Genomic DNA, 1153433 nt, shown 5'->3' with positions numbered 1-1153433 from the left:
AGACCTACCCTTTAGAAATGTGAAGGGTTAATATCACTTCTGGAATATGCTCAGAAATTGGATGTCTATATACTGAAATAAGTCCAGATTCCAATGTGTCTAACACATACACCAAAATTTTCAATTATGCAACTACATAAAAATCAAGAGAAGATTATACTTTGTTTTTGGCTGAACTTTATCAAAAGTGATTTATTATTTTGGAAAATCACATTACTGACAGTCTCTCTGCTCAGGGTTTTGAGTTGCCAATACAGCACACCTGATCAATCTGCATGTGTCGTGATCTTATTCATGGTGATCACTACATAGTTACAAATATCTAACAGTTTCATTACACCTTTTAGTGTGACTGTGACCAAGCATTTGTATATTGAAGTTATAAAATTCTTTCCTTCTATTTATATTAAAGTCAAAAAGTTTTAAATTTTAAAAACCTATGTGTAGGCAGGTTAATTTATTATAAATTGCATTTGGAGTAGAACAGAGGTTATTACAAAATATTTATTATAAAATCAAGGTTTGGTGATTTCTAGAGTTTTCATTTTGCTTTAGTTTCTATAACCTCCAAAACTTCAAAATGAAACCAAGCCCTGGTTTTCTCGATTTGAAAACCAGGGCTTCCCTGAATCTTGAATCAGGTTTACTAAAAGAATATATGACACTTCACAAAAGTTAGTAGGAGGTAAGGTTTCTGTAGGAAGCAATGTGAAGTAAATATCAGATTTAGGAGAAACGATTATGAAAATAAAATTTTACTTTTTCAGAATATTTTCAGAAACTTTCTATTTATATAACATGTTCTAAAGAGCAAATTATAAAAGCAACGAGTACTATGACAAGACTGTTATGTTGATTCATACTTCTAGTAGAGTTTTATATTTTTTTTCCTTCTTTAATTTTCTTACCTAGATGATTTGATATCATTTAGCTTCAAGATAGCTGAGATAAGGAAATAAAATGACCTTCCTATATAAACTCACATAGTTTTTATGCCTCAACGGCATCTATTCGGTGGAAGTTCTTTTTGCCTTCCTGTTTCCTTCTTTGAAGTATCTTTTTTTTTTTTCAAGTCTTATGTTAGACTTCTAAAATAAGAAATGGACTAAAGTATTTCATGAAAAAAGGGAACTAAAGTATAATGAGTGAGGAGTCATCTTACTAAATAATAAAACCTACATATTTTGAACCTACATATCTTGTTAATGATACAAAACTATGTACAAATAAAAGAGATATTTACAGGAGCAGACTCTAGTATAGGAAAAATTATTATGATAACAATTACATCAATAGAGAAAGATTACTAAGTAGAGGATGATTACACAATAGATAAAACTTTGGGAGAAAAATTAGATTCTTGCTATATATTATGTACTAAAACACATTCAGGAATTGAAAAGTTTTTAAATACAGAAAATATAGATGATTAGTGCCATGATTTCAGAGAGGAAAATAACTGTAAAGCAAAAAATAGAAAGCAAAATCAATGGAGGAAATCATAAAGGAACAGACTGATCAAATTAATTACTGTAGATGTTGTTTTTATTTACAGTACCAATAATGTCTATCTTTATTAGCACTTACTTAAACTATAGTAATGAGAGGGTCCCCTCAGACCTGAATGTGCATCTCACCATAGGAGCATGTCCTATACAACCAAGAATGCCACTCACACGGTAGGCATGTTTATTATTTAAAATATTTTTACTACCCTTTTTTAGGTTTCAAGGATCAATATTTATATGTTTATTGTAACTATTCCCTGACCAACCCAGTAGAATGTCTTCTCATAATAGAGTAGACATATAATTTTGCTTTGACTCATGAAGAAGAAATAAGTTAAAAAAACAAAAGACTTTGTTGTTGTAATAAAAAACAATGCTTCTAACCCTGGAAGCTACTTGGACATTTATGTGCTCATCAGAAAATATCTTAAGAGTGAAATAGAAAAATTCTGTATCGGTAGAAGTAAGTTAAATTTTGGGCTTCATTTTACAATTCACAGTATGTAGTGTCATAGGTTCATTATTAAACTGATATTGCAGTCTCCAACTTAAGTTCAGTTTTTCTTTCATTCTACACAAATCACTATGTAATAATATTTATTTACCACTACCATATTAATGATCTTATTATATCATAGCCATTTTTTTTGGTTGATGTGAAAATTTTATCATACAATTTTAATTGCCATTAAAGTTTAATGGCTCATTAAATAAATACAATTTTAAAATATTACACATTTTATTTTTTTGAAGAGATTTTATTTATTCATTTTAGAGAAGGAAGAGATATAGAAAGAGATAGATACAGAAGGGGGGAGGAGCAGGAAGCATCAACTTCCACATGTGCCTTAATCAGGTAAACCCAGGGCTTCAAACCAGCGACCTCAGCATTCCAGGCTGATGCTCCATCCACTGCGCCACCACAAGCCAGGCAAAAATATTACACATTATAAAGTAAATGTATTAAATGATCACATTACTTCTGCCCAGATATTCAAAAAATAAGAAAACAATGTATCACAATCAGAAAAACAGAACTGAGACTATATTGAACAATAAAGTGTTAGAAAATTATTTGGATCCTTGAATGCCAGGGAGAAAGAAGGAAATGAAATGACTATAGTCCAGAAGAATCTAGTATAGACCTTTCACAGCAGGGGCAAGCGGTTAACTCACTCTCTGTTTCCATGTCAATAAGAATGAGTGGATTTCTTTAAAAAAAAGAGTAAAAAAATGTTGAGCCCATTAGATAAAATATACTTTCTGTTAATCCAGTTACATATTTATATACCTGAATATTAAACAGAAGAACCTCCATCTGCTGTTTGTGGAGATTATCCATCTTAAATAAGACAATTCTATCTTCCACTTTTTGGAAACTTTTTACACAAGAATTCTGACAAATGATGAAATAAAATTCTAAACCCGGTAACTTCTTTATAGCTTTTTTTTTTTAAGCTGAAAGTATTCTTTCTAAAAATAAATTCATTTTATAAACCCTTTAAGGATGGAGAAAAGCAAACAGCTGCACAAAGAAAATGGGAACACAGACTGGCAGATTGTCTTAAAACAGGAATAGGGTGAAATGCACCATAATTTATATGCATTGAAAATTAAACAGTCAGGGCACATACAGGAACAGCTCAATGTTCCTGTCATTCTGTCTCGCTCTCCCCATCTCTCCTAAAACACAACACACACACACACACACACACACACACACACACACGTATATGTATAATTATTGATGTTACAAAAAATAAACTATTTAAAGATGAGAAAACATTAACATGCTACTAATAATGTATACTATAAATAATTAAATGTTTAGTAAAATAATTTAGCATTTGGAGAATAATATACAAAAGCTAATGACAATGGGATTTTCTTTATTTGGTAGAAGCCATAGCAAAACTTGATAACTTTATGATTAACAGTTATGTATAATACAAACATTAACAATAAATAGCAATATTGCTCATTATTTAGGAGATGAAATACAAAGCAAAAATTAAGACAGTAACAGATGACATGCATGATATCATTTAATAATGTAATTTTAATAATTATCCTAATATTTTATATATTGTTGAGTGCTGTACTGACAAACTGAATCTCTTTAAAAAGAAAAACAAAACCCTGGTTGTGGCATTTGCCAATTTCAGTGGTGTAAGCACTCCTAATAAGGCTGATTTCAAGCTCCCAATAGTTTAAAAATTGGCTCAGAAATTCCTGAATATTTAATGGTATGCTTTCAATACCAGTGCAAGCTGGCTCCTGCACACCACATAAATCTAAGCCATGTATAACAGATGACAATCATTGCTAGATAAGTGAATTTCAAGATATAAGTTTTATATTTCTACATGTGACCATTTGGGACATTTTTGTCCAGTAGCTGCTTTAACTAAAAAGCGATTATATATATATATCAATAATAGTAGACTACTTACAAAAATAAAATGTTACCACTGTAATAGCATACTGTGCATGGGAAAACAACAAATTGCAACAGTTTTTTTTTAATGATAGAATACCTATATTCTACTTTCTGTGAATTTTTTTAAACTGGGAGAAAATGAGACAGCAAAAAATTTCTTTAACAACACTGAATAGTTTTTTAAATATATATTACACTGACTATACAACTAGTTTTTAGCCTCAATCAAAATTAAAGTATTGGAAACACATTTACCAAATATAAGTATTTTGTAATAGAAAATAGAGTTGGTAACATCAGGTTACTAAAAATGCAAGTAGAGGCAGGTAAACAACCCTTTTAGAATTTTTTGATGGTATTAATAAAGGTATAAATTCTAGAATAGAAAGTATACTTGGAAAAATGTCACATTTATATGTATTGTGTAGGGCTGATGTAACATATTTTTAAAAGAATTAATGTTATGAACAAAATGTTGCAGATACCAAAATTCAAACACATAATATCCTTTGAAACTTCGAAGAGATTAAAAAATTCCTTTAAAAAACAAAATGACCAATATGAAAAATCTATTCTTGTTACTAAAGAAATTGCAATCTCTTGACATAGAGAAATTGCAATCTCTCTGTTGCAGACACAAACTAAAAGTGAGAAGAAACCAATTCTAGCTAGGAACCCCACAGCCAACGCATCACTGATACAAAAGCAAAATTTCCTAAATGAGAATTCTATTTTTCTATCCAACAATATCATCATTAAGAAAAGATCTTTGATACTAAAAGAATACCATGTCTGTTTTGGTGTTCATTTGAAGAAATATATAAAATATGAAATACTACCATTACACAGAAAGTTACAATTGGTATACACTGATGGCTAAAATAGAGAATGTGATGCTGATAGGCCATAAATATATGAGTAACATCTTTAAGCTGTTTTCTAGCATCTAGATCAATTTCCTCTGAAATATTGTAAATTTCAATACTAAAATGTTTGCAGTAATAATTTATTGGACACATATCTAAATACTCTTCTAGCTCTAAGGTTATAAGTAACTTAGCCAAATTCAGTTGTTAGTTTCAGTATATTGTGTTTCAAAATTAAAATGTACTTAAAACTACTTAAGGTTTGCATCTTGAGAAAACCAGAAAGTAATGATTTCTATGGAAAAGGAGATACTGAAGTAAGTAAACATAGAAATAATCATTTAAAAAAATTCTGTATTATTTGAAATTATTTTGATTAAATTCTTTATTATTTTAAGCTTAATAATCATATTTTTGTTATTTATACAGATTACTTTTATATCTTTTTATTTTGTAGAAATAAAGAATATACTAATAGAAAAAAACCTTTTACTTAAAGAGCACTATTTCTAATTTGCCTATTGTGTGGACCAGCAATATTCTTGATAGTACACATGTATTCATTCATGGTTACATATGACTATATATAAAAATTATATTCAAATATGCATTATAAAATTATGTGATAAAGATGAAAATTCAAGTTTTACTTTATTTTATTATATTTAATTTTGTATTATTAGTAGTAGTAATGAATTTTACTTATACTCTAAAGTGGCTATCAATAACATTTTATTAAAGGCGCCATAATTGAATATGCTTCACTAAAATACTGCTTTAGATATTTTTAAAAGAATTTCAAAGCACTGTTTCTTAAGTTTATTTCAATACCAATTTTTAATGTCTGTCAACAGCTGGAAATTTTCTCTCAGAAATGTTGTAACTAAGAAACTTCAGTGGAAACATTCATCATTAAGCTCAGTGGGAAAAGTACTGGATGAGTATAATATTAATTTTAATATCTGAGAAAAATTACAGAGGTTTACCATTATATATTAGATTCTTATATATATAAACCATTTTGCCAATCATAGTAACTTTATGCTACTCTTAGCTATGCAGCTAAAATGTACATTGGATGTAAGTCTATCTCTATATGTCAAATAGTTGTCTTGTTCATTTTAATCATTATGGTCAATCTCTTGACAGATCTGAAGAACTTTTAAGGTAGGTAACAAGAACTAGAATGTCAACTCTATTTTCTTGTTTTTCACTTATATTTGTACTGATAATAGTGTATTCAGTCTATATTTATTTGCAGGAAGCTTTCTTGTACATATTTGAAGGATACTTTAAATAAAACTGGGCACTATAATATGTAAATCTATGTTTTAGCTATGTGTAAAAGATAAGATGCTGGCCCTGGCCAGTTGGCTCAGCAGTGGAGCGTCGGCCTGGCGTGCGGGGGACCCGGGTTTGATTCCCTGCCAGGGCACACAGGAGAAGCGCCCTTTTGCTTCTCCACCACCCCCCTCCTTCCTCTCTGTCTCTCTCTTCCCCTCCCGCAGCCAAGGCTCCATTGGAGCAAAGATGGCCCGGGCGCTGGGGATGGCTCCTTGGCCTCTGCCCCAGGCGCTAGAGTGGCTCTGGTCGCAGCAGAGCGACGCCCCAGAGGGGCAGAGCATCGCTCCCTGGTGGGCAGAGCGCCGCCCCTGGTGGGTGTGCAGGGTGGATCCCGGTCGGGTGCATGCGGGAGTCTGTCTGACTGTCTCTCCTCATTTCCAGCTTCGGAAAAATACAAAAAAAAAAAGATAAGATGCTGAAATGCTCTGAAAAGACATAATGGATGGTAGCACCACCAACCTTAGAGCCTCGTCTTCTTTCAGGGAAGCTCCAACATCTGATATGCGATCTAAGCCAGTGGTTCTCAAAGTGTGCACCAGGGCACACTGGTGCGCCCTAGAAGATTTCCAAGTGTGCCCTATGGTATTCCAGAGAAATATGTGCCTGTTGGGGACCAAAAAACCAACAAGGTTTTTGGAGTTTAGATTTTTGGAGGACACCGGTATAGGGAATTGGCTGTAAGATGACAGTCTCCCCAACCCCCCACCTCATTTGCCTGATTAGGTTGCAAAAGGCTGTTAAGCTCTGGTACTGAATTGTTTACACTACCCCCCATGTTCCCTGGAAAGACTGGAGGCAAGTTTCTTCTATCCTTTGTTTGGTGTAAAGTTAAGATGATATGTATGGTGGGGATTTTCTGCGCTCAACACAATTAAGAGTAAAAAGAGAGGAATTCTTCAATGTATTGACAAGGAAATGAGAGTCTGCCTTTCAAATATATGCCCAAACATTGAAGAAATCACTAGGACACATCAGGCTCATGTTTCTCATAAACACAAGAATGAAAAAACTTAACACATTCATGCCAGGACCTACTGAATTTACTAAATCTTTCTAAGAATGTATCTATATATATAAAAAGATAACTTTTTTGTCATTTTTTATTTTTTAACCCCTTTTTTATGAATTCTAAAAAGCATAACTCAAAAAATGTAACATAAAAATGTTTTTTAATGTCAGAATAAATTTAATTTTGTCATATTTATTTCATTTAATTACCATAGAAGCATGCTTGGACTTTTTTTTTCTTTAATATTTGACTTAATTATTATAACATATTTCTCAGAAATTTGTATATAGTACGCCTACAATTATTTGTAGGATTTTAAATGCACTCCAACTTCAAAAAGTTTGAGAACCACTGATCTAAGCAAAGGCCCAGGGTTCATGTCCATGTTAAGTGTTTCTTTTTCTTTTTTTGTGTGACAGAAACAGAGAGAGGGACAGACAGACAGGAAGGGAGAGAGATGAGGAGCATCAATTCTTCATTGCGGCACTTTAGTTGTTCATTGATTGCTTTCTCCTATGTGCCTTGACCAGGGGCCTACAGCAGACAGAGTGACCCTTTACTCAAGCCAGCGACCTTGGGCTCAAGCCGGCAACCATGGGGTCATGTCTATGATCTCATGCTCAAGCCAGCAACCCCATGCTCAAGCTGCCAAGGACCTCAGGGTTTCCAACTGTGTCCTCTGTGTCCCAGTCCAACGCTTTATCCACTATGCCACCGCCTGGTCAAGCTATGGTAAGTATTGGTAAAACTTAATTTTTATATTTTTAAAGATAAAATAAATAAGTAGCTATTATTTCAATATATTTTTTTCTCTGCTCCCCCTGTGAATACATGTATACTCCCAAGAGTATTTGTCTGGCTTATACCAAACCCAGATTATCAGAAATTCCATCAAATTAAAGAAGGCATTAATTGAGTTGCCATAAAGCCTGACCAGGTGGTGGCGCAGTGGATAGAGCGTCAGACTGGGATGCAGAGGACCCAGGTTCAAGACCCCGAGGTCGCCGGCTTGGGCGCGGGCTCACCTGGCTTGAGCAGAAAGCTCACCAGCTTGGACCCAAGGTTGCTGGCTCGAGCAAGGGGTTACTCGGTCTGCTGAGGGCCCCGGTCAAGGCACATGTGGGAAAGCAATCAATGAACAACTAAGGTGTCACAACAAAGGACTGATGATTGGTGCTTCTCGTCTCTCTCCGTTCCTGTCTGTCTGTCCCTCTCTCTGACTCTCTCCCTATCCCTGTAAAAAAATAAATAAATAAATAATTGAGTTGCCATAAAGAAGATGAATATTCACTATAATTATGTATTTTGTCACAAAATGTTACAAAACAAAAAGACCTCAACAGATTTTGCTACTTGAAAACAAAATTTTAGAATTTTTTTGCATGTAAAAATTTAATACTATAGAATAAACTGAGAGTTCTACAAAAAATATGATAGGAAATGGGCCACCATCCTATTTTTTTTTTACAATCAACAAAACATATAAAGACATTTTATGAATAAATTTTTTTAAACTGCTGGAAATTTTTTTTTTAAATCACAAGGCATAAAGAAATTTACAGAATTACAAATTACAGATGAAAAACTCACAATTAAAGCAATGCTAAATAAAACAAAAGTAGGATTATCATCATCCCTCTATCAAATTATCTGTGGAAAATGGTGTCTAAAAATAACCACCCATTAATCCTTCATTGCTGTACAAGCATGTCATACCTTTCATCAAGAGGTGGCCTTATTGCTTCTCTAGAATCTGGGCTGATCTTGAGATTGCTTTGAATAATAGAATTATGTAAAAGTAATGTGCATCTAATAAACAGGCAGATATGCACATTGCTCATGTGCATAGAAGTTGATAAATCTTTATCATATGGTAGTTCTGTGTTTAATTTTTTTGAGGTACCTCTATACTGTTTTCCATGCAGTTGTATCATTTTTTTTTTTTTTTTTGTCTTTTTCTGAAGCTGGAAATGGGAAGAGACAGACAGACTCCCGCATGCACCCGACCGGGATCCACCTGGCACGCCCACCAGGGGGCGACGCTCTGCCCACCAGGGGGCGATGCTCTGCCCCTCCGGGGCGTCACTCTGTCGTGACCAGAGCCACTTCAGCGCCTGGGGCAGAGGCCAAGGAGCCATTCCCAGCGCCCGGGCCATCTCTGCTCCAATGGAGCCTAGCTGCAGGAGGGGAAGAGAGAGACAGAGAGGAAGGAGAGGGGGAGGGGTGGAGAAGCAGATGGGCGCCTCTCCTGTGTGCCCTGGCCAGGAATCGAACCCGGGACTTATGCACGCCAGGTCGACGCTCTACCACTGAGCCAACCAGCCAGGGCAGTTGTATAATTTTTTAATTCTACCAACAGTACACAAGGTTTCCAGTTTTACTACATCCTTTCTAATACTTCCTCCTTCCTTCCTCTTCCCCTCCCTCCCTTCTTTCTTCTCTTCTTTCCTTTCTCTTTCTCTCTTTTGTTCTTTCTTTCTTTCTGTAGTAGCCACCCTAATGGGTGTATTTGAGGTGGTATCTCATTGTGGTTTTGATTTGTATTTCTCCTATGATTAGTGACATTGGATATTTTTTCACACACTTTTAGCCATTTTTATATTATTTTTGGAGAAATGTCTATTCAAGTTCTTCATCCAGAAATGACAGTAGTTACATGTACCTGAAGTACTTTTGTAGCTTATCCTCAGGTGACTTTTTCGCAGCTCTTTTATTTCCCCATCAAATCCTTAAGAAAGCCAGGTTTCAATTGCCATCTAGAAGTCCCAGAACTTGAATATGCCAACCCCTATATTTCCATAACTCACTCTGAATCTCATTCAATATAAAATGCAAGGGACTAATGGATAATGACAGTTTTTTTTCCACCTGGTAAACACTAGCTTTCACTTGTTTGAAAAGTTCAAGATAAAACAGGAACAAAGCCTTCCTCCTGATAGCAGAAACTCATGGAAATGTGACACCCCCCCCCCCTCAGTGTAGCCAGCAGTAAAAAGCATCAGCCTCGCTCTAGCCTTAGGTCCAAATTAAAACCATCAGCTCAGCCTGACTGTGATGTGGCCATAACATTTCACCACATTAAATGTGTGATAACTGTGTACAGACAGGTAATATGATCTGACAGTGTTTGTTGTCACCATGGAGCTGTCATGTCTGAATTGTTTTCTCAATCCCAGAGAGCCAATGTCCATCATGAGTCTTTTTATTCTAGCCTAAATTTACTATGATGGTAGTAATAGGTGCAGTAATGGAAGAATCAAAAGCTGGGGAAGCAAATTGCTATCTAGTGAGTACTCACTGGGTATCTGTGGCAGATAGATCCTAAAATGACCCCCAGTGATTTCCTGCTTCCTGAGTTCACACCTTTCTTTAATCTCCTTCCCTTGAGTAGACCTGGAATGTGCTTCTAACTAATATAATATGTCAAAAGTGATGGGACGTCACTCCCTTGATTAGGTTACATTGTGTGGTACAGGTTGGGCTGTTATTCCTGTGATTATCTTCTATGAGATTCCTTTTCAGCAGAGATTCTTCTTGATGACTTGATAAAGCCAGCAGCCATATTGAGGATGCCATGGCAAAAAACTGTGATGGCCTCTAGGACCCGGGAGCAATCTCGAGTTGATAGCCAGGACCCTTCATCACATAGCCGCAAGGCAACGGATTCTGCCAATAACCTGAATGAGCTGAGAACAAGGTTCTTTCCGCTGATTAAAATGAAGCCCTATTGACACCCTGAGCTCAGATTCTGAGCAGAGGACCATTATAAACTGTGCCAGGGCTTCTGACCACAGAAACTGGGGGATAACACGTACGTGCATTGTTTCCAGCTGCTGTGTTTGTGACCATTTGTTACAGTAACAGTGGAAAACTAATACATCGCAATGGACCACTTTTTTCTGTTCTCTGTTTTCTCTCTATCATGTTTCATCATCTCAATAACCTTAGGAACCAGGATAAGTAGGCAATACCTAAAGCTTAAAAGGTCTTATTCTTGTCCTAAGAAAATAGCCACACAAATTTTCAGAGTCCTTGCCCATGCATTGAAGAAAACCTACCTTGACATCTTGCACCTAGTACTTAAACAGTCATTTATCATTTCAGAGAGACACCATCTTTGAAATGGCATGACAGAAATCCCGTCCAAGAGGATATTAGTAGATGCCGTCAGTATCCTACTCATATCCCTCCTCACTCACCATGTTTATTTACCTGATGACTTCCTGCTGTGAGCACCTGTCACTTCCTATTAGCAAACTCTCTATGATATGCTCAGCTTGTGAAGGTGGGAAAGCCAAAAGTTCTGGGGAATAGATGTCTCTGGGAGCCTCCCTTAGCCAATGGTGACGGAGGTGGGAGATAAAGGCCTCACCTTCCTTAGCCTTCACAGTGCAGCCATTCTGAGGAGAGTTTTACATCATTTCCCAGATGTCCTCTGTGGGATTGAGACCTAAGTTCTCACAATAATAACCTCCTCCTTAACATACCCTGTCATGGTTCCATTGCCCTTTCTGTCTCACTTCCCAGCTCTTACTAGTGGTTCCCGAAACCCCCTTTCCATATAAATAGTTGGAACTAGTTCCTCTTTCAGGGTTTGCTTCTGGGTAAACTTAGCCAAAGAGGTAGGGACACTTCAAATTGGATGAAAATTGGGTAGAATCCAAAGGAGAAAAACAAACACAGAGATTGTCCTGAAGAATGCTCTTAAAAGTGTTCAAAGCAAAATGCATGAAAAAGGAGAAAAAAAATGACCAGAAACTATGGAGTATATTGGCCAAAGTCAATATTTCCTAGCCAATCTTTGAGGAATAACTTGGCCCCAAATACTTCAACACTAGGAAGACAGCGTGCTAGATGGTGGGCACCAAAGTGCTCCCCCACTGGATAGATATCTCCCCCGATGTGAAACCACATGCCACCATTCTCATTTATGTATCAGTCCCTTGAGTTTGGTTACTGTGAATCAGTTTCAAAAATTTGGCCCTGGCCGGTTGGCTCAGTGGTAGAGCGTCGGCCTGGCGTGAGGGGGACCCTGGTTCGATTCCCGGCCAGGGCACACAGGAGAAGTGCCCATTTGCTTCTCCACCCCTCCCCCTCCTTCTCTGTCTCTCTCTTCCCCTCCCACAGCGAGGCTCCATTGGAGCAAAGATGGCCCGGGCACTGGGGATGGCTCCTTGGCCTCTGCCCCAGGCGCTAGAGTGGCTCTGGTCGCAGCAGAGCGACGCCCCGGAGGGGCAGAGCTTCGCCCCTGGTGGGCGTGCCGGGTGGATCCTGGTCGGGCGCATGCGGGAGTCTGTCTGACTGTCTCTCCCTGTTTCCAGCTTCAGAAAAAAAGAAAAAAAAATCATGTCCACTCTGGCAGCAATTGTTGACTAAAGGATCAGGCTTTGGAATCGCCACTACAGAAGTCTCTGTCTGGGCCGGCAAGCAGATTCCTTTGATATATTTACCACTTGCCTCAGCAATTCTCATTATGTAATAAAAACCCATACCCTAGTTCTTAAAAAAAAAAAAATGGCACTAAATCCTAAAAGAAATTCATTATTTGTAAATGGCACTAGATAACATAAACGTCAGTCTCAAACTTACATAAAATCTGAGGATATTCATCTATAGCAGAGTGAAGTATTTCTGTTGGGGCAAAGTTGAGAAGGTTATGGGACTTCACCTTCATAAACTGGAAGTAATGATTCTCAGCCATGTTCCAAGGCCTGCCCCCATGGGACCTCAGTAACTTTTGTAAGAATTTCTTCGCCACACATTGCTTGCAGACTGAATAAATACATAGATCTCACAAATACATATGGTTGTTTTTACAGCTACAGAGAGTTTTTTTTTTATTATAGTACTTTTGAATTTATGATGGAGGTTAGTGTTTTTGATGATCACTATGTATTAAATGAATGGTTATTAAATAAAACTACTATCACTTAAGGAAGGCCTTATTTTATTTTTTATTTTTTTGGCTAATACAAATCCTCTTACAATAAAAGATTAAGAGCCATGAGTTTGACAGCCAAGTGGTCAGCCTGTCCCTTTGAATATTATATGAACTACTTACTACTTACATTCCTATTATTTGGTATAATTTTGAATGTTTCTCTGCACAAGACACTTTTTGTAGATTAACCCAGTTCATCATCACCACTGTCCTCAGAGGCATCTCATCTCCTATTTAAGATTGGAAAACAGGTTCAGAGAGTTTAAGTGACTTATCCATGGTCACAAAGCTAGAACACTGTAAAAGGAATTTGTGGGCAAGGCCCACCGGAGGTGAGGACAATGGAGACGCAGACACCCGACTCCGGGGACCAGGTTCAGTGATGCAGATCTGCTTTATTCAGGAAGTAAGCTAGCTTATATACACAGGTTCAGCCTACAGGGTGTTACAGCGTGTTCTTCAAAGCCAATGGCTAAGAAGGTCAGGGAGCTGCCTGGTTGGTGCTGAGTTATTTCCTTACATCAGGCGAGCTCCCTCCTGAGTGTGCCAAGGAGGGTTTCAGGTGCTGGAGTGTTCTCACAGCATTGCATCAGCCACAGCTGTTAGGAATGAGCTCTGTGCTCTACCTACAGGAGCTGACATTTGCTTGGCCGCCCTATTCTTATTCTACACTTTCTCCCTGATATTTAAATATTGCCCTCAAGAGACTCTAGAGTTTTCTTGTATCACTATTTGTTCTTTGCCTCCTATCCTCTAGAACCGTGATGGCGAACCTTTTTATAAAAACCACCCACTTTCACAGAGCTGGTCAACCTGGTCCCTCCCGCCCACTAGTGGGCGTTTCAGCTTTCATGGTGGGCAGTAGTGGAGCAACCAAATGGCACCACAATTGGCCCACCATGAAAGCTGGACTGCCCACTAGTGGGCAGGAAGGACCAGATTAACCAGCACTGCAAAAGTGGGCAGTTTTTATATAAAGGTTTGCCATCATGGTTCTAGAACATATATGTTTAGGATCTTAGACTCTCTGCTACTAGTTCATTTCACTCTTCATCCTGAAACGATGTGAATTGTCTCAACGGATGGCAGACAAGGGAGTCGAGGCAGGACTTACTTATCAGGACTTTCTCTCTCACCCACTAAATATCTCATTAACATCGACCAGCCGGATGTCAGCATGTCACACGTTATTCTGAGAGCAAAGCAAGAGCCCCTCAGGTCGGCAGATAATGAAGAAACAGTGTTATGAGAGTTGACATCTTATGAATAATTATTTAAAAAATCTGTTCATTTTTGTTCCTTCAGCACTAGATAGGCGAGTGGGTCCTACCAAATTGCTCAAACTGTGATGAGAATATCACTTAAACAAGGTGCCAGTTGCTCTTATTTATTCATTAAGCAAATTTATTCGAAGGCTATATTGTCAGAGTGTATGGTCAAAAGAGTATAAGGCAATCTTTAAATGCCTCTGGAAGGTCTTCTCAGAGTTGTTGGGCTCCAATTCTTTTTCTGTTTCATGTAAGTGTCTGTTGGTATCAAGTTTTTGTTGGTGGGATGTCAAATGGTAGAAAGTTGATAGTCCCTACAAATGTGAACATACCATTTTAAGCTCATTATAACTTTGAGGGACACCTACCTAAATTTTATGATGGAAGAGTTTAAGAGTGGGGCTATTTAATGACTTCCAAAAATACAAGGTGAGGCAAATGTAGTCTTAACAGTTGTCACAAAACATGAGTTTATTTTCCTAAAACAAACAAAGAACATGAGTTTTTCTTGTATTATTTATTAATTATTGTATTTTTTCCCCATACAAAAAATGGTGAACCTACTTTTGCCACACCCTGTATTGTTTGAGGTGCAATTCTGTATTTCCTGTGAGTGTGGAATCTGTGAACACTATGTTGTCCAAGTGTGGAAAGGGTATGCACATACTCTATTGCCTTCAGTAACCTGCGTGGGCTCCTGTCCCGGGGACGCCACATGATGACTTCAGGCAGGTTCTCCATCCCCTAAAAGCTACTTCACAAGGCTGTTGATTCAATTAAAAGAAATATTTTGATCTGCTGAAAACTAATAACTTCATTCAATGTATGATACACCATTAAATGAGGGCAGTCTGGGGAGAAAATAAAAACATTACTGCAGAAAATGTATACACATTGAAATAGAGATAAGTATTATTTGTACTTGACTTATCTTTATTTCAGAAAGATAAAACATGAGAAATATCAACAATAAAGCTCTAACACAACGTGTCTCCGTGGGTAGCCTGAAGACCCCTTACGCATGCATATGCATGGACCCAACACAGAATTCTGGCGGTGGCGGTGGCGGTGGCGGTGGGGGTGGAATTGGAATCTTCCCTTCAAAGTCTGCTCAGACACAATCTAAACTCTCCCCTAGGACCTACAACTTGGGACAAATTAAACTATCTCCTCAAAACACATTTTATAAAAAATGAACTTAGTACTAAATAAGCATCAAAGAGAAAAATCCAGAAAACTCACACACTACGTGGGCGTGTGTGGAAGGTGGGGGCTCTCTGCTCCGCTCGCAGCCCAAGGTAGTGATTCACGAGTCCTAGCTGGGTGAATACACCCTTGCACTCCTCCAGGATGGCTAGAGTGGAGGACCATCAGGCCTGAGAATCTGGGCACATCTCTTACCAGCTCAGTAACCCCAACATTGTCATTTATCCTCCCTGAATCTCACTTTTGCCTTCTATCATATGTGTGTTGTTTGACCCCGTGACATGGCACTGAGGAAGCAGGAAACTCTGTCTCTAAAGATTTAAGGCCCTCCCCCCAGGGCCACAAAGGGAATGGCAGAAGGGCTGCAACCTGGGCTTTTAGCCTGGGAGCCCAAGGCTGTGTCCTCTTCATAACCCTGGGCATATACACAACTAGGCTTTCTTTGGAGGTTAAGAGGAGAGATTTCTAGGTCTGGGGTGACTAACTGTCCTCATTTACCTGAGACTGAGGGACTCCAGGGACACAAGACTTACAGTTCTAAAACCAGGAAATTCCTGGGTAAATAAGGACCACGTGGTCACTGTAACTGGGCCATCAGTTTTTACAGTCATTTTCAACCTTGCTTGTAGACTAAAATCACCTGGATATCTTAAAAATGCTGATACTCAGACCATTGAATTTGAATCTTTGGGTGTATCTATATTACATATTATTATTATTATTATTTATTTTGTATTTTTCTGAAGTTGGAAATGGGGAGGCAGTCAGACAGATTCCCACATGCGCCGGACCAGGATCCACCTGGCATGCCCACCAGGGGCGATGCTCTGCCCATCTGGGGCATTGCTCTGTTGCAACCAGAGCCATTCTAGCGCCTGAGGCAGAGGCCATAGAGCCATCCTCAGCGCCCGGGCCAACTTTGCTCCAATGGAGCCTTAGCTGCGGGAAGGGAAGAGAGAGACAGAGAGGAAGGAGGGGTGGAGGGGTGGAGAAGCAGATGGGCGCTTCTCCTGTGTGCCCTGGCCAGGAATCAAACCCGGGACTCCTGCACGCCAGGCCGACGCTCTACCACTGAGCCAACCGGCCAGGGCTTATTATTTTTTTAATCTCTAAAGGTTATTTTGATGTATTGTGAAGATTGGAAACACTGATTTTGAACACAAGATCAATCACTTTCTTTTTCAGCAGGCTACCCAAAAGGGATGAGCTCACATGATTGTCCATAGTAAAGATGGAGAGAATGGCTTAACAAAGTGTTACTGAAAGGCACATCAGAGAAGGTTAATTTCCTCAAGGATGCTACAGCTGAAATGAGGCTTCAGTTGATTAAACCAACCGCTGGTAGTGCTAGGGGAACCCCAAGGACCACACCACCAGCTACAGCCAAGGACTTGAGTGTGGAGACGGACTCCGCTCTGGAAATCCATTTTCTGTGGGCTGGCATCTGGTCCGCCCGGCTCACCTCAAAAAGGAGGCAGAGCATGGCCAATACAGTGTGACAGAAACAACTCTCTGAGCTTCTGTCTAAATACTGAGTAAAATAAACATATTCTAACAGGTTTAGTGGAGTCTGACTTTTTTTTTTTTAAGAATGAAAGATTTTGGAAAACCTCAATAAAGTATCAAATGAAATAGAGACTATCACTTAATTGTGATACCTGCCTTTTTTCTCCCTGATCCTGTGGAATTCTGCATCATTGGTTGTTTCTGAAAACAGACCCAAGTTGAGACTACCATCTCATCTATGTATTTAAAGAGTGCCCAGCAGAGGCACTGGAGCCTCGTATATGACACGATCTGCCTATAGCTGGTTTAAATGGCCAAAAATGCTCAAATTGCTCAAAGTAGGATTTTGAATTAATGTGTCCATTGTAACTTTTTGATAACTTTTTTAATTGTAAAAATAATAGCACCGAATACCATTTTGACCCCCCCAAAAATTGTATTATTTCCTAACAGTTATTTTGATTTTTGTGTTTACACAGCTATCTTATTTTCAAATGACAGTACCAGAGGATAAAAAGAACCTAGAATTTAATACTTAATAAGTACCTCTGGATTGGGATGATTTTGTAAGTTTTAGGTACAATTTACATCTCTTTGAATGTACTCTGCGTGTGTGTGTGCGTGTGTGCACGTGCATGTGTAGTTTATAAGTGTGTATTAGACATGATCAAGTGGTGCTTAGAGTTTTGTCCCACTTCCTCTTCATGTGCTTTCCTGTAACTCAGAGTTTGAAAGGTAAAATCTGACCTTTGTCAGGCTCCTTTGCAGCTAGACTGATAGATTCAAACCAGAGTCACTGATTAATCCATTCCTTCGGGGATTTAGAGGCAGAAGGAAGCAGACCCTCACTTGGCTCTTCAGTTTTGTTTTTTGGTCCCGCTGCAGAGATGAGAGGTGTTCTGGAGCTGCATTCCAGTTTCTAATCCCCATCTGCGTGGTTGGCAGGAGACACCTGTGTTGCAAAGATGGAGGCTTCCTACTCTTTGGGTCTCAGCTGCAGTGAAATGTTCTTGATGGTGGCAGATGTGGTAAAAACCCTTAAGGACCAGTTCTGTAATGTTTCAGGAGTCATTCGCAGTGGACTCGCCTAGAAGCTGTCCCTACAGAACTGCCAGGAATTTGATAAGCGTCTAATTTTCTGTGTTCAGTCCTTTTATGTTAAAAAATATCTAGAATGATTTCTGTTTTCTACCCTGAATTTTATTTCAGGAAATAAAACAAAACGGTTAATATGTTTATTATAAGAAGTTCTGGTAAGAATAAGAAAAGACCTCAAAATAAGAAAAGAAAAAAATTAACAAAATGAACTGCTAGTTCACACAGTGGAAGTGGCAATAACCAGATCACACCCGCAGTAGATCTCTGTTTAGGAACTGCCCTGTGGCAGACTCCCCCAAAACACCATGGCAAAAGCTGCCACACACACAGTGGAGTCCCACCCTGTTGAACACAAGTGATTAATTGCCCTGAAATTCCCTTCTTTAGAAATTTGATACTGGAAATGAAAATGCTGATATTTTTCCAGGTAGCTAAAATGAAGACATGTAAAAATTTTGCCTATGGACTGAGACATAGAGAAAGCTAATACATAGTGGGAAAGAAAATTAAGCAAAGGAACAGAAAGGAATGGAAAGAAAGCAGATTAAAAAAAAAAAAAAAGGTAGGAGAGAAATATCCCCTGGTTTTTGTGTGTTCCTGAGGCTGGGTAAAAAATTTGTTTTGCTTAAGCCTAATGTGTTTTGCCTACTTTCAAATAATAATTGTAACCAATATCTTTACAATAACAGAAAACAGACTTCGAGATCATCCATTCAACTACAATTGATTGGGCATCTTGTGCACAGGGCTTTGAATGAAGAAAAGGGCTTTAAATGAGACCAAGCCTCCATCTTCATGGAGTTTATAGGTGAGTAAGGAAAGATCTACTGAGGAAGTAACCATAAGAAAGTACAGGTCTCCGTAAGAGTGTACACCAGGATTTATGTCTCCTCACTAAATCACTTAGAATAGAGGATTACCCCAAATAATCATTTATTCATTTGTAGTTAAGGAAGTCTCTTCCACACATCTGTGATGCTTCTGTCCTCCCTCGGAAGGACACTCTTTTACTAAGATCAAGTATCTAAAGTAGAAACTTCCCACAATGGAAGGAGGGAGAAACTAAGAGTAGAATCTGAGACTCAAGGTGTGATTTCGGGCAGGTGGCAGGTTTCCTGTTTACTCCACCAAGAGTAGCTTTGTCCCTGGTCATAGATGAGTGTCTTTGCTGATACAGTTCTTACACATTACATACATGATTCTTTTGATATGGTCCTGCTTTGATTTCAAAATCTACATGTGGAGATATGTAGCATCATTTTCTTCTATGAGAGCTTGCACTAAGGAGACTTTAGAGTGGGATAAGAACATAGTTGCACGGTAACATCTTTTGGGGGTGTTATAAAAAGTCTATGGTTTAAAAAAAATGCTGGGGGATCCCCTGTGATTCCTAGGTTAATGCTGTTATAGCTAAGGACTCTAATGCTGAGAAAAATATTTCCATTTCCAAGAGAAATACATTGGAATCAGAAAGACTCTGTTCAGATGGCATCTTGACCCTGAGATTTCCTAGTTGCATGGTTCTCTGGTGCTTCTTTTCCTTATCTGCAAAATGATGTGTTCCAGCTCTCTCCTGTGACTCTCCGTTGATGAAGAGCCCATAAAAAAAAAAGGAATAGAAATGCAAAAGCACAAACAAGATGGAAGGAGAGCACTGTGTACAGTAACTGTGTTGCCCGCAGACTACAAACTGGTGTGAAACCCTAAACTAGAGGTAGTGGAAGATGAGCCAGGCTCAGCTCACACCGACACACGCTATATATAGCCAGAGGGCGCTTCACCCTCTTTAAATACCAGATGAGTTAAAGGCCTTTGCCAGCAGCTGTGAAGAATGTCACCGGGATGCCGTGTGATGGCTCAACGAATGCTATGAGTGAAGGGTGTTGGCACCTCAGGGAAGGTCAGCTGCATTTCCAATGGTTCAACGGCTGGGTTTGGCTGGAGGCACCCACAGACACACAGGTGCTGGGAAATGTCTCTTCCTTGTGGCGTGCACAGGGACAGGCCCGCTCCACGCTGTCAGATGAAGTGTAGCATGGACAGCTGGGTCGTGAAGGGAAAAGGCAGAGAACACGGGGCAGACATGCCCTTCTAACAAGCTCTCAGGTGATGATGCTCAGGCTGCTGGTCCATGGACCACACTTTGAAAAACAAGGTACCAGATAAACTTTCTGGATGAACATTTCATGGCACCCATATTTCTCTTAGGATTTTTCTTTATTTCTCACTTTTGTTTTTGAGTTTTGAGTATGTATTACATTGGCTTATTTTTAAATAGCTTTATTGAAATTCAGTTTATATATCATTTAATTTTCACCCTTCTAAAGTGTACAATTCAGTTGCTTTTGGTATATCCACAGTTTTGCAACCTTCACCACTGTCTAATTTTAGAACATTTTTATTACCCCAAAAAGAAAGTTGTGATAATTAATTTTGGGTGTCAACTTGTCTGGGCCACAGCATGCCCAGATATTTCGTCAAACATTATTCTGGGTGTATCTGTGAGGATGTTTTGGATGAGATTAACATTTAAGTCACCAGACTGAGTAAAGAAGATTGCTCTTCCTAATGTGAGTGAGTCTTGTCAATCACTTGAAAGACTCAAACTGAAATATCAGCTCTTTTTATATCTCAAGCCTGTCAACCTTCAGACTGGAACAATACCAGGGGCTCTCCTGGGTCACGAGCTTGTTCACTCAACCCTGCAGATTTTGGAACTTGTCAGCCTCCGTAGTCATATGAGTTAGTTCCTTATAACGCATACATACATCAACTACTAACCTACTGTCTGCCTCTAGAGATTTGCCAATTTTAGAGATTCTGTGAAAATGGAATAAAAATATGTGGCTGTTTGTGATTTCCTTCTTTCAGTCAGCACAATGTCTTTCAAGTTCATCCATGTTATAGCATACCTCATATACTGCCAACTCATTTCACCTATTTCAAACCCAGCTTTGGACCTCACCAGTGGCCCAGGCAGACAAACAGGCATTGGTAATTGCTGTATCTCCAGCAATAAGAATAGTGCCTGGGACTGATTTAGTGTTTAATGAATGCACAAAAGACAATGCCTGTTATGCTAGAGGTACTAGAGAGCTATTTCAAGGGATACAGACAGGGAGAAGTGACCAAGAGGTTTCTGTATATGTGTAAGGAGTGGTGGGGTGAGGTGACTGTGGTTGTTTTAACAACTGCAGACTTACTATCAAGTGGGGGTACAAAGCATGACTACGTGGCTTTTCAGTTAACATAGAAACCCAGTTGTCATTTAACCCTTTACCTGGGCTAGCTTTTTAGAGCAACTGGCTCAACTTCAAAGCTGTTCCAAGAAGTTCAAATTAGTTCGTGTATCTCAAGTTAATTTATCTAATTCAGGTTAATTTGTGCATTGATTATGAAAGTTTATTTCAGCTTTAAGGACCTGCTATGACAGTTCTATGGAATGAATGACTAAAAAAAGTTTCAGAAAAACAAAGTCATCTATTTTAAATTTAATTATATCAAGTAAGCATTAATTGCACACCACTATGCATAAAGTACCATGGATGTAAGGCTAAGCAAGACATCCTTCCTTTAGAAGTGTGTGTTCTAATCTGTGGTCATTACTTTTTGAAAGCTTTAAAATATCTTCAAAAAAGAAATGATTTATTCGCATCTGGTAGACAAAATCTTTTGAACTGTGGTTTAAAACTTCATTTTCTTTATATTGCAGAAGTTGTAGCTATCTTAATATTTCACTTTTAGATGAGCACTAAAATAGGAAGATTCGAAGACTAAAATCTTAAGCAATAATTTTGAGTTTATTCCACTTTCTTCTTCACCTGTGGGAAAGGTACATTTCCATATGCAAATCCAATCCTGATATTCATTTACTTAAAATGCTTCATAACTACTGATTTTATCACAGTCACCTCTCTATTTATGCAGTATTCACAGAATCAACTAGCTATCTGATACTCACAGAGAGGCACCAGAAACAAAGTGACTTAGACAAGGTCAAAGTAAAGGGAACAGAAATATATTCTAAAATATTAACAATGGACACAGGTTTGCAATATTAAAACCAAACTCAACATAAATCAAGTAGAAATTAATTTTCAAAGGGGATTTTTATATCGATAAAGAGGTAAATACATTGAAACATCAGTCACAAACTTTTATGTTCCTTCTAATACATCAAGCAAAAATATATAATTTTAGGGAAAATTTAATAAAACAAGTATAATGGGGACCAATAAATTACCTCTCTCCTAATTTGACAAATGAAGGTGAGATATAGGGGAATAATGAATATGAATGCCACAGTAAAGGAAACCATCAACAAATAGAAAAGACAACTTACTGAGTAGGAAAAAATTTTTGCAAATATATCCAATAAGGGGTTAATATCCAACATGTATTTTTTTTTTTTTTTTGTATTTTTCCGAAGCTGGAAACGTGGAGGCAGTCAGACAGACTCCTGCATGCGCCTGACCGGGATCCACCCGGCATGCCCACCAGGGGGCGATACTCTGCCCATCTGGGGCGTTGCTTTGCTGCAACCAGAGCCATTCCAGCACCTGAGGCAGAGGTCACAGAGCCATCCTCAGCGCCCGGGCCAACTTTGCTCCAATGGAGCCTTAGCTGCGGGAGGGGAAGAGAGAGACAGAGAGGAAGGAGAGGGGGAGGGGTGGAGAAGCAGATGGGCGCTTCTCCTGTGTGCCCTGGCCAGGAATCGAACCCAGGACTCCTGCACGCCAGGCCGACGCTCTACCACTGAGCCAACCAGCCAGGGTCCTAACATGTATTTTTAAAGAAGTCATACAACTCAGTAGCAAAAAACAATCAAACAACCCTCCCCCCCCGAAGCAATACAATTAAAAACTGAGCAGAAGATCCAAATAGAAATTTTCCAAAGAAGACATACAAATGGCCAACAGGTACGTAAAAGATGTTCAAAGTCGCTAATCATTAGGAAAATGCAAATCAAGCCACAATGAGATATCACCTCACACCTGTTAGAACAGCTATTATCAAGACAACAAGAAATAACAAGAATTGGTGAGGATGTGGGGAAAAGGAGACCCCTCTTGGACACTTTGAGAGGGATGTAAATTGGTTTAACCACTATAAAAAAAAGTATAAAATTCCTCAAAAGTATTAAAAATAGAACTACTGTAAGATCCATCAATCCTATTTCAGGGTATTTATCTAAAGAAAATGAAAACACTAACTCAAAAAAATATAAATGTACCTCCATGTTCACTGTAGTGTTATTTATAGTAGCCAAGATATGGAAACAGTTTAATGGTCCATTATATATATACTCTCCCAGTTTCATACCTATTCAGTGCAGTTCGATGTGGGCTCATGCACAGATTTTTTAGGGCTCCTTAGGTAGCTATCCCGTATAGCCTCTACAGACTCGTCACTGACTGATGGCCTACCAGAACGGGGTTTCTCCACCAAACTGCCGGTTTCCTTCAACTGCTTATCCCACCGAGTAATGTTATTCCTATGTGGTGGAGCTTCGTTATAAATGCGCCGATATTCACGTTGCACTTTGGTCACGGATTCAAATTTAGAGAGCCACAGAACACACTGAACTTTCCTCTGTACCGTCCACATCTTGACTGGCATGGCCGTGGGCTGCTCCACTGTATACACGGTGTTACGTCATCATCTGCGCATGCGCACATGCTGCCACATCATCCTACAGAAACTGGGAGGGTTTTCCTTTTATTTGGTAATTTCACATTTCTATAGTCTATTGTTGTTCTCCTGTGACCGGTCAAAAGTGCACCATGACTTTACGGACACACTGTATATAAAATGAAATATTGTTTAGCATAAAACAGAATGGAATCTTGGCACTTGCAACAACATGGGTGGATCCTGAGGGCATTATAAGTTCAATAATCCAATCAGAAAAAGACAAATATAGTATAAGCTCACTTATATTCATAATCCAAAAAACAAAAAACCAGCTCGTAGATACAAAGAACAAATGATAGTTGCCAGAAACAGGGTGGAGGTTGGAGAAATGAGTGAGGGAGGTCAACAGAAACAAACCTCTAGTTATAAAATTAAAAAAAAAAGGGGGGGGGGAGAGAACAAACAAATAAGCAATATCTACTATAAGAAAGAGGTCATAACCACAAAACAGAAAATGAAAACAGGAAGGAAATTGTAAGAGAACACTTTATACATCTTGACACCAAAATATGTCAAAATTTGGAAGATGCTCCTTTAGCAAAACAAGGGTTTGACACATGAATAGTTCTATAACCACTGAAGAAACAGAACAGGTAACAATAATATACGTACAAAGTCCAGACAATATTTAGGGTCAGTTCATTTAAGATCCAAGAGAAATTATTATTACTATTCACAAAAGAAAACTGTAGATTAATCTCACTTAGAAATATAATGTGAACATGCAAATAAATCATTAACCAATTAAATTTAGTATTAAATTAAAAATAAGTTATCCTCATGATCAAGAAAAATATTTTTAAACTAGGAATTCAACAATAGTTCAAAATTAGAAAATTCATTAATGTAATTCATTATATTTCATTTAAAGTAGTAAAAGAGGCCTGACTTGTGGTGGTGCAGTGGATAAAGGGTCAACCTGGAAATGCTGAGGTTGCCGGTTCGAAACCCTGGGCTTGCCTGGTCAAGGCACATATGGGAGTTGATGCTTCCAGCTCCTCCCCCCTTCTCTCTCTCTGTCCCTCCTCTCTCTCTCTCTCTCTGTCTCTCCCTCTCCTCTCTAAAATGAATAAAAAAAATTTTTTAAGTAGAAAAAGAACATTGTTACAATAAATTATGTTTAAGGCCCATCATTTTAACATCTAGTTCTGACTCAAATTTTATTAAATCAATAAAAGTAATCTACTAAAATCCTTGAACATCCTTATTTATGTCAGGAACAAGGCACATATACCTGTTAATGCAGGTAGTACTTAATGTTGTTTTTTGAAGTTCTAGTCAGTACTTGAGATAAGTACTTAAAAGGGATAAATACAAGAAAATAATAGAGGCATTTTTATTTTTAGTTAATATGGTATCCACAAGAAAAACCATACAATTTGTTTATAAATTGAAAACCACAACTAACAAAAGAGTTGAATTGGGCAGATTAATATAAGATGTATAACAAAAATCAGTACTTTTTCTATGTAACAAAAAGAAACAATTATAAAATAAATAGAAAAGTTCCCTTTTCACAAATAGCAAGAGTAAAATATCATAAATTAACTGGGAGTATACTTAACTGAAAATGTGGATGATGTATAAACACCCAAGATCTATAAAAATATAAATATTTTCTGAAAAAGAAGACCTAAATAAATGAAAAGTCATTCTTGGTTCCTGGGTAAGGAGAATCAATAATGTACCAACTCTCATCAAATTATTTTATAAATTAACCAGCAATCCCAATCAATAATTCTCATTATCCACATGGCTAAATCCTTCACCTTCTTCAAGTTTTGCTCAGATGTTGCTTTCTCAATGAGACCTTCCCTGATCATCCCATTCAAAACTCAAATCTCTTCCCCCACATTTACTTCCCTTCCAACTCCTCTTTTTCCTTTAGCTTATGTGCCTTCCAATTGTCAGATGGTTATTTATTACGTGTATTGCTTATTGTTGGCCTTACCCTGATAGAAAGTGAATACCACGAGAGCAGGAATTGCTGTCTGTTTTATTCAGATTTGCCCAGTGCATTATACCTGACATGGAGTTGTTCAACAAATATTGTGAATATATATATATGTATATATTTTTATTGTCAATTATCTTTTAATTCTATTTATAATTTATTTACTATAAGGAAATTAGTTTTTTGTTTTTTGCTTTTTATTGTTAGTAAAATCTACTTTTCCAGTCAATCCAGAATTATATATTATAATAACCATTTATATTTTAGTCTAATGGTTAAGCTCTTTTAAAAATAACAACTAAATTGAATTCAAACAAAAAAATCCAATGATATTTTCATTACTAAAAAGCTTTAAAAAAAGTTTGGAAGAACAAATATGCCAGCAGATCCAAGATAATTTAAGAAAGATACAGAACTTGCCTAACAGCTATAAACATAATAGCAACGTGTAGAAATTAAATAGTGTGATAATGGTATTTAAAAATAGACAAAAAAAATTTAATGAAAAAATTAGAGAAACCAGAACCTGATTCTCTTTTTTTTTTTTTTTTTTTCTTTCTGAAGCTGTAAACGGGGAGAGACAGTCAGACAGACTCCCGCATGCGCCCGACCGGGATCCACCCGGCACGCCCACCAGGGGTGACGCTCTGCCCACCAGGGGGCGATGCTCTGCCCCTACGGGGGTCGCTCTGCCCTGACCAGAGCCACTCTAGCGCCTGGGGCAGAGGCCAAGGAGCCATCCCCAGCGCCTGGGCCATCCTTGCTCCAATGGAACCTCGGCTGCAGGAGGGGAAGAGAGAGACAGAGAGGAAGGAGGGGGGCGGGAGGTGGAGAAGCAAATGGGCGCTTCTCCTATGTGCCCTGGCCGGGAATCGAACCCGGGTCCCCCGCATGCCAGTCCGACGCTCTACCGCTGAGCCAACCAGCCAGGGCAGAACCTGATTCTCTTAAAACAGGAATTGAGTATATGATTAATGTGCAGAAAAGATGGATAACTTAATAAAATTATTGCTGGGATAATTGATTATAGTCAGAAAAGAAATTGTTATATCCCTTCCTCTCATGACAAACACAGAAAATTCCAGGTGAATTGGAAAGTGAATTGTGTTTTTAAAAACCATTAAAATATAAGGCTAAAATATAAATAATTATTACATAATTTTAACAAGAAAGTCATGGAATTCAGAAACAATAAAAGCAAAATCTGATTATTTTATTACAAAAAAATTACATTATGGCAAATATTTATACATCATAAAAAATAGTTGACAGTCTGTCAAAAAATATTTGCAATCCATATAAGACAAGGGGAAACAGCCATGCTACATACATAGTAAGTGTGGGAAAATTAATAAGTGCAGGTCCAACAACCCAATACAAGTGAAATGCCAAAGGATACTGCAAGAAGATAGATGTGTGAGCATGGTCTTTGGACCGAACTCAGCACTGAAACCAGCCCAGGGAGAGCTATAATGATAATCAGCTCACGATTATCAGTTGAGGAAGCATATCTAAACCACAGAACATGACTCATTTTGGGGAGGCATTTTGTAAACATAGTGCCTGGAAAGGTATTAACGCTGACAGTATCAAATTTTCAACTCACTGAAGAGATGCTAAGATGTACCAGATGAGTTCATTCTATGGGAAGGGAAACCAGCTCTAGAGAAAAAGACTAAAATTCTTAGTCTTGGTAGCTAAATCTTTAGCTTCAGATAAAAGTATCCTTTTATCCTTCTATTTTCAATCAAAAACTGCTCACCAAAATTATGATATATTAAGGGTTTGGTTGAAATGTCACTGGAGAATGCTACTGGCCAGAAGAATTTGATCCCATTCTTTTTCTTTAAGTGAGAGGAGAGGGAAGCAGAAACAAACTCCCATATGCGCCCCAACGGGGATCTACTTGGCAAGCCCACTAGGGGGCAATGTTTTGCCCATTTGGGGTGTTGCTCCATTGCTCAGAAACCAAGCTCTTCTTAGCACCAGCGGCAGAGGCCATGGAGCCATCCTCAGTGCCTGGGGCCAACTTGTTCCAATCGAGCCATGGCTACAGGAGGGGATAAGAGAGAGAAGGAAGTGGGGTGTGGGGTGGATAAGCAGATGGGTGCTTCTCCTGGGTATCCTGATTGGGAATTCAACCCAGGACTTCCACACACTAGGCCAACACCCTCGCACTCAGCCAACTGGCCAGGGCTGGTCCCATTTTTAAAGCCACAACTTATTACATATGACTTTGGAAATTAAAAAGCTTCCTCAAACTTCTTGTTTATGTATTGACTTCCTTGTCTGCAAAATGGCAACAGAGTACCTATTCTGCCACCTGCATCTTGGGCTGTTGTGAATGCTGACTCATGACACAGCAATTAGGAAATAACTTTAATTTGAAATAAAAATTTTATTTTTAAAGACTGAAACTTGTAGTCTATAGGAAAAGTTTGGAGAAGACAGGGAATACATTTTTTTTCTGGTTTATGCACAGAGAAAATACAATATGAAAAATTGAGGTAACTTACCTAAATTTATAAAATGAGTTCCATTTCCTTTGCATATTTCCTCTATGATACTCTAATTGATATTCATTAAAACCATGAAAGGACACCAATCATCACATTCTTACTCTTCATATATATAAATATATATATAAATATATATTTATATAAAAAGTATATAAATTTTACAAAATGTAAAGTAGTATATAAAGAAGTATTATGGAATATTATGCAGCTTAAAAAAAGAAGTAAATATAGCCATATAAAACACTATAGATGAATATGGAGGACATCATGCTAAGGGAAATAATCTAGTCATAGAAGGACAATTACTATATGATATATTTAATAATAAAATAGTCAGACTTGCCCTGGCTGGTAGTACAGTAGACAGAGTGTTGTCTCAGAGCACTGAGATCACCAGCTCTGTCCCAGGGTTGCTGACTAGATATGGAGGACACTGGTTCGATCCCAAGGGCGCCAGCTTAACCCTCAGATCACCAGTTCAAGCCTGGTCAGGGCATGTATAAGAAGCAACAATGGGTACATAACTAAATGGAGCAACAAGTTGATGCTTCTCTCTCTCTCCCTTGTCACCCCCTCTTCCTCTCTCTCAAGCAATGGGGAAATAAAATACTTGAACTTATAGAACAGGGAGTAGAATGGCAGTCACCAAGAACTGGAGGAAAAGAGAAATGGCAAGTGGCTATTCAATGGGTATATCATTTCAGTCATTCACGAACAAGTTCTAGAGTTCTGCTCTATCACATTTTGCCTACAGTTAATCATCCTGTACTGTGCACTTAAAAGTTTGTCAAGAAGATAGACCTAACTAAATTTAAAAATTTTAATGTAAAAAGGAAAACAGAAGATGGCCAACTGTAAGCCAAGAAGAGAGGGCGCAGAAGAAATAAACTCTACTGACACCTTGACCTCGGACTTCTAGGAGCTTGAGAAAATGAAGTTCTGTTGATCAACACACCTTGTCTGGGGCACTTGGTTAAAGCAGCCTGTAAAGCCAGTTGCCACGGCCACCCTCACAGCCGCCTGGCCCGTGCAGGTTCACATTGGATTCGGACAGACACTAATGAAACAACGAAGCCAAGAACTGGTGGGCCATCATCTTTAATCCTAGCTTGCAGCTGGTGGGCAAGTAAAACACACACTGGGCTCCAAAACCCACTCATTCAGCACTCGCAAAGCTACTAACTTATCCGAGTTTCCTACAATCAAAGGTTTCTAGCTCACCAGTCTCATTCACCTCTGTTCCCCATCTCCTTCCTTCTCCCTGCCCAAACTCTGCACATACTGGCTTCTCACTCATACTGGCTTTGCCACCATCTTGGCTGCTTCTCCTGGCCTCCTCCACATGGCCTTTCTCTGCTCTCCTCCCTACTGCTAATCTCAGGAACCGGGAGAGTAAGCTCCCAGTCTGCCCCACTTTATAGTGTAGAAACCAAAACCTTTAATCTAATATACAAACAAGGAAGTCTCTGATACAAAGTCACTTATCTGAGGCATAATGGGATTCCTCGTGAGAGTGCACCACCCCACATCATGCAATCAGTCAAGGATGTGGGGAAAAGCTTAGTCTTAAAACTAAGCCTTAGGCTATAATGACCCAACCTGCTTACAGTCTGTCCCCCACACTCAATACAAACTATAAGCAAGCAAACATATATATCATATTTACAAACTTATTTGACCAACACAGCCTGTAAGGCCAGGAGCCGCCATCATGGCCATTTACATGCAGGTTCCCATTAGATTCGGGCAGACGGTAAAGAAATGGCGGAGTTGGAGGATGGTGGGTCATTCTGTTTATTGGTGTCTCACCAAGACAGGCAAACCACAAAAGAAGACAGGGAAAAAGCAGAAAACCAGCTTCTCCCACGAAAGGCAAGGGATCAGGGAAACCCCTGCAATGGTGATAGCAGGAACCAAGAGCAAGCTCCCGGTCTGCCCCACTTTATAGTGTAGAAACCAAAAACCCTTAATCCAATATACAAACAAGGAAGTCCCCGATACAAAGTCACTTATCCAAGGCATAATTGGATTCCTCATGAGAGTGCACCACCCAGATCATGCAATCAGTCAAGGGTGTGGGGAAAAGCTTAGTCCTAAAACCAAGCCCCAGGCTACAACAACCTGGCCTGCCCACAGCCTGTCCCCCACACCCAATACAAACCACAAGCAAGCAAACATATATATCATATTTAAAAACTTATTTGACCAACACAGCCCTAGCAAAATAATGCAGAAGAATCCTTGTGGTCAGTCTGTTTTCTTTACCAAGCTGAAACTGCATGAACAGGGCAATGACGTCAGCCTGTTTACAGAATTAGGAAAATTGTTCTTTCTTTATTGAGAACTAGATTCACACTTTGAAATGGACTTTCTGAGCCCATGATGTATAATTTCTGATTAATGGGAGGTGAAGAATAGAGAATACATTACTCAGTCTGTGGTAATGTTTTCTATACTTACATGTCCTGATTAAGCACATTCATGAGCCTGGCATATTTTCCACAATAACCTGCTGCATATGCCCCATTAGTAAATAAGTGATATGTAGAGAGTAGGACGAGTCAGAAATAGGCTGCCCAGGCCTGATGGGAGGGGAGGGCTTGAAAGTGTGAGGCTTCGTTAAGCCAAACTGAAATGATGGCAATAGCCATGCTGTGGCCAAGCCCCACAGAATCCCTTTCCAAGTTGAACTCCTTGAAGGTTTGAGAACTTGGAATGAGTTCTAGATCACAGGCCAAGGAAGAATGTATGTAACAGTACTTAGGAATTACCGGAAGATCTTGTGAAAACTCAGATCGTCAAAGAAGGCTGGGGTAGAGCCTGAAATTCTGCATTTCTAACAAGCTCCTAGGTAGTTCCCATGCTGCTGGTCTGGGGACAACACTCTAAGTAGAACTTGCAGTGCTTGAAGAACAAAAGGGGAAAGACGGGAGACCACAGGGGCCTTAAGAGGAAATCTAGCGCCCCTCACCCTCATTTTGAAGTTAAAGACCAATTAAAATAACTAGACAGATGTTCTGCCTATCCATTTGGCAAAGCTCCGAAGGTTTGATGATAAATGGCAGGAGTATGGAGTACTCTCAGTGTCACTGGTTGGAACCCTAAGATTTACAACTTTGAGGCGGGACTTTGGCCCTAGTTGTTAAAATTAAAAGGCTCATAATTTCAAGTGCAGTGTTTTCACTTCTGTAAATATATCCTACAGATTTACTCACATTTGTGCCTAAACACAGTCTATACTTTCTGTAAAATAAATCTATGTATCAGTATATTTATATGTTAGAACATGCAGAAAACATCTCTGGACGTCTACAAAAGAAAGAAATCCCAGCATAACCTCTGACAGAGTGTGAGGAACCAGGAATCTGGGTTGGAAGATTTACTTCTCACTCTTCTACTTACTTGTTGATTTTTATTTTCCATATTCATGAATTAATTTTTTTAGTTTTATAAAAGGGAATGGGGTGGTTGGTGTGCAGCAGACAAGTTAGAAGGGTTCACGAGGTACCTAAGGAAAGAAATTCGCGCAGGTCAGTTTAGTAAAGGGACGGTGTATTATAAATACATACGTGGACTGAACTACACCTGGAACATCTTCAGGGACCAAGGCTAGCAGAGAAAGCAGACCCATTGTTTTTCTGAATCTCTTCGTCTCCGTCTCGGTCTCTTCTTCTCTCTATAATGCAGCATCCTCACCCTGGACTTTGTACATTTTTTCTAGCTCTGCTACTTACAGCTGTGTCTGCTCAAAACTTGCTACCTCCTCATAACCCTAAATCTGCCTCATACAGTCTTTCAATTTCTGATTGGGATTTTTGGTTCTTCCAGGATCGCCTTATTTCATCTTCTGTTGGTGGACTCGTTGAACCAGCTTGACCAGATTAGACACCCTGGCTGTGGGACACGGTGTTGCTCCCCTGCCCCACGGCCTGGAGGACAGCGTGTTTCCTACGTCCTCTTCAGGGTTGCTGGTCTGCTGTTTCATATGAAAGGGGTTTTGAATGGAGTAGACGTCATGACTAACGTTCCTAGTGTAGATCCTTTCTCCAAACTCACCTCTTTTTCAGAGACTCCATCGTACAGTATAAGGATACACAGAATTTGTATGCTAGCCATTCTCCAGTCTTCTATGGCATGTCTCTTTTTATCTTGTTGTTCATAAAACTGACCATCCCCCCAAGCCGCCCTTCCCCCAGCCCTCCTGGACCGCCCCGCCCCCCGTGTGGATGCAGTCCAGTGACAGGCGGCATTCATCCTTTCAGTAGTTATTCTGAGACTCTGTCCTCCCAAAGCCTAGGCAGGTCATGGCCATCTTCCATGGGCTGGCCCACGAGCAGCTTTACTCGGACCCCTCTGCAGAGCCCACTCCACTCCCAGGCCACAGACAGATTGAGGACGGCATCATTTTTCCATTTACTGAAAGATTTACAAATGCAGACCGATCACACCCGACAGCCTGAGAAAAAGCACTCCTGTGAATTGCTGAGAGAAAATTAATTTTTTTTCTTTGTTCTGTCTTGTTTTTCAGCTCTGGTTCTCTATAACTCACTAGCTTAGCAAAATACAGAGACTAAGGAAACAGAGTTTTTTACAGCTAGATGTTTTTCAATGCTGCATCGGAACAAAACAATTTTTAACATTCTTCCCCCGCCTCCTCCTCTGATGCTCCATTTGGCGTATGTGTTCCTTAGTCCCAAGTAACTGTACACTTTTGGGATAATTGTTTCAGATTTACAACCTCCCCTCACACCTGATTCTCTACAGAGAAATAACAGTCAGGGGGAGGAGGACAAAAATTCTTCAGAGTTCAGTGCTCAGAGTAGCCTGTCTAGCTTCCCCTTTCTCTGAAAAAAAAAAAAAAAAAGTTAAAAAATAAAAATGAATAAAACTTGGAAAAGTGATGCCTGGTCTCTGTCTTAATGCAGTCGGCATCTCTGCCATCATACCGCACAGCACCTGCTCAATGTTCTCAAACAATGAAGGATTTTCAACAGATGAAGACTTTGGCTACTTCTATGAGTACATGAGGGAGGCTCTTGAGTGAGCTGTCTGTAGTCCTGCTAATCACATTTCTTCTGGCCCTAACGCTACCCAGTTTTCCACGGTAACCTTTCTCTCTTTCCTTGGTGGTTTTAAAGTTATATGCAAAATAAAATATTAGTGTTTAGATCGTTGGTAGCACAAGACAAAGCATAGGATCTAATTAACTTTTTTTTCCCTTTTTTTCCAAGTGAGAGGAGAGGAGACAGAGACAGACTCCCACATGTGCCCCTACTGGGATCCACCCGGTGATCCCCAAGATGAGCAGATAGATGCTCTGCCTATCCGGGGCCATGCTCGCAATCGATTTATTTTTTAGCAACTGAGGCAGAGGCTCCACGGAGCCATCCTCAGCACCTGGGGCTGATGTGCTCGAACCAATCGAGCCATGGCTGTGAAAGAGAGAGAGAGAAAGAGAGAGACAGAGAGAGAGAGAGAGAGAGAGAGAGAGAGAGAATAGGGAGGGAAGGGAGGAGAAGCAGATGTGTGTCCTGACAAGGAATTGATCCTAGGACATCCACACACTGGGCCGATGCTCTACCACTGAGCCAACTGGCTAGGGCCTAGTTAACTTTTAACCAAAGCTAGGAGAAGGTTCTACAGAGCTTTGAAATACCAAAAATGTCAGTTATAAACCTGATCCTCCAGAGAGAAAAAAAGGGGAATTTTAGCTTAGGCTACTAACAGCTAACTAGTCTGAATGGTAGAGACCCAAAGAGCAGAGGAGATGGACAACATGACAGCGTGTGGGGAAAACAAGGCTATCCAGGAAGAAGAGGGCCAGCCTGCCAGTCTTTTCACTTTTGCATATCTCTGAGTAACTACTTAGCCAGGCACGCTGGCTGCAAAGAGAAATATTGTGACTACAGTATCATCACCGGTCCTTTCTGTCTGACATTCTAAACATGGAGAGATCTAATACAGATGCTCTTTCCTTCTCAACACAAGAAAATGGTAATGTCAGATGTCACTGTCTAAAATAAAACTCAAAGTTCTAAAGTTAATACAACTAGTATAGTGACTAAGTATTTCAATGATGTTGAGCAAGAAAGAGCTTAATATATAAATATATCCCCGTGGACTGGTGGCTTGGGAGCTTTTATCCAAACTTCTAAGAAGTAGCTGGATTTAAAAAAAAATAATAACAGTTTTTAAAATCACCAGTCCTTTACCTTTTTTCCTCCCCAGTCTTCTATCTTTATTTTTTGTTGGCATTGTTGTTCTGTTTTTAACTTTTTCTTATCTTGGTGGGTTTTTTTTATTCTCTTTAAATTTTCCTGAAGAGACATAGATCAGTGGCAAAACACAAAGACATCAAAACGGAAGCCAGAAAACCACTTGGACTTGGAAGAAGAGTATCGACAGAAACCAAAGAGGGTGCTGGGGACACAGTGGGGTGTCTGAGAGGAGAGCCAATAATGGTGACAGAGTCTGATCTGGCTGAGGTTTTGTTAATGAAATACTCCCGTCCCCACAGCTGCAAGAAGACATTGAATTGGAAACAGCAGCTCACCACAGGCTATTCTATTCTGCTTCTCCTCATTCAACATTTGAAAGGGGAAAATGCCCCTTGACTTGGATAGGACTCTTCTGGGTTTCTGTCCCATTGGAGATTTGGAGTACTAGAACTGAATAAGCTCGCCAAGGTCCAAATTTCATTGAATTTGACTAAATAACAATTGTCTGAGCAACTCATTTGTGTGTAAGTTTCAGACTCAGGGACACATGGAAAAAGAGTTCCAAGCTGCCATTTGGATGAGGCAGATGACTACGTCTTACGTTAGAAATATCATTAGTTTAATCCCCACGTGTGGACAGTGATAATAGAGAAATAAGCATTAGTGGTTGGGGAAAAGAGATCAATAAAAGGCCCCATTTTTGGTGTTAGGAGGACTGAATTTTATGGCCATCTTGCAGGTAAGTGCTTTCATTTAATACAGTATCATTTAACAACGGGACTATATCCCCAAATATTTTTGAATTTCTTTATAGCTTTTTATGCTATGTCACTCTAGTCTCTGAGAATAGACACACTCAAAGAATGAAGTTACAGCCACTTTTTTTTTCTATTAAGTAAGAAAAATGGCTTGAAACAATTGTTTATCTCCAAGTCACATGTTGGAGATGATGGCATTGAACAATTTCATGATGGCGATGTTCTCCTTCATATTTTTAAAATCTATTTGTTAGTTATGAAACCTCTTTTTAAAATCTCTCTTTTCTTCCTTTTTCCATCTCCTACACACAGCTACCACCTCAATTGTTTTTTCTCACCTAATATGCCCTCATGTGACCCCCACACACAAGTGTGAAAATGAATTCGTCTGAGCAGTCACTTACGCAGCAGGTAAATTCCATCATGATGGGATGGGAGATTTTGTACCTAATTTCTTCTTGAATATTTCATTAATAATGACACAAACTAATTTCCTTTTCAGTATTTTCTCTTCCTTAAGCTTCCAGAAGTACTTGTCACTAACAAGAAGCAAAAGAAAAACACAGTCTCAGTTAATGCTTTTGAGATTTAGGTTTTCCCCTAAATTTGTTTCGCCATTAACAGTGGGTGTCTTGTAGAGTGGGAGAGAAATTCTGAGAGAGGCTCTCCGCAAAGTTAAAATTTGTTTGCTGAATATTTGTTGAACACTTATTGTGTGCATAGAACTGTGACAGTCACCTATGGAGGAATATGAAAAATATATACATGGCAGCGGCAGAACCTTCTAGTTTTCTATTCACTATGCCTTTAATCATTGCTGTTACACCCAACCATTAGCAAATTATGTCAGCCCCATCGTCTTCAAAACAGATACACAATCTGATTCCTCAGCCACCATCATCTTTTACCTGGCTTATGGCAACAGCTTCCCAACTGGCCTCCCAGCTTCTCCTGAGTTTTCCTACAGGTTATTCTCTATGAAGAGCCAGAGTGATACTTTTAAATCAAGCTGGCTTATGATACTATTTTTAAATCTCACCAGTGACTTCCCATCTGACTCATGGAAAGGGATTGTCCTAGTGTCCCTATTAACTAGTCTCTAAATGCCATCCTGACTTCATCTTTTACTACTACTCTTCTCCACCTTTTCTACTCTAACTGCACTAGTCCTCTTGTTAATTCAACTTGTCAAAAAGCCTGCCTCAGGGCCTTTGTACTACCTGTTCTCTTTGTCTAGAGATAGCTGTACTGCTTACTCTAACATTTTCTTCATATCTCTACTAAAATACTACCTTATAAATGAAGACTCTCCTAACTACCAGTTTCCTGGTATAGTTACTCTCCATACACTATTAAAATGAGGTCTATAGGCCCTAGCCGGTTGGCTCAGTGGTAGAGCGTCGGTCTGGCATGCGGGAGACCCAGGTTCGATTCCCGGCCAGGGTACACAGGAGAAGCACCCATCTGCTTTTCGACCCCTCCCCCTCTCTTTCCTCTCTGTCTCTCTCTTCCCCTCACACAGCCAAGGTTCCATTGGAGCAAAGTTGGCCCAGGCGCTGAGGATGGCTCTGTGGCCTCTGCCTCAGGCGCTAAAATGGCTCTGGTTGCAGCAGAGCGACTCCCCAGATGAGCAGAGCATCGCCCCCTGGTGGGCATGCTGGGTGGATCCCGGTCGGGCGCATGCGGGAGTCTGTCTGACTGCCTCCCCGTTTCCAACTTCAGAAAAATACAAAAAATACAAAAAAGAAAAGAAAAGTAAAATGAGGTCTATAAAGATAGAACCTTTGTCTATTGTGTTTAGTGCTTTGTTCTTAGGACCTGAAACAGAGCTTGGCACATAGAATGTGCTCAACAAATATTGTGGAACCTATTTTCTTATTCTTCCTCACTAACAGAACACTAAGTTTATTCAAAATGGTAGTGTAGTCATCTAAAAGATTGCATTTTCACAGCCTTTCTTGTGTCTAGGAGCAGCTGATGAAACTTAAGCCTAAGTCATTGGGTGGGTTGGGGCTCTGGGGAAAGTGCAAGGAAAGGAAATGACTTATCTGAATAACAGGTAGTTTATTCCTCCCTATTTCCTTTTTGTTCATGTAGAATGGGGACTTGATGGCTGAAACTCCAGCGGCCATATTGTGTCAATGAAGACACTGTAATGATTATAGCCATAGGGCAAAGCTAGTGAAACAAAATGATAGAGTCTGGGTTCCTCTTATACATACCTGTCTTGAACTGCTAATAATATTATTTCCTTATAGTAAAAGAAAATAAAAGTCTACTTTGTTTAAGTGACTGTTACTTCAGGCCTCTGTTACAGGCAAAAATATAGAATTCCTAACAACTACAATGGCCATTTTTATTCAGAAGCTTATATTCATTTGAGAAAGTATAAATACCAAAAAATGTAAATAGAATAATAATAAAAGTAGACATAATAAACTGCTATAGAAATGGAATGGCATGCAATGTCATAAATTCAGAATAGGCAAATACTGAGAGGCTTCATGGTGGAGGAGGAAAGGTGTTGACCTAATATTTGGATTAAGAAGATACTTGGCATGTTACAGGGATAGCTTATCTAGGTTGACCGAACAGAACATTTGTATGTAGGAAATTGTTAGAAGATTATGATTTGTAAAGAATATTGGTATTGAGTTACAAAAAGCTAGATTAGTGATAATGGAAAAAAAATGCAAACAATAGGAATGAGAAAAACTACAAAAAAAACTGGTTATGGAAATGTATGGCCAGTAGTCGCAGCCGTTGTGGCCATTCACCTGCAGGTTCCCATTAGATTTGGGCAGATGGTAAAGAAACAGTGGAGCTAAAAATTGATGGGCCATTCCTTTATTCTACTCTCATACTGGCCAATGAGCAAACACACAGGGCTCCAAAACCCTGACACATTCTCCGGTTCCACAACCAGGAGAATCTTCTCCGGTTTTTCCTAGAATCAAAGGCCCCCACCAGTCTCAGTCACCTCTGGTTCCCTATCCTCACACCTTCTCCCTTCTCCTCTCTGCACAAACTGGCTTCTCCTTCAGCACCCTGCCATCTTGGCTTCCTTCTTCTTTCCTCACTCTGCAAAAAATGGCTTCCTTCCTTCCTCCTTCTTCTTTCTTTTTAAAACTTCTTTGGCACCAAAAACCTCTCCTCCAGCAACATTAGCATAACAATGGCCCTTCCCAAGCAGGAAGATAATTAGTGATTCCACAGACTAGCACCATTTTTTAAGAATAAAGTGAGCAAACTCAAAAATCATATTTTACAAGTTCATTTGCCCAATGGGAAACAATAGAATAAGGGTGATCAGACAAGCAGAGATTGTTGAGAGAGCCTGCAGCCAATCATGGAAATAGGGAGGTTCAGAAAAGGTTTTAAGGGAAGATGAAGAGCCAGGCTTTAGACATATTTAATGTGTCAGTCTGATGCCTACATGGAGCTGTCTGGTAAATGATTAAAGAGGAAGAGGTTAGACTTAGAAAACAAGTCAGAGTTGGAAAATCAGGTGGAGGAGACATTTCCATAGAGAAGATATAGGAAGCTATGTTCATAATAGGTTATGCTGCTATAGACAGATACAATTACAGGTAGAAGAAGAAGATTTAATAAAAGCAACAGACAGGGACCAATGAGCCAGCCAATAGGGAACCAGAAGATAAGGAGAGCCAACAGAGAGCACTTTCAAGAATTATGGGTGGACAATTATATATTCAAAACAACATTTAAAAAACACCAAAAGCCAAAGCAAATGGAAACTTAGAAGAGAGGATTAGATTAGGCAATGAGTTTACTAGGGGATTTTGTGACTATAACTTTGGGAGTATAACTTCAGTGTGAGCAAAGACTGCTAAGGGTCAAGGACATTGACAGGAGCAGAGGCAGCCTCGGGGGTTGACCATAACTTGAAGAGTATGGCAATTAGGAAGACATGCTAGTGAGGGAAGAGGGTCAAGTGAAGTTTATGTTATTTTGTGTCTTTAATAGAGAGGAGCTTGTTTATGGTTGTAGGCAAAGTCAGAGAAATCAGTACAAATAGGACTGATGCTGTGGGAAAGAAAGCTGATGTAGAAAGAACTTATAAAGAAGATCTGTTTCTTTGAGTCTAAAGAGAATATTAAGGAATCGGAAGTAGAGGTGTTTTCAAGGTAGAAGATGAGGGATCTCCTTTGGAAGGAGATTGATTTATGTATTAAATAAGAGAAAGACATCTGCTGGGAACCTAAGTAAAGACAAATGAAGTTAGATCAAGAAGAGTGGGGAAGTTTTCTGTGGCCATAAGGGAATGTGCTTTGGCAAATATGTTAGCGTTGTGGCTGCTACGTAGTTTGTGGTGATGATGGTGTATGTAAAAAGGTTTTAAAAAAAGTAACTTTGATTTGGACCAGGAAGTCCAGTTGCAGCTCAAATCAGCATTAAAATGAATCGGAAGTTCTAAAATTTATCAATTCAGAATTATCTTTCATAGATCAGGACAATGTTACTTTAGAGCAAGCCCTAGAACAATTCCAGGCTCTCTGTTTTCACTTTCTCAGACCTCTTCTAGATTTGAAGCACTTTCCAAATAGTCACACGAGGCTGAAAGTAGCACAGCCAGAAATCAGTGAGCATAGGCAGCCTGCACAAAGCATAGATTAGACCCTAATCATTAGGGGAAGTAACTTCCAGAGGACAGCACTAAGCTGGCTTCCAAGTATGGATGACACTAAATTATAGGGTCCCTGAAAGTCAGCACTTTGCTCTACTACTGCTGTGTCTCCAGCACTTCATATAATGTAAGGCACACAGAAATCATTCATGAGAATTTGTTGATTGATTGTTGAGTGAATACATGAACAAGGGCTGTATTATATATTTTCAATGTAATAACAACCAGTTTTAGAATTGCTGTTGAACTTATGAGCATGTGTCTTTTTCTCATTACAGTACTAATTAAACCACACACACATACACACACTCACTCCTACACACACACACACACACACACTTTTGTATCTTTTATATATTTTCTTAAAGCACCTAGATGTTCCCTTCCTGAGATGAGTCTCCGAAGTACTCCTCGGTGGTTTTGACTTAGTGGTTTGTGTGACTTGTGAATTTCAGTTCACTGAGCACCAGAGCTTAAAGAACATTTGCAGAAAAAAACTTTAGAATGGAGAAGCTTAAGCAGCAGCTTGATGCCCAGATGAAGACTCAATGATAAAATGAACACAGGATCACCTACAACTCCATCTACTGTAACTTATATACAACAATGGAATCATATCAAACTTATTATCCTACAACTTCTTTTGTTAACTTAACATCCTGGCCATGTTTCCAGGTCTGTATATGTAGATCTACTTCATTATTTTGTGTTGGTGTTGTTTCATCATATGAAGGTACGGTAATTTATTTAGACATTCTATTATTATTTTTTTTTTTTTGATTTAAATTTACTTGTTCTTTATTTATTTATTTTTTAATAAATTTTTATTAATGGTAATGGGATGACATTAATAAATCAGGGTACATATATTCAAAGAAAACATGTCTAGGTTATTTTGTCATCAAATTATGTTGCAAACCCCTCGCCCAAAGTCAGATTGTCCTCTGTCACCCTCTATCTAGTTCTCTGTGCCGCTCCCCCTCCCCCTAACTCTCTCCCTCCCTCCCTCCCATGTCGTCCCTCCCCCCCCCACCCTTGGTAACCACCACACTCTTGTCCATGTCTCTTAGTCTCATTTTTATGTTCCACCAATGTATGGAATCATGTAGTTCTTGTTTTTTTCTGATTTACTTATTTCACTCCTTATAATGTTATCAAGATCCCACCATTTTGCTGTAAATGATCTGATGTCATCATTTCTTATGGCTGAGTAGTATTCCATAGTGTATATGTGCCACATCTTCTTTATCCATAGACATTCTATTATTAATGGGAATTTATTTTATTTTTTAAATTAAATTAGAGGTGGGGAGGCAATGAGACAGATTTCCACATGTGCCCCAACTAGGAACCACCTGGCAAGCCCCCTATCTGGTGATACTCTGCCTATCTGGGGCTGCTGATCCATTGCTCGGCAACTGAGCTATTTTAGTGACTGAGCTATCCTCAGTGCCCGAGGCCCTATCTGGTGATACTCTGCCTATCTGGGGCTGCTGATCCATTGCTCGGCAACTGAGCTATTTTAGTGACTGAGCCATCCTCAGTGCCCGAGGCCAACTTACTCGAGCCATTTGAGCCACAGCTGCGGGAAAAGAGAGAGAAAGGGAAAGGGTGGGGTGGAGAAGCAAATGGTCACTTCTCCTGTGTGCCCTGATCAAGAATCGAAACCAGGAACTTCCACATTCCAGGCTGACACTCTACCACTGAGCTAACCAGCCAGGGGCATTAATGGGAATTAAAAATTTTTTATTTAATTGATTTTTTTTATAGAGAAGGAGAGAAAAACATTGATTCATTGTTCCACTTATTTATACATTTATTGGTTGATTCTTATACCTCTGATGCAGTGAACATTCTTGTTCCAACATATATCTTTATGTACTTGTGATGATATTATTTTAGGATGAATTTCTAAAGTTAGATTTGTTGCTGCTAATTTTTCTTCCAGGTATTACACCTGTAATTGCTTAACAACTCAGAATGTCTCTTTTTAAAGAATTTACCCTCATTGGACTTCAGCAACCTTTAAAATATTTGTCACTGACAAACAAATTCCTTCTTATTCTTTTTAAATTTGCATTTCATTAATTATTGCCAAGGTTTACCATCCTTTTCTATGTTATTGGCCATTTATATTTATTTTTGTGTGAAATGCCTCTTTAGATCCATTGCTCAATCAACAGATTAACTTTTAAAAATTAATTTATATGAATTTATTTTGTATCTTGATTATTAATACTTTATTTGTAATATATTGCAAAGATTATTTCTAGGCTGCCACCTTTATTTTGTTTAAGCTTTGCTTTAATAACTATTTCATTAAATTTTTGCTTTGGGAATTTAAATTTTAAGCTTTTTAAACCCTAAGCTTAGAAAAATATTTTCATATATTTTCTTCTAATACTTTTATTATTTTGCTTTTCTATTTAGATCTCTAATTCAGATGAAATTTATTTTTGTACGTAAGCTAGGATCTAAGTATATCTTACATATGATAGCCAATTGCTTTAACATAATTTGCCTTAATCTATTTTTCCCTGGAACTGAAAATATTAACTCTGGTACTTTTTAAATTTCCACTTGTTTTGGGGTTTCTCTAGATTCTGCTCCTGTAATTGGCATATGTGGTGTGCAAATCTCATAATACTTCATTTTCAAAACTACCTTGGCTATTGTCATTCATTGATTCTCCCAGGAGAACTATGAAATCAATTTACAAGTTAAAAAATCAAGCACACATATGAAACATTTGGGACTTGTACTGAATCATCTTTAATCTATTTAAGTAGTATTTCCATTTGGGTATACAGTCGTCCCTCATCATACCATGGTTCACTTTTCGCGGTCTCACTGTATCGTGGATTTTTAAATGGCATATATCTAATTTTGTATCGTAGATTTTTCTCTGTATCACAGGATTTTCGGTATATAGGTATTTTTATATGTTTATTATTTTAATTATTTTGCGGTAAAATAAACAAAATAAGTGTGGGAAAGGTTTATAACGGTGTGGGGAGGGTTTAAAAGCCTTAAAATATATACAAATAATAAAAAAATATATAAAGTTGCTACTTCATGGATTTTCAACTGTCACGGGGGGGTTCTGGAACCTAACCCCCCCCCACAATAGATGAGGGACCACTGCATGGCATCTCCATTTTATTCAGACATTATTTCATGTTTCAATACAATTTAGAATGTCTTAGGTATTATAATATTTTTGCTGCCCTTTTTGGCATCGTTCAATACAACCTCATCTCATTTATCATTCTAGGGACCTAAAAATGTGCCAATAGTTTTTTGAAAATGTTGAATTTAAATATTTGAAAATAATATGTCATTGTTTATTTCTTCATTTGATTTACTGATGTTTTATTTAAAAATTTTTGTATCTACTTGAGTGAGTGATAACTTACTAGTGTTTTTCTTTCAGTGCTATTATTTTTAGCTTTGATGTAAGCAAATTTATCTATTTATTTATCCTTCCACTATCTCTTGCTATTGTTTAACAAAAAATGTTAAATGCTTACTATGAGACCTTATCAGCATCAGGCTCTGTGCAGTAGGCACGCTAATTAGAGACCCAAGAAATGAGGTAGGTGTACAGGATATATTTGAGAATGAGAGTAAACGTCTCCTGTAAGTATTCAGAAAGAGAGAGCAATCCTCAGGGATACTTATCTCTGCCATTATTTCAGTATTTTGAACAACTTCTCCCCATCTAACGCTCTTCAGCACTGCCTTCTCACCCAAATCCCATGATTCTATACTCCTCGTGCTTAAGAAACTTTTTACCTGAATGCCAGTTTAGATTAGTAGCACCAATAATATCCTACTGCTCCTTGACAAGTCAACACAGAAAGTAAACAATCTTCGACCCTATATACCTGCTGTCATGCTAGGCAAACCAGAATTCTCTGATGTGAAATTTTCAAGAAGCAGTTGAAGCTAAGTCTACATAATTTCCTAGCAGTCAAAATAATAATAATTAATAATAATAATAAACAAAATAAAAACTAACCCCTCTTGGCCTTCTCTAATGTTTTTTGGTTTCTCACCAACAGTCCTGAAGTATGACAGCTTCATAAATGTCCTGGCCTTTATTTTCTTGCTATGTAGAGTAGAAATAGAATAAAACCATCTGTGGAGCTGCAAGAAGATTCTCAATTACATATTTTTCTTTTACTTGTAATCACGTATTCCTTTACTTTGGATATTTTTCGGCTGTGTTAAAGAGGCCAGAATTGAAAATGTGCTTACACTTAAAAGATAGTTGTTGCTGGGAGGGTTTTTCCCTGTTTGAAAAATAATGCAGTGTCCCCAAAGCAACAAATGCTTCAAAAGGATTGGGAACCAAGAGGCTAAAAACAAACAACACCCCCCCCAAACTCAACCCTAACATCTGCCAAGGTATATGTCAATACTTGGTGGGAAAAATACCAACGCATATGACATATGCTTTGGCAGGTCCCAATGGAAAGCACAACCAGTCAGAGAGAGCATTAAACTTGTACCTCGTGAGTGAGTCTTTGGATTATAGAAGTTTGGCTTTAAGTTTCAAAATCTCTCAAATCTTCTGATTAAACTACTATGGCTCTGACTGGTTGGCTCAGCGGTAGAGCATCAGCCTGGCATGTGAATGTCCCAAGTTCAATTCCTGGTCAAGGCACAAGAGAAGTGACCATCTGCTTCTCCACACCTCCCCCTCTCCCTTCTCTCTATCTCTCTCTCCTCTTCCCACAGTCATGGCTCAGTTGAAGCAAGTTGGCCCTGGGGACTGAGGATGGCTCTGTGGCCTTGACACAGGTGCTAAAATATCTCTGTTGCCGAGCAATGGAGCAATGGCCCCAGATGGGCAGAACATCGCCCCATAGGGGACTTACCAGGTGGGTCTGGTCAGGGCATATGTAGGAGTCTGTCTCTCTGCCTCCCTGCTTCTCACTTAAGAAAAAAAAATTACTATAAACAACCAGATGCTGATGTACAGAATTTTACAATATCTTCAGTCCATGTAATCATGTTATAAAAGAGAAAACTGAGGCACAAAAAAGTTAATTAATTTAGCCAATATCCAACTTCTAGATAGTCATAGAAATCAGAGTAGAACAAAGGCTCCATGACTGAGACAATATATTATTTCTTCCTCACCACACAGCTTTTATACAGGTAACAAGTATAAAGGGAGGGTGAAAAATGAAGGTTGAAAAATGAGCTGAGTGTCTCTTCAGAACTGTATTTACCTGAAAACTCTCAAACCTGCCATGCTCGAACACACATATGCATCTTATACTGAGTAATGAAAGTATGGTATGTGCCAAACTTGAAAAGGTATGCAAAATTTGGATAAGATAACTGAGACTTTTGAAGATTCAATGAGATAATACATATAAAGCACTTAACCTACACTTTGGTACCGATGTAAAGCTTAATAAATGCAAACAATAAATTGGAACATACAGGCACACAATAAATATTTATTTTATCAATGAAAATTTATCATCCTACTTATTAAAGATTCATTCCTGAATAATCTCTTGTATATACGTATGTTGAAAATAAAAAAAAAAAGCTGTCTCCAGTGTGACTTCATATCCATAGGGAAGAATGTGTCTGCTGTATAAACTAAATTTCAGTTCATTAGCCCAGACCCTCAATCTTTAGCTACTCAGTGTGGTAGACAGGCCGGGAATCCCTCCACTGATGGAAAAATCAACTGGACTCCTGTTTGGTGTTGTGGTGGAGAAAGCTAGTGGCCTACTCTATCAGTTTAACTATAGCCATGAGCTGCTTATCAACAGGGCTATGTTCTGAGAGCAAGGCTTTATTAGGTGAGTTTGTCCTTGTGCAAACATCATAGAGTGCACTTACACAAACCTAGATGGTACAGCCTACTGCTCCTAGGCTACAAGCCTGTGCAGCATGTTACTGTGCTGAATATGTGGGAAATTGTTTAATACATGGAGAGTATTTGTGTATGTATCTAAACATATCTAAACATAGGAAAGGTACATGACATAAAATATAAAAAACGCTTCACCTGTGTAGGGCACTTATGAATGAATGAAGCTCACAAGACTAGAAGTCGCTCTGGGTGAGTCAACAAGTAAGTGATGAATGAACGTGAAGGCCCGGGACATCTACTGGAGACAATTATAAACACTGTACCCTTAAGCTACATACGTTTATAAACCAATGTAAGATAAAATCAAGCACAAGAGAAAATGATGCAATCAAGAGACACAATAAACTCTAGAGGTATGAGGCTGCTACCAGCATAACCTGGCACACTGTTTTACAGCGAACATTTTTTATGTAAGGAGAAAGAGTACACTCTAAAAAAGAACAATAAAAATTATAATATAGTAAATACATAAACCAGTAGCATAGTAGTTTATCACTATCAAGTATTGTGCACTGTACAATCGCTTCATATGAAGCAATAAAATATTCCCAAATTTTTGTGAGCAGTATATCTGTGCGTGCCGTACTCTTACCTGACTCGCAGTGCAGTAGGTCTGTTTACAACAGCTTTCCCACAAACACATGACTAATGTGTTGTGCAACAATGTCAATACGCAATAGGAATGCTTCAGCTTGATTATATTTAATGGCACCACCATTGTATATGTAGTCCATTGTTGACCAAAATGTTACGCAGTGTGTGACTGTATTGTCCATGTAGTACTGCACAATAAACCACCACAAAGCTATTGTGAAACTAACTCATTGATGGCGTAGAGAAGAGGAAGAAGAGAAGAAAAAAGGGAGGATGAGGTCTTTAAGAGAAATTTCCAGTGGAGGAATAATAAAGGAGTCCAATTTTCCTTTCTCTTTTAAGAACTAAAGGCACTGAATTATAGTTGAAACAAGTATAGATATTACTGACCACAATCTCCATCTCTTCATGAGACAGGGACAAAGAGGACTACAGAGAAAATACTATAGTTCCTTTCCAGTGGTCCCCCATTGTAGCATATGGGGAAACCAACACAGGTTTCAGAATCATGCAGATGTCTGATTACTGGTTCCTGACTTTTCCAGACCATACCCAATATATTAACAAATAAGCCTCCATTTCTCTATCTGTAAAATGGAAATAATATTAGCAGCTACCTAGCGAGTTGGAGAGCATATGTATTTAAAACACCTTGCTGAGGGCCTACCTTCTAATGTTAGTTTAATCCAACTGCTCAAGCATCATCAAGTTATCCCAGGTCCTGTCCCCCAAAATATTCTATTCATGGTTGGAGATAGGATCTCATCAGGATACCTCTACTTAACCCTTTCTCTTTTCTTGATTTTCTTGGCCACCAATATGACCACCACCATTGCCTTGTGGGTAGGACTTAGATACATAATAGGAATTCAGTAAATTCTAGTTACCCCTCAGCAATTGCACTAAAAGCAAATACTTAAGAGTTAAAGAGCAACATAGGGGAGTTGGTAGGTTGGTAAGCAGATAGCTATGGTCTGCTGCTTACTTGAGTAAAACAAGAGTGGAGAGTGGTTGATAGTGAGAAATGATAAGACGGTGTTGATAGCTGTTCTAAAGTCTAGTAGACCAATTACATTGTAGCAAACAGAGCTGCGAAGCAAGAAATTAGTGAGCATTTGTTGATAATGTTGAATACCAATATAGTATAAACCAAGAATAATCAAGAATTATGGTCACTATACAAATATTGATTAGCGGAGTTTACCTGACTTGATCAAAATCTTATCAAGTAGAAAGGAGGCTACAATAATAAGTTAAAATGATTAAGTTTAAAGGATTTTTATTTTGAAGCAATTGTAAATTCAAATGCAGATGTAAGGAACAGCACAGAGAGATAGATCCCAGGTAGCCTTTGTCCAGTGGCACCTATTTGCAAAGCAACTGTACAATATCCCAACCAAGATGCTAACACTGATACTGTCAAAGCACAGAAGAATTCCATTAGTATTCCTCTTATCCGTTTACAGTCAAACTCACCTCCTCTCTGCCCTCATTTCTTCCTTAATCCCCGGCATCCACTAATCTGGTCTTCATTTCTGTTAATTTGTCATTTCAAAATGTTTTATAGGCCCTGGCCAGTTGGCTCAGTGGTAGAGCGTTGGCCTGGCGTGTAGGAGTCCCGGGTTCGATTCCCGGCCAGGGCACACAGGAGAAGCGCCCATCTGCTTCTCCACCCCTCCCCCTCTCCTTCCTCTCTGTCTCTCTCTTCCCCTCCCACAGCCAGGGCTCCACTGGAGCAAAGTTGGCCCGGGCGCTGAGGATGGCTCTATGGCCTCTGCCTCAGGTGCTAGAATGGCTCTGGTCGCGACAGAGCAATGCCTCAGATGGGCAGAGCATCGCCCCCTGGTGGGCATGCCGGGTGGATCCCAGTCAGGTGCATGTGGGAGTCTGACTGCCTCCCTGTTTCCAACTTCAGAGAAATGCAAAAAAAAAAAAAAAAAAAAGTTTTATAAATGGAAACACAGTACATAAACTTTGGGGATTGGCTTGCTTTGTTTTTTGTTTATTTGTTTGCTTTTGCTCAGCACAACTCTCCGGATTTTCATCCAGGTTGTTGGCTGAATTGATACTTCATTCCTGGTTGTTTGCTGAAGAGTACTCCATGGGAGATGTGCCACAGTTTAACCATCCACCCATTGAAGGGCATCTGAGGTGTTTCTAGTTTGGGGCTATTATGAATAAAGCAGCTATAAATATCCATGTGTAAATTTTGATGTGACAGCAAGCCTTCATTACTCTGGATAAATGCCCAGGTGTGCAATTGGTGGAGTGTATGGTCGTTAGAAGTTTAGTTTTTTTAAAGAAATGACTGAACTGTTTTCCAGCGTGACTGAACAATTTTCCATCCCCATCAGGAATGGATGAGTCATTCAGTTTCTCCACATTCTGTCAGCATTTGGCATTGTCGCTATTTTTTTTACTTTAACTATTCTGATATGTGTGTAGTGATATCTCATTGTGGTTTTAATTTGCATTTCCCTAATGGCTAATAACGCTGAGCATCTTTTCATGTGCTTATTTGCCATCTGTAGATCTTTGATGAAATTTCCCTCCATGTCTTTCCCCCGTGTTCTCATTGGATTGTTTGCTTTTTTACTAGTGAGTTTCAAAAGCAATTTGTATATTCGAGATGCTAATCTTTGTCAGTTATGTGGTTTCCAAATATACTCTATCAAACTGTAGCTTGTCTTTTTATTGTCTTAACATAGTCTGTTATTGAGCAAAAGCTCTTAATTTTGATGAAGTCAAATTTACAGCCTTTTTCTCTTTTTGAATCACACTTTTGATGTCAAGTTAACTCTGTCTGCCTGCTCCTAGTTCCCAAAGATTTCCTCACGTTTTATTCCTAAAAGTTGTGTAGTTTTACTTTTACATTCATTATGCATTTTGATTTAATTTTCCTAAGTGTAAGGTTTAGAAAGATAAAGGTTCCTTTTCTGGTTAACCTGTGTATGCCCAACTGCTCCCGCACCAATGCTGGTAGGCTAACTTTCCTCCATTAAACTGCTCTTGCACTGTTGAAAGAATTCAGCTTGGCATCTTTGTGTGGGTTCTATCCTATTTCTGGGTTCTCTATTCTGTTCTGTTGATCTAGCTCTGTCTCTATCCTTCTGACAATATTGCACAGTCAATTACTGTTGCTATATAACAAGTCTTAATACGAGTTCCTTCCACTTTCTTTTTCTATGTCAAGATGTTCTGTTCTACGGCATGTGATTTTCCATATAAATTTTAGAATAAGCTTGTGTAAATCTACAAAACTTCTTGCTGCAATTTTAATAAAAATTATGTTAAATCTGTATATTAGTTTAAAGAGAACTGATATTTTTAGTATATTAAGTCTTCTAATCTATAAATAAGGTATGTTCTTTGTTATTTATGTTTTAAAATGTTTTTCTTTCATCAGAATTTTTTAATTTCCAGCCTATATATCCTACATGTTTTGTTCCATTTATAGCTAAGTGTTTTATTTCCTCTGAAATATTTTAATGGTTACAAATGGTATTGTGGTTTTAATTTTGCTTTACACGTTTGTTTTAAATACATAAAAGTGCAATTGATTTTTTTGTCTGTGGATCTTGTAAATTGACTTTTTAAGAAGCAATATTATTTAACAAATATTTATTAGTATTTTACTCTTTGTAAATCACATCATATCATATGAGGACTATTAAAGTGTGGTTAGGTCCTGGCTGGGTGGCTCAGTGGATAAGGTGTTGACCTGGTACACCAGAGGTCTTGGGTTCAACCCCTGGTCAGGGCATATAGAAGAAGCAATCAATGAGTGCAGAACAAAATGGAATTAAGTGAAAGAATGAATTGATGCTTCTCTCTCTCTCTTTCTCTCTCTCACTCAATTAATGGAAAAATTATAAAAAATAAAGTGCAGTTAATCACTACATATATTTTGACTGTGTTCACAGCACTCAATTTACCCCTAGTAGAGGTTGAAGAAGTGAAATATATGGTAAGATGTAACTTGAGTCCATAGATTATACGGTATACTTGAAGCTCTGGCGAGATGTTTGCAAAGGGACAGAAAGAAACTATTGGGTAAAATGAGTCTGAAGAGCACATCAGGGTAAAACGTTCCCAGGCTGATGATTCAGAATACCTGGGTTCTAACTGCTCTCGAGAGATTTTTCTGTGACTCACGCCAGCCTCTGAAACACTTTCTCATCAATAAATGGCTCGTAATTGAGAAGTACTAGCAGACAAGCTTCTGAGACACAGAAACACTATGCCCGCTAAGGTTAGAGAATGTTTTCTTCTCCAGTGATTTAAAGAATTAAGAGCCATTTTCCACTTGAGAAATGCTTTTAAATTTTAGCATAAAGGTGAGATGTGTCTGACCAAGGTAGACTGTCTACAAACAGCCATGTTTCTGGGGAACAGAAGTTAATTGCATCACACCATGTAGAAGCGAGTGCCCCTTCCATCCAGGCCAACTGGGCATTATTACAAGTGAGTAATTGCACTGCCTTTCATCACTCGCCTAAATCATTAGAACACAAGATTATTAAACTAAGACCCTACCAATTTAGCTGCTCAAGGATGGAGTCTATTAGACCATCTGCTACCTTATCAACACCAGACACAGCAAGTCCAGGCAACTTTCTACCCAACATGTAGCATCTTACTGCTTCCAATTGATCAACATAATATTTTTTAAAGTGATGGGTTATATAATTGCGAGAGCTAACAAGCAATCCAACAACTGTCCTCAGCTGTATGATCTGCCAAGAGTGAACTGCTTGGTTCAGAAAGAGCCACTGCACAACGTTAGGCTATTTCAGATCAAGTTGTTCAAGCTAGCGCCTATTTCAGGAAGGCACGAGTGTAAAAGACGTAGAACTGTGAGCTCATCCTCCTCTCTGCTAACGTTCTCTCACTATCTTGAGGCTCAGTTATTTTAAAAAGGTGAATAGAAAAAGAGAAATGTGAAATATAGAAAATATGTTAAATTATTTTTCCTTTTCATCCCTGAGTCCTTTCTCTCTACCTTACATCTATTTCTCTCTGAAGGCAGAAGTCATTTCTACTGTATATTGTTCACTATCATATCCAGTACCTGTAGGTGCTCGAAAAGTGTTTCATGGATAAATGAATGTTGCATAAATGAGTATGTAGGTATGCACACTCACACAGGGAAAGAGGTAATGGAGGGTGTGCACGGAATTTGATGGGAGGTGGAGGAAAAGTTGGCAGGAAGCAAGCCAGCCAGTTTAGTGACTTCCGTCTCCTTCATCAACTTCTGAGAACTGGAAGGTCTGGAAGAAATGACCTGGATGTGCTGGAGAACTGACAAGCTGCCAGAGTACTGAAGAAAGACTGTAATGCTTTGGGTAAAAATGGAATGGAGGCTTTGCCTTCCTCTCCCAAATATTGAATAAATCTGGCTCTACTGCTCTTCAATGATGCTACTCCTTTATGAACCCCAAACCTCTGGAGTAATGAGTTCCACCCAACTTACCAGCACTTAACCACTGATTGCCTGACAGTGGGATTTCATTTTTCACCTAAGTGTGTGATAACATTCTACGTTCTTCAAAAGCAAGGGTGTGATTGCATTTGTATTTGTCAAACGCTCTTGGCTACGTATATAGCACACACTGACCACTGCAGAGTGACTTATGGAAGGACCCTTGTTTTATCATCTCAGCAATTGAGCAGGAAGGAACCTGTGTCTCTATATCACTTTCCACGAGGTTCTTCAAAGTTCAAGAAGCTAAACCACTTGACTTTTCGAAGATTCTCTTCTGATCTTTTTCCAAGAACTAATAGATAACAGGGTCCCCCCCTTAAAAGGATTTTCTGCACTAACATTACATTAGTCAGATTGCTCAGGATGCAAAATGTATTTGAAACATTTGAAAAGTGTTATTGTGTAGCGGAGAATAGCTTCTTTGAGTCAGAAAAACTGGGTTTAAATCCAGGCTCCTTCTTTTTAATCCTGTAATCATAGCCAAATTATTTAAACTCTAAAATTCTTGATTTCCCTCTCTATAAAATGGTAGTAATGAGGTGGTGGTGAGAATTAGATGTATACAAAACTATTTAAGACAATGCCTGGCACTTTGGTGAGCATTAATAACTGGAGGTAATTATCAACTTTGATTAACCTCTATGATCCTTGATTTTCTCCTTGGGAGAATGACATAGTAATATTCATCACTACGGGATATTGTGAGGATTGAATATGTATGTATACTGGAGAGAGGAGGGAGGTGATGGTGTACATAGGTTATTGTCTTGATACGTTTTACTCCATGATAATGAATTTAATGCACCATTTTCAACATTAATGCGAACACAGAGTTGTATCAGAATAGAAAGTAAAAGATGCACAAATTCTTATAAAACATTAGGAGACTTCAGAATAAATCTCTAGTTTGCTTTGGAGCGCTTAGTGCGATCCCTTAGAGCCCAGGGGTTATGTTCACTCCACTCTGCCATTCCAGGTCGTTTGGAGGCACAACTTGAAAAGCACCATGAGAAAATGACTTGTCAAACATGAAACACCGAAAACTATTAGTTGCAATAATATATCTGGTGTCTGCTAAACTTCTTTAGAATGACCAAGAGCCAGGCATCAGGCACAAAGAAAAAGGCAAGTATAAATCAGTTCTGCTAGAATATTAGCAGAAACTGCTCTGTCCACCATTGCTAGCCTCCCTCCTCCCAACCTCTCTTTCCACAGGCTGTTCTATTTCCCTTGGGGACTTGCTGACATTGTGGATTTAATTCCCCTAATGGGATATTAAGGAGAATTTCAGCAAATCCCTGGAGGTTTTCAACTGAGTCCCATCCACTGTGTTCTCCCCTCAGAGAAAATAATCTCAGCCCAAACATTAAGTTACCATGTTCTAGGACTCACAGGAGTATCTGACTTTATATTGCTTATAAGCTTTCTCTAACAGTCAACCTGATGCTTGACTTCCTTTACAATTCTCCCTATGTGTATACAAAAATTACATATCAGTAGAAAATATATGTTAAAAAAAGTTATTTGTTATAAAAATTATACTCATATCTCCTCTGTCACCATTATAATAATCAATAAAAACTCCTCCTTAAAACCAGTGAGTGAACCTGTAGAAAATCAATGACTCCAAATGGTCTCTGGGTATAATTGGCCTATTGGGACTATAGGTTATAAGTGCCACAAAGCAGACGATCAAGATTTAGTGAATTTATTTACTCATTCAACAAACATTTGCAGAGTCTATGGTAGGCCAGGTACTGGGCAAGGCATAGATATATAGATAATTGAATGGGTTGAGGCAGGGATGAATTTATAATAGTTATAGCAATGGATATGACTATCCAAAGTGTAAAGCCATTGACAACTGATTTTAACCAAATACAGTAATTACCCTAGAAAGTCAAGAGTAAAGAGCATATTATTTTTTAAGGTACAAGGTCAAGTCTATAAGCATTGGGACACACTATTTCAGATCTAACTTGGATTCTGAGTGAAGTTTGTTGAGTGTTTGTGACAGTTAATCATAGGAAGAATTCTGAGTGATTTGAAATGTACTAGGTGAATGCTTTTCTTTTATTTTTACCACAAATGGACAAATTCCTTTAATCCTATTGTGGGGTAAATGTTTTCATCTTCCCATGTCAGAGACTTTCCCTTGTCTAGTATGGTGGAGTACAAACAGCCTTCAAAGCTTAAGAAAAAAACTGAAAGTCTCTGTTATGTTTTAGTTTGTGTTCTCAGTTTTTATAAGTTGTACCTAAAAGTTGCTTTGAGAAAAATCATTATTTATCTTTGTGATTTGTCTGTCCATGTTATTCAGTATATATCCATTAAAAATGTCAGCCTCTGAAAGACATGGACTTCCTGGCTATTCATAACAACATCATTACAACATGACACAGTACTGGGAACTTTTGTTAACTTAACGAATCAGTTAATAAATTCAAGGCCCAGAGTAAATTTCATAACCGCTACCATGACATAGTCTATATTGCTACATATTAGACAGTACCTCTCCAATGCACTGTAACTCTCTTTGTCTTTGGAGCTCCACTCTAGTCTTGGTAACAATGCATATTATATATATATAAAAAAAAGAAAAAGTAGTGAACACAGAGACACAAATTGAAGTCAACTACATTTCAACAAAAATCAGAAAATACCACCTGTGTCACACTGGTCATTTCTCTTTCCTGACCATACAATTGCAGTGCCTCTAATATGTTTTAAAATCAAGTTATTTGCTCTTGGCTGGGTAGCACAGTTGATTAGAGCATTGTCTCAATGTGCTGAGGTTGCAGGTTTGATCCCCTTGTCCAGCACATATAAGAATCAACTAATGAATGCATAAATAAGTGTAACAACAAATTGCTGTTTATTTTCTCTTTCCCTCTTTTTTTCTCTCTCTAAAAAATCAGTAAGTAGAAATTTAAAAAATAATTTGTTACTACTTCTACAGATTATATTGGATTACTTCTCTTCAAGAGTGTTTTCTTTCTATTTTTCTAATCTAGAAAATTTGGGGCTAAAATATCTCTTTTAGTGTAACTTCAAATGTTAGTTATGTTCTCTGTTAGCAATGTTCAAGCCTTGGTTGAAGCAAACTCTCCATTTTCCCACTTATAACCAGAACATTCTAGAACAATAAAGAAATTGTTTTAGTGGATTCCCATATCTTATTAGTGTCTGGCCTTGGGATTATATAACCTTCATATTCCAAAGCAATAGCTAAAATAGTGGGCCTGGAACCATTTAAACAGAGAGTGTCAATTAAATCCTATCTTCCCAGAATTCTTGACCAGTTTGCTGGATATTTACTACACTTCATTAGGACTACTTAAATATTATTTAAAAATAACAATTATAATCCTAATAATGCATCCCCCATCCTCTGACCAGCATACTAGGCTTCCCCAATTGATTTGATTCTTTTTAGTTTAGTCAAGTATCTTTCAAAACCCTGGATTAGAGGGCTCACAGTCAAGTACAAGATCATGAGGAAATCTCCATCTCTATCATTGAAAGATGACTTACTAAAACATATGTTGATCTCACCTGTCTTGAGATAATAGTTTGCTTTGATCAAGTATATCTTCCAAGGAAAGAAAAAAGATGGCTAATCCATCATTTAGGACCAAAATGTCATTCTCAGATTCAAGTAGCACTTGGAAGATTCTGTCTGTTACATCTCCCCAAGATGGTGTCCCTCCCAAAATCATATGTTGAAGGCTTAAGCTCAGAATGTGACTATATTTGGAGATGGGGTCTTTTTTTTTTTAATTTGTTGATTTTTGGAGAGAAGGGAAAGACAGAAAGGCAGGGGAGAATCAGGAAGCATCTACTCATAGTAGTTGTTTCCTATTATGTGCCTTGACCGGGCAAGCCCAGGGATTCAAACAGGTGGCCTTAGCGTTCCAGGTCAACACTTTATCCACTGCACCACCACAGGTCAGGTGAAGATGGGGTCTTAATGATCAAATGGGGGCATATGGTTTATAAGAAGAGGAGATTAGGACACAGACAGACAGAGAGGAAGACCACATGAAGAAACAGAGAAGATGTTCATCGACGAGCCAAGGAAAAGGACCCTTAGGAAAAAAACAACCCTACCAACACCTTGTTCTTGAACTTCTAGTCTCCAGAATTCTGAGAAAATAAATTTTTGTTACTAAGTCACCCAGTCTGTGGTATTTTGTTATAGCAACCCTAGCAAACTAATACACTGTCTTAGAAAATCTGTACAAAGAGATTCCTGGTTAAGGCAGAAGGGAAGATAAAGAAAAACTGAAGTTCTTTCAGTCTCTGATAGGTGTCTGTGAAATATGACTGAAGACAGTTGCCTTAAACCACAAAATGAGTAGACCTTATAATGGAGGAAGGACCTTTCCTTTTGGCCCTACTTCCATTCGAGTAGAAACTAGATTGATTTGTGCTTTGTGCACCAAACAGCTTGTGTTATGAAGTGGCCAGTGCCAAAGGGCTAGGAGGGAAGAAGGCTTTATCAGTATGCAGATGAGGTGTGTAGAACAGGCTGCAAAACCAAACAACCTTGTGTCTTTAACCTGATGTAGGAATTCAGCCTCATTTCTGGCCAGCAAACCAATTCATCCCAGAGAGAGAAACCTTGGGGATAAAAACTCACACACCATCAGGAATTCAAAGCCTTACCTCCTGCAAGACTGGCTTCCAATAATTTGGAATAATAATACACCCCAACACAAAGACCCAAAGTAACAAAGCCCATCTCAGACCGCGTAAACACGTTTAAAAAGCTTTAAGCAGATGGTCAGCTTGGGCCCAAACTGAACAGGCTGCACTGGCCCTGTCCAAATGCCGTGTTAGCACCAAGCTTTCATCTTGATTCCAAAATCGAATGCTCACTAAGCATTTCCAGTTTCAGGCAAACCTTATTTTCATTTTCTTTGGGGGAAAGATATGAACCAGTCCATCCCAAAATGTAGGTAAATAACTCACTTTTTAAAATCCACCAGCAATTTCATCTTGTATACCTGAAATACCTTGTGTTTTTCTTTTCTCAGAAGTGTGCCTGGTTTATCTAATGCCTTAAAGAAAGGATCATTTAAAACACATCCAGCAATGAACATAAAATTAAATGGAAAAAGGCAAGAAAATAAGGGAAAACTTTTCTTTTTATTGAACTTTGCATATATAATCCCTTTAGTGAAAATAATAGAATATAAAATATCAAAGTTAAAAAACAAAAAAGGAGAAAGGAATGAATTAAAACCTTCCAGGTAAAATGCAAAAAGTCCAAATTAGGCAATCCCGAAATCACACCACTAATTTAACATTGCAATTTCCTGATCATTCACTACTTAGTTAATTAATAAATACAAACGAATATCAATGTTAATGATATGGAAATTATTTAAAATACTGAATAACTGAACTAAAGTTTTCATTTACCAAACAAAAGATTGTATACCTTTGGTCCATTTCCTGGTTCACTGTTTTAAATTTTAAATACTTGCAAACAAAATCTCCAAGTGACCACAAAGATAAAAATGAAGTATAGTCGTCCCTTGCTATATCACGGTTTACTTTCCGAGGTCTCACTGTATCGTGGATTTTTAAGTTGTATATAACTAATTTTGTATCGCGGATTTTTCGCTATATCGCAGGATTTCACGGTGTATAGGTATTTTATATATTTATTACTTTAATTAGTTTTGTGGTAAAATAAGCATTTTATAGCCTAAAATATTGAAAACAATATAAAAATAAAAATTATTAATTAAAACATTAAAATAATATTAAATTGAAATAAAACCTTAAAATATATATAAACAATAAAATAAATATAAAGTCGCTGCTTCACGGATTTTCGCCTATCACGAGGGGTTCTAGAACCTAACCCTCACAATAGACTAGGGACCGCTTCATCTTGATTGTTGTTTTTATCAGATCTACCACAGGAGGTAAAAATTCAAACTGTTGCTAAAACTTTGTGATTCAGAACTTTGTGAAGGGAACTCATTCTTCAAACAAATATATGTAACAGAGTCCGCAGGAGTCAGAGACCAACTGTGCAACTGGGCAATTTCTTTTTCTTTTCTTTTCTTTTTTAAATCCTAGGATTTTATTATGTCTTTTTAATTTTTAAAAGATTTTATTTATTCAGTTTAGAGAGAGAGAGAGAGAGAGAGAGAAAGGGGGATGGGGAGCAGAAAGCATCAACTCCCATATGTGCCTTGACCAGGCAAGCTCAGGGTTTTTGAACGGGCAACCTCAGCATTCCAGGTCAATCCTTTATCCACTGTGCCACCACAGGTCAGGCAACTGGGCACTTTCTAAATTAACTTTCATGTACGCTATCGGTTTAGTAAAGGGTAAGTGATTTTAAAAAAAGTTCTAATTTAAAGATGACATAAATACTAATTATCTAGAGCCTGGACCCACAAAAATTTGCATGGAGGGGAGATATTATATCATGAAAAGTATAGAATTGTTAGTAGATGGTGATAATAAGAAGCACTTTCAGTTATGATTTAGAAACTGTCTGCAGACAATGCATTCCTTTACTCCCTGTATTGGGATGAACAATGGCCATTGCCCCACCGTTGGTACTCCACTGGCATCTTTCCCCACTAAGACTGACAGAGAAGTTTCTGTTCTGTTCCCACACACTCCATCCTTATTGTTGTGTCTCTACCAGGACACAGAACACTTTGACCTTCACTGGAGATGAAAAGATTTTGAGAGCAGGGATCATATATTTCTCTTCTTTACATCTCTCATGACATAAACGCCAACTGAATACATGAATGAACAGAGTTATAAAAAGATTTACTAATTTTTCTTATATGTACACACATGCCCTATGATTCCATGCATAATTTGCTTTAAAAGTTATATAGTATTTTCAATATTATAAATCTTAGGTAGATGAATTTTACAAAGAAAAGACTGAACCAAAAGAAAAAAAAAGAAGAAGAAAATCAGACACTAAAAGAGTACATACTGTATGATTCCATGTGAATAAACTAAAAAGCAGGGAAACTATTCTAAACTGGACCAGTTTAATATTAGGACAGTTCCCCATTGCTCTGAAGGAGGCAGGGAGGTTATGCTAATAACTAAATGGGAGTACAAGGCAGGTATTTTGGGAAGTTCTAGTAATATTGTTTGTTGATGTGAATGCTGGTTGCATGGGTGTATTTATTAACTTTGTGAAAGTTCCCCGAGCTGAACATTTATGGTATGTGCACTTTTTTTTTTTTTTCATTTTTCTGAAGCTGGAAACAGGGAGAGACAGTCAGACAGACTCCCCCATGCGCCCGACCGGGATCCACCCAGCACGCCCACCAGGGGCGACGCTCTGCCCACCAGGGGGCGATGCTCTGCCCATCCTGGGCATCGCCATGTTGCGACCAGAGCCACTCTAGCGCCTGAGGCAGAGGCCACAGAGCCATCCCCAGCGCCCAGGCCATCTTTGCTCCAATGGAGCCTTGGCTGCGGGAGGGGAAGAGAGAGACAGAGAGGAAGGAGAGGGGGAGGGGTGGAGAAGCAAATGGGCGCTTCTCCTGTGTGCCCTGGCTGGGAATCGAACCCGGGTCCTCCGCACACTAGGCTGACGCTCTACCGCTGAGCCAACCGGCCAGGGCCAGTATGTATACTTTTTAATAGGTATATCAGACTTTAATAAAAATATTTTTTTAAAAAAAGAATCATAAAAAATGCATTATGTATGAAAGAATAAAGACATATTTTGACCACATATAAGAAATAGTTGATAAAAAACTTGAGAGTTGGGTATATATCTTTAATTTCACAATCCTTAAAGCCACAGGGTTTTGTCAGTTTATTTACACAGGTTATTAATATCTGCAGAACTAAGACCAGCTCTAACAAGCTGATCAATAATAGTTTTGGTTTCAAATTCATCATCTTTTATCTTTACTCACAAGGCTGACTCTGGAATGGCCTCTGGTTGTCCAAGTTTTAACCGTTCTTTTGTCTTGGTCCTTCAGTCTCCTGTCGCTTCTTTCCCTACAGCGGGCTTTCTGCTTCTAGACTACTGGTATCAACACCTTCTTTCAAGCATTCTGATAAGCACAGGAAAATTTTTTCAACTGGCCCTGAAAACAACTTAGTTGATTCCCCGTAAATTTCTAGACTCCCATAAAATTTAGCAGTGATGGTCTTGAGCATCTGAATCCATTGAAAGCCCTCCTCTACTTCACTCTTATCTCCTTTCCCCTGAAAACTCCCAAACCTCTTGCCTTCCCATAAATCATCCTCTTTTTCCACAAAGGAGAATGCTTTGTAAAGGAAGACAGCCTGTAAGGGGGAAATTCCCAGGAACCAGGGGTGAAATGCAAAGGCTTCATGGGGCATGAGAAAAGAAGACAAAGAAAGAAATTAACAACAGCAAGTAGGTGAACCACAGTGAGTCACAAGTTTGCCACAACCTAACACAATAGTAGGAGAAAAATATCCTACGCTGGAGTTTCTCAAAATTTAAAGACAGCAGCAACAATAAGAGCAACATCAACAGTAGCTGTTATTTATTGAGGGCTTACTATATGCCAGGCATGGGGCTAAATGCTCTAAAAGCAACAATAAGAGCAACATCAACAGTAGCTGTTATATATTGAGGGCTTGCTGTATGCCAGGCATGGGGCTAAGCACTCTACTTTAGTCTTGTTTGCTCCTCACAAGAAGCCATAAGGCAGGCATTTTTATCTCCATTTTACAGATGAGATAACTGAGACTCAACCAAGTTAACAGGGGATCAAACCATAATTTGCATCCAGTTTTCACTTGATGGCCCTTATCACCATAAAATACAAATATGACAGAAAAAATAAAGGACACAGAGTGAGCCTCAAATTCCAAAAACATTTTTAGTTTAAATCAGGAGTGGCCCATGTTCACACAACAGAGATGACAGTTGGTCTTATTTCTTTATCTTAGCATTTACCATATTTTTAGTAAAATTTTTCATTAGCTGTTTTCTACACCTTCCAACTTTTGTGATGGTAACTGTTGAGTTTTAGTCATCTTTGGATCTGCAGCATCTTGTAGGTGTCTGACACATCGGTAACAATAGGTGCTATTACAGGAAATAATTCTCAAGGTTTTCAACTCTCAGCCCACCAAAATCACATAGAGCACACCTCTGCCCTTTCAATCAATCCACACTGAGCAACAAATCTCCACATTCTTGTAACCTTCAGTCAGGCTGAAGCTGGGACCCACAAAACCAATAACCAAACCCTATAATAATGATTTTTAAACTCTTTGCCAAAAATCTAGGTGGCTTTTTGGAGGAGATTTTTGTTGTTGTTTGCAGGTTGTTTCTGGAAGATATTTTTAATATATTCACTCTGGCACCCTTTAGACTGCAGATCGCTCCTTTTCTTCTTAAGAACGAGTTCTCCTACCATTACACAGTTTTGGAGCAGTAGACAAAAATGAAACAACTTGGTTTGAATAAAAGAAAAATAAAGGTAAGGGTCACTTGAGGGTGTTTCTGTTTGCTTTTGCTTTTTAAAATAAAAAATGAGCAAGTTTACATGAGATCCATTTTCACAAAATAAATTACTAGCATGGAGGTTGTGCTTATATACAAGAAAATACTTTTATTGACAAAAAAAGCAATCAGTCATACCTTAGAGAGGCCGCTGATGAAGAAGGGTTAGAATGAAAAGGCTACTTTAGATACCTTATGGAGATTTTATTCAAAAGTCAAATGCCACAAGAACTCATATGGCATATTTACCGGAGAGAATAATGAACTGTGAGTTATCTTTTGAGTCGTATCTTGCTACTAATTAAAAAAAAACAACAACTTAGTTCTGGACAGCAGTACTATTAGAACATTCACTGGTTGGTGTTAGGTTCCTTTTTATCAACCAAAATCTCAAACATAAATGTCAAACAAGCTTCTCCATCCACCAAAAAGATAGAGAGAAGCCTTTTGAGCATGGCGCATGTCTTCAGGTGTCTCAGCGCCCAGAAGTTTGAGAGGGCATGGAGCACAACTAATAAAAAGTTTTAATGATTCTCTTCTTGCCAACCAGAGAAGGAATAAACTAAAATACAGTTAAGAACATTGAGTATCCCTCATCTCATTACCTGAGGATGTGCTCCTCCTAGTCTAACAAGAAGGAAAATGCTGTCTTAGGATACATCCTTTTCCAAATTTACGAGCCTGCTTCATCTCAGGCAACAGAACCTCTCAACTCAATTGAACAAGGCTTTTTTTTGAAACAGAAGATGGCTTTTGACTCTATAGGACACACCCACAAAACGCTCTTCCTCACCACCCACCAAGCTTACATTAAGAGGCCCAAAATATATCCAACTCAGAGTTAGAGCTGCCTCCAGCAATAGCCTCCCCATGGAAGCACTACAGGTACCAACCTGCTTAGATTGATACCCAAAAGAAAAAGACTTGTACAATTTGTCCCAGCTCTGTGACTACTCAGCTATACAAATGAAAAGTTATTGCTGTCAGTGCTGTTAATGCAAAGAGGCCAGGATCAAGAGTGTATGAGTCTAAATGTTTCATGGTAGCCTTAGGTCTTGAAATATAAGTGAATAAATTTACATAATAAATGGTTTATAAGTATTACACTATAGTAAGTTGTACTCATAGCAATATGATATCTTCAATATGTTGTGTCATTTTAGCATTCCATAGTTGTATGCTCTGGGCAAAAGTAGAATAAATATGGTGCATTAATGCAGCATTTACACCAGTCCCAACATGTGCATCTGGGATGCAATGCCTCATTAATTTGTGTCTCTTATTCTCTCTGATTAAACTTGTGCCTTTTGCATACCCCAAAATAATTAAAAGGGTTCAGATCTAGTGAGCATACAGCCAACTTCACGGGATCATATAGTCTAATCCTGTTTGAGAACTACTCTGGTGAATTCACTAGGCCTGTCAACCTACAATTTAGACATTTTTCTTTATTTTATCAATATGGAAGTGATATTTTGTTATATCAAAATCTTGTCTAATGAATCATCTGGTTATGGTTTCATATCTAGAACATAACCTATGTTTCTTCTTTTTGTTATTTATTTATTTATTTATTTTTCTTAAGTGAGAAGCAGGGAGGCAGACAGACAGACTCCCACATATGCCCTGACCAGGATCCATCTGGCAAGCCCTCTACCAGGCAATGCTCTACTCATCTGGGGCCGTTGCTCCACTGCTTAGCAACCAAGCCATTTTAGCACCTGAGGCAGGCTATGGAGCCATCCTCAGTGCCTGGGCCAACTTGCTCCAACTGAGCCATGGCTGTGAGGGTAAGAGAGAGGTAGAGAGAAGTGAGAATGGGAGAGGTGGAGCAGCAGATGGGTGCTTCTCCTGTGTGCCCTGACCAGGAATCGAATCCAGAACTTCCAGACATCGGGCTGATGCTATACCGCTGAGCCAACCAGCTAGGGCCCCTTGTGTTTCTTCTTTAGATTTACTTATTCCACAAATATTCACTGAATAGCTACAATATGTTAAAGGCCTGGGCTGCACAAAACAAAATACTGGCCATGGTTAGGCTTGCATTCTAGCAAGTGGATAAAGTCAATAAACAATAAAAATGATCAATAAGTACGTAATATAATATATTAGAAGGTCACAGGCAACGGGGGACAAAGTCAAGCAGGGTAAGAAGGATGCATTAATATTTAGATATGATACATATTTTCCACTCTTATCCTTGGGATTACCATGAGGAAAAATATTAAAACATGTAGACAAAGTTTACACAATTCATCTATAATAATGTTTGTATATGGTTGAGTTTCAAGAGAAGTTATAGTCTAAAAAAGAAACTTCTATTGGTCAATCGGAGAGAAAATATAAACAAAATATCTTTTTTCCACATTTTTTCCCCAAGCAATTCTCTGCTTTCAATGCAGGGAGAATTTAACTGTGAAAAATTAAAGGAGATTTAGATTTATGTTTATCACTATAGTTGGATTCAAGTCATCATGAGTAAACAAACAGCAATCTGCTTAGTAAACTTTCACTTTTGAGTTGAAATGTTAGCACAATGATGACACCTTGGGTTTCCTGATGAATAACTGACTCAATAAGCCACATAAGGCAGCAATTCTAACAAGATTCAAGTGAAGGTTTAGAAGAATCCAATTCAATGATACGCCATTACTTGTGTATTGATTCCCAGAAGGGAAATGGCTGGCTCTTGGCTGGCTGTTTGGGGAACATGCCTATGAAAGATGAGGACCCCATTCTAGCTTATAATTATGTGAGGAATTGCTGTTTGAGCATAACACATGTCCTGAGACATCTCTGTGTACAACATCATCCTTCACCTTCAACTACAAACTGTCACACCCTGACACCCTTCATCTCAAATCCATAATCCATGATTCCTACTGACCCAGGAACAATGGGGGCGTTTCCTTGGAAGAACGCATTGGGGGTGGGGGTGGAGTGACCATTGAGTATATTCTGATTTTTAAAAAAAATGTCATATGGCGAGATAGTAGTTGGTTTCAACGCTGTCACCTATTCAGTCAGTCCAGATGAACTAGAATCACCATTTCAGTTATATCATAGCTCCAGGCAAGAACATGTCACCCTCTTTATTTCCCGCTTCCAACAAGCTGCTTAGGCAGATGCTAAATGTGGTCCTCCCTGCCATGTTCAGTAGAGTGGCCTTTGTGTGGGTTAATTGAGCCCCCACTCCATTTAATAGGCTGTTGAAGTCTTATTGAAACAGAGCTAGTGCCGCAGGTTAAATACATTGCAGTGCTCTCGCTAATCCTCTCATTAACAGGGCTGGAAAGCTTGTTGGGAGCTGTGAGTTTGCATATATTAACAGGGAGCTCTTCACTCAAGTGCTATCAATAAAATGACAAAGCCAGTTTGCAAATAGTGAAATCAACAGTGACACAAAGCTAGATACCTTTAAAAAAATAAACAGCTTAATAACTGATAAATTTTATATTCACACTTGAGAGAAGAAAAGGATAAGCTGGGAAAAAAATGTCTTCTATTGGGTCAGACTTAAGACAGAAATGAGTGATGTCAAACCACTGCAGAGTAGTGGATGAAGCTGAACCGAAAAATGATGTACATGAGCCTTAGAGGCTAGGCCCACGTCTACAAGTACTCAAGATGACACAGTACATTGTTGTTGTTGTTTCATATGGGGATAAAAGTGAAATGAAATCCTGGCAATGGCTGAAACGGGTATGATGGGAGAGTGTAGAGTTGCCGGCTGCCCTGGGAAAACAGCACTGACATAACCATTTTAGAAAGCATGTGACATTAGGAGTGGACTCCTGAAGTTGAGACTGCTTTGTACCAGCTGGAGAAGTGGAGGCAAGGGGAATTGTAAGAAATGTATTCAGCGGAAGACTGCCCAGCCCAAGTTTGTATGTCATACAAGAAAATGAAAAGAGGTTGGCGAGTAGGGACTCCATGGATGGAGTTAGTGTCAAAAAGGGTTAAAAACATATGGCACAAAGATGCGAAACCGTCAAATGATCTGATTGATGAGTTAGCTGCCCTGGACCCTACTGAAAAGGCAATACAAGGCTCCATGATGGCGAAGAGCAAAACAGAGCTCTTGTGGCTGAATGGATTCTGAGTATACTGGGTAAATGGTATCTACATCTTGGCAAAAAAAAATTTTCCCTTTGCCAACTGGTCAAATGGCAAGAATCTGCATCTTCTTCAAAAATAAATAAATAAAAGACGAGAGAGAAATGACTGGTGATGCTTCTCCTTGGACAGCTGACTTACAGTGTTGTTCTACTGCTCCCTCCTCCTCCCCTCCACCTGCTTTGTTTGTGTAGACAGGAGAAACAACGAGGCTTCAAATAACTCAGGTGGCACTGACGTGAGAGTTCCTGATCTTTAGGGAGTGTGTCACTTCAGTTATTTTCATTTTAAGAAAAATACTTTGGCCAAACTATTCAAAAATATCAAAAATTCTGCTATAACAAGCTAAACTTATAGTTCTGTGTTGGATAAATTTTCTGTCACATTTTACCAGTATCATTCTATCGCTAATTAGCCATGTGACCCTAAGCAAATCATTCGCTGTGTCAGGATCTAAATGTCTTGGTGTGTAATAGGTATGAAACACGCTGGAGAAAGTCTAAGATTCTTCCTAGTTCCCGAGTTTCATGACTGAAATAATAGGACAGCCATAAGGAAAATAATAGGTAATTTTTTTTTCTAAACATCAAATGGTCAACATAACTGACCTATGTTAATGGAGAGAAAGTGAACAGTCTTTGGTAAATAACTCATGTTTGATCTATCTATTCAGGAATTGATTCTTAGAGGAATGAACTGGGCTATTGGTTTCCAAAAACCCATAAACGGCTTCAGACAAATTGGACTTTAAATGTTTCTCATTTCAGAGACTATTTCTACTGATCTTCCATTAACCGTGGGCACCACACATTTACAGTAACACTGGAGTTTCTATCCTCTCCAATCTCTAGTTTATCAGTTGATTTGTGATTATCTTATATCTTTCTACATGAAATCACTTGCCAAATCTTTTCAATCTACTGTACACCTAAAAGGAATCTCAAAATCATTCCTTGCTTTCTTTTCCTACTGCCACTTCCCTCTGTACTGTTCTTCTTATTGACCTCCATCCCCACACATCTCCTACACAACAGCCAGGTTAATTCTCCCAATGCCACATTCACATATATCATTTACCTACTTGCAAACTTTAATGAACTGCCACCATGTGACAGATTAATTACAGCTCCTTCACTTGCCATTGAAAGCTTTGCACAATCTGACTCTTGCTTACTATTGCAGTCATAATCTCTCTTACTAAACTCTAAAACACATACTCTATACTGGCCCAACTAGGGGTGTTTTGAGCTTCCCTTTGCTTTTTCATTCTGAAGCTTTCCCATCCCTAATATGTCTTCTAACTTGTACTTCTGTTGATACCTTTCTTCTTTTGGATCCATTTAAAATACCACCTTCTCCACAGGGTCTTAAGATGGTTTTGCACCAAAATATTATCTTTGATTCCACTATAATAATCAGTTGTTCTTTTGTGCCATTTCTCTTTCTTTACCTTTATTTACCAGGTCAGAATTGCTGGCATCAGAGCCGACAGAAATGTAGTCATAATCCCCACCCCTACACACTCTTTCTCAGTAGGAATGATGAAAGGACATCCCTCGGGCTGTTTTGTAATAGTTAGCTTCTAGAGCTCTACAGAAGACTGCTGGGTTTCCTCTTTATAATTGTTGACGTGAGTAGACAATGCTGTATGAAAAACAAAATTATAAGCATAGTTGCGAAATTTCCAGCACAGCTCACACAGGTTTGTACCTTAAACTTCTTTTCGGTCAATGAGCTGGCAAAAAAAAAAAAAAAAAAAGAAAGAAAGAAAAAGAAAAAAGAAAGCTCCTAAATTCTACATTAAATACTCCACTAGATGCTCACCCTCTTCATGGTAATTTTTCATTCTTACATGAGTTTTTCCTGAGGTATTAAGATAATAAATTTTACTCAGTACTCATAATAACCTTCCAGTTTACAAATTTCAATAAAGCAGGAACAGCGTAATTATTATTTTTAGTTTACTTGAAGGAATCTTGCAAAAAGCCTTCATCTGAAAGGGAAGCAGTAGCCCTGGCCAGATTAGCACAGTTGGATAGAGCATCATCCCAAGGTGCAGAGGTTGCCAGTTCGATTCCTGATCAGATCAGGGCACATGCAGGAACAAGACGTTCCTGTTTCTCTCTTGCTCTTTCCTTTTCTCTCTCTAAAATCAATAAAATAAACATTAAAAATATGTAAATAAATATATAAAAGAGAATCAATTTTGTTGAGTTGACTGAAATGATTTGCACAAACACTCTTAAATGTTCCCTTATGAGTTCTAAGCTGCTATTTAAATAAATCTTTTAAAAATGAGGTCAACTACCTTGGCTTCATCTTTTGATACCTTGGAATCCCCATGTTACAGTTTTATTTTTAAGAGGGTCCATATAGATGAGTGAGCAAATAACATTACATTGAAAAAGAGTAGATCCAGTTTTTCACTGTGATTGAAAATATATTGCTTACAAAAATTAGGGGATATTTCAAAACAAATATGAAGCTATAAAATATCCCCTAATTTTTGTGAGCAGTATATATCCAAGATCACACACAGCTCCTTACTGACAGAGCCAAGACGAGATGGGCTGGGTTATCCTGAACTAGTGAAAGTGCAGTTCATAGACCCGGATCACCTGAGGTTTTACTAATAATGCAGAATCTCAGGCCCCATCACAGACCAACGGAGTCCGAATCTGCACTGGACAAGATCTTCAGGGGAACTGCATGCACATTAAAGTTTGAGAAGCACCGCTTACAGACTATCCTGCTAGAAAAGAGGTAACTGCATTAGAAGTTTTCAAGAATCAAACGTTTGTTTTAGTCAAATCTTACAGGTAAATATATTTTTATCAACTCATATCTGTTTAGAGGTAGTCTACAGCAAAACTAGCAAACAAAACAGAATGCCATTGTTAGCATCAATCTTGTTTGGGACTAATCATTAGTATTTGAGGTCACAGACAAAACCTCCTTCAACCAGCTCAAGTGAAAAGTCAGTGGCAACATGCTGATTCACTTTGGTCAAACAAATGAATGCAATTATACCTTTTCTTCCCACCTTGTCGAAGCAGTTATTTTTCTAGTTTGGCACAGCATTTTTAAGACTCCACCAAAAACCTATGGGACACTCTCAAAATTAAGGTACAAGAATCAAGTACCCTACATTGCAAATCCAGTTCTCTGTTAAGATAAAAAATATATAAATTCTATACTAAATAATTTATAATAATTTATGCTTTAGTTAGGAAAATTAGGGCAGGTGGGGTGGGGAGGTTGGTCTACAGCAGGGGTCCCCAAACTTTTTACACAGGGGGCCAGTTCACCATCCCTCAGACCGTTGGAGGGCCAGACTATAAAAAAAAACTATGAACAAATCCCTATGCACACTGCACATATTTTAAAGTAAAAAAACAAAACAGGAAGAAATACAATATTTAAAATAACAAACAAGTAAATTTAAATCAACAAACTGACCAGTATTTCAATGGAAACTATGCTCCTCTCACTGACCACCTACGAAAGAGGTGCCCCTTCCAGAAGTGCCACGGGGGCCAGATAAATGGCCTCAGGGGGCCGCATGTGGCCCACAGGCCGTAGTTTGGGGACCCCTGGTCTACAGCCATATTGCCAGATTTCTGAGACATTGTTTATGCCAGTTGTAGTAAAAAACGAAACATATGGGGAATTCATAGCCAAGCAACAAACATGACCAAGGGAATGAGAGCAGAAGATAATGGATTTGTTTGTTTCCTCCACTCCTCCCTTCTCACGTCTCCTCTCCTTTTCTGTAGAAAACAGGATTTGTCGGGGAGTTTCCTTGGAGAAGCACCTTGTCATTTCACCACTCTTTAAGACAACTGTGGAATCCAAGAGGGAAATTCTGCCTTCAGAATTCCCCAGTATCATGCTGCCCCAAGTTGAAACTGATCACATTTATTAAACTCTATAGAAGTGCTAATGTTATGCACTGTTATACACAGCTAATGCAATCAAGGGAACACCTCCTGTATTCTGGTGTGTCTGTGAGTGTGTTTGTGGGTGTGTGTGCCAGAGCTGGTCTTTGGGTGAAGATAGCAGGAGAGACTACAGAACAGGCCAGTTAGTGTGAGCTTTTTTTTTTTTTTTTTTTTTTTTTTTTTGTATTTTTCTGAAGCTGGAAACGGGGAGAGACAGTCAGACAGACTCCCGCATGCGCCCGACCGGGATCCACCCGGCACGCCCACCAGGGGCGAAGCTCTGCCCACCAGGGGCCCCTCCAGGGCGTCGCTCTGCCTTGACCAGAGCCACTCTAGCGCCTGGGGCAGAGGCCAAGGAGCCATCCCCAGCGCCTGGGCCATCTTTGTTCCAATGGAGCCTTGGCTGTGGGAGGGGAAGAGAGAGTCAGAGAGGAAAAAGGGGGAGGGGGTGGAGAAGCAAATGGGCGCTTCTCCTATGTGCCCTGGCCGGGAATTGAACCCGAGTCCCCCGCACACCACACCGATGCTCTACCGCTGAGCCAAACCGCCAGGGCCGTGTGAGCTTTTTTTTTTTTTTTTTTTTTTTTTCTGATTTAAAGGAAGATACTGGAATTTCAGTTTGGTGGGATGTCAACAGTGCCTGATGAATCTTCTCAATATTCAATGAAAGCATATAGCAAGCAGAAACAGTTTGGCAAGCAGAAAAAAGACAAGGTTGAATGCTACAGTGAGGAAAAAATTTCTGTTAGCTGTAGTTTTGATGGAGTCAGTCAGAGAAACATAATCCCGAAATACCCATATTTTACCTTCTGAAGCAAAAGCAAAATATCATGCATGGGCGGCAGCAGTAATAACGGAAGGGATGTAGGGAGTTAAATAAATCTGCTGCCTTAATTTCGCTTAAAAGTGCGAATACAGCACTAGACTGAACCTTACACACAGCCCTCTGTCCTTCACCAATAACATGGCAATTATTTCCTTCCTTTGTATATATGTTAAAAAGTATTATTTTTTTAAAGATTCTAGGCCCAGTTGGTTTTATAGGAAAACTTTTGCCCTAAAATTTAAAATACGGAAAATTTCTCTTTAAAATAATCCAGCCAGGCCCTGACCGGTTGGCTCAGCGGTAGGGCGTCGGCCTGGCGTGCGGGGGACCCGGGTTCAATTCCCAGCCAGGGCACATAGGAGAAGCGCCCATTTGCTTCTCCTCCGCTCCCCCTCCTTCCTCTCTGTCTCTCTCTTCCCCTCCCGCAGCCAAGGCTCCATTGGAGCAAAGATGGCCCGGGCGCTGGGGATGGCTCCTTGGCCTCTGCCCCAGGCGCTAGAGTGGCTCTGGTCGCGGCAGAGCGATGCCCTGGAGGGGCAGAGCATCACCCCCTGGTGGGCAGAGCTTCGCCCCTGGTGGGCGTGCTGGGTGGATCCCGGTCGGGCGCATGCGGGAGTCTGTCTGACTATCTCTCCCCGTTTCCAGCTTCAGAAAAATACAAAATAAATAAATAAATAAATAAATAAATAAATAAATAAATAATAATAATAATCCAGCCATAGCATAGTTAAAAAGGAAAAAAAACTCATTTTATTTTATCTCATGACTGATGCCAAACTGGATAATCACCATCCCCAATTCCAACTCCCACCAAGAATACCATAGATAAATTTCATGTATGATTATATAGAAAAAGATTAAAAATATAATAGTATCAAATGGAATTAAAATGACGGAAGTGGTTCTAGTTTTTAATCTCCACAGGAAACTTCCATCTGAAGCATCCTGGGTTTGCCCAGGTTCTGCTCTCAGGGAATCAGACAGGCTGTCAGTAGAAGTGTCCTCGGGCTCAACACCTATGGACGGGAGAGAGAAGGAACATGAGTAAGCAGAGGGACAGCTTGACCTTTGATACAGGCTCCACTCCATCCTCAGCAGGGCCCACCGGAAGCTCTGAAGCTAGAATCGCCCTACATTTGCATGAATTGAGCTAGCCTTTTTACTTCTACATCAATCTGCCTTTCGATGTGGGCTACCTGGGAAGGAGCATGACCTTGGATGGGACCTCCATCACCTCCAATGCTGGGGGGAAAGGCTCTTTTACTTGAGACTTGTTGGGCTTGGTTTCCTGGTAGCCATGTTTTCCGGCACATGGTGAGGGATTGTCTATCCTAATACAAAACTCAGGTGACACCCGAGGTAAAGAGAGAGAAACTGAAAGAAAGCTCTGGAGTTAACAATCCTGAGGCCTGATTCCTTCAGTTTTTTCTTCAATTTTCTGAGAAATTGCAATGTCTTTTCCAGTAAAGAAAACTCTCTTTCATTTAAGTAGTGTAATTTGAGTTTTTAATAACTGACTCAAACACAATGTCAGGTTAATTCAGTTATAGAACCTAAGTAAATACACACACACATACACACACATGCACACACACATACACACACAAAACTGTAGGCTATGAAAAAATTAAAGCTATTTATGAAAAGACTAACTTATCTACCATAATCAAATACACCAGGAATGCCAAGATGGTTTAATATTAGAAAAAAAAAATTGTCAACATAATTTACAGGATCACTTTATATTCAAATAAGAAAGAATATATGATCCTCTTAATAGAATGGTATAGTAGGCTAAATAATGACCCCTTCCCCAAATGTTTGTGTCCTAATCCCTGGAAATTATGAATATGTACTTTATGCAGTAAAAGGGACTTTGTAGATATACTTAAATTAAAGATCTTGAGATGAGGAGATTATCCTGAATTATTATGGTGAACACAATGTAAACTCCCTTATAAGGGAGCTAGCAGAGTTAGAGATCGAGAAAACCATGTGACAATACAGCAGATTGTAGTGATGAACAGTCCACAAACTAAAGATTGCAGGCAGCCTCTAGTTAGGGGTTGACTCCGCTCACTGATTTTAGACTATGACCTCTAGGCAGAAAATAAATTTAAATTTGTATTGCCTTAAGCCACAAAATTTGTGGCAATTTGTTACAGCAGCAACCATAAACTAATCCAAAAAAAAAAACAATAAAATTTTATATACAATATTTTGTTTTGTTTTTCTATTTAGCAAAGGTCACTGCTTAGCATGATAAAAGTCAACAGCCCACTTTAAGCAGCAGCATATAACAGTGTCATGATTATTTTTTTAAACATTGTTTTGGAAGTTTTAGCATTTGGCATCCTCATTTCATAAACATGAGTTCACTTGGATTGGGAACATTACAATGGAAAGAGCTTGATGATCAGACACCAGTGGGACTAAGAGTAATCATTTTAGCCCCCAAATCTTCATTATCTTTCCATTAATGCCAAGAAAGAATTTAACATTAACCCATAAAAAAGTGTCTTTATAAATATTTTATTACTTTAGTGGCAATCTTATATAATAGAAAGCCTAGTAATCAGGAAATTGAGATTTAGTTATTTTTTAAAGACTAACCAGCAGGGTGATAATAGTTAAGTCTTAAAAACTCTAGATAACTTAAAAGCTCTAGATATCAGCCAGCCTTATCTGCTATTTGGTTATAATAATTTCTGGAGGGTTGGTGTTGATATACTTTGGTGTTGATATACTTTTCCATTTCTAAAATCTATGATATGATCTTAAGGACCATCTCATCCAGAGACAATGGAACGGGGGATGTTACAAAAAGGTCCTTCAGTAGAGTTTTCTGGAACTAAAATTACCAAGAAGGAAGGAAGGAAGGAAGAAGATAAATGAGTTTCTAGATTAAAAGGGCTCACTGAGTGCCCAGTAGGGAAAAGAAAAATAGATCTACACCCAGGCATATCATATTATTAGGACCTTTTGCAATGCTAGGAATTAGGCAAAGACCTCACAGGAGACACTACTGGCTTCCAGAATGAAAATATTAGTAATACAAAAATAGAAGTCAGAGTAGGTTTAGAATATTTAACAGCAACACTAGAAGCTAGAAGGCTTTTTTTAAAAAAGATTTTATTTATTCATTATAGAGAGGGGAGGGGGGAGGAACAGGAAGCATCAACTCCCATATGTGCCTTGACCAGGCAAGCCCAGGGTTTTGAACTGGCAACCTCAGCGTTTCCAGGTTGACGCTTTATCCACTGCACCACCACAGGTCAGCTAGAAGGCTTCTGAGCAATGCCTTCATAATTCTTAAGAAAAATAATATTGGACTGAGAAATTAATAATTAGCAAAATTAGCAATGAAGTATGAAATTAGATATAGACATTTTCAGATGTAATTTCTGAAAACTTTACCTCTCCTTTGTCTTTTCTCAGGAAGCAACAGGAAAATATGCTCTACCAAAAAAACAGTGTAAACCAAGAAAGCACTGAATATAGACAATTGAGGGTTCAACTCAGAAGAGAGTGAAAGGGAAACCCCTCAAATTGTTAGCCACGCAGGAGTAGAGGACAGCAGGTCAGAGGTTCTTCTATTTCTGTGTTTCTACAGGGATGAGAAACTGCCTGATACATCTCAATATCTGAAAGATTTACATGATTAATGGAGTGAATAAAAATGGGATTCATTTTATTTCCTTCAAATAACAACAGTAGCAAATAATCCAATTACTAACTAAAGGAAAAATATAATACTGTACAGGGAAATAAAAGTTAGCATAGGCTACCTCATGGTTCAGCTGTGGAAAGAATTTACAGTCATGTGAACATCGCCTCTATAAGCGATCATATAACAGTATAAGAAGATAAGATAAATGTATGAGTGGGTAGTGGTGGTGGGGTGGGGGGTGATGAAAGAGAGCTAAGTCTTTTTCTTCTAACAGAGAATGCCTAAAACTGAAACGTCAAGATGTAGCAATATCAGCATATTACCTGGAGATGTGGAGTTAAAGTATCAAATGAAAACAAACTCAGCCCAGTCCAACTTCAAACTGTGTTCTTTTTACTACCACACACACAGTCCCTAATCACAGAGCGAAAGGGCCACTGTGCTCTTCTGGGCAATGGCATAAGTAACACAACACTCGAAGAGTCTGCGATGAGCCATTAGGAGACTGACAGGTGTAATGAGGGGCACAGACGTAAGGAAGAAGTGAAAAATATTTTTTGAGAGCTGGCGATATATTTGGTTTTCTCATTTAATCCTGTTTGTCGCCCCATTAAAAAAATAAAATTATTTTAAAAATAAATAAATAAAATAAAAATTCAGGTGTCTTTCTGAATATTTCAGCCTGAAGAGTAGAAAGATATCAACTGATCCCTGGTTTGTTTATTTCAAAGTGGTATTTGTTCCAGATGCATACATTTCATATTGTAAATGTAAGCTAATGCAAAACTTTTGTATTGTAAATACCTAGATGGTATGGATGGTTTTATTAGGACGTTGTAGATTCCAGAAGTGTTAGAGGCCGGTGTTCATCTAGATTCTTTCTAAACACTACATTATTTATAAAATAGATGTTTTAATTTTATGTTTTAGTTTTAGTTTATGCTAGTGGCTAAATCATAGAATGAGGATTGGTCAATATGAAACATAACTTAAAAAATATATAAATGTAACAGTGTACAAGGCACAAAAGAGAGGGAACATTGCGTTAGCTCAAAATGCTCGTTTTTGGATCCTACCTAAGGTTATAATTCATACAGCTATATAGGCTTAAAGGGAAACAGAATCCTTAATTATGTTTTATCTAGCCATCTAATATTAGCATGCTTTTTGATCACCGGGTTTTATATGCCAATCTCATTTTCATATTCTTTAAAGCAACACCTCTGAGTTAATCATAAGAAAAAAAGGATACCAGTCAAACTGAAAATCATAAAACACTTAAGGGGTGTGGATTTTCCCAACTTTAATGGGGGCTGTTTAAAAATCTAGTTTCAATCATTTCACTGCACTTTAGTCTTGCTTTGAAGCCCACGTTACTCCAACTAGTTCCTGTCATTACATGACAATCATAAAACGGAGATGGTAAAAATTACGAAGTTGAGCTTTCATCTTCCGGGTGTCCAGTGGCAAAAGATGAAATATACTTCAACAGTGGACTGATGGATAGATACATACTTACCAACTGTTTCAAGAGAATTTCAAAATAAAAACAGAAAATTTATCTTTGTGGGTCTTCATGCACCAGGACCTTTAAAAAGTATTAAAATTTTTTTAATTTAATAATTTTAGAGAAAGAGGAAAGAGGGGCGGGGGAGAGAGAGAGACAGGAACATAGATCTGTACTTGTATGTGCCTTGACCAGGGGTCTAACTGGCAACCTCTGTGCTTCTAGATGACGCTCTAACCAACTGAGCTATCCGGCCAGAAAAGAACAGTATTTTTTCATTAATATTAAGCATATATAAATCTAGAAAACTGAGTTTTACCCTTTTGGGAAAATAATAATTTTTCTTCAAAGACTTTAAAATCTTCATTAAACATTTTATTTTTGAGATGAAGATAGTGAGGTCCAAAGAGGTTGAGCAACCCTCCCAAAGGCACCTACTAAAGAAATTGACTTTCATGTTGACAAATATATAGTCTAGTATTCTGTTGGTATAATTGTTTGTTTATTCATTCAGAAATATTCTTGAGCATCGACCCTAGGCCTGACATTGGGGTTTAGCAATGAAAATACAAATCTCTGAATCAAGAAGCTAAGCTAACAGTTTGATGGGGAAGACAGAAGCAACCAGAGATCGTATCATTTATCAAAGAAAAGAAAACAAAGAAGGAGAAAAAGCTAGAAAGTAAAGGTAGATTGGGTTGGGGAATTGTGGTAGGAAATACAGTTTGGACACGAAGTCAGGGAACAGGTCTTGACTGGATATAATAGGCCTTTATATTGTACTTTACATATAGTGGGAAGTGAAGAGGATTTTGAGCATGAGTGTGACATAATCTATTCCATTACTGACATCCCCTTTCCAGAGAGAGTAGAAAGAAAACACTCTTTTCCCCAAACCTCCTAGAAATTATTTTAGATTTATTTGAAGGCTCAGTACATCATAATTAACTTATTCGTGATTGCTAACCACTCCAAACTACTATTTTGTTCTGCTTTTGATTTAAATCTAGCTAGAACTCCTGTCTTTAAACATATTTTGAATGTTAAGAAGTGCTCATCTTTTTACAGTTCCAACCTGTACCAATTAAATGTGTGCTCTTACATAGATGTTTACTCAGCAGAATATGCAATAAGTTAACAAGACTTTTTTAAAAGGAACAACAAAAAAATGCTTATTGAGAATAATCTTGACTGAGATCATAGATATCTCTTACTTAAATCCAGTTATAGTTTCAGAGTCAATCACAGTAATGATAAGACTTGTCAAATATTCTTTTTTCACAAGATAGAGTCTTGTTCACGTGTAAATGTATCTGGTAAACAGCAGAATCACAAAGGGACCAAGCTAGGGTACACTAGAGCTAGTCTTTACTAGACTGGTGAGCTTGAGCAAACAAGTCTCTTGAAGCCCCTGTTTTCTGCCTGTAAGTGGAAAGGAAATATCACACATAAAGTGTTTAGCACAGTATCTGACACATGAGCTGTTTGTTATAATTAAGTTTGCCCCTCAGTGCTCCCCACAGCCCTACTATCCAGAGGCAGCTGTCCCGATACAGAAGCTATGCACCAACTGTCAGGGGACCACAGCAGTTGTGAGCTGGAAAGTACCTCAGAGGTCTTGAAGTTCAACCTCCCACATTCTGCAGATGAGGAGACCGAGACCCAGGTTACAGAAATATGGCTCAGGGGTACAAAGTTATTGACAGAGATTAGAGTGTAGGTTTTCTGACTTCCAGACACATGATTATTCCCTGTAGTTCAAGAATCTCCTCTCGTAAGTGGTATTGGTGGTAGTGATGCTTCACACCATGTAACTACAGGGATTGTCTGGGAGTTCACTGGTCCTAGGGCTGGGCTCTAAGCAGCCTCAGAATACAGAATACAACTTCAGGCTGCTGCTCTGAAGGCTGGAACGGAGCCTGGAGACGCTCTCTGATGCCTGGAGAAGACAGCTAGAACTATCCTTTTAAAGCACCTATCTGTTCTTGTCACCTCATCAGAACTTTCCAGTAGCTTCCCATCTTATTGGCCTTGGAACATACTAGGTACATTTCAACCAATGAACCTTGACCTAGCATTCTCTCTGCCCCGATCACCATATCCCAGACGTCCACTTCATCCAAGTCTCAGCTCACCTGGCATCTCACTCTAGAGGTCTTCCATGCCCTCCCTTATACAGAATGCCCCCCTACAGCTGCTAGTCCCCTCTTCTCTCAGCCTGCTTTACTGGGGCTTTTTCACAGCACTCATCTTTAGCTGACGTTTTGATGGATATTAATTTATTTGTTTATTGTTTTTCCCATTGGAAAGGTAGCTCCACAAGATCAGAGAGTTTGATGAGTTTGCCGTTGTATCTTGAGAGTCTACATGAGTGCCTATCGTAGGCTCACTAAGTCTATAGGAAATGAATGGAGGCAGGGAGGCAGGGATGAGGAAGGTGTATCTGTAAGTTCAGCAGGTCCTACTGAAGAATTCTGAGCTGAGATGGCAGCATCCAGACGAACAACTTTAAAGGGGAGAGCAGGCACCCTCTGTCTTGATAAGTCCTTATGCCACCCTCTTGTTTAAATATAATATATGTGCTTATTTTATCTGCCTCCTCTCACTCTTTTGTTAACTTCATGAAAGCAAGAACTTTGGTTCTCTGCTATGTCCCTACCACTAGACCGGTGCCTGGTATGTGGTTGGTGCTCAATAAGTTAAATGAATAAATCAATAAATAAAGGTATATAAAGAGAAAGGGAGAAGAAACATAACGAAGATATATAGTGTCTTGTACAGGCCTTAAATATGAGCTGGAGCCTCACATGGGCAATTTACACACTTTGGCTCTGTTAAATCTCAAAAATCAAACAAACAAAAGAACTATTAATTTTCAGAAACTGAGTATATATCATTTTTTCACTTATTTATCTATTTATTGCTATCTCTGTATCCTGTTGTTATCAATGGATCCTGTTTGGATAAAAATTCTCTAACGTTCCCTCATATATTCAACAAATATTATTGAAGGACCATGTGGTGAACACTGTCTTTGATGCTACAAACACAATGGTGAAGAAAAGAAACACAATCCTGCTTTTATTGGACTCACAATCTTGTAAAGGGAAGAGATATTAAACAAATAAACCCACAAAAGACCTAACTTAATTGCTGACTGTGTAAACATCCTAAGGAAAATAAACAAGATGCAACAAGGGAAAGAAAGCAGATTTAGGTGAATACATTCCGGAGTACATTGCCAACACATTCCGGCAAATACAATTCGGAGTTGTCTCTCTCTCATCCTTGAAACCATAACTTGATACATGTCCTGTGGGTCTAAGAGGTAGTTCTAGTAACATTCACCTGATCAGAGTTCTTTACTGGATCATCAGGCTCATAAGAATCATAATGGGGTTCTGTTAATTTGATAAGAGATAGTTATCTGAAACCTCTGAGATTTCATAAATATAGAACTCACACTCTCAATATCAGCCAAAGCCCCTCCACTAACAAACAAAAAACACAATCATGACAGAGCCCTCTCTCTCCCTCACTCTGAGCCAGTGTTCTCAGCTTTATACATACATTTACTCAAGTATAGTTATAAAGTAGCCACTCTTATTATCCTCATTTCACAGGTGAGGGATCAAGGCACCAAGTGACTGACTTGCTCAAGCTCATACAGTTATTAAGTGGCAGAATGGGGTCTATTGATTGTTCTCAGTTATTCATATTTTACAGATTAATGATGCTGGTGGCCCTGGGATATAAAGGGGCAGAAGCTCCCTTTTGTGTTTTATTATAAACTCAAATTCCAAACAAGTTGGCATTGCCCAGTGGAGAGCTAAAGGTCTTACCAATTCTGTATTTAACACAAGCATAAGAGCTTTTACTACAAATATTAGTTTTCTACCTGTCATTTCTAGATCTGACACTGAAATGGAATTCTGAAATATAATTCTCTTCCTCTTACTTTCCTGTGTGAAGCACTTAGAGAGCACACAAGGCTAACACATTTCCCACCCACTGCCCTGCCATTCTGAAGACATTATTGACCCCATCAAGCCCTCAGAGGTCCCACAAGCAAGGAAAGTGCGAAGTGAAGCAATGTTCCAATCACTGTGACAACTTTCAAAGAGAAAGTCCTTCTTACATGTTATTTTTTTCCCCAAAGGCCATACTATTAGGAGAGAGAAAAGCAACAGTACAGAAGGCAGTATATCTGGCAAATTAAGGTTTAAAGTAGTACTTTAAGAAAAATTTACCATCTGTAAGAAAAACTGGATGTGTGTGTCTATATGGCTGTTTATCAGCCTGGGGTGATTTTGCCCTAGAGGAGACACACGACAATGTCTGGACACATTGTTGACTATCACAATTTGGGAATGATGTACATATCTAGTAGGTAGAGGCCTTGGACACTGCAAGACAGCTTATAAAGCAGACAACAGTTTCTCTGTATCCTTACAACCAAGAATTATCTGGCCCAAAATGTCAGTAATGATGAGGTTGAGAAAACGTGATCTATAATAACATAGTTGTTTCCAGTCGTCTCCAGATGCCATTCATACACTCCTGGGTGACATCACTCAAGCCCAAATGAGGTTCCTGACATAGTCATAGATATTGCAGTCCTTCAAGAATTGCAGCAGTGTCTTCCTCGACTGGCAATAGCCTGGAAAATGGTCTTCCTGAGGTAGGCATTAAAACTTGCTATACTCCTTAATCCCCTGGTTAAATCAAAGAGCTGATTTTTGGAGCAACATCACTTGATATTGGGATAAAGGTCATCAATAAAAGGAGGATGTCTAGAAGTATTATCAACAATAAGCAAAATCTTGAAAGATAGGTTATTCTATAAACAGTACTTCTCCATTTCGCTGGCACAACCATTCAGCAGGGCATGTTGGAAGAGGAGCTGGGTCACCCATGACTTCTTAGTACTCTTGCAGTATACTGGCCAGTGTGCTTACTGATGTATTTGAAGGCCCTGCAGTTCTCACTGTGCCAGATCTCAAAGGGTTTCCATTTCTAGCTTGCAACATTGCCCCCAAGCAAGACTGTTATCCTGTCTTTAAAAGCCTTGAAACCTGACATTGACTTGGCCTCCTTATGGACAGAAGTCCTTTTAGGCATCCATTTCCAGAACAGGGGAATTTTATCCATATTGAATATACATTCTGGTGAGTAACTTCCCCCCATAATTAGCTCATCTAGAGTTTCCAAAAATTCTTCAGCTGCTTTCACATGATCACTCTCAGACTTATCACTAATTTTCATATTATATAATGAATAATGCTCTAAGAATTGTTTAAAGCACCCAGAACTAGCAGTAAACTCAGTTGGGTCCAGCCTTTTTTAAAAAAATTGTAAACAATCTCTTTGCTTTAGCCGTGATTCTTGTGGTACTAGGAGGGATACACCTTGTATCTGGTCTTCAATCCAGAACAGTAGAAGTCTCTCCATGTCTGAAATAAGCCCTTCTCAAATTATTGTTAGTCTCACTGCCTTCAGTGAAGACCTTTGAACAGCTTTTGTCACTTTGTCCTTGTTCTTCAAGATCGTAGCTATGGTGACATAAGACATTCCTGACTGGTGATCAATACCCATCATCAATTTCTAAACTTTGTAGTTCTTAATAATTGTTCATTTTGTTTCTAGGTCAGTTAGGATGTGGCCTCTTACTGACAACATTAGCAGTGGACCTTATACTTAGGGGCCAGGATGAACAAAACAATTAAATCAACACAAGAGAAAATGATATAATCAAGAGACATGGTGAATATGAAATGTATAGGGCTACTGCCAGAGTAAGTACAACAGCATACTATGTTATGGCACTTTGTTATAAGTAGAAAGAATATACTCTAAAGTAACAAAAAAAAGTAGAATGTAGTAAATACATAAACCAGTAAGAGTCACTTATCATTATTATCAGGTGTCATGTACTGTACATATTTATGTGTACTGTACTTTTACACGCCTGGGAGTGCAGTGTGTTTGTTTACACCAGCATCACCACAAACACATGAGTAATGCATTGTACTACGATGTTGCCACACCCACAACATCAGTAGGTGATAGGAATTTTTCACCTCCGTTATAATTTTATGGGACCACCATCATATATATACGTGGTTCACCATTAACCAAAACGGTCTTGTGTGGCACATGACTATATTTGGAAATCAATCAATGTAACCCACCACATTAACAGGCTAAAAAAAGACAAATGATACAACCTTATCAATCAATGCAGGAAAAAGCATTTGAAAAAACCCAACAGTTGTTAATAATAGAAATAAATAAATGAACTCAAGAAAATATGAATAGAGAAGTACTTCCTCAACAAAGAGCATCTACAAAAATCCTACAGCTAGCATTAAACTTAGTGATGAAGTATTTTCTCCTAAATTCAGAATAAGGCAAGAATGTCTATTCTAACCACTCTTCAATATAGGTCTGAAAGTTCTAACCAGTGCAATAAGGCAATAAAGAAAAATAAAAGGCATATAGATCTGAAATAAGTAAAACTGTCCCTATTTGTGAATGACATGGCTGTCAATGTAAAAAGTCCTAATGACTCTACAAAAACAAACAAACAAAAACCAAAACTATTAAGTGAGTTCATGAAGATCACAGTATAAAAACTAAACATACAAAAATTAGTTATACTATATTTTTATATACTAGCAATAAAAATGTGGGCATTAAAATTAAAAATATAATACTATTTACATAATGGCTCAAAAAAGGAAATACTTAGGTGTAAATCTAACAAAACATGTCTAGGATTTATATGTTGAAAACTACACAACGCTAATGAAAGAAATAAAAATATGTGAATACATTAAGAGACATACTGGTTTCATGAACTAGAAAATTCAACATAGTAAAGGTATCAAGTCTTCTCAAACTAAAATATAGGTTTAATGCAATTCCCATAAATATCCAAGCAAGATGTTTTTTTGTAGCTATATACAAGATTACTCTAAAATGTATGTAAGTATACTTAGAATTAAAATAAAGCAAATGAATTAGAATAGTTGAAGACATTTTTGAAAAAGAATAAAGTAGGAATAACCAATTTCAAGACTTATTCTATTCAAGTCTATAGTAATCAAGACTGCATGGAACTGGTGGAGAGATAGACACATAGATCACTGAAACAAAGTCAAGGATCCAGAAGTAAACACACTCTATTATGCCCAAAATATCATATGTTTGAACAAGATGTAAATGCAACTAATTGGAGGAAAAGAACCTTTGCGACAAATGGTGCTAAAGCAATTGGACATTAAGAAGAAGAAAAGGGGGGAGAAAAGGGGGAGAGGGAGGGAAAGAGAGAGGGAGATAAGAAAAGAGGGGAAGAGATGCCTCAGAACAGTGGTTCCCAACTTTTCGTTAATACACCTATTATTCTTTCAAAAATCTGGAGCCTACATGACAGAAAAAAGATAAAATTTTTTCAAAATAGAATTTATATACTTGCTGACATTTGAATAATATATTTAATATTTAGGATAGGATTTTATGCTATAAAAGTCACAATGCTGATAATGAAAAAGAGAGAAGAAAGAGAAGACAAGAAAAAGAACCACATCTTAAACATAACATCTTATTTAAAAATTACCTCAAAGTTAATAATTGATGTAAATATAAAACTATAAAAAAAGAAATAGGACAAAATATTTCAGATTTAGGCAAAGAGTCTTTAGATTTGACACCAAAAGCATGAGCCATAAGTAAATAATAATAATACATTATACTTTATCAAAATGTAAAATTTTTTTAAACATTTTTTTAATTCATTTTAGAGAGGAGAGGGAGAGACAGAAAGAGAGAGAGAGGAGAGACAGAGAGATAGAAGGGGGGAGGAGCTGGAAGCATCAACTCCCATATGTGCCTTGACCAGGCAAGCCCAGGGTTTCGAACCGGCGACCTCAGCATTTCCAGGTTGATGCTTTATCCACTGCGCCACCACAGGTCAGGCCCAAAATTTAAAATTTTTAATGCATATATTTGGGGGAAATCTATACTTTGGAGATTATATCTAATCATTCAGTTTTATAATCCCAAAATCTAACTAGTATTATACAAATAAGTAGATGCTAAATAAATACTTGTCAAATAAATATGTGAATATATACAAAGTATTTTTTAAAACTTAAGTTGCCATGGCCCTGGCTGGTTGGCTCAGTGGTAGAGCATCGGTCTGGCGTGCAGGAGTCCCGGGTTCGATTCCCGGCCAGGGCACACAGGAGAAGCGCCCATCTGCTTCTCCACCCCTCCCTCTCTCTTTCCTCTCTGTCTCTCTCTTCCCCTCCCGCAGCCAAGGCTCCATTGGAGCAAAGGGGGCCCGGACACTGAGTATGGCTCTGTGGCCTCTGCCTCAGGCGCTAAAATGGCTCTGGTTGCAACAGAGCAACACTCCAGATGGGCAGAGCATCGCCCTCTGGTGGGCATGCCAGGTGGATCCCGGTTGGGCGCATGCGGGAGTTGTCTGACTGCCTCCCCGTTTCCAACTTCAGAAAAAAATACCACCGCCCCCCCCCCAAAAAAAAACCCTTAAGCTGCCATATGTAATGTAATTCAATTCAGTGCTCATTGAACATCTATTATGGAAAAACAGTTGTATCCTGAAGCACTAGATTTAGAGAAAAAAATGGAGTGAGAAAGATGCAGGGTAAAGGAAACCAAGCTCGAGGCTTGCCTTTTAGGTAATAAATATCGCCCTCTGGAAAATGACCCACAGCAACTTCTCTAGAACCAAGCATTCTAAAACTTTGGCAGGTGGCATAGGTAAGCTTATCTCCGTCATTTCCCTAAGACCTTGGTTCTAAACTAACGATATCCGTTTAAATCGGGACTGCAGATGCTTGGCACAGTTTTAACGTCTTTCCCCTGCTATACTGGTGACAGCTAACACTAATAAAACTCATACTATGTAGCTCTGTGCCTAGATGTGGCCTCGGAATCCATTTCAATATAGCATTCACTATAGGCAGCACTTACCAATTGATCAGAGTTCATTCTAGAGAAAAATCTATCATAGCCTTTGGGTCTGAACAGTGGCCTTGCATAAGCCACTCCCCTGCTAAATGTAGGAGGTGAGTATCTCACCACCCTACTTCCATGGAGAGTGGCGTTTCAGGGTTCTGGAGTTTGGTAGGAAGGGCAGACTGCAGGTGTAAGGCTTCAACTGGGTCATCCTCCTTCAGAGGACTGGCTCTCAAACGGAGTATTTTTCCTAGTCCTCAATAGACACGTCAGCACTCTCCCTACCTGCTGTCTCTGGCAGCGAGGAAGGGAGAGACAGGGACAGAGGGCTGCCATGGATTCCAGGTGTCCCTTAATGCAGTCCAATGCGGCCACTGCGGGACCTCTCTGCTTGCCTGCAGATTTCCTTTTGAGCGTTCAATTAAAAGGGACATTTGCTGACGTCCGTAGGAGGTGTGCATGGTGCTGGCAGTTTCAACATGTTGGCTTCCAGCATGGATGTTTATATGATCTGGGAGATTTTCTTGTGTTTGTTTAAATGCAAACGTTAATGTTTAAAGGACCTGGGCTATTTGTGTTTCTTTAAAGCCTCAAATAACAGTACTCTTTTCTTTAACAAGCTAGGTGATATTTTGCCAAAGTTTTCCTGCAATGGCCACAGGTGTTTTAGCAAACTTTTCTCATAAACGATAAAAAAACTTTCATACTTTTGATAAATTTGACATTCAGAACCAAAAACAACCAACAAAAAATAACCAAAAAACTCCCAATAGAAATTTGCAAAGTGAGACCAAGAACAGGGATTCATTTTCTTATACTTTCTATTGTGTTCTGGGAAGCTTAGGAGTGAAGGAAGCCTAGCTCTGAATCCTGGATTTCAGTTTCCTCAACCATAAAATACCAGAGGAATGTTGAGACAGTGACGATAACAAGTGAATTCCTTTATAACTTCGGAGTAGGAGAAGACCTTTTAACAAGTACCCTCAATCCAGGGGCCATAAAAAAAAAACAATACAAATACATTTTTAAAATAAGCAAATCAAATCATGAAAGAAAACCAGACTATCTGGACAGGTCTTAACTCACAAAGGACTTATCCCTCTAATATATATAAAGAGCTCTTAGAAATTAGGAAGATTATGGCCCAAAAGTTCAGAAATGAACTGTTTATAGAAAAAAAAATTCAAGTAGTACTTACATATATGAAAAGAGGTTTAATTTCACTCAGAATAAGAAACAAAACCAAGTGAATTTACACTGAAATAGCATTTCTCACCTCTCAGATTGGCAAAAGCCCAAATGTCTAACAATACACTCTGTTGGCAAGGTGGCAGAGAAATGGGCACTCTCATACACTGCTGGTGGGAGTGCAAAATGGCACAACCCCTGTAGAGGACAATTTGGCAAACATTATCAAAATTTAAATGCATTTACCCTTTGACCCAGCAACCCCACTTCTGGGAACTTATCCTACACATATACCTCATATGTATATATATATATTTGTATTTTTCTGAAGCTGGAAACGGGGAGAGACAGACAGACTCCCGCATGCGCCTGACCGAGATCCACCCGGCACGCCCACCAGGGAGCGACGCTCTGCCCACCAGGGGGCGATGCTCTGCCCATCCGGGGCGTCGCTCTGTTGCGACCAGAGCCACTCTAGCGCCTGGGGCAGAGGCCAAGGAGCCATCCCCAGCGCCCGGGCCATCTTTGCTCCAATGGAGCCTTGGCTGCGGGAGGGGAAGAGGGAGACAGAGAGGAAGGAGAGGGGGAGGGGTGGAGAAGCAGATGGGCGCTTCTCCTGTGTGCCCTGGCTGGGAATCGAACCCGGGACTTCTGCACGCCAGGCTGACGCTCTACCACTGAGCCAACCGGCCAGGGCCTATACCTCATATATTTTAAAACAATGAATATGCATTAATATGTAGCATTAATTAATGGAAAAGAAACAACCCAACTGTCCATCAACAGGGACTTGATGAAATAAACCATGGTGTATGCCCACTGTGGACTACTATACAGCCCTAAACAAAGAATGAGCGTGCTCACTATGTACTAATATGGAAAGATCTTTGGCATATCTTAGTGAAAAAAAGACAGGAGCAGATACTGTACATAGTGAGCAACCTTTTGTGTAAGAAAGATGAGAAGTTGGGGGAGAAAATATATCTGTTTTCATTTTCAAAAAGAAGTATTTGTCGAATCCAAAAGAAACTAATAGAAATAGGGGTCATGGGTCACAGAACTGGAAATGAATGGGAACAATAGCAGGAGCAATACTTTTTGCAATGTCTTTTTAAAATAATATTTTGACTTTCAACCATGTGAAATTGTTACCTTCTAAAAAACAAGTATTTAGAAAAAAATCAAGTGATATAACAAACATAAAATACCAAGTGTTCTAGGCCTATCTCGGTATAAATGTTAGCAGTTGATAGTCTGTAAGAGGTGCTTTCATGGTGTTTGAATTGGGAGAGCTCTGCAGAGTTCTAGGGTTGTTTCTCATACTGTGGCCTTTAAATCACTAGCATCGGAATTTTCCGTGGTATGCATTAAAATGAAGACCCTGGGTCCAACCCAATACTTGAAGTCAGAACTTCTGGGGCCAAAGCCACGGGATAGAGATTTAAACAATCTCTCCAGAAGATTCTTCTGAACCTTGAAGTTTGAGCGCCACTAGAATCTACCTCAGGTCCAGACTGTGACGGGTGTAGCAAGCATGGAGGAGCCCATTCTGGCTGTGACTTCAATACGATAGACAGGCTGACAATTTCAAAATATATACCTCTAGGCTTGGGCTCCCAATTTGCATATCCAATTGCCTATTGGCATCCTCACTTTTTGTGTCATAGGGATCTCAAATACAACATATCAAAAAGTGAACTTGGACTGGATTGGAAATGGTCTCCTGCACCTATTGGTTCTCTCACATATTCTTCCTGTGGTCCTCTCTATCTCAGTAAACAATATCACAACCCACCCTGTTACACATAGTAAGAATGCAGACATCTCGGATTCTTACCTTTGGGCCCTTCCTGTATCTAATCCAGCAGCACGTCTATTCTCAGCAGGGTTGTAACTTTTTGCACCCCAACCAGCAGTGTACAAGAGTGCCTCTCTGTCTACTGTTTTGCCAAAAGAAATTGCAACTGAGCATCCTTTCATATCTATAAGAGCTATTTGTTGCCCCCTCCATTTTTTTCAATAGATAACCTACTAATGAACTTGGCCTTGTTGAGGTTTTTTTTGCACACTTTCCAGGTGCTCTTTATATATCTGCTATGGTTTCAGGATGAACCCTGTTTTCCTTACTATAACCTACCAAGGCCTAGATCAGGGGTCAGGAACCCTTTTGGCTGAGAGAGCCACAAACGCCACATATTTTAAAATGTAATTCCATGAGAGCCATACAATGACCCATGTACATTACGCATTATCCAATAAAAATTTGGTGTTGTCCTGGAGGACAGCTGGGATTGGCTCCAGCCACCTGCAACCATGAACATGAGCTGTAAGAAATGAATGGATTGTAATACATGAGAATGTTTTATATTTTTTTTTAATTTTTTTTTAATTTTTTTTTTTTTTTTTCATTTTTCTGAAGCTGGAAACAGGGAGAGACAGTCAGACAGACTCCCGCATGCACCCGACCGGGATCCACCCGGCACGCCCACCAGGGGCGACGCTCTGCCCACCAGGGGGCGATGCTCTGCCCATCCTGGGCATCGCCATGTTGCGACCAGAGCCACTCTAGCGCCTGAGGCAGAGGCCACAGAGCCATCCCCAGCGCCCGGGCCATTTTTGCTCCAATGGAGCCTTGGCTGCGGGAGGGGAAGAGAGAGACAGAGAGGAAAGCGCGGTGGAGGGGTGGAGAAGCAAATGGGCACTTCTCCCGTGTGCCCTGGCCAGGAATCGAACCCAGGTCCTCCGCACGCTAGGCCGACGCTCTACCGCTGAGCCAACCGGCCAGGGCCAATGTTTTATATTTTTAACGTTATTTTTTTTATTAAAGATTTGTCTGTGAGCCAGAGGCAGCCATCAAAAGAGCCACATCTGGCTTGCAAGCCATAGGTTCCCAACCCCTGGCCTAGATGAACTGCGTCTTCCTACTGTTCTGAATTCATCCTGAGCCTTGGTGTCTGTGTTCTAGCCACACGGCCATTCTTATTTTCCCAGGAAATGCCATGTTCATCTCTGCCTCAGGAGGGTCTTCGTGTTTGCTGGGCCTTCTGTCTGGAATGTACTTTCTGAGTCTCCCCAGGCTGGTCCCTTTGGGCCACTAAGGACTCAGCTCCAAACTCATCTTCTTAGAGAACTTCTCTGACCACACCACTCCAAACTAGCCACCACCCTTACCTTCACCCCCAATTGGTCGCCTTTCTCCATTTTGTTTTCCTCATAGCACTCATCATTATCTAACAGGTGTCCCCAAACTACGACCCGAGGGCCGCAATGCGGCCCCCTGAGGCCATTTATCCGGCCCCCACCGCACTTCAGGAAGGGGCACCTCTTTCATTGGTGGTCAGTGAGAGGAGCACTGTATGTGGCAGCCTCCAACGGTCTGAGGGACAGTGAACTGGCCCCCTGTGTAAAAAGTGTGGGGACCCCTGATTGGTATTTGATTACCTCTCGGCTGGCTGACTGTCTCCCCTAGAACGTAAGGGCCACGAAGCTGGGCGTTTACCACTTTGTTCACACCATGTCCCCAGGACCCAGAACTGTGTGTGGCACACCGTAAGTGCTCAGCGAATATCTGCCAAAGGAAGCAATGACCTCTGCTTCCCATGACACTTCATTGCATTTCTTCCACTACCTCCTTTTCAGCCTCCTCGGCCTCCTGGTCTTGGCTTTAGCGACCACTGTTAACACCTGTTCCTTTTCACCAGTTTTTAATGTAATTCCTAGGGTAACATCTGAGAGATCCAGCCCATCTTTTCTTTGTTATCAGAGTTGGACGTCTTGATTCAAGGTCCCACCGCTGACCAATCATATGTGGCTGGGGTGGGTGGGAGGTTATAGACCAGTCATGTGAAGGACTGTGAAGGGGACTGCTTCGCTTCCAGTAATAGATCTGCAAAAGCATTATAATACTGAGGACCTGTAACAGGTGTCAGAGGAGAGGGCCCTATCAAGGTAGAACAGGGATGGAAAGGGGAAACTGGGAATAAACTTCGCCTCCTTGATAAGCCTTCCTTTGCAGATTTGCCTCCACTCTGTTCCAGGTGGTTTACTAGAAAAGCAAAATAGGGAAACTGGGACCAGGAGTGGATTGGAACCCACATGGCACATCAGCGTGAACACAGACGTGAATGAGCCAATCACGGCACACACGATGTGATTGGGCGTCATCCACACCATCTTTCACTGTAATTAGCAGGGAAGTGGGGAGTTGAACAGAAGAATCAATCTCGGCTTCAGTGGGTCATGGGAACAGGGTAAACTCTGCTTTGTGTTGGCCTCCGAGACTTTGGGCCGAGGAGGCACTGCAGCCCACTTTAAATCAGTTAGTTCAACGATTCCTTTCCTCTCTGTAAGCCCGTCTTTTGTAAGCTCCTGTAAATAAAACCACTAGATTCCCAGAAGATGAAAAATCCATTCTCTCCCTCCCATTCACATAAGTGCATCCTCACATCCTCACAGACTTCTGCAGATTTTAATAAGGTCCCCTGTGTGGGTCTCTTCAAATATGGGCAAAATACTCAGAGTGAGAAAATGTCACATCTAATCAAGGGTGCTATGAATGCAGCACTGTGGCACGCAGACGGCTCACAAGTGGCTTGAACCAATCTTTGCCTGTTGGTAACCAACACTGAGGAGTCTCATTTTGGCAACTGTAATTAAATACTTAGAATTTTAAAAAATACTATATCTGAATTGGGCAAACAGCATAGCATGCTAATGGTAAGAGACTTTCAGAACTTCTATTTCCTGGGAGAAAAATGCTTTAGAGACCAATGTTTCTTTTAAACATAAACACCTAGCTACATACACACAACTACACCTAAATCACACTGCATTCCGAACCCTTTCTGCCTCTACATTTTGGCTTACATTACTACAACCTCGATCTTCAGCTCGGATATCTGCAGTCCTGTGGCTTAAGTCAACATCCCATGCTTTGAGGGTGTCTACGCCGTTCCTGGTATTTCTGGAGGGTTTGGTGGAAAATAGTGGTTCTTACCCGGGGAGATTTTAACCATAGAGGGCATTTGGAAATATCTAGAGACACTTGGTGTTATGACTAGGGAGAAAAGGGTGCACTGGCATTTAGCAAATAGAGGCTATAGCTGCTGCTACACAGCTACAATGCACAGGACAGCCCCCACAGCCAAGGATGATCAGGCCCCGGGGTCAGCAGAGCCAAGGCTGAGGAATCAGCAGTAGGGACTTAATTTTCTGCAGAGGAACTCATACTGCAGGCTGCTCCTCAGTCACCCTAAGGTCTAATCTGCAGCCCTTGGACCTACAAGAGGATTGGACCTTCACCCCTGCTGCTTTCATTGTCTGAAGTTCTGGGATTTGCCCTTTGTCTGTGTGATGCTGCTCTCACCATGCCAGGATCAGCCGAGTCTTTAGGGGGAAAACAATACACTCCTCTCCACTGGATTTTCCCTTCATTCTCCTCTCACACAAAGGCGACTTCTCATCTGGAGGCTCTGGGGAAGGATCCATTTTCAAGATCACTCAGGTTATTGGTAGAGTTAATTCCTTGTAGCTGCAGGACTACGGTCCTATCTTGTCAGCTGTCAGTGGGGGACTGCTCTCGGCTCTTACAGGTCACTCTTGAGCCCTTGCCATGTGACTCCCCCATGTGAGCAACGGAGAGCCTCCCTGGAATCAAATTTGTTTCAAATAAAATCTCTTTGATTTTTATTCTTTTGCTACTTGTCAGAAAAACTTTGTTTTTGAAGGGCTCATGTGATTAGATAATTTCATTATCTGAAGGTCAAATCAGTCATGTAAATATCCTAATCAGCCCTGGCCGGTTGGCTCAGCGGTAGAGCGTCGGCCTGGCGTGGGGCCTGGCGTGCGGGGGACCTGGGTTCGATTCCCGGCCAGGGCACATAGGAGAAGCGCCCATTTGCTTCTCCACCCCCCACCCCCTCCTTCCTCTCTGTCTCTCTCTTCCCCTTCCGCAGCCAAGGCTCCATTGGAGCAAAGATGGCCCGGGTGCTGGGGACGGCTCCTTGGCCTCTGCCCCAGGCGCTAGAGTGGCTCTGGTCGCAACACAGCGACGCCCCGGAGGGGCAGAGCATCGCCCCCTGGTGGGCAGAGCGTCGCCCCTGGTGGGCGTGCCAGGTGGATCCCGGTCGGGCGCATGCGGGAGTCTGTCTGACTGTCTCTCCCCGTTTCCAGCTTCAGAAAAATACAAATATATATATATATATATATATATATATATATATATATATATATATATCCTAATCATAAGAGTACAATCCACCATCTTCATAGTCCTGAGGCATGTGCAACTCGAGACATCTTAGAATTCTGCCTACCATATCAGGTATTATGGACTCTATATGTCCCCTATAATTCACATGTCGAAGCCCTAAGCCCCAATGTGATTATATTTGAAAGGGGGGCATTTGAGGAGGTAATTAAAATCATGAGGTTCTAGCCTGATGTGTGGTGGTACGGTGGATAATGCAGTGACCTAGAACACTGAGGTTGCCAGTTGAAACCCTGGGCTTGCTTGAACAAGGCATATTATATATATATATGGGAGTTAATGCTTCCTGCTCCTACCCACTTTCTCTCTCTCTCTAAAATGAATAAAATCTTTAAAAAAAATTGTTATGAGGTTATAATGGTGGAGCCTCAATCCAATTAGACTGGCATCCTTATAAGAAGAAAAACATATAGCAGGAGGGTGTACTCAAAGAGGAGAGGCAGTGTGAGGACACACACAAAAAGGTGGCCGTTGGTTAGCCAAGAAGGGAGTTCTCTGGAGACACCAAACCTACTGACACCTTGGTCTTGAACTTCCAGTCTCCAGAAATGTGAGAAATAAATTTCTGTTGTTTAAACTACCCAGTTTGTGCTATTTTCTTATGGCAACCACAGCAAACTAATACACCAGATAACAATACCAATGAGAATTTTAATTTTTAATAATTTGAAAATAGGATTGCAAGATCTTTTGAGAAAGTCTGAAATGCACTCAAATATACATGCGAAATGAAACTCTCATGTGCCAGACAGGTGGACCAGAATGGGAGGTAAGATGATATAAAATGTATATTTGATCTGATAAGAACAGACACATCCAATAAATTCTATAAAAAGGAAAAAATCTATATATGAAGGCCCATGCACTACACAATCACATATGAATACAATTTAGTAAAAATCAATGTTTTAAGACTGCAATTTTCAATCTTTTTTTTTATCTAATAGCAAACATAAACCAATTATTAAAATTCCATGGCACACCAAAAAATATATTTTTTTGCTGACCTGATAAAAAAAAAAAAAAAAGGTATAATTTTGATTCATTCACACCAGAGGGCTATTGCTGTTTTGGCTGTTGTCATTTTGTTTTGTTTATTTGTTTGTTTTTGACAATTGAGGGAAAAGAGGCCCCTGATTAAATAGGCAGGTGTTTTATGTTTTAAAATTTCTTGCAGCACACCAGTTAACAATCACTGTTCTAAAATATGTACTAAGTGCAATGGAAACACAAAGAAAGAAATGTTACCTACAATGGTACTTAGATACCTTCATAGATGATGCATATCCCATATGGTGGATTAGGAAGCTCTAATATGGTTTAGAAGGATGAGCTATACTTTGTATCAGATATGGTTTCTGATAAATATTTGTGGTTCCTTGTTTATTCACTAAAAAACACTGTCCAAAAGGAATCTTCCTACATAAAAAGAAAATATCTGAAGAACACTACTAAGAGGTAGATGGAGAGAGAACAATATACTTTTTTTAATTGTATATTTCTGGTCAACATAAAATTTTACAATAATTATGAATAGTTGAATAATACAGTTTTACAAAAGACACCAAGTGTGTATTTTAAAGGACATGCACCAAAGTGTTAGTTTTCATTTATTTCTGCTCCTCTCCTATGAACTAGTGATGATGATGGCCCACCCATGTAGCCAACAACTGGCAGTCTTCATGTGGGAACAGCTGGGAACAGTCTAATACATAGACTGGTTTCAATACTTGTTGTTTGTTATCCAGTTGGACTTCATGGAATTTGGTCATACAATTTAGAAAGTAGGCTTGAGATTCTTTAGGATTATTACAAAATTTCTCCAGTTCAAATATTAATACATTTAGAGTAGATGTGCAAATCCATAATCATTACATTTTTGAAGGCAAAAATTTACTCAGTTCATTATTGAAGATCCCAAATGTTCTTCGTTGCATTTAGAGGTGTCATTATGGGTAGGCAAGGATCATAAGGTATACCAGTGGATCACTTCATAAAACTAATTTCCAGCTATGAGCTCAACACACAGTTCAGAACTCTTGTGAAGGCTGATATAACCAACATATGTAAATTGGGCAGAGGTTTTTTTTTGTGTTTTTTTTTTTTAATGTCTTGAAAAGAAAGAGATTTATTTTGAAATTACCTGAGAGGAAGGTGGGCAGGGAATGGCAAAGGTTATCTTGCATGGGGTGTGACTAATTTTCAAACTACCTTCTCTCACAAGGTAACGACCTTACCCGGGGCCATGGGGGTTGCCACTTCTTTTATGTGTCTTTGAATCACATGTTGTGGGTGAACCCATACTTCAAAGGTAGAGATCAATGAGAGAGACTGTTTCTGGGTAGAAGATTTCCTGCAAGAGGAACTTACATACTTTCATAATGCAGGGCTCATGGAAGAAAAGCTGCCCCCTTGGGGAGGTTGTGGAGTGGGCCCCTAGAAAGTGACCCTGTGCCTGACCTGTGGTGGTGCAGTGAATAAAGCTTCGACCTGGAATGCTGAGGTCGCTGGTTCGAAACCCCAGGCTTGCCCGGTCAAGGCACATACAGGAAGCAACTACTACTACAAGTTGATGCTTCCTGCTTTTACCCTCTCTTTTTCTCTCTCCCTCTTTTTCTCTCTCTCCCTCTTTCTCTCTCTCTCCTCTCTCTAAAAATCAATAAATAAAAGAAAATTTAAGAAAGTGATCCTTGGATTTTCCAGTAGAATTAAAAGACATAAGCAGTTGATTTCTCATGTAGCATCCAGAGACCCATGTCGCTTCCACAGTCTCACGCATTTCCTCTCTCCAGCAGCAACCAAAGTCTTACCCAAATCTCATGGCCTGCGGAAATTCATGTCTCACAAGCAAAGCTTCATGTACATAAATTGATGACCTTGAAATGCATAGCTTTTTTCTTAAATTCTGTTTTTCCCAGAGCATGTAGAGATCACTAGATCACTAGGAGAAAGTCAGAGATCTCTGACTTTCTCCTCCCAGATGAGGAGTCACAGTTGGTCTCTTAGCCATTATCACAGCTCCCTACTTTTTTTTTCTAGCCAACAGCTATAGCTATAAATTTTAACTGATACTTTAGGTACATGGATGAGTGACTGAACGAGTGAATGCTGGCTGGCAGAAGCCCACATACAGGCACAAAACACCATTCTCACACCTCCATTCAACAGCTTCCTCTCAGATCATACTGGTGAGTTTGCTGCCACAGTGGTCCACTTCCAGGCATCAGGCCTCACAAAAATGAAGATCTTCTATTCATGATAGGTTGGGATTCACCACCTTAAATAGTACAGAGGGCACTGATACATTTATATAAATATTATAATAGCTTCCAACTGCCAGTTTTGATAGCTTCTTTGACATTTACGTAAAGCTTTGTATGCCTAGTTGAGGTAGAGCATTTCCCCCCATATTTTGTTCTTTTGATTTCTTATAAAAATGTGTCCATTTTAGGAGGTATATGTTTATGCTACAGGAAGTTTGCGTGGTAAGTTCTATGCATGCTAGCTGGAAGCAAGTGTTACAATGGAAAGGGAGGAAAGATATTTTTGTTCCTACTATCCCCTAAACTGTACAAGACACAGAGGTCTTCTGCATGAGTATTTCTCTCCCATTCTCGGCAGCATAGAAAATTTGTGACACGCTGCCCACAGAGACAAGATGGGTAACAGCTAAGACTCTCTCATTTGTTGTCTTTGTGGACAACTTTTAAATTAGAAGAGAGAGTTTAAAAGGAGTAGAATTTCATTGTACCAAGTTTGGGAAATGGAGGGCAAGTCCTGTCTAATCAGGCTGGTGTCTCCTGGCCCTTTGCATGTGATCGCAACTCCCGTACAAAGCAATCATGTTGACCTTGCAACCAGCATCAACTTAAGGTTGCAACTCAAAACTAAACTTAAATGCAACCAGAGCCCATCGCAACTGAGAGAAAAAGAAAGAAGGGAACAAGGGAGCTCATGTGGACAGAAACTGTTAAGTTTCCCATTACTTGTATTTGTCAGCATCACATCAGAAGTCCCCACCCACCAGCTCTGCCTCCCTCCTTCCCGAAGCGATGCTGAGAGAAGCGCATGCAGAAGCAATGAGCGCATGTCCAGAGAGACCACTGTGGGGCTTAGCCAGGATGGCTTTGACCACAGCAGATCCTTTACCCAGTATATATTTACCTCAACCAGTTTCCTGAACTTGTCCTCCTTTGAGTTAACTCTCAGCACCTGGCAAGTGACATTTAACTCTGCCTTCTTTGAAAGGGCACTTAGAAGCCATTGCCACCCAGTCCCTAAGCTGCTTTCAGGACTTGAACTTGGGTGAGAACAAAGGGCCAAGTACATAGTACTTTACCTACCCTACTCCCACACACAGAAAGCTAGCTCAATCTGGCTGGTCTCGAAGAGACTTTAATGAAAAGTCTCGCTGCCAAAGGTACAGATTCCCTAGGACCCCAAGAGAATGAAAGCACAGTGGAACTCCAGCACGAGCATAATACCAACATAGAGCACTTACAGCCTGCCAGCCCCTATGCTAAATACTGGGTGAGGATGAGGCCATTTAATCCTCCTACCAACCCTCTGATACAGAGGAAACTGAGGCACAGAGAGGGTGAGTTGCCCGAGGTTACTCTTCTGCTAAATGGAGACACCTGACAATGTGACTCTTCCTATGTGTGCATGTCCAACCTGTATACTAGTGGGTTTTGAAGGGGAATTGCAAAAGGTGACACAAGAGCATAAAGAAGTAGAAATAAAAGAGAGATATCTTTAAAGCCTGGGAACACCCTTAATGGACACCCCTTCCATGTATACTCTAAGGGACCCTTTCAAACACAGCGTCAACAGCAGATGCTGCCAGCATGTATAACAGCTTCTCACTCCATCCCAGTGACAATTTGAGAAGGCCAACTCAATAAACAGCATTCACCAATTACTGGGGTTTCTAAGGAATTTCCCCGGGAAAGGTGTGAATTGCAGTAAAAAGTAAGTCCCAGCCTTTTCAGATCCCAAAGCTGGCTTCCTCCAGCGTGGTTCTGAGAGGGGGCAGGAGTGGCAGGTGGGAGTGATGAGAAAGAAGGGAGAACCGCCAGGGGAAGGAGCCTAACCCCCAGAAATCAGCTCTCCCTCTCACGCTACCTTACAAGAAGTAACTTAACTATCCCGCGTTGATTCTTCTCTCCACGGTAAGCCCTGCTGTCGTTGAGACTTCCCAGGTGACAAAAGAAGGCATCTATCTCATTAATAAAACACACATCTTTCTTCAGACTGTAGCTCCTTTTGACACCGTATTTGGGAATGTATGACAGACCATCCAGCAGGAATCTTGCGGATTTATAAGACTATCACTCTGCAAGTCCAGCTGCCATCTCCTGCCTTTGTTCTTCCGCCAGAGAACTTCCACTACCCTCAAGGAAAGTCCTGTGTGGGTGGAAATGAAAGAGAGGAGGCCAGAGTTCGCCATATTTTATATTTTTATTAACACAGGCCTAGTAAAATCACGGTTAGAAGACCTTCGACATCATTTAGTACCACCTTTTTTATTTTTTGGACAAAGAATGAGGCCCAGATATGAGCCCTCAATATGCCCAAAGACACCCATTATATCCAAGTTTGATCCCACTCTGAATCTTACTTCGTTTATCATTTGTTCTGTATTTTATACTCCCCACTAGATGAAGATGGCAATACACCGTTCAACGTGAGAAGGTGGTTCAGAAGTCTTCTCTGAATCAGTAGGGTAATTTTAGACTAGCATTCTCCACTCTTGTGTCTTTCTAAAGAGACCTAAAACAAAAATCATCTTCAAAATGCATGACTCTCTTGGCCAAACCTAACGGTTGGCAAAATCCTACTTCACTTTCGTAATACAGCACCAGAGATAGTTTCAAAACTGTATTAAAGTTGTTGCTTAACCACACGGATTAGTTCAGGTTTCTTACTGACGAGAATTAAGATAAAAGAAGCAAAAGCAGAAGTCAGGTAGTGATGGCTAGTGTGAAGCTACAGTAGTGACTACAGGCTTCATGAGGACAGAAAGCTTTTTTTTTTTTAATTCAGTGAGAGGAGGGGAGGCAAAAAGACAGACTCCCACATGTGTCCCAACCAGGATCCACCTGGCAAGCCCACTAGGGGGCAATGCTCTGCACATCTGGGGCATTGCTCCATAGCTCAGCAACTGAGTTCTTCTTAGCTAGTGTCTGAGGTGGGGCCATGGACCCTTCCTCAGTGCCTGGGGCCAGCTCGCTCCAATCAAGCCATGGCTACAAGAGGGAAAGAGAGAAAGAGAAGAAAGAGGGGGCGGGGGGAGGAGTGAAGAAGCAGATGGGCACTCCTCCTGTGTGCCCTGACTGGGAATCAAACCTAGGACATTCACACACCAGGCCAATGCTCTACCACTGAGCCAACCAGCCAAGACCTTGCTTATTTTATGTACCCGATGAACCCAGTATTAACAGAGTATATGCTAAGTACTCAGTACATTTTGGTTAAATAAACTAATACAGAGATATGGGAGGAGGGGTTCCTTATACATTTATATAGGGTCCAACTACAAATTTCCCCAGTTGCCTAAAAATAACATGCCCTTGACAGCTCATGGCACATCTCACATAGCTGGACCAGACCAGGTGAACAGCATCTTCTTGAAGACTGGGGCTGAATATAGAGTACCCTTTGGTGCTTGTCACGATGCTCATTTGCACAGTGACAGGAGAAGCAGAGCTGGCTTTCTTCTCCACTTTATGGATACTGGAAGCCACATGTTATCCCTGGATGATGTCTCCTACTTCCCACTCAATGGTGCCTTCTCTAAGCCTCAGGTTCTTTGTTTGTGAAATGTCAGGAATTCTAGTTAAAAGTGGGAAATGAGGAAAGGTGCAATTCTGGATCAGAAATTATACGATATTTGGAAGACAGAAGAGGAAATTATGCATTAATAGGAAAATCAAAGCATGAATGGGCAATCCCAAATTAGTCATGAGTAAGGGATGCCGTCTACGGCAGCACCGTCCTCTTCAGTGGAAACTCAGCAAGGGCTGAGTCAGGCGAGGATCTCCGAGTCACTCTATCAAGGGTCAGCTGAAGAGCTCTGGCAGTGCATCTCCACCCAGCTCCTCCCCCCTATCCCCATGTTCAGCAGCTGGCCCTCATTTGGTTCCTAGGTTCAACCTACAAAAATGGTCTCTGTTTTAAAGCTCTGTTTTAAGAATGAAAAAATGAGCAGTGTGATGGGAGAGAAAAGTGGGCTGCCACTCGGAATTCAGATCTAAAATAGAAAGGCAGCCCCCTTTTTGAAGTGCAAAGTATTAAAGCACATTGCCTCCTGAATTCGGCAGCCATGAATGGAAGTAGCATGATCTTGGTCCACATCCTTAAAGAAGCCTCAATTCTGCTATTCTCTGTTCACTGAAGAGAATTTCCCCATGAGATCAGAATCCCATTGCAGACATCATACTCTGTATGCTGCTTATATGAATCACCCCAGCCTTCAACTTATAGAATTAAATGCACAAGCAAGAATCACTAAACATTTGGGAGACATAAATTATAAATAAAGTTAAAATCTGGAACTAAAATAATTCTAGGGGGAAAGAAAGGAACAAAGGTATGCCAAACACCCATTTGAAAGGAGTGGGTTTTATACATATTGATTTACTATGAGCAATATAAAAATATGAATAATACATTAAAGATATGGCTAAACATGAGATAACTAGAAATAATATGTGGAGTTTCCAAAATACTGGTGTAAGACAAAGAAAAACACAACATAAAATATGAAAAGGAACAGAGAAAATTCAGATAAGCCAGTGACAGGAATGAAAAGGTCACAGCAGAGAGAAAAGAAAATAAGCAAGAATAAGGTCAAATACACATGTAATTACAACAAAAAAATGAGTGGTTTGAATTTACCCATGAAATGACAAAAACCTGCAGTTTAGGTTTTAAAGAAGAAAAAAAATTTACACATATATGGTTTCTAAGGGACATAGTTTTAAAATAATTTGAAAATTTTAAAATATGAAGATTTAAAAACATATACATATTAAGTAAGCAGATGATAAAGAGGTAATTTATAAGGAAGAAATATAAATGGTTTATAAATTTATGAGAAAATACTTAATCTCTAATAAAGATGAATTAAAATGACCTTGTGATACCATTTTTTACCTGCAATAAGATAGGCAAAATTTTTAATAGTTGATGATAGCTAGAGGTTTGTGAGGATGTGGGATAATGGGCACTCCTAAAGGAACTATATATAAATCAGTCCGGATTCTCCAAATTATAGGAGGTTTCTGGGGGAGTGGAATGGTATATTCCTATTGAGTCGTCTCCAGGATGAAGACTAGGGAACTGGGTCATAGGGACCCAGGTGAAAGGTTGCATCCATGAGTCATGTGCTCCTAAAGGGTGGAGATCCGGACCCAGCTCGGACCCTTCCTTAGTGTGTTCTCTAGTGTCAGTCACACACGAGAGTGTGCTTCAATTTCTCCATCTGCCTTACTGCTCTTCATTTTTCATTAGAAAAATGAAGTAGTATGTCAAATGCTCTGCACAATATAAAAAGCTACACAACGTTTGATAGCATCATTTTTAAAATAAGAATGAAATGTACTGACATGAGTCCATAAGAAGCACAGGAAAAAAAAGTGTATGGGACTGGACAAACTCTGGCTACCACCACCTGAATGTTTTATTCTGCCTCAGAATTTACAAAAAAAAACCACCAAAAAACAAAAAACTGTAAAAGAAATACATGCAACATCCTTGGACAGATTCAAGTATATGGTCAGCTTGTTTTCTTTATAGAAATGCAACAAGATGTTCTCCTGCTCCCCCACAGCTGTGCCTGTCTGAAGCATTCACAATCACTGGCTTCTTAGAGAGCTCACTTAGGAGAAAACAAAAGCTAATGCTTTTAGCAGTTGGGTCCCAGACCCAGGCTACAGGTCTCTGTGCTGCTTGTCAACCCTGAAGTGGGAGGCAGGGGCTCGGGACTTTGGTTCCACCTTCCATTACCTGCCTTTTACCGTCACAGCTACTGTTGCTGTTAAGGGTGTCATTTGAACAGGCTTCTGACACTGGGGAGCGAGAGAAGACTCCCCAGAGTCTTCAGAATGACAGGGTTTCTCAGGTGGAATACAATTTTCTCCAAGAGCTTTTCCACAGAAAATCTCCATTAATCCAAGACATCCTATTGGAGAAGCATCACATTATAAATCCGTTTTTACAAATGCAGTATAGACAGGTATCAGTAACCTTTAGGGGGAGTTAAGATAATAAATTGGGATTCTGGACCTACCTCTTATTAGGTCTGCAATCCCGTACATGTAAATTACTTCAGCTCTTTTTGTCTCCATTCTTTTTTAACCTCTTAGCAACTTTCAAATGCACAATGCAGTGTTAATATCTATAGTTAGCATGCTGTACGTTACATCCCGATGACTTATTTTAGAACTGAAAGTTTGTACCTTTTGACCCCCTTAACCCATTTCTCCAACCACCCACTCTGTTCTCCTATTTATGAGCTTGGTGGGCTTTCTTTTACGGGCATGGTAGGTTCCACATATAAGTGAGACAATAAGGTATTTGTCTTTCTCTACCTTATTTTGCTTAGCATAATGCCCCCAAGTTCCATCCATGTTGTTGCAAGTGGCAGGATTTCATTCTTTTTTTATGACTGAATAATATTTCATTATGCATCACATCTATTTTATCCATTTACCCATTGATGGACATTTGGGTCGTTTCCCTGACTTGGCTATTATAACTAATGCTGCAAAGAACATAGGGATGCCCATATCTTTTCAAATTAGTGTTTTCATTTTCTTTGGATAAATATCCCAAGGTGGAATCAGTAGATCATATGGTAATTTTATTTTTAATTTTTTAAGGAACCGCCATACTGTTGTCTATAGTAACTGCATCAATTTACATTCTACCTACCGTGCACAAGGACTTCCTTTTCTCCACATTCTTGCCAATACTTATTTCTTATCTTTTTGATAATAACTATTCTAATACTCTAAGAACAGGGGATGTCTCACTGTGGTTCTGATTTACGTTTCCAGATGATTGGTGATGTTGAACATCTTCCATGTACCTGTTGATCATCCATATGTCTTCTTTGGAAAAATGTCTATTCAGATGGCTTGTCCAACTTTTAACTGGATTGTTTGGTGGTTTTTTGCTATTGTTATATGAGTCCTTTATATATTTCGGGATATTAACTCCTTGCATATATAGTTATTTGAGATATAATTTGCAAATATTTTCTCTCATTCAGTTGGTTGCCTTTTTATTTTGTTCCCTCTTCACAAGGTTTTTAATTTGATGTAGTCCAACTTGCTTATTTTTACTTTCGTTCCTTTGCTTTTTAGGTCAGATACAAAAGGTCAGGCTGATGTCAAGGAACTGAACTGCCTATGTTTTCTTCTAGGAGTTTTATGACTGTGGGGTTACACTCAAGTATTCAACCCATTTTGAGTTATTTTTTGTGTTCAGTATGAGATAGTCTAGTTCAGGTGTCCCCGAACTACGGCCCATGGGCCGCATGCGGCCCCCTGAGGCCATTTATCTGGCCCCCACTGCACTTCCGGAAGGGGTACCTCTTTCATTGGTGGTCAGTGAGAGGAGCACTGTATGTGGTGGCCCTCCAACGATCTGAGGGACAGTGAACTGGCCAATGGAGTTTTCCCAACTCCATTTATGGAATTCATTTATTGATTTTCTATTTTGACAATGGGATAATAACAGTACCTACCCACAGGCTTGTTATGAGAATCAAATGAGCTAGTTCTGGTATGTGGCAAGTGCTTGATAAACAGCGGCATTGGTTTTGTTTTTTCATTCATACTCTATTTTCCTTTTACTTTCATTCAGGCACAGCCATCATTTCATGAGCACACAATGTGAGCAAATGCAGTCAGTCGGCAAGGTAACATTTGGTCACGCAGGAGGAAAAGACCATATGGCCTAGGTTACAGTTACAGACACACAGCAGAAAATGCTGGGCTACTGTGAGTAACAGAGTTCAAAGATTCACTATAGTAATCAGGAATGCAAGAATAGGGTTAGCACCTACCATTAGTTGTTGGGTCAGCTGAGGGGACATAGCTAGGTATCAGATCTAAACTGAATTAATCTAGCTTCGTAAAGCTTTTAAAAACTAATCTAGAAGACAACAACCCCCTTCCTTTTTGACATGCCAATTCAAGTTCAGATCCACAGCCCAAAACTGTACAATCTGCAAGTTCTGCTAGAAACGTGGCATTGAATGGAATCTTCCCATTTCCTTCCTGATCTATTTCCTCTCCACCCCCACACCCTTCCCCCCTGCCCGGTTCCTTAATGGTTCAGAGTTCCACTGTGGCCAAATGCAGAAAACTAGAGAGAATATTCCTGCTAACCTAACAAGAAAAGCCTGAATAAATTACAAAATCATAACTTTTTTGAGCTCTTCAGATTGCTGAGGTTGCTGGCACAACATGTAACATGAGATTCAAGTGACAAAAAGGCTCCTCCAAGGAAAGATGAAGTAAGAGCTTTGGCTCACTTATAGTGGATAAAACGAAGATGAGCACAGCAATGATAAAACCTAGACTCAGCTCTGAGCTCAATTCTAGTCTGATTGACTCAACCCCACATTAACGGCCTGGCGCGCGCGCGCGCACACACACACACACACACACACACACACACACAAACAAAATTCTTGAAGTCTAATCCTGGATGATGAGCCCCTGGGAAAAAAAACAGTTGGACAAAACCAATTGCATCAAAATTTTGCCTATTTTGGCCCTCCTGAGCATACTTTATAGAACCATAAAATGTTGCGTAAAAGGAAATGGCTGATATCATAGGATATCCCCCAGCAATTTCTATTGATGGAACATTTTTCTCATAGTTGGCTTCTTTACACCAATCTAGGCAGGAAATCCCTTGTGGCAAGAGTTCATACCAGGTTAGAACGTTTGGTGACATATTCTATGGAGAATTTCAGAATCGAGGCTTCCTTATTATGTAATAAACAACAGCCTCTCAAATTTCTGTTGTAAACTTCTTTCAAAGTTCTAAGGATCTTATATTTCTTTTTCTTATTAATCTCCAAAATGTTTGCTTCAAATTAGGAAAACAATGGATTTGGCACATAGTAAAAGCTACACCAGTGATGGGACAGATTCTTAATTGTTTCTCAAACCTAATTAAAGAAAATGACCACATTTAGAAGACAAGGTGATGGGCCTGGGTTTTGTTGAAATCCCTTTAGGAAGAATCAGTGTCGTGCACGCGATAGGCGGCAATACAATACAACCCTTTTTTCACTAGAAGCAATTTGTTTTGGAACAGATTCATTAATTTTACCATCTGAAAAGAACTAGACCATTAAATTTATATCAAATACCAGAAAGCTGTCTTTTGGTTTTGAAAGGTGTCTGAGTCACTTAAGAATCACAGAGTTCTGTGCTTGGGGAAGACCTTCTTGTGTGTTGAAAGGTGTCTGAGTCACTTAGGATATGTAGCAGGATGGCTCCCTGCCAGCTCACGGGTTATCTAACATCCGAGCAGCCCAAAGTTCATGTTGGCTGTTTGCATTAATCACCGTAATCTGACTAACAAGCCCAAAGCGACAGCTCAGCATCCGCGTGGTACCAGGCCCACAAACTGAACAGGAACAAGAACAAGAAGAAGGGAGAGTGGTTGAGGCAGAAGCCCCGTTTCCCTCCATGTGGCTGAGAGTTTCCAGAGGGTCAGTAAAGGCATCGACAATTCGACCGAAAAGAGGTCATGAAGGGAAGCCCAGGTGGGAAGGGACGGTTCCAACTTCGCGCTCTGCTGGCTCTGTGTTGACTTTTTCCTGCAAGTTTCAGCCAGTGTCCCTCTGACTTCCGGCTGCGGCTCTGTGTGCGGCACCATCATGCCCGGGTCCAGGGCACCTCGGCTTCCTTTGCAATGCTGAAGAGTTCAAGCTGAACACTTTTGATTATAGATAGTTGCATTTTTAAATTTTCTGTTAAAAAAGAAGTCATCCTTCTACTTCTAAGATAGAGGGAGAAAGAGAATTTTGACAACAGAGAAATGAACGCTTTAGTTATAAGGAAACTGAGGCTAGAGCTGTACCTCTCACCACCACTGGCAACGCCCCCCCCCAAAAAAAAACCCAGATTGCTCATCTCCTAAGGACCTAAAGGTGAACAACTGATAGCATTTTCTTTGTTTCTTTTTAGTGCTGGTCAAATGAGCGACCATACTCCTCTCTCTCCCCAATCAGGTACTTTTCAAAAACTTCTCTCCCATTTCCTGAACTGAGTTCACAGTGTTCTAGCTGAGGAGAATCCTTTCTAGCAAATTCTAACAAGATACAGGGCTCCTCAGAACCTCTTCTATGTTTGTGTGCCTTGTGGATCCCCACAAACAAATGGCATGCACGGTTTTCCAAACTTATCCGAAACGGGAGTCCTTTGTTTCTCTCAACCACAATACCTGTTGTTTCATATATCACGGTTCGGGAACTTCTGTCAGTTTCATAAGTTACTTTGCCTCTCAATGACAGGAGAGACCGTGTCTCGTTCTAAAACCCAACACTGTATTATCCTCTTAGGTTAGAATCCCACCTCCAGCTCTGAGCTCATTTGCTGAACAGGTGTAACTGACACAGCCTGAGTCCATTTCCTTCCTGTCCGAGTTGACCATTATCTGCATGGCCCCAGGTGCTGAACAGATACCTCTCTACAGGAAAGGGAACTTTCAGAACTGGATTCATTACAGTTATCCTTTATGGTTATTTCACACATAGGGTAACACCAAAAGGAGTGTGTTCTCACATCCCCCCAAGGTAATTCATAGCCCAGACACGTATTATGTTATCTCCTCAAGATACTCAACTCACTCCTCTCTGTGTTGACTTAACCAACTTTTAAATCTGTGCCTTAGAGTGTAGCCATAACACATACTTCATGAAAGATCCTGGATATTTAGTAAGATAAGATAGAAATAGATGTGCCCACAGTTTTCTTTCAACCCATAGTCAGTATTGTTGTTCATAAAATGAAGTCTGATTTAAAAGAAAAATAGATGCCCTTCACAACTGTAAATCTGCCTGATCGTACTTGAATTTCTGATTTCCGAAAACAAGGAAATACAGTGACATATCCCTCTTTCCACTACTAAATGAAACATTTCAGTTTGTGTGTGTGTGTGTATGTGTGTGTTTATAAATTAGAAATGGATCAGGCTTAGAGAAATATTTACTTTTATCAAACCAGAAGATTCTGTACATATATTGCGATAATGTATTTTGTTTAAGTGTGGGTTCCTAGCATTCAAAAGAGAACAAAAATAGTTGTGGGCGGGAAGAGGTGTCTCCTATTTTCACAGAGATTTCAAAGCTTGAGTCATCCTTGTCATTTTCAGACTCAACGCCCAGAGCTGAGTCACAAGGGTGGAATGAAGGGCGGGCGGGGGGGGGGGGGGGGTTTAAACTGAGTTTTGAAATCAAGCCAGCAATTTTAATAGGTGGTCACCTATGACATCACCCAGGGAGGCTCTCCACTCACATACCTTTTCTGGTTCCTTTCCATGGCTCCCCAGAAAAAGACTATGTTAGGTTCTGTTCATTTCCCAGAAATGTCCTCTGCTCTTAGAGATAATGTGTTTACTAGCAAAAAACAACCCCAAATATTTGGACTTGTACAGGTTAATACCCATATATCCTGAAGTGCTCAGTATAGAACAATAGTCATCTTATAAAAAGATCAACCATATTTTCATCTCTCTTATGAGAAATAAATGAGTTGGTATACGTATCATAATTTGAATAGAGTCTAGCACAGGCTAAGTGCTACTTACTTAGCAAATGTAAGTAATAAAATGTCAGCTAGTACAAATATACTCTTACTACTACTTCTACTACCGCTGCTGCTATCAGGGTCTCATTCAGCCTTAGAGTGTTTCCCTGAAATTAGACCTCAGAATGAATGAAATGTGCTTTAGACCCTTGCTTCTCCAAGGTGGTCCATGCGGGCTGCTGACCAGTGGGAGCAGCATCACTAAGAAGTGTGCTAGAAATGCAGATTCTCAGGCCCACCCCAGACCTGTAGAATCAGAACCTGGATGTGCGTGAGATCCATGGGTGATTCTTGTGCACACTGTCTGAGAAGCACTCAGATAACAGAATGTTCTTATTAATGGGACTTGCCAAATACACCGCATATAGGTAATCAATTTTCAAAGATGTCAAACTAGAATCCAACAAGAGAAAGTTGCTCTTTTCAATCGCTGTGGACAAACCTGAGACAACACCAGTCTGATTAGTGTTCCATGTTCTCAGCACACTACGATGGGAGAAATGGAAGAAAGGCGTGATCGCCCTCAGTGACTGCTACCTAGTGGACATTTTATTCTGTGGATTTCTTTGGCACTTCCAATAAGACAATGTTCAAAGCCAAACTTATGGACTCTTCCTTAAGTTGGACTTCCCCAGATGCAGACGCTGAGATGAGGATTCCTGTGAAAACGATTTATTAGGGTTCTGCCAAAAATCTAGTAGGAGAGAAGAGAAGTGGGACCAGGAGGAGTGGGAAGCTAAAGGAAGCAAGGTCAGGAAAGTTCCATGGGTAACTTTGGTTCAGCGCCTCAGGGGACACTAGAGACAGTGGTGATTCCTTACAACTCAAAGTGTGGTCCACGGACTGGAAGCATCAACGTCACCAGAAAGCCTGTTAGACATGCAGAATCTCAGAACACACACTAGCCATGGACTGGAATCTGCATTCTTAACAAGATCCTTCAAGTGATTCACAAGCAAACTGAAATTTGAGAAATGCCAGTGTAGGTCATACATCAAAGTTGTCACAATAAGGAGAAAGGATGTAGAAGTTTCAATGTGCCACTGCCGTATCAGTTTTTGGGTCCGGGCTGGTCGTAGACTCCTTAATTCCCTGACTAAACTCCTAGCCACGTCCCTCTCTCTGTGCATGCACACAGAGGAGTTACAGCAGACTGAGGCTGGCTTCTGACAGAGACGCACATTGTGGCTGCTCCCAAGTGTTGGCTGAGAGTGAAAATACATCAGAAGCTGGGATGCATGGAAGTGGTCAAGAACTCCCACTGAATTATGGACAGAGAACTAGCCAAGCTTACTGCAGTCTCCAGGTACCTTCCTCCTCATTCTGCCCTTCTCTTGTCTGCCTAGCATATACATCGTCCACCATCCACAGCACTCTCAGATCGCTTTCCCTCATTTTCCAAGACCAACTGGTCAACAGCCCTCTCAAGTCTACCTCTGCAAGGGCATATCAAGAATGTGTCTTCCATTCTTCATTATCTTGCCACTGTCCAAGTTCAAGTTATACTGTGCCGCACTATGCCCTCCCTTCAATAATGTCCCTCCAAACCCTGTCTGCCACCTGTATGAACCTGACACAAGAAAGTCCTTTGCTCTCCCATGCCTTTCCCAGTTTTTCCAGGCAGAAAGAATCCTCTGTCTTCTGTTCCTATAACAATGCTTCTGTACATTTGCCTTATTATGCTAGTGTCGGTCATTTATAGCAGTGGTTCCCAACCCCTGGGCCGTGAACTGGTACCGGTCCGTGGGCCATTTGGTACTGGTCCGCAGAGAAAGAATAAATAACTTACATTATTTCCGTTTTATTTATATTTAAGTCTGAACGATGTTTTATTTTTTTAAAATGACCAAATTCCCTCTGTTACATCTGTCTAAGACTCACTCTTGATGCTTGTCTCGGTCATGTGATACATTTATCTGTCCCACCCTAAAGGCCGGTCTGTGAAAATATTTTCTGACATTAAACCAGTCCATGGCCCAAAAAAGGTTGAGGACCACTGATTTATAGGATCCATCTATCCAGAGAGATTCTGAGCCAGTGAAGGATAAAAACTGTGGTTGTGTTTCCTGTGCTTACCAGAAATTAGCTACTCAACAAACATTTATTAAATAATGAAATTATTGACTCTAAGGTACATTCAGGTACTTTAGCCTATGGACAGGTGTTATGCACCTATACTTATATTTAATAAACTCAAGGATGCAAATACTATACCTAGTGTAAAAAGGAGAAAGGTGAGACAATTTAAGTGTCCTCTGATTGTTTTCCATAGATGAAACCTCATTCATTCGCCACCAGGCAGATTGTCTCAGCTGTGTTGGAAGACGTTATTCGGAATCTTTAATGCAAACAATTCCTTCAAGAATTAGACACATTTGACAGAGCACATAACAGCTAAGGCCAATCACAGTTTATTATTTTAGCTATTAATCACCAATTTTTATATTCACTACAGACTTGAAACTGTGCTTCCCAAATGCAAGCCTGGGGAATAGATGCTGCTCGCCTTTACTAATATCATCCTTGAACAAGTGCAACACCTGAAACGCGGAATTAGCATCCGGTCTGTTCTTTCTACCTTGTGGTTCTCTCCCTCTCTCTTGCTAGCGTGCGCTCTCTCTCTGTATCGCTGCTTTAATTAATGCTAATGCATACTGCCCTACAAGAATTTGCAAGCTGTACTGAGAAATAATGCAGTGTTAGTTTTGTAATTTAGTGCACAGAGCACATTTGTGCAAAAGCTTTGTAAACTGGGCCTGTGGTCAAAAGGAGCAATTAGCACTTTGTTAGTATGCAATGATGTACTAATCTGTGCAGTCCCCATAAAGCAGTTGTCTGCTCCATTTTGCCCTCCTGTGCAAATTTCTTCCAGTGCATACAGCACTGCTCCAAAAATAACACATTGCACTCCCGGTGCTGTAAATTGGGTTCATGATGATGAAGACATAGCAATTAGAAAATATTTGTAAGGGGGACGAGCACGTGAGCTGGGCCCTACAGTTTCTAGCGAAACGAGGATGTTGGTGCATAGCTTCAAGGGGAGCCATAGTTCTCTATTCCTCCTTGAGATTTCACAGGTGGAGTTGTCTTGTCTTCAGAGAAAGACTATGTAAAGGGCATCTGGTGGGAAACGAAGACCTCAAACCAGAATAGTTAACCTAAAATCACACTGACGTAGACTTCATTAACACCGCAGACTGATTTGCATTTAAACAGACACCATCCGTTCCTTTATTTAAATAGCACACAGGAACCATATAACAATTCATGTATTCTTTGGACTTCTCAAATTCTTAGTGAAGCATATGACCAAGTCAGATTAATAAGAAACAAAACAATAATGTCTTACATTTTTACAATAATTTGCAGTTCTCCAAGATACTGCAGGTACATCAGCTCATTTGTGTCTCACCACACGCCTGTGGGTAGGCATCACCATCACTGCTTTGCTGATGTGAAAATGTGGGCTCAGAGAGGTTGAGTAAATAGCACAAAGTCACACAGGAGGCGGTACTTTGTAGTGGTTCAAAACATGGGCTCGGAGGCCAGGCTGTCTGCAGGCAAATTTCCACTCTGTTTCTGTCTGACCATGTGAATTTGACTTCATTCACCCTTCTGCGCTCCAGTTTTCTCATCTGTAAAATAGGAATGATAATTCTAGAACCTTCCTCATGGTGCTTATTATGAGGGTTGAATGTAAAGCAATTAGAACAGTGGCTGATACAAATATGTGCTATATCAGTCAGCATTAGCTGTTGTTACTATTATTTTTAGCATGAGTAAGTGACTAAGTTGGGATTTATTCTCAGATACGGTAAACTTTCAAAGGATATATAGTAAATACAACTAGCTTTCATTCTCAGGTATTTATTTTTGATGCTCTAAATGTAGCAAACATACTTCTGAAGATAAAAGAGAGCCAAACAGAAAATGAATGCTATTAATTTGAGGAAAAGCTATCGTAGGGAGTATAGGGAATACTGTTCTTTATTACCATTGAAGGATATAACAGCTGGAGCACGATTTTGATTAGATATAGAGAAGAATTCTGATAGTGAGAGAAGGGGCAGATTTCAAAATGGCCACAACCCAGCACCTTTCCTTGCATCACAGTCCCTTGTGAGCTAACTCTGCATCTCCTGCCATCAAGAGGTGGAGGCAAGTTCTTAATAAATGTCAGCTATTATAAAAGGAATGGTTCAAATTAGGCTACTACTGATGTTGGAGTTTTGCAGCTAGATATGCTCACATGTCACCCACCCAGTGGAAAATTTCATAGTGGCTCTTGGGATACACAGTCTTATGTCTCTGATCAAGCTGAGCCAGAACGGGCCCAGCAAGGCAGTGCTCTGCTTCACACAAGGGTGGTGACCTTTTAAGCACCCATATTTGAAAACTTTTTAAAAACCATACAGCCCTCAAATTGTTCATCTTTTATTTATCTTTAAGTACTTAGTAACAAATGATTCCACAATCAATATTATGCAATGAATGCACAATTAAAGATGATTGAAAATTAAAAAAAAAAAAAAAAGAGATGGAGGCGATTTTCTCGCCTGGGGTTCTAAGGTGACACTGGGGCTCTTTGGGCAAATGGAATGTGGTGGAAATGATGGTGTGACTGCCTCAGGGCACTTTACGATGTCTTTCTTGTTGGAAAGCCAACCAGTTAGCTCAAGCTAGATTGTTACAGGATGAGCCAACCCAGCGACCCCCGCTACTCCAGGGCATGGCTAGCAAACTCAGAAGGCAGCCCCCTGGCTCACTGGCATCTGAGCACTGGTTCTTTGGTGCGCCAGCCTGAGCCTAGGCCAGATAGCTAACCCACAGAAATAGGAACTAAATCAGTATGGTTGTCTCAGATGCCAGGCTTAGGGTTGTTTGCTACCCTGAGAGACCATGGCACATTCGCCCTTAAAAATCCTTCAAGACAGAACAGATACCTACATCATTTAGAAAAAAAACACACATATGAGATAAAAGGATGGAATAGATTGGTGGTTTTGTTCCAACACACAAGCTTCTCTGAGTTTGTGAAATGGAGATTTATGCTCCAACTGGAGGATTATTTTCTGTTTATAAGCAAAAAGTATAATATTGTCATTTGCATTTAATGAGCATTTACTATGTGTTAAATACAAAAGAAATAATTTTGTTTCCTAGAAAAAAGAAAAATTGTGACAAATGCAATTTAACTATATTTTGTTCACTAAATGATATTCAAAAGGTTTTTTAAAAAAATAAATTATAGGCCCTGGCCGGTTGGCTCAGTGGTAGAGCATCGGCCTGGCGTGCAGAGGTCCCGGGTTCAATTCCCGGCCAGGGCACACAGGAGAAGCACCCATCTGCTTCTCCACCTCTCTCCCTCTCCTTCCTCTCTGTCTCTCTCTTCCCCTCCCGCAGCCGAGGCTCCACTGGAGCAAAGATGGCCCGGGCACTGGGGATGGCTCCTTGGCCTCTGCCCCAGGTGCTAGAGTGGCTCTGGTCGCAACAGAGCGACGCCCCGGAGGGGCAGAGCATTGCCCCTTGGTGGGCAGAGCATCGCCCCTGGTGGGCGTGCCGGGTGGATCCTGGTTGGGCACATGCGGGAGTCTGTCTGACTGTCTCTCCCCGTTTCCAGCTTCAGAAAAATACAATAAATAAATAAATAAATAAATAATATTTCCATAGTAGTCATGTAAGCTTATTGACAATATTACATAAAAAGAAGTTTAAAAATGTGTTAGAGCACACACAAATGGAATTGTCCCTCCTTTTAAGACGTTGCAATTCTAAAATCAGGCATTTAAGCAGACATCAGGCCATGTCATCATTTGATTTTCCCAATTAGAATTTGGTAGAGCACATCTGAACCCTAAAACTCAACTTTTGCCAAAAAATGTATGTATCAATCAACATTTCTTGTCATAGAAATTTGACACATGAAGTCTCGGCTCTCTCATTCTCTTTCTACCCTTTGGCAGTTGGCAACCACTATTTTATTATAATCCTCATTCTGAAGAAATTCCTCCTCCTTTACACTTATTCTCTTCTGTATTGGTCAGCTGTGGTTGGGGCCACCTGGGCAGTGGAGCTGTTTTTAACTGTGGCATCATCCTGGTTTGGGGACCAACCTCCGTACACTCAGGGTGTAGCAGGATGGCATGAAGCTCTCTTCAGTTTCTCACTGTTGGCTCCACATGGGAGGCTTGGTGTCTCTTACAGCTGCAGAACACTTATTCAATTTTTCCAATTGCCTGCAACATAGTGCATAATGCACAATGTCCTCTTATTCATTCTCTTGCTCATTCATTCATTCAATGAATAACTATTGATCCAGGCAATATGCTGGGCATTGGAAGACACAAATATTAACTTGAACCCTGACTTACAGAGATCATAGTCTAGTGTAAGAGTCAGGCCTTTGTCAAATAATCACAAAAGCAAATGTAAAATTACTCCTGAGATAAGTGCCACCTGGTACGAATACTTTATAAAAGCTTTCATGAGGAAATGTCGCTTGAAGAGAAATGGGAAGCCTGTGTAGACATAAACCAGGAGAAGAAGGAGGCAAAGTGGTGTACAAACGAAAGGCATACAAGTGCAAAGGTCCTGTGGCAGGATGAGGCACAAAGAAGATGTGGGGAGAAAAGATAGTCAGGGTGACTGAAATGGAAGTCATGTTGAAAATATGGGTGGGATAAGGAACCAAACTGGGCAGGCCACGTTAAGTTTTTTACCTTGATCTCAACTGCAAAGAAAACCAATGAAGGACTTAGCAGGGTATCAACATGGCAGGGTGGCATTTTGAAAAGATGACGGACTGCGTTGGGGGTAAGGATACATAGGGCTTCTGTTTCAGAAGCTGTCTCCCCAAAAGAAACCAAACCCCATCCACAAGTGAGTCCTCAGACCAAGGAATGAGAAGGAATGGCAGGTGGAAGACAGTCTAAGAAAAGACAAAGCCGGCTCTGGACGAGAAAAGGGAGCAATCAGTGCTTTGCCCACCAGTTGTAGGACCTCACCGGAATATTCTAGGCGGTCTGTTAAACATGCAGGCTTCAGGGCCCCATCCCACAACTGCGATGGAGATGAGACCCGGGAATCTGTCTTAGTGGTCTGAGCCACCCACAGCTAAAAATTACATTGTCTAAGGCAAACAGGTGCATTAGAGAATGATGAGGCTGAAACTGTTCAAAATCCCATCAGCTCCTCAGCATGAGCCCTGAGCAAATAAAAGACACAGACACAGTTAAAGAGCATCAGACATGAGGTCTCTTACAGCCTGAGTCAACACACCTCCCAGTGCCTGCAGTTTGTCACAGGACCTCTCTTTGCCCGTTTTCTCACATCTGTACCATACTGCCAAAGCTTCCAGCAATTAATGCTACATTCTAAACTAATGCTCTACATTGATTCCTATTTTTCTTCTGCGTGGTGATATCAAGCATGTTACATTAATTTCATTCTGATTGCCAATGGAGACTGGCTCACAATACTTTAAGTCGGGAGTCAGCACATAGTAATTCACATACCAGATCCAGCTGTGCCCTGATTTGTGTGGCCCAGAAGCTAAAAAAAAAAAAAAAAAAAAAAAAAGACTATTTCATGATCTAATAAAATTATATGAAATTTAAATTTAGTGTTCACAAGTGCAGTTTTATCAGAACACACAACTATGCTTATTCGTTTATTTACTTATCTCTGGCTGGCTTTGCTCCATACATACCTTCAAAGGCAAAGTGGAGTAATTGTGATAGAGACCAGATGGCCCACAAAGCCTACAATATTTACTATAATTTTTTTTTTAAGACAAAGTTTCTGACTCATGCTTTAAATGAACCACTCAGCCTCTTTGGTCGAATCACTAATAAATTACCAAGCTCCTGTGAAGCAAATAATTAACTTGTAATGCAAATAATTGCCCCATAATTTAAATCCTTCATAACTTTGACATTTTGTGTTGAACTTTCTTGAAGCTAGACATGCCCTCATTTCTTATATACTATGACTAACTTACTGTTACTCCGATAAATCAGAAAATGTGCAACTTCATAAAGGATCTAACATAATTATCAGTCCACTGGATATTGCCTATACTTCGTTAGAAGTCATAAGACAAAAACCAGTATAGAGTCTCTACTTCGAGTCTAATTTGATTTATCTGAAACACAATTAATTACTTTTGGCTTGAAACCCACTCTGGGTTAATATTGTACATTTGAGTGATAACATTGTATGAACATGCAAAATGCTTTTGGAAACAGTAAAACTCAGATAATTCACACCAATGACAAGGAGGCCCAGTACAGATTAGCACATTTCTTGGGAGGGAGGGTTAATTGAAAAAGAAAATGATGGTAAGTTTACAGAATCACCCCGTAAACTGTGCCCAGAGAGACACACACTGTTGACAAGAATCTTTCAGTAAAGATACCATAACATATTTGGTAAACATAATGGGAGTCGCACTTGCGGGAGACCTCATTACAGCTCTTGGCTATGAAATCTTGGTGGGGAGGCAGGGTGAGACTGCTGGGTCCTCTGTGAGAAGTATTGAGTTTGTGGATTATTAAGGAGGTGAGAACCGGTAAACAAGTGGGGTGAGGCTGCACAGCACTTTTCAGAATTCATTCTGTCTTTGATGTTTAGACCGCTAAAGACAGTCATCCCAGATTCAGCTAGAGCCCCTGAAATATCTTTGTAAATATAATTATTATTTTGGGTGATTTTGATTTTTTTTTTTTGTACCAACTACTACTCCATATAGCCCTAAAATCATTTAAAGGAGAGAAATTAGACTCGAGGAGAAACAAAACAGACTGCTAATAAATGACCTTTGGATGTCACCTTCCCGGGCTTTCCCAGCTCTTAATAGTCCCATGAGAGAGCAGAAAAATTTAAAACCCTGTGGGAAACGAAAGTAAAATTATTCCCTCTACCATGGGCCAGGACTGAGCAGTCTAATATGGAAATCAAAAAAATGTATTATTTCTACTCTTCAACCTATATCTTTTATTTCCAAATTAGTTACTTGTTTATTCCTTTATCATCATTTCAACAAGTATGTCCTAAGCACTTGAAAATCACCAGTTAAAATCTCCAGCATTTCCATATAAAGCTGTAAGAAGTAGTGCCTGCTCCAGCAGTCAGGGTATGAGAGGTGCTACAACAAACAATCCCACTATCTCACTGAATTAATGTAACATGAGTTTATTTCTTGCTCATGTAATTTTTCAGTGTGGAAATTGGGTCTCAGGCTCCTACCATTTTGAAGCAGCTGTCTGGGTGAAGTAGGAGTAAAGAAACTGGAATTGGTGTGAAGTTGAAGGAATTTGGTTGCTATGTGTCAAGAATCTCCCTCTTTCAGATTTCTGATTAGGCCTAATAAACTCACTGTTACTTTTTTTTCTTTTTACATTTTTTATTGATTTTAATTTATTGTGCTTACATATATTCAAGTGTCCCATGAATATATCTACCTCCTCCTCACTCCCATGTTCCCCTTGACATCCCCTTTGACCTTTGCCCCCAACGCCCTCTCCCCCTCCCTGCAGGATTTGCTGTTCTGCTCTCTATAATGCTATTATGTACATATAATTTCACTAATCTCTTCCCCTTCTCTGATCCCATCATCTCATCCCCTTTCCCTCTGGTCCCTTTGATCCTGCCTCTACCTCTGTTCCGTTCCTCAGCTCACATTGTTCATTAGATTCCTCATATGAGTGAAGTCATATGATATTTTTCTTTCTCTGCCTGGTTTATTTCACTTAGCATAATAGTCTCCACGTCCTCCATATTGTCGCAAAAGATAAGATTTCCTTATTCCTCATGGCTGTATAGTATTCCATTGTGTATACGTACCACAGCTTTTCAATCCACTTGTCCACTGATGGACACTTGGGCTGTTTCCAGATCTTGGTTATTGTAAACAATGCTGCAATAAACTTGGGGGTGCATTTCTTCTTTTGAATCAGTAACTTGGTATTCTTAGGATTTATTTCTAAAAGTGGGATAGCTGGGTCACAAGGCAGTTTGATTTTTAATTTTCTGAGAAATCTCCACACTGTTTTCCTCAGTGGCTGCACCAGTCTGCATCCCACCAGCAGAGCAGGAGGGTTCCCTTTTCTCCACACTTATTCTGTGTTGTTTTGTTAATGAGTGCCATTCTGACAGATGTGAGGTGGTATCTCATTGTGGTTTTAATTTGTATTTCTCTAATGATTACTGATGTTGAACATTTTTTCATATGCCTATTGGCCATCTGTGTGTCCTCTTTGGAGAAGTGTCTATTCAGTTCTTTTGCCCATTTTTTGATTGGGTTGTTTACTTTCCTGGTGTTGAGTTTTACAAATTCTTTATAAATTTTGGTTATTAACCCCTTATTGGACGTGTTGACGAATATGCTCTCCCATTGTGTGGGTTGTTTTTTTTATTTTGTTCATATTGTCTTTAGCTGTGCAAAAGTTTTTTAGCTTGATATAGTCCCATTTGTTCATCCTGTCCTTTATTTCACTTACCCATGGAGACAAATAAGTAAATGTATATATTGCTGTGAGAGATGTCAGAGATGTTACTGCCTGTTTTCTTCTAAGATGATTATGGTTTCATGACTTACATTTAAATCTTTTATCCATTTTGAGTTTATTTTTGTGTATGGTGCAAGCTGGTGGTCTAGTTTCATTTTCTTGCAAGTACCTGTCCAATTTTCCCAACACCATTTGTTAAAGAGACTGTCTTACTCCATTGCATGCTCTTACCTCCTTTGTCAAATATGAATTGTTCATATAGGTGTGGGTTTTTTTCTGGGTTCTCTGTTCTGTTCCATTCATCAGTATGCCTGTTCTTATGCCAGTACCTAGCAGTTTTCAGTACAATGGCCTTGTAATATAACTTGATATTAGGAAGTGTGATGCCACCCACTTTATTCTTCCTTAGTCTTGCTGAGACTATTTGTGTTCTTTTTTGGTTCCATATAAAGTTTTGGAATATTTGTTCTATATCTTTGAAGTGTGCCATTGGTGTTTTAATAGGAATTGCATTGAATTTATAGATTGCTTTGGGTAATATAGACATTTTAATGATGTTTAGTCTTCCTATCCACGAACATGGTATATGCTTCCACTTACTTGTACCTTCTTTGATTTCTTTTATCAATGTTTTATAATTTTCCAAGTACAAGTCTTAATCTCCTTGGTTAAATTTCCTCCTAGGCACTTTATTATTTTTTTTGTTGTTTTAATAGTGAAGGGGGTTGTTTTCTTAATTTCTTGTACAGACAGTTCATTGTTGGTATATAAAAATGCCACTGATTTCTGAGTATTAATTTTATACCCTGCCACCTTACTGAATTCATTTATCAAGTTCGGTAGTTTTTTGACTAAGACTTTAGGTTTTCTATGTATAGTATCATGTCAGCAAATATGATAGTTTTACTTCTTCTTTTCCAATTTGGATGCCTTTTATTTCTTCTTCTTGTCTGATTGCTGTGTCTAGGACTTCCAGAACTATGCTGAATAAGAATGGTGAAAGGGGGCACCCCTGCCTTTTTCCTGATCTTAGGGGGATTGCTTTTAATTTTTGCCCATTGTGTATGATGTTGGCTGTGGGTCTGTCATAGATGGCCTTTATCATGTTGAGGCATACCTATATTCACACACTGCTGAGAGTTTTGATCATAAATGGTGCTGGATTTTATCAAATGCTTTTTCTGAGTCTATTGATATTATCATGTGATTTTTCTCCTTCCTTTTGTTTATGTGGTGAATCACATTGATTGATTTGTACCAGCACTGCCTCCCCAGAATAATTCCCACTTGATCATGATGTATGATTTTTTTCATGTATTGCTGGATCTAGTTTGCTAATATTTTTTTGAGAATTTTAGCATCTAAGTTCATTAGAGATATTGGCCTATAGTTTTCTTTCTATGTAGTGTCTTTGCCAGGTTTTAGAATGAGGATTATGCTTGCCTCATAAAAGGAGCTTGGATGTCTTCCCTCCTCTTGAATTTTTTGAAATAACTTGAGAGCGATAGGAGTTAGTTCTTTGAATATTTGGTAAAATTCAACTGTGAAGCCATCAGGCCCTGGACTTTTGTTTGTTGGGAGTTTTTTGATAACTGTTTCAATCTCATTTGATGAAATTGGTCTATTTAGGTTTTCTGATTCCTCCAGATTGATTTTTGAAAGATTATATGTTTCAAGGAATTTGTCCATTTCGCCTAGGATGTCTAATTTCTTGGCATACAGTTCTTCATAGTATTTTCTTACAATCCTTTGTATTTCTCCTGTATCAGTTGTTACTTCTCCACTCTCATTTCTAATTTTATTTATTTGAATCATCTTTCTTTTTTTCTTGGTGAGTCTGGTTAAAGGTTCATCAATCTGGTTTATCTTTTCAAAGAACCAGCTCTTGGTTTCATTGATCTTCTGTATTGTTTTTGTTTGTTTGTTTGTTTTTTTAGCTTCTACGTCATTTATTTCCACTCTGATCTTTATTATTTCCTTCCTTCTACTTCCTCTGGGCTTTGTTTGTTGTTCTTTTTCGAGTTCTTTTAGATGTAGGTTTGGGTTGTTTATTTGAGTTTTTTCTTGCTTCTTAAGGTATGCCTGTAATGCTAAGAGTTTCCCTCTCAGGACTGCTTTTGCTGTGTCCCATAAATTTTGAGTTGTTGTATGTTCATTTTCATTTGTTTCAAGGAAAATTTTTATTTCTTCTTTGATCTTATTGTTAACCCATTTGTTATTTAATAACATGCTGTTTAGTCTCCAAGTGTTTGAATGTTTTTCAGTTTTTCTATTGTAGTTGATTTCTATATAGTTTCATGCCATTGTAATCAGAGAAGATACTTGATATAATTTTAATTTTCTTAAATTTATTGAGACTCGTTTTGTGTCCTAGCATGTGGTCTATCCTAGAGAATGTACCATGAGCACTTGAAAAGAATGTATATTCTGCTGCTTTGGGATGAAAGGTTCTGAAGATATCTATTAAATCCAGTTGATCTAGTGTGTCCTTTAAGGTTGTTTCTTTGTTAATTTCTTTCTTGAGGATCTATCTAGTGATGTTAGTGGGGTATTGAAATCCCCTACTACTATAGTATTGCTGTTGATCTCGCCCTTTATATCCATCAAAGTCTGCTTTATATATTTAGGTGCTCCTATATTAGGTGTGTAGATATTTATAACGGTTATATCTTCCTGTTAGATTGCTCCCTTTATCATTATGTAGTGACCTTCTTTATCCCTTACTATAGCCTTTGTTTTAAAGTCTATTATGTCAGATGTAAGTAGTGATACCCCAGTTTTTTTTCATTTCCATTTGCATGAAATATTTTTTTCCATCTCTTCACTTTCAGTTTGTGTGTCTCTTTTGTTTTGAGGTGGGTCTCTTGTAGACAGCATATGTATGGGTCCTGTTTTCTTATCCATGAAGCTACCCTATGTCTTTTGATTGGCGCATTTAGTCCATTTACATTTAAGGTTATTATTGATATGTAGTTGTTTATTGCCATTTTATTCTTTAATTCTATATTCTTATTTTTCTAGATTTTTCCCCCTTTGTTGTTTACAACAGGTCCCTTAACATTTTTTGCAGCATTGGTTTGGTTGTAATGAATTCCTTGAGTTTTGTTTTGTTTTGCTTTTGTCTGGGAAGCTCCTTCAATTTTTTTGTTTGTTTGTTTGTTTTGGTTTTTTTGTTTGTTTGTTTGTTTTTTTGTATTTTTCTGAAGCTGGAAACGGGGAGAGACAGTCAGACAGAGTCCCGCATGCGCCCAACTGGGATCCACCCGGCATGCCCACCAGGGGCGATGCTCTGCCCACCAGGGGGTGATGCTCTGCCCCTCCGGGGGATCGCTCTGCCATGACCAGAGCCACTCTAGCGCCTGGGGAAGAGGCCAAGGAGCCATCCCCAGCGCCCAGGCCATCTTTGCTCCAATGGAGCCTTGGCTGCAGGAGGGGAAGAGAGAGACAGAGAGGAAGGAGGGGGTGGGGTGGAGAAGCAAATGGGCACTTCTCCTATGTGCCCTGGCCGGGAATCGAACGCGGGTCCCCCACACGCCAGGCTGACGCTCTACCGCTGAGCCAACCGGCCAGGGCCAGCTCCTTCAATTTTTAATGATATCCTTGCTGGATAAAGAAGTCTTGGTTGTAGGCTCTTGTTTTGCATTACTTTGAATATTTTTTGCCATTCCCATCTGGCCTCTAGTGTTTCTGTTGAGAAGTCTGATGTCATCCTTATTGGGGCTCCTCTGTAGGTAACTGACTGCTTTTCTCTTGCAGCTTTTAGTATTCTTTTTTTATTCCTTAATTTTGGCATTTTAAATAAAATGTGTCTTGGTGTAGGCCTCTTTGGGTTCCTCTTTAATAGTACTCTTTGTGCTTCCTGAACTTGTGTGACTTTTTCCTTCATCAATTTAGGGACTATTTCAGCTATGATTTCTTTAATCAGGTTCTCTATCCCTTGTGCTTTCTCTTCTCCTTCAGGAACCCCTATGATGAGGATGTTGTTTCTCTTCATGTTGTCACAGAGCTCTCTTAGAGCTTCCTCAGACTTTTTAAGCCTCTTTTCTTTTTGCTGCTTCGCTTCTGTGCTTTTGTTTATCTTGTCCTCTAGATCACTGATTCGATTTTCTGCTTCATTCAGCCTATTCTTAATTCCTTCTAGTGTAGTCTTCATTTCTGATATTGTATTTTTCATTCCTGATGGGTTACTTTTTATCATTTCAATGCCCTTTTGGATACTTGCTATTTAGGTGCTTATTATGTCCACCCATTGTTGCTCTAAGATCTTTGAGCATCCTAACAATCATTATTTTAAACTCTGCATTTGGTAATTTGGTTATTTCCATTTCATTCAGTTCTTTTTCTGTGGATTTCTCTTGTTGATTCATTTGCATTGCACTTCTCTGTCTTCCCATTTTGTCTGTGTACAGACTCCTCCTTTGGGTGTGTTGTTTGTGTAGCTAGGTAAATCTAGGGTTGGTATTGTTCGCCTCCAATTTTCAGTTGTGTTGTTTCTAGGTCTTCTTGGGTTGGCATCAGCTATTTGTAATCTGCTGTAGGCTACTTGTCTGCTGTCACTGTTCTTTTTGCTATTTGTGTTGCCATTTTCTATGACTTAGCTGGGTCAGGTGTGAGGAGCCCTTTCTTAAGATAGCACTCTAACGAGTGTTGTTAGGTCCTGAACTGATGCTCTACATATCTGGCCGATGCATGTGCCTGCCCTGGACCTCCCTGGCTAGAGTGTGGCGTAGATCAGTGGGGGTCACTGCCTATGATTGTCCCTTATCAACCTTTTTGGAGCTACAGGTGACCCAGATCTTGTGGTTGCCTCTGCTGGGCCCAGGTGCCACTGTAAATATCAGCAGCACTCCTAGGCTAGCTTTTATCTATTCTTGGCCTGGAGGAAGTTTGTTTAAAAGTTCAAGTTCTCCTGAGATCCGCTTTCTGCTGCCTCTTATTGCTGGCTACTTGTTGGGCTCAGTACTGTAATTCACTCACTGTTACTTGTTAAGAAAGATGTTAAAAGAGATATATCTTTGGCTTCATCCTGGCTCAAGCCTCAAGCACTTAGTGACTTGGCTTCCACTTTCCTCTACTCTCATGCTGCATCCCGTCACACACCTTGACTAACTGGAGTCTCAACTTTCTCCAAGGAACTTTATACTGTAATGGGAATTCCATTTGATAGAGAGCTAAGCCAAGAAACTTGAAACTTATATTCAATGAAGACTACAGAATTGACTAAATTATCCATGCAAAAAGGCATATCAAGCAGATTTATGACATTGTTAGATTATTGTTGGAGGCTGAAGACCAAAGTATATAACATCATAGAATATCTGGTGTCCAAAGATGGTCCCCAGTGAACAGCAACCCCTAGTCTTCTGTCCCTTATGTAGCCTTCTCAAAGACTGAATCTGGGCTGGGTCTGTGACTTCCTTCAGGTAGAATGCAGGGGAAATGACAGTAGGACAGTTCCACACCTTAAGCCTATAAAGGTCTAGCACCCTTAGTGACAATGCAAGTAAAATTTTCAGCTATTTTACTGAGAGACCACATGGAGGAGAGATAAACTGAAGGAGAGAAAGAGAGAACTAGCAGCCCTACCCTCTGCCCCACCAACTGCAGCCCCAGGCTTAGATATTCTTGCCAGGTGCCATTCAGACTTGTGAGTGAAGAATCATAGATGCTTAAAACCTACCCACAACCTGACTACAGCTACAGAGACCCTAAGTAAGACCAGCAGAAGAACCATCTAACAAAATCTATTTAAACTAATGAGAGAGCATATGATGGCTCTTCCTCATGACGGTCTGTGGATGCCACTGTGGGCAGTGCTGATCCTGCCAATAGCTTAGCTGAAGTCAGGAGGAGCCTAGAGCCCTTACAATGGGTAGGTGTATCTTCTGATTTAAGCTTGGTGAGGAAGACTGGATTATTATATTATTAGGATCCTCTAAAACAGGGTTATCAAACCCTCTCTTGGCCACTGTCTCCCCAATCTAGGCTCCCATTTCTTTACAACTTCATTCCCCACCCCCATTAGCCTACCTGGGGCACCTGGCTCATGTCATTGGCTAGAAGGACCAGATAGTCACAGCCACTCCAGAGGAAAAGAGGAAGGAGAAGGTCAAGATCCATTACTGGAAGAAAAAGCAGCTCCATGAGGCTAGAGAAACAGGCTGAAGAAACATGGAGAAGAAAACTGACAGATACTCAGAGGTCCTCAAGCGTATGGACTCCTGGTCTGAGCCCAATAAAATTGAGTGTTAATCCCTCAAAAAAAAAAAAACCAAAAAAAAAAAAAAAAAAACTGATGGGAGAAACAGCATGCAAGTGGTCTCTGAGTTCATTCTTTGTTGAGCTTTATGCTGACTTAGATTATTTGCATATCTACTCTTCAGAATGACAATCCACAGAATATATAGAAGAGTAAAGTGGCTGTCTTTTTAAGCCACTAAATAATTGGAGTGGTTTGTTCTGTGGCAATATGTAACCAAAAGATATATATGTTAAGGCAGAAATTTAGAGTGAAGATGGGGACTCTCAAACCCACACAATGATTTATTTTAAGAGCTAGATTTTCCATTTTGTTCAATGGTTTCACATCTCTAACCAGAGTCTCGCCACCTTGGTACACTAAGATGCAAGTCTTAAATTATTTTACATGGAAGATTAGGACACTTCTGACACCCAAAGACTTCAGAATGCTTACTTATTTTTTTAAATTTAGACATGAACTTCTTTGAGATGCACCAGAACCTATAGAAGAGACTGCAGACAAAGGCACTCTTCTAACATGGTCTCCCCAACATACACAGATGCACCCATCACTGCCGAAAGCACAGAAACTTGTTTCATTTCTCAAAAGCACGAGGCTTTCTGAATCAGGCCTTCAATCTAGCGAAGCATCTAAAAGAGTCAAATAACACACTCACATGGGCTCATGAAATCATCATAATAATAAAAACCCTTTGACTTTTTTTTTTTGTAAGCTGTGAAGCAGCACCTGCCATTAGCTGTGGTGGTTCCTATTTTCATATTGTCTGACAGTAGCAGTTGGATCAGGTTTGAGCCAGTGTGACTGAGAGGCAGGCTCCCTGCTTCCACAAAGCTGAATTTAATAAGATGAGAACAGCATGCCAAGATGGGGAGCTCCCTCCCTAACACTTATCCTGACACCAGCCCCTCAGCGGGGCCGTATTGCTGCGGTAATCTGGGTGAGCTGGACAGAGCGTCCTGCTTACAAGTTCAATATAATGGAACAGCAGGGGGTGAAGGGCTGGCAGAAAAGCTTAGCAAAGTTAAAGCCTATTACTCTATGCTTGAGGAAAAATGAGTCACAAAATATTACACCCAGAGCAAGGCTTGAACCTGCCAAATGCAGCAGCAACACACGCTAAGCCTTGTCCATAATGATGAGCGTTCATTATTCTCCAGTCTGGGGTAATGTGGATTTAAATGTCTTTAACCCTAATGGAAATGTATATGCAAATTTCCCGTAAGCCCATCCCTCCTCGCTTTTCTTTTGCCCCGTTTGAATCTGATAGGCAAGGTGACTGTACTCTACATATGTTAAAAAAAAGTGATGCCTTTTTAATCTGCCTTTAGCGGCAAAAAAGAAGGCAAGAAACTGGCCAGAAAGAAATCTTTCAGCTGCATATTGTGGCCTTTGTTGTTGTTGTTTTATGCCTCTGGTGGTGCTGAATTTAAAAGGAATGGAAGGAATAGCAAGCAAGTGATCTCCTTGGGGTTCAGTGCTGTTTGAGGCTTGGGCTGGCATAGGCAATTTGAATATTAACTCTTCCATATAAGTGAGTTCTAACAGACTCTTCAATACTAGTGAATCAAATCCAACTCAGATTTGGAACAGACTTGCCTCATCCTTTCAATCAAACCAATGCCCCAGAACCAATGTAGGGCTCAGTCCTTTTAAAGAATCATTATTTAGAATCCTAAACAATAAGCTCTTCTAGGACTGGGTTGTTGGGTTTTGTTTTTTTTTAAGTAACAATAGAACTAAGAGAGGATTCCTTCTGCTCCCCCTAGACTAGTACAAGTTCTTATTACAACAAAGGCCATTCAGATCATCAGGTATGGTATCAATGACAGTAGCCACCAATTATTGAGCTCTTGCCACAGGCCAGGTGCTTGGTTGGATGTTTTATATTCATTCTAATCATTATGTAATGGGTTATATATTTTCTCAGATGTACAAAAAAATTTCAGCCACTTTATTTGTAACTGATCAAATCTTCATAGATGGTCCTCCCACGGGGAAACGACCTGAAACAGACTTGCCAAATTGTCTTTTATTCCCTTCTCGTTTCCAGTCTCTGTGGATGTGCGGGCTCTCTCTGATATATATGGTCAGTCTTTTAGATTTCCTTTCCTTTCTTTGCTCCTTTTGAAGATGGTGTCCAGATCTCATATGCCAAGTGCCAGTGGAAACGGGGGACTCCAGACCCACATGGCCTCTTCTGGGTCCCTGCAGGCCTCTGCCTTGGGATGACTGGTCTGGTCGGATGTGTGGACTGGGGAGCAACCAGGTCCTAAGTGGCCATTAGGAGCTTCTTGCTGTGGTCCTTGACTTTTACCTCTGTTCATGAACTCCTCACACACGTGGGCTCTGACCATCCCAAGGTGTGTTCCAGCCTACTTCTTGTCCCTGAACCTGTGTGTCCCCACGTCAGGACATGTGGGCACATTTGCATACCCTGAATGCCAGGTGCAGGCCAGGCAAAACAAGCCCACTTTTGCACGCTTTTCTCTGCATTGCCTCTGTCAGCAATGGCATATTTTCACTCCCATTTCTTGAGGACATGGTGCAGAAAGGACTGTGTGATTCTTCCTAAGATCTTAGCTATGTCTGGGGAAGTAGACCACTGACTTTGGTGTTGTGGGGGCCTCCGAGACCCATCTGATCATTTCTATTACCCCCTTACTTAAGTGCTGGAACAGGAGTGAGGGAAATGGGTATCTTGACATCTGACTTCCTCTCTTTATCTTTTCTGGCTTTCTTCTATTCAATATGCCCTGGGCCCTGAAACTGGGCTTGCCATATCCTCTTTCTGCTTAGCCAATCTCCCTTACTTTATTCCCTGAGTTCTTGTTGCACTATGACTGTCCTGGTTAAGTCCCCAGAGGCAGACAACAATTCAAATGAAACCAGTCTATTTGGAAGGGGCAGGGAACACCAAAGAGGAGTAGAGAATTGAGAGAGGAAAGGGAGGCAGTGAGTAAATGATGCAGTATAGACCGGTTGCCACTGTGGGCAACTAGACCTTCATCCCATGGGGAAAATCTGGGTAAAGAATAGAGTACATGTCACTTATCCAAGGCTTGAAGAAACTGAAACATTTACATACCAATTCCGGTCTCCCATTGTTGAGGACCACTTTGCCTGGGATGATGAAATTGTTCTTACATATATGTAGAGTGAAGATATACAGGTGACAAACAAGCATATGAAAAAATGCTCAACACCATGTGTTACCAGGGCAAATAAAATAAATACTAATTAGAATGGCAAAACCTTAAGAAACCAATAACATGAAATGCTGGGGAGAATGTGGAACAACACATTCCCATAGCTGGTCAGAGATATAGCAAGATCATACAGACATATTGGAAAACAGTCTGGCTGTTTCTTACAGAACATACTCTTACCACACATGATTCAGCAATATAGTACTCCTTGGGATTTACCTAAACAATCTGAAAACTTATGTCCAGAAAAACCTGCACACAGATGTTTACAGCAGTTTTATTAATGACTGCCAAGGCTTCGAAGCAACTAAGAAGTCTTTCAGTAGGTGAATGGATAAATAAACCACGATCCACCCAGACAATGGATTATTATTCCACAGTAAGAAGAAATGTGTTGTCAAGCCATAAAAAGACAGGAATGAAACTTAAACACACATTGCCAAGTGAAAGAAGCCAAACTGAAAAGGTTACATACTGGATACATCCAACTGCCTGGCATTCTGCAAAAAGCAAAACACTGGAATCACTCAAGAAGCTTCCAGAATTACTGATGCCTGGGTCCCCTGCCCTGGATTTCTGATTTAATAATAGGTCTAGGGTAAGGCCTGAGCATTGGGGTTTTTAAAGCTTCACAGATAAGTCTAATGAGAAGCAAAGGTTGAGAATTATGGCCCTAGATACAGGCTGGTGGAGACCTGCAGCTCCGAGTGTGGTCTTAGGTCCACAGCACCAGCCTCGTCAGGGAGCACGTTAGAAATGTGCAAACTCAGACCCCCACCCTGACCTGAGTGATGAGAATCTGCATTTTTAATAAAATTCCCAGAGGATTCCTGCACACATGAAAGTTTGAGATACCCTGAAATGGAGTCCTCCTACCCAACTGACTTCAGAGGACTCATCATCAGATCTCACCTTTGCCCCACCTGAGCTCCTCCTTCCTAAGATACCAGGATTCACAACAGAACGAGGAACTCACTACCACTGCCCTTCTCCCGAAGGGAGTGGTTCTTATCTTCTGCTTTGCAGGCACGAACCCGAGGAGCCTTCTCCCTCTACCCCCTCCCCCTCCATCTTCCCAAACTCAGTGCCATCATCACACCTATTCATTAACATCAAGGCTTAATACTTGGAATCAAGTAAAGAGAGGAAGCAGAATCAATGTCTTAGTGGGATTTAAAAAAAAATGAAAGTTTTCTTTAAAAAAAAAATAAGATAGCACTTGGTTTCTCCTTAAATTACCCTAACACAGAGATGTGTTGAGATGGTTTAAAATAGAATCTTATCCACTACAAGGTGGAAAGTGAAAAGTAACATGGTAGGGATGTCTAATGATTTGGAAAAAAAAAAGATCCACTGCATTAGTGAAGAAATTATGAGGTGTCTATGACCAGCAAAACCTGAAATGTGCTAATTGAATGCCCTCGGATGCCATTATCAGCGCAGCCCCTCCGCAGCCAGCAGCACAAGCACATCTGAGCAGAAACCTGAGCTAACAGCAAACAGGACTGTCTTGATGGCTTAAGAAGGATTCTGAGTGCATGAGTCAGCAGGTGGGGGTCCTTGTGTTCATCAGGAATCCTCCGCAAACAAGATGGAACATTTCCTCTGGTGGAGTATGCCATCAAAACCCAGAGAGAAGGCAAGTTTGGTTTTTAGACAGAACAGGAACAGCCTTCGTAGGGACATGTGCATGCGCACATGCTCTCCAAGTCACAGCTCTCGCTATTCCAAATGTGCTCCATGAACAAGCAGCATCAGCAGCATCTGGCCCCAGTCCCACACCCACTATTATTATTATTTTTTAGATTTTATTTATTTTTAGAGAGAGAGGAGAGAGAGAAAGACAGAGCAGGAAACATCAACTTCCATATGTGCCTTGACCGGGCAAGCCCAGGGTTTCGAAGCAACGACCTCGGTGTTCCAGGTTGATGCTTTATCCACTGCGCCACCACAGGGTAGGCCCACACCCACTATTTAAGAATACATATGAACAAGGACCCCAGGTTATTTGTATGAACATTCAAATCTGAAAAGAATTGTTCTAAACCAGTGGCCCATGTGACTTTGACTACACACTGGAATCACACAGGAATTTCAATATGTTGCCAATCTAAAACAAAAGATAGTACTATGCCTTCTCTTTACCCTTAGGGTGAGCCTTTAGACCAGTTTAGAAACATGACAGGGATGCATGAGAGAAACACTTCAGGACTGCTATTGGGAGACCTGCCTTATAGCCTTTTTAGAGACTAGTCTTATTCTGTTCTGGTAATTAATTATCTCTCTAGCTATATGCTTCCTGACACCAAGGACCATGACTCTTTTATTGCTATCCCAACAAAATTATCAGTAGGAGTCCCTTTTCAATCTCAAAAGTATCCTGACTAGATAATTAATAATATGGTCACTCTAAGGCAAGATGACATTTATTGACCTTTACCTTAGCTGAGCACTCTGCTAAGCACCTCTCTGCAAATTATTTCATTAAACTCTCACAGCATACCTCCGAGACTACATGCCACTATTGTTTTCAATCCATAGGCGAGGAAACGGAGAATAAGAGAGCTGAGGTTACATGGCTAATAAAGAACGAAACCTAGATTTTAACCCATGAGAACGATTCTACAGGTCAGAGTGCTTATCCATAATGTTCCAGCTATTCATTAAAACTTGCAGTTAGAGCAAGATGCTGGGGGGTTGTCCTTTCTGTTTGGGAAACATGTGTTTGGAAGAAGGTAAGAAACAAAGATAGAGGGAAAACTTTGAAGCTGCCTAAAGGTAACAGTTTTATAAGCAATTTTAGCTTCCCATCTTCCTCCTTCCTAGTTGGCTTAATCTAACATATGACATGAAGTAAAAATGCACATGTGCAGACGGTGTGCACATGCACGTACACGTCCAGAAATACGGGTGAAGAAGAGACAGATCATGAAGGAACTCTAACAGGTGTTGAGACGGTATTTGCCTCTAAGTCTGTAATGGGGGTTATAACGTTCCAGTTTGCATTTGTTTTAGGTCAAATACTGCCTTTTAATTATTTTATCACCTCTTCCCCTTTCTCTCTCAAACATTACCCAGTTTGGGCAATAAATTGTATTGATGCCTGATCTATAATAAAATGTACATAAATTTTCATAAATACATTCATAAATTCATTTCTGCTTAGGTATTTTCAATGCTTAATGGATATTTTAATGCATGTCTTTTAGAATTTCTTGGAATATTTCATTTAGAGGACAACAAATACGACCATTTATTTAAACATTTATCGAAAGCACTATACCAAGTCTTGGATAGCGGGAATGAATCTACAGGCAATGGTAGCCTAGAAACCAGAGATAATTATGAGACTATTGTAACAACATCTGATTATAACAGAGGTATAAGGAAAGCAATTTCTGGAAAGGGAAGGCTTTATCAAAGATGTCACTTCATCCTGGACATGAAACATATAAATAAAAGTTTATTTGGTGGTCACTGGAGCAGAGGAATATTTGGGGGGAGGGGAGTGAGAGCAAAAGTTTATAATCCCTCTGCAATTTGAGGGCCAAAGGAAGAATGGGGCTAGCTCCCTCTACCTCCAAGGTCAGGTAGCAAGAGGGCAGAGAGGAAAGAAGCAATGTGAATACTCCCCATAGTTTCCCTGGTGAGATAGGGCTTTCCTTTGGAGTGCTGGGTACCTGACTAGCCGCCACTGCTGACCCCACCGCCACTGCCACAGGACTGCCTGAGAGTTGAGGTCATTAAAGAAACAATAAGAACAGGGTCTTTCTCTCTGACCCCATGAGCCCACTTTCTCCCTCTTCAGAACAAAACTAAAGGGCTTTCCTTGGAGTCCTTTGGTTTGTGTCTGGTGCATAGCTCCAGGCTCCCAGCTGTCTCTGGGTCTAGAGCAGGAGATATACGTGGAAAAAAAGATGGTAAACTCACCACTCACTCAGTGGTACTCTGAATTCTGGTTTCTTTTCCGACTCTGCCTACTATCATTAACATTTTTTTTTTAATTTTTAAAAATTTATTTATCGAAATCAGACAGAGAGAGAGAGAGAGAGAGACATCAATTTGTTGTTCCACTTATACATGCATTCCTGAGTTGATTTCTGTACATGCCCTCACCAGGGATCAAACCCACAACTTTGGCATATTGGGATGGCACTCTAACCAACTGAACTACCCAGCCAGGGCTCACTAACTTCTCTAGCTTCAGCATTCCATCCAGGATTTTTAACTGCAACCACTGAAAGAGGTAGGGTGGAATTGACTGGAATTGGACCCAAAGAAAACATCTAATTATTGCCATGAGACTGGTTTTTGTGACAGAAAGTGTCCAGAAAACTTCTTACCTGAAGTTTGAGAAAGTCAAGGGATCTGTCTGAGATGTCACCCAAAAACTAGAGGAGAAAAGAATAAAGTTGTTTGATGACTGATCTCTTAATGTCATGGTTACTTCTGATAAAGTCTTCATAAAGAATATTTACAGGTATTTCACCTTTAATAATCAATTCTACAGAGCTAGCAGAGAAGGGAAAAAGTCTATCTGAAAGCACTTGAAATAATTGTTCTTTAAAGAAGAGAGTACAGAAGAAAATTCTAATTTGGGTTCTCAAGCTTCACTGAATCAGTAAAATAAAGGGAAGTCTTCAGCCACGGCTTCAGGTTGAGGCAAGATGGTAGCTTCATCGCGCCTGTGTTATTGTTGGAGGGCTGATTCAAAATAAAAGACCTAAATTTCAGCTGGTCCCAAACTATGGAGAATTTTACCCACACAAAGCCCCCATTTGCCAATGCAAATCTGGTAATTGGACCCTTAATTACCCTATTTGCACACACAAATGAGGAGTGTGCCTGCGAGAAATCAGAGCCCACTCTTAAAACTTTGGCCCCAAGCAACAAAATCACATGCTTTTGTCAACAGCAAAGTTGGTTAGAATTGTGTTTATTTCTGCTCATGTTAGGCCACATGTATTTTCACAGAAGCCTGATGTCCACTGAGTTATAAGCTTAGTTAAAAAACCTATGTTATGCAAAAAAACTAAATAGTAATTGCCAACTATGTGCCAAGAATCTTTTCATTTTATGGAGAATGCAAGGTCTGGAAAAAAAATTCTTTGCAACCTCATATGCTTGGGCAGACTCAGCAGGCTTACAGTCATAATACAGACAGAAGGGCCTTTTGAAAGAACACTTTAAACAAAGTTTCCAGCATGGATTACTCTCTTGGATAAATGGCTCAGGCATTGAATTTTCCCATTTCCCTAGGGCAGGTAAAGGGGTAATTTCCCCCTGAATATCTCCTAGATAGACAGTGTCCTAACAATGTCCTTAGGGGAAAAATGTTCTTTGGGAAGTATGTCTTGTGAGTGGGTCCATCTGGGTTTCCTCCCCATGAATAGAAACAGCAAGGTTAGGCTCTTTCTATCTTTGATTATACATGGCCTGGGTTCTAGTCCTGGCTCTAACTCAAACTAGCCATGTACTCCTCGGGACAGATTCAGTTCTTTACAAGTGCTGAATAATGGTCACAGGCAAAGGGAAAGGTTGTCAGGGAGGGTCAAGCAGTGTGTCTGGAAAGTGGAGGCAGGCCATGGGAGGCCACTAAAGTGTCAAAGGTAAGGGAGGAAGAGTAATAAAGAATGTCTGATGGATTTGGTGATTTGAAGCTCAATAGTAACTTTCTCTTTGTTTTGGTCACCAGATACTCCAGAAATACTTATTTAGTGAATGATTTAATTATCAGCACGATTTTTTGAGCCACTTTGCAGGGAGCACTATGTGAGGAGTCAGAAGTAACCAGAAAAAAATAAATGAGACACTGCCTACAAGATTACTGAAGAGTAAAAACCCACCAAGGTGCAACTAGATCAAATAAGACAGAATTGACAGAGTCAGTGTGAGAATCAGGGGACAAGAAGACCTTTGAATTTTTATGCTGCATTAGGACACCTACTGTGTATTCGATAGAAGGGTTCCTCTCCCAGCCTGGGGTCAGGGGCTCAGACTGTGGAAAGACTAGAGCTGGCTTGCTTCTTCCATTGCTGTGATCTGAGTTTCCGCAGGTGCCAACCAGCATAGAAGAACTATGCACCAGGGGCTGGCCCACCTTCACACAAGGAAAACCAGGGAACTGGAATCAGGCCTGGGTTTTGGCAGCCCAGAGGCGGAACGTTTAACTTCACCACTTCTTTGGTCTGTATGGACTGTCAGACATAAGGGCACGCTTGTTTGGGCTCCATCTTCTGTTACTGCTCATGTGAGTGATATGTATTGGGGAATCAATCTCTCTCTCTCTCTCTCTCTCTCTCTCTCTCTGAAATATATACCTCAGATATGGGAAGGCATTCTCTCTTTATATTCTTTTTTTTACATCTAAAACAGAAAACAAATACATCACTCCTTGAAAACTTATGCTTTTGTTTATTATTTTTATTTCCAAGACTGATTTTCAAAACAATTCTGCTAATGAAAGAGTTAGTATGTGTAGAAGATGGTTAGCTCAAGAGCAGACACTGAAGTACAGGCTCTGGCTGTCATATTTATTATTCTAATCAATCGCCTCATCACCCCCTGCCCCTCAATAAAAAGTGAGGTTTTTTTATCTTTATCATAATTTTTTTTTTGAAAAGCTGCAGGCATTATTCCAATCCGTTTGACCAGAGTTGTTAAAAACAAATGACTCCATCAATTGAAGACACAGTGTTTAAAGATGCATTATCAATGTTAAACAAAACTCTTACCCACCTTTAGGGGGAAAGGGATTAGGAAAAATATTTTTTTTTTCAAAATATTATTATTATTATTATTATTTTTTTTTTTTTTTTTACAGAGGCAGAGATAGACAGGGACAGACAGACAGGAACGGAGAGAGATGAGAAGCATCAATCATCAGTTTCTCGTTGCGCGTTGCGACTTCTTAGTTGTTCATTGATTGCTTTCTCACTTGTGCCTTGACCGCGGGCCTTCAGCAGACCGAGTAACCCTCTGCTGGAGCCAGCGACCTTGGGTCCAAGCTGGTGAGCTCTTTGCTCAAGCCAGATGAGCCCGTGCTCAAGCTGGCGACCTCAGGGTCTTGAACCTGGGTCCTTCCGCATCCCAGTCCAGTGCTCTATCCACTGTGCCACCACCTGGTCAGGCAGGAGAAATATTTTTTCACTGCTAAAAATCTGTGAACTTTAGCTGGCCCAGTCGGTTTAGAAACTTAAGAGAGGACAAGAAACTAACATTTGTTGTCTAATAGATTCCAAGCTCTTCTCAGGTCCCCTTCCTGGCTTAGAGCCTCTACCCTACTAGAATGTGGGGGTGAGGGTAATCAGGGCTCAGGATTGCTGGCTGGCCACAACTGAGGTAGAATCACCATCCTATAAGTGGGGGCTGGGAGCAGGAAGAGAGACTCTGACCTCTCAGCTACACTTACCAAGAATATAAGCTCTAAAATTTAGAGTTGGAAGAGACGAAAAGTGGAGCTTTCTTAAAACTGATCTTGGCCAAGGGAAGCAGGAAAGGAGTGAGTCATGGGCTCAAGTGCCACAGACCCTTATTTTTCCTACTTAGTTGCAGTAGATTTTCTTGAATAAATGTCTCTTCATTTAGTTTATGAACTCAATAAGATTTCTGCACACTTTATGATTTAGTTTCTTTTTAAAACATAGTTTCCAGCAGTTAGGCTTATTTTTCTGACGAGCGGGCCCCCAGAAGTCCTCCCACCGCAATCTCAGAAGTGGGATTCACAATGGGACTTCTTACCTTTCCTTTTGTGCAGAAAAGAAGAAGGAGCTATACTCATATAACACAACAACATTTTCAAAGAAAAAAAAAAAAGCCTCTTGAGATATCATTCTCGTTTTCAAATTTTCCTCATTCCTAGAGTCCTCTGAAATCATTCCCTTTTCTAGTCGTTCTGTGCCCTGTCTTTTGCTGTGGCTTCCGTTGCCATCCTCCTTCCACCCTGTGGCCTCTCCCCGTCATCGCTGCCCATCTCCCCAGCACCAATCGTCCTCTTTGGACTCTGTCATTGTCTCTTTCTTACGTACCTGCGTGCAACGTTCCCCACGCCACTCCTTTTATGACAGACCCAACCTCCCACTCAGTAAAACAAAGACTTTGTTTGCAGTATAATCTCCTCAGTAGCCTTTCGATTAGGAAGGGGAGAAAGACAATGTAACACTCCTTCCTTTCATGACACTTTATATTCTAACTTGAGATCTTTAAGTTTTATAAATGCCATTTTTACTAGCTATAGTTAGTAGGATGTCATAACTATGAGATTATTGATGCCTTCAAAGAATTGCTAAATGTTTTAGTCTTACATTTTCCCAATCCATAGAATAGACTCAAATTAATAAGTTGAATAAATATTTATTGAGGTCTTTAAATCAAAGGGCGGTCCCTAGACCAGCAGCAGAAGCATTACCTGAAAATTTGTTAGAAATTCAAAATAACAGGCCTCATTCCAGACCTAATGAAGCAAATCTTCATTATTAAAATCCAAACTTTGGCCCTAGCCGGTTGGCTCAGCGGTAGAGCATCAGCCTGGCGTGCAGGGGACCCGGGTTCAATTCCCGGCCAGGGCACATAGGAGAAGCGCCCATTTGCTTCTCCACCCCTCCCCCTTCCTCTCTCTCTCTTCCCCTCCTGCAGCCAAGGCTCCATTGGAGCAAAGATGGCCCGGGCGCTGGGGATGACTCCTTGGCCTCTGCCCCAGGTGCTAGAGTGGCTCTGGTCGCGACAGAGCAACGCCCCGGAGGGGCAGAGCATCGCCCCCTGGTGGGCAGAGCGTCGCCCCTGGTGGGCGTGCCGGGTGGATCCCGGTCGGGCGCATGCGGGAGTCTGTCTGACTGTCTCTCCCCGTTTCCAGCTTCAGAAAAATACAAAAAAAAAAAAAAAAATCCAAACTTTAACATGCCCTTCTAGTGATTCTAATGTCTGCTAACTTTTGAGAGCCACTGCTTTAATCTATGAAATAAGAACCATGCTAGGAGCTAAGGAACACAATGTTGAATGTGCGTCAGTTCCTTCTCTAGTAACGGTTGTGGCTATCAGGGAAAAATAAGCATGTACACAAACAACTAAACAATAGTACATGTACAATATTAGAATTACATACAAAGTACAGAATTATAGAGAGAACAGAAAGTTAACAGCAAGGAAATTGCCAAGCAAATTAGATTATAATTAGGATTTAGGCTAGCTAGTTGCCTCTCTTAGCATTAATTTCTCCATCTCTAAGATGAAACTAAAAATACTTAATTTGGTGACCTATACTGATTAAATTAACTTCTGGGAGAAAAGGGGCATAGCACCAGTTCTTAACCAGTGTGCCGCAGAATACTGCCATGCTGCAAGAATTTTTAAAATATGCAATACCTGACTATTTATCCGGGGACACTGTTCTTTCTCTTAGATTACCAAACAAAAGGATGACAACAGCCAACACAATAGCCGTCTGGTGTGAATGAATCAAAATTATATCTATTTTTCTGGTCATATCATTAAAAAATATATTTTTGTGTGTACTTCAGAATTTAATAATTAGTTTATATGAGCCATGAGATGAAAAAGTTGAGAACTGCTAGTGTGTAGCCTAGAATCCTCGACTCAGCACAGCAGCAGTTCCTTTAGCTCTTCTTATCCAAACCTCGCAGTACATAGCAGGTTAATGGATAGGGAATAAGATTTCAGAATGCTGAACTCCAAACTTTACAGAAATCATCATTTCTCCTCAACGCTGGTTTTTGCCCATCTGTTTTATTGGCTGATGATGAATATCAATTAGAATTAAACTCCTCATTTCTGCATTCTAAGTCCATTGAGTATCATGGACGTTCCAAATGGATATTTTTTCAACATTCACACATATCAGATTGACGTCATATTTGTTCAGGAAAACAAACCTTCACTATGAGAAATTACTGTCACGTTCTACCTCAAGCACTTGCCCAAATTAGATCTCATTATAAAAGGGGGAAAAAAATACAACACTAATTATTCACTTAAGAAGTCACTGAGTACCTACTATGTATGTTCCAGGACAGAAAATATGCTGAAATAAGGGAAGAAAAAAGACAAATATTCCTGTATCTTTATCCAACAGAGACTGAGGGTCGGGTTAGTCAGTACAAAATTATACACAGTTGAACTGCTTATGACTAAAGTTTTAGTCGGGAATAGAGATCAAACTAGTGTTAACGTGGTGGTATCTTCATGGTTCTGAACAAGCACGGAAGATGTGTGGGAAATAGCCCACAGAATTTGAAAGGTGAAGTGCAACTTTTACTTCAATTGAGTTTATTTACTTAGATTTGCCTACGATTCAAAGATGAATAATACCCTACTCCCACCCAGGAGATTTAAGTTAGTGGGCACAGGCAGATTACATACAAACACCAGCAGCGCCTGGCACAAGGTAAGATGTTCAGTAATGGAAACAAATGGTATTACTATTAAGTGTAGAGAGCTGTTCAGCATTGCCATGGGACCTGGAACAGAGATAAAAACCGCCTGCTTTAAGGTGACTGTGCTGATTAAAATGACTCACAACAGAAAACTCAGAGCCAGGCCTGTTAAGCAGAGACCACTTCACTCAGCTGTGAACCTACTACTTAAAGGCCAATGAAGACCTTAACCTACCTGAGTCTTCATTTCTTTGTCTATTAGAATAAAATAGGAATAAAAATGCTCCCCCTCTGAGCTGTTGTGAGGCTTATCTGTAATAAGTGATTTTAATGTAGAGAGAAAAATATGCTTGTAAATATGGGTGTTCTTGTTATAACACAACAGGACAATTACTGAGTCCCTTTTAAGCCTGATAGGGCATCTCCCAATACCGGGGCTCTCAGTGATCACAGGGAGGAACTGCATTTCCACATCAAAGGTGCCTACCATGCTTCCTCTAGCTTGCTGTTGTCCCCCACCAGTGCAAATCTAGCACCCATCACTCAGGTGAAATGGAATCTAACGTTGTATATTTCCTCCACCTGAAGCTTGAGCTCCCCAGTTCCCACCAATTTGGTTTAGTTCTATTTGTGTTAAAGTGGTTGGATCCCTAAAGGGTCTTTTTTGTTGCATTCGTTTCATTTTAATCCCTCAGGATTCATAACAGAGTGACTGCCATAGAACTGGTGCTCAATATTACCGTTAACAAAATAAAAAGAAACCATCATTTTAGGTGATGATGTTTGCTAAAGTTATTTTCAACATTGTTTGGTGTAAGTTTCTAAAGCTTTCTGATATTTTATAACTAGTATCCAACATTAGCCAGAGGGGAAGTTCATTAATTCTAATAACATTTGTTGAGTTCAGACTGCATGAGAAATGCTGGGGACACAAGAGTGAGCAAAAAATATACTTGTCTGCTTTTATGGAGTTTAAGATCTCTTTGTTGTGCATTGTAAATGAGGACATTATAAATGTAAATGAAGACAAAAAAAATCAGCAGCCAGTTTGGAATTCAGCGATAACATACAGGTACCGCTGTGTATATAGTCAGAATCCATTCCAGTCCGTGTGCAGGCCATAACTTTTAGAAAGTATTTATTATCACTTCTAAACAAGTATAAAATCTTTTTCTTTCTTTCTTTCTTTCTTTCTTTCTTTCTTTCTTTCTTTCTTTCTTTCTTTCTTTCTTTCTTTCTTTTTTACAGTGACAGAGAGTCAGAGAGAGGGATAGAGAGGGACAGACAGGAAAAAAGAGATGAGAAGCATCAATCATCAGTTTTTCATTGCAACACCTTAGTTGTTCATTGATTGCTTTCTCATATGTACCTTGACCGTGAGGCTTCAGCAGACAGAGTAATCCCTTGCTCAAGCCAGCAACCTTGGGTCCAAGCTGGTGAGCTTGGCTCAAACCAGATGAGCCTGCACTCAAGTTGGCAACCTCGGGGTCTCGAACCTGGGTTCTTCGCATCCCAGTCAGACGCTCTATCCACTGCACCACCGCCCGGTCCCAAGTATAAAATCTTTAATTCAAAATATCTACTGCAAAATAGATTTTAAAAAATATACCACCACTGAGGTATAAAAGCAGAATGCTTTTAGTGTTTTGTTTTATAGTAACAGATAAAAGGTGCCTCCTCAGCTGAAGGGCCAGCACCAGCCCCTTGCTGAACACGAGTTGCAGTGCATGAGCAGATTCACGTCCATTGCAAACGTACCCACACCGATAATATTCCTGACATGGAAAAAGCCCTGTGGACCTCCGGTGAGGGTCCAGAGAGCCTAACTCTGTTTCCCAAAGTGTGTATTTTGTTAACTGGCCCCAAGAAATGCTTTCCAGAAAGGGCTCCCTGACCAAAATGAAAGAAAAGCTTCATATGTAAGAGAGCACATGAGGGCCGTGAGAAGTCCCGTGATTAAAAATTCTATCTGATGTGTAACCCCTTCCTTCTCACATGCATTTACCATAGAGCCATTTTTTCTAAAACCCACAGTATCCTAAAAAAATTTTTTTTATGGAAGATGTGTTTGGACTACTGTGGTTTACCTCATTCAGATCCTAGTCTGGTAGGTGTTTTTTGTTTGTTTTTAATTGGCATCATAGGAACTTAACAAATGTACCGAGTTGTTTTAAGTCCATTTTGATCAATTAGTCACTGGCTGAAATGACAATCATAATTCTGTCTTGCCTTTCAATAGAGAAAGCCGTAAGATGAGAGCACTGATAGTGGCTCTTCAGCCTCAGACAGAGCCAGAAGGGAAGGGCGCTACCGGGTACCCACGGGGTCGGCAGAGGGCCCACCCCGCGAGCTAACCCACAATTCCGTTTTATACTTCGCTTCATATTTCTTTTCCTTGTGTTCCTCTTTGCTTTGGCAGTCTTAGATACGTTTCTAATTTTCCCAGATTGCCTGCAGGGAAGTCCTGTCCCCAGAGATTGTTTTTTTTATTAGTCTCTTAAGCAAGTTATACAATTCAAATCACCTCTCCCTGTCCACCCATCTGCTTGTTTTTGCTTTTCTTCCTCTCTGCTGGATTCGGTGTAGAAATCCTCTCCGCCTCCTCTCCCCTCCCTGTCCGCTGCCCTAAACTCTCCCCCACCGTTCTGTCTATCCTCTCTGTCAGGGTCCAGGGGCCCCTTCTGTTCACATGGCTCTGGGCCCACCTGTACCGGCCCCATCTGTCAGCAAAGCAGCCACAGCATCCCACAGACCTGGTGGAGGAAACTCTCCTCGGAAGAATTGACGTCACTAGGTGTTCTCCTGAGAGTTGTACCCTGAAAAACGAGCTAGCTACGTTGAGGAAGAATAAAGGGCGGGTCAGCATGGAGTAGAGGCGCTCGTTCCAGCCGCGTTACTGAGACACTCCTCACACGCAGGGCCCCATCTCGCTTGTGAACATTATTTAACACCAAGCAGAAAAATTAAAGGCAAATGGGAGTTGGAAGAGAGACTCTCTTCAGGCTAACGAGAAATTGTAAAATATTTATATTTTAATGCATAAGAAGTTCAAGTGGATAGAATGTATTTTCTAAAGCTAGCATGGCCAAAAATTGGGAAGATTATTCTCTCTCATTCTTTCAAGTGAAGTAACGAAGCAGTATTTTTTTTTTTGGAAGGGATCGTTTCATTTTAGTTTGTTGGCACTATTTGTAAAGAAGTCAAGGAATCGTGTGTCAGAGGAAGCATTTTGTTGAAAGAAAGGTTTGTTCCTAATATTTAAAATCCCCCCGTCTTCTAGAAAACATACCTAGTGACAAAAGGAGTTGGACAGGTCAATAATAAATACAGTGGGGTTGGCTCTTTTTTCCTGTCTGCTTTTTGATTCATATTTAACCCAGATCTGTGTGTTGATTTAGAGGCTGAAGTGCCAACAGGAGAACAGAATGGTCACAGCCAGCCACTGTAGATGGTACTCTGTGCCAGGACTGAAAAAGGTCTAAAAAATGTGGGTGGCACCTGCAACTCATACACTCGAGCCCCTGGAAGTCCAAGCCAGGCTCCCGGTTCCGACGTCCCCTCGCCTGCTTCCTGTGCGAGCGTGAGGCACCGCAGCGACCCTGTTTATCTGGCCCCCGCGCAACATTGTCAAGACACATTTCCATTTTCCAAGTGACTGCTGCCACTGGGCCGCAGTCTGTGCTCATTTCTCGAGTAGCTAAACCCTTTGACACTGTGGTTTTTAATTAAAATTACATTAAAGTTAATCAACCAGAAAGAGGCTGCTGTAGAAGGGCAGGTTTGATTGCAACCTGCAAAGGGCACAGAGGCTGCCAACTTGCTAAAGATGTGCCTGCAGATGCCAATCTGCCTGCGCGAGCCCCACGGTCACAGAGCTGCTGATGAGAGGTCAGCTCTGCTCGCGTTTTCTCTGGGACTCTCAAGAACATCGTGATGGCGGCAGCGTGGCATCAAGTTGAAAACCAGACAAGCCTCTCCAACGTGCACTGTCCCCGCATTTCTGCCACTGCCCCAAACCACTGATGCGAAACTGTCACATCCCAACTGTTTCATCTTCAGACGCAGTTAGACTCAACCAGGAGTCACTACGTTTGCTGTTTGGGGAGGCTCTTAGATTATTTTATTCTGTCCTACTGGCTCATTTCTGGCATAAGATGCTGTTCTGTTTTTCCTTTGTTTTGAAGGGGACAGAAAAAATATTTGAATGGTGCAAAATTCCTTGTTCCTCTCCAGGTTATTCCAAAAGGGCGTCATTGGAAAATGACTACACAGCTTAGCAATTCAGAATGAAAAGACTATCAAATAAAAATTCACATCTAAGCTTATTAGTTATTTCACGCTTACTAAATGTTGAGTGTATTGAGTCTAAAATTTAAATTCGATTTCTGTTCTGTTTTTACATGATTAACTGTCTTAAAATATGCAGGCTTTAACAAAGTACCTGACACTTGGTAAGAGATTCATTAGTTTTGGATAAATGAATTGGATGAATGAATGAATGAATGAATGAAGAAAAGAGTGCATTGTCTATCACAACTAACTTCATCTATGCTTTTTTCTAAAGCTGCAAGCCATCATTAGTACAAAAAGCCAGGTGTCATTTATCCTGACTGCCAACTCTGATCTACTGATGATTGCTGCCCAGATCACTGCGTTGAAAGGAGTCTGAAGCTGTACCCAAGTAACTGAGCCGGGACTGTGACCTCTGTCAAGGGCTTTGAATGCTATCCTTGTTCTAAAGGGTGAGGAGAAATATCAAGATTAAGTCAGAATTCTATGATTGCTTGGAATGAGGTGGCCAAAGAGTCCTTCCTTCATTTACAAAGAAAGAATAAACTTTGAAGAGGAAAAGTAACTAACTTGATTGAGTTTCAAACCCTCTTGTGGAAAGCTAGCCAATATTTAATTTTATAAATTCCTGGGTGGCTTGCTGAGTTCATTAGCTGATTCTAATCAAGCCATTGGTCCTATCACTGTTATACTTGTCTGTGCATCTCCATGTCATATGCCAGGCACACCTGAATGCTCTCCTCAGTACCAAGATTCTTGAGGCAGGTGAGCCCCAGGTGCAATGTACATCCCAGCAGTGAACATTAATGACCAGCAAAGTGTCTTCCTATAAAAACAGAATTTTGTTCCTTTAAAAAAATTAATTCTGGGCCCTGGCCAGTTTGCTTAGTGGTAGAACGTCGGCCTGGCGTGCAGGAGTCCCGGGTTCGATTCCTGGCCAGGGCACACAGGAGAGGCGCCCATCTGCTTTTCCACCCCTCCCCATCTCTTTCCTTTCTGTCTCTCTCTTCCCCTCCCACAGCCAAGGCTCCATTGGAGCAAAGTTAGCTCGGGCGCTGAGGATGGCTCAAGCGCTAGAATGACTCTGGTTGCAATAGAGCAACACCCTAGATGGGCGGAGCATCGCCCCCTGGTGGGCATGCCAGGTGGATCCTGGTTGGGCGCATGTGGGAGTCTGTCTGACTGCCTCCCCGTTTCCAACTTCAGAAAAATACACACACACAAAAAAAATTAATTCTGTTTTCTACAATGCGATCTAAGAGGAAATCTTCTAGGGAGGGAATAGGTTCTTCAAATATTTTTTATTCTCTAATTAAAGGAGAAACACCCCCACAAGGAATTTGTTTTGCCTCTCTGACCAGCTTACTATTTTCTTCCTGTGAATGCAGTAAGCATGATGGCTGGAGCTTAGCAGCCATCTTGTGACCATAAGGCACAAGCAATGAAACAAACAACCCCCCCCCCAAGAAAAACATACAACTTTAAAGATATTTTTGAACTGCTTCTCTTAAAATGTAATGTCAAGATCCCTTGTTATGTAAAATAATTGTTATAAGTATTTAAACCACTATTAGTTGGGAAATCTTTTACTTGTAGCTAAAAACTTTCTAATTGCTATAGTTGTCTTATTTCCCAACATAGAGAATAAAGCCTCCCAATCTCATGGTCTACTTCATTTCTCTCACTTGAACAGTTTAATCATTCTACAGCTTTGTGGTCACAGGACATAAAAAAATCTGTCTATTCCTTACTACTCAGCCATATGAAATGATGACATTGGATCATTTACAATAACATGGATGGACCTTGATAACATTATACGGAGTGAAATAAGTAAATCAGAAAAAACTAAGAACTATATGAATCCATACATAGATGAGACATAAAAATGAGACTCAGAGACAGGGACAAAAATGTGATGGTATCGGGGGACTAGGGGGGTGGAGAGGGCGAGGAAGGAGAGAGAGGGGGTTGGGGGAGGGGAGGGACACAAAGAAAACCAGATAGAAGATGACGGAAGACAATTTGACTTTGGGTGAGGGGTATGCAGCATAATCAAATGTCAAAATAATCTGGAGATGTTTTCTCTCAACATATGTCCCCTGATTTATCAATGTCACTGCATTAAATTTAATAATAATAATAATAATTTTTTTATTTTTATTTTTAATTTTATTTATTTTAGAGAGGAGAGAGAAAGGGAGAGAGAGAGACAGAGAGAGAAGGTGGGGAGGAGCTGGAAGCATCAACTCCCATAATGTGCCTTGACCAGGCAAGCCCAGGGTTTCAAACTGGCGACCTCAGCATTTCCAGGTCGACGCTTTATCCACTGCACCACCACAGGTCAGGCCAATAATAATAAAATTTTTTAAAAATCTGTCTACCCTTTGTAGAAGTCCCTAGTGGTGGAATATATCAAGGGTTAGCTTTTCTTGCTTGGGCAGATTTTGGAGTAATATCCCTCGCTAGGCTTCTGGAAGACCTCCACTAAACTTGCCCTGGGTAATCCTTTGCATTTTCTCTTCTAGCTTGACATCAAGCAGAAGTTCTCTTGTCCACTTTAGAATGTGATTTTCTCAAGAGAAAATTACGTGATGCCTCTATAGGAATGAACCAATCAGATTATTGCCTGAGTTTTGAGACTAGGCAATCAAGAGGCTAAGGACCAGGGCTGATTAGGTAGGTAGGTTGATTCACAGAAGAGAAAAGAAAGACAAGATTGAGGCTGTTGTTAGCCACCTCTGCTATCTGCATGCCTGCTCTGGAAATGGTCTTCGATCTTGCTACTATTCACATGTACCGGCCATAGGAATCAACCGAAATGCTGGCAAATTTTGCAACCTACACTGACAGACTGAATTTTTAAATATCCAGCTATACCCTTTTCACAAGAGACATCCCTAGGGGATGAAGACACAAAAAAGTTGAAACGAAAAGAATGTAAAAAGATAAACCAAACAAAAATTAAGCATAAAAAGCTAAAGCAGCTACATGAAACAGGATGTTAGTTAAGAATTTAATTGGTGTATTCAGATATGAGAAATATTCTATCATTAGTGAACATCTAAGAGATCACTGCACACCCTCCCGTGGTTGGAGCAAAGGGCAATGTTTGCTTTGGGAATGGTCCTTTCCATGCTTTGACCCCAGAGCTGGTGTGAAGCTCCAGTTAGCCAATTGAGATGGGGAGAAAGGACACAGAGATGCAACTATTCTTTCTTCTCCGAAGGGAATGGGCCTACCTGTAACTGGTTCTAGCTGTTGGCGGAGATGTTGAGAGAACAGGAAATACTCTTGTTTGTTTGTCTGTTTGGGGTTTTTTTCTGTTGTTGTTTTGGGTTTTTTGTTTGTTTTTTTATTAATTTATTGTGTTTGCATAGATTCTATTGTCCCCCCGAATTCATCCTCCCCTCCCCCATGTTCCCCAGTACATCACTCACTGTCCACTTCCCCATGACGCCCTCCCCCTTTCCCTCCAGTATTTGCTTTTCTGCTTCATCCCATCCTATCAGCCTATCATCTCCTTTTCCTCTGTCCGCTTTCCTTCTGGATCCTTTGATCCGCCTCTGTCTGCTCCTCAGTTCATATTGTTCGTTGGATTCCTCATATGAGTGAGGTCATGTGATATTTTTCTTTCTCTGCTTGGCTTATTTCACTTAACATAATACAGTGTGTCCGTAAAGTCATGGTGCACTTTTGACTGGTCAGAGGAAAGCAACAAAAGACGATAGAAATGTGAAATCTGCACCAAATAAAAAGAAAACCCTCCCAGCTTCTGTAGGGTGATGTGGCAGCATGTGTGCATGCGCAGATGATGACGTAACACCGTGTATACAGCGGAGCAGCCCACGGCCATGCCAGTTGAGATGTGGACGATACAGAGGAAAGTTCATTGTGTTCTGTGGCTCACTAAATTCGAATCTGTGACCAAAGTGCAACGTGAATATCGGCGCATTTATAACAAAGCGCCACCACATAGGAATAACATGACTCGGTGGGATAAGCAGTTGAAGGAAACCGGCAGTTGGTGGAGAAACCCCGTTCTGGTAGGCCATCAGTCAGTGACGAGTCTGTAGAGGCTATACGGGATAGCTACCTAAGGAGCCCTAAAAAATCTGTGTGTGAGCCCACACCGAACTGCACTGAATAGGTATGAAACTGGGAGAGTTTTCCTTTTATTTGATGCAGATTTCACATTTCTATCGTCTTTTGTTGCTTTCCTCTGACCAGTCAAAAGTGCACCATGACTTTATGAACACCCTGTAGTTTCCAGGTCCATCCATGTTGTCGCAAAAGATAATATTTCCTTCTTTTTCATGGCCTCATAGTATTCCACTGTGTATATGTACCAAAGCTTTTTAATCCACTCGTCCACTGACGAACACCTGGGCTGTTTCCAGATCTTCGCTATTGTGAACAATGCTGCAATATACATGGGGTGCATTTCTCCTTTTGACTTATTGATGTGGTGTTCTTGGGATATATTCCCAAAAGTGAGATGGCGGGGTCAAAAGGCAGTTCGATTTTTAATTTTTTGAGGAATCTCCATACTGTTTTCCACAGTGGCTGCACCAGTCTGCATTCCCACCAGCAGTGCAGGAGGGTTCCCTTTTCTCCACATCCTCGCCAGCACTTATTCTGTGTTTTTTTGTTGATGAGCGCCATTCTGACTGGTGTGAGGTGGAATCTCATTGCGGTTTTAATTTACATTTCTCTAATGATTAGTGATGTTGAGCATCTTTTCATATGCCTATTGGCCATCTTCCCTCTTTGGAGAAGTGTCTATTCATTTCTTTTGCCCATTTTTCATTGGACTGTTTATCTTCCTGGTGTTGAGTTTTACAAGTTCTTTATAAATTTTCATCATTAATCCCTTATCAGACGTATTGTCGAATATATTCTCCCATTGTGTTGTTTGCCTTTTTATTTTCTTCATATTGTCTTTAGCTGTGCAAAAGCTTTTTAGTTTGATATAGTCCCATTTGTTTAGCCTGTCCTTTATTTCTCTTGCACGTGGAGAAACAAAAAACTCCCAACAAACAAAAGCCCTGTGCCAGATGGCTTCACAGGCGAATTCCACCAAACATTCAAAGAAGAACTCCTATCCTTCTCAAACTATTTCAAAAAATTCAAGAGGAGGGAAACTTCTAAGCTCCTCTTATAAGGTAAGCATAATTCTGATTCCAAAACCAGATAAAGACAACACAAAGAAAGAAAACTATAGGTCAATATCCCTGATGAATTTAGTTGCTAAAATTCTCAACAAAATATTAGCAAACCGGATCCAGCAATACATGAAAAAATCATACATCATGATCAAGTGGGATTTATTTTGGAGAGGCAAGGCTGATACAATATTTACAAATCAATCAATGTGATTCATCACATAAACAAAAGGAAGGACAAAAAGCACATAAAAATATCAACAGATGCAGAAAAAGCATTCAATAAAATCCAGCACCCATTTATGATCAAAACTCTCAGCAAAGTGGGAATACAGGGAACATACTTCAACCTGATAAAGGCCATCTATGACAGGCCCACAGCCAACATCATATTCAATGGGCAAAAATTAAAAGCAATACCCTTAAGATTAGGAACAAGGCAGGGGTGCCCCCTTTCACCACTCTTATTCAATATAGTTCTGGAAGTCCTAGCTACAGCAATCAGGCAAGAAGAAATATAAGGTATCCAAATTGGAAAAGAAGAAGTAAAACTATCATTATTTGCTGATGATATGATACTGTATATAGAAAACCCTAAAGTTGCAGTCAAAAAACTACTGGACTTGATAAAGGAATTCAGCAAGGTGTCAGGATATAAAATTAATACTCAGAAATCAGATGTATTTTTATACACCAACAATGATCTGTCTGTACGAGAAATTAAGAAAAACAATCCCCTTCACAATTGCAACAACAACAAAATACCTAGAAATAAATTTAACCAAGGAGGTTAAGAACTTGTACTCAGAAAATTATAAAACATTGATAAAAGAAATCAAGGAAGATACAAACAAGTGGAAGCATATACCGTGCTCATGGCTAGGAAGAATAAACATCATTAAAATGTCTATATTACCCCAAACAATTTATAAATTCAATGCAATTCCTATTAAAACAGCAAGGACATACAGTGCTTCAAAGATATAGAACAAATATTCCAAAAATTCATATGAAACCAAAAAAGAACATGAATAGCCTCAGCAATCTTGAAAAAGAAGAATAAAGTGGGTAGTATCACACCTCTGGATATCAAGTTATATTACAAGGCCATTGTACTCAAAACAGCTTGGTACTGGCATAAGAACAGGCATATAGATCAATGGAACAGAACAGAGACCCCAGAAATAAACCCACACCTTTATGAACAATTGATATTTGACAAGGTTGGTAATAGCATACAATGGAGTAAAGACAGTCTCTTTAACAAATGTTGTTGGGAAAATTGGACAGCTACCTGCAAAAAAATGAAACTAGCCCACCAACTTATACCATTCACAAAAATAAACTCAAAATGGATAAAAGACTTAAATGTAAGTCATGAAACCATAAGCATCCTAGAGGAAAACATAGATAGTAAGCTCTCCAACATCACTCGCAGCAATATATTTGTTTGGTTTTTATAGTACTAATATAGAGCTAATTCTATATACTACGAAGGGTTTTTCTTCTATTACAGTTTCCATTCCATACTATTTTGTATTAGCTTCCGGTGTATAGCATAGTGGTTAGACAATCATACACTTTACAAAGTATTCCCCCCAATATTTCAAGTATCCACTTGACACCGTACATAGTTAATACAATATTACTGACTATATTTCTTATGCTGTACTTTACATCCCCATGACTATTTTGTGATTTACCAATTTATATTTCCTAATCCTTTCCCCTTTCCACCTAGCCCCCCAAAACTCCTCCCCTCTGTCAATCATCAGTCTGTATCTATAAGTCCAGAAAAACTCTTGTTTTGGGCAAAAATTAAAAGAAAGATTAAAGTATTGATTAATACTGTAAAATAAAACGTAACAACAACTCACCATAACACTTATAAATAGAGTCCAAAAACATTCAATGGTGTAAAATACAGAGTAGCATTAATGGAGTGTTAATGAGATGACTCGGGTGAGCCTGAACAGCTAACCTGTAGAAAGTTCTGTGGGTTTGGGAACCACTTTCCAATTGAGTGACATTTGAATTTGTGTTTTTGTATAGCACTTGTGGGGTATAATACAGTTTGGATTTTCTAGAACAGTAGATGCAAAAACAGCCAATATCAATGGCCACATATCATGTTTCTGCGAACTTATTACATCTGCTAGAGCAAAGATCACTCAGCATGATGGCGACAGTCAGGGCTGGCACTTAGTAGTGCTCCTAAGCATACATAGATTCCTAAACCAAGTGATAAAAAAAAAAAAAAAACATACACCACAGAAAATTCATGAAAATTCATTACATTAGTCTATAAAGCAAATCTCATAATGTTTTGATGCCAGTCTCCACAGAGATCATTTTCTCTAACCACAATGCAAAAGCAGTTAAAAGCACAAAATCATTTTTTTTAATTTGAAGAGTCAACGTATAGGCAAGATGAAAAATACATTTCTAAGGAACTCATGAGTCAAAGAGGAATCCATGGTGGAAATTAAACAAGCCATTATGGACCATCTAAACCAATGCCTTCATATTAAAAACAAGAAGACCAAGACCCACCATAGTTAATTAGCTTGCTCATGGTCACACTGCATGTTGGATAAGGGAGCAGCAGAGTGCTGTTGAGAATACAAAGATTTAGGGCACAGGCAATGGGATCAGACTAGTTTCTACACCTCCATTATGTACTAACAGTAGTCAGGGATCCAGACAGAGCCAGGGTTTAAAGCCAGGTCCAAGTGAGAGGTGTGGCGGGGCAGAGAATGCACTGCAGAAGCCACAAGGAGCTCCTGGAATGAAGTGGACCAAGGCGAGGCAGATGGCCATAAGGCTGGAAGGGAGCATGCACCCAGGACACTCATGGGAACCATCAGAATCGAGTAACAGGACAAAACAGAGCAGCCTCAAGCCTGGTAGCCCTGGGAGTGGTAGCAGCAGCTAACATTTTGGCCCTTCAAAAAAGTTTAACAGGAAGCCTTCCTGTGGGATTTGCAGAGACTGATTCCTCCTTTGTAATATTTGTAAAAATGCAAACTTCTTGAGCAAAGAAATATCTTACATAACACCACATATAGTAGGTCCAGTGTATTAATTTACTTATTTGTAAATTCAGTATACAACTATTTCTGGAGCCCCTACAGTGGGCTACATTTAGGGACATAGAACTCAATACCAGTTGCTCAATTAGCATCACCCTTCAAGAACCTTTGTAGCCAGTCAGACAAAAATAACAAGTAACATTAAGGGCTATATTAGCTGCCTATTGCTACAATAATACTGTGCAATAGTAATGAGCCACCACCAAACTTCAGTGGCATACAAGAATTATAAACATTTCTGTTGCTCACCAATCTGTGCGTTGGCCGGGTGGATTCTGGTGCTCTGCTCCAGGTCCAGCTGGTCTTAGATGAGCTTGCTCATGCATCTGCACGTAGCGAGCAGGTGGGCAGGTCTAGGATGTTCTTAAGTGGGAGGACTCAGCTTGTTCCAGTTAGTCAGCAGGCTACTGTTCGCATGGTGAGAGGTCTGAGGGAAGTCCACAAAAACCTGTATATTGTCACCTTTTCTGTGTTCTGTTGGACAAAACAAGTCACAAATTCACCCCAGCTTCAAGGGGTGGGGAAATAAAATCTACCTCTTGATGAAAGCAGCTACGAAGTCACAGAGCAAAAACAGAGGGGTGGAGAATTTGGAAACATTTTTGCAGTCTATCTACAAGGAGGCTAAATTGATTCCTTGGCAGAAGCTATGACAGGGATGGATTAGAAATTAAGATGGATGTGTCTTGTTGGAAGAGACAGTGTTTCCTTTAAAAGACAGCATGTGTGTTTCTCTTTAAAGGAATCCATACCTTCAAACAGGATCAGGTACAAAAGACCAAGTTGATACATGAAACAATTGATGAGAGAAACATAAAAACAACTGCTGAGGTTACATGAGCCAGAACAAATCTAATCTTAGACTAGGAGATTTGAATAAAATCACTCGGCATAGAGACAACACTTCTAAAACCCAAGTTGTTTTGATTTGGTATAAAACAAAATATTGGCAAATTAATCAATGTGAATGGCAACATATATATTTTAGGAAAATATTCTCATTGAAATACGTGGCCCTGGCCGGTTGGCTCAGCGGTAGAGCGTCAACTTGGCGTGCAGGGGACCCAGGTTCGATTCCCGGCCAGGGCACATAGGAGAAGCGCCCATTTGCTTCTCCACCTCCCCCTCCTTCCTCTCTGTCTCTCTCTTCCCCTCCCGCAGCCAAGGCTCCATTGGAGCAAAGATGGCCCAGGCGCTGGGGATGGCTCCTTGGCCTCTGCCCCAGGCGCTAGAGTGGCTCTGGTCGCCGCAGAGCGATGCCCAGGAGGGGCAGAGCATTGCCCCCTGGCGGGCAGAGCGTTGCCCCTGGTGGGCGTGCCGGGTGGATCCCGGTCGGGCACATGCGGGAGTCTGTCTGACTGTCTCTCCCTATTTCCAGCTTCAGAAAAATACAAAAAAAAAAAAAAAGAAAAGAAATATGTGGCCTCAACATTTAAACAGTTGAAATCTTTTACATATTATTCCTTAAAAGTGTAAAAAAAAAAAAAAGGTTCTGCTTTTTGATGGGGTAACTGAATTATATTAAAAAGGTTAGAATATTACAATACATCTCATCTAGTCTTTAAGAATATAAGTTCTTTTCTTTTTTAAAGATTTTACTTACTGATTTCTTAGAGAGAGGAGATAGAGAAGGGGGGGGGGCTGGAAGCATCAACTCATAGTAGTTGCTTCCTGTATGTGCCTTGCCTGTGCAAGCCCAGGAGTTTCACAGCAACCTCAGCACTGGATTGGTCAGTGCCCTATCCACTGTGCTGTCACAGCTCAGGCGGTAAGTTCTTTTCTGTATTATATGTTTGGCACAAAGAGAGCATTTATAACCGCATGAGAAAGTAGATGTAGAAGTCCTTACAAGTGTATAAATGCATGAGAAATGGAATTTTATGTCTAGCACACTAAAAGCTACACTATAAACAAATTTTGAAGGTGCCATCAACCATCTATTCAAGAACCAGGATTCCAGAAGATCAACCTGTACAATTGTAAAGAGCACATATTAACTGATTCAATGCTACATTTAAAGTTTCTGATAACCAAGAACTATGGCTTGAGAAAGAAATTCAAACATGTTTATATTTACAGCAATAAAACAACACATCGTGAAATTTTGCTTGAATTCTTGCACTTCTGTTGAAACTTTGCCCTACTCCACTCCTGCAATAAATAAAAGTTCTGGGTAAAATTTATAAAAATGCTTATACAACTCTTTTTCAGAAACAACAGTAAACTATATTATTGTTAGAATCAGAAACTTAATTTAAAAACTCTGTTAAAGGCCCTGGCCGGTTGGCTCAGCGGTAGAGCGTCGGCCTAGCGTGCGGAGGACCCGGGTTCGATTCCCGGCCAGGGCACACAGGAGAAGCGCCCATTTGCTTCTCCACCCCTCCGCCGCGCTTTCCTCTCTGTCTCTCTCTTCCCCTCCCGCAGCCAAGGCTCCATTGGAGCAAAGATGGCCCGGGCGCTGGGGATGGCTCTGTGGCCTCTGCCCCAGGCGCTACAGTGGCTCTGGTCGCAACATGGCGATGCCCAGGATGGGCAGATTATCGCCCCCTGGTGGGCAGAGCGTTGCCCCTGGTGGGCGTGCCGGGTGGATCCCGGTCGGGCGCATGCGGGAGTCTGTCTGACTGTCTCTCCCCATTTCCAGCTTCAGAAAAAATGAAAAAAAAAAAAAAAAAAAAACTCTGTTAATGGTGGTGTTAATAAATCTGGCATATTTTCAATTTAGATTGACACTATTCAAACTGATACTTCTCAGTAATAAAATATGCAAAAAAACATGGATAAGAACATTGACTATCTAATTCAGACTTTTATTACTTGAAAATAATTGAGTCTATTACAGATGTTCCATGATTAAATTACCTATTTTTTTCATAAAAGGTTCTACTTTGGAAGCCAAGATGAAATAACAGGCTGTGTACTATTTATATTTACCTCTTGGCTAGAAAATAATAGCTAACACATTTATCTATGATATAAAAGTTTTAAATAAATGGGCCCTGGCTGGTTGGCTCAGTGGTAGAGTATTGGCTTGGTATGTGGATGTTCCAGGTCTGATTCCCAGTTGGCAGACACAAGTGCCCACCTTTTTCTTCACCCCTCCCCCTTTCAAATCTGTCTCTCTCTCTCTCTCTCTCTCTATCTTTCTCTCTTTCCCTCTTGCAGCCATGGCTTAATTGGAGAGAGTTGGCCCTGAACACTAAGGATGGCTTCATGGCTTCCACCTCAAATGCTAAAAAGAGCTCAGTTGCTGAACAACAGAGCAATGCCCCAGATGGGCAGAGCATCACCCCGTAGTGGGCTTGCCGGGTGGATCCTGGTTGGGGCACATGTGTGAGTCTGTCTCTGCCTCCCTTCCTCTCACTGAATATAAATAAATAAATAAATAAATAAGAAAATTTACTTCTTTGATGGTCATGTGCACCGTTTGAATTTCAAAAATGAACGATTGATCCATTGTTACTTTCATTCCCTTAGCAAATATTTACTGAGTTAACTATTATGTGTCAGGTACTCTAATAAGGGTTAGAAACATAGACTAAGATGCCCTTCTCATATAATTTACCTTCTAGTGATTTTACTACCAGAACTTAATGAGTCTTAGTGAAGAATGGCTGGAACACCATAGTGACACAATAACTTCTTTAAAAACTATGATGACCTAAAATTAAAATTCTGGTAACCGCCACGATAGACAAGGGACCACTGTACTGCTCATAAAAAATAGGGGATTTTTCAAAATAAATATGAAGCTATAAAATATCCCCTAATTTTTGTGAGCAGTATATTTCATTGTCTAGATGTACCACCGTTTGTTTATTCGTTCACCTACTGAAGGAAACCTCAGTTGCCTTCAGGTTTTGGCAATTATGAGTAAAACTGTAGGTTTGTGGGCGGTCATGGTTTTAACTCACTTGGGTAAGTATGGAGGAGCATGATGGCTGGATTATATGATAAGACTATGTTTAGTTTCGTAAGAAACTGCCACACTATGTGGCCATTTTGCATTCTCACCATATAGATTGGGATTTTTTTTTTTAGGTATTGATTTAGAATAATCTATTGTCTATCTGCGTTTTATTGCTCTTTCTATATATGTTTGTATGTGTTTACAGTTGTTTCAAAAGAATTAGGAGCAGAGACTCCAAAACAGCTAAAAAGTTACTGTGGCAGGATAATGCCCCCCCCCCCCAGGTCTGAACCAGAATCTATGAATATGCTAGGTTACACGATAAAGAGGAATTAAAGTTGTGGTTAGAATTAAAGTTGATAACCAGCTGACCATAAACTAAGGAGATTATCCTAAATTATCCAAATGGGTTCAGTGTAACCAAAGAAGTCCTTAAATGTGGAAGAAAGAGACATAAGAGCCAGAGCTACAGTGGTGCAGTGTGAGACAGACTGCCGGCTTTGAAGATGGGAGAAGGCCAAAAGCCAAGGAATGCTAGCAGCTTACTGACACGAGAAGGCAAAGAAACTGAACACCCTCTAGCATCTGCCAACACCTTGATTTTATTCTAAGGAGATCCATTTTAGACTTCTGACCTCCAGAACTATAAAGTGATTAATTTGTGTTTTTAAGCTCAAATTGTGGTAATTTTTACAGCAATTACAGGAAACTACAGAGAGTTGTAGTCTTATTTATCTCAAACTGAAAGAAAGATTTTTAAAAGGGACTAGGCTACCCTGTTTGTAGTCCACACGTAATTCCAAGATTGAGCGACCTCGAATTAAAAACGTATGTCTGCACAAAAACTTGTATGCAATTGTTCATAGCAGCATAATTCTTAATAGCCAAGGGGTAGAAACAACCCAAATGCCCATTATCCAATAAATAGATACACAAAGTGTGGTATAGCTATAGAATACAATATTATTCACCACAAAAAGGAATGAAGTTTGACACATGCTATAACATGGATGAACCTTCAAGACATATGCTGCCCTGACTGGTTGGTTCAGTGGTAGAGTGTTGGCCCAGCATGTGAATGTACCGGGTTCAATTCCCGGTCCAGGCACACAGGAGAGGTGACCACCTGGTTCTCCCCTTACCCCTTCTTTCTCTCTCTCTTCCTCTGCCGCAGCCATGCTCGATTGATTCAAGCACGTCATGAAGCACGTCACCCCAGATGCTGAGGATGGCTCCATCAAGCCTCTGCCTCAGGCACTGAAAATAGCTAAGATGCAAGCGACCCCAGAGGGGCAGAGCATCAGCCTCAGATGAGTGTTGCTGGGTGGATCCTGGTCGGGGCACATGCAGGAGTCTCTTTATCTCCCCTACTCTCTCTTAGAAAAAAAAAACAAAAAACATTATGCTAAAGAGACCAGTCACAAAAGACCACACTGTGTGTGATCTCATTTTTGTGAAAGGTCCAGAATAGGCAGCTATGTAGAGACAGAAAGTACATGAGTTGTTGCCAGATGCTGAGGGCACAGAGGAGGAAATGCGGAGGAACTGATAATGGGTATAGGATTTCTTCCAGGGGTGATAAAAAGGTTCTGTAATCAGACAGTGGAAACGGTCATCCAACTCTGTGAAAATACTGAAAACTACTACATTATCTATGTTAAAAGAGTGAATTTCGGCTCAGCGGTAGAGTGTCGGCCTGGCGTGCAGGAGTCCTGGGTTCAATTCCCGGCCAGGGCACACAGGAGAAGCGTCCATTTGCTTCACCACCCCTCCCCCTCTCCTTCCTCTCTCTCTCTTCCCCTCCCCCAGCGAGGCTCCATTGGAGCAAAGATGGCCCGGGCGCTGGGGATAGCTCTGTGGCCTTTGCCTCAGGCGCTAGAATGGCTCTGGACGCAACAGAGCGACGCCCCAGAGGAGCAAAAGCATCGCCCCCTGGTGGGCATGCCGGGTGGATCCCAGTCGGGTGCATGCGGGAGTCTGACTGCCTCCCCGTTTCTAGCTTTGGAAAAATGAAAAAAAAAAAAAAAAAAAAAGAGTGAATTTCATGGTATAGGAATTATATCCACTTATATCTCAATAAGGTTATTAATAAAAAGATGGAATGACCTATATTTTGGGAAATGTACCAATGCTCACTTACTGAGTTCTGGGGATATGATTTTTCCTGGAAGCAATGGATAACGGAACTTCCCATTTTTTAATCATCTGGGAGGTAAGTTTTTGACTGTGGTGACAGATAAACTGTTTTCTTTCCCTGACCTTTTGTTGGGAACTTAGATTCTGGGTGTAACCGTCAAGACAGGTTAAGTTATGCGAGAGAAAAACAAAATCGAACCCACAAAACTAAATGTAGTGACTATTAGCAGCACAGGTGTATTCCTTGTTCATCCCTATGTCACTGCAGGTCAGCCGGGGGGAGTGTTTCATGTCACCTTCCTCTGGAACTCACACCAAAACTGCTGGGCTTATAGCAGAGGGAATTGAGATTTCAAGGTCTTACACTAGCAAATCAATGCTCTAGCCTGGAAGTGACACAAGTTACCGTAGCCCCCCCCCCCCCATAACCGCAGAAAGAGGGTCCAAGACGCCCTGTGGGTGCCTGAAACTGCAGAGAGTACTATTTTATTCCTATGCACACATACCTATGATAAACTTTAACTTATAAATTAGGTACAGTACGAGCTTAACAACAATGACTAATAACAAAATGGGACAATTATAACAACATATTGTAATAAAAGTTATGTGAGTGTGGTCTCTCTCTGAAACTATCTTTTTGTACCGTACTCACCTTGCCACTTAAAGGAAGCGCCTTTCGGCTTCCCTGTGGGTGTCGGAATTGCCAGCAGCACTACTCTAGCGCTTTGTGACCACCATTAAGTAAAATAAGGGCTACCTGAACACAAACACTGCGATATGATAACCACTGAGCTGATAACAGAGCCAGGGCCCAAATGACCAACGGCGACCTGGACTATGGCGTGGAGATGCGGAAGAATGAGTCACCTCTCGCGAGAGATGGCACGAGATTTCATCGCGCTGCTCAGAATAGCGCGAGATCTCGTCGGGCTACTCAGAGCCTCGCGCAATTTAAAACGTGAATTATTTATTTCTGGAATTTTGCATTTCATATGGTCAGACCTCAGTTTCCCCATGGAAAGTGAAACTGCGGATAAAGAGTAACAGCTTACTGTACACGTAACATCCCTCACCCCACCAAAGGAAGTCGGGCAATGCAATATGCACCGCCATTGTCTTGAAGATTCCAGATGGGAAACAGCTGGTGAACAGCACCGAAGTCTACTGTGGTGGCTGAATATTTAGCTCCAGAGACAATCAGACCCTAATCTCTGGAACCTGTGACTGTTACCTTATTGCAAAAGCGCCTTTGCATATATGATTAAACTAAGCATCTTAAGACAGGGAGGTTATCTTTTATTATCCAGGGAGCCTGTAAATAACACAAGGTAAATCCATATAAGAGAGGCTGTGATATTGTGATTTATAATAATAAACATTTATTTGTTCTTTGTCCCTGTTCCTGGCAGAGAGCTCCTAATACCCTTGGAATTTCCTGTGAGACGTGCAATAAATGTGTCATTAAAAAAAAAAAAAAAAGTGGTGAAATGACTGTTGGAACATCCGTGTTTTTCTAAGGCTCGCCTCTGGTTGCAGGAACCAACCTTGTGATTACAGGTATGGGACTAAAAGTTTTCACTTCCCATGAGGGAAGAGGGTTTATAGATTAAATTCTATCACCAATCGTCAATTATGCCAATCATGCCAATGTAATAAAGCGTCAATAGAAATCCCCAAGGACAGGGTTTGGAGAGCTTCTGGGTTAGTGAACATATGGAGATGCTGGGAGAGGAGGGATGCTCAGCACCCCTTCCCATATACCTTGACCTGTGTGTCTTTTCCATCCAGCTGTTCTTGAGTCATATCCTTTTACAGTTACTGGGTGATCTAGTAAGTAAACTGCTTCTCTGTGTTCTGTGAGCCACTCTCGCAAATTAACCAAACCTAAGCAGGGGCCAGTCAGAAGCACAGGTGACAACCTGGACTAGCAGTTAGCATCTGAAGTAGGGGGAGGGGCGGGCATCATAGTCTTGCAGGATTAAGCCCTTAACCTATGGAATCTGATGCCATATGAATTAGTGTCAGAATTTAGTTGCGTTGTAGAACAGCCTAGTGTCAGAGAATTTCCTGGTGCTATGCGGAAAGGAAAAAACACATTGAAATTGGTGTCAAAATCATAGAAGCTGATGGAGATTTGGCGCAGACAAAAGAGGAGGAAGCAATGTGACCATGCAGGAAGCAATTGGAGTGATGCAGCCACTAGCCAAGGAATGCAGGTAGCCAGCAGAAGCTGAGAGAGGCAAAAAACCAATTCTCTCCTAGAGACTCAAGAGGGAGTGGTGCCCTGCTGACACCTTGATTTGTGCCCAGGGATACTGATACTGATTTTGGACTTCTGGCTGTCAAAACTGTGAGGGAATGTGTTTTCTGTTGTTTGAAACCACCACAGTGTAGTAATTTGTTACAGCAGCCATGGTAAACTTAACAGAACTACCATACTGGGTATGGTAAATGTGCTTCAGGTACTCCCTAGGGCAGTGGTCCCCAACCCCTGGGCCGTGGACCAGTACCGGTCCATGGGCCATTTGGTACCAGTCCTCAGAGAAAGAATAAATAACTTACATTATTTCCATTTTATTTATATTTAAGTCTGAACGATGTTTTATTTTTAAAAAATGACCAGATTCCCTCTGTTACATCTGTCTAAGACTCACTCTTGATGCTTGTCTCGTAAGTTCGACAATTATATTTAAAAATACCACAGTTTTTACGCCGGTCGCATAATTTTATTTTGTGCATTTATCCATCTCACCCTAAAGACCGGTCCGTGAAAATATTTTCTGACATTAAACCGGTCCATGGCCCAAAAAAGGTTGGGGACCACTGCTCTTAGGGACAACTAAACTGGTCCCCTTTACATAGTCATATGACTCTGACTAAATTAAAGCCAAGCAAACGTGTGAAAGGAAGAGGAACTTAGGAAAGAACCACAGTGGAGAGGCTTGAACCCAGTGATGTAAAAGACAGATGGAGTCAAATAGTCATCCTTCACTGGACTAGTCCTGCATTGTCCCCCAAACCGTAGAATTCTCCTTAAAAGTTACAGTGCTGTCTTTGTTAAAAATAAAATGCAGTGGTCCAGGGGAGTGCCGATGTCTGTGAAAGGCTGGCCTAAAATTGTCAAGAAGAGAACGGCAACAGAATGGGTTCGGCCTGGAGTCCAGAGCAAGCCACTGGCAGAAACGGCAAACAGGGTTGATCTGGGGAACGCACAGGGTTTTCCCAGGTATTCCTGGAAATACTCGAGGGAGGAAATATAGTCAGCATCTGGATTTCCTGAGATCAAGCAGATCAGACCCAACTATTGAGATTTGATATTTAAAGGGAGTGTGACACTATAACAAAATAATACTTTTTGAATTAAAAGAGTATTTTGTACTTATTGATTTTAGAGAGAGAGAGAGAGAGAGAGAGAGAGAGAAACATACATCAATTTGTTGTTCCACTTATTTATGCATTCAGTAGTTGATTCTTGTATGTGCCCTGACCAGGGACTGAGCCTACAACCTTGTCAAATTGGGATAATGCTCTCCTTGGTCAGAGCAACGGACTCAAGCTGGCGAACCTGGGTCTTCAGCATCCCAAGCCAATGTTCCATTTACTGTGGTCTAGTCAGGGCCAAAGTTTATTCTTAATACAACAATTAGAGGTAGCCTTTAAAAACATGTCCAGTTAAGTCATTCCTCTGCTCAAACTTTCCCCTCGCGCAATAGCTTCCCATCTCATGGAGAGTAAAACCAAAGTCCTTGCTGAGAAGGCTCTTCGGATCCAGCTCCTTACTGCCTTTCAGAACTCATTTTCTACTGATCTCAGTACTCACTTACTTTGGTCTAATCACACCATTCTACTCACTATTCCTCAAACACAGCAAGTACATTCTCACCTCAAGGTTTTTGCATTTCCCTTTCCTCTGATCAGAATACCCTTCCACCCCAGATAATGGCATGATGCCCTCCCTTACTTTATTCCTACTTAAATGTCACTTTTCCAAGAAGGTCTTTCCTGACCCCCTTATGTAAAATAGCAATCACAACCCCTCTCCAACTCTATGTTTCTCCATTGTGCTCATCATCAAATGAAATACACTTACTTGTGAATTTGTCCATATCTTCTTCCACTAGAATGAACATCAAGACTTTATTTCTTCACTCTGTATCCCTAGAGCTTAGAATCTAGCACAGATTGTACACTCAAGAAGTAGTTGTTAAATAATGAATGAATAAATGAAAAGTAGTCTAAACATGAAGGATTTTGTTATATGTATAACATTAAAAGGAACTCAGGGGTAATGTGCCACAAATCTGTGTTGGTATCTCAGTGATGACATCAAAGACCTGCCACTGTGCCATCCTCAAGGTGTCGGCTGTTATCACAAAGGTGGATGCTTCAGGCTCTCGGAATGACTGCTGCAGTTCTAAACATGACATTCTCTCACCAGTGTTTGCATTCACTCCCTCCTTCACTTGACAGTAAGTAAACACGATTTTAAACTACCAAGCAACAGGCATTGTTGTAAGCATGGAAACATAACCATAAAGAAAACAAATGAAGTCCTTGTTCTTATTCTCATGCAGCTTTGTTCTAAATGGAAAGACTAAAGGAAAAGAGAAGGGGAGAGAGCTTTCTTCACTTTCATCATGGACAAAAATCTTTCTCGGAAGTCACTAGAATTACTCTTGATGTCTCACGGGTCAGAATGACATCACATAACTAACTCTGCCTGCCAGGGAGGCTAGAAAGCATCTTCCACGTGTGCAGCCTCCATCATGACAAGAGAAATTTGCTCTAGGAAGGGAGAGGTGGCGGGGGGGGGGGGACTGCTGGAGAGCCACCAGGTGTTTGCCACCAATAGTGCTGAGCACATGTCATCATTCAGAATCTGCTCTCTGACAAAGCATCAAGGTTGAGCATGATTACCCTGCCCCCACCCCAGCTAAAATTTAATATTGATCTTTGAGGGTTTTGTTCCTTATGTTTCTGTCACTTTTTCTAACAGCCTTGATCACACAACAGCGCCAACATTGTAACAAACATGCTTTGGAAATTTACCAAGCAACGCTGGGTTGCTTTCAGGGCAAAGTGATGGCATTTAATTTTCTCACCTGGAAAGAACGACAACTCCAGAACAGACCATTTCTCTTTGGATTACCGATTGGTCCACCGGCAACCTTTAGGCCAAAGCTGTGAATATATATTTTCTGTCAGCCTTCTGTGTGTGTGTGTGGGGGGGGGAGACTTAGGATCAGGCCTGAACCTGGAACTTCTTTTGTCCAGGGAAACTGCAAGTCCAGTCCAAGACTCCTCCTGTGGCCTCTCCATGGGCAATAACGCAGCAGTTCATCGCTGTTGTCCACATGGCAAATGAGAAGTGATGGTTTGAGTGTAAGGTCCTGTCTGGAAAAGAAGAGGACGAGGCAGCCTTTCTGACAGAGCTGTTCACACTTTCCCCGCACAGCTGGAAGACATTTGCTGGATTCCCCAGACTGGGCTACTTTCTGGCACTTAGGTAAGTTAAAAACCTCGAGAGCCTCCAAGGTAAGCAGGATTTCTATCATACACATTTAGCAGCTAAATCACCAAAAGTCACTTTCAAATATTCATGCAAAGCTGCATCTTTACCCAAGGTCAAGAGTTCAATAGAAGTTGGCAAAAATGGGAATTGTGGCCAGGAGGCAAGGAAAGAAAGAGAAAATACTAATAGATTGTCTCTGTTTGGAAGCTGCATTCTTTTGGAGGGAGTTTGTGCTCAGAAAAGTCGATAAAAGATAATTCTGGTATAAATAGTGTAGAATAGAGAAGGATAGACATATATAAATAATACCTCTACATATGTTGATTTCTACCCCCGCCACCCTATTAGGTGGATGGAAAGCGGGTTAGAAAGGCCAGAAAAGCTATGAAATTTGTTTTAAGAATTTAAAATGTATTCAGCAAATAACCCACATTTTAGAATGCTTTCTGTACCTATAGTCAGTAGTCTGGTCTGCCTCTCTTCATGGCTATCAGCTGATTTTATACAAAAGCTATATGTAAAACCTGTTTAAACCAAAATCTGTTTAGCAACAAATATCTATTCTCATCATGGCTTTGGTCAAAGCTATCTTGAATTAGATGTCTGCAACATTTTAAATGAATACTTTAAACATCTTTTCCTATTTGCAGGAAAGCCAAAACAGAATCTTAGAATAGAAAAGACTGGATTCTAGCCCCACTTCATGACTCATTAGCAGTGATTTCAATCATATCATTTAACCAGGGGGCTCAAAGTCCTGTCCCCTTAGTTTTATTGAAAAGTTAATTATAAAAATTCTATTTTTGTCAGTATTAAATGATCTATTAACAGTTTTTCATTCTATAAACATGAACTATCTCTGGACCTTTTATTCCAGAAGGAATCCCATGTGGCTCTATGGACCAGATTATAGGATGCTAAGCGCAGATTTTAAATGTATTTTGAAATCAGAATGTATTTTGAAAATATCAATTCTACTTTAGAAATGGCTTAAAACAAGATTGTGTTTAGACATCTTCATTTTTAACAGATACCTAAATAGTTTAATCCTGCTCTGTCAAATGATCTATCTATTCCCTCCTGCCCCAACATATGTAAAAAAAATTTTTAAAAGACAAGCATTCTCGCCTGACCAGGTGGTGGCGCAGTGGATAGAGCGTCAGACTGGGATCCTGAGGACCCAGGTTCAAGACTCTGAGGTTGCCAGTTTGAGTGCAGGCTCATCTGGTTTGAGCAAAAGCTCACCAGCTTGGACCTAAGGTTGCTGGCTCGAGCAAGGGGTCTGCTCAAGGCCCATGGTCAAGGCATATATGAGAAAGCAATCAATGAACAACTAAGGTGTTGCAATGCGCAACGAAAAACTAATGATTGATGCTTCTCATCTCTCCATTCCTGTCTGTCTGTCCCTACCTATACCTCTCTCTGACTCTCTCTCTGTCTCTGTAAAAAATAAAAAAAAAAATAAAAAAAAGACAGCATTCTCCCTTATGTTGATGATACATCTTTCTATTACATTATAAAGATGGACTCAAGAAGTAAAGAAATCTGCTGGCAACTTAGCCAATTTGAATAAAAATGAAAAAGAAGTCTATCTCAAAGAGACCGTAGTTCTAGCAGTTACATTTTTGGTGTCTCTATTTTCTAAAACTGAGTGGGTGAAGACATGGAAATTCTGGGAGGGCAGCATAACCCACAAAAGGCATGGAAGCTCTGCGCTGCTTCCCCTATAACTTACCCTGTGAATCTCTTCCATCTGTCTAAGTCATATCCTTTTAGAGTAAACCAGTGATTTCATAAGTAAACTGTTTTCCAGAGTTCTTTAGGGTAGTCTAGTACATGATTGGGCCTGAGGAGGAGATTGTGGAATCCTCCAGTTTACAGCTGATCAGTCAGTAGCACAACACAATCTGGACTTGTGAAATTCAGGAAGTCTTGTGGGACTGAGCCCTTAATCTGTGGGATCTTGATACTGCCCCCATTAGGTAGATTGAGTCGAATTGTAGGACATGCAGCTGGCATCTGGGAATCACTTAGTGAGTCCACACATTTGTTGACCAGAAATGTTCTGTGAGTATAGTGTTGTTAGTATACAGAGAAGGAAACTACAGAGAATTGTCTCCTTAAAACACCAAGCAACATATATCTCAAAATCACTATAGTCTGACATGTCACCGCAAGATATGCTCCCACTCAAAATTAAGCTTTTTATATTAGCTACATTGAGCCTTATGTGACAGAACTCACAGTACCTTCAACCGAAGGCTTGTTTCAGCATTTGGACAGATCCAGGGAGTCTGGCCTGCTTCCTGTCCTTTGTAGCATTTTGTGAGGAGGAGCTGGTTCTATCTGCGGATAACTTCAGGTACATCCAGGAGGGCATCCGTTTTCTTATCATATATCTAAGGATAATTGATTACAAATCTGCTTCTAAACAATAATCCACAGATCCGTCACCTATCTATACTCTACAGTGGTCTCACTCAGAATCATAGCTGAGATGAGACAAATGGAAAAGTTGTCTTGTCTAAAAAAAAGAGCATTCCAAACTTATTTTTACCATGATCTCCAGGAAGAAATATATTGGACTGCATGTACCTGCAAACTCACACAGACACAAGGACTGTGTTACAGCACTTGCCCTTACTAAATACAAATATCGTTTTCCATTCAAATCCATTGTTTCACTTTTTTTTTTTTTTTGCATTTTTCTGAAGCTAGAAACAGGGAGAGACAGTCAGACAGACTCCCGCATGCGCCCGACCGGGATCCACCCGGCACGCCCACCAGGGGCGACGCTCTGTCCACCAGGGGGCGATGCTCTGCCCATCCTGGGCGTTGCCATGTTGCGACCCTCCTGGGTGTCGCCATGTTGCGACCAGAGCCACTCTAGCGCCTGGGGCAGAGGCCACAGAACCATCCCCAGCGCCCGGGCCATCCTTGCTCCAATGGAGCCCTGGCTGCGGGAGGGGAAGAGAGAGACAGAGAGGAAGGCGCGGCGGAGGGGTGGAGAAGCAAATGGGCGCTTCTCCTATGTGCCCTGGCCGGGAATCGAACCAGGGTCCTCCGCACAGTAGGCCGACGCTCTACCGCTGAGCCAACCGGCCAGGGCTCCATTGTTTCACTTTTTAAAGTGCTGTTCATGACTTACTATACTGACTTTACAATGTTTATTAAGTTATAATATGCAATATGAAAAATATGGATTTAAGGGATATGCTGTTAAACTATACCCTCAGTTTTTAAGTTTCTCTTTCCAGTTAAGTCATAAGAAAATAACATGTCTATATAATATTATTTTAGCTCCTTATAGACATACTTCATTGACTTATAAATTAAAGTTTTACCTTGGCCTTTCATCAAAGGTTGAGATAAAATATGGCCATATCATGCAGACTATCCTGTGTAGTGTAATATTTTTTACAAGGTCTTCTTGGAGTTTAAGGAAAAGTTTGGTTCTGAGTAGTATACAGTATTTTACTAGATAATTATTATGGGATCACAGCTTCTGTTTCCCGTTTCTCTGTGACTGTTAAGAAACAAAGCTTTACTACATGTCTCTTTTAGTTTTTCTTAACCTAGATCTTCTGGTTTGGTTGTTTCTTCCCCTCTTTCTCCAAGTTCACTGTTTTCACTTCAATTACTACAATACTTACTGACTACGCTGCCTACTTTCTGTCAATCTATTTTGGACAAATCATTTCACAGCAGTGTGGAGTAAGGAATAATTTGTTCAAATCACAAACATAATGATATACTATACAAAAAAATGATCACTTTTGCTCTTTAAATATTTCCATGATCTCTTTAAAAGTACTTGGATGGCACACAAAGATTTATTTTCTGGAAACTAGGTTAAATAAATATGCTTCTATAATATTGCAATTTGTAATTCTCTAAAAACCTTGATAGGAAAAGAGAAAAGCATCTAAAAGGCTAACAAAGCAAGTATGGTTTGACTGTTGATTGTATGATTATATATCATTTTTAGTATGCATGTATAGAAGCATAAAAACACAGCACTTATGTGTCTAGGAATTCTGACTTATTTAACAAGAAATATGAGATATTCATTAGATATGAGATATTCATCTAGAGATATTCATTCTAGATATGAATCTTAAACTCGTGGCTCACTGGTCAAATATGACCCTTTGCCAGGCTTAGCCTCTCATGAACAGCATTTTAAAAATCCTGCCTTGAGGCCCTGGCCAGTTGGCTCAGCGGTAGAGCGTCGGCCTGGCGTGCGGGGGGACCCGGGTTTGATTCCCGGCCAGGGCACATAGGAGAAGCGCCCATCTGCTTCTCCACCCCTCCCCCTCCTTCCTCTCTGTCTCTCTCTTCCCCTCCCGCAGCCAAGGCTCCATTGAAGCAAAGATGGCCCGGGCGCTGGGGATGGCTCCTTGGTCTCTGCCCCAGGCGCTAGAGTGGCTCTGGTCGCCGCAGAGCGATGCCCAGGAGGGGCAGAGCATCGCCCCCTGGTGGGCAGAGCGTTGCCCCTGGTGGGCGTGCCGGGTGGATCCCGGTCAGGCACATGCGGGAGTCTGTCTGACTGTCTCTCCCCGTTTCCAGCTTCAGAAAAAAAAAATACAAAAAAAAAAAATCCTTCCTTGAATACCTTTACATGGGCATGTGCTGACTGGTACACCTCTCTCCACTGTCCTACACATGGCTCATCACATCCACTTCAATTACCTGCAAGACCTGTAATGGCTTTAATATTTATAATTCCTGTTAGAAATCGAAAAGGTTCAGGAGAGGTCATCAAATAGGGCTCTTATTATAATCTAATTTGTCTCTAGCTTTTGCCTTTGCTTCTGCTTTTCATACACTTTCCAGGTTTGATTCTAAAAGTGAGACAAGAGCTATCTTCCTATCAGTCTAAATAAATACATAAATAAATATACTGCTCACAAAAATTAGGAAATATTTCAAAGTGAATATGAAGTGATAAAAAAGGAAGCCTGTGATTTTTTTTTATTATTAAACAAGAACATCAGAAAGGCAAACGTCAAAGAAAGTTGTTCGACTATGCAAATGAGATGCAAAACCAACTTTTTTTTCATTGGTTAAAATGCATCATACTAAAGGCTGAAAGTACTGAAGTATCTGCACCTTCTCTGATCCCCTAATTTTTGTGAGCAGTATTGTTCTAAGGTAAAGTATTGAGAATGACATCCCTGTCTATGGCCATACCACCCTGAACGCGCCCGATCTCGTCTGATCTCGGAAGCTAAGCAGGGTCGGGCCTGGTTAGTACTTGGATGGGAGAATGACATCCCAGCTCGTGTGTTAGGTCAGTGTGACTGAGGCTTAATTAGAAGGATCAAGAACTGTTATGCTGTTGAAAACACTGCCACGGCTGGAACATGAAGCACCACACAGACCATGATAAAGAGTCTGGATTTTATTTAACTTGCTGTAAGAACCCTTTAAAAGTTTTGAGTAGGGCAGTGATCCACTCTGATTCTAGTTTGGGCTGCTGTGCAAAGCATGAATGGAAGGGCAGCTCATAAAGGAGGCTGGGAGATCTGCGAGGAGGCTGCTGCAGTGTACAAGATGACAGGCGACGATGGCTTGGACCAGGTGGCAGGGGCAGAGGTGGAAGAAGTGGGTGAACTTGACGTATGTTTGGGAATGTACATTAACAGGAATTGCTGATGGATTGGATGTGAAGGAGTACTGGATAAAAGGCCCAGTTTTCAGATATTATTAACGGAATGTATGAAGGTACCATTTACCATGGGAAGGCCAGGGAGAATGAGGCTCTGTGCTGATCAGGGGAAGAAGAGAGTGCCGTGAATCCTTCTGGGCATGTTCAGTTTGAAATGTATTAGCCATCCACAAAGGTGGATTCCGCAGAGAAGTTTTAGGCTGGAGACAGAGATTAGCATTGGCTAAAGATGGAATTTTGAGCCTTAGTTAGAGAATATGGACAGAAAAGAGAAGAGGGAAACCCAGTCCAAGATCAGTGATACTTCAAAAATAGGAGTTGGAGTAATGCAGAAAACAAACAAACAAAACAAAACAGGAAGGAGCAGCTGGAAAGGAGGAGCGAACACCAGAAGAATGTGATGTCACCAAAGCCATCTAGGTAGAAGAAGCTGTCAACTTTGTTAAATGATGCATAGAAGACAACAAGTACAGTGAGGATAGAAAAACAGTCCTAGGGTTTTGCAAACTGTAGGACACTGGTGACCAGAACAGAATAGTTTTGGTGAATGGTGGAATGGAATACAAATGGAAAGAGATTGAAGAGAAAATGTGAGGGGGGGGGGAGATGGCATGTTCAGGGGTTAACTGAGTTTCTCAATCAGCAGCTTTGCCTCTCTGATTTCAGCTCCTGGGACAGCTTAAAGCATCATAAAACTATGAATTTGGGGGAATATGGTTTCACTGTTTATCTTACTGTTAAGCTCCCTTTCAATATGCAGATGTCCACTTTTCCCTTGGTTCAGCCACTACCAATGTTTTCCATCCAGCAATTCTTTTCAAACAACAGTTTTACTGCCTTGGCTGTGATCATTCTGCCTGTCAGTGTACTTCAGGGCCTGAGGTTATCTCAAGATGGTGTGTTGGAATCTGTACAAGTTTCATTTATTTAAAACTTGGACCTGGTGAAAGAGTCTCCTGAGATATCACACCTCCCTCCCCTGGCAGGCTTGGGGAGGGGAAACAAATCATACACAGCAAATATCATTCACACCATTCTAACACATTCATAGCACTCTTACCAAATCCTAATGAAGGGAGCGGGGACGCGTATACAATACAGAAATTCTTAAAATGAGAAGCATACAACCATTTCAAGAATGTGCAATCCTAAAGAACTTGTGGGAGAGCTACTGACCCAATATTCATTTTTAATTTGAAGATAGCAGTATTAAGAATTTCAAAAGCTAAAAATAAAATAAACTTTGTACTACTAAAGAAGAAAAAAATGCTATTATTTTGTATCTTTCAGTATCTAAGCAACTATTCTCTGAGAACAATGAATGGACTGCATCTCATTGCAACTGTAGAGTTGAAATGGTTAGTCTTTTGATATCCTCATTTTAGAAATTCTGGATCTAGCCAGACATTGCAACATAGCCCATCGCCAAATTACAGTAAGCCCATTTTCCATTAGAAGAATCGTGCATATTGAGCTGCTGATTGCTGTGCTATCGAGTTATAGAAGTTTCAACTACAAAGAACCCCAAACTTATCTAAAGGAAGTCCCTACCTAAAGAACAGGGGTCATTCCAGTTCTGCTTGACTTTTATTGTAGTGCACTCACTACCACACAGAACCACTATCAGTCTGAAGCAGACCTATAGAAAACCATGGTTTAAAGTCTGTTCTCTTCCCATATATCACAACACTCAAATATTTAAAAGAAACTAGAAAGCCTCTCCACTGAAATGTTTTCAAAGAAAATAACAGTAACAAATAATCGTTACCATTGTTTTTGAATATTTACAACATGTGCCTGTGAAAATTATTTGACATGTCTTATCTCATTTAATATGTATAATTATAGCCTGAGGTGCTTGTGGCCAACACTGTCAGCCCCCTCTCTCTGACCTCTCCTGCAGCTAAGAGTAGAAACGGAATTCAGTTTTGGCCAAGGAGACATAGAGAAAAATCTGCTGGAGGGAATTCTGGGAAAGACTTTTCCTCCCTGTTAAAGAGAGAGAGAAGCATGTTTGGTGGACCTCTCCCCACCTTCCCCCAATTTCCCTGCCTATTACTGCTTTCAACTTTTGCCCTTGAAATAGAGAAAATGAGATGTTTACAGCCGCTGCTGCAATTTTTCAACAATGGGGGGTGGAAATCAAAGAAATCACAGAGAACCTAGAACCCTCACACTATGGAGTCACTGAACTAACCCTAAAACGACATAATTCTAGATGTGTTGATAAGTAAACAGGTGATGCGTTTATGGGTTCGGTCAAGGGTAGTTGTCTTTTCAGTTCCCCGAAGCCACCATTATTCTGACTGATACAGTAGGCGATGTCATCCTCCTTTTGCATATGAGAAAACAGACTTAGGAAAATTAAGTAAATATCCCAAGGTTGCACACAAGGCCAAGGGCAGAACCATAACTCACATAGCCTCAGAACAAAAATATAACCTCCAATTTTATTTTTCTTTACAAAGACAAAGAGAGAGTCAGAGAGAGGGATAGACAGGGACAGACAGGCACAGAGAGATGAGAAGCATCAATCACTAGTTTTTCGTTGTGCACTGTGACACCTTAGTTGTTCATTGATTGCTTTCTCATATGTGCCTTGACTGCGGGCGGGCCTTCAGAAGACCAAGTAACCCCTTGCTTGAGCCAGTGACCTTGGGTCCAAGCTGTTGAGCTTTGGCTCAAACCAGATGAGCCTGTGCTCAAGCTGGCAACCTCGAGGTCTCAAACCTGAGTCCTTAGCATCCCAGTCTGATGCTCTATCCACTGCATCACCGCCTGGTCAGGCTTCAATTTCTTGAATCAGTTTTCACATGGTATGTTTTTCAGATCCTCATATTGTCATAACTTTTTTTCTCAAAGTCTCTCCTTTGAGATTCCTAGAGCCAAGTGTTGTCACTCTATAATTTGATTACTGTACAGGGTGAAAGAACATTTAGATGAATGCAGGCTAGAATTCCATGAACTTTCTATTCATTCTCATCAACTTCACATTGTCTCGTGTTATATTTTTTGTATCTCTAATTTTCCTCTGACCTATATGGAAATAACTTTAGAGAACTGAAAGATTGTTAAAGAAACATCTCTTTTAGTCATTTGCCTTCATATATATTTATTGTGTAATGTATAATTCCTTTTTTCAGCTTTATTGAGATATAATTGACATATAACATTGTATAAGTTTAAGGTAATGATTTGATGTATGTATATTACAAAATGATTTCCATATTGACATTAAGTAATACTTCCATTATTTTGCATAATTACCATTTCTTTTTTTTGTGATGAGAACTTTTAAGATCTACACTCTTAGTGGCCCTGGCTCAGTGGTAGAGCATCGGCCTGGCGTGCAGGAGTCCCGGGTTCAATTCCCGGCCAGGGCGCACAGGAAAGGTGCTCATCTGCTTCTCCGCCCCTCCCCTTCTCCTTCCTCTCTGTCTCTCTCTTCCCCTCCCGCAGCCAAGGCTCCATTGGAGCAAAGTTGGCCTGGACGCTGAGGATGGCTCCATGGCCTCTGCCTCAGGAGCTAGAATGGCTCTGGTCATAATAGAGCAACGCCCCAAGTGGGCAGAGCATCGCCTCCTGGTGGGCATGCCAGGTGGATTCTGGTCAGGCGCATGCGGGAGTCTGTCTGACTGCCTCCCCATTTCCAAATTCAGAAAAATACAAAAAAAAAAAAAGATCTACACTCTTAGCAACTTGTATATCCATGATATAGTATTAACTGTAGTGACCATCATGCTGTACATTAAGTCCCTATCGTGATTAGAATATTAATGGCAAGAGTTATCTTTATCACATTTTATGAGTTAAACATCCAAGAAAAGTTAAACATCTAAGAAAACATGCTTTGAATTTGGTGTTCAACTTCTAACATAACGTAGGTAAAGAAGTTAATCACAAGACCCACCACCGCTCTTCCTTCTGACAGGCAATTGCTCTAATGAACTATTTGCCAGACACTTGTTAGAACAATGCCTAGCATCCTGACCTAGGCTGCCAGGCTCTGATGAAAAAGGCATCGCCCTAAAAGTGAATCTACTTACAAACAAGTCAGGAAAACAACCACATTTATTAAACTGTAGCATGAGGTACTAAAGAAAAATAAAAAGTGAGGAAAATATTTGTAACATTATTGTGAGTTCACTCCCAGTCTTTTTCCAAATAACACCAGTTCCAAAAAAATGATGCAGTTACTACGTACAACTCTCACATATTATTGGTAGAAATGGAAATTGGTGCAACTTCTTTGGAGAACAATTTGTCCAAATTCTTCTAAATTAAAAATGCATATTTCTTTTGAACGAGCAATTTCATTTTTAATAGTCTGTAAAACATATATAAGCTACATATTTTCAAAATTACATGTTAATTCTTTATAAGAATGAGAGATTGGAAACAGCATAAACATCTGTCAACAGAAGACTGGTTAAATAATTATGATAAATTTATACAGTGGAATGCTACATGTCCTTAATAAATATTAGCTGAAATAAAATAATCTCCAAAATGTATTAATTGAGCAAGTAAAAAACATAACTTCCTTCCCCTCCCTTGTATATCACTGGATTTCTCTGAAATGGACACACAAACAGATGACTGGAGCTGCTTCCAGACCAGAAAACTGAGGGGTTAGGTATTGGGGGGGGGTGAAAAAAGAATTGTATTTCACTACCCAAGAGTAGGTTTTTACCACATCTATATATTGCTAATTTAAAAATTAATTTTAAAAATATGTGTGTATTGCCATATTTATAGTATCTGTGACTTTTATTATTAATGGAAATCACATTCATATCATATGACAGTAATTTCAGCTGTCTGGAAATTGAGTAACTCAACACCAGTAGAAATTATAGTTGTTATCAAATCAAACACTAATAAAGAGGACACATATATAACTATCATAAATGGAATGTTAGTAACATTTTGTTAACTGTACTTTAATATAAATATTTTCCTTTGTGATGTTATGCCTTCTATTTTATTCATTTAGAAGTATTATTTGGAGAATAATCTATATAGGCTTGACCAAAGGGTCAACGGGACACAAAAAGTTTGAGAAACCCTAGAGGGATGCAGCATTTCCTGAAAAGGTGGGTGACTAACATAAGCTTTCTCCCCTCCCAAGAAGACTATGGAGAAACTAAATACCCAGAGCAAACCTTAGAAATGAAAGGACATAAGGAATGGGAGCAAGGTAGACAGTGATCTACGGTGCAGCCCTGGGAGAAACATTTCCTCTGCTCTGGCTCCTCAACCACATAGCCTTAGAATGGTCAGTGGAGGCCTAGTGGCTATTTTGAGGTTTACAGCCACAAAAGAAGCTCAGGTGGCTGGTTTGGGCATAATATCAAGGCACCAAAGCATTGCCCACGTATGGGAAGATTCAGAGCTGGAGTACCACTCATCCATCTTCTACCCATCCAAACCACCAGAACAGGTAGATTGCAATCCTAGACCCATCAGTAGTCAATTATGATGTGCCCCAGGGCTCAACCCTCTTCTCTGCCTAAGGTCGACCAGAAGGGGAACAGGGCCTCACACTGGAAGAGTGCCTCTCTATAAAAAACACATACACTAAGCATGTAAAGCAGATTTATGAGACCAGTGAATCCATAATTTGACATGAGTATAATCTCCATAGGGATAAAAGAGAGTTTTTAGTAATTTTACATAGGATATTATAGAGTTGAAATTCTAGTAGGTAGCAAAAAGCACGCCCACAGTCAATAGAGATATGTTGATCGGTAATTTGCTCTAAATTGGTCCATCATGAAAACTAAATAATTAACATTTCTAATAACTCTTACAAGGGCCCAGAATAATAAATGATAATAAAAACAGTCAGCCAACCTAACAATAACAACAAAACAGTCAGAGTTGGTGTCAATCATGTAGGACCTGCTGGAGTAGAACTTTGAGCCAAAGCTTTAGAGTAGACGGAAATATGGTTTCATAGAGAGAGAGAGAAATGAAAACATTCAAGGCAGACAGACAATATGGATGAAAGCACAAAGCTGGAACTAAAAAAACAAACACACAAGAAACAGCTTGAAGAAAGCAAGTAGATTGATTGATTCATCAGGCCTGAACTGACAAAGTATTAAGAAAAATGAGGGAAAGAAGAGAGAATTGTTGTAGGTAATTGGATAAAAGTAAGTAGTTCATATTTTACACACGAAGCAAAAGAAGCCACCAGACATTCTTTTTTTTTTTTTTTTTTTTTTTTTACATTTTTCTGAAGCTGGAAACAGGGAGAGACAGTCAGACAGACTCCCGCATGCGCCCGACCGGGATCCACCCGGCACGCCCACCAGGGGGCGATGCTCTGCCCATCCTGGGCGTCGCCATGTTGCGACCAGAGCCACTCTAGCGCCTAGGGCAGAGGCCACAGAGCCATCCCCAGTGCCCGGGCCATCTTTGCTCCAATGGAGCCTTGGCTGCGGAAGGGGAAGAGAGAGACAGAGAGGGAAAGCGCGGCGGAGGGGTGGAGAAGCAAATGGACGCTTCTCCTGTGTGCCCTGGCCGGGAATCGAACCCGGGTCCTCCGCACGCTAGGCCGACGCTCTACCGCTGAGCCAACCGGCCAGGGCCAGACATTCTTTTGCAGGTAATTGACAGATTTCCATTTTACTACTTTAATATGGAGGAGGAAAATACACTTAAAATCACAGATTTTCTTTTTAAATTTACCCTCATTGATAATTTAAGGTCTCTGTACTATTAAACTCTTGAAGTATTACCAATTCTCTGATGGAAAACCTTGTAGGAAACACAAGAGTTTTAAGATTTCCATAATAATATATCTGGATGTTTGTTATCCTAGTTGGTAAATCTCAACTTCCAGAAAAGTCACCCTGAAAAGGAGTGTTTTTAGAATTTTTGTATAATCATTGACATACTAAAATGTCATGGTCAAGATGTTAGGCTTAACTAGTTTTAGCACCATTTTCTGACAAACTGAACGTGAAAAAATTGTTCTTTGTCAGTCAATTAGATATTTTCTCTGCTTGCTGAATGATTTCAGAAGTCCTTATTGTGAATCCTGAGGGAAAGATTAGAAATGTGGTTACAGTTGCTTTTAAAAAGGTACAGTTGTATTATATCAATGATAGCTATGTATTTTGTCTTTAAATCCTCACATAAAAAAGGGTCCATATACTTATTCATTACATGCTCAATTCAACTTTACATCATAACCTTTAGACATACACTTTATAATTTGGTAATTCTCAGATTTCGACCCACAAATTCTAGTTGTTTATTTTCTAATTTGGAGTTTGATAAGAATCGGTTACTAAAATTCAAGATTACTTTCTTGAAACCAGTTTTGTTTTTAATTTATTTTTATCATATGGTAGAGACACTTAATTTTTGATATCAAACAATGCTAAAAGGCTTTTAACAAAATACGACAGCCTCTTGATTCCTCTGTCTCCAGTTCCTCACTCCTGTGCCCAGCGTAAATCATCTTCAGCATTTTTGTTGTCTACTCTGGTATTTACAGCAATATTTTAAAATAATATATATAACCTTTGTCTTCCCATTGTGTCTAGAAACCAGACTGCTCACTATTAACAAGATCAATGTCATTCTAATTCTTGTTCTTTTTCATGTGGCTCATCTTTCTTAGGATCTATTTTGTCCCTAACATTCTTGTTTCACAATCATGTACCATAGAATAGGTTCTTTTTCTTTCTTTTTTTTAAAATATTTTATTTATTCATTATAGAGAGGGGAGAGAGAGAGAGAGAGAGAAGGGGGGAGGAGCAAGAAGTATCAACTCCCATATGTGCCTTGACCAGGCAAGCCCAGGGTTTTGAACCGGCAACCTCAGCGTTTCCAGGTTGACACTTTATCCACCGTGCCACCACAGGTCAGGCAGAATAGGTTCTTTTCCATACATTGTGCTGGCATCCATCTTTTTCTATTTTCCACTCCCTACCCGGCCCCAGAACTGCTATTCATTAGATGTTGAGCCTCAGTTTTATTTTTCTTACTGCCAACTCTTTTTGTTGTTGTTGTTAAATTTGGGTGGAGATTTCCTCACCTTTATCTTTCAAAGCTTCCACTGAATTTATCATATTGGCTCTCATATTTTAAATGTCTTTTTCCATTTCCTTTAATGGTCTTCTGTACTTGTCTTATTTGTGCAATATTTCTCTTATCTCTTTAATGTTTTCTTTGAGGTTTTCTTCTTCTTACATTTTCTTTTCTTCTTTCTGATTTCTACCTTGCCCTCTTTTCTTATTGAAGAGTCTTTCTTTCTGTTGGAGATCATCCTCAATTGCCTAGTCATCACGAGCCCGGCTTTTTTTGTTTAAGAGTGAGGTACTAAGAAATTGCCTGGCGTCTCTTTGTACAAGGGTAGGGGCATGTGCTGGTGGGTGTATTGCAGGGCACTAGAGACCCGTCGGTTTTTTGCCTGTGGTCTGTGGATGATGGTGTCATTATGTCTTTCTTCTAGAGTTGTTTGTCCTCTCCACAGAGGGAGAGTTTAGTCCCCCATTTTGGAGATGAGGCGATGACAGGGAGGAATAACTAACCTGGCTGCTGGTGGTCAGGAAATAGATAAGAAAAGAAGACAACTGAGTTCTCCCCACCCAGGAAGTTGGTATTCACTCATTAACATTGTTTTCAGTATGCCGCCCTATTCCACTGTCCTCTGTGCCTGGTGTTCCCAATCTAGATCAATGTATCCTGTAGTTTGGATACTCTAGAGAATAAATATCCAGATTTTTACTAGAGTAGAACAAAAGAACCGCTTTGACCATACAGGATAGAAGTGAAGAGTACAAACGCCCTGTTTTTTTTTTTTACCCTACCTCCAGTCCCTAAGCCTTTCTCAGGTTCCGTAAAGCACATCTGGCTTCTGGCTATCACCCTTCATGTGCACGCGCACACATACACAATCACTTTCACATGACCTCCCCCCTTCCCACTTGCAACATCACTTTTGATTTCTCCATCTTTTTCTACATTCATATTTTCTTTGAATTAAACATCTCCTAGGTTCATTGGCAACAAAATCTTGGTGTTTGTTTGTTTGTTTCTTGTTCCTGTTATTGTTTGATGATGACCTTTGCAGGTGAGATGGGAAAATATGTCTTTATTAGGCAATCTTGAAATAAAAATCTCCTGGGAAGTGATGAAAGAATCCATCCCTTTTGTGATTGATGAGGACTGCTTAAGTTTTAGATCAGTGCTGTCCAGTAAAAATTTTAGAGATGACAAGAATATTCTAATCTGGGTTGTTTAATATGACAATTGATAGTTCCATGTGAATACGAAACACTGAAAAACTGAACTTTATATTTTAATTAGTTTTAATTAATTTAAACTTTTAGTACCTATATGTGGCTAGTGGCTGCTGTACTGTACAGTACAATTTTAGATAGTCAGTAAGTTGAGAAGCCAAACCAAGACTCAAAGAAATAGATGACCATGTCCAAACTGGATACAGATTTACTTTTTTCTCACTCATAAATAATAAATGCAATTCCCAAAGTACTACACTGTACTTAATCTATACTTCTATAGTATTATAGAGACCATTTTATGCTGGCAGTTCTATATATGATCTAAGTTATATACATATAGAGTGCTCTAATGGAATGTGCAATTATTTTTAAATGATTTCAGGAGGAAAATCTACCGCAGTTGATTGACAACAAATGGTCCTCACCCCACCAAAGTATGAATAAACTCTCCTACTGTATAAATGTATTTTGTTTACTAAATATGTTTTTAGATTGAGAACAATTATGTCCTCTAATGGCAATTACTCAAGAGTTCTTTGTCCTCATTCCTTATCATAAGAACGTATTTGCAAATAATAACAGTAGGTTATTATTTGTTCTATTTGTTATAGCCAAGGGGCATACATCTAGAGCATCTAGTCATTAAAATACCAAACCATTGGGATATAGGATTAAGAAAAGAGAAAACAATCGGAGTGATCACTTCTTAAATTATATAAATGTCTAATCCCTATGTTGTACACCTGAAATTAATATAATAGTGTTCCTCAACTGTAATTGAAAATAAATTCAAGGGAAAAAACCAACAGTTGCATTTTAACCTCAACAGAACAAACTATCTTTGTAGATTCTAATTCTATTCTATTTTTAATAGAAAAAAACTGATCCTCTAATAAGATCATATCCATGGAATACTAGCTGGATACACTGTTTTTCAGTAAAAATTTCTAATCACAGTCCCGCTGTTTACAAAGATCATTTTTGGTACAAAAGTAAACAGAAATACCAAAAATTCTTTTTTGCATCATCATTACCTGGCTGGTACTGTTTGATGAGTCTTTGTAATGTTTGTGTTAAAGCCGGAAGGCTGAATACTTGTGAGTTCCTGCGATTGAGAAATGTTACCGAACTTGATGTTTTAAGCTATCTATTGTGAAGAGTAATAACTGGATGGTCTAAATAAAGACTTATGTCTAAATCCCTGCAAAATATGGCCTAAGCCTGGTCCCTGTGCAATGTATAAATCAAACAAATTTGTGAAACCTGAGTGCTCTTCGTGTACTGAGGGATACTAATGACTTTAATAAGAGTGAAACATTGTGCTCAAAGCAAACTGATTAACCTTGACAACAAAAGTGTAAACAAGAATCTAATGAATATTAATTTTTCTTCTTTTCTGCATTAGCTGTAACTGTTGACTGATTAGCTCTGACACCTACATGGTCAAATTAACAAGCACATTTATAAGACAATTTTTATTGTTATTGATATCAAAAATATTTCCTGAACTCTGGTGGGTTGTTATTAGCAAATTGTCATCATTTCTTAGAAATTTACCAGATTACCTTAAAAACAATCATGCATATGGATTCCCATGCTGTAGAAGATGCGTATTTTGGAATGGATGCAAATAGTTCCAGTAATTTATAATGAGATTTCAGAGGCTAAACCAAAATGTAATAATGGTGCCATTATTAGACTTACACATGAGCTGGATTACTTAACAGCAGCATTGATTCAAGGACAGGCTTGATGTATCCAGAGCTACCATATTGAACTAAGTGCCACTTCCCATTGTGCCCTTGCCATCTGTATAATGACATCAAAGGAGACAAGGCAGGAGCAGATGGTACCAATGGCATACAAGAGCAGAAGTCACACCCACAGCATGCTGCTGAGTAATGAAAGGGAGGTGCTACACAGGCAGAGAGCAGAAGGAAATTAAGAAAGGGTCATGGTGGTGCTTCGGACTGCTTAACTCCCAACATCATTAGAAGAGCAACATATCCCACCCATTCCTACCTCCCTTTATGGGAAATGCTCTCCCACCATTCTCAGCAAGTGCTTCTAGCAAGGGCTGTCATGCTTTTACAGGACCTCAGTCTCCCTGGGCATAGTTGATTGTTTCACGAGGTCAGCACCTGACCAAATCTAGACCTATTTTGCCTAGAACTTGAACTAAGTCAAAAGAGATAGTTCTTCTCCAACGGTGGTAAGAAATAGCAGCTGACAACCCGTGAGCTGTGAATAGTGATGTTTCCAGCGATGAGGAGAAAACTAGACTATAGTTAGAATAACAATTAACATTAACATGAAGTGAAAAGCAGACAGAAGATATTTGAGATTGAGTTTCAAAGGATAAAAATCTCTGAAATGAAAGAAAAATGGAACTCAGGCAGAACTGCTTCTAACATTCCCCACATATGTAGGTAAAGGTGTAAACTTCTGTCCAGCGTTAGCAGCAACAGTCAAGACTGGCCAGAGCAGCACCTCAATCATTTGCTTCCCCTGAGCTAAACCTGTAAAGAAGCAGGGCTGTTTTACAATCAAATACTTTTTCCACAATAAAGGAAATCACTTAGCTTTTTTTTTTTTTTTTTTTTTTTTGTATTTTTCTGAAGTTGGAAATGGGGAGGCAGTCAGACAGACTCCTGCATGCACCTGACCAAGATCCACCCGGCATGCCCACCAGGGGCAATGCTCTGCCCATCTGGGGCATCACTCTGCTGCAACCAGAGCCACTCTAGCGCCCAAGGCAGAGGCCACAGAGCCATCCTCAGCGCCTGGGCCAACTTTGCTCCAATGGAGCCTTGGCTGCAGGAGGGGAAGAGAGAGACAGAGAGGAAGGAGAGAGGGAAGGGTGGAGAAGCAGATGGGCACTTCTCCTGTGTGCCCTGGCCGGGAATCGAACCGACTCCTGGACGCCAGGCCGATGCTCTACCACTGAGCCAACCCGCCAGGGCCGAAATCACTTAGCTTTTGCCCAACAATTCCTGTCCCAGTTATACTCTATTCAACAAGCTTTTTCAAGATACTTGATGTGTTTCCTTCTCTTAATCCTCTTAAATCTCGCAGAAGCCAAAACACTACCATAAATTTATCCTTAGAGATCATACCGCTGGGACAGTTAACTTGTGTTGTATGGCTAATGTGGGCTATCTATGTAGAGGGGATTGTTATTGGGGAGAGAAGTAGTCGGCAAGAGAAGCATTCAAGGAATCTATATTGATTAAATTATTTCATAGTAATGATGATATTGTAATAATGATAATAAGTATCAGGTTCTCTTCTAAATATTTTCCATATATCAATTCATTTAATTCTGGCAACAAGGCTAGGAAGTGAACACTAAAATTATAGCTATTTTATAGATGAGGAAACTGAAACATGAAAAGATTGATTTATTCAGTGTCAGATGACTAATAAGTGGCAGATCCTAGACACTAACTACGTAATCTCAGCTCTATCCTCTTAACAATATTCCCTACTATGATTAATAGGAAGAAAATGACATTCATATATTGATTGTGTTATTAAAACTAAGCTAATAAAGACTTGAAACCTTTAAAAAAATAATTTGGAAAGGCATACACCAATTAACAGTGAAAATGAATTTTAAATATAAGGGATAATTTTAATTAATTAATTTATTTACTTATTTATTGTTGTTATTAATTTTTTCCAAATGGACATGCTTCTCTTTTGCATTAAAAAAAGTCACTAGTTTTTAAGGTTACATACTTTTTAAACCAGGAGACAGGAACCTTTTTGGCTGAAAGAGCCATGAACACCACATATTTTAAAATGTAATTCCATGAGAGCCATACAATGACTCGTGTATGTTATGCATTATCCAATAAAAATTTGATGTTGTCCTAGAGGACAGCTGTGATTGGCTCCAGCCACCCGCAACCATGAACATGAGCGGTAGGAAATGAATGGATTGTAATACATGAGAATGTTTTCTATTTTTAACGTTATAATTTTTTTTATTAAAAATTTGTCTGCAAGCCAGATGCAGCCATCAAAAGAGCCACATCTGGCTCACGAGGTATAGGTTCCTGACCCCTGCTTTAAACGATCTTGTGGGACTCACCACAGTATCACAAGGGACCATTCTGTGAAGCATGCAGCAGCTTCCTTTCCAATAGATAATTGAGTGGCTCTTTTCCATGGTGTTTGACAACAGTTAGATTTTTGCTGAAATGTTGCATGTGTGTTCCCCCTCCTCCCACTCTGTCACAGCATGCTGTTTGAGAAGGTATATGTTATACCAAGGAAATATGAGTATGGGTGTAATAAGGTTGATTTGCAACTGATATTGTAATGATACTGCAAAGTGTGGTCATCCAGTTACAACTAATGAAATTGAAGCATAACTAAAAAGCTCCTGGCAAACAAAAGTCCTGGACCAGATGGTTTCACAGGCAAATTGTACCATACATTCAAAGAAGAACTAGCACCTATTATTCTCAAACTATTCCAAAAAATCCAAGAGGAGGGAAGACTTCCAACCTTATTTTGCAGGTCCAGCATTATCCTAACTCCCAAACCAGATAAAGACTCTACAAAGAAAGAAAATTATAGGCCAATGTGCTTGATGAACATAGATGCTAAAATTCATAGGAAAATATTAGCAAGCCAAATCCAGCAATACATTAAAAAGGTCATATACCATGACCAAGTGGGATTTATTCCAGGGATGCAAAGAAAGTACAGCATTCATAAACCAATAAATGTGATCCATCATATAAACAAAATAAAGGATAAAAATCACATGATCATATCAATAGATACAGAAAAAAACATTCAATAAAATCTAGCATCAATTTATAAAAACTTTCAGCAAAGTAGAAATAGAAGGATCATACTCACCATAATAAAGGTGACAAATCCACAGCCAACATCATACTGAATGGGCAAAAACTAAAAGTATTTCCCTTAAGATCAGTAGTAAGACAGGGATGTCTATGTTCACCATTCTTATTCAATATAGCACTGGAAAAAGAAAGAAAAGTGATCCAAATTGAAGAAGAGGAAGTAAAACTGTCATTACTTGCAGATGACATGATAGTATACATAAAAAACTATAAAGACTCCACCAAAAATGTGCTAAAACTGATAAATGAATTTGGTAAAGTAGCCAGATACAAAATTAATATTCAGACATCAGGGGCATTTTTATACACCAATAATGAACTATCTGAAATAGAAATTAAGAAAACAGTCCCACTTATTATTATAGCAATAAAAAATAGGCATCTAGGAATAAATTTAACCAATAATATAAAAAAAACATACTTGGAAAATTATAAGATATTGAAGAAATAAATTGAGGAAAATACAAATAACTAGAAGCATATACCATGTTCATGGATTGGAAGAATTAACATCATTAAAATATCAGTACTGCCTAAAGCAATCTATGGATTCAGTGCAATTACTAATAAAACACCAATGGCATATTGTACCAATCTGGAACAAATATTTCAGAAATTAGTATGGAACCTCAAAAGACCCCAAATAGTCTCAGCAATCTTGAGAAGGAAGAACAAATTTAGAGGTATTACACTACCCAATATCAAACTATACTACAAGGCCATTGTAAGCAAAATAGCCTGATAGTAGCATAAAAACAGGCATATAGATCATTGGAACAGAACAGAGAGCTCAGAAATAAACCTATGCCTTTATAGTTAATTAATATTTGATAAAAAGGTCAAGAACATATGGTGGAGTAAAGTCTCCTCAATATATGGTGTTGGGAAAATTGGACAGGTACATACCAAAGAAATGAAACTAGACCACCAACACAAGAATACACTCAAAATGGATAAAAGACTTAAGGGTATGTTGTGAAACCACAAAAATCCTTGAAGAGAGCATAGGCAGTAGAATCCCAGACATCTCTTGTAGCAATATTTTTGCTGATATATCTCCTCAGGCAAGGGAAACAAAGGGGAAAATAAACAAATGAGACTACTTTAAACTAAAATGCTTTTGCACAGCAAAGGAAACCATCAACAAAATGAAAAGAGAACGCACCGAATGGGAGAACATATTTGCCAAAGATACATCTGATGACGGATAAATTTCCAAAATATATAAAGAACTTATACTACTCCACACCAAGAAGATGCCTAACCACAACCAATATGAAAAGTCAGTACGATGCTGTGAAAAGAACATAAGATTGGGACAACAGGCTGAGATTTGGGACAAAGAGAGAGTTTACTGCATTAGAAAAGTGTTTTTTTTTTAACCCATCTATCCCTTACATCAGGGGTCCCCAAACTACGGCCTGGGGCCCGGGCCGCATGCGGCCCCTTGAGGCCATTTATCCGGCCCCCGCCGCACTTCCAGAAGGGGCACCTCTTTCATTGGTGGTCAGTGAGAGGAGCATAGTTCCCATTGAAATACTGGTCAGTTTGTTGATTTAAATTTACTTGTTCTTTATTTTAAATATTGTATTTGTTCCCGTTTTGTTTTTTTTACTTTAAAATAAGATATGTGCAGTGTGCATAGAGATTTGTTCCTAGTTTTTTTTTGTATTTTTCTGAAGCTGGAAACGGGGAGAGACAGTCAGACAGACTCCTGCATGTGCCCCACCAGGATCCACCCGGCACGCCCACCAGGGGGCCACGCTCTGCCCACCAGGGGGCAATGCTCTACCCCTCCGGGGTGTCGCTCTGCCGGGACCAGAGCCACTCTAGCACCTGGGGCAGAGGCCAAGGAGCTATCCCCAGCGCCCAGGCCATCTTTGCTCCAATGGAGCCTTGGCTGCGGGAGGGGAAGAGAGAGACAGAGAGGAAGGAGAGGGGGAGGGGTGGAGAAGCAGATGGGCGCTTCTCCTGTGTGCCCTGGCCAGGAATCGAACCCAGGACTTCTGCACGCCAGGCCGACGCTCTACTACTGAGCCAACCGGCCAGGGCTGTTCATAGTTTTTTTTATAGTCTGGCCCTCCAACGGTCTGAGGGACAGTGAACTGGCCCCCTGTGAAAAAAGTTTGGGGACCCCTGCCTTACATGATGCTACCTTATACAAACCATTTACCTTCTTTGGCCTTTCGTTTTCTTGTGAACAGATGCCAATGTTAAAATGATAATATTCCATGACTACACGCTTATAGAGTTGGTCATGTCTACAGAACTCATTTTTTATACTTTTGACTAAAAGTGAAATTTTCCAATCATTCAAAAACCTGAAATTTCCCATCTTTTGGACAGATACATAAGACTCCCTCAGGGTAACAGGGTGCTCTAGCTATTGAGATGTGTCCCTTTATCTAAATGAATGTCAAGTATACATATCCAAAAAGACAGGGCTGTCTGGTGAGAGTACCCCATGAGACATGAGAGTTTCAGGCTTGGTATCAACGGCATCGTGGATGTCAGCTTTCAGCTCGCATAGTGAAAGCAGCATTTAATATTGATAGCTTCAAGTCAATGCTTTCTGACAGGGATTCTAGCAGAAAGAAAACAGACAAGTATAAAAATTAACTTCTGCCTGAAGATAGTTAATTTGGGAATAATGGCCTATATTTTTAAGTTTATTTATCCCCCTAAACAGTATATTGTAAGTAAAAAGAATCAGTTCTCAAAACTTATGGGAAGTACAAATGGGGACAAGGGAACTTTGGGGGGTGTTAGAAATATTCAATTTCTTGACTGCAGTGTTAGTTACATGAGTGTGTACATTTGTCAAAACACCGAACCATATAAGGCCCTGGCTGGTTGGCTCAGCGGTAGAGCATTGGCCTGGTGTGTGGAAGTCCCCGGTTCGATTCCCGGCCAGGGCACACGGGAGAAGCACCCATCTGCTTCTCCACCCTTCCCCCTCTCCTTCCTCTCTCTCTCTCTCTTCCTTTCCTGCAGGCAACGCTCCATTGGAGCAAAGTTGGCCTGGGCACTGATTATGGCCCCAAGCCTTCCGCCTCAGGCGCTGGAATGGTTCTGGCCACAACGGAGCAATGCCCCAGATGGGCAGAGCATTGCCCCTGATAGGCATGCTAGGTGGATCCCCGTTGGGCACATGCAAAAATCTGTCTGACTGCCTCCCCACTTCTAACTTTGGAAAAATACAAAAAACAAACAAACAAACAAAAAAACACCAAACCATATAATTAAATTTGATACATTGTATTGTATGCAAATTATAACTTCAATAAAGTTGAATTAAGAACACATTGTCAGTACAACAGAATTCCTTCTCACTTTTTTTGTGAAAGATAATAACAATATTCCAAAATACTTAATTAAAAATATGCTTATGTTTCATCTCAGACATCCCATGTAGATAAATGAGCATTGTTTTGATAGCATTGATTAAAACTAAAAATTTTTCTTCAAGGATGTTTCCTGCAATGTTGCTATAATAGCAAAGAAAAGAATACAAGTTAAGTGTCTGACCGTGGGGCAGGGCAGCATGGGGAACCAGTTAAGAGCCTGGATTCTGAGCAAGGATATGCAGTTCGAATCCTAGCTCTGAGATCTCTGCAGATCTCTGACAATTTTCTTAACCTCTCTTGCTTTAGTTTCTCCATTTCTAAAATGAGGTTAATAATAGAACTTACCTGGTGTGATTGTTATGAGAATTAAATAAGATAGTGTTTGAAAAGTGCTTTAAAACAGTGCCTGGCACATAGTTAACCAGGCAAAGTGTTTCCTTTCGTATATTATCAGAGTTCTAACTTAACAGAAATTAATGCTAATGATTTATTTTCTATTATGTGAACATAGTGATTTCATACATGATCAAAATAGATCTGAATATAATGATAAAGATATCTAATAACTTTTATAAAAATAGTAATGTTAGATTTGTAGAACTTAGGGTTTTTTTAAAAACTTATTTATTCATTTTAGAAAGGAGAGAGAGAGAGACAGAGAGAGAGACAGAGAGAGAGACAGAGAGAGAGGAGGGGGGAGGAGCAGGAAGCATCAACTCCCATATGTGCCTTGACCAGGCAAGCCCAGGGTTTCGAACCGGCGATCTCAGCATTTCCAGGTCAATGGTTTATCCACTGCACCACCACAGATCAGTGTAGAACTTTGTTTTATAGACTTCTACACACTGTCCTCTTCAGAATAGTATGCAAACTATGCTTTCTTTTTAAAGAAAGGAATATAAAAGTGCATGTGATTTTAAAAAATGAAACAGTAAACCAAAAATAAATAGAAATGGCTCTCAACAAAGGGAAGAAGGGCACAGATGAAGGGGAAAGAGAAGGAAACTACACTTGTCTGAATGTAATTAGTTTTAGAGTTGTGTCTTTGGTCCATGTAAATGCTTTAAGTAATAAAAACCAATTTAACCTAAATATGGTGGTCAGTTTTGTGTGTCTACTTGACTGGGCTAAGGGATGCCCAGATAGCTGGTAAAATATTATTTCTGGGTGTGTCTGTGAATGTGTTTGTGGAAGAGATTAACATTTAAATTTATTTCTGAAAGTCTCCATAATAAAAAGGTACCACCTTCTCTTAATTCCTAATTTAGTTTTTGAATTCTTTGTTACTTTAAAAGTGCTCCTGGTTTAGGGTGGATGGTTATAATTAAATTGTGGGGTAAGGTTTCTTATAACTGAATCCAAGCAAGATATGAGAGTGGGGTGGTAGGTAGGAAGACACGGGTATAGTAAGTCTAAAAATCTCCTATCTTTTAAGTAATGATGTATTATTATATAATTACGTGTCCTCACTTTTGTTCGATTTCAAATGAAGCTACATTTCTTCAATTCAGTGCCACTGGATAATAGTGTGCTATGAATGTCAAATGTAATTAAAACATAGCAGAGCACAAGGAAAGACATTGTAAGCAGCCACTGAATACAGTGCTGTTCTTCCTCCAGTAAAAAACTGTGCCACAGGCAGAAGAACAGATGCTGCCTTTAACTCAAAAGAGTTTACAGAGAAGGGAAGCAATTTCACAATACAATATAACCCCATTCGGTTCATCTCCTAGCCCTCATTACTTGGACTGTTCACAGAGTCTCTCTTACCTGTTTTTCTTAGCTCCAATCTTTCCCTCTATAATTCATATTTTCCTAAAACTTGCCCAGTTCAGACCCTGCTCCTGACCACTCAGGTCCCCTGCAGTCTCTTAAGACAATCTCATTCCTTATCCTGGCATTCAAAGCCTTCCGCCATCTGGCTCTAACTTTTGTTTCTGGCCCTAGTTCCGGTTTACTCTCTTTTCTGCTCTTCATGCTCCGGGCAAATTGGCGACTACTGTTTCCTGGAGCACCGAACCTGCTCATTTAGAATTGCCACCTAGTTTCTCCTAGCTTCCACCCTTCCTGCTTCCACCCCTATCCCTAGTTCATCTGAAAGGTCATTAAAATGTTTTAATTTTTTTCTAAACCTCCCAACCCCTTAAATTGTCACTTTCTATCTCTATGTCTGCCATTAGCTTTTCAAAGTCATATAGATGCATATTCAACATCCTTCTTCAAATTCCAAAGCCATCTGCCAGTTTCCTCCCACTTACCTCAATCACTTTCTTTTTTTTTTCTTTTTGTACTTTTTTTTTCTTAAGTTGGAAATGGGGAGGCGGTCAGACGCCCATCTGGGGCGTCGCTCTGTTGCATCCAGAGCCATCCTAGTCCCTGAGGCAGAGGCCACAGAGCCATCCTCAGCGCCCAGGCCATCTTTGCTCCAATGGAGCCCTGGCTGCGGGAGGGGAAGAGAGACAGAGAGGAAGGAGAGGAGGAGGGGTGGAGAAGCAGATGGGTGCTTCTCCTGTGTGCCCTGGCTGGGAGTCGAACCTGGGACTCCTGCATGCCAGGCTGATGCTCTACCACTGAGCTAACCAGCCAGGGCCTCAATCACTTTCTTTATACAGTTTACTCCTTGCCTGTTCCTTCTAGTCAAGCTCCCTTTTCACCCTGTGCATGCTGGGTCCATACATTCTTTACCCTTTGTAACAATTACTTGTTAAATGTAAACCATAAATTCAGTATGGCAAGGACCACACTTGTCTTTTTTTATATTGTAATCCCAGGACCTAGAGCAAAGAGACAAAACAAACATTTTTCAGGGAATGAATAAGTACAGCAAATCTCTCAGACTTTCATTTATATGGAATATTAATTATCTAATATTAGTTAGCCAATATTAATTTTGTTTTCTCCTTATGTGATATATTCTTCAATCCAGGTCAGAAACGATCTTTTCCTTTTCTTTCCTCATTAAATTTTTTTTCTTAAATGCAAATTTCCCATACACAAATTATTTTCAGAGTATGCATGAATGCTCACCACCTTAAAATATCCCAGTGGAGTATCTGGTTTTCCTTATCTATCTATATCAGAGCTCCAAAATAGAAAAAAAAAAGTACAATAAATAAGTGGGGAAAAGTTAAATCTAACAGTAGAAAATGATAGATTTATGAAATCGGTATTGGCCAACTGCAGCCAATGGACCAGACAATTTTCATAAAGTTTTATTGGAACACAGCCACTCTCATTCATTTGCATACTGTTTCTGGCTACTCTCGGACAAGGACAAAGTTGAGCAGTTGTGACAGAGACCATGGGGTTCACAAAACTTAAAATATTTACAATCTGTTCCTTTACAGAAAAAATTTACTGGTGCCTGGTATAAAAGAATGTGTTCTTTTTAGAGGATACAGGAAGGATTTGTGATTCCCTAACCCCCCACCCTAGGGAAGGAAGACATCTCTAGTGAACACTTGGCAAAGTTGGGTAAACCTCCAGATAAGAAGGAAAAAATAATTAAGGTATAGTGTCACAAGGTAAACATGCGTGTCTAAAGAGAAGCACTTTATTACTAAAAAAAATAGCTGTAACAACAGAAATGTCAGAGTGAACTCCTGAAGCAAGTAGGCAGAGGAAATTATTCCAAACTCAGATCATAGCCAGATATGCTGCACCTGGTGAATTATCGGAGAGTTTGTTTCCGATGTGAAACTAGTGGTTTTTGGTGATATGGTGGTTGATGCTTAGGGCCACAGGTGAAGTATGAGACTTGGAGATATTAGGACGCGATGTGCAGAGAATGAAAAGTGTATAGAGCAGGGGTCCCCAAACTTTTTACACAGGGGGCCAGTTCACTGTCTCTCAGACCGTTGGAGGGCCGGACTATAAAAAAAAACTATGAACAAATTCCTATGCACACTGCACATATCTTATTTTAAAGTAAAAAAAAACAAAACAGGAACAAATACAATATTTAAAATAAAGAACAAGTAAATTTAAATCAACAAACTGACCAATATTTCAGTGGGAACTATGCTCCTCTCACTGACCACCAATGAAAGAGTTACCCTTCCAGAAGTGCAGCGGGGGCCAGATAAATGGCCTCAGGGGGCCGCATGTGGCCTGCGGGCCGTAGTTTGGGGACCCCTGGTATAGAGTACACTTTGGATGCCTTTGGACAAATTAGTTCACAGACAACTTTGGACTCCATCTTGTAAGATGGGGATGATAATATGGAAAAACTTAAGAAAATGTATATGAAAATGCTTGGCATAATTCAATAAACATATCTTTGACTAGGCTGAATGGAACAGTATAGTCTATCATGAATGTTTTTGTCATAATCAAGGATACTGGAAATGTAAGCTCTCCATAAATAAGAGTGATTATTCTTATTTTTTTTCTTAAGTGAGAAGTGGGGAGGCAGAGAGACAAACTCCCATATGCGCCCCAACTGAAATCCACCTGGCAAGCCCCCCACCGCATGATGCTCTGCCCATCTGGGGCTGTTGCTCCATTGCTCGGCAACCAAGCTATTTTAGGTCCTGAAATGAGGCCATGGAGCCATCCTCAAGCACCCAGGGCCAACTTGCTCCAACTGAGCCATGGCTAAGAGAGGAGAAGAGAGAGATAGAGAGAGAGAAAAGTGCCAGGAAGAAGGGTGGAGAAGCAGCTGAGCACTTCTCTTGTGTGCCCTGACTGGGAATTGAACCCAGGACATCCACACCCTGGGCCGACACTCTACCACTGAGACAACCAGCCAGGGCCTGATTATTCTTATACTAAAAGTATATATAAATGGTCATATGGGATTGCTTTTACTCATCTAGTCATAGAAGCAAAAGTATTGCATTTTCCCTTACATTTACCAGGTGGTTACCCAAAGTTATCTCACAGATACAACAACTTGCCTTTTTCTGTTTTAATTTTAGTACTGATTTTCATGATAGCTTTTCTGTGAAACTATACTAATGTTTCTGATTATTTTTATCCTCCTCCATAACCTGGAATTACTATCGGAGTCTCTCCTGATCTCCAAAGTCACATAAGAAAATACTGGGCCTGTGGAATTAGACAAGCTGATAGCACTACCTGCTCCACAGTCTTTCCCACTCTTCTTTTGAGATAGTTTCCTTTTTTTTTTTTTTTTTTTTGGATTTTTTTTTTTTGAAGCTGGAAACAGGGAGAGACAGTCAGACAGACTCCCGCATGCGCCCGACCGGGATCCACCCGGCACGCCCACCAGGGGCGATGCTCTGCTCACCAGGGGGCGATGCTCTGCCCATCCTGGGTGTCGCCATGTTGTGACCAGAGCCACTCTAGCACCTGAGGCAGAGGCCACAGAGCCATCCCCAGCGCCTGGGCCATTAAGATAGTTTCTAATCTGGTTTGGTTGACAGTGATTTCCCTAAAAGACCAAAGAATTTTGCCCTTTTATAGGGAGCATGCATGCATTTGTTCATTAAGGGCTTACTATGTGCCAGACATTTTGCTAGAATTTGAAAGCACAAGAGTGAACGTTAGTACTTCTTAAGGTAATACCAACTACCGTAATTAATAAAATTCCAAATCTCATTTATTTAAACCAATGACTGTCTTAGACTTCGGTAAAGTCCAATACATGGGAAGAGGGAGGTGGTGCTCTGCTCCATGTAGTGATTCAGGGACCAGGACGATGGAGGCTGTTATACATGGCTTTCAAAAGGTCTTGAGTTAACAGATGAGGGTCAAGAGAGCATGGAAAATGGTCCAGGGATTGTATGGGCCAGGGCTGGAAGGGCTTTCCCCCTCTTCCATCCACATTCCTTTGGCCACAACTCAGTCATGTGGTCCACATAAGTGCAGGGATGCTGAGCAACGATGTTTACAGCTAGAAACATGTTTCTTGTAAAAATTCAACAATTAAAGGGGAGCATAAACTTATGCCAAACAGTTGCCCATTTTGCAACAATTCCCTGTAGAGGTGAAATGCCATTAACAATTACATAAGTATTGGAAAGATCCAAATTTTGAAAAAGCAAGCAGGTCAAAGAGGACATAGAAGTTCATGTTTTCTGTCACAAAAGGGTTCACTAGGAAATTTTAGAAAGCTGTATCAAACCCTCTGAATAGAATCCATAGATGCTTTCAAAGAAAAAGTAGAAAAATATACATATGTATAAAATTAAAACTAAGGCCCTGGCCGGTTGGCTCAGCGATAGAGTGTCGGCCTGGCGTGAGGGGGACCCGGGTTCGATTCCCAGCCAGGGCACATAGGAGAAGCGCCCATTTACTTCTCCACCCCCACCCCCTCCTTCCTCTCTGTCTCTCTCTTCCCCTCCCGCAGCCAAGGCTCCATTGGAGCAAAGATGGCCCGGGCGCTGGGGATGGCTCCTTGGCCTCTGCCCCAGGCGCTAGAGTGGCTCTGGTCGCGGCAGAGTGACGCCCCGGAGGGGCAGAGCATCGCCCCCTGGTGGGCAGAGCGTCGCCCCTGGTGGGCGTGCCGGGTGGATCCCAGTCGGGCGTATGCGGGAGTCTGTCTGACTGTCTCTCCCCGTTTCCAGCTTCATAAAAATACAAAAAAAAAAAAAAAAACTAATATAGATTATTTTTTATTTTTTCAGTATAACTTTATTTTACCACTTTTATTAAATCATTCAGTTATTTTCTCAAAACTTCCCCATCTTGAATTTGCTACTATAATCTCAGAGGAGAATGGAAATAAATAAATAAATAAATAAATAATCTGTTGGAAACTTGCTTGATGAACATCTGTCATGGTGTTTAATTATATGTTAACAGCAACCATAAAAAAAATGCACTAATGACTTTTGCAGTCTTGAACTGTTTGTCATGAAATTGTGTGGATCATGTTGTATTATGAAGTTTTTGCCAGGGAAAGAAATCTAGAAGTTTCCAACTATCACAGGAACTCGGGTTCCTAATTAAGCAATCAGATTTGACAAAGTGTGTATTAATGTAAAATCACATACCTTGGGGGCACTGAAAAGCTGAAGTCTGTTCTCTTAAAGTCAATTACAATTTGCAGTATCACAATATCACTCTAAAATGTCCTAAATTGAATTTGAAAATATCCCCAGATTTAAACTGAGAAAGTTTTCATCTCTCCACCTTAGGTCACTCAGTCTAAAAGACATTTACCTGTGGATTCACACATAACTCAATTGTGCATTAAGTCTTTCGTTTTCACTTAAAATTACAAGTGTGTAACTATTTCTTTGATGTCATGTTACACTAGGTTGTGTTACTTGTCAACTACGATGACAAAAAAATGCAATATTTGGAAAAGAACACTCCATTTGTTGAAGGACAGTATACTCAATAGGAGCAATAGTGTTCTTTGAGGCTCCTTTGAAAATCTGTGGAGGCATATTTGATTGGCCCAATTATTGGATGGCATTAATGTCACTTAGTGGACAGTGTCCAGGGATTCTAGACACTCATGATGTGCAGAACAAGGCCACATAATGAATTGTTCAACAGTGAACACAGCTTTAGCATCATACCAACATTCACAAAGATGTAATCTTTGTTATCTTAGTCTAAAACTTAACTGTTTTATGTATTATTAACACAAAGAATATTTTGCTTAATTTCTAGATTCACTGACATTTCCAAAAATGTAACTACCAGGTAAATTCATGGAAGGATATCTTCTGTTTTGTTCAGAATTTTAGAAAGACATGTTCACCATTTTGAAAAATAGTGTTCCTAACTGCAATGATGTGAAATTATACTAATTGTGGTATTTGAACCACCAATACCGGTAGCATTCTAGCTAGCATTCTAAAAATGTGTGTATTCCAATTTTATGTAAACACATACCACTTTTTAGGTATTTTTACATATCCATTCCTGTACTTTCACAATTGTTTTATTATAAACTACTTTACTTTTCTCTTTTATGTCTAGGTAAGGGTGTGTGTGAATGTGTGTGTGTGTATTTAAATCTATGACTATCACAACACTTGCATCAACCACCATATCAATCACAGCATGCTGATCATTTTACAAATATCTTCTCAATTATTTCTCGCAGTACAACTTTCAGATAGGTACTATTTTTATCTCTATTTTAGAAGTGAGCATAGAGAGATTAATGGATTTGGCCAAAACAGTAAATAATAGAGCATCATGTGAACCCGAGTCCACCTGAGCTCAAAGCCAGGCATTGGCTGAGGAGACTACTGAAAGCAGGTAATAGCTATGTCTGAACCATCATTGCTTCTAAAACAGCAAAACCAGTCTCTTATATTCAGGAGGGTAGAGAGGCTAGCTAAGATAGTGCTTCTCAAACTAATGCGCACATTCACCTGGGGATCTTACTAAAATGCAGATTCTGATTCAATGGGTTGCTTGTCTAGAGACTACTTTCTATGAAGCAAAGACCTAAAAGTAAGTTTCAAATACCAATGAATGCTGGGTGTAGAAAATTGTTAATTTTCATACAATTGAAGCATAAGCATTAAGAAAAAATGCAAAAAAGCAACATTTTCAACTCCTCTATAAATGAAAATCTGCATTATTATGATGTAAAAAAACATAAGAAAATACTAGAAAAAATAAGAGAGATTAGTTAATAGTACATAGAACTTGTATGCATAACTAAGAACCTCACCAAAACTCCAAAAAATATAACAAGCTCCAGAAATGGGTAGATATTTTACATGAAAAATATAAATAATAAAATATTAAACCTAGCCAATATACAATTTTATATATAATTAAATTATAAAATATATAATTCATTAAATGTAACTATTAAACATTATTTATTGAAAGTAATATCTTTTTTTAAAATTAATTTTGATAGGGTGACATTAATAAATCGGGGAACATAGGTTCAGAGAAAACATCTCCAGGTTATTTTGACTTTTTTTTTTTTTTTTGTACTTTTCTGAAGCTGGAAACGGGGAGGCAGACAGACTCCCGCATGCGCCCGACCGGGATCCACCCGGCATGCCCACCAGGGGGCGATGTCCTGCCCATCCGGGGCATCGCTCTGTTGTGACCAGAGCCACTCTAGCGCCTGAGGCAGAGGCCATGGAGCCATTCCCAGCGCCCGGGCCATCTTTGCTCCAATGGAGCCTTGGCTACGGGAGGGGAAGAGAGAGACAGAGAGGAAGGAGAGGGGGAGGGGTGGAGAAGCAGATGGGCGCTTCTCCTGTGTGCCCTGGCCGGGAATCGAACCTGGGACTTCTGCACGCCAGGCTGACGCTCTACCACTGAGCCAACCGGCCAGGGCCTATTTTGACATTTGATTATTCTGCATACCCATCACCCAAAGTCAAATTGTCTTCCATCACCTTCTATGTGGTTTTCTTTGTGCCCCTCCCCTCCCCCCACCCCTCCCTCTTCTCCTTCCTCCCCTCCCATAACCACCACACTCTTGTCCATGTCTCTGAGTCTCATTTTTATGAAAGTAATATCTTAAAACAAGTAATTAGCCATAATTTTGCTCCCAGTATACTAGCTAAATAATTTATATTTTATTCAAAATCTAGTTAGATCATGAGAAAACATTTATATTGGTATATTTATGATTATAATATAAAGAAACATGATTACTTTGTAGGATATTATGATAATTTTTATTAAAAATTATGAAAAAGTTCATACTCTTGACCAAAAGTCCCTCTTATGGTGGTAGGCTCTCTATATTACCAAAGGATTTACCCAAAGAATAAAATTCACATGCAGAAAAAAAAATTTTTAGAGCTTTTTTTGTCTAGGGCTAAGTTAAGTTTAATAAATGTTTATGGAATGCCTTCTGTCGTCCACATATGAAGTATCATTGTAGGTGGCCGGCATATATCAAGGGAGTGAAAAGGGTGAAGATCTCTGTTCAGAAAGGGAACCGGTCAATGAAAAGTACATGCAATAAGGATATTTTGTAGTATGTTAGAATGTGATTGGTGCTGTAGAAAAGAAGATAAAGCAGGCCCTGGCCGGTTGGCTCAGTGGTAGAGTGTCAGCCTGGAGCACGGGGGACCCAGGTTCGATTCCCAGCCAGGGCACATAGGAGAAGCGCCCATTTGCTTCTCCACTCCCCCCCCCTCCTTCCTCTCTGTCTCTCTCTTCCCCTCCCGCAGCCAAGGCTCCATTGGAGCAAAGATGGCCCGGGCACTGGGGATGGCTCCTTGGCCTCTGCCCCAGGCGCTAGAGTGGCTCTGGTCGCGGCAGAGTGACGCCCCGGAGGGGCAGAGCATCGCCCCCTGGTGGGCAGAGTGTCCCCCCCGGTGGGTGTGCCGGATGGATCCCGGTCGGGCGCATGCGGGAGTCTGTCTGACTGTCTCTCCCGTTTCCAGCTTCATAAAAATACAAAAAAAAAAAAAAAAAAAAAAAAAGAAAGAAAAGAAAAGATAAAGCAGAGAAGGTCCAGAAGGATCAGCATTTAGGGTGAGGAGGTAGGCAGGGACGGTCTTGGGTTTTTACTCTGAGTTACCATCTGGAGCCATCATAAGATCATGCACAGAGGAACAGCAAGAATAGTTATCATATTGAGAAAATAAAGACAATCTATGATATTCAACAGCAGGACAAGTAAGACTTTGATGTTAATATACTTCATGGAAGAAGATAGATTATTTATAGTAAAATACAAAATAAAAGGTAAAAACATCATTTCTGTATTAGAGTCATGATGGAGCATGAAAATGATAAAATAAAATTGATTATAATCTTTGATTACCACCAAATTAAAGTGAGATATGATTAGTGAGAAAAAGGAAAAAGTAGACTTTCATATACATAATAGTATATATATATATATAGTTACCTGACTGAGTGGCAAGCTAAAGGAGAGAGAAAAAAAGAGAGAAAGAGAGACTCTTTAGATTAACCAATTAAATCCTCAAACTAGTTACAGAATTTATATGTAGCAGTATAATATTAAGGGTACCATGATGTATTTCTATATTCTTCTTTATGTAAACTAAAGGTAGACATAGTCAGATCAGATACACAACAAAATTACATTTTTCTTAAGGGCTTAAGATTTTCTTTCTTCTTGGTCTCCTTTTTTCTTTTTTTACCCTTATATTTTATAGGCATAAGTAATTTAAAGTTTCTTTTAACTCTAAAAAAAAAATCTCTTACTCTTTGTATTTTTATAATTAATTTAGGCTCAACCCTCTGACTTCTATTGCTTTAGCGCCGACGGCAACGCTCAAACATATCAGGAAAGACAGAAAGAAGAGCTATGTAGAATTAACAAACTTCAACTATATCTGCTTCTCTCATTTTAAAAGTAAAAATGCAACAGACATCTACAAGGTCAAGATCTCCTCTGTTCAGCTTTTCTCTCTGAACAACTTCTTCATATACTCATGAAGAACCTTTGGCCCCGCCAGAAGCCAGCAGCACTGATAATTATGTCTCAAAAACAACTCTTTATACGGTATCCACTCTATAATGGATTCAGAGGCATGAATAAAACATCTTAATTTTCAAGTATTTCTTTTTTAAATTAATTTTGAAAGAAAAATATCTTGTAAAGAAAGGAGATTATTTTTTTTCAGGTGTGTAGCTCTTGCATTGAAGGATATAGTTTTCATGGCCTGTCTTGTTAAAAATGCTCTAGTACCCATCTGATGCACACTTATTTACGGATTTTAGATTAAAAGCTCTTTTTTTTGCTGGTTTTCTTTACGAGCACTTATCTCGACATCCTCATTAGGTGATTTTTCTCTTCTCTGTTTTGTTGAGGCCTCGCCGTGCCCTTGGTACTCTCTTTTGTTCCATGATGCAAAAGGAATGGTTTTAAAGGCTCCCTCTCCACCAGTCCTACTTTTTTCCCCCCCTTTGTAATTAGCCTTATTTGAGGACCAGAAAAGCAAAAGACTGGAAAGAAATACAAAAACTATTGAACAAAAGATATGATGTTCTTTACCCCAACCATATGCTGTATAGCTCATGTACAACCTGGGTCAGATGACTCCCATAGATGCCTTCGACTGAAAAGAGAAAGAAAAAGCTCTGACTTACACGACAGCTGCATTGGTATAAACAGACTGGCAGTAAGTGTCACAATGAGAGGAGAATAATACACTTTTACCTCCGCTGCAAATGTAGTTCTCCTTAAAACCAAAGAACATCATGGAAATCAAGCACATGCTAACGTTACTGACTGACAGCCACTTGAAATATCTTAATATTAAGATACTTGCTTGATTTGCTTTAATTGGACTGAAAGAAACACTTTTCTTTTTTTTTTTGCAAACTCTAACCGCGCTTTGTCATTCGAGTCGCCAGCCAAGTGGAATAGCTCAGCTATTTCCTTTAAAATGGGTTCATTAGAAAGGTTTTGATTCAGTCATAATTAAGGAATATTTTTCCTGCCTAATCTTTTTTTAGTTCATTAATTAAAGTCTATGTCTAAGTAAAGGGCCAATGGATTTATGCTATCCTTGTCTCTAGATGCAGAACTCTCGCTTTCAAAATACTAAGATTCATAAATAGGCTATTGTGCCTGAAATAGTGTTACTTCTCAAAAAGACTATTTTTGTATCAATAAAATTCCTTCAGATTGACCATCAAGGGCAGCTTTAATAGGAGCAAATGTTACAAAATGCGAAGGCTGAGGATTCTAAAGACATAATTTTCAAGAAACCAACCTCAGTCTTTCTCCCCGAGACACCCCATAAAGTAAACATTTTAAGTATACCTTCCATTTTGATTGGACAAGTATCAATGACCCAACAGGAAACATAGGGCATACTGTAACTAGATAATTTAAAAAGAGCTCAGTAAGTAAAATGTTTATAAAGGTATAAAAGAGGTTTGGAAAAGCCACCAAGGTGTATATAGTGTTAGAAGCCACTACCATCCCTAGGCCTGAAGTGGCAAAAAAGAAAGAACCACAATCAAAATCTAGAAAGGGCCCTGGCCAGTTGGATCAGTGGTACAGCATCGGCCTGGCGTGCAGAGGTCCCGGGTTCAATTCCCGGCCAGGGCACACAGGAGAAGCGCCCATCTGCTTCTCCACCCCTCCCCCTCTCCTTCCTCTCTGTCTCTCTCTTCCCCTCCCGCAGCGAGGCTTCATTGGAGCAAAGATGGCCCAGGCGCTGGGGATGGCTCCTTGGCCTCTGCCCCAGGTGCTAGAGTGGCTCTGGTCGCAACAGAGCGACGCCCCAGAGGGGCAGAGCATCGCCCCCTGGTGGGGAGAGCATCGCCCCCTGTTGGGCGTGCCAGGTGGATCCCAGTCGGGCACATGCGGGAGTCTGTCTGACTGTCTCTCCCCGTTTCCAGCTTCAGAAAAATAAATTTAAAAAAAAATCTAGAAAGGTAGTTGTGTGACATGAACTGGGGCTTTTTAATGAAATTTGCAGCCAATCCACAATGACCAGGCAAAGCAGAAATTAGAGAAAGAAACACCCTTCTCTCTTTCTGTCCTCTTGTTTTCTGCAGATGCCTCCATTAGCTAACCCCAGCTGAAAACCGAAGGACGAGGGAAGCTGTTGATACCATCCTACAGATCAGCCTCCCCAGGCCCAGAGCAGGTGGCCAGGAAATCAGAAGAGGCAAACAGAAGCTATCCATTTTTTTCAATTCCTACATACATACCTCTTTCTCTCCCCACTTTTTACTGCAGGAACAGGCATCTATTCCCCTTAAACTTACTTTTCCTTTTATGTAAAAATCAATCTGATGGAGTTCTTTTAGGAAACAATTCTAAACAACAAGCTTGGTCCTTTTGATGTTAAAAGATCTCCAACACCCCAAATACCTGAATAAATGTTAATACCTCCCCTTTACCTCCTGCTGGGTGAACAATGATTACTAGATACGGTCATTTTACTTATCAAATATTTATTGAGTACTTACCACATGCAAGACATGAACTAAGAACCACAGAGCGCCCAAAGTTCAACTCAATAGGGATCCCATAGCTGGCAAGCATCACTCGATTTCCTGCATCCCTTCTGCTTTCTTCTATTGCTCATACTCAGTGACAAAACAGGCATGTGACCCAACCCTACCAACCAACATGTTTCTCTCATCGGGCTTGTGTGATAGGTTCGGGGCAGATAAATTATCTAAGGAAGACCAATAAGGCCCTTATTTGGGACTTCTCTCTGCCATAGTTATCAAGAAACAAGTAGCCCTGGCCGGTTGGCTCAGCGGTAGAGCATCGGCCTGGCGTGCAGGAGTCCCGGGTTCGATTCCCGGCCAGGGCACACAGGAGAGGTGCCCATTTGCTTCTCCACCCCTTCCCCTCTCCTTCCTCTCTGTCTCTCTCTTCCCCTCCCGCAGCGAGGCTCCATTGGAGCAAAGATGGCCCCGGGCGCTGGGGATGGCTCTGTGGCCTCTGCTTCAGGTGCTAGAATGGCTCTGGTTACGACAGAGCGATGCCCCAGAGGGCCAAAGCATCGCCCCCTGGTGGGCATGCCTGGTGGATCCCGGTCGGGCGCATACGGGAGTCTGTCAGACTGCCTCCCTGTTTCCAGCTTCGGAAAAATGAAAAAAAAAAAAAAAAAAAGGAAACAAGTATTCTTTCAGAAGGAATTGTTCAATGAAAAAGATGAGGGAGAAAAAAGCCTATGAGAAGGATAAAGCCAAAGTGAGGCAAGCAGAGCTGAACCTCTGGACCCACTCATGCCTGACGCCCATTAGATATTTGTCAGTGTTCTGAGACAAGAAATTACCTTGTTTGATGAAGCTGTGATTTTATCTCTCACAATGAGATAAGTCTTGACTAATATATTCATTATCTTCTAGGAGTTTATATGAAATAGAAAGATAGGTATAAGTAAAACACAAAATATAAAGTTAGAAATGGCATTGTAATAAGATAAGTATAAAGAGTTTAGGCTTATATATAGAAGTCATAATCTGAATACTTAAGCAAATTAAGATATCATTTGAAATGTACCCCAAGTCACAGAAATAGTTTCGGGTTGGACGCATAGATTAGGTGGCAGATGTGATATTTGTATATTTGTATTTTACAAAGAAAGAAAGGTGAATAGTACAGTGAGGAACATGTTATGGTTTCTTATTAGTGAGAATACAAACATTTATATATATATTCAATAAGACACACATATATAACATATATATATGACAACAAAAACATACAGTAAATTATTTAACAGTGCTTAGCTTTTGCTAGTTGGACTATGATTCATTTGTCATCTTTGTTCTTTTCTATTTTTAAACTGCTATTTGTTAATAAGGAGAAAATGTAATATTTAAGTAATAGTGACAAATGCCAAAAAAAATCAAAATAGGGGGTGGAAGGTCACAATTTATGTTGTTTTGAAAATGTTAACATGTAAGTCTCTTTAGTTTTGAATTCTTTGAAAACTGAAGATGCATTTATTGGTCAACAACAGATTTTTAAAACATGCCCACAAATTCAAGGGTAGAATTAGCTCAGGCCATTGCAGCTCTAGGCTTTATGCCACTTACATGTTTTACAGGCAGACTAAGAGCAATGTATGTGTCAGAAAATTTTAACAACACTTTTCTGTAGGCTCTAGGAAACTGGATTTTAGTATACCACTTTATCAAAGAGAGTCCAAAACTCAAGCAGAAACCCAACAAACCATCGAGATCTGAGGATTACAAAAGCAGTGGTGCTACATAAAAACCTAGGAATAGGCCCTGGCCGGTTTGCTCAGTGGTAGAGCATCGGCCTGGTGTGCAGGAGTCCCAGGTTCAATTCCCAGCCAGGGCACACAGGAGAAGCGCCCATCTGCTTCTCCACCCCTCCCCCTCTCCTTTCTCTCTGTCTCTCTCTTCCTCTCTCGCAGCCAAGGCTCCATTGGAGCAAAGTTGGCCCTGGCGCTGTGGATGGCTCTGTGGCCTCTGCCTCAGGTGCTAGAATGGCTCTGGTTGCAACAGAGCGACGCTCAGATGGGCAGAGCATCGCCCCCTGGTGGGCATGCCGGGTGGATCCCGGTAGGGCGCATGCAGAGTCTGTCTGACTGCCTCCCCGTTTCCAGCTTCGGAAAAAATGCAAAAATAAATAAATAAATAAAAATAAAAACCTAGGAAGAGTTCAAGCATTTCCTTTACATGAGGAAGAAACGGATTTTATTTGTGTAAAACGGAACACTGCTACATGTGAAATACCAGCCTTCATACATTTTAACTAACACAGTAAAGTCAAAATATTTTACAAGATTAACTTAAGGCATTATAAAGACTATACTTAGTTTAGGCTCAGGAGAGGTTGACAATTTTGTCTCTTTTGTCATTTCTGGAAAATATAGAAAAGGCCTCCATTATCTTTCAGATGTTTTAAATACTATAATTTTACAGGGATCCTGAACAGGTTATAATCAGACTTTGGATAACAAATTTTTGACATCTTTTCTTCCCAATCACCTGTAATCTCTTCAATGAATTTCATCATACTCTAGTTCTATGTGGTATTTTAAATTTCTCTTTTCTTGACCAGAATGGGATAATAATGATGATGAATGACATCATGCATAGTACATATCAAGACCGGTTATTAAGCATACCCTATAAATTGTTTACTACTATAATCCGCATTTGCAACCAAGGAAACTAACACCCTAGGTCACATAACAAGTATTGCGGAAGCTGAGATTTAACCTCACGCAGTCCAGATCCAGAGGTTATTACACTGGCTCTTCACAGGAGTAATGATGGATGGTCTCTATGTGCGTACAAACATCATGAGAAGCCTTACCTAATTATAATAAGAAAGAGTAACAACTAAACTTTTTCACCATTTAAAATCCAGTTTTCGTGATCATTTGGAATACAACGGGCTGACATTAAGCATAAATTTAGGCCTGCGATCTCTATTTTGGCATCACACAATTTCGGAGGTACTCAGGGCATCTAACTTGCTTCTAGAACCCACATATCAGTCTCCCTGTGCCATAAGAATTCTCTGTGCCAGGCAGAATCTGATCCACCAATATTCTAATGCTGAAATTAGAGAGCTCAAACAACAGCTGACTGCACACCATGAGATCCACTAAAATCTGACAGCAGGTGTACTCACCAATTTTGACCATAATGACGGCAATAAGGAGACTTTCTGTTAAAGGGACAAGAGAGCAGATATCTGGCATCAGGCACTGGGAAAAAAAAAAAGCAAGACAATTTTTAACAAGTACCACATGTGGTGACTCATTAGATGTTGAGAGCTAATAAGAGGTTGAAGATTTTTAGCTTAGCACTGACGCTGTGGACAGCAGGATATCCTAACATCTAGAAATTGAGAATGAATCAGGAGGTGGTGATAAATCCTGTGCTGATGCCTGGGGTGTGGAACTGTTATATTTTTAGGATAAAGGCAAAGATGTAAAAATCCGAGAGTGTCAGAGTGAAGCAAATATGTTGAGGGATCTGCATGTTTGTATATTCACTCATTCAGTTAAGCAAGTACAATGTGATGGGTAGCGTCCTAGGTTTTGGAATACGGAAGTTAACGGGACAGACATGGCATTTTCCTGAGGGAGCTTATAATCTAACAGGAAAGAAACAACTAACCAGATAAAGGCTATAAAGTGTGATGAGTGTTGGGATACTAGAAATACAGGCTAGGGGAAGGCCATGGTGTACAGAAGTAGGAGAATTGCAGTGGAAGTGCAGGCCCAGGACAAGAAGGAGTAATGTGAATAGGGAGAAAAGTCTCATAAACAAGAACATGAGTATGTAAGGTCAGAGATGGCAGGGGCTGAGGGTGACTAGAGACAATGGAGAAGTCCACCAGAGCCAATGTTTGTGCAAAAGCATCTCTATTCTTACAGACACAAAAGCCATTTTAATAGCCACCGTTTTTAAAAAAGCACCCAGCTAACCAACATTCATATTTTGATAACTGTTAGGTGCCCTACAGTGAACAATGTGAAGTCTCTCCCATCATGGAGCTTACCTATTAGCGGAGGGATCCAAACGAGAAATCCATAGAAGAATAAATACAAATCAATACCAATTAGTTGCCAAGGAAAAAGATGAAGTAAGGGGTAGAGGAGAGAGGGAATGAAGGGGCCAGGGACACTTTAACTCTGGCGGTCAAGAATGACCTCTCTTGCACAGGAAATATTTGAATTGGGGTCTAAACAACGAGAAAGGAGGAGGCAAGTGAAAATCTGGGGAAAGCATTCCAAGCAAAAGGATCAGTAAATATCTGGAACCAGAAAAAAGCAGATGTGTATCAAAGCCCAGAAATTAGTCCAATGTAGCCAAAGAGGGGGAATAAAGGCAGATATAAGGAAAATGATGTCAGAGAGGCGGGTAGCTGGCAGGTCGGGTACAGCCTTAGAGGAAAAGCGACCGAATGTGGAGTTTGAACCAAGATAACCACAGTTACAGCTCTTTAGCCCAGTTTAATGATTAATAATGCCCCACTTTACTCTCTAATGACTCATTATAGAGTATAACCAAGAGCTTAGAGCGGGAGTCCCCAAACTACGGCCCCGGGGCCACATATGGCCCCCTGCGGCCATTTATCCAGCCCCTGCCGCACTTCCGGAGGGAGCACCTCTTTCATTGGTGGTCAGTGAGAGGAGCATAGTTCCCATTGAAATACTGGTCAGTTTGTTGACTTAAATTTGCTTGTTCTTTATTTTAAATATTATATTTGTTCCCGTTTTGGTTTTTTACTTTAAAATAAGATATATGCAGTGCGCATAGGGATTTGTTCATAGTTTTTTTTTTTATAGTCTGGCCCTCCAATGGTCTGAGGGACAGTGAACTGGCCCCCTGTGTAAAAAGTTTGGGGACTCCTGGCTTAGATATTGCAGTTCAGATAAGTCATTGGGAACTTTTAAGCAAGGGAAGGACAAGATCTGATTCATGTGTTAGAAAAATTGCTCTGATTGCAATTGAAAGAAGGAAGTGCCGTTGGGAGGAAGAATAAAACTGAGAGTCCATTCAGGAGGCCTCACACTCTCATTTACTCTACCTAAGGCCCTGATACCCAAAGAACTCCTTGGGTCTCTTACGGTACTCCAGACTCTTGGAATTTGCAAAGAACCTTGCAGTTTACTTTTTCTATACTTCTATATCATATAAGAATGCCTTCTATAATAGCTGCTGCTTACAACTGGCCTTAATTAAATTGAAACGAGAGTCAGCTTTTAAAAAGCAGACTATTGTTGAATAAAGAGGCGGAAACTTAGAATAAAAAAAACACAGTTTTGGGAGCAAGACAAAGCCAGCTATGAGTCCTGACAAGGTGGGTGACCTTAGGAAAATGACCTAAACTCTCTGAGCCTTTGACTCGCCATCTGAGCAAGGGAAATAATAATAACAACCACATGCCTGCTATTAAAGTCTTAGAAATAAAATATGCAGAACACTGTTTGGCGAATAGTATTTATTATAGATATGGCTTAAAAAAGAAATTAAACAATAAAGATTTTTCAAAAATATTTCAAAATTCCAATTCTACCTGACAACATAATTTTCAAACTATAGACATCAATTTTCCTAGTTTACTTTGAACCTCTGTGTGAAACAACACATTCCCTCCTCAAAGTAATAAACACATTCATATACACATAACTTTGCAAATATTTATTAGCTGGGCACTCTAAAATGATTTTTTACAGAACTGTTGGTGAGCCTTTTAAAACAGAAACTGAACTGGCAATCACAAAACCGTAATTCTATCAAAGCGCCATTCTCAACTCCCAATTTTCTTGGCAAGGTGACTTAAATCGTTCCTCCCCTGTTGCTCGTTCTCCCTCTTTACCTTAGTCTAACTGAGCTCTCTAAGCAAATGGATAGGTTATAAGTGACTATACGACACACAAAAGGGAAGCAGTATTATAATAAGGAAAGAGGGAAATTTATCAAAAGTCTCTGGCAGTCACTACAGCAGGGTTTTCCTGTATTGATTTTTGTCCTAAAAAAAATCAGGACAAGTCTGACTATTCCCGAAGTATACACTCACATTGTCTCCTTCACTCCTGTAACTAGGATAAGGTGACCCAAATTTTTGTGATTTATCACTGGTGCTAAGAGACCTGGGCCGCAAGCACTTATCAACATCTAAAGGGACAACTGTTCTCAGAAATCTTTAGTATATAATTAGAGTAGCTCTAAAACAAGTCATCATAAAGCTATCACAGACATTTGTATTAGTTTTCAAGAGCTGCTATACACAAGTACCATAAACTAATGGCTTAAGGAACAGAAGTTTGTCCAAGATTAAGGTATTGGCAAAGTTGGTTCCTTCTGAAGACTGTGAAAGGGTATTGTTTAAACACCTCTTCCCCTAGCTCCTACTGGGTGCTGACAACTTGTGGCATTCCTTGACTTATATATAGATGCATTTTCCCAATCTCTGTCTTCATGTTCACATGGCATGTTCACTGAATGCAAGTCTATCTCTAGAGATGGCATTTTTCTTAAAAGGACACCAGTCATATTGGATTAGAAGCCTTCCATACTCCAGTATGACCTCTTCTTACTATAATAAATCAGATCTGCAATGGACCCTATTCCCAAATAAGGTCTCCTACTGAGGTACTAGAGTTAGAAATTCAACATATGAATTTTGGGGAGACATGATTCAATCTATAATAATACTGATTTTTATTTTATATTTATTTATGTCCTGTCCCCAAAAATATTCCATTTGAGCTGTTCTATTTTTAAAAAAATGTAAAAAAGAGACATTTTTTTCTAAATTTTATTTAGAAAATTAACTTTACAGGGTGACATTGATCAATAAGAATACACAGGTTTCAGGTAAACATTTCTATAGCATTTGAACAGTTAATTATGTGTATACCCATCACCCAGACTACTTAAACTTTATAAAGAATATACACCAAAAAAAATCTATAGTTACTTGTTATCATGAAAAACTCAAAGCTTTCCCACTTTCCCACTTGTCTTGTAAGATTATCTACAAGACAAGAATGTCCCCTCTCACTACTTCTTTTATTGGAAGTTTTAGCCAATGTAATATGACAATAAAAGAAAAAGGTTTACATATTGGGGAGTAAGAAATAAAACTGTCTTTATTCGCAGATGACATGATCATCTGTGTAGAAAAACCAAAAAAAACAACAACAACAAAACATCTTGAAACTGATTATAGAAAGGTTGCAGAATACAAAGTTAATAAGCAAAAGTCAATCATTTTCCCACATCCCAGTAATAAACAAGGTGAGTTTGAAATGTAAAACACAATCCCATTTATATTAGCACCCCCATGTAGATATTATACATACTTTAGCAATAAAAAGAAATGAGCTATTAAGCTATGAAAAGACATGGAGGAACCATAAGTACATATTACTAAGTGAAAGAAGCCAATCTGAAAGGATACATATTATGTGATTCCAGCTATATGACATTCTGCGAAAGGCAAAACTATGGAGACAATAAAAATATTAGTGGTTGTAGGGTGAGGGGTGGGGATGAAGAGAAGATTTTTAGAGCAGTAAAAATACTTTGTATGATATCATAATAATAGATTTATATATCCTCATTATACATCTGTCCAAACCCATAGAATGTACAACACTAATGGAAGAAAATAATGGAAACTACATATGTACTTTGTAAGATTATTATATATTGCCTGACCTGTGGTGGCGCAGTGGATAAAGCGTCGACCTGGAAATGCTGAGGTCGCTGGTTCGAAACCCTGGGCTTGCCTGGTCAAGGCACATATGGGAGTTGATGCTTCCAGCTCCTCCCCCTTCTCTCTCTCTGTCTCTCCTCTCTCTCCCTCTCTCTCCTCTCTAAAAAAAAAAAAAAGAATAAATAAATAAATTTAAAAAAGATTATTATATATTAATGAATGTATGTCATCAATTTTAACACTGTACCACTCTGAAACAGAGATGTTGATAGTGGGGGGGGGGGTCGATGAATGTGTAGGGACAGGGAGTACATAGGGAATCTCTATACCTTCCCCTAAATTTTGCCATGAACCTTAAACTGATCTAAAAATATTGTCTTACTTTTTGAAATGTGACTCTCTTTAAAAAGATATTAGAAATATTTAAGTCATTCTTTTTTTAAAAAGATATGTCCTGCCTGACCAGGTGGTGGCGCAGTGGACGGAGAGTCTGACTGGGATGCGGAGGACCCAGGTTCGAGACCCCGAGGTCGCCAGCTTGAGTGCAGGTTCATCTGGTTTGAGCAAAGCTCATCAGCTTGGACCCAGGGTCACTGGCTCGAGCAGGGGGTCACTCAGTCTACTGAAGGCCTGCGGTCAAGGCACATGTGAGAAGGCAATCAATGAACAACTAAGGTGTCGCAACAAAAAACTGATGATTGATGCTTCTCATCTCTCTCCCTTCCTGTCTGTCTGTCCCTATCTGTCCCTCTCTCTCACTCTGTCTCTGTCAATAAATAAATAAATGTTAAAAAAAAAGATATGTCCTTTGGAAATATTATGGCCCATTAAAAACACATACAGTATTGCAAAAAGGAATTGAAAATGGCGAAGAATCTCATGCAGACCTCCCCATTGGACCACCCTGCCACCACTTGTTCTCAAAGATGACATGTTAGTCTCAAGGGTAAGCAAGAACATCGAATTCATTCTGAAAATCTCCACCGCTCAGCTGGATCAACTGTCTGTATTGATAAGGCACATAGAATGATGAATATTATGTTTATTTTAGATTAGTCTGAGGGCTACCATTGTTGTTCTAAAAGGTGAAGGTAAAATGACAGATTGAAACAGTTCATGTTAGTAGCAAAGCCTACGGTTTGCTGTGGCAGATGCTTTTAGTGCCCCACCCATATCCTATAGGGCTTTCCTGCCAAAAACATCTGTGTGAGAGGGCTTTCGTTAGCCTTGCACAGAGAGTAGGCTGGTAGTGCTGGGGTGTTAACACCACTGGAGGAACCCTCAGCCAGTGGCAGAGGGGAGTTGGTAGACGAATGAATGCATTAGCTGCCTCACAGCTTGTCTGGAATAACTCTGAGAAATGTCTACACGGACCCCCCAGCGTTCTCCACCTGGATCAGCCTTCCACTGCCTATTCTTATTACTTGATATCTAACGCACCCTTCATTCCCCACCTTCCCTTTTCTCTCATTTCCCTACTTTACAAATGTTTCCTGGTTTTGCCTCCTAAATAAACTACTTACACATTGATTTGTTTCTGGAGTAACCCAAACTAAGGCCGTTTTCACCCCAATAGTTATATCTTCCTTCCTTCCTTATTAACACAACTTCAATTTTCCTGAAGTTCCTCCCCTCCTCCCCATATCACGGGCTTCAACGGAGTCGGCCCCACCTCTGTCAAAGAAAGGGGTCCTCGCTTTACTGGGCGGTGGCGCAGTAGATAGAGCGACGGACTGGGATGCGGAAGGACCCAGGTTCGAGAACCCGAGGTCGCCAGCTTGAGCGCGGGCTCATCTGGTTTGAGCAAGAGCTCACCAGCTTGAGCCCAAGGTCGCTGGCTTGAGCAAGGGGTTACTCGGTCTGCTGAAGGCCCGCGGTCAAAGCACATATGAGAAAGCAATCAATGAGCAACTAAGGTATCGCAATGCGCAATGAAAAAAACTAATGATTGATGCTTCTTATCTCTCCGTTTCTGTCTGTCTGTCCCTGTCTATCCCTCTCTCTGACTCTCTTTCTGTCTCTGTAAAAAAAAAAGAAAAGAAAAGAAAAGAAAGGGGTCCTTATTGGTTTTGATTGATTGTGGTATTCCTGTTCTAGCATAAACAGTTGGCTCAGTTCTGACCAATTGAAAAAAAAAAAGAAAAGTCAGGGAATTTGGAGAAACAAGAAGAGCCAGTTTACTTTTGGTCCCTAGATTGTGTCATATTTAAATGAGATGCTGAGCCTGATGCAGCTCTCTTGTAACAATGAGGTATTGGGAGGACAGAGCCAACACAGAGGAGGGCAGAGCCATGAGACCCTCCAAGGAGCAGAGTCAGAGCCTTAATTTTACTGTAGCTGAATCTGCCCTGACTTTGGCATTCTTTTTTTTTATTTTTATTTTTTATGTGCCTTGACCGCGGGCCTTCAGCAGACCAAGCAACCCCCCGCTTGAGCCAGCAACGTTGGGCCCAAGCTGGCGAGCTTTTGCTCAAACAAGATGAGCCCTCGCCCAAGCCGGCTACCTCGGGGTCCCGAACCTGGGTCCTCCGCATCCCAGTCTGACGCTCCATCCACTGCGCCACCGCCTGGCCAGGTGGCATTCTTGCTATGTGAAATAATTCTTATTGTTTAAAGCAGTTGAGTCAGTGATTTTTGTTAATCCAGGAAGAAAGCATTTAATTAATAAGTGCTTATGACTAGAGGGAAATAAAAATACCCCACAATCCTTAGAATGTCAAGAGGCTGGACATGGCCACTGAAGCAGAAGTCAAGAGTGAAAGGGATCAAACAGACTTTGTAACAAAGAATTGAGGGGCAAGGGGGAAAGAGACACAGAATAATGTTCACCAAGTAATAATGGTAAGCAAAGCTAGGATGTACAAACCAGAAAAGTAAGACACTGAGAGTGGGTAAGCTGACAGCTTGCTTTTCCTTTTCTTCCTTCCTTCAACCAGCATTTACTGAGCATATAACAGGTGTGATTTGATTTCTTCTGCCCCATCAACCTATAGTGTATCTCCTTTGGTTCATGACATACCAGTTATTCATGCTACTTGAATATCCCTGTCTTCTAAGATGCAAAGTATAAAATATCACATCATCAAAGTCAACAAGTTAGAGAAAGGGAAACTTCAAGGCAGAAAGTTACAAACTAAGATAATCCCAAATAAATGTGAAAGCTTAATGAAATGGGTAGGAAAGTGGCACACTAATGCTTAGATAGAGAGCATTAAATTCTAAAGGATAAACTCTAATCAGTGGTATAGATTCAGAAACTCCGCTTTGTATTTTTCTTCAAACTAATCAGGCCTTGGAAAATGACTTAAATTAAGTATCTCAAAAGAGACAGAAATTTATAAAAGTAGATCAATTAGTTACTTATGGTCAAAAATCCTGTGTTGCCTTTTCCAATCTCAAGAGACCTATAAAGCCCATCAGGATTCTTCTTGCGGACCATGAATTAAGAATAACAAAAGTCAAAGGGTCCTTAATTGTCTTTTATCCAGGAAGCTACTAATTCTGACTCTATTCCACATCACCTAAGTATTCATACCCATTGGTTGGAGCTATGGGTCTCTGAATAAGCTTCATTTCCAGGACTACAGTTCTAAGACTCAGGAATGAGTATTGGAATGGAGCAGATTAGACCCAGAGCCTAGTTGTATGAAGCAAGTAGATAGATAAAGATAGGGGTTATTCAAGATCCAAAGAGTCAAAAGGAAAGTCATGACTAAGGTGAAGAGACAGTTAAGATTCAAGCAGGTAAGGAGGTGACAAGTCTCAAGATGTCATGTTAGAGTCAGAGACCTTGTTCTGGGGCACCTGTAGGCCTCACCAATAATGGAGAGAGATCTGTCAAAGGCACCAAGTGACTCAGATTCATGACAGAGTTGATGAGAGTTCCATTGAAAAAAAAAAACTGTGGGCTCCTAAAATCAATTGACTAGAAACTGACAAATTTACCTCTTGTTTTCTGAACTCTGTAAAATTACCACCTTTCTCAATGCAACCTGTGAGTCTTCTTTTTTTTTTTTCTGAAGCTAGAAACGGGGAGAGACAGTCAGACAGACTCCCGCATGCGCCCGGCCGGGATCCACCGGGCACGCCCACCAGGGGGCGACGCTCTGCCCACCAGGGGGCGATGCTCTGCCCCTCCGGGGCGTCGCTCTGTTGCGACCAGAGCCACTCCAGCGCCTGGGGCAGAGACCAAGGAGCCATCCCCAGCGCCCGAGCCATCTTTGCTCCAATGGAGCCTCGCTGCGGGAGGGAAAGAGAGAGACAGAGAGGAAGGAGAGGGGGAGGGGTGGAGAAGCAGATGGACACTTCTCCTGTGTGCCCTGGCCGGGAATCGAATCTGGGACTTCTGCAAGCCAGGCCGACGCTCTACCACTGAGCCCACCAGCCAGGGCCGCAACCTGTGAGTCTTATTAAACATTAATGGCAAAACTGAACTACCAAAAATGAGGTGTGAAAAGTCATTTGATTACTTTTACAATGCAACCCGACACATGAGAGGAAATAGATGATAAAATTATTTAGTAGTATGTAAATTATAATCTGTCATAGACAACCAAATAAGATGTATTTTGTTTGATCATGAATTCATATATTCAACAAATACTTGTTGAAAACTTACTTCATATCAGCCACTGTTCTATGTGCTATGGATCCAGCAGTGAACAAGTTTTATTAACTCTTCACCTCATGAAATGGACATTCTGTTGTAAAGACAGACATTAAATGAGACAGATAAGCAAAATATATAACATATCAGAAACTGATCAATATACTAGGGAAGAAAAAAAATCCTACAAGGACAAAGGACAGGGTATATTGGAGTGAGCAGGGGAATACATTTTAAATTGGTTGGCCAAGAAGACCTCCCTTAATTGAAACCTGCGAGAAGATAAAGGAGATGCCATGAGAAATCCATGGGAAGAACATTCCAGGCAAACCAAAGAAATGTGGGAGCCCAGAGGTGGGAGCCCATCTAGTATGTTCAAAGAAAAACAAAGAATTGAAGCCAAAGTGGTTGAATGAGGGGAGGCATAACTGGCTTAAGAGCAGTAAAAGGGAAGTACAGATCAAGTAGGACATTTAGACCACCACAAGGACATTGACTATTACCCCAAGTGATGGAAATTATTGGAAAGTGTTGAGCAAAGGTGTGATGTGACTTGACAGGTATTTTATTTATTTATTTATTTGTATTTTTCTGAAGCTAGAAACGGGGAGAGACAGTCAGACAGACTCCCGCATGTGCCCGACCGGGATCCACCCGGCACGCCCACCAGGGGCGACGCTCTGCCCACCAGGGGGCGATGCTCTGCCCCTCCGGAGCATTGCTCTGTTGTGACCAGAGCCACTCTAGCGCCGGGGGCAGAGGCCAAGGAGGCATCCCCAGCGCCTGGGCCATCTTTTCTCCAATGGAGCCTCAGCTGCGGAAGGGGAAGAGAGAGACAGAGAGGAAGGAAGGGGAGGGTGGAGAAGCCAATGGGCGCTTCTCCTGTGTGCCCTGGCCAGGAATCGAACCTGGGACTTCTGCACGCCAGGCCGACGCTCTACCACTGAGCCAACCGGCCAGGGCCTATTATTGACAGGTATTTTAAGTAGATCACTAACTGCTGAGTTCCAGACAAACTACAGGGGACCTGGGGAGAGCACAGGAATCTTAAGAATTGGAGGCAAATAATTTAGGTAACAGAGGATGCTGATTCGAATCTGGATAATAACGTCAAGATAAGGAAATTTAGCCCTGGCCGGTTGGCTCAGCGGTAGAGCGTCGGCCTAGCGTGCGGAGGACCCGGGTTCGGTTCCCTGGTGGGCAGAGCGTCGCCCCTGGTGGGCGTGCCGGGTGGATCCCGGTCGAGCAGATGCGGGAGTCTGTCTGACTGTCTCTCCCTGTTTCCGGCTTCAGAAAAATGAAAAAAAAAAAAAAAGATAAGGAAATTTCAAGATTGAACAGCAGAGTTTGCGGATGGACTTGTTGGGAGTTGGAGGGTGACTATTACCAAGTATGACTCCAACATTTTTGGCTTTAGCAACTGTAAGGCTAGAGGTGTTTTTAAACTGGGAAAAGAGGCAAAGGGGCAGGTTTGAGGGAATGTTGGCCAGAGCCGAGCCTGGGAGAGAATAAGTTTCAGATGTGCATCACACATCCATATGGATATATTGAATGTGCAGTTTTATAAATGAGAATGGAACAGGGTTTCATCACTTCAGCACTGTTGACAAATTAGGGTGTATAATTTTTTGTTGTGTGTAACTATCTTGTGCATTATTAGATGTTTAGTAGCATCCCTGACATCCATCACTAGATGCAGTTGGCACCTTTCCCCCAAGTTGTAACAACCAAAAAAGTCTCCAGTCATTGCTAACTATCCCCCAGGGTAGGGGTGGGGGACATAATTGTCCTGACATAAGAACCACTGGAATAAAATGAAGTTATGAAAAAAAGTCCTGGGCTAAAGATATAAACAGGAGTTGTCAGCAGAAAGAGGATATTAGAAAGAGGATAAAGTCACTAAACCAATAGATAGCACCAAAAAGTAGATGAAAAAAAGCTGAAACTTGGGGTGAGGGTATTTAACATTCAAAAGTCAGAGATAAGGCCTGACCAGGCAGTGGCACAGTGGATAGAGTGTCAGACTGGGATGCGGAGGACCCAAGTTCGAGACCCCAAGGTCGCCAGCTTGAGCGCGGGCTCATCTGGTTTGAGCAAAGCTCACCAGCTTGGACCCAAGGTCGCTGGCTTGAGCAAGGGATGACTCAGTCTGCTGAAGGCCCACGGTCAAGGCACATATGAGAAAACAATCAATGAACAACTAAGGTGTTGCAATAAAAAACTAATGATTGATGCTTCTCATCTCTCTCCGTTCCTGTCTGTTCCTATCTATCCCTCTCTCTGACTCTCTCTCTGTCTCTGTAAAAAACAAACAAACAAACAACAACAAAAGTCAGAGATAAGAAGGAACCAGCAAAGTTTCAACAAAAGAAACATGCAAGGAACAATCAGGTGGGAAGAAAACAAAGAGAATATGGTGTTCATGTGGAATAAGTTTATATAAAAAAATAGGCATGTACAACTGTGTCAAACACTGTCAATAAGTTAAGTAAAATGACTGAGAATGGATTGTTTGGTTTATTATCATAGAAGTTATTGATGACCTTGACATTATCTATTTGCAGAGTGGAGCAAAAATGTGTTTCTAATTGATTGCAAAATAAAAGATGTGAAACAATTATAGGCGTTAAGTAAAAAAAAACAACACACAAAAAAAACTATTATCAATGAGTTTTCTATAAAGGGAAAGAGAAGAAAAATAAGCATCAACCAGATGGAGAAGTAAAAGCATGGATAGAGAAAAATGGCGGAGTATGTGTTTATTATGATGCAAAAAATAAAAAACCTGCGCAGAGGGAAATTTTGATGATACAGAAGAGAAAGGAGAAAATTGTTGAGATGGCACCCTTGCTTGGGTGGGCAAGAGAGAAGTGATCATGACATTTGAGTCATGAGACGTACATTTCAATACATTTCTTAGATGCCAAGGATAAATGTTAAGTTTGAGATAGATCCAGTAGATGCCCATGACCTCTTGTCCCTTCTGTCTTGGACATGCTTACAGCTTCTACGTCAAGCACAGCACAAAGGCTTTCTCTGACTAGAAGAGCAGATTTAGTCCAAAAATATTGGCTTCTCCTCCCCCTAACAGTCTTTAGCCAATGACAGATGGGAGTTCGATCTAAGTCCCACAGCTTCTCCACCCACCCTTGGTGAGAGGGCAGCTCCAAGGAGGTTTCGATGTCATCCCCTAGAGGTCTTCAGTGGAATTGGACCTCAGTTGCCTACAGCAGCAATCTGCTCATTTGCTTACCGTACCCTGGCTGATTTTCCTCCCCTGACTCATTTTTCTCCTTTCCTACAAAGCCAGGGCTTCCTGGGATCACCAGCCAAATGAGCCACTTACATGCAAATCTTTGTCCCAATGTCTGTTCTGAGGAAATACAACCCAACGCAGTTTCAATTAGAATAATTTGGACTAAACCCTACTGACTAGTTAGGGGTACGGTACTTCTTACAAGTTACGTAGAAAAGTTGTCAGCGCAGACTACAAACAATGTCTATATGCCTTAGCAGGTTTCCACCTGGACTATAGCAGAGTAGAGTATTTATCTTGACTAACATGGCCTCGTATCTTTGCTTGAGTGTCATTCTTTGTCATATCAGCATGACAGCACTAAGTGTTTAGCTTCAATAAGTGGTTCCCTGTCCTTTGATAATACACCATGGGTTCAGCATTCTACTCACTACAATTTTCAGCTCCATCAAGGGAAACCTAAGACATCTCAGAATTCCCAGAGATTTTTAAACTGCTTCATTTATTCTACTATGCACTCAATCTGTCTTGTCCATTTGAACTGGATTCACCAGGGGATACAATAAGATGGCCACTTTATGTGGGATTTTTTCCTTTTTACACTCTTTAGCTTGCCATTTCTTTTTTAGTCTGAATTGTTGTGTTGCTTCCTCCTTCCCCCCACCCACCCTGTCTCTATCATCCTTCATTTGAAATCCCACAGAGATGACTAACTATAATATAGACCCTTCTCTTTTCTTAATACTGTGAGATAACATTTTTCAAAGTTAGGGAATAATAGCTAATATGTATATAGTGCTTCACTGTTACAAGTGCTTTACATGAGTTATTTATTCTTCACCTCAACTCTTTGTTGCAGATACTATCATTGTCACTACTTTACAAGATTGAATTATAACAAATTTTAATTGGTACATTTTAAATGTTACAGCACCTCGTGGCTAGAAACAATCTTGAAAGTTCATGTAGGTGATCTTTTCTTGACAAAAAAAGATGTTTTCAAGTGCTCCTAGCATAATTATAGACACAAACTTTTGAAATAATTTGCAGATACTATGGACATAATTATGTTACATCCCTACATGCAAATTTATACGTTGAAGCCCTAAAAGTTAATGTGATAGTACTTTGGATGTGAGACCTCTGGGAGATCATTAAGTTTAGGTAAGATCATGAGGGTGGAACCCTCTTGATTGGATTGGTGTACCTAAAAAAAGAGACCAGAGAACTTGTTCTTTCTCTGTCTACCATATTCGGATGCAGCAAGATGATGGTCATGTGCAGGCCAGGAAGAGAAGTCTCACTAGAAAACAAATTGACTGGCACCTTGATTTCAGACTTCCAGTCTCCTGGACTATGATAAACCAATATCTGTTGTCTATTACCTTGGTTCAGAAGTGACACATATCACTTCTACTCATAAACTATTGGTCTAAACTTGTCACTTGGATGTAACCCAACTACAAGAAAGTCTGGAAAATATAAGAGGTATGGGGATTATTAACGCATTTGAAAAGTTCCAGCTCTTCAAAGAATCAGGACAATCACTTATTTTGTAAAGAGTGTTTCATGAGTAATCACTTCAAATATGTTTCTTTTAAATAAAGACATGCTTATGTTGGCTTTTCTTGTATAATCATTGATGTGCTAAAGCCTGCTGGTAGCTGATTTTATACTTTTCTTCCCAACTCCCACCTTTATGTTAATGTATTAATAAATTGACATGTTTTACATAATTATGATATAAAGGACGATGTTTAAAGTTATAAGGGAAAAACAGCATTATTTGTAAGCATGAAATAAAGGAGCAACCTAAATAATCATTAATAGTGGAGGTACAAAACAAAATATTATACTTATGTGTAGTAACATAGACTGGTCTCCAAGGATAAGTTATTAAGTAAAAAAAAAATGAAAAACATTACAGAAAATGGAAAAGTTAGTTAAACAAATACAACGGTTCTATAAATTGTTGTGATTTTGTGAATAATACCATGTAAATGCAAAGACTAGGGTCTGGAAGGGTATTTCCAAGGCTGTTAACAGAAAGGTCTTGAGGGTGGAACAGAAATCAAAGCAGGTATTAAGAGGAACTTAAGCCCCACTTGTAACATTTTAATTTCTATCACTGTTACTGTCCCACCCCTTTGTGCCCCAAAAAGAGAAAAGAAAACGATTTTACAAAAAGCGTCTGCTTTGATGGTATCAAACATGGTAGGAAGAGCCTCTTCCTTTAGTAGTTTCCTGTTTGTCAGTTTTCTATCTAGGTGTCAGGTTTAAATTTGGAACATGCAATATGCAGTGAATTTATCTCAAGCAAAGAAAGAGAAAAAAAAAAGGAAGAAACAAAAGTTCAGGTTAGCCGTCTGACAACAAAATAACTTAATGTATAAAGTAATGGTATTCTTTCTAATTATGAAAGCTATTGTGCTATAAATAAAGTTAATTTGCATTATGTCAATGAGTGCCATAAATAAATACAGTTCTAATTGTTTATGAGTTGTTTGACTGTGGTATGAAGTTTGACTTGGGAAATGCTGACTTTGAAAGATTATTATCGGCCTAGCGTGCGGAGGACCCGGGTTCGATTCCCGGCCAGGGCACACAGGAGAAGCGCCCATTTGCTTCTCCATCCCTCCGCCGCGCTTTCCTCTCTGTCTCTCTCTTCCCCTCCCGCAGCCAAGGCTCCATTGGAGCAAAGATGGCCCGGGCGCTGGGGATGGCTCTGTGGCCTCTACCTCAGGCGCTAGAGTGGCTCTGGTCGCAACATGGCGACGCCCAGGATGGGCAGAGCATCGCCCCCTGGTGGGCAGAGCGTCGCCCCTGGTGGGCGTGCCGGGTGGATCCCGGTCGGGCGCATGCGGGAGTCTGTCTGACTGTCTCTCCCCGTTTCCAGCTTCAGAAAAATGAAAAAAAATAAAAATAATAATAATAAAAAAGAAAGATTATTAAAGTGATGATGAAAGTGATAGCTTTATAAAAAAGGATGTCAAAAGTGAACTATCAAGAGCAAACTTAATGCAAAACCTCCAAAGAGAATAAGAAATGAAAGGATTTTCTATCAGAAAACAGAAAGTACAATTGCACTGACTGATGTAAGGATTCAGTGGTACTAAGATGAAGTTTCTTCTTAGCTAATATGCAGAAGAGATGGAAGCTCCATCCTGTACTCATCACCCAGATCAAGATTTAAAATATTCCATCACCTTAGAAGATTTTGTTATGACCCTTTCCAGTCAATTCCTCTTCTCCTAGATATAGCAAGCCACTCCTTCAACCCCTACAATAACAGCTTAATTTTCATATTCTTCATCAAAATATAAAGGGAATCATACAGTATGTAGTCTCTTGTGTCTGGCTTCTTTCATTGTCGAATGGCATTTGCACTGTTTCCACCTTAACATCATAATGAATGAAGCTACTCTCTTTCAGGGCATCTATGTTTTCATCTGAGTGTAGGTCATCAAACATACTTCCCGTTGATCATAAGTCCTGTGAATTAAAGAGAGAATTTTCTCAAACTAAAATGGTGAGACAGAGATTGGATTATCATACAGACAGTCCCATCCAAAAGGGGAAGAAACGGAAGGTACAGAGCCATCAAAGGTCCACACAAGTTCCGAAATCCACTCAGGCACATGCCACCAACTCCTTCCTGGGGCCCAATTCTGCCCCCTGTGAATGGATTATCCTTGGCTCTTGGCTTTGACTTACGAGCTGTTGACTCCTCCCTCTAAACCATCATTTTTCTTCCATCAAAAAAAATAATAATGCCTGTTTGTAGCAAGGTATATTTCTTTCTGCTTCCAGCCCACAGAAATAATTATATACTATCTCTGTCTCTTTCATTCCAAGCTATTTCGGTTTCTTTAATGGCTTTGTGGGATTCTTAAATCATTTTATAATAAACTCTAATAAAAAGCCACACCCACATTTCTTTCTGCGACAAGTTCTTCTATATCTAGGCCACGTGTAAGGCTGTTATTGGACCACTTGAAGGAAATTCTTAAAAACCTTATTGTTTGAATGAGAGGATCTATAAAAGTTTCCTCAAATCTTTCTAAGATCCTAACAATGTATCTTAGAGCTACATACTTGAGATATTTATCTTAAAGTTATATTCTACTGATGGCTCTGGATTTGATCTTGCCATTCGTTACTTTGAAAATCTTTTACTGGGAGACAATTGGGATGAAAAACAGGCTATTTTCAAGCCCATCATCAAGTCCTGAATATAATTTCTTTAAATTTTATTCCAAAACTTAACAGTTTCTTCTTTATTTTATCTCTCTTTGTTCTTGTAATTTATCATAATCAGGAGAAAGTAGTTGGTACTTTTTTTGTTCTTTTTGCCTGGAAATCTCCACAGCTAAGCCCATGCATACTGTTCCCTTTCCAGTCTCCAAGTTGCCAAAGGAAACTGTGTGCCACTATGTAACAAGGATCCTTTTTTCCCCCATCTTCAAATAACACTTTCCTCATTATTGTGACAACCTTCAGCAGAAGCCTGTGGAGGCCCTTTGAGTTTACACTTACAGTATTCTTGAAACCTTAATAGTATCTACTCACTGTCCAGTCTCAAAGTCAATGTCACATATTGAAATTTTTTGTTATGAAGCACCACCTTGCCAGATATCATTTGCTGGACAAGAAATCAAATCAAAATGTAGTGGTTTTAAAAAGTAGCCATTTAAGCCCTGGCCGGTTGGCTCAGTGGTAGAGCGTCGGCCTGGTGTGCAGGAGCTCCGGGTTTGATTCCCGGCCAGGGCACACAGGAGAAGCGTCCATCTGCTTCTCCACCCCTCCCCCTCTCCTTCCTCTCTGTCTCTCTCTTCCCCTCCATTGGAGCAAAGTTGGCCCGGGCGCTGAGGATGGCTCTGTGGCCTCTGCCTCAGGTTCTAGAATGGCTCTGGTTGCAGCAGAGCAACACCCCAGATGGGCAGAGCTTCGCCCCCTGGTGGGCATGCTGAGTGGTCCCAGTTGGGCGCATGCAGGAGTCTGTCTGACTGCCTCCCCGTTTCCAACTTCAGAAAAATACAAAAAAAAAAAAAAGTAGCCATTTAATTATATCTTATTTTCTGAGTCAGGAATTTGGGTGGGACTCAGCAGAGTGATTCTCTGCTCCATATAACATTGACTGAGGACACTCCACGGTATTCAGCTGTGACAAATCACTTGGGTTGGAGAATCCAAGGCAAACTTCACCCATGTTGGCTGGAAGCCTAGGCTTTAGTATAGTGCCTACACGTGATCGCTCCAGCACGATGGTCTCAGGGTATTGAACTTCTTACACAGCTTATCAGCATTCCCAGAGGGTATCCAAGGAACCAAAGCAGAAGCTTCTAAGCTTTTCCTGACCCAGTCTTGGAAGACACACAGTGTGTCACTTCTGCCATATTCTGACAGCTATGAGTAAATCACAGGACCTGGGAAAGAACCATGAAGTATACAGTTCATTGAGAGATCATCTTTGAACATCTGACAGCATAGATGGTACAAAGTATTATGTCATTTGAAAACTAATGAGAAGCATTGCAATGTAACTATCTCACCTGTCCAACCAGCAAGTAAGCATGTTCTACTTTTTTTTTTTTTTTTTTTATATAATTTTATTTTTTTAATGGGGTGACATCAATAAATCAGGATACATATATTCAAAGATAACAAGTCCAGGTTATCTTGTCGTTCAATTATGTTGCATACCCACCACCCAAAGTCAGATTATCCTCTGTCACCTTCTATCTTGTTTTCTTTGTGCCCCTCCCACCCCCTATCCCTCTCCCATTCCCCCCTCCCCCCCGTAACCACCACACTCTTATCAATGTCTCTTAGTTTCACTATTATGTCCCACCTACGTATGGAATAATACAGTTCCTGTTTTTTTCTGATTTACTTATTTCGCTTCGTATCATGTTATCAAGATCCCACCATTTTGCTGTAAATGTTCCGAAGTCATCATTTCTTATGGCTGAGTAGTATTCCATAGTGTATATGTGCCACATCTTCTTTATCCAGTCATCTATTGATGGGCTTTTTGGTTGTTTCCATGTCCTGGCCACTGTGAACAATGCTGCAATAAACATGGGGCTGCATGTGTCTTTACGTATCAATGTTTCTGAGTTTTGGGGATATATACCCAGTAGAGGGATTGCTGGGTCATAAGGTAGTTCTATTTTCAGTTTTTTGAGGAACCACCATACTTTCTTCCATAATGGTTGTACTACTTTACATTCCCACCAACAGTGTATGAGGGTTCCTTTTTCTCCACAGCCTCTCCAACATTTGCTATTACCTGACTTGCTAATAACAGCTAATCGAACAGGTGTGAGGTGGTATCTCATTGCCGTTTTGATTTGCATTTCTCTAATAGCTAAAGAAGATGAGCATCTTTTCATATATCTGTTGGCCATTTGTATTTCTTCCTGGGAGAAGTGTCTATTCATATCCTCTTCCCATTTTTTTATTGGATTGTTTGTTTGTTTGTTGTTGAGTTTTATGAGTTCTTTGTGTATTTTGGATATTAGGCCCTTATCTGAGCTGTTGTTTGAAAATATCATTTCCCATTTAGTTGGCTTTCTGTTTATTTTGTTATCAGTTTCCCTTGCTGAGCAAAAACTTCTTAGTCTGATGTAGTCCCATTCATTAATTTTTGCCTTCACTTCTCTTGCCATTGGAGTCAAATTCATAAAATGCTCTTTAAAACCCAGGTCCATGAGTTGAGTACCTATGTCTTCTTCTATGTACTTAATTGTTTCAGGTCTTATGTTTAGATCTTTGATCCATTTTGAGTTAATTTTTGTACAGGGGGAGAGACTGTAGTCCAGTTTCATTCTTTTGCATGTGGCTTTCCAGTTTTCCCAGCACCATTTATTGAAGAGGCTTTCTTTTCTCCATTGTGTGTTGTTGGCCCCTTTATCAAAAATTATTTGACTATATATATGTGGTTTTATTTCTGGACTTTCTATTCTGTTCCATTGGTCTGAGTGTCTATTTTTCTGCCAATACCATGCTGTTTTGATTGTCGTGGCCCTATAATAGAGTTTGAAGTCAGGTATTGTTATGCCCCCAGCTTCATTCTTTTTCTTTAGGATTGCTTTGGCTATTCGGAGTTTTTTATAGTTCCATATAAATCTGATGATTTTTTGCTCTATTTCTTTAAAAAACGTCATTGGAATTTTGATGGGAATTGCATTAAATTTGTATATTGCTTTGGGTAATATAGCCATCTTGATTATATTTATTCTTCCTAGCCAAGAACAAGGTATATTCTTCCATCTCATTATATCTTTTTCGATTTCCCTTAACAATGGTTTATAGTTTTCATTATATAAGTCCTTTACATTCTTTGTTATGTTTATTCCTAAGTATTTTATTTTTTTTTTTGTTGCAATCGTGAAGGGGATTATTCTTTTGAGTTCCTTCTCAGTTGTTTCATTGTTGGCATATAGAAAGGCTATTGACTTCTGTATGTTAATTTTGTATCCTGCGACCTTACTGTATTGGCTTATTGTTTCTAGTAGTCTTTTTGTGGATTCTTTGGGGTTTTCGATGTATAGGATCATATCATCTGCAAAAAGTGATACCTTTACTTCTTCTTTTCCGATATGGATGCCTTTTATTTCTTTGTCTTGTCTGATTGCTCTGGCTAGAACCTCTAGTACCACATTAAATAAGAGTGGAGAGAGTGGACAACCCTGTCTTGTTCCTGATTTAAGGGGGAAAGCCTTCAGTTTAGTGCCATTTAATATGATGTTAGCTGATGGTTTATCATATATGGCCTTTATCATGTTGAGATATTTTCCTTCTATACCCATTTTGTTGAGAGTCTTAAACATAAAATTGTGTTGTATTTTATCGAAAGCCTTTTCTGCATCTATTGATAAGATCATGTGGTTTTTGTTCTTTGTTTTGTTGATATGGTGTATTACATTAACCGTTTTACGTATGTTGAACCATCCTTGAGATTCTGGGATGAATCCCACTTGATCATGATGTATTATTTTTTTAATATGTTGTTGTATTCGATTTGCTAGTATTTTGTTTAGTATTTTAGCATCTGTATTCATTAGAGATATTGGTCTGTAGTTTTCTTTTTTTGTGCCATCCTAACCTGGTTTTGGTATGAGGGTTATGTTGGCCTCATAAAATGTGTTTGGAAGTATTGCTTCTTCTTCAATTTTTTGGAAGACTTTGAGTAGAATAGGAACCAAGTCTTCTTTGAATGTTTGATAAAATTCGCTGGTATAGCCGTCAGGGCCTGGACTTTTATTTTTGGGGAGGTTTTTAATGGTTTTTTCTATTTCTTCTCTACTGATAGGTCTGTTTAGGCTTTCTGCTTCTTCTTGACTCAGTCTAGGAAGGTTGTATTGTTCTAGGAATTTATCCATTTCTTCTAGGTTGTTGAATTTAGTGGCATAAAGTTTTTCATAGTATTCTACAATAATTCTTTGTATAGCTACGGTGTCCGTGGTGATTTCTCCTCTTTCATTTTGGATTTTGTTTATATGAGTTCTTTCTCTTTTTTCCTTGGTAAGTCTTGCCAAGGGTTTGTCAATTTTGTTGATCTTTTCAAAGAACCAGCTCCTTGTTCTATTAATTTTTTCTATAGTTTTTCTGTTCTCTAATTCATTTATTTCTGCTCTGATTTTTATTATCTCCTTTCTTCGGCTGGTTTTGGGTTGTCTTTGTTCTTCTTTTTCTAGTTCCTTAAGGTGGGAAGTTAAGTGGTTCACTTGGGCTCTCTCTTGTTTGTTCATATATGCCTGAAGTGATATGAACTTCCCTCTTATCACTGCTTTTGCTGCATCCCATAGATTCTGATATGTCATATTGTCATTTTCATTAGTCTGTATATATCTTTTGATCTCTGCACTTATTTCTTCTTTGACCCATTCATTTTTTAAAAGTATGTTGTTTAGTTTCCACATTTTTGTGGGATTTTTTTCCTCTTTTTTGCAGTTGAATTCTAGTTTCAAGGCTTTATGATCAGAATATATGCTTGGTACAACTTCAATTTTTCTGAATTTGCTGATATTGTTTTTGTGGCCCAACATATGGTCAATTCTTGAGAATGATCCATGTACACTGGAGAAAAATGTATACTCAGTCACTTTGGGATGAAATGTCCTGTAGATGTCTATCATATCCAGGTGCTCTAGTGTTTTGTTTAAGGCCACTATGTCTTTGTTGATTCTCTGTTTGGATGACCGATCTAGAGCCGTCAGCGGTGTATTGAGGTCTCCAAGTATGATTGTATTTTTGTCAGTTTTTGTTTTAAGATCAATAAGTAGCTGTCTTATATATTTTGGTGCTCCTTGGTTTGGTGCATATATATTAAGAATTGTTATGTCTTCTTGATTCAGTGTCCCCTTAGCCATTATGAAATGGCCATTTTTGTCTCTGAGTACTTTTCCTGTCTTGTAGTCAGCATTATCCGATATGAGTATTGCTACACCTGCTTTTTTTTGGATGTTATTTGCTTGGAGTATTGTTTTCCAGCCTTTCACTTTGAATTTGTTTTTATCCTTGTTACTTAGATGAGTTTCCTGTAGGCAGCATACAGTTGGATTTTCTTTTTTAATCCATTCTGCTACTCTGTGCCTTTTTATTGGTGAGTTTAATCCATTTACATTTAGTGTAATTATTGATACTTGTGAGTTCCCTATTGCCATTTTATATCTTGCTTTCTGTTAGTTTTGTGTCTTGTTTGATCCTTCTCTTTCGTTTTTCTATCTTTTGTTTTTATTTGGTTGTATTCCATACATCTTTCCTCTGTTGCTATCTTTTTTATCTCATGTGCTTCTGTGGTGGTTTTTTCAATGGTGGTTACCTTTGAGTAATGAAAAGGGTCCCTACCCTGTTCATTGTAGCGAACTATTTTGTGAGTACTTTTGCACTCCATCGTCCTTTGCTACTGTTAATCTCCATCTTCTCCCCCTCTTTCTTTTTGTTGTTGTCACAGTTTAAATTTGGTTTTATTGTGTTCTTCTTGGAGCTTTTACTTGTGGCTCTGTTTTTTTTTTTGTTCTTTGTATCTGATTGGAGAACCCCCTTTAGTAATTCCTGGAGTGGGGGTTTTCTCATGATAAATTCCCTCATCTTTTCTGTATCTGTGAATGTTTTTATTTCTCCTTCGTATTTGAAGGATAGTTTTGATGGGTATAGTATTCGTGGCTAAAAGTTCCTCTCTTTTAGGACTTTAAATATTGGGGTCCACTCTCTTCTAGCTTGTAGAGTTTCTGCTGAGAAATCTGATGATAATCTAATGGGCCTTCCTTTATATGTTGTATTCTTCTTTTCCCTGGCTGCCTTGAGAATTTTTTATTTGCTGTTGGTTTGTGTCAATTTCATTATGATATGCCTTGGAGTAGGTTTGTTGGGGTTAAGAAAACTTGGAGTTCTGTTTGTTCTTGAACTTGAGGCTTTAGTTCTTTCCACAGGCTTGGGAAGTTCTCATCAATTATTTGTTTAAGTATGTTCTCCATTCCATTTTCTCTCTCTTCTCCCTCTGATATACCTATTATTCTTATGTTATTCTTTTTGATGGAGTCAGATAATTCTTGTAGGGCTATCTCATTTTTTTTAATTTTTGAGTCTCTTTCTTCTTCTCTCTGTTGTGCCTCAAGTTGCTTGTCTTCTATTTCACTAATCCTCTCTTCTATCTGACCTGTTCTATTAGCTAAGCTTGTTACTTCGTTTTTCAGCTCGTTAATTGAGTTTTTCATCTCTGTTTGATTTGTTTTTATAGTTTCAATTTCCTTGGACATATATTCTTTGTGTTCATGGAGTTGTTTTCTGAGCTCCCTATATTGCCTTTCTGTGTTTTCTTGTATATCTCGGAGGATTTTTAGGATTTCTATCTTGAATTCTCTGTCATTTAGCTCCAAGGTTTCCAATATATTAAATTTTTTCTCCATAGATTTTTCCTCATCTAGCTGTGTTACCTCTCTTTCTTTTGTATCCATGATATTCGATTTTCTCTTCCTTAATGGCATCTGAGGGTGGTTTTGTTGATAGTATTAATGAGATTTAATAAAGAATAAAAAGTAAAAAATAAAAATAAAAAAATAACAAATCGAAAAGAGTTGTTTTTTTTAAAAAAATTAATAATGAAATAAAGAAAAATAAAATAAAATAAAAATTTTAAAAAAAAGGAAATTATTCCCCCCCTCTTTTTTTCCTCTCCTCTCCTCTCCCCTCTTTCTTGAGAAAATCTTGTGGTGGACTGTGAGTTATAACAAACAATGCCTGTGATGGAGGGCCTGAATTGGGGAAAAGTAATAAAGGGGCAAAAAAGAGAGAAAGAAAAAAAAAAAAAAAAAAAGGAAAAGAAAAAAAAAAGAGCGTATGGACCCACAAAAAGCAAATAAGGAAAAAATTTGGGTCAAGAATAAAATGATTTGCTTTTAGGTGTTGATTTTCTAAGAGTTATGATGAGAGGAATAAGAGGAAAATGGAAAAATGGGGGGACAAATTAAAAACTTACTATTGTATTTAGTGGAACAAGAACTAGATAATATGGAGAGCCAGGGATGGGAGCACTGCTAGTGAGTTAAAAAGGTGAAGTAAAAACCCCCCAAAATGCCACAAACATAGGTTTGAGTCCCAGATAAGATAATTTGTTTGTTATTGAGGTTTGAATGAGAGGAGATGTAAAGGAGAAAGGAAGAAACTAATATAGAGGGAGAAAAGAAAGAGAGAGAGAGAAAAAAAGAGGGAACCACTAAAAGAAGAAAAAAGAAAGGAGAGAGAGAGAAAGAGTTAAGGGTTTTGGAGTGCAACCCTCATAGAGAGAAAGGAAGAGAAGAGAAATGATAATGGGAGATGTAACACTTATGGGTAGTGTAGTTCAAGGAGAGGAGAGAGTAAGACCGGTAGAGAGTTAATCGGCCAAATTGGAGGAGGAAAAAAAAGTCTCAAGAATGAAGATAAGAGAAACGAACAAATATAATAAAATGGGATAGGTTATAAAGTCTGCAGATTATTCTTGATTTTGAGAGGTTATCTTCTTGCTTTTTCTTTTCTCTCCCTCTTCCTGGTCGGTGACTCTGTACCCCGGGTTCTGCCCCTTTGGCACGCTCAGGTAGAGGTTTGCAGTTGATAAGTCTCTATGGCAATGTCATGTATTATGCTTTATTCTCGTTGGGAGTTGAGGCTCATTAGCATTTATAGGCTCCGACAGTGAGAGAGTCCGTGTTCCTGGAGCCTTTCTCCTAGTCTTTCCTTCCTCAATTAGTAGCCTGATAGTCCAGGTATGGGGTTGCTGCTGCCTCTGCCTGGATAGTAAGAGGCTCAAATTGCTGGCAACTCCCCACTCTATTTCCACTCAGCACAGGGCTCTGGGTAAGGCTCAGTCAGTCAGAGCTGCTAGCATAATCAGGTGGGCTTTCCGCCCACTCAAAGATCACTGGCTCTGCCACTCTGTCCGGTAACACAAGCGGGCGCCCACTTCCGGGGCGCTTGGAGGAAACTCTCACTCACTGTCTGCAACCAGGATATCCGGCCAGCAGTCTCACGCTCTGAGTGAAACCCCCAACCGCAGGGAAAAGTTGCAGCGTTGGAATTGAGTCTCGCTCCGTCCCCGTGTGCGGCTTTTGCAAGGCGCTGGGGCGGCCCGAGATTCCGCTTTGGCCCACACAAAGGCCCCTGACTCTGCCCCTCTGTGCGATAACACGGGCGCGCACTGCCGAGGCACTCGGAGGAATCGCTCACTCCTTATCTGCGCGCGCACACCAGGATATGAGGCCGGCCGCGGTTCCCTCTGAGTGAAACCCTCACCAGCACGGAAAATCTCCACCGTTGGAAGTAGTTCTCACTCCCTCCCGTGCGTGGCTTTCCCAGGGCGCTGGGGCTGCCCAGAGACTCTGCCCTCAGCCCACAGAAAGGCCTCTGACCCTGCCTCTCCGTGGGGCAACACGGGCACCCACTTCCGCGGCTTAGGAAGAAATCTCTCTTCCACTAACTGCGCACCGACCAGGAGACCGGGTAAAATGGCCGCTCCGCTTGTCTTTCTTTGTTTGGGTTTGGCGCGAGTGTTAGCTTGTATTGCCCGGGTTGCCACAGGATCAGATTTTCCTCGGCTTGGATCTCTGAGCCACAGCCTGGTTCGGCCGTTTGTGCCGCGGCGGCCTGGATCTATTCACCCCCTTTGCCCGCCTCAGTTTCTATATTCACAGTTACCAGAGAAAGCCGCCCTGTTTAGGTTAGTGAGGAAGGCGGAGCATTTCTTACTCCCTATTTCCTTCGGGGTTTGGTTATATATTTAGCCAATTTTTCACTCAATCATACCTTTGGGTGTATTGTGAAGAATCTGGAAGCTCCAAGTATAGGTTTTTCTGTTTCTGGTTGAAGATCTTGTTGAGTTTTGGGGGAGATTTATCGGTATCGCTTCCTACTCCGCCATTACTCTGACGTCATCCTCCGCATGTTCTACTTTTTAGCTATTATGATTCTTTTCTGTGTTATCTACTATCGGATAAATTATTTAATATTTCTGTATGTTAGTTTCCTTATTTGTTACACTTCATACATTTGTTGTGATTATTTAATTGAAATGTTTAAGTGTTTTGTTGAATGTCTAACATATAGTAAATATTAGGCATAACAATATAAATATTTAATACTATTAGTCCCTATTCTGATAAAACTCCTATTGCAATGAAATTATTTGTTACATACAATAAACGAAAAACAAACAAATGCACACAGAGATAGCTTTATGATCTATTAACTGAAATAATTTTATTTGATTTTTGAACCTTAGATATTCATAAATGGTATTTTATAAATATAAATATAAAAGAAAAAAGTCAGATTTTAATGGTATTTATAAATGGTGAGCAGAAAACTAGAAGAGCCTTGACATGTGTCTAAACTGACTTATACTTCTAAAACTCCAGGCCTGGCCTGTGGTGGCGCAGTGGATAAAGTGTTAACCTGGAATGCTGAGGTCGCTGGTTGGAAACCCTGGGCTTGCCCGGTCAAGGCACATATGGGAGTTGATGGTTCCTGCTCCTCCCCCTTCTCTCTCTCTCTCTCTCTCTCTCTCTCTCTCTCCTGCCATCTCTCTAAAATAAATAAATTTTAAAAATTAATTAAAAAAAAAAAAGGAAAACTCCAGATTGCTCTGGTACAACTTAAAATGATCCCCAAAGGCAGGGATGAAGAAGAGACTGATATCCATAGGTTTTGAATACTCCAAAGAATGGGAGTGTTCATCTGCTTCATGCCTTGTTCCAGAACCATCTCTGAATTTAAGAGAAACTTTAGCATTGTTGCATTTTTTTTTCTTTTTCTTTTTTTTTGGCCCCAAATTAGAACACCTAGATACAACAAGGCCAGTCCATATATGGTTCTAGTGAGCACTTTTAAAAATGCTGTTAGGAAAGCATGCTCTACTTTTGGGGCTGGTCAAAGCATTCAACATCCTACACATCTAAGTTTTCCGGGGAAAGACATCTTTGTTTCTCAGATCCCAAACACCCCCTCTCTTTCAATCCATTTGTGTTTTTTCTCTATTAGGTCTGCAAAGGACAAGTAGAAGGGTTGGAATAAGACCATGAGGACATAGTGCTCTTCTCCAAGAGCCATGCTCAGAGAAGATGAAAGTTACTTTTCTGAACTCTCTAAGTCAGATCTCTGGCTTTAGTTATGTTTCACTCACTTCATCCAATTTTCTTCCCCAAATTTGCTGTTGTGAGGTTGCAAATGGTCAGTGATGCAGCTAGGACTAAGCTTTCTCAGGAAGTGTCTGGCTAACTTGGATTTTCCAGGAAGGTCAAGATCAATTTGAGAGCTAATGGTGTTCTAAATCTGGGTGGAGCCGAAGTAATAAGTTGCGGCCATTCTGATTCACTGAATGGAAAGGGCACTAGTATGGAGTTTGCAATTTAGGGTGGAGAAGAGAAATTAAATATAAATTGGCAAGCCCATTAGCAGTGATGCAAAATAGTACACTACTAGTAGGCTGGTTAGGAATATTAGACTGTTATGCTACCTTATACAACAAAACAATGTTTATTTGTTTTCATCTCTCTCTTTTTGTTGTTGTTGTTACCAAAAACCCTAATGGCTTGGCATTTGCTTGTCTGGTGTCATAGCCATACTAAGAAAGGAGAAGCAATTTGGGGCTCTGTATTTATAATGGTAAGCACTTAAAGAACAAGATTGTTGCTCAGAGGTCTAAAAGCTTATCTGAGTGTTTACACGGAACCATATCTGGGAGAATGCTTTCACCCACATGTCTAAAGAAAGAAAGCATATGAGGTTGGAAGGATATTTTTTAAAGAAGAAGAGTAAATTTTTGTTCATTTTTAGTACCTGATTTATATCCTGAAGAAGCTATTAAGACATTAATGATCAGTTGTCCCACTTTAATGTAGCCCCATGACTAATACTGATCTAGGACTGAAGAATTATTACCAATCATGAAGGGTTAACATTTTACTATATTTTTATTTCAACAAAGAATGGGGTTACAGGTGAAATCCTGTTCTTTAGTCCCTCTTTTTTATTATGATACCCCAATACATCAAAGCTAGCAACTTACTGAGATAGAAAAATCTGGTGCCCCAAAAGGTGGTAAGCCTGATTCTAAATTAACAGATATCATCATTAGGGTCAAAGAACAGCAGCAAAATCAAAAGCCAGCTGTAGACTTTAATACTATTATAATTATAATAATAGTTATAATTATTTCAAGTTACTACATTTTTCAGATTACTCAATGTACTGAGTGAACTGTTCAGAGGACAAGGCTAAACTTTCTGGCTTTGTCTTTCTGCAGTTACAGCTACTGTAAAAATCTGAGAGCATTTCTGTACCCTTTTCCAATTCCATGAAAGACTAACTCATTTATAAAATGCCACTACTTTATTCGCTTGTTTATAACTAAGATATGCACCAATTCACTCAGGAAACAAATCTTGTTATTCATGGGAAATCAATTGTTTCATGAAATAAAATTAAAAGTGTAAATGTGGTTAACATTTTTAAAATATGTCAATTGAAAGTACTCTTTGAACTCGTTTGACCCAGTATATATTTTTTTTCCATTTTTTGAAATCACACCTGTGTTAAGACATGTACTCTCATCCTCTATCTGGTAAGCACAAGGTGTGGAAACTTGTGCAATAGATAATTAATCTCTATTGCTATCTATAGTTTCATAGTTAACACTGTCTTAGCAGAAGTGTGAAAACACATTCACACCTTTGAAAATGGATGATTAACTAATCAAATGACAATATGAATGTTAGACAGAATTATAGAAATGACTGCAAGGCAGAGCTATTTATGATTATAAAATTCTATTTAATTTTAAGGGTGGATTGTTCTATGTAATATGTACTCCTCAAACATCTAAACAGATTCTCAACTTTTTAATTGCACTGGCTCTTCAAAAAAGAAGGGAGAATATTTCAGAGTCTCCCCCCCCCCCCCCCAATTAAGCATTTTTAAATAGAAGAGGTTAAGAAAAGGGAGGAAGTATCTTTCAGGACCACTGGCCAAGAAAGAAGAATCACATTTGAGTGAATAGTCAGTTATTTTTTTTTCTCTGGACTTTGTCATTTCCATTTTAAATGCAGACCGATCTGGCTGGAGAATTGAATATTCAGTCTATCACAGCAAGTCCTCCTCTTGTAATCTGATGTTTAAAGTCCATATTGGGAGATGGGTCCCATCTTTATTATTTTGTTAATTTTCTAAGTTTACCTGTGTATTCTCTTTAAGAAACGGTCATTGGGAAAAGGCAGTGATACCATTGGGAGAATGCAAATGTAATAACTGGAGCTTTAAAAGCGGTATTCCATATACATTATATTATAAGCCATTAGATAAAAATATCTGTATTTATATTTTAATGCTGAAGTATATATTTGTGGCACATATTACTTACTGTTTTAAAGACATATAAACTTCCCTATACTACCTTGAAATCTGGCCACATAGCTGACTCTACACTGGGGAACAAAAAATTTTTGTTGCATCCACAAAAACACTTGTTCTTACCTAATTCGAGTGTGCTGATCTCAAATATGACATTAGTTTTCCTCTGTAAGCTACAGGGTTTTTTGCAATTCAAGATTTTAGGTTTTCATCTTATTGTAAAGTTTTCAACATTTAGTTTAACATAATGAAGTAGAATGTCTTCTTGGGCATCATCTTTGTGAAAATATAATAATTTATATAATGCAGTAAATACACTAATACACTGAAAAATATGACTGCATCAGAATTTGTCTACAATTTTGAAATAGAACATATTAAAACACTTATTTTCATCATAAAATTTGCGCAAAACTTATTTAAATTCTATTCAGGCAAAAATTTGCGTTTGTAGCTCTTGCATTTGTGTACTTGTTGAGGACAATCTCGTTTGATGCTCCAGCAGTAGTCTGCTCATCACTAACAACTCCAAGATTTTCAGGAAACTTATCAAGGTGACTGTTCAGGAAGTGAATTTTAACGCTCATGTTACATCCACTGTCACAGAAAGCCAACAGCATCTTTTGAACCAAAAGTTCATAGTTTTCTGCTTTTTTGTTGCCAAGGAAGTTCTTTGTAACTGCCACTAAAGACTGCTATGCTGCTTTCTCCTCCTTATTCATCCTCCTGGCAAATTCTTCGTCACATATGAGGGTTCAAATCTGAGGTCCATTGAATACACCTGCTTTTATCTTCTCAAAAGACAAGGCAGGAAAAGTAGAAATAATATGTTGAAAGCATTCATTTTTTCTATTCAAAGCCTGAACAAACTGCTTCATTAAGCCAAGTTTGATGTGAAGTGGGGGAAAAATGATTCTGTCTCAATTAACTACAGGTTCATTCACAATATTTTGCATCCCTACTTCCAGAGCTTCACGTTTTGGCCACTCCTTCTGTATCCAGTGTTTCTCCCGAGCTCAGCTGTCCCACAAACACAGAAAGCAAGGATACTTCATGAAACCTCTTTGTTGTCCTAGCAGGAAATTTACCATTTTAAGATCCACACAAATGATCCAGTTATGCTCCTCCTACTTCAGAAAGTTGAGGACAATTTTTATGTCATTCTTACTAAGTCATTCAATTCGAGTTGGCTAAACTGCTGAGGGGTTAATGACTGCTTGGCATCAGAAGAAGAACCTTCAGATTCTACAACTGTTTCATCATGCATCTTATCAAAATACACTTGATCACTATGTTCACTTTCTTCATCCTTAGAAGAAATAAAACCATTGAGAACTGGAACCAGGAGTGTCTCAGTGTGGGATATGTGATCATACGCCGTTTTTTCTTGCCGATGCCCTTTGTGTGGATCAGACAGAAATAACAGTCACTGCTGTGGTCCTTAGGTTCACGCCAAACCATGGGAATACCAAAAGGCATTCCTTTGCATTTTTATTTTGTCCAGTCACGAAGCATTTCCTCACAATTATGACACACAATATGAGGAGCCCAATTCTTGTCTTGATCGCCAAGGGGAACTTGAAAATAGGCAAAATATGCACATGTCACAAATGATGAAGTATTGTGCTTTTGACGTTGAAGCGTGTAACAGCCACATATATAACAGAAGGTGTCAGGACTATTCTTACATTTATGCCTACTCCAAGAAGCCATGATTCAATCTTAAAACAAAATAAGAGGGTGTTTTTTTATCAGATAATACTTTTTTACATTTAAAAACAACTATAATTATGCAAAAGTGATGTGTGTAAAATGTTAATTACCTTGTGGTTATGTTCAATCCAAGAGTCGTTACCCTTTAACTGCAATTTAAAAACCAATACATGCCATTAACTGTAACAAAAAGAAATTACAATTGCATAAAAACTAGAGCATGCACCAAAAAGCAGATTTCATATTTGGATTTAGAGATGCAGAAATATATAGAAACAGTTCTAAAACCTCATGCAACAGAAAATGAAAAAAAATTGTTCCCCAGTTTTATTTAACCCCAAATTAGCCCAATGCTTTATATTAGACATCTTTGTTCATTGAATCAATGCTAAATAGTAAATGATGAGAGAAGTTATTATAAATTTGCATTTTCAGGGAGAAACAATTATTTAAACTATAAAAACATGATTTTTCAATTTACAAATTACTCATATATTTTTATTGAAAATAAAGATTTTATTAATTAGCATCTGACCAATAGTGGCACAGTGGATAGTGCATTGACCTGGAATGCTGAGGTCCCAGGTTTGAAACCCCGAGGTCACTAGCTTGAGCTCAGGCTTACTAGCTTGAGTGCAGGGTCGCTGGTTTGAGTGTGGTGTGATCATATATATGACTCCATGGTCACTGACTTGAGCCCAAAGGTCACTGATTTGAAGCCCAAGGTTGCTGACTTGAGCAAAGAGTTCCTGACTTGGCTGGAGCTCCCTGGTCAAGGCACACATATGAGAAGCAATCAATGAACAACAACTAAAGTGCCACAACTGTGAGTTGATGCTTCTCATCTTTCTCCCTTCCTGTCAGTCTGTCTCTCTTTCTGTCTCTCTCTCACACACATGCACAAAAAAAGATTTTATTAATTAGTGAATATGCTGTCAACTATTCTACACTGCAGTTGTTATTGCCCCCACCTTGAACGTTGGTGTGAGTGCTGGTGTACATACACACTGGTTCTTCCCCTCCATGCTGGTTTCTATCTCCATTTGTTTACTAAAACCACTTTATCTCAATAGAATTTGACTCCACGGCCTACCCCTTTCTTTTTGAAACATTACCTTCTTTTGGTTTTCATGCCATCACACCCTTCTAATTTTCCTTCTATATCTTTTTCTGGGAGATCTCAGTTACCCTTTGGATTCGGTTACTATGTATATACTCTTATGCTGGCCATAAGTTTAAACCTCTAGACCAAACCTCTCTTCTTGCTTTTGGTCCCATATACATATATGAATGCACAACATACCCACAATCACACCCACACACTTGTGGTACCATTCTCTGTCCCAAATTACCAGAAGAAGCCTGCTCCTTCACTATGTTTCCTTCTCCCAATGACAGAGGAGCTTTTCATTTAGTTACCTAAGTGGTGGCATTCTTCACTCTTCCCTCTGACATATCCCCACATCTAATCTCTCACCATATCCTATTAATTTTTTTAAAATTTTTATTTATTCATTTTAGAGAGGAGAGGGGGAGACAGAGAGAGAGAAGGGGGGAGGAGCTAGGAGCATCAACTCCCATATGTGCCTTGACCAGGCAAGCCCAGGGTTTCGAAACGGCGACCTCAGCATTTCCAGGTCGACGTTCTATCCACTGCACCACCACAGGTCAGGCCGTATCCTATTAATTTTATCTCCCAAATACTTCTCAGATTCATTTACTTGTATCTATCAGCCCTGCCCTTCCCCAGTCTAGGCAACAACCATTGTTCTGCCTCACATATTGCAACACCCAACTAGCTAGTCTTCTTGCATCTGGTCTTGCCTCCTGCTACTCTCCTACTATACTCAAAGAGAATTTTTCTAACAGTGTAAGTTAACTTTTTTTTTTTGCTTAAAACCCCCCTATAAAAATTTTAACAGATATATAAATATTTACCCTCTTATACACTGTTAAAATGACATAAAATAATTTCACTGTAAGTTTAAATTATTACAAAGGATGAAATATTGGGTATGATATAGCAATGATGAAAAAATAATTGCTGAAAAAAAAGAGCTGTAGCCTCTTTTGAGTGTATCCCAATGAATCTAAATGATAAGATTTAATAACCTGCCATCATCCCCGCACTACAGTCTTTCTACAAAAGACTCTGTGGGAAGACCAGGCAGTTGGTTGCAAGAGGAGGTGGAGCAGCTGAAAAATGGAGGCAAAGCTTAAGAAACTTGGGTCTTTTTATGGAGCTGCTATCAGCTCTAAGCAGGAGGAAGCTGATGTTATACACAGATTGGCCCCTCCCACACTACCTAGGCATAGAAAATGCAGACATAAACAGCAAACAGAGCGGAAGCTCTAGACAGGTAGCTCATGGTGGGTTACAAACAACAGCTGATGCCAACTCATACCTGAATCCTGTCAGAAAGGACCCAGAACCAACACAATTGGTAGTGAGTAACAGGCTAATGCTAGATTCAGCTACTACACAAGCACACCCAAAGGAGGAGTCCAGCAGGCACCAAGCACTGTGGAGAATAAATACAGCCAACAGGACAGACACTGCACAGTGTCTAATACATGTGATCAAACTTGACCCTTAGAGCCAACCAGCCTGAGTAGATAATTCCACCCAAGAAAGGACCAACTGCATTAAAGACTCACATACAATAGGAGGGTAAATACAACCTTAAAGAAACATTCTTAGACCAAGAAATTCAGGTGGCCTAGAGGTTAGTACCACTGAGCCCATCATCCTCATAAAGACATCACAACAAATTTGGGAGTCAGAGCAGAGCTACCTAATAGACAAAATGAGCAGACAAAGAAATATGAATCAACAAGAGAAATCACTAGAAAAAGAATTAAATGAAATGGAAATAACCAAACTACCGGACACAGAGTTTAAAATAATGGTTATTAGGATGCTCAAGGATCCTAATGGACCCTGAGAATGGATGATCAGAGTGAGAACTTAGTGAACATTAAAAAGGACATTGAAACCGTAAAAAAGAACCAGTCAGAAATGGCAAATACAATATCCAAAATGAAGACTGTGCTAGAAGGAATCAACAACAGCAGGCTGAATGAAGCGGAGTATCAAATCAGCGATTTAGAGGGCAAGATAAATATAAGCACAGAAGCAGAGCAGCAGAAAGAAAAGAGGCTCAAAAAGGCTGAGGAAACTCTAAGAGACATTGTGACAACATGAAGAGAAACAACATCTGCATCATAGGGCTTCCTGAAAAAGAAGAGAACAAACAACGGATAAAGAACTTGTTAGAAGAAATCATAACTGAAAACTTTCCTAAATTGATGAAGGAAAAAGTTGCACAAGTTCAAGAAGCCCAGAGAGTCCTACTAAAGATGTACCCAAGGTGGCCCGCACCAAGACATGTCATAATTAAAATGCCAAAGTTAAGAGACAAAGAAAGAATATTAAAAGCTGCAAGAGAAAAGCCGTTAGTTACCTACAGAGGAGCACCTATAAAGATGACCTCTGACTTCTCAACAGAAACACTTCAAGCCAGAAGGGATCGGCAAGAAATATTCAAAGTGATGCAAACAAGAACCTACAGCCAAGACTACTTTATTCAATGAAGCGATCATTTAAAATTAAAGGAGGAATATAAAGCTTTCCAGGCAAAAGGAGACTCAAGAAATTTGTTACAACCAAACCAGGACTTTAAGAAATGTTAAGGGATCTGCTATAAAAAGAGCAAAAGAAAAAAGAAATTGAGAGAAAGAGGATTGTAGGTTTAAAGAATAAAATGGCAATAAATAAGTACATATCAATAATAACCTTAAATATAAATGGATGAAATGCTCCAATCAAAAGACATAGGGTAGCTGCATGGATAAGAGAACAAGTCCCATATACATGCTGTCTATAAGAGACCCACTTCAGAGCAAAAGATACACATAGACTGAAAATAAAGGGGTGGAAAAAAATATTTCATGCAAATAAAAATGAAAAAGAAAGCTGGGGTAGCAATACTTATTTCTGATAAAATAGCCTGTAAAACAAAGGCTATCATAAGGGACAAAGAAGGTCACTACAATAAATTAAAAATAAAAATGAAAAGAGAACCACCTCCTAATATGATAGATGTCTTATTTTCTATGAATTTATGTGTCTGTGGATAAACCTTACTTATATCTAGAATGAATTCTATGTCCATATTTAGCCTTATAGATATGATTTTTGAGATGTTTTGATCCCATAAATAACTACATGAGCCAGGAAGGAATTTTATTTTAGCAATGATAGTTAAGAAAAATAGTCCCAGCCAGATAGCTCGATTGGTTGGAGCTTCATCTCAGAGTGTGGAAGTTGCCAGTTTGATTCCTGGATCAGGGCACATAAAAGAGCAGCTCCATGTTCCTGTCTCTCTCTCCCTGCCTCTCTCAAAAAAAACCCAAAAATCATTTGGAGACCTTTTGTGAAATTGCCTGAGTTTGTAATGCTCCTCTGACCAAAACTTTTAGGTGAAAACCCTGGTTTGTTTCAAACACAAAACTTCTAAAAACTCCTCTCCATTAAACTAAAATTAACACCCTTAATTAGATATCAAATACATTCTCAGCCACAGCCGAGGCAGCCAAAGCGAAAGCCTAACTGCGAACGAGACCTTAAACTTGCACTTGAACCTGACCTTGACCTTTGACCTTTGACCTTGACTTCAAACTTGAACTTGACCATTCAGGTTTTCCTTCACGTTCAAGTTTTCGTTCACATTCACATTCCTGTTCATACTGACCCAAGTCCAGCTCTGGTTCCAGCCAAGGCTGCAGGTGTGGCTGCACTCCAGGTCAGCCTCCCTACAGCTGCAGCCTGGACTCCGGTTCTGGCTCAGGGTCAAAGTCTTGTTTTTTTGTGTGGTTTTTTTTTTGTATTTTTCTGAAGCTGGAAATGGGGAGAGACAGTCAGACAGACTCCCGCATGCGCCCGACCGGGATCCACCCGGCACGCCCACCAGGGGCGAAGCTCTGCCCACCAGAGGGAGATGCTCTGCTCCTCCGGGGCATCGCTCTGCCGCGACCAGAGCCACTCTAGTGCCTGGGGCAGAGACCAAGGAGCCATCCCCAGCGCCCGGGCCATCTTTGCTCCAATGGAGCCTTGGCTGCGGGAGGGGAAGAGAGAGACAGAGAAGAAGGGGGGGGGGGTGCAGAAGCAGATGGGTGCTTCTCCTATGTGCCCTGGCCGGGAATCGAACCCGGGTCCCTGGCACGCCAGGCCGACGCTCTACCGCTGAGCCAACCGGCCAGGGCCTAGGGTCAAAGTCTTATATTTGACATTTGATGTCTGATGTCTGACATCTGACTAAGGTTATGTTGATTTCACTTTACGGGAGAAACCTGGCTTCCACCCTGGTAATACGAATTCTCAGAGCCGCATCGGGGCAGCACCCTAACCGCCTTTATTAACTTAGTCATAAAATCAATGTATATCATTAAATGCCTTTTACATGCCACCAAGGTTATCTTTCTTTCTTTTCCTTCTTTAAAAACAAAACAAAACAAAGAAAACCATTTGGAGACCTTTTGCAAAATCTCCTGTGTTTGTAATGCTCCTCTGACCAAAACCGATAGGTAAAAACATTAGCTTGTTGCAAACACTGAACTTCTAAAAACATCCTCTTTCTTAAACTGAAACCAGCACACCCTTAATTAGACGTCAAGTGTTAAATATAAAAACCTGAGCCAAGCCTGAGCCAAGGCCGCAGCCACAGAACTAAAGCTACAGCGTGAATGTAACCGTGGTCTTAAAGCCAGCTGTGACCATGAACACAATCTGAACTTGACTTTGAACTTGAACTTTGAACTTAAAATTTGAACTTGATTTTGAACTTATGGCCATGGGGCCTGCATTAGTTTCACATGGTACCCTTACGTTCTTCCTTAACTTGAACTTATGCAACAAACATTTACATTTCCAGATGCCAAATCCAATGACAGAGGCTGGGGCTGCAAATGTGCATAAGACAAAGCCTCTCCCCTTAAAGAGCAGGAAACCCTGTGACTTGGCCACATTAATACCTCACAAATCTATCACTGAAGCCATGACATAGAATCTGGTTAATGGACTATATTAGTGTAAACACTCTTTTTTACAGAAGGTCAAAGCCTGGGCTTCTGGCAGCTCTTCATTTGGACTTCTTGCTTCTTATCTGTGATAAAGATGCCAGAATCAATGACATGGGGTCACTTTGTCTGGTCAGAGCAGTAGTGAGAAAGCACTGAAACTTGCTAGCAATTCTCAACAGTTGATTCCCCCCCCCCCCTTGGATCTTGTCTACATGTCTAATAGCGGCTGCTCTAGCTATTTCAACCATATTCATGGTTCCTGATAGTAAAATGCTATCAATTAGGACTCTATTGGTCTTTCTCTTATTACCTAATCATCCCTTAAGATTTTCTTCAAATACAAGCATTTTTATTAATTCTTCTGTAATTTGAATGAATTTTTCCTTCCTCTAGGTTTGCATATTATCGTCTATCATGTTGAACTGTAATTATTTGTTCATATGTTTGTCTCTCTCCCTGTAGATTCTGAGTTCCTTTAGGATAGAAACTTCATGTTATTTATCTTTGTTTCCCAGGACTCAGCACAGTGCCTGACACATAGTATGTTCTTCAGTTTGGGGGAAGCGTGGATTATGAATTCAGGAAGTTTGCCCTCCGTCAGATTAACAGTGCAGAGATATTTGGGCACTAAACGTGTTCACTGACTTTATTTCCTCTAAATAGGCTGGCTATTTATTTATTTGTTTATTTATTTTAAATTTTTATTTATTTTTTATTTATTCAATTTTTTAGAGAGGAGAGGGAGAGAGAGAGAGAGAGAGAGAGGAGAGACAGAGAGAGAGAAGGGGGAGGAGCTGGAAGCATCAACTCCCATATGTGCCTTGACCAGGCAAGCCCAGGTTTTCGAACTGACGACCTCAGCATTTCCAGGTCGACGCTTTATCCACTGGGCCACCACAGGTCAGTCAGGCTGGCTATTTAGATGGTTTTGGTGCAGCTGGCCATCTAACTAAAATGACACTAATATTTCAGACTCAGTGTACAACAAAAAAAAACTGCTGTTTTTGCTTATTGAGTCTTTCAGCACCTGTGAGAAATTCTAGGAAGGACCCTAGCAACTGCAAAAGACCAAGGTAACAGAACTCCAATGAAAGTTATCCTGTGGTATTATCATTATCTTTATTATTATTTCATTTCTTAAGAAATAGGTCTCTGAACCCAGAGAAAATTGTGGTCTGTCTCAAAGGAGGCCACCCAGAAAACAATACACAGTAAAAACAAAACATGATATATAAAAAGCCTTCTGCAGAGGTGAGAGGTGATTTTTTCACACCTTTTTTTCTCACCTGATAAGTGATAGGGCACAGTGTTAAATCTCCTTTGTTCATTTGAAGGGTGTTTCACATAATCCTGATTTAAATGTATTGTTACCTACATTTCAGTCCTGCAGGCAGAGTAGCTGTGAACTATCACAAAAAACAAAAACAAAAACAAAAAACCCCAAAAACTGCAAATGATGCAATAATACTTCAAGAGGACAGTTTTCTAAAAGCAAAAGATATCTATCACAATAGCAATAGCTAGAATTTATGAACAGCTTACTATTTGCCAGAAACCATTCTCAGCGTTTGTCTATCTTAGACAATCATGCAGGGGTGGTGTTATTGAGGAAATTAGGCTGAGGAGGAGAAATTATATACCACTTGTAAGTTCAAAGTAGAAGAGCAGATATGTGGATACATGAATGAGTTTCATCGTTACATAGATACATGAATGAGTGAGTCTCATAGCTGTTGAGTTGAGCCAAAGAAGCCAGATATGTTCGAAAAGCAGGCAAATTAAATCCATTTTCATAGATGTCAGGAGAGTAGTTCCTTTGGTTGGGTGGGATTTGACTAGGAGGAGGTATCAAGAAACATTCTGTATAACTAGAAACGTTTTCTATCTTGACATAAATGGTAGCTCAAAAATGTATACATATAGAGAAACTCATTTAGCTGCACCAAAGTTCGTGCCCTTTTCTGTAAGTAAGTTATATCTCAATAAAAAACTTAAAAGTAAATGAAGGGGAGGGGACTTTTTTTTTTTTTTTTTTAATTTTTTATTTATTTATTTATTTTTACAGAGGCAGAGATAGACAGGGACAGACAGACAGGAACGGAGAGAGATGAGAAGCATCAATCATCAGTTTCTCGTTGCGCGTTGCGACTTCTTAGTTGTTCATTGATTGCTTTCTCACATGTGCCTTGACCGCGGGCCTTCAGCAGACCGAGTAACCCCCTGCTGGAGCCAGCGACCTTGGGTCCAAGCTGGTGAGCTCTTTGCTCAAGCCATATGAGCCCGCGCTCAAGCTGGCCACCTCGGGGTCTCGAACCTGGGTCCTTCCGCATCCCTGTCTGACGCTCTATCCACTGCGCCACCACCTGGTCAGGCAGGGGGAGGGGACTTTGAATGTAGCTGTTTAGTTCCAAAGCTCCTTTCATTCCACTACACTCTGCCTGCAATGTCTCCAGTCTTTAAAAGGCGAAAGATTTATGCGATCTGAAGAGAAACCAGAGTATGTGTGTCTCCAGTTTTTTTTTTGTTTGTTTGTTTGTTTTTCTGAAGCTGGAAACAGGAAGGCAGTCAGACAGACTCCTGCATGTGCCCCACCGGGATCCACCTGGCATGCCCACCAGGGGGAGATGCTCTGCCCCTCTGAGGCGTCGCTCTGTTGCAACCAGAGCCATTCTAGCACCTGAGGCAGAGGCCATGGAGCCATCCTCAGCGCCCGGGTCAACTTTGCTCCAATGAAGCCTTGGCTGAGGGAGGGGAAGAGAGAGACAGAGAAGAAGGAGAGGGGGAGGGGTGGAGAAGCAGATGGGCGCTTCTCCTGTGTGCCCTGGCTGGGAATCAAACCCGGGACTCCTGCACGCCAGGCCGACGCTCTACCACTGAGCCAACCAGCCAGGGCCATGTCTCCAGTTTTTAAACACAGAATGTTATCATTTTTGTGCAGAAAAGTCTCCATAACAAACTATTGTGAGTGAAGTCCTACAGTGGAAATTGCAGAGTACGAGCGGCTGGTTATGGAAGGATGATGTAGTAACCTGGGACTAGTTCATAAAGAGTTTTGTGAACCTTGTTAAGAAGAGGGTATTGATTTTATTTATGTGGGAACCAGTGAGGGATTTGATGTAAGAAAGTTTATGATTGTATATTGCTTTGTCGGTGTTATGCATTAGAAGGAATGATGGAAGGAAAAAGTACAAAGTTAGGAAGCTGTTGCTGATAGAACTTGGACTGGATATTATGACGGTGTGATTGGTAGATGAAATACAGCTATATGAAGGAAGAACTGAGTAAATGTGGTGGTCAGTTGAATGTGGGTGATGAGGATCAGGTAGGAAGTGGCCAGGTGGGCTCATCCATATTGCAGCAGGCCCTCTTCAAACACCGGGAAAACAGGGACAAAGTGTATTGCTCTGGGGAGAGACTAATGTCAGGCAGGTTGTCAGGGTGCTAGCCACGTGATTTGGGATTCTGGGAAGGTTTCTAGGCCCTGCAAAAAAAAAACACACACACACAAAAAAACCACAACAAAGATTTTTGTTATAGGCTGAAGTTCTAAGCCTAGTAACTGAGAATGTGACTATTTGGAGATGAGGTCTTCAAAGAGGCAATTAGGTTAAATGAAGACATTAGGATAGACCCTAATTCAATATGAGTTGTCTCCTTATAAAAAAATAAAAGGAAACTTGGACACAGACACAGAGAGAAGACCGTGTGAAGAGATGGGGAAGAAAACTGTCTACAAGCCAAGGAGAGAGAAGCTCAGAAGAAACCAAACCTACAGACACCTTGGACTTCTAGCTTCCAATTGTGAGAAGATACATTTCTGTTGTTTAAGCCATCTGGTCTGTGGTACTTTCTCATAGCTGACCTAGCAAACTAATATAAGTGTCCACCTGAACTTAAGCCAATTCACATCAGAGAGGGTACAGGCCATAGGAGGTTGGGGGCTAAATTCTGTAGCTTAGAATGCAGAAAGGGCCAGTAGGGCCCCTGGGAGAGTGGCCTTCTATCCCAGGAATTAGTTCCAAACTCCATCTACTGGTAGGGATGGGGGTTTCTAATATTTTTCCAAATTTAATTCTCACTGGTTCAAAGATAAGGCAGAGCAGAACTATAGGTGGAGTGCTGGGCAGAGTTGGAAGCAAGCAGAAGCTGAATAATCGTCTCAATATTTTCTTTTTTCGTTTTTCTTTTTCTGAAGTTAGAAATGGGGAGGCAGTCAGACACCCCCACATGTGTCCAACTGGGATCCACATGGCATGCCCACCAGGGGGCGATGCTCTGCCCATCTAAGGCGTTGCTCCATTGCGGCCGGAGCCATTCTAGTGTTTAAGGCAGAGGCCATGGAGCCGTCCTCAGAGCCTGGGCCAACTTTGCTCCAATGAAGCCTTGGCTGGAGGAGAGGAAGAGAGAGGTAGAGAGGAGGAGAGGGGGAAGGGTGGAGAAGCAGATGGGTGCTTTTCCTGTGTGCCCTGGCTGGGAATTGAACCCGGGACTTCCACAAACCAGTCTGATGCTCTACCACTGAACCAACCAGCCAGAGCAACCGTCCTAATATTTTAAAATAACCAACGGGACATCAACATAGAGCAAAAAGAAATGATAAGTATAGTCAGAATTGACTTGATAATTTTGATATTTGTACATGCACATTTCTTGGATTTAGACTAAGAAATCCATGTAAATATATGTGTATTAATGTCTAGTCTATATGCTACATACTTCACTTTGCTTTCATTTCATATCCTCTACAATGGATCAACCATTGTTCTTGCTAGCTTCTATTATTGCAATTTCCACCTAACTGATCGGTCTCAGTATTGCTCCTCAGTAATGAGGATCAAGGGCAAATCATGAGGTATGAATGGATACACTGACATGATATTTTCATTTGTCTGTATACATTTGTCTAGGAATGGAATTATCAAGAAATTATTCCTGACTTCTTGTTCCAGTCTCCCAAGTTCAATGATAAAGTTTAGGTTCTTCCTTTGCAATTACTTTCACATACATCCTTTCCTTTTACATTTCTAATATTCTAGTTTAGGCTGTTATCCAGTCCTGCCTGAACTGCTGCAATAGCCTCTTTGCTGTTCTGCTTACCTCCTGGGTCTCTCCTCACCACCTAAATCCGTCCTGCAGAAAATCATTAGAAAACATCTCTTTGACCACAATGCCATTTTTTCTATTTGTTAACCTTCAACAGCTCCCGATTGCCTATTTAAACATTCCTCAGCCTGATGTTTAAGGCTTTGGGAATCTGACCCCCTCTTACATGTTTCAGTCTCATTTTCATCTCCGCTAGTTTTCCAAATCCTCAAATGCATTAAAATGTCTTCAGACATTCCCTCCACATGTCTACCATGCTGCCCTATGCTTTCCACCCCCATACCACTGTTCATATGGTTCCATTTCTTGCCTACTTCCTTTTCTCTACCCCACCTATTCTTCAAGAACATCTCAAACCCCAGATGCTTTTGCCTTGTTTTTCTCCTAGTGTGGCATTCCTTCTTCCCTGCCTACCCAGGCTATACATCTTTATAGGCCAACCGTAATTTCCTCAACACATTTGAAGTCTTTCCTAACCATTGTGGCATTCAATCCTTGGTGAAAAGCCACTGGGGGCATTGAGGTGACAGTTGTTGTCTGAGCTGTAGGGATCATGACTGGATAATACATAGCTCCTAATTTCTGGGACAAGGTGTTCTCCTTCCTCTTTATGCACCTATTGCAGTTATTGTCCAAAGAATTGTCTATTAATAATGTCACATATTTGGAAATTTCTTCTGTTTTGAATTGCCAATTAAATTTCTATGATTTAGCTTTCAAAGAAAAGACTTATGTTACCTAGTTAAAACATAAAGACTTTGCCCCCAATGATCTAGTTTTTTTTTTTTGTATTTTTCTGAAGCTGGAAACGGGGAAAGACAGTCAGAGAGACTCTCGCATGCGCCCGACCCGGATCCACCCGGCACGCCCACCAGGAGCGACGCTCTGCCCACCAGAGGGCGATGCTCTGCCCCTCCGGGGCGTCGCTCTGCCGCGACCAGAGCCACTCTAGCGCCTGGGGCAGAGGCCAAGGAGTCATCCCCAGCGCCCGGGCCATCTTTGCTCCAATGGAGCCTTGGCTGCGGGAGGGGAAGAGAGAGACAGGGAGGAAGGAGGGAGGGGCGGGGGTGGAGAAGCAAATGGGCGCTTCTCCTATGTGCCCTGGCCGGGAATCGAACCCGGGGCCCCCGCACGCCAGGCCGATGCTCTACCGCTGAGCCAACCGGCCAGGGCCCCAATGATCTAGTTTAATATAAGAGAGGAGAGGGGAACATTATTACTTACCAGTCACTGAGGTGCTATTTTTGCTAGTACTTCTCAGTGTGACATGTCTAGCAGTTCATTGTCTTGGACACACAAACCCCATGATTTTATAGGTATTATTACTTAGGATTATACTAAAGTGGACAGTGCCCATTTAACCAGTTTTAAAAAATGTGAGTTGATTTAAATCAAAAATATTAAATAATAGTGGTTCAAGAGATACTCAGTTTATGGCAAAAACTATAAAAGTGGTCCTTCAATTCAAAAACAGTGTGAAATGATACCACGTTCATTTCTCACAACAACTTTGCAAATTAGAAACTAAAGTCCAAACATTGGAACTTACTCAAGTCAGAAAGGTACTAGGTCATGATGCAGGTTCAGGTGTTGGTACTTAGGTCTCTGACTAAAGCTCTCCAAGTTTCCCCTTTACCATGATGCTCTTTTGCATATAGGAAGATTTCATGTAATTACTTAACTGTGTCTGACTTGATGTGGCTTATAAAAATATAACTTAAAAAAATTTACTTTCTAAATTAAAGCCTTCACTTCCAGAAAAATAAAAGGGGTTCCAGAATGAAATTGGTGTGTGTCTCAGCACATTTATAAAACATACAAGGAAAAGGGCCCGATTTCCTGCCTGGCTGAGTGAAACGTTAATTCTTCACCTTGGCACCTCAAACTACAGCTGTAATAAGGACCGTTATGCCCAAATAGGCCCTTAAACGGAAGACCTGCTGAGCAGAGACCCACTTTCCCAGCCCTGCTCAACTGCGTCAGCTTTTCTGCCAACTGACCAGGCGGAAGCAGCAGCAGGGGAGGAGGGACTGCAGGTAGGTGGGGAGGGGATCATTTTGAAAGCCCTAAATCCCTCGCAGGGAAGAAGCAGCTGCTCCTTGTGTTTCTAACATCTGTCCCATCTGTCCCTGGCTGCACGTCACCCTTTGGAGGCTCGAGCTAGCCAAACGTGGATATAACAAGGAAGCATTTCTAAAGGCTGGTTGGTGAGTGGAAATGAGCATGACTGTCGCCAGAAAGTTCCTTCCATTGAGAAGAGGGCGCTTGGCGTTCTGAAGGAGGATGGTACCACCTTACCTCATTTTCCTCACAAAACTTACAGCTTTAATGATCAGAGTCGGGATCTGTAACATCACCCAAATCGAACGCCATGAGGATATTATTTCACTAGCGCCCAATTTAAAATCTTAACCTCCAGGAAAACCACAGACTGCTGATTTGGGAAAGAAATAATGATACTGCACACATTCTACCACCTCCATAGTATAATAATAAGCTGTGCATATCTGGCGCGTGTGGCTTTTACCACATTTAACAGCGTGTTGTTTTTATCTGATTCCCCTGCCAACACGGTGCTCCTCGAAAATGGGGACCTTATTTTTATTCATTTATTTCCCCCTGGTATTCAAAACCATGGCTGGAACCTGGCCGGCATGAACTAGACATTTATAAATGAATGAACGTTAGTGACGAAAAAAAAATAAAGTAACAGGATGATTCACTTGGTTCTCCCAAAGCGGGTGTGGAGGGTGGGGCTTGAATTTAGATCGAGTCACTAAGGGAGGTACAGTCCCAAAGGCCCACAGCTTCTGCTCGTGTCACCGAAGATCCAAGTGTGCAAGAGGGTGTTCCTGCTGCGCCCAAAGCGAGGCTGCGCCGGGCAGGGACGGCTCCGCCTCTCAGGCGCGCGCGGCCACGCCCCCTTCCCGTTCGTTTCCCAATGATAAGTCCATTCCACTGTTTACAAATTGGGGGCGGGGCCAGGAGGGCGCAAGCGCAGTGGGAGTCGGAAGTAGTAACTGGGAAGGAGAGACAGGAACCTGCTGCGCTTAACGAAGGGTAGCGCGCTCCTCCTCCTCCTTCTCCTCCTCCTCCCGCGGGAACCTCCGGGCGGCAGCACGTGCCCAGGCTCCTCCCCTCCCCGCCCCCTGCCCGGGAGTGGGCGCGCTGCTGCCTGGCTTTGTCGCCGAGATGGCGCTCGACCCGGCAGGTACGCGGGCGGGAGGCGGGGGTTGCCGCAGGGTGTCGGCCCGGGTCTCTAACCGCGGGCCTGCGGGCTGGGGGCCGGTCTAGGAAAGGTGGCGAGCTCTGAGATTGCACCGCTTCCGCAGACGCCCCTCCCGCCTCCCCGGCTGCTTAGGGTCTTTGGCCAGCGGGCATAGGTCATCTTCCCGCTCCTTGTGGTTAGGGTTCGGTAAAGGCGTTGGGTTACTTGTTTAAGCTTTAGTCCATTTGTGGCTTACAGACATTTGCCTCCTTAACGCGACTGGTGTCTTCATCCTCATTCTCTTTTTTTCTTCGTGTTGGAGTACAGGCTTCTTACAAGTATCTGTAGCCCAACTTAAAAGCAGAACTGCAAAGGATCCATCCCGGTGGCTGGAGGCAGTTTCTTTGGAAAGGATCTACAAAGTTGTCATCGGTGTTATTTTAACTTCAATGCTCCACCCCACTTCCATTTGCAACAGTTGGTTCAGCTCCCCTCTTCCAATGAAGCTGACCTGTGGTATCTGTGCTTTAGGCTATTTATGTAAAAGATTGTAGTTAAGAGAATGGCCATTTTTAGAGGGACTGGGAATTGGCCTGGTCCATTTCCTTTATTATAGGGATAGGAAAACACAAGGCATTGGGAAAAGAAATATAAATAGATTCAAACCTTTGGAGATTCCGAAATAAGTCATTTTGATGGACCTCAAGGAGAAAGAAAAATATCTGTTGCTAACAAACTGCATTTATTGAACACTTTATTATCAAACTGTGTATTCTCAATTATCCTATGTATCTCAGTTGAGTTAGGAAACTGAGGCTCAGAAGATAAAAGAATTTAAAGCATCAAAGTATTTCTAGAACATATAATGATCATACCAATGTTGGGCCAGGTGATTGGATCAGACATTATGAAGCAGTTAACAGTTGCTTTGGGCTTTGAAAGAATTTACAGTGTTTGGAGTTTCTGAAGATGTGGCAGAGTGAGCAAATGCGTAGGCAGAAAAGTGCACTGTATGGTGTTTGGTTGCAGGGTGAAGACTTTGATTTAGTTGGTGGGGGTAGGAGGGGTGTCAGTGAGGGATGGGTGTGGAAAGTTCAGATTGGAAACTAGATTGAGGCCCATATAATTGTTGTATTTCTGAGCTGGAAGTGACATTCATAGTCATCTTGTTACAGGAATAAGCCTGGGTTGGAGTTGCTCATCGCTGCCAGTCAATCAGACGTAGAGACGGATCTGAGTGATATGAGAGTCTTTTATTCAAATTGCCAACAACCCAAGAAGGCAGGGAATGCATGTCCAAAAGAATTTTCTCCACAACTCTCCTGGTGCTGACTGTTTTTATAGGACTCAGGGGCTGTTAATAGTAGTGTGAAGGGCAAAGTCCATGCAGTTAGTCATGCAGCAGTGTGTGGGAGGTGGGTGTCTGGTTTGCTGGAGTGTCTCCCTGGGTTGTCCTTCTGACATGGGCACAGGTCTCTATGGCATCCTTGATGTTGCTTTGGGACGTTCATGTTCTGGTGCCTCTGAGAACTTTCTGCAAGAGAACTCCCTTTATTTCTTAGACAACAAAATAAAGATCAAGGTTTGTGAACTAAGCTTCTAATTATCTACAGTGCCTTAATCCCTTATAGGAGCCCTTTTAAGAAGTAATTGTAATTTAACCCCTTACATAATCTATTGATTATAACTTAAAGCTACTATTACTAAAGCCAAATTTCTAACTTTTGGGTTCTCCTATAAATCTCATGCAGATGAGAGAGACTTAGAGAAGTTAAAGGCTTTCATGTCTTTTTTTTTCTTTTTACAGAGACAGAGAGAGTCAGAGAGAGGGTTATATAGGGACAGACAGGAACGGAGAGAGATAAGAAGCATCAATTATTAGTTTTTTGTTGTGGCACCTTAGTTGTTCATTGATTGCTTTCTCATATGTGCCTTGACTGTGGGGCCACAGCAGACTAAGTAACCCCTTGCTCAAGCCAGTGACCTTGGGTCCAAGCTGGTGAGCTTTTTGCTCAAACAAGGTGAGCCTGCACTCATGCTGGCAACCTCGGGGTCTTGAACCTGGGTCCTCTGCATCCCAGTCCGACGCTCTATCCACTGCACCACCACCTGGTCAGGCTAAGGCTTGTCTTTATGCTTGAATTTAGACAGGGACATTTATACTGCTCATAAAAATTAGGGGATATTTCAGACGAGGGGATATTTCAAAGTAAATATAAAGCGATAAAAAAAAAGCATTTGATTTTTTTTTTATTAAACAAGAACATCAGAAAAGCAAGCGACAAGTCAAAGAAAGTTGTTTGGTTATGCAAATGAGATGCAAAAACAACTTTTATTTCATTGGTGAAAAGGCACTATACAAAAGGCTGTAAGTACTGGAGTATCTGCACGTTCCCTGATCTTGAAAGTGCATTTTGAAATATCCCCTAATTTTTGTGAGCAGGATAGAAAAGAATCTTTATCGTTACTGTCTCCACTTTCTTACTGTCCAGCGTCTGCTAACCCACTCCAATCTTGTGATGTGCTCAAGGCTGCACAGCTAAATGCTGGTGGAGCCAAGTCTGATAGAACTCAGATAATTTTCTTTCCAGTCCAGTGCTGTAGATGTAGACTCTGCCCCCCATTTGAGTATTTATTGATTAAACAAGTACTTGTTGAGGTCCCATTGCATACCTTGTATTGTTCTAGGCCCTAGGAAACTGGTATATAGAACGAACAAGATCCCTGCTTCCAACAGAGTTTGTGTTCTGGTGGTAGGAGAAAGAAGACAACCCCAACTCCTCCAACTTAGACACATACTTTTACAGATTGTGAGAAACATTATGAAGAAGATAAACTGCATGTCCTGTGGTGAATGGTGAAGAGAGGAATGCTTTAGATAGGGGTCAGTAAAGAACTCTCTAAGGAAGTGTCGGTTGCATTGGCATCTGAAGGACAAGAGAAAGCATTCAGGTGAAGAGGTAGCGAGAGAGTATGCCAGGCAGGCAGTGTTGCTTAAAATATTTGACTAGAATGAGGACCAGAGTGTGGAGGAGTCAGAAGGAGAGATGTGGAAAAGTAGGCAGGAGCTGGATGCTGCAGGGCCTTGAGGGCTATGATAAGAAAGCATTCGGACTTTTTTTTCTCATCTGTACAAAAGCTTTTAGAAGATTTTAAGGAGCATAATATAATTTTAAAGTTATATTATGACTTGACCAGATGGTGATGCAATGAACAGAGCGTCGGCCTGGGCCTCTGAGGATCCAGGTTCGAAACCCCAAGGTCACCAGCTTGAGCACAGGCTCACCAGCTTGAACATGGGGTCGCTGGCTTGAGTGTGAGATCATAGACATGACCCCATGGTCGTTGGCTCGAGCCCAAAGGTCACTGGCTTGAAGCGCAAGGTTCCTGGCTTGAGCCCAAGGTCACTGGCTTGAGCAAGGGGTCACTCGCTTTGCTGTAGCCCCCTGGTCAAGGCACATATGAGAAAGCAATCAATGAACAGCTAAGGTGCTGCAAACAATAAGTTGATGCTTCTCATTTCTCCCTTCCTGTCTGTCTTTTTTTCTCTCTCTCTCTAATTAAATACAGTGTGTCTGTAAAGTCATGGTGCACTTTTGACTGGTCACAGGAAAGCAACAAAGGAAAGATGATAGAAACGTGAAATCTGCACCAAATAAAAGGAAAACTCTCCCACTTTCATACCTACTCAGTGCAGTTCGATGTGGGCTCACGCACAGATTTTTTAGGGCTCCTTAGGTAGCTATCCCGTATAGCCTCTACAGACTCGTCACTGACTGAGGGCCTACCAGAACGGGGTTTCTCCACCAAACTGCCCGTTTCCTTCAACTGCTTATCCCACCGAGTAATGTTATTCCTATGTGGTGGCGCTTCGTTATAAACGTGCCGATATTCACCTTGCACTTTGGTCACAGATTCGAATTTAGGGAGCCACAGAACACACTGAACTTTCCTCTGTGCCATCCACATCTTGACTGGCATGGCCGTGGGCTGCTCCGCTGTATACACGGTGTTACATCATCATCTGCGCATGTGCACATGCTGCCACATCATCCTGCAGAAACTGGGAGGGTTTACCTTTTACTTGGTGCAGATTTCACATTTCTCTCGTCTTCTGTTGCTCTCCTGTGACCGGTGAAAAGTGCACCATGACTTTACGGACACACTGTAAGTAAATAAATAAGAAAAGTTATATTATGACATTTTGTGTCTTTGGTACCCTGGATGCTACCTCTTGCATTATATGGGGATTCCGAGTGGAAGCAGCCAGACAGACTAAGGCAGGGGCCGGGAACCTTTTTGGCTGAGAGAGCCATGAACGCCACATATTTTAAAATGTAATTCCGTGAGAGCCATACAACGACCCGTGTATGTTATACGTTATCCAATAAAAATTTGGTGTTGTCCCGGAGGACAGCTGTGATTGGCTCCAGCCACCCGCAACCATGAACATGAGCGGTAGGAAATGAATGGATTGTAATACATGAGAATGTTTTATACTTTTAACATTATTTTTTTTTATTAAAGATTTGTCTGTGAGCCAGATGCAGTCATCGAAAGGGCCACATCTGGCTCGCGAGCCATAGGTTCCCGACCCCTGGACTAAGGGATAGTGGAAAACGACAGGACCTGCTATTGTACTGAATGAGGGTGGTGAGGGAAAGAGGTGCATTAAGGATAATTCTTCAGGCTTTTACTTTAGCAATTGGGTGACTGGTAAAGGTCAAATCTAAAGACGTCATCCTTGGAAACTTAGACAAAAGAGAAGATGAAAGCAAGATTGGAATGGAAAGTAAGAAAATGGAGTCAGCAAGAAGAAAGATTTTAGAAAATACTCCTTTTTTTTTGACAGACTGAGAGAGAGTCAGAAAGAGGTACAGATAAGACAGAAAGGGAGAGAGATGAGAAGCATCAATTCTTCATTGGACTCCTTAGTTGTTCATTGATTGCTTTCTCATATATGCCTTGACTGGGGGGCTACATTAGAGTGAGTGACCCCTTTCTCAAGCCAATGACCTTGGGCTCAAGCCAGCGACCCCACGCTCAAGCCGGCGATCTCTGGAGTTTCAAAACCTGAGTCTTTCGAGTCCCAGTCCGACACTCTATCTGCTGCACCACTGCCAGGTCAGGCTAGAAAATATTCTTTATCTGTTTAAATTCCAGAATACAAATATGTTGAAGCCAGCTCTTAAAAAAAAAAAAAAAAAAGACAACTTTATTTTTGTTTGGTTTATAAGTTGAACAATAGGGTCACATTTTGATATTTTTCATACTTTTTTCCAGTCCACAATGGTATGTACCCATTTTGAGTAAATGTGCTGAATGACATTTATGTAGCAAAATTTGTTTTCCCATTGGTTTATATTACCTTTTTTTTTTTTTTTTTTTTTTTTAAGTGAGCTAGCGAGAGTGAGGGACAGACTGGAAAGCAGTAATATGAGAAGCATTAATTCTTCGTTGCAGCACCTTAATTGTTCATTGATTGCTTTCTTATACATTCCTTGACTGGGGGACTCCAGCCCAGCCAGTGACCCCTTGCGCAAGCCAGCGACCTTTGAGCTCAAGCCAGCGACCATGGGGTCATATCTATGATTCCATGCTCAAGCCAGCAACCCTGTGCGTAAGCTGGTGCGTCCGCACTCAACCTGGTGATTTTGGGGTTTCAAACCTGGGTCCTAAGTGTCCCAGGCCGATGCTCTATACACTATGCCACGACCTGGTCAAGCTATATTACATTTTTTGGAGATCTTCATACGAGTTAAGTCTTCATTTAGCAGTAGCTTTTAAGTAAGTGTAGGGTGTGTTTTTCTTAAGAAACTCCTCTAAACTCAACAATGAAATGTAGGTTACATACTTTTTTTTTTTATTTTTATTTTTTGTATTCCTCTGAAGCTGGAAACGGGGAGAGACAGACTCCCGCATGCGCCTGACCGGGATCCACCCGGCACGCCCACTAGGGGCGACGCTCTGCCCACCAAGGGGCGATGCTCTGCCCCTCCGGGGCATCGCTCCGCTGCGACCAGAGCCACTCTAGCGCCTGGGGCAGAGGCCAAGGAGCCATCCCCAGCGCCCGGGCCATCTTTGCTCAATGGAGCCTTGGCTGCGGGAGGGGAAGAGAGAGACAGAGAGGAAGGACGGGGGGGGGGGGGGGTGGAGAAGCAAATGGGCACTTCTCCCATGTGCCCTGGCCGGGAATCGAACCTGGGTTCCCCACATGCCAGGCTGACGCTCTACCTCTGAGCCAACCGGCCAGGGCCAGTTACATATTTTTATATGTAGTTTTATTTAAATTACTGTTTTTCTGTTAACTTAGAGGTAATAATACCACTCTTTGTAAGTTTATCAGCTGTAATTATGTTTATTATTTTCTCTTATTAGTTGATTGCACGGAGGAAAAGCTGGAGAGAATCCAAAATACCCAGGAAAAGTGGCTGTGGAGAGACATTACATTAAAAAAAAAATACTAGTGCCTAGATTGTATTTCCAGATATTCAGATTTAATTTACCCAAGCCTCTGACATTTGAAAACATTCTGTAGATGATGTAATATGCAGAGTAGAGGAGAACCACTTCTCTGAACTCTTACGCACAGTAGGGCAGGCGAGAGGTTTTCTTAAGTTGAGAGAGTATGTGCTCGTCTGCGTGCCCTTCGCTGCTCTTCCATTGCTGTTTTGTTTTTTCCCCAGAAGTTTACTTAGGGGAGGAAGATGAGACGGTGATAGGGCTCAGGGGGTGGAAAGTGGAGTCCAGGACTTTATGACATTATATTAGTAGACGTTTAAGGTATGTGCGTCTCGGGAAGAGGTCATGATGGTAGGAGCTGTTGGGGCCTTTGGGTTGCAGGGGTTCTGTTAGGGCTTTCTTTGGGGATTTACTAGCACCTACGTTTACTGGAAATTTTTAATTTTTGAGTTCGAGACCTAAACAGATGTGAAAGATCTTTTTCTGAGCATTATGTGATTAATATCATATGTAAAAGGTTGTTAGTTGATTAGAAAACTTTCGATTTTATTGTTGCTTCTGTATCGCCACAGGATGTTTTTAGGCATGCACTGTTTTGGTAGAACAGAAAATCCAGTTAACTTCTACATTTTGTATATTCCTATACTCAAAGTATATTTGCACTAGAAAATACATCGTTTGTCTCACTAGATTAATTTAGCAACCTTCTGATGGGTTCTCTGAAAGCTGAAAAACATTGGCTTAAGCAAAAATCACAAGAAAGGTTGGGATCAAAGATGAGTGTGTGCTGCGGCGTTGGAGGGGTTTGATTTGTCAGTTATGAAATGTCCTGTAAACCGTTTGAAGGAGTTTGAATTTTATTCTAAGAACAATGGGAAGACATTGCAAGTTCATAGGTAAGGGAGTGACATGTAGAACTTTCCTCATTTTGTGTTTATCAGAGTCAGTTAGATCGCGGTTATGCATTCTCAGCCAAATTGTGCATGGTGGTACTGTGTCTTTCTCACGGTGTCATATCTGGGGGCACGTGAGGTGTCTCTGTCTCTCATAGGTGGTAAGAATTTTGATCATGCGGTGAAGGTCTTGTCCCATTTTGTTGCTGTGTTTTTCCTCTAGCAATTAATAACTAATCTGTTGGGGAGATCATTTAAGAACATGCAAATGTTTGTTCCTCATCGGAAATTCCGCTTTGATTCAGCATTCATTGGTGATTTTTTGCCTCATTTAGGTTTTTCTATGATGGTTGCAAAATAGTGATTTTCTTCCTCATGTTTTGTTAGGTGTTTGGTGACATTTTGCTGTTAGCAAGAAATCACTTTATTTCTTGTTTATTTATAATTTATTATTGGCATGGACTTGTGAATTCCTGTTTTCTCAGTAGTTTATAATTTGTATGTAATTATTTTGATTCTAACATTTTTCCCAGATTTGACCAGTGAGAGTTCCTTCAAAATAGCTCTGGGTCCTTGTGATGTGCTCCCATGATGATGATTATTATTAAGCATTTTCTTTTTTTCTTACACAGGATGTTCCTGGTTCATCCTGTCATTTCCCTGGCGCATCCATAGGATCAGTCCTATCTCTGACAAGCCCTGGTTCGTCTTATTTGGGCATGATATTAGAGAACACGATCTGGGCGCCAGGTCTGGGTACCACTTGGGTACCCTATTCAAGTTATTTATTAATGGAGTGCTCTTAGGAAACAAACCTGTGGGGGAGAGAGGGGAGCAGGAGAGGGAAGGGGATGTGATTTTAGAGAAAGCCTTTCCCAGCCTAACCAGCCTTGGTGCACAGCAGAGGACAAGGTTCGTCCCGCTTTGGAGGCAAGGGAGCAGGGGTTTGTGCCATCTGTCAGTCATCGCCCACTCCAGGAGTCAGGAGAAGGGCAGCATCAGGAAAAACTACACAGTGGTATGGTGTCCTGAGAAGATGCAGGCGGGAAAGCTTCTACATTCTCTCCTACGGGAGGCATACCAGCTCTGCCCTGAGACTAGTTTGTCTGAGTGTCAGCAGCCTTGGTTTGGGTAGTGAGAGTTTAGCTAGTGTAGGCCAGGGAGAAGGGGTACTTGCGTAAATATATACATACACACACAGGTGCATGGGCAGTATCCAGATGTAAAGTATTGGGGTTGTGGTAAAGCAATTTGGATGTGAATAATTGGCTTAAGGTGTACTTAACATATGTCACACTGCTTTGTCTTTTTTTTTTTTTTTTTTTGCCTCTAGGCAATTTGACACGCTGTTTCTCCTTTGTGGAATTTTCCTTCTCCTCTCCAAATCTATCTAATTCTTGTTCATTTTTTATATGTCACTTTTTAAATCAGTTTCATAGGCAGCTTTTCCTGATTGTTATCACCCCCAGTCTTTCAAGAAAAAAATTTAAAAAATATTTGGAATCAAAAAAATAAAAGCACCAAGATATCAAATAACTTGGGTATAGAGTTTCTTTCATTCTAGACCTAGAGTTTTTCCCCTGGAGAAATAAAATGAAACCTGTGCATGGGATGTGTCTGTATCAAATAATTGGAGAGTTGAAGAAAATTATGATGTGAAAATGGGAATATTCTACCTGTGTAGTAAACAGTAAATATTTTTCATATGATTTCACTTCTTTAACTAAATCTGTTAGAGACTAGGTGATTAGAAAGGTTAGTCAGTTAATTACACACAGACAGTAAGAAATTGCCACCAACCCCAGGAGACACTGCGGAATTTGGGAGGTAGTGGGACTGACTTCTTGTTTCAGACTTTGCCATTGGCCTCAGGCCGTGAGAGTATTCTAAGTAGTGCAGTGTAAGGCTTGAAGATGAAGGGTAGGGGAGCGGGAGACAGATCAGGTAACTGCTAAGGCTGCTTCATGCTTTAAGCTTTTCTCATTGTAAATCCTTGGAATTGGTCTCAACAGGTTCTTGACTCAGCACAGAAATTTCACTGCAGGAGAAAGTAGCTTGAAATACAGTGTGTCCGTAAAGTCATGGTGCACTTTTCACCGGTCACAGGAGAGCAACAAAAGACGAGAGAAATGTGAAATCTGCACCAAGTAAAAGGAAAACCCTCCCAGTTTCTGCAGGATGATGTGGCAGCAGCATGTGCGCATGCGCAGATGATGACGTAACACCGTGTATACAGCGGAGCAGCCCACGGCCATGCCAGTCAAGGTGTGGACAGTACAGAGGAAAGTTCAGTGTGTTCTGTGGCTCGCTAAATTCGAATCTGTGACCAAAGTGCAAGGTGAATATCGGCACGTTTATAACGAAGCGCCACCACATAGGAATAACATTACTCGGTGGGATAAGCAGTTGAAGGAAACCGGCAGTTTGGTGGAGAAACCCCGTTCTGGTAGGCCCTCAGTCAGTGACGAGTCTGTAGAGGCTATACGGGATAGCTACCTAAGGAGCCCTAAAAAATCTGTGCGTGAGCCCACATCGAACTGCACTGAATAGGTAAGAAACTGGGAGAGTTTCCTTTTATTTGGTGCAGATTTCACGTTTCTATCATCTTTCCTTTATTGCTTTCCTGTGACCAGTCAAAAGTGCACATGACTTTACGGACACACTGTATATGTTTTGCTTACTGGATTACTATTGTTACTTTTGTATAGGGGTGTTAAAAACATATTTGTAGAAATCTCTAGATTTATAGATGTCAGATATGTGAGAAATATAACCTTATATCTGATACAAATGGACCAAACAAAACTGCCCAAATAAGAATGTCGATTGCCAAATTAACCTTTTCCATCATCCCCAATTGTATTTTTATATTTTTAAGTAAGGAGATCAAAGGCAAAAATAAATAAATAAAGATAAGAATGTGGTGTTTACTACCCCTCATTGTATTTTCCTAATGACCTGTCACTGGGAGGTTTTTGCAGACCAAAGGATATGTTAACTTAGCGTGATTTATTGAAAGAAATCATTTTAAGTGTTTATGTTACAGAGTAAGGAACCTTGCTTGTCTTACTCATCAGTGTATATACAATCTATAGTGTGGTGATTGGTACGTAGTAGGTAACTAGTAAATACTCAACAGAATGAATATCTATGATTATTAAATCCTGAAACTATTTACTATGTCATTTATGAAACATTTTTATTGCATAATTATCATATGCTAGAAGTTAAAGGGAGTTACAGAGATGAATTAGACATAATCTCTCACCTTATTAAACTTAAGTGTCATGCAGTGGTTCTAAATTTAGCCTCATATTAGAATCATTTGGGGAGGATTTAAAAATACCACTGTGAATTTTATCCCAGCAGCTCTGGTTTAACTGGTCTGTGGTAGGCCGCAAGTATCAGAATTTTATAACGCTACTTTGGTGCAGCCAGAATTGGAAACTTCTGGTACCAGAGTCTGTCTTACTCTGCCCGGGCTCCCTAATAAGAACATACCATAGACTGGGTGGCTTAAATAACAGAAATTTCTGGTTTACAGTTTGGGAGGCTGAGAAATCCAAGATCAAGGTACTGACCAATTTCATTGCTGGGTCTTCCCTTTCTTGTAGAGCAGGGGTTGGGAACCTTTTTGGCTGAGAGAGCCATGAATGCCACATATTTTAAAATGTAATTCCATGAGAGCCATACAATGACCCGTGTACATTACGCATTATCCAATAAAAATTTGGTGTTGTCCCGGAGGACAGCTATGATTGGCTCCAGCCACCCGCAACCATGAACATGAGCGGTAGGAAATGAATGGATTGTAATACATGAGAATATTTTCTATTTTTAACGTTACTATTATTATTTTTTTATTAAAGATCTGTCTGCGAGCCAGATGCAGCCATCAAAAGAGCCACATCTGGCTCGCGGACCATAGGTTTCCGACCCCTGTTGTAAAGCCACCTATCAAATTAGAGCCCTACCTATATGACCTCCTTTAACCTTAACCTCTTAAAAGCCATATGTCTAAATACAATTATATTGATGTTTAGGATTAAAACATGAATTTGGGGTTGAGTGGAGTACCATAGCAACCACTGATGTATCAGGAGGAGAGCACACAGATAGTGTGATGATACCTTCATTATCCAGATGTGATTAGAGCCAAAGTACTGGTGACCACAAAATCGTGGGATTAGAGGAAGGAGAAGTCACTTTCAGGTGCTGAGGTCAGGGAGAACTTTGGGATGGACGAGGATTGGGTTTGATTTTAAATAAGTAAACTTTGATTAAAAAAAAGTGGAAGAGAGACTATAAAGACAAGATTGTGCTGGAGTTTGACTTGACCACTTATTTGCTGGGTCATGTTGCAAGACTGCTTTGAGCCTCATGAGCCTCAGCTTTCTTTAAATACCTGCTCCTGCACGTGGTGATGTCTGTGAACAGTCCCTTCTCCCACCCTTCCTTCCTTCTGCAGGTATTTATTGTGCTTCTTCTCTGTACTGAATAAATGCAAGCAGGTTATTTTAGGTAAGGAGGATAACATAACCACTAGGATGGCAGAATGAAGACTTAAGTTGTAGAAATGTTAAGTGGGAATCACAATGCTAGCGGAACATGGAAATGACCAATATATGCTCGGAAATGTGCGTAGAGGAGATTTGGGGGTAGAGACAGGCACTGAGAACTCAGCATGATACTGTGAACACAGTCTTTAAAGATAGAACCTTGTGGGATTGTGACCGAAGGAAGAGGAGCAGATCTTTATCTTGGAAGTGTTTATACTTTTTCTGGCATTATTATCACTGTTCAGAATATTTTTGAAACTCCTTTAATATTTGCCTTCAGCATCTACATTACATTCACCTTAATATCCTCCTTTTTGCAAATTTTTGTTTAGAAGGTGAACTTGAATTTCAGCCAAGTTTAGCCAAAGTCAGTCTGATGAAGGCAATAGATGCTCATACTGGAACTTGCTACTCCTCCCAAAATGTTGTGTTGTGAAACTGGTTTTCATGTTAGCCCAAACTGGCTCTGAAGGCCATACAGTGAAAGATATTGTGTTTTGAGCAAAGTTTGAATCTTTGAAATAAGTGAATAACTTCTCAATAGAAAAATAATTACCTACTCCATTATCAAAGTGGTATATGTTTCTTCATATAAATTTAGTGAAATGCCTGACTAGGTGGTGGCGCAGTGGATAGAGCGTCAGACTGGGATGCGGAGGACCCAGGTTCTAGACCCTGAGGTCGCCAGCTTGAGCGTGGGCTCATCTGGTTGAACAAAAAGCTCACCAGCTTGGACTCAAGGTCGCTGACTCAAGCAAGGGGTTACTTGGTCTGCTGAAGGCCCGCAGTCAAGGCACATATGAGAAAGCAATCAATGAACAACTAAGGTGTTGCAACTCGCAATGAAAAACTAATGATTGATGCTTCTCATCTCTCCGTTCCTGTCTGTCCCTGTCTATCCTTCTCTCTGACTCTCTCTCTGTCTGTGTAAAAAAAAAATAAAATAAAATAAATAAATAAAATAAATAAATAAATTTAGTGAAATATTGTAAGAAGAAGAAGAACCAGTAGAGATAGGGCGGCCATTGGCATTGAGGAACATTCATAGGTTTGAGAATAGTGCACGATTTTCCAGGTGTACATTAGAGAAAAAAAACAAACAGGCTGTTATTGCTGAGAAGTCAAAGGTATGCTGTCCTTGATTGCTTTCTCAGATAGTTACTTCCGGCTCTCGTAACACTGCTCATTTTCTATTAGATATCAATGGGAAACTTTGCTTGTAGGAAAAGATAGTCTTGCAGTTTTACCAAATACATAAATGTGAAACCTTTTCATTAAAGAAATTATGCCTCAATAGAGATTGCAGCACAAGTTTCTAAAATTGACACGTGTCATTACGTAAGTTGATTTCCTGCTTTGGTATACTTTTAGATTTGTTGTCCCTTTCTGGCCTCATCTTGGTTAAAGTAATGTGGGTGTAAGAGGAAGTTTTCATACCTAGCAATCTGTAGAATCTGAGGTCCAAGAAATAGATGTGCTTTTGGGAAATCGTCACATGAGTATGAACTGGGCGTTTATTAACAGTGAAAGCTGATGGGTCAGAGAAGTTCAAATGACGTGATTGTGGGACAGATGGTACGTGAGCCCTAAGCTAAGCAGAAATAGGCCCATCTACTTCACTGATGTGCTTTTCATATTTTAAGAGTTTGAGCTTACACAAAAATTAGATTGTTACTGATTGACCAACTGTTTGAAAGTCTTTTCCAGCCAACTGACAAATCACTCCTCTTGCTTCTTTTAAAACGTAATTTTCTCCATGGTATGAACCAGATAATCAGAATTTTATTTAACTTTACCTTCTGATCAAAAAATGAGAACAATGCAATTGTGAATTTTGCTTGTTCAAAACGATGCCTGTGAAATGAACAGTTCTGTTGTTGGAGGGTTTCCATGCTTCGGTGTAACTGTGGCAGCTCTCACAACCTTGTTGCTGAAGTTTCTTCACTAGTCCAGCATGTCAGGTGTGTAAGAGTGCTCTGGAGGAAGATGTGGGGCCCGCGTTCCGTGATCTTGCCATTGCCATTTTATCAGAGGCTTAGGTTGTTTCACCTGCGCCTCTGTGAGCATCAGGCGTCCCCAAACTACGGCCCGCAGGCCGCAATGCGGCCCCCTGAGGCCATTTATCCAGCCCCCACTGCACTTCTGGAAGGGGCACCTCTTTCATTGGTGGTCAGTGAGAGGACCACTGTATTTGGCAGCCCTCCAATGGTCTGAGGGACAGTGAACTGGCCCCCTGTGTAAAAAGTTTGGGGACCCCTGCACGGTCTACTTCATCTCCAAAATGGACTCAAAATACTTATCTCAGAGGGCGGTTATGAAGACTACAGGCCATTTATCGCCCTCATCATGAGGTAAACAGAGGAAGTCTGGGATATTGGATGCAAATAGTGCAATTACTCATTTTCTTGTGTTTGTTGTGTCAGTTTGAGTATGACTTGAAGGGAAGAAGGTGAAAGGAACACTGATCACTATCTTAACTTTCCCTAAGGATCTCTGCCCACCACCCCACTTCTCATTTTACGCTACTGTTCCAGCAAGAAGGTGTGAATGAGCTGGCAGGAAGGTGAAGGGCTGCTCAGACGCATCCCTGTCTTTGTCCTTTTGCGGGGAGCTGGAGTCTGCCTGGCTTCTGGCGTGAAGGGAGTGCCGGAGAGTTCTGACCGTGTCTGGTACGTGATATCTCCGGGATAGCGACGGTCTCCCGGAACCTTCCTTCCCAGACTCTTGGTATGAAGTAAAGAGGAGGGACCTAAAGATCAAAATTGTTGCCAATGAGAAGCCTTGTGAATTTACCACAGATTTTTCTTGTGGGTTTTTTTTTGTTGTTGTTGTTTCCCTCCAGATTAAACAGTAGCATGGAAATTCTTCAGGAGCAAATAAATGGAACTAGGAAATTAAACTTTTAGAAAGTGGCAGTATCTAAATAAGAATCAAATTAGTTAAAACGTTTTTGTTAATGAAGAGGCATATATACTTTGCCTTTTAGTTGTCGCTCCTTTCCAGTGGAAGATTCTGTAATATCCTGATTGCTTCACTGTTATCTTTGTGGATTCATAGCAAGTATTGTTGTTGGCAGCCTTGTGATCCAGTTCTGCCATGTTGGAGGGAACAGGTGAGCCCCAGAGCAAAATCTGAGCTAACAAGTTCAGCCAGTGAAAAAGGTGAAAATTGACTTTCAGGTGATGATATTATAGAATGTTGAGAAGTTAGAGATTGGGAATTTTTTTCTGGTGGTATTATTCTGATTCTTTAACTCAGTATAAATTCGTCTGACTATATAGTAGCAAACTCTAAAATTCTGATTTTTTATTTTTATTTTTGGCTGGCTCTTGTACAAATGGACAACATATGCATCACATTAACATTGAGGAAACCGGTATGATTTTATGAATAAAAGTACTATATCTATAGTATTTTTACCGTTAAAATAGCTCTGAAATATATATAAAGTCATGTATATTTAATAGTTGATATGTAATGGTTAATATGCTACTAAATGGAAAAGCCTGTAGCAGAATTCATTTATATAAAGTCAGCTGTTTCTAATTTAACACCCTAATCAAGGCATCCCTAGGAATGTACCTTTCTCTCAACTCCCAGTGTTCTGATTTCTATCACCACAGATTAATTCTGCATATTCTTGAATCACGTAGTATGTAGTCTTGTATCTGGCTTCTTTTTCTTAACAAAAAAAATTTTTTTTTAGATTTTATTTATTCATTTTAGAGAGAGAGAGAGAGACAGAGAGAGAAGGGAGGGAGGAACAGAAAGCATCAACTCCCATATGTGCCTTGACCAGAAAAGCCCGGGGTTTTGAACTGGCGACCTCAGTGTTCCAGGTCGATGCTTTTACCCACTGCGCCACCGCAGGTCAGGCTCTTAACAAAATTTTTAATGTTCACTCATGTTGAGTAGTATTGCTAAGTAGTATTCAGTTGGCTTTTAGGTTGTTTCCAATTTTTAAATAGACTTGTACAAATTGTTTTGTGGACATATATTTTCATTTGTCTTGGCTGAATGAATACCTAGTACTGGAAAATAGGTTGGGTTTATATTTAACTTCATAACGTAACAGGCAGTTTTCCAAAGAAGTTTATCTTTTCACACTCCCACCAGCAATACGTGAGAGTTCCAGTTTCTCCACATTCTCCCTAACATTTAGTGTTCTTAGTGGTTTTTTTTTTGGTTTTTTTTTTTTAACAGAGATAGAGAGAGAGTCAGAGAGAGGGATAGATAGGGACAGACAGAGAGGAACGGAGAGAGATGAGAAGCATCAATCATCAGTTTTTCGTTGCCACACCTTAGTTGTTCATTGATTGCTTTCTCATATGTGCCTTGACGGCGAGCCTTCAGCAGACCGAGTAACCCCCTGCTCGAGCCAGCGACCTTGGGTCCAAGCTGGTGAGCTTTTACTCAAACCAAATGAGCCCGCGCTCAAGCTGGCGACCTCAGAGTCTCGAACCTGGGTCCTTCCATATCCCAGTCCTATGCTCTATCCACTGCGCCACCGCGTGGTCAGGCTTAGTGTTTTTAATTGTAGTCATTCTGGTGGGTATAAATGATATCATGGTTTAATTTGTGTTTCCTTAATGACTAATGATTTTGAGCATCTTTTCATGTACAGCTTTACAATTTGTCTTCTCTTTGAAGTGTCCATATGGATAGTGAACACTTCTGGTCTGTGGCTTGCCTTTTCTTTTTGTTTGTTTTTGTTTAGCACCCATGGCAAATTAATTTTTGTGGGGTCTATGAAGTTAAGAGTCAGAGGGTTCAGGTTGATTATTATTTATGTTTACCCAGGTCTTTTTTGAGATTATTTTTATTTTTTCAATGACTAGTGTTGGTGCACTTGTCAAATTAAATTGGATGTGTATACGTAGAAGCATTTCTGGACTCTATTTTGTTATCAGTCTGTTTGCTTATCCTAATTATGCCAATATTCTACCACTGTACTTGCTGTAGCTTTGTAGGATGACTTTCTCATCACCTAGTGCAAGTCATCCAAGTATTTTCTTCTATTCTAAAGTTGTTTTGGGTCTTCTAGGGTCTGTGCTTTTCCTTATGCATTTTAAAACGTTTTTATTATAGCTTAATTTTGAAATAGTTTAAATGCATCAAGCTGAGAATTAGTGCAATTTCCATGTACCTGTTTTCTAACTTTCTTATTGATATTATCTTAAATAATAATACTATGTCTTCAGTAAGTGTGATACTGCCTTTCAAGGAGCCAAGACTGATATTGGGGGAGAAAATCTTGCTATTTTTATGTATAAAGCACAGTTACACACACAGTACATAAACAGATAGACAGTACATCTGTGATAGAAACATTTCATGGAGGGACATTAAGAAATGTCTAAAGAAGGCTTCTTTGTTGCAAAAAGGAAAAAAGGTTGGTGCACACTGCTATAATACAGTATAACTAAGGAACCCGGGAATTGATGTTAGTATAACGCTCTTTACTCAGGTACCTAGCTTAGTCGAATTTCACCACTTTTACATGTACTTTTGCATATGTGTTTGTGTGGTTATATGACATTTTATTACATGTGAAGATTCCAGTAGCCATGATCACAGTCAGCATACAGATCTGTTAATATCACCACGAAGAGAATCCTTCCTGTTACCCCTTAACAAGTCACCATGCTTCCTCAACTCTACTGCTAACCAGTAATTTGTTTTCCATCACTGATTTTGTCACTCTAAGAATCTTATGTAAGTGGACTCCTGTAATAAGTAACCCGTTGAGATTATATTCTTGTCATTCAGCATGATGCCCTTGAGGTCTGCCCTTGAGTTCCACCCCAGTTGCTGCTGTTGTATGTCAGTAGTTCATTCCGTTTTATTGTTGAATAACATTCCATTTTCTGGGTGAATCATTGATTATTCATTCAACAGTTCAGGGACTTTTTGATTATTTCCATATTTTGGCTGTTACAAGTAAAGCTGAAATGAACATTTGTATACAGGTTTTAGTATGATTTTGTGTGTGTGTGTGTGTGTGTGTGACAGAGAAAGGGACAGATAGGGGCAGACAAAAGGGAAGGGAGAGAGATGAGAAGCATCAATTCATCATTGTAGCGCCTTAGTTGTTCATTGATTGCTTTCTCATGTGCGTTGACCAGGGGCTACAGCAGAGCGAGTGACTCCTTGCTCAAGCCACAGACCTTGGACTCAAGACTATGAATTTGGGCTCAAGCCAGTGACCATGGGGTTATGTCTGTGATCCCACACTCAAGCCAGCGACCCCGTGCTCAAGCTGGTGAGCCTGCGCCCAAACCGGAAACCTTGGAGTTTTGAACCTGGGTCCTCGGCATCCCAGACTGACATTCTATCCACTGCGTCACCACCTGGTCAGGCAGTTCTTGTATGAATTTAAGTTTTCATTTCTCTGGGATAAATTCTAAGGAGTATGTTTGCTGGGTCATATGGTAAAGTCATATGGTATATTCTTTCACATTTATTGAGATTCTTTTCACAACCCAGCCATTGGTTTTTCTTTGTAAATATTCAGCTGTTACTAATGGAATATTTATAAATGTTATCTCAAGTTAGTTGATGATGTTGTTCAAGTACTATATTTCAATATATCAGTGTAAATCTGTTTTTCTAATTTGCTTTATATATTTTACATTCGTACTTCATGGATTTATTTTCATTTTATCACAGTATATTCTCTACTGCTTCTTTTTTTTTGTATTTTTCTGAAGTTGGAAACGGGGAGGCAGAGAGACAGACTCCTGCATGCGCCTGACCGGGATCCACCTGGCATGCCCACCAGGGGGCGATGCTCTGCCCATCTGGGGTGTCGCTCTGTTGCAACCAGAGCCATCCTCAGTGCCCGGGCCAACTTTGCTCCAGTGGAGCCTTGGCTGCCGGAGGGGAAGAGAGAGACAGAGAGGAAGGAGAGGGGGAGTGGTGGAGAAGGTGGAGAAGGTGGAGAAGCAGATGGGCACTTCTCCTGTGTGCCTTGGCCGGGAATTGAACCTGGGACTCCTGCATGCCAGGCCGACGCTCTACCACTGAGCCAACAAGCCAGGGCCTCTCTACTGCTTCTTGTGGCGTACTTCTTTACAAAGACGGTCACAACATTATCTTCCATTCGTCATGTTCTCTGTAATGTAGTCTTGCCACGGAGAATGGAGTCTTAATTCCTCTGAACTTGACGATAGGTTACCCCTCGGTAACCTACGGGCCGTGCTGTGAGGAGCCAAGCCAAATGGAGAAGCCATGAACAGGTGCTCTGGTTTACTGTCCTCACTAAAGCCCATCCTTCACCATTCCACACCAGTTGTCAGATGCATACGTGGAGAAAGGAGTCATCTTGTAAGTAAATCATCTAGCTCCAGCTTTTGCAGCTGGTGAAATCAACATCTGTCATTTGCGCTCAGATGAGGCCTCAGACACTGTGAAGCAGAGAAGGCTCAGCTCTGCCCTGCCTTTCTGAATTCCTGACCTGTGGGATCTGTGTACAGTGTTTGTTTTATATCACTGAGCTTGATGAGTGGCTTGTCACACACGAGTAGGGATAAATTCTTTTTCAGTAGAGTCTGAAAGAGGTCAACTTTTCAGACCGTACATATCTGAAAATATCTTTAACTTCACTCTTCATTGGCTCTATAATTTGTTGTTATAAAGTAATTGTTTCTCAGAACTTTCAAGTTATTTCTCCATTGTCTTGTAGCATCTATGTCTTGCCAGAGAGACATGATGTAATCTGGTTATCGTTCCTGTGTGTGGGTGATGTGTTTTCCCCTTTGAAGCTTTGAGGATTTCTGAGCTTCAGATGTTTCATCTAAGTATGTGCAGGTAACCTGTGGTCCGCTTCTGTCTGAGGACTCAGGTCTTTTTATTTGCTCCAGTATATTTATTCTATGAATTTTAAACTAGTAGTTTCCTTACTCTTGAAACTCTTGTAGGAGTTGGTTATTTCTTGATTAATTACAATTGGGCTCCTCCCTGTTACTGTGTTGTCTCTCATCAAATCAAGGCGATTCTTGCCTGTTTTGTTGTTGCTTTTGTTTGCTTTTGGAGATGCCCTGCTGCCCCGTGAATACTGTATCAGTTCATAGGTTCCTACATCCAGAGGCTGTCGGCAGTCACATAGTACCAGGAAAAGTTTAGGTGTGCCTGCTCTTCCTGGGTGTAACTAGATACCAGGGAACTTCCTGATCAACTTCTGAGGATTATGACGCATTATTTACTCTTTTACCCATAGTCTAAAGGCAGCGGAAGTAACTGACTTGACTCCTACTCAGGTATTTCAACCAATAATGCTTTAGTTTCTTTTTTTTTTTTTTTTTTTTTTTTCATTTTTCTGAAGCTGGAAACAGGGAGAGACAGTCAGACAGACTCCCGCATGCGCCCGACCGGGACCCACCCGGCACGCCCACCAGGGGCGGTGCTCTGCCCCCCAGGGGGCGATGCTCTGCCCATCCTGGGCGTCGCCATATCGCGACCAGAGCCACTCTAGTGCCTGAGGCAGAGGCCACAGAGCCATGCCCAGCGCCCGGGCCATCTCTGCTCCAATGGAGCCTTGGCTGCGGGAGGGGAAGAGAGAGACAGAGAGGAAAGCGCGGCGGAGGGGTGGAGAAGCAAATGGGCGCTTCTCCTGTGTGCTCTGGCCGGGAATCGAACCCGGGTCCTCCGCACGCTAGGCCGACGCTCTACCGCTGAGCCAACCGGCCAGGGCCGCTTTAGTTTCTTTAAGGAGAGTCTTGCTCCCCATTTTTGTTGCTTCAGAGCATGGAGCAACATCCACTTTTGATAGCAGTCTTTTCCTGGGGAAAACTGTGGAGAAATGAGTCCTTTCTGTAACTTGACCTCATCTGCCTTTTGTCTTTTAGAGATTCTTGATCATTTTGGTTCCCTGAGGACACTTACTCTTTGTTCTTCGGGACTCTCGGAATTTAAGAAGCAGGTGCTCAGTCTACCGCGTTAGTCTCATCGTGGGAGTTGTGTTTAAAATGCACGGAAGTCTCATGTGCTTTGTTTTCATGTGCACATATTGTTCCACTTTTTCTTCTTCTGCCGGTCCTGGCTTTCTTAGGCTGCTCTTACTACTAAATAAATTATTCCCATATCTCTTAATCTTAGATTTCAGTATCAGTAAAAGTCATCTATCCTTGGATCTTAATATTAATGAAAGTCCTCTAGTGGATTATATTAATAAGAAAAATTTTAATTTTTTAGTCTATGACTTAATTTTGACAAGATTACATGGAATTGTATTATCATTTAAAAGTGTTGCGTTCTAGTTTGCAGAAATTTTGAGAAAGGTGTTGCCTATGTCTCTCGCATTGTTTCTGTTGTGTAATAATTTGGAATGATTTTAATCACAATTTTATGAGATTATAAATAGTTGGTTTTTAATGTATTTGCATAAACTTTTACTAAGTAAATCAGACTGCTTATCTTTCCCCTAAACACGTTATTTACTTGAGGCTTTACTATATTAAAGAACTCTTTTTTTTTTTTTAGATCAGCATCTCAGACATGTCGAAAAAGATGTTTTGATCCCTAAAATAATGAGAGAAAAGGCCCGAGAGAGATGTTCTGAGCAAGTTCAAGGTACGATTCAAATATTCATATAAAGATCAAATACATTTTTTATAATATGATCTGAATTTAATCCTTAGCCTGAGAGTCAAGTAGTCAGTGAATTAATATGTATGAATTGCTTCTCACCCTTCTACTGAGATATCAGGGTTTCGGCTTTTCGAACTTCCAGGCGGTATTCAATTCATTTACAATTTAAAAACATGCTCTCAAATTATTAGGAAAAAACACTTTTTTTTCCCCCAGAAGTATAGTTACATATAGAGAGAAACTTAGTATCGGTATTTTGAAGAAACAGCTAATTTTGGTGGTTTTGATAAGAAAGAAGAAACACAAAATATAACATGTAGCTCTTCATCTATCAACATATTCATCTAGATATATATTCTAAGATGATTTTCTTGGGTGTCATTGTCTATTAGTGAATTGTTACAATAAGTTTGATTATTTTTATATTTGATGTTTATAAGTAGAAGCTGTTTATGTAAATACATGCACTAAGCATCCACATGTGCATGGTTTCTTTGGAGAATGTTTTCAAATATTTTTTATAGAATACTACTGTAGTTTATAAATCTATGGATGTATTGTTGGTTAATACGTGAGATGGTGAAAAACAGAAGCAAAGCAGTGCGAGGTGGAAAAGGAGGCTATAAATGAAGAGTAATTAGAAAAGCAGATGACAGCATTACTGTAGACATGTCTTTTAGAAATAATCCACCTCTTGGAGTGGCCATTTAAAAGAAGTAGAGTCAGATATTACTGTCACAGACTATTTTTCGGGCTGCCCTTGTTCACTGTCCCCTGTGGCCTCCGTGGAGGGACCACAGTGCTGCTTAGCGCGGGCGACGGGCTGCAGCTCCACTGCAGGTTTCTCCGCAGGGAGCCAGGCTGTGTCAGCTGTAGTTTGGGACTTTGGATGCTAGGGACATTTTTGTCCCTCTGACGCGATCTCCTTAGAGAATGACCTTTGCGATTAGTGGACGGAGGCAGTCAAAAAGAATAGTTTCCTCAGGACTGACATTAAATGGTCATTTCTGTTTCTTAAATTAAGTGACTTATTAGGACATATTCCAGTTTTAAATTCACTTATGAATCAGATTTAAATTAAATCATCCACAAATAAATTTACTGATAAATTACCAGTAATTTATTTGTATCATTCTGTGGTATTACTCTTGCTTTGACTATGAATTAGTTGTTTAATGAGAGCACTTTCCTTCCACCCCTACCCCTCAGGTGTCAGGAAAAATTAACTCATTGGCACCTGCAGGCAGGGTTAAGTGCACATCTGGCGTTGGTAGGTGTCATGCTGATAGTCTCAAGAGATAATCCTCCACTTGCTGCCTAGAACTTTAAAATACATATATATTCTGATTCAGGTGGGGGAAGATGAAACTTAAAAATGGATAATAAAGTTACAGGGTTAGGGTTAACTTTTCAGTGCCAGGAAAATTTACCTTAATAAGTAAATGTTCTACAGTTATAAATATGAGATGTATTTATGCAGTTTTGCAACACATTATTCTGATATCTAGAATGAAAGCAAGTTAACTAACTCAATTATAGAGACTTTTTACTTACATGAGTCAAATGAAAATGCAGAATGATTTTATGGCTTTGGGTTTCAGAACTGTCTTTTCTTACTCTTAGATGGTAAAACTTTGCTTTTGATTTTTGAAATGAATATTTTGAAAAGAAAGTATAAATTTAAAATATTTATTTGCTTGTGTTCCACAACTACTACTTTGTAATGATACATAAAAAAGGTTTAATTTTTGCTTCTCTGTCAAAAGTTAATTTGTTTAAGCTGTTGACATTGCTAAGTTTCTGGTTTTATTAATATATTTAAATCTTTTGAAGACTAAAAGTATCTTAAAATTTGAGTTATACCAATGCATTTGTAATTATTAAAACATGTTATAACATGTTATTGATTTTTGAATATTTGAACTTTTATAGATAATCATATATTGATTTTTTTAGACCATATGGTCCAAAACAGTGTTTTAGAATCTAAAATTGATTACTTTATGAAGGATTAATCCTTAGTATTCTTCCTGTTTAACCATGTGACATAGGAAAGAACGTACATTGGGATTGCTCAAGTGTCAGAACAACAGCTACATTTAAATTGAGTAATAAGATGTAAATTAGAATCAGAATACATCCATTGTAGTTTTATTTACTATTTATCACCTTTGTTTTATTAAATAATTATGGGATTTTATATAAAAACATTATGCATTGTATAGTTCTTGGATAAAGATAGAGGAATTTTAATAAGTGATCTGACTTTCTCCTAAATGCCTGAAACATGATTATGTAGGAAAGCTTTTCTGTTTGATTTTTTTTTTTTTTCATGTCATTTCAACCCAGTTGATCATAAGAATTGGGTCATACTGCCAGCCTTTGGGTTTGTGACGGGAATGGAACAGCTTTTCCAGGGACAAAGAGAAATGAAATCACTGTCAGTGAAAGCAACATGCCTCATTATAGTCACCAACAGCAGTTATTGACAGCTACACTTCCTATTAACAAGGAGCATTTAACTAAGAGTTTGGCTGTTGGATCTTTGGACTTGATCTAATTTGCTAGCATTAATTAGTTTCTTTTGAGCACAGACACTTGGTGCTCACAGCTATAGATTTGGAGGACTAATTAGGATAGAAAATTGAACAGAATGGGGTAAGGCATTAACCTTCAACCATTACCAGCTGGGACACTGATAAAGACCACAGAGTCCAAATGCTCCCTATTGAATGTGAAGAGTACCCTAATGAATATCAATTTCAACCAGGTTGCTATATTCTTACTAGTTCTGTCTTCATTTTAAGTTTTTATCGGCTTCCATGATACCTTCATTATCTATACGTACACTATTGGTTTTTATTATACACTGAGTTTGTCTGAGTTGCACATTTCACATTATGTTTTAAAACATAATTAAAATTTATCTTAAGTAGCAGATATTTAGAATGAGTCATCGTTGTATACCCCAGTAGTAAAATTTAACTGTTACCTACAATAACATGACTCTAATTCTACAAAGAACTTTATAGTCATAGTAATGTTGCCATTTCAATACAGTGAAAATTATAACCTGAAACAAGAAAAGCCTAGATTTTATGTTACAGTTAAGCAGTTTGTATTAAACTGGTGTCCTGAAAAAAATCTTTGCCTTTATAAAATAGATATATTTTCTTTTTTTTTTTTTGAAGGAAAAAGAAATAGTTGTCATTACCTTTGCCTTTAGAAGTTAACTTTGATTTGATGAGTAAAGATGACTTGACCTAGAGATTACATACAGAATTGAGAAGCCTCATCTTATTTTTGTATAAACTTTGACAAGATTATAAATTCTATTAATAAAGCTACACATCAATAGAAAAGTTACTGAACAATCAATTTAAATAGAAAATTCAACTTCATAATATTCTTCTCTTGCCAAGGATATTATTGGCAGTGAATAAAGACCCTAAAATAAGTGACCAAAGTATACTGGTAGTCATTAACAAAAGGGATACTGAGTACTGTACATTGGGTGTGAAACTGAAGGGAAATTCTAGAATGGCTAATTTTTCTTCCACTCCCTCCCATCCCAAAAGCCAAAATAGAAACCCCTTGTCCCAGACGTTATGGTGGAGTCATGGCTTTTTCTTGGATCTGGGAGTTACCCACTGTAGAGTTTTAGGAAAGTGGTTGGTGACATCTGGAGGTTACTTTCCACTCTGTGACTTTCCCCAGGTGTTTGACTCTTTGCTAACTTACTGATTTATATTTTCTGCTAGTAGTATTTTTAAAATATTTTTTGTCATATACATTGATAAAGTATGCATTCTAGTATTATAAATTTCTCTTCTGGAAATAGAGCCTCCACATGAGAGTCACTGAACTGCTGTGTTTTGTAAAAATTCCTCATTATATTTGCTTTTTTAAAAAAATTATATAGTTGGCATTTGATATTGTCTCTATGCTGAATAATGAAGTTTGCTTTAAAAATAATAAGAACCAGTTTTTTTTTTTTCTTATGTTATGACAGATCAAGACCAAAAAAAAGTACTTAGTTGTCAGGGGTGGCCTGGAATTTTCTTTAGCCCAGCTATATTCTCCTACTTACTGATTCCTTTCATCCTTTGGGCCTTCTTTTACATTGTTTTAATATTTCCTTTATATTCTTTTCTTCTGTTGCAGTGTTTTTGATCTTCTGATCAATAGGTGGGGTTTGGTTTTAAAGGAATTATATAACATATAATTTGTTCTTTTGAAACATCAAAGAGCTATAGATTTATTAAGCAGAAGCTAGATAAAATGCCTACCCTTTTCTGTCAGACATGGCTACAGTCTGTTACATTTTGCTAAATTCCGAAGGTATGTGAAGAGACAAAAACAAAAATCAAATTAAAAGTGCTTAGAATATGCCCTGGTCAGTGGCTCAATTGGATGGAGCATCGTCCCGAAATGCTGAGGTTGCTGGTTCGAACACTGATCAGGGTACAAAATGGGAACAATTAATGTTCCTGTCTTTCTCTCTTTCTCTTTCTCTCTCTCACTTCCTCTCTTGCTAAAATCAATAAATAAACAAATTTTAAAAAATGTTTAAGATAGCCTTTTAGAGGTTTGCAGACAGAGAACTATTGATATCATTAAAACAAATCGGAGAATATAAATGATCAAGCAATCTTTTCTCTGACAGTTTTACTGGAACCTGCCAAAAAATTTCATTTGTTTGAATTGTGCCATTACCACAAACATTTTGCCATTTAACCAGTTTACTAGTGTTAACTAATACTGAAGTGGCTATGTAACATATCTTAAGACTGGTTTGGATCTATTAGGGGGCTAGTATATAAAATCACCAAATATGATAATGTCTGTTATGTCTATTATGTATGTACTCTGAAGATATATAGAGTATGTTACATACTCGAAGAAATATAAAGAGATATAAAACACAGTTGCTTCCCTTTGAAACTACACTGGACTGTATCAGGTGTCCCCAAGACCAGCCCTGGGTTGGGTGATTTGCTAGGAGAACTCAGAGGACTCAGCACACAGTCATACACGTGGCTACAATTTATTCCAGCAAAAAGATACAAGCAAAACTAGCAAAGCAAAGGAAACCAGGTGCAGATTTTCAGTTCTTCTCCAAGTAGAGTCACTCAGGACGTGACAATACGTATGAACTGTTGTCCACCAGGGAAACTCAGACTCAGTCCTCAGAGTTTTACCTGGGACTTGGTCACATGGGCAGGCTCTGCCTACCACGTACCAACGTTTCAGACTCCCAGAAGGAAAGGAGGTGTTCATCATAAACCATATGGTTTGCACAGGAAGCCACTTCTCTCGAGTAGGGAATGGTGGGGACACTCCCCAACTTCAAGTTCTCAGATGGCAACCAAGGGCCAACTTGCAAGCAGGCCTTTCTGAGGATAGCAGTATCAGGCCTGCCATGATAACTATTTTGTGCACGTGGTCATAGTAAAAGTTAATTAAAATTAATTAATTAACTTGTCACAAACACAAATTAAGTGTTTGTGACCTGTGGTGGCTCAATGGATAAAGTGGTGACCTGGAATGCTGAGGTCGCTAGTTTAAAACCCAGGGCTTGCCCGGTCAAGGCACATATGAGAAGCAACTATTATGAGTTGATTTCTCCACTGCTCTCCCCCTTCTCTCTCCCTCTTCGCTCTCACTAAAAAAAACACAATAAATATTTGTGTGTGCCCTTTGGGCCAGTGGGATCAAGAGTAGTAGACCTATGCCAGTAACATATACAGCTGAATTGTTTTTAAAACAACTGAACAAAGTATATACGGGTCATTACTCATTGATTTGGAAGATCTCAGTTACATTTAACTCATACTTCCATTGTAGGATTTAATGGCTTATTTTGATTGTCTTCTTTCTGAATAATAGGATACTTTTGTTATAATTGGACATAAATAATCTTGAGTAAAATGGCTAGTTTTCTACAGAGAAAGGTGTAGTATCTTTTAGTTTTCGGAGATAAATTTCCAAATAACTGAATTATTCATGGAATTTTGTCAGGGGAAATGAATTTAAGTTTGGGTTTGTTTTTTTTTTTTTTTTTGTATTTTTCTGAAGTTGGAAACGGGGAGGCAGTCAGACTCCTGCATGCGCCCGACCGGGATCCACCCGCCATGCCCACCAGGGGGCGATGCTCTGCCCATCTGGGGCATCGCTCTGTTGCAACCAGAGCCATTCTAGTGCCTGAGGCAGAGGCCATAGAGCCATCCTCAGTGCCTGGGCCAACTTTGCTCCAATGGAGCCTTGGCTACAGGAGGGGAAGAAAGAGAGAGAAGAAGGAGAGGGGGAGGGGCGGAGAAGCAGATGGGCACTTCTCCTGTGTGCCCTGGCCGGGAATTGAACCTGGGACTCCGGCACACCAGGCTGACGCTCTACCACTGAGCCAATCGGCCAGGGCTGAATTTAAGTTTTTAAGCAACTAGTTTGTGCAATTCATCTTTGGAGGTATGAGTATGAAAAGTATATTTGAACACAAAAGCAAAGAATTACATGGCTTGAAACTTAGAAATATTGTTAAAGTGAATAAATATTATTAATATAAAATGGGTTATAACTGTTCTGCCAGTATATCATTAAAAAGTTTTTATTATTTTCCTAGTTTTCATAGACATTAACTTTCAATTATTTTGGTATGATAGACTTAAATTTTTTCATCGTATGGGAAATTGATCCAAAATTAACTGACGTCTTTAATAGTACCATGCCCTTGATATAAAACCTATAAATAAAATCATACCTTAGTTAAGCTGTATTGTATAAAATATAAAAGAAGTATTTTATTATATTATGCTTAATTTTATTACATTTATTGAGTAAATTACCTGAATACAATGTTGTGCTGTTTCCATGAAGCAGGTTTTAAACCATGTTAAATATCACAGATGCACCTCATGTGTGTCTCTCCTCTTCCAGTTCACTTTTGTGGTTTATGTTTTTGATGGTTGCCAAATACAGAGTAAATCCTAAATTATATAAAGCAGTAGTTCTAAATAGTATGATTTCATATGATTTACACAGTTTTATACAATATTGTCAATTAAACAGATAAATTTTATTCTGAAACCCATAGCGAGTTTATTTGGATTCATATATATATATATATATATATTTTTTTTTTTTTTTTTTCCTGGCATCATATTTTATTTATTTGTGTGTATGTGTGAACATGTCTTTATTTCTCTGAGATTGCTGTAGAACAGGTCAGTTGTGAAGTTGTACAGTAGTTGCATGCTTAGCTTTTTTAAAAATTGAATTTATTGGGGCTGACTAGGCGGTGGCTCAGTGGATAGTGCGTTGGATTGGGATGCCGAGGACCCAGGTTCGAGACCCCGAGGCCGCCAGTTTGAGCACGGGCTCATCTGGTTTGAGCAAAGCTCACCAGCTTGGACCCAAGGTCGCTGGCATAAGCAAGGGGTCACTCGGTCTGTCGTAGCCCCACCGTCAAGGCACATATGAGAAAGCAATCAATGAACAACTAAGGTGTTGCAAAGAAAAACTAATGATTGATGCTTCTCATCTCTCTCCATTCCTGTCTGTCTGTCCCTATCTATCCCTCTCTCTGACTTTCTGTCTCTGTAAAAAAAAAAAAAAAATTGAATTTATTGGAATGACACTGGTAAACAAAAATGTACAGGTTTCAGGTATACAATTCTACAGCACATCTTCTTTGTTCTGTACTGTGTGTTCATCCCCCCAAGACAAGTCTCTGTCCATCACCATTCACCCCCTCTACCCCCTTCCACACCCCTGTGCCTCTGGCAGTCATCACATTGTTGTTTGTGTCCTTGAGTTTTTGGCATCATATTTTACTATATTGGTGTCTCCAGTGCCAGCATTTGTTAATACTATCTGTATATATTTTAGTGTCAGTTTTACATCACTAAAAATATTTTTTATAAAGCAAAAACAAAATTTTTAGATTCCTTTAAAGCAGTGGTCCCCAATCCTTGGGCCGCGGACCAGTACCGGTCCGTAGAGAAAGAATAAATAACATATTATTTATGTTTTATTTATTTTTAAGTCTGAACGATGTTTTATTTTTAAAAAATGACCAGATTCCTTCTATTACATCCGTCTAAGACTCACTCTTGACGCTTGTCTCAGTCACGTGATACATTTATCCATCCCACCCTAAAGGCTGGTCCGTGAAAATATTTTCTGACATTAAACCGGTCCGCGGCCCAAAAAAGGTTGAGGACCACTGCTTTAAAGCACTTCTATACAACCTTAGGGTTATATGAAACAGCCATTCAGAAATATTTATTGAGTTTTTCCCATGTGCAGTCACTGTTATATAAACAGTGAATGAAACACAAAAATCTTTATCATTATAGTACTTACATTTCAATGAAGGAGGGAGATATATAAGTAATAAGCAAAGAGAAGTGATCTGGGCAAGAGCAGTGGGGAATGCTGGTGTTAGAATGGGGCTGCGGTTTTCAGTAGGTGGTTGGTATAGATCTCCCTGAGAAAAGACATGTGGACAGAATTTTTGAAGGAGGTAAAGGAGTGACCCATGCATGTATCAATGTGAAGAACGGTGTGCACAGAAGTAATAGCACGTGGGAAGACCCTGAGGCACTATGTGAAGTGGCATTTTCGAGGATCACCAGAAAGGTCATGGTGGTTAGGGTGCAGTGAAGGAGAGGGAAAGTGAGGAGTTGTGTGGAGTGATTGGGGGCAGAATCATTAAAGATTTTGTAGGTATTGAGGTCTTGTAGGTACTGAAGAGGGAAATGGAAAGACATCGATGGCATAGAGCAATGGACTGTGGATCTGGGTTAGAATTTAATAGCATTGCTCACTGCTCTGTCAGGAATCAGTGGAACAGGGGCAAGGACAGAATCAGGGTTGCCAGGTTAAGGATCTGAGTGTGATGGTGGAAGTGACAGAGAGTAGTGGATTGGAAGGGTGGTAGCAGTGGAGATGATGAGAATGGGCACATCCAGGATATGTTGTGAAAACAGGCAAGAGAGAAAGAGACGACTCCTTATTATTTTCTCTGAACAAGTGAAAAGATAGAGTTGTAGTTAACAGATAAGAAGAGTGAGTGTAGAGAAATTTTAACTATTTTAGTTTTGGGTTATGGTGTGGTCAGGAGTTTGGTTTTGGACATGTTAACTTTGAGGTGTTTAGTAGACATCTAAGTTTGAAACCATTGTATTAGAAGTAAAAATTAATCATTCTCTTAAAGGGAAACAAAGGAATAGACTATCTAATTGTCGTGGTCCTGGTATTTTTCTGTTTTTGTGTAAATGGCGCAATTTTTCTTAGTGTCCATTTGTCATACATTTTCAGCTTAGATGATGATAGATTATAAACTGACATTTTTATTTATTGGTTTTCCTTTAAGATTCCACGTAGACCAGTTTCCTTCCAGAACAAATCATAACTACACTGATTATTTATTTATTTATTTATTTGGGGGGTGTTTTTCTGAAGTTAGAAGTGGGGAGGCAGTCAGACAGACTCCCACATGTGCCCGACTAAGATCCACCTGGCATGCCCACCAGGGGGCGATACTCTGCCCATCTGGAGAATTGCTATGTTTTGGCCAGAGCCATTCTATTGCCTGAGGAAGAAGCTGTGGAGCTGTTCTCAGCACTTGGGCCAACTTTGCTCCAATGGAGCCTTGGCTGTGGGAAAGGAAGAGAGAGAGAGAAAAGAGAAGGGGAAGGGTAGAGAAGCATATGGGTGCTCCTTCCTGTGTGTCCTGACCGGGAATTGAACCTGAGACTTCTACACGTTGGGCCAACGCTGTACCGCTGAGCCAACAGGCTAGGGCATAACTACACTGATTTTTTTTTTTATTATTAAATTTAATGCAGTGACATTGATAAATCAGGGTACATATGTTGAGAAAAAATATCTCTAGATTATTTTGACATTTGATTGTGCTGTATACCCCTCCCCCAAAGTTAAATTGTCTTCTGTCACCTTCTATCTGGTTTTCTTTGTGCCCCTCCCCTCCCTTAACCCCTCTTACACTGATTTTTTAATTCAACAAACTATATTTTAGTATTAGTATGTACAATTCATGGTACTAGATACAGTAGGGAATGCAAAGACATGGTCTCATACAACAGTAAAGAGATCAAATTACCTGTTACTATTATATGACTTGTTAATGTATCAGAGTTGATATTAGAAATTAGGTCTCTTAATTCCCAGTCTAGTGTTCTTTCCATTACAGCATAGCATTTGACTATGTCAAAGATAGCAAATATAGTTTACCTGTGCTGACTTGAATCAGTTGGAAATGACTGGCTAACACACTATGAATGGAATCAATCAGAAAGGGTATCATTAAATCAACTAGCTGTGTCTGTCATGAAGGGTAGATTTGGTAGATGATGATATGTTTTGCCTACTACTTGTTTTTTCTGGCTGGATTTTTCTAGTTTCTTGTTTTTGTGTGCTGGTCTATTTCTAGTTCCCTCTTTGTAGTTGCTGGATTGTGTTTGTTGTTATTTATCTCAGACTACACCAAGATGGAAAAGTTATTTCTTTCTGTAGCGTAAGCAATTTTTAATATTTATTTTATTTTCTGGAAACACTTCTAATATTGCTTCTTCTAGCACTCTTTGTGGGTCTCTAGATCAGCATAAAACTACAGAGCCTTTACTCATTAAAAATACAGTCAGTCATACTCACATAGCATAATAATTTGAGTTACATGTTGAACTTAAATGTTTACTTTTGTAATTTATAATTAAAGTCTACTTTAATGTTTATTTTTTACTGAAATTTACTTTTCTTGATTTTCATTACTTTATATTTTCTTATGATAAAAATAATTTAATGGCCCTGGCCAGTTTGCTCAGTGGTAAGCCTCGGCCTGGCATGTGGGAGTCCTGGGTTTGATTCCTGGCCAGGGCACACAGGAGAAGCGCCCATCTGCTTCTCCACCTCTCCCCCTCTCCTTCCTCTCTGTCTCTCTCTTCCCCTCCCGGAGCCAAGGCTCCGTTGGAGCAAAGTTTGCCCAGGCGCTGAAGATGGGGCTCTGTGGCCTCTGCCTCAGGCACTAGAATGGCTCTGATTGCGGCAGAGCGACGCCCTAGATGGGCAGAGCATCGCCCCCTGGTGGGCATGCCGGGTGGATCCCGGTCGGGCGCATGCGGGAGTCTGTTTGACTGCCTCCCTGTTTCCAACTTTGGAAAAATACCAAAAAAAATAATAATAATTTAATAAAATATGTAGGAATTAACAAATGTGAACACGTTTATGTTATTTTTAAAAAGCATGATATAAAACTATTTACATGCTATAATCCCAATGATATCAAAATGATAGATCTAGGTAGGAAAAAAATACATTTAGGATTTAATAATTGTCCAGAAATATGGGAAGGAGGAAGATAGATTTTAAGTTATTTTTTTTTCTATACATAGTTTTTTCATGTTCTCAAAAATGAAAACATCCCTTTCTTTAAATTTTTTTTTTATATCTACATGTACAAATTATAAGCGATAGCCTGGTGAATTCTGACATAGCAAACACATCTGTGCAACCACTACTGAGGTCAAGAAATAGAAGTTATCAGAAGAGAGCCTACTTAGTGCTCCCTGCTAATCACTGCCCTTCTCCTTCTCCCAAAAAAGTAACCACCATTCTGACTGCAAACTACATAGATTATGCTTGCCTGTGTTTTAATTTATGCTCTTTTGTGTCTTCTTTTACTCATCATTTTGTTGGATTTATGCATATTTTTGCATGTAATAATAGTTATTTCATTTTATTATCATATAGTTCAGTTAGATGAATGAGCTCTAATTTATTTACCCATTCTACTGGGATGAATATTTAGGCCATTTCTACTTTTTATACAAATAATGCCTCTATAAACATTCTTGTTCATGTTCTTTGGTACCTATATGCCATAAGGGATTTCAGGATCATATGATATGTATAATTTCAACTTTAGTAAATGTTAAAGTCTTCCAAATGACTGGAAGTATACTCAGATTTTAAAAACAACCCCAAAGATGCCTGACCAGGCAGTGGCTCAGTGGAGAGAGCATCAGCCTGGGATGCTGAGGACCCAGGTTTGAAACCTAGAGGTCACCAGCTTGAGCTCGGGCTCACCAGCTTGAGGGTGGGTTTACAAGCTTGAGCATGGGGTTTCTGGCTTGAGCATGGGGTCATAAACATGACCCCATGGTCGTTGGGTTGAGCCCAAAGGTGGAGCTCCCCAGTCAAGGTATATATGAGAAAGCAATCAATGAACAGCTAAGGTGCTGCAACTATGAGTTGATGCTTCTCATCTGTCTCCCTTCTGGTCTATCTGTCCATCTCTGAATGAATGAATGAATGAATGAATGAATGAAAGCGGCTATGAAGAAATATGGGAGGAAAAAAGATTATTGGTGATTTTCATAGATTTAAATAATTCTCTATTATGAACTTATATTTCTTTAAAAATAAAACTAAAGAATTAAATGTTATTTTATTATACAGTACAAAAATAAACATAGAAAAAGTAACATTTTATCTATGTAATACGCTATAAACATAATAGAAAGAAGGATCACAAACTAGGAAGATATATTTCTAACGTATATGACAAAGGCTTGATATCCTTAGTGTATAAAGACTTACTATCAATAAGGAATTGATGAATATCTAGTTTAAAAAGTAAGCAAAGGACAAAAATATTTTTAAAAATAAATTACATATTATTAAAAATGAAAAGTATTTGTTCTAACTTTAGTAGGTTAATTGCAGACCACACTCTATATACTACTATATGTAACCTATAAACTTGATAGCGTTTAGAAATTCATAATGGAGAAGTTCAGCTTCTGGCATGGCCTAATAGCTCTCATCACATCTCTCCTGCAGGAAAGAACGATAAACTATGAATAAAATGTAAAAACAACCACCTGTACGTTTGGAGCAGGGGTCGGGAACCTTTTTGGCTGAGAGAGCCATGAACGCCACATATTTTAAAATGTAATTCCGTGAGAGCCATACAATATGTTTAACACTAAATACAAGTAAATGTGTGCATTTTATGTAAGACCAACACTTTTAAAGTACAATAAGTCTCTGAATTCTTTTTAATAACGTTGTTATGCTGTTGCTAACCAATGATGAATAAAGTATACTTCTTACCATTAATGCGACTTCTGGTGCTGCATGGTTTTGCTAATGGCTTTGTAGTCTGGTTGATACGTGGTGCAGTTAAGCTTCATGCAGGTGTTGAGACTTCTGTTAAATGTGATCGTAGGTTGGTCTTAACATCCTTTAGATGTGAGAAATACTGCTCACATGCATACGTAGAGCCAAACATTGTCAGTACAGCAATACTCACACGCTGCAGTGTGTGGTATGTGACAGGAAGCGCATTCCAAGTTTTGACAATCAGCTGGTCTGCAAGATGAAGTTTTTTCATTTCTCCCCACTCGTGTTTGCTCACCAACTCTGCTTGCTGTCTTGCAAGTCTTTGTAAATCTTTATTCAGTGACTTGAACTTATTCACCCACATGTCTGAGGTCTTCAGGTCAGCAGCTTGTAGCTCAAAATCTCTGACGGAGACACCGGGGATGTAACTCAGGTCGGCGCTGTCCACTGCACACTCATGTGGATAGGTGATGAACTTAAAAAGACAAGTGTGCTCACGAAATTCTCCAAAGCGTGCTTTGAATGACTGCAGGAGATTAGATGTGAAGGCCGCTAACTGCTGGAGATCAAGATGTTGAGCAGGGTCACTTGCTGTGTATACATCTTTAAACTCTCTCAGTTTTTCAAAGTGTAGTAAACGACCTGTTTCAATGTCGGTGATGAGTTCCAGCTTCTTTTCAAATGCAAACACTGTCTGTTGAAGGGATAAGACTGTATTTCCAATGCCTTGCATTTTCACATTGAGCTGGTTCAGATGTTCAGTCTTGTTCACGAGATAGTAGAACTTCAGGAGCCACTCAGTGTTAGCTAACTCAGGATGCTCAATGTTTTTCATTTCAAGAAAAGTCTGGATTTCTCTCAGACAAGCCACGAAATGACGGAGCACCTTCCCTCTTGACAACCAACGCACGTTGCTGTGCAGAAGCAGACCAGGATAATCATTCCCAACTTCATCCAGCAGTGTTTTAAACTGGCGATCATGTAAGGCTCGGGCAACAATAAAGTTGACCACCTGAATGACCAGCAACATCACCTCACCAAGCTTCTCGCCACACATCTGAGCACAAAGCGCCTCCTGATGTAGGATGCAGCGAAAACTTAGGATGAGTCTCATTTATGTTCACGAAGAAGCACTACGAATCCTCTGTGTCTCCCCACCATGCACGGAGCACCATCAGTACACACTGAAATAAGTTTATCCATTGGTAGATTTTTTTTTTTTTTTTTTTTTTTAGCGAACTCATTGAAAGACTTGAATAAATCCTCCCCTCTTGTTATCTCCTTCATAGGCAAAACAGCAAGACTTTCCTCACTTAGTGTGTCACCGACAGCATCCTTGCAATCACGCTGAACTGGGATAAATGGCTTATGTCTGTTGACTCATCCAAAGCGAGAGAAAAGAATGGAGCTGCCTTTATGTCCTTCACTTGTGTTGCCTCAATTTGATTTGCCATCATGATGGTATGATCGTGAACAGTTCTTGCTGACAGAGGCATGTCTTTTATTCGTTTGATTATCTTGTCTTTATTCAAAAAGTCGTCAAAAAGTTTATTGGCAACATCAAGCATGAATGTTTTGGCATACTCCCCATCTGTGAATGGCTTTCCGTTTCTCACAATTGCTAAAGCACCAGCAAAGCTAGCCAAATTCCAGTCACCTTGTTGGGTCCAAATACAGAGTCGCTGCTGACTAGCTTGCACTCTGCACAGTAGCTCTTGACATGCTTTCTTCCTGCTGTCCCCCACTAGATATTTTGATGCAAATGTAGTATGGCGTGTGTAGAAGTGCCGCTTTATATTTGACTGTTTCATTGATGCAATTTTATCATTGCATGTTAGACACACTGCAGAACCTGCTCTCTCCACAAAGGTTAATTCCTCTGTCCATTGCTGCTGAAAAGTACAATACTCCTCATATTTTTTTTCTTTTAGTCATCTTCTTCATCAAAAGGGTTCCTGCAGTTAGCTAGCTGACTACTTGATTAAAAGGAGGGAAGTTTACTTCCTGACCTCAAAACGACCCGTGTACATTACGCATTATCCAATAAAAATTTGGTGTTGTCCCGGAGGACAGCTGTGATTGGCTCCAGCCACCGCAACCATGAACATGAGCGGTAGGAAATGAATGGATTGTAATACATGAGAATTTTATATTTTTAATGTTATTATTTTTTTTATTAAAGATTTGTCTGCGAGCCAGATGCAGCCATCAAAAGAGCCACATCTGGCTCGTGAGCCATAGGTTCCCAACCCCTGGTTTGAAGGTTAGAAAAGCTGATGGAAAACGTAGGGGAGTCAAACACTGAAGGAAGGGACTAGCACTGGGTGAACCTTTACCCTATTGAGTGGCTGAGATTCTGACCAAAACAAAGGCAGAAACTCTAGTCTTGCTAGTTTGCAGAACCAGGCACAGGGTTTGTATTATAGCAGGCCTTGGAAAATTTGTATTGGGCTGGGGTTGGTTGGGGTGAAGGGAAGGGAAGAGCATAAATCGCAACACGGAGAGAGCCAGAAAAGAGAAGCCTCAAATTCTGTGCAGCAACTCTGCCTATGTATCTGGTTCAGTTCTAAACCACATATGGGACAAGTTCCGAACAGCTCATTTAAGGTTAAACTGAACCAGGATTTGAGCTGCTACCCACTGTACATTGTAGTGGAGACAAGGCTCTGCAGTTTGGGTTGAAATGAAAATTGACTGCTTAAGTAAATGAAAAAGAAAATAGTTTTTTAGAGAAACAATTCAAACTTTTTATTAGTCATTCACAGCAATCATGATACAGTGCCACAGCATTCAGTGTGTACAGGAACAGGAAAATACGGCCATTCTCAACAGAAATCAAGGGAGGGTGACTTCAAGATAACTACGATGTTGGAATTAGCAGACGAGTATTTTAAATCAGCTGTTGTAGTTGCTTAAGAATATAAAAGAAAACATGATTGCAATGAATAAAAAGACAAATTTTAACAGAGATTTTAAAACAATAAAAAAAGACCCAAATTGGGATACAGGGTTGGGGGGTAAGGGTGTTATATTGAGTAGGACACTTGAATCCATGTTGACACAATAAATTAAAATGAATAAAAATTAAGAAAAAAAAATAACAAAAGAGAACCACCAAAAAAAAAAAAAAGTGCAACAGGCAATACTTTAGATAATATTTTAGAATAGGTTAAACTAATTCAAACAGTGCTTGCACTGTTGGTGTAAGAATGGGACAGGATTGACTGGAAAAGGACGTGCTTGATGAAGTATTTGAGGATTAGAAAATATATATAATGTACAGTGTTGGCAAGTTTTGGAGGCGGGTATTTTTACTTCTGGCTGGGACTATAGATCAACACAGTTGTGTCATGAAATGGGCTCGTGAGTATTTTAAAAATTAATGAAAATTCATAGTGTGGCACTGACCAGTAAATTCAGTCAGTTAAGAGCACTATCACAAAACAACAAGGTTGCAGCTTCGATCCCTAGTCAGGGCACACATGGGAAGCAGCCCCTCGCCCCCCAAAAAGTGCACAACTGAGTGGAACAACAAATGCTTTCCTTGCCCCTCCCCTCTCTCTCTGTCTCTCTAAAACTTAATTTAAGACAGTTAAGCCCTGGCTAGATAGCTCTGGAGCATTGTCCTGGAACACAGAGGTTGCCTGTTCAGTTCCCCAGTCAGGACACATATAGGAGCAGCTCGAGGTTCCTGTCTCTCTCTCTCTCTCTCTCTCTCTCTCTCTCTACACACACACACACACACACACACACACACACACACACACACACATATTTAATGAACGTGCTACCCTTGACCTAGGAATTCTGTTGGTTGGAAAGGATAAGAGATGTTCAATATAATATGTATTGATATGTTCAACACCAACACAGAATTACATATGATATGGAATATGGCCAATAACTTAGATATCAATGGAGTCTGATGGGTTATCAAAATTATGTTATAGGACAGCAATTTTCAACCAGTGTGCCACAAAAAATTTTAAAACATGCAGTTCTTGACTATTTAGTTAGAAATACTGACCTCTTTTTTATCAAATGAAAAAAGACAGATTATCAAATAAGAAAATGACAATAACCAATGGTGTGAATGAATCAAAATTATACTTATTTTTTTAGGTTGACGGGGATCAGGTCAGCAAAAAAATATAATAAAGTTTTTTGGTGTGCTGCAGAATTTTAGTAATTAGTTTAGCCATGAGATGAAAAAGGTTGAAAATCACTGGTAAGGGCCTTACCAGGCAGTGGTGCAGTGAATAGAGCGTCGGACTGGGATGCGGAAGGACCCAGGTTCGAGACCCCAAGATCGCCAGCTTGAGCACGGGCTCATCTGGTTTGAGCAAAGCTCACCAGCTTGGACCCAAGGTCTCTGGCTTAAGCAAGGGGTTACTTGGTCTGCTGAAGGCCCACGGTCAAGGCACATATGAGAAAGCAATCAATGAACAACTGAGGTGTTGCAACGCGCAACGAAAAACTAATGATTGATGCTTCTCATCTCTCCATTCCTGTCTGTCTGTCTCTGTCTATCCATCTCTCTGACTTTCTCTCTGTCTCTTAAAAAAAAAAAGAAAATCACTGGTAAGGAAATAATGGGGTATACACACATTTGCGATCATAGTAAATGTATTATTGATAAGAGACACGGGTCATGCTTTTCAGTCACGGGTTGGCAGCCTGTCCGCGTGTCTGATTGGAGCACAGCCATGCCCATTACTTATGTACTGCCTATGACTTTCATACTACAGTTGTAGTCGGAACAGAGATAGTATAGCTCACAAAGCCTAAAATATTTACCATGTGGCTCCTTGCTGAAAAAATGTCCTGATCACTGGTTTAATTAAATTAAAATGTAAAAATACAAGCAAGCTTATCCAAATTAACTAATTTTACAAGATTTTTATGAGCACTTAACATGTACCAAGCACTGCACATACACAAATCTGCACATAAATTTGACTGAAATGGGTTCTGTCTTTGTTTATGTAGAATTCAGTATGCAAGGAAAGAGGTATTAAACAATACTTAAGATTAGGATTAGCACTATGGAGAAAAAGCTATGAAGAAATGTTAGCAGAAGTTGTTTCTTAGTATTGGGAATATTGGTTAAAATTATTTTTAAGTTTATAGAATATTTTTTGAATAGATAACAAGACATTTGCTTCTTCAGAAATTTTTTAAACTTTAAAAATAATATTTCTCTTAACTTACAGAATTTTAATAGCATACTTATAAAAAACCTATGGAATGCCTATCACATGATGAACATTGTGAGGAGTATTGAGGCAGAATGAAAGTATGAGATTTCCTTTTTTTAAGAACCTGTTGTCTGCTTGAAGAGAGACAGACCAGGCATATATCAAATAGAATTGCACCATAGAAAACAATTTATAATAATACCTATATGGTGTTTTAGAAAAAGGAAAAGCTGGTTGATCCTGCTGTAGTCAGCTGAGACTTGATGAAGAACAGGAGCTGTGAACTGGACCTTGAGCTATGGCTGTGGGGTAGGGTAAGAACAGGGAAGCCGGAAAAGCATTGCAGATGGTAGATGCAGGATTGCAGGCATGGAGGTGAGAGTAGGCGTGGCTTGTCTGTATAGCGGTAAGGAGATTGACTTTAGGAGACCAGTGGTGCATTTGGGGGATAATGACACAAAGTCTGGGTGAGAGTCCGTCTTGATTTTGGAGTGCCTTAAAAACCTGAAACAGAAGTTTAGATTTGTTTTCCAGTAAGAAATCAAAAGCATCTGAAGTCTGTCCTTTCTTCCTCTTTCTCTCCTGTCTTTCTCTGTCTTCCCAGGAAAAGACTTTATCAAATAGAGTTGAAAGAAGATTAGTTCTGCCTGACTAGGCGGTGGTGCAGTGGATGGAGCATCGATCCTGGGATGCTGGAGTACCCAGGTTCGAAACCCTGAGGTTTCCAGCTTGAGCAGGGGTTGCCAGCTTGAGTGTGGGATCATAGAAATGACCCCATGGTCGCTGGTTTGAGCAAGGGGTCACTGGCTCGGCTGGAGCCCCCCCATCAAGGCACGTATGAGAAGGCAATCAATGAACAACTAAAGGTGCCGCAAGTATGAGTTGATGCTTCTCATCTCTCTCCCTTCCTGTCTGTCCCTGTCTATCCCTCTCCCACTCTCTCCTCACTTTGCCCCCCCCCAAAATAAATAAATAATAAGAAAAGCAAAATTAATTCTGCAACAGAACATGAAACAAATAGACTGATTTCATTTTTAAATGTTGGTTTTTGCGTTCTTTTAAAACTGGAAGCTGTTGTTCATGAAAGTGACAGGCAATGATGTGTGTTTGCCAGAGCTAAAGGGACATCCATCTCAGACTGCAGCAGCATAACCTCTGGCACTTAGGAAAGTGTCATGTTGCTGTGTGAGGATGAACATTAACTGCAGCATAGTATTTCTACACAGTTGACTGTGACATAGTCTTTTTGTCATTCTTACAGGTGTCCTTAGGCATGTATTATTCATTCTCTTTCCTAGACAAATTGGTTAGTCAGATTTGTCAGATTTTGAATCCGACATTTTAGTATTTTAAGTTCCCAAAGCTAATGAAAAACCTCTTTGGTCTAAGAATGGTTGAATAGCTCAGCAGTAGTTTATTTATTCTCTTAATTTAATGGCAGTTGCTTTTTGCTTACATAATCTGAAAGTCCAGTGTCAGGGTGTTTTTCCCCCAAATCAACACCAGTAATATAATAACTTCAAAATGCATGAATGAATAATCCGTTTACATTGATATTTTTATTCTTTTGATTCTTCACCATAACCTTAAAACCAGTTCTAATGATGACCAAACTCAAAAACACAGCATAAATCAAACTATGAATATTAGACTTCTTTTCTTTCTTTAAATATCTCTACCAGCAGAGCTTGAGGAAACCATACTGGATTTGACTTGCCAGGACATACTGTCTTCTGCAAGGTTCCCAGGTCATCACACACGAGTTTAGTGTCCTCTTGACTTTCTGCACTTCACATGTGAGACTGCCAAGTTCTTCTGTAGTTCAGCCTCACACTTGCACCTCCCTAGTCAATGAGGTTGCCAGAGAACCACATCTGGCAGAGAATTTAACTGTGTCTTTAGGAGTATCATCTTTTTTAATGTTCTTTATATAAGAGTTAGCCTCAGGTCAAACCATGGGCTAATATTAAAGGCATAACTAGAATATAATTCTTGAAAAATGTATTGTCTCACTCTTAGTCTCTTTCTAAGCCTAGTGTGTCCTTGAACTTACGATTTCATTTCCATCCTGACTTTCCCAGACAGTTGTCCTTTATTATGGTGGAGAATGCCTTTATTGGATTAGTAGGAGCAATTCTGTTCCAACTCAGTACAGATTAATGTTGTTACAGCCCTTGATTACTTTTCTCATTGCTCAAGTATACAAACTAAACTCTAGACCATCCCAGAAGAGTCAAGATTATATCTGAAGATTTGATATTCAATTTAAAGGGATTTAGACAGTCAGTGAACCTTACTTAGATTGTGTCAGTACAGGGTACAAATGGAAATATAACGTACGTTACATCCTATTCTTTGCCTGGCATTTCTCCCGTAGATTTATTTTATGCCTATCTCATAAACTTTTAAATGTTTGGAAAGTTAAATTTCTGATCATATTTAAGGCTTGACTAACCATAGTTTTTGATACGCTAATGTGAAAAATTGGAACTGTTTGTTTTTCTCTTCTTTCAGCCTCAGGAGACCATACATTGAACTTACGTATTTTTGATTTACTAAGGAACTCTTTAGTTTTGTTAGTACACCGTGGTTTTCAGGGTGGACCTGTTTACTCAGTGCTCAGTGATAAAGGCTTCGTACAGTTTCTTTTGTGCCATCTTTTCCTTCCACATTTGCTGTTTTGTGCTATCTTTTCCTTCCACATTTGCCCTGGTCAAATCTGTTCAGATGATGAGATTCAAATCATCATATTTTATAGAACCTCTACCCTGCCATTATGATTAGAGTGCATTTGGTCTTCATCTCTCACATATAGGCTAGATCAGTGGTCCTCCGTCTATCAGAATCATCTCAACTTGGAAGTTGAACCCCAGTTTATCTATGCCAACCTTCAAGTTCTTTTTCAGTGGGCCCAAGATTCTTAGCAAACACTTAGGAAATAATGAACCCAAGTAAGCCCTTGTAGTCTTAAACTTTCATCACTTTTCTTCTCCTGTAAATTATATAACTACTTCCTTTCCCTTTTTCCTGTTCTGAACATTGGTCCCTGGTGCCACACGAACTTCACCCTCTAGCCTTTTCCTTTCTCTGTGTTCCGTCATTACATGCTTTGGTTTGTCAAATTTAATATGTAGATTCTAATCTAAATGAGCAGAGATTGGTTTGTGATCATTTTAGGTCCCTGAATCTACAGGAAGTAATGTGAATAGTTAGTGTACAAATTTAGTGAAGAAAATTATTATGCCATGGAGAAATAGTCTTTAACCATCACGTGAATTTATTCTCTGCTCTCACCGGGATGGTGGTTCTGACCCTGATCACAGCAGATAAAGAGGCTGGTGACACGGCTCTCTGGGAGGAAGGGCTTGTGTGGCGACACATTAACATTAAAAAAACTGTTTACAGGCTGGCTTTAGCTCAGCAGTTCCTCTGAGACAAGTTCCCTTGTTAAAAATACTGTTTACATTTTTATGTCCCATCTATGCATGGGTTCATATAGTTCTTAATTTTTTCTGATTTACTTATTTCACTCTGTATAATGTTATCAAGGTCCATCCATGTTATTGTAAATGATTCGATGTCATCATTTCTTATGGCTGAGTAGTATTCCATAGTATATATGTACCAAAGCTTTTTAATCTACTTGTCCACTGACGGACATTTGGGCTGTTTCCAGATCTTTGCTATTGTGAACAACGCTGCCATAAACATGGGGGTGCATTTCTCCTTTTGGAACAGTGCTATGGTGTTCTTAGGGTATATTCCTAACAGTGGGATAGCTGGATCAAAAGGCAGTTCGATTTTCAATTTTTTGAGGAATCTCCATACTGTTTTCCACAGTGGCTGCACCAGTCTGCATTCCCACCAGCAGTGCAGGAGGGTTCCCTTTTCTCCACATCCTCGCCAGCACCTATTGTGTGTTGTTTTGTTGATGAGTGCCTTCTGACTGGTGTGAGGTGATATCTCATTGTGGTTTTAATTTGCATTTCTCTAATGATTAGTGATGTTGAGCATTTTTTCATGAGACATGGACAAGAATGTGATAGTAATGGGGGGGATGGAAAGGGGGCGAGGAAGGAGAGAGAGGGGGTGGGGGGGAGGGGAGGGGCACAAAGAAAACCAGATAGAAGGTGATAGAAGACAGTTTGACTTTGGGTGATGGATATGCAACATAATCAAATGTCAAAATAATCTGGAGATGTTTTCTCTCAACATATGTACCGTAATTTATCAATGTCACTGCATTAAAATTAATAAAAATAAGATTAAAAAATACTGTTTACAGATTGAGTTAAAATTTTGTTCTAGTTAGTGAGTATATATTACAGAGCATATATACAAGTGTAAGACCCTATGGTTTATCACAGTACTATTATAATCCTTTATGTCATCCAGATTAATTCTCAGCTTAGTCTGTTACTCTGGTGCTGTAGACATATTTGACTTACATATACTTAGTTTTTTGAGTTTCACTAATAAAAGGCCGAATTAAATATGCCATTGTGAGTTGTATAGGTCTAACATTTTTTGCTCCATCAGCATTTTAAGTGGGCCTAATTAAATATCAGCATTTGTACTTCATGATTTAGAGTTAGCTTATATGGACGGTCAGGAAAGCTCTTCATATTTTTAATCTTGAAGGAACATCGGTTTTCCTATAGTGGGTTATATTGGGTAGTTTCTATAGTGTTAATTGTTATTGAGATCAGAGTCTCCCATCTTTTTTTCCTGTACATTTTAACATGCCATTTAATGAATGGACAGTTATGCAAAGCATGTACATTAGATAGATTTGTAAAGGATGTCTTTCCTATCTGCTCCATGGTTTCCACCGAGTGTTCATATTCCAATATTTATTATTGTGTTACTGAGGCATATGCCTATAAGAATACACCATATTCTTGATCTTTGAATTATCATTGTTAAAGAATATACTCCATAATGATATTTTTTATTAGTGGGTGGACTATCTCAGTTTTCTTCTTTTCATTTATTTCCCTTTTGTTTAGAAGGGAATGTTCCAAGGTCTAAGGAAATGGGTCATGGTAGCTGTAAACTGGTTAGGAACTGAAGTATATTATGAAGTAAAAATTGAAGTTCAGTTGCCCTCTAGGGGTTCAGTTATAACACAGCACATGTAGAAGTAATTTAATGAGGTCTTTTCTGGGAGGGGTAGATCTGCTGAATAGAGGAGCCCTGCTTTTCATTTTCTGTTAGAGCGAGACTCGTCAACAGCAAGCTGGTTTTGACTATTGCAAATGAGAACAGCCCACTTTATAACCTCCCTACAGGTTCATTAAACCTCCTTTTGGCGGTCAGGGAGATTTGTTTTTAAAGTCGGAGCACCTTTGCCAGAATAATCACACCATCAACATATTTTCGAGAATTACTTGGCGATCAGTCTACAGATTGGTTTCTAACACTGTTGTCCGCTCCTCAGTGTCATCTCCTTGGAGAACTTCTATGTCAGCTCCCTTTCTGCTTTTGCCAAAACTCAGAACTGACCTTAGTGATTTAATCATGAATTTTTATGCTTTCTAGATGTGGTTATGAAGTTTTTTTCTTTTGATTTTAGCATCTTTGGCATCTTGTCTGGATTGCTGAGAGTACATTTCCTAATATGATTCACATTGGCTGTTGGCTCCCTAGCCTCAGTGGTACCCAGCTTTGCATTGCTTGAGGTCAAGGTGATTGTGTTGGAATATATGTCTTTTGCAAAGTGCTCTACTTTGTAGCATTAGACTCTTATTGTTTGGTAAGAGGAAATATGTTTTTTCATTGAAAATTAACTAAATTTAGGCTGGAATAAATGGCAAATATGGAGTTCATTTTGTGCACAGATACTTGAATGTTTTGAGTATTTGAGCATATTTCAGTTTCAAATATGAAACTTCATGTTTATTGATATATTTTTAAAAGATTTGTTTGTTTATATTTTAATAATGATCTTTTATTCCCTCTGACTGATGCTATATAAAGCTTGATTTCTTTTAAGATATATATATATATTTATCTCTATAGTTATTTTGAGGTTTTTCATGTATTTTCTCATGGTTATAGAAAAACTATCTTATAATTGTCATAACCTATTTTTATCATTAATTTATAATTACCTTATTTTTAAAGTTCAGGTTATATTTATTTAATATCTAAAAACCCCTATTGGGTAATGATATATAATAAAATATTAAATTAGCTATTATATAAATTTGTGCTATCTTGTATAGTAGTCACTAGTCATATTAGCCACTTAATTTTTTCTAGTAGCACTAGCCACATTTCAGAGTTTGAAAGCCACATGTGGTCTGTGGCCACAGAATTGGACAGTGCAGATGTTGACTGTGGCCATCACTGCAGAAAGTACTGTTGGACAGCACTGGTACAGACGGATGAATCACCATCTTTTTAAGTGTTTCTGAAAAACGATGTTAATTCTGGTCATTCCCTCTGTTAAATTACTTGAAACATGAAAATGTATGTATTTATATTTTCTTCCCTTTTATCAAAAGAATATTTTTGGAAATAACTCTAATTGAAACTGATACATGAACTTAATTTTACCTATTTATCTTAACGATCAGCGTATGTTTCTGATTATGAGCTAAGTGCTCTCAAATGTTTTGATAATATGTTTTTGAAATATGTAAATGCATCTACTTTATCTCCATCTTGTGGTAGAAATATATGGAAATCTTGTTCTTTCTCATTGCTGTGAATGTAACATTAGGTTAAGTCTTTAATAACTGAATTTTCAGTCTTACTCAAGGAGCCAATTAAAAATAATTTTAGACTTTATAGTCACTGTTAAGGGGGAAATCCAGACCGTCATCTGGCACTCTGAATATATTGGAATATTAAAACAAAGCATATAAACATTTTAATCATGGTTGAAAGGAAAAACAAATAAGAAAGCGTTAATTGCTTCCTTGCAATGTAGCTCTGTGTTGTTAAAGAGGATCGTGATGAGTGTGTTTCTATGAGAAATCTGGGAGGTTTCATAAATGCTTTCTTCTTACTGACAATTTAAACAAATTTTCATTTTTTTATAGTTTCTAGTTTTGAATGTGCTCACAGTTCTTTTGTGGAGATTCTAATTATAAAATTATTCTTGGAAATAAAAATAGCATTAAAACAGTAAACTAGCATTTTGTATGTGTATGGTTATCTTAAAAAATATGAACTATTGAAGGCTTAAGAACATATTTCAAATCAGATTTATTTGTATCTTTCATTATTCTTATAGTTAAAACTTTTTAATTAAAAATTTTAATTTTTATAACTAACCTAATATTTTAAAATTTTTAGATTATTTCAGTTTTTTGAGTTAAGACTAATATAATTTACAGATTATTATTTTAGAGTTCAGTTTTTATATAGAATGTTCTGTGATTGCTCTAGGAACCTAAAAGAATATTTTAGTTAAATTCTAAGTTTTGGTTTTTTTTTGTATTTTTCTGAAGCTGGAAATGGGGAGAGACAGTCAGACTCCCGCATGTGCCCGACCGGATCCACCCGGCAGGCCCACTAGGGGCGACGCTCTGCCCCTCCGGGGCGTCGCTCTGCCGAGACCAGAGCCACTCTAGCGCCTGGGGCAGAGGCCAAGGAGCCATCCCCAGCACCCAGGCCATCTTTGCTTCAATGGAGCCTTGGCTGAGGGAGGGGGAGAGAGAGACAGAGAGGAAGGGGGGGTGGAGAAGCAAATGGGCGCTTCTCCTATGTGCCCTGGCCGGGAATCGAACCCGGGTCCCCCGCATGCCAGGCCGACGCTCTACCGCTGAGCCAACCGGCCAGGGCCAAATTCTAGGGTTTTAGGAAGAATTTTATGCAGCAAATAGACGTTTTAGCTAGGTTAGATTTAGTTATTTTTTAAAAATTCAATTTGTTTATTTTATTAATATTGAGGAAGAAATGACTTTAAATTTGTTACATCTAATTTACCTATTTATTTAGAAGAAATCCCAAGTAGGAGTTTAAATATGAAAGCTGGTTTATAGCGTAGGATATTTGTGGGACAGTGAGCAGATTCACTTAATTTTGTAAACCAGGAGCTGTTTACAGTCATGTTTCTGTGTTCCTTAAAGTCAAGTAGAGGGGGATGCATTTGGGGAGACACTAGAATCTATGTAAATGCCATAAATAAATTAAAAAAAAAAAAGTCAAGTAGAGAAGACTTGATACAGTAAAAAGCAAGGATTTCCTTGTAGCAAAGATTTTTATTTAGGGGGAATTATATGATCTGAGAAACTTAGCATTAAAAGGAGCCGTCGCGGTTAACTAGTCCCAGTTCAGTAATCCAATGATGAATGTGTGAGGCCTCTACTACAATTGAGGCTTTCATCACTTACTTCCCCTGAATTTTGTTGTTAGGTTTTTAGAAAACATCACTTTTTTTTTTTTTTTTGTATTTTTCTGAAGCTGGAAATGGGGAGAGACAGACAGACGCCCGCATGCGCCCGACCAGGATCCACCCGGCACGCCCAGCTGGGACAACGCTCTGCCCACCAGGGGGCGATGCTCTGCCCCTCCGGGGCCTCGCTCTGCCGTGACCAGAATCACTCTAGCACCTGGGACAGAGGCCAAGGAGCCATCCCCAGCGCCCGGGCCATCTTTGCTCCAATGGAGCCTTGGCTGCGGGAGGGGAAGAGAGAGACAGAGAGGAAGGAGGGGGTGGAGGGTGGAGAAGCAAATGGGCGCTTCTCCTATGTGCCCTGGCCGGGAATCGAACCCGGGTCCCCCACACGCCAGGCCGACGCTCTACTGCTGAGCCAACCGGCCAGGGCCGAAAACATCACTTTTAATAAAAGTTTTCAATACTTAATTTATATAAGGAATATATTCTTCATATTCTAATTCTGGACAGTATTGATTCCCTGCTTTGAAAGTATTAATATTATTACTCTTTTTCCATATCCTGTCTTTAAGGTCCCAGTTTTTGTAGGTTGCAAAATTTATAACACTTAGGTTCTTTCTATAACCACAAATTCATTGCCTATTACACCTTCTTTCCTTATTTCTTTGTTTTGATTTATTGGTTGGCTAGACTTATTGTTAAATAGATATCCTAGATATCATACATGTTTGGAAATGACTTCTTGTTTCCTTATACAGGTACAACATATAGGGTGGGTATAAAATTCTCAGGTCATTGTTTTCTTTTCTTCAGGTGTTTGTGCATGTTGCGTTAGTATTTTATGGCACTGAACGTTGCTCTGGGAAATCCGGGGCCAGCCTGCTTTTCATCTCTGCCCCGCCTTGCAACCACTCTGCCATCTGTGATTTGACTTTTCTGCTTAGATACTAGAAAAAGTTTTTTTTTTATCCTTCAGTTTGGTAACTTAATGAGGATATATTCTGGGTGTTGCTTGTTCTGTATCAGTTCCTTTTGGAACATACTGTGTTCTTCTGCTTTGCACATTTAGTTTTCTAATGTAAAAATTTTTTTCTTAATATGTGTTATTTAAAATATCCTTTTTCTTGCTCTGGCCGGTTGGCTCAGCGGTAGAGCGTTGGCCTAGCGTGCGGAGGACCCGGGTTCGATTCCCGGCCAGGGCACACAGGAGAAGCGCCCATTTGCTTCTCCACCCCTCCGCCGCGCTTTCCTCTGTCTCTCTCTTCCCCTCCCGCAGCCAAGGCTCCATTGGAGCAAAGATGGCCCGGGCGCTGGGGATGGCTCTGTGGCCTCTGCCCCAGGCGCTAGAGTGGTTCTGGTCGCAACATGGCGACGCCCAGGATGGGCAGAGCATCGCCCCCTGGTGGGCAGAGCATCGCCCCCTGGTGGGCGTGCCGGGTGGATCCCGGTCGGGCGCATGCGGGAGTCTGTCTGACTGTCTCTCCCTGTTTCCAGCTTCAGAAAAATGCAAAAAAAAATAAATAAATCAAAAAATAAAATATCCTTTTTCTTTTGCTTTTTTAAATTTTCTACCTCAGAGATAACAGACATCCTTGGTACTTAGAAATGGGAATAATTTTCTATGTTATTTGCTACACAGCAAATTACCCTAAAAGTTAGTGGCTAAAAACAGCATACATTTATTCTCACCGTTTTTGTGGGTCAGGAATCCAACATGATATAACTGGTTCCTCTGCTTCGGTCTCTCACAAGGCTGCAAGTAAGGTGTTGACTCAGAGTCTGTAGTTTCATCCCAGCACTTGACTAGGGAAGGATCTGCTTCCTAACTAACTCACTCAGTGCTTGTTGGCAGCATTTAGGTCCCCATGGAATATTTTTTGTTGGCTTGTTTGTTTGTCTGTTTTTGTATTTTTCTGAAATGAGAAATGAGGAGGCAGAGAGACAGACTCCTGCATGTGCCTGACCAGGATCCACCCAGCATGTGCTCTGCCCATCTGGGGCATTGCTCCATTGCAACCAGAGCCATTCTAGCGCCTGAGGTGGAGGCCATGGAGCCATCCTCAGAGCCCGGGCCAACTTTGCTCCTATGGGGCCTTAGCTGCGGGAGGGTAAGAGAGACACAGAGAAGAAGGAAAGGGGGAAGAGTGGAGAAGCAGATGGCGCTTCTCCTGTGTGCTCTGGCTGGGAATTGAACCCGGGACTTCCACACGACAGGCTGACGCTCTACCTCTGAGGCAGCTGGCCAGGGCCAGCCCATGGGATATTTTACTGACAGTCTCAGTTCCTTGTTCACTGTTGCCCAGAGGCCCCCTGCTGTTCCCTGCCGCATGAGCCTTTCTCACGTGGCAGTTTTCTTCATAAAAGCATGAAAGCTGGGAAGGCAGTAGGGAGCCTCTGCTAACAAGACAGAAGTCATGATCTTTTGTAACTCAATCATGGCAGTAATATTCCATCCTTCTTGTCATACCCCTGGATTAGAAGGAAATCTCTGGGTTTAGCCTACCCTGCAGGGGAGTGGTTCTCCAAGGGCATGGATTCCAGGAGGCGGCGACTATTCCAGGACATCCTAGAGTCTGCTACCGCAGCAGTTGCTTACCGCACATTGGTTTCTCTGTGTTTGCATTAAGCTTTTAAAAAAACTTCCTCTATATTTACTATGATTATCTTAAGGCATTCTTATAAAGTCTCCTGTGCATTTAAGCTCTATCTACTTTATTTCTTAGATATTTCTAATGTATTTACTTAGCACTATTATGAATTTGTTTTGGTCTTCCATTTATATTTTTATCTTCTCTTTCACTCTATTTTATCAACTATTCCTTGAAGCCTAGCTTTCTTGAGTCTATGTTTTATTAAGTTTTTTTTATAGTGTGACATGCAGGATGAATTTTCTTTTCCTTGGTGTGTGTTTTCCGAGTTGCCCTGCGGTAGCTCTGGAGAAGAGTGGGTGAATTCTCGTTCACACTCCTGCTACCTTTTTCTGATGTGATTGTCTTTCCTGGTGGGCTGTAGTGTGAGGGCTGAGGTGTGTTCTGCGTACTTCCCCGGAGCCCAGAGCAGAGATTCAGGGAGAAAGAGCACACTGGCCAATGTATTCTTGTTGTTAAAAAGCCTTCCTAATGTTTCCTCCTTTCCTGTGGAGTTACCATTGACGTATCCTCTCTGTTAAGCATGGGGGCCTAAGAATGGCATACTCAGTGGCTTTTCGGCCTCTGCTGAGATAATCCTTTGAAGTTGGGTAGAAGTTTTATTCTAAGGGGTTCTGCTTTGCTTTTTGCTTTTCTCTAGGATTTCTATTTATGCCTTCACTATGCTTCTGTCAAGAATGAAGTTGCTGTTAGTGGGAATTCTCAGGATGTTTAAACTCATTTTCTTTCCCCAGTGTGTAAGGAATTTGGGACTAGGAGCCTCACTATGCTGACTGGCCAGAATCTATCTTTCCTGACTGTGAGTGTTTGAAGTTTATATTATGAGACTCTGTGTGGCAGCTGCCCCCACCCCCACTTTTTAAAACTCCTTTTGTTTATCTTATTGAGGAAAGGTTTATGAGTCTGCAAGATTCTGCAATTATTATCCAGAACAGTCCTCAATATCTGCTGCTGGAATTGTTTTATTAGCATATAGACTAGCTTTCCAGTCCAGAAACTTATTTTCCTCTTTCTTCTCTAACTTTACCCTTAGTGTTGTTGCTGGGTGACGCTCTCTGAGGTGTACAGTTTAGTTTATGCCATTCCTCACTGCTTGTAGGATCAAGTCTAAACTGTTACATTGAACATTATCCAGGATCTTATGTAAATCTGCTTTTACTAATCACAGTCTCATTCCCTGTCTTGACCTTCATTTCTGTTTAAATTGAAGGATTTTCTATTTCTCCATATATTCCCTGGTGGATTTTTAAATGGGCATACATCGTGGTTTTGGACACTCAGTCTCCTGATCACCTTTCTGTAGGAACTTGCTCATTTGTCAGATCCATCTATTCCATATCTGTGGCTGGCAGAGTAGCACTCAGATCTACTGTGGACCCCTTGCCATTGTGATTGGAACACTGGTATTAGGATTGGTTTAGGTGTTCTGTCATGTTTCATATTTTGGATCACATTGATTTTTCCTGTCATTCTGTTCTAAAACTTGAAAGCTTTTTTTTTTTTCCTCTAAATGCAGGAATTTGCATTTATTCCTGAGAAATGTGTTCTTTAATTTTTATTTTGGGCCTGGTTTGTTCATATTGTTGAGATTATTTTGAATCTCACGTCAACCTTCTCTTATACCTGTATATGCTAATTATACCTTTAGTGATTTCCTGTGAGTCCCAATAGAAACAGGAATTTTGTGGGAAGGTAAATGCAGTAGTTTCATTATTTTTGCCTCTTAATCTCAGCCAGTTCTGTTTTTTCCCTCATGTCTGCAATGACGGCAGATATAAAAATGGTGATCCATATATGGACTAAGGCTGGATGGAGTAGGTGATACTAGAGAAGGGAGCCACTTTTCATTGAATTAAGGAGAAGGTGAGAATGGGAGGTGTAAGAGGAAATGGGAGCAGACCCAGGGGATTGAAGAGGTGGCCACTAAAGAGAAGCTTGATGATGTCAAAAGTTTGATTTCAAATGCAAGAAGCAGTGAACCTGGACACATTCAGACCGAGGTAAACATGAAATATCCAAGATGTCTAGCTTTTGACAAAAATTTGCTTTGAGATTTCTAACACAAGGTATTACAAGGGTTTGAAATAACCCTTAGGCCTGTAAAGCCTGTGTTAATTTTCTTCCTGAGACCTTTTACATTGTTGATGTATCATTAATTTTGAACTGCATGGATCTCAAGTAAGGGAAGAGAGTAATTGTTATTTTAATGAGGAACCTATTTTAATTGGGTAAAATAAATGTAAAGTAGTGATTTTTTTTTTAAATTTAGAAGTTCACTTTAATGGGGTGACATTGATCAATAAGAGTACATAGGTTTCAGGTAAACATTTCTATAGCATTTGACCTGTTGATTGCGTTGTATGAAGAAGTGATTTTTTTAAAAAGGCCTTTACAATATTAATGCCCAATTATGTAGAAAGTGCTATCACAGCATATGCCCATTAATAATACCTGTCAGTACCAGCTGTGGGGCAATTACATAAATGAATTTTATCAAATTGTATCAAATAAATTTTATCAAATAGAACTGGTATTACTATTATGAAATCCTTATTTTAATTATTATGGCTGCAAAACAGAGACATGCTGTTTTCCCATTAGAGTGCAAAAATTTCTGTAATTGCTTCATTTTCTTACAGAATAAATAGCTTTCTAAAGTTGCAAATTATGTAGTTAAATAGGAAAATTTGGGGATAGTATTTCCTTTTTGTCAGATGAAATAAATTCCACTCTTCTACACTGTGGGAAAAGTCCATTTTTATTATGCATCTCAATTATCAAATGGATTCGGGAAAGTTTTTCATGGGACTTTACAAACTAAATAAGATGAACAACTTACAATATATAGCTACATGGACATTGTTCAGTACCAGAAGTTAACTGCTACACTGTTTGCATTTCATTAAAAAAAAAAAAAGTAAAACTCTAATTGCTAGTTAAAAAGCTAATGGAAACTGAATTGAAGTCAACATAAAGGAATAATACCAGAAATCCTAAATTTGCTGATGCTAATGAATTCAATAATTTTTATAAATTAAAAAATTACTTTAACATGGAAATCTTTCATCCCTCCCCCTCCCATATTCTCTTTGGGAAATATGTTTGTGTTCACTGACATATAAAAGAGAGAACTTAGGCCCTGGCTGGTTGGCTCAGGGGTAGAGCATCGGCCTGGCGTGCGAGGGACCCGGGTTTGATTCCCGGCCAGGGCACATAGGAGAAGCGCCCATTTGCTTCTCCAAACCCCCCCCCCCCCCACCTCCTTCCTCTCTGTCTCTCTCTTCCCCTCCCGCAGCCGAGGCTCCATTGGAGCAAAGATGGCCCGGGCGCTGGGGATGGCTCCTTGGCCTCTGCCCCAGGCGCTAGAGTGGCTCTGGTTGCAGCAGAGCGATGCCCTGGAGGGGCAGAGCATCGCCCCCTGGTGGGCAGAGTGGGTGGATCCCAGTCGGGCGCATGCGGGAGTCTGTCTGACTGTCTCTCCCCATTTCTAGCTTCAGAAAAAAAACAAACAAACAAAAAAAAGAGAACTTAGGTTCTTAGTGCATGGCAACAGGGTAGCTTCTGGCTCTGTTGTTCCAGAACATCAGCCATGTTTCCTGTCACTCAGAGAACTAGTTACATTTGACATGAGGGTTGGGTTAGTTAACTAAACTTATTCATTCCCCGGTTACCCAGGTAGAACTTGCAGAGATGATTAGTTTATGCTCCTAACTTTTTAGAAAAAAACCAGAAGACTCTGTAGACTTTGGAAAGAGTGGAGAAGGCTGTTTCTACACTCTGTTGCCCTAGAAATACTGTTTTTTACAGTGGATTCATTTTATCTGAGTTCATGTTTTGCTTTAAGGTTTTAACTCAGAATTTGAATTTGTCTTTAATCTTTACTCTTTACTTTGATTTAGTGACATCTGAAAATTAAGCCTTGTCTGATTCCCATAAGAGCGACTTAGTTGGCATTAGTAGCTATGCCTTCCTTTTGGTGGTTGGTGGAATGTCCACCTTTATTGTGTTTAGAAATCCAGTCCTGGAAATTTAGTCTTAACTGCAGTTAATCTTCCTACAGGTTCATTTTTCTTATAAATATTTTTGATCAGTCTTACAGAATTAGACACTAGAGTATTTGTATTATGCAATCATGTTATTATTTCACTTTAAGTTTTTCTCCAAAATTCTCCTCAGTGGGGCCTACCTTGACAACCCTATGTAAAATGGAACCCAGTATCTACACTCTCCCATAACCCCACTGATCTCTCTCCCTTTTTCTGTAACCCTTACTGCATTGTAATTTATTACAATATCAGGTTTCTTGTCTGTGTCTTCCTTTTGAATAAGCTTCACAAGGGCAGAGAACTTGGTTTGTTTTACTCATTTGACTGAAATGCCTAGAACAAGAATAGAAATACTCAGTATTTAACAAAAGAGTGAATTACAAATATATTGTTTGGATTGTGTTTCTACTGTTGTTGGGGAGAAGAATTAGCATGCAGTAGGCCAGTGGCTTTCCAAAATTCTTTTCAACTGGCCTATTGTAAGAAATTTTTAAAGTGCAATCCAATGTACACATATACCTATGCCTTTTCATGTGTATGTATGAGTTTTATAGATGACATGTACAGTGTACTCTGATATTTCCTGTTCACTTTCATTTTTAAAAACAAAATTTTGCAGTCTAAATTTTCACGATCCACAAGAGTTGCAGACTGCAGTTCACATTAGGCAATAGGTACAACACAAACATTTTTAATGTAACTAGACCTCGTTTTCCGTTTGTCTTATATGGCTGTATGGAAGTGTTTTATTTTAATTTCAGATTTAATTTGAAAGTACTTGCAGTATTTATTTCTCAAGTTTCTGTGTCCATTAGCTGCTATTATGAGAAACTGATTCTTTGAAAATCTATGGATCAGTTATTTAGTAAAAATGAACTTAATTTGTATGTAATATGTGCAGTTTCTCTCAGTGTGTTTATTTTTTTTAGGTTTGGCCACATTTCTTATTGATGGAAGAAGAGCTCCTTCCCAATATATGGGAACAAGTAATTAGGAGACAGAAATGGAACTGCAGTGGAGTTAAAAGGCAGCAACATTCATTTTGAGATCTGAGTAATATCCAGGACCAAGTGGTTTGGGAACAGATTGTTAGAAATCTTAATTCATCTCTTCCCCCAGCTGTTATAAGACTTAACAGGCCAGGAATTATGCATATATTCAATTAACTAGAAAGTGACAGATACCTCCCATGAAAAATGTAATGATGAGACTTCTTAAAATGATTGGTCATTATTATAACCATATCATATTTTATACTGATAACGGGAGACCTAGGCGACAATAAATTCTATTTGACAAAAAATATAATTCTCTATTTTTAAAGTTTGTACCTTTCAAGAAAGGTCTTTTGAGCTTAAAGTCAGCAATGCAGCTGCTGCTTGAATTTACTTTGTAAAACACTGAATTATTCATTTCCATAAACAAAACTTCCTTAGTAATGATTTAGCATTAATTTATTTCTCTTTATTTCTATCAACCCTATTGAAATCCTATTTTAAAATTAAAAAATATTCTTTGTGGAAACTAACAAATAAGACTGACAGACACTTTCTCTATTTTCTTCAGTTCTTAAGAAAGAAATTTTAAAATCCTTTAAACATTTTTTAAGTTTTAAATATTTTATTTCAATTCATTTTTTGTTATATTAATGAGTAATAAAATATAGAACAAATGTTGAAATTCTTATTTAGCAGTGTCTTGTAAGTGGCTTTTTAAGACCAGACCCTATATTATTGACCTGTTAGATTTTGCCATAATGCTTTATGAATGAATCTGATCAACAGTTATTATCTTAGATTCTGACCATGTAAAATAATTAGAAATAATTAAAGTAATCATTAATTTTATCATTTGCCCTCAGAGGTAGATTCATAGACAGTATAATAAGGGGGAGATGGCAAAGATTTCTGTTTTACATTTTTGGAATTCTTCTATCCACCTTTGCAACTGTGAGATGGGTCTTTTAAGTTTTATGCTGCCTTTCTAGTAGCCTGTGAGCCCTTCCCCCTTCGTTCTCTTATTAGTCATTGCATGTGCCCTCCTCCTTGGGCAATCAGTGTTTTACTGCCATGTGATATTTCTTGTCATTTCCTCATAATGGCTGCCTTATTTTTTATTGTTTAATGTTAAGTGCGCCATTGCTTTGTTGCTTAATTGGAGACTTCTGAGGGCAGCAAACTATTTGTTGGCTTACTAAATGTTTCATAATCTAATAGAGGCAAAGAAACTGCTTTTTTTATTATTTTTTTAACAAGGACAGAGAGAGAGTCAGAGAGAGGGATAGATAGGGACAGACAGACAGGAACGGAAAGAAATGAGAAGCATCAATTATCAGTTTTTCGTTGTGACACCTTAGTTGTTCATTGATTGCTTTCTCATATATGCCTTGACCGCGGGCCTTCAGCAGACCAAGAAACCCCTTGCTCGAGCCAGCGACCTTGGATCCAAGCTGGCAAGCTTTTTGCTCAAGCCAGATGAACCCGCGCTCAAGCTGGCGACCTCGGGGTCTCGAACCTGGGTCCTCGGCATCCCAGTCTGATGCTCTATCCACTGCACCACCGCCTGGTCAGGCGAAACCACTTTATTTTATAAAGTAGCATCCATTCAAACAAAACGTTCTTCTTACCTCATGGGCTTCCTGGAGCACATGTTTAGAGAGGTTTAGCAAACAATTCATAATGCATTCAGGTGGGCTTGGAGGCAGTCTAAACTTTCAATTAAGGATCCATTTTGATTCCCTGTGTTAGGCTCCTCTGGGAAGCAGATGTACAATGCCCATCATAACTGGCACTGCCTCCCAGGACTCTGGAAAGTATGAGGCCTGTGGAATTAGAGGTGGGGGAGTAAGAGATGGGAATTTCTCCATTTAATTCCTCTGCTTCTATGGCTGCGATGCTATTTAGAATTATTACAAGACTTCTGCTCTAATTGGAGTTAAGTGATAGTATATTTCAATGGAAGAACCACATGTGTGTGATTTTCTTAGAGCTGAAGTGTTCAAGAAAGCCTCTCAAGCTGATGACACAGCTCGCCGTCAGCTAGGAGCCATTAGGCAGACATACTTTGTTTTTCTGCTCTGCAGTGTCTGAGAAGCAAAGTTAGTGGTTTAAAATGGGAGATTTTAATTTTATCAACAGAAACACTTGAGGCCAGAAGGGAATGGCAAGAAATATTCAAAGTAATGCAGAACAAGAACCTACAACCAAGGCTACTTTATCCAGCAAGGCTATCATTTAAAATTGAAGGAGAAATAAAAAGCTTTACAGACAAAAAAAACCTCAAGGAATTAATTGCAAGCAAACCAAGGCTACAAGAAATGCTAAGGAACCTGTTGTAAACAGATCAAAGGAAAAAAAGAATATAGCAAAAGAGGAATACAGTTTTAAAGAAAAAAATGGCAATAAACAATTACATATCAGTAATAACCTTAAATGTTAACGGATTAAATGATCTGATCAAGAGACATAGGGTAGCTGCGTGGATAAGAAAACAGGACCCATACATATGCTGTCTACAAAAGACACACCTTAAATCAAAAGATGCACACAGACTGAAGATAAAAGGATGGAAAAAAATATTTCACACAAATGGAAATGAAAAAAAAGCTGGGGTAGCAATACTTATATCAGACAAAATGGACTTTAAAACAAAGACCATAGTTAGAGATAAAGAAGGTCACTACATAATGATAAAGGGAGCAATCCAAAAGGAAGATATAACCATTATAAATATCTACGCACCTAATATAGGAGCACCTAAATATATAAAGCAGACTTTGATGGACTTAAAGGGCGAGATCAACAGCAATACTATAATAGTAGGGGATTTCAATACCCCATTAACATCATTAGATAGATCCTCAAGAAAGAAAATTAACAAAGAAACAGCAGACTTAAAGGACATATTAGATCAACTCGATTTAATAGATATCTTCCGAACCTTTCACCCTAAAACAGCAGAATATACATTCTTTTCAAGCGCTCATGGTACATTCTCTAGAATAGACCACATGTTAGGGCACAAAAGCAGTCTCAACAAATTTAAGAAGATTGAAATCATATCGAGCATTTTCTCTGATCACAATGGCATTAAACTAGAAATCAACCACAATAGAAAAATTGAAAAACATTCAAACACTTGGAAACTAAATAGCATGTTATTAAATAACGAATGGGTTAACATTGAGATCAAAGAAGAAATTAAAAAATTTCTAGAAACAAACGATAATGAGCATACATCAACTCAAAATTTATGGGACACTGCAAAAGCAGTCCTGAGAGGGAAGTTTATAGCATTATAGGCATATCTCAAGAAGCTAGAAAAAGCTCAAATAAACAACTTAACCCTGCATCTAAAAGAACTAGAAAAAGAACAGCAAGTAAAGCCCAGAGCTAGTAGAAGGAGGGAAATAATAAAGATCAGAGCACAAATAAATGACATAGAGGCTAAAGAAACAATACAGAGGATCAATGAAACCAGGAGCTGGTTCTATGAAAAGGTAAAAAAGATCGATGAACCTTTAACAAGACTCACCAAGAAAAAAAGAGAGAGGACTCAAATAAATAAAATTAGAAACGAGAGTGGAGAAATAACAACTGACACAACAGAAATACAAAATATTGTAAGAAAATACTATGAAGAACTGTACGCCAAAAAACTAGACAACCTAGATGAAATGGACAAATTCCTTGAATCATATAATCTTCCAAAAATCAATCTAGAAGAATCAGAAAACCTAAACAGACCAATTACAACAAATGAGATTCAAACAGCTATCAAAAAACTCCCAAAAAAGAAAAGTCCTGGGCCTGATGGCTTCACAAGTGAATTCTACCAAATATTCAAAGAAGAACTAACTCCTATCCTTCTCAAGCTATTTCAAAAAATTCAAGAGGAAGGAAGACTTCCAAACTCCTTTTATGAGGCGAGCATAATTCTGATTCCAAAACCAGGCAAAGACAACACACACACAAAAAATTATAGGCCAATATCCCTGATGAACTTAGATGCAGAAATCCTCAAAAAAATATTAGCAAACCAGATCCAGCAATATATGAAAAAAATCATACACCATGATAAAGTGAGATTTATTCTTGGGAGACAAGGCTGGTACAATATTTGCAAATCAATCAATGTGATCCATCACATAAACAAAAGAAAGGAGAAAAACCACATGATAATTTCAATAGATGCAGAAAAAGCATTTGATAAAATCCAGCACCCATTCATGATCAAAACTCTCAGCAAAGTGGGAATACAGGGAACATACCTCAACATGATAAAGGCCATCTATGACAAACCCACAGCCAACATCATACTCAATGGGCAAAAATTAAAAGCAATCCCCTTAAGATCAGGAACAAGGAAGGCGTGCCCCCTTTCACCACTCTTATTCAACATAGTTCTGGAAGTCCTAGCCACAGCAATCAGACAAGAAAAAGAAATAAAAGGCATCCAAATTGGAAAAGAAGTAAAACTATCATTATTTGCAGATGATATGATATTGTATATAGAAAACCCTAAAGTCTCAGTCAAAAAACTACTAGACCTGATAAATGAACTCGGCAAGGTGGCAGGATATAAAATCAATAGTCAGAAATCAGAGGCATTTTTATACACTAATAATGAACTGTCAGAAAGAGAAATAAAGTAATCAATCCCCTTTACCATTGCAACCAAAAAAATAAAGTACCTAGGAATAAATTAACCAAGGAGATTAAAGACTTGTACTCAGAAAATTATAAAACATTGATAAAAGAAATCAGGGAAGATACAAATAAGTGGAGGCATATACCATGCTCATGGTTAGGAAGAATAAACATCATTAAAATGTCTATATTACCCAAAGCAATCTATAAATTTAATGCAATACCGATTAAAATACCAATGACTTACTTCAAAGATATAGATCACATATTCCAAAAATTTATATGGAACCAAAAGAGAACACGAATAGCCTCAGCAATCTTGAAAAGGAAGAATAAAGCGGGAGGTATCACACTTCCGGATATCAAGTTATATTATAAGGCCATTGTACTCAAAACAGCATGGTACTGGCATAAGAACAGGCACATAGATCAATGGAACAGAACAGAGAACCCAGAAATAAACCCACAGCATTATGGACAACTGATATTTGACAAAGGAGGTAAGGAAATACAATGGAGTAAAGACAGCCTCTTCAACAGATGGTGTTGGGAAAATTGGACAGCTACCTGCAAAAAAAGGAAACTAGACCACCAACTTACACCACTCACAAAAATAAACTCAGAATGGATAAAAGACTTAAATGTAAGCTGTGAAACCATAAGCATCTTAGAGGAAAACATAGGCAGTAAGCTCTCTGACATCTCTCGCAGCAATATATTTGCTGATTTGTCTCCACAGGCAAGTGAAATAAAAGACAGGATAAACAAATGGGACTTTATCAAATTAAAAAGCTTCTGCACAGCTAAAGACAATAAGAACAGAATAGAAAGACAAACTACACAATGGGAGAATATATTTGACATTGCATCTGATAAGGGGTTTATAACCAAAATTTATAAAGAACTTGTAAAACTTAATACCAGGAAGACAATCCAATCCAAAAATGGGCAAAAGAAATGAATAGACACTTCTCCAAAGAGGACACACAGATGGCCAATAGGCATATGAAAAAATGTTCAACATCACTAATGTTTAGAGAAATGCAAATTAAAACCACAATGAGATATCACCTCACACCAGTCAGAATGGCGCTCATCAATAAAACAACACAGAATAAGTGCTGGCGAGGATGTGGAGAAAAGGGAACCCTCCTGCACTGCTGGTGGGAATGCAGACTGGTGCAGCCACTGTGGAAAACAGTATGGAGATTCCTCAAGAAAATAAAAATCGAACTGCCTTTTGACCCAGCTATACCACTGTTAGGAATATACCCCAAGAACACCATAGCACTGTTTCAAAAGAAGAAATGCACCCCCATGTTTATGGCAGCATTGTTCACAATAGCAAAGATCTGGAAACAGCCCAAGTGTCCATCAGAGGACGAGTGGATTAAAAAGCTTTGGTATATATATACTATGGAATACTACTGAGCCATAAGAAATGATGACATAGGATCTTTTACAACAACATGGATGGGCCTTGATAACATTATACTGAGCGAAAGAAGTAAATCAGAAAAAACTAAGAACCATATGATTCCATATATAGGTGGGACATAAAGATGAGACTCAGAGACATGGACAACAGTGCTGGGGTTACAGGGTGGGGGGAGGAGAAGGAAGGGGTTGGGGGAGGAGAGGGGCACAAAGATCATGGTTTTTCAGCATTTGCCATATTCCCCCTTTAAAGAATAGACAGACAGCAAATATTTACTTATGGTGTTTCCACTATAAAGACTGCTGTCTTAGGGACAAATGCTGATGAACTATTTCAGCAGTTCCTCTTTCTTCAAAGACTTATATGTCAATATAGAGCTCCATGTTTCATAGGACATACTCAAGCTCACTCCATGCTCCCTGGAGCTTTAGCACAAGGGAATGCCCCCCTTTTTTTTTCTTTCTTTTCTTTTTCTCTTTTTTTTTTGTTTTGTTGATGTATTTTTTTCTCTTATTTATTTATTTTTTGTATTTTTCTGAAGATGGAAATGGGGAGGCAGTCAGACAGACTCCCGCATGTGCCTGACCGGGATCCACCTGGCATGCCTACCAGGGGGAAATGCTCTGCCCATCTGGGGTGTTGCTCTGTTGCAACTAGAGCCATTCTAGCGACTGAGGCAGAGGCCATGAGGCCATTCTTAGTGCCCGGGGTGGCTTTGCTCTGGTGGAGCCTTGGCTGCGGGAGGGGAAGAGAGAGACAGAGAGGAAAGGGGGGGGGTGGAGAAGTAGACGGGCGCTCCTTCTGTGTGCTCTGACTGGGAATCAAACCCGGGAATCCTGCACACCAGGCAAAGGCTCTACCACTGAGCCAACCGGCCAGGGCCTAGGAATGCCCTTGTTGAGCAAGCTACCCAAAAGAAAATTATATGGAGCAACCATGACAGACTGAGCAAGTCAGTCTCATACTATTCATCACCAGAACACTGCAGCCCGGTGTAAACAGTTCCAACTTTCCCGGGAAGCAGCAGGGCAGTTTGGGAAATCCTGTCCAAGGGGTCCTATACTGCCCCTTCATTTGGAGTTAACCCTCAAGGACCCCTACCAGGACAACTTTGGCAGATGAATGTTACTCATATACCTTCATTTGGCAAACAGTCGTATGTCCACATTACAGGGGATACATATTCCGGATCTATAGTAACCTCTGTCAGAACAGGAGAGGCTGCTAAGCATGTTATAGCTCATTGTCTGTATGCATTGTTCTATTATTGGAGTTCCTAAACTGGCTAAACTGAAAATGCTCCCGCATATGGAGCAAAAGCATTTACTGTATTTTGTCATGCTTACAATCTTTAAAGTTAAGGTATTATTAAAGTGTACTCAGCAAACATTTTAAGGTCAATTAAAAAAAAATTTAAAAGGGGGTAGTCATATCCTGGAATTCCTACGGGTCTACCATATCATGCTTTTTACTTAACAAAAAAAAAATTACATTTCTTTTGAATACTGATGAACAGGAGATACCAAATCTTTTTAGCCTGCAAACTACTACCTTCTTTATTAGATCCAGCTAATAACACTGTGTTGTCTTTTTCCAAATAGCTCCAGATATATGGAAAAGATTTATATAGGCGGATGGGGATCCTCAAACCCCTCAGTGAGATCTTCTGAGCATGGCTTTTAAGATACCTAGAGGCAGAAAAAGCCCAATAGAGATCAGGGGAACTACCAGCTTTTAGGATACACCCTTAAAGGCTCCAACACCTCAAAGGGGTCTCATAGGATGCCATCTGGGGCCTGCTTCAATAGTGGAAAGGAAGGTCATTGAGCTAAAGCCTGCCAGGCTTACATGCCTCTGCTGTGAGGAAACAGGGACACTGGAAGGGAGGCTTCCCCCTCGCTCTTCTAAGGGAGAGTTCAGTCTCTTCCAGCCCTGCTCCAGCCACCTATGACCTAACCTTGCCCAGAAAGCTGGGGTTGGCCACTGAAGGCTGAAGGTGCCCAGGGCCGTCAGCCCCATCTACGACACGGTGGACGAGCCTAGGGTATTTCTTCCAAGAAGCAGGTAAACTGATCTCATTTGCACAAGGGCCACTTTACTATGTTTTGCCTGAATAGTCAGGTTCTTTATTCTTCCCTCAAAGATCTCTGTTGTGGGTGTTGATAGTCCTATTTTCTGCTGCTTTGCTTAATATATAGTGTTTCCTTTATCCCTCCTACCTCAATGCCCCACTCATATTTCAGGCTGGAACCTACTCCTAATGTAGAGCTCTCTTTCCCCCTTTTGCCAACTTCTATTATGAATCTACCTTTGCCACCCAGCTTAGTGTATCCCAAGGTTCTCTTTACCATGCTACAGTCGCAGAGCTCCAGGGAAAAGCAACCTGCTCTCATCTCTCCAAGCAGAGGAGAACAGAAGCTCCATATCCATGCATGCTGCAAATGGCTTTTCCAGTCTACCTGAATCATTACCAGCTAGAAGCAGCGGTCATTGGGACTTGGACATGAGCTGCAAAGTATAGAATGGTGACAACAATTCCAGTGCCATGCGGACTTTTCCTGGATATGGACTTTCCTGGACTCCTGCTTCCTGTGACAGCTCCTAACAGACTGAACTGTGGTTGGGTTGCATTTTTCAGGGATTTGGCATGGTGATGGGGCCAACTTGGACTTGGTGAACATGTTAAGGACACTACTCTTTTATGGATTCTTGCTGTATTGGCCAAGAGTTTGCTTAAAGGCTTTTAATCACTGTATTCTTTTATTTATTTATTTATTTATTTTTCTTTCATTTTTCTGAAGCTGGAAACAGGGAGAGACAGTCAGACAGACTCCCGCATGCGCCCGACCGGGATCTACCCGGCACGCCCACCAGGGGCGACGCTTTGCCCACCAGGGGGCGATGCTCTGCCCATCCTGGGTGTCACCATGTTGTGACCAGAGCCACTCTAGCGCCTGAGGCAGAGGCCACAGAGCCATCCCCAGCGCCCGGGCCATCTTTGCTCCAATGGAGCCTTGGCTGCGGGAGGGGAAGAGAGAGACAGAGAGGAAAGCGCGGCGGAGGGGTGGAGAAGCAAATGGGCGCTTCTCCTGTGTGCCCTGGCCGGGAATCGAACCCGGGTCCTCCGCACGCTAGGCCGACGCTCTACCGCTGAGCCAACCGGCCACGGCTTAATCACTGTAAAAAAAAAAATAGAAGACTGGATAAAGAAGATGGGGCTCATATACACCATGGTATACTATATTCAGCTAGAAGAAATGATGACATCGGATCACTTCCAGCAGAATGGTGGAATCTTGATAACATTATGAGGAGTGAAATAAGTGAATCAGAAAAAAACAAGAACTGCAGAATTCCATACATTGGTGGGAAATAAAAGTGAGACTAAGAGACATGGACAGGAGTGTGGTGGTTCCGGGGGGGTGGGGGGAGGGAATTAGGGAGAGGGGGAGGGGGAGGGGTACAAAGAAAACTGGATAGAGGGTGATGGAGGACGATCTTTCTTTGGGTGATGGGTATGCAACAGAACTAAATGACAAGATAACCTGGAAATGTTTTCTTTGAATATATGTACCCTGATGTATTGATGTCACCCCATTAAAATAAAAATTTATTTATAATAAAAAGGAGATTTTACATAAATAATTGTGGCTTTAGAAAATTGTGGCTTTAGACTGCAAAATAAATCCATTTCTGCAGGGCAAACAATGATCTGGAATTAGGTAAAAGCTGCACCTTTAATCATGGGGCATGTGCACTGGTTGTTAGTCTGTGCTTGCACTGTTAATTTGATATACCATATTTCCCCATATGTAAGATGCATCCTTTTTTGAAAAATTTGGGGTCTAAAAACTGGGTGCGTCTTATATAGTGATTGTAGACTTTTTTACTTGCATTTCCCACTTTTTCGCATGGATGAGGAGTTGTATGAATTTTGAGATGAATAAAAATTGAGTTCAATAACTTTATGTAATACATTTTTTTTTCAAATTTCGGGCCCCCAAATTAAGGTGTGTCTTATACATGGGAGCATCTTGTACGTGGGGAAATACGGCATATTTATATTCATTCATGTATAAGTATGTATAATGATGTATATATTAGAGAAGTAAATTCTATAGGTAATGTATATTGCATACAATATAAACAATATATAAATATGTATAATTAGAGAAGTATGTTTTTTTAAAATACATAAGCATAAAATATGTAAATATATATAATATTTGAAAAATTTCTGTCATTTTCATCTGAATTACTGAATTTGCTAACAAGTAAAACTTGCTATTCAATGAATGCAACAAATAATTTAGCTTTATACATCTCCATCTTAAATTTGAAGAGAATTAAGGAATGAAAGAGGACAATTTATTTCATGTTCTCTTTAGTAGTAAGAGTTACAAATATGTACATGTTTTATTATTTTAGGGTTCACTACGTTTTACCTAGCTCAGCAAAGACGGGTCAGTATGTCCTGCTTCTTCTGAAAAGACATATAGAAATCATTGGTGTCTTAGATATGTGCCTGCTTTTTGGAGTTGGCAGTGAAAAGAGTATGATTTAAAAAAGAACTGTTTCTTTACCCACCTTGTAAACATCTGTGCCTGAAACAAGACTCTTCTCTAAGCGTAATTAATCCTTAATAAAACCATATTCCTAACTAGTTGAGCTGATAAATAGTGAGGTTTGTTTTAAAGAAGTCAAGTTTATTTTATGTCAATTTTCTATTTGCCCTGTATAAGATATATTTAATTACTTTATTCCATCTCTGTGTTCAATTTAATCAGATTCTGCTACATATTGGTGCTCAAATTAGAATAATTCTTTAATCAACTGTGTTATCCATGCCATGGTAGACTGGAATGGAAGAGCTACTCTTGGCATATTGAAGATGTGTGCATTTGATTTTCTATTGTAATTTAAAAGTAAAATCAGAAATATTGATTTCTACTTGACTGGAGAGATGATTTAGTTTGAATATCAGTCTGATCTTAATAAAGTGAGAATTAATTGAGTTGGAGGTATTAGATATTCAGTGATGTTAACTGAACCATGATCAATCTAGAGAGAAGCTTTCTTTTGTACTATGTTGGAATTATCAAATAGCTCATGCACTACAATGTCAAATAATCTTTTCATGTTCATCCTTCTACTTTCTTGTCTCATTATGTGCACCACTAAATTCATTCTATACACATACTAATCTTTAAAGTAGCAAGCTAATAAATCACAATTTAATAGAAAATTAAAAGTATAATTTTGTCATAAAATGCTATTGTTGTCAGAATTTTATAATGATATATTTTCTAGTGCCTAATGTTAAAACCAAGTGATAAAAACCTCTGGTTTTCAAGTACACTTGGGACTTTAAAAAAAAAAAAATCTTAGTTTTACTTTTTTTTTATGTTCAACCTTGTTAAGAATAAAGTGAGTGATACCGAATTATTTTAATGTTTATTTCCAGAAACAAACATAGAGTCTGTAGCATTATATTGGTCTGAAATGTGGCATGGGCTTTTCATTTATTTTAAGAGTGTGATAGCAATATCATAAGTGTTGTGAAAATATAAATGGTGAGATAACACCTCCATGGGACTTGCTCTTAAGTAGTAAAATTGTAAAGTCTTTAAATAAACTGCAGCCAGAATGGAAAGGATCAATTTGCCTTGTTAACTAGGGATGCTACGTTTATTAAATGTCTAATTAAATTTAGTATAACATGTCTTTTACTCTAATTTTTTCTTTAAATCTGAGAATTTGGATTGTCAGATTTCTTCCATTTTGGCAGTTGGTGTGACCATGTTAAATGAAAAGAAAACCAATAGTGTGGCCTTTGATGATGTCATTTCATTGGGAGAGTGCTTTTCACTCGACCTGGGTATGATGGGAATAGTAGGATCTCGGTAGTTTAATTTTACAAAAAGTAGTGTCCACATTTGTGTTTGAGAACAATTAGCATTTAATGAAATTAAGCCATACATGCAGAAATATCCCTAGTGTGATGAATGAGGTTTTCTTAGTGAGATGGAGAGAGAATTCCCCCACCCATCAGTTGTTGCTAAGCAGCAATTCAGGGGGAAGGGCTTGTTTTGGAAAAAAATGGAAGGACATGACTTTTTCACTCTGCTCATCAAAGCCAAAGCTCCTCTTATCTGAACTTGACTCACCTCCCCACCAAAACTACTACTTTTTTAAAAAAATTACATTTTGTAAGGTTGACACACATACAGACTACCAAAGCACAGTGCCAACATGCTTGCTTCTTCACTTTTTATTCCCTAGAGCCCCGGCTTTCCTCCTCTGAGACTGCCCCCAGTTACGAGTTTCTTATACAGTCTTCCACACCGACTTCTGCTTACTCAGACATCTGTCTTTCTAGATACATGCATACGCACACTTGTATGTGTGTATTTTAAACCCAGATGGTAACATACTATTAATAGATCTTCTGCACTTTGCTATTTTCTTGAAGATCATTCCTTATCAGTGGACTTTTTTTTAGTGGCTGCCTAGTATTCTGTGGTATGGTGCTTCTACTTTGGGTGTGGGCGTGACTGTGGGCATGACTGTCAGATTAAAAGAAAGATGGTAAGTGGGTTTTAATGGTGTCAAGACTATTTTTTTTTATGTAAAAATACTTTTTGCTTCAGCTAAGAGAAAATAGGATTAGACACGGCTGGTGATATATCATTCTCTTAATGATTCCCTACATGTGATTTGTATTATATATTTATATATGTTATATATTTCTTTTAAGAAAGACACACCATAGTTATTTTTATATTTGAGTTGCCTACTGTGTAGATTTGGAGAACTTTTCACCATAATTGATGCTGTTTTTTAAGGGAGATGCCAAGCTCTTTCAGATCTTTTAAGGAGCAAAGCAAGGTGTTAAATACATAAATTTGCAAATCAGATTATGAGGTAGGTGACCCAGGAGTCATCAGTAGTCTAGAAACCACTTCCAATAAGAGGGAGGGAGTAGCATTCACACGGGCTCTGAACCAGATGAAGGAAAAGAATGAGAATGTTATTTCCTATAGTATTTGATGAGGAGGCAGCATTGGACTTACTCTAGTTTTTTTGCAGGCTATAAGCCTCCCAACCCCAAGACACACACACACACACACAAACACACACACACGCACACGCACACACACGCACGTGTGCGAGAGCATGCGTACGCACACGAACTGGCTACCTTGTGAGATAAGGAGTTTTCTGTCACTACAATTGTTTAAACAGCAAGGTGGATTGGGAAGGACATTCTGAATTAAGAGTAGATTAGCCTGACCAGGCAGTGACGCAGTGGATAGAGCATCGATCGGCCTGGGACGCAGAGGACCCAGGTTCGAAACCTGTTTGCCTGCTTGAGCTTGGGCTCATCTGATTTGAGCCTGGGCTTATAGACATGACCCCATTGTTGCTGCCTTGAGCTCAAGGTCACTGACTTGAGCAAGGGGTCACTGGCTTGCCTGGAGCCCGCTACCCCTCGGTCAAGGCACATATGAGGAAGCGATCAGTGAACAACTAAGGAGCCGCAGTGAAGAGTTGATGCTTCTCATCTCTCTCCCTTCCTGTCTGTCCTCTTTCTCTTTAAAAAAGAAAGTTTAGATGAAATGATCTCTTAGGTTCTTCAGACTCTAACAATGTCCATCCCAGAAGTCCAGAACAAGGCAGAGGTCCTTTCCTCGATCCTCCATGAGTGCTTAGTAGTGGTCACTGTTGGCCTGTACCCATCCCAGGAATAGGCTGTACAACCACTTGCAAGAATGAAAACGTATGGAAGGTTAGTTTATTGCTTGCATTATTAAAAGCATTGATTGGACTTGTGTGATTCTACTTGTTGTTAGGGGGTGTGAGAGAATGGATCAGCCACTAGGAGATGGCAAGGAAGCCCAAAAGTCTGGATGTTAGAAGTGTGCCCGTTCCTTGTTGGCTCTTTTGATTAATCCCCCTTAATGAATAGGTCTTTTACCTTTGAAGGCTGTGGGAGGAGCTCAGAGGGAACATGTAACAAGAATGTATAAAGCACACTCATTCACACACATTCATATTCTCTCGTCATTTTCTGAATCTTCCTCCTCTGTCACTATTCCTAATACAGATTCTACTTCTTGGGGAGACTTATAACATCGTTTATGGCAGCGGTTCTCGACCTGTGGGTCGTGACCCCGGCGGGGGTCGAAGGACCAAAACACAGGGGTCACCTAAAGCCATTGGAAATACATATTTTATTTTAAAATGTATAATAAATATGTATTTTCCAATGGCTTTAGGCGACCCCTGTGTTTTGGTCGTTCGACCCCCGCCAGGGTCGCGACCCACAGGTCGAGAACCACTGGTTTACATCTTTTGAAAAGGTGGGTGGATTCGTTGCTCTCCTGGGCTGCACTAGCTTTGGTGCTTCCCTTGACTGTACTAGCCTGTACTAATGTGTACCTTTCAAATTCTGGTAGCACTTGAAATCTGATATTCAAAATTTAGCATTTCATTTTAAACTGCTTAGAGAAGCCACTTTTTAATGTGTGAAATCCTTATTTTATATATTTGAAAGCAGTTCTGGAAAATGGGTGTGGAACCAGAGAGGGGGTATCCAGTGCTATTTTATTTTAGGGGATTGCTGAGTAGCGATGAGCTGTAGCGCACTTTCTGCTGTGGTAGTGACAGGATGTGCCCTGTCATCCCTGCTCACTTCCCAGGCCCCTGCTGTGATGGCCTGGGGTAAGTCTAGTCTGTGGGCATGTAAATTTCTGCTAGGTGTGGAGGTTTTCTTGTGTGCTCATTGTGGAAAGGGGTTAAGTGGGATTTGATAGTAGTTACAAGTATTTTTTCCAGAATTCAAAAGGCCTGGTTCCAGGCCAGTGTGTGCCACAGTGTGTGTGATCTTGGAAATGCGACATAACCTCCTTAAAGCTCAGTTTCCTCATATGGCAAGTGCAGGTAATAATGATGCTTATCTGATAGTGTTTTTCTAGAATTCACATGAGCTAATAAACATAAAATACTCAGTATAGTTCTTGGTATAAATAGTGTGTTTTAGTTGCCATTATTGCTTTGTTCATATTGCTATTATAACACCTTTAAATACCTTGCGAAAATTTTATGAAGTTACATGGCAAAATGGTAAAACCAAACCAACAAACAAAAAGGCCGCCTAGAAATAAGACAGTTTCTTCTAGTGGAGAGATGAGTTGAGAACCATTTAGACCAGGGGTCTCAAACTCAACTCAGCATGTGGGCCGCAGAGCAAGATCACAGCTGTTGGGCGGGCCGCACTAGGTCTACAAAAGGCAACTGTTATGCAACACTTTTCTCACTGCAGTTGAAAACAAAAAAAATCAGTACAAAATTGTTCGGCGGGCTGCATGCAGCCCGCGGGCCGCGAGTTTGAGACCCCTGATTTAGACCCTACTAAACAATAAATGTATCGTTGCCATTTGTTTTTCCATAAGGAGAAATCATCTCTGTTCCGAATGCTGCCTGCTAAGTACTCCTAGTCAGAATCACATTTTATTCCCGTTAGATTTAACATCCTAATAGTGGAGATAATGAATCTAGGTATCTCCCTCAACTTCTTAATTTATGTTAAAGCTTTGAATTTTGATTTTGGATAAATTCTGACTACAACCCTGACTAACCTCAATAAATTATGATGATAAAGAACAGTGTCAAAAATTTAGATCTCGTGTGTGTGTGTGTGTGTGTGTGTGTGAGAGAGAGAGAGAGAGAGAGAGAGAGAGAGAGAGATAGGGACAGACAGGGAGAGAGATGAGAAGCATCAATTCCTTGTTGCGACACCTTAGTTATTCATTGATTGCTTTCTCATATGTGCCTTGACCAGGGGGCTACAGCAGACTGAGTGACCCCGTGCTCAAGCCAGAGACTTTGGGCTCAAGCTGGTGAGCCTTGCTCAAACCAGATGAGCCTGCGCTCAAGCCAGTGACCTCGGGGTTTCAAATCTGGGTCCTCTGCGTCCTAGTCCGACACTCTATCCACTGTGCCACTGCCTGGTCAGGCCAAAAATTGAGATCTGTGTCAAAGAAATTAGATACCAGTATATGCCATGGGAGAGACTACTTAGCAGCACCATACTTATACATATAAGGGTACGTTAAATCACCTTAAGCCTAGTAGAAAGTTGGTAGAAAATAAGAATTATGAATTTGACACTCATTCATTGAATTTATTTTTTATTTTTTTTTGGCAAGAGAGAGAAAGAGACAAGAAGGAAGGGAGGGAGAGAAAGAGAGAGAGAGAGAGAGAGGAAGGGAGAGAGATGAGAAACATCAACTCCTATTTGTGGCACTTTAGTTGTTCATTGATTGCTTCTTATGCGTGCCTTGACCAGGGGGCTCCAGCTGAGCCAGTGACCCCTTAAGAGTCTTTGGGCTCAAGCCAGCAGCATTGGGCTTCAAGCTAGTGACCTTTGTGCTCAAACCAGCAACTGTTGGGCTCAAGCCAGCAATCATGAGGTTATATTGATGACCCCACGCTCAAGCTAGAGACCCCATGCTCAAGGTAGTGAGGCTGCACTTAAGCCAGATGAGCCCGTGCTCAAGCTGGCAACCTTGAGGTTTCAAACCTGAGACCGTAGTGTCCCAGGTCTGTGCTTTAGTCACTATGCCACCACAGGTCAGAAATTTATTTAGCTATTTGTTGAATACCACTAAGCCGGTTAAGTTTATTAAATGATTATTTATACTTAGTTTTTACTTTCTTAAATATTTTGTTTCAATTAGGTATTTTTATAAACTTAAAAAGGATCAATGGATAAAAAATATGCTCTAAGGAAAGATGAATAAGATTACAGAGCCTAAAATGATCATAAATTTTCAATCATGAATCGATAGCTGACTCATCACTAGCCTGTTTGCATCTCATCTGAGTATAGAGAACTAAAACTATCTAGAGCTGAGCTATCCAGTGGGGTAGCCACTAGACACAAGTTAACTTAATTAAAATTGATGAATATGAAAAATTCAGTTCCTTGGTTGAATTAGACAATTTCAAGTGCTCAGTAGTCACATGGTGGCTAGTAGCTACCCTATTGGAAAGTAAGAGAATGTTTCCACCATTGCAGAAAGTTTTATAGGACAATAGAAATATAATGAGCTTTAGTTATAACTTTAATTTATAGCAGGAACATTTTAAAAATGTGAAATTAATTTTAAAAGGTAAAATTAATTTCAATTTTATATTTTATATAACCTAGTCTATTCAAAATACTATTTTTTCTACTTGCAATCAGTATAAAAATTAGTAATGAGATATTTTACATAACTTTTGTCATCCTAAGCTTTCAAAATCTAGTATATATTTTACACTTACACCACACCACAGTTCAGACTGGCACATTCTAAGTGCTCAGTGACAACACAGACTAGTGGCTACTATATTGCACAATACAAGTTTTAAAGGATTACAAACTCAAGTTGGTCAAATGAAGACACAACTATTTAGTATTATGGGTTTCCTTCTTGTGTCTGCCACTATATTATAAACACCTGAAATTTGGAACCATATTTTGTATTTAATAAAAGCTTGATTAAAGAAATAATAGTCCTAGAGAGTTGAAAATAAAAGCCAGGTTTAATGGGTCATTGATAAGGGGCAAGGATTTTTGTTCTAACCCTGTCCCTGTCCATCAGAGATATTTTTGGACAGCCATATGACTTAAAATCTTAACATAAACACTATTATAATAAGTGATTTTCACTTCTCATTTTAGTACAAGGCTCAGCAGCATTTGACAGCAGTAATGACAATTTCTTTTTTAACCCAAACTGTTTCAGAAAGGATAGTCATCTGATGGGTGCTTGCTATTTATTTATTTCCTTATTTATTTGTGTATTTTAACATTATAGAGATTGGTATATTTTAACATTATATCAAATTCACAGAAGAGCAAACGAGAGTAACTCTAAAATTTTTAATAAGAATGAAACACACCGATCTCAAATTTATATTCTGTTTTCTTGTTTTGAAAGTTTTGTTCTTGAAAGAGTCAGTGTCTTTTGAATGCAGCTAACTGTTCATCATGAACCCAAATCATATCTGTCCTGTAACTACTTCCTTCAGATTTCAGATACATCTCTTGTAGGGTCTAGTTTGTCATCCTGGTTTTTCTTGTACTTGCATCCTTAAAATGCAATCTTTTTGAAAACATCGATGGCTGCTAATTTTGTGGAAGAGGATGGCCATCTTTTTTTGCTCCATAATCTTAAAACATTTTTATTTTTAGACTTATGCACGCTATAAATACAATTGTCTTTCAAGCGTCTTTGTTTATACACCTGTTTTTGGTGTTTGGACCAAGTACATTTCAGCACACAAATATCATAGAAGATGAAAGAATACTGGTAGATTCTTTGGCACAATGGGCTAGTTCAGGATTTTGTTGCATGATATTGCATGAAAAGACTCTTCTGTTGAATGACTGATGGGAAGAGACTGTCATATTGTATCTTGGTCCTTCAAAAAATATATTACCAGTTTCTGATTTTGAGAAACTTTATCTAGGATGTTGTCATCTGAAGATTTATAGTCTATAATTGTGCTTATGCAGGAGGTCCTTGGGTTACAACAGTCTCAACATATGACATTTTGAGTTTATGACGCTCACTCCCATAAGAAATATAAAATATTGAGACATGAGTGTTTCAGCTTATGCCGTTAGCATCGTATTTACAGACTACAGGGCGAAGTAATTTGGTTGCATGCAGCAGAAGAATACGCAACATTCTTTTTCTGTGGCTCAGTTGTGTTTTTATGTTTAAGATTATGATTTTACAACTGTGTTAGGATAGGTCAGTGACTTAGGCTAGGGTGTGTTTCGACTTACACCAAAATTTGTGTTATGTCACTGCTGTAGGAACGGAACTGTGTTGTAACCCGAGGACCCCCTGTACAATCATTATTACTTTAGAGTACTGCTGTTGATTTCTTTGTGCTCATCTTGTAATTCCTCTACCAATTGTGAAACATGTTTCTGTTGGCGTTCTTTTTCCACTATGCGCAGTGTATGAGTTTACTATTGCAACTGTGACAAATTGTAAAAGTTTAGCAGCTTAAAACAACACAAATTCCTTACATTACAGTTCTGTGGTGCAGAAGTGTGACATAGATCTTACTGGGCTAAAACCTAGATGTCGGCCAAACTATCTTTTCGGCAGGCTCTTCAGGAAAGTCTCTTTCTTTGCCTGTTTTAGCTTTCAGAGGCCTGCCTTAACTACACAGTTAAAACAAAATATCATGAATGGCATGGCTAACACAACAAAACTACAGTTGAGGACTCTGGAAGTTCTAGATTAGGCTGCTAGAATGGTTGGGTTCCGGTGTGAGACCTCTTTCGGGTTGCAGACTGCTGGCTTCTTGTATTGGCAGGTGACGGAGAGCAGGTACAGGAAGCAAGCTGTCTTCCTGACACTTAGGAGGGCCCTAATCTCATTCATGAGTGCCTTACCCTTGTGATTTCATCTAATCCTAATTACCTCCCGAAGGCCCTGCCTCCTAATAGCACCACATGGTGGGAAAGGGGGAGGCAGTAGGGTTTTCCGGGGACACCGACATTCAGTCTGTAATGAGCCCCCACCCCAGTCTGTTGGCTCGTGTTCCCCTCTTCCCATCTTTAAAGCCAGAGAGGTAATACCTCTCTGACCTGCTTCTAACATTACATCTTTCTTTTTTCTTCTACCTTCCTCTTCCACTTTTAAGTGATGACTTTGGGTCTAGCCACATAATCCAGGATAATCTCCCTATGTTAAAGTCAAGCTGATTAGCAACCTTAATTCCCCTTTTGCCATGTAATCTAACATATTCATAGGTTTCAGAGATTAAGATTTGAAGGTCTAAGGACCCCTACCAGGACAACTTTGGCAAATGGATGTTACTCATATACCTTCATTTGGCAAACAGTCCTGTGTCCACGTTACAGTGGATACATCTTCTGGATTTAGAGTAACCTCTTTCAGAACAGGAGAGGCTGCTAAGCATGTTATAGCTCATTGTCTGTATGCATTGTTCTATTATTGGGTTTCCTAAACTGGTTAAAGTGACAGTGCTCCTGCATATGGAGCAAAAGCATTTACTGTATTTTGTCAAACCTTTCAAATTATGTGTATTTCTTACAGCCTTTAAAGTCAAGGTATTATTAAAGTGTACCCAGCAAAAAAAAAAAAAGACTTAAAGGTCTTTGGGGGCTATTACTCTAGTTAGAAAGTGGGAAAAGAAATCTTAAATCTCAACTGTATTCAAGGAAAGCAAAAAACAAACAAAAAGACTACTTTTATATATTAATGAACCGTGATGTAATACATTAGGCAGCACATAAGAAAACCGATATAATACGGATTTATTTCCCTGTTGCATCATTTTTCTTGGTGATTCCCTCATTTTGTTTTCTTATTTTAATCATTTTTACTATAATTGGGAATAATTGATGAGTCATCATGAAGCAGTTCCTAGGATTTTACAGTAAAATGGTACAAGATGTAGGAAAAATAAGATCGTTAAGAGTCTGTATTTTATCTTAGCTTTAGCCAAAGATCCAGTGAACCCATATGATAATTGCCAGATAAAAAGATTTATTTATTTTTACCAGTTGGCTCAGCGGTAGAGCATCAGCCTGGTGTGTGTATGTCCCAGGTTCGATTCCTGGTCAGGGCACACAGGAGAAGTGCCCATCTGCTTCTCCACCCCTCGCCCTACCCCTCTTGCTTCTCTCTTTCTCTCTCTCTCTCCCTCTCTCTCTTCCTTTCCTGCAGCCATGGCTTAAATGGAGCAAGTTGGCCCCGGGAGCTAATGATAGCTCCATGGCCTCCGTCTCAGGCCCTAAGAAGCTCAGGGTTGCTGAGCAATGGAGCAATGGAGCAATGCCCCACATGGCCAGAGCATTGCCCCCTAGAGGGCTTGCCAGGTGGATCTTGGTCTGGGCACATGTGAGAGTCTGTCTCTGCCTTTCCTCCTCTCACTGAATTAATAATGATAATAATAATAATAATAATAATAATAATGAGTTATTACAAAATAGATCAGTTTTCTTTCTTTTCCGGAAGGCCTCTAAGAAAAATAAAAGTCATGAAACATCATCCTTACAATAGATAGAAATATAAAAGAAACGCAAAAAATAAAATTGGATCCAGTGGACCTGATTATACAGTGAGGGTCATTCACTTGGTTTTCTTGACTTCTGCAATGCCACATGGTGCTCCCTCATTCCAGTCTCCTGCATCTCGGCGACGTACTTACACTAGTATTCCTTAGTGGTTGCCCAGGGCCCTTTGCTTATTATTATTATTAACTTACTATTTTTATAAGTTACTGCAGTTAAAACAGGGTCCTCAGACTTGCTTCCGACCAAATGGCTAACTACCCTGTGGACAACTGGACTTGCACGTGTCACAGGCCCCTGCTCATCTTTACCCCATCTCCGTTCACTGGCTGCCACCAAAACAAGACTACACCATATGCCTTCCTTTTCTGGTGTTTTTTAAATGGTCAAACTCTACCATCACGTACCCAGCAAGAAATTTGGGAGTTATTCTTGGTTCTTTTTATCTATTACCTTCGTCACCTACCTCAGTCTAGATCATAGCTAAAAAGTACCTCTGGAAATCCCCTCTTGAATAGATTTGGAGTTGTAATTCCTTGCTTCCCTGTGCCCTCCCTGCCTGTCCCCTATCAGAGCAGATCTCAGACTCAATGGTTTGTACTTTTTAACTGTCTGTCTTCCTCAGGGACTCTTGTTAGCTCCCACAGGACAGGAGCCCCCTTTGTCCTGTTCAGCATGGAAGCCCTACACCCTACTGCAATACTGGTCACATAGAGGAAGTACACTACTTTGAAAATGGTTGTTGAATGAATGAGATATATTATGAACCTATGGATAAGTACTAAAAGAATATATGAAAAAAATTAAAATTTAATTTATTGATTCAGTGAATACCTCTGAAGCTTGAGTTAACTCATTGGACAGCGCCTGGTGCATAGTAGATACAAGTGTCAGCTATAATTATTGTTGTTATTGTAAAGCAAGAATATTTTATTCTTTATCATTCTACTTTGGTAATTTAAGAAAAAAAGTGAAACATTTCCAATTGGATCTCTTAAATGTTAAGGTGACAACATGATTTTTGAAGGTGTGAATTTAATGAAGAAGCCACTGTTTCAACTTAATATGTTTTGTAAAAGATGCTACCATTTCAGCCTGTTACGCATTTGAATGATTAATTTTATAGATCCCTTGAAAATTGTCTACAGAATTTTGTTGTTAGAAGGTTTGCCGGCACATACTCACTAATGCAGCTTTTTCAACTAAACTGAACTTATCCTAATTAGCTTTTCATCCAATCTGGAATTATAATATTTGGCTTTGCCTGGAGTTGAAGCAGATTGAAATCTTCACAAAAGTCCAACTACTGTGATCATTGACTCAAAGCTTCTGAAGAGATCTTCAGTTTCATTACTAAATTGTATAAATGAGTGTACATAGAGTGAAAACTGTTTACAAAATCTTTCGCATGAACTTCGTGAAATGTTGCTCATGCTGTCAGTTATACAGAATAATGTGCTTTGTGGCCTTGTGGCGTGGTTGTCTTTGGCTGAGCCGTCATTAGAAGGAGGCAGAAAAACTGCTGTCCTCATTTCTCATGCCAGTCCAGGCCTTCCTCATGGCATTTGAAACTGGTGAGCTCAGAGTGAGGGTGACCTCCTGCTGTCTTCAGGCCCTTTTTACTTCACAGCTTCCAGAAGGGGTGATGATTACCGAGAGCCCACAGCACTTGGGCACGGTCGACAGGGACCTGACATTAGATTGTTCGCTATAGAAATCTTCACTGAAAAGATAGCTTTTCCTGAGAAAAATTAGTTTCAGACTTCAAGTTGTATTACAAATTTAAAACTGCAGACACCTTTGAAGAAAAATCTTCCTAAAAGTCAGTACTTGGGTAGGCTTTGCCCCAAATTGTATCATTTTTGGTTCTATATTTTTTAAACCTCTTAGCATTCAATAACTGATCAAAAGGTCTTTTATACATTGTCTAAAGTATATCTCTGTTTTTATTCTAATCGAGTTCTATAAAAGCAAACGGTTTTATGCTTATGATACATTCTAGTTGGAGAGCCGGAAATATATTATGAACTTGGGGTGATTTACAGTCTGCCTCACTATGTTGTCATTAATAAGCAAGACCTAAATGTTTTTCATTTAGATTAAATTGAAGTTGTAGATCTAAAGGTTAAACCATTAACATGATATAGTCACAAAAATATACATAGCTTATATGTTAAAATTTTAAATTTTATTGGTACCCAAATATATCTTTTCTTTTTATAATACAGCTGGAAAAATAGGTACTTTATAAATTCTGATTAAGGAATTAAAAGTATTAGAAAGAAACGATTGCTGTGTCTAAGGGGTTTTGTAAACATAAGCTTAGGGTTTTAAAAAAATTATCTGAGAGTGGAGATATAAACGGTGGTTCTAGTCAGATACATGAAACATTGGGGTTATTTCTCTCAATTGAGGATGTCTTTAAAGTGTCATCTGTCATCGAGTGCTCTAGTTGTGACTGGATGACTGACTGCATTTGCACAGTGTTTCTTAAACCCGAATTAATGAAAAGTATAAAAGATAAATGCCCAGTATTTCTGTTTCCATGTATAGTTGCTCCGTAAGTTCTTGTCCTTGGCTTAATTAAGAAACTATTCTTGGGGTTAATTGAAATGTTAAAATATAATGAAAGTTCCTTAAAGTAAATGAGTTAAAAGCAATTTCAAGCCATTTATTTTTCTTTCTTTTTTTGTTTTTATTTTATTTTAGTGAGAGGAAAGGTGGCAGAGAGACAGACTCCCACATGTTCCCTGACTGGGATCGCCTGGCAAGCCCACTAGGGGGTGATGCTCTGCTCATCTAGGACCATTGCTTTGTTGCTCAGACCATTGCTTTTTTAGCGCCTGAGGTGGAGGCCAGGGAGCCATCCTCAGCGCCCGAGGCCTACTTGTTTACACCAGTGGAGCCATGGCTGTGGGAGGAGAAGAGAGAGAAAAAGAGAGAAGGGAAGGGGGAGTGGTGGAGAAGCAGATGGGTGCTACTCCTGTGTGTCCTGGCCGGGAATCAAACCTGGGACATCCACACACCAGGTTGACCCATCTACCACTGAGCCAACCAACCAGGGCCAAGCCATTTATTTTTCTTACTGCTTTTATACAGAGGTGTGCCAAAAGGTATTTTCTTTTTTTAAGACTTTTATTTATTGATCAGCTTTAGAGAGAGTAAAAGAGAGAAACATTGATTTGTTGTTCCACTTATTTATGTATTCATTTGTTGACTCTTGCATGTGCTCTGGCTGGGGATTGAACTCGCAACCTTGGTATGTGGGACCACACTCAGATCAACTGAGCTACCTAGCCGAGGGCAGGGTTGGGGGAATTTCTTATATAAACTGGAAGTTATATAGGCTACTTGTACTAATTACAATGTTATTGTTTTGCCTATTATCTTAGACTAAAGTTAGGAGAAGACTTTATGTCTTTCTGTTTTTCATAGATGTATCTTGACCCAAATTTTATTATAGCTAAAAAAATATTTTTATCAATAGTTTATTACATGGTATTAAGTGGTGTTTTTTTTTTTTCAGAGAAAGAGGGTTTACGAAAGAAAGATACTCTCTCATGTTCTTGATACTTTAAAGAAAAAGTTACTATCATTATTTTTTTTAAGTTTGGAATAACTTTCTCATTATTTATTGACATTTATTTGTATTACCTTAGGATACACTTGAGTGAAATTTTATATTTATAGTGTTTAATAGTAATAAAATTAAATTATATAGGGGTGTTCAGAGTTTAACATTTAACATAATATCAAAAGAAGCAATTTAAATTGGATTTGTTTCAGAATACCATTATGAAAATCAGTTGGCATTATTAGCAACATCAATATTATATGAATATATGCTAATGTGGTATGAAAGAAAGATCCTCATTAAAATCTTGTTGCTAAACAAGTGACAAAAACCCTACAAACAGCTTGAGGCTTTAGGCTAGTCAGAGTTATTCCTGAAGAGATTTGGACAAGTGTGACAGTTTATGGAGTGTGCCTTTATTGTGATCAGAACACACACATGCTGTCTTGCACCAATTCCCTACTAAGGGCGTTTCTATTTATATTAAGGCAGGAGTCGGGAACCCTTTCGGCTGAGAGAGCCATGAACACCACATATTTTAAAATGTAATTCCATGAGAGTCATACAATGACCCGTGTACATTAAGCATTATCCAATAAAAATTTGGTGTTGTCCCAGAGGACAGCTGTGATTGGCTCCGGCCACCTGCAACCATGAACATGAGTAGTAGGAAATGAATGGATTGTAATACATAAGAATGTTTTATATTTTTAACGTTATTTTTTTTTTTATTATTAAAGATTTGTCTGCGAGCCAGAAGCAGCCATCAAAAGAGCCACATCTGGCTCGTGAGCCATTGGTTCCCGACCCCCTGTATTAGGGGGTGGAATCTTAAAGTAATGCAATGCCTAAGCATTCTATTGTGAATTTATCAGTGTAAAAGTATTGGGTTTGTTCCATTTGGAAAGTAGACTTTTGATAATTAGCTATTATGTTTGTGTTTTCCAGAAAGAGACTGGGGTTTGGTCAACTAGAATTTTTCATTAGGCACATTCTTTCTTCTAGACATTAACTGAGCGAGTCAGTCTGGTCTAGGTCTGTGAGGTTACAGGAGGGTAAGGTGGTACAGGGCCCCTCGTTCATCACCACTAGGATCATGGCATTTCCCTTAAAGAAGCCCTTAGCCAATCTTAGTCAATGCTGGACTAACTTGATGTCCATATTCCCTTTGAGTGTTGCTCATGTCTTAATTTTTATTTGGCATCATAATTCTTGCTTTAAAAAGGTTGATTTTAATATACTGTAAATAGAAAATTTACCAGGTAGGAATGCTCATGATATTCCAGAGTGAAAGTTTTTGATAGCCATGATCTGGACTGATAATGAGCTGATTATAAGTCTGCTTTGCCTTTTTGAGTTGTAGGAAGTCCTTAGTCAAAGGGCACAAGTTATTCCTCTGACCGGAAATTGAACCTGGGACATCCACATGCTGGGCCAATGCTCTACCACTGAGCTAACCAGCCAGGGTAGGGTCAGCATAGTTTAAAAAGTAAACTACCATAAAGTGAATTTGACAGAAAGCCACTTGAATTTTCTGGGGCATCTAAGACTTGACTCGTGAATGGAGTGGGAGCCCTGCCAGCAGAAGTTAGGGCACCGTGGCGAGGTTAAAGAAAGGGGCTGCCTGGATTCCATCAGGCGGAGACATGCAGAGACTGGACACCGGGTGCCCATGTCCGGAAACCGCTCCTTCATATTCCCTTTACTCATCTTCTAGAATGTACTTTTTCTCTATTAGAAATCTTACTTATTCTCTGCATGCCAGCTCTCTCCACTCTATCTCAGAGGTCTTCTCTCCCTCTTTTCAAATCTCATTCTTTTTTAATTTTTGCTTTCCAACTTGTTATTAATAGATTTTATTGGAGTACAGGTTCAGGTGTGCAATTCAATAAAACGTCATCTGTGCACTGCATTCTGTGCCCGTCACCGTGGCAGAGTCTCTTGTGTCCCCATTTTCCCTCCTCTGCCCACCTCCAGTTACCCCCACCCCCTTTCCCTCTGGCTCTCACCACACAGTTGTCTGTGTCTATGTTTTATATATACAGGGGTCCTTGGGTTACCACAGTCTCGACATATGATGTTTTGAGTGTACGACGCTCACTCCCATAAAACCTTTAAAAAATTGAGACGTGTTTCGGCTTATGCCGTTAGTATACTTATGGACTACGTGGGCAAAGTAGTTTGGTTGCACGCAGTGGGAGAATACTCAGTATTCTTTTTCTGTCACTTAGTTGTGCTTTTATGTATTAGATTATCATTTCAAAACTGTATTAGGATAGGTAAGTGACTTAGGCTAGGGTGTGTTTCGACTTACACCAAAATTCAGGTTACGTCACTGTCGTAGGAACAGAACTATGTTGTAACCTGAGGACCATCATATATATATATCATGTATATATATGATGAGTGAGTGTCATTTTACTTTGTGGAAAAAAGAATGAGTCTGACCAGGCGGTGGCGCAGTGGATAGAGCGTCGGACTGGGATGCGGAAGACCCAGGCTCGAGACCCCGAGGTCACCAGCTTGAGCACAGGCTCATCTGGTTTGAGCAAAGCTCACCAGCTTGAGCCCAAGGTCACTGGCTCAAGCAAGGGGTTACTTGGTCTGCTGTAGCCCCATGATCAAGGCACATAAGAGAAAGCAATCAATGAACAACTAAGGTGTAGCAATGGGCAACGAAAAACTGATTGATGCTTCTCATCTCTCTGTTCCTGTCTATTTCTGTCTATCCCTCACTCTGACTCTCTCTCTCTCTCTGTAAAAAAACAAAAAGAGAGAATGACATTTGATTAAAAAAAAACCATATATATTAAATCTCATCCTTTATTTCCACAAAGTAAATGACCATCATTTCGTTCTGCATTTTATTTGTGTACATGTCTTTGGTGTAGCATGTGCTTTGTGCCAAGCACGGTTTAGGTGATAAATGTTAAATTATATTTTAGAGCTGTCAAAAATTGTGTTGGTGTAATTACAAATCATTTTTTTCTTTCCACATTTTTTATTTCAGATTTTACCAAATGTTGCAAGGAGTCTGGAATTCTTATGGTAGTCAAATGCCAGAAAGAAAATTCTGCATTAAAAGACTGTCTGACCTCTTAGTAAGTAGTTACTTAACTGCTGTTGCTTCTGTGTGTGTGTGTGTGTGTGAGAGTGTGTGTGTGTGTGAGAGTGTATGTGTGAGTGTGTGTGTGTGAGAGAGTATGTGTGTGTGTGAGTGTGTGTGAGTGTGTGTGAGAGTGTGTGTGTGAGAGTGTGTGTGTGAGAGTGTGTGAGAGTGTGTGTGTGAGTGTGTGTGTGAGTGTGTGTGTGTGTGAGTGTGTGTGTGAGAGTGTGTGTGTGTATGTGTGTGTGTCAGTGTGTGTGTGAGCATGTGTGTGAGTGTGTGAGTGTGTGTGAGAGTGTGTGTGTGAGAGTGTGTGTGTGTGAGTGTGTGTGTGAGTGTGAGTGTGTGTGTGAGTGTGAGTGTGTGTGTGTGTGTAGTATATGTAGTAGGTAGTTTACTCAATGTGTGATATCTGTACCCCCCGCCAAATCCACCATATTTGTGGCTGAGTCTAAAATTTTAATTTATTAAAGACTATTCCAAAAGAAGCAACATATTTATGAAGTGTTTCTTAAGTTATGTGGATTGGCAGTGTATTCGATTAAATATAGAAGGTTAGTAAACACAAACGTGATTTCTCATGTGATTTCACCAATTTTTTTTCACGACCATGTTGATCTACAGACTATATCATAGGTGAGTTTATAGTTATATCTTCTAATGAAAAGATCCTGAATTAGACTATCTCTAAGACCTTTACTAGCCTTGAGATTTCTTTATTTGATTAGTATAATTTAACTCCTAGGAAAGTTGCAATAAATCAAATGAAGGACACAAAGGTAAATTTAGATTTTTGAAGTTAAATTAACTTTTTAAATATTAGGCCCTGGCCTAATGGTAAAGTGGTCAAGTGTCGGCCCAGTGTGTGGAAATCCCAGCTTTGATTCCTGGTCAGGGCACAGAGGAGAAGCACCCATCTGCTTCTCCACCCTTCCCCCTCTCCTTTCTCTCTACCTCTCTCTTCCCCTCCTGCAGCCAAGGCGCCATTGGAGCACAGTTGGCCTGGGCGCTGAGGATGGCTCTAGGGCCTCCGCCTCAGGTGCTAAAATGCCTCCAGTTGCAACAGAGCAACGCCCAGATGGGCAGAGCATTGCCCCCAGGGGGCATGCCAGGTGGATCCTGGTCAGGCGCATGTGGGAGTCTGTCTCTCTGCTTCCCTGCTTCTCACTTCAGAAAAATACAAAAGAAACTTTAAAAAAAATTTTTAAAAATATTAAATATCAAGTTCACTGATAGTTTGTTATAGTTCGTTGTACAGTATCTTAAAGTAAACATATGCAAATTTCTTTGAATGCAGGTGCTTTCTGTAGAATCACCTTAGATGTTTTATTACCTACATTATTGACAAGACGATATTGCAGAATACAGTCTTCTTCCTTGGTAGTTGTAACTGAGATCTTAATTTTGGCAAGTCCTTATTTCCTTCTGTACTCTGTCATTATGGTTTGATACTTAGGGAATTAGAAAAAACTAGTGATTATCTAATTCTTTGGTTTTCATCAGAAGAACTCATTATTCTTAGTTTGCCATATTACCCCTCCCTCCAGACTGGGCAGAACTAGAGCAGAGTAGACGGGAGCCGGAACTGTGGAGAGGGCAGCCAGAGCCCGGCTTACCTTCTGGGTGAGCCAGAGTACAGCCGCCCGTCCGGCCTTGGGCGTGTCCTCACTGGGAGACGGGGTTGTTCCTCCCGGAGTGATGGTAGGGCTGCTGTATGGAGACACCTCACCACAGTGCTGGGTTATAATGGGAACTCAATAAATGTTAGCTTTTTAAATCATATTTGTTATTTGTTGGATTTTGTTGTCTGAACATTCGAATATCTTGCATCTTTCACCCCTAGAAATAATGGGTTCTAGCCAGTGGCGGGGTTCAAATATACTGCTCACAAAAATTAGGGGATATTTCAAAATGAATATGAAGCGATAAAAAAAGCATTTGATTTTTTTTATTAAACAAGAATATCAGAAAAGCAAACGACAAGTCAAAGAAAGTTGTTCGATTATGCAAATGAGATGCAAAACCAACTTTTATTTCATTGGTGAAAAGGCACTATACAAAAGGCTGAAAGTACTGGAGTATCTGCACGTTCCCTTATCTTGAAAGCGCATTTTGAAATATCCCCTAATTTTTGTGAGCTGTGTGATTTAACAACTGGTTCTCTGCCCTAATGCCATTTTTTTTGTTTGTTTGTTTTTGTGGCAGAGACAGAGAGAGTCAGAGAGAGGGACAGATAGGGACAGACAGACAGGAAGGGAGAGAGATGAGAAACATCAATTCTTTGCTGTGGTTCTTTAGTTGTTCATTGATTGCTTTCTCATATGTGCCTTGACTGTGGGGCTACAGCAGACCAGGTGACCCCTTGCTCGAGCCAGTGACTTGGGCTCAAGCTGGTGAGCTTTGCTCAAACCAGATGAGCCCACGCTCAAGCTGGCGAGCTTGGGGTCTCGAACCTGGATCCTTCACATCCCAGTCCGACGCTCTATCCACTGCGCCACCGCCTGGTCAGACATGACCCATTTTGAATACAAAAAAAACAGTATACCAAAAGGTAGTTTATTAATTCATGCATTTAACATTTAAATAAGAACAGTATAAGAGGTACACAAAACTAGATTATGTTAGGAGTTTTAAAATATTAATGAAAAAATATTAAATAATACGCCTGACCTGTGGTGGCGCAGTGGATAAAGCGTCGACCTGGAATGATGAGGTCACCGGTTCAAAACCCTGGGCTTGCCTGGTCAAGGCACATATGGGAGTTGATGCTTCCAGCTCCTCCCCACCTTCTCTCTCTGTCTCTCTCTCCTCTCTCTCTCCCTCTCAGTCTCTCTCCCTTTCTCTCTCCTCTCTAAAATGAATAAATAAAATTTTTAAAAAATTTTTTAAAAAATTAAATAATACATGACAAAAAACAATAAAACTTATTTAAGATATTTCCATATTGCTTCTTTCTTGATTGACGTCCTCACTTGTAATTTTTTTCACCTATGGACAGAATGAAAACACCACGGTAGCTTAGAATACACTATTGTGTTAGAAAAGAGTGAGGAATGAAAATTTGTGATTTCCATATTGGGCGGCTGCCCATGAGCCCACCTTAGAGAGAACCCTAATTACATGTGCCTTTTTAACAACCGGTTCGCTGAAGTCAGTCAACAAAAAATTAGGTATTGGTTCTGCTGAACTGGTGCAAACCGGCTGAGTCCCAGCACTGGTTTCAGTCCATTCTGTGGGAGGGGCCTGGCAGGGTCTGAGGCGGTTACTTGTGTTCCTTTAGACTAGAGGACAGGTGAGCTGTGAAGGAAACCAAGGGGGTTGCAACATTTGCTGAAAGTAGATGGAGACTTAGGGAGGAAGAATTTTATTTGACTGTAAGTCTTAGAGCTAAGACATAGAATTTTTTCATCTTTGAATAAGTGCTCTGCTTTGTTTACTGTTGACATTCCATAAAATGAATGTAACGCTCTATCTTTTCATAGTGATACCTGGAAGCATTGTGCTCTCGAGTTTCTACCTGTCTCGGCTTCATTCATTCAATAAATCACAGCCCGACTTCTGTCCTCACTCCATTGAGACTGCCCTTCCTGAAGGTTCGAGTGGGTTCATGGTAGCCCAGTTGAATCTTTTCAGTCTTTTCTTTTACTTGACTTCTCTGGAAATCTCTTAAAATTCCCTTCTATCTGGCTTTCCGTATTGCTCTTTCCTGTTCCCAAATGTCTCTATCTACTTCACCTTTTCTTTCCTTAACCTAGTCTGTAAATTTGATTTCCTTCTTCCCTCCCATTCTCAGATCAGAGAAAGCTTGCTCCCATGGATTCAGTTACTTCCTGTAGGTCATGCCATTTCTCTGCTTCTTTCTTCAGGTCCCAGACTGAACTCGGGTCCCTTTAGTTCTGCATTCCGGTTCTGTGAATTACACAGCTATCTAGTACCTTCCTTGTCTCCTAACTCTGATTGGTCGTTTCCTGCTGATTTCATTTCTCCCCCAGGTCCCTGCTTCTCCTCCTAATAGCTTCTTGTCTGGGTTATTGTAATAGTTTACTGGCTATCCTGCCTCTAACTTTTTTTTTTTTGTATTTTTCTGAAGCTGGAAACGGGGAGAGACAGTCAGACAGACTCCCGCATGCGCCCGACCGGGATCCACCCGGCACGCCCACCAGGGGGGCGGCGCTCTGCCCACCAGGGGGCGATGCTCTGTCCCTCCGGGGCGTCACTCTGTTGCGACCAGAACCACTCTAGTGCCTGGAGGCAGTGGCCAAGGAGCCATCCCCAGCGCCCGGGCCATCTTTGCTCCAATGGAGCCTTGGCTGCGGGAGGGGAAGAGAGAGACAGAGAGGAAGGAAAGAGGGAGGGGTGGAGAAGCAGATGGGCACTTCTCCTGTGTGCCCTGGCCGGGAATCGAACCTGGGACCTCTGCACGCCAGGCCGACACTCTACCACTGAGCCAACCGGCCAGGGCCTCCTGCCTCTAACTTTGCAGCCCCCTTTTAACCTATCGGCCACATGCTGTCAGATTCCTCTAGACAAAAGCTGATCTTATAGTTGCTCTTCTAATAGAATCCCGTCGTCTTCAGGATAATTTAATTTCTTACTGTGGCATAGATGGACCATCATGAGAGGTTCTTGCCCTTTCTAAGCTACATCTCAGGCCCTTTCTCCGATGTGCGTAATCTGCCCGCAGTTCCACGTAACCTGCAGTTCTTCATGCATCACAGTTTTTCCTCATATCTGTGCCTTCTATTGGGATTTCCGGTGGTCTTTCAAAATGCAACTCATGCATTTCCCCTGGACGTCTCCATTTTCCCCACTTCTTTCCCATGCTTCCATGGTGCACTGGGCCATACCTCTATCATAGCACTTGTATACTTAATAATTCATTCTTTACTTGTCGTCTGTGCAATGCCATGGGTTCCTTGAGGATAGGCACTGTGCTTTTCATTGTTTTATCCTGGTACAGTGCTATGCAAAAAAGACCATTTGCTCTTTTTTTCCCCTTTTTTAAACTCATTTTGGTAGACTAATGTTCACTATGAATTTATGATCATTACTAAAAATCTTTAAAATTATCTTTTAATTTCAATTGCAAATGAAATTGACATTCAATATTGTTTTAGTTTCAGTTGTTAAAATCTACTTCTAAAAATTGTGCCTGATGAACTGTATACCTGAATGGTATTAGTTATATTAAATACGTACAAAGTGCTTCACATTAACAGCTTTTCATTTCTTTCTTGTAGCTATAATGATCCTGCCTTTTATGAAGAATGTAAAATGGAGTATCTGAAGGAAAGGGAAGAATTCAGAAAAACTGGAATTCCTACTAAGAAAAGGCTGCAGAAGCTTCCAACCAGCATGTAGGCAAATATTCAAATGGTACTCAGTAACTGTATTCATGGAAATCACGATGATCTAAAATAATGGACTCGAGCAAATGTGTTTCCTTTAACCTAAATTATGGAAATATTAATTTTATCTGAAATAAAGATTTTTTTTTTTAATTTTAAAGTTAAGTTTATTAAATGGAATAGGAGTAAATAGCAAAATGAGGTATGGTTTGCCTGGCGATTATGAATTTTTCAAAAATTTTTTCACAACTGTAGTTCTGTAATAGTGATACTGATTTTTAGGTTCCACGGTAGATCTTATTTCTATCAATGTAGTCTAATGGCAATTGTGGGGGCCTGAAGTAACTAAAGATAGATAGGAATGGACAAGCTTCAAAGGTGTTAATGACCAGGCTATAGAACAGAGTGGGTGGGAGCCAGAATCCTCCCTGGTTCTCCACTTATTAGCTATACAGCTGTCTCATACTGTTATTGTGAGCACTGAGTATTGTGGGTAAGTAAAGATAGTGCCTTGGACATGGTGAATGCTCTTGAATGGTTAGTTATTACAAAGGCTTATTTGGAAATATAGATTGTAGACAAGTACTTAAAAATGAATTGATTTTAAACATCTTTGATGAAAAATTTACTAAATGTATCACCACATTCCTTGACTTGTTAATTTGGCTACTAAAAATACTTTAATATTTATTTATTTATTTATTTATTTATCTATCTTTGTTTGTTTTTGTATTTTTCCCAAGTGAGAAGCGGGGGTGAGGGAGAGGCAGACAGACAGACTCCCTCATGTGCCTGACCAGGATCCACCCGGCATGCCCACCAGGGGGCGATGCTCTGCCCATCTGGGGCATTGCTCTGCTGTACCCAGAGCCCTTCTAACGCCTGAGGCGGAGGCCATGGAGCCATCCTCAGCGCCTGGGCCAACTTTGCTCCAATGGAGCCTTGGCTGCGGGAGGGGAAGAGAGAGAGAGAAAGGAGAGAGGGAAGGGTAGAGAAGCAGATGGGTGCTTCTCCTGTGTGTCCTGGCTGGGAATCGAACCCAGAACATCCACACGCTGGGCCGATACTCTAGCACTGAGCTAACTGGCCAGGGCCCTTTAATCTTTTTTTAAAAAGTCTTCTTGATAAACATAAATGACCATTTTGTAACATAGTAATGGTTTCAGGAGCTAATGTAAACATTTCCTGTCCAATGCAATAATATGGTTCTAGAGAGAGCTTTTATATAAAAAGTTGCTCCCCCCCCCATGAACTATTAACTCTTTTACTTTAGCCATGGCAACCAGTTTCCAGGTAAGTAAAATTTTAATGTGTTTACAGTTTTTAAAATCACAAATATAAATTACTACCTACAAGGACAAGATTTAATTTTGTCCCCAATCCCATGAAATAGACCTAATAGACTTTTTTTTAAAGGACTTAAAGCAAATAGCAGAGAAGACCTAAAGAACCAACGGTATGTTCAAGTTCTACACTTACCTCTTGAGTGAGACAAAGAACTATTCTCTTATTTTAAACCCAAAGAAACCCCATTTTCCCGGGCCTCAGATTAGAAGGGATATTACTAGAGCAGACAAGAGCAAAGAAAACATAGAAACCTGGAAGTCACGTAGCATTGAGGTAAGAAGCCTATGTTCCTGTTGGCCTTTTGGTTTTGGTACATTTCTTACAGGACAGGCCCTTAATTTTTTTTAATTATTCAAATAAATAAAGGCAAAACATTTAAAAAGCAAGTGAAATATATAATCTATGGCTGTTTTATAATTTTGATTAGAATCAGAGGGGCCAACTTCAATGTTATGTGGAAAATCTATTTATATAGATTCTCCTTTCCCTATATAAGTGCTAGATCAGCGGTTCTCAACCTGTGGGTCGCGACCCCGGCGGGGAAAAATGGCTTTAGGTGACCCATGTTTTGGTCCTTCAACCCCCGCCGGGGTCGCGACCCACAGGTTGAGAACCGCTGTGCTAGATATATAGTATAAATAATCCTTTGTCAAAAGCTATTTATTAACTTTTAGAATAGCCATGTCTATGCACACTCAAGTCTACTTCTCCAGTGGGTCCATCTGCCTCAGTCAGTCTTGCTTGCTTGCTCATTTGTGCCTCTGCTGGTATTTTAAGTGACCGTAGATTTACTACCCTGTAAGAGCTACCTTCTCCAAGTATCCTTTCTGGATTAAGACTGTTACTTTCTGTTCACGTGATTCAGTTCTTTAAGTACATTTCCCCCATTTTGGTTTCCTGATGTTTCCCATAGGCATGTCCCTGCTGTGCTTATGAATTCGGTTCCATTTTGGCAGAACCTCAAGTTTCTTTTTAGAGCAGATGCAAATTGTTTTAGGGGATCAAAAAGAAGGAATAACTGGCTTCTGGTTGTTAGCTATGTTTTCTTCATTGTTATGGATATGCAGAATTGGAACACTGTTATAAAATCTGAACATTAATTTTCTTTTTTTTTTTTTTTTAATAAATTTTTATTAATGGTAATGGGATGACATTAATAAATCAGGGTACATATATTCAAAGAAAACATGTCTAGGTTATTTTGTCATCAAATTATGTTGCAAACCCCTCGCCCAAAGTCAGATTGTCCTCCGTCACCCTCTATCAAGTTTTCTCTGTGCCCCTCCCCCTCCCCCTAACTCTCTCCCTCCCTCCCTCCCTCCCATGTCCTCCCTCCCCCCACCCCTGGTAACCACCACACTCTTGTCCATGTCTCTTAGTCTCATTTTTATGTTCCACCAATGTATGGAATCATGTAGTTCTTGTTTTTTTCTGATTTGCTTATTTCACTCCTTATAATGTTATCAAGATCCCACCATTTTGCTGTAAATGATCTGATGTCATCATTTCTTATGGCTGAGTAGTATTCCATAGTGTATATGTGCCACATCTTCTTTATCCAGTCTTCTATTGAAGGGCTTTTTGGTTGTTTCCATGTCTTGGCCACTGTGAACAGTGCTGCAATGAACATGGGGCTACATGTGTCTTCACGTATCAATGTTTCTGAGGTTTTGGGGTATATACCCAGTAGAGGGATTGCTGGGTCATAAGGTAGTTCTATTTGCAGTTTTTTGAGGAACCACCATACTTTCCTCCATAATGGTTGTACTACTTTACAGTCCCACCAACAGTGAATGAGGGTTCCTTTTTCTCCACAGCCTCTCCAACATTTGCTATTACCCGTCTTGTTGATAATAGCTAATCTAACAGTGGTATCTCATTGTAGTTTTGATTTGCATTTCTCTAATAACTAATGAAGCTGAGCATCTTTTCATATATCTGTTGGCCATTTGTATCTCTTCCTGGGAGAAGTGTCTAAATCTGAACATTAATTTTCAAGGGAAGCCCTTTGGAGCAAGTTTTTACAAGCTACATTGGGCCATTCTCTCATTTCTCTTTGAATTGTACCTAGAACAGAGATGAGCATAAGGTTTACATTTAAAATTTTATGTCTGGGTATAAACAATTTTTTGGGTTGGTTTTTTTTTACAGAGACAGAGAGAGGGATAGGTAGGGACAGACAAGACGGGAACGGAGAGAGATGAGAAGCATCAATTCTTTGTTGCAACACCTTAGTTGTTCATTGATTGCTTTCTCATATGTGCCTTGACCGTGTGGCTACAGTAGACTGAGTAACCCCTTGCTCGAGCCTGCGACCTTGGGTCCAAGCTGGTGAGCTTTTTGCTTAAACCAGATGAGCCCGTGCTCAAGCTGGCGACCTTGAGGTCTCAAACCTGGGTCCTCTGCAGCCCAGTCTGACGCTCTATCCACTGTGCCACCGCCTGGTCAGGCTGGTTATTCTTTTTTAAATAGTCTTATACTTTAGCACTTTAAATTCCAAGAATGTTTACTGACTTTGTAGTGTATCTGATAGCTGCCCTTTTGTTTTATACGGAAAAACATTTTCTCCACTCAGAAGTTTATCAAGACAAATGTCTGTTGTATGAATCAAATTAACAACTAACAATTAGTACCTGACTTTGGAATATATAGTCAAGGACAAAATTTCACCTCCACTTCAATTTCAAACAAAAATAATTTTAATTAAACAATTTCTTTGCATTGTTCAAAACATTAACAAGCCATTATCTCGTAGGACTTTTCTTTACATAGTAAAATTCCCAATCTTGATTTTAAAAAAGGCAAACCAGTAAACTACACCAGAAATTAGATTTAATACACAGACTGTGCAGCCACACGAGAAGCAGTTTTTGCTGCTTTGATATTACACAGGTAGTTGCTTCCTTCAGCTAAAACCTGGATCTTGTATTTGTTTTATGCATATTGTGTTTTATTCTGTTACTTGGCAGGAGATTCTACTCCCTTGAGTCAGCTGTGTTCATTGGTCAGAATAAATTCCAGCATCTGACACCAATTCCATTAATCACAGACAAGCTTGAATGAGATAATAGAAAGACAGAAATCTCTGGTGAACAGTATTGTTTATGTATGTGTGCTATTTGGTTAATGTAGAAGAGATCTGTGATACTGTTTTGAGGTCAAGACAGATATTTGAAACTGCCTATTAAAAAGTATAAAGGTTTCCTACCTGAAACACTTCATCTTAGGCAAAGGATGTATGAATCAAGTAATACATTTAATTCCTAATATTCTTAATATACAGTCCTGAATGAATTTAGGTAAGTTTCCAAGTGAACTAACTCATCCTTGTTATTGCCTTGTCTATAAATAGGTCACTGAAAATCAGAGTTTGGGGACATGTTATGATGGTACAATTATCAATACAGCACAGAATTTGGTTTCTATAATTATAATTTCTAATTCAGTTTATTAAAAATCACTCAATAAAAATGTTACATTTCAAACCAAAGTCTAACACTTTATAAGCTGTTCTACATAACAAGCCAGTGTAGACTCTTTGAAGAAAATGACTATAGTTATACACTTAGGTTTTCATTATAGACCCTGATAGGACAGATTAGACTGAAACCCTTGTGATGCTTTTTGTACTTCTTACTGATGTATAGGATTATAATACTTTATTCAAACACCACAGAGATTTGCAACTGTTTCATCAATTTTCAATTAGGACTTGGGGTATGTTCTGGGACCAAGTTGGCTTCAATGATCAGGTTATTTCAAGTCTTAGAATTCAAACTGCACTTTTTAATTTTGTCAACCACATTGTAATTAAAAATGATTTTAAACTTTGAAACACAATAGCATATAGAGATGGAATAATCAACATACTATTATTCCATTGTATATTTTCCATATCTTTATATACTAGAAAGTTAACAAATATAACCTATTCACATTGCCATTTGCTCCTTTGTGCAATTTTAAAGCAACATAGTTTTTCTCTTAATGTCTTCCTCTATTTTTAATGAACAGCTATTTAGGCATTTCACATGCTTTATAAAACCATGTCTAGAAACTTTCAGTTTCATTCTTCACGTGAGAGGCAGAAACTTACAATCATTATCAAAGGTAGAACTGTCTTTCTGAGACACCTCAAGTTTATTACTTATTAGTAGCATATTTCTGATTTTTAGCCAGACTACGAAGCTGGACGGTTGCTCTTTCAACATGGAAAATCAGCTACGTAAGAGGATACAGTATGTGCAAATGTGTACACTGAAGAACTCTGAAAAAGTTTAATCAAAACCCACTTTCAGTTTATTAAATAATTTCTCAAGAGAACCATTGTGGGAGGTACAGCGGCACAGCAACCTCACGGCCAAACGATGAATCTCTTCAGAATCAATTCTTATAAAGGCAGTTTTGATTATGTTGATCCAAGTAATGCAGTGGTGGCAGGTCGGGCAATGGCAAAGTTTTATTTTTAGTTCCCCCAAATGCTGTCTCACTTGACTTAGGCGGGCTTGGGAACACCCAAGAGTTATCTTCCAGAGAATTTCTGCCGTAGGAGCTGTGTTCCTGGATGTTTGCACAGTCTTGAGGAACAGGCTGCTCGCTGTTGGTCCATGACTGGAGACCTGCTCTCTCTGACACAGCCTTTACGTTTCCTGGTGAAGGGGAAGGTGTGGGATGACACAGCATTCTGCTGTTCGGTGAGAGAGGAGGGAGTCTTTTGTATGTTGCAGTCAAATTCGGCAAGTGCAGCTTTGTGCTGTCTCTCTTAAGATCTTCCACGCATCCTACAGGGGTGCAGGCTAAGAAAAAAGAAAGCAAAGGCCAAATGTCAGTTGTCATGGCATTTGTGATCACAAAATATGTAACACTTTATTAATAGAACTGAAAATAAATCAATTCCCAAGTTGGGTGATCAGTGGGTACTGAGACTTGAAAATAGACGACAGATGATCTGACTTCTAATCCTGGATTGGCCAATTGACATTGTAACTTCAGGGAAGTCAGTCAATGCTCCAGGTGTCCCTTTTCCTGTTTGCAAAGTGTCTTCCTACCTGGGTCACTGAACGATTCAAGATTTGACGAATTTAAAATTTTTTAAAGTTGGACACCAATAAAAGATCCTATGTCGGGCTCTTATATAGCTAGAGAAAGCTTACAAATGTTGTTACTTCAGTGGAGGCTTAAGAAAGTTGGTTGATGTAAACTTTCAGTAATTTTTTTTGTTAAATAACATATTCCTTTACTTATTCAAATCTTTTTTCCATAGGTGGTCCAAAAGTGAATTTCTTTCAGAAAGAGTTATATTGTGAATTGGTGAGACCCATATAATATGTATTCCAGCTTTTATGGATAAAAGTTTAAATAAAAGCTATAAAATAATCCTATTTATCCATGTAATGGAAAATGTAAATTCTGCCATGGTCACAAAATAGGTCAAGTAAAAAAAGTCTTGAGCACACAGGTAATGGCTTAGCAAGCAGACTGCGCTACTGCACAGCCAACGCCATGGGAGTACGAGCTCTCCTTCCTCTCCAGAGCAGCACAGAAGAGAGAAATGGACCCAAGTCCAGAAAGGATGTCAGCTGCAGCTGAGGCTGATTCTGTACTAGAGGAAAGCAGCTGACCCACATTATAGAATAAGCTCGTCTTTTTTCCTGGGAGGAGAGGGGAGTTTGGGAGAATTGGAAGTAACATTGTTCAGCTTTTGGAAAGGGTGATGATACTGTAGGTCAGGAAAAAAGGTGGTTTAGTCAAATTTGAATCTACCCCTCAAAGCACTGAGTTCTATGGTGAGCAGTAGTGGTTTCAAGCCTGCCATTGTCTGAGGAAACGTGCTAGGAAACATATGGTTAAAGCACTAAAAAATTTTCACTCGCCAGCTCAGAAGGGACACAAGCACAAACCAGTTCTAAATATGAAGAGTATTTATCCTTTATTATTATTATGGAAGTTCTATTTATTACATAAAGAGCCACACTGAAAACTCACTACAAAATTACTGTATGAGTCCCTTTAAAAAAAGTCATAATTCTACCATCAACTAGACTGCCTTCTATGTAGCCCTGGCCCCTGGAAGACTCCAGGACTAAAGACCCGTAAATTAAGTGGAGGCCGCCAAAGCACAGTATTATTTTGTCTGATTGATAAGTAACTGTAGAAAATCAAAGGAATTCTGAATTTAGTTTTCCTTCCCAATGTGCAATATTTCCCCCCACTAGTGTATAATTCCTGAGAACTAGTCCTAAAATACAATTCTTTTATGCATTCTTTAGGGAAAATCTAAGGTACAAATAACGATTTTAAACCGGATGGTGATTATTACTTATAAAGTCACATCTCATTACTTTAAAAAGTGAATTTTAGGACGTTTAAGTTGATATTACACAACTTTTCAGAAATACTATTACGTAATAAAAGGTATAATGCACTGATTCTTCTCTGAGGTATAAAAATAGCTTTGGCAAAGTAACCATTACTAGTAAACACAAAACTCCAAGTTTAGCAGGCCAAGCAGTCACATACGAAAGGCAGAGCGATGAAATGTTTGGCTGAAAGGGACAAGCACCTAGTCTCTCTTTTAAATAGTCTATCCTTTATAGAAAGGAAAGTGAACTTTACGAAAAATGAAAACAACCGAATAATGAATCAGTTACTTTTTCAAAACAATTTAAAGAGCTAGGTCTTTGATGTATTCTGTAATGAAAAATAGTTTTGGGTGTCTTGGTGTCTTTTTTTTTTTTAAATATATGAAGTAGTTGTGGTAAAAGGTCAACTAGAGCAAACTTAACACCTCAGCCTTATACACATAAGCAACACTTGGCTGAGAAAAAAAGCCACAAGGGGAAAAGAATACAGTACTGAAGAAAAAACACATCAGCAACACCTTTATGTGTGAAGTTGACCAGTATGAGACAAGCCAAAGCAGAGAATGGGTAGGCTGTGAACATACTATATATACTTTGGCTTATCAAACTCATTTGATGAGATTTTGATAAGATATGATAGCTAGTTGCTCTGCAAGCAGTTTGGCTGGAATCAGTGGTTTCCGGCGAACATTGACTTGCCTTTCTTGATTGTAGTTGGGGTTTTGAGTTTTCTTAGTAGTTCAGCTTGTACTTGAGTCACCAGATGTAAATTAGACATTTCTCTCTTCAGTTCCCAGTATGCATTCTGCATATTATCACTGAAATACAGGGTTTAAAAAAAAAGTAAATGGTCATTATTCCTTAATGAACAGAAGAAGTTAACTTTAAAATAGAAATGATCATATCTAAATTTCTGCTCAGATTAGTTTTGAAATGTTAATTAGAACTTCATTAAATAACTGAAAGATAATTAGGCCATTTTAACAAGTGAAGAGAATTTATTCATAATAATAACCTAATTTCTAGCAATTAACTGAACTGTATTAAACAGAAGGGTATTATAAAAAGAAGTATTCTAACCAAAAAGTTTCCTACAGTTTTCAACTCAGAAATGATCTTTTCTTATAGACTATAGTCTATAAGTGGACTATAGTGCAGTAGTGTTAATATATTTAATATGTAAGGAGTGTGGGCATTTGAACCTTTGATCAAGACTAAAGTGATATTCTCATATAGGTTTTAAGTTTGTATTTATGATTATTCTGTTCTGACATTATGAATTGAAATGCTTGTATCAACTGCTGAATGTATACGCAAGCCCCATTAAAGTAAAATGTAGGTTTGACGTATTGCATTCTTTTCTGTTTGACTGGGCCGTCTCATACTGTCGGCTCTAACCCAATGTGACAATGACAGCACAGGGCATGCAGGCAGGCGCTTTCCCAGGAACAGAAGCTAGAGGGTTACACAACACAGAAATAAACCTTCACAAATGCCTTGTGTTCTAACGATTAAAATATTTTACCTCGGTTATCTGAGAGATTATGTTAGTTATTTTAAGCCTAATTTTTTGTAAGTTTCATCTTCCACTAAACATAACTTATTTGGATATTCATGATTCTCTTCCTTTTTAGGTTCTTAATTGACAGCTAAATAAAACAAAATCTTCAACATATAATCTTACTTTCCTGTATTCGAATACATTCAGTATTAGATGTAGGAACAACCAGTTCCAGTGTACGACCACTGTCTCGTAATGAAATCAAATTTGACAGATGTGTCATTTGATGCTTTAATTTTTGCCCAGCTAACAAAATTCTTTTTAAACAAACTTCAAGGAATGCTCTTGATATTTAAATCTAATACCCTATCTAATTACAGAATCAACAGATTAATTAAAAATTTTGAATTATGTAAGATTACATTTTTCTCAAAACATCCCATTCCACTCAGATAATGCCTTCAATAGAAGCAACGGAATAAACTTTATACTGCCTCTGAGAAAAATCTACAGGTTTTAGTCTGCTGTAAACGTCACTTGTTAACCAGTCGTCTATTATAAATCACAGGGCTTTTGCAGGTTTTTGATAGGTGTGAAATAATTACTTCACAAAAATGAGTTAACCGCCTCTACCTTCACCAACAAACATCAGAGCTGCATGCTACAAGGAATGTTGCATAGGAGCCTCTCTGAAGTGTGAAGGGAGTTGCTGGCTCCTTGGTGCAGTGCTGAGCACTGAGTATGCTTTCTGAGTTACTCATATTACATAGCTGTAGGTATAACACTGCACATGTGCTAATAATGCACGCAGACAATCACGATATGAGTGACACTGCTGAAAAAGTGTTTATTATTCCCACGAGATGGTACATCAGTACCTGATCTGGAGAAAAGGAAAGCAAACATCCAAAATAGTGTTTGGATACTGGGATATCATACATATTTAATCATTCAAAACAGCTAAGCATGTAAAAAAACCCCAAACGATCATAGAGGTGTTAAAAGCCATGTCTAATACAGACTTTCCAATTCAGCTTAATGAAGACTGCTTATAAATTAGGTTAAACTAACAATGAGGTCACAAAGTTTAACCATAGTCTTTCTTTTGCCCTTAATGTCACCTGAATTGAAAACCACAGAAAAAAATATCTAAAATTATTACTAAGTATAAGCTCTCCCTCTTGTGGATAATCAAGTAATGGCAGTCACTTTACAACTAATATTAAAGTACTGTGTAGTCTTCAAGGTATGTTAAAAATTTATTATTTTAGAAAATTAAATTTAACAGGGTGACATTGAACAATAAGAGCACACAGGTTTTTCAGGTGAACATCTCTATAGCATTTGAACTGTTGATTATGTTGTGTACCCATTACCCCGAGTCAAATCATTATCCATCACCTTGTATTTGTGCCTCTTTATACACCCTTCCCCCAACTTCCTCCCTTCCTCCACAGCTCTCTCTCACTGGTAGTGACTTCACTCTTACCTATGTCCTTGAGCCTCAGTTTTGTATCCTAACTATGTGTGAAATCATAGTTTTTAGCTTTTTTCTGATTTACTTATTTTACTCGGTAATGTTCTCAAGGTCCATCCATGTCATAAATGACACTATGTCATCATTTCTTATGGCTGAGTAGTATTCCATTTTCTATCTATTTAAATAAAATGTTTAAATCATTACTTAAGTGAGACTGGAAAAGGCAGGTTGTCACCTACAAATCTTTAGCAGTGTTCCAACTAACCTCTTCTTATCTAGGCATCTTTGAAACTGTATAAACTGCAACACCAACTCCCCTTCTTCCACCCCAAAACTGGGGTGTGAACTTAGGTTTTACTTTAAATACCATACATGCAAAATCCTAGTAATATATATGGTTTTTATAAAGAACTTGAACACTGACATGCAATATTAAAGCACCCAAAATGAGGACCTTGAAAACAACAGATGAAACAAAAAATGTTTGAGCATTTAATCTGTGCTAGGCACATTCTCATACCAACTTGGCAAGCTGGGTAACCTAATTTCACTTAAGGAAACAGGTCTAGGAGAACTGACTTCACTCTAACATGCTGCTGTTCAAGGCTGTCTTTTACTTGTCCAGTCTAATAACTGATTGCTTTTGGGGGTAACATTTTTCATATCATCACCATTTTACATTTACTAAGCACCTATAATATGCATACTATCAACACAACTTTATTAGCCCACTGTAAAATTTCATCTCTCAAATTTTAAATGTAATAAAACCTGTTTGTATACATTTCAAGAAGGGGTACATGTCCTGCTTAGAAAATAAAATTGTGTAAAAGCCCAGTTTTCTTATCTGATCCTATACATTCAGCTCTTCAATACTGAAATGAATATTCCTTGTATAAGAAACATTACTTAACTGAGTTTTTACTTCAGAGATACATATTTCTCTTTAGCTTTTGCAAGTTTACTGAATGAAAGTATGGCATAGTCTTAGCCAAGAGCTAGAGGCTTAGAAATGTGTAATTTGTCAATTGTGATTCCCCCAAACAAGTGTCTTTCACACATTTTTTACTGGAATACCCAACAAGCAAGCAATCCACTGCAACCCAGTGAAAACAAGTTAGGAGACATCACACTTGCCCCTTATGTATGTTACATTCGGTACGTTCTACAGGCATACTTCACTTGATTGTGCTTTGCTTTCTTGCATTTCAAAGATACTGCATTTTTCACAAATTGGAGTAAGACCCTCCATCAGCAAAAATATTACAACTTGCTGAAGGCTCAGATGATAGCATTTTTTAGCAATAAAGTATTTTTAAATTAAGGTATGTATATTATTTTTTTAGACATTCTATTGCATACTTTAGTAGACTACAGCATGATATAAATATAACTTTTATATGCACTGGGAAACCAAAAATTTGTGTGAATCACTTTATTGTAATATTCACTCAATATCTCCAAGGTATGCCTGTTCTGTTTTATTCTTTACTTTTAAAATGCTTGTCTTAACTCACAAAGTGTCATGACCACTAAGGGAACAAAGCACAGTTTAAAAAACACTAGCCCTAATTTATATTTTTTCAACTAATGATTTACATGTTAGGAACTTCCACAATATGTTTAACTCGTACCTAGATCTGGTTTAAGTACAGAAGGCAAAAAATCTAAAGCTAATATCAAAATAGTACATTGGCAGGACGTTGGGCAAATCTCTGATAGGCAGGGCTGCTTCTGTTAAATGATGTATACAATGAGAACTACACAAAAGTTCACCCTGTGTTAGAGAAACAATACGCTTCCTCATTTGCCTGGCAATGATAAAATACAAAAAAGTAATGTTCCTAAAAGGGAGTCTTCCAAATAACTGAAAAAATAATCCTTCAAAAATCTAAACTTTTTTTTTTCCCTGAAGCTGGAAACGGGGAGGCAGTCAGACAGACTCCCGCATGCGCCCAACCGGGATCCACCCCGCACGCCCACCAGGGGGCGATGCTCCGCCCATCTGGGGTATGGCTCTGTTGCGACCAGAGCCACTCTAGCGCCTGAGGCAGAGGCCACGAAGCCATCCCCAACGCCCGGGCCAACTTTGCTCCAATGGAGCCTTGGCTGTGGGAGGGGAAGAGAGAGACAGAGAGGAAGGAGAAGGGGAGGGGTGGAGAAGCAGATGGGCGCTTCTCCTGTATGCCCTGGCCGGGAATCGAACCCGGGACTTCTGCACGCCAGGCCGACGCTCTACCACTGAGCCAACTGGCCAGGGCCAAAAAATCTAAACTTTTAATTAACGACCTTGTGGAAACATTCCTATGTACTTTTCTCCTTATAGAGTAAATTTATCACTTGAATGGTTCCACTTAAAAGTGGATGAGAGGTAACTTACAAAGATTAATAAAAACACAGGACAGGACTATAAACTAGAAACAGCCGTGAATGATACAATGAAGGAAAAGCAGAATAATATGCAGTTAGGAATGAGGCTAACATAAAAATGCATGATAGAAAAGTTTACCAAGGGTAAGCCACAAAATTTGGTTTTTAGTCCTCTATTTGCTAACCAGAAGAGGTAAACTAAATCAGTTTTGCAATCCATATTGTTAAGATAAATGCAAACCAATCTGCAAACAAAACAAACACACAAGGATATTTGAGTACTAATGAGCCAGGTAACTTTGACAAAGACAACAATTTGAGAATTAATGCCAGTAGACACTGTACTAGACACTATTAAAGGAAGGGAAATTGTCTACTTTCTCTGCTGTAGATTCAGAAGCTGGAAGAACCACCAAGGTACTGTTGGACTGGCAGTTAGTTGCAACAGACTATAGGGTCTGCAAAGCCTGAAATATTTACTGCCTGCCTTTTACTGAAAAAGTGCACCTGTCCTTGGTGCTAGAAGAGTCACTGATGATGTTTCCTCAGTTGTTTTCTTTAATGGAGTACTTCTCTCAGTTAGGTTTTGAAAGAAAAAGTATGAATTCACATTACTTTACTTTAGGTCAGTATACTTTGGAAGCCAAATAATAAACAACGAGGCCAAATCAGTATTTTCCATTGGATGGAAATGTCCATGCAGAGAGGGAATCATAGCAGAAAGAAAAATTATCAGGTAACTTAAAACACAGTGCTTGAATTACTTAAATAAAAATGATATATATTAAAGAAAAAAGGTTTGCAGTATCATACATGAATACTGATAGCTACTTAAGTAATTCTCTTAAATGTATGTTATACCAAAGACTAAGGCTGTACATGCTTATCCTTAAGATAAAGTCATACTACTGTATATGGAAATGCGCAATTCTTCATGTACTAAATTAGGATTTATTACAGAATAGTTCTACATAGCGAACTCCCTAATACCCGACCTAAAATATTACTTAATGTTAAAAATTCTGCTTAACACATCACATTATGTACCTTTCTACTCCTTGAGTTCTAGCCTATTGTTAAGCAACAGTTAAATGTGTTTTATATATTGAGACCAAGAGATTACATGCAGTACCCCAAATAATATCCCTTTGCTCTTAAGGTTAAATCATAACAAATCTATGTACCTATACAAAGTAGCCTATGGAATAAAAATGTATTATTTTTGAATGCTGAAGAATATTCATACCTTGAAATGCTTAGACTTTGGAGATCTCTGTTCTGCAGATTGTCTTCCTGAGATGGATCCTGTCATTCGGTTTAGAAAAAGTTTCAAAGTTGTTACATTTTGATTATTCTCAATACTCTGTATTAGCAGAAACATGTTTCAGATGGACAGAACACATCTGTAACTGTACAGCATAAAACTAGATCTGATACTCAATGTCAATGAAATACCTCCAAACCCATGTGAGATATTTAAAAACAATTCTTTTAAAAGTCACTCATGTTTGATTTTTAAAAAATTAAATTGTTCTCATGTAATAAAAGAACTTGGAATCTTACAAAATATATTTCTGAATATATTTATCTGAAGTTTTTAGTCTAAAAAGGGTAACAACAACTGTTTTTTCAAGATTCATCTGAATGAAATCCATGAGAAAATGAAAGTTTTACTGGCATTTCACGTTTTGGTATTATTTTTTAAAAGTACCAAAATTTAACATTACTTTTTTAAAAGATCAGTATAAACTTCCTCATTCCTCATAGACAGGTATATAAAATGCTTATATTTTACGTTTTAGTGGTATATGTTAGATATGCCAGAAGAAAAGCCTATAAAAGATATTAAAAAATAGACTTAACATGTTTAAGACAACTGACCCATTTGTTTGCAATTCATTCTCATTCAAGGATTATAATAAAAATCACTACCACAGGTACTAATTCCACTGGTAGAAGTGGCCAGTATAAACTGAGAGAACAAAATTTAATTTTAGTATCTTATTTACATAATCTTTATGTGTTTTAAAGTGGAATATTAAAAAGCTGTATAAAGAATTTGGGAGTACAATAAGCTTGGGAGAGTAAAATATTAAAAATTTTTGCATTACTGGAGTTAACGCACTTTTGGACCTCTGATTATTTAGAAAATGCCAACTAAAAATACTGTGAAAGTTAGGTTATAAAGCGCTAGAGAGGGGGAAACAACTGGCCCAGGAGTCAAAAAAGATCCAAAGCACATGACCTTGGACATTTTTCTTTCCTGTTCTCCACAGGAGATAAGGGAGTAAAATCAGATCACTTTTGGTTTCTTGGTATCACTGATTAAAAATATACACTTAAATTAGTATAGTATACTTAAACATATATGTAGAATGGAAACATTCATTTTTAAAGCCAATGATTTTTTTAAAAATCGGACAGTTTGGGTTGGAACATATTTTTCCAGCTACTAACAATTCAGAAAATCTAATGTAAACTAGCATTAAGCAGAAAGAAATTGTCCCTAATAGTCAACCCGGTTCCTGGCCAGTCATGTCCTAACTAGTGCCATAAAATGTGAGTTTCTTTATAAACAGGCGCGTGGCTGCAGAATCTAAGGAAACATAGTTAAACAGGTTCCCATGCTAGAGGACTTCTCAGTCTTCAGTGCACTACAGCACATTGTCAATGGGCTATTAGCTATCTCAGACAGCTACACCAACTCTGTTTCACTGATCCAGAGTTCCCGACACTTCTTTGGGGGTGGTTGGTTTTTCTCAAAACATCAACTGTATTAGATAACAATGGCTAGAATATTGGGGGATACAGAAAGTCTACAAGGCCTATTATATAGTGGAATTGACCTTGACACCTTGACCTTACTAATACCAAACACTAATCAAATGAATTCACTAAATACTTAAAAAAAGCAAACAAACCAAAAAACACGATTCGGTCCATGTAGGATGTTGTATCACATTTCAGAAGGTGTTATATGTTTCACAGAAATTACTGTAAAAATATTGTAAAATTATTGTATACAGTAGATAAAAAAGCAAGATTATTAATGTGAACATTTCTCTCCTTGGCTTGCTTTTTGATTCTTCTGCTGCCTCTGAGCAGCAACACCTTTGAAACAGGATTTAAAAGTATATACCCCACACTGTGAAGATAAGAGTTCAACCTGGAACCTCTGATGAATTTAGGCATTTCCACTCTTCCTTTTCCTGGTTCATTTTCATTTAGTACTTGTGAGCATTTCTTTAAGTTTCATCTTCCACTGCCAAAGAAATTCCTATGAAGGGACCTTTCTTTAATATACCCCCCCAACTCACCTTTGAGTCTTAAAGTTTCTTAGTCTCTTGAATTCAATTTCATCAGTAGTAAAAGAGAAGTGATTTCTAAAGTGATTTCTTCTACCTTCAAGTCTATTTCTGTGATTTATGATACATGAATTAAACAAGCAAATTTATCCCTTAGCACCATCTAGTGGAAAACAGTAACTAAGAACTGAACTATAACTCACATATACATACATACATACAGACCCCAAAAGCACCACTTTTCTGAATTACCTGGTTATTTTTTAAAACACTCATTGAAAGTAGACACTGTATTAAATACTAGGCACTATGCTAATTGCTTCATACATTATCTAGTTTAAACTTTATGAATAAGAAATATAAATGTAATGCCTATTTTATAGCAAAGAAGTTCAGATCAGTTAAAGGACTTTTCTAATGTTACATAGTTAATAAGCAGTACCACAATTATGAGCCAAAATTTTATGATTCCATGGTATTGCTTCCTAGTCCATAAGGAAACACCCATTATATATAAAAGCTATCAAATTATTTCAAGTAGAATGTATATATTGACAATTACATTTCAGAGCTTCAAGGTGCAGATCTTTACTTGCAAGCACATTTTTTAAAGAGAAGCTTGGGACTGCTAGCAGCTAGCTTGTGGAAAAGGCTGCTGAAAGCCTTTGAAGAAATTGTACATAGTCACAGGTTCAGAGCTGAGAAAGTCAACCTGCGATGTCAAACAGGAAAAAAACACAATAGGAAAAAACCATTATGGCTCAAACAGGAGTTGATTGTAATTTTTGTAGTGTTTCGTCTTTATTAGGGCTGGGATTTTTCCATTTCAGAAGAAGTCGTTTGGTCAAGGCCAAGGCAGGATACTGCATTACTCTCACTGCCTGGCTCACTAACCAGTGGTGACCGTCCATAGAGACTGCGTCATAGAAATGAGCACTGTCAGCTCCACGTCAGGACAGGTGGGATTCAGAGGCACAGTCCTGGCTGGCTGTCAGCAGTGTTGGAAGTAGTTCCTCTTTCAGTGTCATCCCAGAGGAATCTGGGGTAGGTGACACAACTCGTCAATAGTGCTGGAAAGTGCTGATGGGCAAATGGTTGAGCTGAAAAATAATTACCTAACTGGTTACCTTAGTTTGAAATACCTGATTGTATATAATGTACAGAATGGCTATCTGATTCCAGACTACTAAGCTTTTAAATTTCTTGTAATAATGATTTTAGACTTTGCATTTGTCATTTTTCTCATACTCCTCACCTCTCTATCATTTCTTCTTTTTATCCTTGGTACTATCTGTCATGACATCTGAAAACACGTACCCAAGCTCGCTAGAGCCAAGGTCAAGTATCAGTAAACAGACCCGGCGAGGGCAGCACGCAACCCGTGTTTTAGTAGATGACTTTAGCTGACCACACCTAAACAGCTCAGCAGCGGGTTAGTAGATGACTTTAGCTGACCACACCTAAGCAGCTCAGCAGCGGGTTTCGGTTTGGCCCCCACTTTCCCCAATTCTTGAATTCTCAGCTATTTGCTGAAAATTAAACGTGCCCCAAACCTATTAGACTTCTGAAAATTAGTGGACTCTGTAAAGGCTCTTTTAAGAATTCTACAAATCAAGTTTGTCCATCATGGTGTCTAAATCAATCAAATTATTAAGGAAAATAAAATGGGAAACTTAAAACTGGGTTCTCTTTAAATCTTAGAAAAAAATGACTTGAGGAAATTTAAGAAAAGGGAGTTTGAAAAAAAAGCTTTAATAAATTAATGAACTTTATGAAAGTTTTTATACAACAAAATTATAAAATAATGGGGTTATGATAACAGTATACATACAGTATATCAGATTTTAGCATAAACAGGGAGGATAAAGGTAAGTAGTTACAATTTGTTAACTCTGAATTTATAACTAATCATACAATGCACACAGAATTCTGAATTTCTTAATCTAATAATTCTGCAGTACCGTTTGCTTGGCTTTTTGTAGCTCTGTTTTGAGACTGTTACATTCTTTCCTCATCAGTTCTAGTTCTTGTTCCAAACCATGGATCTTCAGATCACAGCTCAACTTTTCTACCTCCCAGTTTGATGAAGGTGGATTTAAATTCCTTATCACTAGAAAAAAGATAGATATTAAAATTTTTATTTCCGCCTTCTATACATTATTGATATTTTAAAAAGGTTATGCTAGTAAAATGCAGATAATAGAAATACTAGGCCCTGGACAGTTGGCTTAGTGGATAGAGCATCAGCCGCCATATGGACATCCTGGGTTCGAATCCTGGTCAGGGCACTCAGCAGGAATGACCAATGCTTCTCTCTCCTCCCTCTCCCCCTTCTCTCCCTCTTCCCCTCCCAGAGCAAGTGGCTCGACTGGTTCGAGGGTCAGCCGTGGATGCTGAGGACAGCTCGGCTGGTCCACATGTCAGCGTTAGGTGCTAAAATGACTTGGTTGATTTAGCATTGGTCCCAGACCGTGGATCCTGGTCGGGGCGCATGTGGGAATCTGTCTCATTATCTCCCCTTCTCTCACTTGAAAAAAAAAAAGGCTAATATAAATTAAGCAAAATTATTGTTGTTTTTTTTAAAAAAATAGTACTTTCAAAAATCTCTAGTAATTAGAATAAGATATAAGATATCTAGCAATCTTGTTTTAGAATGTATTATTCACCCTATCCCTGATTTTCTGGTTTGGTTAAAGCACAAATTTCTCAGACTACAACTTCAAAATATATAACACTAATCAAACATATGCTAAAATCATAAATATGTATACAATGCAAGGTTAGATATTAATAAAATTGAGTGAGTACACTCAGGCTCACTCAGCTCATGCCCCCATCTAGTCCTTTCAGAGTGTCCAGTTTGACACTTAAGCTTGCAACATCATGTCAAAACGATTTTATTCATAAACTTTCCACTGAAGACCCTCAATATAACTGGAGACTGACTTACCCTGACTTAGTTCCTTAGTCTACCTAGAAAAAGCCCCAATCAGCTACCATAAGAGATCTCATCTTAATCTCCTCCTAAAAGGCCTCTCTCAGAGCCTACCTTCTGGCTTGTTTCAGAGAATGTTGATGCAAATAGGCAAATACTCATATCCCACAGCCTAACTTTTCACCCCAGCAACTCATCACTCATCTGCACATTTTAATAACTTTCAGAAATTAAATTTAATGGCTCAGTGGTAGAGCGTCGGCCTGGCGTGCAGGGGTCCCGGGTTCGATTCCCGGCCAGGGCACACAGCAGAAGCTCCCATCTGCTTCTCCACCCCCACCTCCTTCCTCTCTGTCTCTCTCTTCCCCTCCCAGCCGAGGCACCATTGGAGCAAAGATGGCCCGGGCGCTGGGGATGGCTCCTTGGCCTCTGCCCCAGGCGCTAGAGTGGCTCTGGTCGCAACAGAGCGACGCCCCAGAGGGGCAGAGCGTCGCCCCCTGGTGGGCATGCCGGGTGGATTCCGGTTGGGCGCATGCGGGAGTCTGTCTGACTGTCTCTCCCCGTTTCCAGCTTCAGAAAAATACTAAAAAAAAAAAAAAAAAAAAAAATTAAATTAAAAAAAAAAAAGTAATCACAACTACTCCATGACAATGTGTCTAACAGTGGGGACAAGCCCAGTGGGAAGGAAAAGGCAGGACATATCAGCAGGCAAGAGGTTTTGAGGATGGGGTTCTACTCCTTTCTTCCTCTGCTTCATCATAAACTAGCCCTGAATATAAATGATTTTTTTTTTTCCCTAGGAAAAGTGCAATGTGTATCTAAGGAAAAGTTAAAAGAGGTTGATAACTTGTGAAGGCAGAACAGAGAAATTAAAATAAGTCAAAGTCAGCAGACAGATAGAAACTGGTCCCGGATACAAGACACAGTAACTGTTAACCCCGCCGGAGTATCTGGAACAGGCTGGGGCGGCCTACCCTGCTGAGTCTCCACCTCTGTCCGCAGCTGCAGCAGCTCCACTTCCTTAGACTGCAGCTGTTCGTTCAACACTTTCAAAGATTCAGAGTTGTCTTTGTTCTAGTTAAGGAGGGAAAATGCCAAATTACATTCAATAAAATCTACAGGTTGGTATTATAAATTTTTCAGGTAAATGTTGAAAAACTGATTTTAGCCTTTTAAAAGCAAGGTGTGAAAATAAACTCAGTTTTTCACTAATCTCCTTTTTCCTTTTTCTAAATTAGGACGTGGTATTCATTGGCTTTTATTTCTCCTAAACATTGACAAATTCTACCACGTCATTATTTTTCAAAATAAGTCTGTAATGGTAGATGTATCTAAGTCCTAAACATCGTGATATACTAAGTATTTTGTATAGAAATAAGTTGCAAATATTACTCTTAAAACTTTATTTATCAAGTATGTATACTTTCAAATTTTTATTTAATAAATGTATTTCCCTTATTGATAACTTTTAACAATTCATTTGCAATATATAGATATTCCTTATAAAACAACTTACCATTTTATCCAGTTTGCTCTTTAAGTTATCTCTGTCAATGCAAACCTCGCGATATGCATGATAGGCCTTATTTACTTGTTCTCGTCCCACAGCACTTGTTTCTTCATCTAATCGAGCTCCTAGAAGCTAATGGTGTAAAATTAGAAGAGAAAGCTTCAGAGGGTATTCTACATAAATTAGTCTTCTGATGGCTTTACTTCTTGTTTTTTAATCATTGTAATAAAGGGATAAAGTGTGGATGGACTATAATTAACTGAACATTTTACTTCCACACAATTAGCTTAACTGATTAAAAAAGCAAAAGTACACAATATTTTTTCAAGTATTTCATTTTATTATTTTACTTATTATTTTATACTTTGAAGTATCTGTTTTATAAAATATTAATTTATCATACTAATGCACAGTACATAGTTCTTTTATATTTTTAGGTGTTTTCCAGCCAGTAGTATTTAATTTCCATTTACAAAAAGCATAAAGTTAAGGTTTACTTGACTTTTTAAGGAATAGCTGGGTTAGTTCATTAGATCCTGTATTATTCCAGAACAGGAATTAATAGGTTAGTCAAAACGTACAGAAAGATTTCCAATGTTAACTATGCCAAATCACAATATTATTCTGAACTACAGATAGCTCTGAGCTCCAAAACATTACTTTTTCTCACTATCCCAGTAATCACAAATTCATTTAATTCTATTACAATAAATTCATATGAATTAAAAAAACCTCTGATTATTTTTACAGTTGATTACCCTTTGCTTAATTCCTCAAATGAATTAGACTCTATCAAGTTCTATCCTCAAGTTTTCACCAAAAGATGATTCATTTCCTTGGCTGCTAAGGAATCCATTTCCTTCTGCCTTTGTTGAAGCTGCTGTTTGTAAAATCTGAATATACTGATTTGAAGAAACAAACTAAGTTAAAACCTTAAAACTCTAAAATAAATGAGGATTTCTCAGTACACAAAGCCAAGTAAACCTGATAATTTATAACCGAATCGGCTACCTTGCTTGTGTATTGTACATTTAAGAATGTCAGGTTTCTTCATAAAAAAGGTAAATAGAAGAAATTTATCAGTTAAAAAGCATTACTGTTATGGGTGTTTAAAAAGTAGAAGACATCATTAAACAGATGAGAACAGTGTTCCAGGAGCTTCCTCTTTGGACACTTAATTTCCTTTATCGGCTATAATTGTTGCAGAGCTTTTAAAATACTGACTAAAACACAAACAGTTATGAAGGCAAACTGAAAAAATAGGTAAGAAAAATATTTGGCATATATTCCCTCTAAATTGCTAAACCCTACTTTACACACCTTCCCCAGATATGTAAAACACAGGGTGAGAAGGACAATGCCTTGGGTTTTGAGATCAGCAGAGTTATCCTTGGAAATTTAGTACACCCATGGAAGAGAGCACAGAAAAATATTTTAGGATTTAAATATTCTGAATTATTCTTTAAGCCATAAAACATAATGAAGGTAATAATTACCTTTTCTTCCAAAAATCTTACTCTTTTCTTTAGGAAAGAGTTCTCTTTCTCTGAATCCTTGAGTCGTTTTTTGATGTCTTCATATGCAGTGACAAGGGCAAAATGTGAAGCGACAGACTCATCTCCTGAATATAAAGATACTGGAGTCCCTGCATCTCTCCTATGGGCTTTCTCATGATTCAGAATGCAGATGTCATCTTCTACCAGTGTATCCATGACCGCTAGGTAAAAGAGTAAAAATATAAAATATAAATGTCCCATTGAATAAAGGACTAGAAAAAAAATATTTAGAATAAGAATATTGAGGCAATGTTTAAAATTCCTATTTCTTTTAGAGGCAGTATAATATAGAGTTAAAAGCAAGGACTTAAACCAGACTGCCAGGGTTTGAATCCAAGCTGTATTACTTTGTGTCTGTAGAACTTGGGGCAAGTTGCTTAACCACTCTGCTTCAGTTTCCTTATTTATAAAGTATAAGAAATAATAGCAACTACGTCATAGAGTTTTCAAGATTAAATAAGTTGATATCTATAAAGCATATAAAACCATAATCTATTAGTAAGTTTTATAAAAAGTTGTGAAAAACCATTTTCATAGAATAAAAAATTTTCGACTCTTTATACCCATATATTTCTTCATCAACCTGTCCACTCTTAGATAACAGGAATTTTTATAGCTTCCCAAATTATAAATTTTCAAAAACTGTTTAAGTAATTCATTACAACATATTATTAGAGATGTTTTCATGTATACTCCACTATATTTTTTCCATACCAGTAACTGATTATATTTGTTATATATTCACAATAGAAGACAAAGGAATTAATGTTAGAGTACCCACTATGTCTCAGTACCTTGCATTACATTCTTTTATTATTTAACTTCACCCACACAATTCTATGAAGTAGGCATCATCTACTTCAGTGTTTTTCAACTTTTGTGTTGGTCCTCTAGAGCAAGAGTCAGAAACCTTTTTGGCTGAGAGAGCCAAGAATGCCACATATTTTAAAATGTAATTCCATGAGAGCCATACAACGACCCATGTACGTTAGGCATTATCCAATAAAAGTTTGGTGCTGTCTTGGAGGACAGCTGTGATTGGCTCCAGCCACCCGCAACCATGAACATGAGCGGTAGGAAATGAATGGATTGTAATACATGAGAATGTTTTATATTTTTAATATCATTATTTTTTATTAAAGATTTGTCTGCGAGCCAGATGCAGCCATCAAAAGAGCCACATCTGGCTCGCGAGCCATAGGTTTCCAACCCCTGGGGCTAGAGCACTGACCTGGGAGGGATGGTGAGGACCCAGGTTTGAAACCCTGAGGTCGCTGGCTTGAGCACGGGAAACTCACCAGCTTGAGCCCAATAGTCACTCTTGAGCCCAAGGTCACTGGCTTGAGCAAGAGGTCACTGGCTCAGATGTAGCCCCCTAGTCAAGGCACATATGAGAAAGCAGTCAATATACAAATAAAGTGCCACAACAAGAAGTTGATACTTCTCATCTCTCTCCCTTTCCTGTGTGTCCCCTGCCTTGCTACTGCTACTCTGGCTTAAAAAATAGAATGTTAACTCTGTGAAGGCAGAGGTTGTATCTGTTTTTTGCTCATCATTATGTCACCACCTCATCACTGTGTGGAAGATGCTCAATAAATATTGATTATTGAATGAAAAGTGGATAGAGTAGGATTCAAATCAAATTCTAAGCTTAATACCTTAAAGAAGCCAGTTACTTCCATTAGTTAGAGAACAATATACTTGGTCTATTCATCTACCTTTGTTGTTAGGTTCAGCATTACTTCCCTATCTGAGTTATGTTCCTAAAAAGTGCTATGGAACGGGAAACAGTGGCTGAAACTTTTGAAGACCTCACGGACAAGGCAGGGAGAGAGGGACTACAGGCCGTAAGAGAACCTAAACGATCCCTTACAACAGAACACCAAACACAGCATTCTAAATGAAGACTATCAATGGAAGTTTATGAATTTTGAAAAATGTTTTTATTTGCCATCCCTTGCTTGAAATAACATTTGCTTACTAGTGTCAGTCACTGTTCTAAAAGTATTATAATGAGGAAACTGGCCTGACTAGGCGGTGGCACAGTGGATACAGCACTGGACTGGGATGCAGAGGACCCAGGTTCAAAACTCTGAGGTCGCCGGCTTGAGCGCAGGCTCATCCAGCTTGAGGAAGACCTCACCAGCTTGAGTGCGGAGTCACTGGCTTGAGTGTGGGATCCCAGACATGACCCCCATGGTCACTGGCTTGAAGCCCAAGGTCACTGGCTTGAGCAAGGGGTCACTCGCTCTGTTGTAGCCCCCCAGTCAAGGCACATGAGAAGCAATCAATGAACAACTAAGGTGCCGCAACGAAGAACTGATGCTTCTCATCTCTCGCCCTTCCTGTCTGTCCTTATCTGTCCCTCTCTTTGTCTCTCTCTCTCTCTGTCATACACACAAAATAAATACTAAAATAAATAAATGAGGAAACTGATGTAGAAGTATTTAAGTAATTTTCCATAGTAACATAGTAAATAGAGTTGAGATGTAAACACAGGTGCAGAATCTGTTTCACTATGCCTGCTTTTCTCCTAAACTTCAGATCTCCTTTCCTGTATCAATCAATCAGAGCCTGTAAAGTTTGTTTTGCTTTAAGACAACAGAAATACATACTCAGGAAATTTTATTTATGTGGGTTTTTTTGGGGGGGGAGCGGTATGGTCTTCTATCACTGTATATTTTAGTTTTCTGATTTTATAACTTAAAACTTCTAATTGCTTTCAACTAAAGTCAAGAGTTTGAAGTATCTAGCAAGTTTTTTCTTAAATGGATTATGGGAAAGGCGGGCGAAAGTCAATGTGTCTGCTGCAAGTCTGGTAGGTGAGATGTGCCATTCAGTCAGCCTTCACCAACTCCTCCTCTTCAGCTAGAATCTTTCCCAGTTTATCAACGAAGTCCACAAACTAGAAAGGACTAGCCTACCTATACTACCCCCCCCCCCAAAGCGGCAATCTTCATAACCATAATTAACTGCTGCTGCTTCCGGTGCAAGCTGCACTTTCTCCTAATGATGGAAAAAGAGTCCAAGTTTTCTTCCTATAAAGGGGCTTAAGTTTTCCTCTCTAGGGTCAACTTTATTCTAAAATAACAGCAAACATTATTCCAATCATGTTGCTGCTGGCTGACATTCTCTCATTTCCTTTCCAAAAGGAAAGTATGGGTCATGCCCATTTTGCAAACTGCAAGCATGTATATGTATCTCCATATAAGACTGTTTCATACACACAATATCTTAAAAGCAGAACAAGTAAAATAAGAGTAGACAGCTAGGCCCTGGCCGGTTGGCTCAGCGGTAGAGCATCGGCCTAGCGTGCGGAGGACCCGGGTTCGATTCCCGGCCAGGGCACACAGGAGAAGCGCCCATTTGCTTCTCCACCCCTCCGCCGCGCTTTCCTCTCTGTCTCTCTCTTCCCCTCCCTCAGCCAAGGCTCCATTGGAGCAGAGATGGCCCGGGCGCTGGGCATGGCTCTGTGGCCTCTGCCTCAGGCGCTAGAGTGGCTCTGGTCGCAATATGGCGACGCCCAGGATGGGCAGAGCATCGCCCCCTGGTGGGCAGAGCGTCGCCCCTGGTGGGCGGGCCGGGTGGATCCCGGTCGGGCGCATGCGGGAGTCTGTCTGACTGTCTCTCCCTGTTTCCAGATTAATAAAAATGAAAAAAAAAAAAAAAAAAAGAAAGTAAAAAAAAAAAAAAAAAGAGTAGACAGCTAGTTAAGTGTAGGATGCAGTCTAGTTCAAGGAGAGGTAAAACTGTGCCCATCTTAGACATGTGATTTATAATATCAATATCCAACCAAATGGGCAGGGTTTATTCAACTGGAATAATTTCCTCTTTCCTAAAGACTGCTGAGAAACAAGAAATAAGCATAAACTGCTCTACACAGTCAGTGATGCCCCAGTACGTACACTTGAAAGAAACAATTCAAAATGCTATGAGTGAGAGATGGAGAGGAAGAGTAGTTTTTAAAGAAGGTTCCAGAAAAGAACAAGTACTGGTAATTCCCCCCCTTCTTTTCTAAGTGATAGGAGGGGAAATAGAGAGAAACTCCCACATGCACCCCAACCAGGATTCACTCAGCAACCCCCGTCTGGGGTTGATGCTCTGCCCATCCAGGGCCATGTTCGCAACTGAGCTATTTTTAGCACCTGAGGCAGAAGCTCCACTGAGCCATTGTCAGCGCCTGGGACTTAAGAGCTCGAACCAATGGAGCCATGGCTATAGAAAAGGAAAAGAGGTGGGGGGGGGGAGGGAGAGGGGGGAGGGTGAGAGAGACAGGGAGGGAGAAGCAGATCTCCTGTGTGCCCTCACCAGGAATGGAACCCAGGACACATTTACACGCCAGGCCAGCACTCTACCACTGAGCCAACCATTCAGGGCCGGATCAAAAAACTCTTAAAAAACCCTGTACTCTTAGGTAAAGAGGTTGGTTACTTTCATTATACTTACATACTGTATGTACTTAACCCGGGAACAAGTTCAAAGGCCTGAAATAGTGTGGGGAGAAAGGATGAGGAGAAAAAAATCAGAAAAATGGAATGGAGACAAACTGTGATGGCTCTTTATGACAGGGGATGACGACAGACTGGTTCTTATTCTGTGGAATTCAAGACAGATCTGGACATGATTCAAAAAAAGGTGAAGAATACTTACACAACATTTGTAAAATATATTTAAAACCAAATGAATTACTTAGTGTTGTGCTAAGTGTTTTGCATATATTATCCCATTTAATTTTCATGACAACCCTATGAGGTAGAAAATCTTACTAATCCATTTCACAGAAAAGAAAATGACCTGGAAAGGCTATGATGCTTAGCCCAAACCAGATAACTAGTAAGCAGCCCAAGCACTTGGGCTTCTGAACCTATAAGTATTTTCTCTCCCAATGGATCTTTTATATGCTGAAGTTCATCAGGAACTAAAAACCTAGTAACCTCATGGCAGGCAAGGGCCTTGGACAGAAGAAGGTATACGGATATTAACTGTCATGTGCTTTACATGGTCATTAGGATAATTGGTCATTTTCTGGTTTGTATATTTATATCTGTTGCTATTTTATTTATAAATCACCATAGGGTTGCATATAGTGATCTCTCTAAATAAAAGAAAGCATTATTTGCATAAAAACTTTTTTAAGTTTTATACTATTACTCTATATACTATCATATAAATATGATGTGGAATGCACTGGAAGACAGCAGAAAAATTGCTTATCTGTCCTAAAAATTAAAGGATAGGAATCAATAGCTAAATGAAGAGACACAAGGTGAGATCCAAAAGAAGAAGCTTATGTCCTCCTGGAGTTTGGGGCCAGCACAGTGGCACATGGAAGTGTTCTGGTTAACCGTCCTGGGAACTCTCAAACCCTTATAGACTCTATAAGCGTTTTTATAGAGGCTTCATTACTTAATAGGCATAACTGATTACATCATGGCAACTGATTCAACCTCCAGCCCCTCTCCTCTACTGCAAGGTCTGCGAGGCTGAAGTTCCAACCCTCTAATCAGATGCTGGTTCTCCTGGCAGGCAGCCATCCTTAGATGCTGTCCAAAAGTCATTCATTAACATAAACCTAGTTCTGGTTGAAATGAACGTGTTATAAATAACAAGACACCCATTTCACCTTTATGGCTTTGAAGTGATTTCCAGAATTGCTGATGAGACCAAATGGGGGGATGGGGGGGAGGGACGGCAAAAGTAGGCTCACAGCTGTGAGTCTGTGAAAGTGTATTCTTGTATTATTTGTTTATTAATTATTGTATTATTTGTCTTACAACTTTAGACCTACTTTTGCCCACCCCTGTAGTTTAACAAAAGATGCTTTCATAGCTCTTATCCCTCAGGAAACTCCAAGAGTTCTGGGAGCTATGCAGACCAAATATATGTGAGAAATATGGTTACATGAATGACCAAATATATATTTCTTATAAATCACAATATTGGAATAATAGTAGACAAAGAAGGGCATAATTTGCCAGATCAGGCAGATAAAAAAGAGACCAGTAGTTTCTGAGGCTAAGGGAAAGACATAAAAGGAAAAAATGGGCTCAAACATTAGAAAATCTTAAATTTCAGTCTTTAAGACAGTCAACACTGAGAGGACCCTCAGGAAAGATATGCTATATATGCTAGGGTGTGAGACACTAGAAAACACAGAAGTATCTTCTGACACCAGAGTGGTCTTCTTTCCCTAGGAATACAGTCGTCCCTTGCCATATTGCGGTTCACTTTTCACGGTCTCACTGTATCATGGATTTTTAAATTGTGTATCTAATTTTGTATCGTGGCTTTTTTGTTGTATCGCGGGATTTTGCTTTACATAGGTATTTTTATATATTATTTTAATTATTTTTGCGGTAAAATAAGCAAAATAAGTGTGAGAAAGGGTAATAAGAGTATGGGGAGGGTTTATAAAACCTTAAAATATATATAAGTAATAAAATATAAGGTGGCTACTTCGCAGATATTCGCCTATCGCAGGGGGTTCTGGAACCCAACTCCCGTGATAGATGAGGGTCCACTGTAAATATGATAATCTCCTCCTATTTCATCATTATAACATCTACCATTTAGTGTTCACTTACCATGTGCCAGGCACCAGCGCTTTCACATGCATTTTTCTACTTAGAAGTATTATTCAAACTTATAAAGTCTTAGAAAATTACTTACATAAGTAATTAGTGGCAAAGCTGGGATGTGAACCCAGATAAGCTGTCTTCCAAATGTATGTTCTCAATATTATTAACATTCTAAGAAGCAACATAACATGGATTCTGATTTTTCCCCAAAATAATCTAGACAAGGCAGCTCAGTGGGAGAAAGACCCCTGGTCCGAGATTCAGAAATCCAGACTCTACTATACAGTCTACTACCTGATTGTAAGTTTACCTCCCCAGATTTAAATTTTCTACCAATAAAATGACAGAGCCGATCTACACCACTAAGATGCCATCTTCCTAAATTGTGAGGGGAAAAATTTAATCTGAATGTGGAATGGCAACCTCAAGAGATAGGAGAATTCACATTTTGCCAGGAACTGAGTAGAAGGTACATAGCATACACAGTACCTCCAATCTAAACTGAACGTGGCCAGAAAGTCATATTATCACTACCACAGATAAGAAAACTGAGGCTCAAAGAGGTGAGGTAATTTGCCTATGGTGACACTGGCAGTATGTGACAAGGGTAGGGTTTAAATCAAGGCCTCTTTGTTACTCTCAATCTTCTATTCTACATTACCTCTTGAACTGTTATCTTACTTATACAGTGTGTCCGTAAAGTCATGGTGCACTTTTGACCAGTCACAAGAAAGAGACCAAAGACGATAGAAATGTGAAATCTGCACCAAATAAAAGGAAAACCCTCCCAGTTTCTGTAGGATGATGTGGCAGCATGTGTGCACGTGCAGATGATGACGTAACACCATGTATACAGAGGAGCAGCCCACGGCCACGCCAGTCGAGATGTGGACAGTACAGAGGAAGGCTCAGTGTGTTCTGTGGCTCGCTAATTCGAATCCGTGACCAAAATGCAACGTGAATATCGGCGTGTTTATAATGAAGTGCCACCACATAGGAATAACATGACTCAGTGGGATAAGCAGTTGAAGGAAACCAGCAGTTTGGTGGAGAAACCCCGTTCTGGTAGGCCATCAGTCAGTGACGAGTCCGAGTCTGTAGAAGCTATACGGGATAGCTACCTAAGGAGCCCTAAAAAATCTGTGCATGAGCCCACATCGAACTGCACTGAATAGGTATGAAACTGGGAGAGTTTTCCTTTTATTTGGTGCTGATTTCACATTTCTATCGTCTTTCGTTGCTTTCCTGTGACCGGTCAAAAGTGCACCATGACTTTACAGACACACTGTATATTCCATCATGTTTCTAGCTCTGAAAAACTAGAACATCTCTTCATGGTGTTGGTCAAGATACTACTGACCAAGAATTAAGTCTTACGGAAGCAAACAGACCAACATTCCTCTCTCTATTTTTAATGAAATAATTAGGGGCAGAAATGGCCTAAATAGTTTATAAAGATGGGATCATCACAGCGCCCTTTTTCAAGTTATTGTCAATCTGTGAAGCTCAGCACATTCAAATGCTCTATAACTCAGTGATTGCCCAAAAATGTACTTAGCATCAGATATTCCTGTACAGTATGAAAAACTTCATTTTTAGTACGCTTACTGACATACCTCACTAACTGCATCAGTACAGAAATCAGTTTGTATGGGCAGAGAATCATAAGACTTTTTCAGCGTTAGCATAGATATGAAGTAGAGTCTATTTCTTTTCCTTCCTTTCATCAAGTAATACATCTCAATGCAACTCAATACCTAAGTACACTAAATGTTACTAGTATTTGCAGTTAACTATTCTCTAACAGTGATATGACAACCAGAATCCAGAATGTAAATACCACATTGGCTCCGTTACTTTATGGATTACGAAAAGCTTCATAACATCATTTTATTAATCCTCACAACTTTCCGTTTTAGTAATTAATATTTACCAACTGTTTATAATGTGCCAGGCAATATACATTGCCTTTTAGGAAAACTGTCTCGGTTATTCTTAACAATTCATTAAATCTACATTAAGATCTCGGAGGCGGGCAAGAAATTCCTCCTATCACAGGTGGAGCAACTGAGACAGGAAAATGTTCGAGAGTGTGGGGGCCAGGAATGAAATCAGTTGACTTCAGAGCCAAACAAAACTCTTAGAAATTATGCTTAGGTACCTTGGGCAGTAAGCCTTAATATCCTTTGAGAGAGAATATGAAGAGGAGATTTAATCTCTTATCCAGTGTCAAGTAAGTAAGTAGAAAAATCAGCACTCAGATTGAGTTACTGTTCAGACTTAATCCAGTGCATTTCCCACGACACTGTCTCTTTAATATTAAAACTTTACATTTGTATACCACATGCTATTTTAGAAACAATACCTGATTAAAGTTTTGAAATGACCCTGTGATGGATGCACAATTCCTGATTTACAAATGATGTAATGAGTGATCACAACAGGTTGGGAAATTAGATACATGTTTAGAGAACTGGAATTTAAATCATGCCATGAGATGATTTAAATGCTTGCTCAATCCAATTTAAAATTACAAAAATAAAAAAGAAAGCGTTTTCTATGTTTAAGAGGCAAAGGTCAATTTCAATCCTCGTACATCACTGTTTTTTATCATCTTAGCGTATTTCCAACAACACATCCTCGAGCACTTTACGTTTTCATTTGTATGTCAGTTTTCGTATCGTCCTTCACTTTCGAGTATTTCAGGTCCCTGTTGGCAGGGACGGGGGTCTTAGCCTGCCCTGCATGCAGCAGTCATTCAACAAAAGATCAAAAACCAGACAATACTCAGGTCAGACACTGGAGAAACGACGAATGCTGTTAGCCCCTGATAATGTCCAGGAGGCTCTGTCCCCAGCTCGGATGCCAGGCAGTACCATCCTAGCCACGCGTCCTTCTTTCGCTTTAGATAGAAATGCAGTCTCAATGAATGAAATAATAATACTGAAGGCGCCCGGAAAATCAAGAGTACGAAAAGAAAATCAGGAGACGTAAAACGAAGAACCACGATGGGCCAAAGGGGGGAAGGGATGCCCAGGGTGGGCTGCTCCCTGGGCCAAGGAGGGGGCCCGGGCTGGTCAGAGAAAATGACGTGTCTCCTCGGACAGCAGCCGCAGCGGCGGCTGGTCCCGGCACCGCCCGCGCCCCTAACCCGGCTAAAGCGATCACTCACCCCGAAGACAGGCTACGCCGGGCCGCCGAGTTTCGATTCCCCAGGGTTTGGAAACCGACCGAAAACAAACCGGGTCGCCAGGGGTCACCACGGGCTTCCGGTTTCCTCGAAGACACCGCCGCTTCCCCAGCGAAGGCAGCCGCTGCGGGTGCGCCGCGGAGGGATTCCCATTTCTTCCGCCTCGGCGGCGCAGCACCCGGCGGCCCCGCGCGTCGGCTGGCCCGGGAGGTTATGGAAGGAGTGGCACCCTGAGACTGCAGGGGCCGGCCGCCCCCGGGAGCAGGCCTGCTACCCAGCAACGCGCGCGCGGGGCCCAGGCCCGCCGGCGCAGCGCCCGCACGGGCCGCCGGCCGCGTCGCCCACCGCGGAGGCGGAAACCGTGGCGAGGGGGGCCGGAGACAAGCAGCACACCGCCGGAAAAGGGGCAGCCGCCGTTCGCGGGGTTAGCGCCGGGGCCGCGCCAGCAAACCGGAAGTTAGGCCCGAGGGGGCTGGGACTGAGCCGGTACTTGCGAGGGCGGGGGGAGGCGGAGGTGGGCGTGGCGCACTACGTGTCCCGTGAGCCTCCGCGGCGGGGCGGGGCGAGACGGGGCGGGGCCGCGGCGACGCGAAGTGGTGGAGGCGGAGCTGGAAGAAGGGTAAGAACGTTATTCGTCGCCGTCGCGGTCATACTGATGTGTTCCACGGCGTGCGCCCTTTTCATTTAGCGTGTGGTTGGGGGTCCTCAGGTGTGTGTGCTTCGTGTTTGCTCCGCTTGGTAGCGCCCTCACGAGCTTACAACGCTGTCGCCTCGCTGTGACTGGGGAGAACGTGGTCCTCGTAGCGGTCCTCGCGTGGGGGGCGGGGCGCACGCGGGCAGCTTTCCCCGGCCTTCCGAGTTCTGGGCAGTGATTCGAACCCTCGGGCGGTCATTTAAAACAAACGCGACCCAAAGTATATCGCGTTCTGCTCTTTCTAAAAATGTGAAATTTATTGATAGTAGAACCAAGCTTTGGAGGATTTGGGGATTGTAGCAGCTGCCCTGGAAGTGCTACCACCCTTGGTTTTTCCTGGATGACATTCCTGAGTTGTGGAGTTAGGACGAGTTGAATTTGTTATCACATTTGGAGTCACAGCCGGATGGGGCCCCTCAGGTCTAGGGCTATTTCTGGTTAAAGGAATAAACGAGAAAACGGTAATTGTAGGCACCTGATCATTAACTGGCAACAATGACGCTCCTCGCCACGCCTTTACGTAGTATGTATTTTGTCAGCTGAGGATTTAAATATTGTTAAAGTGTGTTCTGTTGGAAGATGTTTTTGCATCGCGTTTTAATTCATCAGCCCAATCGTCAGCTCATCAGAGGATGGATTCAGGATTTATTTTATATTTTTATTATTGTTAAACCTCTTTATTTGGTTTAGATTTAAATGAAAATTCACAGCTGTTAGGAACAAAATGTTCTTATGTTAAAGTTACAAGGTGTGTTTAAAATATTTAACAATTTATATTAAGATAAACATTTAGAAAGTCCCTTTTGCTTCAATGTATTGGGCTGTGACATGGAAGAAAACAGAGGTTTTGATATTGTGAATAAGAATCAAACCTATTCATTTGCCTTGGGTATGCACTTTACAGATTTAAAGGCAAACCTTGTTAATGCCTGAAGTTCAACAACAGCCAATCAAGGAAGCCGAATAAATAAATAAAAGCAAACCACCAAGCTGTATGTTTTAGCGAGTAGAATATTGAAGAATGTTAACAAAATCGGTTGAGGCATCCAAAATCATTAGAAAATAATTTGGTTCCTAAGTTATTGGTATATAAATGTTTTCTAATTTTGAACTTTCATTCATTATTTAGAATAGAGACTTGATGAAAAACGGAAATTTATTTTTCTTTTCTCTGAGTAAAGGAGGAAATGATTTAGCTCAGTATTTTAAAGTTTTTCTGATGAGTCTTTTTTTTGTGTGTGACAGACAGAGAGGGACAGACAGATAGGGACAGACAGGAAGGGAGAGAGATGAGAAACATCAGTTCTTTTGTTGCATCTCCTTAGCTGTTCATTGATTGCTTTCTCAATGTGCCTTGACTGGGGGTGGGGAGGGCTACAGCAGACCGAGTGACCCCTTGCTCCAGCCAGCATTGTGCTCAAGCTGGTGAGCCTTGCTCAAACCAGATGAGCCTGCACTCAAGCTCGTGACCTCGGGGTCTCAAACCTGGGTCCTCCACATACCAGTCTGATGCTCTACCAACTGCACCACTGCCTGGTCAGGCCTGATGAGTCTATTTTTGTTTAAAATACCTCCCTATTATAATTATGAAAAAGTCAGATTTTATTTAAAAATCGTCCAGAATGCATAATAAGCCTATCAATTTAGTCTTAAAAGCATTTTAATTGGGGGTGGGTAATGAATGGTATCCCTGGTAGGTTATGACAAAGTATAATCCAGAATTCTTCATATTAAGCTTGAAATAGTCACTTTCTATCCATTATGTTTAGCCACTTTAATTTTAGCAAATAAGTTATTAAAGAACACTTGTCACACAGTTTAGTTATAAGCATATGTTAAAGTTTTGTTACAATCTTGCTGCAAAGGAAAAGGTAAATTAAAATATACAGTCTTGGAGGGACAGTTTACCAGAAAATAAAATGGTTAAATAATCATCATCAAGTTTGATAACAAAAGGAAAAGACTTTTGGGCTCACTAGACTCTTAACTAATAATAGTCAGTTGGTTAGGTGATGAATGGTTTCCCGGGAGGGAGAGAGATGAGAAGCAACAAATCTTAGTTCATTATTTTCTGATGAGTGCCTTGAGGTGGGGAGGCGCCTCCTGCCAAGCCAGTAACCTGTTGCTCAAGCCAGTGTCCATGGGGTCAAGTCTATGATCCTGTGCTCAAGCCAGCAACCTCCCCACCCCCTCAAACTGGTGAGCCTTTGCTCAAGCTGGCAACCTCAGGGTTTTGAACCTGGATCCTCAGTGTCCCAAGCCAACGCTCTGTCCTCTGCACCACTGCCTGGTCATGCTTCCCAGAGCAAGTCTTAAAGTTTATTAGAAGATTGTTAAGGCATTTTTACAAGATTATTTATTTCATTCCAAGAGGAAGTTGTGAATTTAAGTCATCCAAAAAACTGTCCCAGGCTAAGTTTAGGACATTTAACTGCTATTACAGTAACTACAATTGCAGCCTGAAATTTTGAGAACAGTTTACTGCTTTAAAAAGACAACCTTACGCCCTGGAGGTTGGCTAAGTGGTAAAGCATTGGCCTGGCGTGCAGGGGTCCCGGGTTCAATTCCTGGCCAGGCCGCACAGGAGAAGCGCCTATCTGCTTCTCCACCCCTCCCCCTCTCCTTCCTCTCTGTCTCTTCCCCTCCTGCAGCCAAGGCTCCATTGGAGCAAAGTTGGCCCGGGCACTGAGGATGGCTCTGTGGTCTCTGCCTCAGGCACTAGAATGGCTCTGGTTGCAACAGAGCGACGCCCCAGATGGGCAGAGCATCGCCCCCTGGTGGGCATGCCAGGTGGATTCCGGTTAGGCGCATGCGCAGGAGTCTGTCTGACTGCCTCCCCATTTTCAACTTCAGAAAAATACAAAAAAAAAAAGATATACTTGTTACAGAATGGACATTTTGAACTGAATTGTACAGTCTTTACACAGCACTCTTTTAAAGTGCCTGTTTACAAGTTATTGTAACTAAAAAATTGAAGTAAATATTACAAGAGCTTCTCCATGACCGTTTCCCACCTGCACCCATCCCCCCACCAAGGTTCTGATGTTTTTCATCAGCAACAGGGCTCTTGAAGGACATTCATTGTATTGGTTTGGGCTGGGTTCTCTTTTTCATGGGTAGGTAGGATTTCAAAGCAATATTGGAACAAAAAGTGGGGGCCTTGGCACAGCCCTGACTGGGGCTCAGTGTGCTTCTGTTATTTTTAGTGCTGCTTCAATTCTTATTTTTGTCTAATTATGCAGCATGTAAAAAAGGTTTTTTTAAGTTTTGTTTTTTTTTAATGGGAGCTATGTATTTCTGAGCTGTGACAAATATTTACAGTTAGAGGAAACAGTAAGAATGCAAATTTTGAGGGAAATTATAAAGCAAATTTTTTATTAGTGATTCAAATTGTATATTGATTAAAGTATACCACCTTAGGGATCGTCCTGTGTTCATTGAGTATTGTGCTGTCTGGGTAGATCCTTGGTAGGTGTAGCTCTTCAATGTCAGCAGAATAGATTTAAGATGTCAAAACTTTTAAGTTCAAGTAGCAGTGTCTTTTTATTTTAATGATCAGCTTCAGTGTTATTTCATCAGTATTTATTTTAAAAGCATTCTTTTTCTCTTTTCCCCCACATATCACTGCCCAGGTTAAGAGCTTTAGGGTGAGGGAATAGTTTTAGTGTCAGAGAAGCAGATTAGAAGAATAACTACTATAAATGAAAAACCTGGTATCTGGGCGCACACAGTCTGTCTTCCCTCTTTTCTCCCATACCTCATCTCTCTCTCTCTCTCTCTCTCTCTCTCTCTCTCTCTCTCACACACACACACACACACACACACACACACTCACACACTCACACAGGGTGGTTAACTACTATGTAATTTCAATCTGTGTTTATCTTGAAGAAGCAGTCTTCAAACTGGGCAACACATGTCCCCAACTCTTCTTCTTGGAATGCACATGAAGACTTTCCAGGGGATTACGCATAGAATAGTTGAATGGTATTAATTCTCAGGCTGTCAACTTGCATGTTTTCTTTGCTAAAATTGGCCTGCCTCAGAGTGTGCCTGAGCCAGATACCGTTACCCTTTGGTTATTCTTGCTCTTTCATTCTATAAAGACAGCAGTACTTTTAATCTGAACTCAATCTTATGTAGAAAGTGAATGATCCCAATGAGTGGAAATTAATTGTTTTGGAATTGGTAATTTCCAATGGCTTTCAAAAATGTTGCAGAAGAACTTGAGTTGTCAGCTCATTGTTAAAAATCATTTTTGATGACATCCCCCTATGTGGTTGTTGGTACATAGTTTAGTATATAGTTCAAAAGAATGATTATTGGTATAACCAGAATACCTTTTACTCCCAAATATTTGGAATAAAGGAATACAAAATATAAGAATTAATTAACTTGAGCCCAATTTCTTTCTACAATAATATTCACCCTGTACACATGACCAAAATGAGAATGGAACGGGGGCGGGGGAGACCCTATCCATTTCTTTATGACATGAGTTTCCGACAAAGGCTGATTTTTGTTACTTTAAAGTAATCATATTTTATAATACGTTTATTTGATGAGCAGTGTTCTAGTAATTCAATGATAACAATATGAAGGAAAATTTTTGAATATATGTTCTCAGGAATTTTAAAATATACTTTTTTATTGCAGGGAAATGTGATAGTATGATCAATTAAAATATTCTTAAGCACTAAAATATGTTGGAAATAAACTTATGTAGGGGAAGTAAGATATAAATATGAATTCAAGGAGAAAAGAAATATGAAGTTCCTAACTAAAAGGAGAGCATGTTTATGTGCTTTTTAAATGAATGGATGATAGTGGATATCAGGTTACTATGGTGTTTATATTCCATTTATAAAAGAGATATATACTACTGCGTCTTATTGCTAACCTTGACCTGTACATACAATCTGTGCTTCATAATAACTTTTGACTTGAAGTGATTTGTAGTCCATAGAAATTAGCTTTTGACAGGTTTCATTAAAAAATAAAATGAGTCTTGTAATTGCACGTAGTAACTACCATATTTCCCCATGTATAAGACGCACCATTTTCCGAAGACTTTGGGGTCTAAACACTGGGTGTGTCTTAAACAGTCGTTGTAGATTTTTTTACTTGAATTTCCCTCTTTCTCGTGCTTGTTTTTGCGCTCATTATAGATTTTTTTACTTGCGTTTCCCGCTTTTTCATGCTTATTGTCTTTTCGCTCATTGTTTCACACTTGTTATTGGTATCTTACTATAGGTTACGTTTTGCCATGTTTTGCCTAGAAATGGCTCAGAAAAGATTTCCATACAGTGCTGAATTCAAGTTAAAAGTGATTCATTTTGCAAAAGTGAATGGAAATCATACTGCCGAACGTAAGTTTGGTCCTCCTCCAACTGAGAACTCAGTCCGAGACTGGCTACGGGAAGAAGAAATCCTACTGAAAATGCCAGGGCAGAAGAAGGCCATGAGAGGCAAGTCAGCAGAATGACCTGATTTAGAGAGGGAATTGAAGATATGGATTGAAGAGCAAAGGGCAATTGGAATTCCTGTGTCCACAAAAATGGTTCAGCGTGAGGCAAGAAGAATTGCTGATGAAAAAGAAGCTACTGATTTCAAGGGAGAACACAATTGGTGCTTCAGGTTCATGAAACGGAATGGACTAAGTATGCATACACGCATTAGACTTGCCCAAAAGATGCCTGACAGCTTTGAGCAGAAGTTCCTGGAATTTCATTTTGTCATTCATTGTCAGAAGACACATCAGTTTGAGTTGAGACATTGCAAGTATGGATGAAGTCCCCCTTAAATTCGATGTCCCACATAACAGAACTGTTGATAAGAAGAGGGTGAAAGCTATAACTGTGAGAACAAGTGGACATGAAAAGAGCCATTACACAGTTGTTCTAACTTGTGCTGATGGAACCAAGCTGCCTCCTATCCTGATGTTCAAACGTAAAACAATGCCAAAAGAAGACATTCTTCGAGGAGTGATTGTCCATGTTCATGATGAGGGTTGGTTGGATCAGGATGGGATGAAAATCTGGTTTGAGAAGATTTGGAGAAAGAGACCAGGTGGGCTCTTACACAAACCTGCCCATTTGGTGCTTGATATGTTCAGGAATCACATAACAAAAAACACAAAGAAGATTTCTGCAGAGCAAAAAACAAAATTTGCCATCTTACCTGGAGGCTTGCCATCCCAACTCCAACCACTTGATGTCAGCATTAACAAACCCTTCAAAGCTGCCATGAGAGACAAACGGAACCAATGGATGAAGTCTTCTGGGGATAATTTGACACCAGCAGGAAAACTGAAGAAACCAACTATAGGAGAAGTCTGTACCTGGGTGAAAAGATCCTGGTATAATATCAAGATTGAGATCATCAAGTCATTTAGAAAGTGTGGCATTTCAAATGCCATATGGAACTGAGGACGAGGCAATATATGAAGACAGTGATTTGACATCAGACACAGATGAGGACAAGCTAATGGATGGGAGTTTTAATGGTGATGAGGAATTGAATGAATTTTATGATTAATAAAACTTGAGTTCAATAATTTTATATAATACATGTTTTTTTCTTCAAATTTCAGATCCCAAAATTAAGGTGTGTCTAATACATGGGAGCATCTTATACATGGGTAAATATGGTAAATGCAATGATTTTGTTTTGGAAAGATCTATAGGTGAAGAAAAAATTAGAAATACTAGAAAGCCTTTGATGGGAGGAGTAAGGAGAAGAAATATAAGAACAGCTAACAGGAGAACAGCAACAGAGAACTCAAGATGGGGTTGGTAGTTTGTACAGAGAAAGACCCGGTAGTGGGACTCTTATATATCTTACTAAATGAAGTCTGAGCAACCCTCCTCTGGAGCTTGACAGTTATGCTCTAGCTATTTGGGATATGAATTCATTAATTCAGTATTTAAGAAATATGTATGTAGCACCTACCATGTTCCAAACATTGTTTTAGACAGTGAGATGAGACAGGCAAAATGGCTTTTTAATTTATAAGGAAGTAAAATCAATTTCAGAGTAATCAGTCACATAGACAAAGACCAATGTGAAATTCAACAACGTGACCAGCAATTCCCTCCCATTAATTTTTTGTGACAGTTTCTATATGTGCCATTTGCCTATAAGAGTGGGGATGCAGGAAAGAAAACTTTTTTTTTTTATTTAAAATCGGAATAGAGGAAGAATTAATTCTATTTTGAAACTTTTATAGTTACACTGTGAGAAACCTCAGCTTTTCAGAGGAAAGACATTGTATAAAGCTACCAAATAAACCATAATGAAGAGATGACCTTAAACTTCAGTAAGAGCTATAGAAAGAAATTAAGCTAGATTTTTCAAACAGATCATGTAGCAAAGGAGAGGGCAAATTTCTAAACCTATTTCACAACCCATGATATAAAAATGAAATTGTTGACTTTGTAATTGTTACAAAATTAATGACATAATTTCTTAGTGTAGATTTTTAAATTATGAGTAGTCAGTTGAGTTTTAAGTGTCCCAAAACAGAGGTGTGTTTATTCTTTAATTCACAGATAGTATTTTATTAATCGTTTTCTCTTGACAATCATTTTATATTGTTCTCTTTTGTCTTTAATAACCATCTCTAACAGAAAGACAGGCAGGCAGTCCAGGGTTTCCTACTAGGCCAGAAGAGGAGAGGACCCTCTCTAATGAAAATTCAAAGAAAATAGGACAGACTGGGAAAAACTTTCAGATTGTTATTTTGCAGGGTGATAATTCTTTTATTATTCTCAGTGTATCATGTTCACTTTGCATATTTAGCATATTTAGATGTAATATGTTGAAGTGTGCTTTTAGTTTTGTTATGCAATTTAAAAATACTTCCATTTCCAAATTCTTATTTTAAAACTGTAGTGAAAATTTCCTTTTCTTCAATACTTGTATAGTAATTCTTGAAACAATAATTATGTAGTTACCAGAACCCAGAGTAAGAAAGTTACCAATTTTTACATACTAGAATTATGACACATTTCTAAAGTGAGGAAAATAAATGACAGTTGATAAGTCATTTTGAATAACAAGTTGGAATTCTCTAATTATATTAGCTTGAGGTTCTATTTTTGTGTCTTTTGATTTAAAGGAAGTAGTCAACAATTAAAGACTCTTCTTTCACATTATTAGTGGAACAAAGTTTTGCATTTAAGCAAATCAACCATGGGACTTCCATGCCAATATAGTTTAGGTAAAGGTCAGTTGAGAATGTAGAGAGATATAACTAAGCCAATCTGAAATTAATACTCTCCTTGTTCAACCTATAAATATAATTCTTACCCTTTTATAACACTATTAGATTTGGTAGACAGTCTGAAGAGCTTAGTTTTAATTATCCTTGTTGAATCTGTTATTTTATTCTTACAAGTCTCCACATACTGAATAAACTGGGTACTTGCAGCCATCTAATACAGACCTAAAGCATACTGACTGATTACTAAATTTTGTAGCTCGTATTTAGCACAATTATCACATTTCTAATTATTAATGTTTACCTTGAGAATTTGTGTGTGTGTGTGTGTGTGTGTGTGTGTCACAGACAAAGAGAGGCAGAGAAGGACAGATAGGGACAGACAGATAGGAAGGGAGAGAGGAGAATCATCATATCTTCGTTGCAGCTCCTTAGTTGTTCATTGATCGCTTTCTCATATGTGCTTTGCGGGGCGGGGGGGGGGGGGGGAGGGGTTACAGCAGAGCGAGTGACTCCTTGCTCAAGCCAGCAACCTTGGGCTCAACCTGGTGAGCCTTGCTCAAACTGGATGAGCCTGTGCTCAAGCTGGTGACCTTGGGGTTTCAAACCTGGGTCCTCCATGTCCCAGTCCGATGCTCTATTCACTGCGCCACCACCTGATCAGGCTACCTTGAGAATTTTTAAAGCAGAATAACATAGTTAAACAAAAGATATCAGCCTTTAAAAATGCCAGTATACTATTTCTTTTCATTCTACTTTGCTGATTTTGGATGAAGACCATCAGTTGCCTATATTACTAAAACATTGAAAGAAAAAATATTTCTTAAGCATCTTGGAGTATTTATTAAGCTATAAGCTATCCAACGGTATCTGCATAAACTAGTTTCTAAATGTTGAAGATAAATTATGATTTTGCACAGATAATAGGCTCTTAATAAATTTCTGTTGAGTCATTAACTATGGTCCATGGTTGACATGTAGGCACTGGTAATTAGGTAAGTGAACGAACAGTGTTAAATTTACATCATAGAGGAGATTAAGGGTAAATGCATTTTATAAAGTTTAGGAGCAAATTAATTATTTAAGTTGTGCATTTGAGAAAACTCATGAAGGAAAGAAAATAATTAGAATGCTTTCATTTAACATTGGTTTCTGCATGTTTTAATTTTCTTATGTAACTACGAATATAACTTACTGTAAAGCAGTCTAACAAGAAGTCAAATATTTATTATAGGTCTTTAGTGTACCAGGCACTGAAATGGGTTTTTTCATATGCTATTTCATTTTATCATTAAAACCGTCCTATGAACTAAGTGTCATTATTATCATTATTATTTTAAGTGAGAGAAGGGGAAATAGTCAGACACACTCCCACATGCACCCCAATTGGGATCCCCCCGGCAACGTCCATCGGGGGCCAATGCTTGAATCAACCGAGTGTGCCTTGACCGGATGTCTGCATGCCCGGCCAACGCTGTAGCCACTGAGCAAACCAGCCAGGGCCGAATTAAGTATTATCTTCAACATGTACACATAATAAAGTGATGTTCAGGTCATTTAACTGACTTGCTGTCACTTAAAAATGGAGCCAGAATCAAAATCCAGAGCTACAGATACTCAACTGGTACAGCCATTCTCACTACTACATATTTTGAATGTCAGTGCTGGCTAGGTCAGTCTAAGTGTAAGTTTCATATTATTTCAATGATTTCACAATATTATACATATTCTGTGCTTCTCTTAGGCAAATACTGGTATTCTTTAGATCAGGGGTCCTCAAACTTTTTACACAGGGGGCCAGTTCACTGTCCCTCAGACTGTTAGAGGGCTGGACTATAAAAAAACTGAACAAATCCCTATGCACACTGCACATATTTTAAAGTAAAAAAACCAAAATGGGAACAAATACAATATTTAAAATAAAGAACAAGTAAATTTAAATCAACAAACTGACCAGTATTTCAATGGGAACTATGGGCCTGCTTTTGGCTAATGAGATGGTCAATGTGCTCCTCTCACTGACCACCAATGAAAGAGGTGCCCCTTCTGGAAGTGTGGCGGGGGCCAGATAAATGGCCTCAGGGGGCCTCATGCGACCTGGGGGCCGTAGTTTGGGGACCCCTGCTTTGGATGCTAGGGTCACAGTGGTTAACAAGATAGACATTAACCTTCCTCCTTGTGGATTTTCTTGTAGAGGACTTCACTAAATAAACTATTGCAAAACTTGTTAAGTGGTATGTAGAGGGTGTAGAGACTGCTGGGGCACATAGTAGGGGCATTGACTCCTACTTATCACTTTTCAGATTGGCTTAGACCAGGGGTCCCCAAACTACGGCCCACCAGGCCGCATGCGGCCCCCTGAGGCCATTTATCCGGCCCCCGCCGCACTTCTGGAAGGGGCACCTCTTTCATTGGTGGTCAGTGAGAGGAGCATAGTTCCCATTGAAATATTGGTCAGTTTGTTGATTTAAATTTACTTGTTCTTTATTTTAAATATTGTATTTGTTCCCATTTTGTTTTTTTACTTTAAAATAAGATATGTGCAGTGTGCATAGGGATTTGTTCATAGTTTTTTTATAGTCCGGTCCTCCAACGGTCTGAGGGACAGCGAACTGGCCCCCTGTGTAAAAAGTTTGGGGACTCCTGACTTAGACATAACGTCTCCTGAGTCACCTGAGTATCTGGAAGTCTAAGGTGCACCTTATGAGCTTCCGCAGCATTTTGCATTTGTCTCATAATATGTAGTACTTAGCACTACTTGAGGACAGGGATCTTGTTTTTGTCTTTAGCATTATGTCTGGCTTATAGCCCACCCTCAAGAAGTATTTCAAAACAAAGAAAAAAGAATCAAGGTCTGAGACTGCAGCAAATAAGTGAGAGAGCAGTTTTAGATAAGCTTTTAGGTATTGAGAAGAGATTGAGATTTTCTTATAACGTGGAAGGAAAATTTATTTTTGAGAATGAGGAAGATGGTCTTAGATTTTAGTTTTTGAATAATCATGGTAAGGATGCAAGAGGAGAGAGAGAAGACGAATGTGAAAAGGCTGCTTTGGGGAGACTGTTTCCAGGAGAGAAGATGTGTAGTTTACCAGCCAGAGGTGTACCGCAGTGGAGAGAGCGGCTGTTATCTGCAGAGCTGGGTTCTTCAATTCTCATTTAGTGACAGTGATAATGGAAGATTCAGAGCTGTTTGCAGTCACAAGAGACTCCTTCCGAAGACTTGCAGGGCCTGAGTGCCACTTGTGAAAAGAAAGAAAAAGCTCTCTGCAGGCAAACCAAACCAAACCTGGAATCATGTGGTAGAGACAAGGGCAGGACCTATTCTGACCTCTACTGACTCCGAAGAAAGTGAAAAGTGTATCTGCTAACAGGTTCAAGAAGCAACCAGAGAGGTAAACTGCGAGAATGCCCACCTCATGGTTCCGAAGCCCCTGGTAGCACCTCAATGCTTCTCCAACCCAATCTCCAGCCAGATGACGGCTCTGATACAGAGATGGCTTCTGACTCTAGTAAGAACACCTGTCTTTTTTTTTTTTTTTTTTTCATTTTTCTGAAGCTGGAAACAGGGAGAGACAGTCAGACAGACTCCCGCATGCGCCGGCCCGGGATCCACCCGGCACGCCCACCATGGGGCGACGCTCTGCCCACCAGGGGGCGATGCTCTCCCCTCCGGGGCGTTGCCATGTTGTGACCAGAGCCACTCTAGCGCCCGGGGCAGAGGCCACAGAGCCATCCCCAGCGCCCGGGCCATCTTTGCTCCAATGGAGCCTTGGCTGCGGGAGGGGAAGAGAGGAGGCAGAGAGGAAAGCGCGGCGGAGGGGTGGAGAAGCAAATGGGCGCTTCTCCTGTGTGCCCTGGCCGGGAATCGAACCCGGGTCCTCCGCACGCTAGGCCGACGCTCTACCGCTGAGCCAACCGGCCAGGGCAAGAACACCTGTCTTTTTCTTTTCAATCTCACATGTTGGAAAAGGCAGAAAATAATTGTGAGTTTGTATAAGACAATTTGGGGAAGACGTTTGAAACCCCGCTGCAGCAATAAGAAAGCAGTGTCTGAGAAGCTGGAGGAGCAAGCAGGGCCCGATCTCCGACCGTTTCCGCTGATTGGTGAGTGCAGTTTATGTAGAAGGGGAGCAATAACTCTCTATTTTGGGAAGACGAAAGGAGCTGTATTAGTTGCCAAGGCTGTCGTAACAAAGGAATACAGTACAGACTAAGTGGTTTAAACAGCAGAAATTTATGCTCTCACAGTTCTGGAGGCGAGCAGTGAAATGAAGGTGTCTCAGGTGTGGCCCCTCCCCAGATCCTTGAGGTAAGGGTCTGTTCCAGGTCTCTCTTCTCGGCTTATATAATAGATGTCATCTTCCACCTGTATCTTCCCATCCTCTTCCCTCTGCAGGCTTCTGTATCTGGATTCGCTTTTCTGGTAAGGACAGCAGTGAGATTGGATTAAAACCCATCCCAATGACTTCATTGCAACTTAATGACCTCTTTAAATATCGTATCTGAAAATGCATTTAAATACTGCCGTACTGGGTCTTAGGGCTTCAACATATAATTTTGGGGGTGGGGGTGATAACAATTCAGCCCTTAACAGTGGCTTTCCCATTTTTAACTTTTGCTGTTTTTTCCAAAGGCACTTTCTAGATGGTTTTGAGTTGGTTCTTTTCTCCATTTCCATAAATTCTGAAGCCAGCACTGTATCTAGATTACTAAAATAGAAAGCAGTATGCATTAGTATTTAAGATACTGAGTATTTCATAAGAAAGCTGAATGCTGATAGAAAGTGTTCTTAAGTCTTTAAATCCCCTTCTAATGAATGAAATTAAGGGAATTTCAAGGAACAGAGATAAGATTAATTGAATGATAAGCCCGATGTAGTTTTATCCTTCTATATTGAGAAGTAGTGATTGAGGCATTTTTCAAAGATGACTGGGTGTACGTGTTCTCCCTGATAATTATAAATTTGTAATAATTCAGCTTCATAGCCTTGTCACTGAAAGTATTTATTAATAATTTTGAATTAAGGTTTTGCCAAGGTTCTAATCACTCAAACCTTTACTACTGAAATATTCATCAGGACAGACTAAGCTTTCTAGAGTAAATACCTTGAAGGAGAAAGTAATTCGTAAATATACAAAGAGGTAACTTGACTGTGGTGCATCCGTGTTGCCTCCCACTGTTAATATTTGATAAGGTGTTTAATTTACATGAGATTTCTAAAGCAGAACCAAAGCTCCTCCTTGGGGTAACTCATGCTTAAGATAAGGGATCCTATATGAATGTGCCAAAGCATTATCACAGTAGCTAATATAATCTTTTAAAATGTTACACTATCTGAAAAATAAAATGAAAGTCATCAGGCTGGCACAAAATGTTAATGCTTTGTGGGATACGTTTCTTAACGATTTTACCACATATGTAAAGAGCTGACTTTTGTTTGTATTATATGACTGATGATTTCACTGGAAACCATGATTCAGTTTTCGCTCTGGATTCAATTGTCCTTTATAAAGTATCTACCTGTGTAGAGTGAGCATTTGGTTTGTTTGAACTTATTAGGATTTATTTTTTCATTTCATGTTAAAGAAAACTTTTTCCGGAAGAAATGAGGTGTGTATGAATGCTGAGTGGGTAGGCTTTTTAAATGTTGAGATGTTAAGCGATTAATGAATCCTGAATGTGCAGCTCTTAGTTCTAAAGTCTTTATTAAAAGCCTCTCTCATTTGAGCCCAAACCAAAGTACTCTCCTTGCTGCTTTTCTAAAAGTTCAGGCAAAAAGCATCACCAGTTCAGACTTTTATAATGAGGGAAGAACATTTTGCTTACCTTATTAAAATGTGACTCAGTGCTTATTTTTAAAACTGGCTTTTAAAAATTGGATAGTATGAATAACAATAAACAATGAATCATTTTTATGGGTAGCCTATAATTTTATAGTTATTAGTCTAAAATTAAAATGCTATACACCTTCATTTTGGAAAAACCTGCTTACCACATATACAGAAACTACACGGTGAGTTGGGTGGGCTCTCCCCATAGACTTTGATATGAATAAGAGTCTTAGCTATTGTCTTCTCTCTCCTGAGCCATGCCTGAATTTTCTTGTGTACGTTTTGGCTGGTATTGGTGATAGAATACACTACAATATGGATCATCTCTCTGTATTTATTTGTATTAGACCCGCTTACAGTCTTCTGTCTTCCCTTCTCTTTGGTCATGGAATGTATTACATAGTCATATACTTTGTATTGATATATTTGAAATCATATTAATCATAATTTTGATAAGTATACTTCAAATCAATGTATTTTAAGTCTGCTTTATACTTTTTATGTTATTAAATCTGATAATCAGACTTTATGCTAGGATATTAAATAAATTTAGTCTCATTACAAAATTTAAAAAACAGTATAAACAGAAAAGCAACACTTGAGGCTTCCCTGCTTGTCTGAAGCTATTCTCTGAGTGCATTTACCTCATACTTTAGATATTCTGAAATTAATCCAAATGTCTGTATTTGAAAATATGTCACTTTGTCTATTTCTTGCCTTGCAACTCTGGGGTTTTTTTTTTTAAGTTTATTTACAGAGAAGGTTTAATTTCAATGTGTTCAAGTTTATCAATCTTCTATGGCTTGTGTTTTACATACAATTACACTTCTATTTCAAAGTTATATATCTTATTTTATACCTTTTTACATCAGTAGTCAGTCTGAAGTTTATTTTTATAAATGGTGACAAGTTGAGACTCACCTTTATTTTTTTGTTGTAAACATCATGAATGAATGTTGAATTTCTCATATTTTTTTGGAGCAGCAAATATCAATATTACGTGGTTTTCCTTGAATCCACAGCATGGCATGCCATGCAAACAGTGCCAGCGGCAACGCAGCACACCCTCCAGCCCTGTGGGGGCAGCCTTTCTTCCAGAAAGCTCACAGATGGGACCGCTGGCTTGAGTGGGCGTGTCTCCATTACCTCACTCCTCTCTGAATCAAAACACAGGGATCTAATAAGGCCTTACAACAGACCTCATTATAGAGGGACCTTGACCATGAGCTGTTGCTTTTCATGAATAATTAGAGAAGCATCAGCTACTTCCCTAGCATGATCAGGGGCTAGAATACAATAGTAATGTGATGTGGCAGAATGTTGATTCTAGCACACTTCTGAGAGCATGGCATTCCAGGCTGATGTGAAGTCCCAGCCCAACTGAAATCTAAGCCTGATGGTTAGAGCTGGCTTTAAGATGCTGCAAATTAGCAATACGTTTGTGACCCAGTAGGCCACATCAGTATACACAATTTGGCTAGCACCAGCCCCTTACTGATGTAATGGGGACTGGAGGTGGTGCTGAGATCTAAATGTTGTTAACCAGAATTGATGGCCATAGTCAGTTTCCATGGAGCTTTTGGAGGATATCACATTTTGGGAGGTCATCCTGCAGGGGACTAGTATTGGACTAATTAATTCTTACCTCTCATTGCTTATTTAGCCATGATTAATGTCTCTCTAATATATCTGACTCATTTCACCAATCTAATGTGCTTTAGCTAGTATTTTTTTAAATCTACAGCTAGTGCTCGACTTACGACCACGATTGGTTCTGACAGACCGGTCGTAAGTTGAGTAGGCTATATGTACAGTACTGTGAAATGATGTTATAAAAATCTTTAAGTCATATTTTATCATAATTTTCTTTCATTATTGTTATATATCGTAATTTTCTTTGTTCATTTTATGCCATTTGTATCATCTCTACACCATTTTGTTTCTTATTTTTATATTCATCAGGTTTAAGTAAAACACTGCATTACCAGTACAACTGGTTTAATATTTGCGAAACACACAAAATTACAAAATACAGGTGCATACAAAAATACAAAATACAGGTGTAAAAAATACCATAGGAAACATTTTCCCAATTGCAAAACATATCAAAATATATAAACATGTACAAAACATTTTATTGGTCACTGGTGCTTGGCTGCGGATCATTGATGTCGTCATCTGAGGCAGCAGTTGGGGTTACCATCTGAGGCAGAGTTGGTTTTTTCATAAACATGTATGATCACATTCACTTTCTTTCCTCCTTCGTACTTGTCCATTGATTGCTTTCTCATATGTGCCTTGACCAGGGGTTACAGCAGAGCGAGTGGCCCCTTGCTCAAGCCAGTGACCTTGGGCTCAAACCAGCGACCATGAGGTCATGTCCATGATCCCATGCTCAAGCCAGCGCCCCTGCACTCAAGCTGGTGAACCCATGCTCAGGTCGGATGAGCCCGCACTCATTTTCGTGTCGAGATTGATGGCCTTTCTTTCCTTCTTGGCAGGCTGAGGCGTAGACAAAGACAATTTCCTCTTGGTAGACATCTTGGGAGGGGTTTGATGAAAAATATCCAGGGCACAAAACACAAATTGCTGTACCAAGTCTGGGATAACAGTTGAAATGGTGCACGCGGAGATGGTAGTGCAGCCGGAAGCCGGTCCGCACTGTCGTACACCCAGCTGGGCAATGCTTGCGCTGCCAGACGCGGAGCAGTCCTGGCTAGCGATTGTGGTCGTCAAGTTGAATGGTCATAAGTTGCATAGGTTGTTAGTCGATCAATATCTGTACTTATCTAAATAAGAGGAGTATAGTCTTTGTTTTTTTATGCGCTTCTCTGGCTTTTTTAATTTACTTTTGAGTTGCTTATATGTAAAGTATCCTCTAGAAACTAAAATTTTTGTAAGTCCTATAGTTATAGTTCTAATATGATTTATTGCTGATTTTTTTTTAAAGAACCAGTTTTTGGTTTTATTAATTGTTATGTACCAAGCATTTGTATATACCCTTAAATCACATGTTGAATATATATAGGTGTGTGTGTGTGTATATATATATATATACATATATATATATATGTATGTCTATACGGATATCTAGCTAGCTATCAAGAGAGAGAGATAGAGGGAGGGAGAGATTTATTTTAAGCAAATGACTCATGGTTGTGGAGAATTGGTAAGCACAAAATCTGATAAGCAGGCTGGATACTCAAGGAAAAGTGTATGCATTTCAAGTCCAAAGGCAGTCTGCTGACAGCATTATTTATAATAGCCAAGATTTGGAAGCAGCCTATTTATCCATCAGTAGATGAGTGGATAAAAAAAAAGCTGTGGTACATTTACACAGTGGAATACTACTTGGCTGTTAAAAAGGAAATCTTACCTATTGCAACAGCATGTGTGGACCTTGAGAGCATTATGTTTAGTGAAATAAACCAGTCAGAGAAAAACAAGTACCATATGAGTTCACTCATGTGGAATCTAATGAACAAAGGTGAACTAACAAGCAAAATAGACTCATAGATAGAGAGCAGGCTGACAGCTATTGGGGTCGGAGGTGGGGGCTATTGGGGGGACTGTGTTGGGAGGTAGAGGGATTGAGCAGAAAAAAACCCCCAGCAGCAACAGAAAAATAAAAACAAAAACATTTGTGGCAAAATTCCTTCTTGCTTGGGGGAGGTCAGCCTTTGTTCTATTAAGGTCAGCCAGCTAATTAATGAGACCCACTCAGGATATGGAAGATAATCTGCTATACTCAAAGCCCGTCAATTTAAATGTTAATTTCATCCAAAACATCCAGAATAATATTTGACCAAATATCTGGGCACCCTGGGCCAGCCAAGTTGACACATGAAATTAACCATCACACCCACCTACTGTCCTCCACTGCCCAGTTCACAGGTGGTCATGGGTAGGACAAATTGCATTCCTGGCTCAGCTTGCTGGTGCCAGAAGGTTTGACCACACAGAGCAAAGATTAAATACAGTTTTTTTCAAGATTAAATTGCAGCCATGATTCCTCTCTACCATTTGGTATCAGTATGTATTTTCAAAAGTAATTGTTTTTATTATTCCATGACCGGAATGTAGTTGTCAAAATCAGCAACTTAGCTGATAATAATAACTTAATATCTTAAGTATAAGGTACATACACAAACATTAAATTACACACAATTGAACTAATAGTAGTTGATGGAATACTATTTACCACATGGACATAAAGCTTCTAATTGACTTTATTCGGGTGACACTGGTTAACAATTATACAGGTGGGTACATTTTAAAGGCCTCTTGTTATATATTGCAAAATTTCTCTTCCAAAGTTTCCACCAATTTGCAATTATGTCAGAAATATATGAGAATGTCAAATAATCCTTTATCATTTTACAATTGTAAATGTATCATTTTAAACTTTGCTAGATTGATATGCAACTTCTTCAGCTACATTCCAGTGGAACCTCTATCTCTTTTTGCTCCTGTAGACCCCAGCCTCTAGCTTTTTTCTTCCTTCATGGAATCTCTCTGAGAATAATTTTTAAATATTTCTACTCTGGGTGTACTGTGAAAACTTTCAGACTTGACTGTCCTTTGTACAAAAACATTTTCCTATCACTGTTATTTATTTACTTATTTTTTAAAAAATCATCTTTATGAAATAATTTTGCAGATAAGGTTTGTAGATAATTACATGAGGTTAAGTGAGTTTCCCATAGTTATACAAACAGTGATTGGAAGATTCTGGACTTCTCTTATGCCTTCTGATTTCAGAGCTGATAACATATTGGGCTGGGTAGGTGCGTAGGTCAAGTGATAACAGTCTGTTAATATTTGCCAAAGGGAATTTGTGTCTGCTATCTTTAATTGTCCTGAAGATTGTGATAAAAATATCTTTCAGGAGAGACGCTGGAAGGTACCAGACTGAAGGTTCCAAATGGGGACTGGAGGTGATGAAAAGTGCCAGAGGTTAACAGCTGGCAAGAAATACACCTTTTAGACTAGTTAAGGGAGGTTACCTATGAACTGAAGATGTAATAAACACGGAAAACCAGCACATACTGCAAAGCAAATAAAGTTTAGCGAGTCTTCAGAGCTGACAACTAAGTAACACAGTGATGAAAGGGCGGAAGTTAAACTCTGATACAGGCTAAGAAGAACACAGCACAGTGATAATCCAGCAGAGGAACTAGAGATTTTTGGGGAATAAATAGCCAGAACGGGCCAATTGTGAAACATTAAAGCAGGACACCTTTTTAGAGATCACCTAGCCCTACTCTCCTTACTTTACAGAGGAGGACGCCGAGGCCTTCTGAAGACTGCGCAGCTAGAAAGTTGCATAACCAAGATTAGAAAGGACATTTTTTACTCCAAGTCCTGATTTTTTCCTGCTCTGTCTTGAGTGTTGTAAAATTTTAATTCATAACATTAAAATTAATTTACTAATTCAAGTTCTCTTTGAAAGTAGGCAGGTTCAGTAATGCAGCCTTATAATCATTGGTTACAAGTGAGATAGCACCTAGAAAATTGAAGAGATAGAAATGGAAATGATAAGGCTGAAGCCCCAACTCTGAAGACAGTGATACAGATATTATTACATTTCTCAAACCGAGAAGAGTTATATCATCTGGGAAGCCTGTGGTTAAAAATAGATTACTTCCTATAACAACAGTGTTGGAAAACAAAAGAATAATAAGTTTTTTTTGTTTGTTTGGAAGAACAATCATTTTTCTCATTCACATACAAACAATAAAAACAATTTCTATTATAAGTAGCCATTTGTCTTCATTCCTCTTCTGAATGTATTTATTCATACTGTCTCATTAAATTCTGGTATTGTTCAGAACTCATTGGGTATGTTGTAATTTTACCATCTGGGGTGCATCAGTCATAAAATGAATACATTGTAATAAAAATTGATGCTTCACAAGAATTCATATTGGCTGTACTCTATCTTAAAGACTTGTTCTGTTGAACAGTGGAACTATGTAACATTATGATTCAAGAAGAATTGATCTTATTTTCAGGTTTTTTTGTTTGTTTTTTTCAGGCTCTGCTATAGCATTGTAAAATAACATGAAATACAAAAGTCTGGAGAATTGATGTAAAATCTATATGAAATTTTCTTATTTTCTTTTCTTTAGTTCATGATTTTTGCTTTAATGCTACAAATGTCTATAATGATTATACTGTATTGAGTTGTTTGCCTAGAATGGTTTAATGGAGTTCTACAGATGGTGGTTTCTGTAATAAATTTAATTTAACTAATAATGTATTGTAACGTGTTATTACAAATAAAAAATTGCTCTCTAATCCCTTTCCCATCTGTTAGAATATTTATCCAGTTCCAGATGCTTCACAGAAATATAGGGGAAATTGAGCAAAATTAGGTAAGTGATTTGAAAAATCCTGGCATGTAAAACATTTTAAGCATTTTCGTAACAACATGCAGAGAGCAATTTTTCCATCATCAACTTGTTCATTGCTGGAGATGCAAACATATTGTCTGTTTCTTCACAGATAGCTTACAGTCTAGTGGTAGGAAGTAGGCAGTACACATCACTATAATATGAAGCAGAATGTTTTAAATATCAGAATTTAACAGCATATGAAGGTCAAGCAGGGAGAAATTGCAGCTGGTTGGGGATATCCAGAAAGACTTCTTATTTGTTTTAGAGACAAGGACAGACTGGAAGGGAGAAAGATGAGAAGCATTAATTCATACTTGTGGCACCTTAGTTGTTCATTGATTGCTTTCTCATATGTGCCTTGACCAGTAGCTACAGCCAAGCCAATGACCCCTTGTTCAAGCCAATGACCTTGGGCTCACACCAGCAACCATGGAGTCATATCTATGAGAGCCCTTGCTCAAGCCAGCAACCTCGGAGTTTTGAACCTGGTTCCTCAGCATCCCAGGCTGATGCTGTATCCACTGTGCTGCCACCAGCTCAGGCCCAGAAAGACTTCTTGAAAGCAATGATATTTGAGGTGGATTTTGAAAGTAGGCAATTTACCGATTGTGATAAAGTAAGGCAGATAACAGGAGCAAAGGAGCAAAGACATAGAGACAGAGAACACATTGAATATATAAATATTTGAGATATATCAAATAATGTAAGTCAATGCAGTTTGAAAGCCTAGTAAAGTAATGCTAGCAACCATTTCATGAGTACCTACTGTGTGCTGTGCTTCTTGCTTTATATTATACATGCATTAAGTTATTGAACAGTTATGCAGTAGATGTTCTTAGATTTTAGTGTAGGTCTGCCCAGTAATAAAACCCATTACCTTAATCACTACACTATGGAGTTATATTGTGGAGATTTCAAATACTGACATGGGAACTTTATTTCCAATTATGTTAGCAATAGAAATTTATTTATTTTTTTGGCAAGAGGGCATATTATCAAGGGTTTATAAGATTAATCAGAATGTGGGGATGGAAGTAGACTTTTTTTTTTTTTTTTACAGGGACAGAGAGAGAGTCAGAGAGGGATAGACAGACAGGAATGGAGAGATGAGAAGCATCAATCATCAATTTTTCATTGAGACACCTTAATTGTTCATTGATTGCTTTCTCATATGTGCCTTGACTGCGGGCCTTCAGCAGACCGAGTAACCCCTTACTCGAACCAGTGACCTTGGGTCCAAGCTGGTGAGCCTTTTTTTTTTTTTTTTTGCTCAAGCCAGATGAGCCCACACTCAAGCTGGCAACCTTGGGTTCTCGAACCTGGGTCCTCCTCATCCCAATCCGATGCTCTATCCACTGTGCTACCACCTGGTCAGGTGGTTAGAAGACTTTTATCAACGTAAGTGAACTAATGAGGAACTGAGCTGGGTTAATAGAAGTAGGATTGAAAAGATGGGAACACAAAAACTTATTTGTTTAAAGATTTAACAAAATAACTATTTAAATGTTGAGATGAGGAAGTAGGGAGTTTCAAAGTTGACCTTGGGTGAAATTTCAGCCGATTTAACAGTAAATGGAGAAGAGAAAATGTTTTTTTATTTTTTATTTTTTTAATGAAGTTGGAAACAGGGAGGCAGTCAGACAGACTCCTGCATGCGCCTGACCGGGATCCATCTGGCATGCCCACCAGGGGGTGATGCTCTGCCCATCTGGGGCGTTGCTCTGATGCAACCAGAGCCATTCTAGTGCGTGAGGCAGAGGCCATGCAGCCATCCGCAGCGCCCGGGCCATCTTTGCTCCAGTGGAGCCTCAGCTACGGGAGGGGAAGAGAGAGACAGAGAGGAAGGAGAGGGAGAGGGGTAGAGAAGCAGATGGGCGCTTCTCCTGTGTGCCCTGGTCGGGAATCGAATCCGGGATTCCTGCACACCAGGCCAACGCTCTACCACTGAGCCAACTGGCCAGGGCCTGAGAAAATGTTTTGAAGGGGAGAAAAAACTCAGTTTGGCCCAAGTTCAGGTGCTTGAGGAGCCTATAGGTGACTGTGTCAAAGTTATTTGAATGTTGATGTGAAGATCAGACTTGAGATGGGGTCAGGAGGCTTGAGCTGGAGATCAGGAGCTATTTGTATCGGAGAGAGTGTTAAAGCTGTTTGAGTGGAATTCCCAAGGAAGGAAGTGTAGAAAGAGAAGTTTGAAGATAGAACCTTTGGAAAGGCCCATATTTAGGGCCTAAAGGAAGAAAAGGAACTGGTAAAGGAATCAGTAGTGGTTAGAGGTTAGTTCAAGTCTTTGGACTAGATCAGCAATTTTCAACCAGTGTGCTGCAAGAATTTTAAAAACATGCAATACCTGACTAGTCGGCGACAATGACCTCTTTTTCCTCAGGTTGTAAGAAATAAAAATAAATAAATAAATGACAGCAGCCAGCACAACAGTAGTCATCTAGTGTGAATGAATCAAAATCACACCTTTTTGAATTTTTTTTGTCAGATTGGCAAAAAATATATTTTTGGGTGTGCTGCAGAATTTTAGTAATTAGTGTATGTGTGCCATGAAATAAAAAAGGTTGGAAATCGCTGGGCTAGGTAATGAGAAAGTCCTTGAACTCCTTTTAAAGGACCTTTGGTAAAAGCCAGATGGTCAGGCATTTAAGAGTGAGTAGATTAGTAGGATTTCTGGCAGTCAATTTATACTCTTTCTATTGTGTGACTCTAGACCTTTTCTTTAAAGGAGTAGATATTAATTATTTTCTGCTTTCTTTAATACAGCTTATACTTTAATCATTTGCATTATTTTCTCTTTAGTATGTTTTTTATGGAAATATTTTAAAAGTTACTCCATTTTGTGAGGGATAGTTTATATAATGTAATCTATAAACCTGTTTAAGTAGTTAAATATGTAACTCCTATCCATTGCAACATTTAAAGGTAAACAAATAACTGTAAAGCACTCCGAGTTGTGGTACCTCCCACCCTTGGGCAGGAGGCCTCACATCCCATTTAAGACTTATGGGGTCTGAGAATTCTAGTATCAATTTAATATTAAATATCCATAAGGACTGTTTTACTTATTTATTAAAAATAAATATAAATATAGCATCCTTAAGTTAACTCATAATGAAACATCTTATTGTTTCTATAACTGAACCCCAACTTCTTACCCTAGGTTTAGTTGTCTACACAGACTCCCAATATCTGCCTTAGACTTAGACTCTGCGGCATCTCTCACTTGATTTCTAGGTTAGCAGACCTTCACTCAGCAGTTGATGTCATGTCCTCCTCCCCCTGTTTTGTTCGCAGTTCACTGTGGAACCTTGTGAAGGATGGATGGTGGTGTCCTGGAACCTACCAGCTAGAGGAAAGCCTTGACAAAGATCATTTTAATATTTTGATTTTTGATGACCAGATTTATGCTTCAGTATTGCCAAAGTCACAAGATAGAGATGTCTGCTATTACTACTACTGTTTAATGTGTTTCTGGAGCTAATGTAAAAGTAAAGGTGAAGAATATCAACAAGATAGTAGAGTGGAAGACTTTGGACTTCCCTTACTCCCACACATGCACTGCATAAATAGCTGCATACAACTCAGTTCCCTTGGAGACAAATACAGAAACTAGTTAAGTGACTCCCACACACTGGGTGACTGAGAAAATACCTACATTGAGATAAGTGGGAGAGGCTGAGACACATTCATACCATAAATTCTCAGTGTAAGACCTTATAATCAGGAAGGAATCCTCAACTGCTGGCTTCTCCCTGAGGAATGAAGTATTTAAGCTATGTATCTAGCTACTCAACTCTTATGGCTGCTACCCAAGGGTCTGGCTCCCAAGTCACCTAGCTCAGGCAGCCAGTGGGGCTCCTTATTGATGAGTTAAACAAAGGATTGGAACCACATTAAGCGAAGAGGTGGTTTTAAACAGATGTGTGAGCAGTTACTATGTCTATAACACTAGGCTCCACACAGAGGGAGCAGGCTCTAACACAAGGATACCAGGTTCTCCTCGGACTGGGTTTGACTGCATACTTTTCTAGATGCTGCCCAAGGGTTGGACTTAAATCAGCTTGCATTTAGAAGTTGACCAGGCTTCTCTCGAAACCTGAAAGGGCTTGTAGGTTCTTCCCTCACCTTCTCTTTCCTCACTCCAGTGATAAAAGCAAGGTTCCAATTTCTCCCTGGAAGGGGCTTCTCTGTATATCTAGCACCCCAAGTTTTATGGCTGCCACTGAGGTATTGGCTCCCAAATCATCTATGTCAGAAAGAAAAATAAAGCTCAGCATCTACAGGACCCCCTTCACCATAGAAAATGAAAAGGTGATTTTTAGCAGACATGAGTACTCTGCTCCTATCCCTTCCTCCCCAGCCTCAGCACAGAGGGAGCAGGCAAAAATTAAGGCTCCCAGTTTCTCCCTGGAAAGGATTTGATCAACTTTTCCAGTTTCTTCCCAAGGGTCAGGCTTCTAATTGGGAACTTGGATTTGATGGATCACATAATTTGTAGTTCTATGGGACCCTGAATGGACATGTGGAAACTTCTTTCTTTTCCCAGCTCATCTCAATGATAAAAACGAGTGGAGATAAGTGAGTTACCTGTCTGATAATTCAAAGTAATGTGCGTGAAGATGCTCACCAAGGTCAAGAGAGTAATGCATGAAGAAACTGAGAATTTTAACAAAAATAAAATATTAAAAGCTCTAAAAAATTATAAAGCTAAGGAATACAAGTTAACTGAAAGGTTTAGTGAAGGGGTGGGACAAGGGGCCATATGAGACAGAAGAAAGGCTCAGTGAACTTTAAGACAAGTCAGTGGAAATCTACCAATTAGGAACAAAAGGAAAAAAGGATGAAAAAAAAATGCAGGTCACTTATAGGACATACGGGACACCATTTCCTGAATGAATAATCTTATTATGAGAAACTTGAGAGAGAGAGAAGAGAAAGGCATAAAAAATTATTCAATGAAATAATGGCTGAAATAGACATCCAGATCCAGAAAGTATAAAAAGCACTAAACAAGATAATCCAAAGAGACTCACATTGAGACATTATAATTAAGTTGCAAACATAGAGACAAAATTGAAAGCTGTAAAAGAAAAGTAACTCGGTATGTACAAAGGAACCCTAATAAGGCTGTAAGCAGATTTTTTTCAGCAAAAACCTTGTAGGTCAGAGGGAATGGGGAGATAGATTCACAATTCTGGAAGAAAAAAAAACCCAACCAAGTATACTTTACCTGACAAAGTTATACTTCAGAATGGAAGGAGAGGTAAAGATATTCTAATATAAATAAAAGCTGAAGGAATTCATCACCACTAAATCTGTCTTACAAGAAATGCTAAAAGAAGTTCTTCAAGCTTAAATCAAAGGATGCCAATTATTCAATAGTAACAAACCATGAAAGTATACAACTCACTAGTAAAGGTAAATACAAAGTCAAATTCTGAGTATTCTAAAATGTAATGGTGCTGTATAAGTCATATTATTCTCATATAAATGTTAAAAGACAAGTATTTAAAATGACTATAGCTACAAAAAGTTTTAATGAATAAAAATATGTACATTATGATAGCAAAAACAAAATGTGAGGGAGAGTAAATATATAGAGCTCTTGCATGCTATTGAAGTTATCGGCTTAAAATGGACTATTACAACTGCAGAATTTTTTCTGGATATCTCATGATAACTACAAAGCAAAAACCTATAATAGATACACAGAAGAATGAGAAGGGAATGAAAGAATACCAGTACAGAAAATCACCAAATCACAAAGGATGAGAGTAAGAGAAGAAAGGAACAAAGGATCTACACACCCAGAAAAGAATGATCGAAAGGATAATAGTAAGCCCTTACCAGTCAAAAAATACCTTAAAATGGATATAAAACTGAGCCTCATGGACATAGACAAAAGTGAAGTGGTTACCAGAGGGTGGGGGTTGTGGCAAAGGGGGTAAAGAGGGACAGATATGTGACGACGGAAAATGACTTGACCGGGTGGTGGGCATGCGACACAATTAACAGTTCAAATGTGATACAGATGTTTACCTGAAATCTTGTGTTCTTATGGACCAATGTCACCCCATTAAACTTAATTTCTAAACGAATAAATAAAATTTAAGTAGACTACTTATCCAGTCATAAACTGGAAAAGATATTCTATGCAAATGAAAACCAAAAGAGAGCAGAGGTTACTGTACTAATATCAGACAAAAAAGAATATAAGTAAAGGATGAAAACAAGGCAAGGTTATAATGATAAAGATGCCACTTTATCAAGAATATTGAAAATGCTTATGCACCCAATATTGGAGCATCAAAAATGTAAAGCGAGTATTAATGGATCCGATGGGAAAAATAGCAATAGAATAATAATAGGTGATTTCAATACCCCACTCTCAATAATAGTTAGTTAGATCACTCAGACAAAACCAATACAGAACCATTAGACTTAAACTACACTTTAGATGAAAAGAATCCAACAGAGAACATTCTTCCATCCAACAGCAGAAGAATACATATTCTCAAGTGTATCTGCAACATTCTCCAGGATAGATCATAACGTTAGGCCACAAAATTAGTCTTAACAAATATAAGAATATTTATTTTTTATTTTATTTTTTTGTATTTTTCTGAAGCTGGAAACAGGGAGAGACAGTCAGACTCCCGCATGCGCCCGACCGGGATCCACCCGGCACGCCCACCAGGGGGCGACGCTCTGTCCACCAGGGGGCGATGCTCTGCTCCTCCAGGGCGTCGCTCTGTCGCGACCAGAGCCACTCTAGTGCCTGGGGCAGAGGCCAAGGAGCCATCCCCAGCGCCCGGACCATCTTTGCTCCAATGGAGCCTCGCTGCCAGGGGAGGGGGGGGGGGACAGAGAGGAAGGAGAGGGGAGGGGTGGAGAAGCAGATGGGCGCTTCTTCTGTGTGCCCTGGCCGGGAATCAAACCCAGGATTTCTGCACGCCAGGCCGATGCTCTACCACTGAGCCAACCGGCCAGGGCCTTATAATAATATTTAAATGATATCAAGCATCTTTTATGATAACAATGGTATGAAACTAGAAATAATGAGAAAGAATGGAAAATTTTCTTTGGATGCATTCACAAGAGTGGAATTAATAGGTCAAAATTGTGAATCATGGCTGTTGTATTATATTACCATTTTTTTTCTAAAGCAATTTTTACTTATCCTGGAAAGGTATATATGATAAGTGAGTTTCTAAATATATAATTAATTCATGATTTAAGAGTTTCTAACTCATTAGTATAACATATCTAAGTATTTTTACTGAAAAACAGGTTTTATATTGCAAAATACTAGTGGTTTAACTTGTATTTGAAATTAATTATATCTAAGTGGTATACACATAACAATTATTGAAGTTAGAAATTGAGGGCTTAATCATACAATGCTAATTTTATATGTTTAAATATTTTATAAGGAAGCTTTGAGAAGAGCTTCTCAGATTTACATGATTTTTAAAAATTTTGTAAATTAATAGATAAAGGAAAAATTATATATATACAAAAATTTAATTTTTTAAAAAAAATTTCAAATATTTATATGGTGAAATATTTTGTTGCATTTAATTTTCCTCAGAATTAGAGAAAGAATGGGGATCACCAAGTCAGACTATCATATACACCCAGAGGCAGTACTTCTTAGTGGGTAAGGGCACTGAATTTGGAACCGAACTGCCTTCATTTAAATCCCACTCGACCATATACAAGCTCTGGAACCTTAAACACATTACTTTCCTTTGTTTCACTTTTCACTTTAAAAATGGTTATACTAAGATTGTTGGGAAGACTATATAAGTTGTGTGCATCAGGCACTTAGACTAATACCTGGATCATAGCATTCAAAACAGCTTAGCTATTATTATGGCAGAATTACTGTATTGGATATCGACCAGATGTGGGTTATCTATAGATTAATAGATACTATAGTTAACCTCTACCCTTCTCCTGCTCCATCATACTTTTCTTTTTTTTAAGTTTGGAACATTTTGTGTCCAAAACTATTGATGCATATGTTTTGTTCTTTGATTCTGGGAAGGTGGAAACATAACTCGTTCAACGTGTATACTTTTTATAGAATAGAGAGTAGGTGGGCAGAGTGTATCAAAGAGCTATTTCTCGGATTCTGGTTTGAACTTTTCTTATAACCTTGAATCCTTAATCTTTTATTTTCCTCTTATATTCCAGATTCGATGCATTGATGGAAAAAGAAAAATCTGATAGTAAGATACTAGTAGACTGTTGTGACACTGCAATGGAGTCCTCAGTGGAAGACAGCATGTATGTAAACAAAGTGTGGGTCCAATGTGAGAAGGAAAGTTGTTTGAAGTGGAGGTTGCTGTCCAGTGAGGACGCGGCCAACGTTGACCACAGTGCACCATGGTATTGCTACATGAACAATGATTCAAGATACAATAAGTGCTCCATTTCTGAAGAAGACTTTCCTGAGGAGTCCCAGTTTCATCAAAGTGGATATAAGATTGTCTATTCACAGCTACCTCTTGGTAGCCTGGTTTTAGTAAAATTTCAGAGTTGGCCAAGGTAAGATTTTTGTTGTTTTATAATGAACTGTTAAAGTATAGTCTTGCTAAGTTTATGACTTTTTTAAACTTTTCAAAGGATCAACTTTTTCTCTATGATTTGTCTAAATTCTTGTTTTTTCTCTGTTGTCCAGTTTGGATAATTTTCATTGTTCTAAGTTTCCTGACCCTTTCCTTGTCATATTTATTCTGTTGAGACTGTCCATTGAGCTTTTTATTTTGGTGATTGTATATTCAGGTCTAAAATTTCCGTTTTATTTTCTTTTTCTTTTTTTGTATTTTCCAAAGCCAGAAACGGGGAGGCAGTCAGACAGACTCCGGCATGCGCCCGACCGGGATCCACCCGGCACGCCCACCAGGGGGCAATGCTCTGCCCATCTGGGGGGTTACTCTGTTGCGACCAGAGCCACTCTAGCGCCTGAGGCAGAGGCCACAGAGCCATCCTCAGCACCCGGGCCAACTTTGCTCCAATGGAGCCTTGGCTGCGGGAGGGGAAGAAAGAGACAGAGAGGAAGGAGAGAGGGAGGGGTGTAGAAGCAGATGGGCGCTTCTCCTGTGTACCCTGGCTGGGAATCGAACCCGGGACTCCTGCACGCCAGGCCAATGCTCTACCACTGAGCCAACCAGCCAGGGCTCATTTTATTTTCTTTTTATCTGCTATATAATTTTTTTTTTCATTTTGGATTTTACTTAAGTCTGTTTTAGCGGCTGCTTCTACTGCATTGATTGGATGTGAGGCCCCTCTCTGTTTCTGCCAGGTTGTTACTGGAAACTATGGCTCTTTTCAATGTCTTCATAGTTTTGCCTTTTCCGGAATGCTGTTTGTTGAAATCATATATTTACCAGCTAGCCTTTTCAGATTGGCTTTTTCACTTAATAATAGGCATTTAAAGTTTCCTTTATGTTTTTTTCTTCACCATAGAGGCTTTATAGATCATTTCTTTTTATCACAAAAATATTTCATTGTCTGTCTGTACCACAGTTTATATAGGTGTGCAGGGGTATCTCATTTTATAATAATTTGTGTTTCCCTCATGACATATGACGTAGAGCAGGGGTCCCCAAACTTTTTACACAGGGAGCCAGTTCACTGTCCCTCAGACCGTTGGAGGGCCGGACTATAAAAACAAACAAACAAACAAAAAAAAGGGCACAAATACAATATTTAAAATAAAGACCAAGTAAATTTAAATCAACAAACTGACCAGTATTTCAATGGGAACTAGGCTCCTCTCACTGACCACCAATGAAAGAGGTGCCCCTTCCGGAAGTGCGGCAGGGGCCAGATAAATGGCCTCAGGGGGCCGCATGTGGCCCACGGGCCGTAGTTTGGGGACCCCTTACGTAGAGCATCATTTCGTATGCTTCTTTGCCATCTACATATCATTTTTGGTGAGGTGTCTTCAGATCATTTGCATAATCGAGTTGTTCATTTTCTTGTAGAGCTTATGAGTTATTTGCATTTTGGGGTATCAGTCCTTTATCAGATCTGTCTTTTGCAAATATTTTCTCCCTGTCTGTGACTGGTCTCATTCTCTGGAGAGTGCCTTTCACAGAGCAGACATTGTCAGTTTTAATGAAGTCCAAGTTGTCATTTTTTACTTTCATGGATGGTGCCTTTAGTGTTGTATTCCCGCATTTATTTGTTTCATCTCTTTTCTTTATTATTGTTTCTGTCCTCTTCAATTTGGATTCTCCTCCCAGCAGTTTCTCCTCAGCATGAGCGTTTGCTCTGAGAAGGAGCTCTGCTGGTTAGTTTTAAGTGTTCACAGGGCCCGGGCTGCTCTAACGCTGTCAATTTTGTTGCAGTCCCCCTCATGGTTTGGGCAGCTGTACTCAGTTTGACTTTCCAAAGAGAACTTGCAGTTTTGAGCTTCTTATTTCACAAACCCATCAGAGCACTGGTTGCCTGCCCCGGCCACTCTGATCTCTCTCATACATACAGAGGCTAACACGTAATCTGTGGGTCTTGTAACTGGCGGCAGTGTGGACTTGCCTGCTCCTTTCTGGTGTTCATGCACATAGCTTACCACTTAGTGTTTCTTTCTTTCCTTTTTATTGATTTTAATTTATTGTGTTTACACAGATTCTAGTGTTGCCCCGAATGCACCCCCTTCCCCGTGTCCTCCTCAACATCCCCCTTGTCCCTCTCCCCATCTCACCCTCCCCCCTTCCCTTCAGGTTTGTCCCATCCTATCATCCCCTTTCTCTCCGTCCTCTTTCCCTCTGTTCCCTTTGATCCCTCCTCTGTCTCAGTTCCGTTCCTCAGTTCACACTGTTCATTGGATTCCTCAAATGAGTGAGGTCATAAGATATTTTTCTTTCCCTGCCTGGCTTATTTCACTTAACATAATACTTTACAGATCCATCCATGTTATCGCAAAAGATAAGATTTCCTTCTTTTTCATGGCCTCATAGTATTCCATTGTGTATATCAGGGGTAGTCAACCTTTTTATACCTACCGCTCACTTTTGTATCTCTGTTAGTAGTAAAATTTCCTGCCCACGCTTTGGCGAGCCCTCAATAGTGTGGGTGGGGGTGCTGCTGCTCAGACCTCAGCACTCAATACTGTAGTCCTGAAGGCTCCCTTTTCTAAGCGACTCTGCTCTGAGTGCCACAAAAGAGCTTCCTTGGCTGATGTCCTGCTTCCCTTTGCTGGTATTGTTGGTTCCAGGGGAAATATTCACTTCCGATTTGGGGAGTAACTCAGCCCAGTGGTTAGGGTAGCTGTCCCTCAAAATGTTTCTGCCTCTGTCTCCTAGATTACACTCTCTTCCTGCTACTCTGGTATTCTCCTCTCTCCCTGTCCCCTGGAGCCCCAGGTGAGTGGTTGTGAGAGAGGTTTTCTGCGCGATCCCTTTAAGAAGAATCCTGGGCCTGAGAAATCAGTCTCTTTCTCACAAACAGTATCCTGACTTGTTTCCAGCTAAATACTGTACATACGCCTCTTCTAGGCTCTGGGGCTGCAGGTTGGGGCTTTGTTCCTGGGGCTCAGGACCCTCCCCTCTCTGCTAAACTCACTTCCCGCCACGCGAGTCTCCCCTGGCTGCCGTTCACTCCGAGGAGCTGGGCAGCCCTCTCCGCGTTTCCGCTTTTCCTACCAGTCTCAGTGTGGCTTCTTCAGTGTTCCTTGGTTGAAGAGTCCTCTTAGTTTAGTCCAAAGTTGACTTTTCCAGAACAGTTCTTAAAATTAAGTTGTAATTCACTTTGGTTCTGAGAGGTGGAAGTTGGTAGTCTGCCTACCCCATCGCCCTCTTGCCGCCCCCCAGCCTCATTTAGTTTTGTTATAGATGTTTTGTGTCAGGTTTTGCCTTTGCTATTATAGTTGCTCTACCTATACTTATGGGAAAATTGGGAGATTCTAAAACTATAACACCCTTGCTGCTATCTTCCCAGAACCCCTTGCTATTTTATTCTCCCACTTGGTGTTCTTCAAGCTGGGGTACTCTGGCTCCTGTTACCTTGCTTACATTCATACTGATCTATTTTCCATGAAGAATATAAAATGTTTGCTTTCATAGAGAGACTGTGACGAACTTATTCTAACACATACAAGAGGCCTTTAAGTCATATACCTTGATTGGGGTGGAATTGTGTCCTCCAAAGGTCACATGTTAATGCTGTAACTTCAGAATGCAACTGTGTTTAGAGTTAATGCTTTAAAGAGGTTTTTTTTTTTAATTTTTTGTATTTTGCTTAAGTTGGAAACAGGGAGGCAGTCAGACAGACTGCCTGACTGGGATCCACCCAGCATGCCCACCAGGGGGCGATGCTCTGCCCATCTGCGGCGTTGCTCTGCTGCAATCAGAACCATTCCAGCGCCTGAGGCAGAGGCCACAGAGCCATCCTCAGCGCCCGGGCCAACTTTGTTCCAATGGAGCCTCGGCTGCAGGAGGGGAAGAGAGAGACAGAGAGGAAGGAGAGAAGGAGGGGTGGAGAAGCAGATGGGTGCTTCTCCTGGGTGCCGTGGCTGGGAATCGAACCCAGGACTCCTGCACGGCAGGCCGACGCTCTACCACTGAGCCAACCGGCCAGGGCCTAGAGGTTTAAGTTAAAATAGGCCATTAGGGTGGGCCCTAATCCAATCTGAGTGGTCTTATAAGAAGAGGAGAGCTGTATACACAAAGAGACACCAGGGATGCACAGAGCAAATACCACGTGAAATACAAGGGCAGCCATCTGCAAGCCAGGGAGAGGCCTCAAGAGAAACCAACTCTGCTGACACATCGATCTTGGACTTCTAGCCTCCAAAGCTGTGAGAAAACAAATTTCTGTTGTTTAAGCCACTCAGGTCGTGGTATTTTCTTGTGGCAGCCCTAGCAAACTATCAATAATACATTTAATATCTTTACAAATGTGGACCTCTCTCTGAGATTTGTACCTTTTCATACTGTGGACTTTCTAGGGATCAAATGTGAAGTGTGTGCGTGGTGTGTGTGTGTGTGTGTGTGTGTGTGTGTGTGTGTGTATGATTGACTGTATAATAATTAGGTAACTAGGATGGGTATCAAGGGAAAGTAAACAGGTAAGAACGAATATTTTAAAGGCATGACTATGAATACTCATTTTATGAGGCTGCTTACCTAGGTATTTGTAGTCCCATGTAATTTTTTTTTTTTTAACATTCTGAAAGTAGAGAGTTTGTATTTTCTAATGGAAATTGTGAAGATTCAGTAACCCAATTCATGTAATGAATTTGTTTCTTGTCACCATATCTGCTATGTTAGAAATTTGATTAGGAATTTTTTTTGCAGTTTTGTGCTTGTAACTGTGGGATAGGACTTGAAATACAAATGAAACATATTTGACTCCAGTCCCTAAATTATCTCTAATTTATGATTAGGATCATCATAATGCCTGCAAAATACAGCTGTAACTGCCTTCTTGCTTATTAGAAAGATGGCAGTAGGATACATTGTAATAATAGAACATAAAGCTAGAATTAACCTACTAAAAACAGTCAAACATCATTTCTTAATTATGCAGTGTTACAGATGTTGAAGTTTTGAGTGGAAAGACCAGCTAGCTGGCCACAGAGGTACCTAACAGTATAATTTATTTGGGTCAATCCTCCATAGCCCATGGCCTTACACCTGGCTTTTAAGGCTCAGAAATTCAACCTAAACATCTCAGAGTTAGTCTTTCTCAGAAGAGTTTACCTTCTCTAATAAAGTTAAAGAGAGACTGATACAGAATCTAGACATGCCTATTTAATTGTTATATAAAACAAATAATAGCACTTTTCCTCTAGATAAGCTCTATGGAAATTCAAATTATAATAGTAATATTTACCTCCACATTGTGAGATAGCACACATTTATATACTTATAAAAATTCATATGCAGCCTCTTACCTTTGGATTATGTCTCTTTCTGCTTGGGAGTAGGGATATTTTCATGTACTAGAAAGAGAAAAACTATCTCCATAATGTTTAAGCAGCCTTGATTTTTCAATATTGCAAATAGCATGGTGTTCAGCTAGAAAGCATAGATGTTAAAAGTAAAAAATGATGGTACATATCTTATTTAGTATAGCAAGACGCATTGTCAAACCGAAGTTGGGCTCTGTTTAGAACTACCTTGGGCATATCCACACAGATACAAAGCTTTCTCAGGAATATGAAAATTATATAGAAAATATATTTGAATTATAATGTAATGTAGTAACACAGTTTAGTAATGAAATATGCCTTTAAGTTAACAAACCAATCCAGTGATACTTTTTTTTTAATTTCTACATAGGAAGAAATCACAAGTTACAAAGCAGTCTTAATCTCAACTGAATTGCTCTCATATACCACAAACTTTGCCTTGTATGTACCATGAAATCCTCGAAAAGCAAACGGTCCCAGTCCCACTTTCCTTTCCTTTACAAGTTTGGAGCTCTTTTTCCAGTGATACTTTTTATAGATATAGTATATAAATTTATAAATTGAGACTTTTTACTAGATCCTTTTAGTACTGTAAAATATTATTTGATTACTTTTTTTTTTTTTTTAATAGTGGCAGAGGCAGAGAGAGTCAGAGAAAGGGACAGACAGGGACAGGCAGACAGCAAGGGAGAGAGACGAGAAACATCAATTCCGCATTGCAGTTCCTTAGCTGTTCACTGACTGCCTTCCCATACACGCCCTGACCGGGGGTCTTCAGCAGACCGAGCGACCCCCTGCTCAAGCCAGCGACCCTGGGCTCAAGCTGGTGAGCCTTGCTCAAACCCAATGAGCCTGTGCTCAAGCCGGCAACCTCAGGGTCTGGAATCTGGGTCCTCCGCGTCCCAGTCCGACGCTCCATCCACCGTGCCACCGCCCAGTCAGGCCTATTTGATTACTTTTTATTTGCATTATTTTGCCTGTGGATTAATATACTTACACTGTGTGTGTGTGTGTGTGTGTGTGTGTGTGTGTGTGTGGTGTGTAGGAAATTTCTTCCGCCCAACAGCTCCGCAGTTAGGCAGAGCCCAGAGAGGGCTTGGGAAATGTAACATTCAGTTAATGATTCCAGCTCATCCATTTTGTTTCTCACAGGTCAGGGATGAGGCCCAAGTGAAATGTGCTCTTCTCCTGAACATCCAAACCACAGTTAACAATAACAGTCGTGTACTTCTGAATGAAATAAATACATGCTTAAATTTCATTTTCGATTGAGGGCAATAGCTATCATATTAAAGATCATTTCCACGGCATAAGAAATGTGTAAGACGTCAGTTTCTTCATGATAGGTTTGTACTTCCCTTGAAGTTACTACTTGTTCTTCCAAAATGACCCCATTTTTCTCAAGGGGATTCTAACACTTGATATCTTTTTGACCTTATTGAATTTGTCCATTTTGCCTCCTACCACCCACTGATTCTAAAATTTATCATACACTTCTTCTGTAATTCTAATACATTTCCATTGGGTTGCCTCCTCTTAACTTTCCCTCTCCACCTTTAAGCCCCCAGACGATGCTTCAGAATTTCTCATCAATATGAAAGTGAAAAATTGGGAAGTAGACATGCACTATTACCATTGACAGTTTTGGAACCGAAATTGAAGTTAGAGTGAGGGCAAAAATGGACATCAGCTTTTTTCAATCACAGCAAGTCAGAGAAGATGATAGATGTAGCAGCTGGAGGGAAGTAATCATGTTTCCTACATCTGTTGCCTCTGCTCAACTTTTCCTACAGTTGATACATCCTGTATTAGCTCAGATATACAGGCGAGGAGTCCGACAATTCCTTTGTATCACCTGAAGAAATATAAAAGTGCCAGAGTTATTTCGACATGTGACAGCACTTTGCATAATTCACCGTTAAATCAACATGCAATATTTTCTATAATATAACATGTTTTAAATAATGAACAGAAGCTTTTTTTTTCTTTTATTGGCATCTAATTATTTTTAGGAGTCATCTCTATTTATATTGTATAGCATAATAATTTAAATTGAATACTCTTGGGAAAAATAGGTTTGATATAAAAATCAGTTATATCACAGTTTGTGTCAGAAAAGTAGCAGCTCATCTTATGCATAATTGCAAAATATTTCTTTCAAGTCTTAAGTGTTAGAAATCCTGCAGCTTTTGACAATGAATGGAGTAGTTGCTGTATGTAATTCGATATTGCTTGGCGATAATGCTTTTAAAAATTGCTGTGATGTATTAATCAATAGTATTACACATGAGCCCCTTATCTTTTACAAAAAGTTTAAGCAGATATAATGCTTAATCAGTTTGGTTCTTTTAAAATACTGTTTATTAGGTTGAAAGACCCGCTTGTTCCTTCATGTTTGATAAGCTGGTAAACTAGTTAAAACTTAATTGCCAAATGAAAAAATAAAACATTACAAGGAATTTCTAGAGGTTTGTCATACAGAAACACACCCCTAAATATTTACTTTTATTTTTTATTTATTATTTTTAAAGATATTATTAATTGATTTTACAGAGAGCATGGGGGGAAGGGGAGCGAGAAGTATAGTTGCTTCACTTTGGCTGTTCATTGCTTGCTTGTTGCCTGTCATATGTGCCTTGACCAGGCAAGCCCAAGTTTTGAACCAGTGACCTCAGTGTTCCAGGTCAATGCTCCATCTACTGCACCACCACAGGCTAGGCCGAGATTTATTTTTAGTAAAGGATAAATTTTATTTCCAGCACTGAGGATTTTTAGCGTTTGGTCACCTGCCAGTAGAGCAGATAGCGGGGAAAAGAGACACTCTTGAATTGCTGAGCTCTATGCCTGCTTTTCCCACAGTAGTTATAACCTCCAGTGTTATCTATCACAGCCTGAGCTGCCGGTCCTCTTTTGGCAGCTGGCTCAGGAAATGCCAGCTCTTTCCTACTCATCAGAAGCCCTGTCAATGGGTTCACATTTTAGGAATTAATCATTCTGATTGATTAGCGTTGATTCAACTCTGCCATGAATCTTAGGATTTTTTCCTCTTATTGTTCCTATTAGTAGTACCTAAATATCTCTTATAGGCCCTGGAGATCATTCTCTTGTCTTGTAATTCTTTCTTCTTATATCTTATGTGTGTCTTAAATATGTGACTATTTCTAAGCTTTCTATATCTACAAAAATACAACTGATTACTTGTATCAAATGAATATTCTGCTTTTAAAATATACAAGTAAGAGTATATTTAAAGTTTTTTTGATTAGTTATTAAAATTCAAAGAAGAAAGTTTGATATATGATTATGACAGATGTTTTGTTGTTTGCCTTTTTTAAAGCATCAAAATAATTAAAAATAATTTTCTTTCAAAGTTGGCCAGGGATACTTTGCCCCGATCCTTTTAAAGGGAAATATGTGACCTATGACGTGGATGGAAATGTTGAACAGTATCACATAGAATTCCTGGGTGATCCTCATTCAAGATCATGGATAAATGCAACATTTGTTGAACATTACAGTATCACATTAAAGGTATGTAGAGTAACATCAAAACTTTCTTCTTCCTGCACTTGTTTTTAATTGTGTCCATTTTATCTTAGATCCTCAAAGATATATAATTATTTACTTTTATATAAATAAATAGTATATACTCTTAGATTAAACTCACATTTTTATTTTTAAAGCAGTTTTTCAAAAGGAAGTATGCATATAAAAATAGTCATAGAGTACTCTCAAATTTTATTTTTCTGAGGCAATATAATATAAATCAATTGAGGACTTCACATAATTGCCTTTTGAAACTATTTTAAGAATTATCAATTTGGTAATTTTTCAGTCTCTTAAAAAGACTCTTAAGTTGTCACCCTAGCTATAGGAAAAATTAATTATAGAATACAACCAGATTTTCACATTTCAAATGGAATATTTCATTACACTAACTTCTTTAGTATCTTTTTGATTCTTTTTAAACTTTAAATCACACACTACAGCTAATGTATTGACTGTACTCCCTGGTTGATGAGAAGAGGTAAACTTTCCATGGGCTTGGTTTAATCATTATAAATTAACTCAGTTATCTCTGTATATAGTCTGCTATTAAAACATTTCCTCTATGAATCATGCTTTCTTTAGAAATCTGAATGAAGAGTAGATGTCAGATGTGGACTCCTTTGACTCAGTTAGGATGGTTTCTATTTTATAGTGAGTTTATATATTCAAATGTACATGTCAGTGTATGTGCATTTAAGGCATGCCATTTAGTCCACAGTATAAGTAAATCTATGGAAATTAGATGTATTTTAAAATGGGTTTGTAGGCCCTGGCTAGATGGCTTTGTGGATAAAGTATCATTCCTGCGCACTGAAGTCACGGGTTCAATCCCTGACAAGGCACATACGAGAAGCAATCCGTGAGTTCACAACTAAATGGAACAACTAAGTGGACCAATGAGCTGATGCTTCTCTCACTCTCTCTTCCCTTCTCTTTTTCTTTAATCAATGGGAAAAATATTTTTAATGGGCTTTTTACTCTATCTTTGGCATAAACAGTATCTTTGTTCCTTTCAGCTTGAAAGCAGCTGGAAGGAAAGGCTGTTTTATTGAAGTGTGGAATAACATCACTTATATTCATTTCATGGTAGTTGTAAGCCAGGCATCTTGATAAGAGGCGCCTTCTCCACTCTGACATTCTGGATGTGTGCCTGGGCACTTCCACTGCCAACCTTGAAAGACAGGACATAAGAGGCACCTTCTCCGCTCTGACATTCTGGCTGTGTGCCTAGGCACTTCCGCTGCCAACCTTGGGAGACAGGACGGAGTGCGCTCCCTTCTGGGCCGCTGCCCCTTTTCTGAAGCATGGGGAACCTCCTAGCTTCTCATGAGCAGACCTTAGAATTTTAGATATTTGACAATGTGGAAAAGAGTGGAGCATTTTTTAAAAATTATATTTAAATATAAGTAAAAAAAAAAATCAAAGTGCATTTTAAAATTGAGATTTGACTCCTGTCATGATTAATTTGAGTAGTCTGGTATAAGCATACCATTAATCCCGGGGACAAGAAAAAAAAAAATCTAATGCAAAACAAAGCCAAACACAAGAATTAGTAGCTATAAGTTGTTTTTTAATTGATTGATTTGATAGAGAGAAGTATTCATTTACTGTTCTATTTAGTTGTCCATTCATCGGTTGCTTCTCATATGTGCTCTGACCAGGGATCAGACTTCAACCTTGGTGTTTTGGGACAATGCTCTAACAAACTGAGCTACCTAGCCAGGGCCCATAAGTTTTTAACCTTATGAAAGCATTAAAGCAGACTTAGAAATTCTTGCAAAGACCAGGAATTCATGGTTGCTTAAATTAACCAAAGGAGGAGACCAGGAAAATAAATAAATAAAGTGTTTGTTTCTGCTCTTCCTTTCCCCAGTTTCCCAAGTAGCCAGGTGCTCTGGGTGGAAAACTCACTGGGTGCCCACCAGCTCTGGGGCAGGCTGTCTCCTCTGTTGTCATTCAGGGTCCCTACCTACACGCTCTGCTCTTGGCTCAGACTCGTTATTTTCTTGTCTGTCTTTTTCTTTGCTTGTTCCCTTGGAGCTGGTAGAAGAGGGGTGCCTTCTGCGGGTCTCTATTTTCAAGGCTGAAGTTTCAGTTCCCTTTTTCCTCGATTCAGCTGGCACATGCCAGACTGCCTGTGTGCAGGTTCCCCCTCCTGGCTACCTGAGATCCCTGTCAGACTGGAGGGCGAACAGGTGATTGACTTCTCCTTGACCCGCTCTACTCAAGAAACAGAAAGCTAGGCAGTCAGGACTTAGAGATAACCAAGGTAGAAAAATGGTTAAAAAACAACAACAAGGCCTGACCTGTGGTGGCGCAGTGGATAAAGCGTGGACCTGGAAATGTTGAGGTCGCCGGTTCGAAATCCTGGGCTTGCTTGGTCAAGGCACATATGGGAGTTGATGCTTCCAGCTTCTCCCCCCCTTCTCTCTCTCTCTCTGTCTCTCCTCTCTCTCTCTCTGACTCTCCCTCTCCTCTCTAAAATGAATAAATAAAAAAAAATTTAAAAAAAAACAAAAACAACAACAAAAAGACATATGAGAAATTTGTTGAAAATGAATAATTCCACACTATGTATTACCTAGGGATAGTGGGATTTCCCTGTCCCTTGGAGACGGAGATAGCCTTGACTTGAGCCTGTAGTTTACTACTATTGCCTAGACAGGGATTTAATCCTCCATGGTCCTCTTTACTCGGGAGCTGCAATATCCACAAATGCTGATGCTATACTGTACCACACTGATCCAGCTATTAAATTCATACCCCCTTCGCCCATAAAGATCACTTACCCCAAAAATAGTATATAGTATGCAATATAGACTTTCTTAAAGATTTTTCTAGAAGAGGCAGAGAAGAGATGTACATTGCACAAGTTATCTCATCTTTTTCTAAAACTAGACAAAAAATGATAGGCATATGTAACTCTTACTGACTTATGCAGTATAAATCTTACTTCATACATTATTTCAACATCATTTTTCCTTATATGTATAAGCTTATTTTAACAAATGATTAAATAATATTTCAGAATTTTTACTAAATATGGACTATATGTATTTTGAAGTATATGTTAAGGTGGGAGAGAAATAAGCTCCTCTAGAAAGACATCATACGCATTTATAAGCAAAGGAAATATTTTTAGGTTCAGACTATAAAAAATATTTAATTCTTTTATTTCATGTATGTCTACTTTTTTTTGAATAGTTAATTCTCTTTGGTTGATAAGTTTACAGGTCCACCTAATTAGTAATTTTATTGTTGAAAGTGCAAAATAACTCTGTCATAGTCTATTTATACAGATGATTGGATTTTCTCCAATAAGTAAAACTACTCATAGATACACTGTGATATACTTTAGAAAAAAGTTGAAGGCACTATTTAGATTGCATACTTGTAATTTATATTGGTTTATTCATACATTATTTTTTCACTTACTATAAAATCAGCTATAATAAAAGCTGAAGTTCCCCCTCCCTTTAAAAAATAAAATCTTGATTCTTTTAAAAGTATGTACTTAAAATACGTATTGCTGTGATACTTACTCAGATAAAATAGACATGAACGTGTACTAGAAGGCTATTTATTTTTTGAGTTGATGCATGAAATAAAATTCTTTCCCTATTGGCACAAAATATTTCTTTTGTATTTAGTTGGTACATGTCTGCAGGACTCATTAGTTGCAAGTTTAGTTTTCAGGTTGAAAGATTTCTATGTGACTTAGTTTAGCATTTCTTAAGCCAGGATATGCACTAGAGAGCTTTATAAAACAGTAGCTACAGAAACAGCAATTCCTGGGCTCCATTCTACTAAGTCGATTAAATCAGAATCTCTTGGGGTAGGGCCAGGCCTCAGCATTTAGGTTCCTCAGATGCATCTCATGTGCAGCCAAGAGAGAGAACACAAGGAAGAGAGAAAGAGAGCTAACTAAGTTTTCTCAACTTGAAGCATCAGAGTTTTAGTGGTTTTATCGCTATAAAACTTTATAGCTTACTGTTACTTCTTTTGTTAATCTTTCACTTTAATTTGCCTGGAAATTATGCTTACTACCATAGATTCACATGTCTAACTCAAATAGTAGTTGGTTTCATTGGACATAACTCTAAGGTCATTCTTATCTTTCAGCATCATACATAATTTATAGATATTGCTGGTAAAGCTGATGTATAATGTGAAGTTAAATATTTATAGTTTGTTTAACTTGATCTTTTATCTGATAGATTATATAGAGTCATTATCATTTTTCTTGTACATAAATAATGTATCCAACCAGTGATTGCCTGGCCTACATTTTTCTAGTTTTTTATATTGCCAAGCAAAAGTAGGTAGTTCACACCTAATGACGGTAAAGTTTAGATTTGTTGGTCCATGATGCAAATGGATTTTTTTAGCTATGCATTTAGTGGTCTGTTTACTACTGTATGCAAGACATACCTGTTGATAGGCAACAATTTCTTTGGCTACCAGGTATCATTTGGTCCTTTACCCATTGTCTTGTGGACTTGCCTGTATTTTCTAGGAAGATGAATAGGAAACAATGCCATTTTGCTAAACTTGAGCTCTAACTCCTAGAATTCTGCTTCCTAATGAGGATAGTCAACTAGCTGCTCATCAAAATGGCCAAGGTCTCTTTCTTTCTGTTACAAAGTAGAATTGCACATTTGATAGTCTTGCAGTGGGGTATGGCCAGTGAGTTGTGAATGAAAGAGATAAATGTCACCTCTTTGAGCACATAGCTACATCTAGTGCCACATCCTCAAGAATTCTATTGTTTCCTGTGGCACTATGGTTGATAATGTGTAAAATATTGGTTTGCTACTCTCTCAGCCTGGATCTCCAAATGACTACTCTTAGCAAAGGCGTTCGCCCATCCACCAATAGATAACAGATATGCAATGTGGGAAAGCTATAGAACTTCCATTAAGCCCCTGGGATTATTCTAACAAGTGCACTAAGTCTAGATGTCACAGTTCTTTGTAACCTGTATCTTTAGAAAAACCATTTTTTGAAATTTCAGTATTCTTCAGAAGATGACTGAATGACTGAAATCACATTTCTTCAGTCTGTAAATAGAAATAACACAATTTATGTTGTAGTTATTTATCAAATAAATTGTTCTCTTTTTTGTATGGTAAACATATGAGTAGCAATTGCCAATTTATTCATACATTGAATATAAATTTGGTATAGTAAATATCCTCCAACAAAGGGCTCTGATGTCAACATGGACTATGGAAACTCCGATAACTAGCTCAGAAATAGCAATTATATTTATATTTTGGGTCCCTGCCATAGGCCAAGGACTGTATAGATCAGTGGTTGGCAAACTCATTAGTCAACACAGCCAAATATATATACAATGATTGAAATTTCTTTTGAGAGCCACATTTTTTAAACTTAAACTATATAGGTAGTACATTCCTTATTGAAGTAGTAGTGCCCGCACTTAGTATTTTGTGGAAGAGCCACCCTCCAGGGGCCAAAGAGCCGCATGTGGCTCACGAGCCGCGGTTTGCCAACCACTGGTAGATGCTTTTCATATAATTTTAAAGTTTCATAGCAGCCACATGAATAAAGGCATCATCACTATTAGATGTACAGAAGAAACTGAGATTCAGGCTACATGTCTAACCCAAGGTCAAGTAGCTACTAAGTGATGGGCAATGATTAGAATCAAGATGTCTAACTCCAATGTCTAAATTCTTTTCTTTCTATACCATGCCAATTTATCTATGCTTAAGCAGTGATCTAAGTTATTGTTGAATGCTTCCCACATTTTCACCTACAAATGAGGACATTTTTCATCTTTTAATTCTGATAGACACATTGAATGATGACAGTCTCTGGTAGACTTGCTCAAGCAGAACTCTTGACTTCTTCAAATTAAATTTGCAGAAGTCATTCGACAAGCGCATCTGTAGTAACATCTATTTGAGTAAATGTTTTGCTTCTAATTCATTAGGATCCAAATTCTAAGAATGTAGTATATATATAACAAAGACTAGCACATTAGTTTATGGACTAGATCATCAGGCACCATTTTGCTTTTAGAGTAATGGAGTGAAACTAGATACAAATCTATTGAGCCAAATCAGTGGAAAACCACATTTGCAAATATATGTACATTTTTGCACCATATTTCTACTGCTAAGTAATCTGTATAGCTACCAAACTCTCAGTAAATTTTTGCCATATCAATCCCATATTTGATATAAATTTGCTGAAATTTTGCTATTATTAGATAGACTTTTTGTTTGCTTGCTTGTTTTTTAAGCATCCTTTAGTTGGCCTGGAGAACGGTTGAGGGAATTAGCATGTTTCTTTAATTGTGACCTATTTGTGAATAATCTTTCAAGAACACTTTTATGGCAATATATATATATATATATACACACACACACACACACACTAGGAAAAGAATTAAGTTATCAAAGTGGTTAAAAAGTCAGTCTCTAGAGCCAGGTTCTTTGGGTTTGAAGATTGGCCATGCTATTTACTAGACCTATGTATGACCTTAGGCAAGTGACTTACCCTTTGTAAATCCCACACTCTTCATCTTAAAATAGAGGTTGTAGTAGTATCTGCTCCATAAAGATGTAGAGGTTAACTGAGATAATATATGTAAAGCAGTTAGCACAGTGCTTATCTTTTAATAAACTCTTAAACAGTTGATATTATTCACTGGAAATACAGGTAAAATATACAGTTAAATGATTTATTTTTTTCCTAGAAATCAAATATACAGGAGAAAGCAACAAAAAATACACCAAGAACAATAAGGTGGAGAATAATAATTTTTTCTTTTGACTAAGATCATGGGTGTAAATGACATGATTTTAGTGTTGTTGTTTTTTTAAATCAACCAACATGATACTCCCAGAAATTGAGCGAAATAGACCTAATTGGTCATCTGTCTTATCCTTTGATTCTTTAGTACCTGACGGAAGGAGTCCATTGCTGCAGTGCTTTTCTAGTTTAAGGCAAACAGAAGTGCTAAGAACTTTTGAAAGCAGGAGGTAACATAGAGCCTTCTTAACCTGACTCCTTGGTGATTGAATAGTTCTCAATATCACCAATGCCTCAAGAATACTTTGGATTTGTTTGATGGAATTTGGAAGGAGAATGGAAGATATTATCTTTCATGTTCTTTGCAACTGAATGAAAGCCGTTTCTTTCCCGATCTCTATTCTGCTTTTTGAGTCACTCACATTTATATGTGCTGACTTTTCTGCTCTAAATAAATTCTTGAATTCACCTTTGTTATCTCCCAACTTCATTTCTTATGAATTTACATAGCTGTGAACTTGTACTGAAATTGAAAGTCCTAATCCAAATAATATGACTAACTTGACTCCATCTATAAAGGATGGAACAGATCGCTACCTTTCCCATCACCAAATGCATGAAAATGCATTAAGTATCAACTAGGTTTCTCAGATTGACTCTTCAGTGGGGTAGCAGTCATTTTTTTAAAGAAATTCCAATATATAGTTTTCTCAATTTTCTCAAAGTGCTTATTTTCTGTTAAAAAAAAACAGTGTCAGATCATTGTTTTTAAGCCAAAATACAAGGCTCATTAAATTGCCTTTAGAGTCACACCACTTATGAGTAAGCCTGCTTTATAATGAGGCTCTTAAATAAATAGTTGTAGTGTAACTTTTTGGTACATTCTTTCATAAGGGAATGGTGAAGTCCAAAATTCATAATCCTATGAGCAAGAGTTGATATATAAACTTTGTTTTCATTTTATTTTCTTTAATTTCGCCATCATTCTTGCTTTGTTTTGTTTTGTGTTTGAGTATCTTCTAGCCAAGGGCCAAGACCAGTTCGTGACTCAGGCAAAACCCATCATCCCCAAACCCTAAACAATTTTTATTAAAATAACTTTGAAAATAAATTTCAGAATTACCACTCCCTTACCATGTTGTTTATCTCATAGAATATGTACTAATTCTGTATCACATATTTAACCATCCTTTTCTCCTAGATATTCCACCTGTTCTTATGATTCTATCATTAAACAGAATCTGAGCATCGGTCTATAATAAATACACCCATTATTTTTTCATGAACACATATTTCATCAAAAATGAGCAGATGTGGAGTAGAAAAGAGCAGCCAAGTATATTAGCTCTTTTTTAGGTTCAGGTCTTGATTTTCATATTTCTTGTTTAAAATCCTTTAGGTTAAGTCTGACTTTTTAAAGACTCGGGAAAAATGAGCACATGCTTATTGTCATGGCTGATATACACCCGTTCTCCCATTTCCATTAATGTCCCAGCTGCAGCAGGCAGCCTGGCTAGAGCAGTGGGAGGAGCAGCACTTTACATAAGCACAGGCTTTAAAATTATCTCTTGACTCAATGCTCATTTGCTTCCTGTGCTTTATGTCATCAATCTTTTGCTAATACTTCACTATCATTGGATGTAGCAATGTATACAACTGCTTTCTTGTTATAGCTTTAATGATATATTTAGTTTTACAAAATAAAAATTCTACAACTTGAGCTCAGAATATGTGAAGTACTTCAACTTGTACACAATAAATATGATGTTTTGATTCTTTTTAAAAATTGTAATAAGTCAAAAAATTACTGGACCTGATAAATAAATTCAGCAAAGTGGCAGGATATAAAATCAATACTCAGAAATCAGAAGCATTTTTATACACCAACAATGAACAGTCAGAAAGAGAAATTAAGGAAACAATCCCCTTCACAATTACAACCAAAAAAATAAAGTACCTAGGAGTAAACTTAACCAAGGAGACTAAAGACTTGTACTCGGAAAATTACAAAACATTGATAAAAGAAATCAAGGAAGATACTAACAAGTGGAAGCATATACCGTGCTCATGGTTAGGAAGAATAAACATCATTAAAATGTCTATATTACCCAAAGCAATTTATAAATTCAATGCAATACCAATTAAAATACCAATGACATACTTCAAAGATATAGAACACATATTCCAAAAATTTATATGGAACCAAAAAAGGACACGAATAGCCTCAGCAATCTTAAAAAAGAAGAATAAAGTGGGAGGTATCACACTTCCTGATATCAAGTTATACTACAAGGCCATTGTACTCAAAACAGCCTGGTACTGGCATAAGAACAGGCATATAGATCAATGGAACAGAACAGAGAACCCAGAAATAAACCCACAGTTCTATGGACAACTGATATTTGACAAAGGAGGTAAGGAAATACAATGGAGTAGACAGCCTCTTTAACAAATGGTGTTGGGAAAATTGGACAGCTACCTGCAAAAAAATGAAACTAGATCACCAGCTTACACTACTCACAAAAATAAACTCAAAATGGATAAAAGATTTGAATGTAGGCCGTGAAACCATAAGCATCTTAGAAGAAAACATAGGCAGTAAGCTCTCGGACATCTCTCGGAGCAATATATTTGCTGATTTATCTCCACAGGGAAGTGAAATAAAAGACAGGATAAACAAATGGGACTTTATCAAACTAAAAAGCTTTTGCACAGCTAAAGACAACAAGAACAGAATAAAAAGACAAACTGAACAATGGGAGAACATATTTGACAATACGTCTGATAAGGGGTTAATAACCAAAATTTATAAAGAACTTGTAAAACTCAACACCAGGAAGACAAACAACCCAATCCAAAAATGGGCAAAAGAGATGAATAGACACTTCTCCAAAGAGGACATACAGATGGCCAATAGGCATATGAAAAAATGTTCAACATCACTAATCATTAGAGAAATGCAAATTAAAACCACAATGAGATATCACCTTACACCAGTCAGAATGGCGCTTATCAACAAAACAACACAGAATAAGTGCTGGCAAGGATGTGGAGAAAAGGGGACCCTCCTGCACTGCTGGTGGGAATGCAGACTGGTGCAGCCACTGTGGAAAACAGTATGGAGATTCCTCAAAAAACTGAAAATCGAACCGCCTTTTGACCCAGCTATCCCACTTTTAGGAATATACCCCAAGGACACCATAGAACGGCTCGAAAAGGAGAAATGCACCCGCATGTTTGTGGCAGCATTGTTCACAATAGCGAAGATCTGGAAACAGCCCAAGTGTCCGTCAGAGGACGAGTGGATTAAAAAACTTTGGTACGGATGACGTCAGAGTAATGGTGGGGTAGGAAGCGATACCGATAAATCTCCCCCAAAACTCAACAAGATCTTCAACCAGAAACAGAAAAACCTATACTTGGAGCTTCCAGATGCTTCGCAATACACCCAAAGGTATGATTGAGTGAAAAATTGGCTAAATATATAACCAAACCCCGAAGGAAAAAGGGAGTAAGAAATGCTCCGCCTTCCTCACTAACCTAAACAGAGCGGCTTTCTCTGGTAACTGTGAATATAGAAACTGAGGTGGGCAAAGGGGGTGAATAGATCCAGGCCGCCGCGGCACAAACGGCCGAACCAGGCTGTGGCATACAGATCCAAGCCGAGGAAAATCTGATCCTGTGGCAACCCGGGCAATACAAGCTAACACTCGCGCCAAACCCAAACAAAGAAAGAAAAGCGGAGCGGCCATTTTACCCGGTCTCCTGGTCGGTGCGCAGTTAGTGGGCGAGAATTTCTTCCTAGGCCCCGAGAGTGGGTGCCCGTGTTGCCCCACGGAGAGGCAGGGTCAGAGGCCTTTCTGTGGGCCGAGGACAGAGTCTCTGGGCAGCCCCAGCGCCCTGGGAAAGCCACGCATGGGAGGGAGTGAGAACTACTTCCAACGGTGGAGATTTTCCGTGCTGGTGAGGGTTTCACTCAGAGGGAACCGCGGCCGGCCTCATATCCTGGTGTGCGCACGCAGATAAGGAGTGAGCGATTCCTCCGAGTGCCTCCGCAGTGCGCGCCCGTGTTATCGCAGAGAGGGACAGAGTCAGGGGCCTTTGTGTGGGCCAAAGCGGAATCTCGAGCCGCCCCAGCGCCTTGCAAAAGCCGCGCACGGGGACGGAGCGAGACTCAATTCCAACGCTGCAACTTTTCCCTGCGGTTGGGGGTTTCACTCAGAGCGTGAGACTGCTGGCTGGATATCCTGGTCGCAGTGAGTGAGAGTTTCCTCCAAGCGCCCCCCAGAAGTGGGCGCCCGCTTGTGTTACCGGACAGAGTAGCAGAGCCAGTGGTCTTTGAGTGGGCGGAAAGCCCGCCTGATTATGCTAGCAGCTCTGACTGACTGAGCCTTACCCAGAGCCCTGTGCTGAGTGGAAATAGAGTGGGGAGTTGCCAGCTCTTTGAGCCTCTTACTATCCAGGCAGAGGCAGCAGCAACCCCATAGCTGGATTATCAGGCTACTAATTGAGGAAGGAAAGACTAGGAGAAAGGCTCCAGGAACACGGACTCTCTCACTGTCGGAGCCTATAAATGCTAATGAGCCTCGACTCCCACGAGACTAAAGCACAATACATGACATTGCCATAGAGACTTATCAACTGCAAGCCTCTACCTGAGCGTGCCAAAGGGGCAGAACCCGGGGTACAGAGTCACCGACCAGGAAGAGGGAGAGAAAAGAAAAAGCAAGAAGATAACCTCTCAAAATCAAGAATAATCTGCAGACTTTATAACCTATCACATTTTATTATATTTGTTCGTTTGTTTCTCTTATCTTCATTCTTGATACTTTTTTTTTCTTCCTCCAATTTGGCCGATTAACTCTCTACTGGTCTTACTCTCTCCTCTCCTTGAACTACACTACCCATAAGTGTTATATCTCCCATTATCTTTTCTCTTCTCTTCCTTTCTCTCTATGAGGGTTGCACTCCAAAACCCTTAACTCTTTCTCTCTCTCTCCTTTCTTTTTTCTTCTTTTAGTGGTTCCCTCTTTTTTTTCTCTCTCTCTCTTTCTTTTCTCCCTCTATATTAGTTTCTTCCTTTCTCCTTTACATCTCCTCTCATTCAAACCTCAATAACAAACAAATTATCTTATCTGGGACTCAAACCTATGTTTGTGGCATTTTGGGGGGTTTTTACTTTACCTTTTTAACTCACTAGCAGTGCTCCCATCCCTGGCTCTCCATATTATCTAGTTCTTGTTCCACTAAATACAATAGTAAGTTTTTAATTTGTCCCCCCATTTTTCCGTTTTCCTCTTATTCCTCTCATCATAACTATTAGACAACCAACACCTAAAAGCAAATCATTTTATTCTTGACCCAAATTTTTTCCTTATTTGCTTTTTGTGGGTCCATACGCTCTTTTTTTTTTTCTTTTTTTCTTTTTTGCCCCTTTATTACTTTTCCCCAATTCAGGCCCTCCATCACAGGCATTGTTTGTTATAACTCACAGTCCACCACAAGATTTTCTCAAGAAAGAGGGGAGAGGAGAGGAGAGGAAAAAAGGAGGGGGGGAATAATTTCCTTTTTTAAAAAATTTTTATTTTATTTTATTTTTCTTTATTTCATTATTAATTTTTTTTAAAAAAAACAACTCTTTTCGATTTTTTATTTATTTTTTATTTTTTTTAACTTTTTATTCTTTATTAAATCTCATTAATACTATCAACAAAACCACCCTCAGATGCCATTAAGGAAGAGAAAATCGAATATCATGGATACAAAAGAAAGAGAGGTAACACAGCTAGATGAGGAAAAATCTATGGAGAAAAAATTTAATATATTGGAAACCTTGGAGCTAAATGACAGAGAATTCAAGATAGAAATCCTAAAAATCCTCCGAGATATACAAGAAAACACAGAAAGGCAATATAGGGAGCTCAGAAAACAACTCAATGAACACAAAGAATATATGTCCAAGGAAATTGAAACTATAAAAACAAATCAAACAGAGATGAAAAACTCAATTCACGAGCTGAAAAACGAAGTAACAAGCTTAGCTAATAGAACAGGTCAGATAGAAGACAGGATTAGTGAAATAGAAGACAAGCAACTTGAGGCACAACAGAGAGAAGAAGAAAGAGACTCAAAAATTTAAAAAAATGAGATAGCCCTACAAGAATTATCTGACTCCATCAAAAAGAATAACATAAGAATAATAGGTATATCAGAGGGAGAAGAGAGAGAAAATGGAATGGAGAACATACTCAAACAAATAATAGATGAGAACTTCCCAAGCCTGTGGAAAGAACTAAAGCCTCAAGTTCAAGAAGCAAACAGAACTCCAAGTTTTCTTAACCCCAACAAACCTACTCCAAGGCATATCATAATGAAATTGACACAAACCAACAGCAAAGAAAAAATTCTCAAGGCAGCCAGGGAAAAGAAGAATACAACATATAAAGGAAGGCCCATTAGATTATCATCAGATTTCTCAGCAGAAACTCTACAAGCTAGAAGAGAGTGGACCCCAATATTTAAAGTCCTGAAAGAGAGGAACTTTCAGCCACGAATACTATACCCATCAAAGCTATCCTTCAAATACGAAGGAGAAATAAAAACATTCACAGATACAGAAAAGATGAGGGAATTTATCATCAGAAAACCCCCACTCCAGGAATTACTAAAGGGGGTTCTCCAATCAGATACAAAGAACAAAAAAAAACAGAGCCACAAGTAAAAGCTCCAAGAAGAACACAATAAAACCAAATTTAAACTGTGACAACAACAAAAAGAAAGAGGGGGAGAAGACGGAGATTAACAGTAGCAAAGGACGATGGAGTGCAAAAGTACTCACAAAATAGTTCGCTACAATGAACAGGGTAGGGACCCTTTTCATTACTCAAAGGTAACCACCATTGAAAAAACCACCACAGAAGCACATGAGATAAAAAAGATAGCAACAGAGGAAAGATGTATGGAATACAACCAAATAAAAACAAAAGATAGAAAAACGAAAGAGAAGGATCAAACAAGACACGAAACTAACAGAAAGCAAGATATAAAATGGCAATAGGGAACTCACAAGTATCAATAATTACACTAAATGTAAACGGATTAAACTCACCAATAAAAAGGCACAGAGTAGCAGAATGGATTAAAAAAGAAAATCCAACTGTATGCTGCCTACAGGAAACTCATCTAAGTAACAAGGATAAAAACAAATTCAAAGTGAAAGGCTGGAAAACAATACTCCAAGCAAATAACATCCAAAAAAAAGCAGGTGTAGCAATACTCATATCGGATAATGCTGACTACAAGACAGGAAAAGTACTCAGAGACAAAAATGGCCATTTCATAATGGCTAAGGGGACACTGAATCAAGAAGACATAACAATTCTTAATATATATGCACCAAACCAAGGAGCACCAAAATATATAAGACAGCTACTTATTGATCTTAAAACAAAAACTGACAAAAATACAATCATACTTGGAGACCTCAATACACCGCTGACGGCTCTAGATTGGTCATCCAAACAGAGAATCAACAAAGACATAGTGGCCTTAAACAAAACACTAGAGCACCTGGATATGATAGACATCTACAGGACATTTCATCCCAAAGTGACTGAGTATACATTTTTCTCCAGTGTACATGGATCATTCTCAAGAATTGACCATATGTTGGGCCACAAAAACAACATCAGCAAATTCAGAAAAATTGAAGTTGTACCAAGCATATTTTCTGATCATAAAGCCTTGAAACTAGAATTCAACTGCAAAAAAGAGGAAAAAAATCCCACAAAAATGTGGAAACTAAACAACATACTTTTAAAAAATGAATGGGTCAAAGAAGAAATAAGTGCAGAGATCAAAAGATATATACAGACTAATGAAAATGACAATACGACATATCAGAATCTATGGGATGCAGCAAAAGCAGTGATAAGAGGGAAGTTCATATCGCTTCAGGCATATATGAACAAACAAGAGAGAGCCCAAGTGAACCACTTAACTTCCCACCTTAAGGAACTAGAAAAAGAAGAACAAAGACAACCCAAAACCAGCCGAAGAAAGGAAATAATAAAAATCAGAGCAGAAATAAATGAATTAGAGAACAGAAAAACTATAGAAAAAATTAATAGAACAAGGAGCTGGTTCTTTGAAAAGATCAACAAAATTGACAAACCCTTGGCAAGACTTACCAAGGAAAAAAGAGAAAGAACTCATATAAACAAAATCCAAAATGAAAGAGGAGAAATCACCACGGACACTGTAGATATACAAAGAATTATTGTAGAATACTATGAAAAACTTTATGCCACTAAATTCAACAACCTAGAAGAAATGGATAAATTCCTAGAAAAATACAACCTTCCTAGACTGAGTCAAGAAGAAGCAGAAAGCCTAAACAGACCTATCAGTAGAGAAGAAATAGAGAAAACCATTAAAAACCTCCCCAAAAATAAAAGTCCAGGCCCTGACGGCTATACCAGCGAATTTTATCAAACATTCAAAGAAGACTTGGTTCCTATTCTACTCAAAGTCTTCCAAAAAATTGAAGAAGAAGCAATACTTCCAAACACATTTTATGAGGCCAACATAACCCTCATCCCAAAACCAGGCAAGGATGGCACAAGAAAAGAAAACTACAGACCAATATCTCTAATGAATACAGATGCTAAAATACTAAACAAAATACTAGCAAATCGAATACAACAACATATTAAAAAAATAATACATCATGATCAAGTGGGATTCATCCCAGAATCTCAAGGATGGTTCAACATACGTAAAACGGTTAACGTAATACACCATATCAACAAAACAAAGAACAAAAACCACATGATCTTATCAATAGATGCAGAAAAGGCTTTCGATAAAATACAACACAATTTTATGTTTAAGACTCTCAACAAAATGGGTATAGAAGGAAAATATCTCAACATGATAAAGGCCATATATGATAAACCATCAGCTAACATCATATTAAATGGCACTAAACTGAAGCTTTCCCCCTTAAATCAGGAACAAGACAGGGTTGTCCACTCTCTCCACTCTTATTTAATGTGGTACTAGAGGTTCTCGCCACAGCAATCAGACAAGACAAAGAAATAAAAGGCATCCATATCGGAAAAGAAGAAGTAAAGGTATCACTTTTTGCAGATGATATGATCCTATACATTGAAAACCCCAAAGAATCCACAAAAAGACTACTAGAAACAATAAGCCAATACAGTAAGGTCGCAGGATACAAAATTAACATACAGAAGTCAATAGCCTTTCTATATGCCAACAATGAAACAACTGAGAAGGAACTCAAAAGAATAATCCCCTTCACGATTGCAACAAAAAAAATAAAATACTTAGGAATAAACATAACAAAGAATGTAAAGGACTTATATAATGAAAACTATAAACCATTGTTAAGGGAAATCGAAAAAGATATAATGAGATGGAAGAATATACCTTGTTCTTGGCTAGGAAGAATAAATATAATCAAGATGGCTATATTACCCAAAGCAATATACAAATTTAATGCAATTCCCATCAAACTTCCAATGACGTTTTTTAAAGAAATAGAGCAAAAAATCATCAGATTTATATGGAACTATAAAAAACCCCAAATAGCCAAAGCAATCCTAAAGAAAAAGAATGAAGCTGGGGGCATAACAATACCTGACTTCAAACTCTATTATAGGGCCACGACAATCAAAACAGCATGGTATTGGCAGAAAAATAGACACTCAGACCAATGGAACAGAATAGAAAGTCCAGAAATAAAACCACATATATATAGTCAAATAATTTTTGATAAAGGGGCCAACAACACACAATGGAGAAAAGAAAGCCTCTTCAATAAATGGTGCTGGGAAAACTGGAAAGCCACATGCAAAAGAATGAAACTGGACTACAGTCTTTCTCCCTGTACAAAAATTAACTCAAAATGGATCAAAGATCTAAACATAAGACCTGAAACAATTAAGTACATAGAAGAAGACATAGGTACTCAACTCATGGACCTGGGTTTTAAAGAGCATTTTATGAATTTGACTCCAGTGGCAAGAGAAGTGAAGGCAAAAATTAATGAATGGGACTACATCAGACTAAGAAGTTTTTGCTCAGCAAGAGAAACTGATAACAAAATAAACAGAAAGCCAACTAAATGGGAAATGATATTTTCAAACAACAGCTCAGATAAGGGCCTAATATCCAAAATATACAAAGAACTCATAAAACTCAACAACAAACAAACAAACAATCCAATAAAAAAATGGGAAGAGGATATGAATAGACACTTCTCCCAGGAAGAAATACAAATGGCCAACAGATATATGAAAAGATGCTCATCTTCTTTAGCTATTAGAGAAATGCAAATCAAAACAGCAATGAGATACCACCTCACACCTGTTCGATTAGCTGTTATTAGCAAGTCAGGTAATAGCAAATGTTGGAGAGGCTGTGGAGAAAAAGGAACCCTCATACACTGTTGGTGGGAATGTAAAGTAGTACAACCATTATGGAAGAAAGTATGGTGGTTCCTCAAAAAACTGAAAATAGAACTACCTTATGACCCAGCAATCCCTCTACTGGGTATATATCCCCAAAACTCAGAAACATTGATACGTAAAGACACATGCAGCCCCATGTTTATTGCAGCATTGTTCACAGTGGCCAGGACATGGAAACAACCAAAAAGCCCATCAATAGATGACTGGATAAAGAAGATGTGGCACATATACACTATGGAATACTACTCAGCCATAAGAAATGATGACATCGGAACATTTACAGCAAAATGGTGGGATCTTGATAACATGATACGAAGCGAAATAAGTAAATCAGAAAAAAACAGGAACTGTATTATTCCATACGTAGGTGGGACATAATACTGAAACTAAGAGACATTGACAAGAGTGTGGTGGTTACGGGGGGGAGGGGGGAATGGGAGAGGGATAGGGGGTGGGGAGGGGCACAAAGAAAACAAGATAGAAGGTGACAGAGGACAATCTGACTTTGGGTGGTGGGTATGCAACATAATTGAACGACAAGATAACCTGGACTTGTTATCTTTGAATATATGTATCCTGATTTATTGATGTCACCTCATTAAAAAAATAAAATTATAATAAAAAACAAAACAAAACAAAAAAACTTTGGTACATATATACTATGGAATACTACTCAGCCATAAGAAATGATGACATCGGATCATTTACAATAACATGGATGGACCTTGATAACATTATACGGAGTGAAATAAGTAAATCAGAAAAAAACAGATGAATCCATACATAGAAGGGACATAAAAATGAGACTCAGAGACATGAACAAGAATGTGATGGCAACAGGGGCGGGGGGGTTGGGGGAGGGGGGAGGGGGTGAAGAAGGAGAGAGGGGTTAGGGGAGGGGAGGGGCATAAAGAAAACCTGATAGAAGGTGACAGAAGACAATTTAACTTTGCGGGAGGGGTATACAGCACAATCAAATGTCAAAATAATCTAGAGATATTTTCTCTCAACATATGTACCCTGATTTATCAATGTCACTGCATTAAATTTAATAAAAAAAATATTAATATTAAAAAAAATTGTAATAAAATATAGATAATGGAAAATTTACCATTTTAACCATGTATTCAGTGTTGATTTAAGTTTTTAACTACTGATTGATAATTCCAGAAAAAAAAAATTCTAAGCAATATAAATACAACCTGTTACCAAAAATGCCAAATGGCAGTTTCTGGTCATTTGTAGTACAATTTATTTCTTACGATATAGGGGTCCTCATAATACCATATATATTAGATTTGTGCAACAGAATTACTTTTTAGTGAAGTGAAGTAACATTTTATAGGCATACCTCATTTTATTGTGCTTTGTTTAATTACACTGAAAATACTAGGATTTTTACAAATTAATGTCTGCCAGAGCCATTTTTCCAAAAACATTTACTTCCTTTGTGTCCCTGTGTCACACTTCAGTAATTATTGCAATTTTTCAAACTTTGTTATTATTATTACATTTGTTTTGGTGATCTGTGATAGCTGATCTTTGATGTTATTGTCCTAATTGTTTTGGAGTGCCGTGAACCACACCCATGCAAGATCACGAACTTAATTGATACATGTTGTATATATTCTGATTTCTACACTGATTGGCCATTTCTCTATCTTCCTCGTTGTGAGCTTCCCAATTCCCTAAGAAATAATATTTTTTAAATTAGGCCATTTAATAATTCTACAATAGCCTTTAAGTGTTCAAGTGAAAGAAAGAGTCACATGACTCACATTAAATCAAAAGCTAGAAATGACTAAATTTAATGAGCAAGTTATATCAAAAGCAAAAAACTAGGTCTCTAGCACCAAACATTTAGCCAAGTTGTGAATGCAAAGGAAAAATTCATGAAGAAGATTAAAAATGCTATTCCAGTGAGCAAGTGATTGATAAGAAAGGTCAATAGTTTTATTTCTGGTATGGAGAAAGTTGAGTGGTCTAGATAGAATATTGAACCAGCCATAACATTACCTTAAGCCAAAGCCTAACTCAGAGCAAGATTGTAATTCTTCAGTTCTATCAAGGCTGAGAGCAGTGACAGAGCTGCAGAGGAAAAGTTTGAAGCAAGCAGTGTTTAATTCATGAGGTTTAATGAAAAAAGCCCTCTCCATGACATAAAAGTTCAAGGTGATGCAGCAGGTGTTGATGTAGAAGCTGCTGCAGTTACCCAGAAGACCTAACTTAAATAATTACTGAAGGTAGCTACACTAAATAACAGATTTTCAAAGTAGACAAAGCAGTCATATATTGAAAGAAGATGCAGTTCGACTTTTTTTTTTATTTTTTTTACAGAGACAGAGTCAGAGAGAGGGATAGATAGGGACAGACAGACAGGAACGGAGAGATGAGAAGCATCAATCATTAGTTTTTCGTTGTGCATTGCTTCACCTTAGTTGTGCATTGATTGCTTTCTCATATGTGCCGTGACCGCAGGCCTTCAGCAGACTGAATAAACCCCTTGCTCGAGCCAGCGACCTTGGGTCCAAGCTGGTGAGCTTTTGCTCAAACCAGATGAGCCTGTGCTCAAGCTGGCGACCTCAGGGTCTCGAACCTGGGTCCTCGGCATCCCAGTTCAATGCTCTATCCACTGCGCCACCACCTGGTCAGGCAGCTACAACTTTGACAGCTAGAGAAGAAAAGTCAATGCCTGGTTTCAAAGCTTCAACAAACAGGCTTGTTAGGGGTAAATTCAGCTGGGGACTTTTAAGTTGAAGCAGTGTTCACTTACCATTCCAAAAATCCTAAGGTCCTTAAGAATCTCTTCTGCCTCCTCTATAAATAGAACAACAAAGTCTGGATGACAGTACATCTGTTTACAACATGTTTTACTAAATATTTTAAGCCCCATTGTTGAGACCTATTTCTCAGAAAAAAAGATTTCTTTCAAAATACTACTGCTCATTGACAGTGCACTTGGGCTGATGGAGATGTACAAGGAGAATCATGTTGTCTTCATGCCTTCTAATACAACATCCATTCTGCCACCCACGGAGCAAAAGTAATTTCAACTTCAAGTCTCATTATTTAAGAAATACATTTCAAAGAGATTCAAAGATGGCAATGGAGTAGGCAGATGTTCCAACTGCCACCTCTCAGGATGAAATTGGATTACAACTTAATTTAAGAACAATCATCTTGAAAAACCAACTTTGGACTAAATGAAGAGTAATCTATAACCAAGAATCACAGAAGAAGCCACACTGAGACTGTCTATAGAAGACTCTGTGGGAAGACCAGGCAGGTGCAAGAGGAGGTGGAGCAGCTGAAAAGTGGAGGCAAATCTTACGGAGCTTGGGGCTTTTATGGAGCTGCTGTCATCTCTAAGCATGAGGAAGCTGATCCTTATACACAGGTAGGCTCCACCCACACTACCCAGGCACATAAAACAAAGACACAAACAGCGAAAAGAGCAGTAGCTGCAGACAGGTAGCCCACAGCGGGTTACAAATAACAGTTGATGCCAACCCAAGAAGATCTAAAACCAACACAAGTGATAGTGGGTGGCAGACAGCAATAACCCTAGATTCAGCTCACTACACAAGCAGCTACCTCCAAAGGAGGAGTCTAGCAGACAACAGATACTATGGAGAATAAATATGCCCAACCAGATGGACATTGCACAGTGTAATACACACAATCAAGGTTGACCCTTAGAGCTACCCAGCCTAAAGGAATAACTGTACCTACAAAAGGTCCAACTGCATTTAATACTCTCAGGCAAAAGGAGGGAAAATAGTGTCCTCAAGAAGCATTCCTAGAACAAGGAAAACAGGTGGCTGGAGATCAGTACCACCAAGCCCATCTTCCTCATAAAGAAAGTACAAAAAGTTCAAAGTCAGACAGTACTACCTAATACACAGACAAAATAGGAAGACAGATAAATGTGACCCAAATGAATCAACAAGAGAAATCCCCAGAAAAAGAACTAAATGAAATGGAAGTAACCAAACTACCAGATACAGAGTTTAAAATAATGATTTTTAGGATGCTCAAGGATCTTAGAGCAAAAATGGATGGTCAATAATGAACACTTAAATAAAGAGATATCAAGCATTAAAAAGAACATTGAAATCATAAAAAAAACCCAGTCAGAAATGACAAGTAAAATATCAGAAATGAAGGTGGCACTAGAAGGAATCAGCAGCAGGCTGGATGAATCAGAGAATCCAATCAATGATTTAGAAGACAAGATAAACATAAGCACAGAAGTAGAGCTGCAGAACAAAAAGGGGCTCAGAAAAAACTGAGGAAACTCTAAGAGACCTGTGGCAACATGAAGAGAAACAACATCCACATCATAGGGGTTCCTGAAGGAGAAGAAAAAGAACAAGGGATACAAAACCTGTTTGAAGAAATCATAGCTGAAAAAATTTTAAATTGATGAAGGGAAAAGTCACACAAGTTCAAGAAGCATAGAGAGTTCCATTAAAGAGAAACCCAAGGAGGCCCACACCAAGACACATAATTAAAATGCTAAAGTTAAGAGACAATACTAAAAGCTGCAAGAGAAAAGCAGTTAATTACCTACATAGGAGTCCCAATAAGGATGACATCAGACTTCTCAACAGAAACACTTGAGGCCAGAAGGGATTGGCAAGAAATATTCAAAGTGATGCAAAACATGAACCTACCACCAAAACTACTTTATCCAGAAAGACTATTGTTTAAAATTGAAGGAGAAACAAAAAGCTTCCAGGACAAAAAAAAAACCCAAAAAACAAAACTGAAGGAATTCATTACAACCAAATCAATACTGCAAGAAATGTTAAGGGGCTTGCTATAAAAAGAGCAAAGGAAAAAAAGAAATCAAGAAAAAGAGGAATGTAGATTTAAAGAATAAAATGGCTATAAATAAGTACCTTAAATGTAAATGGATTAAATGCTCCAATCAAATGACATAGGGAAGCTGCATGGATAAGAAAACAGGATTCATACATATGCTGTCTACAAAAGACCCTCAGAACAAAAGATACACATAGACTAAACGTTAAGGGATGGAAAAAAGTATTTCATGCAAATGGAAAAGAAAAAAAGCTGAGGTAGCAATACTTATATCTGACAAAATAGACTTTAAAACAAAGGCTCTAGTAAGGGATAAAGAAGTCACTTTACATAATGATAAAAGGAGCAGTCCAACAGGAGCATATAACCATTGTAAATATCTATGTGCCTAATATAATTGAATCCAAATATATAAAGCATATTTTGATGGACATAAAGGGCAATATCAACAGTAATACCATAATAGTAGGGGATTTTAATACCCCCCTAACATCAATGGATAGACCCTCCAGACAAATAATTAACAAAGAAACAGTGGCCTTAAATGACACACTAGATCAACTTGATTTAATAGATATCTTCACAACCTTTCACTCCAAAGCAGCAGAATATACATTCTTTGCAAGTGCTCATGGTACATTCTCTAGGATAGACCACATGTTAGGACACAAAATGAGTCTCAATAAATTTAAGAAGATTGAAATCATATTCTCTGATGACAATGGCATGAAACTAGAAATCAACTACAAAAGAAAAACTGAGAAATATTCAAACACTTGGAAAGTAAACAGCATGTTATTAAATAACAAATGGGTTAACAATGGGATCAAGATTTATGGGACACAGCAAAAGCAGTCCTGAGAGGGAAGTTCATAGCATTACAGGCATACCTTAAGAAGCAAGAAAAAGCTCCAATAAACAACTTTACCCTGCATCTAAAAGAACTAGAAAAATGACAACAAATAAAGCACAGAGGAAACAGAAGGAAGGAAATAATAAAGATCAGAGTGGAAATAAATGACATAGAGGCTAAAAAAAACAATACAGAAGATTAGTCAAACCAAGAACTGGTTCTTTGAAAAAGTAAACAAGATTGAGGAACCTTTAACCAGACTCATCAAGAAAAAAAGAGAGAAGACTCAAATAAATAAAATTAGAAATGAAAGTGGAGAAGTAACAACTGACACAACAGAAATACAAAGGATTGTAAGAAAATACTACAAAGATTGGTATGCCAAAAAATTGGACAACATAGGTGAAATGGATAAATTTCTAGAAACATAATTTTCTAAAACTCAATCTGGAAGAATCAGAAAACCTAAACAGACCAATTACAACAAATGAAATTGAAACAGTTATCAAAAAACTCCCAGCAAACAAAAGTCCTGGACCAGATGGCTTCAGAGACGAATATTACCAAATATTCAAAGAAAAACCAACTCCTATCCTTCTCAAGTTACTTCAAAAAATTCTAGAGGAGGGAAGACTCCCAAGCTCTTTTATGAGGCAAGCCTAATCATTCCAAAACCAAGTAAAGACACTACAAAGAAAGAAAACTATAGGCCAATATCGCTGATGTACTTAGATGCTAAAATTCTCAACAAAATAATAGCAAACTGAATTCAGCAATACATGAAAAAAATTATACATGATAATCAAGTGGGATTTATTCTGGGGAGGCAAGGCTGGTAACAATAGTCGCAAATCAATCAATGCGATTCATCACATAAACAAAAGGAAGGAGAAAAATCACATGATAATATCAATAGATGCAAAAAAAAAAGCATTTGATAAAATCCAGCACCCATTTATGATCAAAACTCTCCGCATTGTGTGAATACAGGAAACATACCTCAACATGATAAAGGCCATCTATGACAAACCCACAGCCAACATCATACTCAATGGGCAAAAATTAAAAGCAATCCCCTTAAGATCAGAAACAAGGCAGGGGTGTCCCCTTTCACCACTCCTATTCAACATAGTTCTGGAAGTCCTGGCTATAGCAATCAGACAAGAAAAAGAAATAAAAGACATCCAAATTGAGAAAGAAGAAGTAAAACTATTGTTATTTGCTGATGATATGATACTGTACATAGAAAACCCTAAAATCTCAGTCAAAAAACTACTAGACCTGATAAATGAATTCGGCAAAGTAGCAGGATATAAAATTAATATTCAGAAATCAGTAGCATTTTTATACACCAACAATAAGCTGCCTGAAAGAGAAATTGAGGAGACAATCCCCTTCACTATTGCAACAAAAGAAATAACCTAAGAGTAAATTTAACCAAGGAGGTAAGACTTGTACTTGGAAAATTATAAAACATTGATAAAATAAATCAAGGAAGATACAAACATGTGGAAGCATATACCATGTTCATGGATAGGAAGAATAAACATCATTAAAATGTTTATATTACCCAAAGCAATCTATAAATTCAATGCAATTCTTGCTAAAATACCAATGGCATACTTCAAAGATATAGAACAAATATTTCAAAAATTTATATGGAACCAAAAAAAGAACACAAATAGCCTCAGCAATCTTGAAAAGGAATAAAGTGGAAAGTATCACACTTCCGGAGCAAGGCCATTGAACTCAAAACAACTTGGTACTGGCATAAGAACAGACATACAGATCAATGGAATGGAACAGAGAACCCAGAAATAAACCCCTGCCTTTATGGCCAATTGATATTTGACAAAGGAGGTAAGAGCATACAATAAAAGACAGTCTCTTTAGAGACAAGATGGCGCTGGAGTAGGCGAACGTACCAGCATCTACCTCCCAGAACCAATGTGGATTACAAACTAATTTTATGAACTATCAACTGGAAAAACCAACTTTGGACTAAACTAAAAGGACTCTTCAACCCAGGAACGCTGAAGAAGCCACCCAGAGACTGGTAGGAAAAGCAGAAACGCGGAGAGGGCTGCCCAGCTTCTCGGAGCTAACGGCAGCAGGGAGAGACTCGCGTGGCGGGAAGTGAGTTTAGCAGAGGGGAAAGGGCCCTGAGCCCCAGGAACAAAGCCCCAGCCTGCAGCCCCAGAGCCCAGAAGAAGCATAAGGACAGTATTTAGCTTGAAACAAGTCAGGATACTGTTTGTGAGAGAGTCTGATTTCTCAGACCCAGGATCCTTCTTAAAGGGACCACGCAGAAAATCTCTCTCACAAACACTCACCCGGGGCTCCTGGAGACGGAGGGAGAGGGGAGAGAACCACAGTAACAGGAAGAGAGTGCAATCTAGGAGGCATAGGGAGAAACATTTTTGGGAGATAGCCACTCTAACCCCTGGGACGAGTCACTCCCCAAAGCTGAAGTGAATATTTTCCCTGGAAACAGCAATACCAGCAAAGGGAAGCAGGAGAGCAGCCAAACAAGCTCCCCCGTGGCATTCAGAGCAGAGTCGCATAGAAGGAGGGAGCTTTCGGGTCTACGGTAGTGAGTCTTAGGGTCCGAGCTGCAACGCCCCCACCCACACGGCTGAGGGCGCACCGGAGAGCGGGCGGCAGCGGGAGACAAAAGCACAGTTCTGCTGGCAGGGGCGGAAACCGGCTGGCCACCAGTGGGCTCAGGTGTGAGCTCAATCTTGCCCGGCTAGGGAGAAGGGGGCGTGCAAAAGCGGCTAAGCTCAGCTGCCGGCAGCCTGTAATCCAGCCTCCGGGAGAAGGGCGGGAAACCCAGAAAGGGTAGAAACCAGCCCTGGAGCAAGGGCAGAGGAGCACATCCCTGCCCCGCCTGTGCAACCCAGGCTTGCGGTCTGACTTGGTAGCAGGCTCCTCCCGCGGGGGTGGAGCCAAAAGCCCAGAAGAGGCGGAGTTCCGCTACGAAGCTGAGCTTGGGCACGCAGCCTTTCCTGGTGGTAGAGCCAAGGCTAGCAGCTGTTCCTTGAGTGGGATCATCCTGCAAAGGCAGGGCGAAAGCTCGGAAACAGGCGGAGACCCGCAGCTGAGCAAAGGTGCTCGCCAGTGCCCTCAGGACCGAGCATAACATCACACACGGGGGCGGGGCAAAGGCCAAGGCCACCAACCCTTGTGCACCCGAGCACGTGATCACAGCCACTCTCGTGAAGAGAAAATGCGGAGGCAGAGAAATACAACACAAATAAACCAAGAGAAATCCCCAGAGAAGGACCTAAGTGAATCAGATATAACCAAATTACCAGATGCAGAGTTTAAAATAACGATTGATAGGATGCTCAAAGATATTAGAACCACCATAGATGGCCATTACAAAAACCTAAATAAAGAGATAACAAATATAAAAAAGGACATTGAAATAATAAAAAAGAATCAGACAGAAATGACAAATACAATATCTGAAATAAAGAATACAATGGAAGGAATTAAAAGCAGGATGGATGAAGCAGAGAATCGAATCAGTGAGTTGGAGGACACAATAAATAAAGGCATGGAAGCAGAGCAGAAAAAAGAAAAGAGACTCAAAAAGTCTGAGGAAACTCTAAGAGAGCTCTGTGACAACATGAAGAGAAATAACATCCGCATCATAGGGGTTCCTGAAGAAGAAGAGAAAGAACAAGGGATAGAGACTTTGTTCAAACATATTATAGCGGAAAACTTCCCCCAATTAAGGCAGGAAAATATTTCACATGTTCAGGAAGCACAGAGAACTCCATTAAGGAGAAATCCAAAGAAACCAACACCAAGACACATCATAATTAAATTACCAAAGCTAAATGATAAAGAGAAAATATTAAAAGCTGCTAGAGAAAAAAAGACAATCACCTACAAAGGAGCCCCCATAAGGATGACTTCTGACTTCTCAACAGAAACACTTGAGGCCAGAAGGGAATGGCAAGAAATATTCAAAGTAATGCAGAACAAGAACCTACAACCAAGACTACTTTATCCAGCAAGGCTATCATTTAAAATTGAAGGAGAAATAAAAAGCTTTACAGACAAAAAAAAACTAAAGGATTTCACTACAACCAAACCAAGGCTGCAAGAAATGCTAAGGGACCTGTTGTAAACAGATCAAAGGAAAAAAAGAATATAGCAAAAGAGAAAAACAGTTTTAAAGAAAAAAAAATGGCAATAAACAATTACATATCAGTAATAACCTTAAATGTTAATGGATTAAATGATCCGATCAAGAGACATAGGGTAGCTGCGTGGATAAGAAAACAGGACCCATACATATGCTGTCTACAAGAGACACACCTTAAATCAAAAGATGCACACAGACTGAAGATAAAAGGATGGAAAAAACTATTTCACGCAAATGGAAATGAAAAAAAAGCTGGGGTAGCAATACTTATATCAGACAAAATGGACTTTAGAACAAAGACCATAGTTAGAGATAAAGAAGGTCACTACATAATGATAAAGGGAGCAATATAAAAGGAAGATATAACCATTATAAATATCTACGCACCTAATATAGGAGCACCTAAATATATAAAGCAGACTTTGATAGACTTAAAGGGTGAGATCAACAGCAATACTATAATAGTAGGAGATTTCAATACCCCATTAACATCATTAGATAGGTCCTCAAGAAAGAAAATTAACAAAGAAACAGCAGACTTAAAGGACATATTAGATGAACTCGATTTAATAGATATCTTCAGAACCTTTCACCCTAAAAGAGCAGAATATACATTCTTTTCAAGCGCTCATGGGACATTCTCTAGAATAGACCACATGTTAGGGCACAAAAGCGGTCTCAACAAATTTAAGAAGATTGAAATCATATCGAACACTTTCTCTGATCACAATGGCATTAAACTAGAAATCAACCACAATAGAAAAATTGAAAAACATTCAAACACTTGGAAACTAAATAGCACGTTATTAAACAATGAATGGGTTAACATTGAGATCAAAGAAGAAATTAAAAAATTCCTAGAAACAAACGATAATGAGCATACATCAACTCAAAATTTATGGGACACAGCAAAAGCAGTCCTGAGAGGGAAGTTTATAGCATTACAGGCATACCTCAAGAAGCTAGAAAAAGCTCAAATTAACAACTTAACCCTGCATCTAAAAGAACTAGAAAAAGAACAGCAAGTAAAGCCCAGAGCTAGTAGAAGGAAGGAAATAATAAAGATCAGAGCAGAAATAAGTGACATAGAGGCTAAAGAAACAATACAGAGGATCAATGAAACCAGGAGCTGGTTCTTTGAAAAGGTAAACAAGATCGATGAACCTTTAACAAGACTCACCAAGAAAAAAAGAGAGAGGACTCAAATAAATAAAATTAGAAATGAGAGTGGAGAAATAATAACTGACACAACAGAAATACAAAATATTGTAAGAAAATACTATGAAGAACTGTACGCCAAAAAACTAGACAACCTAGATGAAATGGACAAATTCCTTGAATCATATAATCTTCCAAAAATCAATCTGGAAGAATCAGAAAACCTAAACAGACCAATTACAACAAATGAGATTGAAACAGCTATCAAAAAACTCCCAAAAAAGAAAAGTCCTGGGCCTGATGGCTTCACAAGTGAATTCTACCAAATATTCAAAGAAGAACTAACTCCTATCCTTCTCAAGCTATTTCAAAAAATTCAAGAGGAAGGAAGACTTCCAAACTCCTTTTATGAGGCGAGCATAATTCTGATTCCAAAACCAGGCAAAGACAACACACACACAAAAAATTATAGGCCAATATCCCTGATGAACTTAGATGCAGAAATCCTCAAAAAAATATTAGCAAACCAGATCCAGCAATATATGAAAAAAATCATACACCATGATAAAGTGAGATTTATTCTTGGGAGACAAGGCTGGTACAATATTTGCAAATCAGTCAATGTGATCCATCACATAAACAAAAGAAAGGAGAAAAACCACATGATAATTTCAATAGATGCAGAAAAAGCATTTGATAAAATCCAGCACCCATTCATGATCAAAACTCTCAGCAAAGTGGGAATACAGGGAACATACCTCAACATGATAAAGACCATCTATGACAAACCCACAGCCAACATCATACTCAATGGGCAAAAATTAAAAGCAATCCCCTTAAGATCAGGAACAAGGAAGGCGTGCCCCCTTTCACCACTCTTATTCAACATAGTTCTGGAAGTCCTAGCCACAGCAATCAGACAAGAAAAAGAAATAAAAGGCATCCAAATTGGAAAAGAAGAAGTAAAACTATCATTATTTGCAGATGACATGATATTGTATATAGAAAACCCTAAAGTTTCAGTCAAAAAACTACTAGACCTGATAAAAGAATTTGGCAAGGTGGCAGGATATAAAATCAATACTCAGAAATCAGAGGCATTTTTATACACTAATAATGAACTGTCAGAAAGAGAAATCAGGGAATCAATCCCCTTTACCATTGCAACCAAAAAAATAAAGTACCTAGGAATAAATCTAACCAAGGAGATTAAAGACTTGTACTCAGAAAATTATATAAACATTGATAAAAGAAATCAGGGAAGATACGAATAAGTGGAGGCATATACCGTGCTCATGGTTAGGAAGAATAAACATCATTAAAATGTCTATATTACCCAAAGCAATTTATAAATTCAATGCAATACCAATGAAAATACCAATGACTTACTTCAAAGACATAGAACACATATTCCAAAAATTTATATGGAACCAAAAGAGAACACGAATAGCCTCAGCAATCCTGAAAAGGAAGAAAAAAGCGGGAGGTATCACACTTCCAGATATCAAGTTATATTATAAGGCCATTGTACTCAAAACAGCATGGTACTGGCATAAGAACAGGCACATAGATCAATGGAACAGAACAGAGAACTCAGAAATAAACCCACAGCTCTATGGACAACTGATATTTGACAAAGGAGGTAAGACAATACAATGAAGTAAAGACAGCATCTTCAACAAATGGTGTTGGGAAAACTGGACAGCTACCTGCAAAAAAAATGAAAATAGACCACCAACTTACACCACTCACAAAAATAAACTCAAAATGGATAAAAGACTTGAATGTAAGCCATGAAACCATAAGCATTTTAGAAGAAAACATAGGCAGTAAGCTCTCTGACATCTCTTGCAGCAATATATTTGCTGATTTGTCTCCACAGGCAAGTGAAATAAAAGACAGGATAAACAAATGGGACTTTATCAAACTAAAAAGCTTCTGCACAGCCAAAGACAATAAGAACAGAATAAAAAGACAAACTACACAATGGGAGAATATATTTGACATAGCGTCTGATAAGGGGTTAATAACCAAAATTTATAAAGAACTTGTAAAACTTAATACCAGGAAGACAAACAATCCAATCCAAAAATGGGCAAAAGAAATGAATAGACATTTCTCCAAAGAGGACACACAGATGGCCAATAGGCATATGAAAAAATGTTCAACATCATTAATGATTAGAGAAATGCAAATTAAAACCACAATGAGATATCACCTCACACCAGTCAGAATGGCGCTCATCAATAATACAACACAGAATAAGTGCTGGCGAGGATGTGGAGAAAAGGGAACCCTCCTGCACTGCTGGTGGGAATGCAGACTGGTGCAGCCACTGTGGAAAACAGTATGGAGATACCTCAAGAAATTAAAAATCGAACTGCCTTTTGACCCAGCTATACCACTGTTAGGAATATACCCCAAGAACACCATAGCACTGTTTGAAAAGAAGAAATGCACCCCCATGTTTATGGCAGCATTGTTCACAATAGCAAAGATTTGGAAACAGCCCAAGTGTCCATCAGAGGATGAGTGGATTAAAAAGCTTCGGTATATATATGTACTATGGAATACTACTCAGCCATAAGAAATGATGACATAGGATCTTTTACAACAACATGGATGGGCCTTGATAACATTATACTGAGTGAAAGAAGTAAATCAGATAAAACTAAGAACTATATGTTTCCACACATAGGTGGGACATAAAGATGAGACTCAGAGACATGAACAACAGTGTTGGGGTTACAGGGTGGGGGGAGGAGAGGGAGGGGGTTGGGGGAGGGGAGGGGCACAAAGATCATGGCTTTTCAGCATTGGCCATATTCCCCCCTTAATCTATAGACAGACAGCAAATATTTACGTATGGTGTTCCCACTATAAAGACTGCTGTCTTAGGGACAAATGCTGACAAACTATTTCAGCAGTTCCTCCTTCTTCAAAGACTTATATGTAAACATAGAGCTCCATGTTTCATAGGACATACTCAAGCTCACTCCATGCTTCCTGGTGCTTTAGCACAAGGGAATGCCCCCCCCCCTTTTTTTTTTTGTATTTTTTTTGTATTTTTTCTTTTATTTATTTATTTCTTGTATATTTCTGAGGATGGGGATGGGGAGGGAAGCAGACAGACTCCTGCATGCGCCTGACTGGGATCCACCTGGCATGCCTACCGGGGGGAATGCTCTGCCCATCTGGGATGTTGCTCTGTTACAACCGGAGTCATTCTAGCAACTAGGGCGGAGGCCATGGGGCCATCCTTAGTGCCCAGGGTGGATTTGCTCCGGTGGAGCCTTCGCTGTGGGCGGGAGGAGAGGGACCGGGAGGGGGGAGAGGGGGAGAGGTGGAGAGGTAGATGGGCGCTTCTCCTGTGTGCTCTGGCCGGGAATCGAACCCGGGAATCCTGCACACCAGGCCAATGACTCCGACGGGTCTACCATATCATGCTTTTTACTTAAAAAAAAAAATTTACATTTCTTTTGAAAGCTGATGAACAGGAGACACCAAATCTACCTTCTTTATTAGATCTAGCTAATAACACTGTTCTGTCTTTTTTCCAAATAGCTCCAGATATATGGAAAAGATTTATATAGGCGGATGGGGATCCTCAAACCCCTCAGCGAGATCTTCTGAGAATGGCTTTTAAGATACCTAGAGGCAGAAAAAGCCCAATAGAGATCAGGGGGAACTACCAGCTTTTAGGATACACCCTTAAAGGCTCCAGCACCCCAAAGGGGTCTCATAGGATGCCATCTGGGTCCTGCTTCAATAGTGGAAAGGAAAGTCATTGAGCTAAAGCCTGCCAGGCTTACACACCTCTACTGTGAGGAAACAGGGACACTGGAAGGTGGACTTCCCCCTCGCTCCTCTAAGGGAGGGTTCAGTCTCTTCCAGGCCTGCTCCAGCCACCTATGACCTATCCTTGCCCAGAATGCTGGGGTTTGCCACTGAAGGCTGAAGGTGCCCAGGGCCGTCGACCCCATCTAAGACACTGTGGACGAGCCTAGGGTATTTCTTCCAAGAAGCAGGTAAACTGATCTCATTTGCACAAGGGCCACTTAACTATGTTTTGCCTGAATAGTCAGGTTCTTTATTCTTCCCTCAAAGATCTCTGTTGTGGGTGTTGATAGTCCTATTTTCTGCTGCTTTGCTTAATATATAGTGTTTCCTTTATTCCTCCTACCTCAATGCCCCACTCATATTTCAGGCTGGGACCTACTCTTAATTTAGAGCTCTCTTTCCTCCTTTTGCCAACTTGTATTATGAATTTACCTTTGCCACCCAGCTTAGTGTATCCCAAGGTTCTCTTTACCAGGCCACAGTCACAGAGCTCCAGGGAAAAGCAACCTGGTCTCAACTCTCCAGGCAGAGGAGAACAGAAGCTCCATATCCACGCATACTGCAAATGGCTTTTTCCAGTCTACCTGAATCATTACCAGCTAGAAGCAGTGGTCATTGGGACTTGGACATGAGCTGCAAAGTATAGAATGGTGACAACAATTCCAGTGCCATACGGACTTTTCCTGTGGGGAACTTTCCTGGACTCCTGCTCCCTGTGACAGCTCCTAACAGACTGAACTGTGGTTGGGTTGCATTTTTCAGGGATTTGGCATGGTGAGGGGGCCAACTTGGACTTGGGAAACATGTTAAGGACACTACTCATTTATGGATTCTTGCTGTATTGGCCAAGAGTTTGCTTAAAGGCTTTTAATCACTGTAAAAAAAATAGAGGACTAGATGAAGAAGATGGGGCACATATACACCATGGTATATTATTCAGCTAGGAGAAATGGTGACATTGGATCACTTATAGCGGAATGGTGGAGTCTTGGTAGCATTGTGCGGAGTGAAATAAGCGAATCAGAAAAAAACAGGAACTGCAGGATTCCATACATTAGTGGGACATAAAAGCGAGACGGAGAGGCATGAACAGGAGTGTGGTGGCTATGGGGGGTGGGGGTAGGGAAGGAGGAAGAGAGGGAGGGGAGAGGGAGGGGTACAGAGAGAACTGGATGGAGGGTGGCAGAGGACGATCTCTCTTTGGGTGATGGGTATGCAACATAACTAAATGACAAGATAACCTGGAAATGTTTTCTTTGAATGTATGTACCCTGATTTATTGATGTCACCCCATTAAAATAAAAATTTATTTATATATATAAAAAAAAAAAGACAGTCTCTTTAATAAATAGTGTTGGGAAAATTGGACAGGTACATGCAAGAAAATGAAACTACATCACCAACTTACACCATTCACAAAAATAAACTCAAAATGGATAAATGACTTAAATGTAAGCTGTGAAACCATAAGCATCTTAGAAGAAAACATATGCAGTAAACTCTCTGATATCTCTCATAGCAATATTTTTGCCAATTTATCTCCATGGGCAAGTGAAATAAAAGAGAAAATAAACAAATGGGACTATATCAAACTAAAAAGCTTTTGCACAGCAAAAGACACCATGAACAAAATAAAAAGACAACCCACACAATGGAAGAACATATTCAACAATATGTCTGATAAGGGGTTAATAACCAAAATTTAAAAGACCTTCTAAAATTCAACACCTGGAAGGTAAACAATCCAATTAAAAAATGGGCAAAAGAACTGAGTAGACACTTCTCCAAAGAGGACACACAGATGGCCAATAGACAGATGAAACATGTTCAACGTCATTAATCATCAGAGAAATGCAAATTAAAAGCACAATGAGATACCACCTCACACCTGTCAGAATGGCGCTCATTAACAAAACAACACAGAATAAGTGCTGGTGAGGATGTGGAGAAATGGGAACCCTCCTGCACTGCTGGTGGGAATGCAGACTGGTACAACCACTGTGGAAAACAGTATGGAGATTCCTCAAAAAATTAAAAATGGATAGTGCCAGCTATCCCACTTTTAGGAGTATATCCTAAGAATACCAAATCACTAATTCAAAAGAAGAAATACGCCCCCATGTTTATGGCAGCATTGTTCACAATAGCCAAGATCTGGAAACAGCCCAAGTGTTTGTCATTGGATGAGTGCATTATAAAGATATGGTATATATACACCATGGAATACTATGCAGCTGTGAAAAAGAAGGAAATCTTATCTTTTGCAACAGCATGGATGGATCTGGAGATTATTATGTTAAGTGAAATAAGCCAGGCAGAGAAAGAAAAGTATCATATGACCTCACTTATATGTGGAATGTAATGAACAAAGTGAAATGAGGAACTGAATAGAGGCAGAGGCATGGTCACAGTGACCAGTGGGACAGCAGTCAGAGGGAAGGGGGATGAGAGGATGGGATCAAAGAGGTGAAGGGATTAGTGAAATTATATATACATAACACAGAGATATAGATAACAGGACAGCAAATTCTAGAGGGAAGGCGCGAGGGAGTTGGAGGGGGGAAAGAGGTTATATAAAAAGAGACACGGGCCTGACCAGGCGGTGGCGCAGTGGATAGAGCATCGGACTGGGATGCGGAAGGACCCGGGTTCGAGACCCCGAGGTCGTCAGCTTGAGCACGGGCTCATCTGGTTTGAGCAAAAAGCTCACCAGTTTGGACCCAAGGTCGCTGGCTCGAGCAAGGGGTTACTCAGTCTGCTGAAGGCCTGCGGTCATGGCACATATGAGAAAGCAATCAATGAACAACTAAGGTTTAGCAATGCACAACAAAAAACTAATGATTGATGCTTCTCATCTCTCCGTTCCTGTCTATCTGTCCCTGCCTATCCCTCTCTCTGACTCTCTCTGTCTCTGTACAAAAAAAAGAAAAGATACACGGATGGGGTGAGGGTGTTATATTCAATGGGACACTTGAATCCATGGAAACATAATAAATCAAAATTAATTAAAAAAGATTTAATACAAAAAAAAGAACATTCGTTATTCATGGGAAGAGTCAAAATATCAGTATTAACAGGTGTGTGGAAGAAGTTAATTCCAACCCTTGTGAATGACTTTGAAGGGTTCAAGACTTCAGTGGAGGACGTAATTGCAAATATGGTGGAAATAGCAGAACCATAATTAGAAGTGTAGCCTGAAGACATAACTGAATTGCTGCCCTCATGACAAACTTGAACGAATGAGGAATTGCTTCTTATGAACAAAAAAAGTGTTGAAATTTCTCTTGAGGAAAGTGCTGTGAAGATTGCTGCAATGACAACAAAGGGATTTAGAGTATTACCTAAACTTAGATGATAAAGAAGGGTTGAGAGGACTGACTCCAATTTTGCAAGTTTTATTGTGGGTAAAATGCTGTGGAACAGCGTCACATGGTACAAAGGAAACATTCGTGGGAGGAACAGCTAATTGATGTGACAAACTTCGTTGTTTGTTGTCTATTTTAAGACATTGTCATGGCCACCCCAACCTTCAGCGACTACCACCCTGATCAGTTAGCAACCGTCAACATTGAGCAAGACCTTCCACCCGCAAGAAGATTATGACCCGTAGAAGGCTCAGATAATAGTTGGCATTCTTAAACAAAAGGTTATTTGAAAATTAATTTATGTACAGTTTTCAGGCATAATGCCATGATAAACTTAATAGACTGTGGTATACTGCAAACATAACTTTGATATATACTGGGAAACCAAAAAACCCATGGGACTTGCTTTTCTCAATCTGCACTTTATTGTGGTGATGTGGAGCCTAACTTGGAATATCTCTGAGGTATTTCTGTGTAGTGGTGAAGGCCATGAATGCTGAAGCTAGATTGCCCGTGTATGAATTCCAACTCTACCACTTACTAGCTGTATGAACCTGGGCAAGTTCTAAACTCAGTGTGTCCGTTTCCCCATCTGTAAAATGAGAGTAATAGTAGCACCTACCTCAGGCTTGTTAAGAAGTTAAAATGAGTTGGTTGAGAAGTGCTTAAGACTGTATCTGACACTTAGTACTATATAAGCATTGGGTAAATTAGCAAATTAAAAGATGACAATAGAATCTTTAACAGTAGAACTCCTATGGAAATAAAATGTATACTCAGTCAGCAACTCCCTATTGTGACTAGAGTTCTTACCTCATTTTCTTGGCCTGCAGAGATCAAATGACAAATATTAATATTCTGATAGTTTATGATATTGATAGCTAACAGTTGAAAAATACTTACATTTTATAAAATACCTGTTACATAGACTATCTCATGTGCTCCTCACTCGCTAATTAAGAAAGTTGAGGCTTAGGTTTAGTGACTTGCCTGAGGTCACACAACAGCAGCACTGGGGCTGGAGCCCAGGTCTTTTGATTACAAATTCCAGGTTTTTATATTGCATGTCAGCCTCCTTGAAATTTACATTGGGCCATCTGCTTCTGATCTTCATAAACATTCCAAATTCATAACAGGCTATCATCTATAAACTGGGAAAATCACAGAGTCCTTCTTATAGATCTCCTGTTAATTTAGCTAGCTGATTAATTAACCTTTAACCAGGGCTTTTCAGAGTTGGACAAAGATGTGAAAGCTCTCTTTTTCACATTTAGTGCATTGATTCCAAGCCATAGATTTAGGAGCTCCTCACGGCTGTCATTGAAACCTAGTATTTATTTCATTCCCTGTAACCTTAGCCAAGGTTTGTTGTTTGTTTGTTTGTTTCACTCTACTATTGGTTACCAACTTTGCTCATCATCACATTCTCCCATAGGTGTTTTTAAAAATATATATTCTTTATTATTAAGCCATAACATATGAAGAAATCCTACCATTTGCAAAAACATGGATAGACCTTGAAGGTGTTATGTTAAGTAAAGTCAGCAAACACTGATATTACTTATATGTGGAATCTAAAAAAAACCCCAAAACAAAACCAAAAAAACAAAACTCAAACTTATAGGCAAAGAGACCAGACTTGTGATTACCAGAAACAGAGAGGGAAGGGGGAGCGGAAATTGGAGAAAGGTGGTCAAAATGTACCAGCTTCCAGTTATAAGATAGTAAGTGCTAGAGAGATAATAGACAACATGATCACAGTTAACATAAAAAAAGAAGTTTATTCTAAGAGTTCTCATCACAAGGAAAAAGTATTTTTTTCTTTTTCTTTTTGTTTTATTTATTTATATAAGATGATTGATGTTAGCTGAACCTATTATGGTAATCATTTCACAATATATTTTAACCATCATGCTATATGTTTTAAGCTTATACAGTGATGTATGTCACTTATTTCTCAATAAAACAGGAAACATATAGTATATATTCTTGAACCTACCTACTGGGAGTGTCCTGAGAATATATTTAGTTCATTAGTGAATCTCAAAAACCACTGTATAACAGTAGATAATTTCCCAATAAATACCTTTTATTCTGTTTTCTGGAGTGGCTAAAGAAGATGTTTTTAAATATATGTGCGTGATAATATATATATTGTTTTTATTGTGCTTATTTTGTGAAATATATGAATATGTTTATGAGTTTGTGGTGCTAACGAAGCCAGGCAGATCTTCAACAAAATTGTGAGGTTAGTTAGACTCCCTTGTCCCTTTAAATTGTTTCTTTCTTTGGTGGTGGCTGGTTTTCTCCCTTCTGTGATAGCTGGAGCCCTCTTACTTTTCCCGTTTCTCAATATTTGATTTCAGGTCCATCAGACTAAATGACGGATGTATCAGGTATATAAAATTTGTTTTCCAAAGGATTTCAGTCCGGATAAGAGACCAGCCTAAAGTGTCAGACTCGGCTTCTTTGTTGTCTATCCCATCTTAATAGAAAAGAGCTTAGATATTCAAAATATTTAGTAAATATATGTTGAAGTTTTGGATAATAAAGAACTTAACATGTAGCCTGTGATTTTTTTTTTTTTATTTGTCCATTGAGGTCATTTTATCTTAAACTGCTTGACTTCCTACTTTTCCTCTGATCCTGTGTTGCTGGGAGTACCCAGTTCCTGTACTGATAATTTCTGTGTAGAATTCGAATGCAAAATCCCAGTATTTCAAGCCAAGTAATGGAATTACACTGTAAAGATTTAACTTTCAATTTTCTGTATTCTTTCTTTTCTGCCTCATTTTTCCTGTAGTACTCATTACATTCTTGGTTTTATCTCTCAGACTTATGTAAAACATCAGACTAAACAGAGCTAGTACTTTTTTTTTTTGGGGGGGGTCAAGTTAACTGGTTCACACTTTCTGGTTTTGTGGAATGGGGCATTGAAAGTTACTTTGATCTTAAAATCTTGCTAACTGAAAGTAAGCAAAATTCCTATTTATGTCTAAGGAAACTTAAACAGAGTAAGAAATATGCTTTTGAAAGCAGTGTTTGCTTCAAGTGTTCTATAATTTGAGTAAGATGTCTAAATAACCCAGAGCTGATTGTTGAAGATTATGTGAAGCTAAGTTAAAGGTGACAGATGAGATGCAGGCAGATACCAGGAAGCGAAGGGGTGTGTGGTGCACATAGGTGTGATGTGACTATCTTCTCGTTTACATCAAAGAACCAGGAATACTCTTACTGTCTAGATTACTGGTTGCTGTTGCAGAAATCCAATTTAAGGAAGACAAGATATCCTTGTGATTAACTTTCTACTGAATTGCTTTAAGTGAAAACGATCTGCTCAACAGAGGAGAGGAGCGATAGCTTTGGCACGATAGTAAATAGAACAATGCATTAGGGCGGTACATGGTTAGGCAGTGAGCTGCTCTGCAAGTCTGAATGTGGAAGTAGCAGCAATTGACATAAATCAGTAGGCAGAGCACTTTATAATAGGCAGTACTGTCGATCCTCATTTAGTGGGGATTCATTCCAAAGGAAAATTGTTTTATATTTCTTTAGATTATGAAATCTGTGACTTATATCCCCATATTTTAAGGGGCATATTATGTAAGAAATAACTTAAATTAATGGTCAATATTTGAAGTCATTCCAGCAAATTTATGAAGCCAATGAAGCAGGCTAAAGTACTGATGATTCTGGTTTTCCCTGATTTTTAACATATGCTCAACGTTGACTCTAAAAGAAAAATTTTCTAAATTGTAAGTTACTTATTTTGCAGTTAAGGTTAATATTGAAATGTAATTTTGAATTGCTAATTTTGGATTGTAGGTGCTATTGTTATACCCACAGGACTCTAGTGAGGCTACCTTTCCCCAACTAGGGCATATACAGAAGCATTTGATTGAATGACTTTTGTTTTAAAATAAGGTACGATTTTTTACATACCATTTAAAGTACTTGAAATTAGCCCTGGCTATATAGCTTGGTTGGTTAGAGCTTCGTCCTGAAGTGCAGAAGTTGCCAGTTCGACCCCTGGTCAGGGCACATACAGGAACAGATCTATGTTCCTGTCTCTGTCCCGTTCTCCCTTCCTTTCTCTAGAAAATCAATAAAATAAAAAAAATTTAGCCCTGGCCGGTTGGCTCAGTGGTAGAGTGTCGGCCTAGCGTGCGGAGGACCCGGGTTCGATTCCCGGCCAGGGCACATAGGAGAAGCGCCCATTTGCTTCTCCACCCCTCCGCCGCGCCTTCCTCTCTGTCTCTCTCTTCCCCTCCCACAGCCAAGGCTCCATTGGAGCAAAGATAGCCTGGGCGCTGGGGATGGCTCTGTGGCCTCTGCCCCAGGCACTAGAGTGGCTCTGATCGCAACATGGCGACGCCCAGGATGGGCAGAGCATCGCCCCCTGGTGGGCAGAGCGTTGCCCCATGGTGGGTGTGCCGGGTGGATCCCGGTCGGGCGCATGCGGGAGTCTGTCTGACTGTCTCTCCCTGTTTCCAGCTTCAGAAAAATGCAAAAAAAAAAAAAAAAAAAAAAATTAAAGCAAGTACTTGAAATTAGATACACTATTTTTTTAAATGTTACTAATATAATAGGGTAAATCAGTGGCCCCTTGATTTACAGATCTGAATTCTATACCAAAAAAAATGAAGGTCTATATTATTTTAGGAGTAATATGATATCATAATGCCAGATAGTGATCATGTTTATGAGTTTATCTTTTAGCTTCCTAGAGATAATCCCGTAATCAGGATTAAAATGCAATGCCTTTTATTTCCATCACCAATTTCCTGACTGGGTTTTACCCATGCCACCCTGAAAATAGAAACAGAGGCATGGTCACAGGGAACAGATGGACAGCTGTCAGAGGGAAGAGGGGACTGGATCAAAGAAGGTGAAGGGATTAGCTCAAAAAAGAAAGCATATATCCACAGCACATGGATATACAGCAGGGTGACAGCAGCCAGAGGGAAAGGGGGCGGAGGTAGGGGTGGAGGGCCGCGGGGCTCTGGGGGTGGAGAGACTGCATAGGCACGAGGGGTATGATGCTGTGTGTACAGGGTGTTACAGTGAGTTGTACACTTAAAACCATATCAATACAATAAATTAAAAAATAATTTTTAAAGGCCTATTTATAATATTCAATAAGTATTTACTGAGCTCCTATTATTTATGACTTTTCTAGGCTCAGAAGTGAACAAAACAGACGAAATGTAAATGCATTCATGAGTCTTAAATTAGTGGGATAAGACATACAGTAAACACATAAATCAGGCTAGGTGTGTGTTACTGAGTGCTGTGGGGAGGAATTAAGGAGGAGCAGTAGGTGGAGTGAAGGAGCAGGTGCCACGGGGGAAAGACCACCACCTGCCTTTTATTCTAATCTTCGAAGTCCTTAGCTAGGAAATTCTTCTCTACCAATCAGATAGCAGTGGTTATTTATAATTTGTTTGTATGGTATTTTCCCTCTTACTTATTCCAGAAAGTAGTCGGGCCCCTAGAGTTCCCTTGTCCTAGGGGAGTTTTCTGTTGTGGGGATCAAAAGCGGAGCTTGTCCATCTTCTTGATTTGAGTGAGTCCTTTGAGGATGGGAAGGGTGAACTGGGAATGGAGAGGCCAGTGTGTCTGAAAGGGACAGGCAGAAGCATCAAGACAGGGAAGAGGTTCTGTCAGACTTGGAAGAGTATAGAAATCTGTCAGCGCCCTGGGTACTGGCAGGACCGCAGAGAAGGGTAGCAGTGTGGCACACTCAGGGGGACTGAACCCATACCATCAAGGTCCCCAGCCTCTGAAAAGACTTGTCCAGATTTGGCAAAGGTGTTAGACTGCCTGACTTCAAGGGGCTTGAACAAAGATGTTATTCATGTAACCATTATAGGTTGAAGAGTAATGATCTGTCCTCATTGTTCATTCACCATATTTTTTTTTCCAACTTATGTGAACCTAGGGAAAGTAACATGTGGCCCCAAAATAACTAAATCAATCATCCTTTTGGGATTAGGGCTTTCCCATTCAATTTAGCAAAAATAAGGTATGGTGACATTGCTTACACATTTAAGTCTGAGCAGTAAAATTTATCCTACTACAATTCCAGGCTATTATATCTTGATTAATTCTCATGTAGAGAAGCCATCTTAAAATACAAAGCAACAGAAGACATGAATTTCTGCCAGATTGCAGATTTTTCTCCACTGGCCTTATTGGATGGACAAACACATATGTATTCTTTTCCTTGAATTTGCCACTCCATATTAATGTATAGTGATAACACACACCTTATTCAGTGAGTTGAGAGTTACTGAGAAGTATCACTCAACTTCTTCAAACCCTGGGAAATATAAAACTGATACTGTCAGCCAATAACACTTGATTGAAACAAGATCACATAGGACAGTAGTTTACAAACTTTTCAATTTTGGACACAGCTAGGAATTTTCTCAGACATAGCCTACTATCTTTCCCTGTCTAACCATTTGTTTAGTCTCAAACCTTATGCTTACTCCAAATATTTGCATGCTTATTCATCTATCAAGAAAACAACTGTCAAGAATTATTTACTTCCATAAAATCACACAGATTTTTAGACTATATGTCTTCCTTCTCTTTCCATGATGACTGCTTGTTATTACTCCCACCCCAGTTTAATGAAACTGAGCAAACTAAGTCACCAAAGTAGTGTAGAAATAATGACAGACTTGAAATCCCCTCTTAGGATCATAGAATTTACTGAAATTTGAAGGTGCACAGCCCTTTCTGTAGTCTCATCTGAAGCCAATGATCTTAGTTCTTGACTTTATAAGCTTTTATCTTCTTGAAAGTTTGCTATAGAGTTACATTGAAAATTTCCTTCTTAAATAAATGTATCTAAAAACTTGCCTGTGTCTTGTTTTATTTGGGGGTGGGAAATGAGATAACTTGGAAGTTCTAAAATTATTAGATATACTCAGGTTTTCATGAGAGCATAGGTCTTCAAACAACAAAAACTAAAGACAAAAATAGTTTCCCATTGCAAACTGAGGTACAAGACTATGTATGTCGGACTAACAAAGGAGATATCAGAACTGGCTTGGCCCAGTTTACATAAGGATATGAAAGGTTTGAGGTTAAACATGCAGACATTTGGAAAAAATGATGGTGTACAGTGGCATTTTCCTTATACTTTCTCCTCCCCTATCTTGGGGGAAAAATGAAGGATGTTTCTTTTCTTGCACTTGTGGTGTTTTGAGAGTCTGTGTGTGTCCTCTGGATCTTGAACAACACAGCATACCAGTGTCTGACTTGCCCTGAGAAATCTACCGAGTGCCAGCTTCAGTTACCAGATGTGGCGCAGAGTGAGGACAGCTAGAGGTGCTGGGGATGGCCAGTTTTCAGGAGCAACGATGCAGGCAGCATGAGAGAGTCAAGGGGGATTGAAGGAGGTCTCCACCCAAGACCGGTTGCTCTCCCCTGCACTCTAAGCAGAAAGATGCAGAAGGATGATCATGGGTTGGGGGCTGAAAGCAAGTAGCTAGAACAATGACCTTGTCCCTGTCAAGGGGCTGTTTCTAGTTGGGAGAAAACATTCTCCCAAAACCCACAGGGCACTACAATAAAAAGCAGTTTAAGCCCGGAAGCGCCAAAGCCAGATTGCCCTGATAGCAATCAAATAAAAACATCTGGAATTTCTTCCGTTCTCCACACCTGACCTTGTCAACCCCAGAGGACCTAGGCGATGTGGAGAGAGAAAGAGAAGCACATGGGGGACCAGGAGCCTACAACCTGATGTGCCCCAGCTCATGCAGCACAGAAACTTTAACTTGAAATGAAGTTTGGGATTTTGCCTGTTACGTGCGTGTAGACATTTTACCTTTTTTATTTGGAGGGGACTAAATAAGTGACCCTAGGACATATTATTTTCTGAGAGTTACTGGGAAAGTCATGGACTTGATGTAGGTTTCAGCCAAGGGTTAAGTAACATTTAGATTCAAGTTGAAAAAGTGACTTTAAATGGCAGTTGCTGTTTGCTTCAATTTGCTATTTGGCTTTGAACATTTTTTTGTAAATCTGAAGTTATATATTTGACTTCTGGCTAAAAGGGTAAATGTGAATGTTTTCATGCTTTTAAAAGGCAAGAAATGATGGTGGTGTGGACCAGAGGAGTATTTTCTCCTGAATTTCCAAACAGCTCCTCAGTATCTGCACTTGGATGTCATAATAGACATCTCACACTCAACATACCTGAGTTTATCTTTTTCTCAGCTCTCACTTCCTTGACGGCCTTCCTCATCTCCGTAGACAGAAAATTCCATCCTACTTCTGGCTCAATCCAAAAGCTTTAGAGTCATCTTCTCTTTCTCTCACAACCAGTTTTCAGTTGGTCAGGAAACTGTTTTTGCTCTACCTTCAAATTATTTCTAGAATCCTACATATTCCACATTGGATGCTACTACTCTGGTCTACACCGCCATCATTTCTTGCCTGGATTATTTCAATAGCCAGTTGTCCTGTATCAATACTTGCCTCTGTAGAGTCTAATCTCATGAAAGCAACCAGAATAATTATTTTAGAACATTAAATCAAATTAAATGGTATTCTGCTCACAACTCTGCAGTGGTTCCCATTTCACTCATAGTAAATGCCAGCCCCTACAATGTCCTGAAGGGACCTCCAACATCTGTCCCGTTACTTTTCTGACATCACTCCCTCTTACTCTCCCTCTTCCTCATTCAGCCTCAGCTACCTTGACTTCTTTGATTCTTCTTGAATAGACATGCATTCTCCTATGTTAGTGTATTTTTCTTAGTGTATTTCTTCTTAGAGTCTTAGTTATCTTTTTCATTGGATATCCATGGCTAACTCGCTGATCTGATTCAGGTCTTTGGTCACGTGTCACCTTTTCAATGAGATTTACTCTCACCACTGATTGCCTTACATTTTCTCTTTTACACAGTACTTATAATTCTTATAACATGCTGTAGCCTTTACTTATTTCTTATGCTTATTGTAGAGTGTTTCACTGGCTAGAATGTAAGCTCTGTCTGTTTTCTTCAACGATAGATCCCAAGGGTCTAGAATATGTTGAGTCAATAAATAAATGAAACAATATGCAAGACAAAAATACTCAAAGTAGGCCTGACCTGTGGTGGCGTAGTGGATGGAGCATCGACCTGGAATGCTGAGGTCGCTGGTTCAAAACCCTGGGCTTGCCTGGTCAAGGCACATATGGGAGTTGATGCTTCCTGTTCTTCCCGTTGGCCCCATCTACGACACGGTGGACGAGCCTAGGGTATTTCTTCCAAGAAGCAGGTAAACTGATCTCATTTGCACAAGGGCCACTTAACTATGTTTTGCCTGAATAGTCAGGTTCTTTATTCTTCCCTCAAAGATCTCTGTTGTGGGTGTTGATAGTCCTATTTTCTGCTGCTTTGCTTAATATATAGTGTTTCCTTTATCCCTCCTACCTCAATGCCCCACTCATATTTCAGGCTGGGACCTACTCTTAATTTAGAGCTCTCTTTCCTCCTTTTGCCAACTTGTATTATGAATTTACCTTTGCCACCCAGCTTAGTGTATCCCAAGGTTCTCTTTACCATGCCACAGTCACAGAGCTCCAGGGAAAAGCAACCTGGTCTCAACTCTTCAGGCAGAGGAGAACAGAAGCTCCATATCCACGCATGCTGCAAATGGCTTTTTCCAGTCTACCTGAATCATTACCAGCTAGAAGCAGTGGTCATTGGGACTTGGACATGAGCTGCAAAGTATAGAATGGTGACAACAATTCCAGTGCCATGCAGACTTTTCCTGTGGGGAAATTTCCTGGACTCCTGCTCCCTGTGACAGCTCCTAACAGGCTGAACTGTGGTTGGGTTGCATTTTTCAGGGATTTGGCATGGTGAGGGGGCCAACTTGGACTTGGTGAACATGTTAAGGACACTACTCTTTTATGGATTCTTGCTGTATTGGCCAAGAGTTTGCTTAAAGGCTTTTAATCACTGTAAAAAAAAAATAGAGGACTGGATAAAGAAGATGGGGCACATATACACCATGGTATACTATTCAGCTAGGAGAAATGATGACATCGGATCACTTACAGCAGAATGGGGGAGTCTTGGTAGCATTGTGCGGGGTGAAATAAGTGAATCAGAAAAAAACAGGAACTGCAGGATTCCATACATTGGTGGGACATAAAAGCGAGACTAAGAGGCATGGACAGGAGTGTGGTGGTTACGGGGGGTGGGGGGAAGGAAGGAGGGAGAGGGGGAGGGGGAGGGGTATAGAGAGAACTGGATGGAGAGTGGCGGAGGACGATCTCTCTTCGGGTGATGGGTATGCAACAGAACTAAATGACAAGATAACCTGGAAATGTTTTCTTTGAATGTATGTACCCTGATTTATTGATGTCACCCCCTTAAAATAAAAATTTATTTATAAAAAAAAAAGAAAAAAAAAGAAAAACTTGTAAAAAAATTTAATGTATAGCTAAGGCTAATGCAGGAATTCAAAATTCTTTGAGTCTTAACTTTTTGAGTATCTTAGAAGATGTTTAATTGGATTACCACTAGGTGGCACATACTTACTGATAAATTCTTAAAGACATTCAGACAGGTTTTCCAAAAAGCTCTTCAGTTACCCAAATTCATCAAAGTTTACTTTAGCTATATATTGCATTGATTTTTCTCAAGAAATTTCCTTATTTTCAATTGTGTACTGCTGTATCAATTTTTTGGTGATTTTTCATTATCTGTAATTTCTTATTTAGCATTATTATCATAGTTGAGTTACAGAAATGTCTTAAATCTGCAAATGCTAGCTAAGATATCCTTAATTTAGTATCAATTTTCTAATGTTTGTTGAATTGCATATCTCTGCTTTTCATCTTTTTTATATGATATAACATAATGGATGAAATTTAAAGATTCTCTGTACAAAAGTAAATTTTTGTTTGATTATATTGTTTTCCTATTTTTATACCAAATAAAACAATGTCCAGGACCACAAGCAACTTAACCAATTTTAGAATGCTTATATAATATGCAGAGAGATTAGGCAAATGTGTACTGTGGAGAATACAAAAATGAAATATTACTTATTGCCTTTGTCTTCAAAGATCTTTCTATTTATGGGTGGAGACAGTCGTGAATGCAAATTAATAATAATACAAGTCAGAATGTAGTAAATAATTAAATGAAAATATTAAGTGTAATGAGAACCAGATAGTTAATATTAATTTGGGGACTCCAAGAATAAGCTGGAATTTGTGAAAAGCCCAGATGATTATTATAGTCATTTTTAAACTAGAGATTCTTTGTTTTTCTCTTTTCTTTCTTTCTTTTCTTTCTTTCTTTCTTTCTTTCTTTCTTTCTTTCTTTCTTTCTTTCTTTCTCTCTCTCTCTCTCTCTCTCTTTCTTTCTTTCTTTCTCTCTCTTTCCCTCCCTCCCTCCCTTTCTCCCTCCTTCCCTCTCTCCCTCCTTCCTCCCTTCCTTCCTTCCTTCCTTCCTTCCTTCCTTCCTTCCTTCCTTCCTTCCTTCCTTCCTCCATCCCTCCCTCCCTCCCTCTTTCTCTCTCTCTCTTTCTTTCTTTCTTTCTTTCTTTCTCTCTCTTCCCTCCCTCCCTCCCTCTCTCCCTCCTTCCTTCCTCCCTCCCTCCCTCCCTCCCTCCCTCCCTCCCTCCCTCCCTCTTTCTTTCTCTCTCTTTCTTTCTCTCTCTCTTTCTTTCTTTCTTTCTTTCTTTCTTTCTTTCTTTCTTTCTTTCTCTCTCTCTCTCTCTCTCTTTTCTTTTTTACTTGAGGAGAGAAGAGATAGTGAGGCAGACTCCCGCACATGTCCCAACCAGGATTCACCTGGTAACCCCAGCTGGGGCCAATGCTCACATACTAAGCTATTTTTATTCCCTAAGGCTGTCACACTCCAACACAGCTATCCTAAGCTACTGGGGCCACACTCGAACCAATCAAACCACTGGCTGCAGGAGGGGACGAGAGAGAAGGGGAGAGGGAGCTGGGGAGAAGTGGATGATCACTTCTCCTGTGTGCCCTGACCAGGAATCTAACCCAGGGCATCTTATACACTAGGCTGACACTCTAGCCACTAAGCCACTGTCCAAGGTTTATTTTTCTTTTTGAAAAAAGTTTTAAATTAAACATTTAGAGAAAAGTGCTATATTCATGTAAAATAATATTTATTGAGTGCTTCCTACTCCAACAAACTGTCATGTATTATTTTATTTAATACTCATGAGACCTTTTTGATGTATGTAATTATTCACATTTTACAGAAGAAGAAATTGAAGCAAAGAAAGTTTAAGGAACTTGTATGAGTATGTTGATAGTCTGTCATAACACCAAAATTAGGTGTGAGTTGAATTAATTATTTTACAATAAAACTTTAGTTTTTAAATTTTTTACCACTTCAGTATCATTGCTATGTTAATTAAAAGGGAATTAACATTATACTAATAAAATGTATTAATATTGACTACTTTGTTACATTGGTAGTCTTAATTTTTATACTTTCTAACTATGATGTGAATCATATTAAAATACTATCTTAGTGAATCAAGAGTCTGACCTGTTTGGCTACTAACATGAAAAATTTCCACAACTTTGCTATATTCTAAAATAATAATACAATAACCAGATAAAAAGCCTAAGTAATATATTGTACACTGCTTAAATTAGATTTAGTTCCAGCTCGACAACTAAATCAAGTGGATACAAAAACAAAATTTTAAGACCCAGCAATTTCACTTCCGGGAATACCCCCATAGAAACATGAGACTCTAATTGAAAAGAATATCTGTACCCCTCTGTTCATGGCACATGTATTTACAATAGCCATCATTTGGAGCTGCAGTAGATGAGTGGGTGAAAAAGCTGTAACGCGTTTTCAGAATGGAATACTACTTAGTCATAAGGGAAATAAAAAGAGTGAAATCTTACCTTTTGCAACAGCATAGTGGACCTGGCAAGAATTGTGATAAGTGGAATAAGACAAAGAAAGACAAATACCATATGATTTCACTTATATGTGGTAGCTAATGAACAAAATAAAGTAGAAACAGATTTATAGAGACAAAGAACAGAGTGACAGCTGTCGGGATGGGGGTGGCAGGCTCGGTGAAAAAGGTGAAGGGATTGAGCAGAGAAACAAACCCATCTCATAGACACAGACAGCAGATGGTGATGACCAGAGGGAAAGGGGGTGGAGGGAAGTGAAGGGGTAAAGGTAGGATAAATGGTGATGGAAGGAGACTTGATCTGGGGGGGATGAATACACATACACTATACAGATGATGTATTACAGAATTGCACACCTGAAATATATATAACTTAATCAGTCTCATCCCAGTACATGTAATTTAACAATAAAATGAAAAACAAATTACATATTTACAATGAACGTTATTTTTCTGTGTTTCTTTAGCCAGGAGCATGTAAAAATAAACAGAAGAAATGGTATGAAAGTGCACTACAAGAAGCGTACCACCTTTATGGCTGTTCTCCTCAGCAAAGACTGCAGATGTGCTGTCTGTCAAAACAGGGTATGTGATTTGGAATTTTTTGCCACCCGTCATAAGGATTTACTCAGATGAAAGCTTTTATATATATATATATATATATATATATATATATATATATATATGCACATTTAAAAGTCTCTTTCTCTCTATGTCTTTGTCCACTGAAAACATTTTTGTATGGATTAATAGTATATGTTTTACTCTCTGAAACTATTTTGAATGGCTACACAATCACTCTGTTTAAACACACGAGTTTTTATTAGCATGTCTGTCATCTTCTTTGCTCTTAGATGATCTCCATAGGTCCTCTTGTGCATTTCAAAGCATATATTTCAAAATTAGAAACCCTGGCTTTAAAATATATTCCCAGGGTGAAACTTTCATTGGATATGCTGCATTATTTCAGAACAAAGTATATTTCAAAATGTTTTATTTTTAAATGAATTCCAGGCAGAATTAAAAAATAATCTTCAATTTTCTTTTTAATTAGGTGAAATAACACAGTATGATATTATTTAGGCTCCTTTAAAATAAAGATTTTTCATCATAAATATGGTTTGTAGATAGCTTTTTAAATGAATTTATCATAAGGATTATACTAAGTATAACATTCTTAAACTCTAAAAAATTATGATTTTTCAATAAACTTAAATATGTTTTAAAATGTTTCCGCTTGGGCCTTGCCTGGTTAGCTCAGTGGTAGAGCGTCGGCCTGGCTTGCAGGAGTCCCGGGTTCGATTCCTGGCCAGGGTACACAGGAGAGGCACCCTTCTGCTTCTCTACCCCTTCCCTTTCCTTCCTCTCTGTCTCTCTCTTCCCCTCCCGCAGCCGAGGCTCCATTGGAGCAAAGTTGGCCCAGGTGCTGAGGATGGCTCTATGGCCTCTGCCTCAGGCACTAGAATGGCTCTGGTCGCAACAAAGTGACGCCCCAGATGGGCAGAGCATCGCCCCCTGGTGGGCATGCCGGGTGGATCCCGGTTGGGCACATGCGGGAGTCTGTCTGACTGCCTCCCCGTTTCCAACTTCAGAAAAATACTAAAAAAATAAAAAATAAATAAAATGTTTCTGCTTAATAATCATAATTTTCTATTTTACAAGGCTTCTTTTCACTTTGTCACAGTAATATATTTTCCTCCTTTGGACAAGTTTAAAATATATATAATTTTAAAATTTATATGTAAAAACATTTTATTTGAGAAGTATAAATATTAACCCAGCCACCTAACTTTAGATTTTAAAGCAAATACTGTATATAGGTTAGAAAAGAGTAGAAAAAAGAACAAGCACACTATTCTGGCTTACTCTGAGACCAGGAAGAGACATTTATTATCATAAATGTGATTTTATTTTTTATGCTGAAAATGTAATGTCTCTGTTATTAGCAATAAAGGTTGAATTTACTCTGTTGTTACAGATACAGTTTTATGCTTTGCATGGACATTTCTATTATGTAACCAAAATAATATTTGAAATATTTCGTTTATAAAACATGAATATCTTGAAGTAATGTACTCATTCACTTAAAAAACTGTACCAGCCGTTTCACACTAGCCGTGGACACACTCTCTTACTTAAGTGATGGAACTATGTCTTGGCCATTGTTCTGTATGCTGGGGTATCTGTGTCTGGGTCCTTGGGCATTCTGGCCCATCCAGAGACCCTATAAACAAGTGATTTTTCATTGAGTCTGCAGCAACAGACCATTTTCTCACTGGAAGTCTGATGATTTTTGCATATAGAATTTGATATAATTCAGCCTGATTATTGAGAGCCTTATGCCTAAAGATTTTCATTTTCTCTGAAGTAGCTAAAATGGAGGGGTGTGAACAGACAACTAGGAGTTCAGTCCTTGTCCTAACCGTCTTGCTGACTTTGTATTCATTCTTCACAATCTCCAAAATAGATAATTTAATCCTTGTGTCTGCTTAGCTTCTAGGGTGAATTATAGTATGCATGTAACTTTTTACTGTGTTTAAAAGTAGTTTTGAGAGATAATTAGCTGCTATTTATTTTACAAATGGTGAGTAACATGGAAGCAAACCATTTATTTAATCCCAGCAACATTGAGGATTTCTTTACCCTAAAATGTCTTCTTCTAACCCAGAAATAAGTACTAATTTTTAGGCCTCAGTTCTTCCTGCCCTACAGAAGTTGGCACACTATCATGTCTGATGTAATGCTTTCTTTGTTGAAATCCACGGAGTCAGTAAATGATATGTAAAATATAGACCCTGTCAGACTAGAGCAAATTTCAAAGTCCTGTCTCCATGATCTGGCCGCCCTGTATTTGTTGAATTAACTATTACCCCAAATGAGTGATTCTCCTCCTGGGCCTAGAAAGCTTGATTTTATACAAGAACATTCATTATAATTCTATTTTTTAAATGATAAGGTATTATCTATATGGTCTCTTGATAATTTAGTCTTAGGATTTTGTATTATTTATAGAATTAATATTGTCTTATATGCTCTATATTTTAGAGTAGATGTCCCCATTGTTACCTTTATTCAGAATTGTCTTATAAAAAATAAACTCTATTTCTTAGAGCAGTTTTAGGTTCACAGGAAAATTAAGCAGAAAGTGCAGAGTTTTCATATACTCCCTGCTTTACCACTATCCACATCCCTCACTATAGTAGTAGATTTGTTACAATCTCTGAACCAACATTAATACATCATTATCTTTCAAAGCCCAGGGTTAAATTAGAGTTCACTCTTTGTCTTGTACTTTCTATGGGTTTTGACAAATGTATAAGACATATATTCACCATTGCAATATCATACAGAATCATTTTACTAAAAATACCAAATTCCACCTATTTATTCCTCCCCTTTCCCTGCCCCTCCACCAACAACTGACAATCACTGATCTTTTAACTGTTTCCCTAGTTTTGCCTTTTACAGAACATCATTAAGTTGAAATCACATAGCCTTTTCAGGTTTGCTTCTTTCACTAAGTAATATGCATTTAAGTTTCCCCCATGTCTTTACAGGTCTTTTTTTTTTTTTCTTTAACACTGAAGAATGTTACATTGTAAGTACCAGAATTTATCCATTCACCTGCTGAAGGACATCTTGGTGGCTTCTAAGTTTTGACCTTTATCAATAAAGCTGCTGTATACATCTCTGTACAGATTTGTGTGTAGACATAACGTATTCGGCTCCTTTGGGTAAATACCAAGGAGCGCAGTTGCTGGATCATGTGGTTTAATTCCATAAGAAACCATTAAACTATCTTCCAAAGTGCTGTGCCATTTTGGATTCTCACCAGCAGTGAAGAAGAGTTTCTGTTGCTCCACATCTTCACTTGCATTTGGTGTTGTCATTGTTCTGGATTTTGGCTATTCTAATAGGTGTGTTATGTTATCTCATTAATTTGAAATTCTCTAATGGTACATGATGAACTTTCTTTCATATGCTTGTTGCCACTTGTAAATCTTCTTTGGTGAATTGTCTGTTTATTACCCATTTTTAAAACTTTAATCCAGTTGTTTATTTTCTTACTAAGTTTTAAGAGCTCTTTGTATACTTTAGATACCAGTCTTTTATTAGATATGTATTTTACAAATCTTTTTCTCCCATTGTGGATTATCATCTCACTCTCTTAGACACTGTCCTTTGCAGAGCAGCAGTTTTTAATTTTAATGAATCCAGATTATTAATATTTTTATGAACACTGCCTTGGTTATTATATCTAAAAAGTCATCAGCATACCCATGGACTTCTAGATTTTCTTCTATGTTACCCTCTAGGAGTTTTATTGTTTTGCATTTTAAATTCAGATGTGTAATCCTTGTTAAATTACTTTTTGTGAAAGATGTAAGGTCTGTGTCTGGATTCAATTTCTGGCATGTGGCTATCTAGTTGTTCTAACACTATTTGTTGAAAATATTATCTTTTCCCCATTATAATGTTTTTGCTTGTTTGTCAAAGTTAGATTGACTATATTTATATGAGTTTATTTCTGGGCTCTCTAATTTGTTTTATTGTTCTATTTTTATTAGTTTTCTCAATGCTCACTGTCTTGGTTATTATAGCTTTATAGTTAAGTCTTACAGTCAGACAGGGTCAGTCCTTCAACTTTGTCATTTTCATTATTGTGTTAGCTCCTCTGGGTCTTTGTCTTTCTATATAAACTTTAGAATCAGTTTGTTGATATCTGGAAAATAACTTGCTGGGATTTTGACGGAGATTACATTGAATCTGTAGATGAAATTGTGAAGAATTTACTTTGTGACAATATTGCGGCTTCTTATTCCTGAATATGGATTATATCCACATTTATTTATTTTTCTTTAATTTTACTTATCAAAATGTTTTAGTTTTCCTCACATAGATCTTGGCGACATTTTGTTAGATTTATGCTGATTTCATTTTGGGGAGTGCTAAGGTAAATGGTAATAATGTGTTTTTAATTTCAAATTCCACTTGTTCATTGCTGATAAATAGGAAACTGGTCAACTTTCATGTATTAACCTTGCTATAATCACTTATTTGTTCCAGGAATATTGTTTTTAGTCTTTTGAATTTTCTACCATAGATTATCATGTCATCTGTGAACAAAGCTGCTTTTCTTTCTTTCTCTCCAATCTGTAACTTTTATTTTCTTATCTTGTCTTATTCCATTAGCTGGAAGTACCAGTACAATATTGAAAAGAGTAGAGAGGGGGAACATCTTCAACTTATTTCTGATCTTAGTAGAAAAGCTTTGAGTTACTCAGCATTAAGTATGGTGGTAACTATAAGTTTGTTTTTTATAGATTTACCTTGTTCAGTTGAAGAAGTTTCATTCTATTCTTAGTTTGCTGGGAGGTTTTTGTTTTGTTTTAGTCATGAGTGCACGTTGAATTTTGTCAAGTGCTTTATGTGCATCTACTGATATGATTGGATGACTTTTCTTTTTTAGCCTATTGATGTCATAGATTACATGAATGGATTTTGATTGTTGAACCAGTTTTGTACACTTGGGATAAATCCCACTTGGTTGTGGTGTATAAGTCTTTGTATACATTGTTGGATTTGATTTGCTAACATTTTGTTGAGAATTTTTTATCTATATTCATGAGAGATAGTGGTCTGTGGTTTTCCTGTAGTGTCTTTATTAGGTTTTGGTATTACAACAATACTGGCCTCACTGAATGAGCTAGGAAGTATTCCCTCTGCTTCTATCTTCTGGAAGATTTTGTAGAGAATTGATATAATTTCTTCCTTAAATGTTTGGAAGAATTTACCACTAAACCCATCTGGGCTTGATGCTTTCTGTTTTAGGTTATTATTTGGTTTGGTTTTTAACATAGACATTGGCCTCTTCAGATTGTCTGTTTCTTGTATGATGTTTGGCAGAAAAACAGCTTTGGTCTTGCTTATTTTTTTACTGATTTTGTTTTTAAGTCTATTGATTTTGCTCTAATTTTTATTTCTTTTCTTGTGTTGACTTTAGATTTAACTCACTCTTCCTTTTCTAATTTTCTAAAATAGAAGCTTAGATTATTGATTTCAGATCTTTATTCTTTCTTCCTAATATATGCATTCAGTGCTATAAATGCCCCTCTAAACACTACTTTCACTGCACCTCACACATTTTATACACTGTAGTTTTATTTTCATTTAGTTCAAAATATTTTTAACTTCTATTGAGATTTCTCTTTTTGACTTGTGTGTTATTTAGAATTATACTGTTCAGTGTCTAAGTATTTTGGTATTTTTCAGTTATATGTTTTTGAGTTCTAGTTTAATTCTATTGTGGTCTGAGAGCAGACTCTTGTGTGTTATCTATTTTTTTACACATGTATTTTATTTTTATTCTGTTAGTCCATTTGTTTGTTAGTTTTTAGTATGCTTTCACCAAAAGGGTTACACTGTATTAATTCCAGAAAAACAATGGCCCTTTTAATGAGATATATGTGCTTCTTGGATAACCAGGGAAAAATCAGCCAATAGCTGTAGCTGGGAAGGGTGGCTCCCTTTAACAACTGGTCACGTTTGAGGACCTGGGCTTTGCACGAACTTCTAAAGAAAACTCTGGGGGACCAGAGTTGGGGCCAGGACATAGGTGAAGGAGTAAAGGGTGTGGTAGGAGAATACTTTTTGAAAGGCTGAAGTTTTTATAACATTTAGAGATAGTGAGATTAGTGCTAACTCTGTGTTGCCAGTCTACTCCTGTTTCTGCTTCTTCAATTTCTGTGTTTTGCTTCTAGAAATTTATCTATTTCACCTAACTTACCTAACTTGGTGACATACCGATGTTCATGTTATTCCTTTAGAATCCTTTTTTATTTCTGTGAGATCAGCATTGCTATTTTCTCTTTCATTCCTAATTTCAGTAATTATCCCTTTTTTCCCCCTGGTAAGCCCAGATAGGTTTGTTAAATATTTTTATCTTTTCAAAGAATCACCTTTTGGTTTCATAGATTTCCTCAACTATGTTCCTATTTTATTTCTGCTCTAATAATTATTTCTTACCTGTTAGCTTTGGATTTCATTTGCTCTTTTTTTCCCCTGATTTCTTATGGTCAAAGGCTTGATTATTTATTTAAGATACTTCTTTAAATATGGATATGTTAGCCATATATTCTAAGTACTGCATTAGCTTTAGCACACAAGTTTTGTTCTATTTGTTCTTCCTTTCACTCACATTTCTTATTGCTCTGTGACTTCTTTGATACACTGATTATTTCGTATTGTTTAATTTCCACCCAGCTATGAATTTGCCACGTTGATTTGTAATTTAACTTCAGGGTGGACAGAGAACAAGCTCGGTGTGGTTCATTGAAACTGTGAGAGCCGTTTTTGTCCTGCTCGACAGCAGGAGATGCCCCAGCCCTGCTGCCTATACTGTGGGTCCATCCTGCACCTCCTCGGGTTGGGGACCCAACCGCTGCTGCAATGAGGACAGATGCTTCTGTCCACAGCTCTCAGGCATAGCAGCTGTCTAGTCACCACAGTGAGGAATGCCCTTCAAGGTCACAACAATAACTTCCATTATCTCTCCTACTAGAAACCAGTGACGCCACCATCTGAGCACATGGGCTGTGTATCAGACAATACCCCAAACCCAGGGTGACCTAGGGGCTCCTTGCCCTCTGACCCCTGACTGTGCTACGTGTGTGTTTTAGGTCCAAAAATGTAGTCTGTCTCGGTGAATGTTCCAAGTGAGCTGGAGAAGCCTGTGTATTCTGCTGTTGTTGGATGAAGTAGTCTATAGATGTGATTATATCCAGTTGATTGATGATATTAAGTTCAACTGTGTCCTTTCTGATTTTCTACTTTCTAGATCTGTCCATTTCTGATAGAGGGGTGGTAAAGTCTCTGATTAAATAGTGGATTTATCTATTTCTCCTTGAGTTCTATCAATTCTGCCTCACATATTTTGACAGTCTGCTGTTTGACGCATTTATTTTAATGACCGTTATGTCTTCTTGGAGTATTGACCACTTTATCATTATGCAGTGCTCCTCTGTATTTTTTGATAACTTTCCTTTCTCTGAAGTCTGATCTGCTTGAAATTAATATGTTTATGTAATCACTAAACTATATTTCCTGGTATTACAAAGGTTAAAATATTCCCCCACCCCTCTCTCTCACACACACAAACAGACACACAGCCCCCAAACACCAAAATGTCTTTATTAGCTAAAATGGACGAGAACATTGTTGATTATGTATTATCTGCCAGACATTGTTTTAGAAACTGTTGTTACATAGACTATATTATTTAACTCTCGCAATATACCAGTAAGATAACAATTATTACTCTTTGTTTATTAATAAATAAACAAGTTTTAAGAACATACAATGTTTTTATATCTTACACTGCTTAGTATAGTAACTTATGCCATATAAATTTTTTGTGTATTTTGATTAATTATTTTTTAAGTAAAAATTTATATTTCAGGTTCATATAAAGTTTTTTTTTGCTTTTATTTTATTTTACTTTTATTTTTTTATAAATAAATTTTTATTAATTTTAATGGGGTGACATCAATAAATCAGGGTACATATATTCAAAGAAAACATGTCTAGGTTATCTTGTCATTCAATTCTGTTGCATACCCATCACCCAAAGTCAGATTATCCTCCGTCACTTTCTATCTAGTTTTCTTTTTGCCCCTTCCCCTCCCCCTCTCCTTCTTCCTCCTTCCCTCCCCCTGCCCCCCATAACCACCACATTCTTGTCCATGTCTCTTAGTCTCGTTTTTATGTCCCATCAATGTGTGGAATCCTGCAGTTCTTGTTTTTTTCTGATTTACTTATTTCACTCCGTATAATGTTATCAAGATCCCACCACTTTGTTGTAAGTGATCCGATGACATCATTTCTTATGGCTGAATAGTATACCATGGTGTATATGTGCCACATCTTCTTTATCCAGTCTTCTATTTTTTTTTTACAGTGATTAAAGCCTTTAAGCAAACTCTTGGCCAATACAGCAAGAATCCATAAAAGAGTAGTGTCCTTAACAAGTTCACCAAGTCCAAGTTGGCCCCAACACCATGCCAAGTCCCTAATAAATGCAACCCAATCCCAGTTCAGTCTGTTAGGAGCTGTCCCAAGGAGCAGGAGTTCAGGAAAAGTCCACATCCAGGAAAAGTCCACATGGCACTGGAATTGTTGTCACCATTCTATACTTTGCAGCTCATGTCCAAGTCCCAAAGACCGCTGCTTCTAGCTGGTAATGATTCAGGTAGACTGGAAAAGCCATCTGCAGCCTGTGTGGAGATGGAGCTTCTGTTCTCCTCTGCCTGGAGAGATGAGACCAGGTTGTTTTTCCCTGGAGCTCTGCGACTGTGGCATGGTAAAGAGAACCTTGGGATACACTAAGCTAGGTGGCAAAGGTAGATTCATAATAGAAGCTGGCAAAAGGGGGAAAGAGCTCTAAAATAGGAGTAGGTCCCAGCCTGAAATATGAGTAGGGCATTGAGGTAGGAGGAATAAAGGAGACACTATATATTAAACAAAGCAGCAGAAAATAGGACTATCAACACCCACAACAGAGATCTTCGAGGGAAGAATAAAAAATCTGACTATTCAGGCAAGACATAGTTAAGTGGCCCTTGTGCAAAGAGATCAGTTTACCTGCTTCTTGGAAGAAATACCCTAGTCTTGTCCACAGTGTCGTAGATGGGGCCGATGGCCCTGGGCACCTTCAGCCTTCAGTGGCAAACCCCAGCATTCTGGGCAAGGATAGGTCATAGGTGGCTGGAGCAGGGCTGGAAGAGACTAAACCCTCCCTTAGAGGAGCAAGGGGGAAGCCTACCTTCCAGTGTCCCTGTTTCCTCACAGCAGAGGCATGTAAGCCTGGCAGGCTTTAGCTCAATGACCTTCCTTTCCACTATTGAAGCAGGACCCAGATGGCATCCTATGAGACCCTTTTGGGGTGTTGGAGCCTTTAAGGGTGTATCCTAAAAGCTGGTAATTCCCCTGATCTCTATTGGGCTTTTTCTGCCTCTTGGTATCTTAAAAGCCATGCTCAGAAGATCTCGCTGAAGGGTTTGAGGATCCCCATCCGCCTATATAAATCTTTTCCATATATCTGGGGCTATTTGGAAAAAGACAAAACTGTTATTAGCTGGATCAGATGAAGAAGGTAGTAGTTTTCAGGAGAAAAAGATTTGATGTCTTCTGTTCATCAGCATTCAAAAGAAATTTAAAATTTTTAAAGTAAAAAGCATGGTATGGTAGACCCATAGGAGTTCCAGGATATGACTCCCCCCTTTTAAATTTTTTTAAATTGACCTTAAAATATTTGCTGGGTACACTTTAATAATACCTTGACTTTAAAGATTGTAAGAAATACAAATAATTCGAAAGGTTTGAGAAAATACAGTAAATGCTTTTGCTCCATATGCAGGAGTATTGTCAGTTTAACCAGTTTAGGAAATCCAATAATAGAACAATGAATACAGACAATGAGCTATAACATGTTAGCAGCCTCTCCTGTTCTGACAGAGGTTACTATAAATCCAGAATATGTATCCACTGTAATGTGGACATAGGGCTGTTTGCCAAATGAAGGTATATGAGTAACATCCATTTGCCAAAGTTGTCCTGGTAGGGGTCCTTGAGGGTTAACTCCAAATTAAGGGGCAGATTGTAGTATAGGACCCCTTGGACAGGATTTCCCAATCTGCCGTGCTGCTTCCCGAGAAAGTATGAGACTGAATTGCTTGATCTGTCATGGTTACTCCAAATAATTTTCTTTTGGGTAGCTTGATCAATAAGGGCATTCCCTTGTGCTAAAGCTCAGGGGGCATGGAGTGAGCTTGAGTATGTCCTATAAAACATGGAGCTCTGTGTTGACATACAAGTCTTTGAAGAAGGAGGAAGTGCTGAAATAGTTCATCAGCATTTGTCCCTAAGACTGCAGTGTTTATAGTGGAAACACCATAAGTAAATATTTACTGTCTGTATATAGATTAAAGGGGGAATATGGCAAATGCTGAAAAGCCATGATAATGGCATATAATTCTAGTCTTTGAGCTGATTTTAAGTTGACAGTTTCAGTATAAAGTTGTCCATTGATTTGCAAGAGCGATTTGCCATTTAGTGGAAGTTTCCCAGAGCCATTGTTGTTGATCCTTTGAAAAAAGGTACAACAATAATTTTGAGGCTCAAAACCTATAAGCTGTAAGGGTCGCCTATGCTCCTTGATAATCCAGGAGGCAACAAGATCAAAATATGGAAGTGTATTCCATGGGCTATTAGATGGTTCAATGTGCCCAAGCTGTAGCTGCTCTTGTACCAATTAAGCAGCTACCCTAAGTTTTTCCTGAGAAAGGGGCCATTGGTCTACCCATACAGGATTATCTGATTTCCAAGTAATTGGGTCTGCACAATGCATTATTGGGGTAGCAGGAGCTACCAAGGCTCGTGTGCTAAATTTTGATATCCTAATCCACACCTTCTGGTATTGGGTGCCACTTCTATGGGGGTGAGAATTCCTCGCTGTTCTTTCCCTAGTCCCTTGGTGGGCAAAAATCCCCGATCAAGTATCTGAGTACTGACTAAACCATTAGGACTGACAAGGAACACTGCCATATTTTTCAAAACATCTCTACCCCACAAATTAACTGGCCATCCAGGGAGCACATAAGGTTTAAAAAATCCAGAATGACCTTCTTAATCTTCCCAATTTAGAAAATTAGAACTTTGTTGAGGGGATTTACTCTGCCCTATACCTTGTAATTCTGTGGCTGCTGCATGAGTGGGCCAGGAAGGAGGCCAGTGTAGCTTAGCAATAACAGATACATCAGCTCCAGTATCTAAAAGTCCTTTAAATTTATGCTCATGTATTGTTAGTTCCATTTCAAGGCATTCCTGACCTTTTTTTTTTTTTTAAATCCAATTGGCAAAATCAGAGGAGCCAAATCACCAATTTTCTTGGGGCCCCTTTTGCAGGATGTGGCCTGAGAAGCAGAATTAGCATCCTTATACTATTCTTCTAACTGCCTGAATTAGCCATGAGACAAATTCTTTTTTTTTTTTTTGATTAATTTTAATAGGGTGACATTGATAAAATTGTCTTCTGTCACCTTCTAACTGGTCATATAAAGTTTTGAATACATTTATTAATTATAAAAAATATTGAGCACCTATTGCATATAAAACATGGTCCCTGCCTTTAAGGCACATTCTAGGCTTGTAGAGTGCTTAGACATGGAAAGGAACCGTAATTCAAAGAAAAAATTCTGTGACCTAAGATGACTCTGGATTTACAGAAGAGATGGGTCTTTCTCCTGGTTGGATATATTTTTTTAAATGCTAAATGCAACCCTAAAACTTAATTGTTGATATCCATAGCTCTTTCTGTTTCTCATTACCACAATATCAAGGTTTAAAAAATGTATCTATGAATAAATATTTACATGTAACCTACTCAGCTATGGAATTGCAGATTGAAAAAAATCTCAAACCTACTGGTTATGACAATAATTTTTACTACTTCATATACACACACATGCATGCACACATACATAATTTTGCACACATCAAAATAATATGTTGAACTTTCTGTATCAGTATATTACTAATTATCCTGGATTTAGAAGCAGTAGAACAAGAAAAGGTACTAGTTGTTCTCATTCTTGCTGAATCTTTCTCTGAAGCACTGTTGGCAACTCAGGGGGCCCAAGCGGAGGCAGAAGACATCTTGGAAATATTGAGGCCTTATAGTCAGATGGGTCAGGCAGGGTATTTCATGTCTTCAACTGTGAAGGTGGGGATGGATGACGTACCCTGCAGGATTTTCATGAGGCTTGAATAAAGTAATGTGTGTGTGTGTGTGTGTGTGTGTGTGTGTGTGTGTATATATATATAAAGTCTATCTCATGTTGGGCATATAGTAGATGTGTAAGTAGACGTGGCTGGCAATTAATTCCAGATCCTATATACTGCAGAGCACACAACTGAACAGGATATAGAAATAAGATATACTTGATGTAAATAAAACGGCATCCAACTAGTCAGATTTAAGGGAGGGAGTTTGTTACATCAATATACAAACCCCTGATGTTACTATTCTTCCTTTTGACTAATTGTACTCCAATCTAGTAAGCTGTGTTTATTAGCATTTTGATCCCAAGAACCACTGAAAACATATCACAATGTGAGAAAGTAGAAAATTATGATTGTGTAACTTTGCATTTATTTGAACAGAAGCATAGGCACTTTTTTAAAGCAGCCATACTTTCTTGTCTTATAGATAAATCCAAAGCAGACGGCAAAGGTGCTGTGGTGGCCAAGAAAAGGGTAAGATTGTGGTTTATAATACAGACTTCAAATTCTATTTGATTGATACTATTTTTAAAAAATATTAAATGAATATTTAATATCATTGTTAGTTGGCTGTTTCCTCTTTAGATTGACACTAGAAATTTAATATTTATGGTTACTTATATCAATGTTATAGATATTGGAAATTAGAACAACAGAAAATTTTAAATTAAATAATTGCTTTTATTCACATTTTAGTTCATATTGCATATTCTCATATCCTAAAATATTTTATTTTTATGTGCCATATTATTATAAAGTATGCAATCATATGGAAAATATAATTAATATTTACAGCTTAATATGGACTTTACCTTAAAATTAAGTAAGATCAACATCAGCCATTGAATAAATTTAAACCTAGAATCTTTAAATGAAAATTTATAAAGTTACTAACATTCTTAAAGAATATTTAAAATTTAACATGTCATTCTGTTTATTATATGCAGACAGATGTTTAACTCCCCTTAACTGTCAAAACTATGATTGGGATAGGATTAACATTGACATTGTCTTCAAGTGACAATATTATTTATTTATTTATTTATTTATTTATTTATTTATTTTACAGAGACAGAGAGAGAGTCAGAGAGAGGGATAGATAGGACAGACAGGCAGGAACGGAAAGAGATGAGAAGCATCAATCATTAGTTTTTTGTTGTGACACCTTAGTTGTTCATTGATTGCTTTCTCATATGTGCCTTGACCGCGGGCCTTCAGCAGACTGAGTAACCCCTTGCTTGAGCCAGCGACCTTGGGTCCAAGCGGGTGAGCCTTGCTCAAACCAGATGAGCCCGTACTCAAGTTGGCGACCTCAGGGTCTCGAACCTGGGTCCTCCACATCCCAGTCCGACACTCTATCTATTGTACCACCGCCTGGTCAGGCAAGTGACAATATTATTAAGAGGATATCACTGAAAAAGTGAAAAGTCTGTGCTTCAGTTCTTCTGGGCAAATAGTATATTGGTGTCATAAGAAAAAGAATTGTGATTGAAAGAAAAGTCTGTATTGTGGCATTGCTGTGTTGAAAGATGAGGTTTGTACAGAGTGGGCCCAGCAACGGGGGAGTGTGACCTGGGAACAGGAGAAGATGCTGGGCATGAACCTAGAGAGGAACAGGCAGTGAGGGGAACATTGTTTTTGTATTCTAAATATGTATCTTTTATGAGTCCTTTTAACATCAGATTTTATTTTATTCTTTTGCTTTTTGGCTTATAAAAAGAATCTGGACTTCGCACTTGTTAAATAATGTTGTATCGCCTGACCTGTGGTGGCGCAGCGGGTAAAGCGTCAACCTGGAAACGCTGACGTTGCCGGTTCAAAGCCCTGGGCTTGCCTGGTCAAGGCACATATGGGAGTTGATGCTTCCAGCTCCTCCCCCCTTCTCTCTCTCTGTCTCTCTCTCCTCTCTAAAAATAAATTAAAAAAAAAAAATTAAAAAAAAAATAATGTTGTATCTTTGCAGAGAAAAATGCACTATCAGACGGCAATGTCGCTCTTTGAAAAAGAAAATAAATAGGACTTGTGTGTGTGTGTCTAAAGATTCAGACAGGAAGATGTGAGGTAGCACAGGGTTATTAATGTGGATGAAATTGGCTGTTTCAGTCTCTGCTGAAGGAGATTTAGAATTAAAAATGAGAAATATAATAAATAACATTATTATATATTGCTCAATTTTACCGGCAATTCTCAGTGAAAGTGGTACTGTACCTAGGACAGTGCTATTCAAAGTGCGGCCCATGGACCAGGGCTGTTCTGATCTGCAATGAGATAAAAGCACAAAAGGGAACCATTTAGACATTTGTGCAGTATTTTGTGTAGTAATTGATGCAGTAGTTTTTGTCTGTTGAATGTAATAATAAAACAGGACTTGCATTTTGTGCATCTTTGTTTTTTCTTTTTATTCCTAGTGACTTTTAAAAAAAATTATGAGATATAAATCTCAAATACATTGGGATTAAAAACTGCTCTTTACCACAGATAGTTGGAGAGACATTGCTCTATGGGCTGTTCTAGGAATTTGTGGAAGTATATGTATAGGGATATAGTAATTTGGGACAATACAAAGCGTTTTATAGTGCAAATTAAGGACACTAGATATCTTGTAAAGAATGATACAAACTGTATAACAAGAACTGCCCAACAGTTGGCATGACTTTTGAATACACTGCGGACCCAACAAACTACATATATAACTGTTTAGTAACATAATACAAAATAATATGGAAATGTGTTAGTTAAAAGGCCAAGGAATTTAGAAGGCTTACTATGGATATAGAGAAGCTGAAATGGAATAAATATATACTATTTTCAAAATTATTGAATAATTATTCTCTACTCAACATACTGTGTGTTCGTATATATATACAGTGTGTCCGTAAAGTCATGGTGCACTTTTGACCGGTCACAGGAAAGCAACAAAAGACGATAGAAATGTGAAATCACCAAATAAAAGGAAAACCCTCCCAGTTTCTGTAGGATGATGTGGCAGCATGTGCGCATGTGCAGATGATGACATAACACCGTGTATACAGAGGAGCAGCCCACGGCCATGCCAGTCGAGATGTGGATGGTACAGAGGAAAGTTCAGTGTGTTCTGTGGCTCACTAAATTCGAATCCGAGACCAAAGTGCAACGTGAATATCGGCACGTTTATAACGAAGCGCCACCACATAGGAATAACATGACTCGGTGGAATAAGCAGTTGAAGGAAACCGGCAGTTTGGTGGAGAAACCCCGTTCTGGCAGGCCATCAGTCAGTGACGAGTCTGTAGAGGCTATACGGGATAGCTACCTAAGGAGCCCTAACAAATCTGTGCGTGAGCCCACATCGAACTGCACTGAATAGGTATGAAACTGGGAGAGTTTTCCTTTTATTTGGTGCAGATTTCACATTTCTATCATCTTTTGTTGCTTTCCTGTGACAGGTCAAAAGTGCACCATGACTTTACGGACACACATATTTAGCTGTAAAAGGTAAAAGTGCAGTTACTCAGAGGTCTGTTCGCAAGCCTCTGCTGCTCTCAGAGTCCCCATCCTTCAGCTGGCCATCCACGTGGCTACCTGCTAAGGTAGATGAGAGTGGGTAGGTGCACCCGCCTGACCACATGTCTGCCAGTGGCAGCAGTCTGAATAAAAGAGACCATGTAGGTCACTCCAATCTCTTTAAGTCCCGCTTGATTGCTTTTTATTTTTAAAAAGAAAGTAAAGATCTAGATTGCTCTAAGTCCCTTCCTGTTCTAATCTTCTATGAACTATAAAATATTTATAATAGCTCAATAAGTACTTTCAGAATGTCAAAAGACTTCTGCAGACCAGAGTAAATATCTGAGTCAATTAGCCTAGAAGTAAAAAAAAAAAATTTTAAGGAGTAAAAAACAATGATATGCAAGGAAGGCAAGTAGAGTAGCTGATGATGTTGCCATGGTAGACTCTAAAAAGTGTGTGTGTGTGATAGAAATATATATTCAGGAGACAGAAAATTGTGGTGGAAAGAACACAATCTTATGAATGAGCCAGACCTGCCTGCAAGAGCGAGTTCTGCTACTTAGTTGTGTGATGTTAGGCAAGTTAACATTTCTGCACCTCACTGAATTCATCTCTGCATTGGGAACAATAATTACCTTGTATGATTGCTATAAAGGTTAATATGAAAAGTGATTATAATAGCATATAGTTACTATATTTTAGTAGGTGCTTATATAATAAATGCCATTATGTTTCTCCCTAGTTTCTCCTTAAAAAGTGATAGGGAAGTAAGGACTTAAGGGTATTTAAAAATTCTCAGACTTGTAATAGCATCATAATTGAGATTATGTAAAAGATTTTTTTTAAAGGAAGCCCAGCATTTTAATCATGATTAACTTTTTTCAATGTAATATAATAACATTGTGTTCGGAGGATAGAATTTTAAAAATCATGTAAGAACCAGCACATAAACTAAACCATTTTATTAATTTGATGCATTTGTTTACAATTATTTCTTTATACATGTTTAAATAGAACGTATATAAGTATATATACTTTACTAATATAAACGGAATGAATTTAAATTCTACTATTTCACTTATTATTATTTTGTTGACATCATCTCAAGTCAAAGACCTGTCAAATCCTAAGTGGTTGCATAGCATTTTATTTTATGTAAATATCTTAATTTATTGAACAATCTCCTAGACATTTAGGTTGATTCGATTTGCAAAATTACAACTAGAAAAACAGCGACATCATTGTATACAAATCTCTGTCAATGTTTGTGTAAATATTTCTATAGATAAAATTACTCGAAATAGGCTTTGTGCTTCAAAGAATAAGCATGTTTTAAGTTTGCCAATTTGCTGAACATTCCTTACCAAAGAAGTCTCCCAACATTATTGCACCTATTTCATTTCCATCATTAGTTTAAGGCTGGGATCCCCAAACTTTTTACACAGGGGGCCAGTTCACTGTCCCTCAGACCGTTGGAGGGCCGCCACATACAGTGCTCCTCTCACTGACCACCAACGAAAGAGATGCCCCTTCTGGAAGTGCGGCGGGGGCCGGATAAATGGCTTCAGGGGCCACAGTTTGGAGACACCTGGTTTAAGGGAATGATTAGACTGGCATAGCTTGCCAATTCTAGCCATTTTACATTCAGTCTTTTTTTTTTTCATTAAAAGTTAATACTTTGTCAATGTATTGCAAATATTTTTTCTGTTTTTCTTTTAAACTTTATGTAGTTCTTTTGCTGTTCTTATATAGTAGAACTTTACTTTGAGGGCTTCAGTTCTTTTGTGACATGCTTTAAAAGATCTCTCTTTCATTAAAACAAAATATGTTTTAATACACTTAACTTTTCTCTTGTTGCTATTGGTAATATTTCCAAGATAAAAACTGAAGGAAAATAAATAAAGAGATAAGTAAGGTTATAGAACCAGAATTCTCTCTATTCATTTGCTTCAGTTTTTTTCGATGTAGAATATTACATATATCTAATTAAGGCTATCCCAGGAATGTGTTACTAATTGGAGAAGAGTCTCCTTTTCAATCTGTTCTCTTAATTCTTTTGGTTTATATATAAGTATTACTTGTGTTTGTATGGGCATCTTTTTTCCTAACACTTTACTTTCATTAATGCCAAGCGTTTACCTTATACACTTTGAAAAACAAAATTAATGACCACTCCTTTGATTTATACGCTTACATATGAAGAATTAAGGCTATTTTTTTGTTGTTGTTGAAAAAATACTTTTTTCTGAAATTATTGCCAAGATTCTTCATAATCAGCAGGATGTTTTCATTAGTCCACTAGCAGGATAAGTTGCTAACATTTTATACTAGAGGTCTGGGTAGTTGTGCTAATTAGTAAGCTTGCTTACTAATGTGGAATTCACATACTGCAAGTCACTTGATTCACCTAGCTTTCTGCTCCTCTTTCCCCCAAGATAAATATTATAATGGCTCCCTACTGCTGCCAGCCCCAGGCAGAGAGAAACCTCAGAAAGAAAAGCAAGCCGAGGAAACCCTTGGGAAGAGTCTCAGCCAGCCTTCAACACTCATTTAGCCTCCTTTTGGATTCTACTTGGTGGGCATCACCCACTCTTCCTCAGGCCAGTGTTCCTTAGGCTGAGTGTTTGAAGTGTTCCCCAAACTGGAAACATGCAGCTATTCTATCATGATTTTGCCGTTTTCCATACTGTTAGTTACTATAGTGATCTTTCACCTGACTTACCTTTTTCTTCATTTAGTTTTTTCCATTGAAAAAAAGAGATCGATTTGTTGTCCCACTTCTTTATGTATTCTTTGGTTGAGTCCTGTGTGTGCCCTGACTAGGGATCGGATCAAACCTGCAACCTTGGCATATTGGGACCACTCGAACCAGCTGAGCTACCTGGCCAGGGCTCCAGTCAAAATAGAGACTATTTTCATCACCACATAGTTTCCTGAACCAAATATTAAAATGTAAATGTGCTCTTTTGATGTGCATTTGCATTTTTAAAATACATGTAAATAATAAATATATTAATATAGAACACTGTCCATTTATAACTTAAGTGAATCAGTGGAAACCTTAAAATAAAAAGTTCTTTTCATACTAACTTCAATTACTCTATGCGCAAAATCAGCAGAGGGAAACTTTACCACTACAAGACACTGTTATGAAACATCCTTTCAGGGGAATCATTTTTAACAAAATACTCTCTAGTAACTTAATAACTAAAACTTTTTATTAGGTTACAAAATTTACCTCTTTTAGCTTAAATTGCAATCTATAGAAATTCTGTAGGATAACTATTAGTAGTTAAATATTAAAATTAGACAAATTGGGTTAATCTCTGATATCCTTTTGTAATATTATTTATAAGAGCAAGCAAAGATCCTTTGATTCAGAATAACTGTTTTCTGGTGTGGGTGATTATATTTGCTCTTTAAATAAAAGGAAGGTCCACTGTGGGACTTGTATATTTGCTTAACCCTTGTTTTGATTTGACTTTCAACCCAGGGCTCTGACTTTAGCCAGATGGACTGTGTTCTCCTAAGACGGGCAGTGGCGTGTGGAGGAGCTGGGGAATAGAGGGGCAGTGTGCACCCCGGTGAATACAGCGGAGTTGACATCTCCTGATTTTCTTCCCTGGAGGCAAAGCAACAGTGTCCTAGTGTGAGAACCATGCTCTTCTCCAAGTTCACAGGGCTGTAGTGGGAGAGGTGTTGGCCTGGAGTGGCTCTACGGGGAAATTTTTCCATCCACAGGTCTGCTGGGCTGTCTGTTTTTGCGGGGTTGCAGCTCTGAGGCGTTGCTGTAGAAAGTGGAAGTGAACAGGGATGTTGGTGCTGCCTTCCTAAACCAGTGATTTGTCCCAGTGCAGTTGTTAATCCGAGAAAACCCATTTTAGTTACGCAGATCTGCTGCTTGGTAAATGGAAATTCATGTTTGTCAGCAATTTTTTCTTTTATCTTTTAAGAATTATCTTCATCCTAACTACTAAAAAACAAATGAGTATCATTTGGAATGTCACCATTTATAATAATAGGAGTATTAATTTTTCTCTAGACATAATACCCATTTAATAATTTACTCAAATATGAGTTCGCTCACAGATTCCAGAAATTTAAAACTTTTCAACCATAACTTTCTACATTTTTTATTCTATATTTTAACTTTGAGCCAGAAGATACTAAAGAAACTCTACCAAATGTGATTACTCTTTTGTTAAGAAACAGAAACCTCTTCAACTTAAGACCCAGTTGTCACATAAAGAAATTTCTAGGTGTTGCCCTTTGTTATTTGGGACTAAAGGTTCTTCATTTTATTTTGCTGATTATATTTATGACGAGCATAATCCTTTCTCTCTGACCCAGTGACACATAGTCAGTCATATTTCCAACACCAAGCTACACACAAAATGAGTCTGGGTTTCTTTTAAAGATTAGAATATTGCCTATTCACCATCTTCCTTGTTCCATTACATGAAAGCTAAAACAATATTACTCATCAATAGATAGTGGTTATTGATATGGCATACCATCAGAATTTGAATAATGAGTTTGTATTTTATAGATTAGAGCTATTGCATTAGTAGTAAATGATCTTTCTATGCCTAATAGTAATAACGACTGTTTTCCTGTTTGCAAAGGGAGAGTGCAAAATACAATGTCAGTGAAAAGTAGTCGAATTTCCTTATAACCTAAAAAAATTCATCTGTAATTTCAACTTTATAAACATTTGCTTTCTGCCCACCGGTCTTCCAACTTTTCATTTATATTTGATAAGATAAACCTATTTCCTTTCTTTGAAGACTTATTAAATTATTACTTAAGATTTATAAATTATTACTTTTTAATTCTTTAAAATTATAATGACTTTCAGGTGCTATTTTTCTTTTTGCTTATGTATTCTATATTTTCACTTTTCCCAAAAATTATTTGTTGTACCGTGAAATATGTATATTAGTGCACACTTCCAATATGTACTCCCCTAAATGCTGGGGAACACAGTCTCTTAGATTATACAGAGGGAGGTGTGTCTTCTATGTCCTTCCATGAATCTGGATATAAGACCATCCTCCATTTCAGTCTCTGGAATCATCAGAAACTTAATGTAAAGACTTGGATCCAGATAACATTTTTAAAAGAGTATATATATTTTGCTATTGTTTATAGAATCTGTCTGTTCCTTTGTAGGAGAGATCATCTTTTACACGATGCTGATAATAAATGCTCAGAACATTTGACAGTGATTCTTGGGTTTAAGAATCAGGCCCGTTATCCTTACTATTCAAGTTGATGGAGCAAAAAGTGGTAAAACAGATAATGAAGCTCTCAACATTCATTCCTTCATCTAGGAAAAATGTGTAAGATAGGAACTATAACCATTGAATGTCCTATGTTTACCAGGTTTTTAAAATTTAATTGAAATATGTAGGTAGAAAGTTTTCCTTAAACACGTTATCTTCATCCTGGCCGGTTGGCTCAGTGGTAGAGCATTGGCCTGGCGTGCAGGAGTCCCGGGTTCGATTCCCAGCCAGGGCACACAGGAGAAGTGCCCATCTACTTCTCCACCCCTCCCCCTCTCCTTCCTCTCTGTCTCTCTCTTTCCCTCCCGCAGCCAAGGCTCCATTGGAGCAAAGTTGGCCTGGGCGCTGAGGATGGCTCCATGTCCTCTGCCTCAGGTGTTAGAATGGCCCTGGTTGCAACAGAGCAATGCCCCAGATGGGGCAGAGCATCGCCCCCTGGTGGGCATGCCGGGTGGATCCCGGTTGGGTGCATGCAGGAGTCTGACTGCCTCCCCATTTCCAACTTCAGGGAAAAAAAACAAAACAAATCAAAAAAATATTATCTTCTCCCAGCATTCATCTTGCTAAAATACCCAATGACTTTAGAAGAAAATTATACACAAATAGAAATAGTTATCAGCAGACCTGGATTTTTAGAGATTCTCTAATTAGAGGTCTAATAGTCTAATGTACTGGCTCCATTCAATCAGGTAAACAACTGTGACATAAGTTTTGCTTTTCCTGGGCATCTTTCCGAGGACACCTTGTTTTGATTAGCATTTAGTATTTTTAAGCTCTTTACAGGGATGAGTGGAATCTGAGCTGTTTTTTTAAAAAAATGTCTGTGTTCTTTCCCTGCTACAGATAGATAGTCAAAGACCATTAAAAAATTAATTCCAAGGCTTTAAAAATTATCAAGTGAAGTACATAATTATAGAGCTTCTTAAAGTGTCCTGTTACCTCTATGCTCAGCCAGGATGAGGAGGTATTTAATAGAGGGTCTTTCATGTCTTCTGTTTAAGGTGGACTTGTGGTCAACTTCTATTTTTAGGAAAAATACTCTCCTATGTCTCAGCTCACTGCTTGAATACACACTTCAGTGTTTTCTCTGGTAAGCCCTAAAAGCGGGGAAATCCGCAGTGCTTTACTGGGAACTTACACATGGCTGAAGAAGTAGGGCAGGGGACAGCAGGGTACTTATATGTCGTATTGCCGGGGACTGACCTCTGATATTGTTCTACTCTCATAGGAATACTGAGCTGGACTAAAGATTGACTAGACTGGGGCATATGGTAATTGACAGTTATACAGATTTGTATTTTCGCTATTGAAATGAAGTTGGAAATTGGGCTAAAAATGCTCATTTTAAACTTCCCTCTTTTTCAAAGAGGTATTCAAAACAGTCATTATCTAGGCTTGAAGACTTAACTTCATTATTTGTACTCTCCAGATCCTCAGCTTAAGTAATAATCGTCATTTACAATGCTGCAGGAAACCAGTTCTCATCCTCACGCCAAGCATATTTTCCCAGCAGACTTTCTAAAGGGAAATGAGAATATTGGCTTTTCCTTTTGTATGATAACTTTTGACAAGGAGTTTGTGTACATTATTCAAGGCACAGATACACTTTTGGAAATTCTATCAAAGTAGGCAGCTCTTTAGTGATTATTGACTGACAATCACTCTCAAAAGAAGGTTTCAAAATATATTTCTGTCTTCTATGAGTATGAAATGCTGAATCAAAATGTTACACCCTGAGATTTAACACAAACAACTTCTTGTTTAAAAATAAAAAAGATTTTCATTTAGATGAATAGTGGCTTAAGGAAATGGCAATGGCAATTCAGTTGATGCTGATTATATAAATCTGATATAAACACAATTCTTTTGGATTTTTCTATGCTTAGCGATTAAAGGCAATTGCTTTCAAATCAGCCATCCTAATTATTTCTCTCTATTTTTTCCAGTAAATGGTATATGCCAGGGGTCGTGAGCCAGATGTGGCTCTTTTGATGGCTGCATCTGGCTCACAGACCAATCTTTAATAAAAATAATAATAACGTTAAAAATATAAAACATTCTCATGATTACAATCCATTCATTTCCTACTGCTCATGTTCATGGTTGTGGGTGGCTGGAGCCAATCACAGCTGTCCTCTGGGACAACACCAAATTTTTATTGGATAATGCATAACATACACGGGTCGTTGTATGACTTTCATGGAATTACATTTTAAAATATGTGGCGTTCATGGCTCTCTCAGCCAAAAAGTTTCCCGACCCCTGGTATATGCTCTCTCTATATATACTTTTGTTTTTTACATGCAACAAGGATTAATATTTGCTTTGGTTTCTTTAAAATCAATGAAACTTATATAGCATTATGTGTGTGTGGATGGGTGTGGGCTAGATCAGTGCCTGGAAAACCTTAGTTTGATTAAAAGTCACCTGAAGAGCTTATTGAAACACAGCTTCCTGTGCTCCACCCCAGTGTTTCTAATTTAGTAGGCCTAGGCTGATGAGAATGTGCATTTCAAACACACTTTCAGGGACTGCTGATTCTGTCACAGTGTGGTCCTAACTCTGAATAACACTAGGCTTAGACAACATAGGAGAATCAGTTATTTGTGCTCATGGGTTGAATTGTAGCCCCCAAATGATGTGTCCACTAGGAACCTCCGAATGTGACTTTATTTGGAATAAAGATCTTTGTAGATGTAATTAAGGTAGGGATTTCAAGATGAGATCATCCTGGATTAGGTAGGTCTTAAATCCACTGATGAACGTTTTTGTAAGAGACTTTTGTCCTACAGTTCTGTAAGATAATAAAATTCTTATGTTTTACGAAGTTTGTGTAATTTGTTATGGCAGCCTTGAGAAACTGATCCTCTACCAAAATCCAGCCGTATCAAAATGCCAAGCTCCCTATCATATGCTCTAAGGAAAAAAGGGTAGAATCCTGACATTGACCCAGTGGACTAGTATATATAATAGGTTAAACAATGATTGAACATTATCTAATTGCTGAGCACTGTCGGATTTATATTGGCATGTTATTTAACTTAATTATCCCTCCATTGCCTTGAGGTAGGTTTTTTTGTTTGTTTGTTTTAGCATTATTTAACAAAAGAAGACAGTGAAATGCAGAATGGTCATTTAATCAAAAACTACTTATTAGGTGTCTATACCAGGCTCTTGCTAGATATTAGAGTGACTTACCAAAAGTCATACGGCTCGTGTCAGAGTTAGCATTCAAATCATGATCCTGTCATTCCAAATTTGGCACTCTTGTCCCCACATTATACTTTATCAAAGGCTTGGAGTAGGAAAGCACAGGGCATTTTGTCAAATACTGACTAGTTCATTTTGGCTACTGTGGGATATTTAACAAAATAGAAAAGGCACTCATTATCTCCAACACAAATCTATCTTATTTATGGTAGCTGTTTAACAGTATTTCTTTCTTGTAATACCTTTAAAGTAGTTTGAACTTTGTTACCTTAATCTTATTTTTTTGTAATAGCCCTTTCACTTCATACTCAAATATGCAGATAACTTAAGCTGATCTTTAATAACAAGATGGCAATGTAGGTCAGTGATTCAGACAGCAGTATTTCTGTTCTATATGCTCTTTAAATACTATAAGTATCATTTATTAGCATGATGCTAAGACTTAGTGTTCTTCTTCATATATATTATATATAGAAAAAACATTTGAATATTCCCTTGAGATTGAAGATCACAAGAAGAAAAACATATACTTAATCTTTAGCCTCATCACAATATGAATTTTTGGAGTGTTTCATACAAATTTCCCTTGAATGATCATTAAAGTATTTAAGCTGTTTAATAGTGCTTTGAATATTATTAAATTCAGCCTTCATCTCATTATAATTAATGCTTTTGAATGTACAATGTGAATGTCACTCTGTTAGCTGCTAAACATAAATTTAATAAAAAAATTGTTCCTACCCCACAGTCTAGATGTTTGATTCAAGATCAGTAAAATCAAGATTGGTGAAACTGTAAAAGAATTAGACAAAGGGGCTGAGAAAATTCTCACTTCAGTAAGTTAAAGTGAAAAGACAAGAAATAAAAAAGCTAACAAACATATTGAAGTGAAAGTTGCACTGAGCTGTCTTGGAAGCTGAGGCTTAATTGTATGAATCTGTTAAATGACTGAGTCCCCAACAATGGCAGTACCGAATAGACCTGCGGTTCTCAACCTGTGGGTCGCGACCCCGGCGGGGGTCGAACGACCAAAACACAGGGGTCGCCTGCAGCCATCGGAAATACATCATTTCTCCATATGCTGATATTTGTCTTTATTCTGTGTTTCTCCCAACATTTACTCCTTCATTTAGTCCACAGACACTTCATGTGCTCCTACAGCATGCAAGGTGAGGCGTGGGGACAGGTGTGCTACCCAGTGAGAAGATAGGTCCTGTATACAAAGAGCTAAGATGTGAGAAAAGGACTTTGGTTGATGTAGATTGTAACTCTCACCATAGGAAGGTTCATGAGATAATGTGACTTCTTCTGTATCTATGAACTGATTATAAAATTATTCAGCTACTTTGGGGTGTTTAATTTCTCATTTTAGTCCATGAACATGATCGTAAAATAGAGATTATTTTAATATTTTTGAGACTTCCTTTATGATCCAGTGGGTGGTCAAATTTATAAATGTTTTAGGCTTGAAAACAATATGTGTTCTTTAATTACGCCGTGCTAGGTTTGATATGTTTATTAGATTAAGCTTATTAATTGTTTTATTGAACTCTCCTATTCATTAATTTGTGTTTACATTATAATTTTTTTATGAGAAGTAAATAAAAACATCCCTCTTTAATTGTAGATTCATCAGTTTCAATTTTTATTGTTTTACTTTGTATATTTTAAGGCTAAGAGTTTGGGTATATACAGGTTCAGGACTATTATACTTTCTGGGGTTTTTTTTTTAGCATTAAGTAATAACCTTTCTATCGCTTGCTATTATGTTTTTTGCCTTAATATCTGCTTCTAAGAGCAATAGTGCTACATTGGGTTTCTTTTGTTAATAATTATTAATATAGTGATATAGTTATAATTATTGATATATTCTGTCTCCTGTTCAATTTTTCCATGTCACTAAGTTTTTTAAAATTATACTTTCATTGAGCTATAATTTATTCACTCTTTTTAAAGTGTACAATTTAGTGGATGTTAGTATATTTTATAGTTGTACGAACAATGCCACTAATTTTAGTGCATGCTTTCCTCACCCCAGAAGGAAACCACATACTCATTAGAAGTCACTGTCCATTTCTCAGCTCCCCAAAGTCCCTGGCAACCACTACCCTACTTCTGTCTCTATGGATATGCCTTTTCTGTATGTGGCCTTTTGTTTCTGACATTTCTGACCTTTCACTTAGGGTACTGGTTTCAAGATTCATCCACGTTGTGGTATGTGTCTTCATTATGTTTAAGGGCTGAATCATATTTCGTTGTATGGCTACACCACATATTATCTATCCACTCATGGACATTTGGGTTGTTTCTCAGTTTTGCTTACTATGAATAATGTGGTTATGAATATTCACATACAATTTCTGGGTGGACATATGTTTTTATTTCTCTTGTTTATATACCTAGGAATGGAATTGATGGATTATAGGGTAATTCTACATTTAACATTTTGAGGAGCTGTCAAACTGTATTTCAAAGTGGTTCCACCATTTCATGTTCTCAGCAATGAATGAAGGTTCCCATTTCTCCATATTTTTGGTGTGTCTTTGCTGAGTCATTACAATTCTAGTCCAAGTCCTCTGGCCCTATCCTGGTTCATATTCTGTGGGCCTTCACCCTGTCACTTCCTGCCTATAGAGTTTTTCTTTCCTCATGTGTCTGGCCCACAAATATTTCTTTTCCTTTATTTAGTGGTCATAATAGATATTAAAACTTGAAAGTTTTACTTAGTAGTTTTATGTTTATGTGAAAGTGAGGAACCTGGATGGTAGGGATAGGTATTACTTTGAATCGATCTATCATTCCTAGAAGTTGAGTAGGTCAGTGCAATTGCAGTGACTATGAAGTAGCTGATTGGCAAACTGTGGCCCAATTGTAGTTGACTTAGTGTTACAGGTGTTGTTTAGGGCTGTGGTCCAGAGTTCTTCTTCTGGGTTAAATTACTGGGCCCGTGTAGGATCCACTGTTATACTGAGCTCATCCAGGCCCATATGAGCTATCTCATCCTTTTGTTGACACTATTTTTCAGATGCCAGTTTCCAAAAATACTACCAAAAAGGGAAAGCCCACATCCATAAAAAGGAAGAGGTATGATTTTTTTTAATTAAAAAGCATTATAATAAAATTAGAATATAGATTGGATTTACTTATTGTGTGACATTTCCCCCAGACTCTTGATTCTGTTTCTCTAGGAAAACATTGTGTTGAAAATTTTCTAAAAGAGTAAATAAAATGATAAGTAAGTAGTTTTAGAAGTATGGAAAAAGTCTGATATATATACACATATGTTGAACTAGAACTGGCAAAGATTAATACCATGTAAGTAAGCAGATGAGAAGCGGCTTTTTAGTATAAAATTGGTCATTCAAACCAGAACCAGGCCTTTATAATGAACCGATAAGCCACTGGTGACAAGGTTTAGTGTCTATCACAGAACCAGTCACTCAGTTTATTTATTTTTAATAAATGATAATCAGTACTGTATTAGAGTCCTACTCAAAGACTAACTCTTAATATGATAGTCCTTCCTCCTTGTCTTTTTTGAGAAGATTAATAATTAAATTTTTAAAAAGGACTTCAACTGTTTTCTCTTACTTATACTTCCCAGTAACCCCGTTAAAATAGGTAAGGGTGTTATCATAATTATCTCCATTTAAAAGATAAAGAACTGTGGCTTACAGAAGCTAAGTGGCTTTCTCAAGATTTTATGGTTAGAGAAAATGCATTTGGAGAAATGTTTTCTGACTCTAAATCAGCAACATAGTGTAGTGGAAAAGCATGGGTTTTGCAGTCAGAGGGAATTTAGTTCTGTCATGCTCAGCCATGTACCGCTGCTGTCCAGTTTCTCGATTTCTCAAAGCCTCGGTTTTTTTTAGAAAATGGGAGTGACAATTAACTCGTAGGTTTCTGGGGGGAAGATTACATGAAAAAGCCTATGTAAGCTGCTTGGTAGGTCATCAGCGCTTTTCACTGAGAGCTCCAATCTATACTGTTCCCTTTCGGGTTTTCCTTGTAGCATGCTGCCTTAGTGTTGAACAATCAAGGAAAAATACTTTGATATATATATATATATATATATTCATATATATGTATACATATATATAATATATATCGAGATATATATACACATATATATATTCATAAATTATAATTACCAATGCATATACATGAATGGTTATTTAAATATACAGGATTGATCATTTGAAACTAAACATATCACATTCTTTTTCTAGGAAAGCTATTTCAAAATGCTCTCTTGAGAGTGTTTGTTCAGAAGATGCCCTATCCAAGGAAAACTCGGGTATGTGAAGGCCTGTCCTGCTCTTGGTTCTTTTACCTATACTTAAATCTACCAAATGTAGCGTAGTCCCGACAAACTGTTTATCAGGAAGGAAAAAACAGCATTGACTTATTTTACAGAACTTCAGTTTTAAAAGCCAGATATGGATTTCAGTATGAGATACATTTATTTTCCATTTTCTCTGAGTGCTGGAGCAGCTGTAATGCTGTCGCTATACTCTGAACAACGAATTCAAAGAGGTCGGGGAAACTGCAGGATAATCAGTATTGATGGAGATGATTGGTCATGCAATCAGCAAAGGCATTCATTCTGTCTCTACCTTTGGAAGATGTCATTGACCCGTTTTGATAACATAGTTTGTAGGTTACAGTAACTGCTACATTTCCTGAGAATTATTTTTGAATTCTGTCAGTTCACAATATAGGAATACCTATTTAGAAAAGCAAAGCTCCCGTTGCTCTGGAAAGCAGGATTTGGCATCTGTCAAGTTGGTGTTATGAACCCTGGTTGATTTATGAAGTCATCCATTACTTTATCTACCCTTTGATCAAAAGGCAGTGTACGTACTTTTCACTTGAAAACAGAGAGCCTAAAATGCCATTCAAACGATGGCATTCATTATCATAAATTGTTTATAGTTTAGCATAGCTGTAGAAATATAAAGATGTTTGTGTACCATTTTCCCTTTACAGCACAGCCCAAAATCCATATTCTCAACAGTGCATTAAATGTCAATATCAATATCCATAGACTCAGAATGTAGAGTAGGAAAACACAGCATCTGTGAGTGGGCTGGGGAATCAGTGTGAGGATAACCACAAGAAGTTACTAAGTGAGAAGTCTGTCACACACGGAGGTTAATTTCCTGAACAGAATTGTTTCAACAAAAATGTACATTCCGCTAGAAAATTCTGGACATGGGGTTTCATTCATCTTTTTAGATAAACTCTCCAGATGATTCTTATGCCCGCCCAATCTTGAATACAAATGTTCTAGAATGTAATACTTCATACTCTGTGTTCTTAGACTTTAGCAATTTCCATAGAACACAGATCTATGGGGTACAACTAACATGTCCGTTGCAGTTCGTGCTTGGTTTTTGTTTTTGTTTTGTTTTGTTTTAATTTTTTTAAATTCATTTTTAGAGAGGAGAGAGAGACAGAGAGAGAGAAGGGGGGAGGAGCTGGAAGCATCAACTCCCATATGTGCCTTGACCAGGCAAGCCCAGGATTTCGAACCGGCAACCTCAGCACTTCCAGGTTGACGCTTTATCCACTGCGCCACCACAGGGCAGGCCCATGCTCGGTTTGTTTTTGAACATAGGAACTGGTCCTAGAGTGTGGAATGGTTTTTCAGAAAGCTGCTTTCAAACTGTTCTGAAAGTTTTCCATAGAGAAAACCTAAGATTGTCTAGAAAGGCATGAGGGCCAGGAAGCCTCATTGGTCTAGGCCTGATCTCTTGAGTCCCTGGCCCTTAGTAGACACAGAATAAATATTTGTTGATTGAATATAAAAGTACTTGCAAAAAGCAATAAATATTGACAGAAAAATTATTTTTGTAGACAAATTGTAAAGTGAAAAGTGTAAACTAAAAATTATTTTTCTAGTACTATAGGGACAATGAGGAAAAGAAAAATGTCTATTCAATAACCTCCTATGACTATATTTAACACCATTACCAATGTTTTCGCAGAATTTAAAAATTTCTTTCTTATGAGTAATAGGTAAGAGAAAATTATCAACTAAGATGATAACAGAGTATGGATTATTTTGAACTGGAGGAAAGGCAACAATGTATAAAACTTTTCACATTAATAATTTCTGTTTTTTACCTTACAACATGCTTGTGTGTGTATAGATATGTATCTCATATAGATATATAACTCACTTTTTGTAAACATTATTAATCAGAAAAAATTTAAATATATTTAACAGTTACATTAAAAGTTAATGCTATTGCTGAGAACACCTTGCTTCTGTGTTTGATGATAATATTTTAGCTATAAATTGTGTATCCTGCTTGGTCTATTTTCATGTTTCATGAAGTTTCAACTGTTCTACTTAGTGTGATTTTTGGTGACCTGCCAATGAACGGTGGATAATAGGAGGTGGTATGTCAGATTTCTATAACCAGAGTGAAAGTTGATGTGATGTGTATTCATGGCCTTTCTCTTTGAATCATGTTGCCTTTGGAAGAACTTCTCAGATGCTCCATCTGTCTCTTGCACAGGACAGCAGGCCACACATGGCAGCCTTTCTTTGATCTTTACTTCAACAAGACTCTAGCAAATGAAAATATTTGTTTCATTTAAATTAGAAATTCAGTTGCATATTGTTAACCAGTAGTTGAGTCTATAGAGTTATAATATATGTTTATTTCTTTGGTGGGGGTATTATTTTTTTCTAAGTAAGTTCAGTGAATTACCAGATTTTTTGGACATATATTTCTGTCACAGTAGCATACACACATACAACTTTTAAATGTGTGTGTGTATTTTTAAAATATCAGATTAGGCAATTAAGATGTGTTGATATTTGGATTAGGAATAGACTAGCCTGTGTCTAGCCTAGCCACTTAATCACATAGCTTCCCTTTCTAAACAGTAGTTTTAATAGTTTATTGCAGAGATTGGCAAACTGTGGCCCAAAGTCCCATTATTCACTGCCTGTTTTATAAATAAAGTTTTATTGGAACACAGCCCCTCTCATTTGTTTATGCACTTGTCTGTGGTTTGACTACAAGAGCAGAATTGAGTAGTTGTGACAGAAACCATCTGGCCCACAAAGCCTGAAATACACTCTGGGGCCAGTCATAGGAAAAGTTTGCTGATCCCTGGTCAGTAAATAAGATAATTCAGTTTGGTGCCCTTTGCTCCTGATTTAAAAAACAAATTCTAGTGAGTTTTTGTTGTTTAGGGTTACTTTATGGCCTACACATAGAAAAACATGACCTGCGTTCTTCAAGGAATAATTCTAAAGCATTCATCTGGAAATCCATAATAATTTTGCATCAAGTAGAGGACATATGTAAAATTCATACAAAATATTTATTTTTTATCTTGTAACATTTGGAAGATTTCCTTTTTGGGGGTAGTTGAGATTATGAATTAAGATGTTGCATTTTTTTTTTTTTTACTATATTCATGATGTTTCTTTAGTTGTGTCTGAGACAGAAGTTTTACTAAAAGAACTGGAGCAAATGCTACAGGAAGCTCTAGAACCCACAGCGAAGACCGATGCATCTGACGAGGAGCATGGAGAGGAAATGTACACAGGAGGAAAGGTAATATTGATAATATCAATAGTCACACGGAACCACTTCCAATTCCGTGAATGGCAGCAGTTGTTCTTGGACATACATTTTAAGTATATGGAAAACTTTTTTTCACTTCTCAAATTTGAGTCCTGTATTATCATAAGCTGAGTAATAGACCAGTTGCCTGTTGATAAATCAGAATACATGTATCAGCGTTTGACTAAATATCTGTTTCAGCAGAAAAGCTCTTTTTGTTTTAGATCTCTGAGGTTGCAGTGAAGAGAGGTGGAAGGGGCTCGCTGTTGTGCAGGGAGTCCCATTAAAGAGGCTCTTCCCTCCTGCCAGTCTCTGCAGTCCCCAGGAGGGGCCGGGATCAGCGCAGCTCTCAAATCTGCCCTGGTCTATTTCATGCGCAGGGATAACTTCTGTAGGGACAAAGTCCATTATTAAAAAGCATGGAAGGTAGAATCTCTTGTTGTAATCCACCACTCGTAGCTAGATTTGTACTTGTTTTCCTTTTAGCCATTCATGTTGTGTGGAAAAGGCCATGTGTGCATAACTTTATTCAGTACTTGTATATGACAACATAAATCTAAATTGGTTGACAAAAGCTCAGTATATCAGCTCTATATTTTTGCCAATAAAATGAAGGTACATGCCCAGGTCATTGATACAGAGCAGCAATATGGTAGGTGTGAAAACAGCAAGTCCCAGGGCAGCCCAGCTGTTCCCTGAGGAGTCCTGTATCCTTGTGGTTTCATTCATTCTGTCATTCATTTAGGTATGTAGTGGGTCTAGGATCAGTAGAGCACAGTGGTTTGGAGCACTGACTCTGGGCTACAATGCCTGTGTCTCAGTTCTGGTCCTGCCACTGAGGACTTGTCCAATTTGTCAAAGTGCTTACTTACCATTTGCCTCAGGAGATTGTTTTGAGGCTTAAATCAGGCAAACCAGCAAAAATGCTTTGCATAGTAAGGGACACCTATGGTTATTTATTATTACAGATGAGAACTGTTTGAAGATTTCCTTACTTCATCTCTTTTCCCACATTCTCACTTTGAGCAACTACCCATTGCCCTCCCCCCCACACACACACAAAATGAAAAGTAAAAGGTGTAGCCCTAGCTGGTTGGCTCAGTGGTGGAGCGTCGGCCTGGCGTGTGGAAGTTCTGGTTTCCATTCCCAGTCAGGGCACACAGGAGAAGCGCCCATCTGCTTCTCCACCCCTCCTCCTCTCCTTCCTCTCTGTCTCTCTCTTCCCCTCCTGCAGCCAAGGCTCCATTGGAGCAAAGTTTGCCCGGGTGGATGGCTCCATGGCCTCCCCCTCAGGCACTACAATGATTCAGGTTGCAATGGGAGCAACGGCCTAGATGGGCAGAGCATCGCCCCCTGGTGGGCGTGCCGGGTGGATCCCAGTCGGGCGCATGCGGGAGTCTGTCTGTCTCTCCACTTCTCACTTCAGAAAAAATACTGAAAAAAAAATGTATTTGTAAATGGACAAGGTTGTTTACACACTTGGGCAGGCTGCCCAATTGCATGCTTTTCTTCAGAACTTCAACAAAAATAAAGAAGATTCTTAAATACCTCGTTTTTAAAGTTAGAAATCAAGAAAATGTACAGAATTTACAGTGAAAGAGATCAGTGTGTTAAAAAGAAAGTAAAATTAGTATTGAAAACTCTTACTGAGTTGAAAAACATGATAGTTCTCTTAATCAGCACCAGCAGTGCCAACTTGTCCCTGAACTGGCCTGGGTTGGAAATGCCATTTTTCCATTTAGGGTTCCTTTAAAAAAAACAAAAGCAGAACTTGTATTTTATATCTCACGTTTTGTAGAGTAAGATATGTAACTAATATACAAATCCCATTGTTCTAGTGGCTCGGTGCTTTGTTTGAGCGCCATCTAGTTTTGTGCAGTGGCTTTTCAGTCCTTGCAGTTCGTCTTTTCAACAACACAGCCAGGCTGACTTTTATAGAGATGCCCTGGAGCTCAGACAGTCACCGAATGGGCTTCTATTTTGCCATTATAACTAGTAACTTGATAAAACAGAAAATTACCTCTGATTCTTATTTCTTTAGGTGAAATATGTAGTTTTAACACATCACCAGACAAGGGCTTGTTTTTTTGTTTAGACTCTGGTAATATGTGCTTTCAAAAGGCATTTAGGAATTATAGAAATTAACCATTGCAAATGGTTCATTTAAAAAATTTTTTTTAAATTTTTTAAAAGATTTTATTTATTCATTATAGAGAGGAGAGAGAGAGAAAGAGAAAGAGAGAGAGAGAGAGAGAGAGAGAGAGAAGGGGGAGGAGCAAGAAGCATCAACTCCCATATGTGCCTTGACCAGGCAAGCCCAGGGTTTTGAACCAGCAACCTCAGCGTTTCCAGGTTGACGCTTTATCCACTGCGCCACCACAAGCAAACGGTTCATTTTAACTTGCTGGTAGGCAGGTGAGTGCCTCCTGCTGACCCGTGTATGAGCTGTGCTCCACACTGAGCTTTAAGTCTGGCATTCACACCAGGTTCAGGATATTTGGGGCCTGTTCACTTTTAAATTAGGAAATAGTAATGAAGCAATCATCAAAGCTGGAGTGATTTCCAGCATAAAATAAAGAAGTGATCACCTCAGGGATTTCTCTTTCCCTCCCTCCCTCCCTCCCTCCCTCCCTCCCTCCCTCCCTCCCTCCCTCCCTCCCTCCCTCCCTCCTTCCTTCCTTCCTTCCTTCTTCACTCCCTCCTTTCTTTTTTCCTTCCTTTCTTTTATTTTCTTCTTTCTTTCTTTCTTTCTTTCTTTCTTTCTTTCTTTCTTTCTTTCTTTCTTTCTTTCTTTCTCTCTCTCTCTCTCTCTCCCTTCCTTCCTTCCTTCCTTCCTTCCTTCCTTCCTTCCTTCCTTCCTTCCTTCCTTCCTTCCTTCCTTCCTTCCTTCCTCTCTTTCTGTCTCTCTTTTTTTTTCATTTCTTTTCTTTCTTGTTAGTAGGAATAATGATTATAGCTTCCAAAGATAACTTCACTTAAAATGGGAAGGCCTCTTCTAAACAGACACACCAAAAAGAACCAGTTGATCATTTCAAGTTCTTAGCATGTTCATACTTTGTGCAGATATTGTTTGAGCTATTTTCTTATTTTTTTTTTTTTTTTTTTTATAATTTTATTTTTTTAATGGGGTGACATCAATAAATCAGGATACATATATTCAAATATAACAAGTCCAGGTTATCTTGTCGTTCAATTATGTTGCATACCCACCACCCAAAGTCAGATTGTCCTCTGTCACCTTCTATCTTGTTTTCTTTGTGCCCCTCCCACCCCCTATCCCTCTCCCATTCCCCCCTCCCCCCCGTAACCACCACACTCTTATCAATGTCTCTTAGTTTCACTATTATGTCCCACCTACGTATGGAATAATACAGTTCCTGTTTTTTTCTGATTTACTTATTTCGCTTCGTATCATGTTATCAAGATCCCACCATTTTGCTGTAAATGTTCCGATGTCATCATTTCTTATGGCTGAGTAGTATTCCATAGTGTATATGTGCCACATCTTCTTTATCCAGTCATCTATTGATGGGCTTTTTGGTTGTTTCCATGTCCTGGCCACTGTGAACAATGCTGCAATAAACATGGGGCTGCATGTGTCTTTACGTATCAATGTTTCTGAGTTTTGGGGATATATACCCAGTAGAGGGATTGCTGGGTCATAAGGTAGTTCTATTTTCAGTTTTTTGAGGAACCACCATACTTTCTTCCATAATGGTTGTACTACTTTACATTCCCACCAACAGTGTATGAGGGTTCCTTTTTCTCCACAGCCTCTCCAACATTTGCTATTACCTGACTTGCTAATAACAGCTAATCGAACAGGTGTGAGGTGGTATCTCATTGCCGTTTTGATTTGCATTTCTCTAATAGCTAAAGAAGATGAGCATCTTTTCATATATCTGTTGGCCATTTGTATTTCTTCCTGGGAGAAGTGTCTATTCATATCCTCTTCCCATTTTTTTATTGGATTGTTTGTTTGTTTGTTGTTGAGTTTTATGAGTTCTTTGTATATTTTGGATATTAGGCCCTTATCTGAGCTGTTGTTTGAAAAGATCATTTCCCATTTAGTTGGCTTTCTGTTTATTTTGTTATCAGTTTCCCTTGCTGAGCAAAAACTTCTTAGTCTGATGTAGTCCCATTCATTAATTTTTGCCTTCACTTCTCTTGCCATTGGAGTCAAATTCATAAAATGCTCTTTAAAACCCAGGTCCATGAGTTGAGTACCTATGTCTTCTTCTATGTACTTAATTGTTTCAGGTCTTATGTTTAGATCTTTGATCCATTTTGAGTTAATTTTTGTACAGGGGGAGAGACTGTAGTCCAGTTTCATTCTTTTGCATGTGGCTTTCCAGTTTTCCCAGCACCATTTATTGAAGAGGCTTTCTTTTCTCCATTGTGTGTTGTTGGCCCCTTTATCAAAAATTATTTGACTATATATATGTGGTTTTATTTCTGGACTTTCTATTCTGTTCCATTGGTCTGAGTGTCTATTTTTCTGCCAATACCATGCTGTTTTGATTGTCGTGGCCCTATAATAGAGTTTGAAGTCAGGTATTGTTATGCCCCCAGCTTCATTCTTTTTCTTTAGGATTGCTTTGGCTATTCGGGGTTTTTTATAGTTCCATATAAATCTGATGATTTTTTGCTCTATTTCTTTAAAAAATGTCATTGGAATTTTGATGGGAATTGCATTAAATTTGTATATTGCTTTGGGTAATATAGCCATCTTGATTATATTTATTCTTCCTAGCCAAGAACAAGGTATATTCTTCCATCTCATTATATCTTTTTCGATTTCCCTTAACAATGGTTTATAGTTTTCATTATATAAGTCCTTTACATTCTTTGTTATGTTTATTCCTAAGTATTTTATTTTTTTTGTTGCAATCGTGAAGGGGATTATTCTTTTGAGTTCGTTCTCAGTTGTTTCATTGTTGGCATATAGAAAGGCTATTGACTTCTGTATGTTAATTTTGTATCCTGCGACCTTACTGTATTGGCTTATTGTTTCTAGTAGTCTTTTTGTGGATTCTTTGGGGTTTTCGATGTATAGGATCATATCATCTGCAAAAAGTGATACCTTTACTTCTTCTTTTCCGATATGGATGCCTTTTATTTCTTTGTCTTGTCTGATTGCTCTGGCTAGAACCTCTAGTACCACCTTAAATAAGAGTGGAGAGAGTGGACAACCCTGTCTTGTTCCTGATTTAAGGGGGAAAGCCTTCAGTTTAGTGCCATTTAATATGATGTTAGCTGATGGTTTATCATATATGGCCTTTATCATGTTGAGATATTTTCCTTCTATACCCATTTTGTTGAGAGTCTTAAACATAAAATTGTGTTGTATTTTATCGAAAGCCTTTTCTGCGTCTATTGATAAGATCATGTGGTTTTTGTTCTTTGTTTTGTTGATATGGTGTATTACATTAACCGTTTTACGTATGTTGAACCATCCTTGAGATTCTGGGATGAATCCCACTTGATCATGATGTATTATTTTTTTAATATGTTGTTGTATTCGATTTGCTAGTATTTTGTTTAGTATTTTAGCATCTGTATTCATTAGAGATATTGGTCTGTAGTTTTCTTTTTTTGTGCCATCCTTGCCTGGTTTTGGTATGAGGGTTATGTTGGCCTCATAAAATGTGTTTGGAAGTATTGCTTCTTCTTCAATTTTTTGGAAGACTTTGAGTAGAATAGGAACCAAGTCTTCTTTGAATGTTTGATAAAATTCGCTGGTATAGCCGTCAGGGCCTGGACTTTTATTTTTGGGGAGGTTTTTAATGGTTTTTTCTATTTCTTCTCTACTGATAGGTCTGTTTAGGCTTTCTGCTTCTTCTTGACTCAGTCTAGGAAGGTTGTATTTTTCTAGGAATTTATCCATTTCTTCTAGGTTGTTGAATTTAGTGGCATAAAGTTTTTCATAGTATTCTACAATAATTCTTTGTATATCTATGGTGTCCGTGGTGATTTCTCCTCTTTCATTTTGGATTTTGTTTATATGAGTTCTTTCTCTTTTTTCCTTGGTAAGTCTTGCCAAGGGTTTGTCAATTTTGTTGATCTTTTCAAAGAACCAGCTCCTTGTTCTATTAATTTTTTCTATAGTTTTTCTGTTCTCTAATTCATTTATTTCTGCTCTGATTTTTATTATCTCCTTTCTTTGGCTGGTTTTGGGTTGTCTTTGTTCTTCTTTTTCTAGTTCCTTAAGGTGGGAAGTTAAGTGGTTCACTTGGGCTCTCTCTTGTTTGTTCATATATGCCTGAAGCGATATGAACTTCCCTCTTATCACTGCTTTTGCTGCATCCCATAGATTCTGATATGTCGTATTGTCATTTTCATTAGTCTGTATATATCTTTTGATCTCTGCACTTATTTCTTCTTTGACCCATTCATTTTTTAAAAGTATGTTGTTTAGTTTCCACATTTTTGTGGGATTTTTTTCCTCTTTTTTGCAGTTGAATTCTAGTTTCAAGGCTTTATGATCAGAAAATATGCTTGGTACAACTTCAATTTTTCTGAATTTGCTGATATTGTTTTTGTGGCCCAACATATGGTCAATTCTTGAGAATGATCCATGTACACTGGAGAAAAATGTATACTCAGTCACTTTGGGATGAAATGTCCTGTAGATGTCTATCATATCCAGGTGCTCTAGTGTTTTGTTTAAGGCCACTATGTCTTTGTTGATTCTCTGTTTGGATGACCGATCTAGAGCCGTCAGCGGTGTATTGAGGTCTCCAAGTATGATTGTATTTTTGTCAGTTTTTGTTTTAAGATCAATAAGTAGCTGTCTTATATATTTTGGTGCTCCTTGGTTTGGTGCATATATATTAAGAATTGTTATGTCTTCTTGATTCAGTGTCCCCTTAGCCATTATGAAATGGCCATTTTTGTCTCTGAGTACTTTTCCTGTCTTGTAGTCAGCATTATCCGATATGAGTATTGCTACACCTGCTTTTTTTTGGATGTTATTTGCTTGGAGTATTGTTTTCCAGCCTTTCACTTTGAATTTGTTTTTATCCTTGTTACTTAGATGAGTTTCCTGTAGGCAGCATACAGTTGGATTTTCTTTTTTAATCCATTCTGCTACTCTGTGCCTTTTTATTGGTGAGTTTAATCCATTTACATTTAGTGTAATTATTGATACTTGTGAGTTCCCTATTGCCATTTTATATCTTGCTTTCTGTTAGTTTTGTGTCTTGTTTGATCCTTCTCTTTCGTTTTTCTATCTTTTGTTTTTATTTGGTTGTATTCCATACATCTTTCCTCTGTTGCTATCTTTTTTATCTCATGTGCTTCTGTGGTGGTTTTTTCAATGGTGGTTACCTTTGAGTAATGAAAAGGGTCCCTACCCTGTTCATTGTAGCGAACTATTTTGTGAGTACTTTTACACTCCATCGTCCTTTGCTACTGTTAATCTCCGTCTTCTCCCCCTCTTTCTTTTTGTTGTTGTCACAGTTTAAATTTGGTTTTATTGTGTTCTTCTTGGAGCTTTTACTTGTGGCTCTGTTTTTTTTTGTTCTTTGTATCTGATTGGAGAACCCCCTTTAGTAAATCCTGGAGTGGGGGTTTTCTGATGATAAATTCCCTCATCTTTTCTGTATCTGTGAATGTTTTTATTTCTCCTTCGTATTTGAAGGATAGCTTTGATGGGTATAGTATTCGTGGCTGAAAGTTCCTCTCTTTCAGGACTTTAAATATTGGGGTCCACTCTCTTCTAGCTTGTAGAGTTTCTGCTGAGAAATCTGATGATAATCTAATGGGCCTTCCTTTATATGTTGTGTTCTTCTTTTCCCTGGCTGCCTTGAGAATTTTTTCTTTGCTGTTGGTTTGTGTCAATTTCATTATGATATGCCTTGGAGTAGGTTTGTTGGGGTTAAGAAAACTTGGAGTTCTGTTTGCTTCTTGAACTTGAGGCTTTAGTTCTTTCCACAGGCTTGGGAAGTTCTCATCAATTATTTGTTTAAGTATGTTCTCCATTCCATTTTCTCTCTCTTCTCCCTCTGATATACCTATTATTCTTATGTTATTCTTTTTGATGGAGTCAGATAATTCTTGTAGGGCTATCTCATTTTTTTTAATTTTTGAGTCTCTTTCTTTTTCTCTCTGTTGTGCCTCAAGTTGCTTGTCTTCTATTTCACTAATCCTCTCTTCTATCTGACCTGTTCTATTAGCTAAGCTTGTTACTTCGTTTTTCAGCTCGTGAATTGAGTTTTTCATCTCTGTTTGATTTGTTTTTATAGTTTCAATTTCCTTGGACATATATTCTTTGTGTTCATGGAGTTGTTTTCTGATTTCCCTATATTGCCTTTCTGTGTTTTCTTGTATATCTCGGAGGATTTTTAGGATTTCTATCTTGAATTCTCTGTCATTTAGCTCCAAGGTTTCCAATATATTAAATTTTTTCTCCATAGATTTTTCCTCATCTAGCTGTGTTACCTCTCTTTCTTTTGTATCCATGATATTCGATTTTCTCTTCCTTAATGGCATCTGAGGGTGGTTTTGTTGATAGTATTAATGAGATTTAATAAAGAATAAAAAGTTAAAAAAAATAAAAAAATAACAAATCGAAAAGAGTTGTTTTTTTTTAAAAAAATTAATAATGAAATAAAGAAAAATAAAATAAAATAAAAATTTTTAAAAAAGGAAATTATTCCCCCCCTCTTTTTTTCCTCTCCTCTCCTCTCCCCTCTTTCTTGAGAAAATCTTGTGGTGGACTGTGAGTTATAACAAACAATGCCTGTGATGGAGGGCCTGAATTGGGGAAAAGTAATAAAGGGGCAAAAAAGAGAGAAAGAAAAAAAAAAAAAAAAAAAAAAGGAAAAAAAAATAAAAGAAAAAAGAAAAAAAAAAGAGCGTATGGACCCACAAAAAGCAAATAAGGAAAAAATTTGGGTCAAGAATAAAATGATTTGCTTTTAGGTGTTGGTTTTCTAAGAGTTATGATGAGAGGAATAAGAGGAAAATGGAAAAATGGGGGGACAAATTAAAAACTTACTATTGTATTTAGTGGAACAAGAACTAGATAATATGGAGAGCCAGGGATGGGAGCACTGCTAGTGAGTTAAAAAGGTGAAGTAAAAACCCCCCAATATGCCACAAACATAGGTTTGAGTCCCAGATAAGATAATTTGTTTGTTATTGAGGTTTGAATGAGAGGAGATGTAAAGGACAAAGGAAGAAACTAATATAGAGGGAGAAAAGAAAGAGAGAGAGAGAAAAAAAGAGGGAACCACTAAAAGAAGAAAAAAGAAAGGAGAGAGAGAGAGAGAGAGTTAAGGGTTTTGGAGTGCAACCCTCATAGAGAGAAAGGAAGAGAAGAGAAATGATAATGGGAGATGTAACACTTATGGGTAGTGTAGTTCAAGGAGAGGAGAGAGTAAGACCGGTAGAGAGTTAATCGGCCAAATTGGAGGAGGAAAAAAAAGTCTCAAGAATGAAGATAAGAGAAACAAACGAACAAATATAATAAAATGGGATAGGTTATAAAGTCTGCAGATTATTCTTGATTTTGAGAGGTTATCTTCTTGCTTTTTCTTTTCTCTCCCTCTTCCTGGTCGGTGACTCTGTACCCCGGGTTCTGCCCCTTTGGCACGCTCAGGTAGAGGTTTGCAGTTGAGAAGTCTCTATGGTAATGTCATGTATTGTGCTTTATTCTCGTTGGGAGTCGAGGCTCATTAGCATTTATAGGCTCCGACAGTGAGAGAGTCTGTGTTCCTGGAGCCTTTCTCCTAGTCTTTCCTTCCTCAATTAGTAGCCTGATAGTCCAGGTATGGGGTTGCTGCTGCCTCTGCCTGGATAGTAAGAGGCTCAAATTGCTGGCAACTCCCCACTCTATTTCCACTCAGCACAGGGCTCTGGGTAAGGCTCAGTCAGTCAGAGCTGCTAGCATAATCAGGCGGGCTTTCCGCCCACTCGAAGACCTCTGGCTCTGCCACTCTATCCGGTAACACAAGCGGGCGCCCACTTCCGGGGCGCTTGGAGGAAACTCTCACTCACTGTCTGCAACCAGGATATCCGGCCAGCAGTCTCACGCTCTGAGTGAAACCCCCAACCGCAGGGAAAAGTTGCAGCGTTGGAATTGAGTCTCGCTCCGTCCCCGTGTGCGGCTTTTGCAAGGCGCTGGGGCGGCCCGAGATTCCGCTTTGGCCCACACAAAGGCCCCTGACTCTGCCCCTCTGTGCGATAACACGGGCGCGCACTGCCGAGGCACTCGGAGGAATCGCTCACTCCTTATCTGCGCGCGCAAACCAGGATATGAGGCCGGCCGTGGTTCCCTCTGAGTGAAACAGCCTCCAGCACGGAAAATCTCCACCGTTGGGATTAGTTCTCACTCCCTCCCGTGTGTGGCTTTCCCAGGGCGCTGGGGCTGCCCAGAGACTCTGCCCTCAGCCCACAGAAAGGCCTCTGACCCTGCCTCTCCGTGGGGCAACACGGGCACCCACTTCCGCGGCTTAGGAAGAAATCTCTCTTCCACTAACTGCGCACCGACCAGGAGACCGGGTAAAATGGCCGCTCCGCTTGTCTTTCTTTGTTTGGGTTTGGCGCGAGTGTTAGCTTGTATTGCCCGGGTTGCCACAGGATCAGATTTTCCTCGGCTTGGATCTCTGAGCCACAGCCTAGTTCGGCCGTTTTTGCTGCGGGGGCCTGGATCTATTCACCCCCTTTGCCCGCCTCAGTTTCTATATTCACAGTTACCAGAGAAAGCCGCCCTGTTTAGGTTAGTGAGGAAGGCGGAGCATTTCTTACTCCCTATTTCCTTCGGGGTTTGGTTATATATTTAGCCAATTTTTCACTCAATCATACCTTTGGGTGTATTGCGAAGAATCTGGAAGCTCCAAGTATAGGTTTTTCTGTTTCTGGTTGAAGATCTTGTTGAGTTTTGGGGGAGATTTATCGGTATCGCTTCCTACTCCGCCATTACTCTGACGTCATCCGCTGAGCTATTTTCAAAGCTGTAAATTTGATGATGTTTTCATCCTTTACTTTATATAGAAGTGTTCAAGTTGATTTCTCTCAAGCATTGATACTAATGGATGAGAGTAGCAACATGAAAAACAAATGCATGCACTTGAATAATCAAAATTCATTTCTAGCCTGACCAGGCTGTGGTGCAGTGGATTGAGCATGGGCTCATCCAGTTTGAGCACAGGGGCGCTGGCTGGATTGAGTGGGCTCATCTGGTTTGAGCGCGGGGTGACTGGCTTGATGTGGGGTCATAGACATTACTCTGTGGTTCCTGGCTTGAGCCCAAAGGTCACTGGCTTGAAGCCCAAGGTCGCTGGCTTCAGTCCAAGATTCCTGGCTTGAGCAAGGCGTCACTCACTCTGCTGGACCCCCACCCATCAAGGCATGTATGAGAAAGCGATCAATGAACAATTAAGGCTCCACAAGGAAGAATTGATGCTTCTCATCTCTCTCCCTTCCTGCCTGTCTGTCCCTCCCTCCCTCCCTCTCTCTCTCTCTCTCTAAAAAATAAATAAATAAATAAATAAATCATTCCTATTCATCATTAAAATACTTTGCCTTGGTAGAGTTACCTTTCGAATTATGTTCTTTAACTAATATTAACACTGATTGACATGCCCTGACTTGGTAAGCAATGGGAAGGTATTAATTTCAGATTTAAAAAAAAATCCATCTGAATAATTCGCAAATTAGGTAATCTGTTTACAAATAAAGCAGTCTACTTCATAATTATTTGTATTGCAGTACATTTTTTATATATGAAAATACTTATATAATCTACATTTTTTTTCTTGAATTTCATGGGAAGTTAACGCTAATGAACTTTGAAGTTATAAATGTCCTAGGACTGTATGTATGTTTGCATTGTTGTTACCAGTGTCCTGTCAAAGCTAGAGATACTGTCACTGTAAGTAATGCAGATACTTATGAGGAGATGACCACACAGTTTTAGGTTGTATTACCTGTAGTAGTAATTTTAAAAAATAGAGAAAACTCAATTAAAATGATCACAGTTTTCCAAAGCATAGGACCTAAATATTTTAATACTAACTCATTTACTATACATTATACTATACATGGGGTACTTATTTGAACACCACCATAACAGAAAACTTTGTGTAGCTGCTAACCATAGTTTGAGGAGTTACTGACTGCTTTTATGTTTTGTTCAAATAATTAAGCCTAATCTTCAAGTAAATTTGATGTAGTTCTGATTAATTGTATGGTTATTTTCACAGTTATCTGAATGGAACCCCGAAGCTTCTGCAAGCAGTCCATTTGAAAACCCCTCTGAAGAGGACTATCTTGTAATTGATGGGATAAAATTAAAAGCTGGGGAATGTATTGAAAATATAACTAACAAGTTTAAAGAAATAGATGCTTTAATGTCTGAATTTTAGGGTATTATAGACCTTTGCATAAGTTAATGATAAAAACAAAGCCAAAAACATAAAATTTTTAGTGAAATTAGGTATATGTTATATTGATATTTGTAATAACTTTCAACATTATATTTTGAGAATATATGTTGTTTTGATATCCAATAAAATGTTATCCAACTTGGAGTGTTAAAAATTTAGAATTTAAGAAACTCTGATGCTTGTAATTATTTTGTTTGCCCTAATTTTAAAATGGTTTATGAAGCTTACTACACAAATACACGCTTCACAATGATTATTTAAGCCCTTTATTCAAATGTGGCTGTAAAATGACTTACAAGTCAACTATAATTCTTATAGCTAATTCAAATCTAATATGTTTAGAAAATATGTATGTGTAGTGGAATTAAGCTACTACAAAATGAAAGGAAATCTAACAAAGGGTCCTATAATAGAGCTGGAGCTTTTCTTAAAAAGCAGAAATATCAATTGCCTTATTGTATTGGAAATAATTATTTCAACCACAGTGCCCAGATTTGAGTAATAGTCTATTGGGGTCTTGGGAAGATCAGAATACTGGACCCTTTTTCACTCAATCGCTATCTCTGGAGATAGGAATGGTAAAATGTAATTAAAATACAAACAGATAATTTAAACATATTCAATATAAAACAAATCTAAGCCAATAAAAGAAAGTGAAAAGTACATCCTGCAATACCACTTTCCGTTTAAAAAAATTTTTTTTTATTGATTTGGGGAGGGGGGAAAGAGAAAGAGAATCATTAACTTGCTCCACTTAGTTTCATTTAGCTGTGTTCTCATTGATTGCTTCTCATACATGCCCTGACAGAGGATCTAACCCACGATCTTGGTGCTCCACAGTGCTTTATCCACTGTGCCACACGGCCAGGGCCACAATACCACTCTCTCAACATCTCCTCTGAGACCCCATTCCATAGGGATTGCCTTAGTGGGCATTTGTCTAGACCAGTGGTAGTCAACCTGGTCCCTACCGCCCACTAGGGGGCGTTCCAGCTTTCATGGTGGGCGGTAGCGGAGCAACCCAAGTATAAATAAAAAGATAGATTTAACTATAGTAAGTTGTTTTATAAAGATTTATTCTTTTTTTTTTTTTTTTTTTTGTATTTTTCTGATGCTAGAAACGGGGAGAGACAGTCAGACAGACTCCCGCATGCACCGGACCAGGATCCACCCGGCATGCCCACCAGGGGGCGACGGTCTGCCCACCAGGGGGAGATGCTCTGCTCCTCCCGGGCGTCGCTCTGTTGCAACCAGAGCCACTCTAGCACCTGGGGAAGAGGCCAAGGAGCCATCCTCAGCGCCCGGGCCATCTTTGCTCCAATGGAGCCTCGGCTGCAGGAGGGGAAGAGAGAGACAGAGAGGAAGGAGAGAGGGAGGGGTGGAGAAGCAGATGGGCACTTCCCCTGTGTGCCCTGGCCGGGAATCGAACCCGGGACCTCTGCACACCAGGCCGACGCTCTACCACTGAGCCAACCGGCCAGGACTACTTTGTAAATTTTATAAAGTAAAGTTACTTCCCTATGTTACAAATCACCATTACTGTGGAACCAGTGGGCGGTTAGAAAACTTTACTACTAACAGAGATACAGAAGTGGATGGTGCCTGCCCAGGCAGTGGTGCAGTGGATAGAGCATTGGACTGGGATGCAGAAGACCCAGGTTCGAGACCCTGAGGTCGCCAACTTGAGCATGGGCTCATCTGGTTTGAGCAAAAGCTCACCAGCTTGAGCCCAACATCGCTGGCTCAAGCAAGGGGTTACTCAGTCTGCTGAAGGCCCGCGGTCAAGGCACATAAAAAAATATGCAGAAGTGGGTGGTAGGTATAAAAAGGTTGACTACCCCTGCTCTAGACGGTGTTCTGTACACATCAAAATGCGTGTATATGCACATCCGTCTCTAGTTTCAGCTCCGGCTCCCCTACTCTGTGCAGCCACTCTTCCAGGGGCGGGGGGTAGGGAAAGGGGCACATCTAACAAAACCCAAGGTGTAAGGAGAGAGGAAAAAGCAAAAGAGAATTTGGAACTTTCTGGCAGCTGGATTAGCTGGAATGACGTGATGGTGGGAAGGTAAGCTACACAGATGAGGAGGGATATGTATACAGGCTAATGAGCTTACAACTGGAGGGAGCAAGGGGAAGGTTTTAGCAGTGGAACCCCTTTTATAAGTTCAGAAGGATCTCATGAGCAGCAGGGTGGAGAATAGAGTGAAAGGTGGAGTCAGGGACCAGTTTGGAGACTTCGGGAATTCAACTGTGGGATTATGAGAGCCTGAAGTATGGTGGTGCTCTGATGGGGGATTTGGATAGAATTAACATCAATGAATTACTGGGATTTAGAGATTGGATATAGGGATGAGACAGTGGGGTAAGTCAAAGAAGTTTCTAAGTTTCTGCTATTCACAATACACGCAGATTAGAAATGTGGGACAAATAATCAAGTTTGGGCCAAACTGTGACTTCAGAAGAGATTCTAAGCTAGTCATGCTTTAACAAAGCCCGCATTTTAATACTGCTCTAGGGACAAGAATGACTAGCATAGTCTTTCAACACATCATATTAAAATTCTATGTAGTACACAACTGAAAATTAAGACTTTTTTCCCCCCTTCCAGCTGAATTTACTCTATAGCATTTTAGAAAAGCTATTCCTCTTTTTCTTGGCAGTACAATTTTATATTCACAGCCTTCAAGATGTCTCAAGAAGTAATTGGTCCCATTTTTGTTACTGCTTACAATCAACTATAAAAAGGACTACAATTGTATTTGAAAGACTTTATCAACAATTCAAGTTCTTGATATCAACTCTCGTCTACTGGATCAGTTAGATCAGTTGCAACTAATTCCTCTTGGTAGAGCAACCAGGACTCATCAGAATCAGATTTCATAGATCAGATACTGAAATTTCCAATGAATTCATTTTTGCCATATTCTGAGTTGGAGAAGTATGGAATTTCCACTGAAGACTTTGTATACGTGAGCAGCTCCAAATGGTTCTGAGAACAGATATTTGGATTGGTTCTGTCTTCATAGGAAACTTCACACTTCTAAGAAGAGGCTGGAGGAACCTCTATCCATGTGAGAATACAGGTTTTCAATTTCCAGTAGAATGAGGCCAGGAAAAGGGATAAAGAACCAGTTCATTAACATCTCTGTCCTCAGGAGGAAGAATCCTGCAGGGCTGGCCGGCCCTTCCTGTTGGTAAATATCCAGTGTTCTGAGGCAGGCCATGCAGCAGAGGCAGGACACAGCAGCGGGACTATGGGAACAGAACGCCTTCCTTCAGATCCTGGGGCTGTCATCTACCAGACCCGCGGCAGGTTATTTAACTTTCTGAGCCAGGGTACGCTTTTTTTTTCCATCTAGAAAGTGGAGGACGTGGAAAACTATGCAAGTTATGGCTATGGTTATTATTGGCTCAGTGCATTTCTCTTCTGCCCACCCTGCTATGCCCCTTGTATGCCGCCTTGAACTAACATGTGCCTTTCAGCAGAACCTGAGCTGACACACCTGCTTTTGGGGGATGGAGCCCAAGGATTGTGTGTGATTAGCTGACTCCTAGGACAGGCCTAGAGGTGGGCAGTATTTTACAGTTTAGAGCTAGAACCTCTTGCTAGCATCAAGGAGAACGTCGTAAGAAAATTACAACTGCTCACCAATGGAGGTTAAATTCTGAGTACACTGGTTATACCAAGTTCAGTATGTGAGGTATAAGGCAACATGTCAGGACCTTCTGCCCAGGTACTCAGGTAAGGCCTGGCTGACTGATCCACTTTGGAATGATTAGGGTCAAGCCTGCCCATCTACAGTCTCCATGAACTTGTAAAAGGCTGAGTTCATTAGAAGCTGTGTCCCCAGTTAGACCTGTAGACGACCCTGGAGAGTTGAGCACCAAATTCAGCTGTTACCCTACATTCCTTGCTAGAAGCTGAATTTATGCAGGGGTTTCCAGTGGTAAGAGACTTACTTGGCTCTCTCTATCTTTATTGGACGCAAGCTGTGTACTTTCGATAGGCTAGTCTTTGACAGTTGCCACCAGTGGGATGAAGAGGGAACTGCACTCGTGTACCTGCCAACGTGTGGTGTGTACAGCCTTGAACTTACTGGCTCTGCCGGGGAGGGTGATGGGCCTCCCCACTAATAGACCTAGGAACTATCATAAACTTTGTAAATCAGTCTAGAACTTTTCTAGGAAAAATTGGTGGTTAGTTCTTTCTCCAGTAACCTTTTCTTCATGAACCTGAGGTGACCTGTGAGGTGCTTTTGATGGAACAAAACCATTCTACCATTGAATGCCTCTACCAAATAGCTGGTAATCCATAACTCCACCATTTGTTGAGGCTCCCAAATAATGGAGATCTATTACAGACACTTCCAACCCCATAGAATTTAAAAATCCTAGAATATCCAAATCCTGCTCTATCATTTCAATTTTCTCTATAGGTCCCTAAGAGCAGATCTAGACATAGCAAGATTAAAGAACTGTAAGTATTTCTTTAGGGCTGAGCCCACTCTTGATGCCTATTTAATAGAGTTTTAGGCCTGACCTGTGGAGGCGCAGTGGATAAAGTGTCGACCTGGAACTCTGAGGTCGCTGGTTCAAAACCCTGCACTTGTCTGGTCAAGGCATATATGGGAGTTGATGCTACCTGCTCCTCCCCCTTCTTTCTCTCTCTCTCTCTCTCCTCTCTAATAAATAAATAAGTAAATAAATTTTTTAAAAAATAGAGTTTTAGAAGAGTTGGTTAGTACAGATAAATTTGGCCTTCAAGTCCAAGTGGGAGAGCCTATGTCCACAAATCTAAATATGAGGACTTTTACACCCACCAATTTGTTGCGTGGTATAAGCACTCAAAGCAGTGAGGAGAGAGGGTGGAGGAGAGAGGAGGAAGCGGCTTGCAAAAAAGCCATTGAAAAAATGTGTGATTTGCTTCTAAATGCAAGTAGGGAAGTACTACAAAAAAGAGATATGCTCAAAAAGAAAAAAAAAACAACAACCAAAGACAAGAAAACCACTTAAAACACAGTTTGCAGGCAGCCTGGAAGTTGCTGGGTTAGAAAATAAAACTCTTATCTTTAGACTCTACAGCCAGAAAATGATTCTCAAATGAAGATGTAGCCTGCGGACAAAGACCAAGTCCAGGTGGCTTGCAGGAAAACATGGCCTCATGGTCAAGACCCAGACAGGGGTGTGCCTATAACTCTGCAAGCTGTTGCAAAGTGACTTCTAGTGATCTTTCAGCTGAACCAGACCTCCTATAAAGCTTAAAGACATGGTGACCACTTGGCGTGCCCAAAGTGATAATAATTAAATCTAGAAAGAGAAATATGTCTTGAAAAAAGATGTGATTTTGATACATGGAATGAACTAGGATAGAAAACTAGTATGAACTACACAGAAAAGCCACTAAGTTGTAGAAAAGTAATATTGCCATAGTACTCCCAGCCTGAACTAAAAGAGACTCTTTGAGAGAAAAAAAAAAACAAACAGATCTGAGCTCCCAGTTGTCTAGAGGTAGGAAGCAGGCTGGGAAAACTTCTTAGCTACAAAAAAAAAAGAAAAGAGGATAAATGTCATTGTTCTCTTTAGAAACAAATGAGGAGAAGGATGGGAAAGGATATCCCAGAAGACAGAGCCAGTAACCTTAGAGAAAATGAATGGGTCTTTCCCATCCCCCACCCCCACTCCGCCTGCCTCCCTTCCCCCTGGGAACAGAGCTAAGGTCTAATCAAGAAACATTTCCACTCCCACAGCAAGGGGACTTGGCTGATTTCCCTCGAGGGATTTTGGAGGGAAAAAACTTGCTGAGGACTAAGTTTCATTTCTCTTTGAATGGAGGTGTTTACTGTGATTATCCTGTCTCTGTTTATACCATTGCATATTGTATGGGTGGGGGGAAGGGATGGGCCAATGATTTGTCCTTTTAGTTCATAGGACTAGATGTAGATGGTGAAGTCCTAAATGTGCCTGACACCATGATAGGGTGAGACTTCTGGCTGGCCCTGTTGGGAATGGAGATATTTTCTTATTGAAGGGATGTGAAAATATGGTCAAGGAAGTAGACGGTCATTGATTGAATTATTGACCAAAGTTTTTTATGTCTTCCTGCACTACAACATTATCATGGCCTTCTCAAGGGCAGAGTGTACTTCCCTGCCTTGTGACATTGGGCTAGGCCTCTTGCTTTGATCAATAAAATAAGGCTGAATTGATGGTGTCAATTTTTAGTCAAGACCTTAAGAGATTGCTTTTTTTTTTCTTCTTGTGCTTTTGCCATTGCCTTGAGAAGAACATGCCCCAAGGAGCCCTCTGGTTCATGGAGGATGAAAGACCGTGGAGAAGACCCAGACCCGCAGACCTGCAGAAGGAAGCTGAGATGCCCCAGGTGATCTGTAGATCCATAGAATAAAGGATTGCTGTCTTTAGCCACTGAGTTTTGAGGTGGTTTGTTACACAGCGTTGTTGTGACAATAGTTAACTGATACACTTGGCTTCTGGGTTCCAACAACAATTTCACCGACCAGCAGGGTTGGCAGCTTTCCGGCGGTAGCTGGCCCATGGAATGTTTTCTCCTTGGGGTGGGACACAGAGTGTGAGCCGGAGGCCTTGCATCAAAGGACCTTCCCAGCTTTGTCTGGCTCTGACCCAGACTGGCCCTTCAGCTGGTGGAGCTCAGCCCTTTCCCTGCCCAACTCCCAATGGTGAGTTTTGTTGTGAGCTGCCTCAGATGGCTTTATCACGGAGGCAGCCTCTGAATAGAGATTTTAAATAAATAAGGTACCAACACCACCCAACGTATCACTAAGGGCTCATAAAAGTAGGTCACTTCTTTTAACTATTTTTGGACTATGATAATCACATAGAGTGTAGATATGCCCATGATGGTGGAATGTCTCATTGGGCCAATTAAAATATGCCTGTATTTCCAGCTCCCTTCTGTTTCCCATTCTCTCCTTAGCACTTTGGTATTGTGTGTTACAGGGTTTTAAGTTGCAAAATCAAAGTTTGGGTTCATATTTTACCTACTGAAATGTCTAAGTCATAGAATCAGTAAACGGAAGGGTCAGAATTTGAGTACATTCCTGTCTGGTTCCAGATCACACACCCTTGATTACTGTCTATATTGTTCAATAATCTGGTTACTTGCTGGGCGGCGGGATGACCATTTAGCTTCCTGATTTGTAAAATGGGGATGGAGCTCTCTAAAGAACAGCATTGTTGGCCTGACCTGTGGTGGCGCAGTGGATAAAGCGTCGACCTAGAAATGCTGAGGTCGCCGGTTCAAAACCCTGGGCTTGCCTGGTCAAGGCACATATGGGAGTTGATGCTTCCTGCTCCTCCCCCCTTCTCTCTCTCTCTCTCCTTTCTAAAATGAATAAAAAATAAAAATAAAAAAAACAAAAAAAATTAAAAAAAAACAACAAAAGAACAGCATTGTTGTGAGGAGTAAATGAGATATTTTATGTGAAAGTACTTTGAAAATCAATTACATTCTCTCCTTACCCTTTTAGAAGAAAATCGAGTATGTGTTTAAGTACATTGTAATCAATAATTACTGATAAAATGTGATTATACATTTGAAATGATCACTTGTCTTACCCTTACTCCATCTACTAGTCATCAATATAGAATTCCTTGTTTCTCTTTTTTAAAATTAATCTTTGTTGGCAGTATTGTGATCTCTCTGATGTGTATGTTAACCGTGACATCTGTCTTTTAAGGCAGTGGTCCCCAACCCCCGGGCCACGGACTAGTACCGGTCCTTGGGCCATTTGGTACCGGTCTGCAGAGAAAGAATAAATAACTTACATTATTTCCATTTTATTTATATTTAAGTCTGAACGATGTTTTATTTTTTTAAAATGACCAGATTCCCTCTGTTACATCCATCTAAGACTCACTCTTAATGCTTGTCTTTGTCACGTGATACATTTATCAGTCCCACCCTAAAGGCCAGTCTGTGAAAATATTTTCTGACATTAAACCGGTCCGTGGCCCAAAAAAGGTTGGGGACCATTGCTTAAGGGACAGCTTACTGTTGAATTCTGGTCTGGCTATCCCGCATCTTTCTTTCTTCACAGACACCCGGGTAAAAAGGGAAGAGGGGGAAGTGTTAGTAGTGATGGGTAGTGGCGAGTTCTGTGTCCTTCTGGATGCGTCCCAGTAAGTGGACGCCTGCCTCTCACAGGAGCCTATATTGTGCATAAGTGCGCCTTCCTTCAGCAAGTTGGAATTTGGGTCCTGGATCCAAAGATATATTTATTTAATATATATTTAATCAAAATTAGCCTATTTTAGCAGTGACACTTGCTTATTATGACATGCAATGAAATTCCATCAACTTAAAATGTTATAAAACAACTCTCTTGCAATTTGCAGAGGGAAAGGCACAGGCAGGAGACGAGTGTGGATGTGGCCATGTCCCTCTCTCCTGAAGCTTACCGTCTGGGTGGGAGAATGTAAACTAACATAGGGGGTCCTTAATGCAGAGAGTGCATTGGAAAACTGTCGGAAAGCAGAAGGGAGATTTTTTTCCCACATAGCTAAGTGTCAGTAATTACAAAATTTGTTAATACAATTCCTTCAGTCCCAGGTGTCCCTTGCCAGACCTGAGAAAACCCTCACAGAGTCTGAGATCAGCAGACAGCTTTAGACCTGGGGCGCCAACAGCTACTCATGCAGGGAGTGAAGCCAGAACTTAGACTCCCTCCCAAGCCCCTCCTTTGGTTCCTCTTAACTGCAGAGAAGGCCAGTGACCATGACAGCTGACATTTAGAGCCCACTAGGTGTTGGGCTGAGGGGACCCACTGCTTCTATCGGCACCGTTGGATCAGACCCCAGGTGCACCATATGACCCCTACGTCCCCTCTCTCCTTCTTGCTCAGTTGCCTGGCTGCAGTCTGCTGCCCCCTATTCCTCCATGACCTCCATAACTTCCCCTACAACTGTGGATCAAGCCAAGGTGTGGGAGGCCTGGCGGAGCGGGGAGCTTGGCAAGGGATGCTCGTCGTGCGTGGTAGTGCTAACTCAGTCATCCCGCTCTTGGAGCCCCTTACTACAGAGGGGCAGGGCTGTGCGCCTTGGGGATTCTAGCCCACAGCCCTTCTTCCCACCCGTCCCATGGACTCCTGGCCCATCTCTCAGCAGCCTGCTCTCAGACAGTGCCGGAGCTGAAACTACCTGTGAATCTGTGAAAGCCCCGCTTCTTCCAAGCAAAGAACGGTTAGGGTGGGAATGTAGATACGACAGTGTGTGAAAGTGCAGATTATCTGGACATCAGTGTCCAACCCTATGAGATTTTACACTAACTACCTGTGTGTGAAGTGCTAGGGTGAAATGTGAACGCGAAGGAGGGTGGGATTAGTTCTGACTGCAGGGACGGCTTCACGACACATTTCATTCATTCCTTCATTCCATACTACAGTCTGGGTTTTGTGCTAGGCACCACTAATATCATAGTGAGCAAGATATACAGCACCTTTAACCCATTGGAAGTGGTACAGACTTTGTTCAAGTTGCTTTAACCTCTCTGTGTCTCACTTTATTTATCTGAAAATTGGGGGCGCTGGCCAGTTGACTCAGTGGTAAAATGTCAGCCTGGCATGTGAATGTCCCAAGTTCAATTCCTGGCCAGAGCACACAGAAGAACTGACCATCTGCTTCTCCAACCCCCCTTTCCCTTCTCTCTCTCTTTCTCTCTCTTTCTCTTCTGCAGCCATTGCTTGGTTGGAGTAATTTCTCCCCACGGCACTGAGGATGGCTCCATGGCATCGCCTCAGGCACTAAAATAGCTCAGTTGTCGAGCAACCGAGCAATGCCCCCAGATGGGCAGAGCATCTTCCAGTAGGGGGCTTGCCAGGTGGATCCCGGTCAGAGCACATGGGGGAGTCTGTCTCTGCCTCCCTGCTTCTCACTTAAGAAAAATTAAAAAAAAAATTGGACGGTGGTGATGATTATGTTAATAATAGCCAAAATGACACTAATGCCCGAGAGTTAAGGAACAGAATAAAAGGAGTTAAGACAGGCCCTGGCCGGTTGGCTCAGCGGTAGAGCGTCGGCCTGGCGTGCAGGGGACCAGGGTTCGATTCCCGGCCAGGGCACATAGGAGAAGCGCCCATTTGCTTCTCCACGCCCCCCCCCCCCTTCTTCCTCTCTGTCTCTCTCTTCCCCTCCTACAGCCAAGGCTCCATTGGAGCAAAGATGGCCCGGGCGCTGGGGATGGCTCCTTGGTCTCTGCCCCAGGCGCTGGAGTGGCTCTGGTCAGGGCAGGGCAACCCCCGGAGGGGCAGAGCATCGCCCCCTGGTGGGCAAGAGCGTAGCCCCTGGTGGGCGTGCCGGGTGGATCCCGGTTGAGCGCATGCGGGAGTCTGTCTGACTGTCTCTCCCCGTTTCCAGCTTCAGAAAAATACAAAAAAAAAAAAAAAAAAAAAAAAAAAAGGAGTTAAGACAGGCAGAGCACTGAGCAAGGTGCCTGGCACCTTATGTAACTCTTGTTACTGTTTTCAGGCTAGTTGGAGAGGGACCTGTGAAGAGCGCCGAGTTTGAAGATAGAAGAGTGGGCAGGCTGGAGAGGATGCAAGTCACAGGTGAGAAAGCTCAGAGGGGAGAAAAGCAGGGACAGCACCCCCTAATCCAAGTAACCAGAGGGCAGGGGGTGGACGGTGTGACGGGGAGGACAGTGGGGACTGAGGCAGCACCAGGCAGGTAGGGCTCTGTTCGAAGGGACCTGGCGTGTCACCATAGAGGGACAACACCTCATTCAACAGAGGAGCCAGCTTATGCGGTCAAGAGAGCAGTGATCACCAGAATCTACTGGTTTAAATACCCAAGGGCTCAGGGTGCTGTGATTGGCTTGTAACCAGACTGTTCGACGATTTGCATGCTTGGAGAAGGAGGGTGGGGGCAGCGGGCCGACACTACGATGCCAGCCTGTGCCCCTGTGTCTCAGGAAATCCGTGCCCTGATGTCAGCTCAGATTGTCAGCTTCCACAGCGAGCGCCTTAGGGCTGCCAGCAGGCAGGCAGGGACTGGAAGGTTAGGCGTCTCCGCGGAGTCTTATTAAACTCTCGGCTGCCTGGAAAGAATGCACCTTGGCCGCAGAGTTTTAAATGGCAAAGCATCTCTGGCTTGTCTGCAAGGTTACAGGTAGATACTTTCATTTGTCCTCCATGAAAGCTTAATATCATTTTCTTCTGTTCAAGTCAACTTACTATCAAGTTCATCGGGAAGCGAGAGCTGCCTTTTTTCTTTTGCTGTGTTCTCAGAATCATCTTGGAGAAGAACTAATGCATTTTTAACTGACTTTAGCAGTTTAAAGCTTTTTGGTGCCGTAGCTTATTAGTTTGATTCCTGATAACTCTTAGAGAGGTGCCTGTGCCCAGAGGGACTTCCATTCTTGCCGTGTGAGTTCCGGGAAGTAGGGGCGAGGGACTTCCATTCTTGCCGTGTGAGTTCCGGGAAGTAGGGGCCGTGAATCTCTACGTGACCCGCCCACATCATAGCATAGCGCCTTGCATGTGTTAGAGCATCGCATCTATTTTAGTATTGATTTGAAGTTTTCTGCCAATGTATCCTATTCAAAAATGTCTTCCAAAAAGTTCTATACTCAAACACTATTCATTTGAACCGAAGGTGCCAGTTGTAGTAAATAGTACTTTTTGGAAGCACATAGGAAACGCCAATCACATAATTATTTCCATTGCTTTTTTTCTCTTAACTATATAGTATTGTGAACATATTTTTATGCCATAAAACATTGTTCTACAACCTGGTTTATAATGACTGCTTAGTATTTTGTTGTATTTACATCGATGCAATGAAATCCTCCCTTGTTCTCATGTTGTCACAGTTGCAAACCACTTTGCCTTGAACATCCTTATTATTCCATCTTTGTGGACATTGACTTTTTCCCCAGTCATTCTTAGATGAGAAATTAATAAAAGAGCATTACTCAGTAGTAAGGGTTTCTAAGTCTATTATTTATTATCTTTCACTAGAGATGTGTCAGAGTGTCTGTTGGTCTGCTTTTGTGGTTTGGCTTCTACTTGAATTTCATGTTACTTATAACAGTGCATTGGGTTAATCTCTGTCTAAAAGAACATTGACTACATGACTATGAGATGGTAGTTTTTTCATTCATTCCTTAAAGGGCTTGAAAATTAGCATTAGCATAGGCCATAGACTTGAGTCTGAAAGTGACTGAACTAAGAATAATAAATCAGGCAGTGGCAGGGAGATGAGAAATGTTAAAAGGAACAATGGTCATTTGATTTAGAAGCTAAATGTCCTTTTGGTCAATCATTTTTTTTATAAATAAATTTTTATTTTAATGGGGTGACATCAATAAATCAGGGTACATATATTCAAAGAAAACATGTCCAGGCTATCTTGTCATTCAATCCCGTTGCATACCCATCACCCAAAGTCAGACCATCCTCCATCACTCTCTATCTAGCTTTCTCTGTGCCCCTCCTCCACCCCTCCCCCTCTCCCTTCCTCCCTCCCCCGCCCCCCCCTGTAACCACCACACTCCTGTCCATGTCTCCTAGTCTTGTTCCTATGTCCCACCAATGTACAGAATCCTGCAGTTCTTGTTTCTTTTTTTTTTTTTTTAAATTTAATGCAGTGACATTAATAAATCAGGGTACATATGTTGAGAGAAAACATCTCTAGATTATTTTGACATTTGATTGTGCTGTATACCCCTCCCCCAAAGTTAAATTGTCTTCTGTCACCTTCTATCTGATTTTCTTTGTGCCCCTCCCCTCCCCCAACCACTCTCTCCTTCTTCACCCCATCCCCCCTCCCCCCACCCCCACCCCTGTTGCCATCACATTCTTGTTCATGTTTCTGAGTCTCATTTTTATGTCCCTTCTATGTGTGGATTCATATAGTTCTTAGTTTTTTTTCTGATTTACTTATTTCACTCCGTATAATGTTATCAAGGTCCATCCATGTTATTGTAAATGATCTGATGTCATCATTTCTTATGGCTGAGTAGTACTCCATAGTATATATGTACCAAAGCTTTTTAATCCACTCGTCCTCTGACGGACACGGGCTGTTTCCAGATCTTCGCTATTGTGAACAATGCTGCCACAAACATGGGGGTGCATTTCTCCTTTTCGAGCCATTCTATAGTGTCCTTGGGGTATATTCCTAAAAGTGGGATAGCTGGGTCAAAAGGCAGTTTGATTTTCAATTTTTTTAGGAATCTCCATACTGTTTTCCACAGAGGCTGCACCAGTCTGCATTCCCACCAGCAGTGCAGGAGGGTTCCCTTTTCTCCACATCCTCGCCTGCACTTATTCTGTGTTGTTTCGTTGATGAGTGCCATTCTGACTGGTGTGAGGTGATATCTCATTGTGGTTTTAATTTGCATTTCTCTAATGATTAGTGATGTTGAACATTTTTTCATATGCCTATTGGCCATCTGTATGTCCTCTTTGGAGAAGTGTCTATTCATCTCTTTTGCCCATTTTTTGATTGGATTGTTTGTCTTCCTGGTGTTGAGATTTACGAGTTCTTTATAAATTTTGGTTATTAACCCCTTATCAGACGTATTGTCAAATATGTTCTCCCATTGAGTAGTTTGTCTTTTTATTCTGTTCTTATTGTCTTTAGCTGTGCAGAAGCTTTTTAGTTTGATATAGTCCCATTTGTTTATCCTGTCTTTTATTTCACTTCCCCATGGAGATAAATCAGCAAATATATTGCTCCAAGAGATGTCGGAGAGCTTACTGCCTATGTTTTCTTTTAAGATGCTTATGGTTTCACGGCCTACATTTAAGTCTTTTATCCATTTTGAGTTTATTTTTGTGAGTGGTGTAAGCTGGTGATCTAGTTTCATTTTTTTGCAGGTAGCTGTCCAATTTTCCCAACACCATTTGTTAAAGAGGCTGTCTTTACTCCATTGTATTTCCTTGCCTCCTTTGTCAAATATCAGTTGTCCATAGAACTGTGGGTTTATTTCTGGGTTCTCTGTTCTGTTCCATTGATCTATATGCCTGTTCTTATGCCAGTACCAGGCTGTTTTGAGTACAATGGCCTTGTAGTATAACTTGATATCAGGAAGTGTGATACCTCCCACTTTATTCTTCTTTTTTAAGATTGCTGAGGCTATTCGTGTTCTCTTTTGGTTCCATATAAATTTTTGGAATATGTGTTCTATATCTTTGAAGTATGTCATTGGTATTTTAATTGGTATTGCATTGAATTTATAGATTGCTTTGGGTAATATAGACATTTTAATGATGTTTATTCTTCCTAACCATGAGCACTGTATATGCTTTCACTTGTTTGTATCTTCCTTGATTTCTTTTATCAATGCTTTGTAATTTTCTGAGTACAGGTCTTTAGTCTCCTTGGTTAAGTTTATTCCTAGGTACTTTATTTTTTTGGTTGTAATTGTGAAGGGGATTGTTTCCTTAATTTCTCTTTCTGACTGTTCATTGTTGGTGTATAAAAATGCCTCTGATTTCTGAGTATTGATTTTATATCCTGCCACTTTGCTGAATTCATTTATCAGGTCCAGTAGCTTTTTGACTGAGACTTTAGGGTTTTCTATATACAATATCATATCATCTGCAAATAATGATAGTTTTACTTCTTCTTTTCCCACTTGAATTCCTTTTATTTCTTCTTCTTGTCTGATAGCTGTGGCTAGGACTTCCAGGACCATGTTAAATAAGAGTGGTGAAAGGGGCCTGCCTTGTTCCTGATCTTAAGGTTATTGCTTTTAATTTTTGCTCATTGAGTATGATGTTGGCTGTGGGTTTCTCATAGATGGCTTTTATCATGTTGAGGTATGTTCCCTGTATTCCCACTTTGCTGAGAATTTTGATCATGAATGGGTGCTGGATTTTATCAAATGTTTTTTCTGCATCTATTGAAATTATCATATGGTTTTTCTCCTTCTTTTTGTTTATGTGATGAATCACATTGATTGATTTACGAATATTGTACCATCCTTGCCTCCCCAGAATAAATCCCACTTGATCATGGTGTATGATTTTTTCCATATATTGTTGGATCCGGTTTGCTAATATTTTGTTTAAGATTTTAGCATCTATATTCATCAGAGATATTGGCCTATAATTTTCTTTCTTTGTGTTGTCTTTGCCTGGTTTTGGAATCAGAATTATGCTCGCCTCATAAAAGGAGCTTGGAAGTCTTCCTTCCTCTTGAATTTTTTGAAATAGTTTGAGAAGGATAGGAGTTAGTTCTTCTTTGAATATTTGGTAGAATTCTGTTGTGAAGTCATCGGGCCCTGGACTTTTCTTTGTTGGGAGTTTTTTGATAACTGTTTCGATCTCCTTTGTTGTAATCGGTCTGTTTAGGTTTTCTGATTCTTCCAGATTGATTTTTGGAAGATTGTATGTTTCAAGGAATTTGTCCATTTCATCTAGGTTGTCTAGTTTTTTGGCATACAGTTCTTCATAGTATTTTCTTACAATATTTTGTATTTCTGTTGTGTCAGTTGTTATTTCTCCTCTCTCATTTCTAATTTTATTTATTTGAGTCCTCTCTCTCTTTTTCTTGGTGAGTCTAGTTAAAGGTTCATCAATCTTGTTTACCTTTTCAAAGAACCAGCTCCTAGTTTCATTGATCTTCTGTATTGTTTCTTTAGCCTCTATGTCATTTATTTCTGCTCTGATCTTTATTATTTCCTTCCTTCTACTACATTTGGGCTTTACTTGCTGTTCTTTTTCTAATTCTTTTAGATGCAGGGTTAAGTTGTTTATTTGAGCTTTTTCTATCTTCTGAAAGTGTGCCTGTAGTGCTATGAACTTCCCTCTCAGCACTGCTTTCGCTGTGTCCCATAAATTTTGAGTTGTTGTATGCTCGTTGTCATTCGTTTCTAGGAATTTTTTTATTTCTTCTTTGATTTCATTCTTAATCCATTCATTATTTAACAACCTGCTATTTAGTTTCCATGTGTTTGAGAATTTTTGAGCTTTTCTGTTGTGATTCATTTCTAGTTTCATGCTGTTGTGATCGGAGAAAGTGCTTGATACGATTTCAGTCTTCTTAAATTTGTTGAGAGCACTTTTGTGCCCTAACATGTGGTCTATCCTAGAGAATGTACCATGAGCACTTGAAAAGAATGTATATTCTGCTGCTTTAGGGTGAAAGGTTCTGAAGATATCTATTAAATCGAGTTGATCTAGTGTTTCTAATAAGTCTGCTGTTTCTTTGTTAATTTTCTTTCTTGAGGATCTATCTAGTGATGTTAGTGGGGTATTGAAATCCCCTACTATTATAGTATTGCTGTTGACCTTGCCCTTTAAATCCATCAAAGTCTGCTTTATATATTTAGGTGCTCCTATATTAGGTGCATAGATATTTATAATAGTTATATCTTCCTGTTGGATTACTCCCTTTATCATTATGTAGTGGCCTTCTTTATCTCTTACTATATCCTTTGTTTTAAAGTCCAATTTGTCTGATATAAGTATTGCTACCCCAGCTTTTTTTTCATTTCCGTTTGCATGAAACGTTTTTTCCCATCCTTTTACCTTCAATCTATGTGTGTCTTTTGTTCTAAGGTGTGTCTCTTGTAGACAACATATGTATGGGTCCTGTTTTCTTATCCACACAGCTACCCTATGTCTTTTGATTGGATCATTTAATCCATTTACATTTAAGGTTATTATTGATATGTAGTTGTTTATTGCCATTTTCTTCTTTAAAGGTGTATTCCTTTTTTTGCTGTATTCTTTTCCCACTTTGATCTGTTTACAACAGGCCCCTTAACATTTCCTGCAGCATTGGTTTGGTTGTAATGAATTCCTTGAGTTGTTTTTTGTCTGGGAAGCTTTTTATTTCTCCTTCGATTTTAAACGATAGCCTTGCTGGATAAAGTAGTCTTGGTTGTAGGTTCTTGTTCTGCATTACTTTGAATATTTCTTGCCATTCCCTTCTGGCCTCAAGTGTTTCTGTTGAGAAGTCAGATATCATCCTTATGGGGGCTCCTTTGTAGGTGATAACTTTTTTTTCTCTTGCAGCTTTTAATATTTTCTCTTTATCGCTTAGCTTTGGTATTTTAATTATGATGTGTCTTGGTGTAGGTTTCTTTGGGTTTCTCTTTAATGGAGTCCTCTGTGCTTCTTGGATTTGTGAGAGTTTCTCTTGCATTAATTTAGGGAAGTTTTCAGCTATGATATGATTGAACAAAGTCTCTATCCCTTGTTCTTTTTCTTCTTCTTCAGGAACCCCTATGATGCGGATGTTATTTCTCTTCATGTTGTCACAGAGCTCTCTAAGAGTTTCCTCTGACTTTTTGAGTCTCTTTTCTCTTTTCTTCTCTGCTTTCATGCCTTCATTCCAGTTGTCCTCTAACTCGCTGATTTGATCCTCTGCTCTATCTATCCTGTTTTTAATTCCTTCCATTGTGGTCTTTATTTCTGATATTGTATTTGTCATCTCCAACTGATTCTTTTTTATACTTGCTATTTCTTTATTTAGGTTTTCATACTGACCCTCCATTGTTGTTCTAAGATCCTTAAGCATCCTTACAATCATTATTTTGAACTCCGCATCTGGAAGTTTGATTATTTTTATATCACTCAGTTCATCTCTCGAAGGTGTCTCTTGTGGTTTCATTTGGATTGCACTCCTTTGTCTTCTCATCCTCTTTTTTGGGTGTTTTATTTATAGAGTTGGTTGAGTCTAGGCTTGGTGTTGTCTGCCTCCAGTTTTCAGTTGTGTTATTTCTAGGTCTTCTTGGGTTGGTATCAGCTGTTATCTGTAATGCACTTTCGGATTTGGGCAGCTTTGAAGTCTTGATTTGTTTGTTTTCTTAACAGGTGATAGTCTTGTTTGCTGATCTCAGCAGGGGACTTCCTTGAAACTGTATCCAGGAATGCGATGGGTGTAACCTGAGACTCTTTAGCCAGCTAATCTCACTGGGGGCAGGGTGTTTTCTCAGCTTCAGTAGGGGGAGGTGTATCTCAGATCTCCATGGAGACCTGAGTTACTGCCCCTCCTCCCCACTTCTTGTTTTCAGCTGTGTCTTGTTGTGCTGATTGGAGCTGGAGAGATGTCTGGAGATCTCTGATCCAGAAGCACTTCAGCTTTGTTTTGTGAAAGGTTCAGTCCCTCCCCCAGCTATGGCCGCCTCCAGCATGGATGAGTCAGCCCTTTTAGCTCGTCTCTTGCATTCCTAGCCCCTCATAGTCTGTCCCTCTCCCTGTCCTTTCCACTTGGGAGATAAGCTGGTCCTTTCAATGCACCTCGCTCCCTGGTCGCCAGGCAAGTGGCTGTGAGCAGTAGTTTCTGCTCCCCTCCCTCCGAGATCCTCTCTGGGCTCTCAGCCCCACCCCCCCTCCATTCTGGCAAGCAGAGGAGGTTCAGGGGCTCCCTACCAGGACTCCTGTGGTTTCTTCTTTGCTCCTTGGTTTTTGAGAGCCGTTCTTGCAGTTCAGAGTTGGTTTCTCATGCTGATTTTTCCTAAATTGATTTGTATTCCAGTTTGGTGGTGAGAGCTGGGCATCTGTGCATCCGCCTACTCTGCTGCCATCTTTTTCTCTACCCAGTTCTTGTTTCTTTCTGATCTACTCATTCCACTCCGTATAATGCCATCAAGATCCCACCATCTCGTTGCAAGTGATCTGATGTCATCACTTCCCATGGCTGAATAGTATACCATGGTGTATATGTGCCACATCTTCTTTATCCAGTCTTCTATTTTTTTTTTTTTTTTTACAGTGTGGTCAATCATTGTTTTGACAAATACTAGTGGACTGTCATTGGGCTGGAAAACATTCTGGTGGACAGATAAATTTAAAAATCTAGGAAGCTACATTGCAATTTGGGCAGGGAAGTAGAGGTGCTTTGGAGAGTAAGATCAGGTTGCTCTCAGTAAGGTGGTCATGTGGCTTTCCTTTGTGTATTATAATCATGATCAGGGAGTCTTTTGAAGTTAGAATTTCTAGCTGATTATTTCCAAATCCACTTTTCTTGTATTAAATTGAAGTTGTTTATAATGAGAGCAGAAAAACTATTTTATTTTCTATCCTCATATGTAATTATTTTGTATATTGTCATTTCTGTTGTGAGGGCCCAGAGCAAAACTGACTTCAATGATGGTGCTTGCTCTGACCCCTGAACAAGGTATTTAAATTTATTAAAAACTATTATTGCTCCAAAAAATTTGACCTTACACGCAATGAGTCCCTCCTGCCCAGAGTCTGGGCTTTGTTCATAATCTCTGGACCTAGCACAGCAAGCAAGGATTTAATAAGTATTGTTTATATAAGGATTTATTTAATAGATAAATATTTGCTGAACAAATGAATGAATGAAACTTACATTATAAAAATAACTGGACCAAACACCCTTACCAAAATAAGGATTAAATTTGCCATCTAACTTAGCCTTTCCAATGATAGGAGTCAAGTTTTCAAACTGATTGACCCTTGAATGTTTTCACAACTTCACACTTAATTACACATGGGCATGTATGCTTTGTTACATTTTTGTGTGTGTGGTAGCCAGTCTCCAAGATGATTCTTACTTTTTGATGTTCACACCCTTGTGTGGTCCCTCTCTACATTGAGTAGGGCTCATCTGTGTAACCATTAAGGCACTGCAAACATGACAGAGTGTCACCTCCAAGGCTAGGTCATAACAGACATTGTGGCTTCCACTTTGCACACTCTCTCTCTCTCTCTCTTTTTTTTTTTTTTTTTTTTTTTTATTTTTCTGAAGTTGGAAACGGGGAGGCAGTCAGACTCCTGCATGCGCCCGACTGGGATCCACCTGGCATGCCCACCAGGGGGCGATGCTCTGCCCATCTGGGGCATTGCTCTATTGCAACCAGAGCCATTCTAGCGCCTGAGGCAGAGGCCACAGAGCCATTCTCAGCACCCAGGCCAACTTTGCTCCAATGAAGCCTTGGCTGTGGAGGGGAAGTGAAAGACAGAGAGGAAGGACAGGGGGAGGGGTGAAGAAGCAGATGGGCACTTCTCCTGTGTGCCCTGTCCGGGAATCGAACTCAGGACTCCTGCACGCCAGGCCGATGCTCTACCACTGAGCCAACTGGCCAGGGCCCCACTATGCTCTCTTTTGGTTCATTCAACTGGAAGAATTCAGCCACATGTTATGAGGATGCTCAAACAACCCCATAGAGAGTCCGTGTGGTGAGAAAAGGAAGCCTCCTGCCAACAAACAGCATGAACTTGACCAATATGTCAATGAACTCATCTGGAAGTTATCCCCCACCACCAGTCAAGCCTTCAGATGACCACAGCCCAGGTCGGTATCTTGACTACAACCTCATGGGACACCCTGAGCCAGAATCACTCAGACAAGCTACTCCTAGATTCCTGACCCACAGCAACTGTATGTGATAATAAATGTTCATTGTTTTAAGCACTAGTGTTTCTGGGTAATTTGTTACACAGCATTAGCTCGCTAATATAATGTGTGACAGACTTGTCTCACCAAATAGATGATAAGCATCATGAAGAAAAGAACCCTTTCTTTCACTGCTCACAGTGGCTTGCATGGTATTGGGATAATATTAGTCAAAATAAATATTAATCCTTCATAGTTGCCTTCTACTCAAGTCAACAAATATTTAGGAGTCAAGGAAAGCAGTAAAGAAAAAGAAGAAAGTTAATAGTAGTGGAAAGACAAATAGTAATTTGAAATATATTATGGATATGGACCAAGTCAATGAAGATATGAAGCTAAGGAAAATAAAACAAAGATACGGAATGCTACTTGATATATTGGATACGGGGTGTCAGGAAAGCTTTCTCTGAGAAGACGTGCATGTCTCAGGAAGGAGCACCAGGCAGAGGGAGCTGCAAGTTCAAGGCTCTGAGACGGGAACAGTGTGGCACATTCCATAAAGCCAGTTTGTCACAAATTTCACGAGTTGGTTCACTGAGTTTGTCACAACTTTGCAATGAAATCTCACTTGGTGACTTGGAGCCCTCCCTCCTTGTTTTTTGAATTTGAACAGGGCAGTGGATATTGGTCTGCTTTAAACAGACCTGTTTATGTACATGCATCACTATTTAAACGTATAAACATGGCTAATGAGACCAAATAGGCTGATATCTGTAGCTGGAATATAGAATTAGACAATTCACTGACTGCAGTCTTCCCTTCATTACTTTTGCCACATGAAGCTTTCTGATTTCATTAAAGCCATTAGTGCCCACCAATAAATTATGTAGCTTTTGTACTAACACAAATATGTTTGAATGTTTCTGACATTGCAGGAAATAATCAGGCTCAATCAATATGTTTATCAAGACATAAGGTCCCAAATCGATGAGTAATTAGCTCTCCCAACAGAAGAACAAATAAAACTCTGTCTTCTGACTGTTCTGTCATCCCGTGCTGCGGAGCTCCCCTCTCTTCCCTCTTGCTGAAAGAAACATGTCAGTCACAGTGAATCGAATGATCACGGAATAATGATTCTACCTTGATTATAGCATGTTGGTGATCATAAATAAAATTGTGTTTGCATTTCACAGACATTTGCATTTTTTAACCTTGCGTTTCACCTCAGATAAACTAGTTTATCATTATTTTAATAAGTACAAACCCCTCTGCGAGGCGCAATGCCGAACTTAAGCTCACATTTAACATCTTAAACCACCACGTGTGCAAGGGCGTCTGCACGTTCTCCTGTGGCGGCTGGTGTTTTCTTTATAAGGCTGACTGATTTTTTTCTTGCTTGCTCCCTTCTATAAACATAATCTTGGCAAATGAGTGAATTGTTTTATTTGTGCTTTAATTCTGAAGAATAGATTTCATAAAGAGTGAGACATGGGGGGAGAGGGGAACAGGGTAGCTAGAATGCATCGAAGAGCGAAAACCAGAGATAGACACAGAAACTGAGGTGAAAAGACAGAAAAAGCTATAGTGTGTGTGTGTGTGTGTGTGTGTGTACATATATATGTAGGGAAGAGTAAAGAGATTACCACTGAAATATAAACAGAAAGGAAAAAGAGCCACTGTTTAAAGACTAAGATTTGTTTATAGGAGAGAAAAGGAGTACATTATAAAAAAAAAGTAATGCTAAAAAAATAATTACATGGTATGTATTTTTCTTCTTAAATAAAAATAAGAGACATTTTAAAATTTTATTTAGACTATAAATTTTAACGGGTGACATTGATCAATTAGAGTACATAGATTCAGAGAAAACATCTCCAGATCATTTTGATATTTGATGATGTTATATACCCCTCACCCAAGAGACCTTTTAAATTGAGACAAAATATTAGAAATAACTAAAAAGAAATACACTTAATAAATAGTTTACCTAGAAACCTACTACTGTACATATTTATCAAAGCATGTTCATTTAAAATATTTGAGAATTAGGTATGTAGAGTACCATTTATAATTAATACCCTTCAGCTGCCTTTACTATATAGCATAGGTTAGAAAAACAGTTCTTTAAATATCTACAGAGTTTTTATTATCAGCCAAGTTATGCATTGGCAAATGTATTTTTTTTAAAAATCTTTCTTTGGTGCATATTTAATTAATATGAAGTATTTAAAACATGAAGACACTTGGATATGATAATAATTTACCAAAAAAATTAGCAAATGAATTTGCAAAATGTAAATGAATTTCAATTTTTCCTACAAATTTTTTTTCCACGAACTGTAATCCAGATGATTTTATAAATTTGGCATTAATGCTGAAGTCTATTCCTGTCAAATTGCACAGTTCTTAAAGATCATTGAGTTAAGGCATGAAAACAACTTTTTTCATATTGACAGAACCTCAAAATTTGGGTTCTTTAAGTAGCAAGAACTTAAAATATTCATTCCTCAGAGAAATGATTATCTATTAACAATAATTTTAAGAGAATGCACGGGTAATTTTATTAAAGAGAAAAATCTCAATTCTTCAAATGTTTAAAGTAAACAGAATAAAACAAAAGACAAACAAAACAAGGCAGTACATCCTCACGAAGGTTTCTTCCCAAGCATTTCTTTCTTTCAGAAATTCTGAATTTCAAGGGAACTTTCACCCATGTGTTCCTGACTCACTTAGGTAGCTTGGATCCATTTCGTACACAAACACATTTTATGAACCTTTTTAAAAATCTTTATTGATTTTAGAAAAGGAGAAAGGGGTGAGGGGGCATTGCTTTGTTGTTTCACTTATTTATGCATTCATTGGTTGATTTTTGTATGTCCCCTGACTGGGGATTGAACCCACAACCTTGGCATATTGGGACAAGGGCTAACCAACTGAGCTATCCAGCCAGGGCCTTTTTTTTTTTTTTTTTTTTTTGTATTTTTCTGAAGCTGGAAACGGGGAGAGACAGTCAGACAGACTCCCACATGCGCCCAACCGGGATCCACCTGGCACACCCACCAGGGGGCGATGCTCTGCCCACCAGGAGGCGATGCTCTGCTGCAACCAGAGCCACTCTAGTGCCTGGGGCAGAGGCCAAGGAGCCATCCCCAGCGCCCGGGCCATCTTTGCTCCAATGGAGCCTCACTGTGGAAGGGGAAGAGAGAGACAGAGAGGAAGGAGAGGGGTAGGGGTGGAGAAGCAGTTGGGCGCTTCTCCTGTGTGCCCTGGCCGGGAATCAAACCTGGGACTTCTGCACGCCAGGCCGACGCTCTACCACTGAGCCAACAGGCCAGGGCCCAGCCAGGGCCTTTTAAGTGTTTGTTAAAGCAATTTCTCAAGCTAAAGAAGGTTTGTGATGTTTGCAAATGAGAAATTAAGGCCTCAGTAACTCAGAGTTTAAACCCAAACTCAATGCGTATTTACTCTGGCACGCCACTTCCCTTCACAAGGATGATAATAGCTAACATTCGTTAAACACTATATGCCTGTCACTGTGCTAGGCATGTCAGCTTGTAATGAAACATTTCATCCTCACACTCAATGAGATAGGTGCTACTTTCATCTGTGTTTCACAGATAAGAAAACTGACCCCAAATAGCTTCTGCCCAGATTTTGTAGCAGAGCAGGGTTTCAAATTCGGTCTGGCTCGGGACGTGGTCTTCAACACGACATCTGTTGCCTCGGTGTATGATCCCGTTTACATGACTTATGCATTGGAAGTCACGGTGATGACTGACTGGACCAACAGTGGCGACTGGAGATGGGTGGAGACCCAGCGTGCCCTGCCCGTCTGCTGCCCACGCGCACCCTTGACCTCAGTGCTCAGCAGTCCATCCCAGAGCTCATCCGCGTGGCTGGCTGGTTGCTGCCTGCGGTCTAACTGCCGAGACTGCTCACTCCTCAGCTGCCCATGGGCTTTTCCCGGTGACCTTTGGCACTGTTGTGGTCTGAAATGGGGCGTTCTGCCTTTTCCCACCCATCTGAGTGGAGCAGTGATATGAGGAAATTATTTTTGGAACATGCATCCTTCTTTTAACATCTTGATGTTCACCATGTTTTCAATTTTGTGGGAATTCCTGGTTATCATGAAGTCAAACTAAACTTAAGAATAATGATATAGAACTGAAAAACACACGTGGGGCCAAATAAAAACTGAACACGTGAGTGTTTCAAAACCCACAGGAACTGTGCACACGCAGTGCAGATTAAAAAGTTGTGGGGGAGGCCACCTCCTTATTGTCTGTTGGTGTGTGAGCAAAAGCAAAACACTTTGGGCTTCTCTACAATACACATAGTAGCCTGACCTGTGGTGGTACAGTGGATAAAGTGTTGACCTGGAAATGCTGAGGTCGCTGGTTCAAAACCCTGGGCTTGCCTGGTCAAGGCACATATGGGAGTTGATGCTTCCAGCTCCTCCCTCCTTCTCTCTCTCTGTCTCTCTCTCCTCTCTAAAAATGAATAAATTAAAAAAAAAAAAGTCCACTACAATACACATAGTGCCCAAATTCAGGCTCTTCCATATGACATTTTATAGAAAGAAACCGTTTGTTCAGCAAGGTGGTTCGTGTGTCTTTGTCTGAAATGGTATGGTTGAGATATTACTCCTTAGAGCAGGCGTGGCCAACAGTTTCTGCCCCCGGGCCAGATAAGAAAGAAAACTTTTTTCACGGGCCGGATGAAATATTAAAATTAAAAAATGTTAAATACAGAAATGATTCATTTAAGTAAACAAAATTTTATTATGTAATTTGTTTATGAATAAATGTAAGTGAATGAAAAAAAATTTTAATATACAATATTATTTTAATAAAAATATAATTACATACTGTATAAACATCCAGACTGTATCCCAATCGAAACAATAGTTAATAGAATGAGCTTGAAGGGGTTATATCGCAAATAAAACAATTATTTCATTTTACAAACAGCCTGAACACGTTTTCAGTTATCAACTGCAGCTATTGTCTATGTTACAATGCCACTTGATTCAGCACACTTGACCACAAAAATAACGAATTGTTTGACCTTGGGTGCGCACTGGCAAACTCCACCTAAAAGAATATGGGTTTCCTATCGCCGCTAAACGTCAAACAGTTCATATCGAATACAGACGAGCACAAAAGTTGTAAATCTTTATAATGGAATTTTTTAAAAAAATAAAGTATCGCGAATCCATTTAACTAATTATTGGAAGTTAACCCTAGATTAGTCACATGCGGAATTCTTTTCTGCATATCACTATCTCCTTAAATATCTCGATTTCCAATAATCAAAGACACTTCTGCTTCTGAGTAGCGGAGATTTTAAAGTAGCGGAGAACATTAAAAATTTAAACGCGGGCCGCATAAACTCATTACACGGGCCAGATCCAGCCCACGGGCCGTATGTTGGCCATGCCTGCCTTAGAACATACTTTACTCATGTCCTCTTACGTGCAAACTTGTTATGTGCTTCCAAAATAGCAGGTGGGTTAGGTAGAAGCCGTTGCAGGGGAAATCGTGCAGATTCTAGAGAGCTGTGGCCCAAACAGCTCCAGCAAGCTTCGTCTGTCTTTGCTTTCCAGTTTGTAGTAGGATAAATAAAAATTTTGTATGAACAAACTTTAATTTCTAAATTTGTGCACTTTAGGATTGCTTTGTTCTTTTTGTTTTTTAACTGTGGGCCCCTACATTTTTTAAGTTGACGGTCAACATTTCTTTTGGTATCAAGTGGATTATTATTGGAAACAAACTAAGTCAAAGTGCAAAGGTAAGAAATTCAAAGTTCGAGATTTTTATTTATTCTTATAAAAAAGAGAGTGTCATTACTTACAGTGGCCGAGAGGCCGAAATTAATTCTATATTTTAAAGAGAAGAAGGTGATCCCCCCAAATACAGACTGGTCCGTTTTACCCTGAGCTCCAGGAAAGCTGGTTTTCGGGCGCTGCTTCAAGACCTTATAATGCAATGCAGGGAAAGGATAAAGAGGTGAGTGTAAATAGACCCTCGTCTGCCAGGAAAATCACTCCAGCTATTAAGTTCTTGGAAAGAGTAAACAAAATGTAGCGTCCCTATTTCCCAGGACTTGGTGAAAGTCATTTACTTGGGATTTTAGAGGTTGTGATAAGGCTTTCAAATGTAGCCTGTGACGGAGCCCGCAGGACCCAGGGGACAGGACTGAGATCCGCACGAGCTGAGTGTGGTACACACAAGGCCTGGAGCAGCTGCCTTTCCGGGTGGACGGGACCGAGGCCCAGCTTGTCCGAGGAAGCAACCTTTTATAAGAGGACAGAGGTGTCCAATGATCACGTTTTGCCATGATATATTGATGATAAATTTCCATGCCAAGGGGAATAACTGAGTTATGAGAAATTCCAGGAATGATTGAACAGCAGCAGAGGTGATGACAGCATTTAGTTCTTATTATCATTTACTGGTACCTTCTTGATTGCTGACATTGTGTTTGGAACTAAGACATTTAATAATCGGCAGTGCAAGGAGATACAGGTTAAAGAAGGAATCACAATGGATGGCCTGGAAAGATGGCCCAGCCGCGGCAGCCAGCTTTGGGGAGGTTTTCTAGTCCCTTGAACACAGAGAAATGTATGTGCCCTGTGATTCTACTGCATCCTCTGTGCCTTTGTGTCCCTCTCATGAATTTGAGACTGGGAATAATAGAGAAGAGAAATCAGGAGTTCTGCAGATTATTGGAAGCTGTTGGTAAAAAGGTCCATAAATTGAATGCTGAGACTCCAGTCTCTCTACTTAGGTCTTATGTATCAGTCAGTTAGTGCTATGTAACAAATTACTTCCAAACTTGGTGACTTAGAACAACACCATGTATTCATAAAATGCACACATTCATGGATTGTTTGACCTCTGCTAGGCTCACTCATGCATCTTAGGGTTGGCTGGGGGCTCTGATCTTGGCTGTGACAGCTCTATTGCTTGTCCCTTATCCACTCAGGGGACGCAGCACTAGCTCATGCATGTTCTTGTCATGGCAATGGCACAGTGCAGGAGAGTAAACAGAAGCATGTAAGTGTGTGATCTGAATAGGCACACTGTTATTCCCTTCTCCTTCTGTTTGGCCAAAACAAGTTACATGGCAGAGCAGAGATGCAAAGGTGGAGAAATAGACTCTCCCTCTGTAGTGGGAGAAATGACAAGTTCACGTGACACAGGGAGAGTGAGAAGTGGGGCCTATCAGGCAGTCTGTCCTGCTGCTCGGGCAGAATATTGGTTGTATTGACTGTTTCCTCCCATACCTGTTCCGTATATTGCCTCTCTTCCCCACCTCACAGGTAAGCAGCAGCAAGCACGTTTGAGATTGCTCCATTCCCAGTACAGCCCATAGGGATGGCCAAAGGAGCAATCTCCACAGGGTCCTGGTTTATGACATGGTTCTCACGGCCGTGGCAAGTGGCAGAGGAGGCCAGCAACCATGAACCCAACTGATGTGTTTATACTGGCAGTCCACTGGGATGGGAGAGGAGCAACAGGTCTTCTGTTACCCAGGATGTCCCGAAATACATGCTTGGAGTTCAGTTTTTATTCAAATCCCCAAACTCTTCCATGAACCCCACCCAAGTTTCTGCCTGGTATCTTCCTTGGAAAAGCCCATACCCCAGAACATTCTACCTACTTTTATTTCCAAATCAGGCTTTTCCATTCACTTCCTTGTATTGTTACATCATCAAAATAGAGGGGGTGGTTTGTTGTCCTGAGATATCTTCTTTGGTGGTGGCTTCCCCACAACTGATGACAATGCAAGGTACCTAGTCAGGACCAGCTTTGTCTGCCCAGAAAAATGGGGACCTTTTCCTAACTAACACACAGGTGTCACTTAAGTCAAAAGTAGCCCTGGCTTGCTTAATTCTTCAGTGACAATCTTAATGCTGGGTGATTTTCTTCCAAGTTAGTGTAAACCATAGATGTCTTTATGATTTAAATTATTCAAAGAACCAACTTTTACCTTCTAGTAAAACTTTTAGTCACCAGTTGGTCTTAGTGATCTTTTTATTTTCTAACTCTCCCTGTATTTTGGTGCAAATCTATTTTCCATCCCAATGTTAACTCGACTCATTTCTCAAGTACTACTTTAATTTGAGCATACTAATATATTTTATCTTCAATTTTACTGTCCATCTCTGGCTGACTACTGGTAGGAAAAAGGACCTTAGCTAACCCATTAGCCTAAGAAACAGTGCAAAGAGACACCAGGATTTCTTAATCAACATGGCAGCTCTATCTGCAAAAGTTAAAAAAAAAATATGTCAAAGTAGTCTTGGCTTTATTAGCAGCATCAGGCAATTACTGAATCTGCTGCAATAAATGGCCAAGGTTATGGCACCTATAAAGTTTAATTTGCATTCTGAATATTACATTGTGTTCGCCGAGAATGCAAAGCAGGCTCTGCAGGATGTGAGCAACTAAATTACAGTGCATTTCAGGATTTCTTTGGTTCAGGCGAAGGCAGGGGAGAATGACTTGCTGGTGTGTGGTCAGCCTCACCCTTTGCCTCTTCGGCAGGACACACAGAGAATCGAAGCAGATGGTCCTTCTGGGCTACCCTTGGAGGAGACAGAGTCACCAGATGGTCTGATGTAAATTGTGACTGGGCTGCACTGCAGCCAATCAGATTATCTGGGTCATTTGGGGGATTAGTAGAGATGGCCAGGAGATTGATTAGGTGGCCATGATTGGAACCTGCTGGTAAGAAGAAAATGAATGGCCAATTGCACCAAATGTGCGCTTATTCTAAGACGCCCAAGTGAGAAACAGAGCTGATATTTCACAGAAACTCAAATTGGATGAGGATCTGATTGCCGGAGAACTGAAACCTATCGGTAATTCTGTTTCCAGGTTAGTGAAATGTGTAGGAATCACACTCCTGCAGGGAGAGGGTTCTAAGCCCGTCCCACTTTCACACAGCCTCCTCACCCTTACCTAGCTGTATGCACCAGTGGGCAGAGAAGGGAGCCCAGGGCTCCAACTGATGTTGATAAGCTCCTCTGCCTGATTGCATGAGTGGTCTGTTCTTCTTTTCCACATTCCTGGGCACATGTCAGGATTTCCAATGAACCAGTAGGGAAGCAACCCATTGGCAACTTCCCAGTTTGTATTACTAGGCTGTCTGTCATTCCACCAAGTCTGCCAGCTGTGCTTCTAACTGCTCTATCATGGCCACTAGTGTAAAGGACATCAGACTTAGAAAATCTTTTTTTTTTTTTTTAATTTTTTTTAAATTTTTATTTATTCATTTTTAAAGAGGACAGAGAGAGGGAGAGAGAGAGACAGAGAGAGAGAGAGAAGGGGGGAGGAGCTGGAAGCATCAACTCCCATATGTGCCTTGACCAGGCAAGCCTAGGGTTTCGCACTGGCGACCTCAGCATTTCCAGGTCGACGTTTTATCCACTGCGCCACCACAGGTCAGGCTTAGAAAATCTTAAGGAATTGTTTTTGGTGAAATGTGGTAGAATTTTAGGATACCAGGAGAGAGGGAGAGAGAGAGAGAGAGAGAGAGAGACCAGCCAGAATTCTCCATTTCACCATTCTTTATTCCCTAAAAATGCAATGCCAAGCCAAAGTCAGACATGACCCTAATAGAAGGGGAGGGTCCTCAGTGGTCTAATGCTCCCAAACCTCAGGCTTGGTTCATTCAGTGTTGCGTGTAAGGGTGGGGTGGGAGGCAGGAGCGAGAGCCATAGACGGCAGCAGTGTTCCCTACCTGAGACTTAGACTCTGAGCACCACAGTTGACCACTCCAGGAGTGGAACTCTCCTGGCCCCATTTATTGTCTTAGTAAGTGTAGGAACAGGGGACCAGCTAGGACCTCCAAATAGAGTTCCCTCATCTCTTCGGATATGTTAATGAACATTTAACATTTTCTCTTTAGTTATTTTTTTTTTAATTTTTATTTATTGATTTGAGTGAGAGAGAGAGAGAGAGAGAGAGAGAGGGGAACATCTGTTCCTATATGTGCCCTGACCGGGGATTGAACCAGCAACCTCTGAGCTTTGAGACGATGCTCTAATCAACCAAGGTATCCAGCCAGGGCTCTTTAGTTCTTTAATAACTGAGTAAACATAATATTTTTAAAAAGAAGGATTTGGGCCAGGAGTTTTAATTGTGGATATCTTTATATAATAGGACAGAATATACACACACACTTCAGCAAACACACAAAAATCAACATATGTGAATGTGTGAAGCACACTAAACAATTTCAGATTAGTGCTACATAGTCGCTCAGAGAAAAACAACAGAGGGAAAAGAAAAGGAAAAACCATTCATCACCCCCCACTTGGGTTTTGATATATCTCCTTCTGGTCATTTTTTCTGTGTGTGAACAATTTTATAAAAATTTAATCATTGGTATACTCACATACACTGTGACATATGCTTTTCCAGGTAATACTATATGATAATCTTTCCCTCGTATCATTCAACACTCTTAAAAACAATATAGTTCGATGGCTAAACTATATCACCTTTTCCTATTTTTAAATTGTTGATCATAGGGAGCAAGCTTTTATGCTCATGAGTAATACTGAATGAACATCTAATTATAGAAATGTGTGAAATATCTATCTTTCAGTTAAATGTCTAGTTGTTTGACAGAAGGATTCTAACTAAATTTGAACCTCAGGGTAAAAGCAATTAGGGAGATAGAAGTAGTGAGAAATAGACCCAGAGGTTCCGTGGGCCTGGGGTATCGCAGAGCTTCTGACATGTATCCTCTTCTTTGGGTCCCTAAGCCTCTCTCACCATTCTCTTCTGTTCGCTTCTATTGGCCACCTTGTGCTCGATGATTATTTAGTCAGCCAACCTCAGCAGGTCTTGCCCTCAACACCAGAGCCAGCTGAAATGGATTCTCCAGGAAAGGCATTCTGCCTCAGGTATGACGAGAGGAAATCAAAGCTGTGAAGGGCCTTTGAACGGAATTAGAAAGTCCCAGACAAGGACATTTTCTTCTCTAGGGATCTGCAGCACATAGCCTGGTGCCTGGCACATGGGCAGAATTTACTAATTAATTGTTCAATGAGTAAGTGAGCCGATTATTTTATCTGTGGAAATTCCAACAAATCACATTGCTCCATGTTGACCTGGATCTTGGACACTCCAAGGTGAACCAAAGTTGGGCCATCATGTTGGTCATCAAGCTAGATCAAAGGTGGAGTAACAGAGAGTGGGAGTTTTCATCTGAAGGCTTGAATTCTAGTCCCTTGCCAGCTAGGTGACCTTGATTGCTTAAGCTCTATGAGCCTCAGTTTCCCCCTCTGTAAAACAGGGATTTCATTTTTGATTTATCTGCATCCTTATTTTTTATGAAGTTTGAATGAGGTAGCAACTGTGATCACACTTTATGAAATATAGATGCCAGTAGTTCTTATTGCCATTGTAATACAATGTCAAGGATCTGGTTAGAGTTGGCAGGGACCATCTGTTTCTTCCCACCATGGAACTCGAGCTCTCAGACTCATGGTAACATATGTTTATATTACTATTGGAAAAAGTATTCTGGTTACATTGAGCTTGTCCATTGATCCTCTTTCTGTTTTTTTCATTAAAAAAAAGAAAATCTAGTTCACAAGGCTCTGCTAAGGAATAGCTAATGAATTACAGATGTTATAAATGCCTAGCAATGACAACAGATTTCTCTCAGGGGTCTGGTGTCATTGAATTCCATCACATCAGTCTCTTCCGCTTTCCTTTCAACTTGGCATTTAATACAACACCTGATGACATCCCAATTTCATCTTCGGAGACCAGTGTGACAGAAGTTAGCACTTTTGTCATTCTCCATTGAGCTGATTTGGAGATTCCTAAGAGGATTTAAAAGCAAGATCAGCTGGGTGCAGTCATAGCAGATATTTCAGCTAAAACATGCTCTTATGAAATGGTTAATGTGTCTACATCTACATCTGCATTGAAATTCTTGAAATTCATCATCAGCGGCTGCAATTCCCCTTTATTATTTTTCTTTGCGGGGAGGGAGTGGTCCAAATTTAGGGTTTTCAGCTCTGAGACTTCCAAGCTGTAAGCTGTATTTCTGCAGGAGCTGTCTCCACCCCTTGCTCCAATTGCAGCGCTCTCTGCGTCACTTTATTCATGTCCAGTCCACCTTTCAAGGCTCATTGTTTTCCTCTCTTCTTTCCCGAACCTTTCTGGGAATACTACCATGACTTCTTCTTCTTTCCAATAAGAGAGTGATAGAAACTTGAGATTGGAGGGGACCTGAAGGATTTCCTAGCCTTAGACACTCTATAGTACTTAAATCTGGGCCAACTAGATATTCAGTCCCTGCTTAAACAAGTTATTACATTATCCCCATTATCTTAGAGTGAGTAAAAGTGGTCCTAATTGTCTTCAAACTTAGCTTCACTCCCCAGTGAAACAGTTGTGGGTTGTTTCTTCTTGACTTGTTTTTTTTTTTTTTTTTTTTTTTTTTTTTTTACCTTTAACATAGTATTTGTATTGTTAGATTGCTTTTGGCTGCAGAAAATTGGAAAATGTTGACTTAAACTACTAGGGCTCTATCTTCTCCCATAACAAGAAGTCTTATTAGAGACGGGTCAGTGTTCTTTGTAGTTTGGTGGCTGAGCGATGCTGGGACCAGTAAAATCTTTTCCGGGGATCTCTTTGCTGCCACCAGTGTCAAATGGCACCAGGATTGTATGCGAGGTAGGAAGATGGCAGTAGCATTTTTAAGTTTTTATCAGGAGACCAACAGCTTCTCCAGAAAATTGCCATCAACTTTTTGCTTATATCTCATTGGCTAACGTGATTGAAACACATTTTTTTTTATTTATTCATTTTAGAGAGGAGAGAGAGAGTGAGAAAGAGAGAGAGAGAGAGAGAGAGAGAGAAGAGAGAGACAGGGGGGAGGAGCTGGAAGCATCAACTCCGATATGTGCCTTGACCAGGCAAGCCCAGGGTTTCGAACCGGCGACCTCAGCATTTCCAGGTCGATGCTTTATCCACTGCACCACCATAGGTCAGGCTGGCTAACGTGATCATGCCACCACCATCTTACAGCTGCACTGGAAATGTGTAGCTGCACGACTGACTGGAAATGGGATCGTCATGCTTGACATATCCCAATGGTAATCCACCCCCTGGGACTCGGCGGATTGCCTCTCCCCGAAGTGTTGGGGGTCTGAGAGCCAGGGAGAAAGGGAGAGTGAATATTCGGAGGTCTACTGTCCTAGGCTGTGTTCCTCCAGAAGCTGACTGTGAGACAGGGTGGCAAGCCAAAAGGATTGATTTAGGAGGTGATCCCAGAAAGCATTAGTAGGAGACTGGAAACATGGGAAAAGGAAGGGAAGGAAGCCATGGCCATGTATGTTAACGAGTAGGTTGGTGCTGCAGGCTGCTGGGGCTCAGTCCTACCCAGGCCCTCTGTGAGACAGCGTAGAGCATCCTCAGAGCTGTCCCACGGGAGGGCAAAGAGGTTGGGAGCTCGTCTCAGGGGCTGGTAACGGCCTGGCACCTCCATCTCCAGCCTAGGGCCTTAGTGTGAACTAAGCGTCTCCTTCAAGCAGAGTCTCAGACGCTTGTGATAGGAAGCCACCCGTATACATGGGAATGGTGAGTACCCACGATTATGTACAGCGTCTGCTGAACTCGCATCAGTGCCTGGCACAGTACTTACGAGGTGTTCAATCAATACTCTAATTCAAATGAACATTTATTGCCTACTACTTATCAAGTAATGTGTAAGATAAATTTACTAATTGATTAATTCTTAGAATTTCATGATATAAACAAAGACAAAACAAGGGGTATTTGTGCTCAAATCTTGGTAAATTGTAAAATGCACTTTCTTGGAGGCTGTGACCCCTCCCCCTTCCCTATTCAATACTGACTTGTGAACTTCTTGTTCCTGTCAAAGGAATCAGTCAGCCCTAGAACATCCTGTCACCGTACATAGTGCAGTTCTTAGGAAACAAGCTGTTTTATTTAATGAAATGCTTAGTGTTTCATAGTTCTACTTTGTCCAGCAGAGCAGACATTTACTAAATAGCCCATTAGTTGTTTGAAAGAAAAAATGCCTCCTTTTCTTATTCTAGAGTGGTGATTTACTGCCATGAGCTATGTGGCATTATAACCATCATTGTTCTTTTCTTAATAATTAAAATCAGATAGTGGCTGTCATGAATGCAGGTCCTGGCTTCAGTCCTCCCTGAGTTATTCTTAAGTACCCACTGTAGCAAGAAGAATATAATCAACCTACCATTTGAGGCTAGCTTTGCTCCAGTGTTCTCTTATGCCTGATGGATTGAGTCCGATGCTGGTGCCCTGACTATTTTACTTTCAAGGGCTTTCGCTCCCCTCTCCTCTGCCTTCACCCTCCTGCTCTCATTGACCTCTGAGGCAGACGGCACTATGCCCTCCAGCATCTCTCCTACTCCTCTTCTGTTGCGGCAGGCAGGTGGTTCAGTGGGGTCCACCCCACCCCACCCCCAGATCCCGGGACAGGACAGGATTGGTTTACATCAATCAGATAGATGATCATATGTTGTTGGCCATGGCGATTAATTCATGGGAAGGTATGTGGCATAATTTAGTCTAATGTGTGTGGAGCCAGACTGAGAACAAAGCTGATACAACAGAGAAAGGTAGCTCTGAGAGAATAGTAGCGAGATGAAGTCCAAGCCCAGTTCAAACTGTGCCAGAAACCATATGATTTCTGGACATTTTATTCCCACAGACCGATGAATCCCTTTGTTCAAATAGTTTCAGGGTTTTTTGTTGTTATTATTGTTGTATTGTCATTTAGAGTCCAAAACGTCTTTGCTGGAACAGATAGCTCACACTTTCTTTCTGGCTGCATTCTTGAACTGACCTTTCCTTTGGCTCCTGAGACCCTTTTTGTACTGGGTTCCAGCTCTGGATATTAGTCCTCCAACACCCATGGCCCAGCCTGCCAATATCTTCTCAAAATGTGGCCAAGTTGGCCATGGAAAGAGCCAGTCTTCCAGCTTACTAACACCATCTGAGGCATGGGAAATTACTCCAAGACATCATAATAATGACCTGTAATAGTGTCTTTCTGTAATATGCTCCAAAATGGTCGCCTTATTCTAAATATATATACAAACTTTGAGCCAAGAAAATGTTGAAGGTAAACTTAATTCTGAAATTGTTCAGGGTTGTTATTATGCTCACTGCAGACCAAGTTAATTTATTCATAAATGGTGAGTGATTAGCTAAGGAACCTGGGAAGTGTAATTTTCAGCAAATTGCATTTAGTGTATGTAGCTTACCTTGTGTTGATCTCTGAGGGAGAAGTCAGTCCCATTCATAAGATCTAGTCAAATGCAAATCTATGCTATGCCTCTGGTACAACAGTTATTCTTCAAGGCATTCCAAATGGTATGAGAGGATAGAGCCTTACCTGGCTATATGAGAGTTACGGTAGTAAGTAAGGAGTGTTTTCATCATGGGAAGGGTTTTAAGAACTGGAGTAGGTTAATCAAGGATGTTAAGGAACATGTTTATTGGCTATCCCTAAAAATAGAACCAATAGAGTCTCATTGGTTGGACATAGTTAAGTGAAGAGTTGCTTAAAGACAATACAATATATAGACTTTGGATATGCAATGTTTGACACAGAAAAGTACATACTTACCGTGTTTCCTTGAAAATAAGACATTGTCTTATCTTATATTAATTTTTGCTCCTAAAGACACACTAGGTCTTATTTTGAGGGGATGTCTTACTTCTCCATGAACAAGAATTCACATTTATTGTTGAACAAAAAAAAATCAACATTTATTAATATACTGTGGTCATGTCATCACAAACATCAGCATAACCAGCCAAACTCTGAATTCCATCAAGAATTTCTTGTAACTCTATTTCCATGTACAGCAATCTACCAGTAGTTTCATGACAAGACTCAAAGGTACCTTTAGAGTGTGCTGTGAACATATAAGGAAACATTTGCAGCGTGATGATGGCGTGGGTTTCTTTTTTTCTCCTCAACCATAATTTCATAGAATTTGTTAGCCTACAGTTTTCTAATGTACAGTAGATAGGAAAGAAGGTCAGCTGTGGTTGAAATCTGACAAGCACATTGCACACAGATTTTTCTCTTACTGTGGCCATCTTCTGAAACCTTGCTTGGTGTCCTCACACATGGTCAGAGGGTATTTATAGTTTGCTCAATGTTCTCGGAGCTCTTAATTTAGAAGCAACAGGTATACATCTAATGATTCACCCTGTCCTGTTGATCATGCTTTCTCATTCTAATTTAAAATCCAGTGTTTCCCTTCCTTTCTGTGGCCACTGACTTATTCAAAGTCTTATTTCTTGCTTTGTTTACAGCTGTGGTGAACTAATTGGTTCCCTTTCCCTCTAGTCTGATTCTTCTCCATAGAGTTATCATAGAACTCTCCTACCTCCAATTTCCAACTTAAAATACAATCGTTTTTCCTCTATAGTATACACGGTTTACCCTCTGGACTCCTTCCTGAGCTGGATCCAGCCAGCCTTTGCATTGACCTCTCATTTCTCCTTTACACACTTGTTCTTGTTCTCACAATGTGCCACATTATTCTTATCCCCCATGGCTCTGTACCTGTTGTTCTGTCTGCCTGGAATAGCACACTCCCTCCCTTTGACTCTTCCTTGTTAATGTCTCCTCATCCTTCCAGATTCAGTCCTGCCATTGCCTCCTCCCGTATCCCTTCAAGTGAGAGTCCCCATGGGTTCCCATGGCATCTTGTGTTGATTGCTCCTGATCCCCTTAAAGTGCTAGATCTGTGCCTTGCATTTCTGTATTCTGAGAGCCTGGCGCAGGTCCTCAGGAAAGGTTGGTGAAATGAATGGGTAAATGAATGAGGTCAATATTATGCTCTATATTCTCTTAGGGAAGAAGTGCATGTGTCTGGCTCATTATACACAGGCTCACTATACCCCTGTAAGAAGACCATAGTTGGCCCTGGTTTGGTTTTTTAAATCAAACTCTAGACTTCTGACTTCCTCAACTACACAAAAAGCTTGATGCCATGGAGTTCCGCCATAGTGAAAGCATACTGAAAGAAGTCCAGGCCCCTACGATTTGTCCTCCCCACACAGGCAGGTCGCCTAACTTGATACAAAGTTACAGTGCACCCTGGGTTTTGGGAAAGGCAGGTGAGGGCTGCAAATTGAGGTAGAAGTATTCTTTTTCAAAGTGTCCTAATATACCCATACAAGAGTCCCATCTATGGGATGAAAAGATTTCAAGGGACCGTTTAAGAGTGGATTCATTACCATTTAAAATTAAAATGGAGTCTAATAATCCTTAATGTATATTTATACATGTGATAAGTAAGTGCTTGAGGTAATTTTATCATGTAACCTCTACAACAACCCAAAGGTGAAAGAACTATTATTATACCTGTTTCACAGATGGTAAAATTGAAGATCAGAGAAATTTGAGAATTTAGGTTAACTTTCCAAAGTCACGCACTTACCGGCTGTGGACTTAGGGTTGAAATCATACTGCCAAACATCAGGGCCCTGTACTCTTAATTCATCACGTCTGTGAGGCTCAGCGTCCGGGGAGAGCAGCACCTGCCACTCCCAGTTCTTTGTGCTGATACTGTGTCAACAAAAGCATATGAAGTTTTAACTCTGCAAACAAGCTAGCCAGTTCTGAAGCATCAAATACTTAAAACTAAGAATCTGAAATATAAGTATGTAGAGGAAATATAATTCTCCTTACCTGCACAGGGCAGGGGGTTATTATTCACAATGTAATTATAAAAAAACTGAGATCAGAGCAAGAGTGGGGCTGAGGTGTCCGAGGTCATAGAGGGGCTGACGTGGGGACTGAAGAAGAGCCGTCCTCCTCGGAAATCCTCACTGGGCCTCAACGGTTGGGCACTGAGGCTTGTAAACCTGTCACAGAAACAGAGCAATAAGCTTCACGCCAGAAACCCTGCTCATGACTAGAAGAAAAGGTTGGGTCAGTGATTTTGCCACTCACAGTCAACTGCTCTGGTATTAAAATGAGCTAAAAGCCACAATGAGCAACCTCCTTGTACCCATTAGGATAACCACCATATCAAAGTGACAAAATGACGAGCGGCAGGGATGCAGAGAAATCATGACCCTTGTGTGCTGTTGGGAAGAATGTAAAATGGTGCGACCACAATGGAGAACAATTTGATAGTTCTTCCAAAAACTTAAAATAGAACTACCATGTGATCCAGGCATTCTACTTCTAGAGATATGCCACAAAGAACCGAAATCAGAGACTCAAAGAGAAGATATTTGTATAGCCATGTTCCTAGCGATATTGTTCATAATAGCTAAGGGTCCATTAGCAGATGAATGGATAAACAAAATCAGGTATTTGCATATAATGGAATTTTATTCATTCTTTAAAAGGAAGGGAATTTGACACATACTACAACATAGATGGACCTTGAGGACATTAAATGAAATAAACCAGTTACAAAGAAAAGAAAAAGAAACAACAAATAATGTACGATTCCACTTTCACGAGGAACCTCGCATAGTCAAACTGATAGATGGAAAGTGGAATGGTAGTTTCCAGGGGCTTGAGTTGGGGGAGACGAGTTGTTCGGTGGGTACAGTATTCCAGTTTTGCAAATGACAAGAGTCTGAAGATGGGTGGCGGCGATGGTTGCACAACAATGTGCATGTACTTAGTGCCGCTGAATTATACATTTAAATATCATTAAGATGATAAATTTTATGTTATGTATATTTTGCCTCAATTGAAAATAATTTAAAAAAATGAGTTAGCCAGGCGAATCATTTAAGGTCCAGTCACGAAACCAGTCACCATGCTAATATTTCAAACGGAAGGGGTTGTGATGGAATTGGTCACTCAGACGATGGCGGCCAGAGGAGGATGAGACCCCCAGAGGTTACAAGAGCAGGAGGCTGGTCCCATCCCTTGTGCTGGAAGTCCACAGGGAGGAGGGTGTGGGGCCTAATCCCAGAATCTGGGACTATACTCTGGGAGTGGGAACCGCACTGCACGGTCTGCTGCTGCCAAACAGGACAGCTGGACACATCTGGCGGGAGGGGATACAGCTGCTGGAGGGGATACAGCTGCTGGAGGGGACACATTGGCGGGAGGGGATACAGCTGCTGGAGGGGATACAGCTGCTGGAGGGGACACATCTGGCGGGAGGGGATACAGCTGCTGGAGGGGATACAGCTGCTGGAGGGGACACATCTGGCAGGAGGGGATACAGCTGCTGGAGGGGACACATCTGGCGGGAGGGGATACAGCTGCTGGAGGTTCCAGTGGAGGCAGAGAGGGAAGAAACACCACACCTTCTCCCTTCTTTGCACCTTCCTGTTTTCCACCAGTGCCTTCCAGGGACTTAAACTAAGCAGCAGAGCAGGGGACGTGAGAAGTGAGTCTGCGAGCAAGTTGAGAGAACACCAGCACACAGGGCCATGTAAAATTTCTTTCCCTGCCATTGAAAAAGCGCTCTCAGATTCCTGCAAAGGGTCTTTTAAATCACTCTACATTGACTTTGTTTTCATCATTAAAAACACTTTTTCTTGTGGTAAAATATATATAACATAACATTTACCATTTCACTGGCCTTAAGTACATTCATAATACTACAGAACCATCATCACTTCCATTCCTGGAACTTTTACACCTTCCCTAACAGAAACATTGTGCCCCCTGAACCCCGACTCCCCATTCCCCCTTCTCCTCTGCCTTTGGGGACCACCACTCTACTTCTATCTTTGTGAATTTGCCTATCTCAGGTGCCTCATGGAATTATATTTTTATCCTTTTACTGGTGGCTTATTTTTTAATTTTTATTGAATTTATTGGGGTGACATTGCTTAATAAAATTATACAAGTGACTTTCTAACATTAAATGCTCAGCGATGCTGGTTAATCTCCATTAGATTAATTTACCTTCTATGGGTTGGGCACATTCAAAAGGGTATAGAGAAATGTATTTGAACAGAGGTTAGCTTTGCTTATCATTCCAGGCTTCAGAGGCTGTCTCTTCGTAGACCAACCAAAGGCCGTCCCGAGGTAAATGGGATTCTGTTCAGTTTGGGTTTGATTTCGGTTTGTCACGTGGGAGCTCAGATGGAATAAAACTCTTACTATGCCTTTAAAGTTGGAGCAGACTTCACTGCCTTCCCCCTTCCCTCACCCAGATCTAGGTTAGTGCTCCTTTTTTTCGCAACCTCAGCACTCTGGCTTTCCTTGGAATGTGATACTTAAAACAATGATAACTTTTTTGATGATTTGTCTTTTCTTTCTGCATAAGCCTGTAAACTACTTGGGAGCAAAGGCCGTACATGTGTGTCTTTTTTCATATATATTTGTGTGTGGGTTGTGTCTGTCTGTGTGTATGTGTGAATATACTGTTGTATCTCCATGATTAATAAGTAAGAATAATCAGTATAGGGTCAATTACAGAGCAGGTACTCTATGTGTATGTATGAATGTACTGTTGTATCTCCATGATTAATAAGTAACAATAACCAGTATAGGGTCAATTACAGAGTAGGTACTCTATGCATACATGAATAAACTACATGATGAAGTAGAATTAATAGCTTTGATGAATGTGAAGAGATTGGACCAGGAGGAGTCAATCTGCACATGAGCTACTAAGTGTTGGGATTAGGAAAGATGTTGCTGATGATGTAAATGATGGAGAAGAAGGTGAGGCTTGGTGTTAGCAAAGGGCTTTGTGAATTAGGACTCTAAAAAATTCTAATAGACCATCAGAACTGTGGAAGAGGCTTCAGAAGGTGTCAGGGCTTGGAGACAAAGATTTCTAAGTCATCTTTGTAGATGGGGTTTATGCGGCATTAGGATGTGGCAGCTTCTTTTTTCCACAGATGGCTGCAACAATGCTTCCTTCTGTCCTACATGTTCTCTAGTATTTTGCTACTTTCCCATCAAGAAGTGGGATCTATATCACCTCCCTTTGAACCTGGGTGGGCCTTTGTGTTTGCCTCAACCAACAGAGTATAGCAGAAATGACACCATGTGACTAAGAGTCATAACAATGCCTTGTACCTCTGCCGCCTTCTGTTAAGTACTTTGCTTTTGGAGCCCAGCTGCCATGCTGTGAGGAAGCCCAAGCAGCCTTTGGAGAGGCCCATGTGAAGAGGAACCGAGGCCCCTGAGCATCCCAGCCAACAGCCAATCCCAACTTGCCAGCCCGGTGCGTTAGCCTCTGCATAGAGCAAAGACATGTCATCCCCACTAAGCTCTGTCTGCATCACAGATACATGAGTAGCATAAATGACTCTTGCTGTTTCAGGGCCTTGAGTTCTGGGGTGGTTTGTTACACAGCAATCAATAATTGATATACATAGGCAGATGAAAATATCATGAGATCGAGCGTCGGCCTGGTGTGCAGAAGTCTCGGGTTTGATTCCCGGCCAGGGCACATAGAAGAAGCGCCCATCTGCTTCTCCACCCCTCCCCCTCTCCTTCCTCTCTGTCTCTCTCTTCCCCTCCTGCAGCCAAGGCTCCATTGGAGCAAAGATGGCCCGGGCACTGGGGATGGCTCCTTGGCCTCTGCCCCAGGTGCTAGAGTGGCTCTGGTCGCAACAGAGTGACGCCCCGGAGGGGCAGAGCATCGCCCCCTGGTGGGCAGAGCGTCGCCCCCTGGTGGGCGTGCTGGGTGGATCCCGGTCGGGCGCATGCGGGAGTCTGTCTGACTGTCTCTCCCCGTTTCCAGCTTCAGAAAAATACAAAAAAAAAAAAAAAAAAAGATCATGAGATCTGAGTCAGAAAGGACTGGGTTCAAGTCTCTAATTCTGTTAAAACCAGGGTTGTGTGACCTTAGTTTCTTCATGCATAGAATGATGCTAGTAGTGTCTCCTGCAGAGAATTACTATGATAATCGAAAGAGATGCTCTATGTCAGTGCCTAATACCATGCTTCATCTCTCTGGGGACTGATAGTAAACCGTTATTTCCCCAAGATAGAGAAGTGGAAGTTTTTGAGTTCTCTGAATAAACAGTATATGTAGAATAGAATAGATCAATGGGAGATGGATAGAAGGAGTGAAATAAAAAAAAAAAACCCAATAAAACAAAACAAAACAAAAACAAACACAGGGTGATGAGGAGGAAACCAAGATTGAGTAGCTTCTTGAGAAAATTGGAGTGAAATACAGGACAGAAAGCCGGCTAAGATCAAGAGTGAGAAAAGGCATTGACTTCAGCAGTGGGGACGTGACGAGCAGGCATTGACTTCAGCAGTGGGGACGTGACGAGCGATGTGGGACAGGACAGCGTCAGCAGAGCACAGCGCTGGAAGCCTGCACACTGCGGGAGGCCCGCAGTTGGTCCTTACATATGCCTTACTTTCTGAGCATGATACTCTTCAGGGACCTGAGATTACTCTTGTATTAAAAAGGTATGCCTCACCCATTGAAATGTCAATTTCCCCACTCTAGTGGTCCTTCCCTTTTCTCCAAAAGCATACCCACGTGAGTCTTGCCACACCTCACCCACACAGCTGGTTTTTCCGATGAGCTCATTTATTACGTTTATTGCAGTCTCCGTGGACTGTTGCCTGCATGTTTCATATCGACACTTAAATTTGTACAAACTGCTTATATTCTGGTTCCAAAATGGAAAGCAAGTGTACATATACAGGACACAATGACCAGGAGACCAGTGGCCATATCTAGAAATAGGAGAAGGGATTTGTTGTTTAACAGATGGAAATAAAAGCATCACCCCCTTGCAATCTACAGAGAGTTTCTCACCCTCGCTTGATTATTGAATCCTTTCAGGGTTGCACTTAACTGATCAGAAAATAGCTTCAGCTGTTATCTCAGTGTCTCTGAGCTGAAAGGAATTACAGGTTCTGTAAGTCATAAAAAAAGAAAACGGAGACTCAGAAAAATGTACTTGGGCAACCTTACAGTTATTTACCTTCTTACAATAGTTAAGTGAAATTGATACAAACATGATCACTGTAATCCATGGTGTAAACCTACTTTCCAAATAGCCTATTCTCTTTTTTCTTTTCACCAGAAATGTCACTGGCTTCTTTAATTGGTTAAGAGCACAAAATGTAACAAGCAGAAGGTCTGTTTTAAACAAATAAAAAGCTGTATTGTCTTTCGCAGTTCACCCCAAGTCAGATATATATACACACCACAAAAAAAATGGTGTGTGAAAATGTACACAGGAAATAATATCTTGAAATAAGGGAAACAGCTATTGAAACAGGAATTAATACAATAAAGTCAGCAATAGATCAGCAGTTCTAAAAAAACTGAGTCTTCAAACGCTGAATGGCACAAAGCTATACTCGACCGCTAGACACAAAGGAGAAAGTCTGTACGGTTTTTCGCAAAAATGCTTCCCCGGAAAACCAAATCATCACAATGCAATCGGCAGACCTAGGAGGCTCCAGCTAGATATGAGAGCTACAATTTCTCATACCTCAGATCGAAAATCCTATTTATCCAGAATGGACTAAACTTCAGAACAAAACAGGGACATTGGACATCTTACTTTTCTCTGCCTTTTCCCCGCCTCACCCTGTAATTCCGCATAATTCTGCAGAAAGATGGCTGCTTTAAGAATGGGGCCCAAATAGCCTATTCGTGTTTTACTCTCCAAGATGAGATGCAAAGTCATTTCTAAGCTTTCACATAAAAGGTTTTTTAATATTTATCCTCAAACATTTATTTAGTTTTTACCCTGCGTGAGGCACTGCATTAGGTGGGTCTTCTAAAATATACTGTGTCAGGGGATGAAAGTTAATTTCTGGTTTAAAAAGCCAAATTATGAAAATGCAATATTTATTAGGTACTTGTGAGATAAAAGGCACTTCCCGTAGCACCCCCTCTGCATGCCCTGCACCGAAGGAAAATTTCTGGTTGGTTCAGTTGATACTAGTATGATGCTGCCGAAAGCTGGTTCAGGAGTTGAATTCTTGACAGCTCCGTACAAGGAATGTCAGTTCTGACCAACCATGTCTAAAACCCAGCAAGTTGGTTGGTTCTACAATTGAGGGGGGTGTGGCTGGGAGAGCTGATGGTGGCCTATTGGCCACACAGGACCAGTGAGCAGATAACAAGAGGCAGGAAGTGGAGCTATCTGGCTTGGGCTCTCAGGCAGCGAGGGGCTGGGACAGAGGACATGGGATTCTGATACTGAAACAGAATTCACTGGGCGGGGGATGAACACCTTTCCCCCACTTCCGATGCTTCCTTCTATGTGTAGGGAGTTCAGGTAATGTAACAGTTCTGGCGTCTTTCTACTCTTTTATTCTCTCTGCCCCGGGAGAGGCATCTTACCTGCCCTGGTGAATTTGGGGAAATGAACTGAGCTTATTGGCCTCTCGCTTTTACATTATGGTAGCTAGCTGCCTGTAGGGAGCATGCAGGCAAAACTTGCAACAGCCCCATGTGGCTGTGACTGTTTGGATTTGTCTGTCTGATCCAGGTGTTCAAAAATAGGAAGACCATTTGTCCACAGATACATGCTACCTCCTCCAACACAGACTGTATCAGTAGTAAAGGCGGTATTTTGGCACCAATCAAGTCTACAACCGGCTCAGTCGTTCTGACATTCGGCACAAGGTTGCGAGGTAGCATTGCTCCAGTATTGCCGGGACAATGTGGGACTGCTGTCAAACTGCAGTATCCTGGAATATTGTCAGGGGACTCAGAAGGTCAAGTTCAGAATCCCTGGGAATCCTGTGTCCATAACTACATCTATAACTTCAGCTAAGAATCATGGGTGTACTTGAACAAGTGAAGGGTGAGAGAATCCTCCAAACACTGTCTAGAACAACAGTGAGGGCTTGTGGCTTCATTAATGAGCTGTGGTGTTAGGGATGATATCAGCAAGGTCGTGCAAACACAGAACTGGGTTCCACCCTTTCAGTCCATCCCTGAGGGCAGTAAATACATACAGTATGTCTGTAAAGTCATGGTGCACTTTTGACCGGTCACAGGAACACAACAAAAGATGATAGAAATGTGAAATCTGTACCAAATAAAAGGAAAACCCAGTTTCTGTAGGATGAGGTGGCAACATGTGCGCATGTGCGGATGATGCTGTTAACACTGTATACAGCGGAGCAGCCCACGGCCATGTCAGTCGAGATGTGGATGGTACAGAGGAAAGTTCAGTGTGTTCTGTGGCTCGCTAAATTCTAAACCATGACCAAAGTGCAATGTGAATATCAGCGCGTTTATAACGAAGCGCCACCACATAGGAATAACATGACTCGGTGGGATAAGCAGTTGAAGGAAACCGGCAGTTTGGTGGAGAAACCCCGTTCTGGTAGGCCATCAGTCAGTGACGAGTCTGTAGAGGCTATACGGGATAGCTACCTAAGGAGCCCTAAAAAATCTGTGCGTGATCCCACATCGAACTGCACTGAATAGGTATGAAACTGGGAGAGTTTTCCTTTTATTTGGTGCAGATTTCACATTTCTATCGTTTTTTTGTTGCTTTCCTGTGATGGGTCAAAAGTGCACCATGACTTTACGGACACACTGTAGTTTCTTCTCTCATGGTCACTCTGCCCCCTCCCTTCTGAGAAAGCTCGATGTGGATTATGAAAGAAAGGAGAGCCTGTGTGTGTGTGTGTGTGGGGGGGTGTCTCAACATGCCTTCATGAGACTCAGGACAAATCCTGAATGGCCCCTGAGCTTACAACCAACCTCCTGAAATTGTATGAGCTGAAGTCCCTTGGAGTTTCTTTCCTGAGGACAACAAAGGCAGTCTGTTTATTGGTTTCAGCTGCTATGAAGTGACCATCCTCAGAAGTGAGGCCGTTTCCCTTAGCTACACATTTCTTTGTAGGCACAGTCTTGTATCCCACAGTACCAGACCAGCAGCAGCCGGGCAGGGCCCGACCCTGCGGAAATAGCTCCCTAGCGGTGGTCTCCTTTTGTAAGACAGGCTGTGGTTAGTTCAGCTTAGAAACGATACATGTCCCTCCAGTCAAAGAAAAGGGCTGATTCTATTTTAACACTGCCCTCTTCCCTCTCAAGCAGGGATTTGATGATTTTTTATGCCGAGATGTGTCCGTTAAAATAATCTCTTTCCGGAGCTTTCTCACCTCACCGAGTTGCTGGGAGTGTGGCGGGGGGTAATGTATGGGACGCGCTTGGCAGCTGGTAGGCAGCACTATTGAAATCATGGCTGCTGTTCACATCCTGGAGACGGGAAGACTCAAGGAGGCTGGTGCCTGTCCTTCAATCATGAGTTTTTTTGTTTTTTTTTTTGTATTTTTCTGACGTTGGAAACAGGGAGGCAGTCAGACTCCCGCATGCGCCAGACCAGGATCCACCCGGCATGCCCACCAGGGGGCGATGCTCTGTTGCGACCAGAGCAATTCTAGCGCCTGAGGCAGAGGCCACAGAGCCATCCCAAGCGCCCAGGCCAACTTTGCTCCAATGGAGCCTTGGCTGCAGGAGGGGAAGAGAGAGACAGAGAGGAAGGAGAGGGGGGAGGGGTGGAGAAGTAGATGGGTGCCTCTCCTGTGTGCCCTGGCTGGGAATCGAACTCGGGACTCCTGCACGCCAGGCCGATGCTCTACCACTGAGCCAACCAGCCAGGGCCCAATCATGAGTATTTTTGTTTCATTTCCTTCTCTTCTATCTTGTCCCTGCCCATCTCATCTCACCCATCCCAGCATACCCTCTCCCACCCCAGCCCGTCGCATCAGTTCCACAGATTAGATATTTACAGTTATGTTAGTTGTTGAGTACATTTCCATTTTGAATTTTATTTGCTATCTTCTGGTACTTAACTCCTTGATACCTCCTTTGTTTTATATCTCATCTTCCATTTTGAGAGGACTCTTCAGTTTTGATATTTATTTTCAACATAGATACATGCTTACCTTATTCACCTTTCCATTATGCATCAGAAAGGTGCTGGGGAAGGGGGTGTCTTTATGTGTCTTCTACCCAGAATTCATTTGTAGTCTTTTTCTTTTTCTTAAGGCAGTTCCAAATACACCCCATGTGTGCTGACGTTTGAAAAGGCTGTAAAATTAAAGCTACATAATTATGAATGCTATGAAAAAGGTTTTGACAACTTTTGTTGGCATTTAATTCAAGTTAAACTCCTCTCATTCAAAATAATAAGCATAATGTTACTTATTATGTAAATGAAGTGGCAAGGCAGATGTTTTTCATCCTGGCGCATTCACTGAGGATTAATGCACACAAAAACTGAGCAAGAGGGGCCTGTGTTCAACCTGGAAATTTGAATAAAGGTTGAGCAACAGGAAGGATGATGACTCGGATCTGCTCTGTCCAATGTGGGAACCACATGAAGCTGCTTAAATTTAAATCAGTTAAAATGAAATAAAATTAAAATTAAAAGTCTCTCAGTCACATCAGCCATGAATCGTGTGTTCAATAGTCATTCCGTGGCTGGTGGCTACTTACTGAAGAGCACACATATAGGTCATTTCTATCGTGGCAGAAAGTTCTATCAGACAGTGCTGCTAACCATAGAAGTATTGCAGCAGGCCTAGGGATGTGTGTAGATTCCTCTTATCAACTGGAACTTTATCCATAAGGGTTTGTAGAACCTCCCAGAATGCGTGGAGATGCACAAAGAGCCAAGAGATGTAGGAGTTGGGATCAGGTTGAGTGCCAACCCCCAGACCCCATTTCCACGACGATACCCTCAAACTGTGCTCCTCAATCTTTAAATGTGTATACATGTCACCTGGAGATCTTAGAGTGCATATCTGGAGTCAGCAGGTCTGGGGTGGGCCTCATAGTTGACACTCACACCTGGCTCCCAGGTGAAGCCGCTGAGGCCGGTCTGAGGACCACACCTGGAGAATCACCGATGTACGGTGATTCTCAATCTTGGCTACATACAGTAATCACCTGGGGAGGTTTCAAAACTACTGTTGCTTAGATCTCACCTGCCAAGATTTGGATTTCATTGGTCTTGGGTGTAGTCTGGGCATTAAAGAGTTTTAAAAGCTTCCCAAGTGATTAAAATCTAAGAACCATTGACAGTGATAAAACAAGTCTATGAAACCTGAGGACCAGAAGCACGCCGGCTTCTCCGAAAAGTGTGCTAGATAGAAATCAGAGTCTCAGGCCCAAACCTGGTCCTGCTAAGTCATAATCTGCATTTCTACAGCCTTCCCCAGGTTATTTATTTCACAGGTGTTTAAGGTAAGAGCTGCTACTAGAGAGCTGTTTAAAACAATAATTTATCCATCTGTGTATATATGCTTTCAAGAATTCTTTAAAAGTATGAAGTTCTGTTAGTTCCTAAAATCTTAGGGCATATAATTTAGCCCATACTTATGCCAAATCATTGAAGGTTTATTAGGTTGTCATTGCACAGACACAAACTTGGTGGTGTCTGCTCACATCGTCACAGAAGGTATCAATGATCCCAGCAGAGTGGAAACTGGATTTTCAAGTAAAATCAGAAGGTCAAGAATAATCAAGTTTTTTTAGGAATGATTTTCATATGTTTGCATAAAACTTATTATTCAAGATAAAGTGCTGTTCCCTTTTTAGGTTAATACCTTTTGATTTTAGAAAACTGTATGCTTCTAGTTCATTACCAGAGATTCCAACACAGTTACATTCCTAATTTATGTAACTTTTCATTATGGAACACTAAGATCTTGGGGGGAAGGTGGAGAGAGACTTTGATGTCTCCACGCATGCATATCCACCAAAAGTTTCTAAGATTGTGTTTTTTGAAGAAGTGTTTTTGGAGTAGTATTTTAGGGGACCAGTGCTAAAGATAATTATATTACAGGAAGGTCAACTGTGTGATGGGTTAGTGCAGTGCTTCTCAAACTCAAATGTGAGAAGGAGCACTTGCAGGTCTTGTTAAAACGCAGATTCTGATGAGGCCTGACACTATTTCTTATAAGCGTTATGATGCTATTGGTCCATTGACCGTATTTTGAGTTAGATGATTCTTCCATTACAACTTTTTTGTGAATGCTCATCTCAATAACTCAAAAAATCAAATGTTATAAGCAATAAGAAGGATGATTTTCTTGAAAGTGCTGCTTTGCTCATTTGAATAATCTAAACCAGGGGGAGTCAACCTTTTTATACCTACCGCCCACTTTTGTATCTCTGTTAGTAGTAAAATTTTCTAACCGCCCACCGGTTCCACAGTAATGGTGATTTATAAAGTAGGGAAGTAACTTTACTTTATAAAATTTATGAAGCAGAGTTACAGCAAGTTAAAGCATATAATAATAATTATTTACCAAGTACTTTATGTCAGATTTTCACTAAGTTTGACAGAATAAATCTTTATAAAACAATTTACTATAGTTAAATCTTTCTTTTTATTTATACTTTGGTTGCTCCACTACCGCCCACCATGAAAGCTGTAATGCCCACTAGTGGGCGGTAGGGACCAGGTTAACTACCACTGATCTAAACGATAGACTTCAAAAGGTCAAAATTATTCATAGACCCGTCATTAATTGAAAGCTAATCGGGAAATGAAGTCATTTAAGGCAAAGGCAAAACTGTAACACAAATACCTCAAATGACTACTGGGGCAAAATTTTCAAAATGTTGCAAGCTGTCTGCATGCTTGAAGTAGCAATTTGCATGCATAATTAGGTGCAATCAACAGTTTTGAAAATGTAGTATATTTTCTGAGCCCATATTTACTTGTGACAGATGCAAAAAAAATTTCAGGGTCCCCCAAAAAATAGAAAGGCAGAGAAAGGAAAGATACTTGCATTTAACAATGGGAATCTTTACAAGCACAAGCCTAAATTTAGAACAAATAATAGCTGAAGTATTGTATCTTTATTTTGATTTACTCTTGATTTAAGCCCTAAAGAAGTTGGAACACATTTTGGAAGTAACAAGCATGGAAGAATGATAACTCACCAGTCAGCTCTTCCAGCTCCTGTGGGAACTGACATGTAATTTTTATTCCTACTCTGTAGAAGGAAAATCTGTCACATGCAAAACTTTATTGCACAAAACACCATTGACTCTCTTCCTGCCTTCAGAAGGGGCTTCATTCTTTGAAGATACCAAGTATCTTTTACAATAATTTTTATAAAACAGTTATTTAAACTGGCTATTTCTTCTTCTAAAATTAAGGTCCTTAGATAAGTGCTCATGGGAAATTTGGATTATCTTACTATTTTCAGTGTAGCCAGCAGTGGTGGTCCAGTGCTCACTATGCACAAGGGTACTTTGCTAAGCCCTTTGTACAGATAATCTAATTTACCATTATAAAAATACTATAAGAATTAATTTATCACAATGTACTGGGGAGGAAATAGAGATTAAGTAACTTCTTTAAAGGCATAGCTCTGTATTTATTTTCTTGGCTGGTACATTACTACATACAGGGTCATAATGTTATTTGAAAAGTATAGTGAATCTCAGGCTACAGCTAGCTCATTTTATTTTCAACGAATTCCCCATAAACTTGAAGTCTAGTTTTAAAATAAATTTTGAAGAAAAAGAGACGTGAGTAGTTTTGTTCCCAAACTTTTTTCCTTCTAAAGCATGTTCGCATTGCATTATCCAGATTGGCTGTCTATGCTGATTAAATTATAAGTGGCAATTAATTTCTGTCACATTTAAAGGCAGAGGCAGAGGTTGAGCTTGCCCTGAAGGATAAGACTTAAGGCTGTGTTCTCGTGTGACTGCATTTATTGGAGCAGTGTGTCCTGATATGTAAAAGTTGTCTTTAAGTTAATGCAGAGTGGTCAGGAGATGAACAGTGCAATTTTCTGGTTTCATTAGGCAAGTGTTATCTGTGATACATTATATGTTAGGGGGGAAAAAAAGCCACCCTCTGTTAAGAAATGCATGAATTGTTCATTTATCTCCTGATCCATTTGGGGGCATTATGGAACTCAAAGCCCAGAACAATGGGCTTTAGTTAATATTGAATAGGTTCTTAATAACCCGCTATTCCTTTCCGTGGCTGTTGGAAGGTCCCTCCTGGACGTGCAGAGTTGCAGTAACAGTTCCCGTGAAGTTGTAAGCTACTCCCTAGGACCAAGTGCTGTTAAATTTAGAAGTCATCCTGATCACCTGACTGTCGGTGAGCCCCGATTTCAGAATTTCCAAGTCTACCCTTGTCATCACTATCTATCTATATTTATAGACGCAGTTCACCGCCTGGCCTGGGGTCACCTCCGGAACCTCCTGGAGACCTGCCCTGCCGAGGACGCCCTTCCAGCACAGGAGAGCTCGCCACTTGGGAGCGGCGGTGCCCAGCTGGCGCCCACTCCGGGGTACATTGCAGTAAATGCCTGGCAGTGACTTCTTGCTTCTCCCTCCGCCTTCCCCGTCGACCCTCCACTGCCAACCTTTACGCCAAACTCGGGCGCGCTGCAAGACTCGCGTCCACGCCATCCACGCGGCGCCCTCCCCTTCCCGGTTCTTGCCCGCGTCCGGGCCGGAGGCGAGGGTAGGTCGATTTCCTGCCCGGAATTTGCGGCTGTCTTCTCCTCTTTACTCCAGACTCGTGCGGGGCTGTGTGGCGCGCAGCCGCGGGCGGCGGAGCACAGAGAGGGGCTGGAGCTCGGACAGCCACACGCACCCACCGGAGGGGCTGACCCCGGAGACACGCTCGGCCGCCGGAGGAGGGAGGAAGGCAGACCTGGGCCAGAGTGGAGGTGGGGGTCGCCTGCGGTTGGGGGTGGGCGCACCAGCCACCCGCCCTCCATATGCTCCTCTCCTTCCATCCTCGCCGCCACCACCTTGCACAGGTCGGAACCCCCCCCCCCCATTTCCTTGGCTCCTTAGCGTCGGGGAGAGGGCAAAGGTGAGGGGTGGGCGCTTGGTCAGCGGACTGGGATGGGAGATGGCACTTACACCTGACATTCCCTATTCCTGTCAGTTTCGCCTGGCAAATCCCAGCAATCCGGTTTGTTCTTCCTGTAACTTTGTTCGGAAGGTTGGAGGGGAAGGGAAACGCCGAGGGGCCCCTGGAGAGACTGGAAAGCGGCGAGGATCGGGAGGCCGGGCTGGAGAGCAAGTCCCCGAGCGCCCCCGGGGCTGGGCGCGCGGCTGGGAGGCGTCGCCGAGCCGCCGCCGCCGGGATGCGCGCTGCTTAGCGGGACTGCCGGGGGCGCCTGAAGGCCACCGCTCCAAGGACACGCAGCCGCCCGCTCCTCGCGCTCCCCGGCTCAGACGCCGCCAGTGACCGAGCCGAGGAGGCGAGCGGAGCTGCGGGGAGCGCGGGCGCAGGGTGGCGGGAGGGAGGGCGCGCGCGAGGCGGCCCCTCCTCGGCGAGCCATGCGTGCCACGGGCAGCTGAGGAGCCGCCGGGCACCGCTGCCAAGTCCCCGCTCCGCTTTTGTCTTGCCCTCCAGTGAATGGGAAGATGGAGATGGATGTTGAGGGAGTTTCTCCGCGCCCGGAGCCCATCCCCCGCTCCCAGGGGGCTGGTGGAGCCTGCCAGGCTCCGGCACAGCCGCCCCAGCCCCAGCCGCAACAGCAGCAGCTGGCTCAGGATGAACTGCCGGGCGGGAGTGCTGGAGCTGAGGACAGCGACGACCCCGAGGCGAGACCCAACAGCGAGAAAGGAGAGAGCAAGGTAGGTCCACCGTGTCGGCGCTGTGACACCTTTTAAACAAAACCAAGGAGCTCTAGTAGCGACTGTCACTTTAAACCCTCCGCTTCCCCCACCCCCTCCCCTCGTCTGGTGGTGGTGGGGGCTGCAGATGTGGGGAAGGCGTGAGATTTAAGGGAATCGATGGGCAGTAGTGACTTTCTGAACTGGAAGGCGTGTGCAGAAGTCTGTCCTGGTTTCCGTCTTCAGCGGTCTGTGCAGAGAAAAGTCTTGTGGTAGGTGCGGTGCGATGGCAGGGTAGAGCCCACACCTCAGGAGAGCGGTGCTAAGAGACCTTTGCTTCCCACACGGTACACCCAGGGCTTATTCGGATGATCTAGGTCAGGGGGAAACGTCTGTCTTCAGGAGCTGCCGAGGGGTTTCTGAGACTCCTTGGAGGGAGGTGATATCAACCTAAAGATGACAACAATGGGAGCAAAGTTTGGCTCCTTTGTAGAATGGAGATCACTGCTTCATCCAGCGTTAAACTCCAGGTCCTCTTCCTCACCTGGCAGCCTACCTGGAGGGTGGGGCCAAGTGCCTGGCAGCAGATGAGCCCGGCTGTGTCATTGTAGAGCAGGGGATAGCTGCTACTCACTGTGGTGAGGAGTTCTTAGGTGACTGGATTCCAATGAGAAATGCTTCGGATGCCCTGCTCTGGTGCTGTGGCTTGTTCTGTTGAGAAAATTGTACAGTGGATGAAATGGCACAGAAAACAACTCTTTGGTAATGTTATTAGAGTGTTAGGTATTACAGCTTTGTGTCCCGGTTCAGTTTTCTTTCTCCATACACACTCAGAGTTCAGTTTTGTGGAAGCTAGTGCTGTTTAGTTGCATCCCGTATAAAGTGTACGCATGTGTTTCTTGATTCATTTTGAAATGGGCTGCAAATGTTGGGGAAAAGTTGATTCAACAAATCGGAGTATTGGAACCAAAGAATGGTCAGTCAATAGACTTCCTCCCTTTTGCTCACTTAAGGAAGTGTATGAGAAAATAGTCACTTCTGGCTAAAAAAGAATTGCATGTCACAAAGTACCCTTTCTAGGAGATTGCCTTGGTCTCTGTTGGACCTTTCCAAAGGCACTAGTGGATTAAACAAGTATCTGAAACATTTTGGGATCACATTGAGTGTTGCTGTTTCGTATTTGGAGACAGGCTCACTTAACAAGTTGGTATTTGCAAATGTACAAAATTGTTTTGCATATTGAAACTGAGCTGAGGATTGAGATGGTTGTTTATCTACCAAAATCAATATTGTAATTTAAATGGCAGTCTACCAAGAAGCTGGAATTTCAACACATTCTAGACCGGACTCCGGGTGCCTTACAAATGCAGACAAGATTTACATTGTAAAAACTATGGTGCATTTTAATATTCTAATAGCCTCAGCTTTCTAGTCGCTCTTGATTTCATGAATATTTAATTCTGTCATGACTGCATATTTACTACTTTAAGCGACTGTCTGTGCTCAGTTTTAGGAAATAGCCATAACTGAGCATCATATTACCTAATTGAACTTTAAATCTCTCTTGCAAAGTAGGTGTGGGGAATAATTAAAATATGCAGCCAGTGCTGCCATTTTCATACTGTTGGTTCATATGCCCTGAGCATGAGAAATTCCTGCCATCAGCAAAAATCTGTGCTTATTTGTTTCCCTTGGATGCACCATGCAGACTGTCTAATGTTCTACGGGTTGTGAGGAATAAGGAAGGCAGAACACTACAAATATTACAGCAGGTGAATAGAGGACTGAAAGCCGGTTGATTACAGTTTGTTAATGAGCATGTTCAGATAATTGAGTACTCCGCTGATGTGATTTGCTGTATGTTTGTCTGCAATTTTTGAGGTAGAAACAAAATACCACTTTCTTCCCTCCAGGTGTTTGCCTTTAAAAATGATCTTCTATCCTTCCCTTAACTCAGGAATCAGCTGTGTTTTAACCCTCTGCTTACTGCTGGTATTCTGCTGCTGGTTCTTCTACGAGTCTGAGGACAGTTGGCTGTGTTTTGAACTTGAATAACTCTTTTTATCTTTGGTGGATACTAAGGCGGGTCACAAACTGATTTTCCTTAGCAAATCCTGATTTTGTTCATGGAGAGGCCTTTGGGTGTCTCACCAAATTATTCTGCTAAAAGATAAATGGAAGACAAACTGAGATAAAGTGGGAATGTGGTTTTACCAAGGTGTTTGGGGTGAGGTTGGGAGAGTATCACCCAAAGATTTAAACACAGTAACGTCGAAATGTGATATATGGAACTATGATGTTTTTGTTTCGCTCCTAAGAATAATAAGATATGAATTTTGAATGCTGTATTATTTATTTTAAATCTTCCCCAAGCAAGGGTGCTATAAATAGGATGTCAATAGACATTAACACCCCTTCCTCCTCCTGTAAGTGTCGGAGGAGTAATGGTGTTTATTTATTTTTCAGATTCTGGTTTGAGGGCATGATTTATTTTCTCATGAATTTGCCCCAGTTGTCTTATTGGAAAAGAAATCAGAGCTCAGTGCCCGATCAGCCTGTCTCCTGAATTGCAGGTTCATGGTCATACGTGTTCAGAAAGTCTCTGAAATAGGAAGAAAGATTAGAAAACTGGATCAGTCAAGGGATTTTTTACGCCAGAGTTTCGTGACATGACTGGCGTGTTCTGTTCCTAGAATAACAATGCCCGGTTCCTCTCTGGCAAGTACTCTTCAGAGAAATGTCAGAGCCACTGAGTGCTATATGGACTAGCGTTCCACGAATTGGAGGAGACCATAAATCAACCATTTATTCCCCCTCTGCGCTTTAAGGTAGATGTATGCTAAACCCTTACAAAAAGCAGTGTCCTGTCCTTGCAGTGACATCCAGATGCAATACTGCTAACCCTCTTTGAGAACCTAGTGAGGCATTTCCTCATCCATTTTCTCAAGAACTTCTTCCTCTATCTGAGAAGAGGTTCCCTACACAGACACCACTCTTTTCTTCTAGTTTTTATGCATGAAGAGCAAATGGTCGCTGTCCTGGAGTAAGAGACCTTCAAGTCTTTGCAAGTCTTCTCGACCCTGGGTTTGGTCATCCTCAAAACTTTCTGGGAGCGTTTTCTGTAGGCCTTACATATCCCATCCTTTAAGTGCCTCTCAACACCCTTCTGAGATGCTTTGCTTATGCTAAATAACTCTTAGGTGGCTAGTTTTGAAACTTTGGAAAAGCTGAAATAAAGTTTCTTGTGTTGAGGATCCGTACCTTAGGATCTTATACTTCATTTGTGTTATCAAGTTATTTATACAAATGTGTGAATTCTTCCCCTGATCCCAGATGAGTGATATAAATAATCCTTTCTTGTTTGCTTTAGCTTTGTTCCTTTATATATTTTCCTTTTCTCCCCCCCCCCCCTACACACACTATTTACCATGGTGTTTTTATGTGTATTAAGTGTGTGTTTATAGCCCAGATGGTGGTATCATGACCGAACTCTCTTTTTTGTTTAGCTGTCATTTAAGCCTGGGTTTGAAAGACATGCCGTTCTTGTGGTTTGGGACTAGAGGAGCTCTGTGCTGATTCTACCGATGGCGCTTCATTGGTAAACATGACTCCCGAGTCTCAGTCCAGCTGCATTCCATCACTGATGCTATCCTAAGCTGTCAGTCTCACCGAGGGTGCTGCGGGGAATGTCTTATCCGGTCTGTCCAGTATATTTGTAAAAGCCTTCTATTGTGAAATAATTTTAGATTTATAGAAGAGTTGCAAAAGAAGACAGAGTCCTCTTGCATCCTTTACTCCACTTCCCTTAATGTTAACATCCTACTTAGTCACTGTATGTTTATGACAAAGAAGGCAATCCCATTGGTCCAACACTGTTAGCCAAACCAGTCCTGTCAATTTCTGTTGAGCGCATACGTACACATATTGATGTTTTCCAGTCTAGCCTTTTAGGATTTAAGACTTTCTTTACACCCAAAAAGCTCTTTGAGAGGGTATTTAAGAGCCAAATTTAACTTCCAGCGAACTCCTCCCCGTTTTTCCTGGTGGGTAGACTCAGTTGACAAAGGTTGAAGTGTCTGCAGCACTGCGCCACTTGGCAGTGCGCCGGATGGGAGTTACAACTTTGGGAAAGCTCTCGGGTGCTGTTAACTTATGGGGAGTAAGAGGCGTCTTTTTTAGTGTATCCTGGAAAACATTCCTGCTCCAGGTAAGGTAGGGTTTGTCAGTACGCAGAGGACAGCAAAAAGTCTCAAGAGGCAAGCAGAGAAGAGACAATTGATAAAATCAGGACAGTTCACTTTGATGCCTACCCCCTGGGGTGTTGGCTCCGGGCATGAAAAGCAATGGCAGCCCTTCTGTTTTTGCTTTGTGTTAGCCAGGACTGCTCTAATTTCCAGCACAGCTGCAGCAACTTGCCCAGGGTAGGTCGGATGCCATTGTGGTTAAGAGTGTTGGTTTTCTGATTAAGAGTGAAATCAGAAAGACCAGGGTTTGATCTTGGTTCTTTTCACTGTTATAGGCCTTTTGGAAAGGCCTAACCTTTCCAAACTTCAGGGTTTTGTTGTTGTTTTTTTCCCTGTAAAATAAGAATTATTATAGGACCTAACATTTATGGTTATTGTATGTCTTGAATGAGGTAACACATATAAACTTCTTGATTCAGTGCTTCATAGGTACTGACGGCTCAGAAACTGTTGACAAGTGTGATTATCTTGATTACTTTTGCTGTCCAGAGTTCTGAAAAGGAAAATGAGTTGGGGCTCCACGTTCACCTAGAATTGTCAGTGTCCCAGAAGGTTGTGGGGCTGGAAATGAGACAAATGCTTTGTTCTACAATCAAACCAAGCTGGTGCTCAATCGCTCAACTTTGCCCTGCTGGCCTCCAGATGTCCCCACATCTTCTGCTGGGCAGGAGGTTAGGAAAGACTTGTCAATAGACTGCTCCTCTCTCTTCAGGAAAACCAAGAGGACCAGGATGGACGGCCCCTACATCCCAGCCCAGGCCCCAGGAATATACATAAGACATTAATAATGACCTGCTTTTACACATCATGTTTGTGGCTTCTCAGAGGAGTGGGTGGCAACTCTTAACACTTAAAAATATGGTGGAGCTACAGAAAGATTATATTATTTAGGGCTCTTTGATTTCAAGCAACAGAAGCTGACTTTAATTTGAGCAAAAGGGTATTTCATTGTAAAGTAGTAAGGTAACGACAGGACCAAAGGAAAAATGATACAACTGGTTATTGGGAAGCCAGGGGAATCTCAGAAGATCTAAGAATTAGAAAGTGATAAATGGGTTTTTAGGTGCTCTGCTATAGAAGAGTAAATCACAACCGTTTTTTGGCTTTATATTCCACTGCTCAAGTGCCAGAGTTCATGGAAAGGATAAAGGATGTCAGATTGGCCTTGGTTGGATCAGATATCTACTTCTTGGTCAGGGAGAAAGGGAGGCCATTTAAGCACACAAGATATAATTATATATATATATTAAAATATATATAAAATAAAGTAGGCTTTCTTGAGAAAGAATAGGTAGCAGCCTTCATCCAACACCTGCCCCCCAAACCCTACACCGCATAGCAGCCTTCACCCAACACCTGCCCCCCAAACCCCACACCACGTAGCAGCCTTCACCCAACACCTGCCCCCCAAACCCCACACCGCTGTCAGGTATCTCCCACCCCATCCCATCATACCCCATTATTGCCTTTATTGTCCTCGCTTCTCCGTGGGCCTCTTTTGTACATAAGCATTGGGCCCTGGGAACTGCTTCGGGCACCCATGCATCGAGTTTGAGAGTGTCTTCCTGTTCTCATGGGCATAGCCTTGGCAGAGTCGAAATCAGTTGTAAGAAAGATCCATTTTCTTACTAGGCTGTTGTCTTCACTTGTAATTTTTTTTAGGAAAGCATTGTTGAGCTCAGCCACAAATGTAACTGAGGACAGCAGCAGGAATAGCAGCTCTGCCAGCATATTCTTTAGAGATGGGACCACTGAAGACATGTTTAAAAGCAAAATGTTGACCTAGCAGGCATTAGAAGTAACCAAGTGAAATGATACTATAGAACCCATGGACACACTGGCCAATGAATGACCCCCTTTTTCTTTGTTCTCTCAATAACCAAAGGCACAGCTCATGTGCCATTCCTAACAGCCGGTGGCTGGGTCTTCCCTATCCACCATCCTTCCCAAGCTTCCACCTCCATCTCCTTCCCAGGGTCGCATCCATCTTCCAGGCTAGACTCCCTCTATTTGACAGTCTAGTTTTTTTTGTGGTTTTTTTTTTTTTGTATTTTTCTGAAGCTGGAAACGGGGAGAGACAGTCAGACAGACTCCCGCATGCGCCCGACCGGGATTCACCCGGCACGCCCACCAGGGGCGATGCTCTGCCCACCAGGGGGCGATGCTCTGCCCCTCCGGGGCGTCGCTCTGCCGCGACCAGAGCCACTCTAGCGCCTGGGGCAGAGGCCAAGGAGCCATCCCCAGCGCCCGGGCCATCTTTGCTCCAATGGAGCCTTGGCTGCGGGAGGGGAAGAGAGAGACAGAGAGGAAGGAGGGGGGGAGTGGAGAAGCAAATGGGTGCCTCTCCTATGTGCCCTGGCCGGGAATCGAACCCGGGTCCCCCGCACGCCAGGCCGACGCTCTACCGCTGAGCCAACCGGCCAGGGCTTGACACTCTAGTTTTTAAAAATACTTTAAAAAATGTTTTTCTTTCTTTTTTTTTTAAAGACTTTATTCATTTTAGAGAGAGAGTCAGAGAAAGAGAAAGGAGGGAGGAGCAGGAAGCATCAACTTCTGTATGTGCCTTGACTGGGCAAGCCCAGGGTTTTGAACCAGTGACTTCAGAGTTCCAGGTGGACATTTAATCCACTGCGCCACCACAGGTCAGGCACAATCTATTTTTTTTTGATCAGGTATTTATTTAAATAATAGTTAAGCACCGTTTAAAACATTTATCAAAATATTTAGAAGAACTTTTATTTAACAGCTATAGGTTTGAAAGTCAGTGGTGCATTTCTAGCATTGTACATGTCTTCACTTAAATTCTTTTTTTTTTTTTTTCTTTTTTAAGCTGGAAACGGGGAGAGACAGTCAGACAGAATCCCGCATGCGCCCAACCGGGATCCACCCGGCACGCCCACCAGGGGCTACGCTCTGCCCACCAGGGGGCGATGCTCTGCCCCTCCGGGGCGTCGCTCTGTTGCGACCAGAGCCACTCTAGCGCCTGGGGCAGAGGCCAAGGAGCCATCCCCAGCGCCCGGGCCATCCTTGCTCCAATGGAGCCTTGGCTGCGGGAGGGGAAGAGAGAGACAGAGAGGAAGGAGGGGGGCGGGGTGGAGAAGCAAATGGGTGCTTCTCCTATGTGCCCTGGCCGGGAATTGAACCCGGGTCCCCCACACGCCAGGCCGACGCTCTACTGCTGAGCCAACCGGCCAGGGCCTTCACTTAAATTCTTTTAATTTCATTTTTCAATTACAATTTACCTTCAATATTATTTTGTATTAGTTGCAGGTATACAGCATAGTGGTTAGACAATCATATACTTTACAAAGTCTTCTCCTTTCAAGCCCTTACCTGGCTCCGTACATGTACATCACAACATTATTGACTGTATTTCATGTGCTATACTTAATATGCCCATGACTGTCTGTAACTGCCAGTTTGTACTTCTCAATCCCTGCACCCCTTCCACTCAGCTCCCCAGACCCCCTCCACTCTGGCAAATATCAGTCTGTTTCTGTATCTATGAGTCTGTTTCAATTTTCTTTGTTTATTTTGTTTTTTAGATTCCACATATATGCAAAATCATATGGTATTTCTAACAATCTATTTTATTTTTAAAGTAAGATTCAGGGGCATATAGTAATTTTCAGACAATAAAATTCACCCTTTGTAAGCACACAGTTTAATAAGTTTTGACAAATAGGCATTCCTGTGTAACCACCACCTCAAACAGGATGTGGACTGTTTCCATCACCTCCATAGAGTTCCTTGGTGTCTGCAGAAATCCCCTCACCCTACTTTAGCATGTTCCAAAATTTTGTACAGATGGAATAAAAAAGTGTATATCCTTTTGCATCTGACTTCTTTTGCTTAATGCATGTATTTGATAATTCACTCATTTTGGTGTTTCAGTATTTCTTTTACTGAGTAGTATTTCATTGTATGGATGTATCACATATTGTTTATCATTCACCTGTTAATGGACATTTGGGTCGTTTGCGGACTGTTGGCTTTTATGGATAAAGTTCCTATAAACTTTTCTTGTGTGCATGGGCATACAATTCATTGCTCTCTGGTGAATTCTTAGCAATGGAACTACCGGGTTTTATAGTAAGTTTCAGCTTTATAAGAAGGTGTCAATTTCCTTTCTTTTTTTTAAATTTAGAAATTAAATTTAATGGGGTGACATTGATCAATAAGAGTAGAGTAGCTGTTCAAAATGTACCTATCATACATTCCCACCGTCAAGGATGAGAATTCCAGGTGCTTCCCATTTTTCTCTACACTTAGTATTGTCAGTATTTTTTAATTCTAGTCATTCTAGTAGGAGTGTAATAATTTCTCGTTGTGGCTTTAATGTGTATTAACTCATGATGCTGAACATCTTTTCATGTGCCTCTTTGCCATTTGTATGTTTCTTTGGTGAAATGTCTATCTAAATCCTTGGCCCTTTTTTGTTGTTTAAGAAAATTGGGTTGTTTGTATTCTTATGATGCAATCTATTATTTTCACATAGGTTTAGAAACCCTGATGGAAGTTTGAGAAGATTACGAAGCAAGGGACGTTTTGAGTTTCCTTTCTTTGAGGTTTGCTGGTGAACTAACATTTATTGGGCATTTATCATGTGCCAGTCATAGAGCAAGCTAGATTCACATTGAGTGATCTCATTTTGTGCTCCACAGTAATCCTTTGAAATAACTATTATTAGCCCTGAGGTCACACAGCTAGTATATGGCAGAGGAAGGATTTCCATTTAAGTCTGCCCTGTTCTTATTCTTTCCATTTCATTGGGTGTGACTCAAGACCTGTTCTCCACAACTTACTGGTTAGTTTCCCAGCCCAACCTGCTTGCACTGCTCTGGGTGTTTTAAGAGCAGCCCTCAGGTGAAATGACACTGTTGGCAGTGACATGCAAATCAGGACATTGAGCTTCAGGCAATAGAATGATAAATGGTGGCAGAAAGAGACTTTACTTTGGGTGGTGAGCATACAGTACGGTGCGCAGATGATGTGTTATAGAGTTGTACACTTGAAACCTCTATGGTTTTATTAACCAATGCCATCCCAATAAATTCAATAAAAAAGAAATTTGCCATTTCAAGAGATAATAAAACAAGCATACCTGTAAAGATTGAAAAGTTCTCTCAGTTTCATTTGTCCTGAAAAAATCCTATCCACTTCATAAGGTAGAAAAGGGAGAATTCTCCAGAGAAGTAGAAGGTTTAAGGTGTTAATTTACATCCCAGTACCCAAGGATGTCCATCTTGCTCAGCTAAATTGCAGTGCTATGGTTACACGGAGGGCCAGGTAGGGCCAACCCCTGGGAATAAGATCTCAGTCTATGAAGATCTTGGGCAAACATGTGAATACTCTGGTTTGAATTCTCTTATCAGTGCAGGAACCGACTTATTCAGTCCCAGGAAACCTTGGGTTCCAGGTAAACCAGGACAGTTGTCGCCCTAATTACAACATACGTACATGTAAAGTATCTGGACCATTACAGACTCTCAGGACATGAGAGCTGTCTCTGTTGAAAGTGCTTTGGGGCATTTGGTCTGTGAGTCTGAAAATAACTCATAGCATTTCAGAACTAATGAGGCTGTGTGAATGATTCCAGGTTCTCCAAATTGACTTAAAAAATTGTTCAAAGCAAGACTCTGGATTTGAATTGGACAAATATCATTACCTTTCTGAATAAGGGGCTGTAGAAGTTTCCAAGGCACCATCCCAAGGCCTCCAACTGTGAAGTGTGTTTTAGATCACTAGCTTCAATAAATAATTTTTTTTTTGAAAACAGCATAGTTGGTAGGGTCACTAAGAATGAGACTCGATATTTTCCATGGGGCCCTCAATGAAGAAGAAACTGCTCTTGTAGAGACTGTAATGGGACTTGGGTGGTGTAATTTTGAATCCTGGCTCTGTCCCATCTAACTGAAGTCTTGGATGAATCACATTTTTTTTTTTTTTTTGAATCTCAGTTGTCAACTGTGGAATGGGGATAATATTTTTACCTTTCTCAGAACTGTGTAGACTGGAAATTCAAAATCAGTAGTACATGGGCCAAGATTTTTGTAAGCTCTTATGCAAGTCTGAGTGTGTATGTGTGTATGTCTCTGGTTTTGTTGGATAAGTGTGTTTTCTCCCATGGTATTCTGTATCCTTTTTAGGAAAATGAGCTAAAAAGTATCTCATTAGAGCTAAAAGTGGTCACTACGCTGCCAACAGACCCCACTAGCTTGCTCTCCAGACCCTCTGCTTTGCTTGTGCTTTGGATAATAGAAATACTGGTCGTCTTCGTCATCTTCTTCTTCCTCCTCTCCCCCTCCTCCTCCCCCTCCTCCCCCTCTTCCTCCTCCTCCTTCTTCTTTTTCTTCTTCTTCTTCTTCCTCCTCCTCCTCTTCCTCCTCTCCTTTCTCTCCTTCTCCTCCTCTTCCTCCTCTCCTTTCTCTCCTCCTCCTCCTCCTCTTCCTCCTCCTCCTCCTCCTTCTCTTTCCCCTTCTTCCTTTCTCTTTTTTAAGGTTTTGGAGCTCACCCTACCCAGAGCTTTTGCGGGATTCATTTCCTTTGCCTGTAATGTTCTTCCCCTTCCCCCCTCACTTCAATTTCACCCAGCTAATTCCTACTCAGTCTTCACAATGCAGTTCTGCCCCTCAAGGAAGCTTTTCCTTACTTGAAACATTCCCTGCCTCCCCCATAAGTTAGATCTCTGCTGATATGGCATCATACATTCTTAATTGTCTAATTAGCTGTTTAATATAAGCCATGAAGTTAGGGATTGGGCCTGTCTTTTCACAGCTAATTTCCAAACTTAACATAGTAAATTACATGGAGTAGATCTTCAGGTATGCTTTCGAGGAATGAATTTTGGTATGAATACTCATTTAACAATCTTTTACCCAGTACCTACCTTCTGGCCTAGCCATACACCACGATCTTATGCATCTCACATTCTAGTGGGTGAGACAAATGCTAAACAGGAAAACAGCTTAGTAGGTACAACATACAAATAAACAACTAAATAATCTTTTTTAATCTTATTTTTATTAATTTTAATGCAGTGACATTGATTAATCAGGGTATATATGTTCCGAGAAAACATCTCCAGATTATTTTGACATTTGATTATGTTGCATACTCCTCACCCAAAGTCAAATTGTCTTTCGTCCCCTTCTATCTCAGCGCTACCTGTGGGTAGCGACCCTGGCGGAGGTCGAAGGACCAAAACATAGGGGTCGATGGCTTAAAGCGACCCACAGGTTGAGAACCGCTGTTCTATCTGGTTTTCTTTGTGCCCCTCCCCTCACCCCACCCCCTCTCTCTCCTTCCTCGCCCCCCCCATTACTATCACATTCTTGTCCATGTCTATGAGTCTCATTTTTATGTCCCATCTATGTATGGGTTCATCTAGTTCTTAGTTTTTTCTGATTTACTTATTTACTTTGTATAATGTTATCAAGGTCCATCCATGTTATTGTAAATGATCCGATGTCATCATTTCTTATGGCTGAGTATATTCCATAGTATATATGTACCAAAGCTTTTTAATCCACTCGTCCTCTGATGGACACTTGGGCTGTTTCCAGATCTTCACTATTGTGAACAATGCTGCCATAAACATGGGGGTGCATTTCTCCTTCCGGAACAGTTCTGTAGTGTTCTTGGGGTATATTCCTAAAAGTGGGATAGCTGGGACACAAGGCAGTTTGATTTTCAATTTTTTGAGGAATCTCCATACTGTTTTCCACAGTGGCTGCACCAGTCTGCATTCCCACCAGCAGTGCAGGAGGGTTCCCTTTTCTCCACATCCTCACCAGCACTTATTGTGTGTTGTTTTGTTGATGAGTGCCATTTTGACCGGTGTGAGGTGATATCTCATTGTGGTTTTAATTTGCATTTCTCTAATGATTAGTGATGTTGAGAATTTTTTCATATGCCTATTGGCCATCTGTATGTCCTCTTTGGAGAAGTGTCTATTCATTTCTTTTGCCCATTTTTTGATTAGATTGTTTGTCTTCCTGGTGTTGAGATTTACAAGTTCTTTATAAATTTTGGTTATTAACCCCTTATCAGACGTACTGTCAAATATGTTCTCCCATTGTGTAGTTTGTCTTTTTATTCTGTTCTTATTGTCTTTAGCTGTGCAAAAGCTTTTTAGTTTGATATAGTCCCATTTGTTTATCCTGTCTTTTATTTTATTTGCCTGTGGAGATAAATCAGCAAATATATCGCTGCGAGAGATGTCGGAGAGCTTACCGCCTATGTTTTCTTTTAAGATGCTTATGGTTTCACGGCTTACATTTAAGTCTTTTATCCATTTTGAGTTTATTTTTGTGAATGGTGTAAGTTGGTGGTCTAGTTTCATTTTTTTTGCAGGTAGCTGTCCAATTTTCCCAACACCATTTATTAAAGAGGCTGTCTTTACTCCATTGTATGCCCTTACCTCCTTTGTCAAATATCAGTTGTCCATAGAGCTGTGGGTTTATTTTTGGGTTCTTTGTTCTGTTCCATTGACCTATATGTCTGTTCTTATGCCAGTACCAGGCTGTTTTGAGTACAATGGCCTTGTAGTATAACTTAATATCAGGAAGTGTGATACCTCCCCCTTTATTCTTCTTTTTTAAGATTGCTGAGGCAATTCGTGTTCTTTTTTCGTTCCATATAAATTTTTGGAATATGTGATCTATATCTTTGAAGTATGTCATTGGTGTTTTAATTGGTATTGCATTAAATTTATAAATTACTTTGGGTAATATAGACATTTTAATGATGTTAATTCTTCCTAACCATGAGCACGGTATATGCTTCCACTTGTTTGTATGTTCCTTGATTTCTTTTATCAGTGTTTTATAATTTTTCGAGTACAAGTCTTTAGTCTCCTTGGTTAAATGTACTCCTAGGTACTTTATTTTTTTGGCTGTAATAGTGAAGGGGATTGTTTCCTTAATTTCTGTTTCTGACTGTTCATTGTTGGTGTATAAAAATGCTTCTGATTTCTGAGTATTAATTTTATATCCTGCCACTTTGCTGAATTCATTAATCAGGTCCAGTAGTTTTTTGACTGAGACTTTAGGGTTTTCTATATACAATATCATATCATATGCAAATAATGGTAGTTTTACTTTTACTTCTTTTTTTCCAACTTGAATGCCTTTTATTTCTTCTTCTTGTCTGATTGCTGTGGCTAGGACTTCCAGGACTATGTTGAATAAGAGTGGTGAAAGGGGGCACCCCTGCCTTGTTTCTGATCTTAAGGGGATTGCTTTTAATTTTTGCCCATTGAGTATGATGTTGGCTGTGGGTTTGTCATACATGGTTTTTTATCATGTTGAGGTATGTTCCCTGTATTCCCACTTTGTTGAGAGTTTTGATCATGAATAGGTGCTGGATTTTATCAAATGCTTTTTCTGCATCTATTGAAATTATCATGTGGTTTTTCTCCTTCTTTTTGTTTATGTAATGAATCACATTGATTGATTGTGAATATTGTACCAGCCTTGCTTCCCCAGAATAAATCCCACTTGATCATGGTGTATGATTTTTTTCCATATATTATTGGATCCGGTTTGCTAATATTTTGTTGAGGATTTTAGCATCTATATTCATCAGGGATTTTGGCCTATAATTTTCTTACTTTGTGTTGTCTTTGCCTGGTTTTGGAATCAGAATTATGCTCGCCTCATAAAAGGAGCTTGGAAGTCTTCCTTCCTCTTGAATTTTTTGAAATAGCTTGAGAAGGATAGGAGTTAGTTCTTCTTTGAATATTTAGTAGAATTCACTTGTGAAGCCATCTGACCCAGGACTTTTCTTTGATGGGAGTTTTTTGATAACTGTTTTTATCTCATTCGTTGTAATTGGTCTGTTTAGGTTTTCTGATTCTTCCAGATTGATTTTTGGAAGATTGTATGTTTTAAGGAATTTGTCCATTTCATCTAGGTTGTCTAGTTTTTTGGCATATTGTTCTTCATAGTATTTTCTTACAATATTTTGTATTTCTGTTGTGTCAGTTGTTATTACTCCACTCTCATATCTAATTTTATTTGAGTCTTCTCTCTTTTTTTCTTGGTGAGTCTAGTTAAAGGTTCATCGATCTTGTTTACCTTTTCAAAGAACCAGCTCCTAGTTTCATTGATCCTCTGTATTGTTTCTTTAGCCTCTATGTCATTTGTTTCTGCTTTAATCTTTATTATTTCCTTCCTTCTACTACATTTGGGCTTTACTTGCTATTCTTTTTCTAGTTCTTTTAGATGCAAGGTTAAATTGTTTTTTTGAGCTTTTTCTAGCTTCTTAAAGTGTGCCTGTAGTGCTATGAACTTCCCCCTCAGTATTGCTTTCACTGTATCCCATAAATTTTGAGTTGTTGTATGCTCATTATCATTCATTTCTAGGAATTTTTTAATTTATTCTTTGATCTCATTCTTAATCCATTTGTTATTAATCAAACTGGTATTTAGTTTCCATGTGTTTGAGAATTTTTGAGATTTTTCTGTTGTTCATTTCTAGTTTCATGCTATTGTGATCAGAGAGAGTGCTTGATATGATTTCAATCTTCTTAAATTGGTTGAGACCACTTTTGTTGCCCTAACATGTGGTCTATCCTAGAGAATGTACCATGAGCACTTGAAAAGATTGTATATTCTGCTGCTTTGGTGTGAAAGGTTCTGAAGATATCTATTAAATCGAGTTTATTTAGTGTGTCCTTTAAGTCTGCTGTTTCTTTGTTAATTATCTTTCTTGAGGTTCTATCTAGTGATGTTAGTGGGGTATTGAAATCCCCTACTATTATAGTATTGCTGTTGATCTTGCCTTTATATCCATCAAAGTCTGCTTTATATATTTAGGTGCCCCTATATTAGGTTCGTAGATATTTATAATAGTTACATCTTCCTGTTGGATTTCTCCCTTTATCATTATGTAGTGGCCTTCTGTATCTGTTACTGTATTCTTTGTTTTAAAGTATATTTTGTCTGATATAAGTATTGCTACCCCATTTTTTTTTTCATTTCCATTTGCATAAATTTTTTTTTCCATCCTTTTACCTTCAGTCTTTGTGCATCTTTTGTTTTAAGGTGTGTCTCTTGTAGACAGCATATGTACAGGTCCTGTTTTCTTATCCATGCAGCTACCCTATGTCTTTTGATTGGATCATTTAATCCATTTACATTTAAGGTTATTATTGATATGTAGTTGTTTATTGCCATTTTATTCTTTAAAGCTGTATTCTTCTTTTGCTATATTCTTTTCCTACTTTCACCTGTTTACACCATGCCCCTTATCATTTCCTGCAGCATTGGTTTGGTTGTAATGAATTCCTTGAGTTTTTTTTGTGGTTTTTTTTTTGTCTGGGAAGCTTTTTATTTCTCCTTAAATTTTAAATGATAGCCTTGCTGGATAAAGTAGTCTTGGTTGTAGGTTCTTGTTCTGCATTACTTTGAATATTTCTTGTCATTCCCTTCTGGCCTAAAGTGTTTCTGTTGAGAAGTCAGATATCATCCTTATGGGGGCTCCTTTGTAGGTGATAGTCTTTTTTTCTCTAACAGCTTTTAATATTTTCTCTTTATCACTTAGCTTTGGTATTTTAATTATGATGTGTCTTGGTGTATGTTTCTTTGGCTTTCTCTTTAATGGAGTTCTCTGTGCTTCTTGAACTTGTGAGAGTTTCTCCTGCATTAATTTAGGGAAGTTTTCAGCTATGATATGATTGAACAAAGTCTCTATCCATTGTTTTTTCTCTTCTGCTTCAGGAACCCCTATAATGCAGATGTTATTTCTCTTTATGTTGTCATAGAGCTCTCTAAGAGTTTCCTCAGACTTTTTGAGTCTCTTTTCTTTTTTCTTCTCTGCTTTCATGCCTTCTCTAGTTGTCCTTCACCTCGCTGATTTGATCCTTAGCTCTATCCATCTTGTTTTTAATTCCTTCCATTGTGGTCTTCATTTCATAAATATTGTATTTATCATCTCTGACTGATTTTTTTTAATATTTCAATGTCCTTTTTTATACTTGCTATTTCTTTATTTAGGTGTTCGTAATGACCATCCATTGTTGTTCTGAGATCCCTAAGCATCCTTACAATCATTATTTTGAACTCTGCATCCGGAAGTTTGGTTATTTCCATATCACTCAGTTCATTTCCTGGATGTTTCTCTTATGGTTTCATTTAGGTTGCACTTCTCTGTCCTCTCATTATATCTGTGTGTTTGGGTGTTTTGTTTGTAGAGCTGGTTGAGTCTAGGTTTGGTGCTGTCTGCCTCCAGTTTTCAACTGTGTTATTTCTAGGTCTTCTTAGGTTGGCATTCGCTATTATTTGTAATCCACTTTTGGATTTGGGCCGCTTTGAAGCCTTGATTTGTTTGTTTTCTTAACAGGTGATTGTCTTGTTTGCTAATCTCAGCAGGGGGCTTATTTGAAACTGTATCCAGGAATGCAGTGGGTGTAACCTGAGACTCTGAAGTCCTCTTCTGCCAGTTAATCTCTTTGGGGGCGGGTTGCTTTCTCAGCTTCAGCAGGGGGAGGTATATCTCAGATCTCCATGGAGACCTGAGTTACTGCCCCTCCTCCCCACTTATTGTTTTCAGCTGTGTCTTGTTGCCCTGATTGGAACTGGAGAGATGTCTGGAGATCTGTGACCTGGAAGTACTTTGATTTTTGTTTTTTTTGGGTTGTCTTTTTTTGTATTTTTGCGAAGCTCGAAATGGGGAGGCAGTCAGACAGACTCCAGCATGCACCTGACCGGGATCCACCTGTCACACCCACCAGTAGCCAATGCTCTGCCCATCCGGGGTGTCGCTCTGTTGCAACCAGAGCCACTCTAGTGCCTGAGGCAGAGGCCATGGAGCCATCTCCAGCACCTGAGCCATCTTTGCTCCAGTAGAGCCTCGGCTGCAGGAGGGGAAGAGAGAGACAGAGAGGAAGGAAAGGGGGAGGGGTAGAGAAGCAGATGGGCGCTTCTCCAGTGTGCCCCAGCTGGGAACTGAACCCGGGACTTCCGCACGCCAGGCCGACGCTCTACCACTGAGTCAACCGGCCAGGGCTGACTTTTGTTTTGTGGAAGAATCAGCCTCTCCCCCAGCTATAGCCACCTCCAGCACTGAATGAGTCAGCTTTTCAGGTCGTCCTCTGCATTCCTCTGCCCCTCACCATCTGTCTCTCTCCCCTTTCTTTTTGGAAGACAAGCTGATCCTTTCAACACACCTTGTTCCCTGGTCGCCAGGCAAGTGGCTGTGAGCAGTATTTACTGCTCTTTTCCTTGGAGTGAGATCACTTCTGGGCTCTCAGCCTCACCCCCCCCCCCTTTCCTGTAAGCAGGGGAGATTCAGGCACTCCCTACCAGGTTTGTTGTGGGTTCTTCTTTGCTCCTTGGTTTTTGAGAGCTGTTCTTGTAGTCCAGATTTGGTGTTTCACGCTGATTGTTCATAAATTAGTTTGTAATCCAGTTTGGTGGTGTGAGCTGGGAGTTTGTGCATCTGCCTACTGCGCTGCAATCTTCCTGAATATCAAAACTAAATAATCTGACATCAGTAGCACCTTAGTTGTCTGGCTACAGTTATATATTTAAAACCCTATGCCTAACCATATTTATGAGAGCATTAATTCAGAGCAGTAAATCAATAATCATAGTCTCATCTGTTTTCTAGCATTGCCATCTAGCTCATGGACTTGAACCTGGTCTCCTTCTCTACTTCCCTCCATATCCTCTACAGAGTTGAAGTTCTTATCATATTGGCATCAGGCAGTCACAGCACATGTGCCGACAGGACTCAGACATCACTAATTAGTCACAGCACTCTTCCCAACCAGTGAGCCTTAGCTTTGGAAGCAGGCATTCATTAACAGTCAGATGGCCTGCAAGAGGAAACTGTGGTGCTGTCCCTGCCCCAGAGAAACAGCTTTCCTGGCAATGCCTTCTTACTTCTCTGGACTAGACATCCAGTTCTCAGCAACCTCCTCCTAAGTTTCTAGTCCTGCATTATCCAATATGGTAATCAGTAGACACATGTGGCTATTTAAATTTAAATATCATTAAAATAAAATTGAATTAAAAATTCAGTTCATCATTTGAACTAGCCATACTTCAACTACTCAACAGCTGTAAGAGTAATGGCTACCACATTTACCACATTGAACAGTGCATATATAGAACATTTCTATCATTGAGAAAAGTTCTACTGGACAACAATGTATAGACTATGACAGTGGTCCCCAACCCCGAGCTGCGGACCTGTACTGGTCCATGGGCCATTTGGTACTGGTCCACAGAGAAAGAATAAATAACATACATTATTTCTGTTTTATTTATATTTAAGTCTGAATGATGTTTTATTTTTAAAAAATGACCAGATTCCCTCTGTTACATCCGTCTAAGATTCACTCTTTTTTTTTTTTTTTTGCATTTTTCTGAAGCTGGAAACAGGGAGAGACAGTCAGACAGACTCCAGCATGCGCCCGACCGGGATCCACCCGGCATGCCCACCAGGGGGCGACGCTCTGCCCACCAGGGGGCGATGCTCTGCCCATCCTGGGCGTCACCATGTTGCGACCCTCCTGGGTGTCGCCATGTTGTGACCAGAGCCACTCTAGCGCCTGGAGCAGAAGCCACAGAGCCATCCCCAGCGCCCGGGCCATCTTTGCTCCAATGGAGCCTTGGCTGCGGGAGGGGAAGAGAGAGACAGAGAGGAAGGTGCGGCGGAGGGGTGGAGAAGCAAATGGGCGCTTCTCCTATGTGCCCTGGCCAGGAATCGAACCCGGGTCCTCCGCACGCTAGGCCAACGCTCTACCGCTGAGCCAACCGGCCAGGGCCTAAGATTCACTCTTAATGCTTGTCTCGGTCACGTGATACATGTATCTGTCCCACCCTAAAGGCTGGTCCATGAAAATATTTTCTGACATTAAACCAGTCCGTGGCCAAAAAAAGTTGGGGACCACTGGACTATGATGCTACCTCTTTTGCCTGCCCAGCCATTGTTGATTAAAATCTGATATACTCTGAAAGTAATCGTTTGACAAGGATGGAGATTTTACAATTTCTTGGGCTTTGCCTTAGGTTCTTGGTGAATTACTTACAAATTGTTTTTGAACTACCTATATTGTTGTGTATAGAGCCTGCTTAACACAAGCTCTCATTCGAAAACCTGGGCTAGTGGTGGTAGTGTTTTTACTTAGGTGTTCCACTGAATCTTGGTATTTGTCTTTGGCCGTTCTGGAAAATAATATCTGGTAAAGTAATTCAAGAGATGACTTTTTTATTATTCCAGTTCAAACCTTTATTAGTGGGTAGTTGAACCACTGGCTGAAGTACCATTAACTCCTCCTTTTTTGCCATTTCTAATGATCGTCTCCACACCATGGCGATGACTACAATGGCACTTGTCAGAACACACAGGTAGAGAAATCTTGCTGAAAGTCCAAATCTAATATTAATACAGAGCCCCTATGCTTGCAACAACAACACAGGGAATAATTTTCAAATTATATAATGGGTAAAGAATACTAAATTACAAAGCTCTACCCGTAAGGTTTACTATTCTTATGTCCCATTCAATAAAATTCCAACTATATTTTGTTTACTATTGGTTTCAGCATCTGGGTAAATAAAAAAAAGGATGTGGAAATAAAAAATCTGATAATGAAAACTATCTTTCAAATCATTTATATATTTCTTTTTTTATTCATGAATGAGAAAAGTGATTTTTTTTTAAGATTGGAGGAAGGATGGGGAGTTTGTCCTAAAAGATTCTAATACAGAATTTGCTGTGCCTTTGTCTAGTATATTATAGGAGTGTCCGCCTGGAAAGAGATGGGAAATGGCCCCAGGGTGGATTTGGTGAATTTCCTCCTGTTAGCTGGGATGAAAATTTGAATGACACCTTGAAGTGATTTAAAACTCTTTAATTTACACAGCCAGTTAGCTAGAAGGGCCCTAGGCATCACATTCAGAGTGGAGAAATGCATGGGAAAGATGAGAGAGAAAGATGGGAATGCTTTTTCCTCCATCCTGGCTGCGTCTGGACCTGGGAATGAGAATACAGGTAGTAGAAGAGAAGAGTAAGCAAGAAATAAAAAGGCCTATAATGAGCCAATCATAATGACACTCTTTGATATTTTTTATTGTTGGGTAAATAAGTTTGTAAAATCTGTATTATTTTACTTTGCTCACTTTTATTGTTAAAAATGGTGCTGCCCCTGTGAATGGGCATCACACAGGTGATACAACTAATTACCTTTTTGCTTAGGAAGGGGCTTGGTTATGCTAATATGTGCTGGAAGAGGGCTTTTGTGCTGAAAAGTTTTAAAAGGAGGACCTAGGAGGCCATTTTGGGAGAGAAGAGGCCACGTGGTTGTGGAGGAGGCAGGGAACAAAATGGCGGGAGCTGAAGGGGAACAGAAGTGGGGCCTTTGATTTTAGGAAAACTTAGATGAGTCAGTGGCTTTGGGAGCTCTGAATGGAAAGGGAAGTGTTTTCCCGCTGTGTGTATTTACTTGCTGGCCGAGTGCGAGGCTAGAAATAAAGAAAATAGCCCACCAGTTCTTGGCTCTGTTGTTTCATTACCGTCTGTCTGAATTAAATGGGAACCTGCATGTGAATGGCCATGATGGCTTCCCCTGGACTTACATTTATGTACCATTTAAATAGATATTAAGCACACAGAGGTACATGTGCCAAAAGTTAAAATTGTAGTCAAGGTGAGCACAATTACCTGTTAGTTGTTACTGTTAGGTTTAGGTTTAGGGCTCCTTTAAATCCAGAGCCCTTTTAAAATTCAAATTCCCCTCACCCAACTTCCCACTGGGGCTTGAAACAGAACATTTTCATCTCTCACAGAGAGGTTTGTAGTTAATTTGCTTGCTATTCTCTCTCTTAATGGCTTCCTGGCCTTTACTTGGAAATGTAGCAAAAAGTTTACCTTCTGAGAAGTGTCAGGGAAAGCTTATATTGGGGAGGGACCTGACAGTTAGGGGAGTTTAAATCACAACAGTTGTTTGTAAAAGCCTAGCCACAGACCCAGTGATGCTTTCTTCTGATAGATCAGCCCCCACCCTGAGGGCAGTGCAAACCCGGGGGAGAAGTGGGGACTGGCTTGCTTGAAGCCCCACCCGGGACCTTTGAACCAGCCCAGGCCTTCTTTGGCCAGTCAACCCTGGAGATAAATGATTTGGAGAAGCTGTGGTGCTGCTCCATCCATGTATGAAGAGATATTACCTTGTACCTATAGAGGCAGCAACGTCAGCCGCTTTTCCCAAGACCCCTGCTATATAAGCTATATAAACACTGCTCTATCCCTTCCTGGCTGCCGACGTGGCTTAGTCTGTCTTGGCCAGCCTGCACCCAGGCTTTTTATGTAAATTTTCCTTTTGGAACATACCAGCCTTGTGTTTTCAGTTTAGTTCTCCCCAGTACCCACCCATAGACCCTGGAAGGGGTCCAGTTCCTGTCAGTTATCTCATTCAGGATAAGACAGTCCAGCTGGAGTTCTCTCCAGGTTTGACTTAGTCAGAGGGTTTATACCAACCTGCCAGTTGCCAAGGGAGATTGTAAATCGGCTTTTCCCCGTTCCCCAGTGGACCAGCTCCCCAGTTTCAACCTGTCAGTTACCTTTTTAATTCTTTATGTTTGAGCTAATTTCTGAGTCTTGGGCATGTGGGTGGGTTCCCTTTTCACCGCTGAAAGATTAAGGGTGTCTCTGATGTCAACAGCTTCAAGCAACTTGAAACCTAGAAAGGTATGTGTACAAGGAGCAAGGGTAAGTGAAAAATCAAATGACTAGGGGGCTTTTAATCCCTGGGGACCTCCTTGCTTAACCACTGTGTCTTCCCATCCTCACTCGTCGGATATGGGCGTGCGTCACCTGTATGTTGGTGGTATGAGGCACCTAGCTCACAGTCACAGCCGAAATGCTGGACAGTCGCTTGTTCATGTTTCCCCTCTACTTTCAGCTTTCAGGCAATTTTGGAATTCAAAGAAAGCTCTTCATTTATGGCACAGTCCCTGAATTCTGCAGGGATTTGTTATCTGCGGCAATGTCAACATGTCAGATGTTGCTTTGCTGGTGTATCTCCCTCTAGTGAAGGGAAGACGAGGTAGAGAAAAAAGGAAATCCTTGAGGGCAAAGCAATATTGAAGACCTAACATTTCACTGTGTCTCTGATGTTCAAAATATACGTGAAGTCTTCATTATTTTGATGCATCAATTTAATTATGGCCTAGAGCTGAGATTTGCATCTCAGAGGCTATATCAACTGTAGAGCTACAACAATAAGGGAATACCACACAGTTCATTTTACTATTTAGTTTTGTTTTTCCCACTTTGGTGTTGGTTGTATAACAGCTATCTTCAAGAAATAGAAATTTCGACAAAGGGTTAATTTCATGCTGGGTTAAGTACTAAGGCTTAACCTTCTTCAGGGCTCGATGGAGTGTCTGTCTGGTGCCAAGAGGTACAGCAGAGCCCTACAGAAGTAATGTTCCAGCTGAGGATCATATCACTCTCTAAAAAATTGTCTGGCTTTCTGCTGGTGATTCATCAGAAAAAATGAGCATGGTAATTGAATTGGGGATTTAAAAGGATCACAGGAAAACAGCCGCATTCAACTGTTGGCGGTGTCATAAGAAATTCTGTTAATGTGCAATATGTAAGGCAATCATCTATTGCAGTGGACTCTTCAGCAAATGCCGGCTACTTAGTTTTTTTGTCCTGATCAGTTACAAGAGGCTGTCCATCATTGCTGTTGAACCAAAGCAGGGTTGAAAAACACTGAGTTGAAAAAGTGTGTCTCACTGTGGAGGCCTATGATGCCTTCTACATGTTGATGAGATTCTGGGAAGGAAATCTGGGGACTACAGCAGAAGATGACACACAGAGGAATTTTCTGAGGAAAGTATTGGTCTCCTTTCCAGCATGGCAGTGGTAAGTGTGATAGGACATGTAGCCATGCCATCTTGGAAGGGGTCAGATTTTGCTTCCAATTGTATGGATAATGGTTTGCACATAGGTTGAATGATGTGACCACCTTTTGGCAAGTTAAAACTGTAACTCTTCACTAGAGCAATGTTTCTCAACCAGGGACACCCCCCGCCCCCACACACACACCAATGGGGACATTCAGTAATATCTGCAGACATTTTTGATGTCAACCAGGGGTGAGGTCTCCTGACATTCACCGGGTAGAGACTGTGGATACTGCTACATATCTTATGATGCATGAGACAGCCTCCCTACAACAATGAATCATAAGGCCCAAAATTTAAGTAGTGCCTGCTGAGAAACCCCAAACTAGAGAATGTTCTGGATCTGTGAGGTTTGAACTTTGTATAAACTTCATGAGGACAGTATTTTGAGGGAAGTTTTGAGCAGAAAATGTCTAAAGCTTTTTCTTGTTATGGAGTTATCAGGACCCCCAAATCTGTGAATTTATGCTTTTGCCAGGTCTGATTTGGAAAGATGAGACTGAGAAGAAAGTTCTTTACACCAAAAGTTCCAAGCATTGTCTTTGCTTTTAACAACACAGACACTCATTGAAACTCTTTCTGTTGCCTTGAAGGGGAAAGATGGGAATTCTCCTCCCTAAAAATATTTTTCTTAGACGATAGCAAAGACTTCCTCTCTCAGTGCCAAAATATATCACATATGCTCTGTGTTTCCAAACCAGTGAATTCAAGTCCTATAGCTGTTCTACTCTTATTAAATTTTGCTACAAGCATGTTCTTATCTTGTACAATATGGTTTAATACATGCTCATGACTTTTCAAATCAAGAAAAACATTGTATCCCAGTAGTTTACACGTTGTTTAAAAGGGCAATATAAGGCTAAGAATATTTAGCCCTGTCAGGTATCAGTGACCAGCCAAATAAATCACGTTGGAAAAATGATGGCTCCTTAAACTCACCTAATGGGTTTCAAAACTGTTAAGGGTAGGAGCAGCCCAGAGTTCATTTGTTTTTCTTTTTCTTAATAAGGACATATTTGGTTAAGAAGGACAATCCTGTTAGCTCCCCTCTAAATCTTGAAAGATTACCTCTTCTTTTAACTTTGTTAAAAGAAGAAATTAACTATCAGTCTATGAGATGACCAAGAAAGGGTCCCACATCAGTTCAAGCATTCTGAGCCTGAAACAAAACGTGTGATACTTTATTTCAGAGGTTGGCCAACTTTTAATGCAAAGGGCCAGAGAATAAACACATCAGCTCTGTGGGCCATATGGTTTCTGTCTGCATTCCTCAGCCTCGTTGTTGCAATGTGAAAGCGATTATAGACAATCTACAAATGCGTGGATTTGCTTGCTTCCAATGACATTTTCTTTAGAAAAACAGAGACTGGTCTCACTTTGGCCCTCAGGCACTGGTGTGCCCACCTCTGCTTAATTTAACCCGGGCAGATTTTTCATGGGCAAATGCATAATTCGTTTTATGTTTTTGCAGTGATGAGGATTATTTATGGAACCCAATACGATCTTCAAAGACTATAGGTCGGGAATGATTGCAGGGTGCACTTAAGTGTTGGTCTACACACCATCAATAATGTAACAGATAAAGAAGACCCCCCACACACACACATATTGATTTTGTTAAAAGGTGATATTGTGCTTATGGAAATGATCTCAGAGGGTCTGTTAGCTCATTATAAACATATCATGCCATCTTTAATATTTGCTAGATTTCAGGATTAGTGAAGAAACAGGTTGGGGAAAAAGAATAAATGAGCCAATTCAAACACGGGTTCCCTAAAGGCCAGAGCTGTGCTGGGTGCTGCTGGTCAGGGTCGTGGGTCTTCCTCAGCTGTCCTCAGACAGGGCTCGGCTCTGACCTTGGTAGTATATGATAAGGCATGCTGCTGTCCTAGTCAGCTCTATTCTGGGTCTACCTAAGATTGTTTTCTTGATGTGGAGGTTCTGTTCCTAGGTCCTGTCAATGTGTCAGTTAATGTAATGTGGGAGCCGCTGATGGTTCCTGCAAACTAAAGGGAGATGCGAGGCACCAGGTGGTCCTTGCTTCCTCTTCCTCAGTCATCACACCAATGTGATCAGACACCATGACACTTCCAACCAGCCAGACAGTAGCGAAGTGGAGGCGGTGAGGGATTTTCCCCACCTCCTCGGTGCCCTCAGTCAGGAAAGCTGAAGCCGAGGTGGTTCATGAAGTGTGGGGGTTCTCCATCATCGGCCGGGAGAGACGCAGTGTGCCGTGGAACACGCAAGCGTAAAATTGCCCTGAAGTCTTCATTTTATGTGAAATGTGAGGCTCTTAAGAAATAGTTTCCGATTCTCTGAATGAAATATTCGCTATGTTTCTGTGTTCAATTAGCCATGTTTCTTCCTTCCACCAGTCAAACACACACACACACACACACACACACACACACACACAAATTTGCTTTTCACATAATGCAGGAACAAGCTCATGAGTAAAACTTTTCCTGTCTAGTTAAAAAGAGCCTGTTATACATACGGTACTAATTTCATCATATGACTCCATTGAGGAAAACTCAATATAATACTTGCGTGACGTCTGTTACAGTCCAGTATCCTATTTTTAGGAAGCATTAAAAAATTTTTAAAGTAAACAGAACTTCTTAGCCTCAGGTTCAAACCAAGGTAGTAAATGATCTACTGCTATGTAATAAATTACCCCCCTCCAATTTAACAGCTTAACATCAATAAACATTAGCCCTGGCTGGTTGGCTCAGTGGTAGAGTGTTAGCCCAGCGTGTGGAAGTCCTAAGTTTGATTCCTGGACAGGGCACACAGGAAAAGCAACCATCTGCTTTTCTAACCCTTTCTCTCCCCCTTCTCTCTCTCTTCTCCTCCCATAGCCATGGCTCAATTGGCTTGAGTGAGTTGGCCCTGGGTGCTGAGGATGGCTCCATGGCCTCGACTCAGCTGCTGAAAGAGCTCAGTTGCCCAGCAATGGAGCAGCAGCCCCAGATGGGCAGAACATCGCCCTACAGGGGGCTTGCCAGGTGGATCCTGGTTGGGGTGCATGCAGGAGTTTGTCTCTCTGCCTTCCCACCTCTCACTCAATTAAAAAAAAAGCAATAAATATGAGTTCACATAGTTTCTGTAGGTCAGGAAGTGAAACACCTTATGAGGGTGGTTTCTAGATCAGGGTCACTCTTGTTATTGCAGCACACAGATGTCAGTGTCAGCTAGGGCTGCAGTAATCTGAAGGCTCAACTGGGGCCGGACAATCAGCTTCTAATGTTGCTGAGTCATGTGGCTGGCAAGTTAGTGCTGGCTGTTGGTAAGAGAGCCGAGTTCCCTGCCATTTGATTCTCTACTTACAACGTGGCATCTGGTTTCTTTCTCTTGGTTGATCCCAAAGAAAGGAATGTAGAAGCCACAATATCCTTATGACTTAGCCTGGGAAGTCACACTGTTGTGTTCTTAGTACCCTCTTGGTGTGGCAGAAGGCAGCACAGGGGTGTGAATACCAAGAGGTGAGACTGTTGTAAATGGGCTTCTATTGCCAGCTGCTTGAAAAGACTCTTCAAATTACTACCTGTCTTTAGTTTTCCTTTGCACGGAGATAAAAATTCCAGCAAACATTTTTTCTAAACCTGTGACTTTCTTTCTAAACCCATGGAGACCATAACTAAATTAATTTCTCACATAAACAGAGTTATAAAACTTAGCATATATCTGATGAGTTCAGAATTTTTTTTTTTTTTTGGCTATTCATAACATCTTTTATATACATTCGCTGGATGTTGTTGTGGATGCTGGTTGTTCAGTTTCAAAAATTCTCCTAATTGGTTACACTTACATTATCTTGCTTTTCTTTTCATCTCTTACTTAAAGTCTCCCGACTGGCCTTACTGATTCAAATCTTTCATGCAACGTTCCTTTGTGGAATCTGCATTCATTAGGAGAGGCTGAACTGCTGTTACAAGAAAGAAAGACCCAAAGATGTCTAATGTCTCAAGCACAATTAAACTTTATTTCTCACCCCTGTGTCAGTCCAAGATATATGTTTCCTAATCAGTGGTGGCTTTTCTTCATGCACTGATTAAAAAACCTAGACTCCTTCTATCTTGTGGTCTGCCATCCCTGATGGCCAGATTATCACTTGCATGCATTTTGAGGAAGGGGGAAGAGTATGGAGATGGTGATGCCACTTACCATTCTGTTGAAGAGAACTTGTCACAGGGCATCGACTTGTCCAAGATGACTGAGAATATGACCTATTGTGGGGAGGCTGCTTCTCAGTTACAACTTTCTTCTCTTGAAGGAGTGGGGTGTCGGGGATCAAATGAATTTTGATAGGGAGATAATTATTTGTACTTGAGAGTCCGTACTTCAGAACTTGGTCTGCCGAGGTACACTGACATTATGAAAACTGAAATGATGCATATGTGAAAATTTGTGACAAACGTTAATATTACTTCACTTTATAAGCAAAAATTAAAAATAATGTGAACCAATTCCTATAGTAAAATTTTCAACAAGAATCATAATTTCATGCTGGGTGGCCAAGTGCCTTGTAAACTGTTCATACCATTAATGAATGGGAAGTTGGCACTGCTTTGCACTGCTAAATGTAAAGGCCCACCATTCTTTTTCCAGGTTGTTCTAGAATAATATGAGGTCTTTAAGATATCAACTCTTTCATAGGAAGCAATCAGCCTCCTTTACCCAAAGTGTTCTTGGACTGATACTTATGGCGTTGCTCCTAGTAGTCTTCTGATTTGCTTATCTAAACCACCTCCTATAACTGTGGTAGTCACATGGTCAGCATCTAGTCAAGACACTTCTGAGCCATTGTTGTTGACATTGCTTTTCTAATTGTTATTGTAATCATCAACAACACCACTTATCTAGCACTTACTGGGGCTAGGCAGTGACCTAAGTGTTTTGCTTATCTCTTATCTAATTTAATAATACTCACAAAACCATATAAAGTAAGTATATTACCCTCATTTGACCATTAAGCTAAATGAGTTCAGAGACTGAGACACAGTTAATGCTGGGATGAGTGTTAAATATATTCTGTGTGGTATATAGTTCTTGCCCTCTCTTCTACAATATGATATACATCAGACTAAGAGCCATATAATGAGAATATTTGACTTTTTGGTCTCATTATCTCTAGGCTAAATTAAATCACTTCCTTGATCCTTAAGTTATACTGTGGTGGTATTTTCCTATTTCTTTTAAATTCATTTGTGATCCCATAGTCTCCTCACTTCTAAATATTGGTATTTTCTTTAGTGTAATGTCTTTGCATGCTCACAAATACTTCAAGCAACATTTTTTCTTTTTCTTTTTTTCCACATGAGTCTCCCTTGTGAGTGAATTTGCGAGCCTCTTGAGGAAAATGGAGTACTGGACATGAACCATTTTGGTTTTAGAGAGGAGACTTCAGTCTCTTGTAACAAAAAATGGCAGGATTGATAATTCTTGTCAGGGCAGTTTAAAAAGTCTTCATCTATTACCAACTTTAGTGAGGCTTTCTGTTTTTTTCCCACATGATCAACTCTTCAGTAAACTGGCGGATGGATTCAGTTGAAATGGATTTTCTCATTTGCTGGGCTCACAAACCCATGTTGTCTTCAACATGTTTTTTCTTGGTCTAGTCTTGTAGAATCAGCTTTTGAAAGCAGTGAGAAGAACATACCTTCAACTCAGACAGCTCTGACTTGGAATTCTGGCTCAGAAATTTCATAGCTGTGTGTGTTTGAGAAATTACTTAATTGTCCAACCCATTAATCTTCAGTTCTACAAATAGAAACGATGATGCCTAAAGATTAAATAAGGCAAAAGAAATAAAAATACTCAGTACAGTATCAGGAGACTGGTAGGTTCCCAAATATGATAGTTATTGCTACATTAGCTTTTTCATAAAAATATCAGTTAGAAATGTAGCAAGGAACAGACAGTGTGAAAAATAGCTAGAAACGCCAGGGCTGATTTTTCTCACTTAATAACTCTGCATATTGGCAGCTGCTAGTGATGATGTGAAGGAACTCCATGATCTCGGGGCTACAATCTCTGTAAGTCTCTTGGCTTCGTCCTCATGTTGGCAAGATAGTGTCTGCAGCTCCAGCCGTCATATCCATGTGCGAGGTGAGAGGAAGAGGGAGGTGTCAGCTGTGCTTTTTTTCTACTATCAGGAAAGTGCAAAAGCTGTGCAGAGATTCCCTAGCAATTTTGCACAGGCTTCTTATTGGCCAGGCTGTGTCATGTGGCCATGCCTAGCTATAAGAGAGTCTGGAAGTGACTAGTTAGCATTTGCAGCCTCAACAGAGGACTTGGGCAAGGAGCCTGTTTATAGTTTCCTTTGGGATAGGGCCAACATGGGAATTGGGTATAAGAAGCATAACAGAGGAATGTATGTGATATTGTGAGAGCATGGTGGAAAAAATGACTACATAGGAGTGGGGCTTGAGGCTTTATTATCAGAGAAGAAAGAGTGTTTGAGAAAGATGCTAAAGAATGGATGCATAGCAGAGAAAAGAGGGGCCTTTCCAGGCAGGAGAAATGAAATGGGATACAGTGATAGGTAGACATTGCATGCATTTCATGTTTGGAACTCGGTAGACACTTGGGAGGTCTAGAGTGTGTGTGTATATGTGTGTGTTGGTGGTGGCAGCGAGTGTTAAGACTGCAACATAAGTTGGAACTAGACTTTAAAGGGCCATGTGCCTAGCAGAAAGCAGTTTGGACTTTATCTTGCAAGCGGGATGGGTACTAGATGGCTTTGCATAAGGACGAAATAATGAACTATGTTTTGACCAGAGGAAAGGAGTATAGCATGCAGATTAGTGGTGATGGGCACTGAGCTAAGAATGGTGGGGAGCAGGTAACGAGTTTGGTCTTAGATGTACTATGTAGCATTGAACGGTTCTGTAGGACTTCTGAAGATGAGACACTTAATTCTGAAGGTCAAGAGAGAGGCTGGTAGAAGGTCCAGTGACAGAGCAGTAGCTGAGATTAGCCTATATTGGTGGAAGCCAAAAATGAAGAGACAGGCAGAGGACAGAAGAAACCAAGAGGCAGTGGCGTTCTGGAGGAGCCGGTGTCAGACGCTGTAGAGAATCATACAGAACAGAAGCCAAACTTGCCATTGGTTCTCAGCCCTCCTTTCCCTTCTCATTGTACAAAGTGGCAAGCTATCTTTTCTAAGGGAGGTTTCCAAAGCTGAAGTAACTACTAGATGTTTTTTTCTACTACAAAATCAGCATATGCTCATTGTGAGAAAAATCAGAAAATCCTCACAGGTAAAAATTAAGAAGAGTAAAACTCTCATAATCTTACCACCCAGCGATAACCATTGCCAGGATCTAGGTATGTAGTTTTATAGACCAGTATTTTTAGACACACGTACGAGCACACAATTAAACATAAATTAGAATACTCTGTATATGCAGTGCAATAAATGACTTTTCTTGAATAAATCAATATATTGTATCATCAACATATTTCTTTGTCAATACACTCATAGAGCAGTGTTACTTTCTATGGATGAATAATAGTCTACTCAATGTTCATATAACTTTAAACGATTATTTCCTTAATGTTAGACTTTTCAGTGGTTTCTGTTTTTTTCCCCTATTATAAACAGGGCTGCAGTGAACATCCTTGCAGATAAATGTTAGGACACTTTAGTAGATGAATGTCTGTGTTAGGAAGCATCTTTAGGATGAATGCTTAGAAAGGAATCACTGGGTCTTCTGATGTCCTTTTGAGATCAGTTTCCTTCCACTCTCCATGTGGAAATCTCAGGGGGTCCAGGCAGGACGTCCAGTCTCCTTACAGTTAATATAGAGCAGGGGTCCCCAAACTACGGCCCGCGGGCCACATGCGGCCCCCTGAGGCCATTTATCCGGCCCCCATCACACCTCCAGAAGAGGCACCTCTTTCATTGGTGGCCAGTGAGTGTGGAGTAGACTCAGACCTAGTTACTACTACGCAAAGTGCAGCATCGCTCACGTACAGTACTACTTCCGGTGATGCGGGCCGCATGTGTCATGGATCCGGAAGCACATCATATCACTTGTTACGGCTAGCAGTGACAAATATGGAACTAGACATTGACCATCTCATTAGCCAAAAGCAGGCCCATAGTTCCCATTGAAATACTGGTCAGTTTGTTGATTTAAATTTACTTGTTCTTTATTTTAAATATTGTATTTGTTCCCGTTTTGTTTTTTTACTTTAAAATAAGATATGTGCAGTGTGCATAGTTTTTTTTATAGTCCGGCCCTCCAATGGTCTGAGGGACAGTGAACTGGCCCCCTGTGTAAAAAGTTTGGGGACCCCTGATATAGAGCCACCTCTTTGCACTCCTCTGCATGTGACTTCTTTTCATGCCATAAGTGGGTTTCCCAAGGAGCCACCGAAGTGTTTGGAGTGTTGTGAAAGGAGAACCAGAAGCAAAGATCAAACAGAACAGCAGCTCATCCTGAAGAACAATTTGATAATCCATTTCTAACAAAGGACGGGCTTGTCCCCGAAGCAGGATCAGCAGTTCTCCTCTGAGGGGCGGGGAGAACTGGTGAAATCTCTGAAATTACCTGTGGGGAATCATTTCCCGGTAGTGGAGGCTATTAAGCTCCGACATGTGTTCCTGGTTGTGACTTTGGAATCTTATCTGGAGACCGTGAAGCATTTTCAGAGTCTCTTTTGGCAGAGGTGGCTAAGTAAACTTGCGTTAGAATGAGCTGTTCCTCTCGGTGACCTCTTCGGGCTATTGCAAAGTGTATGAAGTCTGTCTTCAACCTGGGAGATGTGCTTATTACCCAAGGTCTATTGTACTTTATTCAAGTGATTATCATTTAAGCCCGTTTTCTGTGTACGTTTGTGGGACTCATTCCATAGGGTAGATTGAAATCTGAAGTTATTTTTCCACTTCAATTCCTTTGTCCGTGAATAGTGCTTCTGTGAGAAGAGAGATCGGTGTAGTTTATTGTTGCTACTTTTGTTTTCTTATAGCCAGGAGCTTTTTCTATCAATACGAATTCCAGTTCTTTATGAAAGATCGGATTTAGTCACATGTAATCTGTATACCCAGGGTTATTCTAAATGACATCATTTTCAACCTCCTGCAAAAATCACTTCACTTCTAATCTGTTTCTTCATTTTTTATATTTTGAGCTTTCTTTTGAAATATTTCCTTGCTTCCTCTTTCTTTGGGGCTAAATGCCTGAAGGAGAAAGTATAGGCAGACAGCTGAATATTATTTCTTTCCTCTCTAAATAAAAGATCACAGAAGGTGTCTCAGGAGGCTTAGACCTCAGGAAAAGTAAAATGAACATTTTAATTCACTCTTCTGGGACTATTTTATTTTGGAGGGGGGGCCTTTGTTAGCCTCCTCTTTCTATCCTTTTAAGTATTTTGTCAGAGAGAACTAATTTAATTTTCTAGTGCTACCGATGACAAAATGTGATTCACACATTGAAGGTACAGGTTTTGAGTCAGAGAAATATGACCATCTCATATTGGATTTTCAGTACTAAAGCCTTTGTTCAGATGAGGGAAGATATTTAAAAGGTGACTAAGTCCTTACGCCTATTTGGATATCATATGAAAAATATGAAAGTGTGCAACTGCCAACTGCCCCACCACCCAAGGTCCCTAATTTTTTGTATCCTTGACTATATCCTTTAGAACACACACACCTGCCAAGTGAGTTTGTGGTGTTTGCCCCTTGAAAATTAATAGTAGGCATCAGAGGGCTATAGATCCTTACTTAAATTAAAAATATTGGTTTCACCAGAAGGAAACCATTGTGGGAAAAACATGATTAGTTGGAATCAGTGCAGATATGCACAATGATGAAAGAAAAAAAGCTCATTGATCTGGGATTTTGGAGACCTTTGGTCTGTTCCTGCCTGCCTAGGATTAGCTCCGAGGCCTCAGGTAAATCTTCCTTGTCCTGGGTTTTCCCCTGTTGGTGGAAGAGCTGGTCTGGAGGCAGGGATCTTAACTTCTCATTTATGGTCTGCTGCTAATATTATACATGGGATTTGGGGTTTATTTAGGTAAGCAAGACTGTCTCCTGTCATTTCCTCCTCTGCGTAATAATAGAAAAGCATACTTCCAAATTGCAGGTACATTAAGCAAGCATTTAGTATCAAGGATTATAAAAGTTTCTTAAGTGACCCTACATTTTCTGAGTGTATGTAAGTGTCTCTTTTGAAACCATAAAACAAGCCTGAATTCGTGAAATGAGGAAGTGGGAGTTCACGATTACTGAAATCCTGCACTTTTAATTGAATCACTCAGTGAACCAACTGCAGGGTAAGCAAATGATTATTTGGTTGCAAACCCAGAAGTTAGAGCATGGGGCATATAGGAAAAATTAAGACAAAAATTAGGGGTAGGGTCCCTGTTTCCTGGGAGTTGGCAGGTTCAGGGGGAGCTGAAATATAAAGTCTTTGAGAGAGAGAGAGAGAGGGATGTACTTTCACATATAGCCTATCTCTTTTCTTTTGTTCATTTCCCACCTTTAAGCCTTGACACAGCGTAGTCCTTGTCAACTCCTTTTCTGCACAGACATCTACTCTATTATGTTGTCCTTAAAGATACACATCAAACAGATCATCTTTGTTCTTCTTTAAAAGGCCTGCCCTCCAGAGAAACTATTTGACCAGAGCCTTACTTTCCCGGGGGGGGGGAGGGAAGCCCCTCTTGCCTTTCCCTTTCACCTTAGAGGGCTGGGTGAGGACTGTGAGGCACGTGGTGAAGGTCACCGTCAGGAGCACAGGCTCACTGAAAGACCGAGACCCGGTTGCAGAGAACTACAGAATGTATTCCCTTCCTCACACCTCACCACCTCTTCACCACATCGCCACAGGCTTAGTTACTACAGTTTCTTTTACCTAGTACGTCATGTCCACCTTTCAACCAAAAAAATCACAAGGCATGCTATAAGGCAGAAAGCACGGTTTGAGGACACAGAGCAAGCGTCCGCATCAGACTCAGATATGGCAGGGGTGTTGGAATGATCAGACCGGGAATCATAACTATGATTAATATGCTGAGGGCTCTAATGGGAAAACAGAGACAACATACAGAACAGATGGGTAATGCAAGCAGCGAGATGGAAATCCTAAGAAAGCATCCAAGGAGAAATGCTACAAATCAAAAACACGGACAAAAATATGAAGATGCCTTTGATGGATTCATTAGTAAACCCTGCTTAAGTGCCTCTAAATGTTACGGGTGCATTCAAATGTCACTTTTGAAATGATAAACAAGTCTAAACTTTATTGTTTCTGTGAAAAACTTCCCATTATACCTAATACATTTTAGTCCTTTTTATGATGTTCTTTAACTTTACAATGTCCAAGGAGTGGGAAAATTGCTCATGGAGAAATAGGAAGGGGTAAAAGGCATCCTGTAGTGACTTTGGATACATGTGGGAAGCTAGAACTTGATTCTGGGTAAAATCTGCAAATTGTTGTATAGAAATTATTTGGTGACACATATTTTTGCCTTAATGAAGAAGAATTCAGATTTTGGCATGAAGGATTCTGCCATTACCTATGGGATTTGGGTAGCTAAAACTGGAGCAGTGTGACTATGAAAATGACAAGAACTAAAAGGTTCTTAAATATCAAAATATTTTATTTAGGATTCACAACACTTTTTTTGTCAGTATGTTGCATCCCCATTTTCTTTTTCCAGAGAAATCTTGCATTTTGTGCATTATGACTCCTTGATTTTAATTGGTAATAGTTATTAACTATTTCCAATTTATGCTGAGATTGCAAATTTAAAAGAAGTAGAAACAGAAAAGAAATATGTTAGAAGCATTTTGTAGTGTATTAGGATAGCAGCAAGGCACATCATAAATATATGGTTTTTTTCACTTAATTTTTTAAAATTGGGATCATCAAAAATATGGTCTTATGCAACCTGCTTTTGTCAATTATATATTATGAGCATCTTTCCAAGTCACCAAGTCATCACAAATAGACTTGCCTTATTTTTTACCCATTTTATGGCTACACAATAATTTGTCCAACCATTGTCCTGTTTATGCCATCACCTATTTATTTAATTTTAGGTAGAGGACTTTGATAGACATGATTATACAGTATATCTTTAAGTAGTCATGCTAGTGCAACAGTAGAAAATATTATAAATGTGAGATTACAAAGTCATAGATTATGGTCATTTAACATATTTATAGTGATTGTCAAATTCTTTCCAGAAAAGCTGTCCCAACCTCCTTTCCTCTAAGAGCAAAGTGCCTATTTCTCATACATTTGCCATCGCCCGATATTATTGATCATTTTAATTTGTGTCAATCCAATAAGCTTTCATTGGTATCTGAAGTCTTTTGGCTCAAAATGGTAGACCGATGATATGCATCTAATTCTCCCATCCATTAAAATTACAGCAAAAATGTTTTTAAAAAGAATGAAGCTGCAAGGAGAACAAATAAAGGTACTGTCAGTGGCCAGAACTTCTGAAGAATATCGGAGGAGGGAGAACAGATGAGATTAGACTGAGAGAGCGAGAGAGCTCAGTAGAAGCCACACTCCAGAGCGGCTTCAAGCCTGGGGTCCACAGCAGGAGCTGGAGTGGCCCATGGACCATCGTCAAAGTCGTTCATTGTATAGACCCATCTTGCAAACAGCCTGCACATTTGGTCACTCCCCCTAGCCCTCAGTCATCAGAACAGCTTAGAAATGGGCTTTAGCCCTTGAATGAAGGCGAAAGAACTGTCCTAATGAAAGTGATTTGTATTGGCACAGATCCCAATGAGGATATAGGTATCTGTGAGTGATGGCTGGGATGTGTATGCAGCAAATCCCGATTTCCACAACAGACATTACAAAGAAAACAAAAGGAACGTCTGGTGCCAGGGAGGAAATATAGCAAACTGTTCTGTTCCTACAGTAATTATGGCTGCCCCCGCATCCAGGATGCATGCTTCTTGACGTGCCCCTGTACTCTACTGACCTACTTAGAACCTGTACTCAGCCTTCCTATTCCAGGGAGAGATGTTTGTGTACGCTACCTTATAAGACTTTAAAGTAAATCCGCACTACCTCTCCTATACCATATATTAAAAAATGTGAATGGGCAAAGTTTACCAGATATTTAATGCAAACTATGAGAAAAAGCCTGAGAGAATGCCGAAGATCAGAACCATGCATCTAAGTTAAATAGAAATAATTCAAATAATAGGGAAAAATCAATTACTGTTCTCAGAATAAATGAAGAGCTTTCATCCATAGAACAGGTAAGGGTTTCTGAAAATCAAAAGGTAGATCAGTGACATTAAAAAAAAATCAATGGGCCCTGGCCAGTTGGCTCAGTGGTAGAGCATCAGCCTGGCGTGCAGAAGTCCCGGGTTCGATTCCTGGCCAGGGCACACAGGAGAAGCGCCCATCTGCTTCTCCACCCCTCCCCCTCTCCTTCCTCTCTGTCTCTCTCTTCCCTTCCCGCAGCAAGGCTCCATTGGAGCAAAGATGGCCTGGGCGCTGGGGATGGCTCCTTGGCCTCTGCCCCAGGTGCTAGAGTGGCTCTGGTCGCAACAGAGTGACGCCCCAGAGGGGCAGAGCATTGCCCCCTGGTGGGCAGAGCGTCGCCCCTGGTGGGCGTGCCGGGTGGATCCTGGTCGGGCACATGCGGGAGTCTGTCTGACTGTCTCTCCCCGTTTCCAGCTTCAGAAAAATACAAAAAAAAAAAAAAAATTGATGGGCTAAAATTTTAGTGTTTTTCACTCATTCACAGACTAGTCCACCAGAAATTTTGTGCTGGTCTGTGAAAGAGTTATCCATCCTGATGTGTATGAAGATTATAGACCCAGTGATCTCAATTGAATTCGCTTATGCTCAGGGTGATTTCTGCCTTAGTGGTTCATGAAATAATTCTTCTATTTTCACCAGAACTCAAGTATAAAAAGTTTGAAAAACACTGGGCTAAATAATAAATGAAATGGAACTGGAGACCATGTTGGTGTTCTTGAAGATAGAGTCAAGAAAACTTTCCACGTGTACAGTAAAAAAAAAAAAAAAAAAAAAAAAAAAAAAAAAAAGTCAGAAAATTGGGGAATAGTGGTAAGGAAAGAAGCAGATGTCTATATATCCAACATGATTCTAAAGGGAGTTCCAGGAAGAAAGAATAGGAAGAGAGAGCATACCTAAAACATACTAGAAGAAAATCGTCTTTACAAAGTAAATGTAACTCTTTAGGTTGACAGGTTCTAGTAGTTGCCAAACAGAATAAAGGAAAAGAAAACCCACTTTAAATTGTAGTGGACCTTCTTTATTTTTTTAAGCAAGAGAGAGGGAGGGAGGGATGGACAGACAGATAGAAAGGGAGAGATGAGAAGCATCGGTTCTTCATTGCAGCACCTTAGTTGTTCACTGATTGGTTTTTGTGCCTTGACTGGGGGCTCCAGCTGAGCCAGTGACCCCTTGCTCAAGCGAGGACCTTAGGGTTAAGCCAGTGACTTTGAGCTTCAAGCCAGAGACCTTGGGCTCAAGCCAGTGACCATGGTGTTATGTCTATGATCCCAGGGTCAAGAGGGCAACCCTGCACTCAAGCTGTTGAGCCTGTGCCCAATCTGGATGAGCCTGAGCTCAAGCAGGTGACCTTGGGGTTTCAAACTGGGGTCCTCAGCATCCCAGGCCAACACTCTGTCCACTTTACTACCACCTGGGTCATGGCTTAGTGGACTTTTGTTTTTCAGCTTTTTTTTCCCTTTCAGTCACTAAGATGTCCTCTATCATATGCCAGAACTGGCTAATTAATGCTTCTTAAGGGATTGTTGTTAAAGCTGGGAGAGACTGACTCCTTCTGAGGGTTCTAGTGTGTAAGGATCCAGTGACCACGAAGACCACAAAACAAAAAGGGGCTGTTTTTAAGGAGAGTGTCATCCTGAGACAGAACCCAACATGTCTGAAAGATTGGAAGGAAGAGACTCAGATCTCATAACATTGTTTAAACCATCCATGGGGCCACATCTGATTTTAGCAGTACTGTCTTGGATTTGCATTAAGAAAAGAATAGTCGAGATGACGTCAGAGTAATGGCGGAGTAGGAAGCGATACCGATAAATCTCCCCCAAAACTCAACAAGATCTTCAACCAGAAACAGAAAAACCTATACTTGGAGCTTCCAGATTCTTCGCAATACACCCAAAGGTATGATTGAGTGAAAAATTGGCTAAATATATAACCAAACCCCGAAGAAAATAGGGAGTAAGAAATGCTCCGCCTTCCTCACTAACCTAAACAGGGCGGCTTTCTCTGGTAACTGTGAATATAGAAACTGAGGCGGGCAAAGGGGGTGAATAGATCCAGGCCGCCGCAGCAAAAACGGCCGAACCAGGCTGTGGCTCAGAGATCCAAGCCGAGGAAAATCTGATCCTGTGGCAACCCGGGCAATACAAGCTAACACTCGCGCCAAACCCAAACAAAGAAAGACAAGCGGAGCGGCCATTTTACCCGGTCTCCTGGTTGGTGCGCAGTTAGTGGGAGAGAGATTTCTTCCTAAGCCGCGGAAGTGGGTGCCCGTGTTGCCCCACGGAGAGGCAGGGTCAGAGGCCTTTCTGTGGGCTGAGGGCAGAGTCTCTGGGCAGCCCCAGCGCCCTGGGAAAGCCACGCACGGGAGGGAGTGAGAACTAATCCCAACGGTGGAGATTTTCCGTGCTGGAGGCTGTTTCACTCAGAGGGAACCGCGGCCGGCCTCATATCCTGGTTTGCGCGCGCAGATAAGGAGTGAGCGATTCCTCCGAGTGCCTCGGCAGTGCGCGCCCGTGTTATCGCACAGAGGGGCAGAGTCAGGGGCCTTTGTGTGGGCCAAAGCGGAATCTCGGGCCGCCCCAGCGCCTTGCAAAAGCCGCACACGGGGACGGAGCGAGACTCAATTCCAACGCTGCAACTTTTCCCTGCGGTTGGGGGTTTCACTCAGAGCGTGAGACTGCTGACCGGATATCCTGGTTGCAGACAGTGAGTGAGAGTTTCCTCCAAGCGCCCCGGAAGTGGGCGCCCGCTTGTGTTACCGGATAGAGTGGCAGAGCCAGAGGTCTTCGAGTGGGTGGAAAGCCGCCTGATTATGCTAGCAGCTCTGACTGACTGAGCCTTACCCAGAGCCCTGTGCTGAGTGGAAATAGAGTGGGGAGTTGCCAGCAATTTGAGCCTCTTACTATCCAGGCAGAGGCAGCAGCAACCCCATACCTGGACTATCAGGCTACTAATTGAGGAAGGAAAGACTAAGAGAAAGGCTCCAGGAACACGGACTCTCTCACTGTCGGAGCCTATAAATGCTAATGAGCCTCGACTCCCAACGAGAATAAAGCACAATACATGACATTGCCATAGAGACTTATCAACTGCAAACCTCTACCTGAGCGTGCCAAAGGGGCAGAACCCGGGGTACAGAGTCACCGACCAGGAAGAGGGAGAGAAAAGAAAAAGCAAGAAGATAACCTCTCAAAATCAAGAATAATCTGCAGACTTTATAACCTATCCCATTTTATTATATTTGTTCGTTTGTTTCTCTTATCTTCATTCTTGAGACTTTTTTTTCCTCCTCCAATTTGGCCGATTAACTCTCTACCGGTCTTACTCTCTCCTCTCCTTGAACTACACTACCCATAAGTGTTACATCTCCCATTATCATTTCTCTTCTCTTCCTTTCTCTCTATGAGGGTTGCACTCCAAAACCGTTAACTCTCTCTCTCTCTCTCCTTTCTTTTTTCTTCTTTTAGTGGTTCCCTCTTTTTTTCTCTCTCTCTCTTTCTTTTCTCCCTCTATATTAGTTTCTTCCTTTCTCCTTTACATCTCCTCTCATTCAAACCTCAATAACAAACAAATTATCTTATCTGGGACTCAAACCTATGTTTGTGGCATTTTGGGGGTTTTTTACTTCACCTTTTTAACTCACTAGCAGTGCTCCCATCCCTGGCTCTCCATATTATCTAGTTCTTGTTCCACTAAATACAATAGTAAGTTTTTAATTTGTCCCCCCATTTTTCCATTTTCCTCTTATTCCTCTCATCATAACTCTTAGAAAACCAACACCTAAAAGCAAATCATTTTATTCTTGACCCAAATTTTTTCCTTATTTGCTTTTTGTGGGTCCATACGCTCTTTTTTTTTTCTTTTTTCTTTTTTTTTTCCTTTTTTTTTTTTTTTTTTTCTTTCTCTCTTTTTTGCCCCTTTATTACTTTTCCCCAATTCAGGCCCTCCATCACAGGCATTGTTTGTTATAACTCACAGTCCACCACAAGATTTTCTCAAGAAAGAGGGGAGAGGAGAGGAGAGGAAAAAAAGAGGGGGGGAATAATTTCCTTTTTTAAAAAATTTTTATTTTATTTTATTTTTCTTTATTTCATTATTAATTTTTTTTTAAAAAAAACAACTCTTTTCGATTTGTTATTTTTTTATTTTTTTTAACTTTTTATTCTTTATTAAATCTCATTAATACTATCAACAAAACCACCCTCAGATGCCATTAAGGAAGAGAAAATCGAATATCATGGATACAAAAGAAAGAGAGGTAACACAGCTAGATGAGGAAAAATCTATGGAGAAAAAATTTAATATATTGGAAACCTTGGAGCTAAATGACAGAGAATTCAAGATAGAAATCCTAAAAATCCTCCGAGATATACAAGAAAACACAGAAAGGCAATATAGGGAGCTCAGAAAACAACTCCATGAACACAAAGAATATATGTCCAAGGAAATTGAAACTATAAAAACAAATCAAACAGAGATGAAAAACTCAATTCACGAGCTGAAAAACGAAGTAACAAGCTTAGCTAATAGAACAGGTCAGATAGAAGAGAGGATTAGTGAAATAGAAGACAAGCAACTTGAGGCACAACAGAGAGAAGAAGAAAGAGACTCAAAAATTAAAAAAAATGAGATAGCCCTACAAGAATTATCTGACTCCATCAAAAAGAATAACATAAGAATAATAGGTATATCAGAGGGAGAAGAGAGAGAAAATGGAATGGAGAACATACTTAAACAAATAATTGATGAGAACTTCCCAAGCCTGTGGAAAGAACTAAAGCCTCAAGTTCAAGAAGCAAACAGAACTCCAAGTTTTCTTAACCCCAACAAACCTACTCCAAGGCATATCATAATGAAATTGACACAAACCAACAGCAAAGAAAAAATTCTCAAGGCAGCCAGGGAAAAGAAGAATACAACATATAAAGGAAGGCCCATTAGATTATCATCAGATTTCTCAGCAGAAACTCTACAAGCTAGAAGAGAGTGGACCCCAATATTTAAAGTCCTGAAAGAGAGGAACTTTCAGCCACGAATACTATACCCATCAAAGCTATCCTTCAAATACGAAGGAGAAATAAAAACATTCACAGATACAGAAAAGATGAGGGAATTTATCATCAGAAAACCCCCACTCCAGGAATTACTAAAGGGGGTTCTCCAATCAGATACAAAGAACAAAAAAAAACAGAGCCACAAGTAAAAGCTCCAAGAAGAACACAATAAAACCAAATTTAAACTGTGACAACACTAAAAGAAAGAGGGGGAGAAGACGGAGATTAACAGTAGCAAAGGACGATGGAGTGCAAAAGTACTCACAAAATAGTTCGCTACAATGAACAGGGTAGGGACCCTTTTCATTACTCAAAGGTAACCACCATTGAAAAAACCACCACAGAAGCACATGAGATAAAAAAGATAGCAACAGAGGAAAGATGTATGGAATACAACCAAATAAAAACAAAAGATAGAAAAACAAAAGAGAAGGATCAAACAAGACACAAAACTAACAGAAAGCAAGATATAAAATGGCAATAGGGAACTCACAAGTATCAATAATTACACTAACTGTAAATGGATTAAACTCACCAATAAAAAGGCACAGAGTAGCAGAATGGATTAAAAAAGAAAATCCAACTGTATGCTGCCTACAGGAAACTCATCTAAGTAACAAGGATAAAAACAAATTCAAAGTGAAAGGCTGGAAAACAATACTCCAAGCAAATAACATCCAAAAAAAAGCAGGTGTAGCAATACTCATATCGGATAATGCTGACTACAAGACAGGAAAAGTACTTAGAGACAAAAATGGCCATTTCATAATGGCTAAGGGGACACTGAATCAAGAAGACATAACAATTCTTAATATATATGCACCAAACCAAGGAGCACCAAAATATATAAGACAGCTACTTATTGATCTTAAAACAAAAACTGACAAAAATACAATCATACTTGGAGACCTCAATACACCGCTGACGGCTCTAGATCGGTCATCCAAACAGAGAATCAACAAAGACATAGTGGCCTTAAACAAAACACTAGAGCACCTGGATATGATAGACATCTACAGGACATTTCATCCCAAAGTGACTGAGTATACATTTTTCTCCAGTGTACATGGATCATTCTCAAGAATTGACCATATGTTGGGCCACAAAAACAATATCAGCAAATTCAGAAAAATTGAAGTTGTACCAAGCATATTTTCTGATCATAAAGCCTTGAAACTAGAATTCAACTGCAAAAAAGAGGAAAAAAATCCCACAAAAATGTGGAAACTAAACAACATACTTTTAAAAAATGAATGGGTCAAAGAAGAAATAAGTGCAGAGATCAAAAGATATATACAGACTAATGAAAATGACAATACGACATATCAGAATCTATGGGATGCAGCAAAAGCAGTGATAAGAGGGAAGTTCATATCGCTTCAGGCATATATGAACAAACAAGAGAGAGCCCAAGTGAACCACTTAACTTCCCACCTTAAGGAACTAGAAAAAGAAGAACAAAGACAACCCAAAACCAGCCGAAGAAAGGAGATAATAAAAATCAGAACAGAAATAAATGAATTAGAGAACAGAAAAACTATAGAAAAAATTAATAGAACAAGGAGCTGGTTCTTTGAAAAGATCAACAAAATTGACAAACCCTTGGCAAGACTTACCAAGGAAAAAAGAGAAAGAACTCATATAAACAAAATACAAAATGAAAGAGGAGAAATCACCACGGACACCGTAGAGATACAAAGAATTATTGTAGAATACTATGAAAAACTTTATGCCACTAAATTCAACAACCTAGAAGAAATGGATAAATTCCTAGAACAATACAACCTTCCTAGACTGAGTCAAGAAGAAGCAGAAAGCCTAAACAGACCTATCAGTAGAGAAGAAATAGAAAAAACCATTAAAAACCTCCCCAAAAATAAAAGTCCAGGCCCTGACGGCTATACCAGCGAATTTTATCAAACATTCAAAGAAGACTTGGTTCCTATTCTACTCAAAGTCTTCCAAAAAATTGAAGAAGAAGCAATACTTCCAAACACATTTTATGAGGCCAACATAACCCTCATCCCAAAACCAGGCAAGGATGGCACAAAAAAAGAAAACTACAGACCAATATCTCTAATGAATACAGATGCTAAAATACTAAACAAAATACTAGCAAATCGAATACAACAACATATTAAAAAAATAATACATCATGATCAAGTGGGATTCATCCCAGCATCTCAAGGATGGTTCAACATACGTAAAACGGTTAATGTAATACACCATATCAACAAAACAAAGAACAAAAACCACATGATCTTATCAATAGACGCAGAAAAGGCTTTCGATAAAATACAACACAATTTTATGTTTAAGACTCTCAACAAAATGTGTATAGAAGGAAAATATCTCAACATGATAAAGGCCATATATGATAAACCATCAGCTAACGTCATATTAAATGGCACTAAACTGAAGGCTTTCCCCCTTAAATCAGGAAAAAGACAGGGTTGTCCACTCTCTCCACTCTTATTTAATGTGGTACTAGAGGTTCTAGCCAGAGCAATCAGACAAGACAAAGAAATAAAAGGCATCCATATCGGAAAAGAAGAAGTAAAGGTATCACTTTTTGCAGATGATATGATCCTATACATCGAAAACCCCAAAGAATCCACAAAAAGACCTCTAGAAACAATAAGCCAATACAGTAAGGTCGCAGGATACAAAATTAACATACAGAAGTCAATAGCCTTTCTATATGCCAACAATGAAACAACTGAGAAGGAACTCAAAAGAACAATCCCCTTCACGATTGCAACAAAAAAAATAAAATACTTAGGAATAAACATAACAAAGAATGTAAAGGACTTATATAATGAAAACTATAAACCATTGTTAAGGGAAATTGAAAAAGATATAATGAGATGGAAGAATATACCTTGTTCTTGGCTAGGAAGAATAAATATAATCAAGATGGCTATATTACCCAAAGCAATATACAAATTTAATGCAATTCCCATCAAACTTCCAATGACATTTTTTAAAGAAATAGAGCAAAAAATCATCAGATTTATATGGAACTATAAAAAACCCCGAATAGCCAAAGCAATCCTAAAGAAAAAGAATGAAGCTGGGGGCATAACAATACCTGACTTCAAACTCTATTATAGGGCCACGACAATCAAAACAGCATGGTATTGGCAGAAAAATAGACACTCAGACCAATGGAACAGAATAGAAAGTCCAGAAATAAAACCACATATATATAGTCAAATAATTTTTGATAAAGGGGCCAACAACACACAATGGAGAAAAGAAAGCCTCTTCAATAAATGGTGCTGGGAAAACTGGAAAGCCACATGCAAAAGAATGAAACTGGACTACAGTCTCTCCCCCTGTACAAAAATTAACTCAAAATGGATCAAAGATCTAAACATAAGACCTGAAACAATTAAGTACATAGAAGAAGACATAGGTACTCAACTCATGGACCTGGGTTTTAAAGAGCATTTTATGAATTTGACTCCAATGGCAAGAGAAGTGAAGGCAAAAATTAATGAATGGGACTACATCAGACTAAGAAGTTTTTGCTCAGCGAAGGAAACTGATAACAAAATAAACAGAAAGCCAACTAAATGGGAAATGATATTTTCAAACAACAGCTCAGATAAGGGCCTAATATCCAAAATATACAAAGAACTCATAAAACTCAACAACAAACAAACAAACAATCCAATAAAAAAATGGGAAGAGGATATGAATAGACACTTCTCCCAGGAAGAAATACAAATGGCCAACAGATATATGAAAAGATGCTCATCTTCTTTAGCTATTAGAGAAATGCAAATCAAAACGGCAATGAGATACCACCTCACACCTGTTCGATTAGCTGTTATTAGCAAGTCAGGTAATAGCAAATGTTGGAGAGGCTGTGGAGAAAAAGGAACCCTCATACACTGTTGGTGGGAATGTAAAGTAGTACAACCATTATGGAAGAAAGTATGGTGGTTCCTCAAAAAACTGAAAATAGAACTACCTTATGACCCAGCAATCCCTCTTCTGGGTATATATCCCCAAAACTCAGAAACATTGATACGTAAAGACACATGCAGCCCCATGTTTATTGAAGCATTGTTCACAGTGGCCAGGACATGGAAACAACCAAAAAGCCCATCAATAGATGACTGGATAAAGAAGATGTGGCACATATACACTATGGAATACTACTCAGCCATAAGAAATGATGACATCGGAACATTTACAGCAAAATGGTGGGATCTTGATAACATGATACGAAGCGAAATAAGTAAATCAGAAAAAAACAGGAACTGTATTATTCCATACGTAGGTGGGACATAATAGTGAAACTAAGAGACATTGATAAGAGTGTGGTGGTTACAGGGGGGAGGGGGGAATGGGAGAGGGATAGGGGGTGGGAGGGGCACAAAGAAAACAAGATAGAAGGTGACAGAGGACAATCTGACTTTGGGTGGTGGGTATGCAACATAATTGAACGACAAGATAACCTGGACTTGTTATCTTTGAATATATGTATCCTGATTTATTGATGTCACCCCATTAAAAAAATAAAATTATAAAATAAAAAAAAAAAAAAAAAAAAAAAGAAAAGAATAGTCTGAGATGGATTTCTGTCACAAATGTTATGATAATATACCTAATATATCCTAGGGGAATTCTAGTACTCTGAGGATAATGAGAAGATTCTAAAAGCTTCCAGAGTGAAGGGGGAACAAAGTACTTACCAAGGTATAAGAATTAGTGACATCCTACCTTCTGTCAGCAGTCGTGGATAGCAGAAAATCAGGAAGCAGAGTCCTCATGATGCTGGAAGGGCAGGTGAAGGTCTTAAAGCTACAATTCTGTACGTAGCCAGCAGCCAATCAAGCATGAAGGCAAAAATAAAGATCTTTCTGGATGCACAAAAATTTAGGAAGTTTATGAAAAGGTGGTAATAGGAAGTATTTTGGAAATATAAAAAAAGTAAGACTTAAGAGAACTGAAGGGAGCCAGAGAGAAGGTCAGAGGTCAGTTGGAGGGAGTGACTGGTCATTTTCTCTAACTGGAAGTGATTTATGGATTCCTTATGTGTCACCCCCCTTGGTTCCGAAGTGAATCATATCTACATGTGTAGAAATTATAAGTCCTCTTTGTGAGTTTTTGTTTTTAGAGTCTACCTTTACAGATGAAGCACAGAAGACTGACTTTTAACAGTCTAAAGGCAAATCATATACGCCTGAGAATGCCGTCATTACCACTGGGGACAAAGTGATTTGCTTTAAACAATTATGAAATAATTGTTTCCTAGTTCCTCCGAGGAAATAACTCCTCTGAGTAAAACTTGGTGGAGTGGAGTCTAAAGAGAGGCGGTGATGAGTCCACGTTAGAAGTAGGGCAAAGGGAAGATGGGGACACATCATTTGGGTGTATTTGACCGGAGCTGGCCTGCTCAGAGGAGGCTCAGGTGTGGTGAGCTGATTAGCTAACAGCAGTATTTGCTCTCTAGGAAGCATTCGGAGCATGAGATCACCCTCATTTTCTTCCTCCTGAGGACCAGTCACTGACCAGAATTGAACCCGTAGTTTCGTTGGTGAGGCGGTTTTGGCTGGAAGGTGCATGACGTCCTCGCTTTTCTGGGAGGGAGGATAGTAGGTGATAAAAATGCCCTTTTAATAGACTTGGTGCTTGTGTCTTAAATATTTAAAAAGAGAAAAGGAAGGAGAAAGCTGAAGTGTTCCACTTTCATTTTCTTCATTTGAAATTGGTGTGAAAGGGCTTAGCCTCTTTTCAAAGAAATAAGAGTCTAACTCCCAAAGTGCACCAACAACAGAAAAGAGAAACACACACACACACACACACAAAATGCTAATTGGTGATTAAAGGAGAGCAGTTCAGTATTTTTTGACTGGATGGCAAAAGCTTACATTCTCAAGGATAAACATTTCTAATGAGGTCCAAAGACTACAGGGCAAAAAGAAAATGGGATAGTAAAGACTTTTTAATAATCTAAAACAGCTAGGGAGAAATAAAGACAGTTTTAAGGCTTTTAAACCATATCGATTCAACTGGTTGAAAAATTCCACGTCCACGTTAGGTTGTTTCTTTCTGCACCAAAGCAAATAACTTTCTCTAAATCATCCTTTTCTCCCTCCGGTTGCAACACACAAGGCTCATTTGGTATCTTTGACGTAAGATAATTGTAAGGTAAGGGAAATATGAAATCTTTGGGCCAGGACATGGTCTTGATCACAGTCTGGGTTGGTCAAAGGAGAAGGAACGGAGTCCTCTTCAAGCGAGGAGCCGAAGGGCGTCTCAGAGCTGTGCTGTGACCAGCAGGCGTGCAGTATTGGCTGCGTGTTGTCGGGGGACAGCTTGGTAGAGCCTGCCCAGGTGATGGGGGTGTTAGGAAGAAGCACAGAGGAAGTTTTAGAAATTGGTGTATGTTAAAAAAAAAAAAAAAAAAAAAAGGTCCTGGCCGGTTGGCTCAGCGGTAGAGCGTCCGCCTGGTGTGCAGAAGTCCCAGGTTCGATTCCCAGCCAGAGCACACAGGAGAAGCGCCCATCTGCTTCTCCACCCCTTCCCCTCTCCTTCCTCTCTGTCTCTCTCTTTCCCTCGCGCAGCCAAGGCTCCATTGGAGCAAAGATGGCCTGGACGCTGGGGATGGCTCCTTGGCCTCTGCCCCAGGCACTAGAGTGGCTCTGGTCGCGCCGGAGGGTCAGAGCATCGCCCCCTGGTGGGTGTGCCGGGTGGATCCCGGTCGGGCGCATGCGGGAGTCTGACTGTCTCTCCCCGTTTTCAGCTTCAGAAAAATACAAAAAAAAAAAAAAGAAGAAGAAGAAGAAGAAAAAGAATGATCTGAGAAACCTACTTTTAGAAAGGAGTTCATTAGAAAGAAGAAGTGCTCAGTCGAAGCCTGTGGGAGCACAAGGGGGAAACCGGAGAGCCTCGTGTGGCTCTTCCGTCGTCGTCTGTGTTGGCGCTGCGAGGTTAACGAGAGCGAATGGGCTGATCAGAGGAAACATTCTGGAGCTTCCGAAGTAATGCCACCTAAAATAGTTTGGGGAAGCATCTGTTAGTATATGACCTCCCCCCCTCTAAATGAGCAAACATATGAATAGGCATACAGATGGTCCCTGACATATGATGGTTCTACTTAGGCTTTTTCAACTTGACGATGGTGTGAAAGTGACACACATTCAGCGGGAGCCATACCCGTAAATTTTGAATTTCGATCTTTTCCCAGGCTAGCGACTTGTAGGGTGACACTCCCTTGGGTCGCCGGGCGGTGGCTGCGAGGCGATGTTGTGCAGCTGTGGCTTGATGTCAGTGTTCTGAGCACATTGGAGGTGAGGCTAAGCTATAATGTTTGGCAAGTTTAGGTGTATTCAATGCGTTTTGTTTTTTTTTTTTTTGTCTTATATTTTCAACTTATGATGGGCTTACTGGGATGTAAGCTCGCAAGTCAAGGAGCATCTGTGTTTGATTTACACAGGAAGACTTGGAGTCCATTGAAAGAAGGGGTCTGTCCCCAAAATAAGAGCTGGTATTTAGAGGTCCTATTCTAGGCCTGGCACTGTGCTATGTGATTTTGATGTATCATCTCATTTAATTGTCACGACAGTCTTACAGAGTAGCGGACCGTATACAGGTGAAGCTTTGAGAGATTAGGCACCTTGTCCAAGATCTCACTAGCAAGTAGCAGACTTGATGTTTTTGTCAGCTCGGGCTGCTCTAGAAAACACTGGAGACTGAGTGGTTTCAACAACAGACAATGATATCTCACAGAGGCTGGGAAGTCCAAGATCAAGGTGCTGGCAGACCTGGTTCCTGGTGAGGGCCCACTCCCTGACTAGCCTTCTTGCTGCGTCCTCACATGGCCTTCCCTCAGTGCTTAAGCAGGAGGAGAAACCTGGTCCTGTTTTTCTTTTCCTAGCAGGACACTAATCCCGCCCTCGAGACCTCATTGGAGCCTGCTCACCGCCCAAAGGCCCCACCTCCACGTACCTCCGCACTGGGAATTAGGGGTTCAACATAGGAATTCCGGGGGGACACAGCTTAGACTGAACACATACCTTCTAAATCTGGAGCCGTGCTCTAAACTGCTGTGTTCCCGTTATGGCAGTATTGCTGCTACAGTTACAGTGTTACAGTGTTTTCACTCAGTAAGAAGGAATATGACTGACTCAAGGAGTAACCTATAACCTTAAGATCGTACATTTCTTTTTACCTCAGTATCAGATAAACTAATAATTAACAAATAGAGTAACAGCTACCGTTTCCAAGGACTTAAATGGGAGGGACCATCTCATTTAACTATAATATTATCAACCCTGGGAGGCATTAAGTAAAATGAAGGAGGCAAGTCAGCGTCAGACAGCCCGGGCTCCAATCCCAGCTCCGCCATTTACAGCGAAGTATCCTTGGCAAGTCTTTTAATTTTACTAAAACTCAAGTTCTCCATCTATAGGATGGCGACAATAATACTCCCTTCATCATAAGGCGGTGAGGCTTAAATTGCTAATCAGATAATGTGGAGAATATACTAATTGCTTGAATATTACCTTTTTTCCTGAGAAAACCGAGGTACAGAAAAATTAAGTAACTTGCTGAGGGCTGTATGTATATGTAAAACACACACACACACACACACACCACATACGGACACTATGTATCAAAGCTGGGGTTTGGACTCACAACTCTGTTTTCTAAGGATTGTTCAGGGTGCTTGTCGTCTGATACAGACTCTAGCACGGCTCGTCTGTAAACAGGGTGCCTGGTGTGGCCGGGCACGTCAAGGTTAAGGCAATGAATAAATTAGGAAATTGACACAGTTGCAGGTGACCCATTTTTAAAGATCGAATTGAGAAGCACTTGGTCTTCAAAGGAAACTGTATTAAGTGAAAATGCTCTGTTTTGCTAAAACATAGGCAATCTATTTGAAGAAGCATTTAGAATATTTTATTTCCAATGGTGGCTTGTTCGCAAATGCATGACATTAAGGAAGGGAGAAGGGCTCTGAGTTTAGTGATTTTGAAGTAAAAAAAAAAAAAAAAAAAAAGGCAGCACAATAGGTTCTATTATCCATGTCCAAAGTGCAGAAGAGCATGAAGATGTACAAATAAAGCATGTCCTGAATTGTTATATTCAGGGGAATAGCTTTTTAAGGTAGTATTAAAGGGAGATGTAATGAGCTCTTTATAGGTTAACTATATGACCTTAGGCTTTTATTTGCTGTGATTTTTTTTCTTATGAAAAGTATTTTGGGAAACCGCGGGTACCAGAGACTATGAGTTATGTGACTGTATACTTTTAACTAAAAGGAAAAAAGTCAAACTCATTCAATAGCACTGTCTAGAATTTCCTGCCCCAAACTTACTGGGGAATTTCTTATCACAGGGTAGTATTCGTTCTGTGACTTTGTCACATTCTGGACCCAATCCCAGTAGGCTTAGAACACTCATTTCTCAGAACACTCATTTGTCAGTGGTTTCTTCTCTTAGGTGTGGACTCATCAAGTCACAAATTCCTGACCCTAATATTTAAAGCCAGAAAGCCAATTGATGAACACACAGTGAGCCATACCTGTCCAAGGGCTATGGACACTTGTCATCAGCTGGCCCCCAAGAGCTCTGTGGGCACAGACAACAAATAATTGTCAGCTGGTGGTAAAGCCATAACGAGCCACGATGAGTGAGGTATGTGATTCAACTATTTGGTGGCATGAGGCTAAGACAGTTTGTTCCATCAGTTCTGCCAAAGAGCAACACCTGCCGGCACCAGGACCAGATGCCTTAAATAGCCCTTGGGTGGCACTGTCATTGGAACTGCTCTGTGTGACCTCAGCAAGTTACGTGCCTCACTGAACTTCAGATCCTCTATCTATAACAGTGTGTGTGTGAAGGGTTTAGCAGAGTACTCAGCCCATGAGAAACCATCTTCATCTTTTTTTGTGTGTGTGATAGAGACAGAGAGAGTCGGAGAGAGGGACACATAGGGACAGACAGACAGGAAGGGAGAGAGAGAGATGAGAAGCATCAATTCTTTGTTGCGGCACCTTAGTTGTTCATTGATTACTTTCTCATATGTGCCTTGACCAGGGGCTACAGCAGAGTGAGTGAGGAACCCCTTGCTCAAGCCAGCAATCTTGGGCACAAGCTGGTGAGCCTTGCTCAAACCAGATGAGCCCGCACTCAAGCTGGCGACCTCGGGGTCTCGAACCTGGGTCCTCGGCATCCCAGTCCGACGCTCTATCCACTGCACCACCACCTGGTCAGGCGAAACCATCTTCATCTTTATCAGCCGTGCTTCCTTTGCCCAACAGGCTCCTCCACACACAGTCATTCTGTCCCTTGAAGGTGACTGTACGCAGCTCTGATGTTAAAATGCTGAACTCACAGAGGGAAACACTTTCCCTGACTTCTACGTTCTCACAGGTTTCATGTGAAGAGAGCAACGATAATGGGGCTTGGTCTTTTCCCAAGGATGTCCACGTAGCCACGTTAAAAATTATTTAGGCTCTTCTGGTGTTGATAAAACACAACATTCTGCCAAAAGTCTAATCATCTGTTGAACTTCCAAAAGACTAAAGTATCCTCAGTTGTGTGTTTATTTTCTTTTCGTTAAATATTTGTATGGAGATAAAAAAAACTTGGCCTTTTCTTGCGTTTCTCCCCAATACATTTCACTTTCCCAGGGAACGGAACAGAAGGCGGACATGAGCTGGCTCCTCCCCCTACCCCACGGGAAAGACTTTGCTTGCAGGGAACAAAGCGAGGCGGACGGACTGAGCCTTCCTGTTACAGGACAATGGATAATCACCGACAACAGCTTGATAACATTGCTGCAAGGGCGATCTTTAATTCAGCTGCCTCTTGGCTTTTGCTTTTTACTAGAAAACAACCTTTGCATCACCCTGTAAATCTTCCACCTCTATTCCCTCTTGGCCTCACACTGTGTACTTAGAAACCATTATCCCGTTTGGGGTCAGACATTTGCTGGGGAAGTGTATGATCCAATCTCTTTCAGGAAAAGGAAACCTATTACCTATGGTAATGTGGCGTCGGACTCATAATTTAGTACTTTCTTTCGAACATTGGGTGGCCATTTATGTTTTCATTCAAATCAAGGAGTTAGATTTTTGGGAGTAAATCATTTTCCTGTTACGAGTCTTGACTTCCCAGTGTTTCCCCTTGATGTTTCTGCGAAATGTGTTATCCTGGATTAGTGCAAAATCAGGCACCAGTGCCTCGGTATTAAATATCACACGGCTGCATTAACTTTTTATGAGATGAAGCTGAGCCGAAAAACATTATGTGTGGATTTTGGAGAGGATTGTTTCTGACTGGTGAGTTATGATGACTAGGTTTTTAGCTATAGTACTAGAGTTGGACTGATCGGATTAATGCATTTTAAGCGTATAAACCTGAATTACGAAGAAGAGAAATATGTTCTCGTTGTGAGCAATTCTTTATAGGTAATGGTGTAACTATGAGTTTTTTAAGCCGTTGAAATATACTCCGGGTGATTGGAAAAGGCTTAAATTTCCCGATTCCCCGGGTTTCTAATATGCATATCTCTAAAAGGAAATGGAGTCTAATGGCTTTGCTAGGGCTGTCTGTAGTTGATGGGACACCCAGCACCGTCAAATTACAGGCTGTGCTAAACGTGATTAGGAGCTGTCACAATACATTTAGCCCTCATCGGTTAGAGAGAGAATCCAGGCCAAAGGTCATTCTCGACAGCAAAGGGAGCATTTAGTGCTTTTATTTGCTCTAATGGTAAATGATAGTTAATGAAAATCATTTATAAACCTTGTCCAAACCAGTGTTTCTCTCCTGAAAACGGCGGCTGGCTGCCTCTTGGAAGGACTGTAATTGCAATATGGTTGACGCCATGTGATAGTAATTGGGCTTACAGCTTAATGAACTCTTGTGTCCGGTAACTCATTTCCACAGCGTGGGAAAACAGGCAGAGGTACCCGCCCTCCCTGATGGGAACCCAGGCTCCTCCTGCTCCATCTCGTCGACCTCTGTCACTTTGCACTTTGAAGTGGAGTATCACCACTTTCGAAACAGTGTGCCCAGTCTGAGGCCTCCTGCTTTTGGATGGTGGTTGACATATTCCCCTAATGATGATTAATAGCCTTCTCAAGTACCCTAGTTGTTTTAAAGGTCATTTAATCTTTATGTAGCAGCTTAATTGAATTTTTTTCCTTCTTATACACCTGGCATTCATTGGAGAAGAAAAAAATATAGTCACCGTGAGTCGAGAAATAATTTATTTGGCGTTGCTTCTCTTTCCTCAGATTTTCACTTTACTCATTTAAAATGTTTCCCAATCATTTTACTTCTTTCCCAATAGTTGTGGTAATGTTCCTTCTGGTGAGATCCAAGCTTGACGCTTTTTGGCAGGATTCCATTTTATCTGTCAACCAGTGGAAAAGAGGAACTGACCACTCTCTCCTATGTTTCTTTCAATCATGGGTGTCTGAGAGAGAGAACAGTCACCTGCTTGGAGGACTAGTATTAGAATGAAAATATTTCAGAGGACTTTCAACAGTCTATGAAAGCCTCAAAATTTGGGATACTTTATACAGAACAGCTACAAAAATTACTGAATATTTATTTTGTGCTAACCCCTGGGCTAAGCATTTGACATGAATGAACTCATTTGATCTTTGCAAAGACCCTTTGCAAGACCATAGGGTCTCCCCATTTTACAGATGAGGAAAACGGGAAAGAGAATTCAAGTAACCCACCCAAAGTCGGGCAGGTATTGAGGCCAGGCCAGGGCTGCACCTAGCACCCGGGGCACTGTGTGCACATCCGGCAAAGTCGCTGTCTCTGGTGACGGCCTGGCTGGCGGGGCACAGGGTGGATTTCAGCCCGCGCTTGCACCTGCTGCCAGGCGCCCTTGTGTACTGCACACCCCACACAGTCCGCTCGGCAGCCCTGCTGGTGAGTGGCTGGTGAGTGAGACAGACCCCAACTTCCAACCTCGGCAGGAGAGCACTTCCGATGGAAACGGAACGTAACTTTAGCTTTTCTAGCAGCCGCATTTTAAAAAGTAAAAAGAACCATGTAAAAATATATTATAATTTTAAGACTGCATTTTACCCTGGCCGGTGAGCTCAGTCATTGAGTGTTGTCCTGAAGCACCAAGGTTGTGAGTTCAGGCCCCAGTCAGGGCACATGTGGGGAGAACCAATAACTACACAACCAAGTGGAACAGCAAATGGATGCTTTTCTGTCTCTCTCCCTCCCTCCCTCTCTGTCTCTCTAAAATCAATCAATAAAAATAAAAGAATGCATTTTATTTAATCTAAGAAATCAAAAAATTATTTTAATATGTTATCAATATAAAAGTTATCAAGACATTTACATTCTCTTAATTTTTTTGTTACCTAACCCTTGAAATCCAGTGGACATTCTACAGTTCTAGTGCGTCTCAGTTTGGACTCAGCCACATTTCAAGTGCTCAGCGGCCACATGTGGCCAGTGGTTTGGATGATACAGTTCTAGATCCCCAGGGCCTATCCCCCACCCCCATATTGGTTCTGAAAGAAGGAGATGAATTTACTAAAACCATCCTCAATTAAGAAAACTTCATTAGAAACAATCAGGTAGATCAGAAATTCTAAACGTGGTTCCCTCTGGCTTCTCGCAGGGTGATCAAGAAAGCTTGGTCTTTGCATCCAAAGGGAGTATCGGCAACTGTGGTTAATATGGTCGCATCTTGGTAATACGAGTCTGAACATCTATATTAATGGATCGTCAGATTCTGTGGATCCTTTAGTTGCTGTCTTTTTGCCATTCCTTCTGTCCTTTATGTTCCTGTATAAAGGGCAGGGTATGGGTAAAGAACTTGAAAGGCCATAAGATCCAAACCAAAGACCTTTTTTAACTTCTCAGCATCACTGGTAAGAGTTTAATGCAGTGCAGAAGCTTAACGTTTCTGGATGACTGGGTCAAGGATTTTGGATGATGTTTATACTCTGTCGAGTTAGACTAAGTTACCAGAGGCACAAAAACACATGCAGAGCCCAGATTCTCATCTTCTTGCACTGCCTGCTAGCAAGATTTAATGGGTGAAATTTAATTTATAGCTTTTTTTTCGTCTTAAATAATCTACTTCATTGTGTTTGGTAATAGGGTATGAATCAGACTGAATGTCATCGGTCTATGACTGGCCACATCTTTTTGGAGAATGTTCAGGATTCTGTTGAAACTCTCTGGGAAGTGATGACATCACATGAGAGGGTTTGTAGAGCTTTGATTACTAGTTGATTATGACGATTGCAGTCTGGGAAACCTGCCATATGGTGGAGCAGGTTCTTGGGTGGCATGACCTTGTGTCCTTGAAGCAAGTACAGCTGTGAATAGTGTAGCATTTGGGAAAGAAGACAGACATCAAGATCTTAGGTTTGCAGTGACATCTTTTAGTTTTCTTATCAGCCACCTAGGAAAGCGGTCCCTTCTAGCTGGATTGTCATGAAGAATTAATGAGAAATTGCATGAAGCATCGGCTTTGTGCCTGGCAGAGAGTAGATAATCCGTAAATATCAGCGGTCACTAATAGAACTGATTGACATATCTTTTTGGGTTGAGTTTTCTTCCCGTCAAAACCTAACTATTAACATTTATGTCTTAGTTTAGTTTTAAACATACTTAACATTAGTTAATTAGTTTAGTTTTAACATAATTAATATTATGTTTAAAAACTGCCTTCTACTACTCACAGCAATATCCTACAATATAGCTTATGCTGTTAGAAACACAGTAGTATCTTTCTTTAAAAAAAGAAGGAATTGGGAAATAAACAGAATAAATTAAAATGAAGTTCACACTAACCATGTAGAGTTATAGTGGATAAAAAATAGAATTTTTTGATATTATAGGAGTAGAAAATTGTTTAAAAAAACAAGAACATGTACATATTTTTTTTTTTTGCAAAATAGTGTTAAAAGAGGCGCTGGCCAGTTGGCTCAGTAAAAGAGTATCAGCCCAGCATGGGTTCAATTCCTGGCCAGGGCACACAGGAGATGCGCATATCTGCTTCTCCACCCTTCCCCCTCTCCTTCCTCTCTATCTGTCTCTTCCCCTCCTGCAGCCAAGGCTCCCCTGGAGCAAAGTTGGCCCAGGCACTGAAGATGGCTCCATGGCCTCCGCCTCAGATGCTAGAATGGCTCTGGTTGCAATGGAGCAACAGCTCAGATGGGCACAGCATCGCCCCCTAGTGGACTTGCCAGGTGGATCCTGGTCGGGCACATGTGGGAGTCTGTCTCTCCTCCTCCCCGCTTCTCACTTCAGAAAGAAAAATAGTGTTAAAAGATATTATCTCTTTTCTTTTGCTCTTTTTATCTCCCCTTCTTTTCCTTCTTTCCCTTCTCTTCCTTTTTTTCTCAGAAAGAAATGGCTTACATTGGTTGGAGGTTTGGGCTTGAGGTGTTGTGTATGGAAGAGGGAGTCTTTAGACTATACCAGTGTTATGTGTGGATTATAGCCGTGGGAATATTTTTTATTCAAGAAATGGTATTACTCTTAGCCATCAAGGTCTGAATAATGGGTTAATTAACGATGCTTAATATTAATTTCTGTCTGTTATTGAGCTCTTAGGGGTGGTTACCAAATACCCTTAAAAGAATGATATACATTTGAGAATAAGAGTCAAAGAAATGCAAACTCCTAAGTATCGTTGGATAATTTCATCAATTAAGAGCCTTTGATGCAAACCACAGACCTGAAGTCTGTCTCAGGAAATAAAAAGGGAATTTAGAGAAGGGATCCTGAGTACCTGTATTTTCTCATGTATAAGATGCTTTCATGTATAAGACACACCTTAATTTTGGGGCTCGAAATTTCAAAAAAATTGTATTACATAGTTATTGAACTCAAGTTTTATTTATCATAAAAGTCATACAGTTCCTTATCATTGTTAAAACTCCCATCCATTAGCTGCTTATCGTCATTTAAGTCTGATGACAAATCACTGTCTTCAACAATGAGTGCAAAAACAAATGGGAAAAAGTGGGAAATGCAAGTAAAAAAATCTACAACCACGTATAAGACACACCCAGTTTTATACCCTAAATCAGCGGTTCTCAACCTATGGGTTGCGACCCTGGTGGGGTCGCCTAAAGCCATCGGAAAATACATAATGCATATCAGGTGTTTACATTCCGAATCATAACTGTAGAAAAATTACAGTTATGAAGTAGCCACCAAAATTATTTTTTGGTTTGGAGTCACCGCAACATGAGGAACTGTATTGTGGGGTCACGGCATTAGAAAGGTTGAGAACCACTGCCCTGAATTTTTCCAAAAAGGTGTGTTTTATACACTGGGAAATACAGTAGATGGGGAAAATGGATAGTGACCTGAAGGATGATTCTTGACCCTAGATTCAGAACAGGCAGCTCTGGCATCCAGCCATAAGATCTAAATAAAAGTTTCATTATGCATGATTTTGTGCCACTTTGCTCAGGATTGGAAGTTACAGTAAATGTCCAATGGCTGAAGCTTGGATTACATGACTGCCCCTTGGAATGCATTGGGGTATGACTGGCTTTATAATTGCACCAGGTCTGTAGAGTACATCTGGATGCTGAGCAGTCGAAAGAGTCTATCTATTCAATGTCCGCTACAGATGCAGTTTCCACTGAGCAACAACTGTTATTAACAACTGCTTCCATTTATCCTAATTTTCCTATAACTCTCAAGAATCCTGATATTCCAGTTCAGCAAGCTTCTTTTTATAGGATTGGCGGTTGGTTCTTCTTTGGCAAAGCCAATTGCCATGTCTCTGGTGCTTCAGTATCCAAAGCTTTGACCTTCTGGGGTAGGCCACCAGCTCAGCAGCTGTTGAACATTTCTTAGTGGGATGGAGATATTTTTCCTCCTAGTTTTTTCTGTTCTCTGTCTCTTCTGTGCCAGAAACAGCACAAAGAGAGACAACAAGAGCAAAAGTGTCTTTAGTTTTAAGTCTACATTTGTAAGAACAAAACAAAACACAAGCCATAATGGTCTGAGCTTGAGTTGGAGGTTAGTATCTTACTCTTGTCCCTCTCATTTCTACATTTGAAAACTACAGTTAAAACACACATGCACACACACAGTGCCATGAATATATAGCTGTCATTGAGGTTATTATTATTTTTCTCTAGCAAGGAAATCTGATCAGTGTCCTGTAAGTCAACGCCCATGGATGGTGCCAAATGGGATTGTGTGGTCAATGGTTCCAGTGGAGAAGCCTGCATGGTGTTTCCCACACAGCTCTTAGAGGTGCTACAAAGATAACTTTGACACTTTAATATAGTGTCATTGCACATTGTAATTCAGAGAGCGTTTTGCATAATGCTAGCCACATAATAGGTGGTCAATAAATTCTTGTCACTGATTGATTGATGTGGCACCTGTAGTGCATAATTATTCATCCTCCAAGACAAGGCTTGGGATCTAGCTGGTAATAGAAGTTGGGAATTACCATCAGTTTTGCTAGTTTGTTGCTTTGATTCTTTTCTTAGGGAGGAAATTGCGATATAGTCATAGCTACAGGTATAGGTGATTCTCAGAGTAAGAATACGAGGCAACCTGTAGAAAAGACACAGGTTCTGTTTACAACGTCAGGTCCAAATAGCCCTATGTTCTAAGGAAAACAGGCCAAACTCTAAACTGCAACAGAAATTCCTGCCTGTGTCCCCAGAGTGTTGTCAGTAACTTGTAGGGCATGGCTATGGTTTTAACAGTCCATCATCCACTTATCTTTCCTCATGATTTTTCTTCAGGTAGCTTGTTCTAATTTTCAGACATGAGTGTGCAAACCCACATTTCCAGGGATGGGACACTGATAGGTTTAAGCTAAGGAAATTGAAACTACTGATGAAAAAGAGAAAGATGATTGGAGACCTGACTTCATGGAGGTTATTTTAATCCCCTACCTACACATGACTCTCTTTTAGTTATAAATAACCAATTTGAGAGAAATGAAATATACTGGCTCACAAATCGCAGAAGTTCTGGGGTAGTTGACTTCAGGCTCAGTGAAGTTTAGGGCTCAAATTAGAATTTAGTTTCTCTTTATTTGTTGATTTTACTTTTGGTGCATTTGCTTCATTCTCATACAGCATTGCCCTTTTTGGTCACAGATGGCTGCCACACGTGGCACCAAACTTGTTAAGAGGAGTGAGTTTCCTTTTAGGAAGTCCTTGCGGTCTCATTGGCTCTGATTGGGTCACGCGTCCTTCACTGGATGATTCACTGTGGCCAAGGTGAATATCAAATGTTAATTGGCTTGGGTCTGGGTTATGTGCTCCGTGCCTAGAGTTTGGGGTTACAGTCCCTCTCAAACTACCTCCAAGTACATTCCATTGGCATACTCTATATATGGCACCCCTTTTAATGCAACACATAAAATGATAGGACATACTAAAACATTAATAGTGGCTGTCTCTTGGAGTGGCCTTGCAAGTGATTTAAACATTTTTTGTTTGTTTTTATTGTTTTTGTGGTTTCTATATTTTCATATATGAGAGTGTCAATTTTTTTTAAGTAGAAAGATCTTCTTAATTGTAGTTATACCTTCATAGTAAAAGAACTCTAGTATTGCATTCTTTAAGAAAATAATTGGCCCTAGCAGTTTGGCTCAGTGGTAGAATGTCGGCCCAGTGTGTGGATGTCCCGGGTTTGATTCCTGGTCAGTGTACACAAAAGAACTGACTGCTTCTCCACACAGCCCCTCTCCTCCTTCTCTCTTTCTCTCTCTCTCTCTCTCTCTTCCCCTCTTGCAGTCATTGCTCAATTGGTTCAAGCACATTGACTTGGGCACTGTGGATGGCTCCGTGGAGCCTCTGCCTCAGGTGCTAAAAATAGCTCTGTGGCGAGCATGGCCCCAGATGGGTTACCAGGTGAATCCTGGTAGGGGCATATGCAGAAGTCTGTCTCTCTATCTCCCCTTCTCTCACTTGGAAAAGAAGAAAAAATTAAAAAAACAAATAAACAAAAAAATAAAAAATAAAAATTTTTGTCCTCCTACCTCTTTGAGTTTTTTCTTAGAAAATCTTTCTCCCCCAACATTAAAGATTCACCTATGCTCTATCATTTCTATATTATTTCTCCAATCTGTTTGGAAGTTTTTTGGGTGTGTGGTATTAGATGAGATCTAATTTGATTTTCTCTTTTCCAGTTGACAGATGATCAGATAATAATGGTTAAAAAATTTATTCCTTCTTCATTGATTTGGAAAGTTTACTTTCTTGTGCTTAAAAAAAAAGAGAAAAGAAAAAGACAACCTGGTCAAAGTTCTTTTATATAAATTCACTCCTGTTGACCTTAAGTCAGCCAACTCCCCATGGGTAAAGGAGAGAGAAAGTAAAGGTGAAGATTTACGAAAACAGGAAAGAGCCGATGCTCCCTGCTTGTGGAGTTCTGTGGTCTACGGAAGAGTCCCATCTTCTTTCCCCAGGTCCTTCCTACTGCAACACCTGTTAATGTTGGAAAAAGTGGCCAGTCAAACATGAGGAGCTATTTTGTAAATGCTCTGGAATAATCCATACACAGCCCTGCCAAATTCACAACTTGTCCCATGTGGCAAACTTTACAGATACAGAACTCTAAGGAAAAATATTCATTACTGTACAAAACAGTCCATGTTTGTGCATAAACAAGACTTTTATTGGAAATATGTTTTAATCATTCATATATGTACAGAGTATCTGTTTAATTTGGCCGATAGAGGTTTATATTTCAAAGCATAATCCTCACCATTTTGGAACAGTTTTTAGAATGATTTTTAAAATGGAAGATTGTAGTGTAATTCAGATACAAAAATCTTATGAATGATTAAACAGACACTTTCCTAGAATCCGTCATAATAATGACCTTTGAAAGAGGAAATTGCAATGAACATATGTTGGTGATACAATCAGGGAGAATTTTTGAAGGCTTGGTAATCTTTTAGTTAGAACATTAAAATCATAGATGGAACTATCCCTAAAGTTATTTCAATTTTAGAAGTTCCATTGAGGTCAATAGGAATCTTCTTTGGGAAGGACTGCATTTTTAAAGATAATATTGAATATTCTGAAATTACCCACGTTAAGGAGACTGGGTTTTTGCCAATAAAAGACTGTAGAATTTTGTTTCTTTCAAAGTCCTATTGCAGCATGCCCATTCCAGTTCACCACCATCGTAGCTTAATTTTCTTAAATTACTTCTCATGAAAATATAAGTGCTATTTTTTTTAGGACCATTCAATGTCATGTCTCTCTCGCTCTGTGGGAGATAAAATTTCCCTGAATGGGCTCGAGTTTTCTCTCTTGAGATTCGTGGGCTGAATGAGACCATCTGCATAGATATGTTTAGCATCTATTTAGATGTTTTTAGAGTCTGTTTAATTGATAATCAAGATTCAGGCCTGCTGATTAACAAATTGGTTTCTCTTTTAGTGAACTGTGTTTCCCACACTAAAAAGCAAAATTCCCTATACCAAACCCCAGAACTCTGAGAAATTCTATACTTCAAGTCAGCTGTCACATTGAATTGGGGTCTCTATAATAGATATATGATACATGTCAGCTGTGCCCCTCACCCCAAACACTGGGACTTGGAACTAGAGTGACCACTTCACATCTCAGATAGGCACAGTGCAGTGAGTTCATGATCATATTTTATTTTGGCTTTGTGGTTGTGAACCTGAAATTGAGCCCAGGTATGGGGCTGGTAAAAATGATTTTATAAACACTACATTCTGCTTTGATCTTGGGCCCAGCTGCACTGCCACAATTATTGCCTTCATGTCGGATTATCTCCTTGCTCCCCTGTTCTGTCGGCGGGGACACTGGAAACACTTTGGAGTCTGCTAATTCTCTCTTTCTCTCTCTCTCTTTTTTTTTTTTGGCAAGAGGTGCTTTGTGCTTCTGAAAACAAGGTCACTGTGTTATGATTAACTGGAGATTATTTGTTGTAAATACTTATTTAAGAAAACAACTAATGCCACAAAAAATACATTATTAGTTGGGTCAAGAATTATTTAATGTGTATCTATCTCTGCTTCACAGTCAGAATATTCGCTTGTTTTCTCCTTGTGAGCCAGAATTGGCATACTATCTGTAACCCCGGTGGGGAACTCAGGGCCCTTATTTAACTCTTTGGGTAGTACGAATGTTCATGTACGTCCTCGTGCCTCCTGACCATCCAGAATACAATCGATTTATTGTAAAAATGTGTAAGGCAACATTAAAAAAAGGCAAATGTATGTTCTTCTTGTTTCCATAAATTGGTTATCAAACAAACATGATTTTAAGTTAATAAAAACTGAAACTGGAACTAATCTCATTTTTTGATAAAAAGAAACATCTCACTCCCAGGGGGTCAGCGAGCATGAAAAAAACTCACTAATCAAAGGGTTAAAGTACTTGTTGAAGGATTCAAGCAGATGACAGAGACCCAGATGAGAGATGGCACAAAGGGGCCCATTCTGGGCTGAGAAGGGGAGCCCACGTGATCCGTTAGGTGGGAAGACATCTTTCACTCTCAGGATATGTCAGGGTTAAGTTTGCAGTACCTTTAGAGCAGGGGTCTCAAACTCAACTCAGCATGTGGGCCGCAGAGCAAGATCACAGCCATTCGGCAGGCCGCACTAGGTCTACAAAAGGCAACTGTTACGCAACACTTTTCTCACTGCAGTTGAAAACAAAAAAAAAATCAGTACAACAAGCACAATCGTACATGCAGTTTACTCAGTGTCACAAAACGACCAGAAACTGTAGTTCACATCACAACTGCTGTTAACTAAGCTAATATCTAGCTAGGATGCTAGAGAAATGAAAAATACAAGTAGGCCCCTAGGCTTACTTAATTTTATCCAAAATATTTTGAACTTCGTGGATTAGTCTGCGGGTCGCACAAAATTGTTCGGTGGGCCGCATGCGGCCCGCGGGCCGCGAGTTTGAGACCCCTGCTTTAGAGAGTCCCCTGTGAAGTTGCTCCTGCGACTGAGTGGTTGGTGGGGAGGAGCTGCCACAGACTCCGGACTTTCAAGTGGTCGCCGTCATCAGAGAGCTAGGGCAAAGGGACGGCTATTTCAGGAAGTTCATAGAGGCGGGGCACCCGTAGAAGGAAGCCTGTTCTAGAATTTAAACCCGATCTCGGCAGCAGCAAGCTTCTTTCTGAAATAATTATCCAAGCGAATTTTACAGAGCTGGTGGAAAGATCAAATTCTTATTAATATGGAACTTCAGCTATTTATTTTCCTGTGAACACACCGAGCCTTGTCATGTTAGGAAGAACTGTGATACGTTTCTAGTACAAAAAAAATGACTCTTCATGCCACATTTAGTTATATGTTAAATGAAATGCAAATCTACTTTATTGTTAAAATAATGATATAGTCCTTTTTAGAACACTGAAAATGTTTATCTATGCATAGGAACATGACATTAATTAATTTGTAGGGGATGGAAAAAAAATAACATTATTTTAGTAGTTGGTACTGAAGTTCTTTTTAGTGAGAAAACCAGTTTTGTTTAGAAAATTATCTAGGGAAGTGTGAAGCCTTGTCGGCAAGACCTGAAAAGAAAATTGTTAAAGAAAGAGATAAATGTGTATGCGTGAACAAGGAAGGTAGTGGGACAGGCGGGTGAAAGAGAGAAGAGATATGAGTAGGTGGAAGGAAGTGAATGGGACAGACAACATGGCGGGAAGAGGGACCCTATACAGAGCAAGGCCCAAGGAGAAATGCCCAGTGTTAGGTTGTCTGAGGAATATAACATGAAATAGTCTTAATACTTGAAGTTATGGTGTGTGGATAGCTGTATTTTAAAGCCATCGGTAAAGTCTGCTATACATCCCAGGGCATGTGTAGGGTTATCACAGTGTCTGAAACCCGTGGTTGGGCAGGAACAGAGCTGAGGGTGAAGTTGCACAGAGTAAAACCTCACGACATGTGGAAGAAGTCTGGTGAATCCATAGCAACGTTGGGGCACAAATCCCCTAGGATTGGAAGAAAAGTCTCTGGAGGGCACCAGGTTTTCTAGAGATCAGGAGAAAAGGAGCTGGAGCCAATTTCATGAAAATCAGAGTTGATGAGATGGCTGGAAGGAAGGGTGGGTGAGTAGCTATGAAGAAAGATGCCACCCACCGAAAGGCATTGCTCAGTTCGCCTAGGGTCCTATGACCCGCATTTTCCATCTTTCCAGGACGGTGCTGTAATTCTGGCCAATGTTATCACAAGAAGAATAAGGAACTTGAATTTAGACCTGATCTAAATTCAACTCAAGAGGGCAGTTTGAAGGGGGCTGTAGAGGCATCCCGGTTCAAAGGAAGGCCGGGTGCATGGGTCCACTCAAACAGCCGGGCCCCACTGGGCATAGATATCATGTCCAAGCGGTGGACTCGTCTCATCCCACACATCTCGCCCTCTTCATTCAAGGGAGACAGTTTTCTCTGGGAGTTCTGTGTGTTATCCTATACCTGCCAGTTGTCCTCAGAAACACCCCTCTGACTCTGTAGAGGGGACCAAGGACGCAGTTCAATGTCAGTGAGTTGAGTTTAATTAACTTGGGTTACCGTAAAAATAAGGCCAGGTGTTCATTCGTTTTGGTCCTATTGCTCTATACTGCTGCAAAACATTAGTTTCAACAGTTTTTCTTCTTCAAGTTGCTATATAGGCTTCTCACCGAACATCAAAAGGCAGTGAGTTTACATTAAAATGCACATGTGAGGGATATTTCCTAGGTGTCAGGGTGGATGCTTAATTGCATACATCTTGATTATCCTATCTAGGCCCATTTTATTCAGTTTTTTTTTTTACTAATGTATTAAGTTCTTTGGTGCTCACCTGGTGCTAAAGAGGGTTCATTCCTCATAAAAGAAATGTAATTAAGTACTTGGCATTTGATGATCCTTTTTGGTCTCAAATGTTCTAGTTGTTTCACATGCCTTATTCCTATTATTTGGGCCCTTGTTGTTATCTGCTGTGTTTCCAGGGGCACCTGACATCCTTTTGAAAAGCACAGTCAACACTATGCATACCCTGGCTGAATGGCAGTCAGCCATGAAGGCAATGCTGGGATTATGTACCTTATAATCTCTTAGCCTAGCTCTTGCTTTACCAAGAATCTTGTGTTGACTCTTGGCTATAGATGCTTTGAGACCACTAACAATATCATTTCCTTGGGAACTTTGAACTACAAGCATCTCCTAAGCAGAGATTTTAGTGAGTTGACTATTTATGCAGGGGTCCCCACACTTTTTACACAGGGGGCCAGTTCACTGTCCCTCAGACCATTGGAGGGCCAACTATAAAAAAAAACTATGAACAAATCCCTACGCACACTGCACATATCTTATTTTAAAGTAAAAAAACAAAACGGGAACAAATACAATATTTAAAATAAAGAACAAGTAAATTTAAATCAACAAACTGACCAGTATTTCAATGGGAACTATGGGCCTGATTTTGGCTAATGAGATGGTCAATGTCTGGTTCCATATTTGTCACTGCTAGCCGTAACAAGTGATATGATGTGCTTCCAGAGCCGTGTTGCATGTGTCCTGCGTCACCGGAAGTAGTACTGTACGTGAGCGATGCCACACTTTGCAGGGCTGCCAGATACAGTACTCCAGGAGCACAGGATGCATCTGCTTCCTGTGCTCCTCTCACTGACCACCAATGAAAGAGGTGCCCCTTCCGAAAGTGCGGCAGGGGCCAGGTAAATGGCCTCAGGGGGCTGCAGTTTTGGGGACCCCTGATTTAGTGAAAAAAATAGAATAGTGGAGTTGCTAAGAGCCAGCCTCCTTGGGTTCCAATGGCTTGCTCACAGCTTACTAATTGAATGACCTTGGAAAGTTACTCCATTGTGCCTTAGTTCCCCAATTTATAAAATGGAAATCATAATAGTCCCATATCCTAAGTTTTGTGGGGGTTTTTTTTTTTTGTATTTTTCTGAAGTGAGATATAGGGAGGCAGAGAGACAGACTCTCGCATGCACCTGACCAGGATCAACCCAGCATGCCCACCAGGGGGTGATGCTCTGCCCATCCGGGGTGTCACTCCATTGCAACTGGAGCCATTCTAGCTCCAGAGGCTGAGGCCATGGAGCCGACCTCAGTGCCTCGGCCAACTTTGCTCCAATGTGGGAGGGGAAGAGAGAGAGAGAGAGAGAGAGAGAGAGAGAGAGAGAGAGAGAGAAGGGGAAGGGTGGAGAGCAGATGGTCACTTCTATGTGCCTGGCCAGGAATCGAACCCAGGACTTTCACACACCGGGCTGATGCTCTACCACTGAGCCAACCGGCCAGGGCCCCATCTCCTAAGTTTGATGGGAAGATGGAATAAATTAACACCTGTACAGCTCTAAGTACACGACACATACCTGTCGTAAAACATTAGCTATTGTTGTTATTAGTTGTAAAATTCCTTTGTGTTGAATCTGGTGTAAGTCAGGGCCCGTCTCTGTGTTCTCTTGTACATGAAGTATATTCTCATTGTTTTTCTGGACAGCAACTTGCTATGAAATCTGAAGACAGAAGTACACGTGTACGGATGTCCCTGAGTGGCACTAAAAAGCAATAGCCTTCGTCCAGCTTCTAGAAGCATCCACATGCCCAGGACCGGGGCTGCTCTCGTGCTAAAAGCAGAGAGGCCTAAACTTGTCCAGGATGTCACCCCCTGCGTCCATCATTCTTTGTCTAACTGCAGCCCGAGCGGGAACATTTATCCATTTTGATTAGAAGATGAATCGATCGTCAGGCATACGGCTTCCCTCAGGCTTGGTCCCAGAGCTGCCCGAGGCTTACAGCAAAGGAAAATACTCTTTTCCTCCCTTTGTATCATTTCTTACTGAGTCAGACTTTGGACGAGGAGTCTTTGGGTCCTAACGCTGGGCAGTATATCAAGAGCAGACGCGCATCGTTGTAACGTCTGCACCCACCTCCCTTCTTTAGATTATTTAAGGACTCCACATCCACTGATTGATTTGTTGGGTTGTTTAATCACAGCTGAAATGCCATATGATAATGCCCCAGACATGTTTTCGGGGGATGCAGTTTAGTGAGGCTTCAAGCATTCTTCCTAGTTATCATGGATTTGACCATATAAAGAATAATCACAGGAAACTTCTGTGATGAGGCATGCAAAATTTTTATTTTTATTTTTATTGAACACTTACTATATGTGAGGCTCATACAAAGTGCTTGAGATTGAGCAAGGTCCCTGCTTTCCTATACTTCTGTGTGCTTGTGGGAAAAGAGAGATGCTGCCTGTTTTCTGTTTGCTGCTTCAGATATGACATCGGTCCTTCTCAGCTCTAATATGAGTCCTGGGAGGCCCATCCACATGGTTTATGTGAGGGGCCAGCGAACTATGGCCCATGGGCCAGATCGGGGTTGGCACCTATATTTGTACAGCCTATGAGCCAAGAATGATTTTTGTAGTTTTAAGTGGATGAAAAAAAAAATCTAAAGAAAAATATTTCATGATATGGGAAAGTTATATAAAACTTAGATTTCAGTGTCTGTAAATAAAACCTTATTGGCACACAACCAGCCACACCCATTTGTATTCTGTCATTTATGGCTCCTTACTGGCCTAATGCAACAAATCTAGCTGAGGCGTTGCCGAAGAGACCCTATGGCTTGCAAAGCCTGAAATGTTTACCATCTGGTCCTTTACAGAAAAAGGTTGCTTATCATCAGCCTTCATTCATAGATCCCTTGCCCTCTTCTTGTTGAGCAGGGGCCCCCAAACTTTTTACACAGGGGGCCAGTTCACTGTCCCTCAGACCGTTGGAGGGCCGGACTATAAAAAAAACTATGAACAAATCCCTATGCATACTGCACATATCTAATTTTAAAGTAAAAAAAAACAACAAAAAACAGGAACAAATACAATATTTAAAATAAAAAACAAGTAAATTTATTTATTTATTTATTTATTTATATATATATTTTAATAATTTTATTTTTTTAATGGGGTGACATCAATAAATCAGGATACATATATTCAAAGATAACAATTCCAGGTTATCTTGTCGTTCAATTATGTTGCATACCCACCACCCAAAGTCAGATTGTCCTCTGTCACCTTCTATCTAGTTTTCTTTGTGCCCCTCCCCCTCCCCCTCTCCCTCTCCCTTTCCCCCCTCCCCCCCCCCCCCGTAACCACCACACTCTTATCAATGTCTCTTAGTTTCACTTTTATGTCCCACCTACGTATGGAATAATGCAGTTCCTGGTTTTTTCTGATTTACTTATTTCGCTTCGTATCATATTATCAAGATCCCACCATTTTGCTGTAAATGATCCAATGTCATCATTTCTTATGGCTGAGTAGTATTCCATAGTGTATATGTGCCACATCTTCTTTATCCAGTCATCTATTGATGGGCTTTTTGGTTGTTTCCATGTCCTGGCCACTGTGAACAATGCTTCAATAAACATGGGGCTGCATGTGTCTTTACGTATCAATGTTTCTGAGTTTTTGGGGTATATACCCAGTAAAGGGATTGCTGGGTCATAAGGTAGTTCTATTTTCAGTTTTTTGAGGAACCACCATACTTTCTTCCATAATGGTTGTACTACTTTACATTCCCACCAACAGTGGATGAGGGTTCCTTTTTCTCCACAGCCTCTCCAACATTTGCTATTACCTGACTTGCTAATAACAGCTAATCGAACAGGTGTGAGGTGGTATCTCATTGCTGTTTTGATTTGCATTTCTCTAATAGCTAAAGAAGATGAGCATCTTTTCATATATCTGTTGGCCATTTGTATTTCTTCCTGGGAGAAGTGTCTGTTCATGTCCTCTTCCCATTTTTTTATTGGATTGCTTGTTTGTTTGTTGTTGAGTTTTATGAGTTCTTTGTATATTTTGGATATTAGGCCCTTATCTGAGCTGTTGTTTGAAAATATCATTTCCCATTTAGTTGGCTTTCTGTTTATTTTGTTATCAGTTTCTCTTGCTGAGCAAAAACTTCTTAGTCTGATGTAGTCCCATTCATTAATTTTTGCCTTCACTTCTCTTGCCATTGGGATCAAATTCATAAAATGCTCTTTAAAACCCAGGTCCATGAGTTGAGTACCTATGTCTTCTTCTATGTACTTAATTGTTTCAGGTCTTATGTTTAGATCTTTGATCCATTTTGAGTTAATTTTTGTACAGGGGGAGAGACTGTAGTCTAGTTTCATTCTTTTGCATGTGGCTTTCCAGTTTTCCCAGCACCATTTATTGAAGAGGCTTTCTTTTCTCTATTGTGTGTTGTTGGCCCCTTTATCAAAAATTATTTGACTATATATATGTGGTTTTATTTCTGGACTTTCTATTCTGTTCCATTGGTCTGAGTGTCTATTTTTCTGCCAATACCATGCTGTTTTGATTGTCGTGGCCCTATAATAGAGTTTGAAGTCAGGTATTGTAATGCCCCCAGCTTCATTTTTTTTCTTTAGGATTGCTTTGGCTATTCGGGTTTTTAATAGTTCCATATAAATCTGATGATTTTTTGCTCTATTTCTTTAAAAAATGTCATTGGAAGTTTGATGGGAATTGCATTGAATTTGTATATTGCTTTGGGTAATATAGCCATCTTGATTATATTTATTCTTCCTAGCCAAGAACAAGGTATATTCTTCCATCTCATTATATCTTTTTCGATTTCCCTTAACAATGGTTTATAGTTTTCATTATATAAGTCCTTTACATTCTTTGTTATGTTTATTCCTAAGTATTTTATTTTTTTTGTTGCAATCGTGAAGGGGATTATTCTTTTGAGTTCGTTCTCAATTGTTTCATTGTTGGCATATAGAAAGGCTATTGACTTCTGTATGTTAATTTTGTATCCTGCGACCTTACTGTATTGGCTTATTGTTTCTAGAGGTCTTTTTGTGGATTCTTTGGGGTTTTCGATGTATAGGATCATATCATCTGCAAAAAGTGATACCTTTACTTCTTCTTTTCCGATATGGATGCCTTTTATTTCTTTGTCTTGTCTGATTGCTGTGGCGAGAACCTCTAGTACCACATTAAATAAGAGTGGAGAGAGTGGACAACCCTGTCTTGTTCCTGATTTAAGGGGGAAAGCTTTCAGTTTAGGGCCATTTAATATGATGTTAGCTGATGGTTTATCATATATGGCCTTTATCATGTTGAGATATTTTCCTTCTATACCCATTTTGTTGAGAGTCTTAAACATAAAATTGTGTTGTATTTTATCGAAAGCCTTTTCTGCGTCTATTGATAAGATCATGTGGTTTTTGTTCTTTGTTTTGTTGATATGGTGTATTATGTTAACCGTTTTACGTATGTTGAACCATCCTTGAGATTCTGGGATGAATCCCACTTGATCATGATGTATTATTTTTTTAATATGTTGTTGTATTCAATTTGCTAGTATTTTGTTTAGTATTTTAGCATCTGTATTCATTAGAGATATTGGTCTGTAGTTTTCTTTTTTTGTGCCATCCTTGCCTGGTTTTGGTATGAGGGTTATGTTGGCCTCATAAAATGTGTTTGGAAGTATTGCTTCTTCTTCAATTTTTTGGAAGACTTTGAGTAGAATAGGAACCAAGTCTTCTTTGAATGTTTGGTAAAATTCGCTGGTATAGCTGTCAGGTCCTGGACTTTTATTTTTGGGGAGGTTTTTAATGTTTTTTTCTATTTCTTCTCTACTGATAGGTCTGTTTAAGCTTTCTGCTTCTTCTTGACTCAGTCTAGGAAGGTTGTATTGTTCTAGGAATTTATCCATTTCTTCTAGGTTGTTGAATTTAGTGGCATAAAGTTTTTCATAGTATTCTACAATAATTCTTTGTATATCTACGGTGTCCGTGGTGATTTCTCCTCTTCATTTTGGATTTTGTTTATATGAGTTCTTTCTCTTTTTTCCTTGGTAAGTCTTGCCAAGGGTTTGTCAATTTTGTTGATTTTTTCAAAGAACCAGCTCCTTGTTCTATTAATTTTTTCTATGGTTTTTCTATTCTCTAATTCATTTATTTCTGTTCTGATTTTTATTATCTCCTTTCTTCGGCTGGTTTTGGGTTGTCTTTGTTCTTCTTTTTCTAGTTCCTTAAGGTGTGAAGTTAAGTGGTTCACTTGGGCTCTCTCTTGTTTGTTCATATAGGCCTGAAGTGATATGAACTTCCCTTTTATCACTGCTTTTGCTGCATCCCATAGATTCTGATATGTCGTATTGTCATTTTCATTAGTCTGTATATATCTTTTGATCTCTGCACTTATTTCTTCTTTGACCCATTCATTTTTAAAAGTATGTTGTTTAGTTTCCACATTTTTGTGGGATTTTTTTTCTCTTTTTTAAAGTTGAATTCTAGTTTCAAGGCTTTATGATCAGAAAATATGCTTGGTACAACTTCAATTTTTCTGAATTTGCTGATGTTGTTTTTGTGGCCCAACATATGGTCAGTTCTTGAGAATGATCCATGTACACTGGAGAAAAATGTATACTCAGTCACTTTGGGATGAAATGTCCTGTAGATGTCTATCATATCCAGGTGCTCTAGTGTTTTGTTTAAGGCCACTATGTCTTTGTTGATTCTCTGTTTGGATGACCGATCTAGAGCCGTCAGCGGTGTATTGAGGTCTCCAAGTATGATTGTATTTTTGTCAGTTTTTGTTTTAAGATCAATAAGTAGCTGTCTTATATATTTTGGTGCTCCTTGGTTTGGTGCATATATATTAAGAATTGTTATGTCTTCTTGATTCAGTGTCCCCTTAGCCATTATGAAATGGCCATTTTTGTCTCTGAGTACTTTTCCTGTCTTGTAGTCAGCATTATCCAATATGAGTATTGCTACACCTGCTTTTTTTTGGATGTTATTTGCTTGGAGTATTGTTTTCCAGCCTTTCACTTTGAATTTGTTTTTATCCTTGTTACTTAGATGAGTTTCCTGTAGGCAGCATACAGTTGGATTTTCTTTTTTAATCCATTCTGCTACTCTGTGCCTTTTTATTGGTGAGTTTAATCCATTTACATTTAGTGTAATTATTGATACTTGTGAGTTCCCTATTGCCATTTTATATCTTGCTTTCTGTTAGTTTTGTGTCTTGTTTGATCCTTCTCTTTCGTTTTTCTATCTTTTGTTTTTATTTGGTTGTATTCCATACATCTTTTCTCTGTTGCTATCTTTTTTTATTTCATGTGCTTCTGTGGTGGTTTTTTCAATGGTGGTTACCTTTGAGTAATGAAAAGGGTCCCTACCCTGTTCATTGTAGCGAACTATTTTGTGAGTACTTTTGCACTCCATCGTCCTTTGCTACTGTTAATCTCCATCTTCTCCCCCTCTTTCTTTTTGTTGTCACAGTTTAAATTTGGTTTTATTGTGTTCTTCTTGGAGCTTTTACTTGTGGCTCTGTTTTTTTTTTTGTTCTTTGTATCTGATTGGAGAACCCCCTTTAGTAATTCCTGGAGTGGGGGTTTTCTGATGATAAATTCCCTTATCTTTTCTGTATCTGTGAATGTTTTTATTTCTCCTTCATATTTGAAGGATAGCTTTGATGGGTATAGTATTCGTGGCTGAAAGTTCTTCTCTTTCAGGACTTTAAATATTGGGGTCCACTCTCTTCTAGCTTGTAGAGTTTCTGCTGAGAAATCTGATGATAATCTAATGGGCCTTCCTTTATATGTTGTATTCTTCTTTTCCTTGGCTGCCTTGAGAATTTTTTCTTTGCTGTTGATTTGTGTCAATTTCATTATGATATGCCTTGGAGTAGGTTTGTTGGGGTTAAGAAAACTCGGAGTTCTGTTTGCTTCTTGAACTTGAGGCTTTAGTTCTTTCCACAGGCTTGGGAAGTTCTCATCTATTATTTGTTTGAGTATGTTCTCCATTCCATTTTCTCTCTCTTCTCCCTCTGATATACCTATTATTCTTATGTTATTCTTTTTGATGGAGTCAGATAATTCTTGTAGGGCTATTTCATTTTTTTTTAATTTTTGAGTCTCTTTCTTCTTCTCTCTGTTGTGCCTCAAGTTGCTTGTCTTCTATTTCACTAATCCTCTCTTCTATCTGACTTGTTCTATTAGCTAAGCTTGTTACTTTGTTTTTCAGCTCGTGAATTGAGTTTTTCATCTCTGTTTGATTTGTTTTTATAGTTTCAATTTCTTTGGACATATATTCTTTGTAGAACAAGTAAATTTAAATCAACAAACTGACCAGTATTTCAATGGGAACTATAGGCCTGCTTTTGGCTAATGAGATGGTCAATGTGCTCCTCTCACTGAGCACCAATGAAAGAGGTGCCCCTTCCGGAAGTGCGGCGGGGGCCGGATAAATGGCCTCAGGGGGCCGCATGTGGCCCGCGGGCTGTAGTTTGGGGACCCCTGTTGTTGAGCTTGGAAACTGGGGGACCGCTGCTGATGACCAGAGGGCACAAAACATGGGAGCCGGGGCATTTCTTCTCCAGCGTCCTGTTTGGGGTCTTTGCCGTGGGCTGAAACAGCCTCTGGAGGTCAGGGAACCCTCGAAATACAAACCCTCAACTTCTCTACGTGCCAGAGTATGCCTCGCCCCCGCACGCTCAGGGCTGCTAATGTCCTCCTTGTTCCTAGGCCCTGGGGACATCCCTGTAGCTTCCCCACGCTCTGCCTCCACTTCTAGAAATAGGTCCCTTAGTAAGTGCTCCTCCAACAGGCCCAGTTTGTTTGTCAATCTGTTTCCTGCTTGGACCCTAATGGCTAAAACAAAAATAAAAAACAATAAGTGATCAAGATCATTTTGATGGTGAAAATATAATGTTAAATAGAAAAATAGGGGTGATGTGATAAGTAGAGTGCGCATGGTCAGGGGGCCTCTTGTGTGGGTGAAGTTGAAATGCTAAGAAGAAAGCAAGGGGAAAGATCTAGGGAAATGGCACCATGAGAAGAAACTGGTGTAAACTTACAAGTGTTTGGATTACAGAGAGGACAGTGAGTTATATGAGTGAGAGACACAGGGACCAGGTTAGAGGTGGCCTTACAGGTGTGTGGCAAGGGTTTTTTGTTATAAATGTAAATGGAGCTGTATGCTACATAAGAATAGCATAAATCTCATTTATGACTTTAAAAAATTGCTCTAGCTATTGTTTGGGAAAGGAATTGTTTGGTGGTAAGAGTGGCTGGACAAACACCAGTAGCAAGTGGTGGTGATTGTCATTAATGGTCAAATCTTCCAACCAGAAGGCCTGGCTGGGTGCTGTTCTGGTACCTTCCAGGGGAACTTTGGGAAAGTCACCACACTTATATCTGGAATTAAGGAATGCTAGAGTTGGGACAATGGTGATTGAAATTAGATTTCATTAAATGTTGGTCCATCCTATGTGACTTTACATGGAGAAGATACTGCATTTCTTTTCTTTGTTTCTTTGGTAGATAATGTCTCATTTTCTGCATTTATAACTCTTTCTAAAGCTTTAAAAGCCATAAGCTACCTCCTCTTCAGATAGTAAATAATAAAAGTTAGTGTACATATATATATGTGTGTGTGTATATATATATAGTGTGTACATATATATATAATATCTTTTTTTGTGTGAGAGCAAAACAGAAAAAAAATTGCATTAGCATAAGCAGTTTGTAATTGTGTTTTGCTGGCAGTAATTGGTTTTGATTGTGTTCTCTACATTTTTGAATTGTTCCTTTGGGTTTCTTGGCCAAGGTACTATGGTTAACTTTTGTATTCTATTTCCAGTGTTTCAGCCACCTGCACATACAGTCCACGCCTTATAAAGGCTGGTATTCATTTTCCCTGCCTCAACCTTCCCACCCTAAACATACACCACGCATACACACACTCACTTTTAAGGGTGCTGTAAAATTAGATCCTTGCCGTCATCTTGCGGTTGTCCCCAACATCCTGAACGAGCGAGATGTACGTTAACGGGGATCACCTTCTTCGGTTGTTGGACTGTTTTGTCACTCCCCTTCCTGCCCCTCTTTCACATGGCTCTGGGCACGTGTGTGCAAGAGGTTTCACCCCTTTCTCAGCTGAAGCCTTCTACTGCGTGGATGAGCAGTGTCAGCCCAGAAAAGCGCCCTCTTCAACACCTTGGGCGATTTGACCAGACTCTTCAACCAGCTGCTTTGGTCCGCTTAGAATTTTCTTTCCTTCCTTCCAATTTCTGGGTTTCGCTTAGATTTTGCCTGTGTCCTGTGGTACAGGGATTGTAAATTCTTTGGTAGAGGCTATACATTGTTTAAGATAGCAACATAAGTCCACTTCATTCATTTATTTCACAAATGCTTATTGGATGCTTAATATGTAACAGGTCCTGTGCTTGTCATGAGTGGAGAGCCTTGGTCATCACGGAGCATGCGATACCATGGGGGGGGGAGTTGGACACCTAAGCCAATAATTACAATTCAGTGTGATCAGTAAAACAGAATGATGGTGGTCATTATAGAAGCAGGAGAGTACAGTGGTTGACATCCCAGATGCTGGAGCCAGACAGCCTTGGTTCAAATCCCAGCTTCACCATTAATTATCTCTATGTTTCTGGGCACACTACTTAAGCTTTCTATACCCTGTGTTGCTTGCCAGGAAAAAGGAGATACTGTAAAGGTTAGGAGAGCTGATATAACAAAACAGCTGGAATAATGCCTGACATAGAGCAAGTGGCAAGTAACCTTTATCTATTATTCTTAATATTCACTCATAATCCTCACAGGGTTACAGTTTGAAGAGAAAGCTAGAACTTAATGCGGGGTAGTTACCACTTAGCATCTGGAGACTTGTTCAGAGCAGTTAATAAGAAACCCGTTTCTGGTTTGTGAAATTATTTTTAGTAACTAAAAATACAGGATAGAGCCCTTAAAGATACTTTCAAAATATTTCCCCCCCTTGAATTCATGTTTTAGATTCAAACCTGTATCTGGTTTGCCCTGTTGAGAGAAGAAGAAACGGATCTTTTCTGTTTACTAATAGAGCCGGTTGCACTGATGCGAGGGCACATCTTTCATCATGTAATCCTGGACTTCGTGCCTACCTCTTTTTACATTAGCTGTCTTCCTCTGGGCTCTCTAAGGACACAGGCGAGTGTCAGAACTGGCTGTGCTGGTTCTTATTCCCGTTCTTCAGCGTTGAACCTCCTGAGTGGCATCTACACAGGGAGAGCCTCCAGAAACCCCTTTGTACGTGTGAAGTTCAGAAAGCATCAGCGTCAGGCACCGAAATGTCAGCCGCCTTCCCACCGCCAGTCACTCCGGCTTCCAAACGTTTTGCTGAAATGATTACCCCTGCGAAGCTCGTGTCGACACGTCCTTTCCCTTGGCATCTTGAGGGATGGTGTCTGAAACACCTTTGCATCCTCATTAACGAGCTCATATTAGCCGCTCAATCATTGTTTGTTGAATAAACAGGTGAATAAATGATCTTGGTGTCTGGGTCTGTCATAAAATATGTTGAGCTCTCAAATACCTAAAGAACTGACTTTTTTTTTCCTTCCTGGCTCTGTATCTTGTAAGTGTATTCTTTTTTGTAATTTTTTTTATTTATTCATTTTAGAGAGGAGAGAGACAGAGAGAAAGAGAGAGAGAGGAGAGAGAGAGAGAGAAGGGGGAGGAGCTGGAAGCATCAACTCCCATATGTGCCTTGACCAGGCAAGCCCAGGGTTTTGAACCGGCAACCTCAGCACTTCCAGGTTGACGCTTTATCCCACTGCGCCACCACAGGTCAGGCTCCTGGCTCTGTATCTTATTTATAGGCACCAAATGGTACTATGTTACCCCGCAGGCAGGGCGGCTGAGTGCAGTAGTGCAGTTCTGGCATCACGTCGAAGCATCCCGACCAGAAGACACTGGGGTTCAGCCCGTATGCTGTTTACCTGGAGGCTCCCGCGAGGGGCTCTCTCTAAGCAAAGGCAGGGCTGTCTCTTCTCTCCTTGGCACAGCAGTGAACTGGCCAGTCTGAGTGTCCCCGGGCTTTTGTCTTCCACATACAGGCACCGTGTGCTCACTCTCCTTCTCAGAGGGACGTCTTTATCTCATTTGTGTACAGGCACCATATATAGTCTAGTAGTGGCCCTGGCAGGAAATTCGGCAGTCCATCATTGTGTTCCAAGATCACCAAGAGCCGACAGGAACTAGGAAGAGTAAATAAATGCCCTGTTCCATTAAGCTGGCTGTCCAAATGTAGGTCTATCATAAGACAATACGAAAACCAGCTTCTTCCTCTCTGTCACCCAGCCCCGTGGTCAGCTCTCCTGTTCAGAGCGGTCTGCTGTTATTTTCAGGTGGTTTCATAATCACACGGATAACTCATTGCCGCCCTTTTCTCTCTGCCAGAATATTGACTTGGAAAGCATCCCTCACTAATGATGAATTTTTGTTTAGCACTCTCTGTGCACAGGTGAGCTGGAAGGAATTTAAAAGCAAAGGTCCCACGTAATCCCTAATTGCCCTCTCTTAAGACTAAGAGCTTTCATTCCATGCCCACATTGAATCTGTTGCGAGAACTGCTAACGATTTGGAAAAATGGATCGCTTACGTCTTTTCCCTGCACATCTCCTGTTTGGCTCTGCTAATGACTAATGGATGGGCTGGAGAGCAGGAGGCTGCACATCCGCCACGCCTCAATGGGCTCCCGCTGGGACGTGGAGAGTAAGTACCAAGGCGCAGGAGAACTGAACCCTGCCTCCCAGGGGTGCCTGTCCGGCCTGCGGGGGCAGCGACTTCCGTGCAACTCACCTTGCTGTCTCGGCTGATGGTAGGATTTTAAGCACACTTTTTTTGTTTCTAAAAATGGACAGGTTGTAAGGTTCCCGAGGGTCACCCGAGTGGAAGGAGGAGGCTGGTGCCGCCAAGGGAGGCCGGGGTGGAGGTGAGGATGGGCAGGTGAGCGCTAGCCCCTAAAGGAAGTGGTATCCAACCCACCCCGCACAATTGCCCGACAGTCCAGTATTTTCAAACGAAACCGGAAAAGCTACTTTGTAATGTGAGACCTAATGGATTTTTAAATGTGGGCTCATTTCTTTTTAAACAAGATGGGACAAATAAAGCACTTTGACCGTGGGAGTCAACTCTCCTGCTGAGACCTTGTGCATCAGTGCGGGTGTGAGCAGAGCACAGGCCTGGACTGTCCTGCTTTAGAGTTAGTCCCGCGGGGCCACCTACCACCACCACCACCGGGGAGCGGGGGCTCGTCGTTCCGGGAGGCTGAAGCATGTGGCTAAGGACTGAGGGAGGAGGCTCACCCATGAGGACAGGTGTGATGACAGAGGGGGCAGGGATGCTTGTCCATGGGACCGTCCCGGCATCTTCTTCAGGACCCTGGCCCTGTGCTGTGAGGTACAGTCCCAGGTGCGGCCCAGTCAACTAAGAGATGGCCGTTCCCAACCCCTGAGAAACAGGGGGCCCTGAGTATCAGGCGGGTGCTCCAGAGAGACGGGACATTAGGAGATATGCAGAGATGTGTGTGTGTACAACACTTATACATGCATTTATAAATAGGAAAAGATTATACTATATGTATATGTGTGTGTATGTATATATATGGTTTATTTTAAGGAATTGACTCCTACAGTTGGTGAGCTGGGCAGTCTGAAATATGTAGGGCAGGCCAGGCCAGGAGTATGGAAATTCAGTCAGGATTCCTGTGTTACAGTTTTGAGGCAGAATTTCATTTCTGGAAAGCCTCTGTTTTTTGCTTCTAAGGTTTTCAATTGATTGGATAAAGCCTACTCACATTATCCAGGGTAATTTCCTTTATAGTCACCTAATTGAAGATTTTAACCACATCGTCTTAATACTTTCTCAGCAACATCAAATTAGTGTTTGATTAAATAACCGGGTACTATAGTTTAGCCACCTTGACACAAAAAAACGCATCACATCCCGGGTTTGTTGTCATGGTGCTGGGAGGTGGGGAAGCATGACGCTAGGGAGGGTGGAAGAATTCTTCCAGAATTATGTTCAGGAAAGCACTCGGCATGGGGCCTCATGCACTTCATAAACCTTGCATTTGAATGGGTTGAATTCTAACCTCAGCCATTCAAGCCTCCCCCACACGGGATCCTTCCAAAATCCGAGACCTAATTTTGTGTTTATGACATTGAAGCATCCCTCACTGTGGAAGCTCCTCCAGACCCTTCACAAGTCAGCTGCACAAGTCGAGCCAGCTCCACTGCTCTTTCCGTGGGTCCTCCAGCCCGTCTCCCTGCATTGCCCAGGCTCGGTCTCTCCATTTGTAAATTGAGGACAATTCTAACCGTCTCCTGCAGTTCCTCTAAGGGCGAGAAAAGGCTGTGCAATTATAAACATATAAAAAAATCTAACTGCATTTCTGAGTTTCTGCTTTTCAAAAGCGTTCTAATATTTAGTAGTTTGTAAGATTAAAAAAATACCACCGACTTCTTGTACTCAGTAGAATTGGTCAAGTGTGAGCATGCGGCAGCCTCCACCCCCGGAGCATGAAGAGCTGTTTTCATTTGGATAACTAGCTCGCCAGACACTTCCCAGGGGAAGCCTAGACCTCCTCTAGCCAAATGTATGGTAACTGGGGCCCCTCCTTGGGTGTGGCCTGGGCCTGGCACTGTGCTGAGGTCTCACACAGATTATTCAACCTGCTTCGCACAGCAACGGTGAGGCAACGATCATTATCCCCATTTCCCAGATGGGGAAAGTGAAGGGCAGAGAGAGGTTAAGGTTAATTTACCCGAGGTATGCAGGCAGCAGAGCTCAGATTCAAACCCCGGGCATGGTGTGCTGTCTGTTGACTAGAGGTCTGGACGTGAAGCGGTAAATGAGCCCAGCTACCTGGAGTGGTGAGGAGAGCATTTACTTGCGAGAGCCCTGTAACCAAGTAGAATCAGGTCCGGAGTACCAGCCTGAACACAGAAATCCTCTGCTGCCCCTCAGGGAGCCAGCTCAGGGCTGCTTTGGCTGGTCGTACAGGGTGTGCACTGCCCAAGCTCCTGATCCCGGGGAAGTGGGGTCTGCCATCTAGCATGTGCCTCCCTGTGAACAGAGGCCCCCGCAGAACTGTGCGGGCCCGGAGACGTGCCCTTTCGTCACTCACAGAAGTCATTCTGGAGAGCTGTGGTCCCTGGCCAGCCTTGCAAGTTCTTTCCTTCCTTTCTACAAGTCCCTCACTCATGCAATTGAACACGTTCTTTTTATTTCTTTCTAAACATTTGAATTTAGCCAATTCTATGGGCCGTTTCATTGTGCGAATTCTTCTGGCCTCCTGGTTGACGGGATTGTGATCCTGAGTCCCACTATTTCTTTCATTCATTCATCCATCCACCAACACATGTCTCTTAAATGTTTACTGTGTGCCTAGTACTGGTCTGGTTATTAGAATAAGGGTATAAATTCAGAGGTGAGTGAGAAAGAGTCTTAGGAATCAAGAAATTCAATTCATGGAAGGAAAATAATATGAAAAGTAATCTATAATAATAATAATAATAGTACATTTGTATTACATGGGTGTGTAAATAGTAAATTTGTATATGTGCTGGGTGTGTCCTAAGTGCTTTGTTTGCATTAACTTCTTTAAACCTTCTAGTAATTTTAGGAGTGTTGGCATGATTTATATTCCCAGTTTAGATTACACTAAACCATGTGAAATAGTTGTTGCAATTGATGTACGTCAAAACAGTTGTAGAAATTGCCTGACTAGGCAGTGGCACAGTGGGTAGAGTGTTGACCTGGGACGCTAGGACCGAGGTTCAAAACCCTGAGGTTGAACCTCTGGCTTGAGCAAGGGGTTGCTGGCTCAGCTGAGGAGCCCACCCCCCGTCAAGGCACATATCAGGGAACAATCAATGAACAACTAAAAGTGCCTCAACAAATAACGAATGCTTCTCATTTTGCTCCCTTCCTGTCTCTCTGTCCCTGTCTCTCTGTCCCTGACTGTCTCTCGCCAAACACCCCCCCCCACACACACACCCAAAAAAAACAGTTGTAGAATGGATGTTTAATATAGTGTAGCTTAAGAACTGTGGGCCCTTTATACAGTTACATCCTTGAAGCCACTCACATAGTGAGTGGTGGAGCGAAAGTCTGACCCCGGCTGACCCTGAGTTGTACGAAGCAGCCTGGTAGCTGGGTGTTAGTGTTTCAGATGGGAGTCGCTGCTCACACTGCCTGGAGGACTCAAGGAAGACTTTCCTAAGGTGGGCCCTGTGTTCTTATTTATGGTTCCTTTATTGTGCAGACTGGAACCACAGCTCTGTTCTAGGTTGCTCAAGGGCAGACCTCGTTAGTCACTCATCTCTGATACCATAGCATCTGGTTTGGAACTTGAGCCTTAAGAAGGACTCCAAAAAGTTTTTTTTTGTTTGATTAGTGCTTTTTACACCATTGTGTCTAAGGGTTCTGAGAGAGAAATATGTGCAAAAAGAAGTAGTTGAGGATAAGAATTCAGGCTTTAGGAGGAGGGAGAGAAGAATATTCAAGAATTAACTAAAATCAAGGTAAGTAAAAGTTTCTCTTAATACTAACAAATAATAATAAATAATTAAAAACACTTTAATAAAAAAATCTGAACTACTAGTTCCTGGATATAGTTGAGAACTGGATGTTTAGAGCATTAAAAAAACAAGTGAATTTGATGTAAAGGAATAAAACTTAGCCCTGTCTGGTTGGCTCAGTGGTAGAGCATCCAGCCGGCATGTGGGTATCCTGGGTTCGATTCTTGGTCAGGGCGCACAGGAGCGACCATCTGCTTCTCTACCTCTCCCCTTCTCCTTTCTCTTTCTCTATCTCTCTCTTCCTCTCCCATAGCCATGGCTCAGTTGAAGTAGGTTAGTCCCAGGCACTGAGGATGGCTCCATGGCCTCATCTGAGGCACTAAAATAGCTTGGTTGCTGAGCAACCCAAGATGGGCAGAGCATCGCCCCCCTAGGGGACTTGCTGGGTGGATCCCAGTCAGAGCGCATGCAGGAGTCTGTCACTCTGCCTCCCTGCTTCTCACAAGAAGAAAAAAAACAGAATAAAATTTTTATGACAGAGCTTTATATACCTTTTAATCTTTTTATGTGTTCTATGCCAATATTGCCACAATGATGTATCCTTAATGCTTACTGCCTTTATGATGCAGGGGTCAACCAGTAGAAAAAGTCTAGAAAGGTGTTTGGGGTCTAAATTGTATTAGTCCTTGTTAGAGCTGAGAATATACAGATTTTTAAAAGAGGCATGGGTAGAGATAAGAGCAGAAATTGAAGGTTTAAACACATTTCCATAAATTTACTTTAAGTATTTGGGGCAGACGCTATTGACACTTAGTGACCGTGTTCTCCAAGTAGAACATTCTTGTATACAGGGGTGGGCAGAAGTGGCTTTACAGTTGTTCTCATGAAAAAAGACATGCAGATGATGCTTATTATAGTAGCTTTATTAACTCTGTTTCACATACTCACAACTGTAAACCTACTTTTGCCCACCCTTGTACATGTACTGTTAAATCCATTGATAATATGTACGCTTGCTCATTATAACATAATCTAAATCTGCTAATTATGGAGTACTTTGTGTCGGTGACAGGATTTTATACTCTGCCTTCTGGCACACTCCTGCTTTTCTTGCCAACCTTGGGGACACAACGGAATGACTAAAACTTGCTGTAAAATTTATGAGATGGTCTTGTTTTTATGATAAAAGATTCACCCTTCAATACACCCTCCAGTAAATTTTAAATTTTACTCAAATTAGGTTAAATCACAGCAGACAACTAAAAAACATGTTGTTATTCTCTTTCAATTCAATTCTAAGCAACTCACTGAGATGCATCAAGTCCCCATCACTGTTCGCAATTTCCCGAGCTTGGAATAGCCCATTAAGTGAGCAGAATGTCACTAGATATGTGTTTCTCAAGTGGGGGGAGGAGAATTCCTCCCTAACGTCCCTCCCCCGCCGTCTGGGACATTTTTGGTTTTCTTGACTGGAAGAGTCTAATGCAAGACTGCTGAAGGAATATGGACTGCTAAACTAAACATCATACAATGAACCCGGCAGTCTCCCACAACAAAGAATCAGCCAGCCCAAACATCAATATGCTGGCATTGAGAAACCCAGATCATAGATAGATATAGACATAAATATAGATATAGATAGATATAGATAGATATAGTCTATAATGATATATTGTCTATATGATGATATATATCATCTATATAATAATATAGACAAAAACTCTGATATTAGATGTGTATACATCAAGACTAACATTTCACGGATGGAAGAACATATAGGAAAAGTCTAGCTTACTTAGGCTCGCTGTAGGTTACTTGCTTTTGATCATTGTATGACAGTACAATGCAAATGTCACTTAATTTTCAAAGAAATATAATCACTTGTTTGAAAGCATATTAGCCTCTTTGCCCATTTTTTTAATCTAAAGAGTTGAACTCTATACTTAGAACTCTACCCTTAGAACTCATGAACTAAGAATTTAAAGTATATATTATATATATACTTTATATAAAAATATATATAAAATATATATATTATATATATTTTTTTTCCAGAGTCAATAAATTTGTCCTAATCTTTAGAATCTTTATAAAATTCTGAGGATCCTTTCTGAACCACCCATTCTAGTTTCTGGATAAGAGGCATTTGGAGACAGTTTCCACTTCTTGTTTAAACCTTTTCCTTGGGATTCTTTCAGCTACGTGAGCTTCCTTATCCATTTCCAACGTGGCCTTGTTTTCTATGCATGAAGGGATTTGTTTACTGGAAGCATCTTCATCTTCTTAAGGTCGGCGATGCCTGTAATCGCCAGGGTTCTCACACATGGTGTGTTTATGGTGCACTTAGACATGGACTTGCCTTTGCTTTCTGAGTTGTGACCAGGGAATCATTTGGACACACCCCACCGCAACCCTCTTCAGAGACCCACACACTCAGCCTCTGGTTGGAGCACTGCCAAGGCCTGCAGCCAGAATGATTATATGAAGTTAGCTTCACTGCTCTATGCCTTATATGCACCAATGGGACCTTGCCCTTCCCAGATCTTTCCACGCCGAGTGTTTGGAACCAGTGGGGTAGCAACTGGTCAGTACAATATGCTAAGCTACTCCATGAGGCCGTCTCTCACACTGTTTGGGGGAGGTGTGGAAATTAGGGTGACTGTCACACCCTCTTTTAACAGGGATCTGAAAAGGTCTGTCTCTGCTGGTGACACCTAGTCATTTTTTCGTATTTGTGTATGTTCCAAATATTCCTACCCTGGGTTATTAGGAATTTCTAAACATAGGGTCCTCAGTGCCTTCTCGTCTTCATGTCTAGTTCAGTTGAAAACCTTTTATCATTGACAAATTTGTCAAACACTCTCCTGCTGAACGGGGACCCCTGGTTTGGCACAGACTCGTGCTTTGACATTTTATTATTATTTAAAAAAAATTAATTTAACTTATTTAAACTAAAACAAGTCAACAGCTTACCCGTTTCTCCCACTGTCCGCTCCCTGCTTCTTGCTACCCTCAAGTTACTACGATGTTTTAAAAATACTTCGTGTTTACTGTTTCTTCAGAATTCATGAGGAATATGTGTATATGCTAAATAAAGAATGAAAAAAAATAATCTGAAGATCGAAAATTACTTTTATATATAACTTACATTTTTTTTACCATTTAGTGTTAAAATTTTAAGCACATTCTATGTATGTTTGTGCATAAAAGGAGGTGGTTTTTTTAAAAAAAACAATAAGGAAAGCATACTGTAATTTAACTAATTTTTCTTAAAATATAAGTCATTTACCCATATCCCATATCCTTATATAGTTTGGGCCACATTTTTCATGACTGCATAATATTTTAACAGCTAGCTGGACCATAGCATACATATACATATGAACACACATCTGTACATGTTTATTTCTTTACTGGTTGCTTTGGTTCAGTGTTGACATTTGGTTTAGTCTGCACTGTGACAAGTACCAACATATATGTCTCTGCTTGCTTATCTCAGAGGGTAAAATCTTAGACATAGAATTTGCTAGTGAAGGTCTTCAAGGCTGTCGGTACATGTTGCCAAACAACCTTTGAAAAATGTTTGCCACTAATTTAATTTTTTTATTCTGAATGGCTAAAACTTCCAGCATTCATCCTTGATTTTTTTACCTTTCTTTCAATGGGGATTTTCTTCTCTGTCACCATTAAAGATATTATATTATGGAAATGTTCACTATTTCATATATTTTAAGGAAGTGTTTTAATTAGGAAGGGATGCTGGATGTTAGCAGATGTCTTAGGGCATCTCTCTACGTTCTCAGATAATTTCTCTCAATCAATTTATCAGCATGAGAGGTTGGATTGACATTGGGCCATTCGTGCCTTCCTTGCTCATCGGACTTTCATGGGTTCCCCTAGTGAAGGGTGATGGGCCTCCTGTGTGAGATTGGAGGTTAGCGAGATAGATGCTCTATGGCTCATGGCCTGTTATGAGGGGCTATGTGCATTGTCCCTCCACAGCCGACTTTTGTCATGGCTCTTTGTCCACAATTTCAATAATGTTGTCTGGAGTGTGTTTCCTGTCAAGGAGAGCTGTGGCTTCTGATGCTGTTGATATCAGGAAAGATGGCTTGACTCCAAGTCGGGTTTCTGATCTTTCTTGAGACTTTCCTATGCTACTTTCTCCTGGAAACCTCAAATTAGAGAGATGCTGATGAGACATTTTATCATTGTCTTGAAAACTGGTTACACTATACTTCTTTAGCAGGTAGGGGAGTTAATGTGAGGTCTTACTATCTTCTTTTAGTTCACATGAGATCGTTTATTGGCAACTATACTTTCAGTGTTGGAGACTTGGAACAATTGCTTTGTTTCAGGGTTGAGGATGTATTCATTTTCATCACTGTTTAGGAGATTGATTTTATAAGCTCACACTTATAGCATGTACACTCCACTCCACTTGGGTAGAGCTTTCTAAGAAGGGGGTAAAAGGACAGAAATTTAATGTGCAGTTCAAAACATGTGTTGGAAAACCAAAAATAATATACCTTATCAAAGTATATGTTTTTAGTTTTGACTGATGTGAAGATAATTTAAAATCGTAACATAGCTGAATAGAACCATTGGGTTAATGGCAATGAATGGGGCATCATTCTGATGCATACTGGCATTAGCTGAAAATTTTGAATTTTAGTCACTACAGTTATTTCAATCACTGATGTTGGAAATAATTTTCTGAAAATTACTAGATTAAGTATTACATAATTTACCTTTTTAAAGGTATGTAAAGAATTAAATCATTTATTTTAATATTTTATTGATTGATTTTAATAAGAAAAGGAGAGAAAGAGAGAGGGGGAGAGAAACATCAATTTATTGTTCCACTTATTTATGCATTCATTGGTTGATTCTTGTATGTGCCCAGACCAGGAATTGAACTCACTGCTTTGGTTTATTGGGACGATGTTCTAATCCAGGGGTCCCCAAACTACGGCCCGCGGGCCACATGCGGCCCCCTGAGGCCATTTTTCCGGCCCCCACCGCACTTCTGGAAGGGACACCTGTTTCATTGGTGGTCAGTGAGAGGAGCATAGTTCCCATTGAAATACTGGTCAGTTTGTTGATTTAAATTTACTTGTTCTTTATTTTAAATATTGTATTTGTTCCCATTTTTTTTATTACTTAAAAATAAGATATGTGCAGTGTGCATAGGGATTTGTTCATAGTTGTTTTTATAGTCCGGCCCTCCAACGGTCTGAGGGACAGAGAACTGGCTCCCTATGTAAAAAGTTTGGGGACCCCTGTTCTAATCAATTGCACTACCCAACCAGGGTTCAGAATTATCTTTTTAAGACACCATTTTTAGAGCTTTGTGTATACTAGAAATGGTACAGTAGTGCATTTTAGTTTAGGTTCATGGCAGAAATTTGGTGTTCAAAATTGTAATATGTCCAAAGCTGTCAGTATTTTTATACCGCTCCCTAAATTTGCGCAAATATGCTGGAGATCTTGTGAGTGCATATTATGAACTTCTAGATGTGTGTTCCTTTGCAGTGGAAAAATATATAATTTGAAACTTTATGATGTGTCAAACATGGGAGCCCAAAGTCATTGTGATTTAATGAAAATCTGAGTGTTTTGAACAACTCCAGAATATATTGGGCTGTGGAAATTATCAAGCAAAGTATTATCTGAAAAAGTCCTTGAAGAGAGGAGTGAAAACAGATAGCTAGATGTTGACAGTGAATGCCAGGTTTCAACTGTTAACTTTACCAAAGCCATTTATTTGCAGCAATTCTCAGTGGGGTTGATCACACTTCTTCTAATGCTCGAGAATCCATGTTTCAGAGCTACTCTACACGTGAAAAAAATCATTCGCAGAGTACTCATTTTCACTCATAAGCGTTAAGCGATACAATAATGGATTGATAGCCTCATTTTGAAAAATTTGAAAAGTGGATATTTTGATTGAAATATAACCAGCGGCTGTTTCAACATTTCTTAAGGTAGTAATCTCACGTAATTGTAGCATCCTCAGTGTGATACAGTGGAAATGGCAGATTGAATACAGCGTGCTTTTCTATGTTTATTGAACACATTGCTGTGAAGCTATATGTAAATCATATTTAAAAATCAATTGACTCATTTTAGATATATTAGAGGATCTTTGTGTGAAAGAATCCATTCGGGAAAGCCTTTATAGACTCATGTGTCATCTCCTGGTTTATAGCATTTAAATATGGATTTTCTCAGACTTGTTTAAAGTGTGCCTTGTAGTTAATCATTCTGACATCCTAACTTAACTTAGCCACGTGGCCATTGCAGAATTTTGGAGAGGATAGGATGTAAACATGAAGCTGAATGTGGAGTTAATAACAAAGAGAGAGAACAGATTCTTGCATGTGCATTTTATTTTTATTTTTTTCAAGGTTACATATAAATAATTCTTAAAATTATACAGATGTACAAGATTCACAAGGAACAACAGCAGAACTTTTTCTGTCTCCCCTCTCAGCCCAGTTTCCACTTTCCAAAGTCAACTTCTTTCAGCTTTTAGAGCTGCTACTACTGAGATTCACCGCCATGTTTACAAAAGACATGCGTACACCGCCATTTCTTGATTTGGAGGGGGGTTGATATCATCTATTAATGTTTTCCTTTGAAGAATAAGGACTTAGCTTTTTCCCTGACCCTGACTAAATCAGACACCTCCCATGTTCTAAATGTAGCATAATGTTTTAAGAACCAATGTTCAGTTTTATAATATTTGATTATGTAAGTGTGATAGGCTATTAAATTCTGTTTCACCCAGGAGGCCTTATACCAAAAGATATACAATTCCAAAGTGAGATGCAAAACCTGGCTGAATGAAAACTAGCTGCTTGGACAGTGGTAGTGAAGGAGAACTTGCTGTGTTGGAAATATTTCTGAGAGAAATTAAAGGTCAAATGGAGTGGAAAGATATCCCCAAAGTGTGGTGGTATAAGGACTGTACCAGTGGGCCCAGTAGGAGTGCTCACCTGGACCCATTGTAACTCCTGTTTAAGACGATCTGTGTGTGTGAGAGAGAGAGGTGAGATACAGTGACAGCCCAGAGGAGTATGGAGTAGTAGAGGTGGTCTGGGGGTCAAATTGTTTTTGACTTTGGGCCATTTCTTTATTCTCTTTCTTATCCACGTATTTCGTTGGTATATTATTGCTCACAAATCTAATACAAATTCTCATAGAGAAGGGGTTCCCCACTTCTGGCATACTTCTGCTGCTTTGCTAATTTCATCTGCTCCCCAACTTTCAACATTTAATTGTTTTTATCCTCTTCTTTGTCTTTGTTGGTTTTAAAATTTTTTTCTACTGTTATGGTTTGTGATAGTAAACATGTGTTCAATGTACTGTAGTTAGCTGGAGTCTCAAAAATTATTTGAACCTAAAGGTGTATGATGCTAGTATCTATAGGGTAAGAAGGCAAATAATTACTTAACTCCTTTGCAGAAACAGAAATATATATTTAAATATTTGTACTTTCCTTTTTTGTGTGTTCCTGACCTTGAGCCAGCTGTTTCATTCTTCCTGAAGGTGGAAGGGAAGTTCAATGATCATATCCGGAATGGATGGCATTGTTTCTCAAGATAGTGCTCTCCTGGATAGTGGCCATTGTGAAGTCATGTCACATATTCTACGTGCACAGATTCTTCACTGGTTCAAAGGAAAAAGAGTTTTGCCCCATAGGGCCCCACATACTCCCTCCCTCAAAGATTTTGGTAAAATAAAAAATACAAAGGAAAACTACAAGAACCATTCTTGGCTTTTATGCTTTTAAGGACTCAAGTGCTGAAAATTTTAAGAAGAATTTAAAGATTTTTTTGAAGACTACTTTGTCTATATTTTATTTTTGCCCTAAGTTCTTATTTTTGACTCTGTGTCAGATGAGAATCCACTATAATTGTTCAACCCCACTGTAAAGAACCAAAATATTCTTTTGGCTGTGTGGTATCATGGGAAAAGTTGAGTCTTATAATTTATACAACCTTGGATTCAAATTCAAGTTGTACCTTAGTGGATATATTAACTTTTTCAAATTTCGTTTTCTTCCTTCCAGAGTGATTACAGTTATAAGCTACTTAGTAGATATATTTTAATCGTTAATATTAGACACTACTTTAATCATTATAAAGTGCTATGTATATAGTAGATACTTAAAAGATTAATTTGTTGGACCAACAGCTGAAAATTTCCTTACTATTTTTCATGGATCAGGGAGCTCATTATTTTTAGGATTTTGATTTAGGCCTAAGAATATTATCTCACATTTATTGAATCCTTATTATGTTACATTGTTCTAAATTCTTTATGTGTATTGACTTACTTAATTCTCAGAAATTCTGTGAGTTAGCTACAATTGTTCTTTCTGTTTTGTAGATATGTAAAGTGAGGTCCAGATAGGTTAATTAACTTACCCAGGGTCGTAGAACTGCTAAGTGGTAGAGCTGGGATTTGAACCCAGAATAATAATAACATTTTTCAGCCTGATTTAGAAGAGAAGAAGGATTCTACCTTTTTCTTGTACTTTTACCTTCCAGATAATTTATTTTTGCTCCTCATATCAGCTTACTGGAAAAATCATAGAAAAATTCTTTTGGAAGAATATGAAATATATATAGATTGCATTTTGGGGATTATGAATGAAGGAAACCTAACAAAACTTGTTTAGGCAAAAAGGGTGATTTATTGCAATCCAAAGAATGGTTGACTCACCAAACTGTAGAAAGGGCACAAATGCAGATGGACTCGGGAATAGCTAGCTGGCCCCAAGGAATTGAATCCCACTATGATTTTCATTCATGTGTCATTTGTGCCTTTCTGTGCATGTTGACTCTTGCCTTTCACATTGTAGACAGGCTTTCTCTTCATTGCAAAAGCTATTTGTGTTGATGATCCAAGTTTAACATCTCAGAAAACCTTAGCCATGTGAGAGGGTTGACTTTCCTTCTCTGATTTGAAAAATCCCAGGAAGGAACTTGAGTCAGGACCTTACTCTTGAACAGTTAACTATGGCCTGAGAAGAAAATAATGAAGAATATGGCTTCTGAGGCAGCCTAGTAGACTTGGGATGGAGGGTGTGAGCAGGTACACTAGTTACAAATGCTTTGGCTGCAAGTAACAACATAGTGTTAATTAGTGGTGGCTTAACACTTATTTGCTATTACAACAAAAAATCTGGGGTTAATGTTGAACCATTATTTTAAGGACATTATTAAGGACCTTGTAGTGTTCTATGTACTTTTTTACTCTTGTCTTTTCTATATAGGCTTTTCTTCTTGTCATGTTGTCATCATAAGATGGCTACCAGAGGTCCAAATATTATGTACACATCCAAGGCAAGAAGACAAAAGGTTGCATATAAGCAAAATGTTTTCTGACTTCAGTATCTTTTATTTATTAATTTTTCTGGAAGCCCGAACTGACTTCCCTTTATGAATCATTAGCCAGAATGGAGCCCTGTGAATATCTCTGCCTATAAGGGAGTTGAGGCAAACAAGCACTAATTCCTTAACCTCAGTTTTGAGAGGCAATAATCAAGTAGGGATTAGGAATGGCTATTGCTTTAGTCAATCAACAGTGTCTGCTCAGCAGTACGTTAAAAGGATCATTCACCATGATCAAGTGGGATTTATCACTGGGAAACAAGGATGGTTCAACATACACAAGTCAACAAATGTGGTACACCACATTAATAAAATGGAGCATAAAAATCATACAATCATCTCAATAGGTGCAGAAAAGGCATTTGACAAAACCCAATAAAATTTTATGATAAAACTCTAAAAAATTTGGGTATAGGAGGAATTTAGCTCAACGCAATAAAGGCCATATATGACAAGTCCACACCTAACATTACACGCCGAGATTAAACCTAGAAGTGGAAAGCTTCTCCTCTAGGTTTAGGGATATGACAGGGGTGCTGCTCCTATCACATCTAGTCAACATAGTGCAAGAAGTCCTAGCCAGAGCAGTCTAGAAGAAAAAGAAATAAAAGGCATCCAAATTGGAAAGGAAAAAATAGCACTGTCTCTATTTATAGATAATATGACCTCATTATAGAAAACCCTGAAGACTCCACCAAAAAACTGTTAAAGCTAATAAGTGAATTCAGTGTAGTTGTAGGATACAAATCAACATCCAGAATCATTTGCATTTCTCTACACTGACAACAGGTACCTGAAGAAGCAATAAAAACCCCAATCTCATTTATAAGAGCTTTAAAAAGAAGAAAATATTTAGGAATGAATTTAACCAAAGAGGTGAAAGTTCCATATGTTGAAAACCATAAAATATTGATTAAAAAAAACTGAAGAAGACAAATGAAAAGGAAGATATTCCATGTTCATAGTTTGGAATAATTAGTATTGTTAAAATGTCCATACTACCAAAGCAATGTATAGGTTCAATTTAATCTCTGTCAGCACTCTAATGGCATTTTCCACAGAAATAGAAAAAAAAAACAGTTTTAAAATTCATATAATATCACAAAAGACCCTAAATATCTAATGCAATTTTGACTAAGCAGAAAGAAGCTATAGGGAAAGAAAGCAGGACTGATTTCAAATTATATTAGAAAGCTATAGTAATCAAAAAAGTATGGTACTGGTATAAAAAAAGACACATAGGTCAAAGGCACAGAATTAAGAGTCCAGAATTAAACACACTTATGTAGACAACTGATCTTCAACAAAGGAGCCAAGAATATTCATGGGAAAGGAGAGTTCTTCAATGAGTAGATTGAGAAAGTCAAAGTCCACATACAAAAGAATGAAATTGGACCATAATCTTACACCATGCACAAGAATAAACTCAAAATAGATGAAAGACTTAAATGTAAGACCTGAAAGTGTATAACACTTGGGAGAATACAGAGGAAAAGTTCCTTCACATTGGTCTTGGCAATAATTTTTTAGAATTCCCAACCAAAGCACAGATAACAGAAAGAAGAAAATATGAGAATTACATCAAACTGAAAAGTTTCTACATAGCTAAAGAAAGACTCAAAATGAAAAGGCAGCCTACTGAATGGGAATAAATATTTGGAAACCATATATTGCATAAGATGTTAATATCCAAAAATATACAGAACTTTTACAACTAAATAGCAAAAAGAGAAAAAGAAAAAGAAAAAAGAAAGAAAGAAAGAAAGAAAGAAAGAAAGAAAGAAAGAGATCAAGAATCTGAATAGACTTTTTTCCAATAAAGATATAGAAATGGCCAACAGGAAGGTGAAAACATATTCAATGTTACTAATCATCAGGGAAATGCAAATCAAAACCACAATAAGATACCACCTTGCACCTGTTAAGATGACTATTATGAAAATGTCAAAAGGATGCCCTGGCCGGTTGTCTCAGTAGTAGAGGGTTGGCTCAGTGTGTGGATGTCTCAAGTTCGAATCCCAGTCAGGGCACACAGGAGAAGTAACCACCTGCTTCTCCACCCCTTCCTCTCTCTCTTCTCCCATAGCCATAGCACGGTTGGAAGCAAGTTGGCTCCAGGTGCTGAGGATGGCCCCATGGCCTATCTCAGGCACTAAAATTGCTCAGTTGCTGAGCAACAGAGCAACAGCCCCAGATGGGAAGAACATTGCTTGGTAGTGGGCTTGCCAGGTGGATCCCAGTCAGGGCAGGAGTCTATCTCTCTGTCCCTCCACTTCTCACTTAAGAAAAAATAGAAAAGAAGTGTCAGAAGGTAAGTGTTGGTGAGGGTATGAAGAAAAGGAAATCCTTGTACACTGTTGGTGGGAAGATAAGTGATACAGCTACTTTGGAAAACAATTGGAGGTTCCTCAAAAAATTGAAAAGAGGACTACCATCTGATTTATCAATCCCACTTCTGAGTATATATTCAAAGGAAGTAAAATCCCTATCTCAAAGAAATATCCACACTCCTATATCTGTAACAGCATTATTCACAATAGCTAAGATATGGAAACAGCCTAAATATCCATCAATAGAGGAATAGACAGGGAAAATAAAGGGATAGACATGATTAGGTTTAGAGTTGTAAGTATACAAAACACAAAGTTTATTCTTGTATTATTTATTAATTATTGTACTATTTTTCATACAAACAACTGCAAACCTACTTTTGCCCACCCTCGTATAGTTTACTGATATACAATGGAATATTACTCAGCCTTACTAGAAAAACGGAAATCCTGCCGTTTACAACAGCATGGATGCATCTGGAGGGTATTACGCTAAATGAAATAAACTAGAAATTGAAAGATGAATACTGCACAATCTCACTTACATGTTGAATCTTAGGGGGGAAAAAAAAAGCCAAACTCATAGTAGCAGAAAATAGAATGTAAGTTATGAGAGTGCTGGGGATGGGGGCAAAGGGGAGATTTAAAAAAAGGAAAGTAGAATGGTGGGTGCCACTGGCTGAGGGCAGGGATCATGGGCAGTTATTGTTTACTGGGTGCAGAGTTTCAGTTGTGTAAGATGAAAGAGGATCTTCAGCTGGGTGGTGGTGATGTTTGCACAGCAATATGAATGGACTTAATACCATTGAACTGTACACTTAAAAATGGTTAAGATAGTAAGTTATAGGAGAAAGAAAAGAAAAAAAAATATCCACAAAATAATGGGTGAAAAGGTGGGAACACTTGTCTGTTGCCATGAGAATGAGCAGAAGGCAGATGGTCTCGTTATGCACTATGTCGTATATAAAAAGTCATGAAGTTAGGTCTCAACAACTTTGAACTGTCTTTAGAAAGCATATGCAGCCAATGGCACTATTGGCCTCCCACATGGAACAGAGCCTTTCTGCCTTCGGGCTCTGTTCACGTGATTGTTTCCCCCAAATCTCTTGTTCTTTTTACTTCTGTAAAGCTGCCAGAACTGTTAACCTTGTTTCAAGCCCCCCTCTACCTGCCAAGTTTATGGTGACATCTATCCACCTGCTCCTTAGAATTCATACCATCGAATCACACAATCCGTAAGATTAAGTAATTCACTAACCGACAACCACTTACACTTTGCTCTTCTGCCCAGTCATTTAGCATTTGACAGCAAGGCGTCGATTACCCTAATTAGACTGTAGATACTGTAGGTTTCTTTCTTTCTTTCTTTCTTTCTTTCTTTCTTTCTTTCTTTCTTTCTTTCTTTCTTTCTTTCTTTCTTTCTTTCTTTCTTTCTTTCTTTCTTTCTTTCTTTTTCTGAAGTGAGAAGGAGGGAGGCAGAGACAGACTCCTGCATGGTCCCAACCAGGATCCACCGGCATGCCCACCAGGGGGCGATGCTTGGTGCACCTGGGGCCTTGCTCTGCTGCAACCGGAGCCATTCTAGCACCTGAGGCAGAGGCCATGGAACGGTCCTCAGTGCCTGGGCCAACTTTGCTCCAATGGAGTCCTGGCTGTGGGAGGGGAAGAGAGAGATAGAGAGGAAGGAGAGGGGCAAGGGCGGAGAAGCAGATGGGCGCTTCTCCTGTGTGCCCTGGCTGAGATAGACTATAGATTTCTTAAACAGAGCAACCCTTCCTCTATTACTTTGTAAACACCATAGCAAACAGCAGAGCACACAGTACGTACTCGATTAATTTATGATGGTTAATGTGTCTTTCCAGGAGTGTTTAACTAAAACGCTACTTTATCCACAAAGAATAATTTTAATCCATTGACACACCTCTGAAGTGCTTTAGGAGGGAAAAGTGGGGGAAGAGAGACCCCCTTTAGCGTGCCATCTTTTTGCCTAACTCAAACTTTGTTTCAGGGCATCTACTTAAATGACCTCATCCGCCTCAAACCCTGTGCAACCTCCTTGCAACGGGGAATAATCAATAAAGATGCTTTCTTTTCCCACTCCAAGCTGTTGTTAGGTTTGTGTTAAGGGCCAAACAGTTGCTAGGCTTGTCCACTGTACTATTTCGGTCCTGCCTGCTTTTTGAAGTATTTGCAGTTGTTGAATTTTACTTTCTCTGGAGTCAAGTGACTATTATACACGGGCAGAAAAGGAAATAAAAGACTTTAATGTAAGCACTGCAGTTTTCCAAAAGAAGTCAAGTTCTTTTGAGAAAGGGGAGATAGCAGTGGAAGTGCCGCTCTGTGTGAAAAGGGGAGATGCTGAAACACAGTGAGCGGGCGCCGTGATTGCGTCGTGTTCGCTGAATGGAAGCTGCTGTTTGTATTTGAGGAAGATAGAATCTGAAATGGTCGTATTTCAGCTACATATATATGCTTGAGAGTGCGGCTGAAATTCTTTTTGTGTGTGTGTATTTTCTCTTCTTTTCATCTTTGATGTCCAGATGGTATTTTGAGACAAGAGTATGATTATGGAATTGGATTTGAAGAGCAGCACTAAATCATTCTCACTTGGGTACTTGACCTTCATCCTAAACAGAATAGATTTCATGGAAGAAATCAGGTTGGGGAAGATATAATTTAATTCTGCCATGGGTCAAGCAGAAAGGTTAAGTCCTTTAAGTTCCTCGTTCTATGATATTGCTTGGTATGGTTTTGAAATGAAATTTTTTTACACTGGGAATCATTTTGTCCCTGGCTCACAAATTTTATTTAATTACTTTAATATACAAACAATGAAAATAAACATTTTCTTGCTCGTATTTCTTCCTGAATCTTTTAGGAAATGGTCTGTTTTTACTTTTTTTTGTGTGAACTAAGTTTAAAAATTATACTGATTCTATAGTGAAACGCCAGGTGGAAACTACTTAGAATTTCAAAAAAGACGAGGCTGCAGTTTCACTTTCTGGGTAAAAAAGACATTGGAATGATATGTATTTGTTTTCTTCCTTTTCTGCACCTCAAACAAGATGGCAACGAGGATCACTGTGAGGTGTCTTCTCCATGCTTCTTAAGGTTTTGCATAACCTCGCGTTAGGCTTTTTCATTCAGGAACAACCAGCTTCTCTTCTTTGTCAAAATCTCAGCCCTGGCAGGTTGGCTCAGCGGTAGAGCATCGGCCTGGTGTGCGGGGGACCCGGGTTCGGTTCCTGGCCAGGGCACATAGGAGAGGCGCCCATTTGCTTCTCTACCCCCCCTCCTTCCTCTCTGTCTCTCTCTTCCCCTCCCGCAGCCAAGGCTCCATTGGAGCGAGGATGGCCCGGGCGCTGGGGATGGCTCCTTGGCCTCTGCCCCAGGCGCTAGCAGGCGCTAGAGTGGCTTTGGTCTCGGCAGGGCGACGCCCCGGAGGGGCAGAGCATCGCCCCCTGGTGGGCAGAGCTTTGCCCCTGGTGGGCGTGCCGGGTGGATCCCGGTCCGGCTCATGCAGGAGTCTGTCTGACTGTCTCTCCCTGTTTCCAGCTTCAGAAAAATACAAAAAACAAACAAACCTCCCTTCAGGAGGTTCACCGCGCTCCCTGAACTCAGATTTACCCTGTTCCCACTATGGCATTAATGTTTTTTTCCTCTCCCTTGGCAGAGAAATCTTGTCTCTGGTGAGTGGACTGAGGAGCCGTTCACTGAGGTTTCTAACCTCCTAAGCACTCTTGCTTTGGATGTTTTTTGTTTTTTGTTTTTTTTTTTTTGCAGACATAGTTCTGTTGACACAGTCTTCTCATTTTTAAAATAAAAATCAGTCTGCATTATTTAAACCATTTCTTTAGGTGTCGTAGGCGTCTTTTGTCACTTTACCTTCTTTTATGTCCTATCTCCTGACATGTTCAAATGAGAACGCTCTAAGCTGCAGAGGACAGTCAGAGGACATTGGCCTGTGGTGAATGGTCTCCTCCTTCCCCCTAAGCAGTAGCTTCCATGAGAATAGCTCCCGGCACTGTAACTCCGATTCCTGAGTCAGGCCTCCGACTGGGCACTCAGTCTGCAAGTTCAGAGTGAAGCTCTTGCCTTCCAGCCACCCAACCCTTTGTTCAAAGTGGTTCTTAGTTAACACTCTCCCCTCTTGTGCATTGCTTTGGAATCCTCTACTAAATACTTCCTTCAAATATGACTTGATTATGTGGTGGGAAGTCTCATTTTGGGGGAGACAGTAACCATGGGTGCTATGCCACCTTTTTGCTAAACAACAGATTACCTGTTGGGCTACTTGCCTTTGGGCGTCATGAATATGATGGTTTGGATACACTTGGGAGTACTTAACAGCCTATAGGCATACACTGATGATATGGCGGCTTTGGTGCCAGACTACCACAATAAAGCAAATACCATAATAAAACAAGTTGTAATCTTTTTGCTTGTGGAGGGTCTTGCCTTCGCTTTATATATATATAAAAAAAATGCAGCAACATCTCAGAAATGCAATAAGCGAAGCACAATAAAATGAAGTATGTCAGAAATTGTATTAATTTTCCAGAAGGCTTGGGGTCACAAAAAGCTAGCAAGACCTGAGCTGGTTCTAGTATATGGCTTTCTTATAACAAAATAATGGTGAAATAACTGTCCCTAGCATTCCTGTGACATGCAGCTATAGATAAAGATTTAGAAGGGTCAATGAAGGCAGATATAAAAGGCATGGTTCTCTGGTTCAGGATTGCACTGGAGGTCCCCTGACCCAGATAAAACTCAGAGGCTCATACAAGCCCAGCTATCTCAACATACCACATATAATAGCTTAGTTTTTTTAGGGCAGGGGGCTTGATTCTCTTTCCTGCGGCACCTAGCACAATGCTTTGTGCCTGGGAGGTATTCTTAGAATGTCTAATGATTTCAGAGGTAGAGTGAGCAGTATATGTACCACCATAAGTACTTTATAGAGCACACGAGGCACCAGGGTTCATGGCCTTGTTGAGACTAGAAGCCATGCACTCTGTTCCCATTCTGACCTGCATATGACAGAACCACTTCTGATCTCCTCTCTACCTTTAGGCCGTAGGTCCTCCTCAAGCTATCTCCAGAGAAGATAGTCTGGTTTGCAAAACCTTTGACATCAGTACTGACTTCTTCAGGCTGGCTCTTGTCCCATGGTAGTAGGCTAGGTAAGTGTCTTAAATCCGTCCTGAAGGAGCAAACCATTCCAAAACTTGGATAGGTTTTTATCGTCCCCTCCAGTTTTCTTTATTCTCTTTGACTTGTGTCACCATAACTAGGTACATCCCTTAAGAAGCAGTTGGTGACATTATCGGAACAGATGTGTGGGCAGCTTTCATTATCAGGAGAGGTAGATGTATTCAATGTTTCTCAATCCTGTGGACCTTTTGGCTTCCTCTGTCCTATCATTCTCCCATTAGCAGCGAAAAGACCCAGATGGGTCCAGTCACTCTTGACATCTAGTCATCGAAGATTCATTCTTTCTTCTGACTCACACACTTCTCAGTATCTGTTATGTACCAGGTACCGGTCTTGGTACTGTAGATAGAACAGTGAAAAAAATGAGCAAAAGCCTCTACCCCTGAAGACTGTATTTCAGAAAGAAGAGACAAACACATAAATAAAAATTATAGTACGTCAGATGATAAGTTCCATGGAGAGGGTAGAGCAGGGAAGGGGAATTGCAAGGAGAAAAGGGCTAATGATTGTAAACAGTGAAGTCAGGGAAGGTCTGACTGCAAAGTGACATTTGGACAAGGATCTGAAGTAGGCAAGGAAACAGGCTCTGTGGAAGCTGGAGGAAGAACGAACTAGAATTTGTTTTGGACCTGCCCAGATCTAATACTCTGTAACACATGGGACCAAAGGTGAACTTTCAGGAATTTTATTATGTTGGAAATTCAGGGCATGTCGCAATAGGACAAAAGCCAGGACAGATGCCATTGGATAGCAGAGGATGTTCGATACAGCGCAAGGCGGGGCCTGAGTGGCCACAGCTCCTTATAATGGGGTTGGGGGGAGGGTGTGTCCGCTGGACCTCCCATGGTCCTCACTCAGCATTGTTCAGTTCGCTCCTGGACCTCTGTAGGTATTTGGGTTCATGACTTTGATTTACAATATCCATTATTTTGAAGAAAGCTGTAGAGGTAAAATCCAAGTCGTGGTTCCAGGTTTCTGCTCGCTTATCTGGAATCCAGACTATTTCCCATCCCTCTGGCTTTTTCCTTACTCAGAGGCCCGATTTTCCACCAGCGTCAGGGGGACTGCTCATGCGCAGCTTGGCTTGATGTCCTAAGACACGAGACCACATGATCCACAGAGCAAACCACAGTGGCTGGCACACATGCGTATGTGTGTGTGTGTATAAAAATATGAGAAACCTACAAATAATAAAAGCATAAGCCAGAAATTACCACCATGCTTATGAATTCAAATAGGATGACTAGGAAAAGAAGACTTACAAAAACTAAAACAGAATCTTCCTTGTTAGACCTATCTGGTCATACTCTGTCCCTTAGTAAGCCACATTCCAGACTTAGCTAAAAAAAATCATGTTCCCTGCCTCTGTTTACCCTGTTGAATTACTGTATTTTCTGTTACAGTCATTTGCCACATTAGGTATCTGGGTCTGAGAAGATTTTAAGCTAGAGATGTGAGTCGGGACCATCAGTAGATAGAGGGTAATTAATACTGTAAGAGTGAGAAGATTTTTAAGCTGGAGATGTGAGTCGGGACTATCAGTAGATAGAGGATAATTAATACTGAAGGAGTGATTGATCTCTCTCAGAAGGAATGGACGTACAGGGTAAAATGCAGTAGTGCTGATGTGGGTCCCCTGTGGACAACCACCTGTGGACAGACACTGAGAAGTGTGTGTGTAATGGAAATGGAGTGTAGACACTTAAGAGTTAACCCTATCAGAGGCTGGAGAGAGGACGAGCAAGCTATGCACCAAATGAATTCATTGACTGGAGTGCCAGTTCCAAGTGAGAAGGAAGGCCAAGGAACTCTGAGCTAAACTCAAGGAATGAAACCACAAGAAAAAAATGGCCACAAAAGCCCGGGGGCAGAGGGTGAGAACAGTGCTTAATATGGGGCTCAGCACTGCCAGGATCTGGGAGGAGGGTGTTCGTGTCCCAGGGCATGGCAGTCCAATGGCAGTACAGAGAGAGCTCTCACATTAGCGAGCTCTCCTTTGATGTAGCCGTGTCTGTGGGAAATCATTTCCGAGAGGAGGCTCTCTTGTGCTCTATTGAAAACCAGCCTCCAGGAAGCAGATAGGAATTCTGAGGAGAGAGGAAAGGCTTCTAGGGGAACGTGTTGAAATTCTTTGAACTGCATATAATCAGCGCAAACTTAACATGTATATTGACTGTACATTAAGAGCACTTTAAGCAGTAAAGACCTCAAAGGCACTAGTCCATTATGAGAACAAACAGCAATTTAAAGCAGTATTTTCCCCGAGAAAAAAGAATCCGGAAGAACAAAGATGCCAGAGCTGGGTCCTCCCCCCACCACTTGTTCATTTGTGAGAAAAATGTGCTTTTGATGGATATCTACCCAAGACTGTTCGGCATAGCATATTTTTGATGGTTAATGAACGTTTAGAAGAGTCATTTAAAACATTTGGGGTGGTACCTCCAGGCACTTTTTCCAATACCTCTGTTATTCTTTCCAATATCTGGCACACGAAGACTGAGAATTGAAATAATTGCTCTCGCTCTCTGCTTTGCTTTCTTTCTCAGGAGTCTGAGCGCTCACACTCCGTGTGCCTGCAAGATCTCCTATTCTCAGGAATTCTTCGCTTTCATATTTAGAAACAGGGGCTGGGATTTTTTTCTGTGAAAAGGAAGAAGACGATGCCATCTTGTAGAGGACAGGACCTGTGATGTATCCCATGTACCTCCTTGGGCATCCTTTTCTGTGGAATTCTTCTACTACAGGGAGGTGTGTGTCGAATTGTGGGCTTGCTTTAGAGAGAAAACAAATTGCTTTCTGATTCAAGAGTTAGAAATGCAAAGAGTTTTCACCGCACTTGCACGTGTTTTTCTCCTTCCTCTTCGTCTTTGAGGTTTGGCTCCTACATTTTGCATTGGTGGCATTTGGTTGCAAGATGCCACACAAATGGGATGCTGCTGAGGACTATCAGACCGTAACAACTTAACAGTGTCTTGGTAATGTGTCCGGCTTCTATCTCTTCAGATGGGTGTACTGTGTCATTTCATATGTAACGTAGAAAAATAAACATAAGAAACAGCACCATTATACAACAGACCACTAATTTCAGGCTCCATTTACACAGAAGTAATGCTCTACTGTTAAATAAGCATTAAAGAGCTTTCCATTATACTCTGGTGGTGGGAAATATGGGTCAGATAATAACCCAGTCCGTTAACATATTTGTGTTAAATTAGATGAAGACATTTAATAAAAAGAAATGTGAAGTAAAAATATAAGTGTCAGAATACATCATTGCTTAGCACGAAGATGTGTTAAGCCTTTAAGATGTCACAGTAATATTTCAGAGACTGTACAGTATTGCCTGGATGTAGATATTAAGCAACATAGCATTTTAAAGCATCTTAGCATCCTTAAAAGCTTCACAGCTTTTTCTTTTATGGTGGTTTCTGCTTTACTCTCGGGAATCCTGAAGAATTGTATTAATAATAATAGTCTGCCATGTTTGGAGGTACACCATTAAGGAGGATGCTGGGGGCGGGTATTGCATATATTATCTCTGATCCTTTCAATATTACCATTTCCATTGTACTGACTAGAAGACTGAGCAAGGAAATTTAAGTAACTTACCCAAGAGTATATGTGACTCATCGTGATGGAAAAGGGACTCAGATGCATGCCCATCTGTCTTTAAATTTAAAACCCTTTCCGCTCAACCAATTACATCATGATCTCAGAGTGTGAGGCCCTGGGATTAATATTCTTTAGAAGATCTCCTTGGAGATTCTAGCATAGAGCGATTGGTTGGAAAAGGCCACACTTGTACCGTTTTGTCTTTCATGAGAACAAGTAAAGAAATCAACTTTGATTCTGGGTCTGTTTGTGGGGATGAAGAGATCAATGCAGAACTAAGAAAATCCAGAGTCATTGCCTCCTGTTATCTCAGGTTTCTGTGTGAAGTCGCTTCGTTCCTCGCGAGGAGAAGAAGGAATATGTTATATATGCACGTACGTGTCAAAATGGTAGGTATGTAGTGGACTATTTATGTGGAAAAATGTTTAGAAAATGTTGTGTACCCACTGATAACGGGAGCCAAAGCAAAAGAATTAAAGTGTTGTGAGTATAGAATATAATATTGAATAGGATCATGTGTAGGATGTGTGTGTGTGTGTGTGTGTGTGTGTGTGTGTGTGTGTGTGTGTGTGAAATCTGTCTGGGTTCATTATAAGCCTAAAAAACTACTTAAGAGCAGAAGTCACTGGTTTTGACAACTGAATGTTTAATATGTAGCTCCTTAAGCAGAGATGATAGAAAGCAATTTGGGGGTGTACGTGAGTGGTAGGGATAAAGAAGTAATTAGATTTTTTTCTCATCTCCCATGATATTTGAAGTTGAGGTCAAATCTTATTGTCCAAGGAGTTGGTCCATGTTGACCATGTCATATAATAGATTCTCAATAAAGGTGATTTACTATCTGGAATGTTGTTTCTCTTCTTTGCTCAGTGCAGTTTTCATAGTAATAGAAAATCCTCCCCACTTTTCTCTGCTGCTCAGAAGGTGAAACCCCCAAATAATCCCCTTCATATCCTTGTTTAATATTCAACATGGCTCCACTCCATACGCTGATTAGAATTCAACCCCCCCACCCCAATTTATGGCTTTGGTACCCATGTGATTCTTTGAAGATTTTTGAGACATTAGCTATCCAGTGGCAGTGGACCACTTCCTAGTCTCAAATGTTAGTAATACCACCATATAGTTTGCTTGGAGCTGCTTAACTTTGCCATAGTGCTAATCTATTTGGATTTTCAAGGTAGGCTGGTGCTTCAATTCACTAGGTGAAGCCAGTAGAATTTAACATTATCATTATCGTTGTCATCAACTGTTGGTTGCAAGGAGATTCTGAAACTTCTAGTTGTTTTGGTTCATATTATTGTTCTACAGTAGGAAAGGATTATGACTACTTGTTAATTTGACTTTACAAAGAGTTTCCAAAAAGTAGACATGTGCAGATTTTACTGAATGAACAGGATTTGTCCTCTGGCCTGTAGTTCTGTAGAGTTTAGAAGGAGAACATGGTCATTAGCAGGGCTGGAGTTAGAGACATGGCTAATCAAGAGAGGCGTTAGCCTGAGGCACGACAAGCCAGTTTAAAGTCCCTCCACTTTCTGAACTAGGTCATTCATTGATTCTGTTACTTGCAGGGTGAATGGACATTTCAGGGTAGTGAACCGTCCCACATGCTCTCTTATTTACTATGGAGGATACTGCTCACACTTGCTCTCCTATGTGGGTCTTTTCCATAATTATGAGAACCTAGGGACTTAAAGTTAGTGTGTTCCCTTAGTGCCAGGAGACAGGAAAAGACAGAAGGGAGTCTCACATTCAGGACCCTAGGTAGTAAATCAGTCTTCTCTTCAGGAAGAGACAAGGGATATACTGGACCTTTCATTTCAAATGCTTGATTTTCTTGGTGTCAGAAATAATTCTTGGAAATAATTTTAACCTCAGCCTAATCGGATTGTGACTATGACCCTTGATGTCCTTGTATGACTTTCTTTGGGAAATGAAAGAGAAGGTTCTTTTCTAATCTATCTAAAGAGAAATAAAGATAAACCAGACAGGATTCCTATACAAAGGAATTTCCACCAGGTTATTTGCAAATGTTATTTTTTCATTCTCAAAGAAAGCATGCAGATGGTTTTTAAGAAAGGGCACCATGGCCTTTGGCCTTCCTTGCTTAGAATAATGGTTATAACATTACTGTCCTGTGTTCCCACAGAAAGAACAAGCAATACAGGATTAATACTAATGGGATTGCAAGCCCCATAGGCACCAGAGGATAGTATCATCCATAGATGAGTTTACCCTTTGAAGAGGAAAAGCTAGTGTGATGTGGCAGGGGATGAATGATCGGGACAGGAAGAAACCAGAGCTGTAGCCAGGCGTGAGAGAACCCCTGGCATGTTCCCCAAGGCACCAGCCCCTGCTTCGAGGCACAGAATCCCAAGAAAGCTCATCAGAAACGCAACTTAAAGAAGAAGCAAGGTCCGCACAATGTGTTGGCTTTTCTGTTTGCTTCCCATCCGTCCGGCTGGACTCCCTTTATATTCTGGGCATGTAGAGAAATGCATATGTTTGTAGTTCTACCTGCATATTTTTTGGGAGGGTATGCAATTAGGAAAAGTTTTACTTTGTACTAGAGAAAGGAAAAAAAAGACGACTTTGTGTTTGAAGTTGTAGCCTTGTTTCAATGACATGTTCAAGATGGATGTTCACCATCGTGCATCTTTCCAGACTAAGAATCCAGCATATCTTGAGAAGATGAATGGGTCGGAGAGGCTGGTTAATACATTATCTTTGTTTTGCTGCCGGCTAGCAAGGGAGAAATGTTACGACGGTCAATAGGTTGCCCCGCTCTTGTTTTTATGTTCATGTAAAGTATCCAGTATGCTGAGCACTAACAATTTCCTGTGGTACTTTAGTTCCTGAAGGCCACTAAAAATAGAATGGAAAGAATGAATGAAACATAACCTAGCATTTTCTAACCCCTTCTCCTCATCCCTGAATAAATTAGAAATCTTTTTTCTCTGCCCTAAGACATAAAGATTCCTAATGCTTGTTTCTTGCCCTTTGATGAGGTTCTCTGAGGGGCTGGAAATAGTGTGTTCACGGCTTCATTTCTGTGGCTTTTTCTCAGAGGCCATTGGAGGGATGAGTTTAGAGACTTGAAGACAGAACTACTTTGCATGAGGGAATTCTTCACATGGACAGGACTTTAAATTATGATCACTTCTATCTGATCAGATTACAAGGGCAAGAGCCTTCGCTAGTCTGTCTGTCGCTTTCAGAATCTGTGGAAGAGATGAGCTGTTGACAGGTTGGATGACAAGGTGATCGTTTGATGATCACACCTCCAAAACAATTAGAAAGTTTAGGAAAATATTTTAGAAGTAGAGAAGAATGTTAAGACCATGTTAAACATTTATTTCATCTCCTTGCCCAAGTTATGCTACAGATTCAAATCAGGGAGAGACTCTGTGTCAGTTAGGATGTACTCTTTTTGAAAGTGGCATTAAAACCAACTCAACCTGGCTTAGTCAACAAGGAGGATTATATTAGTCATGAAGCTTTTGGAGGCCAAAGGCAGGGCAGGCTCCAAGTGATATTTGATCCAGAAGGCCACGATGTCATTAGGAATCTGAGTTTATTGTTGGAGATTCTCTCCCCCTCTTCCCCCACCCATCCACCCCTTGCACCCTGGTGTTCAGGTATCATTCAAAGTCTGGTTTCCCTCCTAATGGCAAATTGCTCCAATAGTTCTAGTCCTTCTGTCCAGACAAGGTGAATATGCCCTTGTTCCTTCATTCTTAGAAAGGGTCTGGGAGTCATTCTGATTGGTCCACACGGTTGGCTTACTAGATCACCTGCTTATCCCTGGATGGGGAGGAAGTAGTTGGCATTCACAGAATCACAGTCTCAAATGTAAATGGGGACTGTCAGAAAGGGCTAAGTGGATACTTTGGATGGAACCAGCTGTCCATTATGGTGTACTGTGATGAAGAACCTTGTGAATCTCACAGGCCAATGAAAGAGGGCTTCAAGTTCATTTCCTTCCCTTCAGTGCCTGTTTGGGCTTATTTCTGATGATCGTTAACACATCATTATCTATTCAGTTCTTCACGATACCCAGAGCAGTCCAATCTTCCACTTAACTCTAGAGTGCAGAATGGTATTTCATAGCCAATCATTCACCTTATTTCATAGCCAATCACTCACCTTCCCCCCCCCCTCGCTCTCCTTTTCTAACTTAAATAACACTCAGTGCAGTTTGATCCCATATTTTCTTATTTGATAGTCACTGGCAAGAAAGAACAGCTGGCCTAGCAGTTCTGTATGATATTTCTAAATCTGTTTTCAGTGTTTTACTATCACTTTTATAGCTTTGTCTCCTCATGTCACGGTGAGGTAAATGCCTTTGTTTTCTGTGGTCTCTAGCTTATTGATTGGAAGCAAGTTTAACTGACTTGTCTGAGGTCATTGTCTGAGTTACAGGAGAGAAGTGCTCTTAATGACCTCAGCTCCCAAACTGGAGTTGGCAGACTGTGGCCCCTGGGCCACATTCAGTCTGCAGCCTTTTGTAAATAAAGTTTTATCGAAACAAAACCACATCCATTCATTGATATATTTTCTATGGCTGCTTTCACTATTATGATTGCAGAGGTGAGCCATTGTGGCAGGCACTTTGACCTAAAAGACCTAAAACATTTGCAACCAGGCCCTGCACACAAAGAAAAATTTACAGCTAGGTAGTACACTCTTCCCAAACCTGTCTGGGTCTTTAAAAGTGATCAAAGATCCCGGGCCGGTTGGCTCAGTGGTAGAGCGTCGGCCTGGCGTGCTGGGGACCCGGGTTCGATTCCCGGCCAGGGCACATAGGAGAAGCGCCCATTTGCTTCTCCACCCCCCCCTCCTTCCTCTCTGTCTCTCTCTTCCCCTCCCACAGCCAAGGCTCCATTGGAGCAAAGATGGCCCGGGCGCTGGGGATGGCTCCTTGGCCTCTGCCCCAGGCGCTAGAGTGGCTCTGGTTGCGGCAGAGTGATGCCCCGGAGGGGCAGAGCATCGCCCCCTGGTGGGCAGAGCGTCTCCCCTGGTGGGCGTGCTGGGTGGATCCCGGTCGGGCGCATGCGGGAGTCTGTGTGACTGTCTCTCCCCGTTTCCAGCTTCAGAAAAATACAAAAAAAAAAAGTGATCAAAGAATGTTGGAGTTGGAGGTAGACGCAATCTGAAACGATTTATTTAGTCCTAGTCATTTCTCCCCAGTTGAGAGACCATCTCGGATGACATGTGACTTACATGAACAAGGCTCCATAGCATGTTAGAGCTAGACCAGCAGGCCCATTACCTCCCACACCCAGGCCTCTGTGCTGGAAGAATAACCTAAACCTACCATTACCAAGAGGAGGTCTAAAATATTTTGAGGAGAGTGTTGGGGGTGGGGGGGGGGTGCAATAAAGCTCTGCCATTTACTAGTTTGGACAAGTTATTTAACCTATCTGAACTCAATTTTTTCATGTGTAGAATGAAAGTAATAGTACGTGCCTTGTGGGTTAGTGCTAGGAGTGAGACATCTAGTGTACGTAAAACACAACAGAATAGCTTAATAAATCTATGTAGCAATCGTTGTCGTTGTCATCATCATCATCATCATCATCATTGTCATGCTACATTGCTACTCATCCCTGTTTCTTTCTTGCTTGCCTTGGATAGGGGTCACCCTTCTCTCCAAAGCTAACTGCTTCAATTGCAAACTGGCTAATTTTCTATTCTGGCCCCTTACAGCTCTTATTCTGTCAATTACCCTCTCTTTACCATGTCTCCCAATGCTCCCTTTCCACTGTTAAGTCAAATTATTAACAAAATCCTCAAATCCTAAATACTGTAATACAGATGTTGCTATCACCTAGTTTATCTTGAATAGAGTGTCACCTGTCCTTTATTGCCCCAGCTGTTCATGTCTCACTGTCGTTACTCCATTAAATTTCATTCTAAATTTAATGCTACTAAAACTGACCTAACTGAAGTCACAGACGCTGAATCTGTGGGACTATAGATATAGATTTTTGTCCCAATCTTATGTAGCTCTAAAACTTTAGACACCGTTTTTCCTGGGGACACATTTTCTCTTTGTTTTTGAACCACAATCCTATATATTTTGTTTCTCTTCCCAACTCCCGATAAGTCTCTTTCTTAAATGATCCCTTCTCTCTTTGTCTGGTCTGTGGGATGTTTCTCAGGCTCTGCACTTAGGAGCTCTCCTTAGCAATCCTATACTTTGCCATGGCTTCAGTGACTGCCTTTCCAGCTAATAAATGTCTCTTATCTGGATGTAGCAGCAGAGTTTATAACCTCTACTACTCCTCTACATGGCTCTTCCTCCTCTACTTCATATTCAACATGTTCTCATACTTAATATATATCCAGCACCCGGTTCTCTTTTGAGAGCTTTGAAAACAGAAACCCATTAAAAAAAATTAACCCAAGCCCATGCTTGATTCGGACTGCCTTAGTTTTCACCTTTTCTATTTCAGGATTTCGTTCAGGATACTGCATTACATTTATTAGTTACATCTCCTTAGGCTTCCCTTGGCTGTGACAGTGTCACAGATTTACCTCGTTTTTGACAACATTGGTAGTTTTGAGGAGTGCTGGTCAGGAGTTTTGTGGTCTCTCTCAGCTGGGGTCCATATGATGTTTTCTTCATGATTAGACTGGGATCACGGGTTTGGGTGGTGTAGGAGCACAGAGATAAAGTACCATTTTCATCACATACCTATTTTCAACATGGCATTACTGTTGATGTTAACTTTGGTTACTTGACTGAAGTCATGTTGGGGGAAGGTTTTTCCACCAAAAAACCTGCTCTTTTCCTCTTTAGCAAACTGTACCCTTTGAAAGGAATCACTATATGCAGCCCACACTTACCAAGTGGGGAGTAGGGCTCCCGTATAAATTATTTGGAATTCTATTACATAAAAGATTTTGCAATTATCCTCCATTTATTTATTAGTCAATCATTTAGTTATAACAGTATGGAGTCATGGTTACTTATTTTGTACTTTGGTTATAACCAAGTTCTACTTTCTTTTGTTCAAGTCATCCCTGTTTTGGCCATTGGGAGTTAGTTCAGTGGCTCCTGTTTGCCTTTGACATCCTCCTATTAGTGTGTGCGTGTGTGCATGTGTGCGTGCGTGTGTGTGTGTGTGTGTGTGTGTGTGTGAAATGTTTTTGGAGTACCTTCCTCCTTTCTAGCACTATAAACTGCTCCAAGCTCCTCTTATCCATTGTCCTACCCTAGTCCTAGAATTAGCCATTTTTGCTCGGAGCCCTGGTTCCTTTTATTGGAGAATGGTACTAGGAGCTTAGACCTCAACGTTAGACATGCTCTTTGTTCCTGGGGTCTTACTTCTTTTAGATCTTTTCAGCTGACAGAGCACAAACATATATGTGTGTGTATACTAACCTGTGTTTATACAACTATGTGTAACTATTTCTCTGTGTAACCATTTGTACCTGTCGCAAGATGAACAGGAAGTTCATACTGATGTCTCCAGCTCTGATCTATTACTACCTGGATCATTTTGTCCTTCTCACCTTGCTTGTTGGTAACCTTTGATCCCCTAAGGAAGAACCTGGCTACCACCATCTGCAATTCATTTTCTTAATTGTTCAATGCCTGTGTACATTTATGGTGTCATCAAAATTGTTGATTGGTACCCCTCTGGGGAAAATATTTATCAGCTAGAGTGCAGTGGCTCTATTCAGTTTCTAACGCCTTGAGCCTCAAAGACCCCAGTTACCTCCACAGTTACTTAGGTTAACACTGGTTTTCTCTACCTGCTGTGAGACTGTTTCATACATGTGTAATACATTTAGATTGTCTTGTTACTTTTAGCACTCCATCCTGGGATCTCGCAGCCTTCTAAATGATTTGTTAAAAATTTCTATACATTAAGGTCCCATTTTGTGCTGTGAAATTGTATGGGTTTTGATAAATGCACAATGACATGTATCCACTATTACATTATTGTACAGAATAGATTTACCACTGTAAAAATTCCCCTGTGCTTTCCTTACTCAGCACTCCCTTCCCAATCCCCTGGCAACCACGATCTCTCTACTGCTGCTGTATTTTTAACTTTTCAAGAACGTCGTATCATTTGAATCACAGAGTGTGTAGACTTCCAATTAACTTCCTTTTCAATTAGCAGAATGCATTTAGGATTCATCTGTGTCTTTTCATGTTTTGATAGCTTATTTCTTTTTACTGTTGAATAATATGCCACTGTGTAGATGTACCCCAGTTTGATTATTCATTCACCTATTAAAGAACAACTGGGTTGATTCTAATTTTTACTGATTCTGAATAAAGCTGCTATAAACATTTGTGTGCAGACTTGTGGATGGCATACCTTTTTCAATCCATTAGGGAAGTACCTAAGAGCACAACTATTGAATCATAGGGGAAGGCTACTTTTACCTTTGTAACAAGCTGACAAACTGTCCTCCAAAGTGGATGTTACCATTTTGCATTCCCGCCAGCAATGTGAGAGTTCCTGCTACTCTGCAACCTCACCAGCTGTTGGTATTGCCACTATTCTGGGTATTAGTTATTCTAGTCTCATTTTAATTTGCGATCTTTAATGACATACGATGTGCGTATTCTTTCATATGCTCATTTTTCATCAGTATATCTTCTTTAGTAAGGTGTCTGTTCAGATGTTTTGCCCACTTTTTAAATTTTTTTTAATTTTTAATTAATTAATTAATTTTTTTTTTTACAGAGACAGAGAGTGGGTCAGAGAGAGGGATAGACAGGGACAGACAGACAGGAACGGAGAGAGATGAGAAGCATAAATCATTAGTTTTTCACTGCGCATTGCGACACCTTAGTTGTTCATTGATTGCTTTCTCATATGTGCCTTGACCGCGGGCCTTCAGCAGACCGAGTAACCCCTTGCTGGAGCCAGAGACCTTGGGTCCAAGCTGGTGGGATTTTTGCTCAAGTCAGGTGAGCCCGTGCTCCAGCTAGCGACCTCGGGGTCTCGAACCTGGGTCCTCTGCATCCCAGTCCAATGCTCTATCCACTGCACCACCGCCTGGTCAGGCATGTTTTGCACACTTTTTAAATTGGATTGTTTATTTCTTTTATTGTTGAATTTTCCGAGTTCTTTATATATTTTGGTTATAAGAACTTTGGTATGCATTTTACAAGTTCAATCTTCCGGTCTGTGGCTTTCCCTTTCATTTTCTTGGAGTGTCTTTAACAGATTTTAAATTTTAATAAAGTCCAGCCTGCTAATTTTTTCTTTCATGGATTATGCTTCTATTTTTCTTCTAGAAATTTTAGTTTTGCATTTTACATTTAGGTCTATGATTTATTTTGACTTAATTTTCTGAAAGGTGTAAGGTTTGTGTCTATGTTTTCTTCTCTATCTCCTCCTCCTCCTCCTCCTTCTTTTTCTTCCTCGCATCTGCACATCTAATTATTTAAGCACCATTTGTTAAAAAAGATTGCCCTTCTCCATTGAACTGGTTCTGCTTCTTTGTCAAAGGTCATTTGACCATATCTGTGTGCATCTATTTCTGGACATTCTATTCTGGTCCAATGACTATGGGTCTATACTTTTACTAATACCACACTATCTTGATTATTGTAGCTTTATAATAATCTTAAAATTGAATAGTATGAGATTTACAGGAAGGATATCCCTTTTTATTTATTTTTTATTTTTATTTTTATTTTATTTTTTGTATTTTTCTGAAGCTGGAAACGGGGAGAGACAGTCAGACAGACTCCCGCATGCGCCCGACCGGGATCCACCCGGCACGCCTACCAGGGGCGAGGCTCTGCCCACCAGGGGGCGATGCTCTGCCCCTCCGGGGCGTTGCTCTGCCATGACCAGAGCCACTCTAGCGCCTGGGGCAGAGGCCAAGGAGCCATCCCCAGCGCCTGGGCCATCTTTGTTCCAATGGAGCCTTGGCTATGGGAGGGCAAGAGAGAGACAGAGAGGAAGGAGGGGGGTGGAGAAGCAAATGGGCACTTCTCCTATGTGCCCTGGCCAGGAATCGAACCCAGGTCCCCCGCACGCCAGGCCGACGCTCTACTGCTTAGCCAACCGGCCAGGGCAGGATATCCCTTTTTAAAACATTTAAATGCTTTTAGTAATCTATAGCATGAATACAGAAAAATGCTCAAATGATAATGCACAGCTGTATAAATTTTTATGAAGTAAATACATTCAGGTGAGCAGCATCCAAATTAAGAAAGAACATCAGTATATTAGGGTTTCTCTAATGCTTCTTTTACCTACTAACCCTCCACATAGTGATAATCATTATCCTGACTTTTTAAGAAGATTGAATAATTTAACCTGTTTCCGTACATTATTTAAATACAGTCATACATTATGTACTCTTTGGATTCTGGTTTCTTTCTTCAGCATTATGTTTGTCAGACTTTTTTTGTGTGTGTGTAGTTGTTGATAGCTTGAGCTTATAACCGGATATTTTCCATTGTGTGAACATACGATAGTCTATTTATACATTTTCCTATGGCTAGAAGTTTGCATTATTTTCAATTTTTTATTACTGCAAATAGGAACAATATGAACTTTACATGTATATCATTCAGAGACCATATGTACACATTTCTGTTGGGTCTGTACCTAAGAGTGAAATTCTACATCTTATTCAGCACTAATAAATATTGACAATTTTGCAAAATGGTGCTATCAGTTTGTATTCCACTGTTACTATAGAAGACTTCTTGTTTATGAAGCATATATTTTGATCCTCAAAAGAGTATCTATGACATAAGTACTATTTTATTTCCATTTTAAATTTGAATAAATCTGTGTCTTAAATAAGATAAATGACATGATCAAGGTCATATATACTATTGATTTGCCCCCATGGCAGTCTGACCTCAGATCTCATATAGTTTAACCACTATCCTTTTCTCTTCTTGTAAGTTAAGGATGCCATGATATACAGATGGTCTTTTTCTTTGAGACTCGCAAAGTTTATTTAGACAAAGCTTAATGTCAGCCCAATATTTGTCAACATCTAATATGGCCAACAGATGGTGCTAACAGTAGTTTAAAACATCACTGGGCTTTTGAACAAATGAAGTCGGTACAACCTCTTAGTACTAGTCTTTCTTTGTTGGTCTGAGATGGTCTAAGAGCTAGAGATATTGAGGGTCATTCTTCTTTCCCACCCCCACACAACTGATGCTCAAATCTCAACCACCATGCTAAAAAATATTTCCTAAATATTCATCATATTCCATTCTCTCCCTCTATGTTCCCATCACTCTTTCTTCCTCTTTCTCATATAGCATTTACCACAAGTGGTGACTCGTATACTTCCCTACCCTTCTCTGAAGTCCTCAGGGAAGAGATAGAGTCATATTTATTCTGTGTCCTGAGGTCTGTCATAGTGCCTGGCACCGAGAAGGTACTCATGTTTGAAGCCAAGCAGTTCAAAATGACCATTTTTTCCTGCAATCACATCAGCTCAAAGGACATTTGTCTTGCCATGCCTGCCCTGAATGGCCTGGTATCGTACTCTGACCTCTGGGAGAAGAGAGATCATTATTGCCCAGGTCTCTGACTCAAGGGTGTGGCTCTTTTGTGTGTTCTCTCTCTCTCTTCTGAAAGATAGATGATACAAGCTCCAAGGTCATTTCTTTTTCTCAGGTGGTTGCCATAGACACTCTGGTGGCAGACCATAGGCATCATCACACTATCCATTTACCCTGGTTCAAATTGGATTGTTGGTCATTCAAGACTGGGAATGAAATAGGTCTGTTTGAGAATGAGCGGCAGAGCTATCAAAGACGAATCTGTCCTTTTACGAGAATGGATTCCTGGTTTTTGAACCATTTGTTTGTGCGGTAGGGATATGATTTAAATCATATTGTTTTATCCACTTGGAAAAGAGCAGATAAAAACATTAAGCACAGCTTTTTTTTTTTTTTTTTTAACAGAGACAGAGAGAGTCAGAGAGAGGGACAGATAGGGACAGACAGATAGGAACAGAGAGAGATGAGAAGCATCAATTATCAGTTTTTCATTGCGACACCTTAGTTGTTCCTTGATTGCTTTCTCATATGTGCCTTGACAGTGAAGCTTCAGCAGACAGAGTAACCCCTTGCTCAAGTCAGCGACCTTGGGTCCAAGCTGGTGAGCTTTGCTCAAACCAGATGAACCCACGCTCAAACTGGCGACCTCAGGGTTTTGAACCTGGGTCCTCCGCATCCCAGTCCGACGCTCTATCCACTGCACCACGGCCTGGTCAGGCTAAGCACAGCCATATTTTAAGATCTTTTCTTTACCTGGCCTTCTCTTCCTCCCCTCTTCCCATGGTCATACCTTTCCAAGGTTAGGGTTGACACTGTCTGTAATTCCAATGCATCACTATGTTGGGTTAGGAGTCAGACCACTTTGGTTTAACTCTTGGCTCCGCCATTTCCTCTCTCCGATCTTTGATAAGTTAGTTAACTTCTCTGAGCCTCCAATTTCTTATCTGTAAAGTGGGTTTAATAATAATACCTTCCTCCTATAGTTATAATGGGGATCAAATGAGTTAACATCTATAAAACCCTTAGAACAGTGCCAGCCTATATTAAGTACACTTGGTAAATATTGACTCTTTTTTATTTAATATCACATCAGACATAGCTGTTTTGTGATGTTATCTTGAGCATTTCATTTCTTATTATGTTCCATGTTGTGGTAGCTTTTATTACTAGGGTGAAAAATGGCCAAATGTAAATGAACTTCTATCTGAAATATTTTTCTCAGCAGTTTTACTGAGTATTTTCTGTGATTTTTTAATAATAGACTCCTGTACTCTCCACACACGTCATAATAATTCCTATGTGTGTATTGCATCTTCAAGTTTACAAGCTACTTTCACTTACAGAATCTCCTTTGAATCAGAAATTGTGGCAAGATGAACAGGGCCTATTTTGCATTCATTCCTTTATAATTTAAGAGATACAATATCTGTGTCTTACTGTGATTAAGGGGATTTGGCAAGATCTCCAGGCTAATAAATGACAGAGCTGGAAGTACTATCCTTCTTCAGTAGTTCATACTTGTGGTCAGATTCCACGAGTTTGGGGACATTTCCATAAGGAGCCATCGAATGCACATGTGTCCATTAATAAAATCTGGGTACATATGACAGCTTTGAACTAACCACAGAAATTAACTACTAACAACCCTCCTAGCAGGAGGAGTCACTTCCCAGGACATCATATTTGAAATACGGATTGGGCGATTTCTAAAAGAGTCTATGAAAACTTTTATAAATAAAGACAATATTCGTGAGAATTCACATGTTTTTAGTGGGTTGCAAGGCAGTTCCAGGACCCCCCTTCCCATAGCTGCAGCAAGCACCTTGGATGGTTTTTTGTTTGTTTGTTTACTTGTTTATTTTGTCAGATATCGTGCATAGCACAAGGTTGTTGATCTTGTTGTTTTTCTTTTTTCCTGGGTCTGCTTCACCATCCAAATGTTCAATGCCTTTTTGGTTTTATGACTCAGAGTTATTGATTTTTGCCTTCCTGCGCCCACATCTGCCAGCCCCTCCGAGACGCCTCTCACTCTATTCCTGGGCTCGGACACAGCCAGAATGGCATAGAAGGCCCCCTTGCTGCCCCTTCCCTGCTGGGTCTCACCTGGCGCTTCCTGTGAGACCCTCTTCCGTTCTGCTATTTCCTTTACCTCCTGTTTTCATCCTCAAATCCCGGGACATCTGTATTCCTTTACCTGTGAAAGACTGACTTAGCACATTCTAGAACTCAAAACCTTCTCTGTTTCAGATCAAAAGTATGAGTGCCATGACTTTGCATAAGATTTCATTCAATCAAGCTTAAACACATACACATCCGGTTTCTATAAATGCAATCGTAGGTCCTCAAGAAAATTTTTTGAGGGCCTGGAACTTCATGATTCATCCAGATTCGTTCTGACTCAGTTCCCTTCTCGTGGGAAGCCCGTGGGATGAAGAAAGCATAGCTGTTGTTTACTGTCCTTCATTAAAGTCTCCTGAAGATGTCTGTGCTTTCACAGCCCGTCCCTTCCCAAAGCTTCACATCTGTACTACCAAAGTCTCTTGACAGAGTTGACAGACTTGTGTTTTTGTTTTTGAAGAAAATGCTTGCTAGCTCTTCAGATACATCTCTGTAAGAATGTAAGGGAGAAATCTGTCCGGTTGAACTGTCAGTGGGTTGAGGCAAAGTTGTAACTGACAAGACCGGAGTTCCGACACGGGAACGTGGTGGAGGAATCAGAGCCGTTCTCCGCTTCTGAAGCGGAGTGGTGGGTGCTGTGGTACCGGCCCAGTGCCCCCTGCAGGGCCCCGGCCCTCTCTTCTTCAGCGCGTGGCATTGCGTGTGGGCGGCCGACAGCTTCCGGATCTCATTCTTTCTCCTAATTGCTCACCGCCTAGAATCACTTTGCCCGAGGTTGTGATCCCTCCCTGGAGGAAAGGAGAGGACAGCATCCGATGACATTTCCTTCAGAGCACAAGTGCCTGCCCCCCTTGTCTCAGTTCAGGCTAAAAGGCCATTCAAGCACCATAACTCCCTATGGGATCCAGAGACTTGGGAGTGCATCGCGGGGTTTGTCCCTCCCTCTGCCTATTTCTGCTTCCTTTCCTTTACTCCAGGGTTGATCCCAAGAGCTCTCCCAATAAACCTCTTCCACACGAAGCTCAGCATCTCAGAGCTTGTTTCCCAGGGAACGCAACCTCAGACAGGTTGGCTGGTTATCTGTGCAGAGGGCTGGCTGAAAATTGAGGGCAAAATTTCTCAACGTCCAGCCCCTTATTGCTAAACAGTCTGCACTGGGCCAGAGCTGTTTGGACCCTTAAAACCCTGCATTTGACGGTGAGCTGAAACTGTGCTCAAGACATATGGATATTGCTTGGGGTAGAACTTCATAAGGAAAACTGACAGTATCCAATTTTTTGACTGATATCTCTTAGTTATTTTTTCCTGTTATGCTCAAAGAAGACAAGGAATGGTTTGGCCTACAAAGATCCTAAATTTGCATTCTTTAAATGTTGTCATCAATGTTGAGGTTAGGCACACTGTAGTGAAGGAAAAGGATGAGGATCGGTCCTCATGGTAAGAGAGGCAAGTTAAATTGTAATTGAAAAATAAAATTAAAAATAAGAGGCAATTACAATATGACCAGAAGTGCTGTGATTGGGGCAACTGTACTGTGCCATGGGTATACATATACAAGGCAGCTAACCCAGAGTTGAGGAGGGGATTTAGAGAAGGCTTTTCTGTAAATATTAGAATCAGGGATTGGATTGGCCTGTGAACCAGGGGAAAGGTAGTATGATATCTTGTGGAGAGGGTGGAGGTTTTCTGGAGAGGCTTGTGAAGAAAGAGCTTATGAGTTTGAGCAACGGAGACGGGTCCGTGGTTCTGGTTGAACCATGGTATAGGGAGATGGGGGTGGTGAGGTGAGGGCAGGCCTTGGGCAGGTCAGCAGAGGTCAGATCCTGCAGCGCTCAGTAAGACAGGGTGGAGAATGGGACCTCTGTCCTCAGAGCAATGGAGAGGCATTGGTGGATTTTAGGAAGAGATTCCATCTGATCATATTTGCTTACTTAGTGAGTGTGACGTTTGGGAATTGAATTACGATTGTTTATAATATAGATTAGTATAGTCATAGTCATGTTGACTGAAAAAAACTGAAGCCAGTGCTCCCAAAGTAATCAAAATAAGGGATTAGTCTTTTTAGTGCGCATGGGTTATAAGTGGCCTGGCTTTAAGGACGTGAGTGGATTTCAAGAATTCCAAGGATCAGAAAACAGAACGTGACAGCTGAAGGTAGAAGTGTATAAGCTGGAAGCAGGGAAGCAAGCATTCCTCTGTGTGCGTGTTTGTGTGTATGCTAGAAGTCTTTTCTTTTTTCTTTTTTCTTTTTAATAATTTTATTTTTTTAATGGGGTGACATCAATAAATCAGGATACATATATTCAAAGATAACAAGTCCAGGTTATCTTGTCGTTCAATTATGTTGCATACCCACCACCCAAAGTCAGATTGTCCTCTGTCACCTTCTATCTTGTTTTCTTTGTGCCCCTCCCCACCCCCTTCCTTCTCCCATTCCCCCCTCCCCCCCGTAACCACCACACTCTTATCAATGTCTCTTAGTTTCACTTTTATGTCCCACCTACGTATGGAATAATGCAGTTCCTGGTTTTTTCTGATTTACTTATTTCGCTTCGTATAATGTTATCAAGATCCCACCATTTTGCTGTAAATGTTCCGATGTCATCATTTCTTATGGCTGAGTAGTATTCCATAGTGTATATGTGCCACATCTTCTTTATCCAGTCATCTATTGATGGGCTTTTTGGTTGTTTCCATGTCCTGGCCACTGTGAACAATGCTGCAATAAACATGGGGCTGCGTGTGTCTTTATGTATCAATGTTTCTGAGTTTTGGGGATATATACCCAGTAGAGGGATTGCTGGGTCATAAGGTAGTTCTATTTTCAGTTTTTTGAGGTACCACCATACCTTCTTCCATAATGGTTGTACTACTTTACATTCCCACCAACAGTGGATGAGGGTTCCTTTTTCTCCACAGCCTCTCCAACATTTGCTATTACCTGTCTTGTTAATAATAGCTAATCGAACAGGTGTGAGGTGGTATCTCATTGCCGTTTTGATTTGCATTTCTCTAATAGCTAAAGAAGATGAGCATCTTTTCATATATCTGTTGGCCATTTGTATTTCTTCCTGGGAGAAGTGTCTATTCATATCCTCTTCCCATTTTTTTATTGGATTGTTTGTTTGTTTGTTGTTGAGTTTTATGAGTTCTTTGTATATTTTGGATATTAGGCCCTTATCTGAGCTGTTGTTTGAAAATATCATTAGAAGTCTTTTCAATGTGCCTTTGTCTCTTTTCTTCTGGCTCTGGGTCTCTGTTTCTTTAATATCTTTCTCAACTGGGTCTCTCTTTGTCTCTCTAAGCAAAGCAGGCACTGAAACATGCCTATTAAAGAGATTCCCCTGAAGACAAGCTCCCAAACCCCTTCTTAGCCATAGCACATCCCATCTGAGTTACCAGAAAGGCCTGGAATGACATAGTTGAGCAGTGTTGAACTCGGTCTTTACGGGAAAGGAGTTTTCTGTTGTAAACTGTCTCAGGGCTGAATGGAAAAACATAAATTGTTTTTCTTTCTGTTATTTTGTTCATGTCTGAGCTTCCTTAATTAAAAGGTAATTATATTTTCCCCCGAGTAAATATTTGATCTAAACTCAGCCGATGTGCTGACATCAATACTGCACAGGAAGGTTTTCCCAAACTCAAATCTGTTGTGAATGCCCAAACCAGACTCCCCAGTGAGTCACAATTTTTTCTGCAGAAAAAAATCATTCCTATTGCTAAACTGTGGGGGAGGAACTGAACACAGATATTGATCGGGGAAGAATAAATGAGAGAAAATGACCAGAACAAATAAAGTTTGGGGAACCAAATCATTGGAATCATTTGTCCCCATCAAAACTCTCACTCGAGCCCAGCTGTTCTTTATTTTGAGGGCGAAAAATGAACATTGACTGATATACTTGTGAAGGTTTGGGGTATGTTTTTGTATGAAGATATTTATTGGAGCTGCTGCTGCTTTCTTGATGTCTGTCACATATTTTTTTTCCCCCAACTCCTTTCTGTTTGAAGTGAGATGTTGCTTCACACCGGCAATTTAGATTGGCTAATTGATGTTGCCAAGGAAGAAGTCTCTCTTGGTTCCTTGGTCACTCTTCTGCGCTCAGAAGTGTTTCTAATCCCTCTAATGATTGTCTGCATGGTGTGCGAGCACATCTGGTGCTGAGACTAGAACAGCGGCTAAGGACACAGAGTGAAACCTTAGCCCAAGAGTTCAGGGCCTAGAGTTCCTTGAACAGACTGCCTCTTGATTAAGCCAGAATACTCTGCAGTGTGCTATTTAATAGTCATTGGATGAAGTTTACTTGCAGGTTTTTTTTTATATATAAATAAACACCTTCCAGTATAATGAGTAGTTGGAAAGAGTGTGAGGGAGAAAGAAAGAGTTGAGAGAGGTTGGCAGGTTCAAGTGTCAGGTCTATTGTGATTAGCGTGACATCACCAAGTCCCTGACCTCCCTGGACACCCTTTGTTAACAGAGGTCAGAGACTAGATAGTCGTTGATATCCTCTCTCCACCTACCTAATATTCTGGATGGATGCATTTTGGGGCCTAATCTAAGAAAGTTGTTCTGTCTATTAAGCAGTTCAATTCTCTTTCCTAAACTAGAGATAATAGGAAAAACTATGTCCATAATATTGGTTGTTCTTATTTCTTGAGTAGGGTTAATTGATTTTTTTTTTTTTTTGGTCATTGTGTTCTTTCTTTTTTTTCCCCATAAAAATGCACTGTCTGTGTGAGTGGGTATGGGTGGGTGCCGGGGTAGGATGGGTTTGAAGGAACTCGGAATAATCAGTTATCCCAACAGAATTCAATGAGCAGCTAAAGGACCAACTTAGCAACGTTCCCATCTTTGTGTACTCTGCATTGTATATCGACTTTTACTCAACAACTACTGTCTTCTAGAATTCTTCTTACCTCCCCATTATTTTTTTCTAGGCCTGCCTGAAATGAATTATTTACAAAGACTTTTTAAAGATCTTAGAGCAGTGGTCCCCAACCCCCGGGCCACGGGCCATTTGGTACTGGTCCGCAGAGAAAGAATATATAACTTACATTATTTCTGTTTCATTTATATTTAGATCTGAACGATGTTTTGTTTTTAAAAAATGACCAGATTCCCTCTGTTACATCCGTCTAAGACTCACTCTTGACAAGACGCTTGTCTCGTAAGTTCGACAATTATATTTAAAAATACCAATATTTTTACGCCGGTTGCATAATTTTACTTTGTGCATTTACCCGTCCCACCCTAAAGGCCGGTCCGTGAAAATATTTTCTGACATTAAACCGGTCCGTGGCCCAAAAAAGGTTGGGGACCACTGTCTTAGAGGTTTCTGATAACTCAGTTTGACCCTGGACCCAGTAGCTCCTCACTAAAGACTTGTTGAATGGAGTCGAATACTTCAAACGTTAGCTCTTAGATGTGGCCACTCTTTAAGGAGGCCTCAGTGTCCATGTCCATCAGGGTTAGGGAGCCTCAAGCCAGCGAAGGAAGTTGCTGAAGGGCAGCAGTATTGCTGTGTTTTGTAGAAAGACCTCACTCACTTACTCAATGCTTCCTCTGATGGCTCCAAGCATTGCTACATTTAATCACCTTTGCCAGATTTGTTAAGGAACACCTATTAACATTTTTCACAGTTTTATTGAAAAATAATTTTCATATATCACTATATAAGTTTTTTTTTAATAAATTTTTATTAATGGTAATGGGATGACATTAATAAATCAGGGTACATATATTCAAAGAAAACATGTCTAGGTTATTTTGTCATTAAATTATGTTGCATACCCCTCGCCCAAAGTCAGATTGTCCTCCGCCACCCTCTATCTAGTTCTCTGTGCCCCTCCCCCTCCCCCTAACTCTCTCCCTCCCTCCCTCCCTCCCTCCCATGTCCTCCCTCCCCCCACCCCTGGTAACCACCACACTCTTGTCCATGTCTCTTAGTCTCGTTTTTATGTTCCACCAATGTATGGAATCATGTAGTTCTTGTTTTTTTCTGATTTACTTATTTCACTCCATATAATGTTATCAAGATCCCACCATTTTGCTGTAAATGATCTGATGTCATCATTTCTTATGGCTGAGTAGTATTCCATAGTATATATGTGCCACATCTTCTTTATCCAGTCTTCTATTGAAGGGCTTTTTGGTTGTTTCCATGTCTTGGCCACTGTGAATAGTGCTGCAATGAACATGGGCTACATGTGTCTTCACATATCTATGTTTCTGAGGTTTTGGGGTATATACCCAGTAGAGGGATTGCTGGGTCATAAGGTAGTTCTATTTGCAGTTTTTTGAGGAACCACCATACTTTCCTCCATAATGGTTGTACTACTTTACAGTCCCACCAACAGTGGATGAGAGTTCCCTTTTCTCCGCAGCCTCTCCAACATTTGCTATTACCCGTCTTGTTGATAATAGCTACTCTAACAGGGGTGAGGTGGAATCTCATTGTAGTTTTGATTTGCATTTCTCTAATAACTAATGAAGCTGAGCATCTTTTCATATATCTGTTGGCCATTTGTATCTCTTCCTGGGAGAAGTGTCTGTTCATGTCCTCTTCCCATTTTTTTATTGGATTGTTTGTTTGTTTGTTGTTGAGTTTTATGAGTTCTTTGTAAATTTTGGATATTAGACCCTTATCTGAGCTGTTGTTTGAAAATATCATTTCCCATTTAGTTGGCTGTCTGTTTATTTTGATATCAGTTTCTCTTGCTGAGCAAAACCTTTTTATTCTGACTATATAAGTTTAAAGCATACAGCATGATAGTTTGATTTACATACATTGTAAATGATTAGCACAGTAAATTCAACTAAAGTCTATTTTCTCCTATAGATACACTAAAAAGAAAGAAGAAAACAATAAAGGAAAACACTCTTTGTGTTGACAACTCTTAGAATTTATTCTCTTAACAACTTTCCAATGTATCATACAATAGTGTTAGCTGTAGTCATGTTTTACAGGGCATTGTAGTACTTATTCATCTTGCAAGTGGACATTGTATACCTTTTGACCAAATTTTTCCAATTCTCCCTTTCCTCAGCTTCCTCTTCTGGTAACAAGTCTTATCTCATTTTCTATGACATTTTTTTCTTGTTTAAATGATGTCATATATCAGTGAGATCATACAATATTTGTCTTTGTCTGTCAGACTTATTTTACTTAGTATAATGCCTTTGAGTTTCATCCATGTTATCACAAATTGTAGGATGTCCATGTTTTGTTTATGGCTGAATAATAGTCCTCTGTGTGTATCAACATGTCTTTATTTATTTATCTATCTGTGGATACTTAGGTTGTTTCAACGTTTCAATGATTGGATAGATGGATGGATGGATGGATAGATGGATGGAATAGATGGATGATGATGGATGGGTGGATAAGGTTCTGGAATGCTCGGAATTGTAGGAAAACTAAGCAAGCAGGAAAAAGTGAACCTGCTATATAGCATCTGTCTACAGCTGTGTGCACATATAGCATCTGCCAGGTCTGTTTTTTTAATTTTTCCTTAAGAACTCAGAATTGGCCCTGGCCGGTTGGCTCAGTGGTAGAGTGTCGGCCTGGCTTGCGGGAGCCCCAGGTTTGACTCTCGGCCAGGGCACACAGGAGAGGCGCCCATCTGCTTCTCCACCCCTTCCCCTCTCCTTCCTCTCTGTCTCTCTCTTCCTCTCCCGCAGCTGAGGCTCCATTGGAGCAAAGTTGGCCCGGGCACTGAGGATGGCTCCATGGTCTCTGCCTCAGGCGCTAGAATGGCTCTGGTCGCAACAGAGCAATGCCCTAGATGGGCAGATCATTGCCCCCTGGTGGGCATGCCGGGTAGATCCTGGTTGGGAGTCTGTTTGACTGCCTTCCTGTTTCCAACTTCAGAAAAATACAAAAAAGGAACTCAGAACTGCCAAGTGCAGTTGGCACCCCAACTTGCTTCACTTGGTCAGATAAGTTCAAAACATGTGTCTCTCTTAAAACTCTCTCGAGCAATCTGATTCTGAAATTAATATAGCTGTGTCTGTGACTCAGTAACTGATCTCTATATCTTCGTATTGTAGTGCTGTTTCTCCACAATAAAGTCATAGCTTTGAGAAACATGTTTTTGGCTCAAAATAATAGGATTCTTTTGGAGATAGTTTTGTGGAATCTTAAATGCCTTTCTTTTTGGGTTATCCTTTATCCTTTAGCATTGCCCGTTACTCTGAGGAAATTTTCTTTCTTCTTGCTTGTATCTTTTCTGGCTAATCTTACCTTCCTAAATTCCTTCCATGGAACTTAAGGCCCAAAGCATTTTTCAGAGTTCACGAACATGTAGGTTTATAGCACTTACATGACAAAGCGAATTCTGAACTCACGGCTGCTTTTTCCTCTCCTACTCTAGCACAGCACTGACCTCACTGCCTACTCAGTGGGTTCCCATTCTTCTTTTTAGTTGCGTAGACTTGAGGATTTAGAGAAGAGCAAGCATTCATGCAGGGGCAAGATTGCCAAAGTCAAAGCCCGGGCCGATTGGCTCAGCAGTAGAGCGTCAGCCTGACGTGTCGAAGTCCCAGGTTTGATTCCCAGCCAGGGCACACAGGAGAAGCGCCCATCTCTTTCTTCACTCTTCCCCCTCTCCTTCCTCTCTGTCTCTCTCTTCCGCTCCCGCAGCCAAGGCTCCACTGGAGCAAAGTTGGCCCAGGTGCTGAGGATGCTTCCATGACCACTGCTTCAGGTGCTAGAATGGCTCTGGCCACAATGGAGCAACACCCCAGACGGGCAGAACATTACCCTGATGGGCATGCCTGGTGGATCCCAGTTGGGCGCATGTGGGAATCTTTCTGACTGCATCCCCGCTTCTAACTTCAGAAAAATACAAAAAAAAAAAAAATAGATTGTCCAAGGCAAATGCCCTACAGAGTCAGGCTGAAAGTAGCCAGGACATTTGAGACCAGAGCTCCTGGTCATCACTCATGGTCCATGCAGAGAGGTGATTCCACAGCAATATTTTTACTTCCAGCACTTTGAGGTTTTATTTTGTTGTGGTTTTTTGTTGTTGTTGTTTTCAAAGAAGTGTGTCTCAGGGAAAGATGTTGTCAGATGGAAATCACTGCCTGAACTTGGCACTGACACAACCCACCCAGGTGCAAAAACAGTGTCAGATACTCCTAGCAGGTAAAACTGACTTGGGGAGCCGGAGAGAGATCTCATATGCCTGGTGTTAGGCTGATACCCCAAATTGGGGTGGCTTATACTTCATTTTGTCTCCCAGAGGTTTTTTTTTCGCTGGTGTCAGCGTGTTCTCACCTTCTGGAGAACCACCCCTCCCCACTGTCATTCCTCATGGTTTAGATCGGGGTCCCCAAACTACGGCCCACGGGCCGCATGTGGCCCCCTGAGGCCATTTATCCGGCCCCCGCTGCACTTCTGGAAGGGCCACCTCTTTCATTGGTGGTCAGTGAGAGGAGCATAGTTCCCATTGAAATACTGGTCAGTTTGTTGATTTAAGTTTACTTGTTCTTTATTTTAAATATTGTATTTGTTCCCGTTTTGTTTTTTTACTTTAAAATAAGATATCTGCAGTGTGCATAGGGATTTGTTCATAGTTTTTTTTTATAGTCCGGCCCTCCAACGGTCTGAGGGACAGTGAACTGGCCCCCTGTGTAAAAAGTTTGGGGACCCCTGGTTTAGATGCTTATTGGTGGTTGGAAGACAGTTCTCGACGGGTCTCCTGCATTTCCGTACAGCCTAACTCAGCGTGGAGGACAGAGATGGCTTCTCCCTGCAGGCAGTGGGTAGGTTTGTTTTTACCTCTGGGATGGAGGGTAGGTCAGCTTTGCTGGCAGCAGCATCACGAATCCAGACAAATGTGGAGTGTCGTGAGAGGCCAGGTGAGAAGATGAGTGCCTCTGGAAAAGACAGCCTGTGGGGAAGGCGGCAAGCATGCATGTGGGAATGCTTGGGAGCTCCCGAGGCTGAACAGACTCAGAAAGTTGGGAATTTGCCTTTGTAGAGGTTTGGGAATCTAACTCCATCACTCCAAGATGTTATATGACGCTACAAAGAAATGATGGTCAGGTTGAAGTTAGATAAGTATTGTTTCTATTCAGTGGGAAAGTGCTGTGGGACTTAGGGTAACCCAGCATACCCTATGAGGTAAGGAGGTTGGCAGACGCTTTCAGGACCAGGTGTGTTTGTAAAGGGGAGTATCACGTTTTTCTTTCATTTATTTTTTATTCTCTGTGTGTATACATATCTGTGTACATTTATGCACATGCTTGTATATAAATGTATGCATATGTACATATATATGTACTTGTATACATGTATGTGCCTATATATGCTTGTGTACTTAGGCATTTATCTTTCTATTTGGGGGTGCAGAATCATAATCATTGTCCCAGTATTTTGGTACTAATTTCATTTTATTATTTATTTATTATATTTTGCAAGAGACAGAGAGAGAGGGAGAGAAACGGAGAGAGATGAGAAGCATCAACTTGTAATTGTGGCACTTTAGTTGTTCATTCATTGCTTCTCATACATGCCTTGACTGGGGGGCTACAGCCGGGCCAGTGAACCCTTGCTCAAGCCAAAACACCTTGTACTCAAGCCAGTGACCTTTAGGCTCAAACCAGTGACCATTGGATCTGTACTCATGCTGGTGAGCCTGTGCTCATGCCGGAAACCTCAGTGTTTTGAACCTGGGACCTCAGCACCCAGGTTGATGCTCTATCTACTGCACCACCACCAGTCTGGCTTAGTACTAATTTTACATAATCAACAGTGTGTTTATTACCAAATGTCCTTTGATCTTTCTAGTAATAGTTTCAAGTGGTGGTGGAGAAGAGGTATGAAAAGGAAGGAGAGGAAGCTTATCAGGCAGAGTTGTAGCAGGAGGTATTGATAGACAGAAAGAGAGTATCGAGAGGCAGAAAATCACAAACAAAAAAGTATGCAAAGAACCAATTCAAATACTAAACCTTTTAGGAAATGCACCTATTCTCTGTAGGCTTCAATTAATTCTGCATATTTTACTGGACTTCATATTTTTTAAATTGTAAGTCACCTACACAGTACATCAGCCTTCCAAGATGTTTGAGTCATACCTGTCCAGGTCTCCTGGTTTCCTGCCTGTGCACTTACACACATGTTGTACCACAACCTCCCCCTCCGTAGCCCTCTGTGTCTTATCTCACCATGTCCAGACCTACCCAGAGCCTGGATCCAAATAGCCACAAATAACCACCAAATCCATCCGCAAGACCCCATCATCCTAGTGATGCCATATCTTACTTTCCCTCTGACACAATTAATGATAATGTGTTGAGTGATGCTTTCCCCACCCCTTTTTTTCTCTTTTAGTTTTTTTTTTTTTTAATGGAGCCATGAATGAGGTTAATGGTAAGGGGGTTCTCACACTCCCACTGCATTGCCTGTGCCTCAGAGCAGGCTGGGGCTCAGCAGAGCTGCAGTCACTAGGGGGAGACATCCCAGGGCAGGCTGATGGCACCGATGAGGGAGACAGCTCAGCTGCTGATGAATTCTGCTAATTAATTGTAATACGCAGCTGGGGTGCAAGGGGACAGCATTGGAACTTGTACCTGTGTCTCTCCCAAAAGACAGGTAGTAGTAGCCCTTGTCAGTCACAAAGAAACCTGGATCCCTGATTCCCGGGGTGCAGAAAGATCTCCACCAGGTCTCCCTAGGCGCACCTTCCCATAGCACACCTGGAGACTACAATGTAGAATCGGTCGCCTTGGACATGGATGGTAGTGACGGGGCCATCCAGCTGGTTGCCAAATGAGGAAATGGTTCACCGCTGCCACCTCCATACTCTCCCTTGTAGGAGGAGGCTGCGGCCTGAACTGGCTCAGGGCAGGTGCCCCGTACATGACTGCCCAGCCTGCAGCGAGACTTCCCATAAATGCTCCTCCTCTATCCTTTCACACATCTCTCTCTTCTTGTGGGGCTGTGTCTGGGTTTTCCTTAGTTTCTTACTGACAGTTCCTGAGGAGAACCTCTGTATTCAGAAGAGCACTGGACATAAAGACAGAATTCTGGGCTGAGGTCTCTCCAGCACTTCTTAGCTGTATGAACCTGTAGCAGCTACTTCATTCTCTGGAGCCTGTGTTTCTTCTGGGGTTGCTGTGAGGACTTAATGGTTAATGTGAGCAAGGCTCCAGGACACATGCGCAAAGTGAGCGCCAAGGAGGCGTTTCTGTGTGAATCAGGTGCGCACCAGTGAAACCAGGGTCTCCTTCTAAGGCAGGGGCCCCTAAACTTTTTACACCGGGGGCCAGTTCACTGTCCCTCAGACCGTTGGAGGGCCGGACTATAAAAAAAAACTATGAACAAATCCCTACGCACACTGCACATATCTTATTTTAAAGTAAAAAAAAAAAAATGGGAACAAATACAATATTTAAAATAAAGAACAAGTAAATTTAAATCAACAAACTGACCAGTATTTCAATGGGAACTATGGGCCTGCTTTTGGCTAATGAGATGGTCAATGTCCAGTTCCATATTTGTCACTGCTAGCCGTAACAGGTGATATGACGCGCTTCCGGAGCTGTGATGCGTGCATCCCACGTCACCGGAAGTAGTACTGTACGTGAGCCATGCTGCGCTTTGTGGCGCCGCCACATACAGTACTCCCGGAGCACAGGATGAGGATGGATCCTGTGCTCCTCTCGCTGACCACCAATGAAAGAAGTGCCCCTATGGGAGGTGCAGCGGGGCTGGATAAATGGCCTCAGGGGGCTGCATGTGGCCCGCGGGCGGGCCGTAGTTTGGGGACCCCTGTTCTAAGGAGTGGCGATCCTTCAGGCTCCACGACAGCTTGGAGCTGCCCCGCTGGTGTCAGCGGCTGAAGTCGTGTCGCTTTTCACTTCTTCCTCTTTCTTTCTCTCTTTCTCTCTCTTACTCATTCACTTACTCACGCAAATACACACAGACACACATACATGCACTCCCCTCCCCAACTCTCTCTTTTTCTTTCTCTCCAAGTTAATTTTAAGATTCACTTCTTGGGACTGACCTTAGGACATGTCACCAGTGAGATGAAGATATATGAGGAGTGCACAGAAGTTGGGGTCCTTTTCTTTCTTTAAGAGAAATTTTCACTTGAGAGTAAAAATTTAATTGGACGTCGAAACTTCCAGATAAGCTTTTGTTCACCGTTTGTCATGAATTTATAGGGGGAAGCCAAAAAAAAAAAAAAAAAAAAGAAAGAAAGAAAGAAATCAATATTCTACAGTGCTGCTTTCATCCCAAGGAGGTTGAAAGACTTCAGCTGCAAAGTGAAGAGATCAGAGGAGAAACAGATTTCTAAAGAAAAAAGAACACCCCCATCTTAACAATGTCATTTGGAAGAACAGACTCTTTCTGAAGCAATTTCTGATCTCCTTTGCAAAGGCGATCACTTTTAATGGGTGACCATGAGGATGAGAAGCAAGAAAAAGGTACAAAGAGAAAAATGCAAGGTACAATTTTCTGTTCTCTGCAGTTTTGGGGAAAGAGATCCCGGCTGTAAATGTAGACAATTTGCAAACATTTAAGCCAGACTTTCTGCCAACTTTAAATTATTTTGCCAGTCAAGACAAAAAAATCATTCTCTGTTATGACTCCAAGTAGCTGGGTGGTAGCAAATAGGGTTGACCTTGCCAAGGCTTGATTTAAGGGGATCCTTCCTGGACACACACCAGATTTATTTGCAGTGCTATTGATGTAGTTTCATGACTTTTGTATCAGTGTAGCTTGATGAATATGTTTAAGGATTTCTTGTTGTCTGAATGCTTTGGTATCATACATGAAACGCATTTATTTTGTTCAACAACTGGTACCGATTTGTTCTATCAAACCTCATGGCCCTGCTTGGCTTGTCAGCACTGCTGACCTAGTTTATGACTTAGCCCACGGGCTGCTTACGGAGGCTGGTCCTCCATCCTGCCCTCCTGATAAAGGCCTCACTCCCATGTGACCTTTTGTGCCTGACTCTACCCTATCTTCTAGTTGATCCCTAGTTGGAGACGTTACATCACTTCCCCTGGCCCTGTACCTGTGTGTGGCAAGACAGTAAGACAGTATCTGCTAGTGATTCCATCTCTGGTTTACTGGCACGTTCAGATCTTACCTACATATCTCTTGTGAATAGGAAACTTAGCATTTTCCCTTTTATACCATCTGTCCCTGGTGCTCCTTTCCTACTTCCAGCAGCACAGGGACTTGATGTTAAACTCAGTGCGCAAACTGACATACTGGGGACAACAATGTCATTTCCCCTTTTGCTTGGAGCCTCCTCCCTCTCGTTGTTGGGGAGAGGAGGATGGCTTCTCTGAGAAGTCCTCCAGTCCCTCAGCCTCCCTTCTTTCCTCTATCAACAAGGTAGGTGTAGAGAGGCATGGGTTGGAGAGAAAGGGAGTGTCCATGTTGGTTCTACGGACCTTTTTACCTTTCAACAAGCCCTGTGGGATGGTGTCTGCTTCTTCGTCCTCGAGATGTTGACACTTAATGCATCTTCTCTCAATTGCAGGCAAAACAGGACTCTCTCCCTACCATTATCCTGGTATGCTGTAGGTAATAACTTTTACTAAAAAGGGGAAGAATGAAAGGGAAGTGTTAGAAAGGAGTAATGAATACTCTCCTTGTCGTGGCCCAGGAAATGGAGCCAGGATGTCCATTGCCCATGGATAGGGAATACTGGGATCTTTAATGGGATGTGAAATAGTGGGACTTTAAAGGGCTATGGAATACTGGGATCTTTAATGGGTTAGAGAATACTGAGGTCTTTATCCCCAGAGCCCAGTAAGTGCCTGGCACGTGCTTACTGGGTGTGGACTCAAAGGTTCCAAAGCCAAGATGTTAGAAGGCACTGGTGTGATCTTCCTATGGAAAAGAAAACAAAACCCAAATTGAAAAGAAGGCAGTTCTGGAAGAAATGTATCCCCAGTTTTTTTTCTCCTTTTTCTGTCGCGGAGTTCCAATGTTTGTTTCCCCTGCCTTGCCCACATAACACTATGCAGTGGGAAAGTCGGAATTATCTTTGAAGTGACCTTGAATAGTGGTGATTGTCAGTACAAAACAGCTATTTTGAAACCTTGGATTTAGCTGGGTATGGCAACCTGAGTGTCATTAAAACCCTCTCTCCTGAAGTCTGATGGACTTCGGGAGATACGTTGGAAAATAGTGGTTCACAGCTGCCTAGAATGAGGGAGTCAATGCCAAGCCATACTACCTCGAGAACTGGGCAAGAGGGGCCTTTGTCCTGGGCCACATACTTTGGAAAGCCTCATGTTCACCAATCACACACGCCCTGTATTTGAGAAAGAATACCCCCGTGCCTGGGTTACTCAGGGTGGAGCACTCAACATGGGTCGCTAACCATCCACTCTTATGACTGTTGATACTGTTCAGGCCCCAGGGACACACTTCCCTACATCTCTTGTCCAATGTTCTCAGACAAAAGATGGCTGCATTTGAATGCCGTGAGGATTTGTGGGCTGTGCTGTCTGAAACGGACGCTGCCTTTGGAGTGTGGTGAGGATTTGAGCAGCAAAAGCACTTAGGTAAGACAAAAGACTAATTAAATTGTAAAACCTTTCTCTCAGCATGAGTGCAGTCGTTTATTACATAAAATGCATTATTTTTCAATAGTACTGAGCAATCATTTTCTGGCTCCTCTTTCCTGGTTCCAGCGGTCCTTGTGAACCAGTGAGCTCTTTGCAGTACTTGCATGTCGTGGCTGAAGAACACTTTCAATATTAAACTACTGCTCAGCCCCAAATCACAGATCCGTCAACGGAACGCCCAGATGTGTGCAAAAATAATTCAGTTCAGTTGTCTGTGATACTGTGCTGACTTTCAGTTATAAGAAAACCGTGGTTTTACGCACATTTTAAAATGTTACAGTTGTAGACCCTGGCTGGTTAGTTCAGGCGATTGAACTGTCCCAAAATGCCAAGGTTGTGGGTTCGATCCCTGGTCAGGGCACATACAGGAAGTAACCAATGAACGTATGACTAAGTGGAACAACAAATGAATTGCCTTCCTCTCTCCCTCCTGCACGTATAATGTTAGGCCTTATGTAAATTGTTGGGTCATACTACTTGCCTTATAAAAGTTAGCTTCCTCCTCTTTTGTTTGCATAGTTAAAGGACAGCTGGAGCTCAGAAACTCTGTCAACATATTACAGAGGTGTGACTATAACATATAACATATTACAGAGGTGTGACCATAGCTGAGACTCCCCCAATTTTATGTAGCCTGTCATTCCCCATAGAGTTTAAGACAAATTCTGTGTTTAAAAAAAATTTTTTTAAAAGAATGTGATCCCTCAAATGTTCTATTTTCACTAAGACTGTATGTTGGTTAGAATCAATAACAAACAAGCCAGATTTAGAGCTTGTTACTATGCGTTTAAATATACTCTCTTTTCTCCCAGCACAGATGCAGGTTTACTTGGTTAGGCAAAATGTGTGTTTTATCTCAGCATTTAAGGATCCTTTTGGTCTCTAACAATAGCAGGGACAACAGTAATATTAGCTGACTATGGAGTAGCACTTTACAATGTTCCACGCGGTATATATTTGACCACCTGCTAATAAGTTGGGTGGGAACTGTGGCCTCTGACATTTTGATAGATTTAGTTGCAATGTTAATGGCAGTGTGAAGGGATTTGCACATCTACTCAAGTATTATGTTCTACTAACAAACTAAGCCCAGACATTAATTTCCATTTGGGTTACGCATTTCAGAACACTTTAAATTCTATTTTCTTTTCATGGAAATGAAAACATAACTATAGTCTTCAGAGTATGTTTATGGTTTATTTTTCACTTTGGCAAATCAATAGCTCGTTCACTGGGGAAAGCATAATTTGGAGATTAGAGTGTTTGACCTTTAATTTTTCAGAAGTCTTAGGGAACTTGCATTTGTTGCTCATGGTGGTAGGTTTGGGATGTGTATCATTCTACGTAAAGAAAGGCAATTGAATACAAACACCAGGCAAGGAGCCAAGAAATCTAGATCCAAGCTTCACTTGAACCTTTCTGAACCTTATCTCACCTGCTTAATAGCAATCATAGGTGCGCCCCATGGATGTAATACGGTTGTTATGAAGAAGAGACTGGATGATTGATGTGAAAATGCTTTGAAAGCCAATCTTTAGGGCAAATAAGAAGTGTCCAAAAATAGTAAAGGATATTATTTTAGACCAGGATGCACAAATTATAGCCTGAGGGGCAAATATGGCCCTCCACTTATTTTTGTAAGGAAAGTTTTATCAGATCACAACTACATCCATTTACTTATGTGTTGTTCATGGCGAACTCTCATGTTGGAATGGCAGAGTTGAATAGTTGTGACAGAGACCATAGGGCCTATAAAGCCCGAAATGCTTGCTATTGGGCTTTTTGTGGAATATTTCTGCTGACCCCTGCTATAGGGCATAGGCTATCTGTTTGAAATTCTCAAGTGTAAGAAAAATAGACGCATCTAATATGAATTTTTAGGAGGAACTGTAGTTCTTCTGCTGTTGATAAGGGAAGGTTCTTCTTTAATGAAGAATGGCAGCTTATAAATAAAGAAGGATGATAATATTAGAAAAATCTCCATTTTCACAGTCTCTAGGAAACAATTGACCCAGACAAGAATTGTCAATGAATGTTAAAATCTTGATATAAAGTGGTTGTTGGTAAAAAAAAAAAAAAAAAAAAAAAAAAAAAAAGGCATGCTCACGCTGTGTAAAAGCATAATACCACAAATGACTTGCTAATTGTGAAGGAAAAGCATAACATTTTCTAAAGGAGAGCTCTTGTGGTCACTACTCTATCCATGTACCCCAATCTGTCATCACTAAAAGTGAGACAGATGGACACGATGTGCCTCCCAACATGGTGCACGCTTTTGAAAACCATCATCTATAAAGCATTCTTGTCAAAAAATGTGTAAGATGGATTTAATCAAGATGTAGACATAATTTTCAGTTGGTACAAAATACAGAGCATAAAGGACTCAGTCAAATGACACCAAAAGGAAACCAATCCGACCAATTCAAAACCGAAAACATGCGGAGGCTCTTCTAGGTTATTCGAGTTATGGCGACCAAACGTAATGTGGGAGCCTAGAGCGGGCTCAGTGTAAAGGAGGACAGCTGTGAAAGCTAGTGAGAGTGAGCTGCGGAAAATTTGAATATGGACTGGAAATTGGCTATTATTAGAGAACTATTGTTAAGTGATAATATCATCTTATTAATGTGATAATGGCATTGTGGTTATGCAAGGCGTGCTGAAGTTTTTTGAATTACTTTCAAATGCTTGGGACAAAGAATTGCACGAACACATCAGCAAAATATGGTAAAATGTTAACAAATTCAAATCTAGGTGATAGGCATAGGGTGGTTCGTTGTATTATTCTTTTAACTTTTCTACATTTGAATATTTTCAAAACAAAAATGTGGGAAGCACATTCAACCCGCTATTATTGTTTGCTTAGTCGAGGGAGTAAGGAGCCCAGGGAATTGGCATCTACAGGTGGGAAAACATGTGCTTTTGGACGTCGGGTCAATAATCCTCTGCTGTGTTGTTTTCTTTGGTGTCCCCTGTTCAGTCACTTAGGTGAAATAATTAGAGATATAACATTCTCTTTATGATTTTTCCTTGTGGATGTTCATTCCTACTGGTGATTCATCTAGCCAGGGATCCCACCCAAGCAATATTTTTTCCTTAGAGAATCTTGTCTTATTAGCTGTCACCCATAATTCCAGCCTGTCAAAATCTTTAGAATTTTGATTTACTCATTCAATCTGCTAATTATCATTCCCACTCTTGTGACATCTGAATGGTTGATGAGCTTACTTTCTATGTCTTCATCCAAGTAGGTAATAAAGATATTGTTTTTCCCCCTCCCCTAAGCCCTCTAGAGAATACTCCCTTCCAGGCTGCCCAGCCCTTTTTGGGGCCCGTGATCCAGCCAGCAACAAGAACACCCTGCCAGCTCTGCCTCGGGAACTGTGGTGAACCACTTCAGGTCCTCTTGGTATCAGTGTCTCCTCCAGATGCTGCCCCTGTGACCAGTTTGCTGTGGGCTCTCATTGTCTCCATACGAGTGCCTCCTGATTGTGACTCCCTCATGCCTTTAGTTGTGGCACTTATCGCCGCTACTGAGTCTGTGATTTCTTGTCTAGAGGTCGTTTTCCTTTTAGCCATACTCTATAGAGTATACTTACAAATATAAAGAAGCAAAATGAGTGTCCTGAGCAGATTAAATAGGTATAAAAGTTTTGGCACTAAATATAAGCTCCTTACTTAGAGATCTTCATTTAGAACATATTTACTCTTATGAAGCATTCAATGCTAACAAGTTTTTGATCTATTTTCCTGACCGTGGAAGCATCTTAATAAAAATTGGGGGTGGCGTCGTTGTTGCTGGAGTAGAATGAGTGACGGCTTTATGGAATCAGGAGACAAATAATCATAAACTAGGAAACAGTACATGAGAAAGTCACAAGAACCCTAAAGCATGATGGCTAGGAAAGTTAATACACCCAACAAGTATTTGCTGAACCCTTACTCTGTGCCAGGTAGTGTAGCACCAAGAGAATAGAGAAGCGAATGTGACCAACAAGGCCCTGACCCTCAGCAGGTTGTATTTCATGGCTTGGATGGGAAAGGATGTGGGGACAAGGAAGTACACTTACACAAGGCAATTCTAGGGCATGGTAAGTCCTGAGAACAAAATACACGGGAGCAGGTGGTAGTGAGCTGCTGAGCTGGGGAGAGGGGTAATGATGGAAGGAAAACCTCCTCATCCGTAGCCAGAGCGCAAATACTCCACCTCGAGTACAAAGCAGTTGTGAAGGCCATGAAGTAGAAAAGCGTTCAGTGGATTCAAACCATAGAAAGGCCAGAGAAGCTGGAATGTGGCTAGCTCAGGCCAGGATAAGGGGGGGTGGCAGGGGAGTGGTCAGTGGATGATGTGAGCTGATATTAAAGAGTTAGGAAGGGGTAAGCTCTTGTGAGGTCTTACAATAAGTGGTAAGGATATGGAATTTTATAAGAGGAGTAAAATCTATCGAAAGGTTGTAAGTAGTAGTGATATGATCTGATACGTACATATGATATATATATATATATATATATATATATATATATATATATGAAGATTTGTCACCGTGAAATATACAATGTATTGGAAGGGGTCGTAATTGAAAATAGGGTTAGAAATCTATTGCAGCAGCTTAGCTGAGAGACAATGGTGGTTTGAACTAAGATTCTCATAGTGGAAAGAGAAAGAAGCGCTTACGTTTGAGGTTTATTTCAGAGATTGATGTAACCAAATTTCTCAAGAATTGGGCTTGTGCTTGGGTGGGGTCGAGGTGATAAACAGCCGGCAGGAATCAGAATCGGAGCTGACTGCTGCCCCCTTGGCTTGAACAGCTGGGGCAATGGTGGTACCACTTCTGTGACGAGGAGACTTAAGTGAGAAATGGACTGGGAGAAATGGAGTTGAGTGCCCTTCGGGCTGTGTTCGGTTTGGGAAATTACTAGAAAGCCGCGTAGAGGAGTCGGGAAGGCGCTTGACTATGCAGATCTATGAAAGAAAACGAAGGACATATATCTTACGTATCTCAAGAACTTCTGAGGCTTGATATGAGGGAGAGGATAGGAATTTTTAAAATTTATTTATTTATTTATTTATTTATTTATTTATTTATTTATTTATTTTAGTGAGGGGTGGCGGTGGGGAGAGAGAGAGAGAGAGAGAGAGAGAGAAGGGCGAAAGGAGCAGGAAGCGTCAACTCCCATATGTGCCTTATCCAGGCAAGCCCAGGGTTTTGAACGGGCAACCTCAGCAATCCAAGATGGATGCTTTATCCACTGCGCTACCACAGGTCAGGCAAGGATAGGAATTTAATGAGGCTCTAAACTTTTTTGAGATAAATATTGGTGAAAGTTAATATTGCTGCATAAATTTTGAAACCATCAACTACTTAATTAGGCAAAAGTTGATGTTAATATTTATAAAGGCCTAGAAAAGGTCTCCCGAAGTGAGATAAGCTTCTTTATTAAGAAGATGGGGGGGGGGATCTGTTTTTTCTCATATGAACACTAGGTTCACCCTAGGCTGTTTCATATTTATTAAAATTATCTTTAAAACTTTCCAAGAGCCCCTGAGCCAGTTCTCCTCCACTTGTACCTCCCTGTTTTCCTAGCTGAGGAACCAGAGGCAAATGAACTCAATCATCTCTAACGGTATACCAGATACTAATTTTTTTTTTTTTTCTAGAAAGCTGGGTCAAAGGGTCCCAATTAGTTAGTTAAAGCAATCACTCGTCAGAGGAACTCAGAATGACTAAACTATTTAAGGAATGGCAAAGCTCTGAGTTGTATTATGTACGCTTATGCTTGTGGGTAAGGGCTGGAATGCCAAGACCATTTGACCTTGACCCAAGGAGACTGGGTTCCGTGTTAGGGCGGGGAGTGTGGAGATGCCTCTCCCATCATGGCCGCCATAGCAGAGGCCTCCTTAGCCAGAGGGTAACCAGCAAAGCCGCTCCACATCCTCCTCTCAGCCTGTGAAACCTTTGATTCTGAAGAAAGTTTTGTATGGTGTTTTTTTTTTCTTTTCTTAAATTTTTTACACGATATTGGCTTCTTAACAAGCAAATTCTGCCTTCCTTTCCCCGAAACCACTCTTCCAGGACTGCCTGCTGATTTATTTTGCTGACGAGAGCCGGGGTTTTATTTCCTTGCACTATGTGTGGGATGGCTTCAATGCAGTTATGCTCAAACCTCTTGGTGGGAGAGCCCGCTGAATTTGTAAAGGTGTCATTATTTACTCTTTTAATATTCTCAAAGAGCGGCATTGGCGCGGCTTGCTTGCAATGAAGGCATTCGGTGCAGGACCATGAGAACTTTCTGTGGGATGTCAGGAGGTGTTTGCTGCATCAGGCAGTATGGGCTGTTTCCAGCTTCATTTCTTCTTGACCACTTCGGTCACGCGTTCACCTTTTGCCGGACATGGACGGTGCCTAACAGATGGGGCCCGTTGCTTTTTGTGCTGACCGCTGAAAACTCCTTGAACTGATCATGTCAGAAATGAAGGGAACAGAGGCGTTTGCATGATTAAAATAAATTGCAAGGTCCTGATTCAAGTCCCTGAAGACCGGAGAAGAAGAGAGGAGCTGACGTCCATCAGCTCCAGCCAGGAGATGACAAATACCTTTCTGCAACCGGACTGTTGGGTTGGGAATTTGTGGCTCATTTAAAGGAAAAAAAAAGCGGGGGGGAAGACTGAGGGCAAACTGGATTCGGGGAAATCTCATAGACAAATACTTCTCTGGAGACCGTTTCCAGGGAAGAGGGAGGTAGTAGGCCTATGGCCGGTTGCCTCGTCCACATTTTCTGAACCTTATTCACTCATCTTCTTCCACTGTTTGTGCCTCTCCTCCCATCAAGGCTCCCTCAATATTTTAAAATAAAGCGAGTGCTAAGTCTTCTACTTTTAGAGTTTGCACCCTTGCATGCAACGTGGAATTGCATTTAGATGGAGGGAGACGGAATGTTTGGGTTTTATTGTGCTCTACCGTGTACAAGTGTGGACCTGGTTAAGTTTCCGTTCCCTCATCTGCAAAATAGAGACACTTGACTTCAGCCTCCGTGTGAGAATTAAATACTCATAGGAGGCATCCCACACTGAAAAATGCATTGGCTTTTGAGGTGAAACCGACATGATTTGCATAACATTAGAGCATTTTATCAGATCCCTACCAGATGCCTTGAGCTACGCCTAGCACTTGATGCTATCTGTGATCCCCTCCAAACCCTGCAGTCCCTAGCTGTACCTCAGGGCTTCAGGTGGCGACACTGAGGCTTAGGGACAGGGCTGCATCGTGGGCACAAAGCGAGGGGACGATCTGGGCTTTATTTAAGCTAAAGTACTCCAAATGCCACACTCGGCCTTCTGCACCCTTGAGGGGCCGTGTGTTAACGCTCTCAGGGTAAAAAAGGCACGGCTGAGACTGATACTTTGCAGACCAGAGCTCCCCTGGGTTCATCTGCATCAGCCATTTCTTTATTGTAAAGCCTGTATCTGTGGAAGCGGTCCTTTGTTTTTTCAGCATTGTTTACTCTCCAGTATTTATATGGAGTTCTCTATTATGCCCTACCTTGCAGCACGTTTATAGAAAGGAGAAGCAAGTTTAATTCCTTCAGCCTCTCCTAAATATGAGAATAATGCGTTCATTTCTTCTTCTTCTCCTCCTCCTCCTCCTCCTCTTTCTCCTCCTCATCCTCATCCTTCTTCTTCTTTTCTTCTTCCATTGAGATTAAAGCCAAAAAATCTCCTCCACTCTTCTCATTCTCATTATCTTCCCCATGAGTGATTGTTTTGCTAGGTTCATCATCTTATGAAAAGGTTCTGCAGAGCACATTGATTTTTACTCAAATTCGACAACGCCCACCCCGGTGACCGAATTGATACTAACTTAAATGTGTGGTTGATTCGAAGTGCAGGAGCAGCCGGGCCTGTTTGATTTGGTTCCCAGATCCTGCTTTTGTCCCAGTTTCTTGTGGAACTGGAGAAGAGATTTAGGGGCCTGATGATCTGTCATGGGGCCTTCCCTCTTCCACGTTTCTGGAGTGTCTGGCTGTGAGGGGATTTACTGGAGGCTGGGGACTCTTCTGGGTGTGTGTGCTGGGCTGAGTCGGGTGACGGTGTGGGGGCTTGGGAGGAGATGCACTCACCTATTTTCTGTATAATTTTTTTTTTTTTGTATTTTTCTGAAGCTGGAAACGGGGAGAGACAGTCAGACAGACTCCCGCATGCGCCCGACCGGGATCCACCCGGCATGCCCACCAGGGGTGACACTCTGCCCACCAGGGGGCGATGTTCTGCCCCTCCGGGGCATCACTCTGCTGCGACCAGAGCCACTCTAGCGCCTGGGGCAGAGGCCAAGGAGCCATCCCCAGCGCCCGGGCCATCCTTGCTCCAATGGAGCCTTGGCTGCGGGAGGGGAAGAGAGAGACAGAGAGGAAGGAGGGGGGGGGGGTGGAGAAGCAAATGGGCGCTTCTCCCATGTGCCCTGGCCAGGAATCAAACCCGGGTCCCCTGCACGCCAGGCCGACGCTCTACCACTGAGCCAACCAGCCAGGGCCTTTTCTGTATAATTTTTACTAGACAAGTTCAATTGTACTTATTACTGAAATCATCTCTGCCCCCTCCCCCCCCAGACCATTCTCTTTTGACCAGAAAGTACACTACACTCTGCCTCTCCCCACCCCGATAATTCTAGTACCCACCCGGCACCATACGTACTTATCACAATATTAGGCAAGAAGCTACACTTTATGTCAACTTGACCGAAACTTTCTGAGCAAATCAGCGGCCACATCAGGTCTTGGTCACTAACCTCAAAGACAATGACACAGATAGGAATTTTTGTCTTACAGTGACTCTCTCTGTTAAAGCTCCCTCTGACCCTCACCTTCCAGACTTTGTAGTCTCTCAGCCCGTTTTCCAATCCAATGGGAAGCTCATTATTTGGCAATTTCCTCTGAAATGTTATGATACTGGGAAGTGACCCTGGATTGATCCTCACTAATCCTATCAGCAGGGGCCTTGGGGCCTGCCTGTCTCCCATTATAATCCTTTTTTTTTTAATCTGGGACTGAGATAGCTGGGACCACACTGGGCGTTATCAGACAGCAGGGATCTGGTGCCCGTTCAGTTTTCAGGAGATGTCTGGATATTCTATCGGCACTTAGCCCAGAGATGACTAGAGCTAGAGGCACTTCTAATCACTTCCTTTTCAGAACTGGACCCGAGAAACTGGCTAGTCCATCATGTCTGACTCAGAAGAATTGAGGAACAGTATCTTGTACTGAAAGAGTACTCATGTTTATTTGCCAGCATTATTTGACAATGGTTTCATGCCATGAACGTCCAAGTAAAGAGATCTTACTGAATGCCATTTCTGAAAAGGATCAAGCTATTTTGCTATTTAAAACACACACACACACACACACACACAAGAATAAGGACCTGAGTATATTTGCTGTCACCCCTGTGTATAGGTGAAAGAAGTCTTGGTGTAAAGGATGATGGACTGGGAGGCAAGAATCTTGGGCTTTTGCAATGCTGGTGAGAACTGAGTCATTGGGCTTCTTTGTATCATGGTAATTCGATGAGGTTAGTTCTGTGGTTAACGGAGTCATGTGAGGATTTGCGTAACTGGAACCTTTTACAGGCAGAATGGACGGGTTAAGGTGGTGTCCGTAAGTCTGGAGGGAGTGATAGTGTGGAAAAATAATTAAAGTGATGGTGGGAAGATGAATATCAACATAGAAAATGAGAAGGGACCAGTAGTTCTTGACGAAGTCTTTTCGAAGTCCGTGATGGCGAACCTTTTTATAAAAACCGCCCACTTTCGCAGTGCTGGTGGGCGGTAGCGGAGCAACCAAACGGAGTCGTGATTGGCCCACGGTTCTAAGTGATAGTCGTGGGCTTGGTGATCCCCACTCAGATGGGTTGTTGCCTTTGTTCTTTCTCCTAAAGTATCAGGAAGAGAAATCAGAGGCCAGATGAGGGGCCACCCAAGCAGTTCCCAGAGCAATTTAAAGGGCGATTTAGAGTAAGGGTTAATGGGCGATTCATAACGGGTTCAGAAGTTGACCTCTGCCCATAAGAAGCATGGTGCTGTGGAAGTCTTGGGCACAGTCCCTGGGGCTGATAGTGAAGGGACATTCTTTTGCAGTGACTAAGGGTCTGGAGGTGATGTCAGGCTTGGGACAGGAACAACCACAGACTTGTTTTGGAAGGAGACAATTGAAGGAAAAAATGAGAACTCCTTCTTAATATATATGGAAATGTCATTAAAGAAGTGGAAGTTCCATCCTCTCTCCTCCTCCAGACATACCAGGCACTGGGTTTCCAGGGCGCAGTCCTCTCCTGTGTAGCAGTTTCCTTCTCCAGCCAGAGTGGGTTTTTGTTTCTTTCTTTATTCTTTTTGCCGTGAGTTCCTCTGTTCCAGGATTCTCACCAGCTGCCTTTTCCTCTGGGTTTGGCTACTGTTCAGGTTTAGATGACAACCTGCTCACCTGGCTATCTCCGAATGGTCAGTTTGACCCAGTCCAATATAAATCATGTGCATTCTGTAATATTATAGGTGAAACTGTTTAAAAATATAAAACACTATTTAAATATTAAATACAGAAATACAAAAAAGCAGAATACTGTTAGTATCTATCTAAAATTAACGAGCCAAATGTACTCATTTCATCTTTACTCCATGAGTCTTCCTTATTCCAGCTGTTTATTCCATCCACAGTGGATGGCCCTGTCTTATGTCACGGAGATTTGAGCTCACAAACTCTAAAGCAGTGTTTGATCCATTATTTGTTTTAGGGGGCTGTCTGCAACCCCAGCTTCTTTAGCCTAGCTTCTGGTGATTTTACACAGAATCCTGGAGTCAGGTGGCATGTTCAGATTCTGCTCTGTTCCTATGAGCTATATGATGTTGGGCAAATCTTTTCTATATCTCTATCTTTTTATGTTTTTGTCTTTTGTAAGATGAAGATAATAGCAGTACCTATATCACAGGGGTGTTGTAAAGATTTAAGAGGTAGGAAATATTGGGTTCCTACTAAGTGTCCAATGTATGTTAGCGGTTATAAATATTAGATTCATGAAGTCCACGAAGACTGACTTTTGGTAGTGTAGGGGAAGCATCAGAAACCAAACACTGAGACAGACCTGAGTTTGAATGCTGACTTTTGCACTGAGCTGTGTGACCATGGATAACAGTCACATGACTTTTCTGAATTTCAGTGGCACTCATCTGCAGAATAGGGCTCACAGGACTTGCCCACGGCACTGTTGAGGATTTTAAAATCGGTGGTATTTGGGAAGCGTGGATCACAGTACCTATCTTGAGGTTGCTTTCCCAGAGTGCTACTATTATTGTTTCTTAAATGCAAACATAAGCTTGGAATTAATTGCCCATGGATAAGAAACATAACTGAGCTTCAAAGGATAACATTTCCTGGCCCACAATTAGGGGACAATGCAATTTTATAAGACATGGTATTTGCTTTGTGTTTTTACTCATTCACACTATTGGCTCAAACTTCTTATCCTTTCTGACATTTCTAATCTCGCTTTCTAAGCTTATCTGCTCACCTGAGTATTTGGACTTCTTCTTGTGACCTTGCCAATCAATCCTTGAGCTGAACAAGTGTACCACCTACCTGGGTGCAGCTCCCAGCTCTAGCACCTATCTTCATATGCTTAACTTCTGTCTTTTAAGTGGTCATTAGAATAATGATTTCATTGAATCATTGTGGAACCTAAAAAAAAAAAAAAATAAAAAGGATCTAAATATATCCACCATTCAGATGGGGCTCTATCTTAAATCAGTTTCCCTGGAAACAGACTCTGAGGTAGTGATTTACATGCAAGAGATTTTGGGGACCATGGTCTCTGGAACATCGGTAAGGAAGGGAGGCTGGCAAGATTGGACTGAAGGAGTTGCTAAACTGCAATTCAGTTGCATTTGAAGCCTCACCCAAACCCAAGGGAGAGCAGAGTCGGGGTGATCTGTCAGCATGATCACAGGGTGGTCCAGCCTTTGTTACTGCATCAGTCATTAGTCATTGCAGGGGAGGCTACCCAGGGAAGGTGATGTAACTTTGAGTGTGTAGCTCCCTTTGACCAGGGGCAGCTGCTGAAGAGGGATGCAACTCTGAGCTACCAGCAGGCAGTGCTTCTGCTAGCTGAGGAGTTGAGTGTCTTGAGTCCTGAAGGAGATCTGGGGACACCCCACAATGTCCACTACGTGCTCCATCATTTGGAATCGCCTCTGCTCTACTCTTTGGCATCCATTTATTTTCTCTTGGTGAGAAGAGCTAGGTTTCCCTACGATCAGCAGTTGCTTTTTTCTTTAAGGACCCCCTAATTTCTAGGCTGCTCCTTTTGAGTTGATGTCTAAGAACACTTGGACACTTGGTAGGTTATCATTTATTATTTTCCACTTTCTGTAGAGGGAGGGGCAGGCCGGCAGAAGCAGTTACTCATCTCTCATTGTCTAATGAGTAAAGGCTTTACTTCAAGGTGATATCATTCTTTTACAAATTTAAAGGCCACTAATGATCATTTATCAGGGTTGAGTCTACTTAGAGTGCTGTGATGAAAAGAATTGTAAAGCTGTGCCCACATTTAACCTAAAAGAATCCTGTGATCAGTGGGTGGTGCCTGCCCTGGGGGTGGATTAGAAGATGGGGCTCCTTGTGTTCCATTATTGCATCTAAAGAGTACAGCCGTGTCTTCCCCCTCAATGCTGAAAGTTTAGGATCCTTTTGACTTTTCTTAGTCTTCCTGGGTAATTTTCTGTACTAATGCTTACATCTAATTAGCCATTTTAAGTGTAATTAAACCATATGCCCAGCATTCTCAGGTCACCTTAATCACTTCATGTACAACTTCATCTCCAGGAAACCTTCCATTAAATAATTAAAAGAGTTTGTTAGAAGAGTTGGGTTACATTCACGAACACCTGTTTATTTGTCTTCCCATTAAATCTAGACTCACCTTTTGTGAATCCATTACATTAATGCTTATTTGTTTGTTTTATGGATTTATTTATTATATTCCCTACGGAGCACTCTTTCCCTGCCATCCCTGCTTGTCTTAGATTGTGTAAGCCCCCAGAAGGCAAATACCATGTCTTTTAAAATTGCATTGTAGAGTGCAGTGTGCAAATGAGCAATTAATTCTCTAAACATTGACGGTGGGAGAAGACACAGAGGAGCTGATGATATCTTAAATGATTTAAGTGATGTCTTTAATGTTTTTGTTATCCCCATTTTTATATCTAATAAAAACTGTCGGAAGAAAAATAAGATAATGTTCAAAGTTTATTGATTTTTTTTTCTGAACTAAATCAGTGGTTAAATTAAAATTATTATTAAAAAATCAGTCTTAGGTCTTTCTGTCTATATCCATAAAATGTTGTTGTAGGACTCCTCCACCAGGCTGTTTAAATTGTTCTCATAAAGTTAACAGGTTGAAGAATAACATCATGGCCGTGAAGAAAGTGAAGATCCTGTATTTGATCAGGTCAGAGGTTGGCCAACATTTTCCATCAACGGCCAGTTGATAAAAATATTTCAGTACTGTGGGCCTTAGGATTTCTCTAACAGCTACTCAACTCTGCTGTTGTAGCAAGGAAGTAGCCATAGATAATATATTTTAAAAAATAATAATCAGGCTGGTGTTCTAATAAAACTTTATTTACAAACAGGAGTGGGCCAGAGTTGGCCTGTGGGGTGTGGTTTGCTAACATCTGATCTTGATGATAAGGTGGAATTCCACTGACTGCTCATGAAATACATTACTGAATTGAACCAATGGCAAGAGAGAGACAGTGTCAAAGTCAAGAATGTGAAAATAGTTCTCTTATCTCATTTGTTTCCCAGTTTGGTTACTCCTGGGCATGAAACACAGTTATGCTCAATCAAGGGTAGAGGCCATAGAGGCGGTTCCTAATTTCTACTGCCCTAGGCACTTCCATTTTTAAGATCCTGGCCGCCAAGTGGTCTCAATGTGGGCTGTCTCCTCTTACTATCTCCCAGATTTGGAGAACCCACTGGATCTCTCTGCAATTTACTTCGTGTTTCTCTCTTGTATAAACTAGATTATGCTATCTTCCCTACTGTCCTAATATGGTTGTAGTGATGGCCAACTGAAATACTGTGTGGGAACATGCACATTTTTATGAATGAAGGAATATTGAATTTGCTTGCCCCCCCCCCTTCTTTCTCTTAATCTGAGCATGGTACTTGGTTGATATTTTTTTCTCGGCAGATTTTTGTGTGGGATTTTGAATATTTAAATAATATTGGATAGCCTGACCTGTGGTGGTGCAGTGGATAAAGTGTCAACCTGGAATGCTGAGGTCACTGGTTCAAAACCCTGGGCTTGCCTAGTCAAGGCACATATGGGAGTTGATGCTTCCTGCTCCTCCTCCCTTCTCTCTCTCTCTCTTACTCTCTCTCTCTCTTGCTCAATCTCTCCCCACTCTCTAAAATGAATAAATAAAATCTTTTAAAAAATGTCAGCCCCTTTAAAAAAATAATATTGGATAATTGAATGATTCTTAAGTTTTGGTTTACAATAGACTTGTCTGCTGCACTTTTAGAAATCCTACTATCTTGGTAACATCTCAGGTGAACTAAATCTGATTCTCTGGGGGTGGGACATGGACATTAATATAATTATTAAACTACCCCAATGGATTGTTTTCTATTGCTGCTGTAACAAATAACCACAAATTTAGTGGTTTAAACAACACAAACTGATGATCTTACAGTGTCGTAGGATAGTAGTGTGATACAGGTCTCACAGAGCGGAAATCAGAATGACAGCAGGGCCACGCCCCTTCCTGGAGGCTGTACCCGAGAATGTCTTCCCTTGCCTTTTCCGGGCTCTGAGGTCAGCAGCATTCCTTAGTTCATGTCCTCCTTCCTTCCTCTCTCAAAGCCAGCATCAGCAAGTCACCTCCTTATATTGCCTCAATATGACCTTCACCTGCAGGCCTGTTTCCCTCTGACTGACTCTTTTGTCTCCCTTTTTCCTTTTAATGACCTTAGTGGTTACATTGAGCCTATCCAGATAAACCAGGATAATCTTCTATTATATTTTAAAGTCAGCTGATTAGCAACCTTGTTTCATTCTGCAACCTCAATTTCTCTGTGCTTTATAACCTAACATATTCTCTGGTTCCAGAAGTTATGGACAGCTTTGGTGAGGGTGGGAGGTCCATTGGTCTACCTACTGTAACAAGTAATTCCAGTTTTGAAGGCAACAGGGTATGAACCCAGACTAGCTGAAACAAATCATCCCCCACATGTGTTCTATTGATGGCGAAGGTAAAAGCATCCACTCCTTCATCGAGTTACTAATTCATTCATTCTTTTTTTTTTTTTTTTTTTTTTTTTTTTTCATTTTTCTGAAGCTGGAAACAGGGAGAGACAGTCAGACAGACTCCCGCATGCGCCCGACCGGGATCCACCCGGCACGCCCACCATGGGGCGAAGCTCTGCCCACCAGGGGGCGATGCTCTGCCCCTCCGGGGCGTCACCATGTTGCGAGCAGAGCCAATCTAGCGCCTAGGGCAGAGGCCACAGAGCCATCCCCAGTGCCCGGGCCATGTTTGCTCCAATGGAGCCTTGGCTGCGGGATGGGAAGAGAGAGACAGAGAGGAAAGCACGGCGGAGGGGTGGAGAAGCAAATGGGCACTTCTCCTGTGTGCCCTGGCCGGGAATCGAACCCGGGTCCTCCGCACGCTAGGCCGACGCTCTACCGCTGAGCCAACTGGCCAGGGCCTCATTCATTCTTTAAATATATAGTAAGTTCCTGTTGTGTTTTAGGTATTGATACTTGGAATATAATGGTGTGAACAGGATAGCCTAGGTGTGGAAGAGGAAAATGATATTTAAATACAGAAAATGCAGGTGTCTTGGTTCCTCATTAAAAGGATCCTTTCCCAAATTTTGAGACCAGGTAGAGATTCCTAGAAATGATGTAGGAATTAGGTAGGTAGAGAATGCTGAATAATGATAGCCTTGAGTACACCTCCTGGACATTTAACACATTATTTTTAATGCTTACCGTGAACTTGCATGGTGGGTCCTATTACTGTCATTCTGCAGATGTGAAAACCGAGTCTTGTGAAAATTACATAACAATAAATAGCCCCCTATTATTCTAAGAAATAATGACATTGATTTTATACTGAGATATCAGAATGGTCGTCTTTCCTTTAAACATTGAGCTAATTTATTATTCTCTTCCAAGTCTAATTTTCTTTCTGAAAAAATAAAATAAAATAAAAGAGCAGGAGCCTGATTTAATCTCTATTGTTGTGACCTGCACAGAGCCCTGTGAGTGTTCAGCGTTATGGTTTGTTTTCTGTCTGAACCAGGAGAGCACCATGTTCTCTGTGGAGGTGCAGTAGGTATTAATTTTATTGGCATAACAGGACTCCCAGCATGCAATCATTATGTTGCCATTGGCAACACAGTAGTTCATCTGAGTATCAAAGTAGATTAGATATGAGGGTCTGGTATCTTCTGGATCTGAGCAGTAATGGGCCATGGCTATCATTTACTAGCCTGCTGCTCTTTAAAAAGGTCAGCAAGAAGAACCCAGGACAGTGCTCTTTGTTTACTCTTTTCCACATTCGGCCTGGCAAACCCGTGGGGTACGTCACCATGAACCTGTGAGTCACTTGACTCTCGCAGGTAACCACGTTTTTCCTTCGGTGCTTGTGGGTGCTGGTAATCCATTTGATAGTTGAGAAATGTCTAGTCTAGGAACCATTGCCTGTATTCTTGTCACAGAGAGAAACTAAGTCTGGTTCCCAGAGGAAGAAGAGTGTAGTGAACACCTGACTTTGCTGCTGATCTCAGGATCAGTTTTGCCTCAGTCAGCTCTGCCTCCAGGTTGGTCCCCAAGGCCTCAGTGGTTAGTGGCTACCATATTGGATAGTGCAGATTAAAGAACATTTCCTTCACCACAGAAAGTTTGTTGCACAGTACTACTCTAGGGTATCTAGAAGATAGTTAAAGGAGTTCTAAAAGATCTTTGTCAGGTTAACAACAGGGTCAGTAACCTCTGGGTAACTAGCATATCAGACCTGAAGCAGACTGTCTCCATGCCAGTAGCTCTGTTCTACCTTACTGGTCATGAAGTAGATAATGAAATTCAGACATAGGCTTTCACTCAATCTGTTCTGCTACTGATGCATAGAAAGTGGGATAAGAATACTAACCATATGACCCTTAGTCTTATGGTGGGACCACCTGTCTCTCTGTGCAGTATCTATCTCCAGGAGAATGCAGGTGGTGGTTTGGCATGGGAGTAACTATGGGCTATTCTAGCCAAATAAAGCACTGCTACTTCACATGTGGTCCAGATCTAGGGATTAATACTCATTATATAGAGGGCATAATAAATCAGTCAAATGTGTCAAATTAGAAACGATCACTCTGCTTTGAGATAATTTTCAAGGAATAGCCAAGTATCCACTTATAACCTAATAAAGAGTCATTATCATTTGTCCATTAGTAAAGATTTTTAAAGGACTCCAATTTTATTTCTCTTGTCTTAATGGAAGTTGATCTTCGCATTTTGATCTCAACTTTGCAATGGTACTTTATAACTATTATATCCTACCATCCTCAAAATCATTCTATAAGGAATGATAGGCAAGTATCGTGATCCGCAGTGAACAGGTGAGGGGAAAACAGTGCCTGGAGCTTCATCTTTCTATCCAAAGCAGGTGAGCAGGGCTTGATCCCATATCTCTTGGCTCCTAATATTGGTATATTTCTAACAGGCTGTAAAAAGAAAGACAACTTACTTATTTAAGAAATAAATCTGTAATTACTACCCCCCACACATTGTTTAGAAGGCTTCCCCTCTAAACAGTTCACACTAATGAGGTCTTACCACTCTCAAGAAGGATGTCAACTCATGAAGGAATCAAGGGAATCTAGCAGACATTCTGTGAACTCATTTCGTGCATGCTCAATATTTTTGTCTCAATATTGAAGTAATAGGAGATAATGGAATTGCTGTTTACTCACCTGTTAGGGGCAAAGTACTAACAAAGTGTAGGCACCTACAATGGGTCTTACTTTGCTTACTACCAAGAAACACATATAGTTTCTTACCTCTGCTTTCGGTGATTAAAGTGAAGGAGGGTGTTATTTATGGCCTGTGTCCCAATCTAGTGTGATAGATGCCAACGAACACACGTGGAGCGAATGGTCTTGCTCTAGTCTTCAAATAGAGATCAATGACTATTTTATTTGTTCAGCCCTGCCTCTACCTCCATCATGAGGTAGCCGAATGATTAATGATCTGTTGGGGGTATTAATGCTTTGTGTTTTGGTCCCCTAATTATAGAAGCAGATTGGAGCCAAGTTTCAGAGTGGGTTTGGGATTGAAAGATATTTAAAAAGCAGGTGATTGGTCCAACATTTCCACTTCTTTCAATTTAACCATAAATCAATTGTGAATGATTTTTCCACTGTAATTTTTCATAGGTTTTGAACTTGGGTAATGAGCATCCCTGTCCCAGAGTGCAACTGTGATTTTCCTAGATCTTATTGGAAAGAAGATGAAGATTTATGAAGCGGCTTAGAAGGAAATATATTGCCTTTCTTCTTGCCCTCTGCTTGTTTTCCGCCTCCTCCTTTCCTGTATATCAACCCTGATAAGTCTCCACTTTCACGCACGGCATATAGTGTTTGGGAAACGGGAAGGCTCCAGTGCATCTTGACCTACTTTCCAGGGGCTGTACAATTACAAACAAGAAGTTGATACTATAGAAAGTGGTACTACATTCATTCCACACTGAGCGGAACATACGGAGAAGCGACGAGCGTCTTTGCCTGAGCAGAACCATTTCTTTACTTATTGGCTGAGTATGTTGACTTCAGATTTTCTAAAAATACAGGGCAGCTCAAGGTGTTGCTACTACCACCCAAGAAGCCACCACGATGACTGTTCAGAAACTTCTTAGGAAAACCCTGAGTCAAAAGAGAGGCTTAAATTGGAATTGCTTTGACGAATTTTCTTTCCCTAACTGGGACTGCAGCCTGCCCCGCTGTGGGTAACGTGATACATTCGTGCCTGATGAAAACCTGGCTTCCAGGTTGTGGAAAAGCACAGGTTTCTTTATATTTGTGTAATTTTTATATCATAAGGATTTTAAGATTGGCAGCCAAGAGCTTGTTAAAATAGACACTTGACTAAAACTCAAATGCAGGAAATGCTCTTGTTTATCTTAATACCGAACCACATGGAACGATCCACTGGGCTTTTCAGATAGTTAATTTTTCTGTAGCTGCAAGACAGTTCAAAGCATTATTTATTAGAGCAATAGATTGTATTTAAACTCTGAGAGTCATATGTTAACCGGTTTGCATTCCAATTCTATGAATATTTGGAAGGAATGATTCTGTTCCTTCCCTCCTTCCTTCCTGCTTTTCTTCCTATAATATAATCTGTTGATTCCTTATTATGTATCAAGACACTAAGCTAGTTCTAGCTGGCTAGGTGATGGGAAAGAAAGGTGATTTTGAAAATAAGATTCAGTCCTTGTCCTCAAAGACCTTATGCTAGGGTGTTAAGCGGCTCACAGAATCTTTGGAAAGCCCTGGGAACCAGGGCAGGGTGCCATGTAGGCAGGAATGACAGCTGCCAGGAGAGGTACCAACCACAGAACTGGCCCGAGGGGAAGGCACACTGCAGCTGGTTTACAATATTGAGCACGAACCTCCGGTGGCATAGCGAACGTAACTGGTGCCCAGGGCACGACACTTTATTGGCGCCCCCTCCCCCCTAACTACACTTCTACTCCGCTTTTCTTGTTTGTCTTGAAGACCATTTGGTGCCCCTCTGCAAGAGGCGCCCGGGGCATGATAGACCCCCTTGTCCCCCCCCTCGCTACGCCACTGTGAACCTCACCATCAACGCCACAGGAGAAAAAATCCCCTTGATACCACGCTTTCAAGAAGAACCCATCTCCCCAAGAGCATCAGTCACCTTATGGTGCCTTCTGATTCATTCCAAACCACTCAAGGGTACATCAGCTTGGCAAAACCTAGGCCACATCAGCTATCTCGACTGCAGATAGGTCTGGGAAATGTAGTTTCTAGATTTTGTGACTCCGCCGCACAGGAAGTTATGCTAGAACAGGTTGGAATATGTATGGAGGAAATGAATCAGTAGTAGTCACCATGGGGAGACAGACTGGTTAGCAGAGAACCACAATAAATTGTGTCAGTGTTATTTATGCTGATGTGGATGATAGCGCTGTCCTGTGGGAACATCTAGTGAAGGGTTACCTGTCTCTGTTATAAAGTACCCAATCCACAGTTCCGCGGGTTTTCATAGAGGCACGTAGTCCAAATAAGTTTTGAAAAGTTTTATTAAGGAGGAAATTTATTAAATATTCCGGGCACATATAGCTTACACGGGGCAGTCCCAAAGTCCCAAATCGTGTGTCCCATTAATATTCTAGGGGTTGGTTATATATCCTTAATTATACATGGGCAGGGAAAAACCATGACATCACAACCTTTGCCCAGAGATACACATGTTAACTACATGCTTTCAGGAGGGGAGAGGTAGTTTCCATGGGGACAAATGCCTGTAAATGACCCATTAATATAAAAAAAGGTTTAATTTAATTTTTTCTCTGCCTGCACCTGGATAGCTATTCACCCATTTCCCCACAGGTGTCAGAGAATCCAAGTCTCCTTCCCCTTTGTATTTATAACACAACGCCATCAGCCATCTTGGTTTTATGCTAATCCCACAAGTACAGAGATCATTTACAAAATCTCTCTGTACACCTAGCCCAAGTTCATAAAATGTTCTTTAAGCTTTCTAAAATATTAATATTAATTCTGTAGCCTTTGGTACCTTCAGACATCTCAGAGGGGAAGAGGGGCATGCAGGGAAATAGCGAAGTAGAGTTACACTTAGGAAGCTTGAAGGATGTCATGGTTTTATCAGTCAGGTTAGGATAGGTATCCAATGTAGAAATATACAGCTTCAAAAACCCAGTAGCCTGCCTCTCTCTCTCTCTCTCTCTCTCTCTCTCTCTCGAACACACACACACACACACACACACACACACTCATGCAAAGTTGGCTCTGCGAGTGGGACGGGGTATAAATTTGAGAAGCCTGGGGCAAAATGAAAACGACAATTATTCAGAATTTCAAAATAGTGATGGCAGAATATTAAGCCTGGCATGGAGTGGAGGATACCGTGCAGTTGCATAGATCAGATACGCATGAACCTGCGCCTGGGTGGGCATCTAGGAGACGCTCCACAGAAGCTTTCTTCTATTTGGTAATAGTAATTTATAGAGCTTTAGTCTATGGCTCTGCCATCTCAACCCAGCCTCCTCCACATTTGCCTAAACAGGGCAAGGGAGACAGGAGAGCCATGCAGGAGTTTTTCACTGCCTCCACCCTGAAGTGACACATCTGACTAATCACATTTCATTTTCTAGTGCTGGTGACATGGCCTACCCTGGCCACAAAGAGATGAGGAAGTAGAGTCATCTGTATGCCCAGGGGGGGGGGGGGAACAACAGATCATGATGACTCAGCAATATCTACTCAAAGGCACAGAGAAATGGGGATGACAAAAACAGTAAAGTTGCTATTTGAAAATACTATCTGTGTTTGAATATTAAAACATCTAGTGTGGCTTAAAAAAATCAAGAAGCATGCTTACAATCCAATCATATGACCAGAACAAGTTAAAGTTTAAAACAGTATTTTACTAAAACCAAGTGCTGCTATAAATATTAGTAGTAGTAATGAAAAACTTTGGAGTTTGAGTGAAATGATTTGGGATACATCTTGTCTTAAAATACAAATTACATTTATTTTATTAACAACAGATGTATATGAAGATTGACTGAATAAAACTTTTCTCTTGAAGTTGTTAACTTTTTCACTGATAAATGGACTCAAATATGTATGCTCAGACAAAAAATTAGTATCACTGAAATTATTCTAAATATTTTTACCTGCTTTTGTGAGATATTCTGAACTATCTTTATCTGTTGTGGGCTCAGTCATGCTCACAGTTGAATCCACTTCTGAACTGAGGGAATAGATGTTAAAAAACAAAAGCAAAAACAAAACTTCACCCTTTGTGCCATTAATGTCCTGTGTCTAGTACTCTTAACAATTTTAATTTTAGACTAGAATTTAATGATGTGTTACAACAAAAGGAGCTCTGAGAAAAGTGGATGCAGCTCACAGTAGACCGGTGGGAGTACCTGTTGACAATTATATTTGTTTCTTTCCAATGAACTATTAGTACTGATGTGCACATTGAATGTACTCCTTTATTTTTATTTTTTTTTTAATTAATCTTTCTTCTTTTTTTTTTTTTTACCATATTTTCTACTCTAGTTTTGCACTACTATTAGAATGTTTTATTTTTATTGTATACATGTATACTGTGCTCTATTGGAAAGAACATTGGACTCGAGAACAAATCATCAGTATCTCAGCCCAAACACTATAAATAAATGGCTGTGTGAATTTATATCCTGGCCTGTCCTCATCTATAAAATGGGAATGATGATTATGATGATCATGATGATGAACATGGTAATTAAGATGATGAGTGATTGACTGTCTTTCCAACTCAACTTTATACCCCAGAGTCTGAACACAGAGGTGGGCAAACTACTATGGTTCCCAAGCCAAACCTGGCTTTTCTCAAGATAGTGTAAATAACATTTGATTGGAACACAGCGATGTCCGTTCATTTAGGTATTGGCTGTGGCTACTTTCATGCCCCAGTGGCAGAACTGAATAGTTGAAAAACAAATGAGGAGACTGTGAGGATGCCAAGCCTAAAGTATTTTCTCTCTGGTAACTTTACAAAAAATGTTTTCTAATACCTGGGCTAGCTGGTCACCAAATATCTATTTTGATTTGAGAAAATTTAGGAATATTACCTTAACAAGATATGAGGTTGCCTTTAAAAAATTGGTATTGTATACTGTGTCCAGAAAATCCCCCAGGAAAGCCTACCTAGCTTTGAGCTACTGAGAGCGAGGTGGAGCATTTAGCTCTTCACTCTTGAAATGCCACCTACAGGGCCACTGTTAGCAAAGGTCATTGCACAAATGTAGACTCTACGCAAAACCACATGCAAGGCATTTGTGCAGATGTAAATTGTATTAAGACCTGAGTATAATGTGTATACCTTAGTTACTTTATGAAATTGTCCGGTCATCTGGATATCTTTTACTGTGTTTACCGGGAAATATGAAATAGAGAATTGGACAATTTTCTTGTCAATTTGATCAATGTAGACTGGCAACCTGGATGCCTTTAGTTAAAAAAAAAAAAAATATCCCCCACCCCACTTGTTAGAATATATTTATTTATTTTACTAAATTACCTAGTCAATTACTACAATTTGCCAATCTGTCTTACCACTGAGGGCTTAGCCAGAGTGAATTTTACACGAGGCTGGTACAATTGACTTCTGTTCCCAAAGCATAAGCTCATTCAATATAGGATGCATGTTTGTTTATTCATCTGCTTGCTTGGTCCTTTTGATCTGTAGCTTACATTGTTCAAATTTCACCCTTCACCCTTTGAGTAGTACGAACATCCATGTACGTCCTCACTCAAAGGGTTAACCAAAAACTCACTACTCAAAGGGTTAAATCAATCAAACACCACGTAGAAAAACGAAAAGAAAGGAGAGATATTGGAATGGAAAACCAAGGAATGAAGGATTTGGAGAAGGGAAAGGTCAGGAGAAAGGGCCTGGCTAGAGGTAAGCAGGTAGCCGAAGACCACAGGTTGAAGCTCTGGGCAGAGTTTTGTGGGGTAAGAGGAAGCAAAAGCAGCCAGCACTTTGGAAGAATCTATCAATGGGAAAGGAGTGGTCATTTGGCTCATAAGACAGGTACGGGAGCTGAAACCTTTAGAGAGGGTTGGTGGCCAGTAAACTTATGTTTAAGAGTAATCAACCTGAACCTGACCATGCGGTGGCACAGTGGATAAAGTGTCAGACTTGGAGGCAGAGGACCCAGGTTCGAAATCCTGAGGTCACTGGCTTGAGCGTGGGCCCATCCAGCTTGAGCACCGGCTAACCAGCTTGAGCTAGGGGTAGCTGGCTTGAGTGTGGGATCATAGACATGACCCCATGGTCACTGGCTTGAACCCAAAGGTTGCTGACTTGAAGCCCAAGGTCACTGTCTTGAGCCCAAGGTCACTGGCTTAAGCAAGGGGTCACTCGCTCTGCTGTAGCCCCCCCCCCCAGCCGGTCAAGGCACATATGAGAAAGCAATCAATGAACAAGCAATCAATGAACAACTAATATGCCTCAACAGAGAATTGATGCTTCTCATCTCTCTCCCTTCCTGTCTGACCCTCTCTCTGTTTCTGTAAAAAAAAGAAAAGAAAAAGAAAAAAAGAAAGAAAAAAGGAGTAATCAACCTGAGAAAATAAAACTGGTTGTGAATTCTAATTTGTCCTGGTTTAAACTTGAACTAGTTCCATCAACTTCTACCTGGCCAGGTGTGGGCATTTTCTGATCATGCTATCATCTCTTCCTTTTGGTGTTCAAGGACTCTTCAACCTCCGGGACTTGATGGGTATCCTTATCTTTAAACAGGACATTGTCTGTATGGAGTGGGGCAGAAGGGGTCACCGGCAAAGTCACAGGACCCAGACAAGTGCCATCCTTGAGTGGACATTCACAAACAAACACCAGGTTGCCCACTGTCAGTTGATGGTCCTCATTGGCATTAGTAAAAATATGTCTGGATATTGGCGTGTTCTCGCTGCTCCAGCTTCTCACTGGGATGGTACTGGCTTTTGCCACCAGTTCTAGTTTCTGGGTCTCACACCCCCTTCCTGTTTACACAGCTTCTCTTCTTCGGTTTTCCCTGCTAGTTTGTGCAAGTGGTTTGTACATTTTGAAGGCTGGCTTTTGACCTTAATAGTGAAGTGCTGCTCAGTCTTTGTTTTCCACTTTTCCTAAGGCTGATTTGTACTCACATTCTAGAAAAGAGCCCTAAGGGGTTCCATGGAAGGAATTGTGTGAGAAGAATAAAGCTTTAAAATGCTGTAAACTGCCCAGTGTGGTTGTTAAATTTGATGATTTAGAGTTTATTGATGACTTCTGACATTGAAGGTGGAGGAAGCCATGTCTTAGGACCAAGGTTCAGAAAGCATTCAAAAGAGTTTTCTTATTGATTGTTTGGTTGGTTAGCTGTTTATAGAGATAAAGTTATAAATGAATACAGAAAGGTACTAGAACATTACAGAATGAAGGGAAAGACCACATAGAGATTCAGGTCTATCACTCCGAGTTCAGAAAGCATCTGTCATGATGATAAAAGCTCAGAACTTAGGACAAAGAAGAAGCAGGGCATTAACCATTGTCCAGTGGGTCAGCTCCTGAAGAGTGAGAGCGAGAGAGGTTAATGGCCAGGAGGCAGGAAGAAATTCCTGCAGAGATGTTTTGAAAATGACTGACATCCTTCAAAAGTCCATGCTTCCTACAAGTGACCTTTCTTCAATTGTAAGAGGCTTTCAAAAATGTGATGAGTGAATGCCCGAGGAAGTAGTAGTTAACTTGCATCTTGAAGGAAATATAGGTTAGCTTGGCAGCTTTGAGGGAATCTGAGGTCATTCTAATTAAGAGGATTTACCTGAGCAAGAACAGAAGTGCTATAATTCTGGCATATCCTAAAGAGTCTTAGCAAACTGGTATATGAAAATCAATGCTTGCCAGGAGTTGTTATGTGTTCTAAGAGTCTCAGTGCAACTTTGATTGTATTTCTTGGACATTTTTTTTTCCTGAGTGTAAGTGCATAAACTATTTATCGAGTTAGTTTATAAACTTAAAGGCTCAGCCCACATTTTGTATCTCAAAATGCAGACCACACTGGTGGTATTCCAATCCTTTGGGTATAGTTTTAACGAAATGTTTTAATTCTTTGTTTCTCTTCTCCTCCTTCACTAAAAAGCTTCTTGGCCTAGATCTGTGCAGATTTTAATGTACACACAAATCATTTGAGATTTGTTAAAAGTGCATATTCTGATTTAGTAGGTTTGGCAGGACTAGGGGCCTGAGACTGCATTTCTTATGAGCTCCTTGGTGCTGCTGGTGCTGCTGCTAATTTGGGGACCATATTTTGAGTAGAAATGGCTAAATGTAAGTACAGGAGTTTTGTAGCCAAAAGGGGTTGAGTTTTACCACAACCAAAATGGCCTGGGTGGTCTGAATTCTGGGTCTGAAACATATGGTGACTTCAAAGTTGTATGGCTTAGACAAGTTGTGTAAACTCTTTGAGCCTTGTTTCCTTACCTGAAAAGTAAGAATAATGATGTTGCCTTCACATGTATCCCCTAATGCAGGGGTCCCCAAACTTTTTACACAGGGGGCCAGGTCACTGTCCCTCAGACCGTTGGAGGGCCGGACTATAAAAAAAATATGAACAAATCCTTATGCACACTGCACATATCTTATTTTAAAGTAAAAAAACAAAATGGGAACAAACACAATATTTAAAATAAAGGACAAGTAAATTTAAATCAACAAACTGACCAGTATTTCAGTGGGAACTATGCTCCTCTCACTGACCACCAATGAAAGAGGTGCCCCTTCTGAAGTCTAGCAGGGGGCCGGATAAATGGCCTCAGGGGGCTGCATGTGGCCCGCGGGCCGTAGTTTGGGGACCCCTGCCCTAATGGATACTGTTGGGCAAATGAGTTTTAAAATTTGTGTTTTTTGAGTTTGCTCACTTTTATTGTTAAAAATGGCGCTGGTCTGTGAAATTGCTAATTGCCTCCTGTTTGAGAAGGGCCATTGTTATGCTAACGTTTTCTGGAGAAGGGGTCTCTCACCAAAAGAGTTTTAAGAGAAGAAGAAGAAGAAGAAGAAGGAAGCCATTTTTGCAGAGAAGGAAGCCAAGATGGCAGGGTGCTGAAGGAGAAGCCAGTTTGTGCAGAGAGGAGAAGGGAGAAGATGTGAGGATGGGGAACCAGAGGTGACTGAGACTGGTGGGGCCTTTGATTCTAGGAAAAACCGAAAAAGATTCTTTTGGTTGTGGAACCAGAGAATTGTGTCAGTGGCTTTGGGAGCCCTGAATGTGTTTTCTCGCCTGCCAGTGCGAGGCTAGAATAAACGAATGGCCCACCCTTTTTTGGCTCCGCTGTTTCTTTACCATCTGCCTGAATCTAATAGGAACCTGCATGTACATGGCTGTGATGGCAGCGGCCCCTGGCCACACAGTCACTTTTCCTACTGCCTCTGTCTTGATCACTGTTTTATCTGCAGCACTGAGCACAATACCTGGTGCATCACAGATACTTCGTAAAGATGTATTGAATGAATGATTGAATGGAGTTACCAAACAAATGGGTTTTATCATAAATGTTATGATGCGATTAGAATACGCAGCAGAGTACTTAGCCTTAAAAGACATTTCAATAAATGTCGGTTCTTCCCCTTCTCCTCCTCCTTCCTTTGAAACAAAAAGCTGACTTTGGATGTGTGTGTCAGTCTGCTGAAACAACAACATATACAACAGGTATTCTCCCTGTGATTTCTTAACGAAGTAACAATTACCCTTCAGATAATAGAAGCGTGATGGATGGATGAGGGAGCAGTTTCCAATGTTGTTGTTGCATATAAACGGACAGGGGTAAATTAGGCAATCACTTCCCACAAATTGATCATCTAAATATATGCATGTGTTTTATCTGCTGCTGGCGCTCTGGGCAGGAAGCAGTTGTCAGAAAATTCGATGCATTTTAGAATTCAGTGGATTCAGAAGAGACTGGAACCAGGTATATAGCTGATCTGGGGAATACAAATTTGACAAGTGTGGCTCACCAACTCCTGGGACCCCTGCTTCCCTGAAGTGTCAAAATTTGAGTTTATCGAGTTCGGTCCTTTCAAAGTGCAATAGAAGCATAAGTTATATGATGTCTAATCACTTGGCTGTTATATGTCCACTGTAATTGGAAAGTTAAAAAATATATATTTAGCCTGACCTGTGGTGGGAGAGTGGATAAAGCGTCAACCTGGAAACGCTGAGGTTGCTGGTTCAAAACCCTGGGCTTGCCTGGTCAAGGCACATATGGGAGTTGATGCTTCCTGCTCCTCCCCCCTTCTCTCTCTCTCTCTCTCTCTCTCCTCTCTCCTCTCTATAATGAATAAATAAAATCTTTAAAAAAATAGTTTCTTCCTTTTTTTTAAAAAAAAGGTATATATATATATATATTTAAAGTAAAAAAAAACACTTTTAGAAACACAAAAAAATAAAAAGAAAACAAAAAAAAGAGTTAACATTAATTCATATAAAATTTGACTAAGTTTAATTAGATTGTTTTCCTCACTTTCAGTGAGTCAACAACATTTCCTAAGCACTGACTATGCCAGAAACAGAAGTAGATGCCGGAGAGATGGGCAGAGTAAGGCAGAGCCTACCTTTGCCCTCTGGAACCGGACTTTCAAGAGGGGGGCAGGGAGACAGAGGAAGTCAGGAAAACGGACTGTTTGATTGGCTTTCAGAAGAACAGTCACTAAGATCAGTTGTCACTTATTGATTAAAGGGACTTAAAACCAGTTCTGATGATTAATTATAGCCATGATTTTAGAGCAATAAGTCTGTTCCTAAAAGTGTGCTAACTTTAAAAAAGTATTCTTATTTTTAAGCGTATGATGGCGGAGAGTTTGGTTCTTCTGTTCACTATACTGTCTTCATAACTTTTAGTGACAGGTACATGATAGGTGCTCAGTAAGTACTGTTTGTGTAACAAATATCAGTTGTTCAATGTGCTCTTAGTAAGCCCTGGCCCAGTAGCTCAACTGGTTAGAGCATGGTCTAATTCGCCAAGGTTGAGGGAGTGATCCCCAGTCAGGGCACATACAAGAACCAACTGATGAATGCATAAATAAGTGGAACAACAAATTGATGGGTTTATTTTTTTCTCTTTCTCTCTAAAATCAATAAATTAAAAAAAAATTTTTAAACTGTATTCTTAGTGAATTTTTGTTAATGATGACTAAGGACAAATTCTGTGTTTTACCCAGGACTAATATAGTACCATTTCTCTACTGTATACATACAGCGTGTAGGTCTTCGTCATAATTTATTTATTAATTAGGGTATAAAAAAAGAAACATCCACAAACTTTTATTTTTATGCTAAACACTTACATAGGCGCATCAAAAGATTAACTGTAAATAGCTCCATGGACAGTTCTTTATACAAATGGTTCTCTTCTTGACTTAGTGCTTTTAATTTTTATAGTAGCTGCCACTGCCATTAGTGGCAGTTATTATATTTTAAAGTGTTTTTTGAAGTTGATATTACATTGTTTGTGTTTTCATTTTGTTCCCAAAGCTGATGATTATGAAATGTATTATTTTTTAGTATGCATTGCTATTTTATAAACCTTGATAGGCTCCCCATCACTCAAAGCCGTCACCTACTGATCTGGTGTAGTCCTTCTGCCACAGAGCATTTGGTGCCCAAAGCAGGAAGTAGCATAATGCCAGCAGCAAACACATCTATCATAAAAGAGAAGGAAGAGCATGCAGGCTAATATGAATTTCGGAAGATACACAGTTAGCTAAGCCCTGTGACTAGCTGAAAACTAGTGGTCCTGTGATGATCTTCAGATCTAACAAATTAGGATTTTCTGACTTTTATCATCTCTCTCATAGGGAAGAATTGGTGATGAAAAGCAAAATAGCGATTCTATTTCATGCTTCCAGTGAGCTGAAGAACTTGGTATACTTGCTTAGTAATTTGTACGTAGTGAACTTTGATGATTTGCAGTTAACACTTGTGTTTTCACACCCTGATTAATCTGATGCAAGCATTGTTTGGAATAGTAGTTCCTGAATTCATTTGAACTCATTGGACCTCAAAGCTACTATAATGGTGTCCAGGATGAAATAGAAAATGCACTGTGGTCCTGAAAGGAATTTCCGCACAAGTGATGTCTCCAATAAATCACATGTTACATAAACGATGTTCATTTGGACAGGTAGTGAACTTAGTGTTGGCGTTAGACTTTATTTGAATGGGTAACATGCTTGCTTGTGCTCTTTTTTTTTTTATCTCCAGCAATGTAAAGATACTTTGATAGATTGCACCCATGAAGAGGTGCCAGTGGTTTATGGGCTTTTGGGTAAAATGAAATGAGTCCTTGCAGTGGCAAAGATAGGGAAATACATTTTAATGTAAATTATTAGTCTAATAATTTTTAAAAACCAATAATGGAAAATAGTTCTTAAGGGTTTTCTCCTAAAAGTACAGGGAATCGAGAAAGATGTAAGACTTAAGAGAGGGAGAAAATAAAGGGCTGGGTGATGGAAAGAGAGCCAATTAATTTTTCTGAGCCTATTGTAGGATGAGTTAATGACCAGGCCTGAATAGGAAGGCATGAAGGGAGAGGGTCTACAGGGCAGGCAAAAGTGAGGCATTGACCAGAAACCCTTCTCTGCAGTTCAGAATACAAATCCTACTGCTGGGATCACAGATTTTCTTGATGGTGGTTAGTCTTCTAGGTACAATGAAAAAAAAAAAAAAAACCCCAAAAACCCAGCATAAATCTCATCCTAGCATATTAATAATGAAGAATGCCTTTTTAGAAAAACTTTCAGAAAGTGAGGTTTGGAATGACCAGAGTAATCAAATTCCCATTATTTTTATCTTTGCCAATATTATTTCAATTGAAAAGTGATTTAAAAAAATTTAGTGTAGGAAAGAGTTTTCTTTTTTCTTGGCAAGCAGTAACTGACTATTTTGGTAGACTGTTTGGCATAGAGACAGTGTGGTTCCTTTACCTTTTCGCCTTCAAAGAACTGACAATATTAGAGACAAACAGAAAATCAGGTGGCATGCATATTGACTTTACAAAGTGTATTCTAATAAGCAGCTGCTACTAGACAGAAAGACCCAGTATAAAGGCTCCCCTGACTCCCCTGGCCCTCCAGCACCTTGAATTGGTCATAGCTGCATCTCATTTGCCTGTTAGTTTCAGGGTAGGCTTGTGCTGCTAGTATTCTGACAAAGGTCAATAATTACCTCAAATAATGTGTTACATTCACTACATTAAGAAAAAAAATGCCGGCCCTGGCCGGTTGGCTCAGTGGTAGAGCGTTGGCCTGGCGTGCAGGGGTCCCAGGTTCGATTCCCGGCCAGGGCACACAGGAGAAGCGCCCATCTGCTTCTCCACCCCTCCCCCTCTCCTTCCTCTCTATCTCTCTCTTCCCCTCCCGCAGCCAAGGCTCCACTGGAGCAGAGTTGGCCCGGGCGCTGGGGATGGCTCCTTGGCCTCTGCCTCAGGCGCTAGAGTGGCTCTGGTCGTGACAGAGCGACGCCCCGGAGGGGCAGAGCATCGCCCCCTGGTGGGCAGAGCATCGCCCCGCGTGGGCGTGCCAGGTGGATCCCGGTCGGGCGCATGCGGGAGTCTGTCTGACTGTTTCTCCTCTTTTCCAGCTTCGGAAAAATACAAAAAAAAAAAAAAAAAAAAGCAAAAAGCATTTATTGAATTGTTTTATCTGGCATGTAGTGGAGACTGGTTTTTGACCTGTTGTCATACCCACAAATATTTAGATAATCCCGTTATTGTAGAGAAAATGAAGTTATTAGCTTTATTTATCCAAGGATATTTTAAAAGAGCGAACAGTTGGGCCTGAAGAACAGTTTCACAGGATTTTAAATGCAATTAGAATTTTCCCAAATAAGAAATCTAAAATGGAAATTTTCTCCTCTGAACATAAGTTGAACATATTATTTACTTTGTGTATCATTCTCTGTATAGGAACAGTTATGAGATCAATATTATTTTGAGGCCAGAGGGTTTTCCTTGATCATGGCCCTTTCCTAAGCCATTCAGTTCATCTTATTTTGGAGTCAATTGTCAGCCTATATCCAAAGCTTAGTGGGGATGCTGTCATAACTATCACCTGGTGTGATACCTTCAAAGCCTGAAGGAGATTAAAAAAAAGGTATAGTTATAATTTACATGTTTATGTCTTCTTTCTGCCTCCCACCCCACTATCCTTTACTGTGATCTATAAACAAAGTGACACTTATGGGACTTCCTAGACTTGTGGCCTTTGAAGAGAATGTTGGAATCATTTTTGACATTTTAGGGCTTGGTACACAAGACTAACGATGTCCTTCGGAACTCAGAATGTGTTTTGCTGCTCGAAAGCTCTAATGTACTTAAAACTGATGGGAAGAACTAATCTACTCAGGGTGACCAGTCAGTACAGTGAGTTCATCGCAGGCTCAAATTCTCTTTTCGAGACAAGTAGTACCTTATTTTCCGGCACAGAATAGAGAGTTTATGATCAGATTTTCTCGATAACTGTAGCCTCACCCCTTGGCATGTTATGTATAGTATTTTTTGGTTGGGTACATTTCACAGAGTAACTGTCTTCTGTTTAGCATCATCACCCAGTGAGAATGAAGTCAACCATGTTAACTGTGAATGGCCTGACTTTGTGAATTGGAAAGTACCATTGAAAGGCTACAAATACACTGATCCTTGAGTCATTTCCTCATCCTCTGGCTAGTGTACTGTAAGACCAACATAAATGTGTTTGTCATTATTATTCAAGTTCTTTGTCTATTAACTGAACTGTGGCATCTCCGTCTCATTGCTGTGTCTACCCCATAATTTTGTACATAGTTTTCTCATCCAGTCTGTATATATTTGTATACAGTGAAGCAGTTGGACACATTGAAAATTAATAATCTGAGTCCATCTCTTTGCCTTTATATTAGTCTCATGCCATAAACCAGGAGATTATAAACTGAAAAGAACAGGGGCTCTGGTTTACTTTTTTTTTTTTTTTTTTTTTTGTATTTTTCTGAAGCTGGAAACGGGGAGAGACAGTCAGACAGACTCCCGCATGCACCCAACCGGGATCCACCCGGCACGCCCACCAGGGGCGACGCTCTGCCCACCAGGGGGCGATGCTCTGCCCCTCCGGGGCATCGCTCTGCCATGACCAGAGCCACTCTAGCACCTGGGGCAGAGGCCAAGGAGCCATCCCCAGCGCCCGGGCCATCTTTGCTCCAATGGAGCCTTGGCTGCGGGAGGGGAAGAGAGAGACAGAGAGGAAGGAGGGGGAGGGGTGGAGAAGCAAATGGGCGCTTCTCCTATGTGCCCTGGCCGGGAATCAAACCCGGGTCCCCCGCATGCGAGGCCGACGCTCTACCGCTGAGCCAACCGGCCAGGTCCTCTGGTTTACTTTTAATCTCCAGCAGCTCGAGGCTAAACTATCACGTTGTAGGCACTCAACACTGTCTCTTGAACTGAACTGAATGAGCTCTAGTAACTGCATATAACATTCCTTTTTAAAAGATGTTCAGAAAAAAAAAAAGAGAGATATGATGTAGCATTTCTTGATAGAGTGGCTTCTGAATATTATTGATATTTAACTGAAGTTATTCTGGCTGAGGCTCACATTGAGACGGCTCTTGCTTTGGCTTTGGCAAACTCTTTCAATAGTGACAATGTCTTGACTTAAACCACCACCTCTGTTGAGATTTGTGTTATTCATGTACACAGTGAATACCCTCCCCCAATTTTAAATATTTTAAAATAAAAATGGCCAACATCTCAGGGAATTTTAAGTTATATCAATGGAACATGTCCACTGAGAACTTGAAGCATGGCTATTTATACCAAATATCTAAATGGAGATGTGCCGCTACATTTCCAAATGTCTCAGTCTAACTCTCTGCCTCATCTAAAGAATGTTAGAATCACTGTCTAACAAAGAATAAAAGTAAAGTCACCGGACTGACCAGGCTGCAGTATTTCCCTGTGTTGCCTGGTTGATACCCAGCATCAGTCAGCCCCCTCTGCTGGCAGTCCCCACCTTTTCCACACAGAGCTCTTTGGGCACATAATACAGACGATGGCTTATGAACGATGTCCAAACATGGCATTAAATCTCATACAATGCCATTTTCCTGTGCCCTGTCATTTCTAGGAACATTCCAACCATCTTTGTGAATAAATCTACCAAGGGTAAACCTACCTTCGAATTTCCAAGTGGCTAGATTAACTTCCATTGTCCTTTTAAGTTCAGAGATAACATGTACTGTTATTATTAAAATGTAGTCAAAAGAGTAAGAGCCGGGGAAGCTATAGAAGATAGCCTCTCTTCCCACCCCAGTAGTTTTCTCAGCCGTCTGCATAACCTAAAGCCCTGAAAGACCCTTCCCCTGAACCCCAGACCCGAGAAATTTGTTGGACATGGTATATAGCCTGGATTTTACGCTCAAGTAAATATGCTCTGTGTGTTCCCAAAAAGGCCAATATTTATATATCAAGCTCACCAAGTTAAATTTACTTTCCCACATTAAGCCTGCATGATGAATGGTTTTATCTTGCCTATTACAGCCTGTTATATCATAAATCCCCAGGCAGGAGAAAAGGGAAAAAAACGACTTGAATGAAGAAAACCACGGAGGACCAAACCATTACCATTTAAGATGGTTGTACTGAATCACATTTGCTAACAATAATATGTAAAATACCTCGGAAGACCCGTTCACTCTTATTTTCCTTCCATTTCCATTTCTGTTGCTAACAACAACCAGAAAGGAATGCTGATGTAGGGATGTCTGACAAAGCCACATTTCCATTTCCCTGTTCTATTACTGACATAATATGGCGTTCCTTGAACCAATTTTGCTTATATTCTTATTTGTTAGATGAATAAATGAACGAATAAATATATGCATAAAAGTATTCCCATTTTCTAGGTGTAATGCCCCTGCCAGTTACTAAAATTTTCACCTAGTGCTCAGTTTTGAGGAAATTACCTATTTCTCATAGAGGCTTTTTTTCTTAGTTGGTTGGTGTTTTCTCCCCCCCACACTTCCATAGATCGTTGTCTATTTAGGTAACTGTTTTAATTGGCTTTGTAGTAAAGGGATTTAAGTAGAGTTGGTGCTCACCTATCAAGTGTCTTGTTCAATGTAAAACTACTCCCTCAGTGATCTTCACGCTTCTTTCTTTTTATTCCACAAAATGGAGCATAGGGCATTTAGAAGTTGGATAGTATCGGAGTGCCCAGATAATTTAGATCCCGAACTGGACACTTTTTGAGAGTGAAGGGAGTGGAGTTAATATTATGCTGGGGTGGCAGGCACCAGCCAGGACTCTCCTAGGCAAAGCGGGTATGTGGGCTCACTAAGGAGAATGGGTGATAATTCTGATTTAAATAGGAACTGAAGCATGAGGGAGAATTGTGTAGAGGCAACAGCGTTCAGGCCTGTTTTCTGACCCCCCCCCCCGAAGAATAAAAAAAAAAAAAACTTTAGTGGGAAGTTGAAGTTGTGAATAAAAATGTTCTTAGTATTCTTACCAGGGCTAAATATTTAAAGACAAGAGAATAAACATGCCTGGCAAGTTGTTGGGTAGTTCAAGCTTCAGTTCTTGCAGGTGAGAAGAAAAGTAAGATGTGTGGTTTTTATTGTACGAGTTTCTTCTGTATACTGGTTGCATTCAGGAAATAATTGTTTATAGCTTAGCATCATGGTTGTATATGTATCTGTCTTCATTCCTAGACTGTGAACTACTTCAAGGGGAAAAAAAAAGTCCATTTATATTTGTAGCTCTTGCAACCCCTTATGTGTGCATGGTCACATACAGTGTGCTATGAAATTGAGTCTTGGAAGAGTTTTGCCAGTTCAATCTTTGCTTAATGGAGGCTCATCTGTAAAATTCTTGACGGGTAGAGCTCTTCACTTATGAGGAATTTATTTTCAAAAGAAGCCATCCCATTTTTGAATTGCCCTCTTTATGAAAAAAATATCCCTTTAACTTACCTGAAAAATATGTTTTGTTATAACTATGATTTGATTTGACATATCGCTCAGACAGCATCTATATGGTATTGGGAGTCTACTCGCTAGTCCTCATTTGACCTTCTGGATCTACCAGCTATAAATCTAATCCACTTCCTTTCAAACAGCTGATGTCTCCTATCATGGTCTCCTGAGTTCTCTCTTATCAAGCTTTTGCTTTACCAGGTTTTTAAAATCTTTCTCATAGGCTTACTTCCAGACTAATTGCTATTCTGTTCATCTTTGAAAATATTCCACTTTGAAGGTGTCTCTTAAAAAGGAATCCCTAGTTCAGAGCGAGATGCAGGGTACAGCAGGTTAGTATTACGGCCGTCATCCAGTTATGCAGATTTTGCATTGTACAGTGGTGCCTGACAAAGGTGGCATGGGGAAGCTAAATTCTAGCCTGCACACCTCCCCCTACTCCCCACATTGAGCCACATGCCCTGGCTCAGGCCTGTTGTCTTCACAGAGGAAGGACCTGGATTATTTTACTAGCACAAAGGCATAGAATGGGATTGCCAACACCAAGTCAGTTACTCTAACTCCTTATTACCTTGCCCACCTCCTAGACTCTGTATATCTTTCTACGAGAGCCTATGATTTCCTATGCTGTTTTGGCAAGCATATCATCTGTGCATTATTTTGACCTTGTGACTAACAAAAGTCCTTGGTCTCATTTATATGAGCTTCTGTTAAGCTAGATTTCTTGTACCTGACATTGCTACATGTCATCAAAAGGATAAAAACTTTCTGAACTGTATACAGGTTTTCTTCCATATTGACCTGAAGTCATTAATCAACATCTTTTTGGAATATTATTTTCAACTAGCTGTTAAGCCATCCCATTCCTAGTCATTTCCTCATATGCTTTAGGAGAATATCTTTTTTTTTTTTTTTTTTTTTACAGACACAGAGAGAGAGTCAGAGAGAGGGATAGATAGGGACAGACAGACAGGAATAGAGAGAGATGAGAAGCATCAATCATCAGTTTTTCATTGCGACACCTTAGTTGTTCATTGATTGCTTTCTCATATGTGCCTTGACCATGGGCCTTCAGCAGACCGAGTAACCCCTTGCTTGAGCCAGCGACCTTGGGTCCAAGCTGGTGAATTTTTGCTCAAACCAGATGAGCCCGCGCTCATGCTGGCGACCTCGGGGGTCTCAAACCTGGGTCCGCTGCATCCCAGTCTGACGCTCTATCCACTGCGCCACCGCCTGGTCAGGCTAGGAGAATATCTTGAAACAGCAGTATCTTTTGCTGAGCCTGTTATTTCATGTTCATGGTACTTCCCTGAATCAGCCAGGTTTGGCAGTCCTATCCAGGTAAACAAATATTCTTGGTAATCACTTCTTTGGAAGCGGCCACAATTAATGGAATATACACATTAGAGTTTAATTAAGGCTTGATATTAATCTCACCAGTTTCTGGAGTCTGTTTTCTTTCCTCGTTGTTCATTGTCATTCCTTTTGAAAACCATTCATTTCTCTCTGGACACCTGGCTTCTCTCCTGTTCTCCTTAAATCTTCAGGGAGAACCTGTGGCAATATCTGTCCAATTACTCATTTCTCTACCTATATCTCAGAGTCATTCCTTTTCTGGAGCATCATAGCAACCAAAGTAGGTAGGCTAGAGCAGTGGTCCTCAACCCCCGGGCCGCGGACCGGTACCAGTCCATGGGCCATTTGGTACCGGTCCGCAGAGAAAGGATAAATAACTTACATTATTTCCGTTTTATTTATATTTAAGTTTGAATGATGTTTTATTTTTAAAAAATGACCAGATTCCCTCTGTTACAGCGGTCTAAGACTCACTCTTGACGTTTGTCTTGGTCACATGATACATTTTTCCGTCCCATCCTAAAGGCCGGTCCGTGAAAATATTTTCTGACATTAAACCGGTCCGTGGCCCAAAAAAGGTTGGGGACCACTGGGCTAGAGGACTGTCAAGGGTAATTGTGTGACTCCACATTTCCCAGAGACTTTTAAGAGGGCAGATGTAGAGCTTCCTTCCCAAAGTCATTGGACAAGGGTCAAGGGACAAGCAATAAAGGATGGTTTGCTTCACCAATATTGGCTTGGTCACGATGATGACTTTTGAGATTTTGTAAGGAGCTCACATCTTCCTCTCTGATGTTTTTGCTCCTCTGAGGGTCCTCAAGCTTGCTGATTCTATGTAAACATAGTGTGTTGCTTTGTGAGTCAGCTGAATGCCTTCGAGTTTTGACATGCCTCTTGTATTTTAAGAAAATTGAGATTACTAAGGACTTATTTTCATATCTGAGAAGAACCAGCTCATTCGTAGCTGGTTTATTAGTATAAAAAATACTTTTCTATTCACTCATAGTTTCCCACCACATGAGAAAGTTCAATTGCTTAATCTCTACAAGTCATTGAAGGAATTTTCAGTAGCGACTAGGAAATCAGAAGTTCATCAGGGAGAAGAAGACTAAGCAGACTGTATCAGTCAGGATATGCTAGACTTTGCTGCAATAACAAATGACCCCCCAAAACCAAGTGGCTTAAAATAAGATTAATTCTCTCACCCACCCCACCTGTTCAATGAAGGTTGGTTGGAGGACTCTTTTTCATGGCACCATTTTTATTCCTGCAAGACTCGGGGGGATGGAATAGCCACTCCAAGAGGAATAACAGTGGCTGCTGGGACCGAGAGAAAGGACTGTTATGAAGCAGGCACTGGTTCCTAAAGCTTGTACTCTGAGGTAACACATCACACTTTTCTCACAGTTTGATGGCAAATATAATCAAATTTCATCTCTTTACATGGGCAGGAAGTATAGTCCCACTATGTATCTGAAAAGAGAGGAAACTAAAACATGTGAACAGCCAAATAAACCATTTGCAAAGCTTTTTCTATTAATATAGAAGCAATAGAATTGACACATGCAAACTTTACCTCAGAGGCAAGACAACTTTTTAAAGAAGATGCAATTAGAGTCCCCAAATTCTAGAATTAAGAAAAAAAATTGCTTTGCAAATTAAAAAATTCAGCAGACAATTTGAAAGATCAATAATATCTTCTGAAGACCAAATTAGATTCCTAGAAGATCAAGTGTAATAATTATCTCACAACGCAGAGTAAGAATACAAAGAAATGAAAATATTAAGTAAAAAATATGAGACATAGAAGGTGGTTCCAAGACACTCTCCAAATAAAGAAAAATTTAGGAGAAATAAAGGAATGATGGAAGAGCAATGTAAATTTTTGAAAAAAGAAAACAAAAGTTTCTTAAAATATTTTGTTTGGAAAATATAATCCAGTTTCAAGTGGGTTTCATGAGGAAACGAAAGTATGTATATAGATATCTATATGTTTATAAATGTACATATACATATATACATGTATGTACACACATATATCTATACATATATAAGTACAATTATTAATACATATGGGTGTGTGTACACTGGAGTTATAAACACATAGGGGTATGTGTATATATAGCATACATATAATATAAATATTATATGTAACATATACATATGTATAGGGCCATATATATGTGTGTGTGTGTATGTGTGTATACAGGAGGATACACAGATGTACATGTATTATCTCTAGCTCCTGGTGAAATCTTGTAGGACAAGGAGAAAGAGAAATTTTTGTAAGCTTCCAGCGGGATAGAATATATTTCTTAGTAGGGAAAGAACCCGACCAGCGCTAGCTGGCCGGGTCATGATTGAAGCTGGAGACAGTGGGATGTCAAGAAGACTACAGAGAGAAGGAGTGTCCAGGAATCTCATCTGAGGTTTCACTCATCAATCAAAGAAAGACAGAAGCGTTCATCATGCAAAACCTCAGACTGTAATCTCTTCTTACACTACACCTGTGAAAACATTTCAAGACAGAGGAGTAATGAGCGGTGAATTTCACAATATATAGTTAGATATTTACTCATCAGAAAAGCTCTACAAATGTGCTATTGTTTTGTGGGGTATTTTTGTTTTTTGTTTGTTTTTAGTGAGAGGGAGAGAGAGAGAGCAAGAAAGAGACAGACAAACAGGAAAAGAGAGAGATGAGAAGCATCAGCTCATAGGTATGGTAATTCAGTTGTTCATTGATTGCTTCTCATGTGTGCCTTGACCAGTGGGCTCTAGCTGAGCCAGTGACCCCTTGCTCAAGCCTGCAGCTGTGGGCTCAAGCCAGCGACCATGGGGTCATGTTGATGATCACATGCTCAAGCTGGTGACCCTGTGCTCAAGCTGATGAGCCTTTGCTCAAGTTGGATGAGCCTGTACTCAAGCCAGTGGCCTCAGAGTTTCAAATCTGGGCCCTCAATGTCCCAGGTTGATGCTCTATCCACTGCACCACCACTAGTCAGGCTGGTTTTTTTTTTCTTTTACCCAATTTATAAATGGAAAAAAAGAGACTTAGAGAGAGCAGACTACCATTCAAGCTGAAGCAGTTTGAGTAACAAGCCTATGCTTTTAATGACTTATTTATGTGACTTTCCTTGAAGCCTTGGTGTCTTAGTGTGTTCGGACTTCTATACAAAGTACCACAGACTGGGTGGGTTATAAACAACAGAAATCTATTTCTCACAGTTCTGCAACTGGAAGTTCAAGCTTAGGGTGCCAGCACGGTTGACTGAGAGCCCTCCTCTTCCAGGCTGCAGGCTTCTCCTTGGATTCCCACATGGCAGACGGAGTGAGGGTATCACTTGTATAGGGTATCATCCTTGCTTCTCAGGACTCGGTCCTCATTACCCAATCACCTGCCACATGCTCCACCTAATACCACCATACTGGGGGTGAGGATTTCCACATATGACTCTGGGAGGGTCGCAGGGAGAACGGCTTAAGTAAAGCAAGAAAACCAGAAGTTACCAAATAAAAAGGGACCCAATTGTCAACAGAAAGTGTTTCACAAAAGATATCAAATATAAAGTTGAAAGATCAAAAATTGGAGTAGGGAAAATATTTGTAACCAGTGACAGAACATTCGTGTAACTAATGTAATCAAACCTAATGATCTAAAAACTAAGAAACGAAATAAAAAACAGGCAAAGTAAATAAGCCAGGCACATAGAAGGAATGAAAATTGCTAATAACATAAAAATAACCCTTCACCTCATTTGTAATCTGGTTAGCACAAATTAAAACATCATCAGAATAAATTCCACCCTTTGGATTGGCTACGTTAAATGCAGGTATAACATTCACCATATAACTTTTGAGGACACTGTGATGTATATAATTTTGTGTGCTATGGTCACAGTGTAGATTTATATATTAAGCAAAAATAATCTGGTAATATATCTAAAATTTAAAAATATATGCATGCAATAGACCTATTAGGAAAACTAATTCTACAGACGTCACAGCATATTACAATAAGACGTTGGTGTCCTGGTAAATGTTTAATCATGGGCTCTCAGGAAAGAAAGAGAGGGAGGAAAAAAGAAAGGAAAGAAGGGGGAGGGAGGAAAGAAAGGAAAGGAAGAAAGAAAATGTCTGGTTTGTAGCATTTGCCGTTTTCCACGCTGTAAATACTCCCACCATGCCCAAGTTCACGCCACCGGTATGCAGAGTTGGAAGAAGATGCTCAAAATTGTGAGGGCATGCATGCCCCAACACACCTCTGTGTTAAGACCTGCGTGAGAACCATTACAACATGACTGTGATCCCACAGCGTTTTCTGTATTCTCTCTCTATTCTTAGTCTTGGTTAAAAAAAAACATGTAATATACTTTTTGTAGTTTTTGACATTCTTATAAAAATATTGAGAGTGAGATTCACTAAGTGGTCTACGGTTACCCCATAACGTCTTTCCGTATTTTAGGATCTGATTTATTGGGTTCTGAAGTCTCCAACTCATATTCTCCATTACTATTTCCTCATCATCTCAGACATTGTAAAGAACTCTGACAGGCCCATGAATAAAATGAATCTTCAGCACTCCAAGGCTGGCAAAAGTGATGGATAGAGATCTTCATTGCTAACTTTGGAGGATCTGTGTGTGATGGTGCTAAAGGAGCAGGTAGGTTTTCTTTCAGTTTTAACTTCATTAGATCGATGCAAGTTTCACCACGGCAGACACCGTGTTCATCTTACTCTCCGAGGTTCTCAGAGCGAGCACACTTCCTGGCACGTGGGAGTTACTTAATAAAAAATTAATCAGCTGGTAAATAAATAAAGAAGTACATTTTCTCTTTGCCACACTGGACCCTTTTTATTTAAACACCGCCTTGATGGAGAAGATGACAGTAGAAGGTTTGCCATGTTCCTTCTCGGCCATGAACATGAACTACAGTTAGCTAAAGTCTCTACATTGGTTTCCCTTTTTGCCTTAATTGTAAGAGAAGAAAGGGGTTGGGGGTGAGTGAGAAAGGTGAAGTGGTTTAACAAAGAAAGAAAAAGGCTCAGCTTAGAGCAGGGGTCGGGAACCTATGGCTCGTGAACCAGATGTGGCTCTTTTGATGGCTGCATCTGGCTTGCAGACAAATCTTTAATAAAAAAAATAATAACATTAAAAATATAAAACATTCTCATGTATTACAATCCATTCATTTCCTACCACTCATGTTCATGGTTGCGGGTGGCTGGAGCCAATCACAGCTGTCCTCCGGGACAACACCAAATTTTTATTGGATAATGCGTAAGGTACACGGGTCGTTGTATGGCTCTCATAAAATTACATTTTAAAATATGTGGCGTTCATGGCTTTCTCAGCCAAAAAGGTTCCCAACCCCTGGCCTAGAAACAGACAAGAGTGTGGTGATTACTAGAGGGGAAGGAGGTTGGGGGGAGGACGGGTGGGTAAAGGGAACTCAATGGTGATAGAAGGAGACTTGACCTGGGCGGGGAACGCACAGTGCAGTGGACAGATGATGTATTCTGGAATGGTGTACCTGCAACCCATGTAACTTTGTTGACCGATGTCACTCTGATAAATCCAATTAGAAACGAAATAAAATTAAACATACAGGTCGACACCACTTTCAAAGAAGAACACCGAGAAGCAAAAGGCGCTTAGGTTTCTCCCTGCCTTTCTAAAACCCTCTGTGCTTCTTGCTCTGCTTCCGCCCTTCCCACACTCGGTGTGCGTCCTTCCCGTGGCACAGTTTTCCCCGGCCTTGTCCTCATTCACCCTCCGAAAACAGAAACTCAGCAGACAGCTTTCTGTGCGGCCACAGAGTTAGTATTATCATTTAAAAATCTACTCCTGTTATGTTCATTTGGATCTTTATGCTGGTTTTGTCAGACTTTCTCTTTTTAATAATCTCTTGCCTCATTTCAGCCGCATTCTTTTTTAATTTCTCCAGCCGCGTTGTCATGGTTCTATTTGCTTTGGTCTGATGAGCAAAGAACTTCTGGTTTTCCAGAGTCATTAGTCTACTGGACATGGTGTCACTAGATATTGGGCTGTTTTCCTGAGTTTTATAACCTATCTTTGTTCCTCACCTCAAAAGCCCTTGGGCTCTAGTATATGGGACAGACATTTCACTGTCCCTTCTTCACAGTTTAATGATGTAGGGAGTGTTTGCTGAATGCCCACATGACTGTCTGATTCAGTATTGCCTATTTTATTATAAGCACCTAGAAAAAAAAACCCACAAATGTCAAAGTATCTAATATAGTGCAATTCCTTTGGGCACGTAAATACTGTGTGTGTGTGGTGCATGTGTATAAAGAAAATATTTTATTCACATGTTTCTTTTTTTTTTGTATTTTTCTGAAGCTGGAAACATGGAGAGACAGTCAGACAGACTCCCGCATGCGCCCGACCGGGATCCACCCGGCACGCCCACTAGGGGCAAAGCTCTGTCCACCAGGGGGCGATGCTCTGCCTCTCCGGGGCGTCGCTCTGTCGCGACCAGAGCCACTCTAGCGCCTGGGGCAGAGGCCAAGGAGCCATCCCCAGCGCCCGGGCCATCCTTTTGCTCCAGTGGAGCCTCGGCTGCGGGAAGGGAAGAGAGAGACAGAGAGGAAGGAGAGGGGGAGGGGTGCCCTGGCCGGGAATCGAACCCGGGACTTTTGCATGCCAGGCCAACGCTCTACCACTGAGCCAACTGGCCAGGGCCTTATTCACATGTTTCTAAAGGAAAAGGTCTGAAATAGGTTGGTCTATTTAAGTAAGTCCAAGTCCTTGTAAAATACTGTAGTGTCTGTGATCTGTGTGTGATAAGCTAATCAGGGCAGCAGCTCTGGAGGGTGTGAAATAAACCAGAGTAATACACTGAGTGGCTCCTTATATCATTGTGAAACTCTATTCCAAATTAGAAATCAACTACAAGAGGGTTCATAAAATTTGTCATATCTGTAGGCTGCCTGTTTTCTTTTTTTGCAAAAGATGTGAAGAGAAGAGGAACCAGGAAACTTGGAGAGAAAAGAGAGCATGTTCTGTGTGAAGTAGTCCACCAGCCAGGAGAAATGCATTTTTCTGTTCATTGCAATGTTAGAAAAAGTGAGAACTTAAATATGAAGAAAGGCCACACGGAGTTTAGGCACTCATAATTCTGGATAAATTATTCTGAGCAAAACACCACACACATGCGTGCGCATGCACGCACGTATCCAAGAAATCTAGGGTAGGATGAGGCCTAATCAGATTTGTACTTATGATCGTGCACAGATTAAGTGATGACTGATAACAATGTAGGTTTGTAAACATGGCACCAAATCGTACTTAGGTGTTGCAATTTCTTTTGCTATTGCTCTGTGTGTTGTTTGGCTAAATAGAAAGAAAGATGATTGTTTTAATAAACAGGTATCTTTTATGAAACAAAAACGTACCTAAGTAGAATGATTGTGCTATTTAGAATCTCTGTTTTAGCCCATGAAACCATGGTTAAGCCGCTACAGCTCAACTTGCAACTATCTGAATTGTACACAGCATTTAGGAAGAAATAAATAGCTTCATTTTGTAAAGTCATGCCTATAAAATGACAGTAAATTCCTTGCAGTTAGCTCTTCCCTTCTCATTCGGGACATATAAACTTCCCAGAGAATCTTTATCTTGAATGCAATCTGTGGCCTAAACATTCCATTGTCTGAGCTCAGAGGACAGAACTTGAATCTCTAAGGAAGCTGGATTCTTCATTGAGTTCCTCTCCGCTTCACCTGCAAAAAAATGAAAATGGTTTTTGTCTCTGGCTAGATTTCCAAGGGAATATGAAGAATGAAGTCTTTAAAATTCTACAGAACATATATAAATAATCATTTTAATTGAATACTCTTCTGGACTGACAGATAGGCCCTGTGATTTGACAGATGCCTTTTTGTCTCCATTACTTACGATGGCAATGCATAAATCCCACTCTAACCAGCTCCTGTGTTAATATCTTCAACGGGATCCTGATAGGTCTGCCAGCCTAGATGGATGTGATTTCTAACCAGCCTCATATTCCAGTTGTGTACCAAACTAGAAGGGAAAGGCAGAGCCAATTTGGGCTTTTCACTTTGTCAAGCATAGTAATGAATTCATTTCCACTTTCTCCTGTAAGAACACTCAGAAGAATATTAAAAAAGGTTGAGGTGTTTTAAAATGATGACCAGATATGAACTTGGGCCATAAATCAATCCAACAAGTTATTACGGGGATACCTATTAAGTGCAGGCCTTTCTGCTAGGTGTTCACTAGGGGTAGTGTTTCCAAATGCCAACAGTGCTTGATCCTTTCTCTCAAGGAACTTATCATGTAATCAAGGAGGTAAATGAATACATATTTAATACTGGCAGAAACAAATTATGGTGAGGCAGAGCATATTAACAAAGAGAGGTTAACCCTGTCTGTTAGAAGATGATTTGACACAATCCTTGAGGTCTTTAAAATTTGTCATTATATTATCTCTGCAGTTTTAAAGTGAAGGACCTACCTAAAATGTAAAAATGGCACCTAAGATTGCTGTCGGTTGAATGAATAGACCTTAGTGGGTAGGATCAATGCCTGACTCCCTATTAGTATTTATGACTTTTAACCAATGAGATGCTTGGGAAATCTGAGACAACAAGCAGAGGAAAGCAACTCTAAGAGAAGGACCAGGACCCTCCATGGGTCTCCCAAGACGCTGATTAAATAGGGACACCGTGTGTGCTTAGCGTAGACTTTCTGAATAGATGGAGCTCCACGTGGTAGTCATGAGTCTGAATGGGAACTTGAGAGAGAAGGGAAGATTGTAGATCATTAGGTTCTAAATGGGGACAAGAATAGATGAGAACAAAGGAAATGGATTGCACACAAATGAGAGAAAGCAGGCTATGGAAACCCTTTTTAACACACGGGACTCTATTTTCAGGTCTACATTTAAGAGGAACTTCATGTCTTGAAAACTATCAGTATTGTTGATTCTTGACAATACTGTCTCTTGCCTGGAATTCCAAACATGTGATGCAGTTTTGCTTTCATAGAAGATAATGTTGGATTCCTGAGTGTTTTACCTTGACAGTGTTGATATACATAAGCCCTGTTTACCCAAACAGTAGCTGGGGATAATTTTGTTTATCTATTAAATAGAATAACATTCTTTTCCTACAGATGTCAAACGTACTACTGTTTGTGATCACGAAGCTGTTGGTTTCGGGACTGCCATAAGAAGAGACAACAAGATTCTAGTTTTATATAATGAATCAGAACGCAGGTCGCTTCATACAGTCAGATTTAAAAAAAAAGAAAAGAAAAGAAAAATCATTTATTTGTATTTTATTGAAAAGTATAAACTATCTTTTGGATATTATGTAATGGGAAAGTCCTGTTAGTGATTTTCCCATAACCGTTTCCCCCTTTATCAATAAATTAAGACCGCCGTATCAACTTCATCTGTCATTAACAGCAACAGCAAAAATAATGGCCGCCTATTGGTTGCTATTGAATCTACTGGTGGAACTAATACAGAGAAAGGGCAATTTGTGAGCCAAGAGTTAAGTAGAAACTAGAGCTTCATGGGTATGTTTTCTGGTCAGGAATCAGGAAATCTGTTTCTCAATTCTGGCTTTGCTACACACCAGCAGAGGCTGACTATACTCTTTCTCTGGTTTCTGTGTCCACGTTGGTAAATATTAGGATTTAAACCTGTGTTTCTTGGTTACAGATAATAACAACAATAAACACTTACTGAGCATTTACTCTGTGTCCGGCTCTGTGCAAAGCTCCTTTCTTGCGTTATTTCACTTGGTTCAAAAGACAGCTCCGTTGAGGTGAAATTAGTATCATATTATCTCAAATCTTCAGCTGAAGGAATAGAGACACAAAGTATATCATGGTGTAATATACCAGGCACTGCGCTGAGTAGTTTCCATGTATTTAGTTCATTTTAGTGTAATTCTCATAAGAGCCTTACAATCTAGCGCCCTTTTAGACAGGGAAATGGACTCCAGAAAGCAATGTGATTTGCCCACTCTCTCCCAATAAGAGCATCGTAGATCCAGGATAGACATGGAACTATGTTTCCTGCCTCCAAGGCTGACACCCTCCCACCACTCCCCATTTCCACTGAAACGATTGGAATTGGACTCTTCCCACAACTGTAATTTTTATCTGTAGAAGAAACCTAGGAATTTGGCAACTTACAAGCTGAGTCTGGCCCATGGAAATGTCTCATTTGCGTGCACAGTAATTTAAAAAAGTGTTTCAGTTGCCAACATTTTAATGTTAAGAAGCTTCCCACAAATCATCTTAAATTTCTGGCTTCTCTTGAAAAATGAAAAGATATGCTACCCCTGGGCTTGCCTTTCTCTGTGGCAAGTGACCCCTGGAGCCGGGCCACGTGCTCTCAAGTGTCACAAAGTGCCAACCCAGCCCTCCCCATTTGTCCGTGTTACCTCCAGGGCCTTTGTGTTCCGAGTTTGTGACTTCTGGATTCAATTAACAATTTCTACTTCTCCAACATCAAGGAATTTAAAGGTTTGCTGGTGGAGCACATTATGTTGATTGGTTCAATTTGGCTTCCCCCACGTGAACTCAGTGGAAATGAAGGTCCTAGTGGAGTGGTTTCTCTGAGAAAGTCCTAGCGGGACAGGGCATTTCTCCAGTGTAAGTGACATTTCAAAATCAGGAAGGCGAGCCGAGTCATAATTGGACCTGTCACCATTTGGGTTCGTTGCTGGCACCTCATATGTTTGCCCTGGTTGAGTAATTTGTTTGCATCTGGGTCGACCACACACAGACAAATGTGAACTCTGTTTATATTCGTTTCCTGCCTGGGAACTTGGTTCCTCTGGGTCACAGCTTTGGAACGACTGATAGATTGGAAATTTACTGGTCTAGACTTGGATGCGAAAAACTTTCTTGAACCCATATTGGGAGCTGTCCTTACAAACGTTCCTAGGACCACAGTAAGGGAACTTGAGAGCAATTGCATATGCAGCATGTCTGAATGCAAGATAACCGATGGACTCAAGGCATTTAGGATAGTGAACCATGAACCTGTAGGATGTTAACCCTCAGCACAGTTGAAAATCTGCATAAAACTTTTGGCTCCTCCCAAAATTTTCTAATAAACTACTGTTCACTAGAAGCCTTCCAAACAACCTGAACAGTTGATCTACACATATTTTACGTTATATGTATTATATACTGTATTCTTACAATAAAATATGCTAGAAAAAAGAAAACATTATAAAGAAAATGACAAGGGAGAGAAAATACATTGATAGTACTATAAGTATTTATTGAAAAATATCTACATACAAGTGGACCCATACAGTTCAAACCCTTGTTGTTCAAGGGTCTTCTGTATTCCCATTTTATAGATGAGGCAATCAAAACCCAGAATTGTCTAAAGTTATATTATCTAGGTAAGGCCCCATTATATATCACCTATACCTCTCAGTAATGAGCAGAATTCCATGTTACTTGTTCGGTGACTCTGCCAAACAAGTCAAGAAGTTCTACTTTTAGAATTCTTGAAGAAAGACCGGTTCGCCACCCCTCCCCCACTTTATGTGAGCAGTAGTCTGCAAAGGGCCAACAGGAAAGGGATCTCAAGTTCAGAGACTGAAAACTCCCAGGTCTGCTCTGTGCCCGTGCTGGGACCAGCGACAGCAGATTCCGAGGGCCTCTTTCCCCATTGTGATGATCGGGCAGAACCTTTTGCAGGACTAACACCAGTTATGCCTTGTTCTTAGCCTCCACCTTCAACCAGTGGGTTACGGGTAGAAGTGGGGGACGAGTAAATGAGAAGATATTGCAAGTCCTGTAGGAGGAGACTCACTGGCACCATCGTCATCAGGCGCCCTTCTCTGGATCCGGCCTTTGGAAGCCTGGCGGTGGGGGGGGGGGTGACCCAAGTTGGGCAGCACCACAAGATGCCTTCTATTGCAGTGAGCGTCAGATATTTTATTAGACTGGAAATGCTGAGGTCGCTGGTTCGAAACCCTGGGCTTGCCTGGTCAAGGCACATATGGGAGTTGATGCTTCCAGCTCCTCCCCCCTTCTCTCTCTCTGTCTCTCCTCTCTCTCTCTCTCTCTCTCTCTCTCTCTCTCTCTCTCGTCTTTCCCTCTCCTCTCTAAAATGAATAAATAAAAAAATTAAAATAAAAAAAGATATTTTATTAGAAATAACATTCACGGCCCTGACCTGTTAGCTCAATCAGTTAAGAGCAACAGGTTGTAGGTTCGATTCCTGGTCAGGGCACACATGGGAAGCAACCAATGAATGCAGGACTGAATGGAACAACAAATGAATGCTTCCCTTCCCCTTCCCCCCTCTCTTTCTCTGTCTGTATCTGTAAAATATCAATCAATCAATCAATCAATTAATCAAAACCCTAGTCGGATAGCTCAGTTGGTTAGAGTGTTGTCCTGGTGCAGAGGTTGCCAGTTTGATCCCCAGTTAGGGCACATACAGGAGCAGCTCAATATTCCTCTCTCTCTCTCTCTCTCTCTCTGCCTCTCTCAAAAAATAAATAAAAATAAAGAAATTACAGTCACCTCAATTCCATTTCCAGCATCTACTAGGCATTATGAAACTTACAAAAGGAACATGCAACAGAAAGAGCTTCAGCTTTCACAGAGTTTATAGTCCAGTTGCTGAAGTCAACTGTGTACATAAAAGTGGTCAAGCAGGAGCTTACAGACTTCATTGAGGCAAAATCCGTCAGCATTGTGGAAACACTCCACACGATAAATAACCCCTTGTCTGTTCCTGATTTATAACACCCAGAGACTGTCAAGGGCAAAAGCAATTTTGGGGAGAAAGAATTGCTATAAAACTTAGGTGGGGAGATGTTAAACTGCCTTAGGAATGGAGACTTGGCAGAATTAGAATCTACTTCAAATAAGCCACCCTTTAATATTTAGCTGCCTTAGACATCAATAAGACTACCAAGAGGCCACGCTTAGTACAATAACTTGCTACAGTGTAAAGAGCCAAAGATATGTTCAATGCAAACTTGAGCAAAATTTGGGATAGTGTAGCATATATTTAATGTGACTGTTAAGAATATGCTGAAGCCTTTCTTCCATGTTGGTAACAAGTGATATCATTTTCAATGCCGTAATGGCATTCATGTGAGCAAAGAATTCGGAGAGTAAATAACTGCAGTGGAATGTGTTTCTATTTCTCTTTTGCACTGGTTCTCTGTCAGTAAGCCTGTAGCTTTGAAGGTGACTATTAATTAAGCATTCCACTGGCGCTGGATTTCTCACACGTGAGAAATTTAGTAGCGAGTTTCTCCCATAAATAGTGTGTAAAAGACTTCTGAATGGACCAGATTATTGAGGACATCACTCCGAGACTCCACCATGGTCGATTGTTGGATCTGTTTTCAATGTATTTATGTAACACATTGATGATTTGTTTTCGAAGTGAGTTTATCTGGCTGCCGGATGAAGCACTTCGACATAGCCGGGGACAGAAGTTAGCGGAAGGTCACGGGAACATATTGTGTGTGTGCCTTCATAGTTGATGCTTCCTTTCTATGCACTTCTTAATTCTGGCTTCTTTGTGAGCATATGACAGCCGTTTATTATTCTCTTTGCAACTTATTTCTGGCTGAGTTACCCGTTGCTCTATCTGCTTGTCATTGTTGTGGCTTCTTCAAGTTCCCATGTGACGGGGTGGGGGGGGGCAACAACAAACCAGCTTGGGCTTTGTAAAGGGCTGGACTTCCTATGCAAATGAAGATTATTTTTAGAAAGCTGCTATAGAATTTTAAGTTTCCTAGAACAGAAGGGTTTATGTAAAGCCATATGTTGGTGTGATTTCCTCAGATGAAGCTTTGGAAATGTTCTTTTAGAATCCCATAGCTGGTGGGTGGCTACATCCTGCACACCTGGAGCTTGGCAAAGCCCCTGTGAGGTGTTGATGCAGAAGCTTTCCTGGGGCCATTCTCCCTTAAGGCACTTGAGTCACCAGGAAAGGCTGAAGTAATATTCCAGTGAATGCTGTTAGCAGCGGAGGTGGGGATGTGGAGGGATCTGTTTAATCAGTACCTTATCTGGCTTGTCAGTTGTGAAAGGCTTAGAAAACAATACCTTTCTTTGGTTCCTATAGAATCTGTGTATCCTGGGGGAGTCCTTCTTAAAGGTCTCAGGTCTAGAATGTCTGAAAACCCAGCCCTTCCTCTACTTAGGAAGTGAAATAGGCAAGTGGGAAGGGCATAACAGCCCCTGGGCCTCGGAGAGGGCCGAGAGCCCAAAGCAAAGGTGCGCCTGGTGTAGCTAGAAATATACATATTAATATTCCCCGGCGTCTGCCTCTGCTGATAGCCCTCAAAGCATTGAGGGGAATGAGTTGGGGCAAGGTAGGGCCTGTCTTAACATGTTTTGGTCCCTCACCTATTAGCACCCAGTTCTGTGATGTAATTTGAAGTGTTTAATAATCAGGTGGCTACTGGTTTTCAGCAAAAGCTCAGAATTTTCTGGAAAGATCTCCTGACGTTGATCCAACCTGCTTCTCTAGCTCAGTTTGCCTCTGACTGGACTCTCACTCTGAAACAGGCTCAGAGAACATATCTGAGGACCCAGCATCTCCCATCCGGTTGGCCTGAAGGGCTCAGCACCTGCCGTGTGACTCTTGTCCTGATGTGGTGCCGTGTCTCAGTGCCAGCCTCCATCCTGGGCGTTCAGGCTCATTCTCCAAAGGGTTGAAACTAGCATCCCAATTTCCTTCTTTCAGGAGCTTTCTTACCCTTGACAGGCCCATGGGACAGACAGACTCGACCTCTGTGGCCTCTTGTCTGGCAGCCCTGATTGAATATTTACTCTACAGAGCATCACGCCAGAGCTCATGGAAAATTAGAGAAGAAGGGGGTGATGCACTCCTGGCCTTTGAACGTCTTATCAACTCACACGATAGACAGAACTGGCGCAAAGCAAAACACACGGACACTCAAATGTCAGCCAGGCATATATCGTTGTTATTTATAAATCCAATCAACGTGGCCTGAGGATGCATATTTATGAATGAATGAATATATATATCTAATATATATATCTAATATATATATCTCTAATATATTATATATATTATATATATCTATTATATATATAATATATTATATATATATTATATATATATAATATATTATATATATTTATATCTGTACATAAAACCGAAGCATTTTCTGAAAAGACTGAAGTGACTGGAGCTGAAATAGGTGCTTTTCTTGTGTCTGTTTTTGTTCACCAGGAATGACCCTGAGACAAGGGTTTGGGAGCAAGTATATATATAGTTTATTTGAGCAGTATTGGGAACACCAGCAAGAGGAGAGGGGAAGGAAGGCAGCCAGGCGTGGGTGTGTCTCTGAGCCAGCTACAGATGACTGTGAACAATGGAGGTCAAACCTATGGGGAAATTCTGGGGAACAACTGAGAGCATGCACCTCGGGATTATCTCCCAGGCTCTGTCCGTCAGTGCTTGCGGCCTCCTTTCAGGACAAGCTAATACCCAGATGTTCTTGGCCTGCCACACCCAGACAGTTCTGGGAGAAACTTCATGCAAAGAGATGAAACTTATGGCAGTTGGATGCTGGCCTTGGAAAGGCCTTGGGGGCAAGGGCAGAGCACTGACGGCCTCTGCTACCCCTAGAGGCATCAATGAGAGCAATGGCTTGGAAGGGAGAGGAGACTGAGGTTTTGAACACTGAGAAAACTGCTATCTACGAAGACCAGAAACAACAGTGGATGGCATTGAAGCCAGAAACCATCGGCTTTCTTATGCAAGTTTCTGGATGGTGACGTGTGGCTCCAACGACATAGGGAAGAAGGGCTGGGCTGCCAGTTGAAGCTGAATGAAGATGAGAGGCAACTGGGAATCTGGGGATTCAGGTTGTGATGCTGGCTCCAAGTCAGGATGCCCACTGATTCTCTGGACATGTCCTTCCTTCAACTCAGCTTGGTTGAAGAGGCGGGTGGTAACCAACAAGCAGGGAAGATTGCATCAGGGGTCTCCTACTGTATTTACAAAGGAAAAGACTGACAGCATTGGAGAGTGGGGGCAGGCTAGTCATGGTCAGTGCCATGAAGTAGATCTGATATAATGCTGTATTGGATTGTATAATACCTTCTCTAGAGAGCTGGCAATGGATGGAAGAAGTTAAGACTGACGAAGGCTGTAGCACTGCAGGGGGCTCTCATTCAAATACCCTGAACAGTGGTTGGCGTATTGCTCTGGAATCCCTGCGCCCTAGGCTTTAGCAAATGCCCTCTGCAAGGACTCCCATGCATGGGTCTTCGTTAATAGGCTCAAGAATAGGCTCCCCCAAGGTTGAAGCTCAGGGGTTAACTACTCTCTACCATATTAAATTATATGTGCTTTATTTCTTTTTGCCTATCCTGTATTTAGATGCTGGGCAGAGAATATCTATAATAGAAATGTCAGAAGATGTTGACAATTTATTGATAGCTTTTATCTGGGGGAAGACGTAGGACATGCTGATGCATTCTTATGTTCCCCGTAACGAAGTGTGTCCATGGAAAGGAAGAGGAAAGAATGAATTAAGTTGGATCCTGTCAGGAGACAGAAGCTACACCAGTTATGTTAACAGAACGAATTAGTACGGAGACTTGTGTGGGGGAGGAATAAGTTTTCCTCAACCCTCTTAGTCTGGGTCTGAGAATTAAACTGACAAACACAGATGAACAGGAGAGAAACATACAGACTTAGTATGAGTTGTATGTATTATGGGACCTTCATAATAAGGGAATGAAGGTCTGAAGAAGCAGATCATTTTTATGTGACGTATGATGGAGTGGGCAGCTGGAGGAATGTGAGAGGTTGAGGGGTCTGAGGTGAGGGTAGTCACTTCCTGGGTAAACTTAGCAAAGCCCCATTAGGATTCTTCTTGGTGTCCCACTGTTTTCAGAAATCAGGATGATCCTTTCCTCAGGGTATAGGTAGGGCATCTCTTACATGAGGCTCGTAACAGCTGTTTTCGGAAAGAAGGGTGACGGGAAGGAGGTCAGGATGAGTTTTCTAGCTCAGCTGTTTTCTCAAACTCCTCTTAAACTCCACATGCGGCCCCCAGAGGCCATTTATCCGGCCCCCCGCCGCACTTCCGGAAGGGGCACCTCTTTCATTGGTGGTCAGTGAGAGGAGCACTGAATGTGGCGGCCCTCCAACGGTCTGAGGGACAGTGAACTGGCTCCATGTGTAAAAAGTTTGGGGACCCTGGTTGGGGGTAGCATGTTCTGATCCCCACTGCGTGCTAACCAGCTTATTGGACAGCCCAGGAATTGTAAAGGGATTCAGAGGTTCACAGAGGTAGAAGATGGCGGAAAGAACCCATGCCTTCAGGGCTGGGGGATCAAAGGGGAGAAATCAGGATAATAAAATACAAATACTTGCAGAAAGGGATCCTAGACCTCTGAGGAGGGCGCGCCGGCTGGCAGGCTGTGCTGGTGTCTCTGAGGGAGGCATGAAGATGCCAACGCTGGGCTTGCATAGAAATTGCCAGATGGAGTCACCTGCCCTTACTGGAACCAGTTGCTGCTCCCAGGGTGAAGAGTTGTCCCAGGGGCCATGCGGACAGATTAGGACGCCAGTAAGGAGCTGGTTACCTCTTCTCCTCCTGCCTCTGACTTCTAGTTGGAGCCCTCCCCCCAGCAGACCTACAAGGGAGCCCATTGGCCCAGGAGGAATAGGTGTGTAGAGGTCCCGCCCCAGTAGACCATTCAGTGGGGGGAGTTAGAGGAGAAAGATCATGAAGTTAAAACCAACCCCGAGAGAGACCATACCTGTGCACTGACACACAAGAGAAGAAGGGAGAGAGAGGGAGAGAAAAGGGGGTGAAGAGGGAGAGAAAGCGCGTGCGTTTGAGTGAGCTGGCAAGAACAAGCCTGTATCCAAGAGCTGGCTGGGATTAGGAGCACTTCTACTCAGTTATAGAAATAATCATAATAAAAGGCCTGTATATTTAAGAATGTGGTTCAGGGGAGAAAATATTAAGGGCCCTTATTTAGCTGGGGGTGGGGTGGTGATTAAGTTCTGAAGTCAGGGCATTCAGGGAAAATAAAATGTAAGCCCTGGAATCCCACGCTAAGACTCCGACAGTGTTGAGAACACAGATTTGTGTCTCTCGTCTCACGCTCATTCTGTGACACACACCTGCTTCCCGAGTGGAACACAGGTGGAAAACCTCACGCCTGCCCCATTTATCTTATGACTTTCTCTCCCCTTGCTTTCTCACCCAGCATGGAGAGAGGACTTCTTGTAAGTGACATGTATGTGTGCCACTCTCCGTCCTAAATTGTACTGGGCGTGTCCTGAGCACTCTCACGTGTGGCATATGGAGACCCTATTAACCCTAAACGTGGCATTGTTATATTTCGTTCACTGCAAAGCCCTCCCATGCCCAGGGAGGTGAGCTGCTGTGCTGTGGGCACAGTCAGTGAATGCTGGAACCTGGACTTCCAGCTCAAGTGTATCTTTTTCTAAAGCTTATGCTCTCTAATGAGCATAGTCCCACTCTCGTCTTGAAGGTTCGGTCCTGACTTCATGCCTAGGGCAAATCATGTCATCTCCAACATCAAAATGAGGGGCCTAGGCAACGTCTTTCTGAGACAGTAGACCTGCAATGTCCATTATGGCTGCTACTGTATGAGGGCAGTTATTTACATTTATTTAAAAGGAAATAAATTAAAATTTCAGTTTCTCAGGCACACTAGCCACATTACAAGAGCTCAGTAGATCCACGTGGCTAGTGACCACCACATTAGACAGAACAGACTAACTTCCACCCTCGCAGACAGTTGTGCGCTAGACCTGTCGTGAGAGCAAGACTCACAGGGGTCTCCAAACTTTTTACCCAGGGGGCCAGTTCACTGTCCCTCAGACCATTGGAGGGCTGCCAAATACAGTGGTTCTCTCACTGACCACCAATGAAAGAGGTGCCCCTTCCAGAAGTGCAGTGGGGGCTGGATAAATGGCCTCAGGGGGCCGCATTGCGGCCCACGGGCCGTAGTTTGGGGACGCCTGCAACGTAGTGAACAGACCTAGCTCTGCGCCTCACTCACTGTGCCTTCATTTTCACATCTGTGTAATAGGGATTGTCAAGGCAGTTCCTCACAGGCCTCAGGTGAAGGTTAAATAAGCCACTCTCAATTTCTTAACGTTGTACCTGGTGCATCATGAGTTCTCAGAATGTGTTACCTAAAGAGAGAAAAGTCCTCTTGGCTCTAACCTTATGCAACTTTCTAAACACTCTACGGTTGCCATTTACCCCCTGATATTTTCATTTGGGGATGATGGGAAGGAGTTTGAAAGAGGGTAACAGGTATCTTGATAATTTATGTCTGGAGTGCTTCGTGGAGTCAAGGGACCCTACATTAATTCACAAGATTGTTTTATTAAACATATGTTTCTAGAACTCATACCGTGCATCGGGTTCTGATCTCAGAACTATACACATATTCCCTCATTTAACCCTCCAAGCAAGCCTATCGGGTAGGTGTTCTCCACTCTGATTTTTTAGTATCCTCACATTTCTATGCAAGGATATTATATCCTATATAATATATAGGATACCCTCCACCTTTTATGATGTGGCAAAAAGCTAAAGAAGTTATTAAAACTGGCCCAGCAACACAGAGCTAATGCAGGGTGAGAACTGGAGCTCTAACCCTGGTCCTATTCCAGATCCCACGCCCTGCGTCTAAATCTCTATTAATGGGGAAGATGTCACTTTTGCATGTTGAAATGTAAATAAGGTAGGAATGAAAAACTATATAGACACATTGCCCTAGGAATTAAGAGGGCAGAGGGATTACTCCCAGCTGAGAGGGTCATGACAGTCCCCTTGGAAGAGGTAGCATTTGAAATGGAGCTTGAATGTGAGTAGGGTGTGGGCAGGTGGGATGGGGGGTGAAGATTACAGGCAGAGGGAGGGGCACAGGCAAAGCCTCTGGCACAGTGAGGACACCGTGAGTAGTTCACAGTGACGGGCCAACAAGGGGGACCTGCCTGGATGGGAAGGGATGTTTTGTCACCCACTTTGGTTAGAATTACTAGGGCATGGTCATAATCAAAGGCAGTCGTACTCTTAGTTTTATTACTGCTTTCAAGTTCTTTGCAGACAATGTGCCCTCTTCAGTATGTGTGCCAAGGACAGACCGCTCCCACCAGCCCCAGCCCTTTTATGCTACTGGTAACTGGATTTGCTGGGATAAGTTCTCTTGAGTGCCTTTTTCTCTCTGCCTTTCTTGGTAGCACTCTTGCGTTCCCCTGGTTCTCAGCCTGTGTTCTGCACGGGTGTGCCACCCATCCTGTGTTCCAGAGGAGATAGGTTCTATGAAGGACAAAGGGGTAGCCCTGGCTTGTTCCATGAGCCTGGGGAGAGTAGGGTGACAAGCAGAGCCAGGTGACTGTCATGCCCCATTTCTAGAGCTCCTCTGCCTCCAGCAGCCTCGCTGGGATAGAAACTTTCTCCAGGACCCCAGTGATGCGTTAGCATCAACAAGCGATGCTAGATTGATCCAAAGGGCATGGACCTCAGGCTGGAGGAATCCTCTTAGAGATTTTTGTTGCTTGGTGAGAAGTTGAGAGTTTGAAGTTGAAGATTGAAATCACTGAAGAGAAGACCAGGTGGTTGTTGATATCCTTCCTACCCTAGCCCCTGGCCCAACCCCCTGATCACTGCCCCCAGGCAAAGGCAACAGGAGGACCTCCTGCTAATTCTCAACTGCATTTTGCTCTCTGTTATGTAGTATTTCAGTGACCAGATCCACTGAGGAGAGCTGGGGCCAGGCTGGCTGAGGCTCTCAAGGAGCTGTTTGAGTTCAGGTGCCCCCCCATGGCCATGGAATGATGGTTCCTGACCTTGCAGAGCTTTGAGACCTCTGGGGGGGTCTTAGAAATCACCTCAAGCCTCCCATCGAGGATACGACCGCCTGGGGGCGTTCCGGGGACAGGTAGCAGGTAGAGTATCCTTTCTGCCTTTTACTCTCTCGCGTCCTCCCTTCCCGCCTTTCTGCGTGTCTCTCGCTCTGTCGTGTCCCTTTCTCCTCAAGGTTCCGCAGACCAGTGATGCAGGGGTATTTATTTTATGTTCTTGTCAACAGAGGTATCGTGGATGGAAAGGTGATGGGTACCCTGAAGAGCTCACTACAAGATCTCAAAGATTCCAAGCCACCCGCTGCTCCAAAGTATAAAGCCAACATTCTGGAGAGGAGGCAGGAAACAAGCCTCGAGGAGGTGAGGAAACACCACTCTTCTCTCCGCCCTTGACCCCATCAACCTTTAGGTATCAGATGGTTTGGGCCCAGCATTGAGGGCTTTCTCCTGTGTGTCCTTTCACAGGCTCTGTTTTTTTTTTTTGTTTTTTTTTTGGCCAGAGGACAGACCTCCTTCTCAGGTGTAGTGGGACACTGCCGGAGGACAAGGAGGAAGATGCTTCTGGTCCCCAGGACAGAAACACAGCAGCTGGAACCAAGAAGCACCTAGCGTGGGACCCAAGCCCAGCCACCCTGCAGACGGCGCTGTCCGAGCTGTGGTCCCCAACTGGACTGTTTTTGCTTTGCCATCACCTGTATAATCCTCAGTTCTGGGGTTTTTTTATTGGTTGGCTTTCTTTCTTCGCCCCCACCCCCACCCCCATCTTTTCTTTTTCTTCTCTTGGCCCTGGGAATTGTAAGAAAAAAATTGCTTTAGAAAGTATAATCCTGTTGCTGACATTAGCCTTGTTTATGAACAAATTCTGTCACTGGGGATTTTCTGCTTTGCAATCCCGGGTTACCTAGTAAATGGGGCTGCGTGGTTTGATTTGTGTAGTACTGATCCTAAGATTAAAAATACATTTTCTTTCTTGCTTTTTTTTTTTTTCTAAGTTTGGATTCAGGTAATGTCCTGAATCACATTTGCTTAGCTACTGAAGTGATCTCAATGTCGTATCACTTGGATTTGAAATATAATCAAACATATATTATACCAGGGGCGCTTGCACACTATTTGATATATATGTTATGCTACAAAGGAACAAAAACCTAATAGGTTGAAATTTAATTCCTGTCTGACACTGCAGCTAGAATGGGGGAGAAATTGCACACATCAAAAATGGCTTCCAATACCGTGAATGTAAACTAACCAACAGTAAGTGGACGGTTTTGAAATGCCCTTTTCTAAGGCAAAGCAGAAACTGGAGATGAACCGACCTCGTCCACAGACTTCCTCGGGTGTGCCTGTGCATCTGCCCACTTTGAAGAGGACATGGTGTGCTTTTCTGTTGGGGCTTCCAGAAACTGTGGTATTCCTGACTTATGTTCTGTAACTGTGCCTACCTTGCAATAAAATGCCTTGAGTTGACTCAGCGACAAGGTCTCTGTCAATTTCCTGCAATACTGTGTCCTTCCTCAGTGGCTTTGTAAGGAAGTCCGGGGCAGATACCTATGAGTGGTGGACCCTGCCAAAGATCTCGGCAGGGTGCCACCTTATTGCTCTGTCTGAAGTGTCACTAGAACTGTCCGTTGTCTACTCATGGGGCTGTGTGTGTGGTCAATGTCTCTACTCTTTGTGTCATAGTTAACTCGACATCGCTAGTCATGGCATAGCCCTGTCACACCGGGGTGCTGGCCCTGCCACCACTGTCCAGTTCTGCAGCCCGCACTGAGTTCCCTGACACTCGAGCACAAGCCGCCAGCTCTCCGCACCCTAGTGGCCACCTGTGTAAAATGGGGATAACGACACTGCCGACGGTGGCAGTGATAAGCGCCTGTAAAAGGGACATGACATGGATGGTACTTGATACATTGTCAACACCCTGGGATGTGGCAGCATGTAACAAAAGGTGGTTCTTCTACTGGTTAATAAAAAATGAAAAGAACACTTGAGTTCCTTAGAGTTGGGCTTTGATTGCGAACGCGGAGTCTTCTCTGAGTGGCTTCATAGGCCCTCCTTACTTAAAGCCATTAGAAAAAAAGGGTGGAAATTCGGGGGACAGAAGTAGGGGGAAGAGGATCTGCCCTTCCCTACCTTGACCATGGACCTAAATACCCTTGTTCCTCCTTCGGTGGAACTGGGCAGGTGTTGTATCACCTTTACCGAGATGACACTGCTGCTTTTCTAGACAGTGACAATTACCCTGCACATAGAGAGATGAATGAGATGTCACCTGTCTCACGTGTTTGCAACACTGGGTCTGTACTACCAGAGGGCAGGTGTTTTTTCTAAATTCTGACAAGAAGGTCTCATTCACTATGGGGAAGAATTAGACCCATCTCGTCACTGTATGTGCCATTTGAGTAGAAAGCGCTCTGAGAAAACCCCAGCACCCTTCACCACCACACCTGAGAGCTCAGGATAAACAAAATGTGAAGCAGAGAAAGATGAGGGCGAAGATCATTCATTTCGTGGTGGGTGGCTTACGGGGTAGCTGTCCTCTGGTTGCCGTGGGATGAATTCTGGTCCTGCAGATATTAATCCTGGACTTCGAGCTGTATATAGTAGCCATATTTTCTACTTTCTACCGTTAAGTCGTTAAACTGGCTATAACAATATAACAGCAAGTGACAGTTATTAAGTAATTAGCATATGTTGATCCCTGGGCAAAGCACTTTACAAGCCCATTTAATTTGTCCCATTAATTGGCTCACTTAATTGACACAATAACTGCATGAGGTAGGTACTCTGAACTCATATTACCTGGATGGGAAACTGAGGCATGCAATGGAGAGAGAATTGGTCCGGCCCCTCCAGTGTGTGAGTGTCATAGCCGGGATGCAAGGTCTTCCTGACTCCGTAGCCCGGGCCCTTTCCTGCTGTGCTCAGCCGGTTCCTACCAGCCTTGGTTGCTTTTCTGGCTTCTGACTTGGAACCTCACCTTTGGAAATTGCTTCTATCTTGGGGCTATTAATTAGTATCCTCTCCTGCCTGATTCCCACAATTATTGTCTGAGTTCTTGGCAAATGTGTAACAATCCGTTGCAAATCACTGTGGGATGTAGTCTTTAATTTTTAAAAAATTAGCATTTATAAAATGTAAAGTATATATTAAAAAAAAAAAAAAACCTTCCGAAATGGGCCCAGGTTCAGTCCACCTTATGCTGAATTCTACATCTATTTAGCCTTCTGTGGTTCCAGCACACCATCTCAAGGGGAAGTCCTAACTGGATGCGAATGTTGATCCCAAGAGCTATCTCAAGGGTAAATGAGGGAGCACTGACCATCTTAGATTTCTGAGCAAAATGATACCGACACTGACCTTAGCTCCTCAAGTCTGTATCAAACAAACAACATTCATGCCAAGAGGAAAATAACATCTTCCCAGTTCCCCCAAAACAGCTTATCCAGAAGGTGGTGTTATTGTGTATCTGTTTGAAGGACCCCAGGAGTTGAAATCAGTTACATATTTGCAGGCAGAATGTACAGGATATACTTGGTGCCTTGTCCTAAGTGTTTCTAAGGGCTTTCTCTGTTTGGGGTGCCTGCGTCCATCTGAGGCTGGAAGTCCTGGGGTTTTTAGTACTGTACGCTAGTGGTTCCCAACCTTTTTTGGGCCATGGACCTGTTTAATGTCAGAAATTATTTTCATGGACCAGCCTTTAGGGTGGGATGGATAAATGTGTCATGTGAACGAGATAAGCGTCAAGAGTGAGTCTTAGACGAATATAACAGAGGGAATCTGGTCATTTTTAAAAAATAAAACATCGTTCAGATTTAAGTATAATTAAAACAGAAATAATGTAAGTTATTTATTCTTTCTCTGCAGACTGGTACCAAATGGCCCACAGATCGGTACCGGTCCGCGGCCCCGGGGGTTGGGGACCACTACTCTACGCAATGAGACTAGTCCTCAACCAAGACTGGAGAAAATTGGTATATAAATGCCCCAAATTCCTCCCCCTTTGGGTGGACCCACTGAGGCTCATGCTACACTGGTTCTGGGTTCGCCGGAGAGGTGACACACTGGTTGCCCGTGGTGGGAACGAGTTTGTTAGCTTCCTGTCGTTGGTTGCCTGCCATTCCTCACCCCACAACCACACCTCTCAACCAATGTTTCCCGGGAGCACCTCCCTGGTAAGGAGTTGATTTAAATATAAACTCCTGTCTTAGGGTCTGCTTCTAGGGGTGGGAGCCCAAGTGAATTAAAAATTCTGGTGCTGGTCAGTTATAGAAATAACCATGTCCCCAAAGAAAATGCAGCAATATTATTCAGGACTAAGCAGTCTCTTGTCTTGTGCTTCTACTGGTGGTGCCTGTGCTACGTTAGAAACTGGCAAGGAGACCTTATAAATCGGAGACCCGCATGACAGAGAACAATTTCCTTCCTGTGAAACAGGCATCTCCACGGCTATGAGATATTTTTTTTCTTTAAATGAAGAACTCAACGAACGTATGAGACCAGGGCCAGACTCACCTCCTGGCAAATCAAATTACAATTCAGCAGCTAGAACAAGTAATTAAATATAAGGGGGAAATGGGAAAAGGAGAGAGTCCCAATCCGCAAGCCCCCTTTCACCTCTCAAGGACTCCTAGTTGCCTTTGAATAACTTCCGCTTCAATTAACATTGATTGAGCATGCCTGAAGTGCCTGGCTCTTGTCAAATTCCATTACAAGAGTCTCCAAGACACTCTCTGAGAGCCTTTGTTGTGTGGGGACATTTCTGGAGGAATATCGAATATTGTGTGGAGTAGCTAAGGCATTGATCAGGATTGTTATACAAGACGTTTGCTTTTTCTGGCAGGGCGGTTTTCTCTAAGTTCAAGTTAGGATGCTCTGCAAAGCATGTCAGACTGACCCACAGTTGCTTCTTTCTTAAGAGAAGTGTTGAAAATGTCAACCCTGTAAAGTAAGACAATGTGTCCTAATCTTTGTGAGAGGCATCTAACCCCTGATTTATTTGTATCGAGGTTGGGAGGAAAGATGCACAAAGAAACGTATTTCTTACGTGGGGTTCTTTGTAAAGGACTTCGATGTTTGTGTTACCAGAGATGTAAATGAAATTAAGAGTATGTGCCAGATTCTGCCTTATCTCTCTTCTCTTTGCTAAGGTCTTGAAAGGTAGAGCTATCTATTTTTAATGCAAGAATAGGGTAAGACTCCTAGTAAAAAAAAAATTAGAGAAAAATCTTAGGATCTTAAATGAGCAATGACCTGGCTGGGTACTCAGTGGTTAGAACCCCAAGGAATCCCCAGTCAGGGCACATACAAGACTCAATCAGTGAATGCATAAACAAGGGAAACAGCAAATCAATGTTTCTCTCTCTCTCTCTCTCTCTCTAAACTCAATCAATATATAAAAAATTTAATGACCAAGGACCTTTTATAGAGAGAAAAACACTTACTATTATTGGTACCTTTTCCTGCCCACATTTTAAATCCCATTAATTTTTTTTATGCTAAACATTAAAATGCTACTTTGGCCACTAATAAAACATACTTTGTGAATCATATCACCATAAATATTTAAAGCTGATTACAAATGTAAGTAGACAAAGTATCTTAAATATTTCAGTAAAATCTTTATCAATTTCATTTAAAAGCTTGACAAACTTTAAAAGTAGGCGGCAAGTACATGTGTGCACACACACAAACGCAAACACATAATCACAGTAGAATTCAAAATTATTACATTTAACTGATTAAGAGGTATTTATGCTATAAGCTTGATTTATGCCTTTATTATTTATAACTTTGTTTTGTTACTTCCTTTTTTTATTATTCTCAGTGTTTATATAAATATATTCATTGAGTTACAATTATCTTGCTAGACTTAAAAGAACAAAAACAGAATCTCAGAGCAGCTGAGTTTATAGATTTAGGATTATCAGCCACTTGGTTTTTTTGGTTGGCACCTGGAATCTTAGCGGATCTCTTCAAAGTTGATTCAGTCCTGGGCTGATGTTTACTGACCTGAATTTCTTCTTAAACAACAAGGTTCAGTTGCTATGTCAATGAATTGTTGGAAGCCCTTGTCTTGTGCTAGCACTGCAGAGCGCCCCGAGAGCCTCCATGTCCGTCAAATCCTAGTTCCAGGCAGTGAGCCCTTCACTTCGTGATGCCTTCCTCTCCCAGTACTTTTTAATACAACACGCCCAGAGGTTTCTTCATCTCGAGGGTGAAAGGAGGGATCTGGGCAGCTGCTTCATGCATCGGCTTCCCAGGCACTCCTGGACTCTCTACCAACATGCATTTGGCCATAAGAAAACATTGCTTCTTTGGTCCATCAAGAAAAATCCCCTACTTTCTTGAGTTATTTGATTTAAAATTCACTATCGCTTTTCTTTTCCATTTACTGGGAATAAATATATACACATATGTTAAAATGTACATCAAATAAAAGTACCAGAGAATCAATATATAAACACACACACACACACACACACACACACACCAGAACATACATCTGTCTATCTATCTATCTATCTATCTATCTATCTATCATCTATCATTTATCTATCAGTATATATATATATAATCTCTAACCTACTTATTAAAAATATTTCTAAAATATTTTTTTGTTGTTTTTTAACTAGCTTTTTGTATACCATATACTTTTACATTGTTGCATACTATTATGGACTCAAGGCTTGTTATAGATATAAGTTATCCCAGTGAACTATGATATTCTTGTTGCTTAATTTATTGCAATGTGGGCGCATCCTTTAGTATTCTCCCCTGACTTTTCAGCATTACCCTTGAGACGTTTTTGGAAGTCTCTAGCTTAAAGGCAACAAGACATGCCATACCCTTATTGATTTTTCTCTGCTATTAGCTAAGATTTTAGTCCTTGAGAAGCCCTGACTTCTATTAATAGAGAATAGCACTAGGATTGCCTATCCTCAGGAGTATGGTGGTGACAGGCGAAATTATACCATTTTTGACCGCTGCAAAGAAAATGCTGGTGCAGTATGTATTTTTAACATCACAAAGTTTCATTGCCATTTCCTGATATGAGTACAAACATTATGACCTGTTGTAAATTTTTATCCCATATTAATTTTTAAATTTATTATTTTTTAATTTTTCAATTGCAGTTGACGTTCACTATTATAGTAGTTTCAGGTGTACAGCATAGTGGATACACATCTGTATAACTTATGAATTGATCTCCCCACTAACACTATTACCCACCAGGCATCATACACAGTTATTATAATATTTTTGACTATGGTATATTCCCTATGTTGTACTTTAGACCCCATGACTATTTTGTAACTGCTAGTGTGCACTTCTTTATTTTATTTTATTTTATTTTTTATTTTTTAAAGATTTTATTTATTCCATTTTCAGAGAGGGGAGAGAGAGAGAGAGAGAGAGAGAGAGAGAAAGAGAGAGAGAGAGGGAGGAAGGGGAGGAACAGGAAGCATCAACTCCCATACATGCCTTGACCAGGCAAGCCTAGGGTATCGAACAGGCGACCTCAGTGTTCCAGGTCAACGCTTTATCCCACTGCGCCACCACAGGTCAGGCTAGTGTGCACTTCTTAATCCCTTCACTTTCTTCACCCAGCCTTTGCCTTCTTCTCTAGTCTGGCACCCAGATTGTTCTTACTATCTATGAGTCTGTTTCCGTTTTGTTTGTTTATTATGTTTTTTAAATTCCACGTATAACTGAAATCATATGGTACTTGTTTGTCTCTGGCTGACTTATTTCTCTTAGTGTAATACTCTCTAGGTCTGTACTTGTTGTCCCAAATGGTAAGATTTTATTCTTCTTTATGGCTGAGTAACATTCCATCATTAATATTAATTTTTCAAATGTATTTTTATTATACCATGCCCTTGGTTATTATCCACTCACACTATAATCATAATTCTTTCTTATTATTTGTGGTAGCTGTTTTATTGATCACTAGTTTGTGGTTCTCTTATTGACAAACCTAAGCCAGGAACTAAGTGGAGACAGTGGGAATACAGCAGTAATATGAGTTTTCTCGTCTATGAAAGGAATGCTTTGCATATAAGGTTTAGGATTGAGATTTTTGTCCTGTGGGCAATGATATGCTCCTTGGAATTTTTTATCATTGATCTAACAGTGTTTCTCAAACTAGAATCGCCAGGGAAGGGGGGTGTTAAAACATAGGTGGCTCGGCTTCTCTTCCAAGTTTCTTACCAGCTGACCTGGGATGGAGCTGGAAAGTGTGCATGTCTCACTAGTCCCAGGTATGGCTGATACTGTTGGCTGTGAGACCACATGCTGAAGACCACTGGTCTAAGGAACATAAAGTAAGATTTGCTGTCTAGGTAGGGCTAGCCTTTGGAGCCTTGTACTTAGAGGTTATTAATCAAGTTGGAGATTAAGAAAAGCTACTAAGACCCTGGTCGGTTGGCTCAGTGGTAGAGCGTCGGCCTGGCGTGCAGAAGTCCCGGGTTCGATTCCTGGCCAGGGCACACAGGAGAAGCGCCCATTTGCTTCTCCACCCCTCCCCCTCTACTTCCTCTCTGTCTCTCTCTTCCCTTCCCGCAGCCGAGGCTCCATTGGAGCAAAGATGGCCTGGGCGCTGGGGGTGGCTCCTTGGCCTCTGCCCCAGGCGCTGGAGTGGCTCTGGTAGCAGCAGAGCGACGCCCCGGAGGGGCAGAGCATCGCCCCCTGGTGGGCAGAGCGTCGCCCCTGGTGGGCGTGCTAGGTGGATCCCGGTCGGGCACATGTGGGAGTCTGTCTGACTGTCTCTCCCGGTTTCCAGCTTTAGAAAAATACAAAAAAAAAAAAAAGAAAAGCTACTAAGTAACAACTTCTAGAAAGATGAGTCTTTGAGTTATAAACATTGGGATGATCATTGTGAATCTTGGATCTTCAACCAGGTTCACCATGTACTCCTTGTTTTCATTCTCTCTGGGCAAGTCGGCTTATCAGCTGTGGATCTTACATAGAGACTGATGTGCAGAGAGATATAGAAATCTCTATTTAAAACACCAGAATTTTATAATTCATGTAGAAAATTATTTCCATCATAAAGAAACACTAATGAAATTTTTTTTTTCCAAAAAATAGTTTTGAAGGGGAAAAGAATTCACATAAAGGGATGATTTTTTATCTTTTCATCCAGCTCACGTTTTGATTTTATCTTAAGGTTGAAGTGCGTACACGTCGTCTCCCCTTACCTGACGCCTGCTGTAGCAGAAAGCCTGCCCTCCTAAGTGTTTAAGCAAATGCCAGGTAGGCTGTCACTTCAGGATGAATAATAAACAGCCCTAACAAATGGATGTTGCGGGTGACATTAATAAGACATTTGCAATCCTGCAGGAAGAATCAGGCTGGAAGATAAACAGATGCATTTATTTCTACTATTGTTAGGCATTTGAACTTCTGACACAGAGCAGGTGTTCAGTCTATTTTGGAGACACCTGACAAAAGTCCTTTGTTTTCTTTTTTTTTTTAAATAATTTTATTTTTTTAATGGGGTGACATCAATAAATCAGGATACATATATTCAAAGATAACAAGACCAGGGTATCTTGTCGTTCAATTATGATGCATACCCGTCACCCAAAGTCAGATTGTCCTCTGTCACCTTCTATCTTGTTTCCTTTGTGCCCCTCCCCCTCCCCCTTTCCCTCTCCCATTCCCCCCTCCCCCCCGTAACCACCACACTCTTATCAATGTCTCTTAGTTTCACTTTTATGTCCCACCTACGTATGGAATAATGCAGTTCCTGGTTTTTTCTGATTTACTTATTTCGCTTCGTATCATGTTATCTAGATCCCACCATTTTGCTGTAAATGTTCCGATGTCATCATTTCTTATGGCTGAGTAGTATTCCATAGTGTATATGTGCCACATCTTCTTTATCCAGTCATCTATTGATGGGCTTTTTGGTTGTTTCCATGTCCTGGCCACTGTGAACAATGCTGCAATAAACATGGGGCTGCATGTGTCTTTACGTATCAATGTTTCTGAGTTTTTGGGGTATATACCCAGTAGAGGGATTGCTGGGTCATAAGGTAGTTCTATTTGCAGTTTTTTGAGGAACCACCATATTTTCTTCCATAATGGTTGTACTACTTTACATTCCCACCAACAGTGTATGAGGGTTCCTTTTTCTCCACAGCCTCTCCAACATTTGCTATTACCTGTCTTGCTAATAATAGCTAATCGAACAGGTGTGAGGTGGTATCTCATTGCTGTTTTGATTTGCATTTCTCTAATAGCTAAAGAAGATGAGCATCTTTTCATATATCTGTTGGCCATTTGTATTTCTTCCTGGGAGAAGTGTCTATTCATATCCTCTTCCCATTTTTTTATGGGATTGTTTGTTTGTTTGTTGTTGAGTTTTATGAGTTCTTTGTATATTTTGGATATTAGGCCCTTATCTGAGCTGTTGTTTGAAAATATCATTTCCCATTTAGTTGGATTTCTGTTTATTTTGTTATCAGTTTCTCTTGCTGAGCAAAAACTTCTTAGTCTGATGTAGTCTCATTCATTAATTTTTGCCTTCACTTCTCTTGCCATTGGAGTCAAATTCATAAAATGCTCTTTAAAACCCAGGTCCATGAGTTGAGTACCTATGTCTTCTTCTATGTACTTAATTGTTTCAGGTCTTATGTTTAGATCTTTGATCCATTTTGAGTTAATTTTAGTACAGGGGGACAAACTGTAGTCCAGTTTCATTCTTTTGCATGTGGCTTTCCAGTTTTCCCAGCACCATTTATTGAAGAGGCTTTCTTTTCTCCATTGTGTGTTCTTGGCCCCTTTATCAAAAATTATTTGACTATATATATGTGGTTTTATTTCTGGACTTTCTATTCTGTTCCATTGGTCTGAGTGTCTATTTTTCTGATAATACCATGCTGTTTTGATTGTCGTGGCCCTATAATAGAGTTTGAAGTCAGGTATTGTAATGCCCCCAGCTTCATTCTTTTTGTTTAGGATTGCTTTGCCTATTCGGGGTTTTTTATAGTTCCATATAAATCTGATGATTTTTTGCTCTATTTCTTTAAAAAATGTCATTGGAAGTTTGATGGGAATTGCATTGAATTTGTATATTGCTTTGGGTAATATAGCCATCTTGATTATATTTATTCTTCCTAGCCAAGAACAAGGTATATTCTTCCATCTCATTATATCTTTTTCAATTTCCCTTAACAATGGTTTATAGTTTTCATTATATAAGTCCTTTACGTTCTTTGTTATGTTTATTCCTAAGTATTTTATTTTTTTTGTTGCAATCGTGAAGGGGATTATTCTTTTGAGTTCCTTCTCAGTTGTTTCATTGTTGGCATATAGAAAGGCTATTGACTTCTGAATGTTAATTTTGTATCCTGCGACCTTACTGTATTGGCTTATTGTTTCTAGTAGTCTTTTTGTGGATTCTTTGGGGTTTTCGATGTATAGGATCATATCATCTGCAAAAAGTGATACCTTTACTTCTTCTTTTCCGATATGGATGCCTTTTATTTCTTTGTCTTGTCTGATTGCTGTGGCGAGAACCTCTAGTACCACATTAAATAAGAGTGGAGAGAGTGGACAACCCTGTCTTGTTCCTGATTTAAGGGGGAAAGCCTTCAGTTTAGTGCCATTTAATATGATGTTAGCTGATGGTTTATCATATATGGCCTTTATCATGTTGAGATATTTTCCTTCTATACCCATTTTGTTGAGAGTCTTAAACATAAAATTGTGTTGTATTTTATCGAAAGCCTTTTCTGCATCTATTGATAAGATCATGTGGTTTTTGTTCTTTGTTTTGTTGATATGGTGTATTACGTTAACCGTTTTACGTATGTTGAACCATCCTTGAGATTCTGGGATGAATCCCACTTGATCATGATGTATTATTTTTTTAATATGTTGTTGTATTCGATTTGCTAGTATTTTGTTTAGTATTTTAGCATCTGTATTCATTAGAGATATTGGTCTGTAGTTTTCTTTTTTTGTGCCATCCTTGCCTGGTTTTGGTATGAGGGTTATGTTGGCCTCATAAAATGTGTTTGGAAGTATTGCTTCTTCTTCAATTTTTCGGAAGACTTTGAGTAGAATAGGAACCAAGTCTTCTTTGAATGTTTGATAAAATTCGCTGGTATAGCCGTCAGGGCCTGGACTTTTATTTTTGGGGAGGTTTTTAATGGTTTTTTCTATTTCTTCTCTACTGATAGGTCTGTTTAGGCTTTCTGCTTCTTCTTGACTCAGTCTAGGAAGGTTGTATTGTTCTAGGAATTTATCCATTTCTTCTAGGTTGTTGAATTTAGTGGCATAAAGTTTTTCATAGTATTCTACAATAATTCTTTGTATATCTACGGTGTCCGTGGTGATTTCTCCTCTTTCATTTTGGATTTTGTTTATATGAGTTCTTTCTCTTTTTTCCTTGGTAAGTCTTGCCAAGGGTTTGTCAATTTTATTGATCTTTTCAAAGAACCAGCTCCTTGTTCTATTAATTTTTTCTATAGTTTTTCTGTTCTCTAATTCATTTATTTCTGCTCTGATTTTTATTATCTCCTTTCTTCGGCTGGTTTTGGGTTGTCTTTGTTCTTCTTTTTCTAGTTCCTTAAGGTGTGAAGTTAAGTGGTTCACTTGGGCTCTCTCTTGTTTGTTCATATATGCCTGAAGTGATATGAACTTCCCTCTTATCACTGCTTTTGCTGCATCCCATAGATTCTGATATGTCATATTGTCATTTTCATTAGTCTGTATAAATCTTTTGATCTCTGCACTTATTTCTTCTTTGACCCATTCATTTTTTAAAAGTATGTTGTTTAGTTTCCACATTTTTGTGGGATTTTTTTCCTCTTTTTTGCAGTTGAATTCTAGTTTCAAGGCTTTATGATCAGAAAATATGCTTGGTACAACTTCAATTTTTCTGAATTTGCTGATGTTGTTTTTGTGGCCCAACATATGGTCAATTCTTGAGAATGATCCATGTACACTGGAGAAAAATGTATACTCAGTCACTTTGGGATGAAATGTCCTGTAGATGTCTATCATATCCAGGTGCTCTAGTGTTTTGTTTAAGGCCACCATGTCTTTGTTGATTCTCTGTTTGGATGACCGATCTAGAGCCGTCAGCGGTGTATTGAGGTCTCCAAGTATGATTGTATTTTTGTCAGTTTTTGTTTTAAGGTCAATAAGTAGCTGTCTTATATATTTTGGTGCTCCTTGGTTTGGTGCATATATATTAAGAATTGTTATGTCTTCTTGATTCAGTGTCGCCTTAGCCATTATGAAATGGCCATTTTTATCTCTGAGTACTTTTCCTGTCTTGTAGTCAGCATTATCCGATATGAGTATTGCTACACCTGCCTTTTTTTGGATGTTATTTGCTTGGAGTATTGTTTTCCAGCCTTTCACTTTGAATTTGTTTTTATCCTTGTTACTTAGATGAGTTTCCTGTAGGCAGCATATAGTTGGATTTTCTTTTTTAATCCATTCTGCTACTCTGTGCCTTTTTATTGGTGAGTTTAATCCATTTATATTTAGTGTAATTATTGATACTTGTGTGTTCCCTATTGCCATTTTATATCTTGCTTTCTGTTAGTTTTGTGTCTTGTTTGATCCTTCTCTTTCGTTTTTCTATCTTTTGTTTTTATTTGGTTGTATTCCATACATCTTTCCTCTGTTGCTATCTTTTTTATCTCATGTGCTTCTGTGGTGGTTTTTTCAATGGTGGTTACCTTTGAGTAATGAAAAGGGTCCCTACCCTGTTCATTGTAGCAAACTATTTTGTGAGTACTTTTGCACTCGATTGTCCTTTGCTACTGTTAATCTCCATCTTCTCCCCCTCTTTCTTTTTGTTGTTGTCACAGTTTAAATTTGGTTTTATTGTGTTCTTCTTGGAGCTTTTACTTGTGGCTCTGTTTTTTTTTTGTTCTTTGTATCTGATTGGAGAACCCCCTTTAGTAATTCCTGGAGTGGGGGTTTTCTGATGATAAATTCCCTCATCTTTTCTGTATCTGTGAATGTTTTTATTTCTCCTTCATATTTGAAGGATAGCTTTGATGGGTATAGTATTCGTGGCTGAAAGTTTCTCTCTTTCTTTTTTTTTTTTTTTTTTTTTTTTTTCATTTTTCTGAAGCTGGAAACAGGGAGAGACAGTCAGACAAACTCCCACATGCGCCCGACCGGGATCCACCCGGCACGCCCACCAGGGGCGGTGCTCTGCCCCCCAGGGGGCGATGCTCTGCCCATCCTGGGCGTCGCCATATTGCGACCAGAGCCACTCTAGCGCCTGAGGCAGAGGCCACAGAGCCATCCCCAGTGCCCGGGCCATCTTTGCTCCAATGGAGCCTTGGCTGCGGGAGGGGAAGAGAGAGACAGAGAGGAAAGCGCGGCGGAGGGGTGGAGAAGCAAAAGGGCGCTTCTCCTATGTGCCCTGGCCGGGAATCGAACCCGGGTCCTCCGCACGCTAGGCCGACGCTCTACCGCTGAGCCAACCGGCCAAGGCTGTTTCTCTCTTTCAGGACTTCAAATATTGGGGTCCACTCTCTTCTAGCTTGTAGAGTATCTGCTGAGAAATCTGATGATAATCTAATGGGCCTTCCTTTATATGTTGTATTCTTCTTTTCCTTGGCTGCCTTGAGAATTTTTTCTTTGCTGTTGGTTTGTGTCAATTTCATTATGATATGCCTTGGAGTAGGTTTGTTGGGGTTAAGAAAACTCGGTGTTCTGTTTGCTTCTTGAATTTGAGGCTTTAGTTCTTTCCACAGGCTTGGGAAGTTCTCATCTATTATTTGGTTGAGTATGTTCTCCATTCCATTTTCTCTCTCTTCTCCCTCTGATATACCTATTATTCTTATGTTATTCTTTTTGATGGAGTCAGATAATTCTTGTAGGGCTATCTCATTTTTTTTAATTTTTGAGCCTCTTTCTTCTTCTCTCTGTTGTGCCTCAAGTTGCTTGTCTTCTGTTTCACTAATCCTCTCTTCTATCTGACCTGTTCTATTAGCTAAGCTTGTTACTTCGTTTTTCAGCTCGTGAATTGAGTTTTTCATCTCTGTTTGATTTGTTTTTATAGTTTCAATTTCTTTGGACATATATTCTTTGTGTTCATTGAGTTGTTTTCTGAGCTCCCTAAATTGCCTTTCTGTGTTTTCTTGTATGTCTCGGAGGATTTTTAGGATTTCTATCTTGAATTCTCTGTCATTTAGCTCCAAGGTTTCCAATATATTAAATTTTTTCTCCATAGATTTTTCCTCATCTAGCTGTGTTACCTCTCTTTCTTTTGTATCCATGATATTTGATTTTCTCTTCCTTAATGGCATCTGAGGGTGGTTTTGTTGATAGTATTAATGAGATTTAATAAAGAATAAAAAGTTAAAAAAAATTAAAAATCAAAAAGAGTTGTTTTTTTTTTTAAAAAAAATTAATAATGAAATAAAGAAAAATAAAATAATAATTTTTTAAAAAAGGAAATTATTCCCCCCCTCCTTTTTTCCTCTCCTCTCCCCTTTTTCTTGAGAAAATCTTGTGGTGAACTGTGAATTATAACAAACAATGCCTGTGATGGAGGTCCTGAATTGGGGAAAAGTAATAAAGGGGCAAAAAAAAAAAAAAAAAAAAAAGAAAAAAAAGGAAAAACAAAAGGGGGGGCGGTATGGACCCACAAAAAGCAAATAAGGAAAAAATTTGGGTCAAGAATAAAATGATTTGCTTTTAGGTGTTGGTGTTGTCTAAGAGTTATGATGAGAGGAATAAGAGAACAGAAAAATGGGGGGACAAATTAAAAAAATACTATTGTATTTAGTGGAACAAGAACTAGATAAAATGGAGAGCCAGGGATGGGAGCACTGCTAGTGAGTTAAAAAGGTGAAGTAAAAAACCCCCAAAATGCCACAAACATAAGTTTGAGTCCCAGATAAGATAATTTGTTTGTTATTGAGGTTTGAATGAGAGGAGATGTAAAGGAGAAAGGAAGAAACTAATATAGAGGGAGAAAAGAAAGAGAGAGAGAGAGAAAAAAAGAGGGAACCAGTAAAAGAAGAAAAAAGAAAGGAGAGAGAGAGAGTTAAGGGTTTTGGAGTGCAACCCTCATAGAGAGAAAGGAAGAGGAGAAAAAAGATAATGGGAGATGTAACACTTATGGGTAGTGTAGTTCAAGGAGAGGAGAGAGTAAGACCAGCAGAGAGTTAATCGGCCAAATTGGAGGAGGAAAAAAGTATCAAGAATGAAGATAAGAGAAACAAACGAACAAATATAATAAAATGGGATAGGTTATAAAGTCTGCAGATTATTCTTGATTTTGAGAGGTTATCTTCTTGTTTTTTCTTTTCTCTCCCTCTTCCTGGTCGGTGACTCTGTACCCCTGGTTCTGCCCCTTTGGCACGCTCAGGTAGAGGTTTGCAGTTGATAAGTCTCTATGGCAATGTCATGTATTGTGCTTCAGTCTCGTTGGGAGTCAAGGCTCATTAGCTTTCATAGGCTCCGACAGTGAGAGAGTCCGTGTTCCTGGAGCCTTTCTCCTAGTCTTTCCTTCCTCAATTAGTAGCCTGATAATCCAGCTATGGGGTTGTTGCTGCCTCTGCCTGGATAGTAAGAGGTTCAAAGAGCTGGCAACTCCCCACTCTATTTCCACTCAGCACAGGGCTCTGGGTAAGGCTCAGTCAGTCAGAGCTGCTAGCATAATCAGGCGGGCTTTCCGCCCACTCAAAGACCTCTGGCTCTGCCACTCTGTCCGGTAACACAGGTGGGCACCCACTTCCGGGGTGCTTGGAGGAAACTCTCATTCACTATCTGCGCGTGCAGACCAGGATATCCGGCCAGTAGTCTCACGCTTTGAGTGAAACCCCCAACCGCATGGAAATTTGCAGCGCTGGAATTCGCTCTCGCTCCGTCCCCGTGCGCGGCTTTTGCAAGGCACTGGGGCGGCCCGAGATTCCGCTTTTGCCCACACAAAGGCCCCTGACTCTGCCCCTCTGTGCGATAACACGGGCGCGCCCTGCCGAGGCACTCGGAGGAATCGCTCACTACCTATCTGCGCACGCACAGGATATGAGGCCGGCCGCGTTTCCCCGAGCGAAACCCTCACCAGCACGGAAAATTTCCACCGTTGGAATTAGTTCTCGCTCCCTCCCGTGCGCGGCTTTCCCAGGGCGCTGGGGCTACCCAGAGATTCCGCTTTCGGCCCACAGAAAGGCCTCTGACCCTGCCTCTCTGTGGGGCAACACGGACACCCACTTCTAGGGCTTAGGAAGAGATCTCTCGCCCACTAACTGCGCACCAACCAGGAGAACGGGTAAAATGGCTGCCCCGCTTGTCTTTCTTTCTTTGGGTTTGGCGCGAGTGTTAGCTTGTATTGCCCGGCTTGCCACAGGAACAGTTTTTCCTCCGCTAGGATCTTCGTGCCACAGCCTGGTTCGGCCTTTTGTGCGCGGCCTGGATGTATTCACCCCCTTTGCCCGCCTCAGTTTCTATATTCACAGTTACCAGAGAAAGCCGCCCTGTTTAGGTTAGTGAGGAAGGCGGAGCATTTCTTACTCCCTATTTCCTTCAGGATTTGGTTATATATTTAGCCAATTTTTCACTCGACCATACCTTCGGGTGTATTGTGAAGCATCTGGAGGCTCCAAGTATAGGTTTTTCTGTTTCTGGTTGAAGATCTTGTTGAGTTTTGGGGGAGATTTATCGGTATCGCTTCCTACTCCGCCATTACTCTGACGTCATCCCCTTTGTTTTCTCATTCTTCTGCCTGCCCCACCCCCCAAATATAGACATTCCTCCAGGTTCTGCCTTCTCTCTTTGTTCCTTGATTATCTATTTTTTCTATGGTCAATTATTTCACACGCTTTAAATTATTATCTCTAGAAGGGATGATTTCACCATCTAACCTCTACTCACCCCCTCCCCCCAAAAAGGAAGAAAAAAAAGCTTGAGAATTTTCATTTCCAAGTGACTGTAGGACATCTTTATTCATAGGTCCTTCTGGCAACCCAAACCACCTGCCGATAGCTGGACTCAGCACTTCCTCTTATAAACTCAACTTATTTTCTTTTCTCCCTGAATCTCAGTCATGTTATCCATCTTAATAAAATCTCCCTCTTTATCATCCCAGACATTCACAGGATTCTGCCTCCAGTACGTCTCTGACGTTGATATCTTGATTCCATCTTCTACGGGTAAAACTGTGTCTTAGGCACCCAATGCTGCCGCCGTTCAAATGGTTGCTAAAGCCTTTTACATGATTTTCTCATTTTCGGTCTGTCTCCACGGCCATCCATCTTGAATATCATTGCAACACAGATTTTCCCAAAGATGGTGTCCCTGATTATGACTCTGTCCTGGTCTAGAATCTTTCATGACTCCCAATGTGTGAGGACACATATCCAAACTTTTTGCCGTGCCATTCCAGACTTCCTAATATACAGCCCCCACTTCTCTCACTCATGTCTCACGGACAGACCCTCTCATTCCATTGGTTTAATACCCGTCTTTAAAGATACCTGACAAGGCCCTGGCCGGTTGGCTCAGCGGTAGAGCGTTGGCCTGGTGTGCGGGGGACCCGGGTTTGATTCCCAGCCAGGGCACATAGGAGAAGCGTCCATTTGCTCCTCCTCCCCCCCCTCCTTCCTCTCTGTCTCTCTCTTCCCCTCCCACAGCCAAGGCTCCATTGGAGCAAAGATGGCCCAGGCACTGGGGATGGCTCCTTGGCTTCTGCCCCAGGTGCTAGAGTGGCTCTGGTCGTGGCAGAGCAACGCCCTGGAGGGGCAGAGCATCGCCCCCTGGTGGGCAGAGCGTCGCCCCTGGTGGGCAGAGCATCGTCCCTGGTGGGCGTGCTGGGTGGATCCCGGTCGGGCGCATGCGGGAGTCTGTCTGACTGTCTCTCCCCGTTTCCAGCTTCAGAAAAAAAAGATGCCTGTCAATGTAACCTTTTGTTTGTGTCCTTCTTTTCTCATATCATCTCCCTTTTCTACCTATTGATCCAACATTTTTGGAAGATATGTAATGAATGTTACCTGAATGTCCAAATCCTGCTGTATGTCTGTCTCTAAGGGAAATATTGAGATGGACACTCTTGGCAAATCTGTGCTGTTTATGAGACATAAAATATTTGAGAACCAGGCACTGTGCCAGGCATTGGGGCCACACTCATTTAGGCTCTCATCCAGCTTAGGTTCTAGATGGAGGAAAAAGACAAGAAATAAACTTGATACAGATTGTGATTTTTACTAATTAGAAAACAGAGTGATGTGACAGAGTTGTGGGTGTAAGATGTATGTGATTAGAGGGTTTCTCTGAGTAAATGACAATTAAACTTAGACCTGAAAATTGAGGAAAAGCTAATAAGACAGAGAACTGAAGAACAGTGTTCTAAGTTGAGGAACAGCATGTGACAAGCCTTGAGGCAGGAATGAGCTTGGCTCATTTAAGGGAGAGATAAATGACTGCTGAGATGGACTGAGATACAAAGGAAGGTTGTATGAAATGAGACTGAAGGGGACGGCAGCTAGATCATGTTGGGCCTTGCAAATTATGGGAGAGGGTTTAGGTTTTATTCTAAGCATGATGGGAAAGCATTTATCACCCTAAGGTGTTAACTCCAAAGTGTTCTTTGGAAATTTTAGGTTGGGTTGGTAGCTGGTATAGAGTTGGGTCTAAAAAATTCCTTTTGCTTTGTGGTCTAGATCCAAGCAAGTCAACTTATCACCTTGACCTCTTTCCCCACTAGCCATTCCTGTCCTTGGTTCTTAATATATAATGAGTCTTATGGCAAGAAAAGACAGGAAAGAATAAACAAAAGAATCTCCAAGGAAGGAAAGGACCATCTTACACAGTGGCATGGGCAAACTTTCAAAAGATGGAACTTCTAAAAAGACAGGACATCCAAAATGTCCAGGCTGTGTGGGCCCTATAGCTTTTAACTTTTTTACTCATAACACTGTAACTTATTTATTTATTTATTTTTTCTGAAGCTGGAAAAGGGGAGAGACAGTCAGACAGACTCCCGCATGCGCCCGACCGGGATCCACCCGGCACGCCCACCAGGGGTGACGCTCTGCCCACCAGGGGGCGATGCTCTGCCCCTCCGGGGCATCGCTCTGCCCCGACCAGAGCCACTCTAGCGCCTGGGGCAGAGGCCAAGGAGCCCTCCCCAGCGCCCGGGCCATCTTTGCTCCAATGGAGCCTTGGCTGCAGGAGGGGAAGAGAGAGACAGAGAGGAAGGAGGGGGGGGTGGAGAAGCAAATGGGCACTTCTCCTATGTGCCCTGGCCGGGAATGGAACCCGGGTGCCCCGCACGCCAAGCCGACGCTCTATCGCTGAGCCAACCGGCCAGGGCCATAACACTGTAACTTCTGTGATTGCAGCAAAGCTCCATGCTATATCCACAGACCGAACAGTGATCTGGGCCTGTGTCCCGTGTCAGCGTCTCCTCTTAGGGATGGACAAAAGACTGTCTGGAGCTCTTTCTAAGGAATTCAATTTCTTATTTCCTTTTAAAGAATTTCATGTATCTAACTTAACTTCTTTTTTTAAGGACTTTATTAATTTTTCAGAGAGGAGGGAGAGAGAGAGAGAGGGAAAGAGGAAGAGAGAGCGAGAGAGAGAGAAGGTGGAGGAGCAGGAAGCATCAACTCCCATAGGTGCCTTGACCAGGCAAGCCCAGGGTTTCGAACCGGCGACCTCAGTGTTCCAGGTTGACGCTTTATCCACTGAGCCACCACAGGTCAGGCCAATGTATCTAACTTAAGAAGCGAAAAATATATAATTGTTAAATTGCGTGCCATATTTTAGAAGTCACTGACAGGCTCAGAGGTAGTCACACTCCAGATTTATTTCCGTAGCTGTATTTAGTAGCTTTATCTGTCTATTATGTGTGTGTGTGCCTGCTGAGCCTGACATAGTCTGCACCTCTTTTTTCCCCTAAAAGTGACTAGCTCTGTTGTGTAACTTACAGGAGTAATCCCTTTTCAAAATCTTAAAGCATCTAACCATTATTTGGGGACTCTGATCTTTTTAGAATTGACTTCTTCATGCAGTTTCAAACTTCACTCTTCTGAGTCTCATGACTGCCGGATCTCTCTATCAGAGAAGATGATTGGTTTGTTAATGAACAACAATAATTTCAAATATCATTTTCCCCAGATTAAAAAAGGTGTTTTTATCCAGCCATCACAGCCCTAAAATAAGGAATAGTTAACAACGAATCACTGTCTTATCTGACCTAACATGTTTACTTTACTTCAACCAGATTCTAATTCCTGTGTTAGCATCAGAGATCAATTGAGAGTAGTCTACAACTTTAAAAAATCACCATCTAGGCCTGACCTGTGGTGGCGCAGTGGATAAAGTGTCAACCTGGAAACGCTGAGATCACTGGTTCAAAACCCTGGCTTGCCTGGTCAAGGCACATATGGGAGTTGATGCTTCTTGCTCCTCCCCCTTCTTTCTCTCTCTCTCTCTCTCTCTCTCTCTCTCTCTAATGAATAAAATCTTTAAAAAAAATTTTTTTTTAAAAGAGAAAAAGTATTAAAAAAAAATCACCATCTACATACTAGTAAAATCTCAGGAAAGGAATTTTTTAAAATATCATCCAGTGTTTAAATTTTCTCTGAAGAGTTGCTGCCAAATGATGCTTCAGCTTCCCTTGGCAATCGTGCATTTCAGGGCAATCATTGTCGTTCGTGGCACTCAGTGCCACCTCTCGGGAGCTTATCCTTTTTATCAGGTGAGACTTTGTGTCTCTGTGAGTTTACCCATGGATCCCAATTCTAACTCAGGAAATTCAAATTCAAAGGCCTTATGGAGGCTTGGCGGATAATACACATGTGTTAAGGAATTCAGCATTAAAATACAACCAGTAGGCCCTGGCCGGTTGGCTCAGCGGTAGAGCATCGGCCCGGTATGCAGGAGTCCCAGGTTCGATTCCCGGCCAGGGCACACAGGAGAGGCGCCCATTTGCTTCTCCACCCCTCCTCCTCTCCTTCCTCTATGTCTCTCTCTTTCCCTCCCGCAGCGAGGCTCCATTGGAGCAAAGATGACCCAGGTGCTGGGGATGGCTCTGTGGCCTCTGCCCCAGGCGCTATAATGGCTCTGGACACAACAGAGCGACGCCCCAGAGGGGCAAAGCATCGCCCCCTGGTGGGCATGCCGGGTGGATCCCGGTCGGGCGCATGCGGGAGTCTGTCTGACTGCCTCCCCGTTTCCAGCTTCGGAAAAATGAAAAAAAAAAAAATACAACCAGTACAAGTATTATATATAATTAGTGGCATCTGGGATGTGGCCACAATTTAGTGAAGACAGCAGGGAGTGGTGAGGACCGCAGTAAACTGAAGAAGATGCCACTTTTCAGTACTCATTTATTGTTTCTCTGGAGACGTGTGCGCCAGACGTGCTGATTTCCTTCTCAAGGAAACCAAAATATGGAATTTTCATGTGGTGTCTCCTGACTTTTAAATTGACAACCATTGCAAAATCGGTAAAACATTCTGTGGGCCGATGCTGTGGGAGCTAAATAACATATATACAGCTACATTTGGCCTATGGCCCATTAATTTGTAACCTTTGTTCTAAGCTCCAAAGCTGTGAGGAAAGGAATCCAGATTCTCTTTCATTTGACCGCGTATTAGGCATTGAAGACAGGAATTACAATCACCCACCACCGCCTTCTTCTCCATAATCTCTTTTGTTAAACAGCAGTTCAGCCCAAATCACATGGTATTCTTGACCTAATCAACAAACTCCTGCCAGTAAATAATTGCGATCAGATGACCATCCGTACAAAAGTTATGGAAAACTTCAAGGGCAATGCTTAGAAAATCTTTGCCAAACTATGTTACATATATATCACTTTTCCAGAAGACTATCCAATATAAATCCAAATCTTATTGAATGGTGAAGATTTTGGGTTGATAGTGAAAATATTTGGGAAAGTTTTCCTCAAATCACCCACCGATTCTATATACACATATCTTAAATTTTTTTATTTATTGATTTAAGAGAGAAAGAGAGAGAGAAACAGGAACAACAGTCTATCCCTGTATAAGCCCTGACCAGGAATTGGACCGGCAACTTCTGTGCTTCAGGACGATGCTCTAACCCACCAAGCTATCCGGCCTGGGCTACACATATCTTTAATTATTTACAATGTCTAGTCCAGTGTCTATTCCTTATGGCAGGTAATCAATAAACGTTTGTTCCTGTGTTAATTAGTCTTCGTTTGCCTCACTCTCCACCCTTCTGTTCCCTGACTTTGACATGGAAGGCTGACTCCTCTGGACCCACAGTACCCAGCTCCCTTGCCAAATGCCTTCCGGTAGGGTTTGGCATCAGAAAGATTTTAGAGAGCAAAAGGAGAGAGAGGTTAAGCTCTTCCTTCCACGTTTCCTTCCTACCCTGAAGCCCCGTCTCTGACAGTAGCTGTGCCAGAGACCCCTCCGCGTGGCTCCCGCTCTCAGGGAGCTCCTGTAATACTTAGTTTTTCCTCTCACCTCTTCGACTCTAGGGGTGACAGTGGCTTCCTAATGTTGTTAATGTCTGGGTGCCTCAGCAGCCCTTACACAACTACCCTTACCCTTGCCAACAAGTACCTCCGATATTGGATTGGAAACATGGGGGGCAATTTTGATATTCTGTCCCTAACAGTTACATTGTACTTTCCTTTCTCCCTAGCTCTTATGATGCCCTCTCTCTCCTTCTGTTTGCATAAACGATAGGAACTTGTCTCTGTATGTAGTTAGTAGTATTCACTCATATTTCTTGTTACACTGTCTTGGCAAACTAGAGATCTTCCTGGATAGGTTATGTCTCACAGGGTCATGTTTTAAATTAGTAAGAGCCAACCCGTTGTTCCATGGAGGCGAGAATATCTTGATGACACCTAAGGCTAGTGTGCCATGTTTAGCATCTTCAGGTACAGCCTCTAACATCCAGAAGCCATAGTTCTTCCTCATTTCTGAACCAGACCTTACCGTCTGGGATGTTTCGGAAGACCTATTCTCACCAGCACGATAGGTGCAGAATTACTCATGCTTTTCTGGAAATCTTGGAGACATGACCATCAGACCCAACCTCTACTCTAACTTTTGCACTTTAGGTCTGTTCCTATATTCTAAGTTCATCTTTGATGGAGACCAAACTTCCACACGGTTACATGGAATCTAGATATAAGCCCCTTGGGGCATTGAAATTTGGTCTGCTGGCTACACATCATATTAGGACCTTTGGCTTTCTTCCATTACCCATATGTTCTTTTTTTTTTTTTTTTTTTTTTTTTTTGGAAGCTGGAAACGGGGAGAGACAGGCAGACAGACTCCCGCATGCACCTGACTGGGATCCACCCGGCACGCCCACCAGGGGCAACACTCTGCCCACCAGGGGGCAATGCTCTGCCCCTCCGCTCTATTGCGACCAGAGCCATTCTAGCTCCTGGGGCAGAGGCCAAGGAGCCATCCCCAGCGCCCGGGCCATCTTTGTTCCAATGGAGCCTTGGCTGCGGGAGGGGAAGAGAGAGACAGAGAGGAAGGAGAGGGGGTGGGGGTGGAGAAGCAGATGGGCGCTTCTCTTGTGTGCCCTGGCCGGGAATCGAACCCGGGACCCCCGCACGCTGGCCGACGTTCTACCACTGAGCCAACCGGCCAGGTCCCCGTATGTTCTTTAATTAAGGTGCATCAATGGCTTGGGGAAGACTGTGAACCAGTTATGACAGTGTAATATAACAGGTCACCTTCTCCAAACACTTTCATGAGCATGAAATGTTGGGGACCAATAAACATAGCCTAGCCAGTCCTGCATATGTAGCCTCCACTAACAAGTAATTAGGGAGAGATGAGTAGAGGTTTTATGTTTAGAAATTCAGACCATCTCTTAGCAAAATGCATTTCCAAAACAATATGCATTTTAAAATCTGATCTAATAATTTTAATATGGTCTTATCTTTAAAGCACTAAGTACTAATTCTCCCAGCATGCTTCTGAAATAGGTATCATTACCAAAGGTGTGTGCCAGCCTGGGTTATTTTTAAAACAAATTAGTATAGTGAATAAGCATTCTGTTTTTTACCTTAATATTTAAATTGGATTTTGGGGAGTATCATTTAAAACTACAGAAACAAAGCAATTAAAGTTGTATTCATTGGGTCAGGATAAAATAGATTTTAATGTAGACATTTTATAATACTACCGTCAATGCCCATTTCTTTTATGTTGTATATTCCTATAGAGTGCTATTTTAGAGCAGGGATTCTTAACCAGCAGGAATTCTGTCCTCCATGGGATATTGGCAATGTCTGGAGACATTTTTGATCGTTACAATGTTGGGAAAAGGAGGCAATATGCTACTGGAATCCAATCGGTATAGACGAGGGATGCTTCTAAATATCTTACAATGCACAAGGCATTCCCCTACAACAATTAATGATCCGGTCCAAAAATATCAAAGGTTGAGAAACCCTCCCCTTGAAAGAAGAAGGTTCCAGTTTGCCAAATCTACAGCCTGTCTGCTCCTAGCCATCCCTGACCACTGCTCCAAACTGACGCTAACATCTTACTAAGTTCAGGTCATTTCAATGCCTGAGAAATTTTGCTCAGAATTTCTCCAATTTTACTGAACAGTCTCATGTATGTGATGCTCTCTCCATAAGAATGGAGACAAAGACGTTCTTCAGGATCTCTCTCAGTCAAAACATTTGTGTGTTTAGGAGAGGAAATTGTATTTGAAACCAAAACTGATTGTAGATGCCTTGCCTGCTAAGAGAAAAATGGACAGTGGGAGAATCAATGGGGACACCATAATTCTTATTGGGAAAGTAAATTTCTATACTGCTTTCTCCAGTTTGCACTGACACCTTGAGGAGAGGAACAGGTAAGCTTATAGTTGTGAAGGCTGTCGATTCTTCTCGGTTGCTGAAGGTGAAAATCTGGGCAGATGGCCCTTTTGTTTAACTGAGGACATCAGCGAGTGTTGAGAATCGCACAGGGGGGCCTTGAGTGAGGTTGATTTGTTCAGAATAACAGAATAGGGGTTGGCTTTCAAGGTGAAGGAGCCCACGGCTGAGAGATCAGGCAAATAAGAAAGCTAGAAAAGGTCTAGGAAAAGAAAGAGCAGCAAGCAATATAGGAGGAGACTACAGAAGGTTGGAAAAAGTGACCGGTGGGAGACTCCTTCTAGGAGTTGGGACTCGACATCATTTTAAAGAGAAGGCATATCTGATATTCAGACAGTTTAGACTATTTCTTTTTCTGTGCTACAGATCCCTCAGAAACCTCAGAACTTAAGTCAGCTACACACACACATACCCCTTTTTAGTAGTTCGCAGCAATGTCAAAAGGGGCTCAGTTCCATGGCTGAATCTGTAGTTTATAGAGAAATGAATCTATGTGGGACCATCAGACTTCAAATGACATAAAGGAAGGAAATGCAATAAGGAAATTATAAATCTTTGAGAACTTGCAGAAACCTTGGGAAAAGCCAATGAATTATTATATAATAGAATAAAGAGTAGGAAATACAAGAAAAATTTATTTAAATCTCAAAAGATGAGGTTCCATCAGCTAAATCTAGGTAACATAATATATTATAAAATGCTTGATTTCAAGTAACGGACATCAAAGTCAAACTGGCTTAAGCAAAGAATGGAATTGATTGACCTAGATAATTAGGAAACTCAGAGGCTGACATCTAGAGGTACCAAGCTCTGACCGTCTTCATCTTGTGACTTTCTACTGTAAAGACTTCTTTTTTAGGATACGTCCTCTCAGGTGGCAGCAGAGATGTCTTCTACTTACTTACTCCAGGCTTCTCAGAAGGAGAAGGGCTTTCCTTATTTGGGTCATGTACTGAATCCCGAACCAGTTCCTGCATCTAGGGAGTGGCATAGTTTGGTCCTCCTGTGTCTGATGCTCACTCTCTTGCCTGGGGAGTCAGGATCATGTGATTGGTAGGCCTACTGAGTATTGGAGGGCATTTCCCCCAAAGAAAAATGACTAAAAAGTCAAAATTGTAATGCATATCCACTGAACACAAATTAATCTCCGACTGCTTGATGATTTTCATGCTATCATTTTATTAGATAAATCATTATTAATGAAAATTAGATAAATAATTCTGTTTTTAGTACATTGAGGTTGTACAGCCACTAAAAGAGAGATCTTGTGTTCTGGGAGAATCCCCCTAAATGGCAAAGGTTTTTTCTTTTCACATTTCAATCGATGATTCTTTACATTTACTGTGCGTCAAAATCACCTACTGAGATTTTGAAAGAATAGATTAATGCCGGGCCCTATTCCAAGAACTCTAATTCAGTTAATCAGGGATGGCATCTAGCCATTGGAATTTTTTTTAAAAACCGCCCTTATTATTTGGGGTTAAGTGGTTGGTATCCTGTTCAAATAGAAACCCCTATTTGAAAATGCAAATCCTTCCAAAAGCAGTGAAGACCGCTGTGTGAATTTGGTTGGCATGTTTTCCATTGGAACATATGTATAACCAGTGTGGGGCCAAATGAGAATAGAATAGAAGACAGGCAAATGTGGAGGGAGGGAGTATGAAGGCAAAGGACTGACTTGGAACCTGGGCGCTGCTGAGGATAGTAGCCTTGGAAATAGTGACACAGTCCAGGGACGGACAGGCCCAACAGCCAGGTGGACTTTGGAGGCATTCACACCCCACTGTTCTTCTGATCACCTTCTCACCTCGTGTCATCATTCTTACAATAGGGCTCCTGCCTTGAAGCCTCTTTTTGAGCCTGTTAGAAAAACCAGTTCAAGCACCCGGATTCTACTCCAACACTGAGATCTGTCTTGCTTTGTTCTTGCCAGTCCTTCTACAAATGATTATACCAATTACTAAGTCATTAATAAATATCAGAGACTGGGTAGGATACACTGAATTTTGATTTTATATTAGTCTATTGAAGAAATAACATTCAAAAGTACAGATGGCATTGTTTAGTGTCACAGGTTGGGCTCTATGAGAAGATGCTGAAATGGAGTTGCTAAGAGGTGGGTATAGGGACCGACACCTGGGTAAAGGAGGAGAGAAGCAGAATTCAGTAGAGGGAGTTGAGCTGTAGTGCAGCCCCCACAGATCCCTGACCAACCTCAAGGAGAACTCGGGGGTGAGCACTGGCTGTCAGGAGGTTAACATGGTGGGCTCTTAAACCCTCAACTCTCTCATTCACCGAGTGTGGGCTGCTTCTGGAAGAGTGTTACTTTGGGCAACATGGCTCTTTGCAGCTAAGGTCAACACTGAAGGAGCTGACTACACCCTCTGCATCTGAACAGCAGTTCTTTCCTTTGTAGGCAGTGTGGACACGCATTAGGAACTGGTTTGCTAAATTTTTTTTTTTTTTGTATTTTTCTGAAGCTGGAAACAGGGAGAGACAGTCAGACAGACTCCCGCATGCGCCCGACCGGGATCCACCCGGCACGCCCACCAGGGGTGACGCTCTGCCCACCAGGGGGCGATGCTCTGCCCCTCCGGGGCATCGCTCTGCCAGGACCAGAGCCACTCTAGCGCCTGGGGCAGAGGCCAAGGAGCCATCCCCAGCGCCTGGGCCATCTTTGCTTCAATGGAGCCTTGGCTGTGGGAGGGGAAGAGAGAGACAGAGAGGAAGGAGGGGGGGTGTGTGGAGAAGCAAATGGGCGCTTTTCTCTGTGCCCTGGCCGGGAATCGAACCTGGGTCCCCCGCACGCCAGGCCGACGCTCTACCGCTGAGCCAACCAGCCAGGGCTGGTTTGCTAATATTTTGTTGATTTTTTTCATGAGCTCAAGAGAGATACTTGTCTTTAGTCCTCTGCTGCCCGTCTGCCCTTTCTAGAAATCTCTTTGACTTAGTTATTAGGGAAATCTGGTCTCATGAAATGAATTAGAAAACGTTTGTTTCTGTTTTATTAAAGAGATTATGTAAAAATTGGTGTTGATACTTTTTTAAATGTTTGATGAAGCTCTTAAGTGAGACCCTGTGGTCCTGGAGATTTCTTATTTAGGAGATTTTAACTTACAAATTCAAATTCTTTGACTACCTATTTAGATAGTCAATTTAATATTAGTTGAATTTTTGTAGTTTGTGATGTTTGAGCAGTTGATCCACTTCTTCTAATTGTAAAATTGATGAGCATAAAGCTGTTCATAGTATTCCCTTATCGTCTTTTTAATGCCTCAAAATCTGTAGTTATATTCCCTAATTCATTACTGAGATTGGTGATTTGTGCTTTATCTCTCTCTTTTAAAAATGTGTTATTCTTGCTCAAGGTTTATCAGCTTTACTATTTTTCTTGAAGAACCAGCTTTGATACATTGATTTTCTTTATTTTTTTATTTTGTTTTCAATTTTATTGATTTCTGTTCTTACCTTCATAATTTCCTTTATCCTTTTTGCTTTAGATTTATTTTGTATTATTTTTCTAATTTTTTAAGGTAGGAACTTAGATTATTGATTTATGACTTTTCTTCACTTCTAATATAAGCATTTTTGGTGCTATAAATGTTCCTCTCAGACCTGCATTATCTGTGCCCAATAAAATATGATAGAATAGTCTGTTGTTTTTATTTCAATACATTTTTTTTTAAAACATTTTTTGAGACTTTCTCTTTGACTCATGGATTAGTTCAAATTGTGTTGTTTATTTTTTATGTTGTTAGAGATTTCCTGTTGTCTTTCCATTATTGATTCCTAGTTTGGTACATTATGGTTAAAAAACACACTCTACATCAGTTTAATTCTTTTCTCTTAGTGAATGTTCTATATGCACTCAACAATATATATATTGTCTGTATATATATAGTATAAATATTGTCTGTATATATATTGTATAGATATTACTACATATATACTGCTATTGTTGGAGGAGTGTTCTATTGATTCTGTTGGTTGGTTGTGTTGTTTAAATATTTTATATCCTTGCTGAATTTTTGCCTAGAAATTTAATCAGTTGCTGAGAGGGGATCCTGGAAAAATTTTCTAGTAAAACAATATATATTTAAACACACATGCAATTGTTTACACATCATTTCAAGAATTTTCTAGAGTTTCCATTGTTCTTGTAGGGACAGTAGTCTCTTTAAAATCTCCTATCAATAGATGTTTTTATTCTCATTCATGCCACGAGTAAAAGAGATTATCTGATGGTCTTAAAATAGGGCAATAACTGCCAGTCTTCATCACAGAGAGCTGGTGAGATGATGGTGACAATTTGCATATTATATTTCACAGTTTTTCCCATGCTTGGGCATGACTGCTTTCATATTAATAATAGTAGAAGCATCTCCATGAATTGTAATTAGAGGTTGTGATAATATTAAACAGCTATGAACGTAAGGATGCCACCAGTGATGCACCAAATGTCAATCATGTATCACACTACAGCAGGTAAAAGTATATGTTCAGGGTCTTGGTATGTATTGACTCCATTTAAAGTTAATAAATGTCAGGTAGACCAGCTGATCATGTGGTGAGGAGATAACAATGAGGCCTATATCAGTTAAATATTACTGAATGTGTGTGTGTGTGTGTGTGTGTGTGTATAAACTCCAAAATTAAGGGGCTTATCACAATGAATATATTATTATATAAAGTCTTTAGTTCGGCTGAATGACCTTTCTGGTCTCAGCTGAACTAACTTATGTGTCTGAGTTAAGTTTCATGTTTGGTTGGCAGCTCTGCTATTGGCTAGGCCCTTTCACATAATCGAGGAATTAGTTGGCCATCGCCTGGTTGTTAATACTGGCTAAGCTAGGACAATGTGGATTTCTTTAACATGGTCTCTCACCTTCCCATGAGCTATAACCCAGCATTATGGTGGTGGAAGTTCTGAGCTGGAGAGTCTAAATATGCAAAGTGCCTTAAAAGTTAGACTCGAGACAGGCACACTGTGTCTCCTGCCATGTTCTATTGGGCAAAGCACAGCTAGTCCAGATTCAAAGAGTGAGAACATAGACTTCTCCTCCTGTTAGGACAAGCTGCCAAGTCACATTGCAGTGTGAGAGGATGCAGAATGGCCTTTAATTGGGTCATTAATGCAATCCATCTTCCACAAGGCCTTTTTGCCGTCACTCTTGACCAGATTTCTTAAGCTACAAAATTGGAAAGTAATTTCATTTTTAATTTTTTAACCTTGCTTTAAAGAGCTTTCTGCTACTTAAAAAAAAAAAAACTTTGTGAGGTTTGGTTCTGTGTCTTAAATAAATTGGGTGCTATTTTCTTTACGGTGGGTAATTTTTGTTATATATTAATAGGAATAGGACCACACAGAAAGAGGGAGGATGGGAGTGAGGGTGAGAAGGAGAGATGGAAAGAGGGAAGGAAGGAGGGAAAGAGGGAGACAGAGAGATAGAAAAACAGTCTTAAAATCCAGACATCATATGGATTTCTTGGGCAATCACAACAGTTGTTTATTCTGTTGGGTAGAACAACCCTTACTTGTTATTGCAAGATAATCCTGTCAAATGCAGTAGTTCTGTTGGAAGGCCTTAAAATTATTATTTAGCATTGATAGAATCTTTTATATTTACAAATTGCTTTATAATCTCCTTCATTTTGATTTTTCTATGCATAGTTAGGCATTTCTTATTCTTACTTTATAGCAATGGTTTTGCTCATTTCCTGCTATCATCTCTTCAATATTATCCTAGGGCCAAAATGCAGGAATATTTCATTTAGTCTCTGCGGAAGAAGAGGTACTAGAGACCCTATAATGTCCTGTGGAATCCCCATTTCAGTATTTTTTCACTTTGATAGGTTAAGTCCTTCTTCCCATGTGAACCTAACTCCCACCATTTCTTCTTGTTTAGTCTTACAAGGGCATCGACCTCCTCCTAAAATCACCATTAACAAAACAGTTATTGTCCTAAGGCTTTCACTGGAGAAGGGAATTTTTTTTTTCTCTAAAGTTGTTGGGAGATTTCTAGCGATAGTTCCTTAATGCAAAATCAATCTGAGAGGCAGAGCAAAATCGTGTATATATGCCAGATAAATCAGGGTGAAAAACTAGTGCTCATTCATGTATTTATTCAATCAATCAAATACGCTCCCAGTACCTTCGTACTGTTCTAGGTCTTGAGGTGATAAATAAGACACATTCCCTGCCCTCAAAAGCTCACATTCAAGTCCGGGAAAAACAAACTCATAAACACATAAATTACTATAATCTGTCACAGGTTAGCAGGTGATTACTATGCATTCTGTCATCCGGGTTTCTTACACTAAACATTCTGAGGACAGATATTCTGGCCTATTCCTGCTTGCCATCTGTTTTGGTGAGATGCCATGGGTCTTCCTTGCATGGAGCTATTGTCTGCTCTTGGAGCCAAAGATTATTCATTGAATTCTAATTTCTCTAGGATTTACTACTAGATTTTTGAGGCTTTTTCCACAGTAAAGTATAAAAATATTCACAGCGTTACACAAGTAGTCATAGCATTTTAAGAGCAATGGAAAAAAAGCATAATTTTGAGGAATGACTTGTCAAAATTTTGAGAATTCATTAATCGGGTTTCCACTGATAAAAGCAAATGAACAACTTGGTAATAACTTGGATCAATTGGGCAATTGGCAGTAGGGTGGGGTAGGGCGTTGTGCTTTTATTTGGGTAATTGGGACTGGGATAGTTTCAGATGAAGGTATTTGAATGATTTACTTTCCTCTCCAGAGAAGGTTTTGTGATGGGCTTCATGACCCAAAGAAGCTTGCCAGCAACAGCAGGGTTGAGACAGTAAAACGAATATGTGAGCAGAGATGAGGTCAAATCATTAGTCAAGTTTCCTAACTATGCAGAGGAAAACCCTGCTCATGAAGTGTCACAAGACTATAAAGCAGAGATGGTCTCTGATCATGAAGTAGAGCTACTTGCTATTAGCATCTTTGTCAAACAAAGGGAACGTGTATACTTTTGGATGGATTCAAGAGGGGAGAAGGAACCACTCCCACACAGACTCTCCATCACTTAGCAGAGAAATGTATTTTTTTAAGGATGCTTTCTGGAAATGCGTTCACTGATTATCTTGTGTCCAGCAACCAGAAAGAGAATAGGAAATCCACAGTAACTGGAATTATAGTTTGTGCCAATGAAGACACTGATTTGGGGGCTGTCTCAGACCCTATTTAATGTACAGCAAAGAAGAATAGGGTGCATATGAAAAGCAGTATCTGAAATTCATATACTTGTAATTCTAAGTTAGATTACTGAAGATCTTGATATTCTTATACCACTGAGATAATAACACAGAGCTCAAATTTGTTGGCCTGTTTTAGAGATATGGGTCTAATTTCTAAGTGTATTAGTCAGGATTGGTCTCTAGGTTATGCTACTGTAACAACCATATTTTAATCAAGGCTTTAGCACAAACACATATAAATATATATATATGATTTTTTTTTCTTTTTGGTCAGGAAGGAAAGCAGGTATCATGGCTCTTCTGTGGAATTCTTTCCAATACTCTATAGATAGTTAACAGGCAAAAATAAAAGTTAGCAGAACTGCAAAAATACGCTTCTGTTCTAACTTCCACTTTGGCAATCTCAGCATTGGTTATAGGAAGGTGCTCTTGGTTCCCCTCAGAAACAGAAGGCACGTTTCTCTGGCACGTCTTCCCATCCTTGCGTTTCAGATGAATGAGTCTGGGCACTGGAAAAGTAGTTCATTTATTACGTGTAATGATAAAGAGGATCTGATAGTTTTTCTTGAAAAAAAGTTAAAATAAAATTATGAGAGATTGAAATTCATACAAGCAGAGCATATTACTGTAGAAAAATACCTTGCTTCAAGTAATACTCATCAACTCAGAAATTGTCTGATTTTTTTTTTTTATCACTTAGTAATATTTAGAAACCCTGAATATTTTAGCTGTATTGTAGTGACTAATTTGTCCTGGTGCAGTTGATTTATGTCATTTGAAACAACTGAAACTTATTTTAAAAACAGATTGAAGATCGTATTTTCACTCTCAAATTTTTTGTGAACTCTGTTGTCAAAAGATGGAATTAATGAAGAGTTTTTCTACCTCAGTGCTATTGACAATTTTGGCCATATGATTCTTTGTTGTGATGGAGCTTCCTTGTACATTGCACAATATTTAGGGGTTACCCAGACTTTACTCACCTAATGCCAGTTTGACAACTAAAACTGCCTCCAGATTCTACCAAGTTTCCCCTGGGTGTCCCCGGCCAGGGGTCGTCAAACTTTTTATAAAAACCGCCCACTTTTGCAGTGCTGGTCAACCTGGTCCCTACCACCCACTAGTGGGCGTTCTAGCTTTCATGATGGGCCAATCGTGACGCTGTTTGGTTGCACGGTAGGGACCAGGTTGACCAGCACTGCAAAAGTGGGTGGTTTTTATAAAAAGTTTGACGACCCCTGCGTGAGAACTAGGGGTGGATATTCAATGAGTTGAAAGTAACAATATTTAACTCAATTGAATTTTTATTTTTGTGGGATTCTCACTGATAGAGAACAATCAGAATATTTAATTATAACAGGCCAGTTCCTTTCAAAATAACATTCAACTTCCAAATACCATGTAGCAATCATTTGCAGAGGACGCCATAGATTTTATAAATTGTCACAGTTGGCAATGACCTGAGAAGCTATCTATTATAGTCCCCTTTTGAAGACGAGGAAACGGGGGATCAGGGAGGTGACTGGCCCAGGTTCGAGGCAGCCATTGGCACTGACAGCACAAGATAAATGGGCTGTCTTCCTAATGCTCTCCGAGGGAGAGTTTAGACCTAATGATTTTCTTTGCTGTGTAATTTTATGCTGATATAGTTTCTACAGACTCAGGGCCAGAGTGTCTTGGAATAATTTGACACCATCTTACAGAGACTCAGGAAGAAAACAAACAGGGAGCAATCAAGGTGGTTTTCATCAAAGGTCTCTTTCTGCAGCTACTTTACCTGGATCTAAGAACTGTGGTCACAGGGCTTGCAGCTCGCCCCTGCCGTGGCTTTGAATTCATTTGCCCCACGCAGGTTTTTCTAAGGAAGCAGGGATGCGGTATGGATTATTAATGTTACTTTCTATGAAGTGTTTAGCAGACCTTATATTATTATACATTTGATGTGTACTTTTAATGCGGGGAGCTGGGGTATTGTAATGTTCAACTGAGAAAAAAGGTGGAGCCCGAGACTCAACAGGAAGATTAAAACAGAAAGATGACCCTTCAAGAGAAATAAAGCTAACATCTCAGAGGTTAAAACACATGCTTGGTACAGTCCCATTAAGAATAATAAGAGAGAATTGTGGAATTAAGAAATGGAGGGGACTCATGCTAGCACTTGGATTAGGGAGGGCAAATGCAGTGTGTCCATCAAGTCACGACGCACTTTTGACGGGTCACAGAAAAGCAACAAAAGACGATAGAAATGTGAAATCTGCACCAAATAAAAGGAAAACTCTCCCAGTTTCATACCTATTCAGTGCAGTTTGATGTGGGCTCACGCACAGATTTTTTAGGGCTCCTTAGGTAGCTATCCCGTATAGCCTACAGACTCGTCACTGACTGATGGCCTACCAGAACGGGGTTTCTCCACCAAACTGCCGGTTTCCTTCAACTGCTTATCTCACAGAATCATGTTATTCCTATGTGGTGGCGCTTTGTTATAAATGCACCGATATTCACATTGCACTTTGGTCACGGATTCGAATTTAGCGAGTCACAGAACACACTGAACTTTCCTCTGTACCGTCCACATCTCGACTGGCATGGCTGTGGGCTGCTCCGCTGTATACACGGTGTTCCGTCATCATCTGCGCATGCGCACATGCTGCCACCTCATCCTACAGAAACTGGGAGGATTTTTCTTTTATTTGGTGCAGATTTCACATTTCTCTCATCTTCTGTTGCTCTCCTGTGACCGGTGAAAAGTGCACCATGACTTTACGGACAAAGTGTATGTAGCCTTCATATATCACTTCCCCTTCTCATGTCATGACAGATGTTGTTAACCAATCACGACACACCTGATGGACACAGGCTCATTATCCTTCAAGGTGGCACTCCAGGAAGTCACTGCAGATTGCTTAGCATGGACAAGTAACTCAGTGATTTAAGCATACTGTTCACCTTACAGATAAACCATCTGGACATCATTTTGTTAAAGGTAATAACCCCAAATCATGCAACCAATCATTTAAAGTATGAGGAACTAGAGTGTGTGATTTTTGAATCCCTGGCTACTTGGCTGGGTTTTGTTTGTTTCCCCTTTTTACCAGGCTGGGGATTGTACAGGAAGTCCTTCCAGGAGAAGACATATGATAGGGGAATACGCATGTGCCAAGTACGGATCAGGGCAACAACCTAGGAGAGATGAATGGTTGCAGAGCAGACCGACCTTGTTGGCAGCAGAGGAGGGGGAATGGCCTTGTACTGAGAGACCTGGTGGCCCAGGGTGACTCTGCAGCCACCATGCTTTGCAGAACAATGCTAGTGAAGTGATAGTGTTTCCAGCTCTGTGGACTGCACTGGAAGTTAGACAAACAGGGTGAATCATTGAAGAATGATGGCCCAACCTCCAATCTTGATCAATGAAGTTCTTCTTTGAAAGGGGCAGAGACTTCCTTGAGGTTCCATAATTAGGGAGGGAGGACAGAGAGGGTATCCGGAAGAGGCTGAATAATCTAAACTTGGGAAGAGGGATCAGAGAGTTCTGGTTTCTTGGCAATGGTAGGGGTCTTGTCAGGAAGGTATTGGGGGTATTTTTTCTTCTGCCATGAAGCTCCCACAGGTAGTGCCTTTGGCACGGTTGCTTCTATCTGTTCTGCCTTAACTGCCCCGTTATGGCTCTCTCTCCTGCAAAGTGTTTCTTGCCTCGTTGCTCTTACTTAGAGTTTATGTTCTTTTTTTTTTTTTTGAGTTTATGTTCTTTATAAGACTAGTTTGCCATAGTCTCCCACAGTCCTCCCTCATTAATCCTCTCCCTTCATTTCCTTTCGCCTCCCTCTCCACTGTAAAGAACTTCATGCCCTCAGAATGTTCTGTTTTACATTTTGAAGAAAGATAATCCAATTGGCCTAGCTGCCCTATAATTTAGAGGGTCTCAAAGTGTGACCCCCTGACCACCACCAGCATCAGCATCGTCTGGGAACTCATTAGAAATGCAAATTCTCAGGCCCTGCCCCAGACCTTTGGAATGCTGCCCAGAAATCTGTTTAAACAAGTTTCCAGATGATTCTAATTCACATTGAAGTTTGAGAACCATAGCGTAACCCAGGCCTATGGATTGGCTCCTCTTCTGCTCAAGTTCTCACCTCTGGTCCAGTGAGTCATAGAAGTGCCATTGGGTTGGGCAGAGAAAAAGGAAAAAGAGCTTGACCTGCAGAGGCACAGTGGATAAAGCATCGACCTGGAACACTGAGGTTGCTGTTTTGAAAAGCTGGGCTTGCTCAGTGAAGGCACATATGAGAGTTGATGCTTCCTGCTCCTTCCTCTTTCTCCCTCTCTCTCTCTCTTCTCTAAAATGAATAAATAAAGTCTTTAAAAAAAAGAAAGAAAGAAAGAAAGAGAGCGGAGAATGTCCTGTTGTAAAATCTGCTAACCCAGGGGTATGTCTTCCTTGGTGACTATGGCTGGAGCGGCTAAAAAGACTGACATTTCTCATGTATCTGCTGTCTAAAACAACACAGAGTCTGGAATCAAAATCCCAAGCCTTAATTTTAACTGTATCCCTAGAACTTAGAAGTTTTCTGGCCACATTTAAGTCACTTTTCTCTCATAGCCTCATATTATTCATAGGCTAAAGATAGACAGCAATGCTCATGCTTGGGAATCTGTAAGGATCAAATTATGATAATAACTAATATTTAAATAGGCTTTACAGTTTATAGCACATTTACTCATGTTTCTCAATTGGTCCCTTGAGTAAATATATGTAAATATACTTGTAAACTGCAATCTACTATAAAACTGTAGCTCTTGTGGTTATTATATTTCCCCAGGAATGCTTGAGGAGAGGAGAGGTTTCCTGTGGGCAGACTAGCCCACATATGCAGGGACCATGAGCTTATACCATGAATCTTGCACTGTGACCTCACTTCGTCAAGAGAACACACTGAAACCTTTGTTTCTAATGCTTGAGTAGGTCTTGACTCAAGGCGGTGTATACCCCCCCCGGCTATTCGAATGGATTTATAATCTGGTTTTTCTTTTGTAAAAAGTATATTATATATTAACCACATGCAGTATTTCAGAGAATGTCACAGACCTCAAAGTCATAACTTCGGGAATTTATCAAAATTTTAATCATGGTATGATTTTAATTTCTATGGATGAATATCTCCATACTTTGAGTTCTCATGACATATATAGTTGACTGTTTCTCATAGGTCAGCAGCTCTCAAAATGCTGGTCTCAAAGACCCGCAGCATCAGTGGCATCTGGGAGCTTGTTAGTAATGCAGATTCTCAGGATCTACTACTCCAGATGTATTGCATCAGACATTCTGGGGGTGGAGCCCAGCAGTTTGCATTTTAATAAGCCTTCCAGGTGATTCTGCTGATGCTAAAGTTTAAGAACCACTACCACAGCTCTTCTTAGTTGTGCTTAGTGTTTTTTTGAGAACAGGGGTTGTCCTTTCATTTTTTCTGTTATCTTCCTCTTAGTGCTTTGCGCAAGGAAAGTACTCAATTACCATATATATATAGTGATCAGGTAAGATGTGAAGAATGACTAATAGGAAGTCACTAGACCTCAATCCAAGCCTTGGATTGGCTAGTTAACAATTAACACACAAGCTAGTGTCCATGGGCAGTTGTGACATCAATGGGTCAAAGGTAGAATATTTAAGTCTTTACTTCTAGCGAGGTTTCTTGTTTTGGGAATTCTTGGTTATTGAATGAAAAGTCACCCCTCTCATCCACTTGCACCCTGAAACCCAATCTTTTATCTCCTTTCAAGCTCCTGAGCCCGTTTCCTATTGTGGAAAACATACCCCTATATCAGGTGTCGGGAACCTTTTTGGCTGAGAGAGCCATGAACGCCACATATTTTAAAATGTAATTCCGTGAGAGCCATACAACGACCCGTGTACATTACGCATTATCCAATAAAAATTTGGTGTTGTCCCGGAGGACAGCTGTGATTGGCTCCAGCCACCCGCAACCATGAACATGAGCGGTAGGAAATGAATGGATTGTAATACATGAGAATGTTTTATATTTTTAATGTTATTATTATTTTTTATTAAAGATTTGTCCGCCCTGGCCGGTTGGCTCAGCGGTAGAGCGTCGGCCTAGCGTGCGGAGGACCCGGGTTCGATTCCCGGCCAGGGCACATAGGAGAAGCGCCCATTTGCTTCTCCACCCCTCCGCCGCGCTTTCCTCTCTGTCTCTCTCTTCCCCTCCCGCAGCCAAGGCTCCATTGGAGCAAAGATGGCCCGGGCGCTGGGCATGGCTCTGTGGCCTCTGCCTCAGGCGCTAGAGTGGCTCTGGTCGCAATATGGCGACGCCCAGGATGGGCAGAGCATCGCCCCCTGGGGGGCAGAGCACCGCCCCTGGTGGTTGTGCCGGGTGGATCCCGGTCGGGCGCATGCGGGAGTCTGTCTGACTGTCTCTCCCTGTTTCCAGCTTCAGAAAAATGAAAAAAAAAAAAAAAGATTTGTCTGCGAGCCAGATGCAGCCATCAAAAAAGCCACATCTGGCTTGCGAGCCATAGGTTCCCAACCCCTGCCCTATATTGTCACACGATTCACACTAAGTGATCTCTCCACCTCATCATGCCTAAACAGATCCTCGATTTTCCAGAAGGCTACTTTTTGCCTTCTAACATTCTTCTATAGAAATAGCCCCATCTTCCCTGGCTTCTCACTGCCACCTTCACGACTTTTCACACTTAGGTAAATACATATTAACGACAGCTTCAGAACTCATCTTATTATGTCTCTAGCAGCTGTTCTCTAATCTACTCGACGTCATCTGCTGTCAGCATTCCCTAACATGAGAATTGGTTACAATCCATGACTTTACCTCAAATCCTGACATCCTGGGACCCTTCAGTTCCTGTAACCCTTTTCTTACTTTTTTTTTTTTCCTTTCTATTTTTGAGTCTCAACCCTAGCACCATCTTGATCACAGAAAAAGTGCTAGGTCATTTTTCACTGGATGATTTTGAAGGAAAGCACATTATGGAGATAGTTGAGGGTCATATTTGAGAAGAATTTAAGGGCTGTCAAACTTGTCAGTGGTATAATCTAAATTCTAAAACAATGCCTTAGATTTTTAGTTTGGGGCTGAGTGAGTTGGGTCTATTTCAGTACTGAGGATGCTTTCTGAGGTTCACATATTTACCCTTCTCATTCTTCTTAGAGGAATTTTCTGGGTAGATTCTGAAACTTGTTTTTTTAATGTAAAACTCCAACATGGACATTATTTAAAAAGTTCAAAAGTATGAAATGTCCTATGTAATTGGAATGTTTCCATAATTCTAATTGTGATGTTGGCTCTTATTTTTAGATGCTTATTATTTATCCATTATGATAGTGTACTATTGATAAAGTTTTTTTTCTTTTTAATTAGTTTTTTTTTTCTTTTTACCAAATGTCCTTTGGCATTCAATAGGATGATTAGGCAATTCCTCTTTCTTGCTCTAATAATGTAATGCATTTTATTAATTGATTCTCTAATATTAAACCTCTGTTATAGCCCTGGGATAAACTCTGGTTGGTCATAAAGGATAAAAAATTTATTAAAGTATTGACTCTATTTTACTATTATTTTCTGCTCAGGGATTTGTATCTTAATTTTAAGGAGATTTTATGTTCAGCTATACTCCCTCACAGAGAAATCTCTTTTTAACTTTCTAAAATATTTTTTAAAATTTATGTTCATGTTATACAAAAACACAAACAGTAGAGGATACAAAATAAAAATTAAGACTTCATCCATTTCAAACATGCCTTAACTTTACCCCCTACTATGAAAACAATTCTTTTAATGAAACATCATTTAACTAGTTTCTTATTGATGACCATTTTCAGGGGTCTCAAACTCGCGGCCCGCCAAACAATTTTGTGCGGCCCGCAGACTAATCCACGAAGTTCAAAATATTTTGGATAAAATTAAGTAAGCCTAGGGGCCTACTTGTATTTTTCATTTCTCTAGCATCCTAGCTAGATATTAGCTTAGTTAACAGCAGTTTTGATGCGAACTACAGTTTCTGGTCATTTTGTGACACTGAGTAAACTGCATGTACGATTGTGCTTGTTGTACTGATTTTTTTTTGTTTTCAACTGCAGTGAGAAAAGTGTTGCGTAACAGTTGCCTTTTGTAGACCTAGTGCGGCCCGCCTAACGGCTGTGATCTTGCTCTGCGGCCCACATGCTGAGTTGAGTTTGAGACCCCTGATTTAGGTTGTCCAGATTTTCAGCACTATGAACAAAGCTGCAACATTTTCATGCACACATATGCATATTTTATGGACAAATATATATTTCATTTCAGTTAGACCACATTTGTTTGTATATTCATTGAAACACTGAAATCCATGAAGTTGATAGAAAAGAGATAAAAGATTAGATACTTAAAAGAGAAAGGTATATAATAATTAGGGCAGTCATTGAACTTCTCATAGTCTCAGTTTTCTCAACCTGTGCATTTTGCTAATTTTTAATATTAGAATGGATAACCCCTACCCGGGTTCGATTCCCGGCCAGGGCACATAGTAGAAGCGCCCATTTGCTTCTCCACCCCCCCCTCCTTCCTCTCTGTCTCTCTCTTCCCCTCCCGCAGCCAAGGCTCCATTGGAGCAAAGATGGCCCGGGCGCTGGGAATGGCTCCTTGGCCTCTGCCCCAGGCGCTAGAGTGGCTCTGGTCGCGGCAGAGCGACACCCCGGAGGGGCAGAGCATCGCCCCCTAGTGGGCAGAGTGTCGCCCCTGGTGGGCGTGCCGGGTGGATCCCGGTCGGGCGCATGCGGGAGTCTGTCTGACTGTCTCTCCCCGTTTCCAGCTTCAGGAAAAAAAAAATAAAAAGGATAACCCCAAGTTACTCTTCAAAGAAATTGCTCCAAATTGCCCTAAGAAGTGACTTGTTGACATGGAAAATAAGTCCATGTTTTACATTGTTGGGTAGTAGTCTCATTTAATTAAGGTTGGGAACCCTCACAGCCTGTTCCCACAAATCACCCTCACTGGCCCCTACCTAGAAGGGTTGTCATTAAAGTCATCCTAGCTCCTTTCCCTATAAGCTCTCTCTACCTTTTCTCGCCCGGGTTATAAGGACAGAATTATAAAGTCTTTATTTCTACTCTCCTTCTGAAAGAACTCTACCTCTGAGAGTTTTTAATTTCAAAGTTCTCTGCAGCCTAAAATACATTTGGATCTGTTTTGCTTTTAAAAGGAAAGAGCACTTCCGGAAAACATTAAGGAAGAACTGGCAGCAGAAGGTCCTGTTTTGTCCCCAAGCAGTTGTGTTTTTAATCGACTCCAAGGAAGTGTCCCCAAGTTGCCCTCCATTGCAGCCTCTTTTCTCGCTCCCCAGCACACAGGGCTGCTGGGCAGACCTTACCCTGCTACCTTCTGCCTATTTCCCCGTCTCCATTAACAATGAGGATGTTGCTGTCCTCTCTCACTCTGCCGGACTGTGTCCTCACTGCTCTGTTGACATACTTTTTGTCTCCTTTTTCATCCCAGCCCTTCCCTGTGGCTTTCTTTTATGAGGAAGGCACAGCCGGCCTCTTCCCCTCCTGTTGGAATTCACCCAGGCCATGCGCTCACTGTCCTACCATAGCTGCAAGAGATAAAACCAGGTCCTTCTAACAGCACATAAAGCTTCTATCCATTCTTTTTCTTCTTTAACCTCGGATTTCTGATTTTCTCCCCCATGTTTGTCCCGCAGAGCCTTATTTCAGCTGTTGTGTTTATGTGAGGTTGGCCAGGTGTCTGAGGTTCCCCCAGAAGGACAGTCATTACACCCTGATAATTAACCTTTGTCAAGGTGACGAACTTTGTTACAATGAAAAGGAGGACAAAAATAAATGGAAGAAAACAATATTATAAATAAAAGAAATATTTTATTCATTGCAACAATAATACACTATAATATAATAAATGCATAATAAAACATTTGCAATATTTTATATCGTAATTATGCTTATGTGCCTATTAATTTTTAATAATTGTAATAAAAAAGTAGTCATTTATTTTTATTTTTTTAAGACTTCATTTATTCAATTTTTTTTTTCAGAGGAGAGAGAGAGAAAGAGAGAGAGAGAGAGAGAGAACAGGGGGAGGAGCAGGAAGCATCAACTACCATATGTGCCTTGACCGGGCAAGCTCAGGGTTTCGAACCAGTGACCTCAGTGTTCCTCAGTGACCTGGAACTTTATCCCATTGCGCCACCACAGGTCAGGCAAAAAAGTACTCATTTAGATACAAATATGTCACGTCACACGCAATGGATTGACTCTGCATCGATCGAATACGGACATTTACAGATTAGTCTTCCAATATCAAAACAGAGGACATGTAGGAGGACAATTTTTGAGGGAGGACAAAATTTACAAAAGAAGGACTATCCTCCCTAAAGGAGGATGATCGGTCACCTTACCTTTGTAGACAGCTGTGGTGGGGGAGGGGCATCAAGTGCTGAGTTACAGGGTCCTGCTTTGAATCTCAACTCCTTCTCTCACCAGCTTCTGGTGGGACCTAACTTCCTGGGAGCCTCAGTTCCCAGATCCCCATCCTGGAGATGATTATCGTGTATTTATCTCATAGCCTCGTTAGAATCAGTACATGAAAAAGTGTATGTAAAGTTGCTGAGTGGTGCCTGGCATGTAGAGTGCAGAAAGTTCAGATGGCACCAGGCGCTACTGTTGTCATTGTTACTTACAAACTGCTTAATGTCATTGGTTTGGAGCTTCACAAAATTCCCTGGGGGTGAGAAAACTGAGACTAGGAGACATTCCATGACTGGCCATGTTATTATATACCTTTCTCTTTTAAATATTTAATCTTTTACCTCTTTTCTATTCATTTTATGGATTTTGGTGTTCAGATGAACATCAACCAACAAACTTTGGTCTAAATGAAATGAAACATATAGTTTTGTGTGTCCGTGTGTTTTGTATTTTTCAGTATTCAAACGAACTCCTCAAAGGGGGCTAAACCACCTTTAAAGTACTGTCTCACACTGAGATTCCCAGAAAGTAATTCTAAGCTGCCTCAGTAAATAACCGGTGCATATCTGACACAGAAATAATGCTTTTTTTTTTTTTCTGGCTTCTTCTTCCCATAAACCTTCCCATGAACAGGTGACCATGCTTTCTACTTCCTATGGATAGCATTTCTGTATCTTCTTCAGTCTAACACCAGTGGTTCTCAACCTTTCTAATGCCGTAACCCCGCAATACAGTTCCTCATGTTGCGGTGACCCCAAACCAAAAAATAATTTTGGTGGCTACTTCATAACTGTAATTTTGCTACAGTTATGATTCAAAATGTAAATACCTGATATGCATTATGTATTTTCCGATGGCTTTAGGTGACCCCGCCGGGGTTGCAACCCACAGGTTGAGAACCACTGGTCTAACATGATTTCCTCCATCACCTCCCCTACTGATTTCTCCTTGGTGAATATTTTCAAAATGACAGTGAGTCTCCTACACTTAATTCAAACCCTAGGCCAGAATAATAGGTTACAAACCTCAGTCTCTTACAGCCTCAAACAGGGAATAGCTTGGTTTATTTTATTAATAATATTGTATTTGCATGTGATTTATAGAGAATCTTTAAGAATTTTTTTATGGCAAAAAATAATTAGAACTTCTTTTATTACTTTCTTTTTTGATGTTCCCTTTTATTGTAATTATGACCGTTTCAAGTTTGGCTCCTCTCAGAAGTTACTAGCAGAATGGCTCTGCAGAGATGACTTGAACTATGCAGATGTGTACTTAAGATCTACCTAGTGTGCGTTGGGATCTTGTCCTGGGCCAGGCGGCGTCTCATGAATTCCTTATGTAGAATTTCCTTTGTCACCAAAAATACACATTTTTATGCTTCTCTCCCACCCTTTATAAATGAGGAGACTATGGAGAGTATTGTTTGGGGAGACGAGAAGGGGGTAGTGATACAACTTTATCCAAAACACAGACCTTGCCATTGTCAACTAGAGGTGAGCTTTGGTCTTCTAAGTCATGAAGAATGCCACTAGTTTTAGAGCAAGGCTCAGAGGTGTGCTGCTGTCCACTTCTCTCTACTATAATCAACAAAAACCTCTTTCTTCTTTCTTTCTTTCTTTCTTTCTTTCTTTCTTTCTTTCTTTCTTTCTTTCTTTCTTTCTTTCTTCTTTCTTTCTTTCTTTCTTTCTTTCTTTCTTTCTTTCTTTCTTTCTTTCTTTCTTTCTTCTTTCCTTTCTTCCCTTGCTCCTTCCCTCCCTCCCTCCCTTGCTCCTTCCCTCCCTCCCTCTCTCCCTTCCTCCTTCTTCCTTCCTTCCTTCCTTCCTTCCTTCCTTCCTTCCTTCCTTCCTTCCTTCCTTCCTCCTTCCTTCCTCCTTCCCTCCCTCCCTCCCTCCTTCCTTCTATCTTCCTTTCCTTGTTCCCTCCCTTCCTCCATCTCTTTCTTCCTCCCCTCCTTCCTCTTTCCTCCCTCCCTTCCTCCCTTCCTCCCTTCCTTCCTTCCTTCCTTCCTTCCTTCCTTCCTTCCTTCTTCTTCTTTCTTTCTTAATTCTTTCTTTCTTTCCTTCTTTCTTTTTTCTCTTGACCCTGCTGCTCTCTACCCTGGGCTTTTGTGAACAAGATGTATCGTTATTATGGAATTCTCTCGGACCAGTGTGAGAACTTGGTGGTATAGAAATCAAACAGACACTCCCAGTTGGAAGTAGGGTTGGAGCTGTTGGAAGTAGAGGTTCCAAAATAAGAAGAATGTGACCAGGGCACCAAACTAAGCCCCAAAAGATAAAATGATATTGGAAAAAGGCCACCTGGCAAGTTAGTGTAACAGGAAATTTCATAAGATTGAACATGCTATTCAGAGTCATTGGTTAAAGCCACAGTCAAGGAAAAGTGAATGGGGGCACTTGGTTGGCCATGATAAATTTGCTCAGAACACCTGGAGAGATTGGGATTCATTTGAAGTCCTGAAGTCTTGCCACTGTGAGCTGCTTTTGTTAACCTTTGATTGTGCTTTTTGTGAATAGTTTGCTAGTTTCAGGAAGGGAAACACAGCTACTTTTTGCCAGTTGCTTCACTAAAGCCTTTGGTGAGACAAGAATAACCACTGGACACTGACTTCTCCTCGTATCACGTAGTACAGAGAGACCTGGATGAAGGAGCATGGGCACTGGATTCTCACAGAATCAGAGTCCAATTATGTCACCTTCTTGCAATGTGACCCTTAAACATTTGGTTATGTATTTTTATCTTACTTCTTTAGAGCCTAGTAAAGATAACGTCAGGCCGAATACTTGTGAGAATAAGAACTAATATAATACATGATCATTACATTGATGAATACCAACTATAGGTTAATGGGGATGGGGAGATCAGACACAATGAAAAACCAGGATAAACAAAGAGAGGTTACTTGTTTAAAGGATAGTGAAGGAAGTCAGCACATTCAGGAACCAGGGGAGAGAGATAAATTATTTTAAATACTAGAGAGTGCTGTATGTTTCTAACTTCTTGCTGACATGACCTCAGCAGTGGGCAAGCAGTTAAGTAGAACATTGAGTGAGAAAGGGCGTGCCCTGCCGCCTGCCTCCTTACCCAGCCTTTGCACCTAAGGCTACGGCAGTTCTATACTTGTGCTAATTGGTACCCATGCCAGGTTCCACTTCCCCTGACTCAGGTGCACCCGTGATTCAGAGTCAGACCGTGTTTACTCTGGCTAGAGAACAGGGACTAGATTGGTCCTTGCAGGCATAATCACAGCCCTCATTTATGGGCCTCGGCTTTTCCTGGCCTGTGTCAGACGCTTTATTGAGACAGAATTACCAAAGTATAATAAGAATCAGTCATTTATGTGCCTCTGGTGTCACCTTAACAGGTCCTTTGGCTACCCTTGGGGCCTGTAGTGAATGGATATAACATATCTGTCACTGAGTAGGTATACAATCGCAAACATCATCATCATCAGTATCTCAGTATTGTCACTGGTGTCTCTCCTTCTTGCATGATCATTAGCCTCGTAGTTCACTCTTTCATCCAACATTTGTTGAATATTTCCTAAATGCTAGACTTCATGGCAGGTGTCGGTGACTCAGAGCTGATCCAGGTACAGTACCTGCCCTCATGAATGTAAAGATGCTATTATGGCACAATGTGACAATTGTCATAATGAAGGAACTATGGGATGCTATAGGAGCACATAGAAGGGACACCTAACCAAGACTTAGCAGATTAGCAGAGAGTCCCCAAAGGAAGAAAAGCCACATTTGGAACCTGGATGTTTCTCCTATTCATTTATTCAGTTATTCACCTTCACTTATTCCACAAATATTGATTGGACAGTCCTTTTCCAACAGAAATATACTGTGAGCCACATACGTCATTTAAAATTTTTTTTAAAAAATTCTAATGTGAAATTGATAGATGATAAACAAAATTAAAAACCCAGGTAAAATAAATTATAATATTGTTTTAGTTAAATATATATAATATCATTCACAATATTATTTTTTCATGTAATCAATATACACATGTTAATGAGAGAGTTTCCATTTTCATTGTGTCTTTCAAAGTAAGTATGTATTTTATACTTACCGCACATATCAATTCAGACTCGGCACATTTCAAGTGCTTAGCAGTCACTTATAGCAAGTGGTTTGTCTACTGGGCAGCACTGAGGGAGTAGGCTCCAGGTAATGTACTAGGCCAGCGGTTCTCAACCTGTGGGTCGCAACCCCAGCGGGGTCGCCTAAACCCATCGGAAAATACATAATGCATATCAGGTATTTACATTCCGAATCATAACTGTAGCAAAATTACAGTTATGAAGTAGCCACCAAAATTATTTTTTGGTTTGGGGTCACCGCAACATGAGGAACTGTATTGCGGGGTCACAGCATTAGAAAGGTTGAGAACCACTGTACTAGGCGCTAGAGATATAATACCGTGCACACCAGATGCAGTCCCGGCTCTGATCATACAATCTGGTCATGAGAGCTTGTTAGCTAGGTGAAAAGGAATGGGCAGGGAGGAAGGGATGTTCTAATCAGAGAATCAATAGTATGAAAGTCAGAGGGGACAGAACATGGTGAGTTTTGGAATGGAATAACATTTTAGGGAGCAAAAGGGAGGGCAAACTGTATAGTAAAAGAAGAGGCTAATGAGGCAACTGGAAGCCAGATAATGAAGGTCCTTGAGTCAAATTTGAAAATTGAGACTTGATCTTAAAGCTAATGGGGAGCACTGAAGGCTCTGAAGCTGGTGAGTGACTTAATTTGATTTGCGTTTATGAAAGATGCTGCTGTGTGCATTGTGTAGAACGGATCAGAGTGGGTCGATCAAGGGCATGGGGGTCATTTGGGAGGCTGCCACTGTAATCTTGATAAGAGATGATGTCGGCCAGGGCTGGGGTTGAAGAGAAATGAACAGATGTGAAAGAGTCTTAGAATTCCCAGGAACTGATGATTAGTAGATTGTAGTGGGTGAGATGGGGAGGAGTCATCTTTGATCTCCAGGCTTCTGTATAGTTCTGGAGGATAGACGGTGGAGGCCATCACTGTGACAGATGTTACAGGTGAAGAGTCAGGAAGGGGGTGCTGGTGATGGGGAGATGAGGAGAATGTATGTCCAGTTGGACATAGTAAGTTCAAATACAGATGCACACTCAGAAGGCAAAAGTGAAGAGAGTTTAGTATGGTCTTCCTAAAAAGTTTGAGCCAGAGTAAAGGAAAGTCAACAGTGGCTAGTGAACCACTCTAACGTCAGCAATAATGGAAAACCACTATTAACTATCTATAGGTCTAAAGGTCGAAGACAAGTGTTGGCTTTCAGAACTTCCTTCGCTAATAGGAGCCATTTAACAAGCCTTAGCTGGAGTATTGTGGATATGTCCAAGCATAACCTGGCAGGGAGCAAACTGGCAGAGGGAATAAAGATCTCAACCTCTCTCCTCTAATTAAACTCACCTAGAGTTCATATGGGCAGGAAATAGTTGATCAAGTTCACAGACACAGCTTCCTGGAGCTCAGATCAGAGGGAATAAAGGTGGAGAGAGAGTGTGAGGAACAGATGAAAATTAAACAGCACACAGTGCCTATAAGACATCCAAATGGATGTCTGAAATGCAGAGAGCTGAAGCTATGGATGTAGAAATCAGTGAAGCAGAAATACCACCCATGAATGTGGATGCAGAGCATGGAAAGTTAGGATGAAGCCCTGAGGACCACCAGTATCCACGGTAGAAACTCTTTTCTGAATGGGTCCCCATTTCCCCCATGGAAGAATGACTAGGGAACTGCATAACATATTGTTCTGTTAATTTTTTTTAAAGGCTCTTTTATGTCATAAACCAAACTACTTGCAAATTGTTGACTTCACAAAATTGGCCAGTCAGTGATTATTTCTAATGCTTTTTGCTGTACAGTTTTCAAACTTTTCATCCTTATTATTTCTCTAAATGCCTAACACCACTCCTGGGGCCAACTTGCTTCCTGCTAATGAGTCTTACTAGCTGAGGCTGTCTTTTGTGTTTTTATTGTTATTATAAGGTCCCATCCTCTCTTCTCCCACCTCGGACTGACAGGTGAACAGGCAGGGCATGGCTCTGAGTGGCTGGAGCGCCTCCCTAAGAGAACGTGGAGATGGAGACATCAGAGGGAGGAAATGAATATTATAAATATATAGAAGAGGGGGAAAAACAGAGAAAGAATGAGAAGGGACGAGATATAAGAGCAATTCTAAAAGCTTTTGTCAACTGAACAGGAGGCTCGAATCTCAATGGGAATAAGTAGTTATAGGAAATCTGGCAAGGAAATGGCCTTTGGAGGTGAGGCTCAAGGGGCTTGCCCAGCAGAAACACTGAGCCTTTGAGTATATGTTGGAGGGCGTGGTTCCTAGTGTCGCTGCCGTGTTTGAATTTAAGTCAGGAAACTGCCCTGGAAGCAAAGTCTAGTTTACCTGGGGATAGAAGCGTGACGATACCTAAGTGAAGAGTTCAAAGCCCAAGTTAGGGTTTTTTTTTTTGTTTGTTTTTTTGTTTGTATTTTTCTGAAGCTGGAAATGGGGAGAGACAGTCAGACAGACTCTCGCATGCGCCCGACCGGGATCCACCCGGCACGCCCACCAGGGGCGATGCTCTGCCACCAGGGGGCGATGCTCTTCTGCCACCAGGGGGCGATGCTCTGCCCCTCCGGGGCATCGCTCTGCAGCGACCAGAGCCACTCTAGCGCCTGGGGCAGAGGCCAAGGAGCCATCCCCAGTGCCCGGGCCATCTTTGCTCCAATGGAGCCTTGGCTGCGGGAGGGGAAGAGAGAGACAGAGAGGAAGGAGGGGGGGTTGGAGAAGCAAATGGGCGCTTCTCCTATGTGCCCTGGCCGGGAATCGAACCCGGGTCCCCCGCACGCCAGGCCGACGCTCTACCGCTGAGCCAACCGGCCAGGGCCTCCAAGTTAGGGTTTTGAATGGGGCTTTAGAGACCGAAAGGAAACTGGGAATCAGAGGTGGAGCTGAAAGCTGGTTCGTTAAGCTTAAATGGAATCAAATGATGAAGATTAGAGAGTGAGGCCACTGCATGGTGCTCACACGGGTCCCCCGGCACCAATTCACAGTGGGGCAACTGGGTGTGTGTAATCATTCCATCTCTGCACTCCCGAGGGCACAGTCTGGCAGGACAGGGGAAGCTTCTTTTCATCAGCAAGTGTAACTAATCTGTAGCCTTCATACCTCAATTCTCAAACTGAGTCATTCGTGCCGGAGCAAAGGCCCATGGCGTGCTCTGGGCCCGGCAGGGACACTACCGCCTAAGCCTGGTGGGACCTTGAAAGTTGAGGAGGATGTAGTTTGGTCTGAGCAGAGAGGTTACAGGTGGAAGGAAAAGCGTATGGCAAGGCAGAGTAGTAGGTGTGGCTGTTGATGAGGAGAAACGGGCTTCGTAATAAGCAGAATTCTGCGTCTCATTCTTGTAGTTAAAGATCTCAAAGATCAATGGATCTTTAATGTAGTTGTTCAGTCATCAAGTAATCAATACTACAACCTTTTTAAAATTTATGTTATCAGCATCCCTCTCAGCGAGCTTTCTTAGATTTGCTTCCTCATGTTCATATCCTATGGTAAGGGGTATCGATAATAGTGGGAATTACGAGCAGGGTAATGGAACCCATCCCTGAGGAGTCCATGAAGATCTCCCAGGAAAGTGACACCTAAGTTTCCCCCAAAGGCGAATAAGAGGCAGGCAGGTGAGGAGGGGAGGTAGGGAAGAGTTTTCCATTTCGGGTGAGGTAGCTGTTTCACGTGGCCCCTGTTCTTCATCCCTCTACATTCAGCAGGCCCGTTACCATGTAACTCTGCAGTGTTTCCAATGGAGCCCAGCTCTGGGCTCGGCCCTGTGACTTGCTTTGGCTACTGTGATTTTAATGGATATGACACAAGCAGAGCCTTAAATGAGCAATTTTTTTTTATTTCCGCTCGCCATTTCCTTGCGTTTTTCCATCGCTATGAGAACATGCCCAGTGAGGATGCTGGAGGATGACATATATGGAGCTGGGTCTAGCTGCTGTAGTTGTCTAGCTGGGGCCAGCCTCACTGAGCTGCAGCCAGCCAGTCCATAGACAAGTGACTGAGTCCAGTCGAGATCAGCAGAGCCGCCTACCTTAGTGCAAGAGCTGCAAGCACATCTTGCTACATGCCGTAATGATTTGCTTTGCAGCTTTATTGTTGCAATAGCTAATTGAGAGTAAAAGCTAGGGGCCAGTGAAAAAATAGGGTACTTAAACTACTGAAAGGAGCCAGAAGAGTAACCATTCCCATTGGTTATCTTAATATATTGTCTCTCCACTGCTGTGAAACAGTTTCGAAACAGCTCCCCTTGTATGATCAATACCCATAGAAGGACTATTGAAGAGTCTTGAGGCAGATTCTGATATGGGTTCTATTGACCGAAGTCAAGAAATTTGAAGCCAGCTTAGCAGAGTCTTATAGCTAAAGAGCAGGAATTAGTGATAGAGGATGAGTTCAATGGATTACTTATTTAGTGTTCCTGAGTAAAGATTTATAAGTGATCCATAGTCCTCTTTTGGTTGTTTCTCCTAAATTGGAATACAACCCGATATTGCTGGGACTGTCAGATATGCCATTTAAACATAGAAGCTAACAAAAGGTTTAAGATCATGAAAAATAAGGCAATTAATGAGCTGTTCCTGGGTTAGCACTGTCGTTAACAACCTAAGCATTGCACCTAGTAGTCTATCTAGTCCAGGGATTCTCAGACAACTGTGTGCATCAGAAACACTTGAAGGCTTGTTATAATAATGTCGCTGAGCCCCACCCCCAAAGTTCATGATGCAGGTGATCTGGGGAAACTCCAAGAATTTAAAAAAAAATTTTTTTTTTTTTTTTTGGTATTTTTCCGAAGTTAGAAGCCGGGAGGCAGTCAGACAGACTCCCACATGTGCCTGACTGGGATCCACCTGGCAAACCTACCAGGGGGGCAATGCTCTGCCCATCTGGGGTGTTGCTCCATTGCAACCAGAGTCATTCTAGTGCCTGAGGTGGAGGCCATGGAGCCATCCTCAGCACCCAGGTCAACTTTGCTCCAATGGAGCCTTGGCTGCAGAAGGGGAAGAGAGAGATAGACAAAGAGGAAGGAGAGGAGGAAGGGTGGAGAAGCAGAGAGCGCTTCTCCTGTGTGCCCTGACTGGGAATCGAACCCAGGACCTCCACACGCCAGGTCGACACTCTACTGCTGAGCCAACCGGCCAGGGCCTAACCCCAAGAGTTTTTGTTACTAACAAGTTCCCGAGTGATGCTGATTATACTGCCTGGAGACAGCACTTTGAAAACCACTTTTTCTATGACGATGACGGTTAATTTTATATATCAAATTGGCTAGATTCTGGTGCTCAATTGTTTGGTCACACACTGGTCTAAATGTTGCTGTGATTAACAATTAAGTCAGTAGACTTTGAGTAAAGCAGATTACTTCCCCCACCATGATGTGAGTAGGCTTTATACAGTCTTCATAAGGCCCAAGAGCAAAGGCTAAGGTTTCCAGAAGGAATTCTGCCTCAAGACTCTAACGAGAAATCCTCACTGTGTTTCTGGCCTATTAGCTTGAAATTTGGACTTAAGGATGCAACAACAACTCTTGTGTGAATTTCCAGGCTACAAATTTCAGACTAGTCAGTCTACACAATCATATGAGTTAATTCCTTAAAATCTCTCTCTCTGTTTCTGTGGGCTGCACTATGGTTATTGTAAGGTATGTTTCCCTGCTGAGAAAGAAGGAAGGGGCCAGAGCCATGAAGTGTGGAATAATAAAAGGCTTTATTGAGTACAGCATGCATCCTGCCTGATGAGGTCCTCTGGTCCCGGGGACAGAAACCAGAGGAGTTGCAAGGGGTGACCCGCGTGAGAGATATTTAAAGGGTCCCTAGGGTGGTCGAGTTAATATGACGTGGTGAAATCTCACTGGCTGACAGAGGTGTCACTCTTTTACAAAGGTTTCCTGGGAAGTTTCTTTTGGCGCAATTGGTTGTGGGTGGTCCTAGCCAAAATTCCCGGGTCTGGGTTCCCCACATGACCATCCCCCATTATCCACTGACCTTACAGTTATATTATAAACTGTTCCTCACAGATGATGTCCTAGATGGCTTGGCATCATTTTCACCTTATCTGCATTATAAAATTGTTCATGAGTCCTGGCCATAGGCAGCATTTGATAACTATTTTGAATGAATAAATGACTGAAATAATTGCTTCTGTCCTTATTGAAATTTATTATTGCATGAAAGGGCTATAAAAAGAAAGAAATACCAATTAGCCCTATGAAATTATATAAATACCTGTATATATTAATACTTTACCAGGCTCACCAAAAATCTAGGAGGTCAAGAGCTGGCAGAAAACTCAATAAGGTGGTATAGCAGGGGTCACCAAGCTTTTTACACAGGGGGCCAGTTCACTGTCCTTCAGACCGTTGGAGGGCCGGACTATAAAAAAAACTATGGCCCTAGCTGGTTGGCTCAGTGGTAGAGCATCAGCCTGGTGTGCAGGAGTCCCGGGTTCGATTCCTGGCCAGGGCACACAGGAGAAACACCCATCTGCTTCTCCACCCCTCCTCCTCTCCTTCCTCTCTGTCTCTCTCTTCCCCTCCCTCAGCCAAGGCTCCATTGGAGCAAAGTTGGCCCAGGCACTGAGCATGGCTCCATGGCCTCTGCCTCAGGTGCTAGAATGGCTCTGGTTGCAACAGAGCAATGCTCCAGATGGGCAGAGCATCATCCCCTGGTGGTCATGCCAGATGGATCCCGGTTGGGTGCATGCGGGAGTCTATCTGACTGCCTCCCCATTTCCAACTTCAGAAAAATACAAAACAAACAAACAAAAAACTATGAATAAATCCCTATGCACACTGCACATATCTTATTTTAAAGTAAAAAAACAAAATGGGAACTCTCACTGACCACCAATGAAAGAGGTGCCCCTTCTGGAAGTGCGATGGGGCCGGATAAATGGCCTCAGGGGGCTGCATGCGGGCCATAGTTTGGGGACCCCTGTGGTATAGTGAGAACTGAACTTATCTTCTCACTTTTGCATGAACATTTTCTCATTCATCCCTTCAACAAGCTGGTACTGAATGTCTTCTGTGTATTTAGCACTGTGACAGGTGGAGTATGTACCGCTTGTCACTCATTAGGGCACTTCCTTCAACTTTCTTAAGAAGTTTTTATAAGCAATATTAAGACAATATATTTTCATACATCTCGAAAATTAGACATGATTTTCTTACGTTTTAGAAATTAAAAGAAAATTTAGCAAATGGCACTAGAATTAGAAAGAATGAGCAATTCATTAGGCAATAAGACTATTAACTGGAAATTGGGACTCTCCTATTTTAACATGCACTTGAGCTTAATTGGCTAAGTTTTGAATATGGGGTGATGAGTTGAGTCGTTAATACAAATAACACACACCTTTTTATGTACTTAATAAAATCCAAATGGGATGCATTTATGTTGCAGACAATTTATCTGCAGGAGTCACTGAGTTGAGTAATAGAAAGGGATAATAGGAAAAATCAGTGGCTGAGAAACCTATAAAGTAAATTAACGCGTTCCTTACTTTATTAATTTACCACAATAATGTAATGGATACATCAGTGAGGAGTGCTTTGAGAGAAATGAATAGAGGAAGAAGTCCTCCTTTTTGCGATTTGTTGCAATCCTTTCTGCAGAGGAAATGTTGGCCAGAGTCTTGCTCTTGGCACCAAGAGAAGTAGGTAGTTAGCCGAATCTGTGGGTGCTCCGTGTTATCCCTTGGGCCTCAAGACTTTAGAGAGCTCCCTTTGACTTCCAAATGCTAGTATTTGCATCTCTGTGCCTGAAGTCTCTTTTCCAAAAAAGGAGGCTTGCAGTGCTTGGAAAATAACAATTTTCTGCTCCTCAGTAGCCTTCAACCGATGACTGATAGGTGTATAAATACCCCAGCTTCCCAGTTCCTTGGGTGCTATAACTCCTAGGTATTATTTTACACAGTTTCCCAGAGTTCCCACTCAGGATTAAGCTCCATTTATCTACAAGGGAGGCTGGCTTGAGGGGCTACCTTTTCTTCTTGCCTCTCTTTCCCACTTTCTTAGCAATAAATACCTCCTGCATCTCTCAAGTGAGTGCTAGCACTTAAATCCCAGCTTGGGGTGGGTGTGAGGGCTTCTGGGAAAAGTCAAAGGAAGAGAGAAACAGATCATTGGCTCTTTGTGCCTGTTCTTCTTTGTTGGACCTGGGCAAGGGGCCTGATTTTTCAGGTTCTCTAGTCCTGATTTGCAAGTACTGGTTACAAAATCCCATTAGCTGGCGCCCTGGGGTTTCAGTGGTTTAAAGGAGTTGGTTTGGGGTAGGATTCTGCTGACAGAGGAACATTCCAGACAGATGGGGGTATTTTAAGGCCATTTAGCTGAACCTTTCCTTTTTGACCTCTCTCCCCATCGGTTGTCCTGCATCAACATCCGGCTATAGTCGTCAGGTGAGTGATAATCAGGAGGCGCTTTATTCATCTTTCATTGCCCGCCTTCGCTGGAGAGGGGAACCATCTATCTCACTAACATTAAGAAAAGCATCTTCTTTTACTCCCTACATTGCCATCTTAATTAGCAATTTGTGCAAACTACATAATGCCTATGGAGATGCCGTGTCCATTCCAATTAGGGAGGGAGTGTCCCCCTTCGAATCTTTGTGTGTGTCTCTGGGGCGGGGTGGGGTGGGGGTGGGGGTGGCATGGTGCCATTGGAAATGTCCTCTCAGCCATTGTCTTTCCAGTTCACTGCTGTAAATAGTCGCCTCACTCCTCTCTTGCTTCTTTAAAACCACAGGGATCTATTTTCCAACTAGCAGTCAAAATGTTCAGTAAAGATGGAAATTCCAGGCCCTGGCCGGTTGGCTCAGCGGTAGAGCGTTGGCCTGGCGTGTGGGGGACCCGGGTTCGATTTCCGGCCAGGGCACATAGGAGAAGCGCCCATTTGCTTCTCCACCCCCCCCCCCCTTCCTCTCTGTCTCTCTCTTCCCCTCCTGCAGCCAAGGCTCCATTGGAGCAAAGATGACCCCGGGCGCTGGGGATGGCTCCTTGGGTCGGGTGCATGCAGGAGTCTGTCTGACTGTCTCTCCCCGTTTCCAGCTTCAGAAATAAAAAAAAAAAAAAAAGATGGAAATTCCGTTTAGGACCTTTTTCCAGAAAACCCTCCAGTGGCTTTCTTAGGCACTTCCTATAAAATCCAAGCTCTTTCCACCCTGTTGCAGGGTCCCACCCCCCATGCCTTCTGCTCTTTGCACACTGATCACCTCAGAGCAGCCTCTGCTGACCACCCGAATTGAACTTGCGAGTCTGTCTTTAGTTCTGCTTACCTGCTTTCCCTGCTTGGTTATTTTTATAGCACTTACCGCTATGTGATTTACTGCATGCTTGCTTATTTGTTTGTGGATAATCTTATTTCACTAGAACAGTGCTTCTCTCATTTGCAACTCATTTGAAGTTCGTCCAAGTTGTTGTGTGTATCGGTGGTGTGTATTTCTTTTACATTAATGAGTAGTATTCTATTGTGTGCTTATCCATTCACTGATTGAAGCACTTCCGGATTGTTTCTAGTTTTTGGCAATTGTGAATAAAGCCGCTGGAACTATTTACATACGTGTTTTTATGTGAATATAAGTTTCATTCCTCTTGGGGTAATACCTAGGAGTGGGATTACTAGGTCATACGATCAATATATTTATAAGAAACTGTCAAACTGTTTACCCAAAGTGGTAGGACCATTTTGCACCATAACCAGTATGGAAATTCCCGCTGTCCTAAATCTTTGTCGGGACTTGGTATTGTCGGTTGAAAAGCATGGGCAGCACTTTACAAGAGTACCTGAGCCCCATTGTTCTATTTAATCAGAGTTTCCAGGTGGGACCCAAGTCCACGTCTTGTTTTCTTGTTTGTTTTGTTTTTTAAATAAGATTTATATTTTTAAAAATTATTAGTATTAATGGAGTTTATTTTTGTAGAACAGTTTTCGGTTCACAGAAAAGTTGTGAAAGAACAGGCAGTTCCCACATATACCTTCTCTCCCTATTTTTATTTCTTAGATTAGTGTGGTCCATTAGTTACAATTGGTGACCCTACATTGATCCGTTATTTACTAAGGTTCACAGTTTATACTAGGGCTCACGCTTTGTGTTATCCAGTTTTGTGGCTTTTGGCAAATGCAGATGTTATGTATCTACTATCACAGTATCAATAAAAAATAGTCTCACCTCCCTAAAAATTCCCTGCACTCCACCTGTTTTTATTTTTTTATTATTTTATTTTTATTCATTTTTTAGAAAGGAGAGAGAAAGGAGAGAGAGACAGAGAGAGAGAAGGGCGAGGAGGAGCAGGAAGCATCAACTCCCATATGTGCCTTGACCAGGCAAGCCCAGGGTTTCGAACCGGCGACCTCAGCATTTCCAGGTTGATGCTTTATCCACCGCGCCACCACCGGTCAGGCTGCACTCCACCTGTTTAACCGTCTCCTCAACCCACCTGGTGACCTCTGGTCTTTTTATTGTCTCTGTAGTTTACCTTTTCCTGGATGCCATATAATTATCACTTTATAGTATGTGGCCTTCCAGATTGGCTCTTTTCACTTATTTGTATGTATTTAAAGTTCCTCAGGTCTTTTTAAAAAGCTTCTCAGAAAATTATCATGTGTAGCCAGGTTTGAGAAGCACCAAATTAGAATATAATCTCTCAGAGAATATTTCTTTTCTTTGACGATGTTTTTTTGACTTGTACACCCCAGCACCTAGAACAATGCCTAGCATAGAATAGGCTTTCACTAAATATCAAATGAGTAAATGAATGAATGGTAAGGTTCAGAGACCTAAATATTCCTCTCCACGATCCTTTCATGAGCTCTTGAGAGTGGTTTCACACCAAATCGATCATTTTGACTTGACTGGAGTGTGCCACTTATCTATTTTTGCTGTACCCATACTTTGTAGCTCCTCAAAACTACAACACACCTTGAACTTCCCTCCGCAATTCTTTTATTGCCGTCATTTAGAAACCAACTGTTTCGCTCTGTCTCTCACATGCTTCCAGAGTTTTTACACCTAACTTAAATTTCATTCCTTCCACAAGACCTCCCCAGCTATCCCAAACCCTTCTCTAGACTCTTAAAGTAATTACTGCTTTTGACTCATTGAACATTATGAAGTCCCATCGGTTCTTTCTATGCTATGGCTCTCCTGAGATCCTATTGACATTTGTATTGTTTTCCTGTGTATCTGCTCTGCCCCCCAACCAAACGCCAAGTCCAGAGATAATATTGTCATTCACTTTATTCTCTTTATTTCTCTCTAGAGCCCAGCATTTTACCAAGCTTGAGAAATATATGTATATATTTTCTAGTTCTGGAAATGATAAACTATGGGGACTGAGAATGAGGTACTGGGAACAGTGTGGGTCTGTGCCACTAGAGATTGCAAAACCTCTGTAAGCCTCAGTTTCTTGTATAATTAATCTTCATTCTAAAGTTTCTAATTTCTTCTGGATTTGTACCATCTGTATTTTGATTCTCATAGCCACCATAGGGTAATTGGACAGATGACATGATTGACCTACATAGATAAAACTTCTATTTGGAGTCAATATCAGTCTTTGAAAACAGCAAATGGATGGGAATAAAGGCGGTTAGCTTGAAATTAGTTCTCATTTTCATGGAATATTTTTGTGAGTTATTTTCTTCACATCTGTGCCCTGCCCTTTACCAGGAATACCTGTTTTTCTTCTCAACTTGCCTGGTACTCAAAAGTACACTCAAGTTCCACCTCATAGAACCTTCCATGGTGTGTAACAATTTTATTTTCTTTTCCCTTGTGTTTGTGTCTTTCCCTGCAATCTACTATCTTCATGAGAGAGGAACTATACAACTTATGTCCATCACTGTATCAGTGCCTGACATGTAACAGGCCCTCAGTAAACACCTGTTAAATGAATAAATGATGTTAATAGATGTGGTCTGGAAAAAAAGAGTATTTTTTTTTCTAGCAAATAAGTGCTAGACACACTGCATGCTCTACTTATTCTATTTGGAGGGTTACTGTCCTGCACACGGAATGTGTTTAATTTTGTTACCCCAGGATTTCCCACATTTATTTGATCATGGACCTCCCCTGTTCTTTGTTTTGCTTGGATCATCTATTTGCTCAATAATCCCATCCACATTAATAAAACAGTAGCTGACGGTACTCAAACAAGTTCCATATGTGCAGCACAACCCCGAACACTGCATGGGTATGCCTCCTGTTATTGCAATTCACGGATATTGTGTTTTTAACATATTGAAGGTTTGTGGCAACCTTGCATCAATCAAGTCTATCAGCGCCATTTTTCCAGTAGGCTCTGATAGTGGTTAGCATTTTTTATTTTTTAGCAATAAAGTATTTTAAATTAAAGTAGGTACATTTTTCTTGGTTATAATGCTATTGCACATTTAATAGCCAGTGGGATAATGTGGATATAACTTATATAAGCACTGGGAAACCCAGACGTTTGTGTGACTTGCTTTCTTGTGATATTACTTTACTGTATTGGTCTGGAACCAAACCCACAGTATCTTCGAGGTAGGCCTGTATGTATTATCCAAAGAACTATTCTCGTTCTACTATTTTGACTTGAGACTTTTGGATCCGAGGAAACAGGCTTAGAGCATTCGAGTAACTTCAAAGTCACACAGTTTCTTGAGAAACCAGTAGTCAGTGTGAAAATGCTGGTCTAATGTAATTCACAGGCTCTGGGACAGATCTGCATTTGAATCTAGAATAGAGTGGATTCTGGAATAGATGACTGTTTTCTTCATATTGGTTTGGGCCTCATTTACCTTTATCTGTAGAATGATGATGGTCATACTCACTTGGGACGGTGGTTGTAGAAAGTAAATGAAATAATGTAGCTAAAGAAATTAATGTTATACATGGCTAGCGATGAATGCTTGAGAAATTTCAATCATTAAAGCAGAGAGGTTTGCACAATATAGTATTTGATGAACATAATTACAGTCTGCCTTTTCCTCTTTGAAACTTTGGTGATTTGGGTTGGGTTGAAACATCTAAGAGCAGTGTATAATTAGGTGGGGCTAAATTCTAGAACAAACAGCCTTAAAATATTGTAATTCTACTCAAAAGTTTATGTCATGATCACAAAAAATGTCCGAAGTGGACTTTTGTGGTTGAGCAGCTCTCTTCTAAGCTGTGACTCAAATCCACCACTGTCCCCTCTGCCTTCAGCCCGGAGAGAAGGAGAGAGCAACGAGATTCGCTAAGGAGGGCTCTAAAAATTATTACAAACGCAATATTTTTTTTAATGGTCCTATACCTCAAACATTGACCCTGGATGAAGTTTCAGGAACCGCTTGTACTTTCTGCTTTTATTTAGGAAACTGAAAGTTCAGAAGTCAAATGGTCCAGCCTTTTGTAATTAGTAAAATTGTGAATATAATTTGAAGTTAGTTTTTCCATCTATAACTAGATATGGTCCAGTTAGGCAGGTGGTCAGTTTAGAGTGGAAAAGGGTGGATGCATTCATTAAAGTGATACTATCATCTTCATATTTCATCATTCTGTAGACCATTTAAAAAATAAATTTTGCCTGACCTGTGGTGGCGCAGTGGATAAAGCGTCGACCTGGAAATGCTGAGGTTGCCGGTTCGAAACCCTGGGCTTGCCTGGTCAAGGCACATATGGGAGTTGATGCTTCCAGCTCCTCCCCCCTTCTCTCTCTCCCTCTCTGTCTCTCTCTCTCCCCTTCTCTCTCCTCTCTATAATGAATTAAAAAAAATTAAAAAAAAAATAAAGAAAGTAGTTCTTTAAAAAAAAAAAAAAAAAAATTTTATTATGTTAAGTATATAGCATGAGGGGATATCAGAGTAAAACAAATAATGGAAAAATTTTCAGTTTTTGTTCATTATGAAATATATTTTACCTCTATTTCTTTTTTTCTCAGCACTTTAAATATTTCATCTCACTCTCTTCCTGATCACATGATTTCTGAGAAGTGGCAATGCTGTTTCTAACCATTGTTTCTTTATAAGTAATGTGATATTCCCTCTTGCTTCTTTAAAAGTTTATCTTTGCTTTTCTGTAGTTTGAAGACAGTATGCTAAGGTGTAGATTATTTTTTGATTTTTTTAAAGATTTTATTTATTGATTTTAGAGAGAGGATAGAGAGAGAGAGAGAAAGGTGGGGGGAGGAGCAGGAAGCATCAACTCCTAATAGTTGCTTCTCATCTGTGCCTTGACCAGGCGAGTGTGGGGTTTCTAACCAGCAACCTCAGCCTTCCAGGTTGACACTTGATGCACTGCACCACCACAGGTCAGTCCGAGCTGTAGATTTTTTTATGTTTATCTTCCTTGGTGTTTTCTGAGCTTCCTCCCTGGAGCTGTGGTTTGGTGTTTGACATTAATTTGGGGGAATTCTTAGTCATTATTGTTTCAAATAGTTCCCTCTGTTCCTTTCTTTCTTCTCCTTCAGATATTTCCATTATGTGTATGTTACAATTTTTGTAGTTGTCCACAGTCTCTAGAATTTCCTCTCTGTTTTTTCTAGTCTTTGTTCTCTTTTCAGTTTTGTAGGTTTCTATTGATATACAGTATTCTTCTTTTAATTGATTTTAATTTATTGTGTTTACATAGATTCTCTATTGATATATTCTTTAGTTCGGTAATTCTTTCCCTATCCGTATCATCTACTAATAAGTTTATCAAAGATATTCTTCATTTCTGTTAGTGTTTTTGTTGTTGTTGTTATTTTCTATTTCTAGCATTTATTTTTGTTTCTTTCTTAGGATTTCCATCTCTTCGCTTACAGTGCCCATCTGTTCCTGCATGGTGTGTAGTCATAGTCATATTCTTAATTTCAGTCATTGTATTTTTATTTTTAATTCTAGAATTTTTACACTTGATTCTTCATAGCTTCAAGCTCTCTAGCGAACGTTTTATCTTGACTGTATTCTGTTGAAAATACTAACCACAGTTATTTTAAAGTCTAAGTCTGGTAGCTCAACTATCTAGATCACCCTTAGGTCCATTTCTGTTTATTGCTTTTTTCTCTTCTGTCTCTTTATAAGCCTGGCAATTCCAAAATAAATGTCAGACATTGTGTTAATAAATGTTAGAATCTATGGATGCTGTTATCTTTCTCCAGAAAGGATTCTGTTTAGTCTCTGGCTAAAGGATTAGAGCTGATTTGAGGCTGCATTTCAGTCCTTGTAAAATCTGGTCCATTTCAGCTTTGCTCTAACTATGGGGTGGAAACTTACAGAGAACCTGCAGCTAGGTTGGCACTAAATTCTAATTTACACTCTCCCCCCCCCAACCCCCACTACAGGACACATTGCCCACTAGGTCTGCTTAGTCTCTCACTTTCCTAGCAGCTGCTTTCTGCTCTGTTCCCTCAAATTGGCCAATTTGTTATGGACATTAATAGACGATTAGGTTGATATAAGTGGTATAGAAAGTCATTTGCATGCCAATGACTATTTGTTTCTGGTCAGTAGCCTCATGGTTCTTCAAGTTCCATAGATAACTCTGCAGTGCCTTCCAACATCTCTGATGGCTATAAAGAGATATAGTTAAGGCCCTGGCCGGTTGGCTCAGTGGTAGAGCGTCGGCCTGGCATGCAGGAGTCCCGGGTTCGATTCCCGCCCAGGGCACACAGGAGAAGCACCCATCTGCTTCTCCACCCCTCCCCCTCTCCTTCCTCTCTGTCTCTCTCTTCCCCTCCCGCAGCCAAGGCTCCATTGGAGCAAAGTTGGCCCGGGCGCTGAGGGTGGCTCCATGGCCTCTGCCTCAGGCGCTAGGATGGCTCTGGCTGCAACAGAGCAACTCCCCAGATGGGCAGAGCATCGCCCCCTGGTGGGCATGCTGGGTGGATCCCAGTCGGGTGCATACGGGAGCCTGACTGACTGCCCCCCATTTCCAACTTCGGAAAAATTAAAAAAAAAGAGAGAGAGAGAGATATTTAGTTTGTGTTTTGTTTCACTTTGTTTTGCCATTTTATCTTTTTTCTCCAGTTGTTTTCAGTAGGAGGATTGATCTGACAGAAGCTGATACATTAGATCCAGAGTGTAGGTTTTGGAGGCCAGACCTACAAGTGACATATATCATTTTCCTTGAGATTCTATTGGCTAGAAAGGATCTCATGGCTCCTCCTAGATACAAGCTGTGCAGTGAAATATAGTCTTCCTGTGTGCCCAGGAGGAAAATAAAACAGTTTGGTGAAAATGTAACTTTTTTTTTTTTCTGCCACAGGCAATGACTAGTGGATTTATGATATACTTTGAAGGTTTCAATGTGATCTCTATTTTCAGCCCAATTTGAAGCTAATAGTTAAAAGATGAGGAAAGGGGCTGAAGATCAGTCTGTGTATACTTTTAAAAAACTCACTATTTATTAAATCCTTTTTGTTCTGGGTATTATGCTAAGCACATTCACCTCTATTCTATCCTTAAATCTTCCCACATGCATCCTGCAAAGTAAGTATTATTACTTTTTACATTTTTTTAAATAGTAAGTGTGAGACTGGAGTTTTTTATTTAATTTGTGCTTTGGGGTATAGACTAAAGACTGAATAATTTATTCCATAAAATGGTTTTTAAAAAATATTGTAAGTTGCTTTTATAATGTCTAGGTAAAAGGTAATACAGTGATTAAATCCAAGAGCTCTGAAACTGGGCTGCTGGATTTCAGTGCTGCCTGTATACGTCCTGATTGTTCAACCAGTAGGCAATTTAATTCCATTTTTCTGTGCCTCAGTTTCCTCCTCTGTAAGAAAGAGAGCATTAGACTGTTGTATTAAATAAATGAATTTGAAAAGAGCTCAGGAAGTACCTATTATACAATAAGCAAGCAATGATGATTAATTATTGATATTACATGGAAGCAGATGATTCCATTGCTGTTTCTATGACAGATTCACCTAATGCTCTGTAGCTTTGTAAGAGACGCACTAGAATGTAAATCCCATGAGTTCCAGGATTCTGTCCCTCAGTAGGAAGTAGAGCACTTGGCATCAGCAAAGGATGCTGACTATTGCATTTTTTAATCATAAAAGGAGCGGTTTGGCTCCCTTTTCTCACCTGTCCTTGTAGATCCAGCCAATAGTGTCTATTATATATCTTTCCCTCTTTTATTTGACTTTTTTTTTTTTGCAAAGGAACTTTTTCCTCCAGTTTTAAAATCCTAAATTGCTCTGAATATGTCAGTTACCAACTTACTGTCTTGAACTGGAGATTACTGTAGAGCATGATGGAACTGTTGGGAGGAGCACATGTAATTTGGATGAGGTGGTGGATATTTATTTTTCTATCTCAAAAAATGTGTGCATTCACACGTTCACATTGTCACAAAACAGCTTGTACTGTGACTTGTGTTTCATAATTTATGTACTTGCTACCATGTACATTTGACAGTTCCTTCCTTTTTTCTGACAGATTTTCTTTTTCTCTTTAGAAGGAAAGAAGGCACACATTTCTAGTCTTGTTTTCACTTTCGCTCTACTTGTAGTAGTATCTCTCTCTCTTATCACACAAAATGTCGTTATCTGTCAATCAATATTTACTAAGCACTTCCTGTATCTCCACATGCACATCACCGTCAGATTAGGGTCTAACTATTAGAAAAAGAACATGCAAGGAAAAAGAAAAGGATGCCATCGAAACAATTGGAAATGAGGTAATCTACACCAAAGCACGCTGAAAATAAGTGAGGTCTGGCTTTATTATTATTGTTATTATCTGTATATTCAAGCTGCTGTAACAAGTTATCACGAATTGGGTGGCCTCAAACAACAGAAAAATATTCCCTCTCAGTTTTGGAGGTCAGAAGTCCCAAATCAAGATGTTTTTTGAGACTGGTTCTCTCTGCAAATCTAAAGAACCATCGGTTCCTTTTCTCTTCTTTTAGCTTCTGGGGGCTGATGACAATCCTCAGGGTTGCGTCTTCGGCCATACCACCCTGAACATGCCCGATCTCGTCTGTTCTCGGAAGCTAAGCAGGGTCGGGCCTGGTTAGTACTTGGATGGGAGACAATCCTCGGTGTTGCTTGGCTCATAGACTCATCACTCTAATCCCTGTTTTCACACCAGCTTCTCCTCTGTTCCTCTTCTTCGGTTAATATCTTCTCTTAGAAAGACACTTGTCATTGGCTTTAGGTCCCACTCAGATAATCCAGGATGACCTCATCTCCAGATTCTTAATTATACCTGCAAAGACCCTTTCTTTTTCCAAGTAAGGTCACATTCACAGGTTCTGAGTGGACATATCTTTTGTGGAACTGTCATTCGTGGTGGCCTGTATTATTTTTCCTTGAATTTTCTCTTTTCTCGAGTTCATAGAAATCTACCTCAATGACAAGGAACATATATATTATGTGTTCCCTTGAGCCCAGTTGAGTGCTCTACCCAGGAAAGCCCTCATAATATATTAAGATGCATATGTATCTTAAGAAGTATTAGAGGCGTGGATAGCACATGACATATGCAGAGGAAAGAAAGCAAGGTCATGATGTCTGATGACATATTGGAGTTTAGTGATAAGATTGACAAACAGGCCCTGCCCGGTTGGCTCAGTGGTAGAGCGTCGGCCTGGCGTGCAGAAGTCCCGGGTTCGATTCTGGCCAGGGCACACAGGAGAAGCGCCCATTTGCTTCTCCACCCCTCCCCCTCTCCTTCCTCTCTGTCTCTCTCTTCCCCTCCCGCAGCCGAGGCTCCATTGGAGCAAAGATGGCCCAGGCGCTGGGGATGGCTCCTTGGCCTCTGCCCCAGGCGCTAGAGTGGCTCTGGTCGTGACAGAGTGACGCCCCGGAGGGGCAGAGCATCGCCCCCTGGTGGGCAGAGCGTCGCCCCTGGTGGACGTGCCGGGTGGATCCCGGTCGGGCGCATGCGGGAGTGTGTCTGACTGTCTCTCCCCATTTCCAGCTTCAGAAAAATACAAAAAAAAAAAAAAAGATTGACAAACAGAGCAGGGTATGAGAGTGGTGAGTACTATAGTATGAATGGCTCAGTGCATATAGAAAGTCCTCTGATTGAAGTCTAGGGGAAATTGGAAAGGCTTTCTGAGGAGGGAGACATAGCAAATGAATTTGGATGAAGTGGATAGGAGTGACCTGTGAGAACGATGAAGACAGGTACTCTAGGCACACAGGACAACAAATGTAGAGATTTCCACTGTGAGACTTCTGGGACCAGCAGGAAGTATTTGGTGTGGCTGGAAATATGGTGCATAAGGTGGTAGGAAGACGGGTCGGTGGGCGGAATGGCAAGATGTAACACTGAGGTTTCACGAGGGCTGCATCATGAAGGATCTCGAGCGCTCTACTGAAGAGTTTGTATCTCTTCATAAAAATAACAAAATCATTCACTGATGTGGTGACTGAGATAGTATCAGATGAACTTCTCACAAAATGGTGGTAGTTGCACAAGAGGGTAGTTTGTGAGACTGGAGGGAGGCTGTTCAGTTTCACATTGTTAGATTAATCTGGCGGGAAACGATGGAGTGATGAATGCCTCAATTTATGATGATCTAGCCAGAAAGTGGAGGCGTTCGAGACTTATTAAAATGATGTAGTGACTGATTAGAGTTAGGTCACACAGGAAGGAGAGGAATCTAGAATGATTTTCAAATGTCTGGTTTGTTTGACTTTAATGAATAATCACTCATGGCTGCTGAGGACAGAGAAGAAGGGACATTGAAACTTTCTGAGCCCCATTATCCTCCTTTGTACCACGACTGAGTCATCTCTGCCCTTTCCTTCTCACCATATAATTAGGAGCAAATAAAGGTAAAGCATTTGAAACATTTTTCAAAATCATAAAGCAATGTCCCAAATTATGTAATATGATTGGCTTACACTGTACTAAAATTTACAATCAAAACAAAAAAATTATAAAGACGTGTAGAACACTATGTGGGCTAAAAGTAAATAGAAGGATTGGATCTTTTGGAGATGGTGAGGAATATCTATCTACAATTTGAGTTCTTTTTTTTTTTTTTTATCCTGCACCCTGATAATATCAGGCCATATACTGGAGAAAAACAATCCACAGTCATTCTTTAGTGCCTGTTGTTTCAGGACCCCATTCTGCAGCTTCCCATTCAAGGTTTCTCAGCATCTTGCAACTTTACCAAGTGACTATCCCATCTCTACCTCTGTCACACATGTGCCCCCTCACCCCTCCATGTGCACACACATGAAGTCTTCTTACTGGTAAAATGGGTGCAGTTTTTTCTATCTCACAGGACTGATAACCATATGAAATTAAACATATTTGACATCTGTACACATTGCTACTTACTATAAGTTATAAAATGTAAGGGACAAATAAATAGTACATCATTATTATTATTATTATTTTATAACACAAACTCTGCAGACAGATCTACCTTGCTCTTAGAGAGCTATCTTTCCTGCTTTCCAAATTTAGAAATTACTGTAATAGATTATGATACATTACTAAGTCCATAGACCCTAATGGACTATGGCAGGGGTTGGGAAACTTTTTGACTGAGAGAGCCATGAACGCCACATATTTTAAAATGTAATTCCATGAGAGCCATACAATGACTCGTGTACATTATGCATTATCCAATAAAAATTTGGTGTTGTCCCGGAGGACAGCTGTGATTGGCTCCAGCCACCCGCAACCATGAACATGAGCAGTAGGAAATGAATGGATTGTAATACACGAGAATGTTTATATTTTTATCGTTATTATTTTTCATTAACGATTTGTCTGCGAACCAGATACAGCCATCAAAAGAGCCACATCTGGCTCGCGAGCCATAGGATCCCGACCCCTGGACTATAGTCTCTGAATCCTAATGTCCCGATGTTCTAATGTCAGTTTTACATTGTTAGGTTAATCCGGCAGGAAATGATGGAGTGATGAATGCCTCACCTAGTTTTCCCTCTTCTACACCATCCCCAATCTTTTTTGAGTTTATATAACATGTAGGGTCTGTCTTACAACAGTTAATGCTGGACTATTGAACTATCTGCTCTCTGTTTACTGTGTTTTTTCAAAGTCAACCCTCAGTTCCTCAAGCACATGTATCTAGCACAGTTCAGGGCATCAGGAAGATATGACAACATCTGGGATGGTTTGACAAGCAACACATCTTTTTGATCTTTACAGCACCCAGCATCTCTTCTTTTGGGCACTGGCTGACATTCTTACCTCCCAGTCCTCTCTCTGTATAACAGAAGTATTCTTCCTGCTAAAATAGAAACAGACTCATAGATACAGAGAACGAACTGACGGTTGCCACAGGAGAAGAGGGTCAAGGGCTCGGTCAAAAAGGTGAAGGGATTAAGAAGTTCAAATTGGAAGTATCAAAGCGGTCATGAGGACGTAAAGTAAGGCATAAGGTATATTGTCAATAGTATTATCATTGCTATGCATGGTGACAGGGGCGGAGGGTTACTGGAAATATCAGGGGGCCACTTTGTAAAGTATATGGTTGTCTAACCACTATGCTGTACACCTGAAACTAATACAAAAAAAAAAAATTGAATGTAAACTGTAAGTGAAAAATAAAATTTAAAAAAGAGGAGGAGGAAAAAAAATAATCAATTTCCATGTTTAAAAGAAAGAAAGTGAAACAATGAGATGAAATATTGACCTTTTAAACTGGCCTCACAATAAAGTGGGGGGAATGTTGGTTTTAGAACAGTTTGATCATATTGGATATATTTTCCTTCATTCTCTGAGAGTTCCAAAATTGCCATGATAATTGCATTGTTCTCTAAATACTGTAGTTATAACCAAAGTCAAGATCATATCCTCCAACTATTAGGAAGGAGCTGTAGGAAGAAGCCCATAAAATATCCTTGTTCTCTTGCTAAGAATGCAAATCACCTCCCAGCCCTGGGAAAATCTGCCTTAGATGCTGGGAGGCTTAGCCAGATGCACAGAATGGCTTTTGCAAAATGCCTGGGGCAACATAGAACATTTGCCCTAAGGGGTTTCTTAAGATGGAGGTGTATTTATGTGGCAACTCTTTAATTTCATTTTCTAATTCTATTCATGGACTCTAAAGGTTGTATAATGTGGGGAAAAGACTCAGAATTCTTTTGAGTGAAAGCTCTGGTACTTTTAATAAAGGACATTTTACTTAACCTCTTCAAGCTCAGTTTTCTTCTCTACTAAATGGGAGAGAAATATTTTCTCACAAAGAAGAAAACATTTAGTATCTTTCTGTGTAGGTGTTTGGAGAGCGATAGTAATAAGACAATAATAATCTGTCTCTTAGCTCTTTGAGCAACTATAAGCCACTTATAAATGTTTTGGCAATTCTTCCAACTTTCTGCCAAAGATATTTAAAAAAATTTTTTTTAAACATGACTGTCATGTCAAAGATTTATTTAACTCATTAATGAGGGAAACAGCAGGATGTTAAAGCTGATTCAAAGAGAATTTTAAAAACTCAGTGAATATAAGTCTGAACAAATGACTGCTGGAATAAGATTGCTATACTTAGATATAAAATTTGCTTACTTCCTACAGGGCAATAAAACTGGTAAAATGGTAAAACTATAAATAATAAAAATGGGTTACTTTTTGCATTACCATTTCTATCTACTGTTCATATGTAATTTGTGATTCTGTCAGATGAAATCTAAAATTAACATTTCACTTTAAAAATTATGAGCCCTAATCAGTAGTAAACAGTTAAGCTAAGGTATCGTCTCCTAGAAAAATACATAATACTGGAGAGGACCAGTTAGACAATATTCCTATGATTTTGAAAAGACATGCAGTCATTATTTTATCTTATTTCTAAGTTTTAAATATCTATTTAATAATACCTATTTGTTTTTAATATTTTTATCATTCCCATTCCTGATTGGTGCTTTCAATTAGTTATGTATTTATTTATGTATTTATTTATTTATTACTTCTCTCTGTCCCTGTAAGTCCACCTGTCTCTAACTCTTTTCTCATCAGCCATTTATTGCCTAATTACGTCCTCTGATTTTTTTCCCCCATTTGCTTTTTCTCAAGCCATCATTTCAGTCTGCCTTAACTCTTATGCTTAAAATGGACTCAATCCTAATTGACTATGCACAACAGTTTACTTCTTTTTAGTATTTAAGACAGGTAACGTTTGCTATTCTCCTCCCGGTATCTCTATGCAGTATAAGAAAAATGAATCTTGGACAGCATTCTTCTATACATCTGAAATCTAAAGCAAACAAGCACGGAGTTCTATAAACTCAATGAAATCCTGGTTCTCTGTCCTTTTGTCTGCTGTGTATGAAAATTTCACTCAAGGCAAATGTGCAAAATTCTGCGGCATTCATTTCCTGACCATTTTTCTTTTTGGAATCAAATGATTAAGAACCTTTTAAATTAGAAATCAAACTTAGGAAACTTAGGAAGCCATTACTAAGGGTAGAGGTGGAATTTTGTAGGTTTTTCTTGTTGTTGTTGTTGTTTTTGCAAGAGAGACACACACACACAGAGAAAGAGAGACAGGGACAGAAAGATAGGAAGGGAGAGAGATGAGAAGCATCAACTCATAGTTGTGGTTCCTCAGTTGTTCTTTGATTGCTTTCTCATATGTGCCTTGACCAGGGGCACATTCCCATTCCTGATTGGTACTTTCAATTGGTCACTGGCTTAGCTGGTACTTTCAGCTGAGCCAGTGACCCCTGGCTTAAGCCAGCAACCTTGGGCTTCAAACCAGTGACCGTTGGGCTCAAGCCGGCGACTGTGGTGACATGTCTATGATCCCACACTCAAGCCAGCGAACCCGCACTCAAGCTGGTGAGTCTACACTCAAGCTGGATGAGCTCATGCCCAAGCCTGTGACCTTGAGGTTTTGTACCTGGGTTCTCAGCATCCCAGGCTGACGCTCTATCCACTGTGCCGCCACCTGATCAGGTTTGTAGGCTTTAGAATTCTCTGTTCATGTAAGAGTAGGAATATATCTGCTATATTCTAGACCATCTTTCTATCTTGAGCACCATCATTTTCACCAACGAAATGAAAGCCCATATCTAATATCCATTATGCTCATTAATAAGCCATTGATTTTACAATGAAAATCCATTTATAATATTCATTATGCTAATTAACACACTTCTGTGTTGATCAGAGAGAAAGCTAACTGAAACCTTGTAGATGACATCTCTGATATGTGGTCTTCTGAATAAATGTTAAGGAACCACCCCTGGAGTGTCCTCAGACAGGGAAACCATCCCTCCCTCTCCCCTAGAGGCGTCCCATTCATTTACATACCACAGTCTAGGCTGGAAGTCATTTAAAATACAATACATTCTGCATCACAACCTAGATTTGGTCTGTTTCTAAATGGAGGGAGCAAAACCTGTCACAGTCTATGGAAGGCAGGGGTGACAGTACTTGCTGCAGCGGAAGGTTCCTGTCTCTATACTCTAAAAGCTGGAACAGTGTCAATACTTCTTTGGGAATACAGGTCCCCTGTCCCCTGGCCATAGGGAATGGAGCAAGGAGAGCGTTCCTTTCAGAACTTCTGGGGGGTCGGGCTGTTCCCAGGATGAGACCCCATTGCCAGACAATCGCAGTAGCTATTGGCTACTGAAAAAAATAAGGAAGTGAAGTGAATCATCCTGTTTTGTTTTTTTGTTTGTTTGTTTTTTTTATAAAGAAAGAATATCTGTTTTACATTGCTAATCTCTTTTGGGCACTCTTGGCTGTCAGAGCTTCTAAGGTAAGGGGTGGGCAGGAAACAAAGACCAAAAGCAACTCTGGTTTAAATTCAATCGTAATCATATCAGGTTCTTTGTTATGATAAAATCTTAGCCTCCTTACGAGGAGGTTAAATCCCTAATTGATTCAAAGTGAATTTAGTTTCTCCAAAGATGAGCAAGACGAGACAAAAACATGACCCATTTTTTTTCCTTCCTCAGAGTCCACGGTTTTACTGTTTCTTTTTTCTCCCCACTATCTTAAGAAGTTTTCTCACAGACACAGGCTCTGGCCACTTGGGGAGTAGAAAGATTCATGGCTTCCTCCAAACACAAAAGGCTCTGGTTATTTTCGGCCAAGGGGGCAGCCTGCGTTGATTCGTTGAGCACTGCACATGCTGTGCTCTGGCCAGAACTTTTACCTATTTGTGATAATGTAATTTCATTTGTGTTTAGGGATGAACTGTATGCCCCCTCTGTCAGACTAACGTAGAAATATATCCACCAGGCAAGATACTTAACCTCTCCTGGTGAACTACACTGCTCATAGCCTAGTGGCATGAAGTAGGATTGCAGATTGATTTCTATTCTTTTTTGTAGAAGTGAAGGGTTTGCAAAAGTTACTGAGACTCCCAAACTTTGCGGTTGTGAAATTTCTGCATTCATGCAATACAGCGATCTACATGCAAGGACTTAATTCCTATAATTGCGATTACGATTTAAGTGATTATTTAAATAGATGTTCTAGTTTTAGAATCGTTTTTTTTTTTGCCATGTGGATGGTAATGTACAGTGTTTGGTTTCTGTGTGTAAACCCTAGCACAAGTCTCATCTTACTTTATTCCGTTTTTTCCTCTTTCTATTTACTTGCTAAGTTTTTCTCTTTTTTTAGTGTGATTTTTAGAGTTTTACATATGCAAGTGAGTTGAATGCCGATATAATGAGCCCCACAGATAGATACCCCTTGCAGCCCTCTCAGATCACAATATTTTCCCCAGACTTGCTGATGTTATTCTTTTACCTTTCCTTGCCAGAAAGAACCATAATCATAAATGTGATTTTTTTTATTCTCATGCATGTTTTTTTATATTTTTAATACATAATTTTACATCCATAAGTGATAAGTAGTTTCAATATGCAGGTTTTTACATTTTATAACTCCTGCATAGTTTTCTTTTGTATGATTTTGCCATAATTTATTTATCCATTTTCTTAAAATGTTATCAGTTTTTCACCATTACAATGAGGCAAAAAATCATTCTTTCCATGTTTCCATATGTAAGGGTTCTCCAGAGTATTAGACTACAATGAAATTGTTAAATTTTTGGATATGAATATCTTCAGCTTTACTAGATATTGCTAAATTGCTCTCCAAAGAGAAATGTTGGCGTTCTTTATATATGCTGGGTACTAAAATATTGTTGGTAATATGCACTGCAAATGTCTTCAGTCCGTGGCTGGTGTTTTTGTTTGTAGTGGGTTTAAAAAGTAATATTAATTTTAATGTATTCAAAGGTACCAAATTTTCTTTTATGTTTTGTACATTTTGTGTCCTGTTCTATAAATCCTTCCATTTTACATGGTTACAAAAATGTCACCTTCTCCCTCATTCTCTGGTTCCTTTGTCTATGTGAGCATGCTTCATGGATTGCCCTATATTATAGGAGCACTGGTTTAATTCATGTTAATCTAGATGCAAGGTTTAGCACTTCTTGATATTCTCAGAATGTATTAGCGAGAAAGGTAAATTTCATAGTATTAACAAAAGAGTTCACATCTAGGTCACATGAGATAAATCAACTCCTCCTGTTAGCTATTTCTAATCTCTCTTTTTGTTAAATCTTGACCTTACCAGCACTTCCTCTACCAGAACCAACAGAATTTTTTCTCCCTTTTTGGGGAGAAAGAAAAGAAAAAAACTCTTTGCTTCATGAAAAACATCACCTGTTTTGTTATAAAATATGGATAATAGTTGACAAATTAACCAGCAACAAGAAAAGTATCATCTCAGTCACAGTGGGTCTCTTAAAGAAATTTTCATAATCATTTATTCACTTTTAAAAATTATATTTATCATGCATCAACTAAGCATCAAGCCTTAAACAAAGCAATGTCCCATGTGGAAAAGATTGAGAAAGGTGATCTGGGAAAGCTTCTCAGAGGAAGTGACAGTTAAAGCAAGATGGGAAGAATAAGGAAATAGCCCTTTCAGGGTGGGGGAAACATTTAACAGGAAGTTAAATGACATAGGCTAAAGCGAAATGCAAAGAAACAGGGGTTAGCACATAGGAGGAACTACAGTGTTGGCTACAGTTAGTAGGTAGAGCGGCAGTACACTAGAGCAGAAGAGGAGACAATTAGAATGCCATTGCTACAGTCCAGGTGGGATGCAATGAGGACCAAGATTAGCTCTGCAAAAGGAGGAGTGTCGAGAAATACACCTTAGTGCAATAAATGACAGGATCTTCTAGCAATAAATAGAACAGGAAAGAAAATGTAATAAAAAAAAAAGGTTCCTCGTATTGTGACGATTAAAAATGGGGCATAAACCTGACCTGTGGTGGTGCAGTGGATAAAGCCTTGACCTGGAACGCTGAGGTTGCCGGTTCGAAACCCTGGGCTTGCCTGGTCAAGGAACATATGGGAGTTGATGCTTCCTGCTCCTCCCCACCTTCTCTTTCTCTCTCTATCTTCTCTGAAATGAATAAATAAAATAAAAATAATTTTTAAAAAATGGGGCATAAACTGAGATGGTGAACGCTACCCAGGTAGGATTAGGGTAGGGCAGGGACGGTGGCACTCAAGGGTTTGGTCTTATGCAAATCACTTTCAGGTGCCGATCCAGCATCCATGTGGAGACTGAGTATTTCGTTGGATCTAGAACTCAGAGAAGAGATCAATTTGGGAATATCAGTTGGTGGGAAAGGGAAATTTTTTCATCACGGAGAGATAGATACACACACTGGAAAGAAGAATGAAGAAAGATCTTGTTTTGGTTCCGAGGCTAAACTTTATTTTTTACTTTTTTAGTTTAGCACCCTTTATTAAGTGATCTCAGTTGTGTAGCTGCTGTGTGTCAGCCTGTTCTTAAAATAGAAAATGCTCTTCCAATACCTCTTGTCCAGTACAGAAGGCTCTTCCAGTAGCACAGCAACGGTACTTGAGACTCTGATGATGCAAGCTTCAATGACGGTGCCGTCCAGAGAGAGAAAGGGTCATGGTACATTCAATCACAGTTTGGAGAGGTTTTTGAAAAAGGAGCCTTTGGGGGCCCAGGCTGCATGGCATTTTGATGCTGTGGGTATGGGTCTTATATTCCATTACAGTGTTGGGAGGTATGTTAAGTACCCGGATTTGGGCTGTGGTTACTTGGTTTCTGGCAGTCTTATCCCATACTGAAATAATGTCCTCCTGAAACTGGACAGAGACCACAACCCCACAGATCTTCTCCCCAACCAGGCCAGGATAGGATTCTTGCAGCAACAGGATGCCATGTCCGTCTGCAGCCAAATAATCTACTTGTCACCATTTTTATTTGCATCATCTTCCCACGTGGGTTTAATTCATTCTTTGAAAAGATGGAAGTCACTGTGGCCTGTCTAGTCCCCGGGATGTACCATGTGGCTGTGGAACCTCTAGAATTGCTCCAAGTTCACAGCATTGAGCTGGTGGGTCAGCCTGGATTCTCCTGGAGTCCCAGAAAGTATAGTTGTACTGCAGAGGATGCTCTGCTGGTCCCAGGACAACAGCCTTCCTCTTACTACTGCTCTGACTGTTGTCTCATTCCATTTTTTCCTTCCCACCCTCATTCTGCGTGCTGTTTTCTTCGTTCTGATCATGGTCCCCACTGTCATCATCTTTCAATGCATCAAACTTGTTCATCCTCTCGCTGTCACCACTGTCTCATGGAGTCTCATCCTAAACTTTAGATTTCAGTGACTACCAGCCTTGGCCTTGAATTTCTGTGCATGGACAGGGATCTTGAACAGGCTGTATCCCAGGGAACTCAGAAAAAAGTCAAAAGATGATAATTGTCCATTTGGTCCCATTTATAAATCTCAGTGTTCCTCTGAAAGTCTGCTGATTTTTAGAATTTTCAGAGTTAAGTGATAGAAAGCACTGTATGAACGTACTTCAAAAATAATGAGGTTGAGAGTTTTGCAGGCAGCACAACTGATATGCCTGTGTTCGAGCAATATTAACAGTTCCAAAACTCCTACTTGGGTTTCTGTTAATATTTTCAAAGTATATTTGTTATTTAATTTTGTATACCTGACAAGGACTTTCGTATTTTAATAAATTGTGCTTACTTTTTCTTATTGCAGGTGAAATGATTACAAGTTGAGGTTCTTTGGCAGAATCCCCTGTGTGACTATGAATAGATGTATTTGCAGTTTATAATATTTTTTATTTATTCTTAGTGCTTAATCCAATGGTATTTCCCTTTAGCTGAAAGTTGCAGACAAAATTCTGGGCTTCGTTGTCCAGTCTTCCTGATGACAAGTATACTATTAGTCAGAAAATATCGGGTGCCTACTCTGAACCAACGGCTCTGGTATACCCTTGAGAGTTACCAGAAAAAAATAGGTCATCATTTCTGAATTCAAGAACTGACAGTCAGAAAAAGAAACTGGTTTGTAATTACCTATACACATTGTAAAAACCAGTGAAAAAATGGTTAAAACAGATTTTTTAAATGCTGAGTCACTTTCAGGTAACAATGACCACATGACGTGGGTCTACAAATATTACTAGTAAAAACTAGCAAGTAAACAAAAGGTAGAGATCACCAATAGAACAAAATAGATGGAAATAATTGAATGCCCTGAATTTCCCCGAGTAGCAGCCAAGAAAAGAACTAAAGCATTATAGTGTGACATGACATGTCTCTGAACTACAGCTCCAACATTTCCAAAGCAATATTAGTGAGTGTATTATTCAGGGTAGGCTAAATGTTGAAACCTGCAATGTTAGAACCTCAGTGTCTAACATACTACAAGTTTCTTTCTCCCTCATTATATAACAAAATGGTTATGTCTGGTGAGATAGCTTCCAGGCTCTCTCCATCTACGGATTCTTCCTCCTCTAGATCCTCAGAGTCCTCTCCGTGAAGGGGAAAGAAAAGGAGAAGGACTCACAAATGAGAAGTTCCTATGGAATAAGCTTGGAAGAGGCTGACTTCATCTTGCCAGAGGACCTCCATGACATGGCCACCCTTAACTGCAGGGGAGGCTGAGAGATATAGTCTCGATGTGTTCCCAGGAGGAAAGAGAAAGGTTTTGGTGAATAGATTAGTCTCTGCCACAGAGTCGGCACTATCCCTTGAGTTCCCATTAATCATTCCTAAACTGAAGAAAAGTTTGAAACAGAATTTTTCTTCACTTTACTCCTTTTTGATGAGGGGCAGTGAAATAGCTAAATGAGAAGTGAACAACCAGAATGACCCAATCTCAGGAAAGAAAGGCTTTCTGGCCTTCCCTTAGAGTGGGAACACTCAGAATAGCTCCCAGGGTGAGAGGATACACCGTCACATAGGTGGCACGAGCGCTGGTTTTAAATGGACATCCATCACAATCGGGAGACACTGGGGAACCCAGGTCTTCTAATAATGACTGCTGTCCATCTCAGCTAAGCTCTCTTCTTCTCATTCAGCCACTCCACTGAAGCTTGCTAGGTTCAACAGAACAAAAATAAACACAAGAACAATTTACTAGGACCTGGAATGCCCCGGCTTTATTTGTTGTTTAGAGAGATACAAATAGGTCTCAGTGGAAAGGAACTTAAGAGGAACTCACTCACTCACCCTGTGACAGATCAAATAGAAATTCTGGACAAACGTCTTATGAAAACTTATGAGATGCAAAATAAAAGCCACATGGCAGCTATAAAACACACTGCAGAGGGGAAAAACGTAAGAGCGAAAGACAGAGAACCTGGTCTAGAAGAAAACTATAACTCAGGGAATTAAAGGAAACCTCAAGCGTATGCTATGTATGATATTGAAGAACAGAACAGAATTGAAAATTTAGTTCCAGAAAAAGCTCAAAGATGAAACCACAAGGTTACAGGATGTGGTTGCCCGGGCTAGGGATGCTGGGTGATGAAAATCCCACTGTCAGTCTCCAAGGCACAGAACACGGCAAAGACTGGACAGGAGACGGCGGACAGAGAAGAATCATCGTGCTGATCTATGCATGGAGGGAACTGTGTGTTTCCTCAGACCCAAGAACAGCAACAAAGCCAGGCTGCCAGCAGAGAGAAGAACCAAGAATCGGGAAACCACTCGACTCTCACCATTTCTGGCCTCTGCTGTGTAAAATTTCTTTCTCTTTCTCTGCAGTCTGCCCGGGTTCTCAGCCCACGTGGAAGAATATGTTTTATGTCATACTTCCAATAACAGATAGACCGATTAGCTGGCTCTCAATCACAACTCCAAATTTCTAGGAGAAAAATCTTTTGGACCCCCAGCTTACGTGATGTCTAGTCTCATCAGCCACAGGAGAAGCATAAAGTGATACAGCAAGAATAGTTCGTAAGTTCTGAGTGTGAACTGGATGTTAGACCCTGTGAGGCCGAGTGCTTTGTACGGGGCATCTCATACAACTTCCACACGGGAGAGAGAGTGCCGTCATTGCGTTAAATGGATGATTCCACTGAGACTCCGAATATTTAAATTGCTTGCCCAATGTCATACCTATGTTTCAGAGCCAAGTTTCAAACGCAGGTGGCCAGCTCCAGAATCTGTCCTCAGCTTCTATGCTGTTTATTACCAGAACTCTCAGGAGCCAGTTACCAAAGAACAGAGGATGATGGTCTATGGATTGGACTGATCCCCTAAAATATAAACATTATTTTTCTAAAAATGTCTTTGGGCTAGTGTCTCAAGAGTAGACTGATAGGGTCGCTGGCCGTACTGCCCTGTGGCTTTTCCTGACAAGCTGCCCTGATGTATATCCCTTGGGAAGTGGCTGAAAGTGCTTCTCTGTCACCATTACTGCCAATGCTGGGGACTGAAATTCTATTTTATCTTTGCCAGTTGAGGAGGGAGATAGATTAGGAAGAATTATTCCGAGTTGGGTAGCGGGGAAACCTTCACAGTGAGGATGTCAGTGGGGTCACAGCTATAGTGAAGCAGAAAGGCCTGCACGCCCATGGGCTGTTTGGAGAACGCAGGGCAGTCTGGTGGCTTAAAAATAGCATTGACAGTTATATTTAGAAATCAGTCCAGAGAACCACAAAAGCTGAGGTGAAATACTATGGCCTTGTTGAAAGCATTTTAGACATGAGAGGTGCTATCATTCTAAAAGAAAGTAGCCCCTAAATAATCTTTGTGTGAGACATTTTACCTATGGGGCTTTGACACGGCCACACACACTCAGGTACCTATGCATTTTTTTCTGTCACCACCGCCTCTGCTCTCCGTACAAGCATTTCCATGCACATACCCATTTTGTTTTAAAAATGCTGATGGGGTTCATATAGGATTGCTTGTATTAGGATAAAATACATTCACTAATGGGATGACAGGTGTGAGGGCTTTTCGGCTCCGAAAGGCATCTGAGGAGAGACATTTGCATTCTATGAGAAATCTATGCTAATATAACATTCACACTCAGAGGAGAAGTTTAAATTGCAAATTTTGAAAAGCTCAAAGTCGGTAAATAATATTGGGGGGGGGGACGAGGGTGGTAGCGTGGAGGCACCCTACCTCCACGTTTCAGTGAGGACGTCCACGTGGAAGGAGGGCGTTCGCCAGGTGTGAGCTCTTCTGGAGCTGAAGTCACGCGGGAAGCCTGGGGCTGGGAGGGAGTTCTGTTCCTTTCTGACTGTGGATTGCCCACTCTGGAGTGCATCAGAATCACCTGCAAGGCTTGTTAAACCTAATTGCTAGGTCCTCCCCTTCCCAGAGTTCCCCACTCAAAAGGGTGGGGGATACACTGAGAATTTGCACTTCCAAAAAGCTCCCGGAAGACACCTGCCTATCCCAGGGGCTACACTTTGAGAACGTCTGCTCTAAGGAGATCCTAGTACTGTATTTGCTTGGCAAAAATGGGTGGAAGAGAAAAACTAAGTAATAAATCAAGATTCCACCTGACTGAGTCTGGATAGAGTTTCTCCATAGCTTCGGAAGGTTCCCTTGATGGCAGGACCAAGGACCCAGGCAGGAGGTGCCCGTTGGGAGGAGAGAGAGGCGACATCTCCCAGGTTGCTGCATCCACAGCCGCTGCTGAGAGCTCTATTCTTGCCACTGTCCCCCGGCGGCTTCAAAGCCAGCCCGCTGCTCACCCTGGGCGATGATGTCAGCGCTCTCCGCTCCATCACACCTGGCTGAGGGCATCAGATAAACTCCATGGGACGGCCCCGAAGAAAGGCGCAGTCTTGACAGGTGAACCAAAGGCCCCTTTGTTCCCTGGGCTGGGGCCAGCTGCCAGGTGGGTGGATTTCTGTCAGTCAGCTGGCCGCTACACCTCTCCGCTTCTCTGTTTTCCTGAACAAAGCAACCATTAGTGATTTACAAAGCAGCTCCTGAGCACGTGGGGCTTTAATGTGAGACTGAGGTTGAGTTAGTATTGGAGGTGGGCATCGCCTGTCTTTGGCAGGAAGCCACATACGGGAGTGGGGCTTATTGGGGCAGCCAAGGTGTTCCCGTGGGAGTGACGGAGCCCTGCCTGGACTGTTTTGGTGACATTCCTGAGCAGTGCCCTGCCAGGGCAGTGTGGGCTGAGTGTGTCCCCGGGGAGGGGCCTCGTAGTACCCCCTGCCCAGGCAGGAGACTCAGCTGGAATTGTCCTGTCTCGTGCTCCCCTTCGTGGGACCCCAGAAATTTTACTCCTGTTGGGATTGCTGCTCTCGCTTCTGCCAGGACTCCCAGTATTATTTTTGAGAGTTAGAACCTTTAAGGACCAAGTGACAGTGTTGTCCGTGCCCAGAGGATTTTCAGCCAATCCTCCCCGTTTGGGATCGGCCGAGGTGGCTGTGGGTTAAATTCAGCAACTAACTTTCTCTCCCTCTGTGGCGTGTTGGGTGTGCGGGGATGGGGGCCTGGGGGAGGGGGGAGGGGGGAGGGGGAAGGCCACTTCTTCTCTGGATATGATTTATTGGCAGATCAAAAACTTTGTAAAAGGAAGTTTTATAAAATAAAGTATTATTACAATTGTTTGCAGGTCCAGAGAATGCTCTTAAGAATATTTTCCTTAAGAAAATCAGAAAAAAACAGGAACTGCATTATTCCATACGTAGGTGGGACATAAAAGTGAGCCTAAGAGACATTGATAAGAGTGTGGTGGTTACGGGGGGGAGGGGGGAGAGGGAGAGGGAAAGGGGGAGGGGGAGGGGCATAAAGAAAACTAGATAGAAGGTGACAGAGGACAATCTGACTTTGGGTGATGGGTATGCAACATAATTGAAAGACAAGATAACCTGGACATGTTATCTTTGAATATATGTATCCTGATTTATTGATGTTGCCCCATTAAAAAAATAAAATTATTATTAAAAAAAAAGAATATTTTCCTTAGAAGCATTAGAGGGCTAGGTGATATGTCCTTTCTGTGGTACAGGATTGAGAGATGACCCTGGGAACTTTCTCTGAGTTATTTGGAAAAGTAGCCAGACCAGGGTCTGACTTCTCCCAGCAGTCAGGACCCTCCCCAAGCTTGACTTCCCACAGGACTGTGGCTTCTCCTGTCATGAGAACCCCAACATCCTGAGGGCCTCTACGTGCTCGGGAGATGTTGCTCCCAGATACCTCCTGTAAAGAGCAGACACCCAAATCTAGACTGACTGGTCCCAAAATGGTCTGATGATTTCCCGTGGATGGCGTTACTCTCATGCTTGCTCTATGACAAGATTTCTCAGCCTTGACATTATTGACATTTGGCCCAGATAATTCTTTGCTGTAGAAGGTGGTCCTGAGCACTGCAGGATGTTGAGTAGCATCCCTAGCCTTAACCCACTGGACACCAGTAGCAATCCTCATCCCCAGTTATGACAACCAAAAACACCACTAGATGTCATCATCTGTCCCAAGGTGTTCAACGTGGTCCCTGGTGTAGAACCACTGAGCTATGAGAATGGAGAGACAGCATGGGGGGCTAATCCTCTACTGCAGGGGTCTCAAACTCGTGGCCGTGCGGCCCGCCCACCAATTTTGTGCGGCCCGCAGACTAATCAAACTTCGTGGATTAATCTGCGGGCCAGTCTGCAGGCCACACAAAATTGGTGGGCGGGCCGCGAGTTTGAGACCCCTGCTCTACTGGAACAAAAATCTATTACTGCATGACCAGGTAATTGCTCTGCATGCAGCCCACCTCCCACCCCACACCCTGCAGGCGTCCCCAAACTACGGCCCGTGGGCCGCAATGCGGCCCCCTGAGGCCATTTATCCAGCCCCGACTGCACTTCTGGAAGGGGCACCTCTTTCATTGGTGGTCAGTGAGAGGACCACTGTATTTGGCAGCCCTCCAATGGTCTGAGGGACAGTGAACTGGACCCCTGTGTAAAAAGTTTGGAGACCCCTGCCCTATTGGGAGAGTGGAAGGATGGGGTCTTGGGCTTTCTCTTCTCTCACTGAACCCGTGACTTAGTTCTGGTTTGATCAGGTTGTTGATTTGGAAGAACAAAGAAACACCTGTGAGGAAAGTGAAGCCAGACACAGAGGAGAGCTAACAAATTGTATGTTGATGAGAAGATTACAACTGTGGAAAAAGGAGGCTCAATGCTCGGGGACCTTCTGAGAACAATGTAGAATGCACTTCAGAGTGTCCCTCCAAAGACTGGAGAATTGGGCATTTACACACTCACTCCCACCCCCTATGGTGGAGGCTGTCCTCCAGGACGTTTGTTCCCTAGCACTTACTTTCTGGTTGTACCTACTTGCTACCTAGCGAGTTCAGGTGTTGCTAGGAGAAGGCCCTCAGGCAGAGTGGGAGAGTGATGACAGGTGATTAAGGTAGGAAGCTCTTGGCCGGCTGAGAACTGTCTACTATAGCTGCAGGCAAACTCCGGTGTCTAGGTTGAGACCTTAACAGCATCTTCTATGTCCTGTCTTTGCGAGTTTTTTCTTTCCTAAATAAAGTCTGGTTCTCAACCCATAGCATATATTATTGAGGAGTTGGTCCCAAATTCCAGAGCCTGACAAGTGGGGTGCACCAAGGGACCCAACTTGCAGGATATTCTCCTGTGCAGGCTAAGGAGATAGTACCCTGAATAGACCCTGGTTAAAGATACCAAAAACTATAAGTAGAAGTTGGGGAGAGGAGAAACTCAGTATTTCTAAGAAACCAGGTTGTCTGAAGGTTTGTTTTGCTGATGGCCCTGAAGGTGTTAAAATGAAATGTGTGTCCCTTTCCACGTTACCTGTCTTTCCAGGGGTTTGTGATTTATCAGGGACAAGCATGTGTTAAAAGAGCAAGTGGAACATCCTTGGCACTTAGTATGCAGACAGCATGCTTACTAGATACTCTGATTTCCAGCAAGTCTGATGAAAGATGGGGATCAGAGTTATTGCTGTCTTCTGTGAATAAGGAAATTGAGAAGCAATGTGCAGGGTCTATAGGAATTTCAAAGACCTTCAGTGGTGTTATGAGAGGCCACAATAGCCCAGGATTATTGCTCTTGCTTATGGGCGGACAGGTTTGAATGCCAAGCGGAGGGGTTTGGATTAGAGATGACATGCCACAGGAAGCTTCCCAGGCTTGCCTAGTAAGGAAGTGACATGATGAAAATGGTGATGAAGGGCTTCATTCAGCTGTTGGAGGACAATTATTCTAGTGGCTGCCTAGCTGCAGTAAGGGTTGAAGTAAGGAGAGACTGGTGTGGGAGAGACAGCAAAGAAGCTGTTAGAATAAAACGAGGATAAGATGGTGAAGATTCTGGAGTTAGATCTGAACCCAGATAAGAAATTTCAATCTTCTAGCAGCCCCTTATAGATCTAAAAATAGCGAGGCAGTATCTGACTGTCATAATATTAATGTAGAAAGTGTTCTCTAAGAAGTGCCCGTCCAAGTCACAGAATCATCTCCTGTCATAGCTGGAAAGATTTAGGGTCATTTACTCCAGTGGTGGATACTTTAGAGGCCTACAGAGCCCAGGCAGGTAAAGTACTGTGTGAAGCAGGTATGAGTTTAAGTCAGGTGAATACATTGTATGGGTGTGGAGTGTTGGCCACTGTAGTGGTGTGTTGAAACCATGGTAGTATATACTTGTACCATAGTAGGCTTGCACTGTCTCATGAGAGCCGACGGTTAAATTTTCAGAACATGTGGAAGTTGGTTGATGTGCCAGTGGCAGCTTGAAATCAACCATGGCAGGAGTGTTTACACCTTTGAAACTGTCAAACACTGCAAATCATGGCTTTGTCTTTTCCAAAAGCTGGCTGATAAACATTTACTAGAGGCACACCCCTGGCCCCGTGACAGACTGGAGCATGTGTGCCAAGGCTAAAGTGGACAGCTGCTACTCAGCTTCAACCTCTGTGGTGTCAGTGGCCCAGTGAAATCATTCCTTCAACATGTTCTAATTTTTCAAGAGTCTAACACCTTCATTTTACATGATGTAAATTAATGCAAGCCTTGGTGGATGTGGCATTTTTAAAGAGATTTTATTTATTGATTTTAGAGAGAAGAAAGAGAGAAGGTGGGGGAGGAGCAGGAAGCACCAACTCCTAGTAGTTCTCATTTGTGCCATGACCAGGCAGGCCCAGGGTTTTGAAACAGCAACCTCATCATTCCAGCTTGATGCTTTATCCACTGCACCACCACAGGTCAGGTAGTGGATGTGGAGTTTTTACGGAAAAGCAGGGATGCCAACATAGAGGGAATGAGGGAACAGATATATCTGTCAAAGTGCATATTAGCGAAAGCAGCTAACCATTCTCTGTTCATTGGCGTAAGGGAATTGCACTAAGGGCGCTCCACAAATAAGACCAAACGAAGAGGCTGTGGCATTCTTCTTCAGCTTAACCACGTAGCATTTCCTTCATGTTATCACAGGGTTAGGTGTGCATAGCCAAAGAACTGATGAGAAGCAGTCAAGGACAGCAAGTAACTGAGAGCTTATCTCCTACTTCACATATTCAGTTACTTTCACTCTTGGGTGGGTCATCACTTTTCTTGAATTTCTCTCATATCCATGAAAACAAGTGGAGAATGTCTGTGATCCTTAAATCAAACCCTGGGAGACAGTTCTGTATGGCTGACATGATGGCTTTCACTTACAATGCCTTGGTAACATGTCAGTATGTGTTCATCTCTCCAAGTCAAGTCTCCTTCCATCGCCATTTGACCTTCCTTTAAAATATTTTTTTGAATATTTAGTTACTGAGAGAGAGAAACATCAATTTTTGTTGTTCCATTTATTTTGCATTTATTGGTTGATAGTTGTATGCGCCCTGAGGCGTGATTGAGCCTGCAACCTTGGTGTGTCAGGACAACTCTCTCACCAACTGAGCTACCCGGTCATGCAATGTACAGATGATGGATTATAATACTGTACACCTGAAATCCTATATAATTTTACTAACCAATGTCACCTCAATATATCTAATTAAAAATACATGGAAATAGTATGTCAATATAGACTGTGATCTCTTACATCCTTCCTCCCCCCCCCCCCCAATATTCAGAACTCTTGTCATTCTAGGCAACTCACAGGTAAGTGGGGAAGGATTCTAAATTTAGCCAATTTTACAAGAAAGTTACTTTAGATAAAAGTACACTTCTGCAGCTACACACATGCTGAATAGCAAAAGAAAGCTCTCCTAATTGGCTGTTGGGCATGCAGAAGATCCCGGGGAAAAATAACAATTAAGCTAAAAGCTACCTTTGCATCATAGATCTAAGTACCTTGAAAAAGATGACTTATTTTAAGTTAATTGCAAAGACTTTTTTTTTCCTTTTTTGTGATACAAAATTTTGAAAGACTTTTTTTTTTTACATGGAAATTAATATAAGCAAGTAGGTAAATTCTTTCTCTTTACTTGGGAACTTTAATTAAGGTTTTGCGTTTTAAACCTTCTCAGATCTCTACCTTGGATTGGTCTTAAAATAAGTTTTATGGCCTTCTTGACCTTCATTTACCTTAGAAGCAGAAGCAAGCCAAATTTCTCTTCCAGAAAGTGAAAGTAGAAATCGTCGGTACATTTTACAATACTGCAGACTTCCTTAGCTGATGACTTGGGATTTAGTACTAGTTCTTTATTGTTGTCTCAAAAATGCTTGCTAGCTCATTAACCACTTAGCTTGCCCTCTTCCATTACTCTTTCTATTTACCTTATTAGAAGTTTCATTTTTTTCCAAAACCAGTTTAATGCTGGAGCATCAGAAAAGGAGCTATTGTATTGACTGGAAAAAAGTGACCAAAGCCACATTCTTTATGGATCAGATGAAGTCAGGCCTTAAAGGATGGCTTCAAGTTTTTCCATGGGTCTCGTCTCTTCTGAGCACATGCAGCAGTTGCACTGCATCAAGCCTTCATGGCAAGTCAAGGCCCTATGAGAAGTGCTAACCATTGAGTTGTGAACAGAAGTGACATGTTCTATTTCTGGACTGGATCCTTTAACTGTTGATGCTAGGGCCACTGGACATTCTTTCTCCCTCAGGTCTGGATGGCAGCATTCAGGTGGATAGCTGATCTCTCAGGGAGGCCTCTGAGTGAGTGACTTTGGCAGCAGAGTGCCTCTACCTTCCCCCTCCTCTGGTAACTCACATTAGATGTACAGTGAAAGCAAGAAATAAATTGGGGTTTTTTTGAGCCAGTGAGATTTGAGGGTTATTTGTTACTGTAGTATAACCTATCTAGTCCTGAGTGACATATGTATGTGCACGCATGCACATACACACACACACACACACACACACACACACACACACACGAGGCTTGAGATGATGAGAAAAGTGACTTAAAGTAGAAGAAAGTGTCTTCTACCAGCATACTTTCTTGTTTTTGTAGTCACTTGATGACTGAGGTATGAGAGCTCAGAGAGACTATCAATCATGCAAAAATTTTATACCCAGTTTTGATGACCACCATCAATCATGCAGAAAGTTTATAGCCAGTTTTGATGACCACCACCACCTGCCTCACCATCCTTTTCTCTTTCAGGTTTTTCAAATTGGCATTTGAGCTAAGATGTTAGGGGTGAGAAGAGGCCAGCATGCTTGTGTTCAGATTGGGGTAAGATTTTCAAGTTAGAATAGCAAGTACAATGGCCCAGAGGTAAGAAAAAGCTTGATGTATTAACCTCAATGAGAGGTGAGAAGTTTACTCTAACTGACAGGGGTCCCCAAACTTTTTACACAAGGGGCCAGTTCATTGTCCCTCAGACCGTTGGAGGGCCACCACATACAGTGCTCCTCTCACTGACCACCAATGAAAGAGATGCCCCTTCCAGAAGTGCGGTGGGGGGCTAGATAAATGGCCTCAGGGGGCCGCATGTGGCCTGCGGGCTGTAGTTTGGGGACACCTGCAGATGCTGTGTGGGCCCCTGCCAGGCCCCATTTCTAGTACAGTGCACTTAGTGAGTTGACCTTAATAGCTATGAGCAATCACCTTATCTGAGCATTACTCTTCACCATTGGGAGGCACCAAGATAGAAGGTCATAACCCCCTCCTGCTGCCCACAAAAGAGGGAAGTCCATAGTCAATTACTGCCTGACTTGGGGAACAAAATACTGGCCCCTTCACTTCTAGGCAAAATAATTCTGTTTTGTAGTTTGTGTTCATCTCCTCCAATTAAGTGAAATTTGGCCTCTACCTGAAATTTCATCTTTGATTAGCCCTTTCCTCTTTTCTGTCCTGCTTCCCTCATTATATATACTTCTTTGACAAATCCTATACACTGAGGTCCCTGTCTGAAGCTCTGTGTCTTGGGAACTCAACAGAAGGTAAGCACTAAGGTGGAAAAGGGTCCTATGGGAAAAATATGTGGGAAAACACTGTGTGGTATTAACTCCTTTTGGAAGTTCTTTATGATTAATAGGGAATTGCCTCCTCCTAAAGCCCTATAACAGAAACATTTGTTTAACCTCAAATAACCTATGCTACTTGGAAGTTAAGTTCAGGAATGACAGCACTAGACCCCTGCTTTGCAGATATTAATTGTGTAATCTTGGGCAAAGTACCTAATTTTGCTGTGCCTCCCTTTCCTCTCAGTAAAACTGGACCACATCCATTGCTGGTGGAAAGGTAAATATGTAAATTGATACTGAGCCCCTTTGGAAAACAGTTTGCCACTTTCTTAGAAAGATAAACATATCTTTTGAGTCACTAATCCACCTAGGTTTCTACCTTTAAAGATAATTGAAAATACGGTATCTGTCCACACAAAGACATATACACAAGTAGTGATAGCACTATTATTTATAAAGCACAAAAATGGAGACAACCCAAATGTCCCTCAGCTGTGGTTAATTCAATGATAGAATATTATTCAGCAATAAACAGAAAATAACTACTGATACATGCTACAACATGGACTTCAAAGGCATTAGGCTACATGAAAGAATACAGGCATAGAGGACCATGTAGTTGTAATGTATGATCCCATTTATATGAAATTTCCAGATCAGAGGTTGCTTGGACCTTAGGGTGGTATTGGAGGTTGACTGAAAAAGGAAATGAAATAACTTTTGGAGGTGATGGAAATGTTCTACTACTGAATTGTAGGGATGACTGTATAACTATCAATTTACCAAAGATTTAAACTATGTATACACAATGGCTGAATTTCATGGTATGTATGCTAAACCTTATTGCAGTTGCTATGAAGAAACCCTTTGAGAATGCATGTGTGTATTGTCTTACTCTGACATCCCTTAAATTATTTTTTGTTGATATCAAAATATATCTGTAATAGAAAAGGCAAGTGCTATATGATAGTAAAAATTGAGAGACTGTAATAGTTACCTTTTGGGTATTATGAGGATTATATGAGATACACATAGTGTTCAATATATGTTAGCTATTATTATTTTTTTCTTGTTGTTTTAGTTGGGTCAGTATTTCCTCAGTTATTTTTAGGAGAAAAATATTTTCTCAGAATACTTGATAATGAGATACTTTGGAATCTATTATATAAGACATTTTGTCCATCGGCCTTTTTAAAGCATTCTTTAGTTATTATTATTATTATATTGTGTTTGCTTTATCATGTAACTTGACTAGGATATATTTAATTTGAGAAAAGCATTTTTGTTGCCTGTCTACAGTCATTTTGCTAAACCTGGCAACTTCTCAGGATTTCAGATGCCGTAAATGTTAACTTGTGGGTTCTCGCAAGGACACAGAATTCTATAGCAGGCATTACATTCTGATACAATTCATATTATTTTTGAGAAATTGAATACCATGTGTTGGGCCAAATAGCTCTGAACAACCCATACATATATTCCATTGATAGCTTTTTGACATTAGACACACAGTAAATCCCACCTAGATGGTCTTGTGTTTCGAAAGGCAAATATATCAGCTGGTGTGCTGTTCTTGGCTTAGCTAGAAATGATTGTGAAGTTTGCTCCCAGAAAGGCAGATTACCCAACTACATTAGCGTTTTGGGCATGTGCAGTATAGACTAATTTGGCCCATTTGAGCCGTCAGAGCAAGATTGCACCCAAACAGAAGTGCTTGTAGAAATGAATCAACAACCCCAGTAGTTGGAAATCAATGCATGCTGGGCAATCAGACTCCCTTATCACTCCCCAAAATGACCTGCTTAAAGAAAATTGAAGCACTGTTATAGCTGAGATAGCTGTGCAATCCACATGCTCAAAGTGGTGATCACCTTCAAATTTAAGCACTTAATTTAAGAGCTCCAATAATTTTAAATTGCTATGTGCTGCAAAGAGTGACAGACGGTTACCAGAGTGCGCCAGTATTTTTAAAACACTTCAGTGTTCAGTGTAATATATTTCTGTGGAAAGGTTCAGAGCAAGTTGAGGCAAATTTCCAAATGTACACTGAAATATCAAAAGCGACATGGCAACAAACTTCAGGTTGGTTTTCTTTTTTCTTTCTCTCCTCCCTGCACTCCCCACTTCCCCAGCCTTACAGAAGCCTCGTCACTCATCATTTCTTTGGATTGAAAGAAACCTTAGGGGATTTGTCAGGAGCTAAAAATAAGTCCCTTTAAGTATGGAACCCCCTGGTGAAGCCACACGTGTCAGGAGAATATCTCGGTAGCAGGGAGATCACCCATGGAGCCAAAGAAAGAGGGAGAGCGGGGGTGTTTGGGGCTCTGAAACTGACAGTGGCTGGAGTTGAGTAGCGTCAGGGGGAGGCAGCTAGCCCCAGGGCAGTGAAATGTAGAGGGTGTGGCCTGGACGGCACAGAGAACCAGAGGCTGAGTCTGGACACGCCCATATCCCCTGCCTCTCCTTTCCTGCCCAGAAACTTCTCTGCGCGCCAAAGCCCTGGCCCCGCCCCTATTCTGCTCACCGGCCCCACCCCTTTTTCTTCCTCTTTACACCTCTTACTCTCCTTTCGCAGTTTTTCTGCGCTGCTGCTTTGTTATCTAAATAGCTCAGGATAGCTCAGCGGGGTTTCCTCCCTCCTCCTCACCCTCTTCACTTTAGCTCTCTCTCAGCCATCCCTGCGATGTTCTTCTACTTTCTAACAGGGTCCAGTTTCTTTTACCTGCCATTGGATTCAGAGCAGCCTCCTTTCAACTCTTCATTAAAAAGTTTTAAAAATTCGAAGGCTTTTAAAAATCAATTTTATTTTGCTATATTTACATACAGTAAACTATACTTATATATATATGTATATATATATATATATATATATATATAATTTTTTTTGATTAGTGTGTGCAGCCATGGAATCACCACCACTGTTATCAACATGTGGAATATCTGTCACCCCAAAATGTCCCTTCATGCCCCTTTGTAATCAGTTCCTCTGATGCTGCTGGCCTTAGGAATCCACCGGTCTCTTTGCTGTCACTGCAGATTAATCGTGCCTGATTCTTCACCGATGACATGACAATAACAATATCCACTTTAGCCGATGTCTTCAGGTTGACCGGGACTCTGTGAGTAGTTCCCAGGAGTCCAAAGAGCAAAGGAGGGGTCCTGCCTCCGCTCTCCCCAAAGAGCCTGGCATAGCCTCCTACAGGCCTGAATTTCTCTTGAAATTTTTTATATTTTAAGTTCAACATTTTATGCATTTTTATCCTTTTACTCCATTTGTTGTAATTTAAAAAGTACATTGAGCCTGACCTGTGGTGATGCAGTGGATAAAGCGTCGACCTGGAAATGCTGAGGTCGCTGGTTCGAAACCCTGGGCTTGCTTGGTCAAGGCGCATATGGGAGTTGATGCTTCCTGCTCCTCCTTCTCTCTTTCTCTCTCGCTCTCTCCTTTCTCTCTAAAAATGAATAAATAAAATAGAAAATAAAATTGAGAAGAGTGAATTAAAAATACAAGTACAGCCCTGGCCGGTTGGCTCAGCGGTAGAGCGTCGGCCTAGCATGCGGAGGACCCGGGTTCGATTCCCAGCCAGGGCACACAGGAGAAGTGCCCATTTGCTTCTCCACCCCTCTGCCGTGCTTTCCTCTCTGTCTCTCTCTTCCCCTCCCGCAGCCAAGGCTCCATTGGAGCAGGGATGGCCCAGGCGCTGGGGATGGCTCTGTGGCCTCTGCCTCAGGTGCTAGAGTGGCTCTGGTCGCAACATGGCGATGCCCAGGATGGGCAGAGCATCGCCCCTGGTGGGCGTGCTGGGTGGATTCTGGTTGGGCGCATGCAGGAGTCTGTCTGACTGTCTCTCCCTGTTTCCAGCTTCAGAAAAATGAAAAAAAAAAAAAATACAAGTACATGAAAATGACTCACCATCCAGGACAAATAATGCTCCTGGATAAGATACTGTATTTGTTCTGTGGCTTCCAGCAGGTTCTAACCCACTGAGATTGTCCTCAAAGCAAGGAGCTCTCTTGACCTGGGGAGCCATCTCAAATGTTCCTCCCAGACAGCCCTGCCACAGGGCTTCACCCAGGACCCTCAAACACTCACTAGGTTCAGTCATGACTCAAGCCTAGTCTAGCAGTGTGGGAGTTCCAAAAACAGTCCTTGGGGAGGAATTTAGCTTGAGAAAACTTTTACTTCACAATATGGACAGAATACAGGGAGGAGCCTCGTCTTCAAGCCGTGTATGTCTAGGGGTTACCTCTGCATGGGGAGTTCTTGACCTTACATTTCTAGAGCTAATTCAAATATAATTGTTATTACGATTACTATAATTAGGCCACACTTATTACACTTCTTATATGTACCAGGCACTGTTTGAGGGGCACAATTCTTTATTATTATTATTTTTTGGATTTAATATATAAAATGGTTCTGCAAAGTGGTAACTAATATCTTCATTTTGATGTTGAAGAAACTGGGACCCTCAGAGGCAATAAGCCAGTTACTTAAACTTGTACACGCTCCCATAGCAAGGAAGTGGTCGAACTTGGAACCAGAGCCATGCTCAAACTGCAGGCCTATCCATTAGTAGCATCTCTGAATTAAAAAAACATCCAGCACTCGAAAGGTGAAAGTCTAGTGAACTCTCATCTCAGATTTAGTGGTATTTTCCTTGTGGAATGAGGCGCTTTGGCCTGAAGTCTTTAATGATACACTTTGTCTCTGTGTGCATGTGTTTGTGTGTGTATGTATGTATATGGACGCTCCCTTCGTTACCCCCTCACCCCCCCCCCAACTTTATCTCCCTCTCCCTCCGTGGTTTAGAACTGGAAAGTATGGTTTTCTCTGGAAAGCCAGATTTCTGGGGAGGACAAATGGCTTTGGTCATCTGTAAGAAAAGGAACCCAGAGGGGAAATTGGTGAATGATGAACCATGGGCTGGGCTGGAGGGCATCAGTCTTGTTGGTTGGCCTGGCCCCCGTGATGTAGGCTGTTAGGGGATTGTGGGTTCCAGTTACAGCAGGGAGGGATAGGCAATACTCCTTCATCTGAGAGGCTCTTATTCTGCTGCAGGCCCGGAGCACAGAAATAGTCAGGGCCCAGCTTCTGTGGGATGTGGGGGTGAGGGCACAACCTGTCCTTGGTGCTGAGAAGGATCTGGTTCCAAATGGAAGCTGCTCCCTGTCTCTCCAGTAGCCCCCTCCAATCCCCATAGAGGGAGGGCGACTTTTCATTTGGAACAATGCTAATGGAGTCATTCGGGTCAGTGTCTCTGAGATAAAATCTGTCACTCCCTTCTGCAGGCTCATTATTTCTACCTTCAGGCTGCAAGGAGACAGCAGCACACTAGAGGGTAGTGCTATTTCCTCTCAGGGCGCTCTCTCTCCCCACACATATACACATATGTGACTGTGTCTTAAAGGTGTGAGGAATTATGGGCAAACCGTTTTGTCTTAAAGAGGATTGACAGTGTTTCAATTCCTTGCATAAATATTGCTCTGAAACCCTGCTCCCAGTCTACTTAGGATGTGCGTCTGTATTGCCCTTTAACAAGCACCACAAGAACGAGCTGCACGTGGGGCTGGACACAGCCTGGAATTACAACCCACATAGTTCTAATTGTTCAGTAATTTAAACAGAAGAGTGGCATTATGTTGACTTGGCGATTTAAAATTATGCTAAAGCAGGATTTTGCCAGCTGGATCCTTGACCTTGTTCAGGAACTTACTTGGCTGTGTGCAACAGGGACCACTAATCCACGAGGTTTGAGAAAATAAAATTTTCTCCTTTCTTTCTTTTTTTTTTAAATTTATTTATTTATTCATTTTTTTTTAAGAGAGGAGAGAGAGAGAGGGAGATAGAGAGACAGAGAGGGAGAGAGAGGACAGAGAGACAGAGAGAGAAGGGGGGAGGAGCTGGAAGCATCAACTCCCATATGTGCCTTGACCAGGCAAGCCCAGGGTTTCGAACCGGTGACCTCAGCGTTTCCAGGTCGACGCTTTATCCACTGCACCACGACAGGTCAGGCCCTTTCTTTCTTTCTTTCTTTCTTTCTTTCTTTCTTTCTTTCTTTCTTTCTTTCTTTCTTTCTTTCTTTTTCTTCCCCCCCTCTCTCCTCCCTCGCTTTCTTCCCTCCTCCCTCCCTCCCTCTCTTCCTTCCCTCCTTCCTTCCTTCCTTCCTTCCTTCCTTCCTTCCTTCCTTCCTTCCTTCCTTCCTTCCTTCCTTCCTTCCTTCCTTCCTTCCTCTCTCTTTCTTTCTCTCACAAAGGCAGAATTTTCCTGAAACCTGCAAACAGTCACCAATCAAAGCACTAAAACTTTAGAATGAGTAGGGATACTGTTGCTATTTCAGTGGCATTAGCAGTATCCTCAGCTTTCACTTTATGAAAGGGGAGCATCTGTGAGCTCAGCTGTCATTCAAAAATGAGAGGCCACCTTCATATAACAACAATAACAAAAAAGCAGGGACATGCATGCTGGATTTTTCTTCTTCACTACTTCATGACGTGGTTCAGTTCTGCACCTTCCTGTCCAATAGCTCAGGGAAATACTGACATTGAAGCTCCTTGGCCTGGAATCTCTAGTCTTTGCAACCATCTCACCTCCAATACCTGCAGACTTTCCTGGCTGCGGGCTGACTTGGGGACTGTGGTTAGCTGAAGGGAACAGGGCAGTGGTTTATTTTCTGTCATCTAAGTCCTGGTGACTGATCAATGGGTCATTCACGGAAATGACCACTGTGCCTCCGCATCTCTCCCCTCACAAACAGAGCTGGTTTTTTTATAACATGTGAGAATCTGGACTCTGTGTGGTTACATCTTCATATTATAATATATATTATGCCAATATTTAAACATAGGCAATTGACTAACCAACAAACCAAACAAATACAGGGCAGCGCAGAGAAAATGCCTGTCTGAACCGACAGGGCCTGTGGACGCTACTTTTGATGCCTGGTCTCCAGAGGTCTGGGTCCCCATGACAAGCTGTATGAGGTTCTCTTCTCTGGTTCAGAGTAAAAGCGTGACTTGCTTCCTTTGGGACGGGGCTGCTGTAGGCTGTGGGAACGCTGCCCTCGGCATTAGAATTTCTTCTGACAGCGTTGAGCTGAGTGTTCATAAGCAAGTCTGTTTCTCCACCCAGCGTCTCACTTGGCTGTCCCAGCCGTGAAGTGTGAATGAGTGTTGGCCTTGCCCATTTCTTGGCATTTTTATTTTTTTGGGTCAGGATTTAAAACAGAATGGATGTGAACGTAGAAGACTTTGTGTCTGTTGAACACTACCAAGGAAATAAAACTTGCCACAGTGGTCCAAGAATGAGACTGTGTCCTTTTGAATGGATGACGAACCAGCTGTGAGATCTGGTCAAGTCGTGTGACCCTTCTGGGGGTTTCTCATCTGTAAAGACCAGGTTTTCTTTGTTTGTTTTTCTTTTCTTTTTTTTTTTTTTAGGGGTGACAACAAGGTGAATAAGAGAAGGCAAACCTGAAATCAAGGTGACACTCGGTCAGGTTCTGACCGTGTGATCTGGGTCAGTTACTCCATCCTTCTCCTCCACGCGGACCGCACATATCCGCATCTCTTGGTGCTTGTTAGAAATGCGGAGTCTCGGGCCCCACCTCAGACCTGCCACGTCAGAATCTGTCCCCCAGGAGATCTGCCAGCATGTGAGAGTTTGAGCAGCTTTGACTTAATCTAGGGCTACTCAAAATATCCTAGACAAGCAACATCATTATCTGGGAACTCGATAGAAAAGTGGCTTCTCCTCCATCTCCCCCACCCCGACCCTGAGACCCACTAAATAAGCAATCTGGCTATTGGGATCAGAAATCTGTGGTTTAGCCTGACCAGGCAGTGGTACAGTGTATAGAGTGTTGGCCTGGAACTCTGAGGACCTAGGTTCAAAACCTGAGGTTGCCAGCTTGAGCATGGCCTCATCTGGCTTGAGTGTGGGATCATAGACATGACCCCATGGTTGCTTGCTTGAGCACAAAAGTCAGTGGCTTGAAGCCAAGATCGATGGCTTGAGCCCAAGGTTGCTGGCTGAGCACAAGGTCGCTAGCTTGAGCAAGGGGTTACTTGCTTAGCTAGAACCCCCCCAGTCAAGGCACATATGAGAAAGCAATCAATGAACCACTAAGGTGCTAAAACTATGAGTCGATGCTTCTCATCTCTCTCCCTTCCTGTCTGTCTGTCTCTTTCTCTCAAAAAAATAAAAATCTGTGGTTTAACAAAAATCTGTGGTTTAGGTTTTCTTGGTGCACCACCAGTTTAACATAGTTGAGTTTCAATTACTTCCTCATTTCCAACAAAATAGCAATAATAATAATAAGTATATCATTAGGGCATTTTAAGGATGGGAAAATATGGTATAGTATAATATAGTAGAATGTAATACAGTTAAATGTGATACAGTAAACCATGATATACTATAATATAGTACCTATTTGTGGAGAGAAAACAGTCACACATAATGAGCAGGACTTGATAACTAGTGTGCAGTGAAGAGTGAAAAATAAATTGGCAACAAAGTAATCCATAAGGTTCCGTATCAGTTATGGCACTTTGGTTTCAAGCCAAAAGAAACTAACCCTGCCTAACTTAAGCAAAATGGAATTTATTGGAAGGATATGGGGTAGATCATAGAATTAAATATAGAAGAAAAAGAAATGAGCCTCCAGTGCTTGGGAAGGGCAGTAAGTAGGGAAGCTCCAGGGAATCTCGGGTGGTTACAGAAATAGTAAACGGTCTGCGCAAGGCTCCTCTGACAGGATGCATCACCTCCGATTGCCCTTGGGCCATTCCTCTCAAGATCCAAATTCTTGCTAAAGAAACTGCTGGTAGGCTTGGGTTACCCAAAGGACCAGACACCTGCATGCTGTGTAGTGGGGAGTGGAGGAACTTCTCAAAGGAATACATTGTAATAAAACAACGTGGGCGTGGGGGTGGGGCAAGCAAATCAACCGATGCCCGCCATGGATCATTCTAGCTCCAATACTCTTGAGTCGAACACTGTGCGTGGACCTTAGACCTGGCACTGTGACAAGGAGTCCTGGCACAGCAAGCTGGAAGACAGGTGCTAGCTTTCAGGAAATCTAGCTGCTTCCTGCCACAGTGCAGGCGTGGGACTTTTCTTTCCATCCCGACGTGAGCACTTGTGCGTCAGCGATGGAAAGAGTTGTGTGTGCCTTGAGAACTCAGGTGTGCCTTTGTGTGCACACTGTTGCTCATATGCCTCCTCATTCAGGGTAAAGCTGTGAAGTTCCCCTCGGCTTCTGCCTGCTCAGGAATGAAGCCATGAACCGTAGACAGCAGAGGAGAATGACATATAGGCCCTCTTTTCTTTTTTGCCCCCACAGTTTTATAAGGTGATTAGAAAAACATGGCCACGTCTGAAATTTGCCGTATTGACTCCATGCACTGTTTGTTTTAATGAATATTTTGTTCATGTGGGACAAATACTGGTGCGTGTCTTGGGTTCCATCTCTATTTTTTTTCTTCTTTTCATTCTACCAGTTAATCACAAAAATGATCCTTCTGTGTGTGTGGGGTTTTCCCTGGTGTGTGTCCGTGCCATGGTAACAGGAGCTGGTAATGGTGTGTCTGAGAGGGGAAATTGGCATAGAGGCTGGCTTAGTTAATGTGCATCCGAGGGAAGAAGGGGTTTTCAGAGCCTTTTAAAACAATTGTGCTGATATCTTGAGCATTATATGGTGCCTTGTAACATTTGCTAATCAAAGCACAGAGACCTGGAGTGGATGGGAGGTCCAGTGGTTATAGCACATGCTTATCGAATAGTCCTATTTCCAGCATTACCCATTAACTCAGGTTTTTACATGCCCTGGGTCACTTGGGGTTTTGTTTACTACACTTTATAATGGACACAGCAATGATTACACCTCAAAGTTGTATTTAAAATAGTCGGTAGAGCAAGGCTAAGTTAGCCAATACCAATTCAAAAAATTAATTGGATTTAGATCTGAAATGGTATGACCTTCCTGAGCTCCCCGTGAAAGCTGTGTTTACCTCTGTAGGAGGAAGGCTGTGTGGGGCTCTGTTGAGAAATGGTCTAATGGTGTCTTCTCTGATGAAAGGTTTTCATTTGAAGGTCCTTGTGGGAGTTAGAAATTACATACGACTAAGATTACCCTTGAAACTCTCTTTAAATTCCAAACTAAGTTCAGTGTCTGTGGTTTAGTTTATATACTTTTGTAACAAAAACAATACATAATATATAATAAGTTATATATTTTTAGTATATTACATAACGTAATATTTATATAATGTGTGCATATCATGTACAATTTATATTTAATACATAATGTATTACATATAATTTATGTTTAATATGTAAAATAGAATAGGCATCATGTAATATATTATACTTACGTATTGTACATAACAGTAAACATTTATAGGTTAATATATAAATAAAATATAAATATTCATGCATAAACATATATATATATAGTATATGCTATATTCATAACTCATTATATGCTGTCGAAATACGAACTTCATGAGTTTACACATGTGTAGGCAGCGTGTATAGTTTGGTTACATGTTCACAATGTTTTATAGGATTTTAATTACAGAGTAACTATGCTTATATTTGAAATCGAAGAAGTTATGGCACAGGTGATTAACTGTTATCCACCTCAGGGCCTTGCACTGGCGTAGAAGGTGCCTTCTGTTAGCTCCATTTGAGATGTTCTCATCTCATCCCTGCCTATGGTATATACAACCTGAGCTCCGCATTGGGCATTATGCTGGCTTTCCTGCCCAAACGCTGTGAATGTAAGCTATACACAGACAGAAAGCACGGATCATAATTGAAGTCTGCTTATCTAGCCATTTCGGTGTCGGACCTGAGTAATTGGGCAGTAGGAGAAGCCAGAGAAATCGCAGGTCTGCTCAAACTGCTCGATTCAGAGTGGCCACTGTTTAGAATCTATTCAAAGGAAAACTGACTATTCCTGGCAAACAGGTGATCATTTAAATCCTCATAATTTATTTACTCTTATTTTAACCGTCCTAAAAATGCTAGTCCATCAATTATACATGGCACTGACTCCGAGGAGCCAGAGGAGAGGCCTGCTGGCACGCGTTGCTTTCAGCCCGTCACCTCAGATTATAAACAAGTTACTTCTATATTTATGTCCCTCTGCAAGCACGCGCATGCATATTGCATATGTCAGATATTATGCAAATCAGTAGTTCTCATTGCCCCCCCGCACCATTTTCCTACAGACTCCAGTGCAATTTTCATAAACAACTGTTTCTCAAAAATGATCCTTAGTTTCTCTCTGCAATGACCTCTGTTTGAATCTATTACCTGCCTTCTCTTTTCACTGTGGTTTTGAAGCCAAAGCAGCAGCCTTGCAAACTAAATTTCTTTCTGTCCTTCTTGCAGAAGATGGTACAATAGGGGTGTTTTCTGATTCATTGGTAATTTTTTTTTACATTTTTTTGCTCTAATCTGTTCTGGACTGACTCTGAAGAATTGGAATAAGTTTTTGAGTGTGGTTCCTGGAATTCTTCTCATTGTATTGGACTCGTGCCTTGCTCTGGGTCATTGAAAAAAGGAAACAATGGGGGCAGGGGGAGAAGAAAACCCCAATTACAAAAGGTAGAAAAACAATCGTGTTTCAGAAGGAAATTTCCACTCGGTTCTCCTTATGAACTGTCTATAAGAGTACCGTGAGAAAACCTCGCTGCCAGCAGAATCAGGGCCTTCTCAAAGTCCCAGATATGCTTTCCTTGTGACAGGACTCTCTTAATTGTCATTTCAGGTTGTCCAGAATGACAGGAATAAACAGAAAACAAGAGTTTTGTGTAGAATGAGACTCGAGTTCATCACGGCTATTAAAAATTCTAATGACATGAAAGCCAATTATTGTGACTTCAGGTGGTTATTCTGAATGCGCTTAGATAGTGACAGCTGTGGTAAACATTTCAGCCTCAGACAACTCCATTAATTAATTAGCTCTCAGGACGCTAAAGCTTCCAGTGCTTATACGCTTCAGGAGCCGTGTGGAATACTTAGAAGATACGTATTCTCGGCATGTCCAGACAGGCACACTAGGTTCTTAATAAAAATTTTGCCGTGCACTGCACTTGTTTGACATTTATTTATGAGAGTAAGGCTCTGATTTAAAAAATACTTTACCCCATGCTCCACTTTCCCCTATAGAGAACCGTATACAGAAAAAATCTATAGCAACTTAAAATGAAAAAACTGTGTCTGAAGAGGGCACCCTTTCCACAATTTCCTGGAATTTATTCTACTTAAATACATATTATTTTGGGTGGTGAATTATTTTTCCTGATTTAATGCTTGTGAGTGCTTTTTTTACACAAGCTGGTCCTAAATTCTATTCTCTTAAAAGTACACTCAATTTCCACCTCATCTCCCTTCTCTCAAATTAAGAAAATTTTTTTAAATAATACAGGTGGTAACAGAATTCTTCCGAATAGATGGCCGTGTTTGGAAGAATGAACTTCCCTCCCCATTTGCTTATGAGTATTTTAACGAGTAATTTATACTTAATTCTACATAACATTTTAAACTTTACAGTTAAATTGTTTCTTATTTTAAGAATTATGAATCTTTAGTTGTTTTTTTTTTTTTTTTTTTTTTTTGGAGGGGAGTGAAAAACTGAAAGATATTTTTCTACTTCTCTACATCTTTTATATCCACAAGAAGCATCAGCCACAAGAAGCATCAGGAAGAGTCACAAAAGTGTTCCCTCTGACATAATGCTTTCCGTCACAGAGCAAAGACTTCAAAAGTTTTCCACTTGTAAACACCGTGGAAAGTGCACATGGCAATTAGCATGGAGAACCGACCCAATCCATTAGGACAGCTGTGGCCATCCTTTTCTTACCACCCAGAGCCAAATGGTCGGATCAGAGCCTTGTCACAAGTGTCCAAGGCTGGGAGGCTCACTGCAGGGAGGTGACATCAGCTGCTAAGTTCTCCCACCCTGTTTCATGATAAGGATGAAGAGGCAGGGAAAGCCAAGGATAAGAGTTGAGGAGTAGGCGGTGCCCGGGGCATGTTCACCTGGGGAAAGCTTCTCGCCTCAGATGTCTCTGTGTGATTAAGGAGAGTCTGGGAGAGAAAAAAAGGACATCTCTTAACTCGATGGAGGACTGATTAAAGCACTCTTAACATTCAGGAACAGCTACCACCCTCTGTCAGGCTTTGAAAAGTCTTGTCTTAAAGTGGTTTTTAGGGGGAAAGGGGTGTGGGGGAGGGGGAAGGGGACTTGAGTGAATGGGGCGGACGTGGGAGGAAGAGTGTAAAGAGAGACAAATATAAGCTGACAGAAAATGATCTGACTTTGGGCGATGGGTAGACCACATAATCAACAGTTCAAATGCTATAGAGATGTTCACCAGAAACCTATGTACTCTTATTGATCAATGTCACCCTGTTAAAGTTAATTCACTAACTAAAATTTAAAAATAAATAAATAAAAAAGAAAAGCCTTGTGGATTATAATGCCTTGTTGGTATATAAGCTCAGGGAAGTCTCACTCTCCTGATAATTCTCATGGCTTTGAGGAAAAAATGATTGTGTTGGAAATCCAGGGTAGGGGGTGGCCCAGTTCTGGGGAACTGGGTTCTAGCCAGCTCATGACCAGATCCTTCCACTTAACATTGTCTACTCTGTGGCATCATTAATATAAAAATGCTTTGAAAAGATACAAAGTAATATGTGAATATTGATACTCATATTTCCAGAGAAAGTTTGACTTTAGTTCAACCTCCCCAATTTATAGGTGAGCAGAAGTGACTGTTGAATGCCATACAATATCAGATCCAGGAGAAAAAAAACAACCTATTTCCAGATGTTTTTTTCCTATACCTTATGTTGCAATTAGCCTCTACAATTCCTTCCAATGATCCCTGTTTCTTGGTATTCACTCCCTGGTGTGGATCCCTCCCACACTGTAACAGAATTGGTCTGCTCGGCCAGTGATCACCAATAAGCATGGACCATGAATGAGAAAATTTCTTTTGCTTGAAATAACTCTGACAAAGCCTGATACTGCTATGTATGTTTTACAAGTTTATAAGATACTTTACCAGAAAATCTTCAATTTGCTAATTTGGCCAATGAAACCAACTTTGAGTCTTTAAGTTATAAATGTTAGTGCCTTGACATTTTTGGGGAGGTTATAATCTAATTTATAGCTTCCTAAGTGATGGTTTTTCTACTACAAGTTCCAAAAGTAGCGATCACTGATGGGGTGAGGATGGGGGGAGGTGGAGAACACAGAAAAATGTGGCAAGGTGTGAATTTTCCACAAAACAAGCAAACAAAAAAATCACCAACACCTTTTAAGTAGTCTATCTTTGCGGCTCTCCTACATGTGAAAGTCAAGGTGTTGCTTCCAATGTTTCTTGACACTCCAAGTTCCAAACCAGTTCTCCAAGGAGTTAGGATCAAATTTTTCACTCAGGCTGATAGACACTACAAATTAGTTACCTCCTTAGGCAACTCATTATTTTCTTGGATAAGCTCATTATTTTTTTCAGGAATATTGTAGGGAAGAGTCGATCCCTGAGATGTTAATAGATATTTAGTAAGAAAACAAGTTGAGAGAGAGAAAAGGACAGAGGGAGGAGGAAGGAGAAGGGGGAGGGGGAGGGGACGGAAAAGGTCGTTGAGGGGAAAGGTAGGGGAGGGTAGCCACAGGAAGAGAATTTTTTTTTTTTTTTTTCATTTTTCTGAAGCTGGAAACAGGGAGAGACAGTCAGACAGACTCCCGCATGCGCCCGACCGGGATCCACCCGGCACGCCCACCAGGGGCGACACTCTGCCCATCCTGGGCGTCGCCATGTTGCAACCAGAGCCACTCTAGCGCCTGAGGCAGAGGCTACAGAGCCATCCCCAGCGCCCGGGCCATCTTTACTCCAATGGAGCCTTGGCTGCGGGAGGGGAAGAGAGAGACAGAGAGGAAAGCGCGGCGGAGGGATGGAGAAGCAAATGGGCGCTTCTCCTGTGTGCCCTGGCCGGGAATCGAACCTGGGTCCTCCGCACGCTACACAGGAAGAGAATTTTAAGAGATCAAATAGGTTCTCTGGACAAATAACGTTGGGAAGCTGTGTTGAACAGATTGACCCATGGATGGGTCTTCCGAGCTGAAAACTGCATGACCTTTATATGCCCAAATGTTCAGGGATTCTTCAAGAGAGGAATTAGAGCAGTGTCCTACATGTTTGCTTTCCTGCTTTTCTGATACTTAAACATTCCGGTAAGGGATGGGAACAATGTACAGACTCTAGCCGGCGGACCAAATCTGATGCAAGGTTGTCTCTGCAAACAAAGTTTTATTGGGACACAGCCGCTGCCCATCTCTTGTGTTGTCTCTGTCTGCTTTCGCGCTACAAGGGCACAGCTGAGGAGTTGTGGAAGAGACCGTACTGTGTGGCCCATCTAGAAGAATTTTGCTGACTTCTGGGTTGGATCACTTGGGAAATGTAACAGTTCCCAAAATCGACGAAAGAACCATTTTTTCGGTAGTTCCTGCTGTTGGGCCAGTTTCTGTAAAACACAGAGTGCAGAACACTTGAGTCAGCTCAGGTTTTCCTCGTGAGTGTGCATGCGCTCCCCTCCCCACAGGCCCTCGAATGCCTAACTCCCTATCCTGCCCTGTTAGGCAGCCGCACAAAGAGGATTTCTGCTTCCCCGAGACAAGTGGCTGTTTGAGTCCAGTAGCTAAAGTGAATCGGTTCTTTTTTTATAAGATATAGCAAGATCAAGTTGAGTTACAGAGAGAGCTGCATGATAACAGGAAGCTTATCATTTATTTATGGGGCATCGTGTTCACTGTTTTTAGTCTTTTGCAGGAAGGGAACTGGAGGTTACCTTGTGCTCATGTCTTCAGGGACTTTGAGTTCTCCGTCTCCTTGAAGAAAGTGACTGTAAAACATGTTAAATAACAATGTGAAATTCCAGGGACTTGATATTTTTAAAAAAGACCAAAAGGAGGAAAAATCCTGATGCTTTTTTCCCCCCATGATTCTTCCTCTCCCTTCGGTGCGATTCACAGGACACTAGGGTACATGCTTTCTACAGACTTTTACTTAGAGTAAGAGGTGAATAGTTTTATTGCTAATGAGGTGAATTAGTTATCTATTGATATATAACAAATTACCCCCAAATTTAACAGTTAAAACAACAAATGTTGATTATCTTGTGTAGTTTCTGGGGGTAGGACATTGGTGATCAGACCGTCTAGGTAGTTCTGGGTCAGGGTATCTCTTAAAGTTTCAGTCAAGCCATTATTAGCTGAGGCTGTAGTGTCTGAAGATTTGACTGGGGCTGACCTTCTAAGTTCACTCACATGGATATTTACAGGGGGTTCCAGTTCCTCACCACGTGGGGCACTGCATAGGGTGGCTCACAATACAGCTTCTCCCAGAGTAAGTGATGCAAGAGCAAGGAAGTGAGGCCAAGGTCTTACCTAATCAAGGAGGTAACCAGTCATTATGTCCCTATTCTATCGGTCAAACATATGCAGAAGCAGAGGGTGTAGGAAGCCATCTTGATGCCTGGAGACTACACTATGTTTATATCAATCAGCATCTTTTGGTGGAGCAACCTTTCATGCCCTCACTTCTTGTCCCTGGCCTTGAATATCAAAGCCCAAGACCAGAACTTGAGCCTAAAATCAATTCTGCACATGTAAGTAACATCATCACTTGCCCACTGAGCACCATTTTGTAAATGAGAATAAGGTAACTTTTCGAAGATATTTTCCTTCTACTCTCTGGAAAATTATATCAATTTTGTTACAGCAGGGCACTTTACAACTTCTGCTGGAAAAGTGTTGCAATATACTGCTGTATGATTTTTCTTTTGTGTCTCGTGAGTGGCTCCCTCACACAGGGCATATCCTGTCTGACTTTGTATGCAGTGGAAGGAACAACACTCTGCAGTAGAGTGTGTATGTGTTAACCTCACTTACTGGACTCTAAACTCTGTGAGGGTAAGAACTGAATCTTCATTCATTCATTCATTATTGATACGTACTGAGACACTTTTATGTGCATGATAGTAAAAGTGATGGTTGAGGTCCTGGCCGGTTGGCTCAGTGGTAGAGTGTCGGCCTGGCGTGCAGAAGTCCTGAGTTCGATTCCCGGCCAGGGCACACAGGAGAAGCGCCCATCTGCTTCTCCACCCCCCCCTCCTTCCTCTCTGTCTCTCTCTTCCCCTCCCACAGCGAGGCTCCACTGGAGCAAAGATGGCCCAGGCGCTGGGGATGGCTCCATGGCCTCTGCCCCAGGCGCTAGAGTGGCTCTGGTCGCAACAGAGCGATGCCCCAGAGGGGCAGAGCATCGACCCCTGGTGGGCAGAGCGTTGCCCCATGGTGGGCGTGCCGGGTGAATCCCTGTCGGGCGCATGCGAGAGTCTGTCTGACTGTCTCTCCCCGTTTCCAGCTTTGGAAAAATACAAAAAAAAAAAAAAAAAAAAAAAAAAAAAGGTGATGGTTGAAAAAGGAAAGTGATCAGAAAATAAGAAACCTGCTTTCTTGGTACTTCCATTCCGGGGAGGGACATGAACCATGTACAACAAAACAAATACAGTAATAGAATTCCAGGGCAGTGATGGGAGCTGTAAAGGAATGACAATAGGGAAATGGTATAAGGAGTAACAGTAGGTGGACTTGCATGTGGTTCTCTGGGACAGGCATCTTTATCACACCTACATACTAGGTGTACCACAAAATGCTTGTGACGTTAAAGTGCACTGAAGGGCCAAAGAACCAGCGAATAAAAATCCTGGCAGCACCGTTCTGATTTCGGTAAATATGTATGGTATTTTAGCTCCTAGAAGAAGATAGAATCTATATTATTCTACACTTGCTTTTTGTCAGTAAAGCACAAAGACTTGGTTAGGTGTCCCAAACAAGACTCATTTATTCCTACTCCATCACTGGAAAACAAATCAAACTAGGAGGCAAAGGCTTTTGAATATAGTTACTGAATCAGTCTTTTGTACTTAATTGTACTGAGATTTTCTCCCTTTTATTTATTTATTTATTTATTTGCATTGTGGCTAGATTAGATCTCCTTCATTTTGCATTTTGTAATGGAATGAGGACACAATGAGTAACGCATCCAATTTCAGATTTCACAACTTCAGAGGGAGGAGCATGGGGGTTTGGGTGGTGGCCCAGAGGGGGGCAGTGAAATGATGAACAGGCTGGAAACTAGGGCACACAGACAAAGGTTAAATAAAACCGGGTTGATTTAATCGAGAAAAGAATACCAGTGATGCTTAGCATTAGAAAGAGGTGAAGAATATGGGAGCTGCTTGTCGTATACCTTAACGATCTGGGCTTTTTACTGAAACTGGAAAGATTTAGGTCAGCCTGTAGATAGCATTCCTTACCCCGCTGTTATATTTCTCTGGAGCGTCACGAATGCGATAGAACTCCTTGGCTGAGCTAGTTTGGTCCAGAGTTCTGGGATTCCTTTAACAGAGCTCAATAATTTTTTATTATGTGAGGGTAATTAGTCTGTGATTGTGTTTATCAAGGATGGGAAGGGTGGAGACTATGTCTTCAGTATCTCATAAACACTAGCTGGGTGCTCAGTAATTGTTGAATCAATATAGTGACACATATCGGAATCCGTGTTCCAGGCTATCTCAAATATAACAGGGAAATCCTGCTGCTCTTTCAACAGCAAAGTTATTAAACAGACGCCAGAGCTTCACCCCACATCCTTATTTTCTTTATCCGTTTCCTTTTCTTAGCTTGCCTGGTATGCATACATATCCATGTGACTTTTTTGTAGCTACTTATTAAGGTGTGCCCTTACCACGTAGACTTTGTAAAGTTTCTTGCCTGGAAGAAAGGTTTTCTGAGTCAGCTCTCCATACCTTATTAAAAAATGTTACTGCTGCCTGACCTGTGGTGGCGCAGTGGATAAAGCGTCGACCTGGAAATGCTGAGGTCACCGGTTCGAAACCCTGGCCTTGCCTGGTCAAGGCACATATGGGAGTTGATGCTTCCTGCTCCTCCCCCCCTTCTCTCTCTCCTCACTCTCTCTCTCTCTCCCTCCCCTCTCCTTTCTAAAAATGAATAAATAAATAAAAATTTATAAAAAAAATGTTACTGCTGTCTAGGTGATTTGCCTTTGTGGTCTTGTTTCTTGCATGATTCATCCTGTTTGTGTTGGAAACCTGATTTTTCATCTGAAATGAAAAAAAAAAACCCCAAAAAACCCATAAGTCATGGTCTGTCATCCAGAGTTCAGTCTGTCTGAATAACCCATGCTGGTTCCTGGATCATCTTTGTCAATGACGTTCTGTGCTAAGATGTTAAATACAGGCGTCCAATTGGCACCTTCCAACACTATTTATTGGTTTTCCATTTTTCATTTTTTGCTCAAGGCTTAATGCAGGGGGGAAAAAAAACCCTCAGCTACTGAAAAATGTGCACATTGCCAAAGTTCCTTCTCTTACGGTGATGGGCAATTAGACTTGGAGGAAGCTGGCCAAGCAAAGGACAGTTGGGGGATGGAGCGCGGCGGCTGATTGGCTGGCGGGCCGTCTCGCTGCGGCATCTGGCAGCTTCACTCAATTATGAACTGCCATTGAATTTGGTCTGTCTTCCAGGTTTCCGCATAGCACCTCTCTTTCCTTTGTCTAACAGAACACTGTTAAAGAGGAAGCCTCTAAGTAGCACTCTCTGCGTGCTTTTGTCACTGAAATGTTCTACACACTCCTCCTCCTGAACTCCCTTCTCTGTGAAATAAGTCACCTGGGTTTCCACAAGCCCGGGGAAGGGAGAGAGAGAGAGAGAAGATGTAAAGTAGGGTAAATATTTTAGCCTCCATATTTCTTTGACTTCTAGCTTCTCTCCACTTTTGTAGATCACCCCATTCTTTCAAAGTTTGCTCGCAGTGTTCCTGAGACATTTCATGTGGGGTAACGTGTATCCACTCACTGATACTCTCACTTCAAAGTGGTGCCTGCTATTTCCTTATTCTTTGCTGGTAGTTTGTATGAAGCCCTACCAAGGAACTCGGCATCCTCATATCTTAAAGTCTGGGCAAATAGTACTACACTTTCCAAGAAATTATGGTGGCCTTTGGGGCTCTGGAATCTTACTGAATTTTGTTGTATTTGCCCTCAAGAATGTAACATCCACCAGCACCATCTCTTATTTAAACAATCTCCTATTTATACTTGCCAAAGCTAAATAGGGTTAATATAAGGCCAGTGGCTGCCGCTGTCATGGCCATGCGGGTTCTTATTGAATTTGGATGGTAAAGAAACAGTGGAGCCAAAAGATGGTGGGCCATGCCTTTATTAAAGTCTCGCACCAGCAGAGGAGCAAACAGATAGGGAAACACTTCCCTTTCATTCAGAGCTCCCAAAGCCCTGATGCATTCTCCGGTTCCACAACCAGGAGAATCCTCTCTGGTTCCTCCTAGAATCAAAGGCCCCACCAGTCTCAGCAGAGCTCGCAAAGCCCCTCAGCTCTGGTTTTCCATCTGCACTCCTTTTTCTCCTCTGCAAAAACTGGCTTCTTCTTCAGCACTCTGCGTTCTCTCTGCTCTCCCTGCAAAACTGCCTGGGCCCACAAAGACCCCTCCGCCAGCAAACATTAGCAAAACAATGGCCCCTCCCAACCAGGAATGCAATTCCAAATTTGCAATCAACTGCCCTGCTCTGAGGGCAAGCACACAGGTGCCTGCCCCAGGCCTTTTTTTTTTTTTTTTTTTTTGTATTTTTCTGAAGTTGGAAACAGGGAGGCAGTCAGACAGACTCCCACATGTGCCGACTGGGATCCACCCAGCATGCCCCCCAGGGGGCGATGCTCTGCCCATCTAGGGCATTATTCCGTTGCAACCAGAGCCATTCTAGCGCCCTGAGGCAGAGGCCATAGAGCCATCCTCAGCACCTGGGCCAACTTTGCTCCAATGGAGCCTTGGCTGCGGGAGGGGAAGAGAGAGACAGAGAGGAAGGAGAGGGGGAGGGGTGGAGAAGCAGATGGGCGCTTCTCCTGTGTGCCCTGGCCAGGAATCGAACCTGGGATTCTTGCACACCAGGCTGACACTCTACCACTGAACCAACTGGCTAGGGCCCCCGCGCCATTTTTTAATAATAAAAGTGAGCAAACTAAAAAAATACGAATTTTACAAACTCATTTGCCCAACAGTTAAGTTTACTAAAACAATTAATTAGCCATTTACTGAGCACGTACTACTCTCCAGACACAGGCATCAGGGTTACATGAGTATATAATACCCCATAACCTAGTGCAAGGGTCCCCAAACTACGGCCTGCGGGCCACATACGGCCCTCTGAGGCCATTTATCTGGCCCGCTGCACTTCCGGAAGGGGCACCTCTTTCATTGGTGGTCAGTGAGAGGAGCACAGGATGCATCCGCTAATGTACTCCTGGAGTACTGTGTTTGGCGGCGCTGCAAAGCGCGGCATCGCTCACGTACAGTACTACTTCCAGTGTCGCGGGACGCATGCGTCACGGCTCCGGAAGTGCGTCATATCACTTGTTACTGCTAGCAGTGACAAATATATAATAGAACCGGACATTGACCATCTCATTAGCCAAAAGCAGGTCCATAGCTCCCATTGAAATACTGGTCAATTTGTTGATTTAAATTTACTTGTTCTTTATTTTAAATATTGTATTTGTTCCCATTTTGTTTTTTAACTTTAAAATAAGATATGTGCAGTGTGCATAGGGATTTGTTCATAGTTTTTTTTTTTTATAGTCCAGCCCTCCAAGCGTCAGAGGAACAGTGAACTGGCCCCCTGTGTAAAAGTTTGGGAACCCCTGAACTAATGGAATGTAGTCTACTAAAGAAAGCTGCATTTAGAAGGCAATTACAAGACAGTGTGATCAACTTTTGCTATGAGGCAAGTTCAAATGGGTCGCAGTAGCCCATTCAGGGAAGGCTGTCCAAGAGTGGGGCTTGATATTTAAACTGAAACCCTTACCCAACCATTTAATTGGGCTGTGGTGGTTCAAGGTTCAATCTATATCCGTAAATTAAAAATCAGATTCTTTTTCCCCAAGCGTCTTCCTACAATTTCCAGAAATATTTCTCTGGAGTTGGAGAGTCCATTTTATCTGTTCAGAGAAAACTGCTATCATTAATATCCTCGGATCTCCATGCCTCTCCTTTTCATCATCCTTGTCCTTCAGTGGATGCAGGTAGCAGTGGAAGGGTGTGCTGGGATTATTCCGGGATTTTTCTGTGCTGCTAAGATTTCACGTCAATCAATTGAAGAGCCTCTTTTTAAAAAGCAAACTGCTGAATTCCACTTCCAGAAATTTCTAAATTCTTAGTGCCAGAGAATTTGCATTTTGAACCAGCATGCATCATTATTCCAATCTGGATACCACCCTTTTATTAATGATTGGTTGCTAAGGGCACTAATAGGAGATAGGTGAAAATATAAACAATTACTTATCTGGTTTGTCAGGTGGTAATTATTTTTTGTCTAGGCTGACCTCCAAACCACACATTATGGCTAGTATATTGAAAGCTCCATGAAGGAAACCCAACTAGATTTTGTGTTTTGTGCTATGAGACTAATTTTTAAATACAGTCACATCCATCAGAAACTATGGAACAATTCTGAACCTGTCATGTCTTTAAAGTCTGTAATTAATGTTGACCAGTTGTTTTGTTCTTTCTCTGGCTTTTTACATTTATCATTAACACTAGAAAGGGCATTAAGTGTGTGAATCACAATAGTCTGCAACTAGCATTATAAAGTGTCAGTTACTGAAATGTAGTGTGACCTTTAGGGAAAAGTTCAGTGTGGGCATGGAAATATTGTAACACTTGTCAAGAGGAGCTAGATGTGGATTTCATATGGATATTGTTGCATTGAAATCCACAAGTGCCTATCTTTTGCCCTTCCTACTTACAAGGTTCCTTAATAATTTGGGTTATATCCTGTAGGTTGCACACCTCATTTTTCTTTAAAATGTTTTTAAACATCAGTGTTCACATCTTGACTTTGATTTCCATAATTTGTTTTGATTAAAAAAAAACCCCACAAACCTCTTAAGAAGACAAGAGTAACAAGTGTTGGTGAGGATGTGGAGGAAAGGGAATCCTTGTGCACTGCTGGTGGGACTGTAAAGTGGTGCAGCCTCTATGGAAAACACTATGGGGGTTCCTCAAAATTTTTTTAAAAACTTGCATGCCATCCAGTAGTTTAACTTCTGGATATAGTATATCCAAAGAGAGTGAACACAGGATATCAAAGGGATATTGGGACTCCATGTTTATTGCAGCACTGTTTACAATAGCCAAGATAGAGAAACAACCCAGTGTACATGATGAGGTAAGTCAGACAGTGAAAGACAAATACTATATGCTATCACTTATATGTCGAATGTGAGAAAGCTGAACTTAGGAAAACAGAGTAGAATGGTAGTTACCAGGGGATAGGGGTGCAAGAATTGGGAAAATATTGTGTAGGGGCACAATCTTATAACTAGTAGATACACAAGTCTTAGAGACCTAATGTACAGCTTCAATAAATGTAGTCAACAACACTGTATTAGAAACTTAAGTGTTAAGACCTCAGTTGTGTTGGAATCCATGGGAGTCCGAAAAGACCAGAGTAACAGGCTTTATTGAAAGGAAGAAAGGAACCCTGCTGGGCACTTCTCTGGGGAGAAGGGCACCAGTTACAGATTATGAGGCAAATTTTATAGGGTTTGGGAGAGCCTGAGGGGGTACTGAGTCAAAAGTTTTGGTATATTCCCTTTTATGGTTTTACAGTTTCAGCTTTCTGAAATGCTCCTTTTTGGGGCAGGTTGACCAGCTTCCTGGAACTCTTCTGCCTCAGGGGCGATTATCCAATAAGTAAGGGTGAGGTCAGGCAGCCAGGTGGGACAACCAAAGGGCAGTTGGAATTTCATATATCTATCATTTCTCAACTCTGTGGTATGATAAAAAAGGAAAAGAAGTGGGGGGAAGGAGAGGGTATGGGGTTCAGGAAGGAAGTTTGTCTCTGACCGGCCATCTTCTGCAGCTATCCCTGTAGGGGGCCTCCTTCGTGAACCCCTCCCTGGGGCAGTTGGAGTAGGGGTTGTAAAAGCGTTTGATTGTAGGTAATCCTGGAGATTTCTCTCATTCGAGCCTGCAAGAACTTGATAAAGAAAGGGGCAAGCATTAAAATTAGGCACAAAATTAGGCTAATATCAAGAACAAGGGTTTTTTTCACCATTGTTCGGAGTAGAGGTGTATTTATAGGGTTCCAGATTTTTTTGTTTTGCGAGGGCAGGTTTCAGGGTTGGTGTGTAGGGTTAGGTAGATTTTTTTTCAATTTTCTGATTGGTGAAGGTCTGCATGCGATTCTGTAAGAAACTAGTGAACAAACATAAGAGGCAGGGTTCAAAAGTTAGAAAAATAAATAGGAGAGTGAGTGGACCAGTGAAAGGCAATATTCAAGACACCCAGTTTGTGTTAAACCACTGATTCCATGTTTACAAATTTGCTGGGCTTCAGAGAGAGAGAGAGAGAGAGAGAGAGAGAGAAAGAGAAAGAATAAGATAGGGCAGCCAGTCCCCCTGCCCCTAGACCTACTTCTATAGAGATTCCTAAAGCAACAAGAAGAGGGATTACCTGTACAGCTCGTTTGGTTCTTAGATTGATGGGTAGTGTACTAGGAATTGAAATAGGCTCATGGGGTGGGATTAGGTTGATATTTGGGGTGAGATAGATTAAGGTACAGGTTTCTATCCAATTAGTAGGGAGACATATATAGGTGTTGGTCTCACACAAGAAGAAAGCCCCTGATTGGGTGATACAAGCTGAGAGGTGAATAGAGAATAGAAGGACAAAGGGTCGGTTTTGTTTCTCTGTTTCTGAGCTCCAGATGGTCAGGGTGGAGGAAAGAGTTGCCCCAATAAGTTAGGAGAGAAGAGGATTGTTAGCTAGGGTGACTAATTAAACATTCTTTGAAAACCAGTTTTATGACTGTTCAAATTCTTTTTTCTCTGTACAAATCTCCTATAACCTGCACAAACCCTCTACAATTTACATAAACCCTCAGCTTTCATACACTTTCTTATCCAGAAATAACTGGCCTTCATAACAACAACTTGCTTTTTCCTTTTTCTTTCAAAGGTATTTCCATACCTTATACCTTCTATTATCAAAATCATACAATTCTTTTCTAGTCATAACTCTTGATTTAAAAGTCTTTAACTTTTAGTGACAATTATGTTAACTTTCTTTTTACCCTACTTTCCCTTTTCTCAAAGTCTGATTAAAAGAATTCTTAGTTTTTTCATATATTTGCCATACATAGACCAACCAGCTTCTGGTTTGTGGTTGGAGTAAGGCATGCCGTTTTTCTACTTTTAGCAGCAGTGCGAGTTGTCAGGATCATGGTGTGTGGACCTGTCCACATGAAAGTCAGTCCTTGGGTAATGTACTGCTGGAAGCGCTTCTTGCATGGTCTTTGAACAGTTTGCTGAGTAACCTGTAAATCCTGCAAGTACTTAGGGAAAGGGAGGTTATATTTCTACACTTTGCAGCTACAATTTAAGTCCTAGTGACCACTGCTTCTAGCTGGAATTAGCAGCAGGTCCCAGACTACAATAGGCATGGGGCATTGAGACAAGAGGAATAAAGGAGTAAATACAGCAACAAAGTCAGACTGTCAATACCCACAGTAGAGATCTTTGAGGGATATTTAGTATTCAAATATTCAGTCAAGGCATAGTAGATGGCCCTTTTGTTTCCAAGAAATGAGATCAGCTTATCTGCTACTTGGAAGAAATACCTTAGGCTCATGAATGATGTACTTGGGCCTTCAGTGGCAATTCCCACATGTTGGGCAAGGTCACAGGTAGCTGGAACAGGGCTAGAAGAGACTGATCCTTCCCTCCATGGAGCAAGGGGAAGCTTACCTTCTTTTGTCCCTCTTCCACAGCACAGACGTGTCAACTGGTGGGGCCGGGAAGCCTGGCAGACTTCAGTTCAATGACCTTTCTTTCCACTCTGGAGCAGGGCCCTAATGGAATCCTATGAATCCCTTCAGGGCGCTGGAGCCTTTAAGAGCGTATGCCAAAAGCTGGTATTTCCTGACTTCTTTTGGGTCTTATTTGCCTTTTCTGTTACTTCTTTGGCCATTATAGACCTTAAAAGCCATGCTCAGAATATCTCATTGAGGGGCTTGACTAAGAGAAAAATTGGGAATCTAGTGTCAAAAGAAGCCTATTAGACCAAGGAAAGAAAGGATTTGATTTGCGGTGGTAGGTGGTTGGAGACAGCGGAGGGTCTGAGTTCGATCTAGCATGAGACCTCAGGTGGTAGGGGTTAAGGCGATGCCCAGATAGACTACAGACTAAGAGTGAAGTTGAGTCTTAGCAGAGAAGACACGATATCATTTCATAGCAAGGAAGTTAAGAAGGGTGGAGGTGTGTCTTCTTGAGGCAGGCAGGAAGGGGCTGCAGAGGAGTAGGTTATTTACATATTGTAAGAAAGTACTAGTTTTGAGATTGCATGCTGCTAAATCCTGAGCTAGTGCCTGCCCAAACAGGTGTGGGCTGTTTTTAAACCCCTGGGTAAGACAATCCACATAAATTCCTGGGCTGCATTAGTGTCCAGGTAAAGGCAAACAGAAAGTAAGAGTCAGGGTGTAAAGGAATGATAAAGAAGACATTCTTGAGGTCTAGGACCGTGAAGTGAGTGGTGTTTGAGGGAATGTTTGACAGTAACGTGTAGAGATTAGGGACTACTGGATGGAGGGGAATTATTACCTCATTGATTAGGTGTAAGTCTTATACAAGGTGATCATCCCCTGAAGGTTTTTGAACAGGAAGGATGGGGGTATTGCAGGGAGAGTCCATGGAGATGAGTAAGATTTAAGAGGTGGATAATTATTGGTTTAAGGCCTTAGAAACAGACACAGTTACACATTAAACAAAGATTTTACATACAAATTATGAATTAAGGAATTTAAATGAGCATGTTTTACTTGTTTCAATTAAAATTATACTAGAGATATTTTCTGACAAAGAGACAAAACAGATTACTCACTCACACAGCTCAATAGACAACTCTGCTTCTTTAAGCTTTTTGAGATGGCAGGGAGTTGTCAGCATAGAGGGGAGGAAGAGAGAAAGCAGACGGATGGACAGTGTGAGCAGCTGGATGGAAAGAAGGAGGGTCAGAATCTGCAGGAGGAGGGGGAGGGGATAAGAGTGCTGGTGGTGGTGCCACGTGGTCAGAGGAGTCAAAAAGATTTAGAGCTCTGAGGAAAGGAGAGAGAACGAGGGGTAGTGGAAGCACAGTCAGTCTCTGAGGAGGGGGAAGGATGGGTCGAAGAAGAAAAAGAAACAGCAGAAGCCAGTGGGGTAGGGGGAATGGGTCAAAGAAGAAGAAGAGACAGAGCTGCCCATCTATAAGAAGGGAGGAAGGGTTTAAGAACACAGTGGAGAAGGGAGGGGCCCCTGGCCAGCAGGGGAGGAGAAAGAGAGAATGGTATTTGCAGGTGAATGAGAAAGAGGATTTAGTGAAGAGAGGGGAGGGGGTTTTCTGGAGGGTAGAGACTCAAGTGGAAGAGATTTGCAGGGGGACCAGAGAGAGGTCCCGAGAGAGGGGTTCAGGAGGGGGAGAGAGTTGGGAGTCTGCGGAGAAGGAAAGATTAGGAATGGAGGTTTTAGGTGAGGTTTCTTTGGCCAAAAACGGCCTGCATGTAGAACAAGTGGTACAGAAATTAAGGACAGGAGCAAAAGTAAAAGGAAGCCTTCATGTAAGGAATCTCTGAGACTTTCCCAGTCCAGTGGCAGAAATTATCTAGGTCCCTTAGAATATTGTAATCAAATGTCCCGTTTTCAGGCCAATGGGAGTCACTGTCTAATTTATATTGCTGCCTTGCCGTGTTACATAAGAAAATGAGGTTTTTGGCTTAAGGTCAGAGAGGCCCAAATTAGTGAGGTTTTTTTATGAGACATCCTAGAGGGGTCTGGTTAGAAGGCATAGACTCTGAAGAACTCATAGTGGAGACAGGTGAGCAAGAAGGGGCGTCCCCGCCTTCTGTCACTGTCCCAAGAGGAGAAAATCTCCGTGTGGGGGTCGACCCTGATAGAGGTTGTTACCACCTGTCAGGGAGTTCCGAGAGAGAGAGTGGAGAGGTTTGGCTAGGTGCCTAGTCTTCTGTGCAGTCTACTGAGACTGAAAGTCAAATCCCTCAAAATGTGAGGTGAGACAGAGAAAACCATCTGACTAGAGAAGATTTTGTGGAAAAGAGAAGCCAACCGGGGAAGGGGAAGGGAGAAACTCCTTACCTTTCTCTGGTCCGGCAGGGGTTCAGGACAGGGACAGATTGCCGGCCAATCAACCTACAATTACACATCCAATCAGAATCAGGGAGTAAGCCTAGGATGAGTTGCTGCTGCCCATTGCTTCCCTAGTTGTAAGTTCGGAGGGCGAAGAGGGATTGTCCAGGCAGTTAGTATCCTGTCTCGGGTTTTGGCACCAAATGTTGGAATCCATGGGAGTCTGAAAAGACCAGAGTAACAGGCTTTATTGAAAGGAAGAAAGGAACCGTGCCAGGCACTTCTTCCGGGAGAAGGGCACCAGTTACAGACTATGAGGCAAATTTTATAGGGTTTGGGAGAGCCTGAGGGGGTACTGAGTCAAAAGTTCTGGTATGTTCCCTTTTACGGTTTTACAGTTTCAGCTTTCTGAAATGCTCCTTTTTGGGGCAGGTTGACCAGCTTCCTGGAATTCTTCTGCCTCAGGGGCGATTATCCAGTAAGTAAGGGTGAGGTCAGGCAGCCAGGTGGGACAACCAAAGGGCAGTTGGAATTTCATATATCTATCAAGTTGGTATTGCCACAAAATAAGAAATGATAATTACATGCTAGGTGTTAGCTTGCATTATGGTAATATAACAATACGTAAATGTATCAAATCAACACACTATACTCTTTCAACTTATACAATGTTATTTCAATTATGTCTTAATTTTGAAAAGTTTTATTTTTCTGATAATAAATATAAAATTTACTGTTATAATTTTAGAAACCTATATTATGGTTTGAAACTGGTGAATTATGTTCTCGCCCTGGCGGGATAACTCGGTTGGTTAGAGCATTGTCCCAAAGTACAGAGGTTGCCCGTTTGATCCTCAGTTAGGAAACATACAGGAACAGATCTACGTTTCTGTCTCTCTCTCTCTCTCTCTCTCTCTCTCACTAAAATCAATCAATAAAAGAAAATTATGTTCTCTAAATGTGATGTCTCAAAACCATTCTGATGGTGAATTCCTAAGTTTTTAAGAAGACTTTCAGCGACTCTGCTGAAAGCCAAATTATTGGGCTCAAAAACCAGGTACTAACTAACCCCTTTCCCCAAAATGTCGGAAACTTAAGAGTCTGCTGGCTATTCTGGATTACTAACGTATTCTAATTACCTGAGGTTTAAGAAGAAAAGTTTTTGGTATTTTAAACATATAATATTGAAAGGAATCTAATCTTTCCATGAAAATTCAGTATTGCCACTATAATCAGTAATCATTTTTATACTTAAAAAGTGGAGTATCACTTACTTGAATAGATATGGGGCTGGGAAGAGAACATGGGGCCATCTGATTAGCCTGATTTTACAATTAGGCAGATGGCATCAGAGAAGGTGCATGGTCATGCCCTGGTGAAGTTCATTTCGAGGTGAAGTTCATTGCATATTTCAAATTTATTCCTATTGCTTCTCACTGAGGGAATATGATTAAGCTTTTACTTTAACTCCTAGCTACTTCCTGGATAGTTCTCTCTCTATCCAAGTTGAAAACAAATGCTCCTCCCACACTTTGCTATTGGGCCCAAATGCGTTAACTTCCATGGGGCAGGAGAGATAGGGAGGGCCTGAGGGAGGACCAGCGTTGACTGCTCAGATGGGCCGATGCTACAGGGAAGTTGAATTGAGTCGAGCAGGCAGAATACAGCATTTAGCCAACATGCCAACTTCTCTGTGGCAGAGATTCAGGAAAGCTGTCAGAATCCGGAAAGGCTAGCCCAGAATTACACAGGGATCCTGCAAGGCAGGCCAAGTGCAGTGATGCTGGATGCAGGAGCTGGCAATACTGTCTTGGTCTGCTGATCATTTTCCAGACATACCAACTGCTTTCACATCTTCATGCCTCTGCCATTATGTTCTCTCTGCCTGAAGCATCCACAAGTTTCTGAGGAACTGGAATCTTATAATGTGACTTTTTTAAATTTATTTTTTATTTTTCTTAAGTGAGAAGTGGAGAGGCAGACAGACTCCCACATGCTCCCTGACTGGGATCCACCCGGCAAGCCCCGTATGGGGCGATGCTCTGTGGTCATTGCTCTGTTGTTCAGTAACTGAGCTAATGTAGTGCCTGAGGCGAGGCCATGGAGCCTTCCTCAGTGCCTGGGGCCAGCATGCTCAAGCCATTCAAGCCATGGAAGGAGGAGGAGGAGGAAGAGGAGGAGGAGGAGGAGGAGGAGGAGGAGGAGGAGGAAGAAGAAGAAGAAAGAAGGAGGAGGAGGAGGAGGAGGAGGAGGAGGAGGAGGAGGAGAAGGAGAAGGAGAAGGAGAAGGAGGAGGAGGAGGAGGAGAAGGAGAAGGAGAAGGAGAAGGAGGAGGAGAAGGAGGAGGAGGAGGAGAAGGAGGAGGAGAAGAAGGAGGAGAAGAAGAAGAAGAAGAAAGAGAGAGAGAGAGAAGGAAGAGGGGGAGGGGTGGAAAAGCAGATGGACCTTTCTCCTGTGTGCCCTGACTCGAATTGAACCTGGGGCATCTACATGCTGGGCTAATGCTGTACCACTGAGCCAACCAGCCAGGGCCTATAATGTGACTCTTAATTTAAACGAGCTAGCTGAGTATATACCATTGCTTGGCAAGTAACAGAAACTATGATTATAGCCAATTACTCCAGGAAGTTCAGGCCAGAGTAGGAGCCTACAGCTGTGTTTCAGCTGCCTAAGAAGATCAAGGTTAACATGACTGCTTGTCTCTTGGCTTTTTCCTCATGGTCACAAAATGGCTGCTCCAGCTCCATGTAGCCTATCTATATTTAGAGAGGAAAAAAAGAGTGATGGGGAAGGTACAAGCTTTATCTTTTCCTTTTCATCAGAAAAACAAAGGGTTTCTCACACCCCTCAGCCCCTGAAAAATTGTACTTATGTCTCATTGGCTGGAATTAGAGGGAAGGAATGCTGAGAAAGTGAGTATTTAGTTTTTCTAGGCATTATGGTAGAAGCAAGCAAATAAAAATGTTTTTAAGGAGGGTTTTGGATTAGTTACTTCACAGTGAGTCATTTTCCATACTCGGGGAGCTGGTAGCAATGGTATGGTCAGGTTTTTCTTAAAATAAAGGGGTCTTTTTTGTAACAAGAATAATCAACACTCAAATGCCCTCACATATTAACTTGGGTATTTGTGTACCTTCTTCTATCAAGCTGAAACTTATAATAGTGTGCCTTATTTCCTTCCTGTTGAATTAATGCCTTGTATATCTAGAGTGCTTTACTATACAGAGTGCTTCCCACCTGTGATCATATCGGATCCTCATGGGAATGCCATGAAATAAAAACTATCATTCCAGTCTCACGGAAGAGAAAGTTGAGACAGAGAGCATGTGGGTGACCTGCACCAGGTCCAATGACTTGTTCAAACTGGGACCTGGATCCAGATGTTCTGACTCTAGTGTCCACATTGTTCTACTTGTTTTAAAAGAAATGAAACAGAAAGGTTCAGTTCAGACAGAATCTCGGATGCGTTAACACTTGGAGCCCTGGACACTAACTAAATAAATCTTGTTTAGAGAAATATAAAGTGTATTCAGTTTGTGTGACAGCATGAAATCTTTTTATTTTTCTCCCCTTTTCAGAGAGCCTCGGCCAGCAAGTCTGGTGTTCCTTCCTACAGCAGATGGTCCAGTTCACAGCCACACCAGGTAGTATGCCCTTTTTAGAACCTTGACATACTCGTTTCCTTTGAATTGTGCTTAAACTTACAATTGTTTTTGTCACTGGGTACATGGAGACGGTATTGCCTCTTGTGTCTTCTCACCCTGCTGGTAGCTCCCTCAGCCAGGGGCTGTGTAGTCTAAGGTCAGGGCTATGTGAAGTGGAGAATGACCAAAAAATGCTCAAGTTCCTTATCCCAAGCCTGTCTTGGAAAACAGCTAATGAAATCAATCTAGAAATGATTGGAAGTAAATTTTTCCTGTTTTTTTTCCCCCTTTTGTTCCTTTTATTCCTGGAAACTGTGTATGTTTCTACATGGGTGTGCATGCATGCACACATGCTTACGGCACACGGTGTCTGTGTCTAGGAGTATACACGCCAATGTATCAGAAAATGTTCTAGTATTAGAATCACCCCCACCCCCTTTTATTTCTGCCTAGTTACTCCAGGTGATCAACAGACTCTCTTTGGGTCAAACAATATACTATTACTTAATTTCCTTAGGGGCAGTTAAACCAGCGGGGCGCTGCTCTGGCTCTGTGGGTAAACAAAATAAGATCTTTTCTGCTGGTGAGCAGTTTTACAGGTGACACACTATGATCGCATGGCTTTTCTCTGAAGCAGCACATGGTGAGCCCACTGACACTGGAGTCTTAAGAGCTGAGTAGGACGTGAGTTCACATTGCCTCCTAGTTATTTTTATCTATTTGTTTTTTACAGAGACAGAGAGTGAGTCAGAGAGAGGGATAGACAGGGACAGACAGACAGGGACGGAGAGAGATGAGAGGCATCAATCATTAGTTTTTCATTGCACGTTGCAACACCTTAGTTGTTCATTGATTGCTTTCTCATATATGCCTTGACCGCGGACCTTCAGTAGACCACGTAACCCCTTGCTGGAGCCAGTGACCTTGGGTTCAAGCTGGTGGGCTTTGCCTCAAACCAGATGAGCCCGCATTCAAGCTAGAGACCTCGGGGTCTTGAACCCGGGTCCTCCGCATCCCAGTCCGACGCTGTATCCACTGCACCACCACCTGGTCAAGCTAAATTGCCTCCTAGTTATAAGAACAGGAAGAATGACACTATCATTTGTCTTTTGCTTCATGGGCCAGAATTCTCTCAGACTTTTCAGGTCACCTAGTCTGGCTGTACTGATTATAAAGGAGGCACATTATAAATGATTTATATTCACATTTTTGCTCTCCTTTTATTGACTTTCTGTAGCAATTTAGCATCGGTGATAATTTATCTCAACATCAGTGTACTCTTTTCGTATACTCCTTTTTTTATCTTCTCTCTGCGATTAGAAATTGACATTTATCAATAACACAACATTGAAGAAAATTAAGGAGAGAAAAATATATCCTTCCATTACACAATATTTTATCACGGTACCAATTTTTATACTGAATTGGTTGGTGAGGGGAAAAAAACACACGTTGAGATGATGTTTCCCTTTGCCTCCATTGGCGTCAGCTCTGTGGGGATGCTGTTGTTTCCGGTAACTTGGAAAGTACCTATCGCCTCGCAAATGTAAGCTAAGAGCTAAGAAAGAGAGCCCGTGGCACCAGTCAAGGGAGATTGCTTTGAATTCCAGGTTTCCTTAATTTCCTACATAGTAGGCATAACCTGAAAATGCACAGTGGGTTATGAGTCAGCATTTCTGATTTCCGTTCTCACACTTCCCGGAGACCAAGTTGAGCAAGTCACTACTCACGTCTCTGTACTCACTCTGATGATGGAGGGATGTTCTAATTTAATCTTATCTTCACTGTCTAAGGCAGGGGTCGGGAACCTTTTTGGCTGAGAGAGCCATGAACGCCACATATTTTAAAATGTAATTCCATGAGAGCCATACAATGACCCATGTACGTTACGCATTATCCAATAAAAATTTGGTGTTGTCCCAGAGGACAGCTGTGATTGGCTCCAGCCACCCGCAACCATTAGCAGTAGGAAATAAATGGATTGTAATACATGAGAACGTTCTATATTTTTCACATTATTATTTATTTTTATTAAAGATTTGTCTGTGAGCCAGATGCAGCCATCCAAAGAGCCACATCTGGCTCGCGAGCCATAGGTTCCCGACCCCCGGTCTAAGGAAAGTGAGACCCAGAGATGATATTGTCCAAGGTTATAGAGATGTAGTTGGTCTGGGATTCTTTGTTGTTGTTGCCGTTTTCCTCCAGAACTCATTCAGTTTTACAAGTGAGATAATTTAATGTAGTCTTTCTGTGCCTCTGCGCTGGTCCTGCAAATTTTTCACATGCTGCAATGAATGAAGGAAGGTGAAAACAAGGTGGTATTTGGGGCAGTCCTTAATTCTGAGAAAATATCCTTTTAGTTTTCTGATATGATGACCTCATTTTATGAAATCTGGGAATTATTATGTGGTATTTGTATGGTTTTTAATATCCTAACTAAATTAAAATGGTGAGTGTCCTCTATACATTGCCCACTCTTTTCATTGAATCCTTACAGGTATATGAAAGCCAAGGGCAGAAGAATTACCAAAACATGGATTTCACTTTTATGCTCTCACCTGTTGAAATGAATGTGGATAATTTGGGAGACTCTATTTCAGCAATGCAGTTTTGATTGGCAGGGGCATAACTTGATGGCATTTCCAAATGGTACCCTGATTAAAACTAATACTGATGACATCACTTTTGTATGAAAATTCCCTTTAATTCTAAGTGAAAGGGGTGGTACATATTTTTGTCGTTAGGCGATTTCTCATTGTGCAAACATCATGGACTGTTTTACATAAACCTAGATGGTATAGCCTATTACTATTATTATATGTATTATACTTTATATGACTGGCAGCATGACAGATTTATTTACACCAGCATTAACAGGAACAGGTGAGTAATGCATTGCTCTACAGTGTTAAAGTGGCTATGGTGTTACTGATGGCTAGGATGTTGTGATGGCTACAGTGTTACCAAGGCTATGAGGTTACCATGGCTACAGTGTTAGGATAGCTACACTATTATGAGGGTTAAGATGTCGCCATGACTAGGACACTCCTAGGAGGTAGGAATTTTTTAGCTCTATAAAAATCCTCTGGGACCGTCATCATATATGCAGGCTGTGTTGACCGAAATGCTGTTTTCTGGTACATGATTGTATTCTCTAAGTTTTTGCCTATTGTGCCGGTCATTTGCTCATGGCTTTCAGAACTGCTCCATGCCTATGCCTTGACATCTGCTTTTTTTTAGGCTTCTTGGCTAACTGACTCCTAAACAGATTCACCCAATGGGAGGCATTGTTGGCAAATTGGGAAGAGATGGAAAGAGAAAAACCAGGATCTGTTTCTGTTTCTCCCTGTCTTTTGCTTTGGGTGATACATCGCTATGGTCTGAGCCTCTGTGTGGATCCAGTTCCCGTGAGGCTTCTGGTGTCTAGGTAATATCCCCCATGTTTGGCCAGCTCTGGGGGGGTAGCAGTGTGCCGCTGCCTTCCCTGTCTGTTCTTTTAGCTCTTCCCAAACACTACTGCTTTGTTTCCTTTATTAAATCCCTTCTCTTGGACTGCCTCAAATCAGACTGTGGGCTGGGTTCTTCTCTCAGATCTTCTGACTGGTTTCGGGCTGATGCACCTACTATGGCATGAGGAACCTCATTCTATGGTTTCTAAAACAGTGGCTTTTAATTTTAGAAATATTATGGGAATATTTACAGGATCACCAGCCTTACAGCTGCTGAAAACTCTTAAGATTTATTCTCTTAAACTGGCCAGGTGAGTGGTAATCCTTTCCCACTCCTACCTCCACACAGAATAATTATTCCTCTTTGTAACTCATGCTCTAATCCTTCCCTTTTACATTTGTGTTTATTACAAAAACCTTTTGTCTTTGTGTTTGAAATGTAATAGGCTTATTGGCTTCAGTCTTTGAAAGTACCTACACAAATTCTCAGCCTCAGGTTGAAAATACAACTGCAACTCAATTCCTGTTTTCAGCTTTGTGTCTTTTTCTGATTTTTGGCATCAGCAGAACATTTCAGGACAAAATAAAATTCAGTCATGGATTTATAGTCTCTGAGAAAAAGTGGATCTTTTTCTGCTTGTTTTCAGAACACCATTTGTAAATTTCAGATAGACACACACATAGATACAGTCATGATTAGATCAGGACATAGGGAGATACCTGCTCATTCTAGAATTAATGACATCACCATTCATTCGTAATCATTATCATCATACCTAACTTTTATTGCATGTTTGCTATGTGATGGCTGCTCATTTCTTTACATGCAGTGTCTCATTAAATCCTCTCAATATCTCTATGATAATGATGCAGGATTTTACAGATGAGGAAATTGACAACCTAAGCCATTACTTAACTTGTCCAATGACATAGGGTTGGTTCTGTCAGATTCTAGCAGCCTAGTCTTTTAACCAGTGGGAAACACTATCTCTGTCAGGTGTTTAGGTTAATAGAAGGCCACCGCTAAAAAATATTTTCACAAAAGTTCTGTTTTGAGCTGACCAGAACTATTTCTATTCAGAAATTATTTTGTACTTTATTTTAACTTTCTTTTATGAAACAAATGTTTATATCCCCTCAAGATCATCTGTATATTTCCAAATGGACATCTTTCGAGACATAGATTTCAATGTACTTATTAATAAGTTTAATTTTAAAATGTACCAATTAGGGCCCAGGCCCGTTGGTTCATTGGTAGAGCATCAGACTGGCTTGTGGATGTCCTGGGCTTGATTCCTGGTCAAGGAACACAGGAGAAGCACCAATCTGCTTCTCCCTACCTCCTCTCTTCTCACTCTTCCTCCCCTACAGGCATGGCTCAATTGGAGCAAGTTAGCCCCAGTGCTGAGGATGGTTCCATGGTCTCTGCCTCAGGTGCTAAGATGAGCTCAGTTGCTGAGCAATGGAGCAACACACCAGATGGGCAGAGCATCACCCCCTAGTGGGCTTGCCCAGAAGATCCCAATTGGGATGCATGCGGGAGTCTGCCTCTGCTTCCCCTTCTCATACTGAATAAAAAAATGTACCAGTCAGCCTGACCAGGCAGTAATGCAGTAGATAGAGCATCGGCTGGGATGCTGAGGACCTAGGTTTGAAACCCTGAGGTCGCCACCTTGAGCTTGAAGTCATCTGGCTTGAGTGTGGGGTGGCCTGTGTGCAAGGTTGCTGGCTTGAGCATGGGATCATACACATGATCTCATGGTTGCTGGCTTAAGCCCAAAGGTTGCTGTCTTGAAGCCCAAGGTTGCTGGCTTGAGCAAGGTGTCACTAGCTCAGGTGGAGTCCCCCCTGCCCCCACAGTCAAGGCACATATGAGAAAGCAATCAATGAACAACAAAGGTACTGCAACTATGTGTTGATTCTTCTCATCTCTCTCCCTTTCTGTCTGTCTATCCCTGTCTGTTTCTCTCTCTCTCGCTAAAAAGAAAAAGTATCAGTTATTTATAATCTACCAATTTGTTGTTTTATTTGGAATAACTTAAAAATATTTGTAAGAAAAGAAAATTTCTCATTGTTTTGAAGTTTGTAAGAAATGCACGTAGAATTTTATATGCGAACAACTATTTACCAAAGAAAAATCATTATAAATTGAACTTTGAGGAAATGAAACAAATGACAATAGTGAACTGGCTTACTGTTGTCTTCAAATTCAAAACACAAAATGATAAACTGATATTGTGGTAAGTTTTCTATCAATATTCTGTACTTCTCTTTAGTAAAGTTTTTATACTCCCATTATATCTTCTCTCTCATATTAAGAACATTTCTAATAAATATGAAATAGTTCTCTATCTATGGTTTAGAAATGGGAAACTTTTTCTTTGGATAACTGGCACCAATCCATGAATAGTGTCTTAAAAACCCTCAGTGTAAGGGTTTGCTCATAAATGATTGAATCAATGGATGGATGTCACTTTAGCTCTTTAGTAAATTTTGTTATTAGAGTACTCCTTAGAAGGTAAGGACCTTAAAATTTATCTCATTCAAAAGGAAAACCAGTGAATTAAAATAAAAAAGATATAATATGTTAAGAAGTGACAGTTTACTCAAAAGAATGCCACCAGATATTCCAATGTCATTATTTTCTAGCAGCAGATAGAACTGACAGAATTCAGGAACAACAACCAAAGTTTATCACCTGGAAGTATTGGTATTAAGTAAGGAAGGAAGATAGCAGTCCATTGTGCTTCTGTGTTTGTGTAGTAAGAGAAAGAAAGGGCGTGCAACCCTCTGAGAGAATGCAGTGAGTACTTTTTCTGGATTGTCATATAACATTTTTATACCTACATATGAAAATCCATGTACTCAGCATGTAGTAGGAATTCATTTCATATTTAGTGAATGAATGAATGATTCGTATGAAGTAACAGCAAGACTAGAATGGGGAAGAGGGATTTCAAATCCACATTATTTTTCTTCTACTCTGATCATTAGTTTCCACCTGCTCCTTAACTGAGGCTCACATCAATGCTGAAAGTTATGAATTGATTGATATAGAATATATTTTACATCATCTCTGGTGTTAGTTCTGATATCACTCATCGTGGTAAGAGAAGTAGAGGCTGTCAGAGACCAGAAGAGTCCGCAGTCTGAATCTTCGGTCAGTCTGATGTTATTATACCTTTGGGATTAATGTGGTCACTGTGAGATTTCAATGATGGGACAGTGATGTTGAAACCATGTGGATAGTTGATTGGTGCTCTGGGGTCTATGGAGACAACTGTGAACTCCCAGTGTATTCTGGGTCAGGTTTCTGAACAAAATTGACCCCATTATTCATGTGTGTGTGTGCTGAACTTTGCAATTTAAATACATGCTGTGTATATATGTTGCTCATCAGCCAAACATCAGCAGTAACACAACTGTGTTCAACCAAAGTTGGAGTAAGTACTGCTTTCTGATTACTACCATAAAAAGATGGCATACCATGGAGAATGAGGGGTGTCTGAGGAAATGTGTTATCATTGGGAGGGGTTTATTATGAGATTTAGGTTTGGGTTCAGTGATGTTTGTGGGTTGAGGAAGTGGGCTTTGTTCTGGTTGAGTACTGTTAGGACATGGGGGTAATTCTATTTCTGTGATTGAAGGTGGGAGACACGGAATGAGGCAAAAGATATCAGTGACAACAAAAGCATCAGTTACCCATGTTATCCGGGTGTGGGAAATGTTTGGTTACTTTTGCGTTTTGAACAGTGTTCTTGTTCTTCTCTCGGCTTGGGTATAATTATGGAGCAGCCTTGTTTTTCTCTTATTCTATAAGGGTTATGAAGTAACCTGGTCTAACCTTATGTTCATGTTTTGTGAAATTTTGTTGTTAAGTGGAAAACTCCCTGGCCTAAGAAGTAATTCCAGACCATCTACTTTGTATGTTACACATATGCACATGCGCACACACACACAATTTATATGACTTTGTATGTAAAATAGAAGGCCTACACTATCCTCCCTGGTCCTTGCATGCATCCTGACTCTTGCACTTATGTATTTGAAAATCCAATCAGAATAGCAAAGTGGCAATGCTCTTAACTAGAGCTGACATCTAGTTGACATCCTGGCATTATAAATCTAGAGATCAGGGAAGATCTGCAAAACCAATTCTTATGCATTTGTAAACTGTCATATTCTGTTTACAGTTTTTTTTTTAAAGATAAGGAAAAAAAACTGGAAGAGCAAATTTGGCCTAATATAAATCCTTACAAATGTGGACTTACACTTGACAATGAATTGTTTGGAATGTAGGAAATTAGGGTCTGATGGATGAAATGTCTAATTAATGATAGCTTGTCTCCAAAGACGGTGTCCCAATGAACCATGCTCTTAGTACTCACACTTTTCTTCTCTTTGGAGGTCAGTTGGCTCTCTGACTCACCTTTGGTCAGTGCAATGCAGTAAAGTGATACAAAGGGACTTCCAAACCTAGGTACCAAGAAACCTTGCAGTTTTAGCCTTGTGCTCTTGGAATGCTTATTTTTGGACAAATTGTCTGTCTTGTAGAAGAAGCCCAGCATTTCTGAGGAAGCCACACTGTTTGGAAGCCCAAGCTAGTCTTGCAGAGAGGCTGTGTAAAAGGAAAAATGCCCAGCCAGCCTTCAGCTGTTTCAGTCATCCCAGCAGAAATCTTGGGCTTGTGAGAAAAGATGCCTTCAGATGATTGTAATACTAGCCACCAGCTGAATGCAGTTGTCTGCAAAACTCCATGTGAAACATCCCAACTGTGCCCATCTGGTCGTTTATTATGTGGGAATATGTAACTAAAACAGTCACTCATCTTAAAAATAAACATTACTATCATACTTAGCAATAGCTAGCAAAGGGTTGGCAATTAAACAGTCAGCTATGCTGATTTGAGTGAATTTTTAATATTCATTTGCATTAACCATGCCTCTTCTCTAAAAAATGAATACTATAATATTTAGTGCTTGCAAATGGCAGAGACTTTCTCTTCAACCTATTTTTCATATTAATTTATTGAACCAATATTTTCAGACATTGTCAATGCCACTTTAATTCTCCTGCAGTGTTTAGCTCAGATTCTAGAATTGAAGACATGAGAAATGAAGAACTACACTTATTTATTTATTTATTTATTTTTACAATGTTCTCCAAAGGTATGGTTGGAATACAGTGGGGGCAGTAATGGTTATTAAATTTCCTACTTGCTGCCCTAGATTGCAATTTTCTGCTGCAGTCAGATGGCACTGTAAGACCAGTTTCGGCCAATGAAATGTTAGTGGCAGTAGCATGTCTTTTATGTACTGAGGCAATAGAGAGGCCATGTGTAGTTCTCCCATCTCTCTTCTCTGCCAGAAGGAGAGAGGAAGACGTCTTCCAGATGGTGCAATTACAAGATGATAGAGTCTCCATTCTTCAGTATCCCCGGAAGAAGTGAGGGGATCAGGGCCCCTTCCTTGTTAATCCATGGTGGGCAGCAGTACAAGCCAGAAACAAATCTTTGTTGCTCTTATACCACTGAGATTCGAAGTTAATCTGTTTTCGTAGTTGAGTCCAACCTCTTGTGATTCACACAAGAGGCTTTCATATCCCATAAGCTCCATCACATCTGCCCCAGGCCACTCAAAATCAACCTGAAATCTAAATAACAATAATGACTTCTATTTAAACAGAGCTTCCAGACAGAATTTCTGATTATTCCTCAAATTAGATTTATATCCCTAAGTCCCTCAATAGAGAAATTCTTGCAACAGCACTGTTTATTTACTTGCTTAATTTACGAACACTTGACACTCAGATCATTCTCAAATCACATTGGTTTTTGTGTTTTCTAAATTTTTCATAGTAATTTTATAAGCAAGTTTTTAATGAAGTGATTTATTTAGATTATTTAAAATTATTAATTCAATCAATGTAATGTCAATGAAAATATCTGAATCAATGTTTTTGTTTTAAAACATGTATGAAAGTAGAAAGAATAGTGTAATGAATATACCATGTAACCATTTACACAGCTGCTACAATGATCAGCATACAGGAGGGTTTACAAAAAGAAGTTTGGCTACATAAAATTTTATTCTGTTTGGATCATCCTTTAAGAGATAAGAGAATAATCACACTTTCCCTCCACTTCCAAAAATAGACCCAAATTTTCTAGGAACAGATGTGCTTTGTGGTCATAATGGTATCTTCTGTGTTGATTGCCAGTTTGGTTCTGTAGGAATAACTTTAGAATACTTTGTTGGAATGGCTTAATTATAGGGTGACCTGTTCTCCTTGTTTGACCAGGAGCGCACAGTTTACACCTACTCTACTGGGGTAATTATTAATAGCAACCCCTTTCATTTCTCAAAAGTATCCTGATTTGGATAACAAATTCTATATGGTCATGCTCATTATTAAACAGGTGTGCTTATCCCTTTGTCTAGTTTGTCCTGTGTTTGCTTTCTTATATCCTCCAGATGTGGATTCTGTTGTCTTGTATTGTAAGGTCCAGACAAGTCTAAACCAATCATAATCAGTGATGTCTTCTCTCAGTATCTGTGGGTGCTTACCATTGCTTCAGTGACAGAAATGTCTTTGACATCCATAATGGCTTACCGAGGACCAACTACATAATTTCCGAGGTCAAGTGCAAAATGTAAAAATGTACTGAGAATTTCAAGATGGTGAAGGCAAAGCATTTAACCAAACGTGGGGCTTCTCTAAACATAGGCTCCTGTATGACAGCAAAGTTAGTACACACTTGGACCTGGCCCTAGGCCCTCCCCTCCCCCCAAGACTCCCCCCTCCATTGGTTCCCTGTGTTGACCAATTTCAACGTTGCACTCCTATAGTAAACCCTCTGCTGTGGTCTGCATGGTTCACTTCTCAGTCCCACTCTACAGGGTTGACCTATCTGGCTCTTGGTACCATCTAATGAATACTTACTATTAATAATAAGTGGTAGAGCCACAATTTAAACACAGATTTGCTTGATTTCAAAGTGAATGATCATAACCCTTCTGTTGTTCTGACTTAGTCCTCATGGCCTTGCTTAGTCTTGCCTGAGTTGTCACCCTGGTCCAGGAATCTAAGGAGTGGATGTTAGGCATTTATGGACAGATGACCAGGAACCAAAATGCACTTTTGCTGCTCTCCACATTCTCATCAGTCACCTGGAACTTCTCTCTGACATGTACAGTGCCTCAAGTGTCCCTTCTCCCTGCCCAACTCCTCTGTCCCTACTTACAAAATTTATCAAAAACACGCTCAAACTTGAATTTTATGGATATCTTGGGCTAACTTCCTGATCTAGCTTAGTATTATCATCATCCGCTCTTTATTTTTTTTATTTTTTTATTTTTTTAGAAGTGAGAAGCAGGGAGGCAGAGAGAAAGACTCCAGCATGTGTCCCACTGGGATCCACCCAGCATGCCCAGCAGGGGGCAATGCTCTGCCCATCTAGGGCATTGCTTTGTTGCAACTGGAGCCATTCTAGTGCCTGAGGCAGAGGCCATGGAGCCATCCTCAGAACCTGAGCCAACTTTGCTCCACTGGAGCCTTGGCTGTGGGAGGGGAAGAGAGAGACAGAAAGAAAGGAGAAGAGGAAAGGTGGAGAAGCAGATGGGCGCTTTTCCTGTGTATTCTGTCCAGAAATTGAACCTGGGACTTCAACATGCCAGGCTGATGCTCTACCACTGAGCCAACCAGCCAGGGCCTCATCATCCACTCTTAAACTCACTGAATTGTGGCTTAAGCCTGAACTAGTTTTCCCCATGAACATTTGAAGTTAATTGGAACATGCAGACTTTTCAAGGAGAAAAATCATGCATGATTGTACCTGTTGTGTTTTCTCAGGGCCAATTATTTTTGTTTTATAGTATTAACTTCCATCTTTTTGAGGACCTTTAGTATTACTGAATTTATTATGCAGCCAACTTTTGACTGCTCTACGGGGTGGAACCGAGAAAGAGGAAGCCTTTGTACACTGTTGGTGATGTGAATCGGTGCAGCATTATGGCAAACAGTAAGGACCTTCCTTAGAAAGTTAAAAATAGAACGACCATATGATCCAGGAATCCCACTTCTGAGTATTTATCCAAAGGAAGCAAAATCACTATCTTAAAAATATATCTGCACCCCCATGTTCATTGCAGCATTATTTACAGCAGCCAAGACATGGAAACAACGAAAGTGTCCATTGACAGATAAAGAAAATATGATGTATGTACAAAAATATATGTATATATATACACAATAGAGTACTATTCAGTCATAGAAAGTGAGGAAACTCTGCCATTTACAACACCATAGACAGACCTGCAAGGTATTATGCTGTATTATTGGGGGGAGAATAAAGAGGTAAAACTGCGATTATTACATGAATACCACCATTTCCTTAAAGTAATTTCAAGATTTGTTTTACTCTAAAGTAAACAATCCTAAACGAATGCTACAGAAAGAAAAAGCGGGGAAAAATCAAGAGAAAGGAGGGCAAAGAATTTCAATAGTGTCAGTGGTTCCAATAAACAGTGTTAGCGTCTTCAATAAACATAATCCCTGGTGAGATGAGTGGATACATCTCCTGTTACCCAAAATATCTGTTACCATAAGCTCCTCCTGAAGTGACCATCTTGCTGTTCTGTGTGTGATTTTACTGTTCAAAGATGCACATTTTTGAATAATATGACTCATAAATGTAAATGATTTATTATCTAATGCCAAAGGAACAGAGATCTGTTTTATCTTTGTCTTAATATATTAAGAAATATGTATTAATATCCAATGTGATGCCTTACTAAGAGAATTTCAGGGGTAGTTTTGATGGCATCCAATTTTGCTTTACAGACTGTGTGTATTCAAGTTAACCTCTATTAAAATAGGTCTCCACTTACTTAAATATAAATGCATTTTATCCAGTTCAAAGAACCCACTTGGACTAAAACTCTTTTGAGTTCTTTGAAGATAGCTGCTGGTGGAAGGGAGAAGTTATGGGTAGAGCTGTGTTGTTATCTTAACAGCCAAATAGTCAATGACTTCATTTAAGGAGTAAACTCCGATTTTTTTTGATCCTTTAGTGTTATGGTACATATTGCGATTCCTGTAAATTTATTAAGATGCACCATTAATATTGAACTGAAAAATAAGATGGGAATATTGAGGCTTTCATGTCTTTTCTATATTACTTTTCTTTATTTCACCACAAATGGAGATTCTAATGCATCTGCCACTGAATGAGCAGTGAATGGGACTATTTATTGGAGTATAATGGGTATTAGAGGCCACTTGATAGTAAATAATATATGAATAAATGTTTGATATGGGAAGAAGTCATGAGTTGAACAAGAAGGGATTGTTGTATTCGTCTAATATTGACACTTCTTTTTACATTTGTTAAGACTATTCAATTTTTAGAGAGGAGATAGATAGATAGATAGATAGATAGATAGATAGATAGATAGATAGATAGATAGATGATAGAGAAGTGGGGGGAGGAGCAAGAAGCATCAACTCCCATATGTGCCTTGACCAGGCAAGCCCAGGGCTTTGAACCGGCGACCTCAGTGTGCCAGGTTGACGCTCTATCCCACTGCACCACCACAGGTGTCAGGCTAATATTGACACTTTGATGTTAGCCAAGATATACTTTTACCCAGAGCATGGTGACCTCCTTTATTTCCACCTTAAAGGAAGCATGACTACATCAATGGCCAGTGATGCTCCTTAGACAATTTTTACATTTAAAACTTAAGAGGGTCTTCAAGTGGAATAAATGGAGAGACATCTTGATGTTTTTTGGGACTGTGGAAAATGGAATAAGTTAGGGAAACCAAGAGTCTTACTTTACTATGAATCCACTCAACAGTATAAATGCTTATGAGCAAAGTAGGTGTGAACACCTGAGGTGCAGAAGCCTCCTCTGCTAATATCAGGCTGGGGGATTGCTAGAAAATAAGGACAGTAAAAGCTTAGCACTTTGTGTACAGCGCTGAGTGACTTGGTGTCTTCCTTCTATGGTTGTTGATTGCTGCCTGGACGAGGAACAGTGGCTTCATTGGCTTTGCTCTGTCTGTGCTGTACTCTGGTCTCTCCTGAGTCTCTACTGCCGCCTTCCTTGTGGTGCCTGATAGAACTGCTTATTCTCCAGTGGCTGAAGAATCTCCAAGTGTGTCTCTTTGGAATTTGGGAAATAAGATATAGGATTTCGGCTCCAAATGATAAGATTAGTCAAAAAAGCCTTTCGTTCCATAGTTAGATATGATTTTAAAAGATAGATATGTTTATCTTTTATAAGGTATGTGTATTTGTGCATGCATGCATATGAGTGCATGCAAAATGTTTCACACTGGGGGAAAATGATGAGAATGGCATTGTTTTGAAAGGGGGAGTCTGAGGATTCACCACAATAATGCTTAAGAACTTCGACTCTCGCCTGACCAGGTAGTTGCACAGTGGATAGAGCATCGGACTGGGATGCGGAGAACACAGGTTAGAGACCCTGAGGTTGCCAGCTTAAGCGTGGGCTCATTTGGTTTGAACAAAGCTCACCAGCTTGGACCCAAGGTCACTGGCTTGAGCAAGGGGTTACTCAGTTTGCTGTAGCCCCCTAATCAAGGCACATGTGAGAAAGCAATCAATGAACCACTAAGGTGTCGCAACGAAAAACTACTGATTGATGCTTCTCATCTCTCTCTCTGTTCCTGTCTGTCTGTCCCTATCTATCCCTCTCTCTGACTTTCTCTCTGTCTCTGTAAATATATATATATATATATATATATATTTTTTTTTAAAAGAACTTCTACTCTTGTGATACTCTGAATTCACATCTTAGATATGTCACTAGCTTGATCTTGGGAATGTCACTGAATCTCTCAATGCTTGCTCTTTTATCTGTAAAATATGGGAAATAATTGAGTGAACTTATGGGGTATTGTGAGTATTAAATGCTAGCACAGTATTAAATGATAAAACAGGCAGTAAAAACCCTAGAATTTTAGTTTTCTATGTAAGGCATGTTACAATGATAGCTAAGTCACTTCCACAGCTTGGCAGTGGCCTTACACATCTGTACTTAAGAGTATGGTCTGAACCATTGCTTGTGCCCAAAATACTTCTGATTGGATGTGGACAATCTGACATTCAATTACCATTGTTCAAGGTTGCTTTTGAATCAGTTTACTAATCCAAATGAAGGAGGTTTCCGTAGTGTAGTGGTTATCACGTTCGCCTCACTAATCCAAATGAAGATGAATTCTTTTGATCCACAGGTCAAAATAACTGGACACTTAGTATGAAGGTCATATGAGGTCTGGTCACTTTTCGACATATGTCTCCAGAGTAGTGAATATTTGGTCAGTGATGTTTATCTCTGTAACTGAGGAAAACAATTGGAAAACTCTAAGCTGTTAAGGAAACTCCATTGATGTCCAGGATACCTAGAAGAAAACTTTCTGCCCCAATTTTTATTCTTCTTCTTAGAGCTTACTTTGACAGACTTGGCACTTTTTTTCATAGCCAAAGTAAACATTATAGATATGATAAGATCCAATTTATGTAAAACGTATTAGATCACATTTACATCTCACATTAGACATTATTTTTCTAAAAACATTTGTAATAATTTTTAATACTTTACCTTTGCAATCCTTTGACTTCAAGAACAAATATAATACAAATACAAATATAATACAATTTATGAGGGGCTATCATTTCTTGCCAATTATTGTGCATTCATGAGCATTCTTGCAAAGTGAGAAAAACTGGATCTATAAATTGTTTTCAAATGCAATGATATTTTACGAACGCTAAATTTAGCTACTGATGAAGTAGCTGATTTTGAGTTTTATAGATTTTTTTTGTGGTCTATATTTTGTATATTTTTTATAGTTTTATAATTTATTGTTTTATTTTCATACTTTTATAGAATTTTAGAATGAGCCTACGCCCTGGATACTCTCTATTGTTCTTCATGGAAACAATGATGACCTTTTTAAGAATAATATTGCTTATGCTTATGCAGAGAAAATTTAAGTTAATGGTTAAGCAGTTCGGACCATGATTTAAAAAATCTACACATTTGGTTATTTTTTTTTATATTTGTTTTAATGCAAGCCAGTAGTCCCACTGACCTTTAAAATTCAGATTTTTTGATTTGTAGAAAGTTATAGCAGCATATGTTCCACATACTGTATACCAGTCCTAAAAGGGTCTTGAGAAGCTTCCTTAATCAATTCCATTAGCATTTTTGCAGTGAAAGTTATAAATATTCACCGAATGGGACTAAGTAAATAAAAAGCTTCACATTAGTTCAGGTTAGGTTTTACCACCAACTCTATTCATATCAGGTGAAGTTTTGCTGCCAAAAGACTTACGAACAACTGTAAGTTTTCTCCGCTTTTCATATTTTGTAATCCCGTCTAGGATTACAGACCTATGGCCTATAGGTGACTATTAACATTAGATAATTTTACTTGATTTGTGAGATTAAAAAGGGAAGATATCGCCATCTTCATTTTATGGCTGGGAAAACTGGGATCTAGAGCAAATTAATGACTTTTTCTAGGTGATAGAGCAAGATAAGTAGTCAAGATGAAGAGCAAATCAGAGTGTCTTGTGTCCCATCCCAGGGGTGTGTCCAACCCTTTCCCGGTTTCCTTAGTTATCCAAATGGCGATTTCACTTGCAGCTTGCTTGGCCTGTGATAACAGCCATTTCTCCAGACCGGCCAGGACTCCTGCTCTTTCTAACCCAACAGAGTTGTGTGTAGTATTGTGAGCTTTTGACACACGTGAATACAGGTTGTATCATCCACAAAACAACTCTAGTTCTTTTTTTTTTTTTGTATTTTTCTGAAGCTGGAAACGGGGAGAGACAGACAGACTCCCACATGCACCTGACCAGGATCCACCCGGCTCGCCCACCAGGGGTGAGGTTCTGCCCACCAGGGGGCGATGCTCTGCCCCTCCGGGGCGTCGCTCTGCTGTGACCAGAGCCACTCTAGCGCCTGGGGCAGAGGCCAAGGAGCCATCCCCAGCACCCGGGCCATCTTTGCTCCAATGGAACCTTGGCTGCGGGAGGGGAAGAGAGAGACAGAGGAAAGAGGGCGGGGGTGAGGGGGTGGAGAAGCAAATGGGTGCTTCTCCTATGTGCCCTGGCCAGGAATCGAACCCAGGTCCCCCACACGCCAGGCCGACGCTCTACCGCTGAGCCAACCGGCCAGGGCCACAACTCTAGTTCTTATACATCAGAATATACGTGTGTGACATTTGTTGGGATGAGCTGAATTAGGCGTAACTTTTTTTTTTTTTTTTTACCAGGCCTGTTTTGCTAGGGTTTTCCCTTCTTTTCTTTGCTGAAGTCAAGAGAACTGAAGCTAGCTTCCTGCTGCATCTCCACCCAGCCCTTCCAATTTCCTGCTCTGTTTCGCTGGTGCCACATGTGCCAGTACCCCTGGTGCGTTTTTACTGCTGCAGCTGTTTGATTCACCTATTTTTGTCAGCACAAAGGTTAGTCTCAGAAGTGATGGCTTAAAATAATTCACCTTTTGTAGTCTTCTTGAACATCTGAAACCTGAATTATTTTCACAACACTCGACGATGTCGAGAAGCTGACTTCATCCCTTGTGGTGTCTTTAGCAGAAAGCCAGCATTCACATACAGGTTTTCCCTTTGCACACAGGCATTCATGTGTTCCTTTATTTGTTCATCGCGGAAGTGTTTATCAAAAGCCTAGTAGTGGGCTAGCTAAGAGGTTCCCATGAAGAACACTGGACAGCTGTCTCTCTGGAGATATAGTGGAGGTAACAATGGTTTTCTCTATTGGCACATCAAAGTCATCAATGAGCCTCTAAGCATTCCCAACTTTTCAGTGGAGTGAGCCAAGGCATCGTTTGTTTTTTTACATAAGAAGCCATGCAGGGTAGTTAAATGTCATGGTGAGCAGCATTGAGCTTTGATAACATACGGCTTGGATTCAAAATCTGGCAAACAATTTGTGAAGCTGGCTGATTTGGAGGAGATGGCTTTACATAGCATATATTTGTGGGTACATTTAAGATTTCCTCAACTTATGGTTCTGTTTTCTGTGAAATGAGGGTGATAGTTTTGTGGAAGGGTAATTGACTCTGATGGTGATACAAATGGTAAGGAGTTTTCTCTTCCATTGCTTTCCTCTGAGCTATTCTGTCATAACTCCCTATTTGTCTCTTTTTTTTCATTTTTCTGAAGCTGGAAACAGGGAAAGACAGTCAGACAGACTCCCGCATGCGCCCGACCGGGATCCACCCGGCATGCCCACCATGGGGTGACGCTCTGCCCACCAGGGGGCAATGCTCTGCCCATCCTGGGTGTCGCCATGTTGCGACCAGAGCCACTCTAGCGCCTGAGGCAGAGGCCACAGAGCCATCCCCAGCGCCCGGGCCATCTTTGCTCCAATGGAGCCTCGGCTGCGGGAGGGGAAGAAAGAGACAGAGAGGAAAGCGTGGCGGAGGGGTGGAGAAGCAAATGGGCGCTTCTCCTGTGTGCCCTGGCCGGGAATCGAACCTGGGTCCTCTGCATGCTAGGCCGACGCTCTACCGCTGAGCCAACCGGCCAGGGCCCCTCTTTGTCTCTTAATGAGAGATTCTCTTTACTGTCTTTAACAATAAGGACAATATTATTTTCAGGCATTAAAAACTAACATAAACAGCCAAAAGAGTGGGAGAAGATAGAGTTCAAATATATATTATATATTAGATATGTGACAAATGTCTCACATTCAGAATACATAAGGAACTTCTGCACATCAGAGAGAAAAAGACAGACAACCCAATAGAAAAATGAACAAAGGACTTTAACAGACACTTTACAAAAAAGGACATCCTAGTAGTTAATAAACTTATGAAAAGGTGCTTATGCTTGACCAGGCAGTGGCTCAGTGGATAGAGCATCCAGGTTCGTGGAGGGACGTGGAGGATCCAGGTTCAAAACCCAGAGGTCGCCAGCTTGAGCGTGGGCTCATCTGGTTTGAGCAAGAGTCACCAGCTTGAGCCCAATGTTGCTGGCTTGAGCAAGGGGTCAATTGGTCTGCTGTAGCCTCCCTACTACCCAGCCAAGGCACATATAAGAAAGCAATTAATGAACAACTAAGGTGCCGCAATGAAGAATTGATGCTTCTCATCTCTCTCCCTTCCTGTCTGTCCCTATCTGTCCCTCTCTCTGTCTCTCTCTGTTACACACACACACACACACACACACACACACACTGCTTATTTTATTAGTCACCAGAAGAAAGCCAATTAAAACTACACTGAGATGCTATGATATTAGTGCATAACTACAGAATGGTTAAAATAAAAAGATAAAAACCACCAAGTATTGAAGAAAGCATGGAACAACAGGAAATTTCAATCAATTGCTGATAGGAATATAAACTGATTTTGCCTACGTGGGGAAACTGGCAATATCTATTAAAACGAGACATAAACATATACCATGACCCAGGCAATCCACCCATAAGTATGTACCCAACAAGAATAGATACATAGTTTTACAAAAGGCATCATCTGAAATGTTTATAGTAGTAATATCTGTAATAGCCCTAAACTGGAATTTATCCAAATTCCTGCACAAATTTCACAATGCAAATCAATGATCTATAAGTCTAGGCTGAAACATGGCTAAATCTCACAATACTATATTGAATGAAAGAAGCCAGTCTCCAAAAACTACATATCCTATGATTTAATTTATTCAAAGTACAGAAACAGAGAAAACTAATTTTTAATTAGAAGCCATGTGTTGGGAGAGTAATAAAGGGAAGGGGTTAGAGGGAGACACTTGGTTCTTGCTTAGGATGTTGGCTACATGGTGTTTTCAGTTTGTAAACATTTACCAAGTTATATACTTAGGATGTCTGTACTTTATTTTATGTTATATTTCATAAAACTCTTCTTTCCCCCAAGCTCTAGTGTATGTTTTCACCTATCCTTCACCTTGCTTTTCTATACTTTCCTATATCACCTACCATTCTTTTTACATTACTGTTATTATTAGCTCTCCCTTGTGATTTGGGATTCTCCAGTCCATAAGCCCAAGGAGCCCTGTGCTAGAGTAAGCTCTTCTCTGTCCTCCTCTCTGCCCAGCCACGCCTTACATATCCAAGCAGAGCACTGTCTATAGCAGGGGTCCCCAAACTACAGCCCGTGGGCCGCATGCGGCCTCTTGAGGCCATTAATCCGGCCCCCGCTGCACTTCCGGAAGGGGCACCTCTTTCATTGGTGGTCAGTGAGAGGAGCATAGTTCCCATTGAAATACTGGTCAGTTTGTTGATTTAAATTTACTTGTTCTTTATTTTGAATATTGTATTTGTTCCCATTTTGTTTTTTTACTTTAAAATAAGATATGTGCAGTGTGCATAGGGATTTGTTCATAGTTTTTTTTTATAGTCCGGCCCTCCAGTGGTCTGAAGGACAGTGAACTGGCCTCCTATGTAAAAAGTTTGGGGACCCCTGCTCTATAACCTTAGTCTCAGCCCCCTAAAAGCTCCCTTAGGCTATAGGTTTTGTGGGTTGACTGACACTACCCATTATTAAAGTCTTAAAGATTGAGAGAGAGAGAGATGGAGCAAGCAAGTTCATTCTATGAGCAAAGCCAGAAGTTATTCCCAAATAACTCCATGCTTTCAGTCACCATAATTTTCTTAGAATTTCCTCATAGTCTTACTTAAGTTTACCAGTTTCTTTCCTGCTTCCATCCCTCTTTTCCTCTTGTTTCCTTTCCTTTGATCAAGAATTTGAATGTCTATTATGAACTAGACAATGGGCTAAGTGTTGAATATACAAAAAATAAAAAGCCCTAAAGTTGAGCTTCAGTCACCTTCCCTTTAAGGATGAACCGGACACAAAGATGATTAGCTGCCAACTTCCTTTATTACTAGACAGTCTTCTCTTGGGAACACATGCTAAAAATAAAATTACTCCTGTTAGCCCCGTTTGAGAAAATGGTCACTTAAGGAATATATTCAAAGGACAATGTCTTCGTGTGCAAAAGACATAAAATTGCTCTCAGTAGGGAAGACAGCACATAGGATATTAAAAGTTAAGGTAAACAAAGATTATTGCTTTAATTCAGTGTTAGCTGGAGTCCCTGGGTTCCTTAAGATATAGAGAAGGAATCAGTATTTCCTGACTTTGTCAGAATGGATTTCAGTACCTAGGTCATGGTCTTAAGTCCAAAGCTTTTCTTAAACATTGTTATCACTGTTCCTATTAGGTGGGAATGGGAATTTTTACTCTCTGTCCTGGGGTTAACACAAATGTGGAACTTCTCTTTGATCCTCCCTCTAAGGAAACTATACTAACCAAGAATTTTTATTCTGTTTAAGGGTCATGAGGAAGGGTCACATTGGATACCATAAAGCAAATACCTAGAGTATGCTAATAAAATTCTGTTAAATTATTTTTCTCACCACCACCATCATCATGTAGCATCTGCAGCACGTTGCTCAGCATCCTCCTGGCTTCCCTGTGGGCCGAGCTGAAATCTGCTCCTGGTCTCATGGTAAGAATTTTATCACTCACCTTTTGTGATCTTGGTTTCCGCAAAGCCACGTGCCCACAGGCTTGCACACCTACACCAGTGGTGCTGTTTTCCCAAAGAAAGATGTTATCCTTCTTACATGGAATCTTGCTGCCCACTCTTGGTAATACATTGTCACATTCAAACCTAGAATAGTACCAGATGCAACTTCGGAGACAGTTTTCTTGATCCCAGTTTATTTCCATTCTCCAAAAGCATCAGCCTCATCAAACATCCTTGAAGAAAACAGAAGCTGACTTTGGTTAAAAAAAAAGACCTGGGCCTGACCTGTGGTGGCGCAGTGGGATAAAGCATCGACCTGGAACACTGAGGTCGCCGGTTCGAAACCTTGGGCTTGCCTGGTCAAGGCACATATGGGAGTTGATGCTTCCTGCTCCTCCCCCTTCTCTCTCTCTCTGTCTCTCTCACTCCTCTCTCTCTAAAAAATCAATAAATAAAATATTAAAAAAAAAAAAAAGACCTGGCCCAAATTTTCTTAAGGACCATTAGAGCCATAAGCGTCAGTGGAGAAATATCCAAAAATTGCTGATAAACGTGAGATGGAGTGACTTTCTTCTTCATGTAGTCTGGGGAGTGATTTGGGGTTTCCGCATTTCCAGTTGCCTCTTCTTGAGAGGCAGCTTTTCCTAGAAATGTTCTCCTTCATCTTTTGCATGTTTGTTTGGTTATAAACAACCCTGAGAAATCTTTTAAAGTGAGCTACAGAAATGTAATCATTGTCTACCATTATTTCTTCTAGTACCTCTTTTTTTTTTTTCTGAAGCTGAAAACGGGGAGAGACAGTCAGACAGACTCCCGCATGCGCCCGACCGGGATCCACCCTGCACGCCCACCAGGCGGTGACGCTCTGCCCACCAGGAGGCGATGCTCTGCCCCTCCGGGGCGTCATTCTGCCGCGACCAGAGCCACTCCAGCGCCTGGGGCAGAGGCCAAGGAGCCATCCCCAGCGCCTGGGCCATCTTTGCTCCAATGGAGCCTCGGCTGCAGGAGGGGAAGAGCGAGACAGAGAGGAAGGAGAGGGGGAGGGGTGGAGAAGCAAATGGGCGCTTCTCCTGTGTGCCCTGGCCGGGAATCGAACCCGGGATTTCCGCACGCCAGGCCGACGCTCTACCACTGAGCCAACCGGCCAGGGCCTAGTACCTCTTTATTGCTCTAGTCTAATGAAACAGTTATTTCAAGGCAGTAAGTCTTGATTTTGTGTGACGATCTTTCCTACTAAGCTGTGAATAATTGTTATTATTTTAATCAAATGGGTTGCGGTGACATTTGTTTACAAAACCATACAGGTTTCAAGTGTACAGCTCAAGAAAACATCATCTGCACACGGCACTGTGTACCCATTGCCCAAAGTAAAGTCTCTCTCTGTCCCCATTCCCTGCCTCCACCCACCCTCCAGCCCCACCTCCCTTCCGTCTGGCTATCAGCACACTGTAACCTGTGTCTTTGTGTTTTGTATATATTTTTGTTTAATCCTTTCACCTTCTTTCATCCAGTCCCCAACAGCTCTCCTCTCCAACAACTGTCAGCTCCACGTATCCATACCTCTATTTCTATTTTGTTTGTCAGTTTATTCTGTTCATTAGATTCCACATATAAGCATATTACATGTCTTCCTCTGATTGGCTTATTTCACTTAGCATAATAATTATTTAAGATTTGGGACAATGAGCAGCTTTAAGGTGGTCATAGCATTTGTTCAGAAGTAACACTTGTTTCTTTTTTTATAAATTTATTTTTTATTTTATTTTTTTTAAATTAATTTTAATGGGGTGACATTAATCAATCAGGGTACATAGATTCAGGGAAAACATCTCCAGGTGTTTCTTAATGTGATTGGTAAAAAAGGATTTGATGATAAGTAACAGGCAGTCGTGTTGATTGATATGTAAGTTTGTCCAACATGTTCATGTTTTGAAATGATTAGATACAAGCTTTCTTACAATTAAAAAAATGAGCAATATACAAATATCTTAAGGTAAAATCTAAGAATGTGCCTAGCTATCTTTATGCAAGAAATAGATGAGATTGTAGCTTCAAGCACTGCTGTCTACTATGTTATTAGGAAAGACTGCAAGTACAATGATGTTACAAAGATATTTCCCCCATGTTTAAGACAAAAGAAAAGAAATCATGGATGTAGAAGGTTCTGTGCCCTGGCCGGGAATTGAACCCGGGACTTCTGCACGCCAGGCTGACGCTCTACCACTGAGCCAACCGGCCAGGGCCTCTAGTTTCAGTTTTGATAAAGCTGGTCTCTGTTAAAAGTAAATGCTTAAAGACCAACATTTCCCAGGCAGAGATACAAGTTAGATTTGTAAGGGAGGACAAATTTTTCCTCTATTATCTTAGGTTCTGTGGCTGGGCTTGAGAATTAAACTAACAAAATAGACATTAATAGGAGAAAAGCATACCAGTTTTGTTTGGTGTTAATATTTTTACATGGATGAAGCCTTTATTGAAATGATCTTAAGAAGTGAGTAGGCCTGAGAGCTTATATGCCATTTATCACCAAGATAAATTATGGTGATAGGACAAGACCATAGAGAAAGGGGTTTGGGCTAGGGGCGATAAATATGGGAAAGTTGTTAGGAAATATATGGGAGAGACTCATGGGAAATGAGGATTATTTTAGTAGGTTTGTTTGTACAAATTCTCCTTGACCTCAATTGCTCGTCTTGGGCAACAAGAATGTTCTCTTCCTGGTGTAGAGATAGCACTTTGCTCCCAGGAAACTTTACGAGCTGCTTTAAGGTGGAAAGGGGGAAGTCAGAGTGCCTGTTCCTGTATCTGCAGTTTCTCAAGTGCCTTCAACTCAAAACAATCAGTATTCCAAAGTGGCATATTTTAGGGTGGCATGATCTGATCTCTTCAGATTGTAGTTTCAGGTTTTTTTTGTTTGTTTGTTTTTGTTTGTATTTTTCTGAAGCTGGAAACGGGGAGAGACAGACGGACTCCCGCATGCGCCCGACTGGGATCCACCGGGCACGCCCACCAGGGGACGACGCTCTGCCCCTCCGGGGCGTCGCTCTGCCACGACCAGAGCCACTCTAGGGCCTGGGGCAGAGGCCGAGGAGCCATCCCCATCGCCCGGGCCGTCTTTTGCTCCAATGGAGCCTCGGCCGTGGGAGGAGAAGAGAGAGACAGAGAGGAAGGAGAGGGGGAGGGGTGGAGAAGCAGATGGACGCTTCTCCTGTGTGCCCTGGCCGGGAATTGAACCCGGGACTTCTGCACGCCAGGCTGACGCTCTACCACTGAGCCAACCGGCCAGGGCCTCTAGTTTCAGTTTTGATAAAGCTGGTCTCTGTTAAAAGTAAATGCTTAAAGACCAACATTTCCCAGGCAGAGATACAAGAAGGAATGCAAACTCTGAGGCTTGGGGCTTGCAAAAGAGGGATGCTCAAACAGTGGTAGAAGTTTCCTCGTGCTAATACTTTCTAAATTAACTTTATGAATGTGTGTGTTAAAGTTCTAGTTCCTAGTTTCTTAAGTTTGAATGACCTGCCTGAATTCTATTTCCCATAAATCTGCTATTTTTCAGACAAAATGCAAACTTTTTCAGTAAAGTATATTTAACATTAGAGGGGGTGAAAATGCATGATTCGCAATTCCTAGCAAAAAAGTTCTCAAAAACATTTGCTAAATAGGGAGGAATTATAACCCTGGGATGATGATATTCCCAGAACTTTTTACCTGAATGTCTTATTTTTAGCTGAGCTCACCTTCTTTCAGATTCCTAAAGAATGATCTATCTTGACAGTCCCAATTCCTTTGTGAAATACACCATTTATGTTTCTCATTATGCCTTATTTATTCTCCTCCCAACACAAACTCTTAATTCTCTGTTTGTCTGCATTTCCCAGTAGACTGTGAGTTCTGCCAGACCTGGTACCTGATAGATACTCCACCAAGCAAATTGTTGAATGACTGGATGTTTGCTTCATTTTCCAAATCAGAATCTTAACCTCTCTCGGGAGAGAGGGGAAATGACAAGGTTTGTCCATCAACAGACTTCTCTGGTCCCCACAGGGAAGTTATTTTTAATAGTACCTTGCAATTATTAAGTACTAAATATGTATTAATTAGTATAATCGCCACAGCTACCATATCAAGGAATACTTTTATTATCCCCATTTTGTAGATGAGGAAACTAAAACTGAGAGAGATTAGGCAATGTGCCAACACCAAACAGCCACAAGTGGTAAATCTGGGGTTCAGACCCAGGCAGTCTAATTTCAGACTCTAGTTGTTAACTGGCATGCTTTACTACCTCCAAGTTTCAACCAAAATTTTCCCGTCAGGCTGTGCAAATGTGTGTTTGTGTGAATCATGCATTTCATCACAATTGAAGAAGTTAAAGGACCTATAACTTTTAGGAACGCTAGTCTGATGCCCTCATTGGATATGATTACTCTTTCTCCAGGAGGAATAAAGGACTTATTTAGCCAACTATATGTAGATTTACGGATTCATTGCATCTTATCCAGCATTATATGTAGTTTGCCATCCTTAAGTAGCCTAACCCCCTGAACCACATGACATTTTTAGTGCTTAGAAACCCCTGACTCCTATGCCTCCCTCCTCCTCAACCTTCTATGAATTGTTTGCTGTGTTTCTTCCTGCCTGGCAAGGTAATAAACTCAACAACTACCCCTCTGCATTCCCTCTCCTCCCCCCTCCTTTTCCTCCTCTTCCACCTCCTCCTTCTTAAGCTCCTGTGGTCTTAGATTCAGTTTTTGATAGAGTGCAGTGCTGTGGGAAATATTCCAAAGGCTATTCACCATTAGATCCCGAACTCCAGATTTAGCAATTTTACTTTTTTCAATCTCAATTAAATAATGAGACAAATCTTACTTCGCTTTTGAAATATCCACAAACCCTTATAGATGAAGACATAGAGATAATTATGTAAATCAGTGACAAGATGACATAAAATAATGTTGTAAAAAAAGGCAACGTCCAAGTTCTGCTTAGGGGTTTACAACAATAAGAAGCAGGTCAGCAGGATTTTGCCTAATGGCAGCCCCTTGGGGGCCTGTTCTCAAGGGGAAGGACTCAGAATTAGTTCAGAAATGGCTTCTAAATCATTTCTACTCCAGGGTGTAGTGGTGCTGAGGATATCTGAAAATAGGTTATTATCTTAAGTTAAAATGTGCCTCTGACCCCAACTTATCCCTCAAATCATAACCCCCAAATTATGTGGTTATTGCAGCTATTTTCAGAGCTAACTTTTCATGCATAAGCTTCCGCTGAATTCTTTCCTCAATAATTGAAAATTCTATGCTTGAGAGCCTGTGTTCTTCTTAAGGTTCACGCCACCCATTATATAGGAAGTCAAGTTTGTGTGTGTGTGTGTGAGAAGACAGGCATGTAGAAACACGTGTATGTCTGCGTACATGTATATAGTGTAGATTTCCACATTCTGTACAAAAGTATTCATATTAAAAAGAAGAAGAATAGGGAAAGTGGTTATGTAACTCCACTCTGCATATTCTATAGAGGCTTTGCTTGTGTGTTTTTCTCTGTAGATCTGAATGAATTATCTTGTGATTGGCATTCAAAGTTATTTTGAACTGTTTGAATGAACCAGCGAGGAAAGAAGAGGGGAACAGAGACAAGGGGGTATAGTCCGTGATTTTGTGGGCAACCAGAAGTAAGCTTTAAAGGTTTTTCTCTTATTTGGGATGTCAACGGAAATGGTGCCCTTTACAATTTACGTACTATTCTTTGAAGCTGGTATTTCAGAGATTTCTTTTTTTTTCCTTTAAATTGGGTAATTTATAAATGATTGCTCCCAAAGGAAGTCTTCAAATCAAAGAAAAAAAAATATGCTGCTTGAAAATTGATTTGTCCCCAGTAATTTTTTTAGCCTAAATATTTTGCATGTAATTCATTTTCAAATAATTTTGTGATAATGACTTGATTTTAAAATTCGTATGCTAAAAGTCAGGAATATGCAAATAATGGACCTGGGAGGAATAAACTTGATACGAGGATGTCTTGGAGAAATGTTCAGGTGTATCTTTTGTATCATGAAAGTGGATCCTTACTTCCAATTACACTTCTATACTTCAATTTGAGTATTTGGGTTGAGGTGGGAAAAGAGAAACAATAAATTCAATCCGGGCCTCCCGTCGTCTGAATGGCTGCGAGGTCAGATTTAATTCTCAAGGCAATCCTGAGAGGAAGGGGGAGCCTGATTTTACAGACGGAGACGAGGAGGCGATGAGATACTGGGTCATTGGGCAGATTCACAATAAATTAAAACAGAAGTCAGTGGCTCCTTCAGTCTTCTCCCGCTGGGTAACCAGTTCTCCAACTTGAATGGACATCAGCATCACCTGGAGGGCTTGTTAAATACCTGTCACTGGGCCAAGCCTTAGAGTAGACTTTTCCATTCAGTAGGTTGGTAGTGGGTTTGAGAATGTGGATTTCTAACAAGTCCCCAGGTGATGTTGATGTAGCCTGTCTTGAGGCCACACTTTGAGCACCAGTGCCCCCTATACTATAGACTAGATTCTTTAAGCCCATGTCATTCATACTGTGTTCATAAAAAAAGTGACGACTCAGTGCCTGAGCCAAACCTTGAAAATCCGTGGCCTGCTGTGCTTTATTCTCCTCCAGTGCACTGCCTGTGCCCTTGACAAGGAGGGGGTGTGCCTGCGGGGGCTCCAAGCTGCAGGGTAAACACCAGGCTTCTTCAGGACCTGCCGGGTTTTCGACGGTAAACAGTCGAACGTGCTATTTTTATATGAAAACAAACACACAGCGGCATCATGGAGGAGAATACAGATGCACGTGGATTTCCGAGATAAAACTCGACTTCAAAGGCAGTTTGCCAGCATGGTCGACTGCTTTAGGCTAGGCTTCGAGTCTCAGAGGGTACACGCTGGCTCTCTCTCCTCTGGCGATCATCGGATTTAGTTAAGAAAAGAGAAAAGGTTCATTTACATCGATATTAAATACCTTCCTGAGACAAGAGTTTCTATCTCTGAATTTAGATTCTCATCTCCTCCCTGACCTTAGAGTGAGCATTCCTCAGGGGGTTGGACTTCAGGACCAAGTACATCGACCTTTTTCTGAGGACATGTAGAAGAAATTCCAGCATTAGAAATGACATTTCTGTCCAACACTGGATGCCATAAACTTCAAATTAAAACACCTTTTTTTTGTTTTTGAAGGCAATTGAATATATTTTAAACCTGTTGTCTTCATAGAATCTAGTGTCAGTTCAGGGGGATTTCTTCCTTCACTGTTGGTCCTAGAAAATTTTGGATTTATTGCATGCATACATACATGTACACACACCAGCAAATATACACTATGCCTAATTCAGACGCCCATTGTCCTAGGCTGTAGTGGCCATTTGAAGTGACAGTTTTCTTCTCTTTACCCCAAGCATGAGCCTGGGACCCTATCTTTCAGTCCCCGATTTGGGGTTCTGCTAAGGGCAGAGCACTCACCTCCTCCAGAAAGTTACCTCATCACTGCTTCTGTATGGCCCACAAGATAATGATTTTTTTTTCCCGAGATAATGATTTTGTAGTTTCAAATGATGGGAGAAATCCCAAAGAAGGAAATGTTTCAGGACAAATGAAAATGATAAGAAATTAAGATTTCTATGATAAGAAATACATTTTTCATAAATAAAATTTCATTGGAACACAGCCCTTCTTATCTAATTTCTTCCTGTCCCCAGAAGCTTCCGGCTGCTTCCACGTCGCCAGGGCAGCGATGAGTAGCTGTGACAGAGACCCTGTAGCTCAAAAGCCAAAAAGCATTTTCCCATTTGGCAGAAAGTGTTTGCAGATCCCTGCTCTAGACTGTATGGGAAGCAGGTGCACTCTGCCTTTAGGGAACCTCTCTGACTTGGATCCAGAAGGAGGCTAGTTCCACCCACAAAATGGTTTCTCTCACCTGTCTGTTCTTACCCTGTGGAAAGCTTTGGTAGCTAGTAATTGCCTGAATACCTGACAGTTTTTTGTACCAATAAGGGTCCAGGTTCAGAATTCAAGTCTTCTAGAGATGTGGGAGGGAAAAGTACCTGGGGTATGTGTGTGTGTGTGTGTGTGTGTATCCAAATCATCGTCGTCATCATCATCATCATTTTCCATTAGGCAACCCACTTCAGTGCTTGCAGCTTCGAGCAAAAGCCAGGCAGTGGTTCAAGGCCACAGTTTGGTCCAGCATGGGGATCTATGAAAGACCCAGGGGGATGGGTCTGCCATAGATCTAAACCTATGCATTTAAATTATTAATATGTCAGTACCTATTCTTGCCCTAATTCTTAAAGTCTTTGAAAGAAAAGGCTCTGAGAGAACAGAAATGTATGTGGGGTTTGCCCTTGATCCCATTGATTCAAGAAACTAAAGCTGGTAAAGAACTTTGTGCCTCTCCCCTGGTGATGATGCTTGTAGTGGCATCAGCTTTTGATTTTTTTTCTCCCATGAGAAATATACTCACTCCCATACTCACAGATACATATCTCCGTCCTGCATTCTTCTCAGAAAGCAGAGCCCGAATCAGTGCTTGCATGCAGCTCGTTTCTTATGGAAGATGATCCCAGGAATGGAGAGTTGGAAGGAGAAACAGGAATAGAGGAAAAGCCAAGACAAGGGCACATTTTTTGGTTCCTCTTCCTTTAAAGAAAAAGCTATGTTGAGATAGAATTCATATAATATATAATTCACCCATTTAAAATGTATGCTTTAATAGGATGTAGTGTATGTATTCAGAGTTGTGCAAGTATCACTACAGTCAATTTTTAGAACATTTTATTATCTCCAAAAAAAAAAACCCTAAAACATTGTTCCCATTAGCAGTCACTTGCTTTTTTCCTATCCCTTTCCCAGATCCTGGTAAACAACAGTGTACTTTCCGTCTCTATGGATTTTCTTGTCCTGGACATATGTGAGTAGAATCACATAGACAGTTCTTCTTTTAACTTAATATGTTTTCAAAGTTCATGACATAGCATGTATCATACTTTCTATCTTTTTATTGACAAATAACTTTCCCCTGTATCAACAAACCACATTTTATTTTATCCATTCACTAGCTGATAGACGATTGAGTCGTCTCTACTTTTTGGCTTTAACGAACAGTGATGCTAGGAACATTAGTGCAATGGACACGTTTTTGTGTAGACGTGTGCTTTCAATTTCCTTGGGTATATTTCTAGGTGTAGGACTGCTGTATCATATGGTAACTCTATGTGTAACCTTTTGAGGAACTGCCACTCTGTTTAACAAAGTGATTGCATCACTATACATTCCAACTAGCAATTTCTCTGCATCCTTGACAACGGTTGTAACTTACTGTTTTTTTAGTTTAGCCATTATAGGGTACGAAGTGGTATTACATTGTGGTTTTGATTTGCCTTTCCCTGATGACTAAGATGTTGGAACATCTTTTGCATGCTTATTGGTCATTTTTATATCTTTCCTCTATTTGGATCCTCTGCCCATTTTTCAATTGAGTTATTTGCTTTTTTAAAGTTGAATAATAAGAGGGCTTTATATATTCTGGATACAAGTATTTTATCAGATATTTGTTTTGTAAGTATTTTCTCCCATTCTTTACAGTGCATTTTCACTTTCTTGATGGCATACTTGGAAACACCAACATTTTAAGTTTTGATATAGGTCAATCTCTCCATTTTTCTTCAGTCACTTGTGCTTTTGGATGTTAAATAGGAAAAGACTTTGCCTAGCCCAAAGTCAGGAAGATGTGCTTCTATATTTTTTTCTAAAAGTGCATAGTTTTAGATATAATATTTAAGTAGGTTCATGATCCGCTTTGAATTTTTTGTGTATGGTGTGTGAAGAAGGGGATGTTATATGAGTGAGTCTTTGGCATATGCATAGTCTGCTGTCTCAGAACCATTTGTTGACAGGCAATTTTTTCCCCCATTAAATTATCCTGGCACCCTTGTTGAAAGTGAATTGATTGTATGTATCAGGGTATATGTATGGAATCTCAGTTGTATTCCCTTGGTTTATATGTCTATCCTTATGCCAATACCACACTGTCTGTATTATTATAGCTTGGTAATAAGTTTTGATATTAAGAAGTATAAGCCATAGACTGAATATTTGTGTTCTGCAAAACTTGTATATTAACTTCTAATGCCCACATCATAGTATTTAGAGGACTAGACTTTGGGAGTTTCTTAGGTCACAAAGCCCTCATAAATCTGATTAATGTCCTTATATAAAAGAGATTCCAGAGAGCTTCGTCACTGTCTTTCCATCATATAAAGACACAATGACAAGAAAGCCATCTGTTGACCAGGAAGTGGGCTTCCCTCAGACATCAAATCTAGAGGTACCTTGATCTTGGGCTTCCCAGCCTGTAGAACTGTGAGAAATTTTTGTTTTTTATAAGCACTCAATTTATAGTATTATGTTATAGCAGCCTGAATGAACTAAGCAAGATTCTGTGAGTTTCTAATGTTCTTTGTCTTCTTCAAGATTGCTTTGGCTACTCTGAGACTCTTACATTTCCATATGAATTTTAGAATTATCCTGTCAATTTCTTCTGCAAAGAAACCAACTACGATTTGATAGGGATCGTGTTAAGTCTGTAGATTAATTTAGTGAGTACTACTATTTTGATAATATTGTCTTTTGATTCCTGAATATGGATGTCTTTCTACTTGTTGAACTTTAATTTTTTTTGAACAATGCTCTATCCTTTCCAAAGTATGAAATTTATTTTTATTTCATTAAATTACATTATTCATAGATATTTTTAACTTTTTGATGCTATTTTAAACAGAATATTTTTTTGGGGGGGAGAGCAGTAGGACTTCAAATTGGAGAAACGACTCTAGTTATGGAGAAAAAGATATAAAAAGTGTGACTTTAGTGTGTGTCCCTAAATTTTTAAAAATAATTATGGGACCTTGGCCAAATTCTCAACTTCTCAGAGATTGTGCACCCTGCTATATATATGTATATATATTTGCAGATTCAAAGAGTGTCAGAGAGAGGTGCAGATAGGGACAGACAGACAGGAAGGGAGAGACATGAGAAGCATCAATTCTTCCTTGCAGCTCCTTAGTTGTTCATTGATTGTGTTCTGATATGTGCGTTGATGGGTGTATGTATGTGTGGGGGGGGGGAAGGGCTACAGCAGAGCGAGTGACTCCTTGCTTAAGCCAGCGACCTTGGGCTTCAAGCCAGTGACCTTTGAAGACAGTGATCATAGGACCCTATGCTTAAGCCACAACTTCGGGTTTCAACCTCCGGCCTCTCCACATCCTAGTCTCATGATGGCGAACCTATGACATGTGTGTCAGCACTGACACGCGTAGCCATTTTTGATGATATGCACCTGCATGCGGCCGCATACCAGAGAAGTATGGGGCCGCATGCTGAGAAGGACATTTCATCCTCAGCTCCTGCATGGCGAGGTGCAGCAGCCGAGGATAAAACATTTGCTATAGTGTAGACACTCTGTTCCCGAGGTCTGTAGGCCAAAACAACAGAACTCCGGCACAGAGCTCTAGTTCTGGGACTTCCAGTGAGGCCATTAGGGGATCTTTGACCTCACTTCCGGTAGGCAGAATAGAGAGCAGCAGAATGCCAGGGGGCACGCATCTCTGGGGGCCCCATGATCGCCATTACCAGCAACCACGTAACCACAGCAACTATCATCCAATCTACTGTTCTGGGGTGTGGTGGATTTCTAATTGAACATCATTACTGAGATAAGTGAGGGGGAGGCTCGGAGGTGAGGGCCTGTGCTATGGGTACCATTTCCCGCCATTAGAAATAGCAGCAGCCATCTTAATTTACATAAGATGCAACTTGCAGAATTTCAAAACAGCATCTGGGCTCAGGTGTTTGTCGACTTGAGGTCAAAGCTTGAGAATCTGGAAAGGTGCCGCTTGGAGAATCAAGAGGAGTGCCACTACGAACAGGAAATTTGGAGTGCCTGGAACCGATTACCGGACACTTTTAGCACCCTGAAAAATATAGCAATGGCTTTACTCACAATTTTTCCCTCTACGTACTTTTGTGAGACCTTATTCTCAGCATTAAATAATATCAAAACCAACAAAAGAAACAGATTGACAGATGAAGTTAGTGGCGCTTGCTTGGGCTTGAAGTGTACAAAACACCAAGCTTCAATTGAAGATTTAGCCAATGAAATTCAGCAACAAAAAAAGTCACTAGTAGGCAGGTTAGTTAAAGAATTCCGCCTCCCCCTCACTTATGTTAGTTCACGGCACCCCACACAAGTTAAATAATATCAAGACCAACAAAAGAAACCTACTGACAGATGAACAAAGAAGTCACCAAGTAAGTTAAATAATTAGTTTTTGGTTTATTAAATACAGTTATATATTACAATTATACATTTTTGTTATTTAAACTATAAATATCATGAAATTATGGTTTTTTTCTCAAAGTGACATACCACCCGAGTTATGCTCGGTGTTTTGGTGAATTTTGACACACCAAGCTCAAGAGATTGCCTATCGCTGCCGGAGTCCCACACTCTATCCACTGCACAACTGCCTGGTCAAGCCACACTCCATCATCTTGGAAGTCCCTTCCTGCACCCCTAATTTTATTGGGGAACCATATAGCCAAAAGTCTGACAAACTAAGCTCTTAGATTTGTGGAGGTGAAAAGCTGGAAGATTAATAAAAGGTCAAGTCTGAGAACAAACCCAGGCGGCCAAATTGCTCTGCAAGGGCGCTTTCCCTTCAACAGAATATTTTTAAATTTTGTATTCAGATTGTTCATCGCCAGTATTTCAAAATTGTATTTTGTGGGGGTTTTTTTTTGTATCATGAAAACTTGTTAAACTTGTTTACTAATTCTAATAGTTTTTAGTGAGCTTATTGGAATATTTTATATATAGTTCATGTCCTCTGCAAATAGAAATACTTTTGCTTTTTTCTTTCCAATATGGATGTTGTTTATTTTATTTTATTACCTGATTGCTGTGTCTAGCACTTCAATTTGGAACAGAAGTAGGGCAAGTGAACCGCCTGCGTCTTGTTCCTAGTTTTAGTGGAAAAGCTCTCATTTTCCCACCATTAAGTTTGATTTTAACTGTGGGTTTGTTTGTTTTTACAGATGTCCTTTATTAGGTTGGGAAAGTTGACTCATATTCCTAGTGTGTTAAATCTTTAAATCATGCCTGACCTGTGGTGGCACAGTGGATAAAGCGTCGACCTGGAAATGCTGAGGTCGCCGGTTCAAAACCCTGGGCTTGCCTGGTCAAGGCACATATGGGAGTTGATGCTTCCAGCTCCTCCCTCTGTCTCTCTCTCCTCTCTCTCTCTCTCTCTCTCTCTCTCTCTCTCTGTCTCTCTCTCTCTGTCCTCTCTAAAAATGAATAAATAAAATTTAAAAAAAAAATTAAAGAAAAAAAAAATCTTTAAATCATGAAAGTGTCTTGAATATTGTTATGCTTTTTTCCTACATCTTTTGGGATGATTGTGGGGTTTTTTGCCTCTTTTTTCTCTGTTTTTATGGTGTAGTGTAGTAGATTGATTTTTAGATGTTAAACCAACTTTATATTGCAGACGTACATCCCACTAGGTCATGGTTTGTAATTCCTCTCATATGTTGCTAGATTATTTTGATGGTATTTTGCTGAGGATTGTGGCATCTATATCTGCAACTGATATTGGTCTGAAGTGTATGTGTGTGTGTATGTGTGTGTGTGTGTATGTGTGCGCACGTGTGCACATGCATTTTGGTGTCAGGATAATAACGTGTCTCATAGAATGAATTACAAGATATTCTTTCCTCCTCTTCTTGGTTTTTTTTTTTTTAAAGAAGAGTTTGTGAAGAATTGGTATTATTGCTTCTTTAAATGTTTAGTATAAATTACCAGTGAAGCAATCTCAAAGGGTACAGCCTTGACTTGATCAGCAATATAGGCCCCTATGGCTAGATTCTGTTATGTCTCTCTGAAAGATCAATTGGACTATATTTCATAATTTCTCACTAAGGACTAAAAGAGAGGAGCATTTATCTACTCAGCAGCTCCTACCCCTATGATTCAGTGGTTTCTTTGTAAAGTGGTAGCTGCCTCGCACTTTCAGAACTTCCACATCTGAGTGTCAGGTGAGTTCCTACAGGTGCTTCCCGCTGCAGAGTAAATGAGGCAGAGTCACTGAACAGGGGGGCTATCACACAAAACTTCCGGTGGACATTTCCTGGTAGAAGTTTGTTCTTGCATCAAGGGCTGAAGTAAATGGTTTGAGTGAAGATGTGAATTAAAGTACAAAAGTGACTCACCTGAGTGCATCCATTGAAGCATTGCAGTCTGCCTGTGCTTTTCATTATCTGTAATCATTCACAGACTGTAAATGGTCACACACACACACACACACACACACACACACCCAAATCTACAGAAGACTTAAACATGAAGGTTTGCAGAACAGGCTTCAGCTGCTATTTCTACAATGCATTCTGGAATCTTAATCAATATTCTTCTTCTTTTTCCATCTCTCATTATAGATTTTTCTCACCCCTCATTCAGCACCGCAGTGCAGATAAGTGGCTGACCTGACAGGGTAAACCTGGAACTTTGTCTCTGAGTGATATGATTTCATATTTGCTTTACCTTTGTTGAACCGTGGTTTCAGCAGTTCCTCATTTACAGTTATTACTCAGCACGAGAGGGCAACGTGATGCCCCTGAGGACCCTCTACATTCCCTATGTATGCTATTCTGTCTTTCATTGTATAGAAGCCCCCGTTTCTCCACGTGGTAACAGGATCAATTATAGCTGCCAATATAATAACTCCTTTACTTGCTTGATGTTCTACAGTCATGAAGAGCCTCTACTGACAAGGTGATAGTTATAGGTTCAGACTCACTGGAATCCAATCCAGCAGAGCCTTGAGTCTTAGGGACAAATAAACAAATTCCCCAAACTGGAATCTAGACACAGTGAGAATTGTCTATCTTACTTGTACTTTTTGTTTTTTTCGGCCACTTGATTCAGGCTTTTAGGGACATAACACCGTATGTGTGAGTCATTGCTCCAATACCAAATCCCAATGTTCCAAACTTACAGGATGCTGTACTTGAAGTGGACCTCATTTGGGACTTCAGTGAACCACTCCATCATGTCCTTAGACTAATTGTCCCTTCGTGATATGATTATAGTAGGATCTCAGTGGACTGATCGGGAGATCAAATGCCCATCATTTCACCTCAGTTGCCATAAAAAAGCATCCTTATTTGTTGATGATGGGTAGGACATGATGCTGGAAATGAGGTGTTCTGTAAGTCATTGCTCTGTGGTACTGACAGAGAGAGACTGTAGGTCAGAAAGGCAATCCCATATTTGGAGTAGATATCAATTCCAGCAAGTAAAATTCCAAATAGAAGTTATCTGATAAATCCGTCTGCCTGTAAGTGGCTGGCTGGTCTCCTCAAGGGAGAGTGTTGTCCTGAGTATTCAGCATCAGACTCTGTTCTTGGCAGGCTGAGCATTCAGTAGTGGCCTTGCTAAAATGCACCCCATGCAATGACTGGGTCTGTTTGACCCGTGCATGGCTTTCCTTCCTGCCAACATATCAACTCCGTTCAAGGGCCCTTTGTGAAAGCTCTGGGAGCAGTGGTTACTTCACAATGAGCTTAAATATGAAGGAACTAAGAGCGTGTTTCATATGATCTGCAGTGGCTTCACTCATATGCTCTTCTCCTTCTGATCTTACCTCCTTCATGGCAGCTGACCAATAGGAGAAAGCAGTCAGCCATGCCCAGAATTTGATGGTATTCTATACTTCGGGTCAGATCACTTCTTTCTCCATGTAAAGCAAATGACCACATGTCCGGTTTTCATTCTTTTTCACTAAAAGGATTTCCTTTCACTACTTTCCTTCAAGGCCAGCAATGACTGGGGTTTCCAGTGTGACACAGTTTCAGCAAGCCCCAATATATAGAGCCAATCCGTCAGAGAAGTAGGCCTGAGGGTTTTCCTCCTTGTCAGTTGAACATAGGATCTATGTCCCCCTGAGGCTATAAGTTATGAGTTGAGTGTGATGTGTCAGTACAACTCAGGTAGGAGCTCCAGGAGTCTGAGCTCCTCTTTATATAAGTTATGTATGCCTTTAAGACCTGCTTGTGGCCCTGGCCAGTTGGCTCAGCGGTAGAGCGTTGGCCTGGCGTGCGGGGAACCCGGGTTCGATTCCCAGCCAGGGCACAAAGGAGAAGCGCCCATTTGCTTCTCCACCCCTCCCCCTCCTTCCTCTCTATCTCTCTCTTCCCCTCCACAGCCAAGGCTCCATTGGAGCAGAGATGGCCCAGGCACTGGGGATGGCTCCTTGGCCTCTGCCCCAGGCGCTAGAGTGGCTCTGGTCACGGCAGAGCATCACCCCGGAGGGGCAGAGCATCGCCCCCTGGTGGGCAGAGTGGCGCCCCTAGTGGGTGTGCCGGGTGGATCCCGGTCGGGCGCATGCGGGAGTCTCTCTGACTGTCTCTCCCCCGTTTCCAGCTTCAGAAAAATACAAAAAAAAAAAAAAAAAAAAAAAAGACCTGCTTGTGCCTGATCCTGAACCTACCATTTCCATCCTATGATGGATTCTGCTGCAGCCATCCAACGTTGTGATCTGATGGATCTGATCATACCAGTTCATAATGGGTGATTCCCCACACATAATTACTTGGTGCCATGCAGGCAGGATTTTAAGATGCTCTCAGGGCTCCTTAGCATTCCAACAACTGTTTTTCAAATAGTGAGTAGTTTTCTCCTGCAAAAGGCATGGCCATATTCTACAACTGAAGGGCTATACACTTGACTCTTCTGTTGAGGCTTGTCAGGGGCTATAAACTATATTCTTAGTCAACATGAATACCTCCAGCGCTGTGAAATCTGTTGGGTGATATGCACTGAATGGCAGGACAGTTTGCCCTGCATCCTGAAACTGCTGTGGAATCTTTCCTTAGTCTTAACGCCACTGAAAACTGGCCCCTTTCAGAGTCACCTCATAGATGACTTAAAACAATATTTCCAAGTGTGATATATAAATATATATAATTGCCGCTAAAATTCAGAGAGACCCACCAAATGCTGTACGTTTTTTTTAGAGCTATGGGGTAGAAGGTGTGACAACTTGTTCTTTATTTAGGAGAGGATATCCAACATGCTACAGACTATAGGCATCTATTCTGATCCTAGAAATGTAGTATGGTCTATTAGCTGTGGTCACAGATCTTTGTAGGTCAAGACACTTTGAAAGCCTCTTTAGCTTTGCTTTTGCTCACAATAATTTCATCCATCTTGCCTCTGTCTGTTAAGTAATACCACATGGCCTCTGATATTGTGCAATCCCATTGTCCTTATTGAAGCTATAAATCCCAGTTCTGTGTCAGCATCTCCTACTGTTAACTCTATCTTGCAAGGTATAGCATTAGCAGCTCCTTAAATATACTGCTGTTTCCTCACCCATGTAACGTCCAGGCCACCAGATGACTCCATCCCTTGAGATTATCATCACATCCAGTCTTGGGGTGTTGTTAAAGCTTTTTTTAATCTTCTACTTAAATCTTCTACTAAAACTACTATAACCCACTTGGCACCAAGTATTAGAGATGGTATAGCTGCATCCCACCTCCCCAGTATGCTGTACTATGTTTTTCTTGTATTTTAAAAATAAATGCTACTTCCTGACCAGGAGGTGGCGCAGTGGATAGACTATCGGCCTGGGATGCTGAGAACCTGGGTTTGAAACCCAAGGTCACTGGCTTGAGTGTGGGCTCATCTGGCTTGAATGCAGGCTCACCAGCTTGAACCCATGGTTGCTGGCTTGATCCCAAAGGTCACTGGCTTGAAGCTCAAGGTTGCTGGATTGAATCCATGGTTGCTGGCTTGAGCAAGGGGTCATTGGCTCAGTTTGAGCCCCCCAGTCAAGGCACATATGAGAAAGCAATCAATGAACAACAAAGGCACCACAACTATGAGTTGATGCTTCTCATCTCTCTCCCTTCCTGCCTGTCCCTGTCTGTCCTCTGCACTCTAAAAAATAAAAATAAAATAAATGCTACCTTGGGAAACCCACTTTCAGAAATCTTTATAATAAAAACTAGTTAAGCCATCTATTAGAATTACCTACAGTTTTGGTGGGTTGTTTTTTTTTTTGTTTTTGTTTTTTGTATTTTTCTGAAGTTGGAAACAGGGAGGCAGTCAGACAGACTCCAACATGCGCCCGATTGGGATCCACCCGGCATGCCCACCAGGGGCCGATGCTCTGCCCATCTGGGGCGTTGCTCTGTTGCAACCAGAGCCATTCTAGTGCCTGAGGCAGAAGCCACAGAGCCATCCTCAGCGCCCGGGCCAACTTTGCTCCAATGGAGCCTTGGCCATGGGAGGGGAAGAGAGAGACAGAGAGGAAGGAGAGGGGGAGGGGTGAAGAAGCAGATGGGCGCTTCTCCTGTGTGCCCTTGCCAGGAATCAAACCTGGGACTCCTGCATGCCAGGCCAATGCTTTACCACTGAGCCAACCGGCCAGGGCCAGAATTACCTACAGTTTTAAGAGAATTCGTTTCATATACTTCTTGTCTCTTGGGGCTAAGATAGAAGCAACCACAATTCCTTACTGGTTCTGGCTCTCTCTTATTTTTTGGAATTCTGTTTTCTTCTCTGGGTCAGAATTTAGCTCTCATGAGCTGTGTGTATGTGGTGCGTATGGAGGTGTAGTAGTCATTACTAGTACTCACTAATCCTAGTTCTCTTTCTATCTGGAAAGGATGAGAAAGAGAACTTTTTAGCCTCTGTACAATTAGTCAGAGCTGTCTGCCTAGTTCTCACCAATGGTCTGTGGTCAGATATGATGTATGTAACATCTGAGCAGAGGCAGTTGTAACACTAGTCTGCTCAGGCTGCTCAGACGGGGTGGCTTAAACAATAGACATCTGTTTTCTCCCTGTTGTGGCTGAAATGTGCTACAAAATTGGTTTCTGGTAAGAACTCTCTTCCTGGCTTCAACACTGCTACCTGCTTTCTGTCCTCATATAGCCTTTCCTCTGTGTGTGGAAGGGAGACACGTACGAGCTCTGGTGTCTCCTCTTACACTGGCGCAATCTGTGTCAGAGTAGGACCTTCACTTACGACCTCATTTAATACATTTACCTTTAGGAAGGTCCTATTTCCAAGTACAGGTCTGCTGTGAGTTAGGGCTTCAACATATAAATTTTGGGGAGACACAATTCAGTCCATAATAGCAGTGAGAATCTCTTCTCCAATGCCGTTCTCCATCTTTCTCATTCCCTGCCTTGGCAACCCTGGAAGCCATGTATTCCAGGTCACACAGGTACAAGATGGAAGTAAGCTGAACCCTGAGTCAACACTCAGAAGGGTGTTACTTTGGAGAGCCAGTGGGACCACAGGAAACTATGATTAAGACACAGCATGTAATAAGTCATGGAGCTGTGGAATCTGGGTTATTAATGTAGCACTGCCTCTCCTGGCTAATTCAGGGGTAAGATTGTTCCTGACATGTATCAACTCTATTTCTTTCCATCTCATGACTAGCACAAGGTCCTTTAAATCTAGGAAATTTTATTTGCTGGTACATGTTTCTGTATAGAAGTGGTCATTGGGGAACAAGACACACCTTTTGAATTAATTTTATTTATTAATTTATTTTTCTTCTTTTCCAAGTGAACAGGAGGGGAGATTAGAGAGACAGACTCCCCTGAGTGGGGTCCACCTGGCAACCCCTACCTGGGGTTGATGCTCTGCCTATCTGGAACCATGCTTGCAGCCAAGCTATTTTTAGCACCTGAGGTGGAGACTCCATCAACCTATCCTCAGTACCTACTAGGGCCAGTGTGCTCAAATCAACTAAGCTATGGCTGTAGGAGGAGAAGAGAGAGAGAAAGAAAGAAGAGGGAAGAGGAGGGGCGGAGAAGCAGATGGTCACTTCTCCTGTGTGCTCTGACCAAGAATTGAGCCTGGGACATTCACACATTGGGTCGCTTCCCTACCACTGAGCCAACCAGCCAGGGCCATGAACTAATTTTAAAAATTAATAGGTAATGCTTCGCCTATTGCTTCCCTCATGTCATCATACAGTTTCTGTGAAGATCATTTATTGGTTCTATAATACTTCTGTCCAAAACCTGAGATACTTTCATTTTGATGACATTCTTTCCATACAAGTTATTTATTTTACTTATAATTTTGTTTGTTAATAAAACCTTTCTACCCTTTATGTTGAAGAAAACAATGCCTCTCCTGGAGTGAATCATCAGAACTTAAAAAAATATATACCTTGGTTTCTTAATGTAAAATTAATGCGATGTTCAGATTCAGTAAACAATTGTCTTTAATTTCTCAAAATATGACATTTTTTATGCTCTTGCTTGGGCTCTCAGGTAACTTTATTTATGTGCTACTACTCTCCAAGTACACAGAGCTCTCCCATAGAATGAATTATGTTGAATAAATAACAAAAAAGTTCCTGCCCTAAGGAGCTTGGAGTCTGCAGGCAAGCCACCTACACCGAGGTGCAGAATAAAGAACAAGCACTGGTTATACACTCGGGTCATTGTTTCTGGAAAGATCAGCGGCAAAGGTGTGTTTTTAGCCCAGTGACACACAATGGATGCAATGGTACAATGATTTATCAGGTAAAATGAGACATTTACCAATAAAACAGGCCATTAGGGAGCCACCAGTGAGTCATTGCATTAGGCATTTCTGTTTTAAGGATGGCCTCAACCTTGTAGCAGGGAGTGACAAAGAAATGGCTTTACCCTTCAGGAGATCTCGGCATGGCTAAGCTATTTTTTTTTTTTTTTTTTTTTTTACTGCTTTTACGTGATACCTGATCGGCACGCAGGAGGACAGAGAAACAAATACAGCCGGCTCTCCATGGCCACCAGTGACAACACTGTCTCCAATTACAGCCCTCCCAGAGATCTCTGAAATTGTATTTCCGAACTGGTCATTTATTAAAAGCTTAAGGCTCTTCTGATAAATAAACTGGGAGGTTCGGTCACAGTCTTCACAGGGCCAGAGGAGACTGCGTTCGTGCTCTGTGTGAGATCAAGATGGTGTGGGCTGATGGGGGAGACGAGGTGCAGTTCAGGGCTGTGATTCAGCTCCATGAGTAATGAAGTGACAGCTGCAAGGCAACTTCATTATCTGTGGCGCGGTGGGTCCATCCATCTGTGGGAAGGGAGACGCGGCGAGAAGACAGGAGGCGTAGAATGGGAAGGGAAGGGGCATGTGCTTGTTACATGGGTGGCCCTAGGAGTTAGAGAAATTGAAGTTTGAATTTTGGCTAATAGAGAGATTTGAAATGGGTTACTTCACTTCCCTGAGCCTCATTTTTTCAATCAGTAAGATGGGGATAAGAATAGTGCCCTTATGTAAAAACTGTTGTACATATTCAATAAAATAATTGGGATGAAGTAATTATACTGAGCATAATACCTGACAATGTCCACAATAATGATAACAACCGTTCACTCCTGTGACCACCTGCTGAGTGCTTGATACAGCATCGTATACAGTCTTCCACTTTTAGCCTAACAAATTCTTACAAGGTCGTACCTTCACCTTTGTGGAAGGGAAAGTGAAGTTTAGTGACATGACCTGGGACACAGGTGGTACCTGGGGTATCCAGTTTTTTAGCTACATAACCAGCCCTCTGTAACCCTCATCATGCTGCAGATAGACTGAGTAAGCAAGATAGACTGATATCAGGACAGAGACCATTAGCTCACAAGGAATATAAGAATGGGAAAGTATCTTCCTTATGATCTTCGTGGCACAACTTCAGTGTCTCTTGGCTGCTTGAAAGGATGACAGTATAGCAAGATAGTCTAAGGAGGAATAATTCATAGTGGGTGTTTCAATATGTAAGTTGGAATGGTATATATATATATATATATATACTGTCCTTTCCAAGTATGTTGAGATCAGTTGAGACAATGCATGTACACATTATGAACTACTAGACAATAGTATATAACTAATGACAATTATTTTAATGTAGATTCTATAATTTCAACCAGTTTTTATACAATAAGATGTTCTTCTAAACACCCTTAGTCACTTTGGACCTCTTTGGTTACCTCGGGGGACTGGAAAAGTCTTTTATGTAAGGATTGCTTCTAAGTGCCAGTAGACCAAAGTGGTGATACAAGCGTAAGTTAGAAAACAGTAGACTCTTGTGCTAATGGTGATGCTGTTTCATAGTGTTGGAAGGGAGCTGGGGCCAGAGTTAGCAGGCAAAACTTATTATAGTCATGGCTCTGTTGTTTATTAGCTGTGTTCACATTCATCAATAACTTATTGAACATATACTGGATCCAATTTGAACCAACACTCGGTCCTTGCATCAAAGCTACTAGCCTGGTGAAGAAAACAGACTCATAAACAAATAACAGAATCTCTCCCAGAATAGACATGAAAGAATTTGTGGTCATTTCAGTTGAAAAGGATTCAGGGAATGACCTAACTGGGAAAAAATAAAAGGATTTTCAATGACATCATTTACTTTGACACACATTTTGAAGTGCACACTTTATATTAGAAACTGTGCTATGGACAGAAGTAATGGGTGGAAAAAAAAAACAAAACAAAGTTATACCTTCCCTCAAGGACTTCAGAGAGGAGAATCAGGATGTAGAAAGGTGAACTGCCACCGAGTGGGTTGGATGCAATGACAGAACTCTGGGCATTAGTATCAGGGAAGAAGACACATTGGCAAGACCATTGTATTAGTGGGGTTCTCAGGGGCATGTGGCAAACGTTATTGGTGGATATTTTAAGCAGAAAAGGAACTTATTAAGATGACTTTAGGTAGCTCACTGAATGGCCTGGAAGGATGAAAAAACCAGGTTGGCAAAATAGGCAGAAGTAAAGGGAAGCTAGATACACCAAACCAGATCTTGCCAATGAATCAGTCTGCTGAGGGTACCTTGGCTGTCCCTATTGAACCATTAGTACCTGAACCATCATGACCATTGGTCCTGGGTGCTCCCTGTGATCCACTCCGGATCCAATGCCCTTGACATGTGCATTTATTTGATAAAATGCAGGCCTCCTGCTTTCTCCCTAGTTGCAAAGAAATCTGGGAAAGTGAATCTTTACCAGCTTCTCTAGTTGGAGCAGGTTCTGTTTCCCACTAAGATTTATAGTGAGGAATTCTCCAAAGGTAGGAACAGAATTCAGAACCGGGCTGGCCCAGAATACACGGAACAGATAACAGGAGGTCACGTTTTTTATCTCTGTTGACTTTCTTGTGCCGACTGGTCAAAAGCAAGTTAGTTTCTTATCGTTTCTCATGTATGAAAGAATATTTGCAAGGCTACCATTGCATTTTGTAGTAATTAATCAAAAGGAAGTCCCAGGAGCCTGTACTTCTTTAAGCTGTTTCTTCCTTTATTTCTTTCCAAGCCAGGCATAAGACGTGCATTTGTTCAGGCTCCTCAATGCAACACATGGCTCCGTTCCCAAAAAACTAATAAGCAATCCTAGGGTTCTTTTGTCCCTTCTTTTTTTATTCTGAATAATTGCTCTCCCTATTTCTTTCCTACCAATTCAGCCAACATACTTTATCTCAAGGAAATTACATTTGCTCACATAGGTGTGTGAGTAAGCAGAATGACAAGTTTATTTCAGCTAGAATTAGATGGATATTGCAATTACTTGGGAAAAGAACACTTCCCTAAATTCAGCTCTGAGTTCTCTGCAGATCAAAACAAGGATCATTGGGAAGATGGCTCCCTTGCCTTAATGCAGACTGTATTTTGTGAGCGCGTAACAGCCCCTTCATGGTGTGGCAGAATGCTCTTTTTTTTGGCACCGAGAGGAAACAAATATATTTTGATTTTCATCGAGATAGAGAGGACAGATAAGCTGAGGTTTTTAAACCAAAGGGGATTCTGAGCCTTTTAAGTGTGAGTGATAAAGACGGAAAAGGAAGTGTGGTGGAAGTTTTTGCACAAGCTTGAAAGAGTATTAAACCTAGAGCCTCTGTTTAGAATCGTAAGTAGAATTTTCCTTCCTGACCATGTTCTGCCAGATTTCCTGAGGCGCCCTTTGGTTTTCTGTTAACATCTCATGATGCACTCTGCCCCAGCCTCTATCTGTTTGTAGTTGACTTGTTTGTTTGCCTACTGGTTGGCAACCTTCTTCAGTGCAAAGACTGTTCTTTCCCTGGAGAATATTAGCTCTATGAGGCTCTAGTTAAATCAGAACCCAGCACATGTGAAGGGACAAATGACTTAAACATAGAGGGCTCAGTAGTATCCTGGAACTAAAGTAGTTATTTATTTTTTTATTCCAAGCAAATATTTCAAGCAAATAGTAGGTTCTGAGTGTGTATGAGAAGCTGGGTATGTGTTAGGTATTGGTGCTAGACATGATGGGCAATAGATGTGACACTTCTCTCTTGGATCTTGGAATCCAGAAGAATGTGCCTCCAGAGACAGATGATGTAAATTTCTATATGGCTCGAAGGGCAGACAAGATGTTTCAAAATGCATTTCTGACTGGATGATTCAAATTCAGCAAATATTCAAGTTCAGCAAAGATATGCATGTGTTTTGATAGAGACACTGTTGATAAAAATTAGATTTTAAAATAATTCTAGAGCTGTGATGTAAAATCGTGTCCGCTAACAGACAGTGATGGTAACTTCTCACTGCTTTTCTCAACAATACATATCCGTACATGAAAAATGACATCTATGAAATTAAGGGGGCAAAGGAAAACCGCATCATGCCGTATGTTAGAAAAAAGAGGGACAAAATAAAAGGGTGAGAATGTCACAAATGGAGAACATAAGTACTATGGGTTTTCCTGAGGAATAATCAAGGACCACTGGACTAGAAGGTACAATGAAAGATTGAATTAAAGAAACTACTATGGATTTGGAAAAAGGTTCTGAATTGATTGTGAGGGGTGGGGGGAAGGGAGGGAGGGAGGTGTGGAGGTGGAGTGGAATTTAAAAATACCATTTTTTGGCAATATTTTTGAAAAGGTAAAAGTTTTCTACTATATGTAGAAAGAAAATCCCAATGTTTCTATGAAGGAAAGCAAATTGAGTATCATGAGATTTTGAGAGTGTGTGCTCCAAGTCAATGAAGGGGTGTTCACTAATGTTGAAATGAAAGAATTATACTCTAAGAATTGTGTGTTCAGCTGGCTTATTTTTCATAATAAAGTGAATAGAAACTCTGTGTTATCAAATTAGAAATAATTAAAAGGTTATGGTAAATCTGTGATACAGTTTTAAGTAAAAAAAAGACAAATTATAAATGTGTGCACATGTATATATGCATGTGTGTATATATATGTGTGTGTTTGTTTGTGTGTATAGTCAGTTATATAAAGAAAAAAGTTAGAAATAGATCAGAATGTTAGTGATATTTGCCTCTCAATTGTGCAGATATGGCTATATGAATATATTATATATTTGCTTTCTTATATAATTTTCTTTAAGAATTTCTACAAAGATTATATCACTTAATAAGAATAAATAATTGCAAAAATACAAAAATGTAACCTTTTAAAGGAAAAATACTTAAAACTTTTTTTTAAAAAGATGTAAGAATCTTGTCACAATTTTAAAATTCTATAAGGGTTTCGGTCTTCTAAATGGACTTCCTCTAGTTTCCTCCTTTTCTACTCAAAAAGCATTATGTAACTATAGTCACAGCAAATGAAAACAGAATTAGCATTGTGAAAAGTACAGCATAATGTTAACAAATAACATAAATAAGGCAAAACTTTTTATTTTGCATCAGATTTTTTTGGAAACTAAAATAAATGTTTATAAAAATGTAATGAATAATGTTATATTTTATATAATAGTAATAATATAAATAATATTAATGCATAAAATGAATACATATCTATACAGTGGTACCTTGAGATACGAATTTAATTCATTCTGTAACCGAGCTCGTAAGCCAGTCAACTCGTATATCAAACTGCTGATACTGGACCTGTGCGGCAATGCACCAACTAGCGGCAGCTTCGTGAATCACAACTCGTATCTCGGAATTTTGTTCGTATCTCGAACAAAAATACGGACCAAGTCACAGCTCGTGTCTTAAAAAAAAAAATCATATGTTGGTCTGTTCATATCTCAAGGTACCACTGTATTATATTCTACATTATTATTCCAGGAAAGACTACATTAAGAAGATACCCAGATAGTCCCAATACTTTCTAATGCCACACCCAGATAAATTACACTGCAGAAGGGACAACCTTGAAGAGTAGATAAGAGGCAATAGCAGAAGCCATGAGAAAAACACTTTGCAAATGACAAAAAAAGAGAAGAGAGATTGGATTATGGATGTGGCAAATTGATAACTTTGACACCAATTTCTGAGTAACTCGTAAGCAAATTAATACATAATTTATGAGCTCATAGAAAAGGAGCAACCACTAGATTTCAGAATGTGTTCCAAAGAACAGGTGTCCGGGTTACTCCTGATTTATTTTGTATTAGCTTACTAGATTTCTACATTTAAGAAAAATCAAAGCCTTTATTAATTTGAGCAAAACATTTAACTGTTTCCACTGATAATTTGTTGATGAATTGGATAGCTGTTAATGAAGCATGTGGATCATGAGATTTTCCTCTGGGGATGCTGTAAAAATGCCCAGCCTCACAGCTCTGTGTTTATTAAATGCTGGCCCTTTTTCAAAGCTGGTCAATAACTTGGATGCAGACTTAAAACTTATGCAAATGCCTGAAAATTGAGGATAACATCATAAATATGGAACTCAAGATGATTTAGGACAGTTGGAACAAACAGTGAAAACCCAGACAACTTCTTTTATCATGATTAAATTCAAATTCAATTGTTTAGGTTAGAAAACAAAGAAGAACAGAGGTGGGTAGACTTTTATACATACTCAGTCTCCTACAATGAAACAGAATGATGCAGCTATTAAACATTCTTCTTTCTTATTGGGCAGCATGAATAGCTGGTATTTTCAAGTCCAAGGTAGCTGATGGACCTGTCCTAAACTATGCTTCTCAATTCACATGAGAGAGTGGTAACTAGTAGGTGCTTCATTGATTAGCCAAGAGGAGAGGAATCAGAGAATTTCTATGAAATTAAAAGAAAACCCAAACCTCTCTGATGAATCTGTGTATATTTTGTTTATGGGAGAAAATTTTTAGGCTCACCTTGATAAGAATATTATTTAAAGGCCTTTTATGTAGCCTTGGCTGGGTAGCTCAGTTGATTAGAGCATTGTTCTGATACACCAACGTTGTGGGTTTGATCTCCCATCAGGGCACATACAAGGATCAAAGAATGAATGTATAAATAAATAGAACAACAAAATCGACGTTTCTCTCTCTCTCTCTCCCTTCCTCTCTCACTAAAATTAATTTTTTAAATGTTTTTTAAAAAGTGTTTGTAGAAGAAATAATAGATTAATTTTACATTGTTCTAGTAAGTGGTAGAAATGGTTATAAGGATTAGGAACACAATTCAGTGTGAAGGACTTTAACTATTAGAACTGTGTGAAATTGGAGTGGAAAATCTTAGAGGCAATGAGTTCCTGTGATTATAAGTGTTCAGATGTGTGACTGACAACTCTCCAGGTAGGGATTTTTACACGGAGGGAAAGGTGAATTGAATGGTAGTCTAAAGACTTCTAACTCTAAGGAGGTCTGAGCTCATAGGTTTTGTTTGTGTTTGTGTTTCCATTTCAACTTCAAAGGGTAACTTTTAATATCTTAAAATCATCCTTTTATTGCAAGATGCATCAGAGAAAACCATAAACAGAAACTATTGAGAGGAGATGACATGCATTTAGCTTGCTGCTCTTTGATAGGTCTTAGCCGAGATTGACATTAACCATGGCATACACGTGTCAGGTTCTATCTCTATGTGTGATTGTTACTTTGTACTATACACAATATTGTCACTCTTCAAATATTTTAGTCTTTTTATTCTCCTCAGAGATAGCTTTAACAATGAATAAAAAAACTTTAAATCCTTCCATTTTAGTTTGCCTTTAAATAACCATAATAAAAGTTTTGTATTTGAATTGAATTCTAATTCTAGATGACACACAGGTTATTTATGCAAACTTCTACAGTCTAGACATGTAGGCAAGTTTACACTGTGCTTTTAGTAATATAACTATTACCATACTTATTGAAAATTTACCCTCTGTGAGATAGACTTATGGTCTCTTTATGGGTTTTATCTAATTTAATCCTCAAGAAAATTCTGATAGGTAACACTTTGATTTTATGGGTGGGGAGGGTATAGATTATTTACCATGGTGATTCAGAGTGAAAGCTTCTACCACTGTACCTCATATCACATTAGAGTAGTGAGATTTATTTTATTTTGAATACCTAAGAATCTACAGTTTCATTTTCCTCTCAAACTCCATCCACCCAAGAGCAGACACTTCAGGAATTTTCTTTATATATATATATATCTATATATAGATATATCTATATATACAGACACACACACATATATACATATATATATAATACTAGCTTAGTATTTTCTTTTTTCAAACCAGCTGCACATGACCAAAAAAAAAAATATCAGACTTTGTTTTTTGCCTAATCATTCTTTCTACTCAGCCTATGTTCAAATTTTAGTTCTAAACATATACAACTGCTTTCAAATGTTAAATTTTTAAGAGTTCGTACTCAGGTAAGTCTAACATGATTCAGGAGGTCCTGTTTCTCTCAGTACCATAAAATATCTCTACCCCTCACCTAAGACAGTCAATTAGGATCATTCACTGGAGACAACAATGAGTAGAGTCCTGACCTAGCTCCCATGGAGAGTAACCAAGGGAAGCCAAGACTGCCAGCCTACTGAAACACAAAGTGATTTAAGAACACATTCAGAGGTAACTACATGGAACATGGATGGATTAATCAAACTGTAGGGGGTCAACCAGCTAATCTGTGGTATTTCATTGGCACGTTCACTACTATGGTTGAACATCATTAAAAGTTTCTCAGTGCAAATACTATAAAAGGCATTATGCAGTCAGAGCAGATTCCCTACCTTTTTATTCGTTCCAGCCATGCAGGATTAGTCATTGATTTCAGCGACAAGGAGCCCATACAATATCCGTCACCACTGTTGATTGCCTCTCTCTTGTTCACTGTGCAGGCGATGGGGAGGCAGCAGGGTTACCTAGTGGGATATGTTAATTCAACCAAGTATCTGAATACACAGCCAAGCTCATTGAGATAAGGCTGTGACATATCTGTAGCCGTTTTCTTCCCTCTTCTTGTTTACATTGAGTGAATTTGCTTTTCTCCTGCTGTGGCTAAATCCTTGCAACCCACGCTCATTGCATTTCCTAGTGCAAAGGGGCCACAGATGTTATCTGAATCATTGGTTCTTTATTAGTTTGTGGTTACAGGAAAAATACTTGAGAGAATGAAAACCTCTTTTATTCTTTCTTCTGCCTCTCTTTCTCCCTCCCTCCTTTCGTCCTTCACTGATACTTTAAGTATATGTTCACTCTTAGGCCATCTCACAGTGAAAATAGAGTTTGGTTTGAATAATTAGCTCCTGGAATCACAGAATTGGAGGAGTCCTTTCCCTGCTATAAATTTTTTTAGGGAGACAGATCGTAAAGAAATTATTTTAGTGCATGGGTGCTCCAAATTTCAATGGAAACATCTCTAGCTGAAAGTCTCATGCTTATCCCGAGACATGATTACCTGACTGGATGCAGGGCTTGGCAGAAATCACTTCGCAGTTCAGACATGGATGGCGACAGAGTCTCATTACGTTAATTTTATTTACAGGGCAGCCCGGTTTCCTGTGCTGTGAGCTGGGTGCTTATTCAGCTGCCTTGGCTTCGGTGGGTTTGCCACATGGCGTATTTTTATTTCCTAACCATTTGGATCCTGGAAGGATGTCTGGCCTCGTTTCACTTTCATAACTCTGATGAAAGCCACAGAAGTTTCCAGGGAACCAGAGCAGGCGACTTGTGGGGCCCTTCCTTATACCGTGTGAATGGCTGCTGGAGGGTGATTCCAATCTGGAAAGAGCCCGTGGTCTCCAGTGGCTTCTAGCTTCACAGAGGACGGGAATGCTATCACTGAATGTGACATCGACCTCCCTGCGCTACATCCCCAAGGCAGGGCTTGTAGCCACTAAGGTCCAGCGTCTGCTGCCTTCTTGGGACGGGTAGATGTGGGGTTGTCTTATACCTCTCACTATCCTTCAGGATGCTCTGTGTTGGTGCTTATTACAAAAAGGATGTGAGAAAAACTGAAAAAAGAGTCTGGATTTGACTTTGAGGTTGCTACTCTATTCCCTATTTTTCATTTAAGGCCTAATGTTCTTACACGTTGCAAGGTACCTACACATAGATTCTCATATCAGCATCACAACGTGTGCATGAAGGACAGAGACAGCAACAACATGCCCGTTTCATAAAGGAAGTTCGGAGGCACCAAATGACGAGGCAGGTTACACAGCTCCAAAGTGCTGGAGCTGGGATTTAAACCGAAGACTCTTTAACAAGTCATCAATGATACTTTTTTCTTACTCAGGAATGGTCCTGGTCAAAGTTAATACCTTAATTATTATATGAATCTTCAGAAATTATTACATCTGTCACATGTGGAAAAAACAATTATAGATTGGACTTTATTCAGATCACCAGAAGAGGCTGATGATTGCTGAGAAATTACATCATGACTAAATCTAATTTTACATTGTCATGAAAATGAAGCATCCTTTCAATATATTTGCAGTGGACAAAATTGTATTTGATGTTGGGCGTGGCTGCACTGAATATGCTGTAAATGAAAGGGACCAAAGTTTCCTGACATGGAATGCTGGGACCAGCAATCTGCCCTGTTTTTTTTTTCTTTTTTCTAAGTGGAGTAGGGGAGATAGAGAGACAGACCCCCGCATGCACCACAACTGGGATCCAACCTGCAACTTGCACCTGGAGCTGATGCTCAAATCAACCAAACTATTTTTAGTGCCTAACTAAGGCCAATGCTGAGACCAACTGAGCCACTGGCTGCGGGAGGTGGAGAGAAAAGGGAGAGTGGGAGAAGGAGAGAAGCAGATGCTTGCTTCTCTTATGTGTTCTGACTGGAAATTGAACCCAGGATGTTCATACGGTGGGCCGACACTCTATCCACTGAGCCAGCTGGCCAGGGCCATGCCCTATTTTTATGATACAGGGTTAACAGGTCCCCAAACCCGATGCATTTGTACTTTGGGACTGTGAACATGCACTTATTTATGCATAGACAAGCATTAAATGTTACTAGAGTTCATCCCAAGCTAATTCAGACCGAATAGCTCCTGTTTCCCGAGCTCAGGCTATCTCTGACTACTGTGCTAAGTGCATCGCTTATGTTATTTCGTATGCACTACTCACTACTAGGCAGCAGGTTAGGTGCCAACAGGCTGATGAATACAGAGAGAGTAAGACATTTAGTAATAGGGACTAGAATGCAGGCCGAACTCAAAAAGTCAAACTTGGACCTAAATTTCCCACAGACACTACCCTTGGCATCTAGCAGGATCTGTTACTAAAAGCTGCCTCCCTGTGTCTCCTTAGCCCAGGCCTTTTCACTCTCGTATAACAACCTGGAAGGACTTGAGACCAGAAGTTGCTACTCTCTTTCCCCCTTCCTCTCCCCATTAACTCAGCTTCCAACTGGCATGGAAATGTCAGACTTTTATATTTGTTTTAAGTGTGGGTTTTATGAAATAAGAACTTAAAGCAATTATCCTTATCTTTCATACCAGAAAAAAAAAATTGGAAGAAAAAAAAAAAAAAAAAAGAAAAGCAAACATTTGTTTCAGTCAGTACACATTTAAAGGGTAAGATGTTTCTCTTATCCCGAAAGATCTGAGTAATTGCCACAATTTTCCACTTCTCTTTTCATGTGCAGACATGGCCTCATTTTTGGAGAGCCTTTTCTACCAATAAGGTTCCAATATATTTGAAGTTTTCAGTTGTCTCAAGTAGAATGTAATAAGATCTTTTTTTTTTTCTTTGGGGCCCTCTTATGAATGTATTTGGAAAGAATCATTAAAATGTGAATATTTGAGTTGGCAGGGATTGCAAATCTTCTCCTCCCTTCAATGGCGGTAGTAGCACCGTGGGAGGATGAAAGCTGTTAGCAGGTTTAGGACCACAATGAGTCATTAACACTGACCATGGTTAAGTGTCATTCTGCCCCCTCCCTCCCACTTCTTAACAGATTAAGCTGGACTTTGAACTGACCATTTCATCGATTGTTCTTTAAAAATACATAATTATCTTGATTCTTCTTACTCAAAATTGTTTCCAATTTTCTAGCTTTTGAAGGTTGAAACTTTACAACAGGATGTTTTAGAATCAATTTCTTCAGCAGCTTGAGATTGTTTTCTGTAACATTTTGTTCAAAAAACAGTTTCCATAGGAGAATCGTCAACCAGAAAATCAGGACCGATACGGAGAAAGCTGCAGCCAGATGGGGACCACAGTTGGGTGGCAAAGTGTTTGGAATATAAAGAAGAAATAGTCTGTAAATCTCATAACGGTGAAATTGGATGAGCGGTTCAAATTTATGATCTCAACCTGGTGACTGAGCCAAAGGCAACTCTTGGCGCTTGAACTCTACTACAGACTTCTTGTTCTACTAGATTTCCTGGCTTTAGGGGACCCAGCTGGTAGATGGGAAAAGTGATTGTAATGTCATGGTTCAGATCTGCAACTAAGTTCACCTCGCTGCTCATTCTATCTTAATTTATCTCAGCAGGTCGAATCTTTAGAACAATTACCTTTACGTGGAGATTATCTTAATTAACAGCTAGAAAATAATGGAAGACACCGACTGCATTATTGCTTATATGCACAATATAGTGAAATATTTCATCTGCCTTCGATGCCCCGAGATTTTAGCTGATGGGATTCCAACAGACAGTCAAGAAAATAAGCCCTGGGTAGTTGATAAACCTTGGAGAGGTAGCAGAAAATATTCCCGTGTCTTTTTCTCCTGTTGTTCAAAATGTCGTAAGCACAGTTGGGACACATAAGGCAAAGAGAGCAGAGGAGCTTGGGCCATGCCTTCAGAGGTAGTAACTGGTTTCCAGTGAGGCCTGAAGCTCAGTGAAAATATGGTAATAAAATGGCCATTTCCCATATTTCATATGAAAATCTGAGGCCTGATCCAGGAGAACAGATGAAGAAATGGTGGGTTTGTCTTGCTTTTTCCCTTCTTTGGCATTTGTTGTTCATTCATTCATTCATCTATTCATTCAATAATTTGACAATAGAATGCCTGTTTTCTGCCAGGGATGTTTCTAATTGCTGGTGATAAAACAGTGAACAAGCAGTTAAATGGAGGATATAGATAAATAAATGGGCAGTTATCAGAAAGTGGACCATGCCTATAATAAAATTCATATAGTGCTGAAAAGCTTGTAGCAAAAGTATCTAATCTAGACTGTGAGATTGGGGTTGGGTGTCATGAGGCCTCTCTGAGTAAGGGATATTTGTCCTGAAACCAGAAAAGTTGGTTAGGCAAAGGAAGACATGTTTATTAAGGTGGCATACTGTCTCCCCTTAGACATGTATCTGTAGTGTGAGATGCTGGGAATGAAAGAATGCTCTAGAAGAATTGTTTTAAGCAGGGGTTATCTTATCTGTACAGTGTATCAGAATATAAACTGCCACCTCAGAGCATTTGTTTTTATGTAGATATGAGCATTGAGACATATCAGTTGAATCCACATAGTCTAACTGCTAGGTTCAGGGCTATCCTTAATTGTAGAGATTTCTACTTGGGGATATGCAACTAATCCATCTTTGTCTGCGTTGACTTATTAAAAGTTAAACTTGTAGTTGTGTTGATAAGGGCTGGTGTCACCTTGACGTGACCTTGGTTCCAGGCAGTAAAACTTTTATTTCTTTTAGTTTCTGTGCTCATCATGAAATCAATGAAAAATTAAGGAGTCCAAAAGTTTAATAAAACCCCTAGAGAACAATTTAAAAGTTTGCTTATATTTGTCATTGGTTGACACTTTGAAAATATGTTTTAAAGCAGGGGTCCCCAAACTTTTTACACAGGGGGCCAGTTCACTGTCCCTCAGACCATTGGAGGGCCGGACTAAAAAAAAACAAACTATGAACAAATCCCTATGCACACTGCACATATCTTATTTTAAAGTATAAAAAAACAAAACGGGAACAAATACAATATTTAAAATAAAGAACAAGTAAATTTAAATCAACAAACTGACCAGTATTTCAATGGGAACTATGCTCCTCTCACTGACCACCAATGAAAGAGGTGCCCCTTCCAGAAGTGCGGCGGGGGCCGGATAAATGGCCTCAGGGGGTCGCATGGGGCCCATGGGCCGTAGTTTGGGGACCCCTGTTTTAAAGTGTTTAAGTTCAATCTAGTTTGCATGTTTAGACGAGAACAAATTCTGAAAATGTTTACTATTTTTTTTTTATCTTTTGTCTGCATTAAAGAAATAGAAAAATATTACACAGTCGTAAAGACATCATCAATAAAAGCAGATTATGTGTTTTTTAATTTATAATTTGATATCACCTACAAAATCATGTGAATTCCTATTTTATATTTGTAGTCATTTGTTAAGATTTCCATGGCACCCAGTCAGGGGCTATATGCAGGTAAGTTTCAATGTCATTCACTGAATGACTCATAGCACTTTTTTTTTTTTGTATTAGATACCACATCAGGTATACTGAATCATGCAAAATGATAAGTAAGTACTTACTGGAGTTTTTTAATGTGAAAAAAAATCACTTAGTAGCAAAATCCTAGAAATATTGATGAATATGTTGTAAATAGTGGCATAATTTATAATGAGGGCTAAACTTTAACCTGCTATTTAAATGAGTTCATTGAAATACTACTACATGGTTTTATAGAAATGTATTTGCTTTCAATGAACTTGTATTTATATTAAACTCCCACAATGCACAAAGCCATTGGCCCTTCAGTATCAACGTTTTACTCTTCTAGGTCAGTTTAGAGCTTCAAATATCTACGCATGAGCACCATTACATTAAAATGCATTGCCATTTCTTTGTCAGAATTGTTTTTGTAAAGCTTCCCCCAGTTTGACTCACTTTATCAAAGTGTACGAAATCATCACAGAAAATTAGAAAAATCAATTATGTACATTTCTATTGTCTAATTAGAACTATTGTTATAATTTGCTTTTTGCTTTCTTTTAACCCATGTATTTTCTATCTCTAAATTGGGATTTTAATATATTATTATATCTGTTATTGACTAATTTTCTTGTTTCAAATTAGTAAATAATTTCCATAGCATGACCTTTTCCCCATTTCTTACGTTTTTCCAGGACTATGATTTTCAGTAGCAGGATAGTGTTCTATCATATGAGTGAAGGCATTTTAGGCAATCCTATATTGTTGGCTATTGTATTAATTTGGGAAGAGATTGAGCAGCTCTAACACAGAGATTTGAGCGTTCAGTCACTTAGATATGATAGAATTTTATTTCTCTCTCTTGCCATAGCACAGGGGTAGGCAGGTGACTTTGCTCTGTGAGGGCTTCTAGAAATCCAGCTTTCTTCTGTGTTGTCTTTCTTCCAGCTTCAAGGGTGTGCCTTTTTCCCTGTGGTTGGAATTATTTCATGAACACCATGTCCTTGCCCTTTATATGAAAGGCAAGTAATTTTTTTTTTAATAAAAATGTCATCTGATTATACCTGAGAAGTAGAGGGTGGTTTTATTATAAAATGAAGATGAAGATAAAGAGTGGGATAATTAATTATATCTGCTGTAGGCATCTAGATATTTTCTAACTTTTTATACTATAATTATTACAGAGGACATTCTTGTATGTCAGTGTTAATGTGTACATTTGATAACTGATTTGAGATAAATATGGAGCATTAGGTAAAAACATAGTATGCGTTCACAGTTTTAACCTATACTTTCTAATTGCCTTTTAGAGAGGTTTCATCTTGGTTGTGATCTTCTGTTCCAGTCTTTGGCAATTCTTATAGTCTTTTTATTTGGATTTATTTCATTCCTAGTAAGCTTGAGTATTTTTCAGCATTATTGACCATTTATATGTATTTTGTGATTTACATATTTATATTCTGACCAATTTTTCTTAGACTTATTTTTCCTGATTTGTCAGGTCATAAATATGGTATATATTTTCTCGTTTTTATTATTTTTATTTGTATTTTTCACGCAGAATTTTTTATTTATATATATTTGGATCTATCTATATTTTCTGTGATATGTAATTTTTATTTTTTAATTTTTTTATTTTAGTGAGAGGTGGGGAGGCAGAAACAGACTCTCACATATGCCCCGACCCGGATCCACGTGGCAAGCCCACTAGGGGGTGATGCTCTGCCCATCTGGGGCCATTGTTCTGTTGCTCAGCAACCGAGCCTTTTTTTTTTTTCCTAGCTTGTGAGGCAGAAGCCATGGAACCATCCTCAGAACCAGAGGCCAGCTCACTCAAACCATTTGAGCCATGGTTGCAGGAAGCAAAGGGAGAGAGAAAAAGAGAGGGGGGAAAGGGGAAAGGGTGAAGAAGCAGAGGGTTGCTTCTTCTGTGTGTTCTGACCTGTGGAATCAAACCTGGGACATTTACATGCCAGGCAGATGCTCTACTACTCAGTCAACTTGCCAGGGCCAATTTTTCTTTTTTTAATGTTTTGCTTAGTAAAATTTATACAAAATTGAACAAAGCTAAATAACTGCCACTTTTTTTTACTGTTATTTTGCTTTCTTCTTACAGTTATGGCTTACATTTTTATGTGCTTGAACACTAGCAAATATATTTTTTGATCATTTTTTCCCCACAGAAATACTCAACAGTTTGTTTTTGTTTTTGTTTTATTGGCTACTACACAATCAGCTAAGTAGACACAACAGACTTATGAATAGAGCTTATGTACTGAACCTAATACCAATAAATTCTGTCTTTCTCCAAAAATTTGAAAGCCATTTTTCTATGTATAAATCCTCATATATTTATGATCTGATTTTGGATTTCTCTTCTGTTGCGCTGGGGGGAGGGGGCACTATATTCTCACTAATACAAAAATATCAAAACTCAATTATGTATATTCATACTCAATGAAACAAATCTCACCTAAATTTCCAGTATGATATTATTTGCTATATAGTTCTGAGGCAGCTATTAGAAGAAAAATAAAATAATAAAATATGTATTATGTTTTTGTATTAAATGCATTTTGATACTCAATTATTAAGTTAGTCATTTTTTGTTTTAAAAGAATTAAGTTTGGCAATGTGGTCCTTGAACTGTCATCAGAATATGACAAGGCCCCAGATAACTGGGTCAATAAAACGTATAATAATAGTTTATGAGCAGAAATTCCATAAGGGACAACTACCATTTACTCACAGATAGTCTTTTCTGCTTTTATTTTTAATAATTTTTGTATGGTATAAAATTGCTATCATGAGTAAGTTTTGATGCATTATGCATATGTGTGATTAAATATTTTCCCATATTAATTGGTGAGTATGCTTTATTTCAGTGTCTCATGTAGTTACCTTTTTCATTTTTTTGTTGTTCTTGAGGTTATATATATGCATATTACATAGACTTCCTATTTATAAATACATACTTGCCCTTTAAAATTAGTTTGCTACATGATATCATCATAATTATACCTGTTGCCAAGGTAGTTGAGTGTTTCTCTGTTATTTGTTCAACTGTTTCAATTTGTTGTCAGATTTCTTATACTATCATCAGTAACTATATTCTGTTATTATACTATATTGCAATCATTCTATTTTCAATCAAAGACTATATAAAAAAATCTAAAGGCTCTGGCTGGTTGGCTCAGTGGTAGAGCGTCAGCCTGGCATTTGGATGTCCCAGGGTTACTTCCTGGTCAGGGCACACAGGAGATGTACCCATCTGCTTCTCCACCCCTCCCAACTCATCTGCTTCTCCACCCCTCCTCCACTTGCTTCCTTTTCTCTCTTACTCTTTCTTCCCCTCCTGCAGCCATAGCTCAATTGGAGCAAGTTGGCCCAGGGTACTGAAGATGACTCCATGGCCTCCACTTCAGACACTAAGAGCTCAGTTGCTAAGCAACAGAGCAATGTCCCAGATGGACAGAGCATCGTCCTCTAGTGGGCTTGCCTGGTGGATCTACATCTGGGTGCCTGCTGGAGCCAGTTTCTCTGCCTTCCCTCCTGTCACTGAATAATAATAATAATAATAATAATAATAATAATAATAATAATAAATCTAAAGTCTCATAAAAATGACTGTCAGTTATAGTTTGAGCTACAGTCTTGACTAACTGACTGGATACTGTATGACTCTTTTTTGCAGCCACATTGGAATCTATATTCCAGTTTGTCATAGATTTTCTGGTGATTAATTATCTAAGTTTCAAAATATTGGTGATTTAAAGGCAAGCATTTGTTCACTAATTTATATTGTTTATGTCTAAACTACAAACTTACCCATGAAACTTATTTCTCATTTGGTGGTATGTAATGCAACTAATGATACTTGTCTCTCACTCTGAGCAACCATGCTGTCGTTTATTGGCATTTTGGGTGATGTTTTCTATTCCTTCACTAACTTTAAAGCTTCTTAAAATACTTAGTTGTTTATTTTATTTAGAAAATTAAATTTAATGGGGGTGACATTGATCAATAAGTGTATGTAAGTTTCAGGTAAATATTTCTATAGTATTTGAACTGTTGATTGTGTTGTGTGTCCATCACCCAAAGTCAAATCATTGTCCGTCAGCATATATTTACTGTGATTTACCATTAGCAATTACAGATGTCTGTGCCTACGCCAGATTCCAAATCACTGAATTAATATAATTCTCTTTACATGATATCACACAAAGTTGTAAAATTATCTAAGTTAATCACAGTAATCCTGTGAAAAAGTGAGAATGCATAACAATGTTTTGTTTGTGGACACAAACGTATGAAGTAATAGTCAAAATCATACAGTTTGAAAATGTCAGACATATTCTTGAATTCCCACCTCTGACTATAAGTTCAGGACATTTTCAGTTTATACTCTAAAAAAAGAAAGTTAAAATAACATTTATAGCCTGACCAGGCAATGGTGCAGTGGATAAAGAATCGGACTGGGATGCAGAGGTCCCAAGTTCAAAACTCCATGGTCGCCAGCTTGAGTGTGGGCTCACCAGCTCGAATGTGGGGTCTCTGGCTTGAGCGTGGGCTCATAGACATGACCCCATGGTCCCTAGCTTGAACTCAAAGGTTGCTGGCTTGAGCCCAAGGTCACCAGCTTGGGCAAGGGGTCACTGGCTTGGTTGCAGCCCCTCCCCCCAGTCAAGGCACACGTGAGAAAGTAATCTGTGAACAACTAAGGTGCCGCAAGGAAGAATTGATGCTTCTCATCTCTCTCTCTTCCTGTCTGTCTGTCCTTATCTGTCCTTCTATCTGTCTCTCTCTGTCTTTGTCACAAAACAAACAAACAAACAAAATTTATAGTAGGATATTGACTGGTACAACTTTACAGAGTATTGTTTATTAAAAATTCTGATTTGAGAATATTTATTTAGTAAATGAAATTGTTTAAAATTAGTAATGAGTCTGACCAGGCGGTGGCGCAGTGGATAGAGCGTCGGACTGGGATGCAGAAGACCCGAGTTCGAGACCCTGAGGTCACCAGCTTGAGCGGGGGCTCATCTGGTTTGAGCAAAAGCTCACCAGCTTGGACCCAAGGTCGCTGGCTCGAGCAAGGGATTACTCGGTCTGCTGAAGGCCTGCGGTCAAGGCACATATGAGAAAGCAATCCATGAACAACTAAGGTGTCGCAATGCGCAATGAAAAACTAATGAGTGATGCTTCTCATCTCTCTGTTCCTGTCTGTTCCTATCTATCCCTCTTTCTGTCTCTATAAAAAAAAAGTAATTAAAATTTGTTCATTTTATATTAAATTTATAATTCTAATATAAACAAACACATTTGTTCATTTTTTGTTTATATTAAGCTTTCCTATTTAAATGTATTACTTTAATTTGTTATTTTATGATGTGTTGATTATAGGAGATTTGAACATATTAAAGGAAATGAATTATAGTAATTTCAGAATCTAGAGATGGCAAATATTGGAGATACCTGTAATGTGTATATGAATACACATTTATACAATACTTAAATGGAGATGTATACAAACATTTTTTCCTTTCTTAAACAAAATTGAGGGTGTATTCTTTATTTAGAGTATATTAAGAGTATTAAAGAGTTTCCCATATCTTCAACAACCTGACCTTAGAGTTAGCTTTATATGAATTCTTATTGTGTAAACTATTTCATAAAAACTTTTTTGCATATTTCTTTAATATTTTCCCATGTGAACACACATACAACTCAAGTATTTTAATTTAAACAAAGTTCATTTCTCCCTTTACCTCTGTTTTTATTGAATTGCTCAAACTACATTTTTATTACTGATAAAATTTTATTATAATATCATAGAATAAAATTTAGTAAATTTTATTACTAAATAACTTCTATGTTAGGAAAAGAAAAATAACACTTTAGTTAATATTATGTACTGTTTTTCACAGAGCAAGAGGAACGGTGATGCCAATAATAATAGATGCTTTAAGCCCATATAAATCAGAAAGAAATAAGAGGGTGGAAGAACTTTAGAAGTCTTAGACTGCTGAAGAATGGGCCCCTGCTGGTGAATAAAGGCTTGAGTGTCTTATGTAAGGCTTGAGCACTGGACATGCAGAGGAACACCTGTGATGCTCTAAGGATGTTTTGAAAACTGATTTAATCTGTGGCTCTTCCAGGAATAGGCACCTCTGCATAGCCAACTACGGTGGTCCAAAAGGGTCACTAATGCCACACACCTCATCAACTCTTTCTCATGATGAATGTACGTCTGTAAGAGTATGGCTCCTGGAGTAAGAGGTAGAAGATTTAGGTGGTGCCATTTCTCTATCCTGTTTTGGATAGTATATAAGCCTTAGTCTATTTTCAAAAACTTGGCCTTGGATTTTCAGGTTAATTGCCTTGCATGTTTAGGTTACGGTTAGATTGTGAGAACATTTTTCTTTGGCTCCTAATTTCTGTAATTACTTTCAAGTAATTATGGTTACTTTCAGCAAACCTTAATAACTATCTTTATTTACTTACTTATTTTTTAAAAGAAGTTTAAATCAAGAATGAAAATTTAAAAAGATATTGATGTCTCTCTTCTAAATCTGTAAATTGAGAAAACTTTCCTATCTTCTTTTCCTGAAGAGAAATATGGGTAGAACGAACTACAGGTTTTGTTTGGAATCGTCTGTGACTTTCAATGTAGATCAGGGGTCCCCAAACTATGGCCCGTGGGCCGCATGTGGCCCCCTGAGGCCATTTATCCGGCCCCCGCCACACTTCCGGAAGGGGCACCTCTTTCATTGGTGGTCAGTGAGAGGAGCATAGTTCCCATTGAAATACTGGTCAGTTTGTTGATTTAAATTTACTTGTTCTTTATTTTAAATATTGTATTTGTTCCCGTCTTGTTTTTTTACTTTAAAATAAGATATGTGCAGTGTGCACAGGGATTTGTTCATAGTTTTTTTTTATAGTCCGACCCTCCAGTGGTCTGAGGGACAGTGAACTGGCCCCCTGTGTAAAAAGTTTGGGGACCCCTGATGTAGATTTTACTACTATATTTATTTATATAATTTTATAAATTATTTAGATATTTTTTTTTTTTTTTTTTTTTTATATTTTTTTATTTTTTATTTATTCATTTTAGAGAGGAGAGGGAGAGAGAGAGAGAGAGAGAGGGAGGGAGAGAGAGAGAAGGGGGGAGGAGCTGGAAGCATCAACTCCCATATGTGCCTTGACCAGGCAAGCCCAGGGTTTTGAACCGGCGACCTCAGCATTTCCAGGTCGACGCTTTATCCACTGCGCCACCACAGGTCAGGCCAAATTATTTAGATATTTACATAACATTTCTTTGTCATATTTTACAAAAGCGTTTTTACCTGGAATGGAATTCACTTTCATTCATTTCTCAGATGTGATTTTATTTTTCTATTTTTCCCCATCTAGTCTTACTGGTACTAGATTTTTTAGTTTTTTTTTTTTATTATTATTATTATTCATTTTAGAGAGGAGAGAGAAAGACAGAGAGGGAGAGAGAGAGAAGGTGAGGAGGAGCTGGAAGCATCAACTCCCATATGTGCCTTGACCAGGCAAGCCCAGGGTTTCAAACTGGCGACCTCAGCATTTCCAGGTCGACGCTTTATCCACTGTGCCACCACAGGTCAGGCTTGGTACTAGATTTTTAACTACTTAAATTATCTATCTTGTATATAACATCCTTGCCTGATTTCTAAGGTTAGCATAACATTATCCCTGTTTTTAATTTTAACTCCTCATTTTAGTAGAAACTGGAAGTGGAAGAGACTTAACATTATGGATTTAATTTACTATATTGAACTAGGCTTCAGATACATGACTTTGCAGTATTTCTGAGAAATCTTAATTTATTTAAATATATATTTCTATTTTGACATTGTTATTTCTAAATTTTTCTCTAATTAATAATGCTATCACAAATTTTTATATTTATAATTTTATTCATATATCTCATAAGTTTTCTCTGTCTTGTGTTTATTTTCTTATAACTCTAGGAAACTAGTAATACACTATTATACACTCCTTCCTTCCTTCCTTCCTTCCTTCCTTCCTTCCTTCCTTCCTTCCTTCCTCCCCTCCCTCCCTCTTTCTTTCTTTCTTTCTTTCTTTCTTTCTTTCTTTCTTTCTTTCTTTCTTTCTTTCTTTCTTTCTTTCTTTCTTTCTTTCTTTCTTTCTTTCTGAGAGAAAGAGACAGGAATATTGAGCTATTACTGTATATGCCCTGACTGGGGATTGATCTGGCAACCTCTGTGCTTTTGAATACACTATTTCAAAATACATTTTAAAGTGACACATGACATAGAAGATAAAGAGAGATAATGGTGATTAGTTATAGATCTGAAAACTAGTCTGTTAAAAGTGCACATCTCTCTCTTCCTCCACATAATTCAAACAGAGAACTCTGGGTCAGACTTAGTAAGTATAAATTTTGGGGGGGAGGGGGACAGAGACAGAGAGAGAGATGGAGAGAGGAACAGATAGGGACAGACAGACAGAAAGGGACAGAGATGAGAAGCATCAGTTCTTCATTGCGGCACCTTAGTTGTTCATTGACTGCTTTCTCATATGTGCCTTGACTAGGGGCAACAGCAGAGCAAATGACGTTGGGCTCAAGTCAGTGACCTTGGGGTTATGTCTATGATCCCATACTCAACCCAGCAACCCCACGCTCAAGCTGGTGAGCTCGCACTCAAGCTGGATGAGCCCGTGCTCAAGCCGGCTACCTCAGGGTTTCAAACTTGGGTCCTCCACATCCCAGTCTGATGCTTTATTCACTGTGCTACTGCCTGATCAGGCAGTAGGTATAAATTTCAAAGAGATTTATATTCCTGTATGTCTGTAGTCTTTACCCTTTCAAACATTTACAACCATCTAAACTTTAGCTTATAAAGGAGACATAGAATGAGTTGAGTTAAATTCAACTAGTATTTATTGAATACTTCATGCTAAACAATGCCCTGATGATGGGAAGGCAGAAAATATATACTATGAGAGAAGATTCTTGCCTCCAGGTATTACTGGTTTCATTGAGAAGCAAAAGTATGCAGGTTTTTTTTTCTTCCTTTCTTTTTTTTAATCAAGAGAGAGGCAAGGAGGCAGAGAGACAGTCTCCTGTATGCACCCTGACTGGGATCCACTTGGCAACCCCCATCTGGGGCTGATGATCTGCCCATCTGGAGCTGCTGCTCCATTGTTCAGCAACCAAGCTATTTTAGCGCCTGAGGCAAGGCCATGGAGCCATCCTCAGCACCCGGGGGCAATTTGTTCATTCAAGCCATGGCTGTGGGAGAGAAAGGGGGGGGGATGGAGAAGCAGTTGATTATTTCTCCTGTGTGCTCTGACTGGGAATTGAACCCAGGACTTCCACATGCTGGGCTGATGCTCTACTGCTGAGCCAACAGATGAGAGCCATCATAAAATTTTCAAACTTAAGATTTTATCAAATGTGTTAAGTACATAATAAAATCTATTAGTATAAAAATGAGGAAAGTGCTGGTGGTTGATATAAATGGACAACGATCAGTTGTTGAGATGATAGGTTGGTTGTAGTTATTGCAATAGCAAGGAAATTGATTCCAGAATGGTTTTGTAAAGTCCTTTTTACTGTTAATATATTTACTTTTAATTACTTTAGAAACAAGTGCTTATATTTTCACAAATTCAAATAACACACAAGAATTTAGAATAAAATTGATAGATGTCCCTTCACTCACTTTGTCCTTAGCAAATCACTTTTTCTTTTTTCCATGTAGGTGCTCTGACTTACAGTTCGTGGCTCTTTCTTTTTCTTTTTTTACTTTTTTTGTTGGATTTATTGGGGTGACATTAGTTAGTAAAATTATATAGGTTTCAGGTGTATGGTTCTATAATGCATCATCTGTATATTGTATTATTGTGTGTTCACCTCCCCAAGTCAAGTCTTCTTCCATCACCATTTATCCCCCCCGACATCCTCTTCTACTTCACCCCACCTCCCTTTCCCTCTGGTAATCACCATATTATTGTCTGTGTCTATGAGGGTTTTTTTTCTAATCCTTTCACCCTTTTCACCCAGTCCCCTAACCCCCTTTCCTTCTGACAGCTGTCAGTCTGTTCTCTATTTTCTATATGTTTTGTTTGTTAATTCATTTTATTTATTAGATTCCACATATAGGCAGTCCCTGTATTACGAATGAAGTGGGTTCTGTGGGTTTGAAAATGTTTAAGTATTTATATGCACAGAAAAATAAAAATAAAAATAAATATTATGTTAAGACAACAATCTAAGTTGTATTTAAGAGGTAAATGTACCTGTTCCAACTTACATCTAAATTAAACTTCAGAACAAATATATAGAACCTATCTCATTTGTAACCTGGAGACTGCCTGTGTAAGGGAGATAATATGGTACTTGTCTTTCTTGGATTGGCTTATTTCACTTAACATGATGCTCTCCAGGTCCATCCATGCTGTTTGTAAGGGTCAGATTTTCTTCTTTTTTATGACCATCAGTAGATGAGTGGATAAAAAAGCTATGATATTTGCACATATATCATAGCTTTTTTATCCACTCATCTACTGATGGTCACTTGAGCTACTTCCAAATCTTGGCTTTGTCAACAATGCTGCAATGAACATAAGGGTGCATCTACTTTTTTTGTATTAGTGTTTTGGGTTTCTTCAGCTATATTCCAAGAAGTAGAATCTCTGGATCATGAGCAACTCCTATTTTAATCTTTTAAGGTAACTCCATACTGCTTTCCACAGAGGCTGCACCAGTCTGTATTCCCACCAACTGTGCATGAGGGTTCCCTTTTCTCCACAGCCTCATGAACACTTGTTTGTTGATTTGTTGATGAGCGCCGTTCTGACAGGTGTGAAGTGATATCTTATTGTGGTTTTAATTTGCATTTCTCTGATGATTAGTGACATTGAACATCTTTTCATATGTCTGTTGGCCATCTGTATATCCTCTTTGGGGCAGTATCTATTCAGGTTCTTTTCCCATGTTTTGATTAGATTTTTTTTCATTTTGAGTTTTATACATTCTTTATAAATTTTGGGTATTAATCCCTTATCCAGATGTATTGGTGGATATGTTCTTTCATTGAGTGGGTTGTCTTTTCATTGTTTTTGATGGTTTCCTTTGCTGTGCAAAACCTTTTACATATGTCTTTAACCCATTTTGAGTTTGTTCTTGTGTATGTTGTAAGAAGATGGTCTAGTTTCATTTTTTGGAACATATCTGTCCAATTTTCCCAACACCATTTATTGAATAAACTAGCTTTACCCCATTGTATGTTTTTTGCCTCCTTTGACAAATATAAAATGACCATAGTGGCATGTATTTCTGGGCTTTCTATTCTGCTCCATTGGTCTATGTGTCTGTTTGTATGCCAGTCCATGCTGTTTTGATTACTATGGCCTTGTAGTATAATATGATATTTGATTCAGATAGTGTGATTCCTGCAACTTTATTCTTCTTTCTCAAGATTGCTGTAGTTCTTTGGAGGCTTTTCTGGTTCCATATAAACTTATGAAATATTTGTTCTAGTTCTGGTTAATATGCTATTGGTGTCTTTTTTCTTTTGACAGAGACAGTGAGAGTCAGAGATAGGGACAGATAGACAGAAAGGGAGAGAGATGAGAAGCTTCAGTTCTTCATTGCATCATCTTAGTTGTTCATTGATTGCTTTCTCATATGTGCCTTGACTGGGGGGCTGCAGCATAGCAAGTAACCCCTTGCTCAAGCCAGTGACCTTGGGCTTCAAGCCAGTGACCTTTGGGCTCAAGCCAGCAACCCTGCATTTAAGCTGGTGAGCCGGTGCTCAAGCTAGATGAGCTCATGCTCAAGCTGTTGACCTCATGGTTTCAAACCTGGGTCCTCAGCATCACAGTCTGATGCTCTATCCACTGCGCCACTGCCTGGTCAGGCTGCTATTGGTATCTTGATAGGAATTGTGTTGCATATATAGATAGCTGTGGGTGGTATGGACCTCCTTTGGGTAGTGAGTGATCATTTTGTATATATTTCAAAACCATTTTAATATATGGTTCTGTTTTGTGTTTTTGAGTTTTATAATTCTGGAAACTGCGCTATACAATATGTATTATTTTGCAACAAGCTTTATTACTTGTTTATGTACTTTTACTCAATAAATCTAGAGCCCTTTTTGTCAGTAACTATAAGTCAGTATTTTAACTGCAAATTTCAATTTTCTTAGCAAAATAAATTAGTGTAGTTAGAGAAATTTCTACTGAGCAATAGTTATAAAGAGAGCATTCCATAAGAATTGGAAGTTTGCATGGCTTTTTAGCTTCAACTTCTCATCTTCAGATTGTCATCTTATACACACACACACACACACACACGCACGGCAGGCTAACATAGATTTACAGCTGCTTGTCTGGAAAAATATATAATACAAGAATAAATTATAATGCAAGAATAAACTATGTTTTACATGCTCACAACTAGAAACTGACTTTTGCCCACCCCTGTATATACAAACACACACATATATGTTTTTTTTCTTGCTTAATAGCATCTTTTTGATAGCCAGTTATTAAGCAGATCAGTAAGGGATAGGGTTGGAAAGAAGAATAAATCATCCTGCTCTACTCTATGTGAGTCATTTTCCCAGACACCCTGAAGAAGAGTGTGATAAAAATGAGATTGGGGTCCCCAAAATTGTGATCTGGATCTTATTCCATGGACCAATATCTTCTCTGCCACAAATTGTTTATTTTGTGAGATTCTGTTTTTTTCCTGCGAGAGGCAGCAAAGGGGCTAAGTAGCACACACAGCTGTGTTGGTTGCAGAGGGGTAGAAGACTGTATTTGCTGACAGCAATCCTGAGCTCCTAGCCTCTGTGTGCAGTATCAAAGTAAGTGCTACTTTTTTTTAAAACTTTTTCCTTCCTCTTACAAACAAGCCTTTTCATTTAAGGCCTGAGAGCAGTTGCTTCTCGAAGTCCCCGTCCACGTAGACCCATTCCTGATGGCACAGGTGAATCCGGCTGACAGCTGGGTTTTCCCCACGTCTGCAGCATCAGCTTGTAACCCACAGGGCATGTCTGCAACTGGATTTCAGTCATATTTATGAACTGGAACCTCGCTCCCCTGAAAAGAGACACGTCAAGGAGCCAGACACACTTGGATACCTCGCAGGTACTCGAGGGAGTCCTAATGACACAAGGTAGTGCACTGATTCACAGAAGGAGGACGTTTCTTACTAAACTGGCAGTGCCCAAGGTTCCTGTTAAAGTTAGAGAGAGGCTCCGTGGAGAAGTATTAAAGTCGTTCTTCAAGGACATCTATTCTTCTACCGCCACACTCCCTTCCTTAGGGTGAAACAATCAAAAGGGAAGACCTTGGCTTCCTGGGCAGAGAGCATAAGCCTGAATCCTCCGTTCATAGGTAACACTTACTTGGTAAGCATAGGAGCACACAGCCTTTGAACCATGACTTGAAGATTTAACCGGATGAATTTTTCAAATTAATGAATATTTAACTGATTTTCTCAAGGTTTCCAAGAGAAATGAAATAAAAAGTCTGAGCATGTGTTCATATTGTTCTGGGAACTTCCAGATACTGGATGGAAGGCTGGGGAAACAGTCAGTGACAGCCAGGGAGCTGGAAAGTCATTTGGAGCCTTTATATTTTTTATAACCACACCGGGGACAGTGGTTCCATCGGCTGTAATGGCAGATTTCCTTCTGCCACTCAATTCCTCCTCTTTCTCGCCTCCTTCATAATTCCAGGTTACGTGTTTCTCCAGAGTTTTATTTTGCCGCTAAGTAGGATGTGGCATGCCAAGGCACCGAGGGTTAAGCACATTCACCCCGTTGGCATATGACAATAACCCTGGTAGGGGCAACACTGAGATTGGCTGGCTGATCTCTGTGCCTGAAAACCTATCATGAAGCCCTTTCTGAATACTGATGCTACTTTGTGCAATGACCTAGCGCTCTTCAGCACCTCCATGGTTGATGCCGAGGGCACTTCACTTCACTACATGGACCCTTTATGAACTCAGTATGGTAGGAACGGCTACTAAAGGCATGATAGAGGAGTTTGTTAGTCAAGAGGCAAGCTGCATCTTCTGTGGGAATCCAGTAGGGAAAAGATATGGTAGTTACTCTCAACTAAGAACCCTGAGAACCGGTAACTGTACCAAACATTGGGAACTCACTACAGTGCTCGGCAAACCGCGGCTCGCGAGCCACATGCGGCTCCTTGGCCTGGCCCCTTGAGTGTGGCTCTTCCACAAAATACCACGTGCGGGCGCTACCTCAATAGGGAATGTACCTACCAATATAGGTTAAGTTTAAAAAATTTGGCTCTCAAAAGAAATTTCAATCGTTGTACTGTTGCTATTTGGCTCTGTTGACTAATGAGTTTGCCGACCACTGCATTAACAAAAGCTGATTTACAATTTACTATTCAGAAATTCACCAACAGTAAGTTGACCCTTCCCTATATCTACATAGAGGGTGACTAAGAAATAGGAAACGGGGTGGGAGGAAAAAATGGCAGGGAAAAAAGGATTGCAGGGAAGAGTAATTCTTTTTATCCACCACTTGGGGAAAATTCATAAAAACAGCCATTTCCCCTTTGGGATAAAAACTCTTTGCTAATTGTTCCAGAAGCACCGCAGTCATGATTTTAAAAATGTCTGAAATTCGGTGATATTTTATTTTGAACGGAAGCAGGAGACAGACTCTTTAATACTTTAAATCTGAAGAAAACCAGACACACAGTAATTGAAACAAATTGGGATTCTTTGACTTGAAGAATTAATGGAAATGACATCTCTTTGTGAGCCCCTCCGTCTCTTCGCTCATATTTTCATGGAATTTCTTAGCATTTTTAGTTGTGGACTGAGCTCCTGTCTCTAGTTTCTGAGCCAGTCCTCTCTGTGGTATGGGACCCTGCTCTCTGCCTCTCCACTCTGGTAGGAAAAGAGCATTGGACCGTCTTTCCAAGGACGCTGCTGTGTGAGTGTGGGTCCTGAGACTCACGGAGACTGACGTCCTGCATCTTGTGTGTTGCTCACTGAACTGCAATTGGTCCAATTCTGATCATAGAATTCTCTCTCTCAAAGGTATTCTGTTAGGCCCCATAGAACTGATTCTCTCTTCTCTTCTTATCCTGAGTTCCTCAGTAAAGACTTGAGTTTGCAGATTCTATTTATAACATCAACCCAGCTTCACTCTTAAAGGAGCCCCTCTTTGGTCAATGGTGTCTACATCGGGGGACCACTCAAAACCCAGCGGCCTGTCTGCACTTCTGAAGATGAGTCATTCTCTCTGTTTCTAGGTGTTGAGCCTGTTCTGTCTTCTCAGGCCCCTGGTAACATTATCTTAGGTCAGAAGTCACGAGGCTTCTGAGTGGAGAGGGCTGGTTAAGGGTTGAGAAGGGTGGAAAGTGCACACCTCACCGAGAGGGAATGGCCGCAGTCACATCCTGCTGATCGCTGCAATTCCAAGACAAGAAAGAACCTGAAGTTTGGTGTGAAATTTCCTGATTTGAAAATGTTGTCAACTCATGCATTTATTAAAAAGTGACGAGGGAGCCAAATAAACTCCATCTGCATCCTGACCTGTGACACAGCTATGTTTATATGTGACATCTACGTTATACGCTCCTGAACTGTGCAGTCACCCTTGGGTCTGCATTTTCGTCTCTGTGGCTAAGCCTGTGCTGTCAGCCCCTGAGGCCGGAACACATCACTGTGCATTCTAGCCAAGCAGATGGTTTATCTCCAGGACCTCTTACTTCCTATGCATTTCCCATATTGTTACATGTTGGGCACCAACATATTTTCAAGGAGCGACTTCTTGGAAATATGCTTTCTATCCCAAGAAATGATTACTAAGCAACTCTAGCATGCTAAGCACTGTGATGTTTATTAAAAATATAATTAGCAAATATCAGTAAGACAGACTTTTTTTTTTCCCCAGCAGTATGAAGAACCCAACCTAAGGTGAACCTCAAATGAGTCACATCCTTATATAATCTCCTCTCCTTGAGGACAGGCAAAACCTATGCCTTGCTTCTAGCCAGTGGAATATAGCAGAGATGATGGAATGTCAGGTTCATTATTCCATTTTGTCATATAAGATGTCCTCTTCACAGACTAGAGCAAGAAAATATACTATTGGCCTTGATGGAACAAACAGCCATGCTGTGGCCTGCCTAAAAAAGGGCCTTGTGGCTGGGAACCATGAGCAGCCTCTTGGACTTTAGGGTAGCTCCCAGACAACTGCCATTAAGAAACATTGGCTCCTAGACATACAGTTGCAAGGAAATAAATTCTTCATTTATTTTTCTTTTTCAAGTAAGAGGAGGGGAGATAGAGACACAGACTCCTCCCACATGCACTCTGATCAGGATTCACCTGACAACCCCTGTCTGGGGCCGATGCTCTGCCCATCTGGGGCCATGCTCGCAACTGAGCTGTTTTTAGTACCTGAGGTGGAGGTTACACAGAGCTGTCCTTAGCACCTGAGTCCGATGCACTCAAACCAATGGAGCCATGGCTGCAGGAGAAGAAGAGAGAGAGAAAGAGAGAAAAGAGGGATGGGGCAGGGTGGAGAAGCAGATTGTCACTTCTTCTGTGTGCCCTCATTGGGAATTGAACCTGGAACATCCACATGCCAGATCTATACCCTACAACTAAGCCAACTGGCCAGGGCCAAAATGAATTATTCTAATGACCTGAATGAATTTGGAAGTGGAGTCTTCTTTCGTTGAGCCTCCAGTTGAGATTGCAGGCCTGGCCAAAACTGCAGAAGGACCAGCAAAGCTCTACCTAGACTCCTGTCCTATGAAAACTATGTGCTAATCCACATGCGCTGTTTCAAGCCATTAAGTGCGTGGTAATTTGTTATACAGCAGTAGAAAATTAATATAGCAGTTTGCAGCTTACCATGGAAAGGGCAATAGCCCATGCAACACATAAAGTGGAGAGACATTTACTTGCTTGAATTCCTTTTAGGGAAAGCACTCGAGTTGTTTATAGTTGTTCAGAAGAAAAGACTTGATTCACTGAGTCCCAGAGCTACCCCCACAGCTACTGTATAACCCAAAAGAAGATGGTGGTGTTGTCTTCACGAGGATAAAAGTGTGCACTTAGAGATGTTCTAGAGCTCATCCAGATTTTGAGCTCTTCTTTCCTGGCACACGTTCCCTTGAAGTTGACACCTTCTCCCTGCTCTGCTGTCTATCCCACAAGGAGGCTGGCTGCCGGAGTCTGCTCCCGGCTAGACGCTACTAAGAGGAAGCATTGGGAGGCCATTGCAGAGAGAGCATGATGGTGGGAATAAGAGTTGTCAGAGACGGTCTCCTGGTTCTTCTCTGGTTCTGGTGGCATCTTAGGCAGCAGCTGCCTGTCCTTCAAGTCTCCAGTTGCCACAGGGATGGCCTGCTGTGGTTTTCATTTCTATGCCTGCAATGTGCAGTGTGGTAGCCACTACTATATGTAGTTATATGGAGAGATATAAATTTAAATTAATTAAACTTAAAGAAAATGAACTTTTCAGTTGCACCAGCCACATTTCAAGTGCTAGTTTAGCATGGTCACTAGTGACTTCCATATGGCATGGTGCAGATAAAGTTCATTTCCATTATCTCAGGAAGTTCTATTGGACAGTGCTACAATAGAGAGTAATCTAGTCTATGGGATCCAGTAGCAGTACTGCAGTACTTCCTCTCTTTGTCTTTCTAGTCTATGGGTGGGAGTGGCTTTTTGATGCTGCTAATCTCAGAATTGTCTCACTGTCCTCTGGGTTCTTAGTATTTCTATCACCTATATAACTGCACCTGTTTATTCTGCACTGAGTCCCTCTGTTCTAAACAACCAAGTGGTTCCTTCCTTCCTCCCTCCTCCCTCTCCCTTCCTTCCTTCCTTTTTTTTTTTTTTTTTTTGTATTTTTCTGAAGTTGGAAACGGGGAGGCAGTCAGACAGACTCCCGCATGCGCCCGACCGGGAGCCACCTGGCATGCCCACCAGGGGGCGATGCTCTGCCCATCTAGGGCATTGCTCTACTGCAACCAGAGCCATTCTAGTGCCTGAGGTAGAGGCCATAGAGCCATCCCCAGTGCCCGGGCCAACTTTGCTCCAATGGAGCCTCGGCTGCGGGAGGGGAAGAGAGAGACAGAGAGGAAGGAGAGGGAGAGGGGTGGAGAAGCAGATGGGCACTTCTGCTGTGTGCCCTGGCCGGGAATTGAACCGGGGACTCCTGCATGCCAGGCCGATGCTCTACCACTGAGCCAACCAGCCACGGCCTTTCCTTCCCTTTTTAAGTGAGAGGAGCAGAGACAGGGAGACAGGCTCCCACATATGCTCTGATCGGGATCCACTCAGCAACCCCATCTGGGGCCAATGCTTGTATCAACCAAGCTATTTTTAGCACCTGAGGCTGATGTTCTCAGACCAACTGAGCTATCCTCAGTGCCTGGGGCCATGCTCAAACTAATTGAGCCACTGGCTATGAGAAGGGAAGAGGAGAGAAGGGGGTGAGGATTGGGTTGAGAAGCAGGTGGTTGCTTTTTTTGTATGCCCTGACTGGGAATCGAACCTGGGACATCCATATGCCAGGCTGACACTCTGTCCACTGAGGCACCTGGCCAGGGATGCTATTTCTTTCTTGATAAGACTTTGATTGAGATACCAAAAGAGGACTGGATAGGATAGTCAACATTTCTATATTGGCTCCCATTATTATATAACAAATTGTCATCAAACATAGCAGCTTAAAATAAGAAACATTATTTCACAGTTTTTGTGAATCAACAATCTGGGTACTGGGTGGTTATGGCTCAGTCTTTTATAAGATTGCTGTCTAAATGTTGGCAGGAGCTGAAGTCTTATATGAAAGCTCAACTGGGGAAGGATTTTCTTTCAGGCTCACTTCTGTGGTTGTTGCCTGGTCTCCGTTCTTCACTGGCTGTTGCCTGGGACTCCTTGCTACTTGGGTTTCTCCATAAACTGCCTGAGTGTTATATGTCTTGGCACTGGCTTCTCCCAGAGCAAGTGATCAAAGAGAGAAGAAGAGAGAGAAATTGAGGGGGAGACAGTATCCAGGATAGAAGATGTCATCTTTTATAACTTAACTTCAGAAGCGACATACCATCATTTCTACTGTATTTATTGACCACACACACAGACCCACCCCAATATAATATAGGAGGCAGCACACAAGCTGCGTATACCAGTAGGCAGGGTTTGGTAGAAATCATCTTGGAAGCTGCTTCCCGCAAGTGTCCAGAGATGTCAAGTGGGTTTGATCTATGGGAGATCGTCCCGCCTTTCTGTGACTTAAATTGGAAGTGGAAAAGTCACACAGAAAAGGGTAAAAGAATATCTTGATGTAGAACACTTTGATGGCAAAAGGCCACCACCTCAGTGACACTCTGTCAACTTTGAATCTCGTGTGCCATTCAGATGTCAGAGGACAATGATCAGGGTTTTTAATTCAAATCCAGGACATGATGGAAAATTGTCAAGATGTTATAGTACTTGCTCTGGAAAACACCTGGAAAGCACTTGACCTACTTAAAAATCAGGATGTGGGGCAACATGTCATAGCATTCAGGTATCATATTTAGTCCAGAAGGACAAAAAAAAAAATGTCTGGTTGGAACAAAATTTATTCTAAGCTTTCAGGGAGACTGGTTCTGGTTTAACATTCTTACATGATGGTTTGGCAACAGCAGCTCCATTAAGCCTCAGGTAGCTCTTGTCTGAGTAGGGGTTTCTGTAAGGAAAGATTTAGAAAGCACAGTTCTCTATCTGTCAGCTGACAGATGATTAAGTCAGGGGCTGTGTGGGTGGGCGAGGATGAGAGCAGAGAACACCTTCATTCCCGCTCTAGACTGTGGTAAGGACATGTGGCAGCCTGTTGAATGCGAGCCTGCTGCTCTTCCCCGACGCGAGGGAACCTGACAGAAGTGTCACTGAGGCTCATGTGTTCACATGGATATGTGCAGTTCTTGTCGCTTCCTGTTGAAAGAGCTCTCATCTTATCCCCAGTCAGTTCTGTTTATGTTTCGCTGAACACAATCTGCCTGAGAAATGGCCCTGCTCAAGGAAATTGCCATTTCAGAGAGAAATTTACTATCTCCTATTCTGAGTAGAGAAGGGATATCTAAGAAGCATTTTTGTTTTCCTGAAGAGAGAAAAAAAAAAGAGAAACAGACAGTGAGAATCAGAAAGGAAATTGAGCCTGAATTTAATCCAGGATATGAAGTAAAATTTTTCCGAATAAACTTCAGTGACTAAGGATTTTTTTTTTTAATTGAAAGGCATTTTCATGTTTGCGAGTTCTAAGCTGCAAAAATAAACCCTGGAAAAAGATTGCCTGGGGTAAGATTTAATTAAACATTGTACAGTAAATTAGCATAATTTGACGAGGATCGGCTTCAGTTCCTAGAAACTGCAGAATGCCGAAATTTTAATTTGTAATACCTTTTAAAATTCACTGTCTCATTTCCAAAGTGTGGTTTTAGAATATGAAAACTATAAACAAGGTATTACTAAGCAGAAGGCAGTGTATTAGAGCAATGACTTAACCGGCTGTGAGAGGCGAGGAGGGTCTTAATGCAGATAGTAACCTTTTCTAGGATGGATTGTCCTTTGTAAGACAAAATATATGGAAAAAGGAGTTGAATTCTTCAGCTTGAAGCAGGGAGGTTATCCAGTATTATCCTACTAATAATACTTTTCTGGGTTTTGACTTAACCTGAATTCAAGGAGAGGTCTGTCCCCACTTTTCCCTCACTTCTTCTTTTTTTTTTCTCTCTCTTTCTAAAGAGAAAGGCTATTGTACGTAGTATTGGGGGTGCATTCTCAGCACCAGGGACATAGCATGGGCCATAGGGGGCCTCACTGAGTGTGCGTTGAATGAAATTCTGGATGTTGTCATGCCCCACGTGTGAGTGGTTTCCAGGAGTGAAGGTTAATGAGACCTCAGGTAGCTTTACTTACCTGTAGCCAATTTCAGAACTAGAGACAGTCTCCCGACTCCACAGGGACAGTCCTGAAAAATCCCACAGTGGGAAAAGTAATGGTTGAAAAAACCTTAAATGAAAGGGGACTCAGAATTCCCTTGATGATTTTTAAACTTATTCTACAGGAGTTATAATAGCCACTAGACTCCTTTCCATTCTGGGTCTCTTAATTGCTAAGAAAACTTCACAGTCCCCCTACCTTAAAGTTTCAACGTCATGTTTTCAGATAGTAGTGACCTTAAAAAAAAATCAGTTATTTTACCAGCAAAAATGGGTTCATTCGGGAACAGCAAAGAATTTGTTATGCTATAGCAAAAGCCATATAGTCAAGTCCAACAAAGGAGAAGAATGCTTTTCTCTAAAGCAGAGGTCCCCAAACGACGGCCCGTGGGCCGCATGCGGCCCCCTGAGGCCATTTATCCGCCCCCCCCCCCGCCGCACTTCCGGAAGGGGCATCTCTTTCATTGGTGGTCAGTGAGAGGAGCATAGTTCCCATGGAAATACTGGTCAGTTTGTTTATTTAAATTTACTTGTTCTTTATTTTAAATATTGTATTTGTTCCCATTTTGTTTTTCTACTTTAAAATAAGATATGTGCAGTGTGCATAGGGATTTGTTCATAGTTTTTTTATAGTCTGGCCCTCCAACGGTCTGAGGGACAGTGAACTGGCCCCCTGTGTAAAAAGTTTGGGGACCCCTGCTCTAAAGGAAGAGGAGTTCAAGGTGTTGACAGTTTCTCAGGGCTGAATTACTGGAGTAGTGGAATGTTTGTAGATTGTGCAATGTACATCTTTTTCTGCAGGGGCCTGTAACTGATGATTCTTTCCTGTTGATGATTCTTCTGTTGGGGTCTTGTTATCAACACTTCCTGTAATTGACTTGGCGTGGTACTGTGTGAGAGCTCCCCCTTCTGGCCTCCTGCCTTCACGTTAGTGAGGTTTCTCCTGTATTCATTTTCACTATAGTGTCTTAGTGTCTTGGTGTCTTGGCACTGACGGTTCAGAAAGGACTCTGGCCTGAGCTGGTCCAGGTGTTAATCTTTTAGCTGCTGGGTCCTGGGAATGCCTGTGGTTCCTGAAGTGTCTGGGGAGGGCTGAGGAGGGGAGGTTGCTGAGGTCATCAGCTGTTTCCCAGTCAGTACAGGCATATTTTTTAATAATGAGTATGTTGCAACTACAGTGTTCTGGGTGAATACTGGTATGCTTATAGTGTTGCTTTACTTTTTTTTTTTGCCAATCCTGAGCATACTTTTTCTTTCCTCTGTATCTAGAATTTCTCCTAAATATTCAGTGCCTTTGGGATTTTACTGGAACCTTATAGCACAAAAGCTGTGGACTACATATTCCCACGACCCACCCCGGGACCCTCACTGGTCTCTAAAATGCAGAATAATGCAGGTGTTCCTATTTGTCTGATATAAATATATGCCGAGGGGAGACACCACCAGCTAGTGCACATAGCACTGTTTCTTTCCTCCCAGCAGGCAAGAGGATTTAATGTGAAGGCCTGGGTTTCCCCTTCCCTCAGGCTGCTAGGCCCAGTAGTCGGCCATCCTTGTAGGGTGCCAAGCAGAGGTTCTAAAGACAGGAGGAGCCCAATTGCTATGGACTTCTCCAGGATTTCATAATAAAAAAAAATTAGTAGAAAACTCATTTAATTTTGGTATATATATTTATAGTATCTCCGATGTGTAGAGTTTAAAGTTTTAGTTTTGAAGGATATAGAGAGTGGGGAGTTTACAACACTCTTTTACAGTAAGCATCAGTGCCTACAACGTTTCATCTGGCCCTGCCTGCATCTCATCTTTTCTCTTCTCTCTTTCTGGGTTTTATTGCCAACAAATCTCCGCTGATTCCGCCTTCTGAGTTCCCTCCGTTTTTTTCTCCGTAAACTCTGGCTTCTGTTTCTGCTAATTTCCCCCAACTAGAGTAGTTGGCAAGTCACTTCAACGGGAACCCGAATTCTTGTGGGTTTGCTGCAAAAGGTTATACAGAAGTAAAACCGCATCTCCTGGAGCTTTGCATCAGGGTAACTCAAGGCCAGGGAAAGGTTGTGGTTTTGGAAGATGATCACTTTCACTCTCCAAACGCCAAGGGCATCTTTTTTTTCTTTTCTTTTCTTTTTTAAAGGAGTCCTCACTTTTGTTTATGTGGGATGTTGTCCAGGGCACAGAGAGTCTCCAGCGGGACTTTGCTGGCCTTTTGCTTTCTAAGTGGTGGCTGTAAGCAAACACAGCGCTCGGGTCTCCGTGCTGAGGTGACCTGTGCAGCAGCTGGGAAGAGGACAGGGATGTCGAACTTCTTTCCCAGTCCACTGTTTAATAGTTTTGAGCTTGGGTCCTCACAGGCAGGGGTCGTCAACACACATAAAGTGCACGCCGGAATAGCCCTTCACTTTCCTTACGTCAGTCTGTAAACTTCCTGGAGAAGAGGTGGGGGAGGGGCCTTCCTCTGTACGATGTCCCCAACACCCTATAAATCAGCAGCTGGCCCACGACAAAATATTTTTAGGCCGTAATTCTTCACACTTTCCTTAGAGCCCATGGCCAAATCTCAACTAGCTACTTAAGGATCCATTTTGGGGTCCTTTAGAGAAGACACTCTACAACAAATTAATTTTGAGAATCTGTGGTTGTAAGTTACATGAGGATTTGAATTAAAGTGCGAGTCAGAGCCCCAGCTTCATAGCCTGGCTTCCTGGGATTCTCAGTTCCCCTCTCTCCGGCTGCGCGGACTTGGGCAAGCCTTGTCCTTGAAACCTCTCTGAACGTCTGTTTACAAAGTAATCGCACCTACCTCATGAATTTCTGTCAGGTATGAAAGAGAGGGTTCTCGTAAAGTCCTTAGAACAGCCCTGGTGATAATAAACACTCAGTAAATGTAAGCTGCTGTTGTGTGTGTGGTTGTTGACGGGGCGGGGGGCTAAAAAAATACCTTTCCTCTCACCTTCTAAATTCTTCAAGCTGGGAAAATAATGAAATTAACAGAGACCGATTACCAAGAAAAAATGTACAAACTTTTTTTTATGGATATATGTGCCAGGGGCAGATGAAACCTGAAAAACACTGAATAGTTGAGGTTTATGTGTCTATGTGGAGAGAGAGGGTAAGGGTCTGAGATTTCAAAGGAAACAGGCAATTTACACGTAGCTGAGAAACAGTGGCACACGAGAAACAGTGGCACACAAGTGGCAGGCCAATTCCTCCCAGGCCGCTCAGAGACAATGGGACAGGAGAGGGGCGGAGGGGCAGGTGTCTCCTTCACAAGTCCCAGGTTTAGAGCCTTTCTCTCTACGTTACAAAGGCGAATGTATTAAGCTGCCCTTCCTGGAATAAATCTTTCCACCTGAATCTCTTAGGTAAGAAAGGGGGGCCGTCCAAAGTTCTTTCTGCAAAACCAGATTAAAATCAGTATCCCAGGCCCTGGCCGGTTGGCTCAGTGGTAGAGTGTCAGCCTGCCATGTAGAAGTCCCGGGTTCGATTCCCGGCCAGGGCACACAGGAGAGGCACCCATTTGCTTCTCCCCCCTCCCCCCCTCCTTCCTCTCTGTCTCTCTCTTCCCCTCCCGCAGCCAAGGCTCCATTGGAGTGGGGATGGCCCGGGTGCTGGGGATGGCTCCTTGGCCTCTGCCCCAGGCGCTAGAGTGGCTCTGGTCACGACAGAGCGAGCCCCGGAGGGGCAGAGCATCGCCCCTGGTGGGCAGAGCTTCGCCCCCTGGTGGGCGTGCTGGGTGGATCCCAGTCGGGCACATGTGGGAGTCTGTCTGACTGCCTCTCCCGGTTTCTAGCTTTGGAAAAATACAAAAAAAAAAAAAAAAAAAAAAATCAGTATCCCAACTGGCCCATTTCTGGGGGTGGCAACACTTTGGTCTCCTGCAATGATGATGTCACTTCTGTCATCATTCTAAGAATTTTTTTTATTAAGGCTACCAGAGACTAGGTTCCCCAGAGGAAAAGCCTGAGAAAGGGACTCAGGTACAAGTTGGGACTGAAGAGCGACTCTTGGGTCAAACAAGTAAAGGAATTGAGAGAGTTGGGAAGGGACAAGAATAATTCAGGCAAAGAGGTGGTTCTAGCTGAGGTCTCACCTCAGCCCAGTCCCATGGGGAACGACAGTATGAATCGTACCAAGAGCTGCCCGGCTGTGAGACAAGGGGACCAACCTGTACCCCCCTGAAACAGTCCGTCATTGGCTTCAGGCTGCCCCTAGTGGGGAGCATGACTCTCGGAAACCTCCAGGGGAGGTGACCCTGAGAAGGGGATTTAGATGAATTAGCCAGAAATTGTCATTGTTTTGGAACCAGCAGCGAGATTCTGAGCGCATCTCATGTGGAGAAACATTTCCATTGAAATGGCTGTGCCTGCCGAAGATGAGCGCATCAAAAGCGCCCCGGAGAAGCTGGAGGGAGGACCTTTCACAGATGTGCTCAGGGCTTCGTGGTTGGAGATCAAGAGCACTCAGTTTGGGTTTTTATTAGTATTTATAGTTTGCAACTTCTTAAGGCTCCTGAACAGCCTCCCAGAGCTGGGATTCGTGGATGGATAACTGGTGAGTGGAGTGATTCATTTGCCTGTATTCCGTCGCTCCCGGGTGCCCAAACTCAAAAAATCACACACAGCAGGGGGCCATAAGGTGTTGCATGCTTCATGGTTCTCAGTGTTTGAAACCTGCTATTTTGAGGCCCGGGGTTGTTTTCTTTTGCTTTGTTTGCTCTCTTTAGGAATGAGGAAAATTGGATAGCTGAGGAGATCAGAACCTGCCGGGATTGTTAAAGTGATCGGAATATAAAGTACAATTTTCCAGTCCCCTCCCTACCGACTGCTGTGGCGCCACCCTCCTTCTCCTCCTCCTCCTCTGGCTTCCCATGCCATTCATTGAGAGAGAATCTTTCATTTTGTACCATGCTGGGTTAAGTTCTTCCATTATATTCATTCACGGTGCTTAGAATTGATGTAGGACAAAAATGCTTCTCATGCCCAATGAAGTTTTTTTTTTTTTTTTTTTTGACCAAGTAGAGGAAAGCATTTTAATTAGTGCTGGAACTTGCAATTAATGTGCTCTACTTTACCAGTTTAACCTCGGATTCTGGAGTCTAGGATTAATGAAAGCTTTTGAGCATATGGCTACCTCCTCCTTATCCACGTGTGGTGTGCCCAGTGTGCCGGCCTATCCTCTGTAAATATTTAAATCCCAGACTACCCTGCCCAACGTGTCCTCACCACTGCTTCCCACTGCCAACCGGTGACTATTCAGGGTGCCGCGATGACTAATCTTAATATAAGCCCTAGAAAAATGTACTAAAGAAGGGAAATCAGATAAGATAGAAGAGAGTAGGCCCTGGCCGGTTGGCTCAGCGGTGGAGCGTCGGCCTGGCGTGCGGGGGACCGGGTTCGATTCCCGGCCAGGCACATAGGAGAAGCGCCCATTTGCTTCTCCACCTCTCCCCCCCCCCCTCCTTCCTCTCTGTCTCTCTCTTCCCCTCCCGCAGCCAAGGCTCCATTGGAGCAAAGATGGCCCCGGCGCTGGGGATGGCTCCTTGGCCTCTGCCCCAGGCGCTAGAGTGGCTCTGGTAGCGGCAGAGCGATGCCCCGGAGGGGCAGAGCATCGCCCCCTGGTGGGCGTGCTGGGTGGATCCCAGTCGGGCGTATGCGGGAGTCTGTCTGACTGTCTCTCCCCATTTCCAGCTTCAGAGGGGTACAAAAAAAAAAAAGAAGAGAGTACCTGCCTAAGCTACATAAGGGTAATTTTAAATATTTTATATGTTGGAATATCTATGCCATTGTGTGCTTGCTCCCTTCATCTGTGCATGTTAATGACTCCCAAAATACCATCAGAGAAACCAGAATTAAAATATATGTGTGTATGTATGTGTGTATGTGTGTGTGTCTGTGTGTGTGTATTCCATTTAGAAGCTTTGTGTGTGTGGTTTTTAAAATTAAACTTTTTATTTTCTAATAAATTTCTGTTTACATGAACATTACAAAGATCATACAAAAGATTGCCACATGGCCCTATTATAATCATCTTACATTAGGATGGGACATTTCACAGTTAATGAACCAATATTCTAGATTATTGTTGACTAGAACCCATACTTTATGTAGAGTTCCTCAGTTTTTATGGAACATCTTTTCCGTTTTGTCCCAGCAGCCCGTCCAGGATACCCCATCACATTCAGTTATCATGTCTCCTGAGGCTTGAACTGTGGTAGTTTTTCGGACTTTCTTTGTTTTTGATGACCTGGACAGTTTTGAGAAGCAGTGGTAGATGTTTTCTAGACTGACCTTTCATGGATATTTGTTTGACTTTCTCTCCTGAATAGATTGTGGTAATAGGTCCACAGATGATGCTAGTCATACCATCCCAAGAGTTTTTGCTTTCCACATGACTTCTGACTGATGATGTTAAGCTTGATCACCTGGCTGACGTAGATTTCTCAACCATAAAATTACTCCTCCCTCCTCTTCCCATACTGTACTCTTTGGAAGGAAAGCATTATGTGTGGCCCACACTTTGGATGGAAGGAGTAGGGTGTTATGCTTCACGCCTTTGAGAAGAAGTATCTACATAAATTATTTGAAAATCTTTTGCACAGGAGGTTTGCCGATTTTTCCCTATTTTATTTTATTTATTAGGGTGACATTGTTTAAAAAAACCATACAGGTTTTAAGTGTACAACTCAATAAAACATCATCTGCACACTGCATCGTGTGCTAGCCACCCAAAGTGAAGTCTCTTTCCAGCCCCATGTATACCGCCTTAGCCCACTTCTACCTCTGCCATCCTCATTTCCCTATTCTTCCTTATTTACTTAATCATGTGTTTATATCAGTATGGACATATGGATGTTTACATGCTGGGTTATATGACCCAAAACTATGATAGTTGTTTTGTCACTCAAATCGTTCCAGTGTTGGCTATTGAGAGGACTTCCAGCTGGCTCTTGGATCTCTTTGACATAACTCCCATTATTTTTTATTTTGAGCACCTCCTCTTTTTCTGATACTACAGGGTAGTCCAACCTCATCTTGTATATTCCCTGTCCTGTCCCTGTCCATTCATTTCTCTAGGACTCCTGGTTCGTTATATGGTTAAAAACTTAGATCTGGGCACTAGATATGCTCATTGTTATTAGGATATCATTTCTTTAGGTTCACTTAGCAATTAAAACTTGGAAAATATATATGTTTACTAAACTGTGTAAAATATATATGTTTACTAAACTGTGTGTGATGTATATACACACACATCAATAACTCTTTTTATATTTATCCATCTGTCTCTATATTAAGCTAAACATGAGTTCATACTGATGTCTCCAACTCTAATCCAGATTCATTCTAACCTCCCCTTCCTTCCTTATCTGTAATCTCCCACACTAGCAATGAAAAACCTGCTTTCTACTATCTACCATACATTTACTCCGATGTTCAGTCCAAGCATACATGTACAGTGACTTCAGATTTGGTAACCTCTACTCCTACAAGAAACAACTGTATCAACTATGGTGCGATACATATGTGCAGTTCCTTTAACCTGATGGTCTCCACTCATTTGCAAAGTTACTTAGAGCCACACCAATTTCCTCCACACACTTTAGTGCAGTTGTCACACATTTGTTACATAGTAGATTCCTTTTCTTCAATGTGATTTCCATCTTGGAAAGTCAGATTCCTTTCACCTTCCTGTGATGATCTCAAATAACTCTGAGCATTACCTGATACTCTCACCATAAATTGAATACAGAACCAGTACAAGGAAATGAGAAAGACATACATTGAGAAACATTTAAAAAGTTGATGACATGTAAACAACCAACCAAACGAAACCAAGTCTAAATCGCAGCCTTGCATGTTTCTAAGTAGCTGGGTCATCTGGCAAGTCACTGAAGTCCTGTTGGTCTTGGTTTACTTCTTATCTGTAAAATTAGGTCAAGTTTCTCTGGATTGTCATGAGAATTGAATTGAAAACTAAAAAAGTGCACAGAAATCTAAGTGCTATAAAAGACTTTTGAGTACAATTATTGAATGAAAAAAGATAAATTCAAAACTTTTGACAAGAAGTGGTAAGGTCAAGGATGTGAAGTTAGGACTTTCATAGAACTGGCTTATTCATTATCGTTCTCTAAAGTTTAAATGAAGGGGCGGTTTAAATGGTTTATTTTTTCAAGGAACCTCAGGGATCTCTCAAAGGTCTTGGTCTTGTTAGATTTCTTGTTGATCTTAAAGTTGGAGTTTTAAGAGTTTAAATAGTATTATATAATACCATTTGGAGTTTTTTTGGTTTCTTGGCTTCTACTCTTACATACCTATAACTAACTTATTTTTCTCTACTCAGTGACAACTTAGACCTGTTTACCATGTCGCTAGGGTGTTCATTCTCTTGGCTACATGTAACTAGAAACCATAGTGAGACTCAAAACTAAACAGGATATATATCCTCTGGATATGTCACTCTTAGATTGGGTGGCTACATAAACTTGTAGAATTGCTTTATTATATAGGGGTAGACAAGTCCAGTAACCCCGGCAGCAGGACCAGTGAAGAGGAGGGAGGTGGGTAGAGCCTATCCTTAAGGCCAGTGGTCCTCAACCCCCGGGCCTTGGACCAGTACCGGTTCGTGGGCCATTTGGTACCGGTCCACAGAAAAAGAATAAATAGCTTACATTATTTCCGTTTTATTTATATTTAAGTCTGAACGATGTTTTATTTTTTAAAAATGACCAGATTCCCTCTGTTACATCTGTCTAAGACTCACTCCTGACACTTGTCTCAGTCACGTGATACATTTATCCATCCCACCCTAAAGGCCGGTCCGTGAAAATATTTTCTGACATTAAACTGGTCCGTGGCCCAAAAAAGGTTGGGGACCACTGCTTAAGGCCACCCATGTGCACTGAGCTTGCCAGGCATACCATTCCTATATAATTATATCAATGTGAATAGAACCCCCAGAACAGAACAATGTATCTTCTCTAGAGACGAGGACTGTTTTGTTGGTGGTAGAGTAGAGATAACACATTGAAAAAACACAGACACACTCACCCAAAACCCTTTGACTACTGTGTTGCTTATGATTTGATTAAAGATGGCTCTGTAGTGGATTTCATTCTAATTCATCTAACATTTCCTTCGGTTGTGAACATTATTTTAACCAGGGGCATGTGAACGTTTTTGAGAAGGTGTTACTTCTGGAGACTATGCTACTGCAACCGACAAGGGCACTTCTGACTTTTTATCTCAGCCTCAGTTTTCTCATCTATAAGATGAACTAGAGCAGTGGTCCCCAACCTTTTTTGGGCCACGGACCGGTTTAATGTCAGAAAATATTTTCACAGACTGGCCTTTAGGGTGGGATGGATAAATGTATCACGTGACCCAGACAAGTGTCAAGAGTGAGTCTTAGATGGATGTAACAGAGGGAATCTGGTCATTTAAAAAAAAAAAATAAAACATCGTTCAGACTTAAATATAAATAAAACGGAAATAATGTAAATAATTTATTCTTTCTCTGCAGACTGGTACCAAATGGCCCACGGACCGGTATCGGTCGCGGTGGCCTGGGGATTGGGGACCACTGAACTAGAGGATAAAACAAGATAAGCTTTCATGAAGAGCGACTCGCTCTGCATTAGTGGCCCATGCTGACCCTGCTTTCCACTCAGTGACATCCCTAAGCTTCACAAGTAAACTAGTGAGGCCACAAATTTATCCTATCCACATCTCTCTGGGTTCCTTTTGTGTGCTTGCCTTCTCTCCGCGCAGTATTTTATTGTAAATACCTGTTGTACTTTGATAACTACATTAAAATGAAGGCAATGTTCGTAGCTATTTATTTGTACAGCTTTTTACTTTCTTTCATCTCAGTTGAATCATAAATAAAAATGTCTTTCCCTTCAAGCAGTTGACTCCAAAAAACACTCATATTTAAGAAACCTGCAAAAGAATATGCTATGTTTATGATTTATTAACAGAAGATAAATGAGGACTTTAAAAAATACCTTTCAGCCTACTAAAGAGGGAAAATATGTCAACTGGTATATATGTCAAGAAGTGCTAGAGAATTATAGTTTTATTACTCAATATCTATTTCAGACAAGTAGGTAGAGACAAATATTCCTTGTACTTTAACTGTGATTTATTTTACAAGTAAAACTCTATCTCTGCAGCACAGCTTAGAGTTAGGATTTGAATTGGATTGTCAGCTGTAGCCAAGTCAAGCAATTCAGACTGTGACATGGAAGTCTGAGTTGAAAAACTCCCACTTAGGTTAAGATAGAGAAGGCTTCCATATTGAGACTTTTCTATTAAAAATAAAAGTAAGACCTGGCTTCCATTATTTTGCATCCTGGGTTTCCTGGAGTAGACCATCTCAATCTCAAATATTCCCTCCCATTTTTCTTCTCTCTGTTTTCTTCTTTATTAGAATCTGTATCTGTACTTTCTGTTCAGCAAATGCAACTGCCATATACATTGTGTGCTCTACACATTTCGACATCTTAGTTCTCTTTCAGAGCCCATTCTTTTAGCAAGATTTGTCACTTCATTCGTTTTGAAATCACGGCTCTTCGAAGAACTGATTTGAATGGGAAGTAGCATGGAATAGGGTAGGATTTCTTGAACTGAGCTCCCCACGGCACCTGCTTCCCAAAATGTTAATGAGAGTTTTATAGAGAACGGGCTACGTAACCATATGCATTTAAGAAATGCTGGTTGAGCCTGACCAGGCAGTGGCGCGGCGGATAAAGTGTCAACCTGGAATGTTGAGGTTGCAGGTTCAAAAACTTGAGGTCACTGGCTTGAATGTAGGCTCATCTGCTTAAGCAAGGGTCACTGACTTGAGTGGGGGATTGTTCACACAATCCCAAAGGTTGCCAGCTTGAGCTCAAAGGTCGATAGTTGAAAAACCCAAGGTCTCTAGATTGAGCAAGGGGACCCGGGCTCAGCTTGAGCCCCTCTGATCCCTGGCCAAGGTATATATGAGAAGCAGTCAATGCACAACTAAAGTAAAAGCAACTCCCTCCCTGTCTCTCTCCCTAAAGACATCCCTAAAACAAAACAAAAAATAAATAATATTAAAAAAAGAAATATTAGGTTGAACAAAGTTTTAAAAACTTTTTGCATAAATTCTTAGAGCTGTAGGTATGCACTTATGAATCTTGATGATGGAAATATGATTTTAATGTTTCCCAAATTTCTATGTGGCACTTCCATTTTTATTTATTTATTTATTTTTTGTATTTTTCTGAAGTTAGAAGTGAGGAAGCAGTCAGACAGACTCCGCATGCATCCGGCTGGGATCTACCTGGCATGCCCACCAGGGGGTGATGCTCTACCCATCTGGGGCGTTGCTCCGATTGTAGCCAGAGCCATTCTAGCACCTAAGGTGGAGGCCATGAAGCCATTCCCAGTACCCAGGCCAACTTTGCTGCAATGGAGCCTTGGCTGTGGGAGGGGAAGAGAGAGATAGAAAGGAAAGAATGCGAGAAGGGTGGAGAATCAGATGGGTGCTTCTCCTGTGTGCCCTGACTAAGAATCGAACCAGGGACTTCCACACATCGGACCGATGCTCTACAGGACTTCTATTTTTTAATCCTACAAAAATTATGTTCTTCCAGTGATCTATTGCTATATAGCATACAAACACCTTATTTTAAACGATTTATGACCATCTCTCATAGTTTAAGCTTAAACCGATTCAGTTGGGTGGTTCTTGATTGGTGTCCCTTGTGCAATTGCAAAGAGACAGAGGCTGGGGTTGGGGTTATATGAAGACTCAGCTAGCTAGCCTGGGCATTTATATGATGGCAGTTGGTATTGAGTGTTGTCTGGGAGCACAGCTGTGACTGTCAACAAGAGCACGTACCAATGTCTTTACTGCATGCCTTCCATAAAATATAGGATGCCCAGTTAAATTTTAATTTTAGATAAACAACAAATAATGTTTTTAGTGAAGATTTGTCCAAAATATTTCATGGGACATGCTTATAGAAAAATATATCTTTATTTATCTCAAATTTAAATCTATATTGTATTCTATAATTTTATTTGCTAAATAGCAACAATATGATAATATACTTCTTTACTGCCAATATTACTGTTGGACTCCTTTTTCACCCTCTCACCCCATATTGTTACACCACTGAGTTTGGAAAAATTGGTGTAACCGAGTGTCTTAGGTTTTAGAATCAGAGAAGTCTGATTTCAGATTCTGGCTCTGCCGCATGTCAGCCTTGTAAGGTATTTAACCTCCATGAACCTCAGTTCTAGCATCTGCTGGGACCAGTCATAATTACCTGGCACGATTGCTAGGCGCTTAGGTGAGATGATGTATGTACACACATAACTCTGTGATTGGAGCTTAACCTCCATGGAGCCAAAGGTAATCCTGACTCCTGTTCCTCCAGATAAAGCAGAAGCAAGAGGGAAATCCCATGTAGCTTTGTAGATAGTGTTTATTCGCTGAAGGATTTCGACAGGAAGGAATCTAAGTGAGGTGTGTGTTTGTTTTAATTCTTACAAAAGGATAGGGTCATAAGTGAGGTGTCATTTTGAGAGTGGAAAGTTTGATTCAGGATATACCTTAAGGGAAGAAAGAAAATTTTAATGACAACACTACTGTCAACACTATGACTGGTTCATGAGTTCTATTATGTAATTCTTCTGAATTACGTACTCAGTGATATTTTTCATTTTGATTTCATTTGCAGACATATTCACACTTTTATTTTATTTTTTTAGTGAGAGAGACAGAGAGAGGGACAGATAGGAACAGACAGGCAGGAAGGGAGAGAGATGAGAAGCATCAATTCTTTGTTCCAGCACCTTAGTTGTTCATTGATTGCTTTCTCATATGTGCCTTAACCAGGGGGCTACAGCAGAGCAAGTGACCCCTTGCTCAAGCCAGTGACCTTGGGCTCAAGCCAATGACCTTGAGCTTCAAGCCAGTGGCCTTTGGGCTCAAGCCAACAACCATGGGGTCATGTCTATGATCCCATGCTCAAGCCAGTGACCATGCACTCAAGGTGGTATGAGCCTGCGCTCAAGCCAGCGACCTTGGAGTTTTGAACCTGGGTCCTCCGAGTCCCATTCCAATGCTCTATCCACTGTGTCACTGCCTGGTCAGGCCATATGCACACTTTTATATGGATTATTACCTAGAAGCTATTTTAGTATAATTGCCTGTTGGAGTTAATTTCATAATGGTTTTTCTGATTAACCCCATGAAGAAAAATTTGGGGCCAAGTTCCATCTGAATTGATGCCATGAAAGAACAGTTTTTTTGAATGAATCTTGAACAGGCAGGGAAATATTTAATGAACATGTGCTCTGCCAAACATTGTGGAAATCCCTCTGAAGTAAATGGGTTTAGCTCCATTTTTACAGCTAGAGAAACTGAGGCTCAAAGTGGCCTTAAGAATTGTTCACCATCACAACACTAGTATTGATAAATATGAGTCTGCCCATCTACCCATTGTTACTGCCCTCATTTAAGTCACTGATGGCGTTCTTGTTGTACAGTTCAATGGATGTTTCTCAATGCTGATATTAATTAACCTTTGAGCAGCCTTTTACTGTGTTTAACTATGACCCACATGTTTGAAAAACCCTGTTTTGGTCTCAATAACATTAAAGTTTGGGATCCCTCCTTCTCCTCAGCGCTCTCCTTTAACTTTCCTGGAAGCCTATTGTCCTTGATTAGATCATTACGGTTTGCAGTTCCTCAGATCAGGCCAGGCACCTTCTCTTCCATTTTCTCTTCTCTTTACTTCAATCACAAGCACAATATATGTTAGCACACATCACATTTCTCCTGGTGTTACACATTGTTCCACTGCCCACTTCAGAAATGCACCTTGATTTTTATTGGTGCACTTATTATTTTTTTTATAGCTTCTTGTCTGCTTTTACTCACCATGATATCCTTAGTGCTGTTTACCTAGTAAGCGTATAATATCGACTTGAGGACTAAAGGAATGAATGAATGAACCTGGATAGTAAGACCTAAAACCTCTTTTTCTCACTCCCTATTCCCCCACGTGACTTTAGGCATAAAAAGAAATCCCAAAACTTTATTTTGCACATGAGGGGACTGAGAGTCAGAGAGGCTAAAGAATTTCTTCAAAGTCACACAGCACTCAAAAGCTGCGTCTGGGATTCTGTTCTCTCCAAGACTGAGGTTCCTTGTTTCTCTATAGATTTGATCCCAGTTGCTGGCTGAATATACTCATAGGATGCTGGTTTTCTTTAGCTGGTAATGGAAAAGTTTTGGGGAACTGGATGAGCATCTGTTGGTTCTACAATTCATCCCTGTCCTTTAAACCTAGCCAAAATCCAATGTACAACTCTATCCATTTCTCTGCACTTTTCTCTTTTCCTTCTGTATTCTATAGTGACTCAGCATTTTTCATCACCTTCCCCCCCTTCAGTGTATCTAAAAAATAGTCCTTAAACAATAAAACATTTTAATGTATTAAATGTAATAGAGCCCTGGCCGGTTGGCTCAGCGGTAGAGCGTCGGCCTGGCGTGCGGGGGACCCGGGTTCGATTCCTGGGCAGGGCACATAGGAGAAGCGCCCATTTGCTTCTCCACCTCCCCCCCTCCTTCCTCTCTGTCTCTCTCTTCCCCTCCCGCAGCCAAGGCTCCATTGGAGCAACGATGGCCCGGGCGCTGGGGATGGCTCCTTGGCTTCTGCCCCAGGCGCTAGAGTGGCTCTGGTCACGGCAGAGCGACGCCCCGGAGGGGCAGAGCATCGCCCCCTGGTGGGCAGAACGTCGCCCCTGGTGGGCGTGCTGGGTGGATCCCGGTCGGGCGCATGCGGGAGTCTGTCTGACTGTCTCTCCCCGTTTCCAGCTTCAGAAAGGAAAAAAAAAAAAGAAAGAAAAGAAATGTAATAGAATTATTAGAGATTCCATCTGCCTAACAGTTGAAATCCTATGTTAAAATTTCAAAAATATTAGTGAAATATAATGTAGCGAGTTGGTCTTTGTATAATGCCACAAAAAAGAGTCCCTTGTTTCCATGGGAGAGTCCTCACACGTACGTTGTGGTTGGTGGTGTGGTGAGTGGTACCTTTTTTATTGACTGACAGAATACATAGTGGATAAAGCCAAAGTAATCCACAGCAGATGACTAAAGGCGTGTTAAACTTCGCGAAGAGTAAAGGCACTTGTCATTTTAAAACTTTCCTTTGCTCCCTCTATTTTTTTAGTGTTGGTGAGGGGGTGTGGCAGGGGAGTGTGGATCCCCGAAGCAAGCCAGAGAGGAAGGAAAAACACGGCGTAACATGAAAGAGGGAAGGGGAAAAAATATCAAACAAAATTTCCATTTTCTTACAGATTTATAGAATCTGGACTGATGGAGCTGAGAGAACTTTTAGAAACTCCTCTACCTTTCCTCATCTAATAAATGAAAAATTACAAAGTCCAGAGAGATGATATAGTTATGTGGCATCACAGTTCTTTAATGGAAGAGTTGAGAATTGAGGTCTTTGATGTCAGTTCATTCTTTAAGGTTCAGCTCACCCGTTACCTTCTCTGTGATGCCTTCTATGAGCCCCCAGGTGTGGCTGTGTACCCCTCCCCCAGGATTGCCATAGCGCTCTGCATACCCTATGCATTCATCTCATGGTGTTGTATGCACCTCTCTGATTGCCCTCCCTCCTTCTTTCAGCTTCATGAGCTCCAGCATGATGCTGCTCATGCATCAAGAAGTGTGAAGGGGAGAGGGTGATTGACATGCTTTCTGGTGTGGTGGGAATTTACTTTCTTGTTTCTTTTTCTTTTCCAAGTGAGATGAAGGGAGAGAGAGAGACAGACTCCCTCATGTGTTCTGACTGGGATCCACCAGCAAGACCCATCTGGGGCCAATGCTCTGCCCATCTGGGGCAATGATTGAAACCAAGCCTCCATGGAGCCATCCTCAGTGCCCAGAGCCAATGTACTCAAATCAGTGGAGCTATGGCTGCAGGAGGGGAAGAGAGAGAGGGAGAGAAAGAGGAGACGGAGGGGCAGAGAAACAGATGGTTGCTTTTTCTGTGTGCCCTGACCAGGAATTGAACCTGGGACATTCACACACTGGGCCGACGCTCAACCACTGAGCCTAACAGCCAGGCCACGTTCTTGTTTCTTAATACCGTCCTCATTGCCCGTCATCATCTATCAGTTTTCCAGATGGACTCTTCATTGTTCCTTGGTAGTTTTATCTTTGTTGATTTCTAAGACCCAATCCACCTCAGTGCCAAGTGCTTTGCTATCAGACCTGGTGTCCTTTTCTACACCTGTCACTCATGAGCTGGTTGATCCAAGGTAGGCTGTTCTGTTTTTTGAGAATCTGTTTTCTCTCTTCTGTGAAATGAGTATATAAACAGCTGTATTTAAAGATTTTCATTCAGACTCTATGAGAAAAGGTAGAAGGAAGGAGGCCCCTCGTAGTTGCCTGGCCTACTTTGTGTGTGTGTGTATTTGTGTGTGTATGTGTATTTGTGTGTGTGTGTATTTGTGTGTGTGTGTGTGTTTGTTTCCATTGGCATTTAATAGGACTAGATTGAACTGGTGAGGTGGACCAGCTGCTTCCTTAAGGACTGGAATGATTTCAGTTGTTGTATTGTTATGATTGTTGCTGTTTCACTTCTGATCTTAAGTTTTTTTTAAATCTTTTTGCTCGTTTTATATGTTTTCTACAATTGCTTTTGTAGATAAGATAAATTACATTGATATTTGAATGTTGAACCAATAAATAAATCCCACTGCATTGGTGTAGAATTCTTTTTATGCAGTTTTTGAAAGTCATTTTTGGATTGTTGCAAGAAGGTTCACATCTAAGTACATGAAATTAATCACTTGGATATTAATCATTAATTTGCTTGTAATGTCTTTATTTTTGGTAATAGCATAATAGTAGCCTCATAGACTACCATTATGAATGAATGGTATGAATTAGAAAGTATTTCCTCTGCCTCTACTTTTTGGAAGGGATTGCAGAGAATTAGTATAATTTTTTCCTTAAGTATTTTGTAGAATTTATCAGTGAAGCTTTCCTTTTTGGAAAGATATTAATTATTGATTCTTTTTTAAAATTAATTACATACAGCGCTATTCAGCCTTTTTCTCATTATGTGGGTTTACTAATTTGTATCTTTCAAGAATGTATCTGTTTCATCCAAATTATCAAATTTGTGGGCACAGAATTATTTGTAGTGTTCCTTTATTATTGTTTTGATGCCTATGGGATCATGTGTGATGATACCTCTTTGATATCTGAGATTGGGCATTTGCGTTCTTTCTCTTTGATTCTTGGGTTGCTTGGTCAAAGGTGAGTTTATGTAATGCTCTGGGCAGGCTTTTGATGCCACTTGAATCCGACGACCTGTTAGACAGTTTGGATATGTGGTTCATTTGGTCCTCACAACAGCTTTATAGGTCAGGTATTCTTATGAATATTTTACAGATGAGGAAACAGAGGGCCAAATCCTTTTCTGTAAAAAGGAGGAGCATTATGAAAAGTTTTATAGGCACTCCTCTGCGCCTTAAGTAGCTCTTGATTGCCTAGCTAGCCCTCCCGTCCTCTACCCTGCATTAGCTGTACAGTTTTCAAGAAGGAGATTACTGGGTAGAAACAAAATGTTTAATGTTGGCAGTGTTGCCTTTCAATTCCACTGAAATTAAGATGGCAGCAGTGACCCCTGTTTTATTACTCTTAAGTAATTTTTAATTAAGGGTTGGCTCCGTGCACAGCTGGTAGGAATGTAAGGACATGCTCTGAGTCTGTCCCAGTGCTGCTTGTCCGGGAGAGCCAGCCAGGAGTTCCGTGTTCAGCAGACACTACTGCAGTGGGGTGAAGCATCTCCGTCCCTGCCCTGCCTTCCTCAGCAGAACGACCTGTGCAGCGCCCCGCTGAGAGGGCATCTTGCTGTCACTTGCTAGAGAGAGAAGCACAGGTAAGTATGTGAACCTTGTTTGACATTTATAAGCAACCCGGGCAATTCCAAGAAATGCACTAGATAGTAAAGACACTTTCACAAAAGCTGGCTGACTGATGGTTCAGCCAAAATATGCTGTCTAGTAGTTTATGGCTATTTTCTGTAAATGGGGTAGATATTGAATTTATTTCAAAAGTGCCTCAAGAGTCCTCCTTATGCTACCAAGACGTTACTACTATTTTTTTTTTTTTTTTTTTTGCAAAGCACACAGTAGAAGAGCAAATACTTCAGGCCATAAAATAGCATTGTGTGTGTGCACGCACATGTGTGAGCGCACGCTGAGGGAGGAGGGCTTAGTTTAGTGTGCTATTGACTTCACATAGACAGATTGATAGAGTGCATTTCATTACTTTGCAGAGATTGCAAAGTCATTCCCAATGTAGACTTTGTTAATGGAAAGGAAAAGAGAGTGATTTAAAGAAATTTATTTGATTTCAATAAGCAATTCCCTCTACAGTATTTTTAAACAAATATGTCATTAAAGGCTTGCATCCCCTTCTCTGCGCACTCCTTTCATTCCTCTTTTTAAATTAAGTTACAGAATAGCAAAACCCAATCCCAGACATTAACACGTTCTCAGACGTTTTCACGAAGAAGTCGGAACAGGTTTGTTTGCTACTTCACCGGGCTGCTGGCACAGTGGGAGAGAAGAGAGTCTGCCCTTTTCAATAAACATGTGAGAGGCAGGAAGTGTTTCTATACTCTTTCTGCCATGAATAAGCCATGCAACCTCTGAAAATAATGTGCTCTTATGATGTCTAAGGGCTTATTTTTTGAGTGGAGATGAAAATACTCATCAGATTTGACATGGCTGTAAAGTGAGATCGTACACATGAAAATACAGTTCTTTCTGATTCTGCAAGGGCATCTGGCCCTGTCTGCCTTCATGTGGCATATTTTGCAGGTATGCTTTGTATTTCTAAAACTTTTGAAAATACCTATGTGGATAGATGTGGACAAATTGTTGACATGGCATTGAATGATGTGAATACTGTGCTTTATCTTCCTTTGCTGAGTTTCCTGTATTGTAGCTCCTAGAAGGGAAAAATAAAATTATGCTAATATGTATGAACGTGTGTGTGTGTGTGTGTGTGTGTATGTGTGTGCGCGCGCAGATAAATAATCTTGGTGGAGGTAAGGTAAGATCTGTGCCTCCTTCAAACACTCAAAGCCAAAAACAATAGCCCACTAACAAAGATAGTTTGATTTGAAGAGATAATAAAGAACAAAAGTAATACAGGTACCTTGGAATATTGCAGGTGCCATATAGGAAGATACTGCACTTGGCCCACTCATGGTTAGTTGAAGATGTTTCAAGTTCTTCTTAAATTTTAAGAATGAGTAGGTTAGAGTTAACAGGTTAGAGTTAAGTGGTCACTGATGATGAAACACAATGATCTTCTTTGTCATGTAAAAACACTTTTAATAATATAAACAAATGATTCAGCACAGTGAGTGTTTTTGAACTTTGAACAACACTGTATTTTCTAAATGCATTTCCCTCCTTCCAAACTGTCAAGAACAGGGAGACCTAATATTTTATTTTTTAAGAAAAAGGTGATATATTATTCACGTGCTATAAAATTTACCCTTTTAAAGTGTACAGTTCCAAGGCTTTCAGTTTATTCACATAGTAGTGAAAACATTAATTAGAAAAACAAATTCATTTTCATCATCCCCAAAGAATCTCCATACCCATTAACAGTTGCTGTCATTTCCCCAAACTCTAGTCTTTGTCAACCACTGTGCTTTCTAACTCAATTCAGAAAAATTTGTGTAAATGGCGTCAGACAATATGTGCTCTTTTGTGTTTGGCTTCTTTCACTTAGCATAATATTTTCCAGGCTTATTCATGTTGTAGCGTGTATCACTGCATCATTCCCTCTTATGGCAGAATAATATTCTACTTATGGATACACTACTTTTATTTATACATTCATTAGTTGTTGGACATTTGGGTTGTTTCTGCTTTTTGGCTATTATAAATAATGCTCTTATGAAAACTTATGTACACATTTTTCTGTGAACATTTCCAAAAAACAATAGACTTTATTTTTCCGAGTAGTTTAAAAATGAGCTGAAAGTCTAGAGAGTTTCTACATACTCTCTCCCCTCTACTACTCACCCACTCAGTTTTCCAATTATTAACATCTTGCATTGAAGAAGCAGATGGTCACTTTTCCTGTGTGTCCTGACCAGGAATCAAACCCAGAGCATCCACACGCTAAGTCTGGGGTTGGGAAACTTTTTGGCTGAGAGAGCCATGAACGCTACGTATTTTAAAATGTAATTCCATGAGAGCCATACAATGACCCATGTACATTACACAATATCCAATAAAAATTTGATGTTGTCCCAGAGGACAGCTGTGATTGGCTCCAGCCATCCGCAACCATGAACATGAGTGGTAGAAAATGAGTGGATTGTAATACATGAGAATGTTTTATATTTTTAACATTATTATTATTTTTTATTAAAGATTTGTCTGTGAGCCAGATGCAGCCATCAAAAAAGCCACATCTGGCTCATGAGCCATAGGTTTCCGACCCCTGTGCTAAGCCAATGCTCTAATACTGAGCCAACTGGCCAGGGCCTCTTCTTAAATTTTGAAGGATAATTTTGCTGGGTATAGAATTCTTGATTCTATAGAAGTATTGGTTCAAAACCTTGTTTGACACTCTTTTTTTTTTGAACACTTTGAATATACCATCTCACATCCTTGTAGTCCTTGTGATTTCTGATGAGAAATAAGTCGTTAATCTGCCTGTGAATCTTTTTATGTAATGAGTTACTTCTCTATTGCTACTTTCAAATTTATCATTTTGCCTTCAGATTTGATAATTTGATTATGATGTATTAAAAAATTGCTTGCACTAGGTAAGCTCTGAGTTAGGTCAAGTGAAAGAAAACACTGTGAGAGTGGGTTTCTAGGGAAGGGACCAAAAAGTCAAATCATGACAGTGTTTTGAAAATTAGGCTTTGCAGTCGCTCAACCCTGTTCTGCCATGTTCAGTGGTATTAGAATGCTGATTTCCATTGCAATGGTAAGGATGTTGGTTTTCAATGCTACCACAAATTTGGGAAAAGGGATGAAAATAGACTATGTTAATACACTACAAATTATCTGTTGTTACTGATATTTAGCTATTTTTCTGAATACATGCTCTCTATCTTTTTTGCAAGCAGCTGTTTAATTTCTAGAGCTCTGAAAAAGGTGATTTTTGGCAATCTTTTCCCCAGAGTTCTCATTGCTTTTATGGAGAAGAAGGTTTTCTGAAGTCCTTGCTTCTCCATTCCCATTGACATCACCTCCTGATACTTTGAAGAGGATATGCATATGCTCTTTTTATTTTTTTTTAAATTCAGTGAGAAGAGGGGAGGCAGAGGATAGACTTCTGCATGCACCTTGACCAAGATCTACCCAGCAAGCCCACTAAGGGGTGATGCTCTGCCCATCTGGGGTGTTGCTCTGCTGCTCAGCAACCAAGCTCTTCTTAGCACCTGAGGTGGAGGCCATGGAGCCATCCTCAGCATCTGGGGCCAACTGGTTCCAATTGAGCCATGGCTGCAGGAGGGAAAGAGAGAGAGAGAGAAGAAGCGAGAGAGGGATGGGTGGAGAAGCCAATGGGTGCTTCTCCTGTGTGCCCTGACCAAGAATTGAACCCAGGACATCCACATACTGGGTTGATGCTCTACCACTTAGCAAACCAGCCAAGGCCACATATGTTCTTGAAGCTTTCTCAGATGGAATACCATCTGAACCAAAGGAAAGTATATTATCCAGGATTATATAATAGATTGGTTTCCCAAGAAGCAGATACTGATATCAGAATTTTTGTGTAAGTAATTTATTACAGAAAGGACTTTCAGGAAAAACTGCTAAAAACACTGGGTGAAACAGGCCAAGCAATGGAAGAAGCATAAGAAAGAGTGTGATTTTAGACTAAGTTCCAACTTCAGCCTTATCCTACAGAGAATCTCAGGAGTATAAGTCCTGTCTCATTGTCTGCACCTCCTTGAAACAAGGGAAGTCATTGTTATGAGCTGAATTGTGTCACCCTAAATATTCAAATATGTTGAAGTCTTAACATCTCAGTATGTCAGAAGGTGACTACATTTGGAGATAATGTCTTTAAGGAGGTATTTAAGTTAAAATCAGGTCATGTCGTTGGGCCCTAATCCAATATGACTGGTGTTATTATAAAAAGAGATTAGGACGTGGACATATGCAGAAAGAAGACCATGAAAATACAGGGAGGAGATAAGCCAAGGAGACTTGCCCCAGAAGAACCACCCATACTGGCACCTAGTCCCCAGAATATTGACAAAATAAATATCTGTTGATAAAGTTAACCAGCCTGACCAGGCAATGGTGCAGTGGATAGAGTGTCAGACTGGGAGGCAGAAATGCCAGGTTTGAAACCCCGAAGTTGCTGGCTTGAGCACAGGCTCATCTGGCTTAAGCACAGACTCACCAGCTTGTGCACGGGGTTGCTGTTTTGAGCATGGGATCATAGATATGACCACATAGTCGCTAGCTTGAGCCCAAAGGTTACTGGCTTGAGGCCAAGGTTGCTGGCTTGAAGCCCAAGGTAGCTGGCTTGAGCACAAGGTTACTGGCTAGAGCAAGGGGTCACTTGCTTTGCTGTAGCCCCCAGGCAAAGGCACATAAGAGAAAGCAGTGAATGAATAACTAAGAAGCAGCAATGAAGAATTGATGCTTCTCATCTTTCTCCCTTCTTGTCTCTCCGTCCCTATTTGTCCTTCTCTCTGTCTTTCTCTCTGTGTCTCTATCACACACACAAAAACTAGTCAACCGGTCTGTGGTACTTTGTTATGGCAGACTGAGCAAAACAATACAGTTGTTTTCATACTTTTATACCTGTTAATCATCTACCAAATATTACCGGTGGGGGGCATCAGTTACCAGGTGCTTCTAGCTCTTTGTGCCTGTGCATTAAAATGCACAAGAGAGAAGTTCTTCCAAGGAAAGGTGGAAGAGTTGCTTTTAAATGCCAGAATCCAGAGAATCTGAGAGAGGGAACCACAGTGATGATGAATGAAATATGATAGGATCTGAGCAGAGTGTAGATAGGATCCACCACAGGGTTTGGATTGAAAACACGATAAATCAATTCTTCATGGTTTAAGCAGAAATAAGCATATTAAATTATATTGATTAGGTCACAATTTCTAGGAAGCTAGAGAAATATATGTCACCTAGCGATGACCACCAGAACCCCTGTCACCAATCAACTGGTCAAGTAGAAATACCGTGACTTACATTTTGAATATTTTCATTAGACACTAACCTAGGACCTCTGTTCACTGCTGCCCTAGAATTTGGGGGGCAATTCCTTCTTATTTGTGCTGCTAGCTTTTAGCTCAGTGTTTGGACTTGTTTGCTCAATAGGCACACTCTTGCTTATATTAATCTGTGAGGGAGGTTGTAGAAGTGAGGCTTTATACAGTAGGGTGAACTTGTTTAACATCAAGATCAACAGAGTGAGGGATTTTGCCAACCAGAAAGGACAGTCAAAGCTTCTTTCTGGGTATTGAAAAGATGTGATAAATGTTTACTAGAGCAAATTTTTTAAGAAGAAAGTTCTTATTTCATCAGAATTCAAAGGAAAGATTCAAGAGGCACTATAGATGATTGTTGACTTACGATGATGGATTATAATTGTTAGCCAAGAACCAATAAGTTGTAAATAAAGGAAATCATTTGCTATATTACTTGCTATTGCTATTCTGAGCCATTGTGGTTTCCTAAGTGACCATGCTTCTTTTCATGTGTAGGTTTTTGGGTTTTTTTCCTTTGTTTGTTTTGTTTTGTGTGTTTTACTGTTTTATTTTCCTGAGCATTCTTTCAGGTTCATCTACTCCTCCCACCTTTTTCTAGGTAAAAACTTCTAGTCCTTCAGACATTTCTTTGCATAGCTTCCATATCTTCAAAGATAATTTCTTTTCTATGTTTATTATGGGAAAGCAGATGTCCTTTCCACATGTTTCTGGTATGGGGCTCTTTCCTAGTGCCTTGTAGTTACAAATATTCCTGCCTCTTTTTCCCATGTAGTGATTATATCTCTCTATATGAGAAAAATACACAGATTATAAACCTTTATCTATTTCCAAATGTTAGGAGGTTTCCTGCCAATTTCAGGGTTGTAGTCTATTCTTAAGTCATCATTTCAAATACCCTAATAGGCCCCTCTTCTTCCCCATCACAGGTAACAACTATGGCTTATACCATGCAGCAGAAACCTTGTGAGAAGAAAAGGAGAAATGAGTTTCTAATCTAATATTCAACTCAAATGTCATGGGATCTTGATACTTCCTCTAAAGAGGGAAAAGATCTAGATGGATCTATTGCTTTTGACATTTGGCATTGATGGAGTCACCTATGTCTATCAACATAGATACAATGAGTATCACATCTATTTAACCCACTTATGCTGCAGGTTGAAATTTTTGAAATTCAGTTCTCTAAAAATTTTCCAAAAATTCATGTCACTTTTTGACAAGCTCCCAGCATGTCATTATCTGCAGCAGTGACTAACTCTGTGAACCACAGAATAACATGCACCCTCAGGAGGCAGACATATGTGAAAAATCAGACCTCGGTGATGTCCTTGAGCAGTAGGATATAAATAACTCCCATATCATTACCATTCCAATAACAGAGCATGAGGCATGAATGGGTTAAAATCTACTTATTAAAGGAAAACGTGAAGGTAACTCAAGGAGCTAGAATGGTTCTATATTAAAGCTATGTCATATGGGAAAAATGACTCCAGTGTAACCAATGAAGGAGAAGGGAGGAAACATGAAGTGTATTTTAAAATAATTTCCTTCTCTTCTAGATCAGGGGTCCCCAAACTTTTTACATAGGGGGCCAGTTCACTGTCCCTCAGACCGTTGGAGGGTCAGGCTATAAAAAAAACTATGAACAAATTCCTAGACACACTGCTCATATATTATTTTAAAGTAAAAAAAACAAAAACAAAACAGGAACAAAAACAATATTTAAAATAAAAAACAAGTAAATTTATTTATTTATTTATTTATTTTTACAGAGACAGAGTGTCAGAGAGAAGGATAGATAGGGACAGACAGACAGGAACAGAGAGAGATGAGAAGCATCAATCATCAGTTTTTTGTTGTGACACTTTAGTAGTTCATTGATTGCTTTCTCATATGTGCCTTGTCCGTGGGGCTACAGCAGACTGAGTAACCCCTTGCTCAAGCCAGCGACCTTGAGTGAGCTTTTGCTCAAACCAGATGAGCCCGCACTCAAGCTGGTGATCTTGGGGTCTTGAACCTGGATCCTCGGTATCCCAGTCTGACACTCAATCCACTGCGCCACCACCTGGTCAGAACAAGTAAATTAAATCAACAAACTGACCAGTATTTCAATGGGAACTATGGGCCTGCTTTTGGCTAATGAGATGGTCAATGTCCGGTTCCATATTTGTCACTGCTAGCTAGCCGTAACAAGTGATATGACGTGCTTCCGGAGCCGTGACACGTGCGTCCCGTGTCACCAGAAGTAGTACTGTACATGAGCGATGCCGCGCTTTGCATCTCACTGACCACCAATGAAAAAGGTGCCCCTTCTGGAAGTGCGGCGGGGGCCGGATAAATGGCCTCAGGGGGCCGCATGCAGCCCGCAGGCTGTAGTTTGGGGACCCCTGTTCTAGATGCTTATAATGGACCAGAACCCATTAAGGTGTACCCAGCCTAACAGTAATAGTGGCCAGTAATCTGCCCATATGCTCTGGAAGATGACGTGGATTCATTACCTTCCCCAGTTTTTAAGAGTATGAGGAGAAAATGCTACATTAGCATGTGGCACATGTGTGGAAGTCCCTAGAAAGGGTTCATTGCTAAAATGAAGTACAACCTTATTGATGGGGGAAGAATAAACTAATGGTGCAGCATTTAGAAATATATTAGCAATGGATGTTTTTAATGCAGTTATAAACTACTTGAACCAATGAACATCTCAGACCTCACATAGAGAAGAATACATAGAGAAGAAATATTAATTTGGGCATAAATATTGTAATTCCCATATTAACAATTAATGCATTTTAGCCACCAACTATTGTTACCAACTTTAGACTCTCTGGGCTGAGGTTTAGTCTTTGTATGAGTATTAAACCCAATCTCTCAGGTCATGTATACTTCTGTCATGCTATGATAATGTGGTTTTCTTTCTCTCTTTCTCTCTTTTGATACTTGGTAGTATATTTGATATAAACTCTGTAGCTCACAAAAGAATTTTTATTTGTGAAGAAAATTGTTGAGGGTAGAAATAAAAGACTCTTTTCCAATCTCGTGTGTCTTATTCACCAGTATTGGAATTTTGAAGATTCCACTTGCCATCTGTCATTTTCTTTATTCCAATGATCAAACATACAAATTCTTTATTCTTATTGCAATACTAACTTTTTTTCCTGCAGTGACTTATTTAAAAGGTGTAGTTCACATTCTGAAGGGCTTAAAAACCCAGATCTTTGTAGTTTTTATTATCTTTTTTTTTTTTTTGGAATACTGTTACCATATTTTTTGCTCCATAAGACACACCTGACCATAAGATGCACCTAGGGTTTTAAGAAGGAAAATAAGAAAAAACAATATTCTGAACCAAATAGTGTGTTAAAATATTTAATAAAATATACCGTAATAATATTTTAACAATGTAAACTCAACAGCAGTATTAACAACCATTAGCACTGTTATTAACAAATGAGAAGAGATTTTAATGTTCAAATACTCTTCTAGTTGTCCGGGAACCCCAGGAACTCATCATTGCTAGTGTCAGAATTTAAGAAGCTCAGTTGCTCATAATCACTGGTATCACTTTCTTTGCTACTTTCATAAATGATACCATCTTCACTGCCATCTAAGGCATTGCTATTGCCACATTTTTTGAATGACCATACAACGATTTCATTCTTCACTGACTGCCATGATGTTTTCACCCATTCACAAACTTGAGTGACAGTGAGTCTCTTCATTCGTCCAGTTGGTGTCAGATCATGATTACCAGCAGCCGTCCATTTGTTCTACTCTTCTCACATAAAGAGTTTAAACGGTTTGTTGATGGAAACATCAAGAGGTTGAAACTGGCTGAAAGGACCCCTAGGAATTACACTAGATGAGTCTTCACTTCTTTAAAGTTTGTTGGGTTTTTTTGTTTTATTTTTTTTCCTCGTGGTTTTGCTAATATGTGCTCTAAACTGATCAAGCACTAATATGGCAGCAAATGACATCAGCACTTCACACAGAGCTCCAGCAGCTGCAACACAGCCCTCCACCGCTGCAGCGCACCTCTCACAGCTGCCCTCAATGATGCCAGATGAATGCGCCCACACAACGTCGCTCGCCTTCCCTCCTGCACTACACGCAACTGTGGAAACCGGAACCAGAAGATCACTCAGCAGATGTTGGGATTCCACATGCCACTGTGGCAGGTATGATTATGTTCCTGCTGGCATTTATTCTACTCATGTTTACCAATGTAGCTCCATGCAGCAGCTAAAAAAAAAAAAAGAACATTTGCTCCATAAGATGCATGAGCATTTTCCTCTCAACTTTTGGGGGGGGAAAAGAGTGCACCTTATGGAGTGAAAAATACGGTACTTTCTTGGATTTAGAGTTTGTAAAAAAAAAAAAAAGTGGGGCGGAGGATTTGGCATAAGTATGAATTAAATAATACTTGTTCATGAAACACGAAGGTGAATTTTTTACCCAAAGTTTAGTTTACTTAGTAGATATGTTTAGAATGTGAGTGTTCTTTGTTTCTGTTTTTAGTTCCGTGAACAGATATATGTAGTGGTTTTGGAATCTGATCCCACATTTTATTCTATGACCTCTCCAAGCATTAGTTTCCTTATCTATAAAATAGAGTCATTGTAGTACCTATCCAATAGGATAATTGTAAAGATCAAAGAAGGACTTGCTGATGAGTTCTTAGCCTAGTGATTACTGGAAAGCAAAGATTAGATATTGTGATGATTAATACTATCATTTCATTCAATTATCAATTACTTGCAAAATGACAGCATACTTAATCTTATTATTTGTTAAACCCAGTAAGTAATCTCCATTTTGATGGAGAATATACCAAAATCTTCCATGACAGCATCAAACTTAGCCTAAACTTTCAAGGGTGGGAAAAGAGATTCTTTATTCTTTTCATTTTACCCAAAGTGAATATTAAGAAATCAGTTATCATTTTCTTTTTAAAGAATTAAATTTTGTTTTTTAGATTTTTAATTTATTCACTTTAGTGAGGAGAGAGAGAGAGAGACAGACAGAAGGGGTGAGGGAGGATCACGGAACATCAGTTCCCATATGTCCTTGACTGGGCAAGCCTGGGACCTTGAACCAGTGACCTCAGCATTCCAGATCGATGCTCCATCCACTCTGCCACCACAAGTCAAGCCAGTTATCATTCTTTTGCCAGGTCTAGTTAGAACGATATCTCAGTTAAATTGTGGGTTTTGTGGATAGTCCTTTGTTTCATACTGTACCAGGCAGATAATAAGTACTTAGTAACTATATATACTGTACTGAATAAACGAGTATATGTATGCAAATGAAATTACAAGCCTCTACTTAAAAATAAAGGAACTTCCTTCTGAAATTATTTTTCCAGGGTATACACTCATATTACTTGAACACTCATTATGTAAATTTAGAAATTTAGCATTTTTGTAATCATAGGAAACCGGCCAATCAACTTTCAGTGCAAATGCTACAAGAGAAGACTCATTAAAATAATAATAATAAAGTTGAAATGATTGACCTTGGGTAGGCAAAAGAAACTGCCAGCTTTTGGTAAACTCAGTTCCTTCTTGGCTTGTAGGTGAGTGTCTTTTGCTTTCTGTATCATCTTCCCTCTGTATTTGTGTCTTCATTTCCCCTTTTTAATAAGGATAGTGTCATATTAGATTAGGACCTACTTTAATAACTTCATTTTAGCTTGATTACCTCTGTAAAGATCCTATTACCAAATAATATCACATTCTGAGGTACTGGAGGTAAATATTTCAACGTATCTTTTTTGGGGGGACATTCATCAATGATCAACATATAAATTTTATGGACTTTTTCAGATTAGGAGAGGTTTGACTCATATGGAAAGAATTTAAAAGTATAAAAGATTTTAAACCATGCAGGGTGTTATATCATCATTATTATTATTTATTTACAAGTGAACTTGAACATTGAATAGGTTATATACTACTTTAATTTAAATAAAACACACTCAATAAATGAATCTTTAGTCTTTAGGCTACTATTAAATTTTTGTCTTGGCCCTGGCTGGTTGGCTCAGCGGTAGAGCGTCGGCCTGGTGTGCGGGGGACCCGGGTTCGATTCCCGGCCAGGGCACACAGGAGAAGCACCCATTTGCTTCTCCACCCTCCCCCTTCCTTCCTCTCTGTCTCTCTCTTACCCTCCCGCAGCCAAGGCTCCATTGGAGCAAAGATGGCCTGGGCGCTGGGGATGGCTCCTTGGCCTCTGCCCCAGGCACTAGAGTGGCTCTGGTCGCAGCAGAGCGACGCCCCAGAGGGGCAGAGCATCGCCCTCTGGTGGACAGAGCATCGCCCCTGGTGGGCGTGCCGGGTGGATCCCGGTCGGGCGCATGCGGGAGTCTGTCTGACTGTCTCTCCCCGTTTCCAGCTTCAGAAAAATACAACAACAACAAAAAATTTTGTCTCAGTTTTTCTGCTGAAGAAACCTTTTGTAATTCTGTTTTTAATAAAAAAAATAATCAATCCTGAAAACAGGATTCACTTAGAGATCATGAAACCTGAGTTGACCAGGCAAGCCTGGGGTTTTGAACCAGCGACCTCAGCATTGAAACCTGAATTGAATGAGCTCATTTTGCTGTGGTTAAGTTAGGGGCACCCCAACCCCCACTGTCAATTATGGTATTTCTTTGCCTTTTTTCATAAGGAGATAACCATTCGTATACACACCTTATAAATCCCCCCCCAAAAAAACACCCCACAACAACACAAAAAATGAATACCTTAATCTTATTTTGTTATAATCCATTGAAATAGATTGAACCTTGGAATCACTCAGAGAAAAAGAGTTCTTGTTTCTCATGCAGTGACTAGGTGAACACAAATATCAGATCTGCACATGTTTTTTTCTCTTATCAAATCAAACTGGGGGCGGGAGACGTCTCCAAATGGCAGTGAAATCCCCAGCAGGGGTTATAGCTGTTATTACAGCAGTGGGTGACTTAAAACTTTATTTATTTATTTATTTTGTATTTTTCTGAAGCTGGAAACGGGGAGAGACAGTCAGACAGACTCCCACATGCGCCCGACCGGGATCCACCCGCACGTCCACCAGGGGGTGATGCTCTGCCCCTCCGGGGCATCGCTCTGCCGTGACCAGAGCCACTCTAGCGCCTGGGGCAGAGGCCAAGGAGCCATCCCCAACGCCCGGGCCATCCTTGCTCCAATGGAGCCTTGGCTGCGGGAGGGGAAGAGAGAGACAGAGAGGAAGGAGGGGGTGGGAGTGGAGAAGCAAATGGGCGCTTCTCCTGTGTGCCCTGGCCGGGAATTGAACCCAGGTCCCCCTCACACCAGGCCGAAGCTCTACCACTGAGCCAACCGGCCAGGGCCGGGTGACTTAAAACTTTAGAAGAACAGTGAAGCTTTTAGCAGGAGGGGGTAAAAAAAGACGCTAGAGCCTACTATTGTGCTTTTGGCAACCTGTGTTGGCTGTATCCTAACAATTCAGTGGTCACTTGGGGTGAGATATTATGGGTGGCAATCGAGCTTAAGATCTCAGGGACCCCATTGGAAAGCCCTTTAAGTGCCTGGCTTGAACTAACCCACAGAACTTGGCCTTTTGTTCAGTCTATGTACTGAATGGCTACCTTGTGGTTAATTTTTACCACCCTCAGACCTCATATTAGTTGAGCAATATTTGAAGTGTATGGGACAGAGACAGTGGCCTTAAGCAGGTCTGTGTTGGCCCTCATTGTCCATGTCTCTGAGGCTAGAGCTATACTGCTCACAAAAATTAGGGGATATTTTATCGCTTCATATTCATTTTTAAATATCCCCTCGTTTTTGTGAGCAGCGTATTAACAAAATGACAGCTGTGTAGAATCAGGGAATGGTAACGCTGGTGCAGTGTATATGTTAATACTTTTCAAAAGTATATTGAAGCGGTCTTTTCACTTAGTAACTCAACAATTCAATAGCACTTCTACTCCTACCTTTCCCAAGAATGAGTACAACTTGGCTCACAGATAGTTAAAAAAAGCAACAACCCATTCTCTTCTCCCCACGCTCTAGCAGGACCATAAGGATGATGTTACAATACTATAGTAATTTGGTGGTGTTACTATTTAAAGTCAAGTCCTCAGAACTTCATTTTGGAAAGGATTGCAAAAGTTATATGTGGGTGGGCCTCCAATCTCTGCATGACTTTTTAAAAATCCTTTCTGCAAAAGCTGAGAGATTTTAATAGATAATAGGGAATCAAATAGAAACATCATCTAATAAGCATGATGTGTGCTGTCACTGTTAATTCAAACATAATGAACAATGACTGAGTAATAATGGTTGCATCGAGAGGTCTGACATATGCTCATTCTGGAGGATTGTTGCAAGATCCTTCCTTAAATATGGATGCCATGAGCTAGCCAACAGCACTCCAAATAATCAAATTTTCTGCTGCTCTCAGACTTTCAATGAGATTTTAGCTTTTTCAGTTAGTTGAATCATAAAAATGAAATCAGATTCTAAAGGGTTTTATAGATGTGTGTGCTGTGGCAGGGAAGGGGGGTGGGGTGGGGTGATAAAGAGAGAAGGAAGGGAAGACAAAAGAGGGGAGAGAATGAAACCTTAATGCTATTTTTCCCTAGACCATAAGATTTGAAACAGTCTGTTTACCACTCCTCCTTCCCTCCTCTGAAGATTAATTAACTTCTGCTCTATATAAAGCTGGCATGCTAATGGAACACAGTATACTTAAGTGAACATTTTTCTCTGTATTAACATTCTAATGTCTAATTAAAGTCCAAATTACAATGTATTCTGTTATGTGATAAAGCAAAAATGATCCTTCTATCGTATTGTGTAAAATTAGTTGCTGTATTTAGCTCCGTCATCGTCTAGAGTCTGAATGAACCGATAAACTACAAAATTTGTTCTGATTTGCTCCAAAGGACCAGGGTATCTCACATGGGAGAGGTACAGGGGAAAGCCCTCTCTCTATGAAGTAGAAAGGAAATTCGATTTCCATCAGATGGTATAGATTAGATGTTAAGTTATTCCTTATTATCTTGAGCAAGACCCTGAAGCTCTGACTTTCTTCCTCACTGATGTGGTGAGGATAGGGTGAGAGCTACGTGAGATTATGTAAGCTAAACCACTTTGTGAACCGATGTGTGGTCCGAGCACCATCAGTATCACCTGGGAGCTTGTGAGAAGCGCAGAATCTCAGGCCCCGCCCCAGATCAACTGAACTGAAATCTGCATTTCAGCAAGATGCCCTGGTGCTTCATTTTCACACTGGAATTTAATGATGACTTTGCTATGTATATAATACTTTGAGTATATGTGAAAAATATTATCTAAAACTAAAACTTTGGAAAACCTAAACTGTTTGTTGGACATAACTTTCTACTCTTTTGAGAGGTTACAAATAAACAAATACCCTGCAAAGAGAATGTCTGTACCAGAAGTAAATAGTTCAAAAAATCTAGAAACAATATGTATATATTTCTCAAAGACAAGTCTTAGGCTACATAAACAGGAAGTCCAAACCCTCTACCTTTTACTTTAACCTTTCTACTACATAAACATCATTGATCAGTAGGTGCACAATGATCTAAAGGTTTATTATATTAGTATTTTAATGGTGAGGAAGGAAAGGCATTTATAGATTCATGAAAGATTTTCATCCACTAGTGTTGAAATATACTCTTTCATTATATTCAATAACTGGAAGATTTAAACCTTAAGCCTTTCAAATTCTGGTAACGCATGCCTCTTTATTGCGCTTTCTTTTCATTGCAACAGCCTCGGCAGCTGCACGCTCTGGTAACGGTAGGGTAGGCTTGAAGTGTCATGGAAAATTTAAATGCCCAACAGAAATAGATGCCAAAATTTCCGTTCTTTTTTTTTTTTAAATGAGAACTTTGTTGATTCAGAGGAAAGGAAAAAAAATAGGAGGAAATATGCTTTGATTAATTTTTTTAATCATAAGGCTTTTGGGAAAATATAACCTGTTTACTTCTTACATCTCTTTGATATCTACTCCCTATGGACTGAGACTCTATATGGTAGCAGAGTGCAGGATGTACAGTGAGTGTGCAGCGGTAATACACAATATGAAATAAATAAGGTTTGAAAGTAGCTTGGGTTAACAAAAAAGTAATGAGGTGTTTTTTAAAATCATTGACTTAGCTAAACAGTTTTAAAATACATAACTAAAACTCAAGTGTGAATTAAAATTTTAAAGAAAAAAAACCTCAAGTGTGACTTTCATTCTGTATCTATAAAAGAAAAAGTCAATTCAGACTCTGTAATCATCAAGTTTATTTCTTTATGGGAAAAAAGACAGATGCCCAAACCTTTCGCGATGAGAAATAACTGGTTTAATAAATCAAAATATGACTAAACATTCCAGAATCCTTCCAGAGTTTTTGAATACCCTGTGTATGAACTTTCTAGACATGGAATAGTCCGTTTCCTCTTTCCCAAGCACTTTGCTGTTCTTCAACGCCATTAGGAATGTTTTCAGATGCAAGTAATGGAATGGTAACTGAGACAAGACAACCTTGAATTATCTCACAAAACACCTAAAGTTCAAAGGTGGGTAGTTTAGTTGATGCAGTTGTTCAGTGATGTCACTGAGGACCCAGGCTCTTTCTAACTCTTTTTTCTGGTTCTTAGTATGTTGACGATCTCTTCTTTTATTAGTCATGAAATGGCTACCGCAGTTCTGAGCATCATATCTTTATAATAGAAATCTTAGCACAAAGAAGTTATGAGATGGCAAAAAGACTGTACCTCATTATCTCTACTTTTATCAGAAAGGAAAATGGTTTTGTAAATCTTATCCTATATTATTTAATTATTTTTATTTTTCATTGAATATATTGGGGTGACATTGGCTAATAAAATTATATAGGTTTCAGGCATACAGTTCTATGATATAAATGGTGATAGAATGGAAAGTCTTGACCAGAAACAAACCAGTAAACATTTCATCATGTCTCATTGAGCTCCTGGCGGTCATTGGTACTCTTTGCTGTAAGGAAGGCAGTAAAGTATCTGGCTTCTTTAGTTTTGTTAGTGAAAGGCAGGCAAGAGAGAGGGGTTTGGGAATGGTTGATGGCTGGTTTCACTGACAAGTTGCTGGACCATGGGCCACACTTTGAGTAAGAAAGATCTATACCATGTCTGGTCTATGTCATTTCATGGGGTGTGGCAGGGAGTCTCCATATAATTGTAATCTACCCTACTCGTCCTTTAATTTCTTTTTTCTGTCAGTTTTTTGTGTATAGTTCAGTTTGCTCTTTATCTCTTTTATTTTCTCACTTGTCTCCATGGATACTTTTAATGCAATAATGTATGTAAAGTGTTTAGCACAAACTTACTAGTTGCAAACTCTTATCCTTCTCTTTTCTTTTTCTACCCTTTATTTAACCAATGAAAGATGGTCTCCCCCCCTTTTAATGCTCTTTTAAAATTCCATTTATGAAAGCAAAATATAAATACCTAAACTGATAAATAGAAGTTTAGTGCCAATAATATTTGCATATCAAAGAAATGCAAAGCTCTATGTTGTGATTTAAAAACAAATTGTGCTCCTAAAACCTGTATAATTTTTTAAACCAGTGTCACCCCAATAAATTCCATATAAAGGAAGAAATATTTTAAAAAGAGCAATGAAACAAATTACAATGTAGAAAGATTTGTTGGCCACCTCTATGTTGATGGAAAGACTAAGAATATATAATATTTAACAGATCATCACTGAGTTTCCTATTCAGATCGACGCTTCCTTTTCTAATTAAATTTGTCATTTATAAATTACTGCATTCACAGGAAATAAAAGCACTATTTCTCAAGCAATGTTATTGTTTTTTTGTTTTATTTAATTATAATTGTACAGTAGAATTATATAGAACTATATTGCATCGTTAACTTGTAGGATTTCGGTTACACTGAAGACTAAACTGACGTTTATGAACTCAACTAGAAATTATTTGTACTCATGATTTTATTTGAAAATATAGTTTGGCCTCTAGTCAATCACTTGCATATAAACTCTTAAGTGTGCTAATGTTTTATTGGTCAAAGACAACTGATAGTCTACAAGGAGTACTGTCACATAGAGCTTTGTGGATGATAGGAATGTCCTACATCTGCAGTGTCCAGCGTGGTAGCCATCAGCCACAGATGGTTACTAAGCACTTGATATATGGCTGGTCCAACAGAGCAACTAATTTTTAAACTTTATTTAACTTATTAATTTCAATTTAGCCATTTGTGACTAGCAGCTACAATATTGGACAGACGCCCTAAAGGCAGTGAAAAGTTGTTGGCTTTGTTGTTTTTCTTCATCTTATTAATGATTGAAGGTTTCTACCTCCTTCTTGGATACAGATGTCTGAGGGTCCATTTAATTTTTTTAGAAATGGAATTGTGTAATACAAATGGGGACAAACTAACTAATTTTAGATGTGTATATATATATATACACACATATAGAAAGAATATGCATAATGGGTATTTTGGGTACAGGAGGACACAATATTGATTAAAATTTTCAGACAGGGAAAAGAAAGCAATAAGAGATTATAATAATTATTTGAACAGTAATTCTTCTTTTTGTGTTGAAATCTAATTGGACTTTATAGTTTTATGTCCATTTGGGTGAAAATTATTCCCATTGTGCTATTAGTCATCATTTAATTATTCATGTTCATGACATGGATCGGCGACATTGCTTTTCTTAGTGTCATTAATTCACTCATTTATTATGTTGACTACACAAACTTTCCAAAGGAATTGGAGATGATTCATTTATGTCACTGCTTTGCTTATCAAGTATTTGACTATTTATAAAACTTAAATGTGGCTTCTTATACAGTAAAAATGCTCAGCTATAAAGGACTTCACTGTATTTATATGTTAATATTACACCTCCTCTCATCTTATTTTTCTTATCCTTAGTTTCTATTTGGTCATAATTTTATTTTCTTGCTTACTTTGCTTTCATCAGGTAGCTTTAAAAGCTATGTGAAACTCTTTTATTTTTAAATAAGGCAAGATAAAACTCCAAAATTTAAAGTAAATATATATAGTAATATAGATACTTAATTAAAGTTCACTTGAGGGGCTAGAAATATAATATATACATTTATAATTTTCTGCAAGAAGTTTTTTTTGTTTTGTTTTGTTTTGTTTTTACAGAGAGAGAGTCAGAGAGAAGGAAAGACAAACAGGAATGGAGAGAAATGAGAAGCATCAATCATCAGTTTTTCGTTGTGACACCTTAGTTGTTCATTGATTGCTTTCTCATATGTGCCTTGACCTTGGGGTTACAGCAGACCAAGTAACCCCTTGCTTGAGCCAGCGACCTCGGGTCCAAGCTGGTGAGCTTTTTGCTCAAACCAGATGAGCCTACGCTCAACTGGCGAACTCAGGGTCTTGAACCTGGGTTCTCAGCATCCCAGTCTGATGCTCTATCCACTGTGCCAATGCCTGGTCAGGCTGCAAGGAGTTTTGAAAATATGTATCCAAAATAATTTAAAATAGACATACTTTTGACCTAGCTATTCTACTTCTAAATATTTTTCTTGAGTAAATAATGAAATAATTTAAAACAATATAGATGAAAGCATATGGATTATATTTTTATTTTTAATAATTATGTATAAAAATTTGAAAATAACATAATTTCTCTTTTATCAGGTAGATAAATTATACAAGCAAAAATTGAACATTATGTATCATTAAAATGATTACATAAATATATACTTATGGGCCCTGAAAGATTACAGTAATTGTAATCAGATTTTTTTCTCCCAGTGACACTGTTTTTGGCATTAGATGATTGTAAAAGGCCTTGTTACCAGTTTTTACTTTTCTGTATATCATACTAGGCTTTGGGGCAGATGTCATACTGCCCTTTGGAACAAGGCCACCTTGTACACATTCCAGGCCTTTTGTGGCTCCATGTTTACACTGAATTAGAATTTTCATTAATTGATAACCTTTAAAGATCAGAATTTCTTTGAGCTAAGGCAACCAGGAAATTAATTTCAAATGGTTGCAGCTTGGTGTCACCGAGGCCACAAAGCTCTAACAAAGGTTAGGAAATGCGGACGGTGATTCTCAACAAGACTTTTCTTACACAGCAAACATGGAAAAATTTAGAGACTGAGTCAAGCACATACTGTTTATTTCTGCTTTAATATATATTCATCTGCGAACAAGCTGGATGGCGGGGAACATCTGCCTTACTGAGCTGTTGTGCATCTTTTATTTGTCACTCCAATATCGCCTTTGGTATGATTGTCGAATACATTTCATTGTCTTCAAGTGGATTATCTCCTGAGTGGGACAGCTGGTTTGGCACTGTATAAGAAGTTGGAAGAGAATCGCGGTTCTGCGTGCTGGCGGCAGTCATCTGTCAGTGCTGTGTGGTGTGCTGAGAGTAAGCACCGCTTAGCGGGAGGTGCATGGGTGGGGTCTAGGAATGGAGGGGCGGGAACTCCCCCCACCCCGCCCTGCTGCCTCAGCAGCACCTTTATCCATGTTCTGCATAGAACACCACAGAAGTCTTGCGTGTGAAGATGTCCTTCTCCTCTCCCTCCTCCTCGTGATCATTTCTACAGTGTAGAGGGAGTTACCCAAAGAGTGTCCTCTGTGTTTAGACAGCTTGTGTTCAAATCCCAACTTCTTCACATGTTGATTGATTTTGCTTTTATAATATATTAAGGTACATGTGCTGGAGCTGGCTTGTACCAGCTTGTCAGAGCTGATTTTGTACATCTCTTACAAGTCACAATCGGTGATGTCATGTTGGTGGCTCAAAATTGGCCATGTCTGGGATATGTACAAAATGGAAATTGGCAGATTCTATAAACCATGAATTCTCTCTTCTCTTCTCCCCTCCCCTCTCATTTTCTCCCCTCCTCTCCCCTACTGTCCTCACCTCTATTCTCCTCTCTACCCTTCCCTTCCCTCTCTTTTTTCTCTTCCCCTTTCCTTCCCATTTCTTTCCTTTTTTTTAAAGCCACCTTACCAGAGCACTACAGGATATAATATATCAATACATAGCACTAAAAGGCAGATAGCACAGTCTTCTTAAAATAAATATAGAACTTGATGATTTTTACTTCCGTATACACGGCTATGCAGGTCAAGATATAAAGTATTACTCTAAAAATATTCCCCATACCCCTTTCTGTCAAAACCATTTCCACATGAGGTGATCACTATTTTTACTTCTGTAATTATCAGTTGGTTTTGTCTTTTCTTAAAATGTATAGAAGGAGTTATCATCATGTCCTCTATTGAATCAGAGTTCTTTTATTTAAGAATATGTATGTAAGAGTCATGCATGTTTCTGTGTGTACCTGTGCGTTACTCCTTTTTTAAAAGTATAGATTTGTATTGTTCAATTGTAATGTGATAGTCTATAGTTGCATATAGTTATTATGACTAAGTACAACTAAAGGAATGAATTTGTAATTTAATTGAGATAAACTGTAAATGTAAAATACACATTAGACTTTGAAGCCTTATAAAAAGAAATGTCTTCTAGCTGCTGGAGGTTGTTGGCAGTCCTTGACATTCCTTGACTTGTAGATGTATTCCTATTTTCTTTTCCATATTTAGAATTTTTGTTTGTTTTTCACAGATTCCAGGTCTCCAGTGACATTCTTGACCTTAACAATGATTTTTTCTCTCTTGACACATTAATCCGTTGTTTTGACATCATATCTATATATATCTTTTGCTGTTCACATCTGAATTTGTTTCGGTTACCTCCTCCCCCCCCAGTCTTATTATTTTAATACTGGGTAATGGTTTCTTGGATATTCAGTACATATTTGAAACACTGTGGAGGCTCAAGATGATATTCTTTTCTTGTGATAATACTATGACATGGATGGAGGGCCATCCCCTCTGCTAGGGGTGCACTCGAAGTTTTCATATGGCTCAGTCTTCCTTTCCAACCCTTCCAGGGGTCCCCAAACTTTTTACACAGGGGGCCAGGTCACTGTCCCTCAGACTGTTGGAGGGCCGCCACATACAGTGCTCCTCTCACTGACCACCAATGAAAGAGGTGCCCCTTCCAGAAGTGCGGTGGGGCCGGATAAATGGCCTCAGGGGGCTGCATGCAGCCCGCGGGCCATAGTTTGGGGACACCTGTTAGTGCTTATCTTGGGGCAACTTTTAATGCCCATTTTTGTCTTTCTAGCATCGTATAACTATTATTAAAACTATCCTATGCTTTGCAGCTCTTTTCTTCCTTCCTACTTGGTTTACTAAGATTTTGCCCAGCACAACTTAAAAACCGGTAAGTATCTCAAGGGCAAAACTTGTGATGAGTATTAGGGTCACTTTTCTTTAGACACTTGTCCTCTCAACTTCCCACTTGGTAGCTCCACATGCCATTTTTGTCTCTGAAGCACCAGAGCTCTTCTGGCTCCTCTGCCATTTAGCGGCTGACATCTGCCAGCCTTATTAGCTTCTCATTCTGTACAAAAAAAAAAATTGGCAAATGACCCAGGGGGAAAAGCAGTGTGCAGAAAGTTGGGCTCAACTCAGGATCTTTCTTTCCATTACCTTGGCCTCTGTAGTCCCGGCTTTCCTTGGCAGGTCCCCCTACCTCCACACAGATGTTTTCTTTTGTTATCCTCTTTCTTCTAGTTCTCATCGGGAGCTTTGTTTCTCACTCTGCTCCATCTGAAGCAGAAGTTTTAAGTTAGCATTTTAAGAAAAACTCAGAGAGATGTACTGTTTCATCACACTATCATTTCAATCACAAGCAGCATATCCTATTCTTTCCCTCACTGAAACCCCTAAATTATATGCTTTGAAATATAAAAAGGAAACTCTCCTCTCTCCTTGCTCCCTCAACCCAGTAGTACCTTTTAGCAGGAAAGTGTGGTGTAATACATAATAAAACACAAATTTTCAATATAAGCGTTACTAGAGATGAAAGGGTTGTTCTAGGGCAGGGGTCCCCAAACTACGGCCCCGCGGGCCACATGCGGCCCCCTGAGGCCATTTATCCGGCCCCCACTGCACTTCCGGAAAGGGCACCTCTTTCATTGGTGGTCAGTGAGAGGAGCATAGTTCCCATTGAAATACTGGTCAGTTTGTTGATTTAAATTTACTTGTTCTTTATTTTAAATGTTATATTTGTTCCCGTTTTGTTTTTTTACTTTAAAATAAGATATGTGCAGTGTGCATAGGGATTTGTTCATAGTTTTTTTTATAGTCCGGCCCTCCAATGGTCTGAGGGACAGTGAACTGGCCCCCTGTGTAAAAAGTTTGGGGACCCCTGTTCTAGGGTAAGTCATATCACTTTGCTCAACTCGGATGCCTTCCTTTATATACAGGCTTCACTGTCTTCCTAGCCCACTAACCTAATAAGTTGGATTTTAAAGCCCTGAGACCACCTCACGGTCACTCTTACCTCTGCTCTTTGAATTGGGCTGATTCTTGTCACTAATCTTAACTTCATTCCCCGATCCTATCCTATTCCTCTCACCCCTCATTGTTTCTACTTTTGCCGTGCTAACTGGCCAGGTTAGGATATCCATCTTAAACTTATCACAGGATCTTCCCTGTATTGCCCTACTAACTGGCCTTGTCTAGATTCGAGTTCAAACTTTGACCAGAACCTATTCTGTATCTTATTCTGCTACAGCCCAGCTGGTGCCTCTTGCAAACAGAGCAAGTTTTTGAGAGCTGCATTTTGTGTTCTGGTGCAAATGGCATGTAAGTTTCAACCTGTGTGCCAACTCCGATCCACTGGAGATGGCTGCGTTGGTTGCTGAAAGAATGCTGTAGCTAATGGGTCACATGTATCTTAACTATGCAGAGGACTGTAAATATTACACTTGTGAAGTTTTGAATTAAGAGTGTTCCCTTTAGATCCCATCTAAGGAGAGGAGGAAGGAAAGGGTTATGTTGAATCTCTATTATTTGCTATTTGTTTTTATATATTTTACCCCTCTGCTTTTTTTTTTTTGTAAAGTTGGGGTTTTATTTATTTTATTTTTTTAGGAAATGGAATATCCAAGGGTTTTTAATGTATTAGCAGCAGAAGAATCTAATTAGGAAATATTCTCCTTGGCTTGGACCTGAAAATATGAGTATTTATATAGCTGTAGTCAATTTACATAAATGCCTACTGATTTTCATAGTCATGTATAAATGCATTTTATAACCAAACATTAAGTTTATTGAGGTATAATGTATATACAGTATATGCACAGATATTAAGTATGAGGTTGATCAGTTTTGACAAATGAATACACCATGTTTTCCATCCCTGTCAGGACAGAGAAACATGACATCACCTGAGAATACTCCAGCCCCCTATCTACTCAGAAACAAACACTGGCCTTAATTATGCTATAGTAGGTTAGTTTTGTCTATTTAGAACTTTATAAATATAATTTTATAGTAGATATTATTTTGTTTCTGAAGTCTCTCTCAGAATAATGTTGTTGAGATTCATTTATGTTGTTTTATATATTAGTAGTTTATTCCTTATTATCACCACGTAGTGTTCTACAGAATAAATATACTCTTTATTGCCTATTCTTTTGTTAATGGGTACTCAAACTTTTCCAGATTTGGGTTATTATGAATAAGCTTCTTTTTTTTTTCGTCTATAGGATTGTTTTATTTTTTTCCATTTTTAAATCTTTTTTATTTTTAAATTTTAGTTGATCTACAATATATTAGTTTCAGGTGTACACTCCAGTGATTAGTGATCATCCCAATAAATCTTGCACCGATTTGACACCATACATAATTACTAGAATATTATTGATTATAATCCCTCTGCTATACTTTACATTCCCATAACTATTCTGTAACAATTAATTTGTACTTTTTAACTCTTTACCTTTTTTACCCATCCCCAAACTCCCCTCCATTCTAGCAACTGTCAAAATGTTTTCTGTATCTATGATTCTTTTTTGTCCTGCTTGTTAGTTTATTTGTTTTTTTTTAGATTCAATTACTAATAGATATGTATTAATGGCCATTTTATTACTCACATGAGTAAGTCTTTGATAATGATTTATGAGAATTTTTGTGAGCATAAATTCTCATTTATCTCTGATAAATACCTAGGTATGGGATCCCAAGTTGTGTTGTATGCATCTATAGAAAAGATATGTATTTAACTTATTAAGAAATTCCTGTACCAAAAATGCTTTACCTCTTGAAGTCTATTTTATCTACTACAATAGTCCCCCTTATTCACTTTTTCTTCTCCTGTGGTTTCAGTTATCCATGATCAACCATAATCTGAAAATATTAAATGGAAAATTCCAAAAATAAACAATTCATAAGTTTAAAATGGTGTGCCATTCTGAGTAGTGTGATGGAATCTCACACCATCCCACTCTGTCCCAACAAAGACATGAATCGTGCCTTGGTCCAGCATATCCAAGCACTTCCAAACTGAAAGTCATTTAGTAGCCATCTTGGTTATCAAATTGACTATCATGGTATCACAGTGCTTGTGTTTAAGCAACCCTTACTTTACTTAATAATGGTCCCAAAGCACAAAAGTACTGATGCTGGCAATTTGGATATGCCAAAGAGAAGCCATAAAGTGCTATCTTGAAGTGAAAGGTATGCGTATATAAGAAAAAGCATAGTATATATTGGATTCAGTACTATCCACAGTTTTAGGCATCCACAGGGCATCTTGGAATGTATTCCTCCTGGAGAAGGGGAACTACTGCATTCATCTGTATTTGTATAGATTAATATTTATATATACAATAAGTGTGTAGTCTATCTTTCTCTTCCTTTTGTTTTGAAAGCTATTTGTATCTTTATATTTAAAGTGTAGTTCTTGGCCCTGGCCGGTTGGCTCAGCAGTAGAGCGTCGGCCTGGCGTGCAGGAGACCCGGGTTCGATTCCCAGCCAGGGCACACAGGAGAAGCGCCCATCTGCTTCTCCACTCCTCCCCCTCTCCTTCCTCTCTGTCTCTCCCTTCCCCTCCCACAGTGAGGCTCCATTGGAGCAGGGATGGCCCAGGCGCTGGGGATGGCTCTGTAGCCTCTGCCTCAGGCGCTAGAATGGCTCTGGATGCAACAGAGCGATGCCCCAGAGGGGCAGAGCATCGCCCCCTGGTGGGCATGCCGGGTGGATCCTGGTCGGGCGCATGCGGGAGTCTGTCTGACTGCCTCCCCGTTTCCAGCTTCGGAAAAAAAAATGAAAAAAATAAATAAAGTGTAGTTCTTATAAGCAAGATTAGTGAAATATTGCTTTATAATTTGGTCTGAAAGTCTCTGCTTTAATTGGAATGGTTAGTCTAACCCCAAGTCAATATACTCATTAATATATTTGGTCTTGGTATCTGAACTATACTTGTCTCACTTGCTTTTTACTACTTTCCTGCTCTGACTCAAATGTTTTTTGTACTTTATTTTATCTTTTTTATTGATCTTTTAGTTATCTCTCTCTCTCTCTCTGTCTCTGTCTCTCTTTTAGTGGACACCTTAGAGCAGGGATCAGCGTGCCATAAGTCTGGTGCTTGTTTTAGTAAATACAGTTTTATTGGAACACAGTCATGCCCATTTATTTACATACTATTATATCAGGGGTCCTCAAACTACGGCCTGCGGGCCACATTTGGCCTCCTGAGGCCATTTATCCGGCCCCCACTGTACTTCCGGAAGGGGCACCTCTTTCATTGGTGGTCAAAGCGTGGCGTTGCTCACGTATAGTACTACTTCCGGTGACGTGAGACGCACATGTCAAGGCTCTGGAAGCGTGTCATATCACTTGTTACAGCTAGCAGTGACAAACATGAAACTGGACATTGACCATCTCATTAACCAAAAGCAAACCCATAGTTCCCATTGAAATACTGGTCAGTTTGTTGATTTAAATTTACTTGTTCTTTATTTTAAATATTGTATTTGTTCCTGTTTTTTTTTGTTATTTTTTTTTTTTTACTTTAAAATAAGATATGTGCAGTGTGCATAGGGATTTGTTCACAGTTTTTTTTATCGTCTGGCCCTCCAATGGTCTGAGGGACAGTGAACTGGCCCCCTGTGTAAAAAGTTTGGGGACCCCTGTATTATATGGTTGCTTTTGTAGTGGAACTGAATAGTTGTGACAGTTCACATGACCTGCAAAACCTAAAGTATTTACTGTTTGGCCCTTTACATGAAAAGTTTACCAATCCCTGCTCTAAAGATAAAAAGTACACATCTTTAACTTATCACAGTATACCTCAGGAAATATTTCACTACCCCATGAACAATATAAAAACCGAAAATAGTGTATTTCCAATGATCACATTCTTATACTTGGTGCTCTTTTAGTCACATGCCATACCTCTATGAATTCTATAAACACCACAACATATTATTAATAATTTTATTTTAAATAACCGATATTTTTTTTAATTTTTAATTTTATAGTTCAGGTTTGCTGGGGATGAATTCCTTCAACTTTTGTCTGTCTGACAGTATATTATTTTTTTTATTTTTTTATAGGTCCTTCATGATAAAATGATTTTAATTCATCTTCTATAATTTTTTCCCCTGATCTAGAAGGAGCCCTGCCTCATTTTTTCTGACCTTCATTTATGGAAAATATTTTCGCTGGTTATAGAGTGCTAGATTCACATTTTCTTTTCTTTCAGTATTTTGAAGACGTCTTCTCATTATCTTCTTGCCTCCATGGTTCCTGATGAAAAATCAGTCATTGCTTTATCACTGTTGTCTGTACATATTATGTCTTTGTTTTTTCTGTCAGTTTTTAGATTTTCCTTAATTGTGATTTCTACCTGAGAATATTTTGCCTCTGATTCACTTTGTATTTATTTCTCCTGAGATTCACTGATTTTCTTGTGTCAGTAGGTTTTAATGTATTTCATTAATTTAGAAAATTATTTATAATTATCTTTTAAAATATTCCTTCTCTTTTATTCTTTCATTTTTCTCCTTTTGAGACTCCAATTACACACATGTTAAATGGTTTTGTATTGTCTCACAGGTCTCAAATACTGTTTTATCAATTTTTCTCTCTTTGTATTTTAGTTTAGACAGTTTCTCTTGAGCAAGTTTCAAATTCACAAGTTGTTTTATCTACTGTGTCTAGCCTACTGCTAATCTCTTCTAAATAATTTTTCAAATTTTACATTTCTAACATTTATATCAAGCTCATTGTTCTGGGTTTCATCTTTTAAATTCCCTGTCTGCTCAGGCATGTTGTTTACTTTTTTCCTCTATGTACTTGAACATTTATGCATCGGTTATTTTAACAGTTCCTATTTCACAATTTCAACATATGGGCTATTTGTGGTCTGGTTTAATCTGGTTTATTAACTATTTCTTTGCTTGACTGTGAGCTTGATTTTCTTGCCTTTTCATGACTCTCATATATTTTATTGAATTCTGAACATTGTATAGAAAAGCAGACACTATTGAGTAATATTTATGCTCTGAAAATATCTCTGCCTCTTTCTGTCAAACTGCAATATAAACATGGGAGCGAAGTGATGTGAGTACATTGAGCCAATAGTTGAGCTGTGACTGAGCTTAATTCCTTACCGCAGGTATGTTTCAGTCCTGTTCTACTGTCAGACTTCAGTCGGCCATATGTATCTGTACTTTGTGTGTGTGTGTGTGTGGGGGGGATTCTCTCTCAACATTGTGTTTCCCCAAACCCTAGTAGTGTATGTCTCCAGCTGGGCTTAGTATGGGGTTTTCTCAGTTCTCGTCACGACTCTCTTACTTCTCCTGGCTTGCCCTCCCTTCACTATCACAGTCTATCAGTTCTCCTGCCCCTACCCCGAGCCTTTGTCACGAGTACTGATGAAGCCCTTTGGAAAAGAACTGGCAGGGGTATTGAGCATCTCGTTTCATCTGGGACTCCCAGGCCAAATCGTCATGCCAGTGCAAACATAGCCTTAACATTTGCTGAAAGTTTAGCAGTTTTTTTCCCACCTGCCTCCCAGGTGGCATCTTCTTTCTTTTACTGCTCAGGCAGGGAAGAAAGCAAAGGTGATTCTCTTTACTTCTTGACGTGGCTTGTCCAACTTTGGACTTTATATATTTTAATTTCTTATTATTACTAGTTTTTTTTTTTACTTGTTTTTTTTTCTTTTTTTTTTTTTTGTATTTTTCTGAAGCTGGAAACGGGAAGAGACAGTCAGACAGACTCCCACATGCGCCCAACTGGGATCCACCTGGCACGCCCACCAGGGGCGACGCTCTGCCCACCAGGGGGCGATGCTCTGCCCCTCCGGGGCGTCGCTCCGTCGCGACCAGAGCCACTCTAGCGCCTGGGACAGAGGCCAAGGAGCCATCCCCAGCGCCCGGGCCATCCCTGCTCCAATGGAGCCTTGGCTGTGGGAGGGGACGAGAGAGACAGAGAGGAAGGAGGGGGAGGGGGGGGAGAAGCAAATGGGTGCTTCTCCTGTGTGCCCTGGCCGGGAATCGAACCCGGGTCCCCCGCACACCAGGCCGATGCTCTACCGCTGAGTCAACCGGCCAGGGCCTTACTAGTTTTTATGACTTTAGTTTTTGCATAGGTTTTGAAAAAATGCTTGTTTTTGTATATTATCTGGCATCTCATTTTGTTAGTGTAGGAGAAAACTGATTTTGTGACTTTCTTTCTGCAAGTGAAGTCAAATTTCAGAGCTGTTTTTTTAAAGTTTTGTATCTCAGAAGGTCAGAGTAATATCCCTTTGAAGTGATTTGAGGCCAGCATTTGCATCTTCATTTGTCAATGAAGTAAAAATCAGTTCCAAAGTATAAGAATAGACCAGAACCTGTTTTCTTTTGATTATTTTCTTTATCTTGTCCTCACCACATGTACTGTGTAGCCAGTTGTAGAACATTAGCTCATCTGAAACCTAGTACTTTGCAGCCTGGGCTGGGTAGCTCTGTACTTGACAAAACTGACGTGTGTGTAGAGGAGAAGTAGAAATAAAACTGTCTGATAGGAAAATCTGCCATCATCTGGAGGAGATGAGATTAGGAAGATGTTCATAGTGCTAACTTTGGCTTCTGTTCACACAGGCTTTTTCCAAGCACTGTCTCACCCCTGTGGCATTTAGTTGGAACAACTTTAAAAAGTGTAATGGATGAGTTAGAGCCTCACTGGAATTTGATCATGTGGTTTTAGTGTTGTCAAAGCTGGCTGTTGAGATGGTTAACTTTTATTATTTTTCTTAAAGTCATCAATTTAATAATCATGAAAGAAACTGTTTTCATTGATGATTGACTTCAATAATTTGTTTACACAAAATACTGCAACTCCTTGACATCAGAGTAGAAATGCTGATATAAATGTGATATAATTGAAATGTTTTCTATCTAAATTTAGAATTACATTAAAATAGGAAATACCTTGAAATACTCTTGTACCCAGCTTCCTGTTGTTTGTTGGACCAGTGACATATTTGTTTAATCAATTGCATATACATTATTTTATAAAATTACCTTTGCCTTTAGGCTTGACTTAAAAAAGGCTTGGGTTGCATAGACTTAAAAAAATGTTGATTAGTTATAGCAATAGCTCTGGATTAGTTTCAGTCGCAAATGATGAGGATTCAGATGGCTGACAGTGTAACTTTTGATGTCCTAAGTAGAATTTTATTAGATAACCAAAATTTTATCAAGGGAAGCCCCTCAACCATGTTAACCCCACTGGATGAAGGACCGATGGTTCTTTTTATAAAATGTGACCTGAGCTACTTTTGAGAACATCAATTTAGGAATAACACTTAAGGAACTAAAAATGGGTTATGAGAAGAAGAAGTTCTTGAAGCTGACATGGATAGGACACATCACAACGTTCTTTCTTTATTCACACAGCTAGTTTGAGGATATGAATAGGAGACGGCGTAAATGAGTTGTTCTGACCTTTGAGGGCTCCACCTTGCAGTGGGCTCTACAGTAATGCACAGCAGGGTGCAGTCTCTTACTCTCAGCCATTTTGCAATCCTCTCAGTGCTGGTTCTATACCATCAATGGAAAATTGAGTATTAGAAGAAACCAGTAGATAAATCATAAAAGAAATATGATAGAACTAGATTTTAAAGATGTCTTATGGAAAGGGAAGAAATTCATTCAGTAAAAGTGAACCATAAAATTACCCAGCCCATCCCCCTAAAATTAAATCCTAAATTGATCAGCTGTCATCTTGTATTATTTTTGGTGATCTTTTTATGAATCAGCAGCTCACAGAATAGGGAGGGAATTATGGTAATTTTTTTGTTTTTAGAGATTATGTTTTACTGATAGATTGAAAGATGAAATAAACTACAGCTATTTCTAGCCAATGGAGTAATTCCCAGCTTTTTCTCCTAGCAACTTTTTTTTTAGTAGATATATAAATAATTCTATATGTAATAAAACTAAAACCAATGGCATTGCCAAGCATGCACTATTGGTTGAATCATGTTAATTCCTATTGTATTCTATTTTGTTATGCTTGGGAAGTAACTGTAACAAGGGGGTCAGAAATAGAAAAAAAACAGGTTTTTGTTTGTTTTCAAAAGTATCTCTATCTTAATTCCTTCCATCTTGGCTGAGCAAGAATCACCCATTCTTTTAAAGAATCCCCAAACTAGGCTTTACCATAAACTACTGAGATTACAATCTCTATTTTTAACCTCTTCAGATCATTCTGAAGTGCAGCCCAAAATGGGAAAGATCACCCTCTCTTTAATCTCTTTGGGTGGTGCTCTAAGTGTGTGCCCCAGACTAGCAGCATTAGGGTCACCTGGGAAATGGTTAGAAATGCAAATTAACATAAATAAGCCATACATATCAAAGTATAGAATCTGATACATTTTGACATGTATGCCCCCAACAAATCATCACAATGAGAGTAATAAACACACGCATTACACCCAAAGGGTTCCATGCACGCCTTGGTAATTGCTACCTCTCTTCCTCTTTATCTCCAGGCAATCACTGAGTTGATTTCTGCCATATAAGATTTTTTTTATTCTGCAGTTTTATATAAATGGAATCATGCACTATGTACTTTAAGAAATTAAACAGACTTCTTAAGTAGGTCTAGGTTTGTAGAAAATTAAGCAAAACCTACAGAGAATTTTCATATACCCACTCACACACACCCTGTCCCACCTAATTTCCCATTTCCCTTATTTATTCCATCTTGCATTAGTGTGGTGCATTTGTTACAACTGATAAGCATTATTAACTAAAGTCCGTAGTATATATTAGGGTTCACTCTTTGCAATGTGGAGTGAACCCTCATGTAATGGGGTTTTGACAGATATTGATTTTGACAAATGTATAATGACATGTATCCATTACAGTTTTATACAAAATGATCACTTTATTGCTCTAAAAATCCCCTGTGCTCCACCTCCCTCTTTCCCCCTGGCAACCACGGATCTTTTTATGGGTTCTGACAAATGCATAATGACATGTGTCCACCATTACAATATTATACAAAATAATAGTTTTACTGCCCTAAAAATCCCCTGTGCTCTACCTCCCTTCCCTCTCCCTGGCAACCACTAATTTTTTTACTATCTCCATGTATTTACCTTTTTCAGAATGTCATATGATTGGAATTATACATTCTGCACCTTCTCAGATTAGCTTCCTTTAACTAGCTTTTCTTGCATGTGTATGTAAGTTTTCTTCATGTCTGTTCATGGTTTGATATGATAGCGCATCTCTTTTTTTTTTTTTTTTTTTCATTTTTCTGAAGCTGGAAACAGGGAGAGACAGACTCCCGCATGCGCCCGACCGGGATCCACCCGGCACGCCCACCATGGGGCGACACTCTGCCCACCAGGGGGCGATGCTCTGCCCATCCTGGGCGTCGCCATGTTGCGACCAGAGCCACTCTAGCGCCTGAGGCAGAGGCCATCTTTGCTCCAATGGAGCCTTGGCTGCGGGAGGGGAAGAGAGAGACAGAGAGGAAAGCGCAGCGGAGGGGTGGAGAAGCAAATGGGCGCTTCTCCTGTGTGCCCTGGCCGGGAATCGAACCCAGGTCCTCCGCATGCTAGGCCGACGCTCTACCGCTGAGCCAACCGGCCAGGGCTGCATCTCTTTTTATCACCCTGTGTGGATGACCACGGTTGGCACATTCATTCACCTACTAAAGAATGTCTTCATTGCTTACAAGTTTTATTGATTATGAATAAAGCTGCTGCAAACATTCACATGCAGGAGTTTGTGTGGACAGAAATTTTTAACTTGTTTGGGTAAACTCCAAGGAGAATGGTTGTTGAATCATATGGTAAGAGTATGTCGCCCTGGCCGGTTGGCTCAGTGGTAGAGCATCGGCCTGGCGTGCAGAAGTCCCGGGTTCGATTCCCGGCCAGGGCACACAGGAGAAGCGCCCATCTGCTTCTCCACCCCTCCCCCTCTCCTTCCTCTCTGTCTCTCTCTTCCCCTCCCGCAGCCAAGCCTCCATTGGAGCAAAGATGGCCTGGGCGCTGGGGATGGCTCCTCGGCCTCTGCCCCAGGCACTAGAGTGGCTCTGGTAGCAACAGAGCGACGCCTCGGAGGGGCAGAGCATCGCCCCCTGGTGGGCAGAGCGTCGCTCCCTGGTGGGCGTGCCGGGTGGATCCTGGTCGGGCGCATGCGGGAGTCTGTCTGACTGTCTCTCCCCGTTTCCAGCTTCAGAAAAATACAAAAAAAAAAAAAAAGAGTATGTTAAGTTCCCATCAGCAATGATTGAGAGTTCCTGTTGCTCTGTATTCTCAGCAGTATTTGGTGTTGTCAGTGTTTTGGAGTTTGGCTGCTCAAATAAATATATATTTGCATATTATTATTGTTTTAATTAGTGATTCCCTGGTGACATTTAATTTTGAGCATCATTTTATAATGGTTTTTTTTTCCCATCTGTATTATCCTTTTTGATGAGATGTCTATTTATATCTTTTCCCCATTTTTTAAAAGTTAACTTGTATTTTTTCTTATTGTTGATTATTAAGAATTCTTTGTATATTTTGGATAGAAATCTTTCATCTGAAATGCAGTTTTCAAAGGTTTTTCTCTAGTCCACGATTTGTCTTTTCATTCTATTAATGAATATTTTGAATGGCTTTTTTCACTAAGCAAAGTTATTTATAGATGTATTGATGTTGTATATATTAATAGTTCGTTCAGTTTTATAGTAGAGTTGTATTCCATTGTGTGGATATACCCTAAATTACTCATTAACTTGCTTGTTAATAGACATTTGGTTGTTTTTAGGTTTTGACCATTACAAATAAAGGTGCTATGATGTTCATGTAGCACGTGTCATAGGACATATCATAGACTTTCATTTTCCTTGTGTAAAGAAGTAGGGCCAGAATAGCTATAGTATATGGTAAATATATGTTTAATTTTTTAAAGAAACTTTCAACTGTTTTCCTATAGTGATTGTATCATTTTACATTCTTACCAGCAGTATAAGAGTATTTTAGTTACTCCACATCTTCATTAACAGTTGTTATGATTGGTCCTCTTTATTTCAGCTTTCTAATACTACATGATCTTGAGTCTTATCACTTTACAATTCATGAAGTCAAGTAGTGAAAGTCCAACTTTGTTCTTTTTGACCATTTATAGGCATAGTAAAAATTGATGGCGAAAAGGATAAAAAGATTCTAGATTTCTGTCTTTATATATCTCAAGCAGTGTTTTTGAATTTGCTATCCAGGGAGCTTAGGAAGTCCTCTTTCAGGGGCTCACAAGGTCAAGACTCTGTTGATGATATCATCCATGGGATTTTTGTTTTCTTCACATTCATTGTCCCACAAGTGTGCAGTCAAGCTTTCTGAGGCTACATAGTGTGAGATGTCATTGCTCTGGCAGCTAGGAGAATGTGTGTCTGTGTGCATTTGTGTTTTCAAAAGTTCTCAGTTTTTATTTTGAATATGGTAGATGTCTCCATGTCTTTGGTTGCTTTTCAACTTTTTTCTTGTGATGATTTCTAGTTTCACACCATTATAGTTGGAGAAGATGCTTGATATGATGTCAGTCTTCTTAATCTTATTGAGATTTGTTTTGTGTCCTAACATGTAGTCTATTCTAGAAAATGTTCCATGTGTTCTTGAAAAGAATGTACATTCTGCTGTTTTAAGGTAAAATGCTCTAAAGATATCAATTAAATCCAGCTGATCTAATGTGTTATTTAATGTCACTGTTAGCTTGTTGATTTTCTGTCCGGAAAGTCTATCCATTGATGTCAACGGGTATTAAAGTCTCCTCCTATGGCTGTGTTACTGTCGATCTCTCCTGTTATGTCCATCAAGATTTGCTTTACATATTTAGATGCTTCTACATTGGGTGCATAAATGTTTACAAGGTTTATATCCTATTGTTTAATTGCTTTTTAAAAAATCTTTATAGAGTGTCTCCTTTATCTCTTACTAAATAGCCTTTGTTTATACAGACAGGTATAACAACTGTGGAAAGCAATAGAGTTATCTCAAAAAAATTAAAAAAGGAAATGCCTTTTGACTCATTGATCCCACTTCTGTGAATATATCATAAGAATCCTGAAACACTAATTCAAAGAAATATACCCACCCCTATGTTCACTGCAGCATTATTTACAATGGCCATGATCTAGAAACAGCCCAAGTGCCCATCAGCAGATGAGTAAAAAACAAACAAACAATGGTACCTGTACACCATAGAATAGTATGTGGCCATAGAAAGGAAGGAAATCTTACCTTTTGTGACAGCATGGAGGGACGGGAGAGCATTATGCTAAGTGAAATAAGCCATTCAGAGAAAGACAAATACCATATTATTTCATTCTTATGTGGAATCTAATCAACAAAATGAACTAGCAAGTAAAATAGAACAGAGTCATGGATAGAGAGCAGGCTGTCAGCTGTTGGGTGGGGGGATTGAGTGAAGGAGGTGGAGGCATAAAGCAAAAAAAAAGACACCCCCCCCAAATTCATTGACATGGGCAATAGTTTGAAGATTTCCAGGTTCAGGGGAGGTGAAAGAGGGTAGAGGGATAATACTTGGTGATGGACAATGACTTGACTTGGAAGGGGTACGAACACAGTAGACAGAGATGTGTTGTGGAATGGGGCACCTGACATCTGTAAAATTATGCTAAACAATGTCCCCCCAATAAAATTCAAAAATAAAAAATTTTAAAAGATAACGATATGACATAATAAAGTGTGGGGAACATATAGACGTTTAAACAAAGAAAGCAAATATTTAAGGCGTAAGAAAACTTCAAAGCTCAGAGTTTACTGTATATTCTTCCAATTGAAAAGGAGGGGAATATAAACATATCTCTACATGCTGTTACTGGCCCTAGAGACCTGGCCTTTTTTTGGATGTTGACAAAACTCTGGTTTCTGTAGCGCTAGACTTGCTGTCTCAATGCTTTATCTCAGGGTTACCTGCAGCCTTTTTCTACTGTGCCTGATCAAATGCAGCAGTTTCAAGTTGATATGTTGCTATGGGTTAACTTGCTTCCAGTATGGAAAATATCGCTAAAGGGACTTGGAGAAGCTAGGGTTTGGTACTGAAGCCTGTTGTGTTACTGAGAGCTTCAATGGCTGCTGGGATTGTTCCAACCTAAGTAGGAGACAGGGATTGATAGAAGACAAAGAAGTGGTGATTTCAGAGAGAATGTAATGGTTTCTGTTTCCCTATGTGTACCGGTAATATTCATTATTTGTTAGTACATTGATGTTTTGACATGAATGGAGGGTTTATAGAATAAATAATCAAAACGTTTCACCTCTGGTTTAATATCTTGTGTAGTCCTGTGGTTAGTGGATGATGCCTCTATTTCTACATGATGCCCTTTGGCTCTAACACACCCCCTTGCTGGGTTTCTCTTACAAGACTGAGATTCACAGTGCTATAGGGGCAGGGGGCAAATGGTTTTAAAATTCTACTAACACAAATCATAGTAATGAATTTTTTTAATAATGCTACTTTAATGCTTATGGTGAGTACCACCCTCGTTTTTTCTGCTATTGACAAACTTATCCTTTTAATATTAAAAATCTCCTTAGGGTACAAGTCTAAAATATAAAACATTTAGGTAAATGAAATTGTCAAGTTCTTTTGAGACCATAATTAATGATTTCTTCTATTTTCTGCAGACCTCTAACTTGCTTTCGCTCTAACAGTTACAATATTCATTCTTCTTCGGTATTTATAAGTGAAATATATTCTTTTTTTCCCTAGGATCAAGTTTAGGCATTTAGATGAAAATAACAGCTTTTTAAAAAGTTTCTTCAAAATAAACTAACCATACTTAAAAATGTAATCTGCTGTTGTATATATTTTCATAGTTGTTTGTTTGGATTTTTGTCTAATAATTATGATATTAAACCACAATATTTTAGAATGAAAATATATCCCTTAGTTCAAAGTGTAATTTTAAGCATTAAAATTTAAGTGCCTCTTTGGCCCTTGCCCAAGTTCATGTCAAGACATATTAACCAAATTCTTATGAGCCTATGAATTATTTCTATTGTATCATAACATAAAGATTCAAGAGTAAGTAAATTTGAAGAGATACCTGGCAGCACAAGAGAGTATTTAAGATACTGAGAAGAATCAAGGTGGGGAAATGTTAGTACTTTTCACCCCCTGTTTCTACTGAGACAAATTAAAATTACTAATACAGAGTAGCCCACTAGGTCGTGCCATTAATCTGTGCTAAATGTTCATTAGTCATGACCAGCAAAACCTTGGTATTTTTATTATCAACGCAATGGTTACTTTGTTTATTCAACCTACATTGTTGGACTACCTCTATCTGAAGAATTATGTGTTTGTTTTTTTTTAAGAGAGTGGTTCTTTTTATTTATTGGGGTTTTTTTGTTGTTGTTTTTTATGTGCCTTGACCGCGGGCCTTCAGCAGACCAACTAACCCCTTGCTTGAGCCAGCAATGTTGGACTCAACTAGATGAGCCCTCGCTCAAGCTGGCGACCTCGGGGTCTCGAACCTGGGTCTTCCGCATTCCAGTCCGATGCTCTATCCACTGCGCCACCGCCTGGTCAGGCGAATTATGTTATTAAGATAATTATTTTTTCATGTTCTGTGTGTAGATTACAAATACAGTAGCACCATTGTTGTTTTACAGGAGTTTTGAATCTGTGGGAATGTCTTAAAATTTATACCCTCAAACATACTACTTTTCAAACATTAATATGTATTTAGGAAATCTCTTCCTATATGAAGTTAAATGGCTCATATATAGGAATTGAAAGTGTATTTTATTCAGATAAAACAGAAATCTGATAGTTATATATTCTTATTTTTACAGAAGAAAATAGCTGAATTTTAAAGAATCTGACATCAACACTTTTAAAAATTGTTTTATAAGTGGACAAAAGTATAAGCAGAAGGCTGTATCCATACATAAGAAAGAATGAGAATGTTTTGTCATAGCTGTTATTATTATTGCCGCTATAGCTCTATGGAATAGAGTCAGTCTCAGAAAGGAAGCTAAGGTTTATAAAATTAAAGTAAAAACTGAACTAATAGACTAACATGAAAAATAGAAAGCACTTTAATATTGAAGGTGGTGCAATCAGCGATGCATAGGTTTCCTGTCTTGTGTATGATTTTTACTTTCTCTCCTAGCTAATAGATGTTCAGTTCTTACAATTTCAGTGCATAGCAATGAATTACAGCAGTTACTTGATGTGAGAATGTATAACTTAATTTAGAAAATATTTGTTGGAGACAGAGTGGTTATGACGTTCAGGCTCCTCACAGGAACGCCGTTATGAAAGTCTGCTCTTCCAGGACACGTCTGCCCACCCCCAGACACCCTAGGATGTCAGCAGAAAGTCCACCACTGGTTTTTCTTTGATAAGCTCCATCATTATTAGGTGGAATTCCTAAGGACACTAGGAGTAAGTAAGAGTCTGCCTCAGGCACTTTGGATGAGAGACAGTCAGAGATTACCAGGTCTGAGGGAGGAGGCGGTGCAGGGGGCTTCTGTCCTTCCCTTAAGAGAATGAAGAGCAGGGTACCCTGGGCTGCAGAGCAGGGAACCCTGTCTTCCTCCCTGCACCTCATTTCACCGGTGAAACTCAACAGGGAAATGCACCTGAGCCTTCAGCATCCCAGCTGTTATTCAGCCTCCTTTCTCTTCTTCAAGAAATAATGGCAAGCAATAGAAAAGGTCCACAGACTACTTAGAGCAGGAGTAGTCAACCTTTATATACCTACCGCCCACTTTTGTATCTCTGTTATTGGTAAAATTTTCTAACCGCCCACCGGTTCCACAGTAATGGTGATTTATAAAGTACGGAAGTAACTTTACTTTATAAAATTTATAAAGCAGAGTTACAGCAGGTTAAAGCATATAATAATAAATAATAATTACCTTCCAAGTACTTTAGGTCAAATTTTCGCTAAGTTTGGCAGATTAAATCTTTATAAAACAACTTACTATAGTTAGATCTATCTTTTTATTTATACGTTGGTTGCTCCGCTACCGCCCACCATGAAAGCTGGAACGCCCACTAGTGAGCGGTAGGGACCAGGTTGACTACCACTGACTTAGAGCAAGGATTTTGAATAAAACTTGCAATTATACTGCTCATAAAAATTAAGGGGTATTTTATCACTTCACATTCATTTTGAAATATCCCTTAATTTTTGTGAGCAGTGTATTTTGCTATCTACAGAAAAAGGAAATGATTTGTGACCTTGTACACTTTATCATTAGTTACAAGCCACAACACTTTAGGTTTTTTTTTATCACGCTTGAAACATCACATTGGCACAGTTGAGAAACACTGGTAGAGGACCAAATCGGCAGGATACCAGTATCAGGATGGGGATTAGGACAGAGGATCCAAGTACAAGCCAGGAGGCGCAAGCAGAATGGGTGTTGGGACCAAGGAAAGGAATAGCATGGATAAAACAAAAGCTATTTTATGTTTGGTTGTTTTGATTTTCCTCCTGTTGTTTTGAAGGAATTTTCCAGCTGGGTTTTGCAGCCTTGAAGTTGGTTGTAGGCAGAGCTCAGGGTCCAACTCGGTGTATATATATAGCAGAAAGCCAGCGCCGCCTCATACTGGCTAGTGAGAGCTGCTTGTGCACGTCTGTTCCCAAATCTGGATTTTATGACCTCCTGTGAAATTGGCCGTAGCTTGACTATTCACACCAGAAATCACCAAACGCATCAAATCAGAGCTATGAGCCAGTTGTTAACCACATACCAGCCCACCCCTGGATAAAGTTTCAGGCACCCTATCAATAAAAGTTTCCATTTAACAAGGAAACGTGGCAAAAAGAACTTTAGTATATGAATTTTCTATTTCCTTCTTTATTGTTACAGTTTTGTAACTCTCTAGTCAGTTTATTCACATTTATTTAGCAACTTTAAGAGATAATAAAGCAAGAGAGCTTTGAGGAGATTATAAACTCGGGATGAATGTTAAAGAACTAGAAAGATTCATGCTACCTACTCAAAAGTTAAAAAAAATTATATATATAATATGTATCACACACACACACATATATGAGATATATATATATATATATATATATATATATATATTACTGATTTCATGTGGGTTTTTGTTTAGCTCAGTGCTTCTCAAAATTTAATGTGCATGTAGATCATACAAGGTTCTTGTTAAATGCAGATTTGGATTCAACAGGTATAGGCTTGACCTAAGATTCTGCATTTCTAGCAGGTGGTGATGGTCCTGCAGACAGGTGCTGATGGTCCTAGTCTATGGACAATATTTTGATTAGCAAAGATTGAACTATTGTGGCAATTAGAGAAAAGTAAATAAACAAAAACTCAAAGAAAGGTATATTTAAAAATATCTAGTGTCTCAGAATGTTTTACCTTAGCATGAAAAGATCTCTGAATCTGGACTGTGGCACTGTTGTTGTTTTTTTGGCAGATGTTTGTTGAGTTCACAGAATATAGTAAAAGACTAAATGAGCTGGAAACATTAGAGATCCCAATTATACAACTCACTGACTACCCATAAGTCCGAACAATGAAAAGCATTCTGTGAGCTTTACTCATTTAACTTCATTTAAACCTTTCTTGGCATTCAAGTTACATTAATGTGATAACTCTTGTGTGGCAATTAACAAACTGTGGCAATTGTGAACATTTCTGGAGTTTGTCATATTGAATGGGACCAGGCTTTGGGCATCTAATTCTCAGCTCATTTTCTAAGGTTTATCTGGCTTTGTTGATGATTTATACATTTTTTTTTCTTTTTTCTTTGCCAAGGGTTCAAAAGTGAGTTATGGCTCTATGTTTCCACCAGACATTTAGTTTGGGAAGTCACTTGTAATGGCTGACTTGGAAGTAATGCTTACTTTTGCACTCTTTGTTAGAAAACTCATTGAATCTTCAAGGCATTCATCATGATGTACCCATACCCACACAAATGCACATCCAGAACTTCCACAGAGGACACAGAAGCTGGGTGTTCTCCATTGCCCTGAGCCTTTTAAGTTCAAACATTCTGAAAAGCCAATCGTGAGCCGGATAATACCGTGTCCAGTGCTAATAATATTGGATAGTATGTCTATTCCAGTGGCTCAGAATTAACTGTAGGGCTAGAGCAAGGCTTGGGAAAGATACAAAAGCTTCTTTTCCAAACTTGGAGGGTAAAAAGTAGTTACCCAGAAGAGCGGCAGATGGATTTTCAGCACTGAAATGCGTTGTTGTCATAACAACCCAACAGGTGTTGTTGATTTAAAGGAACTAACTTATAATACAACCGTCAGGCATTGGAAAGTGCTTACAGATTTATCGTTTCCTATCTTTTGGAAAGCAAAGAATGGGCTTCTTTCTTTTGTATAATTATACATTACACTGTTCTGCACAGATTAAGGCTGTCCAGTTGGAAAGAACCAAGTGTAGGGACATTCCAATTTTCTGGCTAAGCATGGAAGTGGATGCAAGAATAATTTCCTTGTAATGAAAATTTCCTTGCCTTTACATTGTAAATGGATTGGCTCTGGTAGATTCTCAAAGCAAGTGTCCTTTTATTATAGCAAAATAAAGAGTCTATTCCCAAGCTCTGTGATCTGTTTAATCATTCACAGCTAAAATGTTCCTGTTTACCATTTTACCATTTTTCATCATAATATGTTAAAGCCACTTAGCATGTTGTTATTTCTTAACACTACTCTTGATAGGTTAAATGGTTAGCCTATGTATATAATCAGAGGAATTCTGAGAAAAATGCATTTTTTAAAGCTTGCATAAGGAAGCTACACAAATACTACTGCTTAAGCAAACAGAAAGAAAAAAATGAAGAAAGGACAGAAGGAAGGCAAGAAAGAGGAAGAATAGAAGGAAGTAAGAGAAAATAAAGAGGAAGAAAATGTATATTATGTTACATTTAATGTGAAATGATTTTTTTTTTTTTTTACAGAGACAGAGAATCAGAGAGAGGGACAGAGAGGGACAGACAGACAGGAAGGGAGAGAGATGAGAAGCATCAATTCTTCGTAACGACTCCTTAGTTGTTATTGATTGTGTTCTTATGTGTGCCTTGACAGGGGGGTCACAGCAAAGCAAATGACCCCTTGCTCAAACCACCAACCTTTGGACTCAAGCCAGAGACCATGGGGTCATGTCTATGATCCCACGCTCAAGCCGGTGATCCTGCAGTCAAGCCAGATGAGCCTGCACCAAGCTGGTGACCTCAGGGTCTTGAACCTAGGTTCTGTGCATCCCAGTTCAATGCTCTATCTACTGTGCCACCATCTGGTCAGACATGTGAAATGAATTTTTAAAGCTTTCAATTGAAGTCAGGGGACTCATATTTTATTATATTAAACATTGTTTCTGCATTGGCATTTCCCAAAGATAAGATTCAGCTTTATGTTTAGTAACTGTTAACTCTGCCCATATATCACATAATTAAACTTCAAATTCAGACTTTTTAAAAATGGTATGTAAAATTTGTTGAAACACAGGAGAAATCAACTGATTCCAGAGACATCTCTAAGGATTGTTGAACTCTGAACCAAATTATTATTCATCATTAGCCCATGAATCACTCTAATAGTTCTCATGGTAAATTCTAGCTCAGCGACTAATTTTTTAATACCTTTATGCATCAATAATCACCACTGCTGCATAATGGAAAAAATAAAACCCATTGCTCTTAATGTAAACATAGATGAAAATAAAACTACTTTGCCTGGAATGTTCCATATGGTACCAAATGGGTGGTAGGTAAATCAGAAAAGTAGACAGGGATGGATAGCTAAGTATAGTTTGGACACTAGCTCTTGGGAAACTGTCTAGCCTTTGGTTTGTGTCTTAGTGGTAAGTGGCTCTTCCTGTCTCCTGAGCTACTAACTAATCTAGCAAGAAGAATTCATTCATCTGTTAAGATAACTGGTTTGGCATAGTGTATGAACTCAACATGAAGAGGCCTGATTTGGTACCTTGGCTGAGTGCAAATATCGAGTCCTTGTAGCCATTTTTGAATGTTTGTTTTGCCCTCACACTTGTCACCTGGTTACCAAGAGAAGTTCTTCACTTACTCAGCAATTTTATTTTATTTTTTCTGTGAATGAGACAATAGCAAAAGAATTCCTTTATCTTTAAGCTCAGCAAAAAGAAAACACCAGGTCTTTCCATGAAGTCAGAAAGCTCTATTTCTTCTATTTCCTGGTGATGTTTTTGGGTGTATGCTGGTATCACCACTATTACAAGAATTGCTTCAAGTCAAAAATTAACACTTTAAAAGTCAGAATTCCGCATATGAGTTCTTTCGGTTTTAGTGGTTAAAAAAAAAGGCAATTTTTATCACTCTTTACCCACATCTTCAAAATAACACAAAGTAGGGTAAATAGCCTCTGTTTCCTTAATAAAAAGAAGTGTCAACCTTTAATTCTCAATTCTGATTCAGAGTTCTGCTTTAGCTCGAGTCTTTCTGTTGGCACTGACCAAAGGAACAGGCAGCTGCTAGTCCCTAAAATCATTCAGGTCCATCATTATAGCCAGAGGCATTTTAAAAATAGACTTAATTTTAGAGTCGTTTTTAGACTTACAGAAAAGTTTTAAAGCTTTTCTATACCGCTGGCATTGAATATCTAATTTTTTACAATGTAGACATTGTACGGCAATATGTTATGTAGAATTATAAGGGGTTTTCCCTTTAATGATTTGTTATGATAAATGATTATACACATAGTGGAAAACACCACTTCATCTGGCTGCTATGAGTCTAGTTGGTTCCCATAACTGTAGTATAAAAGGCATTGTTAATGGAACAAATGTTATTGCACCATCCGCATAAAGGTGGCATTTCTATGAATATATCAGCAGTTGATTCTACCCTGTAGACATAGAAGGTTTTCATAGATTTTATCTAGACAATTATAGGAATGCCCATTTTGAAATAATGTGTCAGTAGTAAGAATTGTTTATAAATGTTAGCCTTATCATCTCTTTACAAAAAATAGTTGCCATTTTAAACATAAAATTCTTAAAACTCCTTCCTTGATATAATATAATTTATGGATTAACTTTTTTAGTATTGAAAACAAACCTGACTTCTCCTCTAGGTAATATAGCTCCTGATCCCCCCTTGCTTAGTATAACTATAAATTCTGTAAATAATATGAGAAGCAACCAAAGGAGAATTCTATTAAAACAAGATAAACTGATTAAGGACCTTAGGGTTGGAGAGATGAGATAGCAAGAGGACATCTTACCACTATCTACCCAACAGCAGAAGACAGTCCAGGCCTCGCATCTCCCCTTCCCCAGTCTAGCAATGGAAGCTGGTTGAGTTGTCTCATTTCTCCCTTGGATTGCAAGGGACACTCAGTGACACCACCAAGCAAGCTCAGGTTCTATCGGTGGTCCCACTGAAAATTAGCAGCCAGAGAGAAGTGCTCTCTTTCCTCACTAAGCATGAGACTTCCTTCCCCATCTAGAGACGCAAGGTAACCAAGGGGTTCCAACAAGACAGATGTTCTAGGACAGTTGCCTAGCCCAGGATTCATCTTCTTCATGAACTTGAAAAAGCCTTCCCCAATCTCTTGGCGGCCGAGTGGCATTGGTGGGAGAAGCTGCCACAGCAAACTTTTGGCCTGAGAATCATTCTCAGTTCTCTCTACCCACACGTAGAGACATTGGACATTCAGTTGATGCAGACAGGGTCTCACCACAAATGCCGAGCCTGGGACATACTCTGAACTCCCATTTACCACCTATAGGCACCAGGTTTCCTGGCCTGAGAAAGCTTCTTCTAGGCCCTCAGGATGCATCATTAGGGATCCTTGGGAGCTTCAGAGGGACCCACGCAGACCAAGAAAGCATCACCAGCTTTTGATATAATGCCTATCTTTAAAGAAAGACGGAGAGAACAGAAACAGAGGGGTATATTGAAGCCTTAGTTATAATTCTGTATTTCATTTTTGGCAAAAAAAAAAAGTGCTGAAACAAAGAATAGTAAACTATTATTTGTTAACTCTCATCCGTGGCTTAGGTTATATATTTTTCTCTGAAGTATTTCAAAATGAAACCTGCTTTCAAGGGACAAAAATGAATAAATTTGACAAATTTTGTGTGATTATAACCTCAGTTAGACAGGCTACATAATTGTACATTTTGGTTTCTTAAAATTGACTTTAGTTAAAAACAAATTTTACTTCATTTCTGTTACATGCCATAATTGCAATGAAAAATGTTTCAACTAGAGCTGTATGAGGCACCTCAGGGGCATAACGCTTTTTTTTCTATATTATAATGGGATTAAATTAGTTAGAAGAAAATTAACTCTAAAGAAATGTGAAACTGAGGAATTTGAATCAATCCCTCATTTAGTGTGCACATTCAGCTTTCTAGCAGGATTTAAAGCAAATTGTAAATTGAACAAAACAACCCACAAAATAGGACAATGCATGATGAAAAGCAACCCATGTGTAAGTACAAGAAGCACCACAAATCTGAAAAAAGTAATTACTTTTATTGAGCACTGTATTTGGATCTAAGTCTCTGGATGGCTGAGCTAAAAATCTGTTAGATTGCAAAGTTGTTTGTTGCCAAATTAGATTAAGTCACTGCATTGTTGATAACAGTTTATCCTTGAAATTTAACTCACTTGGGGGTTCAACGTGTATGAAGTAGTAGCCCAGAATATACCCCTTTCTCCTGCCTTGCCCCGAAATCATACTTTGTTCTAAGTAACCCCCGCCAAACATGTATTAAGTTCATTCTCAGCCATTTGGGGAGGGGGCTACCAGGACATGTCAGATTTTGCAAGTTCTGGCCTGTTGGGTGTTAAAAACTTGGGAAGGGACTAGGTCAGCGGTTCTCACCCTGTGGGTCGCGACCCCGGAGGGGGTCGAACGACCAAAACACAAGGGTTGCCTAAAGCCCATATTTCCGATGGCTTTAGGAGACCTCTGTGTTTTGGTCGTTTGACCCCCATCGGGGTCACGACCCACAGGTTGAGAACCGCTGGACTAGGTGTTTTGTCGGTGGCATTCAGCAGACTCATCACAGAAGTCTTGTCCTTTCGTGCTTGGAAGTTCCTGTCACTTACCTCGTGTGTCCTGCTGTTGCACCGAGCTCTCTCACCATTGTCCTCTCCCCATTCTGCAGCTCGGGGTCCACATCTATCCCCTCTCTCTCTGTCCTATCTGCAAAGGGACACTTGTCCCACTTCCCACCTCCACCCCTCAGACTCAGACTCGTGTTCAAACTGCTCCCAAGTAGAGCTGCTCCTCCCTCTACCTTTTGCTGTGTCCCTCCACGTCCCCCTTTGCGACAAACATCACCTCTCACAGTGGGCCTGGGCGAGTCTCTCTTTTCTGGAGTGAGAGTGGAGAAAGGAAATTTCAGCCACTTTTCTTTCTTTCATTTATTTTAAATTACAGTTTTGTGTTAGTTTCAGGTGTACAATGCAGTGGTTGGACAATCATACATTTTACAAATAGTCCCCACAATATTTCCAGGACCCACCTGGCGCCATACATACTTATTACAATATTATCGACTACCTTTCCTATGCTGTACTTTACTTCCCCACGACTATTTTGTAACTAACAATTTGTACCTATTAATCCCGTCAACTCTTTCGCCCCGCCCTCCCCTCTGGCAACCATCCGTCTGTTCTCAGCATATATGAGTCTGTTTCTGTTCTGCTTGTTCATTTACATTGTTATGTAGGTTCCACATGTAAGTGAAATCACATGGCGCTTGTCTTTCTCTGACTGTCTGATTTCTTTGGCATAATAGCCTCTAGGTCCATGTATGATCTTTCTTCTTCCTTTTTTTTTTTTTTTTTTTTTTGTATTTTTCTGAAGCTGGAAACGGGGAGAGACAGACAGACTCCCGCATGCGCCCCACTGGGATCCACCTGGCACGCCCACTAGGGGGCGATGCTCTGCCCCTCCAAGGCGTCACTCTATCGCGACCAGAGCCACTCTAGCGCCTAGGGCAGAGGCCAAGGAGCCATCCCCAGCACCCGGGCCATCTTTGCTCCACTGGAGCCTCACTACGGGAGGGGAAGAGAGAGACAGAGAGGAAGGAGAGGGGGAGGGTGGAGAAGCAGATGGGCACTTCTCCTGTGTGCCCTGGCCAGGAATCGAACCAGGGACCTCTACACACCAGGCTGATGCTCTACCACTGAGCCAACCAGCCAGGGCCTGATCTTTCTTCTTAATGTAATCACAAAGGTCAGTTTTGCAAACCGAACTTTAGGAGAATGGAGAAATTATACTGTTATGGAAGCTGTTTGAAGTCCTCCACAATATGGTGCAACTGGTTACAGTTCTATTAGAAAGAAAACAACCTGGTTTGCAGTGATCTGTGGTTCAAACACATCAAAAACTTCTACATATAGCTTGAAAGGAAGGGTCATTTCAGGGCAGTTGACTGAATTGATTTTAACTATGGTTTAAAAAAATACAAAAACAAGACATCTTTCCGGTCAATGTGTAGGAGGGAAGATGGGCTGGCAAAAGCGTATTTATTAATAAGGGGACCGGAGACCAAATGTATTTTTTAATTCCAAAGTGGATATGTTGAGAATAGTACTTTATAAGAAAAATGAGGACGTTCAGTACTGACAGCTGGCAAGTAATAAAGAACAAGCTAAAAGAACAGAAGGAAGAGGCGTATGTAATAAAGGCATAAAATTCCCAACTTGAATTTCCAACTTGAGATGGGGTGAACTAAATCTATTGAAAGAAGACTTTCTTGAATATTGATATTTCTGTTTGCCATGAGAGCATCGACAGGACTGTTAAAAACAAGTGTGTTTCTAAGAAGAATTCTTTGGCATGGAGTTAGAGACCTCTAATAAAGTTGTACTTTTGCCTTGGGAAAAACTGACTCCTTTTCCCAGGAGACAGCTAAGGCAAACGGCATTAAATTTTGCACTACCCAAATAGTATCATCATAACTGATTTTTTTTTCTTTGCATGTGCATAGATGGAGTAGCAAAAACAAACATTAAACAAAATCTTTTGGTGATTGGACTTGTCAATAAAGAGGATGGAAATCAGTTCAATGCATCTGCTCTTGCCTGGAGCAGAGGTCGGTAAACCTTTTCGGTAGATTTCCAGATAGTATTTATACTGCTCACCAAAATTAGGAGATATTTCAAAAAATGAATAGGAAGCAATAAAATATCCTCTAATTTTTGTGAGCAGTATATTCCAGGCTTTACGGGCCACAGGGTCTCTGTCACAACTGTTAACTCTGCTGCTCCAGCACAAAAGCAGCCATGGTCAACCCATAAACAGATAGGTGTGGCTGCCTGCCAGTCAAGCTTTATCGACAAGAATGAGCAGCTGCAGGATTTGGCCCATGGACCCAAGTTTTCCGACATCTGGCCTAAAATATCTCAGAGCATGGGATACGGCCCATTCTCATTGTTTTAGAAATTGTTTACTAGGGATGCAATGAAAAAGGCATAGATTCAGAAGGTTTGGGAAGTATAAGTTGTTGGCTGAATTAAATGTTTAGGAGGACGGATGTTAACTGATCCGTTTAGCAGCGTGCCTCTACACAACGATAGTTCTTCAGGGCTGCAAACACTTTACCCACCCCTGGACTTTCAAAAACTAAAGTACTTAATGATAGGCACGTTTTTTCACTGTGTACAGAGCATGTACTTTTGAGTAATGGCATTTTAAAAATAATAGCTCCCTCATTTATTTCTTGTCCTTTTCTGCCTTCAAATTCTAAAATGTGTTGTATTCATTTTTTACTATTTATGAAAAAATCTTTTCAATTCATTAAAGGACACAATGAAAATTGAATTGGAAGAGGGATGACATAAATTAAATAGTCTTAAAAGTAGAACTAATTAAGAAATTTAATGCAGAGGAGTTAGAATGTGGAACTGTCTAAGGGTCAAAGTTTTAAGTGAAGAAAAACTTATTCCTGCACATATACCCTTATTGAAATGATTTATGAAAACCCCGCGATGTGCTAGGTTTTCCGGTAGATGCTGTAGAGAGCATACAAAGTATGAAAATAAACCAGGAGTCTCTCCTTTGACAGAGAACACAGACAAAATTACATTGCTTATAGGTGAAACTAATTGATGTAAAGCGATATTTGCAAGAGTTAATTTCTCTTGATATAAAGTCTGGGCATTTCAGTTCTTGGCCTACTGGAGTTTAACCAAAAATAATTTAATGAAGTTTTACTTTTTAGGAAGTAGTTGAGAGGTGAACATCTTTTCTTATTTCAGTAGGACCAGTTGGTAAATATCCTACTAAGACCCCCAAACTCTCTCGCCAACCTTCCCCCTATTGCCAACACCATACGTTTAGCCACACACTTCGTCTTGTTAATTTCCTATTTTTCCTTTTCTTCCCTCACTGAAACAAACATTGGTGGAAATTAAGACCAAAGGAATTTTTCTCTCATAGCTTTTAAATTACTTTGATGTGAAGTAGACAATTGATTCTCTGCACCTTAAGTAAAGTATTTGGGAATTTTAACAGTACACAGACGCCAAATCTACCTATTTTTCACTTTTAAATAATTGTTTAGAGGCAGGTAAATGGTATAATGGAAAGATTATGGCCATTTTTCTTGGGTCCATTGTGCATGACTTAAGAAAATAAACAATTTAAACATAAAATTCAGGTTTTTATTTCCCAAAGAACATGTCAAATCAGCATTCTCATCCCACTTGCGAAGTGAGGACCAGAGATGAGATGGTAATAAGGGTAGGGAAAAAGTGAGAGAGAGTATATGTTATGTTGTGAAATCCTAACCTCCCCAGTACTTCAGAATGTGACTTTATTTAGAACCGGTCTTTACAGAGGTAATCAAGTTCAAAGGAAGTTTAGCGTAGACCTGTGATGGTGAACCTATGACACACGTGTCAGCACTGACACATGTAGCCATTTTTGATGACATGCAGCCACATACCAGAGATGTATGGGGCCACATGCCGAGAAGGACATTTCATCTTCTGCTCCTGTACAGCCAGGTGCAGTAACTGAGGATAAAACATTTGCTGTAGTGTAGACACTCTGTGCCGGAGGTCTATAGGCCAAAACAACAGACCTCCGGCACAGAGCGTCTAGTTCTGGGACTTCCGGTTAGGCCGTTAGGGGATCTTTGACCTCACTTTCGGACAGCAGAACAGGGAGCAGCAGAATGCCGCTGGGGACGCATCTCTGGGGGCCCTGTGATTGCCATTACTAGCAACCATGTAACCACAGCAACCATCATCCAATCTACTGTTCTGGGGTGTCTTGGATTTCTAATTGACCATCATTACTGAGATAAGTGAGGGGCGGGCTGGGAGAAGCGAGGGCCTGTGCTATGGGTGCAGTTTTCCGCCATTAGAAATAGCGCCAGCCATCTTAATTTACATAAGATACAACTTGTAGAATTTCAAGACAGCATCTGGGCTCAGGTGTTTGTCAACTTGAGGTCAAAGCTTGAGAATCTGGAAAGATACCGCTTGGAGAATCAAGAGGAGTGTCACTATAAACAGGAAATTTGGAGTGCCTGGAACCGATTATCAGACACTTTTAGCACCCTGAAAAATATAGCAATGGCTTTACTCACAATTTTTCCCTCTAGGTACTTCTGTGAGACCTTATTCTCAGTGTTAAATAATATCAAAACCAACAAAAGAAACCGATTGACAGATGAAGTTAGTAGCGCTTGCTTGGGCTTGAAGTGTACAAAACACCAACCTTCAATTGAAGATTTAGCCAAAGAGCAACAAAAAAGCCACTAATAGGCAGGTTAGTTAAAGAATTGCCCCTCCCCCTCACTTATCTTAGTTCATGGCACTCCACACAAGTTAAATATAATAATATCAAGACGAACAAAAGAAACCTACTGACAGATGAACAAAAAGGTCACTAAGCAGGTAAGTTAAATAATTAGTTTTTGGTTTATTAAATACAGTTATATATTACAATGATACATTTTTGTTATTTAAACTATAAATATTGCGAAATTATGGGTTTTTTTCTCGAGGTGACACACCACCCAAGTTATACTCAGTTTTTTGGCGAATTTTGATGCACCAAGCTCAAAAGATTGCCCATCACTGGCGTAGATTCTCATCTACTATGACTGGTGCCATTATGGACACAGAGACAGACATGCAGAGAAGAAAATCTGTGTAAAGAGGCAGAGGGTGAAGGTCGTATAAAGATGAAGGCAGAGACCACCTTGGGATGATGAATCCACAAACCAAGGAATGCTAAACATTGTCAGCAAACCACCAGAAGCTCGGCGAGAGACATGGGACAGTCGGTCCTCTCACCCCCTCAGAAAGAACACCAACACCTTGATCTCAAATTCCTAGCCTTCAGATCTGGGAGACAACAGATGTCTTTTGTTTAAACCATTCAGCTCTTGGAAACATAAAGTACAGGAGTGTGGAATGAGAAAGAAGTAAAAAATAAAGTATGAACCAAGGATATATGTTGATAGGTATAATTCTCTATACTTTTAATCGATTGTGATTTTACATTTTGAGAAGACCACCATGTTTGTTTTCAAATTTCAAGGAATCATGTAATATATTGAAGCGATGGAAGAAGGAGTGAATTTTATTTTAGGTAAACATTGGTCTCTTTTGGCCCTAATTGAGATGAACATTATCACTCTAGTCCTTGGTCATTAATCCTTACAGACTGTGTTTGTTATCATCTGCAAGTTCAGATCTCTGCCAGCAGCCTCCTTTATTATCTGGACTGCAAAGAATAATTTATATTTTTTCAGTCCACTTTAGGGTTATGGGAAACTGAGTAGGGCTCTTCACCCCCTCTTTAAAGCATGAAGATATATGGATCTCATTTAACTCCTAAGGGCACAAAGTTTGGTCCCATGGAAAATTGAGGAGCCTGTTTCAGGCTATTGCTTAGACTCATCACCCAGACATTTCTGCTCCACTTTGTCACTGCATTTATATTTGTGTTTAAGGTTGGGACCCTTTAGTCTTACTGCCTTACTGTATCTACTTAGATATGAACCTGTATGAGGTTTCTGGATTCTTTATACAACCTTCTGACTTGGTGAAGCCAGTAGGGAGCTTTTGCACGTTTCAAGGCCCGAGTTCTTTTTGATGCTACGTTGACCAATACCTCCCGTTTTAGCTTTTCCATTGACTCACTTCTGTCTTCATTTTGAGGAACTTTTGCCTAAACTGTGAGAAAATAATTTTTGTCTTAAATGGGTAATCTAGAAAGCTAGTGCGTATTTGTCCTGACTTAAGGCTATTTAAATGCAGAAGTAAAAATTTGACTTGTTTATTCTTTGCATTAGGTTGCTCATTCTTTCTCTGAGATATGGGCATAGGACACCATAGCATCTGTCTGAGCAGAGCAAAAGTTATAAGATAACAGAATACCCACATAGAAATGAAACACGTCTGTCTGCTTTAAGCATCAGAGAAAGGTGATTGCAGTGATTTGGACCCGTTGTTCTGCTGAGGACAACCAAAATGTTAGATGGAATATATTTTAAAAGTCTTAAAAGCATCAAAAAACTAAAAATATAGCAAAGAAATATTGAACCAAAATCTTTAAGAGGACAAGAACCTAACTGAACTGACCCAGTATGTATATAAAGCTACGTTAAACTATGGGTATTTTTTTTAATCCAAAAAATGACTTGTCACATTAAAAGGTGTTTTGGCAACCTCCTGAAGCAGGGAGAAATCAAAAGTCAGTGCTTCTGGCACATCAAGAATAAAACCTGTAAAGCCACTTCCACTTCAAGCAGGGACCCCGCTGGCTATATCCTAAAGGTAGAGCTAAACTTTGGGAATGAACTCGCAGCCTGGCTTTACATTATTTAGATGATTCACTGATTAAAGTGGTCCCAGATTAGTGGAACACTTGACACCTTGCTGAAGCAAAACAAAATCCACGTGGAAAAATTTACCATCATCTCATGAATCAAATGATTCCCATGGATAATTATGAAAATCCAGGACACAGTCAAAGGTAATCAGACACTCAATGGAATAAGACACCATGAATAACAACACAGAAAGCACAGAGAACGTGAAGATTCACTAAGAGTTTAGATGTTGAGACTCTCAGGCTCAAACTGCTTCTACATTCAAAAAACAAAAGCTTAAGTTATAAATAAATCAGGAAACTGAAACTGTAGAAAATATAATAGAAAATTTGAATATGTACCAAATGAAAATGTGAAATCTGAACAACATAATAAATGAAATGATTCAGTGGGTTCGCATTACATGAGATGGGACTTAGTTTAAGAAAGAAGTAATAAATGGAAAGATAGATCAGAGTAAACTAAACAGATTGTAGCAGAGAAAGACAAAATGATAGAAAATACAGAAAGCATACTAAAGAAATTAGAATGTCTGTCATGCTTCTATTTGGAGTCCCAGAGAAATGAGTAAAGCTCATGCTATAAGCTTCATAGCTATATTATATGCCCTCAAAATTTATAAAATATTCTTGACAAGATAATAGAAACAGACAAATTAGTAATCATAGGGGAGATTTTAACTACTTTCAGTAACTGACAGAGAAGATTGAAATCGCATAATTATCAATTTTTACCTAATAGACATAAAGATAATATTGTATCTTCTAAGTATAGAGGACACATGGGACTCTTATAAAAATTGACCACAAATGGTTCATAAAACATGTTTCATCAAATATCAGTGACATCTCTGATGACAATGACATTTTGATATAGAAGTCAATAGCATAAAAATGACAAGAAAATTCACCTGTTTGTGTCATGGATTTCTAGCTTTTTGTTCTCTCTCTTTTTTTTTTTTCTCTTTCAGAATTTCTAATTGCCTTTTGTTTATGTTGATGTTGATAAGAAAAAACTACTGTCAAATTAATCTAAAATCTCAATTATGTTTTATATTTGCCGAGTTTCCTGTTTTTCCCTCAGAGATGTCACTTTCAACAATACTTGGTCCTCCTGCTTCGTTCAGGACGGGGTGTTCTCTAAGCCTGCCACAAACTACCATCCTGAGAATGTCCATGACCGTCTTCATGGGCCACACCCCTATTGCCTAAAACTTTTTTCCCTTCTTTCTTGTATTTTAATTTGTTTTGCTAGAGATATCTTCATATAATTTTCCCAAAAGCATGCAGTAAATTTTCTGAGATTATGTTTAAAAGACATTTTTTTTTGATTGAACAATTAGGTCAGTCAGTTATGAAATTCTAGAATTAAAATAATATTTTTGGTAACTTTGAAGACGTTTCTACATTTTCTTCTAGCAACAACAACAACAGCGAAAGAAGGCAAAGAAAGAAATTCTGCTATGTGTCTGATTCTTTCATAGGTAGCCTGTGTATTTACTTGGAATGCTTTTCTCTTTATAGACAGGTTTAGGATTTCTTTGTTATCCTTGAAGTTTCAAGTTAATGAGAATTTTTCCAAGTCTAGGACATTTATTTAAATCATTTTCTTAGCACTTCTTACACCCTTTAAACCTGAAAACACATTTCCTTCTATACTTCAAGGAAAAGGATTTTTTTATATCTGTGATAATTTCCTATCCTTCATATTTTTTTTATTCTATTCTTACTTGAAGAACCTCCTGGCAGTTTAATATCAGGTCTCCTGATTACTTCTCCGTGTCTCATATATTTTCCTTCAAGTGTTTCACCTCTTGAGTATTATAGTGAAGAGTGAGGGTTTTGGAGCCAGACTCACTCAGTTTGAATCTGAAATGTGCTTTTTCCTACACATTAAACCAATAGGTGATCATATTCTTCTCTTTAAATTAGAAATAACAGTAGAATCTACCTTATAGAAGTATAGAGGATTAAGTGAGATCATGCATAGAACATGTATAGTAAGCCTAGCACAGATAAGCATTCACCAAAGATATCTCTTATTATTTCTCCTTTTAAAATTCTTTTCTTTTCTTTTCTTTTCTTTTTTTTTTTTTTTTTTGTATTTTCTGAAGCTGGAAACGAGGAGAGACAGTTAGACAGACTCCCGCATGCGCCCGACCGGGATCCACCCGGCACGCCCACCAGGGGCTACGCTCTGCCCACCAGGGGGCGACGCTCTGCCGCGACCAGAGCCACTCTAGCGCCTGGGGCAGAGGCCAAGGAGCCATCCCCAGCGCCTGGGCCATCTTTGCTCCAATGGAGCCTTGGCTGCAGGAGGGGAAGAGAGAGACAGAGAGGAAGGAGGGGAGAGGGTGGAGAAGCAAATGGGCGCTTCTCCTATGTGCCCTGGCTGGGAATCAAACCCGGGTCCCCTGCACGCCAGGCCAATGCTCCACCATTGAGCCAACCGGCCAGGGCTAAAATTCTTTTCTAATATAGCTATTTGACCTTGTAATCCTGAGCTCCACTAAGATTTCTAATCTTGTAGAACTTTTTTATATTCCCTGATTTTTATTTTTTCAGATGCATATCTTATCAAATCTTATACTGAGTCACCCCCCTTTTGTAGTTCTCTTTAATTTCCTATGTTACTTTTTACTTGGGGGTCAATTTGGTCTTTCTCATTTGTTCGTTTAGATTTTGTCACATGGCTCTTGATCTGGCTTGTGTTAAGAATGAAGGGCAGGGTAGGTGTGGCAGTTTTGTTCACTATTGAATAACTTCATCCATTTCACTACGGGCCTTTCCCATGAGTGAGGAATCTCACTGTATTGGGTGGGCAGGGTACCAAAGAGATTAGGCTTGAATTACGAATAAGATAGTCCAACCCTTATATTTTTCTTCTAATTGATTAGAACTGAGTTGCCTGCTTTTACTGTGTACAGAATTGTTCCTAGTGGTAGGGGCATACAGACTATAGCCATGTTTTGGTGAAGTTTTATTGGAACGTAACCACATTCTTTTGGGAAGTGTTTATGGCTGTTTTGTGCTACAGCAGCAGAATGTGTGTTTATGTATTGATGACAGAAACTTGGTGATGTGCAAGCCTAAAATATTTAGTGTCTGACCCTTGACAGAAAAGGCTGGTCCCTGCTTCACTGTTTCACCTGTTTTACAATTTTCTGAAAATTATTAACATCACTTGTCTGAAAATGATTGCCCTTTCTGTTCTCTTTACAAGTTTTTTTTTTCTGAATTTTTCTTTTAAGTGAGCAGAGGGGAGATAGAGAGACAGACTCTTGCATGAGCCCTGACTGGGATCCACCTGGCAACCCCTGATCTGGGGCCAATGCTCAAATCAGCCAAGCTATCCTCAGCGTTTGAGGCCAATGCTCAAACCAGTTGGGTCACTGGCTGTGAGAGAAGAAAAGAGAGAGAAGGGGGAGAGAGAGGAGAAGAGAAGCCGATGGATGCTTCTCATGTGTGCCCTGACCGGGATTGAACCTAGACATCTGCACACCAGGCCAACACTCTATCCACTGAGCCAACCGCCCAGGGCAAGTTTGTTTTTTCTTACACATCAGTCCATTTATCTCATGAGGACATGAAGTATATGTAGGTTTTCAGTCTGCCATCCTGAACTAGAACCTTTTTTTCTTTCATTTTAAATTTACCTTGCTCATAGTGATTATATTATTTTTATTCAATTGTTTCTATCTTCTAATTCCATAGCCTTGATTTAAATCATATCTTTTTCTCTTCTTGTTTCTCTGTTATTTTTTTAAAGTTATTTCTCTTTCTCTCTCTTTCTGCTTTCACTAATAGTCTATTTTTTGTGTGTGTCTTTTTTTTTTTTTTTTTTGAGACACAACTTTCCTTGATTAAAGGTTAATTAGCTTCTAGATTGCTTATACCTATTGTTTTTACATACTGGACATTTGACACATTCTAGCTCACATGCTGTAAAAATTAAGAGAAAAGAAAGTCAGCCTGCTTCTACTTACATATCTGCTTATACCTCTGAAGGACATAAAGATTTCATCAAGTACTTTACTATTTTTGAGATAACTCATTTAATCCCACTAAGCAGTAATGTAGCTAACTGTTGGGGAAATAAGTTATTGGGACAAAGTCAAACTTTTCATTTTCTCTTTTTTTCATCAAGTGGATTTGTACGTATGAGATTCACAGATCAGCTAAATTTGTTCTTTATCTGTTATGGGGAAAATTTCTGGTGGGGCAGTCATGGATTGCATTGGCTATATAAGGTTTAAGGATTAGTGGTAGATTTTCGTGATACCTTTCTGTACATTACTATCTCTGTACAATTTGAAGACTTGTACTCAACTGCCTTCATATCATAGAATGGGTAAAGATGAGTGAGACCGGTGTTTGTAACATGCTTCCAGGATGTTAGAAGAATTTCCTTTAGACATATTTAAGAGATATTCTATCTTTTTTCCATACTTCATTTAACTTGATTATATAAATGAGAGTAGGGATCTTTTTCTCACTGCTATTATTCAAGTCTGCTTGGGACTTACAACAAGCCCGCATTTTGGCAGAAATTCAAAACTGTTGAATTCACAGATGCTTTTATTGGGGTTTTGAGATTAGAGTAGTTTTAATTCACGTGGCAAGCTGTGGAGAATCCATGGTTGACTTGGAATGCATAAAACCAGAAATGAGCTTGGCATGATGACATCAATAGCCAAAATTTAACCTAATATTTATATAAATTAAATTTTTTTCTTATAATTAAAAAACCACACATTAGGGGCCACCAATTTGAAAGAGATGAAATGAAAATGAATGAGAAATTTGGCTTTAGTAGATCTGTCCTTGTGATTTATGCTTGAAGTTTTTGTTATGATTAAAGTCCTATGCCGTCCTGTGCATCCCATAAGATATACTCAACACTGTATCTTTCCATCTTTATTTGAGGAGCTGCCACTTTCTTTTCACTTGGACAGATTTTTCTGTATGTTCACATGTTGCACATGTGGGCAGCTAAAATTTAGTGCTGAGAAAAGCTAGAAGTGTAAAAAAGTTTTAATCATTTGGTCGTCCTGTAGATATTTATATAATTTAATCACACAAACTAATTAAATGTCAGGCCATTTGTAATACAAAGATTAAGCGATGACCATAGGTCATCAGATGTAGTAATTAGATATGCATGTATAATCACATTAGAATCATATTAAGAGAAAAAGCAACATCAAGACAGGTCATTCCTTTGTTCCTAATTACTTTTTTATAGTTCCGAGTTGATTTATTGGCACCATGAGGAGTTATACCAATGTGTAAGTGTGTGTGTATGTGTCTGTGGGTGGGTGTGCTTTAATTGGGTTTATGCTATGTCAAGTCACAGTTTTCAAATGAAACTTTTTGATGTTTGCGGGAGAGTTAGTTAAGAAACTAATGAGAAGAACAAACAAACAGCATAATTTTACCCTGCACTTAGCATACTGCTTTTTGATTCTGCTATAAATGAAGAGAGCCGGAAAATTTGAATTTTTTTTTTCTTTTAAAGACTTTATTTATTCATTTTAGACAGGAGAGAGAGAGAGAGAGAGAGAGAGAGAGAGAGAGAGAAGGGAGGAGCAGGAAGCATCAACTCCCATATATGCCTTGACCAGGCAAGCCCAGGGTTTTGAACTGGTGACCTCAGCATTCCAGGTCGACGCTTTATCCACTGCACCACCACAGGTCAGGCGAGAGCCGGAAAATTTAATTTTCTATGTGTTGCCCAGAATTTAATGTTTCTTTAATAAGAAAGAAACTTCTCAACACATAATGATGTGACACCTTTCCTTTGTTTGATGACTTACGCTTTTTAAAGTAACCCTAGGTAGAAATAATTTGCAGCAAATCCTTTTTGTGTCAAAAATTGATGTAACCACAATTAATATTAATAGTATGCAATTTGTTTTGTTAAATCAGGCAAAAACATCACAATTCTTTATTAATAGTGATCATTTTTTTCTAAGTAAATATAAGATGTAACCAGTGGCAATATAGGCCTTCTATCCCTTATGAAGTACCAAGAGAAGCAATCCTTTCTATTTTTAAAACAGAACACTTCTTTTGACTTATTTAAGGATTGGCTTTGGTTGAATTCAGAAATTCTTGTGTTTGCTTGTTGTTTAATAATGTGTGTGAAGGAAAACAGCCATAGGTAATGGAACTCACAGGAGACAGCTGACTTCAATAAGCTGGTTGAGTTCTGTAACAGTAGGATACCATTATTAAACTGGTTTTCAGGGGCAGGGATGACACCTTCATTTTAAGCTTTCCGCATTAATAAGAGAGGACCTCTCTATCAGGGAGACGGATTTGACTGGCAGGCATTTTATAACCCAACCTACATTATAGTAACGCAGATTGTAAAGATTTTCTAAGCAATTTAGGCAGATGACTTTTTTTAAAGTCTGAAAGAAAAGTCAGAGACAGGTAATAGGTTTTGAAAGCAAGTATCTGCTTTGAATTACTGATTAAAAAACACAGAAATATATAACAGTTGTAAATTTAGTTCAATAAAAAGGAAGCAAGCGTGACACTCAGAATGTTAGTTAAAATAGAAGCATACAAGGATAGCCAAGAAAACGTAAGAAAAATTATAAAAAGTAAAGAGTAGTGAGTAAGTAATTCTAACAAATGTTAAAACATTTTAAACCTATAATATCTAAAATAATTTATGTCCATGCATGCATAGATGAAGTAATATAATAATGGAAGGAATACAATATTGTTTCTAGGAATAGATCCAGATATTTATGGAAATTTATTATATATTAAGGTTGCCTCTTAGATCACTGGGAAACAAATTAGAAAAAAATTGTTTTGGTAAAGTTTACTAGACATGTAAAAGAAATAATAAGTGGAACACCAGCTTCAAACCTTATGCTGAAATAATACTGACATCAGGTTTTATGTATAAATTAAACTATAAAATTCTAGAGTAAAACAATTAAATCATAGTGCAGATGAAGTCTTTCTAAGAAAAATACAAAGTCAAGAAGCCATAAAAAAAGAATATATTTACTAGGATTAAATTAAATGTATATACTTGTCATACTTGGCTAGGTTCTTTGTCCCTATATTTTTTAATCAACTTTGAAAGAGAGTCCACCAAATGTCACCTCTCTACTTCCATCCTGCCATCAGCTCTGAGACTAATCTGACTCATTTGAGCCACTGCAAAGAATGATAAGAGGTACAACTCTCCATCTTCTATCCAGGCAAGTCTTGCTATGGGCTTGGTGTTAAATTGGTTTGCCAGTTGCAGGACGAATTAGACTCTGGATTTTGGGCTTAACTTCTGTTCTTTTTAAAGTACTTTGTATTCATTCTTTTTTTTTTAAAAAAGGGTATACCTTGGGGTCTCTCTTCATGTTCAGAGATGAAAGCCAACCCCATGTTTTTCCTGAAAAATAATCACTTGTTTGTTTTCATCAAAGTAGTTCTTTAAAGACTGTAAAGACTAGAAACTAAACAGAGAACAAAGGTGACCACTAGCCAAGGCCAGAATGGAAAAGACAGAGTTGCAAAGAAGGCATCTTTGCTGAACCAGATCTTGAGAAAACTTGGTCTGCCTTTCTGACTTCCTCAGCAGAGGCCAACTCAGACTTTGTGGGGACTGTAGTTTATTCCATTTGTGAGGCCCTTCTCCAGGAAAAAATATATTTTAAAATTATAGATATAGAATTAAAGGAGCAAATATTTCTTTCTTTCTTTTTTCTTTTCTTTTCTTTTTTTCTTTTTCTGAAGTGAGAAGCGGGGAGGCAGAGAGACAGACTTCTGAATGAGCCCAACCATAATCCACCTGACATGTCCACTAGGGGGCGATGCTCTGCCCACCTGGGCCATTGCTCCATTGCAACCAGAGCCATTCTAGCACCTGAGGTGGAGACCATGGAGCCATTCTCAGCACCTGGGCCAACTTTGCTCCAATGGAGCCTTGGCTGCAGGAGGAGAAGAGAGAGACAGAAAGGAGAGGGGGAAGGGTGGAGAAGCAAATGGGTGCTTTTCCTATGTGCCCTGACCAGGAATCAAACCAGGGACATCCACATGCCGGGCCAATGCTCTACCACTGAGCCAATCAGACAGGGAGCAAATATTTCTTTTGAAGGCCCTGTCCAAGGGAGGGGCCCTGATGTTTAAGCGTTGTTACCTTTATGCTAAATTAACCTCTGCCCCTATGGTAATTTATCTGATTTTCTGTACATTTATCTGACACTTAATAAAACATTGCCTAATTTATTTTTATTTTACTCTCCATGCCTAGAATTTAAATTTCAGGAAGTTATTTTTTAAAACTTGCTCTCTTTTATTTTACCTTTTCCTCTCCTGTCCCCTGTTCTGCTGTGCTCACCCTGAACCAAACATCTGTGCTCAGAGTGGGTGCTCCCCAGATATTTATGGAATAACTTTTTGAATAAACAGTGAATGGATCATCTCTTCCTCTGTAATGGACCATTTCTTTTGAAGTGGGTATATAAAAAATGACCAACCTAAAAGTTTCTACAGAAAATGTTTTATACCTAGTTAATGAATTGAATATGATTGAATCATTGGGACAGGATGACCTTAATCCAATAATTTTTTAACAAGTAACATTGTATTGTTACTTGTTAATATAATCAACTAATGCTGAAGTTCTCCTAGAGGATAATTGAATTTAATTCACTGAAGTAACCCTATAGGCAAACACTTTCTTCCTCCCTAGTCCAAGTAAATGCCAAATTTGTATATATTATCTTCGCCTGCCATCAGTTTGATAATCACAGTAGTTGTGTTATTACTGATGAATTTTCGCACCATTTTCTTGTCTCAGATGTAAACGTAGATGTGGGTTCACTTCTCCAGCTTTCCTTGTCTGCCCGTGCTTTTCTCCTTATTAAAGAATCACCCATGTAGAAAATTAAAAAGAAAGCAAAACTAACGATAGATTCACAACTCACAAGCACCCCAATGATTTGTAATTTTCATAACTATTAGCAACATACTCCCTATGGACTATAGCATTAGATGGGATAGGATGCTGGTTATGCAGGATCTCCTGCTAATTTCTTCCCTCCCACTCAAGAAGACATAATAAAAGCAAGGAAGGAAACAATGACATTGGGGCAACCTTGGATTAAACTTACCTTATGATTTTTTCAAGAAAATGATGAACAAATGTTGGTTGTTGTTTTTTTTATCTGATAGTAAAACAAATTACTTGCAACACCATGATGCATTCTTTAACAAAAACAGAAAAGCACAAACTTAGAAGTGTTACTTCTTTGCCATGAACATGTTGGCAATTATTGTCTTTTTATTATCATTGCCCAACTAAATTCCATTAGCGTTTAAGACAACATAAATGAAGGGGAACCATAATGAGTATGAAAAGACTGCAACGGGGGACAGTGACCTTATGTAGATATGCATTCAATTGTACAATTGGAGCACAAGAAACATTATCAGCAAGTTTCAAGGGATACTATTATGGGCCCTGACTTCTACTATTAACTTAGGGAATAGTGACTAGATTGACATTCTAAAGCTGTTACATCTAAATCAATCCAACCCTAAGACCTCACTTGCCATGTTTCTAATTAGGGACAGAGTGACTAAACGTTGTTTATTAACTAAATGAGGAATAAAAATTGGCTGACATATTCCCTATCTCTTTCTGTTTGGTAATTAGAATGGTTACACGTGGCCTAATATCAAACAGAAATCAAAGTGAAATGTGAGTGAAGAAAAATTAGTCATGAGATGCAGATCTAAAATGGGGCCAAAATGAAATTAATGCGATGATAAGGCCATGGAGAGTCGGTGTCTGTATTCAGGGCATGGACTGCAGAGCCAGCCAGACTGCCTGGGTGTGAATTCTGGCTCTCCCTCATTGGCCTTGTGACATTGGGCAAGTTTCTCAAGCTCCATCTTCCTGAGCCTCCCTGTCTCGTAGATTTATTATGAGAAGTAAATAAGTTAATGACTATATAGTGCTTAGAATAATGCCTGGTGTGTAGTTCATTGTTATATAAACTCTTCTATTCATCAGATAAATTAGAGGAAAGGAGAACTTTAGAATGTTTCTGAGGCAACATTCTTTCCATGTGTGAACTCCAAATTTGTGAAAAAAGGTGCCAATATGGGTGGAAGAAAGGAGGAAGAGATTTAAGGTATCATCAGGATAAGGGGTCCAGTAGGTACTATATGCCATACCTGTGACATTCCCACTTGGTAGCCACGGGGTTATATGAATACATGTGATTAGCTAGTTTGCCAGTGTTAGGGAACTCTGGACTCTTCTCTAGTTGACACCCGTGACAGCTACCCAAGTCCCTGCTGTGGGAGGATTTAAATGTTCAGAGATGCTGTGCTCTTGACAGTGCCTCTATTAATTTCCTTCCGCTAATATAGAAAATAAACTGCAGCTGTTGTCCTGCAACCCCCGTTTCAATTCCACTGAGATCAATGCCTTTAAAAACTGTCTAGATAATGAAGCTGAAATGCCTCAATAAGTTCGGTTGGGCCCAGAGGAGGCAAGTTAAACGTCATATCTAAGACCAAAACAAACAAACAAACAAAAGACATGGTATCAGAGATTTATTTTGTCTGTCTTGCCCATGGCTATATCTCTGTGCTGCCATATACATATTTAACATTAATAGGCGTTCAATATGTTTTGTGTTGAATCTGAATGGATGGATGTATGTATAGAAAAACATTTCAATTTAAAAAGAATGTGTTGTGCAAAAAGAATATGAAGACAAAACCCTGTTTAAGGCCATCTTTGCAATTTTACAGCCAGGAACTCTAACTTCAAAAATTTCATTAAACCTATATATCAATTTGAAGAGAATAGATGTTTATTATCTTTAAGCTTCCCATCCATTAAAATGGTGTGACTACATTTATTTAAATCCTTTTTTATTTTTTTATTACCATTAATTAGGTTTTAGCATACAAGTCTTGTACATATTTTGTTAGATTCCTAAGTATTTTTTGAGTGTTTGTAAATATATTTTAATTTTAAGTGTGTATTATGTACAAATTCAATTAATTTGTGTATGTCTAACTTAGACTTTGCTGAACATACTCATTAGTTCTAGGAATTTTTGTAGATTCCCTGGGATTTTCTATGTGAACATTTATATGGAAATAAAGATAGTTTTTGTTCTTTCCTGATCTGTATGCTTTTCATTTCCTCTTCTTGCCATATTGCACTGGGTACTACTTTCAGTACTTTGTTGAAGAAGAGTGCTGAAGGTGGCTATCCTTGCCTTATTCCTGATGTTATGGGAACTAGGTCTGTCACCATTAAGCATAGTGTTAGCTGTAGGTACTTGGTAGCTGTACTTTATAATGTTAAGGAAGTTTCCTTCTATTCCTCTTTTTAAAATTTTTTTTAATTTTAATTTAATTTTATTTATTCATTTTTAGAGAGGAGAGAGAGACAGAGAGAGAAGGGGGGAGGAGCTGGAAGCATCAACTCCCATATGTGCCTTGACCAGGCAAGCCCAGGGTTTCGAACCGGCAACCTCAGCATTTCCAGATTGACGCTTTATCCACTGCGCCACCACAGGTCTTTTTAAATTTTTAATCATAAATGTATATTGAAAATTTTCAAAAGCTTTTTCTAAGCCCTGGCTGGTTGGCTCAGTGGTAGAGCGTCTGCCTGGCGTGCAGAAGTCCTGGGTTTGATTCCCGGCCAGGGCATACAGGAGAAGTGCCCATCTGCTTCTCCACCCCTCCCCCTCTCCTTCCTCTCTGTCTCTCTCTTCCCCTCCAGCAGCCAAGGCTCCATTGGAGCAAGGATGGCCCGGGCGCTAGGGATGGCTCCATGGCCTCTGCCTCAGGCGCTAGAGTGGCTCTGGTCACAACAGAAGCAACGCCCTGAAATGACAGAGCATTGCCCCCTGGTGGGCATGCCGGGTGGATCCCGGTCAGGCGCATGTGGGAGTCTGTTTGACTGCCTCCCCGTTTCCAGCTTCAGAAAAATACAAAAAAAAAAAAAAAGCAATCAATGAACAACTCAAGTGTCGCAATGAAAAACTGATGATTGATGCTTCTCATCTCCATTCCTGTCTGTCTTTCCCTATCTATCCCTCTCTCTGACTCTCAGTCTCTGTAAAAAACAAAAACAACAAAGAAGAGCTTTTTCTACATTGATTAATCCTATGAATTTTTTTAAAAAGTCTGTTAGTATAATAGAATACATTGATTTATTTTCAAATAGTAAGTTGACTCTCTATCCCTGGTAAACCCCATTTATTAATGTTGTGTGATTTTTTTTTTCATATTGCTGAATTCTATTGCTAACATTTTATTAAGGATTTTTGCCTCTATATTAATGAGGGATATTATTATATTATCATTTTTCTTTTTTGATTTTGGTTTTATATTATCTTTGTCTAGTTTGGGTATAAAATTAATACTAGCCTCATAAAAACAACCAGGAAATGTTCCCTCCACTTTTATTCTATGGGAGAGATTGTGGGAAATTGTTAATTAAGTCTTTAAAATTTTGGTAAAATTTTTTAGTGAAACCACCTGGATCCGAAGATTTTAAGGGGACAAGTTTTTAAATTATTAATTCACTTTTATTAATATATTGTTATTCAAATTATTTCCTACCGGGTAAGTTATGTTAGTTTGTGTTTTTTGAAAAATTACTCCATTCTTCTCAAATATGTGTGTAGAGTTGTTTTTAGTATTCTCTTTTCCTTTCAATGTCTATAGTATCTGTAATGATTCCTGTTTCATTCCTGTTGTTAGTAATTTGTATCTTTTCTATTTTTTTCCTTGTCAGTCTTGCTAGAGGTTTATTGCTTTTGTTATAATTTCAAATAAGAAGAATTTCAGCTATATTCCAGAACTATTTGTTGTTGTTCAATGTTTTGTCCTTTAAAAATTTTTCTTTGAGGCTTTCTTTTAACTTTGTATTATTTAGAAGTGTGCTGTTTAGCTTTCAAATGTTTGGAGATCTTCCTCTGAGCTTTCTGATATCTGTATTTAGTGTGATTCTATTGGGGTCAGAAAATATATTCTATATTTCAATCCTTTTAAATTGGTCAGAGTTTATTTTATGTCCCTGGATGTCGTCTATCTTTGAACTACATAAATGTGGTTAGATCCTGTTTGTTGGCGCTGCTTTTGAGTTTTTCTATATTCTTGCTGCTTTTCCATCTGGTTGTATCAATTACTGAGAGAGTGGTGTTGAAGTCTCCATATATCTTTGGATTTGTCATTTTAGATATACCACAGTTTGGTTTACCTTTTTGCACTTCTTGCAGCTCTGTTGTTTGGTGGATACACATAGAGGGTTGCTATGTCTTATTGATAGATTGACCTTTATATAATTTTAAAATGTCACTGTATGTCTCTGGTAATTTCCTTTGCTCTGAAGTCTAATTTGTCTGATATTAAAATAGCCACTTCTGCTTCCTTTTGATTAATAATTGCATAACATATCTTTTTTATCCTCTTTTTAATTTTTCTACATTGTTATATATTTGAAGCTAATTTCTTATAGACAACATATAATGAGTGGGCCATGTTTTTAATCCACTCAGACAAACTCTGCACTTTAATTGGTATACCTCAACTACTTACGTTAAATGTAATTATAGATATTAGGTCTTTAAATCTGCCATGTTTTTCCTGCCTGTTCACTTTGGTTTTTTTCTTTCTCAGTTTTCTTTTTTTCTGTCTCCCTGTGGGATATTTGAACATCTTCTGTATTGAATTTTTGATTAATCTGCAGTGATTTTGAGTGTGTATGTTTTTTTTTTCTTTTGTATTGCTCTTTTAGTGATTACCCTATGCATTACATTATATAATATATACATACTCAGCCTTCTGGTGCTAACATTTCACTAGCTTGAATAAAGTATAGAAAATTTACATCCCTTTATCAACCCCAATTCACCATGTAATTTTCTTAAAATGCAAATGGGTGGCATGGCCTTCTTACCCCTGCATGATAGTGGAAGCCTGACCCCACTTGGCCCCCTATGGCTTTGCCCCAACAGGGAGCTGGAACACCTTACTACTGCTGATGGGGGTAAAAGCTCATAATTCCCACAGCTACTGCAGGGGTAACTTTATTATCCCCTGGCTAAAATGAAAGTCTTAGCTTCTTACGCAGTACTTCTCTGATACCACGCTGGTGAAAGTAACATGAAAACTTGGAGAAGGTGGGAGTCTAGGGTCCTTCTCAGGTTTTGCTGGTAGGGTGGTCCCATAGTTCACCTCGTGGTGTTTGTTGGTGTAGCGTCGGTATTGATGAAAAGTTTTTGTCTTGCTAGGATGTCCCTCTTCTGATTCTTTGTCTAGAAAGAGCAGGCTTTGGCAGGGGGAGAGTGTGGTCTGTGTGGACCTATTAATGTTTCCGAATTTCTGGCTTTTTAGATCCTAAGTCTGGATATATGAAGTAGAAAGTAAACCCAGAGAACTTACCATTATGTCATTCCTTAGGTCCCGAGGTCCCTGGCTGGTTTGCCTTCTTCCCTCTGCTTTTCAAAATCTTATATTTGTTTTATATGTAATATTAAGGATTGTGGTTGTATGTAGTAAGAACAGAGAAACATGTCTACTACATATTTCCCAAAAGAGAATTCCACATTATTTATTTTTTCATCAACATTTAGAACTTCTCTCATGAGGGAACTGAACTGATATATGTATTTTTTCTATCAGGTTCAGGGTCATTACTCTCTTTTTCTCCACTGGCACTAAAGATGGTTCTGATTTGTGTTAACTTTTTTGGTTTGTTTTTCATGTTGGATTCTGATTGTTGTAATAAAGTATAAGACTGTTCAATACGTTTCCAACAAGATTGTCTCTAGTAATTCAAATTAATAAATGTTTTATAATCAAAACTACAATGAGATACCACCTCACACCTGTTAGATTAGCTATTATCAACAAGACAGGTAATAACAAGTGTTGGAGAGGCTGTGGGGAAAAAGGAACCCTCATCCACTGTTAGTAGGAATGTAAAATAGTACAACCATTATAGAAGAAAGTATGGTGGTACCTCAAAAAACTGAAAATAGAACTACCATATGACCCAGCAATCGCTCCACTGGGAATATACCCCCATAACTCAAAAACACTGGTACGTAAAGACACATGCAGCCCCATATTCATTGCGGCATTGTTCACAGTGGCCAAGACATGGAAACAACCAAAAAGCCCTTCAATAGATGACTGAATAAAGAAGATGTGGTACATATATACTATGGAATACTACTCAGCCATAAGAAATGATGACATCAGATCATTTACAACAACATGGATGGACCTTGATAACATTATATTGAGTGAAATAAGTAAATTAGAAAAAACTAAGAACTATATGATTCCATACATAGATGGGACATAAAAATGAGACTCAGAGACATGGACAAGAGTGTGGTGGTTACTGGGGGTGGGGGAGGAGAGGGAGGGTGTGAGGGGAGGGGCACAAAGAAAACCAGATAGAAGGTGACAGAAGACAATTTGACTTTGGGTGATGAGTATGCAACATAATTAAATGTCAAAATAACCTGGAGATGTTTTCTCTGAACATATATACCCTAATTTATTAATGTCACCCCATTAAAATTAATTAAAGACAAAAAAAGAAATGTTTTATAATACTGATATGTTTCAATTAGTATGCTGAGCCTATAGGATGGTTTTGTGTTGTTTTTTTTTTGTGTGTGTGAGAGAGACAGAGATAGGGACAGATAGGGACAGACAGACAGGAAGGGAGACAGATGAGAAACATCAATTCTTTGTTGTGGTGCCTTAGTAGTTTAGTGATTACTTTCTCATATGTGCCTTGACCAGGCAAGCCCAGGGTTTTGAACCGGCAACCTCAGCATTTCCAGGTCGACGCTTTATCCACTGTGCCACCACAGGTCAGGCTGTACTTAGGTTTCGATATTTACTTCTATATGTATATAGTAGTCTGTCTTATCATCAGTTTAACCATTACTTTTAGGGCAGGGGAAACTATATGCCCTTTATCACCTTACGTGTTTAGCTTTTGGTTGTTTATGTCTCCCATAAAGAACTAAAATTTTGATAATGCTTTTCATGTTGTGAATAATTTTTATGGGCACTTTTCCACTAATAATATCATTGATTGAGCTCTTTCTTTACGTGAGGCATTGTGCTTTATATAATCTGATGCATTCAATTTCCTTAATCCTGTAAGATAGGTATTGTTATCATCCCTTTTTTCCAGCAGATGAAACTGTTTCCTGTAGCTTCCCAAGGTGACATGGATAGCGCATGTTGGTGAGCAGTTTATAACTTGGAGGGTCTGACTTCAAGAGTGCTCTTTCTCGGCGACCTTGTTTCATGACCTCTTACTTCATATTACCAAAGAAAGTGCAATAATTCAGAGACGCTAAGTAAACTTGGCCTAGGGTAACTATGTACGTTCTCTAGCTTCAAATTCTCTATTTTTTTCATTATACCGGAAGACCACTGTGCAAGTAAGTGTTTGTTATAAAAATAAAGACTTGGGAGCACTTCCTCAATGCATTATATTTTTTTTCCCTCAGACTTCTGAGATCTTAGCATGTTAATGTAAATTGCTTGTTAAGTGAGTCAGAGAAAGAGAGAAGGGGTAGGTAGACGGAGGTGGAAGAAGGTGCATTTCGTTATGAGATTGGGTATTTGTGACTTCTACCAATGTTTTGTTTCTTTTTACATTTTCTTAAAATTTATTTTTTTATTAAATCACTGGGGTGACATTGGTTAATAAGGTTATATACATTTCAAGTGTAGCTTTTCTATGATACGTGATCTGTATATTGTCCTGTGGGCCCACCACCCAAAGTCAAATCACCTGCCATCACCACAAATGTTTCTGTTTTACAAACTGAAATATAAATGTCTTCATGCTTATTGTCAGCATTCAATTGTCAATCAAGATCTACCTGAAAGAGCTTTACATCAGGTTTTATTTGGCTCTCCTTTTTAAATAGAGAGGGATAAGAAGAAAACAAATAAAAACCAAAAAGCTATACCTGTGGTCATGGCAATCACCAACCACTAAAGCTAGCTTCAAATTCTTTTTAAAGTAATGGGTCCAAAACAGATAGAATAAAAAAAACATCTGTATATGTTCAGGGAACAGACAAAGCATGAGCCGTAAACAACTTGCTTTATAAAGTACAAATTGGGCTAGACAAGTTTGGTCACACTCTTCCAGTTGAATCACTGAGTTAGTGAATGAAGAGAACAAAGCAAGTAAACTGTATTTAATACATGAGCTAGGAACATTGTCCTTAAAAGTTAAACTCAAGGAGAAGGAAGTGGAGGAAAACCTCGCCAAGCCAAATGAAATACGGAGATTATTGATTTGTTACTTGAATAATGAGGAGGAGCCAGAAAGCAAGAAATCAGAATCCAGTGAAATTGGAGTGGTGCAAACAATAAACAGATTGCTACTCTAGAGCTGAATCCTGTGAATGCGTTTGCTAGAACTCTAGCTATGTTCTAGTTTGTGCTAAAAACTCCAAGGCAGGCGTCATAATCTACTATCACCTTGTACATGACAAGCCGTTTGACGGTCTAGCTATTCTCATCAAATCTACATACCTGGACTGCTGTTACATGGCACTACCATTGTGGTTGCTTTAATTTGTGCTCTTCAGGGCCTCGGGGACACTTTCTTGCATCCAGAGAGCTTGTTTGTGAGGTACTAAGAGTTTTTCTAAATTTACAGCAGTTAAGAGTTTTTATCCTTGCCTTTCTTCTTCCAGAGAGGTATCATCTCTCAAGTGTTGGACTGTGGAGCTACATTCAAGCATGTTGGCAGTTCTGTGGTTTTGTTTTCTTACAGTCCTTCCAGATAGAGAAAGATCTTCTTGGCAGCCCTCTGGCTCCCTTGATATGCAGGTAGTCAGCTCATCCTTTTTCAAAGAAACTGTCTTCCCCTTCCATTTCTAGTTAGCCACTCTCCTGTAAATCAGAACACTACACTTCAGCATTTTCTTTCTCTCAAAGACTTATACTGCTGACCGGGCGGTGGCACAGTGGATAGAGCGTCAGACTGGGATGCGGAAGACCCAGGTTCGAGACCCCGAGGTAGCCAGTTTGAGCGAGGGCTCATCTGGTTTGAGCAAAATCTCACCAGATTGAGCCCAAGGTCGCTGGCTCGAGCAAGGGGTTACTCAGTCTGCTGAAGGCCCGTGGTCAAGGCACGTATGAGAAGGCAATCAATGAACAGTTAAAGTGTTGCAAAGCGCAACAAAAAACTGATGGTTGATGCTTCTCATCTCTCCATTCCTGTCTGTCTGTCCCTCTCTCTGACTCTCTCTCTGTCTCTGTAAAAAAAATACAAAAAACAAAACAAAACAAAAAACCCTTATACTGTATGTTAACCATGTGAATAGAGCCAAGGATACCATGCTATGTTCTAGAGCAGGCTATTTTGAAATAAGATGCATCTTGGAAGCCATAAATTCTTTTGTTTGACTAATTATACTTTTCCCAAATGACTTTAGCATTGTAAACTTTCCTCTTTCTTTCTTTTCAAAATGAAGAATTGATCTTTTCTCCATATATACAAACAGATCGTCTTCCTGATGATGGTTAAGAAGATTGTGATAAGGAAAAGAATTATTTATTTATTTATTCATTTTAGAGAGGAGAGAGAGAGAGAGGGAGAGAGAGGGAGGAGGGGGGAGGAGCAGGAAGCATCAACTCCCATATATGCCTTGACCAGGCAAGCCCAGGGATTTGAACTGGCCACCTCTGTGTTTCCAGGTTGACGCTTTATCCACTGCGCCACCACAGGTCAGGCGGGAAAAGAAATTTAAATTATTACCTGCTTTTCATTGTTATAACCATTTCTTATACCTCTGAGTCCTTACCATCCTCGAGATACAATTCTTTGTTTTCACATTTGTCTTTGGATGTTGTGTTAAGAATGCTGGCCATCCTTCTCTATAATCACATGCCTTATTTCTTTCCTTGTTGCTGTCACTGAGATCTCCTTGTACACAAACGTGGGTGTGAAAAAGAATTTCCTATGATGTTGACAAATGGAGAAAATGAGACTTTTATTTTTTCTATTTTTAAATGGCTTTTCATGTGAGCTAACTGAATAAGGGAAGAAAGTTATAAGGAAACATACACTTGTTGATGATCAACTATGTACAGTACTGAGAATTGTTCTAGGTGATTAAGCAGGCATCCCCTTTTTAAAAGTTTAATCTTACTAATAAAACATACAAGATATTTTCATACTACAGATGAAAATGATCAGGTATTAGTGAGTCCCATATCACAGAGACTGAGAAATATAACCAAGCTGAAAACCCTGAACTGTCCATTTTCTAGTGTAAAGTATGCTCTTGTCCAGCATTTCCAGAACTGGTCCAAACAGTACCTACCCTTGCCTGCTCAGGTCCCTTCTTTTACAGACACACCCCTGCCGCTGTATTCCATTTCTACTATCTACTCTCCTCCATCAGCTTACCACAGTTATTGACAGCTTTAAAACTTATTTAGTGAAGGATCACTTAAATATAGAAGAGGATGCAAATAATGTATATAGCTGATTCATCTTTATAAAGTGGATATACCCATATCAGGTTACATCCCAGATCAAAAACTAGAGCATTATTCACACCAGAAGGTCTCCTTATCTTCCTCATGCCCCCTTCCAGGAGGTAACCCCAAAGGTAATCACTCTCCTGACTTCTAACAACAAAGATTAGTTTTGCCTGTTTTTGATCTTGAGATAAGAGTAGAATAATAGAGAATGTACTCCTTTGTATTTGACTTTTGTTCTATATTATTTTCATGAATAGCATACAGGTTTTTCTATTAAGCATTAGTCCATTCATTTTCATTATGTATAACACTCCATTATATATTATAGGCATTTTTCAACTTTTGATGGACAATTGTTCTTTTTCCGGTTTTCAGCTATTATAAATAATTCTGCTCTTAACATTCTTGAACAAGTCTCTTGATACACATTCATATGCATTTATGTCAGCTATACATCTAGGGGTAGAGTTGCTGGGTTTTATGGATGTGTATATGTTCAACGATGATGAAATCGGTTTTACACCAGCAGAGTACAGAGCCCCACTTCTTCAACAGCCTTGATGGCACTTACTATTGTCAGTCTTTTTAAATATTGCAACTGAGTTGATGTCTTTAGATATATCATCATGGTTTTCATTTATCTTTTTCTCATAATTCATGAGATTAATCACCATTTTGAATGTTCATTAAACTGATAATCTTTTGATCTTATATTTCTTACAACTCTAGGACTCTGGACTGCTGTTCTACAGGATAGAAGCTTTACTGTTAGATTTATGGCCCAAAGCACCTCAGATGTGTGAAGAAGCTACTCCCATTCACACCTTCTCTCAGCTTTTGGTGATGTGCAGTTTCATACCCCAGTTGAGTCAGTGCCCTGAGAATCTTTGGCAATTACTTTGTGACCACCAGGTCATTCCCAGTTCTACTATCTCATAAAGGTCACTCCTCTTCTCTAGTAACCTTTTACTTCGTAAATAAAGCTGTTGAATGCATAGTTTTTCTTGAGCTGAAATAAGTTTACCTGCTGTGTGCTGAGATCCAGCCCTACACAAAGGCCTTTCATGCCCATTTTACTTCTCTCTTCCTCTTTGATTTGTGTCTTTTAAGACTATAATTGTCTTGTTTGCTCAAGACTGTTCTACCTGCATGCTGCCTCTGAACATTCTACATCCGTGCACATTGAAGTGAGGGAGAATTGGCATCAAGTGTCTACTGCAGTTGTGTATATATTTTGAGAGGGAGCCACAACAGTTTTTAAAATGATACCCAATCATTAGAAACTGGGCTACAGTCTCTACTTCTTTAAAACCATTATCTTTTAACCCATCCCATCATGGCCAAAGAGAAAAGCCAAAGGACAGCATTCTTGCCCCAATAAATCAATTCAGAACCAAATAATTAGTCTTGGTATATGCTCAGTAATTTTATATCAAGAAAAATCAGTACTTGTATAATCTATAGCCTTGCTGTCATAGACAACTAATTTGAAATAAAGAAATTTCTACCTTGCGGCACAGAAGTACTTCTACAGTATGATAATGGCTCAGATGTGGGAGCCATTATGTTTTACTTTGATGAATAAAGAAAGCGTAGGGTATGATGTTAAGGATGTCAAACATAAAATCTAATTTTGCCTTCAAGGTTTTCTATAGTTGTCTTTTCAGTCTAGTTCTTTGAGTCTCCACTATTAGCCAGTGAGAAACACTCCCCCCCTCCCCATATTACTTACTGAGTTGTCTTGCATGAAAACATTTTTTTTTATTTCACTATGACAACTAAAATAAATAACCAATCAGGTAAATGAGCCTACAAAAGAAGACCCTCAGAAATGGATGTATAGTATTGAGAGGCTATAGTTTAGTTTGATCAGGCACAGTAACTGAGGATTTCTCTTTGCTCTCTCAATGCCTGAGGCAATATAATATGGGTTCCATTGGCTGTAAATGTCTTGGAGACAAGCTGTCAAGAAGCTTACTTTAGGTAATGTTCACAGGATATAAAAGTGGATTAAAAAAAAAGTATCATTATGTTATAGTTGACATGCATATTATATTAGTTTCACATGTGCAGTACAGTGTTTAGATATTTATATATACATACTTTACAAAGTGATCACCAGATAAGCCTAGTACCTACCTGATACCATACATAGTTACTATAATATTATTGGCTGTATTCCTTATGCTGCACTTTACGTCCTCATGACAGATTTTATAACTGGCAATTTGTATTTCCTAATCCTTTACACCTTGTTCCCCCCCATCCTCCTAACCCCTCTTTTATAGCAACCATAATTTTGTTCTCTGTGTCTATGTGTTTGTTTCTGTTTTGTTTTGTTAAGATTCCATGTATAAGTGAAATCATATGGTATCTGTCTTTTTCTCTCTTACTTATTTTACTTTACATAATACCCTCTAGGTCCATCCATGTTGTTGCAAATGGCAAGATTTTATTTTTTAGGGTTGGGTAATATTCCCTTGTATCTATATATGCGCCACATCCTCTTTATCCATTTGTCTATTGATGGACACCCAGTTTCCTTCCATATCTTGGCTATTGTAAATAATGTTGCAATAAAAATAGGACTGCATATATTTCTTTGAATTAGTGTTTTTTGATTTCTTTGGATAAATACCCAGAAGTGGGATTGCTGGGTTATATAATAGTTCTATTTATAATTTTTTGAGGAATCTCCATACTGTTTTCTATAGTGACTGCATTAGTTTGCAATCCCATCAACAGTGAAAAAGGGTCCCTTTTTCTCTACACCCTTACCAATGTTTAATCTTTGTTGATTTGATAATAATCATCTTAACATGAAAAAGATTATATCTTATTGTGGTTTTGATATGCATATCCCTGATGATTAGTGATATTGAGCATCTTTTCATGTGTCTGTTAACCATCTTTATATGCTCTTTGGGAAAATGTCTATTCAGGTTCTCTGTCCGTCTTTTAATTATATTGTTTTTTGTAATGTTAAATTGCATGAATTCTTTATATATTTTGGATATTAACCCCTTATCAAATAGATCATTTGCAAATATCTTCTCCCATTCAGTAAGTTGTGGGGTTTTTTTCCCCATTGATGATTGCCTTCACAGTGCAAAAGCTTTTTCGTTTGATAGAGTCTTATTTGTGTATTTTTGCTTTTGTTGTCTTTGACCTAGAAGGCATATTTAAAATAATATTTCTAAGACCAATAACAAAGTGTTTATTTCCTGTGTTTTCTCCTAGGAGTTTTATGGTTTCAGGTTTTTAAGTTTTCAATTCATTTGAGTTTATTTTTGCATATGGTATAACAAAGTGGTCTAGTACCTTTATTATAATTATTATTTTTTTTGCAAGTATCTGTCTGGTTTTCCCAGCAGCATTTATTATAAACTGTCTTTATTTCATAATATATTCTTGTGGGTTTTTTTGTAGATTAATTTAATTTATAAGTTTGGATCTATACTTGGGCTCTCTATTCTGTTCCATTCATCTATTTGTCTAATTCTGTGCTCATACCATACTGCTTTGTAGTATATCTGTAGTGAAATCAGGTAGCATGATACATCCAACTTTGTTCTTTTTTCTCAAGATTGCTTTGGCTATTTGAAGTCTTTTACAGTTCCATGTAAATTTTAGGATTATTTGTCTTTGTTTTGTTAAAAATGCCATTGATATTTTGATAGGGATTTAATTGAGACCCATCCATAGGACTATCATATCTTTATTGCTACACAAAGATATAAAAAAAATTATGTTAATAGTAGATGCAATTTTAGTCCCAGATGATAATATTTTTGGGGTACTGACCAACCAACTCATTACTAAAAGTGTGTATCCATTTCTAGAAAGCTGTATACCAAAATAATGACTTTGGGTATGTAACACTGTATCTTTAAACTTTAATTTTCTATTTATATGAACATAGGTTTTCCAATAGCTTTTAAATCTGAGATATAGCTCATTTTTAAGATTCCATTTTTTGAGGACAGATCAATAACTGTTGGCTCAAATAACTACTGACAATACCTACCTGGCCTCAAGAAGCTAAATTGCAAAGAGGGAATATATACCCTTGTATTAAAATTTATTATATTTTATTATATTTGATGCTCTGTTGCCTGTGTTCTCTTCCTTTCTTTTAGTTTAATTTTTTGGGTGACACTGGTTAACATAATTATACAGTTTTCAAGTGCCCAATTCTTATAACACATCTCTGTACACCATATTATGTGTACACCACCCCCAATCTGTTGGTTGTTTTCAATTACATATTTTAGTTTGAGCTTAGAATATTAATGAAATATACATTTCTTGGAATATCCAATTTTTTATGTGTGACTACTTGATGTATTCACCATTTCCACTGTAACATTCTATGTAGCAGACTCAAGAAAAGATCTACTTTAAAATCCCAGTTCCACCATTTACTTTCTTTGTACATTTGAGCTCCTCTTACAAGGAGAGAAGCAAAGAAAGTAAAAAAGATAATAAATCCTGGTGGCATTCAGGTTCTTGACTCCAGTGGTGCTCAAAACCATATGTACGTCCCTGGCCGGTTGGCTCAGTGGTAGAGCGTTGGCCTGGCGTGCAAAAATCCCGGGTTCGATTCCTGGCCAGGGCACACAGGAGAAGCGCCCATCTGCTTCTCCACCCCTCCCCCTCTCCTTCCTCTCTGTCTCTCTCTTCCCCTCCCACAGCCGAGGCTCCATTGGAGCAAAGATGGCCCGGGCACTGGGGATGGCTCCATGGCCTCTGCCCCAGGTGCTAGAGTGGCTCTGGTCACAACAGAGCAACACCTGGAGGGGCAGAGCATTGCCCCCTGGTGGGCAGAGCGTCGCCCCTGGTGGGCATGCCGGGTGGATCCCGGTGGGGCGTGTGCGGGAGTCTGTCTGTCTCTCCCTGTTTCCAGCTTCAGAAAAATACAAAAACAAACAAAAAAACACATTTGTACACCTTCCCTCCTGAAGTTACCGAGTCCTTCCTAGATTCCAAGAGCCAGTAATTCTCCTTCTGCTTTATATAATACAAGTCGGGTTTCTAGTAGTTACAATGACTCATATGAGTTATGTTTCTTGATCAAAGTATATATTCATATTTGCCTGTGTCTCTGATTTCCCTTTTGACTTTTTATTGTTATTTTGCTTCGTATTTTAAAACTGTATATCATTTGTCACATAAATGAAAAGATTAATGAGCTGAGGTCATTCTTATAAAATGTGGTTTTCCAAAAGTCTTTATTCATGAGATCACACTCATACAATCTCATTACCATCCAAAAATAATCATAGAAAATATTATAATAATCTTAGGGTTTATAAGGGTAAGTATAGAAAAATGGTCATAAAGGTGAAGGGCACTGTACTATTCACTATTTGGGAAGATATTAAAAATGATGTATTTTCTCATTCTACATGAAATAAAGATTATGAAAATATCTAGCATTGCATATGTGGCTTATCACCATCATCATTGTCATCATGAATAACAGGTGTATCTTAGACTGACAGTCATCTCTCAGATTATTAAAGTATTAAACTTTTCAGTTTGATAATTCTAAGATTGTTACTAGAAAGCATCTCTTAAGATCTTTGCTTGATATTTTCTCTCTAAAAGAAGTTCACATCACATACAAGTTATTAAAAAAGAATTAGAAGATGCAGAAAATAGAGGAATTAATCAATGAGGATTGCTAATCAATCATGAGGACAGTAACAATTCTACCTCATGACTTTCATGGGCCTCTTCCTCCATAAAAATATATATATATATACATATATATATATTAAATTTTTATTTTAGGATACTGTTGGTGAGAATACAAATATACTAATATCATGTGATAAACTTTTTGTGGCCTAAAAGTTTAATTTTTTCTAATTAAAAATATGAAAGCGTTTTATAAGTTTTTAAAAGTATCATGGACCCTGTGTCACTGTGCCTAGTATGCTTGGTAGATGCATGGGCCCTGGACAGCAGGTCACCCCATTCACTCTCAGCTATTAATATATATTTAGATTATATTATCACATAATTAGACACTATCTTAGATAATGGGGAAAAAGCTCAGGAGGAATGAAATGTAGGACAGGTTAAGTTTTACTAGAAAGATAAAGCCAAGAGGAATAAACACGCACAAAACTTAAATCCTGATCCCAGTCATCTCAAAGATTATCAACAGAATCATATATGTTGGAAATGACTTCAGTCGTAATAGCACTTATAGAAGAAATTGCTTTTATTTACATAAACTAAGTATTTTGTGATAAATGTCTTCATTTGCTTCTTGCCTTATCTCAGCGAGAGAAAATTACCCTCTATGTAAATGCATTTCTGAAAGAAAATGACTGTTTTTGCCTTTTCCTGTTTATCCCAACATGCCTTTTAAGTTAACTGACTTTATAAGCTTTGGACTTGCAAATCTTTTAATCGAAGGAATGTCAAAGCCTAATGTGTCAGTGGAGACTCACGAGCACAGGGCTCATTTCATTTGTGAGACATGAAAAGTTGTAGCCCTTATTAAAAATTCTTACCCTCATTTCTGCTGAAAACAATGCCAGACATTAGAGGAATGTATGTGTGTGTGTGTGTCTGTGTGTGGGGAGGAGGTGTTTTTAATTAAGCTTTAAACAGGTTTACCAAGAGATGTCTTTGAGGACCTCTTTGTGCAAATTGGGCTGAGATTGATGCACATGTTAATATATTATAGTTAAATATAATCAGAGTTGTGTCATAGAATGAAGACTTTTTATTCTGTACTCTACAACAAAAATCCAACTCTCCTATAATCTAAAGCATGTCCTTTGCCTTAACATAAAAATGGATATTGTCTTACATATTTTGGATTGTCATTAACATTATGATAAAATTTCATGCTATTACTATCATTTTCCATGGTCACATATGTGAGGTTTGGAAAATATGTGGTGTTTCTTTCTGCGGGTTATAGAAAGAGACAGTTTGGATGAATTACTTCTGTCTAGACAGACTCCTGCCTTTTGTTGTGTCATTCATCAGGCAAGGAGAATAGGGAATCAAATGGAGATGAGGGATTCAGATGTTGCTCATACACAGACCACAACCTGATTTGAGCAGTATTAACGTGGTGCATATTAAACTCTAATAAAAGGTTGTATTTTTAGAGCAACAAAAGGACCATGTAAAATTCAGGCATAGCTGGCCATCAGGAGGACTATAAAACACTAGGGTTTGGTATGCATGCAGTGGTTATGAAACGCGACTGCAAGTGTTCCCCTAACCTGGAAAACAAAGCTTCAACTTAAACCTTAGGTGAACTGCTTTGGATCAGCTTATCAGGGCACACAGAAACCTACGTAACAATATCCCTAAGGGAATTCATCCTTAGGAGAGAGAGGCAAGGAGACCACAGGTTTCACAATAGTCAGTGTTGTCTGAGTGAGTTGGCCACGCATAGAAGCCAGCTGCCAGTCTTTTGCAGAGTTAACCTGAGTTTCGTAAGAAGCAGAAAGTTTCCTCTTGCACACTTCTCCTCTCATTTATCTTCCTGATCGATGGCTTGTTTGCACGGTTCTTATCCCAATAATCTAAATTATAGAGGTGCTGTCCTGCATATTGTCTAAGCGGGGATAAAAGCCTTTAGAAACTTTGATTTTCTGAAATGAAAACTGCATACACAGATTTACTCTCCAAATAAACACGAAGTAACTTACGCGCTAATAGCACACACGTTTTTGATGCTGCTTGAGGGAACTCTGAAGGATTTATGACTTTCCCTCTGACCATTGTAGACATACTTCAGAATTTCATCATCACTTTTGACAAAAAAAAAAAAAAAAAACCCACAAAAAAAAACCCTGGAGATGAAGGTTGTAGTTGAAAGTGCTCTAAACACCAAATATTGGTTAATATCTGAGGCTCTTCAGAATGCTACGGGAAATCCTAATTCAGCTGACCTTCCAAAATTAAAATCCAAATCTTCAAATCTTTGTGCTATTTTTCCAGTTTGTGTGAGCAAATAGAAGCAACTGTTGGACCATTTTCCATAATTAGACTAAATCACACTTTTTTTTTTTCACTAAACGAAGAACGAATTCCTCGTTTACCATATCATCTGACTTTTCTTTCCGTGACTCCTTTCTCCAAGCAAACCGACTTTGCAATCAGATGCCTCCTAGCTGGGTGTTCACGAGCTGTGATGGATTACTTTTAATAGGTGCTATTTTCCTACTTCATTAACTGCTCCTTATCTGGTGATGTTTCTTTGGGCAAGTTTGAAAAGCAACAATGGCTTAACCATTTACCCAAATAGGCAGTGACACTAAGTGTATTTTTAAAAAGTTGATTATGTACACACAAGGACGTGTTTATTTTGGGAGTATGTGTGAGTAAGAGCTTGAGTGTGCGTGAGTGCGTGTGCTTCTTTCAACTTAAAACCCCCCCTCCCCTCCGCCTGGCTGACTGCCATCTCCATGCCAGTCTCCAAGGCAACTTTCTTAAGGATAAAGTAGCAGAAATGTGAGGAGGCCGCTTGCCCACAAACAAAGCTGCCACAGCCCCACCAGAGGCCTGACTAGACGGAATCCCAGAACGCTCCACATTCCATGAGACTTATGCAGGTTACTGCAGTAGGCTCCCTTTAAAGGTACAGTGCCTCCGGTTCTGGGAGGAAAGTTAAAGAATGTCTTCTAACTGGTATTCCTACATATTGGAATGTAAACGCACAACCCACATGTCTCGACATCATTTTTCACTTCCCGTCCGCTTTGAATAACTTAAGTATTTCATATCTAGCATAGATTTTTGAGTGCTATTTGGAACTTTGCTTCCCAGAGACCATGACCTGATACAGTGTATTGGAAACTCCATCACTGGCATGAAATGAGAACTATGTGATGCTTTTAATGGTTTGTCCCGATCTGCTCTCACGATAAGAATATACTCGTTTTCTTTCTGATGAATCATAGTGGACTTATGCAAAACTATCCAATGAAGTATAAAATTGTTTGTTAAAAAATACTGCTGTGGATTGAATGTTTCTGTTTCCCATTCATATATTGAAATCCTATCCCCCAAAGATGATAGTATTAGTAGGTGAGGCTTTAGGGAGGTGCTTAGTCATGAGTGCGGAATCCTCATGAATGGGATTAGTGCTTTATGAAAGAGTCTCCAGAAAGATCCTCAGTGTCTTCTACTATCTTAGGACACAGTGAGAAGGTGTTGACTATGAACCAGGAAAAGCTGTCACGTGAGAATTTACTGTGCTAGCACCTTGATCTTGGACTTCTGGCCTCCAGAGCTGAAATAAATTTCCATTGCTATTAACCTATTCTGTCTGTAGTATTTGGTCCAAGGACTGAAACAGATATATACATAGGATATATCATTAGTTCTCAACCAGGAGCAGAATTTTCCCCCTGAGATACATGACAATGGAAACATTTTTGGCTATCACAACTGGATGGGGCCATGCTGCTGGCATCTACTGGGGAGGGTCCAGGTACGATTCTAAACATCTTACAATGCACAGGACAGCTCCCAGAACAAAGGCTTACTGGCCCCAAATGGCAATAACGCCACAGTTGAGAAACCCTGATATATATACATAGATGTAATATGTGTCTATATGTGTATACATACATACCATTTTAAAAATAAAAGTCCTAATATGTAGCATGCTCAAATAGGAATAAACTATGCTAAGGCACAGACTTCTAGCTAAGTTGTTTCTGTTCTGACTGCTCAGAATGGAACCTAGAATCTCATACAGCAGTTGTCAATCTTGGGTCTACTGTTTAGATTTATCTATACAATTTGTTTAGCCCTCCTACAACTGCAAGTGCTTACTTAAGACCACAAAGTATTACCTGAGAATACCAGACCTACCCTAGCGATTGGAAACTGGGACTAGTTTACTCTGTCTCTAAGAATAATTTCTATGCAATGAACTATAAATAATATGCGCAATGTTTTGACATGAACTATTAAGTCTTTCCCATTAGGAATTAGTAAAATGCTTAGTAAGGATGGCTAACGGAAACATTTGTGATTTGCAGCATTGACTTTGCTTGTTTCATCACCAGAGTTCTGCTAATGCTCCGCACAGTGTTTATCTAGTTTCCACCCAATACTATTCAGCACAGTTTCCTTATGTCGTTTTTTTAAAACAAACAAACAAACAAACTATGGAAAATTCTGAGTTTCAGGTTGTACAGATGCAAAACTCACTTCTGGAGGCAAACTAAGGAAGTTTTATTGGGCTAAGCATTGCTGCTTAAGGTGTGGTTACCTAAGCTGGCAAAGTGCCACAGACATTTGATTACCGGTCTGCAAGGATTTAGTTATAAAAATAGAAATGAAGCTTTTAGAAACTTCTATAGCAATTTGAGATGGCACATCTCATCAAACAGTTTGGGTATTGTTAAATTCACAGGTAACGTTGCAGGGGGATCATGGGCTATGATCTGGCCAGTGGGATCGAATAATCTCCTATGGTGAAATCATATATTGATCTGTAGTAAATGGGACATTAACAAAAAAACTGAATTTACCATTGATAAGTTGAGAAATAACATCATGTCTGCTATTTTTTTTTTTATTAACCTGGAAATGCCTTCTTATTTTATTCATGCATGGGTTAGTTTAGCTGATATCTGCGCATGTCTGTTTAAGTTACCCTGGTGTTCTGTTGCAATGTTGAGATTAGTTGCTTTCTCTTCTCAGGTTGTGTATGGATTGAGTACAACCTACAAAGGGTCTTCTCTTGGAGAGAAATGAACATCATCTGCATCAATAAGGATATACTAGATTATGCTGCTGTATTCCACAACCCCTGAATCTCAGAGGTTTATATCAGCAAAGGTTTATTTCTGGCTCATGGTACCCGCCTATCCTAGGTAGTGAGGGCTCTCTCATTGCTTTCATTGTAGTCACTCAGGAACCCAGGTTGATGGTATATTCGCCAAGTTTGACACTGTGACACCTGACCGGGGACAAAGGAAGATGTTGGTCGGTCTTTCATTTGGTAGCTAAATGCTATGCCTTTAGAAGTAACTCCCATGTCACCTCTCTCCTTTGTGGCCAGATCTACTCATTTGACCCCATCTAATAGTAAGAGAAAAGGGATGTACAACTACCCTGTCTTCATGAGGTGGGGGTCAGAGATATTCGGTGAGCCTCATTAATTACTATGACACTAGACCATGTCCTGGTATTACTATTAAGCACACAAGTTTGCTTGTAGAATCCCTGTGTTTTACTCTTTAGCATGTCACTTCCCCTTTTACAGAGACATATGAGGCTGGCTAGGGAAGCAAAAAGATCATTTCCTTTGACATCGGCTAGAATCCCAACTCTATAACTTAGTTGTGGCATAAGCATACACAAATTATTTAATCATTTTAAAATGGAACAATAATACCCACCTCATGGGTTGTAATGGAGATTAAACTGGATAACGTTTATTAAAAAGCCCTGTATATTGCTTTCTAAATGCAGGTAAATGAAAGTGTTTATAATTAGGCTATAATAGTTTCAGTTTAATTTCAAAAAGAAATCTTATTTTTATCAAGAAAAGCCTAAATAATATTGAAGTCAATTCAGTTGAACTTGGCTATTAAACCATGATAGATCCTCAAGCATCTTTACAATGTTGTCTGATGCTGTTAACCTAGCCAAAATGTCTGGAAGTAATCTTTATGACATCATAGTGGGTAAAAAAATATTCCTAGTCTTTCACACATTTCCCTGCTATAGCATTTTGTGGTCTTTATTGTTCTAGATTACTGTGTCATATTGCTTCTAGAAATTTAAAAATTTGACATGTGGGTCTTATTTTAAATCCCTGTTCAATTTTAGCTGACTTTTGGGATCACAATATATATATATATATATATATATATATATATATATATATATGATCACAAATATATAATTTATATATATTTCTATTTAAGAGTTGATTATGAAGGCTAATTCTTTTTAAAAGAAAGATCATGTAATAGACTTAAACTCAAACTAATACTGATAATCAAATATCTCAGAAGATTATTTCTGCAAATAGATGCTTTTGATGGTTAGAGAAATTCTGCATTTGTGATATGGAAAATGTCACCCAGCTAGGGTAAAACATTTGTAGTAACTCATTCCCACGGTAGGGGTACAAGTCAAATTTTGTAATCTTCTTTTTCTGGCTCTGCTACCAATGAACAGTTTGATTAAAGCACTGATTCCTCTCCCTCTCTTTCTTTTTCTGCTTCCTTCCCTTCCTCCCTCTCTAGACTGTGTTAGTGGAATGATTTCAAAAACTGATCTTTTGCAGTTATATTGGGGTTCCTGGGCCTAACTTCCACACAAAGATTTATCACTCCTGTTGTCATGAACACTATAGTACATTGATACAAAAATATTGCTTTTTTTTTTTAATTTTTTTTTAAGATACATTTATTTATTTATTCATTTTTAGAGAAGAGAGAGAGAGAGAGAGAGAGGAGAGAGAGACAGAGAGAGAGAGAGAGAAAGGGGAGGAGCTGGAAGCATCAACTCCCATATGTGCCTTGACCAGGCAAGCCCAGGGTTTCAAACCAGCGACCTCAGCATTTCCAGGTCGACGCTTTATTCACTGCGCCACCACAGGTCAGGCTTGCTATTTTTTTTTAATACCCATCCCTGTAACTTGCCTTCATGGGGCTTTGCAGCTCCTCCCTTTAAGAGGTGGAGCCTATTTCCCCACCCCTTTTATCTGGCCTGGCTGTGAGACTTGCTTTGCTCAGCAGGAGATGGTATGTCAGTTGAGAGCCTTGGCCTCAGGAGGCCTTATGTGCTCCGTTTTGTCTCTGGAACCTAGCCACTGCCAGGAGAGTGAGCCAGGCGAGCCTGCTGGAGGATGAGATACTGCAGGGAAGAGAGCCAAAGCATCCCAGCTGAGGTCATTCTAGACCAGCCAGAGTCCCAGATTTCAGCTGACTGCAGACCCAGGAGTGAGCCCACCAGAACTTCCCAGGTGCCCTCAGATGGAGGAGAAATGATTCACTGCAGCGTTTGAGTCACCCAGTGAGGGGGGTGGGGTGTTGTTGCTGCAGTTGTTACGTGTACCTGAGACATATGTAAACTTTCCAGGTCTGAGTAAAGCAATGGAGCAACAAAGTGTGTCTGTCACCAATGAATCCTGTGTCTCAGAGGCTCCCTCCCCAAATAAACATATTCTTTATTCTCCTGGGGCTTCTCATTTTACCATGGTATTCATTTCCTTTTCCTGATGTAACAAATTACTATAAATGTAATGGCTTAAAACAGCATGAGGTTATTATCTTATAATTCTAAAGCTAAGGTGTCCTAAAATCACATGTTTTTTGACACTTGGATTGACTGAGAATTTTAAAAATAATCGTCTTGATTTTTGGTTTGGTTTTGTCACTTAAGATGGTTTTTCTCAATGTTTTTTCTTTCCTTTTACATTTTACTATAAGCAACAACAACAGCAAAATACCAGGCTGTACTTCCAATATTTTCCTTGGAAACCTCCACAGTAAGTTATTGCTTAGAATTTCCACTCTTACTGTATTTGTAGGATACATTTCACCTAAGCTTTCTGCTACCATATAATAAGAATCCTCCTTCCTTCAATTTCCAATGACATTTTTTTCTTATTTCTTTCTGAACCCTTACTAACCATGCCTTTAAAGTCCAATTTCCACCAACAGTCAGTTTATGATGACTTGGATATTCTTTAAGAAATATAGGTTAGGCCCTGGCTGGTTGGCTCAGTGGTAGAGTGTCAGTCTGGCATGTGGAAGTCCCAGGTTTGATTCCCAGCCAGAGCACACAAGAGAATCACCCATCTGCTTCTCCACCCCTTCCTCCTCTCCTTTCTTTCTAACTTTCTCTTCCCCTCCCACGCAGCTAAGGCTCCACTGGAGGAGCAAAGTTGGCCTCTGCCTTGGGCGCTAGAATGGCTCCGATTGCAATGGAGCAATGGCCTAGATGCGCAGAGCATTGGCCCCTGGTGGGCGTGCCGGGTGGATCCTGGTCGGGCGCATGCGGGAGTCTGTCTCTCTGCCTCCCCACCTTTCACTTTAGAAAAATACAAAAAAAAGGGGGAGGATGAAAGAAAGAAAGAAAGGAATAAAGGAAGAAAAAAAGAAAGAAAGAAAGAAAGAGAGAGAGAGAGAAAGGAAAGAAAGAAAGAAAGAAAGAAAGAAAGAAAGAAAGAAAGAAAGAAAGAAAGGAAAGATAGGTTTTCTTTACTCTGCTCTTTACTTTCACCTAGATTCTCACTAGCAGAGTCATTAATATCCATATTTTCATGTACCATCTGTTTAAGCCACCGTAGGCACTCCCTGTCATGGTCATCAACATTTTCCCAGTCTCTGCCCATTGCCCAATTCCAAAGCCACTTCCACATTGTTTGTTGCTTTTTATAGCGGCAGCCCACTTCCAGTATCAAAGTCTGTATTTGTTTTCTGTTCCTGCTGTAACAAATTTAGTGGTTTTGAACAACAGGAATTCATTATCTTACATTTCTAGAGGATCGAAGTTCTAACATCAACATGTTGGCAGGGTTGCCTCCCTTCCGGTGCCTCTAAGGAGAATCCATGTCCTAGCCTTTCCAGCTTCTAGAGTCTGCATGCTTTCCTGGACATGTGACCCCTTTCTCTCTCTTCAATGCCAGAAGCATAGTGTCTTCCAACCTCAGTCTCTCTCCTTCCCTCTCTCTTACCTCTCCTTCTGTCATTATATGGCCTTCTCCGACTCTGGTACTATTACCTCCCTTTTACAAAGACTCCTATAATTACATAAGGCTAATCCAGATAATGTAAGCTAATCATCTTCCCGTATGGAGACTTTAATCAGATCTGTGAAGTTCCCTTTGCAATTGGAGATAATATAATTACAAGTTTTGGGAATTAGGACATGGACACCTGGGGGGGCATTATTCTACCCACCCACCACCACCACCACCTTTCTAGGTTTTCTTTTAATATTAAACCCCAAATCTACAACAAATAAGACTTTCACAAGTATTAGTAATGGGATGTGTGTATCAAAATGGGGTTTCTAAAAGAGGAAGGATAAACTTTGTCTTATCAAAAATGGAAGTACAGTGAAAAATAATACAACCACACATATTTCCTTAAAGAATTCCCTTTGGATTTTAAGCTATTCCTAAACAATTCATGATTGAAATACACTGCTCACAAAAATTAGGGGGTATTTCAAAATGAATATGAAGTGATAAAAATAAGAATCATTTCATTTTTTTGTTAAACAAGAACATCAGAAAAGCAAACAAGTCAAAGAAAGTTGTTCAATTATGCAAATGAGATGCAAAACCAACTTTTATTTCATTGGTGAAAACGCACTGTGCAAAAGGCTGCAAGTACTGGAGTATCCGCATGTTCCCTGACCCCCTAATTTTTGTGAGTAGTATAGCTGTAACTAGTATTAAAATTTTACTAGTAAGAAAGACCACTGTTCAGAGAAGTTTGTCAACAATGAGCAGAGAGTATCTTTGGATTAGCAGAAAGATGGAAATGTCCCATGCCCTGTCCTTTCTCTGATGCCGAAGTTGATATAATCCATTAATAAATTTAGATGAGGCTGTGCTTGGCCTCAAATGCTTATGGCCTGGTCAGATTTTCCAGTTTAGGAACAATGCATAGAGGCTAAACCAAACCTTTCAAGACCTTGCGAGTTATTTGTCCATATGGTGGCTTGGGGTTTGATCACACCTCACTCAGCTACCCCATTGTCATTGTTACTGTTGATCTTAAAATATCAGCTTCTTTTTAATGTCATTCCACAGTACTTGACACCGTGACCTTCAGCAACTGTTGACTGCCACAAGCTGATTACATCCTGCAGAGAAGAAAATTTTCCTTTTGTGTATTTTATTTGCCATCACCTCCCTGTGACCCCAGTTCTTGCTGTGTAAAATGCATAAGAACACAGAAGAAAAGTGCATAGGAAACAGATCTTTCCTCCTCCTCCCCCCAACCCATAATACTATTAAAATAGTACTTCTCAGTGTGTTCTACTGGCAAAAATGAAAATATTATTTTTTGTCCCTTCATGAAATCTAAATGTATGACCACATCTCCCACATTACTTCTCTGAAGGTCCTTGGACTCTGGTCCGAATACAGCTCTTTATATAGAAACAGATTATTTACTCTCCATCTAGGATGTGTCACTTCTGGTACTAAGGCACGGGCGGTGAAATAAAATCTTCAGCACTTTGTTAGGCTCTCTCCCTTTTCACATTCTGCCAAGCTTCCTGTTTGCTCTCTGAAAATTGGTTTTTCACGGTGAAGAACATCATCAAAGTAACTCCAAAATAACTCCCAAGTATTTTCTCCATAGAACATTTGGTCAGTTTAGAGCCCAGCTGTTGACAGATGCAAGTTACAAGCGAGTAGTTATTCTGTGATATTTACTCTCTTGCATTCACGTTATGCTTCTGTGACAGTGAAATACTGTGAACTGACTTTTTATATTAAGGTTAAAAAGAAATCCAGGGTGCTGCACCTGGAAGTCGATTTGATGCTTTGCAGACACGTTATTTCTTTCATTCCAGAGTTAATTTTCAGGTGCCATGAATCTGTCTCCTCACCCAAAACATTGGAGTCCATCTGGAGTTTCTTTAGTCTGGGTATGGATTTCCTTCTCCTCTCAAATCAAGGCAAGTTAGCATCATCAGAAACCTTCCGAGTTCCCATCTGCCACCTAATTTTAGATTTTGAGACGCCTACAGTATTTGCGAGTCCTGAAACTATACATGGTTCCCTCAAAGACTTTTTATGCTAAAACTTGTAGTATTGTGATGTATTTGTTTATGTTCTAGCATTTTATTTGCATGTGTGTGTGTGTGTAGGTATGTATTTTAATCCACTTGACCTTCAATAGGATTGGCGTTTCACACAGGGAAATTGTGTAGACACAGTATGATCTAGTGGTTAAAAGGAGGAGTTTGGGGTCAGGACTTACCAGTGTAAATTAGGACTCTTCCATTCACTATATTTGCATCCTTAGGTAAGTTACCTTTGCTCTACCAGACTCAGTTTCTCCTGTAAAATAGTGGTCATGAAACACCCTTCTCTATAGGGTTTTTGAGAGGATTTAATGAGATCCTAAAATTAAATAAATGTCTTAGCATGATGCTTGGCAGGTATTAAATGCTCAATAGTTTTCACGTTTTATTCTTTATCTTGACAAAGAGGTTCAGGAAAATTCCAATTTAAGTAGAATTATGATTCTGTGGTCTAAAATGGAATTGACATTTATTTACTCAGTATATATTTATTAAACACTCAATACTTGTTTGGTACTATTAATACATAAATTAAAAGTCCTTGACTTGAAGGAATTCAGAAGGAGAAAAGAGTAAAACAAAGGATGATAGCACCACACAGCTGTAATGGGTATTATGATAGAAGTGTGGACAAGGTGATATAAGAAAGAAGTGATACCTAACCCTGAGTGATGGGAAGAAAAGTCTAGATTGAGTCCTGAATGGCGGACAAGTAGAAATTCCCGAAGTGAAAAGGAAGTTTTTCTAGGCACAGAGTTAAGTAGACAATATATTAAAAAATAATCTAAAAATTGGATTACAACAGAAGAACTGAACTTAATTTCTAGCATGACTGTATATGGTCTGAAAACCTGGTTAAGGAAATAATTCATTGGGCAGGTCTCACTTAGGTAGCTCTATAGATATAGTGCTAACTGCTGTTCTTGTGCAAAAGTTTTAACAGTGACTAGTATTTATTTAATACCTGCTACGGACCAAATGCTGAATTTGAGGTTCTTTGCTTTAGAACCATTATCCTCTCAAAATATACCATATTTTATGATTTACAAGCTATGTACAGTGAGGCATGCCACCACTGCTGAAACTCTTCAGTAGAAAATGTGAGGAATGATACACAGATACTCTGTCCTTATGTTTATCATGAGGATTAGAGTTGCATACCTAAAAGAATTCCCTCTCGGATGCCACCAGTTTGTTTAAAATGATAATAGTCGATAACTGTCTGATTTAAAATAAAATGATTAAGAGTGTATAATTTTCCTGGATGTCAACAACCAAACTTGTAACTTGTTAACAGCTAATGATTTTAAAGTATGGTGTCATCAGGTCACAAATTTTGAAATTGGGCATACCTTTCTCTGTAGCTGGAGTTCATTTCTTCTAGGGAACAGTGTCTACAGTAAAACTTCTTTAGAAGTTTCTGAACATGGGTGGCCTCCAGAGGAAGCGATAAAATGTTGTTGCCTGTCTACATGAAGGACTCTCGGGAGCATTAGAGAAAAAAGACAAGGCAGTGGAGAGGCCCTTTCCCTTCTTTTTATGGGACACAATCATTCCGATTGTGAAAAGGCTGCAATCCTGAAGTGCTCTTTAATGAAAGTGGAAGCTCTGTTGGGAATGTCAAGAGTCCTGCTGACCATTGCCTGACACCTTGTAGAGTGACTTTTTTTTTTTCAACTTTTTTAAAATTAATTTTTAATGTGGTGACATTGATAAACCAGGGTGCATATGTTCAGAGAAAACATCTCCAGATTATTTTGACATTTGATTATGTTGCATACCCCTCACCCAACAGATAGAAGGTGACAGAAGACAATTTGACTTTGGGTGAGGGGTATGCAACAGAATGGCTTCTTTAGGATGTTAAAATGCCTATCAGGTTTGGAGACAGTGGCTGTATTCATTGCCTAGAAAAGGGAAGTGTAGCTTCTTCATGAATTTCGACCCTGTAACATCCTCTTGCTACCATTGATTGCAGTGAGCTGGCCAGGGTTGAATTTTCATGCCGTCTAAAAGGTTTCATCATAATAAATTGAGCTAATAAATATTTAATTAATGATAGTTACAGCAGGGATCGTCTTAATGAGATGTACCTGGTTTTTCCCACCTTTCCACTTCCTGTTATATACTCAGTATACACACAGACCCAACACCTGTCAGTTTTTGTTGTTGCTGGTTTCTGTTTTGAGGTCTGTATTGCCATGTCTCTTAAAGCAATGAAGTTTAGAGAGAGATCAATTAAAACAGAAGCATTTCCTGTGTTTAAATCCCATAAGAAAGGTTATAGCTCCTGAATATAAACCTGGAAGGGTCATTTTTTTATGGAGACAGAAAATGCTTGCTCCTTTGCCTTTACAAAAATGACAATTTTAAAGAGTGTCTTTGCTAAAAATAATAAATGTGAGTAGTGAGTGTGTAATAAATGTGAGTAATAAATATGAGTGTAAACCTGTTGATTTCTATAGTTGACTAATTGAATGAATATATTATAGATTATGAAAATTTTCTGAAGTTATTCTTGTTTTCCTATAGATCAATGAATATCTCCTTCAATCTAGCTAGCCACTTCTTACCAGAGAGGCCATAAGCAGTTAATTATTAGACTTGGCCACAGAATCCTTCTTTCTTAACTCTTTGCTATAGACAGACGCTAACAATGGAAGATAGTTGACAAATGAGATGAAATCTGTTGGTATTTTGCACCAGTACCATATTTTGCTTAAAATAGGGGATCAAGTGAAATTGGGGGAAAAAGGGCTTACATTCTGCCAAGGTTGTGAGAAGAAAAATGTCTATTTTATGTGTGTACATGTGTACATGTTTGTTCGCATGCATTGAAGGAGGAATTCATTGATTACATATATAGAGAGATACAAAAATGACTTTATAAAATTTTTATAATTGGCCCTGGCCAGTTGGCTCAGTGGTAGAGCATCCGCCTGGCGTGGAGAAGTCCCAGGTTCGATTCCCGGCCAGGGCACGCAGGAGAAGCACCCATTTGCTTCTCCACCCCTCCCCCTCTCCTTCCTCTCTGTCTCTCTCTTCCCCTCCCGCAGCAAGGCTCCACTGAAGCAAAGATGGCCCTGGCGCTGGGAATGGCTCCTTGGCCTCTGCCCCAGGCGCTAGAGTGGCTCTGGTCACAACAGAGCGACCCCCCAGAGGGGCAGAGCATCGCCCACTGGTGGGCGTGCTGAGTGGGTCCCGGTAGTGCGCATGCGGGAGTCTGTCTGACTTTCTCTCCCCATTTCCAGCTTCAGAAAAAAGAAAAGAAAAAAAAATTATAATCAATACTACATTCACATTCAACTAATAAATTGTAGAAAGTGATATGTTTGTAATATTTCCCCCATTGCTCACATTTATTATTTGTAGCTAAGAAAAACTATAAAATTGCTTTTCTTGAAAAGGCAAAGGAACATTTCTGTCTCTCATAAAAAAATTATTCTGCCAGGTTTATGTTCAGGAGCTAGATAGAACCTTTTTTTTTTTTTTTTTTTTTTTATGAGAGTCAAACACAGGCAATGGCTCACATTGACTTGGCTGTCAGACAAAATCTAGGCAACATTTGGCACGTGTCGTTATTCTGTAAGAAACAAAAGATGAATTAAGAAGCAAATCACTTCATCCCTGTACTCCCAACTGGTAGAAGTGGGTGGTTCTCCCTCCTTTGTTTTTCTATTTTATCTAAAGGGTAGAGTAGAGCTCTACCAGCACTTGAGGTCATTTCAACCTGCTCAGCACTTAAAGAATGTGTCTGCACAGCCTGATATGAGTGGAACATCTCAGTTCTGGCAAAACGTTTCCATGGTCTCCATTATTTACCGGATAACTCAGTTTTCAAGCAGGACACCCAAACTCCAATCCGAAGTCTGGGTTAATTCAATCAAGTGCTACCAGATGAGAAATGGAGAAGACTATTTTGTTTCTCAGTCCTCCTAGGAAGGTAATTTCCTTGCTTTGAGAATAGCCCTGTTATATTCTTTTAATGTTTCCTCTTGAAAAGTTTGTAACATCCACCAGGGGGGATGCTTTGCCCACCAGGGGGCATGCTCTGCCCATCCTGGGCATCCCTATGTTGCGACCAGAGCCACTCTAGCGCCTGGGGCAGAGGCCAAGGAGCCATCCCCAGCTCCCAGGCCATCTTTGCTCCAATGAAGCCTTAGCTGCTGGAGGGGAGGAGAGAGACAGACAGGAAGGAAAGGGGGAGGGGTGGAGAAGCAGATGGGTGCCTCTCCTGTGTGCCCTGGTCGGGAATCAAACCCGGGACTTCTGCACTTCCAGCAACTTCTACTTCCCCCTTAAAATCCTCTGAAAATAGGCCCTGGCCAGTTGGCTCAGTGGTAGAGCATCGGCCTGGCGTGCAGGAGTCCCGGGTTCGATTCCTCGCCAGGACACACAGGAGAAGCGCCCATCTGCATCTCCACCCCTCCCCCTCTCCTTCCTCTCTGTCTCTCTCTTCCCCTCTGCAGCCAAGGTTCCATTGGAGCAAAGTTAGCCTGGGTGCTGAGGATGGCTCTGTGGCTTCTGCCTCAGGTGCTAGAATGGCTCTGGTTGCAACAGAACAACGCCCCAGATGGGCAGAGCATCACCCCCTAGTGGGCATACCAGGTGGATCCCAGTCGGGCACATGTGGGAGTCTGTCTGACTGCCTCTGATTTCCAACTTCAGAAAAATACAAAAAAAAAAAAAACCCTCTGAAAATAGAATCGTGAGCAGTGAAAAAGGTTATCCTGTGATAGTTTTGTCTTTTGCTTTTTCTTTCATTGTTTAAACTGCATCATATTTACATATGACATTAAATAAAATATGACTTGTCCATAATGTTCACTAGGGAGATGCCTACGTTTTAATAGCTTTGTGGGAAACTATTTTGGAAGACCATATTGTCCTGGGAAAATAATATTTGCCAATATCTTGTATAGGGAAATGGTTTTGCATCTGATCAATTGTTGTACCCTATTGATCAAAATTACAGCCATTTTGAAAAACACTCTCATTTGGTTGAGTTTCATTGTGATTCTATATACGTTTCTAAACATAATAATATTAGCTTGGAAGTTTAAGACGGAGAGGCAAACATTAATATTGCTTTGTCAGAATACAAACAGAAGTTCTTCAGAAAGTCAATCTGAAAGTTACCACACACTGAAACATGACTCTCCAGCCAAATTAAATATTCTCAGAACAAATTTAGGGTCCCTCTTTATCCTGCAGTGTCTGGAAAGCTAACAGTCATATTGGCTTCAAGGAGTAAAAAAAAAAAAAAAAAAGAAAAAATCATTGGGAAACCTTTTTGGTTTTTTCTAAGAGTTATTTCATTTATAATTATTTTTAAATTTTTATTTTACAAGTTGTTTTTGCTCCTTGGCTATGTGAGAGAATGTAGAAGATATAAAGCTAGTGATTGGGAGACAAACTGGGTGAAAGACATGAACTGTAAAAATCTTCTCGTGACTCTGATTGTGGAAACATATAGAGCCCATCACAGACTCTGCCACCGGGACTAAAATTAGCATTTGTTGTCAGACGCGTGTGGGATGTTCCTTTTTTTATTTTTATTTATTTTTATTTTTTATTTTTTTCTGAAGCTGGAAACGAGGAGAGACAGTCAGACAGACTCCCGCATGCGCCCGACCGGGATCCACCCGGCACGCCCACCAGGGGGGATGCTCTGCCCACCAGGGGGCGATGTTCTGCCTCTCCGGGGCATCCCTATGTTGCGACCAGCTGACGGAGGGGAAGAGAGAGACAGAGAGGAAGGAGAGGGGGAGGGGTGGAGAAGCAGATGGGCACCTCTCCTGTGTGCCCTGGCCGGGAATTGAACCCGGGACTTCTGCACGCCAGGCCAACGCTCTACCACTGAGCCAACTGGCCAGGGCCTGGGATGTTCCTTTTTTTATCTGATGAAAGATATGCATGTGATCTTTTCCTGCCTTTTCAGTGCTTTTAACCTATAAGAAGAGAGCGGCAAGATACTTACCCCACGTTCATTGTTCCTTTCCCATTTTATTCCTCCCCTGAAATAAAATGGTTTGAGTTGGAAAGTGAAATCAGCAGTAGCCGTGTCACTGACAATATCCAGGCTGCTAATATATCCCCTCAGAGAGCATCATGTGGAATGTATGGGGGGAAATGTTTTTATTCTTAGTAAAGTCAAGTGGTATTTGAGGACATTTTGGGGGTAACTACATTTCATTTTTATAAAAATTGTACTTAGAAAATTAAATTTAACAGGGTGGCATTGATCAATAAGAGTACATAGGTTGCAGGTAAACATCTCTATATTATTTGAACTGTTGATTATGTTGTATACTGGCAACTACATTTCTAAGCTTGTTTTCACATTGGAATTTGGTCTCACACAGGCATTCTAAAATAGTAAATAAGCAAAAAAAAGATTACACCAACATATTTTCTCCTTTAAAAATTCTCAAAGTTTCAAGACTTTTATGTTCTGAATGGCACTTAGAGCCAAGCATGAGCTGTGGAAAATTTGTGTATTTCATCTCACCTGATTATTAGTCTGACGTTTATTGAGTGAATGATTGAGGAAAGCAGCCATTGCTATTTTTAACTTTCTGTTTTTCCCAGAATGTGGAATTTCTATTAGCTCAATGTACATATGAGGTCCCATCATCTCTTTTTAAATGACAATTAATGACACTAAAAGAGTATGCTGATATTTAGTAGCAAGAATAATTTCTGCTAGTTGCTAATGTGATAGAGACCATGCTGTTAGTCAGTTATTCACTTTTCCTGACCCATTTACTCTAGTTTGTATATGACCTTCCAATCCTTGGGAAGTTTCATGCACCGTGGTCACATTGTTATCCAATTTCAGCATCTGTAATGAGCTGTTAGCTATTTGTAGGTAGCTCAAAACTGCTTATAGATTTCCTTTTTTTTAAGGCTGACTAGTATTCATATATATATATATATATATTTATATATATATCACATTTTCTTTATCCATTCATTCATCAACAGACATTTCAATGATGTTCATACCTTGGCTATTGTAAATAATGCCATGAGGAGCTTGGAAGTATTATTCAGACTTAAGTAAGAAAGAACTTCTGCCATTTAAAACAACATGGATAAATTTGAAGGATAGTATACTGGTTGAATTAAGCCGAACACAGAAAGACAAATACTGCATGATCTCATTGATATGTATAATTTAAAATAGCCAAATTTATAGAAGCAGAAAGGAGAATGTTGGTTGCCAAGAGCTGAAGGAAGAGGTAAATGGTTATATGTTGGTTAAGGGATATAAAATCTCAATGCAAGATATAAAATCTTATGCAAGATTAATAAGTTTTGAAGACCTAATGTACAGCAATGTGACTATCGTTAACAATATTATATTGAATACTTGAAATTTGCTAAGAGACTAGATCATAAATGTTCTTACAATATATAAAAGCTTACCATTTTAGATGTTGGATATGTTTATTGGGTTGATTATAGTAATTATTTCATGATGTGTATATTCATGTATAAAAACATCAAGTTCTTCATCTTAAATATACAATTTTTATTTGTCAATCCTACCTCAGTAAGAGTCAGGGGGGGTCTAATTTTTGAAAATGCTCATAGAAATATGAGACCCTTGGTGATAACTAACTCAGCTAACCAGTAGAGGTTTTGCATGTCTTAACCACATTATCAAACAGTAGAAGAGATAGATATGGAGCCATAGAATAGAGATATATAAGAAAATAAAATTTGAAATACCAATGATAGTTGAGATTAAGGAAAGTAGGTCATAGGCTGACCAGGTGGTAGCACAGTAGATAAAGCATTGAACTGGGATGCAGAGGACCCAGTTTTAAAGCCCGAGGTCACTGGCTTAAGCATGGGCTCATCTGGTTTGAGCACAGCTCACCAGCTTGAAACCAAGGTCACTAGCTTGAGCAAGGGGTCACTTGTTCTGCTGTAGCTCCTAGTCAAAGCACATGAGAAAGCAATCAATGAACAATTAAGGTGCCATAATGAAGAATTGATGCTTCTCATCTCTCTTCCTTCTCATCTGTCTGTCCCTATCTGTTACCCTCTCTGTCTTTGTCATAAAAAGAAAAAAAAAAAAAAAAAGAAAGAAAGTAGGTCATATCTGAGATTGGATGATTTAGGATGTTACCCTCATTTGTCAAATAGGCTCTAAAATCTGTTAATGCTAAGGATGCAAAGAACATAAATATGATTAGTAGAGTAATGGGCTCCAAGTGGATAACACCTTCCCATCTTCATACATTTGTGTAGTCCCACATTGACTCTGTGCTTGGCCATGTGACTTCCTTTGGTCAATCAGGCATTAGCAAATGTGACACAAGCAGAGGCTCAAAGAGGACTGAGGTATTAGGACTATCTTGTAACACTGCCACCATATGAAGAAGCCTGGGCTAAATAGCTGGAAATCACATGACCCAGCTGATAGCCACTCTCAACCTCCAGATAAGTACGGAAGATCATTTCATACCATCCAGTCTTAGCCGAGCAGTCTGTTGAGGACAGTCACATGAGTGAACCCAGGCAAGACTTGCAGGAGAGCCACCAGCCCAAATTGTTGATCATGCATTTATAAATGGTGGCTTCTTGAAGTCATTTTGGATTTATATATGTTCGTTGCCTAACAATAGGTTACTGATGGATTAAATACCTGTGGATATTTTAGTTTCCTTCTTTCTTTCCTTCCTTCCTCCCTCCTACACCTCTCTTCTTTTTTACTCTTCTTTCGCTGCTTCTTCTTCTTCTTCTTCTTCTTCTTCTTCTTCTTCTTCTTCTTCTTCTTCTTCTTCTTCTTCTTTTCTCTCTCTCTCTCTCTCTCTCTCTCTCTCTCCTTCTCTCTTTCTTTTAAAACTCCCATGATGATATGTGTAGGGTAGGTGGTTCTGGGTTGGTATGGAGAGATACGATGATATTAAGGGGCTTTCTATGTTTAGTATCTTGACTTGCTGTTCATGGCAATGTGATTGTTTCACCTTTAGGAATCATCACTTCCATGCTCAGGACAAGATAAAAGGAAAATTACTTCACCAAGTGCTCCTATTCTACTCAATAAAAATGTAAAACTTTCTCCAACATTCCTAAAAGCCTTTTGCTATGGTTTGCTGGAGAAGAATGTATCATCTGGCCACTGACAGCTACCAGCATGGCTGGAAAGCTTTTTCAGCCCCTTTAGTAGATGCAGGGAAATGGGTTTGGGAGTGGCGATTGTATAAGCCAACAACAGCATCAGATAAATTTCCTTTCTCCTCACATTTCTTTTATCTTCTCAGTATTACAATGAACCCCTAGGGAAGAAATCAGATAAACTTGGGTTTGTATCTATTCACCAGTTAGGTAATACCTCTTTGAGCCTCAGTTTCCTTATCTGTGTATGTTAAACCATACTGCATACTTCAAAATGTATTTTGAATTAAGTTATAATATAAATATTTACAAAGACATGATTTTCCTAATAAGTAGGTATATGATTCAGGTAAATTTTGTTTGCCAATATTCTGATACATAAGGCAATATGGTTTTGGATAATCACATAGGTAAATACTGGCTTCATTTTGTCTTACTTTCTTAATTAATTAGAGTCAGATATCTCTGATAAATAAATTTGACTTTAGATCCCGAACCTATTTTAAGTTTCTGTAAAAATAGTTTAGTTTAGAGATGGAACAACTAAAGAATAGTTATTTTCTCCCATTTGGTAGGTAAATTTAGGGATTTGACATACAGCATGCTAATACAAGAGTTATGGTTATGGACAATTTGGAATGTTCAATTATGAGATAAGGTTGTGGGACATGATAGAATCAATGATCCCTCAGAAAAGCAGCTATATCTCTTGATAAACTTTCTTTCTACACTTTGGCTTAGAGTTTGGCCAGTTGACACTGTTAGACTTCTTTGACATCAGAGAGACTGATCACCAATAACATCCCTGAGGATCTATGAGCCCAACTGCCCAGTCTTAATTTATATTAACTCAGAACCTTAGCAATCATGTTTATGAAGGGCAAAGTTGTATTAGTCAAGTTTTGCTGTAGTAACAAATAAACACACCAATTTCAATGACTTAACACAATGTATGATTTTTTTCTTGCTTATGCAAATGACTATGCAGACCACTGATTTTCCCAGGGAAGCTCTTTTTCATTCAGTGACTCAGGATCTAGGCAGCTTCTATCTTATGGCAGAACCATGTGCCCTTCCTAGAAACAAGTAAAAAGGTGGTTAGTATCATAGGAGCCACTTCAGTTTTTAATGATTTTGGTCTGGAAGTGACAGATGTTACTACTTAACTCCATCTATTTTCTAAATCATCACGCAGCCCTTCATACTTATAAGGAGGGCTGGGAAATGTAGGGTGATATGGATATTTGGTGAATACCAAACTGTGCCCCAAAAGAAATGGGTTTCGGAGTGGTCAAACCTTTGAGGTTTAAATTAGGTAATATTTGTAAGATATTTCGCTTTGTGAAGGCTGAGACCATACCTGTTTTGTTTACTTCTAAATGTCAGGCACTGGGAGAGTGTTTGAGTAGGAGGGACTAGAGAATGACTAAATGAAAGACAGAATAAATGCATGACCTCCTGAATGAATAAATAAACAGACAGAGCTAGGTCCTTTTATTTCACCCGTATTTTATCATTCTTGAGTATAGACAATAAAACTGATCTTCATAGATTAGCCAATTTTCAGGACATGGCACCTACTCAATAAACACTGGTGTATTTTGAGGTTGAGGATAAATGAGGCCAACAATTAATAGTCTAACAATGATTGTAATGCAGGATTTTCTTTTCCTTCCATCACAAGGGTTAAAGTTTTAAATCGGATGAATTGTATCTCCTTTTGGCAGTTTGATTTATGTATATTTTAGAAGTAGAATCTTGAAAAAAAAAATTCTTCAACTTTGAAATACCAGGACAAATGTTCACCATGTGCTCTACGAAGTTTAAGGCATTTAATATAACTGTACTGTCTATAGCACATTGCTTCTCTTTCTTAAACAACATAAATTTGCTGAGCTGGGCCTTAGAGAACTATGATTTGTTGACATGAATTCATCATGATCCCAACCTGCATAGTAAGAATGTTTTGATTCCTTTGCCAACTTTTATTCCTTTGCCAAGTTTTGTGGAACATGCTTTTGGTCTTGGCAATCTCCTGCATATTAGCTATTTTATTCTTTCTAATTTCCAGAGAGAGACATTAATTATATTTCTCTATTCTCCGGGGAGTCGTACATATGATATTACTAGACAACAGCAGTAGATTTTCTCCCTAAGACATTTTAAGTCAGGGTGGTACCAAGGATTTCTGCAAGCTAGGGACTGGGTTGAAATGGTTCATTCTCAGCTGGTATTGGTAAAAAATTTGTTGTTTCATCCAATTGCATCAAACAGGTAGATCAGAGTGCTTACTTTAGGCATGAAGACATGAACAATGCCTGTTTCTATTTAGAAGAAATGTTTTTTTGGGTTTTTGGTGTTTTCTTTTTTGTATTTTTCTGAAGTGAGAAGCAAGGAGCCAGACAGACAGACTCCCACATGCGCCCGACCTGAATCTACCCAGTGTACCTCCTAGAGGGCAATGTTCTGCCCATCTGGGCCATTGCTCTGATGAGACCAGAGCTATTCTAATGCCTGAGGTGGAGGCCCTGGAGCTGTCCTCAGTGCCTGGGCCAACTTTGCTCCAATAGAGCCTTGGCTGTGGGAGGGGAAGAGAGAGACAGAAAGAAAGCTGAAGGGGAAAGGTGGAGAAGCAAATGGGCACTTCTCTTGTGTGCCCTGACTGGGAATTGAACCTGGGACTTCCACACGCCAGGCTGATGCTCTACCGCTGAGCCAACCGGCCAGAGGCCAAGAAATGCTTTTTTGATGGAAACTCTAGGTGGGTGTGAAAACCTGCATTGTTGGCTATAGATAGAGAAGTTTGAAACACAGAAACATAAACTGGAGAAAAATCTTAGAATATAGAGCATTGGGTACTGAAGCCCCTGGCTGTCCATCTAGCAATGGAGGACATTTTATGAGTTGTATATAAAAAGAGAGCTCTTAATTATGCCAAAAATTCTGTTGTGAAATTTGAGACTTGTTGGTTGATTTTTAAAGAATATTCATTCATTCATTTAGTAGTTATTTGCTGCTGAGTTCATACTATCGGCCAGGCATTTTTTTAGGTGCTGTGGATAAAGCAGTGACCAAAACACTAACACAAAACAAAATAAATCAAACAAAACAATGCAGTCCTTAGGAAGAGTTTAGGGAACCTGTTCAAAGTCACACAGCTTCTAAATAACAGAGCTGGGATTCAAACTGAGCAGTGTGACTTATAACGCATGCTCTTTATTACTTAGATATAGTGGTTTTCTTTTTTTTTTTTTAACTAATAGACATTATTTTTGGAGCAGTTTTAGGTTTAAAGAAAAACTGAGCAGAAGATGCAGAGGGTTTTAATATACTCCTGCTCTCCCTTAACACATTTGTTGATCCTTGATGCAGAAAGCAATAGAAAATGAAGCAAACATTAGTATGCCGAATTCATGCCCTCTCTTCTTTCTCTGTAGTTGCATTTCAATGGAGCAGTGATTTTCAGCTGGTATGCCGTGGTATACCAGTGTTCCGCAGGAATGGTTAGAACATGCAATACCTGCTAATTTAGTCAGGAGCACCAACCTTTTATCCTTTAGATTGTCAAATAAAAAAAAAATGACAACAGACGACACAGCAAGAAACATCCGGAGTGAGTGGATCAGAATTATACCAATTTTTTTCTGTCAGATCAGCAAAAGCTGTGCTGCAGAATTTTAATAATTAGTTTATGTGTTCCATGAGGTAAGAAAAGGTTGAAAATCACTGCAAAAGAGGAAAGTGAAAAATGTCCTAGTCCTAAGTCATTCATTCATTCATTCATTCTTTCAACAAATAATAACAGAGGCTTCTTCCACGTAATAGGGTGCTCAGATAGAGCAATGAGTAGACAAACATGGTCCCTGCTCTCCGAAAATGAGTATAAAACTGCAATACAAAAGTTTTTAAAAACAATGTGGCTCACACTTTTAGACTGGAGATTAATACAAGTCCTGTCTAAGACAGTGATATATAAATAACACCTGAATAATGTATAAAACTTTTCTTTGCAAAGAGAAGAGTAGAGGGTATTTAAGGGGAGGGATTGACATATACAGCTCTACTGAGAATTCAATGAATTTGGAGCTCTTGAAAATTAAAAATCTGAATCAGTAAAGGAAATGGAAAGGGACTGGCCTAAGAGATAGGAGAAAAGCCAGGAGAATTTTTTGTTACAACAGTGAAGCAAAAATATGGTCATGTAAGGTCAGATAAGTTTAAGATGGAAAAAAAGTCCATTGATTGAAGGTTGTTTGTGGCCTGTCAGTTTTTGATACCAGCATTAACTCAAGGGTTGTATTAAATGGTTTTTATACAGATTTCAAGTGCATGTTTTCTTATCAAGAGTAATGTCCTCAAGTTGACGATGAAAAAGTGTCTTTGAAGTGGGTTGTTTAACTAACGGGAGATGAGAAAGTGGGTGTAGTGTGCACAGATAATACCTATAAGCAACTTGCATGTGCAGAGGAAGAGAGAGGACAGTAGCTAGGAAGGGAAGTGACACTGAGGAGAAGTTTTTGTTTAAGTTGACAACCATTTGGAGCAAGTTATAAAATTAGAAGTCAAAAACTATTCCTGTCTTGACTTTCCACTTCCAGTGCCACTCACTGGAAACAATTAAAATCTTTCCAGGGCATCTTTAGTGGTTAACTTAATAATTTAAAAGAATGCACTAGTTTGTATGTTTTTATTGATTTATTATCTTTATGAAGTGCTACATACCGAATATATATTTTCTCCCAAAATTCAGGTTGAAGCTCTAACATCTGATGTGATGGTATTTGAAAATGGGTATACAGGAAGTGATTAGGTTTAGATGAGCTCATGAGGGTTGAGTTTCCATGAAGAGAAAGAGATACCAAATTTCCCCTTACTCTATCATCTGGGGATACAATGAGGAGATGGCTATCTACAAGCAAGGAAAAGGGCCCTCGCCGGGAGCTTGAACTTGAATTGTCAGATTCTAGAACTCTGAAGGAGAAATACAGATCTACCTAGGAGATATTGCGAGTTTAGTTACAGACCACCACAAGAAAGTGACTATCACAATAAAGTGAGTCACACAAATTTTTTTGTTTTCAGTGCATACAAAATTTGTTTATACTATACTGTAGTCTGTCATGTGATAACATTTTGTCTATAAAAATAATTTACATATCTTAATTAAAAATAGTTTATTGATAAAAGAAATGGTAGCCATAATCTGAGCCTTCAGTGAAACATGATCTTTTTGCCGGAAGAGGGTCTTTCCCCAATGTTGATGAAAATACAATATCTGTGGAAGACAATCAGGTGAAGAGCAATAAACTGGGGTAAAACTGCATATGCTGATTAAGCAACCTAGGGTGTGCTATTTTGTCATAGCATCTTAAATTAGGAAATAGAGTTTCTATTGACTTTCTGATTTGAAAAAACCCAGGAATTTAGCAGGTATAATTCTGATGTATACCTTCTACCTCCTGATTTGTTAATAATGTTGTTTTAACATTTTAATGAACATAATTAACCCTCTGCTTCCTGATTCTAAACTTTGGACCATCCTAGCAGATATTATAAGGAAGTTAGTGTGCCTATCTGACCTCACTTCGCTCTTCCTCTTCCTTCTCCAGTCACTTGTCTTAACATTTCAAGCCTTGTATTTGTTAGATCTTATTGTATGATAGAATGAGTTCTCAAATCTTTATTCACAATTTGCTACTATACTTTGAAATAATTTTAGGTATAATTTATAATATTTTGATTAATATATTTATTTCAGAGTCAAAGTTAAAAACAGAATGACTGATCCCAAGAGAATATGTTCAACATATATATTTTATTCTTATGCTCCATCAACTACTCAAAATAATACCTCATTTTTGTTTGTTTTATATTTGAATCTTGAATTGTCTAAAGTTTTTTGCCTAGTTTCTAATAGTCTTGGAATTGCAGTTGATGGATAACACATGCCTTCATCTTATTATCACAGGGATGGAATGGAGTCTCTTTTCTTCTTGAAAACAGTCTTTACATAGCCTTCCAACATCCTGACTGCCATTCTTTGATTATTTGTTGTTATTGCTGCTATTCATTTCATTCCTAAAGTCGTTCCATTGTTTTGAACAAACCATCATTTCTTTCTCTTGGATTCCACTTTGTTGCAATACATTTTCAAGCTTGCTTTTTTTTTTAATTGTTTTGTTTTGCTTGAAAGAAGAGTTTGAAAGTAAATTTTCAGAATTCTTCCATGTTACTCTTCAACCGATACTTGTTATTGCTGCATTTAAAATGTTGATGATGTGAAAAAAATTTGATGCTATTTTGATTCCTGTTCTTTTGGAGGTGACATGGACTACGTTTTAGAACAGGGGTCCCCAAACTTTTTACACAGGGGGCCAGTTCACCATTTCTCAGACCGTTGGAGGGCCGGACTATAAAAAAAAACTATGAACAAATCCCTATGCACACTGAACATATCTTGTTTTAAAGTAAAAAAACAAAACAGGAAGAAATACAATATTTAAAATAACAAACAAGTAAATTTAAATCAACAAACTGACCAGTATTTCAATGGGAACTATGCTCCTCCACTGACCACCTATGAAAGAGGTGCCCCTTCCAGAAGTGCGGCGGGGGCCAGATAAATGGCCTTAGGGGGCCGCATGTGGCCTGCGGGCCATAGTTTGGGGACCCCTGTTTTAAAAGCTTCTCTAGAATTTATGTTACCTATTATTAATATTTCCTGTATCTGTGTTCATTCTGTTACTTAGTCTCTATAGTTGACAATTATTTTGCCATTTTTTAATTAATTTCCAAGATCTCATTCTTGCTGTCTAATAGATCCTGATTTATTATTCCTTGTTTGTTGTGGATGATTATTTCCTCAAATATCACAGAGGAAAATAAATAGCATTTTAAGAAAAAACAAGAAGGTTATTTCTGTTTCCTCTTGATCAGTGTTTCTGTTGTCTACTTTGATCTTTCTGTTTTGGAGCTGTGAATTTTCTTCAGATATCAAGTGAACCAAACTTTGATTCATACTATTTATATTTAGCAATGAAGAACTACATTAATTCGTTTTGGGGGTGACATGCATTTTTTTTTTATGGTTGAGGAGCTGTTGTCCCAAAAGTTTTATGCCTTAAAAGAAAAGGTTGCTTCTGTGTAAGAATAAGGACTCTGTCCTCCTACCAACATTCCTTTAGGCATGTAGACAGACAGTATACATATAGACAGGCCCAGGGACAGCATTGTTCCCAAACCCAGAACATTTCATGTTTAGGTTTCATTGGTGAGAATTCTTAGGTGAAAAACATAGAATTTACTCCTATTAGTTTAATCAAGAAGGGATTTATTAAGAGTGATTAAATAACTCACCCAATTGTTGAAAGGGTTGCAGGATCAGTTTCTAGAAAAAATTGCCAGAAATAAAAAGTTGCCAGAAACTCTTTGAAGTACCAACTAATTAGGGAGCAACTGGCACTGGACCGTAGAGTCACTCCACATCTGCTGCCTCCCATAGCATCAGAACAGGTGCCCTGGGCCCAGCCTTCTTCCTTGGGTGGGTCATGTACAAATCAACATCTTGTAGAGATACAGGTGACTGGGGGAACTAGTCACATATCTGCATTCTAGTTGCCATGAGGTTAGGAAATCTGGACCTCAGAAAGCAGTATTTACAATGTGGGGGACCATCAAACATGGAAAGTCCCAAAGATTCACACAGTGTTAACTGTCCGATATCTTCTACATGGGGAAACATACTTGGGTTTATTTCTATCTCCTGGTCCAGCTGCCTTTCTTTTTCTTCTCTTTTCTTTACTTCACTGATTCAGTGGCATTATACTTGTGTTATATCTCTCCCTAATGCTAAAATACACACTAATGGATTCTTTACAAATAAATTCTCATTAGAAAGCCCTACCTGAGGCTTGAGATGAAATTCATTGCTGCAGCCAGCTGAACAGAATATGAAATGCAGGGGGCTGACCAGCCCCAACTGTGCACAGCAAGTCCTTTCACTAATTACCCTAATTCTCACCCCCCAGTGTACTTGTGCTCTTGGTACCTGCTGGGCCTCTTAGGAGCTTCACCGAAAAGCACTGTAACCGCCTCCACTGAAGCCTCTTCTGTTTTCTCCGGTCTGGTTTATGTGTTGCTAAACCCATCTGACTGCGATCTTGCAGAAATCTGTTAACATTATTTTTGGTTGCTGTGTGCATACTTCCTTTATCTGTGCTATTATGGATGAATGATTTTTACACAGTTTTACTGTCATTTTATTGATACTTTGGAGGGAACTGGGGATAGGTGTGGGTGTTGAGATAACTACTTTTTACAAAGTTTAGTCTGTATTTTGGAAAAAGGGAAAACAAAGACAATCCCATAGCTAGTTGCCCCTCTCTGCTGCATGCTTACCTCTGGGTTGCCTATGCAGGGACTGGCAAACATTTTCTATAAAGGGTCCAAAGTAAATCTTTCAGGCTTCATTGGGTCTATACTCTCTGTTGCCACTCCTCACATCTGCCATTGGAGTACAAAACAGCCATACATAATACGTTAAAAAATAGGCATACTGACCAGGTGGTGGTGCAGTGGATAGAGCATCGGACTGGGATGTGGAGGACCCAGGTTCAATACCCCGAGGTCGCCAGCTTGAGTGCAGGTTCACCTGGCTTGAGTAAAAAGCTCACCAGCTTAAACCCAAGGTCGCAGGCTTGAGCAAGGGGTTGCTTGGTCTGCTGAAGGCCCATGGTCAAGGCACATAATAAGAAATAAGCATGGTGGTATCCCAATAAAGCTATTTACAAGAACAGGTGGCAGGCTGGATTTGGCCAACAGACCACAGTTTGTCCACCCCTGGTTTGAGGTCCTGAGAAAGAAAGCACTGACAGTCTCAGCTTTGGACAGGAATCAAGTATCTGAAGACACGTCTGTCTTTCATATTGAGTTAATATGATGAACCCAATGTATCCCTCACACTCTCATTTTCTTATTGTCTATATAGATACTATGATATGTTAATTGGAAAAATGTAGGTTGAAGAACATGCCATCTTACCTGCAAAATACGTATTTAACTGTTTCCTGGTGTCAGTGGATGAAATCATTTCTAGTGGGCTTCTTTGTGACTTTGTTCTTTACAGAATGAAACATTTCAAAAGAATTTTCTAGTATGACACCCTGGTAACAGAAATAGTTTACTCAGAAATTATGTCTGCATGTAAAAGAAGGAAAGATGAGGTCTCCACAAATAGAGAACCAGAATAGTAATGTTGCACACATACCTGATAAATTCACACATGAGGTGGTTGCAACATCAAAAGCTTGCTCGTCATCATTTTCAACTGGGTTTTCCCTGCAATGGGAACACATTAAAATTTGGAGGCAGACGAAGGGCAGAAATGTGAGAGTAGCTATAATAAAAAGTATCTTGATATTTAAATAGATCAAGAAGTTGCCGAAAACATATTTTTCTCACCTATTCACTAAGGTGGCTTTTGATAGAGCGGATCATAGTTCCCTCTTTCATTTAATTCATGCAATGCTTTAATGCCAAGAAAAAACCCTTATCTCACATGTTGAACTTGACATCTGTATATGCAAACTGGAGAGAGAAAACTCAGCTCTGAGACTGACGTGCAAAGAGCAGAGAACATTACTGGGGAGAGTGTTCATGTTTCACCTGAGGGCACGTGTTTACATTCACAAGGGCTGGTTCACCACACTTTGTCAATTGCTTTTACTGCTGGAGAGACTTGTGGTTCTGTTGTGCAAAGTGAAGATTTAGTTCTCCTTCCTCATCCTGCTTCTGTCATACAGGGACCCAGTTCTCATTTCCCCAGTATGGCTATCTCATGATTTCAATTAGATCTATGTTTAATGTTTATTTATTTTTGACAGTTGAACCAATAAGATGATTTCCTTTTTCTGTACAGCCATTTCCTTTTTCTGGAGTTAATAACTGTTGTTTTCTACTTGCTTAATAGTGTATGTGCCACTAATGTAGCTTCCCCGAACCACCCACTGAGGTAGTTTTAGGAGCTAAATTCTCAGTATGTTTATGCCACTGGGCTGTATATTAATTTCATCTTATTTAAGACATCTCTTCCACAGTTTTCCTACCTCATCAGTCTATACTGCTTGCTCTTTGCCCAGAGCTGTTATCTTAGCATCACCCGTCACCATCATTTTGAGACTTTCCTTTTTCTATTGATAGATCTCCTATTTTGGGATCCCAGGCCTTTCCAATTTTTGGTTTACTTCTAGTTTTGTTTTGTTTTTCTTGTTTGTTTGTTTTGTTTTTTTTTGTAGAATGCACAAAACTTTCAGTATCTTTGTCAAAAAAGTTGATGTGAGGTAAATTTTTTTTGCAGTGATACATATCTGAAAATATCCTTTTCTACATCACACTTGATTGCTAGTTGGATTGAATATAAAAATTCTACATTACAAATAATTAATCTTTAGAAATCTGAAGGCCTTGCTTCATTGTATTGTGGTTTTTGCACTTCTATTGTGAAATTTGATGCTGTTTTGATTGCGGATCATTTATAAGCTAACCTTTTTTGTGTGGAAGATTTTAGGATTTTGATTTTTTTTTTTTTCTCATTGCGATTGTATTGGTGGTATGGAATTGGTGGCCCTTTAAATCTGGAAATTCTAAGTTCTTTATTTTTCAAAATAGTTTTTGTATTTTTTGTGTTGATATTTTACTCCCATCCATTCTTCTTCTTCTTTTTTTCCTTTTGTATTTTTCTGAAGCAAGAAGCAGGAAAGCAGAGAGACAGACTCTCACATGCACCCAACCAATATCCACCTGTCCACCTGGCAAGCCCACTAGCAGGTGATGCTCTGCCCATCTGGGGCATTGCTTGGTTGCAACCGGAGCCATTCCAGCACCTGAGGCGGAGGCCATGGAGCCATCCTCAGTGCCCAGGACAACTTTGCTCCAGTGGAGCCTTGGCTGCGGGAGGGGAAGAGAGAGATAGAAAGGAGAGGGGGAAGGGTGGAGAAATAGATGGGCACTTCTGTGTGCCTTGGCCAGTAATCGAACCTGGGACATCCAAACACCAGGTCAATGCTTTACCACTAAGCCAACCTGCCAGAATTCTCCTATTATTCTTTAACTCAGTTTTTTTCTATCCAGATCTGTTGTTACTGACATGTTCAATCTTCTAGATTCAATTTTTAAATATCTTGTGTTTACTTTATATTTTCATTTTTCTATGTTTTGTTTTCTGGGATATACTCATTTCTTCGGCAACTTGTCTTTAAGGCTTTTATTTCTTTCTTTTTTTTTTTAATAATTTTATTTTTTTAATGGGGTGACATCAATAAATCAGGATACATATATTCAAAGATAACAAGTCCAGGTTATTTTGTCGTTCAATTATGTTGCATACCCACCACCCAAAGTCAGATTGTCCTCTGTCACCTTCTATCTTGTTTTCTTTGTGCCCCTCCCCACCTCCTATCCCTCTCCCATTCCCCCCTCCCCCCCGTAACCACCACACTCTTATCAATGTCTCTTAGTTTCACTATTATGTCCCACCTACGTATGGAATAATACAGTTCCTGTTTTTTTCTGATTTACTTATTTCGCTTCGTATCATGTTATCAAGATCCCACCATTTTGCTGTAAATGTTCCGATGTCATCATTTCTTATGGCTGAGTAGTATTCCATAGTGTATATGTGCCACATCTTCTTTATCCAGTCATCTATTGATGGGCTTTTTGGTTGTTTCCATGTCCTGGCCACTGTGAACAATGCTGCAATAAACATGGGGCTGCATGTGTCTTTACGTATCAATGTTTCTGAGTTTTTGGGATATATACCCAGTAGAGGGATTGCTGGGTCATAAGGTAGTTCTATTTTCAGTTTTTTGAGGAACCACCATACTTTCTTCCATAATGTTTGTACTACTTTACATTCCCACCAACAGTGTATGAGGGTTCCTTTTTCTCCACAGCCTCTCCAACATTTGCTATTACCTGACTTGCTAATAACAGCTAATCAAACAGGTGTGAGGTGGTATCTCATTGCTGTTTTGATTTGCATTTCTCTAATAGCTAAAGAAGACGAGCATCTTTTCATATATCTGTTGGCCATTTGTATTTCTTCCTGGGAGAAGTGTCTATTCATAAGGGCTTTTATTTCTATTAACAAATTTAAAATATTTTTATACAGAAAATTTCATTTTACCTTTTTTTGATAGAGAGACAAAGAGAGGGGCAGGCAGGAACAGATAGGAAGGGAGAGAGATGAGAAGCATCAATTCTTCACTATGGCACCTTAGTTGTTCATTTATTACTTTCTAATATGTGCCTTGACCAGGGGGCTACATCAGAACAAGTGACCCCTTGCTCAAGCCAGCAGCCTTGGGCTCAAGCCAGTGACCTTTAGGCTCAAGCCAGCAACCATGGGGTCATGCCTATGATTCCACACTCAAGCTAGCAACCCCACAATCAAGCTGGTGAGCCTATGCTCAAGCTGGATAAGCCTGTGTGCAAGCCAGAGACCTTGGGGTTTCTAACCTGGGTCCTCTGCATCCCAGTCCACTGCACTACCACCTAGTCAGGCTCATTTTAATTTTTAATTTACATGCATTTTAATTTACTTTTCTTTTTGTATTTTTCTGAAGTTGGAAACAGGGAGGCAGTCAGACAGACTCCCGCATGTGCCTGACCGGGATCCATCCAGCATACACACCAGGGAGCGATGCTCTGCCCATCTGGGGCATTGCTCTGTTACAACCAGAAGCCATTCTAGCACCTGAGGCAGAGACCACAGAACCATCCTCAGCGCCCGGGCCAACTTTGCTCCAATGGAGCCTTGGCTGCGGGAGGGGAAGAGAGAGACAGAGAGGAAGGAGAGTGGGAGGGGTGGAGAAGCAAATGGGCGCTTCTCCTGTGTGCCCTGGCCGGGAATCGAACCAAGGACTCCTGCATGCCAGGCCGATGCTCTACCACTGAGCCAACCCACCAGGGCCTTAATTTACTTTTAAAATGAAACTCTATTTAATTAGGGTAAACTTTAAACATATTACAGATTCTTTTTTAATTTGGTCACTGAGAATGAATATAAGTCAAGATCATCAAGATATAGAAAATATCGAAAGGGAGCTCAAAAAGAAACAAAACTGAAAAGGAAAGAAATAAAAGTCTTCCAAAAAAGGCAGTCTGCTTACATTTTTAAAAATTGGAAACAATGAAAGCAAACAAACTTTTGTTGAGAACGACCCATATAAGATTCTTGAATAGGAGATTATAAATTGTTTATTTAATGGAGTTTTAATAACTGATTGATATCTCAGACCCTGGAACAAGATTATTCTCTTCAAATCTCTAGCTTGAACAAATCAAATGAAATCTCTGCAATTGTGTGTTCTTTACTAATGAAGATTTAAGAAATGTTATTATTGATAGAAAATTATACATGAAATTAGTAGGTTGGGTGAGCAAGAGAAACTTTGAGGCTATTCATTGTTTATTGAACAATGATCCTGGACAGTGACCGTCCTGGACAGTGACCACCACATTCTTCTGTTTCAAATGAAGGATTGCAATTTTCCTTTCTGTTTTTTACTTTGCAGATAACTTAGTAATTCATTTTATACCAAAATGCTTTCAAATGGAATAAAAACCTTTAAAATTGTGTTGTATAGTTTAAGTTTAAGGCTCTGTCTTTTGTTAAACATATAGCTCATAGCCTATTTTCAAGGTCCGCTTTGGCCAGCAGAAGAACTTGTGATATATTTTTAAATTTTTAAAGCCTGTGTTTGTTCTTTGAATGTTCTTTTACATCTTTCAGTTCTTGATTCATGAATAAAATATTTCCTACTTTCTCAGCATATTAACACTATTTTTGAAGTTTTCCGTAATCATCTCTGTTTCCCCCAGATTTCTTCCCCCCTCCCTCTGTGTTTTGGCTTCTTTTTTGCCCATTAGAGGATTTATTACCCTCAAACTTCTGTCTCTCCTTCTTTAATTGCTCAAACTTCAAAGTGTGGTACCAGAGATGGTTGGAAATTCTTATATGCAGAAAATAAGTTTTCAAACATGGTTTTCCAGGGTTTTTTTATTAGGGAATCTTCAAGATCACATCTGCTTTTAGTGCTACCTGCTGCTCATAGACTTTCTTCTTTATATTTCCTTTTTGGACACACATGCTCTAGTGGTATGTGGGGTGGGGAAGTATTAACAGTTACCCAATATCAAATAAAGAAAGAATCTAGCGTTAAAGTTCTTGAGCAAAGTTACAATCTATTCTTCAGTTTTTTCTGCACTGTTCTCCATCTTCTGGAATCCCAAACCTGTGGGAATTCTGTAGTGAAAAGTGTGTTGTTTCTTAGCTTTCTAAGAGCTGCCTCCAGATCTGACTTTCCAAGGATTGAGTAAGCAATCTTCCCCTAGTCTTTCTTATTTCAAACTATCAAAGTAGCTATTGTCCTCTTTGCACTTCCTTTGTCCTTGTAGGTTCCTTTTTTTTTTGAGACATCTATGTACCAACCTTTTACTGGAGTTTTGGGAAGGAGAGCATCCAAATGAACTTGTCCAATTCTCTCACATGTAATTTTTTTTAAACTTAAATTCATACTTTCAGTTTTCTGAAGAGCTATGGTTTTTCTGTATTACTATGTTTATCTTATACACAGGAAATAGACATATCTGTTTTTAAATAGTCCACATAATGTCCCAGATTATTTTACAGACTTCTAATTTTAAGCATAACATAGTTTGATAAGTACTATGTAATATTGCTCAATATGCAACTGACATTCCTTAGACGTGTATTGACTTGTAAAATTAATGGTCCCTGGGCATTCTTTAGAATAATTGTTTTTAATATTGTATTTTACATAATATGTTCTTGTATAAGTTGTGTGTGTGTGGGGTGGAAGGGGCAACTGATCATTCAGCCACTTAATAATGGAAACAACACTACAGATTGTCTGTATAGCCCCAGGAACAATTCCCCACTGCTGAGTTACCATATCATTCAGCTAGGTTGAGACCCTGGCTGTGGCATAAGTATCATTATTTTCCAGAATATTACCATCTGCTCATTTGATCCATTAACCTCCTATTGTACCTCATAAACAAAACATTCAGCTATAGAAGTGGAGCTGATCAGAGGAAAATACATCTGACATAAGTTTTGCTTTGGGAACAGGGGTCAATGCTTTTCTTATTTTCTTTCTCTTTCCTAAATAGTTCTTTAGTTTTCCCGATGGAAGAATGTAGGTTATCCATGTAAATGAGATGATCCTGCTCTATTTTGTTTATTTATTGCTGGTAACATGTTAAAACAAATCATTTAACTTCCAAATTAGTCATTCCTTTGTGTTCACCAAGGACAGAAAGAAGAAATGAGCTCATAGTTGGTGAAATTCATATATATTTTCTCCCCCTCCCACAGACATACAAATTGGGTTTTTTAGTTAGTCAATCATTGCATCATCTTCTTTTTTTGAAAAAAAAATAGAGTATTGTATTTTTTTTATGCAATACCTTGTAATGATGTAATTTTTATATTGGTCATGTTGATATTTCTAAGAGGTTTGAGAGTGTGAAAAATTATGTGATATGGTGACATACCTGGATTACTTACATAGGTACTTTTTGTATTTCACATCACTTAATAATAGTAGTATTCATATGCATTGTTTTGAGAACTTTATTTATTAACTCATTTATTACAAATATTATTTCTCTTAAATAGGAACAATATGAGGCACTCAAAGACTTAAATAACTTTCCCAGAGTCGCATAGCTAGTAAGTGGTGATATCACCTCACACCTGTTAGAATGGCTATTATCAATATGACAAGTAATAAGTGTTGGAGAGATTGTGGCAAAAAAGGAACACTCACTCACTTCTCATGGGAATGTAAACTGGTATAGCCACTATGGAAAACAGTATAGTGGTTCCTCCAAAAATTAAGAATAGAGTTACCAAATGACTCAGCAAGCCCTCTCCTGGGCATCTTTCTGAAAAAATTTGAAAATATTTATTTGCAAAGATACATGCACTCCCATGTTCATCACAGCATTATTCATGGTGGCCAAGACACAGAAACAAATGAAGTGTCCATCAGTAGATGATTAGATAAAGAGAAGTGGTACATATATATTGTGGAATACTTTCAGCCATAACAAAAGATGAAATATTGCCATTTGTGACAGCATGAATGGACCTTGAGAATATTATGCTAAGCAAAATAAGTCAGAGAGAAAAAGCTAAGAACCATATTAAAAAGACAAATAAGGTAAATAAAAGGCACAGAGTTTGAGAAGCAAGAAATAAAACTGTTTTTTATTATAAATGATATTATTATAAATGATATCATTATCTATATAAAAATTTGAGATACTCAACCAAAACCCCAGAAACTAATAAGTGATTATCAGCAAGGTTACAGGATACAAGGTTAATATAGAAAGTCAATTGCTTTTCTATACATCTGCAATGAACAAGTAGAGTACTGTATAAAATTTAAAACACAATACTATTTGCATTTGCTTTAGCACTGAATAAATGAAATGCTTAAGTAGAAATCCAACAAATATATATGAGAAAAATTATAAAATTCTGATGAACAGAATTAAAGCATTAAATAAAGAGTTATTCCATGTTAATGGATAGTAAAAATCAATATTATCAAGATAACATTTCTTCCCAACTTGATCTTTAGATTCAACGCAATACTAGTCAAAATCAGGAAAGTTATTTTGTGGATATTGACAAACTGATTATAAAGTTTATATGGAGAGGAAAAAGACCCAGAATAACCAACACATTGAAGGAGAAGAATAAGTTGGCATACTGATGCTATCCAAATTCAAGACTTACTATAAAACTTTAGTGATCATGACAGTGTGGTAGTGGTGTATAGATAGACAAATAGATCAATGGAATAGAATAGAGAGCCCAGAAATAGACCTGCATAAGTAGTCAACTGATCTTCAACAAAGGAACAGTCAATGCAAAAGAACAAAATAGTCATTTCAACTAATTGTACTAGAACAATTGGATATCACATGTAAAAAACTTAAGTTAGACACAGATTTTGTACCCCTCACAAATGTTACCTAACAATGGGGCATAGTTTAAAATCCTGGAAGATAATATAGGAGAAAACTTGGGCAGCTTTGGTCATGATGTTGACTTTTGAAAGATATCACCAAAGGTACTATCTATGAAAAAAAATTGATAAACTGAACATTAAAATTAAAAAAAACTTCTGAGCTATGAAAGAAAATGTCAAGAAAATGAGAAGACAAACCACAGACTGGGAAAAAGTTTTGTTAAAGGTGCATTTAATAAAGTATTATTATCTTAATATACACAAAAGTCTTAAACTCAACAATAAGAAACCATCCAACCCTATTGGAGCAAAGACCTTAAGAGATACTTCACCAAAGAACATATACGGATGACAAGCATATGTAAAAATGTTCCACATCATATGCCAGCAGGCAAATGAAAATTAAAATAACAGTGAGATATCACTATGAGCCCAGTAGAATGGGCAAAATCCAGAATACTGAGAATAGCAAATGATAGTGACGATGCGGAGCATCAAGAACACTCATTCTTACATTGATACGTGAAGACACATGTAGCCCCATGTTCACTGCAGCACTGTTCACAGTGGCCAAGACATGGAAACAACCAAAAAGCCCTTCAATAGAAGACTGGATAAAGAAGATGTGGCACATATACACTATGGAATACTACTCAGCCATAAGAAATGATGACATCGGATCATTTACAGCAAAATGGTGGGATCTTGATAACATTATAAGGAGTGAAATAAGCAAATCAGAAAAAAACAAGAACTACATGATTCCATACATTGGTGGAACATAAAAATGAGACTAAGAGACATGGACAAGAGTGTGGTGGTTACCAAGGGTGTGGGGGGAGGGAGGACATGGGAGGGAGGGAGGGAGAGAGTTAGGGGGAGGGGGAGGGGCACAGAGAACTAGATAGAGGGTGACGGAGGACAATCTGACTTTGGGCGAGGGGTTTGCAACATAATTTGATGATAAAATAACCTAGACATGTTTTTTTTGAATATATGTACCCTGATTTATTAATGTCATCCCATTACCATTAATAAAAATTTATTAAAAAAAAAAAAAAAGAACACTCATTCTTTGCTAGTAAGACCACAAAATTGTATAGCCACTTTGGAAGACAGTTCAGCAGTTTCTTACAAAACAAATAATACTTTTACCATATAATCAAGCAATCACACTCCTTGGTATTTACCCAATGGAGCTGAGAATGTATGTTTACATGATAACCTGCATATGGACATTTATACCAGCTTTATTAATAACATTCAAAACTTGGAATCAACCAAGATTTTCTTTGGTAGGTGGATGGGTAAATCTACTGTGGTACATAGAAACAATGGAATATTATTCAGCACTAAAAAGAAATAAGTTTTGCATAGAGTGGAGGGGGGGGCATGATAAAATAAAGATATAAGCTATCAATTCATGAAAAGACATGCAAATACCTTAAATGTGATCTGGTGGTATATGACTAAATGAAAGAAATCAGTCTAAAAAGACTACATACTGTATGATTCCAACTATATGACATTCTGGAAAAGGCAAACCCGTGGACACAGTATAAAGATAGTGGTTGCCATGGGATTAAGGGGTGGGGGGAGTTTGCACCAGGAATGAATAGGTATAGATAGAGGAATTTTAAGGCAGTGAAAATAACCTTTATGATGCCATAATGATGGATATATGTTCTTATTCATTTTTTCAAACCCACAGAATATACAATACCAAATGGAGACTGTGGACTTTGGGTTAGTTATTATGATACGTTGATGTGTGTTGATGTGGCCACATCAGTGATAACAAGTACACAGCTCTGGTGGGGTAGTTGATAATGGAAGTGACTATACATGTGCTATAGGAGCAGGGGTTATACTGGAAACTTAGTACCTTCCTCTCAGTTTTACTATGAACTTAATGCTGATCGAAAAAGAGTATCATAAAAATGGAGCTTTATGTTCTATGCTCAAAATTTAATTTCATATTATTAAATTTGTCTAAGTGCTTTAAACCCATGTTTGTTTTCAAAACTATAAATCTAGTTGGAAATATTACTGTATAAATATAAATTGAGAAAGTCACTGACACTCACATATTCACCTTGGGAAGTATAGTCTTAGGCAGGAAATAAAAAGCAATTAAAAAATAAAATTGCTGCGTTCCTTTCTGTCTACCTCTATTCTGTGACATTTTTTTTTTTAATTTTAGTGAGAGGAGGGGAGTTAGAGACAGACTCCTGCATGTGCCCCAACCGGGATCCACCTAGCAAACCCACTAGGAGGCGATGCTCTGCCCATCTGGGGCCCTTGGTCTTTTGCTACTGGAGCCATTTATTTAATGCCTTAAGTGAAGACCATAGAGCCATCCTCAGCACCCGGGGTCAGCTCGCTCTAATCAAGCCTTGGCTGCAGGAGGGAAGGAGAAGAGACACAGAGAGAGGGAGAAGAAAGAGAAGTAAGAGGAGGAGGGATGAAGCAGATGGGCGCTTCTCCTGTGTGCCCTGACCAGGAATTGAACCCAGGACTTCCACATGCCCGGCCAATGCTCTACCACTGAGCCAACCAGTCAGGGCTCCTGTGACAATTTTTAAAAAATATTTTATTTTCTATACCTTTCTAAGTTTATTACCAACTTGCTCCAAAAACTTTTAACTAATTTTTTTTAGTTAAACTAGGTTCAGATATTTTCATAGTTGAGTTAATTTTTTTTTCTATTCTGACAGGACTTTTTACATCTTTATTTGGCCTCAGAGCTAAAATGATTCTCATAGAGAACTAAAAATAGGGAGTTTGAATAGGAAGGTAAAATGGCTTGACGTATATATCTTATATTTGAATGACTCAACATAGAACTATTGAAATAATCTAGTCTTCTAATTTTCTTTAAAAATGTATGAGTTTTAAACTCACTGTAGAAAGGAATGAGGAAAGCTAATATAGGCTTTTTCCTCATAGTTAAATAATGTCTTTTTATGGACAGTTTATATAAAAAATTATATGAATATAACAAAATATTTAAAGAATAAAGGTGCATATATATAGGTAACATGGATAAATTAAGCCTATGAAATATATACATATGTGAACATATGTATACATATATTTAAACATGCACCCTTATTATTTAGGTCCAAATTACAATGCACTACTAAATGTAGAATATATTTGGTGAATCTGTGTCTAAGACAGTAAGTCACTGTTTATTAAGTTGTTCCTATTTATCTACACCTAGCTGTTTGATACAGGAAGACCAGACTGATGTTGAATACGAAACAAATAAGCTTGTAACACCAGAGTAACATATTCTCACGTGATTTCAGACCAAAGGTGACGATGCAAGATGCTTGCTAAAGAACACCAGAAGAACAATGAGCTTACCAACTCAGTAAATATTTTGGTCTTCGGAGGTATAAGGAAGCTGTATTAGTCACTGTCCACAGAACCTACTGTACTCAGATATTTTCAATAAAAAGAAATTTAATACAGGTAATAGTTGCAAAAGAGGGAAAGAGCAAAGACTAAAGATGGGAAGGGAAGTATATTAGAATTTAATTACTTTAACAACTGCCAAACACCTCTATGGGTGGAAGAGGAAAAGGAAAATGGCGTCCCCCAATATCCATGACTGTCACGTTGTGGAGACTGCTGGAGCATTTGCTGAGGCTGTCAGTAACGGGCAAGCCATTTTTCTCCTTCTATTTTGCAAGAAATTTGCCCTCCCACTGCCTTGTCAGTTTTTATATCTATTTGTTGAAATTTTATTTTCTAATTTTTTATTGCTAGTGTAGAGAAATCTAAAAGAGTTGTTGATTTTTCAGTCTGTTTAGCGTTTTACTTGTTAGGATGAAATGGCAACTTCCAAGTTTCTTACATGCAGAACTGGAAACTGTTAGTCCGAGTTGCTCATTTTTCTTTAAATTTTTATTCTGGAGTAAAAAATCTTTTCAGAATAAAAATAATTTTTTTCTAGAAAGGGATTTTGTTTGTTTTTGTCATTTACTTTGGGCAATGAACAGTTTCCAGCCATAGGTTTCTAACTTTACATACTTATCTCCTTTTAAACCACTCCCTTAGTTAAGGACCTAAATTTTGTCTTCTGTAGATGAACAAATTCATAATTTGGAAAATCTCTAAAGATACAAGCTAGATATCTTATCTTGGGCTGCTGTGACAAAAAATACCATAAAATAGGTGGCTTAATAATAGAAATTTAATATTCACAGTTCCGGAAACTGGATGATCAAGGGTCCTGACCAAATCAATTTCTGGTGTATCCTCACATGGTATAGTGATGAAAGGAGGAAAGCAGGGAGGGAGAGAAAGTTTTCTGGTTTCCCTTCTTATAAGTACTCTACCCCCGAATCATGAGAGCCCCACCGCCATGACCTAATTACCTTCCAAAGTCTTCATCTCCAAATACTATAAAAATGTGGATGAAGGTTTTAATATATGGGTTCTGGAAGGACATTGAAACAAAGTCCATGGCACCAGATTAGTTATCATTTCTTGCCTCCGTGCTGTATTTCTTTATTGACAGGCCATTGATGCATTCAAAGACATGTTAACAGCTTCTTAACTATTTTTAATTGTTTTTACAGTGGTGTTTTTTGTAAACCATGTTGAGAGATAGAATGCATAACAGTAAAAGAAAATTAAAAAGTTTGTAACAATTAAATTTAGAAACTAAGCTATATTTCAATTAGTAGATGGATGTTAAATAAATAGATAAATACTGGGACATCTATACTATGGAGCATAGGATACTCAGCAGCTTTTCAAAAATAATGTATTAGTACATACGTGTACATCTAAAAAATTAATTCTTTCATATTTTTGGAGACAGAAACAGGGTATAGATTAATATGAAAGATATATAGATGTAGCTATATACATAACATAAATGCCTTAAGTAATTTTTCAAGGATACATTCAAATGGTTACTAGCAATTATTTGGAGAGAGGACAGTGAGATCAGTAGTGGAACTATGAATTGAAAAGAAATTTTACTTTTTTTTTTTTTTTTTTTTTTCCCCCTTTTTCTGAAGCTGGAAACAGGGAGAGACAGTCAGACAGACTCCCGCATGCGCCCGACCGGGATCCACCCGGCACGCCCACCAGGGGCGACGCTCTGCCCACCAGGGGGCGATGCTCTGCCCATCCTGGGCGTCGCCATGTTGTGACCAGAGCCACTCTAGCGCCTGGGGCAGAGGCCACAGAGCCATCCCCAGCGCCCGGGCCATCTTTGCTCCAATGGAGCCTTGGCTGCGGGAGGGGACGAGAGAGACAGAGAGGAAAGCGCGGCGGAGGGGTGGAGAAGCAAATGGGTGCTTCTCCTGTGTGCCCTGGCTGGGAATCGAACCCGGGTCCTCTGCACGCTAGGCCGACGCTCTACCGCTGAGCCAACCGGCCAGGGAAAGAAATTTTACATTTTCATTTACAGTCTTCTGAAATCTTTACATTTTTAGGGAGTGTATGTCCATGTGTTAGATTTTTGATAAAATTTTCAGGAGTGTGTATATGTATATAAAATATATATATATTTATTACAGAGACAGAGAGAGAGTCAGAGAGAGGGATAGATAGGGACAAACAGACAGGAATGGAGAGAGATGAGAAGCATCAATCATCAGTTTTTTGTTGAGACACCTTAGCTGTTCATTGATTGCTTTCTCATATGTGCCTTGACTGTGGGCCTTCAGCAGACCGAGTGACCTCTTACTCAAGCCAGCAACCCTGGGTCCAAGCTGGTGAGCTTTTGCTCAAACCAGATGAGCCCATGCTCAAGCTGGTGACCTTGTGGTCTCGAACCTGGGTCCTCCTCATCCCAGTCTGACGCTCTATCCACTGCACCACTGCCTGGTCAGGCCACGAGTCTTAATAGAAGCTAATCTAACTACTAGCATATTTTTTATATGACCTAACATAGTCCTCTATAACAGTGTCTGATACTTATTGATACCATTATCTATTAATTTCATAAAAGATTTTGTGGAAGCAAAGGCTTCTATGAAATAATTTTTATAACTTAAAATGTGCAAGCAACAGAAATTTTATTAAATGAAAATAATACTCTTTTGATATAATTTTTAAAAAATCTAGTTTGTTCTTTACTTTGATTTTGCATTGTATGAATCATCAGTACATTTTTCAATTTTCATCTTTTCAGCTGCTGGAGTTTGTGTTTTATTAGAACTAACTCTATTAAATCTTACATCCTCGATTTGATTTTTAAATAAGTTTAAATTAGTTTAAATTCAGAGCAGAAACTTTCTTCTGTAGACACATGTGTAGGATTTGTTAAAAATAAATTACCAAACAACACATTTCAGAAAAAAGTTTATTTTTGCCATTGTAATTTGTAATATCTACTTTAGCAGTCTTAAAGATAATTTATTTTTTAATGAAATATTTTAGTGATTTTATTTCAAGCCATAATAGCATCAATAATGTTGAGGAGACTTAAAGTTTTCTTTAACACTTTCTTTATCTTTCACTGTATTTTTCACCATTTGAATAATTGGCCAGAAAGATAATTATACGAAGCTGTTTATGAATTTTTGCTCAACCTGTCGTCATGAGGATTCCATGCTGAAATGATATGTGTATATTAGAATGATGTGTTTATAGCCCAGTTGTAGATAAATAATTCAAGATTTTATTTTATTTATGATTTGTTATGTTTTCAAAAGCATTAATCTCTTTAATGTCTGCAATGAATACAATTGGCAACTTTTACTTACATAAAAACCCTCAAATCACAATGCAAAACATTGACGACAGTGTCTTCCTTCTGACTCGATGTTCAAAGAGTGATCAAGTGTTTGGCAAAGAGAGGAATATACGTGAAGGCTTCAGGTTCTGCAACAGCAACTGCATTCATGAAAAGCAAGTAATTTTCAGTGCTAGAAGTTAATTTGCTATATGTCTAGAGCCTAGGATGCAAGAAACAATAGAAGTTCACACACCGGAAGAGGTAGGCAGGAGCAAGGTTGCTTCATGATTTATGAATATGGTTGATAAGACGGGGAGATGAAGAGATTAAATATAGGGATATAGAGTAAAAGATGTGACTGCGTTTTATAAAACTCAAGTGAATTATTTGTAAGATTACATATATTAACTTAAGTACATTTAATATATTTTAATATATTTATATTTTGACATTTGAGCCTGTTTATCAATTCCCTTTGCTTGTTAGGCATCTTACATACTCACATTTGAAAATCTTTTAAAATTGCATAATATTGGTTGCTAGAACAAAATTAAAGTTTCGCAAAATTCCTATCAATTCAGAAAAGACCTGAGTGAATTTCTAATGAGGATTTGGGTGATTAATTAGGCACGTGCACTAACATTTATTGAGGAGAAATGATAACCCGACTCCCAATTTAAATCCATCTTTCTGACCTCATCTTTTATTTATTCTGTCATATACCCACAGTGTTCCAGAAAAATTAGTATGACTATATTGTTGTGTTAATTATGTGACACATATTATAGTATTATCAGTGATGTAGGAATTTAAGCATGTAGAGCTATTGCCCTTGAGAGAGTTTAGAGGTTTTTAACATGTGGGAGGAAAAAAACCCTCTGTATGATCTACTTTTATGAGTTTGTATCTCATAAAAATATTGCTAATGGGCAAATAAACTTATTAGAATACTCCTTGTCCACACTCGAGAATGTGCCTTGGAATCTAAACACAGGAAAAGTCGCTAAGGTAAGTTCATTGTTTACAACTTACCAAACTGTGTATCATTTAAATTGCCCTGTGGTCTGAATGGATGTTATGCCTTCTATAAATTCTGGCAGGTATTGTTCAAGAACTGGTGCTTCTTTGTAGAAATTTAAAAAGGAGGAAAATTCTTTCATATGAATTTTATAAAAAAAAAATGCCGCAAATCTCCCCACCCTGAAGCCCTTGCTTAATTTTATTTTCATTGGCTCTTTCCAGTTCCAGGTTTTACATTTTTTTTTTTTTCATTTTTCTGAAGCTGGAAACAGGGAGAGACAGTCAGACAGACTCCCGCATGCACCCGACCGGGATCCACCCGGCACGCCCACCATGGGGCGATGCTCTGCCCACTAGGGGGCGATGCTCTGCCCATCCTGGGTGTAGCCATGTTGCGACCAGAGCCACTCTAGCGCCTGAGGCAGAGGCCACAGAGCCATCCCCAGCATCCGGGCCATCTTTGCTCCAATGGAGCCTTGGCTGAGGGAGGGGAAGAGAGAGACAGAGAGGAAAGCGCCGCGGAGGTGTGGAGAAGCAAATGGGCGCTTCTCCTGTGTGCCCTGGCCAGGAATCGAACCCGGGTCCTCCGCACGCTAGGCGGACGCTCTACCGCTGAGCCAACCAGCCAGGGCCATTTTTATAGGTCAAGAATGCATAGAGAAAGTCTTTTTTTCCATTTTCAGATTATATTTAATGTACCTTTAATAATATATAATTACATTTCATTCAAGTCAAATATTTTTTATATTATTAGTAAGTACTATTTTGATTACTTAGAGAAGACACCATTGTTGCTCTTTTTGGGCTGTAATAACAAAGCCTAGAAATCAAGATTTTGCAAACAGTATGTAAACTATTCAATGGCACCTGATTCTATTATGACGAATGGGTAATTTAATATATCAATATTATATATTCATATATATCATATACTATATATATGAATATATAAATAAGAATGTCAGAGAAATACGCTATTCTGAATAGTTTATTATGGGAATTGCTGGATTTCACTGATTCTAAGATGCATGTTTTCACATCCTAACATCTCTGAAATTGCAATGTGTCCTTCAAACCATAACATCCCTTTTGGTCAGACAACAGTCTTAGCATAATGGCTACTGCCTGCTCATGGACAGACTTGGTTGTGATTGATCTATGTTGGTATAGCTAGTCTTCAACTTTCAACATTTCACTCTGCACACCCTTTAAGGACTGTTTGAGGACGACTGATTGAGGACGTGAATCCTGTTTGCTGCCTTAAAAACATTCCAGTACCAGGGGTCTCAAACTCGCGGCCCGCGGACCGCATGCGGCCCGCCCACCAATTTTGTGCGGCCCGCAGACTGGCCCGCAGATTAATCCACGAAGTTTGATTAGTCTGCGGGCCGCAGAAAATTGGTGGGTGGGCCGCAGAAAATTGGTGGGCAGGCCGCACGGCCGCGAGTTTGAGACCCCTGCTTGAGTACACCTTCTGTAAAGATTTAGAATACGTTAGCATAAGACTGGCAGTATCAGTATCAGAAGCTTGGAGGAAAAGCTCTCAGAGACACCAGCGAAACATCCTCTTAATAAAAGCTGCATCACTAACGCTCTTGTTGGTTTGGAGAATGATATTTATACAGAAAACTTGGATAGTAACATCTCTAAATAAAAAATGATACAGAAAATTTACACTCAAAATGTGATAGAATACTATGAGTGCTTTCATTACCCTTATGTTTTCCTTTTTATCATTGCACAAAAGTGACGGAGTTAAAATCAGATGTCTAAGTGAATGTAACAGAGCTCTGTCAAGTATAAAGATTCTAACTGATAATAAAACCTTATTTCTTTTAACTTGGCAGCTTTTAAATTTTTTCACATAATACATAAAATAATGGTGTATCGGGTAATTAATGACACTTTAGAACCAATGGAAAACTGTAATTGGATTTTTTCATTGTAAATATAGTAGATATTATTACAGTTTGTTTTTCTATTGGGGGCTTTATGTGATCATCCTTATAAAGGTTAATTCTGGCTGTGCATACTGCTATTAAGAAATAAAATTTAGAGAATATAGAACTGAATATGCAATAACATTAGCCAAACATTATTTCTCTTTTACATTCCTGATACTAGCATTGATTTTTTTTGGCCTCACATTTAATTGTAGAGGAAAATTGGAATTAACCAGTGCACAAACCTTTATTTATATGACTTTTATTTTAATAAGAATTTTATCATTTTATTTTTTTTAATCCTACTATTTTATAAACTAAGTTAGAGTCTTGCCATTAGAACATATTTGACCTAATGTTATCGTGATCTGCTTTAACAGGTTACAGAGAATTCATGGGTCCTGAGAAAAACAATTTATTGTAGATCAATAAGTAATGTCCATTATCTAAGTCTTATAACCTTAACATTTCATTCCTATAAACCTTATTCGTTATCTAAACCAGGGAAACACTTATAATGGGAAATATAATTTTTGGTGATGGCCTTGGTGTGATCATTTATTATATGCATTTTTAAAATACATTCCATCAGAATGGAAGAGAGAAAACATAGCTCTGTGTCCTAATATAATGTTGCCTAATGCTTTCTCTGTATAAAATTATTGATTTTATTTTACCAAAGTATCTTCCCTAGCTCATAAATTCAACAGCTGACTGAGACCTAACAAATACAATTTTTCAAGCTATTAGAAAAGTGGGAGGGAAAATGGCACAGTTTCCATTATCTGGATAATTAGGCAGCACTTTGTACAAACAACTGTTAACATGTATCCCACCATAGAGTTATTATTCATATACAAGTCTGTTGACTGAATCCAACCATGCACATGTTGGCAGCAGAAATATCTTGTTCCTTCTTTAAATCCCTAGTATCTGGTGCCTTGTCAAGCTCATGGCTAATTGTTAATGCTCAATACAGAACAGCAAAAGAATGTAAGCCACCTGAGGCTTGGGACCTCATCAGTTCTGTTCCTTTTGCTCAGTAGGTAGCTGGTCAATATCTTAAATTAGTAAACTCAAGGAAAAATAAGATTATTGAACTTTCTCCAAATTGCAAGCATTTTTGAAACAAATGACAATGTAAAAAGAAAAAAAAAAAAGCAGCTGCATTTATGCACCTGACCTTTGAGGGGCTGCCAAGTCATCCTTCCCACCGCGGACCTCCCTTCAAAGCCCTCCCGTCCTGCTCAGCTGCAGACAGAGCTGGCAAACAGGAAGGAGAGCCTGCCTCCCTGCCCCCGCTCCCTCGGAGTCCCGGCCAGCTGCAGGCCTGGGACACTCAGGTTTTCAACAGATCTGCAGGGCAGGTTCATTCAACTTAAATGAATATTTATATACATATCATTAAAAAGGCTCTCATTCAATCTTTAATAATATTTTCTCTCTGACTCCACTCTGAAGTTAGGATTCCAGAATATGATTATCTATAAATGAAAAGCACTTTTTTTTCCTCTTTTTTTTTTTTTTTTTGAGTATTCATATCCTTAGGGCTGACTGCACATTTTAGTGTCCTACAATTACGATTTAGAACCATGTCTCAGGCTACAGATTAATATGGCTGGAATTCTACCTAGAATTATGAGTTCAGTGCGCTGAATATAAATTGTGTCTCCGTGATATTGGAGACTTGGGGTAGAATAAAGAGACACAACTCTCTTCATGTGGGGAAGGATGTGATTTTATGGAGGGTAAAATTTATTTTGAAAACTTCAGCCCTTGACTCTGCACTCCTGTACTTCTATAACTTTGCCTCTTCTAGATCAGGTTCCGTGACCTACCTCTCACATCTGGCACGTGTTTTTCTCTCTCTTCAAGCACTAGGACCTTTCTTTCCTCCTTATAACTCAACAGTGTGAATTATCAAATGATTTATACTCCAAAGGTTTAGGGAGCTGATTACTTTAAGAAAGAAAGGACATGGAAAACACAGCCATTTCCTTGAGCACAACGATGTAAAATAACAAAAGTCGAGGTTTCTAAAAATGTCTTCTTTTGTGGGGGTTATTATCTGGATGGCAATCTTCTATCCATAAATCAGCTCTCCTAGCGGATGTTTCTATAGACCAGGGGTCCCCAAACTATGGGCCCGCGGGCCGCATGCGGCCCCCTGAGGCCATTTATCCGGCCCCCGCTGCACTTCTGGAAGGGGCACCTCTTTTATTGGTGGTCAGTGAGAGGAGCATAGTTCCCATTGAAATACTGGTCAGTTTGTTGATTTAAATTTACTTGTTCTGTATTTTAAATATTGTATTTGTTCCCGTTTTGTTTTTGTACTTAAAAATAAGATATGTGCAGTGTGCATAGGGATTTGTTCATAGTTTTTTTTTATACTCCGGCCCTCCAACGGTCTGAGGGACAGAGAACTGGCCCCCTATGTAAAAAGTTTGGGGACCCCTGCTATAGATTATGGCCATTGAAAAAGTACCCTCTCCTCTCCGTGGATACCTTGGATAACGACATACATTATAAGAGCCTATTAAACAGTATTTATCTTAAGTAACAATGGAAGAGACAGAATTGAAGCAAAAGGAAAAAATGAGAAAAACTGATTGCATTTAAATTGCAGTTTTTAAAATATTTGTTCCTCACTTTTCCTCTTTAAAGAAAGAACTGTAGAAAAACATTAGACATTATTATGTTTATTTATTTTAAGAAAGGGAAACTTAGACTCAGATAGTTAAGTAGTCCATCCAAGCTCTTACAGCTTATAAGTAGCATTAATGAACTGGGTACTCAAGTCTGTTACTCCAAATAGAAGATGCTAAAGAGAGTTAGAGGATGCCTAAAGCACTGGAGAGGTTGAAGTATCAAACGAGAAATGTGGAAATAATAATGATGGCAATGATGATTACTTCCACAACAGAGCACTCTGTTGGAACAGAGAAGGGGTGGCTAGAATGTGAGCTAGGGATTGAATTTCAAAATTAACAAACCAGATATTTGTGTCCTTTGATACACTTCCACTGTAAAATTTTCCCACTATTGTACTACAGTGGGAAAACTATAAATTAAATTGGAAATGCATCTGTTTTTCTAACATTCTGGTAAGTCCTATCAGAGTGACACATTGATTAGATAAAAAAGGATTCTAGGTTCTAGGAGATGAAGAAGTAAGGAGGGAAGCTTCTCTCATGAGTGTTTGGGCATTTGGATTCAGAGCTGAAATCTGCCACTTACCACTATGTCTTTAGAGACCTCAGATTCCTCATTTGTAGAAGAGGCAGTGGGGCAAAATGACTTCTATGTTTTCTGTTTCTATTACTACTCTGTTAGTCTATAATCTTTGATCAATTTTATATAATTAAAGCCTGTCAATGTGACTTTTTATTTATTTTATTTATTTATTTTTTTCTGAAGCTGGAAACGGGGAGAGACAGTCAGACAGACTCCCGCATGCGCCCAACCAACTGGGATCCACCCGGCACGCCCACCAGGGGTGACACTCTGCCCAGCAGGGGGCGATGCTCTGCCCCTCCAGGGCATCTCTCTGCCTCGACCAGAGCCACTCTAGCGCCTGGGGCAGAGGCCAAGGAGCCATCCCCAGCGCCCGGGCCATCTTTGCTCCAATGGAGCCTTGGCTGCGGGAGGGGAAGAGAGAGACAGAGAGGAAGGAGGGGGGGGTGGAGAAGCAAATGGGCGCTTCTCCTGTGTGCCCTGGCCGGGAATCGAACCCCGGGTCCCCCACACGCCAGGCTGACGCTCTACCGCTGAGCCAACCAGCCAGGGCCCTTTTTATTCTTGCATTGTTCTTCCTTGGTATACTAAGATGTCAGATTTTTGTTGGTTTCTCTTCCTGCTATATCCCTTTTGCCTTTAAAGAATAGCTTATATACAAGCTATGTTTTGTTAATATAAAGTCCCCATATTCATATCCTTAACTGCTTTATTTTTGCTAAACAATCATAAGTCTGCTCCTTTTGATGTTTCATAAACTACAAAGTATCTGTATGTTTCCACATACAAATCATGTCTGTCTAACAACAAAAGAATTACTACTTTTGAAATTAATAGTCATAAGTGTCACCTGAGGAAGTTGGTAATAATATTGATTTCCTGGTCTTATACCCCCCATAAGTTCTGATTCCATGCATATGCATGGTTCATTGTTAATGAGCACCCCAGGGGGACCAAGGTTGGTTACTATAACTTAGAGAACAATTTGGAATCTTAATTTGTTTTTCACACATAGCAACTACTCAATAAATTCTCAAATAAATGAATCAACCAAATAATCATTGAACAAGTGAATATCTGTATATGATCTTATGTGGGTGTTATACTCTATCATCAGATCATAACTTATAAATGTTCATATTCACTGCTTACAGTTAGGGAAGTAGAGATCTGATTGTTTTTAAGGGATGATGTTTGGATTCATGGCTCATATTGCATTATTCCCGATGATATAGACCTGAATTACTGATATTTAGCATCTTCTGTTTCAGGTGCAAATTAAATTCACAGACTTTACCTATCACCACTAGATACAGGAAAGCAGATATAAAATAATTCCTTTAACATATAATAATATACTGAATAGGAAGTGATAAAATATCCCCTAATTTTTGTGAGCAGTATAATTTCCTCTCCTCCCATTATTTCCTCTTTCCAGTGTCTGTGCCAGCAATTTTTGAAAATACTAGACACTCCCTCATTGCAATTCCACACAACTTAATCATCACATTGAGTTTTACTAGACGGAACTTGTCACAACAAAGAAATAAATGTAACTTACGTTCATTTGCATTATGTATGTCAAGCTCATAGAATTAGCTTTGAGTGATTTAATTATATTGTATTAATTTTTTTTACCTTGGAATTAATAGCTAATAATGAGTGGATAAGTCTGATGTGAGTTCATGGAAGCCAGAGTTGAATCATTAGGACTATACATTGAAATGTAAGTAAACTGTTGAAAGGATTCAACATCAAATTATAAAAGGTAGAGACTGGTTGAAAATAAAGGAAGGCCCGGTCATTCATTGTGTTAGATATAAGCAAGTCTACTTTGAGTTCTGTTTTAAAACTAATTAATTTTCTTCTGATTCCAAGAAATATTTCCTTGTTGGAGAATATTTATTTGTTGCATAACATAGCAACAGCACAATGTCCACAATCCCATCGCTTAGCTATAACAACATTGAATGTTTTTTGGGTTTTTTTTTTATTTTTTTTTTATTTATTCATTTTAGAGAGGAGAGGGAGAGACAGAGAGAGAGAGAGAGAGAGAGAGGAGAGACAGAGAGAGAGAAGGGGGAGGAGCAGGAAGCATCAACCCTCATATGTGCCTTGACCAGGCAAGCCCAGGGTTTCGAACCGGCGACCTCAGCATTTCCAGGTCGACGCTTTATCCACCGCGCCACCACAGGTCAGGCAACAGTGAATGTTTTGGTGTAATATTGCTAATTGTCAGAAACTTACATAAATTTGAAGCATATGTTTTGTGTCTGCTTTTTTCACTTACTATTTTATTTTTAACAATTTTTTTATTTCATTAAGCATTATTAGAAGACATTCACTTTCCTGTATATTACTGTCTTACAAATGTATTATTTAGTTCTCATATTATTTTATATTTTTTTCTAATACAAAGACAGATATATTCATGTGAAAACCGTTGAGTACACTTCTAATTATTTAATTAAAACAAGTTCTAAAAAGTGGAATTTCTGGGTCATATTGTTTTTTCCAGTGTTTGAAAACATTCATCTTCCCAAAATATCATCAACTTAGGATAAGTACAAAGTAGTATTTCATTGATTCACTTTCTTTTTTTTTTTTCTTTCTTTTTTTGATTAGTGATAAGGTTGGAATAAATGCAAGTTGTAATTTCCCCTTCAGTATATTTTTTGCAGGAATTGGGAGGGTTGAGCAGGGGGAGGGGACTTTAATGGAAAAATCTATTCCAAGTAAGCTTTGCATGGAGTATAAGTGACAAAATTAACAATGGAGTTCCTGAATAATCTGAGATATTTAAATGTAATTAATCACTTGACTCTTATAATACTGACCAGATAATGCTGAGAAAAACAAACACGAGATTATAAAGAAAAGAATGAGTCTATCCAATGAACATCTTAAAAATTCAATCTATTTGAGTCCACCAGAAAGGAGACCATAGTGGTTACGACCATGGGTTTTAGAACCCTGAAGCTTTGAGTTAAACTCTCAGCTCTGCTATTTATTTAGCTCAGTAGTTTTGACCAAAATTATGTTTCCTCACCATAAAGTGAGAATAACAAGGCAATTTCACAGGCTTGTTGTGAACATGAAATAAGAATTTTCAAATTCATATCACAACTCTGAAGAGAAAAGGCACTTAATAAATAGTAGTGTGAGTAATAATCGTAAAGGTTGTTATTGATGTGTCATTATTCTTGAATGGGGCAGACTAACACAGAGGTGAAATTGACAAGAACCTCTGTGAACCTACTTAGTAAGGTTAGGAAAATTCCATAAAGGTATATATATATTCCTCTAAAAATACCACCAGCCTCGAAATGCACTGCCTGACATTATTGCCTAAAACTCTACCTCAAGAGACTTGTCCACTTATCTTAAACATTTTGTATTTTAGAATAGAAACATCTAGAAAGATTGAACTCATTGTTTTAAATTAACCATTCAGACTTCAGTGTGAATTAATTGATCTGATTCCAAAGGAAGATTTTAATAAGGAGAAACCTGAGAGCCTTGCATGGCTGAGGAGGGCGGTAAAGAATTCTATATCTTAGAGTATCCTTGATTTGGGAAAGTGACAAACCTTGGGTAGCAAGTAGTACAAGAATGGTTAGGAAGGGAATTTACTGTATTAGAATAGAAAATCTGTCAGTTAAGAGCTAAGTATAGTGAATGTATTTAGTTAAATGATTCCTAGAGGAAAATGTATGCATTGTGTTGTGTATTCAGTTGGTAGGAATAAAATGGGCTCTTGAAATTACTGAATTGGGGAGAATGGATATTGTGTGGAAACAGACAATATGACTGGGGTGAGGCAGGAACTCAACTCGAGCTCAAGATAATGATTCAGAGGTACTGGTTGCATCTGGATATATTCAGTTCTTGTCATTGAGCCTAGGGCTTCCTCTTCTTGCTAGTGTTATTTTAATAACAAAAGCCGTACAGAAGCATATATTAAAACGAGTCATCCCTCCCTTTTCCATGATGGAGTCAATGAAAACAAATCAGGCAGACCTACCTACCTGCTCTAGCGGGGGTACTGCTCAGAGTCCCTGCCACAGGAGACACAGAGCTCCTTTGCGTGGGAGCTTGTGTGGACTGGCTTATGACATCAGGCTTGTGTTTGGGGCCATGTGGCATCTTGTGTCAATCCCTGATCCCCATATACTTGCAACCACTGTGGAGAGTAGTGACGTACCCTACAGGTGTGCACATATTCAGAAGCGAGGACCCCAGCAAGAGTATCCCCACAAGGATGGTGGGAACTTTCACTTTAGCCAGCTACCTCGAGGCTCCGCACGCATCATTTTACTGTCCCAGGGTACATTTTTCAACTATTGCTGTAGTTGAGTTTAAAAGATTGCATTTGGTGACTATTCAAATACCTCATTAGACTCACTGCTTCTATTGATAGTAGGAGGATGAGAAAAGTAGAAACAGCAGGTAAAAAGTAGTGCTTTGAAGAATCAGGTCACAGCTTGGTTTTCGATATGGCTGATCTTAGTTGAGCCACTTTCTTTTTCACAGTGAATAATGCTAACCCAATTAATCCAAATCCAGTTATTCAGATCACTTCCTCCGATCATGCACTTTAAAAGTCTGATACTAAAATCTCAAGATTCGTTATCAGTGAAAAAACTCAGTCTTAAAATTTAGCCACCTCTTGATTATCCACGAACTCATTACTATACTGTCTTAGTGGCTTTTCCAACCTTCGTTTCCCCCTCCCTGTCCCTCACACTGCTTGCCTCAAGCTATTTCATTCCTGATTTGCACTTTCACTAGGAGATGGATCTGTAGAGAAATTGAATTCAAATAATTCATCTTTATTGCTTATAGAGGAGAGTTGATAGGAAGGAAGTGGAAATGACAGAAATGAGATTTTAAATCTCTTCTGGAAATTTCATTTATTTCAACCATGTTTATTGATTGTCTACTGTGTAATAGGTATAGTAAGGATAGAGAGAGCATGAAGCATGGCCCCTGCCCTCCAAAAGATTTGAATCTCAAAAAAGAAAAAGGGCTATATACAAACTGTGCTATCTTAAATGCCTCATGGAGTAAGGCCAGTACAAATAAATGAATACCTGAACTTGACCACTGGGAAGCTGTCGATGTCATATAGGTCGCAGAGAAAATAAATGGTGGGGAAATGCCTGGTAGAGAACAGCAGGTTTAGCTGGTGCATCATTACAAAGATTTACTGAAGAGCTAACATTTATCATAAGTTAGATTTGTAAGAACATAATACCTGTGGTTACTTTAAATTCTGAAATTATTATATATAATTGGAAAGTACAGACAAGAATAAAGACGAAAAAAAATCAAAATGACTCCTGTTCCCTCCCGCTACTTAATGAGATTACCCGTTGTTGGGTTTTTTGTTTTTTGTTTTTTTTTGCAAAATATGGTTGTAAGCTACTTTCCCCTGTTATAAATGAATGTGGTATTTGTGTTTGTGTTCGTATGGTTAGTCAAGGCCCTGAGAAGAAACAGATGGCATTGTCAAGTTATCTGAGTGGCAAATGCCAGGGGAATCTCAGAGGTGACACAGTAACCCAGGACTAGCAATAGTAAAGGAGATGTCACCAACGTAGGCCTGCTAATGGAGGAAAAAAGGTGGGTGTCATCACAAGCCTAGGATGAGAGTGAGCTGAGAAAAAGTGCCCTGAGGGAAGCAGTGTCCTACATTTGAGACTAAGGGGCCCATGCAACTTGGCAGGGAGAGAATCAAGCGAGCACATTCTAGACCTCCTCCTCTCCCCCATGTCTCAGATCTTGTCTGGGGCTTCCCTTTGGCTGTGGCCAACTGGAAAGCAGCTACCAGGAGGGCCCACTGAGTAGTGCATGCAAATCATTTTCCTGGGGCAGAGAGCAAGATGGACAAGAACCGTGGGTAGACCTGAAAGGGCCAATCGCATGGCTTTCAAAATTGGGTGAATCTGTACATACAGTTTTGTAACCTGTATATTATAACTGTTATACATGTTATGAATTACTCTCCTAGATAATGTTTTTAATCATTACATGTTACTCTATAAAATAGATAATTATAAATTATTCAATGAATGCTCTACCATATAATAATGAGGATGGTTCAGATTCTTTCACTATAAAAAGTAATGCTACAATATGTGTGTATGTTTATTTATGTAGCTCCATGCATATATTTTTATATTTTTAAGATTAATTTCAAGAATTGAGATTGTTGAGACAAAGGGTCTTATGCTTTTGCATAAGACTTTTAATGTCTGTTGTAATGTTGAATGAGTAAGGTTTTGATATGTGGTGACAAACGGACTATATTACCAGATGGAAATTTGAAGGGACTTCCAAGTGAAAACTATGAAAATGAGATTGGAACTGAAAAGGCACATATTATATTCAATAATGGATAAAACTCATCTAGTTTGACCTTAGTAGTAACAGGGTCTAATAGTTCATTTCTACTCATCAGTGTTTGAAAGCCCCATCACTAAGAGACCAGAACTGTTACACAAGGCAGCCCAGCACAGCGTAACTTCAGGAAAAAATGAACTGGGTAATCTGCAAGTAGGTTCAAGATCAAAACTGGTAAAATGGGATAAATTTAATTCCAAAGTAAAAAAAAAAAAAAATTCTACCTGGTCGAATTATACTTAGTGTGTGCAGGGCAGCTTAGCAGAAGAACAAAAGGCTAGATGCCATTTGACAAATTCTGGTTTAAGTTGTGGCTCCACCATTTGCCAGCTGTGTGACTTTGGACAAAGTGATGTCAAGTCTCATGGTTGAGATTTAGAGGCTGCATTGAAAGTGCAGTTGACCCTTGAGCAACGTGGAGGATAGATAGCAGCACCGAACATCTGCACATTCACAAATCTGCATATAATTTTGGACTCCCTCAAAAACTTAGCTATTAGTAGCCTCTGGTTGACCCAAAGCCTTACTGATAACATAAAATCAACTATCACATGCTTTGTATGTTGTATGTGTTATGTACTCTATTCTTACGATAAATGAAATTAGAGAAGAAAAGATGTTAAGAAAATCAAAAGGAAGAGAAAATACATCTAAAGTATTGAAAAAAATACATGTATAAGTAGACACGCACATTTCAAACCTGTTTTGTTCCAGAGTCACCTATATTCATCACAGCATCTGGTACACGGTAGGGACTCATCAGTTGGTCACTACTAAATGAGTCAAGGAGAGTAATTAGTCACTGTGTTTTGTACACTGTTTTATTAGACACTGGACCATATAGTGAGGAAAAGTCAGCATGTTGACAAACCAGTATTGCAGGTGTTAAGTAAGCATTCTTTTTTTGTGTGTGTAATTTTTATTTTTTTACAGAGACAGAAAGAGTTAGAGAGAGGGATAGATAGGGACAGACAGATGGGAACAGAGAGAGATGAGAAGCATCTATCATCCGTGTTACATTGCGACACCTTAGTTGTTCATTGATTGCTTTCTCATATGTGCTTTGACCGCGGGCCTTCAGCAGACTGAGTAACCCCTTGCTTGAGCCAGCGACCTTGGGTCCAAGCTGGTGAGCTTTTGCTCAAACCAGATGAGCCCGAGCTTAAGCTGGCGAACTCGGGGTCTCAAACCTGGGTCTTCTGCATCCCAGACCAACGCTCTATCCACTGCGCCACCACCTAGTCAGGCGGTAGCATTCTTCTTAATGGTTAACCAAATAGAGGTGTTAGGAAAATAAAATAATAGCAGATTACCTTAATAAAAGTCTACAGGAAAATAGAATTTTAGTTTCTAAAACACTTTGAAGCCTGTTAGCACTTGCCTTTGAGCACTGGTAGAGAAATGACACTGATCTGATAGTGAGGAATATCTGAAATATCCTACTAAGCATTGGTGTATATGTTTTCTATTTTGTCTGCCTAGATTCCCTTTCCCCTTCTTTGGATAAAATCACTATGGTTTCCCTCTTTAAAAAACTCTAGTTTTCAGCTCATGAGGCTTGTGTGGACCTCCAGGAAGGGAAATTATAACTCAGCTCTCACCTCCATGATTGGTTCCGGGGCGATATGACCCTAGTCAATCCAATCAGATTGAAACCTGGGATTTTATGGGGCTTTGGCTAAGAACTCTTATTTTTACCCCCTTTAGATTTAGGTTTATAAGGGTCGAAGCTTCAAGCTGCTGATAGCTGTTTTATCATCATGGGGTTACTCAAACAGAAGAGCCCGGGTGGAGACGACACGCTGCAGTTGAGGGACAGAATAGAAACTGCTCTTGTCACTCCCTTGACACCCAGGATCAGACTATACCTGACGTTAATCTCCTCTTGGGCTTTGTAGTTACAAGACAATAATTTTTCTTTCTTAGTTTCAGTCAGTTAACTTTGGGATTTTCTGCCATTTGCAACTAAAATAGAGCGGGTGGATACATACACTCGGTTCAGCCATTTATTTTTCTGTGCAAGGTGAGGTCATGAGTAGGATTTATCTCTTCCCAGTTCCCATGATTGGACTAAAAATTTGATTTTATGCTATTCCACAGGGTTTGAGAACTAATAAGCTAGAACATGCTGGAGGTCAACACACTGCTTCTTTGGACTTGAGGAAAAAATAATTGTATCTTTTATGCAATAGAAACTACAGCCAAAAGGCCTATCCTCGCCAAAACACTGCACTTTTTAAACAAGTAAATATATAAATAAGGCCAACATGTGAGGAATCTGGTAGAATCACTCCATTTCATTAAAATAGAATTTTCTAACAGTAGAGAAACACGTACTTGTTGGCCTTTCTTTCTTCTTTCTCTTTTTCTTTCTTTCTTTCTCTCTCTCTCTCTTTCTTCTTTCTTGCTTTCTTTCTTTCTTTCTTTTTCTTTTTCAAAGTTCGGATCATCTGGCGGGGTGTACAATAAATCATTTGTATCTTTCTCTGTAGTCTTCTCGTTCAGGATAAAAGCGACACATATAACTGCCGGCTCCAGTCCACTCTCCACTCGCTGCAGACTGATTTGCTCCCTGCTTTCATCTCAGCAGTTGCTAATGTCACAAATAGGCAGGCTTTGAAGTTGGAGGGAGGGGACGAGAGCAGCACCACTCCTGAAAACCTCTCCAGACACCACAATAAGCAGCTCCAGTTCAGTGCAGGGAGCTCTTGCTTGAGGCATTTGAGGTAATCCCTGACAGGTGATATGTAAGACTATTTCCTGTTTCTCTTAGTCCCAGGTATGAACAGAAACCTTATCCCTGAGTATTCTTGGAGTGAAGTTGAAGAAAAAAGAGGGAAAGAGAATCTGGCCCCCTCGGGGAGGTCCTGTCGCCTGCGGATGGTGTTACAGTGCGTTCCTTTGGTGTGGCTTTAGGGAACGGGAAAGGTGGAAGCCCAATGAGACTTGAAGTTGAGAAGAAAGGAGGAGAAGGTGGTTTTTAGCTTTTTTCCTTTATGGACTTGCTTTTCCATTTATATCCTGCTTTAGATACTGGGGCGTGAACAGACATTTGAGTGGTTTATGGATTGCTTGGAACTCTGGGTAAAAGTGCTTATATGAGTCTCTTGCATTTCTGAGTATTTCCTCTGCTCTGGGTAGCTGGGAATAAACCTTAAACCACATGGAGTATCGAGGGGAAGAGGGAGGCAGAGGTCTTAAAAATGAATTATCTTGGGCCTTTCCCCTTCCTTTTCCCCCTCCCATTCTCCTCCCATTCTTTATAAGACTTTCCATCTTGGGGCAGGAGGCAGTGTGGAGAATTTCTCCTGAAAAGTGTCATTGTCCGCACACACTGAGGACTCCCGGGCATGAAATCCAATTCCATAGTTCATCATTTTCCTCCTTTGCTTTCCTGCTCAGCTGTGTGTTTACGTTTTCTATTTTCTTCTTTTAATTCGGTTTCTCCCGTTCTCTGTCCTTATTTTTTAAGTAGCCTGTCAAGCTTAACTCCAGACAGCTTTCCACAGTCGCTTTCTTTTTCTTCTCTCTCCCACCATGCATTTACTTCTAGCTGCCCTCTTTAGAAACCTTCCTTTTCTGAAATTCTTCTGAGTCCTTGGGCTCTGGACAAGGCCTGCCCAGGGTGCCTGTAAAGCAGCTTAGGGGAAATGCCTTGGAAACTTTAATGGGACAGTAACATTCCAAGCTCCGCATGAATGGCTGACAATCTGCAATTCTCCTTGGCAAGAACTTTTTCCAGAGGCCCGTCCATAATGCTGCATGCCAGAACTCGGGATTTCCAGATGTGCTATTCGGGCTATGGGCAGTTGGTTTGCCTAGAAAAGCAAATCTAAACCTTAGTTCTCACAATTATTGAAAAGTCATTTCTATGACTTTATCTTTCTTTTTTTTTCTTGTTTTTCTTTTTTTGACAGACACAGAGAGAGAGAGTCAGACAGACAGGAAGGGAGAGAGATGAGAAGCATCAATTCTTCATTGCAGAGCCTTAGTTCTTCATTGATTGCTTTCTCATATGTGCCTTGACCCGAGGTGGGGGGCTACGGCAGACTGAGTGACCCCTTGCTCAAGCCAGCGACCTTGGGCTCTAGTTGGTGAGCCTTGTTCAAACCAGATGAGCCTGTGCTCAAGCTGGTGACCTCGGGGTTTCAAACCTGGGTCTTCTGTCTCCCCGTCTGATGCTCTATCCACTGCGCCACCACCTGGTCAGGCTATGACTTTATCTTTTTAACTTCTGATGCATGTCTCACATTTAGACAAAAATTATCAAGGCACTAACAGGGCACTTTCACAATAGTCAAGATGGCAGTTTTCGTGAACTTACATCTAGCATCCATTCCTTCTCTGACAGAGGCTCAGATGTCGACTTACTTCCTGTTTTAAATATGCAGATAGACTGAAAGCTTATTTGCATATTCATAAGAAAAGCTATTTCCCTGCCTTTCTTCTCATTCCCAGCATGGGTTAGGTGTGATTTAACAATTGCAGCCCTGGTGAAGGGTCTGTTCAGTTTCTAAGGTAAAACGTATTCAGGAAAAGAAACTGTTAGAAACAGAAACCCCAATGTAGAGAATGTAGCCAGGAGGGCTTCTGGAATGAGACACCAGGCATCAGGCGAAGTGTGATGGAACACAGAAACGGGAGGTCCCCGTTCCAGCCCTGCTAACTCCCAGCTCTGGGAGCCTTAGAAAGTTCCTGATGAAATCTGGACCTCCAATTCTCCTCTGTATATTGTCATCTGGGAACAATGCTCTCTTGCAGATTTGTTCATAGGATTAGATGAAATAATGTTTGTAGAGTAGCCAGCACATTTGTATTTAAACTTACAAGAAACTTACTATATCCATGCCAGACTGGGTTCTTTCTGAGTGTTCTTACAAATGCTTGCTCCTCCATTCTTCTTAACTGTCCGGTGAGATTATCCTATTCTTATGATCATTCCCGTTTTCCAGAGGAGAAAAATGAGCCACAGAGAGGTTAGGTAATTTGTTTAGGTCACACAGCTAGTGACAGAACTTGGGTTTGAACTCCAGCATTTAATCATCAAAGCCCTGCCCCTACCCACAGTGGATGCATTCTGTGTAACACATTCCTCCCTGCGTGGTAATACCCTTCCAGTGTGCTGCGCCTTATGTTTTCATGATTCCCTGTTATAGCTTTTAGTTTTGTGACACAAACTTTGTTATTAGACCTGTCGTGTGACTGCCTTAACATGCCTTAGCAGTTGGCTTCTTTTCATGTCAGCCTATTTCTGACTATTTCATTACGCACTCATCCCTTCATCCATCGACACTTAAATGTCTCAATCCTCCAACAACTTTCCACTCTCCTGGACCAAACGCATATTTTATAATACCGTGTGGTTCATCTTGACTGTTCTTTCCCTGAATTAGAACTCAATAAATTGCTAGAGCATAAATGACAAGCCCACATCAAATACAGGCAAATTTGTTATTTTGGCTGAAATGGCTCATTTTCTACAGCTCCGCGCTCGGCTGATAAATACATGACCTGTTTGACTGTCAACTTTTCCTTGGCTGGAGCTTCAAGCTGGTAAGCCCGCTCCCCCGGCTCCCCGGCTGAACTCCAGTCTCCCTTCCGACCTGTTTCCTTTACCCCAGGCCCACTGGAGGGCGCAGAATGGTGGGTTACTCCAGCTGCCAGACTGTAATGTCAGACCCGTTATTACAAAACGGAATGAGAGTCTCTCTCTTTAGAATTGGCCAGCGGCCCCACCGTACCCTTGTGTCGTGCCCTCCACCACCACATTCCTCACCTCCGGTCACCAGCCTGGCCTTACAGGCTCTGAGTTTGGAACGAGTGCTTCAGCATTTGATTTCCTGATATCCACAGGTCACTGAGTTTCAGTCGTGTTCCTGTCCCTTCCCTTATTTCTAACTTGGCTTTTGATCTGTTTTGACTCTACCATTAGTCCCAGTCCCAGGGCTCAAGTGACTGGTTCCCTCCCCCCCCCCCCCCCCCCCCCCCCGTACTGTGTGTGTGATTCCTGTCTGTCTTTATTGTTCTGCTACCGCTGGGTCCTAGTCCCTCAATGACTGTCAGACCCTCACTTGGACCTTGTATCTACTGCATCCCTCCGCTAAGTTCTGGGCTAGACCTCCATGCAGCCGCATGTCTGCTTTGGCTACCTGCTGACCCATGCACGGCCTTTCCATGTGCTCAACATCTATACTTCTAGCACCCATGGGACTGTTTCTCCTTTTCAACCTCATCAGCTTTTTGTGACACTTGACTCAGCCTTCAGGAACTATACGAGCAAAACCAGGGATATTCCCTGCTAAATGTTTTTCTCTCTCTTTATACTTTGGAATAAGTTATTTGTACACTTCCTTTGAGCAAGCATGAACTGTGTTTCTATGATTTCCAGAGTGCTATTTAGAGTGTTGTAGTAGAAACACCGTTACTTCCTTCTTATGTCAGTTTCCTGCATATCTGTAGAAGCTGGCCAAGTGCACCGTGCCTGGGCTTTTGGCTGAGCCCCGACACATACAATTTACCCAAGACAAGCTGTTAACCCAGCACCAGAGTCACATCCCCCCAAATCTCCCGGGGAAAGTATGTAAATTCCAAAAGGAAACTGGAGTCTGTACACTAATGCTACAATTCTGACTATTAATCCTGACAAAGAGTGGCCTCTAAGTCTCGTTAATTCCGGTATCTAACTTGACATATGCCGCACAATTTCAAAAGACTAATCCCCAGTAAATACAGGATGTTCTCTGTTGACTGTACATTGTGGTTAGCAGAGATGTTTTACACCAGTGCCCAAAAGACAGGTCTTTAATGGGCGTCACTTCTGTTTCAAGCTGGAGGCAGTAGGGGTAGATAGAAGTACATTTCTGAGAGACAGCTGAAGGTTTTCCTCAGACACCAGAGGCTTCACGGCTGGCATGGGGCCAGATTAGAGCTGTCTAGGTTATTTGTGAGCCGACTCCAAACTAGCATATTTACTATCAAGGAGGAAGACTTGCCTGATGTTAGGTCAGTGATGTTTACCTTGCAGTGTTTTCTTGCAGAAAATTGCAAGAAAGTGAATTAGGTTTGGTGAAGAAACTCCAGAGAAATTCACCTTTCTTCAAGGTCAAAGTCCTGACAATATCCTTGCAGATGAGAAGAACTGGCTATTTGCTTATTACTGTAGTTTCATAAAATGAACGATGCATCTGGAAAGATAAATAGTGACAAGCTATCAGGGGCCAGTGGTGTTTTGTTTAAGATGGAGGCATTCTTACTGTTTTGATTTTTTTTTTTTTTTTTTTTTTGGTTACAAGGATAGGGATTTATTTATAAAGGATTATTTGGCTCAATTCTGTTGGTACAACACACGAATCGTTTGAGGTGGTTTTGGGAAAAACCCCAGACTTTTCAATCTGGAAACAGATGGAATTCTAAACTCAACTTCGTTTCACAACAGGGACATGTGTTACTATCTCCCAGCCTGTTTTCACTTTATGTGAGAAATCCTACTCTCTAGTCAGCAGACTTATTAAACTTCTATGAGTATGCAAGCTTTGAAGTGGATGCAACCGTACAGTTCTAGAATTTAAGGAAACGCAGACCGAGCTGTGCTCTTTAATAGTTCCTGGCACTTCTTAATTACCTTTGGGAAGTGTAAACATTTAAACAAGTTTTATGAGATGGGCTCTGTAGAATATTGGTCACGAAGTATTAATATGCATAAGTCTACAAGAATTTGAAGTCAGAGGCTTTGAGAAAATCAAGATGAAATAATTTATTTAAATAGTATAATTTCCCATTCCTATGACTGGCTAAAATCCACTGGCTGAGAACTAGTTGGTTATATATGAAGACACCATAGATAGATAGATAGATAGATAGATAGATAGATAGATAGATAGATAGATAGAGACAGCACATGCTTTACGACCTTAGCTGGGATTTGACATTGTCAGCATTTCGTTGTGTAGAGTTTAAAATCACCTCCCATTGGCCCTGGCCAGTTGGCTCAGTGGAAGAGCATCGGCCTGGCATGCAGGAGTCCCGGGTTCGATTCCCGGCCAGGGCACACAGGAGAAGCGCCCATTTGCTTCTCCACCCCTCCCCCTATCCTTCTTCTCTGTCTCTCTCTTCCCCTCCCACAGCCGAGGCTCCATTGGAGCAAAGTTAGCCTGGGCGCTGAGGATGGCTCCATGGCCTCTGCCTCAGGTGCTAGAATGGCTCTGGTTGCAACAGAGCGATGCCCCAGATGGGCAGAGCATCGCCCCCTGGTGGGCATGCTGGGTGGATCACGGTTGGGCACATGCGGGAGTCTGTCTGACTACCTTCTCGTTTCCAACTTCAGAAAAATACAAAAAAAAAAAAAAATCACCTCTCATCTATAGAGAGAAATCAATCAATCTTGCTTCTCTCCTTCCCTCCCTCTCTTCTTTTTTATTCCCTCTCTCTTCTTTTTCTTTCTTATCCTCCTTATCTCAAGTTATATAAACAATAAGGAGCCAAATGTAATAAAAGTAGAGGTTGCCTTCACCGAAGAGTATAAAATTGTGTCTCATTTTTTTACAGGCCAAGTTTACTACATTAAACCTAAAACTTCCCAATGTTAAATAGTTCAATTACTTAAAATTATTTAACTTAATTAAATGAACTCATTATATGTTTACTTTGACTAGCTAAGGCCCTTACTATATGAAAAACAGTTAAATTTATGTGTATACAATTGACTGCAGTGTTTTGACAATGTGTCTTTTCTATAAGATTATACTTAACTAACTCTCAAATATTGACTGGTAAAGTCTTAGAGGTGGTATTTTGTATAGGTTTAGCCATAGTTTCAATATTATTAACAAAGGATAAATAAAGGATATTTGTCTTTGGGTATATCTGAACTCTGGGGAAAATAGCATTTGACATAGTCACATGTTAGCATTAATATTTTGACATGTAAAAGGTCTTAATGGGTTTCTTGCCTTTCACATTCCCATGATTATAGCTTCCAAATCAGGCTTTCTAATTGTTTGTGTCATTCCATCTCTGCTTTCCTTTATACTGCCTATGGAAGGCTCTAGATGCCAGCTGTGACCTGAAAAAGCTTCCTTGTGTGTTTTTCATGGAATTTGTGGCACTAAGGGTGGGAGCAGAGAACCTAGGTAGAATCTTAGCTTTTAGCTCTCAGCCAAATAAATTAATTCCCTGTAATTTTGTTTTTCGGGACTTGGACAAACTGGCTTTTTTTTTTTTTTTGTATGCATTTTTAAATAGAAAATGCCATCACTAAACTTGATTGCACTAATTAGCTGTAAGTCCTATAGAAAGTACCAGTTAAGCACTGGGTGGCAGACTAGGAGTTATAGCTTTTGGTGCCTTCGCTCTACATCAGGGGTCCCCAAACTACAGCCCGAGGGCCACATGCGGCCCCCTGAGGCCATTTATCCAGCCCCCGCCGCACTTCCGGAAGGGGCACCTCTTTCATTGGTGGTCAGTGAGAGGAGCATAGTTCCCATTGAAATACTGGTCAGTTTGTTGATTTAAATTTACTTGTTCTTTATTTTAAATATTGTATTTGTTCCCGTTTTGTTTTTTTACTTTAAAATAAGATATGTGCAGTGTGCATAGGGATTTGTTCATAGTTTTTTTTTATAGTCTGGCCCTCCAACGGTCTGAAGGACAGTGAACTGGCCCCCTGTGTAAAAAGTTTGGGGACCCCTGCTCTACATTGTGTGAAAAGGAAAAAGAGTTGGCTTTAGACCAGTGGTCCCCAGAGCCTGGCCCTTGGATCAGGAATGTCATCTAGGAACTTGGTAGAAATGCAAATATTGGGGCCCTTCCCTGATCAATTCTAAAGGGAGAGGACAAAAAGCTTGAAGGTGATGCCTTTATGCAGGGTGGGCTTCTGAGTGAATCCTTGAGTCATAAAGAACAGGTAGCCATTTGTTCCCCTACCCAATAGGTTGTCTGGGTTTGGAAGACATCTTGTCAAGTTGTATCTCTGTCTCGTACCTGGTTTGGAAAGACTATATTCTTATATAACCATCCTAGTTGAAAATAATTCTATTTTTAAAAGTGTATGGCTTTTTAAATAATTTACTCCAAATTTAACAGCCCTTTCCCCCTGTCAGTCTATCCCATGGCTCAATTAATGCACACCATTCTCTTACCCTATTTTTAGAACTAAAGAAATAGAAAACAGCTTAATATTTTCTCCATGTCCTTTGGCCATTTGGAGTGAATTTTTTAAAGAGACCATTTGTCATTTACACTTCATGCTTCTTCATGCAATCCATGTTGTTGTTGTTTTTTAACCTAAGTTTATTTTTGTCAGGACATTTCCCAACACGTGCAAACCCTATAGAAACTAACCTAGTTCTCCAATTGGAAATGTGTTGAAGTAAAGCCTCTCTTTTGCAGAAGGATAGAAAATGACAGTCCTTTGGTTACAAAATCAGTTCCTCTTAATCCTCCCCCAAGGTGTACCATTTTGTGCTCCAACTTGTATGGCCTCTAAACCTTGAGGAATTTGATTGTCTTTGAATATTATCTAGCAAATCTGCTCTAATTACTTTAATCCCTATAGACATATGCTTGTTGATCAGTATAAGTCAAGGCCAAAAATATCAGCAGTGCTTAGAAAGCTCTGCTTTTGGCAAGAAGAATCTTGAACTGAGTTGTTTAAAATACATGCAGCAAAGACACTTAGGGAGGCTTTTCCCTCATCCCACCCCCACTTTATAGAAACAATCAGCAAACCCAATACTCTGTATATGTCATTCCCTCTGACTGCCTCCTCCCAACTGCTAATAAAAGCTATTAGCATATTTACATTTGCAGAAATAGTCTTAGAATAATCAGAAGGCCAAGCATCCTGAGAGGTCACTGAATATAGCCTGTTTTCTTTTCTTTCTTTATTTCTTTTTTTTTTTTCCTGAAGCTGGAAACGGGAGGCAGTCAGACAGACTCCCGCATGCGCCCGACCGGAATCCACCCGGCACACCCACCAGGGGGCGATGCTCTGCCCATCCGGGGCATCACTCTGTCACGACCAGAGCCACTCTAGCGCCTGGGGCAGAGGCCAAGGAGCCATCCCCAGCACCCGGGCCAACTTTGCTCCAATGGAGCCTCGGCTGCGGGAGGGGAAGAGAGAGACAGAGAAGAAAGAGAGGGGGAGGGGTGGAGAAGCAGATGGGCGCCTCTCCTGTGTGCCCTGGCCGAGAATCGAACCCGGGACTTCCGCACACCAGGCCAATGCTCTACCACCGAGCCAACTGGCCAGGGCCAATATAGCCTGTTTTCTGACATTAATTTTTCTGTACAGAAGAGCAAGGATGAATGTCTTTTTTTGTTTTATCCAGGATTTCCAGACTTAAAGAAACAATTGTCTTTCTAGATAACAGAGTTTCGTGATTAGCAATACATTTCGTCAGGAAAGTCTTGCTGATGCGTAAGCTCAGTGCCTTCCACTGTAGCTCAAGATCATTGTCTCTACCTTGGCTTCCTTGTGCCTGAAAGTCTAGTAGTAAATCACCCCTAAGTTCTCTTTTCTCTTCACTAAATTATCCTGATTCTTTCAACTTTGTCCATCTATCTTTCTAGCATTCTATGTTTCCTTTATTTCTTATTAAATTCTTTTTAAACTCTTCATATAAACCAGACTTAGTATTTTAGTAGGATCAAGGCAGTGCTGACCAGAGTGGGTAAATGGATTGTCTGATGATTCTTGGATATATATTTTTCTTAGACCCTGAGTCACAGAATCATAGACTACTGTGATTCCTTTAGTCTTTCTCCTCATTCCTGCATGTTGCTTTAGACGTGGTGTCTCTTTCCAGACTGTTTTATATATTGGTAGATAAATAGAAAAACTTCTTACTGATCATTTTTAAGAGTGAAGAGTTTGAAGTTACAATGTTGACACTAATGCTTTTCTCAGGCCAATTTTAACCTTTTCCTTAAAGGCCCCGATAGTAAATATTGTAGGTTTTGTACGCCATAAGGTCTCTGTTGCAACCAACTACTCAGTTCTGTTCTTATAGCATAAAAGCAACCACAGACAATATAGAAACAGATGTGTATGACAATGTTCCAATCCAGCTTTATTTGGGAACACCGTGAAATTCGAATTCATATAATTTTCACATCACAAAATATTCTTTTGACTATTTTTCCCAAACATTTAAAAACTTTTTTAAAAAATTAGCTCATGGGCAGTATAAAAACAGAAAGTTGGCCAGATGTGGCTCTTAGGCTATAGTTTGCTGATCCTTGAATTATATGAAAAGGAATGTTTTATTTAAGAACTGAAAACACTTAAACTGTAGTGTATCTCTTCATCTAGAAACAGTTGATTTTTGTTCTTCTCACCCGAAGTTACTGCTGCAATTTTTTATGAATCGGACCCATTTCCACATTTTCTAATGTCTTTTCTGGCACAAATTTAATGCCAATGTGTACACTCTTCACAGTAGAATGACTGGCAGGTGTTCAAACAATGTCAAGTGGGTGAATGAGTGAATGAATGGATGAATGAATGAATCAGAGGAGAGATGAGGTGAAAGAAGAATGAGATTACTTTAATTGGAGACAATTGTATAATCGCTAAGGAGGAAAAATAAAAACAAGTAAGCTCTACTTACCCTCATGTCAGAACTTTAATATTTGAAACAAAGCAAGAAAAGAAATGTTGAATTGAATATAATTCTATCGCTCCTCTACTTTTCCATTGGTATTGTCTCAAATTTGTGGGCAAGTTTTAATTTTTAAATTTGCCTCCATATTAGTGTGTAAATACCCATGCTATTTCTTAAAGATGCCATCCAATATAATGAAATTATATTCCTGTATGTGACTACATTTGTTAAATCACTAAGAATCTCATGTTTAATAAAATTAGGTCATTGGTTCAAATTTATTCGAACCAACTGCTTTAGCAGCAATAGACCTAACCAACATATGAGCAGCAGCTCAACAAATGCTTAATCTTTATTTTTTAATTTAAAAATGTTTTTTATCATAGTTGAGATATAATATATTACTTTCAGGGATACATGTTAAGTATATATTTATACGACTAAGAGATCAGCCCAATAATTCTGGTACCCGTCTGACACCAGACACAGTTATTATAATAATATTGACTACATTCCCTATAACACATCCCTGTGAATGGGAGGTGGTACATACGTACAATGGAGTATTGCTCAGCCATAAAAAAAAAATAGAAATAGTGCTATTTGCAACAACATGGATGGACCAAGAGGCTATTATGCTAAATAAAATAAGTAAGTTAGAGAGAGAAATACAATATCATATGTCTTCATTTGCATGTGAAATCCAAAAATCAAAAGAAACAAACAAACAGAAACAAAAGCGTAGATCCAAAGAACATTTTGATTGCTGCCAGATGGGAGGGGGGCTGGGGGAAAGAGTGAAAACTGGGACGAAATTTACACGGACAAATTGCAAATGCTTGCTCTGGATAAGAAGACCTAGAGAGGAGAAGACAATGTGGGCAAATCAAAATAATCCTTCCGTGTAACTGAAAATGTACCTTATAGCATCTGTCCTTTGTACCATAGATCTATGCTATTGTATAAATAAAGGACAACATCTTTAGAAAAATATGCATGATTTATTCCATTTAACATGGGATAGAAAATCCATTCTAATCAATGAAAATCCCCTTTAAATGTATTCATGTTTTTGAGAGCACTGCAAACATATATTTTTATTATTATTTCATCTATATTTCTATTTGTGTAGATATTTACATAAACCCCCTCTTCATTTTGACACTAGAGAAACAACGCTGTTTTGAAATACACAATGACACATACCCCTGTGCTTTCTGTGGCTTTATTCCTTTAAGTCTGTATTGAGCAATACATTGGAAAAGTTTCTTTGAAAAAGAAAAAAATAGAAAATCTACCAGTCCAGAGATGCCCACAGTGCTTTGTATTGTATAGAATGTGAGCAGCTGGCTCTGGAAGGCTTTAGGCTCTTACAAAATTAGAGAACAACCCAATCCATATCCATTAAAACAACCTAATGAACTGCATTTGTACAGGCTTGACTTGGTCCCAGTTAAATGAGGAACAAGCTAGCTAACAGATCCGGCAGATAAGCTGGCTAAGGCCATTACTTTTATTCCCCGTAAAGGGAGACTTCATTGGGAAGAGGCCAGGTTTATCATTCCGGTGCTTCCCAAATGTGCTCTGTGGAACTCAAATTTCATAAAATTCAGCCAAATCAAGGGCTCTGGAGTGAAAGTCATTTAGAAGACCCATGTGATACTGGTTGCTGGTGGTTCACAGAGCACATTAACGGGGTCCAGGCTCTGAGCAATCCTGCTAGAGACTGCTGACATGGAACATACCTTATGTCCCCATGTATAAGACACATTCTTTTTAGAAAAATTTGGAGTCTGAAAACTGGGTGCATCTTATACAGTGGTTGTAGGGTTTTTTACTTGCATTTCCCACTTGAGCAGTTGTATGAATTTTATGATGAATAAAACTTGAGTTCAATAACTTTATGCAATACATTGTTTTTCAAATTTCGGGCCCTCAAATTAAGGTGCATCTTATACATTGGGAAATACAGTACTTTTGCTGGTATTCTGCTGCCCTTTGTGCTTTATGTGCTAAAATTAAGTAGCACTTTGTTAACCTAATATGTTACTTTAACCCCAGACTCCAGGTTGTGAGAAATACATCAAAAAGATAAGATCAAAATTTAAAAGAATCTTTTATCTCTAAAAAATGTTTCTTCTTTGATTAGAGGTGAAAAATGATATATATAATATTTAATAAATATTAATAAATTTTATATTTATTAATATTTATATATAATTTTAAGTGATTATGAGCTTCTGTGATTATAAACTTGAAATTTTGTGTGTTGTTTTTAAAAGGCTTTTGAGGAATTGGCAACAGAATGAGAAATGAAATACTACTCCACCAAATTCTTTGAGAAATGCCAAAACGTTTCCATTTAACTGGGTCAGCTCTGAGTCGGGATGGTTAACCCACAGTTTCACTTATGCAATACCCGATGGGACCCCTGGTTATATTAAGGGGTGTTGCAGAAATAATAGAAAGAATTCATTTTTGTTCACTCCCATTTATAGGATCAGTACATGATACATGTCAGAAAGTGTGTTTTGGCCCTGGCCGGTTGGCTCAGTGGTAGAGCGTCGGCCTGGCGTGTAGAAGTCCCGAGTTCGATTCCTGGCCAGGGCACACAGGAGAAGCGCCCATCTGCTTCTCCACCCCTCCCCCTCTCCTTCCTCTCTTTCTCTCTCTTCCCCTCCCACAGCCGAGGCTCCAGTGGAGCGAAGATGGCCCGGGCGCTGGGGATGGCTCCTTGGCCTCTGCCCCAGGTGCTAGAGTGGCTCTGCTCACAGCAGAGCGATGCCCCGGAGGGGCAGAGCATCGCCCCCTGGTGAGCAGAGCGTCGCTCCTGGTGGGCTTGCCGGGTGGATCCCAGTCGGGCGCACGCGGGAGTCTGTCTGACTGTCTCTCCCCATTTCAAGCTTCAGAAAAATTAAAAAAAAAAAAAAAGTGTGTTTTGAAAAGAAAGGGTGTGGCAATATCTAAAATATTACGCATTGTGGGCTAGCACAGGGTTTTCCAACCTCAATACTATTGATTGACATATTAGGGTGGACAATTCTTTGCTGTGGTGGCTGTCCTGTGAGTGGTGGGAAGTTTAGTAGCAGTCTCCAACTCCTGTAGTGATAGTCACCAATGTATTCAACATTGTCAGATGTCCCCTAGGAAGCAAAATTGTCCCCAACTGAGAACCACTTTGTTCAAAGCTCTGCTGTGGGTCCTCTTGGTGAGGTTGTTACCTGGCAGCCTTTTCATTCCAACTGGCTTTATGACTTGATCTTTAACCGTTCTCCTAGCACCCAATCATTCATCTGGAAACGAACTCCAAAATAGGACTTTTCAGTTCTGAGCTTCCTGCTCATATTATTACCACATTCTTTTAAAATAAATTCATATTCGGTAGAGACCTATTTCATGATTACAACATTCAAATTGCATATAAGGTCTCAGTTTTGATTGTTCCTGGGACAGGGCTTGAAATAAGAACAGTTTAGGTGCCATAACTTTTAATACAGTAATTAAATTATAAGATAATCTCTTTTAGAATTTTAAATGTATAAGATCAATGAGGTAAAATATGAAAGACATTTTGGAAGGTGTCTGAATGCTTTCTTTAAATATGTGATTTTTACAAATGAATATTTACTTGCGTGAGAAAACACATAAACATAATTCACTTTTTTTTCCTCCGTAAAGCTAATTCTTTGTTGGATTAGAGGAAATCGGTCTCTAGGCATTCCAAGAGCAGTGACAAATACGATATTTTCCACACTGAACTTTTCACCCCAGATTCTTGGATCCACATCTTTATTTCTGCTGAAAAGGATTCAGATGATTTAAAAAAAAATCAGAAATGTGGACTAGCAGGAACAAGTTATGGAATTAATGCTGTGAATCTATGACCCTGGAGAGATCATGTATATGTGCCAGGATTGCTTGCAAGGCACTCCTTGCATGTAATTTGTAAAAGTTAACCAAATTCCTATCATATTAGTAACAACCTATGGAATGTTTAAATTGATATTTAACATTTCTTTGTTGATATTTTTACATTTCACTCTTTTCCTTTCCTGGTTATATCCATCTTTCAATTTTTATCTCATATATATGGTGAGAGAAGGTTAGGCAGAGACAGACTCCCACATGCACCCTAACCAGGATCCACCTAGCAAGTCCCCTATCACGTGGTGCTCTGCCCATCTGGGCCACTGCTCTGTTGCTCAGCAACTGAGCTATTTTAGCACTTGAGGCGAGGCCATGGAGCCGTCTTCAGTGCCTGGAGCCAAGTTTGCTTGAACCATTCAAGCCATAGCTGCAGGAGGGAACGAGAGAGAGAGAGAGAGAGAGAGAGAGAGAGAGAAAGAGAAAGAGAGAAAGGGGAGAAGAGAAAGATAGAGGCAGAGGGTCGCTTCTCCTGTGTGCCCTGACTGGGATTCGAACCCAGGACTTCCACACACCAGGCCAATGCTCTACCACTGAGCCAACCAGCCAGGGCTTTTATCTCTTATTATTTGAATGAGAACCACTAAAAGAGAAGAACTGTTCAAAATAAATCTACTGGGCAATCATTAATTCCCCCCCCCACACACACACACACACACTCACACATACAAACGTGTGTATGCACAAAACAACATAAAGAAAAAGAGAAAATGGGAGGAAGGGAGAAAAACACTAAAGAGTTACTAAAATATTTACACCAGGAAATGTGCCTTATGGTACAATCTTCTGTATCTATTAAAACAAATAAAAAAAAAGAAAAGAAAGAAAGAGGAGACTGTGCTTTAACTAACAGAAGTTGTAAGAAAGTGAAGTCCACTATACTGGACAGAGCCAGACACTGGCATGACCTGTGGGGAGGAGTTCTTGGTTCCCTGCAGGCCTGGCCGCTATATGGCCATCAGTTGTGGCCATCACAGCCAGGCACATCCAGGTTCCCATTAGATTTGGACAGACAGTAGAGAAACTGCGGAGCCAAAAACTCGTGGACCATTCCTTTATTCCAGCCTCGCACTCGGCCGGCGAGTAAAAACAAACACACAGGGCTCCAAAACCCACTCATTCAGTGCTCACAAAGCTACTGAAACATCTGGGTTTTCCTAGAATCAACCCCCCCCCACCTCACACCAGTCTAAATCACCTCTAGTTCCCCGTCTGCCAACATGGCTTCTTACTCTGCAAAACTGGCTTCTCTCTTCTTCCCTTCCATCTTGGCTTCCTTCTTCTTAGAAGTTTTTGGTGCGAAAACCCCTCCTCCAGCAAAATTAGCACAACAATGACCCTTCCCAAGCAGGAAGATAATTAGCAGTTTCACGTGGCAGTGCCACTCACATGGGCAGCATCCATTTTTACAATAAAAGTGAGAAAACCCAGAAAATATAGCTTTTACAAACTCATTGCCCAACAACTGGCAATAACATGGAACATATTTCTTCTACTTGCTGAGGCAGTTGAGCAATACCAGCTTAGCAGCTCCATGGTCTGAGCTATCAGATGTGTGAGCAGGTGGCACCCATCATTTAGGATTTGATTCCTCTTCTAAATCATCAGGATCGGCCCTGAGGATAATATAATGAAAATTTACACGTCACGAGAAGCAGATCCATGTTAGGCCACTTGTTTCTTCTGGGACCTTGGTCAACTATCTCCTTTTGTTTACTAGACTTTGTGCAAGATGCTGTGGGAAATAAAAAGCTAATACACAGTCCCTGTTTTTTAGGAGTTGATAATCCACTAAGCCCTCTAGGATGAAGGTCAATAGAGAGAGCCATCTTTTCTTGAAAGCCATATTTTTGGAGGCAACACTGAGTATTTAGACTTCCTTGCATTTAGAGCTTTTGGTCTTGCTCATGTTCAGGCTGAGAACAAAGAATGACTAAAGAATTATTTTAATGCATAGCTTTAATTTATTTATTTTCTGTGCCTACTTTCTAATAAGAGAGTAAAATTAGGAAAGACAGGAATATAATTTGTAAACCTTTTCTTAGGTCTTAATATATTATTTTGAAATGATCTGAGAAATATATGCTCAATACACTGAAATGATCTATTGGTGATATATTCAATATATTAGAGTATCCTTCTCCTCTACTAAACTATTACCTTATCAAGGGCTAGGTATTGGTATTTATTCATCATTGGTATCCTAGGCTCTGGCATATATAATAAGGACTCAATAAATGCCTATCTGGACCAGGCTTAGGAAAGTGATGTGTGATGCTAAGCTCAGTGTAAAGTGTATCTGTTTGTGATTAAACAAAAATGAGATCGGGTTAAATAAGTTTACTGTTTATAAAAAGTCACATTCCCACTGCCTAAGGGATGACCCAGGTGACTCTTGTCAAGTTATCTAAGAAGTTATCACTCCAGAGGTACAAGGAAACACATACCACTGTTTTCCTTTGAATACTTCTTTCTTGCCTGAACAGGATTGACTGTTGGCTTGACTTTTCATTCCTTTATTCTGCTATGCAAGAAAAGATCCATATACAGCAAACTTTGGTGTTGCTATTTATTTCTACCTGATCTTGCTTCCCAAAAGATCTGAGTTGAAAAAACCCCTAGTAAGAATTATATACCTAGTCACCATGATGATCTGAGTCTTCTGGGCCATTTGCCTGGTCTTATCTTAACAAATTGTGCAATGGAATACTACTCAGCTATAAAAAAAGAAAGAAATCTTTACCTTTTTGTGATAGCATGGATGGACCTGGAGAGCAGTACGCTAAGTGAAATAAGCCAGTCAGAGGAAGACAAGTACCATCGGATCTCACTCCTACATGGAATCTAATGAACTAACATGCGAAATAGAGACTGACTCACAGAAAGAAGCAGGCTGACAGTTTGTGGTGGGGGAGGCACTGTAGGGTAGAGGGACTGAGTAGGGAAAAAAGAGGGAGAAAAAATTCATGAACATGGACAACAGTTGTGGTGATTGCCGGGAGGAGAAGGGCGGAGAGAGGTAGAGGAGGGTAGAGTAGGGGAATAAATAGTGATGGTGGGAGACTTGACTTGGGGGTGGGGGGGTGCTGAACACACAATACAGATGTTGTACAGATGTTATTTTATAGAATTGTGCACCAGAAACCTGTATAATTATTTTAGCCAGAGTCACCCTGATAAATTTAATAATAATAATAATAATAATAATAATAATAAAGAATTAAAAAAGAAGTGTGTGCTGAGCTGGTTTCTAGCTCTAGTTGCTAACAACATGTCAGGTAAGTAATAAATGAAGCGACATACATATTTCTTATGTGTCATGGAAGACTTACTTTGAATAAATAATACGGTGTTCACAGGACAGTGAGAGGGTGTAAAGAAGTGCTTCCATCAAGTTTTCTAGCCCATCTGGTACATAACAAATAAATTTAACCCAAGCAATTTCTTTTGTCACCATGAATTGTTCTTCCCCACCCACTTTGGGTGGAAGGAACTGAGAGTAAAATATGATTTCTACCAGCAAGTTCAGAAAATGCTGACATATGGCCGGAAATTCAGGGAGACAGGACCAAAACACCCTGTTACGCAGTAAGGGTCGCATTGCAATTCTCAGAAACTTTCTTTTGTTTATGCCTTTTCAGATGAAGCAGACCGTAAAAGATTCCACTCCACTGGGTTCTGAATTCACTTAACTCTTGAACCATCAGTCCCACCTTCATAATGGGACAGGATGTGTGTGTGTGTGTGAATACAGGCACATTTAACTAATACATTTAAGGACAGTGAAGCATCATGTGGCTTAGTTCACGGAAAACTTTGATTTTTTTTCTATTACATGGATATCTTCCTAATGAAGGGGTTGGCAAATTTTTTTCTGTAACGGGTCAAATACTAAATGTTTTTGATTGTGTGGGCCATGCTATCTTTGATGCAACTACTCAATCATATATTCAGTAAAGCAGACCCAACGGATAGGGCCGTGTTCCAATAACCCTTAATTTATAAAAACAGGCGCTAGGCTGAGTGTAGCTCACAGACCTGTAGTTTCCTGATCCCTCATCTAAACAAAAGTGCTGAGTGGATGATATGGAAAAGAAGCCACCTGCCTTTACTGCAGGCAGTCACCTTTGTGTAAACACATTTATAAGCAAGTTCAACTGAAAGACTTGTTAAAATTCCTTGAGTTAAAATCCCCCTAGCTTCTGTATCAATCAGTTGTCATGAGCAAATAAGAAAATGATGTCTTTGTCACCATGAAACATTACCCCCTCCCCCTTCACATTATTCCCCTTAGCATTCCTTCTCTTTTACTTCACTGCTTGGTGCTAACGCTCACTGGAGAGAAGGGGCCAGAGATTTGCTGCCAGAATGACTTAGCATCCTCAAGCCCCTTCCTGCAGCTCTTGAAAAAGCTCCCAAGCTCAGCCGGCCTCCCAGGCTGGCTCTCTGTTCCTGTGGGTTACAGTGGGTATCACATTTCTAATGGATTAGCTGACTACTGGGAATGCATAAGGGTTTTTAAAGTCTCTTAACTTCTAAATGCAGCCGCGTAAATGGGGTTCTATGAATATTTAATTTGTGTACGAGACCCTAAGTTCTTTGCAATTGGTTTAACTTTTGCTTTCAGGAGAAAGAGTATCTCCTTGGAGTGTTTTAGGATTCATGGTGTCCTCTGTTTTCCTCATTCTGGAACTTTCCATGAGCTGGGTCATGACCACTTTTAGAAAATGTTCAGAACCCATTTCTATTTGGGTACATCTAGCACATGTCTTCTGTCAGTCTTTAGGAAGGAGGTGAGTTTTCAGGTACAATATCTCTTACATCTTCCATTAGCGATTTTCCCAGCGGATCTCCACAGGACCTAGGACTCAGGTCTGCCGAATGGATTAGCAGCCTCTGCTGCGAAATTCACCTGCTTCTTTTCTAGTCCAATAAGCAGTTTATTAGAAGCACAATCTGGCTTAAAGTTCCAGATGATTTCCTTTGGTCTCCTGATACAAAAAATGCTAAAATAATTACCTGCTACATAGTAGGCTCTCAAAACATACTTGACTGAATAAATTCAAAGTTCTAATCCCGGTTCTTTCTCAATAATGTAATTTTCAGTAATACTCTTAATCTTTCTTTCTTTCTTTCTTTTTTCTTTTTATTAAGTGAGAGGTGAGGAGGCAGAAGGACAGACTCCTGCATATGCCTCAACTGGGATCTACCCGGCAAGCCTTCTATCAGTCAATACTCTGCCCATGTGGAGCCACTGCTCTGTTGCTTGGCAACCAAGCTATTTTAGCACCTGAGGTGAGGCCATGGAGTCATCCTCAGTGCCTAGGGCCAACTTGCTCAAACCATTTGAGCCATAGCTGCAGGAAAGGAAGAGAGACAAAGAGAGAGAGAGAAAGAGAGAGAGAGAGAGAAAGAGAGAGAGAGAAGGGGGTGTGAAGGATGGAGAAGCAGATTGTCACTTCTCCTGTGTGCCCTGACTGGGAACCGAACCCCTGACTTCCACACACCGGGCTGATGCTCTACCGCTGAGCCAATCAGTCAGGACCTCTTAATCTTTCTTTTTTTCTTTTTCTCTCTCTTTTTTTTCCCCCCAGAGCCATAGAGAGTGTCAGGGAGAGGGATAGATAGGGACAGACAGACAGGAACGGAGAGAGATGAGAAGCATCAATCATCAGTTTTTTGGTGTGACACCTTTGTTGTTCATTGATTGCTTTCTCATATGTGCCTTGACAGCGGGCCTTCAGCAGACCAAGTAACCCTTTGCTCGAGCCAGCGACCTTGGGTCCAAGCTGGTAAGCTTTTGCTCCAATCAGATGAGCCCATGTTTAAGCTGGCGACCTCGGGGTCTCGAACCTGAGTCCTCTGCATCCCAGTCCAATGCTATATCCACTGCGCCACCACCTGGTCAGGCTCTTAATCTTTCTGAGTAAGAGTTTCTTCATTTATAACACAAGAGATTTTTATAAGCTAATTTTAGGTTCCTTATGGCTGTTAAATTTATGCTTCTCTGAGCTCAGTACTTTGCTAGGTACTGAAATGCCTATAAATTATTAGAACTCTTTGACTTCTGGGAAGCATAACATTAATTAGGAAGACAATGGGAACACATAAAATAGGAAAAATAAAATGCATCATATAATCAAGAATGCCTAGTCTTGTTTTCAGAAGAGACAGGTTGAATGTGAAAAGAATTGTTGGAAAAGAAGAATTTCAAGTGAGTCACTAGTATAGAAATTAGTCTGCTAAAAAGTAGAAAGAGGAAATTTCCAGGAGCCATTAAGGGGGGAGGGGAAGGTGATTAAAGGAACATAAAAATACTAAGAAAGTATATGGTGTGTACTAAAAAAAATTGGTAATTTGGTAACTCCAAATATTAACCTTTTATTGGCATTGGAATTGTTATGATGCAGACTGGCTTGTTCTCCCTTTCTGACCTCTTCCCTCCTTCCTTCTCTCTCATCTCTTTTTAAAAAATTAAAATAAACATGGTGGAAATAGCCTTTAGATTATTTTATTTACCACGTATTTTTAGGCACCTAATATATACAAGAATTCAGGCCCTAATTGTTGCCTGCTTTGAGTGTTGCAACCAGTGTCTTAACTGGTCTCCCCGTCTCCAATTTGCTGCTGTGTACCTCTAAAATTCCCAGAATGCACCTGCTTTGCAACACTGAGGCTATAAAGCAAGCACTTTGTATTGGCATCACCAGCCCTTCAAGCTGAGCTCCAGCCACTCCCAGCCTCAGGCCTCATCATGGCTCCCTCTCCCTCGTGCATCAGGAAAGCCGGCTTTCTCTCAGTTCTCTAAGCACCCCTGATTGCTCCCACACCACCCACCCAAGTCTCGAATCCCCTGCTCCCTCATTTACTCTTTTCCTCACCCCGAGTTGATTATTTCCAGTTTGGGCCACTTTCTCTACCTTGCTTGTTTAGCAATTTTCTATTTATCACAAACTGCGGTTCTGTGATTGCAACAACTTGGCATTGATTCCATAAGAGGAAAGTTTGGGCCTTTTCAATTTTGAATTCCTAGTCCCAAGCATGTACAGTAAATGTTGAATAAATATCTAGTCCTCCACACCCAGGATCAAACTTCAAAAAAGTGCTCACATTCTCTCCTTTACGAATTTACATTTCATAAAATTTTACGAAGTTATAGCCCTGACTTTGCTGATATATCACACTAGTTGGCTTTCTATCTCATCTGAATCTCATTTGGAGCGTATCTTTGCCTCTTGTCTATCTCCTAATGTCTGTCTAGCTCCATTATTCATCTTGTAATGAATGTTCTAATGTATTCAACATAGGATGCCTTAACAATTTTCTGTAATTTGTACCATCACCATCTGCTATCTTGTGGTGGTGGATTCTGGAAAATATTGCGGGTTTCCATTAGTAGGAGAGTCTTTTTGGATTAAAGCAATGCTGTACTTCTTTTTCATAATGCACTCGCCACAACAACAGAACAACATAAGACCTTCCATGGCAACATCTGCAGAGAAATAAACTCTTTTGTGTGTGGAAGCATCTGTTTCCCATATATCTTTAAATTGTTAGGACACGCATTTCCTAGTATCTTTGTTTAGCACAAATAAATCTATTTTCCACAGGATAGTTGAAGAGATATGAATATACCATATAGATAGATAGATGATAGATAGATAGATAGATAGATAGATAGATAGATAGATATCACACACACACACACACACATACACCACATACTTTAAATATGAATAGATACTGAAAAACTTAGAATGCATGATTTGTTCCATGTTTATGACCATTTAATGCAGTTTGGTAAGACTTTGACATCAGTAAAATGCATATTTGCCTCTATTATATTTTATTTTAAATTGTTTTATTTCACTTAACTTTTTATTTCTTTATTTTTATTTGTAAAAGAAATCATAAGTCCACTTCTCAGGCACACAGTTAGAGCTTTGGTGTGTATATGTTTTCAGACCTTTTCCTATACATTTATATAGATGTATACACACTCATAAGTGTTTCCATAATACACAAACACATAACTTCACTGCTTACTGTTTAACGATGAGCCATATATCAGTAAATACAGATGTATATGATTTTCTTTAAAACTATCTCATAATATTTTCAGTATGTATAATGGCACGATGGGGCTGAGAGGGACCAAAACTCCTCTAACTGTGGCTTCAACAATATAGACGTTTGTTATTTCACTTAAAAAACAACTGAAATAGGATGTTACCAGGGCTAATTCCACAGCTCAGCAGTATTGTCCAGGGACCCGAGTTCTTCCTCTCTTTCTTAGCCCTCCTCACATGTCAGCTTTTCCCCCCTCATGCTTTTTGACTACTTCAGACTAGGCATCAGTTCCTACTGCATTTAAAAGCAAGAGCTAAAGGTACAGGACAAATAGCTTTCCTTTCATCAGGAAGCCCAGCATCCTTCAGCATACTTCCCATTTCATCTCACTCATGAGAACGGGGTCAGTTCCACACTAGCAACCAAGGAAGGTGGGAACGGGACTGTTCAGCAAAGGGGAACCCAATAGTCATCATTGGCTTAGATCTATAATGATCTATCATTGAGAGTGCACCTATTGTTGCAGACAAAAGTGAGAGAAGAAAGTGATGGCTAATGGATGGGCAGCAAACACAATCTGTCATAGAATATTGATATTGAATTTTCTATGTCCGTTACCATTTGGATGATATCTAATCTTTGTTAGTTAAAACAGTTCTACACTGAAAATGATTTATTTGTGCATTTGTTTCTCTTACAGAAATATAGTAACAGGAATTGATACCATAGGATGTGAAATGTTTTAATTTCACATAAAACTGCCAAACTGTCCTTTAAAATGGTTGTAACATTTTATACTTCTTTCACTAGTATATGGAAATGTCAGTTTCACAAACCAAGCTGGACTTACTAAGCAACTGTCTAAGCCTCCTTCTTTGTTCTTAGTGGCTCCCAGGCATAAAGGGTGTGCCAAGACCCACTCAATGAGAGTATTTTTCATTTGCTTGATGAGTAGGAATCATTCATTCACTTGATTCTTAGTTCCTTTCAGAGAGAATTACTCTATGTGTAGCTGTGTCCATTGGAGGCCGGGGGGGGGGGTGTAAATTAAGAATTTCTGTGTCACCATCTTAAACCAGAACTCAAAAAAAAAAATATTCTCAGAGTCATGGAGGATAAACACTATCACCTCACACTTGGGGAATTTTTCCAACTTGGAAAGAGAGAAGTTAATTTTCAACTGTTGTTGATGGTAGTGATGCTTTTTTAGTTTTGTTTTTGTTATTGTGTCTACACACAAAGTTTAGTTTTTTTAATCCATCAGATTTTAACAGTGAAATATTCTCTTTTTACTTTTTTTCCCAAAAAATGTTATTGTAAAAAAAAAGTGGACAATCGTCTCTACACTAGTTATTCAATACAAAATTATTTTCATTAGGATTTGAAATGACAAATTTGTCATAATCTCAATTCTCATGAACACATAGGCTTCTTCAAACTTTTTTCTGTTTCTATAATCTGTTTACCTACGTTTGTACCTATATTGTATAGTTTTTAAAATTAGTCACATTTTATATTATTATGCTATGTTTGGTAGTAAAAGTGTCCACTCATTTTTGTATTTTTCAATATAGCTTGAATATTCTTTTATTTTTTTCTCTTCCATGTGACTACAGTTATCAGTTATCAGTATGTCAAGATCTATTAAATGTAACATATTTTAGTTTTCTATTATAAAGGCATTAAATACTTTCTGATGAATTTTGTTCCTTTAGATTTTTTACTTTTTATGGGTATTTTAAATATAATTTTTTTCTTAAGTTTTTGTTGAGTAAATAAGTTTGTAAGATGTGATTTTTCTGCTCACTTTATTAAAAAATGGTGCTGCCCATGTGGATGATGCTGCCCATGTGAGAAGGCTCATTAAGTTCCTGCCTGGAAAGCGGCTTTCTTATGCTAATATGTGCAGGAGGAGGGGTTTTGGCTAGAAAAGTTTTAAGAGGTAGGAGGCCATGTTGTTGAAGAAAAGACAGCCAAGGTGGCAGAGTGCTGAAGGAGAAGCCAGTTTGTGCAGAGAGAAGGAAATGGGAAACTAGAGATGGCTGAGCTAGTGGGGGCCTTTGATTCTAAGAAAACCTGGATATGTCAGTAGCTTTGTGAGCTCTGAATGAGTGAGGTTTGGAGCCCTCTGTGTGTTTGTGTTTACTCGCCAGCCAGGTGCAAGGCTAGAATAAAGGTATGGCCTGACCTGTGGTGGCGCAGTGGATAAAGCGTCAACCTGGAACACTGAGGTCGCCACTTCGAAACCCTGGGCTTGCCTGGTCACGGCACTTGTGGGAGTTGATGTTTCCTGCTCCTCTCCCTTCTCTCTCTCTCTCTCTCTCTCCCCTCATTGGATTGAATAAATAAAAATCTAAAAAAAAAATAGAATAAGGGTATAGCCCACCAGTTTTCAGCTCTGCTGTTTCTCTACCTTCTGCCCAAATCAAATGGGAACCTGCATGTGCCGGGTGGCTGTGATGGCTGCAACTACTGGCCATACAGTTGTCTAATTGGATATGGTGATTATCTATGAAAACTATTAATTTATGCAATTTGACTTTTAACCTATTCACCTTGCTGAAATTTCTTCATATATTTATACCTTTAAACTTAATCCCTATAGAGATGGATATGTTATCTTGACATAAAGACAGTTTTTGCCAGACCAGGCGATGGCGCAGTGGATAGAGCGTCGGACTGGGATGCTGAGAACCCAGGTTCGAGACCCCGAAGTTGCCAACTTGAGCACGGCCTCATCTGGTTTGAGCAAAAGCTCACCAGCTTGGACCCAAGGTCGCTGGCTCGAGCAAGGGGTTGCTCGGTCTGCTGAAGGCCCATGGTCAAGGCACATATGAGAAAGCAATCAATGAACAACAAAGGTGTTGCAACGAAAAACTAATGATTGATGCTTCTCATCTCTCTCCATTTCTGTCTGTCTGTCCCTATCTATTACTTTCTCTGACTCTCTCTCTCTGTCCCTGTAAAAAAAACAAACAAAAACCAAACAAACAAACAAAAAAGACAGTTTTATCTTTCTTACTTTTATAATTTTTTTCTTGTTTTATTAGATTGGCTGGCATGTCCAATGCAATGATGAACAAGTAGTAGAATCATTATCTAATCTGAATGAAATGGATTATTTTTAATATTGAACCATAATATGAGTTTTCTTATAGATATTATTAACTAAAGTGTGTTACCTACTAATAATTTGCTTAGAGTTTCTCACAGGTAAAGATGCTACATGTATATATGTTCTCATTTCATCATTGATGTAATGCTAATAACAACAGAAATAACAGAGATTAACATACATCGAATCCTTTAATCTAGCTAGTATTCTTGGCTTTAAATTCATTCTCTTACTTATTCTGAAAAACCAGTTTACTAGTGAAGAAACTGGGGCACCGCTACTTACCCAGTTGGTAAGCAGCAACAGATAGATAGTGATAGGTAGCTTTAGTTATTCTGAAAACTCTATGTCATCTTGAAGTGTTCTTCTGGAATACAAATGGATTAACATGTTAATATTTGATTTAGTAGTTTTGAATTTATTTATTATATGCGGCTTAAGAGTCTGTTTGTTGCCGATAGCTTATTGGTTGCTTGCGTAACTGTACTAGCCAATGGGGTGAAGTTGCCACGGCTGAACGCAAATTGAGCGGGTCAGGGGGAAGGTGAACATTTGTTTGCATTGGCAATCATCTGTTTTACATAAAAACTACTTCTTAATGTAATTTCTTTTAAGAATTCCTCCTAGAAAATACAGCACTGAAGAGGAGAGAAAAGGAGCTAAAACTGCACAAAAACAGCTTTCTCGACAAAAGAAACCACTGAGCAGAGAAAGACAAGGCTTGCTTCAGTCTCAGAGCAAATGCGTCTTTCTCGGCAAAATGAGACTGATGAGCATAGAGAAACAAGGCTTGCCTCAGATGCAAGACAAAAAAGCCTGTCTCGACAAAATGATTCCCTTGAACAAAGGCAGGAGAGAAATGCAAAAAAACAACAGAGTAATGCTGACCGAAACGCAAAAAGGATTAAAACAGTTTCAAACGGAGAAACTTTTTTAATTTTTGAGCATTCCTCTGGTGACATGAATATTAAATGTGAACACTGTCAGTCCTTAAAATTCAAGTTAGAAACTAATCGATTTGACCGTGGCAAGAAAGGATTTTCTTTATTTATTGAGCTAGCGGTGGCTCTTAAGAAATGTACCGCCAGTGGTTTCCTTCATTGCACTCTACTTTAAGCAATTAAGCAAGTAGAAGGGAGAAACCCCGTGGGGCACTAAGCAAAGGGGCGTCCTCGCCTCCTGCCCTGGGTAATTCAGTTTGAATTAGCAGACACCTTTGCACAAATCATTTTAATTACAATTTATAATATCTAGAACAGCGGTCATTTCGTATGACCGCCAGGCTTTCTAGTATGTTCATAACTGAAAATATTTCAGCTGCCTACCCAGCCAACCTATGTAACATTGGCTAATTTTCTTTCATCTTCTATCTTTTGTGGAATTATATATATAGATATAATTATATGTATACAAGATAGTATGTTCACTAAAGGTCTGATGAATCCCATACCTAAATTTATTTGAGTCTAGTAACACTTTTAAAGGTAGAGCTTGCCTTGAATTTTTCTTTGTGAGCCAGTAATGGCATATATAATATATATTTCCCAAAGAATATTGTCTGTTTAATATACTGGCTTAAAGTTAAACATATTTTTCTCTCCCTTTCCTTTCCTTTCTTTTACTTCCATTCAAATAATCCTTTACAATTATAATTTGTTACCCTTCTTTTCCCCCTGAAGTAGTCTTCGTTGTGTCTTTTCTTTTTTTTCTATAGTCAATTTCTTTGCATCTCTGAAAAGTCATTATTTTAAAGTTTGGTTTTTCTTTATTTTATGAGCCTTTAGTAAACTTACTTTAAACATCATTAAATTCTACTTTATGTTGGGTGTGTTCTTTTGCAATTTTTATTTTTTTACTTTTTATTTTTTACAGAGACAGAGAGAAGGATAGATAGGAACAGACAGACAGGAACGGTGAGAGATGAGAAACATCAATTATTAGTTTTTTGTTGCAACACTTTAATTGTTCATCGATTGCCTTCTCATATGTGCCTTGACCAGGGGGCTACAGCAGACCTTGCTCGAGCCAGTGACCTTGGGTCCAAACTGGTGAGCTTTGCTCAAACCAGATGAGCCCGTACTCAAGCTGGTGACCTTCTTCTGCAATTTTTAAATTAATTTCTTCTTTCTACTTTCTTTCATTTCCTTGATTTTTGGAAGAGAGGATAGGTATTTTATGTGTCATTTTCATTCTACTGTAGCCTCTGAGAATGACTTCTTTGTGATGACCTCTTTTATTGTTTTTATTTTTTATTCTATTGGTGATGTTGGACAGTCAGGTTTAGTCAATGTCTTATAAGAAAATCTATATTCTAATTTTAGAGCACAAAATATTTGTGTTCAGTATATATGATGTTTGTTAGTTTAGCTTCTTTATTATATTTAAACCCTCTATAGCACCGCTATTTTTTACCTATTTACTCTGTCAATTTCTTGGAGAGGAAAGATAAAATTTTTTTCACAAGCTGGGCATTTGTCTACATTTGTTAGAGTTTATTTTTGCTTTAAGAATTCATTTCCACTATATTGTATGCTTAAGGTTCTTAAGGTCTTTCTTTTGATGAATTATTCCTTGATTTTGGGTGGATTATTCCTTGATTCATACAGAATATTCATTTTTCTCATTTTATTGGTTTTTGCCTTGAATTCTCTATCAAAATTGGTTCCCTGGTTATCTATTCTTCTATTTCTGATTTTTAAGCATCATTTCATCTTTTTTTAAAAATTAGTGATTTACATTTTCCCTCCCATTTTTATTGTGATAAAATACATATAAAGTATGCCATCTTAACCATCTTTGAGCATAGAGTTCAGAGATATAAGTATGTATTGTTTGATTAATTTATATTTCTCAGCATACTCTTCACAGGGTCCATATATATTTTAATATATGTCAAAAAAGTTCCTTCCTTCCTTCTTTTTTTTTTTTTTTTTTTTACAGAGACAGAGAGTGAGTCAGAGAGAGGGATAGACAGGGACAGACAGACAGGAACAGAGAGAGATGAGAAGCATCAATCATTAGTTTTTCATTGCGCATTGCAACACCTTAGTTGTTCATTGATTGCTTTCTCATATGTGCCTTGACCGCGGGCCTTCAGCAGACCGAGTAACCCCTTGCTGGAGGCAGCGACCTTGGGTTCAAGCTGGTGGGCTTTTCCTCAAACCAGATGAGCCCACACTGAAGCTGGCAACCTCGGGGTCTCGAACCCGGGTCCTCTGCATCCCAGTCCGACGCTCTATCCACTGTGCCACGGCCTGGTCAGGCCCTTCCTTCCTTCTTATGGCTAAATACTATTCTATTGTATGCATAAACCACATTTTGTTTATTCATTCATTCATTCATTCATTCATCCATAGATACTGGTCTTCTTCCGCATTTTATCTATTATGAATAATGCTGCTATGAACATGGGAATGTATATATTTCTTTGAGACTCTACTTTCAATTATTTTTAAACTTTCTCCTTTTTGCTCGACCAGGCAGTAGAGCAGTGGATAGAGCACCAGACTGGGACACAAAGGACCCAGGTTTAAAGCCCTAAGGTCCCGCTTGAGTGTGGGCTCATCTGGCTTGAGCGCTGGCTCACCAGCTTGAGTGTGGGTCACTGGCTTGAGCATAGGATCATAGATAAGGCCCATGGTCACTGGCTTGAGCCCACAGGTCACTGGCTTGAAGCCCAAGGTTGCTGGTTTGAGCCAAGTGTCACTCACTCTGCTGTAGCCCCCCAAGTCAAGACATATATGAGAAATAAATCAATGAACAACTAAGGAGCTGCAGTGAAGAATTGATGCTTCTCATCTCTCTCCCTTCCTGTCTGTCTGTCCCTATCTGACCCTCTCTCTGCTTCTCTCTCTCTCTGCCTATGTCATACACACACACACACACACAAAAAAAAAACTTCCTCTTTTTTAAAATTGATTGATTTTATAGAGATTGAGAGAGAGAGAGAGAGAGAGAAAGAAAAGCATTCATTTTGTTCCACTTAGTTGTGCATTCATTGTTTCCTTCTAGTACATGCCCTAACCAGGGATTGAACCCACAACTTTGGTGTTTCTGGACAATGCCCACAACTGAGCTAACTGTCCAGGACTCAATTATTTTTAGCATATACCCAAAGTGGAATTTCTGGATCTAATAGTAATTCTATTTTTAAGTTTTTGAGGAGCTGCCATACTGTTTTCCATAGCTGTCCAATTTACATTCCCACCAACAGTACACAGGGTTTCAATTTCTTCACATTCTTATATAAACTAGCTATTTTATTTTTTAAGTAACACTAGTAAAGGGTATAAAATGATATCTTCTGATTTTCTCTTTTTATCGAATTTATTGGGTTGGCATTGATTAATAAAATTATATAGTTTTCAGGGGTACAGTTCTATAATACATCATCTATATTGCATTGTGCGTTTACTGTCCTAAGTCAAGTCTCTGTCCATCACCATTTATTCCCCCTTTGCCCTCTTTCCACTCTCCTCCCTCCAGCAATTACCACATTGTTGTGCATGTCCATGAGTTTCCTCTCTCTTTCTCTCTTACTTTTTTTTTTTTTGGCTCCATCCTTCTATCCCTCCTTCTTAACTACCCCCCAACATCTGTCAGCCTGCTCTCTATGAGTCTGTTTCTATTTTGCTTACTAGTTTATTTTGTTCGTTAGAATCTATGTATGAATGAAATCCTATGGTACCTGTCTTCCTCCGACAGGCTTATTTCACTTAGCATTATGCTTTCCAGGTCCATCCATGCTGGCACAAATGGTAAGATTTGCTTATTTTTTTTATGACTGAGTAGTAGTCCATTGATTTCATTTTATTTTTGTTCTTGAGGTTGCTTATGAGGTCTTCAGTGAGTGCTGTATTTACTTATGAGCACCTGCTTTAGAGGTGTAGATGAGTTTCATTGATGACAAGGATGCACATCAGCAATAGCGTATTTCCAAGAGAAAAGTGAGGGATGATAAAAAGTGTAGGAGAGCCTGACCAGGTGGTGGCGCAGTGGATAGAGCGTCGGACTGGGATGCAGAAGACCCAGGTTTGAGACCCCGAGGTTGCCAGCTTGAGTGCAGGCTCATCTGGTTTGAGCAAAACTCACCAGCTTGGACCCAAGGTCGCTGGCTCGAGCAAGGGGTTACTAGGTCTGCTGAAGGCCTGCAGTCAAGGTGCATATGGGAAAGCAATCAATGAACAACTAAGTTGTCACAACGAAAAACTGGTGATTGATGCTTCTCATCTCTCTCAGTTTCTGTCTGTTTGTCCCTATCTATCCCTCTCTCTGACTCTCTCTCTCTGTCCCTGTTAAAAAAAGAAAAGAAAAAAAGTGTAGGAGACAATAGCCAATCTCCTAGAAAGGGACCTTTCCACACTTTCTGAGTGTCATCAGACACTATGTTCTGCCTTGTTTTTTTGGAAACAAGCATCTACCCTCTTTAAATGCAGTTTTCTTGGAACATTCAATAAATATTCAGTAAGAGCCCCTTATGTTGAAGACACTGTTTTAGGATGTGGGGATACCAAAATGAATAAAACTGGTCAAGTCCATGCCTTCATAGAAACTTACATTCTAGTGAGGAGAGGCAGATAATAAGAAAAAGACAAAGAAAGATATATAATATGCCAGGTGAGGATAAATGCTTTGGGTAAAACAAAAAGGTTGGATTTGTTCTCTGTTTCTGTGTAACAGATTACCACTCACCTAGCAGGTGGAAATAAGACAAAGACAAATTTATTATTTCACAGCTTCCTTTGGCCAGGAGTCTAGCATGGCACACCTGGCTTCTCTGCTCACAATCTCACACGACTGAAATCAAAGTGTAGGCCAGGACTGTTGTCACATCTCAACAGTCCTGGCCTACACTTTGTAGGGTCCCCTTCCAAGCTCATCTAGATTGTTGGATGAATTTATTCCTTGCATTGATGGGACTAAAATTCCTGTCTTCTTGCTGGATGTCTACCACAGGGCTGTTCTCAACTCCTAGAGGCCACCCACTATATCCTCCCATGTGGTCCTGTTTACAACATGGCTGTTGCTCCTTCAGGATCAGCAGGACAATCTCTCTGCTAGTGGGAAACTCTGCCTTCCTCTATCTCTGGCCTGCGGACTCACTGAGAAGTAAAATCCATCATTTTCACAGTCTCTGTAAGGCATGTGTTCCAAGGAGTGGAGATCTTGAACATCACCTTAGCCTGCTGCCTGCCACACAGAAAAACGAGATGTATAGGATGGTTGGGGTGGCCACTCTGGAAAGGGCCGTTTAAACACAGCTATAATATTTCTAAGGGTGAGAGTATTTTTCAAGATGAAGGGGGAGCAAGTGCCGAGTGTCTGAGGCAAGGGCATGCTGAGGGGGTGCCCGAGACAGCACAGAGTCTGCTATGGCCGGAGCAAAGTGACCAGGGATGGGAGCAGGAGAGCCGTCAGGGTGGGATGCTCAGGTCAGGTCAGGTCTTTTAAAGTTTTATTTATTTTTTATTTATTTTATAGAGGAGAGGGAGAGACAGAGAGAGAGAAGGGGGGGAGGAGCTGGAAGCATCAACTCCCATATATGCCTTGACCAGGCAAGCCCAGGGTTTTGAACCGGTGACCTCAGCATTTCCAAGTCGACGCTTTATCCACTGCGCCACCACAGGTCAGGCCCAGGTAAGGTCTTGAAAGCCATCCTAAGGACTGTGGCTATTCCTCCAAACTGCCGTTTCTTTGTGTAAAATCACCACTGAACGTTCTGATGTTGAAAACAAATAAGTTTATAATGTTGAGGTGAGATGCATTTAGAAAATCATAGGTGAATACCAGACCTGAGCTCTGGAGGATGGCTCAGAAGGACAGGTTCACAGTTGGCAGCAGCAATGAATGGGGGTGGCGAATGGGGATGTTTACACGCTCATTGTTTTAAAACAATAACAAAAAAAAATTGTACATTTTCCTGTGATGAAGATTCTGGAAGGAATGAAAGTATCAGACACACAGACACACACACATGCAGACTCTTCACATTAGTGATAGTTTCTGTTAGATATATGCTACTTTTTAATGTAAATACTGTTTACACTTTAACTTATACAAACATCCTAGCATGCCTTGCCTAATCATAACCATAGTTTACTGAAGATATATATTTTTTTTTTAATTTATGAATTTGATCCTGCAAAGCTGTGACCTCCAATGTGACAACAAATGGGAGCTTCGCTTCATTAACTGGGACACACGGGTTTCCTTTTATGACTGTGAAATCCAATCCACCTTATCTACTTAGACGCCGCAAAGAAGAATAAAAATCTTCCAAATCAGTTTCACAAATCCAGGTTTCTACCTGAAAGAGTTACTGATATGTAGCCTGCAAACCATTCTGCAATATTGGCAGTTTTCTGACTATGGGATACAGATAATCCCCATCTGTCTTTTGTACTCACACAGCAACTTTGAAAGTAATGTGCTGAATTTCCAGGCATTTCTCAGACGCTTACCTGGATGTCTGAGCGCTGCTCCAGGATCTGACAAGTCCTCTCTCTCTTAGAGATTCCTTCCTGCCAAATCCCCTCCTCGCCGACAGAGACACCATCTGTTCCGAGCGCGGTGACTGAAGCATCACTGAAACGCCTTTGTCAGTTTGATTTCAACATTCAAACAATTGCTAGTTTATTTTTAAAGCAGTTTCCCTCTCGAAAGATCCTCATTTAAGCTCCAGTCATCCCTCACGGTAATGTCTGCGACCTGAATACAGATGTTCTAGAAGCAGCCTGTCCTCACTTGCCTTTCACTGGCCATTAGTGTGCTTACCGTGGGTGAATAACCTTCAGGCCAGATACCTTCCCCATGATGTCAGTGGAAACTCCAGCGATTGGGACTGATAATAGATCAGCGAGGGGTCAGAGATGAGAAAAACCATGGCCTGGCACAGAACATCACCAAAGAAGCCGCCACAACAGGCTTCTCGGTATCATCACTGTGCAATCACAGATAGCAGCTTGTTCCCTTTTTCGGTACATTCCCAAATGTCAACATGGCTCTACAAGGCCCTTTCCCATACATTTTTCTTTTATCTCTCTCTTTTATTTGTTCCAATTTTTTTTTTTTTTGGACTCTGAGGTTGTTTTTTTTTTTTCACTAAGTAGAAGACAATGTAGCAAACAGGATGAAGAACATGTGTTCTGGGGCTGGAGATATTTATTTTTGAATCTTAGCTTCACCATGTGTTGCTCTGGCCCAGAGTCCCCAACTCATGACCTCATGGACGGTTGTTGTGAAGGTGAATTAAATAACATACACAAAGTGGTAGACAATGATGAGCGTATTCTCTTCCAATCTCTCTTTCTAATTCACACTGTGAACATTTGTACGTATGTGTGTTTATGTCTAATATATATAATATATTATATATATATATATTTACAGGTATATATGAATAGACCTGTATTGTTTTTTGCAAGTTCTTTGATTCTTATTCTTATACTCTTCTGAGAGCCTACTCAATTCTCTCTTATTCTCTGGAAGCTGTAGAGACCCCTGAGCTAACTCTCACTAACTGCTAACTAGAGGAAGAGAAGAGATGAAAAAAACTGTCATGGTGCACAGCTCTGGGGGGATCGTGACTGTTTCACAATCACAAAAATACAAATGTCTATTCGTAATAACACATCATAACAATGGGGATACATTCATTCTAAGAAATACTTCGTTATGCAATTTGGTCATTGTGTGAACATCACAGAGTACACTTACACAAGCCTGGATGATATTGTCTACTACACACCTCAGCTATAGGCTACAGCCTATTGATCCTGGGCTGCAAGCCTGAACAGCATGTTACTGTGCTGAATACTGTGGGAAATTGTAACACAATGGCGAGTTTTTATAGATCTAAACATAGAGGAGACACAATAAAATTATGGTATGAAAGAGAAAATATGGTACACCTGTATAGGGCACTTATCATGCATGGAGCTCATAGGACTGAAAGTTGCCCTGAGTGAGTCAGGGAGTGAGTAGTGATTGAATATGAAGACGTTATGATATGGTACTAGAGACATTATAAGCATTGTATACTTGGGCTACACTAAATTTATTTTAAAATATTTTTATTTTCTTATTAAATTAAAATGAGCTTACTGTAACTTTTTTTTTTTGTATTTTTCTGAAGCTTGAAATGGGGAGAGACAGTCAGACAGACTCCTGCATGCACCCGACCGGGATCCACCCGGCACGCCCACCAGGGGCGACGCTCTGCCCACCAGGGGGCGATGCTCTGCCCCTCCGGGGTGTCGCTCTGTTGCGACCAGAGCCACTCCAGCACCTGGGGCAGAGGCCAAGGAGCCATCCCCAGCACCCGGGCCATCTTTGCTCCAATGGAGCCTCGGCTGCGGGAGGGGAAGAGAGAGACAGAGAGGAAGGAGAGGGGGAGGGGTGGAGAAGCAGATGGGCGCTTCTCCTGTGTGCCCTGGCCGGGAATCGAACCCGGGACTTCTGCATGCCAGGCCGACGCTCTACCACTGAGCCAACCGGCCAGGGCCACTGTAACTTTTTTATGTTATAAATATTTTAATATTTTAACTTTTTGACTCTTGTAAAAACTCTTAGCTTAAAACACAAACATACTGTATGCTGTACAAAAATATTTTTTCTTCATATTCTTATGCTATCAGTTTTTTTTTTCTATTTAAAATGTATATATTTTTTAACTTATAAACTACTTTTTGTTCAAAACTAAGACACAACTACACACATTAACCTAGGTCTACACAGGGTCAGGATTAATACCACAGTCTTCCACTTCCACACCATGTCCCGCTGGAAGATCTTCAAGGGGGCAATAACATGCATGGAGTGAGCTGTCGTCTCCTCTAACAGTGCCTTCTTCCAGGCCGCCTCCTGAAAATCCTGCCTGAGGCTCTTCTTCAGGAGATATCACTCTTTACGGAAATATGTCCATGGTGGTTTGCTTGGTTTGTTTCATCATAGATTCACTTAATAGCTGAGAACACGCCAGGAACATTTCTCTCTGTTAATAAAAACCTTTCGGTGTTGGAGACCATGTTCTCAAACATTTTAAGGAGCTTCTTGAGGGCTGCCAAAGCTTTTGCGAAATCCTCTACTGTGAACTTACCTTGGGGATTCTTCTTTCTCTTCTCTTGCAGCTTCCTTTTCTCTTGCCTCTTCTTCAGCTACGTGTTCCTGTACCAGTTCCCTCAAGTCCTCATTAGTCAGTTCCTCAGGAATCACCGCTAGGGGCTCCTCAATGTGATTCCCATCCACACGCAGGATACAGTTGTTGGCCATCTCAACCATGGCCTTGTTGATTTTTGCAAACTTCATGCTACAATATTACAAGGGTTACATCACTAGGCAATAAGAGCTTTTCAGCTCCATTATAATCTTATGGGACCACTGTCACTAATGGGATTGATCCAAAGTAAATGTGACTGAAGTATTGGTATGAGGTGCATGACTATATGCATATATATATTATTTATTTATATATGTATATGAATTTATATGTACTCACCTAATTCCTTTAAACCATTTTTCCATATTTGAAATGTTATCTAAATCTTATCTTGTATGGATTAAGATACAAGATAACAAATGAATTAGATTAGTGGCAAACTCTAGAGAAATAAGCTAAGAAATGAAGGAAGTTATTATTTTTTGTTTATGTTGCAGAACACTTGTAAAAATTATGATAGTTAATTAGTAAAATTACCTTAAAGGTGAATGTACTAGACCAGAGATAGTCTACATTTTTATACCTATCACCCACTTTTGTATCTCTGTTAGTAAAATTTTCTAACCGCCTACCAGTTCTACAGTAATGGTGATTTATAAAGTAGGGAAGTAACTTTACTTTATAAAATTTATAAAGCAGAATCACAGCAAGTCAAAGCACATAACAATAATTACTTACCAAGTACTTCATGTCAGATTTTCACTAAGTTTGGCAGAATAAATCTTTATAAAACAACTTACTATAGTTAAATCTATTTTTTTATTTAACTTTGGTTGCTCCGCTACTGCCCAACATGAAAGCTGGAACGCCCACTAGTGGGCGGTACCAGGTTGACTACCACTGTACTAGATATAGTATTAATTAACCAACTTTCTCTTTTATATGAGTCAACTACCACAACAAAATATCATAGATTGAGTGGCTTACAGGACTTTATTCCTCATAGTCTTGGAGGCTGGGAAGTGCAGAGCAATTTAATTCCTAATGAGTGCTTTCTTCCTGGCTTGCAGATGACTGCCTCCTTACTGTGTTCTTATGTGTGTGTGAGGGGCGAGAGAGAGAGAGAAAGAGAAAGTGAGGAAACTCTCTGGTATCTCTTCTTATACAGTGTGTCCATAAAGTCATGGTGCACTTTTGACTGGTCTCAGGAAAGCAACAAAAGATGATAGAAATGTGAAATCTTCACCAAATAAAAGGAAAACCCTCCCAGTTTCTGTAGGATGATGTGGCAGCATGTGCGCATGCACAGATGATGACATAACACCGTGTATACAGCGGAGCAGCCCACGGCCATGCCAGTCAAGATGTGGACAGTACAGAGGGAAGTTCAGTGTGTTCTGTGGCTCGCTAAATTCATATCCGTGACCAAAGTGCAACATGAATAACGATGCATTTATAATGAAGCGCCACCACATAGGAGTAACATTACTCGGTGGGATAAGCAGTTGAAGGAAACCGGCAGTTTGGTGGAGAAACCCCGTTCTGGTAGGCCATCAGTTAGTGACGAGTCTGTAGAGGCTATATGGGATAGCTACCTAAGGAGCCCTAAAAAATCTGTGCATGAGCCCACATTGAACTGCACTGAATAGGTATGAAACTGGGAGAGTTTTCCTTTTATTTGGTACAGATTTCACATTTCTATCCTCTTTTGTTGCTTTCCTGTGACGGGTCAAAAGTGCACCATGACTTCACGGACACACTGTATAGGCACTAATCCCATTACTAGAGCCCACCCACATGACCTCATTAAAATCTAATTACCTTCCAAAGGCCTCATCTCCAAATAGTATCATATTTGGGGGCCAAGCTTTCGAAATATAAATAGGTGGGGTGTGAGACAATTTGTCCTATTATCCCATACTTGAAAATTGGCTTTTCCCTTAAGATGAACCCACATCATTGGTTTTAGCCTTTTGATTATTTTTATTTAGTTAGTTTGACTTTGTTCCCCAGGAATATTATCTTTTAAAATAATTTCAAGTATTTGCTTTTTGGGGGAGTGCGTGGTCAAAAATATGCTTCTTTACCCTATAATTTTCTAAATTTACGTTTAGACTTATCCATTTTTATTTTGCAGGGTATTTCCAGTTGGATATCTGTAGGTAGACAAAACAAAGTACTGATAGATATATTACTTTATTGTACCAAAACACATTTTTCTTCTCTATCAATCTCATCAATACCAGTGTTTTATAGACCTGCCGTCTCCGTGAGCTTTTTCTCCCTTTGACTTTCAAAATCAATTGTTTTCTGTAATCACATAATATATATATATATATATATATATATATATATATATATATAGTAATTGATTCAAAGCCTTTCCTTTCAGTGCATTCTATTTTCATAGCATTCTGAAAGTTGTTGGGAAAAGTACAGAGATAAATTAAAAAAAAAAAAATGACAGTCTAAAACAGGGTTTGCCAAACTCCTACAAGCCAAATCCTGGCCATTGCCTGATTTTGCAAATAAAATTTTATTGGCACTCATCCAGGCGTATTCATTGACAGATTGTTGATGGCCACTTTGCCTTATAATGGCAGAGTTGAATGATTGCCACCAAGTCTGTATGGGCCACAAAGACTAAAATATTTACTATCTGGCCCTTTACAGAAAAACTTTGCCAACTCCCTAATCTAAAAGATGGTGGTGGTGGTGTGTGTGTGTGTAACAGGGTAAGATATAAATTCTTGCACAAACACATATTCTAGCACTTTTGAACTTAGCTATACCTGTGGCCCATACAACAAATATGAAAGATATGTTACAAAATTATTTGATAATAAAGATAAAAGAGCAATTAACATCAGCTGAAGGACAACAAATTGGATAAGTCCGCAGAAATGTGAAATCTGCACCAAATAAAAGGAAAACTCTCCCAGTTTCATACCTATTCAGTGCAGTTCGATGTGGGCTCACGCACAGATTTTTTAGGGCTCCTTAGGTAGCTATCCCATATAGCCTCTACAGACTCGTCACTGACTGATGGCCTACCAGAACGGAGCTTCTCCACCAAACTGCCGGTTTCCTACAACTGCTTATCCCACCGAGTAATGTTATTCCTGTGTGGTGGTGCTTCGTTATAAACGCACCGATATTTACATTGCAGTTTGGTCACGGATACGAATTTAGCGAAGAGCTCACATTTCAGTAAAGCAATTAAAAATTTAGTATGATTTCTATTCCAAAAGGTTAGTAAACACATTTTTTTTAAAATGTGGATACTTTTTCTGAGTATCCACTAATGTATTGTAGTAGATAGAAAGTTTAATTAGAATGAGATTCTGTCAGTTCCTGGTGCCTTTGTTGAACCTAGCAGACAGAGTACCTTGAACATAGTAAGGTAGCAATGAATACATGTAACTTAATTAGATGATGAAATACTGTATAACAAATGCATAATGACATGCTACAGTGTAAGTTGTAACAATGTTGAGAAGACATAATTTCTGGCAGGATTTCCTGGAGAAAATAAAAATGAAACTATCAAGTAGTTAAGGCAGTTCTTGGGTGATGATTACCATTTTCTTTTATTGTTTTCTACTAAGATTCAATTCTTACTCTACCCTTAATTCTCTGACATCCAGTTTGGTGTTTCAATCTCTTGATGATTTTTCACTGCAGGTCGAAACTATATTGTTTGCTTTAGAATGAAAACTCCCCATGGTCCACGTCCTTTGAAGTAGGAACTCTGTAAGTGGTACTAATATTAGAATAAGCTTGATGCCAAGGGCAAACCACTGCTGGTACTTGGCCACACTCTGCAGCATGCAACAGTAATTTTATAGAATTTTTCCACTAATAAGCCACCCCTATGTCTTTGCCCTGTGGGAATTTCATCTTTTGGATACTGGGCCTAATTGAATTAGCTCATCACCTTAAGCGTGTACTAATATCTTTGGTCATAGCCTTAAGCTTTCTACCTTTTTAACTCAGTCCATTTGCATGGTTTTAGTTGATGAATCCTAAGTTTCTAGCCCACAGTGTTCTGCTGAATGCCAAATCCATAGTCCCCTCTGCATAGCAGACACAGAGACATCTCAGCTTCAATATGTTCACAGTTGCATTTATTATCTTTCACACCCTCCTACCTCATAATGACGGTCATTTTTCCGTGTTCCCTAGATTAATGAATGGCGGTGTCATCTATCACCTGGGAATCATCTATGATGCTTCACATCTTTCCTGCCTCCCCATGGGTCCTAATGGCAGTCCCCTCCTAAATATATCTCAGCTCTATCTATTTGCACTCATGTTGATTCAGGCCACTGTCACCTCTTGTCTGTACCATTGAATACCTTTCCTAATATCAAATTCTCTACCCTTTGATCTGACTTTGCCCCATCACATTTCCAGAGACTTCCCAGTATCTGCTATTAAATACAATCACTTGCCCAACTGATAAAATATTTCACTGATTACCCTTTCTTTGTTCTTGGGTGCAAATTTGAACTCCTAAAATCCTTCTGGACATGTGCCCCCACTACCTCTCCAAGTTTATTATTATTTCCCCCCCCCCCAGTCCCTTGAGCCTTTTTCCCCTGAAGAACAACCCTTGGGAACCTGATCTTTGCCCTTAACTCTTTTTGTGTGACAGAGAAAGAGAGAGACAGAGAGAGGGACAGATAGGGACAGATAGGAAGGGAGAGAAATGAGAAACATCAATTCTTCATTGCAGCTCCTTAGTAGTTCAGTGATTGCTTTCTCATATGTGCCTTGATGGGAGACGGGGTCTACAGCAGAGTAAATGACCCCTTGCTCAAGCCAATGACCTTGGACTCAAGCTAGCAACCTTGGGCTCCAAACCAGTGACCTTTGGGCTCAAGTCAGCGACCATTGGGTCATGTCTGTGATCACTCACTCAAGCCAGTAACCCTGCACTCAAGCTGGTGACCTCGGGGTTTTGAACCTGGGTCCGCCGCATCCCAGTCTGACGCTCTATCCACTGCGCCACTGCCTGGTCAGGCCTCACCCTTAATTCTTGACACAGTGAACTTCTTATAGGAATTGTGCTCCCTAAACCTTCACATAACCGGCTGCTCTCTCTGTAGGTCCATCCTCTCTTTGTCTGGAGCACTCCTCCCTCTCTTTGGGAGACTATTTTAAATATCACTTCTGATTCACACCCTGCAGTGTGCACACCTTGCTTTGTGTCCTCCTTGCCTGTAGCCACGTCGTGGTTGGGCCCCCGCTCTATATTCTCATTTACTATGTATTTCCCTACTAAAGTAATTATGTCACCATTTATGTGCTTATTCAATGCTTGTCCTCCTTGATAATTATTCATCTCTATTATTTTTTTCTCCTGGTTGTTGTCCCAGCCTCTATAAAAGACCTGGCCTGTTGAAGGCCCTCATTAAGTAAGAGTGGAATGAATGAGTGAATGGGTAGATGATTTATTTGGAACACCCATGTGTGTTAGGTATGGTTCCAGTAGCAGAGATTAGAAGATTTTTATCTCCTGCCCCAGCATCACTCATGGTCTAGCATTGAAATTCCTCTTAAAAAAAAAAACAGAAAATAAAAAAGCTTACCTCTTGACATGAAACGATTTGTTAGAATCATTTTCCATTTATCTTATTGTCATTTTTATAGGCTAATTTCATTTTAGGGAATCAGCCCATTCCAGTGTCGGTCACTCGGGGGCTGCGGGAGTGTCCTCCAGGGCTGTTCTGTGCGACTTGAACCTCCAACACACCCAGGCAGGAGCAGAGTGTGCTGGGCTCGCTGAGTGCGCAGTGAGCCAGCAATGAGCTGCACAGTGACTTGTAGTGTGGAAAAGCAAAGGAAGTGTTAGAATCAATGGTTAAATGTAAAGAAATTAGCCTCTGCTAGGTTTTTGGCTTTGTTTCATTTCAGAGAAAAGAGAGGAAGGGAGGGAGGAAGAGAGGTGGGAGGAAAAGAAGGTGAAGGGAAGGAAAACGGAAAAGAAGGAAGGAAAAAAGGCTTTCGCCAATTCTAGTTTCAAAGGTATGTGTGTGTGTGTGTGTTGAATAGTAGTGTTTTATTTCAATAATAGCTGTTAGTGCCATTGAATGAGTATGAGACACTCTATGAAATGTTTTATTAATTTATTTAATCCTAATGACCCTGAGGGGAGGTCGGTTCTGTGATTAGTCCAAGTGTCCAGGAAGGGAAACAGACACGCAAAGGTGGAGGAGGAACAAACACACAGGTCTGCGTCCCCTTTGCTACATATCCAGCACACTCCGCTTCTGACACTGGTCATCAGTGTGTGGAGGGGTTTCCCACACCAAGTACGGTAATTCTGCGACACCCTCGAGGTGTCCTAAAATTGGACTCCATTCTGACAGTGTCTTCCTGGAGACAGGGTCAGATGGCACAGGTTACGGGCTCAGCCCTACAAGACTTCCCCTTCATCCCCCACCTTCCTTATCACCACATACACTTCAGAGGCCCATCTCGAGTCCAGGTTAGTGCCAGGCTTCTAACACAATGACTATACATTAGAGCAGTGGTCCCCTATCCCCGGGCTGTGGACCAGTACCGGTCCATGAGCCATTTGGTACCGGTCCACAGAGAAAGAATAAATAACTTACATTATTTTCGTTTTATTTATATTTAAGTCTGAATAATGTTTTATTTTTTTAAATGACCAGATTCCCTCTGTTACATCCGTCTATGACTCACTCTTGACACTTATCTCGGTCATGTGATACATTCATCCGTCCCACCCTAAAGGCCGGTCTGTGAAAATATTTTCTGACATTAAACCAGTCCGTGGCCCAAAAAAGGTTGGGGACCACTGCATTAGAGGGTCCCATAGCCTCCTCCTTGGGGTTGATTAATTTGCTAGAGCAGCTCATAGAACTCAGGAAAAACCATTTGCTTTCTAGATTACTGGTTTCTTCTGAGAGGGTATGATACAGGACAGAGATGAACATCCAGCGGAAAGAGCTGTGTAGGGCAAGGTATGTGGGAAGGGGTCCGAGTCTTCCATTCTGCCTCTGGGAACTTCTATACGTTCACCAGTCTGGAAGCTTGCTGACCCAAGCTCCTTACTTTGGGGATTGTAATGGAGACAACGTCATATAGGTGTGATCAAATATTAGTATATTTTTAACCCCTCTTCCTTCTGCAGAGAATTGGGAAAAGGGCTATAAATTCTCATCTTCCTATCATGGCTTGGTCTTTCTGATGACCAGCCCCATCCAGGAGCGAACCAAGAGTCAACTCGTTAAAAACAAAAGACACTCCTATCATCCAGAAAACTCTAAGGGACTTAGAATCTCTGCGCCATAAATATAAATTATAAATATAAATATAAATATATAGATAGATATAGATAGATATAATTTATATATTGATATATATATATTTTTTTCCTATTTGAAAATTCACAGCTTGCCCCCTGGTCTCTGGCCACAGTCCCTTTATAGTAAAATAACATACACTTCAAAAGATACTGGAACATGGTTAGAATCCCATTCAATCATTAATTATTAGTTCAGTCAATACCGTATCATGTAACAATGTGTCCCGAGCAAGGCCACTGAGGTTGGCAGGCGTTCATTTGAGCTTATCAGCTTCCAAAAAGCAAGAGTGGCCTCAGCAAATGTGTCTTCATGCTTTCAGGCATCTGTTGTGATTGAGCTGAGAGACAATAGCATCTCTTGCTCTGAACCTTCGTGTGTGTGTGTGTGTATGTGTGTCTGTGGTGTGTGTATGTGTGTGTGGTGTGTGTGTGTGTGTGTATGTGGTGTGTGTGGTGTGTGTGTGTGGTGTGTGTGTGTATGTGTTATTACCTAATTTTGGCGTTCTCTCTTTATCTGACCATTTATCCATTCTTTCACCCTCAGCTACTATTCCTTTTACTCTCCATTTATACCCAAACTCTTCCACCTTTGGGAAGGACATCAGGTTCAATCATTGTGCTGGTCCTGATTGCAGGCAGCATTTCCAACCCGGCAAGTAGTCTAGCAACAGGCCACTCTCCGTAGGCCTGGGAAGCTTACACAGGTGCAGAACGAGTGGGCAGTTTCTGCCCCAGGCATACAGCTCCATTCCCTGTTAGCCCCAAGGATACTGGATGGGGCCAAGGCACATTCTGCTCCCTCGGGCTCTTAGGAGCTCTGACGTAAGGGTTCAGAACGGTCTTCTGTTCCTCTTGAGCAATGGGTGTAAGAACGTAGCTGTTGGTCCCCATCGTCTTGTGCGGCCTCTTTCATTTTGAACGTCATGATTTAGTAGTTTCTGCTTAGAAATCATCGCTGTTTCCGGCAGGTGTAGTCGTAACCCTGGTCCATGATGACTCTGTCAAATAGGGGACAAACAAAAGTTGAGGTGATGTGGGAAGAAATTAAAAACAAAGTACAGTCCTTATAATAGCACTCTGAATCCTGCGAAAATGTGCACGGTCCTGCTAGCATCCTAAGGGGCAAGGATTTGACCAAAGTTACAGAGCTGGGAGTGAGCAGAGCCCTGAGCTTTGAGTGAGCTGGTGCTTTCCCAGATAAGTATTAATATATAGAAGAAACTGAGACAATGTTAAAGTGCCTTTCCATTCACATTCATGCCAGAAACCTTCCTTCCAGTCTCCAAAGCACTATGAATCATTATAATAATTAGTTCTTAATTGAGGACAGAGCTTCCTTTTACTCTTTCCTAATAGAGGATTACTAGTGGCTAAGTGGCAGTGCCCAGTGGCCAGGAGAGGGCACCTGATCAATCAGAGTGGGTCTGGTGACAACCTGGTCCAATCAAATACTAGTGAGTGGGGGAGTCACCTGGTGTAATCTGGCTGGTGGAGGGCTAGTCTTCAGTGGGGGCTGGGAAGGCCCTGGAGTGGCTGGCGAGAGCCCTAACCTGTGTCCACAGAGCCTGCAAAATGTCTCCTCACATTCCACTTTTTGATGTTTTGAAGCTAGCCAGTAACAGTAGACTTAAATGCCAGAAAGCACCGTGTTTTATGATTACTTTATAAAAAGGGCCTCTGATAAGAAAAGCTCACTCCGATGCTTTATATTCACAAGTCACTGAGAGAGAAATACTAGAAAAAAATAATAAGAGAGTCCCGTGTCAGAGGAGTAACAATAAACATACCACCCCTCAAAGCCTCCTTTTCCTCACGGAAGTGGATCTGCAGAGCCCAAGCCAGAGACCCTTCTCTGAGGAATGTTACAAATGGTCACAGGTCAGCCAGAAGAGAGAAGACTTTTTTCTGTTCCTCTGGGCAACGGGTGTCAGAACTTAGATGTTTCTCCCCATCTCCTTGTGTAGTCTCCTTAATTTTGAATGTCATGATTTAGATCCATTTAAAAGGATTTATTTGAAAGAAGCTTCTTATACCATAGGGTCAGTTTCTCTCTCTCTCTCTCTCTCTTTCTCTCTCCTCTCTCTGCTTCTCCCTCCCTCCTCTCTCAGGCCTTTGAAAACGAACAAAGTCGCCACTTGTCCCACAGAGGGTGCAAAGAGAGGTTTGTTGTGGGTTTTACTGTCCCTTCAGGCTCTGTTTTCAGCTGGTTCTGAGTGAAATCTTTAGAAACTACACAGCAGGGATCCTTTGCTTGGGGCACGGGGTGGGGAGGGAACTTTGAAAAACCTATTGAAACTCTGAGAGCTGTTGGGTAGGAACTATTCTTTTTAGACTTCCTCATGGGCAGTATGGAAATAAACACACACAGGAAGTCATTTAGCCTCTCTGTGAACTCCATGTTGACATTTGTGTACCAAAAAATGCATTGTAGGTACTTAAGAAATTTATGTGTGTGTGTGCATATGTATGCATGGGCATGTATGTGCACGGGTCCGTCTGTGCACCTGTTGATGTGTGTATAAACATTTCTAATTCTCCAATATCACAATAGATCTTTTTTACATTTCTAAAAGATTTTATTTATTGATTTTACAGAGGAGTGGGGAGCAAGAAGTATCAACTCATAGTTGCTTCACTTTAGTTGCTCATTCCTTGCTTGTTGTATATGCCTTGACCAGGCAAGCCTAGGGTTTTGAACCAGTGACCTTAGCATTCCAGATTGATGCTTTATCCCCTGTGCCACCGCAGGTCAGGCCCATATCACAATATTTGTAATGTGATACTAAAAATAAATTTAATGATGGGAAGAAAAGAGAATAATAAAAAAAAATACAGATGTGGATACCTTTTACAACAGTAAACAGTGCTTTTAGGAGTAGAAGCTAGATTTTTTATATTTCTAATCAAATCTTTAACAACCTGATGACTGATCTTTTACCTGTGTACTTTGCTGTGTTTTACACTAATGGCTTGACCCAGAATGTCATCATTTATGTGTAATGTTTAGTTCACGCTTCTCATCTTTACTTACATGATTCATGCTTCAGAACTGAAACAACTTTAAAGTCTTCAATGATGGGTCACTGAATCTCTAAGGTCAATTGGAAATGCTGATCTAAAAAGCTTAGCCTGACCAGGCAGTGGCGCAGTGGATGGAGCATTGGACTGGGATACTGAGGACCCAGGTTTGAAACCCCGAGGTCGCCAACTTGAGTGCGGGCTCACCTGGTTTGAACAAGGCTCACCAGCTTGAGCCCAAGGTTGCTGGCTCGAGCAAGGGGTTACTCGCTCTGCTGTAGCTCCCCGGTTAAGGCAAATGTGAGAAAACAATCAATGAACAGCTAAGGAGCCGCAACGAGGAATTGATGCTTCTCATCTCTCTCCCTTTCTGTCTGTCTGTCCCTCTCTCTGTCTCTCTGTCTCTGTCACAAAAAAATAAATAAATAAAAATAAAAAGGCTAAGGAGAAGAACAGAAAATACATTTTACAGGTGAAGGTGAAGGCACACGAACAAAGAGAAACCATTTGGTTGCTAGGTAGAGAAATCCGTTCAAGCGAGGGAAGGCAAAGGGGAAATGACTGGAATGGGTCCCAGGATTCCCGGGAAACACGTGACTGGTCTGATAGGAACCAGAAAGGCCCTGGTTTCTCTGTGCACCTCCCCCACGTAGTCTCTCCCTCTGCTTCTTCCTGCACGTCTGCTCCCTCACTTTGCACGATCAGTGGTCATTCCATTGCATTGTATACTCCAGATCACCTAAGCGGGGAGGAAGGATTCAGTATCTGGATTCAGGAATATCTTATGGAGCCCAGGGTCAGGAGTACAGCCACCTATTGTTAAGAGACTGGAGCCAAAAACTATAAAAGTCATCCAGATCTGAAAGGTTCCTTCTATTTCCTTCAGACAAGCGTCTCTCGTCTCTGCTACTATCTATACTTTATCCCCCCCCCCTTACTCTCATTTTTATACCACTCACCTCTTTTGAGATGAGCTTTTCTTGTTTCTACATTTGTGCAACTAAACCTCAGTTCTTCCTGGCCCTGGCCGGTTGGCTCAGTGGTAGAGCGTCGGCCTGGCGTATGGAAGTCCCAGGTTCGATTCCCGGCCAGGGCACACAGGAGAAGTGCCCATTTGCTTCTCCACCCCTCCCCTTCTCCTTCCTCTCTGTCTCTCCCCCCTCTCCCCCGCAGCCGAGGCTCCATTGGAGCAAAGATGGCCCGGGCGCTGGGGATGGCTCCTTGACCTCTGACCCAGGCGCTAGAGTGGCTCTGGTCGCGACAGAGCGACGCCCCGGAGGGGCAGAGCATCGCCCCCTGGTGGGCAGAGCGTCGCCCCCTGGTGGGCGTGCCGGGTGGATCCCGGTCGGGTGCATGCGGGAGTCTGTCTGACTGTCTCTCCCGGTTTCTAGCTTCAGAAAAATACAAAAAAAATAAAAAATAAAAAATTAATAAACCTCAGTTCTTCCTTTACATCACCTCTTAGTTCCAGTGCCCAGTGGAGATTTATGAGTCATTGAATGGCAATTCCCTATTTTCAAGGGAAGTCATCTGATTGGCCTAGGTTGGATCGTGAGGAGGTCACCTGAAATAACCAGGTCTGTATAGGCATATGCTATATTTAGTAGGGGTTATGGGAAGAGCAATGGGGCTGCTAAAACAAGCTTACCACAATACTTATTATAGCAGTCTCTGCTCTGTTAGTCCTGTACATGCAATATAATCTATACATTTTAATAGTATTTATTAAGAAGGTTATAAATTCTCCTTAAGACTAACTTTAGCAGTATTTTTGCTTGCCAATGGAATATACATAAACTAATTTTAGTATAAATTTATTGACTGTATTTCTCGAATCATCTTGTAATATCTTCCTGCTGAGGAGGCTTCATTGGACAGCTTTTTAAAGGAGACAAATGTGGGCAGTTGAAGTTGGCTATGGTGCCATCACTAATAAGTGAACTTGAGTTAACTTTAGTGCGTTATCATACGATAGCAAGATTACCAACATGAACGATGGTATTATTTCCCTGATAGTGGGTGTTGCTCATGCCTGTATCACACAAGAATTTTGTGCCCATTTGTATTGTTGACCTTAAGTATTTATATTAGTGTATCCTTGTAATGGTTTTCCCCTTCATTTATTCTTCAGAGTGGATTGTATGGTCCATTCCTAAGCCTTATTCCAGGGGTACCCAAACTTTTTACACAGGGGGCCAGTTCACTGTCCCTCAAACTGTTGGAGGGCCGCCACATACAATGCTCCTCTCACTGACCACCAGTGAAGGAGGTGCCCCTTCCAGAAGTGTGGTGGGGGCTGGATAAATGGCCTCAGGGGGCCGCATGTGGCCAGCGGGCCATAGTTTGGGGACGCCTGCCTTATTCTTTGGAGGTGATTGTTGCTAATTATATAATCAACTGTAGCTCTACATCCATTGAACGTTTAATTCTTAACTCTGTCTCTTTCCTAGTTGTGTATCCTTAGGCAAGTTGCCTAAACTCTTTGTGTTTCTGTTCCTTCAATAACATGTGGCTAACAGCACCTAAGTCATTAGCTGGTTCTGAGGATTCAGAGAGACACTGCATGAAAGACACACAGCAGCATGGTTTCTATGAACATTGCTACCAAGATGATTGCCATTGTATGCAGTCTCACAGAGGTGGAGAGGTGGTTCCCCCAACCCCATCTCTGGCTCGGCTGATTTCAACTGCTGTTATCATGGACAGTTCTTGTTCACCAAGCATTGCCAGCATCCTCCCTGAGTTTACCTGTGCGTCTTCCCACTTTCTGCCCCAGGGCCTCCCCTGATGCCAAGGGAGCTCACTCACCCATGTCCACGCACAGCTTGGAAGGGCTGCTGGTGATCACTTTCTGGAGGTTAGCATTTAATCAGCCCAGAAACATTCCAGCCTCCCATCTCTCAGTGCAAAATTCTGGGTGACATTTTGACAACTTCTCAGAAGCCTCATTAGAATCCACTGCTTTTTCCTTCTACCACAGATCCCTATAATACACATTAATATTGAGCTTTCCTCATTTTCTAATCCACTTTTACTGATCCTCCCCTCCTGATTTGTATAATGATTTCTTCCCACTCCTCCCCCTTAACACCCCAAACAGTCTTTTTCTTAGAATCTTAGAATTCTTACATCAGCTATGCCGATGTAAGACAGCAGAGCTGAAAGCATGGGTTACAGAGTTTCCTGCTTAGGATTGAATCACCTGACCTGCTTAGTAATTAGATGCCCTTATATTTTGTTACCTCATTTCATTCTTCCTCAGTCTCCTCAACCTATGAAATGCAGACAATAATAGCAACTTCCTTATAAACATGTTATGAGTAATAGATGAGTCATCATAGTGTAAATATAAAATGCTTAGGACGTCAGTGACTGATAGGTAGTCAGTTGCATGTAAGGGTTATGTCTCCATCTTCTCTTGTGGAATTATTCAGTTGTGTCTAGAGATTTTGGCGTTAGTTATTTCCTTCTACGTCATTGCATTTTTTTTTCTTAGTGTAGGTTTCTTCTGCCCCTCCCGTTAGCTTCCTTTTGTTTTCCAGTGCTGACCAAGTAGAGAGAACAGCAAGTGTTCCCTGGAGCTGTGTAATTTCTGGAAGCATGTAACAGGGCCCCCGTTCTGTGCTGTGTTCCATTTTTTCTTGCTCCAGCAGCCCTGCCCCCAGATCTGTTGGCAGACGCTGGATGATGCTGCCAGCTCTTGCTTATTCGGAAGCTCTTTATTCAGACTCTGCTCTCCTCCCTGGCTGCCTGCCTTTGGCCGTGAGATGCTCCCTGGCATTGCTCTCAGAGGGCGTGCCAAGGAGGGAAAAGATAGCGGAACTCAGATTAGCCAATTATGGGGTCTAAAAGATTAGGACTTTTGGATCTTTGGGCTCCAGTTTTCTGAGCCATCTCTACCCTCCATTAACATACAAAATTCAGAATCAGCCTTGTGCAATGGCTATCATTTTTCGTTGCTTGAGATACAATTTGAACAATAAAACGCACAGATCTTAAGGATTCAGTCTAATGAGTTTTGGCAAATGTATGCATTCAGGTAATGATCACCCAAAATAAGTTGATTTCCATCACCCTAGAAAATTACCTTATTTCCCTTTCTAATCAATTCCCTTAGCTCCCCGCAGCAAACACATTTTTATTTTTATTACTATGTATGTTTTTCTCATCTTGAACTTCATGTTAATCATCCATCTAGTCTACTGTTCCTGATCTTCTTCTACGTATCAGAATCTTGAGATGCATTCATGTTGTTGTATATATTACAAGTTTGTTCCATTTTATTGCCAAGTAGTATCTCATTACATGAATGTGTCCTAATATTTGTTTAATCCATTTACCTTGTCGACATACATTTGAGTAAGTTCTGGTTTGGGACTATTACAAATAAGGCTGCTGAATACATTCTTAAAATTAATTTTGTGTAAATATATTTTCTTTTATATAAACAACTGTGGCTAGAATTGCTATGTCATAGATGGAAGTATGCTTAATTTTATAAGGACCTATGAAGCAGGGTCCATACCATTTTATCCTGCCACTGACAATGTGTGAGAGTTCCCAGTCCTTTGTAACCTCATCAGCACTTATTATTGTCAATCTCTTTAGTTTTAGCCATTCTTGCGGGTATGAACTGATACCTTATTATATATAGATTTATATTTTCTGGGTGATTCACGATGTTGAGCACCTTTTCGTCGTGCTTATCAACTATCCCAGTATCCCCTTTTGTCTTTTCAAGTCCTTAATGGTAATGAAGTGAAGCAAGTTTGACCAATATTTTTGAGCTCCTGCTCTCAGTCCTGCAAAAGGAAAATGTAGTTACTACCTAAGGCACTAAGGCAGGGACAAGAAAGGTCAGGGAGTGATCCAGTTAACAGCCCATGAAAATATATCATGTATTTGTCCAGAGCTTGTCAACAATCTCCTGGGACTCTTTCTGTAAGAACTTTCTTTTGGGTTATGGTAGGATAGGCCAGAAATGCCTGGAAATTAATGCTCCCAGACACAGCTCTCAGACAATGGTGAATGGGAATCATAGGTTAAATATCTAGCCCCACCTTTTTGTTCTTTGAATAGAATAACTCTGAAGCATGTTCTACAGTTATTCCCAGAGTTTCTCAAAGGGACTGAGCCTTAGTTCTCCACAGTAATAATTTAGTCAGTGAAGCAAACTTAATTGGCTTCTCCTTTCTCTGTTAGATTTCCTATTATACTGATTTCCTCTTGGATCACTTCCAAAAAGAACTAGCGTATTTTTCGCTCCATGAGACGTACTTTTTTGCCCTTAAAAGTGGGGGGGGGGGACTGACCAGGCAGTAGCGCAGTGGATAGAGCGTCAGACTGGGATGCAGAAGACCCAGGTTTGAGATCCCGAGGTTGCCAGCTTGAGCGTGGACTCATCTGGTTTAAGCAAAGCTCACCACCTTGAACCCAAGGTCGCTGGCTCAAGGTCGCTTACTCGGTCTGCTGAAGGCCCGTGGTCAAGGCACATATGAGAAAGCAATCAATGAACAACTAAGGTGTTACAGCACACAATGAAAAACTGATGATTGATGCTTCTCATCTATCTGTCCCTGTCTATCCCTCTCTCTAACTCTTTCTCTGTCTCTATAAAAAAATAAAATAAAATAAAAATTAAAAAAAAAAGTGGAGGGGAAAATGCCCATGCGTCTTATGGAGTGAATGTTTATTTATTTTTTTTTAGCGGCCGCGGGGCGTTGCGTGGGTAAACATATGTAGAATGAGCACCAGCGGGAGCATAATCATACCCGCCACAGTGGTGTGCAGAACCCCGGCATCTGTCTGAGCTTCTGAAATTCTGACACTAGTGATAATGAGTTCCTGGGGTTCCCAGACAACTAGAAGAGTATTTGAACATTAAAGTCTCTTCTTATTTGTTAATAACAGTGCTAATGGTTGTTAATACTGCTGTTGAGTTTACATTGTTGAAATATTATTGTGGTATATATATGGTGTGTGTGTGTGTGTGTATATATATATATATATTTTTTTTTTTTTTTTTTTCTGAAGCTGGAAACGGGGAGGCAGTCTGACAGACTCCCACAAGCGCCCAACTGGGATCCACCCTGCATGCCTACCAGGGGGCAATGCTCTGCCAATCTGGGGCATTGCTCCATTGCAACCAGAGCCATTCTAGTGCCTGAGGCAGAGGCCACAGAGCCATCCTCAGTGCCCGGGCCATCTTTGCTCCAATGGAGCCTCAGCTGTGGGAGGGGAAGAGAGAGACAGAGAGCAAGGAGAGGGGGAGGGGTGGAGAAGCAGATGGGTGCTTCTCCTGTGTGCCCTGGCTGGGAATCGAACCCGGGACTCCTGCACGCCAGGCCGACGCTCTACCACTGAGCCAACCAGCCAGGGCCTATTGTGGTATATTTTATTAAATATTTTAACACACCATTTGGTTCAGAATATTATTTTCTTAATTTCCTTCTTAAAACCCAGGTGTATCTTATGGTCAGATGTGTCTTATGGAGCAAAAAATACGATACTTGTACTCAAGTTCTTGCATTGTGATCTTCTTCTGGAAAACACAACTCAGATGCCTGTCCCCAAAGATGTGTGTTGGGACACAATAATTGTTGTGTGAGAGATGAATTAATACACTGATGAGTTATGCTGATGAAGTTATGGCCTTGATTTCCTGGGTAGCCACCCAAATGATGAAAGGACCAAGTGAATATGGCAGAAAATCAGTACTGTTAGTGCCTAATAGAAACAGAAGGCCCCATGGGCTGGTGGCTGAGAGTTGTAATAGGTTTTCTAGAAAAGGTGGGGATATTGAAGTATGAACTGAGAAGAGGGGAGGACATTTGAGGACGTAGATGAATTGTAACAATGGCACGGACATATGCATCGTACCTGGAGTAGCAATCTCTCTGGAGCTTGGAAATGTATAAAAAATAAGCCTTGCAATGTTAGTTGGCATCACATTAAAAAGATTCAAATGAAAGTCTAGGAAGTTTGGACTTTTTCTCATGGGTAGTGGAGAGCCATTCTCCAGCTGGGAGTAACACAATAAAAGCAAGTTTCTAGAAAAAAACTAACATAGTGTCATGGTGGAGAATCAATCAAGGCTTAAGGTAGAACGAAGTTTTAGTGACGAATATAAACTAATAAAATCCTAAAAATGGGTAGTTGTCATGGGAATGGTAAAGATAGCATCAATTCAAGAACTACTGAAAAGATGCAATAGATTTTGGCAACACTGGTAATGGAAAGTTGCACAGATAAATGAGTCCAAGTAGTTCTAAAGCATCAAGGCAGTTGGTTTCAAAATATTGTCCTAACATGATCAGAAACGAAGAAAGGAAAGGGAGATGAAATTTTAGAGTGGATCGATTAATTCACTTAATTATATCCACAGTAATTTAAACTTTGGTTCCATTTGTGGCAACTGATAGTTATACATTCATATCTAGTAGATAGTTTAATAAGATTTGGGACTAGAATTTAGGAAAGAGTTTGGACTGTTAAGGTACATCTGAGAGTCATCTTCTTGGATATAATACTTAAAGCTTTGGTCATGAATAAGATCACAAAGGAAGAAAGTTAAAAGAGTGAAGAACACAGAATTGAGGATTAAGCCCTTGATAAAGAACACATTGAGGGAGAACAAAAAGAGAGATAAAGAGGTAAGACAAGAATATGCCCCAGAATGGTCATGGGGTAAAAGGGAAAGATGACTGAATGATGGTGGTGATAAACACTGTTAATGCTGTCAAAGGTCAGGAGAGATGATGACTCCTAGAGCTGTCGGGAAGGTGATACATGACCTTGACTTCGTTAGGCTCTCGGTCTGGTTGCCGAGCTGGAATCTGCACATATAGGGAAGAGTAGAAAGCAACACAACCACATGCTAAAGTGTTGGAGCTGCACTGTGAGAGCTGTACTTTAAGGGCTATGAGACAGCGGGAAGGCAAGAGTCAGCATCAGCTAGAGGCACCAGGAATAAGACCAAGTAAGAGGTATAACTTGAGCATGAACTCTGCCCAAATGGGAGAAAAAATAATTTGCATGAAGAAGGTCTCGATGAATAAAATCATTGAGGAGAGACTGAAACTATTTGGGAACGTAATTAAACTAGTAGATTAAACTAAGAGATGAGGAGGGTGTTTACAAACTGACTTGTGCTCACACTGACTATGTTTTCAAGACTTTTAAGATCCCTGGGCTAATCTAAAGATAGAGGACCTAACCATTTCTAATCTTGAAGGACCGACCTATAGAACCGACTGAGCTCCTGAGAGTGATAAGCGACCACAGATGCAGAGCCAAAACCACGACACTTTGGGGGCCAAAAGTAGTTTTTAGGTGGACTTATTTAGTCTTTGAAGTTGACTGTGTATGTGGCAAAAATAATAGGGTTTGTTTTTTTTTTAAATACCGGGCTTCCATACTTTGAACCAAGCACAGATATTCTAGTGTTATAAACCTCCACTATTGCTTCTCCAGCACAGGTTTGTTCTGGGCAGGTAAGCAGAGGTTTATACCTTCGTATTGCTGTACCTGTACATCTCACCGAGCTATTGAACACCTGAAAAGCACGCATAGTGTGATGATAGGCACAAGAGTGGCAACAGCTATCAAATAAGTCTGTTTACCTTAACAAAGCTGTGTTCTCCAGTTTTTGGAATTTTTTTTAAAATATTTCAAATTGTTTACCAGTAAATTACTGATTTAAATTTTCTCTTCTCTTTCAAATATTTTAAAGATGTTACAGGAGAAATTGGTCTAATGCCTTTGAATTGCTGCAGCCCTTACTACTTTTGGTTACCCCAAGATACTCAAATCTGTCATCATAAAAGTTGTTCCTCTAAGTATTTAATGGTATCAGAATCTAGCCCAATGGGAAACACAATCTGGGATAAAAGTTTCTTCCCCACTATGTTTCCTGAATACAATGGCAATGGGATTAGCACATTTTTTCCCAGTGATTGAGTTGGCATGTGTCCACAGATTTATAAATAGAATTTATTGTGAAAGTTACTGTGCGACTTAGACAAGTGGCTATTGCAATTTGATGATAGAAAGTGCTCTCTGAAAAGAAACTATTCTATGCCTTATATGCCATGGTCATCTGAGGACAGAAGATACAGTAAGTTTTGTTCTCAGTTCATTTTATGTTACATACAATTATGAACAAGCAGATTTATTTAACATTTGGAAAATTGATTGATATTTTCCAATTCCCCTATTTTTAACTACATTGGTAGGGCCCGTTGGGATAAATGACAACTTCAAGTCCTCCATTGTTTTTGCATCTTTAAATAGTAGAATGGTGACATATTGAAAGTATGTCCTATTGCTACGGGTCTCTCCTCAGCAGAGCAATAGACTTGTGGATCTTGAAGACCCTTCAGTGTCAGGAACCAATCTGTGCCTCAGTGCAACCATCATCAACCGATCTTTGCTTACTGCATTCAGATGAGGCCGATGGTAAATGTCTAAGGCAAATACTGCGACGAAAGGAAATTTATGTAACTGAAAATATTACTGTTGCTGTCACCTCTAAAACACCTCTCATTTCTGAAGGATGGAGTTGCATGTTACAATTAGAGAAAACTGTGTTCAAGAAGATCAATTTCCATGAGCCATTGTGCTCGTCAAAATTATAATAGTGAGAAAACACTTTTATCCTCATCAGTGCAACCTTTAATATCTCCTTTTAAGGAATCAGCCATTTCCTTTAACAGGCTGAGTTCTGTGCCATGGTCATATAAGAGAATGCCTGTAGCTGCTGCTGCTAGTGTGTGTGTGTGTGTGTGTGTGTGTGTGTGTGTGTGTGTGTGTGGTGTGTGTGTATCTGACTTGGGTTTTATGCAGAGCTGTCTTTACATCATATTTATTTTTTCTTTTTCTTTTTTGATAGTCTAGCTCCACAGTGAGAGCCTATCAAACCAGTAAGTCAAGAGTGACCATGAGCCCTGGCTTCAGCTCCCAGTGGAACAGTAGCCAACCAGCCTGGAATACATACTCCTTCCCGAGAGCGAGCTTGCACTACCAGTCCCACGCCAGCTACACCTACTGTACTGGACACCATGCTGTAAGTACCCTGTTTTTCTCTCTTTAGAAAGCTGGCTGTTTTATCCAGGTACATTATGAATCCAGAATGGGTGTCTCTCTACTAATTGGGCAACATCCACAGTGCTGTACCTCTTCTAAGGCAAGAATATGCTGCTCTTGAGTAACAGTGGTGTGCGATGGGGAGTGTCCTGATGTGTTTAAATGGTGTAGATTTGGATGATCTGCGCTGAAGATTGATTTCATTTAAAGTTATCTCTAGGTAAGATAGATCGACAGAATTTTCAGAATGGTGGTGTGGAGGCTGAATGTATCTATGTCTCTGGCTTTATTTTCTGGCATCCTCCTGGCTGTTGCTTAGAATTTAGTCCTTGCTTTCTCATGGAGAGTGGGTATCTTTCAAAACGGAACAGAGAAGTACATGGAGCCTGTATGTTTCCACATGCATCGATGGCTTTGTTGCTGTGGTTAAACAGCTATTCACATATACATGCAAATTCATCAGTAGGGTCTTTTCCAGTTCCTGCTACACAGAACTCTAAAGTTGTTGGCATAGATGACTCTAAGGGCAAGAGAAATCAATCTTTACTGGGGAGAAATAAAATCACAGAATTTGGGAGCCTTTTAGAATAGAGTACCTGTTTCTGCCATCATGCATTTTGGTGTCCCAGTAAGATGACTAAGGTTTCTGTTGTTGTCAAATGACATTCACATGCTTGAAAAAGATCATAATGAATATTGATTAGGAAGACCTCTGTTTACTGCAAAAAAATCCAAACACATGACTCCTGGGTAATCAGAGACCTTTGCAAGTAAGTCATGCATGCTTGTCATAGTTCTTCCTACCATTGTCAGTAATTGTAGACCTGGGTTCTTCAGCCACGTACAAGGCCCATGCAGACTTCTGCACGTTGGCTGTTCAGGTTGCATTTCAAGCTTATGGGATTATAAAGTGTCCCAAGCTTCTAAATTAAGAAAATATGTTTCCAATATTATATGATAAAAACACTTAAGAGAAGACTCAAAGAATCCACCCAGAATATAAATTGACCTAACTCTGAAAAGGTGCTTGGGAAACAACTGTCAGAATTTCAACCTTTGACTCAATAATTAAACGTTTGGCTTTTTATTGGACATGTAACAAGGATGTATGCGTAAGACCAATGTTAGCAACATTTTTGAAACTACTTGGGAAAAGAACCTAAATAACCATTCTTTATTTTTATTCATCCATTATTTCAACAACAATTTATGAAGCATTATTAGGCTTTTTTAAATTTTATATTCCAGCATTTTTATCGGTGGAAGAGGCACAAGGGCGAACAAGACTAAGTCTTGCTCTCACGGAGCTTCTATTCTAGAGAACAGAAAGCTGGTAATTATATAAATACATGGGACTAAATAAAAAGGAGCAAGCTAACCAGAAGTGTATGCAGTCATGTTAAATGCTATGCAAAGACTCAAAATAGGTTGAGATGTTAGAGAATGACTGGGTGACTATTTAAATGGTATGGTCCTCCAAGTCCTCACTGAGGAGGCCACGTTTTATCTGAAACCTGAATAAGAAAGAGAAACAAGGCTACAGAGCTCAGGAGGAAGAACGTTCCCAGCAGAGGAAGCAGCAGGAAGGACCCAAGGCAGACTCGAGCCTGAATGTTCATCGCCCAGAGGGGAAGCCAGTGTGCTTAGAGTTTATCTGGAAAGAACAGAGAGGGGTAGGGCAGAAAGAAAGGCAGAGGCCAGAATCAGTGGCCCCTTATAATCTGGAATAAAGAGCTTGTATTTTATTTAGATACGTAGGAAAACCAGTGGAGTGTTTTAAGTAAAGAAATTATAGGACATAATTTAATTCTTTTACGACTCTGGCTACTTTAAAATTTTCTGGTAGAAACCAGAATTTCTACCAGAGAAAGGGAACCAGGGGTTCAAATTAGGAGAGTTTTACACATACACATATATACACATGCATGCATGTGTGTTGGGGGGGGTACTTCTTCTTACTACAGACTGAACTTCTGCAGTAAGAGGAAGACTTCCTGTATATCCCTTTATGTTCAAAATAATAATAATAAAAAATCATAAATAAAACCCAACTTACATATATTTTGAATTCAATTTTCTGTAGTAATTAGATTACTATTTAAAATGTCTCATTGGTCTTTTTCTTCAGTCATTATCTGTCAAGCTAATCATGACAAATATAATTTAATAAAATATTTTCATTCATATTCTCAGTGACCTCAAGGTTATCTAAAAGTAGCTGATATTTTTTAGCACAGTTTCTAAGGTCTATACGAACTATCTTTCTGTGTATTTTATATGTGGCACATTCTCTCTTGGGTTGGGAGTCCACATAGGCAGAGGGCCAACTTGAATTGTGTGTGGATTTTCAACCGCATGGATGGTGGGTGCCTCTAATCCAGGAGTTGTTGAGGGGTAAACTATACATACATTCAACGTACCCCTAAAAGGTTCATGCTATTATTATCATTTAAAATATGAATGAAATAATGCTCAGACAAATTAAGTATCTTGCCCAGTGTTATAGTGAGCAGTGGGGCCTGAGATTTACACGTCGGCTGTCTGACCTCCGGACATAATTCTTATCCCTATGTTGTTATTTACATGCTAAGGACAGTTATTGCACCCCAGATAGAGCTCTTTGTAATCATTTAATTCAAATGTGCAGGTTGCTCTTTAGAGAAGTACTTGTATTTATATGATGCTTGATTTAGGTCTAGGGGTAGGAATGAAGAATAGATTCTATTCTGTCCTGGAAACCATTGGAATAATTCCAGGATGTCTATCCACTTTTTATACTTCAAAATCTAGAAGCTGTTACTTCTTTTGTCACACCGTGGAGAGTGAATTGAGTCAAGTGTGAAAAATAGAAGGGAACGATTAGAAAATCTATAAGAAATAGTCATGGGTGTTGTACTTTTGATTTCAAAGACACTCTAAGGATCAATTTTAAGCCTACTTGGCATGCTTCCATTATTTCAACATTTAAGCATTTCTTTCAAATTTTCCTTCCATGCCTGATCAGATGGGCATTGAACTCTTGACTTCAAGATCCGTACTCACTTAACTTTCCTATCACATTGAAAAAGGAGTGATATTATCTGAAAATAGACCAGAGATTCAGTATAGGAGGATTTTGAGAGTTGGATTAAGCTGACAACATCCCCAAAGGATGACTACCTCCTCATTTTTACTTGGACCCATATTGCAAACCAATTACTAGGGAAATATTTGGGGCTTCAGAATGTGAGAGCAGAGTTCATCGTTGTCATGCAGTATAAGATCCACAGAGGTTTTGTGGTTAAAACCGCAGAAACGGAATTCCTGTCTGACTAGATTGCCAGTTTTTTTTTCTCGAGTCATATAATTTAGTAGCCTTTAATGAAACTAGAAATGTTCTGCCAGTCTTGTGTGATTCTGGCCCTTTCCTCTAAGTTTCTAGTTTGGTGGAAGATTTCCAGCTCTGTAACTAATTTCCGGGGTTACAAGGACGTCAGCCAATGTGATGTTTGTGTAGTCGGTGCATATGATGCAAAAGGCCCCCTTGTGCTTCCATTCCCCTGCGACTGAGGAATCCAGGTACCCCACGAATGTCTGCTTAGTTAACATGAGCTTGGTAGCATGTAGAAATCTGAGAATACAGCTACGCCTCTTGCTGACCAAGTAA

General features: G+C 40.1%; 4 protein-coding genes, 5 non-coding genes and 1 pseudogene across 17 annotated transcripts; 5 read left to right on the top strand and 5 right to left on the bottom strand.

Annotated features, from left to right (window-relative positions):
- Positions 1-123063: 123063 nt before the first annotated feature.
- LOC136314829 (small nucleolar RNA SNORD35) lies at positions 123064-123150 on the top strand. Its single transcript, XR_010727408.1, has one exon. It is a non-coding gene; the product is annotated as a small nucleolar RNA SNORD35 (small nucleolar RNA).
- A 41144-nt stretch (positions 123151-164294) lies between these two features.
- TRNAS-ACU (transfer RNA serine (anticodon ACU)) lies at positions 164295-164370 on the bottom strand. The gene has a single exon. It is a non-coding gene; the product is annotated as a tRNA-Ser (tRNA).
- Positions 164371-246579: 82209 nt separating this feature from the next.
- On the top strand, positions 246580-336062 carry CMC1 (C-X9-C motif containing 1). 6 transcript variants are annotated; one of them, XM_066244746.1, is made up of 5 exons: positions 246580-246796; positions 264833-264969; positions 268188-268277; positions 330463-330553; positions 335799-336060. In XM_066244746.1, the coding sequence occupies exons 2-5, from the start codon at positions 264924-264926 to the stop codon at positions 335917-335919; spliced, it is 348 nt and encodes a 115-aa protein (XP_066100843.1). In that variant the 5' UTR covers positions 246580-246796; positions 264833-264923; the 3' UTR covers positions 335920-336060. The 6 variants fall into 6 exon arrangements, with proteins under 6 accessions (XP_066100843.1, XP_066100845.1, XP_066100846.1 ...); XM_066244748.1 differs by lacking the exons at positions 330463-330553; positions 335799-336060 and adding exons at positions 298369-298433; positions 302610-303217; XM_066244749.1 differs by lacking the exons at positions 264833-264969; positions 330463-330553; positions 335799-336060 and adding exons at positions 298369-298433; positions 302610-303216.
- Positions 336063-339929: 3867 nt separating this feature from the next.
- Positions 339930-368459, bottom strand: AZI2 (5-azacytidine induced 2). Its single transcript, XM_066245091.1, has 8 exons — positions 368023-368459; positions 358213-358433; positions 356723-356848; positions 356181-356280; positions 354233-354381; positions 350213-350271; positions 344315-344433; positions 339930-342049 (listed from the first exon to the last, which is right to left on the bottom strand). The coding sequence occupies exons 2-8, from the start codon at positions 358426-358428 to the stop codon at positions 341637-341639; spliced, it is 1182 nt and encodes a 393-aa protein (XP_066101188.1). The 5' UTR covers positions 358429-358433; positions 368023-368459; the 3' UTR covers positions 339930-341636.
- Positions 368393-500480, top strand: ZCWPW2 (zinc finger CW-type and PWWP domain containing 2). 4 transcript variants are annotated; one of them, XM_066245093.1, is made up of 9 exons: positions 368393-368464; positions 397387-397740; positions 406483-406642; positions 455536-455653; positions 468333-468379; positions 482912-482970; positions 484116-484183; positions 487342-487466; positions 499685-500480. In XM_066245093.1, exons 2-9 carry the CDS (start codon positions 397400-397402, stop codon positions 499844-499846), a joined length of 1080 nt encoding a protein of 359 aa, XP_066101190.1. In that variant the 5' UTR covers positions 368393-368464; positions 397387-397399; the 3' UTR covers positions 499847-500480. The 4 variants fall into 4 exon arrangements, with proteins under 4 accessions (XP_066101190.1, XP_066101189.1, XP_066101191.1 ...); XM_066245092.1 differs by having other exon boundaries at positions 368420-368526; XM_066245094.1 differs by lacking the exon at positions 368393-368464 and adding an exon at positions 368618-368659.
- A 50821-nt stretch (positions 500481-551301) lies between these two features.
- LOC136313985 (uncharacterized) lies at positions 551302-1153102 on the top strand. The gene is made up of 5 exons (XM_066244308.1): positions 551302-551893; positions 552499-552722; positions 862446-862511; positions 1149594-1149767; positions 1152938-1153102. The coding sequence occupies exons 1-5, from the start codon at positions 551431-551433 to the stop codon at positions 1153100-1153102; spliced, it is 1092 nt and encodes a 363-aa protein (XP_066100405.1). The 5' UTR covers positions 551302-551430.
- Positions 717453-717528, bottom strand: TRNAA-CGC (transfer RNA alanine (anticodon CGC)). Its single transcript has one exon. It is a non-coding gene; the product is annotated as a tRNA-Ala (tRNA).
- On the bottom strand, positions 817881-818547 carry LOC136314533 (eukaryotic translation initiation factor 4E type 2 pseudogene; annotated as a pseudogene).
- Positions 891639-891771, bottom strand: LOC136314841 (small nucleolar RNA SNORA42/SNORA80 family). The gene has a single exon (XR_010727417.1). It is a non-coding gene; the product is annotated as a small nucleolar RNA SNORA42/SNORA80 family (small nucleolar RNA).
- TRNAG-GCC (transfer RNA glycine (anticodon GCC)) lies at positions 942568-942643 on the top strand. Its single transcript has one exon. It is a non-coding gene; the product is annotated as a tRNA-Gly (tRNA).
- Positions 1153103-1153433: the final 331 nt, after the last annotated feature.

Source organism: Saccopteryx bilineata, chromosome 10 (assembly GCF_036850765.1).
Source record: "Saccopteryx bilineata isolate mSacBil1 chromosome 10, mSacBil1_pri_phased_curated, whole genome shotgun sequence".
Classification (NCBI taxonomy): Eukaryota; Metazoa; Chordata; class Mammalia; order Chiroptera; family Emballonuridae; genus Saccopteryx; species Saccopteryx bilineata.
Note: the sequence above shows the minus strand (reverse complement) of the source record. Positions and strands in the feature narration are given on the sequence as shown.

Coding starts and splice junctions, on each gene's coding strand:
- AZI2 (XM_066245091.1), bottom strand. CDS start 358,428: ATGGATACACTGGTAGAAGATGACATCTGCATTCTGAATCATGAGAAA. Junction 344,434..350,212: donor CAAAGTCTAAGCATTTCAAG/GTATGAATATTC, acceptor CCTGTATTTCAG/TGATAATATGCAGAATGCAT. Junction 342,050..344,314: donor CCCAACTACAATCAAGAAAG/GCAAGTCAATGT, acceptor CTTTTTTCTTAG/CCTGCACCCCTGTAGGATGC.
- CMC1 (XM_066244746.1), top strand. CDS start 264,924: ATGTCTGTGATCCCACACTCAAGCCAGCGACCCCGTGCTCAAGCTG. Junction 268,278..330,462: donor ATGTTCTGAGCAAGTTCAAG/GTACGATTCAAA, acceptor TTTTTATTTCAG/ATTTTACCAAATGTTGCAAG. Junction 330,554..335,798: donor AAAGACTGTCTGACCTCTTA/GTAAGTAGTTAC, acceptor TCTTTCTTGTAG/CTATAATGATCCTGCCTTTT.
- LOC136313985 (XM_066244308.1), top strand. CDS start 551,431: ATGCCTGGCAGTGACTTCTTGCTTCTCCCTCCGCCTTCCCCGTCGACC. Junction 551,894..552,498: donor GCCGCCACCACCTTGCACAG/GTCGGAACCCCC, acceptor CTTGCCCTCCAG/TGAATGGGAAGATGGAGATG. Junction 552,723..862,445: donor GCGAGAAAGGAGAGAGCAAG/GTAGGTCCACCG, acceptor TCCCCTTTTCAG/AGAGCCTCGGCCAGCAAGTC.
- ZCWPW2 (XM_066245093.1), top strand. CDS start 397,400: ATGGAAAAAGAAAAATCTGATAGTAAGATACTAGTAGACTGTTGTGAC. Junction 468,380..482,911: donor CTGTGGTGGCCAAGAAAAGG/GTAAGATTGTGG, acceptor ACTATTTTTCAG/ATGCCAGTTTCCAAAAATAC. Junction 482,971..484,115: donor ACATCCATAAAAAGGAAGAG/GTATGATTTTTT, acceptor TTCTTTTTCTAG/GAAAGCTATTTCAAAATGCT.